The 1,119,628-nt window shown below is 43.5% G+C and overlaps 3 protein-coding genes and 6 long non-coding RNA genes across 22 annotated transcripts; 3 read left to right on the plus strand and 6 right to left on the minus strand.

Annotated features, from left to right (window-relative positions):
- Positions 1–15,153: 15,153 nt before the first annotated feature.
- On the minus strand, positions 15,154–321,910 carry ASTN1 (astrotactin 1). 4 transcript variants are annotated; one of them, XM_043568658.1, is made up of 23 exons: positions 321,271–321,910; positions 204,814–205,001; positions 174,439–174,832; positions 172,814–172,960; positions 171,695–171,802; positions 167,245–167,394; positions 166,057–166,224; positions 157,885–157,969; positions 115,896–115,970; positions 109,110–109,247; positions 108,451–108,601; positions 99,399–99,565; positions 96,234–96,428; positions 94,737–94,864; positions 87,652–87,756; positions 85,233–85,421; positions 48,817–49,085; positions 42,354–42,487; positions 38,443–38,594; positions 37,250–37,385; positions 33,340–33,440; positions 22,739–22,922; positions 15,154–18,898 (listed from the first exon to the last, which is right to left on the minus strand). In XM_043568658.1, the coding sequence occupies exons 1-23, from the start codon at positions 321,551–321,553 to the stop codon at positions 18,661–18,663; spliced, it is 3,885 nt and encodes a 1,294-aa protein (XP_043424593.1). In that variant the 5' UTR covers positions 321,554–321,910; the 3' UTR covers positions 15,154–18,660. The 4 variants fall into 4 exon arrangements, with proteins under 4 accessions (XP_043424593.1, XP_043424592.1, XP_043424595.1 ...); XM_043568657.1 differs by having other exon boundaries at positions 166,033–166,224; XM_043568660.1 differs by lacking the exon at positions 115,896–115,970.
- Positions 321,911–327,167: 5,257 nt separating this feature from the next.
- On the plus strand, positions 327,168–448,423 carry BRINP2 (BMP/retinoic acid inducible neural specific 2). Of its 3 annotated transcripts, XM_043568745.1 has the most exons (9): positions 327,168–327,954; positions 384,133–384,482; positions 425,577–425,767; positions 426,842–427,050; positions 439,047–439,152; positions 441,874–442,110; positions 444,537–444,759; positions 446,400–447,429; positions 447,990–448,423. In XM_043568745.1, the coding sequence occupies exons 2-9, from the start codon at positions 384,211–384,213 to the stop codon at positions 447,996–447,998; spliced, it is 2,277 nt and encodes a 758-aa protein (XP_043424680.1). In that variant the 5' UTR covers positions 327,168–327,954; positions 384,133–384,210; the 3' UTR covers positions 447,999–448,423. The 3 variants fall into 3 exon arrangements, with proteins under 3 accessions (XP_043424680.1, XP_043424679.1, XP_043424681.1); XM_043568744.1 differs by having other exon boundaries at positions 446,400–448,423; XM_043568746.1 differs by lacking the exons at positions 327,168–327,954; positions 384,133–384,482 and adding an exon at positions 402,688–402,896 and having other exon boundaries at positions 446,400–448,423.
- Positions 411,834–420,295, minus strand: LOC122476266. Its single transcript, XR_006295435.1, has 2 exons — positions 417,092–420,295; positions 411,834–411,999 (listed from the first exon to the last, which is right to left on the minus strand). It is a non-coding gene; the product is annotated as an uncharacterized LOC122476266 (long non-coding RNA).
- LOC122476265 lies at positions 429,336–436,457 on the minus strand. The gene is made up of 3 exons (XR_006295434.1): positions 436,359–436,457; positions 433,007–433,263; positions 429,336–429,727 (listed from the first exon to the last, which is right to left on the minus strand). It is a non-coding gene; the product is annotated as an uncharacterized LOC122476265 (long non-coding RNA).
- LOC122476263 lies at positions 437,757–446,827 on the minus strand. Of its 2 annotated transcripts, XR_006295431.1 has the most exons (6): positions 446,713–446,827; positions 445,645–445,734; positions 445,424–445,544; positions 444,686–444,913; positions 442,708–442,965; positions 437,757–437,868 (listed from the first exon to the last, which is right to left on the minus strand). It is a non-coding gene; the product is annotated as an uncharacterized LOC122476263 (long non-coding RNA). The 2 variants fall into 2 exon arrangements; XR_006295432.1 differs by lacking the exon at positions 444,686–444,913.
- Positions 447,365–799,643, minus strand: LOC122476264. The gene is made up of 11 exons (XR_006295433.1): positions 799,340–799,643; positions 799,055–799,174; positions 685,672–685,762; positions 588,485–588,629; positions 567,672–567,733; positions 520,121–520,242; positions 454,196–454,348; positions 453,867–454,021; positions 448,211–448,285; positions 447,591–447,656; positions 447,365–447,481 (listed from the first exon to the last, which is right to left on the minus strand). It is a non-coding gene; the product is annotated as an uncharacterized LOC122476264 (long non-coding RNA).
- Positions 518,896–519,771, plus strand: LOC122476267. The gene is made up of 2 exons (XR_006295436.1): positions 518,896–519,335; positions 519,590–519,771. It is a non-coding gene; the product is annotated as an uncharacterized LOC122476267 (long non-coding RNA).
- A 143,155-nt stretch (positions 799,644–942,798) lies between the features above and the next one.
- LOC122476050 lies at positions 942,799–956,453 on the plus strand. The gene is made up of 7 exons (XR_006295374.1): positions 942,799–942,888; positions 943,480–943,547; positions 945,066–945,119; positions 953,209–953,654; positions 953,735–953,803; positions 955,992–956,087; positions 956,195–956,453. It is a non-coding gene; the product is annotated as an uncharacterized LOC122476050 (long non-coding RNA).
- Positions 956,454–1,052,824: 96,371 nt separating this feature from the next.
- SEC16B (SEC16 homolog B, endoplasmic reticulum export factor) lies at positions 1,052,825–1,107,974 on the minus strand. 8 transcript variants are annotated; one of them, XM_043569072.1, is made up of 27 exons: positions 1,107,646–1,107,974; positions 1,094,421–1,094,558; positions 1,091,129–1,091,482; positions 1,089,195–1,089,307; positions 1,088,335–1,088,425; positions 1,087,483–1,087,591; positions 1,085,992–1,086,136; positions 1,084,937–1,085,088; positions 1,084,516–1,084,577; positions 1,083,086–1,083,221; positions 1,082,388–1,082,618; positions 1,076,709–1,076,806; positions 1,074,712–1,074,793; positions 1,070,622–1,070,739; positions 1,069,310–1,069,421; positions 1,067,313–1,067,418; positions 1,065,528–1,065,668; positions 1,064,368–1,064,478; positions 1,063,276–1,063,348; positions 1,061,438–1,061,710; positions 1,060,636–1,060,700; positions 1,057,487–1,057,639; positions 1,057,221–1,057,316; positions 1,056,782–1,056,887; positions 1,056,573–1,056,652; positions 1,054,538–1,054,636; positions 1,052,825–1,053,902 (listed from the first exon to the last, which is right to left on the minus strand). In XM_043569072.1, exons 3-27 carry the CDS (start codon positions 1,091,422–1,091,424, stop codon positions 1,053,834–1,053,836), a joined length of 3,117 nt encoding a protein of 1,038 aa, XP_043425007.1. In that variant the 5' UTR covers positions 1,091,425–1,091,482; positions 1,094,421–1,094,558; positions 1,107,646–1,107,974; the 3' UTR covers positions 1,052,825–1,053,833. The 8 variants fall into 8 exon arrangements, with proteins under 8 accessions (XP_043425007.1, XP_043425011.1, XP_043425006.1 ...); XM_043569076.1 differs by lacking the exon at positions 1,094,421–1,094,558 and having other exon boundaries at positions 1,063,276–1,063,345; XM_043569071.1 differs by lacking the exon at positions 1,094,421–1,094,558.
- Positions 1,107,975–1,119,628: the final 11,654 nt, after the last annotated feature.

Genomic DNA, 1,119,628 nt, shown 5'->3' on the forward strand with positions numbered 1-1,119,628 from the left:
AGCAAGTGTCAGCCTGGTGAGGGAAGTTCCTTAAGTTCGTATGACTGGTCTCTGTTTTACGCCTGGTTCTGTGAGACATGGAGATGTGAGAAGGAAAAGAAAAATGGTGTTGAAGAGGACATGAAAGGGAAGGGGGAGAAGTGGAGAGAAATGTCAAAGGTGAGGGCTTTGCGTTAAGCCTTGAACATTAAGCATGGACCCTTGAACATTACCATCACTGACAGAAGGGGGAAGCCAGGAGGAGCGGTCTTTGGAAGAAAGCACATATATTTGCGATTTGATAAAATCAGTTGGAGGGCTAAGTAATTACTTGGAAATTTCCTGTGAAGTCGTGTTTAGCACCCAGGAAGAGGCCTCTGCAGCTGGGGGCAGCCTGCCAGGGTCTCTGGTCATGCCAGGCATCATTCCAGTGGCCTGAAGCCATTTGGTAAGACCCATGGAATAGATAGGTGGGAATGTGTGCTTGGAACTTGGGGGAGAGGTTTGTGACTAGAAATAAACACTTGAGAGCAAAAAGAAAAAGTTACCTGACATTTTCTTTATCTCACAAATTGCTTTCTTCTGCTTTATTGCTACCCGTGGGTAAGTCAGAGCAAAATCAGCTTTGTCTGTTTCCATTTTACAGATGAAGAAATTGAGTGTCAAATTATTGAAAACTTCAAGTTCATATAACTAAGTTCAGCTTGGGATGGGAATCCAAGTTTTCTGTCTCCGAATGCCATATGCATTCTACTCCAGGATGTGGCCCACTAGGCCCAGAGCAAACCCATACCTGTTTTAGGTGGGAAAGTTAAGGGTCTTTTTACCTGTTTATGTTTTCAGGTGCTCACTGGTTTCCTTGTGGCTTTGTTAGTAGCTGATGGTAGGAAAACTGAGAGTTTTCTAGAGTGCTCTTCCAGGGCCCTCTCCTCATGCCAGGCCCTGAGTATAAGCAGATGCCCCTGCACATGCCAGTTAGGCCACAGCTGGCCTGAGACTTCTGGCAAGGCTGCCTTCTCCCTAATAGCTTCCCCAGGGATAGTCCTGGAGAGAGACTTTGGAGCTCTGGTTTCCATTGACTGACAAACTTAAATGACATGATGAGTCACCCGTTAGCTGGGAGACTCACTACTCTTAGATTCAGGCCAACCAGATGATGAGGGGCTTAGCATGGGGAGGATGGGAACGAGAAGGTTTTCCACTTACAAATAGCCCCACGGCATCTCCAGAGCTGGCTTTGGGTCTCTTTTGAAGTCACCCCAGAAAGACCCCTGATTCTGGATCCATAACATTTCAGGTGGCCCGATGATTAGCTCAGACACAAAAGAGTGTGGTGGTGAACATCCGGTATCTCGTAATAGTCCACGCCCATAAAATCTACCTACGTCTTGTGTATTGGGGTCTGGAATGAGGTAAGACTAGAGAATAGATGGCTATTTTCAAGTCTGCCATGGTCTGAGTCTACATGGGTCGAATGCACATTCTTCTGGTCAGAATCCAGTCTGGTGGTCAACTCATTGGGAAGTATATGTGATTGGCTACATTCAGCAACCTGCTAATGATCCCTTGGGTACATTCTTTTTTTTTTTTTTTCAATTTTTATGTTAGAAAGAGAGCATGAGTCTGGGAGAGGGGCAGAGGGGGAGAGAATGAGAGAATCTTAAGCAGGTTCCACGCTCAGCACAGAGCCCAATGTGGGGCTCGATCCCACAACCCTGGGAGCATGACCTGAGCTGAAATTATGAGTTGGACACTCAACCAACTGAGCCACCAAGGCGCCCCTGGCAGGGTATATTCTTAAAAGAATCTACAAGTCTGGTTAAAATCCCAAGTCAGTATAATAAAAACATTTCTAAACCCTGAAAGTTAGTCCAGAGTAACTGCAATTTACTAATATTCTTTGAATCAAATTTCCCTCTGAAGATAATTTAATATAGACAGCTTCCTTTTCTTTGTCTTTGTCCACATGAAAGTCATTTATTCAAATGTAAAAAAAGTTATAATAAATAAAGGGAGAGTGTTGACTTTTTAATGACCACCAATCATGTATCAATTTGCCTTTCCTCCCCATAACTGCTATCAGAAGGCAGTTGCCTTTTCAAAAATGTTTACACACGTACAAGTCATATATTTAAATCTCACAAAAAGGCTATAAAAGTTACAGAATTTCCCCGTACCACAACTCCATATGCACAGGTCAGAGGGCTTTCTGAATAGTAAGTCACATTGTGTTAGGACACAAATGACTTCAAGGAATGATTTTGTTGGTGGTGAATCAATCACCTTAAGAATGACCTTGTGAGAGGGGCGCCTGGGTGGCTCAGTTGGTTAAGCATCCAACTTCAGCTCAGGTCGTGAACTCATGGTTCGTGGTTTCGAGGCCCGAGTCGGGCTTTGTGTTGACAGCTCAGAGCCTGGAGCCTGCTTCGGATTCTGTGTCTCCCTCTCTTTCTGCCCCTCCCCCGCTCATGCTCTGTCTCTGTCTCAAAAATAAATAAACATTAAAAAATTAAAAAAAAAAAAAAAGAATGACCTGTGAGAGAGATCCCAGAGTTTCTTAAAGTGTCCAAGTAGCCTCCACTCTGGGAAACATTGCGTATTAACTCAACGCTGCTAATGCCTTTTCCACTTTGGTGGATGATCTGGAGGGAGGCTAGGGGCAGGGATGACTGAGTCTGGACCTTGAAGGTTAGTACCTATGGTGCATTAATGACTCATAATCTGTGGGCAGCAGCATGGTGATCTGCAAGGGGCTCAAGCTTTTGTGCCCAACAAATCTGAAGTTGAATTCAGACTATACGGCTAACTAGATCTGTCATCTAGTTAACCTCTCTGAGCCTCAGTTCCCTAAATATCTACCTTTGCAGCCCTATGCCTAGCACATTGCCTGAGCAGTGCAGACAGGAAGGAGAGAAGGAGGGAATGTCAGAAGCAATGTGTATAGACTAAGCTGTCAAGTTTGTCAGTGGAGAAGATGAGGGAAGTGCCTCTAAAAAACTATTTTTTAATGTTTATTTTTGATATAGGCAGAGCATGCGTGCGGGAGGGTGCAGAGAGGGAGACGCAGAATCCAACGGAAGATCCAGGCTCTGAGCTGTTTGCCCAGAGCCCGACGCGGGGCTCAAACCCACGAACCGTGAGATCGTGACCTGAGCTGAAGTCAGACGCTCAACCTACTGAGCCACCCAGACACCCCGAGGGAAGTGCCTTTGAATGGCTTTTAAAGACGCTTCAAATCCTCAAACACTGTGATACTTGGACATCAGAGGGCCTCTGAGATGTGTGCCATGATTATTATATTCTCAGGACAGGGCAGCTAAGAGAATCCCGTGTGGTTTGGCTGTCAGATGTCCTAGCCTACTGATTCAGAGAGAAGCAACATGGATTGTAGGGAGATGGTGGTAAAAGTGGCACTGAGCAAAATGAAGTGGGCTAAGGGGAAATCTTCGGAGTTGGCAAAACTACTGGGAAGCTCCAGATATTTGGACTATGTCTGGAAAGTTGCACTAGCTATGTGGAATGCTGGTTATTGTCTTAAAAAAAAAAAAACATTAAATTGCTGAATGCATCAAGTTTGTAGAAGAGTGCAACTTTCTACAAGGATGGAAATGTTCTCTTCTGCATTGTCCAGTGTAATTAATAGCCATTAGTCCTGTGTTGCCATTGAGCGCCTGAAGGGTGACCAGGACGACTGAAGAATTAAATTTTAGATTTTACTCCGTTCCAATAATTTAAATGTAAATAGTCGCATGTGGCTAAGTGAACACCATATTGGACAGCACAGTTCTAGATTGTCACACAGATGAATCACTCACATTTGCTTTTGAAATATGCTTTGGACATCATTTTTTTTTTTAATCATGACACTTATGTCCCGTGGTTAAAGTAAGGGTACATCACGCCTAGCGAAGTATTTGATTATATTATTCTACTTTAGGAGAATTTCAATTTAATAAATCGTATACAAATTTATACATCCAGAAATCTCAAACCAGCAATAAGAAAAAGCAAATAAAAGGTCTCTTACTGGCATATAGTTTCCATAAAGTCTATGCAGTTTTTTTTAACAGATCAGGTAACAGAGTCACCACTGGGACGCACACTTCGGGAATTCAGACAGTAACTGAGGAGTGGAATACTTAACAAAAATGGGACATGAGAAGTTTTCAGAGAGATTCACAGAGGCCCAAAGCAGCCTGGCTAACAAATGGCAGGGTCGGGATTTGCACCCTGAGAGTCTGACCCTAAGCTCTGTGCATTAACCCACTAAGCTCCGATGGAACACCCCCAATCTGGGGAAACCACACACGTAAAACCCATAAACATAAGTACCACAGTACGTAGTTTTGTAGGTTCTCGGGCATGAAGGGGTCTCCAAAAGACTGTTAATGCACCCTAGCATTTTCCTCCATGAGTTATCCTGCTTTGTCATGAATCAACCTAATTATGAAAGAACTCACCATCGCCTAGGGCCATATATTTTACATCCAGACTGCTGTGACCTTCGTGAAACAAAAAAATAAAGAACCGGTGATCCTGTTTTATTCAGTAAATATTTACTGAGCACCTGTTCTGTGCCAGGCACTAGGGATACAGTGGTGAACAAAACAATGTCTCTGTCATGGAGCTTGGAAAGAAGTGGGAGACAGACGAGGCAGCTGGAAACGTATATGCCCCTGGTGAGGAGTTCCACAAAGGAAACTCAGGTGCCGTAAGGCGGCAAGTAGTGGCTGGGGGCGGGGAGGTGCCGGTTCATGTAGGGAAGGTGAGAGCGTGCTTCTTGGAGACACGTGGAGGTGAGAGAGGGAGCCCCGGTGAATACCTGGAGAAGACCAGTCTGCACAGGGAACGGCAGATGTGAGCTGGGACAGAACTCAGCATGTCTGCAGAAGAGTACTGAGGTCAATGTGGCCGGGGCAGAATGAGGGAAGGGATGGGGGGATCGGGAGGGGTCCTGGAGGGTCTCCTTGGCCACGATGATGGTCCTGGCTAGTCCTCAGAGGGAAAGTGTTTCCCACAGCGGCTCGTCTGTGCTTGCACCTAAGCCATCCCCTTTCCTGTGGAACTCTCACCTGTCCTCCTCCTTCCCACTGGCCTTGCTCTCCCCCTGGCTGCCATCGCCTCCTCAACAGACCACAGTGATGTTCCCAGGCAAGTTCCCCTCTCCTGCCTCTTACCCACAACCCACTGGCACGTGGGGTCCACGTCATTCCTCAGCTCCCATCAGGTCACCGATGCCTCAGTGAAGTTACGTCATAGACTCTGCATGTCCTTCCTGGTCAAACTGGTGTCAAGATGGTCGGCCCGCTGCACTGACTTCTCACTGTTTCTGATCCAGGGCTCCCTCCCTCCCATTGAAGAGTAATGTCTCTGTGGCCTGTGCTCGTCCTGTTCCCTACCCTGGATTGCCTTCCCTCTGCCTCCTCGTGCCTCAAACTTCATTTCCTCAGTCCTTTCTTCCGTTCTCCAACTTCACGAAGCTTTTCTTCATTCCCCTCTTTGATGAGATGTATCGAATCCATGAACCCTTCCTGTCCTCTCTTAGAAGAGTCAATCTAGTTAACTGGTGTCCTGTTACCCGTGTTCTTGTCCTTTCCCCCCTGATCAAACTCTTTGAAGGCAAGTGAACTCAACGGCACTAGGTCATTTGATGACTTCCGTAAGAAGTAGAAAACAGCACGCTTTCATCTGAGTGAAAGCCAACCAGCATCAGAGACCATGGCTTGAAAAAGGTAGGCCAGGCCTGATTTCTGGCTCTGGGATCAAGCAACCATGAGCAAGACACAATGTCACATCTCTCCACGGTGGTCCTGGAAGCACTATCTTACTCAGGTTGGAATCTCTGGCACTGCCTTGCACAGTGCCCCCCCTGAATAAAGCCTTGGAATTTGCTAGACTAGGTTCAACCCTGATTTTTATGGATGTGAGGCTCAAAAGAAAAGAGGATGCTGTGTTTGGGGTTGGCAGTGGGTGGGTGGGTGGGCCCGTGGGCCCTTGAAATTTATGCTTTGATTGGTTCTTTAACAATAGCCCAAAAAATGATGGTGAGAGCAGGGCAACACAGAAGATTGTGGATTGTGAGAGCATAGTACCAAAATGACTCATTTTCAAGTTGACTGTTGAACTCAGGGTTCGTCAGTCAGTTTTCTGTTGAGGCCTGCTTGAGCCCAGCTAACAGATATGCACATTTCAGTCTTAGATGTGTAGTCCACAAGGATTGGGAAGAAGCAGTAACTGCTAATCAAGCAAGAGAGAGAATCTAAGAGGCTACCAGGCAGATGAAGTTTAATGATCTTGAGCAAGTTACTTAATGGATGGAGACTCAATTTTCCCATCTTTAAAATGGAATGATAACTTTCAACTTAAAGAATTTTCATGCAGATTTACTATAATGAACATAAAGTACATGCCATGGAATTAGCATTTTATATCATATATGTTTGTTGTAAGTATTGTTACTCAAGGTAAACAGAAGTGTCCCTGATACAGAAGAGACCAGAAGAAGCAGAATATTGAGGATGATGATTGGTGATTGGCTGGCTTTTGAGTTTCCACACACTTTCTGGCCCAGGATGTGAGTTATTCTAAAGGGCTGCTTGATATTGTGCACTCTCTCTCTCTTTCTCTCTCACACACACACACACACACACACACGTGTGTGCATGCGTGCAATTAAGTGTTCTATGAACCTTTGGCTAGGTTTTAAATTTAATTTCATTTAAAGCTATGCTGTGCGCCAGTTTGAGGCCTCAGATTAAATAGTTAGAATGTGACCCCAATTCCAAGTATTAAAGGAAGGAAAATTTTTTTTTTAAAAAACGATGTCAGCAAGACAATGTAATTTATCCATGATTTCAGAGGGTAATGCTAATGCCAGAGCATGTCCCAGAGCTCTGCTTGGGAAGCATGCTCATTAAATGAGCAATCTGTCTCCACCCATAATAATTTTAGAGTTAGACAATTTACCTTCATGCAATAAAGAGGGCCCCAGGCAATGCTCATGGCTTGGGGAGAGTAGCAAGTTTCCCTCTAGATATAAATGAAGCTCCCAGAGGTACGAAGGCATCGTGTATTTCAAGCCTTGACTCTCTCAAAGTACATTCCAGGTACTTACATATTCATGCTAGCTCCTTCAAAGAGTATAGACTTCCGAATCAAGACTTAGAATGGGCTCCCAGCTCATGGAGAACTTAGAAGACTGAACCGTTCAAGGCTCATTTGCAAAGTGGGGAATGCGTTTATATTGCAGAGTTGTTATGCACATTCAATTGGGTAACATTTGTAACCCTTGAGAGTGGCACGTAAAGTGTGCTCCATGTGAATTCCTTTCTCAAAGCATAAAATCTTGACCTGAGATGAAGTGGAGTGATGTTGAGCAAGTTAGTGGCTTGAGACTCAGTTTTCCCATCTGTAAAATGGAACCATAGTTCCCAACTTAAAGAAGTTTTATGCAGACTAACTATAGTGAACGTAAAGTATGTACCACAGAGCCAATTTACCTGGAGTGCAATAAGTAATTATTAATAATCAACATTTGCTAATGAGTGAATTTCCTTCTTTACCAATGAAGTGCCAAATATCACCCTATTAGCATTTCAGATACACTTAAAATATCACCACTTATTTCCAGTCTTCACTCCTGCTATATTTTGCGTGGGAATTTCCTCTAAGCTAGTTAAGGCTTAGGGGAAGAGGGAATAGGACAGAAAAGACTTGAATTTGGAGAAGGGAAGAGTTGCAAGGTCTTGCAGGTCTTGCAAGTCTTGCAAGACCTGGGGGTGAAAGCAAGGTCACAATTACCAACTGCCAATTCTGGCAATATTCGTTTTCCAGGCTTTAGCGGGCCTTCCAGGCCTTCTTTCCATAGACAACTTGGCCGGCCGGCCATTGAGCTCACGGTCACATTCTTACCAGGTTTCTTTGTTTTCACGAATCTCCTTGCTAGCAAAAGCCTCATCTAACCCTGGGCTTTGGACACAAGACCCTGCCTTGACCTCAAGCTTTCACATATTCTGAATCCACTCCTCGTGTCCTGCTGGCCTCACCCCGTCACTGCCTTTGTGGTCTCGTCTCTTCTGCTTCCGCATCTCTCCAGACTTGCCCCTTCATCCCACTGTCACCCACATTCCCGTTGCCCACCCGTGCCAAGACCCCGTCTTCTGTTTGATCAGACTGAAGGTTTCGAGATCCCAGGTCCGTGTCCCCGGTGAGAACACCACTTTGGAAGAGGAGGGCAGGCGGCAACAGGAGTGAACGTTTGCAGGGAAGAACTCTCAGAGTGCCTGCTCATACCCTGAAGAATTCAGCCTCAGAGTTTTGGGGGAAAAAAACAATTTGTCGATCAAGTCGCTTTTGGCTCTCTGTGGAGTTTTCCAAATTTCTTCTGGAAGGCCCCCATTCTGTGGCTGGGGGTAGGAAAACCCACACCTGGGAGGCCTGCTTGTCTTTTCCACGCCCGTCTTCATCCGGAGCATTCCTGAGAGGTACCGGCGGTCCTTGCTGGTGGCCTGGCCCCGGGCTCTGTGGGGAGGAACGCGGCCACACTCAGACATTCCAGCGGCTGCTCCAGGCCGGTGGCACTTTGTGAAGTCCTGGACCACACCCTCTCTTTGGAGTGTTTGCTGGTGTTGCCATGGCAACTAAACACCCTTCCTTTATGCCACCCCCCTCCCATTCCAGTCAGCTCCGTCACCAACACCTCCGTCACGGGCCTCCTCACATCCCTCCCCAGTTGCCCGGGGACACAGAGCCTAGAGGGTGAGGTTCAAGACCTCTTCCCCTGGCTGATACCCGGGAGTGAGACGGCTTGGAGGGTCCAGGGGGCTGACTGGCCTTTTCAGTCAGACCTTGGTGTAGACACAACAGATAACATGGAAGCCACAGAGTGCCGTGGAACGCTTCCCTTCTGTAACTGTATAGACACCCGAGCAGCTGAATGGTCTGTCTGAGAACACCACCAGGCTAGAGAGTGGGGATGAGACCAACGCCTTATACCAGATAGATCAAAACCCCGTGGGCTCAGAGGGGAGTTCAGGGAGGAGTCCCACTTCCATGAATGCCAACAAACACGTGTCACAAGGAGCCTTGAAAGTGCACAGGCCCTGGGCCACCATCATGCCTTCTCCCCGGCAGGCACTGACTCCGTGCCAGTGACCCCGGGGGAAGAGGCATGATCAGACGTGTAAAGGTTGCCGTGTGTTGTTCATCAGCTGTGCTGGACGCAAGAAACACCACAACCCCCTCATCGGCAAAACAAAACAAAACAATAGATCAAAGAACGGTCAAATTTTGCTGCTAGTTCAGTTCGCTCACCGTGGTGACCTAAGACAGATTCCAGGTTCCAGTGGTGACGGAAAGTGGCTCAAGCGAGCCACACGGCAGCATGCGGTAAAAAAAAAAAGACACACTGTGAGGGGTGCGTGGGCGGCAGCCTGCTTGGGATTCTTTCTCCCTTTCTGTGTCTCTCTCTCTCAAAATAAATAAATAAACATTAAAAAAACAACAACAACAACACAAAGATGCATTGTGGCTCGCATACTTAGCTGCTGTGTGGCCTTGGGCAAATTACGACCTCGGAGTTTCCTCTGAGTTCAATGTAGACAGTCACAGCATCTGTGCATAGGGTTCTCGTTGGGGTGATTAGACAAGAGAAGCCTTGCCAAGGTGCTCAGTGCTTGGGACATAATAAGCAATAAACACACGTTACTTGCTGTTAAAAACAAGAGCCTCTTGGGGCACCTGGGTGGCTCAGTTAAGCATCCAACTCCTGGTTTTGGCTCAGGTCATGATCTCATGGTTTGTGGGCTTGAGCCCCGCACTGGGCTCTGCATTGACAGAATGGAGCCTGCTTGGGATTCTCCCTCTCTTCCTCTCTCTCTGCCCCTTCCCCAATCACTGTCTCTGTCTGTCTCTCAAAATAAATTAAGTAAACCGAAAACAGCAACAACAGCCTCTTTAGCAACAAAAGAAATCTCACTAAACAGGATAAACCCTCTTAGAGGAAGCTCTGTTTCGAAGATACAAAAGGATCTTTTGTCACATAAAAAAGAATGCATAAATATGAACTTAGAACATGTTTTCTTGCCACCCTATGTTGTCGATGTTATCAAGAGAAAGCTACTGATAACATCAGGGACAAATCTGGCTCCATTTTAGTGTCCAAGGGGCACAGAAGAGGGCCAGGGAGTACCCCTGTTGATGCTTACGAGGTGTGTTCCAGGCATTGTGCTAAGTGCTTTCAAAAGCATCCTCTCCTGCAAGCCTCAGGCTGCCCGTGTGGTTTTTTAGCTACGTGTCTCAGCTCAAACCCACCCTTTTGTATCCTGCTTTGCAATGCTGCTTTTGGAAAACTGCAAACGTGGCTTCCTTTTTGTCTGTCAGTTCCATGTTAGGTTTTGTCCACAGGGGGCAGGAGAGGAGACTGGAAGGAAGGTGGAGGGAGATGGGATTGGTTCCTTCCTGTCTGCTTGCTGTTTGTGTCTATGCCATCCTACCAGTGGCTTTTCACCGTGGTAATAGCCCCGCATTATGGTCTCCATTATCTACATGTGCTCGAGGAACCTGCCTCGTTATGTTCTCACAAGAACCTTCCAGCACTGGGCAAAGAACCTCTCCTCCTCGGGGGCATCCAGCTTCTGTTAAACCAACTTCCCCTCTTTGTTCTTCTAGCCCAAGGGTAGGGGCTGCTTCCTACAGTCATTATTAGTACCTCTGTGCTATTTTGGGGTTTCAAATATTTTCGCTTTTCTGATCCTCCAGTATCTTTTAAACAAATCCCTATATTAAATTCTCTCTGTTGAAATCTTAACTGGACCCTAACTGATACACTGCTCAAGTGGCAGAAACTGATGAAGACTTTGAAATCCTTCGTTTTATGCCACCTAACATACCAAATTAACACCATTAAGACTATCTTAAAATACAGATTTAGAAATGAAAATGGCCGTTCAGAAAACATAAGTAAAATGCTGTGAAATTGATTATGTAGTAACAGGGCCAGAAGGCCTCAGAAATGTGTTTTTTGTTCTCACTCTATTTCCATTATCAGTGCACAATGAACCTGTATTCACTTTTGGACGTATCATAATTTATATACGATATATGACGCATACATCATAGATTTTCCTAAATAGTCCCGATTTCAGATAGTCTGTGCCAATTCTGCTTCGGCTAATTAGGGTGAACAAAAGAATGGCACACATCTTACTATTCACCATTTCCATACCCACGTGAGGCACAGATCATGGATCTCATCACCCTCTCTGGCTAGATACAGATGCATCCTCAGAATTCTTTTCAAATCACAGGCAGCCACTACCACTTGGCCAAATTTAGCACTCAGGTAGAAACCTATTCTCCAACCCTGTAATCAATCTTAGGGTTCATAGGAATTTTACTTTCAGCATCGAAATTTCATCTTCCAGATCATCACCCTAAAGAACTACAACATTCTTGTGCCAAATGATATATATGTAATAATTTTTAGTTTGAAGTATATATTAAGACCCAGTCAGGAAATGGCACACATTTTAGGTAATGCAACAGAGGAAGTTCCAATGAGAAAGGTTTTGGAATAAAAGAAAGGGCATATAGGGGCGCCTGGGTGGCGCAGTCGGTTAAGCGTCCGACTTCAGCCAGGTCACGATCTCGCGGTCCGGGAGTTCGAGCCCCGCGTCAGGCTCTGGGCTGATGGCTCGGAGCCTGGAGCCTGGAGCCTGTTTCCGATTCTGTCTCCCTCTCTCTCTGCCCCTCCCCCGTTCATGCTCTGTCTCTCTCTGTCCCAAAAATAAATAAATGTTTAAAAAAAAAAAAAAAAAAAAAGAAAGGGCATATAGAGAATTGTGGGGAAACCCAAAGATGAGCAGCAGCAGAAAGCAGCTCGTACTTTGAGAAGATGAGATAGTGCCGCCGAAGCCCAGGAGGCGGCGCCACCGGAAGGGAGTTGTAATCATGGCAGAGCTGGAGGAGTTCTGAGACCAGATAGGCAGATGGAATCATGAGGGAGATGCTAGAGACACTATCCAAGTCAGAGAGGGAGAGGTACCCTGGCTTGCTCCCTCCTCCTCTCCTCCAGTCTTCCCCCAAGCGCCTCCATTGTCCTGGACCCCCTCCAAGTGTCTCTATTATCCCACTGGACTGGAAGCCTATTGACATGAGAGTCTGGGAAATGTAGTTTATAATAGAGTCATCTCTATGTGACACGGAGCAGAGCAGCAGAAGGTTGGAAAAGGGATCTGAGGACAGACAGTTGGCTTTTGAGGACTGTAGGCATTACCATGTTATACTCAATAGTCACCAGGACAAATGCAGTGAGGGCATGTCCAATCTAGCCTTACTCTTGGGCACTTAGGTCCTGCGACATCACCAGGGCATTGTGTGAGGTCGTTTCATCTCTAAGCCAGTAGGTCTCAGAGCACTGTCTGACCCATGGGGCAGCAATAGCCTCAGGGTCACTTGACATCTGAATCCTTCTAAACAAAGGAAGTTGTTCCCAACTGTTAAGCACAGAACAGAGCTGAGGTTCTCCTACCCGGAAAGGTTGTAAGGGATCAGTTACACCCGATTCACAGCGCTGTGTCAACAGGCATATTCATAAACTCTAACAAAGGGCACTTCTGGTGAAACATGATGTCAAAACCTGCCCATTCTTACAGGAATCAGTCCAATTATAGCCTACACTGCAAAGTCCCAGAACAAGGAGGAATTTTTTTTTTCCCTCACTTTGGAAAAGTGCAGACACGAGCCAAATCCTGGAGTCCCACATATATCCAGAGAAATTGTCAGCTATCCTACAGAATGCTGAGGTTTCATTTGACACTAAACCGCTCGTTAATTGGCACAATAAATTAGGCACTGTTGACGGGAGGAGGGTTGGAGGCTGCAAGTTATCAAAATCAGAGCTAGGCCTGAATCAACAAGCCAAAGGATGCTGCCCTGAAGGGGCAGGAGGTTTTTGTTCCCCAAGTTCTCTCAGATATCGGGTGTCACCATGCACGTATGTGCAACACAGAGACCAGGCCAAAGAACCACTAAAGCCCAATACAGGGCTACACCGAACAGACAGAGCAGGAGTCACAATTGTTTAGTTCTGCATTACAGTCATATGACAGACAACACACCAAGCCGAGACCAAATAAACAAAAAGAGACAATGTGCTTCGTTTGCACTCTGTTTTCTTAACGGTAGCGGTTAAGTTTGCACTGATCCAGCCACCTTCTCTCCTACTGCCTGAGATAGGGTAACAGGCCAGTGACCTGGAAAAATCTCAACGGGAAGAGTTTTTCCCTTTCTAGGAAACACAGTGAGAAACAAACTCCTAGGAGGCAGTGGCAGTATGGTTTCACGGTGAGAGTCAGACACCTGTGGTTGAAATGCCTGTACTTGCCCTTAGCTGTGACCTTGGGCACGTCGTATCAAGTCTCTGACACTCTGCTTTCCGCTTACGTAAGAGTAGTCATTTCACAAGACTCCCGTGAAGACTGAAGACTATTTTGCAGTGAAGTGTTTAGCACAAGTGCCTGGCACGCATTAGGTGTGGGATATGCACATCACATCCGGGAAGTTCCAAATGCAAAGGGACAAATACTGTCGGAAGAAACCCTTCCCTTCCAATCGCTCTTTTTGATTCCAAATTGCCTTCTCCTTTCTCTTTCTTTCTTTTGCTGGCCCTGGAGCACTCATCCCTGCCCCTCAACCCAGGGTTTCCATGTAAGTTTCTGAGGTTTACCTGCTCAGATGTATTGGGATGAAGTGGCCATCTTTCTTTTTGCTCTCCTCTATCGGAGCAGAGACTCAGCATATTATGCATGCATAGCCCAACCCGCACTTTCTACACTTTCTACTACACTTTCCTCTCCTTTTTGTGGTGAGTTCATGCCTAGGGGAGGGCAACCTCGGTGCTCCGTCACTGGCTGGCTGGAATAGGTTGTTTTTGGCCACTGGTCCGATCCCCTTTATTTAACAGACCCCCTTAGTGGCTTAAAACAATAACTGTTTTATTATGTTGCATAATTCTGGGGTCAGGAATTCAGGCAAGGCTTGGCAGGGTGATTCTTCTCTTCCATGTGACATTGATAGAAGTTGCTGGGTGGTATGCAGCTGGCAGAGAGACTAATGTTGAGGGTCTAAGACAGCTTCAGTCACATGTCTGGTGCCTCAGCAGGAATGTCTAGTAGGCTAGCTCAGCTGGAGCCGTGGATCACAGTGCTTACACGTGACTCTCCAGCATGGTGGCCTCAAATTTCTTATGCGGTGGCTCAGAGCTCCAAAGGCAAGAGTTCCAGAGAAGGAGGCAGAAGCCCCAGGGCCTTTTATGACTCAGGCTGGGAAGTTACAGCATTATTTCCAACATAATCTATTGGTTAAAACAGTCAACCTGCCCAGCTTCAACGGGAGAGTCCGTAGAACACACGTCTAGGGGGAGGGTTTCGAACGATTTGTGGCCATGTGTGAAAACTGCCACAGTCTTCACCTCCAGATAGTTCCTGCTTGTATGGGGGAAACTGCTCTCATCACTACTTTGTGAGAGGGCCTACTAAGTGTGCAGACATTTAACGTCTGTTTTTTGGCGACAATGGGTGGCAGGAGAGAGAACATCTATTTAAAGTTACGTGGTAGAGAAGGAAAAAAAGTGGTTGAGTGCTTGGGCTGAGCACCATGAAGCATTTCATCCCGCTACCCTACCCCAAATGCCTCTACAGAGTCACAAGACAGGCAAGTATCAGGGAGGGCCTTTTGCAACATTGGCCTTAAACACCCAAAGGTAAGTTTAGTGACTCCCACCATCCTGTACTTCTCTCTCATGGTTCTCTTCACTCCGGTAACGATGGACTCAATGTCTGACTTTCCCCGTAAGATGCCAGGTTCTGCGATGAAGAAGCAGCTTGTCTAACTCAGCAGCACACGCTGGGCACCGGGCATCGTGTGTGAGATAGGGTAGATACTCAGTAAATACGTTTCATTGGCTAATTATCTGGATGGTGCTAGAAAAGATGAGAATCACTACCGCCTAACGACACATTTATAATTGGCTGTGAGGTGTTTAACTTTTTGTTTTGGTTAGGATGGCGGGCTGTAAGACACCTGAGGTGTAATGTTCGAAACTGGAGCAGTTCCCCGGTGGGTCCCCCCAGATCACTCTGACTGTTGACAGACACAAGGTAACATCCACACACCTGACACTTACTAACAGCTTTGTTTATTATTTAGTTGATTATTCCATTTTTTATAACCGTACAATAATTCTCTTTGAAACAATACTGTTACGCCTGAAGTTGGTCACACGATATCCATTCTTCCTTCTATCGTAGTCAAGTGGGTTTTTTCCACACTCAGTGTTTTAATAGAACATCTGAATCTCAAGAAGTGTGCTTAACCAAAAATAATGAATGGACCGAACTCCATGGAAGATGACTGCATACTCAGTTACAGGTCTAATGCTATTACGGTGGGTCACGTATGTTTAAGGGGAAATGCCAGGGTCTCAGGGGGAGCCCAGAGCTGAGAGAGGGTTGGTGGGTAAAAGTGACTCCCTAAGACCTGTTTGTCAGCTTGGAAATTTGAGGTTTAATACTGGTCCGGTACCGTCACCCTTTTTAGTCAGGATGGGTTCCTCCAGGCACGCTTTGGGGAAGGTCACAAGGGCACGATCAACAGTGTTTTCCCAGGAGCCAAGATCCTGCAGTTAAATCCTCAGAGGAAGTTAGAATCCTGCCCCACTCATGTTGGCCTTCCTTGTAACTTGAAAGTGGATGATGGGACCCAGCCATAGCGTCTGTCTGTCTAGTGTGTGTGTAATGTATGTGGATAGTGTGTGTGTGTGCGTGTGTGTGTAATGTAGGTGTGTATAGTGTATGTGTGCATATGTGTGTATAGTATATGTGCATATAGTATGTGTGTGTAGTATACATAGATAGTGTGTGTATATATGATGTGTGTGTTATGTATGTGTGTGTATTGTGTGTGCATAATGCATGTGTGTGATGTATATGTGTTGAGTGCGTGTGTATAGTGTATGTGTATATGCGTGTATGATGTATGGGTATGTATAACTTTTGCACATAGTGCACGTGTATAGTGTGTTGTGTGTGTAACGCGTGTGTGTGTGCACGTCTCGTGTGTGTGTGTAAATGTATGTGTGATGAGTGTGGTACGTGTGTGTGATGTACGGGTGTGCAGGGCGTGTGGTGTGCGTGTGTGGAGGTGTGTGTGCGAGCACACGTACCGCGAGGAGGGCACAAGGGGACACGGAAGGAGGAAGAGAGTCATGGAGAAGGAAGGGATGAAGGAGGCAGGGTGGGGCCCGAGAGGAAGACGAGAAATCGGATGCAAAGCTGGAGGGACCTGGGGGAGGAGGAGGGGAGACTGGGAGAGAATGAGCCTCCTTATTTTAATAAACAGAAGGGGGGGGTCAAAGAAGTGTGACCCTGACGCCACTCACTGTCCTCCCTCCTCAGCCCGTTGGCTCATGGGGCCAAGAAGTCAGCACAGCCCTGGCGGCCCCCACCACGCTGCACAGACCCCGTGTTCCGGGCGGACTTGAACAGACGGGGTAAGACGGCCTGTCTCTCAGCCTCACTCACCGGTTGGGGACCAGCTGCCTGTGGCACTGTCCTCCCTGGTGGAGGTCAACGATGTCCCTTTAGGCATCCCACCTGCGGCCCTGCACTGCCCATAAGCGGGAGGGCCGACTTTTCTGCTGGCCTTGGCTCCGGAAGTGGAGGAATTTCTGAGGCAAGTACCTTCCAGAATTGGAGACAAATCCTTCAGTCTTTTTACGGGAAGATGCAGGGCGGGCTGTGAGGCCTCCCGAACCCGCAGCCTCACCCCAGGCCCCGCCGCCAGACCCCGGGGGAAGCTCGCTCCGCAGACCCCTTGGTCCCCAGGGGTGCTCCGGTGGCTCAGTTCAGGGTGCACCGTGGGCACATCTGTCCCAGGCAGGTGTGGCAAAGGGAAAGCTCTCTGGGCGGGTCCCTGTGGAGCTTAGAAAAGGGACAGCTGCATGCCACAGGCAAACTGGCCTGTTCCTGTCGGGGCCCAGGCAGCGGTAAAGGAGGCATCCGGGGCAAACCGCCTAATGGGGTTCCTCTCTTTGCCTGGGGTTCCTCATCACTGAAACGGAGGCGAGAACAGCACCTCCTTGGTGGTGGGGGCGGGAGGCTGTCCTGAGGATTCAGGGATGTACGAAGTGCTCAGAGCAGCTCTGACACACGGTAAGCACGAACGGGATCTGTCATCACTATTTGGAAAAAACCCAGGAGAGTTCCATATCGTCCTGCATCTCTTTCCTGACCTTTCTCTTGTGTTTCCAAATGAGGAGCCCCGGTCAAAGGCAGGGTGACTGGAAGTGTGTGTCGAGGCCTCTGAGGTGTGTGGGCCACATGGCCCGCAAAGCTCTTGTGGAAAGGCTGGCTTTCCTTTTAACTGGGCCACCACTTATATCTGCGGCTATCATACTAGGGTCATGGGACAGAGCCAAGAGCCCGGCCTCTACTTGCCTACACAGAACCTCGGCTACTCCCGGCAGCTGGACGGGAGGTGAAAACAGTGGTATTCTCCTGTGGATGGCCATCCAGAGAAAGGATCTGCAAAACTAGCGACATAATTAGGCAAATTTAGCAAGGCAGAAATGGACATTGGTTGCGTGTATGTGTGTGTGTGTGTGTGTGATCAGTAAGAGCTTTAGTTCACCGAAACACTGACATGGAGGTATCAGCCCTTCCTGGACCAGAGTGGGTGTTGGTCAGGCCTTCTCTGCCCAGGGTTAAGTGACTCGGACACTAAAGAGAATCCAGGCGTGGGACGTACATATGTGGTCTGGAGAAGTTCATCCTGGGGACACAGGAGTTTTTTAGAATAATCAACTCTACTTCTTTTCTAGAATATGACTGCTAACTAGTCTCCCAGGCAGACTGTTTCGAAGGTGCATTTGACAGGTAGCATTTTGTCGCCTCTTAAAGATCGTATTGTCTGAAGGAGAGGCAGAGATCCACCAGAAGGAGATTTCATTCTAATCCTGTCTTAGAACGGGTGAGGACCTAAAAAATCCCGAAGGCCTGCTGGGACCCATGTTGGAGGCTCAGTTCACCTGAGAGGTGTGAAACAAGCAATAGGAAGGCATGGGGGAAACCATGAGACCCGCACAGAGGCCACCCTCCCAATTTCCTGTGGTCTTTGTGAGCAGAGCTTAGGCTCCCAGAGTGAGATGCTTCCTGAGGAACGCTTGAGGCCGGGGCCCGAGGCCAGTCTAGCAACTCTCTGACCTCATCTCTGTCCCCAGCTAACAGACTCAGGGACTCAGTGAGCACAGAGTGCCTCGACCTGATAGACCTTTCATGGGAAGCATGGCAGAACTCTTGAGCATTTTGATGAACCTCACGGGAAAAAAAAAAATTAAATGAAACAAATCAACTGTAAAACAAGCCCCAAAGTAATCCCCTGCAGAGAAATACTGCACGAAGCTGCCGGATGGCAGCTGTACCGACCATGCAGATGGAGAATGTCATACCAAAGAAGTTCCACCGGGAGCAAGGATCAGTTTCTCCCTGGTTTAGCTATTGCCTCTCCCTGGTTTAGAGGTTTTAATGTTCCATTAAAAAATATTAAAAATCCACAAACCAACCCAGATGTTCCTCTCCTCTCTCCTGCTTCGTTTCGGCAGCCACACCATCTGGCTTCATGGCGCTAGATGTCCTTGCTGTCCCCATAGTCGTTGTAAGGGACGCTCAGGGTCTGCTCCTCGCACGTCTTCCTGAGGTCCCGGCTGAGCTCTGACCAGTCAAGTCCGTAGGGCTTGATCTCACTGTAGCGGCAGCCCAGGTACTTCAGGGAGCCACGTCGCAAGCTTATCTTGGGTTCCTGAAGGAGGCCATTGCACCAACTGCTGAGATCGCCTAGCTGGGAAAGGATGAGGCCAGCTTTCCTATGGATCAAGCGTGGAGGATACTACTATTAGTGTGAGACTTCATTATTTGTTTTAAAGCCTTATTTGTTTTTGAGAGAGTGTGAGCAGGGGAGGGACAGAGAAAGAGGGGGGCAGAGGATCTGAAGTGGGATCCACGCTGACAGCAGCGAGAACGACACGGGGCTCGAACTCACGAACCTCGAGATCTCGACCTGAGCTGAAGTCGGACGCTCAATCGGCTGAGCCACCCAGGCAGCCCTAGAGTGAGACTTTTCAACTCCAAGAGGGCACAGCCTAGAGTGTTCTACCTGCTGGTCTAGCGTGGGCACTTAGAACAGGGGTCTTCCATAAATATCTGTCAAGCAACTGGTTGGATGGACGGATGGGCGGATCGAAGAACAGTCTGGCCGTGCCAAGTGGGACAGGCACCAAAACAAGAGAGAGAAACAAAATGCCATGAGGGAAAATAAAGAAGAGAAAACAACTGATATTTTAGTGGGAATTTATGCCCTTTTAAAATCATAGGGTTGGCAGTTTTGAAAGACAAATCAAATCCGTTTTCTTTACAGCCAGCAATTTACCGTCATCAAATGACAAATAATGCATTTGAGTGAGTATTTGCCTTTTCCAGGCTATTTCAGAACTAAGCAGAAACAGCTGATATACTGAACTTTGGAGGATATCAATGTAACGAATTATGCCCGTATGGAGGTAGTGGCAGTGAACTAAGGGCCAAGACAGCAATGCCCTCGGGGCACACTGATGCAGGGCCGTTCTTGGGGGAAAAGCAGACTCGCGGTGGCACACGTGACCTAATTAGCCTTCAGGTGAGCTCATGCTCCGTTCCACCTTCTACCTTGGAAGGCCAGGAGGCCATGGCCATTGCGCCCCAATCAAGAGAGAGAGGAACAGGAGGGGACGAGAGGGCACCTGAGCTGCTGCAGATCGCCAGGAGAGAGAGAAAGGAACAGAGGAGAGTGAGGCTGCCCCAAGTTCACGCACACTGGAGTGCAGTGATCCCTCTGGGCCGAGACCAGAGCCTGGGGACCTCCACGAGCAGGCCGTCCCCACAGTCCATCTCACTGGAGTACAGCCTTCTTCCCTGGGCCCATTTACAGTGTCAGAGAGAGGGGCTGCCTGAGAGCCAGCTGTCAGACTCACCGCCTCTCTGGGCCCTTAGAAGCAGCGACGGAGCAACATTTCCCTCACTCAGCTGTGTTCCTCTCGTTCTACAAAGGCCTGAGTGCTCAGAGACCCACGGCATTTCTCGTTTGAAAGAGCTCGTGGGAGGCTGTAAAATGCCGTCGTGAAAAGCTCAGTGAACAGCACCCCTTGCAGGATTTATCAGCGGCTAAGCTAACTTCTCATGTGAAGAACCACTCTTTTCTAATCCAATCAACAATTCTTTCCAGAAGATGGAAGTTTCTGAACTCCGTTCAGGATGACCTTTCAGAGAACAATAGCCACATTCATTTCATTTCTCCCCCCCTGTCTGGCTGTGACTACCACCGGGGGCCCGGGAGGCCACGCTGAGAGGCACAGAGACGATGCTGGAGGAAAGGTGTGGAGATTCAGCAGCACGGTCAAGGGGCTGAGAGAAGGTGAGGTCATCGGAGGGCAGTGGTATTTTCTCCGATGTCAGTGGTGGGTCAGAGGAAGTCAGACACTCCTCCTGCCGCAGAAATTGCATCTGATGCAGACCGTCTCTCCTCTGCCTCTCAGCCTCTGCAGTTTAGCCACGCAGGCTTCCAAAAGTCGTCATCAACAGGGACTTTGGTGGCCCTTCCTCTTAATCTACCCCACTACATGTCATTAGTTGTTGACAAATTCTTGGAAGGTGAGAACAACCAATATCGTTCTCAAAGTATTTCAACCCGCAAGTCAATCTGGAGGCCTCCGTGAAAGTTCAGGGAACAGACTTATCTGCTCACAGGAAGTATGTAGCCCACCGACCCTCTTCTGTTCACTCTCAAGACGAGCTCCAAAGTGGGCCGATGCATCTCAAGGCACAGCGCTCTTCCCTTCCTGTGGTTCTCCGAGATCCGTGACACTGGAAAGTAAAACTTGATTTCCACAAGCTAATGAAATTACACAGTGTTTTCTAATATATAGCCTTGAGAAACCAGCATCGCACATGGAAGGGTCTCCAGGGAGGAGGGTCTGCGAAGAGAGTGTCAGGTCAGCAGCACGCCCTGCTTTACAGGGGGATCCACGCTTCTTCCCCTGCTCCCTTTCTTTATTAACCAATTTTTCTCCCGACTCTTGAGTTACAAGAGAGAAATTTTAAAAGCCATCCTAATGCCCTTGGAAATCAAGATGATATATGCAATGTTAGTGCTATTCAAATTGTGACATTTATGTTCCCTAACCAAGAACTGTATATATACACTCAATAAATGTCAGGAGGGAGGAAAGGGAGAAGGAAGGAGGAGGGGGGAGCAGAAAGAAGGGAGGGAGCAGAGCGAGAAGGGGAAGGGAGGTGGGGGGAGAGAGGTGGAGAGAGGGGATAATATTAGGTATACGTAATAATAAGGGCAGGAGAAATAATGTATAGACCGGAGGGGACATATCTTAAGGTGTACCTTCTCTCTAACCCAGGGTTTGCTTTTTACCGAAACTGAGACAAAGCAAATGAAAAACCCCTTATGTATCTCCCTCTGTGACATAGCTCTGGCATCTGTTTGCCCAAGGACCGCTAGTCTCTATAAAATGCAGGAAATAATTTATGAAACGCAGAAAAGATTCTTCCTAAACTTACACTTCAAATCATTGTATTTTGGAAGATACTCCTAAACTTCCTCCTTCTTTCAAAAGTAAGAATGCAGGAGGGAATGTCCTGAACAATGGTCTTCTACGAGAGTTTATAATTTCAGGTCACAAGAAGCACTCAGACACTGGGCCTCCCTCCAGTTCGCTCAGAGGTCAGATGGGTGGGACAACTTCTGGGTGATACTTTCGTGCAGCCTATTGGCAGGAGTGCAAGGATTCTTCAAGTGCTAGAGGATTCCATTGTGTTGATTGTCTTCATTTTCTTTCCTTCTTTTTTTTTTCTTAGTCCTTGGCTCTCCCCTTTTTCCTTTATGAACTCCTAACTAATTCAAGGACATACAGGTGCCAACATTCCATGTGAAAAGCCTCTTACACCGTCTATCTGAACATTCCAGTGCTTCCGCTGAAATCTGTTTTTCTTGGAATATATAGCCATGATGTAGAAACAAAATGAAGTTAGTATCTGCACACATCGTCCCCATTTGTCTCTTTCTAAGAATGTTATCTGAGTTGTAAAACCTATAAGCAGTAGGGACTGAGTATTGAAAAGTTGCAGCTTCAGGGCCAGGGAAACACTATATTGTCCTAACTTTGGCCTATCAAGATAGCTGTCAAGGTGGATACTGACCATCACCACGCTGTCTTTCAAAAGAATGTGCAGTTGAGCTGAAAATACGCCTGTGCAATGCATATTGCATAAGCAAAGTTCATATGCAATAAATATGTTTGGATAACCCCTTCAATAAAATTCCTAATTTTCTTTCACAAGACTAGGCTTCTGGCTCCTACGGTGTTTTAGCATTTGGAATGCCATGTCAGCGTGAAAAAGAGGCGGGTAAAACAGGTCAAGGGCAAAGATTTTTTTTTAGAGTTCAAGAAATGTATTCATGACTTGGCTGCTTAAATACAGCTTATCCAAAACTAATCTATATGAACTGGGCTGTGTAAAAGCACAGAACTTCCTTCTACAAGCAACTAAGCTCACCCAGGAAATCTCTGTGAATTCACGGATTCAGTATTATGGTGTAGGAGGTACCAAATTTCAAAGAGCTGAGGTCTTTATGAGAGGCAATGAAGTGTATTAGTTACCTGGGGCCCAGTTCATCCTCACACCGCCAGGTGAATTCTCCAAAACTCTCATAGTGCTGGTTGTAGTGGTAGAGGACTCGGTGTAGGGTTGGAGAACCCAGATCCAGGAGGGTGTTATAGGCCGTCTGTTGCTCCTTCCCACTGGTGTAGCCATTGAAGAGATTGTAGATCTTATCTGCTATCTCTGAGGAGGACAACAAAGGTAAATAAATAAGATTTCTAACGTTTGTGTATACACGTGCAACATATGAGTGTGCACGTGTATGCAGATGTGTGTAATACATATCCGTGTGTGTGTGTGTGTGTGTGTGTGAGAGAGAGAGAGAGAGAGAGAGAGATGTTGCTTAAATACCAAACCTGGAGGCTGGAGACAGGGGTTTGAGTAACTCACTTTATCTCTGCCCCATTGTTTGTAGCTCTCTTTTCTATAAAATGAAAACCTTCAAATGGAATACTGCTGAAGTCAATTTCAGTTAGAATAGTCTCTGTCTTTGCCCATGTTTCCTGAAAATACAGTGCCTGAGGCAAAAGACTTCAGATTAATACTTTATTGGCAAGTGCAATCCCAGGAAAGCTGGAAGGAGGGAGGAAGGAAATGAAGCGAGAAAGGGGGCTGAGTGACTCTAAGGGAAGTGTGCTAAGGGAGCAGGTGGTATGTTTTGCAGGACAGGATGTATGAAGCTACCAGAGCCCCACCAGTCTGTCCCAGGAGAATGGAAGACTTTACCCCCAGCTCCCATCTGTGAATGGTCTGCAGGGACTTCTCACATTTGTCTTCATGAGCCATTAGCTCTCCCGCACTTCCGGCTTGCATATGCTTGGGTACCAAGCGGGTCCTGCAAAAGCTACTGGGAATCCCTGGGTGGCAGGGGGTAGAGATTTGGCTCAGGGATGAAGTGAGGTAGTCAGGCGATGCCAGGGCAGCATGAAGAACCTGGAGTGGTGAATGGTCGCAATTTCTAAGGCAACCTTGGCCCCACGATTAGGATTTCAGGAACACCAAGCCTTTGCAAGCCCACCCCCCCCCCCCGACCAGATATGAAGACACGTTTGCAGATCTGTGGTGACACAGAAATTGAATCCAATACATCCTGCAGCTCCAAATGAGTAATCCTTCGGTTTAATTTAGAACTCTTATATTTCTCCTCCAAGGCATACATTGCTAAGACTGAACTTGGTGATGTGGCAAAGTGGCAATGAATTTGTATAGCCTTGGCATTTTTCCTACGGAGCTCCAAGCACTTTATCATTAAATGTTTTCGTATTAAACCTGTCAGAAGGGAGATTTGTTCACATTTCCTTCCTAAACAGCTGGGAACTGAGATCTGGAGAGCAGAACTGTGTCTCAGATCCAATGTTAAATCTGAGGATGAAGAAACTAAGTCTACAGGTTTCTGAGACAGAACTTTGCCCACTCGACGTCCTGTTAGCCAAAAGGCATAGCAACCTGATTCGCTGTCACAATTCCAAGTGAATTCAGGGACTGTTGGTAATGGCAGTCATTGTTGTAGGAGTTTTATGGGTTGGAAGGAAGAAAATTTCTACTCCTACTCTGTCCAGACATTGCAATGATTTCCTTACTTTTCTATCTTGCCCATCGCCTGTGAGGACAGGGGCCAGAGCTTCTTCCACGTCCTGAGTGCCCAGCACAGGGCCAAACAACACAGTAGTTAAAGAACATCTTAGCTAAAAGAATAGAACTCATGATCTATCCAGTGATATTTCTCTATCCCACGCTCTACCAATCCTTTAGCAATCAAACTCTGATGGCCAGCACCTTAACTGCATTAAAAATAACTTCAGTCCAGGGGCGCCTGGGTGGCGCAGTCGGTTAAGCGTCCGACTTCAGCCAGGTCACGATCTCGCGGTACGTGAGTTCGAGCCCCGCGTCAGGCTCTGGGCTGATGGCTCGGAGCCTGGAGCCTGTTTCCGATTCTGTGTCTCCCTCTCTCTCTGTTCCTCCCCCGTTCATGCTCTGTCTCTCTCTGTCCCAAAAATAAAATAAACGTTGAAAAAAAAAATTTAAAAAAAAAAAAAATAACTTCAGTCCAGAAATCCACGGAGATATTCAGGATTTTTAAATTCTCAGGTTGTTAAAATAGGATCAAGAGGTAAAGTGGACAGTGACTTAGAATATAACGATCTATAGTACCTCTAGTTACTTATTAACGGTCTCTTGATTGTCAAGAAATTTACGTATATAAACTCTCATCCTCACACCATCACTGCAAGATGGATACGAATGTCTGTATCCTACACACGAGGACATTCGGAGAGAGGCCAGGTCACCCACCCAAGGTCACATAGCCAGTGTGGGCTGGAGTCAAGATTTAAAACCACGTCTGTCCTCCGTTACTCTTTGGCACTAATGCTCAGGGGACTGGAGTGTTTCACCAATCTGAGACACAGGAGGCAGAATCCTGGTGGATGCACATCTGAGGTGACTGTTTCTAGTAGACCCATAGGTGGCCCCTAGGTGTCGAGAAAGAGGGACTCCCAGTAAGTATGCAGGGAGCCTGTCATTTCTGGAGCCGAGACAGACAGGAGCAGAGAGACCAGTCTAAGAGCCGTATTGTTTGCAGTGAGAGGAGGGGAACGTGTACTGAGAGAAGAAAGACCAGGGGAGGAAGAATGTGGGCGATCAGACCAGAGCCCAGATAGGGAGGGCTGGGGTTCTGTTTATTGATGCCTCTCTGTTCTTATTTCTGGCGATGGGAAATAGGATCCCTGGCCCCAGGCCCTGGTTATGACTGTCTCCGCAGAGGAACGGAGATGGCTGAGAAGGTGTTTTCGGGTGTATTTACTATTCTCATAACACAACAGTAATATCCAACTAGAGAAGGCTGATGCTTTCCATTAGCAGCAGCACATATGCCTGAGGCCAGGTGGGAGAGGCCCGGATGCCACCATAAATCTCCTAAAACCAAGATAATCTAACTCCAGGGTGTGCTTACAAGCCTACATCAGTAAGCGCGATGCTATATTCAGAGGGATCTATATGCTAGGTTCCTGGCGCGTGAGTATTTCTGGTTCCTCCTATTTCCACGGACGAAATTTAGAGATGTTATTTCATTAACTTTCACAGCATCTCAAGAAGTCATTAACTCAAAGAATGGAAAAGAATACAAGGTATTTTTAGTTATCATTTTGCCCAGCTTTCAGCTTCACAGAAGTCTTGGGTTATCCAAAACAGGGATATGTCCTTCCTCTCTTTAAAATGCATGGTGTTCAGGAATACTTAAAATGCAGGTGGAGGGATGGCAGGGAGTCTACAGACATAACTCATCACAAAAAAATCAAGCTGAGTTACTAGTTCTTAAAAGGGAAACGATACCTCTTAGGGAGCAGAATAAACCACCAGGGCTGGGACTTAAGTCCTCAGACGCAGAGGATGGTTAAGAACAGGCACCGTGGCATATAGCATCATATGAAGGCGAGTTCCACTACACTAGCTGTGTGGCCTTGGACAAATTACTTAACCTCTCTGGGTCTTAGTTGACTTTTCTGTTCTGTGACGGTGAATAATATACACCTTCCAAGATTATTGCGAGACTAAGTGGTGTTAAACATAAAGCCTTTCTTCAGCACAATGTCTGGACACAGTAAGCATACATGTATTCATCCATTCAATACAGTCACCATGTACTTGGTATTTTTCTAGGCACTCAGGCTACATCAGGGAGAAACTGACAGAAGTCCTCACCCTCGAGGCGCTACGGTCCAGTGGTGGAGGCATTTAGGGGAGCAACAACCACAGCAAGTACAATAGAGTCTGTAAGGAAGTGGGAGAGAGTCAAGCGGAAGAAGGAAGAATGGGGGAGTTGTGTGGGGCCCTGAGATTTTTCAACACGTGGCCATGATAGGTCTTATTTTTTTTAACGTTTATTTTTTTTTTTTTAATTTTTTTTTTCCTTTTTCAATGTTTTTATTTATTTTTGGGACAGAGAGAGACAGAGCATGAACGGGGGAGGGGCAGAGAGAGAGGGAGACACAGAATCGGAAACAGGCTCCAGGCTCTGAGCCATCAGCCCAGAGCCTGACGCGGGGCTCGAACTCACGGACCGCAAGATCGTGACCTGGCTGAAGTCGGATGCTTAACCGACTGCGCCACCCAGGCGCCCCATAACGTTTATTTATTTTTTTTTTTAAATTTTTTTTTTCAACATTTATTTATTTTTGGGACAGAGAGAGACAGAGCATGAACGGGGGAGGGGCAGAGAGAGAAGGAGACACAGAATCGGAAACAGGCTCCAGGCTCTGAGCCATCAACCCAGAGCCCGACGCGGGGCTCGAACTCACGGACCGCGAGATCGTGACCTGGCTGAAGTCGGACGCTTAACCGACTGCGCCACCCAGGCGCCCCACGTTTATTTATTTTTGAGAGACACAGAGAGACAGAGAACGAGCAGGGGAGGAACAGAAAGAGAGGGAGACACAGAATCTGAAGCAGGCTCCAGGCTCCGAGCTGTCAGCACAGAGCCTGACGCAGGGCTCGAACCCACGAACCACGAGATCATGACCTGAGCCGAAGTCAGTTGCTCCACTGACTGAGCCACCCAGGCGCCCCACCATGATAGGTCTTATTGCAAAGATGACCCTGGAGCCAGGACCTGGAGGTCTTGGGAGGGGATGAGCTGCAGGGAGACGTGGGGAAGAGCATGTCAGGGAGAGGCAAGCCAGCACAGAGCTCCTAGGCTATGGCGGGCAGCATATCTGAAAACAGCAAATAAGCCACCATGTTTGGAGTAAGATGAGTGAGAGTCGAATGATGGTGGATGTTATTTTATTATTATTATTTACTATTATGATTATTACTGGTTCATCACTGGATCAAGCTTTTCCCAATGCCATGAGAGAGATACTGAAACACAGGAGTCCAAGAGACTGTGGGAAATAGTCTTATTTGAACGAGGGGGGGGGGGGATTCCTGGGGCAGAAGTGAACTTTCTTATACCCCAGCAGTGGCTGCTCTTTTTTTTGTTTATTTACTTTTGAGAAAGAGAGAGAGACAGAGAGAGACAGAGATCGAGCACTAGGGCGTGAGAGCGGGGGAGGGGCAGAGTGGGACAGAGGATCCAAAGCAGGCTCCACGTTGACAGCAGAGAACCTGATGTGGGGCTCGAACTCACCAACTGCAAGATCATGACCTGGGCCAAAGTCGGACGTTTGACCCACTGAGCCACTCAGGTGTCCCAGTGGCTGCTCTTTTTACTATGAAATAAATAAGAATCTTGGAAGCATCTATACCTCCTAATGGCTTCCTTGCTGCTATAACGAAAGTTCCTTGAGTGGAGGTCCTAAGGCACCATTGTCATGAGTCCCTGGGTCTGTCTGGCCCCACAATGAAGTAACTGATCACAGAATTCTATATGAAAACATGAGGGCAAGGAACCCCACCTGGCTTCTATCTTTGTCCTTCTTGGCACTGTCCACACCGCCCACCCCCACCCTCCAGCCTCTGTCCCCTTCCCCTGCAGCCTCTCACCTCCCCCGGCTGCTCTGTGCTACCTTCACACCCGTGATTCTCAGCCCTGGGAATAAAATTTGATTCTCCACCTGGAAGGCCTGTGAAAAACACAGATTAATGGTTCCTCTGGAGTTCCTGATTCAGTAGGTCTCAGATGGAACCTGAGAATTTGCCTTTCTAGCAGGTTCCAAGGTGAGGCTGCTGCTATTGGTCTGATCACACTTTGAGAACCACTGCTCTAGACAAATTAATTCTCTCAAGGGTTTCCTTGCTTCCTCTGGGACCGGCAATATGGCAAATTGCTCTCCCTTTCCCCTTGACCTTGGCAAACGTTCCTGATGTCCCTGTGTTGGCAGAAACCTTCCTGAAGCATTCTCCCACACAGAGGAATCCTCCCATGCCCCCAGAGAAGGGCAGCCTCTCAGCCTCTCACGAGTACTTGCAAACAATTTACTGCTCTCTCCGTACATACATAAACGTCCCTCCACCTTAGAAACTCACCTGCCTCTTCCTATTTCCCCCTGCTTATTTCCTGACCATTCTTCCACGAAAGAATCTGGCATCTAATTCATCTTTTCCACCTCATTTCTCATCACCATTTAGGGCAACTTCACTGTCGACATGAAAGTCCTCTTTAAGACTAGATCCCCCAGCCATCAGGAGTCAATTATCCTGTCTGAGACCTTGTCCAGCTTTGTCCCAGTAAATCCCAGGATCACATACTGTCAACACAACCTCCTCTCAAACTTCCTGTACTTCTTCCTGCCGTCAAATCTGTCCTTCAGCGATGGAAACCACCGCTCACTTCAGGCATCGGCTCTGTCCGCCTCCTTCTCTACCTGGCACCATCCACATGGCCCATGGCCTGTGCCCTCAGCCAGCTTGCTCCATCCTTTGTCTCTTCTCTGTCTTCACACAGGCTCCTGGGATCTGCTGGGGGACAGTCACAAGCCACTGAGCTAGGTGGTTCTGCTCGTGCTCCGTTGGCATTCTCAACACACCCCTGCCCAGCCCTTCTCACAACATATGACGCCCAGCATGACCTCTTTCTCTCCTGTCCCACATCCAAGCCATCAGCAAATCCTCTCGGTCCTACCATCAAAATAACTTAGGACCAGCCCACTCGGCACCACGGCCCTCGCAAGCATCCCCTCTCCTCTGTCACTGCCACAGCCTTGGCTCCCCACTTCTATCTCGGACCTGCTGTCTGGAGTCCACTCTCAGCACAGCAGATGAATGCTCCCGGGCAATGTGAAGTCCAATCACGTCCCTCTTGCGCTTGCTTCCCTTCCGAATCCCAGGTTGAATCCTCAGCCCTGCACTGGGGCCCCACGGGATCCGCCCCACAGTCCCTCTGAACTCCTCTTTGCCCTCTCTCCTCCCCATCCCTCTCCACCATGGGGGCCTCCTTCCACATCTTTAAACACACCAAGCATCTCTTTCGTGCTGTTCCTCCTTCTGCAATGATTTTCCCCCAGTATCAGCGTGTATTCTTCTCCACCCTCTTCCCAAACCATGCCAGTTAAGATTCTGCCCTCAGCTTGGAGACCAGGCTGGTCTTATCGTGGACACTAGCTCGTTCCTCCCGGGAAGGGTGCTTTCAGGAGAACATGACAAGAAACTCACTGGCTCAGTGGCTTTAGTGTCATGATGTGATAAAATTCTTCATAGGAAAAGTGTGCGTACAAGGAATAGAGTCTAGCTTCCTGCTGGTTAATTAGGAGCCGAGGTCACGCTCCGGGTCACTTAAAAGGTAATTCCCATTTGTTACTAGATTTAAACTCAGACCCAAGTGAGTTATATTTATGACCACCATCTGGGTTTGAAGGAGGCAAAGCATATGGTTTTTCGGTACAGCTGCTAGAACTGTATTAATTTGTGAGGATCCCCTCAATTAGTCCAGGCCATTAATCTGCACGTTTGCCCCCTACAGGACCCCCTTTTGGCTGAAGAGTAAAAGCACCTGGTGACGCTGTGTCATTCTCTCAGCAATAAATTGACTCTCCTGCTCCCAGCTGGTCTGCTGGGCTTCCAGACACTCTGCTCTGTCAGGGAGCCCAAGGGGGCAGCCGCACGTCTTGATTCACTTTGGGGGCTGAATTAACCCAAAGGAGCCCCACAGAGAAGCAGAACAGTGGTCTCTCCCAGGCCAGCTCTCTACGTTGGCCATTCTTTGGTCCAGTGTCGTGGTCTATCCACCTGTTCCCGCAGGTAGCACTGTGCTACAAATCTCCTACCTGCTGATCCCGCCCCTGATGCCCCACCAGCCTGCGGCCTCTTCCGCAGGCAAGTCCAAGGGGCCCACTTCTGCCGGCAGAGACATCAGCAAATTTTCCAAAACAGAAATAACTGGGGCACCTTCCCACAACCTGCTCCTCTCTGGCTTGCAGTAAGAAATCAACAGTGATGACATAAGGGGGCCGCCGGTTCTGTCCAGATAGCCTCTCATTGCAACCCCAGACTCTGGTTTCATCATCTGGGGATTTCGAGACCTTCCAAAGTCATTTGGTCCATACCCTATCAGCCAACCCTATCTCACTCTGGGGAGAAGCGTCCCAGTGGATTCTCATAGTTCTAAAAAGGGGGATTTCTTCCCCCCGCCACCTAACTTGAACACTCTGCTTAAAATGTAGGTCTTTTAGGGGCGCCTGGGTGGCGCAGTCGGTTAAGCGTCCGACTTCAGCCAGGTCACGATCTCGCGGTCCGTGAGTTCGAGCCCCGCGTCGGGCTCTGGGCTGATGGCTCAGAGCCTGGAGCCTGTTTCCGATTCTGTGTCTCCCTCTCTCTCTGCCCCTTCCCCGTTCATGCTCTGTCTCTCTCTGTCCCAAAAATAAATAAACGTTGAAAAAAAATTAAAAAAAATGTAGGTCTTTTATTCATTCAAAGACAGGTTTTCACTCTTTTACACAATGACCTTCTAAATATCTAATTTAACATTATAGGCAAAGTGGGAACTGATGTCAAATAATGGGTCTGAGTGCCGAGGCTGTTAGCTGCTCACTTTGTGACCCTGGTCAGCTGTTCACTCGACTCCTAATCTCAATTTCTGCACCCATAAAATGGGGGCAATATTCTATCCATTCAGTAAATGCTTACCGGGTCCCTACTGGAAAGCAGACTCCGCATGGTTGGCGGCGGCATTTCTGTAGTCACGGAGACTTTGAGGCTGGAATTCTAAGCTGAGCCAGTTTCATCCAGAGAAATGTTGTGGCCAAGCAATTTACTCATACCCCTTACATCACCTCATCTGGGCTCCTGACTCCAGTTGTATCAGGTTGGCCATGAGGGCCGCCATCTTAGAATGTATGTTCCCTAATAATCTACTGCACCGTTCCTACGGGATGGGCACGAGAAAAAGACTTAAAGTAAATTCACTCATTTGACTCTTATTAGACTCTTATCAGGTAGGGTAGTCTTATCCCTTCCCCCATTTTATAGATCAGTAAACGGAGACATGAGGTGAGGTCAGCTGCTCAAGGTCAAGTAGCCAGCAGATCAGGAGTCTGAACCTGGATGGTCTGACTCCAGAGCCTAAATTTTCCTGTCACCAGTCGGTCACCATGCTGCCTTCCTTCGAAGCGTTAGGGACGTGACAGCGAGCCAACAAACCAGATTCCGCTCTAGCGGAACTCACTGTCCAGTGAGAGATACTGGGCACGTGAGGATACTAACAAATGGAGATGAATGTTCCGAAGGAAAGTAACGCGGTGCTGCGGAACCTCCAGCAGTGCCTGTCCTGAGGAAGGGACACCGGATCCCGAATCTGCAGGCGGAGGGGAGTTAATCGGTTCGCTCAGGGCTGGGGGTGGAGAGCACTGGAGGCAACGAGACCGGCGGCGGCGGGAGCGGAAATGGCGTGGGGGACCTGAGAAAGGCGGTGAGGCAGAGACGCAGAGATTGATGGGGAGAGGGGACAGGAAGAGGCTGGCAAAGCGGGTCAGGGTCGCCTCAGTCAGGTCCCGTGTGTCTGGTGAGTATTTTGGTCTCTGTCACGAGAGGCATGGCAATCCTTGAAGAGTTTTAAGAAGGGGCCCGAGCGGGGGCAGATCGCTGTGTGGAAAATAACCGTGCTCTTCACAGGCCACACGTGTTCAGTGAGGCCTTAACTGCGAGGATCCTTCCAGGAGCTGTGAGGGCTACCGCGCCAGTGGTTCCAGTTAACGTAGGTCTGGGGCACTCCTCCCTGTGTGTTTTCACATCGCTGCGCGCGCCCCTGAAACACTGCGGGACCGTGTCCCTCACGGGCAACCCGATACTCCTGGAGCCAGGAGCCACCCGGAAGGCCACCGGCAGGGCCAGCAATCAGCTTGGCCACCCCACTTCCCTTCCTGAAACTTGCACGGCTGGAGCTCCCAGAGTCGGCCCGTGTCTCCGCTCACGTGCAAATCAGATCGGCCCTAGGCCACCGGAGAGATGGCGGTGGCTGGACAGGGCAGTGTGCTTGGCGTCAGAGCTCTGCAGATGGGGTGCCCGGGACGGCCAAATCCTGGCTCTGGAGGCCACGTGATAAGTCTCAGAGCAGGGGACGCTCTCGAGACGCGCCAGGGGGCAACATGAGGAAGGGGATCTCTAGCAAGTGGGCTGTTTGTGCCACGGATGTTGACGGAGGCAAACCCCTTAGGTGACAAGGGCCTATTCCGGTGCACTGAAGAGGGACAATTCTCTACCAAGGTACTGGCCCATAGATACTCTGAAATACAGAATTAAGGATTTGGAAACATCTTTGGGGAGGGGGATACGGTAATTAATTCCCCACCTGCAGACTCTCTATGCTTTAATTCAAAATAACCCTTCAGATGTGCACAAACACACTAAGCCAGAAGTGCCCGGATCAGGGTCCTGAGGGCCAAGGTCACGGGCACTTCGATGCACACCCAAGCGTTTGGTGTTGTCACCTGTGCGTGCCCAGGGCTTTCGTCAGCGGGTCGTGCCAGCTGCCTGACTCTCAGACCGTGTGAAATAGCAGCGGACCGTGAGGCTCTCCACCAGAGGCAGAGGCGGAGGCGATCAGACAGGTGCCGCCCCTGGGCTGGGCCTTGCATCCTCCCCCTTCTCCGCGGAACCCACGTTCTGTCTGACTCCCTTGCTCCCGCTTTCAGGCCCCGCAGGCTCTGCCGGCCCCGGCGTCACTCACCTTGGGCTTTGACATCATCCACCACGGGGCAAGGGGTCTTTACGATCACGTCGCTGGGCCTGGAACGCCGTCCGGTGTTGTCCACGCCCCACAGGGTGAACCTGGCAGAAGGGGGAGGAAATGGTCATCAGACAGAAGCTGAGGGCCTGGCTGACAGTCAAGCTGTGCTTGGGCGGGTTTGGCCCCAGCTGTTCTCGCAGCCTTGTGTCAACCTGCTGCTACCTCTCACGTCATGAGGTGCGTAGCCCAGAGCCTCTCGTGGCTTCCCGGCGGGTCCTGGGTTGTAACGGGTTGCCTCGGGTATACTACTTGGCAGAAGGCATCAGGGCACCGAGCAGTGGTTCTCAAAGGGGGGCCTTCAGCCCAGCGGCATCGGCCTCACCTGGGTACTCGGCAGCCATAAAAGTTCTCCCGTCCGGCCCAGACCTACTGAATCAGAAACTCCAGAGGGGTGCTCTAACAAGCCTTCCACTTCTACTCTGACGGCCACTGAGCCGAGCGAAGACGTATGTGTCCAAGGAACCTGGGGTCAGACCTCGGGTCCGAGGCCCCACTCCCCGCCGTGGGGAGTTACAGCTAAATCCTCTGAGCTCTCCTTTCTCTCATCTGTGAAACGGGATGATGATGAACCCGCCTGCAGGTCCCTGTGAGGCCGAAATGAGATCGTTACGTCCCGAAAGGCCGAGGACAATACCCAGAAACCGGCGACACTGAGTAAATCACGTTCATTCTGTTCTGTCCTGTCTTGTGCTCAGATGGCACGGTGACGCAGAGGGCCAAGGACAGTTTCTCCCTTTTGAAGTCAGAAGCGGAACAGCCAGCGTTGAGGGGTCCTGACTTGCCTGTGGCTGGGGGCCTGTTTCCCATGTACGGCTAGTTCCACCCCACCACGGACCAGAAGCCCCAAGTGGAAACGCGGGCTGCTGGGACTGAGAACGTGACGAGCTGCCTGGGGGCAGGGCCCAGACCACACCTGTGGGCCCTGCAGGACTGCCTGGGCTCCTGGCTGTCAGTCAGGCTGGGGCCGGTGCTAGGCTTTCCCTCCTATCTCCACAAGGCGGCTCAGTCTGTTCCACTGGCCTCTGCTCCTTGGTTCAGATCCACCATCTTGCCTGGTCCTAAACCTCATCTGACCCTGGTCCAAATTCCGGCACCCTGCTACCCTTCTCTCCCTGCCAGCCCTCTCCTCCTAGGTCTGAGTGGTCCCTCTGTGCCACACCGGCCCCACACAGCTTCCCAGTGGCTGCTTGGATCCTCAGCAATGGCGGTCACTGGAGTTTCTCATCCTCTGGGCTTCCCAAGCAGGCTCCACAATGTCAGTGCAGAGCCCAATGCGCGGCTCGATCTCACAAACTGTGGGATCTCAACCGGGGATTCTTAAACATTTTTGTACTGTGGACCGAGAATCCTCAGAAGAATGTTTTTTTAATGCATTAAATAAAATGCATAGATAGGATGGCAACATAAGCCAGCTGGGCTGAAATGCACGTCTCCTTCCGTGCAGCCCAGGAAAAGAACCAGCCCTAAGCCTTCGTGTGAGGTAATGAGGTCATGGCAGCAGTCTGGAGTGGCTGGGGAGTGAGAAGCAGTGAGAGAAGAAAATGCAAACCCCGATTCAATTCTGAACCACCGCCACACCCCAGACAACCAGCCTGCAATTCTGCGGAAGTTACTCCGTGTTGCTGAACCTGTTTTCCTCAACTATAAAATGGGAGCAAAACCCCGACCTCACAGGGTCCCCGAGGCTCCCAGGCATAGTAAGCACTCCATAAACGAAGGCTGACCTCTCCATTTTAATGATCAGAAAACTTAGTTGCAATCTTGCTTAGAATTACTTAGTGCTTAGAAACAAAACCAGGCTAGGGGCCAAGTGTTTCCAACAACTAATCCAGGGCTCCCTCCTTGCACCAGGGACTGAAGGTCTGGCTTCTCCTGATCCTCTGCGGAGAGGAACGACTCTCCCGGGCCCTCCACGGCCCTCTTCGCGTGATCTGCAGCGCCACCTAGTGGAGTGCCGCAGAGCTGGCTGCTCCTTCCCTCGGGCCCCCCCCCCCCCCCCCCCCCCCCCCCCGGGGGCGCTGTCTCTGACTTCCCCAGTAATTGACACTGACAGAAAGTTCGTGTTATACGAGACAGCAATACTGGAAGCTCCCCAAAGATAGCAGAGTGGGAGAAGGTATCGGTCTCCGGTCTTTGATCAGGAAATATGGCCCAGTCAGGCCAACATGAGGAGGGTCCCAAGATGGGTAAGGGCTGGCTCATAGGAATTTCAAAATTCCTAATTAACAGTTGTGACTTAGTGGCAGGAATTATGGAGCCTTTGTTAGAAATGAGAATTCCAGTTTCACCGAATTGGAGGCATTTGACAGCAGGCGAGGTGGTCCACCCTCCCTAATCTTTGCTCCTAAAGTTAAGAAGCTTTGCTCATACAGGGTTCGTGCTGCCCAACAGCACGAGAGCCACTAAGAATCACAAGTAGGCTCTCTGTATTTCCCAGCTCCTCTAGAATATCCCTTGTCTTTATGTATTTTACTCGTATGGCCCCCTAGTTACTCTTTTTCCTAGATTGAAGATATGCAGGCTGAGCATCTAAGTTCATTTTGCAATCAATGCCACTCACACTTCTGGGGCTTTTCACCTCTGAATTCTTTAACTGTGGAAATGGAGATGATTTATTCTGGCTACTCTGACTCTATTCTTGTGACCTCATCTGTAAACTGTTACATGTTTTTCATACCGATGGGGTCAAAAGGTCCCAGAATGACGTCACTAGGAATTCTGCCTCCCCCCCTCCCCGCCAATTTTCCCATCATGACTTGCACTCCTTCCCTGTCTCCCTCTTTTGGAGTCTTTTTCGTCTCTGCTTCACAAAATATTTTACAATTGTTCCAGGAGCTCAGGGCAAAATGAGCAAGAGCTCCCTGAGAGCGCAGGGCTGTTCCCAGCGCCACGATACAGAAGTCCACTGTATTTCCTTTGAAGAAAAGTGCTGACCATCTCTAACCTCTAGCAACTCTCTCAAAGTCACTAGAGCTAGCTTTCTAAAAAAGCAGAGTTCTTGGGGCACCTGGGTGGCTCAGTCGGTTGAGCCTCCGACTTCAGCTCAGGTCGGTTGAGCATCTGACTTCGGCTCAGGCCACGATCTCGCTGTCCATGGGTTCGAGCCCCATGTCAGGCTCTGTGCTGACAGCTCGGAGCCTGGAGCCTGTTTCGGATTCTGTGTCTGCCTCGCTCTCTGCCCCTCGCCCACTTGGGTCTCTCTTTCTCTCTCTCTCAAAAATAAACAAACATTAAAAAAAATTTAAAGAAAAAAGCAGAGTTCTTGGCATTCTACACCTTTCATCTAACAAAATGAATAATCTCCCCTGACTTCCAGCATTCACTCTATTTTTCCGGACTCACTTTCTTCCATTCCCTTTTACTCACCATCTGCTTCTGCTCTACGGGACTACTCGCTACTCACCTTCATGCCTCTTTGCTTTTGCCCTTGCTGGCTCCCTAGGCTGCTGTGCCTTTTCCAACATCACTCTACCTATGGAAATTGTACACAACCCAAGTCAGACGATGTCCACTCTAGTCAGAATTCACCAGTCCTTCCTTTTGCCTTCTACCACACGTTCCTTGTTCTCCCATCTAGAATTTCTTTCTTCCTACCCGATATGAAAGTGATTTGTTTGTATCTGTCGTCTCCGCGTGGCAGAGTCTTTGAAGGATGGGGCTATCCGGTCTTTCTTCATCCTCCCTTTCCAGGCCCTAGAAAGCTCTCCCTAACGCCGATGGGGAGAGGACTTGAGAAACTCAAAATATTTCCCCAAGTTTCTGAAGGAACTCAAGCAACAAAACAGAAGGAGCTTAGAGCCTCAGGACGTTCAGGGCAAAGAATCGCTAGGCATGGATGTGTGTCACTCACATGTAGATGGTGTCCGGTTCCAGGCACCGAATGATCAGAGAGATGGTGGTAAGCTGCTTGTCTGGCACCTGAGAGGGCATGGCACAAGGAGACTTGGCTCCAGAGATGATGTCGTCCACAAAGCTCAGCACCGTTTCTGCCCAGGGGGAAGGAACGGAAAAGGCCATGAGAAACAACGGCGGCCAAGCGGTGAGGGCATGGCGTCAGTTCAATGAGAACTTAACATTAACACTGCTTGGTCCCCAGTCTTCTCGAATTGCTGCAGAGAAAAAAGACCTAGAAGGAATTGGCTCTTCCGTTTCGTGTTTCGTCAATTTAGAGCCGTTTGTCCAGAGTGAATGCAGATACAACTCCGGATGCAAGACATGCATACCCCATCTGTGAGCTCTTTTATGAAATGTTCTTGGCGAGGGCAGAGAACAGCTGCTGTGGTCAGTGGTCACTGCCAGACCTTTGCAGTACCTGTACACAGCAGGAAAAGAGCCTTCGGGGGAGCAAGAGACATTCTCCACACCCGAAGGCACTGCATAGGGCTCTCAGCCCGAGTGATGGTTTCAAAAGAAGCCATGTACCCTGAATCGGACTGTGGATGCCACCCTCCCGTTGGCGACCACACTCACGCGTAAGTCTTAGGCACGATTTATGTTGACCTTTCCCTACGTGTAGGCAGCAAAATCCTAAGGCATGAAACATTTTTCATGGGGCGTTTCCCATTCTTTAAGACTTGCCTCTTCTAGCTGGACCTGGGAAAGCAGAGTTTGCTTTAGGACAAGACACGGGGTAAGCACATCTGTTTGCACATGCTTGTGCCTGGAGGGGGGTTATTAGCAAAGGAATTTTTTTTTTTTTTCTGTAATCATGGCAGTGGTTAGCACAGAATTGTTTCCTAATTGTGGGCTAGGATAACTAGTGTACTGTATTGTTGTTTCTTTGTGAGTGTGCCTAGAGGCAGTGAAATGGACACCTCTGTAATAAACAAAAAGAAAAACAAAATCAAAACAAGACTTTGTCAGAGAGCTCGCCATGCAAAAACTCTTATGTGGGCAAGATGGCTGTTCTAGCTTGTCCCCGCTCCTCCTGCACTGCCCTGGGACACAGGGGACCGGGAGCAAAGGCCAGGAGGCAGGGCGTTTTTCTTCTCTCTTCTTTTCACCAATGGATCAAGATGAGCCCACGAAGTCGGAGATGCTCACCTGTCTCCACTTTGGAGTGGTCCATCCTGTCAGTGACCTTTTCTTGACGGATGAGGTAATCTACAATCTGCACCCCGATCGGAGGCTCTGAGTGTTCCCACTCTAGGACCACAAGGGTGCTGCTGGGCTCATGAACCGTGGAGAGTCTCAGCCTGAGTGCATACAGAAAGAAACAACACATGGGGTCCCTGTTGACACCTTCAATTTTTTTCTGATACTGGCCATCTTCTCAACGGTTACACCCTGAAGTCTTCCTTCTAACCTTTCTTAACCAACTGCTACAATGATCTCTCTGAGCGCCTCTCTCCTTCACTAGAGACCAATGGTTCTTGAAGATCCCGGAAATCTACATTTTATTACTCTAAGTGCCTGTTACAAGTTAGGAACTCAACCTATATTTGTAAGTAAGTGACTCAAAAATGAATGAACCCCTGCATCTTACAGGGTCAATGGATAGGGCTTTCGGGGTGGTCCTTTATATGGCTTGGAAATGTAATTTCTGGATTTGCTCTTGAAAATAGGAAAATGTGCTTAAAAAGCTCATACGAAGGCTCAGTGAAGGTGGTGTCTTGGAGAGCCCTGCATTAACAAGGCCGTGATCAGCTCAGTTTCCATAGTGTTACCAGGATCTGCCCTGTTGGGGGGGGAACGCTGGCTTCCATCCTTGCTATGGATCTGCTGGCCGGGCTTTGCAACAGGCTCGGTGTGGAGGCAACACACATGGGGGCTTTACTGGACAAGAGAGATGTGACAACATGTTAATAAGTTCTCTTCGGGGTGATGTCCTGTGTCTGCAAACTCTGATTTCAGTTTCTTTCTTTGCTCTCAGGTTTCTTTGAATATCCTGATTCCCAACTCCAGTATTTCTTTGCTCTTCCCAATTCATAGTCTCCTCCTTCCATGCAGATTGTCTATTTTGGCCACTCTTTTGCCTTCCCATCTCATACCTCTTTGTACTCAAGACACATTATTGACATTTGGTGGTATGGATCTCCTAATGGTCCCCGTGATTTCAATTTGCTGCCTTGTTCTGACTTTGTATGTGTGTCTCACTTTTCTCACTTGCTTCCAATTCCCTGTTTCTTCCTAGACCACGGGTTTCTGGGGATTTTCCCAGTTCCTGTTCAATCCAGTCTCCCTCCTTCACATGCATCCCTGCCATTCACCCTTGGCCTTGGGTCCCATTATCTCACAACCTCCCACAATCATCGTCCTCTGGTCTCCACTCAGGTCACAGATGCCTGTCACTGGTCTCAGGGATCACTGTGCAAGGTGCTGTGGATGGAGCACACTAAAGCAAAAGTCAATTTCAATTCAGCAAATGTTTGTTAAACACCTATTGTAAGAATGACCTTGGGGCTAAAGATGCAGGGGAGTGGTCAATAGACAACTATACATGTGCTTATAATAATGTGTGATAAGAACTTTAAGAAGAAATCACGGGAGGCTGTGGGAGCAATAGCAAGGAATTTAACCAGTGGGAAAATAATGCAAAACACATGCTCTTTAGTGGCTTACTCTGAAGCAGCTCATAGTTTGCATATGACATTAAAGATGGAATAGACCCAAAACAGTGCGGATATTGACAAATTCATTAATTAGAGTCATATGCAGAGTGCTATTTTGAAGAAAAAGCATTAGGAAGCTTAAGTGAGTAACTAAGCCTTTCTGAGAACTCAGATTCTATGAAAATATGGACTGAAGCCCCCCTCTCCTGAAAAATAGCGTGCATGATTACAGAGACTCATGTAAAACCAGAGTGCATTTCTATTTCCAATGACCAGTCAACATTTAAGAAACTAACGTCTGCCACTAAAGAAGTGATTAAAGTTGACACAAGAAGTGAAGTCCTTAATAGAGGTTCCTGCTTATGGAACCTCTGCTTATGGAAAGTTAGCCCAATTTGATCTTTAGCGATGACATATAGTAAACACAGGTTTGGAGAAAAAATCAGCCCTAAGACACCAATGGTTGGCTCTTGTGCCCACCTAGTGATAACTATTTGGCGGCTTCAGTGTTGTGTCAAAGGTAATTTTCTTAGTTGGTGAATCCATCCAGAAGCATCATCTGCTTCCAGTGGCCCCCTTTATGCCAAAAGAAAGGACTTCTACTGACAATGAGCTTGATTCTCTTTTGACTCAAGAGGTCCAAGTCATGGCCGTAAAGAGCAAGAAACGAAGGGCCGGTGTATCTAAAACTACCCTTAGAGAGAGGTCGTGTAGACAACATTGGTCTGTACTGACCGTCTACTGTTGTGTCCTCCTCCTTCTCGGTTCTCTTCCTGCTCATCCTGGCCCGTTGGTAATGCCCACCTGTGCTCCCATGCAACAGGCCAGAGGGCAGAGTCCAACAGAACCAGCCTCCCACTTGCTGGTTCCTCCTGCCGGCTCGCTCTTGCTGACTCGGCCCTCCTGTTCCCGCTGGTCCTGATCCTCCCTTTGGGCTTTCTCTGCCTCACCAACCCACGGGGCCACGCAGGTCCGGCTGTTCCTGCCAGCACTCTTTATTAGACACCATATGTCTGTGCTTCACTTCCAGGGCGGATGCCACAGTAGAGGCTAAGGCGGTTCCTGCCTCAGGCCCTTTACAGGAATTTCACCAGTTCTGTTCAGCCTTCCCCTGAGGGCAAGGAAATTGGACATGTTCACCGTGAACCACCCTAGGAGCCCTCTGTACTCTGTTCACTCCTCAAAGGCACATACCCCCTGATGCTCATCCCCAACTCTCCTCTTCCCAGTTTATACTTACTCTGGAGCAGCCTTTCTCATAGCTGTGGTTGCATCTCTCATTTCTTTGGGGTTGATTTAAATCTTATCTTTAGTGCCTATCTTTTTTTTAAAGTGTTTATTTATTTTGAGAGAGAGAGAGAGAGAGAGCACGCTAGTCGGGGAGGGGCAGAGAGAGAATGGGAGGCGCAGAATCCGAAGCAGGCTCCAGGCTCTGAGCTGTCAGCACAGAGCCCGATGTGCGGCTTGAACCCACACACCGTGGGATCATGACCTGAGCCGAAGAAGTCGGGTGCTTGAACGACTGAGCCAACCAGGTGCCCCCTAGTGTCTATATTTTCTACAGAGCTCCAGACTGTCTTTCCCTCTGACCACTGAACACCTATCTCCATTAGGACTGCCCCGACAGAACCCCAGGACGGGTCCACACGAACACAGCCTCCTCCTCAAGCCTGCTTCTTTTCTCAGCTGCGGCCTATTCATCTTCCCAGCCACAGGGGCAGGAGTCTTAACATCCATTCTCAACTCATCCCTCTTTCCCCCTCCCACCAACAAGTCACCCACTGCCCCCTGCTGGTTCTACCTAAAGTCATCTTTCTATCGTGTCCTTCCCACACTATCACGGCTGAGATCCCAGCTTCTTCGAGGCGGTGGTTCTGCTTCCTGCTCAGTGACCTTGGAAAAATTCAGTCCATCTGAATGCATTTCCTTATCTCTTAAATGAAAGTGATGACAGTACCTAATGGCTCCACACGGTGCCGCCACCCAGGGCGTCCTTGGCCTAGTTAGCGGCTCGCTACAGGCCTCTCACTTCCTCCTTTGCGGCACCACTTTATCCTCTGATCTTCTGCACGTGCTGTCCTACCCCTCCACCTTCAGGAAGGGCCACCTCCTTCATGAAGGCTTCACCATTCCCCAAATTCAGACTTGACCGTTCCCTTTCACACTTGGCTGAAACGTCTCACAGAACTCATAGAACTCTTATCGTCTGTCTTCTACCTACAGCTTCTCTGTGTGCCTGCCTCCCCCGGAAGATGGAAAGCTGGCCGAGGGCAGGTACTGCCTCGCGGTTTTCTTACCCAGCACCCAGCCTACTGCTTTGCACACAGTGGACCCTCTGTAATCTACGTGTGCAGAAGCGTGCGGAGGCGTGCATGCAACAGAGGCAGAGAAGGGGAATCGTACACAGGCTGTGGGAGAGGCGCACAGGTGGGGAGTCCATCAGCTCCAAAAGCGGTGGAGTCACATCGACACCAGTCCTCAATGACGTCTCCAGTCCCTGAGCACCACAGGGAGCTCATGGTGGCCTCCTGCAAGAGCTGCAAGAGAGGGCAGGGGAGAGAGTGAGCGTCCAGGAGTCGGGGCTGGGCCACCACAGTCGAGAGACAGAGTCGAGGCTCCGTCTGCTTCTTTGGTTTTTGCATTTTTAAAAACGTTCATTTATTTATTTTTGAGCGTGAGGGAGAGAGAGAGAGAGAGAGAGAGAGAGCACACGAGTAGGGGAGGGGCAGAGAGAGAGAGACAGACAGACAGTCAGACAGAGAGCCGGAGGCAGGCTCCGAGCTGTCAGCGCAGAGCCCAACGCCAAGAGATCATGACCCGAGCCAGAGTCGGACACTTAACCAACTGAGCCACCGCGCCAGGGCTCTGCTTGGTTCTAAATAATATCCGGGCAGTAGGCTGTGGCACCGCCTCACCATTTTTTGAGCTAAAATTCCTAATCCCTGGAGACCGTTTCTGGGAAGCCAGACCTCGCAGGACCTGTAGGGTGCCTCTCTCTCATTAATGTGACAGGTGAAGGGCTGTCACTTTGGAAGCAAGTCTTACTTCTCCCTCCTACTCCAGCCGTCATTCCACATCCTGGCGACAGTAACCTCTGTCCCATACACTGCCCTTACCTCCCTTTCCTCTGCCCTGAGGCCCTTGGCCCTTTCTCAAATGCCTCTCTGTGCCTCCTTGTGTGGCCTCTGCACCCCGCCCAGCATGGCTTCCTCATTCCTTCAGCACGCCTTGTACCCCACGTACGATAATTACACAGTTCTGCCTTGGGTTGTGATTGCGTATGAGGCCTCTCTCTCCTGGTAGAGGGCAGAAAGTGCGGCCGACACGCTAAGAACCGGGCTGCAGAGCTGTCTGCCCTGGGTGAGGACTTCGGCTCTGCCAATCACTGCCGTGGGACCTTGGGCCAACTGCATAAATGTTTCCTCACTGGAAAGACGGGAGACAAACAGCACTTTCCTTACAGGGTTGTGATGATCACACGAAATAATATACGCCAAAGGGCATAGCATAGTACTTGTGCTATGCACGCACTAGTCGCATATAAATAGTACACAGCAGCCATCAATAAATGTCAGCAATTATTATTGTGTTTGAATGACAGAGTGGGGTCTTATGGGGAACCTTATAAATGCCGCAGAGCCTAGAACAATTCTTTATATACAGTGTTTTCATAGCAGATATTCACTATTAAACGAAAGGACAAAGGATAAAATTAGACCAGTCAAGGAGCAGAACTTGAGATGGGGCAATTCTCTGGCAAGGAAGCAGATCCTGACGGGCACTGACCCCTCAGCGGGGTGCTGCTGCCTCAACCCCAGGCCAGGGATGGGCAGAGGGGGAGGCTGGCCACATGGCACATGGCTGGCCAAGCTGGCCAAGGTCAGCTTTCTCTCTGGGTCAGCCCATCTACTGCAGCCGCCGCTTTTCCTGTGAGTCTCTTCTCTCTGACCCGCTCTTACCAAACCCACATGGAAAATTTGGGGCCAAGAAACTGAAAGAAAGAGACGGGGAGGGGGGGTGGGAGGGAGAAAGGAAAGAAAGAAGGAAGGAAGAGGAGAAAAAAAAAGAGAAGAAGAAGAAAAAAAAGAGAGAGAGAGAAAGCCCTACAAAAATCAAAACGTCCACGCTGAAACCAGTATCCCAAGTTACGTTGCTTCAGAACTTGACATAGTTGAAAATAAGGGTCAATATCGATCTTCCTCATCCCTATCCCTCAGGTTGGGAGCGTCTAGGGAGCAGGGGCCAATTCCTGAGTATCACTAAAATATGTGTGCAGTTTTAGAATCTCAAGGCCCTTGTAGGGCTAACACTTTAGTTTGAGCTCCTTGGAAAATGGTTATGATTGACAGTGGAGGACACTTAGAGTCAAAGAGGTGAGGTGAGCTGCTCAGGGTCACGGGCTAGTGAATGGGGGCAGTGACAGAACCTGAGCTCAAGGTGACCCATGCTACATCTCAGGCTCTTTCTAGCAAAGCTCTCTTCATAAACGCTGGATCTGCCAGTTCCCAGCATGAAGCTGGGCGCACAGTAGGTGCTCACTTCATGCTCTGCCTGCCTGAACCAAATTCAAATCAAAAGTATACTTTTCTAAACTAAGAAACAGACTTTCATTGAGATCAGTAGAATAGAGAGGAAATTGTGGCTGCCCGTTTACAGTCTTCCATCAACAATTACTAGCTAAGCACCTGTGGGGGTGTTTCCTGTGCTTGGCGTTAAGGATACAGTGATGCATAAGATATATACAGTCTCTGCCCACATAAACCTTGCAGCAAAAGAATAAACAAGCACAAGTTACATAAGTAGCCAAATAACTACAACTGGGTGGTGGGGCTCCAACGGAAAAGGGTGAAATGTGGCAGGAGGGACAAGGAGGGCGGCTGGTCTCACAGAGGAGTTTGGGAAAGCCTCCCTGAGGATGTGTTTTTATTGAACTTGGAGGGACAGATCAGGAGTCTGGTTACAAAAGATGGGGAAGTGTTCCAGGTGGAAAAACCAGTATTAAGAAGACTTCAGCCTGGATGAAACTTGACCTCTAAAATCAATGGAGAAAAGGTTGCTCTGGCTCTAAGAGACAGAGTGAAGGGGGAAGAGGTTCTCAGCAAATAGGAAGGGGTGGGGCGTGTTACAGAGGTCGTGTGGGCCATGGTGAGGGGCAGTGTCACATTCTGAGGGCAGCCGCAAGCCATTAAAGTGGTTATTTTTTATGGTTATTTATTTTTGAGAGAGAAAGAGTGGGTGAGGGGCAGAGAGAGAGGGAGAGACAAAGAATCCCAAGCAGGCTCCATACTGTCAGCACAAAGCCAGACTTGGGGCTCGATCTCATGAACTGTGAGATCATGACCTGAGCCGAGATCAAGAGTCACACACTCACTGGCTGAGCCACTGAGGTGCCCCATTAAAGTGTTTTAAATAGGGGAACAACATTATCAGATTTCCAACCCAAAGGAGTAAGGACCAACACTTATGACAACAAATATTTCTTCAAAAGCTTTAACTTTCCACTTTTGACTCACACAATTCCATGAGTTCTGATTCCCTCAATCCTGGGCCATAGCTAGCTGCAGAAGGCAGGACAGGGTAGAAGAGAGGAATCAAGAAGAAGGCCTTTTGGAAAGGAAGGGGAAAAAAATTAATGTTTTTCTTAGTATCTGCAGTGTGTCAGGCATTGCCTGGGGAGTCCTCATTTGTTATGAGATTTAATCCTGATTCCAGAAAAGAAATGGGATTTTCCCATTTTTGTTATTATTTTGTTCTAAGGAAAGCAGCTGAACTTTCGAGCCAAGTTCACCGGTCCCTTCATTCCTCCATTTATTCATTTCATTCATTGATTCAGCAAAGTGCTCACTATGTGTCCACTACAACTCGGCACTGGGGTTCCACAGAAGAGCGAGTGCTTCTCAGGGTCTCCAGGAGAGTGAACCATGTGAACACTTGTGATAGGAGGTGATACGCGTTCCAGAAGATGTATGGATACAGACAATGTGCCGTGAAGGCACATGGGTTGGCCTCGGAGAACAAGGGAAGGCCTGTCACAGCGGGTGATGCTTGAGCTGAAACCTGGAAACACTTCACAGCAGGAGTTTGCCAGTGGCAGAAATGTATGACAAGCCATCCCTGGGAGCAAGAGTGACAAGTGTGAAGGGCCAGATGCACAACAGAAAATGTGTTTAAGGAGGTACAAAGAGTTAAAATTTGGAGGATAGAACATAAAGTATAGAGTGGGTACACCCTAACCGTGTAAGTGAAGACACCGTTGGGACAATGAAGGGACCTTATAATGACATGCTAAGGATTTTAGATTGTATGTAACAGATTCTGCAGAACCACTGAATTATCTTGCTGCAGTAAGACCAGATAGCCACATCAGAGAGAAAACTCTGGTCTCACAGGAAAACCAGTAAGAGGTTACTGTAACAAGATGGCGGCCTGATGTTACAGTGGATGACTGAAATAGTTAGGCTGTGATGGGGGTACAGTAACAAGAGAATGGATTCAAGGTATTTGTCTCTTTTTTTAAACTTTTAAAAATGTTTTTATTCATTTTTGAGACAGAGGTTGACAGAGCATGAGCAGGGGAGGGGCAGAGAGAGACAGGGAGAGACAGAATCGGAAGCAGGCTCCAGGCTCTGAGCTGTCAGCACAGAGCCCGACACGGGGCTCGAACTCACAGACCACGAGGTCATGACCCGAGCCGAAGTCAGACGCTCAAGCGACTGAGCCACCAGATGCCCCTGGATTCAAGATATCTGTGATCCCTGGTGATACACAGATGTCAGGGAGTGACAAGAAAAGGAAACATACTTGGTCTCCATTTGGGGCAACTTGGTAGAAGAGAATCCCATTCACTGAGATTGAAACACAATGTTTGTGCTGTTTGGGGTGGAAGATGGTGAGTTCAAGTTTGTTGAGTCTGGGACACCTGGTGGGTTATATGGCTCCACCTACTGGTTTCTGGGCTGCTTCTAATCACAGACTGAAATATGGCATCACAGATTATCTGGTCCCAGAGAAGGAGGCCAAGGAGACCAAGAGAGGTTAGAAAATTGGTTCCAGACATGTCAGAGAGGTAGGGATAAGAACATACCCTGACTTACAGGTTTTGTGACTTAGCACCCCCATCCCCTCCTTTGCTTCTACACTCCACATCCTCATTCTTTGGGAGAAAGAGAAAATTGGAAGGAAAAACAGAGGAGTAGAGAGAATGAGCAGAGAAGAAAGAATGCGTTTGAGGAATAAGAAAGAACAAATACGTGATGGTGACTGAACCAATTAGGCCACCTTGTCTATGCGTTTAGAAATTAAAATATTCAAAACACAGCCAGATGCCTGGTATCTCCCAACCACTCTCGTGAAACCAGTGCAGGGAGACAGGGAGGGGCCAAGATGTGGCAAGTAGGAGATCCAGAGAGGGGGATGATGAAGACAGATTCCTCTAGCTTCCCCATCATGCTCATGACGCCCCTGCAGGAAGTCATGAGTCTCTGTCCTCCTCTCCCACCAGGCTCTTCCTTATTCTGCAGCTTTGCACGCCTTGCCCCACAGCACGGGGCTGGGAGTGTGCTCTCTGCCTCTGCTGTTCCCAGGCAAGTGCACAGGTGATCCTGGGGCACCAGCAGCCTTGGGTGCTCACAAAAGACAGGTAAGGGCGCTGGGTTAAAGCCACCGCAGCTTTGGGTCTCCACAGTGACACCAACCCCTCCTCATCATCCTTGTAAACCCCCCTCTCGTGGGCCTTTCTCTCCAACTCCTCCTCCCCAGTCACTTCTACCAAACTGAAGAGGAATTCATAGGCCAAAGGAACCATTTATTCTTTTGAGAAACCTTGTCCTCAAACACTCAGTGAAATGTCTGTGGCAGAGGCGGAAAGGTGAGGGAAGCCCACGTGTGCAAAATCTGTCCTTGTTGGTCTGAGCATCACCTATGAAACAACACGATACACCAGGTGTCTCTTAAAGGAGGACAGAGAAAGCAATTATGGCCCCACCTGGATGGACACACCTCTCAGGCAGGTAAGCAGCTCTCTGCTCTGACTCTACTATGTCTTGTCCCCAAGGCCACCTTTGCCTGTAGTCTCAAAAGTCCCACACCCTGAGCTTTCGTGTTTTTATTCTTGTCATCGTCATCACCGTTGCTGTTGTGTGTTTGACCCACTCTGTCCTGTCTGTCCTTGAGGAGATCAGAGAGCTAGGAGATGAGCTAAGCCACATGTCTCCAGCCTATTCCTTTGGGTCCATTCATTCTCTGGCAGCACCTTTGGAAAGGGAGCCGCAGAGGGAAAGGGGGTGCTGCTGGGAAATGTCATGATCTAGTAGCATTATTTGAGGTGGAAGATTTGCATGGATGTGGTGTTTTATAGTCTTTGTTCTGAGAGTCAAAGTGACGGGCAGAAAACCATCCCCTCCAGGCTAAGACCAGACCCTTCCCTTCAGGACCTGGGCCTGACGCACTCCTCCTAACCTCGCAGCTGGTCCAGGCTCGGGATCTGTTAGGGGAGCCGAGCCTCCTCTCACGACTGTCCCCTGAGGCTTTCTGAACAAGGCCTTTAGTGACTACAAATGCCATGCCTCCCTCTCCACCTTTTTCTTTCCAGCCCTTGTTGCTCAATGCTCAATTCCAGCCCTTGCTACCCTAATGCTGAGTTGTGACTCCTGACTCATTACCATGGATGTTGTGGATGCACTGATTTGATTTCATATGCAAACATGCAAATCTAAACAAATGATGTGCCCGGATTAGCTCAACAAAAAGTCTCACTATCCATATTCTAGCATGGAGCTCAACTACACCCTGTCACCCCCCCAGGCCATCTGGAAAGCCCTCTGTTGTTGCTCAGGCCTCCCAGAGTCAAGGGTCCCAGGCCTCTTACCCTCTGGGTCTGGTTGTTGGTCACCAGTTCATAGATGGGGGCTGCTCTGGTCACCTCCAGCAGAACTGGCTCAGCAGGAGTGTCAGGGCTGGATGTCACATGACACAGGGGGCAGGATGAGGGGCATCGTCCCTTGCTCTGGCACTCCATGCGGACCCCAGCTGCCATGCGCTTGGTGCCAGACTCTGACAGGCTGGCGATGTATTCTGGGAACGTCAGCACCTTGGGGTCTCTTTCCCGCTCCTCCGACTCATCGGATGGAGAGTTGCCTGCCGGACACAAAACGAAAAGGAACAGTGAGCAAGGATCATGAAAGAGCAAGGTCTTGCATGTTCTTGTGGCCCGAGTGCCGGAGTCAAATCGTAGGGAGGTCACGAAATGTCACTGGCAGGTTACGGATGTGATTCTGACCTCCCATTGAATAGGGGGAACCCATCCTCCCAGTAACCAACAGAGTTGGAAACAGCCTTCTAAATGTGAGATCAGGTTGTTTCCTTTCGGAGAATCATCAGCTCCACTGATCCCCTCAGAGGGAGGCATCTTCAATGCATGTGCAGGATCTAGGACTGTCGTCAGGAATACAAACAGTAGCAACAGTGACTATTCCGGGACTCAGCTCCCTCATCCATTAAATGAAGATACTCCTAGTACTACCTCTAGTGTTGTGTGATGAATAAATGACAACATGTTTTTAAAGCACACACCCCAGTGGCTAGTGCATGGCCAACCACCATCATAACAGTCTTCATTATAACCACAGGTAAGATTTACCTAAACTATGAAGTGAGATCCGGTCCAGGCCTCCTTCAACCTTTACAAGAACTCTCTGCATGGACTTCCATCATTGCATCCATTTTATGGGTGAGGAAAGTGAGGTCAAGAGCCTTAAGATCACACAAGGGTAGTAGGTGGTCAGAGCTGGGATTTGAATCCAGTTTTGCCAGATTCCAAAGCCTTTGAGTCACTGGGGGAAGAAGAGGACTTCTCTGCTTCATTACCCATCAATGTATTGAATATGGGGAGGGAGTTCTGGCTTTTTCAAAAAGATCTGCGTTCCAAAGCACTTCAAAGAGACAGGTTCACATCGCCCTTGACTGATGAGTAAAAAAGGTAGTTAGAGAAACTCTTGGTTTATTTTTGGTGTCAAAGATGAGAAATGTCTACCCGAACATAATACTTTGTTCCCTATGGAAGAAAGCATGGCTTGATATTTGTCCTCCAAGCCTTCATGATTTCCCATTTAACCTCTTCATTCCAGAGGAAGATGGAAGTAGGGTCCGTTGACCCAAGTCTACCTTTGCCTTGGGTTCCTTTCTACACCCCTGGCCTTTTGTGACACCACTGCAGTCCCGAACATGAGACAATTTCATGCAGACCACAGAGCTTTTAGAAACAAGGGGCAGATTTAGAACATTCATTCTGGTCATCTCGGCCTGATCTGGGGGAAATGCGGTACTCGATGGGCCAGATCTCTGGGGGAAATGGAAGGTTCCAGAAGGTGACCGGGATACAACTCATTGACTTGATAACAAGGTTCTCTCTTTTGGGGTCCAGGGAGTGCTCTGCTCGCCTGTCTCTTGTTTGTTATGTAATATGAACCTGTTTGGAAACGTCATGAGACATTTCAGCACTGTTGTCTCCCAGATGAACACCCTCATTATGTGGATGAGGCATCTTCATCCAGAGACTCCACTGACATGGCTTTCCCCCTGCTCACTAACACACAGGATTCTCTCAGTGACTGCAAACACGGGATACAATTCATTTCACATTTGCTTTTTGTTTAATAAACCCAGAGTGGAACTGAAGCCTTTCCTAGTTTATAAAAACTGCATAGCTACATGTACCAAAACCAAGAATGATGTTATCAAATAGGGAGGCCCAGGAGCCCACACCAGCGAGCCCCAAGGTCCCTTGAGCCACATGTAAATCCTGACTGACATTCAGGCTTACGCAACTCAATCAGTCCCATGGCTGAGAGTATTTGTAAAATGACCACAATCTGGAAGGACTCTCCTCACCCAGCCCCTGGCCAGGCCTCAGTCTTCTTCAACAGGCTATATGGACTGGGCAGGGATAAGAGGTGAATGAGGTCTTGGATTCTTGATACGATTTCTAGAAAAAAAGGCCTTCATTCATTGGGGAAGTGAATGAAACTCCCCAAAAAAAGAAAAAAATCAGTGAAAACACAGTGCATCTTTTCAAGGCAAAGTTTAAAAATTTTTGCTGCACAAACCTTGCCACGGAGCTTGAGTGTCTCCTGGAGGGCCCTCGTGACCCTTCCGATCAGATTCATCTCCTCAACCCACAGCCCTCCTTGTGGAGTGTATTCAAGAGGCGGGGAAAAGAGGTCCCATGAAATGACCACTAGATGGCGATATCAAGTGTAAAATGACTTCTGCGAGAGGAAAAATCTTGCAATGAATTCTGTGTGGACACTCTGGTACTATACAGAAAATAAACTTGGAAAAGTAACACCTGGCAACTTAAAAAAGTGTGTGACAGTGCCATTTTTTTTCCAGTGGAATAAGAAAAAAATTTAATGAGTAGCCTAATTCCAGAAAATGTATCCTAAGGAGAGACAATAGAGAGCAAGAGACAGGTAATTCTGAGAGACTGAGAATGAAAATCCTCCCTCAATATCCTTCACATGGAGTGACACTTCTAAGTGGAGATAATATGCCACAAAATTCCCTTCCTCTCGCCTCGAATCCCCAAATATCCAGGAACTCTGCCCCCCACTTGCCCACCACACACTCCACACGCATTCAGGTGTAGGACGCCTGCCCATTTATCACTTAGGGTGCACCGCTCTGACAGCCAGATGTGGCCACTAGAGGGCACCGAATCCCCAAACACAGTGGAGCTGAGTGACCACCTCCCAGCCCTCCAGCACTCCATCCTTAAGACTTGTAATTGCTGTAACCAGTTGAGAGGCTATTCCCTGGTGGCTGTCTTCTGACTGTCCCAAGCAAAATCAAGATACCACGAATCCCCTTCAATATCCGGGCAGGAGCACGGTTAGGGAGAAGAGAGGCGTGGGAAGGAGGATGCAAAAGAAGATGGTGGCAGACCACCAAACTCTTGTTTTGATCCAGAATCCTATTTTCTTTCTCCTGAAAATATTCAGGTTCATAGAAAGCAGGCCCTGTGAAGGACCCTCTAGCCCCCTGGTCATGCGGTACGGAGCTGTCTAGAGAGGAGCTGGATTTATACAGAAGTGATGAGCAGCGAACTCCCAAAGCCATCCATTCAGACTCCAGCAAAGAATAGAGATGTGTGTGTGAGAGAGATTTTTCAAAGAGGAAATGCATTTTCCATGCGCAGTTAAAGGCACAATTGGGAAATACTCCTTAAAATGATGGAGTCCGGTGGTGAAAGCCCAGATAAATCTCCCTTTGCCCAAAGAGAGCACCTATAACATCATGTCTGTGGCAAGTGAGAGAGTAGTTCAAATCCTAAAAGCTTTAGGGGAGTCTGATCTTTGACATTTGCTTTTAACTCCCCCTCAGTGTTGGAGTGGGAGGTAGAGAGAGTGCATGGAGAGTCACAGAGAGGAGACCCCCCCCCCATTTCCTTATTGTTCAATGGCTCTCCCCTCCACCTCCCACTCTGGTTACATTCCTTAGGTACTTCTTGCCTCTTCTGCCCTCTAGATCCCTGGTGGAAATTCTCTAGTATTTTAAGTCACTACGTTGTCTGTTAATAAAATGAATATGTGATTTCAACAAGTTACAGAGACTCTGGACATAAGAAAGGAGCTACAATTAAGGTCTTAAAAGATTATAATTGGCAAAAGTGCCTTCTGCTCAAGGGCATCCAGGTGCCCAGAAGGGGTGTGGCCCCCTCTTATCCCTGTTTGCAGAATTCATCGAATTGCTCTCAGGGAGGCTTTGGAGTCCAGCCATGACACTTAGCTTTCATATAAGTAGAAGAACAGCCAACCTGGAATGTAGTTAACAACCCCAAAACTGCAAAGCATTTTGCAAATACAGTTTGCTATAAATAAATGCCATTTGCTTTAGGCTAAATCTGTATCCTACAGCACCCAGTGGATGAATTTCCTCAATAGAATATTGTGGAATGAGAATGTTGGCATCCTCAATGTTTCGAATCTCATTGTGGATGTGCCCATGGCCTTAGGCGTGTACATACTGACCCACCTAGACTCAAGAGCGTGCGAGGATGATAAAAGCGAGGGACCCATCCTCATACAGGGTCTGCTCTGCTGGTAGGAACTGACAGGTCATGGAGGTGGATTAGTTGTTATGAAGTAAATTGGTACAATTCCTGTAGGATTCGGGGACTGCTTAAGACTCTCTCTCCTGAGTTGGTGCCCAAGGCAATGAGATGCTAATGACATCACAGCCAGAACTACAGAGGTAGTTCATTAGGCAGCAAAGAAATCAAATGCAAACTAATTAGATCCTAGCCCTTGGAGACAGCACAGGATCTACAGGAAAGAAAGCCTGACGTGGGGCAGATGAAGCACAGCCGTGGCAAACCGCACCCTGGAGCCCCCCAACACCCTGCATTCCACCACCCTCCCCGCCGCCAGCCTGCTCCTGGTCACAAAGGGTGTCCGGGAGGTATCTAAATTCACATTTCCATCGACGCCCTCCGGCTCAGATCAGTCTCTCGGGATGTTTGGTCACGTCTTTGGACAGAGAGGTTCAGGTCACTTGGGATGACTTAAAATGAACTCCTAGACTTGCCGTAAGACAGTCTCTGAGACCTGAATAAAGTACAATGTGATGGGTTAATAATCAAGGAGAAGGGGACAGGGCATAAACTGGCCACTTCTCTCTACTCCTCTGTAGGAGACAGCGAGTGTTTGGGGTCAGTAATTGTGTTCCAGTTGGGTTTCATCTTTGAAACTCCTCTATCCATTTCAAGCATATCCATATCTCTCCTCTCTCTCTCTCTCTCTCTCTCCATGGATATATGTTTTGGGGGGCAGGGTAAGGGGGGTGAATATAACAACCACGACCACAGACTTAAAAGTTAAAAACAAGTCAAGCATAAAGAATAAAACCGAAGCATTTGTAAACAGTTGCTAGCCTCGTACTAAAGCTTCGAAGGATCCAGTGGCAAGAACAAAGCGTTATCCTAACCACAGCCAACTCCCCGTCTCTAGCCGGGACCTCTCCCACCGGTGTTAACAGAGCCTTGTCAATAGCTTGCTTGGAAATCCATCTGAATGTCGATCGGGCACCTCAAAGCCAACATGTCCCACGTTGCTGTGGTCATTCATCCACACTCTCTCCATCAGCCTGCCTCTTCTCTCCAAGGTGCTCGTCCAGCAAATGGCACCAGCTTCCTCACTGCTCAGCATGCGAGGCCCGGCTTCGTTGTCGGTTCTTCCTTGCCCTCCCAACCAATCACCCAGTCTCCACATTCTCTACCTCCCCAAACCATCCACTCCTCTGCTCGCCCACGGCTGCCCCAGCGGCACAGCAGTTTAAAGTGTGAGGTCGGAGTCAGACTGCCCGGGATTGACTTCTGACCTTAGCACTTGCTAGCTGTACAATTTGGGGTGAGTTTCTGAACCTTCTGGGCCTGGGCTTTCTCGTCCATAAAAAAGAGACAGCAACTGAACTGCTTTCATAAAGCCGCGGTGGAGGTGAACTGATATAATCCATGAAGACAGCTTTGCCGTACCTGGGACACAGTGAGGCCTCTCCGAAGTTAATTACTCTCACGATGCCTGTCTACTTGCCTGCCCGGCCCGCCACCAAACGGGCTCCTTGAGGGGCAAAACTGTGTCTAGTTCTTCCACTGTAATGTCCCACAGTGTTGTTATTGCCTAACAAGTAGCTAATGCATTCGACAATTCATTAAGCAAATATGTATTGAATGTCTACCGACGTCTGTCGAATTAATAAATCATTTATAATGACTTGTATACGACGTGACTAGGTACTAACCAGACAGGCAGAGTTTCAATTCGTTTCTCGCCTTGCCGTCCTGGGTTCTTTTGAGATTTTCTGGTTTTCTCCTAAAAAAAAAGAGGGACGTCCATCCAGGGCAAGTTCCACCCCTCTCAGGGACAAATGTGAACTGGCCCGAGTTAATCTGATTGCAAAAATTTGAGGAAATACCGCAAAAGGACACCTTGCAAATTGGGTAAAATCTCAAAGGCTATGGCTATACATGGAGTGTTTACCTTGGGATAAAAGGAGTTAAGCTTAAAAAAAGGTTGGGGCGCCTGGGTGGCGCAGTCGGTTAAGCGTCTGACTTCAGCCAGGTCACGATCTCGCGGTCCGTGAGTTCGAGCCCCGCGTCAGGCTCTGGGCTGATGGCTCAGAGCCTGGAGCCTGTTTCCGATTCTGTGTCTCCCTCTCTCTCTGCCCCTCCCCCGTTCATGCTCTGTCTCTCTCTGTCCCAAAAATAAATAAACGCTGAAAAAAAAAAAAAAAGGAGCAGCCGATTGTGGCACCGACGAGCAGGCAGTGGTTCTCCCGTGACTAGTACATGTGGGAGCATTACAGCCACTAATGTCACAGAGTGGCAAACGGATATGATTGGTGTCCTGGGCCATGAGGCCGCGGGTATCCGACAGCGGCTGAGGTGGAAGGCACATCGCTGTGGGGGGCGTGAGTGACAGCATTTGTACTGGGATTCAGCATCGCGCATTCTACTTCACCAATAAAAAAAGACAGTGGTTGTAACAGCAAGAGCGGGGGGATGCTCTAGCCCCCAAGAATGGCCCTAAGGATGAAACATGGAAACCTGTATCTTCTGCAGTTTTCTTACCTTGCCCCATCTCAGCCTGTACTCAGGAGCCCACCCAAGTTTCCAGGCACACATTCATCATTACCCATGAGCTTAGAGGAAGCACATCTTTGTGGATGTGCTTTTGGGATTAAATACTAGAAAACCATTGGTTCACAACTGTCCAACATGTTGGACATAGAGTTTATATTCCTGCCCTTCCCTACACATGAATTCACAATTAAAAAATATCCTATGTCAGGATGTATTCTTTTGGGCCTCAAATTAAAGTTTCTGAAGCTTCAGATCTAGTTCTTTGGCACTTCTTCAGGAAGCTTCTGGAAAGAGCAAATGGTCTTTGTTATAGGCATGAGCAGCATCTCTGGGTGTGGTGAGGTCCAGTTAAATAATTAGCAGTCGTCAAACATCCACTGGGCACCTTGGCAAAGCACAATTAACTGTGGGGTTGAAGAAAAGGTGTCTTCTGGAAAATTGAATTTTTTGTTTAATTGATACTTAGCCAGAAAATGCTTACTTTTCCTCCAATTCCTGTTGACATTTTTCTTCTCTAAAAATGCAGTTTTCCAATTTTCTGCCTGCCTCGTGAAGCATTGCCTACCAAACAGAATTAAGCCTTTCCTCAAGGCACCTCAGGTGATCGTTTTGTTTATCAATTATGACTGTGCAGATTTAGAAGCTGTAGGAGACAGAAATAAAACGGTACATATACCCCAAAGGGCTTTTGAAAAGTTGATCGCTCACCTAAGGTTACAGTTTCTTAGGATTCCCTCTCCCCTTGATGGGCACGTTGTCAAACAAACGATTGCCTGGTTGAGGTTCCTGGCTAGTTGGGTTCACGTTAAACTGAAGTTTTGGTGCAGGTGCAATGCTCTGTCTTTGCCAAAAGTTGTTAGTCCTCTTTGGCATGGGAACAGTTAATTGAGTAACAAATTGACCAAACCTCTGACCAAAACTCACCAAAGCCTCTGTCAGCCTCTTTTTTGGTCAGTAATAGTGATGGTCCACTTAGGAGGAGAGGTTGAGTCCAAAAAATGGAATAGCAGCACCTGCCAAGGGATTAATAAAAACACAAAGATGGTCTTTGCCTGGCTGTGACTCCATCTGCACCCCCTTTAATCTTGAACTTAGTGAAAAGGGGAAAAATGAAGAAAGCTCCATGAACCGCCGCTTTGAGGATGCCTAGAGACCCATCTTTACGCAGCTCCATGTGTCTCAAGAGGATCGATAATAAAATCCAAGAATTCCTAGGAAGCCCTAAGCTTTGTCAAACATGAACCCTTCTCGTCAGCCAGACTGCCAGTCCCCAGTGGCCCAGAAACTGCCTGGTTCTCACCCAATGCCTGGCACTCGGTGAGCATTCAACAAATACAAAGGGGTGGCAAGAAGCAAAGGGATTGTAGCTCTTTCTGGTCTCTCACCGCCTGTAACTCCTCGAGTCCGTAACCCAAAGCCTCATTAGGATTCACCATAGAGTTGAGGCCAGGAAACCTGATGCGGCTCAGGGGGTTATCTGGAAACAGTTACTAAGTGCATATGGGAGATGGGGCTGGTATCACTGTTCTCACACACCAAAAATTCTCTCTTCCCTCTGCCTTTCTCTATACATTTATTCATTTATCTATTTTAAAGTTTATGTATTTTGAGAGAGAGAGAGAGAGAGAGAGAGAGAGAGAGAGAGAATGAGTGGGGGAGGGGCAGAGAGAAAGGAGGACAGAGAATCCCAAGCAGGCTCCGCACTGTCAGCACAGAGCCTGACGTGGGGTTCAACCTCACGAACGTGAGACTGTTACCTGAGCCAAAGTTACCCGAGCTTAATGGACTGCACCATCCAGGCACCCCCTTCCTTCCCTATATATTTATTAAGATCCTCTCTGCTCCCATCATCCCTACTAGAAGTAATTCCACTGGTACCTGGAGCCCGTGTCCAGAAGAGCACCCACCACTGCATCAGACTGAGTTTGGTTCCATGTCTTGTCTGTCCCATTCTTCTCCAGGATGGGGCCTTACTCACCCATACGTCCCCAGAGCCCAGCGCTGGGTACTCCGCAGGTACTTGCTCAGCCTTGGCTGAAGTGTAATGAATACACGTGCACACTGTCGAACACCCTTTTGTAATGTTGACGTGCTTCCATTTTTTCATTTGCCTCTTACAGCCCGACACGTTATTCAGATGCCTTTCATGCGACTCTGAGCGGTTCTCCAAGGTTTTTGTTCTTATCCAGTCTCTCCCCCTTCATTTCCTAGGGCTGCCAAAACAAATCAGCACCAACAGAGTGGCTTCAAACAATTTATTCCTCCAGTTCTGGAGGCACAAAGTCCCAAATCAAAGTGTCCACAGGGCCACACTTCCTCTGCAAGCTCTCGGGAAGAATCCTTCCTCGCCTCTGCCAGCTTCTAGTGGCTCACCTCATGGCATTTCTTGGAGTTTCTCGGCTTGAAGCTGCACCGCTCCGATCCTGGTCTCAGCTGTTATGCGGTCGCCTTCTCTGTGCCCAAATTTTCCAAGTTTCCCTCTTCCTTCTAAGGACACCAGTCATTGGATTTGGGACCCACTCTGTGAATTATATCGGCAGAGAACCCGTTTCCAAGTAAGGTCACATGAGGTGGGCATGAGTTTTAGGGAGACGCCACTCAGGATGTAAGAGCTGCAGTCCCTCCACTGCAGTGTCCATAGCCTGTAGCATTGTGACATCAACCACTGAGCTCTCCCCTGACTGACGGCCAGTGATGCCTGGGGGCTGGCCGTGCACCTGCTGGACTTCCTCTCAGGGCCCCAGGCAATGGGAAGAGAGAAGAAGTTTTCGGCTCCCTCAGCATCCCGAGGCCCCGCTGCAGCTCTGTGCAGCTTCTCGTCAACATCAAAATAAACCTGACGTCGAGATTCAGAGTCACAGCCTTGTGGATGTACAGAGCTGCACGGGATTATCCCTGCTGACAGAGTGGCATGGGGAGGGAGGCGGAGGACGGGGCTCAGAGAGAGGGGAAAATGAGGAGCACCCGTGGGATGGCTCTTTGCGACCCTCCATTAGTGGAGAGACCACCCGAGTGAGTGGGCACGCTCAGCGGGCTCCCAGCAGAGCCTCCCGTGCTCTTGTCCGCAGGTTAGCTCTTTCCCCCAGTCTTGTGTGTCCTGTCTGGGAAGCTGTGCTGGGAAGCCAAGCGCACCCTCAGACCACTCGGGGGCAGAAGGAGCCAGGATCACTCTGGGGAGTAGCCCAGGCACAAGTGGAGAAGCCTGGACCAGAGAGACACCGCTCCCAGGACCAGCGTGGGCCTCTCTGAGCTTCCGGTCCTTTCCGGAGTGGAATTAACGATGCTTCCTCCTATTTCCCAGGCAGTATCATTTGCCAGTCAGGGGTGCCCAGGAGTCCCCTTCGCTCTGCCAGAGCCATCCCCTCAGGGATATTCTGTGTGTGACTCCTTCCCCCTCCTCCATGTATTCAGTCTCCTGCCCTTTATGTGCTCCACCTGGGGGCTTGTCCTCTCTTTTCCTTCAGACTTCAAATCTGGACAAGACAAGCATAATGGAGAGAAACTCCTTGACATTCTGAAATGGGTGGAACTGGCATGTGACCAGTACTTGCCTTCGTTCCACGTGACAAGAGCCTGGCTTGCACAGTGTGTGTGTGTGTGTGTGTGTGTGTGTGTGTGTGTGACAGAGAGAGAGAGAGAGAGAGAGAGAGAGAGACAAAGAGAGACAGAGAGAGTGGCTGGGATGCTGACATGACTTACACTCAGGTGGGAGCCTCTGGGGGCTTATGTGGCTCCGCAGAGGGAGATTCAATGCCTTGCTGAGACACTGCGAAGGCTGGTGTATAAATATCTTTAACTACCAAACGGTCTAGAAATTTTTAATAAAAATATTATTTAATAATAATACTATTCCAACCAGCAAGGGAATGTCGTAACGGTCTCCATTTTCCTCTTGATACTCATCTAGCTTCTGTTTTTCAAATGAATGTGGATGTTAAGTCCTTTTGCTGCCCTGACCAATTTATTCTGCAAATTAACTATATATGACAGAAGTTAAAGTCCGTTACCACTTAGCTTTGCCTCACTGAAATTTATGCTGCCGTCCTGCCCGTTGGAGCCACGGGCTCCAATAGATTGTGGCTCCTGGTGGTGATTTGGATTCTGCTTAAGTTCTTTACCTCTTGGTCCTCCTCTCTTGAGTTTCAAATGTGCTGAGTGGACCAGGATCTTTTCACCTCTCGGTGACCTGTGCTCTGTTCTCAGACATATGGTCCCTGCAGCCACTCATCCAGCCTTAATCAAACTCTCCTTATGAGACATAGATTCACCCAGAGCTGTAACCCACACTGGTCTGTGAGGGAGGGCTCACTGGCTCAGCCTGGCTGCAAGTGGTGGAAACAACCAGATGCACGGGAAAGCAAGGGTTGCGAGATGAACAGGCCAGCAACGAGCGGCAGGTGGATGTAATCTCAGGTTGTATTTAAGAGAGTGCAGTGACCAAGGCGATGGGCAGAAGGGGTGTCACGTCAAGCCACCCTCCAAGAGCTGGTTCACTTCTGGGTGAGTCAGGGAGAGACATACTCTGAAAACAGGGAGAGCAGTCAGGGTTCTGGGGCACATGGACCCAGTATCCTATCAACAATGGTTGAAGCAGATGGTGGGCGGAGTCTGGAATGGATACCAGGAGACCTGGAAGCGGACTTGGGAGCTCTCTCTCCAAGGATCTGAAGGGCTGTCACATGGACGTGGGATCACATGAATTCTGTATGTTTCAGAGGTAGAATAAAGATCCGGGGCGCCTGGGTGGCGCAGTCGGTTAAGCGTCCGACTTCAGCCAGGTCACGATCTCACGGTCCGTGAGGTCGAGCCCCGCATCAGGCTCTGGGCTGATGGCTCAGAGCCTGGAGCCTGTTTCCGATTCTGTGTCTCCCTCTCTCTCTGCCCCTCCCCCGTTCATGCTCTGTCTCTCTCTCTCTCTCTCTCAAAAATAAATAAAAACGTTGAAAAAAAAAATTTAAAAAAAAAAAAAGAATAAAGATCCAAGGAAGGAAATGGGAGAGAATGAGTTTACTGAGCCACAGGTTTTCACTGAGTGCCTACTCTGTGTCAGTACAGTAGTCAGTGCTCATGTCCACAGACGCATTTTTGCCAAAAGCTCATTTTTCCAGTGTGTGAGGTGGGAGAGTAGATAGAAAAGTAAACACTGATATGATGGGGAGTGGTATCAGAGGCTTCAGAGACAGGCTTAGGGCATGCCCATGAGGAAATTTGGAAATCCACTTTGCTGGGTATGGGGGAGATTGAAGGAGGACTCTAGATTCCTTCAGGGACACTTCTTGTAATAACTTACAACTGATACGAAGTAAGATGGGCTGCCTAGGAGATGGTGGGCAGAAGCATTCGTATGGAAGCCAGACAGCCACTGCTAGGGATGTCATGGCAGGGCAGGGAGGCGGGGGGGGAGGGCTCTTCAGAAGAAGGGCTTTGTGTCCCTTTTAACAGCCAGATGTTAAACTGCTACTTTCTGTGACTTCATCTTCTTGGTCTTTCTCTAAATCAGTGCAGCAGAGCCAGGGATGTGCATCTTATCAGACATACCAAAGGATTCTGACTTCGGATAACACGGCCATCCTCACATGATATGTGGGGATTCGACACCCTACACAAGAGTAATTTATTTTATAAATATTGCCAGAACACTTCTTAAAAATTCTCCACGTTATCCCAATATGTAAAAGAAAGTAAAGTGGGGAATAGATTCCTAGGCGTTTGGCATCTTGACTGTTGGGTAAAAAATAAACAACTCTATTGTTTATGGAGCCATTCAAGCATCTACTCAGAGCCCCAGGCACAAGCAGCCTAATTTGAAAACTACTGATTCAGACTCTGATGACATTGGCCTGAACTATTCCAGAAGTAACCAAGCGTGCTCCCCAGCCAAGAGAACCGCATGCTGACCCTGAGAAGGATATTGCCACCAGCAGCAGATTCTATTGTTGGCCATCCAATTCTATTGTTGGTGCTTCCTGGATTTTGCCAGACAAAAACCACACTGTGTGGTCAGTCCTACTTAGGTAATAATAATCAAAGTCAGAAAACTTTATACTCTTGACCAAGCATAGATCTAGTCAATCATGCACACTCATCTCATAAAGAACTTCATGGAGACGTGAGAAGGCCACATCCATGCAGACAGTTCTGTTCAGGGGGACAATAAAATGAGGGGCAGATGCAGAAGCCAGATCTAATGCTCTCCTGCAGACAGTGAGTATAAAGGTGTGTATTTATTAATACATTTCATTATTAACTCATCTCGTTCAAATGCCTTCAAGAGAACTTTATCATTATGTCCGACCAAGGTGACACTGTGATGTTACTCTACTTCCCTGCATGCTTATAGCAAGAGCAGAGATCAAGATGATTACAAATGTTAGAATGACCTGTGAGGTTTCTTCCAGCCAAGGAAGAAAGAGGCTGTTACTCATGTAGCAGGGCCCAGCTGTCATCACCCATAAAGAAGGCCATCTTGTCACTTTGGCCATTAAAAGCCCTGACACCACAGTCTCCGTTAAAGTCTACCTCACTCTTGTGCACACATACAATTTTTCTTATTTCAATAAGGAAATTAATGGTTGATGGGGAGAACAGCCAGCCAGCCAGCCAGCCAGCCAACAGCCAGGCAGAAATGGCCCTGCCTAGCCACTGAGCCAGCAGAAGCTCCCAGACCCAATGATGTGTGAGGACATGGTCAATGAGGAGGGCCGTCTCTGAGACCTTTGATACTGGATCACCAATGAAAGCAGATGTCTGGTGTTGAAAATGAAGGGAAGACCAGAAAGGGGTGAACCCCCATCTGTCTCAGCATAAACCGTTGAGACAGACACTGTGAGCATATCATATCCCAGGCCACCACCTCAGCTAGCAAAGACCTTCTTCACCCAGAATTCCTCATCTCCTGAGAGGAGGCAGTTAGGCCTGGGTTCAAATTCAGAGGTCTGGGATATATTATAAGACGCTTAAACTCTTTGGGCTACAGTTCCCTTATGAGTTAAATTGGTGAATAACACAACTTGTCTCACTGGGTTGTTCTGAGAGTTAAATGGGATAAGACATGTCAAACCCTTAGCCTGGCCTCCAATAACTTAGCTCTCAATGGTAGTCATTGTTCACCATTACATCTCCAAAACCTAGCCCAGTCTTGTAGCACAGTCTGAGCACCCAGTAGGTACTTAATACATACAAAATGAATGAAAAGTGAACAAACATTGACGATCAAAAACAGAACAAGGATCTTCGTGAGCTAGAGACAGAACAAGAATACTCAGTAGTAAGTGAGGACTAAACTTGCAGGCTTTGGATCTGTAGGAACCTAACACACCAAGGTTGCCAGGAAGTCCGTTCCTACATAGTTAAGGGATCAGAAATCCCCCACATTGTGGGGAAACAGACTATGATTGAGGAAGGGCTCCACTACTTGCCCCCCAAAAGTGAGGCCAAGGAAGCCATGCCTAAGTCCAGGCTTCTGTGAGTACTGAGCTACCTGCCTGAGATGGCAGGAGGGAGGAGAGCCAGAATGTGGCTGACCCACTGGCTTTAGTACTGGAGTCATGACAGCCCCATGGGATGGGAGAGGGGAAGGAAAAGATGATGCTAAATTCATAATTCGTTTGTGACCACGTGCTTCCATGTACACCTTTGATGCATGACAATCAATCAAAAGATGTGGCTGGTTTGCCTAATGGTGGCCTCTCAAGCATCCTTGTTAGTAGTATGCTTGTTCAAAGTGACATGGTCCCTATGGTCCCAAGGTGACCCTCAAGGCTGGCAACCCATCCCTCCAGCAGTTGGGTGATCTTTTCATTAATCCTGGGAGGAAAGAGGCGACACCTGGGTGACTCACTTGGTTAAGTGTCCGATTTCGGCTCAGGTCGTGATCTCACAGTTCGTGAGTTCGAGCCCCACCTTGGGCTCTGTGTCTCCCTCTCTCTCTCTGCCCCTCCCCTGCTCATGCCCTCTCTCTCTCTCTCTCTCTTTCTCTCTCAAAAATAAATAAACATTAAAATTTTTTTTTAATGGGGGCAAATGGGTAGAAAAGATGATGGTGACCATGCTGAGCTTTACCTATTTCAAATAAAAATGCTACGTAAGATTAAATTTTGATCCCCCAAGCCAACCTTTCTAGTTACAATATATTTCTCCCTGAAATTCAATACTACTTGGATGGTTCCTGCACAGGTGGGTAGTATATAAATGGCAGTATTTAAGGACCTTGAGTAACGATCTATAATACTTAGGGGTTAGTACTAAGAGAGTGCTAGGACTTCTAGATTCTTTTTTATGTTCACAGAAGAGAGAAAAAGCAAATCCCTCCTAGGTTTCAGGAAGACCTCAGGGGTATCTTTCCCTTATATCAATCTGGAATCAAAAACCCACAGAGAAATACAGAAGATAAGCCACTTCAGATATATCGAGTCATGAATCCTATCTTTTTCTAAACCTTGTAGCTATAGGATCTTGGATTTAATTTTCATTCCTATAGTAACAAGTCTACTGGAGGACAATTCGGATATTGTCTTCATTCTAGTCTAATGTCAAACAAATAAAGCCACACAATGTAATAGATGTCTGCCCCTGTGTGCATGTGTATGTGTAAGTGCACATACTCCTAACAAAATACAGTCTCACCCCAGTGCCAGGAACTTAAGTGATATCAAGGAAGCTGGGACAAAAGGACTCCTTTAAGATGGTTGATAAGAAAATTAATCATTGATATTTCCAAATCCCTGAGGCACATCTAACTGTACTTTCAGAAACATAGGAAAGTGAATGTTGTCAACAAGCAACCAAGGCTGAAATTTTGTGTGTATAGTGGGAAGTACTCATCTCAAGGTTGTTACCAGTATTTATTTTTTTTGAGAGCAAATCTTTTTAGATCCTTCTTGTGCTTCTGTTTTCAGCCCTCCTAGGACTTTCTTTCCATCAAAAAGTTGGTTGACATCAAGCAAAAGTCAAAAGACCCAAACTGGAACTCAATTCAATTTGATAGAGCAAATACTAAGTTATTGAATGTCTATTTACAAGGTACTGTGCAAGTCTTTTGAATATACCAAAATGAATTATGTGTAATCCCTACATTCAAAGGCTGTATTACCTTGTAGAAGAGATAAGACAGATATATGGAATTTCAGTGCCTTTTTTTTTTAAACAAAATGATCAGATAAGGACCAGACAGTATCAGGATGATTAGATCATTCTAATCATTGAGGAAAGCTTCATTGAGGAGAGGGAGCTGTTGGGCTAGGCCTTGAGGGATGAAAGCATCCTTAATAACAAGAGCTACCATTCATGGTAGGAGTTGGCAACTCTTTCTCTGTAAAGAGCCAGAGAGTATATATTTTAGGCCTTGTGGCTCACCAGTCTCTGAAGCAACTATTCAATTACGCCTTTGTAGTGCACAAGCAGCCACAGACTATATGTAAGCGAATGGCATTGCCCTGTTCCAATAAAGTGTTATTTATGGATACATGAAATTTAAATTTTATATAATTTACACACATCACAACATGTTATTTCCCCTTTTATCTTTATTTTGCAAATATTTAAGGAGGCAGAAATCATCCCTAGCTTGTGGACCATACAGACACAGATTTGCCTGTGGGTCATATAGTTTGCGGACTCCTCACCTCCTGAGTTCTCACTATACACGCGATGCTTTATGACACATGCTCTCATAGAACCCTAACCTGTTCTGTGAGGTAGATGCTATATCATTTCCATTTTCTAGATATCCGAAGTAAAGCTTAGAGGACTTAGGTCATATAGATTTCAAAAACCCTGCTCTGAACCGCTAGGCCACCCTACCTCCTAGTAATGGTAAGCAGCTCAGGGGAATGGTGGAATTAGTAGGTTTTCTTTAGCCAGAGGCATTCAAAGACCTAAAAAAAACCTCTTTACAGGGAGTATGAGGTTTGCCATCATGGCTTGCTCACAGTGAACTCATCTTAGATCTCTGTTACCATCATGTTCTCTCTTTTCACAGGGGGTGCAGGGGGTGGATATAGTGTTTGATAGCTTCTACTTTCCAGAATGTAATATTCTCCCTTATCTGAAGGAAAAAGGACAGCCTTCAAGCATTCGTTCCAACCTCTAGAGCCCGCTGCCCCCATGACCGCCCAGAGCCCACGCGTGGACCTTGCTAGCCCGTGCAGGAAGCGGGCATGCTCACATTCATCATTCTCTCCACATTGCTAACTTCTCTGCTCACCACTCTGAGCGGGAGTTCTCTCTTGCGCGACCTCCTGTCTCTTGTTTAAAAGCAATTTAATGTGCTAGAGAAGACGGAAGGAAAACAGGAGTTTCCATGTCCTTCCATCACCTCTTAGGATATCAGGTGGTGGTCTCCATCCTTCCTTGATCACCTTCCTTCTCTGAAAGAGCCGAATGCCCTTCACACCGTCTGTGGGTCACACTGGATCACTGGCTTCCAGATATGATACCGACAGCTTCATCAGTCAGTAAATATACAACTGTTAAAGATCTGTGATGTGGCCAGCATCATACTATGTACTGCGGAGAGTGATCAAGTATAAGATACTGACCTCCAGGAATGTGCAACCTATTTGAGATAGCAAGACTAACAAACATGTGGTAACAGTAGTAATAACAACAGCTGATCTTTAGACATCTTGCCACTCTACCGAACACTTTGTATATACTCTGCCCACGAAACAGCAAATCCGGACTTAGTAAGGAGGGTATTATCCAAAAGGATTATTGCGTGGTACACGGGTGGAGTGGGGATACCATTGCAATAGGAAGAAGGGATTATTACAACAGGGAGAACGCTCTGGTAAGGTCTGCAAGCATCTCAAGAGTTAGGCAAAAAGAGGTTTTTTTTTTTTTTTTTTTTCTTTTACAGAAGGCAATTAACAAAGCTAGAAAGAAACAGGTGTGGTGAAGAGGTGTGAGGCCAGCCTATTCTCCGAAGAGGCAGTATGTTCCGTCAGGTTGACTGTGGGCCAAAGGCCAGGGCTATAATAAAGTTTGATAAGCAAGCATTTTGTTTTGATAGATCCGTGGGGACAAGCAGTTTGGGTAATCCTTTATAAAGAAAAGAACGGGGATTTGAGGGTCTGTATGTGGCCTTCTCATAAATAAAGGGGGCAACCATGACTCTCATCACAGTCTCATAGGGAAGCGTAGTTCTTTGTGGTAAGCCATTTTCCAGAACACAAATGACTGGATTTCTTACTGTCCAGGCCAGATTCAACACTGTCAGTTCTTCATACGGACTGTAGTGATTGATGCTGAAACTGTCCCTACCTTTTGGATGACAGGACTGAGCAACAGAGAGGTAAGCCACTTTACTCAAGGTCACAGAGGTCTAAATGGAAGTGCAACGTGCACCTGGGCCTGACCCTAGGGTGCACAATCAATCCCGCATAGTATGGTTAAGATTGTCAGCGTTACTGGAGTCTGGAGGGACAGGGAAGTCTCAGAAGGCTTCCTGGAAGGCCACATTCTAAGAATGGGCAGGGGCTGATGAGGTTGTCAGGGACAATGTGGATGATCAGGCCAAAAAACAGAGGCGAAGGTGGCCAAGGAGGTCTTTAAAGGGTGTTAAGTCTATGCCACAGACGTTTTACATAGATAAAGTGACACAAGATGGGGCAGGGCCGCACTGAATGGGCCCCTGAAAAACCACACTGGGACTTTTAGGCTTGGGGCAACAGCTAGGGACAAGCCTCTGCCAGAGCTTGACGGTAAGTGGCATGGGGCACTGAAGTGGGTGAGGAAGATGGAGTGGGTAGTGAAACGTAGACCGACTTTGAATGACGGAATGTTTGAACAAATGGGAGACTGGAAGCCAAAGCGATCAGCCACGAGGCTGTAGTAACAAGGCGGGCCTGTCAGTCTGCGGTCAGACTGGGGCGACTCTCACGTGTAAGAACAAGGTGCAAACCGAGGTGGGGGGAACTACAGAAGAAATACGAGGATTTGGCGCCCTATCTGGATAGAGGAGGTTAAAGCTTTCACCTTATCAGAAGGTCTGTAACAAAAGCTTTTTCTCTACGTAGACTTCATAGAACTTTTGTTTTTCAGATCTGCTAATAACATTATTACAAGTAACAAATAGAGCGACAAATAAAAAGATGTTCAAGCTTTAATGTGAACGAACAACCGAAGTGAAAGTTAAGCAGGGTTTTGGGCTTTTTTTATATCTTCAGAAAGCCTTTAGAATCCTAATATGTTTTACAAATCTCCAAAAAAGAAATACCGCATCCAACGTTGTTAGAAAATAATGCGAACGTGGAATTCATGTCTTGCAGAATCTCTTGTTGGACGGGTGGGCTACTGGAAAACAGCTTAACAGTGAACATTCTTGAGGACCTACTATGGGCTAGATGCTCTAACAGCCTCAAGACTCTTAGTCCTCACAATGTTCTGCCGTATTCTCCTTAACCCATTTTGCAGATGAGGACACCGAGGCTCAGAGGCTGTGAGTCACCTGTTCTAAAACTGCTCAGCCAAATCCTTTTCCTCTCCACTCTGCACCACGTTTCCTTCCACATCATAGATACACGAGATCTTCGAAGTCAGACTTCCCTGGCTTTCTCCAGAACACCCCCCATGACTGCATTTTGCCGGCTGGTTGTCAACGACTTCTGAAGGCCTTTCCTGGGATGCAGGATTTCCCACATCATGGGCCTGCGGATATCACCTTCCGATCTATTGGCATTCACCTGCCGTTACGCAGGGCTTCTGGCGGTATCATTCCGATTTTAGATGACTCTTCTTTTGTTCCCCCCAACCTGACATCTATAAACGTGACAACACGGGCAGGAAAGGGCACGATGAGCAATCTGCAGCTCCTTCATGCAGGCTGGTGTGACGTGGGGAGGAGAGGGAGGGCACAGATAAGGCCTGACGTATCACATGTCCTTGGAATTAACATGCACCACACCAGTGCTCACAGCCGCTACCATCACAAACTGTTTAGTGTTAAATTTAGAATAAAAACCAATTAAAAGATAACAAGGAGACATATGCTCAGAATGGCAAGAATCAGAGTATTTACAGAAATATGACCTCTAGCTACTGCAGGGAGGCAGCAGTAGGTTTCACGAGCCTGAATCTCCCCGCCTTGCCCTGCCCGTTCTCTGTCTTCGCCAACACCCGAGGTTCAGCTCCACCCAGATTGCTCTCGCAGGAAAAACTACGGTCATGTTTAATACGGTGGATGGACTCGCTTGTATCTGAACACCTGAGACCACACAAGTCGCCGCTGACCTCGTTCCCCCTGCACTAGGCCAGACGACTGATCTGGGTTCAAGGTGCCTCTCCTTGGCATCCTGCCATAGCACAGGCTGCTTGTGAGATAAGAATACAGGTGAAAATGCAGGTTCCCCATTCCTCCCGTATATCTCCATAAGGTGTGACCGCAGTTCAGGAGCCCCCCACAAGTGAGATCTTGCGAGGATGAACATTCCAGAAAGGTGATTTTGCGCTCTCTGGATCCCCAGCCTTGTCAGCATCGAGAAGCAAATTGTACTATCACAAAAAGCAAAAATTCTGCTACTCAAAAATCCGTATCAGCCTGGTATAATGTCTGAGCTGAAGAGCTTAATTTATTTATTATTTTTTTAGTTTAATTTTTTAAGTTTATTTATTTGAGAGAGAGAGAGTGAGCAGGGCAGGGGCAGAGAAAGAGGGAGTGGGAGGGAACTGCCAAGCAGGCTCTGCACTGTCAGTGTGCAGCCTGAGGTGGGGCTTGAACCCACAAACTGTGAGATTGTGACCTGAGCTGAAACCAAGAGTCGAACGCTTAACTGACTGAGCCACCCAGGCGCCCTGAGCCAAAGAGCTTTAAATTCTTGCTGTTGCACAATGAGGGGAAATCACTGCAGGGCCCCAGGGCTTTCTACTTCTGTCCACTTACCCCCTCCTTACCCTCCTCATCCTTAGAGTCACTTCTGGGGGACATTTCCCAAATTACTGTCACATCCACCGTATGCTTGTTCTTCCCCTTAGTCCAGACCCTCCACACTTCCCACTGGTCTATTCCAAAATTTTCCTGATGGCCATCCTGTCTATAGGCTTTACATCTCTCACTTATCCTCCAAGATGTTAATGGGTGTGTGCTTCTAAAGCATCCTGGGAACATACCTTTTCTCTGCTGAAATCCTTCAGTAACTCTCAAATGGCTTTAAGGTAAAACTGAGGGGACTGGGATGGCCAGCAGACCCTTTACACCGGTCCCTTGGCCTCTCTCTAGCCTCATTTCCCCTAAATCCCCGCCCCGCCCCCCCCCCACCGGCCCCGGGTCTCCTGTGCCTTGCTTTGTTCCTACTGAGAATGTCCTTGACCCAGAGCCTGCCTGCTAACATCCACTCACCCTCAGTTCTCCATCCAGGCAACATTTCCTTCAGCAGGGTTTTCTCAGTCCTGCCCCAGTCTGGAGCGGGAGGCCCTCTTCGGTGCTTTCTGTTCTCAGGTCTCTTACAGCTCTTATCACAGTATTGCAACTTCAGGTTTGCTGGACACCTTCCCACATATTTTATGAATGACTTGAGGGCAGCGCCTGGCTCTTATTCACCAGCATACTTTCAACCCTTGGCGTAGGGCCTGGCACTCACTACACTTTTAGCAGCAGGTGCTGAATGTTTGCTAACTTGTAGACTGGAACCCTCTCTCCAGGGGTGGGATGCCCAGCTAAGAGCTGGGCTGAGCAAGGATTTTATCTTGTTTGCTAGTATGCGAATAACGCCCAGCCATAAGGAAAGTGTTGGGAGTCGATCATGTCATGGCAGATCTGACATCCTTACGGGATGGGGCGCTCCTCTTGGGTCAGCATTATGGCGGATCGAAAATTCAAAGAGAAGCACTGGGACAGTGGAACCGGCGTCCAGAGCCCTCCTGGGCTTCAGCACGTGGAGAAGCAGATGCCATAGCTCTGTTGAGACTGGGACAATGAGTGACCAAGCCTGGGTTCTGCCGCTCTCCGTGTGACCACAGCCTAGTGTCTTCACATCATGGGCCTCAGGTCCTCCCCTCTGGAATTAGGGGTGCTAGACGGCCAGTGGGGGGCGGCAGAGTCCTACTGCACGGGTACATGTCAGCAGGCAGATGTCCCTGGGGGAGGAATGCTTCCAGTGTTCAGCATCCGGGGCGGGGCGATCTGGGACAACACATTCACCTTGCAGATACCCCAAGGGACGCAACTCTGGTCTGCAAGGGGCCTTTCGTGGTTTCACAATTCAGAGGGACTGAGAACAACTCACAAGAGACCTTTCACCAGAAAGGGTCATAATATATAACCTACCCCTTCTCTTCATAAAGTGATGAGAAATATGGTATATGTGAAGTACTAACAATTATAAGTTACCATTATAATGATTTCTCAGGGCCTTGGTGGTTTTAATATTTTACGATTTTCTAGATGAACCAGGCAATGTTCCCAGGGAGACACAGAATCTGAAGCGGACTCCAGGCTCTGAGTGTCAGCACAGAGCCCGATGCGGGGCTTGAACCCATGAACCGCGAGATCATGGTCTGAGCTGAAGTTGGATGCTCAAACGACTGAGCCAACCAGGCACCCCCCCCACCAATTTGTTTTTATCTCTAGATTATTAATGCCCTTTGCCTGCCTGAAGAATGCAGGATACGTGATGTACCCAGCTTCCAACATATTAATGACCCTTGACGAGAGAGACTGTGCAAAGTTTGAAGGGATAACATCTCTTCTTTATATTCAGCCCTGTAAAAGAAGGCAGGGACCAGTAAAGCTTGGAGGCTGGCGTCTCCGGATATCCTCGTCCACATTACTGTGATCAATACTGAAGATGAACCCACTGTGAGCAGAAGCTAAGGCAACATCTACGGGGAGTCGCAAAGAAGCGGGCCGAGTCCCTGCTCTCTAAGGGAGGAGTCAAAGCAGACCAAATAAAAATGCATAAAGCCATAAATGCCCCCAACACATCAATATATATAGAACCAATTACCACAGTAATCGACTGGATTTGTAACAAATTGACGGGAGGGGCCCTGGCAGTCCGCACGGGCAGCCGGAGCACGCACCAAGAGAGACTTTATAAGCTGCCCCTGTGGAATCAACCTGACTAAAGAAAAACCCCAAGGAAACAGAAAAGTGTCAAGGGAGTCCAGGCTGTTGGTTTACCCGATTAGGTTGTTTTTCCCTGTCACGGGCACTCACATTTCACCCTCAAAGCACGTATTTTACCTGGCAGATTTACTAAGAAACTGAGCGAAAGAAATGCTTCTTTTTACTTGCCTTTTTCTTTCTTACTTTGTTACCATTTTTTTTAATCATCAAAACCAAAAATGTTTTTGAACCTGCTTGGTTTTGCAATTGCCTTAAACTGAGGGCTCTTTGCTGACATCACGTTCCAACTAAGCGGACTGGCCACTGTCCCTTGCTGGACGTCATCAAGTCGATGGGCCTCGTGTGGTTATGATTTAGCCACGCCATCTAATTACACTGGTTTTTAGGGGAAGACCGGTGTGACGCAGGCACAAACCCTGTGTAGGCAGGCGCCACCCCTTCTCCGCCTCAGCGAACAGACAGCCTTCCCAAAGCTGCAAGGTCTGGGCATCCCACGTGTCCCAGGCACAGCCCAGTCCAGCCCAGCAGCATCTCTCCCCAGAAACGCTTGATGTTGTGAAGGGTCTTGCACGTAAAGCTCTTCACACGGGTCCCTTTGCTTCCCTTCTTCCGCGTGTCCCAGATTCCTCCTGTGGGCAGCCACCATGAGCCCAGGCTCTTTGGAAGTTGACAGAATGTGCATAAGCCTGCCCCCGAGAAACCTTCCAAGGAACAGGATAAACTCTCAAGGTGGAAAGTGTGTTTTGGACCTTGCGATGGCTTCCTTTGCCTCGTCTGTGGGTCCCCCTGAGGGCTCAACCATGCTGTCACACAGATACTGACTAGCCAGTTGCAGGGAGAGAAAGAGGTAAGGTAAGGCTGGCAGAGAAAATAGGCCTTCCTTCAGCATCTAGAATTCCACAGTGGGTCAGGAGCCCTCTCTTATTAACCACTGATGCCTACCACTGTGCCTGATCTACAGTAAACACTCAATGCACATTTCTGCATGAATGCGTAAACATCCTTACCTTGCAAAGGAACTCAGCCTTCCCTCAACGTGCTGCTAACCGGGGTCTATATGTCACGGACTCTGCTGACGGCAACATATCGGCAAGAAAGTCAAAGTACATGTGGGAATTTTTAAAAGAGGGACGTTGATCTGATCAGAGAACTATCTTCCTCTCATCAGGAATGGAGATAGAGATGATATATTCTGGAGCCTTTGACTGATGCAGCATTAATCATCTAAGTTTTGTAGTGTAGCTAGCTGGCATCCGGGGCCAGGTTTCAACGTGATGTCGACTACTCCCACTTTTTTTGCAATTACTTTCTTACCTGATCCATTTCTTGATGATTTCTTTGACATCAGTTTTTCTTATGTACTTTTTAATTTTCTCTTTAATTTATATCTTCTACTAATTGACCCAACTTCCCAAGAGTTCCGTGAGATTCAGAAAGAATCCTCTAACAACAGAGGAATGGAGATTAGGAATGAACCAGAAATGGCTAGTGGCCACACACAGAAGCTCTGATGGACACGGCTTGTTGATTTGTTGGTTTAGGTCGAGATGGTTTTACGTCTTGTGTTTCATTTTATTTTATTAAAAAAATTTTTTTTTCAATGTTTTTTTAATTTATTTTTGGGACAGAGAGAGACAGAGCATGAACAGGGGAGAGGCAGAGAGAGAGGGAGACACAGAATCAGAAACAGGCTCCAGGCTCCGAGCCATCAGCCCAGAGCCTGACGCGGGGCTCGAACTCATGGACCGCAAGATCGTGACCTGGCTGAAGTCGGACGCTTAACCGACTGCGCCACCCAGGCGCCCCATTGTGTTTCATTTTAAATACAAGCTGTGTGCTGCACCTAATACCTATCCCGCCCTCCCCAAGAAAACTTTCTTACCTGCTTTATAAAAGAAAAGTAACGTCAGGAAAAGTGGTAAAAGAAAGGCTGCTATTGGCTCCTAGAACATTAACTGGTAGACAGAAATTGGGGATAATAAATCACAAACTGAAGGTCCACACACGGATTGACTCCTCTTTCTAGTATTTAATCCTAGTCCTACCTTGTGCTGATCACTTGATTTTAATGTCCAGCCTATTCTTCTAATGCCAAACCCCAGGACATGACATTATCCCCACCCCACCCCACACTCAAAACAATCAAACCTGGAGATAGGGGGAAGGGACAATGAAAGGGTGGACTAGTGCCGGGGGCTTCGGGGCAAGGTGTTCAAAGAGATGTTATCTTAGCCATTCTGCTGTCATTTCCCTTGGAAAGGGAAGAGGAAGAGAAAAAGTATGGCATTCACTCCTATATTCATTCCACCAATACTGACCGACTGGATGCCAGGTGCTGTGCATGGCGTTACACATTGCTGGAGATGGGGTAGGCATGTGGGGTGAACCCAGAGACCCGTAGATGTTCCTCTAAAGCATCCGTTAATGGAAACCAGGCCAAGATAGGGGTCTAACAAAACACCGAACTGCTAACGAGTTCTCTCTCAGCCCCAACATCACTTAGGTTGGAACTCGGGCTGTAAATAGGGCCAGGGACCCATCTCTGGGGCAGGAGAGGAATCAGTGTCTGCATCTGTATGCAGGCAGTGGAACTAGACGGCAGAGGCTTTGAATCACAGGTAAAAGGAAAGGCTGGTACAGCTGGACACATTCATGAATTTTTCTCCCTTTGTGGAATGCACCTGGCAGCTCCTTTGCACTTAAAAGGCAGAAATACCCAGGCTGCTTATCAAAAAGGCCTCCCCAGGGATCCTTTTCCACAGAGAGCACATTCTCACAGCCCCCACCCCTTACTCCCACCAAAAAAAAGAGTTGTGCTTATTTCCTGATCTTTTCCCAGCAGGGGGGTGCTACAACCGGAACTGAAAATAGTTGCCAAAGGATGTGATGCTGATCCTGATGTTTGGAAGGAAGGTTTGGGCCCCCTGTTCCACTAGCCTGATGAGTAGGTGACTTGTAAAATATACATCAGCGTTTCTGTGAAGCACGAATTTACCCAGGGCAAGTTTTACTGATATCCCTTTGAAATTCTTATCAGTTACTATTTTGTTCAAAAAAAAAAAAAAAAAAAAAAAAGCTGAGCTGCAAATTTATTAAAATAATTCTAATAATGGTAATAATAAAAAGACTTATACTGAATTGAACACTTACAGAATACTAGACATTGTGCTGCATATATAATTATTATGTTCAATCTTTACACAATCCTCACTTGTAACGTAAGTATTAATAGCCCTATTTTATAGACATGGAAACTGAGGCTCACAGCCATTAAAGAAACTTCTCAAGAGTCACAGCTAATAAAAATTAAAAAAAAATTTTTTTTAATGTTTATTCATTTTTGAGAGAGAGAGAGCAAGAGAGCCAGGGGAGGGGCAGACAGAGAGGGAGACACAGAATGTAAAGCAGGCTCCATTCTCCAGGCCCTGAACTGTCAGCACAGAGCCCGACACAGGGCTCGAATCCATGAGCTGTGAGACCATGACCTGAGCCAAAGTCAGATGCTTACCCGACTGAGCCACCCAGGCGCCCCAGCTAATAAAAATTTTGATTGAAATCTGTTTGACTTTAGAACTTACTACAAAAGCAACTACACTAAAACTCCTTTTAATGTAACAGCAGTTGCATTAACCTATTTAGCCATGAGCCAGGCATTATTAAATGTTCCATTCTGTTATCAGAAGTAGAAAACACGGGCTGAGTATACAGAGTCACAGAAGTAGGAGAAATTCTAAGTACCTGATTCAAGGTAGTTATTATACAGGTGAGAAGATTATTTTGAGGAGGGTTAAGTAATTTACCCAAGGCCAAGGCTGGCTGATGGTTCAGCTGAGACCAAGAATGTAGGTCTTCACTCCCTACCCAGTGCTTTTTCCCTCAACACGCTGCCTTAGAGTCGGATGGGCGATAGAGACCTATTACTACTTAAGAAACAGGCACTCATCCCCAAAGACATGAAAACCCCAAGTGATGTCAAGCGCAGATCTTCACATTTGATGCGGAATATCCCTTTGCCTCATCATCTATCTTGTACATTTATTTCCGACATTTTTTTTCAGAGATTAAACTATTAGTTGTGGAATGGAGCGCATAACTTAAGATCGAAATCAAAATACTGGTAGATATATGTATTGTGCCTTATGCTTATTTCTCTTGGTCTATACTACCACAGCCAGCCCACATGAGCACTGATCTACAGGCTGGATAACACGGGGTGGGCTAATATAACACTGTATGTTAACTATACTGGAATTAAAATTTCAAAATAAGGAGGATGGGCTAAACATACCGGTCCTATCTCAGCTTGCTGAATCTAGGAAACAGAACAAGTGTGGCTGGAAGCGGAGCTCCTTCTCTTCATATTCCATCAGAGAATCCAGGCTCCTCTGTTTTCCACAGTCATCTTGATCATCAGTCTGATATTTACCAAGTAACTTCATATGCCCTCCTAGAAGCATTATGCTAGAAGCTATGAGAATTTAAAAACAAATTATGAAGCCTTTGCATTCGCTATTTCCTCTGCCTGGATGGTTCTGTCCCCAGGTCTTTGCATGGCCAGCTCCTTCTTGTCTTTTCCAGGTCTCAGCTCAACTTCACGCCCTTATCACCATCACTGAGGCCTTTCTGTGGCCGCCATCTTCATCAGCCCCCAGTCCTCCAGCCAATCTCTATCACATCACCTGGTTTCAGTTTCTTTATAATATCTCTCTCTCACTGTCTAGAATTATTGCTCCCATTTATTTGTCACCTGCCACTCTCTGTCTCTCTTCAGTAGGATATAAGCTCCACAAAAGCAGGAAAGTTTTCTGTGTCATTCATCATTACATGCCCAGTGCCTAGACCAATGTTTAGATAAATCAGGTGTTGACTAAGTGAATGAATAAGCCCTCTTCCAAGAAGCAATCAATCAAGTTGTGAGGGCAAAGCTTACATGCTTGGAGTAGAAAATAATCCAGAATACTATATAATTAACTACTAAATTGTAGGTATGCACAATATGTCACTATTGTCAGGCCCATAATTATATGAAAGGAATTTGATATCGCTACCAGAATTGTCCCATTAACGAAAATGTTAAATGTTAAACTATGTTAAACTATGAAATGTTAAACCATGAAATTCTATAACCATTTGTGGATTCTAGAAGAAAAAAACCGGGGCCTCATAAATACTAAATTTAAAAATACCTAGAAAATGCTTGAGATATTAAGATGAGAACAGTGTCGCCTACAGTACAAAGTTTAGAAAAATCAGCTTATCACCTTTAGTCCTGATTACTGGCATGTTTCCAATTCCTTTTAGCACCTGAGGGCTTAGGACTGTTCAATTCTGCCTACAAGCCTATCGATCAATGGCTTAATCAGAGAAAAGTCCTGGACCAAAGTGAAAACCATTCAGTCGAGTCCTCTTATCTGTGACACTCCTCTGTGGGGATGACACCAGGATAGGCCCCTGGAGGCCACCGTGCCATGGCTCCATCATTAAAGCCCCTGCACCGGACAGGACGAACAAGGACGGTGGGGGAGCCCATTCCTTGTTGGGTCTTTGAGACAAGTCTATCACCTTGCTCTTCAAAACGGGTCCTTGGACAGGCAGCATTGGCATCAAGTGAGAGTTGTCAGGACATGCAGAATGTCAGGCCCCACCCCGACCTACCGGATCAGAATTCCCATTTTAACAAGATCCCAGGTGATACATATTATACAATAAATTTTGAGAAACGCCGCCATATAGGAAAACAAAAAAACTGCTGCGGCCACTGTGCCATTGCTCAGGGCCCCCCGAACCCACAACAATCAAAAACTCCAGAAAACTCAAGATGAAAGGCAGCGGATCCACTATGCAGTCTAACGAGGGTTGACATCTGGCCTTGTCGCGCTCATCTTAGACCAGTGACCTGGCTTCAATGACGTCCTGGCCCCACCTCCATCTTGTCCACTAAACTTCCCACCTTAATCTCTTCTTGTACCATTGGCAGGCAACATGGCATGCAGCTGCCCACAGTCTGTGTCAGGAGGTGAAGGTGTCCTGACTCTGCCACTTACTAGCTATGTGACTGCATGCAAGTTATTTATTTAAGCTTTCAGAGACTTGGTTTCCTTATCTATAAAATAGCGGGGGTAAGACCTAGGGATTAAATGAGAAAAGTTATATAACATGCTATTTGGTAATATTATTCACAGTGGTGTCTTTCTGCAGCCTAAAGATCCAGTTTACTCTGGACTCTGCATCAGAGCCTAGGGGACTTGAAGATTCAAATTAAACCTCACCCATATGTTTAGGAAAGCTTAGCTCCTTTTCAAAGCCTCTGTTTATGACACCACCAGGCTCAGCTTCAGCAGCACCTTCACCAGGCCGTCTGCCTGGGAAAGCCATAGAACAGCTGTCTCCTCTAAACCTAAATCCCCTCTCTGCTCACTACAGGGCTTTGCGTGGAGCAGGCCCTCAGCAAATGTTTGAGGAACGAATTAATTAATCATTTAAAGAAAATAGCTATATGCCATAATTGCCTTGCCACTTGAGCGCTAACTTCATCGTTGTAAACGTGCAGAAAAAGAGCCTTTGGAACTGGCTTGCAACCTAGGGTTGTAAAGCATAAAGCATTATAGAAACGTCTTTTATTGCTCTTTGTTGGATTTCTATGTCGCGTCCTGAACTTAATCAGGTTTTCATGCCATTTACCACGATTATGTACGTTAGCCTGCAAAGTGCACCAGCGTCACGTGTCCCACCCTGGGTCTCTGCTGACCAGCACTCACGGACCAGGATCAGAAGGCTGGCGGCCGATCCAGCTATTGTTTCTGCTTCAGCCATGGCAGACATCTGTTCATTATTCTGGGGAAAGGGACCAGCTGAGTCTGTCTCGGGCTCTATCCACCCAAAAACAAATCGACGGAGAGTGGAAAACATGGCATCCTGTGTGGTAAAAACACAATGCCATGTAGGTGGTTTACTTTTCTTCCTTTGACTCTCATCTGACTTCAGACTTGGAGCTAGAGAGTCACCTTACACTCCACCCCACCCCCACCCCCAATACAACCCTCAGCTGCGTATCATGGAAGAAGAAGAAGCTATTCTTCTTAGCTTTCCCCACGGAGAGGAGGCAACTGGCTAGAAACAAATAAACAACAAAAATTCAGTGGATTATGGACTAGAAAGTGCAGCAGACAGGAAGAGTTTCCTAACTCCCACCTGTCAACCCAGATAACCCCACTGATGTGCATGCACCAAAGGCAATGGCAAAAAAAGATAATGACAAAGGTCAGATCTTAAGTGACAATGGAAGTGGTATTGGAAAAGGAAAGGAAGAAAGCCCTGAGGAAATCCACTCCTGAATAGAGTATTAAAAAGAAAAAAAAAAAAAGAAAAGAGAAAGAAAGAAAGAAAGAAAGAAAGAAAGAAAGAAAGAAAGAAAGAAAAAGAAAGAAAATGTACTGGGTGTGTCAAGTGGAGGATGAAAATTAAGCTCTTGGAAGTTCTTATTTGAAGAAGATTCGATGTTTTCTTTTTCTTCTCTTTTCTTTCTTTCCTTTTGTCATTTCTCCAGAATCTACAGATCTGTAACTCTTTCCTGGTTTCTTTTGAAGTATGAACAAAATAAAGGATTCATTCCTTCAAAAACAGTGGATGCTAATTATATGCCAGGCACTGCGTCAGGGATGCAGAGTCAAATACCAATAGGAAATGATGACATTGTTTCGCGCTTCCTCCCAGATTTCTATCCCAAGTTCAGCTCTCTGTAGATACAACTGTATGTTTTGTTTTGTTTTGTTTTTTAAGTTACCTTTGTAAGTCTCCGCTCCACGGTAACACAAACTTTTCAGAATGTATTTTTTTCCATGTGTTAAAAGACTTTTATTGTAAAAGTGGCACATGCTTGTGGCACCTGGGTGGCTCAGTCAGTTAAGCGTCTGACTTCGGCTCATGGGTTCAAGCCCTGTATCGAGCTCTGTGCTGACAGCTCAGAGCCTGGAGCCTGCTTCGGATTCTGGGTCTCCCTCTCTCTCTCTGCCCCTTCCCTGTTCATGCTCTGTCTCTCTCAAAAATAAATCAACATTAAAAAAGTGGCACGTGCTTATTGTGGGGAAAGCAATACAGAATTTTTTAGTACAAAAAATAAAAGTCTCTACCCCATAGCCCTAATCTTGGAGCAAACAGATAATGTGTGTATACACACACACACACACACACACACACACACACACAAAGCTATTTTGAGATTATATACATATGTTTCTATCTATATAGGTATATATATACATAGACATACTGTATACACATATACATATTTAGTGACAGATTAGAAGATTATACATATATATTTATATAGTGCATATTGGCATATATTTATATGTATTATTTTTAAAACGGATGAGACCCTAATATATCTACTCTTCTGCGATTTGCTTTGTTCACTTGCAAATGGCTACGGATGGAACCTCTCTGGATGGATAGACAGTAAACTAGCAACAGTTGCCTGGCTGCCTCTGGGGTGTGGAACTGGAACACTGGGAACTAAGAGTGGGAGGGAGATTTATTTTTCACTTTATTCTGTTTTATACGTTTTGGATTTTTTAAATAAATAATCTTTTTAAACCAAAAAGAGAGAGAGAGAGAGAGAGAAACAGGGTAAATGCTGTGCCATCCATTATCGCAGGAGACAGTCCTACAGGGAAATGGCCACACAGAGAAATGCGAAGAGTGCTGCCGGGGGGGGATAGGATAGGATACAAGGGGCTTTAAGAGGCAGCAAAGAACTCCACCCAGAGTATCTGGGAAGGGGTGGTGGGAGGGGTGGCACGTGAGCTTCCGTCAGCTGGGAGAGCAGGAAGGAGAGGACGGTGGAATGGAGGTGGAACAGAGGACAAGGTGAGACAGGCAGCACATGCCCACAGGCTCAGAAGCGTGGAAAAGGCTCCAAGCCCTCTTCCAAACCCTGACCCTGGACCCAGAGTTGGGGCCTGAGCCTGGGACTGGGTATCATTTAATTGCAAATGGCAATTTATAGAGCTGGAGAGGGCAATTAAAAAACAAAAGCAAGAAACAGAATTCAGAGCCGGAAAGACTCATTTGCTGATCCTAAGGGGCTAAGGAGAGAGGGAGATCCTTCCAGAAATTAGACAACTGAACGGACACCTGGGAAAGGAGAAAAACAGAGAGCCCCAAGAGGAGACAAGACAGGGACCCAAGAGAAAATTTCTGAGTGAGACAGAAACTTATCTAGGGCCTTGGACTGGGGCAGGGAGGGAGCCTCTAAAGCCTTTCACTGTCTGGAAGCAAATGAAAGGGTTTGGGATTGAGAGCGAGAAGCCTTGCTATCATCAGAGTGGAGGATACTTGGGTCATGGAATGGTCAGTGATGTAGCAGCTGCAGAGGGCAGAGACGTAGCAGGCTGGAAAGGGCTCCCAAAGATGCCCAGGGCCTGACCCCGGAACCTGTGACTGTCACCTGTGAATGGCAAGAGGGACTTTGCTGATACGCTTAAATTAAGACTCTTGAGATAGGGAGATTATCCTGGATTATCTGCATGGGCCCAATGTAATCCAAAGGGTCCTCACAAGAAAGAAGAAGCAGGGGGCGCCTGAGTGGCTCAGTCGGTTGAGCGCCAATGATCTCACGGTTTGTGGGTTCGAGCCCCGCGTTGGGCTCTGTGCTGACAGCTCAGAGCCTGGAGCCTGCTTCATATTCTATGTCTCCCTCTCTCTCTGCCCCTCTTCTGCTTGTGCTCTGTCTCTCTCTTTCTCAAAAATAAAAAATAAACATAAAAAAATTAAAAAAAAAAAAAAAGAAAGAAGAAACAGGTAGGAGTCCTGGCAGACAGCCAGGTGACTCAGAGATTGGAGTGACACATCTTAAAGATGGAGACGGCCAGAAACCAGGGAATACAGTGGTCTTGAGAAGCTGGAAGGGGCAAGGAAGGAATTCTCCCCTGGAGCCTCCGGAAGGAGCCACCTTATTGATACCTTTAGTTTGGCCTATTGACACTGTGTTTGAACCTCTGGCCCCCAGAATAGTCAGGGAATAAATTTATGTTGTTTTAAGCCACTTAGTTTGTGATTTGTTATCTCAGCCCAAGGGAACTAATACCAGGAGTGAGGTCATGCTCACGTTGAGAAGGCAGCCAGGGGTGAGTGAACAGCTTCAAGCTGAAGAGTCTCATGATTAAGTGGCAATTTAAGAAGATAACAGTATGATGTTGAGTGGACTAGAGTGGAAGGAAACTGAAGAAAAGGAGACACGTGAGGACGCAATTTCAGTTTTTCTTATGAGAGCTGATACCATAAGCTCATACGGCTTCGAGACATGGACAGGAGAACCTTCACCTGTTGAAGAAGTATTTGGGTGGTAAGAAGAACAGAACTTTGTAAACGAGTGAGTGTGGAGGACGGAGGAGAGCATCTAGACGTACTCCCCACTTTGCATTTTGACCCATCGCTGCAGTGCACAAATCTACTAGTGGGTACAGAGAAAAGAGATGGTGACCGCTGAGGTCCCTAGAGCATATCCAGGTAGAAATGCTCAACACTCAAGGGCAAGGTTTCAAAATCCCAGAGATGTAGGCTAAGGTAGACACAGAAGAGAATCACCCAGCAACGGGGAAGAAGAGATGAACATTAAAGATGAAATTCTGGAAAACAAGCAAGATGTAAATAATTTCTTCAGAGGAGGAAGGGGAGAAAGGCTGAGAAACTAAAGGCCAAAGATTTATGAAGAGAATCTAGAGGGAACAGAATCAGGGACTTGAACGGAAGAGAGAATTTTCAAGATGACAGACCTGGTCAAGAGGGACAAATTCTTCACTTGACACAGATAAAACGGTCACCGAATGGAAAAGTAAACCTCTGACTGAGAAGCCCTTGATTTCCTTCTCCACTATTTCTGTAGGGTGACAGGGATTGAAAGCAAATAATAACAATCTGAAGAGTCAAAAAAGAAGCTGAGGAAGAAGAGAAGGGATATATAAACTACTCACTCAACATCTGGTAGTCCTTATTTGCTCTGTAAAAAAAAAAAAAAAATTAGGATACGCTAATCCTGAACAATAAGTGGGAGTTTATTTTTCACAGGTTTGAGTCAGACTTATTGAAAGACAGATACTCCTCAATATTGGTGTGGCCACACCATGTAGCGGTAGTGTGACAAATAGGTGCGTGATGAATGAAAGGCTGGCTTCTGAGGATCTGGCCAAAAATATCCATCTGTGAGTTTCCGTCAGCCAGGCAGAACTAGAGCACTTTGCATGTCTATAATAAAACCCACTTGGAAAGCTGCCGCCTAAGAAGGGCTTTTCCTACCATTCCCACAGCCGCAGCCACCGCCATCACCACCCGCTGTCACCGTAACTGCCTCCATCACCACTAACAACCACCACAGTAAACAACTGTTGGAGACTTACCATGTGCCCGGCTCTGTGTCAGACCCTGGGGATTTAAAGTTGAATAAGGCTGTTCACATAAAGAGGGACGTGTAAGGATCCATACACTCTCGGAGCTGGGAGGAACCACAGAGGGCATTACAGGGGAGGTCCGGGCCGTTAACTGACGAAGCAAAAGTCACCTGACGAATTCTAGAGATCCAACCCTTAAGTCCTATGCATGTTCCATTTCGTTTCACTCCTAATAAATCTCCTTTCTCATTCAATCTGTGAGTAATTTTAGGCATCTGATCACAGGCGCAAAAGTGAGCAATAGAGAATCCCTTTCCACTAGAAGGTTTTGAAAGTTAGAGTGGACAAGAACATATAATCAAGGGACTCGAGTCCAAGAAGATGGCACTTTTATGTCATGGTAGGTCCAGCCCTCTCAGAACACTCGTCACCCCTAGCGTATAAATCCCATCCTGGAGCAACCCTCTCAGAGTGCAGAAAAGTGGAAGAAAATCTTCCTTCGTTTTATGTATTTATAAGTCTTCATCAGGAGCATCCTTCTTTTGGAAGAAAAGGAAATTAGTGCCTACGGAGGAGAAAAATATTTAAGAGTAGTAAGCAGACCAAACAATAAAAGAGATAAACTCTATGACGCAGAGGTAAGACTTGGGAGGGGGGGGTACCCATGGATAACTGAGAGATATCAAAGTAGACATACAAAAATGTTTGAATATCTTCTGAGATCAATAACAGGCAAGGTATTGTATACATAATACTTATGAGAACTAGAGTCACCAGTTGGACTGTGACAAAATGAACTTGAGAATGGCTTGAGATCAAGATGGGAAGGCGTAGTGCCAAGGTCATGGATACACCTCCCTCCTGGGCTCAGGGTTTAACTTCAAGGACATTGCAGTGCTGGGGATAGAAGCAAAGAACAGAACCAGGAATACAGGGGAAGGTCAGGCTCATTTCCCTGTAGTCACAGAACCTGGCCATCCCTGAACCACTGGCAAACAGAAGCAGGGGAGGAATTAGCCTTTTGGTTCAATCATTAGGCTCTGGCATAGAAATGTAAGAAAGCTTTGCCAGCTGGAACTGGTCTTATCTACATTTGCTTACATGACACTCCTTTCTTGGCAAATTGGAATAGAACAGTATTAGGAGACTGAAGTTTGAAAGGATACTAGAAGCCTGTGATTATGTCCTTGGGTTTAGAGGAATCAGGGCTTGGAGGAAAATGCCTGCAACAACTGGGAGCCCAGACACAAGCCTCTTACTGCTTCTGGAAGAAAAGGATGAGCCGGAAGAGAGGCCCTCATGCCTCTGCTACCCATCAAGTGAGACAAAACAGAAATTTCTATGGAGCTCAGAGAGTGAAGAGCATCTCAGCCGTGGGGGCACATTTTCCCAGTCCAGCACTGCTGACACAGGGGTCCCCTCATTTCAGAGGGACTCTTGATCATTAAATCTTAGGATGACTTACTTCTTGAGTTTCCATTGCACTAATTTCATGGCTTGCCCTTTAGCAACTCGCACATCTATAACTCGGCCTCATCAGAATGCCATGAGGCTAAGCTCGGAAGAAATTCCACGAGTGGCGATTCTACATCAGTCTTGGTTGATCAGAATACATTATTTGCCAGCCAGTACTCCTCCCATACCAGAAGGTGAATTCAAAAGGTTTGAATAACTCCCATTTCTTATACTTACTTGGACAGAATACTAACCGGCTATCCAAGAGTAGACAAGGATTTATTTGTACGGCTGTTGTTCAGAGCTTTATAAACACTTGAGCCAATGGAGATTTCCTCTTAGCACAAATCAGTGGGGAAAAAAATGGGCCTAAAGATAGGGCAGGATGGGGTGAGAAGCAGAAAGTGGTGGAGACTGCGACACTCTCTTGCTCCTCCCACATTCCATGAGAATAGTCGAATACTTTGTTTGCCCTTGCCATGAATGCACAGGGACTGGTAAATACCCTTAGTGGACTCTTTTCATGGTAACTCACAAAGTGACCATACAGTTTTGACCCCATCCTGTATCTAAAGTTTCCCCAAACATCCCAACCCTGGCAATTTTAAGGATGGGCTCAGAGCATCAAGACAGTATCTGAATTAGTCCTCTGCCAACAGACTCCTTTATTTTGGTCCCATGATTTGCACCTAGACAGCCGTACCTGCAAGGGTGTAGAAGATGCTGGTGAGCACATCACTCACCTTTGCTGATGTCTTCATATTCCAGCCAGAGTCGCCGCTGCACCTGCTTGTTTGGGTACCAGATGGAACAGGACTCCTCAAAGCCGTAGATAGCTTCCTGGATGTAGTGGTTGCCAAACTGGTCCAAAAGGGCCACAAAATCCCCACGAGACGTAGCTCCATCCAGGGAGTGGAGCGCATTGCTGAGGGCTACAGAGAAACATCACCCAAAAGTAAGAGTGAGGTCTCACAGGGTGGGGAGCATCTGGATTCCCAGGCCACTCAGCCTCAAAAGCGGAAGTACCTCTGTGGCCCAAAGTGATGCTGGAGAGCTGGCTGAAGTATCAGGTGAACTTCTCCAGTTAGCTACGTCAGACACTTTAGTCCCTAAATGAGTATCTTTTCAAGGCAGTTGGTTATGCTGTTAGCTTCATGCAGGCATTACATTGCCAAATCTAACGCCCCGCTTCAGTCAATCTTGGGTTTTCTTTTTCAAATCACAAGTCATGACATCAAATTAATTTAGTGAGCTCAAATAATAGCATTAAAAAAAAAAGAATAGCATAGTCTAAAATAGAAACACAAATACCAGCGAAGAACATTTCACATCGTAAGATGATGTACTGTTTCATGAGACTTCTTTTGTGCGTATGTGGGGGTGTGCATATGCACAAGGTCACAGTGTAAAAAAATGTCTTCTCACTGTGGGTAATGACCAAAAGAGTTTTTGGAGACAGAATATTGCCTTCAGACACAGACATTGGTAACGGGAAGATAATGGAAGAAGAGGAGTAAGGAAAGTCCCTAATACACTATTCATATTTACTTCAGAAAATCAAAAGTGTACAAACAGGGAAATACCAAATGGAGGAAAGGATCTGTTCCCCGCCCCCCCCCCCCCCCCCCCTGCCCCAGCCACATCTCCACAGATTCGTTTTCCCTGTTTAGGAGAATTACACCTGTCAGAAAGAGAGCCCACAACAAATTTTCCAAACCCAATGCCTTCTGAACCTGGCCAGCTTTTGTCTGACTTCCTCTGTACACACCTGTGTCCTAACGGGACAAGGCCGAGCCCGGCCCAGGCTCAAGACCCTTAGAGCAGAAGTCCACATCCCCTGTGATGCCACTTGAAAGGCATGTGGCAACAGAGATGTCCCCCTGTTAGCCCTTGATGTGCACAGCACCTGTGCTGGGTGAAAACTCAGCACGTGAACAGGCCAAATTCTCTACTGCTACATTTCCCGAGAAGGAAGAGTAGCTTAGTTCTTTCAAGGATTTTCTGTACCAGGAGAGTTTACTTCAGGAAGATTCCCCATCCCAATCCCTTCCTGCCAAGAACTCTTTCACGTTAAAATAAAGTTCTGGGCCCCCTTGTGTCCTATGGACATGTTCTACATCCTTAATGCAGTTTCTTTCCCTAGACGTAAAGCTTTACTTCCGTGAGGATATGGCTCATTTCCTCTTTATGCTTCTCTACCTGTCCCCTTTTACGTCTCTTCTGTTGGCGCTAAGACTCTGCCTTTCTGTTGCTGACCCAAAGGTCCCTCTCCTTGTCTTGTCCTCCTGTGCCAACAATGTCATCTGGCTCTAGTTACCTTTCCACCCAACACAGAGAAACAAGACCCTATGGCATAAACTTCACATCTGGCATGTTCTTTAGGTAGCTTCGGAGAAGAATGCGAGTAACGCTCTCCTGGTCCCAGGGGATGACGTGGAATGGAGGTGCGCACCTGTATTAAGGCCTTGTCTGTAGCAGTTTTCCCATCTGCAAATCACACATTCAAATAGCTTAAGTGCTAGGAAAAACTTGATTCAAGGCACTGACCGCTAAAGTGTCAAGAAACTTGTACGAGCACCTCACTGTTGTGTTTTGGCTCAATTTGTCCTGAGTTTTGGAATTCACTACTCCTTAACTTATTAGCTAGCTCTCTCTGTTATCTATCATCTGTCTATCTTTTGCTCACCTGCTAGTATTTCGTGACCATAAAAGCTGTTTTCTATCCCCTCTCCCACATCCTCCTCTTTCTTGCTCTTTTGCCCTTATTTCTTTGTCTGAAAACTCTAAGTCATGCTCTTTGCATGTGGACGGTTTTGTTCTGTCAATTTCTACAAAGTCTGCTTTTGAACATCCTCTCTCTACACTGTGTGACCCCAGGAAGAATGATAAAGTAGGTGTTTATCTTCAGCGGTTCCCGCCTTGCCCTTCCCATCTCTTCTTCGGTCCATGATAAAATGTGCAATAATTTAATCTATACTTAGACAAGGATCTGATTCCAGGGGCTTGTCCTTAAGGGTGAATCTGAGTGAATAGGTTATGTATCTCGCTGAAGTGGCTACATTTTAGACTGCTTCTTCAACAATGGGATAAAAGGCTTGTGCCCTTGGAAAGAATTCTAAGCCCCAGGAGCCAGTGGGACGGACGGCTTGCTGCGGTGCTCACCCTGAGAGACGGCCACTTGGTTGAGTTTGATGTGGTACATCACAGACCGGACCTTCCAGTGCTGCAGCACAGGGTATCCAGACACCTCACTGAAGTTCACCATCCCTAGGGGTAGAGGAGACGCGGGCTCAGTGTGTGCAATTGATTCACAGGTCCCAAGTCTACTAGGTTAGCAGGTGTCATTGTGAGAGAATGAGAAAGCATTCTTTGATGGAGAGAATTTCTGGAATCACAGCAACAACAGCTATCATTTTCTGAACCCTTACTCTGTGGCAGACATTTTGCTAAGCACTCTGCATGTATAAAGTCACTTGATTGTCACCAGACAGGTGTTATTATCTGCATTTTATAAATGCAGAAACTGAAGCTCAGAGAGGGTGTCTGCATAAGGGCCCTAGGCCACCAGCTAGAGCCAGGGTGGAGATCCAGATGTCTCTGAGGCAGGGTGGTGCTCTTAACCGTTCTTTTTTTTTTTTTTTTTAATGTTTATTTTTGAGAGAGAATGAGAAACGCAGAGTATGAGTGGAGGAGGGTCACAGAGAGAAGGGGAGACACAGGATCCGAAGCAGGCTCCAGGCTCCGAGCTGTCAGCACAGAGCCCGACGCGGGGCTCGAACTCATGAACTGTGAGATCATGACCTGAGCCGACGTCGGATGCCCAACCGACTGAGCCACCCAGGTCTCCTGTTCTTAACCGTTCTACTACAATATTCCCTGAGTAAATTTATATGAAACGCTAGGCTTACTGTAACACACCAGATTTTCACTCTCTTTAATAGCTGCAGTAATTGACTCAGCTCACGTACCTGATAACATTGATTTTTCTGTCCCATTTAACTGATTTGTGTTCAGTATTTAAGTTTTAATTACTCTGAAGCTGATAATGCTTATTTCTTCTTCACCAGGAGGGACAGGGTCAGCGTGACTAAGTCATTAAGGGGCAGGGTGGCCCTGTATTGAGTGCCATCTATGTGCCAGACAGTATGACAGACACTTTATTTGTGGTCTCCCTTTTTACCAATGGGAGAACTGAGGCTCTGAGAAGCCAAGGCACTTGTCCAAAGTCATTCTCAATAAGCACATCCTTGTAGGTGCTTAGAGAAGATAAAACAGGCTATTCTTGCTTGAGCACCTTGGAGAAGGAGGGGCACCCTATTTGAATTCCAGTCATTATGATAAATATAAAACTCTACAGAAACAAAATAATTATGCTGTAAGAAATTAAAAAAAAAAACCACCTTGCTAAGTTTAGAAAACCAATTTTAGCTTCATTTCTATGCCTAATATTTGCTGTGTGTGTAAGTTATAGGAATAAATATATATGTATATGCGTATGTGATATGTGCATATACATATATGTACATAATGTATATATACATATATACATTATGTACATATATGTATATGCATACCACATACACATATACATATATGTACATAAATATAATGGCAATATGTATAGAAAATTTAGATAGATAGTGTGTTTTAATATAATGTGTATAAATGTAATGGCGGTAATACATACGCAGTGAGTTACCCTACCATTTTGACCCATGCTTCCGTGAGGCGAAATCAACTAATTTAATACATAAACTGGATGAAGAGGGGGTGGGATTAATTAGCTGCTTGTCAACTCTGGTCAAATTAGCTGAGTGACTACCAAATTTCCATTTCTGTGTGAATCATACAAGAATAATTATTGGTGAGACAAAAAGAAAAAAAGGTCAGAAGGGGCACTTAATGAATCAATTGCTTAAATTTCATGTCAGGCCATCAAAGATAAGTTACTTGAAACTAAAAGAAGGTTTTCCGTACTTTTTTTTCTTTCAAATGTTCTTCTTTCAGGGCATTAAGCTTGGTGACAACAGTCATACTTTGGCTTTTAACCTTTATGATAATTTTATTTTTATTTTTAGTTTGTAAAGTTTATTTATTTATTTTGAGAGAGTTAGAGACAGCATGAGCAGGGGAGGGGGAGAGAACGAGGGAGAGAGAGAATCTCAAGCAGGCTCCATTGCTGTCAGCGGGGCTCGAACCCACGAGGCCGTGAGATCATGACCTGAACTGAAACCAAGAGCTGGACGCTTAACAGACAGAGTCACTCGAGCACCACCCCCTTATGTTAATTTTAAAGGCATATAAATGAAATTCTAACTTTACAGGATTAACATCCCAGTCACATACCTCAAAGGCACATTTCGGTAGAGCACAAAACGTGCACTCTTTGTAGAACTATTGTACGTAACGCGCGTTCTCTAGTTACGTCAGCTCACTAGCTTGCGGTTATTTCAAAAAGACTATTAATAAAAAAGTGAGCAAGTCCAATCAATGACCTTTTCAGTATATTGGAACACATTCCCTTTAATGGAGCTGCTTCCTGATGGGAAAAGGAACAGGCAGGACATGCAGTTCTAACACTGGCCCTGTTGCTAGAGGGGCCCCTGGCTGAGTTCCTCTCTGGCGACCTAGCTGGGGGATCTTTTGGTTGCTGGAGGTTTCATCTGTAAAGGCAGAGGCTTAGCAGAGGCGATCTATTGCTTCCTTTTCAATCCTGAGATTCCAACCAGCTGTGTGACTTTGGGCTGGGCAAATCCTAGGTTTCCACTCTCCTATCTGAAAAGTGGCGATAATGGTATTCATCTCGCCTGCTTTACAGGTGAGCTGCCAGAACCCAGTAAAGTTATGGGTATAAAGGTATGTTGGGATAAGATAAAGTATTATACACACACGCGGCTTCTATAATGTTGTCTTCTGCCTCATCACCCCTAATTGTATAAGCTTGACATTTCTTTACAGATGCTTTTATTATAAATTCCTAGGCTTTAGTTCAGAACAACAGAGGAAAGAAAATTACAGCAGGGATGTCAGGGGTTAGGAAGGGGTAACAGTGACCCATATTCACTCAGGATGAGCCAAGTTCACTGTCACTTAGCTGTCACTTAGCTACTGAACAACAATCCTACTGAATGCATTTCGGCTCCACCATGATCAGGAGACAGTTACAGAACTGTCAGTGCTTGGGAGGTGTTATTTTGTGCCTGCATGTGGATAATATGTCCATTAGTTAGGAAGAAAGGGGTATTTTAAAGTATATGCTTTCTAGCCGGGTCATAGGATTCTTTCTCAGTGTGCCCTTGACATGCAGTCAGTTCTAGTTTTTTATTTTATTTTATGTTATTTTATGTTATGTTATGTTATGTTATTTTATTTTATTTTATTTTATTTTATTTTATTTTTATTATTTGGGACACATCTCTCAATGACTCTTTTTTTCAAAAAAAATATCTGACTATGTTTTCTTTAGAAAGAACATACTTTCCCCTATCTATGCTTGAAAAAAGGAATGACTGAATTGATTTATGCACAATCAAGAAAGAAAGAAAGAAATGAAGAAAAGATGGAAGGAAGGAAGGAAGGAAGGAAGGAAGGGAGGAAGGGAGGGAGGAAGGGAAGAAGGGAGGGAGGAAGGAAGGGAAGGAGGGAGGGAGGGAGGGAAGAAACAAGGAAGGAAGGAAGATTGGTTTCTCCTGTTATTTTATTTGAAATGTCAGGGAAATGTATTCCGCCCAGAAATTTTAAAAGTCTGTTTCCTTCAGATGAACCCGAAGAAGTTCCAAAAAGATCAGAGCTCTAAATCTTTACGCAGGTTTAATAATTATGGCACCCACTGGCCCATAAATGTAACCAGCAGCCTCCTCTCCCTCCTTGGTCTGCCTCTGGTTTCTTCTTTTTCTCAACTGAGAGACTCAAAATACAGACAGGCATTGGCCAGACCATATATATAAATAGAACTCCGACCCCTAATCTGCAGCAAAAAGCTCAGGAAACCAAACTATTATCTACAGTAAGCACCCCAAGAAGCTAGTCTACTGTCTATAAATCAGACTTCTAGAAGTTAGACCACTATCTCTGTCAACCAGTCCAGGAAGCCAAACAATAAGCCCTGTAAAAAGTGGCCCAACATGACCAGGACTTGACTGATACCTGACAGCATTCCTATCTTTGCTGTTGCTCCCAACTTAGGTCCGACCTACGTGCCCCTAAACATCTACCTGGAATGCCTCACTCCCAGGTAGTTGGCCCACCCTCATCCCAAAAGCGTCCAACCTGGGCATATCCGAGGCCCTCCCTTCTTTCCTCTGCAGCTTTCCTACTCCTCTGTCAGCCCTTCAGTCTTGGCCAAAATGCAAGTGACAGCGGCTAAGTCTCTTGCTATAGTAAGCTCTGAATAAACAGCCTTCACCTGTTTTAATTTGGCTGCTCTTCGTTTGTTTCCACACAACTTACAACACAAAAAAGGCTGGCAAAGCTCAGGTTCTCAACTCTTATATTTTTTTACTTTTTTAAATGTTTGCTTTATTTATTTTTGAAAGAGAGAGAGACAGAGACAGAGACAGAGAGAGACAGAGCATGAGTAGGGGAGGGGCAGAGAGAGAGGAGACACAGAACCTGAAGCAGGTTCCAGGCTCTGAGCTATCAGCACAGAGCCCGATGCGGAGCTCAAACTCATGAGCCGTGAGATCATGACCTGAGCCGAAGCTGGATGCTGAACTGACTGAGCCACCCATGTGTTCCGTGATGAAGAGGGAAGCATTCAGCAAGATAAAGCACAAAAATCAATTATTTTCCAGTATGTTCTTCCAACCAATATTCTGAAAGGTGGAAATGGCTATTAGGTGTAAAACGTTCTCTAGTTAAACAGGTTTGGGAATTGCTGGGTTAAGTGAGGCAGAAGGGATTTCATTGCTACAGGGCTTCTTGGGACCTGCTCTCTCTATGCTAAGGAGTTGCAAATTGCTGAGAGGTAGATACTATAGTCTTTCCAAACAATATTTCAAGGAAGAACCTATTTATAGTAGAGCACTGGTTTTTCATGAAAAAACACCACCATGCTTGTAAATGCTGATATTGAAGCTTCTGAAGATCACTTTAGCTCTAAAATCTTCTAAGCTTGTAGGTTTATGGGCATTATAACCTATAATAGCACCTAGGGCAACATGATATGATATTCTCTATGTGACTCTCAGGAAAGATACGATTAAAATGTTACCAGAACTAGAAAGTTAATATAGGAGACATTTGGTCAAACGTCTCTTGAATTCTTCTAGTCATTCTGGGCTTTTAAAAAAGCAAGATTGAACCTTTGTGCAACAAATGTTAGACTTCACTCTCTCAAGGCCATGACAAGTGTAAATGATCTATATGGACATCCTTCTACTCCTTTTATGTCCGCTATGCCAGACTAGGAGAGGCCCAAGGGTACAGAAGGGAAAGAAGTTTCTGTTGTGGATGAGGACTGGGCTTGGATTTGTTCCTCATTTCCACAGATGTGGAGTCGAACGTGCTCTTCTGATGTTTCTCAGATCTCTCCTCACTCCTCCAAAAATGCCTCAGGTGGTATCCAGGACTCCTCTCTGTCCTCCCAGCCTAGTGACTGAAGCAAAGTCTCCTCACCTCCACAATAAACTACTACGCATGAAGTCTCGGTGGACCTTTAAACAGGAGACAGGTTTCTTTGGTGTGGAACCTGTCCTGTTTCTGTGTGTCATTGTACCCCTCTCTTTCCGGGCATTTTACACACACACATGGGAAGTATTGCTCAGCAAGTGACACGGAAATGAGAAAACCGGACTGCCTACCACTAGATACGGAGCACCAGGAATATTCTACCCACTTTACAAATATGAATTTATTTACTCCTTGTATCCATTCCATAGGGAAGACATTTTTCTATTCATTTTCACAGGTAAAAATATCGAGGCACAGAGAAGGTAGGTAACTTGTCCAAGATCACACAGCCAGGGAAGGGTTGAGCCCAGCTGCCAGGCTCGAGAGCCTATGTTATTAATTGCTACGCAATGCTCCCTCAGACAGACCTACTTCTAATCTGGTTCATGTCTAAAATAAAGTTTGGACCATAAGCTCATGAACTTGATATCTTGAAAAGGTTTGCCCTCAGCACAATCCATTCTTCAGAAGAGGGAAGAAAAAGGAGAGAAAGGTATTGGATGGGGGAGACACAGAACGAGGAAGCGAGAAGAATAATGGAGACTTGAGCACAACAGCAGTGTAACTGAGCTCACATCCAGCTTTATAGCAAGTGATGCTGAGTTCTTGGTCGGCCGTCCCTTAGGGGTCCACTGGACTTTTGAAGTGTCTTCTTCAGTCCAGGATGTGTTAACAGGGTAGGTCTCCAGAGGCCCAAAATGGAGGAGCATTCCCTGAGGTTCCTGCCTCTTCCAATCAACCCATACTTTAGTTCCATAATGAGCCCAGGGGAAGAATGCCAGCGGGCTCAAAACAGCATTGAGGGTCATCATCCCCAACTTAGGATGAGGCCCATGAGCCCCCCAGAGACTGCACTGCCTCAAATCACACAGCTAGAAAGAAAGAGCTGTGACTCAAAGCCAGGGTCATTCGACAACAAAACTCTACCATTTTCTCCTCCCTCGTGCTGGTCCATAAGTACCTGCCAGGGAACCCAGCGGCCCCAGTGACAGATATCCTAGGCTATGGTAGCCATCCACCTTCTCTCTGACTTCACTTTCTCGAATCCACCGAGACCTCTAAACCATTACATACCTGCTATGCCATTTGTTTTCAAAGCAACCCAATGAGACTCGCAGGGAAAAGTACTAACACTACCATTTTGCAGATGATTATATAAAAACATTGGCAATTTTACTGACAAATAATCCTACCAGTGTTTCAGGATTAAGTTCTTATTGTTTATTATGGAAATTACTCACTAGTTTCTCTTTTTTTTAATTTTTTTAAACATTTTTTTTCATTTCTGAGAGACAGAGAGAGACAGAGTGCAAGCAGGGGAGGGGCAGAGAGAGGGAGACACAGAATCCGAAGCAGGCTCCAGGCTTTGAGCCATCAGCACAGAGCCCGATGCAGGGCTTGAACCACGAACCATGAGATCATGACCTGAGCTGAAGTCAGACGCTCAACCAACTGGGCCACCCAGGTGCCCTGGCTGGTTTCAAAACCAAAATAAGTGAGGTCAAGAGTCTTGATTTTATGAAACCATCAGGAGCTGCCTGCTTTTTTGCCAGTTGAGTGGGGCAGGACATACTCACCAGTCAGGAAGTCGGGGTCAGGGGTGGGCTCCGAGATTTCCTCCAGGCACTGATTCTCCAGGGGAACAGTGGCCACCACAAGACCATCTGGCAGTTGCTGGTCTAAACCCCGAGCAAAGTTGTTTTGCCTGGAAATAGAATAGATGGTCATTTCTGAGTGTTAAGGTGAATCCCAGTTCTTGGTGGGCAATATAGATCTCAACTACAATAAAAAAATTCTTCCTGGACCAAAAGGCTTCCCTTCTCCTGAACCCCACTTGCTGGACATGCCTGGAGTAGGACAGGGTGTGAGAGGTAGGGCGAGGGCCAGAACAGACGAGACATAAATCAGCTAAAAAGGTTATTCAGAAGATAGAGAATATTCTTCCCTTCCTCCCATCCCAGGCCCTACCTCCTGATCCACACTCCCCAAGATCTGGGCATACACAGTCTTATTTCTAGACTACAGAGAAGATTCCAGCCACCACAAGATTAGTTATGACATCTCACTGCTTGCCATTGGCAAATGAAGTCCCAGCCTAAAAGGGGAAAAGTCTACTGTCTGTAACAGAAAAAGCAACTGATTCCAAGAACTGGCTTGGGTATTTACTCTTGGTTTGCTCATAAGGGTCCAGGCCTAGGATGTTACCGATTACTGGTCCATATTATAACATTCTCCTCCTCCTCCTCCCCTTCATCATCATCATTGTCTCCTGGGAAGCATGGGCTCTGAGGAAGATGTATTCTAACAGCCTAAGACAGACTAGGAACAGGGGTCAAATGGAGAATCCCCAAGAAGTATTCTAAATCAATGTCTTCAAATATTTTGCTCTCAGGACCCCTTTGTAGTTTTAAAAGTAAATGAAGGCCCCACATAGATTTTGTTTGTTTGAATTTTATCTGTCAATATTTACCATATTAGAAATTGAAAGAGAAATTTTTGTAATATGTATTAATCCATCTAAAAATGAACGTATTGTGAAAAATGATGAGGGGAGTGGCATTACTTTATATTTTTTGCAAATTTCTTTTGCAGCTGGCTTCTCTCCTCCCCATGCAACTTACAGTAATGTACTGTTAGGGTTGAAGTGAATGAGGAAAATCCATTCTCTCTGTAGTTGGGAGAGGCAGGACCTTGTATAGCTCCTGAAAGGATCTCAGGGACCCTCAGGATCCTTGGGCCATACTTGAGGACTACTATTCTAGACTGACTCACACACTGATTCTTCCACTCAGAGCAAATCAGAACATGAGGATTCTCTGGTGGCTCCCATGGGAAATCTGCAGTCCCTGCCTGGGCAAGACAGAAATTTATTTAACACTTTTTTTCACCCTGAGGAAGCACGGTTCCCAGATTCTGGAAAGAGGAGAAGACCATGGGAGAGAACACAACCTGTCCTTTTAGGATGCCGTTCCCCTTGCTCTAAGATACAAAGCTTTATGCTGACTTTAAAGCTCTTCAAGGAAGAAGACCCACCAATGGCGCCGAATAATCAGTTCTATAGACATGAGAATCACCTGAATGTTCCTTTCAGCACTTGCCCAGCAGCGACTTCCTTGGAATGGTTGTTGTAACCAAAGAACATTTCCCCAAAGAGGGTCTGGTTCATGGGAAGCTCCCTGCTTTCCCCACAGTCACCGCCCTCTGGGCAGGTCTCCGCGATGAGCTGGCAAGAGCGTCCATCCACACCAAGCTTGTAATCCTCGATGCACCTACCATGGTGGAAAACTCAAGATAAAAAGCTGTTCCATCAATGAGATATGCAGTCAACTCAACCCAACAGATTGGGAAGAAACACCTCTGGGAGAGTGCTGGGTGGGAAAGATTATGAGTATCCCTGGTTCATTTTGGTCCCTTTAGAACTCAGTTTCTTAAGCCTACAAACCGAGTCTCCTTCCATTATGTGATCATACAGAAACTCTCACCTTTCCTCTGCAGACAAGTGCATTCAGAGCTTTGGAATGCTTCCTTCTCTAAGTATATCCTCTCCCAAATAGATCAGGGGAAGAGTCACCGGCCATAAGCTTGTAAGCGGGTTACCACATTGAAATCTGAGATATTCTAGAACCTTTCTCCAAAACCATCAGTGTGGCCAGACCCTGCATTTGTTTGGAGGGTAATTAGGCAGCAAAAGGAATGACACTGGGCTTAAGAAATTAATAACCTTCTCATCTGGCCCTGTGACAAGTCAACGAGGAAATTAGAAAGATCGATCATCTTCCGACTGTGTTCTGGGTGAATGTATTCAAACACAAGATCGTCCCATGTTAAACACCCCCTCCATTCCGAGTAGCCTTCCTGAACTAAATAGACGCTAGGGCACGCTGTGTGAACACCTCCTTGGCGTCCCTCCCCATTAAGCATGTACAGTTACTCTAACGGAAGAGCAGTACTGATGTTGGTAAATATGGCTCAGTGACCCAGCAGTCATTAATGGGACCTTATTTGTAGTTATACTGAGAAAAATGTAATTTGTTAGTTCAAGGACTACTTTGATAAACCCATCATTTAAAAAGCAGATTAATTTAATGTGGGTTTCTCCTTAAAATATACCGGATTTAGAATTTATAGATGTTCGTGACATGAAAACACATCATTTATCACTATCTATGGTAATTTTCGTAACAAGATAAAGACCTCTCTTCTATATGGAGGAACAAATAATCACAGTGTTAAGTGGTGAGAAGTGATGATGGTGCCCTTTACTGGGTGACCTTGGGTGAGTCGATTAAACTCTCTGAGCTTCAGTTTCTACAACTGTAAAAGGCGGGGGGAAGGCTGCTTTGCAGAGCTGTTGAGAAGATCAAGTGAGACAACGAACTTAAAGAACTTACAGTGTCCCCGGCAAACAGCAAATGTCATCAAATCCTGCTATCGCTATCATCAGCAGAGGGACGAATGAGGTCCGTGTTACCGCAACTTTAACGGTTCATATTCCGCATTTGCCATTTACAGATTTGTGTTAACCGGTATGAACTATAGCTCTTTAACTTTAAGTGCCTGTGATTTAGTCTTTACACAAAAGTGTGAAGTCTTGGAACTCTTTTGCCAGGCCATATACAGGGGCTTGGAGAGTGCTAAATTCACACACGTATCAAATTCTGACTGAAATCAGAAAGAGATTCTACGGCTCCAGCCTACGTCTGGGACAAGACAGTCAAGTGGCTCCTTCCTGGAACCATAACTCACTGTTTCTGGAAAGAACCGTGAAGCCGGCCGATCCCCTCTCAGTCCCTCCTAAGTGTCCTGACAGCTCCCCCTTCCGCACTGCCCCACCCGTCCCTCCTTCTTGGTGTTCATACATGTGTCTCACCGTAAACTCCTTTGAGGGCAGAGGCCAGTCACCTATCCTGCGGTCTCTCCTGTATCTAACACTTAACTAGGTTCTCTGCACAGACCAGATGCCCATACGTATGTTTACTAAAGAATTTATGAAAGTATCTCTATTAATTGAAGCGGGCCAGCCGTACCCCACGACATTATAGAGACGCTGCAATTTAGAACAAGCTGCCACTTACAGAAGGGAATTTTACAAGAAACTGAAGGTAAAAACTATCAATCGAAAAGAAACAGAATACAATGAAATACAATAAAATAACATTAGCACTCCACCCAATAATCCTGTCATGATTATTCAGCAGGCACTGGCTTTTAGCGACAAGCTGGCATAGCTTTATTATTATAAACATTGATTTTCATTGCAAGACTCTTAGATTATGAGATCCTTGAGGGCAAGAACCATATGTCATTCATCTGTGCTGCCCGGGGGCTGGCATGGTGTGTGGCATAAAGCATGCACCCTCCCTGACAGTGGGGGAGACAGGGGTGGGGAGGGGGGAGAGGAGGGAGGGAGGGAAGGGAAGGAGCGGGGAGAGAGAAGAAGGGAAGGAGGAAGGGAAGCGGAAGAAAGGACAGGCAAGCAAACCATGAGTGTACAAGAATGGGCCAAATCGTTATTTACTTTGTAAATATAACATGCAATGGTCTTTAAATATAATTCTAGTCAGTGGTATAAATGTAAATTTTGAGGGAACCACAGAATTAGAGAGAGAGAGAGAGAGAGAGAGAGAGCGCCTGGATTCTAATCCTGATCTTCCCGCTTACCAACTCCCAGTCTTGAGGAGCATCTTAACCTCACGGTGCATTGTTTTTCTCTTCTGTAAAATGGGGTGGCACTGTCTGCCCTGTTCCCTCACACATTTATCCTGGGAACAAATGAAACGAGGGCTCTTTGCACCGAGGAACGACCAGGTCAGGGGGAGGGTGGCTGCATAAAATGCTGGGGCTTTGGGGGCAGAGTTTAATCATGTTTCCACTCCTCCAAAGACTTCCTCCTCCCCTTCTCTGAGAATTAATTCATTTTACACAGTCTTTCCCAAGCTTTTGGGCCATGAAACCCTTGTGTCACAAAACACAGTTAACACAGTTGCGCAGAACAGTTTGGAAAATTCTGGGGGATGCTGGCAATGACTGCGGTCAGCTTCCTCTCCCACGGGGATGGGACTAGACTTTCCCTGAGGGTCCTCTCAACTCTTGACTTTTAAAGTGTTGCTCTTCCGGTCCTGCAGGCTCTTTCTTCAGAGCCTAAGGGCTGGCCTAGGGTGACCGGTTCATTTAGATTTACTTTCCTGGCTTTAACACTGACCATCCCGCATCCCAGCCTCACGGGCGGCTCGACTCACCCACAGAACATGAGGATGTTGTACAAGGTGGGGTCATCCGGGAAGGGCGCCATCTGCTGGAGACACAGCTGCTCACAGCCGCCATTGAAGCCATCTGAGCAGTCCACCCCAATGTGGCGGTCGTAGCAGCCAGAGCTGTCCTTCATGGGGCTCAGTCCGGACGGGCACTGGAACAGTCAAAAAAACATCCACGCAGGGAGGTGAATCAGGGGACTGAGTTCTCGGGGAACCAGAGTGTAACCACTCATGCCTATTCTTAGCACTCAGCCTTGAAACCATTAACATTGGCAAGTAATGCACGAATTTCCCACCGTGCTGGACTCCCATTAAAAGCAAGCGACCTTTTTGACATCTTGCTTCTTTTCTCTGGGCACAGATCACACACATTTGCATTAAAGCCAGTTCCTCTACACGGGCTAGAAGGGGACGTCACAGCAAGACAAGAGTGAGGTGTGCTGGCCTCCCAACTGGGTGGCAGCGGTGGGGCAGAACTGAACAGCAACAGCAGAGACTTCTTTGGACTAGTTGGACTAACGGGAGGGAGTGCTACTGTCTGCACTTAGTATTAATAGGACTTTTTTTTTTTTAACATGCAAACATGTTGCCAACCAGATAGCCAACGGTGTTGGAGAGAATGGGCAGAGCCAGGACTTCCAGCTGGAAGGAGGAAATGGACTTTCTCCATGACCCTGGAGGGAGATTTGACTGCTCTCCTGGAGGGAGTGGCCGGACCCACAACCCTCCCGCCTCAAGGATGCCTGCGGAGGACGCGACACAAGGGCATCTGCTACATGAACACCCACAGGTGCTGCGCTTGGGTCTGGGCTTTGTCCCAGTGTCCTGGATGCTCTTATTGTGCAACGATTAGCTTCTCTGCACGGCTACGTCCTCAGTAAATTCCCCAGGAGTGCCAGCAAAGATAATCCAGGCGGAGATGTCAGCCAGAATCTGGGCAAGACAAAGGGGCTTGGTGAGCAGGGGGAGCCCTCTCACACACCAGGCCGGGTCTAACTCATCGGTCTTACTCATTCATCTCTCGACACATCCCCTTGAAGTACGAAGCATGATCGGTCCCATGGGACAGGCGAAGAAGCCGCAGCACAGAAAACTTAACTTTCCTAAAGTCCCGCTGCCGATCAGGCAGGACCACACCTAAAACCTGGCAGGCTGAGTATGGGGGTCCGCGACTCGGCCGCCCCATCATTAGCTTCCACAGCGATCTGTCTCTCACACCATAGTCACTGTTTACTGAGCACTTACTAGGAGCTGGGCATTACGGTGGTGCTCTGGGTATTTCGTCTCACAGCACCCTCTAGGAGGGTCCTCATTTAATCCATGCGGAAACCATTAACATAGCCAATTAAAGGCACTGGAGCCCGCCAAAAAGAGTCAATGAATGTGTTTCGCCTTCCTGCTTCTTCTGTCTGTTCAATAGATTCGGCACATTTGCGCTACGGCCGGAAGAGGGGTTAGTAACTTGCTCAGGGCCAAGCCGCTAGTGTGGGGCCGAGCTGGGGGTCTGTCTAGAGATGATCTGCTTTTTTTTTTTTTTTAAATTTTTTTTTGCAACGTTTATTTATTTTTGGGACAGAGAGAGACAGAGCATGAACGGGGGAGGGGCAGAGAGAGAGGGAGACACAGAATCGGAAAGAGGCTCCAGGCTCTGAGCCATCAGCCCAGAGCCTGACGCGGGGCTCGAACTCCCGGACCGCGAGATCGTGACCTGGCTGAAGTCGGATGCTTAACCGACTGCGCCACCCAGGCGCCCCAATGATCTGCTTTTAATGACCGTGCTACACACACTATCAACTAACGAACGTGCTCCTCCAAGACCAAACCGGAAAACGTTCAAAACCTGGTGGAACAGCGTCAACCCTCCCACCCTCCCCCTGCCCTGCTGCCTGGCTGCTTCTTTCTCTCGACTGCCAAGCACTCTGGCCTAGGAGCCCGGGGCTGCCGCAGGTGGGCCTGGGAAAACCCGCCTCCCCTCCCCGCAAGATCACAGCAGGATGCACACTGTTTGCTGACACTAATTCTGCAATTTCCCAAACAAATGGCCCCTCGGTGGGCCCACCAGGCTACCAGGCTGGCCCATCCCCTTCCTCCCCATGAAGCCAGCTGGAGTGCTGGAAGGTGAGGGCATTCAAAGCCACTTCCAAGGGCTGCCCCACGCGGTGCAGACCCAGATGTTCCAGATGATGGTAAACAAGCAAATGAGGCAGCTGAGGATGGCACCCCATGTTTTGTTAGCACCCCCACCCATCCACCTCCTTGGCCATCCAGCTGTTAGGGCAGATGTGCCACCAGAAGGGAGCTGGCTTCACCACTGTGAGGCTGCCCCGCATGGATGTGGAAGTTCGATTGGAATTAAATGGGCTGCCCTGCTTGCTAGGAGTCCTTTTTCTTTTTTCCCTTCTGTGAAGCTTAAGAAAAGCCATCAAAGTAGAGACAAAGCCAGTCCTCCTGTCGTTCCCACGTGTGGTTTCAACCCTTGCATCGTCGAGCTCATCAGCCAGGACTCCCACCTTCCCAACCACCCGCTTTTTTTTCCACCTGCTTTTTTCCATTAAGCGTGATTTCTGACGAAGACTTCACCAAAGGAAACCCAAGCAGGCTTTGTTCCAGAATTCCAAAGCCTGGCATATCCACAGCTTGCCTGGCCCTGATGTCTGGATGCCCACTGCTGTGCCAAGTTGGACCACCTGATATTTACAGTCTCTCGGGAGATCTGGAGAGAAGATGGTTAGCTGCCTTGTCCCAGTTGCATTGTTTCTGTTGTTCTTATAAGCAAAGCGAGAATAACAATAACAGCCATCGGGAGTTAAGCAATTCCGTGTGCAGGACAATCAATATATATTATCTTCAATCGCAACAACACAGACTTTTTCTCACCTCACTTTACAGATGAGCAAACTTAAGACTCAGAAAGATTAAGTAGTACCTTGTTTCAGGTCACAGAGGTGGAAAATGGCAGAACCAGATTTTGGAACTAGATCTATTTGACCTCAAAGCTCAAGTCTGTCTCTTCTACTCTGCTGTGCTGCTTCTCAGGTGTGAGAAAACGTGGACTCATTGGAATCCCTAATGAAATAAAGTCAATTCAATACATCAACAGGTAAAGCAATCTGGTAGACTTGTTGTTTGTTTGATTGTTTTGAGCAACTCCCAGAGTACATTCTGGGATCAATTATGGATTTGTAGGTTTATCCTAATATTCTTTTCATTTCTATTTCTCTCTGTGTCTCTCACTCACCCTTCTCCTTCACACACACACACACACACACACACACATACATTATGGGTACAAATATTTATAAGGCAAAAACACTCAAAACGTCCAGAGGGATGACCCTGAAGGCAAGACAAGTTCCTCAATCACTGAAAAAGATGCAATTATCTTCACTGCACTGTAACTCACTTGGTCTGCAGTTCAGGGAAAAATATTCTTGAAAGATTTCCAGGAAAAAAAGGCCGAAACCGAAAATACAGTTTTCTTCTCAACCCTGGTGGAACCAGAACACCCATTCTCCAACAGGCCCGACCAATCAAGTTTCCCACGGTTGACGTTTGTTTTTGTTTTTGCCCACATGTTCCTTGTACTGTTGTGGTCACATTCTAGACTCCTCAAAATCTGAATCTCAATACAAAAAAACTACTGGCTCCAAACCATGCCTTCTTCTTAGAAGTATTTGCAGCCACAGCCCAGTTGTCAGGAGAGAAATCTTGCCTCCAGGAGGAGTTGGTATTTTCTCTTGGCAAGTGTTGGCCATTCTCACCTCCTGGCTTGTGCACAAACTCTCCACTTACTCCTTAAAAGAGCACTGGTTGCTCAGGATGGAGCCCCAAAGTCATGTATTAACTCCTCTCATATTAGGTTACATTTAGCAGTCCCAGAGCCTTTAGAAACGAGGGCCTTAAAAAGAAAACTCCGTTTATTATGGCAACAACCCTCCCCCATCAAGAAGGTCTAATAAATGAGCTCATATTTTAGCGACCCCTCAACTACACAAGGTTAATCATCTTTCATGAGATGCTCATGGCTTCTTGACTTATTACTGGTCTAAGGCATCATTTGCTAATGAGATTAAAATGATCCCCCCCCCCCAATTCAACTTCTTTTCTTCACTGTCTCTTCCCTCTTTTTTCTCCCAATGATTTTTGGTTGATTAATTAGTTAGGAGTCTAGTCAAATCTCACTAGGCCCGAGACATACACCCTTCTGTTCCAGATTACGAGGCAGATGCTGTTAGCCGATGACTAGGAGTGATGGACACGTGAGCATGTTCGGGGCCCCTGGGAGAAGAGGAACACTTTCCCGCAGGTGAACCTGCCTTGCCTTACCTGGATGATTCATAAGATATCCAACCATAATGTCTACTCCAAACAAGCTCCCCTTGACTACATGGCGATCTTCCTTTTACAAATAATGATTTCCCTGACTTTTCGATGGACTTTGACATGCCAACCCAACCCGTGCAGGACTTCTCCCAAGGGGAAAGTTTGGTGGAATGAAATTTATGTTTCAGCTTCCTGCCCCCATTTCTCTGAAAGCCTCTGAGGCATAGGCTTCTGCTTACTGTCCTACGGAGAGAAAGAGATATGGTCATCTGTAATGGTCTCTGCACATCTGTGCTCCAGCAGAGGTGAAATGACACATTTGGTGGGAAACCACTGTGGGCAGCATGTGGACAGAAGGGCGGCAGGGTCACTGGGTAATTCAAAGCTCATTAGAGCATAATGCTCTGGCAGGCAAGGTCATGTGTTCATTACACGGGAATGCGGGACAGCTGACCCCTTGCCTTCCAAGGCCACGGTCTGCTCACCTAAGTGCACACGGATAGTGCACAAAGCAGAGGCATTTTTTGGCCACTTTCAGGAAGAGTGTGGAGATGAGGAAGGGGCAGTAGAGCATGGGCTCTCTGTTATTTTAGAGCACTGGAAATAATTTTCAAACCTTCTAAGCATTTTAACTTAAAACTCAACAGGTAGGCTGGACGAGAAGAAGGATGGCCTGGCTCAAGCTGGGAATGGGGACCAGCATCCTGCCCACCAAGTCTGCCCCAATCCCACTGCCATCTCCCACCTGTGGCCCCCAAGGGTGTCAGCAATATAAACTCTGGAGTCTGTGAACACGTCCCCTTACATGACAGAAGGCGCTTTGCAGGTCAAGTTGAGAGGGGGAGATTATCCTGGATTATCCAGGTAGACCCAACGTCATCACAGGAGCCCTTAAAAGCGGATGAGAGAAGCCGAAGATCAGAGAGCAGGTGCTACAGAAGAATGGCCAGAAAAAATGCAACGTAGCTGGCTTTAAAGATACAAGAAGGGGACCAGGAACCAAAACCCGAGCGCAGACGCTAAAAGCTAGAAAAGCCAAGGCAATGGATTCTCCCCTGGAGCCTCCAGAAAAGAATGCAGCCCTGCAGATACCTGATTTTAGCCCCATGAGACTCCTGTTGCATTCTCACCTAGAGAGCTGTAAGATAATAGATGAGTACTGTTTTAAGCCACTAAACCCGTGGTCCTTTGTTACAGCAACAATAGGACACTAATACAGTCACTTCGCAGGACCTTAGGGAACTTCACAGGACACAGAGCCCCCCGCTCTGGTGCTTTCCAGGGAGGCATTACAGCTCCCACCTCGGCACAGTAAGGACAACGGGTAGAAGTAAGACCCAAGTTATCAGCAGCGGGTGGCTGACCTCTGCTCCGGGAACCTTCCCAAAGATTCAACAATCCCCGCTTTGGGAGAATGTTCTGGTTGGGAACTGAGAGACCGTGGCTTCCACAGGTCTGTGCCTTTCACGGGCATTTATTTCCTGTCCTCAGAGACAACATAAACAATAGGGCAATTAACTGGGTAGCAATTAACCCTGTGGGAGTCCATGCGTAACCGAGAAACGTGTCCTGCCTTCCTAGAAAGAATGAAGATTGAGCAGCCCATGTGCACCAGCCCCACCTGTCTCGCTTGCAGCCAATCGGGAAAATACACAGGTGCCTCCTCTTGTCCCACATCCCTGTCCCTTTCCCAGGTTCTTTCAGGGCCAGGGTGTTCGGAGTTCCTCACCTCTTTCTCCTTCCACAAAAACATACCTCTCCTGAGAAGGCTTTCGGTTGGGCACCCAGAGTACTGAATGTCAGGGTTGACGTGGAGAGGAGAACGGCAGCCCAGTTCACCCAGACGGCGCTCCAGTGCCGCCCAAAGGCCCCTGGCCCTGGCCCACACCTCCAGATGACTCTGGAAGGCTCTGCTATCAACATCAGAGCTCTCGCACAGTGCTGACGTCTGGCTCAGCTCACCGTAAGTCTCAGCCGGATCACAAGGGTCGAGACGCGGTACATCGGCCCTCACCCTCCAGTCCTCCTGTCTCAGGGATCACGTGCGTGATGGCCAAGGAAAAACAGTCCGTTGGGTGGCCTGCCAGTCACCCGGCCCCTCCTCCCCCCAACAGCCACGTGGACCAGTGACTTCAAAGTATTATGCTAATCCCAAGCACTGGTATAATTGCGTGACTTTCTGCCGCGGCTCCAACTCTAAAACGCAGCGCGGCCTTATTGCAAATGCATATTCATCAGAACTATTCCTGCTAGCTTCGTCTCACAGATTACAGTGTTAAAAGTACAAAAATACACCAGCAAGGCTACGTGCCAAGTAAAAGGGGCTAGGATCACCAACAGAAGGCACTTGACAGGCAACCGTTCGGGGCTCAGGAAAGGGGCAGAGAGGTGGAGAGCATATCATGTGTAAGTGTACGAAGGTGTGAGCGCGCTCTGATTCAGCTGGGACCGCCCGGGGTCGGGGGGAAGGTATTTGTGCACGTGCACACAGTGTTTGAGGACTCACGAGGGACCCGAGAGAGTGGCAAGGAACGAAAGGTTGAAATCTGAATGAAGAAATGCAGGTTGAACGGTAGGGGAAAAGGTGGCTCGGCTGGGAGCTCCATCAGACAGTGAAGTTGTCTCCCAAGGGACCCAGTTGGGAAGCTCATTGCTTAAGACGTCTGAAAGCGGACCAGCCAAAGGGAGGGGAGCCCTGTGGGACACCAACTTACCCCCCCCCCCCACCCAGCTGCCTCTGGAAGACAGAACCCGCAGAGCGCTTCTCTTTGTCCTTGCCCGGTGGTCCTCTGTTTTGCTTTCCCTTCCTTTGATGGACCGGCCAGGTCTCCGCCTATCTGCCCCTCAGCCCTCTCCCTTTTCTTTTCTTCCCTTTCTTTCCCTCCTCAGATGAATTGGGCTCCTGTCAGCTGCTGCCTGATCTGTGAAAGTCCTGGGAGGCCTTAGGGCTGAGAGAGTCCCACCCTGGATCCCAGGCACATATCCGTCTTTGATGGAGCACAGCTCCCGGAACCAAGCAGGTGCTCAGAGACAGGGAAGGGGTGTGTGAAAGAGGGATTCGGCCCAGCCTCCTCACAGCTTGCCCCTGCTCTGGGTCCCTTTCCTGAAACACAGCTGTCAGATTGGGAAGCAAGACGAGGCACCGTATTCTCCCTCAGCAGAAGGCTCCTGGCCCTGCCCCAGAAACACAGCAGAACTATGTGTCTCAACAAACCATCTCTCCCTCTCCTTTATGCCCACTTTACATCTGGCTTTCCTGTCTGTCTTCCTTCTTTGTCCTCTCCTCTCTGTGAGGATTGCATCATTCTGCCCTTAAAAGAAAGGAGGGCTGGTAACAGAAAACAGTGCTGCTGGGCATGAAAATGCCAATATGAAGGCTCGGGCAGCTGATGGCTTCATCCGCTCCTGCCTCCATTTACCTGCATGGTTCAGTCACTCTTTATCCACAGTGCAGGAGCTATCTTAGTCCACTCTCGACCAAATGGCCTATTTAGGTCCTGGCATCACATATTTACATGTAGCCAAAGTCTCCATAGCCGATAACAAAGCAGAAAACCACCTTCGGTGAACTAGAGTTCACTGCTATGGTGGCAAAGGGGACACATTTTTGCTTTTCCCTACCGTACCTGGCGCAACTTACTTCTTTCATCATTCTGGTCTTAGGTAGGTTTCTCCTAAAATCTCCTATTATAGCCAATGTGATCTGACCCTAGACAAAGTAGAATTTCCTATTATGGTCAATACAGTCTATTTGCTATTAGAGTCAATGTCATAGTGTTAAGCAGCTAATTAATTCTCAAATTGTTTGGGGGTAGCCCTCACCAGTTAGATTGTAAGACTAGAAACAAAGAATCCTGCTATGTGATCCATGAAATTTCACTAGGATAGTTATAGTGCACACAGTAGGTGCTCTATAAATTCTTCTTGATTGACTAGTGATTAGCTTCTCATCTCTGTCAAGGAAAAATTCATAATTTAGACTAGACAGTGGTTGACAACTAGGGAGGGATCATTTTGACCTTCTCTCTTTTTTAAAAGTACTTTTTAAAGTTTATGTATTTTGAGATAGAGAGACAGAGAGCGAGTGAGCAGGGGAGGGGCAGAGGGAGATGGAGAGAGAGTCCCCAACAGGCTCCGCGCTGTCAGCCTGGAACCCGACGGGCGTCTCGAACTCACGAACTGTGAGATCATGCCCCGAGCAGAAATGAAGAGTCAAATGCTTAAACGACTGAGTTGCCCGGGTCCCCCAACCTTCTCTTTCTTCTTTTTTATTTTAAAAAATTTTTTTTCAACGTCTATTTATTTTTGGGACAGAGAGAGACAGAGCATGAACGGGGGAGGGGCAGAGAGAGAGGGAGACACAGAGTCGGAAACAGGCTCCAGGCTCTGAGCCATCAGCCCGGAGCCTGACGCGGGGCTCGAACTCACGGACCGCGAGATCGTGACCTGGCTGAAGTCGGACGCTTAACCGACTGCGCCACCCAGGCGCCCCTCTTTCTTCTTTTTTAAAGATTTTATTTTTAAGTAATCTCTACACCCAACGTGGAACTCAAACTCAAGAGCCCGAGATTAAGAGTCACACGTTCCGCCTACTGGGCCAGCCAGGCGCCTGGTCTTTCATTCACAGTGTATTGGCGTCCGTATATCTGCATTATGTGTTATCCTGGGCGTCCCCCAACCCACTGGAATCACAAGCCTGATGGGGCAGACGTACCACACAACCAGTGGAGTCCAGCTTGCGGTCTGAGATGCAGCGGAAGTTCTTGCTGCAGCCCCCGTTATCCTTGCTGCAGTCGCGCACTGGCCCAAAGGAATCTAAGAGCACCTCCAGGCTGTCAAAGGAGGACGAGGTCATCAGCTCCTCTCTGTGGGGAGACACGGGGGAGGGCGAGGAGTCAAGGCAACTCTGGGTACAACAAGTAGCATCACCTTCCAAGTTCCTCTCTGGTCACCCTCAGCACGTCTCACTCTCACGAAAATTAAAGATCAGCCACATTCTGAGCCTTGAACTAACAAATTATGGACATTCTCCATATCTGGGAAATGAGCCAAGGCTGTAATGCCTGGTCAAAGAAGGAGGTCTAAACTTGGGCAAGGAAATTAACATTTTATTGCCTGTCAGTCCTTAGGGGATGTGGGAAGTGCTTACAAACTCTAATTTTATGTCCTCTCCCAGAGCATGAGCCTTGGGGTGTGCAATATTGACCCAGATAGAGTAGATCCTGGCACCGTGTACAGGGAATCTGAAGGCAGCCTGCCAACTTCTCCTTTCAGCTCGTCGTGACTCCCTTCCTAGCTCCTGGCACGGGCAGGTAGTTCCTCACTCAGCGCGCCAAGCCAAATGTGGCCCCATCACCCTGGGCCCGGACTCACCTGACCTCCACAGCGTCCTCCATCACTGTCATGTCTGTCTTACACTTTGCCGAAGGGTTGATGGCCAGTTCAGCCGGTGGGATCACAAAACTCTTGCTGAGGGGCAACCACATGCCCTCCCCAAGGGTGTAGGTGAATCTGCAGGGACACCCAACACCAGGGGGTTACAGCTGGGGAGTAACCACCCCACCAGGGGACCTGGCCTTTGGCTGTCAGGGGCTTCCTTCTCGGCCCTCGCCGCCTCTTCAGGAAAGGGAGCTGGCCGCCATGCCATGGATAAGATGACGGGAGTCCCAGAGAGGCAGAGAGGCCTACGCCTGTGCACATGTCCAGCCAGTTGGGGGAACGGATTATGGCGCCCACTCACCAGCTGTTTGAAGTGGTTTTTATCAAGCCCTAAGAAATCGAATTCCAGTTTCCTTCAGATGTAAAGCTGGGCTTCCTCAACCCTATGTCAGATATAATTGGAAGCATTTTAATTGAAGAGACAGGCTGGCCTCCCACCGTCCCCAGCCCTCAGATGGCACACCCACAGTGGTAGCGACGGCTTCTCTTCTTGTGCCTCAAGGAAGCCTCCAAGGGAAAGGAAGACGGAAGCTCCCTCTTTTCAGGTTGTGTGGTGCACACAGAAATGAGGGAAGGCAGCAGCCCAAGGGAGAAGAGAAGAAGGAGAACGGGGCAAGCCTGGATGTGTTCGCCACACTCCTACCCACATCCTCAGCTAATGGCAGTAACCCTCCGGAGACAGAGGAGTTTTTTGTTTTTTGTTTTTTGTTTTTTTTTTTAAATTCTTATAACAAGGGCTGAAAGGAATAGAAGAATCAATCAGCATTTCAAGGGAGAGCTTAAGAAAACCGTGAAAGATTATTTGTTTATTTATTCATTCATTTTATTTCAAAGGCATTCAAATACCCTGTGTTCACAGTCAAAAATAGTCTATGGGATAAAAGCCAGTGTGGGTGGGATATCACAAGGCTGTGGCAGTCTGGCGGCCCCTTCCAACTTAATGTGGAGGGAGGAGCAATTGAAGAATGCATACAATTAAACAGAACCCAGCCCTGGCTTGATCAGCACGCTGGTCACAGAGCACCGCTTCAGAATCCTGCTCATCCGTCTCCCTTAACCCACATGCTCCCTTCTCCACTCCCTGGGGTTGCTTGAGATGATGCTAGGAAACCAGACGGATGGCTTGCGATCTTTTATGAGAAATGCAGTCCTCTGGAACGCTGGCCGCGGAGAATGCCCACTGACCCAGGCTCGCGTGATTTTCACCCACTCCCTAACGGACAGGCAGCCCGGGGTGCTAGAGCAGCTGACAGAAGAGAAGGCGGGTGCCCAGGGGAAAGGCAACACCCTGAGCAAGTGGGATGGGGCTGGGTCTGTGCAGGGATGCAGGGAGGGGTCTGCACCAGGTGAGGGAGGCCAGTTCGTAGGGGACAGAAGAAGACACTTGCCACTTCATTCTTCTGTGAAGCAGCTGGCAAAATGGAAGGCATGCCAGCCCCTTCTCTCTCTCTCTCTCTCTCTCTCTCTCTCTCTCTCTCTCTCTGTCTCTCTGTCTCTCTCTCTCTCATCTGGCAAGATTAAGGAGCCGATCAGGGCAAATGATTGCCCCTAAGTGCCCGGAATTTGAGATTCAGAGACGGAGTGGGTTCGAAGGCGACAATATGCAAGGTGTTGCACGGACATGGCATTTCAGAATGGACATTCTTGAGGGTAATATTACAACAGGCAGGCGGGGGTGAGGACACCACTAATATTATAAGTAAGCTATTGTTGCAGCGAGAACATACACAAGTGTGAATGGTACCAGGGAGGAAGCAGTTTATTTGTTGATTTGGACACAGAGGTGAATTTTTGTTTTCTATTTTGGTTATAAAATTACAAGTTTGCACTGATGCAGAGCAACAAATCTGGGACCTGTAGCTTATAATTTATGAAACAGATTTTCGGAAACAGTTGGCAGTTCTAGCATATTTCTGACGGTTAATTTTTCTTTTGGAAGAGAGAGTTCCACGTCCCTCTGTCTCAGTGTTCCCCTCCTCCTCTGCATTCAGCAACAATTCAGAGGGAAAAGCAAGCCACCTCTTTCCCCAGCTGAAACTGTTCAACAGCACCCTGGACCCACAGAGCAAAGTTTACGTCGCCAACAGTGTCATTCTCACCCCCTTCTTCAGCTGCTTCTTTCCCCAACCCCCGCCTCACATTTTGTGCTTCTACCCTGCAATCGGACTGTCGTCTCTAAAGTCGCCTTAATTTCCTCACCTCTTCGCTTTGCTCTTAAGAATCCTTTCCGAATTTGCTTCCCTTTCTTTGCTGGATTCCAGCCATGTTAAGACTAAGTTAAAATCCCCACCCCTTCCAGAAGGCCCTCCAGGATCTTCACGCTCAACCTCAGGCTGAAACAAAGGACACTCGTCTGTGCACACACACACGGTCCCTGGCTGCCCTCAGAGATGGTGACTCATGGCCACCTTCTCACGTCTATCACCACGCAGAAGAACGTGCTCTCTTGCGTGGCAGGGGAGGTTTCTTTGCCATCTTTGTATCCGCACTGTCCACCACCAAGTTTTGGCCCAAGGAGGTCACTCCATAAGTATTTGCTGACTGTTCAATAATGAGATTCAGTTATGTTCCCTAGTTTGCATAGGCTCCGGGATGGATATAATCTCCACTGTCAAACTTAAGGGAGAAGTGATGGCAAAGATCATCCTTTACTTAGAGCAGGATGCGGGTCAACCTCTGGGTCTGAATGGATTTAGAGGTCAAGATGGATCTGGGTTTCATATTGTGAGGAACCTCCAAAGGGCACAGTAGTTTCTGAGACATAACACTGTACCACATTAACAAGAAAAACAGTGTAATCTTCGATGTCTGGTAGGGCCGAGGTGAAACCCTGTAAGAGGAAGTAAAGTCAGATGTGGCTGAGACTAACCTCAGTTGAGAACTCTCAACACAGCAGGTGCTCTGTATGCAGCTCCATTTACCCTCAATACAGTCTTCTCAGATTGGCCATTTGGCTACACTTTACTAATTTGTCAACTAACATATTAAGGAGTTTAGCAACCTCCCCAAGGTCACCTCTCCATAAGTGGGAAAGACAGGGGTCGGTCTGATACTCAAGTATGGCTCACAGCAGCTTTCCAGCCCATACTGGCTCATGCCTATGAAATTCTAAAGTTTTCTTTTCTCTGCAAAATTTACTGAGTAACTCCAAAAACCAAATATAGAACAAACTGTCAGAGAAAAAGCTGTGTCCTGAAATCTCATCTGTCCCTCATTCATGTAGATTTGGCAGGAATGACTTCAGAAAGCCACCAAAGAGAAATTGGGAGAGCATCTGGAATGCTTTCCCAAGTTGGGCCTTCTCTTGTGACAGCTGGTGGTGACCACCACAGTTGATGGCTCAGCTGTAGGCTGAGTCCTGCACACGACACTGTTGAACTAGCACTTGAAACTTCTGTTCAGAAGCGAACCCTTGCCAGAGAGCACTGGGCATGATAAGCCTGTACTCTCACTGTGGCTTGGCATGAAACAGAATGTGGGGAAACTGACGGTTAGCTCTTGGCATCTTCACTCTTCCCGAGGTCCGGCCATTCCGGGATGAGATGTTGTTCCCAGTGACACAGGTACACATTTGGAAGGAGGGTGTCTGAGAGAGAAATCTGGTCTGCGCCAATCCCTGCCACCAGAGGGTCTAGTGAAATGGCATGATCCTCACCATAATGGAAAGAATGTCTCTGGGACCACACTGGGTTTGCAGAGGAGACTCGGTTCAGCTTCCTTGGACCCTTTGAGTCTAGCTTGGGCCCTTCCCAGATTCTTTGGGATTGCAGATTACCAAGGTTAGGTTGGGTAACAAGGTCTTTATTAATCTGGTTTCAAGCCCTTCGGAAAAACCTGAAATGATCAGCTACAGACATTTATTGGAGATTTACTGTGTTCAAAATCATATATTAGATAGTAAATATTTAAAGCCATGTAGGGTATTACCCCTTCCCTCAAGAAGACAATCATTTCATTGGAATAAACAGGCAACTAAAAAAAAACATGAGATGAAATAATTGACAAATAAATATTACAGTCAGTATGTTATAGATGTTTGGAGGGGGGGAAAGTCTTTGTGGATTTCGAGAAGCTTGAGAGCAATGTTTCTCAATCCTGGGTAGAGATCAGAAGAATCATGGTGATTTTAAAAAACTTGTGGCCTGATCCCATGCCCCTGAACTTTTCAATTAATGGGTTTGTGCCAGGGAGGATCACTGGCCATTTTTGAAGCATGCTGGGATTCTCCTGGAAGATCGGGGTTGGAGAACAATTCTTGGATGACATTGTAAATTTCTTGAAGCCATGGGCTATGTCAATCATATTTGTTTGGTCATATCTACAGCATCTAAACTGGTGCCTTGCAGTGGTAGGTGCTCAGTAGATATTGGGCTTAACTAAGATTTGACCCAGACCATGAAAACGGATAATGTTTATATTAGAAGAAGAATACATATTCTTGCTAGAGGGAAGAGGATGAGCAGAAGTGTAGAGCGGGAAGTGTTCAAGTTACCGGGGACGGTGGATCAGGTAGGGAATAGATTTGACTAAGAACAGAAGGTTCCGGGGAGCCTGGGGGGGGGGGGCTCAGTCGCTTAAGTGTCTGACTCTTGGTTTCGGCTCTGGTCATGATCTCACGGTTCGTGAGCTCCGGCCCCACAATGAGCTCTGCTCTGACAGTGCAGAGCCTGCTTGGAATTCTCTCTCTCTCCTTCTCTCTGTGCCCCTCCTGCTCTCTCTCTACTAAAAAAAAGAAAAAAGAATGGAAGTTTTCATAGGAGAAGGGCAACTTATAAAACAGCCTTGTACATTGGCATTCAAATGTGGAACGATTCAAATGTCAGAAATGTGCAGTGGCTTGGAATTCATCGGGATACTAAATCATGGGTGAACAGAATGGCAAGTAAACAGTCCTTAGCTTCTTGAAGAGATTACAGTCACTGACCAGGTCATAGAATTTTCCACAGTAGCCATTGGCGGGTGGTTTACTCCGACCCCAGGGTGGTTTTGATGAAAGTTCTTAATACCTAAAATAGGTAAATCATGACCCATTGCTTTTACCAGACAGGCCAGTTATTGTCATGTTAGGGGCCAACATGATCGATGACCCCACTGGCTCCTGAAATAACTGCAAGGGTCAAACCATTCAGCTGACCGCTCTGCAGTGCGTGGGTATCACATGCAGTTGGCAGCTAACATATCTGGAAAGAACAAATGGTACTTGTGGGGATGGAAGCACAGTTTTTGTACCGGTTCTGCTCTAATAGCAATTTCGTTAAGGCCCCGGTTTTTCAAAGTGTTGGTTTCTGACTTTTAGGGGAGAGGAAACTTATGCACATCAATCCGCTGAACGCCACCAGGCTCTCCATCTGCCTTAGCTTTATCACCCTTGGAAGGTCTTAGCAGACCAGTGGTAGAAAAAGAGAGAGAAAAAAAAGTCAGCCAAACGATAAATCCTTGTTGGAAAGTTTAAATGCCCAAGTCATAGTCTAAGGAATATAGCTGACATCTTGTGCAGCGCGAATCCTCAAAAGCAGCCTGCGGAGAAGCAGCTCTGTAAATATGCGCTCTTGCTAAGAGCATGCCTTAAGAGAACACTGCAGGGGCCAAACCCAGGCCATCTGGGGCCAACACAGAGGAGGAACCAGAGAAGCTGGGGTAGAGGAGTCGGCTCTAGGGGGCAAATGCAGGAGCAAAATTAACACCTAGGCCAGGCCCCAGGCTGACAGGAAAGGTCCCGGGAAGGGACCGGAAAGGAAGCGGAGAATATGGAGACTCAGCACTCTGTACGAGTGCAGGAAAAAGGAAACAAGCTTTCCATTTGCCCCACACGGCCCGCCTTTTCTCCGTAGAGCCCTGCACTAGCTTAATGCATCCTTGGCAGGACTATTTACTTCCTCCATCAGAGGGCATGCACGTAGAGGGACATGTATTCACATCCATAGTGCCAGGCCACAAGCAATCTCAGGTACTCTGCCGGTAGTCAGCAAATACTCATTAAATGAAGGACACGCTGACAAAATAAACGCATGCTAAGATCTTAGTTTGGAAATAAAGTTGTGTTCCGGCTAAAGCCGGGCGTGAATTAAACTTCATGAACATCCAATAGTTCGCGGCGGCACCCAAATTCTTCCTCTGCTGGTTGACTTTTCTAGCATGTGCTATTCCCAGGTATGTAGGTAGAAATTTGGGAGGGACTAGAAATATCCAATTTGATTAGGAGGGTGGTAGATAAAAGAAAAATAATAATGAAGTAGAGCTGAGAAAAGGAGGAGGCAGGGGCGGGACAGATTCTGAATAAGACTTGACGAAAAAGGTGCAAATTAGATGCAAGAGGGAGAGGCAGAAACTGACATTAATTGCCTGCTCTGTGCCAGTTTCTGTGCCAAGGGCTTTCCCTGCATTATCTCATACATTCCTCACCACAATACAACCAGGCAAACAACGCGGCCCCATTTAACAAACGCAGAAACTGGAGGCTCCAAGAGGTTAAGTAAATTACTGGGGCTCCCAGAGCAGGCAAGCAAGGAAGCCAGGACCCAAACAAGGGCTGTCTGCCCTCAAGAGTTCTCCACGCTGTCACTGGGCGTGAGTCCGGGGCCAGCACTTTTGTAATGAGGAGGGCAGAACAGCTAGATGTGCTTCCCATTTTCTACTTTATCTCTAGGGAAGAAAGTTCAGTGCCAAGTGAGACATGGGGCTTGTAGACATACGTAAGCAAGTCCCTAGACAGCCACTTACCTGAATATTTTATCAGAAGGCTGTTCTCCCAAAACCAGGTCAAAGCCCCGCTGAAATATTGTGTAAGGCCAAGGCCTAAAAGGAGAAACATCATTCAATTAAAGTCAACTCCACAAACACTCTCTGAACATCTACTTCGTGCCAGGCACCATGTTGGGTACCGGAGACCCAAAGTCACGGAGGCCTCATCCCTGCCCTCAAGGATCCCACTGACGGGAGCTCACGTAAGACCCTGAATGCTGGAGCCAGACCAAGAACGGGATCAACATAAAAATCACCGAACCACTAGGAAAGTGGAACGTAACAGACATGACAACCACAACTACAGAAACAGTAAAATTATATTAAGGTGGACCTCACGTAGCTGTAATTCACGGTCCTTCTGATGTAGATTTAACTGACACTTAGCTTTGCCTCACTTAAAAAAAAGAGGGTCAGTATGACTTCTTGGGAAAGACGAAGCCTCTGGAGTCAGACGGTTCTGAGTTCAAACTCTGTTCTGCTGTTGGCTTACTGTGGGCAAGTTAGTTGCCTTGTTGAGTCTAATTTCCTCTTTGGTAAAAATAGAGTCTCTAATAGGTGCCTCCAGACCACTATGAAGATTAAGCAAACCTCGTAGGCCAAAGGCACAGCTCATACAGGGTCCTCGACATGTTCCCCTTCCCTCCTCAAAATGACAAGAAGGCTGACAGGTTCCAGATGTTTTCAAACATTTTAATGCCATTCCTCCAAACAGGAACAGTTGAAATGGTATTTTTTAAATGATTCTTAACTACAAGTCTCCCTTATGAGCTTCTAGGTTCTGTCACTTATAATTGAAAGTAACAAAACTATTTTATTTAAATAGTACATATATATATCTTTTGACTAACCCAAATGTCTAATCCAAAAAGTATTTACTCATTTGAGGCAGACTTAGGAAAGCCCGCGATTGTGCTGGGTACTAAATATTGTACACTCTGGATGAACTGAGCCCTTGTTCCCACGGAACCCAATGATTGAGGATTTTACTGGAGACTAGAAAAAGTCAGCAGAATAAATTGACATAATTATGATTTGGGGCTAAATCTAATGCTAGGAACCAACCCAGTGGTTGTCAGTGTGGGTGCCATCACCCAAGAGAGTGCATTTGGGGACATTTATGGTTGTTCTCCCACATAACGATTGGACACAACGATTGGAGGACACTGCTGGCATTTAGAAGGCAGGGCTAGAAAGGCTAGAATCGGACAGCGCTCAAGATAGCTCTGTGCAACAAAGCATTTCCGTATGTCCTACAAACTACAGAATGCCTCACTACACATTTACATAGGTTAAAACTTGCCTATCGTGACCTGAGCCAAGATGCTAACTCCATTTACACATAAGCACAAAGCAGCTTGTACTGCTTTAACCTATGACAAATTTTCTGGGTGCATAACTATCATGTAAATGGAGGGAAGATTATACATTGTTACTTAGAAATTTTACCAAGAGGTGTTCACAGGTTTGGAAAACCATATCACTGTCTGCCATGCTGCTCATGATCTTTGAATCACCAATACAGCACATCTGGATCAGTGGATACTGCTCCTGGACATATCGTACATCATATGTTACTTTACTTATTACTTATTATTCTGGTGAATCTACATTCGGGGCAAGTGTCTGTCAACTTTATTAAATTCTCCTGTTGCAATAGTACCACAGCATTTACACATTAGAAGCTACTCTATCACTATAAAGTATTTTCTTTTTATTTCTCTTTTAAACACTGTTGAGGCATTACATTTATTTTTGAAATCTTGCGTATATAGATTTTACTACTTGTGAATTTCATGTAAGGGGTTAAAATATTTGTTCTATTTCATGTAAAGGGGTCAAAAATATTTGTCATAAAACAGAGTGTTGGGTCTGACAGGGTTGAACACCACCAACGTAACTCAACTAGTTAACCAATTAACTAGCCAAAGGAGTCAGTATTTGCAAGGGGAGCTCCTGGGACTATAAACCGAAGTGGCTGGGATGAATGCATTCTCTTTTATGCTTACTATTTATAAACACTTTGTTCTTGGAATTCAATTTAGAAATACCCTGAAGCAACTAGAGTTGGCTCCAAAAAGGACCCCACACTGTATTATGAATAACCCCTGCATCAAATCAACAGCTCTCCCCCCATGTGTCTTTCATGTTTGTTCTGTTCATTGGAGGTGAACCCACAGAGAGGGGTTTGAATATGATTCTTTTTTGCTGAACAGCGAGTGGTGGCTTATGAGCTGCTAAAAATTATGCATTAATTGAAGAAACACTCTAGAAATCACGAGGGGAAAAAGTCCCATGTGATCCTTGACACCTAGAAAGGGGAAATACAAAGAGAAAGAGAGAGAGACATAACTTTATCTCTCTGTTGGGCAAACTAGCATTTTATTTACTATTAGTTTGATAATTTTAAATAACACACATTTTGCCTTCTAGTCATCTCTAGTGCTCGAAACTGGTACGATGTGTAATTAGAGTTAATTCTTGGCATGGGTCCTAGGTTGTTTGAAAATATATGTCGAGGAGCCAAATTTTAGGACTGGCATTGATTACAATGTGAACAATTAACTGCGTAGAAGAACATAAATAAACCTGTATTCAAGCCATAGGTAATAAATCAATGAGCCCACTGATTAAGCACACATCAGCATGTTGCTAGGTAGGTCAGGTCAAAGAGCCTTCCTGCTCTCGAGGGGCCTGGAGATCGAGAAAGACAACTCAGAATCCAAGGGCGCAGATGTGCAGGGTAGAGCTTGCCCAGATCACAATGAGAGGCAGCAGGGCACGTCAATTAGGATGTGGGTTCTGGAGCCAGTCTGCCTACTTCGCATTCCAGCTTAGCCACGAATCACTGTGCGATCTTGAGCAAGTCCTTTAATCATTCTGTGTCCCCATTTCCTCACCTATAAAGTAAGGCGGATGGTAACAATTATATCCACTTGGCGAGGTTGTTATGAGGCAGAACTATTTAATATAGCTAAAGGGTTCAGAACAGTGTTCTGGCATTTAGTGAGTGTCCTACAAGCATTGGCTAAATTAGTTAAATTTAGCAGTTACCCGAATCAAATACAAATATTCTAATAAGAAGGTTCTCAAATTTCTATACAGGAACGAGTGTCTTGCCCTAGGGTGTGAATGCCGTGGCAATACCAGGCTTGAACTCGGGTTGTGCATGTATGCGTGTGGCCTGGAGAGGAGGCAATGATGAATATGCGAACACCAAGGCCCCACCCCCCACCTCCCACCCAGCGGTCACGTCACAGGACAGTGACTATACCGTGTTGACATTAAGTACAGGGAGAGGGGGGAGAGCGTGTGTGAAACGGCGAGAGAAATCAGAGAGGTGGGATTTCCTATTTGATTTATTTAGCAGATATTTATGGAGGGCCTATTGGGTGTGAACTGTGATACCAGGCAACAGGAGTTGGGAGACATTCTTGCCCTCAAAGGAATCTACGGTCTTTCTGAAGAAACACGTCTGGCCAGACAGAAGAGAATGGAGTAAACGGGAGGAGGGACGGAGTTACAGGAGACCAGCTAAGTGGTACTGCAGTGGTCCAGCACTCCTCCCAGCCACTGGGAAGGCTGGGGGTTGGCAGGGCATGGGATGACAGCAGCGGGGAGCTTGGTGCCCATGAGCGGAGAGGCTACGGCGGGGGTGGGGGCGGCATACAGGAAAAGGCAGGGGGTAACACGATGAAGAGCTGGACCTGAAAGCCCCAAAACCGCTTTGGGGCCAAGTTATCCGTGACCAACTGAAAGAGGGAAGGCCTCTGTGTCAGGGCTGTCTGGGTACAAGTCCAAGTAAGACAACGGAACTGGCCTCACCAGAAAGAGGCCCATCACTGAGACTCTCCTATCCAGGTTTAAATGGAAGTTGCCGTTGGAGGGGGGTGCCTGGAAACCGGGCCCCAAGGCCCTCAAATTGTCCCTCTCCTCTCTTTGTTTGGTTTTTCACCTTTCAGGCTTTATTCTCTCAAAAGGCCAACACCCATGCTGGAGACTTGGTCTCCAGCAGCTGCCACTCCTGTCTTTCCAGGGTCAGGCCACAGAGATGTCTCCCCTCCTCATTAGGAAAACATAATCCACGGAGGAACTGCTTGACAGGTCCTGAATCACGTGAGCAAAGCAGACCAATCTCTGGGGCCAGGGAACGAGAGGCATCTAAGCAGAGGCAACCCCTGTTGGGTTTTCAGGGCTGGAGCTGGGGGGGAGGGTGAATGTCAAACACATTTCCACCCCAGCTTCTACCTGCTTGTGGGGCAAGAGTGCTGCCTCCCTCAGAAGTGGGTGGCATTACTGAGCACACTGAGCCAATACGAGTTTTGTGGGAAGAGCACAGGGCTGGGGAGTTGCCCACGGACCGCATCAGGATGGATGTGGGGCAGAAGGTGGAAACCTGCAGTTGGAAAGAAGCTTTGCTCTCTTGACTTCAACTCAGAGGTGTGGGCTCCAACATTCTCTGTCCTGCATTGGATAACCCAGTCCCCTCTTGTTAGTTTGGGAAAATTAGCAGAATCAGAGGTCAGGAAAGAGTTGATTTGTTAATTTCTTCATTCTGACAAATCAAGACCCTGAAGACTGTCCTCCTGTGTGGGCAGCCATAGACGGCCTAGATTCAGGGTCACAGGCCAGCAGGGGAACCATCCGGAACCATTGCCTCAAGCAGAAACACAGTCCGTGCCGCAGACAAGCCCCACAGTAATGCAAACTGGTATGCTAGAACTATTCGCAATCTTTTATTTGCCTCTTCCTCTCTCCCTGGCTCACACAATACCCAGTTTATGCAGAACCTTTCCTAAGCCAGGGCAACTCCCAAACTTTCAGCTACTCTCCTCACCCCTTCCTCTTCTTCTCCAAGACACATCAGTACTCATGGGGTTCTCCTTTTGGTCCTGGTGTTGGGCTGGGCCAGAAGTTGGCTGTGGCCTTGTCTTGACTTGACTGGGTGGGCGTTTCTTCCATGACACTACCTAGACCTAAGTGAGTCAGTGACCACTCTGCACGGTCTGCTCCACTGGATGAGCCCTCACACTAGCTCTCCCAGTGCACAAAGAGACCATTTCTGTTGCAAACGATTTCAAACTCTGCTTTTCGATCATGTGCAGCCTTCCACTTAACAGTGGCACCTAGAAATGGAGCTTGAAAGCTTTTGGTCGGCATGTCTGGTAATGGGCTTCCTTGTGGAGAGCTCAAAACTCATTGCCTGGGAGGGAGAGGGGGAATAGAGATAGATAGATAGATAGATAGATAGATAGATAGATAGAGAGGAGGGAGGGAGGAGGGAAGGAAGGAAGGAAGGAAGGAAGGAAGGAAGGAAGGAAGGAAGGAAGGAAGGAAGGAAATAAGCAGAGGGGATAGAGAAAACAGAGAGAATACATACATGTATGTATGTACGTATGCACGTATGTGGGGGGGATGTGTGTGTACCCAGTTCAGTGTGGAGAGACGATGCTTCAGTTGTAGGCATTGATAAATAAGGCATATCATGGAGCTTCTTTTGAACTTATATTTTCCTCCACCTGTCACTAAAGAGAGTATTTTACAAATGAAAATTATGTGTCCATAGTTACATAAAAGCACATCCTTTTAAGCTTGCCTCTGGCCCACATTCAGCTAAGTTTAGGGTGGAAGCATAGTCTCTGAAATTCCAGCCCAGCTAGAGCTACACTACGGGGCTCTGGTTTAGAAGATCATACCCATATGTAATATGACAGGCTTTTGAGCAAACGTTCCTTTCCCTGGCTAGGTAAATGCATTTGCAAGCAGGGAACGGTGAAACAAAGAAAGAACAGAGGCTCATTAAAAAATGCTTCTGGAAAGAAGGTAGTTTGCAAGATATACAGGAGAAAAGGTGAAGAGAAAAATGGTAAAAATGACTTTTCCAGTTATGCCGTTGGCTGAAACATTCCATGCCTCAATTTATCCTAATGATAAGAAGGGGAGATTATTATGTGCCACTGTCTTCACGATCAGTACCAGTTCTGGAAGAAGTAAGTACTGGAACGACTGATGTCTCAATTATTTGCTAAACCCATGGCTTTGTCACAAGTTAAATAATAAGGATAATGATGCTTGATGTATCCATAGGATGCTTTAGGGCCTGGGGGCTCTTGCAGATTTCTTTCTTTACCTGGAATTTCTCCCCCTCTCATTTCTGTGGGTAACTTATACTATTCTTTTAAGTCTGGCTTAAAAATTACTTCCCAGGGGCGCCTGAGTGGCTCAGTCAGTCGAGCGTCCTACTCTTGATTTAGGATCAGGTCAAGAACTCACGGGTTCATGGGATCGAGCCCCGAGTCGGGCTCTGAGCTGACAGCACAGAGCCTGCTTGGGATTCTCTCTCTCTCTCTCTCTCTCTCTCTCTGCACCCCTAGAAACAAATTAATTAATTAAAAATTAATTACTTCCCCAAATAGATCTTCCCTGGTGCTCCAAGACTAGGTCATGCCCCTTATTATATAAAACACCCTGCACTTTTCTTCAGAAAACCTATAAATCTAATTAATGTATTATGTATTCGGTTACTATTTGCCCTCATCAGATACAAAGAGCCCTGCCATCATTTTTGCTCTCCCTTCACTGTCTAACATCACGCCATCACAGAACAGGCACTCGGTGAAGAGCCAGATGACATGACAAATGAGGTCAGACCCGGCCTGAGTCTGGGAGGAAGCAGTCCCACTGTGCCACACGGCCTCGGGCAAGGCACTTAATTTCTCTCAGCCTCAGTATCTTCATCTATAAAATGTGGAGAAAACAGTAGCTGGAGTCGTATATAAATGAGGGTGTATATATTAGCACAGTGCCTGCCACACGGAACAAATTCAACGACTAGTAGCTACGGTCATTATAACCAACACCACCATGTGATGAATAAAAACGCATTTCTAACATTACGTTCTACTTAATTTTTTTCTAACGTTACGTTTCCAAAAACAAAAAACAAAACAAAAAAACACTGTGATGACCGTGGTATATTTTACAAACTCATGTTACCTTTAAGCATGTAAATCTCATGTAAAAACAAATTAAATATTGACATGACTTTATTCATTATTTAATGTCTGTTATTTAGAAGTTTTTATGTAGCAGAATACCATATTTGTAGGTTTACAAATACCAAATTTGTAGGTTTAAAACCTGGCTCTACCACTGACTAGCCCTCTGCCCTTGGTTAAGGTCATGAAATCCTGCCACCAGAACATTCCATGCACTTGCTCCCGTCATGCCCAATCCCATCCTGCCCCCATCTTTCCCCGACATTTCAGTGTCTGGCTCACTGTCCTCTCTGACACTTCGCCATAATTTTTGGTGACTTCAGTAGCCACTAAGATGATGCTTCCAATTCTGAAACCACTCAGCACCTTGACTTTTCTTCCTAAAGGAGCCTGTCCTCCACCCCTACTCCCATGGTAAAGCCTAGACTACCAATGTCTGCAACCCTTCCTTGGTCATAATTTCAGGAGTCCCAATATTTGATCATCACCTCCCACCTTCCTAGATCACTCCTCCTAACACCAGAATTATCTACGCTCCCGAGACTTAAAATCCATTCATCCAACCACCATTTTATTGACCCTCACCAACCTCACGTATTCTCCCCCTCTTCACTTAGATTAAATTCTGTGGCCCGCTATTGGAATCACATGTAACCCCCACTCTCGCCCCTCCACCGCTTTATCATACTTGTCTAAAACACTCCAACTCTGGTTCAGCTCAACGACCCTGTGGCTCCAGTCCCGTCTGCGCAAATGAATGCAGTTGGCAACCAGGCTGATCAGTCTCATTTTAAATCCCACACCAGTGACCTCAAGTGGGTTCTGAATACTGCCTACATCACACTACATTTTCCTTGTCTGTTCACTCTCCCACTCTCTAGATCATATTTCAAACCTTCTCCTTTCTCCTCAAAACCTCCAACCCCTCCTCCCCCATCCTTACCCTTGGCTAATGATCTGCTTCCTACATAACTGAGAAAGCAGAGGCAATCAGATTAAAAGCATGTCCCACCACATCCACCCACCTACCTGCCTCTTGCCTATTGCTTGGCCCCTCTTCCAGTAATTAGGCACGAACACTTTGTGTTCCATCCAGAATGCTACTATTGCAACTAACCCTCTGACATCTTATAGGCAGTGCGACAGAAGGGAAGGAGCCCTAGGTGGAGGTTACAAATCCCAGCTCCCTTCTGCTACTATGACTTCAAGTGAACGCGTGTGCCCCACGGTCTCAATTTCTTTACGTGAAAAATGAAAACCATGAGGTATATAGCATATCCCATAAAACAAAGTATGTAGAAATGATCATTGATAATCTTTGATCATTCACGTGAATTGGGTTTCTGCAGTTTTATTCTATACTTTGTGTGTATGTGCGTGTGTGTGCTTTACAGAAATTAACTCAGGTAAAACAGTGGAAGCCGGCAGAATTCTTGCCTCCCCATGGGTCAGTTTTCTTGTCTATAAAATGGGACATTAACAGTACCCACCTGACCAACTGCACAGGATTAAATGGTCTAAAATATGTGCCAATTACTCATAATGACCTTGGATATATGGTAAGTTCCGAATAAATGCTGGATTTTATATTTCACACATTATCGGGAATGCTGGTTCTAAATGTCGAAAAGGGTTTTTCTTGAAGAAATTTTAGATACAAAATGATTTTGAAAATGACAATAATGAACAAAATGTTGAGACTTCCTGCCCCTCCACCCCCCGCAATTTTAGAAGATAAGAATACGGCCTTGAAAAAAAGGGGCAATAGGCAAAGACAAAGGCACAGTATGATGGTTAATGTGTCACCTTGATTGGGCCGCAGGGTGCTCAGATATTTGGTTAATCCTTATTCTGGATGTTTCTGTGAAGGTGTTTCAGATGAGATCAACATTACAATCAGTAGACAGAGTAAAGCAAGTTGCCCTCCCTAGTGTGGGTGGGCCTCATCTGATCAGTTGAAGGCCTGAATAAAACAAAAAAGCTAAACCTTCCTTTGAGTTAGCGAGATCGCCTCTTGCCTGATCAACTTTGAACTGAGACATTAGTTTTCTCCTGTCTTTCAACTCGAACTGAAACATTGCCTTTTCTTGGGTTTTAAGCCTGCTGGCCTTCAAACTGGAACTACATCATCAATTATCCTGGATCTCAGGCCTTCGGATTCGGACAAAAACTATACCATCGGCTCTCGTGGGTCTCCAGCTTGCTGACTACATATCTTGGGACTTGTCAGCCTCCATAATCACATGATCCAGTTCCTTACAATAAATCTTTTTTTTTACATATTTGTGTCTGCAGCTTCTAGGTTCTGTTTCTCTGTAGAATACTGACCGATGCATACATATAAACACACACCCACACACATACACAACTCTAGAATCCACGCTTAACCTTTTTGTCAACACAAAGCATTTCAGGGGGACACAAGCATGGACCCCAAGTAAGGCAGGAGACATCATTGCCTTGACCCTGAACACCTGCCTTACGGAGGGAGAGATACATGTCTGCCTCTGTAACTCAGGGGCCATCACAGAAGGCAGACACAGAGTCTATCTGCCCTCAGATGGAGAAAGTTGGCACAGAGACTTGGAGTTCCCCTGTATGTTCTGGGATCGAGGCTGGTATAAAGTAGAGGAAGAAATCTTGAATAGGTCAGAAAAAAAGCTGGTAATAATAGCTGCCATTTGCTGAACATTTGTCACATGCCAGGCAGGCACAGCCACCCGGAGAGCTATCCACCCTACAGTTACTATCCCCATGTTGTAAAGGTAAACGAAGGTTCAGCAGGGTTAAGTAAGTTGTTCAAGGTCACACAGCTAGTAAGGGGCACAGGTGAGTGTTATCACGGACAGCACAGCCCACACTTTCTCCCACACCTTGCTCCCCCTCCTCTCCATCAGAGGCACAGGGATGCTGGAGAGAACGTACAAAGACAGCATTGCATCTGCAGGCAGGGATGCTACCTGGGTGCTGGTCTGGCCTGCCCACCACTGGCTTCCAGGTGCAGTGACAGGTGGTGCGGGTGCTATCTATAGTTCACAGGAGGGATCCCCTGCCTTCTTTCTCGTGTTTGTGTGGGGGCAATTCTGACATACACCAAGCGGTAAAGTCACTTGTTTATCTGTCTTCCTCTTTTTTTTTTTAATTTACTTTTGAGAGAGAGACAGAGAGAGCAAGAAGGGGAGGGGCAGAGAGAGAGGGACACAGAGAATCCGAAGCAGGCTCCAGGCTGCGAGTTGTCAGCACAGAGCCTGACGTGGGGCTCGAACCCACGAACTGCGGGATCATGACCTGAGCCGAAGTCGGATGCTTAACCAACTGAGCCACCCAGGCGCCCCAATCTGTCTTCCTCTTAAATGTTCTCTCATTGACCCAGCTACTGACTCTCCTTTCTCCCTGCATCTTTTATAAATGACACTTAGTAGAACGGCTCTCACACTTTGGGGTACATCAGATTCATCCCACATATGGGATAATAGTTGTCAAACTTTAGTTGCTCTCATTTCACATACCTAATGTGAAGCCAAGCATCAGTATTTTTAAAAAGTTAGGTGGGTGATTGGAAAGCACACAATAGGTTGAGAATCTCTGACCTGATGTGTGCCTGCTCACACCCCAGCCAACCTTTACGAATCAGTCCGGCATTCTGTAAAATACAACTGCCATAAAAACAGAAATTGCAACCTAGCCCAAGAATTCCCTGGAACCTGCTTTTAAATTTCTGAATAATAATGAGAGATGAAGCATATTGAGTTCTTTCTTGTCCCTTTTCCTGATGAATTAAGATATCCCAAATCTCATTACGAGTACACGAGATGTACATCTGTTTTGTTTTGTTTTTTTGTTTTTTTGTTTTTTTTTTTTTTCAACTTTTTATTTATTTTTGGGACAGAGAGAGACAGAGCATGAACGGGGGAGGGGCAGAGAGAGAGGGAGACACAGAATCGGAAACAGGCTCCAGGCTCTGAGCCATCAGCCCAGAGCCCGACGCGGGGCTCGAACCCCCGGACCGCGAGATCGTGACCTGGCTGAAGTCGGACGCTTAACCGACTGCGCCACCCAGGCGCCCCTGTTTTGTTTTGTTTTTAACTGTCAAGTCATTTTGACTTCAGTGAATCAACATTTCCATTAAAAGAGTATGCAGCATTGAGATTTTCATGCATTCATAAATGCATTCATAGGGACAGATGTCCCCCCCCCATAATACACACACACACACACACACACACACACACACGAGCCCATGCTCCACATGCACACACGTTCACAAACCCTCACGCTTGGCCACAGCCAGCTGCAACAATTGCTTTGGGGGAAGGAGAGTCAGACGCCTGGCAGGGCTCACAATGGCTCTCCTCCTCCTCCTCCTTCTCTCTTTACCTCCTGGCAGCTGCTCTGGACACTGAAAGCCAACATGCAGGACGGGGCCGTGGAGAGCAGGGTCCCTTGTAGAGGAAATCAGCACTGGGTCTCCCATCACTCACACAAGTCACCCCACGGTCCAGCTTCTGAGGGTGGCTCGAGTCAGGCAGACCGCGGTGTGAGTCCAAGGCCTAGATTTGAGGTCCCTGCCAGCCCTGTGAAACTGACCAGATATTTAACCTTTCCACATCCCTCTTTCTTTTACTGTGAAATGGTGGTAGTAATAGTTGCCTGTTACTTACAGGGCTATAAGCAGATTAAATGAATGAATAAATACCGTTTCAGTACAATGGCTGAAGTACAGTTGTCCTTTCCAAATGGAAGCTCTCTCCCTCCATGTCTCTCTGGCCTCTGGATCCGAAGGCTTGGTTGATTTTTACCCTGGGCTAATGCAGCCGGGGTTTCAAGTTCAATCCTCCTGAAAGCTTGTTAGTCTCGCTTACCACTGTCCATGGGCACAGCCTGGGCCGCGTGTCCCCGGACACCCATCTTTGCTCACAGAGGAATCGGACCCGAGCTTGGTAATGGATCCGTGCAAATCCATCTCTGTGTGAGAGAAGCAGTGTGGCACCTATTCACCGCGGAGGGTGACCTCCCTGTAAAAGAGGAGGGTGCAAACCTGGGGTTCCCTCCTCCTCCAGAGATACCTGCATTCAATTCCCATGTGAAGGTAGGGGGGAGCCAACAGCATTAACACAAAAGAGAAGAGGCAGAGGAGGCCTAGGAGAAAAGGTAGCTTCCTAGCTGCCTATGATTTTGCATCAGGAGAAACTGATAGTGTAAATGAACCAGAGAAGAATCACAACGATATCCATCGAGGACCTGTATTTAGTATGGAGCTTTTACCCCTTCCCCAAAGTCCTTTCCTATCTCCTAGTTTCTTTCAGTTCTACTAATTTGTTTCACGATAAATTCAATTTCTCCTTCACATAGTCATTTATTTATTTACTTGAAACATATTAATTATCCAAGTGCCATGTAAAAAACAGTTTGCTAAACACCGTCAAGGGACACAGAAATGATTAATACACGTTCCCTGCCATCAAGGACTTCATTAATGTAGTGAGTCATTCCTTGAGCAGTTATTACACACCTCTGAGGAGCCAGGCATAATGGGGTGTGCTGGGACACACGATCAAAGGCTGGGTCCCTGTCCCAAATCATGGTCTAAGAAGAATGACAAGCAAACAATCCACGGTGTTTGGTTTGTCAATTTTTATGGCAGAGCAAATAAAAGCCATTATTTATTGTGCATTTACTAGTAGTCAATGAACCAAGTGCTTGCTGCTTACTACTTCATGTAATTCTCATACAAATGCATAGGCATTCTATTAAACCCATTTCACAGATGGGGAAAGCAAGGCTTAGGAGGGTTCAATAACGTTAGCCAAACTCTCACAGCTAACACGTGGCAGAGCCAGGGCTCAGGCGTGGCGTTCTCAGATGTCCCGGCTCTTGCTAGGACCTCAGTGGATCACCTCCACCCTGCTGCTTCCAGAGAAGGCGGGGGGCACCGAGAGGCACTGGCTGCAAGGGCGAACCCACACAAGTGTCCACATCCCCAGGCAGACGTGAGAAGGCAAGACTGAAAAGGCTGAGCTTCAACCGTGAGCTTGGGCAAGACGTGCAGCAGGCAGCTAGACAAGCAGGGCTGACCTTGCCCAGAGAGGGGAGCACAGAGATGGAGAGTGGGAGCGAAAATAGAGACGGCAGGAGCAGAATAGAGGTGACACCGGCCCCTGATCAATCACTCACTAGACCCATTCATCCCTGCTTCAGCGATAAGATCACCGAGGCTCAGAGAGGTTACATGGCCAAAAAACCATACGGAAGACAAGCGAGGTAAGATCATTCGTTCATTCGTCCACCTACTTATTCAGCAAATATATATTCATTGGCTGGCATGGGCCAAGCTGTGTGTTCCGGGGATACAGATGTGAACAAAAGCCAAGGTGGTGAGGTTCTGCTTCATGGAGTTTATACTCATGAATAAATATAATCACAGTTGAGGAGAAAGCTCTGAAGGAAGGAATGCGGTCTTGAGTGTGTGTGGTCAAGGGCAGCCTGTCTGAGAAGGGGAAGGTTAAGCCCTGGGCTAAGAGGAATTTTACATACAAATTGCATCATGCCACTCCCCTCTGTTAAATTCCTGTCCTGGCCCTCAAGGCCTTCCTGCACGACCTGGCCCCCTGCTTAGCCCTGGCTTGCCAACTTCATCAGTAGCCTCCACCTCCCTGCTTGTTACTCTACAGTCAGGTTTCTGGAATGGGCCGGGATCATCCAGGGCGAGTGAGGCCTGGAGCCTCTGCCCCTCCCTCCTGCTCTGGCCGGTACCTTCTCATCTCTCAGCCTCCAAGACTCCAGATTTCAAGTGACCTTGCCCTTCCCTCCCGTTAGCCATCCTTGATGAGCCGTCTGTTTCCCTCACTCTACTTCTCACGGCCTGTAAGTATTCTGGGACATGTTTGTTTCATTGTTTGTCCTAGTGCCTTCCCCACGAGAGTACACATGCCTTGAGGGCAGGAGTCCCCAAGGTTTCTGCAGCCAGTGGCAGAGCCTAACATACGGCACGAACGTCATTCCATGGGGAAAAAATGAGTGAATGATTTGGGTGATTACAAATCAGCAGAAGTGTGTGACATTAGAAACAGCAAGGTCTATGTGTGTGGTGTCTGTGTGTGTAAGGCGGGGGGGAGAGAGTGATTGCCAGACTGAGTTTGACGTTTCAAGGTAATAATTAGAATAGCATCATCAACTGACAATAAGAGCAGAGACAAAATACATAGATACTTCCCTTAAGGCAGAAAAGGAAATGAGAAAAATGATATGGAAAGATAACAGGGTCAAGGGACCACCTAACATTTGAATAAGGGATAGAAGGTGGCCAGGCGTAATAGCAGATGCAAGAGAGAGTCGGCTGAGGGGCAAGACTCTACGGAAAGCGAGCTGAGTCGAAAGGACAAATCGAGGCAGAGTTCAGCTGTGGCCCTGAGGACACAGCCACTTTCCAAAAGGGCAAAGATGAGGAGAAACCGCACGCAGACACAAGGAGGGCAAGGACCCTGAGCCACAGAGCTCTGACTTTGCTAAGTGAGATCTGAAGTTATGGGCTGAGCATCAGAGCCAGGATAGGACTGGATGATTGAGGACGGGGAAGAGGGTTCTGGCCCATGACGAGAGATGAGTAAGAAGACTATGACGTTGCTCTGAGTCCCTGGCTAGAATTCCAGAAGGACTACCCATCAGCAAGTTTCTTTGGGATTCTCCCCAGCTCGAGGAAGCCCCCGAACAGCACAGAAACAAACAGAAACAGCCATTATAAAGCTTGGAGCAAGCTAGGCAGGTGGGGCAGTGGGAAAAAAGGGTAGGGATTTGGGGGTGATTGTGAATGTACTTTCATAAATGGCTCATGTGAGGTCTAGGCTAGCTGAGGATGCACATAGAGCCAGGAGAGAGACAGGGGAGGATACTGAAAAATGAAGTCCAAGAGTAGACTTTTTGGGAGGATGGAATGGGACAAGGAGAGGCTAGGGAGGCTGTGAAGAACTTGAGTTCGACAGCCTAATCGTGAGATGCTTTTAAAATACACTGCCATCAAGCAGTGGCTCTGCCGGCCATCACCTAAAATCAAGAAGAACCAGAAGATACTGGTGACCTGAGACATCAGTTAGAAGGACAATTAACATGTATGGTTCTTCATTTGTGCATTCATTCAGCAAAGAGCTACTGAGGGCTTACCATGTGTCAAACACCATACTCATCATTGGGGAAGTGGAGTCAAGTAAGACACAGCCCCCTCCTCAAGGACCTATATAGTCTAATGAAGGAACCAGGTAAATCGGTGGGTTAATTGGCTTCTATGGGGAAGCAGCGGGAGGAAGGCAGAGAGCAAGGTTCCAAAACCAAGGCTTTATCAACTGCATGTATTCCAGGAAGTAATCACGGCCGTGCGAACTGAGGGCAGATGAATCACGGTGACTACTTCTCCAATCCCATTCAGTGACTGCTGAATGCATCTAGTTCAACAGCTGTTCTCGGCCACGGTGGCATCAGAATCCCCTGGAGGGCTTGCTGAAATTCGAATGGCTGGGCCCCACCTCAGAGTTTCTGATTCAGGAGGTCTGGGATGAACTGCAGAATGTGCATTTTAGCAAGTTTTTAGGAGAAGCTGATGCTGCCAGCCTGGGAATCACACTCCGAGAACCTGTACTAAGGGCGTTAAGCTTCACTGGGCGTCAGAATCACCTTGGGAGCTCTCAACCCCACGACTGCCCCAGAGACGTCCGATTTAATAGGTCTGATATGGGGTGTGGCCCAGGGGACATGTTTCAGTACACCCAAGGAGATTCTAATTTGCAGCCCGGCTAGAGAACAATAGCATTGCTTTGTGACCGGCACTGTGAAAGATGCCCAGAACACAGAGCACAAAGACCTGGGCTAGGTCATAAGGAGTTCAAGGTCTAGAGGGAGAATTACACATATGCATATATTTACATAACGAAAGGGAGGTGAGCAGTGGACGTTTGGAAAAGTGCAGGGCGAGGCTGAGGGCAAGCGGGAAAAGCTAGATAGAGTTGAGGAGGAGGAGGTGGGATTTGGAAAGGAGACTGGAAGAGAGGAAAGGTTGGACTCTTCCGGGGTGGTAAAGCAGAAAAGGAGCAGTGCTGATGTCAGGACAGGTGAGGTTTGATGATGTCCGGGTGGGGGTGGCTGCAGTCCAGGAACAGGAGAGAGCCTGAGAAGGCGCTTTGCTGGATAAACGCAGGTGGTCCGATGTGACTGATGTGCCAAGAACATGGAAGGTGAAGCCTTCGCAAGGCGAGGCAGGTCAGGAGGCAGGACGTGGGCCAGGCCGAGGCTCTGGGCCCCCCAGCGGGTCTCAGGAAGCCCCTGAAGAGCTCCCCACGGTGGCCCTGGTACCCTCCCTGGGCTCTCTCCCTCACCTCACAGTCACAGCCTCCCCCTGAAAATCATCACAGCCCCCTGCTTTTTCTTGCTAATTTTCATGTAAAAGACAGATAGGAAAAAAGCAATTCGGTGCCTCAGTCTTGTTAGACTCGCAGTAGATTTCAATCCCCTTTACTTATTTATGGACCTATTTTTCCCAAGTGCTTCTTTTCCCTGGTATATTTGTAAACACCATTTTTATTCCTCTTAATCCGTTTGGCAGCATTAACTCATTCTGCACTCACGGCCCTCATCTTTCCCATGAAAAATGTTCACAGACGTGGTTAAAATTCACAGATTTTTCGTCTTTCCCAAAACTTTTTCTGATTTGGGGCTTGGGCACGTTTCCTTGCCTAGGCCAGGTTTTGCTGAAGGCAACTCACTCCTCAACGCAAGATACGTTTCCTACATTTTGCATCTCAGTGCCCCCACGCTGCGCACACGAGCTTTTCTCACACGCGCACTTAAAGCCTGGAAAGTATTCGCTCTGACCTTGGACTTGGGCACAGTGGTTGGGCAGCCTCGGGCCTCTGGACTAAACAAAAGGTTTCAGATCCCCGTGGCTGTCCCTCCTGCATCTCCTACCAGCCTCAGATCCACTCACACAAGTGACAGCTGCTGGGCCTGCCGCTGTCGGATTGTGCCACTGTAGAATGTTCCAGCCAGAGCGTAATCCATTCTGACTGCCAGTGGAGACTTGAGGAAGTCCAGTGATTGTAACGGCCCAGCCAGAGGCAAGATAGAGAAAGACACAACAGCGGACGGGGGCTGTCCTCCGTGCCTCATTGCTACCGTGAAAGCTCTGTGATTTCTGGGGTCTTTTAGCATTCTCCAAGATGGGGCCTTTATTCTCCCTCCACACCGCTGGTGCAGCGGCCAGGAACAAAGGCCGAGGCTCGGTAATTGTTCAGCACAGACAGCAAGGAGAACGGAGTGTTTGAAAGTGCCATTCTGCAGCATTTGGCTTTTGATTTCCTCTCTCTCCAATTTAAGTGAAGGGGGATGGTAAGCATCGCTCTGGGGAAAAGGAAATGGAAGGCCTTTACCTCCATTAGAACCATCCAGAAATGAGACTCATTGCCCGGCAGTGAGGTTGCCATCATTGCTGAAAGCTGACAGGCTGCAGCCTTACTGGGGATGTGGAGATGATCACAGACTTCTGGGAAAAAAACTGGATTTTAGGAGACCACAAAACCCAGTACTGAGAGGCCACGTCCCTTACCCACCTCCACCGCCACGTGTCCACTGAACCACTGCGAGCCTCAGCTCCCAAACTGCAGAGATTTCAGAAGACAGGACGCTTGCTGCCTCCTCGAGCAGAACGTTCTATTTTGAAACGGTGTTAAGCATTCAACGCTTTTCTTATCTGAATTAAAATCTGCTTCCTTCTCATTTGTACCTATTAGTCCTGGGCCTGGCTCTCCGGGGCAAAACCGAGCAAGGCTCACTTTCTTGCTACAGTTATTACCATGTGCTCCCTTCACTTCGCCTCCTTCTGCACTGAGCACCTCCAGGAGCTTTACCTGACCGATCTCCGGTCGCTCTCATCTGGGCGCTGTCCAGCTTGTCACTGAATGGCCCAGTTCTAAACCTTGAAGGCTGTGACTGACCAGACCAACACGCCACAGAGCAAAACTCACAAAGCCTCCTGACGACCCTCTCGCCCCACTCGGCCCTTTTCTGCACACTCTGATCCCCCCAACCTGGTGCAAGGCCACCTTAGGCACAGCGCAGATAAGAGCTGTCACACTCCCCACGTGTTTGGCACCTGTGTCAGAGGCGGATGGGAACGTCCACGTTCTTCCCACTCTGCCCGCTCTTGTGCACGTTCTGGGCCACCAGCGGGAGACCCACGTCAGGACCCAGGCATCGGGAGTGTGGCTGCTGATGGAGCACACCTGGGCACCCCCCCCCCCCCCCCCGCCCCGGGCCCTGCCCTCAGCTGAGGGAGCTGCTCTGCCTTACGTAGGCCCCTGTCTCGAGGCAGCTCACATCTAGGGACGGGCCAGTGTGGGGACCAAAAGTCCAGGCCCCTGGCCTCTCCATTTGGGACATCTCTAAAGGGCTGTCTCAGCTCCTGGAGGGCTGGCAAGGCCTCTGTTGTCACTGCCTGACAGGGGAGCATCTCCCCCTGCCTAATCTGCTTCTCTCAGTCCGTCACGGTTGTTGCCCCTGAGGAGAATCTCCCCAGAATCCGGCCTGCACGCAAACCCTGCCTCGGCCAGTTTCCTGGGGAGCCCTCCTCTCCCACACAGGCTTCGAGTCCAGCTTTCATGCAGTGGTGGGAAAGTTAACAGTGTGCCCGCAACTTCCCTAAGTTCTCACCTTCTGCTTCGCACCTGGGGACTTCTGCCCTCTGGACACCTGTCTGGCCTGGAGAAACCGTTCTGTGCACACCAAAGGCCCTCTCTCACTTTCCCCTCCTAGGGGCAAAACAAAGCCTGGATAACATGAAATGCCTTTTCCTGGGGCAAGGAAATCTCAGCGAGGAGAACCCAGGGGCCCCCCCTCCCCGCTCCCCCCACCCGGCTCCCGACTCCCACCTCCATTAACCTGCAGAGAGTCCTGTCCCTGTTCTGCCCCATTCTGTCCTGGGCTGCCCCGCCCACCCTGCTTTATCATGCTTCTCTTCCCACCCCCGATCCTTGGTCCCACTCTTCCCGGGTCTCAAGACCACCGCAGGTCTTGCTTCTGCCGTATGATCCCTGCCCTCGACAGCCACCACACCCTCACACGCTCTGGCAGTTACATAAGAGTAAGGAGTCTGCGCTGGGCTGAGTGGCCCAGAAGACCCGAAGCACGAGCTCCTGCAGTCGCCATTCCCCTCTGCCGCTCCCTGGGGCCTGCCCCAAGCCAGGTCCTCCCGTGCACCTCGGTCCTCTGCCCAACGCTCTGGGTGCCAAAAGTCCCCCTACTTGGATGGGTACCAGCCGCTCCATCCTGTCCCTTGGGGTACAGCAACCTGACCCCTGTTCTCCATCAGCTGGGCTCGTTTACTTCCAAATTGTAATCTTGAGCTCTTTCGTTGCTTCCCTCTCTCCAACACGTTCTCTTTTTTCTTTCCATCCATTCCATCTTCTGAATAAAGAGGGCCTAACACGCCTGACGAAGACAGGGCATTTTCTCCTCTCGCTGCAGACATGGCCAACCCCAACCTTCACCTTGAAGCAAGCCCGGATAAGCTCAGCAGGCCTGTGAGCCGGGGGGACTGGTTGACAGGGATGGCAGCCGAGATCCGGCTCCCAGCACCGCCTCTGAAGCTGATGCTCAAACCTGCTCTTTTGTCCCTGAGAAGGACTGTCTCCCTGTATGAACACCTTCCAGCTTCTTTCATGTTCCCGGGCTTATCTCCCGCCCATTTGTCCTCACAACATCTGCACTCTCTACGGACGGCACAGTCAGGAAGATGACAGAACCGTTGCCAGATCCAGGCAGGAAACAAAGCTGAAGATGATGCCAAACCACAGGAAAGGGCTTGTTATCTCTTCATAAGAACCGATACGAAATCACTAGTTAGAAAGCAAGGTAGAGCGAGAGAGAACACGAATACCGAGAACGGGGACCATGACGATGCGGACAGTCCCAGTGAGTGTGTATTATGCCTGACGTATACAGCTCTGTGTGTGGTGGGGGGGGCAGGGGGGTGCACAGGGGTGAGGAATAGGAGGGGGCGGTACCTTCACCGTGCAGAGACACCTGAAGACCTTCTCTAGCTCTTTGGGGTCAGAGCGAAGTAAATGCTTTGGAAGTGGACAGAAAGAGATAGCTCGAAATATTTATTTACTTATTTTCTGACCATGCCTGTATTCTCGAGGCTACCAGGACGCATCAGGTCTTTTGGTTCGTGTCACTCGGGGCAATCTCATGGTTAAGGAGTTCAGAAGCCAGATGACGTGAGTTCAAAAGTTCAAAACGTGGCTCTGCCCCTTATCACCTGGATGCCCTTAGGGAAGTCGCTTTACCTTTGGGTCTCCTTCCCTTCCCGTAAAGCAATGATAATAACCATAGTCACCTTAGGGGATACTGATGGTAAAACAGTACCCACCTCCCAGGACTGCTGAAAGATTAAAGGAATTGATAAATGGAAAGGCCTTCTAGTGGCAGACGTGCTAGGCACGCTGAAAATGTTTACTGGCATCACCCTTACCTGCTGGACTGGCCTAAATTGCCTCCTACATTGCTGGCTGTACCATCATCTAGCGGGGGGCCGTGCGCACCTTCTCTCTTGCCTGGGCAATGTCTGCAGGTCAGGGACATCATTAGACATCCTACAACACACAGGACAGCTCCCAGCCCCACGAGGAATTGCCAACCTAAAATGTCAGGAAGTGCTAAGTTTGAGAAGCCCCGATCGTCTGCAGGAGTCATCAAACTTTTTCTGTGAAGGGCCAGATAATAAATATTTTCGGCTTTGCAGCCATATGGTCCCTGTTGCATTTGTACTCAACTCTGCCTTCGTAGCAGGAAAGCAGCCATGGACAATATACAACCAAATGAGCACAGCTGGGTTCCAATAAAACTTTATTTACAAAAACAGGTGGCAGGCCAGCTTTGGCTTGAGGATGACAGTTCGCAGATCCCTGCATTAATGCCTCTTACGCCTTCCCGAAATACCATTTCCATCATCCCATGCCCTGCTCAAAATATATTCTGTGGCTTCCCATTTTCTACTAGGGGAAATCCAGACTCCTTGTTTGAAATTCAAAGCCTTCTGGTCACTGCCCGCCCACCTTTCACACTTTTCCTCTATGCCTGTCCTATCAGATCCACTGCCTATCACTCTATTTCCCTAACAGGCCATGGGCATTTCTGCCCCCTCTCCTCACAATCTGCCCATGTGAACTTGCCTATCATGAAATTCCTCTTACTTGCAGGTTCTTTCCTTCTCATCCGCCCTCCTTCTCAACAGGTGCCTAATGGCAATGGCAGTGGTTGGAAAGATGTTGGCAATTGTCAAAGGTAATGGATTGTCCTAGAGGAAGGCTGTAGCTTTGGCAGTAGAGAGGAACAGCTGGGTGTGAGAGAGATTTCTGAGAAGAACAAAGAGGATCTGGGGGCTAACAGGGTGTGTGTGAAAGAGAGAAAGCAGAAGGTAATTGTGGGAGGTGGGTCATGGAGAATGACCCCCAAGTTTCTCATCTGGGAGACCAAGTGATTGTTGATGCTATTTCTACAATTCTTCACACGAGAATTGTAGGAGTTAGAGCAGGGATCAGGGCAGGTGTGGGCTTCATGTTCCATTCTGGACAAGTTAATTTGAGATACTTGTAGGAAATCCATGAACAAATATCCAGAAGGCAGTTGGAAATGGAGCCTGAAACCAAGGAAAGAGATTCGTGCTAGAGATACAGATTTAGAAAACACAAGCGTGCAGATCACGTTTGATTCTCTGGGAGAGGGGCAGATCACCCCGGGAAAACAGGCAGTCTAGTAACAGAAGGGAATCGAGGACCCTGCCAAAACCTCCACGCAGGGGTAGGGATTGCAGAGGGTGCTATTGGGAAAAAAAACACAACAACTTTCTTTTCAGATGCTTAAAGGTTTGACCCTTGTCCAGGACATTTTTAAGGTGGGGAAAGCTAAAGACCAAGGTCTCACTTGAGGTTATTTGCAAATTAAGAGACATTAAAAAAAACAACCCTCTTTTCCCTAGGTATAATAACAAAGCAATTTCCAAATTAATTCCTGACTCCTTCAAGAAAACTTGGCTCTGGGTATAAACCTACATTCTATCCAAATCTAAATGTTTTTGAGAGTCTCCAACTGATATTAATTCTACCCTTGGATCTGAAGATCGGAAGCAGCATTTACTCCTTGAAGGGATCTAAGAAATATAATTTTATTCGCCTCTCTGCACTCTTCAAAGATATTCTGGTATGAAGATCTTGGAAAGTTTTCAGAGTTGCAGTTAATAATTACATGTACCTTCATATGTCTGGTACCACCGTCGTGGCTAAACATAGGGGGCGAGAGGAGTAACTCACTGATGAAGGAAAACAAGCTGCAGCCTCATGAGGCAGGGCCCAGATGCGACTCGCTGTTTACACAAACACACACATTCTTTTGTCTGTTCAGAGGAGGCTACAGTGATTGATTTTATGTATAAGGAACATTGGCTGTGATAGTCACTCTTTTGTTAAAACCGCAAGGCTTCGAACAATGGGATGTATGCAATGTCTACAATTATCAAGGTTGACGTTTCACCAACCGAGAAGTCTTAAGCACTTTCTAGGCTGAAACGCAGGAGTACAAAGAGGTACTGCCCAATTCTGGCTTCGTCTTGGCCTTCTATGGAATCGGATTTGGGAAAATACATGGGCCGCTGCTGTCCTCGCATAGGGTTGTAAGCGTGACAGGGAAGAACACTGGAGTAAGACCGCTCATTTTTGGTGTTTGGGATTTGTATTACCTTCTGATTGACTCCAGGTTTACGCATTCAATCTACTCTTACTTAGCAACTTTTTATCCAGCTGTCAAAAGCATTAGATCTAATCACTGGCACTTTCTTTACAGAACAGTAAACTCTGCAAGGAGAAATTTTTTCTCCTTTTCAGTGGTGGCAAAAGAGCCAATTAAGCTTCATCCTGCAGAGGTACAATGGCCTCACAGACAAAACATAAACCTAGCAACTCCATTAAACTTTTGCATTCGTATCCCTGGAAAAATGAAATAGGCAAAGATGATGTCAGCCACTCCGGGTCTCCAAGGTTCACTCGCTGTTTCTAAAGCAAGAATAGGTGTGGCCCCTTCCCTCCTGTTTATTTCTTCTCCCTTCCTACAGAGCACAGGGGGAGGAGGAAGAAGAGAAAAGAAGAGAAGGGGTTAGCCAGGACCATGATTTTCACCAGTAATGGACGAATAATGGCTCATTCCAGGAAGACAGGGAAAATGAGCTAAATTAGAAAACATTTCACAATGCCAGGCCTCAGCATCAAGTTGAGCCAAACTCAGTCCGGCACAGCGATTTCCCACCTCCCAACTGTGACTGCTCGTGCTCAAAGCTCCAATTATATCAGCCTGAATGCTTCTCCTAAGACGGCCCCTTCTCTTGTCCGCCTCCCCCTGCCCCCATCCACAGCACCCTGGCTCCAAAAGGCAGTTTTGACTGTCAGTGCCTTTGGGCTTCGTCCCCTCCCTCAGCTTCCTTGAGCCGCCTCTCTCTTCTTCCAGCTTCCTTTATTAAAAATGCTAATGCTACCATTCTCTGCCTGGATTTCCAAAAAATGCAGCATAAAGGAGCTGAGGCTGGAAGGAAACACGAGAGCAGAGATGATCAGAACCAAGGAGTAGCTTTTTATCGGGCTGTCCCTCAGCTGACGCTCCCAGCCCAGAAGGCAGTGAACGCACAGCAGGAGGAGGGAGAAGAAGCTGCAATTTTTTTTCCTTTTAAAATTAAAAACCCTAAAAGAGAAAATGCTGTCCTTGTAACTTGGGCAGGGACTCGCAGCTTTGTTCTCTTTGTCGGAGTGGCAAATTTCGTCTTCTACTTTGGAAGAAGAGAGAGGAAGAGCAAAGGCCCGGAAACCTGGACTGCGCCAGGTATCAGAGAAAGACGAGGAGGGGGATGGGCGGGCGAGAATAACCAGAGGGGAAAGCAGGCAAATCGAAAGTGACTGTGAGGATGAGGGGACAGAAAGCAGCAAAAGGGAAAAAGCAAAAAAAAAAAAAAAAAGGGAAGAAGAGCCTGGAATGGATATAAATGAACAGGAAGGAAACCGAGGAAGGGCAGAGGACACAGTCGAGGACCAATGCAGAACTGCAGTCGTTAAGGAACCGTGAAAATCCCAAATAGAGAAAACTATCTAGATAATTCCTCGGCGGTCAGTGTCATGAGGTACCTCCAGAAAGCTCCACCCGATCCAAATTTACAGAAAGCTGACCCTCCCTGCACCGGCCAATACATAAATATCAACATTGCATTTTCAGCCTCTCTTCTTTCTCCTTATCACGTTTCCTACCTATGTCCCCTAAATAACTTCCCTGCCCTTTCCTCTGACATTTATACCACTTAGGTATTAACAGATGACGCCACATCCCATTTGCACTTGCTTTAGCCAAATTACACATTGCATGATTGTTCTTTTCATCTCTCCCTGTAAACTACACCCTTCACCGCCATAATTAGTTGTGGTGCTGTTCCCCAGAGCACCTCACTTCTCTGTGCTTCAGGTAATAAAACACCTTCATCATTTCAATCACGGAAAGTGGAGTGCAATAATGGGTGGCTGCCCACGGCTGGGAAGAGACAGAAGTGTATGTAGTGGAGAGGAAATAATACAGAACTGAGACTCAGGAGACAAGATCTCTAAGCTAACTCCTCCCGCTCATCAGGGGTGTGGCATGGGCAGGTTGTAACTTGGGCTGAATTCCTGCCAAAGCCCATATTAACTCAGACAGTCTAAGATCGGGTCTTCATTAACTCTGTAGTAGAGAGACCGTGGAGGCACCTGGACTTCGGGGGCTGGTGGACTTGGGTTCAAACCTCGGCTGTGCCGCTGACACGCCTTTCAGATTCCTCTGATTGTTAGTCTCCTCAGGGATAAACTTGAGAAAATAATGCCCACCTTACTGGGGTCACCGCATGAAGTAAGGAGAGGTTCCCGGACTTGCCGCACTCCCCATGCCCCAAATGACAAAATAATTTTCACAGCTCTTCCGGGTCCAAAGAAGTATCTACTAGTTTCATTTATTAAGTAGTTAGGTCCAAACAATTTAAGTATTAGTATTATTGACCTCCTAACAATTCAGCGGTCACGTGAAAAAAATGAATACTAAATTCTAAATTCTAAATTTCTAGATTGAAGGTAGAAAGTAGGGTATCTGACAGCTATCCCTGTTTCTGCTCACGGAGCCCCTGTAAGATTGCTGTGGCATACCACATCCCTCCGTGTGTCCTCGGGGAACCAAGGAAGTAAATCGTAGGTAAAGCCCTCGACAGGCAGAGAGAAGTGACAATCAGATCACTACCTCAGCGTCTAACCTGCATCCACAGGAGTGAACTGAAACAAATCCCAACCAGAATCGTTTGCTTCTCCACACTGTTAAATACCGGTTCTGGGGAGCTGAAAGACAACCGGAGAAGTGACCTCCTGGGTTGAACCCCACCTTCAAGGAAAAACATATGCTCTGAACACCGTGAATGAGAGCCACAAAGACAAGCTTAGAGAATGAGAATTCTGCATCCAAACTCATTAAGGACCTGTGGCTGGGCCCCTGCGGCCCCTGTCAAGAAAAGGCAGACTAGATGAGGATCAGAAAGGATCCTTCTCAACTGTCTAGAATGAAATGGCAAAAGAAAACCTCGTCTCTCTTCCTCTTTCCAATAAGATTTAGTATCTCTTCTAAGATGACCTTTCTTGCAATCTCTATCATCAGGTATTACTTTGGGTGGCGGGTACAGAAAAAGAGAGAGGCGAGAAAAATTCGCTACTTTTGCTTTTTGAAAAAGGCCTACGGTAGATCTCTCAGCCACCTGGTACTATTTGTTCATTAATTCAGCCATTGATTTAATGTTTATTGAACACCTACTGTACGACTGAGAGGTCTAGGCGTCGCAAACACAACAAGGCAGAAACAGAGCCAATAAACAGTCTGTGTCTTCAAGGAGTTTTCCACCACTGTCCAGTCCAGTGGGGAAAGAGACAAGAATGCCAGTATAGCACCGAATTATTCTCCCATTTGCCTACACCCAGGTGCGAGGAAACCCCAGGGAAAAGCCTTTTAAATCTGCTGTGGCAGGAGCTAGGAGCAGAGCAAAAGCAGGAGTGTTCTGAGACGGGTTTTCGGACCAGTTCTTAGGGGTACGTGGGAACAGGGGATTTATTTATCCTTGGACGCTACCCATCCCCACTGCCAAAAGCGTCTAGGAGCTCTCCCAGAAAGACTCTCCTTCCGGAGAACCCACTGCTGTAAAGTCTGGCTGCATCTGTCTCACAAGTACACTCTAGGTGGCCTAGCCTAGGTCAGTCGGGACTCTGTCAGCTTGTCACCTTGCTGTGGCGACTCACATTAGCACTCGGGTTATCAGTGGAGCCACTGCCGCACCTATGTACCTCAGTCCGCAGGATGCTTCCTTCTCATTCTTCGATTCATCTCAACTTGCCCATTCATTCATTTGTTTATTCATTCATTCATTCATTCATTCATTCCTCGGACTGTACTTACAGCCTCCAACTTTCCTATATTTGAATCTCTTAATCCTGTACTTCCTGCACTTTGTATATTTCCTTAGGCCAAGTGTGAAGTTTTGTAATTCTAACGAGATCCCTCACTTCCTCACTTGAGGCTGACCCTCATCCAAGCCTCAGCTGGGCGGTAACGTGTGTGTGGCGGGGGTGGGCGTGAGAAGGAAGTGAACAGAATGGGCTCCATGCACTCCAACGCTGTGTTATGTCCACAGAAGTTAGCATCCCCCGGGAGAACTAGGAGACTGGAAAGAATCAGCAGATAAATTGCACCCTCTTCCTGTCTACCCTCCACCCTCACGGATTGATCAGAGGTACACATTTCCACAGGGCCTGCCTATACTACTGTCCTATGTGTCCAAAAACTGACCTCTTGTAAAGCTGTCACCAGCTTACCAATGTAGCCCCGTCCTGTCTCAGTCATCTCTTCCCCCAACTCTGCTCCTGTGGGATCGTTCCTTCCCAGAAAGTCTTAACATTTAGGTTTTGTTTCTAGACTACTCGGGCTAGGACAGTCTACGTTCTTCAATGTCATCGATCGCAAAATGAGGGGAGATGGTGACAGTACCTTCTTCATAAAGTTGTTGTGAAGACTGAGTTAACGTGAAGTGCTTTGGACAGTGCCCAGCATATAATAAACCCTACATGACTGTTGGCTAATATCATTCATCTTTTCTTTTCAGGAACACCTAACACAATCCCTGAGACATGGAAGGTCATCGCTAAATGTTTTTCAAGTGAATGAATCATGAAAGTGCACTGCTTTAGTGGCCCTTGGAAGACAAACGAGTTAACTCGGAAAAGAACACCATGCCAAATACTAAATAAAAATACGCTGAGTTCTCTTTTGTGGCTAAGGAGACCTAAGCATCAGGAAATGCACTGGGAAAACCATGGAAAGGTTTACACACGTACCCTTACAGGCAACCAATCACTTACTCATTCAACGAACGTGCACTCAGCGCTTAATACCGAATGCGACAGGAAATGCCACAGAGTTGCAAAGATGAGTAAGACATGGTCCTGAACTTGAGGAACTTGCAAGGTGGAATAGCAGAGGCAGAGTAGTGAACAGATGATGAGAATTATCAGATCGTTCTTTTATGGTGTGAAAACAGTGGCAGAGATAGGTATGGGGAGTCACAGGACCAGAGAAGAACACTGGGTAGCATCAGTTAGGTGTCTCGGAGAGGGTTATCCGGATGCAGACTTCTACGCTAAGTTGGGAATAGCAAGAAAAGTTTGGCAGTGGGCTAGGGAAGGGTTTAGGAAAAGCCACTGCGGGCACAGAACACCCCACAACCAGGCGCCCACATGGTAAGCACGGACACACAGGCTGGACAACAGATTCAGTGTCACTGGAACATAACACTGCAGGCAAGGAGTGACTGCAGTGATAGGGCTGACCTGGCAGCAATCAGGTCGCAAAGAGGCTGGAGGCCACTGCGGGAAACCGCACATTTATTCTGTAGGGCCGTGGGCTCCCCTGGTGAATTTGGGGGCAGGGCGTAAAATGAACAGCTCCTCTGGGTAGATCTTTTGGTGGCCGAAGAGGATGGATGTGAGGACAGGTCATGAGGCAGGGAGCCAGGTGAGAAGCCTAGCGTGGTGACCCAGGTGAGGGATAAAGTGCTGGCCTGGGACACGGGTGGGACAGGTGAGACCGTGTGTGTGTGAGGAGATGCTCGCTGCTGGAGGCCACTGGGGCGTCCCTCAGCCTCAGCACAGCCCCCAGAGAGCTGGACTCAGACGTCCCTCCACCACTTAAGAATCCATGATGGAGCTCCACCAGTCGATCTTCCGAAGACAGGGCAGGTTAGCCTCGGCAGAGGCCTCGGACATCAGGGCTGAAATAAGGCCCAGGTTCCTGCTGAAAGCGAAGACCTAGGCCTAAGTAAATGTTTCTGTTAAACATTTCATTCACAGTAGCCACTGAACTCTGAAGGGATCAAGAAACTGAAAGTCAGAAACGAAGAGGCAAGTAAGAGGTAAGGCCAGGATAAAAATCCAGGTCTGGGAGGGTAGGGCGGCTCAGTCGGTTGAAGGCTCAGGTCACGATCTCATGGCTCGTAGGTTCGAGGCCCGCGTCGAGCTCCGTGCTGACAGCTCAGTGCCTGGAGCCTGCTTCGGATTCTGTGTCTCCCTCTCTCTCTGTCTCTCCCCTGCTTGCATTCTGTTTCTCTCTCTCTCTCTCAAAAATGAATAAACATTAAATTTTTTTTTAAATCCAGGTTTGTCTGGTTGAAGTGTAGGGACCCCTCCCCCCCCCCCCCCCCACACACACAGAATTTTAACTTCACTGCAGATTCCCCATAGTCATTGCCAACTACATTTTCAGTATCTGGAGCCTCAGAACCACTGCCTCCCTTCCCAGCTTCCAACTCTTCAGCGTCTTAGATTACCAAGTGGAACCTTAACCATGCCCCACACCCCCCATCCCTGGCCCTAGCAAGTTTAATCGCTAAATTGGCTGAAACTGAAAGAATGGGGAGAGGTTTTGCGATAGCATCACTGGCCCTGTCCCTGGGCTTCAGTTCAAAGGAATCGCGGTTCAGGGCCAGAGGAGAGAAGAACAGACTTAATGCACTTGTAGGCTCTGCTCTTTCCCTCTGCAATCCTCTGGTGCACAAGGGCACAGCAGGGGTTGCTGGGAAACGGGAGTCTTCCTCTGGTGCACAAGGGCACAGCAGGGGTTGCTGGGAAACGGAGCCTTTGATGATGTGTTCTCCCTGCTGTGGAGACTAATGACTTCAAAGAGGGCATCCTGCCACGCTAGGGGCTTGCGTGGAAAATCTGACTGCGGTGTAATTAGGAAGAAGGCTTGAGTTTAGGCTTGTACGTCCAACAGCACCCTCCTCTGCCTGTTAGGAAACAATTTGGCGAAGGGAGAGATGAAGCTTTTGAAGAGCAGGGGTGTTTCTTCAGGATGACTGCTTTGATGCTGACAGAGAGGAAAAAAAGTTAAAACCAAACCAACCAACCAAACAACAACAACAACAACAACAACAACAACAACCCCAGCCTGGGCAGGAACTGCTGGTCAATGGTCAAAATTGACAGATTTTAAATAACGGAAGCAAGTCCTCCCTCCTGAAAACCATCCGCCTGGCAGGTATTATGATGCCTGATGCTAACTCCCATGCATTAGATACTCTCACTTTCCACGATTCTCATTTACCTGCCTTATGAGGTGGGTGTTATTATTATTATCCCCATTCACAGGAGAGGAAGTTACGGCATGGAGAGCTTAAGTAATCTGCTCGAGGGAAGTGGGTAGAGCCAGTAAGTGGTAGAACCAGGATTTGGACTCAAGGGGGATGCTTGTACAGTCCTAACCAATATGCTGTACGAACTCAGTTCTTCACTTATTTAAGTTCCTAATGGACTGGACCTTACAGGACTACCGTGAAGATTGAATAGGGTGTTTGGTACAGAGGAAGTCCTCCGTGGAAGTGATGTGCTGTGAGTGGTATCACGACCTTCCATCCTTCCTGCCCCTGACATAAATGTCTTCCCTGATAGTCTATTTCTCATAATGCTTGAAATCTCACCAATTATTCGATTTTTATTGAGCACATATTCTATGCCTGACAGTATGTGCTTGAGAATGAGACTCAAAATTACGCTCTTCCTCCAAAGGTCTTATGGTCTACAAGGAGTCAAGACCAGTATAGGAATAGAAATACCAAGGCATAATGTAGCAACTGCCACAAGGTCTGAGGCAGCCCAAAGGAGGAAGAGATGAATTCCAACTGGTGAAGGAGGGAAGACTTTGTGAAGGAGGGAAGACTTTATGGAGGAGCAGGTATTTGGGCAGGACCTTGGCAAATGGATAGAATTAACTGAGAGGATAAGGGGGGAGTACTTGGAAGGGAAGACATGTCCTGAGGAAAAGTGGGGAGGGGTGAAGTAAAAAGTAAGTATGGTCAGGAAGCAAGCAGTTCAATCAGGCTGGAAACAAGTGCTGGGGCCTTGGGTGCTGGGAGGGCCTTACCCTGAGAGGCCACATGGTGGCCATACTTGTCCTCATCCATCACACTGAGAGCCTAGACACAGGGTCAGACTGCTGGGCACATTCCATCTCCTGCCATTGGTACAGTGTGCCCTTGAGCACATTATTGGACCCTCTATGTCATGGCTTCCTCATCTGCACAATGTGAAGAGGGAACGATAGGAACATTCTCAGAGCATTTACAAATAATGCCTTCATGTAGAAAGCACCCTGTGAGTATTACCCATTATTATTTACAGGAGGTAAGAGATAATAGTGTGTTAGGATGTGACAATGCAGTGAAATTAGAGGCATTGTTCATGCCCTGGTGAAGTTTAAATTCTAGCGGTAGGTTATTCTAAACCCAACTTGCCAAACTGATGTTAAGATCACATCATTTGGTGGCAGGTCAAAGAACATAAATGAGGCCATGCCAGTGCAAAACTCAATGCCATCACTTATTGAGAGCTTCCATATTTTATTTAGCACTATTGAGTACAACAGATTTATGTTTTCCTCATAAACCTTATAACAATCTATGAAGTCGATACTTACTATCCTTATTTTTACTGATGAAGTTGAGACTCAAAACTGTTACAAATTCAGCCCCCAAATGCAGTGCTTTTAAATAAAAGAAATGAGATTTGAGCCCAAATGTGTCTGAGTCCAACTCTATGCTCTTCCCATTATGCTCTGCTGCCTCCCTTATAGTTGAAAATGTAAGCGGGTGAACACTAATCCTCTTGGAAGTGAGGAACCCACAGCCTCCCTGCACGGATGAAATGGTTTTATCAAAGCTATTAAGTGAAGTTTAGTTAACGATACCCAAGCCTATCCCTGGAAGGAAAAACCTCTGAGCATATTCCAGACAACCTTTCTGCTAGGCCAAGTAGCTTGGGGAAGATGGATGGATGGCTCAAACATGAAGATACCACTCCTGACCTATTGGGCAAGAGCTCTGAAATCTTTGTGAAAAACAAGGACCTGAGTAGGTGTTTTATTTTCCCTCGATGGTGCTGGTAAATGAGTAAATGTGATCCATACAGGCTCTGCCATGTCCCCTGCTATAGTAATGGGCCATCTTGACTTGAACACATGGCCGTGGTTCCACACTGGCCACAGCACAGAGCTGGTCAGTAGCAGATGCCTGCCCCTGACAGACAGTTACCAGCCTGGGGCCCCCAGGATGTGTCCGAGTGCTTTTTCAAACCTGGATTGGGCAAGAAGCCAATGACATTTACTGTGTTTATTAGGTCTCCAGTAAGGTCCCTCTAGTGACTTGTGGCTTTCCCTGGGACTCTACATCATTTTGAAAGAGATGCTTAACTACAGACCACACACTTGCCATTGTTTTAATCCAGACGTCAACTCATGGATCCCCTGCCCCTAGAGCCCCAAGGCTGAACTGCGGCTTCTCTCTGGCTTTCATTTCATTTCGAGACTCTAGCTCTTGAGGGATTAGACGCAAGAAAATTCTCTCTAGGGACCAAGATTCTTTTTCTTTTCTTTTTATTTTTTTGGCTTATGAGACTCTCAATATTGCTGCAATATTCAAGAGGTTCACCTATAGAATGGTGACAATAGTAGTTACTTCATAGCATTGCACTGAGATGAGAACCACATGTGTTGGTACAAGAAAAATATGGAGAAGAGTGGCTGGTGCATCGCAAGGACTATGGAAGTGTCAGCTATTATTATTACTAATATTAATATCAATTCTATTACTATAGCACTTGAAGGGCAGAGTGTGGGGGGAGTACTATAACACCAGGCATGCAAAGTATTATGGCTCCCTGGCACTGATGTTAATTCTACTCCACATGGGCTGCTTTCAGTGTAGACTGTGTTCCCATTTATGACCATCCCACAATGGCAAGACCTCACTCCATTTAAAGTCACCCTTCTCCTGTGGCTACAAACGAAGGAGTCCCTGTTGTACGTCAGGATGGGAGGAAGTCCATGCTGAGAACTGTGGTCTGGGCAGCCGATGGGATCATCCACCTCCCGGACTAACTAGGCTAGTGCTGCACTGGGGCTCTGAGCAGCTGTCCAAGGTCCTGCACAACTGAAATTTGGGGCCTTCTACATCTGAGGGTCTTGGATCCAAAGGGCAACCTTGACTGGAAAGCCTGATTTTGGCTGTATCTCCTCAAGCAAATAATGCTACTCTTGGTGTGGAAAACCTTGTGGAATGGTTAATAAGCTTGATGGGAAGGAGCCTATAAGGAGGAAAAAGATTATCCCAATTGTTAAGCTACATCATGGTTTAATAAGAGCCTAGATGTTGGCATCAGACAGTTCTGTTCACCACTCTGTGATTCTGGTCATCATACTATTGAGTCTCAAATAATACTAGGCACCGTTTTCATTATACATACGTGTGTGTGTGTGTGTGTGTGTGTGTGTGTGTGTGTAAAACAAAGCAAGACCTATAACAATATGATGCAATTTTTGTTAAAAAAAATATACCTAAACAAACAAAAGGTCACAATGAGTTCCCTCCAGGGAATGGTACTTCAGGTGGTTTGGATTTTCCTCTTTTTACTGTTGTGTGTGTGTGTGTGTGTGTGTGTTCCCTAATTTTTCTACCAGTTACATGCATCCCTTTTATAAAAAGAAAGGCAAAAAACAAATACGTAGAGACAAAATGTTTGCTCTCCAGTTTCTGAAATTACATGAAATAAAATTTCAAAAAGATCATTACAGGATGAACGTCTGAATAAGAATCCAAAAATACTTCTCTAGGAAGAATAAACCTTACGATTATTTTTACTAAAATTGTTTTCACAGAAATTGTAGGTGGAATAACCACTGCTAACTACTCACCTCTTAACCAGTTTGTAGGATTTTTATCAAGATTAGTGATATTAAAAAACACTGAGTCCAGCATTATCACAGCTACTAATCAGCATTATGCGAGCATCACTGCTTGGGGTTCATCCAGCCCTTTGCTATCCAGACCTACAGAAATGTTTTATTAGAGTTTGACCAGAATGCTAGACCCTGAACCACTTTCTCCTTTCCTCTAAAATCAGGTTAAAATGGAAGGTTTAGCCATTAAGAGTAACTTCCTCATGGGGACGCCTGGGTGGCTTGGTTGAGCATCTGACTCTTGATTTCAGCTCAGGTCATGAGTCCAGGGTCATGGGATCAAGCCCTGTGTCGGGCTGCATGATGGGCACGGAGCCTGCCTGAGACTCTCACTCTCTCCCTCTGCCCCCCTCCCCTATGCCACGCTCTCTGATTAAAAAAATAATAATAATAACTTTCTCGTGGAAAAAGTCCTGACAATAGTAATGTACCACAAAGATACTTTTAAAGCTTCCTTATCTTTTTCCTCCAAATTCTGTGATTAAAAGAGTAATACATGCTTATTGTTAAATTATGAAAGAGAACAAAAATATATACAGAATCGAGGGGGGCAGTGGGAAGCAAAACTTTTGATGCATAGCAAAAGAAATTGGGAGGAAATGTGCCAAAATGGTAATGGTAGTTTTCTCTGAGCATGGGATAATGAGTGGATTTTTTTTTCTATTTATTTTACAGGGGGAAAAAAAGATATATAGCCAAGACCTCCGAAGCCAGGGAAAATGACAGCACTCTCAAACCTAGTATTCTTAGACCAAAACCCAAGGAAGCTGAAGGTCCAGCGAGCATTCCTAGTGGAAAATAGCCATGCATTCAGTAGAATATATAAATTCAGGACACTATCTGGAAAGCATGGGCAAGACATAAAACATTCATTTCTATAAAATTGAAACAATTTATCTTCCATTCTTGAGCAGATGGGAGGGTAAATTGAGGTTGATTTTTTTTTCACCCTGGTGGTCATGTTGGAGGAAATATGAGTGTTCCCGCCTCCGGCACTGTTTAAAATAAGTCTCTTGGTGCCGTGACTGGACTAGTCAGAGAGAACACTGTGATAGCTACACCCTCCTCCAGGGGGTTGACAGTATAGCAGGGGGCGACTGCAGACGCTCGTCACTCAGGGAAGGATGGCACAGTGAGGCCCCTCTGTCCCAGGGGGAGGAGGGTTCAGAGAAGCTGGTGGAAGAGTACAGAACGTCCACCTCTCATCTACAGCTGGTAACTGACCTTCAGGGTGTTCTATGCGATTCACATTGCACTCCCTTTGAAACCTGTATTTACCTGACTGACTTAGCTCCAATACCCACCCATCACTGTCAAGCGTGGCCACCGGCTCTGTAACCTTAAGCAAGTTTCTTCACCTCTCTGGCTCTTTATTTCCCAATCAGTAAAATTCAAGGATCCTTTAGGATGCACTCAGCCACAGTCTACAAATCCGTTACTTGCATTGCAGGGGGTGGGTACAGTGGCAAGAAGGTGCCCTCCCAAGGGGTCTGGAGACTCCACTTCCAGCTCAGGAAGGGTTCTTAAGTCTTAAGACTTAAGCATTAAGAAATGCTTCTGGCTGTGCTTCAGAAGCATTTGGGGAAACTTTCTGTAGGTACAGATTCTGGACTCTCTCCCAGACCTGTGAAATGAAAATCTCTAGGGGCAGAAATCAGAAATCCGTATTTTAAATAAGCTGCCCAGATGCACTGGGGAGTCAATTACTAATGACGTATTTTGCTTCTGTATCATCCTAAGTAACCAAGAAGGTTACCGTTGCCTCTAAGAGGGGAGCAAAGGGCACCACCTAAAATGACCACAGCCAGGCTCAGCGCAGCTCATTAAGCGCCTCTGTGCAAATTAGAAAAAGGTGCCCATCTGGACAAACATCGCCTTTGTCTCAGGGTTTGCTTGCCTTGGTGAACACGGGCTAGGTTTCAGGCTTCGGTTGCTCTCCTAGCCAGATGTCTATCTGCAAAGTACAAGGTCTAGCACTGTACTCAGTGGACTGACCGCACGCTTTTTGTGAAAATGGGTCAAGTCAAACATGTTTTCACTTGAGAAAATCCCCGAGAACGAGGTGCAGTTTCCCAAGCCGAGTGGGGGAACCGATCCCATTACACCTGACTGAGGGGGTCCTGGCGGGTGGAGATCTGAGTTCAATTGCTCAGTTCCCGCCTGCTTGTCCAGGGAGGGGTTGGTTCCCCTTCCACGGACAATATTTCAGCTGGAATCAGGTTACAGCCAGGCTTCTAAAGAGAGGAAACTAGGAGCTTTAGATTGAATTCTACGAGCTAAGATGAAGATCTGTTTGACATTGAAATGGGTGGGAGAAAGGACAGCCACGTTTCCATCGACTCCTGGGGGAAGTAGGGGAGACAGAAGCAAAGAAAAAAGGAGGGAAGAAAAGAAGAATGAGAAATAAGGGTCCAAACACCGGGAACCCTTGTTAGGAATATGTGAATAAGTTAGGTATAATTAGAAAGAGTCACATACAACACACACACAGAGAAACAGAGAAAAGGAGAACAAAAAGAGAGCTAATGGGGAGATAATCCCATTTGTGCATGGCATGGCAGTGACAGGAGCTGGCACAGACAGTGCGGTCGGGAGGGCGGGGTGGGGGGAGCGCACCCAGAGATACAAAGAGCAGTACCAGGCTGGCTTGCAAATCTTGTCTGAGGGGGTGGGGGAAGGTGAATGGGGCATCGGTGACACAGAAATCAGTGACACGTGGGTGGGGAAATAAAAGCCAGACAGTGAGCTAGAAATGGACAAAGGGAAGTCAGGAAATGTTGTATGTCACCCAGGACTGTCTGACTGTCTGAGTCACTTCTGAAGAGACTTTGGGCAGGTCAACGTAGGCCAAACACCGCCCAAGACCGGGACTTGGGATCAGAGAGGCACGCCGGCATCCCAGATGCTGCCGTCCAATGGGCGAGCAGTGGCCCTCTGTCAGACAGCTGTGAGGAGGTCTTTGCTCAGTTCTAGGTGGTCAGGAGGTGAGAGTGGGTTTGGGATCATTTTGGGTAATCGGGGAAGCCTGGTCTCTGCTCGATACCTAGAACCCAGAGGCAGAGGCATCCTTTCCACTGAGCTCTGGTCATTGTACTGAGCGTTGTCTCCAGACAAATGTTACCAATGGCATCATTTGGGCAGCCCCCCTCCCATTTACTGCCATCAAGGATGTATTTTGAGCCAGAAAGAGGGACTGAAGCTAACCATGACCGACACCGTCCTCATTCTTGGCTTGAAAAGGAAACTGGATTCTACAGGGTGGGACATTTGCTCCTTATATGGATTTAGAATCCCCAGGCAGTCACTCTTGGGAGGGTGCAGCAGGCAGACGTGGTAGAAATAGAAGGAGAGAACAGTAAGCACCTGGCACAATGGAAAGGCCAGATTAAGGCAGCGTGGGCTGTTTGAGAGAGCGAGCGTGTGTGTGCATGTGCACGCACACATGTGTTCTTATCTGGAGATGCCATGGTGAACGTGTTGCCTCTTGAGCAGCCAGTGAAAGAAGGTTCTGATGAGCAGGGCCATTCCTGACGATGGCTTCTACAGCCTGAGAGAAACACCTGTTCGTTTCCTACTGCCGGCTCTTCCCCTCTCATGAATTATCACCCGATCACAACCCTTCAGCATTGAAATCTAGTGATATGTGATGGTTCTTTAGTGGGAAATCTCCTTGGTGTTGCCCTCTGTATCTGAGATGCCAGAATAAGAAGTCAGGCTATTATTTACAGGGAATCTTCAAATGCATGAATTTTATCTAATGTGGTGTCCTGAAAAATGTATCTAGAAGCCCTTGGGCACACTTTTGATTTAACGACAACAAAAAACTATTGATAGCCTTTCTTAATAATCTCCAAAGTAGCTAAATAAATTTGGGTTTTTTTTCCCTCCTCTAATGTGTTCATGTAAATCAATCTCTCTTGCCTCCTCCAGCCTCATTTATTGGTTTCATTTCTTGTCTGTGAAAATTTTCCATTTGTCCTTGTTGTCCTAGCAAACAAATACTAAATACATACTCTAATAGTCTCTGGCTGTATCTATAAAGCCACAGGGATAGGAGGCTGAGGGTTTTTTAGTGAATTCATACAGGTTAGACAGAAGACATGGTAAAGCCTCATGCTGGGGGTAAGACCCTTTCATCCTGGGTCCTCTGCTGGAGAACCTGTCACCGGGATGCTGTGGCAGGAAATGATTGATTTTTGTTGCCAACCTCGAAGACCAAAAATGTAACCTCAAACATCCCATGTTCTTTTAGTAACTCATTAGAAATCTGTCATCCATGACTTCGTTTATATCTTTTTGAAGCTATTTTTACTTCTATTGAACAGGAGCCTCTTGTGTAATGAGTTCAACAATTTTACAACTTGTGACCTGATCCTGTCACCTGGGTGCACTACGGTGACTAGATTCACCACCCGGATCCACTCACACATTTCTCAACCTGCCTCACTTCTCCTTGGGCATTTTCGGTAGAACCAAAGTCACCAAAAAAATGGTTGTTGGCAACCCCTTGGACTCACGTGCCTTATATATATGGTGCCCTATTCTGTCCTTCTTTGCTGTTTGATCTTGACAACTTTATCTACAGAATAATTTTAGGACTATGTTCTACGTGCAGAATCCAGATAAATAAATACACATTTAGATAGTCTCAAGAGGATATGTGTGGGTTTGTTCTGTGTTGTGTGTGCGTGCGTGTGCGTGTGTGTGTTGTTTTGTTTTCTTTTTAGGGTTATTTTAATTTATTTTGAAGGACTCAGAATGATAATGTATAATGAGGGAATATCCCACCAAATATACAGACACCTTGGAATTTCTCCCTCCTGCTAACAATTTTAAGGGCACGTATACGGAACTTTCGTGTCCCAAACCTTAGAAAGCAAGAGCTCTTCAAGAGCGAGTCTTTCCTTACTGTATCAGCCTCTTCTCCTGTCTCTGTTAACTGCATTCTTAAGCTACCCTGGGCTATTTATTTGCTACTCCTGGAAAAGCCATGCTTCTTGTATCTCCACGCCTTGGCATATGCTGTTTCCTTTGCTCAGAATTACCTACGTTAGCTGCTAAATTGAACAGTTCAAAATCTAACTTCTCCACGAAATCCTATTCTCGGTTCTCAGGTGTCACATAAGTCACCCCTTAAACTGTAATCACATTGACCTTTGCTCACACCTTTATTTTAATAGGTCTTAGAACTGAATGTAATTTTTTCATTATGTGCCCATTATCTATCTAGACTATTAGTTCTTCCAGAGCAGAGACCACATCTTCTTATAATTAGCAATCTAGCTCATCCTGGTACAATAGGTAATGGAGGGGATATTTGTTGAAACCATGCATGATGGTGCACAGTAGTGAGAGGATTTCTATAAACTAATCCGCTCACTCACCCACATGCACATGGGCACGCCACACATTCACACACCACGCACACACATTCACCACACACACGTGCACGTAGGTGCACGCGCAGACACACACGGGTCTAGGGAAACCAAAGCACAAGGCAGAGGCTGGGTGAAGTTACAGGTGTTAACTTCTCTGCCTCACCAAATCATCCATTTGTAATTTTCTGCATTTGTGTCCTTAATCCATTTCGTTCCTTGCCTGAAATAACGGATGCTTATTGCTACTTTTTCCCTTCTACATTAGCCTAGATTTTTCACAAGGGAATTCATTTTAAAGATTACCGGCCTGGGATTTGCTTGTTCTACTTCAAAAGAACGTTCAGCCATTTTTATAGACGCAATACAAGGATCCTAGGTGAAAAACATAAATACCCACACACGCTGCTTACCTCCACCTTCCGGAACATTAAATATTCAGGAAAATGAGGCCCACCATCGATTTTTCCATAATACCCCAATACGTATCATTAGTTGGCAATCTGTCAGGCAGGTTTCAACTCAAGTGACAGACTTCACGTTCAAATCAATTTCGATTAATTTTGCAAGAATCATTCAGAGAAACGTGGCATCAGAGCCGTGATTTAAATCAAGATGTATGGCATCCTCCACTTTTCATTTATCTTGTCATTTTACGAGGAAAATGCAGTCATTTGTCTGGCACTTTTTTATATACATATAAACCCATGCTGCTTATCACTCCTGGCTCCATTATCCCCAAGACAGTCACTTTTTTCCCTCCTAACAGTTGCTCCATTATTTTATTAGTGTCCAAAACGAGACCTCGCAGACAGTGATGATCAGAGAATAATGGAAATTAGAGATGGAAATGACAGATTAGGTCTCCTTGTCTGTTTCCTGGGGCTAATGTTCCTGTCAGTCTGCGACTCGATGCTTTAGCCAGTCTTATTTTAAATGACACCAACGTGGGGCCTCCACCAAGTCCCTGGAGGCTCTCGTCTACATCCTAAGACTGCCTCTACACGCAGCCAGAGGGAACGACAAACCCTGCACAATTACCAAGTGAGGCCAGGCCCGTCCTCGCATGATCTGTCTGCAAGGCGAGGGATGTGGAGGCTTGAGCGATTAGCCACCAAATCCAATCACTGCAGAGGGCCAGCCTGGATCATTCAGGGCAAAAAACGAAATGATATTTTGTCGTTGTTTTCTTCAGCAGCAAGTTTGCAGGCTAAGAGACAGAGAGCTGGTTATCCATCACCCTTTACAACATTTTACTCAGTAAGAATCCTAGCCAACCGAGATGCTCAGCCACCACAGAAGCTAATATCCTGGCTCCCCATCCACTATGCAAACGTGTCAGGGGTCAGAGAGTGAGGGGACTAAGGGGACTTTAAACAGCGAGTGGCACTCCTTTCTTCATACGCCGCTTGACATCTATCAGCCAAGCCTTCTGCCCTCCCCACCCATCTTTCAACAAGACGCTACCTCATGTGCGTTTACCCTTCTACCAACACCTTCCTCCAAATCGTGGGGGGCAGCCTCTCCGATGCGATCTCAGGTTCAGCGGAAACAGAGCAATCCTTCATTTTCACTAACAGAAAAATTTCATGGCATTTTGACTTCCTCAAGTTTTCTGACCTGTGACTCAGATTTCCTTTCCCTACCTTCATTCCCTCTTGTCCTTATTCCTCAACCTCAACCCGTTCCAGAACATTTGCCCTCTTCTAACGTCGATGGGCATCTATCACGCCTTGACTTAGTCATCAGCTGGCCAGTTCTCTGAGTTGAGTTCTTCTACCCTTCGTCATAAATCACTCCCTAGGGCTCTTCAATCATTTTTATTGCTCTTCTCCAAACTCTCACCCATTTGTCTCCATATTTATTGCTTTGAGAGTCCAGAACTACATTCAATATTCTAGGCTTGGTCTCTTCAGAATCACACAGAAGGGGCTGATCATCAACCCCGGGGATATGAGTCCTCCATGCAATGTGTGAAATGATGGTGGTTCCTTTTTCCACCTTGTCAGGCTGCAAGCACATTTCTAATCTGCAGAAAAGCAATCACTCTCAGATGGCTTTTGCCTTGATCTCTTTCTAGTTTTCCCTGTTCCATCGACTGCTATTATTAGTTAGTGTTTATCGACCCCTTTCTCTATCCACTCTGCTCCATGGGGGAGCCAACACAGAAAGCAAGCTCTCAGCACCCAAGACAAAGTAGAAAGTTGCTTCTAAAAAGCAAGAGAATGGGGCGCCTGGGTGGCGCAGTCGGTTAAGCGTCCGACTTCAGCCAGGTCACGATCTCGCGGTCCGTGAGTTCGAGCCCCGCGTCGGGCTCTGGGCTGATGGCTCGGAGCCTGGAGCCTGTTTCTGATTCTGTGTCTCCCTCTCTCTCTGCCCCTCCCCCGTTCATGCTCTGTCTCTCTCTGTCCCAAAAATAAATAAAAACATTGAAAAAAAATTTAAAAATAAAAAGCAAGAGAAGACACACAGTGGTGACGGTTGCACAACAACGTGAATGTCCTTAATGCCGCTGAATGGTACACTTAAAAATGATGAAAATGGTTAAGTTTTATGAGATGTGTATTTCATCACAATAATTTTTTTAATGTAAAAAAAATAAAAGAAAAATCCAAAACAAGATAACTTCTATCCCAGTCACGTGTGCTTGGGGAAAGCAAAGGTCTCCGAAAGAAATGGTTACTGGGGATCCGGGCAAGATACCCTTACTTGGTACCGAGCATTCCCACATTTCCCCCTTGCTGACAGTGGTGGGGAAAACGAGTGTCTCCTCATGTCAGTCTCACAAAGCCCCTTGAGCTCTGGGAGAGCTCCACGGGAACTGTGTGGCTTCGTGTGTCTCCAACAAAATCAACAGCTAAGTTCTGCCTGTGGAATCCTGGTGGCTGGCGGTAGAATGCAAAGGAGGAGAGGGACAGCTTGATTTTCAGATCCCAGCTGGAGGCTGTGGGGCTGCGAGTCAGAGGCATCATCTCTGAACTCGTAAATGGAGAAAAAGATGACACGGACGTCACTGGAATGGTATAAATATGGAAATGCATGGTGACATTTTTACCCATTCGCTATTCAGAATATAACCACCCCTTAGCTCCGTTCCTCTACACGCAATTGTTCCGCGTCCTGTCTGCACGAAGAAGGGTGACATCTGGGAACCGGCTCATCCGCCATCCCCTCACTTACCCCTGGTTTGTGCCCCATTCATTCCGAATGCAAAGATGCTTGTGTACTGGATCCTTCATGTAACCTTCGTAGCAAAGGCATTCCCCTTAGAAGCAGGGTAGGAAGAAGGAAAAGAAACATGAAGGAATTGATTAACATGTCTGTTTGAGAAAATGAACGTGAAATGATCAGATTAAACTCAGACTCTAATAATGGTGTGGAAGAAACAATAAATCCCATGATGTCACACATCCCTGTCTCTACTGCCCACGGAATGAACACACCCCCAATCTCTCCATTTTCCACTACGTGCTAATTTTCTCTAGTGGAGGAATCTAACATTTGCAAAGAGCCTACTATATGTGCTCGGTAAACACAAAGAACGAGAACTCTGAGCAAAAGAACTTTTTCAACCGTGTTTTCTCAGCGCCAAGTCTACTGCAAGGTGCATATTAGGTGATCAATAAGTATTTAAAGAGCACATAAGCGATGTATTTCATCAAATATTTCTAAGAAACTTGAAAAGTAGGTATTCTTAGCTCTGCTATGCTGATAGGGGAAACTGAAGCTCAGAAAAATTGAGGGATCTGGAGACAGCTTATAAATGGCAGAGCTCACATTTGAGCTTATGACGGTCCATCTCTGGACCTTTATTCGCACCATGCCAGGCCATTAGCCCATAGAACAATGACATACTTAGAGGAGGTCACTTATACTTCTTATGGTTTTCTAGGAACTCTGGGTTTTTGTTTTTAAATGAAAATGGCTAATTATTTTGGAGCTTTTAAACAGAAGAACCATCCACAATTCTATATTTGTTTAGAACATTACTATGCTTCCTTACCACTAGTTACTCCGCTAATATACCCAGCGGTCCACAACCCCTTTGGAACTGTATGCAACACCGTGTGTGTGTGTGTGTGTGTGTGTGTGTGTGCGCGCGCGCGCATCTCCTCACGGCAGGATTCCATAACATTCTTCTGATTTACAAGCAAAATCAAGACCCCCAAGGATTAAGAATCATTGCTCCACTTAGTACTGATCTTGGAAACATTTGCTGCTGTGCCCTTATATTAGTAATCCTTAAGCAATGCTGTGTATCCCTAAACTGCTGAGACCGGAGCCAGTGCAGCACTCGTGTGAACTCTGTCACTGGCTGGTTAGTTCACAGGTAGTAGAAGGACAGGGTATGACTTCCCACCATTTGTAAATAGTAAAAGTGGCATGCCTTGAAGACAAGGGACATAAGGTTTCCTCATCTTTCTAGGAAGAGACTCTAAAAAGGGATATACATCGCTTGGAGTGTGATTTTCTGCTTTCCAAGATAAAAAACAATAAAAATGAAGCGAGGGGTCTCCACCGTCCTAGAGCGAAGGGACTGGGTAGGTTCTAAAGGAAGGAGTTTTTTGTTGTTGTTGTTGTTGTTGTTGTTGTTGTTAGGATCTAAGGTTAATCTTTCTTTTCCAGATGGGCCTATAAGCTACTGACCATCAGGGCCCCACTACCAGGTAACACCCATTTTCTTCCCCGACACCTGTTTAGCTCAAGGTGCTGAGGAGTGGAGTGACAATTAGTTCACTTCTTAGTTTAGGGGGTGTCCACACAGAGTATGAGGTTAGTACTTTGTCTCCTGTATGGGAAACTCAGGCTTCCACGTGGGCTAGATTCACAATAGGCTCAAATTTACTGGCTTCAGTGGTGCTGAGCTGTGTCCAAGAATGGTCAGGGAGCTAGGAGTGGAACATAGGAAAACAAAGCTAGAAATCAGGGAAATGATAATAAAGCTTTCAGATGAATGACGTTTCTCCAGGAGAGAGGAAGATAAAGAAGGCAAGTACCAGAGGATCATAAAAGAAGAAAATTACTAAGGGGTCAGCCTTCCTATCTTACCAATTCCAAAGAAAGCATGGACTTTAGACTATAAGCCACACAAGGGCAGGAACAAAGTTAGGTTTTTTGTTGTTGCTGTTGTTTTGTTTTGTTTATTTGCATAAACAGGGATTTTATAAACAGTGCAAAATGGAAAATTGATTAAATCATTTCAAATTTTGCCCTGAATTTACAGATAACATGACCACCACCAACTCTCAAGATGCAGAGATAAAAGGCAACTAGTGGGTCTAGTTCACAGACTGGCTTCTCCCTTCAGGAGATCATTTCCCAGCTGTCCCTGTGGACATCAGGCATGGGTAGGACGTTGAAAAACAGGAAGTAACCTCATGAGGCTGCTGAGCCCATCACTCCGACTCTTAGAAGGGTCTTGGCTGGAGGCCATGCCCTAGACGTAAGGATTGACCAAAAAGGAAGTCCTTCCACGTTCGAGATCTAGTTACTGCAAAACATGTAAAAATAAACGCAGTAACAACTGAGAGTTCAAGCAAAGCCTGATTTTCCTAATGATGGCAATACCTACCATTTGTAGAGTACATTCACCTTTCTCAAATTGCCTTCACAGTCATTATCTCCTTGTGAGGTTCCATCACTCATTACCACGTGGGGACCCGCTGCCGCCAACAGATAGCGCTTCCCTCCGTCTAATGTCACATGCGGCCCAAAGCCGGATCAACAGAGACATTTTCAAACATACCAGGCTAGAGTTTGAGGATATCCAAAATCTGCCTCTCAAACGATCCTCATTTCCGGAACCCACCAAACTCCCCCCTTCTATATTCCTCCTCAAAACCAGTTGGGCCATCTACACGGAAAAGGAGTTCAGACTTGATGAGGGAAGTTGCTATGGCAACCAAATGCTAAATCTTGACTTTAAGAGGGGTTTCATGCGAGCACAAGCTCCGACTGTTAGCTGTGAATTTTAAAGACCCCACAAGGGTGTTGGATGCCCTCCTAAGCTCGAAGTGTTACAGTCTCTGCATCTGCTGTGACAGATGGCGGGGAACACATGACGTGCCGGCTCTGTGGTGGTGTTCACAGGAATCCAATGGAGAGACGTGTCACGGCCACGGAGAGGTGCCCAACCGGGATGGATTGTGCCCTGCAGGAGGCACGCACAGGCCACCACACTGCCAGAGAGTAGAAACCCACCAAGAGGTGATCCAGGCAAGGCCTGGAAATGGCTACACTTGATTTGTGCTTGCTACCCTTGAGGTCAAATGCCTTGAGGTAACTTGCATGGTGTCCCTGCCTTCCCTCATTCCCCATTCTGTAGGTGAAGGGGTAAGGTGCAAATCTCATCGAAGGATCAACCTTGACTTAAGGGCTCCTCCGACATGACTGGGCTGGACTTGATGTGGCCAAAAGCCCTGACTTACCTATCCTCCAGGTAGCTGTTGGCTTTTATTAAATGCAACTGGCTGGTGTGCTCCATCTAAAAAGGGCAATCTCTGTAAGACACCTGGACTACGGTAACATCTAACCTCCTGGTCTCCTCCCCTGTGGAGACATCAGGCAAGAGGCGGGCCCAGAGTCAAATGGTCCCATGTGACCCTGGGAGGGCAGACAGGGAAGTACGCCAGTTGCACATCCTGAAGGAAGGGGTTTTAACGGAGTTTGGAATGAGTGGGTGATCCAGGTGGCAAGAACAAAATTGAAAGCCATGCTACTCTGCCAAACTGAGTTCAAGAGAGAGAGGCAGTGGTTCAGATCAAGGAAAGGGGAGGAGGGCTCCACTGAGTCTGGGAAACTGGACCAATGGCCCTCGCCAGGTTTTACACGTTTCTCTATGGTTAGCACTGGCCTCTAGAAAGATCTGGGGTAGAAAGAATTTTGGCGAATGGCAATCTTGGATAGCCAGTAAAATCTGATGTAGCTTGGATGCCCGTGCTGCTTGTAGACCCATAAAAGCTACATATCTTGCAAAGGGCAGTCAGCGTCTGTGGCCAGGATTGACGGGGGCTGTGAAATCAAGCAAGTGTGTGTGATGCCTCCACAGCTGCCCAACTGGCAGAACAAAGTCCACGGATGGAGTAGTGAGAGAAGTTGCTGAATCCAGCTAGTCTGTGTTTCCATCAGAAAACAAGCAATCGGGCAAACATACAACTGTAAACAAAAACCCTTAGAAAGTACAGCAAAAGTCAACCTCTGGCTGGATCCAACCAGAGCACTAAGCCATTCAACCTCAGTGGTTTGCCGTTAGCCCACCCGGACCTGAGACACACCTACGGTTCGAAACCTGGGCAGATCTGGGGGAGAATGTCAGCGTGCACTTGGCCGAGGGCTTCCAGGCACCGGGCTAAGAGCTCCAGGTACGCTACACCTCTCCCAAAGAGTGTGTTGCTACAACGTAGGAGGGAGGCTGACATGGAAAACAGATCAGCAGGCTTCCTCCAGCTCATTCTTCTGGAGACCCCTGATGCATGTTTAGAAGATCCGTGTAGCCACCTCTATGAACTGGGCTGGGAGCTACAAAGGGTAACGTTAACGATGCTCGTTCTTTCTCTGCCCTTTCCCTCCTTCTGTTTCTACAGGTGCCATAAAAATGACCACAAACTTCACGGCTTAAACAACACTGTTTTATTATCTTACAGTTCTGTAGGTCAGAAGCCTGACATAAGTCTCAGGGGGCTACAAACAAGGTGTCTGCAGGCCTACATTCTTTTTTGGAGCATGGAGAGGAGAAATCTGTTTCCTTGCCTTTTCCACCTTCTGGAGGTTGACCACATTCCTTGCCTCGTGCCCCTTTCCTCCAGCTACAAAGCCAGCAGTGGCTGGTGGGGTCCTTCTCGTGTCGTATCATCCTGACCTCCTCTTCCGTCTCCCTCTTCCACTTTTTAAGGACCCTAGTGATTTTACTAGGCCCACCTGGTTGACCCAGAATATTCTCATTCTACAGCCTGTTGTTTAGCCACCCGGATTCATCTTTGCCACGTAACGTAACTCACTCACAGGTTCTGGGGAAGAGGGGGACAACATCCTTGGGGGATATTCTGCCTACCACAGCTGCTATTCTGGACCACTGTGCAGGTGATGCGTAAACGCATGCTTAACTCTGGAACGTTCTGGAAGGTTGCCTAAGGAGAGCTCCAGGCCCCAGAGGATGCTCCTTTGCAGTGACTGAGCGTGCGTGTTTGTGTGTTCGTGCGTGTGCGTGTGTGAACAAGTACACACGTGCACTTGCACTGTTCCACATCTCCATATGGGCAGACCCCTCGGCATGGCTGGGAAAGCACACGTCCCAACACGGTGACATTTCCAAGTGAGTTAGCTGGAGGATTGCAAAAATAACGTCGGCTTGACTTGCAGCCAATTCCCACACTCAGCTCTTTGGAGAAAGGCTCTAGGACGGAGTGTGGGAGGCGATAAAGTTTCTTACTGATGAGCGTGTGGGATGACCACATCGTCCCACGTGCGGGAAGAAGCAGGGCAGGAAGGGGGAGGGTTTCCAATTCCAGCATTAATGAAAACAAAAGTCTCCGAAGCAGCACTTCTCAGCTGCTACCCCAAATGAAGACGATGCACCTTAGCTCTGCTGTGGGGTTTGGGTTCCTCTCTGCAGTCTCCCGCATGGCTTTCCAGTTGGATATTCATTAATTGTCACAGATACGGGGAAGCCACTGGCAGAGGAGGGCTTCCCAAAGTCATTTTCAGCAGGGATTAGCAATGAGACGTCTAGGAAGACTGAAGAGGGAGGTGATAGGAACTTCGCTGTGGACAAGCAGGCACCCAGTTCCTGGCTTGGGGAGCATGCTCAGTATAATGATGGTTGTTTGCATAGTTTTCAGTGACAGATATGCTGGATCTGACATGTCTGGGGGAAATCAAGCAACCCTTGATAATCCCACCTCTGCTCTGACTTCATGATGGATGGAACACAGACTTACGCCTTAGGAAGCCGTGGGGGCTTTGAGTGAGTTATGCACCTTCTCGGGGAATTCACACATCGATCTAAAGTAAGAAGGTCGTTTCTCTCTAAGACCCCTCCATGCATAAAACACCAATCCCTTCTCCCCACATGTAATTAAAAGTGCTTTCTGCTCTTTAAAACCTCAGTAGAGAAGAACAGACATCATGTTTTCACTCATATGTGGATCTCGAGAAACTTAACAGAAGACCATGGGGGAAGGGAGGGGAAAAAATAGATACAAACAGAGAGGGAGGGAGGCAAACCGTAAGAGACTCTTAAATACCGAGAACAAACTGAGGGTGGATGGGAAGGTGGGGGAGAAGGGAAAACGGGTGACGGGTGTTGAGGAGGGCACTTGGGATGAGCACTGGGTGTTGTATGTGAGCCAATTTGACAATAAATTATATTCATGAAAAAATAAATAAATAACACCTCAGTGGCGCCTTCCAAGGCCCTCTGGGGATCATGGTTCTCTCAGAAGTGGATTTAACAGCTCAGCTGGTCCCAGGATCTCCCAATCCAAGTCAGTGGTGGGGACCAGAGACCTGCTGCACAGAGAGGCCCCGTCTTGGACATGAGCCGCTTTTCCGTTCTCCTGAGCACACTGGCTTTCGGGCAGGGTGCACAGCCCATCTGTTTGATTTGGTGTTTGCCTGACAGCGTGGGAGGAGCAGTAAGTAGGCACAGTCTTAGACATCAGATGTTTAAAATGCTGTACTTTCTCTTCCACACGCGGGCCTGGAAGACCTGTGATGGGCCCAGGTGAAAACTCTTAGACCTAAGAAGGTGAACTTTAGCCATTGTCGCCACCTGTTACTCTCCCAAAGACATCCAGCAATGGTTGTGACAGAAGTAAGGCTATATCTCCTGGACTCAACCTCTACTAATAACCCTCCACCCCAGCACCTGAAGAAGATACACCCGTGGGTGTGTGTGTGTGTGTGTGTGTGTGTACGTGAGCACGTGTATGTATGTATTTATGTGTGCCTGTGTATGTATATGCATGTGTGTACGTTTGTATATGTGTGTGCCTGTGTATGTATGTGAGTACTTGTATGTGCACGTGCATGTGCATGTATATATGTAACTATGTGCGCACACGTGTGTTAAGTGTACGTGTGTGCACATGCATGCATGCATATATGCGTGTGTGCGTGTATGTGCGCACATGTACGTGTACACGCGTGTGTATGCGCGTGCATGCATATGTACGTGTGTGTGAATGTGTGATGCATATGTATATGTGTATGTGTGTGCACATACACAGGCATATGTGTGTGGTATGTGTAGTGGAGGTGAGGGGCTGTACATGAGGTACAGAGAGTGAGAGCAGTTGGCCCCTAACTCCCCACATTTCCCTTGGGGGTCTTAACTATCATTACACCCCTTCCTTTGTTCTAAGGCATCATACCATTTCTCTGGGAAGGATCTATCTGTAGAACCGAATCTACTGGAACCAGGTCTTTATAACAACTACTGGAGATGAACCCTTTCTGCAAGAATAGCGCACAGCAACCTGGAAGGAGAGGCCCACACTCCTCAGTTTCCTGGAGCTCACAAAGCTCTCAGAGCCGTGCATGAATATGGACCCTCTCAGGGAAGCCCCACCCCATCTGGTAACATGACAGCCTGGAAGATGTCTCTCTCCTTTGCCCCAGTAACCCCTCTCCTAAGATTCATCTGAAGACTATAACTTCAGATGTGCCCTGCGTTTATGTGGAAAGATATTCATTTTGGTAGTATTTGTAAAAATTAAAAATTTAAAGCATCCTAAATGTCAAATAATAGGGAACTATTTAAGTGAGCTATGATATAGACGTACAATGGAATACCAAATAGCCATTAAAATTATGTTACTGACGATTATTTAATGGTTCTGGAAAATTTTCATGATAAAATGTTAAAGTGAAAAAAATCAGGGAAATGCTATTGGACTTCGTGTGCTTATGAGTCTCTGAAAATCATGCACAGATAAAGATCAGAAGGGACATTACGATTTTAAAATGATTTCTCCAGAAGATAGAATTATAGATAATTATCATTTTCTTCAATGAGCTTTCCTAACTTTTCCAAATATTCTGCGATAAACATGCATAAAGAGTCTGGCCCCAGTAGCTGACATCCAATGGATGGATGGCAAATGGGTGTGGAGGTCATCTTAAACGGGTCCATACAGAGTGGGGGTCCCAGAAAAGATACTTCCAAGGCTTCTGCCAGAAGATGACACATTTTAAGCCCACATGCTCGGGGGCCCAACACTACACCGGCAGCTTGCACGGTCTAGACTCCCAAAGGCAATGGAAAAATTGGGAGAGATGGTCTGGGTTTCCAGGGGAGTGATTGCAAGAGGCATGAACTCTGACAGTTACCCGCTGCCCGGTGCTCCCGCCTACCAGTTTCGGGGTCGCACTGGTGTTCACAGGGGTCCAGGAGCCGCCGGGCACAGAGGTCCATGGCCCAGGGCCCACTGGAGTTCTGCTGAGAGAAGAGCACCACTTGGGCTGGGTTCAGCCAGTCACTGGCATCCAGCTGGCTCCCCTCCAGCAAGATGAAGCGGCTCCCTGCAGGAGAGAGAGAGGAGGTGTGCCTGTGTGTGCATACAATGCGCACACGTGTGCACACACACACACGCCACTGAAGGCAGAGTAAGGGACGTTCTGCAGAATACCCCAAGCCGAGATCACTACTCCTACCAGCCCCGGCCTGTCATGAGCCCCCAAGCAAGGGATCAGCAGGTGGAGGCTCGGCTGCCACCTGGACCTCCTGCCACACCGCCCCCTGGTGCCTTGCCCCGTCCCGTCTCGGTCAGGGTGGACCGAGGGAATCCTGGGACACAGCGGCTCTGTGATGGCCATGGCATGGCTCCATCAGACCCAGCCACAGGCACTGGCGCTCACCCAAGGAACAGGGACCCACTGCCTTGTCTCCTCCACATGCCACGAAATAGCAGGCCCTCTCACACCAAGGACAGTCCCCACCTGTCTTCAGCTTTAGAGCAGCAGAGAGAACAGGCATTATACAAGTCAATTCGGTGCTCTGGGCTTAACAAATTCAGGGCCTCTCAGAACCTGTTTCACTCCCTCATTATATTGGGGTCCCCCTGGATGAAAGTAAATTATCGCTTCAGTGTTCTAGGCTTTAGCAAGTTACTGCAATTAGGAGTTTCTCACCCGGGCATACCCAGACCGAAGCATGGCTGGTTCGTAATCACCTCCTCTCCTCCGCTTAGCCTCTCCCTTCCCAAAAGCCGGGAATCTCAGTGTCAATCTACCTGTATCCAGCATGCTCTGTATTTCTCTACAAAGACAGGGGCTTATTTTAAAACAAAGAGAAATGAGAAACTGGAGTGGGTACAGAGAAGAGGAGGTAATCTGTTCAGTTTTATGGTTGTTGTTTTTTTAACCTGCTTTCTGTCCTCATCTGCGGACAATCCAAATTTGTCCTAAGCCTCACTTATCTGGGTTTATTTTTCCCTCGCTTACAGTAACAAGTAACAGTGACCCCCGGCTTCCCTATCTTCCCTGTCCAACTCGAAAACTTCCCCTTTGGGGAGGAAGCCACATCCTCGGAAGTGAGCTCACCATCGGCGATCAGGTGCTCGGGGACGTGCAGGGTGATTTTGACAACGAGGGGGCAGCTGACATGGGACGAGCACACGAGACCGATTACACAGCTGGTGATGCTGATCAGCGTCAAGGTGGTCTTATTCACAGGACTTCGGGGGGAGCCCACTGGAAGCAAGATACAAGCAAGACACGTGGCGGTAAGAATCTTGGCAGAGGGAGGACAATTCGGCCTGTTGCTGCCCGACCCAGCAAACGGGGGAGGCAGTGGGCAAAGCTAGCCCAGGCGGGAAATGTTTCAGCTCACGACCCCAGGGAGCTTCATCCTCGAGCAACACCATGTCGTCAGCTGGAGTCACGGGGGCCTAGCCTACTGGTGGCCCTCAGGGTGAACAATGGCCAGTCATGTGCACGTTCTCTGCACTCGTCCTGGGGCAGGTTCACAAAGAAATCATAGATAGAAAGGAGGGCATTCTCCCCTTCCACTCCCTCCGCTGAGCTCCAACCTCTTGGGTGACTCTTCCTCTCTAGGGCCTGGAAAGAGGAAAGTCTCTCTGTATGAGCAGAGGATGTTGTCATGCCGGAAGGGTCTCCCCAGTCCTGCAGTCACTGGGGTAAGGTTATAATGGCAGCCTAGTGAGAACATAATAATGCTGAGAAGAAGACACCTTCCCAGGCAGGTGTGGACAGGAACGGGAAGGAAGGTTTTCTTGGTGTGTTTTTGTTGGTTTCGTTTTGGTGTTTGTGGAGACGATAAATGGTAGTAACAAGAGGGACCTTTCACCTGGAGGCAGAACAGATGTGGGAAAGAAAGCAAGTTGCCAACAAATATGTGTCCTTTGTAATTTTCTCATCATCTGATCTGCGTTGGCATTCATTAGTGCTAGAAATAAAATGCATCTATTATGTCAGACAGTGTGCTAAGTGCGTTGCATACGTTGTTTTGTTTTTATTATTTGCTTCCTTAGGATGAATCTGTGAGCCTGTACAGTAACTACCCACTTCACAGGTAAGGAGAATAAGTCTCAAAGAGATAAACCTCACAGCAATAGTTAAAACTCATGAAGCGTAATTATGTCAGGCGCCAGTGCCCAGGCTTTATGTGGCTCGTATCATTTAAAGTGACCACAGTGTGAGGAGGCAGCCCCCACAGAGGGACAATCAGAGAGGCGACGGGGCACGTCCAGGGTCAAGCAGCTACTAAGGAACAGGTCCTCGCCCCCAGACGAGGCACTGCTCAATCTCTGGGGGCCAGGGGAGTCTTGGGAACCGCTGTTCTCAGGACCACAGGGAAGGTTTGGGTCCACGGCTGCACCCACCCTTTACGGCAGCACGTTCCCTGAGCGGGCGAGCAGGCAGTAGCTGGGATGACAGACTCCAGGGTGGCAGGCAGACTCTGGGTCCTCGGTCCCTTGCTACCTGGAGACATTCTATTCATGTTAGCGGCCTTTCAACGAGGGGTCTGTTTTCCCACACCTACAAATCTCCCTGGGCCACTCAGGCCCAGACCGGGCCTGAGCACATCTACCTCCAGCATATCCCCCAGGCGCTCGAATGCGAGACTGGACTCTCCCTCTTCCTCCGATTTCCATCACCTGGAGAACGGCACCCTCGGCGACTCGGGTTTCTCAAGTGGCAAAACTCCATCCTCTGTTCCAGAAGCCACACCCTCCACCACCTCCAGTGCCATTAAATCTTTTCTCCACTGGTGTCCAAAGTTCCTCTTGCCTACATTCTCTCCATCCCTACCCACGCCCAGCATCGCACACCCGGACCGCGGCAACAGCCATCTGCCCAGTCTCCCGGCCTCAACCTCCCCCACCCTCGCCTACCCTCCGCCCCGGCCCAGAGGCACACTTCACGAAGCAGAGCAGACCAGGGCCGTGCTCTTTAAAAGCCTTCTGTGATGCCACCTAAAGTGCTAGTTTCAAGTCCTCCAGTCGAGGCGTGTGATCTTCCAGCCTTAGTTCCTAGCAAACCGCAAGCCTGCACGATAAGCTTCGTTCTAGTAAACTCTTTACCACTCTCAGACTAGACCATTATCGTTTATGTCTCTGTGACTTTGCACATATCATCTCCTCCTCCGCAGAATGCCACTTCGTCACCTTGTCAGCCTGGCATACACCTACTCTTCAAGTCTCAGCTCAAACAACATCTCCTTGTAAACACTTCCCTGAAACCTTTAAGAGCAGATTCTCACTCATTCCGGGCTGTTCCTTTAGCCCTGGGTGCACCCTGCTGTTATAGCTTTTATCACACAGCGTTGTCACTGTTTACTCATGGGACTGCAATAATTTGCTACTCCTCTTCCCGTCTCTCTGGTCCTTCTGCGTCGTCAACCCATCATCCAGCGTCTCTACCTGGCTTCAAAATTTCCAGTCGTTCTCTGTGACCTACAGAACCAAGTGCAAACTCATGGCACACATATAATCCTTTGGTAGCTGGCCTGTTATCCTGCCCCATCCCTACTGTCCCGTGTGCCCATATACTGACACCCCGGATTATAGCTGCCATATTGAACTACTCTTCCTTGCTTTAAAATACCAGGTTCTTTTGTGCCTTCAAGGCTTCACATATGCTATTTTCCTTACTAGAACGCCCTCATCCCGGAGCCTCCTTTTTCAAGACATTCTATACATTGTATATAACCCAGGTCTCCTTATTTTCTCCTTCTTTGCCTCCTATTGCTGCCAGGTAGAATGACCTGTTCTGTCTTCTGAGAACTCACTTTACCTTATTTATAATACTAAATTAAGCCTTATCACTGTGCCATGTTTTCACGTTTCTACCTCCTATCACAAAGCCTGACCTATGGCAGGTGCGTTATAAAATTTCTTGCTGGCCTGATTGATGTATTCTGTTCAATTCAACAAACACTTACAAGCATCTATTATAGGCAAAATCCTTCACAAGGCACTTTGGAAAAATAAATTAGACATGCCCATCCCTAAGAAGCTTACAGTCTAGTTAATAGCAATAAACAGTTGATGTACTCGGAGAGCTCGGTATTTTAAAGGAACAGTTTTATGCTGCAAAGAAACTCATTCGAATTCATTACTACGGATTTTCCTAAAACGGGATTTTCTTAAAGAAGAACACACCCTGCTCTGGGTTGGATGGGCCTAGGTTGACTATCTGCTGTGTATAAATATGTAAAGAGGATCAAGGGATCCACATTCTCACCCTCAGGGATACTGGGGCATCAGACATTAGGCCCAGAGCCCCACTCATCTCTTGTGAAAAACGGTGGGAAGGATTTTTGTCCCGATATTAGCAAAGCTTACAGAAACTGGAAATGAGGAATTAAAAGGGCTGCTTCCAATCCCTGGGGAGAAGGCCCTCAGCATGGAGGAAACTCACGTGGAGGTAGGAGAGAGCCAAATGAGAATGTCTTTTGGGGGGCATTGGTCGATCATTGGTTGGGGGAAATGCTATGGAGCGTAACAGGAGGGACGCCACTCAAATATCTCCCACTGTATCCCAAGGGGCCCCTGTCCAAGATTCTTTAAGATGGGTGCTGTACAAGCCCGAGGCCACACCGTGGAGAGGTCTAGGAGCCACAACAATGGGACTGCATAGCACTCTGGCGGTCACCAAAAAGGGCACATTTTAATATAATTTAATCCCGACAGTAGCCCTGTGCATGATGCATTGTTAAACACGCTTAACGTGGGGAAACGGGAGGCTCAGAGAAGTTGTTGTCCTTACCCAACATCCCACAACAAGTCAATGGTGAAGCCTGTGGAACCCAGACCTCCCTCAGTGACAACAGTGGTACCAGCAAGGGCATATAGGCGGTGGCGATATCTACAACGTATCTACAACAGCCATATTTGAACATCGGGTGGCCTGGAACAGATACCGGCTGTGCGGAAAAACAACTCTGTCAGTGGTGAGGGGAGTGAAGGAAATAACCGGGGCCCTGTCGGGAGAGAGGAGGCGACTTGGGAGGCTTGGGGTCCTGCGGTTCTTCCAGATAGAGGATAAAAGGTCAAATCCCACAACACACGTATGTCAGGCCACAGATCATTCCTCAAGCACGCCATCCCACAGCCGCCGCCTCGCCCAGTCCCCAGGCTGGTGTGGCTGGGTAAGCACGAGTACAGGCACTGTCCGCTTTTTCACATATAATGCACTTTATCAACTTTATTTCCTGTGTCTAAACACCAAAAGAGGACTCCTGAGGCTTCCAGAAGGAATTGAGAGTCTTCTGACCAAGAAATAGCCTTTCAAACAACTTCAAAACTTGTTTGAGAGTGCCATTATCTGGGAGAGATGATTCTCCGAAATTTTCCACTCTAGGCTCTTCTTTCTTCCTTAGGAGGAAACACCGGTCGTGATCCAAGAACGCTTCCTGCAGAAACTGGCCTTGGTCCACACGGCCCCCAACCCGACCCAGAACCCCTGCAGCAACCTGCCTCCTCTCCCCAGAGCCCCGTCACCCGCTGTGCCCCTCCATCCTTCCCACCTCTGCTGCGCCTCCGGCTCCTGGAGGGGTCGGTGTAGAAAGTCAGCTGGGGGTCGTTTTCTGTCTCTGTGCCAGAGTCTCCTTCAGGGTTCAGGAAGGCGGAACCAGCTGTAATGAAAAGCAGCACAGCAAAGTCGACATCTTCAGTTTTTCCTTCATGACACCCAATCACTGGGCAAGCTCGAGAGAAAAATCGATAGAAACAAGAGCGGGTTGACTGACAATCTGGGAGGGGTAGCCACGGACACTGGAGCTTCCTGATAGACCGATTTATTGGAGAAGTGGACCTTTTCGCGACGGCACTCACTAGCACCTTCTCCGCCCTGCCCGTGCTCCCCGCAAGGAGGGACAGAGAGCCGCACTGCCAGAGAGGACCTTCATGGATGGAGGCTGGGAAAGGAAGGAAGGGAAACCGCCCTCCTCAAAAGCGAAGGCATTCTGTTTTTGCTTTTTTTTCTAGGGTTAATATACATTCCACGTGAAAAAGAGGAAGTAATAAAATACACAGAACTGTGTAAAGGGAACAAACCAGTGTCCTCTAAACCCTGGCAATCAGAGAAAAACTGTTAACATTCGACGTGTATGCTCTCTTTTTCTGATACAGAAACAGATAAAGGTTTCTTAATGTCCCCTTAAAAATGGCATTTTGCTGTACCTTCAATTTTATAGCCTCGGGGTTTTTTTCCATCTAATAAATGGGCGGGCAACTTTCCATATTAACAAATATGGATCTATATTATCATCTTAAATGGCTGCATGGCAAGCCGCTGGACAGCAGACAGATGTGCAGGTAGTTAACAGATTCCCTATTGATGGACACTTAAGCTATTTCCAATTTTTCGCTCTTTTAAACAATGTGGTGATGAACAGCCTTTTACACACATCTTTGCGCACTTGTCCAATTATTTCCTGAGGATAAATTCTTGTTTATGAAATCGCTTGGTCAAAGGGTTGATATATTTTTTGGGTAAGTAACACTTAACAGGCCTCCAGAAACACTGGGCCAAAAACACACCCCCCCCCCCACCCAGCCGTGCCTGAGAGTGGGGGGTCCAGGATATTAATGGTTCTGCCTCTACACATAATCCACCTCCAAGCCCTAACATCAGACACTGATACCTCTTGCCTTGTTGTTGATCCGCTTTCTCTGGCTACTGGAGGTGTGCGAGAGCAGGGTGGCCTGCTGGTGATTGGAATCCACGGGGCTGGTGGCGATGATGTTATCTTTGTACTTATTCATCAGCGACAGCTTGGCATTGTCACTTCCTGCGTAAGGGAGAGTCAAGGCAAAATCTTTCAGAGAAAAGGCCAAAAGGAAGCGAGAGCCACAAAATCTGCATGAACCAAGTAAACGGAGTTTCACAGAATTGAAATAAGGAACCTTTAAAGTGAGAGGTTGTCAGAGACTGAAACACTCCTCTCTGATTTCTGGAGGCCGACAAAACTGAGAGAGGGGAGAAAAAGAATGATTACAACTGAAAATCCAAGTCAACTGATTCTGCTATCGATTACAGTCACCACCTGTGGCCCTCTGGCTAGATACAGGCTGTGGATTCCTTTCTTTTGGTCGACACAGAGTTTTGAAAGAAGCCGAATTTGAGGGCAATCAGGCAGAACACACCCCCTCGCCCCTCCACCCCAGTCTACACCTTTCCCTATTGTCTGACTCCTAATTACTGCACATGTTTGGGCTAACTGCCGCTTCCTGAATGCACTGGGGTTTGTAACTCGAGTCACACATGGCTACCTGGGGCTCAGCACCATGCTAGGTGCTATGGGGGACATGAGACATTGACGACATGTCTCCTATCCTCAAGGAGTTCCCTGACTTTAAATCTTATTTAGAAGTGGCTATTCATACAGGAGGATCTCTTCTAGATACCAAGCAGAATGGAAACTTTTATGATGTGATTTCCCTCTCTTCAAGCCCCCCTGAAAGTCCATGTATCTTAAGCAATTTTCAGGACCAAAAACGTCTTCTTTAAAGATAACTGAGCCAATTTTTGAGGGATCACGGTCTTGGGGTTTTATCTATGAGGCGTGGCTTACTTATGGAGTTTTAGAGAGACACGGGAGAGCTACCGTAAAGGGAAAGTACAATCGTTTCCTCTCTGCACCTTGTTGACCCCGATTTGGTTCAGCCTGATCAGGTCCAAGTCCTTTCCACCCAGCGTCTCGTAGAAACCCAAGGCACCTAAGGTCGGACAGCTTGACTGCATCTTATCTGAAGACCCTTGTAAAGACCACAGAGCCATGGGCAAGACAACACATCTCATCACCCCCACCGCAGGCAAAGTCTCGAGAGTCACAGAAAAGTACAGAGACCCCTGTCCCTTCCGCCTCCGTGGCAAAATAAATTGCCGAAGCAAACGTGCCACATACAAAACTGTCACACACACACGTTGATCTTTCTTCGCTAGCTTCTTCCTCCCCTGGGGGCTGCTCTATCACATATGAAAAGGGCTCTATCTAGACCCACTCTTCTGTTGGATGTAAAGGTAGCTGTGCTCCCAATGCCAAGCGGAAGTGGAGGGGGATTCAGTTTACACTTGTTCTTCTGATTCCCCACATTAGAAAACAGCTCCTATTGTCTCACAGAAAAGCTGGCTCTTCTTGCCCCCCCCCCCGCCCGAGGGAAAGGGGCACACGTCTGCCATTATGGACGACAACCAGCCACCAAGATTGGAAAACTGCTGTTCCCAGCTCACTCGCGAGCTCCCCGGGACGAGGACCCACTGGCCCACCTGGTGTGAGGTCCATCCCTGCCTTCTCGTTGCAGCCCTGCAGGGAGTCCAGGGTGCGGGTGACCTGGCTGGCAAAGTCCTCCCCTCCGTTCATGCACTCCCTCTGCAGGTGGTGGCGCAAGTCCGTGATGTCGTACTCATAACCGTCCAGGATGGGTGTCTCCCGGATGCTCAGGGTGCCGCTGGAGTTGTGGCCCTGCACGCGGGCGTTGCGCAGGCTCTCCCGCCCGTGCCCGCCGATCAGCACGGAGGGAATGTAGTGAATCTCGTTGGCTGCCTCAGCGCTGGCACTCTTCTGGGGCTGGGGCACCCGGCGACGTTTACACCAGCGTCGACGCGTGTACAGGATCATCACCAGGCACAAGATGGACAGCAGGAGAGCGATCATGCCACCCTGGGAAGAGACAGCAGACAGACGTGGGAAGATGGGCGAGCTCGTCCCGCGGAGAGGCACCGGCCCTCCCCCTACCACCGTCCATCACTCACTCACTCACTCACTCACTCACTCCTTCATTCATTCAGATGCAGGAGGCACTTAGAGTTGAGCCTCGCTCAGCGGCACAGGGGCAGTGTGCCGTGATGGGTGCTTAAGGAAAATGGAGAAAAATGGGATTGCGATGACCGGTGCTTCATTTAAGTGATCCACAGTTGCTTCTGGCTTAGCAAACAATTTGAAAGAGAAGTCTTTCGATGTGTGTGTGTGTGTGTGTGTGTGTCTGTGTGTGTGTGTGCGCGCGCGCGCGTGTGTATCACTTCAGCTGTAGAAACAGGGGAGGGGGTTAGTTTGTTAAGGCAAATCTGTTACACGTAAAGCTGGTTTCCAGCCAACTTTTAGCAGCAGGATGGCATCTCATTTCTTCCTGTCTCGCATCTTAAAATCAGCCATGTATAGGTCCTAACTCCGGCGACATCAATGACCAGCAAGTCCCCTCAGATTCCTTGTCTGGGAAGGGGGTGCTGAGGACTGAGTTAGGGAACTGTGCGCAGTGCCTAACAGAGCGTGTCACATGGAATCCGGGCTATCCTCAGCCTAACCTGAAATGTTTCCATTGGAGTAGGGGAAGGCCATCGACCAATCGAAAGCTACGTTCATGTCCCTTAGGCATGCACAAGCAAGCGTGCGGAGGACCCTCACCATTTGCACGGCTTTAGGGGACAGCTTGCTCCCACACACGCGGCCTTGAGTGATCTCTCATTCTTCTACAGTTCGAGGGAGGGACCGAGACCCGTGCCCTAGGGCCAGGCTCGCAAAGGCGTTTCCTTCGCAACCTTCTTATGCTCCCAGGCCATCCTCTGAGGCCTCTCCTTAAACACCAGGACTCCACTCGGTTGTCTAGCAGTGGCCAACACGCCATGCTCGGCGACAAAGAACACCTGACCTCGACATCCACGGGGGCTCGGCGGGCATAAACCTTCCCGTGCATGATCTGTATTCAGTCCCTTGATTTTGGTCAATATCCCTCCAAACCTATTTCACTAGGTGGGGGCATGCCAGATGGCTCTGCCCTCGACTCGGGCTTTGGTCACTGCCACCCTGTCACATAGGCTAGAGATGAAAACCCCCTATTAATTCCCAGTGGCCCACCCACCCCAGGCTGGGTCAAGATCATTCCTTCAAATGCACCAACAGCAGTCTTTTCCAGTCTCGTGATAACTCTATCTTGAATTTATAAAGTTCCTCTCCCCATACATCTTCCCATTTACCCTCCCTCCCTGACCATCACCTGGAGCAAAGGAGCACACATCACCTGGAGCAAAGGACGTGTGCTCAGGCCGTACGTACATACACCGTGTGCCGTACGTACACACACCGTGTGCTCAGGCACAGAGCAGCTGACACAGGAAGCAACAGAGTCAGCTGCCAGGTGACAGACAAGTCACGTCAGGCGGCTTGTTGGGGACAGACACTGGCCGCCAGGTTCTTCAGACTTTTCTCTGTTGGAACCCTTTCTCCTGGTGAAATCTCTCAGGCAAGTACACAGAAAGTGTAAATATGAAGCTGCCTGGGCTGCTGCGTGGGTGGGGGTCCTGACACAAGTATTCTGGGTCCTGGCTGACCGCCACCTCCCTGCAGCCCGCCAGCCCTGCAGACACATCCAGGGGGTGGCACGCCCAGGGGGGCAGCACACCCAGGGGGCTGCAAACAAACCAGAGCCCGCCCCCCATTTGCTGGAGTCCCACCCGCTAGTTTTTTCAGCAGGCCCTTTATCTGGGAGTCAGACCCGCCATCTTTTCCTTCACCCCAAATCAAAACCGCAACAATGGGCAATTAAGCCACACAGAAAGAATAACTTCCCGAGTGAGAGGAGTTGTCAGACATTGAATTAGGCTAGTGAAAACGAGAGGTAATTTTATTCCCTAAAGAGCTGTGAGAGCAATATAAACATCAATCTCCCAGGAAGGGCTGAAACACCATCTTTCCCGCTCACATTGAGGTATTCGGGGGGCCCCTCCGTGCTTCCCCTCAGTTTCTCCCGGTTTTGATCGGAGGCAGGCCGAAGGTTCATCCCCCATATTATGCAGTAATCAAGCAAGAACAGTTGTCCATTCTGGGGCTGTCCCCGTGTATCAGACGTTTGTTCTAAATGCTCTGGCTTCTAACTGCTGCTGGAGGCAGGGTCAACTATTTCTCCATTTTACATCTGAAAAGCCTAAGGCACAGAGGTTAAGTAACTTGTCCAAGGGCACACAGCAAAGAAACAGTTCTGGAATGGGAACCAAAGGCCTCCCCTCCCATGGCAGAGCCTCTGTTCTTAACCACCAGGCTCCAGTGATGCTGTACGGGGTTGCTCACTGGAAACACACACACCCTGGTTTCTGTCTCACAAATCGTAAGCGGGTGGGGTGGGGGGAGTGTGGATAATCCAACTTAGATCTACCCTCCCTTCTCGAACAAAACACAGAAACTATTCAAAGTGCACATGTAGCTGACAGCGGGTCCAAAGAGGCATCGTCATAAACAAAGGACCTTTCACGGGGCGCCCACTAAGCGTCCAAACCCAAGATTAATTAATTAATTAACCCATCCCTCACGTTTCAAGAGTTCTGTGCGAAAATAAGACAGCGCGCCTCACACATCACCACAAGCCTGGAGGATATCATTAGGTCTCAATTTAGTTAAATTTCCACGAAGAATTTGTTTTCTCTTTCAACTGTGAGACCCACTGAAAACCTCTAGGTTCAGCCCCTCCTTTTCTGATGAAGAAACTAATGCCCAGAGAAGCTATAAAACTAGACACTCCAAAGTGGTTCTAGACCTGATCCTTTTTCATGGCACCGCTCTGTTAGGTTCATCTAAAATTCCCCAGGGACACCCGGGTGGCTCAGTTGGTTGAGCTTCTGACTCCTGACTGTGGCTGAGGTTATGATCCCAGGGTCGTGAGATCGAGCCCCGTGTCGGGGCTGTGCATGGAGCCTGCTTGAGATTCTCTCTTTTTCTCTCTCTCTCTCTCTCTCCCTCTGCCCCTCTCCCCCGCTCACGTTTTGTCTCTAAAATAAAAATAAATAAACAAATAACATTCCTTTTACCAGGTGTGGTTCTAGACACTCCATTTGGAATATTTTATATTTACTTACTTATTTAATTAAATATAATGCATACACTTTTTTTATTTTTTAAGTATTTTTTATTTATTTTTACTTTTTAAATACAATTTACTGTCAAGTTGGCTAACATACAATGTATACAGTGTGCTCTTGGTTTCGGGGGTAGATTCCCATGATTCATTGCTTACATACAACACCCAGTGCTCAAGTGCCCTCCTCAATGCCCATCACCCATTTTCCCCTCTCCCCCCCACCCCATCAACCTTCCCCCCATCAACCTTCAGTTTGTTCTCTGTATCTAAGAGTCTCTTAGACTCTTAGTCTCTTATGGTTTGCCTTCCTCCCTCTCTGTAACTATTTTTTTTCCCTTCCTTTCCCCCATGGTCTTCTGGTAAGTTTCTCAAGTTCCACATATGAGGCAAGCATGATATCTGCCTTTCTCTGACTTACTTCGTTTAGCATAATACCCTCCAGTTCCATGCACGTTGCCGCACATGGCAGGATTTCATTCTTTCTCACTGCCAAGTAGTATTTATTTATTTTAAATAATAACTTATAGGGAGCTAGAACACAAGTTTCTGATTGGCTAAGCCAGTGTATTTAGCATATCTAACCTTGCTTTATTGAAGTGTTTCCCCTGCTTAGAGTCAGTGATCCTAACAACCTTGGGTTTTTCTTAATCGGTTATTAGTAATGGGCGCCAGCCACTAGGTGAGGCTCGACATAGACATGAAAAGGGACTGTTGACGTAGGTATTCAAGTTGTGGTAAGGTTTCTCTGCTTCTACAACCCAAATTGGTGGCAGATGTCACAACCCTTAGCAAGGACTTACTAATCGTGGATTCATACATAAATAATCACAAAAATAATGTTACATGCTATGAATATATAATAAAAGCATTTTGTCATAATAATAATTTGTAAAGTCACTATACACAAATTCCTCTGAACTGCTTATCTGCTCTATCCAGGAAGAAGGTCCTGGGTAGGGAAAAATGTAGAGACCCTCCACTATACTCGGAGAAGCCATGGATATAGCCACCTTGATAACTTTCCTTCTACAGTGATGACATGGAAATCCAGTGCTCGCGTTCGATCGTTTTTGCATTCCTGTGATAAACCATAGTTTTTGCTTTTAGCATTATTTTCAACCAATTTCCACAGAGAATTTTAAGCATTTTCGATTTAAGTCGGAGCTGCTCTAAAATTTTTCTTTCAAGGGATCTAACAGAACAAAGAGGTGGCAGATGAAATGGAAAGAGTGCCTGAACCAGGAGCTACAGCGAGGAGCTTCCTGGTAACCAAGTCAAAAAGGGGAAGGCAAGCTGCACACATCTTGTCTGATGATAAAATTCAGTGGGAGGAACAAACTTCCTCCATGCATTTGATCCCAGACAAGACGTCATAATGGCGACATCATCACACGAGGCTTTACAGAAAGCATGCAGGAATTCACACATGAGCTCCTGGCTTTGCATTTCTGTATCACCTTAGCTGTGCTCAGAGGGTATTCTTCATTTATGTGTGTTAGCTTCAATTTTCATGGTATGCAAAGCGAGGCAAAACAAGGCAAAAGCATTAAGGTACATCTGGACCCAATGACAGGCAACAAGTTGCAAACTCTGAACATTCGAGAAAAAATAACAATTACTGCAAGATATGAAATTGTTTTGCTCTTTATTCATCTTTTCATGAGTTTTCTGATTATTCTATTGATTTTTCTCAAAACTATTAACATTTTATAACTAGAAGCACGTTTGGGGTAGATGAGAACTCCACATCCGTTAACAAGTTGCATGCAAAAAAAGTGGCATTTAAAAATATGTTTTCTTTAGAAATCAATAAATCATTTCTCCTGGCTTTAATAGAGATCAAAAAAATGAAACCAGCTTTTATTTTATTATGACACTGACATTTTTCAGCACTTACCTGAGAGAATAGTATGATGTTGGTCAGATCCCTTACAGATTTTGAAACCTTTGTGTAACAACGTTGTACATAACACTGATGATGATTGCCCAGGGACAGAACGTTCTAGGCAGATCTCCGTTTATGCTCATCCCAATCATGCAGGCTAACCCCAGACTGTCTCATTATCTGACCTGTGTGTTCATCCTGGGTCTACGTCGCACCTCCCGCCCTGAGCTCACTCCTACTTGCCCTTCCGAGTCATTTCAGTGACACAGCCTCAGCTGATTCTTCCCTAGTCTCGCTAAACTGCCCACGGAAGCCTCCACATAACTCTGACCACAAGCATCTTTCCTTTGGTTTTCCTGTCCAGCTCATCTACTAGAGTACAGACTTCATGAGCAGGGGCCACTAAGCTCTGGGGCCAAGCACAGTGCATGGCACAAAGGTGTTCAATAACTAAAGAAGAAGGGAGGGAGGGAGGAGAGGTCAACTGTGCATGTATTTCAATATAGACATCTTCTATGTGCTTGCAAGCAAAGCTTTATACAATTGCTATGTAACTCATCCACTCATTTCATTACTCAATCATTCAACAAGTTTTTACTCACTTCAGCAAGGCATTTGTCTACTGGTCACAGGGATGGAGATACTGCAGTGAAAAATACAGGTATAGTTCCTGAGCTCGTGGGCTTCACATTCAAGTTAGAGGAAACAGTCCCTATAATTTGGCTTTTAAAGGTAAACTCAGGCACAAAAGGAAGATGAGAACAGCTCACCAGGGCTGGGAAATGTCACTGCTCCTCCTAACAGAAGAAACTGGGGTAGGTAAAGATATCTCGGACTGGAGGTAGTACCCTAGGGAACACATCAGGGGCCAGTGGAGTCCTTCCCTTATCTGGTATCAATGTCATATGATCAGTAAATCCCAGAATAAAGAATCTCCATCTATCAAATGTCACTAAAGTTTAGGAGTCACTTGGGTTTTGTGAACCCTTGGCAGAGAAATGGAAAAGCTGAGATTATGTGTCCAGCTACCATCTGTCAAGGGACTGCAGCCAATCAATCAACTCACATTTCAAAGCTCCGTTTCACCCTAGGAGTAACCAGAAGAGTGAGTCTGAGACATAATTAATTGTCCCTCAAGGCAACTGGACACACGGAATTCAAATTATATTCCTAAAGGAATTAAATGGTGGTTAGAAAATCAGAATGAAATAGACAAGTTTGGTGGTCCATGTCTCTTATTTTCTCCCACTAACAATGCCCAAGGGTTGTTGGGGCAAAGGGCCTCTCTCATATATGACAGTGATCACTTACATCTATCTCTGGCTTTCAAAGGAGACAGACCAACAGGAGAAAACTGTGCAAGTCTGCATGGCATCGCCGGCCATACTCAAATCTAGATCCAAATGTTCCAGGGGCAGTAAACAGATGAGGTACAGAGATGACTTTTCAAGGTCTTGTCTGACCCTGTGCTTCTGAGCAAAACTGGACCTCATTTACTAAGAACATGGAGGTCACCAGTAAAACCGCAGGGCCAACCAGCAGAAGGGCTCTGGGCAAGCTGTGTTAACTCCTCTGCGCCCTCCCCAGGCTTTCATCTAGCAAATGAAGCGACTGACAGAAATGAATGGACTCTTCCAACTTGAAAACTTCCTGATTGTTAACACTGATCCCTGTCAAACTGGAAATAGCTCTAAACTGGTGGAGAAAATGTCTTTGAGCTCTTCCTGCGCAGGAAAGCCAGTAACTACAGACCACAGCAATAATGGAACTGATCCTTCAGAGGTGGGCTATCAACCCTAGCTAGCCCAACGGAGCCCCTGATAGGAAGCCCCAAAGGCACAATAAGGCCTTTGAAAATTAGATGATGTCATCAAAATTGTGGTAACGTGTTCTTGACCTCGAGGATCCATTTACTGCCAGAAGGAGTCACCTAAACTAGAAGAGAAAGCCTCTTGGTTTGTTCTTGAAGAATCTCTTTCCTGTGGTGGCTGGCGAACAGAAATCCATTATCCCCTGCCCATCTCTTTCCCAAATGGAAGACGAGAGAAACATGTTAAGCATATTAAGTAGTGAGTTCAATTTATAAATTATTAGGAACATTACCTCCCCTTGGGGGTTTTCCGAAGTCTTTAATCGTGTGGAAATGCCTTCCAGTTGCCACGGGCCACCACGTTAATTAAGAGGCCTCAATATGTCCTCTGGGGCTTCTGACGTGAATGGCACATCCCACGTGGGGGACAGAGCTGCCCTGCCTGGTTAGCCTCTCACTGGGGCAGGATACTATGTTAGCTGGCTGCCATCAAATGCTTTAGGACCCCTTCCCCATGCTTCCGGGTGCAAGAACCCAAAGCTAAGGGAAGAAATAGAAGGCCTTCCAAGACCTTCCCTCATTAAAACGCCATTTGGGGAGGTAGAGACGGGGACCAAACAGACAGCCTTCCATAAGCAAGACACAATCCCTAAGACTAAGAGTCTTCCAGATTAGGCAGGTTGACATCTGAAGGCTCTTCCAATCTGAAGACACTGTGAATAAAGTTCTTCTCCGGAGGAGACTCAGCTTGCTAGCTTTTTATTTTTTATTTGTTGGCTTTTCCCAGGTCCAAAGTTTTAATTCGGTTAGATTTGCTCACTATTCTTCTTCTTTAATCCAGGAAGTTTGTCATCCATTTCTTTATGAGCCTTCAGGAGGTTCATTAATGAGAGCCTGAAGCCCTCTAGGGAAAGTGGCTGGAGGCTAGCGTGCTGGAGTCAGCCCGGGCTATTTCAAGTTGTCCTCTTTCAGGTTCTTTTTATAGAGCTGCTTTTTTGGTTCTTGGGATTTTTTTCTTGCCTCAGAACCTTAACTTTGCTGTCCCAAAGCAAACGAAGGAGCGCATTTGTTCATAAGGAGCTCAGAGCTCTCGGATCTTCAGCGGCACCAGGCGCCTGTTGTTTGCCTTAATGAGAATGCCAAAGCCAGGTGCAGCCGGGTGAGGCAGCGGCGGGGGGGGCAGAAGCAGCTTGCTGTATGCAGGGTGTTCCCGGTCCAAGGCTAGCCTAACGGGTCCCCTAACTCCAAAGACCTGCCTAGATCTCAGCAGAGTGGGAGAGCATGGAGGAATCAGGACACTGGGCAAAGCCGAGGTCCTCCCATCCCTCTAGATGTAGACAGGGCAATATTCTAAGAGGTGACACTGCCTTGTCAGACACTGTGGATGGGACCCCCCAATCAGTGTTGTGTTAAGAGGCTGGACCCACATGTAACCCGTGTATGTGGGTATGTGCGTGCGTGCACGTGCACAAATGCGTGTACTGTGCACGAGAGGCAGGCTGGGAGATAAAAGGGTCCAGAGAGAAGCAAAAGCACTCCAGGTCACTGTCTCAGCAACCCGTGGGCAGAGCTGCGTGAGACAGGCTCCCTCCATGGGCTATGTGCACCAGCCCTTCAAAACTTCACAAGCCAAGCATGAAGCCAATAAATAAATATCTCCAGCTGGATAATGCTCAATGCTTATTCTTGGCCACGTTCCTTTCCTCCTTTCCTCTTTGTTTTTATGCAGTAGGTGATCTTGATGAAATAAAATAATAACAATAATCTGCTCCATTAGGACCAAACATTAAGGGAATTATTGAACAAGTAACAGAAGAGGCAGCTGGCACAGGATATGCTAATGACCATTAGACTTTAACCCTCTTTCTCTCTAAACATAATGGAGTTGTTAAACCCCTCTTCCTCTCATCTCCCAAAAGTCAGGCAGCCCAGCCCAAGGGGAGGTGAGAGGTCTCAAAGACCTAATAGCTCTGTGGGCAGCAGCTGGGGGCGGGCAAATGAACAACATTAATGACTAGTCACTGAGGGCAGACCGTATGCAAGGTACCTGTCAAGACTCCAATGACTTCAGCTGAAAGAAAAAAAAAGTGGGGTATAGCAGGGTGGAGAGAATCGCGATGGCAAGATTTCCCTGAATTTGGTACATATCACTTTCTGAACCAGTGAAGACTTAAAAGCTCTGTTTCCTCTCCGGGAAACAAACAAACAAACAAACAAACAAAAAGCAAAAACACGCTGAGACGGATCGTTAAAGGCTGTGCTCTTCAGAGATACCTGCTAGTCACGGGCTAGGTGGAAGACCCAACACATAGGGTGTGGGCCTTGATCCTATTCCTGTCCCACGCAGGAAGGTACAACTTGATCATAATTGCCGTGAGGTCTGGTGTGCTAGGGTCTAGTCAGATACTCAGGAGCTCTGCCCAGGAGATTCCTCTCAGTGGAATCTCCAATGGTGCAGTGTCCGTACTAGGAGAGGTGACAAACCTACCAAGCTGAGGGTTAGTTTTGTGAAGATCTCAAAGGCTACAAATCACTATGAAAGCATTTCTCGGCATCTACAGCAATCCCATTACATATGCTTAATCCACGCCCCCCTACTAAATTCCTGTCTTATTTTGTAATTCTATGGACACACTGCCTTATTCCTACGGTATCGAAGCATGAAGAAGGAATAATAACTACCATGTGTAAAGTATTTACCTTGTGCCAAACACAGCACACGGTGAATTACATTCATTATTTTATTTAATCCTACCAATAAATATAAGTAGCAGAAATTACTGTTTCCATTCTTAGATGAGAAAACAGATTAGAGGGGTTAAGTCACTTGCTCAGGTTCGTGTGGTAGTTAGTACAAAGCCAAATCAAGACTCAACCACTGGTCTTAATGATGTTCTATGACCTGGCTGAGTAGAAAGGGGCTCACCATCTGGGCCTGGGCCAGGGCCCCAATTCCCTAACCTCCATCTTTTCTAAATTAAGCCCTGAGTGGCCTTGCACCTACACATAACTCTTAGGATTATACAAGTAAGGATTCCCAAATGTCTGCATTGTGGTAGATGTCCTGGACGCCCCAATCTTCTTCAGTTAAGCTTGATCACAGGGTTAACCAAATGCATCATTTCAAGCAGTAATTTAATTGTGCCAACGGTGGCCGTATTTACCAGGCAAGGGAAATCTATTGTGATCATCTATTGTGATCATCTATTGTGTCATTCTGACACAGACAAGGGAAATCTATTGGAGATACTTATTCTTGGGTGGATGTTTTCTTTTTTTTTATTTTTTTTTTAACATTTATTTATTTTTGAGAGAGAGAGAGCATGAGCAGGGGAGGGGCAGAGAGAGAGAGAGGGAGACACAGAATCCGAATCAGGCTCCAGACTCTGAGCTGTCAGCACAGAGCCCGACGCGGGGCTCGAACTCACGAATCACGAGATTGTGACCTAGGCCGAAGCCAGACACTTAACCGACTGAACCACCCCGGCGCCCCTTGGGTGGATATTTTCTAAGTGAAATCAGCCGTCTTAAGGGTTGCAAGATACAGATGTTCAAGCATTTCCTTGAGAAGAGTCTGCCATACGTGCACACAGACTTAGGTCCCTCTGCCACCTGAAGCCCTTAGTCTGGGATCAGAGACCTAAGAGGAGCAGCACATGTAGAAACAGCACATGTAGAAAACAGACTTGGAAGAAAGTGTCAGACTTGAACACTTTCAAGGAAGCCAGGAGCGGCATCGCAGTCGGGTCACCTACAACTTGGCTGGCCAACAGACCTGGAGAAGGTAAGAGAAAGCCCTGCAGGTCATGTCTTGCATTAAAACTCAAAGGATGATAACGGTCACTCCCAATGCAAGTCATTCAAAGCTAGTCAAATACAGAAGTCAGCAAAACTCTCACACACAGCTTTCTGCTCATAAAGGATCTCTCACTTGCAACGTACTTCACCCACAAGGCTGATGAGAACAACGGGCACTCGTGGCCACAGCTCTTGTAACACTCCAGCTGTGACTCAATCTTGGCATCCAAGTAAGATGCATATTAAAGCTGAAGAACTGTAGCAAAGGGAGCAGGCGAAGGAATTAAGGACAGCAGAGATGCTGACGTACAAACGCAATTAGCGTATCCTATGCCAAGATATCTTCCAAGCCCTTCACTCTTGCCAACAAGCTTTGTCTGATATCAAAGAGGGGAGGGAGAGGGAAGACTGACAGTCAAAAGAGTCTCCTCTTGGGCCATGCGCTAAGTGCTGTGGCTCTTATTTCTGCCTCTTAAAAAATTATTATAATTCAATTTTTCTCTGGAACTAATCAAGCACAGAATCTGGAGAAGAGGCCTGGTTTGGGAAGACAATCTCTGAGTGAGGCACTGACGTCCTCATTAGGGCAGGCTTCCTTCAACTACCACCTCCAACATCAGCAGCACATGGTCTTTGGCTAATTATATTTTTGCAGGCAAAGCCATTGTCAAGTCTTCAAATCCTCCCCATCGTTAATTTAAAAAAAAAAATTGCCCTGCTCTGCCTCCTCCCTCCCTGGCATCCCACCCACCCATCGCCGTGTGATGTCAGCTTTGTTCCTCTGGTTTTCCAGGATTTCTCTCTTATATTTGGCTTCTGACGGGGAGGTGATGAGGCTGAGTACAGAACTGGACACCTGTAACTCGATTTCTTCACTAGCTGGTCCGTGGCTCACTTTGTTCCTGGGTGGAAACTAGTCACCTCTACCAGGTCGTTGGGCACAGGCCCAGTGTTCACCAGCCAAAGATGGGCCCAAGCAGAGGGAAGCTGGAGGCTGAGTCCCAGCTCACCCCTCTGCCCGCCCCCCCCCCCCCAAACCCCGTGGAAAGTGACAAAAGGCCCAACTCTGCTATAGTTTTGATTTACTGATCAGTGGCTGGATCATGTAGTGTGAATCCACAGGTCAGCCTGCTCTGGCCAGAGACACTCTCATGATACAAAGATAGTCAGGGGTTCTTGCTTCCAAGGCAACTGACGAGACAGACATCATCTTTCCAGACAAGACATTATTCTGTACCTGAGGCGGGCATGTGCTGCTGACCCCAGGAGGGCCATTCCCAGCCAACCAGCGGCACCATTGTGATTTAATTCAGATCACCGCGTTCATGGGATTTTATTTTTCTACTTCTTAATAGAGGTGATTTATTTTTTCTATTTTTAAGATTCAGTGTTATTGTAAGGGAGAGGGAGGGAGGGAGGGAGGGAGGGAAGGAGGGAGAGAGAAAGGCGGGTTGAAAGGAGTAAGTGGGAGAGGGAGGGAGAGAGAGGACACACGCCCATGCCTATTGCCTATCCCAGAGCCTTTGCGTCTCCCTCCCCTGACCTGCCCTCCCTCACCTTCCCTTTGCCTAAGCCCCTTACCCCCGCCACGGCCCCCACCAGAAGTTTCTCTCCTTCCCAAAAATGAGTTTGATTTCTACGATCCTAGGACATGTTTTGTCCCCACTCTGAAAGCATATGTGGGCATTTCTTAATTAATCTTTAATCCCTAATTCTGCTATGTCCCGTATCATAGCTCTGACTACACATGCAGGCAGAGACCCCACTTTGAAAACTTTCCACAGCCCCATTCTCAGCATGGACAGTGCACTGCTTGATTAATTAAAGTGAGGCTGGCTTGGCCAGGTTGATACAGCACACAGAACATGACTTTCCTGCTGTCTGTCAACTCAGACTTAAGGCCTCCATCGGGGAGCCCATCTTCAGTCCTCTCTGCTGGCTCCCTGGCCAGTGCTGAGAGGTCCCCTCAGCGCAGAGCCACCCAGGAAGAAGTCAGCTCCTGTAGGACGTCAGCATCCTCACCCACGAGGGTGGGTGGTTCAGATCGGAGGTCCATGCTACAGACGCGTCACCCAGAAGACGTCAGCTGTGCTTCCAGAAAGCACGATGGCTTCCATTTATCCAACCTTGTTCTGACTTGTACCTTTTTGTGCCATCAGCAAAGCTGCTGTGAGATGGCAGGGGCCTCACGTAAACCGACAGCCATTTTTTTCTCTAGAAAAACTAACTGGCCTGTACTTGCTGTACTCCACAAAACTCCGCGTGAATCGCGTCTCGTCACCAGAGAGGTTAAAGAAATTTGTCACCACGTTTTTTCTTATGATTGAGATATAACTGACATATGACATTATGTTAGTTCCAGGTGTACAACATGATGATCTGATATTTGTATATACTGCAAAATGATCAGCACATTAAGTGCAGTTATAAGACATCTATTAGCACCTAATTATAGAAAAACCTCTGCTACGTGCTTTACAAAGGGAAGGGTGTGAAGAAAGTCCTCTCTCCTGGAAACCAAAGCTTTACTTTTTGTTTTCATTAATATATGCATTATCTGTATTTATGTATGCACATATATTTGCATTTATCTTTCCGCTTCTAGAGAGTGACTGCAGGTAGGATGTAGGAGTTCTCGCTAACTCCATTCTGTAGTGCAGAAACTGCATCTGCCTTAGCAGAGGGCCACACACGGTCAGGACCAGCCGTTCTCAACGGTCTTCTCTGCCACCACGCCATGACAAACGCGGGCTACATACTGGGTAGACCCCACAGGCACACCCAGTGCTGGCTGTAACCCCAGCGAAGTTTCCTCTGGGTCAAGAAACCAGACCAGAAGGCAAGCTGAGTGAGAACGACTTTTTTTATCGGGCACTTATAATCCAGACTCTATTCTAATGGAGAAAAGGAAACCACTTGCAAATCCTGACACTGTGACTATTATCAGCGTCAGATTCAGCTGCCACAGTTCACAACTGATGGGGACCCGGCACCGTGGCCGAGAACTGCAGAGGTGTGAACGCAGCCACTGAGGATATGAAAGGCGAGCTGTTTGCTTTGTCCAGAGGCTGCGTCAGGGACTGTCCTGTCTTCAGGTCCTGGGAGGGGCCCTCTAAATTTATAACACTAGTGGGTACTACCCCAGTCCTTCACCCATGCCCTGGAACACTCAAAACCGAAGTCTTCACTCTGAAAATATCTCACAGTGATTTTGCTCAGTATCAATTAAAAAACGATTTTAAAACATTCCATAGACGATGACGGACGAATAGATGGATAGAGATGGCCTTGTGACTAGCCAGCTCTGGTGGGTACAGTAGTCTTCCCTGGGCTTCCTGTTCCATGATTACGTGAAGGGAAGAGGGGAGGTGACGGTTTAGCGGAGAGGAGGGAGCCACAACCATCAGAGAGGAGACCTGAGTAGAACATTCCACCAAAGGTCTTGCAAGACGAGGGAAGGCGAGCTGACCAGCAACCAGCTTCTGTTCCCAATGGCGCCACTTACCGGTCATTCAGCCCTTGGACCTTTGAGCCTCAGCTGTCTGTCTGTCAGATTTGCTCAGCCTTCTTCATGGGGTTGGCCGTTCATTCCCAAAGTCCCTCTTGGCCTCCTAGCAAAGACCAGAGGCTCCGCTAGGACGCAGAGATGCGGAACTCCTCACCTTCACCCCCTCCCCGCCCCCAAGCAAGAAGTTCATGCTCAGGGAGACAGCCGCACGCACAGATGACGATGAGGTCCGTGGCAGGAAGGCGTGTCGGGGACTGCAGAGCATGACTCAACCCTGCCTAGAGGGAAAGGGGTCAGGGCATTTTCCAGGGAACTCACGGGGCGAATTTTAAAGCCAGTAGTTAGAAGCAACCCCACTCAGAGGAGAGGAAAGACATTGTAAGCCCAAAGTAAAACACACGTGAAATCACAGAAGTATGACACAGCAAGGGACTTCCAGGCACCATGACCGAGTTGGTCAGTGTGGCTAGGACAGAGTGGAAACCGAGGAGATGAGATGAGGGTCAGGCCATGAAAAGGTTAGCTGGGAAGTGACCTTGCAGAGTGAAGGGAATTACTTCAGGTGTTTTGTGAGCAATATGATACCGTGCAAGCCGCACTTTGCTAAGAACAGCCTGGTGGCAATGGGAGGGGAGTTTTTTGTTTACGTTTATTTATTTATTTTGAGGGACAGTGGGGGAGGGGCAGAGAGAGAGAGAGAGAGAGAGAGAGAGAGAGAGAGAGAGAGAGAATTCCAAGCAGTCTCTGCACTGTGAGCACAGAGCCCGATGTGGGGCTCTAACTCATGAACCATGAGATCATGACCTGAGCCGAAACCAAGAATTGGATGCTTAACTGACTGAGCCAACCAGGAGCCCCGAAAGAGGGAAGTTTTTGAGGGGAGCCAAGTCAGAAGGCAGTGTGAACAGGTGGGAATCGCCTGTAGCAATCTGGTGAGAGGAGGGGGCGGGGCAGGGGGGGATTTGGGGAGGGAGGCTGTCCTACCAGCGGCAGTAGAGGGGACAAGTACAGAAGGATTCCAGTGGCATCTGGAAACTAAAATGAGCAGAATGTGGTGCTGGAGTGAATGAATGAGGAGGGGGAGGAAAGGGGGTCTAGCCTGGGTGACGGTGTTGGTGGTCCTGTCACCACAGGAGGCACAAGGGGAGGACAGGGTGGGTGGGGAAACATTGTTCACAATGCATGTGGGACACCCAAGCAGATATGTAAGTCAGAAGCTGGTAGGAGAGGCCAAGGCTGGAGACAGAGGCAGTTATAAGGACCAAGTGAAAAAAAAAAAAAAACCATGATACAAACAAATTCTACTCATTTCACAAACACCAACTGGGGACATTCCTTGTGTGAAGCGTCGGGTTGGTAGCTGTAAGAAATATAAAGATGAATCAGACTCAAAACCAGATCCTGCCATTTAGGATCCTGGAGTCTGGTAGGGAAGACAAGATTCATCAAAATTGCCTTTGGATGGAAACAGACACCAGCCATAAGAAAGGCTCAAAGAAGCCTTTCCTGTTCGCTCGGCCATAGGAGACCAAGGGGGAGGAATGGTCTCCAGCTGAATGATGCAGAGAGGTGGCCAGGTGGACACATTTGAGATGGGACCCGAAAGAGAGGTAGGATTTGAACGCATACACATGGAGGGGAAGGAGGGATCCAGGAAGACAGCCATGGCAGGTGCAGCAGCAGTGAGTAAGAGAGTACAGAAAAGGGCATCCTGGGCAATAAGAATGAGTAGGAAGAGGGGCGCCTGGGTGGCGCAGTCGGTTAAGCGGCCGACTTCAGCCAGGTCACGATCTCTCGGTCTGTGAGTTCGAGCCCCGCGTCGGGCTCTGGGCTGATGGCTCAGAGCCTGGAGCCTGTTTCCGATTCTGTGTCTCCCTCTCTCTCTGCCCCTCCCCCATTCATGCTCTGTCTCTCTCTGTCCCCAAAATAAATAAAAAACGTTGAAAAAAAAATTAAAAAAAAAAAAAGAATGAGTAGGAAGACAGATCCCTCTCTGCCCAAATAATAAAATGCACTATTTGTGTAGATGATTCTCAAGCGAAAGAACTACTTTTCTCCTTTTCACTCTTCTTTCTCTGCGACCCTAGTGACGTGGAAGGATATTAACTGGATAAGGCAGCCTTTGACATAGACGCTGGTAAAAAATTCTGGAGGCAAACGCGGCCCTTTGAACACACTCACAGTCCCACACAGGAATGGTTACACGGCCCACTTCCCGCTTCAATTTTTTTCATTAGATGAAATCAGGTGAAAATGAACATCAGATGCAAGTTTGATCAAAGAGGCAAAGGAACTCACAAAGGGCATGTGGAAGAGGAAGCAGGGAAGAGAACGACAGCAGGGTCTCCAGTGCCTTAGAGACCGAAGACGGCCTGTCATTACTGAGAGAGGTGGCACTGACTTGTCCTCGACCTTGTCCAGATGCAGTCCTGAGAACCAGGAGAGCTCTCCCGGAAGGGAAGTCTGGGAGGTGTCCTGTTATTTGGCAAGGCAGAACCCACTATCCTATCAGGAATTTTCCTTCCAAAGCAGACTTACAAGCGCTGTCCTGAGAAGAGAGCACACAGGGCCACTGAGGCCATCAGGGGAGTAAGAAATATAAAACCACCGGCTCGGTTGTGCTTGCCACAATCACTCCGCCTCTGGTTTCCTCGCAGTCATTCTGGGTAGAAGGAGAAATGTCCTCTTTGAGGACTCCACGTGCTCCAGAGGTGACTCCAAGATGCACCAAATCCCCCAAGCAGAAGGTTGTGGTCTTTTATTTCCCACAATGTGCTCCCTCCCATGGTCCAGGAGCCACTCCACTCTGAGGCTGACCCCAGGAGGCTCCCAGTGTACTCCCTGAGGCAAAGGTGGGGGCGTGTCCAGGCAGACTCCGTGGGAGACCGTGAGGACGGCTGGCTGAGCACAAGAGGCCCTGGGCTAGCGGCTCAGCAAATCCTGAGGACAGGCCCCACCGGGCCATGGGAAAAGGCTCCCAGCCACCAAACTCCTTTCGACAGGTCAGCACAGCGGGAAGTGACAGCTCTCTCCCTGGGCAGAACCACTTCCATTCAACCCAACCTACAGGCAGACAAGCCCGCCATTTTCCCCGCGGACCATCATCCCACGTTCATAAATGGGAAAAAGAAAAACAGAGTTGCTGCAGGGAGCAGAATACAGTTTCTCTGTATGTTACTCTGAAGTCTGTTTTAACTGGGGTTGCTAGTGTCCCATATGCCCTTCACTTTCATACTCCTGGAATACCAGAGCTGGAAGCAACTTACAAGGTCATCCAGTTTGGGATTCCCAAGGCAGAGTGCCCACAGCCCATCCATGTGCTCCTAGTTGGCGCCATGCCAATGGCTGGCAAAAGTAGGGGATGTTTCCATTTCATTCTTTTATAAAATAATATTTTTCCTAACCTGTACCGATGTCATTAACGATAACATCAAACCCCTGGTTTTGTTGGCCTTTTCATCTACGGCAAAAATAAGTTCAAACCGGAAAAGCCAGTCAATGTAAATAAAAATATTCAGAAAATACCAAGGCAGATTAAAAAAAAAAAAAACAAAAACCAACCATGGCACAATCCGAATGCCTAAAGTTTTAAGAACACTCATGTGCAGATGAGAACAGGCTTCTGACAGGTGAAGACATATGCCTGCAGTTTCACAGACTTTTGGGGGGAAAAGGCCCATAAGCAAAGCCTCCTGATTTCCAATTCAATGGTCCCCTGGTCTCCCCGGCCCAGCATGTATCACTGTTGAGGGAAGAAGAGAAAATGCCGTCTAGGGGAGCACAGCCTGGTGGCGTCACTCTGTTCTGGGAGTTCCGGGCAGAGCCCCAGCGGGGACACGTTGGTGCTGCCCGTTGCAACCGCAGGCGGGGCCCAAGGATGGTGCCTATGTTCTGACAGGCTGGAACTCTCAGGTGCCGAGGCCGCCTGCTCTGGTCAGCAGAGCCCCCAAGGCGGCCAGCTGAAAGCCCAGGGATGGTGACCTGCGCGTGTACACGCCACATCATTTAGGGAATAAAATGAATCAAACTGGGATGCTTCAACATCACCGTTGGGAGGCAGAGCCCTCCTGTGTCTGTTTGTAGGGCGGCTTACCTTACCTCGTAAGAATGTGTCTGAGGCCCAGACAGGTCAAGTTCTGACACACTCACTCCTCTACGTCCCAAATGCTTATGCGTCTCAGTCCCAAATTCTTCCACCTTCTTGCTCAGACAGAATATAGGAAGGGAGGAAACAAAAGGCTGAGCCCTTTAACAAACACCTGCTGTCTGACCTCTTAGGGATCTCCTATGGCCATGGTGCTTTTGGGGGCTGCAGAAGTCCCCTTAAGTTCACCTTAAGCAAACTTCGGGACTGGGAGCCAAGCCCAGAAGGCCCAGATACTTCTCCATGAGGCACTCACTGCTGTCAGCCACAGTTCAATATATCAATTAACTGAGCATCTGATTCGCCCAAGTTAGAAGGCTATTTGACTCATCTCTTGCTATTCGTGGATGTCAGCAGCAGTGACAGAGGTATCAGGAGAATCATAAATAGCAAGGCAGCAGCAGGAAGCTCCCGACCTCCTCGGATGTACCACGGAGACTCCTGTGCAATCTGGAGGAGAGCTACTGACATCAGCCTCTCATACAGGCCAGACTTCCAATGAACCTGGGCTCATACTTGACAGGGTATGCGATAAGGCGATTTTATGAGGTGAGGTCTCTCAAAATGCCTCGTCCACCTTCAGCCTTATTTATAAGCAAGGCAGACAGCCACCACTAACTCTTAAAGTCCTTAAGTATCGGGGCAGCTGGGTGGCTCAGTCGGTTGAGCGTCCGACTTCGGCTCAGGTCATGATCTCACAGTTTGTGGGTTCGAGCCCCGCATCAGGCTCCATGCTGACCGCTTGCTCAGAGCCCGGAGACTGCTTCAGATTCTGTGTCTCCTGTCTCTGCCCCTCCACCACTCACGCTTTGTCTCACTCCGTTTCTCAAAAATAAATAAATGTAAAGTCCTTACATATCACAGACCAAATGTATCATGACCTGTCTGGAAGCGTAATATACTTCTCTGCATGCATGTCCACCAACATTAGGTGTTTCTGTATAAGGGGCTGTTGTAACCTATCTAAACATTTCACAAAAGTCTACTGTGTATGTCAAAATCGAAACCAAGCAGGAGCCATCAGCCTCACAGGGAAGGAAAAAAAATTGCATATTTCCTAACTCATACCTTGTTGATAATTCCCTTGTCAAGTCTAAGCATATTTTGTTTTCATCAACTTTGTCTTCGCTAAACCCATCAATACCTCTCAGGAGAGGCTAATATGCTTGTATCTCACCTGAATTTGTGCCTTGAATTTGTAGCAAGAACGATCTCTGTCAATGTCTGCCTTAAGTGACAATTATAATCAATCTATAGGAGTCTGACTAAAATGAGCAAACTATTATCTTTCACTCTGCAAATGGTACCCTAACACTTCCACTAAGTTGTTAAGATTTCAGTCTCTGTTTACGCGCTGTAGACAAGAGAGAATGTACTAGATGGGGATCAGCCGACTATGGCCTCTAGGCCAAAGGGTGCCCGCTGCCTATTTGGTAAATAAAGCTTTATTAGAACACAGCCACATTTATCCATTTACTTATTGCATATGGCTACTTTGGCACTATAAAATGGCAAGAGTTGGGTAGTTGTACCAGAGTTCAAACAGCCTGCAAAGCTGAAAGTGTTTATCATCTGGCACTTTACAGACCCGTGGCCTGATTTCCTGCCATTGCCCACGCAGGCTTCTGTCTCTGGGCACATGGCTGCCTACATCCACTATACCCAAAGCTACTCTGTCCCCACCAACCACCCATTGCGTGTAGGCTTGAGGTCAGATTTAAAGGCAAATTTCGGGTCAGTGAAAGAATCACAAAACTTTAGACATGGGCAGAAGGCAAGAAGAAGGCAGCATGAGCTGGAGGAAAGATAACAGCCTTCAGATTAAGAACCCTGAGTCTTGGGGAGCCTGGGTGGCTCAGTCGGTTAAGCGTCCGACTTCGACTCAGGTCATGAACTCGCGGTTTGTGAGTTCGAGCCCCGCATCAGGCTCTGTGCTGACAGCTCAGAGCCTGCTTTGGATTCTGTGTCTCCCTCTCTCTCTGCCCCTCCCCTGCTCATGCTCTGTCTTTCCCTGTCTCTCAAAAATAAATAAATGTTAAAAAAATTTTAAAGACAACAAAGAACCCTGAGCCTTTTCACCAGTGCTGGCCACAAACGTCTCCGGTCGTGAACGTGAGTAACAACACTCTTAGATACCTCAGCAGAACAGAAATTCCCATAATGACATCATTTGGTTTGGTAAAATAAATAAATAAATTAGTGAAGTTCTTCCAGGGAATTTGGAGCTGGAATCGTCCTCCCAAACCATAGGATAGCTGCTAGGAAACCCTGTAAACAGTGAAAACAGAAGTGGCTTAACAATGCCCTAGATGTACACGGCCACATCCCGGCTTCACAAGGGGCCCGTTCTGTTGCCCTGATGACCTTAATTGCCTCAGTCTTGCCCCCGAGCACAACTCCTCCAGGACTCCTGCAAGGGGCTGCCATGATCCCAGCTGCTTTTCTGGGTCCCTAAGGTAGTGGGCCCTGGAGTAACACACTGCGCACGGAATGGTTACAGGCAGCTTGCCCGGCACCCCAAGGGTTTACCTGGTTCGTATTTACTGGGCACCTCCCACGGGCCAGGCACTGTAGGAAGTGCTTAGTAAGAATCATCTCATGTAATCCTCAAAACAGCTTTAAGAAGCAGAATCTATTATCATTCCCATTTCATAAATGAGGAAAGTGAGTTCAGAGAGTTTTAAGCAACTGGCCCAAGGACACTAGAAAACGTAGTAAGGGGTAGAACAGGGATTTAAACTGGTCTCTCTGATAACAAAGCCTTACTATAAACTCCCGCCCTGAAGTTCAATATATGGAATGTATAGTCTTCTCTGGAGCCTTGGCTTCTCGATGACCTCCGTCCAGAGTCAACCCCAGGCTTCTCTGCGATGCTTTATCCATTTGCTCAGTGCAGATCTTCACCTTTTGATGTAGCTCAGAGACTCCATCATGATAGCACCTTCCTTGCCCAGTTCTCTATGAGCTTTCCCAATGTTCATCAAGTGAAGGGTCTCTACTGTGCTAGCCAGAGGAAGCAAAATTATCCCACAGCCTGGAAAAATGAACAAACCGGCTGACCCTGAAGCCAGCAAGCGGCACCGTCACGGCAGAATGAAGTCTGGAGTCGGATGCGTTTGCCTTGAATCCTGGCTCCACCTATAAGACCTCGGATCTGTGATGTACTTTCTCGAAGTCTCAGTGTTCGTATCTGAAAAGTGGGAGAATTACCATCTATTTCACTAGATTTTTAGAGACTCGACTGATATTATCCATGAAAGTGATCCCATACATCGCCTAGGACCCAGCGAGTAAAAATGTTAGCTTCATTACTATGAGTATCACCAGTTCTTGTTATCGATTTAAACCCCACAGAGATTATGACTCCCGCTTTCAAAAGGATCTTCAGAGATTTTTGGAACTAAGCACTTAAAATTTGTTGGCTTCTATATCAAGTGAGCTAAATTGCTGAACAGAGTATTACATCATGTTGTTAAAAAATAGTATCATGAAAATGTGGCCTCTTAGCTGTTCTCCTTGCTGTCTGGAGAAATGGGGGCAACTTAAGGTCTCCATGAGCTTCAGGAAAGAGAAGAACAAAACTGTAAAAAGGATGTAAAAAATATAAAGAAATGGAAAAGAAGGTAGACACTCTACCTGCCTCCCAGTTCTGCCAAAGGCCATCCTCAAATATTAAGTGTTAATAATATCATTAAATGTTCCTTGAAAGCAAAAGGTTGTCTTATTAATTTCCTACCTCCTTGGCCTGACAGATACTGGTAAAGAATCCATATCTAAATGAATGAATGAGTCAATGATTTCTTTTAAATCAATGACAGGTCAATAATGCTTTAAAAATTTTTTTTTGTTTTTAAAAACTACAAAGATGTGAAAGTATGTACCTGAAAAAGGCTGAATTTATTGTTACATGACTTTCACAATTTTAGAATGAAAAGTCCCTAACTGCCCTCTTCCCTTCCCTGCCAATAAGCCCGCAGCCAGCTGTGAGGCAGTGTGGCTGAAGCCAAGGTTAGCAGGTGGGTGTAGCCAAGCTGAACGGAATCTGAGCTTTTGGGGTTAGCTGTCTGGTGTAGCCACAGGAAGAAAGATCTATATTCCACCTTGCTTGTGGGTCCTAGTGCTCACAGAGTTACTGGTTTTGAAGCAACAATGGGGGAAAAGCATCAGATGAGGCTCAGCAGTCAAAAGTGGACAAAACAACAAAAACCGATGAAGGGACATGTAAGAAATACTTACTGGGCACCCACGATTGGCCAGAATATGAGCTGGTGCTTCTTAGAGAACAGAGTCTGGACTCTGCCAACTGCTTCGACTTAAATCCTGGCTGTGTAACCTAACAGCTGTTTGAGTTTAGGTATGTTACTCCACTTCTCTGGCCCTTGGTCCCTTCATTTGTAAAATGGAATGATAATTATCCCTACCTCATGGTGTTGTGATGAGAATAAAACATACGGTAATATATACCGCAAGTACTTAGAGTAGTGTTTTTTGGGGGATTTTTGGTGGGGGGCGAGGCAGAGGGAGAAAGAGAGAATCCTAAGCAGGCTCCACACCCAGCATGAAGCCCGATACAGGACTTGATCCCATGACCCTGGTATCATGAACTGAGCCGAAAATAGTGTGGGGCGCTTAACCGACTGAACCACCCAGGCTCCCCTGCAGCACGCCTGTCGCATTGAACAAGCAAATCATGGGATCATGGCTTCTCTCCTCTGCTAAAGAAAGTGGTTCTGAGCTGGGCCTGGAACAGGACTAGTCGTGTTCTGTGCCACCTAAGCCAACCTTCCTGTAACCACAGCCAATGGGAGAAGGTTAGGGTTATAGCCTCCCACGGGGTGATTTGAGAGGAAAAAAGCTGTCAACAAACAAGAACTACGGTAACTAGCTTCCCTCTGCTTGTCTCCCTAAGGAGTCAGGGGAGGTGGGGAAAAGCAGGGAATCTGGCAGCCACAGGGACAGGGACAAGGTGCAAGAAGTCCTGAGGGGTCACAAGTGAAGTGACTTGATGAATAAATGGATAGTACAAACACTGAAAAGCATCAAAATGGGGATGAGATTTACAGAGTACGCTGGACAAAGGAGCTAATTTATGGCAATGGGAACAATAAAGACGAACGTGTCCAAGAGCCAAACCACAAACCAGCCGTGGATGCTGGGGGCTGACAGGGTGACTCCCAGATCCTGCACAACCTTTCAGCTCCAGAGTTCATGAAATTCTACTTTGAGGATTTTTTTTTTTAATTACAAGATTCCTGTTGGGGCGCCTGGGTGGCTCAGTCGGTTAAGCATCCAATTTCGACTCAGGTCATGATCTTATGATTCGTGGGTTCACGCCCTGTGTGGGGCTCTGCACGAACAGCTCGGAGCCTGGAGCCTGCTTCCGATTCTGTGTCTCCTTCTCTCTCTGCCCCTCCCCTGCTCGTGCTCTGTCTCTCTCTCAAAAATAAACATTAAAAAAAAGAGAAGATTCTTATCTACCTTACCTCCATGTGAGTTACTATAGTCAAACTCCCTTACAGAGAAGACCTGAGTGGATCTCCATTTTTTGGAAACTAAAAAGCCTCAGCAGTGAATGTATCCATTTCACAGTTGAGGTGAGAAGCTTCCCAAAAGGTCAGCAGATTACCCGACGTCGTATAAAGCCAGGCTCTGAAGCTTACCTTCCAACCCTAAACCCAGTGATTCTTTCCCACACATCCTAGCCCCACCCCCCGCCATCCGTGTGAATATGGGAGCACGGCCAGCACTCGGAATAGCTCAACAACTGAAACGGCTAATGGATTCCCATGTACCTGCACCTGATGCGCCTTGGCAAGACAGGCACAGCCAAACCATGGTGCCAAGTGGGGAGGTTTAGAAACCAACCTTCCCTTGGCACTTGGGAGAGCCCCCAAATGGGCCCTGGCATGTCCTCTTTTGCACATCAGTCTGCCAGTAACAACCCAAGTGCGAGGAGGTTTTGTCTGTAGGGATCTTGCTATTATTTTACGAACTGCCCACCATTTTCTTAGTAGGAGGCCAAGCACAAGACAATGGCTTTGGCAAGGGGACGGTATGGCCAGTAAGTCAGTCCTGCCCCACAATGGATGGCTTGAATTGCTAGAAAAGTTCTTTAGACTGAATCTGTTATCACTCTAGTTCTATCTTTTGTGGTAACACAAGACATGTCTAAACTCCTCCATTTCTTTCTAAAAAATTTTTTTTTAATATTTGAGAGAGAGAGAGCGCGTCCACGCACATGAGTGGGGGAGGGGCAGAGAGAGAGGGAGACACAGAATCTGAAGCAGGCTCCAGGCTCTGAGTTGTCAACACAGGGCTTGAACCCACAAACTGTGTGATCATGGCCTGAGCTGAAGTCGGACGCTCTACTGACTGACCCACCCAGGTGCCCTTCCATTTCTTTCTAAAGATCAAAAAGAAGGATAGGGCATCCTCAGTTGAACTAAGCAAACAATATACATTGACAATGAAGATGTCAAAGTGACCCTGATTAACGAATTTGCTAATGAATTTTTGTAACCGATTAGCTGAAGGCAAAAGGGACTGACAGAAAAAGCATCTAGTTCTCCTATGCCCACAGACACTTAATAATAAACCGATGGCCTTGATGGCACATAGCAATGACCACACTTAGAAATGCTCTTCCCTGCCCTTAGACGTGGCTGAGCTTTACAAGTGCAGTGAAGACAGCTTCAAGCAAAGTAACACACGATGTGTAGGCAGCTGAACTGAACTTGAGCGAGGATGCACAAGGAAGAGCAAGTGAGAGCAAGGATGGGTCCTCTGGCACAAAGTTGGCGACGGTCGTGGAAACACAGTCCTGGAAGCTCCCATAGGTATGTTCTATAGGCTTTGTACTAACTCGGCGCAGCCATTACTTCCCCAGGATACAACTTCTCTAAAGTGTCCATTCTATTTCCTAGATGCTGGGACTCCACAGTAACACCTGTGGCCTCCTTTGTCCCTGAACCTGGTTCTTTATGCTGTTTCTCCCAAAAGAAAACCACGTGTCTAGGGCTCACCTGGAGCTCCCAGAGACAAGGTGCTTGGAGACACTTGAGGAGCCAGCAGTTGAGGGCCACAAAGACCTGCGGACACTGGCCAATGGGCCCCACACAGGTGGGACTAGTGGTCTTGAGCAGACCCAGGCTTCACTGATGGGCTCCAGTCCCCAAATCCCCAGGGAGATAGACAAACGCTCAAACATTATTTTTTTCCACACAACGGTGAATTGTGCCTACGAGGGCTGAACTATGAAAGCTTACCTACCAGCAGGAGTTATGACTGCAAAATATATATACCAAACTGAAGGATTTTTGAAAGGTTACTTGCTGTGAACACTGTATTTAACCAACCTATATGCATATAGGAAGTCTATTACCACTGCCATCTTTAATTACAAAGATGAAATATATAGATAATACATTAAAGTACTATTATGCACCATTCAATTCTTTTGCATACCGTAAGAAGAAAAATGTAGATCATATGGCAAATTAGCAAAAGTACAACATGGAAATTTAAACCCACAGAGTCTTAATATCTAAAGTCAAGTCATGTTAGGGGCACCTGGGTGGCTCAGCTGGTTGAGCCCCTGACTTCAGCTCAGGTGGTGATCTCATGGTTTGTGGGTTTGAGCCCCAAGTCGGGCTCTATGCTGACCGCTCGGAGCCTGGAGCTGTTTTGGAGTCTGCGTCTCCCTCGCTCTCTGCCCCTCCCCCACTCGCAGCGCTCTCTCTCTCTCTCTCTCTCTCTCTCTCTCTCTTCAATATAAGTAAACATTAAAAAAAAACAAAGTCATATTAAAACCTGACCTTCTATGCTGTGGAGTAAAGGATGTGCTTATAACTGAACAATTCTCTGATTTATGGATTTAAATTCACACAACTGATTTCCATTCGATGATTTGGCTTTCACTTGTTCAAGAGTTTGTAAAAGAGTATCAAGAGTATCCCTGTGTGCTTCAGTAGTTTTAAATGTCAATTACCTTGCAAGATTCACAATAAATCTCTTCCGCCCAGTTTGAATCATGCTGGAGGTTACAATACATTGTTTGACCCTCAACGCGGTAATCTACGATGTCAGGAGGGAAAGAGTACCTCTTTGGAAAAAATAATTCAAAAATTTTAGGATGTGATTGAACAATAAGTAAAGCAAAAGGGTTTTCAAAGTTTTCAATTGCCAAGTCCCCAGCTGAGGTACTGGTTTCCCTCAAGCCCACCATTTTGCCGATGGTATATTTACACTGGGCGCAGTGGAAACAAGGACTCACCAATTCTCATTCACAGAGTGTCATAAGGATACAAAAAAGGTATTCCTTGGCCTTTCAGTCTCTCATTACTTATACTTTGTGCTTAAAACTAAACACAGTAAATGCAAAATATAAAAATAAACAGTGGTCCCTGCATTGAGGCAATATGGATGGGAAAAGGGTAAACACAAAATCAGAGAAATGTAAACTTGAAGGTTTTCACAGAACCATTAATTCCCTCTGCACATATTGGAAATATTTAGAATTACCAGTTAAGCTTTTAAATATACATTTTCTTAACAAGAGAGAAAAGGTTGGGTGTATTCATATTTTGATAATCACCTTAACTTTTCTCTTTTTCAAATTATGCTATTTGGATCCGAACTGAAAACCACATCGGTATCGATCGTTACAGTTAATGAAAAATAGCTCTGCTATTGTTATTTCATAACCAACAGAGCTTGGGTAATAAAATTGCATGTAAGTGCATTTTGCTGTCCAACAGTGTTACTAGTCAAAGGCCTGCAAAATCTTCTGACATTTATAATGCTCTCTTTCCAGATGCCTCAAATGGCTGCCTACTTCACCTCCAAAGGATGTGGTATAAAGCATATCAGATGAAGTCTACCAGTCCCCGAGTCTCTTAAGAAGAAGCCATCAGAGATTCTAGGAACGGTATCTTCAAACAGGATACCCTCAGGCTTGATTTCTAAGCTGAGGGCAGATACACAACTTTAGACTTTGAAACTGTGTCTAGAATGGAATGTTAAGGACAGGAGAGGCAGTGCGCGAGAGCGTATGTCATGGAATGGGAGTAGGGCAAGGTAAGATAGCAAGATGGACTCGGAGAGACTCCCCTGACCACCGCGTCTTTGCCAAGGATGGGAGGGAGTCCTTACATCTTCACCTCACCTTGGGGTCCCTGTTTGCTTGCACAGGTCAAAGGCTTTCCTGAATTTTTCATGGAGACAGGGGCCTATCCACATGCAAGAGGTCAAACACAAGACTTGCCTGCCCTCACCCCCTGCCCATGCTCTTTTAACCTTTGCCCCCTCCAGCAAGGTTAATGAATAATAACGTAGTGAAGAGTAACGTAGAATAAACTAAAGTAAGGCTGAAGGAAGAATCTCTTCCATTTTATTTGGAAGACAGAATGTCATCGTTGGTCTATGGGTGACCAGTAGCATATGAAGGAAAAATTTCAGACACAGGTTGAAGGCTGACTTTTGTTCTCTTTCCATCTCAGCGCCCACGGTCCATTAATCCCCGCTCGGTGGGGGGAGGCCTCAAAAAACAAAGCATTAGTAACGGAGGGCTTCTCATAGGGACTGTTATATTTTAAGGGCACAAACTATTTCCTCAAATCCTTTGGCATCCTTGACCTACACGTTTCCATCTCCACGGTCACCCACCCCCACAAACACGCATCTATGTGTGCACATACACATGCATGCGCACACACACAGTACCCACGTATATACTTCTCTAGAGAACTTATTGGAGCACATCGTTCTGAGGATGGGAAGGACAGGATACTTGAAGACAGGATCCTTGCTACACTAAGGTTCGTGATGCAGCAACGAGGACCAGCAGTAGACCGTCTTTCCATGGATCCTCCCACTACTCCCTCAAGCCCCACACCAAACACACCTTCTGATACGTTGCCTGTCTTGACCATCTATATTCAGGGCCTTTCAGATACAATCACACCCAGTATTAGTCCTTAAGAATCCCCATACACTTCCTTTCACCCTAAACATTTCCTTGGCGTGATGACTGGTTCTTTGAAATGGTCTCAGACCAAAAGAAACAAAACAAAACAAAAACCATCCAGAACAAGGACGACTGCTTTTCACATTGATGGGAAGATGTGAATGGCTGGGGGAAATCCACCATTGTGCCCTTCTTTTCAGTCAGACCGTATCATAATGTGAAGGCAACGTGGCCTCTACATCTGTCACTCCAGTCAATGCCAGGGTTGATTCGGTGATCTGCCCAATCTTACCGCTCTCTGGGAACTACAAGCTACATGACAGAAGACAATCTTCCCTGAGAGAGGAAATGCTAGTCTTTAATTAAGGACGTACAAGTACCATAACTGCCATATTAGAAACCTCAATAAATTTGTAAATGTGAGGCATGGCAATCTCATTTACCTGCCTGCCTTCCAGCACATCTAAACATTGAGGTTTACCATTTGCTCTTAAGGACTCTTTTCTTGACCATATAGTTTAAATAAAGTAGCTTGTGTATATGCAGGTAATCTATCAAGCTAGTTATTCGTGCAGAGATCAGCGGAAGACTTACATTCTGAGATTTCATCAGAGATTTTATGGAAAGAGTTTCAATGTCAAATATTTGGATAATGGGAATTTTTATGTATCTGAAATGTGCTCAATTTCTCCCAATTTGATAAACAAAACCAAACAGCACATAGTGTTGGTATCAGAGTAACAGATAAAGTTTAGATCAAGACCTAGATTGGTTTTCTGTAGTTTCGTAAACATGAAAGAGCCCATGCCTTCTGTATATATGGCTCATGAATAATCAGTCTGGCCTCAACCTGCTCTCGGGCTTCCCTAGAAGCAGACGATATGTTGGTTTTACCAATACAATACTAATATGTAAGATGCCAAGGGAAGCAGTCATTGTCTATGTCCACTGGGAAATTCATTCATTTCTTCCACAAATATTTATTAAGCATTAACTATGTGAATGCATTGTTCTGAGTGCTAAGAACACAACAGTGCACAAAACACCACCAGACAAAACCCCTGCCTGTCACTGTACCACCTACTTTTGAGTGAGATTCTAGGACACAAGTTCCTAGAATTTTAGGAAGAATCTTCTCATTTTTTTGAGGCCTCAAATTTCTGAAGAGGAGAAGGGAGGCTGATGGTGACAGTTCTGAGCTAGGCTACAGGGAGGGGCAAGTATGTATTGATATGCCCTTTGTTGTAAGAGGACAGAAAGCCAAATGTTGACTTTCTCCTGGCTGGAAGAGGAGAGAGAGGGCTTGGTAGCAGCAAGCAGCTTGGCAATTCAGTCATTCAGCAAACATTTATGGAGCAACTATTACAAGATATTCTGATCTACTAGTTGAAGAACGCCTTTATAAGACAATCCACTGCCACCATCTGATATTCTCTTGTTTGTAAAAGTTACTCCATGTCTAGGCATGTTCCCAAAGAGAACAGGTGGGTAACGGTGGTATAGAAATAACTACCACTTATATTTCACCCCAGGTGGAGACACTTCCCACAAATGGGAAATTTACTTATTAACATGATCAATGATCGTTGTGGAGTGGGTTTCATAGAGCTACGTTCACGGCGCCAAGGCTCTTAAAGTCAAGATAACATAAGCTACGGCCTGAGGGGTTAAAGCCACGCTGCTCCTACCATGACTGAGATGTGCAGGATCCTCAATTCCTCTTCTGCTGACTCATGCTGGGGTTCTTCAGTTGGGTCTTGTCCAGGGAGGCTGGGAGCACCATCTTGGTGATGAATGTGAAAGAGCAGAGTGCCATTCTCCAGCCACTGCTGCCTCCAGCGCACCAGAGGGATGTCCTCTGTGTTTCCTGAGATCTCTAGAGGACAAACACCAAAGCACAGGTCAGAATTCGGACTGGCCCAATCTGGATCTTCTTATTCATCTTCTTCCTAGGCAATGGTACCAATCAGCCGGTGTCAGCTAAAGACGACAAAGGGTTCCAGCTATGGTTAGGTCAGGTTTCAAATCTCCAGGAAGGGAAGAGGCCCCGAGAAGAAGAGACTTATCCACCCCCTAGATGTTTGCTCCATAATTGAGCGAGCCAGACTCTCACCCATTGAGAAAAACACCAAGGTGAAAATTCGAGCTCTTCCCCATATTTCTATGATCAATAGCATCCTTTACCCAGCACTGTTTGAATACCCTGATAACCCCGGAGGTAAATAGAAGGTTGTTTGCCTCTTGTAAATTTGAAAATGTGAGTTCCCTAGCAATTACTCCTAGACACCAGTGAATCTACCAAGGAAAGAGCTGGTAATTACTGTGCAGAGAACTGGCACGTCTGGAACAGTCCTGGGAGGTTACTGCAGAGCAACTGGGGCTGACAGAATATTTCTAAAACCACAGTCATTTGCTGCATAGCCCACTGGAGATGTGTAATACTCGCCGTGGCAGGGATGTTTTAATTCCCTTTAATTTTTCTCTTCATTTTTGCAGAGCAGAGCTGGTACACACAGAGGGGGTGGTGAAAACCTGGGCCCTTAGCACAGACACAAGCACTCACCTGCTCTCAAGGCTCGAGATGGAGGCACCGGACTATCATCAACAATTAACAACAAAATACCAAAAACCTACTATGCATTTCACACTGCAGGTGCTAAGCTACTGGTACAGCATAGTGCTATGCTACTATGGGTCTCTCCTGCTACTATTCCTAAGCAAGATCACATCGAAGCTATGAGATATCGAAGCTATGAGATAATTCACAACAGAGAGACCTGATTAGCCCAGCCTTTCCTAAACTTCATTTGGCCTCAAAATCATTTCTTCCTTAACAACTATTACCACCCTAGGGAACTAACATTCCGCTGAGCACACTTTGGCAATGCATTGCTTTATAAAAGTTCATTTTTTAAAAGGCATGGCTTCTTCTCCCAAAATTTATCACCTTTGACCAAAAAAAATAATAATTCCACGGACATAAAAAAGATTTAATAAGACACATTTAGAATAGTATTCTCATCAAGTACCGCACCATAAAGAGGGAAGCAATTTTGAATATTTATGGAGTTTATAAATATCTTTCACTATTTGTAGGAGGGCACAAATGATGTTCTGCTTTATTTATTTACTTACGTATTTATTCATTAATTGACTTAACATATACATTGGGCATGCGCTGTGCACCAGGCACTGTTCTAGGCACTGTGATACTAATCTAAATGAGGCCCTCAACAAGTTCTCCAAAGCAATCCACCCTTGGGTGAATGTGGGAGGTGTTGCACCATGTATATAATGACACCATGTGAAAACGTACAATTTAAGTAGGCTTGCCTGGGTTGAGGGTGGAAGAAGGGGAGGAAATCTGGAAGAAGACGGTAGTGGCCTTGGGTCCTAAAGGGTGGTGGCTATCCTTTTAACAGGTAGAGATGTGGAAAGGGGACATGCAGACACTGATAGGAGAATTAGAAGGAGGACGAGGAAGAAGAATACTGGCTGGTCCTCTCAGGGTAGGTTGGTGAAAAGAATTCACAGGAGCCACAGGTCATTAGCCTAAAAGACACAGATAGTATTCCCTACCTCTTCCTAATACCCTCCAGACCGGGGAGAAGAGTAAATGGGTGTGTGACGGGCGATGAGGGGACAGCAAAGACAGGACAATCAGAGCCCCCCTTCATCCTCAGCCCCTCGTCCACTCGCCTGGCACCCAAACATCCCACCGGGATGGCGAGCTGTCCGTGCTGTGGAAGTGACCAGCTCAAGCAGCCAAGAAGCTGCACAGAATGGAAGATCCCCTGCATCCGGGTCTTGGTTTTCCGCAGGCACAGCCCCATTTGTTAAGTGAGGCAGTGAGTGACACAGGACTCCTGAGTTCACTTTTCCTCTAAGGTGGCCTTCCAGACTTCCAGGTGAAGAGAAACCCTTGGGCATGCCTCCCAGCAGCAGCCACACGACATGTCACTACAAGTGCCCCAATCACAAGCTACTTCCCAACCATGGGTCAAGCCCCAGGAAGATTCCTCCTGGGAAGCACATCCCTCCCCCAAGTGCCTTCCCTGCCGCTGCAGGAAGAGACCAGTCTCCGCAGCATGGACAAAACTCACAAGCACTAACAGCTTATAATAGAACACCCAACACCATAATTCAATCACTCAGAGCAACACGCTTTCAGCCTCCTACCCACACCGGCTCTAAGCCAGCCTGGGATTAATTCCATACATGTTGGGTGCCACTTCAGGCCTTCCTGTAACTCTTTAGAAGGAATCTAGCACCTCATACCTCCAAAGCGCTTAAAATGGATTTTTCTTTCCCAGGAGACTCTCATCAACTAGGCCAGGCTCATTACCTCCATTTTTACTGTGGAAGCAAGGACAAGTAAACACCCAGATCAAGGTCATGCCAGCCTGACACAGAACAGGAGCTAAAACAGAAGTAGTCCTATCAGATCCCCTCCATTGCCAACACACACCAGACAACATGACTTTTGCAGAGGCACGGAGAGAGAGAGAGAGAGAGAGAGAGCATTTGAGTATGGAGTGCGTGGGGTCTTCTAGCAGGTTCTGAGCGGCAGTATTTTTATTTGTTGTGCGAGGTCTTAGTATTCCATGACTTCTTTATTTAAAAAAATTAAAAACATTTTATCAATAACATTTTATTAAGAAACATTTTTTAATGTTGATTTATTTTTGAGAGACAGGGAGACAGAGCGTGAGCAGAGGAGGGGCAGAGAAAGAGAGAGAGAGAGGAGACACAGAACCTGAAGCAGGTTCCAGGCTCCAAGCTGTCAGCACAGAGCCTGACTCGGGGCTCAAACTCACGAGCCGTGAGATCATGACCCGAGCCGAAGTCAGATGCTTAACTGGCTGAGCCACCCAGGCTCCCCAAGTATTCCATGACTTCTTTCAAAATTGAGATAGAATTCCCATACCATAAAATCTGTCCTTTCAAAGTATACAATTCCATGGTGGTTCGTACATTCACAAAGTTGTGAGACCATCACCACTGTAATTCCAGAACATCTCCATCAGCCCAAAAAGAAACCTATATGTATTGGTGGTCCAAGACAATTTCTGAGGAGGAAGGCGTTCTGCTCCAGGGTCCCAGGAGTGGTGGTACCAGGGAACGAACAGGTTACTGACAAAGTGCTCCCACAGGGAGGTGAGCTGAGAGCACAGAATCTCTGACCCTGGCTTCCAGGCCAGCCCTCTGAACCTCTTTGTGAGATATTCATGCCCATCTCCACAGACAGTGATATCCTGATCCTGCCCAGACCAGACTCATGGTAGAGGGCCAAAAAAAAAAAAAAAAAAAAAAGGTAAAGCAAGGGGAGCACCATGCCCATGAGGGTGCCTGTCGTTTTTAAGATTCGAGATAATTACAGAATGATAGCTTCTTCTTTGGCCTTTTTCCCTGTCCTGGCAGGATCTGCCATGGGAGGGCCAAAATGCCAAACCAGGAACTTATTTACTTATGCTGAATCTGCCCTAGGTCAGCCGATGAAAAACCACAGGGCACAGTAAATGTCTTGTGAATTTCGTCACCAATGGAGCTGAGATCAGAGCTTGGAACATCAATGTAATCACGTTGGCCTGGATGTTAGCGGAGGGTCTCCAGAAGAAGAAATGCTCAGAGATTGCTTTATCAATGCAAGCCTTCCCTGAAACTCCCAAGAGGTACATACGGGAGGCGGCAGTTACTCTGGTCCAAAGCCTCCTGAGGGCAGTGGATAAGGCTCACACTGAGCCTCTGCTCTGTGCGTGCTCCGCACAGCCCAGTCCTCCATAGTGGACTGAATAAAACAAGTGCCTACAGAAGCCTCCACAGCCATTTCAAGATACCACGGGTGGGCTGGGCACCATTGCCAACAGCACACTGTGGGATGGAGATCTCCAGAAAGGGAAGGGTGCCCTTACTCTTAACGTGTCCATTTTTCCCCTATACGAGCCTCACGTCTCCCAGCACCTCCCAAAATTCTGGAACTGCCTAGAATACACAGAAACCAGGATGCCATTTGTTCCTGTATACAATGAAGATTTTTGGAGCACACTCCATTGGCCACATTCAGCAAACTGCTATATGATCCCTACCCTGAAAGAGGCTTTGGTCTAGGAAGAAACTGAAGACATGGCCAAGACTAAGTACTCTAAGCGGTAACAGCCATGCTGAGTTGGGGGAGGGTGGGATCTGGCTGGACATGGGATATAATGGGAAGAGACGCTGGAGGCAACTCCATATGAAGAGAATGTGTACTAAGAAACGGCGGCCTGATGCCTGTTTGCAGAAGGGTAGCGTTAGTTCAGAGGAGTCATGGAGGACGAGGGAAGGAATGCAGATTGATGTCAGGTGTGAAAGGTGTGAATGCCAGTTTAAGCAGTTCCGAGCTAATGGAAAGTCACCCCCGGTCTCATTAAGCAGAGAAGGGAATAAGGCCAGGATTTAGAAAGATCAAGAAGACCCAGAAAGAGAGCGGCAGACAGACTAGACTCTACCCCGATCTCATGGTAACTCTGATTCCGTATTCTGCAGTGACCAAAATACTGAGCTGGAACTCAAGAGATCTGGGTCTAGAGTAGACTTGAATGTACTGCCTAGCTTTGAGTTTCCTTATCTATGTAAGAAGGAGCTGTACACATGAATTTCAAGACTGTTTTGTAACTTGACATTCCACGATTCTAAGTCCAGAACAGGGTGCTTCACATGACCGCCTAGAAAGATGGTAATTTCCACGTGCCAAGAAATGTCCACTCTTCTCTCAGGCCTTCCCTGCATTCCACCTCCCCTTTCCCTCAGAGCACAGGGTGGACAGGTTTGGGATGATTTCATCAGAGCCTTTAAGAGCCAGGCCCCTTTTTGGACTGGACCTCAGGCTGGGGAGAAAGGTTCTCATTCCTGCTGACGCAGATATGCGGTTTCTAAGGAAGAAATCCTGGAGCTTCTGCATATGCAATAGAGAAGCAGGAAGATGGGTAAGCAGAGGCAGTCATGCTAGAGAATGAGCTGGGGTGGGGAAAGGCACAGTGGAGAGTGAGATAAAATCACTTTTATTATCATATTTTTTTTTTATTTTAGAGAAAGAGAGAAAGGGCAAGCAGGGGAGGGGGTAGGGGGAAGGGAGGGAGGGAGCGAGGAGAGAGAGAGAGAGAGAGAGAGAGAGACAGAATACCAGCAGTCTCCACCACACTCAGCACAGAGGCTGACGCAGAGCTCGACCCCATGAATGGTAAGACTATGACCCAGGCCGAACTCAAGAGGTGGACGCTCAACCGACTGAACCACCCAGGCACCCCCAAAATCACTTTTCAGTTAGTTACTGTTGTAATGTTAGCATGTGCCCTGTGAACTTGTAGCACTGTGTTTTTGTGGGGTTAGCTTAGGATACCCAAAGCTTGCTACAAAAATTCCTTTTCCAAACATAACAACTTCCTCCTACCATCCAAGTGCCGTGCCCCTTCCGTAGGTGTCCCCTCACGCTGAGCATCCCTGAACTGAGCCACTAGGACAACATAGCATGTCAGCATCAGAATTTCCCCCGAAAGACAACTTCACTGAACACCAGATCTATGATGCCTTCTTCCAAAGAATTTGGCAATTTAAAGTCAAATGTGGATTTGAACTGAGAAAATTCTCAAAGACCCTTTAATGCACTGAATAACTCAGAGTGGCTTAGAGCACTCTAAGCCTTTCTGGGCCCTTTTTTCACTCCTGAGAAGGCTGAGTTTCCAGCTAAACCCAGCTAAGTAGTAATGAGGTTGCTCAGGTGGTGAGGTCAAGCCAGGAGGAGGCATGAACTTGTCAATTCTAAGCCTCGAGTTGAGGCACCTGCTGAACCGACCCTGCAGTCTTTCAAGGTTGAGGGCGACACCCCCTGATGACCATTACTGACTACCAGAAGACCTTGTTTAGATCAGGATTTTCAAACTTGCTGTTAATCTTAGAAACTCTTCCTCTAACCAAATCTAATACAGCTTCTGAGGGGGCTCCCCAGCGCAGAGTCAGAAAAGATCTGGATCAATTGGAAGGCAAATAAAATGCACTACCACGAAACTCCCTGCTGTTAGGAGACTGGAGGGGGTAATCTATGCATTATCAGTTTTGCCTGGCTGTTTTTCAATTCTGTTAACTATGATATTGTGAATAGCCTCATGTTCTTGATGAAAAAATTGCAGGGGAAAGGGTCATCTCTAAAAATGGAATCTAGCCTTCTCTCCACCCCGTGCTACCACAGTGGCCATTTTGAGTTTCCCTATGTGATGGAGACTGAGCTCAGGACTTCAGCAGGGATAAGCCAACTGTTCAAAACGAATGATAACAAATGGGTTTTGTCCATCAGTGACTATCACTAAGGTAACCAAAGGTAAGCCTGTGATATAATTACCCCCTTTTCTTCCACTCTTTTTTGATGTTTCTTCCCACCCCACCCCCACCTGCCTGATTTCAGAGTTTGAAAGATTATTGATGGTAGGTGCCAGTTCCCACATGGTCTCATTATGGTCTCCAACTGAAACTATTAACAGTGGCATTAACTTTCAACACCTTTGTAAGAAAATAACCTGCTTGAGTCAGGGGTTAATAACAGCAGAGGATCGCTAATTATCCTGCAAATCTTTACCCTGGTATCAAACGTGACCCAAGTCTTTAATGTCTCTGGAACGGCAGCCTCTGAAGACCCCAACTTGTTCCATAACATAATGACAGCAGCACATTAGTGTCCTGGCCATCTGTGAAGAAAGATAAGGGACAGATGAAGAGCAGACAAAGGAGAAGGATGCAGAGAGAAAGGACAAAGTCAAGAGAAGTAAGAAAAGGAGGCTAGCCAGAGAAACGATGTCCCTCGGGCTGAGTTGGCTGGGCCTCTACACCTCTCGCTACAGGGACCATCTGGTAGGGAGTTCTGAAGTGATACAATCCCACAGCCCTGAGTGAGAAACACATAAGATAAGGTGCCCTGCTGGGCCTGAATTCAACCAGCACAGATGCCAGAAACACCGATGGTTTGCCTGAAGTCTGCACCTATGGAGGCCTGGCTCAGTGAACAACAAAATGGGAGACAGCATAGCCAGGAAATTCTTTTGTAAAGATGTTCAAAGTCCTACTGCGAATGGAACTCTCAATGTGCTTCCTCTATTCAATTCACTATCTGCCATGGGGCTGTTTCTTATCATCTCATGGCTTGAGCCATGGACACAGAATCACACAAACCCTCCACAGCAAAATGGATTAAAATTTCAAGAATCTCTTTTTCAAGTAACTAGAACCTTCTTGACTTGCAGATCTGGGATAGAAATTTCCACTTGTGACAAGGAGAAGGATAACTGAATTTCTATTTCCTTTCCTTGGTGACACGTGCTCTCAAAAAACAAGAGTGCCTCAAAGCATTAATGATCCACTGTTGAGAAACGGAATGGCGGGTTGAACAGAGCACTGGATGGGGAGCTGGAAGAATAAAGCTGTAGTAATCTCTCTGGAGCTCCTTTTTATCATCTTCAAATCATGGGACCAGGAGGTCTCTAAGGACTCCCAAGCTGTGACCATGGTATTCCATGACACAAAGCCACACGTGACACTTGGTTCTAGTTATACCCCAAATCAGGTGAAGGCTAAGTATATTTCTGCACGCCAACTGGATAAGTCTCTGTGGGAGTTTTTCAAATCAGCCTTTCCTCTTGAGAGCATGGAACGCTTCTAGCTCACTCCAGCCTGTCAACTTCTAGAGTAAGGACTGGCTGTACAGAAACTCATGAGAGTGACCTCTGGAAACTCCAGTTGGTGGTCCCCAATAAGAAAGCATCCACATATAGATGCTTCCAAAAGGCTAATGTGGAGAAGGGTAGTCTCAGTAAGAAAACCTCACCTGATCTCTCTCGGCAGTCCTACCTTATAGAACTATATTCTACAAGTCAGAAAAGCTCACTTCCTTTAAGGCTAGCCACCCACCCACATCTCCTTTTCCAACAGAGGTTTAAGATAGACTAAAATGAACCAACACAAAAAGCAAGAGTGATTAAAGAAAGAAATAAAGACTCTTGACAGTCCATGGTATGGTGTCTCTGGGGCCAAGTCGGGGCAGAAGATGCAAAAAACAAAAACACACACAAAAAAAACCAAAAAACAAAAACAAAAACAAAAAAACAGAAGGTAGATTTTAAAATCAGACGTGACGGAAAGCAGCAAAGCTTTCTATGGATGCTGCTGGAAATAGGTCACTCTCTGCTACTCTGTGCCGGCATGAATAGCAATCGAGCAACTACACGAACATTCTATTTACCTAGCCATGGAGATGAAAACATTCCTGTGGCAGAAAAACGCAGCCAAAAGGTTCTGACACAACCAGAGAGATGAGGAGGCATTCAAATGGCTTATGATTTCATCCAAAATGGTTTGCTTGTTCCTACTACAGTGTTTCTCTGGATCTTTTCAAACCTCTGCAAAGAGTTTATCCACATGATACTCATTAAAGTCTCATTTGAAAGGGGGGGAAAAAAGCCCAAAGCTCTTTGAAAAAGGCAGGGTTATCTGAGCTGCAGATGTACTGGTAAGAAAATTTTTAAATATATCCAGCTCTATTCTCCATTGCCACCCGACTGACCTTTGTAAATTGAGATAACGACACGCATTTAACAAAATCTGACATCAAGTAAGATGTATAATAATATTTAAACTCTGTAATGTTAAAATATGTATTTACGGATCATTTCATACATTGTAATGAGAATAAGTCATTTTGAAGCCTGCAGGTTCATGATTGGAATTCTGATTTGAGCTTTGTAAGTCCTTGGGGGCCACTTCCCTGCAGTGTGGCATTGGAAGCAATATGGCGGCCTGTGTTTTAGAAAGCCAGGGCACTAGATGGATACAGGGTGATTGCAAGGAGACTTCTTCTCAGACAAGTGAGAGCTCTGCTCCTTCGGAATCCTCTCTCGCATCCTTTAAGTCCTTCATTATTAACAAAGAGTTTAGCATTTGTGATAGTTCTCACCCTGAACTATTTCAATGAGGTCCCCTGTATGGTTCTCACCTTATAAAAGGGATGGGTAGAGAAAACGTTAATAACAAAAGATCACCTGTAATGACATAAAAAGGAGACAAACCCACTGCTTGTCCTAAACTGTCTTGATTGAGCTCCATTTCTTATTAGTTCTCATCCACTTGTATTTCTGTTCTTATCATCTGTGTTTCAACTCAACAAGTAATATGTCTATTACGTGTTGGCTCTGCTAAGAAGCCCTTTCAACATTCACGGGTTAACTTAAGCCTCAATGACACTTTAGTGTGGGTATTTATATTCCCATTTTACAGATGAGGGGTTCCAGAAAAGTCAATCTACTTGACCAAGGTCACCCAGTTAGTAAATACTAATTAGGGGGAAAGATGCCTAGGCCCCTTGACTGCAAGGCTACTGTTCCTCTCCACTATTTCAATTCCCATTCTCTCACTTTGTAAATCTCAACCCCAGGATAATATAAGTGCTCAGCAGTATCTGACATATGATGAGCACCGGTCAACATCAGTGCCTTCACAGTCATTGTTAATATGGTTTGTTGTTGTTATTAGAGCCACTCACATAAATTCTAAAAGTGACTAATAATCCTTGACAGAGTTAAGCAAATGGTCCCTTTACTGGGAGGCGCCTGGGTGGCTCAGTCAGTTGAGCATCCACCTCTTGATTTCGGCTCAGGTCATGATCCCAGGGTCGTGGAATAGAGCCTATTGGGATTCTCCCTCTCCCTCTCTCCTTGCCCCTCCTTTGAGCTCTCTCTCTCTCTCAACCTCTCTCTCAAAATAAATTAATTAATTTAAAAAAGTAGATGACTCCAGCTGCTTAAGAATCTTCAGAAGCCTGGGAACCCTAAGTCCAGGAATGAGCTCAGGTCCAGTGAGGAATGGGGCCAAGTCATTTGTGTATACTTCTCTAATGCTTGTTAGCACACTGAACACTCTTTAGATCTCTCTCATAAAACCCCCTTTTATATACATACCTCTGCTTTAAGACCCAGCCACAGAGATTCTCACCGAGGGAGGCTATGCCATCCATGCCCATCCAAGGCCGGCGCGCAAATGAGCTTGCCGTCGGGCACTTACCAAGAGACTCGTGAATTCACACAGGCAGGTCCCCCTGGAGGCCGAGGGTGTGGTGACTGCGGTCAAGGAAGAAGCAAGGACCAAATGGAGGTTGTGAGCAAACTGAGTCCTCTTCTGCAGACGAAATCTGTTTAAGTGCTTGTTATCATAAATGCCAGAGGTATTGCAACTTAAGCAGAACTTTTCTTTCTCATCTCAACCCTGGGGAGCAAAGCTTTCTGGCCCATTCCTACAGACCTGTGAGCCCATCTTGCTGACCATGAGCACTGCCTTCTTGCACATACAAAGGTGGGCAAGACAAGCATTTCTCTAGGCTCTTCTCTCTGAACCATTTCCTCTTACAGAAAAGGGGGAGGGGGGTGTCAAGTGACCTCTAAAGCCTCTTCTCCCTCTAAAATTCTCTGATTTTAGTTGGCATCTTCCTACGATCTGCACTTGCCATACTGGGAACTAAACCTTAGGTTCCTCCAGACTGAAGATGAAAAATGCTACGAATCTTCGGTATCTCTGCTGTGTTGTCCAGCCTAAGAAAGGAGAGTGGGAGGGAATTCTACAAAGACTCAAGCACAGGAAAAATTCCTTATTATCATCACTGCGTTACAACTTGCAAAGCCCACCCTTATTAGGCCCCTCCCTTTTCATTCATCAATCCTATGCAGTAGGCTCTACAGAGGTAGAGTCAGAAGGCCAAACAGTGATGATCACAAGGGTTAGTGCTAATGAGATGGAGATAACAGGGCTCAACTCCAGTCTTCTGACTCCGAGCTCAGTGCTCTTTCTACCAAACTGTGCTGTCTACCAGAGCGATGTTTATTTATACTGAGAAATCATGAACCACTGTGCTTGGATTTGAGCTTAATGAATTAGATATACAGAAGATCTACATCAGGAGTAAACACTGTCAGGAGTTTGAAGAGTTTGGACTCACAGGCCCAGGAATGAAACTGAGTTATTAACCTATTCGCACTGGTCTACAAATCACATGGCAATCTGATGTGATTTCCCCGTGACAGACTCCCTTGGAAGATCAGATCTGCTTCTTCCTCTCTTCCAGTTATGGGTCTGAAGACTCTCTCGACACTGCTTTGGGCGCATTTCTGCAGGCTTATTTGGGCAAATGGTCATTATAATAGGGGTCAAGATGACCTCTAAATGACCTGACAGACCTCCCCAGGGAATCGTGGATCTGGCCATCTAGTCCCAACAAGAGTGGGTTAAAGGAATACAAGGTCCCTTGATTTCAATAAGATGTTGCTGCTTAAACAGGAAGGACAGACACTGACAAGACCAGTTGCTAACATCTTTGTGCTTTTCTTCTCTTTCTTCATTATAGCCCGCTCTATATTCTTTCTTAATTCTAAAGCCCTCCCTTCCTCTCCAGGCCCTCTACACAAAACACACATTAAGAAGCTGTCAGCAAGAAATAGGAGTAAGGTATTCTTCATGAAGGACTCATTTTCAGAAAACAGGTGAAGTCTGTCTGCCATTTTGCATTCATCAATGGCACCAATCCTCACACCTGCTCTGGCCTTCTACCCTTTTATTGTGCGGGTGACTGCTCTGTGGGGCATGTCCGAATCTGTGGGCTTATATTATCATATATACTTCATGGCACCAGGAGGCTTTTCCCTTTTTTCTCGACTCCATCTACAAGACTTGTAATGTTCATGCTCCACAAGTGCCTAGTGTCCACACAATGCTGGGTGATGTAAAGACCAGGCTGAATCTGCCAGAAATGAAGTAGGACAATTGAGAATTATTATTCTTTTTCACAACAGCTATCACATTGAGCTAAACACATACATGCTCCTTAAGCTACTGAACAGCCTATAAGGTAGGTACTATTATTACCCCAGGATTAGGGAGGTGAGGCACAAAGAGACTAGGTAACATGACTCTAGAAAAGGAACACATTCTTCCTGAAGCCTTACATGGTCCACTCACCAATTCTAAGTGACAGATCTAGGGAGGGATCATTAGCACCCAAGCCAACACACTGATTCCATCGGTGACCAAGGAAGAGGCTGCAGACACACTGTGGTGAGATCAGTTGGGCAGAATCCTTGGTATCATCTGGCATGGCCATGAGAATGGGGAATGGTGAGGCACGAACTGGACCTGAAAATCTATCCATATATTCTCTTTTTTTGACTTGATCAAGTCAAGAATAGGAAGTATGGGTACATGTATAAACATCAGCCCCCAAACACATATGGTCTTTCAACCTAATTCAGAATAATGGCTAATGATTATGACACATTTGCAATATGACAGGCACTATCTAAGGGCTGTTGAATACACTGATTCATCTCACCTTCACAGCCATTACATGAGGTGAACAACTACAGGTTAGAGGGCGAAGGTTCAGAAAGGTTAAGCAGTTTGCCTAGGATCATATGCTTAGCAAGTAGAGGAGAACTGGATTCAAACAGGATGTCTAGATCCAGAGTCTGGATTCTAAACCACTATACTTCCCTGCCTCTTCCCCGGGGTGGGGGTGGGGGGTTTCCAGTATATACCCCCTGTTATAAGACTAATTCCTAATTAACCTATTTGCTCCCTATGTATTCCTTGCCCCTTTTCTCCTGATTTTCTGCCACAGCCTTGCTACCATTCTTATATTTTAACTGGAATTACATTTCTTCTGGAATTTCATTTTTAATTTTCAGCAATGTTCCACACATATTTCCACTGCAAGATAACCTCTCATGGTTAGTTTTCCTTCTTAGCTGATCCTGGCACACCATATCAGTACCAAAGATCAGGAAATTAACATGGAGGTGGCCCTGACATTTTCATTCCCTACTTAGTAGCACTGACCCATTAGTTAGAGGCTGACTCTATGGCCAAAAAGGCATAGAGCTGGAAGGCAATTCTGTGTCAGGAGGCTCATATCCTCTAGGACATTGGTCTTAAAGCTAAGATCACCCTGTGGGTGGGTGCCTTGCTGGCTTAGCCAGTAGAACATATAATTCTTGATTTCGGGGTTGTAAATTCAAGCCCCACATTGGGTGTAGTGATTATTTTAAAATAAAATCTTAAAAAGAAGCTAAGGTCGATCTCAGCTTCTTAGCAACTATGTCTTTTTCATTCATGAAATTTCCAGTGTCTTTGTTTACTACACTTATATTTTCTGGTTGTACCACACCTGGGAAATAAGTTCTGTATGAATAATACCTTCTGGGCGAAGGAGTACTTCCTTTCATTTGCCCTAAGCTCACCTTCCTTGGGTTTCAAATAGAGCTTTGAATCCTAGCAGTTGAGTGTTTGGTGAACAAGGTCACACATACTTTAAGTGACGAAAATTCCTCTAAGAGTCCACCTTTGTATGAGTAGACTCATTCTGGGTCAGGGTTTTTATTCTGCCTTCATAGAACCGTACCCACCTCCTCCTGACCACTGCACCTGCCATTCCCATACTTCTGTGGTCATTAAATGTGTTCCCCAGAGTGGAGCACACAGCATAGCAGAGACAAGAAGGATCCCAGTATCAGAAAACCCTAAGTTTGAGAGAAGGTTCCTGCACCTATTAACTCTGCAATCTTTATGCCTCAGTTTCTCTACCTTTCAAAAAATGGAAATCATACCAACATCTACCTTACAGGGTGATTAAAGTGAAAATGCAAGTGGAAGTGGTTCAAAGCATGAGAAATAGGAGTTGTAGTTATTAATCTTAATAGGATCCTTAAAGATCAGTGACAAGAATAACCTATTTTATTCCTGGTAGAAAGTCAACTGGTTCTACATAAGTGTAGAGAACTGTTGGGCTTCCCAGGCACTTCATGATGACATTTCGTTCCTCCTTTTTAGCCAGGATAGCATACTGGCTCCATGTTTTCAGCAAATGATTTTAATGAATTCTAGACTATTTTTCTGAATCATTAATAATGTGACAGACAGCCTTTTATTTTATAACGGTAACCAGACCCTGTATGCGGGAGGCCACTGCCTTGATGTTGATGGCATGAAAATCACCTCCCTCTGCTCCATCCTTTGACATGGATTCTAATGATCTCCTTGCAGTCTGTCTCCATCAGCTTGACTTTTTAGTATATAAAGTTTAGTATCATCTAAATCATGTGTAAAGACTGTCAGTTATACCGCTTTCACAACTGAGGCTCTATCACCAACAAATATGGTGGTTACTTACCATTAAAAATAGATTTTAAAAGCCATATATGAACGACCCAACACTAACATCGTCCTCAAGGGGAAAAACTAAGAACCTTCCCCCTAAGGTCAGGAACAAGACCAGGATGTCCACTCTTGCCACTGTTATTCAATATAGTATTGGAATTCTTAGCCACGGCAATCAGACAACACAAAGAAATAAAAGGCATCGAAATCGGCCAGGAGGAGGTCAAACTTTCACTCTTCGCAGATGACATGATACTCTATATGGAAAACCCAAAAAATTCCACCAAAAGCTGCTAGAACTGATCCATGAATTCAGCAAAGTTGCAGGATATAAAATCAATGCACAGAAATCGGTTGCATTCCCATACACCAACAATGAAGCAACAGAAAGAGAAATCAAGCTATCGGTCTCATTTACAATTGCACCAAAAACCATAAAATACCTAGGAATAAATCTGACCAAAGAGGTGAAAAATCTCTGCACTGAAAACTATAGAAATCTAATAAAAGAAACTGAAGAAGACCCAAAAAATGGAAAAATATCCCATGCTCCTGGATAGGAAGAACAAATATAGTTAAAATGTCAATACTACCCAAAACAATCTACGTATTCAATGCAATCCCTATCAAAACAACACCATCATTCTTCACAGAGCTAGAACAAATAATCCTAAAATTTGTACGGAACCAGAAAAGACTCCAAATAGCCAAAGCAATCTTGAAAAAGAAAACCAAGCAGGAGTTATCACAATCCCAGACTTCAAGCTGTACTACAAAGCTGTAATCATCAAGACAGTATGGTACCGGCACAAGAACAGACACTCAGATCAATGGAACAGAATAGAGAACCCAGAAATGGACCCACAAACATATGGCCAACTAATCTCTAACAAAGCAGGGAAGACTATCCAATGGAATAAAGACAGTCTCTTCAGAAAGTGATGCTGGGAAAACGGCAACATGCAGAAGAATGAACCTGGACCACTTTCTTACACCACACACAAAAATAAACCCGAAGTGGATGAAAGACCTAAAAGTAAGACAGGAAGCCATCGAAAGCCTTGAGGAGAAAGCAGCCAAAAACCTCTTTGATCTTGGCTGCAGCAACTTCTTACTCAACACGTCTCTGGAGGCAAGGGAAACAAAAGCAAAAATGAACTACTGGGACCTCATCAAAATAAAAAGCTTCTGCACAGTGAAGGAAACAATCAGCAAAACTAAAAGGCAACTGACAGAATGGGAGAAGATATTTGCAAACGACATATCAGATAAAGGGTTAGTATCCAAAATCTATAGATTTTGGACTTCTCAAACTCAACACCCAAAAAACAAATAATCCAGTGAAGAAATGGGCAAAGACATGAACAGATACTTCTCCAAAGAAGACATCCAGATGGCCAACTGACACATGAAAAAATGCTCCACATCACTCATCATCTGGGAAATACAAACCAAAACCACAATGAGATACCACCTCACATCTGTCAGATGGCTAACACTAACAACTCAGGCAACAATAGATGTTGGTGAGGATACGGAAAAAGAGGTTCTCTTTTGCACTGTCGATGGGAATGCAAACTGGTGTAGCCACTCTGGAAAACAGTATGGAGGTTCCTCAAAAAATTAAAAATAGAACTATCCTACGACTCAGCAATTGCACTACCAGGTGTTTATCCAAGGGATACAGGTGTGCTGTTTTGAAGGGGCACATGCACCCCAATGTTTGTAGCAGCCCTATCAACAATAGCCAAAGTATGGAAAGAGCCCAAATGTCCATTGACGGATGAATGGATAAAGAAGATGTGGTATATATATACAATGGAGTATTACCCGGCAATCGAAAAAAATGAAATCTTGCCATTTGCAACTATGTGGATGGAACTGGAGGGTAGTATGCTAAGTGAAATTAGTCAGAGAAAGACAAATATCATATGACTTCACTCATATGAGGACTTTAAGAGACAAAACAGATGATCATAAGGGAACAGAAACAAAAATAATATAAAAACAGGAAGGGGGACAAAACATAAGAGACTCTTAAATATGGAGAACAAACAGAGAGTTACTGGATGGGTTGTAGGAGGGGGGGATGGGCTAAATGGGTAAGGGACATTAAGGAATCTACTCCTGAAATCATTGTTGCACTAGATGCTAATTTGGATGTAAATTTTAAAAATTAATAAAAAAATAAAAAATAAAAAAATAAGTAGATTATTTATGTATTTATGGATATTTCAGAGAAAGCACCAGCAGGGGAGGAGCAGAGGTGGAGGGAGGGAAGGGAGAGAGAGAGAGACAGAGAGAGAGACAGAGACAGACAGAGAGAGAGAGACAGAGAGAGAGAGAGAATCTTAAGCAGGCTCCACACTCAGCATGGAGCCCAACACAGGGCTCGATCCCATGACCCTGGGATCATGACCTGAGCTCAAATCAAGAGTCAGACACCCAACCAACTGAGTTGAGGGCCACCCAGGTGCCCCTAAAAAAATAAATTTTAAAGGTAGAACCTGGTAAAACTCTTTGCAAATCTAAGCAGATCCCCTTGATGCATATGTATGGTACACCCCTATGACAGAGACACTAAGACTTGATTCCCTTTATAGACATCCAGTGTTGCCATGCCCCCCACCGCTTCTGCCCACCCACTCCTTACACTCCTGCCCACCCACCCCTTACACTCACGCTAAGTTAAATTCACACTGAAGTATTTAGAGGTCTCATCCATCATTATCAACTTTGGTGACTGGCCCCCAATAAGGGCTGAATTCCTACAAACAGGAAGGGTCTGTCAGATGACCCTGAGTCAGATACTTTCACACTGTTTTCCCCAACTTCATCTCTGAAATTCTTCAGGATTCATGGCTGTATCTTTTGCCACATCCATCACTCACCTATTCCTGGTTCCCTGGCTTGGGGTATACTCAGTACAGGTGACCCTCAAACAACATGGGTTAGAACTACACAGATCCACTCACAAGCGAATTTTTTTCCGGTAAATGCAGTACTGTAAATGTATGTTTTCTTCCTTATGATTTCCTTAATACCATTTTCTTTCCTCTAGCTTACTTTATTATAAAAATACAGTCTCTTAATACATACAACAAACAGAATACATGTCAACCAACTGTTTATGGGATTGGTATGGCTTCCAGTCAACAATAGGATATTAGTGAACTTTTTGGGGAGTCAAAAGTTATTCACAGATTTTTGACTGTACAGGGAATCATTGTTATTCTAGGTCACCAGCACTCACTGTTACTTGGTTTACTACTTAAATCTTCAGAAAGTAAGATGTCTGTCGAGATTTCACAAATTCTTCAATAACAACGAGAAAAGTCATTTCATCAGTTACGTTTCTCGGTCCCCCCCCTTCCACAATCATGAAAGGATTTGAGGGTTTCCTGACTGGCACCATTTTGTTACACCTTGTGGGGATCTCTTATACCCCTGATGGTAACCAAAAATAAACATTTTGGTCAATTAATTTCCATTTAACACACATTATTTCACATTTGGTCACTTAAAAATCTATTAATGATTCCCAAATCCCTGTGGGTTTTTCTTTTGGTCCCTTGGGACAAAATATACACTAGGTAGCTTTGCTTTCTTTGCTAGAGGTTTCCTCAATAACGTAAGGAATCCATAATATCCCCCCCCCTTTGTGTTTTCTTTGGTTTTGCGTGAAAAGCTGAACCTGGATTTGGTGGGGGAAAAAAAACTTCCGGTATGAAGATGGCTTTCCTTTTTGTGGGCAAACCTTTCGATCTTAAGTGATGGATCCCCCAACTGCAACAGAAACCCCTCAGCACATCCACGATCCCCTCAGGAACAAACCAGAAAGCCTACACTGAGTGGCCTCGGCAGTAAGACAGATGGAGAGGGCATACAGCCTTTGCCAAGAGGGAGGGCCAGTCATCTGGGGAAGGGACGGGAGAAGGAAAGACGTTTCCCGTCTAGAGTTTCTAAGATTGTATTATAGATGATAAAACTAAAATGAAGGGACTTTAAAAAGTAGCTGGCTCTGCCTCTTTAATTACCCTGTCTAGAAAGAAAGTCTGTCATCAGGGCTGGAGTCTGGGTCTGTTCAAGAGATTGATTGGAGTAAGACACTTTTTTCATCCAATCTAGATTGCTTCAGTTTTACTGGAATTGAGGCGGGCCATAAACCTATCAGTGACTCAAGAAAATTGAAGCAATTAAGTCTGCAGGTGCGCACATTTGTAATATTAATGATGGATCTGTGTTAATACCAGTCACAGGAGGCGGTCACGTGGCACATTCGCGTCTGCTGGGGATGAGATGGCCTCGCCAGGCACCGGTATCCACAGTCCCGACACCAGCGAGTTTTGCTTGGTGAGGAGGGACCTTCGCCTCCTGCCCACACTGCTCCCCTCCATCCCAGCCCTGGCTTAGGATGCTTCCCCATCATGGCTCCAATTCCAATCAGATGATTTCATAGACGCTTCATGTGACTCGGCCGAAGAAAATGCCAGTTAAAGGTACCTAGTTAGATACGGAGGGAGTAGAATTTGCCAGCGTAATTTCGGAGTCTGACAGACTGCGTTTGCATATGAACCATCCTCCTTAATACTGGTTTGCCCTGAACAGGTTATTTAAGCCTAAAAAGGATTATATCTACTTTATAAAGTTGTTGTGAGCCGGAAATGAAGTAATAAATGTAAAGCTCTTAATACAGTGCCTCGTAGCTACGGTCACTTTAGTGATTTCTCCTTTTCTGACCTTGAAAATATTTTAGCTCCTAGAAATCATTCCTCACAGGCTGGCAGACTACTTGAGGTTGAGGGACAGGTTTATGAAGAGAAGAGCAGGCAAGTGCCTGAAGGGCCCCTTCCGTAGGCATTTCTTTCCACCTGGCCCTCTCGGGGGGGGGGGGGGGGGGGGCGTGTCACCAAGGGCAGCCTGTCTATAGACCGGGCAGCGACCCATGACATGGATCAGCACAAGACGAACTCATCAGATTCTGATTCTTAGGAATCTGAACTGGGGAATATGGACGAGTCAGGCACAAATCAGCAGAAGCAGAGCTCAGAGAGAGGCACAGTAAAACGCACAGATGGGGAGTCTGCACCATAAGGGCCACTTCAAGCTGGAGAAATGAGGAAATACAAAAAACATGAGTAAGCAAAGCTCTGAGGTAGAGAAAAGACATGGGGCGAAGAGGGAAGACGCTAGGCAAGACCGCAGAGGGACGAGGAAAAGCAGGTGTGGGGCAGGATGACACAGGGAACACCCCGAGGCCCTCTGCGGAGCCCCGAGAGCTATCCCGGATCCAGGGCCACCTGCCTCGAGGTGCCCGGCACCCGGCAGGGGCATGCGTCCTGCTCCCTCATTCCTGTGAGGCCACTGCCTCCTGCTGACAATGTGCGAGTCCTAACAAGGACTCCCCCCTCACTGAGGAACTGAGTCCCTGCGACTTGTAATCAACCACAGGAGCCTCCCCACTGAGAGTGAACACCCTTCAGAAAATCTGAACTGCTCAGTGCATTCTGAACCCTGGCCCCTCCCCAGATGACCTTGATCACGGCACACAGCACAAGCCTCCTCTGGTCCTTCTGTTTCAGCTTACAGCGGACTCTTCCTGCGCCCCCCGGAACGACAGGTAAATAAGTACGTATCACTCTTTGTGAGAGAAGTCATGAACAATGTTTGTTTAGTCAAAGAGTAAACTAGACCCAGAATTGTATCTTTTCAAGTCAAGGTACGGTCCTGAAAGTCTCTTCCTAATTTCTTCCCATCTGTAAAATGGGAGTCACGATAGCACAAACGTCAAACCACAACATGCTACATCTGCAAGGTCATGAAACACGCAGGTAGATAATGATGCATTCTTCATTATAAAAGAAAAGATTTTCCTTTGCCAACCCACATAACTTAACAGTCAGCAACAAGGAGAAAGGAAACAAAAAAAAAAGCACTGTACATGACAGCTAAAATCAGAATTTGATAAGATATTCTACTTCTAAAGGGATACCGTCAAGTAAAAAAAAAATCAATTTGAGGAGGGGAAAAAAAAATCTGGTTTGTTTATTAGTTTTGCTCCTAATGCCACCAAATGGACCTCAATCTGAAATGGCTTTTGAAATCAAATTTGCTGTTCTCCGATTCTGCAACTTACTCTTTATGCTAATCTGTCTGCACCTGCAGGGACAAAGAAACTGGCAACCCTGAACATGAGAGCCAGGAAGAAAAAGCAGCACAAAGATTCAGGAAATTAAACCAGGACTAAATCATATTAGGTGTATAAAGGTTGGACTTTTTATAAAACAAGGAAAGAGTGGATTGAATCTCTGAGGGCGTATTCCAACTGGCAAAATGACAGACCCTCGGTGAAGGAGCTGGGTGTCTTTCCCGGGTCCCAGAAGAACGGTGGCACGTGGGGGTTGGGGGCAATCTGTAAGGCTCAGTGTCGGGGCCACGCTAGGTTTCTCCCAGCCTCGTGCCCCTGAATCTAAATAGGGGTTGCTATAGGAATGTCTCAAGGAGTTTCATCCTTTAGGAATTTAGCCTCTAGAAGCTGGGGTTAATTCTTCCTTGCCATCTAAAAATCTATTTACTTAGGTCTTATTTTGAAAGAAGGACCATGATTTTAAGGAAAATCTCAGCCACCATTTATTTTCCCGTTGTTTCCCATTATCTGCAGCCTCAAACATTTCCTTTCTGCTGACCTGCTGCCACTTCATCAGGCATGCTCGAAAGGTGGCTAGAGGCCAAGTTCAGTATCACAGCCACCACAAAACCAAAGGATAGAGGCGTTATGAAAGAAGTTAAAAATACTGTCCTTTCCTGGGTGGCTCAGTCGGTCAAGGGTTCACGACTCTTGATTTTGGCTCAGGTCATGATCTCAGGGTCGTGAGATCCAGCCGCAGATCAGGCTCCTAGCTGAGTGTGGAGCCTACCTGAGATTCTCTCTCTCTCCCTGCCTCTGCCCCTCTCCCCCACTCATGCTCTCTTTCAAAAAAAAAAAAAAAAAGACAAAGACAAAAAGAAAAAGATACTGTCCTCATCTTACTGGTGTCCAACCCTTCAACAGCAGAAACTCCACACCCCCTATTTAAAATATAACAAAAGCTCAGAGAGTTAAATATTTTGCCCAAGGTCACACGGAGCATTACCTCATAAGAAATCCAGAGAAAGCATCTCAGACTGAGGCTCCTTCTGTTATACTGCTTCTCAGAATCCAGAAAAAAATTGAAAATATAATTTTTATATTCTAAAATGCTTCTACTTTGAATATTTTCTCTATTGCTCTGTCCAGTATATTTAATCTTAGACTCCGCACTGTCAACATTCAAGTTCTGTCAACAGCCGGTGACTGTTGAGGTCCAATGAATGCTCTGAATGTTATGTGTTTAATGCTCAAGGAAAAATATCCATTTCCACCGTGGAGTTATTAGACCTAGGGAAAAAAATCAATTTGGCACGTAAAATGCTCAACAGGCATACTCCTAACCGTCCTTCCTCTTCGTCCTCCTAAGCATCTCTTTATTCCTCCTTTTTTGCCCTATCACCAGGCGTAAAAGAAGACAGGTATCACACACCTCAAAAAAGAGGTCACGGGGGCACCTGGCTCAGTGGGTAGAGCATCCGACTCCATCTCAGGGTCATGAGTTCAAGCCCCACCTTGGGTGTGGAGCCTACTTTAAAAAAGAAAAAAAAATTAATTTCAAAGGGAAAAAGATGTTATATAAGATGAAATAAAAAGGGAATCAATTTTGGATCCACGGCCTGATGTTTCACTAGACCAGCTGTCTTATTTCCTTCAGACCAACGCTAATTTCTTATAGAAATAAGGTCACTTTTATGGTTAGTAATTCAGCAGAAGCATTTCTGTAGCAAACAGCACAAACTAATTTATGAAGTAACTCTTTTTCATTAATTGATTAATTGAGGAAAGTCTGCATATCCCATATTTGTGAGTTAAGGAGACGGAAAACAAGAGGTTAATTGACTTTCTCAAAATCATGTCATGAAACAGGGTTAGAGTTAGGGTTCAGAGCACCTGCCTCTTTAGTCCAATTTGTTATTGGAGGCACAGAGGAATGTCTTTTAGTGAAACTTCTTGAGATTTTTATGTCCCTAATTCTGTTCTGTTTCCCTAGGGAGGAAGTGTAGTGAAGGGGAAAGAGAATGGACTTTAGAATCAGACAGACGTGGTTAGACTCTCAACTCTGACATTTGCTTGTCGTAGGATCCCAGGCAAGTTATATAACCTCAGAGCCTCTGTGTCTTCATTTGTAAAATGTACGTAACAATAATCACTTCAAAGGATGTGTGTAGATTAAATGAGACCGTGTGTGAAGTGTGCAGCAGGCACTCAATACATGTATGTATCCTTCTTCCTTGGACAATTAAGATATAACTGAGCCACAAGAGAGATAACAAACCAGAAACTGGAGACCCGTCTTCATTTACTTCCAATTGGCCGATGAGTTCTAACGCTTCAATCTGAAAATAAGATAAATTGTGTGGAGAAAGCACATTGAGAGTACCATTTTATTTATTTTTTTAATTTTTTTAAGTTTACTTATTTAATCCCTACACCCAACAGGGGGCTTGAGCTCGCGACCCCAAGGTCAAGAGTCGCACGCTCTTCCGACTGAGCCAGCCAGGCGCACCTGATGGTACCATTTTAAGTGCCAGGGTCTTCTCATTGGACAACATGAAGTAGGAAAAACATGAACCAGAAGAAGGAAGAACCGAGCCACAAGTGGACTGTGTAAATTTCACTCATCCATTCAAAGTATTCTCGAGTCTTATCTTCACGCCAAACCCTAAAGGTCACAAACACGAGTGAGCTGGTCCGTGAGTTTACGTTCTGGAATGGGCAGGGCGAAAGAAGGAAAACAACAGTTAGGAATGCCATGAAGGAGCTGTGGGAGCGATAGCCACAGGGCAGAGCGAGGGTATAGTCCATTGTTTTAAAAACTTTTTGACCATTTTCACATCTTTACTTCGACCACCCAGCAACATCTAACATCGTGGTTTACTCCTCCCTGAACTTTTTTTTTCTGTTTTAATTGGAGTATGGTCAACACGTTACATTAGCTTCAGGTGTACAACACAGTGACTGGACGAGGGCACACTCTGTGAGCCACCCATTACCATGCAACCCTATTACAATTCCATGGACTATTCTGCCCCAAATCTGATGTTTTCCTTAAGTTTTTCACTGAAGTAGAGCCGACATGTAATATTAAATTAGTTAAAATTACTCAACACGAAATTAGTTATAAATTCGTTTCAGGTGTGCAACATAGCGATTGAACAATTACATCCATTACAAAATGCTCACCGTGGTAAGCGTATTACAGTATTATTGATGGTATTCCAGATGCTGTACTTTCCATCCCCATGATTTATTTCTTTGATCACTGGAAGTTTGTACCTCTTAATCCCCTTCATCCATTTCGCCCATTCCCCCACCTCTCCTCCGCTTTGGCAACCACCAGTTTGTTCTCTGGGTCTGAAGGGAGAGAATCAAGAAGGTTTCAAGGAAGAGGCGATATTTGCACTAGGGTTAAAGATAAGTGTGGTTGTCTGAGCAGAGTGTATGTGGCAAAGGGAGACACCGGCCATGCTGTTGGCTAGAATATGGAACCACGTAATAATGATAGCAGAGCACTCTCCGAGAACATCAAGGAGGCACTTGGCAGGCCGTAGCCGGAGCGCTCACTGGAGGCCAAGTCACAGGGGACACCGTGTGACACGCTGAAGGGTTTGAGCTTTATTCTCTGGCAAAAGGGAGTAAAACACAAGGCCTGATTTGGGCCTTTAAGCAGGTAGCTGTGGCATATAAAGACCAGAAGAGCTGAGATCAGAAACAGGGAGACCAGCTATGAAACAGTGGAGCAAAGAGGGGTTAGGGGCCTGTACTATGGACAGGAGAAGACAGAAAAGGCAGAAGTAACAGAAGGGGGTGGAAATTAGGACCAAGTCTCTGCTCAGGTCTGGGGATGACGGGAAGGGAAGGCATGTGGATAACCCTGAAAGGCTAGTGTGAGGCCCACCCCCAGAAGACACACAAGAGGGGGAGCAGGTGTGGGGGAGGGAGCGGAGCTTCCCATGTGCTGAGTCTGAATTGCACACTGGACCTCCAGGCAGGGGCACCCATGGGTACGTGAATGCACATGTCGGAAGCACGTGGGAACATCCTCCTCCCCGGTTGGGCAGGCGAAATGGTACCTTGGAGGAACGGATGATTCATCTAGAAGTGTGCAGCGTGTAAAGGTCTGGGCCCAAGGATGACCACGGGACACTGTCCTGTAAGGAAAAGGCTTCTCTACGCCTCAGTTTTCCTCTTCTGTTAAGTGAGAGGGATGGGCTTCTGCGCCCTCTTCGGTTATTTTCTCCTCTACAATGTCTCATTTCATGCTTTTTTTATCGGGCTCCGGCTTTCCCTCACAACCGGCTCCCTTTTCTTCCTTCCACCTTTGTTATTTTTGGAAAAGGCTGTTTGAGGCTTAAGCCCCTCTGAAGTGGCCCCTTGATCCCTCTGTCGTGAGGGCGTGCGTGCAAAGAGTACGGCAGGGAGACTTCACAGAAGAAGAAAAGGCAGGCGAGGACAGGGGCAGGTCTCTGTGCCGGGACATGGCCCTTCTCATGGCTTCAAAGACGCCACAACAGAATGGATTTCCCTCCCACTCCTCTGGTGTCCGGGGGAGGTGTTTTTGAGGCACACCAGAAAATAACACCGGCACCCGGCATGAAATACTCCTGGCTCCCTCGATGCTCTCTCTCCTCAGGCTGGAGGGAGTCCACCACTACAAATTGTGCCTAAGATCCTGGCACCTCATTACCTACCAGTAGACTGAAGAATTATTAGCACCATAAAATTCTCGTTGGCCATATCCCCATTTATGATTTTACCCACTCTTCGTCTTAGCAACGCACCATGTTTCCCACTTTTCTACCTCCCACCTGCACGAGGCCCATGTAGACACCCTCTGTGGAAAATACACCCAAATTCCTATTAAACCCAAGATAGAGAGGAGGAAATTCAATTTATTTTTTGTATACTGCCCGTTTCTCATTAGCCTTGACTTCTTAAGCCCTTGGGTTATGGGCCAGTGCTTATTTTCATGGCTGCATCACTAGATTTTATTACATTTGTACCGAGAGGCAAGATAGTCTCATTTTATATCTGGGGAAATAGGTTTAGTGACCTGATGACAACAATTGGCCACGGATCAGTATATTTTCCCTATTATGGGAGTCCAGGGCCATATGTTTTTGGTTGTCTGGACGGAGTATAAAATGTATCGCTCATCACATACAAATTCAACATTAGTGATCGACTGCCCTCTGTCTGGCCCCACCCAGTATCAGGAGATGACAGCCCTGAGGATTTTCTACGATTCTCGTAGGAAATCTGCAGGTCCAAAGGCATCATCCTTTGCTCTGCGCCAAATCTGGTCAGGTGTCATTGAGGGGCAAAAAATGCTTCCTTCCTCTCATCCTTCACAATAGAAATTGTTTTTAGGTATTGGAAATGAGGAATTCAGAGTACAAAAGCCAGAAATGAATGAAAATGCAGTAAGTGGGGCTTTTCCTGTAGAAAACTGGGACTAAGGATTAGATTTCTGCCCCTGGAATAAAAGACTTGCCTCTTGCCGAGGCCCACTGCATATCAGGAAAGCAACAGAAGAGTTCTCCTAACCTCCCTCCCCTTTGTGTGTGTGTATACGTGTGTGTGTGGGTGGGTGGGTGTGCGCGCGTGCACGCACATGCGCGTGTGTAACTTCCCCAAATCCTCAAGTGTCAACACTGTCTCCTAAGTGGACCACTTCCAGCCATAAGCACCTGGGGCCTGGATACCAGGATTATAAATTAAATATCACTCCATAAGGGAGTCTTAACCACCTGGACCAAACCCCTGTAGGAAGTTCTTGTGCATCTCAGGTGTCCAGACAAATAAGGTCCTCCAAATCCTCATCCACGGCATATGTGTTTTTTGCCAGAGTCAATTCTCCCTTGCTGTCATTTAAGCCTACTCCTTTTAGCTTAGTCATCTGTGGAGACAGGAAGTAACTACCCTGAAGCCTCCTTATAATAACTGCAAAAATGTGACCACTGCCCCCTGGATGCCAGGTGCCTCTGACTGCAAAGCTCCGTGCTGCTCTAGTTCCCCATCACAGGTGGGAAGTAAGTTCTCACAGTCATACTTCAGAAACCATCAGGGGGTGAATGCTTGGCAGGATCACGATTTCCACTCAGGAGGAAAGAAAGGTAAATGAGTGCACAGACCAAAGACAGGAGAACCATCTAGTCTTGCTTTACCACAATCCCAGGCCCTACCTGTGTCCAACTGAAGGCAGAAGCTGCTGGGTGAGCGCCCAGGGTTAGTGTAACTAACGTCCCAGTCGCAGAGGTGCCAAAGAATGTGTCCCTCCCCAGACGGAAATCTCCAGAGTGGGTACATTCTTTAAGTGTGCTTTATTTTTAATGTTTATTCAGTTTTGAGAAACAGAGTGAGAGCGGGGGAGGGTCAGAGAGAGAGGGAGACACAGAATCTGAAGTAGGCTCTGAGCTGTCAGCACAGAGCCCGACGTGGGGCCTGAACTCACAAACCGTGAGATCACGACCTGAGCTAAAGTCAACTGCTTAACCAACTGAGCCACCGAGGCACCCCCAGAGTGGGTACACTGTGATCCTAATTCCTGTTTTCATAACTCGAACCTACTACCCCAGTCCCAATCTACCTACAGGAAAACTGAACCCTGTTAATGCTCTTGACTTTCACTTCAAGATTTTCCCTATCTTCCCTTTTCCTTTCATATCCTATCCATCTTAGAGGGAGAGCTATTCTATTTCTTCCCAAAGTTCAACCCCGCGACTCGGGCTCTTCACCCTCTCCGTCTCTGGACAGGACTCTGAAGATAGGCTTTACTATCTTGTCTCTTGTACCTTCACTCTGTCTTTCCAGTATCTCTTCCTCTTTGGTCTAAAATAATGCTCACAGTCATTCTCACCTCCGTATCTTCCAAAACAAAAAATAAAAAACAAAAAACTTTGATCTTGGTTTTGATTTTTCTCATGGCCTTTTTTAATCTCATTCATTCCCCAACCCTTCAAAAAATTGAGCTTATGAATTCATTTCCTCTACTTACTCTCCCATTTATTGCTAAACCCACTCTTTACCAAATGACACAGAGCATGAGTGGATGAGCACAGGCGTAAGATATGATGAAATTCAAAGGGGCGCCTGGGTGGCGCAGTCGGTTAAGCGTCCGACTTCAGCCAGGTCACAATCTCACAGTCCGTGAGTTCGAGCCCCGCGTCGGGCTCTGGGCTGATGGCTCAGAGCCTGGAGCCTGTTTCCGATTCTGTGTCTCCCCCTCTCTCTGCCCCTCGCCCGTTCATGCTCTGTCTCTCTCTGTCCCAAAAATAAATAAACGTTGAAAGATATGATGAAATTCTAACTGGACCAAGAGCTTCTTGAAAACATGGCGTGGGCACAGCAAGTGAATGCTGAAGGAATGAAGGAATGAATACAAGAGAGGGATAGAATCGTAGATGGTAAGCCTAAGCTTTGCCCCGGACTGCTACTAACCCGTGCTAGGCATTGTGTCAGGTATTGCTAATACTTGTCCATTTGACCACAGATGACTTTGGTTCCTACCTCGTTTCTGCTCCTAACCATCTAAATGATACTGAACAAGTCAGTTAACCTTGTTCTGAACCCTAGTTTTTTATCTATAAGACAAAATGATTGGATGAGTGGACTAAAGAATTTCTCACACTCCTTGACACCTGAAAGGTATGAAGGAAAAGCATTTGGTTGTATACGCTGGAGTAGAACTTGGAGATGAAATAGTCCCAGATTTATAAGGCATCTTTTTTTTTTTTAATTTTATCTGACTGGGAACCTTGTTCATTTTTCTTCCTGTTTACCAAATGTATTTATTCAGTAATAATTTATTTTTTCTCTTTTTCTTCAAAGATACGTTTGACTGGGGCCATATGGCCCAGTGCCAAGATCATGGGTTTTAAAGCCAGGAAGTAGGAGTTTAAATTCCACTTTGACACTTACTAGCCATATGACCCTGGACAGGCTACTTAACTGATCTGAGCCTCAGATTCCTCACCTGTAAAGTGCAGCAAAGGCAGTAAAGTGCACCTGCAAAATCCCTGCCTCCCAGGACTGTTGTGAGAGGTGGCTGAGATTAAGAGCCTGGGTCACATAATGGTTGGCGCAGAGAAGGCACTGGATAAATCTGAGCTTCCCTGGTTTTCTCCTTTTCTCTTTCTTCAACAGCAAGGGTAGAGTTTCTATCAGGTTCCTAATAAACACTGCAAGTACCACGCAGACACCATTTAGTCTCTCAATGGCTCCCAGGCGGGCTGATGTCCCTCAGGGGAAATGACTGACCTAGAGGAACCCCCTCATTATTGGATGAGATACCAGTTTTGCCACGAGTTTGTGGGGTCAGTTAGTGGCAATGTCAAAGTTGGTAATCAGGTTGTTTTACTGTTCACGTGGTACTTCAAGAGCCCCTCACAACACTCCTTGAGGGGATCTACACGGCCAATTTTATGTTCCTCTGACAGGGGATATCTTCTTAAACTCAATAACGATGGTCTGACACAAGGACTCCTGTGTGTGACTGGGGTTGTCAGATGCAGAGATGTCAGATGTCAGGATAGCAGAGAAACCATTCCCACCCGCTCGGCCAGCACACACCTTCCCCTAGCGTTTTTCCTTCCTCCTTCTTGTATCTCTAGTGGCACCTTCTCTGTAGCCTCATGGATCCGTTCAAACAATTCTTTTCTCCCCCATTCAGCTCTCTTACGTCAACTAGTTTCAGACATACACACACATTTTCAAGAAGGGAAAAAACAGCCACAGCCCTGACGCTAAACAGACAAATAAGCCAAACAACGACACCAACAATTAAACCTTAAATGTACTGTACACATGTGGGTTGAAAAAAACTGTTCCACAAATGTTCCCCTTGGAATTGAACTCGCAGACACTGGGATCTATCTAGATGCTCAGCACTTGAAGAAGGGATGGATAAATGGTGGTATGGACCCAGGATGGAATACTACGTAACACTAAATGCCATGGACCACCATGTTTCAAAGAACATTTAGTGACATGGCAAGCCACTTATAAGGTCAAATAAATGTCTTTGGACTTTTTGAAAACCGTGTAAAATATGAATTCTATTTTCTACAAAGAAGCATCACACGAATAGAAAATTGACAAAAGACGCAACTCATGCTTACAGTTCATCTCTGGGGAGTAGGGTTACGATTTCAAATTTCTTCTTTACTTTTTTGTGTTTCTCCTAATTTTTCTAGGACCGAGGGATAGCTTTTAATGAGAAGAAAATAATAGTTTTTATTCTGATACCATGGATTGTTGAGTATCTTTGAGGGTAACTAATATGCATACTCTGGTGTTTTGTTTGTAAAAACTGAAAGCTATTTGCAGGGCATAGACTATTACAGGCCAGAGGGAACCAGAAAACAGCATCTATTATCAAACTTCTGTTTTGTTTTTTTTTTACCAGCAAAACTCTTTCTTCAAAAGAAACCTTAAGGAGATGCTTACTATGTCAACAAAGATAAAAGAAGAATGCTTCTCATCCCAGCAGGGATAATGGGCCCAGAGCCCCATCATCCCCGCCCTCCTGTTGGCAGTGGAGGCATGTTAATGAAATCTCTGGGACACTGTGAAACGTAATTTGTAAAGATCCTGATCTGGCACAACCTCCCCAAGCCACAGATGAAGAATCAGGCTGGAAGATGGGCAGTAGCTCGCATAAAGTCACCACGTCTCCTGACCGGGGCAAACAGAAAACCCGGATTTCCAGCCTCCCAAACCTTTAGCTTCACCTGAAAGAGGAGAGCATTCTTTCAGTGATGTTCTTGGGACCCAAGACAGAGCACAGGACCCGCGATGCCACCCTCAACAGTGTGCTCAGCAAGCCACGTGCGGAATTCTGCCCTTTCAGCAGGAGCCGGGCGTTATTTATTATTTGCAGGTGACCATGGCCGCTTTTACAACCCTCATACTCTGTGTACCTCCTCCAATCCCCTCTCCACCTTCAGGCTGCCTGGGTTTCACAAGAAATACTAGTAAATCCCTTCCCCTGCTTGCAATGAATCAATGTCCCTGTCGTCTGCTAGTCCTCAACCGTGTGTCACACAGAGCCGACTTTCAGGTGGAGGCATAAAACCCCAAATCTTGCTGAAGACGCTCAGAGAGCCCAAGGTGCCCATAGGAGCTGGGGAGTGTTAATCCCCACTTGCCAGGCCAGCTCCTCCTCTGGTAATTACATTTTGCCTCAGAAAAGCACTCCCGCTGCCACTGTTAGATGCAGGCTTCATTTGCACCTCACCAAGTGAAGTTTGGAGTTAAGGTCTCTCCGAGGGTGGCTCGCTGACCCCGGAGGTGGCTTCATTCAGGGCCTGGCTGCATTTCAGCACCTGCTGAGCCCAGCTCTTGGTCCTGGGGTTTGCCCAGCTCCTTGCAAAGAGCTTTGGCTTAAAGAAGTTGTATACCTGTGAGGTATTATTATCACCTAATCTTTCTCTATCTTCACCTCCCGTAATAGTGATGGGGAGCCAAGCTCACGTGCCTCAGAGTTGCAGTTTAGTACAAGCCTGGAGGCTTGGATGTTGAAAATGTATCTGAAGCCCCTAGACGTGACAGAATTGGACTGGAAATCTACTTAAGTACCTAAGGAGAATGGAAGGCTTCCTACTGCTACACACGGAGGCACCTGCCCGCCCGCCCGCCGGCCGGCCCGCCCGCTGGCCCGCCAACCACAAGACGACAGATCAAGTTCCAGTGCCGGAGATGAACAATATTCACTAAGTGTCCAGCCACGCTTTCTGGGTGCTCCCCGTTTCACAAGGGGGGGTGGGGCATGGAGGCAGCTCCCTCGAGCTTGAGAATCAGGCCAGGAAGCCAAAGACACAGAGAGGCCTGAAGAGCTGCAACGTTCACCATGTGCCCGACTGGCTCCCTTGCCCACTGTGGCTGGCGTCACCATCGGTAAAATCAAGAAGGTGGCCAGGACAGTCACAAGGGAAAAAGCCACGTTTCTTGGAGCTATCAACAAACCAAAAGATGCGATTTCTTTTTTAAAAAATCCTATACTCTGTTGATATTACACTAGTTGAACACTTATTGTAAGCGTTTCTATTTTAAAACATGCTCTTTCTAAGAAGTCAAAGAATTCAGAAGTTTCTGAAGCGAAACTTCCGCCTCGCTTGCCTTGCGATCTCACTCCCGGAAATAACTAACGTTAAACGACAAAACAGACCTCTGCACGCCCTTCTCCAAGCTCACATACATATATACAAACACGTGTGGAATTTTTCTTCCCTCTCTCCTCTTTTCTTGCCTTCCTTCTTTTCTTCCTTCCTTCTTTAATCAAAAGGGTATTAAAAACATCAAAATGCTTCCAATGAGGTTTAGAAAACAGTAATGCACATGCCCTAGGAACCATTTCACCTGACCCAGAGTCAGAACTGCTGCCTGTGTTGCTTCTCCCTTTTCTGCTACCACACCCGCCTGCCCTTCGTGGGAAGGGCGAGGGGCAGACACACGGGCAGCGAGCAAGAAAGGAGCACAGGTTGGTGATTTTCTTGGTTTATGTAACTAGCCACAGCCAGTTCCTTTCCTCAAAAGCAGAAGAGGCGACCCAGGAGCCCATGCCCTCACCTCACCAATGTGGAGGCACAGAGCTCCCCCACCTCTGTGATTTGTCTGATGCCAAAAGCCTTCCTGCTCAGTGGAAAACTCAGACCACCATTGGTCCTTGAAGGTCCCATGAGAGTTTCTAGACTGTTCTAAGTGCGACCAGGTGTGACCCTTCCAGTCACAAAAGCTCCTATGGAGGAAAGTTAAAGCCACCTGTTATGTTATCCTTCGGTGAATGTGTTCATCTTGGATCCATAGCTATGATGGGAAGGAGAGGGAGAGAGAATGAGAGAGAGATGCACCATACCCTGAAAATATCTGAGACAAATAACATCAGCCGTTATGAGTGCTCCTCGAGTCTCAGGGTCCAGTTCACAAAACACTGGAACCTAATCTGATGCCCTCAGGATACATGTACCTCCACACTTGTACCAACCTCTCCCACACGCACTCACGACTCACTCGTAGCACGGCCAGAAAGGCTTGCTCTGCCTTCGCTCTCACTCACCCTCTGGCCTCCTCCCAGTACCATCCGTACACTGGGCCCTCAGGGGTTCTTCCACAACCCTACAACACCCCATCAAAATTGACCGTCAGCAAAGGGCTTGAAATCAGACACTAAAATAAAAATTAGATGTCACTGAAAATGGTCACCTTTCCTAGGGTGTTATCAGTCAGTGGTTGAGTGAAGCTTTTACTTTGTTTAATACAAATAGGGCATCCTCATTTGTAGCTATGTGGATGGAACTGGAGGGTATTATGCTGAGTGTAATTAGTCAGAGAAAGACAAATAACATATGACTTCATTCATATGTGGAACTGAAGACACAAAACAGATGAACATGAGGGAAGGGAAGCAAAAATAATATAAAAACAGGGAGGGGGACAAAACATGAGACGCTTTTTGAAAAATTTTTTCTAATATTTATTTTATTTTTGAGACAGAGAGAGACACAGCATGAGTGGGGGAGGGCAGAGAGAGGGAAACACAGAATCCAAAGCAGGCTCCAGGCTCTGGGCTGTCAGCACAGAGCCTGACGAGGGGCACAAACCCATCAACTGCGAGATCGTGACCTGAGCCGAAGTTGGACATTCAACCGACTGGGCCACTCAGGCTCCCCAAAACATAAGAGACTCTTAAATATAGAGAACAGGGGCGCCTGGGTGGCTCAGTCGGTTAAGCGGCCGACTTTGGCTCAGGTCACGACCTCGCGGTCCGTGAGTTTGAGCCCCACGTTGGGCTCTGTGCTGACAGCTCAGAGCCTGGAGCCTGTTTCAGATTCTGTGTCTCCCTCTCTCTCTGACTCTCCCCTGTTCATGCTCTGTCTCTCCCTGTCTTAAAAATAAACAAAACGTTAAAAAAATTTTTTTTAAAAATATAGAGAACAAATTGAGAGTTGCTGGAGGGGTTGTGGGTCGGGGGATGGGCTAAACGGGCAGGGGGCATTAAGGAGGACACTTATTGGGCTGAGCACTGGGTGTTATATGTAGGGGATGAACCACTGAATTCCACTCCTGAAATCATTATTGCACTAAATGCTAACTAACTTGGATGCAAACTAAAAAAGAAAAGGAAAAAAAACACCAACATGCAACAAACAAACAAACAAACAAAAAACAAATAGGGCATCCTCTTCACTTCTGACACCAAAAGCATTAGCTGCCCATATATTAGGTTAGCCTTGTTTACATGAGCATAAAAGTACACATTTGTGAAAAAACATACACATACCACACCCCTCAATCACCACCACTATCATCAGTGCAATTCATCACACCTCAAAGGCCCCGGGACTTATGACTTATACACAGTTAAACTGACTGTTTTCATTTTTATCATAGAAGCCAACCATTGCCATGTGACAATGTCCTAGATGGAGGGACTTCACAGCCCCAACAACCAGTAACCCACATAACAGCACTCTGTTCATGTGCTATACATACATATCACACTTAGTACATTTACTTAGCTTTTCTGTCCTCCTAACTTGAAAGCTCACTAACATGAATTGAATATACACTAAACGTGAGACACAGACATTACTTTACAAGCATTATGTCACTTAATCCTCAAAATAGCTCCATGGCGTTAGTATTCTTCTTATTCTTTTTAGGCTGTGAAGCTTCCGAAAGGACAAGATCCATACGCTAGTCTTCTGTTTCCAGTCCCTGCTGGAGAGTCTAATAGATAAACTGGCAGGGGTTGCTGGGCAGACAGTTAGCATTGTGATGAAATCCTAAAACTAGAAGACATTACCAAGCTCATCTACACTGTATATACATCTGATCATAAATTCCATCTAAAAGGTCATTAGCTTGTGCCAATGAAACTCAACCCACACTCCACCTTTGAATAGAAACCACCCACCCACGGGGAGCTCATCTGAAATGCTCTCTACATTGAATCAAAGCATCTCCTCCTCCTTTCTCTTTCCCCACATCTACATGAAAGACCTTCAAATATTTGAGGTCCGTTCCCACAGTCTTTTTCTGATCAAACATAACTAGTTCCTTTAACATGTCTTGGGACCCCTTCGCCATTCTTTTTACATGTCTTTGTTTTTGAGATTGGGTAGAGAGGGAGGCTAAACTCAAACATTAGTAATAAGCAGGTGGGTAGCATACATGTGCGAGCCTGGCCCTGCTTAAGGCAATGAAGGAGGGATGGGGCTGGGAGTGAAGGCGGGGAGCCCTTTCTCACCAAAACACCTTCAAAGGAGAAAACAGACTTTGTGAGAGCCAAGTACAATGTGTATTTACACTAGATTCACCCACTGAGCTAGACGCTTCCTGAAACAAGACAACCAGAACTGACCTCAAAAGTCTGGGTGCCATTTGACTGGCTCTCAAAAAAATGACGTTAATTCCTCATTGGAGTAACGATACTTCTATTAATGCTGCAAACGTTACATTAACCTTTTAGGAATGTGACATTCTGTTGACTCGCATCAGGCTCCCTGTGAACTAAAGCCTGGAATTATTTTTATAGGGCTGTTATTAGTTGTTTTTCTTGAATGCAGTTTTAGGATTCTCTGTTTATTCCTACTAAATTTCACCTTGTCAGATTCAGCCCAGCTGTCCAATCTGTCAAGGTTCGTCTGAGTACGGACTTTGTTGCCTTTGCCCAATGCAAATATTCCCTTTGCTGGTTTCATGTAACCTATAATTATGATAAGCATGTCTTTTTTATTGATAGATGAGTCACGTACTAATTCACTCTTTTAAATTGTACAATCAGTAATTTCTAATATACTCACAGGTCTCTACGGATTTGTCTATTATGGACATCCTGTAGAGATGGACTCACCCAGTACGTGGCCTTTCGTGTCTACTTTCCTTCACTTAGCATATATAATGTCTTTAAGATTCAGACATGTTGTGGGGCGCCTGGGTGGCGCAGTCGGTTAAGCGGCCGACTTCAGCCAGGTCACAATCTTGCGGTCCGGGAGTTCGAGCCCCACGTCGGGCTCTGGGCTGATGGCTCAGAGCCTGGAGCCTGTTTCCGATTCTGTGTCTCCCTCTCTCTCTGCCCCTCCCCCATTCATGCTCTGTCTCTCTCTGTCCCAAAAATAAATAAACGTTGAAAAAAAAATTTTTTTTAAAGATTCAGACATGTTGTAGCACACATCAGTACCTCATTCATTTTAGGGCCAAATAATAGTATAGCGCATGGATAGAGCACATTTTGTTTATTCATTCATCAGTTGATGTACACTTGGGTGTTTCCATTTTTTCAATATTATGAATCATGCCGCTACAAACATAAGTAAGTTTTTGTGCAGACCGATGTTTTCAATTCTCTTGAGTATATACCTCAAAGTGGAATGTCTGAGTCATATAGAAAGTGTAGGCTTAACTTTCTGAAGAAATGCCAAGTTGCTTTTCACATCAGTGGAACCATGTTACATTCCTACCAGCAGTGTATGAGGGTTCCGATTTCCCTACATCCTTCTTAGCATATATTCTTGTTTGTCTTTCTGATCATAGCCATCCTAGTGGCTACGAAAGGGTATTTCATTGTGATTTTTATTTGTAGCTACCTAATGACTAATGATGTTGAGCATCTTTTCATGGTCTTATTGGCCATTGTGTATCTTCTTAGGAGAAATGTCTACTTAAGTCTTTCCTAATTTTTTAGTTGGATCGTCTTTTTTATTGGGCTGAGTTATAAGAGCTTTTTAAATGTATTCTGGATGCAAATCCTTTATCAGATATATGCTTTGTAAATATTTACTATTATACTGTGGGTTACTCTATAACCCACAGAAACAGGGGTCTGTTTTCACTTTCCTAAGGGCATTCTTTGAAACACAAAAGTTTCAAATTCTGATGAAGTCCACTGTATCTATGTTTCCCTTTGTTGCGTGTGCCTTTGCCATCATGTTTAACTAAGACCCATTCCCTAATCTAAGAACACAAAGACTTATGTCTATGTTTTCTTCTAAGGTTTTATAGTTTTAGCCCTTACGTTGAGATGTTAGACCCGCTTTAGTCAATTTTTGTATATGGTAGGAGGGAAAGGTCCAACTTCATTCTTTTGCACGTGTTATAAAGGAAACCACAGGTTCCAAATGGATTCCCTTATGTTAAGGGCCCCACCCCAACAAACCAACACTGAAGGGGTTTTAACTACCCCAACCCCAGCCCCAGGAATGTAACTTTTAACCAGCAGAGATGGAATCTTCTGGTCAACACTATGAGGTAATCTACTGATAGACCCTTTCTGTTCCCCTTAGGAGGCTGACCTTTCCTAAAACAATGCATTCCTGGCAAACAATTTCCTTTTCTCTCCACCCCCTCTCCGCCTTTAAAAAGCCTTTCCTTTTCTGCAGCTCCATGGGGCTCCTTTCTACTTGCTAGATGCAATGCTGCTCAATTCATGAGTCATTTAATAATTAGATCTTCAAATTTATTACATTGAATTTCGGTTTTTAACACACGGGCTGTGGTGTTTTGCACTGTCCCAGAACCATTTCCCCCCACTGAATTGTCTTGGAATGCTTGTCAAAAATGAATTGTCTGTAAGTATAAGGGCTTATTTCTGGACTCTTAATTCTATTCCATTTCTATATGCCTATCCTTCCGCCAGCGCTACGCTGTCTTTGTGATGGTGGCTTTGTAGGACAAACGTGCCTTTGAATGTTACAGAAGTTGATTATGGAAATGCTGAGCAAGGTAGAACTGAAGAGCCCTGTGGCATGATACTAGAATATAAGCCCTGCGAAGGCAGGAGCCTTGTCTTCTTTGGTCTCTGATGTATCCCAGGTGCCTAGAAAAAAATCTGACACATGGTAAGGCTCTGAATAAATATTTGTTGCCATGAATGAATCACTGAGTAAAAAATATGATTAGAACTCACTCTCAAATTTCAACCACGGACACGTCTACTTTGCTGGACCAGCGTTCTGCCTTCTCTTTCCATGGTGTCTGGAAAGCTAGTGTGGAAGACCTTGCCAAATGCCTTGCTGATGTTTAAAGAACATTTATTTGAACCCTTAGCGCAGGATACCATATGTGATATCCATCACCTTAGGACCTCCAAAAGAACAATGACTTTGACCATTCCTGGCACAGGAGGTCGCCGCTTGGTAATCTAAGACAGAAACCTTCTATGACATGCCCCCCTAAAACCATTATCACCAATTTTGAAGAACTGCAAAATCCTAGGGCCACCACAATCATATCATTCGGCAGCTCAAGAGAAAAAGGAGAACTTCCATCTGGTGAGCTAATAATCCAGCTGTCACATTTGACCTCTGGGGAAAAGCAGGCCCAGGAAACAGAAATGGAAAGCAAGCCAAAGATGACCCTGCACACACCCTCCAGATTGGCTCTTCAAGGGCTCTTCCTGCCTCAGAACAGGACCTGGGTGGCTGCAAAATGACACATGGGTAGATCTCATCAAAAGATGAAGGAAAAGTCAACAGAGAAGGAAAGATTTCAATCACTTCCTGCAGATGAATGACTAACAGAGTTTTGTTTTTTGCAAAGTTCAGTTTTTTTCTTAATGGTATGTGACAGCTGACTTTTCAGCTGTGTGTTTTGTACATGCGATTGTTAGGTCTCTGAATTCAATTAAAAATTTATATATTGGGGTTTACGTTTGGAGTACAGATCTACATAAAAATACTGGTATGGACACTGGCTCCCAAGAGAGCCTGCCTCATAGAAATATCCCTGTCTGAAATTTCAGGAACTTTCAAGCAACTCCTATAATCCAATCCCTCCAGCCTCGTATACCAGCCCTGCGTCTACATTAATAAACAGCCATCACCATTTTCATTTGAGATTGCTACACAAATGATCTCATTTAATCTTCTCGATTGATATAGATATTGTCTTCTGTACAGAGAACAGCAAGGCTCAGAGAAGTTAAAAATTTTTTTTCAATTCAAATACAACACTGTACGTTAACTATACTGGAATAAAAATGAAAATTAAAGTGAGCCTGGGTGGCTCACTTGGTTGAGCGTCCGGCTCTTGATTTCAACTCAGGTCGGGATCTCAGGGTTGTGGGATCGAGCCCCATGTCAGACTCCACACTGAGCGTGGAGCCTACTTAAGATTCTCTCTCCCTCCCTCTGCCCCTCACCCTTCTAAAATAAAAAAAAAGTAAATAATTGAAAAAATAAAAGAAAAGAATTTTCAATTTATAATTAGAGGAGCCAAGACTCGAACCAGGTCTGTCTGATACCAAACCACATGCCCTCAGCCACGGTACACCCTGCCTCTCAAGACAATGTAATGCGCCATAAATGTGCATGAAGAGAGATTGCCTGTGCACGTGACTGTTTCCTGAGTCTAATCCGAGTGCTCCCCTTCCTCCAGGTCACCGCCTTGGACTTCGCCAGCTCAAATGTACATAATCATCTCGAGCCCACTGCCTCACTTTCTTTTTATCATTCTCACATCCTCAGTGTGTACTTTTATTTTCAGTGTGTGTGCGTGTGTGTGTGTGTGTGTGTGTGTGTGTGGTAAAAGAATACCTGATGTGAAATCTACCTTCCTGACAAATAGTTAAGGGTACAGTATAGTAAACTATACACACATGGGTGCACAGCACTCGAGAACTTTTTCATCTTATGTGACTGAAACTCTCTACCCTTTGAACAGCAACTTCCCATTTTCCTCTCCGCCCCCCTTAAGGCCCCTGGCAACACCATTCTACTTTCTGCTTCAAGGAGTTTTACTTTGGATATCTCATACAAATAGAATCGGGCACTATGTGTCTTTCTGTGGAGATTTATGGCATTTAACATAATGTCTTCAAGGTTCATCCTTGTTGCAGCACTTAACTGGATTTTCTTCTTTTTTAAGGCTGAATTAGATAGACAGATATATAGATATAGATATAGATAGATAGAGACATATAGATATATTTTTTCTTTATCCATTCATTTGTCAGTGGGTATCTAGATTGCTCCCATATCTTTGCTATTGTTAATAATGCCACAATGAACACGGAAATGCAAATATCTCTTTGAGGTCCTGTTTTATAATTTTTTTTTGGGGGGGGGGGGGTACGGGGTAAATACCCAGAGGTGGGATTGCTGGACCATACAGTGGTTCTACTTAGAAACTTTTGAGAAAACTTCATGATTTCCCTAACGGCTTCACCTGTTTTTACATCCCTGCCAACAAGGTACAAAGGTTCTAACTGCTCCAAGCCTTGCCAACACTGATTATTTATTTATTTATTTATTTATTTATTTATTTATTTATTTATTTATTTATTTATTTAAAATGTCCATCCTAACAGTTATGAGGTGGTATCTCACTGTGATTTGCACTTCCCTGATGATTAGTTAGATCAACTATCTTTCATATGCCTGTTGACCATTTGTATATCTTCTTTGGAGAGGTGTCTATTCAAGTCCTAAGCTCATTTAAAAAACATTTTTAAATGGTTGTTTATTCTTTGAGAGAGAGAGAGAGAGAGAGAGAGAGAGAGAGAGAGGGAATGAGCAGGGGAGGGGCAGAGAAAGGGAGACACCAAATCTGAAGCGGGCTCCAGGCTTGAGCTGTCAGTGCACAGCCTGATGCGGGGCTCAAACTCAGGGACCACGAGATCATGACCTGAGCCGAAGCTGGATGCTTAACTGACTGAGCCACCCAGGTGCCCCTAAGCTCATTTTTAAAAATAAGTTATTTGCTTTTCACTATTGAGTTACTAGAGCTCCTTATATATTTTGCATATTATTCCCTTATCAGATGGTTTACAGATATTTTTTCCCCATTCTGTACCTTGCCTTTTCACTACTGATTGCTTCCTTTACCATGCAAAAGCTTTTTAGTTTGATGGAGTCCTACTTACGTATTTTTCATTTTGTTACCTGTGCTCTTTATGTCATATCTAAGAAATAATTGCCAAGACCAGTGTTATGAAACATTTTTCCTATGTTTTCTTCCAGAAAGAAGTCTTTAACCCATTTTGAGTTGATTTTTGTGTATGGTGCAAGACAAGGATCCGACTTCATTCTTTCCCAGCACCGTTTATTGAAGAAACTCTTCCTTCCCCATTGTGTAGTCTTGACAGCATTGGACCATGTATTTTCGAGCTTCTTTCTTTCTTCCTTCCTTCCTTTCTTTCTTTCTTTCTTTCTTTCTTTCTTTCTTTCTTTCTTTCTTTTTCTTTCTTCTTTCTTTCTTTCTTTCTTTCTTTTTATTTTAGAGAGAGAGAGAGAGAGAGCACATGTGAGCAGGGGAGAGAGGCAGAGGGAGAGAGAGAATCACAAGCAGACTCCATCCATGCTGATTATGGAGCCTGACATGGGGCTGGATCCCACGACCCTGGGCTCATGACCTGAGCTGAAATCAAGAGTCAGATGCTCAACCGACTGAGCCACCCAGGCGCCCCTGCTTGAGTCTATTTCTGAGCTCCATTTGCTTCCATTGGTCTGTGTGTCTGACCACGCCATACTGTTTTGATTACCATGGCTTTGATGTATCATAGCTTTGCAGTATGTTTTGAAGTTAAAATGGAAACATGTCCCCTGTGCATAGACTGAAAGACTTAATAGTATTAACATGGTCACACTACCTAACGTGATCTACAGATTCAATGAGTTTTCTGTGAGAATCCCAATGGCACATTTGGCAGAAACAGACAAACAATCCTGAAACTCACAGGGAATCACCAAGGAGTCTGGATTGGTACAACAATTTTGAGAAAGAAGATGTGGCTCAGTGACTGCTCTTACTCCTGTTGCTTCTTACAGATCAGCCCGTTAACAAGATCACAGCAGGCATTTCTGCAGATCTATGACCCCCCTCTCTTTGGACATTAGCTCCGAGAGGAAACTTGAAGGTCAATCAGAGGCAGGAACCTCAGACAACCAAAGTCTGTTTGAACACCTCAGAGCCAATACAGCTAACTTCCAAGAGTAAATCCAGTTTTGAACCACCCATACCGAGATCTTAAATGGTTTCCTCAGTTCCTTAGTTCTTCCCCAGTCTTAACAAAACTCCCATCATTTTTACTCATCACTATCATTTTTCCAGTGATTGCTGCCACTAGGAAAATGCTGCAGCATTTTCAGAGAAAAGTCCCATTATTATTTTTCTCCCAGCTGCCAAATACCTTCATCTCACTTCATATAGAAATCTCTCGATATAGGTTCAGTCTGACAAGTGCAACACTCACAAACACAGTCTTTGGGGTTAGAGCCTGCTTCACACCCTAGCCCCATTATCTGCCAGCTGGATGTCTTTTCACAACTCCTTAATGAATCTAAGCCTCAGTTTCCTCATCTGAACGTGGCTATAATACCTCTATGGAAGGTTTGTCATAAAGATGAAATTTTAAAAATACAGTGCCCGACACTTAGCAAAGCCCACATGGTAGCTATTCTTGCTTATCATTATCTACTGCTCTGGACCGCCTGGATCAGTCACTTTGCTCTGTCTCAATCTCTCTCTGTAGAGCAATAATAGGACTTTTCCTTACACGGCGGCGTTAAGTGCCGTGGTGGTCAATGTCAAAGAAGCAAATGACTGAAAAGAAGGGAGCAAGGAGAAACATTAGAAATGCAGAAGAGAAGGCAGCGGGGAGGAAACAGGACACAGTAGGGGAGTGGTTTCTAAAAATCATTGTTTATAATCTCTTGTGATAAACTGATCTCCATTCTCCCTCTCCATCAGCCCCAGGATAAGGAAGTGAATATAGTCGACTCATCCCCAATCTCTTAAATGACCCAGGCTATAATTTAGGTTCCAAGGGGTCATGAAGGAACCCAGATCACCTTCTATTAATGTGAAATGAGCCTGTAAGTGCACTTCGGGCAGCAAATCAAAACCACTCTTAGCGGCTACTCCAACTCAGGAGGTTCCTGTCTCTTAAAGGACCAGCTGTCCTTTCATGAAAGACCATTTTTTCTATGAATAATACATATACTACTAGGGAAGAATATACATTCCCATTAAGCAACATCAATTCTCAACACACTGGATATAATCTCTTGTACTGCTATAATTAAAAATTAAACACGAAGTATTATGTTGAAGAAACTCCAAAGCTGTTTTTTATGTACTCCCTTTTTTCCTCCAAAAACATTGCTCTTACCAGCTTCTCAATATAATTATATTCCAGGGAAAACAGGCAGGCATAAAAGAATAAATCAACATATAATCTTTCTTTAAAGTCCTAGCTTGTATTTTACGATCGGTACAGACTATTAAAAAAAAAATCAGGTCTGAAGTTTCCTCCGATGAGCATATACTATCTTCCATTTCTTTTTATTTTAAAAAGGAAAATCACATAAAATACGGTTATGTTTTTTAGACACAGGAGACTTTCACTGACTATGTGGGTTTCTGTGAACCACTTTTGAAACTCTAAGTCCCTAACATATAGTTAGCCCTTAATGGATATTCTCTGAAATAAATTTTAATATTTAATAAATACATATTAATATCAATATTTAACATTTCATGAATATTAATATTAAAAATAAAAGCTAAGAAGAGATTTGAGATTGGGGCAATTCAAGGTTTTGCCAATATGGTTGTCTCCTGGATTTTCTCCTTCTCTGCTCCACTTCTCCCTTTACTAAATAAAGAGCAATCTCAAGTCTGGAAAGTACCACAAGGAGGTAGGAGGGTCCTCATTACTGGCCTTAGTACATTCAGGAGAAGCATTCTCATCTTGTTGATTTTTTTAAAAAGTCTGTTAGAAAGGTCTCTGATCTCAGAGAAGTGTGGGCGTTTATCTTCTTAAGCTATGAAGATTTTTTTTAAAGCATATACTTCATTAAAAGGAAAATTTGGTTATACGCATTTGATCAATGTTTCCAAACTGCTTAAAGTTCAAACTGTAGCTTTTATAAAGCTAAAAAGGTTCTTACACATCATGGAATCTAAACACTCCTTTTTACAACAGTGGAAGTGAGGTAAAAAAGAAGCAAAGGGATTAATCCCAAAGATACCTGCCCCCCACCCCCCAACTAGTAAATGGCAGACAGACTTGCTCCCAGGCACCTGATTCCAATCCCAACACGTGTTTCATTTCACCGCACTCTACTATAAACCCCTTAGTACTTTATGGACAGATAATAAAAATTAGTTAATGCAGATGATGACGATAATGAAATTTCACTGTGCTGGAAACAGGGAAATGAGGTCAGTTAGTTGGCATTTAGTAATGCTTTTGTTAAAGCAGAACATCTCTTATTTTCTATCTCTCTCTGTATTTAAAAAAAAAAAACCTCTATGTATTTTGCTAAGAAAAAAAAAGCCACAGGCAACTAAATATCATTCATTAAAACATTTAAGGCAGGTGACAGCTCCTGGTAATACATTTCCAGAACAGAGCAAGGCGGATAAGGACAGCTGAGAAACTGCATACACATAGAATTTTTCTACTGATACCCTAATCCCCTGCTGGCCAATTTTAAAAAGTGGGCTTTTATTGTACCATAAAAATGAACAAGCTGAGGTTTTCACATCCAGAGAAAGGTTTGTACCTCCATGGAAAATGTTTTGCCTTCTGGAGTTCAGGATGAGAGGAAACCATTACCACTGGGTAAAGACAGCTAACTACTAACTACTGTGACAGAACCTAGGTATCGAAACTCCCTTTGTGAGCAGCACATAATCTACAACTCGAAGAAGAGGATTCTACTTCTGAGCATAAGATCAGTCGATTCCTGAGGCGAGCCTGGTTTGGGGGTCTTTTCCCAATCTTTCCAAAAATATGACCTTGTGTTTTAAAAACCAAAGATCTAGCTTTGGAGGACTGTCTGTCAACAGCTATGAAAGCTAAGCACTAGCATCCACTATAAGCCAGAAATTTCACTCATAGATTTATACCTAACTAAAACACATTTATACATCAGTCAAAAGACATGTACAGCAGCCCTATTATTTAAACTAGCCCGAAACGGGAAACTACCCAAATGGCCATCAGTAGTAGGTTGGACAAATACGTTGTGATAGATTTGCACAACGGAATAGTATTTTGCAGTGATAATGAGTGGACTATAGCTACTCTAATAACATGAAGAAACTTTCACCAAAAAATCATGCAGGGCCAAAGGAACCACATAGGCAAAAAGTTTGCACCGTATGGTTTTGTATAGAAAGTTTGGAAGTGGGGGCGCCTGGGTGGCTCAGTCGGTTAAGCGGCCGACTTCAGCTCAGGTCACGATCTCGCAGTCCGTGAGTTCGAGCCCCGCGTCGGGCTCTGGGCTGATGGCTCAGAGCCTGGAGCCTGCTTCCGGTTCTGTGTCTCCCTCTCTCTCTGCCCCTCCCCCGTTCATGCTCTGTCTCTCTCTGTCTCAAAAATAAATAAAACATTAAAAAAATTAAAAAAAAAAGAAAGAAAGAAAGTTTGGAAGTGATCAGATTAATGCATGCCGTTGCCAATCAAGTTTGTGTTTCCCCAAGGGTGGCGGGGGTGAATGGAAGGGGCACAAGGAGGATGGTTTGGGGTACGGGAGAAGCAGAGGGATCCTACTGTGTCTTGATCAGGGCCCTGGGTATACAGGTTGCTACCTTTGTTGAAATGCATTGACCTATCTGCTTATATGTCATTTAAAAAAATCTGAAGTCCTAAAACTTTTCTATGAAAACATGATAAGGCAAGAATGACAAATTAGTAGAAGAGATGTCCTGTCAATAAGATAGGGAATGACTGTACCCACAGGCAGCCTTCCTCCCTTGCCCTGCTCTTCCTTCATCACTGCTTATGAAACTGGTCACCAGCCCGCAAATGAGGAGCCCGAATGTAGAAATGTCACATTCTTATGCAGGAACCAAGGTACTCACTTCTTCCTGCCCCAAGGCAAGACGGGGGGTCTCAGTTTTCATATACTAAAAATGGACCTATTAGGATAATGAGTGAGTTCACGCCTGTCATTTCTAGTTGGTGGCTGGCAGTCTGTGGCACCTGAGATGTGTCCCACTGATTACAAAGAGGAGGCAGGTACATTTGGGGAACATACATCATTTGGGGACACGGACTGATTGGACGTTTGTCCTCTGTGCTCCATCTGTAAGGTCTGTTGAGGGAGCACAGAGGTCTTTCCTCTGGCTGTAATAAAGGAAGGATGGGGATTGATTGGTAAGCACCCATCACGAGTCAGCGCAGTGTTAAGCATTTATGTAACCCTCACAGCAGCCTGCAAAGCTAGATACCACTGCACTCGTTTTACAGAGGAGGAAACGAAGTCAGAGAGGACGAAGCTTATGCGAGTTGTACTGCCACTAAAAGAGGGAAGGAAGATTCAGATGCGGGACCGTTGACTCATCAGGCTCCTTCTAGATCACCTAGCTTCCACGGAGGTCAGTGGCCCTTTGTCAAAATGTCTGCATTCCCTAAAGAGAAGAACCAAAGGGGTTCTTTTCAACTCTGTCAGTTCTATCCTAACATCACGGATTATTCCAAGTGCGACGAAAAACACAACCACTCTTCTGCCTGAAAAAAAAAAAAAAATAGCCGGGGTAGGGAGGGTACAAGATTATAATAACTGCCATCACTGGTCTGACCACTTTCTCAATCCAGCCTAATATTCTTTAATAAACGATGGTATCTAAGGGGTGGTCTGTGAGAGACCTCCCAAAGGGCGGGCCTCAAAAGAATGAATGTCCACATTCTATGCATCTAACTTCTCTTAGACTCCAGAAGGAATCGTTCTTAGTGCTACAGGACTGGCTAACGGCCAGAGAGGAAAATCCCAATGATGCCAACCCAAAAGCCTTCAGGGAAACCGTATACCTGTTTCAGGGTATCATAACTCAGACTGGAGATGGCCTCGCGTGAAAACTATCTCCTGACCACCATAGCTGCTGCAATGTCCTAGAAGAAGCATCTGACCCTTCATGCCTAAGTTTCCCCACCAATGCAAACAGACTATAACAATTCCTACCAGTTCTTGAAGGTATTAAAAGAAGTAGCTAGGGGCGCCTGGGTGGCACAGTCGGTTAAGCGTCCGACTTCATCTCAGGTCACGATCTCGCAGTCTGTGAGTTCGAGCCCCGCGTCGGGCTCTGGGCTGACGACGGCTCAGAGCCTGGAGCCTGCTTCCGATTCTGTGTCTCCCTCTCTCTCTGCCCCTCCCCCGTTCATGCTCTGTCTCTGTCTCAAAAATAATAAACGTTAAAAAAAAATTAAAAAAAAAAAAAAGAAGTAGCTAATGTGTGCATAAAGAAGCACCATCTAAGTGCCAAGAATCACGTGACCATCAGTACAGGGAGCCTTGGGCAATGCAGCCTGGTGTTGGTCCTGCACAGGGCACATATTCTCAGCTCCCAGCAGAGGTCTGAGAGCGACTTCCTAACTCATAATGAGATGCTAAGGCAAACAGATGATGTGAAATTGTATTTGGGGACTGAATGGATCAAAAAGCCAGAAAAAAAAAAATCAGAGTGAAATTTGCCAGGCTAGAGTTCTACGGTTAAGCCCTACCCTTTGCGTACAAAATCACAGGCTGGACATTTGTTCTCTGTACTCTCTCCAGCAGAATCAGCAGGACTGGGCACTGGAGGGGTGGTCAGGAGAGAGCAGCCACAGACACTAGGAAGTACGACTGAATGACCGTGAGAACAGAGAGGAAGATGCACTGAGCTACAGGGACAGGGCAGCAGATACTCAGTGGTCATGCAAAAAAATAGCAAAACAATAGATAAATCGAACTTAACAGCCAGCTCATGATCAGGTGACTCTCCTCTAAGGCTTCCTTCCGTCTGCTGGCAAGCAGAGTGACTAATAACAGCCTCCCAGGTCCTGAGTTAGGTCGTTTTACATGTTTATCACAGAGTACCCGTACCAGCCCCCGAAAAGTGGGTACTGTCATTTTTTAAGAAATGAGGGTCAACGTGGCAAAGTAACTTGCCTAAGACGGTGAAGCCATCACTAAAATATAGGTCTGGCTGACACAAGAGCCCTTGCTCATTAAATGGGGACCTCTTGTCTCTGATGGCAGTTATTCACAGCGTATACGAGCTCTGAGCAGATCCCTAAGCCACCTCAGTAAGAAATGCAAACCACAGTATGGCTTTGGAGGTAAAGGGCACGGCTCGGAGTGCAGTAACTCATCCAACAAGCATTCCACGACGGTCTACCCTGGGCCGGGCTCAGGCTAGACGTGGACAATGCACTCCCTGGCCTTGGCAATGCCCACTGGCATCCAACAAGCCATTCTGGGCAAGTTCTCCACAGCACAAACCTCAGCCACAGCTGGCGAGACACGTGCACCAGCAGAGGTCACGGCCCCCTTGAACGCCATTCTCAAGGAGCCCCTCAGCACACAGAGCATTTTTTTTCATCTGGGCTTTGACAGTTCTTTATTAATCTCCTGAGGATTATGGCTAAAAACTGCTGCACATTCCTTTACTTTTAATTACAGTCCTATGGAAGGTTTGTTTAAAAAAAAGTAGTAAAATTACTGCAGAAGAAAAAAAAAGAGCCCTTAATAATTTATTCATAATGCTATTAAGACAAAGTCATGTTTTATTGGGCTACGCGTGTTTACATTGTGACGCAGAAGTCAATAAGGGGGAGCTTTAGTAATATATAATATCCATTAATATTCTCCACATATGTTCACCAAACAAACAGTGTCTCAGCATCAATAAATGATTTCAATAATTAAAAAGTGTGATTTTCCCAGTCTAACTAGTTCCTATTGAAAGAATGCCACAGACGCTTATACTCACAGCCATTCATTCGCAGCTAAAGCAACTGTCCTTTGTGGAGAAAGCGAGAGCACAGAATGAATGTTAGTCCAGGAAGGGGTTCTTGTCTCCGCGCTGACACGAGCCCCAAGTGACCTTGAGGTCTAGACCCTTTCTTCTTCATCTGTCAGATGAAGAGACTGAGATGGGATGATGCCCACGTCTCCTCGGCTTTACAACTGTGAAACAGCACTCCTCTGGGCCTTATCTTTATCCCTTCTTGATCACCACTACCTTTCGTCAAGTATCATTTTGAAATGAGTTTCCTTTTTTCCCATCTGGGCATTCCCCTTCGACCGCTTCGCCTGGCTCACAGAGTTAACAGGCAGAATGGGGACCCACGCGCTCTGGAGTCAAGCCACGGTTCTCTCTCTGACTTGTCGTGTGCCCTTGAATAGGAAGTCACTTGGGAATTCTAGGCCCATCATTTCCTCACTGATGAGGGATTATGTGACGGTACTTAGCTTCCACCCGAGAGAGAGAGGGGATTAAATAATATGCTCGTGTGGGACTTAGCCAATACTTGATGTTACACTGGGTACTCGGTAGTAATTACATTTTGAGTCTCACAGAACCCACCTGAAATTCCTTACAAATTCAAGGGCTAAATGCTTCCTTAAGAGAGTTTAGTTCCTTATTATCCCCAACCCCACCCCACCCCACCCCCCCCGCCAAAAAAAAACTGTGCCAAAAACTGAGACCTCTGATAGACCGCTGCAAGCATGATTTCCTTCACCTTAGCTCCTACGAATCACTAAGGAATCATGACCACTGTGTTTCACAATCTCAAATCATTTCCCCCATATTCCTTCCTAGATAGATGCTTATTGTGCTGTACCCAAAAAGGGAAAATGTCTTGTGGGTATTTCAACACTATTAAGACTTCCCTTCCACCATGACTAACTTGCCCATCCCACTATAAACTGCATTTTCACCAAGCTGGAAGAGACAACATGGCTTCGTGGAAAGAACTCCCATTTAGGCAGGAACTCGAACTTGATTACATGATAATAATAATTATTGTCAGCACTGATTGAGAAATCAGTCTATGCCGGCATTGTTCTGGGTAATTTTCATTTATCAAGTCCTTTATTTTTCAAGACAACCCTATGAGATTGTTACTATTTTCATGTCCATTTCACCGCAAAAAGAACACGCAGCACAGGGAGGTTAAAAGCTTCATAATGCCACATTTCCAGGAACTGGTGCACACCAGATTTAAACCCGGGCAATTTAGAGTCTGGGCCCTTAATTAATGCTGCTCTTCAGAATTGGCATGATAATCTGAAAGAAAATGTGTAGCCATATTGTTTTGTTTTTATTTTTCTGTTTATTTTGAGAGCGAGAGCAAGACCAAGAGAGAGGACGCAGGTGCATAAGTGCGCACACACACACACACACACACGCACACACGACTGGGGGAGGAGGGGCAGGGAGAGAGGAAAAGAAGAGAATCCTAAGCAGGCTCCCAGCCATCAGCACAGAGCCCAATGCAGAGATAGATCCCACAAACCATGAGATCATGACCTGAGCCGAAAATCAAGAGTGGGTTGCCTAACCAACTAAGCCACCCAGGAGCCCCGTGTGTAGCCATATTGTAAGCACGCAGTATTTTTATTTAATGTAGGTCAAAATCGTTTTCTTAAGTGTTGTTGGTTTTCCCAATTATGACATAATTCATCCTTTACACTTCTCTACCTTAACTTCCCACATTTTTTACTCCACTGGCCCCACTACCGTCTCAGCCCATGGACACAACAGCCAGGGGCATCCACAGTCATCCCAGAGTGAACCTCCGTTGTATTCCAGCTTGTACCTTCCCTAGGTCCTGGCTTTCAGAATTCTGCTTGCTGATATAGCAGCTTCCTGTCTGAAATAAAATTCAGAGGAACAAGTCCCTCCCCGCTCCTGTATTTGCAGAGCCTCAGCCTCTGATGAGGTGGGCACTTACTTTAGAAGAGCTATTTATGAGTTCTGCTGAAATTCCTTTGAACAGTAGGGCCAGCAAGATGTTAGGGTACCCTCATATTTTAGCCTGTGATACCTTGTCCTGTTAAAGGGAAGCTCCAAGGATTACAGGCTCCTCATTTCCTGCAACTCACTGATCCAATCGGCAAAAACATCATCAGCGTATTTGGCCAGGTAAACACCATGCTGAATGGTGTTCAAATAAACAGCAGCAACATGAGGCAGATAACAGGACTTCTAAGACACCGTTCCCAGAAGATAAACACAGTCATTTTCTGTTATCCTCTCACAAGCCCAGGAAGAAGAGCAGCCCTCAATTCCATAAAGGTAGAAACGCTGAGGCTTGGGGAAGTACGTGGGACCCCTGAACCCTGGGAACGAGTGGCAAAGCCAAGAAATAATGAAGTAGCAGATGGCAGGCCATCAGCAGGAAGGTGGACCTCCCACTGCCTCACCTAGCTAATTCGGGGCAGCTGGCAGTTTATCTAGAGATCATTGTCAAATCGTGCAGTGCCTTGCTTTTCCAAATGTGGCCTGTGCACCAGCTGCATGGGCGTCACTTGGGAACATGTTAGAAATGAAGACTCTCCGGCCCTTCCCCAGACCTCTTGAATCACAACCTGTGTTCGGAGCTGCCTGTTCCCAAGTGTACTATATAGTGGGAGGTTCTGGTAGAGGGTTCCTAGCTCGGCTGACGACTGGCCTGCCTGACCTAGCTGTAAGTACATGTGACCATACAAAAGCAAAATCAGGGTCGGCTTTAGCTCAAGCGGTTACTTCGCATGTGGTTATTAAAAGCAAAATCAGTTAAGGGAAACATTTAAAAAGAAAACTGTACTCAGGATAAACAGTGACACCACAGCAGAGTCGGCAAAAGATCTCTACATGGAAATCCAATAGGGATGTTCCATTCACTGCTCTGATCCGCCCTCCACTTTCTTTCACCTTGTTCTGTGCCCAAGGAGGCCGACCTGAATGAGAGCAGAGAGATAAAGAGGAGTGAGACTCCCCCTGGACTGGCCTCAGGCTGGCTGCGTCCCTCTGTGGGGGTCACAGTTCTCTCCAAAAGCCCTCACTGTCTCTGGGTTCCAGGAACGGCCCCTTCTCCTCCCCCTCAGGCCTAAGGCTGGTGACCACACTTTGCTGTCATTAACCTCTGCATACTGCACTATTCCTTTCTGTACCGTTTTAGTAATCCCTCGGTAATTTCTAGAAAACTCGGCTGGAATACATAACCTGTTTTCTACTGGGACATTGGTTGATGGGTATAGGTAAAAACTGTAGCTATAGCTCAAAGAAAGAAAGGAGGATATAAGGCAATAACCTATCATGGGGAGGAGATTTCAAACAAAGAATGATCTGGGGAAGGAAAGAGGTTGCAACCAATTTAACCAAGGGCTGATGCCCCATCACACTTGCACCTGAAACACAAGAACCTGATCTGAACGTGTTTAAGAAGCTTACCCTTCACCTGTTGAGAAATCCTAATTCTCAGAATGGGATTTGCTGCATTTCAATAGAGAGTCCCTACTTATCCAGTGTGTAGTGGCCATGTGTTGTGACAGCAATGTCCCTTAGGTGTTCCTCTGGCTTGCATCCGTGAAACAGCCTGAGAAGATAAGTCGCCTGCTGCCAATGTCCCCTCCCCTTCCCTTCTTCTCCTTAAAGTTCCAAGTTGATCAGATAGATCGCTGGCTTCCCTCTAAGGCCTACCCTTTCACAAGCATCCTAGCCACAGTCCACTCAGATCCCGCATTCCTTTGCAGAGCATCACCCCTCTTTTCCAGAAGCTTCCGGAGTTACATCTGATCACATTTCTTTCTGACCTCCCTGCATCACAGAATGTCAAGTGTGTACACTCATCAGCCCACCCTCGAAACAAAATGTGACTCCCAACTGGGTGTAACAGGGCACGTGCCATGCCAGCAGGCCCACTTCTACAAGAAGTTGGCACCAACAGACTGGTCCCATAAAAAGCCTTCCCGGCAGCTCCCCATCCATCATCGCCACTCATGCGCCAAGCCTCTTTCCGCCACATGCTCACTCTGTCCCTCTATCTAGAATCTTATCTCCAACCACCACTTCTCAAGGAATTCCCCATCACCACCCAGCCTTCAAGGCCACTCCTTACAGGCCCACCTTTTTTGTAAAGTCTTCCTTGCAACTTTAAAATTTTTTTTTTAATTTTTTTTTTCAACGTTTATTTATTTTTGGGACAGAGAGAGACAGAGCATGAACGGGGGAGGGGCAGAGAGAGAGGGAGACACAGAATCGGAAACAGGCTCCAGGCTCTGAGCCATCAGCCCAGAGCCCGACGCAGGGCTCGAACTCCCGGACCGCGAGATCGTGACCTGGCTGAAGTCGGACGCTTAACCGACTGCGCCACCCAGGCGCCCCGCAACTTTAAAATTTTTTTAACATTTATTTATTTTTGAGAAGAGAGAGACAGAGCATGAGTGGGGGAGGAGAGAGAAAGAGGGAGACACAGAATCTGAAACAGGCTCCAGGCTCTGAGCTGTCAGCACAGAGCCCGACGCGGGGCCCAAACTCACGGACTGCAAGATGGTGACCTGAGCTGAAGTCGGACGCTTAACCGACTGAGCCACCCAGGGGCCCCTTTCCTCGCAACTTTAAAACATAAAATTATTTCTCCCTTATCCAACTCTGTTGGGGCTTTTTGCTTCTAAGTCAGAGCCAGGGGATTTCCCATGAGCAGAATACATGTGCAAACACATATGGGTGGATATATGGGGCAAAAGGATTCAAGCATGACTTCCAGGCTCCTGATTTTTTTAAAAAAATTTTTTTATTATATTTATTTATTTCTGAGACAGAGACAGAGCATGAGCAGGGGAGGGACAGAGAGAGAGGGAGACACAGAATCCGAAGCAGGTTCCAGGCTCAGAGCTGTCAGCACAGAGCCCGACGCAGGGCTCGAACTCACAAACCGTGAAATCATGACCTGAGCCGAACAAAGTTGGTCGCTCAACCGACTAAGCCACCCAGGCACCCCTCCAGGTCCCTGACTTAAGAGCCTAGGTGGAGGATGGTGTTATTTACTCGTTAAAAAAAAAAAAAAACTTTATTCACTTCAAGAAAGACAGAGACAGTGACAGTCGGAGAGAGACAGAGAGAGAGACAGACAGAGAATCCCACACAGACTCCCCACTGTCAGCACAAAGTCCAATGTGGGGCCCGAACTCAGGAAACTGTGAGATCATGACCTGAGCCAAAATCAAGAGTCGGACGCTTAACTGACTGAGCTACCCAGGCACTCCTATTTACTCATTTTTTAAATTAATTAGTTAATTTCTGTCTCTCAGGCCTCCTCTATTCCGTAATGGTCCCTCCCTCTTCCCCCAAGAGAAACATGGCCTACAGCATGAACCTAAAGTATGTTTCATATTCAGGACTCGGCTGATTGGTCTCTGTGGTGTCCTTTCACATGTTCCCTTACTTTTTTTGTCTTTTAAAAATCGTGGCAAAGACACATACTATGAAATTTACCATGGTAACTATTTTGAAGTGGACAGTTCAATGGCATTAAGTACATTCACAACAGTACATGATCATCCCCTCTAGAACCTTTCTCGTCCTCCCCAAGTGAACCTCTGTACCCATTCAATAGTAACTCCCCATACCTGTTCCCCTCTTCCCCTTAACTCCTGGCAGCCATCACTTTACTTTCTGCCTTTATGTTCTGACTGTTCTAGGCACCGCACAGAAGTGGAATATCACACAGCATTTGTCCTTTTGTGTCTGGCTTCTTTCATTTGGCATAATGTTCTCAAGGTTCATCCACGTTGTGTTGAATTTCCTTCCCTTTTAAGGAGGAATACCATTCCGCTGGATGTAGATAGCATATTTTGTTTACCCACTCATCTACTGATGGACGCCTGGGCTATTGTGAACAATGGGTGGTGTCATTTATCATGGCTGGGGAAGCAGAAGGAAGCGGCATGAAAGGTAAAGGAAGAAATGCAGATCCAGTTTGGGTCGCGTGAACTTTCAGCATCTGGGCGCTATACAAATGATCATTTTCAGTAGACAGATAATACATATGGCTCTCGAGCTCAGAAAACTATCTGGGCTGGAGGTATAGCCTTACCATTTGTAGGCACTGGGGTTGCAACGGAAATCAAGAGAGTGGATAAGATCACCGGTGGAGATAAAAGCAGAGTGTTCAGCAATAGGCAAGGGCTGAGTCCTAAAGAACTCCAATTTTGCGTTGAGGTAGGGAAGGATGAGCTAGAAAATGAGACAGAATGGCATGCAGAAAAAATAGAAGGAAATCCAACAGAGCATGTGGCTATTTGATTCTGAAGAACTTCTGGAATAGATGGAGAAAGTCAGGCCTCATCAGTTTGGTAAAAACTAAGACTGAGAATAGATAAAATTGAAATTCATTAAATTATGAATATTGATTTTTCAAATATGGTATGGTACATTTAAAACTATCTACTTGAAGCTTGCAGAAAATGAGTCGTAAATCTAAGAAGTCATTTGTTCAAGAAATAGTAGAGGAAAATAAATACTAGGAAGGTGTGTATAAAATCACTTGAGTTACATTTATGACAAACTGTTAGGTGCTTGCAATACACCTTACAGAGCTTTTAAAGTGGTTGTAACAAAAAGAAATCCTGTCCCTCTCTCTCTCCCTCTCTCTCTCTCTTTCACACACACACACACACACACACACACACACACACACACACACACACTATCCCAAGAGACTGGCAACTTTACTGCATCAGAAGTGCAAATGCTCTAGAATGGCATTTTTAAAACCCCAGCCCTTAGCAGTCCATGATCTATAAAAATCATTGTTAAGCAAGAAACAGATTTAAGTTAGACTTCAGGACAAGCTCTCTGTGACTGGAAATTGTTACAAACATTCAAAATTGTTTGATGTGGATTGCAATTGAGGGACCACGGAATATCTTTTCCTAGCATTGTTTAAAAGCAAAAATGGGTTCTCATCTGTCTGGAACTAAGTGTGAACATGTCTCAAGATAAAGAAAAAAGACTGGAAGATCCCTCATGGGTCCTCCTTTTCATAATATTATATGATTCCGCTGTTTCACTGCTTTGGGTAGAAGAGCTTTCTTTCATCTTTCAATTTCCAATCTACCAGAATAGATAGCCCAGCCAAGTTTCTCAGACTCATTGACTTTTCCACTTCCTTAAAAAGCTCAGATGAAGGCATCTTTCATCTTTAATTACACTTCTGAATATTTTCCCCTTATCCTACTTATTACCGTTCACTTATTTGCCCTCCCTTCTCTATCTTTTCCCTACCTTATTTATCTACCTATAAAACACATTAATATTCAATTCTGCCTCACTGAAATACAGTATGTTGAGAACTCAAAGTTGGTGGGTACAGATGAACCATACATGACATGAGCGAAAGTGATTAATAGAGACTTTCCAAGGTCAGAATTTTATAGCTTTTGGCCAAAGGCCATCACAAGGCTTACAGAGGAAAGATAACTTACAAAGAGACCTTTTGAATAAGTTAGAAAGATCAAACAACGACTAAGTTGGAACGAGTTTATAAATGTAAAAGTAGGTAACATTTCAAAGTTACTTTATTAAAACAAGTCGTAAGACCAATGCATCGCTATGCCGTTTGGGCTGCAGTGTCTAACGTAACATTAGCCGTGATGTTAAAGTGGCCAGCGAGCAAAAGAGGAGAAAAAATTATGCATGTGTCCCAGACATTCAAACTTCCCTTTTCCAGTGATGTTCTAGAATAAATGTTAGTTTAATCATCCCCCAAAATGCGTAGAGTTATTTCTAGATACAAAAGAGGAGGAAATAGGTGCATATGGGAACACCTACTATGTGCTATATAGGACTTTTCACTTATTCTTCACAATGATCCTATGAGATACAGACTCATCAGCTCCATGTTCCACACAAAAAAGGTTCACAGGGATGTGACAGCCCCTGTAGGTCATACTGTGGTAAATGGCAGGGCTAGACTCTGGACCCAAGACTGTTGAAGCCCAAAGCCCAAGCAGTTGCACCACAGTCCACTTTAGGGAAAAGGAAATATGAAAGGTTCTGGATTCCCGGTTCTAATACAGGCTCAACAGACCAGAAAATAAGCCGATATCTGCCTTTAATTATGAAGTAGACATGATTTAGAAAAAGACTGCTGTGAAAGCCTGGCTGAGTTTAAGAGAGGTAAGATCGATCAACCAAAGTGAAATTCTTTGTAACCCTCTCATAACACTTGAGAACACCAGTTTCTATAACAGCTAGCCTTTTAGGGACAGGGGAGAAGGTATTTTGTATAAAATCCCTTTAATGAGAAGACAGGTAGCGGGGAGAGTGCTAGTTAAACCATTTGCACTGTCAGGCACTTGATATGCATTAGCTCACTGAACTGTCACAATGGTCTCTTGTGATATTATACAGGAGAAACGGAGTCTCAGAGAAGTTCAGTATTGTTTAATGTTTATTTATTTATTGGGGGGAGGGGCAGAGAGAGACTCTCAAGCAGGCTCTGCACTGTCAGCACAGAGCCCTATGTGGGGCTTGATCTCATGAACCATGAGCCGAAATCAAGAATCTGATGCTTAACAAACTGAGCCACCCGGGCGCCCCAACAGTTTCTTGATCAACATCATTAGGTAATGGAGCTTGGGTCTGGATCGAAGGCTGATTCCAAGACAAAGTTGCTCCACGGTTATGCCTTTGTGAGAAGCGGCACTGAAGACATCTAAGGCAGTACCTCTCAGACTTCAATGTGCACCTGAATCACCTGGGATCTTGTTAAAACACATGTCTGATTCACTGGGTCCGGGGGAGAGCCTTAGATTCTGCATTTCGAACAAGCTCCCAGGTGATGCTGACAGCTGCTGGTCTGCAGACCACTATTAAGAATAGAACGATCTAAGTATTTATACGGCAACCCCTGCCAGCATGTGCCTAAACATGGTATGCTTCCGCTAGATGGCTTCAGTGGAAACTCCGCTTTCTAAAGTATTCAGCGATTGCTCTACCTGATGGGATGGTAATTTGCTACAGCTGCTAAGCTAGGGAGTGAGAGCATGTAAGAGACTGGGACCGGGGTAGGCGAGTGGGGGCATTAGGTTAGTTACCATGTGTGCGTTACCCCAAGCCCTCGGCGCAGTTCTGCAAACATGTGGACGACTGCTCGGCAAACGAAGGATTCTACAGCAGCAGTAAGCAGTCCCCATTTGGGAGGGAGAATTCTGTCACGTCTCCTATGATCGTGGAGGCTGCCGCAGTTCTCAAATGGTCACGATGCCCTCCGACAGACCCACATCCCTAGGGGTGACAGCGCTCAGCCCAGGGAGGAGCCAAACACCTCCCAGCAACTTGGAGGTCTTTGGCACAAAGTTGTTTTGCAACCTTTTGCCACGTTCCACTGCTTTGCTTTGCACTCCACCCCCTCCACCCCAACTCCCGGCCCCCTGTCTCCCTCCAAGGGTTCAGCTCTCCTTATAGAGCTGAAGGGCAAGGGACCCTCCTCCGTGTCTGCAATCTGGGAGTCAAGGCTGACTTCCATGGAATGTTTTGCTATTTCAGTGGAAGCCAACTTCACAGCAAATTGCTCTGGTTACCACTGGGGTCACTTAGGTGTTTGCACAGTCTATAGTAATTGCTTTACTTCGGCAGGGGAAAAAAAAACCAACTTATTACCACGTTCTTGCAGCTGACAGTGGCTTTTGTGTAGGAAATCTTTCACATCAAAGGAAGAAGAAATACGCTGTAGCACTGTTGGGGAGGAAATTTTCCTTTACCCTTCAAGATCTTCTAACTCACGGGGTGTTGTAGGTAAGTGATGAACCCAGGAATCTACCCCAAAAACCAAGAGTACACTTGACACACTGTATGTTAGCCAATTTGACAATCAATTATATTAAAAAATAAAAACTAAAAAAAATAATAATAAAACAATTTTTAAATGAGTAAATGTTAAAAAAAATTTTTTTCAATAAATAAAAAATAAAAAGGGAAAAAGTCTGACACCAGACAGAGTAACAGGAGAAAAGCAAACAAAATTTAATAACATGTATACCTACTGTATACATGGGACACCCAGGGAAACTGAGTAATTCCTGAAATGGCTGAAGCCATCATCTTGAAAACCATCTTTCACTAAAGACAAAGGAGGATATTGGGGTGGGGAGTCAGTCAGGGGAAGTTACCAGGGAAAGCACAGGAAACACAGGTAATGTTTTATGCAGATTTAAGTTCACTGCCTTCCCCACTGATAAGAAATTCTAGAGATGACTCAAGCCCCTCTTCCTGGTACAGGGAGGGAGACACCCTTACAGATGGGAGATTTCCCTTATACAAGTCAATGTCTCCTACAAAAGAGTAATTTCTACTCAGTTTTAAGACTTTCTCTTGTGTCTGTTTTTTCTTAAAAATAACCAGCTTAAAACAATCAATATACCAAAGAGGCTTATCTTGGCTTGACAAAATTTGCTTCCCTACAGAACTCACACTAGCTGTTTCCGGAACTGTTCACTCCTACCCGCCACACCTCTTCTATGGGCCAGCTGAGGCCCTGCTCACCAGGGACAAGTTCCTAACGGACACTCTGCATTGGGCCCATGTCCAACAGGGGTGGGTGCCATGCCAGTGGCAACCAGATTGGGACACTGACTCTAAGAATGATGTGGGTAATGAGGTCCCGTGGGGAAAATGGCTCCCAACTGCACTTGATCAATATCGCCATAATGAGTGGCGTTCACTCCCTCCCAAACAGGCATCTCTATTCTCTTCATCTCACATCCCTAAGGCTCTTGGGTTTGCAGGCTAAACCTGGAAAGGGGGGGTGGAGGAGAAAAGCAGGAGGTGCAGATATATCCCGATTCTAAGAGGATGACTGTGTTAACTTTTATCTTTACATTTCACACAACTTAGCCGATCCCAGGGTGGAATCCTTTTCTCTCTTCTCTTTTTCGAGTCAGTCTGTTATCGTGCCCAGTGCTCTTTCTCATTAATTTTTTCCCCACATCATCTCCTGCTCCTCCCTCTGCCGTGACCTCTCTCCCCTGTGACTAGTGGTGAAGGTTCTCTTTCATTTTCCCTGTAAGGCAATCTTTGTAGAGCTAACTTTAACTAGCCAACCAATTCTTTCTCAAGCCTGTACAAAGCATCCCGTGGAAGCAGGCAGGCAGGCAGGCACAGACAGAGCTGGCGTGCATGAGGCCAGCAGCCCTCCCCACTCGCCAGCCTTCTCTCTGCACATGTTCCCAGCGATCATAGGAGACAATGACTCATAACCCCTGCACTTGCTCCAAACCAGGCCATAAACACCTAAGGTCCTTTCCAGCTTCTACGTGGCAGAAAAGAGGCCATTTCCCCCGCAGAACTAACAAAAGTCACATATCGTGTTAGGACATTCGAGGGCCGGTGATTAAAGTCTTAAGAGCAACTCAGAGCCAGAGACAGCTGGGTGGCGCCTGTTGCCGTCAATGTCCTGGAGCTGGCCGTTCCTTGCGGGAAGCATACGTGACGATTCCAGCTAGGAAAAAAGACTCCTCAACACTGGCATCCTCTTGACCTTAGATGTGTTCTCTTCCTTTCCTTCTCCTACCACTACCTTGTTTCCTTTGGATGTGCTGGTCCCAGAGTTAGCCTTGTTTGGGTCTTTCGGTCTCTTGCCTTCCAGTGCCCCTACTTGGTTAAATTCTCTTCTTTGCTCTCAGCTACAGGGGCTTAACCACAGCCCTCGATCCAGAAGGCTCTGCCCTGGCACCAGTTTCCAGGCCCTCCCAACCTTGCCACCTTCTCCCAGTTCTGGGCTAACAGGATTCATCCGTATTCGATCACATGCCTTGCACTAACAGATGACGGAGACAAACCCCATCCAATCTTGGTAAATAAATTAGTGCGGGGGGGGGGGGGAAGGGAGTAAGGAGTTTCCCACGGAAACCTCAGAGAAAGAGATCAATTCAAAAAGACATACCTACACAGCAGTGCATAAACCTGACTGACAGTAAAACTGAGATAGTAAACTAGAGATAGTAAAACTGGTCATATAAATAACCGCAGTTAAGAATTTAGATAAACCCACAGGGGAATAGGCCCTGAAGGATCAATGCAAAGAAATGACGGCTGGGAGGAGACAAGGCACCCCTACCCGCTCTGAGTTAAATATCATTCTCGGCCAACACGCTCCTGGACAGAACATGGAGGGAGTGTCGCTTAGTGATGAAGTGTGCATGCTCTGGAATCACACTGCCCGTGCTCGCTCCTTACTTTGCAAGTACTAGCTGGCATTTGAACTTTTTGAGCCTCAGTTTCCTTATAGGTCACATGAGGACAGCAATACCTATCATAAGGTTGATGGACTGAACGAAAGGGAATAATGCACGTCAAGTGCCTAGTTAGTGTAGTGCCTAACACATAATGATTTCTTAATCGATACGTGCTTGGAATCCTTTGTGTTTACTATCAGAGCAGAATCCTGAGCGACATGGGCAATGGATCTTCACGACATGAATGGCTCACCCATACTTTTTATTTTTTAATCAAATGTTTATTTTGAGATAATTGTAGATTCACGTGCAGTTGTAAAAAAAATAATAACAACACAGAGAGATAGCATTTGTTCTCCATGCGGATTCCCCAACAGCCACATTTTGCAAAACTATAGCACGGTGTCCAATATCACAGCCAGGATATTGACACTGATACAATCGCGAATCTTATTCAGAATTCTTGTTTTACTTCTACTCATTCGAGTGTATGTAGGCATGTCTTTATCTTATGCAAGGTTACTCACGTGCAGGCTCGTGTATCCAGCCCCACAGTCAACAGACACAACACGTCCGTCACCACAAACATTCCTGGGTTCTCAATCAATTTTTTAAACAGCCTCATTTGGGTGCCACAGTCAAAATGCTCATTTCTGCCTTTCTTCTGGTTCCTGGTGCCTCTTATCAAGAACGCCCACGAACTCCTCCTGAGCCATGATGGAACTCTTCATCCTCCAGCGCATTGGTTCAAGCACGGAAACGGAGCACCTGGCCATTAAGGAAGCGGTGAGGATGAAAAGGAAGAGGAGTAGAGAGAGCAAGAGAAGAAAAAGCAGGAGGAGGAGGGAGGGGAGGAGGAGGAGGAGGAGGAGGGGAGGAGAAGGAGGAGTAAGGGGAAGGGTAGAGAAGGAAGGGAAAGAAAGTGAGATCAGGAGGAGAAGCGGGGAGAGGAGCAGGAGGGCAGGAGTTATGGCAGCCCCTTCCAAGTCCAAAAGACCATGAGCAGCACCACCATCTCCCCGATCTCGGTGCCCACCCATTTCACCCACGAGGAAACTTCTGGTCAGCAGGCCAGTTCTGAATTGCTATAGTCCAGAGTCCAAACAGAACCTGTTCTGATTCATACTGAGATTTGGTTGTAAACGCAAGCCCACAGGAGTTATTAAATTAGGCCCCCCAGGGGCGCCTGGGTGGCGCAGTCGGTTAAGCGTCCGACTTCAGCCAGGTCACGATCTCGCGGTCTGTGAGTCGAGCCCCGCGTATGGCTCTGGGCTGATGGCTCAGAGCCTGGAGCCTGTTTCCAATTCTGTGTCTCCCTCTCTCTCTGCCCCTCCCCCGTTCATGCTCTGTCTCTCTCTGTCCCAAAAATAAATAAACGTTGAAAAAAAAATTTTAAAAAAAAAAAAATTAGGCCCCCCCCAAACCCAGACCCCATTCAGATGAAAATTAAGCGGAAAGACACATATGAGGAAGTACATGTGCAATTACACTTTCGTGATTATCTAAGCTTAGGCTCAAATAACTTTTATGATGATAAAAATAAAGTATACTCGTTACATCAAAGTTGGCAAGTGCATAAAAACGTAACAAAGAAAATAATAATCACTCGTAATCCCATCACCAAAGATGATGACCATTATAGTTTCTGGGGTAAAATATTCTCTCAGGTCTTTTTTCATGCAAACGTATCTTTATGTGCGACACTTAATTTTACAAAATTTGTAGTACGCTACATAGAGATTTGCATCCTGGATTTTCCCTTGAACATGTTATTGGGTTTCCTCCATGCTTTCGAATCTGCTAAATCACAGTACATGATGAATTTAGAGACACAGCATGGTTTATTCATCCACCTCCCTACCATTAGATATTTTGTCAACTTCTGTTTCTCAGCGTAACACGGTGGTCTCCAGATTCTGGACTGAGAAGGGCCTTGAAATGTACAGAATTCTCTGCTCACATTTCAGTCAACTCCGTGTTTATTTAACACCGATTTTATGCCAGCACTCTGATGATACGTGACAAGATCTTCAACTTTCAAGAAAGGGATTAAAAAAAAATTTACTTGCTTCTATTTGGCCATATTATTCGGTTAAAGAAGAAAAAAGAAAAAAAAACGTTTTCCCATTTGTTTCTATGCCAACTCTACTCTCTAAGGAGTCCAAACACAGGAAGAACAATCACATAAAATTCTATGAGATCCTCTCCCATATGAACTGTTACCGCTACCACGGTAGGTTCCAGGCACATAAGCACTGGGCAGGATATTTTAGTTCAGGAATACTTCTCACGAGAATCATCTAAAGGACAAGGTGGAAGACCCAGTAACCTTCCAAAGTACCTCAACATCTAGGATTCCCAACATTTTCTAGGCCTCTCAGGTGCTCGCTCCATGTGACCTGATTTTCATCCTTTTTGGACTACACAGCCATCACCAGGCCACGGTGAGACAGGCACAGACACGGTGACGTCACTGCCTCTTCAACCTCACAGCATTTACAGAAAGCAGCCCTCTCTCTGTAGAAAAAAATCGGAGACTGCCAAAATGATCATTCTTAGTAAGACTACACATGCATCGTGTTTGACATTATCCCATTAAAATTGTGCCCAGATGTGTTATTTTACGTGTAGATGAAAGCACGTCTTCGCTTTTCTCAGAATCACAATCCGTTTCCTGTATTACAGAAACAACCAAGGGTTGGATTGTTAAGTCTTTACCTAACAGCTTCCTTCCCACTGCCTCACAAACATACTTCCCTTCATAAAAAATACAATGTCTTTCAGCAACTGATTTCCCCTGGAACTAAACCCCCTTCTTTCTTTTCCTTCACTGCCAAACTTCTTTAAAATGCTGTCTACATTTGAACTCTACTTTCTCATCCAACATTTCAACGTCCCGTGATGTTTTCTGCCTCCACCATTCCACCGAAATTACTAATACCGTCTTTGTTTGTCTTTTGTTTTAATTAAAAGTACTCTTGGCTGTCCAATCCAACGGGCTCTTACCAGGCTTCACCCTGCCTGGTTTTCCACCAAACTGAGTTCTTCGCTCCCATCCTCAATCAGAAAACACTCTTGTGACTTCCTTGACCCTTTGCTCTAATTTTCATCCTAACTTCCCCACCAATTCTCAGGCTTTTGACTTTGCTGCCCATTAAATGCAAACTTCCTTCAGTCTCCCATCCTTCGGCTCCCTCCCCATGAAACTTAGGCCATCACTCCCTTACTTCACTTGTTACCTGGATCCCAATGACTCCCATACCTTTCATTCCAGTCCTCCTGTCCCATAGTGAGGTCTACAACCCAAGTGTCCCTTTAAGCCAATGTCCACATGAACTTCCCAAGGGCGCCTCAAACTTAACCTTTTCAAGCCAGCGTCCACATGAACTTCCCAAAGACACGTCACACTCAACCTTTCCAAAAACAAAGCCATTATCTCTCTCTCTTCTCGGCCTCGCCCCAGCCCAACACCCCTTCCCCCAGCAGGAGGCAAGTTCTACCCGCAGATGTCTGGGCCTCAGTTCAATTCGTAGCAGTCCCAGCCGGTCACTGATTTAACATAGAGAGGATGCATCTGACCCTCAGCCCCCCTACGTCCAGTTTTCCTTTCTGAGTGTCTCCCAAGTTCAGCCTCACAGGTATCCACTCGAGCTTCTGGAAAAACTTTCTACCTTGACTCTCCTGCCTGAAATCCTCTCATTCCCTTAATTTCATATCATTCCCAGAAACAAATCCCTAAAGCCCTGGGAGGATCCCGTTCAACAATCATCTGGTGAGGATCTACAGTGTGCCGGGCACCGGGTTAGGCCCTTGGGATATGTAAGTGAACAAAGCAGACAAGAAGCCTCCCCTCTGGGGTGAGCTCTGGGGAGCACTCAGAAGCAATAAACGTAATAAACAATAAACGTAATAGCATCAAGTCGCTACTCAAACCTTCACTGGCTACTCCTTTCTTACCCTCCCCACCATAAAAATAAAAAATCCAAACATTTAAGCACGATGACATCAAAGACCCATAATCAAGTGCCCGATTTCCAGGTGTCCCACAGTGTCCCCTTCCTCACTGGACCACTCACATTGGCCCAGCACGGGGCATGCCATCACACCTCCCAGGCTTGCTCAGGCTGGTTCCTCAACCTACACTGCCCTTCTCCTTTTTATCTACAAAACACCACTCACGCTTTGAAATTTCTATGTAAATGTTACTTCCTCTATAAAGCTTTTCCGTCCTGAAAACCCTGGACAGGCATCAAAATGAATCATTTCTTCTATGCATCTTTACAGCAGGTTTATTTATCCTATCAATCATTTTACACTTACAAAACATGTTATGTGTGAGGCACAGTGCTAGGGTGTGTGTGTGTGTCTATGTGTGTGTACAGCAATTGCTTCATTCTGCCGTGTATCGTATTTATTTATATACATCTCCACCCTCCCACAAACACAGTAAATTGTAAGATTCTTGAGAATAGGGCTCATTTTTTTTTCATATTTACATCCCCACCATATTGCCTTGAACATGGCTGTTGAATGAATGAATAAAACGCCATATATTAGGGGCGCCTGGGTGGCTCAGTTGGTTAAGTGTCTCAACTCTTGGTCTCGGCTCAGGTCATGATCTCACGGTTCGTGAGTTCAAGCCCCACATCCGGCTCTGCACTGACAGCGTGGAGCCTGGTTGGGATTCTGTCTCCCTCTCTTTCTGTCCCTCCCCCGCTTGAGTTCTGTATCTTTCTCAAAAGGAATAAAAATAAACTTTAATAAAATAAAGTAAAATAAAATAAAAAAGACTATATATTAGTGGTAGTACTGAGTGTGATAATGACAATCTGATTATTTAGTGACTCTAGGTAATAAGAACAACCTATGTATAAAAGTGCAATCAGCTGAGGCGATATCCTTCTCTAAGGATGATGGGTGTTATTTTTCAATTATCACCAATTAATATGCACGGAGTGCTCACAGGATGACTGATGCTGAACTGGGGGGGGGAGGGGGGACTCTATGGAACATTACTGAGGTGGGCCTTGCTCTCCAGTGCTCTGAAAGAAGTAATTTATCTTTATATTCTTGGCATCGATATGCAAATTAGTATATTCCTAGGAGCATAAAGTAAAGACCAGTTATGTAGTTCAGAACAGGTACATCCCTCTTTATTTTTAAAAAAATTTTTTTTCAACGTTTATTTATTTTTGGGACAGAGAGAGACAGAGCATGAACGGGGGAGGGGCAGAGAGAGAGGGAGACACAGAATCAGAAACAGGCTCCAGGCTCTGAGCCATCAGCCCAGAGCCCGACGCGGGGCTCGAACTCACAGACCGCGAGATCGTGACCTGGCTGAAGTCGGACGCTTAACCGACTGCGCCACCCAGGCGCCCCGGTATATCCCTCTTTAAAAAAAATCATTACAAAGAGAGTCAAACTAATGCTGGGGATGTCTTAGGAAGAAAGTATGCTAATCCCCAAACAAAATTTTTTCAAATATTTAATCACAAGCTTTAAAAATCAGCCCTGACCAACCTCTGAGCCCCCCACGGCATTTGATTTGCCAGTATCGTATTTCCACATAATGTTGGAAATGCGTTTGTCTCTTAAAGCAAGTGTAGAGGTGAAAGCCCCATGAGGTCTTGGGTAATACTGTCAGTCCACAGACTTTATGTTTTTAAGTTGATTTATTTTGAGAGAGAGAGAGTGTGGGGAGGAGCAGAGAGAGAAGGAGAGAGAGAATCCCAAGCAGGCTCCACACTGTCAGCGCAGAGCCCGATGTGGGGCTCGAACTCACAAACTGAGAGATCACGACCTGACTCAAAAATAAGAGTCTGACGCTTGGCGCCCCAGTCCACAGATTTTAAATCACTCAGAAGGTCAGAGCCTTCAACAGCTGGTGGGCAGAAGCTTCAGAAAGAGCAGAATCTACTTCAGGAACCGGTCAAGAAACAAAAGTCATAATTTGCTTTATTTTCCGCTTAATAGACATTATTCCCACAAGGATTCCCTGCTCCTCACGTTCTGCACCTGGAAAACTCCCACTCACTCCCTTTTTTCAATTCTTGAACGTCATCTGCACTGGGAAGCCTTCCCAACCTCTACCAAAGTTAGCTAGCTAGGCCTTCCTCTGCACCCATGAATACCCAGCACATAGATGCTCTGTGGCATCGATCTCCTGGTGCAGTAACTCCCACCCCCACAGCCAGGAGCCTCATCAATGTCAAAGATTATGTCTTATTCACCTCTTGTATCCCTAGAACCTACCCAGTGCTGGTGCACAGTAAACGCTAAACAAAGGCACAGAATTCATGTTTAAGGCCAAAGGAGAAAAGCAGCATTGGCTGCTGAATACACGGGTTCCTACACACCTCTACGTGTACCTAGCTAATGCTAATAATCCAGGGAACAAAACTTCTCTCCTATTCCATTTTCTGGTTCAGCAACACTAGCTCCAGAATGGGCCGTCACAGCTTTGCAGGCTGCAAGGGGTTGCCATGGAAACAAGGTTCTGGATGGAGGCTCTGGCTAAAGAGTCCTTTCTCAACTCAAAAGAAGCTACAGAGATGCAAAGGGTATTTTAGTTCCCCCTCCTCTCCTTTTCCCCCAAACCTTTCACTCCTCGGGAGCGCTGTGAAAGCTGACACCAAGCTGAGTTCTGGGAGCCAGTTCTCCTGCAATTCCGTACAGTCCTGGAATGGCCTTGCCCATACAGAACAATGCAGATTTAGCTCCGGACTATTTTTACTGCCTTCTGTGCCTCCTTCGCCTTTCCTTTTGCCTTTTGTTATTATGGCTCTTCCTTCACTTTGCCTCATTCCCATATCACACCGAACTGCCCCAAGCAGGTCCGTTCACAACCGGCCTCCTCTCGATGAGCCGTCCCTCTGTCCTAAAATGGCAGGGAAAGAAATAGAGCGGATCCGGGGGAAGGTGTTGAAGGAGCCGCTCCCGCCTCCCCCGCCCCACCCAGACACAGCCAGGTGCCATGGTGCGTGGCCCGCCGGAGAGTCACGGTCAAACACCCCATAAATAATGCAGAGGGCAGCCTCTTCCTCCCCGTTCCGTGTGGCACCCGAAAGCAGGAACATTTCGCTGAGGGTTAGTTGCCGCACTCCACACAAAAAGGGCAGGAAAGTGGCCTCGGAGCAGGAACACAGGGCAGCAGAGGGGCCCCCAGCTGATCGCGGGCTGCAAAGCCCCCTAGAAGCACGTTTGCGTGATTACTTGGTATTTAATTGAAGTATTGAAACGCAGAGCTGCGACAATGAGACCGAACCTAAAATGTCCCCAGCCACGCTGGGGAGCTTGAAACACTGGGAAATTTTACACAAAAGGAGTAGAGAAACCGAGCACAGGGAAACCTGATGGGTGCCGTGAGGCCCACCGGTTCCGGACTCGCCCGCCTGCCATCTTTTCACAAAGGGCTCTCTCCTCCCCTCAGGCCTCCCAGAGGGTTTTTTCTTGATCTTGGGATTCGTACAAAGCCAAAAATCCAAGGCGAAAACCCCGACAGAAACTTACTTTCACAATCAAATTGAAAAGACCTTCCTAAGGCTAGTTCCCAGGAGTTATTTAATTCTCTCAGCTTCTAGGTTTCTTTCTCCTTTTTCTAAATAAGCTCAGTCTTTTGATGCAATATGCATGACTCCCAGACACAGGGAGGGTCCTCCATTGCAAAGAGACAGCACTTTCTTCCATAATGAGTTTCGCCCTTCCCAGCTCACATACACAGGCTCCATCTCTCGGGTTTTCTGACCAGGGTGGTGTTTGCCTCAGCTCTCCTGCAAGTCTGGCCGCTGTCAAGAGGGCTTCAGCCAGCCGGACCGTGTGCTCCATGCGGGTGCATGCGGTGGAGATGACTCCCTGGGACAGGGTCCTGCCTGTGCCTACGGGACCCTGAGCCAAGCCTCCCTCTCTGCCGAGCGGAGCTTGGGACATCTACCACCAAGATGTCCTCTGGTCGTCCCACTGCTCGTCACCAGGCTGCTGTCAGACCGAGGGGCACAAGTGGAGGTGGCTTGCAAGTGTGGAGCATTTTCATCCCCGAGGAATCTAAAGATTTGGGATTTAGAAACGCCAATTCTGCCCTTGTTCATCATTGAGGTTGCCGTGTTCTTCATGGAAGGAGCAGCCTTGCCGGGGCCAGGACATCCAAGGTGACCTTACGGACCGCGTAGGACCGCGTAAACTACGTGGGATCTTTAGGAGGATAAAAGGTTTCCAAGTTCTTGAAAAGATTTGTTTATCTGGGGGAGAGTGCAGGCGGGGGAGGGGCAGAGAGAGGGAGACAGAGGATCCAAAGCAGGCTCTGCGCTGACAGGCTGAGAGCAGCGAGCCCAACGTGGGGCTCGAACTCACGGACTGCAAGACCATGACCTGAGCCGACGTCAGATGCTCCACCCACCGAGCCACCCAGGTGCCCCAAGATTTCCGGTTTTGACTGGGACTCAGAGACAGGGCCACCAGACAGCATCGCACTCTTGCAGAGGTGAATAGAGTGCTGGTCTTACAAGGAGGACAGTGAGTAAAAGACTGAGAAATCTATGGCCCTAGAAAAAAAGCTGGTGACGTTGAACCACGACACATGCCGTATGCTCAGCAGGGAAACAGAGGGATGGCCCAAATGGATATCAAGGCAGGAAAAGGGCCTTCGTGGTGGCCCACGGGCCCGGAGAGCAGACGGAGCGGGCGTGAGTTAGCAGCCCTGCCCCTTGATGGAGCGCGACGGTGGTGGGCAAGGCTATTTTCCCTGAGCCTCAAGTTTCTCCTCTCCCCACTCGCACACTCTGTGGAGCTTGGGCTGAAAATGAAGGGAGATAAGCAGTTGACTACTCTCTGCACAGAAAACGTGACCTGTAAAAGTTAGCTGTCCTACCTCCACCTCCTTCCCTTCTGCCAACGAGGCTTTTATGAGCTCTCACATCACACGTGACTCCCTGATCTAAAGAGGCCCCGAGACCAGGAAAAAGACAGGCTGACGGGGTGTCTCCCTGTGCCCCGGTCAAGAGCTGGGGCTCGTGGGAAGACCTAGACCGGACCCTGGAGGTAGGCTGGACGCGTCACGAGTTCTGGCGAGAGGCACAGTGGTGGTAGAACCAGACGGGTGAGCACTCACTCAGGACTGCTGTCAACAGGAGCAAAGCAGATGCCAGCAAAAGAGAAGCCCTCTTGACCCACTTAGCACGGGCTGGTGGCTTTGCTTCTTGGCCTCCGCAGAGGCGGAGACGCTGAGGGAAGGAGGCTACCTGGAACACTTGGGGGGCACCGGGTTAAGAAAGAGATCGATGGGGACACTACTGTTACCTGCCAAATCCCATTCTCCTTTTGCCAAATTGGTTTTAAAAGGAGTTGCACCGAGGAGGTCATGAGGGTCAGCCCCACACTACTGAGGGACAGAGACAAAGCCGGGGGAGTTAACGTGGGCGGCCAGAGGCTGGGGGCACCGGGGAGACAGGACCACAAGTGACAGGAGCCACGCCTCCCCTGCTCTTCCATAGGCAGAGCACGGTGCCACCAAAGCAGAATTCGGAGTGGAACTGTCTTTGCTTCCCGTCAACCCGATTAGTCGTAGTATCTGGGGACGTGTAAGCGGAGCGATGACAGCTCACGAGTACGTGACTGACTCGTTCTGGAATCCAGCAGCAGGCCAGGCCCTGAACCTGGAAGGCCAAGGAGGCCAGAGAGGAGACGTTCAAGGAGCAAAATGGGGATGCTCTCATTTCTCTCTTTCCTGCCCCCCGTCCTCACCACCCCACGGCCCCACATTCAGCTCAGATCCTTGCTGGCAAGGCTAAGCCCGGGCTCGCCATCTGCTGATCTGACCACCCATGTCACCGCCCGGAGACTTGCATTTGGCCACCCTACTCTTCTTACTTCACAGTGGCCAGAGTCCTGTCCAGACATTACCTAACTCATCAGACTCACTGCATTCCCGCCAGGGAGGTGACGGGAACTATCCTCCTTATTTCAAAGAACTGGGGGCAGAAATGCCCGGGATCTAAAAGGTCTTCTGAGCCACTTGCATAAATTATGGGAAAGGCCGAGAGAGAAGATCCCCTGAGATACTGAGCCAGACCCAAAACACTAAACAGCACAACCTCTTCTGGACCCTTCTTCCCTCTGGGGATTGTCACAGCTTGAGGCAATTCCTTGGAGCACCAGCTTCAAGGCCAGGGAACCTCTCAACACTCCAGGGAACATAAGCCTCCTTGCAGCTGGACTTGACCGCAGTTGGTTACCGGTCGGGAATGAAGAAGTACAATCTTCTGCGAGGTTTCAGACAAGAACAAGCCCGCACAGTACAGGGTCTGGCTTCATTCCAACAGTCAACGGAAAACACGGAAGGTTAGCACAAATAATGTACAACCATTTCCAAAGCACTCACGGTAAAGAGGAAAAATTAACCAATTAATAATCATTATTGGACTTTTATTTCTAATCATGACAACTAATACCCCGCAATGGCGCAATAGCATTTGTGGTTTATAGAGTTCTTGCAAAATACTCTGGAGCGTCTGCTTCTCATCAGAAGCCCATGGGTGAAGCAGGGTACGTGCATTTTTTCCCTTTTTACAGATGAGGTGGACCACAGAGGCTCCAAAAATGTATAAACAGAAGCGAACACCCCCAAAATGGCAATCACAGATCACACGACGCGGACCCTCGCTCCTGCCGCACTTCCCACCCTCATCCCACCTCCGTGGCCCACGGGCTCCTTCTTCCTTTGTGCTAGGAGTTCAGGGTCCTCAACGGCTGACTTTCTCGACAGACAGCAGCTATTCATTTCAAGCCGCATCCTACCCATCCTGGCTCCGTGAGCTGATCACATCTTGGCCGGTGGTGCAGCGAGAACTGGCACAGCCAAGCCTTCGGGAGGCTTGGGGATCGACTTGTGAGCTAACCCCAGGCAGGGAGCCGAGTTCAGTGGCTGATCGGTGAGGGGAAGTAAAAGAATTAAGCCCCAGAGTTGCAAGTCTATTTCCATCTTGCCCAGGAAAGGCCAGGTCCATTGTGTAAAAGGTTTGATGTAAGGGCATTTAATTTTGTTCTCTCCGACGGAGATGTTTTCGAGGAAGCCTTTCAGCTGTTGCATGTGATTATGGCAGGGCTTGGGAGCCGCTTCCTGCGGAGGGCTGGACTCTCCGTCCCACGCACACCACAGTCCTCTTTCTAAGAAGCACAGGGCACGGGTTGGGCATCTTTTCCCTGTTCCGAGGAACGCGTTAGCTTAAAGCAGGTAGCAATGGAGCCCCGGCTCCCCTCCCGCGCCCGTGCATTCATGTGCCTTCAGCGCACTTCATCCTCCCAAGAAGCATCTGGACAGAAGTTCGGGAGCATGTTCCAGGCCAAACTGTTCCAGTCATTCTTGTCCCCAGTCTTTTTTCTGCCTCCTAATACTGGCCAATCCCTCCTCAAAATTCTCTCCAGGAGAGAGAAGACAAAGACCCTTGAGACCCCACCATAGGTTTGGTGAAGGTGTGAGTGGGAGGTGGATGTTGTTTTAGCTAAACTCTGCTGCATCGTCTCAGACCTGAGCTTGGAAAGTAGCAATGACGGATTTCCCAATCTGATGTATATAGCCCGAAGCATTCTGCTAACAGCTACCACAGAAGCCACTGCCCAGAGGAACAGGAGGACAAAGACAGGGAAGGCGAATCCTTTTTTAGTATCAAATGGGAGATGAAGTTTTCTTTATCACCAATTAGGAGGACTTCAGGATTCACCGGCATGTTTTGATAGAGGAGGAGGAGTGGGAGAGAGTTAGCACCACTAAAAGGGGCAGTAACTTTTATTACGCTCAGTGAAAATTAAGGACTGCTTTCCTTATCCACAAGCAACGAGGAAGCATTTTCACAGGGGGCTATGGAGAGCTGCCCGCCATCCCTAGTCTGGATGGCAGGACATACCTACGTGCCTCTCTCACCTGCCAACCTGTCACTCAGTAAGTGTTGGTCCAGCATCAGCCAGGTGCCTGGCATTCTGCTACATGCCAGGGAGCCTGTAAGCACTAGGAGATCGCACCCCAGGGCTTACAAGGTTTTAAAATCTAGTTAGAGCGACATGATCTATGTACAAACAAAGTGATTAGCAACCAATTCAAGACAGCATAAAGGTGAGTATTTATGATAAAGACAATAAATGTCAAATGACTTAAAGCAGGGAAAGGCCTCGAGGAATGAAGTGGTCAGAGAAGGTTTTATAGAGAAATGGGGAGTGGCCTGAGCCTTTCAATGCATGGATTTGGATAAACAGAGAGAGAGAAGGAAACCTACATATACAGATTAACTTAGGCAAAGGACCACAGCTCTGAATGAAGATGAAGAAACCAATGTATCTCATTGTATTTGCGTTTCAAATGACTACGCAAAGATCAGGTGGACTGATTGCCCATTTAATTCCCCACCGGTTTGGAGAGGAGAATTTAATACTAACAGACTGGGTGCTGGCGACGTCAGAGAAATCCTTACTGTGAACATAACCCCCTCAGCAGGAAGGCAGGATGTTCACCTACGTCTGGAGACAACAGTGCCTGTGTACCCTCCATAACCTCCCCACACTTGCCTCATGAAAAGGAAAAAAGTGCCTGAAATTACCAGGGATATTAATGATAAAAATAGGCATGTAAAACGCTCTGTATTGGCTCAGACCAATGATCCATTCAGAGCAGGATTCGGTCACTGAAAATGACACCAAGTATATTAAAGGAAGGACACTACCTCTTTTGTGATCTCAATCTCCAAAGGTTAGGGTTAGTACCCTAAACACCCTAATTTCCTCCTAGTAGCCGATTACAGCTCCATAAAATATAAGCTTGCCTAAATTATTCTTCAACCAATTTGTATTTTCTGACAGTGTCACCTCGGAGGGTAATGCATTCTGTGTGTTTACCACCCGCTCACTGTATTAAGTAATAATAATACCCCTTTTCGTTTCTCCCAAATTAAGTCTCTCCTTCAAGCTTCAAAGGATGCCCCTCATTTCTAATATTCCAAGATGTTGCGAACAAATCTATGTTCATTTAATTAGAACGTCTCTTGGCCTTCACCTCTTTAAAGAGGGCTGAACCTACCGTTACATTAAAAACTGCCTCTATTTGTTGTTGATGCTTGATGACCTCTTCAGGTGCTTTCTTGGCTCTGTTTCTTGCTGGCAGTGCTCCTTTAACACCAACCTTCTTCCTCCTCCTCTTCCTCCTCCTCCCCTTCCTCCTCCACTTCTTCCCCCTTCTCCTATCAGATACAGCTATTGAGTGTCTGATTGCCTTGGTCTCATCTGCCTCTAAGACCCTCAGCTGCTTGCTCCACCTCAACAGCCTCTGTGACTGATGAATTGATCCAATCCAGCATGGCCCTAACCAACGACTACCTGGGAGGGACAGACCTTCCCCCTTGGCTGGGGACATACAACCAGGACAATCAGCCATACCCCTTGAGTCTTGGCATCACCTGCAACTTCAGGACCAGATGTAGCACCACGCTTTAGGGTTGCAGACCTGACTTGCTGAGTCGCCACTGCAGGAGCCAGTTCATGCAATCCAGAAGCACAGGGAAGTAAGCTTCGACGCAGACCTTGACCAAGAGGAGAAAGGAGAAGGGAAGGAGCCAGGCGGATAGATGATCTGTCCTTCCCCATTCCACAAACTATTCCAAGGTGTGGTAGAGCCCTGTCCACAGATATATGCCCACATTTGGCAGGTACCAAGGCACCTGCTATGTCTTCTTGCTGGTGTCATGAAGCAAAGGCCATCATCCTAACGCATCACCACGTAACTCTTCTTGTCCTTCCTGCTCACTGCCCTGCCTCTTTTGTGCTCCATGCCTTGCCAACAATCATCAAAACTTACCCCTTAGGTCCCAATTTCTAGGGAATCTGGGCTAAGGTAAGCATCAAGGATACCATTAGGGGCGCCTGGGTGGCTCAGTCAGTTAAGCGTCGACTTCAGCTCAGATCATGATCTCATAGCTTGTGAGTTCGAGCCCCCGCGTTGGGCTCTGTGCTGACAGCTCAGAGCGTGGAGGCTGCTTCAGATTCTGTGTCTCCCTTTCTCTCTGCCCCTCCCCTACTCGTTCTCTGTCTGTCTCTGTGTGTGTGTGTGTGTGTGTGTGTGTGTGTCTCAAAAATAAATGACATTTTTTTAAAAATTTAAAAGAAGAATACTATTAAAGGTTTATTAAGGATCTAATGATACCAGAAAGAAAAAGACAATATGACTGGAGATTCAAGATATAAATGGAAAAAGGTAAATAACATTTTGAAGCTAACATATGCTCCATGCCAAATAAATAACATAAATAACAAGCAACAAAGGCATGAAGAGGGGTAAACAATCACGGGAACCATCAGACAAATTTTGTGCAGGCAGGCCATAATCATCTGAGTGGCAAAGAATGAAACTTTAATTTTTTACAAAAGTTATCTTTCAACTCCCTCGTCTAATCTTCTGCAATATTTCTGAAATTTATTTCTATTGGCTTGACATTCCTGTATGTGGAAGACTTTAATGTCGATTGCACACTAAAGAAATTTCATTATGGCCTCTCTCTTCTATAAAAATATTAAAATGTTAAATGGAAAATTTTGAAGTAGTGGTTTCTAGAAGACCCCTCGGTTAATGCTCTTTATTCCGAGAAGCACCCATTTATCGCTTTCCTTGACATCTAGGCCAGTTCTTCACCCATGTCACCGTATTTTCTCCTGTTCTTCCCACACCCAGTACCTTCTCCACAACCAAACAGCTTCAGCACATCTGACCCGCCGTGTCTGGATCTGAAACCCAATATCCTAACCACTAGGCTATTCTTCCACTTTGGCTATGGTTTTGTAGCCTTTCAATGACTCTCTCTCAATAAGTGCTCTGCCCATTTCTTGCAATAGAAGGGTGATATGCCGGCCCGGGGTCCCTTCTGCATTTCCTTAGGCATTTCTGACAGCTACACAGGCCTTCCCGTGAATCAGGTTACTTCTAGAGGCGCCATCGGACACATCTGGCCCATAGTTTTACAATTTCACTCTCAAGTTCTTTCAAAACTGTTGGATGGATGGCATCCCATTTTGATGATTTATTTAAACGGTTTGTCAGGTCAACCACATTCTGTACGCATGTGATTCAAAACATAAATGCCTGCTGTCGATGTAATTTTTCATGTCAACTTATGCACCAACAGAAAATGACCTTTATTCCAGAAAGATGCAATTTCTTTACAAATAGTGACTCGCAATGCCCCGGTGAAGCAATCATCAGGTTCCGATAAAAAAAAAAAAAATGATAATAATACAAATGTTAAGTTTCAAATGAACAGCAAAAACGTACAGAGGCCTTCATCATTTCTTAGTTATGATCCTACCTGGGACTTAAGATTATTCACATAAGTTCTTGTCATTAGATGAATTCGAGCAAAAAATACATTTCTGAAGAGGAGTCATAACTTGGAAGTACCGTATGAAAAAAGAAAATAAGCAAGCTTCCATTTCACTCTTTGCACAACTACCGAAGAGATTCTTTCTTACCTGTGTAGGCTATACTCACCCCGAATCTTACTATGCACAAGAAGGATTCTATGCCCGGAACTGGACTTTCTATGGTGAATTCAGAGACAGCGAACCACATTTAAGGTCTGCTTAATTTGATCAAAATTCCCAAAGTCTAACATTATTAGAAAGTTAAAATGTTTACCTTCAGATTCTCCATACGTTGTTTTCAAAAGTCAAACAAGTAACTTTTGAAAAAGCCCATAATGAAAAAAATATTCTTCCCCTTAGTTTGGGGGGCTCATGGTACCATTGCTATTTTTGAAGTTGTACATGCCTGTCTGTGCACATATGCACCAAATACAAGATCTATAAGCAACTCCCAAACTGAAGTCTAGAAGAAACATCTGTGATAAAATGACTATTCCCTTCTGTGATTTCAACTGTGTGTTTATGCTCCTTGGGTATTAGACAAGGCTCTAAAGGACTAATTCCCCGTGGGGGCACCTGAGGGAAAGAGTTGGTTTATTTCATAGACTGGATTAAAGAGAAAAAGTAAGTTCGACTAGCAACCCGACCCAGCAAAGTCTGGATCAGCCACTGGCCTTAGGACATGGCAATCACTTATCTCCACTCTATGATATGAGGTTTGGAATTTCTTATCAACATGAAATAGGAATATGATAACTAGTCAAAAAAAGAAGTATGCTTTTAAGATGAGAGAATCGGAAAAAAAAACAAAACAAAACAAAAGATGAGAGAATCGGCCTCTGATTGTCAAAGGTGCAGACGTGCTCCAAGAAAGATGGTGCCATTACTAGGATTACTCAGGCTTTAAGCCCAGGTCAATGTGCTCAACTAGACCAGTAGATGAAGACGCCAGGTTTCATCAAATGGTGAGATTAGATTCATCTTACTGGGGAAGCACAGTGACGAATCAGCTTCAGACAATGTAAAAAATGCTGAAGGTGTAAGAGCTGTGCAATCACTGAGTTCCTAGAACAAGCTGATGTGAATTCCAAGAAATTCATATCCTGGGTGTTAAAGACCAGACATGAATGGCCGAGATAATGATAGCGTCAAGGTCAAAGTAAAATCAGTTTAAGGACAGAATGGTTTAGGGAGGTGGGGCATGCAGAAAAGAGGCTCCAGAACAGCCGTTGTAGGACCTGAGGAACCCAGTGACGAGGAAGCAGGATGTAAGATCTATGCCACTGTCAGATCTAGAAGCACTGCCAACCCAAATCTTCCGCAGCCTGGGAGTCAGAATGTCTCTCTAAAGTGTGCACCTGAGGAAAAAGCGAAGTAAAGAAAAGAACAGGAAAATTATGAGAACCTGACAACACCAACAAAGCACCTCCCGTTTCTGGAACCCTAAGAAGGTGTAGAGGCCATGCTCTATTCTCTTCTTTGTGTATTCTGTCTTTTTTAAAAAATGTTCATTTATTTATTTTGAGACAGAACAAGCTTGTGCAAGTGCACAGGGAAGGGCAGAAAGAGAGAGAGAGAAAGAGGGACAGAGACACAGAGACAGAGAGACCCAAGCAGGCTCTGCCCTGACATCAATCTCACAAACAACGAGATCACGACCTGAGCCAAAACCAAGAGCTGGACACACTCAACCAACTGAGCCACCCAGGCGCCCAGGCGCATTCTGTCTTTTAACGTTAACAAGAGTCCTACAATGTGAGTACTATTCTCTGCATTTCACAAATGAGGAAACAGACTTCGCAAAGGTTAATGAACAAGGTCACAGAGTTTGTGACGAGACAACCTTATTCATGGCTAAACCCTACTCTGTAACTTCATCTACGTTTTCAAATTCACTTGATCTTTCTTTTCTGTTGTTTATTCCTGTTGAAGTTCCTTTCTCAAAGCAGTGATCTTACCTCGTTTAACAGAAAGGATGAGGGATAAACCTTGCCCAGTGTTGGACAGGGTGGTTTATGTAACCCTGGTTATAAGGCTAGGGACATCCCTCCAGAGTACTTGGCGGGCACACCCTCCCGTCCCAGCCCTACGGCATGCCAATAAGGAGACTTGTAATGAACAGCTTAAAAGCAAAAACAGTGCTTGTCCCCAGGAAGATGACTGAGTGGCAGAGAAAGTGGCAAGGCACCCACATAATGCTGACACTCCTGAAATCGTCCCTGCGGTTCTTACTTTCTAATGATTTAGGACCAGGGAAATATCGTGTGTCATCTCCCCACTTAGATGCATACTCTGCAGGTCACCGGATACTGCTCTGTCACTAGCACTGAGATCCCTGAGCTGGGAGCTGGTTTTCTGCTTCCGCCAGAGTCAGCCTGGGTGAGGGCCACGCCCTTCAGGTAGCACTCCAAAACCCCAAGATGTAGCTCATTAGGGACTCTAGCTCGTTAAGGCCCATCACACACTGTCAAGGGTAATTAAATCAGGGATTAGTGTCACCCAGAGAGTTTGGCGTGAGCCTCGTCCACGTTAAAGTGTTTGACACTGAGTGGTGAAGGCAGACAAGGTTACTGTTAGCTCCTAGCATGGAGGCTCCTCTCCAAGGCTCTTGGGGGCTGACTGGTAGGTCCCCTGAGCAGGCGAAAGCTTTATATTTTAGCTTCCCTAAAAGGTTTTTATCTTTACTCTCGGCCCCAGTTTGCACTTACTAGATTTTTAAATTAAAGTACATGGCACTTTTCACTCTTCAGATCCCATTAAAAAACACCTTCCCCTCGACTCGCCGGAAGCTGCTCTCGTCCACCCTCCAGATGGATGGAGCCGCCCAAGTGGCCCTCGATGTCTGTGTTCCCTCACGATCTGCCTGGGGTACAGTGACATGTGCCCCTTCGCGTACTTCTTGTGGAAGTATAAATTAACCCAACCCTTCTGGAAAGCAGTTTGGTCCTAAGTTCCAAGAACTTTAAAAATGCTCATACCTCTTTGACTGAGTGTGTAATTATACTTCTGGGAATCTACGAGAAGAAAATAATAAGTACAAGAGAATTTTGTGATAGGTGATTGCTGACGTGTTACGTATAAAAGCAAACTGGAAATGTCAATATTCTCAGTAGAATACTGAACATCCATATGTCAGAATACTCCTATTCATTTTAGTCACCAAATACTCATTTGCTAGGCCCTGAGAATTTAATAGTAAACTGTCTACACCCATGCACTGCCTTCTCAGAGCTTATAAAACTGTTTTTAGGTTCTGACAACATGGGTATTTGTTTATACTAAAAATTTAAGTGGAAGCCCAAGATTTTAAGTTATATATGCAACGGTATTTCAAGTAGGTAAAAACTATGCTTAAAAAGAAGAAAATACACCTACGTGTCAACAGGGTCACCTCTCACTGGTGGAAGTTGAGTGATTTTTTTCCTTCCTTATGCTTTCCCATTTCTTCTGACACAAATGCCGTGAACATGTATTATCCTTGTAATCGAAGGAGGGGAGGGAAGAACTGCGCTTCTGAAAACATGTGAACGGATGAACAGAAACACAACCTATCCAATGCCTTTCTCCCGGAATAGGAGGTGTGATTCTTACCTCGGCCAAGACGAGCACTTCTTTCAGGTTACCAGTCACTACCTTCCATTTGGACTTAGGAGTCACCAAGCAGAGAAGGGGAGAGAGCAAATAAAGTCTCCAAAAAGGAGTGGGGAAGGTCTGCCTTCCTCCATCCTGTGCCTCCAACCAGATGGCGTGATCCTGGGGCTAAATCCCAGCATGCCCCCTCCTGACACCAACACTCCTAAACCCAACACCAGGAGGACAGTGCAGGTTCCTCTCGGGAGTAGGGGGCTCAGGTCCTCGCTGAGAAGGTCCTTTAACAGTCATCCAGAACAGTAGTCGGGAAGCAATAATCCAGAATCCTGCCGAGGTGTGAGTACAAACCGGGAGACGGCTGGGTCCCCAGACTCCAAGGGCCCCGGGGGAAAAAACCAAGCTAATGTAGTTCCTCTCTGCCTACGACCCTGCCTCGGTACATGTTCTAGAACTTGCTGAACAAACTGCCTGTGTTTAACAGGTGTAATGTGGCACACACCAGCAGAACTGTCTGTTGAAGGCCTGGAATCACACGTTTGTTTACGCGGATCCCCAGCAGGATCGTGGCATTAGTGGGTATTCGTGCCCAGAATGAGAAAGGGGTTAACAATGAAGGAGGGGGTCCAGTGATGCTGTTCTACCTTTCTGTGTCACCTGGCTTGGGTCAGATTCTCCAGGAAAAGAATCCTTTTAGGTTAGTTCATAAAGCACAACTGATCCCACCATATACTTTTAAAGATAGCTTCTAAAGAGGCCCTGATGTCCTAGAGTTATGAACATATGTTGGATCTCATTCTTATCACACACACAACCTTAGCTGTCAACCGAGGCATGTGCAAAGATACCTCGAAGCACTGACCTAAATAATAATCAGAACAGGCGAAGCACTTTGCTGGATCTAGACTTCCCCGTGGTCAGAGGAAAACCTATGCTCAGAGAAGTTAAGTAACTGGATTGCAATCACACACAGACCGAATTCAAACAGGGTCTGCCCGGATACCAAGCCCAGCCTCTTTTCTTTCCACAACATTCTATTACCTCAAAAATATATTAGGATTTTTTTGGACACTGAATTAATTCTCCTCTACCTAACAAAACACATGGTACAAAATCCCATGTGCCATGTAAGCATAAATGCCTTATAGTCCCAAATTCCTCATCCTTGTCTTTCTTTTCCCTCTAACTGGTGAGGAGTAAGGCAAGAATAGAGACAATCAAAACACAATGATGGCAAAGGAATGGGGCCGTATGTTGTAGTTATTATCACTTTCCCACTGAATATCAACAGAACAAAGATAAAGACCACCATCCTCCCCACAGCCCAGCTAATGCAACGACTGAGACGTTCCTTAGTAATCGGTAGGCAAGTGTTTCTACTTATCTGAAAGGGTGAGGATGAATGAGTTCGCAGGTTAACCCTGTAAAGGTCTAGTTTGTTTCTATTATTTTGGAGATGGAGAAAGTGAGGCACAGGAACATGACTGATTTGCTCCAGACTACAGTCTTCTGAAAGCTGATGAGGACAAGGAACAGGCCTCATTTGCCTTAGGGTACTCATTCACTCATTCAGACACTGACCCCTCCAACAAACTTCGGTAGCTATCACGCATCAGATGCTAGTGAGACAAAATCATCTGTGCCCAGGACCATGCCGTGCCCACCGTAGTCACCCAGGGCGTGTATGCTGAAAGCATATATTGATTGCAGATAACGGTGGCAGAAACGATGGCACCGATCTCTGGATCCACAAAATCCCAATCTCCTGCATGAACATCTACAAAATTCATCATTCCACGAACGTTGCTGGCCTCTGTGCTTCCAAGGAGCACTGAGATCCACAGATTAGTAATGGATTGCAAACACAAGAATGTCATTTCATCAACACTAAATGGGTTACGTTTTCATTTCACTGAGTGCCTTCTTGCTTCCGAAATGCAGGCCCAGGAAAGCAGTAGCACCGAACTGACCTCTCCACCACTCATTATCCACTCCTGCCCCATCTCATGGGTCTAATCAGCTCTTACAGTTCTGATCTTGTTAGAGAACACTGGTCTCCCACCCCTGGCGTCCTGCCTAATACACTACTGGGAACAACCTCACTCGCGTGGAGAATCACAAGGTGTCTGGATTTCAACCAGATAACCTGATTCTATTCTGGAAGTGGGTCCACTTCCCACCAGCCCGCAGGACTGAATTTAGGCCAACGCTGAAGTGCTGTGTTTCAGTCTTGCTATTATTCGAAACTGAATGAAAAGAGCTACCTTTCCTTAATAATTTAAAAGGGATCCAAAGGAGATTTATTGTCTGATGTCTGCAAAAATCCTCAAATGAAAATCCTGTGAGAAACAATGGATTTTTATTGCTTAAAATATTGATTTTTTTTCCTCAAGTTTTAAAAATGTCTTCACTGGATGCTGCTATGGAACACAGAGAGGAAGTGTTAAGAAAGGCTACGGGAGGGAAAGGAAACTTTAGCAGTAATAACCATCCATAAGAAGAGGTATCATCATTATTTTTGAATGAGTTGTGAGAAATGCCTTAGGAATTCCCAGAGGGATGTCCAAAGCTAACCACGGTGGTTAGTTATAACAACAACTTGAAAAGCAACAAGATGCTAGGGCAGACATTACAGCAGATGAATAATGAAGGGGTTCAAGTGAACGAAGGCAAAGGTCTGTGTGCTCTCCTCTCTCCCTCTCCTTGCTGCCTTCCGGTGCAATATTAATCGAAGGACCATCCCTGGGATTCGAAGAGAACTTCCGGTACCTGCGGAGGGGCGGGGGGATGTGCTCACTGCCACGGGGCGCTGATTTTGCTTTGTTGCTTGTGTCACGGCAGCAAGGGATGCCAGTTCACATTAAGCTCTGTGCATCTCATCACATCAGCCGGGGCTCTGAGCCAGCTTGATGGGTGCCCGGATTCATTTGTGACCAAGGTGAAAGCCCACCTCAAGGTGGTGTACTCATCAAATGAGGACGGCACCTGTGCCCCCTGCCGGCACCCCGTCACCATCCCCAGCAATCTTCGATCCGTCCGGTGTGCCTCCTGCATTCCCCACATTCACCCCCCCCCCCGACCCCCACCGGAGGCAACAGGAAAGGAGATATGAGCAGTGGTGACCGTCAGCATCCAAATGACAGAGGCACGGAGGAAATCACAGCGTAATTCATAGGGACCACAGCCCACTTGTTTCTAAAAGGAGAAATCTGAGACCCAGCAACAGCATGTGATTTGCCAAAGGTTGTGCAGTGAGGCCAGAGTGAGAAAGGGAGTGGGGACTAGGCTGGGCACAGACATCTGGTCACCCATACTGTGTCTAGGACTGCCCTTGAGTCCCCAGGTCTCACTTCCATCATTTGTGAAATACAGGCTTGGGCTAAATGACCTTTAAACATACTCTCCAGCTTTTAACACTCTAAAACTGTGTCAGTTCAAGTATGCCCACGACCCAGCAGCACCTGTATCTATATACGGCATCACCTACAGCTTGTTAGAAATGTGGCCTCTTGGGGCACCTGGGTGGCTCAGTCGGTTAAGCGTCTGACTCATGATTTTGGCTCAGGTCATGATCTCATGGTCATGAGATAAGAGCCCTGAGTTGGACTCCATGATGGGTGTTGAGCCTGCTTCTCCCTCTGCCCGGCTCAGGCTTTTTCAGGCTTTTTCTCTCTCTCAAAACAAGACAAGACAAGACAAGAGAAAAGACAGGGAAGGGGAGGGGAGGGGAGGGGAGGGGAGAGGAGGGGAGGGGAGGGGAGGGGAGGGGAGGGGAGAGGAGGGGAGGGGAGGGGAGGGGAGGGGAGGGGAGGGGAGGGGAGAGGAGGGGAGGGGAGGGAAGGGAAGGGAAGGGAAAGAAAACAGAAAACAGAAAACAGAAAACAGAAAACAGAAAACAGAAAACAGAAAACAGAAAACAGAAATGTGGCATCTTGGTCCCCACCCCAGAAGTACTTATAGATACTCTGAACTTTAATGATATCCCCAGGTGATTCATATGCACATTACAGTTTTACAAGCATTGTTCTAGAACAGTTTATCACAGGCTTGGAGAGAATCATCAATTCTAACTTGAGGATTACTAAATAAAGCAAAATGAATGCCAGTCTAGCCAACCTCTCCTCTTGAAGCAAGCATCACTGTTGCCCATTAAGGGGGCCTGACACTGTGCTAAAATTTGTCATCAAGTTAAATCTCACCCTACTCAAGGCTCTTGCTCATGGTTTTGGCTCACAGCAGGTGCCCAGTGCCTCAGAAGCCATCGCTGCAGTCCTGGTGGCTATCCTCTCCCCAAGCGTCCGCTTTTGAACACAGCTCAATTGGACTGCCTGAGGGCCTTTAGTCTTACTGCATTTGGTTAAGAATCCCAGCAGAACAGTCTGTAGATGTTTCAAAGTATTTTAGGAAGTATCACACTGTGGTTTTAGGCAGACCTCCCTTCCTGGATGTGCCTGTACGATTGTAACACCGAGAAATGTGCCCTCACTGTGGATCCGTTTACCTCCCCAGGGGGGTTTGTTAGTCAAACAAAAATGAATAACGCCTCTCTGTCTTGTCAGGCAGCACCGTACTGCTTGCTTCTCACATGGAAACGGACATATTTGGTTTCTCCACCTAAGGCATTCAAAATGATTATACAAGGTTTTTTAAACATCAGCACTACAGACATGCTGGGCTTGGCGACTCGCTGTTGTGGGGGCTTCCCTATGCATTGGAAGATGTTCTGCGGCACCCCTGGCCTGCACTCACTAGATGCCCGTCTCAGGGATCCCTCAGTGGTGGCCAACGGAGTGTCTCCAGACAGTACCAAGTGTTCCTTGGGGAGGAGGGATAAAATCACTGCTGGTTGCAAACCACTGGGTGAGAAAACACGAGTGTGGACAATCAGGAAGCGTAAGGAAGAAGTCTATGGAAATGTGATTCGAAAGAGCCACAACACAAACGCCCAGCGCTTATATTCTTGGGTTAAGGTAAACAAAGAGGTATTAATAACACAGGCAAGTCAACGCGCTGGTGAAGACAGAAGGGAGACTCAAGAGAGACACATGATTCAGAAAGGAGAAACCAAGGGGACTAGGCTACCTCTAATTCCAGCAAGTGTCTCTTACTGAAGAGCAGAGGTCTGCTTCTCAGCTACAGGCATCATCAACTAAGATGGAAACCATAGAGGAAACAGAGAAAAGGGTTCAAGGATGTCAGACAAGCAGGGGTGCTACAGTAGGAAATATCACGTTGAAGTATCAATTCTCTGAGGCAGGTCTGCTACACACAGATTCGTAAAATCTACAGCTGGAATGAGTATTAGGTTCACTTACTCCAATGCCGTTATTCTACACACAACGTAGAGAAGTAAATGCACTAACCCAAGGTCACAGTTACCAAGAGGCAGAGTTAGAACAGAAACCTTCAATGTCTGTGAAGGCTGAGGCTCAGTGTTCATGGTCTTTGGTTGCCCGACGCCCAGAGCAAGGCCTGGAGAACAGAGGATCAAAGATAAAATTGAACCTGGGTCTCCTATCTCTTGGCCTGATAATCATTCTACCATGCCACCCTGCCTGTTGTGATCTATGAGGATTTGCAGAGTGTGGAAAATCTGTTAATGAAATGCTGATTAAAATCACACCTAGGGGCACGTGGGTGGCTCAGTCTGTTAGGCATCCGACTTCGGCTCAGGTCAGGATCTCACGGTTCGTGGGGTCGAGCCCCGTGTTGGGCTCTGTGCTGACAACTCAGTCTGGAGCCTGCTTCGGATTCTGTGTCTCCCTTTCTCCCTGCTCCTCCCCTCTTTATGCTCCATCTCTCTCTCTCTCTCAAAAATAAATAAACGTGAAAAAATTTTTTAAAAATAAAATCATATCTAGTGTATTGAAAAATGTACAATGTGTATCCCTGGGTCTCAAAATAGAAAATAAAGTGGACAGGGTTTAGAATGAGGTTCAGATGCCATCACTCAAGCAAGAGGGGAGCTACCTTCCAGGGTACCAATGACAAGGAACAGAACCCTTCAGAGGCCGGATCCCAGTCCCTGCCAGCCACTAGAACAAGCCCCAGAACCTAGCCCAGTCAACTCCCCCCCAGAGAGGAGGAGACCAAGCCATCGAGGAAGAAGAAAGATGCTACTACCTCTGAGTCAATATACCCGATCACCTTAAAAATGCTAAATTTGGGATATGTCAAAGGTTGACCTTAGAGCCAGCCGACTGGGACTGCAGAATTTTCCTGCTCCAGAAAATCTCTCTGCTTGCTGATGCTGGAGCTCTCTTATCATGGGACAAAGTCTCTCACACCACCAGTGTGTTGGGGTAACGTACTGGCTGAAACTCATTCTCATTCAACTACAATCAGTTAATCAAAGAGTATTAATTATGTCAGATCACAGTTTCTGTGGCAGAGTGGAGGCAAAGCTATTGAGGAATTGGGTTGTTGAGGAGGGGAAGGAAGAGGGAGAGCACAGAAAGAAAACAGTGTGAATCCAAATATATTTAAAGCACTTGGTCATTTTGCTGAGCCAACATGGCTCCCTCTTCAACCGGACGGGGACAAATAGCTCTGTCCTGGGGTGGTTTTGTCATGCTAATGCAGCCAGACAGCTCTGCTTCACAAGATTTAGAGGAGGTTTTTGTGAGTTTGTTTGCACCAAGCTGAGCTTCCTTAGGAAGCTTTCATTAATCAGGACTCCACTGAACAGAATGGGCAGTCGGGAGCTACTGATTAAAGGCAGTGAAGAAGGTGCAGCCTGAGTGGAGTCCAAGGGGGCAGCGAGAAGAGGTACCTCCTCAGTGCCAAACACCGTGCCAGCTTCTCCTCGAAAGTGACTTCCTACACTCTTAGGAGAAAAGTATTATCTCTCCCATGCAGATGAGACAGCCGAGGTTTCAGGGCTTTGAATAAAAACTTGGCTGTAGTCATTTAACACGTCAGCGGTGGATTCTCTGACACCAAAGTTCAAGCTTTCCACTCCAGCACACAGAAGGGCTAGGAAGAAAAGAATGGTCCACTGAAAAGCCCTTCCAGGTGTGAGTCAACAAGGGAGCTCAGGATTTAGTGAATCTCAGCACAAGAGGACTCGTGGGTTTATTCTGTAACTACGTATTTGTGGAGCATCTGTGATGAGCACAGCATTGTTCTAGCCTCTAACAAAAGACAAGGGCTCTAATGAAAGACATCTAAGAAATAGTGCTTCCCGGGGTGCCTGGGTGGCTCAGTCAGTTAAACGTCCCAACTTTGGCTCAGGTCATGATCTTGTGGTTCACGAGTTTGAGCCCCGCGTCGGGCTCTCTGCTGACAGCTGGGAGCCTGCAGCCTGCTTCAGATTCTGTGTCTCCCTCTCTCACTGCCCCTCCCCTGCTCACACTCTCTCTCTTTCTCAAAAATAAATAAACATTTAAAACAATAAGAAATAGGGCTTCCCATACATGAGCTTACCATCTAGCTGGGAGGAAACATAAACACAGAGCGAACAGTTAAGTAATATAAAGAATACAGTTAGATACCAGGAGCTCTGGGACTCTCGAGATGGGGAATATCTACGTGAGAAACTGCAATTATGGGAAGCCTTTATCAAAGAGAGGGACCCATGCTATTCTTTGCAGAATGACTAGTATTTCAGGAAGTAGAGAAAGGGAAAAGAACATCCTGAAAGGAAAGACATGATATGAACCAACCAGGACTGATGTCTCTCCCCTAAACAGAAGCTTATAGCTCAGGTCAACAGGGCACTCTGGATGCAGTAATGAGGACAGGTGTGCAGAGATATTGGGGAAATGACCGAGAATCTTGACTGCCAGGAAATCTATTGGAAATGAGACAAAAACCTAGTCAATTCCTAGGACTTATCTGATAGTAATTATTATTCCAACTTTACAAGTAAGAAGACTCAAAGTGGACAGTGTCTACAGAAAGCAGCAAGAGGGTGGGACACGGTCAGAACAATCTCCACTCGTCCTCCTTGTTTCTCTTCCAGGGGCCCCTCTGAGAAAATGTGCCCAACAGGATGAATCACAGACCTTGGTTCCATCTAAGCATCCCAAGCACTCTCACTGCTTTTTTCTTTTTTTTTTTCTTTTCAGTTTTAATTATTTATTTTGAGAGAGAGAGACAGAGAGAGAGAGAGAGAGAGAGACAAAGAGAGAAAGCAAGGGAGGGAAAGAGAAAAGGAGAGACAGCAGGCTCCACGCTGTCCAGCACAGAGCCCAAGGAGGGGCTCGAACTCACAAACCTTGAGATCATGACCTGAGCCAAAATCAAGAGTCAGATGCTTAGCCAACTGAGCCACCCAGGAGCCCTACTGCTTTCTTTATCATGGTATTTTTACCACCTATAAAATAAGTCACTTTAGGAAAGTTTGCCATATATGGTTGAAAGATGCTTGCCTTGGCACAAAAAGAAGACAAGATACTCATAAATAAGTCAAATCTCCCTAACCGTCAAATAAGAGCTTCCATAAAACACTGCCATTTTGAGCTCGAAAAAATTTTTTTTTCCCAATTGGTTTCAATCAGAGAGAGTCTTGAGAAGTAAATATATGGCTTTACAACCACCCTGAGGCACTACACTGAGTGAATGAATGAATGAATGAAGTCTATCATTGTGGTGATGCTATAGGCAGTTGTGACATAGAAAGGAATATGTATTTGGGCCTCTGCCCCTGGCTGCTGACAAAGAGCTCCTAAAAGCCTTGTAATTTCCTGAGGGATGAAGATAACGCGAGTGCCTTACACGGAGCTCCTAAATACCTTGGATTTTCCTGGAACGTGGAGTATCTTTTGTTCCAATGAGGTGACTCCTGCTAGGCTCGTGAATGGGAACTGGTGACCAGGAAGACCACACCATGACTAGAGGCTTGGAACTTTCAGCCTCACCCCCATCATCTGGGCAAGGGAGAGGGGTGGGACAATGAGTCCGAAATTGACCACCCCTATGTGTTGAAGCCTCCATAAAACATCCCTGAACTACAAGGTTCGGAGAGCTTCCGCGCTGGCAAACACAATCACGTGCTAGGAGGGTGGCGCACCTCATCTACGCTTGGGACCCTTCCACACCTCAACCTATGTCCCTTTTCATCTGACTATTCATGTCCTTTATCATATCCTATACTATAAACAGGTGAACGTGTTTCCATGAGTTCTGTGAGCTGTTACGGCAAATTATCAAACCTGAGGAGGGGCTTGTGGGAACCCCAATTTATAGTTGGTTGGTCAGGATTACAAGTGACAACCTGGGTTGTGACTGGCATCTAAAGTGGGGGTAGGGAGGGAGTCTTGTGGAACCAAGTCCTTAACCTGTGGAGTCTGCACTAACTCCGGGTAGGTGGTGTCGTAAACTATGAAGACACCCAGTTAAGTGTGCAGAGAGTTGGAGAATTGGTTGGTGTGAGAAAAATCCCCAGACGTCTGGTGTCCAAAGGGTTGTGAGCAGAGGAAAAGAAACAGTGTTTTACTTTTGGCAGTCAAATCTGTGAAAGTGTGTTTGAGAAGCATGAAAGTCACGTCGGCAGAAAACGTCCCTCTAGAATCCACCATGGCTGAGCAGACATTACACCTTTCCTCTGATGGGGATCATGTGAGCATTATCTGTCCCCCTCCGAGCATCCCGATTCAGCCCCAAATCTCCTGGTACAGAGAGGACACCATACATGCATTTTATGGACAAATGAATGAAAGAATCTCTCAAGCACCATGTGACCCAATTGACCACTTCCTGGGAAGCAAGGCTAACCTCTATCACCCGGCATGGATCAGCATACAAGATAAAGAACATTTTGAGGGGCATGTGCGTGGCTCAGTTGGTGAAGCGTCCAACTCCTGATTTCAGCTCAGGTCATGATCTCACGGTTCATGAGTTCAAGCCCCATATCATGCTCTGAGCTGACAGCATGGAGCCTGCCTGGGATTGGGATTCTCTCTCTCCCCATCTCTGTGTCCCTCCCCATCCCCCCTCTCCCTCTTTCTCTCTCTCAAAATAAATAAACATTTAAAAAAATTTTTTTAAAGAACAAAAGTGCCAGGGCACACCGTTCTCCCATTTAAAGTGTATATCCTTCATCCATATGTGGATTCACTGGGAATCCATGTGTATGTCAGCTAAATGTAATTTACAAACGTTCTTTATGTTATTTATGATCTATTCTTTGTAAGAGTTCTCTCCTCTAAATCAGGATAACTTGGTAGCTCTCTCCATTGAGCAGATAGTGAAACCAAGAAAATGGAGTGATGTGGCATTCTGTCCAGGTACACACCAGGATAAGAAGTACTATGAATGTAAAACATCTGAGACTTCGCAGAACTCTGGTTAAGAGCATAGGCTTTGGCATCTGACTTTGGCTCAGGTTATGAACTCGCAGTTCGTGAGTTCAAGCCCTGTGTCAGCCTCCGGCTGACAGCTCAGAGCCTGAAGCCTGCTTCAGATTCTGTGTGTGTGTGTGTGTGTCTCTCTCTCTGTTCCTCCCCCACTCAGTCTCTCAAAAACAAAGATTAAAATAATTAAAAAAAAAAAGAGCATAGGCTTTGGGGTAAGGTAGACTAAACAATGCATTTTGTTCACTCACTTTCTAGCTGTGTGATCCTGAGGACACGTCTTGCCTTATGAAGCCTTAGCTTCCATGTTAATACAAAGCACTTCACAGGATAGCTGTGGTGTAGGAGATTGTGCAGGTAGAGTACTTAGCAGAGGACCTGGCACACAGTGTATTGGGGGTGGTTGGGAACCGCCTTTCCCCTGGATTCATGCTTCCCTATGTCAGAAGTCCTTATTGGGACAGCAGTGCTGGTCTTTCTGCCCTTGGATTCCTTGCGAGGAGAAGGGGAATGGATCTGAGTGGTGAGTGGAGGAAAAGATCTGAGCTGGCAGGGCTCGGCCCCTCCCCTCCTGTCTGGGGATTTTTGATGTCTGCGTGCCTGGAGAAAGCATACCTTCTGCTCCGCTCTCTCTACTCAGTGGGGGCTTAGCAGGGCCAGCTCCATCTCCCAGGAGGCATGGCATTTGGGACACGAGTCTGTTTAGTCAAAAAGAATGGTATGCGGGGCGCCTGGGTGGCGCAGTCGGTTAAGCGTCCGACTTCAACCAGGTCACGATCTCGCGGTCCGTGAGTTCGAGCCCCGCGTCGGGCTCTGGGCTGATGGCTCAGAGCCTGGAACCTGCTTCTGATTCTGTGTCTCCCTCTCTCTCTGCCCCTTCCCCATTCATGCTCTGTCTCTCTCTGTCCCAAAAATAAATAAAAACGTTGAAAAAAAAACCTTTTTAAAAAAAAAAAAAAAAAAAAAGAATGGTATGCAAGCCTTTGACCATAACTAAGCCATGTCTCCCAGCATAGTGTTATCAGTAACAAAGGTGGGAATTCTCATTTCCAACTGTCTAACTCTTGTCCCTCTGTCTCTCAATTGGTCCTGAACTTGGGTGACATTCATTGAGTTCACTCAACCCCAACAGTTAGTATCTCACAAATAGCACCTGCGGGCAAGACCAACGCATAGTGGGCTTTACTGCCTCACTCGTCTATAGGAAGTCAAGTTAGTCTGCATCAGTATCAGTGGTTAGCAGGACACGAGTATAGCGGCTCCCGCCTGCCACATAAGCATAAACGTTTCAGCCAATTTGCTGAATGTCCTTCATGTGTCCAGGGGGCGGTATTAGGGTCTGTGGTATAACAAGGGGCACAGGGGACTGAGTGTGCATCATGATACCATGAGCCCGAGCTCCAGTGGTTATGTAGACATACTCTGGTGACAGCTCCCTTTGGTCGTATTTATTCAGTAGTTATTGTCATTTGAATCAATAAAAATAATAACGGCACACTGCCAGCAAATTTACAAATTCCAGGCAAGGTGGTCAGCATGTGGCTCTGTGGCCACACTGCCGTCGTAGTTTTTAAAATTAGGCTTGTAGCCAACAATTGTTACATGATAAACAACCACACGAAATGAAATAAAATAAAGAAGCAAATTAGTAAACAAAAGCCATGAAAAAATGAAGGAGTGAGTTAACTACAGTTCATGTGCTTGACATTTAGAAATCAGAATCCTCTCCTGTTATTCCAGAACACCCCCAGGACTTGGTATGACTTTGCAATACCAGTTGATGTGGAATGGTCTGGAAAGCCAGGCAAATACGAAGCAAAACACAGAAGAAGACTGTCAGGTAGCACCTACCAATCAAATAGTCTTTGATACATCATTGTTACTCTTCACGTCCACGATTTTATATTTTAAATTTTTTTAAATGTTTGTTTTTGAGAGAAAGAGACACACATACACACAGAGTGTGAATGGGGAAGGGGCAGAGAGAGAGGGAGACACAGAATCCAAAGCAAGCTCCAGGCTCTGAGCTATCAGCACAGAGCCCCATGCAGGGCTCGAACCCACGATCTGCGAGATTATGACCTGAGCCATAGTCAGATGCTTAACCAACTGAGCCACTCAGGCACCCCTGTATTTAAAAAAAATGGGGATAATAAGCAACAGCATCTGAGAATCACTGGGACTGAGTTTCCTTTCCTTGAGAAAGACTGAGGTTAAAAAATTTTAAGTATATCTTGTAACAAAAAGCACTTTTGCTCTATCCGATGGTCATTATTTAATCTCGCAAATTACGGACTTCTGTGAAGACAATGAAATTGGGGGACCTTAGTTTAAGCCCTACGTCTCACCAAGTGTTCACTCACTAACAATGGAAACATGCATAGGAAATCAGGATTCTTTGAGCGGGGGGGGGGGGGGGGTGACAGAGAGAAGAAACACAGAAAGGAAAGCTGAGTTAGAAGAATCACAAATTATTTAAAGTGAGTTTGACTCCCGAGGGAGGAAGAAAAACTGAACTTCAGAAGACAGATGTGGTCAGCAAATTCCCTTCCAGACTAAACACAGGTCTTCCTAGCCTTCTGCACACCCCTCATGGCTATCTAAACTCCTCAAATAGCCACCCTGCTCCAGAGTTCTTGGTAATCACCTCCGCACAGAACCCGGCAGAATGTAAAACTGCCAAGCAGCCGTGTGATTTACATGGTGACCTGAAGATGAAAGCGGTTTTTGCATTTATATTGGGGAAAACCCATTAACTGGGTAATTTACATTTCCCTCTCAAGTCTCCCTTTAGTACGCACATTTCCAAGTTTTTGTCAATGTCCAGGCTGAGGAAGAACATTAACTTCCATCATCACCACCATAACCATCAATCTACATTGTAACGTGAGGATTACTGGGAAGTCAACTTTGCTATGGACAGGTGCAGGGACGTCATTCTAGGCGCGACCGTCATCACTGTGCTGGATGGAGATCACAAATCATTCAGCAGTGGCATTCTGGAGCAATAACGCCTGCCCTGGGAAACCAGCATCCAAGGAGCACCGAGCCAAGTAGGAAGGAGAAGGAGGTAAATTCTTAAAATTTCCAAATTAGGCATTTACTCTCACAGACATTCCCCAAATCTCACTCATTCAAGTGATACCTTCATAATTTAATTCTTCCATGTTGAAACCCCACCTGAAATTTTACTTTACTTCAAATCAATTTCTGATTAATCTGAAGCTTAGTGACCAAAATCAACGAAATTAATTTCGTACACCTATTATTTCCTAGTACACATATTTTCTAATATATGTTTAATATATTAGAAATATATATTTTCTAATACATATATTTTTCTAATATATATCACATATATATCATATATAATATATATCATATATATAACATATATATCATATATACATATCATATATATTTTTTCTAATATATGTTTAAATCTCATATATTTTTTAAAATAACAGCCCATGTCCTACCTAGAAATATTCTCATACCAATTGCTAATTTCTTAGTTTTGGTCATTCATAACATTTGGGCAAAATGTGAATGAGGAGAAGCTGGGGAAGGGTAGAAGCTGGGGAAAGGGTACAAGAGCATTACCTGCACTATTTCTGCAATGTGTCCATAAGCCTAACGTTATTTCAAATAATAAGTCACCACTTATCGGGCAATAATATCATTGAACCAGGTCCCACAAGTAAACAAAATGTCAAGTTTCTTCGCCTTCAGGTTTAGCTAGAACTTTACCAAGTCTCTGTGGAAATTATGGCTATAACACGTTTCCACAGACTATAACTTGTTGTTGATGATGCCATCAGAAATTCTGGAAGATACTCTCCATGAGAGATTACTGGACTACATACGTACTAAATAAGTACTCTTGGGGCTGAAACCAAAACAGGTCAGGAGCAGGGAGTGGAGCCTAATGGGGTGGTGTCATCCCTGAGTTGGTTTAGCCTACTGGATAACAGCCCCAATGGTGTAGGGGCAATCTGGTCCAACTTGGAGGTGCCACAATGTTCAGATGCTTGGGAAGGTTGTTTCTGATCTCTCACTGCACACAAGGGCTCCACACAGGCTACGATGAGACTCCACCTCCTTCCCACAAAGACACTTTAGATTAGAAAAGAATTTCCCAGTTGGTATACCACAGCATACTGACATGCTACACACGAATTGAAATATGCCACAATGTTCACCTCCAACCGTCGGGGTAGCCGATGGGGTCTGGCGTAAGCTACAGTCACTAACCCCCATCACCTCCAACCTCAAGAAAACACGTAAGGTACTCCAGGGAGACCCACAAAGACTGTCTCTTTAGAGGTCTCCTGCGATGAAAAGGTTTGGGAAGCACTGGCCTTGATGCTTTCAGAGCACGCTACATCCTCAAATCCCCAAGTGTCTAATCCCCCGGATCGCAAAGCCCAGAACCAAGATTCGAGAAACGTGAATGATTCATTGGATTCCTTTAACCTGTGACTTTGGAGAAGTCAACTCTCAGCCCTGATCCTCTGGTGATGCATGAAGGTGAAAATGCCTCAGATTTAGAGTCTCTGTCTTAGGGTAGTGCAAACTCTTCCAAGTGGGTCTAGAACAACAGCCAGTCCCCTCACCTTTAATCTCAAACCCCCTAGGAAATGAGCCGAAATTGCTTAAAATGTCATAGTTGCTCAATGGGCCTCCCCCATGACCTTTAAGTAATGATAACAGTGTGCCTTCCAGGCTCACTGTAAAATATATCCAAAGTCTTACAGAACATGACTTAAAAAAAAAAAAATAACCACCTCTGTAAGCCAGCACCTTTAAACACCATGATTCTGAGATTCTTAATCAACCACTTTTTCTTGCTGACTGGTGAAAATCCCCCACACATGAAGGTCATGGGGGCTAAATACGGCACACCTACTTGGTACAGGTCATGATCCCATAAAGCACTGTCCTCCAGAGGAAGCACAGAATACACATTAAAATTTGGTAACAAAAACGAGCTAGAGTAGAACGAGGAGACCAGGAACCTCCATTCATTCATTCGTTCGTTCGTTCTTCTGTTCATTCACCAAAAACCATGCACCAGAGACGCGCCAGCACTAGGACCACAGGCTAGGAACAACAGGCGTACAAACTACTGTTGCTCCCTGCAAAGTGTTGTAACAGACGTAAACCAAGTGCCCACAGTTCATGTGGAAGATAATTAACTCTCCCTGGGACATCAGGGGCAGCTCCTGGCTGAGGCGCCACATGAGCTAGGTGAGCCATTTTCCAGCTTCTCGGTCTCAGAAATTCTGGAAGATACTCTCTATGCGAGATTACTGGACTACATATGTACTAAATAAGTACTCTTGGGGCTGAAACCAAAACAGGTCACGAGCAGGGAGTAGAGCCTCATGGGGTGGTGTGATCCCTGAGCTGATGGCAAGAAATTTTCCTTCTTAAAAACCATGGGAACCACAACGAGCTTTTGTTGTTCTATGTGGGCTATGCCTATCAGAGTTTGCGGTATTTATCTGAAGCCAGAACTGAGAAATGTTATAAATAATTATTTGTTTAGTGTTTATTTATTTTGAGGGAGAGGGCATGAGCATGCTTGTGCGCGCATGAGCAAATGAGGGAGAGGCAGAGAGAGAGAGAGAGAGAGAGAGAGAGAGAGAGAGAATCCCAAGCAGGCTCCATACTCCGTGCAGACAGAGCCTGACACAGGGCTGGATCTCATGACTGTGAGATCACGACCTGAGCCCATATCAAGAGTAAGACGCTTGGGGCACCTGGGTGACTCAGTTGGTCAGACGTCAGCTTTGGCACAGGTCATGAGTTCAAACCCCGCATTGGGCTCTGTGCTGACAGCTCAGAGCCTGGAGCTTGCTTCAGATTCCGTGTCTCCCTCTCTCTCTTTGCTCCTGCCTCTCTCTCTCTCTAAAATGAATGAACATTAAAAAATATATTTAAAAAAAAAAAGTAAGACGCTTAACTGACTGAGCCATCCGGGAGCCCCTAATTATTAATTCATTTAAAAACAATAATAAGAAAGCCACCACATGTTAACAAAAACCATGTATTTTATGGAAAAAACAATATTTTTATGATAAAAGAAATAGTGAGAGGAATGACATTATCTTTCCAAAATTCTCCAAAATTCTTTTAAATATCCAGCTATTTAAATACAAGACAGTTAGGGGGTGCCTGGGTGGTTCAGTCAATTAAGCATCTGACTTATGCTCAGGTCATGATCTAATGGTTCGTGAGTTCAAGCCACGCGTCGGGCTCTGGGCTAACAGTTCAGAGCCTGGGGCCTGCTTTGGATTCTGTGTCTCCCTCTCTCTCTACCCCTCCCCCCACCCACACTCTGTCTCTCTCTCAAAAATAAATAAACGTTAAACAAAATTAGAATAAGATACTCTTAAGGACTAAGAACAAACTAAGGGCAGATGGGAGGGTGGGGGGAGAGGGGAAAGTGGGTGACGGGCAGGGAGGAGGGCACTTGTTGGGATAAGCCCTGGGTGTTGTATGGGAAACCAATTTGACAATAAATTACATTTTTTAAAAAATCAGAAAAAGGAAGACAGTAGGATTTTCATCCCTGCTTCTGCATTAAATATACTACAGAATACTATGGCTGAAGTATATGAAGAAACTCCTGCCTCACAGAGAGATGAATTTAGAAAAGGGAGGAGTCTTTTAATAGCGATTTCAGAAAACTGTGGATATTCTTTTCTGATACTATACCAAAGCTCAGGAAGTATTAACTTCTTAAAGGCAAATGGCCATGTGGAAACAGAAACCATACATGGAACATACTGTATACTCTTCGTTAAAGTCCATTATCCATGTTGAAATTTGAATGTACTTTTTTACTCATGCACAGCTTTGTGGTTTTTGGAAGTTTTGTGGGGGTTTTTTGTTTGTTTTCTGGGTGTTTTTAGAGAGAGAGGGGAAGGAGGGACAGAGGGAGAGGGAGAGAATCTTGACCAGGCTCTATGCTCAGCCTGGAGCCCCACACGGGGCTCGATCGCATAACCCTGGGATCATGACCTGAGCCAAAATCAAGAGTCAGATGCTCAACCAACTGAGCCACCCAGGGGCCCCTTGTGCACAGTTTTAAAACGTCATGCACTGGTCACTTCAAAAATATTGGCTCACGGATTTCCACAGATCTTCCATGGTTCATTATACAACTGCAAAATCTCCCATTCATGAATAGCATTACCAGTCTCATGAGTCAAGTCTATAAGTACTGAAAAGCTGTCACGCTTGCTGTGACATTCACAAGTTGTTATGATATTCCTTTTTTTTTTCCTCTTGAAAGCTTGGATTTTACCATTCGCTACAAATATTGTCAGTTATTTTCCAAGCTCACTTTGTTCATTTTCAAGAAAATGTCGGCCAAGTTCCCAAGTCTGAATAAACACAGCTCGTTTGTTCTGTCAGGCACAAATCACGGTATGTGACAAAAGCAGATAGTTGAGCTTGCAACTGAAACACCTGCACTTGAGTTTATAGGCAGAAGTCGTATGTGTGCTTCTTCCCACTCTGTAGGTGAGAACAGAAGAGGACACATGCTCGAGGGCCAAAATGTAATAAATTAATCATTTACACTGCTTCATTCTAGGATATCCACAAATAAAAGTGGATTCGTGCAACAAGCGAGAGTGTGGTGAAATACTCAATGAATACTTGTACGGTTTGCCATCCCTGCGAGCATTCCTGCTAAGACACCTGCAGTTTTTCCCACCACTGCTTTTGCAAATATCAACCCATGATAAAGATAAAGATAATCTTGATATTATGAAGAAAACAGTTTTCACTTCAAAGGGCCTGTGGAAGGGGTCTCGTCGATCTAAGGAAAGGTCGGTGGGACACTTTAAGAACCACTGAACTCTAGGCACCTAGGTGGCTCAATCAGTTAAGCATCCAACTTCAGCTCAGGTCATGATCTCATGGTTCATGATTTCAAGCCCCGCATTGGGCTCTGACAGCTCAGAGCCTGGAGCCTGCTTTGGATTCTGTGTCTCCCTCTCTCTGTGCCCCTCCCCCTCTCGCACTCTGTCTCTGCCTTAAAAATAAACAAAACATTAAAAAAAATTTTAAATGGCTTGAATATGAAGGCCATTTCAAAAAATAATAATAAATAAACAAAAAATAAAATAAAATAAAACACTGAGCTAAACGCCAACGCTCCTCAGGAGTTGGTCTGGTGAAGGTCAACGGAACCAAACTCAACGTGTTTTCACAAAGAACGTGCTCTATGCCAAACAAGTGAGCACTGTGCTGGAAGCTGAGGATACAGAGATGATTAAGACACTGCCTGGGAGGAGCCTATTCTCTCATGGGATAGGCAAATGGGGAAGAAAATAATTTCAGACTGAGGGAGTATAACTAGGGAGGTACGCGTGGAGACAACACAGCAGGCAAACAACCCTCAGAAGAGGACGTCGTATCTACGATGTATATGGAAGAACGAAAGGAACTGGAAAGGGAGGTAGAGGTACAAGAAAAATAACAGGTCGGCATTCATCAAGCATGAAGTGGAAGGGACTAAAGTGACTCCCTCTCCCCATGCAGCCCGGGAGTACGACCTCGGCTCCAAGAACGAGCCCCGACTAGTCCAAGCTGAGCCATGATTGCATCGCTCTGGGCACAGAGATTGGTCCAGGGATGGGCAGGCCTAAGTCAACGCACCCCAGTGAACTGCAAGGAGGGGCTTGCAGGGGGCTGCGGGGAGGCTTGTGCCAGCTCTCAAAGCGATCCTGACTCTTCCTCTGGACACACTCCATATGGAGGTGGTGCCTGCAACCATAGCTGCCATTTTACTACCAGTCTAAGGATGCAGACCATGCACACGGGAGGCCAAAGCCATGACAACTGCAGAGACACAAAGTCGAAGCCCGGATAACAGTACACCTGATTACCACTTTCACAGGCCTGAGCCTATGGATCCCCTGTATCAATTAGTTCAGTTCAAGTTCAGTTTTCTCTTGCTCATAATGGAAAAATTCCAAACTAATGTGAGCTTGATCTGACATGGTCCTGACAGGTATGAACCAAATCATGGAGTGCCTTCCATACCTTGCTAAGAATCGTGAGCATTCTTCAGCAGGTCCAAGAAGTCAATATAATATTATAAAGGGGAAAATAATAAAGCCTCTGAAAATGCCACCAGCTGATTTGGGGAGGACTCTTTCATTTTTATGCTCTGGCCACACTGGCTTTCTTTCAGTTTTACAAGGTACCTTCCCACCTATAAAGAGGTTTTGTGTTACCCAAGAAAAGGAGGAGACAATTTCAAGGAAGATCAGTAGGAGCAATCAGCAGTGGGTCACTAAGATGGGGCCAGAGAGCGTTCCCTGGATTTCACATGGCATCTCAGTGCAATGAAGCAGTCAGGAAGCTAAAAGCCATTCTGAACAGGGAGAGAGACTGATCAGGTGGCTTGATAAGAGGGTATACTAGGGAGCAGACAATTTTTTTTTAAACCAGGATAGACTGAAGAGAGAGATCCAAGAAAAGGAACGGGCAAGACAAAGTAAAGATCTAGAAGAGAGGAATGACAGACACGTGAGGCCCCAGAAGAGGCAAAATTCTTTGTTCTGTGAACACAGAACTGTCTTTTCTATTTTGCATCCTGAGAGCCTAGCATCATCACCAATACTTAGCAGCTACTTGAAAAAATATTGGCAGATGGAAATGAGAAGCTAAGAATGAATGTGGAAGCATATCTGCAAGTTTGAGAGTAGGGGGTGTACAGAAACTATGCCTGACCATCAGACTCAATTTGTTTATTAGGTAAAGTATGAGGCAAAGCTGTATGCTAAGTGTAAAGATATGGAAATTAGGTTGTGAGCTTAACTATCTACTAAAGATTTTAAAATAGTCACTTAAGGCAATGAGAAGAGAGGTTGATCAAGGACAATAAAAAATTAATAAGCAATGTTAAGGACCACATCAAAATTGGAATCCAGATATTTATGGAACCACCAATCCAGACAAATGGGAGAATTTACATACAAATCTTGGCATTCAGTCTAGGGCTCAAAGTAAAGCATGTCGTACGGGGAAATTGATCCAAATTTAGACATTTACTAGTAGATGCTATACAATAACAAGAAGCAATGAAATTGAGGATTCTAATAAAAAAGGTACTTCAGGAAAAGGAAGAGTTGCCAGAAGCATTCTAATAGACATGGGGAAAATAAAAGGATCAGTGAAATGGTGAATTTCAAGGGTCAAATACCAGTCAGAGTGAAAGGGACAGCAGGAAAGCGCTGGAAAGAGGAATCTGTGGTATGAGCTGACCAGTTTCAGAACTGGAGGACGTTTAGGGGTAAGGGGTTAGTGGCCACGGTTACAAGTGAATAAAATGGGGTTCTGAAGGTCAATGAAGTGCCAGAAGGCAAGGAATTTACAAAGTAGGAAATGGGATATGTTGTCCACGTCAGCGGTTGGCAGCCTATGACATATGGGCCACTTGCCTATTTTTGAAAATGAAGCTTCGATGGAACAACCACACGCGTTCATTTTTGCATTGTCTACAGCTGGTTTTCTGCTACAAAGATACAGTTAGGTAGTTGCACCAGAGACCATATGGGCCGAAAAGCCTAAAGTATTTGCTAACTTGCCCTTTAAGAATAGGTTTGTTGAGGGGCGCCTGGATGGCGCAGTCGGTTAAGCGTCCGACTTCAGCCAGGTCACGATCTCGCGGTCCGTGACTTCGAGCCCCGCGTCGGGCTCTGGGCTGATGGCTCAGAGCCTGGAGCCTGTTTCCGATTCTGTGTCTCCCTCTTTGTCTGCCCCTCCCCCGTTCATGCTCTGTCTCTCTCTGTCCCAAAAATAAATAAAACGTTGAAAAAAAAAAAGAATAGGTTTGTTGATGGGGTCTATATAGTTAAGGAAATGTTCTTGGGTAAAGGCAGGAGGCGAGAGAGAGAGAAAGAAAACAGAGGGGCAGTACGAAGAATAAGGACAAGGAGGGGCAGGAGGTGATGAAGCTGCTGATGCGTACTTCCAAAAACGAGGCATCTTCCGGAAGGACAGCAGAATTGTACGGGTCTAGAAGGATGGGTCTTAACTTTTTTGACGTCCCTGTGACAGAGACTGCTATTTTTCCAAAACACCTATTCTCTATCCCTGCTTAGAATTTAAGTTGACCTCTTGCACTGTTGGTAGGAATGCAAACTGGTGCAGGTTATCTGGAAAACAGTCTGGAGGTTCCTCAAAAAATTAAAAATAGAGCCACCCTATGACCCAGCAATAGCACTAGTAGGAATTTACCCAAAGGATACAGGCGTGCTGATGCACAGGGGCACGTGTACCCCAGTGTTCACAGCAGCACTCTCAACAACAGCCAAATTATGGAAAGAGCCTAAATGCCCACCAACTGATGAATGGATAAAGAAGATGTGGTTTATATATTCAATGGAATACCACTTGGCAATGAGATAGAATGAAATCATGCCATTTGCAGCAACGTGGGTGGAACTGGAAGGTATTATGCTGAGTGAAATAAGTCAGTCAGAGAAGGACAGATATCATATGTTTTCTCTCATATGAGGATACTGAGAAACTGAACAGAAGACCATGGGGGAAGGGAAGGGAAAAAAATAGATACAAACAGAGAGGGAGGGAGGCAAACCACAAGAGACTATTAAATACAGAGAACAAACTAAGGGTGGATGGGGGAGTGGGGGAGAGGGGAAAATGGGTGACGGGCATTGAGGATGAGCGCTGGGTGTTGTACGTAACCCAATTTGACAACAAATTATATTCATAATAAAAAAATAAAAATAAATAAAATAAAATAAAAATGTCAAACATATTGCAACAACAACAACAAAGAATTGAAGCTGAGCACGTGGCCACCTAGCTAAGACCGCATTTCCCAGCACCACCTGCCTGGACTTAGGGCAGGTGACAAAGTTCTCACAAGGGCACGGGAGTAGATGTATATATATGTACAATGTGTGTCTCACTTGCTGAAACAAAAAGAATATCGTCATCCTGTACTTCCGCCTTCTTCCTTCCTAGAAGTACAAACAGGTGCTGGTCAACCTGCTTGTCCATGCACAAGAGGATGATGACCTGGCGGGGAGGCAGAACAGCAAGACGGAAGGACCCTGGAGTGCTGGAAAAGTGCGTGGAATGGAGCTGCCCTTCCAAACTGCACCACGTCTCTTGGGACGGTCATCTGAGAGAGAATAAACTCTTCCTCTTTAAGTTATTTTTAGAGGGCTCATTGTTCCAGAAGATTAACCTCTTTCCAACTTAGAGGACCCCTTTAAAAATCCGATTAAGCTATGGACTCTCCTTCCAGGAAACTGCACTTAACACACAAATCTTCTACTTAATGGACTCAGGAGCCCATTCATGATGCTGAGGCTAAGAACACCTGGTATGGAAGCATCAGTGAAGAAAGCAGGGCACGGCCATCCCTCCTACGTGCTTAGACAACATTCTGAGAAGGCGTTCAGAGGACACTTCTCAATCAAGTAGCCGCTCTTTGCCTCTGCACCCTTCCAGGTTGCATTCTGACTAGTAGTAGACTGAAAAGAGCCATCCAGAGGACACTGGGAAACACAGGAGGGGGACATAAGAAAGAGAGTAAGTCCAAGGCACAGGGTGAGACTATAAGAGGGAAAAATGAGCAGGAGAATTTTAATTCCCAACATCTGGGAGAAAAGTAGACATACAGGGGAGAACAGGACAGTCTGAAGCCACCAGTGCAGGCCATTAGATGTGCCCAGACTTGCACTGCACGCCTCCAGAGGACACTGTATGTACACAGGTTTTACTGGAAATGCTGCCTCATGAAGTTACATGGTGTGGTATAGTCACTAAAAGTATTCTCTCACTATTTAGAATTACAAAAGCCACCTAGAAGCCGGCAGCAATGAAAGAGTCTCTCTGGGCACTTCTCCGGTTTCTATCCTTAGCTTCACGCCCACTCAACCAAAGGCTGTCAACTTCTCACACAGATCCCAAAGAGGGCACTTAAATATTTCTACACTGCACTTCTTTTCACTCATTTTGGTTTTCTACACTTTCTACTTCCTGTTCCCTTAGGCTACAGCTCGTAACTTGTTCTGAAAACTTAGAATCCTCATAGTTGCCAGATTAAATCCCACTATCCTTTAACTTCAATTTAGAACATTCTCTCTGGAAAGAATTTCCTACTATCCTGTCTGATTTAGTTGTTCATTACTGACTAACAAAGCAATCAGTTCTTAACTCAAGTCATTGGATTTACCACACTGTGTAGGACAGTGGCTAAGACTATAGGCTTTACAGATCATTCGAATGTTATATAAATTGCTCTAGAGCAAATAAAGAAGGAAAAGTTAAAAATTATTTTATACAGTAAATGTAAAATTGATACCAAATCTTGGCAAAGAATACACAAAGAAAATGTGAGGCTAACTTCACTTAGGAATACTGGTGCAGAAAAACCCCTAATACATATTAGCAAACAGACTCCAACAACATATTAAAGGAGAAAAACCACTCACTATTTACCAAGTGAAGATTATTTCAGGAATGCAAGGATAGTTCAATATTAGAAAATCCACTTATATAATTCATCTTTTTAATTAGTCTAAGGAGAAAAATCACATGATTATAAATACTAAAGAAATTTTAGTATTTTTAAAAAATCATTCTCAACAAAGAAAGAAACACTCAATTCCTCTTTAACATGATAACGTTTATCTATCTTAACAGAAAAGCAATTACCATAATGGCAAGACAGTACAGTTGCTACCATTAAAGTCAGGAAACGACAAGAAATGATATTATCATACTTTTATTTGACATTGTATTGTAGTTACTACTAGTGTAATCAGGCAAGAAAATGAAACCAAAGAAATAAAAATTTGAGGGGACAATATACAACGATCAATATTTGCCTATATGTCTGCCTAACTAAAATACGCAAGAGAACCAACTAAAACACAGAATAGCTAAAGAATTGAGTAAGGTAGCGGCAGTTGAAAATTAACACATGAATATCGGTATCTTTGATATACACAAACTGTAATCATTTAGGAGAGATATATATATATGCACAATTCATAATACATATACTACATAGATATATACAAAATACTCCTTTTACAAGAATACAGAAAGACAAAATACCTAGAAGTAAGTCCAACAAGAAATGTACAAGAACTTTATGGCAAGAAAGAAAAACCTTGAAAACCCTACTAGAGGGCAGACCAGAAGTCCCGACCAAATGCAAATATACCAAGTTCTTAAACAGAAAAACTCAACATCGTAAGGATTTAATCTCCCTAAATAAGTTAGTTAAAAATTTTAACAAGATCTCAAACAAAAATACCTAGCTTTTATTTTTCCTGGTTTTTTTTTTCTTCAGGAACCGAACAAGCTTCTTTGAAACTGTCTGTTTGTTTCAGATACACTTCACACCCAGCATGGAGCCCAATGCAGGGCTCAAACTCACAACCCTGAAATCAAGATCTGAGCTGAGATCAAGAGTCGGACGTTCAACCAACTGAGCCACCCCGGCACCCATGAAAGTTTACATGAAAAAAAAACTGGCTAGGAAAACTCTGAAAAAGAATACTAGCAGAGGGTGACTAATCCTACAGAACATTAGAACATACTACAATATACTGTAAAGCTTCAATAATTAAAACGTGGATAGGCACGTATACACACACACACACACACACACACACACACACACACAGTAATAGAACAGAAGTTCAGATAGACCTAAATGTATTAAGGAATTCAGCATGTTATAAAGATGACACCTCTAATCAAAGGGGAAATCACAAACTATTTAATAAATGGTACTGAGACATCTGAGTAACCATCTGGAGAGCTAAATTTGGTACTTCCCACAGTACATCTGGATAAGGTTATGTCTCACAGAATATGTTAGAATGTTCAAAATATATGAAATATTTAAATGCAAAGAATGAAACCAGTAGAATATAAGGAGAAAAAATGATGAATCATTTTATTATCTTAAAGTGAGGAAGAACTTCCCGACTGAGACTTAAGGTGTGAAAGCCAAAAATAAATAGTAACTTACAAAAAATTCAAAAGCTGTTGGAAAACCAGCCAACTAAACAAAAACATGGGCAAAATCAAGAGACATTAATCTCTTGATCTGAGGAAAAATTTTATTTGTAACTTCAATTACAGTCAAAGGGATAATCTCCTTAGTGTTTAAAGTGCTTCTAAAAATATGAAGTAACAACAGATCACTTTACACTTAGCAAACTGACAAATTTGAGAACACTGGATAAAGACAAGTGTTGGTGGGGGTATGGGGGTCTAGTGGCCCTCAAATACTACTGATGAGTGCGCAGACTGGAACAGCCATTCTGAGCACAATCTGACAGTATTTAGTCAAATTAAATATACATAATCTTTATGAGTCAGTGATTCCACTCCTGCTTACACATCCCAGAGAAATTTTAACAACAGTCCTTGAGGGAAGATGCACAAAGATGACACATGCAGCATTATTTATGGGGATGAAGAGCTGGAGGCGACCCAGTGTCCATCACTGATGGGACTGGTAAAATGTGATGGATACCTGTCATGGAGTCCTCTGCAGCAATGAGAACCACTGGGCTACACCTGTACTGTCCGATAAACCTTTCTGCGATGATGATGGAAGTATTCTATATACATATTGTATGTATAATTACACACATATACACTGTATATACTATATAGTGTATCTACTACGTATGTGTATTCTATAGGATGTACAAAATAGATAATACTGCATATATCACATGTACTATATGTGTTACATGTACCATAATGTATACGCACTATAATGTACTATAAACGTACTATTCGATATGGTAGTCACGAGCCACGTGAGGTTCTTCAAATGCAAATTAATGAAAATTTTTAAAAAGTAAAACATTCAGCTGCTCAGTCGTACCAGCTGCATTTCAGGTGCCGAAGAGCCACGTGCGGCTCGGGATTACCATATTGCATAAGGCATATGTACAACATTCTCATTATTATGGAAAGCTCAGTTAGACAGCGTTGGGCTCTATCTGCACCTAGTGACATGAGGACATCCTAAAAACAAAGTGCTGAGCGCAAAGAGTAAGAATCAGAATGTCATTATATTACATCACCATTTAGTTAAGTCACAAATGCGGGAACACAAAACAACTACTCACATTTTGCAAGAAGACATAGCCCTCCCCCCCACCAAAAGATAAACATTAGGAAAATTAGAGTGTTTGCCTGTGAGGAAGGGTAGGTGGGAATTGGGAGCAGTGATAAAGAGAAACAAAGAGCCAAATATATGAACCACTGGAAGAAGGAGGGTTTTCATAGGCCTATGACAAAATGTATTGTCAACTGAGGAGTATGATTAACTCAAACCTCTGCACTGAAATTACAAAAACAAAAAGAGAACACACAAAACCGCATATGCTAATATTTACAGCATTTGTATTCCTAATTGCCCAAGACTAGAAGCAACAAAATATTCTTCAACAGGTAAATGGATACAAACTGTGGTATATTCATACAATGGAATATTATTCAACAATAACAATGAATGAGCTATCAAACCAAAAAAAAAAAAAATCAATGTGGATGAATCTTAAATGCATAATGCTAAATGAAAAGAGGCAAGTCTGCAAAGGGTACATACTGTATGATTATAATTCTATAACATTCTGAAAAAGGCAGAACTATAGTGACAGCAAAGATCTGTGGTTGCCAGAGTTTGGACGTAATGAAGGGAAGGTTGAATAGGTGAAGGGCAGGGGATTGTGTATGTGGGATCCTAGAATTGCAGATATTTGATAGCATGCATTTCGTTTGTTAAAAACCCATAGAATTTTAGAGCACAAAGAGCCCCTCTCAATGCATGCAAATTAAAAGAAAAATCATTTAGGAGGCTGGGTGATCCTGGGATGGAATGTAGAATGAGGCAGAACTCTAATTCTATCAAAAATATATGAAACAACCTCACAAAGGGGGGGGGGGGGCGGCATCCTGACTTACATACCTTCGGCTGGTCTTTTAAGACTAAAGACAAAAGATGCTGTATGTAAGAATTATACTCTAATTGATCAAGTTTGTCCCCACTGGGGTATGGGTAAATAATTCTGATACTGCCACAGATGCACAGTGGAAGTGAACAATTAAAAAAATGGATGGAAGACAGAACCAGATTTCTCAATGCTGGGCTGGGCTAAAGAAAGGCAAGAGACTAGAATGATCCATGGATTAGATAATGCGTTAGAGCCAGACACATCAGCATGAACTCATGCTCAGCTTAATAAGATACAGATGGTTACTTATAGAAATATTTATAAATATGTGTGTACATAGGAGCTAGTATATACACATGTTATTTCCTTGCTCTGTCAGCTGAGATCCTACAAGCTACAATACCCCAGAATAAATAAATACAGTGCCTAGATCTTGTTTAATAGTAATCTCTAATTTGAAGAATCAGGGCTAATTAGAGAAAGAGCTGATTCTAGAACTCTGGGGGCAGGGGCTAGAGGGCGTAGTAGGCATACACAAAATGAGCTGGAGCAGAAAGAGATAAAAAGTAACAAAGTGCTCAAAAAACAAAAACAAAGCAAATGCCCACATTGATGAAGTTACCTCAAAGGCACACAGAAGCCAACTGAAAGAGCTCCCATTAGCCAAAGCTGGAACAATTTCAGCAATAAAATCAATAAAGCAGTATTGGATTACAACCCAAAGTATAAAATAAGTATTTGTGAGTCCATATGATATCAATAAATGATTAAATAAATACATTAATGAGGGATAAGAGACAATTCTCTCATGTACAATAATTCAAAATAATTTATGTAGATACTCAGCTCTCAAAATGGTAGACCACAACTCCCCAGCTTCTTAGTATATACTATACACAGTGAATTCCTTCAAAGAGTACATACAGCATGGAAAGGGGAGGAAAGAGAGTAACTTACAGTAGAGAAATCTGACAAATTCTACTTCAGTCAGGGGATGGAGGGCAACAGCAACAATGCTAAGTCATATTGACAGAATGTGCCCTTGACACGATGTGATGAAAATGGCTTCCTCCCCAAAACACACAGTTCCGGTCTCATCATGAACAAACAAATCCCAGTCGAGGAACACCCTGCAAAATACCTGACCGATACTCCTCAAAACTGTTAAGGTCATCAAAAACTGGTAAGATCATCAAAAACAAGTCTGAGAAACCGCCACAGCCAAGAAGAGTATATGGAGACTTGATGACTCAATGTAATGTGGCGTCCTGGTTAAGATCTTGGGAAAGAAAAAAAGGGATATTAGGTAAAAACTAAGGAAATCTACACAAAGGATGGACTTTAATAGTAATATATCAACATTGGTTCTTTAACTGCAATAAATACATCATACCAACATAAGATGTTATTTAACAGGAGAAAATGGATGTGGGGTATGAGAACTCTGTACTATCTTTGCAATTTTTCTGTAAATCTAGAACTACTACAAAAAATTAACTTTAGGTGGGCCTGGGGGGCTCAGTCTGTTACGTGTCGACTCTTCATTTCAGCTCAGGTCACGATTTCATGGTTTGTGAGATCGAGCCCCATGTCTGCACTATCAGTGCAGGGCCGGCTTGTGATTCTCTCTCTCTCTCGGTCTCTCTCTCTTTTTCTGCCCCTCCCTTATCCACTCATGCTCTCTCTCTCTCAAAAATAAACACTAAAAAAAAAGTAAGTTTATTTTTAAACAAGGAACAAAAACAAAAATGAAACACTGCCAGAATGTCTGAAGCCCCTCTTCTTTCCCTCTGCCTTCACATTATCTTCCCTTTCCACCAGACATAACACCCAACTTTTATTTTGTGGGTTTTGTTTCTTTGCTTTTCATAAAAAATGTATATCTTTATGTCCTCAAATAATGTGTTGCTATTTTGAATTTTATATAAATGAGACGGTGCTGTATTTGTTTTTAATGTTTATTTGAGAGAGAGAGAGAGAGCAGAGGAGGGGCAGAGACAGGGAGAGAGTGAATCCTCTCTGCTGACAGCACAGAGCCTGATATAGGGCTCAAACCCATGAACCATGGGATCATGACCTGAGCTAAAACCAAGAGTCAGACGCTTAACCAACTGAGCCACCCAGGTGCCCCAATATGATGTATGAATGTTTCGGCTAGTTGCTTATTTTTTACTTAACATTACAGTTGTAAGATGCATCCATGTTGGTGTATGTGGCTGCAATTCATTTATTTTCATGGCTGGATAGCATTCCATTGGATGACTGTTACACCTCCATACTTCTAGCTTCCTATTAATGGACACTGGTTGCTTCCAGATTTTGTTATGACTAACAAGGCTACTATAACATTCCTGTGTATTGTGAAAATTACTAAAGGCAAACCTCATTGAAGTGACCCGGGGAGGCTAGAAGGGGGAGCCCTACCACTCAATGTCAATCACAGGAAGAACTATCAATCACACACCCCAACAGAAGAATCATCCATAGGAAAAAACGATCAGTTTACAGGCCCCAACAGGAAAAGATGTACGCTGAATCTTCTACAAGAAGTCCACTAGCCCTGAAACTCAGACAATGAGAAATGATCATCACCCTGAATTCTTGCTTTTCACCAACGGACTGTCATTCAAAACAACCCCTCTCAACTTCCTCTGTCTTCTCCATAAAATAATGTTCCTCTCCTTTGTTTGCTAGACTTGCCTATGGTTCTGCCATAGCTTCTATGTCCTCATTTGGAATTCTCTGCCATTCCCAAATGAACCCATTGCTGCTGGTAAAAGAACTTTATTTTTAATGCTTATTTATTTTTGAGACAGGCACAGAGTGCAAGCAGGGTAGGCGCAGAGAGAGAGAGAGAGGGAGACACAGAATCCAAAGCAGGATCCAGGCTCTGAGCTGTCAGCACAGAGCCCAACATGGGGCTCAAACCCACGAACTGCGAGATCATGACCTGAGGCGAAGCCGGATACTTAACCGACTGCACCACCCAGGCACCACAAGAACTTTTATTTTAAGGTCAACAGTACACATATAAAAATTCCTGTGTAGTAAATACCTGGAAGTAGAAATGCTGGATTGTGAGACGTGCATGTTCTCAACTTTACCATGTGATACCAAACTGTTTTATAAAAACAGTTTTATATAATGATGTACACATCATTACGTGTATCAATTTAGACAACTATCAGCAACAGTTTAATTTGTACAAATTTTGTTCCTTGGAAACCCAGGAATCAACAGAGGCACTTCATCGTGTTGTCTCAAAATTTTAAATTGTATGCAATTTAAAAAATAAGTTAATAACTATTACATACTTATAATAAAAAGAATGATGATAGATGACAAGTTGTGGTACATGAGAAATTACCAGAGGCCTTAACTTGTCCTGAGAGATTAACTTGCTTAAATAAAAAGAGCTTTTTTCTGCCATTTGTGTGCATCTATTTCAACTCAGTGTGAAAGTGGAGAAATAAAGATGGGACGTGTCCCCGCTGAAAGAAGTCAAGTTCTGTGCCCATAAACTGACGTTAATCTGAGAAACTTCGAGCCTTTTGGGTTTAATTGCATTTCCACCCTCAAAAAAAACTCCCTCCAAATACATATATGTATGTTCTATAAAACAAGACCTCAATCTTCACTCCAAAAAACTATAAAGAAATTAAACTCGTATTTCATTTTTTCCTTCAAAAACTCCAATGACTTGAATTCAAACCTATCAGTATATCTACAAGAGCATCTGAAGTGTTGTAAAATTCATCACCCTGGCATTCAAAATGCCTTTGATGTAAAAATCTACATTTCTGTAGACAAACTATAAATAATAATCCTCTCAATACTGTAAATTAGTGCATTCTTCTGCTTTGAGTTATGTAAGTATAGGAGACCCTACTTTCAGATTGCCACCATTCATCCTCCTGGTGTCTTAGATGGGCTGTCACTGTATATAAATTTATTTACTGTTAACCTAAGCAGCTGACTGTAACAGAGAGTAAAAGGAAGAACAAGAAATTTTAAAGTTTCTTCTCAAGTGGAGAATTGGACGGACGAGTGAAAAAAAAAAAAATGTACGGTTGTTTCCTAACAAGCAAAGCTCAACTTTTGCAGAAAGGTAGAAAATTATGCCCACTATCACACTGGAAGCCAATTAAAAAGCTCAGTAAAGGGCGCCTGGATGGCTCAGTTGGTAAGCATCCGACTTCAGCTGGGGTCATGATCTCACGGTTCGTGAGTTCAAAGCCCCGCCATTGGGCTCCGTGCTGACAGCTCGGAGCCTGGAGCCTGCTTGGGATTCTGTGTCTCCCTCTCTCTCTGCCCCTCCCCCACTCACATTCTCTCTCTCTCTCTCTCTCTCTCTCTCTCTCTCTCAAAAATAAGAAAACATTTTTAAAAAATTAAAAAAAAAAAAAGCTCAGTAACTGCTAATCGAGCAGCTCCATGGAGCCCTGACAATGGATTCAAAGCACAAGGCTACTTGATACAAAGGGCAGTGGCCTGGGACAAGGAGCTAAAACCTTCTGGATGGCTCCATCTATCCGTGGAGCCGTCTCTCTGGGATTCCCAGTTTGCATTTCTGCGGGGTCTTTGTAAGAAGAGCACTGGACAGGTTATCTTCATCCCCACAGATCCTACATCGTTCATCACCACAGAGGGTGCCGTCTGTACACATCATGGAACATGGCTCCCCAAACCTGGACACTATAAATGAAACAAGAATCCCCATCTCTGCCTCAGGGAGTAAGTGTACCTGCTAAGGCAAATATTTCTTGATGAAGTTCACTCTCTTCCGCATTAAGGCTTGGGTGAGAAATCACTCAACGGGCAAGGATATTCAAAAGGTATTTACGTAGACGTCATGAAGGATTCTTCCGTACAAAGTAGGTTAGCGTACTTTCCCTATCCTACACCATTGCCGAGCCTTCTTTTATCCAATCATGAAAAAGAACAGATTTTGAAAAATTTTAAGACATAAAATCGCCACTAAGAGAAAGGTTTAAATGTCATATCGACCTGAGTTCAAGTAATGGATCCATCAATTGTGAGCTTTGTGACCCTGAGTGAGTTATTTAACCTCTCTGATCCTTACTTTTCTCCACTGTTGGAAGAAGTGAAAAGCCAGGAGTTGACACCAGATCTGTCTTCAAAGCTTGTTCTTTTAACCACCACACTGGACTGTTCCAGACAGTTTAAACTGCACCTTGCATGTGGGAACGCACTACATCTCTGCAGGCTGATTGATTTATCTTTGGGAGTACCTTCTTCTATCAAAAGCCATGGCAGCTAAAACTAAACACCAAGGCTCAGGAGAAACAGCCTTCTTCGCGAAGTTTCACACATGCACGAGCTCAATCTTTGGGTCTGAAACACAGGAGCACCCCTCAACAGTAGTGAGACTGATAAATCTGTTCTGTTCACAGCACAGAAGACCACACTTCAATGCAGGTTAAGCAACTGTGTCAAAATCAGACATACCTCCAAAGCAAGAAGGTCTACGGTCCTAAGAGCTCGGATACAAAATTTTAGTTGAGATAGGAAATTTTCATGATTTTATCTTCTCCTGAGAGAGTAATAAGGCCTTTTAAAGAAACTTCCAACGTGAAATACACATTGCTAACAGAGTCTGTCCAAACAAAATAGGGTGGGGAGGATACTGACGAAGCAGGGCCCTCTCACTTCTCCTGTTTCAATTCTCTAGAACACCATGAACTTTTGAGTTCATCAATTGCAACCTGTCCATTACAACTGGACCACCTCCTGGAACGTATCTTTCTACTTTGGACTGAAATCCAATGTAACACCTGTTAGCTTAATAGCCAACCCTGTAGCCTCTGGGTTAACTCTGTCAGCACCAATCATAATTCTTTCAAAACAAGTTTCGTCACCATGTGGGTTTTGCTTTTACAAACCTGCACTCTCTGCTTGCAATTTGAGCATACTTTCTTTTTCCATGGACTCTATCTCCTGGATTGCAATACCTAAGACCCATGCCCCTCCAAAAAACAAACAAACAAAAAAGCCTATGGTTATTTTATAGCCTCTTTTTGGTCCACAGGTCTATGCATCTAAAGATCTTAAATTGGAAACTGTCTTTACTTTGGAACATTATAGAGTTTCCCCAACACTTCTGAAAGCAGGTTTAGACTGCCTGGCTTAGAGTTGCTAGATAAATACCATAAAGAAAAGGGAGGCATGACAATCTAGAGATGGCAGGCCTTGACTAAAAACATTCCGAGTCAAAGCATTTTAAAATTACATGTACCGAAACAAAGCACAACTGAAAGTTACACGTGGCCCTTGCACCATTTGCAAACTCACTTTGGACAACAAGAGCTCCCGCTACCCCACCCCACCCCCCCCAACACTGCCCCACAGGATGACCCATCCTACAAGCAAAACCCATAGCATTGCTGGCTGAGGTAGCTGCCGGGAGTCAGGCTTCACGACCTTCTATGTCAAATCAGCCCTGCACTGCCTGGCTTCTAAGTGGAGAACTACGCTCCACTCTCTCGAGCCGCACACCATCCCGACGACTCTCCTCCCACAAGGGCAATCCCAGTACTGCACCACACGCGGGCCATCCCGTATTCCTGTTCATCACCACCCACTGCTGAGATGGCTTCCCCTTCCCCTTGGCCAAGCCAAATTGAATCCATCTTTAATCTTGTTCGTTCGTGTTTTGACTTTTTAAATCCGCACAAAGAGGACGGAAGTGGCATACACGCATGTGCCTTGGGGGACGGGTAAAGCTTCCTAGAGAGGTGAACAAGTGTGCGTGGTTTAAAAGGAAGAGCAGATGGGTGCCAAGTAGAGAAGGGGGAAAGCGCATTCCAGGTAGAAGGAACAGCATATGCAAAGTCTTGCAGGGACATGAGGCTGGAGACGTTGGCTGGAGTCAGAACATAGTCTTGTTTGCCTTACTGAAAAAAACACAGGACTTGATCCTGGAGACAAAAGGAAATCAAAGGACCTGATTTGGGTCAAGGTCGCTAATGAAGCCCATGTCATCCATGGAGTCTGCTCTTACCATGCAAGTAGTTCCTTCCCCACCATTCCCACGCCCCTTAACACCCATACCACACGATCAAGTGTTATTTCTTCCAATTCTTACAGGTATTTCAGTCTGTTTTCCCTGACTAGAGAGAATCCGAGGGCAGGGGCCTTTTATTTTTATTTTTTTCACTTGTCTATCCTAATAATGCCTACGAGTGCTGAGCAAGTGAACAATCAGTAATTTCCCAGGACTAGTGAATTCGTATTCCTCTAGAGGATGGCTTAAGCACACTTCAGTTCCAGAGATAAGAGTAGGGGAAGCTCAAAACCAAAGTCACTACAGCCCTTACTATTGGCCACGAGCGACAGAATCCAGGACCACAAAACTTAACTTCAAGAGCAACTATACACTTGAGTCTTTCCTCCATGAACCTGGACTAGCTCTGCTCCCTTACACAAGCTGACAGTCACTCCTATTCCCCCTGGGAATACTGGGCCAGAAGGGATAGGCATCAGTACATCTCTGGTTCTGAACATGCCCCCACTGACAGGGGGTAGGGGGAGACACAATCAATGCATTTAGGAAATGCATCTGGCCATGAAGTGAGAGTGTGTCTGTTCCTGTATGTAAATGCCAAGTTGCAGGAGGTTACCATAGCAACTCCAGCAGGGTGCTGCAGTGGGCAGCTTTGCATAGAGGTGCAGAAACCCCATTCTTTAACATCTGGTCTTTCGCTGTGCACACTGGATCCCAGCAGGCTTTAGGCCCTGGCTTTGGGATTCTGCAAAAAAGGACATGAAAATTTTGAAGAACTGCTAGTCCAGTTTCCCGTTTTTTATGCACCACACACAGCCCTCCGCATGCACAGTAAACACTGATTGTAGAGCCCAAAACAGGGCTCTTTAGAAACACAGAATTCCCTATACTCATTCTTGTATATTATGATGAACAGATTGTACTTGCACATCAGCATGACTTCCACACAAAATCTACAACCACTGAATAACCCGGCAATTTTTTGTACATTTTAATGAGTAGCATATCCCCAGTGCCCCCATTCCCAGCCAGCTCCCAGCTTTTATTATGTTATTGGTATGTCTTTAATGCAAAAATAAATAATGCCATCCAGAGTGTAGGCTGGACTTAATGGGGTCAACTAAGCTGCACTCTAGGAAACGCAAACCAACTTTTCAAAGGATCGGGCAATTTCTGAAATTGCTTTTCTGTGCGGGTTGGAGAGTGGGAGGTTTACTCACCCACTTCTTAACGCTTTCACTATGAAGAGCTCTCTGGCGAATAAAGAGCACGAGGGAGATGTTAGATGACATTCCACATGTGGCTGTCACCTACGTATGGCCATCAGGAAGCCATGTTCCTACAAAGTGAACTCCAGCTGGTAGTACATTAAGTAGACGCAACAACCTCCTGGACGGTTTCATTGTTTTTCAGTTTTGGGATCTAAAGACGAACTTTGAATTGGATTATCTCTGAATTCTTGCCTGGGCAAAAGAAGGATAATTTAGAGCATCACTAAAGAAATGGAGGGCCTGCACAGCAGGGGAGACATACATCTGCACAGGGAGTAGGAAAGGAAATTTTGGTTAATGAAGTCACATGAACCTGTGGTGCTTTGCAAGATGCTGGAGCAGGACCACAATATCTTTGCAGCCTGGTAGTGAAAAAGAGGTGAATCAGAAAGGACGTAGAGGTTCCAGGATCTGAAGGAGTTTTGTGGCCTAAGAAAATTAAAATAGGGGTACTGGGAGAGAAATGTAAACAAAGGAAGGAACAGAGAGCTCTTACCCAGGGAGATCATTCTGGGTGCAGGAACATCTATGCCTACCTAAGGTAGCACTGGGAACAAAGAAGATGCCAACGTTAAGAGACTACAGTCGGATGATTTCTTTATGCGAGGAATTGGGATGTGACATGGACATGTGGAGGTGGCTGGATGAGGGCACTGTTGCACGTAGGCACCGAGGGAGGACTTGCCAGGATGGACATCAGGGGTAGAGGAAACTTGAGTGTTCTGAAGGAAGGCCAGAAAGAGTGTCAGTAATCTGGTGAAAGATAAAGAGCCCTCTCAGAGGGTGCAGCCTAGAGATCCAGCCGGTGCAATCCGGCCTGCACACGCCTGCCAAGGTGGGGGCCAGATACCTGTTTCTAACTCCCCCCAGGAAATGCCGTAGGTGTCCGGGGGGGGGGGGTGTGAAGCCAAGAACTGAGCATGTGGCCAGAGAGTGGGGAGAAGGGCTTATGGGAGTGGAGCTGGTAGCCTCCAAGAAGTGCTCTGTCAGTCTGCTCCTGAAGGAAAGCGGGGAGGTCAAGGCCGGGAAAGGTTTCAGAGAGACCCCTGCAACCCGCTTCCGTGGGGCAGGGCGGCCGCGGAGAGGTCGAGGGCCCGGCGTCCAGGTCGGAAGCGGGGAGAAGCCGGGGGCACGGAGGCGCCGGCCGGCAGGTGGGTGTGGAGGGCGGGCCGGGCGCGGGGCGGATCCAGGAGGCAGCTGTGGGGGAGGGGAGGTCGGCGGCTAGTGGGTGTGTGGAGCTAGGGGGGGTGGGGGGTGGGGGCGCCGGGCCGGGCCTCGGGCCGCCTCGACCTCCCCCGGGACTCACCCAGCACGAAGTAGGGCAGCTCCGTGTTTTCCAGGTCGTCCACCACGACCATTTCTCCCGGGAAGTCGTTGCGCACCGAGAAGAGGAGCTTGGGCTCGGAGGCCGAGGGGCTGTGCATGATGCTCAGGTCGTTCTCGCGCAGGAAGGGCAGCGCCGACACCGTGATGCTCTTGAGCTTGCACTCCAGCTCCTTGGATGGGTCCACGTCGCCGGCGGCCGTGGCCAGCACCGCCGCCGGCCCCCAGCAGCAGGCGAGCAGGGCGCAGAGCCCGGCTAAAGCCATCTTGAGCCCCGGCCGCCTTCCTCCGGCGCCGCGAAGGTGGGGGAGGCGGCGAGCGGGCGGGAGCGAGCGAGCGCGGGAGGCGGGGGAGGCTGCGGAGGGACGTGGAGCCGGGAGAGCCCAGCTCCGCGGAGCCAGACGCCGCGCGCCGTGCGCGGGGCTTGCGCGCTGCTGCCCGGAGCGCCCGCGTTCTTTGTTCCTCGCAGCTGCTTCGCTGGGGAAGGGAAGGGGGGGAAGGAGGAGAGAAGGGAAGGAAGGACGTCGGAGGAGAGAGGAAGGGAGCTGAGGATTCTAGGGAATCAGGTCAGCCCCCAGCAGGCTGCCGGTGCTGCCGCCTTTCTCCTCCTTCGCCTCCCCCGGCACGAGCACGCTCTTGGCTAGAAACTACCTGCACAGCGTTTTTTAAAAATCGGTCTTTGCAATGCAAAATCTTCCCTCTCGCATCATCATCCGGATGGCTCGGGAAGGGCACACAGGCACACACCTTAAAAGGCGTTTCCTGAGAGCAGGTGGGGGGGGGGTCTTTCTAGATGCAAATGAGCCCCCCGTTATCTTGTCGGTGTAGGTGGCCCCATTCTTTTTTTACCCACTGTTTGTGCAAATGTATGTTGGATAAACGGGTGCTGAGAAATATAGATGTATATATTTTTACTCAGCACTACTTTGCAGAAATATTTAGAGGAAATACGTGGGTTGTAGATCTCTCAAGAGGTAGATGTGAACAGCAAAACAAAGCCAATGCACTGTATACAGTGAAGCTGAAGACCAGAAGTTTTATTGGCGATTTTTCTCTCCTTTGTTCCATTTCTGTTACAAATGTTATTTCTGGTAACCAATATAAAAATGATGTGGGGAGTGCTATAACTTACAGAAAAAGTAGAACTAGCCGGAAGAAATTGTTGAGCCTTTAATTTTAGAGAATCCAGTAAATAGATCAGAGCTGGAAGGACATGTGGAAACAAAGTGTCTAAGTACCCCTAACGAATTGGAACGGAATAAAAGAATGTCCCTCTGGTATGGACCAAGTCAGTCCCAGCCCCATCAGAAGTAGAATAGCGTAGATAACGGCAATAACCCATATAAGGTGCGTTTCCACTAGTGCTGGGCAGTGTTGCCTTAACAAAACAGTGACTATATGCAATAAACCGTGATAGAAAAGTGAAGTTTGTGTGTGCTGGAATCTGATGTTTTACTGAACTTTCTCTCACGTGATAACCAATAATTTCTTTTAAAAGTTTGCCCCTCCAACATCATTTATTCCATGCTGCTTAAATAGTGTTGTAAGTCTCCTATAGGTAGTTCCTGCTCTCCAGGAATTTAATGCACCACACTCTCCAAAGAGGATCCCCATTTTAGAAACAATTTCATTCTCACTGTACCTGGTGTTAATGTATTGGCATATATGAATGTATGCCCTTAAAAGAAAAAAAAAAACCTTTGCCACATATTTCCCCGTGGCTACTCTAGTTGACAGATGAGAATAGAGAAAATGAGCCATGTTGAAAGGGTGAAAGACCTGTTTAGTATGAGAAAAAGAACAAAAATACTTTATTACAAGTTGTCTTTTGAATCTGATAAGCTGAGAACGATACTCTGAGAACTAACCACTGCAAAAAAGATTTATCAGCTAATGATCTTCCCAAAATGCATCCTTCTCTTCATTACTTCCCTAGGAGGTACTGAGGAAGAGAAAGACCCTGTGATACCTTTTTTCCTACTCTCCCTAGCATAAAAAACACTATTGAACTTAGTTATGCAAAGTTTACCATTGAAAAACTAGAGTAGATGCCAGGAAAACATACTTAGTCATAAAATATGAGAAATGGCATAAAACTACCAAATCATCTGTTAGTTCAGTCTCTCATTTAACACAGGAGGCACTTGAGGGCAGCAAAATAGGTGATTTGCCCAAGATCAATCTAAGAAGGGATGGAGCTAAGACCGAAAAGGAGACTTCTTTGCCTAATGCTCTTTCCACAACACAGTTACATTACATTTAGGTGCACCCATGGATTATCATATCACAGTAATTCATTCAGTAAACATTTAGGTACCTACCATATGCTGGGCATTAGGCTAGGCACAGACGGATTCTAGAGGAAAAATACTCCTGCTTTTAAGTAGCATGTAGTCTATTACTTTGAAATCTTTTTTTTTTCTAATTTTCTAAAGTGTCGAGTCACTTTAGAAACCCCATGTGAACCGTTTTGGGTTGATTTTCTAATAAGTCAATATCTAGTATTCTTTGCCTATCTACAGTCATTTTTACACGGTTTCCTACTCACATTTACAAGAAAAAGTGTGTAGACTAAATGGTCATTGAAAAAATGAGTATTGAATTGGAAATAGTTGGAAGTTGTTGACTCAAGCCTTTATAGACCTCTTGTCTTTCTTTATGGAAAGATCAGACAAAAGAACTGTACAAATAAATTGAGGTCAGATTTTTTTCAGGGCACAGGATTCCTGTAAACATAGATACAATGTCACATGGCCTCTTCTTAGAGAATTAAATACCTAGAGATAGGGGAAAGGTTGAAGTTCACAAAAGCTAGACCATCTGTATCCTGTGATGTTTTACATTTAAATGGAACTGGGAGAAACTTGTAAGCATCTCAATCATTACCTTCGTGTACAGGCAACATGATGTAGTGAAACAACAGGTTGGGATTCAAGTCTAGAGTCTGTAATTTGCTTATTTGGAAGTGAGATTGGGCCATTCTTTTTTTTTAATGTTTATTTATTTTTGAGAGGGCCGGGGCGGGGGGGGGGGGGGGCGGGAGGACCAGACAGAGAGGGGGAGACACAGAATCTGAAATAGGCTCCAGGCTTTGAGCTGTCAGCACAGAGCCCTATGTGGGACTCACACTCTAGAAGGGCAAGATCATGACCTAGGCCAAAGTCCATGCTTAACCACCTGAGCCACCCAGGCACCCTGAGATTGGACCATTCTTACCTTCTGTGTCCCCATCAGTGAAATGGAGTCCACAAGTAATACAAGCCACAGATAAGTGCAAATACTTATATTCACCAAGATGTATTCAATAGCAGGTTCTGTTAATGTCTAATCTACCCCCTCTCCCCTGACAATACACATATGCATTGCATTCCAATCAAATTAAAGCCTGTTTTCCATTTCCAGTCCTCCCATGCCATTTGGTCCAACTGGGATGCACTGCTCTGTGTTCTCCAGGTCGTGTCTCATCTCCACAGACCAATCTCCAGCCTCATCTATGTAGTGGGTCCTTCTACCACATTCTTGTCTCACATAGCTCGTCACAGAGAGCATTTACATGCATGTACTCTCCACCTTACAAGGCCGAGGGCCACTTCCTAACATAATGCCTTGCATTGGATATTCCTGTTTGCAAAATAGAAACATACATACTTTTTAGAGTAGTGAGAAGAAAATGAGGCTAAATGTATGGAAAGGATCTGACACATTTTAGGCATTTTAGTTAGTGTTCAGTAGTGTGATAGCCTTTGACCTTATTTCTTTATTCAATTAGTGCAGATAGAAAGTAAGCTTCAGAATCTCCTTCATGAAATGGTCTCCCTTGTAGTAGCCAAAAGCAAAAGAAGTGATTTACACTCTTGGTGTATACCAAGGGTAAATGACTGCATGTGTTCACCAAAAGAAATATACGTGAACATTCATAGCAGGTTTACTTTTAATAATCAAAAAAAAAGGGGAATCAAAAAATGTGTCATTAGGAAAATAAATACATGGCTTATAGTCACACAATGGAATACTATACAACAATAGAAAATACACAAGCAGACACACGGATGAGTCTCACAGACATAATGATAAGCAAAAGAAATCAGACACAAAAGTAGGCATACATGCAGATTCTATATTTATGAAATTCAAGAAAACTTAGCCATCAGTCTTTGATGATGGAAGTTAAAATAGCGATTATCTCTGGGGGTGAGGGGGATTTTGACTGAGAAGTGCAGACAAGCTTCCGGGGTGCTGGAAATGATGTAGGTAGTCATTGTGGATGCATATATAGGCAAAAATTCATCAAACTCTACACTTGTGGAGTTTTTAATGTATATTATACCTCATTAATTTTTTTAACATGGCTTAGAACTCCATACCTACAGTAAGAAGAAGGAAGGTCAAACCTGTATAATAAGATACAGAGGAGGTGAAAGTGATGGATGGGTGGGGCTAAGGGGGGGACCATATGAGAAATAGTTCTAATTTTTCCCCATTCATTCAGAACATCTGGCTCCTTGATGCTTTTTAGCTAATCCTGATGTATACTACTTGGGCATTCATTAAACCTCTGCTTTCTTTTACTTTTTTTCTAGTTTTTTACAAAATAATCTTTGATGTCGCTCTTTATTCAAGGAAGCTAAATCAAAACACTTGTCTCCCTTTCTATGTGTTTTTTTTCTCTCTCCCTATTTTCCCCACCACAAGACTTGGTGTGAACTCCCCAAATTCCTTTGCCAGCTCCAGCCCCTAGCTCTTCTGTTGAATTGGATTTTTCTTTAACAATTACTCTCCCATGCTCTTGCCAAAATTTAGTGGAGTATGTTAGTTAGCTGGACATAAATCAGCTGTGCATCCCCATTAGGACATCAAGAATATATTTCACACTCTTTGATCCAAAGTTAATAATTTTTTTTCTTTAGTCTTGCCTTTTCTCCCTCCCCCCCCCCCCCAACCCAATTCACAGGCTCAGCAACAGCACCTGCTTCACAGAAACAAGGCTGGTCCTGTTCTGATTTCTTTAGTCTTCCTTTAAAAACCAAATGGAGATCAACAGTCCCTCTTCCTGACACACACTGAAGCAAAAAGAGACACACAGAAGGAGAGCACCAAAGGCAAAACAATTCTCTTTTTTTGGAAGCAGGACATTTTTCCCCTTTAATCTCTTCCCAGAAACCTGAAGTTCTCCTCTTTGCCTTTGTCTTCACAATCCTGGTTTTGGGGACAGAACGTTTCTTGATTTAGCTGTTCAGAGTCTCTCTCTACTCTTCTTACTGAGTTCCTGCTCTTTTCCCCCCCCCTCTCTCTCACATCTCTGGGTGTGTGTGTATGTGTGTGTGTGTGTGTGTGTGTGTGTGTGTGTGTGTGCCTGTGCCCGCGCGCACTGTAAGATAAGTATTTCTCACTTGGGGGCTCATTTCTAATTAAGCAATTCAGGACCAAGAGGCTAAAATGCACAAAACAACTGAATAAAACCTCAAATTAGAAGGAAAATGGCTCAAATGGGTCCCTATCTCTAGGAGTTCTAGTTAAGCAAGCAAACAAAATGGTCTGGGACAAATGATTATTGTAACTCAGGAAGATTAGAAGAAAATGTAATTAGCTCCCAGCTTCTTCCTGTTCGGCGGCCTTCTTACACCCTCCAACTCCCCAGCCAACCGTGAATTTATCCAAGGCTTCGTAACCCACACCAAAAAGTCCCTGCTGCAAAGCCGGGAGGGTTAACAGAGCTGGTACCCCAGCCTGCCAGCTAACCAAAGGAGACAGCCGGTGAGACTCCGAGCCCGCCCCCTGCCCAGCCGCCCAGCCAATGGGCACCTGTGGGGAGTGTGGCGCTGTGTCTCATTGGCCGCCAACCTACGTGCATAAGAAAGAAAGAGAGGGGCTGGCAGGGCAGCATTGTTATCTTAAGACACTCATCTGGTGTCTGAGTCTGCAGGTGACACTGCTTAGGTACGGAGCGCGGAGTCGGAGCAGGGACGCGCCTGGGCTGCAGCCCTGGGATGGAATCCACCTGCCTCGGAAGCTGCTCGCGGCTGCTCCGGCAGCGCCTCCGCTGAGCTCGGAGGCTCCCGTTAACACTTGCCCAGGGACGTGCACCTGCCTTACCGCGCGAGCGCAGGGGCAGGTCTGCAGGCGGCCGGCAGAGCAGTGGAGCGGGAGGAACTGTCTTCGCCCAGGTGCAAGGCAGTGATTTCGGGAGAAGGAGCGGGCGGGTGAGTCTCTTTAGAGTTGGAAGGAAAGCAAGATCTTGGGTTTCTCTTCCGTGGAGGGACGGGGGACTCCCCCAGCTGGGTTTTGCACTTTCCTTCCCTCTTCCACCCGCGTGCGCCCCGGCCTGGCGCTGAAGCCCCACTTCAGACATGCTTTGGGCGACGGGGACCCTCGCTGCTCAGCAGGAAGGCAGCAGGCAAGTGGTCTAACGGCGGCGGCGGCAGCAGCAAAGCGGGGAGCAAGAGAATTATTTGAAAAGAGACATCCGCTCCCTCTCAAACGCTGAGGGGGAGGCATTCGCGTTTCCCCAAATGAGAAAGAGCCACAAGAAATCATGAAGTAAAAACTTTGGAAAGCTGCCACTGGAGATGTTGCACAAAACCCTGGAATCTTTTAGGAGTCTCCTCCCAGTCGGTGGAGGTTTGGGGAGCAGCTGATACAGCAAGGAGGGCTCTTGCAAGGATTCAAGGTAACAGTGCAGGGTTTTGGTAATATTTCTCTCTTCCCTTTTCGTTGTCCTTCCGTGTGTCCCTTGGTAAATGGATCATTTCGCCCTCCTACCACCCTCTTGCCCAGGTGCCTGGCAGTTAGAGGGAATGATCCCACCTCTTAGTTTCTGCCTTGTGGAGCTGAGCAGTGGACTTTGGGGTTTAGCAGGAGATCGCCCTGTTACTGCCTCCCTGGTGTTGCATGGCTGTCACAGGGCTTGGGCACTCTGCCTGACCTATATTGCTTTTGCCTGGTTTAAGTCCTCAAAGTTAGCGCAACTCCCATTAGCGTCAGAAAATCCAATCGGGCTGGATAATTGCAGAAGATGACGGGGACTTTCGCCTGCTCAGCGGCTGCTGGGCTGAACTGTATAGGCTGTTCGCTGTGTTTGGGAAGGGCCCCCAATTGCTGAGGGTGTGATACATGGTACATCTATTCACACGCTCCTAGAGCTGGAAGGATTCACATGCTCCTAGAGCCCGTGGCATGTCGGTTAGCAGCTTCTTCCTCCCAGGCACATGCAGCCAAGAAAAAATTTCTGAAGAGTGCAACCCTGTGGGTTGCAAATAGTCTCCCCAGGGTGGTGGCAGAGCCCCATCGATTGAGTGGAGCCTGGCAGCACGCTGGAGATACGGGGAGAGAGCGGTGCTGTGCTGGGAAGGAGGGGCAGGCTGAGATTATAGAGCGATCCCTGTCCCTGGTTCTGTGATCATCTGGGTCCACAGTCTGGTGCTGCCTATGGTATGTGCGTGTGTTTATGTGTGTGCCTGTGCTCACAGCCGTATGCAGGAGGCAAGCTGCTGCCCAAAGAACCACGCGTGCACAGCTCTGCCTAGGAGAGATGCCTGGAGTGTTCCTTGCTAGTAAGAGCGTGAACTTGGGAGCCGTGGTTCCAGCCCGGAGGAGTTTTCTCCTCACCAAGCAGTCCCTCTGCATGGTACATATTTATCCAGGGTATATAGACCTAAGCCAAATATTAACTAATAATCAAGCTAATGCACTGTAACATGATTGAACAGACCCCTCTGTAAAGAACTGTGTGTGTGTGCTCTTCTTAGCCCTGGGAACTGGGTGCCCGGAGCAGGAACAAATGTTTTGTTAAAAGGGTAGCAATTGTAACAGGCTATGTGTATGGCTGGATAATCTGGGCCTTATTCAGCAGGAGTAATGATATGTCCGCGTAGACCAATCAAGGAGGATAAAAGCTTTATCATAAGTCAAGCATTTCTGCCTCTGTCCTTGTCCAGACATGTGCGTGTGGAGGGGACACTCTTTCTGACCATGTTCTCTAGGATGCATATAATGCCAGTATTAACCGAGCAGCTAAAGTATTTTACAGAATCCCCTGGGGGGCAGTCTGCTGACATCAGGCAACAGCAGAGTGATGCTGGAGTTGGTGTGTTTTCCCTCTTGATTTCACACAGTTGTGTGTATGTTATTTGTTTGAAGCAGGACCCTCCGGAGTTCCCTCTCACTCCCAATAAGTTGCTTTGCAGCACTGGAGACATGACCAAGCAAGGCTGCCACAGTGATCCTGAAATCTTAGCAATATCATAGCTGCTGCTCACTCTGGGGAAGGATGCATGCTTTGCTTCTTTCAGGAGGGATGAGATCTGGTAGGCGCAGAGCATAGATGCTATGAAATGTTTGAGGGAAAGGAAGCAAATGTCAGACCCCGGTCTTCCCTGCTGGGGGCGGGGGGGGGGGGTGCGGTGGGGACTGGATCCAAAGGGCTTTACAGCTGGGCAGCAGCCATGGAGAAGACAGAATCATCCTTGACTCTTTCTTCTCCCTCCTCTCCAAAAATGGGGCTGGCTTTGTCTCCCAGAATGGAGTGATGTGCACTGCAGTGTGGGCACCAGGAAGGAGGAGAGGAAGGAAGGACTGGGGAGGGTGCTCTACCAGCACTGGCCCAGGCTCAAGGATGGGGGCAGATCATCCTCTGGGCGTTCCCCTCTGGCCCTACTGACAGGTTGTTTACTGAGCAAGGCCAGAGGGCACAGAACATCCCTGCGTCATCAACTCCTTCTGATCGCCTTTCCCAAGGCACAGGCTGGCCACCGGGGAGCACCACATAAGAGATCCCTTCTGAGACGGTGCTCCAGAATCCCTCCCTAGCTCACAAACAAGAGGTAATCTGGAGGGACTTGAGACAGCTGCGTGGGCACTTTCTGCTGACGGGGATGCTTAGTGTCGAGGTTTCCTGGTTAGTGTTTTGTTTTCCCCACTGTGCAGTGTATTTTTGGCGATTCAACTCTTTCTCTTAAATAAGAAGAGCTTGTATCCGTTTTACAGTGGCATCCTTTTCCAATGGGCCGAGAGCATTTCAGGGAGCTCATCTAATTAAGCCTCGCACAGCTGATTGTCTCACTTATCTTTGATGACCCTAAGAAGTGGAGCTTTCCTTCTTGGAAAAGCAAGGGCCGAGAACCTTGGAAGGATGAACTGCTTTACTTGGGGTCCCATGGAATGGGGTCTGGGGCTTAGCCCTCCTGGACCTACCCCAGACTCCCCCGACTTCTCCTAAGGAATGGTTTCATCTCGGTAACTGAGATTTCATTCGATTGCTCTGTGCTTCACAGGAATAGAAAGTGGCAGTGACGTAGGGCTTTGCCTCCAGCCCTGACCTAAGCGCTGCGAGGGATAAAAGTCTTAGAAGACCTTGCCTTGGCCCTCAGTGATCTTACAGTCTAGTTAGGAAAAGAGGCCACATCTGGGAAAAAGATAAACGACAATATACATTCTCAACAGCAGTTCAATACAAGAGATTCATGAGGCTGACCTAATTAATCCATGATTGATTTGTACAGATAACGAGAGCTATCAGTATTCCGAGGAAGGAGAATCTGAGTTGTGCCATGGGGGACGGGGTGGGATTTGCTTGGAGAGGAAGAAATGGAGAAAGGATTCCAGCTGACAGAGATGCCAACTGAGGCATAGTTAGAATGCTGGAAATTTCGAGGCTTGCATGTTTCTTTGGGGTTTACCCTGGGTTATTTCTCCCTTGGGTCCTGGAAATACCATACACCTGAGTTAATTACTTAAAGCATCTATTGGCCTAGAGGAAGCTACTCTCAGACCTTGGATACCTCATTAGGCGTTGAAAATTACCTAGCCTTCCAACCACCCTCAAGTCTAACCATACATGATGAGAAAAATAATGCTCAAGGTCAGGGACCTTATCACCATTGTATCAAAATTTTCGGTTGAAGATATTGGGGAAGAATCAGGCAAATTTCAAGAAAACATGAGAGAAATTTCCTCGTGGTTTAGAAACAGAATCTCCTAAGAGAGAGTCTCGATTTTCCTCCATTTCCGATTTCCCCACCCAGATGTCCCTATTGGGGTTTAGTTGAAACTGGCAAAATGCCAAAGCCCTTAGGCATTTAGCATTGAGCAGAAGATCTTCAATCTTAAGATTCTTGAGCACACCCATGTGCATAACCTCTTGCCTTCCCTCCTCTTTCCCTTTTAATAAAACATATGCTGTAGCCGTCACAAAGGAGGAGGCCACAGAAAGCAGGAGGGTGGGGCACAGAACCGCCTGCAGCTGTACCGGGTGCTGTGCTGCTCAGCCGAGCAGGAGAGGGAACCAGGCAGGCTGCCAGCCTGGGCAGCTTCAAGGAAGGGCCATGGGCTGCAGACGGCCAGGAGATGGCTGTGACCAGTCAGCCACACAGTTTGCTCCAGCAGCGAGCCTTGTCTCCTAGAGTAAAGGTCAAGGCAAACCATAGGTTCTGCGAGAGAACAACCACACTATTCATTGGTCTCCACTTGGCTTGAGACATCTATTCACCCTGCATGTCACTTGTTGCTTGGGTGGCCCCATTCCAAGATGGAGGCAGTTCCTAACAGGCACTGAGAGTAGACTGACCTACCTAAAGTCACACCATAATTGCCCTCAGGTCAAGAGGAAAATCCCCAGAACTTAGTTTGTGGGATCCCTTAGCCCCAAAGGGACTGTCTGAGGACAGTCCTAAAGGATGTTTACTTTCTGTTTAAAATCTTCCCTTAGGCCTCCCTGTCGCCTTTGTTTTCTGTGTTCAGTGATCAGGCAGCTGGACAGTGGGTCTGATGCCTTTTTCTTTTCTGTTCAAGAAGTATCCATGCCATGTCGGGGACCAAGGCAGAGGTCCAGGCCCATGGGTGTGTGGGGAGTGGTTGTGGGGTTAAAGGCTTTTCTCTTTGGAAGTGAAGAGAGGCCACTCAGCTATGCTTCAGACTGGGGGCTGCGGTGGGTAGGGAATCATCTGGCCAATGAGAATGCTGGTTGATCTCTTTTGAGATCTTTACTCTGCCACGCAGACAGAGATAAACTTGAGTAACGTCATTACAGCATGGAGTCTTCAACACCCAGTTCTATCATCCCTTTTCCTGGAACCCTTGTGGAATGCAGATATGTCTGGAATGCAGGGTTGAGCAAGGGAATGGGCAATTTCACACCTCACAAGACTGAGTTCTAATCTGCGCTGTGCTCCTCATACAGTAGCCACGAGCCACATGTGGCTCTCGAGCACCTGAAATGCGTGCTGTGAGTATAAAGTGCATACTGAATTTTGAAAACACGGTTTAAAAGAAAGAATGCAAAGTGTCTCATCACTAATTTTTAATATTGATTACCTGCTAAGATGATAATCTTCTAGATAGCTGGGGTTAAGTAAAATTTATTGAGATTAGGTTCACCCCCATTCTTTGTGCTTCTTCATGTGGCTACGAGAAGAGTTGAGATTGTGTATGTGGCTCACATCGCATTTCTTTTGGACGGTGCTGGTCCAGGGGCCGTAGAGTAGTGTCAGGTAATGTAGACAAAGGACAGAGGCGTGAGATTAGAGGAGCCAGAGACATGAAGAGAAAGAACGTGGAGGGAGCGATGCCAAGCAGCCCAGAGGGCCTCGGGGTGTGTATTTCTGAAATCGAGAGTCGAGGAGGACACACGCGGCTTCCTTTGATTTACATTTGAGGGGCACCTCATCGACTATGATTCAGCCCACCCAAAGCATTTACAGAGCACTGCAGCCCTCATTTGACATTCAAACAACTCACAGATGACAGACCTGGTCATTTTATCCTAATGTTTTTGAGTTTCAGCCTGACAGTGGAAATAACCACGGAGATTATCTTGAGGGTTTCACCCCAAAGTGTGAGGACACAGCAGCTGGGACCAGCTAGGCGTGTTTGCTTTTCATATCTCCGTCTTTCTTCTCATCTCTACCACGTTATCATCTTTCCTTGGGAGAATTTTCCTTCAAACCAGATATGTTGCTCGTGTGGTAGGGAGAGAGAAGGGTCACTGCTGTGTGTTCAATATTCTTTTGTGGACCTATCAGTAAGAAGACTGAGGGGGAAGGCATCATGATTGAATTTTGTTTAATAATTACAGATTTAAACGTTATAATTCACTCATTGTTATCATTGTTCTTTTTTAACATTTTTATTTATTTTTGAGAGACACCATGAGTGGGAGAGGGACAGAGAGAGAGGGAGACACAGAATCCCAAGCAGGCTCCAGGCTCCGAGCTGTCAGCACAGAGCCCGACGCGGGGCTCGAACCCACGAACTGTGAGATCATGACCCGAGCTGAAGTCGGATGCTCAACCGACTGAGCCACCCGGGCGCCCTTCGTTGTTATTATTTTATTATTTTTAATTGCAGTGTGGTTTGGCGACAACTCGAACTCCACAAATTGCTCAGCATTTTATAGTTTACGAAGTATTTTCCAAGCTTTCTCTCACCCAATTCTCTGATTTTCCTTTCAAAGTTTTCCACGATCTGTCCCCAAACTACCTTTATTACTTTACTTTCTAATCCTTCTCTTGTATGCACTTCATTCAGTCTTGCTTAGTCAAACTGGTCTACTAACTGTTCTTCATGGTTAACCATGTAAAGTAGGGCTTATTACCTCTCCGAGCCTCCGTTTCATCATCTAGAAAATAAAAAGTAATAATGCTGCATCTCTCAAAGTGTTGTTCTAAATGTTAGACAGGACAAATTACATAAGGTTCCAAACACAGTTCCAGGAACATGGTTGATGCTCAACACATGTCAACCTCCTTTCCTACCAAAGGTCTTCGCTTTGATATTGCCAAGATTAAAATGTCCAAAGGTGAACTCACTATGTACAAATTTCACACATGAAATGAGTCCCCTCTCTGAATTCCCTGCTTTGGCTAAAGGCTCACCCAAACCCCCAGAGGCATAATTAAGAAATACAGGTTGTCCTGGGTTCTACTTCCTCTCACAAAGCCACCCACATCCAATCAATCCCAGAGGCCTGACAAGGTCTACCTCCTACTGGTTTCTCAAAGCCTCCCTTCCCTCCACCCCCCACTCTTTTGTCAGGCTCTCATTCCTTCTCATTTGGAGTTTCCCAATGCTCTGTCTCCCTGTTTCGTCTCTTAAAGCCTAGCCAGTCCAGTCTCCTCCCTACAGCTAGGGCAAACTTTCAAGATGGTAAACTTGAGTACGCTTCTCCCCTTATTGTAATCCTCCAGTGATCCCCACTACAGTCAGGGTAAGACCCTAAATGTCTTCACATGACAAACAGGAGATACTTCACAAGCCAGCCTAGCAGTCTCCCCATGCCTCTGTCCACGCCCCGCTTAGCACTCCAGCCGCCTGAAACGACAGACAGGACCGTTAGGTGTAGCTGTGGTTCTCCTGCAGGACCGGCTCCTGACCTGTCCTGCTTCTCCAGGGTTTCAGACCTTCAAGACTGTGTCAAGGTGATCTCTTCTGTGAACACCTCCCTGAGATTCTGAGAAAGAATTAATTCCCTCCTCTTCTGTACTTGGACACATTTCACTCAGCCTGTCTTTTTGTGCTGTACCCACCGCACTATCATGAGTTGTTTATGTGGCCATCTCCTGCACTTAAAGGTATGGTTGGGATTGGCTTTCAAAGACGTATTTCTCAGAAAATATTTATTTAGTGTATTATTAGGTATATGTGCCACGTATTCTTCTTAGGCACTGGGGATTCCACAGAGAACAACAGACAAAATCTCTGCCAGCAAGTTGCTCACCTTCCAGGGGGAAGATAGGGTAAGAATCGTAATAATGATTATTATTAAGATCGCTGATAATAGCTAACAGTTGAATAGCACTTATGTGTCAGGCATTGCTGAAAGCTTGACATACATTAACTCGTTTACTTCACCTAAGGATCCTATAATTCTCATTTCGATAAGTCCTACATTCCCATTTCATAGATGATGACTTGGAGGCCCAGCGAGGTTAAACAATTCGTCCAAGGTCACACAGTTAGTAAAGGGGGTATTTCGTGTTCTAACCCAGTTTCGATTCTGAACCTATATTGTTTCTTACTATGGTATCCAGAAAAAATAGACATATAAACAAATAAATGAGATCATTTCATGTGTTGGTAATGAAGATTATTAAAATGGAGTATTAGAGTGAGTGAGGTGGTGGTCAGGGAGGGTCTCTTCAAGGAGGGAACATTTTTTATTATTTTTTTAATGTTTATTTTTGAGAGAGAGAGAGGGAGACAGAGCATGAGTGGGGGAGGGGCAGAGAGAGAGGGAGACACAGAATCCCAAGCAGGCTCCGAGCTGTCAGCACAGAGCCCGACACGGGGCTCAAACTCACAAACCACGAGATCATGACGTGAGCCGAAGTCGGACGTTCAACCGACTGAGCCACCCAGAGCCCCAAGGAGGGAACACATTTAAATTGAAACCTGATTGTCAATTGAGGAAGGTAGAAATTCCAGGGTGGGGAAGGATCAGGAGAAGAGAAGTTGTATGCTGTTTGTAATCCAGGCTCTAGCTGCTGTGATGTCCACTGCTGGTGGTAGGCACTCAGTCCTGAGTGGTCCTGGGGAGCGACAAATTGTCCAACTGTTCCCCAAACCTCTGCCATCAGTCCACCTGTCCCTTCTGTTCTTTTGGTTTAAAACATATCTCACAAGGCATCTGGTTTGCTGCTCCCCAGAAAGGTAGAAGGTGCAGGGACACACACACACACACACACACACACACACACACACACACGCATCCCCGCTCTGCTGAACCACTTTATTTCACTTCTCTCCTGTGAATGACGTATCACTCAGAACCTTAGTGAAGTGACAGGCACAGGCACAGCGAAAAGGCTGGAGACAACCCAGAGGCATGAGCAAAAGGGGAAAAGAAAATTATTTTTTAACAAGACGAGAAGTGACTTGGACTGGCGGGAGAAAAGGGAATTGGATCAGGGAGGGGCATGCAGGGTGGGGGGTGCTCTGTTTCCTCACCTGGGTGGTAGTTTGTGTTACAGTTTTTCATATGTGTTTTATGTATATACACACGTACATGTATACACACGTATATACACAAACACACATATATATTTATATACAACACACTACATATATACACATATATACACATATATCTTCTCTATGAATATTTCTCATAATAAGGCTAAAAAAATTGGTGGGGCAAGTTCATACCTATTTAATGTGCATCCAAAGCCTACTTTATTTTATTTTATGTTTTTTTTATTTTTGGACAGAGAGAGACAGAGCATGAACGGGGGAGGGGCAGAGAGAGAGGGAGACACAGAATCGGAAACAGGCTCCAGGCTCTGAGCCATCAGCCCAGAGCCTGACGCGGGGCTCGAACTCACGGACCGCAAGATCGTGACCTGGCTGAAGTCGGACGCTTAACTGACTGTGCCACCCAGGCGCCCCCCAAAGCCTACTTTATGACAAACATTGTACCAGGCTTGTTTTTACTTATATTGTTGTATTTAATTTTTTTAATTTATTTATTTTGAGAGAGCGAGTGGGGGAAGGGCAGAGAGAGAGGGAGAGAGAGAGAATCCCAAGCAGGCTCCTCACTGACAGTGCAGAGCCTGATGCGGGGCTTGAACTCACAAACCTGAGCAGAAACCAAGAGACGCTTAGCTGACCGAGCCATCCAGTGTCCCTAATTTTTATTACTGCCTTTATGAAGTAAATATCATTCCTGTTTACAGACTGAAAACTAAGGAGGACAAAGAACAGAGGAGTTGCCATTGAGACCCAGGGCTCTTGACCCCTGCACCATGCCCTCTACCTTTTGCACAGGAAAGCTCCAAGGGTCAGCAAGGTGGGGAGGAAAGGCCCCTGATTTCTGGGTCAGGCAAACTTGGGCCTCAATGTAATCTTGGCCACTCACTAGCTGTTTGAGCTCAGATACATTTCATAACCCCTCTGAGCTTCAGTATCCCCATCTAGTGCAGTGGAGACAGTAACCCCTTATCTGCACAAGTATCGTGATGATTGAAGAGGATTGAAAAATACCAGCAAAGTGTCTGCTACACAATGGGCACTCAAAAATGGCAGCTACTGTGTTCGTGTCCTGAAGTATTAAAGCTCATCAGACTTTGACTTTCGTGGAGAGCAATGATGGCATTTAGCTGCGGTCAGTGGGAGTCAGGTAGTATATGCTGTTAGATGCCAGTGAGTCAGGAACTTCCGGGCAATAGTACCGTATGCCAGGCAGCATGCTAAGTGCTTTCCAGGCATTGTCTCATTTAATCATCCTACACCCCTCTGAGAAGAGTTGTTCTCTTCTGTTTGTAGATGAGGACATTAAGGTTCAGAGAGATTAAAGAGCTAATCCAAGGTCACACCATTTGGAAGTGGCAGAGCCTAGTTTTGAACCCAGGTCTGTCAGGTCCCAGAGCTCATGCTCTTCCACATTGGGCTTTGCAAAGTGATCACGGTCTTAGGTCGTGTCCGGGGGAAAGGGCACATTTGTGGTCAAGGTAAGGGTATCTGTTCCAAGGTCTGGGCTAAATCAGTCAGGAGTGGACTGGAAGCACTGTTAAACCCTTAGGGGATTTGTGGGGCAAGCCAAGAGAGTTACTACATGTTCAAAAATGCTGCCAAGTTTCAAGTGCAATGCCTTACACATCGGGGGTATTTTGTATGTGCGGGCTGAATATTTCAAGTACCTGTGTTTCTGAATACAGGCGTCGTTCCATTTTCAAAAGAGCAGGCAATTTTAAAACAAATAAAATGAATCGAGTCCCTAGGCTTGGAGGAGAAGTTTTCCCTGAATTATGCAAGGACATATTAGCAGTGGTTTTTAACCTTTAAAGAAGGAGACGAGTCTAATCAAATAAACCCTTACCCAGAACCCCAATAGATGAAGCAGATAAGAGTAGACTTCCCTGACTGGAGCAGGTCTGGGGACCTGGAGCTCCCCCACCTGTCACCTGTCACTTGTCTTTTCTCGTCTGCATGTAGTCCTTGAGGAACCTCCTTGGAACCTAAAGTCTGTTCATGGTACGCTGCAAACCACTGCACTACAGAATTCCTTTAAAAAGCAAGACTTGGCGATTCATGTAAAATAATGGGTGACATATTGAAATTGATTTTAAAATAGGAAACTCTCAGCAGCCCCCACACACCTGTGAATTGACTAATGACTGTTGTTCATTCTTGTTCTGGATTGAGGGTGCATAAAATTCGACGCGTAGAAATAAAATGTCTGCTTTGAGTCAGGCACAGTGCTAGTCACGGTATCACTGGCCGTAAGTTCAGTTTAACAAATCCCTACAAAGTAGATATTATTCCCATTTGGCAGATGAGAAGAAATAAGTACAGAGAGGTTAAGTCAACTATCCAAGATCTCACAGCTAGTGAGTTGTGGAGTGGGGCTTCAAACTCAAGTCATAGGATGGATTAGAAAGCCAGAGTATAGCCACAAACCTGTAGCCTCTGCGAGCATGGATCAGGAGTGATACTGCCTCTCTCTGTCAGCGTTTTTTTTTGGTTTTGTTTTGTTTTTGGTTTTTTTTTTTGTCGTCGTTGTTGTTTGGTTTTTTGGTCTTTTGTTTGTGTTTTACTTTTCCCAATACTCCTCAGTGGTGAGATTTTACAGAAAAACTCTCTCTGGACCCTCTGACCTCCAATGACTCTGCTTTCTAGTGCACTGAGGTCTCCTGGGACCCAGGCGGAGGTCCTCCCTCACAGCCCCTTGCCGTCCTCATCCCTAACCTCAGGGAGGGACTGGCCATCAGGGTCCATCCAGCCTCAGTGGCAAGACCTTGGTGATCAGGAGGCAGCGAGTGTCCTGGGCACCAGGCTGCTGGGCTGAGGAAGTGTGGGGGATTCCTGCTCAGCTGAGGTCTGGTAGCCTGGAGATGGGGCTTACTGGGAGAGTGTGGGGTGGGGTTGTGGAAGGAAGTCCTTGGAATACCCTTAGAGGTATGGAAATGCTTAGGCACTCAGTAAGGAATGCGGGGGCGGTTAATTTCTGCCTCCCCCTCACTGGTGTTCAGCCATTTAGCATGTGCTATAAATAAGCCATCAGGCAGGAGCAGGGGAGATGGGTGAGCAGCCTTCCGGCGGGGAATGGGGTCCTGGGGGCTCCCTGCACGCGCCTCTTTCCCTTTCCGCGATCTTTGTCCTTTGGGATCTGAGCCCTGCGGGATAACGGAGCAAGGTCAACATCCTCCCGAAGCCTCGGGGCACTGGAGACCCCTAGAGGCAAAAGGCTGCATTACAAGCCCCCCGGTTGCAGAGGTGCAGGCGGGGAGCCTTGCCGGGAGCCTGCCGTGGCTAGTACCTTTCTCAAGACCCGTGCCTGGAAGTGCAAGCCCGTAGTCTCCCAAGGGACAAGGGCGGGTCGGAGGGCGGTTGTGTGTGGGATGGGGTGGGGGTGGTAGCAGCAGTACTGGCGACCCTCCCCCTCCCTGCCCCCACCCATTGTCCCTTCCAATGCCAGTGGCTGCTGCTGCCAGCTTCTTAGCCCCTGCAGCAGCCCCGTCAGCCCCCCGGGCAACTCCCCACCGCCTCCATCAAAATGATGTCTTTCCCTCAGGGCCTCCACGCCTCTCAGTAACCTGATCAACTAATTTGTCCTGAAGTATTAATGACTAATAATGATGCAATGTGCTGCCCTCTCAATTAACACTCGAGCACTTCTGAAGACAAATTCACATATTTTAACCCAAGTAGGAGACTGGTGTTTTTTCCCTTTTGAGAGGAATTTGTAGGCCCCTCAGAGGGAGCCATACAGACAGCTGCCTGTTCAGGACCTATGCTGCATTACTCCTAATCTTCGCGATGTTGGGGGCGTTATGCCCAAAGAAGGCCTGCTCTCACTCACAGTCCTTAAAAGCAGGGCTTGGCGCTGGTGATGGGCACACACAGGAGACCCTGTCTCTCCTGCCTCCTCTCCCACAGCTGAGTGGGGACTGAGAGAAACCCGAGGCGGCAGAATCCACCCCGACGCCCATGTAGCCTTCATTAGGAGAAGTCTGGAATGCAGGAGTTGCCATAGACGGCCTCCCCATGTCTCATTATTACGACTCTGGGAGTCTGATGGGCTTTCACTCACATGTGAGATGATCTAGGCATCTAGAGATTCTGGCCCCGGGATGATTCACTTGGGTTCACATGTCTGGCAGGCTCTGCTATGTGTTAGCTCTGCACTGTGCCAAGGTAACCACACAAGCCTCAGTTCCCACATCTGTAAAATGGATGCAGTAAAACTCGTGTCACAGGATTATTTTGAGTCTGAAATGAAATGATGGAGAATTAGCACTTCCTGTAATGTTCGGTGCATGCAGAGTACTCAGTAAACGACAGCTCTTTTTCCTAACCATGTTGTTTTTGTTTTTACCATTTTTGCCCTATCCCAAACTTTCAGTGCAGGGCAGCATACAAAGGTCCTATTTATTAGTTAAAAGCAGGTGAAGCAGTGCAGCCTCCTAGGTGTGGTCGGTTTGGTAATGAACTAGATTTCTTTCCAGGTGACAGCACTGCATGGAGTTTTTGGGTTTGTCTCGGTCTTTTTTTTTTTTTTTTTTTTTTTTTTGTCTCTGCTTGGTTTCTTTAAATGTATCTCACAAATGCAGTGAGCAAAATGGATTTGGCAGTGACTTAAAAAGACTTAATGCATTTTGAAAAGAAAAAAAAAGGCACAACAAAAACTGGTTTGTTTCTGTGATATATGGTTCATGTGATATGACAAAAATCCATTTTTATGCTTAGGAAAATTGGCTAATTTTAAAACAGTTGACACATGCCGTATGCATATAGAGTAATGATAGATTTTGCTCAGGCAAACAACCAAAGAACACAGGGCCGGTGATATCTCTGTTAGGGCTTTAGTCGGTTAAATCCTTATTTGGTGGCAGACCCGTTCCACACAGGAGAGGAGAGTGAAATGACAAATGGACTCCTTGTGGCCTCAGGTGCTAGAGTCAGATATTTTATCATAAAGATACCAACCACCAAGCTTGGAACACACACTGTGTTTTCATGAAGCGAGCAAGAGCAGACAGACTTAGGAACCTACCTGAAGAGCAAGCTGTATGTGCAAGAAGGTGAACAGTTTTTAAAGATATTATCTGGACAAAACAGGGAGAATAGTGCAAGGGACACTGAATTGTTCAGCCACCCTGATCTGGTGAAATTTGCCTGGTCATTTCTCCTGCTGGACCCACGGATGCTTTTCGGACTCCTGATAGCAGCCTTTAGCATCCTCTGGTCACACTAAAAGGGGACGCCCACATAGTCCCCGTTACTGCCATTTAGGACAATGAGATTACATATGAAAATACGATACTACAGAAGTTGCGTGTGAACTAGAAAGTGATCATGAAAAGTTTAAGATGGAGACAAGCTCTCTATTAGCTTGATGTCCCTCCCGTAGATTCCTCCACTTTTGGCTCCTAGTGTAGGTCAGCCAGGGACCCATCTCCATCACAGGCTAATGACAGGCTTTCTATTTGACTCAAAAAAAGCCTTTGGCTTTTTGTTTTTATTTTATTTTATTTTATTTTATTTTATTTTATTTTATTTTATTTTATTTTATTTTATTTTATTTTATTTTATTTCATTTCATTTCATTTCATTTCATTATTTATTTCAAGGCAATATTTAATTAGTGACTGCAGAGGAAAAAAGCTGAACAGCTTAGAGAAGGTTTATGGTTCAGGTCTGCAACTCTCAGCAATTTGACATTCTAATCCTGTTATTTCTCACCTTAAACTGAACAGAGTCAGCAGGGTTGGGTTTTTTTTTTTCTTCCTCTTCCCATAATTCATCTAGCTATTAGGTTCCCCTCCCCTACTTCCTACGCTCCTCCTTTGCTTTATCTGACTTCTTTGTCCTGTTTTTTACTGCATTTCTTTCTGGATATCAAAACCAAAACAAACAAAAAAACCAAAACAGTATCTTGGTGGTTGATTGGTGACTGAACCACTTAGAAGAGAAATTAATTCTTCTACTCCCTACTTTGATTCCCAGAATGAGCCCCCTGTATCCCATGTGAACTTGACCGCTCAGGTGACTGCAGCTGAGAAACTGAGAGTGTCCCTGGTTCTCTTCTTAGGTGTAGACTGTAAACATTTTGTAGCCAGGATCTGAGCCTTTTATCTAGCACAGGGAAAAATTTTTAATGTTTATTCAATTAAACAACCTCACCATCTACCCCCACAGCATCCACTTTGCATTAAATAAAATACAGGCTTCTGGGAGGTTAACAAGTATTCTTCCTGTTGCGAAAAATTTCGTATTCAGGATTTCAAATGTATAGAATTCCAAAATCAGGAAAGTGTTTTCTTTAATGCGGTGGTTCTCAAAATTTAATGTGCACCTGGGGAGCTTGTTAAAATGCAGAATCTTCAGTTCCTCCTTCGGAGAGTCTGATTCTATAGGTCTTGTATAAAATTCAGAAGACTGTGTTTTAATAAGCAGATGATCTAAAGACCACCCTTTGAGAAACACCATTTTAAGGCAAACCAAATAAAATGTCACCCAGTTCAGTCTGGCCGAACATTAGTGTCCCTTAAGCAGTTAATGGGTGTCATGAAGGAAATAAGGTCTGTGCTTGGAAGAGGTGGGGTCATGGTTCTCTTCTTCCCACCTGCCCTCTCCTATACCATTGGAGGTTTATAATTCACTTAGCAGGCTAGAGGTTCTGAAATGTTTTGCGATAAAGAAACATACACTTTAACTTTATTTAGACAAATATTTCCAATATGTCTTGACCTTGACATTTTTAATCATTTAACTTTATGGCGAAAAACCTATGCAGTTTGGGTGAATTCCATACGGAAACCATTGTCATGGGGGGATGGGCAGCATCTACTGGACAAGGGAGATACACTATTATCAGATTTCCCAAGGAGAGAATGTGTAACATTCGTGTGGCACCACATTAGTGGGGGAACCACTGACCGTGGGAAGATCTTATCGTCCGGAGAAGTGTTGGTTATAATAGCCGTCATTGGTTAAGCATTTAATATTCACCAGGTACTGTTCTGCATTTTTGAATATGTATTACCTTATTTACTTCTCAAAATAACCCTATGAGTCAGACACTTTATCCCCATTTCACTGAGGATGAAACTGAGACACTGAGAGGCTTAAGATCACAGAGTTTGAAAATAGTTGACTAGGATCTGAACCCAGGCAGTGAACCTCAAGAGCCTGTCCTGTTATCTGCTCTATCAGACAGCCTCTCCTGCAGTAGCGAAGGTTCTGGGAATTTCTGCCAGGGAGGAATGACAGCTCCAGCTACCTCTCAGTGCCTCAGGATTCTCTTCCTGCGTGAGGGCCTGGGATCATTGCCCCTTATTCATCAGAGAATTTATTATAATGACCGCCTGAACCTCTGAAAGATTTTGCTGTACTTAAACACAAAATATGCTTAGCAAAACAACCTGACAAGGATGATTCATGGAGAGCAATTAGGTGCAGAATCCTGTGCCTACCAAATAACGGACTGGGCTGAAGATCTGGCCATCCTGCTGACACCTTCATACGAAATGCAATCGCCTGGTCCTTGTCAGGCTAGCCTGGTCTCAACCCCTTCATGTACCTGACCATTGAAGGAGTCCCTGAAGGGGCAAGCTGGGCTGGGTGACACGGTTCCAATTTACTTCACCTCTTTGGCCCTCGGCTTCCTAGTCTTAATTCAAAAAGAGGAGGGAGACTAATGAGACCTGCATTGTGGCAAGGCATAAATCGGTATGTAGGTACATATATGTGTACGTATGTAGGACGAGTAGAGCTTTCCTGTCAGTTCCTTCAAAGGTGTTAATGAGGAGATAACAGGAGGTCAAAGTCATGGTCCTGGGGAGTGAGAGGGAATTGAGAAAGAAACATCTTGGCTCCCAGATCCTGGATCTCTTCCAAAATGCAGGGGGGATGTGGGTCACTGGAACTTACCCTCCAGCCGGGAGTTTTGGGTTACTTTAATTTCCTTCTTTGTAAAAATGTGAATAATACTAGTTATAGACATATCCCACTGGGGAACTTGGACTCTCCTTTATTAATGAAAGCTGGAGACGTGTCACAGGATAACGGCGGAGAATTTCCCAACCCGATTTCCAAAGAACTAACACTTGCCAAGCATCCTTTTAGACACTCTACGAATTGTAGACTATTCCGTTGCCCCCTTTAAGATCAGGAAGCTGAAATTTAGGCAGGTTTGTTATCAAGAGGCAGATACTCAACCGACTGAGCCACCCAGGCTTTTTGTGCATCCAGGCTGCTGACCTGCCATCAGGCACCAGCCCCAGGAGCCCATCAAAAGAGCTGGTCTTCCAAGGTCTCTCCTTCCGAACTTATTCCTGTGGATCCTGAAGCCCCTTGGCAGTTAATGAGCTTAGTGGAAAATCCCTCCCTCCCAAACTGAGCACATACACTCACCAAAATAAGTCTTCTCAATATAATTTTCCTTTGGATCAGGTCTCAGACGTGCCGAGCACAGGATCAGGACCAGAGAAGGGACTGAGCATTTCAATCCTGCGGGCTTCACGTGAAGCCTGGATAATCAACCGTGAGGAGCAGCAGGAGGAGGAGGACGAGGAGTGTGGGGGTTAGTTTAACTAAAGCAGACCTTGTGAGGGCTTTTCTAAGCACTCCCATGTGGAGAGCCCCACTCTTCTCAGAGGAATACAAATTCTATTCCTTTTATTTGATCATATAGCAAGTGCTTAAGATCACAAACTCTGGGAAGGCTGGCTGTAGATTTATCATTATTGGTTGAAGCTGAGTGGCTGTGGGGGTACAGAGGGGTTCATAACATTCTTTCCACTTTCGTATACGTCTGAGAAAGTTCCATAATTAAAAGAATAAGATAAATCATGAATTTGGAGAGAGAGAGAGAGAGAGAGAGAGAGAGAGAGAGGGAGGGAGAGGGAGAGACTTGAACAGAAATTCCACACAAACACTTTCTTGCTGCGTTATCTGGGACCAATGATTTACATTTTCTGAGCCTTTGTTTTCTTACCAATACAATGGAGATAATATCTGTCTAAAAGGATTATTGTTGAAAAATAAAGGAAACAGTGAAATAATGAACTTAGCACAGCGACAGGCCCATAAAAATTGCTCGATGAATAACTATCTTTGTGGCTGTATTATTTTTTATCTTTGTTGTTAGTATCATTTTGTGAGTTCCTTACAGCAGCTACTGTACCTTCTTGAGGTTCGTATTCATCCTATCTAGTTCAATTCCAAGCTCATATAACAAGAGCAACGAATATTTATTGAGCTTCTCCAAGGCGCCAGGCATTTTCTAGGAGCCAGAGATAGAGCAGTGAACAAAATAGACAGAAAATAATATCCCAGCCCTTATGGAGCTTATATTTTTGTGGGAGGAGACGAAATAAGCAAGAGTCATTATGAATAAGTGAGTGGTATTTTTTGCTAGAAGATAGTAAGTGCTGTGAGAAAAAAAATAGAGCAGGGGAGATTGGAACAGTCGAGGAGGGTTGCACAATTACATGGGATAGTTAGGGCAAGACCCAGTGACAAGATAACATTTGAGCAAAATCCACAAGAAGGTGGGAAAGTGGTTATGTGGTTATCGGGAGAATTTTCCCCACAGTGGGAAATTAATATATTTTGTTTAATAGCTCCTTGAGACTTATTTAACTCTTTTTTGAAAATATTTATTTATTTATTTTTGGGGGCGCCTGGGTGGCGCAGTCGGTCAAGCGTCCGGCTTCAGCCAGGTCACGATCTCGCGGTCCGTGGGTTCGAGCCCCGCGTCAGGCTCTGGGCTGATGGCTCGGAGCCTGGAGCCTGTTTCCGATTCTGTGTCTCCCTCTCTCTCTGCCCCTCCCCCGTTCATGCTCTGTCTCTCTCTGTCCCAAAAATAAATAAACGTTGAAAAAAAAATTTAAAAAACAATTATTTATTTATTTTTGAGAGAGATTGAGAGAGCACGAATGGGGCAGGAACAGAGAGATGGGGAGAGAATCCCAAGCAGGCTCTGTGCTATGTCAGCACAGAGCCCAACAGGGGGCTCGAACTCATGAACCATGAGATCATGACCTGAGCCAAAATCAAGAGTCAGATGCTCAACTGACGGAGCCACCCAGGTGCACTGAAACCTATTTAACTGTTATATCACCTCTTAACTTCCACGCTATGCATGCTTTATCCCATGGTAGGCTCCCTAAGAGCTTAGAGAATGTACCATAGTTTACATTTATGCTTAATCCCAGAGCTCTATAGGTTAAGAACTCAGTAATTGTTTATGGAAAATAAACTCACACCTATCTTTGCTGAGAGTTCTTTTTTGTAAAAGCAGAAACTGCATTGTATACGTTTGCAATAAAACTCACCCTCTTTACACATACCTTTATAAGACGTCCTTTTCTAAGTTTTATTAATGTGATGCTTTCAATTAAGCTAACTCAGGACACAGCACCAATTAATTATAGGGAAATCTGTAGCTCGGAAGAAGTTGGGGGAGGTGAAAAAGGCGGACACAGGACACAGGACAGACACAACTGATGTCTTTAGTGCAGTCCTAACTGGGACAAAACGTTTTAAGAGTCTTAATGCAAATTAAGAATTGCAGTTATACATTATGTGACCTTAATTGAAAGCAATAGGCCCCAGTTAGATTTGATTCCACAAATCCAAACAAATGACCAAAGGCTGCTATTAAGAAAGCTGAAAAAAAGGCACCTGAAAAAAGTAATTTTCTTATGATGTAGTCAGCAAGATTTTCTGCCATGGAGTTCTCTCACAAGGTCCATTTGGTAATCATGTTCTTTAGTAACCACACCTCCCAGAACAGGATCCAAGACCGCTCCGCCTCTGGTCAAGCACCTGTCCACAGTGAATGGTGTTGAGAGACGGCAGAATGATTCATTTGGTTGCTCCTGATGTCTTCCAGAGAAGAACCACAGCCAACAATGGTAAATTACCTTCTGGATGGTAAATTACCTGCAGGCTTGTTGAAGATCCAACAGACAAAGACACTGATCTCTCCTCCTTAACACAGACCTGCCCTGTCTGGTGCTGAAGAATCTGGACTTTTTTTCTTCAAGTAACTTTATCAGTATAAATGCTTCTCAAATTGGGACCTACACAGCACAGATCATTATTTTCAACAGAGGCCTCTACATTGTGATGTTTTGTCCTCATAGAGCCTGACGGAGTAACAATACATTGTGTAACTGCCAGTCTCCAGAGAGACCCTCACAAAAGCAGGTTGTCTGTCTCCTGTCTCCTAAGGCAATCTCATGAATAAACCATCTTAATGTTAAGTCATGTGCATAAATAACCTAAGCCAGGCTTGTGAGAGAAAACAAAAAGAGAGTATGTGGGACACTGATCACTCACCATCAGTGTTCCCTCAGCCAAGATTCGGGAGGGTTCCTTGAAGCTTGGTAACAGGTGGTTTACCCATAAGTTTCAACTGAACAGAAATTCCATTCCATTTTAATGTCCCCTTTCTGGAACTCAGCTGACAATGAATTGGACTGATACAATTCTAAGCTTCCTCAGAATGTTCCCATCTTCTCCTCTGTGAGGCTGACTCCAAGCTAGAATGACTAGGGAAAGTTTCCTTTGGACATGAATATGGATCTTTAACTGCTTGGCAGGTGGAGGAACAAGTCACAGGTCTTTTGAATCCATCCATTGAAAGACTACAGAAACACCATGGAGAGGAGTTTACTTCTCTCATTTCTGATTGTATCTCCTCACTCCCTTTTTCTCCCTAGACTGGAGTTATGTGGCATTTAAAATAATGTCCTTTTAAGTCTATTTACCCATCTGTCTCCTAGATCAGTCTCTATCCCTCAATCTTCTCTACCACATGTATTTCAAATTCAAGTTTAGCTCTTTCTGCTTATGTCACACTTCTCTCCAATCTTTTTCCCTTGTTCTTTGTCAGCCAGCAAAAATCTCTCTTCCCATCTCCAGAACAGCCTACACACCATCTGTCGAGGTTGGCAGGCTCCTGTTCTCTCTTCTTTCTTCCCCTAGTGGGAGTCAGTCAGGAAAAGCATGTGGATCCCCTTTGAAGCAGCTATAGGCAGACCAGACCATCTGATGGTTCCTCCTTCACTAATGAACTACAGTTTCATGGGATAGGAAGTGCGCTTTGGGGGACCAGTCTGTCTGCTTGGACCCAGGGTGTGGTTAGAACAGACTCTTGGGTCAGATGGCTTGGTTTCAGTTCTGGGCTCTACTAGTGATGTGATCATGAGTGAGTCACTTAACAGAGCCAAGCTTCTTCATATAGAAAATGTTGTCGACCACTGTGTCTCTCACAGGGCTGTGGTGAAGATTAAGTGAGGTGATTCAGAGTTTAACACAGTTGCTTGGCCCATGAATGTTATGATATCATCCCAAGCCAATCAGCAAAAGCCCAACGTTGCACTCAACAGTCCAGAGAAGATCCAACATCTTAATATGGCAGAGGGTCCCGGTGGTGTTGTTATGTGTCCAGAGAGCATTATCCCTTTAGGAGAGTATAATATTTCCATTTGCTTCTTTGCCACAGAGCACTAGTTTACTAATCCAGAGTCTTATCGCTAAAGAGTCCTATCAGAACTTGTGTCCTAATTGAACGAGTAGTAATTTGCACATAGAGCATTTCTGGGCTGAATTTCAAAGAGCAGCCAAGGCTTATGTCAGGAAGGCTTTCTAACAGCAACCACCGTTACCCCGACCTTTTCCTCCAGGAAATGCATTGCTTAAGACATTTGAAGTGAAAGTGGATAAAACTCTGGAGAGTATGAGGATGGGAACAAAGTACAGTAGCCCTTGGGGATGTAGGACTTAATGGTCTGGCAGGTCCCTTTCCAAAGCTGGTTCACTTGATTCATGTGTCTTTCACCTATAATGTATACAGAAGAAACCTAGATTAGAAACACAAAACATTTTCAGTTGTCCAGCTGCATATTTTGTAACTAGAAATTTATAGTGAATAGCCCTTGTGAAGATCAGATCTATTTTCTATGTTACATAAAATATGCATTTCTTCTTATATGTTCTTTGATACATAGCTTGCTTTAATCTTACATTAAAAAATAAAAAATTATAATGAAAGACCATATTTCATTGAAATAGGTTTTAAAGTGTCATCGATCAATTGGAATAATGAAAATAATGGAGAAACAAGTTTAAGTGTGGGATTCGTGATCACTAGTGGAACAATTATTCCCATAATTGCTCTGCTATGAGCAGAGATAATAGGGGTCTCATTTCCTGTCATTACTTCCCATCTTTGATGGAGGTTTCTCACCAATCTCATAAAGTTAAGAGTGTTTTGATTTGAACCTCCTTTAACATGGGAAGGATAAGCCTTTAGCACTAAGATCAGAGACCTGAAGTCCTTCATTGACAGCCAGCTGTACATGTTATCATGCCTCTGTACGTACTTGTGCATGCCCACTTGGGCTGTGGGTGGATGGGTCTGGTAATTAGCAAAGGATTAGTCTAAGAGGGAAATGAGTTGCAGAAATATAAGTGAGATTACAGAGACCCACTGTGAAAGCCGTCTGGTTCCAAACTCAGTCTTAACTAATTTTTACCCCTTGCTACACTGCCTCTGTGTGTGTGTGTGTGTGTGTGTGTGTGTGTGTGTGTGTGTGTGTATTTGTGGAGAGGAAATGAGCCCACCCAAGCTCTATTCTTATTAAGGACATCAGTCATCTCCCTGGTACAACTGATTTCCAAGTTTTATACTACACTGACCATGGGCTGACCCTATGTTCAACTTTGGATTATTTATAGTGGTGGGCTAGTGGAACATGAATAAATGTAATTCAGAGAACACCAAAACTTATTTTACCCAAGCCTTCCTATAAATATCTCATTGGAGCAATGAGCAAGGGCAAAAGAAATCAGGTTTTGCCCTGCGGAGCCAGCATGTAGAAATGAATGAGTAATCAGGTAGTCAAAAACAAGGTACAAAAGCAAAGACCCCGAGTAACTTAAAGACCAGATTTAGGAATATTCAAGATCGAGGAGCCCAAGAATAACAGATTTGACTGGACAGTAAGAGCCAGCCTACAGGGGCAGCCGGATGGGCCTGTTCCAGTGGAGGTAACTGCCCAGAAAATAGCAAACCACGGCTGATGTGGGGTAGAAGAACCTTGGAAGAGGAAACCCACTTGGGTTGTGAGGCATCAGCTGCTCATGAGACCAGGCCTGTGTTCCCAGGTGGTGTAGCGAGGTCTAGGACAGGCTCTGTGCACTTTTCTCCTTCCTCTCTATGGTTCCAGTGTAGGGATGTCAGTACAAATGTTCATTTCATCCTTTTGGAAGACAAGAGCATGTGGTGGGTGAAGGGAAGGAGCCACATCTCCTCAGTAACACTGTCATGTTTCCAAAGCTGTTTTGATCAGCAATAACAAATGCCTGGATTTGAGCAACTGCAAGTGATTTCCCAGGCTGTGAGGGGGAGGGATTAGGGAGACAATTAGACAAAATCATCTGTGTTATCGTATTGAAAGCAAATATCTGCCTTATGTTAATGGCCTTTATAGGATCCACAGAGGTAATACTAATGGAATTATAGGGGACATGGTCAGGAATGCCCAACAAGAGCCTATGGTAATTCAATTAGTAGAACTTTCGGGAACCATATAATTGCATGAAATTCTTAGTTTTCCCCTTGTTGGGCAACTTTACAAAATCTTTATTTCTGTCTCTCTTCATGGAGAAGGATTAAAATTGTGTCCTTCTTGAACTTGAGCCTTGCCACTCAAGCATCCCTCAGGTAGGATTTAACTGTGAGAACCTTGCCATGTCCAGCATGTGCCCTTAACAGAGGAAAGGTCTTTTCAGCAGACATTGTTGGGTCCATTTATAGAATTGGGTTCTAGGCTTGTCTTTCCCATCACATGGTGAAACTGTATTTAAAAAGTATTAGCCTGCCAGTGATGGAAGGAGACCCAGTCACCTCACCTGTGGTCATTCCAGTCACCCCGTTTTATTCAGGAGGTAACCAAAGCTCAGGGCTAACTTGTTCAAGGTCACAGAGCTAGTTATTGGCGAAAGCCACACCTGTAACTGGGGTCCCATTCTTTCCGGTCCATTCTTCCTGTGGTCCTGGACTTTGGCACGCTCTTGTCACAATAGAAATGCTGGTGTTAGGACCAGACTGAGACCGGCAAGTGAAGAAGAAGCTAATGACACTTAGGAGATGATTCGCTGTGGATCTTATTGTTTGTATCATGTTAAAAGGGATAACACTGGTGTTATTTATGTCCTGGCAGTATTCAATAGGAGAGGCATGGGCAGTTTTTTTATTTTGTTTTCTCCAATAACATTTTTTAATGTTTATTTATTTTTGAGAAAGAGAGAGACAGAGTGTGAGCAGGGGAGGGGCAGAGAGGGAAACAGAATCTGAAAAAGCACAGAGCCTGATGCGGGGCTTGAACTCACAAATCATGAGGTTATATCCTGAGCCGAAGTTGGCCACTTAACCCAACTGAGCCACTCAGGTGCCCCTCCTCAATAACATTTTTAAGGTAACTTATAGGAAAACAAATTTTCTGGTCCTCCCAATACCCTAAAAATCTTCCTCTGTAATATGATCTCAGTCTTACTTCTTTCCATTAACAGAATAGCTTGCTTCCCATTATTTTGACACCCACGACTTGAGGAGGATACGTAGTGGGGTTCTTTCCACCAGTAATATGCTTCTGAGAAGCCAGGTCTGGACAGAGGTCCTGGACTCCACCTGGACTCCACCTGCCCACGATACCCAACCTGTGAATGGACAGGATCACAAAGATGAGAAACGCCCATTTTCCTGGTATCAGCAACTAGGGATGAGATACATTCTTTTTTTTTCTTTTTTCTTTCTTTTTTTGGGGGAATGAGATACATTCTTAATTTGCAGGCAAAACCTTGTGTCTAACCATTTAGTGTATCAAATCTCTTTCTATCCCCTTTTGATTTTAATAAGCCTTCATTTCTCCCTCTCTCCTGAACAGCTACCCATGACTAAGAAGATTTAACTTTCTTTCCATACATATAGGGATGCCTTGCACATATTTGCATATGAATAGAAAAGGTAGGACTATAAAGCGGTGTGTGTGTGTGTGTGTGTGTGTGTGTGTGTACGCGCGCACGCGCAGGTGCGCTCACGCCTACACCTGCGAGGGTGTGAAGCATGTATGTCAAGACCCGCATTACCCAATAAGAGTTGACCCAGAATTGGCCTATAGTCTCCTTGACAGGCTTAACGCTCTCTCCAATGATGCCCTACTAATCAGAGTATTTTTGGATATTCTTCTTAAAATATTACTTTCTGGGTCTCATAGCAAAATATTTTCCGCTCATCAAACGCCTGCTGGTCACTTATCCTACATCAAGCAGTATGGCAGGACCCGAACGTATAAAATAAAAGAAATGCTCCCCATTCTCGAGGAGGCTTACAGCCCAAGGTTTTCCCAACTCATCTTGACAGTCTTTGTTATTCATCATATTTGGTTCTGACTTTTAATCTAAACATAAATTATTCCCTCCAAGGACAAATATTTGCCACTGTTAATTATATTTACAAGAATGTGCTTCGGGTTTTGGAGGTACTTCCAAAAATATTTTTGGGTCGCCGCCACATCCCTGAAATAAAACAATGTACCGGAGGGACATCTTTGATGAGCAAACTACTTTTTTTGGAGATTTAAATTCCAGCCTATTTAGCAGACTATTGTGACTGTTTTATTTTTCTAAACCCTTTTTCATGTCTTTAAATATCCCTTTACATCATTAGTTTTCATGCTTTTTTGTGTTGCCACCATATGGAATGAAATTCACTTGCTGACGGCACCCTCACACGCATGCAAGACTGACTCCAACAGGTTGTAAGGAATAGCACTCACCCTTACAAAGAACGCTGGGCATCTAATATTCCCCCTGCCCCCCGTTTTTTTCCACCCTAACAAAACGCAGTAACTCAGTTCATGGCCCGTGAAGGCCCTCTACGTGACACTGTCATTTTATTAATTTTTAAATTACGTGACACTTCCCGAAACACAATGTAGGAGGACTGTGGCATCCGTCCCCCAAAGGAGCAATGTTCTGGAATCTCCTGCGGGTACCACGTTCCACAACAGCTTTATGCCATGTGGTTTTATTTATTTTTATGTTTATGTTTTCACTACTTTCTCTGTTTTTACCCTGTTCTTTTTTTTTTTTATTTTTTTTCAACGTTTATTTATTTTTTGGGGGACAGAGAGAGACAGAGCATGAACAGGGGAGGGGCAGAGAGAGAGGGAGACACAGAATCGGAAACAGGCTCCAGGCTCTGAGCCATCAGCCCAGAGCCCGACGCGGGGCTCGAACTCACGGACGGCGAGATCGTGACCTGGCTGAAGTCGGACGCTTAACCGACTGCGCCACCCAGGCGCCCCTGTTTTTACCCTGTTCTTGATTTTGTAGTGGAAAAGGTGTTGCCAGTACACCTTAACGGTTTTTTTCTTTCTGCTTTTCACCCGTCTCTGTACTATATTTACTTCTAGGCTGATGGTATTTTCTTATTTAAGGACTTACCAGCTCTATGAAAATAAGCATTCAGTAAAGTTAGCCTTATTGTGTAATTGTGATTCTTTTATTATGATGGGCATCAGACTAACTTGACTTTTTATTTTTTTACCCTTGGACTCCTTTCACCCATTTTCAAACAGCAGTGGTACTATTCTGTAGTCTAGTCTTCTGCTCACAAGCTCAGAAGTAGCCCTGGGCAGACTTGTGTTGGGCATAGCACATGCTCAATGCCTTCTCTTTCCTCGTCGCGCCCTTGTCCCTCTTCCCTGTCCATTCTTACCTTAAAGCATTTAGCCCTCCTAAGTTGTTTCTTACTTCATCTGGGTCTGAATCCCAGCTCTGCCATTCACTGACTGTGTGCATCTAGGCAAGCCACTGAGTTCCTCCGGACCGAAGTTTCCTTAACTATGGTTAAGATTGGGGAAATTGTGGGATGCTCTCAGTGGGCATAGTGGAGTCAAACCAACACCAGTGCCTGCGAGCAAGAGGGAGTCAGTTCTTGGAAAGCAGCTGGCAAAGAGCCGAGCCTACCTAGGGATGCCAAGGGGCAAAGAAGAAGTCATCGACCAGCCATAGAACCCGATATGCCAAAAGCCAAGTGGAGAAAAATGCTTGGAATCCAAGTCCTGGACGAGTAGCAAAGATGGCCTGTAGGTAGCATTGTTGGTAACAGATAGGCCAAGAGCAAAAAACCAGGCAGATGGCATTTTGCTGATTTGTTGCTTCTTTTAAGAGGGTTTGGTGTATATCCCCCTCCCTGGGCTGTCGCCTCAAAGCATTTGTAAAGAATAATGATACCTTCCTCACTGGGTTATTTTAAGATTTTGATGACACACTGAGTACGAAAGTGCTTTGAACACTGTAAAGTGCTCTACAAATGCTAATTTCTCTATTTACCCCTTTTCAAAACTGTTCAAAGCTGGCAATTTATATTGGGATAAGAGAAACAAATGTATGGTCCGGAGTAGAAGACTGCTAATGTTGCAGGAGATGCACATTTTAACAGATTGCATTCTCCTAGCCCAGTTGTATTCCGCCCTAGATATGCATTAGAATCACCTGATGAGCTTGGAAAACTTAGTGCCCAGGCCCTAGACCTGGAGACGCTGCACTGATTGGTCTGGGGAGGGGCCCAAGTGCTTGGTGTAGAAGGTGATCTAATTGAGAACCACTGCCAGAGGAGGAGACCGCATATGTTAGAGTTTAGGTGAGCATCTAAAGGACAACCCGAGTCCGGCCCACCCTGTGTGCACACTCACAGACGCGGGGCACTCTGCACTGGTTTCTTCAATTGGAGCATAGTCATTGGGCAGCTGCTCTCTGTCCCGCAAATCCTGGGAAATCAAAGGGAAATAATACAGAGTTCCCAACCTCAAGCAGTTCAGTCCATGGAAGACATGGGCTTTCGTGTAGGGCACAAGTAGTTACAATTTCATGTGGTAAGTTCTGTAATGGGGTAGGGAAAATAGAGGTGTGAGACTACAGATTCGACCAGGAAATATCAAGGAAGCTTTTCAGCAAATGCGAAATTTAATATGAGTGATGACAAACGTACCTTTTGCCAGGCAAAGGATAATAGTGACCGCAAACATTCATTGGACAATTAGCATAAAGAGGCGCTGCTCTGAACTCTTTGTAACCCATCTAGTCATCCCAATGACAAACTTAGGAGGTAGGTGTTAATATTAGCACAAATTCCCTACCAGTTTGTGGTAGGGAAGTGGTTCTCCAAATGCGGTGCCTCCCAGGCAGTGGCGTCATCACTAGGGGCCTTGTTAAAAATGCAGGTTCTTCAGGGCGCCTGTGTGGCTCGGTTGGTTTGACTTCAGCTCAGCTTGTGATCTCGCAATTCTTGAGTTTGAGCCTCCCGTCGGGCTACGCGTTGATGGAAGCTTGCATGGGATTCTGTCTCCTTCTCACTGCCCCTCCCCTGCTTGTTCTCTCTCTCTCTCAAACTAAATAAACTTTAAAAAAAAAAAAAAGGAAATGCAGGTTCTCAGTCCCCACCCCAGACCTACTGACTGAGAAACAGTTGGGTGGGCTTTGTAGCCTGTGTTTTAATAATCCCTTCAGTTGATTCTGATTCTGCTCTGTCTAAAACACCAATAGGTTAAGTATCCTGCTCAGTGTCACTCAGAGACTAAACGGCAGAAGGAGGATTCAGACCCAGGCAGTGTAGATCAAAGCACCCGCTCTTAACTTCTGTGCTGAGAAGAAGGAAAATCTGGGGCGTCTGGGTGGCTCAGTCAGTTAAGTGGCCGACTTCAGCTCAGGTCATGATCTCACAGTCCGTGAGTTCGAGCCCCGTGTCGGGCTCTGTGCTGACAGCTCAGAGCCTGGAACCTGCTTCAGCTTCTGTGTCTCCCTCTCTCTCTGCCCCTCCCCTGCTTGCTCTCTCTCTCAAAAATAATAAATATTTTTTTAAAAAATTAAAAAGGAGGAAAATCTTTTCCCAATTCATATGTTGAAGCCCTAAACGCAATGTGACTATATCTGAAGATAGGATCCTTAGCAGGTAACTAAGATGAAATGAAGTCATAGGGTGGAGCCCCAATACCATAGAGCTGTGTCCTAAGAAAAGGAAGAGAGAAAAGATCTCCCTCTCCCTCTCCCTCTCCCTCTCCCTCGCACCATGGTCTCGGATTCCCAGCCTCCAGAACTGGGAGAAAATAAGTTTCTGTTGCTTAAGCCACCCAGTCTGTGATATCTTGTTATAGTGGGCTTAGCTGGCTAATGCATACCCCCACCCAGGAAGAGGGCCTGGCATATGCAAAGGAGCAGAGACAGGAGAAAGCATGGGCTTTGCCCGGGGCAGAGGTGAATAGGATGGGGAATAAGCTGTTGGAGGAGGGGCAGTGATGGAGTGTAAGGTGTGACCAAAACAAGAGAGATTGAAGCCAGATCCTAAAGGCCCTTGCATACAAGGGAAAGGCACTCAGACCTTCTCATGTGAGCAATGAGAAGCCAATGGAAGATGTTAAGCAGACCAGATGGGCATTTAGAACAGTCACTATTAGGGGAGAAAAGGATGGATAGGAGTATGGTGATTTGGTGGCGGGAGGGGGGCGTCGATTGATGAGTTGGGAAACTTGCTTGTTTTCAGTTCAAAGCAAAGCAAACATGAAGTAAGGTCATAGAAAATTGGGTCTAACATCTAAATCTAAGATGCACTGAAATTAAGATGTCTGTGGAAAATGTATATAGAGATATAGAAATGTACACGTATAGAAACAGACTTACATACAGATTTAGACGAGCATGGATTGGAGGACGTTAAGACCTGCACTAAGCTGTTAACGCTTCTTACTCCGAGCAGTGAAACTGGAGGGGGAAGCAGAATGAATGTGCCTCAGACTCTGTACTGTTTTCCTTGTTGCCGACAGCACGAGGTGCCGATTTCATCTTTTAATGAGCACAGTAATGACCACATCTGTGTGTGTTGTGTGTGCGCGCACACATGTGCAGGTCTGGAGCTCAGGTTTGTAAATGGGGGCCGCGTTGCTGGATGGGCAACAGGGAAAATGTGGGAGCTCGAGAACCTTGGGAATGAGGAGGAAAGTCATCCAAGAATGGCAGGGTCGGGCCTACTCGGTTCAAAGGATGGGCAAGAAGGGGCTCTTGGGTGGCTCATCCCGTTGAGCATGGGACTCTTGGCTTCTGCTCAGGTCATGGTCTCACGGTTCATGTGTTGGAGCCCCAGGTAGGGCTCTGTGCTGCCAGCGAGGAACCTGCTTGGGATTCTCTCTCTCCTTCTCTCTCTGCCCCTCCCCTACTTGCACCCCCTCTCTCAAAATAAATAGAATAAACTTAAGGAACTAAATAAAGGGCGGTCAAGGAAAGTGTAGGAGCATAGACCAGTCCCAGAATGCCGGAAGAGAGTCCGTGATCCTGGGGAAGCTGTTTCTTCGTCCCTCACTGTACTCCCAGTCCCTCCTGACACATACTAGGTGCTCGTGGTCCAACAATTGTGAAACGAAAGTGTACCTTTTAGCAAGGGGAGTGACCTCGGTGTCATGGGCTCAGGCTAGTCCTGCAAAATGGCAGTTGGGCAATTGGAGATTCTAAGAGTCAAAAGAAACACGAATTGTATTTTCTTCTTTCTGTCCTCCCTCCTGTTGACATCTCCCGTGCTAATCCTGGAGAAATGCACTCTTGTAGATACGGAGTCACACGCCATATGTACAAGCTTCACACAGACATGGATGTTGTATTCTGTTTTCATCCCTGAGGTAATACTTTAGGGAAAAAAAACACCCTTAGATATTTTGCTCATCACAAGATGGGGGTGGAGGTGGGGTAAGCGAATGTAAAGGTCCCCCACCCTTATACCTTATTGCTCTCGTAGGGTCAACGTAATAAACTTTTAAACTTGGCAGCATGATAATTCTCTGACAGACAGCAGTTGTAGGCCAAACTTGAGGAAGATCAATGAATGATCTATTTGCAGCCGGGTGGTGGTTTGCATTTCCAACTCTGGCCACATGTACTGGAGCAGCTTTTGTTTGACTTTTTAAGGGCAACTTTGCACAGCATGAGCCCAGCTTGCTCTGGAGAAGGAGGAGGATTAGCTGATAATTTTGATCACCAGCTCCTTCTGAGGCCCGCATCACAGAGAGGAGAGGACACTGGAGAACCGCCCAGCCCTCCCCCAGATGTCCCAGGCAGATCGGAATTGAGGGCTCTTTTAAGGACTCCTTCTCATTTTTCCTTACTGTTAGCTTCTGATCTGGATTTCCCTTGTCTCCATGTGGCCTCCGTCATGTTCCAGCTGAAGTGCTTTCTCTCATCTTTCCTCAGTGGAGATGCAAAAAAAAAAAAAAAAAAAGGACAGCATTTTCAGGGTAAAAAGGACTTCTTAGCATTCTAACTCTGAAAATTGTATTTAGGCTGAGCAATTTGGGATTCAGGCATATCCCAAGATGACTCTGTTGATGATGACGTATGAAAGAAGGGCAGGAAAGAGATCGAAGGGTGTCTTCTTTAAAAATAAAATGTGCTGGGGCTCCTGGATGGCTCAGTGGGTTAAGCGTCTGACTTCGGCTCAGGTCATGATTTTGCAGATCATGAGTTCAAGCCCCGTGTTGGGCTCTGTGCTGACAGCTCAGAGCCTGGAGCCTGCTTTGGATTCTGTGTCTCCCTCTCTCTCTGCCCCTCCCTTGCTCGTGCTCTCTCTGTCTCTCTCAAAAACAAATAAACATTAAAAAAAAACGTACCGAATTCTAGAGCATGGCCAACTCCTTTTTCCCTTATGCTCCCAGCCAAGGCCTTGGTAGACATTGACAGCTCCACCTATGATCTATGGAGAGATTTGGACGATCGTTCACCATCTCCACAGTGACTCCCTAGTCCAAGGCGGTGTCATTTTTTACCCAGTCCATTTTCTGACCTCTGACCTCTGACCTCATCTTTCCTCCACCCTTGGCATTCTAGATAGATTCTCTTCTCAACAGAGCAGCCTTAGCAAACCTACTCCAGCATAATGTTGTACTCAGGTCAAGCTCACGCCTCGTGGTTCTTACAGAATCTGGTTGTCCTCTACCTATCTGACCTCATGCTCTCCTGCGCCCTCACTCCCTCGTGGCCCTGCTGCCACACCAGCCTCTGTGCCGTTCCTCTCGCTGGCAAAGCAGGCTCATGCCTGCCCGCTCTTCTCCCTCAGCCTGATGTGCTTTATTCCTCCAAATGCCCTCTTAATGTTCCCATTTCATTTGCATCGAGTCTTTGCTCAAATATACCTATTACTTGAGTACTTGATATAAGATAACAACCCCCTCCCTAGACTGTTGCTCTCTATCCTCTTGCCTTGCTGTACTCTTCTTCATGGAACTGTTCCCACCTGATATGTTATATATTTAATTATTGATATGTTTGCCATCCGTATTCTATCCCACTGGAATATAAATGTAAGAAGTAGTTGACTAGTGCTCAGCGTGTAGAAATTCGTCAATATTTTGTGGAATAAGTCTAAGATATAAAAATAGTATTTATCGTGACTCATAGTTTATAAAACAGGTGCTGAATAGAACCTGGACATTCAAGAGTTCTAGAAGCTTAAACTTAGGAGGGCACATCCGTGCAGATCATCTGTTTTCTCCTACCTTGCCCCTCGTTGGATTAGGATGAGCTTGAACGGGAGTCTTCTGGAAATTTTAACTTCACCAACTGTATCATAAAGGACTATTTCTTGAATAAAAGAGAAGATTTCTTAAGTTTTCTCTCGAGACCCTAAAATGGGTCCTTGCTTATTATAAGAAGTCAGAGATTTTGCCTTGTACTTCTTGGCAGTCCACATACACATAGCCTTACATATAGTTGCTTGCCAACTTTTGTTGAAGAATTAACAATTGTTGGGTATTTGTCTGGTTGTAGTTTTTTTTTCTCCTGAATCCTAGGCTTATAAACTTTCATCTAACCTAGATCCATTGAGGTGAGGTGAGATCCAGTGGTCTAATACGAATGCACTGGGATGAAGTGGGGTACAAAAGCCATATCCAATTCACTTTTCCTCCATCCATCCATCCGTCCGTCCGTCCGTCCAAGGAACATTTTAAATGTTAGGTTATGTGTTAGATACTGGGGTTAAAATGACAAGCCAAAGCAAGTGATAATGCAGCCTTCATGGAACTCACAGACTAGCGAGGGAGACACGCTTTGATCAAATAATGATCCAAACAAATATGTAAAATTATATTGGCAAGTTTTATGAGTAAAAGACAATGTTAACAGGTGCCTGTAGTCAGGAATTTGACTCTGACAGGGACATTCAAAGAAGGCTTCCTTAAAGAGGTGGGTTGAGTGAGAAACAGATGAACAGAGCCCTCAAGAGCATTTGCTCATGCAGAGGCAATGTGAGGAGCAAATGCCCCGTGGTTGAAGGCTATTAGACTCATCCCAGGCCTTTAAAGAAGGTCTACATGGCTAGTGCACAGAGCAAGGTAGAACATATGGGTTTGGAGAGGTGGGAGGAGCCAGATCATTCATATTAAGAGTGATGGGAAGCTGTTGAATGATTGCTGTGTTTGGGGTTGAGAATGAGCAGGTCTATTAGTTTTCTTTTTCCTTTATTTCTTTTGTTTGTTTGTTTGTTTTTAGAGACAGAGAGAACAGGCAGGGGAGAGGGGCCGAGGGAGAGAGAGAATCTTAAGCAGGCTCCACACTCATCACAGAGCCCGACGCAGGGCTCAATCCCACAACCCTGGGATCATGACCTGAGCTGAAATCAAGAGTTGGTAGCTCAACCCACTGAGCCACTCAGACACCCCAAGGGTCTATTTTCTATAGCTGCATAGCAGTTTAGCACAAATCTAGTGCTTTAAACCAACTCACATTAGTGATCTCCCAGTTCCCATGAGTCAGGAACGTGTGCATGGCTTAGCTATATCCTTTCCTCGGGGCTTCACATGGCTGAAGTCAACGTGTTGGCCAGGCTATATTGTCCCTGGAAGCTCAGCTAAGGAAAAACCACTTTTACGACCTTGCCACTTGTTGGCAGAATTTACTTCCTTACAGTTTTAGGTCCGAGGGCCTCAGCTTCATACTGGCTGTCAGCTGGAGACTAACCTCAGGTCCTAGAGGCTGTCCACAGGCCACTGCCACATGGCCGTCTGCATAGGCAGTTCACAGCCTGGGTGTTTGCTTCTTCAAGGCCAGCAGTAGAATCTCTGTCTCCAGTCTGCTAAAATGGGGTCTTCCCTAATATAATGTAATAGTGAGAGTGACATCCCATCACTGTTGCTGCATTCTGCTGATTAGAAGCAAGCTACAGGCCCTTCCTGTACTCAAGAGGAGGGAATTATACAAGGATCTGACTCACTGGGGGCCACGACAGCAGGTAAAAAGAGATGATATGTTCAGATCTGATGCATTATGAAAAAAGCATTGGAAGTCCAGATGAGAGAAGACCGTTTAGATTAAGGTGGTGGCAGTGAGAACAAAGACTTATGGTTAACTTTGAGCAACATTTTAGAAGTCAAATTGGTAGGATTTAGGGATAGGTTATACTTAAGGGACAAGAAAGAGGAAGATACCAAAATTACTGTGAGGTTTCTATTGAATAAGTATATCAGTGGCACTCAACGCTGTCCGTTCATTAAAATCCTTTGAGGGGGCTTTAAAAAATACTCGCTGCAGGGCGTGACCCCACACTTTTTAATCAGAACCGTTAGGGGTTCAGCATTGGTATTTTTAAAAAGGCTTTCCCGGTGATTCCAATGTGCAACCAGGATTGAGAACCCCAAGAACATATTATTCTGCCCTACACTTTGCTAAGATCATGAGCCACTTAAGATCATGAGGCTGATTTTGCACTTACTGACTTGAGAAACTTTTGAGACGTCAAAGTACTCAGGTTGTACACAAATCCTATGAGCTCAGGAGGGAGGCCTGGGCTTGAGGCATGAATTTCTTATAATCTATGGGTAACTGCTTTCTGTGGCCACAAATGCGGGTTGACGCCTCCCAGGGTAGAGCATATAGGGAGAAGAGGGAAAGGCCTGGAACTGTACTTTGAGAAACTCTAACGTTTAATGACTTGGTATAGGAGTATGGGCCTCTTAGAGAGAAAGCAGAAAGAAAACAAAGTATGGGGTCAAGAAAACCAAGAGGAGGGCGTGTTTATGAAAGAGGCATTAGTCAATGGTGTCAAATGAACTTATGGAGGTGATGTGGGAGTCACTCTAATGCCTGACTCTCTCTCCAATAAAGGATGTCAGAAACCTCTAGTTACTTTTAATTGAACCCCTGAACTATAGCATCTGCAAACTTTCTCTCTTTTTTTTCCTCACTACAGAGGTAATGAGTGTAAAATGTGGGCAATTTAGGGAACACGAAAGGAAGGAAATTTTAACTACCCATAAGCCTACCAACCAATGATAACTACAGTTGATATTTGATATATATACACATACACGTACATACATACATACATACCTTGGCTCCAAAATGGTATCTGTGTGGTGTTCTTTTTTAAGCATATGTACATTATTTTTAATAGAGCAATAACTTGCATACTGTTTCATATCCTGTATCCACTTAATATATCTTAAGCAATTTTCTGTATCATTAAATATTCTTATATAGCATACTTTTAAATGATTGTATTATACTGAATTATGTGGATATGCCATAATTTGCTCAATCTGTTGTACAACATTTAGGTGTCTTGGATTTTCCACTATCATAAGGACCACATTTTAAAATATAAAACATAATCGGGAGTGCGATGGGTCAATAAAAAGCACTTGGACCTTGGGAATCCATGGAAGAAAAAGACACAGGTAGAGACGAGCTTCATTGCTGGAAGAGAGAAGTACAGAATGTGACCTAGATCTGGAACGAAATCAGGCTTAGATACACAAGCCCTCCCATCGCCACCCCTCCGAGCCGACTGCCGTGCCACAGAAGCAGAGCTCCTGCGTTTTACTGGATGACAGGGAGCAGGCAGAATGCACATCCACTGCATGCAGACAGCTGGCAAAGACAAAGAAGTCTAGAACTAACGGGCCCAGACCAGCTTCAGTGTTCTCTCAAACTCACAGAATGAAGAATTCTTGGTGAGGAGAGAGACCAGGGCTGCTGCTCCTGGTGAAGTAGTCCCCATATGTGGTAGCCAGCCTTCAAGATGGCCTTCAACGAGTCTCCGTTCCTGGTATCTACCCCCTTGGGTAGTCCCCTCCCCCAGAGTACCCAGTTAGATCTACGTGAGCGGTACCTGCAGCAGACATTGTGGTGCGCAACTTGCATGGCTAGGTTGCAAACATCGTGGTGGCTTCTGCCTTGCTCTCTTGTGGAGTACCCACTCCGGAGAAAGCCAGCTTCCGTGTTGCAAGGATATTTGAGTTGTCCTTCGGAGAGGTCTGTGTGAATGAAGAGTAATGGAGAGCTCCTACCGAGAGCCAGCGCCAACCCGCTGGCCTTGAGAATGAACCAACTTAGACTTGGGTCTTCTACCCCCAAATATTCAGATGCCCGTAGCCCTAGGCAACGTCATGAATGCAACCTGGTAAGAGACCCAGAGCCAGCCCGACTTCCTGACCCACAGAAATTGTGTGAGATAGTAAACATTTTTTTTTTTAATTCTCAGCTGCTAAGTTTTGTGTTCATGGCTACACAGTAACAGGTAAAGAATATACTTCAGAAACATAAGTAGCTCAGTTTCTCTCTCTCCACTGTTGTCAGGCAATAAACCATCCTTGTAGCTGAATCTCCGTGTGCATCTTCAGAACAATCGTCCAGAGATAGACTTGCTAGATCAAAGGAAATGCAGAATTGCAGTGTTATAGGGTCAAATCTTAAGTGTGTTGTTTCAGACACCATGACATTGGCCTTCACGTGTTTGCCCGTGCCATCACTTCTCTTGTCCCATTCATACCCATACAGATCCATGACTTTGTTTTCTGCCCGTAGGCAGTGAGGCTGGAACAGGAGTAGGGGCGGAACAATGACAGGAGTCCTCAAAGATTGGTCCCATGGCACGTGCTGACCATTGGAGGGTCATCTTTGTGAACATAGAGAGGTTGGTGCTTAAGATGCTCGACGTGGCTTCATTGACGAGACTGCCCTGGTGGAAGTGTTTGCTGCATTGGATGGAAACACACCGATATGTGGAAATGCAAAGATTCCTAGAAAGAAGAAAAAGGACACGTGTGGAGACCGGGAGAGAGATGAATGGAGAGAAGGGGAAGGAGGCAGGAGTAAAACAAAGAGGTCTAAAGCAATAGACTGCACATATGGCATTAGAGTTAGAGGAAGCCGTACCCACCACAGGAGAGGGAGGTTTCGGCTAATGATCCCACCCATGGCAAGCTGCTCCTGTTTATGGGCAGGAAGCTATCAAGTTCCAACAGCTGCAGCATCATGCTTTTCAAAGGCCTAATTTTAGACTGCTCCTGATAATGCCCCAGGAGTTGCTAGATCTGAATTAAAAACTCCAGGTCCTTTCCTCCCCCCCTTTTCTAAATAAAACGTTATTGATTTACTAATGGCCTTTGCATCCTGCTGAAAACAACCCTATAGAAGAAGAAAGATGTTAGTAGAGCCAGAGGGCTAACAGCTTGGAAAAACCCAGATCGCAGGTGGGCAGGTAGACAGAAGAGAAAGGGAGGGTAGAAATTCAGGGTACAAAGAGGCTTTGAAGGGGAAGAGTGGGCTGCGGAAAATAAATGTTGCCCTGGGATCGGGATCTGGATCCGTAAGCGTGGAAGTCCTGTGTGGATAATAGGCCCCTCGGGTCTTTGTTAAGACCATAGTTTTGTTGGAAGAGTGGGCTCCAGTGAAAGGTCTCTGGGTGGCAAAAACCTACCTAGATTCTAATGCCCGCCCATTATTAACTGGCCACATAGACCTAAACCTTGTAATCACAGTCTGGACTCTGGTTCTTCCTCTATGAAACATGGGGCCCTTCTACAAGTCTAGAATTCCAGATGTCAATTGCCAATGTAGTCGCCATCTTGCTGGGAGTTTTCTCTATCATTATTACAGTTTTTTTCCTGGTTGCTTCCTTTCCCCGACCTGCAGGACGGGAGAGGACAGAGCTGTGCTAATGGATAGAGGATGATATGAGTGAGCAGGAACCTGCTTTTGGAGCGGGGGGGAGGCAGGCAAAGCAAGAGAAGTCGGAGATCAACAGAAGCAAAGGGAGAGAGAAGCCAGGTGGGAGAGGCCGGCAGTGCCTAAAGCTGCAAAGAAGCCAGGGTGATGAGGGAGAATTGGACTGAGGAGGGTAGAACCCAGTGGTTACAAGCCGGCTCTGGACCAGACAACCCGTCCTGGCCATAAAACGCTGGCACCTTGACAAATTACTCAATCTCTTTAGCTCTTCATTTCCTCGTCCATAAAGGTAAAATATCAGTAGAACGCAAGGCTGTTTATTGTTCTGCGGATCCAGTGAGACAGTGTATGTAAAGCAGAGAGAACATCGCCGAGCACCCCGTTACTACTCAGTGAGTAGGAGCTACAGGTACTACAAGTACTAAAAGGTCCTGGTTTGGAGAGTGGAAAGTTGCTGTGGACTTTTGCCGAAGTCAAGCTCAGTGATGTTTGTGGAACGAGGGGTGGCCGTGTGTGGGTCAGTTCAAGAACAATGTTGAGAGGCATTTTGTAGTTGGGGGCGGGGATAGCTTTGTGTCTGTGAATACACCAAAAACGAAAATGGGAATTTAAGTGTTTGAAGAAGTATGCTTACCATTCCCTCCGTGCCCATGGTGGTGGCAGTTATGACCCCCTAACTGCTGATAACTGCCCTTGAGAGAAATAGCTCCCAGCTGCTACATCTGTAAACCGTGCACATTACTCCCCGGCATCTCCTCCCCCGCATTCCCTGTTTGTGTCACTGCCTCGAATGTTTGAACCCTTTCAAGCCACGTCAGGGGACTCTACTCTGGGGGCGTGTGGATGGTACTCAGAGGTGTCCTACGTGGTCCGACAAGTCTACCTTTGCTGTCCTTTGCCTTTTGGGTCTTTGCTTGCACGCGCTCTCTCTATCCCTTTACAGTCGTGGTGCATCAGCAACGTGGTGGCTTAACTGTCATTCCGGAGGCGAAGAGAAAATGCAGGATGCGGCAGGCCCTCGGATACGACTGCACGGGATACAACTGTGTTTTGCTCAACAACACAGGGAGCCATTTGCTTAGACTATGGAGTGAATGGTGTCTCTTGGCGTTTGCAACGACAGTCTGAACCCGGGTATTCAGTGGCCCTGTAGGGGAGGGGAGGGTCCTGAGTCAGGATGAGAAAAACAAGACAGAAGAACTGAGAGCATCTTTAATTGAAACTTCAGGGGACAGCGAGCCCAGAAAGCATATGGGTAATTGCTCCCCGGGTCCTCCACGCCAGCTGCGATGTCAGGAGGGCACTTTCAGCCTTTGGGCCGCTCATTAGGGCACAGAGCGAGGATGGATGGAGTGAGACAGAAAGCCCCATCCTGCTGAATCACCAGTGCCAGTTCCAGGATCTGCCCGGGCCATCCCCATGGGCAGCCTGGCCAAGGACCGAATAAGCACAAGGCTGTAGATTTGGCAGGATATCAAGGTTGGTGGGGCGGCAGGAGGGCTGAAGGAGCCGGAAGGAGCGACATTTGTGAATGAGTGTGATGAATTGTTTCTGTTTGTTTCCACTAAACCCCAGCTCCGCCTCACACGAGGGGAACAACCAAGTGTGAGCGGCTGAGATGGTTGGAAATGGCAGGATTAGGTGACCGGCTGTTCCGTTGGTAGCTGAAGCTCTCTAGCCAGGGCAGCTGGCTCAGGTCTTGCTCAGTCATAGAGATGATGGGACACATAGAGATAGAGCAGCACTCCTAATATCTTACATTACTTTTTTTAATTAGAAAAAGGTGTTTTTTTTTTCTGATTACAAAAATAATGCATTGTTTTGTAGAAAATTTGGACGTACCTAAAATCTAACAAAGGGAGTGAAGGGTATCCATGATTGCAGCACTTGGCAACAATTACCGGTATAAATTGACTTGTAACACTTTTCTCTGGGGAGAGCACAGCTTTGCAATATTTGCTCCTTTCATTCGGCACTGGAGGTGTGTGACCGTTGGTCTGAAGAGGGTAGAGCGTCTTCTTTATTGTTACCATGGAGAAGCCAAAATAGCAAATGTAGGGACTTGCTCAAAATCTTTGTGATGGCAACGTCCGCCGCTTTTGGCCTCTAATAATAAAAATAAACTGAACTATCAATGTCTGTCTAGTGCTTTTCATCGTAAAGAACTTGCCTCTGTGGTACCATTCTGCCATGGATTTCCCCTATTTATTTACCCAAGTGCTAGTCCGGAGGCGGCCATGATTTAAGGGCGGTTAATTTAGTAGGCGGAGGCAGAAAAGGAGGGGCCAGGACCTCTGGTCCCTTCACGTCTATGGAGCCGTGCTTCACTCAAAGTCTTTATGCTTAACAGCAACAGGATGGAAGGAGTATCCTGCTCCGGATGGTGTAAAGTTAGAGTCTCTGTGTAGGGGAATGGTGTGAGCAATGTATCCCTAATGTACAGGGATACATAGGAGCGATGAATTGTGGACCTATCCCGCCCCGTGTTGTCCGATATGGTAGCTATGAGCCGTATGGGGCTGTTGAGCACTTGATGTGTGGCTCGTGTGACGAAGAAACTAAGTTTTGAAATTTTACCTCATTTTCATCAATTTAAATTTCAAAACTTCTGCTCAATTCAGTTATCAGAAAAAATTTAAGTGTGCTTGGAAATACGTTGGGTATGTGATTTCTTTTTTCAACTGTAAATTATTTCAAATCTAAACAGAATCAAGTATTCTTTTTTAAAAAATTAAAAAAAATGTTTTTAATGTTTGTTTATTTTGAGAGAGAGAGGCACAGAGTGCGAGCAGGGGAGGGGCAGAGAGAGAGAGGGAGAGGGAGACAGAATCTGAAGCAGGCTTCAGGCTCTGAGCTGCCAGCATAGAACCGGACGTGGGGCTTGACCTCACGAACCGTGAGATCATGACCTGAGCTGAAGTCAGACGCTTAACCAACTGAACCACCAGGTGCTCCTTAAAATGTTTTTTTAATGTTTATTATTTATTTTTGAGAGAGAGAGAGAGAGACAGACAGACAGACAGACAGTGCAAGCAGGGGAGGGGCAGAGGGAGAGGCAGACACAGAATCTGAAACAGGCTCCAGGCTCTGAGCTGTCAGCACAGAACCCGATGCGGGCCTCGAACTCATAAACTGCAAGATCATGACCTGAGCCGAAGTTGGCCGCTTAACTAACTGAGCCACCCAGGCGCCCCAAGAATTAAGTATTTCTGATGAAAACTTAGCATCTCCACTGACATGAACTGTAAGTGTAAAATATACCCTAGATTTCAGACTCAGTGTGAAAAAATACAAAATATATTGGTAATAATTTTCTCATATTAATTACATATTCAAATGACAAAAATTTGTGTTTTTATTTTTCTAATTGAGATATAGGTGACATACAACATTAAATTAGTTTCAGGTGTATCATGTAATGATTTGACAATTGCACTCATTATGAAAAGCTCACCATAAGATTAGTTACTATCTGTCACCATACAGAGTTATTTCAAATGACAATATGTTGGATTCACTAGGTTAAATAAAATATATCACTAAAATTGATTGCATCTGCTTAATTTTACCTTTTTAATGTAGCTGATAATAAATTTAAAATATCTGTGTAGTTTGCATTATATTTTTATTGGACAATGCTGGATACAGCCACGTGTATCAAGTCTCTAGCTGTATCTCCTAAGATGTAAACAATGAGGGTCTGTCTGTCTTAAATAAGAAAGATTCGTCTCTATCTTAGATATTCCTCTACAGTTCAGTAGACAAACATATTTTTGAATTATGGATCGGTAATTCGCCCAGGTGTCAGAGTTAGAACAACTATGGTTTCAGTGTTGGTTGCGTGAGCTCTGTAATCATGTATGAATTTCTTTTTTTTCCTTTTTCCTTTGTACAAGGAAATAATTTCAATCTCATAAAAAAAGTCATACAGGAGTACAAAGAACTCGCCAGATGCCCTTTATCCAGAGACCCTATTGAAGTTTTGCAACTGACCCAATAATGTCTTTTATAACAAAGGAGCCAACCCAGGACTGTACATTTCTTGTAGTTGGCGTGTCTTTTTTAAAGTGCCCTTCAATCTGGAACAATTAGTTCCTCGGTCATTCTCTGATCTTCGTGACCTTAACATTTTTGAAGCTTATGGGCTTGCTATTTTATAGGATATCTCTCAGTTTTAGGTTGTGTAATGTTTCTTCGTGCTGAATTCAAGTTGGGATTTTTTGCCTGGACTGTGCTAGAAGTGCTATGATCTCACTGGGTCCTGTCAGGTGGCACATGATTTCTCTTTGTCTAAATTCTAGTGATGTTAGGGGCACCCGGGTGGCTCAGTCGGTTAAGCATCAGACTCCGTTTTGGTTCAGGTCATGATCTCATGGTTCATGAGTTCAAGCCTCACATTGGCTCTGCACAAGACAGTATGGAGCCTGCTTGGGATTCTCTCCTTGCTCTCTGCCCCTCTCCCATTCTCTCTCTCTCTCTCTCTCTGTCTCTAAATGAATAAATAAACTTTAAAAAGAATTTTAAAAGGTTATAAATTCTGGTGATGTTAACTTGGATCACTAGAGTAAGATGGCAGCTATCAGTTTGTCCACTGTAAAGTTTTTTTTTTCTTTGTATAACTAGTAAGTATTTTGAGGAAGATCTTCTGAGACTGTGAAATATTCTTCTTTGATGAAGAATGGGGGTATTTCACAGTTTAGCACTGATTTATGTTTCTTTTCTGAATGGATTATCACCGTGAGAATTCCTAAATGATGGTTTTCTAATTCTATCCTTTTTTTTACATTTATTAGTTGTCATTCTATTATAAGAATTATAAGAAAGCTCCCCCCTCCCTGGGTATTGCTGTATGTGTGTGTAAATAATGTGGCCTCATAGATTCTTATTTTACTCAAAGGAATATAATCCATTACTATCAATATTTATTTTGATGTTCAAATCGTCCCAGAATTCATGACGGGAACCTTTTCAAGCTGGCTCTGTGTCCTTTTGACATGTATCCATCCTTCTTTGGAGATACATATACACATATGAACCCAGTAGTTTGCTAGAGCTTACAATGGCTTATGGGAGCCCACTGCAAAATTTTCAGGAAACGTGTGAGTCATTAACATTAAGTGGGTAGCTTGGAATCAGGCATGTTGGGAAGTATTTGCACCACGGAAACTAGCAAATGCTACGATCAGAACTTTTTCCTCCAGAGAGCTGGATGTTAAAAATTTGCCAGGACACCGATGTTTCTGTCATAAAAAGATGTTCCAAGTTCATGTTACACCTTAACTGCCACAGGCCTGTAATCATTCATTTCTCCAACAATCCCTGATTCCTTTTGGTGGAAGGAATAGGACTTAGAAACCAAGATCTTAAAGTGAGGTGAGTCCTAATGGACATACTTGGGGTGGACAGAATTGGGAGAGATAGCGTGTATGTGTGTGTATATGTATTGCATATAAATATGTATGCATTGTTGTGTAGACATATATACACATTTGTACCTTATTGCATATACGTACATATGTACATTTAATACATATATAATTCAATACAATAATATTTTATTGTATATATATGCATATATACACTTTAATTTTTTTTTTTTTAATTTTTTTTCAACGTTTATTTATTTCTGGGACAGAGAGAGACAGAGCATGAACGGGGGAGGGGCAGAGAGAGAGGGAGACACAGAATCGGAAACAGGCTCCAGGCTCTGAGCCATCAGCCCAGAGCCCGACGCGGGGCTCGAACTCACGGACCGCGAGATCGTGACCTGGCTGAAGTCGGACGCTTAACCGACTGCGCCACCCAGGCGCCCCATATACACTTTAATTTTAAATAAACATTTTACTTTGGAATAATTTTGTATTTACAGAAGAGTTTGAAAGAGCACAGAGGTCTTGTGTGTCCTTCATCCAGCTTCTCCTAACTTTAATATCTTGTAACTGTGGTCCATTTGTCAAAAATAAGAAATTAACATAGGTGCAATACTATTAAGTAAACTATAAAATTTTTTTAGATTACATCCATTTTCTACTAATATCCTTTTTTCTATTCCAGAATCCAACCCAGAATATCATATTATATTTAATGTGCAAACACACGCACACACACGCACACACTTCTATCTATCTGTCTCTGACATCTATTTATCTCCCCCTCTGTTCATCTGTCAATCTCTCTCTATCCTTCTATTTCTCTATCTAGATTTAGAAATATGAATTCATACTTCTAATCAGGCCAAACCAGAGGGTTTATTCTAGCTTTTTTTCTTTCCATATTTCCAACTCCTCTCTTTGACCATGAGAAATTTAGCTCCTGTTATCCTTAATATACTTACTTATTGGCTAACCGCCCCCACCCCCCTGCCATGAAACCAATTTCCTGACTCCACTGGGCTACTGCTCCACTCAACTACCTGCCTTACATGGATCCAGATCCTTGCTAGTTCCCGCCCCCCCCCCCCCCCCCCCCCCCCCCGCACAGGCCTGCCTATTGGCTTTCTGACTGAACCGGAAGGAAGGAAGGAAGGAAGGAAGGAAGGAAGGAAGGGAGGGAGGGAGGGAGGGAGGGAGGGAGGGAGGGAAGGAGGTGCACAAGTTTCTAAATCTCTTAAGAATCTCATTTTCCTTATATTAACTGCTTGTGGATTAGTACTATCTACTTTGTTGATAGTAAAGTGCTTAGCACAGTGCCCAGTAGAAAATAATAACTCAATAAATAGGTCTTTTAACTGTTGTTGTTGTTATCAAGGACCAATTAAACAGGAAACAGGAAGCCTAGAAGGAGGGACTGTGGGGATGAGAAGTTTTGGTCTTCACCACTATGACATATGTTGGCAAACTAGGTGTGCATGAAAAACTTTTCTAAAAAGTTGGCCTTCCAGTATTCAGAGATACTGTATGAGTCTGAGATCATTAGAATTTGTTGGCCTAAGCCAGAGCTTCTCAATCTCAGCACTACTGACATTTGGAGTCAGGGAATTATTAGAACTGTCCTGTGGATTATAGGATGCTTAACAGCTACCTGGCCTTACCCACGAGAAATAGCACCCCTCTCCAAGTTGTTGCAACCAAATATTTCTCTGGAAATTGAGAAAGGTCTCATGGGGCAAATCTCTCTCTCTCTCTCTCTCTCTCTCTCTCTCTCTCTCTCTCTCTCTCTCTCTCTCTCTCACACACACACACACACACACACACACACACACATACTGGAGACCCATCAGAATAAATACCTGGCTCTGTCTTAACTGTATTCTCTGTTACCAAGTTTGAGGAATGGGATATTTGATTTAATTTTCCAAGTTCTTAGGAGTTACTCTCTACTGTTTTTCCAAAGATTTGGACTGAAAATCAATGATACAATTCAAAATTAGGCTGAGAATGATCTTCGCTTTGAATCAGAAGCTGCAGAGTCAAGCCTCAGTTGTCACTCAGTTGTGGACATCTGTAAATCCCGGTCAGCACAGTCATTCTAGTGTGGCTTTGGGTAATCAGGCTTGCCGCGAGAGAATTATTGTAAGGATTTGCCCTCACCTTTCTTTGAAAGAAATCCCAGCGTTACCTTCCGGCCTCCCTTCCACCATCCCCTTCGTGCATTTTACATTCTAGCTAAATGTTCGTTGTCCGATAAACATTAGTCGGATGAATGAATAGCTATTTATTAGCTTTCCTAAAAGGAAGGAAGTGGGGAAACTTATCGCCACATCTTCCAAAGGGTTTAATTTATCAGAAGTAGTCTGGGTAGTCCGTGGCAGGGTGAGCCAGAAGGAAGTCTGCATTACGATTTGTAGAGAATTACTCTAGCTCTTCTACCGGAAACTCGGAAACCTTTTTGCACAAGGACCCAGACGGTGCTGGAGCTGCCGCGATCTACCTAGGTCTGCGGCTCCCCTTTGTAGTGGAGAGAGAACTTGGTGCTAAAGAGCCAGAGAGGAACACGCACGGACACATACATTCAATGGGCAACAGCGTGGCCGTTGCAGACGTTCAAAATGATCAGCGCAAGTCAAACCTGAACTCCTCGGGGCCACACTGACGTCGCCCCGAATTCAGAGCGCCTTTCACTTTGCACCACCTCCTGGAGTGGGGTTTTGGCAGTCCGGGCAGAGCAGCGTGGGCTCTGCGTAACGCCCAGGATCGCAGGGCAACAAGGCTTCTCGGCCGAAGGCTGAACGAGAGCGCTCAGAAACCTCCTTCGGGATGCCGATTTTAGTGTGTGAACGCCAGCTTCGGGTAACCTGCCGTTATTCACTTAAGAGGCTGCTAATATACAAGCAGCCAGTAGACATCAGTGCGAGGGAAGGGGAGGCATTCGGCTCAAGAACGGGAGAGAGGACTGGCTGTGATGGATCAGCTTGCTTTCCATCATGTCTCTCGAACCCGCCAGTGCGCTTCAGACGTACTTCTAGAAACGGTTTCTCAAAGCCAGCAATCCCGAAAGGTTGACTGTGATTGCCTGGTCCATCCGGGAACCTCAGATGGGCTGGCTCTGGCCACCACCCCATACACACCACACCCAGCGCAGCAACCTTCCCGATCGTGCCCACTCGGTCACTGCATGCCACCCTCCCCCGGCTGCCCACCGGGACCAGTCAAAAGCCTGTGTGTGTGGGGGAAACGTTGCCTTCCTCAAAAAGCAAGCAAACAAACAGAAAAACCCACTTAGGGATGGGTTCCTTGGACTGTGCTGCAGAAAAGGGATAATGATTCTTTCTCCGTGTACTTATTGACATTCATTGAGCAGCATATAGTTTATTTTAGCTAGACTTTGTGATGTAGCATCTATATTTAATTCCACAAGCTGTCGGGCAGCTCATATATTTACAAACACCATCCCGGAAACAATGTGTTTGCTGGTCACAGCTGCATCTGTAACATCTCGGGAGCTCTGCGCTGTTTGGCACAGCTCAGGGAATTATCATTTTACATTCTGGTCTGTGCCAAGGCCCAAATAGGGCAGAGCTTGGGCTAAAAGTTCAGATTCAGTGACAGCCATGGCGGGAAGCCAAGAGCAAGAGTAGCATTGAGGGCCGAGGGTCAGGATGGAGAGTTGCTCATCAGCCCCACCTCGGTGGGGCTGCCCGCAAGGTGGTGAGCAATTTCTACGTGATTGGCTTAGGTTTATTTTGGCTTCTCAGGCCTGAAAGAAATACTTAAATTGTCCTATGTGTATATAGAAGCTGGCTCTGCTGGGAAGCGAGCTGGGGCTTGAGCAGCGGAAGCCGGGCTGGTGGGAAGGAGGCAGGGATGGAGAAGGCTTCCTCTCTGGAGGATGGAACCAGCAGTCTGCTAGGGGTTGGAGTGAATGACTCAGTAGCTGGACCCAGGGAGGGGCACATCCAGAGGCAGGCGGCAATTGGCATGATCTCGGTCGCAGGAGGACCAGCTTTGGCCAGCACGCATCAAGAGGAACACAAAAAGAGCTTGGGGGGCAGTTCAGAATTAGGCAGAAGGGTAGGCAATTCTTGGAGGTCTGTCTCCTACAACAGCAAGTAGGGGAGCTGAGGGCAGCGGGTTCAGGAGTCAAGAAGGATGCGAACCCCTTACCTGAGATGCACACGCTAAGATTGGGTAGAAAGGAGGGGGGATGGGGGTCTTGGGCACAGGCCCAGTTGGTTGGAGGGTCTGAGGAAAGAGCACAGTAACTCAGGGGTTGTGCAGGAAACCAGCACCTACGGGTCGTCCACCCGGGCCCAGGTTGGGGGAACATGCCTGGCCTTATGAATTTTAAGATAGCGCAAGTGATATGTAACTGCCTTCTCCTAAGGCCATGCTGACAGGCCATCTAAACAGGAGCCACACAGCTTCCCCAAAAGCAGAAGGCTTAAATGTCTTTATCCACGTCAGGAAAATGATTTTGGGCGAGACCTACTTTTAAACTCTAAGATTTTGGACTTTTCATCACTCCGTAGCAATTTCTTAAATGAGAGTGAGGGACCTAGAGGCATCCAGGATAACCTCTGTGACTACAGCTCCCTTAACAGAATAAAGTCTGTGGATCTTAGGTTTTAGGTCATTTTGACCATACTGAGGACTCTCTTGGAAGAACATTACTGGCTTCTCTGTTCTTGAGCGTTCCCCAGTGTAACACGGGCATAATAACAACATCCACCTCCTAAGGTTCTGTGAAAATTAAATGAGTCAATGAATGGAAAGTTTTAAAGACCAGTGTTTGGCACATAGTAATTGATGCCTGTGCAATAATTGGTGATGATAACGATGGGGGCTCTGGAACTCATGGGTTCCCACTTCTGGAAATGTCAATTTCTCACGGACACGTGTGAAATAGACAGAATAAGCTCTAGGCGTAGCATTGGGAGGCCGGGTTCACGTCCTGATTTGCCCCCAAGTCAGCGACGTGACTGTGAATAACTCACCGCACCTCTGTGGCCCTACGTTTTCTCATCTCTTGTCCATTGTGAAGGGGATTCCATCACTGGCTCGCACTGGACAGTTGCATCAAAAGTTCCTTGAGGGATTTGCAAAATATTTCAAAACACAGAAATATACCCCAACCTAGGACATCAGTTATTTCTCCCTTTCCCTCCCTCTCTGTCTCTATACCAACCCCCACCCCCATGATCACTCTCACCAACACACATATACCGCACACACTCCAGGCTGCTGAGAACCACTGGGTGATTTCCAGCTAATTTCCAGGATCTCACCCTGTCCCCCCCAGTTCTATGACATGATCAGGTGGAAATTAATCAGGGACCCAAAGAAGGCAAAGTTACCAAGTAATGAACACAGAGCCAAGCTTTGAGAAGTTTGTTGGAGAAAATGAGTCTAAAAGATGTCACAGGCAGACACAGACTCACGGAGAGGAGGGGGAGGCAGGAATGAACACAGTGTTAGGGCCCACAGGCAGATAACAAAGGCTCAGGTGACAGAGGCCGCAGATAAAGGCAGATGGACTGCCCACTTCTGAGTCATTAACTATGGAGGGCCTGGGGAGGAGGACGGGTGAGGCCACTCAGAGTGACCTGTAGAGATCCCCAAAGGCTAACGGGGACATATCTCTTTAACAGAGATTTTACCTTCTCAGGCTCCAGCGTTCTTACCTGTAAACAGCAACAAGCAAACAAAACCCCCTAGTGGATGAGGCGGTGCCTGTGGACTCTTTTTGGCTCTGATACTTACGTTGAAGCGTTGGAAGAAATCACAGCGAACACATACACAGCACTCACCACAGGCCAGGTACTTTTTAGAGGCTTTCTAAATGTTAGCTCGTTTAATCCCCACAACCCTATGAGGAGGCATGAGTATTGTTATCCTTTTTTAATATACATCACAGAAGAGGAAACTGAGGCCAGGGAGCTGGAGCCAGCGTGAGAAGCCGGGCAGCTCCACTCGCTGGCCTATGCTTGTGGCGCTTCTCCGTGGACCCGCTGGCGGGGGTCTCGGTGTGTGGCAGAGGCGGGCGGATGTATCTCAGGGCCACAAGGAACTGCTGTTCTTTCCTAAAGGAGTATAATGGAAGTGGTTTCGAGGAAGGTTGATCTGCTTTTAAAGGCTTTGAAATAGACAACCTTTTGCTTAGAGGTTCTGTTTGATCAGCACTGCCTTCTTTCCCTTTTCTGGAGGCCTCCGTGACCTCAAGAGAAGCTCCGGGGCACAGGGGCCTCCCTGGTCGCACACCGCGACCCGGGCTTTGCCGCGTGAGGCTGTGGGCAAGCCTGTCAGGTGGCTTGTCTCTCCAAGGAAAGTGCCAAGGACATCCCCCAGGCGCGTACGAAGCCTCTACGACTGACAGATGAGTCCGCCCTTGACAAGTGAAGGGCTGGTTATCACACAGCAGAAACCTATAAATTTGGAGCCCTGAGGGGGTGGAGCCTACAAAGTCTAATTGTCACTAAAGCTGTGTGTGTGCGTGCACGCATGGGCATATGCGTGTGTGTCGTTCTTTTAAACTCCTAGGACCCCCAAGTCCTATACTTTCTTCCTGTTCCGTGAGGGCAAGTTCTGGGTCTGTGCATCAGATTTAGTGCCATCACCTAGGACATTCCTTGTGCATAGGAATTGCTTAACAACTGGCTGTTTGAAGGACAGAAGTGGGTGAGGATGAGGACCGCTGCGGTATAGGTCTTGGAGTCGGAATGTCTGAGTGTCCCTTCTGCTTCTCCGGAGTGACCTCGGCGAGGCCCTTCCCCTCTTCCACCCTCTCCTCTCAGAGGTCTCAGATGAATGTAAGAACATTTAGGAAACAGTCATTATAATTAGCTCTTACCTCTGCGCACATAATCATTAATCTTGCTCCCCTGATCTTACGCAGGGAGGATATCCATATGCCTCACCTATTTTAAGTTGTTTCCTGACCAGCGGTCGGGAAATGCAGCAAATGTAGCTTGATGGTTCCGGGCCGGTTCTGGGGGAGAAACCGAAGGTTGTGTCATGGAGCCTAGAGCAGACATGGCCGTCGGGGTGTGACATCTGCCTGGGCTCACACGGGGAACGACGGCCAAGACGGAAGCTCTTGGAAGTGCAACCAGGAGCCTTTGACCAGGGCAAACGCGCCGTGGTTAGTCTCTGTGGAGGCTGGAGCTCATCCCGACGAGAGGGGAGACTGAGTCACTGAGGTGAACTAACAGCACTCCACATCTACCTGCCCTTTAGGAATCTCCACCCCAGAACGCCCTGTCATTTCTCTTGTCTGTCCGCCCTTTCTAGACAAAGGGGAGGCCGAATTCACACCAAGATGTGGTGGAGGACAAGAACAAATCACGCTTTCTGTGCGTTTCTACCAAAGACACCCTCAGATTTATTCAAGAAAACATCTCCTCAATAGAGTTGGCCAATTAACCACTCAAATGGCTTGAAAAGTTATTTAATGTCACTGCCTAATCATTTTATGAAATGTCACTGCTCCAACGGGCAAGGATTTTGGCTTTATACCTCACTTTTTATATGCTTCACTCCCTTCCTGAAACAGAGTTTCCTCCCAAATAGGACTGAAATCTTAATGCCTTTCCCCATATATTTGCGCCCCTTGTATTTGCCTAGAATAATGGAATTTCGGCACCGGGCAGGATCCTAGGGATCATCTTACCTCTGAAATCAATTCACTGATGACCAGAGGACGCTCCCAGAGGGAAGTGACTTGCTCCCAAGGGAACCTGTAAGTGGCAAAGGCTACGTAGTTTTATCGATGTGAATCATGTTAAGGGATACCGGAGGATCTGAAGAGGGTAGACCTGGGGGCGGCTGGGTGGCTCAGTTGGTTGAGCGTCCAACTTCAGCTCAGGTCATAATCTCATGGTTTGTGGGTTTGAGCCCCACTTTGGGCTCCGTGCTGACAGCGCAGAGCCTGGAGCTGGCTTCAGGTCCTGTGTCTCCCTCTGTCTCCACCCCTTCCCCACTTACTCTGTCTCTCTCAAAAATAAATCACCGTTAAAAAATGCTTTAAAACAGGTAGACATTGATCTACCGCTGAAACACCTGATTCCCTCTTGCAGCTCACATCCATTCCTGGCCTCAGCATTTTCGTCTGTTAAAAGGGGATAAAATCTGGAAGATGAAGTTCAAGTGTAATTTTATCACCTGTGCTTCTTCGTAAGCAGTAACTGCCACACAAATATGAAGTGATTTATGCTGGCATTTATTAATGACCATTGTTGACAGAATGAATGATTTTGTTAATTATAATGACACTTTCTATTTCTCCTTCTCTTCTGGACTCTAACAGCAGCTTAGCTTGGCCGTGCCCTCAACTTCTCTGATAAGTGACCTTCCCTCTAGAATAGTTTTCAGAGAGGAAACTCTACTTCTTTAAAAATGTTTCTTTTAATTAGGCTTCACGCCCAGGGTGGAGTGCATCACAGGGCTTGAACTCACAACCCTGAGATCGAGACTAGAGCTGAGATCAAGAGTAGGACGCTTAACCAACCGAGCCACCCAGGAGTCCTGAGGAGGCTCTATTCCTATCTCATTTGCCAAGATTTAGCACGTGAGCAGCAGACGCCCCAGATCCTAACTGCCCTGCATATCGACAGGTCCAGGCATAAATGGAGATTGAGACCACCAGGAGAACATGACACTGTCCCCCCCCCCCCCAGGTCCTCAGCTGGTTGGCAGTCAGAGTGGTGGAGATACGATTCTCTCCATTTCAAAGGCCGCACTGCCTGCCTCTCACGTGACTTGGTCTGTACTTGATTTTCTCTATTGGCAAAACCGTAATCCCTTTTATTCACGGCTCGATGAACTTATTTCACTTGTGCCTTTGGTCCAAGGCTAATTTATTATTTGTGTAGGTGTAAAACTCTGTCGTAGGTGTAGTGTAAGTAAATGGAATTATTTGGCTCTCACAAGTACATTTGTATTTTGTTCCTCAAGGAGCTAGCTCAGCCATGACTTGAACAATGCTCACGCGGAACATGGAGGTTTACTTACACAGTCAGCTTTAGCATAAAACGACCCTTGGAAGCATTGTGGGGAAGGTGCTAATTGTTTCAACCTGCTGAATATTAGCAATCCCACCAGAAGTCAGGAGAATTGAGATGGTTATAATTTGCTGGACGTTTGCTGTTACAAAATCCCTGGTGACATTATTTGTGGAGCGTAAACAGGAAATGGCCCCAGAGCCCTTCCCCTGAAAGAGCCTAATTCTCGCACAACTGTCAGTGCAGCCGTTACTTTGTCTCTTTTTTTTAAAGGTGAGGGAACACAGTCTAGAGATGTTTTAAGAGAAAGTTTTGAAACCGGTTTAAAACTTCTCCCTCTTGAAAAGAGATCTTTTCGTCAGGATGTCTTCAGATGCCGAGGAAAAGCGACGAAGCGGAAGCCGTAGGATTCCAAGGCCAAATGTTTCCCAGGAGCAGTCAGCGCTGCATTCAGGCGATCCTGCTGCACTCAGCAGACTTGGCCCCGGCAATCAAAACCATTTGATTCCAAAGCTGATACTCCTAGAACCAGGCAGGTTCCAGCACATTGTGAGCTCTGAAAAAGCCTAATTACAAAGAATGGCAAGAAGCACACATTGACGGAACGTATCTCCTTTCTTTCAAAGAGCACACAGCCTTTCACACCTGTCCTCAGAAAACTCCTGATTGGCAGGCGAGGTGGCAGCCGCCACTGCCCCCCTTCCCCCGTGTTAGAGCACAGGGCCCAAGAAGTTCAGGAGCTGAGCCAATGCCACGTGTTGTCCCTGGCTCACCGTGATCCCTCTATAAAACGCACAGAATTGAGTCGTCACATAAATTTGAGGACGAACTATGTGTGAGGGTTGGAATGATAAAAGCAAAGACCTGAACTCTGACCTTGAGGGGTCTGTAATCTAGACAGCGGGGGGGATGGACGTGAGCAGCACCACTCTGCTCGGGAAACTGCCATGCTAGCTTTCTCGCGTGCCGAGAACAACAGATGGTTCTTCCTCAGGGAGCACGGAAACCCCTCACCAGACCAGGCTTTTGCACAGGACGGGAGAGGAGTATTCCCATGTATTATGTTGTCTGTATTATTTTTTCTATTGCTGTGGAATGAATTGCCACCAACTTTGTGGCATCGAGCAGTACAAATTTACGGTCTCGCGGTTTCTGGGGGTCAGGAATCCGGGTGTGGGTTAGCCGGGTCCTCTTGCTCCAGGTCTCACCTGACTGAAATCAGGGTGTCAGTCAGGGAAGCGGTGCTTCCCTGGGGCCCTGGGTTTTCTTCCAGGCTCACGTGGCTGTTGGCAGAATTTGTTTTCTTGGGCTATGACTGTGATTCTCATTTTTTTTTTTTTTACTAGCTGTTGACAGGGAATTGCTCTCAGTTCCTAGAGGCGACCCACAGTCCCTTGCTGCATGCCCCCCAACAGTCCATTCACAGTATGGCTGTTTGCCTTCTTCACATCACCAGGAGCTTGTCTCTCTGACACTTCACTTTCTTTTAAGGGTTCTCATTCTCCTGATTAGGTCAGGCCCACCAAGGAAACTTTCCCCTTTGAACAACTCAAAATTAAGTGATTAGTAACTGATTAGTAGGTCCTGCCTCCTATATTCATAGGTCCTGCCTCCACTCAAAGGGAGCAGATTATGCAAGGCGTGCACAGAGGGACATGGAGATTATGTGGGGGAGTGCACAGAAGGACACGGGGCCATTTTAGAATCCTGTCTTCCACAGTGTTCTCCCACTGGTCAGTGTGTATTCCACTTCGTTGTGTTTGCTGTCTTGGCCTGCGGAGTCAAGTAGCCCCAGTCTCCAAAATGACCCTTCTCCCTTCCCCTCCGTCAACATGCCTTTAAAAACAGAACGGTATTTTATAAGAGGAATTAATCACCAATAGAGTTTCAGATAATGGAGCGAGCCCTTGCTTTTGTATAATCAATGCTTAGCATAGTGTCTTAGGAGTTCCCAATTTATGCTTCTCAAGAAATGAATGTGTGAATGATCAAATGAGAAATATTTTGGGCATCCTCATCGGATTACATCCTGTAAAAACAAGTCCTACCCACCCCCCATGTGCAAGGCAGACTCCTTTCAGTTTATATCACTTTTCCCCTGATTCAAGAGTAATGCATGCTTATTATAAAACACTCAGGGATTTTTCTTCCTTCTATGATTTTATTTTTTATATTTAACTTTTTAATCCATCTGGAACTAATTTCCCAATGCGATGTTTAAAATATTCCATCCCCTACCCAATTAGTCTGTAATGTTTTCATATGTATACGTGTATGCTTAGCTCTTGTTGATAATGAGCTCTATTTTTGAGCTGTCTGTTCTGTATCATTGATCTGCCCATCCAGTTTGTGTGTCAGCATCACCTATTTTAATGATCAGAATTCTGTGCTATGTTCCGAGACCCAGTAAGGCAGGTGTCACCTCCATGTTCTTCTTTTGGCCTCTGTCTCGACCAGGGCACGAAATGAGGGTCTGTCTTGTGGTGGCTCCGGCTCTTTAGGTAGGCACAGCCTTCTTGGCAAGGTCTGGACATGGAGCCAGATCTAAGCTCATATTCTGTCTCTGCATCTTCCTAGCGCAACTCCGCTGAGTCCCGGTGAGAGGCAAACCTGTAATAATAGCGCCATTGTAACAAACTTACTGTGAGAATCAAATGGGGCAGCTTCTAAGAATCACCCAGCACAGGGGTGCCTGGGTGGCTCAGTTGTTAGGCGTCTGACTTTGGCCCAGGTCGTGATCCCGCGGTTTGTGGGTTCGAGCCCCATGTCGGGCTCTGTGCTGACAGCTCAGAGCCAGCCTGGAGCCTGCTTCAGATTCTGTCTCCCTCTCTCTGCCCTTCCCCTGCTTGCGCTCTGTCTCTCTCTCTCTCTCAAAAATAAACATTAAAAAAAAATTTTGTTTTTAAAGAATCACCCAGGAGTACATAGTAGGTGGTCAGTACCTCCTAGCTGGGGTGGAGGAGTGAGTCTGAAGGTGCATATTCTCATGCATCCTTCCAAGAGGAGGCCACAACCCTCCTGAAAGCATCCTGTACAAATGCTGAGGCTTGGGTCTCTCACACTCGGGCCAGCCTTTAGGCTTTGCGTATCAGGATTCATGCTTGGCCCGCCTCCCGGAAGCCTCTTCAGGGCTCACACCGGTCCAAGGGAAGTCTGGTGGTTTTGTTGAACTGGAGCCATTGCAGACGACACTGGGGACTCTGGAAGGGGGCGTGAATCAGATGCTGAAGGCTACTTTGTCTGCCCTTACAGGGCTCTGGAAGTACCAGAGAATTAACATCCTTGTTTCATCCCCAAGGAAAGAGCCTGTCTCCTTGGTTTTGGCAGCCAGAGAAAGTCCTCAAGGCCACAGATTACAGGTCCTGGGGGGTAGGGTTAGAAGGCATCCTAGCACATTCTAGCTACTGAAGTGCTCCTGGCGAGGGGAGACGGCATGTGCTGTTCAAGATCTGAGGGACAAATGCAATTGTAAGGACCTCCATAGGATCGAATCAGTCCTCTGTGTCTGCCCAAAGGTTTGTAAAGATGACTGTTTATTCTTAGACAAGGTGCAGGCGCTGGAGATCGAAGGCCATATGAAATATGAGGAGTCACAGGCAGTCAGGAGTTTCGAAGGCCAGAATCTTCTTGCCTGGCCCCTTCCCTTCTACTCAGAGAAGGCCGGGCATATGCTCATTCACTCCTTCAAGGAGGGTCTCTGAACACCAGCTGTCTGCTCTCGGGACCTGGGACAGAAGAATACACAGCCCTGCCATCAGGGAGCTCCCAAGCCCTGTGGAGACAGAACTACAGGCCTCGTGTGCACTCGGATCTGCTCTCTGATGGTAGGCGATCCGATTTCCCGCTCTAACGCCATTCCTGTGCGGCCTTCAGTAAGAGGGAATCGGATCCTGAAAGCTGGAAGGAGTCTTAGATATTATCTCATCAAGCCCCTTTATTTTCTGTAGGAGAAAACTACAGCCAGAGAAGGGGAGTGATTTGTTCAAGTTCACCCAGCTTCTCAGCAACCACGGGACCTCCCTACTTGTGTGCCGCACGCTTGGCTGCCCGAGAAGCGGGGTCTCCGTTCACCTGGCCTCAAGCTTTTCGAGGCAGTGGGGGCGCTGTGGGCCTGCGACGGACCCCCAGCGAACATTCTGAGGGAGGGAGACAGAAGCAGAGGGCGTTGAGTCAACACAGGAAGGGAAGCAATTTACTGGAACGGCTGGGCAGACCTCCAGGGTTCAAAAATGTGGTTTCTTCCTTCCCTCTTTATCTCCCGAACCCTCACCCTCACGTGTGTGAAAATGAGGACGGCGGTCTTCCCCTTAGGATTGTTGTAAGGATCGAAGGGAACACGTGCCTCGAGCACTTTGCCCAGGGCCTGCGAGGAAGAGGTGTCGTTAGCATATAAGGGGGTTCCTGACGTGCGAGGCGCACAGGCCCGTGCGGGCTGAGACCAGGGTGTCCAACTGACATCGCCGTGTCGGACTTTTCTAGTTCCAGGAGCCCTGGAGGAGCGGCACAGAGCGGGGGAGCGTGGCGAGAGAATGAAGAAACCAACCGCCCGGGAGAAGCATGAGGCGGCAGTGCGGCACTCGGCTTAGAGGGCTCGGGCGGGCGGCGGCCCCATGGGCGACCCTGCTGGCGCTGGGCCTCCCGGGCTGGGTGCTGGCGGTCTCGGCCACGGCCGCCGCCGCCGCGCTCCCCGAGCAGCATGCCCCCTCCGCCGGCCAGCCGCCCCTGGACTGGCTCCTCACCGACCGCGGCCCCTTCCACCGCGCCCAGGAGTATGCCGACTTCATGGAGCGCTACCGCCAGGGTTTCACCACCAGGTACAGGATCTACAGGTGAGTGGGGCCCGGCGGGTCAGGACCCGAGCCAGGCAGCACCCCCGCGCCCCCCCACCTCCCCACCTCCGTCCGGAGCTGCAGATGCTGTGCCAGCTCCCCGTGCCCCCAGACTGAACTGGGGGAGAGGGCGGGGGAGCAGCCGGCAGGGAAAATAAGCCTCCCATGTTGGTTTTTAAAAAAAAGAAAGAAGAAAACACATACAAGCTGGAAAACCTGCTGATGCCTCCTGGGGAACTGAGCAAAAGGGTTTCTATTTATAGGCTGTGCTGCTTATAAATTGAGGACAAACCAGGCAGCATGGAGTCAGCGTGTGGCCCGTGCTGCCGCAGGAGGTCAGAGTCAAATGCTGGGGCCGGGTTTTAACTAATGGGTTAGATACTTTCATGAGTTGTAATTACCTAGACATGCAAATGAAGGAAGGGCAGCTCCGGCTCCTGCCTTCGAGGTCGGGGGAGATCTTCCAGGTCAGGGGGCAAGTCTGCCCTCATCCTTGTCCCCACCACAGCCGCGGCTGGCCTTGTGCGTGGACAAGGGCTATGTCTTCTTGGCCCTTTAGGCCCATCCTGGGGAGCGTCGGAGCTGAAAGTCAGCCATGAGGCTGGCCGGGCTCATCTGATGAGGGATGAACCTGGCTGCTGGACCAAGCACGTCAAAAATAGAAGGGTTCTCAAAATCCTCACCTTGGGTGACCCAGCCAGCCTCAGGGCTCCCACGAGTGCATCTCTGAATAAAAACTTCCCCTTCATCCCTCTGCCCACTCACCCTGTTGTCACCGCTCTTTTGTCCTCTTCACCTTGCCCGTGGCCTTCAGACAGCCCTGGGAGCTTTGCTGAAAGTTTTTTCTTTTATCAAAGACATCTATTTTTCCAATTACAAATTAGTTTCTAATGCAACAGAAGGAGAGAAAATAGGAAGAAGCACAAAAAGAAATAAAACCAGAACGTCCCTTCTTCCTTTTAGCAACTGAGGTTGCTATTGTTAACCGTTTGGCACGTGCATTTCTAGTCACATGAACATACTGAAATTTTTGGCCCCCTTGCTAGATCTTGCACTTTTCATGGCTTATGCACACGAGTTCATTCAATCCTTACAACAGTCCTACGTTGGAAGGACAGTTATTATCCGCTTTTTACAAATGAGCTCATTGAGGTCCAGAGAAGTTAAGGAACTTGAGGAAGGGCACACAGCTAGTAACGGTGGAGCCAGGATTAGCTTCCTTGTAGCCAGACTCCAGAATCTGGGTTCTTACAGTATATTTAGAGACATTTTTCTGTTTCTGGGAGTTTTTTAAAGTTTCTGCGATACCTATGCAGTCTGTGTAGGCTAGTATAAGGTCTCAGAAATAAGGTTTCAGGGTATTCATCCCTGGAAGGTTCCCAAATGGTAAGAGCAGCCATTTATAGAAGCTGTTCTCTTGGGTTCCCACACGTGGATGCAGAGGAAGGGACAAGATCAGGCATTTGAGGGGCTGGTACAGAGAGAGAAAGTCCGCTCTCAGGAGCAACCCACCCAGCTCTCCTTTCAGACCCTTTCTCTTTCTTCCATCGTGCTTGGATCCGGTCTGGTCTTGGACGGGATTGCAGTTCACAGTCTGCTTCAGTGGCTCTGGTCCGCGCCATCCTCTAAAGACTACGGAAGAAATTTGCTGGGGCCACTGAGGCAGAATGCCGCCAACTCAGGCTGGGAGAGGCAGAGTTAACGCCAGCTCAGGTGAAGGTAAATGGGCAGAAGAGTTTGACTTGACTTTCAGTAAATGTACAAGAAACTGAACATATGCACCCCCCCACAAATTTTCTATAAAGTAAATTCAGAATAATGATTCTCTTTATTAAAGAATTTTTTTTCCCATCCTCAGAGACAGGGAGAGAGAGAGAGAGAGAGAGAGAGAGAGAGAGAGAGAGAGAGAGAGAGAGAAAATTCACCCTAGAATGTATTTAAGCAGCAAATCCCTCCAGTCCAGGAAAACAAGATTTAATTTACCTTAGACTTTTCAGTTCATCCCAATCTTTTAGAAGCACTTTTTTTTTTTTAAAGTATATTGGAACTGAAATGTTGGGCCGGGAATCCCAACACCACCATCCACTTCAAAGGGCTATAGAAACTGGAGTGAATAAACTATCACTTCTCCCTGAGTAGATTTTTCTTCTCATTGAGTCCCAGCCCCAAGCCTGGCAGCCGCTGGATGCTTGGGCGGGAGCTCCGAGCTGGCCCATGGGGAGTGTCTGTAATCACTTCTGCACCATCAACCGTTCTATCAGCTGGCAATGGTTTTCTGATCACTTAATGTGACAAGCTCTTACACTGTGCCATTCTGTTTCTCTGGGGTCAGTTATTGCACATGAACCTGTACTTGGGGAAACAGTAACCAGTCATTCTGACAGGAATGCGGCATTCTGATGGGTGACCCTTTGGTGGGGCGAAGAGAGAATGGTCACACACGGCTGCTCCAGGAGCATTCTGGGAGTTTTGCCTTTAGTTATTAAGCAAAATGGTGGATCCATGGATACTGTTGTAGGGATCTACATTACTCCTGTGGGAATTCATTTTGATCCCTTCCTCTTTCGTCTCCAGTGGCAATTCTCTCTGGCAAATGCAAGATGTTGCTTACTTTGACTAAAGTGGTCGCAGAAAACTGGTAAAATATACGTTGAGGGTCGTCCCCAATGACCTGAAGGGCATTTTGTCTAGAAGGGCAGAGAGAGAAAATGCTTACAGAAAACATCAGTTCTGTGGTGAAGTCCTGGGTTTCAAATGGCATTAGTGTTTTATTTGTTTCTTGAAGAAAGTTTTCAGGAGGTAGAAATCAGATGGTATCCACATGTGCCTTCCGTAGAAGAAAGGAGATGAACTGTGGTGTGGGAAGAAGAAGACCTCCCAGTGCGGCTAGAATGTTTGGTGCAGAGGCCATGAAGCTCTCTCACACAATGAGAGAGAGGCCCTCCTTCTCTTGTGTGTAAACAGATCATAACTGGCAAAAAGCAAGTTTCTAATATTAAGCTCTGAATCCCACCTATTCTTACGTGGATATCAGAGTGTGCTCTCCCTTTGAGAAGATGCCTGCTTGTTCTAGAATAGCTTTGGCCTCTAACCGTGGGCCTCTGGAGATTGTTGCCCTGTCTGTTTCAAGTTTGTATTCATGTAGGCATAGATGCTTCAGAGTGAAAGTTCTGGAGCCAGATGACCCGGGTTCTAATCCTGGAGCTGCAGCTTCCTAGCTGTCTATTGTTGGGGAAACTGTATAATTGCTTTGTTCCCCAATGTCCTTATTTATAAAACCAGGACAATAATAGTTGTCTACCTAAAAGATTGATGTGAAAATTAAGTTAGTTAATTGATGTTAAGCACCTAGAACAGTTTTTAATGAATATTCCCTATTATTAGATTGTCCTCAACAAATATTAGCCAATGAAAGAATGGTAATGAGGTAAGAGCCATGGGTGCTTTGTGATAATGTCTGCTGAAGTCTGTCCACATTCAACAGACTATATGACGAGGAGGGGGAAAAAGCATATTAACCTTTATCCTTCAATCTCTCTCTCTTTGGGAGAGGAAACCAACCAAAGGATGAATGAATCATCTCTGGGGCGCACACTCACTGGTCCCCACAGGTAAAAATCTTTCTCCTACAGTCAGGGCTTGTTAACTGAGCAGGCCTTCCTCAGGACATCCTACAGAAGCCAGTCACTGCCAACTTCTTGTCCCCAGGGACAAAACGAGCAATCTCGGCATGGCACTGTTATGAGAAGAAAGACAATAGGCACTCTTGTCAAGCCTTCCTAAATAACAGAATGGGCTTGGCTATGATACCCACCTTGGGGCAAGCTTTTAAATGCCATTAATCAACCTCTCCCCGTGTCCTCCAGCCCTGTTAGATCAAGATCTGAGCAATCAGCCCATTTCTCAGACTCTGTCCCTTATGATACCCAACTTGGGGCAAGCTTTTAAATGCCATTAATCAACCTCTCCCCGTGTCCTCCAGGCCTGTTAGATCAAGATCTGAGCAATCAGCCCATTTCTCAGACTCTGTCCCTTAACAGGCTAGTTAAGAGCTAGAGGAGCAGAGCTCTTGTCTCCAATTCCATCTGTGACCTCCGTGCCCCCTCCCTTACTTGACTCCATAGCCCCCACTAGAAATACACATAAGTGCTCCACCTCTCACAGCAGCCCTGTGAGGCAGATGGGGGCTGTTAGGGTCCAAAGCAGTGAGATGGACTTGTTCAAGGTCACAGCCAGAAATAGCACCCAGGGCTCCCGACTTCAGGTCTCTTGCCCATTACTCTAGCCCATGCCACTTCCCTCTGACTGGTAAGTGCATCTTCATTATACCACGCAACCTAATCAGGCACCTAAATTGAGCTGATGCAAATGTAAATATGGTTTCTCGAAACACTCTAGCGGTAATGTTCCATTCTCCCCTTGCTACAAATCAAAGTAATGAGCAGTCTGGTTTTTTTTTTTTATTTCTTTTTGTATTAAAGCTTTAATAGAGAGATAATCATGGGATTGGAAAAAATCCAAGCCACTATGATGAAACGCTTGAAACTCGGAAAGAATAAATTAAAATTAAGAGAGAAAAGTTAGAAATCATACAGAACAATGAGCATAATATGGTGGTTGGGAGGAAAGCAAAACTAGGTATAATTCCAAATTATTGATCTTAGTTAGTCATTATTGCCTCCGTTTCTATCTGCTGCTTGTTTAGGAAGGAAGGGTCTGGGGCTACATTAGAAGCCTTTGGGGAGGAAAATGAACAAACAAACAAAAAAGAAAGAAATTAAATAGGTGTCATCATTGACAAAAAGGATATTATACTTTCATCATATTTTGGGCAAATTTTGCAGATTTTGAGAACCAAAGTAGAACAAAGCTGGAAAATGAGAGAGGGGAGTGATACCCAAAGGTAGGTAGCATTGAGGCAGGAATGCATTTTTAGCAGGTGCATCTGGAAATTTCCAACGGGGCAAGCAGGGACAGAACCGGATGATGTGGTGAGTTAGGGCAGTGAAGGCAAAGAACTTTTCAGTAGACACCAGAGCAATAACCCTAAGAAAAGACAATCTTTGTGCAATTCATCAGGATGAAAAATAAGATTTGGCAATAGCTCACATGTGAGGGAAGTGAGAAACAGGAACAATCAGATGTTTGATCCGTGCTGCTCCAAGCGTGCCTGGTGCACCTGCAGCATCTGTGATAACGTGAGAGCTTGTAAACAGTACGGGATCCCGGGCCTCACCCCAGACCTACAGAATCAGAATATGCATTTTAACAAGAGCCCCGGACGAACAGTATGACATGAAAGCTTGAGAAGTACCGTATCTGATTGCACTAAGAGCTTGGGAGGTAGAGAGAAGGGCAGGACTGAGCAGGGTGGAGAAGGACAGAAGCCTCCGTGGTGAGGCAGCATCCCCCACGATGCGTTAATATTTATTGGAGATGTTACAAATGAAACAGAATAGTAGTCAAGGGAGGTTAAGTTCAGGAATTATTAGTGCCAAGGCCCATGAACATGTAAGAATAGATCCAGCAGCTGGGAGAAAAGTTTAAAAGCAGAAAAGGCTGGAGGGCCTAGAAGCAGCCTGTGGGTGCCTCCCGGGAGATGGAGAGGTGAGGAATCGGAAAGCAGCTGTGGAAGCAATCACACAGGAGGAGCTCCAGAGCTGATTTATCATCCGGACCACGTCTCACGGACTAACAAATACTGATTTGGATAAACAGCGAACCCTGGGAGAGGCACCATCTCCAATTAAGAGATCACAATCCACATAAATAAACGGCAACCAAAGGCAACCTCAGGCTGCCTGGGTAAATCCCAGTGATTTCCGAGGCGTTCATTACAGCAACTGAGGTAGAGACGGGCTGTGTTATCATGCAGCTTCAGGGGACCACGAGGGAGGCCGTGCTTCTCAGGTGGATGGGACAGGCAGGAAGAAGGGGAGCTCTTCTGGAGAGAGGGCCTCACCCAAGTGAACTGGTTGATCTCTCAACTTCTCACTGGATCTATATTTTGACAAGGGAGCTGTGATGGAAGGAGAGAAATGAATGGTCTACAAACTAGAAAAAGACACACAAATTAGAGCAAAATTAGAGGCAAGGTGGCAACGATGAGCCTCTAGATCTGGTAACAGGTGCTGTTTTCCTGTTCCCAGGTGAGGCGTCAGGAAAGGGACAGAACAAAACATTTAGAATTTACTTTAACCAAGAGTTTGGTGCTAGCTAAAGATACAGCACCTCTGACATACAGGATCTAATCTGGGCTGTGGACCCAGATTAAGGAATGAGCCTTTTCCTCACCCAAGGACTTTCCTTCCCGAAATGTCTGGAAGGCCCCCGAATCGGGTGTTGCATAGCCTCATCCTCAGACGGCAGGGTCCTGTCTCCAGCTGTGACGTGGAAACCTACTACACAATGCCACAGACATATACGAAGCTTCCATTGTGTAGAAATAACTGAATGAGAAAGTGTTCTGCTCTCTTGGAGCAAGAAGAAACAGCACACAAATAATTGCAATTTAAAAGCATTACACAGAGCAAAATTCAATCAGTATTTTTGAGGGCCGACTCTGTGCTTGTCCTTCTACAAGATTGCGATCGTACACCATGACAAGGAAGGACACAGTTCTTGATCTGATGGAACTTACAGATAAGTACGTTTGGAGAACCCTGCACAGAAAGGTCAAGGAAAGCTGGAATCAAAGGGAAAGTATAGACCAAACTCTGATGAATGAGAGGAAACTGTCCAGGTGGAGAGCTGGGGGAATGGTGTGGTGGGCACGGGAGCAGTGTAGCCAACGTCCTGGGAGCACAAATTGTGGTTTAGAAACTAGGCAGCCAGGCCCAGGTATTTAATGTAGATGTCAAGAAGCATGTGACTGTGTCTCTCCTTCACCTGCTCTGTGACACTATGTTATTTCTGCCGTGACTTGTCCCTCCAAAATGCCAAAAGGGCCTCTTAGGCACTGGCTTCTTCCAGGGTTCAATTTCAAAACACTCGCACCTGGAGGGGCACGGATTACTCATGTATTAGAGACGGGTAAAAATGAAGTAGAAGTAATTGTGTATCCAGAGAAGGTAGAGCCAAATGCAATTCCTTCCATTTCTACCTTGGAAAAAAGGGATGTGAATGTTCCCCTGGTGAAAAAATGGTAAGCAGTGCTTTAAGGCCCAGTAAAGCTACTGGTTCATCTGAAAATCCTGCATCATTTATGCTTAAAAAAATCAAATTCAGGTTAAGTTTACCACACTGCGTATTTGCTCACTCGGTCCTCTTACAAGTATTTATGGAGAGTCTCCTTTGGGCAAAACATGATTCTGGGTATGATGGCAGGCTACAAAAGAGAGAAACCAGGGTTCTGATTTCTAGGAGTTCAGTGGTCCAGTTTGAATGACAGTCCACACACTGGAGAACATGTTGGAAGGTTGCATTTCATGCTGGGGAGAAGAAGACATTTAGTACATTCTCGATGATTGATGGACAGATGTGGCCCATAGATGCTGTGTCAGAATGAATTCTCGGGATGCCAGTTCCAGTTTCCCCAAGGGCAAAACGACTCTCGTCCCAAATGTTTTTATGTCTTTGAGGGCTATACCCAGGTTGTCCACCCTGGCTTGAAACAAGATTACAAAGATGGTCTGTGAAGAGAAAATGTAAAAATAAATATGTGCAAGAAATGAAGGGAAAAATCCAGGATGGCCAAGGGGAGAAAAGCAAGATCAGTTTTGTTTTCAGAGGAGATTTAGTAGTGAGATCTTGAGTCAGTCGGGCAGAGAAAAAGAGGATTAATTTTTGCTTCGAGAAATAATTAATTTTATTCATGAATGAATTGCTGCTTAGAGCCGTGTGTATGAGTGAGGTAGGCTTCATCTAGAAACCATCACGACACAGATGCTGGCAGACAGGGACACTGGCTCGTCATGTGGTCTTTTCCTTTTCTTTTTCTTTTTTTATTTTTTCTCCTCAAGAGAAGAGCTTTTTCTGGGTCAGGGATTCTCATTTTTTTTCTTTATTCCGCTTCTGCCACATTTATCCTACCTCAGGGCTTCCCACATCTCCCACAAGAAAATTATTTCAGTCCCGTGTTGCTTAGAACAGTGAATGGCACGTGGCAGGGCATTTATTCATTCAGCACATATTTCCTGAGCATGTGAGTATTCTGGCCACTCCACAAGTGCTGGGGACACAGCGATGAAAGAGACGTAGCCCAGGCCTCAGGGGGCTCTGCCCTCAAGGAAGATTCACCGGAGCAGGTGGCCGGAGGTGGGGAGGTCTCTGAAGCGGCACAGGGTGCTGCGTGTGGGGAGTGTGGTTCCCACACCAATCCTCCACCTCTTCCAGGATTAGAAGCAGGTGAGTGTACTCACAAGGTGCTGAGGGCAAGTAGAACACATTTATTACCATCAAGCTGGGTGAGAGATGAAGGTCTGGACCCGAGTCAGAGGCAGGGTTCCTATCCCCACCATCCATCCCTGACTCAAAGTAGAGCCAACTGGAGCCCGCTGGTGACCTTGGCTGGACTGATCTGCCCAATCCTAAGCAAAGCCACTGGAGGAGGCATCGCTGGATACTGTGGATGGGCCAGCTCTGGTGGAGCTCCGCAAGAACTGACGGTGAGAAGGGGGAAGCTCTCAGAGGGACTGTCGACTGGAGGGCATAGGTGACTGAGGGACAAGAACTGTTTGTGAGCAGAGATCTCAGGGCACCGACCACACAGTGATGAGTGTGAACCATAGGATAGCCGGCTCGTACCAACCTCCCCGATTTCCCCATGGGATTAGGTGGGTAGGGGGCAAAGAAAAGCGGTTGTTCTGAGAGTGCAGACATTGGGCAAAATTTCTATTTAATTTTGGAAAGAAAGCAAAATATTCTATTATTAAATATTAATGTTAATAAATAATAACTATAGAATTATATATATAACTATATATATATGGTACAATTATCCTAATGAGAAACCTACAAGGGAGATGCTGTCTGTATACATAGATTACAGATGAAGACACTACATTTTACAGGATGTCATGCATCTGGTAAGAGGAAGAGCCAGAACTCAAGCCATACAATAGAAGATCTAACTATTAAATATTATTGAATCAAATGCATAATTTTAGCCTGGGATTCTTTTTTTAAACATTTATTTATTTATTATTTTTTAATATTTATTTTAGAGAGAGAATCAGAGCATGAGCAGGGGAGGGGCAGAGAGAGAAGGAGACAGGCTCCGAAGCAGGCTCCAGGCTCTCAGCTGTCAGCACAGAGCCCAATGCAGGGCTTGAACTCACGAACCATGAGATCATGACCTTATCTGAAGCCAGACGCTTAACCAACTGAGCCACTCAGCGGCGCCTATTATTATTACTTTTTAATATAATTTATTGTCAAATTAGCTAACATACAGTGTATACAGTATGCTCTTGGCTTTAGGAGTAGATTCCCATGATTCATTGCTTACATACAACACCCAGTGCTCATCCCAACAAGTGCCCTCCTCAGTGCCCATCACCCATTTTCCCCTTTCTCCTACCCTCACCCCCCCCCACCATCAACCCTTAGTTTGTTCTCTGTATTTAAGAATCATTATGGTTTGCCTCCCTCTCTGTTTAAAACTGTTTTCCCCTTCCCTTACCCCATGGTATTCTGTTAACTTTCTCAAATTCCACATATGAGTGAAAACATAGGATATCTGTCTTTCTCTGACTGATTTATTTCACTTAGCATAATACCCTCCATTTCCATCCACGTTGTTGCAAACGGCAAGGTTTCATTCTTTTTCACCTCCGATTAGTATTCCATTGTGTATATACACCACATCTTCTTTATCAATTCATCAGTTGGTGGACATTTGGCTCTTTCCATAATTTGGCTATTGTTGATAGTGGTGCTATAAACACTGGGGTGCATGTGCCCTTCTGAATCAGCTCTCCTTTATCCTTTGGATAAATTCCTACTAGTGCTATTGCTGGGTCATAGGGTAGTTCTATTTTAAATTTTTTGTAGAACCTCAACACTGTTCCAGAGTGGCTGCACCAGTTTGCATTCCCACCAACAATGCAAGAGGGTTCCCATTTCTCCACATCCTCGCCAACATCTGTTGTTTCCTGAGTTGTTAATGTTAGCCATTCTGACTGGTGTGATGTGGTATCTCAGTGTGGTTTTGAATTGTGTTTCCATGATGATAAATAATGTTGAGCATCTTTTCATGTGTCTGTTGGCCATCTGGATGTCTTCTTTGGGAAAGTGTCTATTCATGTCTTTTGCCCATGTCTTTACTGGGTTATTTGTTTTTTGGGTGTTGAGTTTGGTAAGTTCATTATAGATTTTGGATACTAACCTTTATACCATATGTCATTTGCAAATATCTTCTCCCATTCCATCAGTAGCCTTTTAGTTTTGTTGATTGTTTCCTTTGCAGTGCAGAAGCTTTTTATCTTGATGAGGTCCCAGTAGTTCATTTTTGCTTTTATTTCCCTTGCCTTCAGAGATGTATCAAGTAAGAAGTTGCTGCAGCTGAGTCAAAGAGGTTGTTGCCTGTTTTCTCCTCTAGGGTTGTGATGTTTTTCTGTCTCACATTTAGGTCTTTTATCTATTTTGAGGTTTTTTTGTGTGTATGGTATAAGAAAGTGGTCCAGCTTCATTCTTCTGCATGTTGCTGTCCAGTTCTCTCAGCACCATTTGCTGAAAAGACTGTCTTTATTCCATTGGATACTCTTTCCTGCTTTGTCAAAGAGTAGTTGGTCATACATTTGTGGGTCCAATTCTGGGTTCTCTATTCTTTTCCTTTGGTCTTTGTTTTTGTGACAATACCATACTGTCTTCATGATTACAGCTTTGTCATAGAGAATGAAGTCTGCGATTGTGATGCCTCCTGCTTTGATTTTCTTTTTCTACATTACTTTGACTATTTGGGATATTTTGTGGTTCCATACAAATTTTAGGTTTGTTTGTTCTAGCTCTGCGAAGAATGCTGGTGCAATTTTGATTGGGATTGCATTGAATGTGTAGAATGCTTTGGGTGGTATTGACATTTTAACAGTATTTGTTCTTCCAATCCATGAGCATGGAATGTTTTTCCATTTCTTTGTGTCTTCTTCAATTTCTTTCATAAGTTTTCCATACTTTTCAGCATACAGATCTTTTCCGTCTTTGGTTAGGTTTATTCCTAGGTATTTTATGGTTCTTGGTGCAATTGTAAATGGGATCGATTTCTTGGTTTCTCTTTCTGTTGCTTCATTGTTGGTGTATAGAAATGCATCTGATTTCTGTAATTGATTTTGTATCCTGCAACTTTGCTAAATGCATGTGTCCATTCTAGCAGCTTTTTGGTGGAGTCTTTCAGGTTTTCCATATAGAGTATCATGTCATCTGCGAAAAGTGAATGTTTGACTTCTTCTTTGCCCCACTTTGGATGCCTTTTATTTCATTTTGTTGTCTGATTGCTGAGGCTAGGACTTCCAATGCTATGTTAAACAACAGTTGTGAGAGTGGATATACCTGTCATGTTCCTGATCTCAGGGGGAAAGTTCTGTTTTTCCCCATTGAAGGTGATATTAACTGGGCTTTTCATATATGGCTTTTTTGATGTTAAGGTATGTTCCTTCTATCCTGACATCTTGAGGTATTTTATTAAGAAAGGATGCTGCATTTTGTCAAATGCTTTTTCTGCATCTATTGACAGGATCATATGGTTCTTACCCTTTCTTTTATTAATGTGATGAATCACATTGATTGATTTATGAATATTGAACCAGCCCTGTAGCCCAGGAATGAATCCCACCTGATCATGGTGAGTAACTCTTTTAATATACTGCTGAGTTTGATTTGCTAGTATCTTGTTGAGAATTTTTTTTTATTTTTTTAAATTTACATCCAAATTAGTTAGCATATAGTGCAACAATGATTTCAGGAGTAGATTCCTTAATTCCCCTTACCCATTTAGTCCATCCCCTCTCCCACCCTCTCCAGTAACCCTCTGTTTGTTCTCCATATTTAAGAGTCTCTTATGTTTTGTCCCCCTCCCTGTTTTTATATTATTTTTGCTTCCCTTCCCTTATGTTCATGTGTTTTGTATCTTAAAGTCCTCATATGAGTGAAGTCATATGATATTTGTCTTTCTCTGACTTACTGATTTCGCTTAGCATAATACCCTCTAGTTCCATCCACATAGGTGCAAATGGCAAGATTTCATTCTTTTCTATTGCCGAGTAATACTCCATTGTATGTATGTATGCGTGTGTGTAATATACATTTCCATACTTTTCAGTATGGAATACTGAATATACACACATACATACATACACACACCACATCTTCTTTATCCATTCATACATCAATGGACATTTGGGCTGTTTCCATACTTTGGCTATTGTTGATAGTGCTGCTATAAACATTGGGGTGCATGTGCCCCTTCAAAACAGCATACCTGTATCCTTTGGATAAATACCTAGCAGTGAAATTGCTGAGTTGTAGGATAGTTCTAATTTTAATTTTTTGAGGAACCTCCATACTGTTTTCCAGAGTGGTTGCACCAGTTTGCATTCCCACCAGCAGTGCAAAAGAGATCCTCTTTCTCCACATCCTCTCCAACATCTGTTGTTGCCTGAGTTGTTAGTGTTAGCCATTCTGACAGATGTGAGGTGGTATCTCATTGTGGTTTTGATTTGTATTTCCCGGATGATGAGTGAAGTTGAGCATTTTTTCATGTGTCAGTTGGCCATCTGGATGTCTTCTTTGGAGAAGTGTCTATTCATGCCTTTTGCCCATTTCTTCACTGGATTATTTGTTTTTTGGGTGTTGAGTTTGATCAGTTCTTTATAAATTTTGGATAATAACCCTTTATCTGATATGTCATTTGTAAATATCTTCTTCCATCCCATCAGCTGACTTTTAGTTTTGCTGATTGTTTCCTTCACTGTGCAGGATGAGGTCCCAATAATTCATTTTTGCTTTTGTTTCCCTTGCCTCAGGAGACATGTTGAGTAAGAAGTTGTTGTGGCCACGATCAAAGAGGTTTTTGCCTGCTTTCTCCTTGAGGATTTTGGTGGCTTCCTGTCTTACCTTTAGGTCTTTCATCCACTTTGAGTTTATTTTTGTGTATGGTGTAAGAAAGTGGTCCAGGTTCATTCTTCTGCATGTCACTGTCCAGTTTTCCCAGCACCACTTGCCGAAGAGACTGTCTTTATTCCATTGGATATTCTTTCCTGCTTTGTCAGAGATTAGTTGGCCATACGTTTGTGGGTCTATTTATGGGTTCTCTATTCTGTTCCATTGATCTGAGCATCTGTTTTTGTGCCAGTACCATACTGTCTTGATGATTACAGCTTTGTAGTATAGCCTGAAGTCCAGGATTGTGATGCCTCCTGCTTTGGTTTTCTTTTTCAAGATTGCTTTGGCTATTTGGGGTCTTTTCTGGTTCCATACAAATTTTAGGATTATTTGTTCTAGCTCTGTGAAGAATGATGGTGTTGTTTTGATAGGGATTGCATTGAATATGTAGATTGCTTTGGGTAGTATTGACATTCTAACAATATTTGTTCTTCCTATCCAGGAGCATGGGATATTTTTCCATTTTTTTGTGTCTTCTTCAATTTCTTTCATAAGCTTTCTATAGTGTACAGCGTATAGATTTTTCACCTCTTTGGTTAGATTTATTCCTAGATATTTTATGGTTTTTGGTTCAATTGTAAATGGGATTGATTCCTTGATTTCTCTTTTTGTTGCTTCATTGTTGGTGTATAAGAATGCAGCTGATTTCTGTGCATTGATTTTATATCCTGCAACTTTGCTGAAATCATGAATCAGTTCTAGCATGTTTTTGGTGGAATCTTTTGGGTTTTCCATATAGAGTATTATGTCATCTGCGAAGAGTGAAAGTTTGACCTCCTCCTGGCCAATTTGGATGCCTTTTATTTCTTTGTCTGATTGCAAAGGCAATCCAATACTATGTTGAATAACAGAGGCAAAAGTGGATATCCCTCTCTTTTTCCTGACCTTAGGGGGAAAGCTCTTAGTTTTTCCCAATGAGGATGATATTAGTGTTGGGTCTTTCATATATGGCTTTTATGATCTTGGGGTATGATCCTTCTATCCCTACTTTCTTGAGGGTTTTTATCAAGAAAGGATGCTGTATTTTGTCAAATGCTTTTTCTGCATCTATTGAGAGGATTGTATGGTTCTTGTCCTCTCTTTTATTGATATGATGAATCACATTGATTGTTTTGTGGGTATTAAACCAGCCCTGCATCCCAGGTGCAGATCCCACTTGGTTGTGGTGAATCATTTTTTTAATGTATTGTTGGATCCGGTTGGCTAAAATCTTGTTGAGGATTTTTGCATCCATGTTCAGCAGGGAAATTGGTCTATAGTTCTCCTTTTAGTGGGATCTCTGTCTGGTTTTGGAATGAAGGTAATGCTGGCTTCATAAAAAGAGACTGGAAGTTTTCCTTCCATTTCTATTTTATGAAACAGCTCCAAGAGAATAGGTTTAACTCTTCCTTAAATGTTTGGTAGAATGCCCCTGGAAAGCCATCTGGCCCTGGACTCTTGTTTTCTGGGACATTTTTGATTACTAATTCAATTTCTTTACTGGTTATGGGTCTATTCACATTTTCTGTTTCTTCCTGTTTCAGTTTTGGTAGTTTATGTTTCCAGGAATTTGTCCATTTCTTCCAGATTGCCCATCTTATTGGTGTATAATTGCTCATAATATTCTCTTATTATTGTTTTTATTTCTGTTGTGTTGATTGTGATCTCTCCTCTTTCATTCTTGATTTTATTTATTTGGGTCCTTTCCTTTTTCTTTTTGATCAAAGTGGCTAGTGGTTTATCAATTTTGTTAATTCTTTCAAAGAACCAGCTTCTGGTTTCATTGGTCTGTTCTACTGGTTTTTTGTTTGTTTGTTTGTTTGTTTGTTTCAGTAGCATTAATATCTGCTCTGATCTTTATTATTTCCTGTCTTCTACTGGTTTTGGGTTGCATTTTCTGTTCTTTTTCCAGCTCTTTAAGGTGTAAGGTTAGGTTGTGTATCTGAGATCTTTCTTCCTTCTTTAGGAAGTCCTGGATTTCTATATACTTTCCTCTTAAGACTGCCTTTCCTGCATCCGAGAAGTTTTGGGTTGTGGTGTTATCATTTTCATTGGCTTCCATGAACTTTTTAATTTCCTTTTTAACTTCTTGGTTAGCCCATTACTTCTTTAATAGGATGTTCTTTAGTCTCCAAGTATTTGTTACTTTCCAAATTTTTTTCTTGTGGTGGATTTCAAATTCCATAGCTTTGTGGTCTGAAAATATGCGTGGTATGATGTTGATCTTTTTGTACTTGCTGAGAGCTGATTTGTGCCCCAGTAGGTGGTCTATTCTGGAGAACGTTCCATGTGCACTGAAGAATGTATATTCCACTGCTTTAGGATGAAATGTTCTGAATATATCTGTTAAGTCCATCTGGTCCAGTGGGTCATTCAAAGCCATTGTTTCCTTGTTGATTTTTTTATTAGATGATCTGTCCATTGTTGTATGTAGGGTATTGAAGTCCCCTACTATTATGATATTATTATCAGTGGGTTTCTTTATGTTTATGATTAATTGATTTATATATTTGGGTTCTTCCACATTTGGCGCATAAATGTTTACAATTGTTAGGTCTTCTTGATGGATAGACCCCTTATTTATGATATAATGTCCTTCTTCATCTATTTATACAGTCTTTATTTTATATTCTAGATTGTCTGATATAAGAATGGCTACTCCAGGGGTGCCTGGGTGGCTCAGTTGGTTAAGTGCCACCTTGAGCTCAGGTCATGATCTCACAGTTCGTGAGTTTGAGCCCCACTTTGGGCTCTGTGCTGACAGTTCAGACCCTGGAGCCTGCTTTAGATTCTGTGTCTTCCTTTCTCTTTGCTCCTTCCCCACTCGTGCTCGATTTCTGTCTCTCAAAAATAAACATTAAAAATAATAATAATAATAAAAAAAGAATGGCTACTCTGGCTTTCTTTTGTTGACCATTAGCATGATAGATGGTTCTCCATCCCCTTACTTTCAATCTGAAGGTGTCTTTAGGTCTAAAATGGGTCTCTTGTAAACAGCATATAGATGGGTCTTGTTTTCTTATCCATTCTGTTACCCTATGTCTTTTGATTGGAGCATTGAGTCCATTGACATTTAGAGTGAGTACTGAACGATATGAATTTACTGCCATTATGTTGCTTGTAGAGTTGGGAGTTCTGGTCCTTTATAGTCTTTGTTGCTTTTGGTCTTTATTTATTTTTTGTTTTTGTTTTTTCATCTTTTCTCCCCTCAGAGAGTCCCCCTTAAAATTTCTTGCAGGGATGGTTTAGTGGTCACTATCTCCTTTAATTTTTGTTTGTCTGGGAAACTTTTTCTCTCTCCTTCTATTTTGAATGACAGCCTTGCTGGATAAAGAATTCTTGGATGCATATTTTTCTGATTCAGCACATTGAATATATCCTGCCACTCCTTTCTGGTCTGCCAAGTTTCTGTGGATAGGTCTGCTGCAAACCTGATCTGTCTTCTCTTGTAGGTTAAGGACTTTTTTTCCCCTTGCTGCTTTCATGATTCTTTTCTTTCCTGAGTATTTTGTGAATTTGACTATGATATGCCTTGTTGATGGTCTGTTTTTGTTGAATCTAATGGGAGTCCTCTGTGCTTCCTGGATTTTGATGTCTGTGTGTTTTCCCAGGTTAGGAAAATTTTCCACTGTGATTTGCTCACTTAACCCTTCTACCCCTATTTCTCTCTTTTCCTCTTCTGGGACCCCTATGATTCTGATGTTGTTCCTTTTTAATGAGTCACTGGTTTCTCTAATTCTTAAATCGTGCTCTTTTGCCTTAGTCTCTCTCTTTTTTTCTGCTTCATTATTCTCTATAAGTTTGTCCTCTATATCGCTGATTCTCTGTTTTGCCTCATCCTTCCTTGCTGCCGTGGCATCCATTTGAGATCAAGGCTCAGTTATAATGTTTTTTATTTCATCCTGACTAGCTTTTACTTCTTTTATCTCCACAGAAAGGGATTCTAATCTATTTTCAACTCCAGCTAGTATTATTATCTATGTTGGTTATCTATCTATTATTATCTGTTATCCATGTTGGTTAAATCCCTGGCTGTCGTTACTTCCTGCTCTTTCTTTTGGGGCATCATTTTGAAGGAAGTAAAGGAATTAATGAGGTAAAAAAAAATTAAAATTAAAGAAAAATATTAAAATCAAAAAATTAAAAGCAAACACACACATTAAAAAATCAGATAAATTATGCTAGATCCTAGGTGTGTTTTGGTATGGGTGTTGAAAGAGGCTTGATAGATTAGAGAAAAAAGGGAAAAGAAAAAAAGGGAATCGTTTGAAAATTTGAAAAAATGAATACACTGAAGTAGAATAAAATGAACTGATGGAAGTAAAAGAGAATTTGAAAAAAAAATTTACACAGAAGTAAAAAAATTAAAGAAAAATATTTTTAATAAAAATTGAAAATAAAACATGATTTTTTCTCGTTCTGTATTTAAGAAAAAGAAAAGAAACGAAAAAAGAAAAAAAACAAAATTGAATAGATGCACCGGCAAACAGACTGAAATATGACCGAAATTCTTTCGTTTTCCCCTAGAAGTCAAACTATAAAGCCCTTTATAGTCCATATACTAAGCAGGTGGAGAGACTTGTGTTCCTGAAGAGTGAGGTTGACTCAGTTGGGCAGGACTTAGTGTAATGGCTCCATTCTCCACTAGATGGCGCTGCTTCGCTTACTGGGGTGGGTTGTTGTGGCGCTTGTAGGTGTGTATGCGCATGTGTGGGAGCTGTGAAAATGGTGTCCCCCAGCTACCCAGTCTCTAGTATTGGAACTCTGTTCTCCCCAATCAGCAATCGTGCACCTGTCCCTTGTCTTCAGCTTCTGTCCACTGTTTGCTTTTACACTGTCCATGACCAAGCCCCAGGCAGCACCTCCCTCCTGAGTTTTATCTCAGATGTGGCTGTGTTTCCTAACCCCTTATTTCTGAGGGACTGCGGCTTTGACCCATTCTGCTCCTCTGCAGGAGGGTCTCACTGATCGATGGCCGGGTGCCGGCTGCATCCACAAACGTTCGTGGGACCGTGCTGCTGCCGAGGCCCAGAGACTGAGGCCAGGTGCCAGCCCGCCCCAAGGGAAGTTCACGAGATAGTGTAGCAGCAGAATTTCAGGGATTATGGCAAATCACAACACACATCTGTCACCAGGCTTCACCCCCAGCGACCTTGTTCCAGCACCAGTGAATGTGGTTGTTCTCCTGGGTCCACTGGCGCCTTTGTCTTTGGGGAAGTCACGCAGCCTCTACCAGATGTCCTCTTGGCAGAGGAACCAGCTCTTCCCTTGTGGCCTGAAGACCCTGGACTCCACTCTGCTCCTGGGGATTCACCCTTCTCACCAGAGCTCCGCCAGGTATGGAGCTGCAGAGTTTCAACCTCTGTGCTACCCTGTTTATAGTCTTAATGGAATTTAAGCCCTCTCCTTCCTCCTTTCTCCCTTTTTAGTTCAGTCCCTGCGACTATTACCACTTTCACTTTCTCTCCAGCTGCTTTTTTGGGGGGAGTGCTTTTCCCGTATTCTCCGTCCCTCCACCCCCACCCCCCATCTCTGTCCTCTGTCTGCACACAGAAGTGGCTCCCTGCCCTCCACAGTTCTGTCTCCCCCAGTTCACCTCTACGCCATGTACCTGCTGAATTCTGTGGTTCAGGTTGTGCAGATTGTCATGTTAATCCTGAGATCTGTTTCCTAAGTGTGCAGGATGGTTTAGTGTTGGTCTGGCTGTATTTCATGGACCTCAGACACAGAAAAACTTCCATGCTGTTCCGCCATCTTGGCTCCTCCCCTTGTTGAGAATTTTTGCATTCGTCTTCATCAGGGGTATTGGCCTGTAATTCTCCTTTTTAGTAGGGTCTCTGTCTGGCTTTGGAATAAAGGTAATGGTGTCTTTATAGAATGAGTCTGGAAGCTTTCTTTGTCTATTTTTTTGGAACAGCTTGAGAAAATAGGTATTAACTCTGCTTTAAATGTCTGGTAGAATTCCCCAGGAAAGCCATCTGGCACAGGACTGTTATTTGTTGTGAGATTTTTGATAACTGATTCAGTTTCTTCACTGGTTATGGGTTTGTTCAAATTGTCTATTCTCGTTTGAGTTTTGGTAGTGTGTGGTGTCTAGGAATTTTCCCATTTCTTCCAGGTTGTCCAGTTGGTTGGCATAGAATTTTTCATAGTATTCTCTAATAATTGTTTGTATTTCTGTGGTGTTGGTTGGGATCTTTTCATTTGTGATTTTATCTATTTGGGTTATCTCTCTTTTCTTTTTAAGAATTCTAGCTTGGGGTTTATCAATTTTGTTTATTTTTCCAAAAAACCAGCTCTTAGATTCATTGATCTGTTCTGGTGTTTCTTTTTTTTTAATTCCAATTGTTTATTTCTGATTTAATATTTATTATTTCTCTTCTTCTGCTGGCTTTGGGGTTTCTTTGCTGTTCTGCTTCCAGTTCCTTTAGGTGTATGGTTAGGTTTTGTATTGGGGATTTTTCTTGTTTCTTGAGATAGGCCTGGATTGCAATGTATTTTCCCCTTAGGACTGCCTTTGCTGCATCCCATAGAGTTTGGAATGTCATGTTTTCATTTTAATTTGCTTCCATATATTTTTTAATTTCTTATTTAATTGCCTGGTTGGTGCATTCATTCTTTGGTAGGATGTTCTCATGCATTTGGAGGCTTTCCAAATTTTTCCTTCTGATTGATGTCATTGTGATCTGAAAATATGCATGGTATGATCTCAATTATTTTATATTTATTGAGGACTGTTTTGTGACCCAGTATGTGATCTATCTTGGAGAATGTTCCATGTGCACTCAAGAAGAATGTGTATTCTGCTGCTTTTGGATGAAAAGTTCCGAATATATCTGTCAAGTCCATCTGGTCCAGTTTCTTTATTCATTTTCTGCCATTGTTGTAAGGGGAGTATTAAAGTCCCCTGCAACTACCATATTCTTATTAACAAGACTGCTTATATTTGTGATTGATTTATATATTTGGTTCCTCAAGTTGGGGGCAGAGGGGGCATAAACATTCACAATTGTTAGCTGTTCTTGATAGATAGACCCCATGATTATGATATAATGCCCTTCTTCATCTCTTGTTACAGCCTTTAGTTTAAAATCTCATTTGTCTTATATAAGTATGGCTACTCCAGATTTCTTTTGACTTGTAGTAGCATGATAGCTGGTTCTCCATCCCCTTACTTTCAATGTGAAGGTGTCCTCAGGTGTAGAATGAGAATCTTGTAGACAGCATATAGATGGATCTTGCTTTTGATCCATTCTGTTACCCTGTGTCTTTTAATTGGGGTATTTAGTCCATTTACTTTCAGAGTTATTGAAAGATATGTATTTAATGTCATTGTGTATCTGTAGGTTTCATGCTTCTGGTGATGTCTCTGGTCCTTTGTAGTCTTTGCAGCATTCCACTTACAGAGTCCTCCTTAGGATCTCTTGCAGGTCTGGTTTAGTGGTGATGAATTTCTTCAGTTTTTGTTTTTCTGAGAAAGTCTTTATCTCTCCTTCTATTCTAAATGACAGCCTTGCTGGATAAAGGATTCTTGGCTGCATATTTTTAATATTCAGCACATTGAATATTTCCTGCCACTCCCTTTTAGCCTGCCAAGTTTCAGTGGACAGGCCTGCTACTAGATGCTTTCAGAATTCTCTCTTTATCTTTGTGTTTTGCTAATTTCACTATGATATGTTGTAGAGAAGACGTATTCTTATTGAATCTGAAGGTAGTTGTCTGTGTCTGTTGGATTGGATGTCTTCTTCCTTCCCCAGATTAGGGAAGTTCTCAGCTATAATTTGTTCAAGTAAACCTTCTGCCCTTTTCTCTCCCTTATTCTGGAACTCCTATGATACAGATATTATTACATTTCATTGAATCAGTTCTCTAATTTTCCCCTTATGGCCCAGTATTTTCTTATCTCTCTTTTTCTTGGCTTCACCATTTTCCATAATTTTATCTTCTGTTTCACTTATTCTCCACTCTGCTTCCTCCATCCTTGCTGTCACTGCATCTAGTTTATTTTGCACCTCATTTACAACATTGCTTAATTCATTGTGGCTATTTCTTAGTTCCTTGATCTCTTGTAGCAATAGATTCTCTGTTGTCTTCTATGCTTTTTTCAAGCCCAGCTATTAATCTTATGACTATTACTTTCAATTCTTTATCACATACATTGTTTATATCGGTTTTGAGCAATTTTCTAGCTATCATTTCTTCCTGGAATTTCTTTTGAGAATTCTTCTATTTCATAATTTTGGCTAGTTTTCTGTCCTTTATGTGTTTTAATAGCTTGTTATATATCCTGCATGTTTAGCACTACTATCCTAAAAAGGGGTCATACCCTATCCAGGGTCTGGCCCTTCAGGAAGTGTTTTTGGAGTGTGTTGCATGCTCTCTGTTGTTGTGACTCTGGTTGTTTTATCTACCTACTCATAGTGGTGGTTTGGACTTTCCACCAGGTGTGCTTTGATTTGTTCATTGAAGTAACCCTGGAAAAAATTATAAAAGGGAGGTGGTGGAAGAAGCCTTATTACATACAAAGACAGAAATGACAGGGGTGGGGAAAAAGAAAAGAGAGAAAAAAATTGACCAGGCAGAGAATCAGAGATATTATATGGATTAATCGAGAGAGAGACAGAGAGGAAAATAAAGAAGGAGGTACAAAAGACGTGTAGAAAGAATAGATTAAAAATGTCTGCTTAAACCAACAACTAGAAAAGACTAGGGAAAAATAAGAGGTAGCAAAGGAAGGAAAAAAAATGTGTGTGTGTGTGTTTATGTACACATATGTGTGTGTATGTATGTATATGTATACATATATATGCATTATATATATATATATATATATATATATATATATATATAAAATAAGAATTTAGCAAGAATCAAATCAGAAAATGCAAAACCACTGGATGGGTATCTGATGGTCCTTTGGAACCAGTGGCTATGCTGGTCTGGAGGAGGGACTGTCTGGTTGGTCAGTGTCAATCTTGCTCCAGTAGATATGCAGTTACCAGGCATGGAGGAGGGGCGTGGTTTGGTGTAGGCAGATCCTGCTTCCACTATGGGCCTGTTGTTGGTTCCCTGAAGCACCACCTTGTTGGTGATGGGGAGAAAAATGGCAACACCCCAGTCTCTCCTCCCCAGACTGAGTGTCCCAGATCACTCTGTTCAGGCCATCCTCACAGTGCTACACCGGCACAAGCAGGCTGGTTTTTCCAGCTCCACAGTCTCCAGTGCTTCCCAGGCACTAGGCTGGGATTCAAACCCCACCACTCCTGCTCTGCACCCCCCCCCCCACCCCGTTTCCAGTGAAGTGCCACTCTGCCCATTAAGCTGACAGAGGGCCTCTGGCTGGCAGACTCCTGCAGGGTCTTTTGTCCTTGAAGGCTATCTACCTTCTTCCCACAGCACTCAAGGGAGGAGATTGCTCTTTCTGACTGCATTTCTGAGCTTGCTGCTGAGCCTGGGGTTGGCTCCCCTCCTTCCCAGGCATGGAAACAGGGTGGCCCCAGTACAGAGAAAGCCTTGCAACCCTGGAACAAGTTAGAAATTGGTTCTTCATTTTTTTCCATTCCCTGGTCCAAATACAATCCCTACATTTGTCCAAATACAATCCCTACACTTCCACAGCCTCTCTTTTCTTTTGGTCTCCCCACAGAAGAGGATCCCTCCCTTCCATGCCTTCACCACCTGTTTTATCTCTCCCAGTTCTCAATCATGCACCTATGGCCCGCCAAGTTGTTCCTGTGGATGTCTGGAGATGTTTTTGTCACTCTGTAGTCCAGATTCCTGGACTTCCAAGTCTTCTGGCCTCAACACTGCTGTGTTTGGGGGATGAGGGAACTTCGGGTACCCTACTTCTCCACCATGTTGACTCCTCCCCTGAGCCTGGGATTCTTAACGCTCCCAGAGAAATGGTACCCCCAGTTGTAGCCACCTGTGCTCTCTGCCCCTCCTGCCATTCCATGTGGCATTCTGGCAGATCTTTGGGACTCAGAAGATGGACCTCAGGGGACTCAGTGGGGCCATCTCACTCAGAGATCCTGTAGTCCTGTTTCCACCAGAGTTCTCCATCTGTGTCTGGGCTCTGGGGAACCCTCAGTGAGAGGAAGCTACAGATGAATCTTCCTGAAACAGTTCACCCACAGCAAATTCTGTATGTGTAGGCTCTACACTACTGGCATATTTCTATAAGGTTGCAGTGTAAATTAAATTTCTGTAAATCTAATCCTCTACTAGAGGGACACTTAATGCCATTCCAAAATGCAGTATCTTATGTTTTTTTTGCCTGGCAATGGCTTATAAAAATCCAGTGTTAAGTAAATCTATAGCTCCTGACTTGAGGACCAGGTAGCTACTGATTTATAAACACACGTATCCACTAGGAAATGTCTTACGTTTCAAGGAATATTTTCATAAAGCCAGAAAAAAACTCTGGTGATGCAAATAAGCTCTGCTTATTAGGATACTTTGTAAATTTGGAGTTCCTTACAATGACACTAGTGGCATACCCTTTGGTGTGCATCCACAGTACACCAAAGATGGAAAAGAAAGAGACCTGGAGGGTGGGGCTCCCAAGGCAGTTTTGGGATTTACAGGGGTAGCTGTGGGCAGATGAGGGCTGTTCCACATGGGGCATGGTTCGAGGAAGATGGAAGGGTCTGGCATAGCTCCCTCTGCCTGCTGTTTTTCTACCTCTGCACCTGTTTAATGCTCCCTGCTTCTGCCACTGTAACAGGATCCTCCCTGAGCCTAGAAATGCGCCTCTTTATCCCTCTTGCTGCAAAGAATGAACAAGCTCTGGATGTCACAGTGAGCCAGAGTGAACAAAAAGTCTCACTGGCCAGGCAGGAGGCCCTGGTGGGAGAAAAATGAGGTAGCCAGGACCAGCGCTGTACCGCCCTTCATTATCAGCCCCTGTGCCTGGGAGAATTCTCATTGTCCTGGTGTGCCAGGAGAGCCTGTGCTTTACCTGGGGACCTGCTAGTGACGGAGGAGGGACAGGAAGGAAGACTCTTTGGGGAGTGAGTTCTCCTGGATCCATAGAAGCATGTAAACACCCTCATGTAATGATCCCTCAACATGGGCTGCATAGTTGGTTTACTAGTAACGGGGTAAACTGTAGCACAGTAAGCCAGCCTTTGCCTGGCTGGTTCTGTATATGTTCTAAGCTGTGCGTCTGGTAAAGATGGAGAGGAAGGGACTGTGCTAGTCCATGAATGTCAGCCTCTGTCATCTGGAAACTCATGCTCAAATCAATAGAAGAAACGTGGCTGTCGAGGCTGATAGTACATGTTTTGCCTTCTGTTACGACTAAGTAGGGCAGTGTCCATGTTGATGCCTGTGGGTCAGGAGACTAAATCTAGGAACCACAGATTTAGTGGCTGGCCTGGGACACAAGGCCCAAGCTGAAAAGGCATTGTCTGAAAGAGGCCTGAGGGCATGGGGTGGCAGACTGGTACCCAGTGATGTTTGAATATGTGACTTAGAAGGAAATGTTAAGATCACCTGTTTCCTGGGGTGCCTGAGGGGCTTTGTCAGTTAAGCGTCTGACTTTGGTCATGACTCAGGTCATGATCTCATGGTTCGTGAGTTTGAGCCCTGCGTCGGGCTCTGTGCTGACAGCTCAGAGCCTAGAGCCTGCTTTGGATTCTGTGTCTCCCTCTCTCTCTGCCCCTCCCCAACTTGTGCTCTCTGTCTCTCTCTCAAAAATAAATAGATATTAAAAAATGAAAAAAAAAAAGAGACCACCTGTTTCCTGCCCATTGCAGACAACCACTCTACAAATCCCCATGGAGGTTGTCGGCCAGGCTTGGCTTGAGCACACCCAGTCCTGCGTGTTCACTGAAGCCAATTTCCATTCATTAGCCCCAAATTCTAGAAAGACCTTTCTGGAACTGAATCAGTCTTTCTCTGCACAATTCCACTTACTGGTCCTGACTCTGCTTTCTTATTTCTTGACAATAAGTCTAAATGCCTCTTCTTCACAATAGGTCTCTAGATATTTGGAGATGATTATTCTCCTGATTCTTAGACTTGTCGGCACCGTGTAACTTCCCTCCAGAAGTTCTCTTTCTCCTTCCCCTTCTCGATGTTATTTCTCTCAAACCATCCTTGTTTCTTTTGCCCAAGTCCACCTTTCCATCTTTCTGCATAAGGAAAAGATCAGAAATTTACTTTGATGTAAGATTTTCTTCCACTTCTGGCTCCCAGAGAGCTTGCTTGCTTGCTCATCTTTCAAAGCACTCAAGGCTTTTGTCATGGACCACTATGAGTTCACCATGGTGGAATTTCTCAGATCAGGCATTTTCTTCCCTACAGACTTCTTTAACTTCTTGCTTTCTAGGCAGTTTTCGAAGGTTACTGATGGGGGTTCTAGGGCGCAGGCACGCCTCAGAAGATGTGGTGACTTTTCTCTGGAACTGAAGCATCATTACTTCAAGAAAAGTTGGAAATATGTGCTGGGCTTATGGTCGGAGAATACAGATATTTTCATCCAAGTTACATGTAGAGGGAAAAAATCCTAACTTTTTCCTCAGCTTTTCAAGGAACTGCAGCTACCTCCCATTTGATCTGATTTTGTGCACCTAGATTTGGTTTGTGGTAAAATCGTAGCCAGAACTGCACTCATCATGTTTCCTATGACACTTATGTCTCCTGTATTCCTTGCTGTGCTTCCTGGTATGGCAGCTGGAATGTCACAGCCACCGGGCACTGTAACTCCCACCTCTTCCTCATCCCCTCCCCGCATTTGAGTTGTGTGACTTCCATCTCAGAGCTGTCTTTGAAAGCCTTCTTCCTCTTTCTTCTCCTGGCTTCACTGTTTCCCGCTTGTAGTTTTCTGTCTTCTCTAGTCCAATCTGCCTGAGGTCCTCTGCTGGTCTTTCTGTGCCCAAAGGATAAAACCCAAATACATTTTCTTGGCATGAGAGTCCCTTCCAAATCCACACATTCCCTCTTGTGACAAATATCCAATGAACACTGACCCTGGGCTGCTGACTGTGCTGCACACTTTCTTCCTGCTGTCCTTTGTTCCAGTCTCACTGAACAGGTACACATTTTCCCAGATACAGAAGACTCCTTCAGATGCCATGTGTCTTTCCATGTCTCATTCCCACTTCCCGCAAAGCTCCTTCCATCTTTCTCTTCCTACTCACCTCTCAAGCCCACTTAAATGTCAACTCCCTATGAAGTCTTCTTTGGTTCCTGCAAGAGAGTTAGTTGGTCATTCCTACTTATGATTCCCCATTGATGTGTTCATATTTCTGCTGTATAACTTATCTTATGTATTTATTTACTTATATGTCTTTACTTGCTCTTCTCTTGGCTCTGACCTCCTTCAGGCAAAGAATATGTTTTATTTCATCCTTTTATCTCCGGTTCCTGGTACCATGTCTGCCACATGTTAAGGATATAATAAGAGAATGAAACCCCTCAGTATGAGTAGCATACTCTGGGACTGAATTAGATGGAAGGAGAAAACAAGTGGTTGAGGCTCCCAGCTCTAGAATCATAGGTTTAAATTGTAGTCCTGCTACTTCTAGTGTGAACTTGTACAAGTTGTCTTTAATCGAGCTTAATTTTTTCTCATCAGTAAAATGGGTAGAATAATAGGATTTTCTTTATCAGGACTATTTGGTGATAACTAAAAGCACAGTTTGGTTTATTTCAAGGTAAGTGCATTATTCTTTGTGAGGGGTCTCCTGAGAGTAAATATGGAAAACAGTAGAATGGGGAATCTTGAGAAGACGGAAAAAGAGAAAATGCAGAGAGTTTAATTGAGAAAGAGGAAAGAAAGGAGGGGCAGTCTCTATCAAAAACTCCATTCTTTTTACTGGAGTTTCCATACATTAATCAAATTTATCACTTAAAACCCACATTTTTTTTCTTCCTAACTATAGCCTGAATTAATCTATTCATTGATTTTATAGTTATAGATAGTTCAAAGTAAATCTTTCACAGTGACAGGTACTTTTCCCTTAGAGCAGGACTCACACACTATGACCCTACAGCATAAAAGTCAAGGGCTCAGAACTAACACCGTTTCCATATAGACTCAGAAAACAAGAAAAAGAGAGATCCATATGGGAATGTTACTGAGCTGAGGAGAAATGGAAGCATGGATGCTTGACCACATAGACAATAAAATCAGGTAATTGAAAGAGACCCTTATCAAGATTGGCAATAAAATCAAGAGTGAAGATTCTTTTGCCAGGCTGGAATAGGGGATCAGCATGATCAAGGTATTAGAGTGGGTTAACTGCTGGAATAAACAGTCCCCAAATCTCAGTGAGTTAGTACAGATTTATTTAATTATTTATTCATTGCTCAAGTCCAGTGCAATTTATGAGATGGTTAAAAGGAGAGTGCTTCATGAAATCATTCAAGATTAAGACTCTGTCCATGTAGTCACTCTGTCATCATCTAGGGTCTCAGTGTCCTCCTCTGGGTCCTGGTAAACAAGGAAAGAGAGAAAGGTCTAATGAGTTGGGCCTGGGTTCACATTCCACTGGCCCGAACCCATTCACATGACTACATTTAAATGCAGAGGAAGCTGGGGAAATTTGTGTATCTGTGAACCCAAGGAGAAAGTAGAAATAGCTTAGAGAACACTTTCCAGTCTGCCATGAGGGATGGAATGCAATAAGGTGGTGAAGTGCAAAGCCCAAGATTTAAGTTCAAAATGTCAAGTTCACAAATGTAAGATATAGGTGGCTTGGCTCAGCAGTTAAGACAGAAACAAAAACAAATTGGGTTGGAAAAAATGTGGGGTTCTGGTTGGCCATAAGACTACTGTTTAGACAAGAATACTTTCTTCTTCAAAAAAAGGAATGCGGGACACCTGATTGGCTCAGTCAGTTAAGCGTCTGACTTTGGCTCAGGTCACGATCTCACGGTTCATGAGTTCGAGCCCCGAGTTGGGCTCTGTGCTGACAGCTCAGAGCCTGGAGCCTTCTTTGGATTCTGTGTCTCCCTCTCTTTCTGCCCCTCCCATGCTCATGCTGTCTCTCAAAAATAAATATTAAAAATTTTTTTTAAAGGAATGCAAATGTGCCAACTATATTTCAATAAAAAAATAACAAAAATTTAAATGAATTTAGTATACAACTACTAAAACAAAAAAGGAATATTCAGGTGTGTTAACAAAGGAAATATATTTCCTTTACATACACACACACACACACACACACATACACACACACACACACACACACACACACACACACACATATGAAAGATCATAGACTATCTTCACTCTTTTGGTTAGCTGTGTGTCCTTCACTAAGATACTTAAATTATCTAAGCTTCAGCTAGCTCAGCTATAAAATAGGACTAAAGTTGTGGTGTATATCAGTGTATCAGTTAACTACTGCCATAATTATGGACTTAAACATAACCCCCATATTCAGCTTCAAACAATATCATTTTTCTCGCTCATGTATCTGGAGGTTGACTGAATTAGTATGCTTCAGGCTACAGGTCTGCAAGGGGGCCATGTGGTGTTTTCTCCAATGATGTTTATCATGGGTCTCAGGCTGAAAGAGAAGCACTTGCCACTAAGTGGGGGAAGCAGTGCTCATGGCCAGGGCAGGCAGGCCAGAAAAAAATATGCAATGCCTTTTTAGGTCTTGGCCCAGTGTTGGCGCCTGGTCACTTCTGTCCATATCTGTTTGTCCAGAGTGAAGCCACATAGCCAAGTCCAGTGTCAATGGGGAAGGGAAATGAGGCCCATCTGTATGAGTGATGGGTACTGTGAAGTCACATATCAAAGGGCATTCTACTATAGGTGAGAATGAAGATTCAATCTGCCACACTGATATTTATAAGGTTGTGGTGATGATTTTAAAGTATGTAAAGCATCCACTACCATGACTGGTAACATAAGGGTTCAGTAGATAGACACAATGATCATATTTACAATGATGATAATGATGTATTCAGAAATTGTATCCTATACTCTCCATGGCTCAGAACACAAGCTACTGAATTGTGTTTAATTTTGGTTGCCATCTTTAAAAAGAAACACATTAACAAGCTAGATTGCATGCAGAGAAGTTTTAGCATAAGAGCCTAGGAATCTAGAAGCTATTGAAGGAACAAAAAATACTTAGTCCAAAGATCAGTTCACATAAGAAGTAAATACACCCAAATTCCAGAAGGGCTATCTCATTGCAAAAGGAATAAACTTGTAGAACAGTGGAAGGAGCTGCCAGTCTGGGGGAATTCTCTTAGAGTTAAGTAGATAATGGGAAGCCCATGGACATTTGCTGGGGAGAAGCATGGCACGGGCTGTTAGCTTGCTGAGCAAAGACACGCACGACGGGAGGCAAAGAGTAGTGAGCAGAGCCATTTTATCCACAGTCGAACAGATGAGCTGTGGGGAGCAGGTTGGGAGGTCAGAACAGAGCTGAGGTTTCTGAGTGGGAAAACACAGATCTTAGCTCCCCTTTCAGTTCATTCTGGTCTCACAGATTCACTGGCCCTTCATTCCAATGAGTGTGTTGTATTTCACATTGATTCTACAAACACACTGCCCTCAGTGCCCTCTTCAATCCCCCAAGTCCCAAATGGACAGTGTGAGATTCGCCAAGCAGTGACCCAGTCCTCCTCCTCTAAGCTTGAGTCTCCCCTCCCCATTTTTCCCAATCAGCCTTAATTAAACTGTTTGAAAGCTACAGCTTGATTTTAATTAGAGCAAAATTGGGAAGATTAGAATGAAATTGGCCAATCATTGTTTACGGGCCGTTGTTTGAGAACACAGCAGGCTGCTAAATTACCTACATGCTAGGCTTCTTGAATTCTACCAGATAGTGGGAAGGACAGGGGCATAGGGGCATTGGGGGAGGGCTGGCCCCATCTCTGCTCTGGTGCCTCCTAGGGTTGCATGGACCGAGGTATTATTTAACCAGCGGGCTCCTGGACTGAAGCCTTCCTGTCTTGGAATTTCTCCCTGGTTAACAAGGCCAAAGGATTTCCTGGGAAGTATGATAGAGGCGTACCGGGATCCCTGAACTTGAGCACAGGTCATAGCCAAAGGCAGAAAATCATTCATGAGGTGGTCTGGGTTCTTGTCCAACTCTACCACTGATAAAAGGAGACTTGGGTCACTTTTTTCAGTTTCTTTGTCTCTTCATTTTTAACCTATAAAAGGTTAATAGTTGAGTAATGATATTTCTGCTTCCTTTTCCCCGAGGTTCTTGTATAGATAAAATAGTTGAGCTTGTGTGAAAATTGTGTACAAATGTTTTTAAAAATGAAAGGAAAGCTTACACCAATGTAAGAGATTATGGTTTTTATTATAATTTCTTTTTATAGCTCAGATTAATCATGTCTTATTCATTATAGCAGTAAAGGCTCTAATAGCTAAGTACATTACAGTAATCTGTTGTTGAGATAGAAATCTCCTGATGATGTGATGTGTCTAGAAATACTGCCTCTGTACAGGAGCCAAAACATGATATGTCCCTCAGTCCCTAAAATTGTCCAGCTAAAGAATGTGAAACCATCTTAGGTATCTCACTGAGGTAAATAACTCAATGGTGGCCCGAGTCCTGTGGTGGGAGCAGTAGCCCTGGATGTGAGGTATATTGGCAGAAGGATGAAAAAAAAAAAAAAGGCTTCTTTGTGATCTGGGACTCTTCAGGAAAATAAGCAGTGCAATCCTCTGTGGTGTTTATTGAAATTCCTGTGTCAAATTGGCAAGTCTCAAGCTCGCTGGGGAAAGGCAACTCTCCAAGAGAAAGGTGAGCTCTGAGAACAAAGACGTTTGCATTTATCCAGAACTGGTTGGTATGTGAGAAATTTTCCCATGGTCATTGGTTGACAGTTCACATAGACAAAGTAAAGTCACAGGAAAAATGGAAAGAAAACTATTTGTGTCTTTAGCTAAGGCCAATTCATCTATTTTTTTGCTCCAAATTTCTTAAATATTTAATTCAATGACCTGTCCTATGTCTCCCTTCATTTTTCAAGGAAAACCAGTCATATTTGTTTTTCTTCCAAGTATGGTTCCTACCAAAGACCACCTTTTGGAGAATAACTCAGTCCCTTCAGCATTTGGCAGTCCCTTTGAACACTGAAGGTTGGAGGAGGGTGGCCCCCCAAAAGAGGTTATTGGAAATAGATCAGGAAGGCCAAAGAAGAGAGGAGGACAGTATTTCCTATCATGACAGCCTACTCTTTCTGCCATTGTTTTAAAAGTGGTGCTTGGAGGTGGGCATCCTGGGCTCCACAGCTACCGTAAGACTTCTCCCCAACCTCTCTGGGAGTCCCAGAGCCTATTCTGAGAACTGCCGCCTGAGTGAGCAGGTGACGATTGGTTAGCTCTGCTGGAAACGGCATTGATTGTCTCCCCAGTAAACACAACCTGGGGTCTAACTCAGGAGGAACAAATGGGCTCCTAATACTCAAGGACATACTGCTGCTGGGACGGGGTTGTGCCAAGCCTGCAAGGGGGCCACCCCAGAGGGGGTGGGTAGAGCTGCATATTCAGGGTACAGGAAATGAGACTTTCCAAATGACAGCCATAGTGGTGGCCTTGGAAAGGTGCCTGAACATGCTTTCCACACAGAAATGGAAAGATAGGTCTATTGGAAAACTGGTAACTATTAATTCACTATTAGCCCAAGGTCTCGGCACAAGTACCTGTGTGGTAGGTTGCAGTGTTCATGATTACTAGATTTCAGCCTCATTGAGGTATAGTTGTGTTTTTATTTTTAGACTGTGGATTTCCTTGTAAAATACTCTCTCCTTGAAGGCTTCATAAGGGAGGTTTCTTAGGTAATGTCTCTTCACGGGGGCTGGATCAGTATTCTCAGTTTACAAGCCAGAAAGGTGGTGCTTCCGCACCGAGCTGCTGGAAACAGCACCGGGATGGAAGATCCCCAGCTGTGCTCTTTCCAAGTCTTTCAGAGCCAGGAGCCTGGGGCCCTGCAGGGGGGCACACGTGCTGCCAGAGTTCTCGTTGACCTTGTATTACTTGGAAGAACGCAGTGCCATAGCGTGGTGGGTGACATTAGACTTAGAGGCTGTGACTTGGAGACATTCTTTACTTACAACTTTCAAATTAGGAACACCTTCTAGCCAGTTAGTATTCTCATCAGAGCCCCTTTTGCTTCAAATCCAGAGCTGGTCCAATCCCAAAGTCCTGCAGAAGCTCCTGTTGCCCGAGCTTGGCATGGCTGCGATTCTGCTTTCTTATTACAGGCCCTTTAGGTTCTGGGAAAATCCCTAAGTTCATGGACAACTAGAAACGTCATTTGTGGGCGATCTGGACCATTAGGGTTGAGCAGTGTGGGACACAGAAAGCTACCATCGTTTCAGTATAGAGAGATTTTGGATTTTGCCTACCATATTCTCTGTGTTGGTGTGTACAAATGCTATAACACACTGGGTTTTAGCCACCGGTCTGGATTATACCTTTCCTAAATTCTGTTTTGGTTGTTATTAATAACTCTATGGGCATGTTAACCCTTTGGCAAAAATGTATGTTGTTCACTCTGGGCTAATCTAAAATATGGTGGAAAATGGAATCAACTTCTTACTTATAGCAGCCCATTGGAGCATCCTTTCCGGGTACCACTTGAACAACTTTGCAGGTGGAGTCCACGTTGGAGTGTTCTGGTCGCCCTTTGCTTTAACCGGGGAGCCCTTTAGTGGTCTCTGCTGTTCTAAAGGCACTTTCCACAGGGGCTTCACTACTGTTGGAGACGTTTGCTCTCTCAGACTGTTTACTGCCTGACAAACACAGTGGGGGAAGATTTTAAGAGAAATGGCTAAATTGAAATGGAGATTTACTTGATGTCTTAATTGAAACAAAGATGATGGCTTAATTGAAGTAGTGTGTTAATATAATTGATATATAGAAAACATCCTTTTCCTAGGAAAAAAAAGAGCCTTGATTATTTTATTACTGGAAAAAAAACTGCTAAACGAGAAATCGGAAATGAACATTTATTCTCTGAATAGCTCAGGCTGCCTTCCAGTATTGCCTTCTGAGGTTTTCAGATGCTGGAAAGAACCAGGTTAATAAGTTCTGTAAGTACATTTTTACCACTTTCTGGCTCCAACTTCTTTCACAGATGTTTCCCCCATTATTTTGATTCAACGAAGGGCCCCCAAAGGGCAGGGAAGAAACTTAGCAAAGTAGAAGAGAAAACCACCAGGCACCCTCCGAGCCTGAACCTTCTTGCCAGCAGCTGAGGCCTATGCCTAATTGTGGGCTGATACCTGCACAAAATCGTGGTTGTTCTTTTGGGTCTCACAGGGTCGGTAGACTAGCATGGTGCTAAAAACTGTGGACTACAAAGCCAGACATCTTCTATTTAAACCCTGACTCTGCCACCTACTGGGTGTTCCCCAGTGGGCAAATTAACTTATTTGTGCCTCAATTTCCTCACCCATAAAATGAGGATAATGATATTTTCCCCCTTGTAGGGGTGTTTTGAATATTATATTGGTTAATGCTTGTAAGATGCTTGGAATGCTTGGCACATACTAAGAATTCATTAAATGTTAACCATTATTTTTTATTATTTGCTCATAAAATGCTTCCTAAGACAGTATCATTCACTTTATCTGAGTCATTTGTTATTCTGTGTTATGATTTCCTGAGAAGCCATAGGAGTTGGAATCAGGCCTTTATCTTTGATTTCTCCCATGGTACTCTGTATATGGACTTGATTTTAACTAGGTCTCAATTTCTCCTTCTGCAAATGGGTGTGCTGAAGCCACCTTCATCCAAAAAGGTTTTGCTTTGCTGTATGTATTTTGGATGTACAGTCAATTCATGTTTATATAGAGAACCAAAGGAATGAAATGTTCCAGGTGATGAAATATTTTCATTGAAAGGTAATAAACATTTAAAAGTAATTAGAATACCATAAAATACACTTAGTCTACACAAGGGAAAATAGCGTTACAGAAACAGCAGTGAGGTATTGACCTGGGTTTTAATCTCAGCCACTTTCTAATTCTGTAACTTCATGCAAATGATTTTCTCAACCTCTCCGGGTCTCGCTGTTGCTGTTGTCACCACCATCATGGTTGTTAAAAGCACTGTGGTGGGGTCAGGACACTAGCTTTTTGTTCTGGTTCTGGTACAAATTGGTTATATTGCTTTAAGCAAACTGCTTCCCTCTCTTGTTTTGCGGTTTTCAATCATAACGTAAGAGGAGAGGAATAGACCTTCTCAACGGGTATGCTTGCTGGCACCTGGTGGTACTGCAAATGGATATGGATAGGTATGGGCATGGCCATAGGTTGACCCTTCTGCTCTTGGGGCAACTGGGCAAGATCTGGGCAGCATATGTTGCTTATCTCCTCTTGTCTGATCCCAGTGCATCCCATGGAGAATTTTCAATGTACACAATAATATGAAAAAGATTGGCAAATAGGACTAAAATGTTCCTTTTAATTCTAATAGCCCAAGTTTCCCTCTTGATAGTTGTGTGACATAGCTTTCTGAGCTTCCACAGCTTGGGTTCATTTAAGTTAGATGTGCTCAAAACTCTTTCTGGTTTGGGTAAAATATATATTGTCCCAAGTCTGATGTTGGACAAAAGAAGATGAAGACTAAGGAAAAGTGCCTAACTCCAAGATTGTTGCTTCTTTTGGTGACCTTGAACCTTAGGAGTGTGGCAGAAATTGTTATACCCATTGTAGGGGGGTGGGGCTGCTGATCATTAACATTAGATATAAATCACAGCCAGAGTCTGGATGGGGGCTCCATACTCACTGGACTTCAGAGTGTTGACCATGGGTTCAGAATGTACCTCAGGGTTTGGAAGTTGTCCATGTCCACTGGAAGAGGGCCCAGACTCAGTTTACCAAAGCATAAGAAAATACTATCAGTGCCTTGACTTACATATTAAAAATGCACAAAATCATCCCTGCAAATTATATTTCTATAAATCAAATCTAATTTTCCCATTGATATGCATACACATTTAGGATGCTTTACTTTCATTTCAGATCAATCATGAATTGGTAGTTGCTCCTATGTATCTCATCTTGTAGCTTTTTTTATCTAGCTGTCAATAATTTGCAAACAATTAAAGGATTAGTAGAGCTATGACAGTAAATAATTGACTATTTTGAACAAGTAAAATAAATGAGAGAATCTCCCAATCATTCAACAAAGATATACTGAACATCCATTATTGTGTTGTTAGAAGCACTAGCATTGTTCTATTGCTGTTGAGTAAGACCAAAAGAATCAATCTTGCCTTCATAGAGTTTGTTTTACTGCGAGAGAAAGAAAATTTAAAAATTATTATGACAGTGATGAGTGCTAAAAAAGATACATAAAGCAGAGCATGGGACAGAGTCTGGGAGAGAGAGGGTGCTCTTTGAGATGGGATGGCCAGGGAAGGCTTTTTCTAGGAGGTACTCTTTGGCAGTCTTGAATAAAGAGACTAAGCAAGCAATGTGACCACCAATTTTTATTTATTAAATTTAATTAAAGTGGGAGCTACCTCTATGGTAAGGTGATCTTTCCTTTTGGTGAAGGTTTAGACCATTGTAAGAAATTATGAAAAATGGAAGAATGCCTGCTTTTTATTTCTCCTAGTAATTTAATTGATAGGATAGAAATTCTTTATTAGTTGATGAAGCCTATGTGTGGCCTACCACAAAACAGGGAAGCTGGGTTTGGTATCAGATTAAAAATACCATCACCATGATCCAAGTCAAGGAGCTTACTGCCTGTGCTTTCTTCTGAGTTTTATGGTTTCAGGGCTTAAGTTCAAGTCTTTAATTCATTTTGAGTTCATCTTTGTGTATGGTGGAAGATGGGGGTCAAGTTTAATTCTTTTGCATGTGGTTACTCAGTTTTCCCATTACCATTTACTGAAGAGACTGTCCTTTCCCCATTGTATATTTTTGGCTCTTTAGATACAAATTAATTGGCCATATATGTGTGAGTTTTGTTTCTGGGTTTCCTGTTCTGTTCCACTATCAATGCGTCTGTTTTTAGGCTAGGCCCACAATGTTTTGATACTATAGCTTTGTAATGTAGTTTGAAATTAGGAAGTGTGATGCCTCCAGCTTTGTTCTTTTTCTCAAGATTCTTTGGCTATTTGGGGTCTTTTGTGATTCCATACAAATTTTAGGATTGCTTTTTTTCTATTTTATGGAAAATGCCATTGGAAATTTTACAGGGATTGCAATGAATCTGTAGATTGCTTTGAATAGAATGGACATTTTAACAATATGGATTCTTCCAATCCATGAACTATCTTTCCATTTATTTCTGTCATCTTCAATTTCTTTCATCAATGTATTATACAACTTTCAGTGTATAGACAGACCTCTTGCACTCTTCATTATATTTATTCCTAGGTATTTCATTCTTTTTGGTGCAACTGTAAATGGGATTATTTCCGTAATTTCTCTTTCTGATATTTTGTCATTAGTTTGTAGAAATGTAACTTATTTTTATATATTGATTTTGTGTCTTGCAACTTTGCTAAATTTGTTTATTCTAAGTTTTCTTTGGTGGAGTCTTTAGGGTTTTCTATATATGATATGTCATCTGTAAACAGACAGTTTTACTTCTACCTTTCTGATGTGGAGGCTTTTTAATTCTTTTTCTTGCCTAATTGCACTGGCTAGGACTGCCAGTATTATGTTGAATAAAAGTGACAGAAGTGGGCAACTTTGTCTTGTTCTGATCTTAGAGAAAAAGCTTTCAGCTTGTCACCATTGAGTCTAATGTTAGCCGTGGGTTTGTCATATATGGTCTTTATTATGTTGAAGTATGTTCCCTCTACACATTTTTTGTTCAGGGTTTTTATCATAAATGGATATTGAATTTACTCAAATGCTTTTTTTTTGCATCTACTGAGATAATCATATGATTTTTATACTTAGTTTTACTAGTGTGATGTATCATATTGATTGACTTGCAAATGTTGAACCATCCTTTCATTCCTGGAATAAATCCCACTTGATTATGGTGTATGATTGTTTCCATGTACTGTTGAATTCCGTTTGTTAATAGTTTTTTTGGAGATTTTTGCATATATGTGTATCAGGGATACTGGCCTATAACTTTCTTTTCTTGTAGTGTCCTTGTCTGGTTTTGGTATCAGGGTGATGCTGGCCTCATAAATTGAGTTTGGAAGTTTTCCCTCCTCTTCCATTTTTGGAAGAGTTTAGGAAACACTGGTAGGAATTTTTCTTTAAATGTTTGGTAGAATTCACCAGGGAAGCCATCTGATCCTGGACTTTTGTTTGTTGGGAGTTTTTTTTATTACTGATTCAATCTTCTTTCTAGTAGTTGGTCTGTTCAGGTTTTTCTATTTATTCATGATTCAGTCTTGGTAGGTTATATGTTTCTAGGAATTAATCTATTTCTCATAGATTGTCCAATTTATTAGTATATAATTGTTCATTAAAGTCTCTTGTGATCCTTTGTATTTGGGTGGTATCATTTGTAATGTCTCCTCTTTCAATTCCAGTTTTATTTATTTGAGTCTTCTTTTTTTTCTTGGTTAGTCTAGCTAATGATTTGTCTATTTTTCAAAATCTTTTCTGAAAAGCAGATTTTATTTTCATTGATCTCTGCTATTGTCTTTTTAGTCTCTATGCCATTCCTTTCCAGTCTAATCTTTGTTATTCTTTCTACTAACTTTGGGTTTAATATGTTCTTCTTTTCTAGTTCCTTGGAGTGTGAATTTGGTTATTATTTAAGATCTTTATTTTTTCTTAGTGTAGGCATTTATCACTATAAACATCCCACTTAGAACTACTTTTGCTGCATCACATACATTTTGGTATTTGTGTTTCCATTTTCATTTGCCTCAAGATACTTTTTTATTTCTCCTTTGACATGTTGGTTATTCAAGAGCATGTTGTTTAATCTCCATGTATTTGTGAATTTTACACCTCTTGTACTTTCTAGTTTCATTCAATTGTGGTTGAAAATGATGCATGATATAATTTCAGTCTTCTTAAATCCATTAAAATTTGTTTTGTGACCTAACACATGATCTACTCTGAAGAATGTTCCATGTGCACTTGAGAATAATGTGTTTTCTCCTGCTATTGAATGGAATGTTCTGCATATATCTGTTATGTCTATCTGGTCTAATATGTATTTTTAAGGCTGATGTTCCCTTGTTGATGTTCTATCTGGATGGTCTATCCATGGTTGAAAGTGAGGTATTGAAGTCCCCTCCTATCGTTGGAACTGCTATTTCTCCTTTCAGATCTGTTAGTGTTTGCTTGATATGTGTAGTTGTTTCCATGTTGGGTGCATAACTATTTACAAATGTTGTATTTTGATGAGTTGATCCCTTTGTCATTATATAATGCCCTTCTATGTCTCTTGTTACAATCTGGCTTAAGGTCTACTCTATCTGATATAAATATAACTACCCCAGGCTTCTTTTGGGTTTCCATTTGCATGGAGTATCTTTTTCCATCCTTCACTTTCAGTATAGGTGTCCTTAATGCTGAAGTGAGTCTCTTGTAGGCAGCATATAGTTGTTGCTGTTGTTTTTTTAACCTATTAAGTCACTCTGTCTTGATTGGCCATTTGGCCAGTCAGACATGAGATCAAGTGATTGCTCATCATGCTGCAGTGGGTTCTGGTATAGAAAACACTTTGACAGATATCCCGTACTTTAATTAAAGTTTAGCATTTCCTGTACAAAGGAAATAAATGATAATGTATTATTATGAACTTGCCTTCTTAGATAAATAAAGCCACACAATGGGAATTTTAAAAGACTTTGCTGGAACCTTGAATTATTAGTCGTCTCTTTTCTTTTGTTTCCCTGGTAATATTTGGCACATGCCCCTCCTCTCTGTCTCAGTCTCTATAGTTAGATGGGAGAATTCTATAGGTTTAAATCGGGCATGGATTTTTATTATTTTGGAGCTCTTTTTATTTTTCTGCAGCCCTGTCATTTGTAGTCCATGGATTTGGGGAGAAAGTTAGACCAAACTTCAGCACTGTCATAAAGAGCAGAGTGGGGATAGGTGAGAAGGTTGAGAAGACCTTGAATTTTGTTGTTCCCTAAGGCAATGGAGCTGGTCCTTCTGAGTATAATTTGAAAGGCTATGGAAAAGTACTTTCTCACTAATGGATGTGATCCTTTCAATTTCATCCCAGGACAGATTCCCCTTGGAAATGTGTCCCTTTCAGTGAGGATCAAAGTATGAAGATTAAAGATCTAGATGGGACTAAAAAGGAATTTGGAATTTTGCCATCTTATAGAATAGGGCTTCTCAAAAGATGGGTTCTCTTAGGTCTTTTCAGGGTGTCCATATTGACATCTGCACTGATGGCACAAAAAACCATGGTGAATAAAACTACTGGCATCTGTGTTTGAATAAAGGCAGTCTCACCAAATCACACCAGTCATCTCCATCATTACATACTTACACCTAAGCACACACACACACACATGCTTGTTTTTATGCTATATTCACATAAGAACGTCCTTGAAGCAGTTAAACTTATTAATTTTATTAGATATTGAGCCTTAAGTATACACCTTTTTTTAAAATAGGCTCCATGCCCAGTGTGAGCCTTGAACTCATGACCTAGAGATCAAGAGTTGCATGCTCTACCAACTGAGCCAGCCAGGCACCCCTACACATCTTTTTAATATTTTGTATGATGAAATGTAAAATAAACATAAAATGAGTCTAAGGCTACTGAAGAATGATGATTGTCTCAGGGAAAGATGCTTTTGTGATTGAATTGTAAGCTGAACTAGTCGCGTTTTCATTGGAACTGAATTTTTCTTCAAAGAACAGCGAACAGATAAACTGTGGTTATTTAGACACTTTAGTGTCTGGCAAACATTTTCTCAAAAAATAAAGGGGGGTAAAGTAAGCCTACCTCTTCAAGGAAAACAGCTAACAGTATCTGTTGCTAGTGATAAAATTTAAGCTTTCAAATGAAAATTAGAATTTTGGAAAACTTATATTTGTCATTATGAGTTTGGTAGCAGTTCCAGTACTTAGCAACTTTATGCATGGGATTTGTGATATTAACAAATATGGTGTTTTGACATTATATAATGAAGTATCACAATGTGGAAGGCCTGAATAATTCAGTGATCCCATACTTTTTGGATGACCATGCGTGATGTTTCAAAATCACGAAGGGTAAAAAGACCCATTCAAAATACAATATAGAACACTGGATTTTAATGTAATAGAGTATAAAAAGTGCGTTGATGTGGTTTCAGATTCCACTCTGTAACCTTTAAGGAACGACATTTGTTGCATTTAGTGAATATCCACAAAGACTACATAAGAATACATGCAGAAGCAAATATGAGAAAGTAGCCTTCTTCTGGTAAGCCAAATATTAAAGACACTTGCAAAAATGCAAAGTAATACCACTCTTCTTGCTAAATTGGCTTTGTTTCAGAACATATGGTTATGGTAATAAAAATATGTCATTTATGTTATATGTAATATATTTACTGCTGTTATCTTTAAGTGAACTAATAAATAAATTAAAATTTTCTGTTTTATTTTTTAAAGTGGTAATTATCAATAGAGATAAGCCGCATAAATATGGGGGACTCCGTCATTTGTTAAGAGTGTGAACGGGTCAAAATTTGAGAACCACTGTTGTAGACCATACTCCTCACTTTCAAATGGGTAACTGAGGCGATGATAGGTGATGTGACTCATCCATTGAGTGGCAACTGTGACTAAATCATATCTCTGCAATCCATTGTTCTGTTTTCACTGTTTGCATAATTGTTTTCCCGTACTACACTACTACATGACTACCTGCATATGAGTAAGCAAATCAGAGACCCCAATGAGAAAACAGATGGGAATAGGTTCTGATGGAAGTCAGTTGACAGCCTGGGAATGGGAAGCTGGGTGGAAGGCCAAACGGCCTCTTGCAGGCAGTGGGTGCCTCCATGTGGAGGGATGTGCGCTGAGGGGAGTGAGGAGGGTACAAGTGGAGGAAGAACATGACCTCTTTCAGATTTTATGTTTCTTGTTCTTAAATACATTGAGCTTTTCTTCATCCCTTGACTTTTCCTCCAGGGAGTTTGCCCGTTGGAAAGTAAACAACTTGGCTCTGGAAAGGAGGGACTTCTTCAGTTTGCCATTGCCTCTTGCCCCAGAATTTATCCGGAACATCCGCCTCCTCGGAAGGAGACCCAACTTACAACAGGTTACTGAAAACCTGATAAAAAAGTACGGCACTCATTTCTTACTTTCTGCCACCCTTGGAGGTAAGCAACATCATGATCTTACACTAATTGGCTGTCAGATCATTGAAAATAGCTTTAAGACCCAAGGAGTATAGCTTGAGTCTTCCTGGGTCTTTGTTCTTCCTTGCCTGGTACTGCCTGAGAAATATTTTTCTTTCTGCTGCCTTTGAGAGCGGTATAATCTCTTGACATCCAGATTTACCTAGAACATTGCTATTTGCTTATAAGCATCCTCCTGAGGAGGGGGTGCGGGGTAAGGAGGTTGGGGGACTGACAGGCTCCTACTAAGCACTTGCCAGCAGGGGGCGCTCCTAGTTTTCTTTTGACAGAGCCTTCTCACCCAGAGGCTTTTCCACATCCTAATACTTGCTGTGGCTCTAGTTGTCAGACCCATGGGCAAAAAAAGCAAATGTCCATTGAGTCCCTGACCCCTGCTTACCTCCCTAAAGATTGGTAACTGGACAAACTAATTCTAGTGATTCTGGGCTGGATAGGGACAAGGTTGGGAGTGGGGATGGTGTACCTGTGGCCAAATCAAAAGCTCTGAAGAGGCAGGGTTCTCTCTGCCCTGGGAAGAAGAAAGCAAGATTTATTATAACATTTAGCTCACTGTCTGATGGACAAAAAGGATCTCTCCAAGGGTTCAGGCCAGCTGCCGGCATGTGGTAGGTGTTGAGTGTTTGATGGGGAAGAGGGCGGGTGAGCTTCAAGGCTTTTGCCCTTTCTGAGGGAGCAGAAATATCCATGGTGACTTCTCATAAACAACTTGAGAGAGAAAATTTTATCTCCCCCATGGAGGTAGATTGCCTGAGACTGAGATCAATAAAGGATGTTAAATGGATAAGCTGGAGGGGAGGGGATGAGCTATGGGATAGTTAAAGAATGAAGGAAAAGGAGGAGGGCCTCTCAGGCAGTGATGCCGGTCACCTTGGGCACTGTGTGATGAGACCGTTCTGAAGACAGTGATGAGGAAGAGGTCATCAGCAGGGGCAATGGGCTCCCTCTGAGCTCTGACTGTTCTGGCCAAGGGTTTCATGTTCTAATTGGCAGGGGATTCATAAGGCCTCACCAATGGACCCATGTTGTTTGCTTTAGGAGAAGAGTCCCTAACCATTTTTGTGGACAAGCGGAAACTGAGCCGCAAGACAGAGACAGCAGGAAGTGCACCTGTAGTTGGGGGCAGTGGGAACAGCTCTGCCGTGTCCCTGGAGACTTTGCACCAGCTGGCAGCCTCCTACTTCATCGACAGAGAGAGCACTCTGAGGCGGCTGCACCATATCCAGATAGCCACGGGGGCCATCAAGGTAACAGCCTGTGGAGTACTGGGAGAGGGAGGGCAGACAGCAGAGAGAAAGCAAGGGGGAGGCTAGGGTCTTAGCCAGCTCCAGATCAGTCAGACCCGACTGATGGACGTGGGGAAGAAGCTTTCTGAGATGAGGCACAACCGTCCCTAAAAGGTGGCCCAGGTCTTCACTTGCACAGCAGATAGTCATGTAGCTTCTACTGGGAGGCAGTCTCCAGCCAACGGACTGTTGGTAGAAAGGCAGACAAGGTCCTTATTCTGCACCTGTTACGCTCTAGTGAGGGATGGGAATTTTACACAGGGAAAAGCAAAGTAATTTTAGATAAAGACAGAAAGAAAAGACAGAGTCATAAGGTATGGATTTCCTGGGGTGGGAAAGGAGCAGCTAATATTAGCCAGATTGGTCTGGGGAGGGAACTTTGGGTTTAAACTTTGAGGCTGAGTCTGAATGACCTCAGGGAAGAGTATTCAGACAACAAGAACAGTAAGTGCTAAGGCCCTGAGGCAGCAACCGGCTTGGTGCCTTGGAACACAGAGAAGACTGTTGTGACTATAGTAAGGTGAACAAGAAGACACTGGTACAATATGACGTTCAGAAGTAGACTGGAATCAGATTACGTGGCCATGAAAAGGAATCTTAATATGTCAAAGTGCAATGGAAAACATCCAGAGAGTTTTAAGCAGAGGAGTGATATGATGCCATGCATGTTGGAAAATGATCCAGTAGTTACTATAACATTAATAATCATAACCTCCATCCTATCTTCTCTACTTATATCTAGGAGAATTCTAGGAAAACTCATATTGTAATAGGGAAGAGAAGACCAATGACGATACTTGAGAATGCTGGATTATTTTATTCTAAATGTAGAGTTAAGACGGCAAGTAATGGTCAGTCTTCTCTTATATTCCGCTTTTATCACACCCAGAATTTAGATGGTTTTGTTCATTTGTTTATTGGTTCAGTAGATATTTACTGAACACCTATTATGTGTCAGGTACTGCTCTAGGTACTGAGAATCCCAGAGTGAAGAATACATATAAAGTCCCTGCCCTCATGAAGCATAAATTCTAGTGATGGAGATATAATATAATGTCAGGTGGGATTAATGGTATGAAGAAGTGGAGCCAGGCAAGAGGATGGAGAGGGATAGGGACACCACACTTTAGGGAAGACCTGTGTGAAAAAATGCCATTTAAGCAGACATCTGAATGAAGGGAGGGAGCAAGCCACATGGGAGTGAGAGCAGGTGCAATTGCCCTGAAGCAGGAGTGTGCATGTTACGATCCAGAAACACTGCATAATGTAGCAGGAGTGCCGTTACAAGAGGGGTGAAGTAGGAGATGAGGCTGCAGAGAAAATTTTATCTCCCCCTGACGGTAGACTGCCTGAGACGGAGATCAATAAAGGATGTGAAGATCATGAGGGCATTACTGATCAGGGAAGAGAGGAGAAAGAGGGATCCTGGAGACTGATGCAGTGACTATTGCAATGGTCAAGGGAAGAAATAATGGTGGCTCGCTCAGACAAAGCTGGCTGTATAGAGGTAGTGAAAATTTGGCAGATGCCAACATATATTTTGATGGTAGAGCCTACAGGCTTAGCTAATAAATTAGAAGAAAGGACTCAAGATTAACTGCAAGATTTTTGGCATGAGCAGCAAGATGAACAGTGATTGCATTTACTGAGAAGGACAACAGTGGGGGAGACGCCAATCTGAAAGAAGCAAATCAAGAGCTTGGTTTTAGACACAGTGAATTTGACATTCCTATTAGACATCCAAGTAGAGGTATCTAACAGGCAGTTGAATATAAACACTAGGCTTCAGAGAGAAAGGTCATGACTGAAGATGTAATTTTGGCATACAAATATATACACACATGTAGGTGGTATTTAATATCATGAGAAAGGATGAGATGAGATCACTTGAGGAGTGAATGTAGCTGGTAGAGCAGCCCTAAGGCTGCCCAGCCCTAAGGCTGCGTTGTGCAGCACATCAATATTCAGAAATGGGGACTAGGAGAAGGATCCAACAGAGAAGGCTGACACCAGGCAGAAAGGTATGAAGAGAATCAAAGCCACATCACAAGATGATATGAAGCAAGTGTTTCATAGAAGAAGGAGCAGACAACTGCGTTAGATGCTGTTAAACAGTCAGATAGAGAATGGACCTTCAATCTGGCAACATGGAGGTAACTAGCAACCTAGATAAGAGTGGTTTCCGTGTCATGACAGGTACAAAAGGCTGAGTGCAGAAGGTTCAAGAGAGAACACAAAGTGAGGAACCAGAGGAGTAGAGACAATTCTTTAAGGGTTTTGCTATAAAGGCAAACAGAAAAAAATGGGTGATAGCTGGAGAGTGGTATAAGGTCAAGAGAGGTGGAATTTTTGTTTTTAAGATGAGAGATACTCAAGAATCTTGGCATGTTGATTGAAATGATTCAGGAGAGGGGGAGAAAAGGATGATTCAGAAGTGATAGGAGACAACTGCAAGAGCACCTGGGCAGGTGGGAGGGGTGGCTCTTACACAGGAGCATAAACATCTCATCCTTTGTAGCAGGAGGCATTCAAATGCGCAGGACACACGTAGTAGGATGTAGACGCTGGGGGTCGGGATGCGGATGTCCCCTTCTGATTGATCCTATTTCCTTGATTACACAAGAAGCAGAGTCCTTCCCTAAAAGGAAGGAGAAGGGATTACTGAGAGAAGAATGCAGGGGATGGTTTCAGAAGAATAGGGGTTAGGTATTTTAATGGACTAGATAAATGTTGTGGGTTGTTGGGCAGCACTGAGAGCCCATTTGAGACCCATGGTCGTAATTACATGGGAACAGTCAGAATAGCTGTGAGTTTTATCAGCTACATTTGGCACTTCAAGTACAGGCAGGCATGGAGGAGGTGGAGAGTTGATTGAACAGAAATGTGTGTGTGTGTGCACGCGCGCGTGTGAGTACATGAAGATGAAACAAAACAGGAGTTGAGAATATACACAAAGCAGTGATTATAGTGATGGACCAAGGGATTTGGGACTGTTAAGGGACGGCAGGAAGTGAAAAGTTGGTTAGGTCAAAAGACTGGAAGTCTAAGTAGGTTTGATACTTGTTAGAGGGAAGTGACCAGGGGAAGTGCAAGTGTGTGATGATTTATGTTGAGATTGGAGAGAAAGTGCAATTAGCAAAACAAATCAGGTTCTGAACATGGCCATGAGTGTGGGTGGCTAAGATGGGGCTGGAGGACAAGATGAATGGAGAGGGGAGAAGGCTAGGGACTTGGGAGGCCAGGGTATTAAAGGGTTTTCTACATGGATGCTGAGGTCAACAGGAAAGATACAAACCTTTTGGTGATAACAATGACAGTGGTAAGCAAGCTTAATACTGGAAATCCTTAACAACTGAATGGGACTAACAAGAGAAATAGACAGCAACAAGGAGGGGTCATGGGTGATAAAGTCCTGATGGTTCTGGCTTCAGAGGAGCCAGAGATGGCTAGAGAGGAGGGGGAGCAGTGTTCAGGATAGTGGCAACGCACCTCACTCCTCTGCCCAGCAATGTGAGGTGTGGGAACACAGCCAGCCACTGCTAGGCAAGACTGCAAGGGAACCCCTGTTTTCAGCATCTTCTGGACTGTGCTTAATGCAAAAAGATGAAGCAGACTCTTGAGAGGAGATCAAGGTTATGGAGGACCTTGCTGAAGACTGATCATGAGACCGAGAGAGCACGATGGAAGTTACCTGAAGAGGTCAGATTAAGAGAGGTGCAGTGTCTGGCGTGAGAGCCTGAGACAGGACAGTGGCTGAAGTTAACAGGGATTTAGGGTACCTTTGGGATTCTGGTCTCTGAGGCAGCTTAAAATGATGAAAGAAGACTATTAGTAACATGGAGTGGGTTTTTACCAAGAAGACAGAACTCTGGGGAAGCCCCCTTCCCCCTGCAGTCCTGTAGTGAGTTGGCTGTGTCAAAGTGGGAGAAGAATTGGTCTTATCTGGAAATAAAAGGTAGGTCTGGGTCAACAACTCAAAGGTCCCATTAATGTGCCTTCCTGTCCTTTGACCTGACCAGCTTTTCACTTTCTTCCCCCCTTCATGGCCTCGTTTGCCTCACTATTTGCCTAACTTAGACTCCATGGTCCACCACTATAATCACGGCATTGGATATACCTTCAACTTGCCCCTCACTGCCTTCTCATGTCCATGCCATCCCCTTAATTCAGGACCTCATCAACTCTTGCCCAGTTTTCTTGCATTATCTTTTTAACTAGTCTTCCCGTCTCCATTCTCAGCTTTTCTCTCTTATCCGCCCTCTCTGCTGCCTGCATGAGTGCAAAGCATCATGTACCACCGCCCCCCCCGTCCCGTTTAAACCACTGTGCCCCAGCCACGGTTGCAGTGTGACAATGGAGAGAACATAGGGTTGAACCCAAAAGTCTTTGCTGTGCCACTGCTCATGTGGGCTGCTAGCAAGTTACCAAACTACTCTGAACCTCACTTTTCTTATCCTTAAAACTGTTCAATAATTAAAATATTTTTTACCTTGAAGGATTTCTGTAAGGATCAAATAAAAAAACAGAGAGAGTGCATGAGCCACAGCACAAATGGAGCTTGAAAAAGAATAATTCCTCATCTTAACAAAACCATAAAGCCACTGAAGATTATCCCTAATGGTCTCTTTTGTCTCTTCTCAACCCGTTTCCCCCATCAACCCTTCACTTACAATTTCTATCATGTAGGCCCGTCCTGTTAGTCTGTTTAAAAAATTTTTATTATTTTGAGTGAGAGAAGGCTGGGGGGCAGGGGGAGAGAATGAATGGAGGATGGGCAGAGAAAAAGAAGAGAGAGAGAGAGAAAAGAACCCAAGCAGGTTCCACACTGTCAGTGCAGAGCCAGATGTGGGGCTTGACCCCACGAACTGTGAGATCACAGTTCAAAATCAAGAGTTGGACTCTCAACCAACTGAGCGGCCCAGGCATCCCACTAACTATTAGTCTTTATTCAGAGCCCCTGCTGTTTGCTTTGCTTGTCTGTTTACGTAACTGTCTCTCCCTCACTCTTCTTTGCTCAAGTCAAAAAGGTTACTCTTTGGGGAAGCCTTTTCTGACTCCCAAGGTAGTTAAATGCTCTCTTTGGTGTATCAAGCACATGCCTCTTTTATAGGGCTTATCATTTGAACTATATTTGCTAGCTAACATGAAGTCCTTGAGGAAGGGACTGGTTCTTATTCATCTTTGGTTCCCAGTAGAAGTACAGAGCATATTCCATTATGGGTAATGAGTAAAGGTTTGTTGACTGACAGAATAAATGAATGAATGAATGAGTCACTGTTTTCCACATAGGTTATGCTCTTTTCAGTGTATGTACAAGGGCATATAAACATGTTTAGTTGAAAGAAAACAAAGCTACTCCAAGTCACTTGAGCATAAACCTGGTTTATAAAGAGGACTACGGTGAAGACTATCACATATCTCCAAGGACAAGACACTAAATGTCCAGACACATGGGTCTTATAAAAGGGCAGTAAGGCTCCCAGGTTACCTCATTTCTTGTTGGAACACATGTCATCTTTTTTTTTCATCTGCTTCACCTTCTAGCTTCTTTTCCAAGTTCTTTCCTTTGTTTTTTTTCTAGACCTTTCTGTATGCCAGTGACTTCAGCTTACATTTAGCTCTGCCTTGCTCTGGAGCTGACACTGACTCTGGCCCGGACTGAATACTATTTTTCTGTTTTATCTCTCAGCTGGTGCCATTGGGGCAGGAACCACTCTTGTTCACTGCTGTATTCTCAGTTCCTGGCACTTAGTAATGCTTGATGATTATTTATTCTGAATTTTAAGGGTGTCCACCATCACCCTTTAAATTGTTTCTCTCAGTGTCACAGTTCTGACTTCTCTGGAGGGAAGTTTTGTTCAGAGTTCACTTTAGTCCACTATAAAGAGTTCAATACATAGTCTGAAATATGGCTTACCGGATTCATCTCTTTGGCAAAGTCTGCAGGTGGCACAGTGAGAGGCAGGAAGGTACCCAAAGCCACATCTATCGTAGTGCCTGGGGATGCACTTTCCAGAACTAGAGCCACTGCCCATCTCCCCAGAAGTGGGGCCGCCATCCTTGGAAGGTTCTTTTTGGAACTCCTCCAATCACACATGGAATGTGGGAGGACAATTCATCTTCCACTGAGCTGATTAACCTGGAGTTTTCTCTGTTGAGGGGTGCAAGGTACTCCTTCCATGGGATGCAATTCAGAAAAACATGAGAAAACAGGATTATTTTCTCCTACCTCCACTCCTCCTCGTCCTCATGCTCACATAACTTAGCTCTAGAGAACCACGTGACCTGTCCAAGAACACCCTGCTACACTGAGGAGCAACGGGAGGTCTCGGCTCCCTATCCCACCACCATGCTCACTTGATAGGGATGACCTGCCCATTTTATCCTACTGTCAAATGTTCCACCAGAGACCATTCCTTTGCTTGATCACGCTTTTACAGATCCACATAGCAAGGGCCAGTAGGCTGGATGCATCCCGCAGTGTATCCCTGCTAGCTGATACTCCTTTACTGGGGCTGTAGCCCCTGCCACCTGCTTCCCTCTACTGAACATGCCTTTGCAGGAGTAGAGCTGGCTTCCACCAAGGCCATTACTCTGCATCGAGGTGGGTGGCATGAGGGGTTCTGCTCACCTGCTCAGCCTTGGGGAAGGGAAAACCCTCCAGCCTCTCTGCCTGTCTCTTATGTCTGTAAGCAGGTGTACTCTTACTTTTCCCCCCTTGTTAGCCACCTCTAGTTTACTAACATGCCCCTTTTATTTATCTGACACATTCCTCTGAGACCCTACTGAACATCTCACTCTTTTGCAAGGTTTACCCTGCTCAGTGCACACCTCTCTTACAGGATTTGTCATATTATATTCCAGCTGTGTGCATCCCCACTGCCACGTCCCCACACCCACGGGCGTGGTAGGAGGGCTTGGAGCAGTTGGGACTCCGTAGCTTGCACACCGTTTCTTCACCGTGGCTGGCACGCAGTGAGGCACTAAATAGAATGCTTGGTAGGTGAAAGCTGGCTGCCTGGTTTAGTGGGAAACAAACTTGCTCAAGGGAGAAAGCTTGGGATCAAGTTTCAGTCTTGATGCTCACCGCTTGACTTCTCAACGTCAGTGAGTTACCAGCTATTTGACTCACCTGTTCCCAGGGCTTAGCTTCAGCTGACAGGGCTACACCAGCTATTAGAATATTAAACCACTTCCATATCAGCTGGCAAACAGTCTGCACCCAATCACCTGGGTGTCATCGTAACCACTGTTCTCTCTCCCTTGGAGCCCCCAGGTTTCCCATTGATGGTAACCAAGGGGTGAATGGACCTCGGGAGGTCTCCAGAATGCTGCTGGTACCACTCCTGGCACCTCTTCTAATTAGCCCACCCACTCCTGTCTTACCTGCTGATTAATATTATGAATCCCACCCCTGTCTCTGCCATGGGGTTGGGGTGAAACCCAATGACACAGTTCACATGGAAACACTTGGCAAACTATAAAGGGCTGAATATATACACTGCACCTCCTGTCCGTGATGCCTGGGAAGGGATCAGAGCCATTAGGCAGAGGACCCTGTTCTCATTCGCAGCTCACCCTCTACTTAATCGAAATGTGGGGAAGGACTTGGTTTGATATGTTCCAGAGCTTACTGAAAAGAGCCCACACAAAAGTTCAGATGGGTCCCAGGATGGCAAAATGGAGTGGTTCTCACAAAGCATCCTTAAAAAGACTTGTCTAGGGGCGCCTGGGTGGCGCAGTCGGTTAAGCGTCCGACTTCAGCCAGGTCACGATCTCGCGGTCCGTGAGTTCGAGCCCCGCGTCGGGCTCTGGGCTGATGGCTCAGAGCCTGGAGCCTGTTTCCGATTCTGTGTCTCCCTCTCTCTCTGCCCCTCCCCCGTTCATGCTCTGTCTCTCTCTATCCCAAAAATAAATAAAAACGTTAAAAAAAAAAAAAAAAAAGACTTGTCTGAATTCCTCAGCGCACAGCCTGGGATTCAATTTGCAGTTCTCTTAAGCACACACACCATCAGCTGTGTTCGCCCTGCCCAGCCCTATCGCTCACAATTAGAAGCCCATTTCTGTCCCTTTTAGCTTTGCAGGTGTCCCCCTAGGTAGGACAAGAGCAGCGGGGGAGGCAAAGGGCAGGGGGAGGAGAGCAGACTCACTGGAGGGAGTGTTCACACGACCTAGTATTTATGGAAAATTGGATGTGCTAATGAACCTGAGATCCATCAGGGCTTTCTGAAGGCAGGACAGTCTCTGTCAACAGACCAATTAGCACACAATTATTTTCCCTTTCTGAAAGCTTATCTGAGATGCTCTTTGAATGTGTGTGCCTGAGTGAACTGCACTTTCCATTACCTCTATGGGCCTTTTCTATAATCTGCCAAAGTTGTCTGCCTCCGCTACAGAGAAAGCCCAGGGTTCTCTGGACTAACCCTCCAGAGACTCTAGTATTTTCATCACTTGGGGGAAGGGGCCTTCGGGCATCCTGTTACCAAGTCAGTGGCCAGGCAATATCTGCAAGAGGACCCTCTCCAGCTCCCTTTCTTCTTCCCATCTCCTTATATCTCTAGGGAGGACAGAGGTGGTTCAAAGCAGAATAGGAGTGGAAGGAGCAAGGACGTTGGGATCTAATGTAATCTGAGTGACTTCCTCACTCTTGGAGATCTGGTGTGCCTCCTTATAAGGAAATGAGCTTGAGGATCACAGCCTTTGTCTCTTCTTCATGCCAGTTCTCATGGCGCAATTAACAAAGGGAAGCTACCCACATCCTTTCAATGCCTTTATCGATTTGATTGTCCACTTGTGGAACTAACCTTTGGGAGTAGCCAAGTAAAGGTCAAAAAACCACATCAGAGCCAGGCCCAGAATACTGCACAAGACGGCGGTGGTGGTGGGGAAGCAGATGGGTTGGCAGTACGTAGGTAGGGATTGTGCTGAGATAAAGGAGAGGAGAGTGGCTGTTCTCTGTTGTCCTCCTTGAGGGGTCATCCTACTCCTACGTAAGGCATGTAGCTCCCTCCCTACCCGGACTTGATGCTGGTGAGCGACCAGCTCAGGGGTGGGTGGATGGAAAAGCCAGTGCAAAACTCAATGACAGTGTGAACAGCTTAGATGGAGGCGGGGACAGGCAAGTGTCCCAAAGACCAGACCCACCTGCCATCTCACCCATCATCCCACCCTGCCATTCAGTCCATCACATTCCAGAAGACCCGGGCTAGTCCTCGGCCAGGGCTCCTCTTACAGCGACTTTAACACCATAGAGATAAAGAAGACCTTACCTTGAAAGAAGCCTGGCTCTGCCTCCCCGCTGTAGTTTGACAGCTAGCCAATCACCCACTCACTCTATACAGAGACATTATTCAGCACCTGGTGCCCACCTGTGGAGGGAGGCAAGTGCATGTGTAACAGCCCGAACACCGGGATTAGAGAAACATGTTTCTACTTGTCTGGAAACTCCTTATGGAAGTGACTGTGCCTCACTCACTCAGTGTGAGTTCTGGATGCTCCTTGCATATTTGTTAAATGAATAAATGAATGAATGAAAGAGTATATGAATGAGCTGAATGAATCCTAGCCCTGTAGGCAACTAGCCATATGACCTTGAATAAAGCATTTAACTCATCTGGCCAAGGTCTTCCCATCTGTAATATTAGGATACTGTGATCTCAAGTCTATACAATTTGTTTTGCCCTGTGTTCACATTCTCAACAGAGGGCAGATCACTAAGCTATTTTGGATGAACTGCGCTGTTTACACTTGTTTTTAAAAGTGATGTCATCCAAAGGGCTTTAACTCACTTTATTTTCCTAAAGTCCTCTGATGTGCCCTCAGAGGAGACAGGAGGGACACTGACAGGGTGCTAGGATTCAAACGATAAGATCCCGTCCCAGCTGCGCATAGCTCTGTGGCCTGGCACACCGTAACTCTTGGAACCTTGCTTTCCTATTTTGGAGAGCGCTAGTAGTGTGACTTGTTTCAGAGTTTCTGTAAGGGTTAAATGGGATGATCCTGGAGGATGAACTTGGCAGCTGTAGAGAGGTTGTTCCTGCCCATGTCATGGGCTCGGTCCCATTCTTTATTCAGGCTGGGTTTTTCTGCTCTTCATGCACTGTGTCTAAGGCCGCCCCTTCTTCTTTGTCTGTAATTACCCCCCTTTTCTCCTAAATCTCTCTGCCTTCCCCTCCATCCCCATTCATCCTTCATGGCTCACCTCTTCCATGAAGCCTAGTCAGACTACTTAACATCACAAGGATTTCTCCTCTCTCCCTACTGTATTTCCAGTCAGTATCAAATCATCTCTCATTGAATTACTCTGTTCCATGAGTATTTTTTAAAACTAAATAGACTAAACTCTCTTTGAAAATTTCATTTACACTCTGCCCTTCACCTGGTTACTTCACCTTGTAGCTTGTAGGGCGCTAGTCACGTACACTATACTTTTGAGCCCCTGCGGTGCCCCTTCCCCTTTCTCGCAGAGTGCCTGTCTTCCCTTCTTTCGCTGTCCACTTGTACTTCTCTTTATTACTATTAATTTTATTTTATATTAATTTCAGTATCGCTAACATACAGTATCATGTTAGTTCCAGGTGTATGATATAGTGATTCAACAAGACTTCTACTTATCTTTAAGGACTAGCTCAGTTGAGTCTCCTCTGCCCTTCTTCCCTCATGTTCCCTTTGTTTAAAGCTGTGTTTTCCTCAGCACTCACTGACACATAGCTTCCGCTCCACTTGGATGCATCTCGGCCCGTTGCATATGCACCTGCCTTCCCCACAGGTTGTAGTTCCCTAGAGGACACAGCATGTAACTTGTGCATTTCTGTGCTCATTTCTCACCCCCCAAAGCCTGGAACGTATTACACATTCTCTAATGTATTAAATACCCGATGTGCCAGGCACTGTGTTGATCACGGCTGTCTACATGGTGAACAAAATAAACATGGGCTTACCCCTGTGGAGCGTTTGGTGTGTGGAGGAGCCAGACTTTCACCCCACGTTCTCAGTAAAGGATGGAAAACTGCAACGCATGTGCCTGCTGCAGGCCAGAGGTATCTGGAGCCAGGACAGAAGGTCAGGGGTATCAGGGCCGACTCCTTGAAGAACTCCAGGAAAGGTGTTCTGTGAATGTTTGATGAATTGTATGGAATTCAACAGTGGCTGCTCAATAAATACTCGTTGATTGGTTGATTGATTGTTGGCAGAGCTTTCGCAGATCCTGAGAAGAAAGGGCCGCAGGTCCCCATCATTCTTATTATGGAATTATTTCAGTGCATTTAAAGCTCCCCATTTTTCATCTTATACTTTAAAAACATCAGGGAAAAACTGATAGGCCAACTTTATAATATTTTAAAATGATTCTGTGGTGTTTTGGAATATTACATGGCTATAAGAGTTTATGTATATTTAATATACTTATTAAAATATGCAGTAAGCCCATGGCTGATTTTCTCTAAGGACGTCTCAGCGCCGAGGTGGGACTTAAATGTTTAATACTAATAATAATACTCATAACTCATATTTCTCTAGTGCTTTTCATCTTCGGGATCCCTAAAGCCTGTGAGCACCACGCCGAGTGGATGCAGCTGGGCTCGCCAGCAGGCTGACAGCCTCCACATCTGGCCTCCTGTCTCCCTCTGGGGGAGGGAGAGGGGGGGACTCCAGCTCAGAGGTCCAGCTTCCTCAGCCTACGTTGAATCTTCTCTTCCCGGACGCAAATTCCCTTCGGCTCCCTCTGAAAGCCTCCCACTGTGTGCACCTGCCGCTGCCAGCCCTCTGCCGCTGAGAGTCTGTTAGAACAGGGGAGAAAAGTGGCTTTCTGCTCCCGGGGTAGGGAAACACATGCCATCCTCCGGCTGGTCAAGGACAGGACACAGAGCCTGAGATCAGATGGCCGGAGAGGGAAGCGCATAGGGATGGTCTCCCCATAGGGATGGTCTCTAAATCCACACTGTGCCCTCCTTCTCTAGGTCACGGAGACCAGGACGGGCCCTCTGGGCTGCAGCAACTACGACAATCTGGACTCAGTCAGCTCTGTCCTGGTACAGAGTCCGGAGAACAAAGTGCAGTTACTGGGTAAGCTGTACCGTGACGGGTGTCACACTGGGTGAAAAACTCAGACCACCAAGGAGCAGGAAAAAGCCCTCTGTGCCTCATTTGGCTAAACCCTTCTCTCACTCTTTTTTTAATGTTTATTTGAGAGAGACAGAGAGAGAGAGGTGCAGTGTGAGCAAGCAGGGGAGGGGCAGAGAGAGAGAGGGAGACACAGAATCTGAAGCAGGCTCCAGGCTCCGAGCTGTCAGCACAGAGCCTGGCACGGGGCTCAAACTCATGAACCATGAGATCATGACCTGAGCTGAAGGCGGACGCTTAACCAACCGAGCCACCCAGGCACCCCTGGCTAAACCGTATTTAAGACAAGAGCTACCAGGACTTCTGGGACGTGTATTTAACAACTTTCCCTCATTCTTTTGAGAAAACTTCTGAAATGGTTTACCCTGCATCCAAGACCATTGTTAGCACCACTCAACACCCAAACCCTCGGCATTCATAGTCCTCCCCAACCCCCAGTCACTATCCTGCATGAGTATCACATTCACCCTTATACACTTTGGTCTAGTTTGATGATCACCTTTGTTGCCCAAAGAACCCTCGGCTTTGTCCTAAGGACACATTGGGGTACGGTTAGTCTTTGCAGATGGTTATGGGGCCACCGTAGAGCTTTACAAACCATGGGACTATTGGCTACCCTGAGAGTGGTCCCTACTTTCTGTGATTGGTCTGTAATCCTCCACGGGGGATCAAGGCCAGGAGAACAGTCTGAGACGAATGGGAGCCTCCGCTGGAGACAGAACTAGCTAAAACACACTTGCCAACGGGAAGGCGATAGGACAGGTAAGGGGAGGTAGGGGAGGTGCTTAGTTCCTGCTGTCTGCCCCGCAGGCATCCTGGGGGCAGGGCAATGCAAACGGATTCAGACTGGGCTGTTTGGCAGTCGGAAAAGTTCCTTTTTCTTGAGGCCTAACTGAATCGGGCTCTGTTTAAGATATTATTGTCTTGGTATTATAAAATCAATAGCCCTCACCCAGGATCTACGATTACAAATTCCAGGCAACCTGAGCCAGATGCAGCCCATCAGTTCTCTTGGAATCAAGGAATATATAATAAAAAGGAGTAAAAGACTGCTTTATTTAGAGCCACCTAATGCAATTAGCATCCCTCTTCTCCTCTGTCCTTAGATAGGCTGGGTTTGTGTCTGGAAATTAGCGATGAGTGAAGTTCGGAATGTCTGGTGGTTCATTTGGAATAGTTTATGCCATTTAATTTTATAGCCCATCACTCATGCAGACACTGCTCGGGGCACTTATTTTATAGCAATGGGAAGTGTTATGGTGAGGAGGAGGGAGGTAGTGGGGGAGGTGAAGAGAAAGGACTTGGATGGGTGTGTGTGGAAAGGCAGCGTGTGGACCGGATATGTGGGGAGGGCCGCCCCAGTGCCACTGCAGGCACAGCATCAAGAGAGGAAACTTGAGGAGCAGTTCAGATACGAGGTGGATCTCAAACAGGACTTCTGCTGGTGCTGCCATGCTAAGTTATGTTTTCAGGTCCAGGGAGACTAGGATGCATACTTTGGGCTCTCTGATTTCCTGCCAAGGACACAGTCAAGGGTGTGACGATAAAGAGCTGGCAGGTATTTGAGGAAAGGGGAGCTCAGCGTATCTGAAGTTCTCACGTCCCCCACTCTCCTGGCACCGTCTCTCGTGATGTCCCTACTGGGGCAGCCTCTTGCAGGTCTGCCCTCGAACCTGGCCCAGGCAGCATCCAAAGGCATGCGTGTCCTTCACTCATCCCTTGATGTGCTTCCGACAGCCACCGTGTGTGGCTTGAAGCCAAAGAGGGGTGTATTCTGCTCCTGGTAAACTAAAACCCACCACCACAGATGGATAGGAAGACTGAAGCCTAGAGAAATTTAGTGGATTATATCCCAAGATCAGGGGAGCTAATTAGCAGGGAGAGCGGAGAACCATTCCTACCTACCCAGGCTTGACTGAACTTCCAAATCTCGGTGAGAGTTAAGCACACTGAGGCAGCGCAGCCAGTCCCAGACGTGCAGTACAAGCTGATGGTACCACAGCAGAGTGTGACACCAAGCCAACTTTACTAGTCCTGCGACGTGGGCAGGTCACTGTGGCCATCGGCCCTGGATTCTCAGTGTGCCCAGGGAGTCACATGCGATCGTATCTGGGAAGCACCTGGTGTGGTGCCTGGCCACTGCGTACCAACAACGCCTATCCCTGCCTCCTGACCAGAGCAGTCTCCTTGGTCAAGGGTGGGGTGGGACATCCCAGAATGTGACTTAGCAAAGCCAGAAACAGGATGGCTAGCTGAAGCAGAGCAAAAAGCCCATCAAGCCTTGATTCCTCCTTCATGAGATTGTAAGGTCTTCTTTTATCTGAAATATCTTCCCATTTCCATCCTAGAGATGCTGATGTGCAGCCAATAAGGCCATTCGTATGATACGTATGCTCTCAATTTGGCTGATGTGAGGGGTTCTCCGAAGCCTTGGGCTTCGATGCTCCTCATCTGCATTTTCAGACCCTCTCCCACCCATCACTGGGGCAGCGGTAAGCCCCTCATCCCATCAGCTCCATAGAGTTAGGCCCTGGGGTGACGGTTCTTGGGCCCAGAATGCCCAAGTCAGCAGAACCCCAGCTGGCGAACCTGCAGCCTTAAGTGTGGGAAACCAGGTCCCCACTGGTCCTTGCCCCACAATTCCCTGATGCGTCCTTTCCCTAGGCCTACAGGTGCTGCTGCCCGACTACCTGCGTGAGCGCTTTGTGGCGGCGGCACTCAGCTATATCACGTGCAGCTCTGAGGGGGAGCTCGTCTGCAAGGAGAATGACTGTTGGTGCAAGTGCAGCCCCACCTTCCCAGAATGCAACTGTCCGGATGCTGACATCCAGGCCATGGAGGACAGCCTGCTGCAGATCCAGGACTCTTGGGTGACTCACAACCGGCAGTTTGAGGAGTCAGGTGAGCAGTTGACGGGCCCACACTTCCCTGTCAATGGGACATGCTCTGAGGTGTGGGACTAGAAGGTGGGGAACTTACCTTGGATCCCGCCTCATCCGCTTACCTGTGTCCTTGGCCCCTACCAGGTTATCTCATAACCTCACGTCTCAGGTGGTTGTCTTCTTGTTATCTGTGCAAATGGACGTGATCCCTACCAAAGACATGCGTCACGAGGACTTAATGAGCTAATGTGGATATATCTGAGGGCGTTAGGACTTGCCTGGTTTGTTTGATACACGTTTGCTACAGACTGCCTGTGCACAGGTGCACAAGGAATGTTTGCTGGATGAATGAAGTACGTAGAATAGTTCTAGGAGGCACCCAGCACATACTAGTCCTTGCTTGTTACACGTATAGCTAATAGCAAGGTTACCTTGAGATGCAGATTTAGGGCTTGGTTTTGAATCCTTGTTCTGGGTTCTGGTTTGAATGTTTGCGTCCCGCCCCCCCCCCCAAATTCATACGTTGAAAATATAATGCCCAGGGAGGTGGGGGCCTTTGGGAGGTGATTAGGGATTAGTGCTCTTATAACAGAGGCCCCAGAGACATCCTTCTCACCTTCGGCCATGTGAAGACACAGTGAGAAGTGAGCCACACTCGACCCAGAGAGGGCCTTCCCCAGAACCTGACCGTGGTGGCATTCTGATCTTGGACTTCCAGCTTCTTGAACCGTGAGCAATAAACTTCTGTTGTTTATAAGCCACTCGGTCTGTGGTATTTTCTGAGAGCAGCCCCCAAAGACTGAGACACTCTGTTACTGACCAGTTTTGTGACCTTATGTGAGCCATGCAGCTTCAGAATACCTCCATTCCTCATCTGTAAGAGAGGGAAAGTGATAATAATAGGTGGATGGAAGGCTCATATGGGATAATGTAGATAAAATTAATGTATAACTATCTCTACCTGATACACTCATACATTTCAACACTAAATGAGTGATAGTTATGTGGATAGATATAGCTCAGAAATATGTTGGGTTAAACAAAGTGAAAATGAAAAATGTTATATATACATATCATGTGAATAATACTATGATACAATATTATTAAATATAACACATATTTAATACTATTTATATGATGCTTAAAAACATACTGGCCAATACTTAATGTTTTTACAGATAAACATATGCAGAAAACATTAAGAAATATAATGATAAAGAAAACACCCAAGAGAGTGGTTACATCAAGATGGGAGATAGAAGGGAAGTTTAGGGCCTTCGACTGTATATTTTCTTTGCAGAATTTCTCTAAAACAAAACAAAAGACTGAAGTCAATGTGGCAAAGTGGCTAAATCTAGTTGGTGGGCACATGGGAGTTTATTCTGTTACTCTCTGTGCTCTTTTGTAAGCTTACATGTTTTATAAAAAAACCTACGTACATGCTAGTTGTTAATGCCATCACTAGGTATGATTCTCCAACCACTGGGAAGGGGAAGAGGGGTATGAAGAACCAAGCTGAGGCCCCAGGCATTGACATTTCATGTCCTAGACAGGTAGTTAGTTGCTAAGGAGAACATTCCAGTCCCCCCAACACTAGCTGCACAGGAGTTGTGATGGTGGGATGTGTTCAATGATGCTTAATGTGGGGCATGACTTCGGGCGCTCACCACTGTGAGTTACTTCTGAGTAAATGAGGGCTATCTGGGCCCCCGTCAGGAGACAGTGGCTGAAGGTCCCAAGTAAAAGCAGATCTGGGCATAAATTCAGCCAATGTGTTGTGCCCAGGAAGCTCTGGGAAGAGCACAGACTTGGAGTAGGCAGCAAGGACCAGAAAGCATCTTGCTTCTGGATTAGCTACAGGAAAGAATGGGTGTCTGGCCTAGAGGTGAAGCTTGAAAGAGACAAAGGGTATTCCAGAGTCAGAGAGAAGGATGTGGACAGGAGCAGCTGGTCTCAGGGACTGGAAATTTTCTAAGAAGCTTTCTGAGCTGGGTGCTCAGTCTCCCTGGGTCCACATTTGCCAGCTGTGCCTGCCTTCCACCTTCCACAGGATGTTGTGGTGTTACTGAAGAATACCAGCCTGTGACAGTGTTGTGAATGACTTACAGGAAGTTATAAAGGGAGAAAGTGGTACATCCCAAGGTCATTGGCAAAAGCATGACCTCTGGCCTGCTTGGGTCGTGACGGAAATCTGTTTTGAAATTCAGAAGCATATTAGGGACAGGAAAGATGGAAAAGAATCCTGAAGCTCTGTTTTATGGCATGTTATTCATTTTCCAAATAAAGCAGTTTAAAAAGAAATATATACAAGGGCCTGGGAGAATGGCTATGGAGCCTCTTTCCTCAGGCAATGAGTCCGCAGGGCCGGCTGGGTCTGGGGAGCGCCCTGCCGTCCCAGAGTCTGCGTGACTCCCCCTCAGCTCAACTCTGCGTCCTTGCCCACAGAGGAATTCCAGGCCCTGCTGAAAAGGCTGCCTGGAGACAGGTTCCTGAACTCCACAGCCATCTCCCAGTTCTGGGCCATGGACACCAGCCTTCAGCACCGCTACCAGCAGCTGGGAGCCAGCTTGAAATTGCTGTTCAAGAAGACCCACCGGATTGTCCGCAGGCTCTTCAACCTCTGCAAGCGCTGCCACCGGCAGCCTCGCTTCCGCCTGCCCAAGGAGAGGTGAGCACCCCAGCTGCCCGGGCCCAAGCCTGGCCCCTTCCCCTGAGGCTGCTGAGGCCGGGGGGCCCTCTGTCCAACATGGCAGATCTGGCGGTGGTGACCCAGATGAGGCCTTTTAGATTCTCTGCTCTCTTCACCTACTTGTGACTTGTGTCTGACATCGGAGAGAGCAAACAGAGAGAGGCTAATTTTACTTTTTATAAATTATAGTATATTCAAATGTTATTCTAGTCATGCTCTAATTCTCACTCATTTCTATTTTAAGAAGTTTTTTCAGGAAACAGGGGTGGAGTTGAAGCTCACACACCAATTACATACAGTGAGAATATACACACATTGGGTTGCTTGAAACAAGCGATTAGTTCTGAGTCACAAAAGGAAAGAAAGCTGAGCCACCCCAACCCCGCCCTCAGGAGCAGAGGCAGGCTGTATCATCATAGGCCCTCACTGCACATCCACTCACACGCTCGTTTATTCAACAAGTGCACACTGCGTATCCTAATATTAAGCAGTGTGTGTGTGGGTCCTCGGGAAAACATAATAAATATATAGAAACATAAAACCTATGAAATGATACCTATGTGGCAGCCACTTAAATCCACATTTGTGGAACATAAATCAGAGGCATGGTCTAGTAAAAGCAAAAGCCCGAGAGAAGAGCTACCTTGGAGAAGGAAGTCTCGGCCAGCTTGTGTGGGAGAAGATAGAAATGGTACACGGAGACGGGGCCTTGCAGGGCGTGGAGGCTGCCTCGCAACCCGGAGATGCGGCTCTGACAGAGGCACCTGTAAGAAGGGAAGCGTCAGTGGAGAGCCTAGACTAGCAAAGGCTTTTGAGAGGGGTTCACTTTTTTTTTTCTTCAAGAAATCACTATTAAATGCTTACCAAGCACCAGGAACAATCCTGGTTTCTGAGAACATGTCGGTGAAGAATAATGCAGTGTTCCTGCTCTTGTGGCATTTTCAGAGAAGCCATCTGTGAACAGGGAAACAATAAACAATAATTTCCAATCCTGATCCTTGCTGTGGATTATATAAAAACAGGCTGATGTGATAGAGAGCGAGCGACTGGGTGGTTCTTTCAAAAAGGGTGTCACAGAAGACCTCTTTGAGGAGGTATCACAGGAGCGGAAATCTAAATCTAAAGAGGGAGCCAGCCACAGAAAATTCCTCTTTGTGGTGAAAGAGTGACAGAAGCAGTGGGAACAGGAAGGACAGGGACGGTAAGTGGGAAAGCAATGGATGGGAGTTGGGAAGTTTGGAGAACTAGGGATCGGACGGTCTTATTTAAAAAGCTGAAAACTACGTTAGATGTTTTGGTACAGAGGGTGTGGGAGATCTTCTGTAGGCTTTTGAATAAGCGAAGGAAGTGGTACTTGGGAGGGATGAGCCCGGCTGCTGCCAGTACAAGTCTGATGTCAAGTATTTCTGGTGCTGATCCATCAGACAGACGCTGAGCTCTAGGCCTTACTCGATCATTCCAGAGTGGTGCAGTAGGGTTTCCATCATTCAGAGAACTCGGGGCTTTTATCTTTCTCATTACCTTCCCTGCCTATTAGTCAGTCGCCTCCTACCCTCAGGAGAGATGCCAAAGCGTGTCTCTGCGTGACTCTTTATTCATTCTTACCTCCCTCCCCAAAGGTCCTTGCCCTATTGGTGGAATCGCATCCAGTCCCTCCTCTACTGTGGAGAAAGCACCTTCCCCGGCACCTTCCTGGAACAGAGCCACAGCTGCACCTGCCCCTATGACCAGTCTTCCTGCCAGGGCCCCATCCCCTGTGCCTTGGGCGAAGGGCCCGCATGTGCCCACTGTGCTCCGGACAACAGCACGCGCTGTGGGGGCTGTAACCCAGGCTACGTGCTGGCCCAGGGGTTGTGCCGGCCAGAGGTGGCCGAGTCCCTGGAGAACTTTCTGGGGCTGGAGACAGACCTGCAGGACCTGGAGCTGAAGTACCTGTTGCAGAAGCGGGACAGCCGCATCGAGGTGCACTCCATCTTCATCAGCAACGACATGCGTCTGGGCAGCTGGTTTGACCCTTCCTGGAGGAAGCGCATGCTGCTCACGCTGAAGAGTAACAAGTACAAGCCTGGGCTGGTGCACGTGATGCTGGCCTTGTCCCTGCAGATCTGCCTCACCAAGAACAGCACCCTGGAGCCTGTCATGGCCATCTACGTCAACCCGTTTGGGGGCAGCCACTCTGAGAGCTGGTTCATGCCCGTGAATGAGGGCAGCTTCCCCGACTGGGAAAGGACTAACGTGGACGCAGCTGCCCAGTGCCAAAACTGGACTATCACCTTGGGGAACAGGTGGAAGACCTTCTTTGAGACAGTCCATGTTTACCTACGGAGCCGAATCAAGTCCCTGGATGACAGCTCCAATGAGACAATCTACTACGAGCCCCTGGAGATGACCGATCCCTCCAAGAACTTGGGCTACATGAAAATCAACACCTTGCAGGTCTTTGGCTACAGCCTCCCCTTTGACCCGGATGCTATCCGGGACTTAATTCTCCAGTTAGACTACCCGTACACTCAAGGTTCCCAGGACTCTGCCCTCTTGCAGCTTATAGAGCTTAGGGACCGGGTAAACCAGCTCTCTCCCCCGGGCAAAGTCCGGCTTGACCTTTTCTCCTGCTTGCTCCGGCATCGGCTCAAGCTGGCCAACAACGAGGTGGGCAGGATCCAGTCCTCCCTGAGGGCTTTCAATTCCAAGCTGCCAAACCCTGTGGAGTATGAGACAGGCAAACTGTGTAGCTAATGGGGGCCCCACTCCAGTGCTGGGCAGGGAGGTGATCCATGAATCCAGGGTGCAAAGATCATCCAAGCCCTCACCTTAGTGCCAACAGGGTTCTCCCTTGAGACTTTCCGCACCCAGCCAATGGGACCTCAGGGCGTGGACTAAAGCAGGCAGGAGAGAAAGAGACCATCACCGCACATGTGTACACGCTCACCATGTGCGTGCACACACGCACGCATACACATACACTCACTCACACAGGGAGGCTACGACTCAGCAGCCTCGAATCTGTGAAGTCGGTGCTTTCAAATGCATGCAGTTGAAGGAGAGGAGCCAAGGGAGAGATTAAGAAAAAGAACCAGCCAAACCGTGAAAACAAAATCCTTAAAAAGTGATTCTTATCATTCAAGAAAGCAAGAGGGGGCATGGGGGTAGGAACAGGAGCAGTTCCCCCTCCCCCACCATCGAGTCACTTTTGTATTCTTTTTAACCAGGTTTCTTAAAATGGCGTTGTTTCGTGATCCCCCCAGCGTTGGTTCTTACTTTTTGTATGCTGCCTCCTCTGTGCCCTCCCAGACACTGACTGCTTCTCAAGCCGGCTCCCCTGAGACACTCAAGGTGACACCAACAGAGGACCGTAAGGGCAGACAGGCAGGCTTGCTCTGCTCTCCACTCCTCCCTCCCTCCAGCCCCCTTGCTTCCTCAGCCCCCCTACTTTGTTCCACATTCCCCTCGTGGTCCAGCCGGAACTCCTCTTCCAATGGCACCCGTCCTGTCCAAGAAAGCAGCTCTGTCAAGTTAGAAAGAGACAATGTATAGGGAAATGTTCTTTTTTAAAAACAAAACAAAAATATTTATTTTGTGATTGTTTTCTTTGTCAATCTGCTCCAGCCACATGAACGTATGAGTAAAAGTTTACCTGGTTTAATATATTTTCTTAAAAGGCCTTTTTTAGGGGAAAACAGAAAAGAGAAAACAAAAGAAGATTATGGTTCCCTGGGCTGCCTGGATTTTTTTTTTTAATTGCTCTGTGTGTGATACATGGACATCCATGGATGGTGGATAGGCCGTGGGGGAGGCTGGTTGATTAGTGTGTTTTCAAAAGCGAATGCATGTCTGGCTTGACTGGGGTGTGTGTGGCGGGGGTTGTTACATGAAGAATGGAGTGAGGCAGAACTCCGGGTCCCAGAGTTACCTGGCTACCCTTCCCCCTCTTCCCAGACAGGAGAACTAACACAAGTCTTACAGCCAGGACTCCTCGCTATCAGAGGAGTGATGTGAAGGTCCCTGCTCACAGGGGAGCTGCAGCCTCTGCATTGGGTAAATGTGTACTGAGGCGGGCTGGGGGTTGGGGGGGGGCGCCTCTTTGCCAACACTGCTGCAGGCATCAGGAGAGTTTCCCATACTCGGCATCTTCTAGTCTGTGATCGCCTTTTGAGGAAACTGGGAAGGACGCAGACGTGGCATTGGTTTTCTCTGTTCTGATTACCACTTTCCCAGCCTAAAAAGCAGGTTGGATGTACGCCACACAGAATGAGGCATCTTTCTCCCCAGAGTGCCTCCCCCAGGTGGTCCGAGAAGCATTTCACAGCAGATCTCTTGGAGAACCACTTCCTCTCTACTCTCCACAGGTTCCAATTTCTTCAGGCGAAAGTCACCACATAAATACTAAGTACTCCATTCCCTACGTGGGCTATATCTCAGCTGGTACAAAACGAACTGGGAGACAGAAAGGATGGTTGTGTCTATGCACCCAAGAGCCTTCGACGTTTATTGTTGCATAGAGAAGAATTCAGCATCATATTTAATCATTGTACCCTATCTCAATCCACACGACCTGAAATCTTTGGTAGACAAGCAGCCTCCAGCATTTCTTTCTTCAGAGTTCCCCTGGAGGCTTCTAGGGCAGAAATCCAGACTGATGGGATAACCTAGGGGGTAACACACACACTGGCTATTTCTACTGGGCCACTGCTTGCTTTGACGAATTTGTACCAAGCCACTCATCTGTGGAAGATGGAACCAGCAGATGTCCTCTTCATCAGTGGGGTGCTGATGTGCCAGAGGAGTATGCTTTGGTTGGGAAGGGGGTTGCAAGCGGTAGGAAGGCATTGATACTTTCCACTGACAGGGTTTGAGAGGTGCAAGAGAGATACCAGAGTCTGATTTTAGCACTGACTGTGCATGTCTCCACGCTGCAGGACTGGGTGGGCACATGCTTTCACCCATGAATTAATGGCAAACCATGTACAGCAATATTCAGAGTGAGGAGGAAAGCAGTTGAGAATGTGCTGTGCACAAAGTTAGCAGTGAGCACCTTCAGTAGCATGAAGGCAATTGCTCCGGTGAGAAGAGAGTCAGTACGTGGGGGCTCACGTCTTACCTGGGCCGGTCCCACAGTTGAGGGGTAGGAAACCTTAGCTATCAGTCTCTGAATCAGACCAGACTGGGGGAAAAGCATACCTATAGAGTTATTAGAAGGATGTTGTGTCTCCTTATTTTAGGAAGGCTCTGGAAAGATGATGGTGTGACATACTCAGGTTTTAGAAACAGATGCACCCAATCACAAAGATTTCCACTTCTTGCCTGCTAGAAGGCTTAAACCATGAAGCTGAGTTTATCAACTCCACTTAAAAGTACTATTACACATTAGTAAATATTTAGGAGTGCCCTTCTAAACCCAGATGTAAGTACCATATTGATAGAAGGCCTAAAAGACATTATTAATTAATCACAGGAGAAGGAATGTTTATATTTGACCTACTCATCTGTTCTCTGTGATGGATGCCTGACTCTTGTGAGACAGTGATGGGTGTCTGGTGTACCAGAGCTTGGATCAAAGCAACAGACCAAAGATTTTGCTTCTAGAAAGCAGGTAGAAGACAGTGGGGGTGGCGGGGGTGGTAAAGTATGGACAAGATTCCTTAAGAGATTTTTAAAGGCTTGAGACCACACATTCAACACAGAGGTTCTCAGAAAGCTAGGCTAAGAATGCCATAATACAAAAAGGCTGTCCCAGTCAAAATTGTCACCTTGAAAGTCTACAATAATCAGAAGATGTGAACAACCTATTCTTATACACAGTTGAAAATAAAGAATTGTCATTAATTAATTAGTCCTGGGCTGTCTGTCAATGTTGGTGAACTGAATGGAGAAGTAAGAGACAAATGGATATAACAATCACGAATCCAGGCCTTAATTGTAACCCCAAAGAACTAATACATCAAAAGCTAATCTGCCCTAATGCTTGAGACTAATACCTCTAATACTAAATAACATATTTAATCCCCCGTGCTAATAATAATAATGCTAAGCTCTGTAAGCATATTCATGCATCGACAGCCAAACATAAGTGAAGATCTCTTCAAATACAGGGCATCACAAATAGTTCAGATTCCATTCTTGGCTTCTTTTCACAAATATGAAAATAGTGGTCATGATGGGGAGAGCTGCCTTATGAGTAGATGGAATATATTGCCTACAGAATGTCCTGCCCCCAAATATCACCTTCAAAGCCTGTAATTTCATCATGCAAGTCTGCTCTCTTGTATATAAGAGAGAGATTTCTTTGCCATTGTATTTTGTATGAAAATTAAAATGCCCTTAGGAAGAAATAAGTCTTAGAAGCTAACCCACTGGCAAAATAGAGGATTAGATTTTTGGAGCTAGAAGATTTTTCGAGGTCAGCCAGTCCTACCCATTTCTGACATGAGGGGGAAGAGGTTACAGCACTTGCCTGAGGTTGTATCTATCAGAAGGGGAAGAAGTGCAGTCTTTCGTCTCTACCTCTCTCTTCCAGTAAATGACATTTGGGTCCTAGGGGGTGACAGAGACCCAGTTTCAGGGCTTGGGAGTATGAGGGTGGGGAAAGGAAGACACATTTCTGGGAAGGAGAGGAGAATTTCCGAGAGGTGGGAGAATCCTCACATCTTTTCCTGGGAGTGATTCTAACAAAAGTAATCAGCTGCTGTAGCAATTGAAAGGAAAAGACTTAAGTCTCTCCCCTGAGAAGATTTAAGCATGGGGTAGACATATTTCCATCCAAGGCTGGAGATGCAGGGATCAATTTGCTGGTTTCCTGATAACTCTATCAGCTCAGTGATTTTTAATTACAGCATCCTGCCTCCAATTTCTTGCTGTTTTCTCTACCATCAGTTTGAGTTTGAATACCATTACAAATCTGATAACTTCTGCAAAGCATCTTTATTGTGAAGGGTAGAGATGTCTGGGTAACAACAACATGCAAAGGCTCTAGGCTGTGCAGTCACTGTGGTAAACATATGACCTAGGTCTAGGGCCACGGCAGAGAACAGTAATGAGGCAATACACTCTGCTGTGCACTAAGAGTGCTTGTTCTGTCTAGAAGTAGAGCAAGAATACAGACCAAAGGAGCCACTGAGACACAACAGGCCTATGCTCCTGGCCTGGTGGGATAGGTTGAGAAATTCAGGTTCTGTGACTGGCTATAGACATGTTCCCTTTTTAGATTCTTGTTCGGCTTCTGCCACCAGCCAGCTCTATAACTGTCAGCAGGTCACTTGACTTTCTTACACAGATACTAGGGGTGCTTCTGGTGCTATCCTTTCATGCCGTTGAAGGCAGTATGGCCCAAGAGACAGTGCAGGCCATTAAGTCAGACCTGAATTTACATGCTGGCTCTGCACTTATATTTAAGTGATCTTAATTCTTGACTTATCCCCTTATGTGTAACCCAAACACTTCACCCCCTAAGATTTCCCTAAGGTTTTTCTTTCCGTTCTCTTTCTGGATGCTCACCTCTCTGCATACTTTTGTCGAATCCTCTCCAGCTTACAGAATACATATATACCTTCAGTTCCCTAAAACTAAATCCCATTTCCTTCCTCTTTCCCTTCATCCTTCCCTCTTTCTTTCCCTCCCTTCCTTCCTTCCTCCCTCCCTCCCTATGGTAAGTGCTAGGCTCTAGGATAGGTGCAGAATAGTCAATACCTCTATGTGTTTCTGGGCCATGGAGAATTATAAAATATAACGTAGGGGATGGAGATGCAGACACAATCCAGAGTGGCGCATTCTCTAGTAGAGATGTACAAAGTATTGATGGTATGCAGAGAGGGAGAAAATTACTCCCTGGGAGTCACTAATGACATTTGTTGCAAACCCTCTAATCACTATGGAAGCAATACCCCAGGTCTCCAAATGTTTTACATGTCAGTGGAGGGAAAGACCTAACGTGCCATGTGTGTGCCCCCTCTCAGAGGGCAGAAAGGAGCAATGGCAGCAGCAGAGCCCCTCCCCCCCCCCGAAGGTACACACTACATCTGGTCGGTGCCGTTATTTGGGACTCCCGAGCACCACATCATCACCTTATTATTCCGTCCAAGGCACACTCAAAGGACAGCCAGGTCTGTTTGGTAGAGCAGCTGCCTCCACGCCTTGAGGGTGCAGTGTTCTGAAACCACTGCTTCTGCAACTTGAACGTGCATATGATTCACTTGCAGATTCTGATTCAGCGGGCCTGAGTAAGGCCCCAGATTCTGCACATCTAACAGCTCCCAGGTGATGCTGCAGCTAGTCCAAAGACCACACTTAGAGGAGACAGTTCCTAGAGAGCATGCCTGTCATCTTCTTCAGCCCTCAGGATTCTAAAATGGGGATCTACCAGAAACGGTAGGGGCTAAGAAGCCAAAAGGTCAATAATGTCTGGTGAGGAGGTGAGGTCCTCACTTATAAGAATCTTGGTGCTCTACTGGCATCCAATTTCTCAACCGCACAGGAGCCAGGTATCTGACCTGTATATACTAGTGAGGTAAGAAAAGAGAGGAGAGAGAAAAGAAAGGAAACTTAAGTAAATCAAAATTCTGCACACCGAGAGCTCGCTTGCTTATGAATGTGTTTATAGATAAGCAGCCCCACCGACCAGCTGAATCATGCTGGCTGAGTAAAGGTCTTTCCCCCAAGCCTATCAGACAGAGTAAATCTGTTCAGAAGTGGGGCAGGGAGTGCCTGTCACTCTGTGGAAACACACATCAGATAAGATGATTAAATCCCCACCAGCAATGTGCAAGCACCCAGAGGCCCAGACTTTAGACTGCTAAGGTGCCATGCAATTTCTAGGCACTTCATCTAAGAAATAAAATGAATTACTCCTGTTTTCAGTTCTGTCCTCCTCTCCTCCAGCCTGTGCGATTACTACCCTTGCATCGTTAATAAAAACAGCCACCAGAATTTATAGGGGGTCATTCTTCCAAGGATCTCAGCACTTGGAGAAATAAATCAATCAATGTTATTTACTGAGCATATTCAGCTAGGAGATGTGGGGAATAAAGCAAACATGTACTTAGTATGTACACTCTCTTAATTCAAAAACTTTTGGGATGGCTTAGAAAATATACCTTGTGGGGAGGCTATACAACGAGGTGACAGCAGAAGCTGGATTTGGCGTGCTTTCTGGAGTCCGGCTGCCTTGGTTCAAATCCCATCTCTGCCACTTACCAGCTGTGAGGGGTCGGGAATGCCATTTACTCTCTTTTAGCATCAGTGTGCACATCTGTGAAAGAGGGGCAATATCAGGCTGCTCTGATGGTCAAAGATGGGAAAGGATGCAGGCTCGCAGTACATAATGCTCAAGTGTGGGTTGTTTTTATGGCATTAGATGGTTCCTATGTTTAAGGAAAGGGAAGAAAAGCAAAGCAAAGGAAAAGGAAATACCCATGTGACTCACCTGCAGAAGCACACTCTTTCCTGGAAACAAGGAGAAACTTATCATCCGGGCCCTTGCATAAGGGTCATTGGGTAATATAGTGGAAAAGTCTTCAATTACAGTTTTACAGCAGACATAGATAAGCCATTCAAGTGGGTATTTCTTATACAGACCCTGTATAAAAGCACAGAATATAATAACATCACTCATTGCCAGAATGCCTGTGCCTGGCTGGGTCACGTGGCCCAGGTACCTTGTTTCTAATGATGTAACTCATTACAGTGATAGAGCTTGGAGGTACCTAGGAGAATAGCTGGTTAACGTGCCCATTAGACTGTCTTTTTCAAATTGCATATCTTAAGTGCACTTTTAGCAAGTATGGTTTGCAGTCAATTCCTAGTTGAATTCTTTGATGGGGAACCAGGGTGTAGGTTTTTAGAGACAGATATGAGGAAGGCAGAGTTTATATTCCAGTTATATCCAAAGTATAAGATGTGGATGGGCAGAAAGAAAGGTAGAGAGAATGTTCTAAGAAGTGGGAGCAACACGTGTCTAGGCACACACTCATAGACACAATGATGAGTCAGTCTGATGTGCATGTTCCACATCCAGTCTCCTGGTCCAATGCCCTTTGTTTGTTTTTTCTTTTAAAAACAACAGCTCTATTGAGATGCAATTCAGATATTGTAAGGTCATAAGATTCACCCCCTCTGAAGTGCACAATTCAGTAGTTTTTATTCAAAAAGCTCTGCATCGATCACCACTACCTAATTGCAGAATATTTACATCACCCAAGAAAGAATCCTGTACCTACTGGCAGTCACTTTCCATTCCTCTCCAAGCCTCCGCCCTCGGCAAACACTCATCTATTTCCTATCTCTGTGTATTTACCTATTCCCCCAATTTTTGTACAAATGAAATCATATAATATGTATGACATACAAACATCATATGATTTAAAAATACAGTATCTTCTACCATTATGTGGATTTTCTTTTCACTTTATTGATAGTGTCCTCGAAGTACAAAAGTTTAGAATTTTGATGAAGTTCAACTGATCTACTTTTTCTTTTGCCGCTTATGTCTTGGATGTCATATTTAAAAAGCCATACACTTATACCTAAGTTTTCTTGTAATAATCTTAACAGTTTTAGCTCTTACCTTTAGGTTTCTGATCCATTTTGAGTTAATTTTTGTACATGGTATGACACAGGGGTCCAACTTCATTCTTTCACATGTGAGTATCCAGCTGTCCTAGGACCATTTATTCAAAGACTTTTCTTCCTCTAAGAAGTTGCATTGGCACAGGTGTCAAAAATTGATTGACCATAAAAATATGGCTTGATCTGGACTCTTAACTCTATTCAATTGATCTGTATGTCTAACTCTATGTGAATACCACAGTGTATTTATTATTGTAGATTTGTAGTAAATTTTGAAATTAAGAAATGTGAGTCCTCTAAGTTCTTTTTCTTTGCCAAGATGTTATGGCTATTCTTAGTCTCTTTATTTTCCATATGATTTTTGAGGTTCAGCTTGTCATTTTCTGTGAAAGCACAAAAAAAAAGAAAGCTGGGATTTGATAGGAATTATGTTAACTATACGGATAAGTTTGGGGAGTATCATCATCTTAACAGTATTAGTTATTCTGATCCATAAATAGGGAACGTCTCTCTATTTAAATCTTTCATTTCTTTTGATGATGTTTTGTGGGTTTTGGTCTTAAAAGTCTCACATTTATTTTGGTAAGTTTATTCCTAAGTATCTTATTCTTTTTTGATGCTATTATAAATGGAATTGTTTTCTTAATTTCATTTTTGGATTGTTCATTATTTGTGTATAGAAATACAATCGATTTTCATATATTGATCTTGAATCCTGCCACCTTGCTGAACTTGTTATTAGTTCTAGTGCTTTTTTTTCTGTGTGTGGCTTCCTTAGAATTTTCTATATACTAGAGCATATCATCTTCAAATGTAGTTTTCTTATATTCTTTATTCTTAATGACTCTTCTTCAACGAATGCATTCTTGTTCCTGCTGCCTCCTGTGGGAGCAGGAGAACTTCTTTATGCTCTTACTGGAAGCATCTGAGAAATTTATTGCAGAGACAGATTGACCTTCGGAAATATGGATCATCCTTAGCACTGTCTGTGGGCAAACAAAGGCATTCAAAAGCTAACATGGTAAAAAGGTGAGAATAATCAATAATCTGTGGTGTTTGTTCAAAGTTCTTAGCGTATCTCCCAAGTTCTCGGCTGTCTCCATTCAATGGTAACAGTAATTGGATCGGCATTAATGAATGAGAACTCATGCATAGCCTCCATACTCGCCCCCATGGCTATTCAGTTCACACTTCCATAGTGCCAGGACTAGGACTGCCAATGAAAGAGATTAGCTTTTAGCAGTTGACCAAGTCATTCTGTCTGGTTGTTTAGTTCCTCACCCATAGCAGATGTTCTCTGCTGGTTGTTCACATGTAGTTCAAAAACCTTTATGCTTCCTGTCCACTTCCAGAGATCCACCCACCTGCCTTTTTCACAGACATTCCTTGTCTCTGATAGTCTAATCTTTCTCCTTCCAGGCCCTTAACCAACTAACCATGTCATTCCACATTGCCCACAAGTTCATCTATATTTTTACCTTAAGTCAATTCTTCCTCTACACAAAGTTGATGACTAATTGCACTTAACATCAAAGCTCTGCCGATGGGGAGGCTTTCCCCCTCATCACTGTCCATCAAAGCTAACCTATGAATGCAGCTGGGCCTTTCTACTTATCTGTTATCTCATCATAAAGGCCCTCTGTTAAGCCACAGATGTGAACTATAGGAGATACAGGAGTGCAAACTGATTGATGGCATGGGGCTCTGGGCTACCTGCTTGATTAGCTTATAGTGTGCTCTCCAGCTCTGCTTGTTTCCAATCTTGGATATCCATCTTAGAATGCACTGCCACAGAACTGGCCCCACCTTGCGACTTGTGGGCTTTGCATGAACCCAGTTCGTGATGGATGGCTCTGGTCATAGGATCCCTTGTATCTCAGGGTCAGAAGCTCTGTATTTCCCAAGGTCAAGTAGCACATCAGTAAATGCTTATTGATGGTGATCATCCTCTGTTTTAGGTGGCAGGGACTTTCTCCAGAACCCCAGAAGTCTACATTGTGATTTATTGACTGGAGCTTCCCATCAACTCTGAACACTATTTTCTTCCACCATAGATGGCTCTGGTACCATAGGGTCTCCTAGGTTATATGGCTCATGTGTCAGACCATTTTCTCAAACCTGGTCCTTCTGCTGAGCTCTTTCTTGCTCTGGATACTACTCAAAGTTCACAGCCTTTTAATGTTATACAGCAAATGGGTGAAGGTGGTATTTCCAGGCATAGAATATGCTGCCTCCAGAACCTGAAGAGGCCATTAAGACTTACGCTACTTTCTCAGTAGTTGGAGGCGTAAAATACAATTCTCTGTTGTTTCATTTGGAAGGGGTGTTCTGGCATTCTCCAGAACCTGTAGATCCCTAAGAAGTTCACTAATATGCTGGGGTCCTGAAGCTTTAATCTCCACTTTCTGAAGCACATGTATTTTGCCAAGGCTTCCACATAGTAGCCACTTCTTTTTCATCTGGTCTTATTATCATGGCATTGTCAATATAATGGGCCAGTGTGATGTTCTGTGGACTATCAGACATTTCATCTCCTTGATAGTCTTATTACAACAGAGGGCCAAATCATTAACAAAACCTAAGACAAGACCATAATTATATACTCTTGTCCATCTCACATGAATACGAACTGCTTTGGATCCTCTTTTCTTGTAAGGATGGAAAAGAATGCAGTCACCAGATCACGGTCATTTAATATGTATTGGAGGCTATATTCATCTGCTTTAGTAAAATCACATCTGGCTCTGCAGCTACAACTGGGGACAGTACTTGATTAAATTTACAGTAGTTATTCACTCAGTCATGATTCATTCCATTTTTATAGGGGCTATTCTGGTGAATTAAATGAGGATTTATCATAGATCATCACCCTTGTATTCTCTGAAGGTAGCACTAATGTCTACCATTCTCACCAGGTTGCAATATTATCTTTTTATTTACTATGTTGACTTGGGGTGAAGGCACAGTTGCACCGGTTTTCATTTGGCTCTCTCTACTAAATTTCCTACTGTACAGGTTAAGGAATCAATACCAACTCCAAGGGTTTATGCCAAACTCCAAAAAGTATGTCTATTCCAATTATACCAGCAAATGATCATCAGGTGGGCCTGTGATTCCAGGAATCTGTGAAGCCAGACCTAAGGATTCCAGGATTCAATTACTTCCCTGGCCCCATACAGCCCTTCTGTATGGCAATACTCCCCCCACATTGATCTTTAAGATTCAACTGTAACAGGAGGGTTATTATGGCATATTGAGTCCCATATTGGATATCAATGCTAATTCTGACTCCATGTCCCACAGTCCTTGAAGAGTTTGGGTATTGCTTTTTCCCAAATGGGCTGTTGCTTGAGTAAATGGCTACAGTCCATTGGCAATGGGACTAGAACATTTCCAACTGAATACAATTGCTATGGAGTTGCAGGATTCCTTTTCATACAAATCCAGCATCTCTTTCTGCCCCTGGTGTTCTGGGTCTGAGAACTGACTGAAGTTTGGAAACTTGACAAAGTACCATGGATTTTAATTTGAGAGATTTCCCTCAGCCTTCTTATCATCCATTCTTGATATCCTTTGCCTGTGTAAATTAAGAAATATCCCCTTTGCTCATCTAACATGCCTCTGGAGACACCAAGTTCCATTAATATCACCATAACTCTTTGAAGGTTAGATTCTCCCTCTAGCCAAAGCCAGATACCGCTTAAATATTGCCACATATTGTGACATCAGGGCCACCTTGCTTCATTACAATAGTTGCAATTGCCTTGTTTCTGAGGGTTGAGTGCCATCACCTGGACCTTTATTGTTGGAGGATCTAATCAGGCTACTAGAAAGCCTAGTTCTGTATTAGCCTGTCCTATCTTCAGCCTTGGCCTATAGAGAACAGCTATCACTGAGCTGACCGACGTTCACCAGGTATTCCTTAGAGTGTCCTTTAGGCCCTCCCATGGAACATAGTCCACTGGCACGTTTATGGCCTGATACAGTATATGCAGTCTGTGTGCCAGCTTCTTTGAGCTGTTTGATCTCTTGCTTCACCATCCACCATGGCAGTTCTGGCATTTCTGCTTCACATAGTGTGGGTCTTTGCTTTTTCCAGATCCTAACAGCCCTTCTAGTAACAATCATTTCCAGGGCCTTTGCTAAGGCATCAAATCATATAAAATGGAGACTATTTCAATATTGATAAACTCTTGATTATCCAACCTTATGTTCCACACCTCTTGATCAGGTACTCCAGGATTCAGTCCCATGCATATGCTAGTAGCCACTACAGGGACATGTTAGCTATGCCTTATAACAACTTCGGTGTATACACTCCTTCCATAACATTCTCAGTGCATCTCTAGTCTGATTGTACTGGAATTTGATTTTCCTCATTGGATTGTGTGCCAGGGGAAGGGGTAGGGGATATTTCCTTAAGCAGGCAAGCAGTGTCTTGTAATGTGAACGTCTTAATCGAGGTCTCTGCATCATCTTCAAGGAAGGGGAGAGCTATGATCTATCAAGGCCGAGGGGAGGAAGGGACTTCTGAAGGTCCAGCAAGTCAAGGTACTAAGGTCTACTCAAATTGCCCTATTCCAAGTCTCAGCACCCTACTACTTTCCCATTAGGGACCTGCACCTGGCATAGGAGACTTACTGAATCTGAGAATTCAATCCTATCTGAAGCTCTACTACTTTAATGATTAAGTCCTGAGACTAGTTTTCTATTCTCCTGGTACTCTGGCTGTAGGAGATTAGGGTTTCCCTAAATGCTACTAAGGCCTTCTAGCTTTCATATTTTGTCTGGAAATGATGATTAATCATCTGAGCCTGTCATTATTTATCTTTCAAAAATCAATGGTGCTCAGCAAATCACCCAGTTCCATGGTCCTTATAATTACCATCTCCCTTGTCCCTCTCAATCACAAGAAACACTGCACCACACCATGTACCCCCTTTCTATGGATATCCCACATCAGTCTACTGCTGATGAAAGTTAACAGTCACACAGAAATTACCCTTCTTTCAACAGCTGCACTGCTACAATACCTCACAGGCTAGTTCTACCCCAGCTACAACTAGTGATGGGGTTTGCACCGCCAGAGAGCCAATGACTGACCCATCTCTAAAGTCCCATTTTGAAAGTCAACTTCCTAAAACTGCTTTTTGTATCAAAGAATTCTTAGGCGAGAATTGGCTGCAGAAGGTTTGCTGGGGAGAGTTCTTGACGTATACATATGTGAGGAAGTGAAGAAGGCAAGTTTGGGCAGGAAGAGAAACTCACTCGTATTGAGGTTGTAACTGAGACCGAAGAAGATTCTATGGGGAGTTCTAGAGCCTGAATGGCCCTTCAGAATTCTCCTAAAGTGAGGCAAGAGGGTTAGGCTTTTAAATCTCCAAGCAGGCAGTCACTGGCCATGGGCTACCCGGGAGATGTGCAAGAGGGAAGGCTTAATTTTGGGCAAGGCAGTTCCTACTGACAGACATAGCTGTAAACTGTGAGTGGTCAGTAGATATTCTAAGAAGCTAGGACATTTGTGTATCAATCCTGAAGAGGGGACGCTGTTGCCTACCACAACATCTGTCACAATGACCATCGCTATTATCACCCCACCAGGACCACTGCCTGTCTTTCACATTCTTACCAGACTGGAATTTCCACACCTTTGCAGACAATATTGCTTATTCTAGATTTGGGATTGCTTTTAAGAGCAAAAAGAAAACACCTTCCTGCTACAGTTCCACCACACATGATCCACTAAGCTTGGCTGGCAAGTGGAGGCCACAGGTGACAACCTGATGCCAATTAGCAATGGGAAAGGTAGCCTAGCCCTCTGCTCTGTTGGCACTGCGGTTGCACAACTTTCCCTTTCTTTGGCTCACAATCTGACAAAATAGGTCTGGAATACGAGAGAGAAAAAATTTAGTTTGGCATTACAACTTCTTGACCATGACACTGTCCCGATTAATAATCACCTTGAAACTCCAGGTCATCACCCTCTAATTAATGTTGCCCTTCTCCTGCAGTATCCTGACTCTCAAGCCTCCGGGGTCAAGTGAGAACCCCAGTCTATGTTAGTCCCATCAGAGACAGAGAGTAAGAGAGAAAGTGACTGTGGCAAGGACTGACTACATGTTCAACAAGCCTTTTCCCTATTGCTCCTTGACACACTAGTCTGTATTTGCCGGCCTCTTGAAGTTCAGTAGAGCAATGTGCCTGAACTCTGGACAAAGGAAGCAGATAGAGATCATGTACCCACTCCCAGACCTGGCCCGTGGATGCTCCCACATGCAATTCTCCTGCTTCTTTCCTCTCTTGTGAGAAGCCAGGAAAGGTATGAGGAGTGAAGACTGGAGGCTTAAAGTGTAAAGTACAAGTATCCTCGGATGTCTGCTGGGAAGAAAAGCTGTTCAGAGGAGCTATTCCTCCAAATCAGACTGTTATACAAAGAATCATTTGTTGTTATCCCAGTGGAATTTGGGTTTGTTTGTTACAGCAGTTGGCTTACTCTAATACAGGGATAGCAAATTAATGTGAGTCAGAGAGAACCCAAGGGAACCTGAGTTGTGTTTCTCACCAGCTCCAGGCACTAATTACTTGGTTACTTTTTTTAGATTCTCAGCACCCACCCAATGACTTCAGCTAACCAAAATAATCATTTTGAAAATAAATATTCATTTGAATATCACCTTGGTGGAAATAAGAAGAGTCAGAACTTCCCTATGATCAGAAGGGTCTTAATGAATCTAAGATGTGTAGCCTGTTACTCTTTGGACACCATGCATGGAGTTCTCATTAGGTAGAGAATGACCTATCTTTTCCCTGCCCTGCCCCAAGCTTCTCTCCACAGCATGAGCAACTCTGTCTAGAGGGCTGTATCCTGCATCTATTCAGAAATGCATTTCCTTTTTCTTCCAAGCAATACAGAAACTGATGGTCTGTGCACAGGGGTTTGGCCAGGGGCATTCCCCAAGACAGCATGGGCACATCAACCTAAGGCAAGAAATGTGGGCTCTGGGGAAACATTTTTGCACTTAACCATGCCAGCCTGGCACTCCACAATGTTCGCACTCCTCCAATTAAGCTGTTCAGTTCTCAATCATCTGGAGCCGCTGCCAACTGCTGGCTGCTGATAGTCAGAGTGGCTGCTGCCCGGAATGTCAGCAGTTCTGCTTTTCTGCCTCTCCTGGACTGGCTCTACTAGACCCTTCTTCCCAGCCTCCCCATGACAGCAAGCCACTAACTTCCCTTCACCCGGGTGCTATTAAGAGAGACACCTGGGAAGCTGCAGTGGGGCTACTAGGCTGTGATTTCTTTTGGTGCTAGTAGTCTACACCTGGTACTATACCATTCCAGTGCTTTGAACACCACCTCATGCAAGTGAGGTGTCAATTCTTGTTCCTGGAGATATTGAACAGCTTGGGTCGTGGACAGAATGCCTGCTGAACATACATTCCCTGCTAGCCTGAGCTGGTGCTCTACATATATGAATCTTTACATCACCCAGGAAGATAAATACTATATATCGATTTTACAAACAAAGATGTTAGGAAAAGCTAAGTCTCCTGACAATCTATCACTTTCTTTTTTCTCTCTTCTCATTACCAACACCCTGCATTAGAAATATGTCATCTTAAAAAAGAAAAGAAATGCATCATCTTCCCTTGACCTTGTAAAATCCAGCCTCTGGTTTTTGGCATCTAGATTCCTTCCTCTAGACATGTGTTATTCAATATTATACCCATTAGCCACATGTGGCTACTGAGCACTTGAAATGTGGCTAGACAGAATCAAGATGTACTATAAGTGCAAATTACACACCAGACGTTGAAGACTTAGTACAATAATAAAGAATATAAAATATCTTATTAATACTGTTTAATACTGATTACATGTTGAAATGATTATAATGCTTATATTTGGCTATAAGTCAAATAAAATATACTATCCAAATCAGGTTTTCTTTTCCCTTTCCTTTTCAATTTTTTAAAATTTTATTTACTTATTTTAATATGATTTATTGTGAAGTTGGCTAACATACAGTATACACAGTGTGCTCTTGGTTTTGGGGGTAGATTCCCGTGATTCATCACTTACAGCTTTTTCCTTTTTTAATGTGGCTACTAGAAACTTCAGAGCTACACATGCGGCTTGCCTTTGTACCTCACAACATCTATGACTTGGATAGTGAAGTGTCTAGAGATTGACCAGAATGTTCTATTAGAGGCACAAACTGACCATGACACCTGCTGCTTCCCATAACCGGTAGGACAAATCCCATGGTCCTTAATATGGCTGACAAGTCCTTCCATGTTACATCCCTCATCTCCCCTTGTTTCCTGAGCCTCCACATTTCATTTTACATTCCTGCTAACCTCCGCATGGGGGTGCTTCCTCACCCCCACCACTATGTTTCTAGCACCTCTACTTTGTTCATGCTCTTCCCTCTGCCTGGAATGTCTTTCTCCCCAGGAGTCCCCTGGAAAACTCCTTCCTGTTGGTCTTCTCAGACTTGATGACTGCTTCCAGAAACCTTCTCTAACCCTGCCCCTTGGCCCAGGGCCAGGACTAGGGTAAGACAGGCAGGGCCCCTATGGTACAAAGTTTAAGGAGGTGCTTCTATAAACCCTAGAGTAGCACCTCTTTACATTTGGTGTCCCAGGTGCCTCTTCCTGTGAAGTCCCTGTGGAAGTCTGTGGCTGTGCTTCAGCAATGTCTTAAAATTATCTTGTGTGCTTTATTCACTGGTGAAACTCTGGCAGCGTGTTTTCTACCAAAATATTGATCGTGACACTCAAGAAAGAAAACTTTGTCCTGAGGGAGCACTCTGTTTATCAGGCACTGTGCTATGTGTTGGGAATTCAACAATGACATCGTCTATGATCTTAAAAATCATCAAAAAACCTTGTTATGTGCCCTCTGCTTTCCTACTTCAAGTAGAAACTTCCAAGTTTTGAAATACTGACTACCTGTGCAGCCAGCTGAAGTACAGATTCTCAGGCCCCATCCCAGAGTGTCTGATTCTGTAGCTCTGCAATGGGGTCCAGATGTTCTACGATCAAATTTAGAGAAACATTCCTCTCCTACATTCATTTAGCTTTCATTTGACTATTATTGAGTGCCTACTCTGTGTAAGTCTTTGTGCTAGGGGCTGTCAAGGAAACAAAGATAAATCAGGAAAGAATAATGTCTTATAGACTCCTAGAGTTTATGGAACGTCTCCATATGCGCAATTTTGTTTGATCAGTGGATTAAAGATTATCTCCCTTTTAGAGATAAGACCTATTTGCTGGGGACTAGGATCAAGGTCACAGTGAGAAAGCAGTGGGGAATGGAATCAAGGTCACATAGCTAAGAAGGTAGTGGGGACGATGAGAATTGAGGTCACATGGTAAGTAGTGGGGATTGGAATGGAGCCCAGCCATGCCTTCCCACTTGACACAGGAGTTTGTCCTACAAAGGTGATCTTGAGATGCACTGGAATTTCATACCTAGAGACATGAGCCCACCAGAAAGAAAGGGAGGAGGAGAAAGGAAGAGGATTCTGGAAGCCAGCTCATGGAGAGAAGAGGGGAAGGCCAGCTAGTCTCTGGCTGCTACTCAATCCCAGTGTGATAGGGCCAAAGGTGGGTTCTCCTGCACCTGTGGGCCTGAAGTGAGTTCTGGAATCCTCTTAAATTCTCCTCCATTCACCCTTCCCTAGCCCCAGGAACCCATCCTATCCCAGCAAAGGTAGGAGGTCCTGAGACAGCCTGACTTCTCTATAACACAGGTGTCTTTTTACCCCATTTCCCCTTCTTCCCCAGGATGGCTCGGAGAACAGAGAACATACTTCCCTAGTCCCTGCGCCCCTCCCCCAAGCTTGCTGAGTAGCCCAGGGCCCCACCCCTGACAGGCCTAGGCAGGGTGGGCGTGGGGGTAGGTAGTGCAGGGCAGCGGGCAACAACCCCTCAGCACTCCACCCCAGGCCAGCCCTCCCTTCTCCTGAGGCTGGGCTCCCAGGGCTCTGGAGACCAGGTTGTCAGTTAAAGCAGACCTGACAGCTGACAGCTTTCCAGAACAGCAGGAGCACGGTTAGCTTTCCTTCAGGTTTTATTTTTTCCCTCCTCTTTCTTTCCCCTGTTGTTGCAAGACTGGAAGCCTGACTGGAATTTAAAGCAAGGCTCTGTGATAAAAATGTATGATAGCACCAAGCCCTGCTCTCTTGGCTTCCTCCTCCGATTGGCAGCTGTCCGCTTTCTGGGGTCTGAGAATAAAACACCTGCAAACTGTCAGAGGAGGGGTCTGAGGCAGGAAGGGAGGTGACCCCACACTCTGAGGCCTGAGCAAGCCTTCTTCGCTGGGGCGCTGATCATGTTTTCACTTGGGGCACAGAAGGAGCAAGCGGCCCTCCTGGGAAGCACCTGTTATCTGTCCCCAGGTCCCCAAGCCCTTCCCTCTCCCGAAGTCTGGAATGCCCAGGAGGCTCCTGTGCCTGCCGCTAATCCATCCCACTCATGGAATCTGTCTGTTCCCCTATCAGTTCCTGCTTATGGCAGATAGATAAATAGATGGATAGATAGGAAGGAGAGACTCTAAGCAGCTTAGATAAACTATCCTATTTACATCTCTGGGTCCAATCTATCAATCCATCGGTCTGCCCATTGTGTTTGTGTTCTCTCTCAATCTGCCACTTCAGCCTCCATTAACCATTCATCTGTCTTCCTTTTGCCCTACACTTTCCCCTTCCACCCCCCATTTCCCAGCATCAAAATAAATCCAAAGCTGAGACACAATGAGGCACGCCCTTCCATTCCACTCCAGTTATCCCGGAAGGTTGGCAATGGCAGCTGACACTGGGGGCTTCCTTCCACTCACCTCCTCAGGAAATATGCAAATAAACCGTTGGAACACTCAGGGTACGAACACCAACAGTCAGGTCAGCTATGAGGCTGCTCCCAAATTCACAGTTCTGCAAACAGAGCCAATTGAGGTTCTCTTGGGATAAAGGGGGTGGTAGGGGATGGCAGTGGGCTGGGGCAAGGGGGAAGAGGAGGACATTGCATATCTGTACACAAAAGAGTTGGACCAACTATTAAATAAAGTGACAGAGTGGGAGGAGAGAAAAAGGTAGGAATTTCACAAATTTGAGAATTAGTACTATTTGTTGACATTTAAACAGTTCATTTCTGTAGATCCTCTCAACTTCATATTTCACTGCTAACAGCATAAGGGGCTATTTCAAATGACCAGATTCCCAATAAATGCAGTGAAAATTCATGATATTAATTGTATATAAAAGTGTTTTAAAGAAAGAAAGAAAAGAAAAGAAAAGAAAAGAGGCCACCAGCCTCAGCAAATCAAGTGTCAGAGGCACTTAAACAAATGCAAGGCACATAAACAAACAAAGATAGAGCCTCTTGCCCTTTCCTTGAGACCACCAGGCATCTAATTTTGTTTGGCCCAGAAATCCCGCAAGTCTCCAGCTTCCCATTGCCCTATGAAAACCACCGTAATCCTATTCCCATCATCTATCCCAGGACCCACGTCCCTAGCTGTTGGCCCTGGGGTCTCCTCTGGTGTCTACACATTCCTTCCATTAACTTCTGGATAGCTGTAAGCCAAGGAAGGCAGCACCTCTATCTCAAGACCCTTAAAAGGAGGAACTCAATAAGATATGGTAGGACTTAGTTTAAAATGAAAAATATAAATTCTGTGATTATCCCGATCCTCTGCCACACAGGTCAGAAACATGGGCCCACCGGGGGTTGGGGGGGCTGTTCCACCCGCCCCCGCCATAGGATGTGACTTGCCACGGGAGGGCAGCACCGTCCTGGACCCTGTGAAGTTTGAGGCAAGTACCAGAGGAATAGGGATAGAGGGGCTCCCAGCTGCCACACCCCGTACTCCAGCAGATCTCATGATGGCTTTCAGAACTGCCTGGAGACCTGCGTGCCTATCGACATTAGAGGCTGCTGGTGATGAATGGAACAGAGAGACAGAGGAGAAACAGGAGAAGTAGGCTTGAGGGGGGTGGGACCCTTTCCACTCTCCAGGGCTAGAGAAACTCCCAGGAAAAAACCTCTAGGCCCCACTGCAGCCCAGGAAAATAAAGCACAGCTAACAACATTTTACTCGTCCACCATTTAATAGATGTTGGCTGGCTCAGTTTAGGGGCATGTGATATTTATTTATAAGCATACACTAGTGAATATCAGAAGACGTCAATAACTAATTATGAGCCCGGCAGAAGAAGAAAAGCCCATTCCTCAAACCAGCCAGATGCATGTTTGAAAGGTAGTATTTTTAAAATGGGAGAATACTGGTCTCACATACATTATTTTAGGATAAAAAAATTCTGAATAAACATTGTTTTAAGAAAAAAAAAAAGGGGGAGAGATAGGAGATCTAAGCCCTACATTTCCTGATTCTGATGCTGGGCAAATCACTTAATATTCCTGCCTTTTATTTGGTTTATTTGTAAATGGTACAATGGGGATGATGCAAACTTACATTTTTGAGAACTGGGTCTCTTAAGGTCCCTCCAAACTATCTGATCAATGATTAGGAGGAATTCAAGGACTCATCATTTATGGGAAAAGCTTCCTTCTTACTTTAGAGATAATCCCTGGAAAAGAGAAAAGCAAACAGTAAAGCAGAAAGGAGAGTCTTTCTATATCTCTACTTATTCAAGGCCAAAAAGGGGAAATAAGAGGCTTTAAATCATGGGGTTTGCAATTACAAGAGATCTCCTGAGAAGGTATGCAGTGGAATAAATTAGCACAGTGTCAGGCACATAGTAGGTGCACAACGTTTGTTTGAATAGATAGACGAATGAATGAAAGAATGAATGAACCAAGATGCACTGAGTTGTGGCTCTCTCATATGACCACTTGGTACAAAGAGCATCTCTAGCAAAGGAAGTTCTAAAAATTCCATGGAGGTCTCTAAAAAGAAATAGATTATTTAGTGCAATGCTTTAGGAGTGGTTCTGTACAATGACAGTGGGAAAGGCTAGATCAGTGTGCCACATATTTTGGGAGCTTGTTAAAAATACAGATTCCTGGGAACCACCTCAGATCTACTGAATCAGAATCTCCAGGGTGGTACATGGCAATGGCATTTGATGAGCTCCTAGCTGATTTTCATGTAGCCAGCCTTTGCTAGTCCTCAGATCAGTGCTGGGGCACTACTGTTCTAGATGATATCTCGAGGGCCCTTCCAGCCCAAGGATCCCATGATCCTCTGGAATGGACACTGGGGAGAAGTGATCGAGACAAGGAGAATTCGTTCATCCCATGCTTATTGCGCATGTAACAGAAATATAACAGTCGTGTGGTTATGATCTCTCACTGAGCAAAAACCTGACCTCCAGGGAAGAGCTGTAGAAATCTACCCCCACCATTACCATCATCCTATAGGACAGGATGTTCTTTTTTTTGGGGGGGGGGTGGTTCACAGAATAAAAGTACTTCCTTAGATTGTGTTAAGTTTTACATTTAATGAAGTGCTTTTGCACTGGCATTCACATGATATAACACGGCAAGTATGGTTATTATCCCCATTTCATGAGTGAGAAAACCAAGGCTTAGAAAAGTTTAATTACTTCCTCAGCATCATTTAGCTTGTATGCAGTAGAGCCAGGAAGCCAACCAAATTTTGAAACTCCTAATACAATGCTATTTTAACTATTCCCTAGAGTTACATCATCTGTGGAGTGTGGCTTAAATGTCCCTGTGAAATTGCTGGTATTTTTTCATATTTTATCTGTGTAATAATATTATCTCCTGAGGCAAAGAAAGTGCCATCTTCCCTGGTAAAATAAATCCCAGATCTACAGGGAGAAGGGGAGCTGGACTGTTTGACTTTGTTTTTTTTCCCCCAAGATTCATCTTCCCTTGGTGAAATTTCCCAAAGTGTGCTCCTCAGAACACCAATCCTACAGAAGTTTCCTGAATTGAGTGTTGCTTTGTCACTGAGGTTTGAGAAACACTGCACAACTCTTACTAATCCTAGAGATGCACAATGCTTGTGATGTATTAAAGACTGTGGTAGGTTAAATGGTGACCCTACAAAAATATATATTCACTTTCTAATCCTTGGAGCCTGTGAATATTACCTAATATGGCAAAAGATGTGATTAAGATGTGAGGATCTTGAGAGGAGTTTATCCTGGATTAACTAGGTGGGCTCTAATTTCAGTCACACGTATCTTTATAAGAGAGAAACAGAGATTTCTCTCTCATTCTCTCTCTCCCCTAACACACACACACACACACACACACACACACACACACACACAAAGAGGTGATGTAAAGGTGGATCAGGGACAGATCTAAAGATGCTGTCTTTGGGGCACCTGGGTGGTGTGATTGGATAAGCTTCCAACTTCAGCTCAGGTAATGATCTTGCGGTTCATGAGTTTGAGCCCTACGTTAGGCTCTGTGCTGAGAGCTCAGAGCCTGGAGCCTGTTTCAGATTCTGTGTCTCCCTCTCTCTCTGTCCCTCCCCTACGCACACTCTGTCTCTCTCAAAAATAAATAAACATTAGAAAAAAAGATACTGTCTCTGAAGATTAGGGTGATGGACACAAGTGAAGAAATGTGGACAACCACCAGAAGCTGGAAGAACTGATTTTCTCCTAGAGCTTATGGAGGGACCATCAACCTGGCAATACTGACTTCAGACTTCTAGGCTCCAGAACTGTGAGAGAATACAAGCCACCAAGTTTGTGGCAATTTGTTACAGCAGCCACAGGAAATTAGCAAAAAGGCCTTGAGGAGTCTTGCTAAGAGTCAACTCCTTTAAGATGTTTAACCCAACATTCCCCAAACTTGGTTGACCATGGCATCTTTTTCCCCATAAGTTTTATTAATATCCAAACAGAACTCATATTATACGCAACCCACTTTGGAAAATGCTGCCTGAGGGAAATCTTTTGTTAATTACTAGGGCTCCTACTGCACATCTGGGGACAGAGCTGCTCGTAGTTAATGTTCTGACCAAATATGAGCCAGGATCCTGTCCTGCCAACTCTGTAGTAGAGCTAAGACCAGGAGAATATTTAAATAAGACTTTCCTGAAGTCTGGGGATAGCAAAAGAGGAAAGTCAACGGGATATGAATATAAAACTGGATGATCCTGCCGCCAAAGGACTTTTTGGGTTGGGCCCACTGGGGTACGCTGTAGGGATATGGTCTTGCCCAGCTCCTAACCACTACCATATCGCTCCAAACATCTATACAAACCCCAATACCCCAGAGCACACTGAAATGTCTCTAGACTTCTCTCTAAGAAAGCAAGGCCCGCCTGTGCAAGGAGTCTGTCTGAGATGGCTCTTCTGCAATGCCCAAGACTTGGATGACGGCCTGTGGGCTTCAGTAGAGTAACTGCGCCTGATTACAGGGTACCTTGGCATTACACAAACACGGGAGAAGGCAAGGAGACCGATACTTCCTTTCATCTGGCTCCAGAGGACAGCCTCATCTTCAATACGCAGCTCTGTATATTCAAGGACCACATCAAAACAGGAGGCACAAGATCAGTGCAGGTACCCCGACCCAGGAAGCAAATACGTGACTCTTGTTTTGTAGGAGTGACATAAAGAATCACAATAATGGGAAAGATGCGTTTTATTGCATCCCCCACTTCCAGCCTTCCTTCCCTAATATCTACTTGCTGTTATGACTATTATCATTATTTTACACACCTCTTTCACATGAATGCTTGGCTATAAAGCAGCACTTGTTTTGCTTTATTGCCATTTGCCTTATGTAGGCCATTAAGGCTTTACCGCTCAAGCAAGGAGGCTTAATTTTATTTTTAAATAAGAAGGTTCTATGACTTCAAGACATTTATAAACTCCAGCTGGAAGGTGATTCAACCTTTCTGTGGAAGGCAAAAGACCTGGTGTCCTGGTCACTGAGCAACGGGTCACCATGACATTTCAAGAGCCCCTGTCTAAGTTAGCCTGGCTGTAAATTCATAGAAAACACACACACACACACACACACACACACACACACACACACACCAACAAAAGGAACAAGAAAGAAAGATAGCTGCAAGATAGAAAGAATGTTTAGAGAAGACAGAACCTGTGAAGGCCACATGACAGACGGAAAAAAGTGGTTGCTGGCTCAAGAGGCCAGGTTTCAGAGCAATTACTTAAAGCTAGGCTGCACGCTCCTCACTGAGCTGATTCCTCTTGACAAGGAAGGGAGAGGGGCCGGGGAGGGAGGCAGACTTATTGTCTCTACCATGCGGGTGAATACTCTATGAACGCTCCTTTAAGTAGGGAGAATGGTGATGTGAACTCTATTGATATTCATAATGTACCAAAGCCAGCCTCCCATAATAGACTGAAAGCATTCACAAAAGCCCTAGCATGAGGCATAGATAGAGGTGTGTGTCTCTTCTTGGGATCTGAATGGAATCCGTTTTTCAAAGAGTGACCTCATGTTCATACCAGGTTATCCTCCCAACTCGTGCTGCCCTGGAAGCTACAGAATTGCTTTATTAATAAGCTAAACAGGTGAGCCGGAGGGGGTTATCTTTAAGGGAGTATGTATAATTCCCCTTCAGTGATGGAAGAGGGAGCCATCGCTTCCTGTCAGGGCAAAGGACGGCAAACCCTCCCCGGGCAGCCTCCACAAGGAAGGAGAATGCATTCCGGGGGTTGGCAGGGTGGTCAGAGGAGGGAGACGTCACTCTGAAGGCTGAGCGGCAGGCAGCACCCTCCCCTCTGGCTGAGCACCCGGCAGCTTTGTGGATCCTCCTCAGAACAGTGACAGCCAGAAACAGGTGAATTGGTACAGATAAAAGAACCCATCCCTACCTCTGGAAGCATGAAAACAGTGTCTGCTAACCTTTCTATGAGGCATTTGCTCCCTTTCCACCATTGTCTCTGCTTTTCTGAAGCCCTGGACAGAGCCAGCTTTGTAAATACCCATGTGCCGATTAAAAATGTAAGGATGCAAGTCCAGCTGTGCCAAAGTCCATCGGTCTGCAATGGGACAGCGACGGGAAACAATTGAAATCTAATGGACCCCCTTGGGGATCACCTGTCTCTACACATTGTTCCCTGCCATCATCACTGACCCAAAATGGGACCATCTGACGGGGAATGGGCTGTGCAATCCATAGACAGAGTCAGCGCCATATGGAACAGGCATTCCAATTGCCCACTGCAATACATAAAAACGATTCAGGATTCTAACTCTATTTCCCTGGCGATCGAGTTTAGCTATCACTGGGCTCGCTATAATCAGATTCTGCTGCTATATTTATTAAATATAAGTTGCTAAACATATGGCTCAAGGGATGGATAACAGGACATCCAGCCAGGCATAGCAGGAGTATCATTTTCCAGGTCTGCCCCCAGGCACTCAAGGCTGACAGTGTCAAAGAGCCGATGGCTGTTCAGAGCCTAAGAAGAATGGGTCTTCTCAGTCACGGAACCCAATGGTGTATGTAGTTGCTTAGAAGTTACAACCAAAGAGGCCAAGATTATGGGCTTAATCCTAGTGCCAGATAGCTCTGTCTCCCTTTATTCATCCACCCTTTTAGTGAACACATAGTGTGTACCATGCCAGTGTTATGACTTGATGATACCGAGCTGAGCAAATCATGGCCAATATACCTGTCTGGAAAGCCACTCAGTCTAACATGGGAGAAAACCCAGAAAACAGAAATTTCACCCTAGTGTAGTTTGTGCTGTAAAATAAATGGGCACAGACTCATGTGTTTGGGAGCCCAGAAGTGGGAACAACTAAAATTTAGTGTTTCCCATTATTCGTACAGAACTTTTCAGTTTATAATTTCTAAGCCTGACACAAAACTTAGAAGCAGAGGTACCTTCTCTTCCCAAGGGAAGGGGCTGAAATCAGAGACGCAATTAGCCAAGGTCATATGGCAGGCATGGGGAAAACACACTGCTCACCTGAGCCTTGCTGTCTGGTCTACGAACACAACTTACCCGTAGCACTGAGAGCCTGCTGGCAGATCAGGGAAGTCCCCTGTCAGGACCTGAAGTTCAGATCCCTCACTGACGACCTGCAGCAGCATCTTCACAGACTAAGAAAGTCTATGCATTAATTATCTGGATTGTGGCCCTCATTATTTATGGTTCACCATGGTGCGCGGAACCCAGAATCACGGGAGATGCACTGAGAAGAAGAAGTACAGTTGCAAAGACTGGCAGATAACCACACCTGTGTATGTGTCTCCTCCTGCAACTCCACACACGGGGCAATAAAAGGATGTCTTTAAGGCTGCACACAGTCATAAGGGTCAAGAGAAAAACAGATGGGGAAACGGGCACAAAATTTTCATGCTGGAGAATAGTTGAACAAATGGTAGTAAACTTAGCAGGTCGGAGGAGGCCAAGCCCAAAGCCCACAGTGAGAAAAGCAGGCAGGTCTGTACCCGGGGAAGCCCAGCAAAGCCCAGGAATTGTGAGCCACGATACCTCTGGAAGTGAGAGTGAGGGCAGGGCTGAAAGTATTTGTTAAACGTCTACGTGGGAAGCAGATAGGTTCCCAGATACCCTCTATTAGTCTGCAAAGCTAGGTGGCTGTCAGATGCGGAGTTTCTGAAGAGGGACTTGGGGCTCCGGGACATGAGACCCAGCGCAGGCAGCTTGCATGTACAGAAAACAGTGGACTGAATGGGAAGTTGGCACAGTGCACCGGAGAACCTGGGCCCCTGGACCCCCGGGACAAGACACTAAAGCAGCCCAAGACTTATACTTCTTGGAGGCTCTACAGTGAAATGTCCAGCAGATTACTTATCACGAAGCCCCCTTGTGTGCAAGCCAGCTGCAAACACACAGAGCATCCAATCAGCATTTCGATTCCTCACTGTTAATATATCGCGAGACATTAGAGGAAAGCCTCACGAAAGAAAGAGACCACAGCAAACAGGAAAAAAAAAAATGTAGAGACAAAGCAGGAAGCAAAAAAAGATTTTCAAGAAGAAATTTTGGGAGTGCGTGGGTGGCTCGGTTGGTTAAGCATCCCACTTTGGCTCAGGTCATGATCTCATGGTTTGTGAGTTTGAGTTCCGTGTTGGGCTCTGTGCTGGCAGCTTGGGCCCTGGAGCCTGCTTCGGATCCTTAGTCTCTCTCTCTCCCTTCCTCCCCTGCTTGTGCTTTCTCTCTCCCTCTCAAGAATAAATAAAAACACTTCAGAAGAAAAAGGAAAACTTTTATAATTGCTTCAGAAAGATGAGAAAATACAGCACATACATATTAATAAGAGTTGACATGTGCTGAGCACGTTCAATGTGCTAGCCCTGCTCCAAGTGCTTTGTTAGTAACTTACTGAGTCCTTGCAATAACCCTACAGGAAGCCTGTGTCGTTATTATCCTCATTTGACAGCTGAGGAAACTGAGGGTTTCAGTCCACTGTTGAACGTCCCCCTGCTGGTTGAGCTGCTGAGCTGCATTTTGTACCCAGTCTGCCTCTTCTGCTTGTTAAGCTCAACTGCCCCACAAGGTAGGGGCAAAACTTGAACTTCTGTAATGGCAAAGAGACATTATGGATAGATATGAAAGCAGCCAACAAGGTTCACAAACTAGTGGAAGGGACAGGGAATCACAGGGTCCAGGCACATAAGTGCATGCGAATAACTACAATAGGCATGAGTTAAAAGGATGAAGGCTCTGCTAAGACTTGAGCCTAGCTTCCCTCCTGTGGGGCAGCATTTCCTCTTGTAAATCCGGCTTAGCCACAATTGTGATCAACACCAGAAGAACCTCTACTTCCCCAGTCTCTGCCACAATCTCTGCTGGGTGCTGTCAGTCGGCACCATCCAAAGAACAGAACTGTGAGGACTGGGGGGCATTTCTACCACCAAAAGTCACAGTCCTTTCCCTTCCATTGTGGCTATCTTATTTCTAACTTTCTGCCTTCTCTAGTCTAAAAATACAGGTAGGCACAAACATCAGTAGCTGTTGTGGAGGAACCTCTTTCTCTGGCTTCAAGCCTCCAAAAGGAGGGACTGCCATTTGAATAAGCTTCCTGGCCTCTGCTCCTCTGGGAAGAAGAATAACTTCTTATTGATGCGTTTGGGAGAAGGAACTGAGCCTGGACTTTTCTCTCTTTGGGAAGACTCCTACTCTCTGTTTTTCCATGGGGTAAACTGGGAAGGCTGTTATCTTCTGACTCAGCCTAAGTGGGCAGGTTTATTCTGAAGTGTGTCAATAAGCCATCTACCCAAAGATCTAAGACACACCCTCCGACCTAGCTCTTTTTGGCAATAAAACTGCCATTTATTTTATTTTATTTTATTTTATTTTATTTTAGTTTAGTTTAGTTTAGTTTTTGTTTATTATTGAGAGAGAGAGCATGACCATGGATGGGAGGGGCAGAGAGAGGGAGACACAGAATCCGAAGCAGGCTCCAGGCTCCGAGCTGTCGGCACAGAGCCCGACACGGGGCTCGAACTCACAAACCGCGAGATCATGACCTGAGCCAAAGTCGGATGCTCCCCCGAATGAACCACCCAGGCGCCCCTAAAACTGCCATTTTGAACTCCCCCTGCCTGCTGTTCCCTCATAACTCAGCAGTATCACACGTCTCCCACTCGGCTATGTGCTGTTGGCTCCTAGAACACACACCAAGCTGTTCCGGCCTCTGGGCCTCTGGGCCTGCTATCTCCTTTGCTTTCACTGGTTGGAACTCCCTTCTTACAATTCTTTCTCTGACTGATTCCTTACTTTTCAGTTCTCTCAGTGAGGTCTTCCCACATCGTTTTAACTACAGTAGACCCATCTCTGCTCATTTTCCTCAGTCGTGGCTCCCTGTTTGTTGTCCTTATGGCACTAATCACAACTTTTATTCTTAAATATTTATGGATGTATTATATCTTCCCTATGTGATGGAAACCTCCATGGGACAAGGGCTTTATTTTGTTCTAAATTGTGCCTGCAGCACCAACCATCATGCCTTGCACATAGCAAGTCCTTAATAAACAGTTGTTGAATCAATTAATGAAGTTAGTGGTTTCCACAAAAGAAGTTCATGCTTTCTACATGTTGAGGTGTTAAAACGTGGAATAGCTCTGTTGTTAATATCACTAAATAGTTCAACAAGTAATACTTCTTCCTATTTCCTCTGTTTCCTTAGTTTACCTTATGCTGATGGCACTGGGGCTTCCCGGCCTACCATGTGTCCTTGGTTCTTGCCAGGGACATTCTGACTTAGCTACCTGCTTTCTTCAACCTGCAACATGAGTCCGTATGCAGACTGTACTAGCTTCTACACAATTCAGCCACAACGTTAGTTATTATTTACCACATCATTCCATTCAAATCTATGTGTTTTTTCCCCCTATTTTACTCCTTTCTTCCTGTGTCTCCTCTGTCTCTTTGTCCAAAGGGAATTAGTACTCCTTCTTTAATCAGGGATTTTTTTCCCTTAGGATTTCTCCTTCATGGATTCATAGCACTGGCATTTAAAAATTAATATCTGTACATCTTCAAAGATTTTAAAAAATCATGAAGACACCACACTTATGTTTTTTTTTTAAAATTTTTTTTCAACGTTTATTTATTTTTGGGACAGAGAGAGACAGAGTATGAACAGGGAGGGGCAGAGAGAGAGGGAGACACAGAATCGGAAACAGGCTCCAGGCTCTGAGCCATCAGCCCAGAGCCTGACGCGGGGCTCGAACTCCCGGACCGCGAGATCGTGACCTGGCTGAAGTCGGACGCTTAACCGACTGCGCCACCCAGGCGCCCCAACACACACTTATGTTTTAACAGAAATAATCTTCAGCCACAGTCTAGATGGCGTCCCTGGAATTTTGAACCACAGCTCTAGGAAGACTCTATGCTATCTCTTAAAGGGCTAAGTGAAACTCTGGAGTTGGAAGGAACTAGTGAGGTCAAAGGGCTCCCTCTGGAGCCAGAAATCTCTAGGACCATCTGTCTTAGATGGTCCTGCCAGGACAAGGGCAAGGGACAAAGCAAATCATGAGAGGTTTGGTTCTCATGAGATTGGAGTTTGGCCGAACTATACTTGACCTGTAAGGTCCTTAGGTAGTTCAAAGTCATTCTTAGACTTTTCCAGAACTAGTATGAGATATAAAGTTTATACAAGGTTTTGCCCATAATGACTAATTGTCTTAAAAGCCTTCTGCTTATGAATCAGAGCCATATATGTGTGTGTGTGTGTGTGTGTGTGTGTGTGTATGAATATACTCATGAATATATATATATGAATATACTCATGAATACATATCTATATGAATATACTCATGAATACATATATATGAATATACTCATGCATACATATATACATATATATATATACATATATATATACATATATGAAACCTATTTAAGGCAGAGCTGTAAATGGTTTTCGAAAATAGAAAATTATATATCTAATTGCAAGCAATGTTCCAAATTAGAATATACTTAATTTGGATATTTTCTTTGATCTTTCCTTCCTAAGAAGAGTGGTCTGGGAACAGGCTGTTTTCATAGACTTTTCTGGATTTCAGTTTCAATTCTTCTTATCCTGAGCTTCCTCGGACCTGGGAAACCCAGAGTCTTAAATAGGTGTATTTAGAAAGAGTACTCTATTTAATACATAAATGGGCCCATATGGTACATCTAGTGATGCCCAAGTAGCCCAAGGAAGTCCTCAATTACTGGCTGCATTCATGCTCTACACTTGGAAGAATATGTAGCAAGATAAATACATTCAGTTATTTTTTCCCCTATTTTACCTTAGTTTTTTATTTCTTCATCCTACTATCTGATGAACAGAGCATATTTCTATTATGTCCAGTATTATAGACAGGCAAAGGCAATATTTACATTGTCTTATGTATTATTATATATGTGTACATATGAATATATATATGTACATATCTATGTGTGTGTGTGTGTGTGTGTGTGTGTGTAAAGAGAGAGAGAATCATATAATAATTGCATAGGTCCAATAAAACATCCTTGTTGTCACAGCTTGACCTAAAAAAATACTTTGTTTCCATTTATGAGGACTCATTCATTGTATCCTGGTTATAAATGTGGTTGGAAAATGTTCTGTGATGAGAGATACATGCTTACAGAAATCAAATCTTGAAAGGAGAAGGTATGTCTGATGATATGCTTAAGCCAAAGCTGTTGCTAGAGACAACCTGAGTCTCTGTGAATAAAGTATTGATCAGAAACACAGAAACTGAAGGGTTTCTCAAGAAAAAAAAGGTGTGGGGGGGTAGAGAGCAGGGTGGGGGGAGAGAGAGAAAGAACTATTGCACTCATGGGGGAAGCAGGCTTAAGGCTCTGTATGGCTTTTCTTACTCTTTCTGTGTCAGCCTAGCTAGAAGAGAGAAGACACAGGGGCATCAGGAAGAATAGAGCCGAGACCTGGAAATTTAAAGGCCAAGTGAAATCTGTCCCTCTAAATCAAAAGAAGTTGGGTAGCTGGTAATAAATAGCTAGAGACACAATCCAGACTCAGCAGTCTGCCCTTCCTCACCCACTCTGGTGAAACTCCCCAAGGAGTGAGAGTCCATGTACCCCCCGTTCCTGGTATACGCCATGTGCCCTAGGCCTTCTCAGAGCAGTGCCAGATTCTAAGTGGCATACTACGTAAAGCAGGACCTCAGAAGAAATATCATCCCCTAAGAGATAAAGAGAATGTCTCAGACCTTGGCTCGGTAGTAAATCTCTTCGACTGCGGTCCATTTATACCATCCCTTCTTCACTATGAGATGGCAGTGTGGCAGGGTAGAAGAGGTGGAGAGGGCACACGGTTGCAACTGAGCCTAGCACCTGGCTCTAAACCCGCAACAGTATGAACAGACCAATAATAATGGGGACAAAGGCAAAATGTCCCGGGGTCTCTGGCAGCCGAGCACCCCTCAGAGAGGCTGGTGGGGCAAAAAGGGTCCAGAGGCATGAGCCAGTTCTGAACAGCAGCAGCACGAGGGGATCTGGAGTTCATAACAAAGGAAGAAGGTAATTTTAATCAAGGTATGAGGATAAGACGAGAATTAGATTACCATAATTTGCAAGAAATATTCTATAAGAGCTTGTTCTTTCTGATTAGGTACATCATCAATAAATTACAAGTTGATAGTATAAAGTTTCTACATAAATGTCGCAATAAATATACGTTTATTTTCTTCTAAGGAAAAATGGCCAGGATGTAAGTAGTTACGCCTTGCAATGTTCCTGGTGCATAGTAGGTCTACTAAATATGCGTTGAATTAATGAATTACTGAATGAATAAACTATAATCCATATTTTTTAACTTTGTGGTTTTATAGTACTCATTTGCTTCCAGTGGCTGCATCCCTATTTGTAAGCAAAGTGCCAATGAAAAGAAATTGAACAATTCTGAAGTATTAGTAAATACCTACTGGGAAGGGGTTTGTGAGCTTATTTGTTTTGTGTCTGTGTTTGTTTTAAGAAGGAATTAACTACCCATAGAGTGTATAAATGTTTGTACTGTTACTCTAGATGATTCAGGAGAGTCAAAGAAAACCCATTTCGGAAGTACTATCTTCTTTACTTGGAATTTATCTTGGTCTTTGGCACATTTTCTCAGATTTAGGACTCTGAAACAGTGAAACTCTCTTTATGATTCTAATGTCCCTTGACTCATAAGTCACAGGAGAACTAATGACTTAACACTTTCAACTTTTCTAAAGCATTTAAGGGAATATTCATCGTCCAACATCAGACGAATGGACAAGTCCAGTGGGTTTTGGGAACCACCTCCTCACTGACAGTGATGGACTTTGCTTCTAGCCAAGAAGAGAACATAGGGGGCTGACACAGACTTTCTATTTTTTACTCTAATGAATGCTATTTTCATTTGCTTTAGAGAGCAGTCCCTAAGAAGACTAGTGACAAGATGAAGGTTCACTGGTTTCCTTTTTCCCTGACAGGTTCAAAAGTGTGGTGCAGGTGGCAAATTAGACTTGGTTTCCCATTAATTGGTAGGAAGAAACTTTTCTCCTGCTGTTCAGATTGTCATTGGATCCTTTAGCACACATGGAGGTTTTGTGGAATTATTATTATATTTATCATTGCTGCTGCTAATGCTGTAGGCAATTTTTCTGAGAAAATCATGAAGGGCTGATGTCAATTAGAAGCCCCTGTGAGTAAATGTCTTAAAGTAACTAGAAAGTTGAGGTACCCATTTGCTGCTGTGTGAGCAGCAAACCAACTGATATAAACTCTCAGCTCTGGGTTTGGTAAAGAACTTATCCTGTGATTGTCTTTAAAGACTTTGAGAAAATAACAACAACAAAATAATAATATTGAGATGACAATGATTATGATGTGTTTTTACTTATCAAACTTCTACCGTGTGCAGGCAACATACAGTGTTTTATCTTTATTTGGTAATTTAAGCTACACAGCTACTCTAAGAGATGATTATTTTTTGAGCCCTGGAGAAGTAAGGGATTGGCCCAGCTTCACACAGCTTGTAAGTGGTAAAGCCATTATTCAACCCCAGTTTATAACTGGAAGGACAACAAAAACGCAAACCACTAGGATGAGAAGCGTAAATCCTTCCTTCCTAGGACATTCCAGCAAACAGAGCCAAAGACTGCCATGGTGAGACTGGACAGGATTTAATACCAAAGAAGACAAGTGGAGGAAGAACAGAAGAGGAGAGTGTGTCTTTCTAAAGCCTGGTGGTCTTTTCCATGGAATTCAGGGAAGATTCTTCTGACAGACCAGCCCTAGATATGTTATGGAATAAGAAGGACACATGTGCAAGCACTGAACACTGTGATGGCTTTGGGATGTGCTAACCTGGTAAGCTAACCTACACTCCTCCAAACTCCCTTTCTAGTATGTTTGATCAGGGTGGGCTACATGGGAGATTCTTTCATGAGAATCAGAGTGTCAAAGCGAGAAGGTAGCCATTTTGTAATATGCACACAGATTTCCCCAGTTTTTAAATTAAGCATTAGTCTAGATGCTACGGTGAAGGAGTTTTTGGCTGCAATTAAAGTCCCAAATCAGTTGATTTTGAGTTAATCAAAAGAGATGATCCTTGATGGGCCTGACTTAATCAGGTAGAAGCCCTTTAAAGAGGGACTAAGCCCTCCTGGAATAGAAAAGATTCCAAGCAATAGAAGAGAAGGTAAACTGTAAAATATTTCTACGTTCTGAGGTCTCTATGCTTTCCTTATTGTTGCAGATCTGCTGACTCACCTCATTGGCATGAAGCAGCAGCTGGGGCTGCTGCTGCTCTTTCCTTTCCTGACTGCCTGCCCTGCGGACTGCGGGATTATGAAGCCTGCTCCTGCAACTGCGTAAGTGTGCTCCTTGTAGCAAATCTCGCTCTCTCTCGCGCTCTCTCTCTCTCTCTCTCTCTCTCTCTCTCTCTCTCTCTCTCACACACACACACACACACACACACACACACACACACACACACACACCTCCTACTGGTTTTCTCCTCTGGTTACTGAGGGACAGAAGAACCAGAGCACATGTGGACACCAGCGCTATTCAACAGTAAATAAACTTATATAAGAAATTGTCTCTCCAGGAGAAGAGGAGACACTGGTTGGCACAGCATTCTAGGTAAAGGAAGAAGCAGGAAAAGTTAATACAAAGCCACATCCAACAGGTAGGAAGTGAGTGTACTTTTCATGGAAGAACACACTGTATTAGTCTACTTGGGCTGTCAGAAAACAAACAAAAAACACAGACTGAGTGACTTAAATAAGAAAAGCTCATTTTCTCACAGTTCTGGAGGCTGGAAGTCCCAAGATCAAGTTCCCAGCACGGCTGGTTTCAAGAAGGGGCCTCTCTTTCTGGTTTGTAGGTAGCTGTCTTCTGTGTCCTCACATGGCCTTTCCTCTGTGTGTGCAGAGACAGAGAACGCCTAGGTAGCTCTTCCCCTTCTTATAAAGACACTAACCTTATTAAATTAGGGTCCCACAATTATAACCTCATTTATAAGAGGTTTGTGGAATTTGAGAAACTTAACAGATGAACATAGAGGAAGGGTAGGAAAAATAAGACGAAAACAATGACAGAGGCAAACCATAAGAGATTCTCACATACAGAAAGCAAACTGAGGGTTGATGGGGTGGGGCTGGGGAAATGGGTGACAGGCATGAAGGAGGGCATTGTCAGGATGAGCCCTGGGTGTCATATGTAAGTGATGAATCACTGGATTCTACTCCTGAAGCCAAGACTACACAGTATATTAACTAACTTGAGAATTAAAAAAAAGATGTTAATTACCTCCCCAAGTCCCTATTTGCCCATATAGGAGCACTGGGAGTTAAGGCTTCAACCTATCCACTTTGGAAGGACATAATTCAGTCCGTAACATACATCTAGTGAACAAAAAGAAGAAAAATGTTTCCAAAACTAAGGAAATTGAAGGTTGGCCATTCCTCCTAAAGAATTCGCTAGTTATTGGTAGAAAGAAGAATTCTTCTATTGTTCAGGTTGTCACTGGGTACCTCAGCACATTTTTTAATCCAACTTTCCTTTTGCCCTCTGCCAGATTCTATCACAATACTGACTCCTTCACTGTTTTCCAAAAAAAAAAAAAAAAAAAAAAGAAAGAAAGAAAGAAAAAGAAAGTCCAGTTCATGATTTGTTTATAGATTTTACTGAAGAATCATAAGAAAAACAGTAAAGGACAGTTTACACGACACACTCCAGAGCAAAATATTTCAAATCCTCTCACCAGATAGAACTCTCCAATATTCTTACTATAGTTCTTACACCAAATTCCCACACACAAAGTCAGTCTTTTGTTCCTCTATCGTCTCAAGTAATTCGGCCCCTAACCTGCCCTAATCAGGCTATTGCTATTTCATATAAAGAAATTTGAGGTCTCAACCCACCAAACCAAGTGATTTATCAAGCAACACACAGTGGTCTCCTTCAGAGAAGTTCTAGTAAAACGTACTTCTCTCCATCTTGCTTCAAGAATAAAAAGCACTGTTAAAGGAATTTGATGCCTGTGCAATACAGGGACACTCGGTCCAAAAGACACTTCCAAGTAAAGGACTGTGGTGCATCAGTTGGTTGGTCATCGATGGAGTGGAGCCTGATTCGGGATGGACACACGTACAGAGGGAGGCAGGCCTCAAGTGACCAAAGGTATTATTTCCCACAAGCCAGACGCGGCAAACCTACTATCATTATAGTCATCTGCTCCTGATCACTGGGGAGAAACAGGCACTGCCTTGACAGCCTGTTGGGACAGTTGGGCTCACGGAATATAGGGCAGCTCCCCCTGAAGGAATTCTCTCTGCTGCTCATAAAAATGGCTAATTTAACACAGCATCAAATTAATAATGGAACGTAACTTTGCCACAGCACCGAATGCCTCACATTTGTTTGCCGCACTGTTGAGACGTGCCCTCCCTACACCCTTCCCTCATCTCATTACACAAGTGCCTCTTTCTGGAACTCACTGAGAATCGTTCCCTGTGGAACTCTTATACTTGGGTGCCTGACAAATGTTTCAGCAATTCAGTTTGGAGAGGCACATGGTATAACAGGAGGACTCTGGGGATAACGTTGTGTGAATGTGCTTTGTTAAGGTTAAGATAACACATACGTGTAAATTTTTCTCTAATGAGTCAGGGGCCCAAAGTACTTGTATCCATTCTAATGACCTTCAGCAAGTCCCTTTACCTTTAGAGAATTCAGTTTCCTTATTTTCAAAACTGTAGTATTTAACTAGATGCTGTCTAAGGTCCATTCTGGATCAGTAACGCCCTTTGTCATCATGATGACTTGAACTTTATGGCACACCCAGGGCCCTCCTCTACTCCTCTTATATATACTACCTCATTTGGTCATCAAAACAATCCTATCAAAATAGTACATCATCCCCATTCTTCACATTAAAAACACCGAGGCACAATGACATTAAGTAGCTTGTCCAAAGTCATGCAGCAGAAAGGGCTGAGCTACAATTTTAACCCAAATAAATGTGCTTCTAGTACCCATACTCAGCCACTGTACTATACCGCTACCATGAGTATGTTTTAATGATACATTCTATAAAAACAAAACCAGATTAAAAAACCCACAAAACCTTTGAATGGGCCAACACAACAACATCAGTAGGCATAGCCAGTAATAAAGTGGAATTTTTTTAAACGGTGGTGGCAGATTTATCATAATCCATTTATGTTCTTGCCCAGGCTTCTTAGGACTAACATGGGATACTTGGACCAGGGTTAACAGCACAAACCCATGTAGTGAAACAGGCAAAGCTAACTGGCTTACCCAGGACTGAAATCTTGACACTTGATCATTTGGAAATGTTCCACTTCCCAAGGTTTTGACAGATATTTACTCCTGCTGTGCCTATAGAACCAGGCTATAAGATCGCCAGCACTGTCTGCTTAGATTGTCTGTGCATGGGCAAATGGGATCTTGCCACACCTTCACCTTGGGAACCTTCCCAAGGGGCAAAACAAAATTCCAAAGAGGCAGCCTTTCACTTAGTATGTAGAGATGGCTAAGATGAAAGTAGGTTAGCTCTGACTGCTACACAGCTGAGCATATTTTCCATACCTTGAATGGCCTTCCCCGTCTTCTCACTCACCCCAAACCTTCTCAACCCTCCAGAATGGCCATCCACATTGGTTTATCCTTCTTTGAACTCATGTTTTACTGTTAACTCTGCATCAGAGTTCGGTGCCCGATTATGAGCGTTATCCTGATGCTTTGTGATGGTTTCACGTGTAGCTGAGTCTCATTTGCCTCAACTGGTAGGTACCTCAGAAAAAATGAGGCATACTTCTTTAATTCTTCCATGGCACCCAGGTCAGTGATAGATGGAACACGTGGTTTTCTTACCACTAGGAAAACATTTGCTGAACTGGCCTGAAAGGAGGAATTGCACACAGGGACTACCTTCTGGAAAAAAAAAAAATCTTTAGAATCCAGGAGTCACTGGAGAAATGAGAATGGCTGACCACAACGTGCATGGGGGCTCCTATCAGCTTGACCACCTACTTGGTGTGACCACCACTGACATTTCTTCAGATTGTGAACATCAACTAAAGCTTTTAAAAAGACTAAGTGCCATCGCTAACTCAATTCCAATTAGGCTGGTAGAAAACCAAGAGGAAAGTTAGACCCCCATGGGAATCTCTTCGGCAAAGTACAAAGGTCACGGTTAAGGAGGGAGAGTCAGCTCCTGGACCACAACAACACAGACGGTGAGGAAGATGGGAAAGTAGGAACACCAAAAACACGAAGTGAGGAAGCCAATGGAAAATACTGTTATTAGGCCAACCTTTGGGAATGCCTCTTGAGCACATTTCTGTGTAGATTCAAGACACTGCATTTCTTTAAGCAGGAGATACCACAAAATAATACCAATACCATATCAGTTTACAATCTAAAGGAGCAAAAGGCTCTCTTTATGTTGTCTTGATCTGGTTTGGCATTCTAGGCCCCAATGGAATAGTGATGTCTTATTTCAAAGAAACCACTTTCTGTAGAGATCTTAGAACCATGGTTCTCTAAGAAGACTTACTGGGTTGAAGGAATGTTTGCACATCTTCCCTTCATGAGGTTTCCTACGGTGGGTGGTAGAATATCCAATCTGCTCAGCTGATTGTGTGTGAGCAGAGTCCTCTAAGTGCGTATGTGCTCAGGTCAGGGTAGGGCAAGAGTGCATTTGATTATTTCCATCGGAGTATGTGTGAGGTTGACAGGGAAACAAATGTACGCAGTTCTGAGCCAAATGGCCATCGCTGTCCAAGGCATCTGCAAACCACATTTGTTTTTTGGCTGTGATGGAAAGGGTTGGCTATCTCTGTCTTGTCTTCCTTTACTGCCCTGATCCCCTGAGCCAGAGGAAGGTGCTGCCAGTGATGTCTTTCCCAGGCATGGTTTGTTGTTTTTCTTTGTAGATTTTATGCATTGGTGGCCAAAAGCCTTGAGTAAGGAAATGATCCTTTAGGAACAAAAAAGCTCTTTTGTATGTGACATTTAGGACATCAGGCAGAATGGTCTTTCCAGATAAAGTTGGCTGGCGATGGGAAGAGTGGCATCTACGGGTCATAAAGCACCATGTTTGTACATATTTCCTGCCGACAGGCACTTCCTCTGCATGCCAATCCCCTGTGTTAATGTCAGCACTTCCTTCTCCATGGGATGGCCTCTTGCTGAATAATTCTGCCTATGGAAGGTCCTTTGGTAGAGCTAGGAAGGAAGAATGCCCTGACCACAACACCTTTTCAAACAATTTCATTTATTAGTTGGCTATTTCTAAATGTTTACATTTTTCTAAGAAGAAAACGAAAAGACCAAAAAGAAAGAGGCAGTAGCCACCTAGTCATTCATTCATTCTTTTTTTTTTTAAACTGGATTCAGAATTTAGAATTTGTCTGGGTATTGAATCTAGCCATACTGTAAACTTTTTGGAATACAAAAATACAGCCAAGAAAGTCCAAAGCCTCTATGGTACCAGAAGTGTCACAGAATAAGTGGGCACAAACATTAGCCACGTGCTAGAAGAGGAGCATCTTGTCAAAGTGACTTGACTGCATAGGAAGACCTCTGCTCTTTTCTGTTAACCTTGTCATATCTTCCAAACAGTTTTTTTCTCCCCCTAGGACATTTCTGTGATCTTTCGTGTCATGAAAAAACATATACGTGAATTGTATTTTTAAGCTCAAACTGGAATTATCTCACAGTGATTTGGAAAAAAAAATCATTTTGGGTTTTGTGTTGGGAGAAAGAGGGTGTTTCTCCCACCTTTTACCGATACTCCTTCTTATAAGGAAAAAAAAGAAAACCTACAGAAAGGTGGAGAAAATGTGAGCTTGTCTGACCAATCTTTCCCCAAGAGAATGGGAAGCTATAAATCTTAACTGAGCAATGGATAAGAGAAGTTCGACCACTTTCATTGATTTGCATAAATAGTGTATCATTATGATCAATGATGTAAAAAATTATTGTTTCAATTTTTATATGCTTTATAACTTTAGGTGAGGGTTTTTTTAAAAATATAGATAAAATGTAGGGCAACAAGGGGAAATTGAAAATGTCCGTTTTCATTCTTAAGTGAAATCAGTTGGATTCTTAAATAATATTTATTCAAAATATGTCACATTGGAAAAAGCAGATCTTTGCAGCTTCTCTGTGATGCTGTCCTCAGGGTCCATGCCTCAGTCTAAAAATATTTCATAATTCTGATGCTAAAAGGACAGAGCATTCAGTCTGAGGTAGGAGGATTCTGAAGAGAGACATATGAATTGCTTTCAATTATAGGGACCATTATTGCACGAGGGATGGCCGTCAAATGTTCTCTATTCCTAATGATGAGAAAAAGGGGAAAACTGAATAAAGAAAAGCTATAGTTAGATCCATAGGAAGAACTAGCTAATGGCGAGGCTTATTAAAAATGGGAGAGAGAACACAGGGTATTTTCTTGTCTTCCTTTGAGAACCTTTTTTTTTTTTTTTTTTTTTAGCTTAGAAGATACCAGTAGACTGGAAGGTCCTTAGGACCTTAGCGCAAGGGAGGGACTAGGTCTTCTGACTCACAAAGTCTAAGGAACCAAAAAATTTAGTACAAACTTTGGTGTCACAAAAAACCATCTGGGAGTTTAAAATATGGATCCTGTGGCCATTTCCAGAAATGGTCATACAGTGGATTTGGGGTGGTAACTGAAGCATGTCAAGGTTTGAGATGCACAGATGTAGTGGTAGGGCCTCTAACTTCAGTGCCAGCGGCCTGTGCTCCTCCTCTAGTCCACTGCTCATTCATCCAATGATCATGTCAAGCTGCAGCTTCCCTAGCTGAAAAATCCACACTTCACTTGGTCCTTCTGTGCTGAGAGGCTGCGGAAGGTTTTCTAAGGTAGATAGGCATTTTACGAATCTGATGGCATATTCTTTTTATCAAATTTTACATTCCTCGTTAATCACTCTCCGAAATTAATCAGAGAAGGCCCTCTCTCCTCCCAGCTAATTTTGCACATGGACTCTGAAATCCACAGATATTAATTAGGAGGCTGCCCTGTGTGCAGACCCATAGAAACCAGTTCTGCTACTTCCCACCTCTGTGATCTTGGGCAAATTATTCAAATGACCTGAGTTGCTATATCCTCATATGTGAAATGGGGACACTCTCTGCTGCCTCCCTGGTTGTCATGAACGTAAAGTCTATAAAGTTCCTGTTTCCTTACAGGTGCCTGGTTCTTGTTACCCACAGTCCTTCCCTTCCTCTTTCGCCATCTCTTTCTGCAATGGGAAATGGCTGTTTCCATTGACAGACAGACACTGACGTTTCCACTGTATTTGGCAAAAACCAGGTTTGTGGAAGATAACCCAGGATGAACAGAAATAAGCTTTTTACTTTCTCCAAAAGCTGGTCAGAGTTCTCATTAAAAAATCTATCTCTATCTCCATCCCAATCCCTATCCCGATTTCTACATCCAGAAATGAGACAGCAGTGCCTATACCTGGGTCTGTGGCAAGGGACACAAAATTCCCTTAGGGCTTCTGCAGACTAGCTTTATTGAGAACTCAAGGTCCTTCAGCAAACAGAACACATGGAATTTCCAGAAGGTCCTGTAATGATGCTAAAAAAAGCAAACAAAGGTTTATTCATGGGATCTTTTCTGGCCTCAGCTCTGGGATATTTTTTGCACTCATTCTGCTAAAAAGAGACTTGGGGAGGGGAGGAAATAGCTTGTGGAAGCTCCAGTGTCACATGGGAGATCCTGACCCATGGTTTGGGTGGAACTTGAAGAAATAAAGCTATGGAACATTTTGTTCATAAAAATCTCTGACATCAATAGAGAGCAGGTGACTTTGGGTTTCCTTCCTTCCTTCCTTCCTTCCTTCCTTCCTTCCTTCCTTCCTTCCTCCCTCCCTCCCTTTCCTTCCTTCCTTCCTTCCTTCCTTCCTTCCTTCCTTCCTCCCTCCCTCCCTCCCTCCTTTCCTTCCTTCCTTCCTTCCTTCCTCCCTCCCTCCCTCCTTTCCTTCCTTCCTTCCTTCCTTCCTTCCTTCCTTCCTTCCTCCCTCCTTTCCTTCCTTCCTTCCTTCCTTCCTCCCTCCCTCCTTTCCTTCCTTCCTTCCTTCCTTCCTTCCTTCCTTCCTTCCTCCCTCCTTTCCTTCCTTCCTTCCTTCCTTCCTTCCTTCCTTCCTTCCTCCTTCCTTCCTCCCTCCCTCCCTCCTTTCCTTCCTTCCTTCCTTCCTTCCTTCCTTCCTTCCTTCCTTCCTCTCTGTCTCTCTCTCTCTGGAGGTTTAAAATATATTAGTGGACCTGTAGCCTGTTGTGGGCATAACCACAGTTCTCAAAGAGAATATAACACACAACTAGAAATTGCCTAACATTTTCTTTCATTGCAGACAAGTCCAACACAATTCGGGAGATGTGCTTGGAACTTCAATCTGACAGTGCCTATAGAAGGTGGTGGTACTGGGAATCAACTGAGTGCCTGGGCAGTTGTTACTGAAGCCGCCATCACATCCCAAATGCTTAGAGGCAGAGGAGATCCTGAGGTGCAGCAGGCTGGTCAGTCACGTCCCCGAGCACGGGGATGTGGCGAGTAATCACACTGGAGCTCACGCTGCCATCTTACCCTTTCTTCCTGCCCCCTTCCTCCACAACTCGCTGTGGCCCCCACTCTTCAGATGGAGTTCTATGTGGGGGCCCTACCACCCTCCTGCGCCCACCTACTTGACTGATACTTTCTTTTCAATATAACCTTTCACCTCACTTTCTCCCAGAAACCCTCCCTGACCACCAACCCCCCCCCCCCCAAACTGTACCGGAACCTCTCCTGAGCTTTCCACCGTCATTTGTTTATATATGTGTCTTTCCCCCATTACACTGGGAGCTCCTTTAAAGACTAGTGTTTGCATATTCATCTCTGCTCCCAGAACTAACACTGTTCAAAAGGACTCAGTAAATGTTAACTTGACTGATTGCTTGAATGAACGGATGAATCCTTCCCCCTCTCCATCTCTCAAAACTCCACGATGTTGGAAGCTGGAGCTATTGTACTTTACATCTTCCTAGACCTAAGCGACATGTAGGGTGAGGAGCCCTGCTGACAGATGATCCTCTGAGTTCATCTGAGCGGAACACTCTAATCCCATCCCTGCCCCACAGACACAGTGCACCATGGGCTGAATGTTCGTGCCCTCCGCCATTCTGTGTGCCAGTACGGGAGGTAAGATTTACTAGGGTTAGACCAGATCATCACAGGGGAGCCCTCATGAAGGGGTCGGTACCCTTACAGAAGAGGAAGAGACACAAGATCTTTCTCTGCCACCCAAGGGTACGGAGAGAAGGCAGCCATCCGCCAGTGAGTCCTCGCTGAACAGAATCGCCAGCAGTTTGATCTCGGACTTTCAGGCCTCAGAACTGTGAGAACTAGATGTCTGTTGTTTCAGCCACTCAGGCTGGTGGCTTCAGTAACTGTTACAGCAGCCCGAGCAGATGAAGACAGAAATTGGCACTGATGATGGGGCGCTGTAACAAACACCTAAACGTGTGGAAGCACCTTTGGAAGCGGGTAATGAGTAGAGGCCTGAAGAGTTTTGAGGCGCTTGCTCCAAAGAGCCGCCGCTGGCAGGAAAGGACGGGGAAAAGTCATTCTGGAGAGTGCTCGCTCACACCATGTGGGAGCAGCTGCCTCGGCTGCCTTCCTCTGAAGGCTCTGGGGTCTGCTCATAACGGTGCTTCTGCTCTGTGACATGGAAGCCTGTGTCGGCAGCGAGGGCCAAAGTGGAAGGACTGAAGGCCTGGGTCCTCCCCGTGCCGATGGCAAAGACTGGCTTCTCAGGTTCAGCTCTGGAAGGAGGAGAGGGTTCTGGAAGGCCAACTTGGCATCTGTTAGCAGTTTGGAAAATAGCAGATTTAAAAAAATTTATCTTTAATTTTGAGAGAGAGACAGACAGACAGAAAGACAGAACGTGAGCAGGGGAGGGGTGGAGGGAGGGAGACAAGAACCTGAAGCAGTCTCCAGGCTCCGAACTGTCAGCACAGAGAATGATGCAGGGCTCGAGCCGAGAGAGTATGACCTGAACCGAAGTTGGGCGCTTAACTGACTGAGCCACTCAGGCGCCCTAAGGAAAAGAGAACATTTTAAACAGAGAGAGAAATCTCCTGGGGGAAGGAATCCCGTAAGAGGTAAAAGTGGGGAGAACTGAGAGAGAGGACAAGGAGCTTGTTTGAAGTTTGAAAGGGAGACATTTTGTTGTGTGGTGTTTTGGGGGAGTTGTTGCAGAAAATGGTTCAGGCCCACTCAGACCCTTTGCTGGTCTTTCCTGCCACCGAACCCCACCCTCCAACTTGTTACAATGCGTGTAGTAATCCAACAGGTAGTTGCTGTCTCTTTATGGTGTGTTCAGCATTGTGCTAAGCCTGTGGGCCGCAGAGAAAACACGGGAGACTCAGCTGAGTCCTCAAGTTGTTGCAGCTTCGTGGAAGAAACAAGGCTGACTTGCGTGCAAACAAGCATGAAAACGACACCACACAACACTACGCGGTACAGTTTACAAAGTACCCTAGACAGTGGTTCTTTGCTGTGTCTCAGAATCACGTGGGAGAACTTTTAAAATCTCGAGTCCAGGCCCTACCCCATATAAATGATATCGGAATTTCTGAGAGTGGGACCCAGACGTCAGTGTATTTTAGTTTCCCGGGTGATTCCAACATACATCCAAGTTTGAGAAGCCATGCTAAAGAGCGTTAGCTGTAACTGAAAATAATCTGAGCTGTCCATTCATTAGCTCTGTATCCTGGGACTGGCCAATGAGTATCTACCTAGGGGGTCTGGCTACCCCAGAGATTTTTGTAAGTCTCATGAAAGATACTTTAGATCCCAAAAGGTCAGCTTAATGACTGATACACAGAAGGTAACCAAAAGAGATGTATTTACTTAAATGAATAATATAGAGGGAGTTATTCAAGCTTGCAAATACATTTCATTAATAGTACATTACTAAATATACATTAATAATAGTACTTTTGTGAAAGATCGTTTAATGATAAGATCAGCAATAACGGCTGTGTATCAGGTTCCAAGGTATATGATAGAGAGAGCCCCAGTGTTTAACATGATGGCTATACCTAATGGTGCTCTACACAGGTCTGTTAAACTGACAGGTGCCTTGGGTGGATTAGAAGAATCAAGAGCAAAGCTTTTTCATTCACCTTGGGAAATTGCCTACCCCGTTGCTCTGGTCCCTGTTCATCTATCCAAGTACCAGTGAGACGTCAAGCCAATAAGCCATATGGCAGAGGTTCAGAAATGTATAGAGGATTAGAGAAGGAGAAGGAAAGAGAAAAGGCAGGAGGAGGAGGAGAGGGAGAAGGAGGTAAGGAGTCCCGGGAAGGACAGCAGAGCAAGAGTGTGACAACACTAACGGGGAGGGATGTGGGAGAGGTTGGAAATGTGAAGAGTGACCGAAGAGACACTGGATGGGCACAACAGATCAAGGAGAGGAGGTGACAAGAAAAGTTTTATATTATGATGACTTGAAGGTCCCAGGAGATGGAGGCAGAGGAGAGAGGGGGTTGGACTTATAAAAGGTCGCTGATTAACCATAAGAATTCAGAGACCGGGGATATATAACCCACCGAGAGCATGTCAGGTTTTACTTTCCTGACACTTTGAAAGTCTGAAGGTTGTTAAATTGCCTCCCATTCCTGAAAAAGCCTGGGCAGGCGGCTCCCTCTGGGACTCGCATTAACCCTCGTGCTCCACTGCCAGAAACATGAGCTCATTCCACTCGTCCGTCTGCAGTCCTAGCAAGCACGATCAAACTTTATGAGGCTTGTTACAAGCAAATTACATGGGAAGCTGCAAAGGATCGGAGGGAGGGGGACAGCGGCGGGGGGCCAAGCACACTGCCGGGAAAGGGGAGCAGGGGTAGGGATGCTGGGCACAGCCCAGACTTGGAAGGCACCGGAGCCCATCACTGAGCAGCTGGCAGCTCCTGCCTCCGGGGCCCAATTTTCCAAGTGAGGACTTGAGTGTTCACACCTGCACTGGCTGGGACCGATGCTCTCCCGCCGCAGAGTTAATGGAGCAAGCAGAACCCAGGAATGCTCTCAGCCACAGCAACGATTTCTCTCCTCCTTGGCCCCACCTTCTCTGCTGGCACAGTGGGTTTCTCTCCAGCTCTATGTCAGCTAGCTTCTCCTTCTAGACGCCTCTGCTGCTGAGGTGTGCAGATGTCCCAGCAAGGTGGCATCAGAGGGGCCTGCTCCAAGGCACAAAGAATCCCGGCACTTTTTTCCCCTTAGTGGAGCAGCTGGGTCTCGCCTCCTTCCCAATTAGCTTCCTCCTCCACTTCCCAATATACAGAGCCCAAACTATTTAACATGTGACTTTTTCTTTCTGCGTTATGTGAGCTTGGACAATTCCTCTTTTTTCTTTTCTTTTCTTTTGTTTTTTTGTTTTTTTTTTGTTTTTTTGTTTTTTTGTTTTTTTTTTTGCTTCCCCTAGTGCATTCTTCTGGAAACAGCCTGGGTGTGGAATAACAGAATATCCCAGGAGCTGGGATTCCTGTGGCTCTGTGTGGCTCCTACAGAGAGAAGCACAAAATTTTGCTGCAGAAAATTTTGCTTAAACCCTTTGCCATAGCAATGGCTGCTTGGAGGGTTTCCATCACCAGGAGTCCTTTCTCTTCAGTGCTGGATCCCTGTGCTCGCATGCACATACATGCTCACTCAGAATCTTGCTGAAATGGACCAACCTGGAGTGTGCAAACAGGCCCTATGCTGTTTGGACAATTCAGGAGGTGGGTGCAGGGTATGTTCAACCCCGGGCAGGGATCTGGATGGATGCCTTAGACCAACCTGAATGCAGGAAGCCAAGGAAGCAAAGGAAGGATGCTGTGTGCATGTTGTTATATAAATTTCTCTCCCAGCACTGCCCGAGGTGGTTAGATGCTGTTTCCATCCAATGGGAGCTCCTTAAGCTCTCCCACTAATGCTGGAAAAACATTCACTTAACAGTCTTGTCCAAACAATTCTTTTTTTAATTCAGACATGATGAGCTGCAGGGGGGGAGCGGAGCCCCAGGGCTGTCCGCCTCAATACCATCACTCCTGACAGGGCACAGAGCCACATGTTCACCTCAGCGGTCCATTAAAAAGCCTGATGGGGAAACTGCGTTTATGGTCAGGTTACAGAAACAGGCGGGAAGCAATTAATGCTTTCTGCATTGCCCCGTCCTTCTGTTTTCTCTCCTTCCCAACACCCACACAACACGTGCCCACAAGCCCGACTCCATCGCTTGCCTGCACTGTAATGCTCTTTCAAAGGCTCCTTCTGACCCCCGCCCACCGTCTTGCACACTCTCCCTTGTGCAACGGCTCTCTCGGAGTGCCACGTGCAAGGAGAGACATCTAGTCACACACGGACCACGCATTCACACTGACGCTCAAATCACAGCTGCACCCACAGCCTCTTTCTGCTCTCAGCTGATATTCTTTCCAAACACCTTCACTTGCCATTTCGTCTCTCTGACCTTGAACCCGCTCCCATCTTCCTTTCTCACACAGTCTCTCAGCAGAACATCTCTGCTCTTCCCCCTTCCCCTGACCCAACCCTCCCCCATGGCTCTTCTCTCTGTCCACCTCCCAGTGGCCACATCAGCACCCCTTCCCCAGCACTCACAGGGGCTCCTGCACGAGGCAGTTTTAGAACTGTATTATTGTTCCCTCTTTCAATATACTCCTATCCTTCTAACTGAACTAGATTCCCCTGAGTTAAAAACCTAACTTTGGATTATGTAACAAGTTCCTTGGGGAAAACATGAGGATTCAGCCAGTCACTTAGAAGTAAAGCAAACTGCCAATAAATAAATAAATAAATAAATAAATAAATAAATAAATAAATAAATTTAAAAAAAAAAAATGGCTAGTTTACCCAGGAACCTAATTAAAGAGAGATCTAGTTGGTGGAAAGTAGTGAAAATAAAGGCAATTCTAGGCTGGGTGACGTTAGTTTCTTGTCCACCAGCCATTCTGCAAGCATTAACTGGATAAAAAATGCCACTGGGGAAAACATGCATCTGTGAATACCTAATATGTGCTCCATGAGGTGCAAACTGTGTCGAATATAGCAGTATTTGCTGCAGCAATACGAAATATATGCCACAAGTGTGATTTATTAGCCAAAGACCATCTATACCATATGATATGAAGCATTCACTATTATGATGAAGTTTAATAATACCACATGTCACAGTATGATTAATACACAGTTGATTATTCAAACATGGCCATGCTGTGCTTATAGATTCTTTGTAAGAAATGGAAATCATTGTAACACGTTCCACACATATTGCCATATATAACTTTTTTTTTCTGTGATATTTCAGAAAGTTGGATGTAGTCCCCATGTGATTGCTCAAATGAAAATCGCGTGTACATTGAGTTTCACTGGCAGGCTGGCTTCCAAAAAGAGCAGCATGAGCCGAGCAAAGTGTTGTGCAGGCGGCTGAGGGGCAGAGCAGAATAGAAAGAGAACAGGGAATACTCTTCTGCACTTGCCTTTGCAGCGGTGGCCCCAACTGACCAGAAAAGACACACGATAACAAATAATTGCTAAGCGGCTTCTTGTTGGGGAAATTTAGACTACTAAATCGAATTGACAGGCCAGCGCTTAAGATACTCCCCAGTGCAGGGGTCAGCAGATAGTAAATCTGCCAGTAAAAGAGCAGAGAGTACATTTTTTTGGCTTTGGGGGCCATATGGTCTCTGTCACACCTGCTCAACCCTGCCATCGAAGCGCGAAAGCAGTGGTGGGCAATAACCAGCCTGCATAGCTATGTTCCAATAAAACTTTATTTATGGACACTGACATTTGAAATTCATATAATTTTCACATGGCACAAAATATTATTCTTTTGATTTTTTTTCAGCCATTTAAATATGCAGAAGCCATTCGTGGATCGTGGACTGTACAAAAACAGGCAACAGACTGGATCTGGCTCACAGGCAGTAGTTCACAGACCGTGATTTAGAGTGTTTTACGGCAGATACTTCCTGACTCTGCAAGTCCTTCCCTGCCCTGCCTTCTCCTCTGCCCCTGCCCACCTCTCTCCCTCTCCCTTTTTCTACACCTCCCACCTTGTGCCTGCCCTACCTCCCGTAGTTAGCAAGGGCTTACTGGTAGGCCAGATACTCTCTGCAGCTATGGAATCTGTGTTTTGTTTGTGGTTGGGCTGTTGTTCAGAGGGAAGCTTTCCGTTATTTCCTCTAGAAAATGCCACTAAGGAAATGCCTTCCTGGACACCCTCATCAAAGAAACTGCTTCTTCTCGCTACACAAGACAAGCACTTTTTGTTCCCGTTCCGGAGTAGGGAAGGAGTGTAAGAGGTGCCCTAGGACTGGCAATGTTTCTACGTGTTCCTACAATACAACCAGAGCCGACCCTTTGGCGAACGTGTGGAGGGTAAAGGGACGTGGTCAGTCATTCCAGCCACTGGCCAGGGTCTCACCAAGCACAGCTGCTGGCCTCCCCCATACCGGTTCCCTGCTGGAGGACCCAGAGTCCGCGTTAACACTCACTCTGCACTTCCAAGCTACAGGCAAAAGGGAGACACTCGGAGGCCGCCTGCATGTCCGTCTCTGAGGCTCCCCCCCCCTCGCAGAGCACTGGAGCTGGAAGCGGGCCCCCAGGGGCAGTGCATATTAATGTAGCCTCAGGCCACCCCTGACTTTTACAGGAGCCTCTGCCAGAGCTAGACAATACGTGAGGGGCCCAGCAAAGTGTTACATTACCCCCACTGAGGTTCAGAGTCACAAGTAATATGTCCACAATGAGATCCAACTGCATTTGAAAATCAAAAAGACTTACATTACCGGACTTTTGCCTCTATTGCAAAAGTCCTGTGTGACGTTGTGTTCTTTTATTTGTCCTCAGTGGGCATTCTGGGATTTCTACAGCCCTGAAGTTTGCCAAAAGGCAACCGCACCAGCTAAATGAATGTCATAGTCTAAGCACCCCCCACTTACACCCCAGGTTCTAGAGGGTGAGGGGAGAGAAAGTAGACTAGATCTCAAACAAGCAAAACTACGGACTAATACACATTGTAAATAAAAATATGAAGTCTCAGTCCCTGCCCTGGCACTGTCCTCCCCCAGATGACCCATGCTCCCTGCCGAATGAGCCACGCCTGCACAAAAACCAATCAGCAAGGGGAGGTTTCTGAGAGCTGGTGAATGTCTGAACATGTCCACGGCATTTTAAATCTCTCTACACAGTCTGATGCCACTGCAAGCCCACATTCTCCCTCCAACTAGTTATTTTTAACCACAGCAGAACAACAGCAGCATAGCTGTAGGGATGGGCAGCCGGGAGGGGCTGTACCAATCACCAAACATCCCTTCCCCCTGCAAGCAGACAAGCAAAGCATTCTTCGTTGGCACGGAGAACGCATCCCTCCAGGGGCCTAGAATCCATATCGTATTAAACAATTGGTTGAGTCTCCTGGAACTGTTGGGGAAACAATAATGGCTTGTTACTCTGCATCGCAATTGCAAAGAGGTCAGGACAGATTTAATAAAAGCTCGTATTATGTGGGCAAAAGGCAGGAATCGATATAAAAAAATAAAACTGATATGTGGAAAGGGATAATGATCAGCCAGGGTCTAGTTACTCGGAATCAAAAACCATGATCAAAGAGCATCATGCACTGCCAAGACACATCCGAGAGGATCTCGGTAGGAGTTTCTAAGTCTACTCCTCTAAAATATGAGCTATATGCTAAGCAAAGATTCTCAAATGTTCCATGAACCAAGCTAGCAAAAGCCAACTGTTGAGCCTGTGTACCATCCTTTAGAAAGATCCAGAACATATGATCAATCTGGACACCCAGTGTCTAGGATGTTGGGGAAGAGAGATGGATATACCCAAATCACATCCTTCAAGGCCACCTGAACAGAATTGTGCCTAAGCAACTCTTCAAAGAAACAACTCTGACGGGTAAGACCCAAAGGAGGATACTTCGGAAGCTCCTCACGGCAACTATTTCAATTGATTCCACCTCTTCAGAGCCAGTAATGAGGAACATGTTGGCGTGAGCTACCAAGCAGGAAGAGTGGTCTGGCACCCTGGCACCCTGGCATGGGAGGAACGTATTACTACTTACTGTGGATACACTCACTTTCAGAAATTCACATGTTCCTTCATTCAGCAAACGTTCATTTAAACACCTACTTTGTGCTAGGCTTTATCGTTGGGGCTGACGAAAACAAAAAAACAAAGAAACAAAAAGGCACGGTCCCTGCCATCAATGAACTTACACCCTAATAAGGACACAGACATGAGAATAAATAGTTACAACACAATGAATGAACACCTAGAAAAAAAGATGTATACCAGAAGGAGTTACAACTTGTGTCAAGCTTACTGGGTGACTTAGGGTCAGATCATTTATATCATTTACACGAAATTAAAAAGGCGTAAGAGCCCAGAACAAGTGTCTTAACCTTCCTAGGAAAGTCAGAGGGGGCCTTCTCAAAGGAGATAATATTTAAGTTTTCCCAAAAAGCACACAGGACCGCAAGTGTCCCAGACAGAAGAGAAGGAGAACACATAAAGACAGGAGGAGGCGTGGTGTATTCAAGCAACTTCTAGTAAATCAGAGGCTTCCTCGGGAACCTGGCACAGTGGGGAGCTCCGCTAAACAGCACCTCCCACAAAGGAGGTGAGAAGTTATTCATAAAGCCCTGGTTGCTTTTCTCCAGGGGGAAGCACGCATACTCTGGCCCAGCTTGCACAGGCCCATGTGTAACCTCTCCATAGCCCCCTTTCCTTATGTGTGCTGCATCCTCACCACACTGCTGATCCATCCTGACAGGAGCGACAGATTGCGCTCTGGTTTTCCAGGCAGTAGCCAGAGATAGGCCAAGCAGTGCTGCGGCTAGACTGGCTTCCACTTGTAACCTGGACCCCAGCCAGGGGCATATACGCTCCAAGGTCCTAGGGTGCAAACATACTTCACTGCTGCTATGTCCAACCCTTAGTCCTAAATCTCTGTTATTTCTGCTGACTAGAAAAGCAGCAATTGAGACACAGCCTGATATGAGGAGGCCAAAGGATCTCCGGGGGTCTCCTATTAATTAACCATGGTTCTGCCATGTCTCTTAACCATTCTGGACCTCAGTTTCCACATCTTTAGAATGGATGGATTGGAGCAGGTGACTCCCAAGGTCTTTCTAGCTCTAAGATTTTCTGAGTTATTGCTACTCAGGGGACATAATGGGTAGAGGGTGTCACCATATTCACAGTTCAGCCAGACTCAGTGTGATGCAAGATTATTCTAGAACAGAGGTTGGCAAACTACAGCCCATAGGCCATATCTGGCCTGTATCCTGTTTTTGTATATCCAACAAGCTAAAAATGATTTTTACATTTTTAAAAGAGTTATAAATAAAACAAAGAAGAATATGTGACAGACCACATGTGGCTCACAAAGCCTAAGACTGTCTATCTGGCCTTTTGCAGAAATAGTTTGCTGACTTTTATTCTAGAACGCTCAGAAACTGTCTGTATTGAAGGCCTTAGCCATTTAATATTCTATAAAACAGTGTTTCCTAACTCTACTCAGGCTCTGAGGCAGATTAAATGTGGCCGTGCTTTCTTTATTGGGAGGTGGGTCAGTGTCTTGACCCCTGGGCTCTGGGTGGGCACTGCAATTGCTTTGTTCAACAGGACACTGGTGTCATGTACCAACCCAGTGTTGGGGTCTAGGCCTGGAGAAACTGGTCTCTCGGGACACTTCCTCTCTCTTGGGAGACTTTCTAGGAGACTTGAGTTGTATCCCTAGAAAGGTGACAGGCATGTGAAGCAAAGCCATCTTGGGCCCTTCAGACCAGCTCATCTGCTAGCTGAATATCACCAAGTGACCTTAACACCACATGGGAAAGAACTTCCCAGTCAGGCCCTGCTGAAATTCCTGACTCACAAAATCTGCATACATAATAAAATGATTGCTATTTTCAGCGTGTAGGTTTTGGAGTAGTTTGTTACACAGCAAGCGATAACTGGATAGGATCACAGTATGGGCTGCTTTATGCAATATGGACCAGTCCCCTCCTTTGTCTTGGGTGGAGTCCTGGATCCATATTGTAATGAGGCCCTCCAGGAGATTCATACTACCAAACAACTTTGAGAATTAATCTTCATACTGGCTCTGTTTTGATGGCATGATTTTCCAGGATGTGCTTAGAATTATTAAAAACAAAAAAAAAGAAAAGAAAAGCACCTGCTTTCTTCCATGGTACCATGGGATGGGGATATGGGGGCTCTAGGTATGGCCTGGATCTATTCACAGGCCGCTCCCTAACATTAGTCACCTCCAAGATACCGAGTTCCCTCTTTGGACCAAACTGTATCTAAGACACTGTTGGGATTAAACTGACTATAAGATGCTCAAAGGCCAGAGCTTGGTGTTGTCATTGTATCCCTTGAACCTAGAAGCATCTAGCAGGGAACAAAGTAGCTGCTTCATATATATTTATGGATTGAAAGCAAATAATAATAATTCCCATAAATTTATTGATCATTTACGTCATGGTGGGATGGCACTAAACGTTTTATACAGATTGTTTCATTTAATCCTCTCAACCCCAAGAGGCAGATGTCATTAGCCTCGTCTTAGAAAGAGCAAAACTTGGGATGCCTGGTGGCTCAGTTGGTTAAAGGTCTGATTCCTGATTTCGGTTCAGGTCATGATCTCACAGTTCATGAGTTCAAGCCCCTCATCGGGCTCTCTGCTGTTAGCACAGAGAGATCCTCTGTCCTCCTCTCTCTCTGCCCCTCCCTACCCTCAAAAATAAATAAATAAATAAATAAATAAATAAATAAATAGATAGATAGATAGATAGATAGCAAAACCGAAGTTCAGCAGATGAATTTGCCCCAGACAGCAGATACAAAAGATATTCAGATAGGGTCTATTTGACTTCAGAGCTCTTCTCCACTGCGCAGCACTTCCTCTCACAGGCCAGACATGTGGAGTCCCAGCCTCTGAGGGGCTTTGGACCTGGGGGAGCCAGAGCACAAACCCATGCCTGCAATGCTGTGCACAGCAAACCGTGCAGCTCTGTCAGCAGAGTGCTGTGGGGACCCCCGAGAGCTGAACTGGTTTACTATGCTCCAGAGCAAGTAAGTACAAACCTAATGGCTTCAAAGAAACCATTTTATTAGCTCGCAGCGCTGTAGGTCAGAGGTCCTCACACGGCATGGCTGGGTTCTCTGCCCAAGGCTAACATCAAGGTGTCACCAGTCTGCTTTCTCACCTGGAACCCAGGGTCCTCTCTGAAGCTCACATGACATTTGTGGTAGAATTCAGTGTCTTGCCGTTCTAGGCCTATGGCCCCTATTTCCTTGCTGGCTGTCAGCCACCGGCTGCCCTCAGCTCCTAGACATCACCCCATGGCCCCTCTACCTTCAAAGCCAGAAGTGGACAGTCTCCCTTGTGTTCAATCTCTCTCACACTTCAAACTCTTTAGGAGGAGCCCAGTCCCCTTTAAGGGTTTTTCTGATTAGGTCAGACTTTTCCAAGACACTCTCCTTTCCTTAGAGTCAACAGATTTGAGATCTTAATTACATCTGCGAGATCCCTTCACAGCAGCACCTACGTTAGTGTTTGCTGGAACACGTAGGTGCGCACCTGAGGTTGGGGATCTTGGGGGCCATCTTTCATTCTGCCTAGTACAAGTGCACAGAGCAGGAGCAGATGGACGAAGAGAGGCTACCTCACAGGCGTGTCCTCATGCAAAGGCTTTATCTTTCTCTGTACTCAGAGGCCCCAGTGGAGAGGGATCCATTCTGGAACCTTACGGCAGATAATTATATGGTGGTTTCTTAATCTGAGAGTGGAGCTTGAAGGGGAGGGAGTGCTGGCCCATGAAACAATGACTCTGCATGTTAATGTGTGGTACAAAGGTACAGAGGCTGTGAAGAGTGGTACCCCATGCTGGTTCCCTGTCTTTCTGCTCCTAATAAGGTCTCTGTGGAGAACATTCGCCCCAGAGGTGCAAGCCGGGCAGGGTCTGGGTTTGCCTTTCCTCACAGTCCTACATTCTCTGCAGAATCTGCTGCTTTTGCAGGAGGAATTGATTACTGAATAATGAATTATCATTCTTTTTTCATTTTCCAATCCTTTTCTGAAATGTGCTGCTACTCTTCTACCTATTGAGGCTCAAAAATGGGAGGAAAAGAAAGAAGATTCTTTTTTCATCCAGAGGAGAAAAAAATCCCACAATCTTATCTAACAACCCTAGCTTATTCTTGGGGATGATAGTAATAATTGTTTTAATTAATTCAATTTCTGACTGCAGAGTAATTTCATTTCTTCCTTGACTGGACAATAATGTTTCCAATGAAGTGAAGCCTCACTAGAGAATACCAGGCAGGGCGGGGCCACTTGGTCAGATCAAAGAAGTTCTTACCCTCTTGGGGGGCATGAAGAGGGATCCTGGAAATAAATGTACCACTCGGGAAGAACAGAGGTGTTCCTGTGTCAGAGACCAAAGGCACGCTCACAAGTCCTCATGACGCCGTGGCGGACAGCTGCCCTCCACATCCCAGGTTGTGGAAGTTCCAGACTATAAAATTTATTCTCCCAAGAAGAAGGGTGCATACAGGGGCACCACCATGAGAAAAGAGATCAGTGGATTAGGTCAGGCAGCCACAGGGGAGGAAGGGTAGTGTCACCCACAGACATCTGAAGGAGGAAGCTAGAGTTCTCACAGGGCAGAGCTGGCAGAAAGAGCCCGAGGGTGGCTTCATGAAAACTGACTTGTGACCTGCGTTCAGTCCTTAACTTAATACACTCCAAAGTGAATACTCGAGAGAAGGAAAAGATAACAATCGGTTGATTCTGTGATATGACTGGTTCGGAGGACCTTCTTCAACAACGAATTTCAAGTTGTAAGTCATCCGTGAAGCTCTACTACAGGGATTTCAGTGTGTTTGAGAGTGTTGTGAAGGTGTGCACGGGTGTGAGAGGGTGGATCCAAGTGTGTGAGTGTGTGTGAACATTGTGTGTGTGGAAATGTGTGTGAGAGTGCATGTGTGGGTGTGAGAGTGCTTGAGTGTGTGAGGGTATGTAAGAGTATATGTATGTGTTTGTGAGAGTGTGTAAGAGGGTGTGTGAGTGTGTATGTGGAGTGAAGATGTAAGGGAGATTATATGTGAGCGAAAGGGTGTGTGGGTATGTGTGAGTGTTGAGAGTAGGTGTGAGTGTGTGAGGGTGCATGTGAACGAAAGGGTGTGTTCAAGTGTATGTGTTGGTGTGTGTGCGTGTGTGAATATGTGAATGTGAGTGTGCAAGGGTAAGTGTGTGTAAGGGTGTGAATGCACATGAGAGTGAGTATGTGGGAGGGTATGTGTGAGGGGTGTGATGGTGAGTATGTGTATGAGAGAGAGAGGGAGAGAGAGAGAGAGAAAGAAGAGTGTGTGTGTGTGTGTGTGTGCGCACGCACGCGTAAAGGTGTGTGCGAGAGTGTGGGAGGGACAGCAGACAGGTTGCTGGAGTGACTTAACGTCTTTACTGCCAATATTGGTGGGGAGGGAAAAAGGTGGATAAGCAGCCTTGTGATGAGGAGTTCCCTGGGGTTTGTGTGGGAGGAACAGAGCCAAAAAAAACCCAAAAACCAAAAACCTGTTGTCGCAGAGATGGGAAGCACTGGACGGCCAAAGTCTGTTTTTAAAAACATTAATGTGTGGTATCTGGATTTCTTACTTTCTCTCATATTTACTCATCTCGAGTGTATGTATCCCTCCTTTCCCTTATCCTAGAATTTTGTAAAATCCCCAACCAGGGAGAAAGAATGGCTCATTCATTCAACAGACATTTCTTTCAGATCCTTCCTTTGGGTGGACTTCAGTTTTCTCCTTGGCACCTACTGCCAAGTGACATTTTCACTTTTCATCTTATTCACCCTCTAGATCCTCAGCCACAATGTAAGTTCCATGAGGACAGAGTTTGTCCAGAGTTTTTCGCTACTACATCCCCACTGTATTAACAGTGCTTGATGCATAATAGATGATATGGAAATGTTGAGCGTATGTGTAAATATGATGAATGCCTACTAATGCTCTGAACCCACTGCTAAACATCTGAGAGAAGGAAATTAATGAGAGCTCTACCCTTTCTTTAGTTCCCAGGTTGGTGGTAGGATCAGAATTGTATGCAAATGGTTGGAGTCCAGGTAATTAAGGGCCAGCAGAAGTCCATGCATAGTGATGTGAGAAGGAAGCAAGGGCAGGGCAGGGGTGCCAGGTATTGAGCTGTAACAAGCAACTTATGGGAGGCGTCACAGAAAGGGGGATGTTTGAGGTGGTCTCTAGGGATGAGCTGAGTTTGCCAGGTATAAACAGGGCTAGCAGGTGCAGGAGCAATGGAAGGGTGCTCCGTGACAAGGCATGCACACCAGAAGGTGCTGAATAAACAGAATGGCATGCTCAAGAAGCTGCAAAATCTAGTGCGCCCGGAACTGTGACTATAGATCAAAGGATGTGTGCCAGCGAACTGTGTGCCAGTTCAAGATTGGGGGTTTGGTTCTGCAGGATCCTGGGAGGTTTTGTTGGTTTTTGTTTTGTTTAGTTTAAGATTTCAGGCCAATTATCAATGGGATCAAATGGGCAGTTATGGCAGAAGGTGAGCTGAGAAGGGAAAAGACTGACAGCAGAGGTGAGTTAGGAAGGTTCTGGATAGCCCTGGCAAGGCAGTGGAGGAGAGGAGTGGAGTGCATTCAACACTTAGAAAACAGAAACAATTGAACTGGGGACTGGAGACGGTGAGGGAGTGACAATAGAGCAGGAGTCAGGAGGAATCTGAGCTTCCGGCTTGAACAGTTGGGCTAAGAACGGCACCAGAGAAGAGAGAAAAATGGGAGCAAGGTAGATAGGACATCATGTGACGTGAGTGCACACCGTTGAGGGAACCACACAGGTCTTCAAGAAATAGTTCCTGGGACTCCTGGGTGGCTCAGTCGGTTGAGCATCTGACTCTCGATTTCAGCTGAGGTCATGATCCCAGGGTCATGGGATCAAACTCCGTGTAGGGCTCTGTGCGGAGCACGGAGCCTGCTTAAGAATCTCTCGCTCGCTCGCTCTCTCTCTCCCTCTGCCTCCTCTCCCCTACTTGCAGACATTCTCAAAAATACATTTTTAAAAAATGAAAAAAAAAATAAGAACTATTCCCTGACCTCAGAGTCTTCAAACACTTTAGATGTGCTGTCACCTACAAACCGAACTTCCAGGAACATTATTTCCTGCCTCAATCATCAATCTGCCTTCCTCTCTGTCACCAAATATTTCCCTCTGTCCTGCCTCCAAGCTTCGCTTTTTTTCTCTGCCCATCCCGTGTACCTGTTTTGTAAAATCAGCCTTAGTGCCACATTTTGTTGCCTCCAAACTGAACACAAGCACGGCCAAAGCACCAAGGAGATACCCCAGCTGTTTGTTGACTTGAACGACATAGAACTTAGAGATCCCAAAGAGAGAAAACTTGTCTGTAGTTTGTATACTGTCTAAAACTTTCTTGGCCTGATACCTGTTAAAGAAGTTTAGGAATACCAAAAAAATAGAAATGAAAATGAAAGTGGTGGTTTCTTTTGCTTAGGGGACACCTGGCCCCTCTCAATGCTTAGTTTATTCATCTGACTACCACTGGAACCAGCATTCTAGGCAAGTTGGTAGCCCCACAGTGGTTTAAGAAACTTTGTTAAAGGGGCACCTGGGTGGCTCAGTGAGCTGAGCATCAGACTTTGGCTCAGGTCATGATCTCGTGGTTCGTGAGTTCGAGCCCTGCACCGAACTCTCTGCTGTCAGCACGGAGCCCACTTTGGATCCTCTGTCCCCCTCTCTCTGCCCCTCTCCCACTTGTGTGCTCTCCCCCTGTCTCTTCAAAATAAATAAACATTAAAAAAAAACTTTGTTAAGGATGAGGGGAGATGAGATGGCATCATTCTCCAGCTTCAGTCAGGGACCTCCAGAAAGGACAAGTAACAGTCAAACTTGGAGACCAGGGGAACGGGTGGGGGCAGCTTCCCTGAAAAGTGGCCAGGCAGGCTCAGCCGTGACAGCAGGGCACATGACTCCTTCCTAAGTCACAGGAGGCTCCAACTGAGAGAGAGACTGTCTTTTCAGATGGTCCATTACTGGAGGATTACGATTAAAAAAAATTAACTAGCCCCCTTATGAGAGGGACCAGATTGAAGACAATATGCTGCTTTGTTTTCCTAGTTTTCTCCCATTGCAAACAAGGCTCTAAAAATGCTATGCAGAACTAAGCCATGAATCATGCAGGAGAGTGCAGTGAAGTCCAGATGAAGGAGAGGCCGCTGTAGCAAGTTGCCAAACAGCCACAGCAAGGGTGCTCATTGGCAGGAGCTGAAGGGTAAAAAGACTTGTGGCAGGAGTGATAGAAGCATGAGGAAAGACGAGGAAAAGAAATCTGAGGACTGAGGAAACTGGGGTGGAGGCATCTGGTTGAAGGCCCAAGCAGAGGGGCCAAGAACTTCATTCTGTGAATTGAGAAGTATCCCTGTGACAGGTCCCAGAACATGGTGGATTGGTGCCTGGAAGGGTGTGGAGAGCTTCTTACAGTCATAGGTCAAGTCACTTTCTGTCACCCCCAGCCTTTCCTTCTGGCACCTAGATCATCAGAGTCATAGAGATGAGCAATGATCTCAGTCTTCTGACTCAGCCATCACAAAAACAAAACTGTAGGATGCCCAGGCAGGCCATATAAGTGAGTGCGCTCAGCCAGGTACAGGAAAAACCATCTGGATCTTTCCATAGATGGAAACACGGACAAAGACAAGTATTTCTCTACCATCAGGAAATCTGCAGTGTGAGAGGATGATAAAGGGCTACTTGCACTCAGTCTCAGTGTCAGAAGCTACTAGGGTGTGGTGGGAGAGGTGGTAAGCCAGATGGCTCATTCTAATGGTGGGGCCACACTTCCTAAAACCCACTGGCAATAAAGAAGACCGAGTGCCCTATGGCTGGCACAGATGACTTTCACAAGAAGCCACACTAATTTTGACATGATGTCTGCCAATGTTTAAATATTCAGATTTTTTAAAGACACGAAGTATTCAACCTGTATGTAGTCTATTTAAAATCTCTGATCTGCTCCAATATTCTCTCATTGTATAGATGAGGAACCTGAGGCCCACAGAGAAGTGAGGTCCTGCCCTCTGCTACACTGCGAGCTGGGGACAAGACTACACCTGGAGTTAGCACACCCTCCCCCCCCCCCCCCCCCCCCCCCCCGTCCAGGCCCCCTCCACCTCCCATTGTTCTATACTGCTTCTCTGGGAGCCTTATCCTCCCCTCCGAGAAGCTGTCCCAGCCTCTTCCACTGCTCCCTGGCTGTCAGCAGCATCCCTGCAGCACCCCACTTGGGAAGCACCCTGTCCATTGTACATATTCACCTGCCAAAAGAAAATAAACCCAATACCTCATCCCTTCCTTTCGGACCTGTACTGCATTGACCTGGAGAGCACCCCCCCCCCACCGCCCCCCTGCCCAGGTATCTTCATATCCTAATCCCCAGAACCTGTGAATGCTACAAATGCTAGATTTTTTCATCTTTGCAGATGTGGTTAAGTTAAAGCAGTTGAGATGAGGTCATTCTGGGTTATCCAGGTGGGGCCTAACCCAATGACCAGTGTCCTTACCAGGGGGAGGCAGAAGGAGATCACACAGACAAAAGAGGAGAAAAAAATGTGACCAAAGAGGCAGGGACTGGAGTGATGCAGCCAGAAACTGAAAAATGCCAGTAGCCACCAGAAGCTGGATGAGCCAAGAATGAATTTCCCCCACAGCCCCCAGAGAAGGATGGCCCTGCCAATACCTCGGCTTCGGGCTCTGGCCTCCAGAACTGTGAGAGAATAAACTGTGTTGTTTTAAACCACCTAGTCTATGGTAATATAGCAGTCCCAGGAAACCCATACAGGACCCTTCCTTCTGCTGGGGAGTAGGCATTTCCCGCGAGACTAAGAGCAGTAATGACTACCATTTGCTGAATGCTTCAGCTATATACCAGGTCCGCAGATTTTCCCAATCCTCACACCACTCTATTACATGGCGTTTTCTCCTCTCCTGCCCTCTTTCCCACCTAGGATACAAACAGGGAAACCGAGGCACTCTGAAGTCACACGGCTCTGAAGCAGCAGTGCCAAGATCTGAAGCCCACGCTCCTCACTCTCACCACCTTACCCCCGTGGGACTCCCAAGAGTAAGCTCTTATAACGTAACAGTGAACTTCCATAGCTCCAGGGTGGAACCCAATGGTGGACATTTCCACTGTCGGAACAGATCAGTGCAGACTCTTTCTTTGGACGATGGCCAAGTTCCTTAGATTTAAGACGTTATATTAAATTATGCCAATATCAAAGAAAGAGTTGTGCCTGCTGCATAGATCTGTGGCAAGGGCACATCACTTTCAGATGCAGGCACTGCTAGACTGTACCAGAAGATGAACCACCACGAGGAACATCCCTGACTGTTCACGCATTGATGATTTTGTTTCTTCAGACCTTTGGGAACAACCACCACACAAATGCGTAGTCAGGAAACAATGACTTCACACTAATAGAGCAGAGGCAAATCACAGGTTGACCAAAAATGAAATAGGTTTTACTAGAGAAAAGGGGAGGTACCTGGAACTGTATGATGTTTAAGTAACTAGAAATATTTTGAGGAGTTGATTTTAATCCAGAGGATAAGACCTAACTATGGATTTTAAATAGTAATCTTGAGTACTTAGACAATTGAAGTCAATCTCTTTGGGCTTCAATTTGAAAATCTGTAAAATCTAAGGATAGAAATAGTGTGTACATATCATATGGACCAGTATGTGGCACATATTTGATTCTCAATGAAATAATTAAATTATCATTATAGTTGTTGCTAATTGTCCTTGGCTCATCCCCTGTTTTATGATACAAAATTTTAACTCAAATATTCTGTAAGAGGATATCACAAAAATGATCCAATCACCAGTTTAATTTCTCTTTTTAGAGTTATATAAAAAATTGTAATTCCATACCAGAAATAAGCACCCTTTCAAATTATTCTCTAAAATAACTTGTTGCAAGCATACATAAATTCACTCCACGTATAATATTCTTTCAATTGACTTAGAGATGTGACGGCAGACTTGTTAGAGGAAAAAAAAATCTATAAAGGCTGTACTCATTCATCCACCAGATATTTATGGAGGACTGTCTCCAGAATCAATTGCCCTAAGAGCTAAAATGCTGTAGGATTATACACAGAAAACACAGTGGAGTTTGCTAATGAAAAAATTAAGTGTAAACTCAAAAGAGGGAGAATTCCTTTCCAATATGACGTGGAGTTGTGGGAGATGGGAAATAAATAATAGCAAGGACAGTAAGGCATAAGGAGAAGCTCTAAGAAGGAGGTAGTCTTCTAGTGGAGTGTTAAAGGAAAAATCAGATTTTGACATGGGGGGGCGGGGCAAGGGTTTTCTAGACAAAAAGATGAAGACTGAAAATTTCTATGTGCCTGTGGCAAGCAGCAAATGAGTGTTCTGATGGAACAAAGGAATGAATATTTGATTTAATATTGGAAAGATAGATAGTAGAGACCTCAAATATGGCCAGAGCATTTTGAACCTTACTTGTTAGATAGTGAATGTCCTTAACATCCTTAATAGAGGAGAGATATAATCAGAAATGGGGATTTTGTAACTTAGGTGTGTAGCCTGTGCTAGTGGGAATAGATACAGAGAGACTAGTTAGGAGGCTAGGTGATAATCTATGTGAGAGGAGAATGAATAATCAACTAGGGGCACGAGTGGGATGGGAAGGGAGTAAAGACAAAAAGGAGTCAGGCAAAGGGCAATAAACTGTTTGGATGCAGTGGGCTGAGGCAGGGAGTTAAAGATGACTCAGAATTTTAGATCTAAATGCCTGAGAAAATCTCATAGTAATCTGAATAAGGAGCACAGAGCAAATGGCAGACTTTTCTGGAAGAAATGATATGCTTAATTTGGGATGCATGCAGATGTCCACCATGCAAATGGAAAACAAAAATAAAAAACAAAATACCTTTAGTTTAGAAGAAAGTTTGGCTCTGGAGATTGAGAAGGGGAGAGTCCTTAGGGTGAATTGATAATCTGGAGAAAGCTTCAGATGACTAAAGGAGAACATAAAGAGAAAGAAAAAAACGAGACAAGAATAGTCACTGGAGAACAGCATCTAATTTCATGGGGTTTGGAGTAAAATGGCATCCAGAGAAAGAACAATCTGAGAGGTAGGAGGAAAATAAAATTGGTCCCATGTCGCTAGAGTGTTTGACAGTCAAGAAGGTACAGATACTTTAGAGACTAAGATCTTGGAGAAAGCTGTGCTTTTTGCCAATGCTGGTTGTCTGGAATGCGCACCTTGCCCCCACCCGTCTCCATGTAGCCAATTCCAATTTATCCATGAGGCTCACTATAAATGCCACCTCCTCTGTGAAGTCATCCTAGGCCATTTCCTAAGAAAAGATAGTTCTGTTCTCCCTCTGCTATAGGAATTCTCACTTTACATTACCACTGCTTTTAGTCATGTGGTCACATGGTAGACATTCTTTAAGTGGGTGCCAGGGCTAGTACTGAAGGCATAAGAGAAGGGCCTAGTTTTGCTCAGCAGGAATGATACTTTTCTTCTAAGGCAGACCGGAAGGAAAGACCTCTTGGCTCAGTATCTAGGACCTACAGGTTTCCCCATGACTTCAAAATTATTTGAGATCCCAAAAATAAAAACAAAACAAAAAAACACCTCCCAATTTTGAAAACAAATGTGAAAGGCAAAAATAAATGTTTAAATATCTATAAAAGTTGTCATCTCAAATATTCAGCCATAAGTCTTCTATAATCACAAACAAATGTGATTTAATGTGGTATTTGGGTGCATTAAATACATGCATAATATACAAACAGGCTTAATATGGTTTGAGGTGATGCATCCAACAGTATGCCCAGAACCCGGGAAGACGTTAGACCATCCTGAGAGAAGCCCCTTGGAGGAATTTTGAAGTAGAAATGAGGGAAGAAACAACACATACTTTACAGGTCCTCTATGTTGGCCACTTTATTTCACATACATCACTAAAATAAAGGCATGAGGTTCTGGTAAAGACAGAGAAAACAATCCTCTAAAAATGTTCTATTCCTCGAGCCTGGTTATTACCTTCGACGCATCCTTGTAACACTTGTAGCAGTGACTGACATGGAGGCAGGTCTACCTTGACCTTTAGGAATGGAGCCCATTCATCTAGTGCCCTAGCAGTCTAGTGATCTCAGTCCAAAGCCCACAAATAACTAATTGTTATAAAAATGTTTAAATTATTAATAAACACATATAGGAAAGCAAGCTCTCAACATCCCACAAAGAATAATTATGATGGTTTTAGAAACAAGCTATGACTTGCCAGAAAACTTGCTAGGCAACTTCCAGTCCATAGCAAATCTATATACTTAGTCTTGTTATCTTTATAAAGTATATTAACAAAATAATAGCAATAAGGCTCTGAAAAGATGTAATTCCTATATGAAGCCCTAAGAGGGTTTTTATGGAGTGAAGCAATCAGAGGAAGGTAAGCAGTGGCTTTTCCCTTAAAAAAATTTCAGTGGAGTTTTTTTTATTAATTTCAGATTTAAAAATTATTAAAAATGAGACTACATGTACAAAATATAATCTCATTTATGAAAATGACAGCCTAAAATCCTATTTCAAACCCAATTTTCAATACATGGAAGTTGTTCCTGAGCATCTGAGTCATATTAGGATATTCTTGTTAAAATTACCATAGTCTGTGGAGAAAATTAACTTCTGAAGTATCCCACAGGTGCCAAAGTTATAAGCTTTTTTTAAATTAACATTCAGGTTTCTGAAATATATTGCTGGGTCTTCCTAGGACTGTGGCTTTAAATAAAATAGGCATCACATGTACTAAATGTATACAAATTTGAACTGTACACAGTTTTTAATACAACTATGGTACGATAATTTTATCTTAATGTATCCAACATTATATCAATCTCTCTACATATGCATCTTTCTCTCTGGTTATTTAAAATGAAATGGCTCATAGGTGTTTTATTAATGTGTCTCTGAGAAAAGAAAGGCAGTTCTTTTCTGCCACATTACTTTCAAATTTTCATCATGAAATCGCATCTACGAAAAGTAGCCATGGAGGTGGGGAGGGGTGAGTGTTACGAGAAACCAAAGTGAAGAGGAAAAAATAAAGTCAGAACTCTAAAGATCATTTCGAGGGGCAGATACAAGGCCAGGCTAAATTTTTTGAATAATCAAGCATAATCTTAACCTCTTATGTGTTGTTCTGGATACAAAGATGTGGCTTGGAATTATCTCCCTTCCCTGAAACCACACCAGAGCATCAAGAATATATGTCAGCTTCCTCTAACTGCTGCGGAGTTGGCAAAGAGGCAGGAGTCATGTGGAGTGACAGGGAGAGTCAGCCTGGCAGGTCCTAATTGCCCTATTTGCTCTTTAATGGTTCTCTCTGCTGACTTCCGTTTTGTAGAACTTCTATTAATGATCAACAGGCTATATGTACAAGGTACTTACTGTGCATTTAAAACTTTTTAGACTACTTATAGCCACTTGCACATTTGGGAAGAATTCCATTTGCAGAGACCAAGCTATTACATTAGTTGAGCGAATATACATTTTAAGGAATGCATGTTAATGAGACCAAGTGAAATCTGGTCATTTGAACAACTGACCAGGCATGCAAATGCTCGGGCTCTGTGTACAAAAGGAAGTTCAGGATTGGGTTGTTGATTTGCATAATCGAAATAATTCCCTTTGTCCTTTTCTTCACTCTGACCATAAAACTCGCCACACCATGGAGGAGTGTCTGCATGTCAATCAGAATGATGACACATTGGAAGCCTTCTTCTGCCCCAGATTTCAGGTAATCTGGTTACCTGCTCTGTAGTGGGAAGAAAGTGCCTGGTATGTTAGACCAATTGAAAATGTTCTCCTGTGTTCAGATCAGGGAAAGAGAGAGAGTCAGAGTCATCACTTTCCACAGTCCTGAATTCTGGAATATGCTGGCTTAGTTCAGAGAAAGGGTATAGAAGGGAGATAAAAAGAGTGGACGGGGTGGGAATTAGGAGAACAGGTTTTCAATCTAGGCCTTGTGGCTCCTTAGCTGCATAACACTGATCAATCATGTCCCCTCTCCAGCCCTCAAAAGACCCCAGGTAGAATGAGCAGGGGAGCCAGGGTGAGGCCTAGGGAAGAAATCTGGGTCGGATGGTAAAACGACTTCTGGAAGCTCAAAGGTGACCAAGCTCATCAGAGCAGGTTTGGGAAACCATGCTCAAGTTGGATGGAACACATGAAAAGACCATCTTTATATGACAAAATAAATGGCCGTTTTACATGGTTAAATTGAGCTATAAGGTGTCTATTTTGCTGGAGTGTCCTCACTAGGTATCCTCCTCAGTAAAAGGGTCTGGTGGGAGTGGCTGTTTGGAGAGGTCTTACAGGTACTGATGCCAATCCCTTTCAAAACATTCTATTACCTCCTCAAATGTTGGCTTTAAAGAGCAAGTTTACAGGTAAAAACAGGTATATTATTTGATACTTAAGAACTGCTTCAAAATATTTAATCTGATTGAGTCCTCACAGTCCTATCAGCAAATAAACCTTATCATATCTTGGCTCCCACCCTGTGGCACCACCCTATTTATTCCCCATGCATGGTCCATTCTTCTTCTAACTTCCTAATTGGCTTTTCTGTGTTGACTACTTCTTCAAGGGTATTTCTCAAGGCTCAAGCCTCATTTTTTTCCTCTTTTCTACTCCAGAGACATCATTTTTTTTTTTTAATTTTAAAGAAATAGCGCACATGAGTGTGAGTGGGGGAGGGGCAGAAGGTGAGAGAGAGAGATGGGGGGGGGAGAGAGAGAGAGAGAGCGAGCGAGCGAATGCACCTCAAGCAGGCTCCATGCTCAGCACTGAGCCTGACATGGGGCTTGATTCCATGAGCTGGGATTGAAAGAGCGGACCTAGACCGGCCGACTCCATTATGCTCTGTGTCCTCCATCTTGAGTGACTATGTCCCCGACATGGCCCCCATGGCCCCCTTTCCGGAAAAACCGCAGAAAGAAATTCCCGCTCAAACCTCAGACCATGCCTCCTCCCTTTGAGTAACTTCCCCCTCACCCTTCAAACTTCCCGTTCAAACCACGCCCGGCAACCTGCGCAAAGGGACTCTGATCCTTCCCCAGCCAATCGCCTAAGGACACGACCATCACCCACCCCCCCCAACTGCCCCTAGACCCCTATAAAACCTTTGTGCTTTTGAAACACGCTCTCTCTCTCTCCAGCATCTCACCGCTGCCTTGGAGCAGGTAGGGGATTGAGCTCAAGCTAGCTCGAATAAAGGCTCTTTGCTTTTGCATCAGACTCGGCTCCCTGGTGACTTTTGGGGATCACGAATCCTGGGCATAACAGGATCATGACTTGAGCCGAAATCAAGAGTGGGGCGCTCAACCGACTGAGTCACCCAGGTGCCCCATCATTCATTTTCACATGACCTTCACATTTTTATCTCCTACCTGGACCTTTTCCCTAAAATCTATTTCTACCATTCAAACTGCCCACCAGACACTTAGTACTTAATTTTCCAGCACTGTCTCCAACTCAACAACTTTCTAGCTAATTCATCATTATCTTATCCCTCTTCCCTTCATCCCTTGTGGCTCCTCCTTCTGACTTTCCACTTCTGTTAATGACATCATCATTCTCCCACTTACCTAAATGCAATGTTGCCATCATCTTGACCTCTTTCTCTCTTGTCCTCCACATTTCATCAGTTATCAAGGCCTTCTGATTATTGTTTCATAATTTCCCTTCACCATCGGTGTCACGGAATGGAGGCAGGAACTGGATAATTCACCCATTATTACCTGAAGACACTGTTACCTCACTAGCTTAAGGAACGCTCAGGTAATTTCCTCCACGTTCCATGCCATTTGTGCCTTAGACTTTCCCCTTTGAGTGCTAAGAATTCAAGATCATCAGATGAAAACCAAGCAAACAAAGCTTCCCTGAGGGTGCGTGGCTTATGATTGCTGGGTTGGGGAACTGAGGTAGAAAGGGGCTTTTGTACAGATTACTTAGGGGATCCAAACTTTAAATCTGCAATACTAAATAAATGGAAAACCAAGGAATTTCAAGGAAGAGTAGAAAACTCTACAGAAGAAGATAGATTTGGCCCTGAGATCCCAATTTGCTGCAATTTCAAATATTATTTTAGCCCTCAGGACAAAGAAAGTGATACATTGCAAGTGTCAAAGAAAAAAAAAACAAAACTACACCATTTTCTTTTCTATTTCTTCTTTCTGAGCAGAGGTATAGGTACAATTTACTGCTTCAGACTGGGCTGATGGGGAAAATAAAGTAAAATTTTACATAAGTAATCTCAGTTAATTAGATGACTGGGGACATAGTACAAATATGACCATGCACACAATGGAGAAAAAGTGGGCACCATGTAGATGCTTAACACCTTTAGGTTCCAGTAATTTGTTGTAAAATTATTACAATAATCAAGTATGCCTACAGTGCATGTAAAGATTATAAGGAGAGACTAAATCAGTAGACAAAAGGACTAAGCATATTGACGTGTACATTAGAGAAAGCAATGATGTGTAAGTTATCATAACCAGGTATGCCCAAGCAATGATTACTGCCTTCATACCCTGGCATGTTATTTACAAAGAGACAATAAAGCAGAGGTTCAAAGAAGAAAAATTCATTCTGGACAGATTTGGATTTGAGTGTTTTCTTCTGCAAATTACCATGTTACTTAATTTTTAGACTTTAATTTCTTTATTTCTATAAAATGGGAATTAATTATGATGTCTACTTCACAGGCTGTGAGGATTTAATGAAATGATGCATGGAAAGCACTTAGCTTTAGTAAACTTTAGTAAGAAAGAGAACAATTACTCAGAGTTTTTATTACCATTAGCATTCTGTTTTCATGTAAATATGCATCAAGAAATCAAGTCAAGCTGTGGACAGTGCTGTTACTTTAGGCAAATCCTTGTACTTCTTAATCTAGAATCATGGATACATAGGTGGAATATTGGTAGATGCTGGTGAATGTTGCTTGGTGAATTGGTAATAGTCTTAGGAGATGAGTTTCGAGCTCTTTTGTCCTTAAGCACAATAATTTAGTGTGCTTGAACATCCTACAACACATTTTAGCAAATTATCATCCATTTTGGCATATTACCCTGCTGAGTGCTTTAATGAAAGCATGATGTTTGTCAGCTCTAAACCTTAGTGTGAGTCTCCTTTGAGCCAGAGAGCCATGGTTGGTATCTAGGCAGAGGCAGATCTCCCTAACATCTTCTATACGAATGGCACAGTGGTTCCCAAGGAGAAGAGGGGAAGATGAATATCTCAACACAACCTACTTGAATTGTTACAGAAGCAGTTCAAAGGGCACCCTAAAGGGAAACAGGTATTCCAGGAGGGAGGGAGGGAGGGAAGGAGGGAGGGAGGGAGGGAGGGAGGGAGAGAGAGAGAGAGAGAGAAAGAAGGAAGAAGAAGAAGAAGAAGAAGAAGAAGAAGAAGAAGAAGAAGAAGAAAGAGAAGGAGAGAGAGAGAGAGAGAAGGAAAGGGGGAGAGGAGGGCATTCTATGTTTCCTTCTAGTGAGATGGAAGGAATGGAAGATTCTCTTTTCAGGGACAGCATTATGACATCAAAATATTAATCATCCGACACTGTACACAAGGTGTTGGAGGGGAGAGCATGAAACCTCAGTCTTTCACAAGGAATAGGCTTAAAAAAGTTTTAAGGATTTTTTTGCAAATTATAAATACACTTATTATTATTTATTGCAGAGATCAGCCTTCATTAAAGTTAAATGCACAGTTAATGGGCTACTTTGTGCTTTATCTTTTGCACCCTCATTAAAGTTGAGGGTAGGCACATGCATTCCCTTAAGTATGCTAGAAGGCAAAATGATTTCAGTTTTTTTGTATTGTTGCTTCTGTTGTTTCATTAGTAGCCAATTAATTGTTCCTAATGAATTATCAAAGGCACTAACAATATCTGGGTTCTTCTTTTCCACTAACTAGCTCAACTGTAGAAAACAGTATTTTCTGGGAATTTTTTTTTTAACCCATTTCTTCTGAACTCTATTGAACTCAAAGGGATTCCTCCCACACTCCAAGAACAGCTAGAAGAAGGAGGGAGGAGAAGGTCAGAAGAGCACAAGGTGGTAACAGCTCTCCTGAGCCTCCACCCAATGCCAGAGAAGGAGCTCCAGTAAGTAAATCAAGTCAACACCACCCCTCCCATTCCTTTGCCCTTTTATATGCAACTGTTAAATGAGCTTTAAGTTCCCTGAGGGTAGGAATAAGGTCTACTTTCCAACTGTGTTCAGGATCTAGCACCTTACTTAATGTTAAATAACAACAATGCATTTTAATTGGCCTACTTTCAGAGCACCAGATCAAATTATTCTCCTAATTAATTGGTTGATCTCATATTTCACTTATATTGTCAGGTTATTATTTTTCCCTTCAGGGCTCAAGACACCACTGACAGTTCAAATATGTCTTCATTAATTACCATGTCTTAGATTCCATATAATCTTATTATAATTATTTTGATATCACATTTATTGGGGACCAACATGTATTAGGAGCGATTAAGAACAGAGAATTTCAACTTTTCCCACCTATATGCACACCGAGTTGATGCTCAAAATCTGATGGAAGGTATACTTGGCTTGGCAGATGAGAGGCCTCAATTAGGTTTAATTGGGCAGACATGAAATCAGTTTCGAGAAAGTGATCAATAAACATTTTATAACGTTGGATCAAGTTTCTTTTTCAGCAGCTAAACATTTCTTGTTAACTGGCTCATCTTTTCTTCCTTGGGTTGCTGTGATAACCAACTGAGCCAAGCCCTACACTATAAGGGGGAACTAGGCAAACCAGTAGTTTTCAAGAGAAAGGGAGGCAGGAGAGAAAAGGGTTTGAAAATCAGCACAAGACCTTTACAGGGTTAAAGGACTCTGTGTGTTTAGTCTGGAGAGCGGATGTGAATATTTAAGCCATGTGAATATTTAAATGAACTTCCATGGACAGGAAATGGGTTAATTGCATATAACAGAACAAAGTCAATGGGTTGGTGTGGCAGAGAAAGAAACTTTTGCACAATAGAAGAAAAACTAAACAAACTTTGGCATCATATATACACTGGGTACCCTAATACAGATAGCACCTTGTCACTCTTAAAAAGATATTACAGAAGCTAGATCTTTTTTAATTCAAAAATAATTATGAATGCCTAATACACGAGACACATTTATAAATAGACATGAATGGAGGTGGGGCACCTGGATGGCTCAGTTGGCTAAGTGTTGGACTCTTGATTTTGGCTCAGGTCATGATCTCACCCATTGTGGGTTCAAGCCCCGCTCCAGCCTCTGAACTGTCAGTGTGGAGCCTGCTTGGGATTCTCTCTTTCCCCCTCTCTCTCTCTGCCCCTCGCCTGCCTCTCTCTCTCTCTCTCTCTCTCTCTCTCTCTCTCTCTCTCACACACACACACACACACACACACAAAAGTAATAAACTTAAAAAGACAGATATGAACTAATCAAACTACAGGCTGCCAAGGAGCTTGGATTTTAGTGTGTGTTGTGGTGTGTGCGACAGGGGGGGCGGGGCAGTTTGAGGACAGTACACAACATAAGCAGTCAAAGCACTTTTCCTCAGATAGAGGTATATGTTATGCCAGGAGGTCAGGGGAGTAAGGTCAGAGAGCCTGTGCAGGTCTAAGCATGTCAGTGATTTATGGAACGGGGTAGAGTTGGGATTTTAAACTAAGTGCAAAGAGGACCTTTGGAGGGTTTTAAGCAGAGAAGACATGATTTGAATTCCTTTTCTGAAAGACCACTCTGTCAGTTGTGTGGAGAAGGAATTAAGGAGGAGGAGAAGAATGGAAGCAGGGGCACCTGCGAGGAGACCACTGGTTGTGACAGGTGAGACGTGGTGGGCAGATCTGGGGAAAGTTCGGGCAGCAGAGGCGCCGCTAGACAAGAAGGAACAGATGAGAGAACGGCGGGAGGGTGGCTCCCACCTCCAAGGAACGCTTGAACCAGGAATTCGGGTTTTAAGTGGGAGGTTGGAGATAAAGGTCTCTGAAGGCCCCTTCAACCCTGAAGTTGTGTAATGTTGTGGTAAATTTCAGGTGTGGCCACTCTAGATCCTCCATTTAATCTTTCTGCTAATGCAGGAGCACTTGGTGAGCACCGGCATCGATGTGGGGACGAGAGAGGGCACGGCGTCTCTGAAGGCAGAGACGTCCTACTGCTTTCCTCACTCCTGTACTTCCAGTGCCTGTGACCGTGCCTGGCGAATAACTAGTCTTCGGTGAGCGAACGAATAAAAAGATGAGAAGTGTATACATTGTTTACACCTGTAGTTGGCGTTCAAACTAATTCATTCCTGGGGCACCTGGGGGGCTCAGTCGGTTGGGCGTCCGACTTCGGCTCAGGTCATGATCTCGCGGTCCATGAGTTCGAGCCCCGCATCGGGCTCTGGGCTGACAGCTCAGAGCCTGGAGCCTGTTTCGGATTCTGTGTCTCCTTCTCTCTCTGACCCTCCCCTGCTCATGCTCTGTCTCTCTCTGTCTCAAAAATAAATAAATGTTAAAAAAAAAATTAAAAAAAAACCTAATTCATTCCTATTCAATCCACCTTGCTCTTACTGCGATGTAAGAGTTGTACTTGGCATCAACATAAAGAATAAATAGCTGCTTACTTACATGTGTAGGTTTTCGAAGAATAGCAGTTGAGGTGGGTCAGAATGCTCTCCTCTCTCAAACTCATGGGTCTTGAACTTGTCTTTTCTTGTACACATATGCCACGTCTTCCAAATGAAGAAATGCTATAAAAACAGAAACAAATAACAAGCTGACATTCAGCAAAACCACTTGAATAGTGTTTGTGCTTGAAGGACATGTGTGCTATATGGACACTAGGGAAGGTTTTCGCCAAATTGTATTGTTAGCCATAGAGCCCAGCTCTGAGCAGGCCCTCAGTAAATGTCAGTGGATTCCCAAAGTCTAAGTTCATTGAGGGCGAGAACATGTATCAAGTGTGGTTCTTCAGTCGACCTGGAAGAGATTCAGCTCCGCTTAGGAAGCCCCCTGTTCTTATGATTCTCATTGGAATTAGACTATCACATCAAAATCTCCACATACCTGCCTTCGAATCATTCTAGATAAATTGCTTCCTGGCTTTTTGTTTTTGTTTTTGTCTTCATTCAATGTATAACTACCTGGTAGGTTCTAAAGACCCAACAGTGACCCCTCTAGGGGTTTTCTCTGCCTGCTCTTCCCTTTCTCTCCTATCACTCTTTGGACTGTTTCCTTTGTTTTACCTAATTCACAGAGTTCATTGTCCCTCTTGTATCATGAGGCAGAGGGAAAAACAATGATGAGGACCCAACACTAACCGGAACCTGCAACAAACAGAAGTTGTTGCCAAGGCAACCCAACCAGAGATTCCTGCATCCAGCCGTCACAGGGTTGGGGGGAGTTTGGGATGAGATCACTTGAGGGGCAGGGGGACCTTTCAGGAAAAAAGCTGACCTGATAAAGGAACCAAGCAGTTGTCATTCCAAGTGATGTCTTTTTCCTTTTTCCCTTTCTCAATAAAGAGAAGAACTTGCAAAAGCCTTGAAAGATAAGCAGGCTGAGTAAACTAGGTGGGATTTCAAAGGCTACTGTTCAATTAATCTGACTGCAGCTAGATCAGAACAGTTGTGCTCCTGGGTACAAGCAGAGAGGGGAGACATTAGGGCAAGGAAACAGAAGGAAAGGGGACAAGGCATTAAACACACTTCTGAACCACTGTGTACGCTATAATAGGAGTGATCGCCTTTATTTATACAATGCCTTTTGTCCAGGATCCTGCGAGCACAGCACAGACATTACCTCCCTGGGCTTCCAAACACCTCTGTGAGCTGAGGATCAAGGACAGGGATTATTTTACAGATGGGAAAACTGGCACTCAAAAACCGCATATGTGCCAAGACCCCTTCAGAAGATAGCGGCACAGCCAGAAACAGGATGCAGGTAAAAATAACGACAATCATTTTTTTTAATTGCTTCTTAACATCGTCCCTGCTGGATCGAGATCTATTTCACAAAATTGACTTTAAAGGGCCAAAGTCTCTTCCCTCCCTATCCCGGTGAGGCTGCATGCTCAGAATGTAGTTGTTTAAGCCCCTGACACATGGACTGAAGGGGGTCCCCGATGGGCTTGTGGACTACAGTCGTCACATTAAAATGCTCCTGGACAGCGGTGCAACCGCACTAGACCTCGTTCTCCTGCCCTTTTAGGGGATTCATTTTGGCACCTTTCTGCCCTGTGCATTCTCAAACTGGGAATCTTCATCAATCAAACAAATGTTTATTGATTGCCTACCATGTTCAGCCCTGGTGCTATGAATGAATAGCAAATGTTACCTATAGTATTTACCTGCAAAAACGATCGTGTATACCACAGAGCCTTCTACAGAAGATGGGAGGGAAACACAGAGGAAACAAGGAATAAAGGAACAGAAAATGAACTGTTAAGATACCACAGACCAAATGGTGGTAGCAGGTGTGGCACGATTCTGAGAAAAGCATAGTATGGTGACCTGAAGTCAGAGGAGGCTTGACCAAGGAAGGCTTCTTGAGCCACTTGCTAGAGATTTGGTCTGTGAGCGGAAGGAGGTGGTGCCTCTATGAAACAGACCTCCACACACACCCTCTACACGTGCTCCACAGATAAGGACCTAGCATGCTATATTGTGAATATTTTTTGATTTACCCTGGCAACCTAACTCCTTCCTTAGACTGGGTCCTCCTGAGCAGAGACCGTGCTCTATTCTTCTCTGTATCCCAGTGCTTAGCTCTGTGCCTGGCACATAGTAGGTGATCAGTAAACCTATGATAAGTGAGTAGATGGGTGAATCAGTGAATCAAAAATGTCCTGATGACAATAGCAACAACAATGATATCTAATGCTAGTTTTCATGCGGCAAGAATTCACAGCTAATGTTAAATAAATAAATGATAATTCTAAGTTCCCACAGAGTACAGTAGGCTGTGATTTGGGAGGCGGTTGGATCTTGGCTCAGCCACTTACTATCCTTATGGCCTTAGGACAAGGCTCCAGATCTCTGTTTCTTCACTTATAAAATATGAATGAAATAATTATATTTACCTCACTGGTTGTGGTAAGGTTGAAATTAAATAATGCATGCAAAAATGCTTTGTAAAGTGTAAATCAGCACACGAGTCCCAGTCATTATTGCCATCAATAGCGTAATTTAGCATACCATTAATTTATGTCACCCATTACATACATTTCCCACCGAAGTACTATTGTAAATCATAGGCCTTTTAAGGCTGAAATGTCCTAATCTGAAGATAAATAAGGCAAAGTTGACATAAAATAATTTCTCCCAAGGTCCAATAGGCAGGACTAGAGCTAGTCTAGTCTAGCAGACTCCTGACCTGTGCTCCCTCCACAAAGCAGCTCTGAGAAGCTCCCCTGAGCAGATTAGTCTCATAAAGACGGAAACTAAGTGGCTGCCTTTCTCCCTTCTTTGTTCTCATCATTCAGTGTCACCACATCAAAACAGAACTGGACACATTCCTGCAGTCACTTCTCGTCTCTACCCTCACTCAAGGCCAGATGCCACATCTCCTTCCTGAAGCTGTGGCAACGCGTGGCCAGCCTCCCAGCTCCAGTCCTACTCCCCACCTCCCATCTGGGCTCTGATGTTAAGTCATCTTTCTCAAGCACCATGTGAGCCCATCTCAGACACTTCAAAAGCCTCCGGTTGCTTCTTTTCCTAAAAGCCCCCTTCATGAGGTTTGAACCTCTTATCACAGCCCTTCCCACTCTCACAGAGCCTCTTGGTTGGAGGCTGGGATGACTTCCGTTATCACTATCTACCAAGCCCCCACTAGATCCTCGGTACAAATTTATTAAACTAGAAGAATCATAACAAACCCTATGACATAACCACCCTCCCAGATTCCCCTCTCAGTTGTGACACACAAGCTCACAAATCCCTAGCCAAGCCTTCCTTCCATGGACAGATTCCACGGAACAGATTCCATGACACTTGAGAGAAGCAGCACCTCCAGGAGGGTGCTCATTCATGATATTAACCTTCTTCTCCCTTCTTGTCCATCAGCAGCTGTCCCTTGTTCACGGTCCCCACCCACTTTTCCTTAGCCAGTCAGCAGGAATCCCCTCACCTACCGACCCCACACACATACTCCCACTACCCCTTTGTACTTTGCACAATATACTTGCCATTATCCCCACACAACCACCCGCTCTGGTCTCCTTCAGCAAACCAGGCTCTTTTCCCATTTAGAACTGTGCCCAGGAGGAGGGGCCCGGCCAGACACCCTCACCGTATCTTCTTCCACGTGGTCTCTTTCAAAATGGGATTCTCTTCAGCAGCAGCCAATTAGTACAGAATGTCTGTTGTAGGCAGCTCTTAGCATTAAGTGCCAAGAAAGCTACATGGTGTGTGTTTTAGTCTCTGCCTTTGGGGACCTTATGATATAGTTGGTGATACAAGAAATATGCGGAAAATAGTTACGTGGCTTCCAAGGTCCTTACATCTGCAGGCATTTCTCTCCCCCCCTTCCATGTGATTTATTTATTCGGCTTGAGCCAGCTGCCGACTGGTTATTTTCATGTCTGTGTCCTTTTTGCACTGTGCTTGTTTATGAAGGTTTCTCTGAGTGTGTCACTTATGCTCAGAGGTATTTCTGTACATATTTTTTTTATGTATGCCCAAGCCCTCCCAGAACATAAGCTGGAGGGAGGGTTGTGGTAATTAGGTCCTTTCTATCACACCACAGACTGCTACATGCAGTGGCTTTCAGGAAATACTAGTGACAGAGGCTGGCTGAAAGAGGTCATCTGGCTCAGTTGTTACTGTCACACACATACACATACACACACACACACACATTTGGAAGTAGACTCAGTTAGAATCACAGTGCTACCTCTTCCAGAGGAATGTTAATCAACCCACATCACCTTCCTAGTGATCAAGGGACTCTCTAACTTAACATGACACCAGATGAGAAGTGACTAAGTATGCAACCAGATGCCCAGGGTCACAAAAATTGCCGGATCACTCATACTGCACTGGCAACACAATTTTACCAAGTACCTCAGGGAATCACTTTCTCCATCCCCTTCTAAATTCAAAATATGCTGTTTCTTCTATGCTTTCCTCATGTAACATATGCTACCTCTTCCTGTTGATTCATTCATTCATTTGCAAATACTTGTTGAGCATCTCTCTATGCTGGTAATAAAACAGTGTGCCAATCAGTCTCTGCTCTTAAAGAGCTTACTGTCTAGTGACAAAACAAGCAGAAATGTAGGAAATCACAGAGTGATAAAGGTCAGAGAAGGCTTCGGTGAATGTCGATAAGAGAATTACCTAACTCAGAAAAGGCAGATTTCCTCAAGAAAGTAACCTGGAAGTTTGACCTATGGATGAGTAGGTCTCAGGCAAGATGTAGGAGGAAGGAGGGAAGTGTCTACAGATGTGAGCACCTTGTAAGCCACATAACTATTTTAGGCGCATTTCTTCGTATCACCAACTAAATCATAAGGCCCCTGAATACGGATTAAAACTTATATACCATGTCACTCTCTTGGCATCTAAAACTAAGACCTGTCTATAGCAGTCATTCAATACCTACTGGCTGTTGCTTTAGAAAACCCTATTTTGATGTATTGGAGCTCTCCAATTCTGAGGAAAAGCACTAGCCCTCAAGTGAGGTATCTCACCAGCCCACGTGGCTTAGTTGACAAAAAGGTGGTTGTAACATGCATCTGATGGGGAGTACTGTCATCCTTTCTTCCTCAGAGAGTTTAGAAAAAATGAGACTCCCCCACACCCCAGTCTTCTTCTGTCATGAGGTGGTGAGAGCTGGGAAGTCTAGAAATATTGGCAAGTAAGAGGAGCCATGGTTGAAGATTTTCTGGAGAGCCTCTGTTGTCCGGTCACTTAGAAACCTTGTTCAGAATCACCCCTGCTATGGACTTCTTGTTCTCATGATGCGGGAAACAAGGTAGGGTGGGGTGTTCACATTCAGGTAGGCACCTCCTCTGTGATCACCCCCGATGCCGGCAAACAGCCCAGTGAGGAGTAAAGAGATGTCAGGAAGGTATCAGAATCCCACCCTTTTTTCCCCACTCAGCCCTACCTGGCTCTTTACCAAGTCGGGCCGGAAGCACTGCCCGGGAGACGAGACTCCCAACCACCCAGGGCAAAGCATTCAGATGATTTACTCACATGCCGATGACACAAACCTTGGAGAACATAGATTTTAAAACGCATGACTTTTCTGAAAATGCCTGGAGAGTGTGAGCTGCAAATAACTAATACTCAGCAAGTAAAACATGCTATCTGAACAGTAGGATTTTGGCTCTTAGGAGATTCTACCCATAAGTCTCCCAAGGCAAGATTCTTTGCAAAGTCATCTTCAGCTAAACTAGGAAATCTATTGAGAGAAATGGGAAAGATATATATATATATATATATATATATATATATATATAGAGAGAGAGAGAGAGAGAGAGAGAGAGAGAGAGAGAGAGAGAGACTGACTGACTCCTGGCAAGAAGCAGGAGTAGGACAGCTTTCTTGTCTCCCTTTCAGGAATGTGGGCTCTTGATACTGTGCTTACCACGGGGCTGGTATGTCACAGAGTCATTACAGAACATGGCAAACCATGAGATGAGAATTAAAACAAAAACCAAACCAAAACAAAAAAGGACAATGAAAAAAAAAAGGGAGAAAAGAGAGCAAAGGGCATTTAGAAAACAGATAAAATACAGACTAGAAAATAAAAGACCAGAAACTTTAAAATGAGTTAGAGACAAGTGAAAGCAGTAAGACAAAGGAAAGAGTTAAACGTTAGGCTAAAGATTTCACATGATTAAGAGTTGAAAAATAAGGCCGGGCAAACCGGTGAGAAAACAAAGGGAAGCTCAGAGCTATCAAGGTGAGAGATTAAAATGTGGAAGTTAAAAGATGCAAGGTTATGATAAAACTAAAATCCAAAGATAAGTTTAGAGCTGGGGGAAGTGGGGCTAGGAATAGAAAGAACAAGGGTAGGGGGTGGGGAGGAGAGGGCAGAGACAGAGAGAGAGCAGAGGAGAGAAGAAAGGCAGGCACTGGGGGAGGAAGATAAGAGGGGAGGCCCTCAGCTTCTGCTGCACAGTGGAGACAATGTGTCCAGGCTTTCTCCCTTGGCCTCTTTTCCCAGAGGAAAAGCTCTGCTCGGGCCTCCTTCCCCAACTCCTTGTGGCCATCAGCCCTGCGTAAGGGCACAGACTGAGAGTCAGAAATCTGGTGGTCAGGCCCCCACGCTGACTACTTCTATCAACCCCCTAACCCTTCTGGCGTTCACCACCATGTCTGAAGTAGAAAAGTTATCAGTAGCTACTACATCAAAGACAGCCCCGGGCCAAGGAGATGCTGTGGGGTAGAGGCACTGGGATCTCCCTAGGTCCTGTCTCCTAGAGTCCCAGCTCTTTGCTCCCCTTTTGTTCTTGCTCCTCTTACCTCCACAGACCGATTTGGTTTGTCTCATTATCCCTCAGTGCCCTCCCTCCATTTGACCTTGTTTTTGGATCATTAAATGAACCCAACGTCTTTCTGGTTCTCTAGGGCGACTCCGGACTTCCCAGCGTGGATCTTAATTCTGCATAATGCTGGGCACGGCAGCTCTGTTTCTTCTGATGGTAACAAACTCGGATTCTAATTCCAACCAGCTGTCTTAGAGCATTGGCCACAAGGGAGATCAGGAGAATATGTGTGTTTGGTTCTACATAAAACCCATCCTGACTGCTAGAAAAACAGAGCATGCTGTTCCTATGTGAGGGGCAGCCCAATTCATTTTCTAAAATCAAGACACTTTGGGGGAAAGCAAATCTCATATTTCTCTTGTTCTTTGCCCTCAACTAATTCTTTGAAGTGTAAAGACAGCACCATGGGAGGAATATATCCTGGTGTTACTACCACAGAGAAATCCTGGGAAGTGAGAGGTTTTTGTTAGCATTGAGATGATGTCCATTCAAAGCTGTCATGCCTGACATTGCTTCCTGTCTCTTCACCTTAATAATGAGTTCCCAGGTATCAAGTGAAGGCTCCCTGAGTAGTGCAACAGGAGAAGCATACATCTGCGGTGCTGCAAGTGACAACAGGGACCGATTTTCATGCTGCTTAAAGCACAAGATATGCCACTCTTATAGCACAGCAGCTCACAAAATCTCCACACGGTGATGATGCTAGAGAAGCGTATCCACTCTGAAGTATCAGATCTTCCTCTTGATCAACTAAACCTGCAGACAGAGCAACTAATTGGGTCCCACGTGCTGGATGCAGAGGGACCTTAAAACTTTTTTTTTTTTTTCCCAGAGTGACTTGAGGGTGGAGAACACAGTACAATTTAATGTAGACAACTGTGAAGTGTTGTCTTAGGGCAGGGAATCCATGGAGTGAGCCCAGTGTGCATGTTAAGTGAAACCAAAGAGCTCCAGAGTGGGTCAGGCAAGCCCTGCGAATGACTTGGCTTGGCTAGCTAGGATACCATAGCATCCTCTTGATAAATGTGACCTCCTCTGAAGATCTAGGTCAAGGTAAGGGGAGGGAATATCTTTTGTTGGTTAATCCCAGTGCTATTCATTTCCCCTGCGGCTGGATTAGTGTCCTTTCAAAGAAAGAGCTGGGAAAACAGTAATCAGTGTGTCAGGTTATCAATTGAGGGCTCACAGCTTACCATTCAACCAAAAAAGCAGAGGAGGACTTAGGTAGGAATGTAGTCTCTTCTAAAATCCCCAGACTTTCCTTTATCCACAAGCACCGTCCCCCCAAAAACTTTCAGAACAGCACGCACACCCTCAGACATTTAGAAGGCTTACACCATTGCCTGATGCGGATGTTATTTGAGATACAGCTCTATAAAAGTCTATAATGATAAGTAATGAGTCTCATTATTCATTTGGGTTTGGCACACATGAAGTTGACACATGTCAGGTGTTTAACCACTCCTCCCTTCTCCTTTCAGGATTTTCTCCAGGTAGGATCTAGAGCGATGTCTCAGCCTTCTTGGTGACTGAGGAATCCAACTCTGTTCTGTCTCGTTTTATGGAAGCAGTGCTGGGATGCCTGGGTAGCTCAGTCGGTTGAGCGTGACTTCAGCTCAGGTCATGATCTCGCAGTTCACGAGTACAGGCCCTGAGTCAGTCTCCGTGCTGACAGCTCAGAGCCTGGAGCCTGATTGGGATTCTGTCTCCCCCTCTGCTCAACACTCTGTCTCTCTCTCAAAAATAAATTTTAAAAAAAATTAAAAAATTAAAAAAAAAAGCAGTGTAGAGTTCAAAATGATTCACCTCCCATCCTCTCAAAACACAGCTTGGTCACATCCCTAGATTCTGTTGACAAAACTTCCCCGAAACTCCTCTTTTGTGGATATGAGAATAGTCAATGACTCTTCAGCATCTGTGTTTTCAGGATTTTGTGAACATGCTCTCAACCTTTCGCATCTTATTGTGTTATGAATTACTTCATGCATTTTGACTCACACTTCTTCTGAAACAGCACGTGAATTCATTTTCTTTATGAATCTTCTCTCTGTTGGAAACACTAAAGGCTTTACCCTTCTCCTCACAGGCCCAAGTACATGTTCCTTCCATAGAAGGAGTTTTCTACCAGCAGAAATAAATCTCCTAGTATCATCTTAGCACAAATGTTTTATTTTATTTTATTTTATTTTATTTATATTTTTAAATGAAATTTATTGTCAAATTGGTTTCCATACAACACCCAGTGCTCATCTAAACAGGTACCCTCCTCAATGCCCATCACCCACTTTCCCCTTCCCCAACCCCCCATCAACCCTCAGTTTGTTCTCAGTATTTAAAAGTCTCTACAAGTGGCCTCCTTCCCTCTCTGTAACTTTTTTTCCCCCCACCCCCTCCCCTCTGGTCTTCTGTTGAGTTTCTCAGAATCCACATGAGTGAAAGCATATGGTATCTGTCTTTCTCTGCCCGACTTATTTCACTTAGCATAATACCCTCCAGTTCCATCCATGTTGCCACAAATGGCCAGATTTCATTCTTTCTCATTGCCAGTAGTATTCCACTGTATATATAAACCACATCTTCTTTATCCATTCGTCAGTTGATGGACATTTAGGCTCTTTCCATAATTTGGCTATTGTTGAGAGTGCTGCTATAAACATTGGGGTACAAGTGCCCCTATGCATCAGCACTCCTATATCCCCTGGGTAAATTCCTAGCAGTTAGCACAAATATTTTAATAACCCAGTTTCTTTTAATACCTACTGAACGAATGGTAGTAAGATGAAGACAGAGGATCCTCAACCCACAAAGATAATTACGATTTGGGGAGAATCACTAAATATGATAAAATTGTAAAAACCAACAAACAAAATCTGTGAAGATGGAGTAAAATGTTCAGACTGCGTGAGCATTACCTCCAACTCTTCTTTTTAACTCTCAGTGTTCTTGGTAAGTCACACTGACACTGAGTAACAGGAAGAAAAAGAGTTAGGTTGAATTGAGGATAGCAAGAAGTTCAGGATCCCACAGCGAGTGACAAGAGGAACAAGAGATGATCATTTTTAAGATACCACCCATTGGAATATATCAATGATGTATGTTATTTTTAAAAAATAAAGAAAAGAGTCAAGCGACTCAATTTTCTTTTACTAGTAGGAATTCAGCTAGAGTAGCTGTGCAGGATGGGGACATTTATTTTATTTTCAGATGCACATATTATGAAAACAGTCCGCATGAGAGCCATGAATGTTACCATAATTCTTAAAGGAGCCATCAGAGAGAATGGGCTCTGGAGCTGGATAACAGATACATATGTCCTTCTAGCGGCGTCACTAAGGAACGACGTGATCGGGACTGAAGTTGTGCACGCAGATTGCCTACACAACCGTATGTGAACTGAATGTCTCAGTGCTCCAGTATTGCCTGCCTGCCTTAAATCACCATTTCCTAGATGCCTACCCAAAAGGCTTATCCTCTCCTGCACATCTAATGGGCAATCAAGTAAATGTAATACATTTAGACCTCTAGAGCCGCAGAGTTGGAGAAGACTTTAGTAATAGCCTTGTAACCCAGTTCTTCCTCAGTAATACTGTCTTTTCCCTCACATTATAAAATTGGCATTTGCACATTTTAAGGGATACACAGAAGAGTATGGGAATGAAATAATAATCTATAATTCAATTATCAGAGTTCGGGATTTCTTTTCTGAGGGGGAAGGATGCTATATATATATATATATATATATATATATATATATATATTTAAATATTTGTATATATCGGTGAACATATGTGTGTGTGTATATATATATATGTATATATATACACACACACACATTTCTATATACATATGCATACATGGACACATACACTTTTAAGCTTACAAAACTGAGATTCTAACTCGTTTTTAACAATATGTACATAATGTGTATTTTCCCATGTCAATAACTATCCCTCAAAAACCACAATTAATTGGGGTGCCTGGGTGGCTCAGTCAGTTGAGTGTCCGACTTCAGCTCAGGTCATGGTCTCTCATTTCATGACTTTGAGCCCTGCGTCGGGCTCTTTGCTAACAAACAGCTCAGAGCCTGGAGCCTGCTTCAGATTCTGTGTCTCCCTCTCTTTCTCCCCCTCCTCTGCTCATGCTCTGCCTCTGTCTCTCAAAAATAAATAAATGTTAAAAAAAATTAATTTATTGACATGAAATTCATATAACATAAAATTAACCATCTAAAAGTGAACAATTCAGTGGCCTTTAGTACATTCATGCTGTGTGACTACCACCCTATCTAGGTCCAACACATTTGTCACTTCTAGATAAAACCCCAGACCCATTAAGGAGGTTTCCCCCATTCTTCCCTTCCTCCAGTGCCTGGACACTACCAATCTATCTTCTGTCTTTATTAATTCACCTCTTCTGGATATTTCACGTGGACATCGTACAATACATGACCTTTTGTGTCTGGCTTCCTTCCCTTAGCATAATGTTTTCAGGGCTCATCAATACTTCATTCTTCTTTATGGATCAAAAATACCCTACCGTATGTATATGCCACAACTGGTTTACCCCTTCACCCATTAATGGGCATTTGGGTTGCTTCTACCTTCTGGCTACTGTGAGTAGTGCTGCTGTAAACAAGTGTGCACGTGTACTTCTTTGACTACCTGTTTTTTGGTCCTTTTTGGGACTATACCAAGGAGAGGAACTACAGAGTCATATGGTCATTCTACGTTTAACTTTTTAAGGAAGTACCAAATTGTTTTCTATAGCTTTTTGATCAGTTTACATCTCTACTAGCATCAATGTACGAGGGTTCCAATATCTCCACATTCTCACCAGCCTTTTTTTTTTCTGTGTTAGCCATCCATTACAGTGGGTGTGGAGTGATACCTCATTATAGTATAACCACAATTTTTAAAAAAAAATTTTTTTTCAACGTTTTTTATTTATTTTTGGGACACAGAGAGACAGAGCATGAACGGGGGAGGGGCAGAGAGAGAGGGAGACACAGAATCGGAAAGAGGCTCCAGGCTCTGAGCCATCAGCCCAGAGTCCGACGCGGGGCTCGAACTCACGGACCGCGAGATCGTGACCTGGCTGAAGTCGGACGCTTAACCGACTGCACCACCCAGGCGCCCCAAAACCACAATTTTTAAATGGCATCTGTTTTTTCCATAATATATTAAGTAGTCCCTGCCCTGTTGGCATTCAGGTTGCTTTGAAACTGTCCCTATTATAAATAACTATGTGATGAAATCTTTATTTAAATCTTTAATTAAATCTCATTATTTCCTTAGTGAAAGTTCCTGGGGGCAGTCATCTGACTTTGCAGGCCAAGAAGCTGAGTTAACAGGAGCTGAGATCAGAACTTGCGTTTTCTATACCTCAGTCAGTGCTTTCCTGTGATTTTCTGATGAGGTTGGGTCAGTATTTTATATGGCAGATATATAGCAAATTAGGTGGAACTCAGCTAAAAGCAGCGAATTCTTCAGCGTTGGGTCTGATGCTCTGTGGAAATAACTCCAAAGTCACTGCTGGCACTATTTTCACTCATTCTATTTTGCCGTAAGTAGAAAAAGGGCTGTAAACACAGCAGAATTCTATGCGCTCACACACACTGTTGTATACTGTGTACCATCAACAATTTTACATGCATCGCCTTCAACAAAGGCTACCATAACTCCATCAATTCTGTAACACGCTATAGACTCTCGGTGGAGTGGGTTCAACTCAATCACATCGAGTCAGCTGCCCTTCTGTGACATTGTTTTTCCACCTCCACGGCATTCCATGGGTGGCTGGAAGAATGATGTGTCGATCTGTGCTGTCATTGATAGACCTCTAGTTAAATGGCATTTTCAATGAGGTTCGAGCTGGAAAGAGAGTGAGATCCAATGATACATTCTGAAGTTTTTAGTGAGATCCCAGAAAGAAATATATCCAGCCACATACAGTGCATAAAACTACAGTCTGTTTCCCCTCTAATTGGTAATAAATGTAAATGTTTAGTTATGCCTGACTAGGGAGCTATGAACAACACATCTGTCTGACTGCTTTTTCAGTCTTCACAAGGACTGCAGCATTTATACCATCTGTAGCTTGTGGAAGAAGAAAGAGAGAGAAAGTAAGACTGAAATTTAGAGAATGGATGTTCTTGGAAGTACACCGGGAATTGATTCATTCAACAAATATTTATTGAGCATCTATATGGCCTGGGCACCAGGCAAGAAAAAGAAGATGCTGTTGATTTGGAGGAGATAATAAGTATCTTCCCTTCCTAAATTCTAAATTAACTGATGGGATATTGTCAGGCAAATGGAGACATAAATGTCAAATTTGGCATTGAAAAAAATTTCCCAGTATCCAGTATTAGGTTGGGGTAGGAGTGGGTTTCCTAAGAATGGATCCCACAATGATATAAGCCCACCTGCCCAGATGCAGGTGGCACGGGAGGACTGCAGGCCTTGTCCACAAGGGCAGAGCATGGACTGTTTATCTCAAGTCTTGGCCAGAAGCAGAGCAGGCAGGCTGTCTGCAGTTCAGGAGGGTCCAGAGAAGAAGAGGAGGAGGCCAGTCTTCCTCTTACACTCAGTGAGATGAGTAAAGGGGCAACAGAGAGACACCAGGACACAAACACAAATACTCTGGCTCTTGGCCCTGCCTCTAGGTTAGGGTCACATGGGAGCTTTAGCAAAACTGAGACTCAGTCCCCAAATCCAGAAATTCTGATTCCTCTGGATTCAGTTTGAGCCCGGGCATGGATATTTTTAGAACTCCCTCATGTAACTGTAAATGTGCATCCAAGGGTAGGGAATCACCTAATAGAAAGTGAGGGGAAAGGAGTCCCCATTCCACACAACTCAGCAGATACAATGAGGGGTATGGATGAGGGGGAGCTCCTAACTTCCAGGCTCTCTCATTCTCCTGGGATAGACTCATGAAAGCAAGCACAATGCTATTTGCTGAGTGCTGTGGGTCCTCAGACAGTGGAAAGACCAAAAACCTGGGGTTCCAGAGACCCCAGGACCATAGATGGCCCAGGTTCTGAAGATCACTGTGGCAAGCTGTGGAAGACACAACCAAGAGAGGGAGGCGGGTGGCCACAAGGCCTTCATATGAAGTTACAATAGAGCAAGAGGGAGAATGATGGAAAAAGGAAGCAAGATAGCGAGGGACACAGACTGCTCATTAATTAGCATCCTTCAGGGTTCAGACTTGGGATAACAAGCCTTCCTTCTCAGAGCAAGCGGTCTGTGGTCTGCCTTAGCCATATGTACGGACTCCACTGGGGGGCTGGGGGGCGGTGCTGAGGAACTCAATAGTCTTAAGTTACACTGAGGATTAGAGGAGAGGATGCATTTCGAGTGCACAGCCTAGAGGCCAGCACAGGGCATGTCCTGATAAGATGTTCAGTGCTACTGTGCAGTTTGCTTCGAGAAGGCAGAACCTGCAGCAGCACAGGGCTTTCCTTGGCTTGTTTGCTTGAGCTCTGATGCACCTGTGTGGAGGGGAGATCTTTTTTTTTTTTTTTAATGACTTTTCATGGGCTAAAAGTTTTACAGAAATGCCAGATATTTCAGTCCATTTGGGGGGTTCAAATATCATTAATGGCAAGAAAAAAAGAAAGAAAGAAAGAAAGAAAGAAAGAAAGAAAAATAAAGTTGTGCAATCCCAAACATTAGATCTTAATGAGTTTTACTGAGAACTAGAAATAAGGATTCAGTACCAAACAAGTATTTTTTTCATTCATTTGATCCTAGTAGCTAACCTGTAAGGTACATCTTTAAAAAAATTTTTTTTAATGTTTATTTATTCTTTGAAAGAGAGACAGAGCACTAGTGAGGGAGGGACCAAGAGGGAGACACAGAATCTGAAGCAGGCTCCAGGCTCTGAGCTGTCAGCACAGAGCCTGACACGGGGCTTGAACTCAGGAACTGCGAGATCATAACCTGAGCCAAAGTTGGATACTTAACCGACTGAACCACCCAGACGCCCCTGTAAGGTACATTTTACAATCCCATTTTACAGACAAGAAACTGAGTTTAGGACAAGTTAAATAATATTTCTAATGTCAGCTTTTAAGTGACAAAAGAAGGGTGAAATATCAAGGCTTTAGGTTCATATCTGTCTCTGTGTCAATTATATTACAGGAACATAACAGTGCTTATTACTATCAGAGACAAGAGGATAGGAAAGCTATGATTCTTAAATCTTCCCGAAGCACTCCCAATAAGTCACCTTTGCGGCATACAGAGAAAGGATTTTACTAGTTTGAGAATTCCTGCTTTGCTCTATCATCCAGAGTCATCACTCTTTCTCCTCTACAACACTGCAAAAATTCCTTGTGTGACGGCAAGAGCAAATTAATATTCACACTTCCTACAAACTTATTTTTCAAGGGGTCTCTAGGAGACCCTGCAGATTGGGGAAAGATGAGAACTTTCTGAACTCAGAGTCACTTTCTCCCCCAAGTAACTGCTTGCCACGACCCTTACACGAGTGTCTTCACCGCTTGTTTTATGGGCCTGCAGACAATCCACGGGAAATACTGTGCAGAATATTGGCCGTAAACTCCTTAAATTTTCACTTGCAACTTGCGTTTGATGGATGGCCTGTGACCAAGTGAATGAATGAATGTTGGGGAAGACTGATATTATGGAATTCAAAAGGTAGCAGAGATGCTGTGCTTTACCTAGCGAGCAGTTTTAGGAGGATCACAGCCTTCAAGGGCTGAGCATGTGAGGGTCCGACTCAATGGCTGTGGAGTCTGACAGGACGGCGGGAGGCTGAGAGGGAAACAGAGGTGCCCTCGTCTCTCCCAGGGTCTGGTAACAAAGCCCTTCGCTAGGGCTGTAAGTGCCTGATGTCGTTCCTCATCTTAATTTCAAATTCGTTCTTTACTCGAATCAGTCACACCTCGTGTGTCAGCAGCGCCACACAATACCACTGGTCTCCAGGCCTTCCCGGAGGTCATATCTTGGCAGCACTTCCCGCTGACTCGCAATTATCTTCACCTGCCTTTTAAAAAGGCACTTGACAAGGAAATTCATCGTAAGGAGGAAGAAACGGTCACTCCGTAGTCGCATTCTCGTATTCTCGCGAGACGATCGCAAACCAAAGTGGTGCCTCGAAGGAGCTTCGTTCAGCAAAGCGGCCTCAGTGCAATTCCATGCACATTTATGGAGCTCATTCTCTGCGTGGGACACTGTGATAGAGGCTCTCTGAGCCTCAAGGATAAATGAGTCCTAGGCCTCATCTTTCAGGTGGAAACACTGTAGTGGGGACTAAGATATGTACGTAAGTAACAAGGCTTCCTGGAGTCTCTGTTGTTTAATAGCTATCTACAGTTAGATCACATGAAATTTCATTGCACTGACCGTGAACACCTATGTTACCATCCATCTTATTTAATATAGGTTTAGCCACAGATAAAAAAGTAAAAGGTCACACATATCATTGCAGCACTAACCACTCTGCTGTAGCATGTCATGTCATATTAGAAGTATTTTTGAATACAAGGTTTGAAACATCAGGGGCTATGAATGATGGAGAACTATGAACACTTTCCTTTGTAACGTAAGGGAACTCCAATGGTGTTTTAGGTCTAAGAGTTTCCTATCGAGAACTCTTAAAGTTTCAGCCTCTCAGAGGGACTTTTGGATCAGCACACGTTTGTGGAATGCCTACTCTGTGCTGGCCATTAAGCTGGGTCCTAGGGAACAGGTACCGAGATAATTAAGAGACATTTCCTGCCTTTAAGGAGCCATCAGCCTGTGAGGTGTACAAAAACAGATAATTTCAATACCTGATGTTGGGGGCTTAGGCAGAGAATCACACGGCACATGGTACCGGCAGTCGACCCAGGACATGGATAGCCCAGCAGAGGGTTTGAAAGGCTTCTGGAAGAAATAACTGCTCTTCTAGGCCTTGAAGGTTAGTATTAGGTGAAGAAAAATGTGAAGGGAAGTTCAGGTAGAGGGAAAAGAAAAGGCACGGAGAATAGAAGTGTGTGGTGTTGGAGGAAATCCTTAGTTTTTCAGAGTTAAGCATAATTCAGAAGATGGTGGATGTTGTTGGACAGGCAGATAGGTCAGGACTAAGAAGGCCTTGGGCACCACGTTAGGTGGTTTAGGCCTCATCATAAAAAGGTGCCCTGAAAGCCACCATGACTTCCAGGGGTGTCGGGAATGGGGTTACATGGAGCAAGGCAGAGGTGGGAAAGTGGGGAGCCTGGTTCAGGAGGCCACAACCAAGAGGTCGTGAAGGCCTGTGACAGGGCTGTGGAAATAAAGAGGAAGGGAAGGGTAAAATTTCAGAGTTGGAAATTGATTGGATGTGAATACTGAAGAAGAAAGAATTTAAAATGACTCTGAATTTTGGAGCTTGGATGCCTACATGCATGTTGGTATCACAGGCACTGGAAATAACAGATAAAAGATTAGGAGCAGGGGAAGAAAAGTCCAGTTTGTGATATGTGTTGAATTTAAGGTGCCTATGGGACGAGTGGGGGAGATGTCAGATGAGATAGTGAATGCATAAGTCTGAAGTCCAGAGGAGGGGCTAGGGCTGGAAATACAAGCAGAGACTGTCTTCTGCTTCTCCTTAGATCAGAGCTTGGGAAGTAGTCAGCAAGGAAGTCAATAACACATGTTTAAGGCTGAGCGCTTGGGGTTCCTAGGGGAGAGCTGTTTGTTATGGGAAAGAAGAATAAAGAAAATCTTTTAAGATTGTCTATGCCTTAAATTCTGCATTACAGAAAAATACTTTAGACCAAGAGAGGAGTTGGCTGTTAATCCCAGCCTGAAAGCATTTTTTTTTTTTTTTTGCTACCTATTTTTGGTGTCACTCAGTTTATTTTTAGTCACCACTGGAATTAACTCTGGAGAATCTTCTCTTGGAGTTTATCCAGGAGAAGGTGACCTGGATAGTGAAGTATCTGGAAATCCTTTCATATGAGAATTGATTTAAATATCCAGGAGAAACACACAGACCTCCCCCCACCCCATAGCCCCACCCCTTCGCCAAACACACACACACACACACACACACACACACACACACACACACACACACAGCTGCATGACGATAAAGACTTCCTCCAAGTATTTGAAGGGCCATTAAATAGAAGAACACAGGCTTATGAAACACATCTCCAACAAATCAATGAGTGGAAGCTATATGCAGGTAGAGTGCACATTTACTCAGTAAATAAGTATTAAAGACCCATGTTTAGTAGGCAGCATTCTAGGTACAGATACAGGGATCGAATGAGGGACAAAATGAAATCCCTATTCTCCTGAAGCTCACATTCTAATAATGGGGAGACAGATAATCAACAAGATAAATGACTTCAGATAATGATTAGTACCCTGAGGAAAGGAGTGCAGTGAAAAAAGGTAGCGCATGATCAAGAGGAAGGGCACAAGGTGGGGGAGGAGCTCACTGGATTGGGTGTTGGGGAAGACCTTCCAAGGAGGTGATATTTTCAAATCACAAAGATGATAAGCAACCAGTCTTAGGAAGAGCCTTCTGAGAAGGGTGAAAATCAAGTGCAAAAGCCGTAACTCAGGATTGAGCATGGGTTATTGAGGACAAGAAAGCAGGCCAGTGTGGCTGAAGGATGAATGGGGTATCAGATGAAGTCAGAGAGGTGACCAGAGGAAGCCCATTCAAAGCCTCTTCGGATTTCATTCCAAGTGTGATGGGAGACTTTTGTGTACGTTTTGGATAGGATTTGTTCAGGCGTAAACTTATATAAATTATTCTTTAAAAGATCCCCCTGTCTGTTGGGCAGAGGATGGAATATAGGGGGGTTAATCCTGTAGTAGAAGTTCAGGTGCCACAGAATGGCAGCTTGGAGCTGTATGGCAATGCTGTAGATAGGGAGAAATGGATGGATTCCAGAAACATTTTATAAATAGAAATGGCAGGAGCTACTGATGAAGTGGATGTTGAGTAGGGAAGCAGAGAGGAAAAGGGAGCATTAAAAATGACGCTTGGGTTTTTGACTTAACTCTTCAGTTGGCTGGTGCTGTCATTTATCAAGTTGGGGAAAGACTGGGAGGAGCAGTTTGTGGACAATAGAGGGGATCATGAGTCGTGTTTTGGATATATTATGTTGACATTCCAACTTGACTCGCGAGTGAATAAACCATACAGGGATAACTAAATGAGCCTGGAGCTCAGGAAAGAGGTCATGGCTGGAGAAACAAAGATCTGGAATCATTAACACATAGGTGGGACGTGAGTCATGGGACTAGGGATAGAAAGAAAGAAGAGACTTCAAAACTGAGCCTTGGAAGATTTTGATATTCAGAGACCAATTAAGAGGTAGGGCTAAAAGACAGAATGAAAACAAGGAGAAGGTGGAATAATAAAAATCAAAAGAATAAAATATTTAAAGAGGAAGTCACTACATTTAGGAAAATTACATAAAATTGTTTTCTCCTAGCATGGACGGAATCTCCCCATCCCCTGTGAAGATCTTACTATTCCATCTCTCTTCTCTACTGGATGATGAAAACTGAACCTCACCAGCAGGCAAAGAGGATCCAGGCAAAGAGGACACTGAAGAAGGGAGAGATGTTTACTGGTTGTTCAAGTCTGGGCTTCTGGAAGTCTTGTTAAAGATTTTACTGTGCTCGTGGAGACTTCTTTCCCTAATGCGGGGTGTCCCATTCTCAGGTCTTCAGGAATGTTTTTCTTGCTTATTGCAGGACTCCTCCAGTTAGATTCCGACTTGCTGTCACTCTTCATAACCAGCAATCGGCCCTCTACTGATGACCTCACTTCTCATGTGCTGTCACCTGTTGTTATGACTGTGGTACTCCCCAGTTAGAGACCAACTCAGACCCACATCCATGTGCCTTGCATAACCAGAACCTTAAACTTTTCTCAGCACCACAGACCTTTCTAGGTTCCAGCACTTACTTGCATATGGTCTGGGACAACTCACAGCACTAGAACCTGGTTATGATAGTCATGAGTGGCCACACTTAGGTGGAATGAACCATGTAGAAAGGGCCCTACTCTAAGGAAGATACGGGCCACACATGGAACTGTGATATGAATGGCCTTTGCGGACCCTCCCAAAACCCAAGATTCTGTGGTATTTTCAGATACAACGTAAAGTCACAAATCCTGGGTTCCTTCTTAGGGAATCACTTTGAAAGCAAACATTGAATGAAGTACAATTACATTTATCTTGCTCTAGCATATGACTATTCTCAATCTGAAATTCTGTTTTTATATTTCTCTCATATGTTTTGTTTTGGGTTGAGGAAGCTCTTATTTTGCTGACAGGATATTTTGCTTGAGGCTAGCATATTGCTACTCAGGCATAATTCCAAATGACAAGATTAGACACTAGAGAGTTCATGTCCTTCTGGTCAAAGCTGACCTGCTATTATTTTCTTGCACATAGTAGGCACTCAGTAAATATTTAATGAATTGAACGGAAGCCTTGTGAAAAGTGGTTTCCTTGCTAGAGCAAATGGCTTGTGTTGGTGTTCATTACCAGGATCTGACACAGGATGGGGAAGGCAGTTTGTGAAGCACATTTTCTGTTTCTTCCCTCATCTATCCTCCTGTTAATGTTAAGATGACAGGTTGATGCCTTTCTATTTGTACCAAGAGTTTTGACAAGAAATTATAAATTACAGACTTAGGAAATCTCAAAATATTTCTATAGTTATCTAGTAAATGGCATTAGCTTAGTATGTACGAATGTGAGGTGGGGGCATGTTACACTGCCATGTCCCCTATCCCCATCTCATGGCCACACTCTGTAGTGTAGGCTTGTGATGCCCAGGGTAGGGGAAGAATTGTAGCTAAGGTCTATCACAGAATTCATAACTGGTATTCTCCATTTCCATGTTGCTTGGCCAACAGAGGGTTTCCAAAACATTAAGAAGCCATGCATTCCCTAGGCCCCATTCCTCTCTACAGTACTTCTCCTTCCCTGTGTCATTCATGTTTGCTAGCTGCTAGGTTTGTAGATGCTTTTCAATGCACAGACCTGGTCAAAAACATGAAAGAACAGGAAATATGACAGTGCTTACAAACTGTCATACACAGGTTTTATTTGGACTGCAACAGTACCAAACATCGCAAAGTTTTAAGATAAAAACAAATGTAAACCATAAGCAGTTTACTGAACAAGCTGAAATGAGAAAAGGGCAGGCAGAAAGCAACTTTATTCTCTCTCCCCACTGCCCCTGCATACTCCCTCTGTGGAACTGTTCTTCCTCACTGCTGGACATTTGCTGGTCATATCTTCATTTTCTTCATCACTTCCAGGCATTTGTGAAATATCTGGCTCGTAGAATGTTTGGGAAGTCCAGTACAGTCCTATCTCAAGGCTTCAATTTCTCATCCAATTTACGTGCCCCCACTGCTCCACCCCACCTGTCAGCTAGAGACTCATTCAGGCCCCGATGCCTGGAATGAAGGGAGATGAGACGGTTTCTTCACTCTTTGTCCACTTCTGCTCTTGCTTTTCTCCTTCACCTCTTTCCCACTCTCTAGGCCTGTTTCTGATCCTCTCGAGCTTGGCTCAGGAGATGAGCAGTCAGAGACAGTGCCACATCTTGCTTTGCTGGTGTGTTCGTATCACAGCATGTGGGCCTTTTGTGTATCAGAAGCCCCAATGTGAGGAGTTGCTTTTGTGGGCCCTTCACATATCTCCCCATGTGCAGGTCTCTGACATGGGAATATCCCCTCTTCTCCCCTGGACTCGGACCCATCAACACAGACTTTCTCTTGGGGTGCCCCCTCTCTCCAGACTCTCCTATTGGGAAAGTTCCTTTTAGTAAGTTCTCAGATTACCTATTTTTTGTGGGTCCACATATGGCCCGTAGGAAAAAAAATTTTTTGAACCTGGTGACTTTGGAAATGCAGGCCATTACCAGTGAAGCCCTCTTTGCTCTGCTGCTCCCACCACTGCACACAGCCCTTTATCTACAGGCTTTTCAAGAGAAGTCAGTAGGTCCCTGAGTGTCTCAATCTCGAGGGGACATATATCAAGCTTCCCAAGCGGTTAAATGAAGCCTTTACCGCATTGGCGTGAGGTGGAGGGAAAGCACCCCTGTGCTCTCTCATGTCTTGGGGACACACCAGGAGAGAGCCACGACCAGCTTCTCCTATGCTGCCTGGAGTTGGCTGATAGAATAATGGGACAGAAACAGGTTTGGGTTTACCTCTTCCCAAGTCCTGCATAAATGATGCTGAGCCTCATTTGAGAATGCAGGAATACTTGCCCATCTATTATTCCTCAGCTTGTGGGTCTGAGCAATGAAATAGGAAAAGGAAGTATTATTTACACCCTGAGCTCCATAAAATAAAAACTCCCCTCTTCCCAAAAGCCAATCAATCTCTGCTTCTACTTTGGACCCCATTCCCTTTTGACTTTTAAAGGCAGTCTACCTCTCTTATCTGCACAATCTCTCTCTTTCTCGACTGGAGTGGTGCCAGCAGCATCAAATGCGTCCTATAATCTCCCATCTTTACAAAATGCTAGTAAGTTCTCCTTTGACTCCACCTACTTCTCAGGTTACTGCAACACTTCTCTGTTCCTCTTCACAAACTTCCTAAAAGGTTTTCTACACAAGCTGTCTCGACTCTCTGCATCTCCAATTTACTCTTCACCCAACATCTGACTTCCACCTCCATTACTACTCAGCTGAAACTGCTATTGTCAAAGTTAACAACCTGCATGTTGCCAAATGCAATCGGCACTCTTCTCTCCTCATCTAAGTGTTTCACCAGCATTCAACCTAACTAACAAACTTCCTACTAGAAACACTTCCCTCTTTTGTCCCCAGGATATCACACTATCCTGGATCTGCTTATATTTGCCTGTGTCAAATTTCCTCCTAAGCTTCTCATCTTCTATTGACTGAGATTGTTGGGACCTTCTGGGATGTATTCTCTTCGTTCCTGGATGAAGTTCTCCATTTCCACTGCTCTAAATACCATCTATATTCCCCATGAACACAAAATCGCCATCTCCAGTCCAGTCCCCTCTACTCTGGTCTTGCATATTCAACTGATGTGCTGCAGCCTTCTTGCACTTAATATGCTCAAATCAGGAGTCAGTTTCCTTCTCAAAGCTGTTTCTCCCAGTCTTCCCCCATCTTTTCAGAAAACGACAATGCCCTTCCCCGCCACTGCAAATGCCATAAAATCTGGGAAATATTCTTGTTTCTCCTCCTCCCCCCATAATGCAATAAAATCACATATTTATTGGAGATTTGTCATGTCTCGCATTCCATCCTTCTCCAGTTCCTACTGATTCCACCTCCAAAAGGTTTCCAGTGTTTCTATATCTTTCCCTTTTCCCAGCCACTGCCATCATGTCTAGCTCAACCATCACAAATGCCTTCTAATTGACATTCTTGCCTTCCATTTTCCCCTGGTGGCTCAGCCTCTACCTTTCTTTTCAACGTCAAATGTGGTTCCCATCTTTCACTCACCGCTCTGAGCTGTGTAGGTCTTTTAGTCCTAGGAACTAGCTGACCTCTTTCTTGCCTCAGGGTCTTTGCACTTTCCATCCTCTTTACACGTCCTGTTCATTCTCATCCTTCAGGCTTCAGCGTAAGGTCACCTCTTCAAAGATGCTTCCTCAAACCAGCTTCTGTATGTTCCCTCTATCTTGGTACTCTAGTGTTTTTTTTCTTTGTATCTCTCATAATAATTGTAATTATTTTCTTGCTGTTTAATGTTTATGACTCTGATAGAGTTTATGACTCTAAATTCCCCAAGGGCAGAAACTCTCTCTGGCTTCCTCACAGTTGCATCCTCACCTACCACAGGATTTGATGGACAGAAGGCAGGCAAGAAAGATGAGGTATGTGAGTGAATGGATGCATATAAGTGTATCTCACAAAGACACATCTCGCTCCCTAACTGCCTTTCCAACTGCAATGAGTTTGACATCACAACATGGGAGAAACAGAAATATGTACGAATATTGGAACCATTCATTCATTCCACAAATATTTAAGGGCTATTCATTTACTATGTGCCTAGCACTGTTGTCTTCACTGGGGACACAGTATCTAACAAGATTCAAGTCTTCACCCTCATATAGCTTTTGTTCTCATTGGGGAAATGGATCACAATATATTTAACAAATAAAGATATGTCATGATGCCATTCCACAAGATATATGTTAAGAAGAAAAGTAGAGCAGGCAATAGGATAGAAAACGGCAGGATTAGGGCCATTTTAGAGCACATGGTTGGCAAGGAAGTTCTCTCTGGCCAAGTGACATATGACCAGAGAGGTGCAGGGATAATATTTCTGGTGAGGGAGCAGCAAGTGTAAAGGCCCGGAGACAGGAATGAGTTTGAGAGGTTGGAGAGACGAAGAACAAATACTGTAGCAGTGGGGTGAGACAAGAATGGGAAGATGAGGTTGGAGAGGTGGTCAGGGGATCGATCACAGGGGTGTTAGAAGACATTGCAACAGGTTGAAATTTCATTCTAACTCAAATAGGAAGCTTTGTAGGGGTGAAACCAGGAGAGTAATGTGATCTCACTGACATTGTAGACAGACTCTCTGGCAGCTCTGTGGGAACTGACCAGAGGGAACTATGGACATAGGAAGGCCTAATAGGAGGCCACTGTAGTAGTAGAGATGAGAGATGAATATGGACATAGAGAAAAGTGCACAAGTTGATATCCTTTGAAGACAGGATCAAAACAACCTATGGGTGGATAGGCTGGGGGTGTGAGGCAAAGTCCAGGCAAGGTGCTAAATTCAGGCCTGAGTGACTGGGTGAATGTAGGTGCTGTTTACTGTGAAGGCAAAGCCTGGGCAGACACATTTTGGGGGATGGTGAACAAAGAGTTCTATTTTGGCCATGTTATGTTTGAATTGTATTGAAAATTGACATAAGCCAGTTTGATAATGCACAACTCTTAGGTTCATTGTGGTATACAACTACAGCCACAGAAGAAGTTGAAATGGGTGAATTAGTTACTGCCCCCGCAACCTCATTACCAAGTTATAATGAAAGCAAGTCTCAGATCAGATTTCACTACATATGCAGACATAATGTCATTAACAAGTAGGCACAAAGCAATTTATACACCTGCTCTGTAAGCCTGATGTAGTCCCAACACACTGGCCTTCCAGTGCTCCAATCACTGCACGGCATGAGAAGTCTATTCAGCAGAAGATCATATTCCAAGGCGGTGTCAGACATCCAGAAATTCTTTGTTCTAATGACTAGAAACAGAACTGTTTAAGAATCAAGTTTCAGGTACTATCCCTAAATGTACAGCCCATTAGCCTTGCCAGATTCTTATACCCTGTTTTTATGTGGGTAGGGAATGTCCCTAAAATATTTTAGCCAATTCCCATATCTTGATTACCTCTAATTTGACCTATGAAAGCCCATTTCTAACATCCATTATGCTGATTAACAAGCCACTAATTTCACAAATGAAAACTCATTTTTGACTTCAGCATGCTAATTAGCAAAATGTCTGGTGTTGATCAGAGTTAAAGATAGCTGAAGTGCTTGTAGTGGCTGCCTCTGGAGAATGGCCTTTATGCAATGAAGCCAGCTGTAGTGCAAATTCCTGATTAGAGCAACTATCTGTGGCTTGAAGTAACTAACACACGCTTTTGGAGAACACTCTCTCTGTTACAGTATTACAAAGTAGTTGACAGACAATATCACAGGTTGTCTACAAGGAGGGATCTTATAAGTGGCTGAATAAACCAGTTCAATGCCCAGAACTGAAGGAGTGCATTTGTGAATCCCTGGCATACGAATGGTATTTAAAGCCATGAAACTAGATGAACTCGCTCAGGGAGCGAGTAGATATGAGAAGGAAAGAGGTCCAAGGTGGAGATCTGGGAGACTCCCAACCTTTAGGGACCACTTAAAAGAAGAGGATTTCGCCAAGGATATCAAGAAATGGCCAGTGATGTGGGCAGGTGATCAGAAAGGTTTACTGACCTGAAAGTTAAGTGAAAAAAAAAAAAGAGTTTCAGAAAGGAGGAATGGCCAAATGTGTCCAAGGTTTCAAGGGGCAAAGTAATGAGGACTGAAGACTGACCATTGGGCATTGCAATGTTGATAGGAGCAGCTCCCATACTGCGATGAATGTAAAAACCTGAGTAGGATGGGTTAAAGAGAGACCGTGAGGCAAGAAAGCAGAGAGGGAGTTTGGGCAGCTTTTTGGAGTTGCTTTCCTCTAGAGGGAAAAGGAGAAATGGAACAGCAGTGGCAGAACACAAGATGTCTGTGAGGTCTTTGTTCGGGTTGTTGTTTTTACTCTGTGAGATAGGACAGCACGTTTGTATACAGGCAGAAATGCGCCATTACGGAAGGGAAATTCATGAAGGAGAGTGCCCCCTCCTGATGCTATGCCATGGGTGGGACACTGTTCCCACCTGTGACTTCTACCCCAGTGAGTAAATTCTCTCCCACCAAGCTAAATTTCCATCTTAGAATAGAGTTGTAGGAGTTGATTAGTCATTTATTGAGGTGGAAACATTTTTTTCCAGAAGATTTATAATTCTAAAATAAAAGACCACCAAAGAAGACACACTCCAGGTTTTGCACTGCTAGACCATGGCCAGGAGTGGACGAGAGACTTCTCTTCTGTTAGCTGTTGTCAGTGGGAAATGTTCTAATTGCCTCGATCCCCAAGTCCCAGACCCCTCTTGACCACCTGTTATATGAATGAGCCTCAGCCCCTGGTAACAAATTCAGAAATCTGCCAGCATCAGAGTGAAACTGAAGGGAAGAAACATCCGACCATGAACCAGAGAGGAACACTATGCCGCACTGGGTGGGTGCTGAAGCTCTCTTCCTGAGATGAGGAGTCTCAGGTTATTAACTGGGAAGCCTCTGTGCAAAGGGTAAACACTTGCAGACCCAGATGCGTCCTGGAGCAGGGGAGCTGAATGCAACTGGGATCTCTGGCCCTCTGGCTGGGGGTCAGATGTGCACGGCTAGCCTCACTCTCCCATGGTTATTTATTCCAACGTTGCTGTGACCCTGACCAGGGACTTCAGGAGGAAACGTGACGACCCCCACCCCGGAAAGGCCCCCTCTGCCTCCTTTTGCATCCATGTCGAGTTTGCAATAGCTAGGAACTCCTAATCTTTGAATCTTTCACCTGAAACTTTGTAGCTGTCTTCTTCCTGCTAGCCTCTCCACTCCCTACACTTCCATTTATGGAGTTAATTATCCCAAGAGAAACTTTCTCCTGCATTCCCGGCTGTATTAACAAAACCTGCCATTTGTTCTCCATCGTCTGGAGACAGGAAGCAAATGCCTTACGAAGGATGCAAAACTCTTCCTAGACTGCCCTCACCTTTTTGAAGCCCTCTTTGGCTCTTTCCACTCCACGTTATCAAGCGTGCTGGGTTCTTGGCACAAGGTCAAAGACATAAGCTGTTTCCCTTCCTGGAAGTGCACTTTGACCTTTCTCTGGCAACCTCTTAATCATCTGTCAACACCCAGCCTAAATGTCATTTCCCCCTCAACCCTACTGCTGTGGACCTTTTTGGCTACCCATCCAGCATCCAGTCTCTTCCTCCTTATACCACTTCCCGTACCATCAATATTACTCAAAACAAATTTATTTCAGGGAAGGGGTCTTTTTGCAAAAGCCCATCATAAGAATCTCCTTCCTTTATGCGGCGCCTGGGTGACATAGTGGGTTAACATCTGACTCTTGATCTCAGCTTGGGTCTGGATCTCAGGGTTGTGAGTTCAAGCCCCGCACTGGGCTCTGCGCTGGGTGTGAAGCCTACTTTAAAAAAAAAAAAGAAAAGAAAAAAGAATTTCCTTCCTTTACACTATCTCAGGTAGATGTTATAGTCCTAGGAATGGGTACACGATCTTAAGGGAAGAGATTATCTTCCACGGTGTAACCAGAAGTTTTTCTCTTTTTACTTTCAGACACAAACAAGGAAGCTGCTGATCATCACCTTGCAGCCATGAGGGAAGCTCGGGTCAAGTCCAGCCCACAAAAGAGGGCAGAGCTGGGAGAAGAACAGAACAATGGAGCTGGTGCCCTGGCCACACTGTAACTTTTACCACCATGACGTGGACACTGTTTTGTGAGAGAATAAATAAATTCTGAACTGGGTTTGCTGGTACCTGCAGCCGAACACCCTCCTACATGATGCATCCACTCCTAAGTGCACAGACTTTGCATCCTTCAGTGCTCCCCTCCCGTAGGACTTTGTCACAGCACATTCACACCTCTCTCCCCACAGACTGTGACTTCATCGATATCTGTGTATTATCACTGTCTTGAATGAGTCCTAGCACGGTGCACGTTGAGATGTAGAAGGCATGAACAAATGAATGAATGGATCCCTTGGCAATCCCAAAAGGCATCCACTGAATCACAGGTTAAGAAGAAGGTAACAAATAAGAAACAAAGAGAGGAAAGAGCGTTTTCAAAGAGGACAGGGAAATAACTAAAGATATGTCAATGTTTTGGATTAATTAGTGCTTTTAAATTCAGTTTCCTATCATGTCCCTATTTGCAAAAGGGACAGGAAATTACAGTACAATTATGGCAGGGCATCTACTTAAGAGCTTACACAGAGGACAGATTTTTTGGTAGGTTCAAATCTTGTCTCCAGTACTTACCAGCAATTGACCTTGAGCAACCTCTCAGAGCTTCACTCCATTCTCTATAATATTAAGATAATAATTTCTCACCGAGTTTCTTGAGGCTTAAACAAGGTTAAAATAAAAAGTATAGTATCTGGGCCAGAATAAATACCTAAGATCATCCAGGGAAGTGTGGGAGTTGGGGAAGTTATTATACGTTTGTTTTAATTGAGAATGGCCTCCTTAACAGAGAAGCTCACAATTCCCGTTGTCTTATAGCTAAGATTCTTGGTTTCTGTCTCTACTTGTATTTGAGCTTAGCCCAGATCCAACTGTGGAAATGAAGGCAGGACATCCCTTACGTGGTGACGGGAGCACTGCAGTTTGCCAGTTAAACAAACAGAGGAAGTAGGAAGAAGCTCAAGTAGGAAGCACAGCACGGAGAGGGCTGTTTGCTGGACCTCTCCTCCAGCTGGGGCAGCTGCTTTCCCAAGCCTTGCATTCAGTGGTGGGGGTGTTATCACTCCCATCTTAACGAAAAGAGCTCCTAGGCTTATGGGCATAAAAACCTCCCCAAAGTTGCATGGTTAGTCAAGGGTAAAGTTTCTAATCTATGCCCATTGGGTTTGAGACTAAGAAGGAGACCAGAAGGCCAGAGAATCAGAGTCTGAGGGTCCTAGCAGGGAGTTGAGGCGAGACAGTGTTTATTTGCATTTTTTTTCTTTGCCCTGAGAGAGAATGATCTATTAGTAATTTAATTCCTTCCCTGCAGTTGGTGCAACATAATTCTCTGACAATGTGCATTCAGGCCAGTCCACAGGGGGACCAGAAAAAATGAAGTAGGACTCTCAGAAATCATGTTCCTTACATGAAAATAGATCAGGCAGTGGGAGGGGGCGATCTGAAAATAGCCTGAGGGAGTGAGAGACAAAACATGTGAAACAGCGAGAGAGAGGCTGAGACAACTGTGATGTGGGGAAGAAAGGGCACAGTGCAGAGAGGAGCAGAAGAAGGGAAGGGATGGGATGGTTCTTTCCCGGATGCTGCCACACCATCCATTCGTCCCCTCAGGCAAAATCCTTCCTAAAAAGACAGGTTGTTGTAAATTATGCCAATTTAGTTAAAGTACCACCTCCTCAGTAGTCTACCTGCTCTTCCAGGACCATCTGAAGGAAATAAATAAGGAGACACACAGGTAGAGAGATATCATTTCCCCTAGATTTGAAATTAACACACTTATTATATAAAATTTGCAAACTACAGAAAAGCATAATGAACATAATCATCTATCCCACCTCATAGATATAATTATTATTAGCACTTTATATGTTGACTTCAGGCTGTGTGTGTGTGTGTGTGTGTGTATGTGTGTGCCTTGAGAGAAGTCCCTGATGTTGCAAAGTAACAAAAAGAAACTTAAGAATCTCCAAATTACTCAACAGAGATACATGCTGCTGAGCCTCCTGAAGTCTCTGGAACTACCTGTGTTCTAGTTGATATCAGATCCCTATCTTCTCAAAGATTTTGAGCCTTCAATTATGCCCTATCTCTATTCTCTTCTGTATCATGAAATAGATTTTAAAATACTAAACACACACATTGCTCTATCTACCACCTCATTTTTCATCGCTATCTCTTAAAAGAACTGTCTTTTATAGGTGGTGCCACTCCCATCTCTAACCCATTACTATTTAAAAATGTTCACATATATCATTTTATATTTGTCATTCTTATATCATTTATTAGTTATGTAATTACATTGCTGATTAATTATATAATTGCATATACAATTAACAATTGATTGTTTTGAAATCTTGCTTCATTTTCCATGCCCTCCACAAATTCAGCCCCCAGTGAGTATTACTGGGAGCTCTGCTCTCTGGGTTCATTCTCCAATTTCTCCAGAAAAGACTACCAAGTTCTTCTCCAGACCTGCTAGAGTTCTGGGAGATAAATGGGGAAACGAAGCTGGTGCTCTACTTTTCAAAATGCAGGCTTATACTTATTATGCTTGTTTTAGCAATCACCTCCCCACCTCTGCTATTTGTGGCATGAGAGAAATCTGGGATTCTAGCTGCTCTTCGGAGGACCTCCGTGCAGCAATCCATCTCATTTCCAGCCCATCCTCTCAGTTCTGCTATGGTCCTGTGTTTATGGACCTAATTCTTCACCCTCCTTTCATCCACGCCTTTCGGTGTGTGACTGTTGCTCCTCTCACTAAAGACCCAGAGTCTATTCCCACCCCTCACATTTAGGCTTTGGTTACGTGACTCGCTTTGGCCAATACAATGAGATGTGAGTGACCGTGTGCCAACTCTGAGCCTGGTCCCTAAGGGGTCTTGAAATTTTCACCCCATTTTTTGTCCCCGTTTCTCTAAGCTCACTATGAGGGCGGCACAGGCGTGCTTGCGCAGTGGCCCTGGGGAGAGGACACGAGGCTTCTGGAGCAGAGACGCTCCAGCTGAGGAGGCCTGGTGGAGCCCAGCCTTGACAACAGCCTCAGCCGACCCACAAACACAGGGGCGGGCCAGGTAATCTTCACAGGTGGGAACAACGAAAGACTTCTATGGGCCGCTGAGGTTTGATGACTGTCACACCTTATTATTGTGACTAGAGCTAACCAATGCCCCGCGTTCCTCCAATACTTAAGGTTTTTAGAGAGGGGTTGGGGAGGGTGGGAATATCACCTACTTTCTCTGTCATCTTCTTTTCAAACATTTACTACTTCTCCATCTAATTCATCTGATTTTCATGTTCAACATTTTGTTAGTATCTCTCTTTCATTGTCTTTCACCCTCTTGTTCCCCTTGTCTTTCTTAACTTTACCTGTTTTACTCCTTTACTGTCATTTTAGAGGATAATTCCAGGGTTGGGAAAATAGGAGATAAATACATGTGTCTAATCAGGAGTCCCTCTTTCCTAAAACACTCTGTGTTTTTGGCATGACAGAGGCAATGCTATAGTTCACTAAACAGTTTTCATTTTTCTCCTGGGTACAGCCCTCCCAGCTGCTTGCCTCTAAGTTCTGGCCAACAGAATGTGAGCAGAAATGATTTATGCCATTTTCATGACTCTCTCATTTCCTTGCTATCTTATATGCAGTATATTGGTAGTAATTATTGTTTACTCTTAGGATTACAGAATATTAAAGTGAATTTTTGGCTATGCTAGGAAAGGAATGAACATTCTCCACACATAGACACATGAGATTTTGTATCTCTCCTTTTTTGGGGAGAGAAAGAATAACCTTTTACTCATGCAATATATAAACACATGTTGTTAGGTGGGCGCACGACACTGATGTTGTTGTTTAGAAGTTAGATATGGAATGGAAGATGTGTTTGGACACTGAGAATCCAAAGGGGTGGGCTGTACTGGATGTTATTTATTAAACTTTGTACCTTTGCTGCCGTTCTCAGCTCTTCTCTCTAGAAAGCCTAAAATTACATTTTTCAGACTTACTTAAAAGACAGTTTCTAATTAGATTCTGCTAATTAGAGGCACTCCTCTGACTACGCTGACTCCCTCAGGAGGTTGTGAAGTCCAGACTGCACCCTTTACCATCGAGTGGGCAGACCCCACTGAGAGACACTACCTTCTCTTGACGGGTTATTGGCAGTCCAGCCCATCAAGTGACTTACGGGAACCCACATTACTTTGATCTTCTCCCATGTGTTTGGGGATTTCTGGACCCAGAGACCCTGTCGTGTGCTTTCCATGTACATTATGCAGCTTTATTGATCTTGAGTGCAAATGTATGCTTCCAACAATCACAGCACAATGGTGTTAGAGAAGCCTGGATGTGACAGGATGACTCCAATGTCCCTGCCACGATAACTGACCTCAAGTACGGGACAAACAGTAAGGATACTTCCAGAAGGAGAGGCCCCTCACATATTCAAAATGAAACTGCCTCCAAAGGGAAGTCAATTGACCATAACTAACCATCTTCCAGTGCCTCCTCAAGTGATATCAGTGAATGAGTGTCACAGCTCTCAGGACTACAATGGTACAGGTTTCTGACAGTGGGATATAATGCACAGATACCACCTTTGGGAATTAGAAGGTAGATTGAGAGTATTTCCTGCAGAACTCTAGCAAAGATCTATGGAAATTGGCTGTAAACCAGGGCTTCCATCAGTCAAGGCTTAGATCTCAGTCACCTGTCCGTATCAGATGGGGCCAACACGGCATCGACCATAAACTGAGGTGGCAGAGTCAGACTAGAGCAAAGGACCGACATTCATACGTTATTGAATAAAGCCACTGATTGTGTCAGGTCAAGGGTCAGTGCTTTCTGCCAGATAATTTACAAGTCCCACAGCCCAAGCACTGGAGTCCAATATTTGGCCCTGCTAAATTTCTGGGCCTTGATCTAGAATGTAACAAGCAATGAGGAATTTGAATATCTGCTACAATGCCTATATCTAAGAGTCTTCCCCCACCCCACCCCCACCAGGAATGATGCTCTGACAAGCCTAGTGTGGTTGCTGGCTTACTGTCTGCCCTATTTTGCATGGTGCTCAGTAGTCAATTCCGGTCTTTCTCTCTCCCCACATTCTCTCTCGTGATGACATCATCAATTTTCATGGTTTCAAATATCATCTACATGCTGATATTCCTCAGCTATGTGCTGTACTTGTACCTTCAACTTCACTATCCTCAGCAACTGCATCACCAAACCCTCAGATGGATATCTCCATCTGAATGCCTTGCAAACATCTCAGATTTGACACGTTCCAAACTAGAACACTTGATATCTTTTTCTACTGCTAATACCCTTTTATATGCCATTCTTCCACCTGTCACATGGATATCATCATCTCTCACCTGGAACACAGATGCTCTCTTTGCTCCCTCACTACCTCATTCTTACAGCAGACAAAGTGATCTTCCAAAATTTAAACCAGATTTGTATCTTCATAATGACTTCCCATGTAATTATTTAAAAATTCATTAGTCAGTTGGAGAATGTCTTCAATTAACCTCTTAAAAAAGAATTAGTTGGTAGTATATTTACCAGTCCGACATGAGTATGTTTTGAAGAACTGTTTGGCTGGATATAAAACTTGCGCTAATAATCTTTCCTCCCATAGCTACCAAAATTCCAGATGTTGCTCCATTGTTTTCTGCATTTATTGTTGAAGAAATTAAGTTGTCACCAGTCTAATAATAACGCCTCTGTAGACAAGCTCCCCATTTGTTATATTCCTTTTTTCAGAGGTACTCATAGGACTTCTTTCCTTCTTCATAATTCAAAAATTGTGCCTGGCTGTATCTAGGTATTGGTATCGTTTTATTAATTTTACCTGAAAAGTGAGATTTGGTCATCCCAATGTGAGGTCTTTTCTCAAATCAAGAAATATTCCCAATAATATCTTTCCTAATTTAATCTTGTTCCGATGGTTTGGTTCCAAAAGAAACACTTTTAATTATCTGGTAAAGCTGCTGCCTTCTATCATCTATATTCATCATGTTCTTTCTCATGTTTCCACATTTATAGTGGGGCTTTTATTGCAATAAAAGAGCCAAGGATGAGCAGAGAAGAGGTAGAAGATGGGCATCTACTCTGAGCAGACCAATTAAGTAAAGGCACCGCCTCGAGAGGAGGACCTAGCCCTGGAGGTGAGCACAAGGTCTCTTTGACTGGACATAACCTCATGTCAAAGAACACAGCTTTGAGAATGGAGGAGGGACTGGATTCCAGCTTCTAGTTATGCCCTGGCACCTGGACGGTACACAAAATGTGTGGACACGTGGCAGCTCTGGTTCCAGGTTCTCCTAGGGTATGAGCTATCATTTCATGATTTAGTTGTCTTTTGTTTGTTTAAAGTAATTTCATCACTTATGACTAAATGACATTGGTAGGTCTGTTCATATGATACAATCATTCCTTCAAATGCTAACAAATAAATAGAGAAAGTGCTGGAGTCAGTGGTTGGCTGAGGCAGAACAGGATGTCTGAGAACAGTTTTTGTGGAGACAGCTTTAGGCAGCCTTACTAATGGGCAGAGAATATGGTAAGGAATAACCTGTGAGCTGAGGTTACACATATCCGCCAAAGTACTGGCTATCATGGCAATGAGTTCCTGAGACACCATCTCACAGTATCTTAGGGATGGGAATGAAGGCCATTTCCTTGGTTACCGGGACCAACTTAATAAGATAGAGTACAGTATATTTACATCATCTTGAACATTCAGAAGGGAAAAGACTTAAAAACAGATCTTCCAGTTCACAATGGAGTCCTTTCCTGGTTACCACTTAGACCCAGTGAATCAGTCTAGTCTCTGGGCCTCTGCCTTTCCCCCATATGGAGGGACCACCGTGCAACAATCCCTTTCTGTCAACAACGAAAGCGAGGAAGGGAGGAAGGGAGGGGGGGGAAACACAGTAAGGTTAAAATATTGATATTAAAGTGAAATTCCTCTTAAGAGATAGCTGTATCTTATAAATGGGGGAGGGGGTTGCCAAACTACTGGAATTAAGCTAAAAACATTAACTCCTAGTTTTTGTATCCCATCCCCTATGCTTATAAAAGTACATAGATAAAAAGTACATAGATAGCATAGATTAGGTTTCCTGAGTGGGAAAATCCACATTGAATGCACCAGCATGAGCTGGGGAATAACTGTGGAAGTGCCCATGCGATACTCCTGAAACCATGCCTCTTCAGGGAAGCTACCCATGCCTGGTCCTCAGAGGCAGGTAATTTGTCCCTTGTGTTCTCAACAGACAGCACACGTCTCCAGTAGCACTTTTTATATCTACTGTAATATTTTCTTCCATGTATGTCCTCATTAGTTTATGAATTTTTATCTTTGTATGCACAACATCTGCCCGCTAAAAGAGCGTATTAATCTTTAAGAAAATTAACCAACAAATGAAAGAAATGAGGGAATGAAAGTAAGCAGGGAGGCAGACAATATTCTAGTCTGTCCATATAGCACCTGTAGAGAGGTAGCAGAGTTCGTGTCACTGTGCAAGTTGAGATGTGGAATTTGGGGCTGCGGCTGCTCCCTCTGAGCACCCTTCTCCCAGTCTGTTAAAATTAAGAAATGAAAGCATTCTATTCACCTGGAAAGCTGTGACAATTGGCTTTTGCTGCGTAATAAACTACTCCCAATACTAATGGCTTGGTCCACCAGGCTCAAAGATGTTCCACACCCCTACCTTCTGTTTAGATGGTCATAGTCTGGGACAGGTCACGTCACACCCTGTGGCAACCTATACCAGCAAAATTCTGGATCATTCAGAGAAGTTGTATAGCCTCCAAAATAAGTCATGTGACCTTCAGGGATGTACATGTGTATATGAAAGACACAAAGTGATAGTGTGAGAGGGAGAGACAGAGAGAAGGGGGGGGGAAATGTAGAGGGAGAGAGAGAGGAAGAGGGAGAGAAAGAGAGGGAGAGAGGAAAAGAGGGAGAGAGGGAGAAAGGGAGAGGGTGGGGAGAGGGAGAGAGTGGGGGGAGAGAGAGAGGGAGAGAGGGAGAGAAGGGGAGAGAGGGAGAGAGGGGGAGAGGGGGAGAGAGAGAGGTGGGGAGAGGGAGAGGGAGAACCTGAAACATTTCCTGCCATAGCAGGGCATATAACCCGAGTACAGATAACCTAAAGTAAAAAATAATTTGCCAGACTGAGTCTGGGAATGATGTCAGGAAAGACAGTTATTCATTGAGACTGCTCTTAGCTTTCAGGTCACTGCACTTACCTGCTGCAACTGTAACTTAGACAAAAAATCTATGCAGATACGTACTAACAATGCACTTGGCAATGCCAATGCCAGTTCACTGGCACCGATGCCACGGTTCACGCTAGGCTGCGGCTTCTGAATGAATCAGCTTTCTTCTCTGGCTGCAAAGAGTCGGCCATTTCTTAACCTATGTGGTAAACTGTTTGGGTGTAAGTGCTAAACCAGATACCTGCTACCAAAACTTCGAGTCATTTTTACAGTTCTTTAATTTCTGTTTTCAGCACCACTCTGAACTCCAAAATGAGTTCATATGACCTTCTTTTTGCCATGATAAATGGCTGGTCCATCCCCAGAACGTGTCTTTGCTGTCATATTTCTGCTTAGAAACTGCTCTTTTGCTCTCCCCACCCCCACCTACCTCTCCCTTGAGTTCAATCAGCCCATTAGACTCAGGTTGTGCTTTTTCTTTTGACATTTTTACCATCTAAATAAAGACTATTCTGGACACAATGTACTGAACCTTTCAATACAACACTGTGATTGGCAGCATTTTTTATTAGTGCAGAAGCCATGTCTCCGAAGTCGAACTAGCCAGGGGTGAGTCACTACAGTGTAGCTCAAGTCCACAATGGCATCCTGCCCCCTCATCCCCCACATGTGCAGACAGAGCTGTGCCTAATCTTCACTAGCCAAAGGAGGCAGAGAACTGGCATAATTGTCTAGATCATAAGGACAAAGCACTTCTCTCGTACACAGGCATGTATCTCCAACAGGCTCTCCAATCAAGCACAAGTAAAATAGCATAAAAAATGGGAATGGAATCACGTCCTATCCACTCTAATGATTTGGGAAGAATATCTGGCTTCTCAACGGAGTCTCATTTTAGAAGTGCAGGAGCTAGTCCCCGGAATGCAAACGCTTCTACTTAAAATGTTCTTTTGACTCAACAAGGCAGCATCTGCATATTGGGGGACCTGCTAGCACAAATTTTTTTCGGAAGAGAAGAAGAAATTTGCAAGCAATTGGTGCTCAGAGTCGTCTCACTTCCCAGTGCCTCAGAGGGAATGAGAGCTGTGGCGGAGACAGGCACAGATGCTGCTCCCAGTGCTTCCTCATTTAGAACATTCAAATCACCAGAACACTGAGATGCATTTATTTGCCACTCTGAAATGTTGGGGTTTTTGTAAGCTAAAAATATTTACTCTTTTGTCGGGCCTTAGAAAACCCAGTTTTGAAATCCCCTTCTCTCCCCTCCCCCATTTCTGTAAACATTCACAACAATTTACAAGCGGTCAAGGATGAACAGATCTATGGACTATTTGGTGGAAACCAACACAGTGACAAAGGTTTCAGAATCTCGTTCTGGTAGGCAAGGAACAGAGTTAAAACTAAAACCACCGCCTCCACAGCTAGTAACAAGGCAAGGAATCGTCACCAGAGAAGCTGCCTCAGAGGCATCAACATACAGCGGAAGGGCTTTTCTTTAATCTCATTTTACTCTGGGGTATGAGCATGGCTAATATCCCAATCAAGACACCTATTTATGCTGTCAAGAAGACAACATCTGCCCATATCAACCTGGAAACTAGAAAGGGTCATGAAATATTGATGAGATTGTAATAATAGAAGGTGACAGTTTGCAGGGTCCAGAAAGCAGAACAACGTAAGAGTGTTTGTGCACCACGGTCCAAGAGGAAACGACACTGTCAATGTTGCACTCCAGTTGCACCCCATATTCAGTACCTGAAGAGCTATCTTCTAGGGGAAAGCAAGGGCAATGTATTCTCTGCACACATCCTGGGCGATTTCACCCACTCTTATAGTTTTGCTTACAGATACATGCTGGGGACTCTCAAACTGAGATCCAGACCTGCTGGACATTGCCACTTGGATGGCCCACAGACATCTCAAAATTTATAAATCTAAAACCCAACTCAGTGCCTTCTCCTTCATCACCAATCCTTGGACTTCCTTCTTTATTAACTGCCATAATCAATCAATCAAATTCTATTAATTCTTCCTCTGTAATTTAATTCAAACTCCATCTCCAATATGGGTTTCTCCGTCACAAATGCTACTACTTGATTCAGGCCTATCTCATGAATTACATCGACAATCCTCTCTCTCTCTCTCTCTTTTATCTATCTATCTATCTATCTATCTATCTATCTATCTATCTATCTATCTTGAGACAGAGAGAGTGTGAATGGGGGAGGGGCAGAGAAAGAGGGAGAATCCCAAGCAGGCTCTGTGCTGTTAGCGCAGAGTGGCTCGAACTCAAGAAACCATGAGATCATGACCTGAGCCGAAATCAAGAGTCAGATGCTTAACCAACTGAGCCACCCAGGTGCCCCTCACCAACACTCTTCTAAATGGTTTCTTTGTCTCCATCAATTCAGTCTTCTTCAAACCTCTCACTCCACCATCAAAGTGACTTTTAAAACCACAAATATGATGATATCCTTGCCCTGCAATGACTAATTATTGTCTTCGGGCTAACTCCCAGATGCTTTATAAACTATTCTCCACCCTGCACAACTTATCCCCTCAACCTCATCTTCTCATTACCCTCTTTGCACTCTATCTTCTGCCCTCCTGGACAATTTGCAGTTCCCTGGAGAAGCTACTCCCTCTTTCTTCACTACCTGCCCTAGCCCTTCTCTTCTCTTTTACCAAATTGGATCCTGCTCATTTTTCCAAACTCAGCTCAGGCACACCTGACCTAGAACACCTTCCCACAGCATTATTTAACATTACATATCAACTATTGTAAAGGATCCCTCTGATTAGGCTAGGACGTTGAAGGTAGGTATATCACGTTGGGTGTGACACATAAGGACAGCTCAATAGGAATGTGCTCAAGTAAAGAAATCTGGTCTTTTGTAGAGTATGTGGTATTTCTTGTAAAACTTTTCAAGTCCTTTTTGTTTTTATGAACAACTTTAAATTACTACTCATGTGCCTGTTACCTTGATATTGGGAAGAAATCTACCAGGGAGGGCATAAGAAATCCTAATACTAATAATGCACATTTTTCATTATAAAAAAGAATCTGAGTAATCAAACTCTGTGCTTAATCACTCATCATATATCAATTGTAGGACTATTTCCTCCAAGATGAACTGATGCAGGCGAGGGACTAAAACGTCAGAGGAGAGGTCACACTCTGTATCATGGCACACAGCCCCAGGACACAGGCCACGTGACCCTGCCAGGACCTGTGCCCTCTGGCTAACTAGCTTCAGGTGGCTGGTATCATCACAAAGGATGCAACAGTAGAGCAAGCTCTGCCTGACATCAAGCCATGAGGGAAACAGTGGCTAGAAAGCAGAATGAAGCGACAGACTTGCTGTCGGCCTTCACCTTCACGGAAACTGTTCAAAAGTTTACATTTGATTTCCTACTGATACAGATAGGCTCTCAAAGTAAATTCCTTCCATTCCTCTCACAGATGTTCAGTCAGTGGGAATCTATGAAAAACAAAGGAACCTATCTATCTTTTCCACACATACCTACTGTTAGGAAATCTTGAGGGTCCTCTTAGTATTCTGCTGGCTCTACCCACGGTAACACAGCAGGGGTAACCTTTCTGGATCTGACCCTGGGCATCTGGATAAAGTATCGAAGAAAACCACAAAAATGCATAAAAAAATAGTATATTCTAATGTAGCAAGTTATCTCCCCTACTAATGCCAAGTCTCAGCCAGGGGCTATGGGTCTATACAGACAAGGAACAACAGTTTCCAACTCTCCTTCTTAGGTTAAAAGAGAAACATCCTACCACGAGGATTATTAAATATTAGATTTTTTCAACTGGAGTGAGAATACAATCACTTATTCTGAAAAGCTATACAAAGAGAGCCAGTCTACATGCGATGCCAATTGTTGACCTGTCTGAGACAAGGCAATGGATTCTGCGGGCTCTTAGTTTCTCTGCTAGCTGCGTGATTCTATAAATCCTTCTAATTGAAGACTGTCAGATATGCCAAGTGATTTGTGTTTATTTTTCCTCTGAGGGAAAAAAAGGCTAAAATTACTGGCATGTGGCTCATCTGAAGTCCAAGCTTTTGAGAAAGAGAAGGCCTTTCCTCACCTTCTAAATGCCCAGTGGTCATCCTGTGGACTTGACTGACACTGCAAATGAGAGCCAGGAATAGAATTATAAGTCAGAAGAACATATCTGCAGTAGCTATGTATCCTAACATTGACTAGAAACCCACTCATGCCATCAGGTAACCTGGGTTGGTGCATGATAATAACAACAATGTGTTCGTTGCTAAAATGTAACATTAGGATTTTAATGGAATCAAATACAAAAGACAATGGGAAAAATGAAAGAAAACTGCCCAAATCCATAGAGGGAGGAGGAGAATTCCAGATTCTCCAGCTGTTAGGAGAAAAGAGAGAAGAGGTATTTTAGAGAAAGAATTCCACCGTGTAAAAGCATGACTTTTTTCTTCTTTCTTCTTTTGTTATTTTATTTTTTATTTTTAAATTTGAGTATATTTGGCACACCATGTTACATTATTTCAGGTGCACAACATACTGATTTGACAAGTTTATACATTACATTATGCTTACACTTTAAAGCTTCATGAGGGAGGCTGTAAAAGGCCAATAAAAAACAAAATTCTTAGTATTAGGAGGAGGAGCTCACTAAATTTTAAGACATATTTATGGATGTTTGACCATGATGACTAGAGTCCTACAAAATGTGAAATCATTAGTATATTCTGTACTCAGCACTGTATGTTTAATATTGCATATAGTTATTTGGATACCCTTACATCTGTTCAGTAATTACTGGCAATGAGGCAAAGTATCACCGGAAAAATATTCTGCTGTTATGAGCATATATTACTTTAAAAACATAAATTAGAGGTTAAAATATATGTATCTGACGAATGTTTATGAAATATTACACCCAACTGGTAAGGGGAATTTGTTTTAATAAATCCTTGAGTTTGTAATGAATCTCCATTTCAGGACTTTCAAAGTACTTTTCTGACATTATTGGTTAATTGCCACAAAAGCAAAATTTGGAAGGCAAAGGAACAAATTCAATTTTTAGGTGAGGAAACAGAGTGTTGACCTGAAATCCCTGGCTTTGCTTCTCCCTCAGTCAGATGGGGGTTTTGAAGAACAATAACTGAGAGGATGAAGAAGAGAAGACATTCCATCCCTAGGTAACCTGTTCGGCCACTTTCTCCAATTTCTTCGAACTAAGAACCCAGCCTTAAAGAGCACCAGGGATTTGGAAATCCTGGACAAGTTCTTAATCGGCTCAGAAGGTATGACCCTATTTTAGAGATCTGTGCCAAACCTTAGCCTCTCTTATAGTCTGTGCCCAATCATCACACTGTTCCACAACAGCTAAAAACCTCCAGTCACAGAATGGCTAAATAAACTCTAGGAACGCTTCACTGTGAAAGTCTATGCAGCAGTTATAAATAACAACAAAATCCAAGTGTACTGACATATAAAGATCTTTGAGACATATTGCTGTGGTAGAAAAAGCATGTTACACAGTGATATATACATTATGACATTATTAATGTTAAGAAACACAAATGACACTATATCTTACATATAACCGGTTTATTGGAAAATCTGATTTATTGCAATACAGATGTGAAATTGCTTTGTTATTTTTTTTCAATCACTACCTTTAACTGTACTGAATCTCCTCCTTCTAGCCCTTAATGATGTGCGGGACTGATCCCATAGCTTTCCAATTACTTTTGCATATTCAACAGCCCAGGTTGGTCTTCTCCATTTATCCCGGTTTAAATAATCTATCTCACACCCTTCGTCCCACCTAGTTCAGCCTGACCCCAGCTGGAGAGACCTGGAATGGGGCGGATGAGGGTGCCTGGCTTATTCTTTTGCTGCCCATCTTCCTCCTTCCTCTTCTAGGTCTCTCTCTTCCCTCTAGTGACCAGAAGTAGAGAGAGAGAATTGGGAGTCTTGATGCCATTGAACTGGCCAGCATCTTTTTTGAGAACCATGAGTGAATTCTCCTGAAACAGATGAAAAGCTCTGTTTTGACCTCTCCTGACCCACTTTCTTAGAGGTTCAGACCTGATTCTCTTGCTGACAGGGTCTCTTCTTGTGGAAGTCAGCCATTTCGGTCAGGGTAATAATACGAATGTTCAAGCTACCTTCCTCCATGTCCACTTGAGGCACAGAAAACTCACCCTTGCCAAACCAAATAACATACAGCTGCTTCATTCTGTCCTCTGTATACAATTCTCTTTTTACCCTGCTTAAATAGGTGCTGAGTGAAGACCAACAAATCCACTCCGTAAGCAGATGTCCAACTAGGGCATTAGAGGCCAGTTTCTTCTTGCAACATTCTTCAAATATAGAAGTGTGGTTCTCCTGGAGACTTTTTCCTTTCACTTGAGTACCTCTTCTGACTCCCCAGAGAGATAAAAGGGAAGACCCACAGTACTCTCTCTAAACCAACAAATCACATCTTCACTTCCTTTCTTATACATCTGGAGGAGAGACTTAAAGGGTGATGGTAGCAGGGTCAGTTCTAAAGCTTCTTAGAGAATCCTGCAGGGAGGTTCTCAAAGACACCTCAGCTGCACTCACATTCATCATCCTGTTACATACAGCTATAGGTTCATAAAACTAATTGATTGACAGTGTTCTCCTCTGGTAGAGAAATGGGATGACGGGTGATGGTAGATAGACTTTAGGTTGTGGAGTTTTTTTTAATGTTTGTTTATTTTTGAGAGAGAGAGAGAGATACAGCATTAGTACACGTGAGCATACATGAGTGGGAGAGGGGCAGAGAGAGAGGGAGACAGAGAATCCAAAGCAGCTTTTATGCTGTCAGCACAGAACCTGATATGGGGCTCAATATCATGAACCATGAAATTATGACCTGAACCGAAATCAAGAGTTGGACGCTTAACCAACTGAGCCACCCAGCCAACCCTGTCTATAGAGTTTTTGTAGAGAGAATGTTTTCACATACTTCATTCATGAATACAAAAGAACATTGACTGATTCTAGACATACCATGGATGGTTTAAACAAGGCAGCCAAAGTTAGAATCTCAATAGTGACCGCCATATTGAGCTACACATCAATGACTCTATACTGGTAGAGCTTCTCCAAGTTTGACTGAGGAGTTGCACTTTCTCCAAGAGAATAACTGGCACGTGGAGCCACAGAACGCAGCACAGACTCTTCACCCACGTTGCTGCTAATGGGACACAGACTACAAGTCATTGTTCCCCTCCATGTTCCACCTGCTACAAGTCTGTGTGATCATCTGCTAGACTCTAATGAGAGCAGCAGAAACCCTGCAGGGCGGAAGGGGCAGTCTGGCAAGAGCATACACAAGGAGAAAATAGCCTTGTTCTGCCATGCTGAGTGCCACATGGAGTTACCACTTGTCAAGGTTTCCTGACAAGCATTTAGAGGGCTGAGAGGGGGCTTAGTTAACATGCAAGAGGCCTGGGATACCCTCTTGCATGTTATTGTGCATATCCAGAATAAGAGAAGGTCCCCAAGGCACCTCTATTGGCAAGGAGAGGACGTAATATAGCCAGCTTTTATCAGGGGGGCAATGGGCATATGAAAGTATAGTTTTTATATCTTTGCAAGACTGAAGAATCTCAGTAGGTATCTGGAAAGGAGAGGAGTCTACCACCTCTAGCAAGCTTCACTGACATTGGACAGATGACTCAAGATTCAAAAGGGTAGGATTAAAAAGAGAAATCTGAAGGTTTCAGATAACAGTACAAATAATGTGATTTTGGTTCAAGACAAGTTTACTCTAGAGAGTACAGCTCTCTAAAACCTGCCCCAAATTTCCTCCATGACCTGTTCTTTAGCATCAAATTACAAGAGAGCTGTGATCTTTTCGCTTTAGAAATTACAACATATGCTCTTTCATTCTTAGCTTATGATCTGGGTTTCCATTATGCTACCTCTTTGACCCAAGACAACACAATTTAGTGTCGGAAAGGAATTTCAGAAGTAACTCAGTACAGCCATCTCATTATACTGATGGGAGAATGGGAGACGTGAAGGTAGCTGCCTGAGGGCTCATGATGTGGTGGCAGGAGAGGCAGTACTGGATCCAGCTCCTCAGATTCCCAAGTCCGTTATCTTTTTGGCCACAAAATGTTGCCCCTAGTGGCACAAAGGAGTAGCTCTAAGAGGTATGATTTACCTTCATGATTAGTTTTTCAATGTCAGTGCTGATGGTAGAGAATAATAAAGCTCCCTAAATGTTTACAGATGCTCACAATCTCATTTGACTACAACTCTGATAATCAAGCAGCAGAGCCATTATGAGGTCCATTTTGCAAATATGGCAACCAAGTTCAAGAGATTATTTGGTTTGCCTAAACTCGCACAGGAACTTTCAGTTTTCACTCTGAGTTTAACTTTACTTCCATATCATCAATCACAAGCCTTTATTTTTTCCACAAAATTTTAACATCATAATTGACTACTTTACACCTGAACCTGATGTTTTATTCATCTCCACATGGATAAACCACAGATCAAGCATGTGCTTATTTTCGGATGTGTCTGCTAGAATTTTATTATGAGAATACGGTGTATTGAAATTAACAGCCAGAAGCCACACTGACTCAAAGAAGTACAATATGAGCCTGCTTTGCATTTTCTTAACTTGGGCTAGATGCCTTTGGGGAAAGACTTTAGTCTCTGCACACTCAGAGATACAACAGGAAGAGCATGGTCCATGACCTACAGGTGACTGCTTCCAGCATCTTTCCTCTTGCTTCATCCCCCAGAGGCTTATACCTACCTCCCACTCATTGTTCACCCTACATCCACAAAGGCACCCTCAGTTGGCTCTGTGAACAAGTAAAATAGGCTAGCTAAACCAGGCACACCTTGACACGTGGCTTGCTCAGCCTCTGGTGCCTACTGCTTCTCACCTTCAATACACACCACTTGGCCATATTAATTTTTGTCACAGGGGGGAGATTGGTCAGTGAAATCTAAATGGGCTTTTCCTATTTATTGATACAATTTCGTGGCAAGAGCAATTTTCAGAGCTTATTTTCCACTCCATTGAATCCCATGTTACTGCAAATGAATATATTCCTCGGTCAGTGCAATGGCAAAACACAGTTGTAAGTGCTTTATGCTTCATTTGGATAAAGAGTTCAGGATATTACCAAATATAAAAGGAAGTTAAGGGCCATATTTCATTAGAAAGCTGTCTCCCCTGTTAATAAAACCTGATGTTGGTGGTAGATGTGCAAAAAAAAAAAAAAAATCAGAGCAGGGACTTGCAGCTGTGGCTGGCATTCAATAAGGCAGTCCGGTGGTTCCAAACACCACCTGAAAAGCACGCCCCCTCTCCAGTCAAACCAATATCAACAGCCCCCAAATCAGGAAGAAACTGGATTGTGAGCTGGATATTCTACAGAAAATTAAAAATCCAAACCCCAGTCTGAGGTATGTTCTTCCTCAGACAATGGCTTTGCTGCCATTAAAGGAAGACTCATGCTAATGCCGCAAAGTGTAGGAGGTAATGGGTAAGCTCTATGGGCTAATGTGTAGTGGCTTTAATAAGTGACATAGTGGATGGGCTGCTTGTATTTTATCTGTTTGTTGGACACAGAAAAAGGTAGCACCATCTCATTTCTCAAATGAGAAAACTTAGGAGCTGCCCTAGGCGAAGTTTAGGAATTCAGACTTTCATAAAAACTAGGTCACTCTCAAATTAAAGGCTTCCCAGTGTCACAAAGGGTGAAGAGAAAATTCCTTTCTGTATCTGGACCCATAACTTAGTCTTTTCTGTACCCTATCTCTATAGTGAACGATCCACATCATAACACACTCCACCAAATTATAGGTAGCTCATTTTATTTAGCCACCAACCCTTGAGAAACCATAGAAGTTATTCACTTTTATAGGTGCTACAAAGAATACCTTCAAAATCTAGGACATGAACATCCCTTTTCATCAGTTACTTGACAGGTACATTAGATCCCAAACCCTACTGTCACTGAACTTCTCTGAAAATTCCAAGTTAAGGTCAAGAGTTCTATCACTGGCTTGACTCTTTCTCATCACCCATTTTTAGGCAGATTCATGGGCCCAGCCCTGCTCCTGACCTCCACATTTCTGTTTCCTGTCTTGGTGATAAACTTTCATCCAAATTTCCATTTCTAATGCTAAAGCTACTATATATCATCAAACTCATTTTTGTGTCACCCAAGAAAGTATGAGGCCTCCTCATGCGTAGACCCGTGCCTTATCCACCCACTTGCCTTGTTTGTTCATGCCAAGAAAGCAGTTTCAAACCCAGGCATAAGCCGACAGTCCATGTCCCAGGATCAATACTCAATGTAACAGATATTGCTATGGAGTGTTCTGAGCCCTGAAACATTCTATTCCAAGCCGACAAAGTCTAGATTCTGCCTTTTCTCTTGTGCTTACCCTGAAGTCTTTATCAGGTTTCATCTGTACACACATTTTGATTCTGGATATTGAGGTCTTCTTTGGTGGTGTTTCTGCCTGTGCTTTCTGTCCAACTGGGCCTTTTGAATATCAAGCCTGCCCTTCCAACTCAGGCTCCCCGCCTTTGCTATGGCCCCCAGCATGTCCTAACCCTGGACACACTGACCTTGGGTATACAACCTGGGTCTGCTACAAGTTTTCTAAACTCTCTGAAACTTATTTTCTTCATATTCTACCTGGTCTTTACTTAGTGTTCAAACACGGCAGCTGATGCCAAGTCTCTTACATTATTTCCTACCAGAGTCACAATTCACCAGAGAAACACCAATCAGAGTTAACCCTCTGGGCTTCAGAATTTAGGGAGTTTGATTTAGTGAGCTCAGTAGCTTGGAAATACTCACATCAAAGCTCGTTTGTAGCTAGATTTCATTCAGATTTGGATTTAACGCCTACATTCTGGAAAATCTGTATCTTTATTTAGGTGAGATTGTTTGCCGTGAACTTTTCCCTTGAGTTTTAGTTAAAGGCAAAATGTTTTAAAAGTCCAAAGTAATTTTGTCTAAACTAAGAGAAAACAAAACAACTCAGCTATCTTTTTTAATCAAAGCTTGACCAGCACACGCAAAGCCTTCTTTGCAGAGTTAATGTAGATGCATTAACACTGGGTCTCACACATAGTTAGTGCTCCATATTGGTCTCCTTGTTTCTTTTCCCAATTAATCTCCCTAATTATGATTTTCTATTTTTCTTCCTTAACTTAGCCCCTGTGTTGTCTTATTACAAATGAGTGAAGTAAAAATAAGGTCATTAAAGAACTCCTGGATACCATAAACATCTGCCCAGAAAGATCTATCTATAGTTTTAAAGTATTTTTTTCAGTATTCACAAATTCATTAATACACTGTTTCCAAATAGGCATTTATTAAACACTCACCATGTACCAGGCATTGAGCTGTGTTCCAGATTCTCAACATTCTTGACCTGAAGACTTTCTCTCTGTAGGGGAGATGAAGGTATAAGAGATAAATTTCATGCTATTCATTAAGTGTGACAGGACACTAAGATGATTCTTTGATATAAACATATGGAGAGCTCTAAGTTTTTCAAGTGAAACCCAAAGTCACAACTTAGGGGTTGATAGTTTATACACCCAATAATCAACTGTCTTATGTGAGAAGTCCTATATTTTCCTGAAGAGCTAGAATGTGTCGAAAAGACTAATGAGAAACGAACATCCATGTGAATGTCAAGGAGACTGGTTGTCAAGATGGCAGGATGGGGCTGAGACCATGAAGGGACTGTGAGCGTCAGCAGAGGGGTATTGGTTACAGAGGTGGATGAGCTTCTCCTCAGCAAAGGTGAGCAATGTCAGAGAATGATGACAGACAAAATACCAGAACATTATTTGAATGCTTGGAATTTAGACCACCTTTGGGTTAAGGAAAAGAAGAAAAAAATCCTAAACTGACTATTTATACAAAAAATCTGAGGAGGAAAATGGTATTAAAAGACTTTGTCTATCTTAAACAGGTAAGATTAAAATTCCTCCCATTGGTGGATGTTCAGACTCAAGATTTAAGGTAAATTCAGATATAAGGATATAAAGCTCAATTTGCACAATGGAGTCTGTAATTATGAAATCCACACCATCTACATACATAATCATAGTGTTTTTTAATATAAGAGATGGTGAACACTTTGGAAGAAAGATATGGTCTTGTTCACCTTCTGAAGAGTGAACAGAGTATAGATTTTGGGAAAAAGTTCATATGATGTTTGAGTTTTAGCTCTGTTCATTTGTTGGCTGTATAAACTTTTGGAATCTCTATTTCCTCATCTGCAAACTATGGATCATGTAAGTTGCCATATATCAAGGATGTTATAAAGATTTAATTAATGTGTGGGAGATATCTGGTACTCAATCAGTTAATGTTTTCTTTTTCCCCTGTATCTTTTCTTTTCCCAGCACATAGCAAAGAACATAACACATACCAGATACTCAATAAACACATGGCTTTCCCTGCCTGTAGCACCCTCCCCACTTGTATTGCCCAGCATGATCCTGGAACAGCATCTCCCTGCTCTTCCCTTAAACATTTCAAGTGGATCTTAATTAGACTCACTGTGTCTTTCAAGTCAAGAATGAATCATTAATGTTATTATTCCCATGTTGTAGACCAAGAAACTGAGGCACAGGATGGTTCAGGAACATCCTCAAAGTAACACAGCTAGTAAGACAGTGGAACCAAGATATGTCCAACTCCAGAGCCCATACCTCTAACCAATTTTCTCTCCTGATTCCAGGTTCATCCAATTCCAAGCTCATACTCCTCTCATACTGCCATGCTCCTCCCTCCCACAGATCAGTTTTTCTTCTTATAAATTCCTCATTTGGTTTGAGATAGTTTGACAAAGTTAAACTTTCAGTTCCCAGGGGAAGAACTTTGTAATTCTGAGCTCTACAAAGCACTATGGCATGTAGCCACCGTTTCAAATTTCTGCTAAATCAGCCAGCAAGCTCTTAGTGAGAACCAATATTTGGTATTGAGTTCTGAAGGATTTTGGAACTGCAGCTGAAGATCTTGAGCCACGAAGACAGATGGGACACTGAAGTTAGCCTAATCAATGACATGCAGCTCCCTTAGACTTCTATTTTATCCATGGAGAGTGAAGCACCAGCTCAGGAGCTGTGGCGTGATGGAGCTTGGCAGTCCAACTCAAAGAAAGAGAAGAATCTAAAGACAACCTGCTCTTCGAACAAAAATTTCCTTGGATATTTGATAGGAGATGATAATCAGTAATGTTTCCTTCTATCCTTTAAATATCAAAGTAAGGATCTCTCACCCTCTAAGGCTGGCCACTTCCAGTACAATGCAGACTCCAAGAAAGCAGGGCCCATTGTCCATTATATCTCAAGTGCCCAGCACAGGACCTGACACATTGTAGGTTCTCAATAAATATTCATTGGAATAATAATCAAATGAATTTTCCTTCTTATTTTGAAAACTCTGACTCAGAAATATTGCAAGGGAATATTGCAAGAAAGATGCAAGGGAAGGGAAGGCAAGGGGAGGCAAGGGGAGGGAAGGGAAGGGATAGGCATTAACCATTACTCTATATCAGGCATGATGTTTCCTCTACATGATATTATTTAGTCCTCATCACAACCCTGTTAGGTATATATTAATACTCCATTTTACAGATAAGAAACTGGATCTCAGGGAGGTAAGGCAATCAGCCCAAGACAGCACAGCCAGAAATAATTTCTAAATCAATGTTTCCACTGTACTTGTGGAGCAGTTTTCATGAAGGCCAAGAAACTGATGGATGTTCATGGTTTGCTTCCTCCTTAACATTGCTATTAGACAGACAGTTTGATCTAATAATCATTCATACTTAGTATAACATTTTGAGCACTTAGTATGTACCAGGAATTGTAGTGCTTTATGTATATTAGTACATTTGATTATTTCAGCATCCCGTGAGGTTAGTGATGTTATTGTTTCTATTTTATGGACAATGGGTAAAAATGTTGAGGCACAACCAATTTGTCTAAGGTCATATATCTAATAGGCAGTGGCCTTCTTTTCATATCCAGGCAGTTTGCTCAGTGCCCCAGCTCTTGGTCACTTTGCTACAAAAGTAGCACTTTCCCCCCAAATCCCCACCCCTGGATAGTCTACTAGGAGAAGTCTAGGGCTACCAAAGCGTGGTTGGTCTCCACTGCCACAGTGAAGGGTACCCCTAAAGCAATTCATCACATTGTAGACATTCAGTAGCAACAAAGTAACCCTGTCAAATTCTGGGTTAGTTTGAATGGGGTAAGGTCTTGCCCTTTCATATAGGCATATTAAATAGGGACTTCTTAGCATAACTCGGTTTGGAATTTTACTACATTTGGATTGTCATTTCTTTTTTCTTCAGCTTTTTGCTTGTTTTAGTTTTACCTTTTTAAATTTTTCAATGTTTATTTTTGAGAGAGAGGGCGGGGGGGGGGGGAGGGAGGGAGGGAGGGAGGGAGAGGGAGAGAGAGAGAGAGAGAGAGAGAGAGAGAATGAATGAATGAATGAATGAATATGAATGAGTGGGGGAGAGGCAGAGAGAGGGAGACACAGAATCCGAAGCAGGCTCCAGGCTCTGAGCTGTCAGCACAGAGCCTGACGTGGGGCTCGAATTCATGAACTGCGAGATCATGACCTGAGCTGAAGTCAGACACTTAACCAACTGAGCCACGCAGGTGCCCCTTAGTTTTTGTTTTAAGGAAGACTCACACAGTCATTGATTGCACCAAGTTTTATCAGTGCATGCTGATAATTCTGCTCAAAGTCACTAGATGCTCACCTTTAAAGAAACCTCAGAGAATCAATGAAGCCATCTGGCCCACTGGCACATTATACTGTAAAGTGGCTCAGGATGTGAATCAGAAAGAAGAGCTAAAAATCTAGAAGCATAAAGTATCATAGGCATATTCCTCTGAGAAAATAAGAGATGACCAGAGTCAGGTGCAGATGAACCAATCAAAGTGCAGAAGAATCTTCCTTCAATTTCCTCATCTATCCACTTCCCTAAAAACTCTACTGCTGCCCTGCCCTCAAAGCTAAAAATGAAAGTAATCTCTAAACATGAGATTGAAATTTAATTTTCCTGGTGACCTATCTTGTGAATACAATAAATAATATCTTTTTAATTTCTTTATTGTAACTATGTAATAAATATGGGAAATGGCATTTTTCATTCAATTCTCAAGAGTGAGATTTAACCAAATTATGCTGGTCATGTGTCTAAAATTATTCTCCCTTATGGAGAGCTGCTACTTTTTAAAATCAAGGGCAGTGACCAGTAGATGAAGCCTTAGCAATTAATCTGAAATTGAAGAAGAACATAACAGGCAGATGTTTCCGTTTGAACTGCTCCTATCCCTGAGTCAGGCCAAACAGACACTATAATGAAGGGATTCTTCTTCATGGTCTGTTCTAGTAACACAGCTGGAGTAAGAAGAGGCATTCTCTACAAGATAACATGCTACCTCAAGAATTATGAAGTGAACCACAGCCTCTCAAAAACAAAGAATGGCTACTCAGAAATGCTAGAAATACTAATCCCAGTGAGTAGAACAAGCCCAAGACAGACAGGTCTACAAACCCAGCCATATCTTCTTCTCTAGCATCCACAAATCATGTTGAATTGGACATTAAGAAACACTGTTCATGTCTTGAAGTAACCACATGAGTTTGGACAAGCCACTTCACTTCTCTAGGTCTCCTCTTCCTCCTCCATAATGAGTGGCCACTGGATTATTAGATCAGATGGATGATCATGAACCCCCAATTCCTCAAACATAGTATGATTCTAAAGACAAGCATGTTGTTTCATTTACATTGATTCACAAATTCATATTTATTCACATAACTTGAGGACACTGGGCGATTTTATTTTTTAGCAAAATAATGTCTAAATACCCCAAGGTGTCTCACATTAGGGATCATATTTTGCAGGGCAGATGAGGTTAAATTTAGATTTTGTGTTTTTACACTAGGGATGAATAAGATTCTTTAAAAGCAAAGTGACACAGGGGGCACTTGGGTGGCTCAGTCAGTTAAACATCCGACACTTGGTTTTGACTCAGGTCATGATCTCATGGTTTGTGGGTTCAAGCCCCATATCCAGCTCCGTGCTGGCAGTGCGGAACCTACTTGGGATTCTCTCTCCACACCCCTCTCTCTCAAAATAAGTAAATAAACTCAAAAAAAAAAACCCCACAGTGATACATTTGGAAAGGGGGTGGTTTGGAAGGATGGAGGAAGGAAATATTATTGGTTCAGATGTATACAGGAAGCAAACTTGTAGCTGCCAATGGCTGCCACCAATCAGCAGGTGACTTTTATTTGTAATGTATTATTTACTACTGATGTTTGCCCAACCTGTTGGAAGCAGATACATGCAGTTCCTATCCTGAGGAGCAGATCAAGGACAGTGATAAGTAATATTGACTTAAGTCACTGTCATCAGTTCTAACTAAAACATAAGCACTGGGTCAATTTAACAAGCACATCGACCAACACAGCACAATGTCTGCACAAGGGACGTGATGCTATTGAGAGAAGATACAGATTTTTCCTGAAGCTTTGCTGAGCTTTACAAGAGATGGTTTATGGGCAGAGGACAGGGCTAGCTTTGCTGAATGTACAAGATACATGCTACATTGCATACAGGCTTTCTTTCTTACCACGCTACCAACGTTGCTTACATAAGTTTATGAAAATTGGAGGGTTCATTGAGTTAATATCAAGAATTATGAAAGTACTTGAACCCACGAAGAAGACCATAAATATAGCCACTGCTATTCTGAAGTCTAGACTATACTGCTGCAGTGGTCCCTAGTGTGCTATTTGGCATTCCTTTTCATTTCCCTCCAGTTGTAATGAGATAACCAAGGTTTATAATACAGTAAATGTATAATTAAATGCAGATTATATGGCATTCCTGGCAGAACGATTCAAGATGCTGGATTGACACTACAAAAAACTATGACCACCACCTTGAACACAGATTTGTTGTTCGGGGAGATAAAATCTATAGCAAAATGGCTCACTTACAAAAGTCCAAGCTGTTAACTCTAGTGTTGATTGGCAAACTTAGCCATTTCAAGCATCTTTTATTCAGTCATTCACTTAACAAATATTTGTTGGAGGCCTACTATGTGTCAGGCACCGTGCGGGGCCCTATACACAACATACAGCCACATGCACCTAACATTCCACAGGGGAGATAGATAGTAAGCAGACATATTAATACACAGAAAAGTTACATATCAGGATAAGCTCTACACAGAAAACAAGCAAGGAGATGCTATAGGAACAATGGAGAAAGGTAGCATTTCTGGCCTATGTTACAAAACAAAATTAGACGATTGAAGAAATCATCTAAGGAAACCGGTATAAGCCTGTTGGCTCCCTTATCTGAACCATTAAGGACACAGTACTAGTAGATGCCCCTGTGGCTGTCAGGAGGGCTGGGGGAAGGCCTGAAATATAGTCAGCTTTCATGGGGAGACAGTATGATACCCAAGGTGATGAGTCAAAACACCTGGACTCAATTTTTGGTTCTGCTCATTGCTGACTGTATTTTTGGACAAGTTAACTGCTTCAATTATTGCTTTTCTCATAATCAAAGTGGGATAATACCTGGTTTGCTTATTTCTATCATGGTGGTGTAGGGAATAAATTAATATGAAATTATAAAGTGCTTTGCAAATGTTAGTTGTGTGATTATTAGGTCAACCCTAAGAATATCCCATCCTTTCTCATACCTTCAAGATGCCAGCCATGGAGAAATTACCCTGTTTCTTTTCCTCCTGGCTTTATATATAAAATGCCAGGAATATAAACCTTGCCTTCTAGCAAAATGTGTCCTCTGACATACAGTGTGCACAAACTTCAATCTGCAAGCAGAAGAGGGATCTTAAGTGCTCTGCACATCAGGAATTGGGAATATGCATATTAGTCAGTTGTTTGACATCTTGGTGGTAACTTCTTTTCAGTGATCAAGTTATATAAGGAAATAATCAGTAAATAGATAGATTGCCTCATTATGCAAAGTGAAATACAATCTGCCTTAGAAAGGAGAATCATGCCGAGAAGCTTGCTGAACAGACTCTGCCTCCAATTAAGCTCCGATTATAGAGCTGCACTTTAGTTGAAAATCCGTTCTCCAGAATGGCTGAGATTTCAAGGGACATGGTCAACACGATAATAATAATGATACCGTGCTGTTTTCTGCAATTCCTTTTCCCAAGGAACTCAGAGCTCCATCCTGACATTCTCTTGTCTTTTATATTCAAACGTGGTTGGGAGGATGAGGGGTAAAGACTCTTTCTCTCTGTCCTTCTAGACAGAACCAATGGGGGGAAAATATCCTGTAGGGTTTACCTGGGGAGCCAGGTTAGGAATCAAAGCCTGGGGCAGGGGCTGGGGGTAGGGGGTTGTTGTGGGGAAGGGAGGGAACACGGGTGCTTCCTCACCAATCTTCTTGGTTAGCATCATTTAGGTGCTGATGGGTATGTGGTGTTATACCAAGAGTTTTAAATAACAGAGAAGCTGGCTTGGCCTCTGAAACAACAAAGATGTCGGTGGGGAAAAAAAGAAGCCCAAGAAACACTGAATAAATTTACAAATTAATTAAATCCTGAGGAATCCAAGGGGCATCTCATAAACATTACCATGTGTCCTATCATCTACTGTCCCACAAAGACCAACAGCATATTATTGCCAAATTGCATGAAACTGAAGGTGAGCATCAAGGCATGCCAGTATTTTTCCTTACTGTTAAGGTGGGAAAAATGCTGCCAATTAAACTCTGACATATTTCTTTCTTAACACTGACTGTAGAACATACCTTGATTTTAGAGACGTTAAAATGTAGAGAGAAATGTGTTTTCAATTAATTAATACATTTGTTGTTTTTACCATGCCCCTAAAAGGACACACAAGAACTAAAGAAATCTCAGGAGATTGTATAGTTAATTTGATAGCAAAACTCAAGGGTCTTCTCCATAAGGAAAAACAAGGACTCTTCAGAAAAGCAGGGGCTTGAAGGTAAATATGAAAGAAGGCTGCAAAATCATGCCGGGTTCAGGGAGGGCACACAACATGAGGACTGCTAACCAAATCCTGGGAACCCAGAATGAGGGGAGTTCCTATGAGCTTAAAGAAAGAAATTTCAGAAGCAAAAGGATGTGTTATTTCACACAGCAGGCAGTCTACATAAGGAACTCATTACCCCTAGAGATAGCATAGACTAAAAAAAAGATAATTTGGTTCAAAAAGGGTTTTAGATAAATTCATGGGTGATAGATCCATAATGGAGTCCATCGTCTATACACTTAAATACTCTTATTAAGTCATCACTTCAGCATTTCCCTTCTGTGCTAAATAATAGTGCTTCCTCTAGCTTTCCCTGATAGTCCCCATTTTCCAATCCTTCAATTTTATCTGTCCTACTTTAAATCAGCGGTCCCTTTTAATGAGTTTTCCCCCTTTTAATGAGCCCCTGAAAACATTATCATGGAAAGTTCAGGTATAATGTAATCCCAAGTCACTATCAGAGTTTAAAGCTCTTTGAGGGCAGAGACGTTTCATCTTCACCTTTGAAATGTCATAGTACCCAGCAAAGTGCCTGGAATAAATTTCCATTGGATGTGTGTGTGAACAAATGAGTGAATGTGTATAATCCCAGTTCTCTGACACCCTTATTGATACCTAGGTCACCTAGGTCCCTGTGCTCTGTGTGCATTGTTTATGTGTACCATGGCAGATGTCGGGGCAGGAGCTGGGAGGGGGGAGTGGTTATTGTGGGAAAGGGAGGAAACACAGATTTAAGTGTTTAGGGAATATGAAAGCTTAACCTGTGCCCCATAGTCAAGTGTCTGTTCTTGCCATTAGGACACAAGAAAAAAGAACAGAGTAGGTGGATAGGTAGGAAACTTCAGTAGGCAGTGTATATATGCATATATGATTATACATATATATATATATATATATATACACACACACACACACATATGTATATACACACATAAATATATGCACTATAGTTTTTCCTATAGTAACAACTCCCTTTAAAAAAGCCAAACAACTATTCCTTGCACAATCTACATGATTTGCAGCTGTCCATGGGGGGTCAGCTGACAGCCTGCTGGAAGTGCTGCAGAAGGAGGTTAACTGAGCTGTCGCTGCACGCTCAGGATTTCTGGTTTTGAGAAAATCAGCTGTTCAAAGTTACGAAATACCCCACAGGAGATGAGACTGGAATAGTAGGAGTTGTCTAAGGTGGCAAGTAGTCAAAAATACTAGGAGATAACAGACTTGTAAGATTGGTTTCACTGCCTCTTACAAAGGCCCCCTCTTGCTCATGGAGCAGAGTGTTGGCGGAAGTTCTCTTAATTAGAAAGATCACCATTAACCAGAAGGTGGCTTTGGTGACCTGGGCAGGAATCCTCCAACAAGCCTGAACTGCATTCCAGCAGTCCCCAAGTGTGGACTGGTAAAAAACCTATCAGTGACATCATTTAGGACACACAAAAGGAAAAAAGGGCAGTTAATGTTGCTGTGAATGCAAGGGTCATGTCCCTCTGGCCTCCTTACTCAGCAGTCTAGATTTCTGCTGATGGGGAAATACTAAAGAAAAAATTATTATTCACACACACACACACACACACGAATGTGTATTTATTTCTTCATAGCAGTTTTGGGACCTCTTTTGAGACAAGTTCTAAAACCTCACTTTGACAACAAATGCTCCTTTATGAACATTTGTCTCTTCCCCAGTGATCTGAGTTAGCACTCATCATTGTGTTCTTTATATACCGTATTTATGGAAATGGCACCATGTGAGAATGAGATGCTTTATGACTGGTAATCTCTGTCTTGTTAGGTGGGATTTATGAGACCAGAGGGGCAGCCCTCCTCACTGGCCTTGAGCCTGATGTCAACATTTTATACATTTTCCCTTCCTCCTTGTTAAGGAATTGAAGATTCATTTTATCGTGTATTATCTATTGATTTTCCTTTCCTTTGGCCATATTTGCTAAATATTGAAAAAATAAAGGAGTAACTGTTTAAGTGCATCTTTTATAATGTGTTCCTGGGTCTGTGTGCATATATCTGTCTCTGTGCACCTGTGTGTGTGCAAGCACCTGTTATGTGTGTACGCACACTTGCGTGTCTGTGTGTCTGAGTGGTTGGGACTACTTGAGGCCACACAAGGGACAAATCCTAGTCCCAAATAAAAAATATTCCATTTCCTCTAAGCACCCATCCCCATTCATCCGCTGTACCCCTGTCAACAGGTTTATATTCTGCAGGAGGCACAAAGGCAACAGCCACCTTCCATTGGATACACTGGCCACATTGCGAGTTTCCTCAACCTTCCCAGTCAGCAAGTACCATTTATCTTCACAGACAATTTTGCCTCTACCATCACTCACGGGACATCCTTGTTGCTGTATTTCTCATAGGACAACGACAAATCATTTGGTGTCCCAGAGCTTCTAGACAAGGGGTCTGTCTTCTGTTCATGTCAAAGATGGACAGGGCTCAGTCTAGTGGGCCAGAACCAGGAACTGTTCAAAAGACTCATATTTATGGAATATCCTTCAAATGTGATGTGGAGAAAGAGGGGAGACACAGAAAAATGAGGAAACCTGTTGAGACATCAAGGCTCGACTTGCTTGCCTTGACCATCTTTGTAGGGACAAAAACAAATTTTCTACTGTGTGCAAGATACTATTTTCCATCCCCAGACAGCTTCCATAGCTACTACTACACTAATATAAAATGGCATATCTCATCCCTCAGTTTCTGCATCTGTATATTGTTACCCCCATGCTACAGATGATGAAACTGAAGTGCAGAGAATTTGCAGGGCTGGCCCAAGAGCAATAATGGAGAACAGTGGCAGAGTTTCGGTTCAATCCCCAACACAGCAGTACAGAGCAAGGGCCAGGAGTAGGGCATCAGCACAACACCCTAAGATGCCACAGCTGCCTTCTGCTGACTTCCTCCCAATGAAAGGCCTCTGTGCCTTAGTTACCTCATAAGTGGGATCGCTAATGAGGGTGATTTCTACCTCATATGGGCTGATGAAATGACTGGATGAGATAACGAATGTAGAGCCATAAGCAGCGTACCTAGTCTGTAGTAAACTTACAATAATAGTTGGTATTTTTATTCTTATATTTCATGTTATTATTCTCAAAGAGAACCTTTGGAAGATTCACAGTGTTCCAGGGGTATCAGATGGTTCATTTTGGTAAAATGTATAAAATTTGCAGATGACCCAGAAGAATGGAGAGATAATTTTTCCATGATAAAGAAACTTAGTATAAAGTTTTTATGAGCTAAAAATGTGTAGTAAAAAAGTAATAGAAAAAAATCAAATCAAGTATTACCTGGGGCAATAAAAAAATTAAATCAATGTCTTTAATTATATTTGTAAGCTTCTAAATTGTAAAGGTTATTGGGGTCTAGCCTTCCTTGCATACCCTTAAAAATTAATCCTGGTTGTGTTCTATATTCCAATGATGGTGCAAGTATTTTCCTCTGCTTTCATGAAATTTTCTTGCTCTGCTTTATGGCATGGAGCTTTTTGACGTTAAAATCTGGCATTACCCATTTTCAGGGGTGGGGGAGGGCTAAGGAGGTTTCTAGGGAAATAAAGACCAAAATACATATCCTTTAGATTGAGATCATACTTTAGCTTTTGCTGCACATCAACCACACCACAACTTAGAGGCTTATAAACATTCCCATTATTTAAGTCATGATTCTCCCAGGTGGTTCTTTTGGCCTAGGCTGGGGTGGGTTCAGCAAATCTCAGCTAGGATTGTCATATTACACTCAGACTCACCTCTCACAGTACCTGATAGATACAAACAGAAAGCTGATCAATGTTTTTTACCTTAATGGATTAATCAGTTAATGAATTAATGGGGGATAAATGAAGTAATCTGCACATGGCCCTTTTTGGACACTCTTTGGTACAGGGCTTTCCCTTAGAGAACTAAGAAGCAATTAATTTATTTTCTTCAGCAACTTCCCAATGCCCCTTGTCTCTCAGATGGCTCCTACACATTCTGCCTCCCAGTTGGCCACAAACGTAGACCTGCCCTCCCTGAGTGCTGCCTCAAGTTAATCACACAACTTCTCCCGAATCTTCCCTTCCTTTTTTCCCTTTAACATTCCCATTCTTTTGGGGCACCTGGATGGCTCAACTGGTTGAGTATCTGACTCTTGATATCAGCTCAGGCCATGATCTCATGGGTTCAAGCCTCACATTAGGCTCTGTGCAGTCAGTGCGGAGCCTCTTCGGATTCTCTATCTTTCTGTCCCTTACCCCTCCCTCTCTCTCTCAAAATAAATACATAAATATTTTTAAAAATTTGTTAAAAAAAAAAAACCCTCCCATTCTTTCAATGCCCTGAGAAAAAAGAGAAATTTTTCTCCCCTTAATGGGAAGAAATACAAAGTCACCCTGCCATGGCAGGAGTACTGGGCAGATGCTGTGGCCATTTTGATGACCCATCCCAGGTCACAATCTATGGATTCTCAATGTGCCACACCATCCCAGACCACTAGGTAGCACAGAAGTGTTGCTATGTAAAAGAGAGCAGAACACCGCTTTCTAATATTCTTTTTTTTCTATTAAAAAAAATGCTCCTGGAATGTCAGCAATTCTAACCTAAAATAGATGCCTCAGCCCCAGTCAAACAGCCTTTAAGTTCTTTAGAATGCATTCATCACAGACTGGAGAAGTGACAGACACACTCTGAAGAGGAAATCCCAAGACCAAAATAGTCATCTGTCACTCCTGACAGAGGAGGGCGTGTGTGCTGGGAGGGGAACATAAAGTGGAGAGGACAACCCTATGGAGGGGCTGCTCTGGGCCCCCACATGCCACTCTGTGGGCGGGGGGGAGTGGGACAGGGAATCTGGGACTTGACAGGGAATGTGGGAAATTGGAGACTCCATTCTGTGCAAGTCTGTTTTAGATAAGCTTGATTTCTTAGAGTAAATAACGGACTGGGCATGACTGGTGGTGAGCTCAGTCCTCTATTTAACTGAACAGAGATGGCCACTTGGTCCTCATGCCAGAGCCTGAAAGAGGCAGATCATCAGCAGACACCCATACCCCCAGTGGGGTAAAGGAAGGTTTTAATAGAAAGTGTCAAGGGACCAAACCCAAATTATCTGTACGTTTGTTCAGCTTCTGAGGGTGCATTCTAACTTGTCACACTCCCACTTCCACATGTAGTCTCAGAGCTCCGTGCCATCAACTTGTGCAGATTCTGTCGGCTCTATCTACTCCCCTCGCTCCCCACCCAAGGCCAGGCTATTGCCCACTTCATGCCCTCCCGGCTGCTGTGCAGAATCCTGAGCGTCCTCCCTCTGGGCTTTACCACCTTCATAGCAATTCTACTCTTTCTAGAATATTAATTCTGACTGTGTCACTGTCTCCAGGCTCAGGTTCCACATAGCTCTCAGGATCAAGTTCAGATATTCTGGCTCTACCCTCCCCTACCTCTCTATTCTCCCACCTCCACACACACCTCACTTCCTCCCACCCACCCTCCCCACACACCTTCAAAACAGTCATTTGAAACTACTTGTGGTTCCTTAAAATACGACAGACTGCTTTCGGCTCCCAGTCTTTGCACATATTGTTCCCTCTTCGAGGACAACACTCTCTCCGCCCCCACGTCATCTAAGACTTACTCATCATTCTAAATTCAGCTGGAGCATCACCTCTTCCAAGAAACCTTTCTTGAGCTTCCTAATCTGATATAGATGCTCCTCTTCTGTGCTTCGAGCCTTGTTACCGCTGTCACGGCTTTGCCACATTATGCTGAAATGGGTGATCTATTAGCCTGTCTCTGCCACCTCTCTGTACGACTGTGTCTGATTCGACTCTCTTGGTGTCAAGCACAAAGCGAAAGCTGGCTAATTGTTTTTTCAGTGAGTGAATGAATGAAGGAACAAATCGGGTTATCTGTACTTGGCTCTCTCTAGACATTATGTAGTCTAGGGCTCACTCCTGGGGAACTGCAAGGTGATGAACTAATTGTTGCCAGCAATTCCCCACCACCAATTCACTATCTCTTGGGTTCATCCAGTACATTCTGCCTCTTAGTTAGACACATGCCTGGACTTACTCTTGACAAGTACATCACATAACTTCTCCCAAATCATCCTTTCCTTCTTTGCCTGTAAAACTCCCATTTTTAAAGACTATGCTTTCAGGGCTTATTTCTATAGTTCGTATAAAACTTCCATTTTTCAATGTCCTCAGATAAAGAGAGAAAACTGACAGTAATATCATTTACAGTATTTACAACAAAATGGGAACAGCTGAAAATAATAACCTCTTACAATTATATGGTACTTGACAGTATATGAAACTCTCACCATTGTTACCTTTATCTTCCTAATAATCCCTGTGAAGTGGGCCACAGTTACTCCCATTTCATTTTAAACCTGAGAAAACTTCAGCTCACAGAAGTTTTGTTACTGTCAGAATCACATAAGCAATAAGCAGAAGTTTAATTTAGATTATTTAAAATTTTTTTGCCATCTCATTTTTCTAAAGATTATTCTTGGATAGGTAAGCAAAACCTCAAGCCTAGAAGGAAAAAAGCATTACTAACCATGGAGCTAGAAAACAGACAAAAGGATCTCTCTAAATCCCCCAATAACACTGTTTGGACTGCTGTCTCTCCCTCTCGGCCTATGGCTGGCCAGGGCTATTTGGAGGCAGAATGGTAACAGGTTCTAGACTCTGATTCTATATGTAATAAGAGTTAGTCTAGAAGCAATGTCCATTGCATAACAAATGTTAGAAACTCTTTACAAAACCATATTAATATGGTCATTAGTGGTCATGGCCGATGCCCTGAGGTCCTTGGTCTGCTCATCGAAAACCCTCAGCTTCTCAGCAGATACATTTCTCCCAGAGCCTGCATCCAGAGCACAGTGGTCTGCTTGGCAGATCTGCTGGGAGGCCTTCCTCACCCCCAGGGCAAACACACATGCAGCAGGAACCAGGGGCTCCAGAGTAAGGGAGTGAGTGGAAGAGGAGAAAGGAGAGAAGAAACAGAAAGGGGAAGCTGAAAAACTCTAAGAAGAGTTCCAGACTATAATCAGTAGCTCTGCAACAAAGTTACATGATTGATTACAAAGGTTATCACCCACATCTGTCCAAAGACCCTGAACAACTTCAGGACAGTCTGTTGTTCATCTCTTTGCTTCTTTGCTTATAATTTCCCTAGACCCTGTTGCAGATTAGGTTCTCAGGAAACCTGAGCATGCAGAATGCTTATTAGGAAGTGCTCTTGGGACAACAGTGGAAAGAAGGCGAGCAAGATGGATTGGGAGAGGGAGAAACTGAGTTCTGATGATGGTTTGAACAAGCACCTCAGACTACTTGTGGAGGAGTTGTGCAGCTAGAATGACCCATCAGAGTACTCCACACTGGGATGGAATGGCTGAGCCTTTAGACTGTTTCTTCTGTCAGCTGGTGAATGTGGAATGCTTCAGAAAGTTCACTGCTTTGAGAAAAGTGGCTTCTGAAGCTCAGAAAGTCTCTGAAGAGACTGACACCTGCAGCTTCTCACAGCACTCTCTGCTACTAGTGCAACGAGGCACTCCTTAGAAATCGGGAGGCACTCCCGAGAAATCGGGAGGGCATGTACCCATATCCAGTACAGTCCACCTCTTCTATCACTTGGTCAACTTTTCATATGCTTTTCTGTGGAACAACTTCTCTAGCGTTTCAGTGGGCATTTCTTCCTGTGGGAAATTTAGAAGTGAACTTTAGTGGCAGATCCAGGATGAGGCAAGCAAAACAACAAGGGCACAAAATTTAAGCGGGGGTTTGTACACACATAAGTGTCTCCTTAAATTCTGCATCCCAGATGCCTCATTCTTTTGTTTTTGGGTAGCTTTATTTATTTCTAATTCACACACCACAAAAATTCAACCTCTCAAAGTGAACACCTCAGTGGTTTTTAATTTTTGTGTTTAGTTTTTAGTATTTGTGAAGGCACATGTTTTAATTTTTATTGAACCTATGAGTGGAATTTCTGGGTCATCTTGTAACTCTAAATTTAGCTTTATGAGGAACCATTAGACCATATTCCAAGGTGGTTGCACCATTTTACATTTCCAAAAGCTATATGGAAGGATTCTAATTTTCCCACAATCTCACCAACACTTGCTATTATCCACCTTTTTTATTATAGCCATTGCATTTCTTGAATGACTAATGATGTTGAGCATCATTTCATGTACCCATAGGTCAATTTCACTGGTGAAATTTCTGCTCAAATTTTTTGCCTACTTTTAAATCATGTTGTTTTTTAATTGTTGAATTGTAAAAGTCCTTCATATATTCTAGAGACTAAACCCTTACCAGATATATGATATGCAAATATTTTCTCCCATTACATGGATTCATTTCAATTTCTCAATGGTGTCCTTTAAAGCACAAATATTTTGTTTTGTTTTAATTTTAATGAGGTCCAATATATCTATTTTTTTTTGGTAGCTTTTGTTTGGTGTCATGTCTTAGATACCACTGCCTAATCCAAGGTCATGATGAGTGACATCTATTTTCTTCTAAGAGTTTTATAGTTTTCGCTCTTAAATTTAGGTATCACCTACATTTTGAGATAATTTTTGTATTAAGGTAATGCTGGCCTCGTAGAATGAGTTGAGAAGTATCCCTGCCTCTTCTAATTTTTTGGAAGATTTTTTGAAGGTTTGTTGTTAATTCTTTTTTCAATACTTTTAGAATTCAGCAGTGAGGCCACCTCGTCCTGGACTTTAATTGTTTTTTTTTTTTTTCTAACTTAATCTCACTACTTGTTTTATGTCTATTCATATTTTCTACTTCTTCTTCAGTGTCATTAGTTGTTATATTTCTTGGAATTTACCCATTTTATCTAGGTTATTTAACTTGTTAGTATACAATTATTTATTCTAGTCCCTTATAAGCTTTTTTTACTTCTGTGAGGTTGGTAGTGATGTCCCATATATCATTCCTGATTCTAGCAAATTTAGTCTTCTTTTTTTAACTTGGTCAGTCTAGCTAAAGATAAGTCAATTTTCTTGATCTTTTCAAATAGCCAACTTTCTATTGTATTCATTTTCTCTACTGCTTTTCTGTTCTGTATTTATTTCCACTCTAGTCTTTATCATTTCTTTCTTTCCGTTTGCCTTTGGGTTTAGTATGCGCTTCTTTTTCTAGCATTTTAAGGTGAAAGTTAGCATATCAGAAGATGTTTCTCAGAAGTAATATAATTCTTCACTGCAGATAGCATGGTCCTAAATCCAGAAATCCAAATTATCTTGTGATTCTCTTGTTGCATCTTGTCATAAACTCCACATGACATCTTTCTCATCATTGATATTTCTAATATGATAAAGTCTGCTGTATTATATGACCTATGTGGCAGGCTCCGTGGCTCATAGCCTGGACCTGTTGAAGAACCCTTCCCTGTGCTGAGCCCTATTCAAAGCTGGCAGCCTTTGTATCGCCTGCTATATGAATGAAGCAATATTCTCAGGTGTGAAATATACTTCTTCCAGGATCATAAAAGACTTATAGATCTTTGCTTTCTTCTTTGTGATGGGGAGAAGCAAGATGCAATATTTTGCATTAATTTTGGAGGGAAGCTCCTAAAATGCCCCTGATCATTGGACTCACACAAATTTTACTGATATTGTAGGCCCCTCTTTCACCTTCTTGAAAGCATGTCTTACCAAGATTTCCAACATGCTAGTTAGTTCTTGCTTATTAAAGCAAATTAGCTTAATGTCCTTGATATAGTATACCAATGAGATGGTCTTTGATATAGTATACCAATGAGAATCTCTTTGGTTTGTATTATGACAGAAAACAGAAAACATAACATGGCCCTAGGGGTAAAATGCAAATATATATTGCTGTCCAATCCACAGAAATGCAAACAATTTCTGATTTTCTTTTCCAAACAGGGATAGGAAAGCAAACATTCACCAAATCAATGGACATATTTTGTATACTTGAGGCCATGTTAGCCTCTTTTATCAAGAGATACCTCATTTGGCATGGCAGTTGTAATAGAGGTTACAACTTGGTTGAATTTGTGGTAGGATCAGTCTGGTTTTTCTACAGGTAGCAGACTAGGAATGTAAATGCAGATATGATGGGGACCACCACTCCTGATTCCTTTGTATTGTTTATGGTAGCACTAACTTCTATTCCACCCAATCCTGGAATGTAGAATTTTTAACTTACTATCTTGTCCAAAGGTAGGGAAGTTTAGGCATCTGCACTTGAGCTTCCCCATTATTATAGATAGTTCTTACCCCACTGGTCAAAAACACAATGAGGAGGTTGTACCAATTACCAAGTATTTCTAGTCCAATTATAGTTTGGGGGACTGGGAAAATTACCACAGGGTGATTCACAAACCAAGAAACATACAATAAGCTAGACCTTTGTCAAAGTCCATGTTTTACCCTGACCCCATAAGTCTCTATTTTAAGAGAACTACAAAAATATTTCATGTCTTCAGATGTCAATGTTAACTTCAACACTATGTCCAACAGTCCTTGACACAGTATTCCCTTTTCACAATGCCCTGAGTAAATTGTTATATACATCTTTTTTGGGGAAGAACTGGAAGAATCATTACTGCACACATTGCCATGGTGTTGTAGTCTTTTGTTCCAGAGGCTTTGTTTCCCCTTTAACAAGTTAGAGATCCAAAAACTGGCTCAGATCCAGAAAATGGGCAAGAACCATGACTTTTTATTGGGATGACTGCCCTCAGCTTCTTGATGATCCATCCTTGATATCCTCTGATGATACAAATTGAATAATATCTTTGGGGCATACACATCTATTCTGCCCCTAGGGACACCACAGTCTGTTAACAATTCACAACTCTCTATAGATCACATCTTCTTGGCTGCCATTTCAACCTTGCAGTTCTTTATGAAAATTATATCCACCCAGCTTCTGACAGTTAAGTGCTGCTAGCTGGCCTCGATTGTGTTAGGAATCCAATCAGACCATTGCTATCAGGGAGCTTTGTTCTGTAATAGTTTCTCCTATCATTAGCCATGGCCTATAAAGGAGAGGCATCACAGGACTTCTTGATGCCGTTGACTCTCTCATCAGAACTTTCCTTGGGGCCTTGGTAAATCTTCTGGGTCTTCCCATGGCACATAATCATCTGGTGAGATTTTTAGCTTTACATAGTACATCCATTTTAGCATGCTATTTCCCGGAGTTTTTGGATAATTTCCTCCATCTTTTTCCATGGAAATTCTGCCATTTCAGCCTTACTCAGTGTGGGCTACTAATTTTTAATGCTTCCAGACTTTGTAAAAAGTCTGCCATATCTCTGGAGTCTTTGGTAGGCTATTTAATCCTGTGTCTCTGAAGAATACTCCTAATTCAAATAAAAATCCCCCTTATCTACCCATATATTTTAGTCCCCTTGCCCTAGGAATCCAGTCCTACATATACTCTACCAGCTCCTGCAAGTATTTTCTGGCTAATTCTGAAGCTCCCTTAAAAGTATAGTCTCTCCACTATAAATGCTGGAGAGGATGTGGAGAAAACAGGAACCCTCTTGCACTGTTGGTGGGAATGCAAACTGGTGCAGCCGCTCTGGAAAACAGTGTGGAGGTTCCTCAAAAAATTAAAAATAGACCTACCCTATGACACAGCAATAGCACTGCTAGGAATTTACCCAAGGGATACAGGAGTGCTGATGCATAGGGGCACCTGTACCCCAATGTTTATAGCAGCACTCTCAACAATAGCCAAATTATGGAAAGAGCCTAAATGTCCATCAACTGACGAATGGATAAAGAAGATGTGGTTTATATATGCAATGGACTACTACCTGGCAATGAGAAAGAATGAAATCTGGCCATTTGTAGCAACGTGGATGGAACTGGAGAGTGTTATGCTAAGTGAAATAAGTCAGGCAGAGAAAGACAGATACCATATGTTTTCACTCATATGTGGATCCTGAGAAACTTAACAGAAGACCAGGGGGGAGGGGAAAGGGGGAAAAAAGTTACAGAGAGGGAAGGAGGCAAACCATAAGAGACTCTTAAATACTGAGAACAAACTGAGGGTTGATGAGGGGTGGGGGAGAGGGGAAAATGGGTGATGGGTATTGAGGAGGGCACCTGTTGGGATGAGCACTGGGTGTTGTATGGAAACCATAAATTACATATAAAAAAAAGTATAGTCTATCCTTCCCTTGCAGGCCCTGAACACTTCTGGCTGTGAGTTATAGGTCTAGGGGCCAAAAGGGGAGATGAGGCAGATCCTGATGGGAGTATACATTGTTTCTCAAGGGACAGGTCTCTGCATTTTCTTCAAGCAAGCAAGGGAATATGTTAGCTCTTAGTGGGGATTGTTGGGCTACTTCCATAGGCTCAAAGAGTTCAGAAGAACCTAGAAGTTTAAGATTATTATCATACTGATATCCAGCTATCCCTATCCAATGTGTTAGTGTCCTCTTCTTTCCTAACCAGAGCCCTGAACTCAATAGATCCCCCTTGACAGGGAGTTTAACCTTCTTTGGAGCTCCGTTACTACACTGAGTAAGTCCTGGTTTGCCCCATAGCTCTCTCTGCCCTCCCACCACCTGAGATGACAGCCTCTTTGTAGTGTGTCAAAAAGGTCTTGTGGGTTTCACATTTGGTTTCCCAGTTTCTTGTTAATCATTCTAACTCTCTCTCTCTTTTTTTTTTTTCTTTTACTTGAGCAGTGGTCAGCAAACTTTTTATTTATAGGGATAGATAGCACATAGCACCAATCATTTTAGGCTGTGAGGCCATAAAATTGCTACCACAACTATTCAACTTACCTTTGTAGTAAAAGCACAGTTATAAACAATACATAGGATGAGTATGGATGCATTCTAATCAAACTTTATAAAAAGAAGCAATGGGCAGAATTTCATCAATGGGTCATGGTTTGCTACCTTGTAGTTTTGTGGGTCAATTGAGCTTAGCAACAGCCACTCAATTCCATTGTTATTCTGGTTACAATTTCTCCAACCCTTAACACATAGGATTCCTTTCCACTGGTATACCACCCCACCCTAGTGAAACTTTGAATAACTGAACTTCCTCCTTGTGCCAGAAGCTATCTGTGCTCTTTTATTGAGGGAATTCTCCTTACCAAATGGGAAATAGTCATCTGGCTCCAAAATTCCATCTTAATACTTGCTTTCTTGGACCCCCGGGCACCAACCACCACTGGCTGAGTTCTCTGGGAAGCAGACTAGGATGGAGGTCAGTATGGAGGATACTGATTAGGGAAGTACCTGTGGGAGAAAAAAAGAAAGAAGACTGGGTAGAGGGAGAAGCTGAGCTACAACACAAACCCAAAAGACAGCCTTGGCCAATCTCATGAAGAACTCTGGTGCTAAAATGCCCCAACAGAGTTTTCCTGCATTGGCCTGAAGTGGCTGAGCCTTTTTCCTCCCACTTCTATCAGTCTTTAGATGTAGGTCACTTCAGGAAGATGTGGCCTTTGACAAGAGGCTCTCTGCAGCTAATCCAATCCCTTAATGGACTGAGAGCTGAAAGCTGTCTGCAGAGAGCATTCCCTGCAGCGGGGGCAACAATTTCTTCTTTGAAGGAGGACTGGGAAGTGCACTTCTAAGTATATCATAGGTCTCCAAACTTGGCCCTCTTGCCCACCAATCTTCCCCTTCCTGCTCTGCCCATCTGTGTCAGTCCCTCACCAGCCACACGGGCTTTGCTCCTACCTCTTTACTCATTCTGGCTGCAGTACTTTTCATGGTACCTTTCACGAGGTCTGCACCCCATGGTTTTTTTTTCTTCTTTTGCTGACCAGTGCTCATTCTGTCTGGCTCCCACCACCGATTTTCTGCTTTTCTCAGAATCAAAGCTTTCCTCAACAACGATTTGCAGTGTTGTCTCTGCTGCCACTCCCGTTATGTTTCTGAGCATGGTGAGTGGGCAAGCACTTTTAACAATATTAATGCTTGTCCTCAAGAGCAAATAATTACAGACTTACTGGGGGTGGGAACAAAACCCAGCAGACAAATTAATTCAAAGTTTTGCTCTAAAGGGTCAGACAGGTGAATGTCTCCTGTTGAGTGGGACCCACAGAAGCATCCAGAGGAGACTGGGGAGCACTCAGCCCAGGCTAGTTTGTCTGGGGTCCCGGAGCTAGTCCTCCCCTCTTGTCAGTCCATCTGTGTGTTGAGGAACAGAGCTTTTCACTTCTGCTTCTGTCCCCTGGGGGTTTCATGACCATGAATGATGCATGTTCTTTTGAAAATGTGATAAATAATATTACTTTGAGAAAATGGAAAATATCATAGAGGGGGAAGGAACAGACATGCAGGACAAAACTACAGAAGATGAGTTGGGCTTGAGATATGGAGGAAAAAATCAAGGTGAAGTAACAAATGAAGTGAAGAAAGTAGAATAGATAAGAAATAAAAGTGTGGGCAAGGACACCAAGGAAAGAAGCGGAAGAAGAGAAAGAGGAGGAAGCGGATGGAGAGGGGGAGAAGCAGGACTTCCAGGAAGAGGAAGAAGAGAAGAGGGAGGAAAAAGGATCAGGGAACACCAGGCTGAGCTCTAAACTTCACAGAGAACGGCATACTCCCTTTGATAAGCCGTATCACACACAGACTGAGCATAGTCTCATCATGGAAATAAACTGACAATCTAGAAAGTGAAGGTAGGTAAAGAAGCCAAGATCTGAGACAAAATTTCTTCAACTAGAACCCTGATATGCCCTTTATTTGTCAAATACAGTTTGTTGGCTGGGATACACAGTTCTCCCCAGAGTCCAGAAGGAGACCCTGAAATAAGTTCCTAGAGCAGTCAGAAAACAAACTCCAGCTCCCAATAAAGAACAGAAAGCACAGAGGCAGAATATTACGCATGTAGATAGATCCAGGTCAGGTTCTCTGGTTTCCCATGCCACTCACCCCACCATCTGAGCTTCTGTTGGGAAACCCAACCATAACCAGAAATTCTTTTTAAGGTCGGGAGAGAGTTGCACATTACCTTCGTCTGCAGATTTAACAGTCAAAGAATGCCATAAGAAACTTAAGATAACTGGGATTGTTTCTTAAATATAGCTTTATTGTGCTCCACTCCCCTGCCAGCAGTAAAGTGGACTCCTTAAATAGGCCTTATAAAAGCAGATTATAAAAGCAAATATCCAAGAGAAGCAAACATTTAAGCACCCCACCTGCTGTACACACCAGTCGCCAAGGACCTCTGAATGTGCATGCTGGAAACAAGCACAGATTTTATATTCACTTTGCCTCAATTATACAGGTATCATGCTCCCAGTCAATCTCCTTCACCTTTGGCAGTAATTATTCCCCATCTCAGCGTTTACCCTCTTCTTCTCTTTCCTCATGTATAATAGTTTTAGCCCTCCAGGGTGTAATCATTTCTTTGATCCAGAGAACAGAATCAAATTTGGTTTTATAAAGAATCTTTCCTGGCTATAGTGCAGAACACTTGAAAAGGCAATGCTGATGCACGATGGTGAGTGGGAGAAAGGTTTGAACACCCACTTTTCTGTGTTTACTTAGGGATAAAGGCCTACCTGACCCATTTTTACCCAGTTGTTGGGGATCTGAGCACACCACTATAAGATACATGTGAACCCCTAAATGATTCTCAAACCAAGGAAATGGACTGTCCTTTCCCGGCAGTGTCTAAAAAGTAGACACTTCTTGTCTACTTCATTTACAAGGTCTTTGAAGTTCATGAGTTTGTGTAAAGAAATGGGGTGAGGTGGAAAGGAGGGTGTTTCAATCTCTCTGACATGGGAAGAAACACTGAGGATGAGAAAGTCCCAAGGGCAGTATATACTGAGAAGTAATCTTAACATTCCCACTTATTAAATGCCCGTATGGGCCAGGTACATTACATAAATTATCTCTATTCAACGTATGAGGCAAAAGCCAAACCCAGGTTTTAATCTTAGCTCCACCTATTATCAGTTGTTATGACCTTGACGAATTAGTTTGCCTCTCTGTACCCTGGGTGTCTCATCTGTCAATAGGAATAATAACACCTACCTTATAGAATAATTGAGAAGGATTAGTGCTGGGTAATGGAAAATGTTTACTACATGGTAACCACCATTATCATCTTCAATCCAACTCTGCATTTTATTACAAATAAGAAAATTGAGGCTCTAGAGTTTAAATAACTTGTTCAAGGACATACAGCCAAAGAAGAGCAGACCTGGGATTTGAGCCCAACTCTGCATGACTCTTTCCACTGTGTAATGACATCTCAGAGCACCCAAGATAGTATCCATGGCAACAGCAGAGTGACTTCGGTGATGCTTTTTCTAGTTATCAGCAATACACCAGTTCAACTTCTGGGTGTAAACATCTCCATCCTCTATTCCTGCCTGTTCAGTGCCTGGCTTAGCTTATTGAACTGACCTCCAGAAGGTTTATTTTGGTCCAGTAAGGAAAATACACCAGTAAAACAATGAATGATGGATAATTTTCTATCTTATAATAGAAAAACATTAGACATTAAACATTAGAGAAAGACCATAAAATGTATGCCCAGCATCACTCTGCCTGACCATTTCCCTCTTCCAAATCTTCTTTTTATACATTCATTCAACTAATATTTATTGAGCACTTATCACATGTCAGGCACTATTCTAATGCTGGGAATGTAGCCATAAACAAGAAGACAAGGCCCTTGCCCTCCAAACTAACAGGAATCATTGTAAAGACATCCTAACTGAATTATCAAGATGGAAAGGAAGCTTAAAGATCATTTTGTCAACATCATACCATCTAAGAATGTCTTCAATAAAAAATACATAATTATAATAATAATTGAAGAAACACATAATTGGACTAATTACATGAGTTAAATGAGAAAGAAAGAAGGGTCAGAGATTTTAATAGCACCATGATGGACAGATTTAGTTAATTAGATAAAGCATCCTTTTTACACTAATTCTTCCCAAAATGGGCTTGCCAGTCAGAGCTTGCCACACTCATAATCCCTTCTAAGGAAAATTGTCTACCCACAGCCTTTTCCTAATGAAAATGGTCACAGGGTGTCTTATAAACAAGGGTTGGCCACGGATTGGACATCACAGAAACCTGACACAACTGTGGTCAGTCACTGGTCACCACCCATCTGATACTCTCAGAAAAAAAAAAAACCCTACATAATAGAGGTAATGCAATTTTCTAGGAAATCTAGTATCTTTCTCCAGAGTTAGAAGAGGGGAAAATAGATAGAATATATTAGCAATAGGGCTTTAGAATATAAACTCATTAGTTCTTAAAACAACCAATGAGGTATCACTATTGCCTCCATTTTAGAGATGAGAAGACTGAGGTTGGGTAACATGCACAATTAGTAAGGAATAGAATTAGGTGTTTTAACTAGGTATTTTAACTCCAGAATCTGTCTAGTCACTTTGGATATCCCAAGAGTTGATGGCCAATGAGAAAAGACACAAGGAGAAGCATAAACAGAAAGTACCAGACACTTGTTAACAGTGTTAGGGCAGAACTGTAGATTCTTACTCCCAGGGGAACACTAGAGAGGACTCTAGTGCTGAGCACTACCTAGGAATGTGGATTCCCATGAGCATACTGTCTTCTCTACTGTCACATGTGCCCTTTCAAGAAACGTCCACTACTAATATGACTTGAGCAAGTTTCCTGCAGCCCAAATACCCAACATTCTTTTTCAACTCTGAGTTCCCCATACATAGAATTCTGTTAAAAATTTTTTTGTTTATTTATTTATTTTAATATATGAAACTTATTGTCAAATTGCAGAATTTGTAAGTCACGTCTTTTGCAACAACACTAGATCTTTTGCTTTTAAATTTCTTTCTTTCTTTCTTTTTTTTTTCTAGCCAATACAAACCGTGAATTGCTCTTGGTGAGGAAATCTAGGCAAAAGAGTACCTGGAGGTTCACTGGCCACCTGGACCTCTATCTCCTCTGTCTTTGGTACATGGAGATGTGGCTGCTAACTAAATCTGGTAAGGACACTGGGCATCATTCCATAGGAAACCTCAGCTAGTCAAACTTGCCATGCCTCACATGTTTGTCACTCTTGGACAAAGACAAAGATGTAAGTCTTCCGGGTATCTCTCTGTTCTTCATCTCACATTCCATGTTGCTTTGTCTATTCCAGGCTCTTCCCTATACTTTGAGACTGCCCTCTGGAGTTCTCATTCCTTATAAGTGAACTGCAGCTAAGTTCAGTAAAACCTTAGTTTGTGAGCATAATTCGTTCTGGAAACATGCTGTAATCCAAAGCACTTGTCTATCAAAGTGAATTGCCCCATAAGAAGCAATGGAAACTCAGATGATTCGTTCCACAATGCAAAAATATTCATATAAAATGATTATAATAGTGTAATATAATGCAAAATAAAGAAAATACAAAATATAATGAAAAATAAATTAACCTGCACTGACCTTTAAAAACCTTTGTGGCTGGTGTGAGGGAGGCATATTGTATACGACGACTTTCACTATCACTAATGGAATCACTGCTATCTACTGGCTCAATGGAATCTTTTTTTGCATGGGGGCTACTGTATACACTCACATGGATGTTGACAACAGTACGGTATTAATAAACTCTTGTCATACAAAACAGATGAACATAAGGGAAGGGAAACAAAAATAATATAAAAACAGGGAGGGGGACAAAACAGAAGAGACTCATAAATATGGAGAAAAAACTGAGGATTGCTGGAGGGGTTGTGGGAGGAGGGGATGAGCTAAATGGGTAAGGGGCATTAAAGAATCTACTCCTGAAATCATTGTTGCACTATATGCTAATTTGGATGTAACTTTTTTAACGTTTATTTATTTTTGGGACAGAGAGAGACAGAGCATGAACAGGGGAGGGGCAGAGAGAGAGGGAGACATAGAATCGGAAACAGGCTCCAGGCTCTGAGCCATCAGCCCAGAGCCCGACGCGGGGCTCGAACTCACGGACTGCGAGATCGTGACCTGGCCGAAGTCGGACGCTTAACCGACTGCGCCACCCAGGCGCCCTGGATGTAACTTTTAAAAAATGAAAAATAAAATAAAAAAATAAACTTTTGTCACATACTGTATTTAATATGACTGGCAATAAGGCAGCAGAAGAAAGGTCTGCAGGAAGCCTTACCTAGAATGAAGCAAAGCATTCCTAAGCTTACTCTTGTACAGAAAAGCATAGGACCGTCCATAGGTGCTTTGAAGTGACAAAAAATACACTAGTAACCAGTTGCCGGCAACTTCCAACGTTCTGAAAAATCACCAAACACTGAGGCCTGAGACCAAGCATCCAAGCATGTGAGATGATCACCCACAATCCCACAGTGAGAGAGAGAGAAGAACGATTGGCTCAGTGGTGATCATGTGATATTCTGTATCATGTACTACTCATATTGTAAGATATCATTTGTTTATCAAGTTAAAATTTATTATAAATGTTTGCTCATCTTGTAGAACACTCACAGAACAAGTTACTCACAAACAAAGGTTTTCATGCACGTCCCTTCCTTCATACATAAAATAGGTCAATTAAATGGTAACCTCTTCATCCTCTTCGTTCTACCTTCTAAGCCCCCTTTTTGCTAATCTTTATACACACAGTCTACATATATATACAACCTGCTCCAACTCCCTTCAAAAATTCTTTTCAGGGGCACCTGGGTGCCTCAGTCAGTTAAGTGTTGACTTCAGCTCAGGTCATGGTCTTATAGTTCATGGGTTCGAGCCCTACATTGGGCTCTGAGCTGACAGCTCAGATTCTTTGTCTTCCTCCCTCTCTCTCTCTCTCTCTCTCTCTCTCTGTCCCTCTCTCACTTGTACTCTCTCTCTCATGAAAATAAATAAATATTAAAAAAATTTTTAAATATATTTTCAGATTCTTTATTAGCTCAGAGTGGTCCACAGGTAATACCCACTATTTGTCTTTTTGCAAAAAGTATAGCTGCTTAGATAAAGGAAAATCTGAAGTTAGAATTTCATTTGTGCTAAAATAGGGGAGGATTCTGGGGTGGCAAGGTACCCTGAAGACAACCACTTCTCTTACTTACCATAATTGACTTTGATATTAGACCTGGATACAAATTAGTCTAACAGAAGATGAGAAACATTTATGGCTTGCAAGACTAGAACAAACTTTATGTATCATCCCTGATTAGAATAGGAGTATGTCTTTATCCTGTATGTCAATAGGATGGTGATATGGGATCTCCTCAGGCAATACAATGATGTTATTAGCAAGGAGAATGAAAACATGTAAATAACAACTCCATGTTATTTTTTATATTTAACTTAAAAGAAAAAAAACAGTGGAAGTTTTCTCCTTCAAATTTTCCTTGTTTTTTTCTTTCATAGTAAAGATGACAACCTTGCAAAGTTTGAAGCTTATAGCTTTAGACATTTCTGAGTTACACAATCACAAGAAAGAGATTGAAGTATTTTATTTGAGAGGGGGACTTGGAGGGGGGAAAAAAAGCCTGTGTGGTCTTAGAGGCAGAGAAGCTTGTGAAATTGTATCTAACTTTTGAAAAAGAAAAAAAAAAAAACTCACTTCAGGATGAGCCATGAAGCATGGCCATTTCCAGGTTAACTACTGTTTTTGTGTTGAGAAAGATGAATATCCTGAAATGTCAGAGGAGAAATGGCACATGTCTCATAATTACATGGAGTTTCTGTATTATTCAGGGTCCACATCTACAGTTAGCTCCCCCTGACTCTAGCAATAGTCAATCACACAGAAACACTGACTTCTAGAGAATAAATGTTTACAACATCTCCTGTATGATCCTCAAGTTAACTCTTGGATATGGATCCAGACCCCACCAAGATTAGATGACACATAAGTGTTAAATGGCACAGCCAAGAGTGAAATCCTGATTTTCTGAAGTCGTAAATTCATTTCAATAGGCCATAAAAGAATGGGTGTGCTAATCGATTAGGCTAAGTCACTGCATCACCGAAGCAAGATGCTACTCCGCATCTATCTCCCATCACCATCGGGTTGTAAAACTCAAAGCACATTATTGGCCCACTAGAGAGAGACAAGAAAACCAAGACTCCTCTCGATGATAGCATAACTACCGTTAGTTTGTTCTACTCTGGACCAGAGAGAAAAGTTCAATAGCTCTCAAGTGGAACACTGAATCCAATGACATTAGTTTCTCCATGACACTTCTTAATTTTTTAAGTAAACTTGTAAATGCTAGAAAAAAATGTTGCATTCTATCACTAATCAAACATTATGAAGTTCCAGCTATGTCTTGTCCTAAGTTCTGGGAATATAAAGAAGAATAAAAGGTGTCTGATCTAAGATGACTTACTAGTATTGTGGAAGAACGAAAGAGTTATTACACAATACAAGTGTAATAAAACAGAATGGAGAAAGTACACAAGGAAGACTCTGCCACTGGGAGTCAGAGAAGTCTTTATAGAGGTGATATTTAAGTTTATGCTTGAAAGATGACTAGGAGAAAAGAGGTGAATTGCATTCTAGGAATTAGCTCTTTTATGCTATTTTGAATTGTGTTCAGAGCCAAGTGTGAGAAGTGGGGAGGGGCGACTTCCGAGATTATGCAGCATGTTATATGTTTCCAATGGTTGTCCTCTGGGTCACAATACTGGTTGGCTCTAGATTTATTAATTATATAAGTTTTGACCATGGCTTCAGGTTTTAAAGACCCAGACTTTGCCTTCATCTACAGAGGGACAGTGGAGTTTACTTTGTTCCAGGTTTACTGAGACAAAATTGACATACAACATTGTGCAAGTTGAAGGTGTATGATGCCTTGATTTGGTATACTAGATATACTGCAAAATGTTTACCACTATACTGCTAGCTAACACCTCTGACATGTCACATAATTACCGTTTATTTTTCATAATAAGAACATTTAAGATCTACTTTCTTAGCAACTGTCAAATGTATGACACAGTATTATTAACCATAATCACCATGTTATACATTAGATTCCCAAGATGGTAGATTTTATCAATGGACATTTTTATTTCATGAAAGACACAGTATCTTCTTGGATTAAGGAATTGAAAAAAAAGTCTCAAAAAAAGGCCTATATCTGAATAGTCCCAAAGAATCGAGTTTGAGCAGAAAAGAAACTTAAGTTGTTGTTGTTTTTAATTTTTAATTTTGTTTTATTTTTTGAGAGAAAGAGAGCAGGAGTGGGACAAAGGGAAAGGGAGGGAGAAAATCCCAAGCAGGCCCCATGCCCAGCGTGGAGCCCGATCTTACTGTTGTGAGATCATGACCTGAGCCAAAATTAAGAGTCAGATGCTTAACAGACTGAGCCACCCAGGGACCCCTAATTTGCTTTAAAAATACGCATTATTTTATTATCATATCAGGAGCTCTCAGAGAAAGGAAGAAAAGCTTTCCTTAGGAGATCTTAGAGGAATACATAAACCAAACCAAGTAAGAAAAGAAAATCTTGGGGCCAATGGACAGATATAAAAGGGAAAAACAGATGTTCCAGGGTCAAGTGGCTCCAAAAGACAGGATTCAGAAAGGTGAAGGGATGTTTTACTTGTTCTATGCGCAAAAGGATCGTTCTAGTCCAAAGAAATTCCACAGAACAAGAGAGCAAGGGCCTAGTCTGACCAGTAGTGTTTCCCTAAAGGGAGCCTAGATATACAAAATGCTCAATGCCAATGCTCAGATGAAGATGGTCTCTGCTTGTAAGAGCAATTAGGGAAAAACTCTGGAGCGTGGGGACATTATATAAAGGGTTTCAGAATAAAAACAGACAACTTTAATAAAGACCAACATAAATACTCACAGCATTAACTGGGGGTGAGTTTCAAGGTCACTCAGTTATTATAGTTGGGGATGCAGTATTGTGATGGTTAATGTGTAACAACCCACTCTCCAGAAAGAAAAAAAAAGTAATAGCCTTATTTGTAGTGTTTGCCGATTTCTGAATACTCCCTCCACGGCTGATTTGAAGCCAATATCACTGAACACGGACTTGGGAAGAGATGTGCACAATGAAACTTCTTGTGAGCCTACGTGAGCCAGCTCCAGCATACCACTGAGGGCAGGCATTTATTGGAGTAGGCTCAAAATTGTGTTAAATCTGGCCTCTAAGGAAATGAGAGGAACAAATAAAACATATTAACAGGGACCTGGAAAAGACAACGAAAGACGGAATCCTGGACTACTTTAGATGTTGGTCAGCTGAGATAATATTTCCTAGATGAGGTTAACCAACTCAGGGTTAAGAAGCTGGATGGGGATTTGCTTGAAAATAGATGATCTTATTGACTAGAAAACACGGACTTTTCATGTTTCACTGTAAGGGCTCCCGGAAGAAAAAAAATATATATAAGCATAAATTTTTTAAAAGCCAGTGTCTAGGGCTGGACTGATATTCAGCAACAATGCACTGGTTCATAACAACACACCCTTATGCATCAATTAGTTAGAATCTCTTTTGATTGGTTGGTGCCTGTGCTATACTGAAGGTTAAATATTGAGTATCACTCCTGTCTAGGCCAGAAATCAAAAAGGAGAAAAGAGAGCACTCAGTCCAGTAAACATTGCCAGCCTTCCATGGGGTAGAGAAGGAAAGGAACTAACTAAAGAAGAAGGTTAAACTGTCAGAGCCTTAGCTAGGACTTTCTAAGGCACAGGGGAACTAGCAAGGAAAAGGAAGCACCAGAGGCATATCCCATTATTGCAGAAAAAAATTATGAGAGAAAGAAACGTTACTTAAGGCCTGTAACATCCAAATGCACAGGAAAAATAAGAATCACATAGCAGATGTGCTTAGGGGCACAGACTTCAGAAATGACAACCACAACTTTAAGTTTAGGAACTTTCCAAGGGTAATGCTCTAGCTAAAAGGGATGTCAGGGCAAGGGTAAAAGCTTTATCAAAGGATAGTTTCTTATGATTAAACAATGCCCCAGAGAAAGGCAGTGGTGGGGCCACTGAGGCACAGGACTGGTAAATATCTGCACACGAAGCCCCAGTTGAGATTATATCTCTAAACAGCCCACATCAACTTTGTCCATGGTGCCAGGTACACAGGCTCCAATGGGAAAAGGCAAAATAAGGGGTTCTGTATTTGCAGGGTGGGTCAAAGGGGGTCTCAAATACTGATGGTTGGGACTACCATCACCGCATTAGCGTTCATTTGGAGAATGAACCCTCTCTTTCTGAGAAAGGGGATTGCGTGTATATTTGAGTTTCCCCTCAGCTCTGACAAACCCATGGCCATGAAGGGTTCCTTCAAGGGAACTCTTTTCTGAGCTGGATTCAAATTCATAGGTCAGGGCGTCAACTGAGTGGCATTCTGAAAAAGTTGCAACCACATTTCCTTCCTTTTGCTCTAGATTCTTTCAGATACGTTTAATCTCAATTATAGTCTTCGGTGAAGGCTAGCATCCTCTATGTAATAAATAACTACTCGCTGGCTGTACATATCTGAGAACTTGGCATTCTTGGAAGGGACACAATCCCAGCTCAATTCTAAGTTGGCGATTTCATTCTAAGTTGGTCATCTGGTGACCCAGATGTACTAGGTCAGCCTTTTTCAACAGGGGTTCACTAAAAAATGAAGACCTAATGAAGATCTACTGCCCTAAAGCATGCAGTGGCAAACTTTATTACAGAGCCAGACAGAACATATTTTAGACTTTGTCAGTATATTGTATATATTTTTAATTTTATGCATATTGCAATGTTTTGACACCTTAAAAAAACTTTTCTGGATGTATTTTCTGGATGCCAATCCCGGAACTAGCCAATTCTTAGAGAAAACGAAGGGCCCAACTGGAAACATTCTTCTGATATGTAAACTACGCACTCTAGAGCCATACTTCCTCTATCGGGCCAGCGCTCCCCAAAAGGCAATATGCTTCCACTTTAATCATCCCAGGTCCAGGAAGCAAACAATTAGAGACTAACCCAATGGCCCAAAGCCCACTGAAATTATTCAAACTAACCAATCCTAAACTGTTCATTCTGCTTTGCCTTTCCAGCAGAAACATAATAAGGCAGTGACCTAAGCACTTCACCCACTCCTGTCTTCTGCCTCTTTTTTTTAATTTTTTTTCAACATTTATTTATTTTTGCGACAGAGAGAGACAGAGCATGAACGGGGGAGGGGCAGAGAGAGAGGGAGACACAGAATCGGAAACAGGCTCCAGGCTCTGAGCCATCAGCCCAGAGCCTGACGCGGGGCTCGAACTCTCGGACCGCGAGATCGTGACCTGGCTGAAGTCGGACGCTTAACCGACTGCGCCACCCAGGCGCCCCTCCTGTCTTCTGCCTCTTGAGCACTCTGGTGTCTTTCTCATGTGGCTCCTCTGGTGGCAGCACCTGATCACCTTGTAAAAGAACACAGAACAGTGGGCCATACGTTCTCTGTTCCAACTACTCAACTCTCCTGCTGTAGCATGAGTGCTGCCACAGACGATACATAAATGCAAGAACAGGCAGTGGGCTGAATGTGGTCCCAGTACTACTTTGACAAATCTTGCCTAAAGCATCCACAAGGTATGTAATAATTTGGCTGCTCTTCAGTGCATCTAGAATAATATTAGTCATATCAATCTTGAGAAAACAGTTCCTAAAATCATTTTTCTGTGTTCTATGCTTTAGGCAAGGAACCATACTGGGAAAGGCTGAACTTGATAATGTAGATACCTTGATTCAAACAATCCCATACAAACTCTAAATTGTCTCTCTTAGGAGCACCTGGGTGGCCCAGTTGGTGAAGCATCCAACTCTTGATTTTGGCTCAGGTCATGATCTCATGGTCGTGATATCCAGCCGCACATATCCACCTAGTGTGGAGCCTGCTTGGGATTCTCTCTCTCCCTCCCCACATCCCCACACACCTTCCCTGCTCACCCACACATTCTCTCTCTCTTAAAAAAAAAGTAAAATAAAATAAAATAAAATAAAATAAAATAAAATAAAATAAAATAAAATAAAATAAAATAAAATAAAATAAAATAATCTTGGATTGTTTGAGTCCCCCTTCCACAATTCCTGCAGCTCCTTCACACAAACCTACTCCCTGTTTTTGCCTTATCCTAGATATAGAACTTAGCACCTTTCTAAATCCCATCAAAAATCCAATCATCCTAAAATAGGTGCTGGCATCAACAAATGATGAAAGAGAAGTTCTACATACAATCTCTCACTGCAGACCTCTTAAATGTTCCCTCTGGAACATGTCTGTACCTCAAATTCCCCTCTCAGCCATGTCAATCCTGAGGGTCTCTCTGCATATGACTGTACAACTGCCCTTTTGCTCATCACTACTCCTGGATCTTTCCTTGCCCCAGAAACTTCAACTTTCTTTCCCCTTCATTATGCAAAGCAATTCTTCTTGGCTCCAGGGCTGTACCCTCAACTTCACATAACCAAGCCTATTCTGCACTTCAGAAAAATGAAGACCTTGCTGTTGACAATATTAACCCTGCTTGGAAGCAGGCTGAGTTATATGTGGAAAATAAACCTTCTTGTTGCACAGACATAGTGTGTCAAGTGTTCCAAAATTGTGAGTGTGGGGAGAAAGGCATGCATATTTTTACTGTTAATGTTATCCACAAGCCATGTTGTTTGACCTTGGGACTCAAGCCATATATGCCACCCGTAGTCTAGGATACCCTGACTCCTGAACAAATCTCCCATGCTAGCGAAGGCCTGAATGTTCAAAGTGTATGACTAGGATGCTGATGTTGCTAGAGGAAGAGGTGAGCAAAGGATACTGATGTGATCTAGAAGGCAGAAGATGGATCCTGGATGGGTAACCAAAGAGACAATGATGTTAAGGAGCGTGGGCAGAGGCACCTGGCTAGCTCAGTTGGTACAGCAAATGGCTCTTGACCTCAGGGTTTTGAGTTCAAACCCCATGTTGGGTGTAGAGATTACTTAAAAATGAAACCTTAAAAAAAAGGAGCATGTGCAAACTATGTGAGAGGGAGCAAGCAATCATGTAGGATTCATGCAGGTGCATGATGATACACCATATTTAACCTAAAAGAATAAATTAGAATGGGAGAGAAGTCTGGTTTTATATACCTTTCTGAGATAGTTCCAAAGTTAATAAGCCTCTGAGCAGGAGGAACTCAAAATTGGATGAATGACAAACAACATGATTTCTCTGTGTGTCACTTATTTATGTCATTAATGCCTCTTGTTAGCACCCACCCTGCTTCTCCACGTCAATGGCTTCATATCTTGCAGCTCTGTATTAACATCCCCTTTTCATTAGAGTTGCTTCTCTGGCAGAGTAGGTTAGGGTTATGATCCTATGGTCTAGCAATAAAGTTCACACCTGCATGCTGTGGAGATAACTTTAGACACAGGAATGCCAAATAACTCTCAACGTGCATAACTAACACTAATTGATTGGTGGTGCCTACTTAGACGTTGTATTGAGACGAATTCTGAGGTCACGTTGAGGGTAAACAGGCAAAAGTGTTGTCTCCTTCGTTACTCTCAGTGCTGCTGGGCTGCCCCAGGGAACACGGATTTTCAAGGAAGAGTTTGGTAGAATGAAAAATATAAAAAAGCCTGCTTTGTAGAAAGACAAGTCTAGGTTCAAATGCTGACTCTTCTGCTAAGTATCTGCTTTAGGCAAAGAACTTAAAAGACTCTCCGAGTCCAGATACCCTTATTTGTGAAACCAGGATAATAGCACCCACCCACAAAATTTCTAGAAAATAATTTATCACATAATAAAACCCAGCACAGTTCCTGGCACATGGTTAATATTTCAAAGTACATTAGTTCTCCTTCCCGACCACAAAGATATCATGCTCTCTCGTGTAAAAATCTCAAATCTATTAACTGGTATAAAAATCAACCAGTGGAAGCACGACTGCCAGACTGTAGATCTTTTCAATCTAGGACAGAATGTTACAGAGACCAACACTGACTGTCAACAAGTTTGTCTCTCTTTGAGGGACACAAAATTGCAAAGCAAGGACTTGAAGTGAATAAAAATATAATTTAATTCACAATCAAATAAAACTCCACAGCTTAGGAATCAGAGAATATTCTTGGAATGGACTCTTTTCAGTACCATAAATTTAACCAACTGAATTCTTTAAGTATCTGCCTTGTCAACCTTTTGAAATGAAGGTTGATTAGGTTCAATGGGAAATCTGCATTTCATCATGAAAATGGAACACAACGTCCTTGGCTTAGCCTCCCAAAGAGTGGCAATTTGGGGCACTATGTGCAAAGCATGAAGTAAAAACACAGGTAGCAAATTTATTTCAAGCATGACAAAGGGGAGGCATGCATATGCATAGCCCAAGCACCATGAAAAGGCATGGCCTCTACTCTCACTATACAGACCTCTTTTAAAAACTCCCCCAAGGGGCTTCTCCAGCCTTTTATTTTACAAATAGTAGTTTATGAGAACGGAGACATTACAAGGAGACACTTTAGATGAAGTGAGTAGATGTACTTAAATAGTAGGGCAAAGAAGAACTCAATTATCAAGGGGAAGATGTAGCAAAAGTGAGTCTTGTCAAAAGAAACCAAACTCCACTGGGTGTTTCTCAAATCTTCACTTCTTTTGAGAAGGTTCAGTACACAACCCAAGAGAATTTGACTATCTAATAACCTGAACATATAAAAAAACAGCGTAGAGGAAGTGTACATATTATGCATGTCGTTTCTAAAACAACAGTGAATCGTGCACTAGATTTAGCAGGTTAATTAGGGAGTCTGTTAGCAATGAAGTGAAAGCTGGCACATTCCCAATTCTGGCTGATACTAGCCAAGACATAGACATAACGAATGTTTCTCCGATATAACCAAGACGCGTCACCTAAGCCAGAGAAAACGCATTATCTATAACAGGCTTAAAGTTGGATGGGAGGTCAAAATGTTGCCAATGTTTTCAGATCAAGTAATAGGCCCCGGAAAAGCTGAGTAAGCTGGTTGGATGGATGGAACAGTTAAAACTGAAGGGACAGTTCAATGGGCTGACACTGGTTAAGAAAATCATTTAGTCAAGTTCATGACATATTCTTCCTCAATCCTGCATCTTTATTTTTTTTTTTTTGTATTTAATAAATTTGATGTGTTACACTTTGTAAATTTAAGGTGTACAGTGTGTTACTTTGATACATTCACATATTATAATTACCACTGAAGCAATATTTATCACATCATTATGCTACAATACTATTGTCTACATTTATTATAACGTATATTAGATCTCTACAGCTTATTTAATACTTGTTACAGGTTTATACCCTTAAACACCATCAATCTTACCACCTCCCATCCTGCATCCCCTGGTAACCACAATTTTAATGTGTTTTTTTTTAATATAGATTTGACTTTTTTTTATATTCCACATGTGATACACAAAGTATTCGTCTTTCTCTGCCAAAGCTCATTTAGCAAAATGTGCTCAAGGCCCATCCACGTAGTCACAAATGGCAGGCTATCCTCCTTTCTCATTACTGAATAATATTCCACTATGTATATGTATCACATCTCTTTCATCCATTCATCATTGATGGGCATCTGGGGTGCTTCCATATCTTGGCTAGTGCTGTGATAAACAGGGGTGTGGCTATATCTTAGTGAAATTCTGTTTTTATTTCCTTTGGGTGCACCCTTAGAAGTGGAATTGCTGGATCCTATGGTAGATCTATTTTTAATTTTTTGAGAACTCTCCATATTGTTTTCTATAGTGGTTGGACTAACTGACATTCCTATCAACCGTATATAAGGCTTTTCTTTCCACCGCATCTTTGCTAGTACTTGTTGTGTCTTGTCTTCTTGATGATAGCCATTTTAACAGGTATGAGGAGACCTCTCATTGTTCTTTTTATTTGCATTTCCCTAATGGTTAGTAATGTTGAGTATCTTTTCATATGCCTGTTCTCCACTCAATCTTGTATCTTTAGATCAACTTGACCTTCCCATGCAGTAGGTGGCTGTGGCTGATGGCCAGTTAAGATGAGAGGTTCCTGCAATTGTTCTGCCAATGAGCACCCATGCATGCCTGCTGAGCTTCTGGAGCACTAAGAAAAGTCCAGCAAACAAGAAACCAAATTCAGTGTAATATGTATTAATAAGCATCTAGTATGCATCCAGCACTATGCTTGGTATTACAGACATTCTTGGTATTGTGGATATACTGATGAATGCAATATGACCCTGCCTCCAAAATGCTCACTTGAGTGGGGGAAAACAGATCGTAAACAGTTACACGGCAAAATGGTAAAGTTGGATATAAACTGAAATGTGAAAAGATAGCTACTTCTGAATCGAGAAGGTGAAGTGGAGGAAAAATAATATAGGACTGGTGATCTTTAGACAATTATTGTTTGTCCTGTGGGGTAGAAAGGGGAGTGCACTGCAAGCAATAGGAGATAAGAGCCAGTACATGGAGGGGCGACTCTGCATGGTGTGACCAAGGAATAACACTAAAAGGTTTAAAGTGGCTAGAGTGGAGAAGCTGTGTCCCAACTCTGTCCTAACTCACGTCCTTTGAAACATGGAGCAGACATCTTGGTCCCTTCCACAGTGCTATGTAGTCCCCACCCTGAACACCCCACCCAGCTGAGACTACAGTCCTTGGGAGAAAAAGTCACTGTTGACCGCATCCCATATCCTTCACTCCCTCCTCTGATAAGATTTAATTGGGTTTATTTTCTTTCTTGAGAAGAGATTTTCTTTCAGCAAATAAGCATTGAGCATACTTTATGCTAGTATTAGAAAAGGCACTGAGACAGAAGTATTGTCATTACATAGAATTAGCATAGGTTAAAAGTGAAACTCTGGAAACAGACTGTCTGGGTTCAAAGGTTGGTTTCAACACTCACTAGCTGTGTCATTTTAGATAAGGAGTTTCTTTAAGTGGAGATATTACTGTATTCCACTGTAGCATGGCTATAGGATTAAATGAAACAAAGCATGTAAAAATTAACTTAGAACACTGCCTTAGAGTAAATGTTGGCTGTATTCCTGCTCTCTGGGTGCTAGAATGAGTACTGCGCAAAGTAAGTCTCAACATAACTGTTGAATATAAGGCTGTCTCTCTTATCTGCTTTCCCACTGCCTCCTCACTGCTCCACTGACATTTCCCTCTTGCAACAGAAGTCACACCCTTTCTACATGGCTCCAGAAGGTCTTCTTGGGACTTCCGAAGAGTTCATTTTGTTGTGTTACTTTTCCTAGGAAATCATATTCACTCCTTACTAAGCATCATGGCCCCCCAAATCTAACCCAGTCCTTCTCAACTCCATCCCACACTCATATTCCCACGGACAGAAAACAAATGTTATTTGCAGCACCTGAAAAACTCATTTATTTCAACGTGAAGTCAACTTGCTCCTGATGAATGGCGGCAAGAGAGGTAAGGGCCATGGGACTGTTCAGGGGTTGGTAGCTCCTGGAGTATTACAACCCAAAGTCTGACGTCAGTGGGATCCATGTGATTTTCACATTCAGCAGATTCAGCAGAAGAGAAGGACTAGAAAATCATGTTTATGCTGGGCATAAAGCCGGGAAGACTGGCTGGCCTCGGGGCCATATGGGCTCGGGGACAGAGGGAGTCAGCAAGATGCAGAAGGCCCAGGCTACTCATGGCGGAATCTGAGTGCAAGGAAACCTAGAAATTTTGGGATTAGCATTAAAGGAGGTGTTTCTTTCTCTAATTACTGAGCCTGAGTGATTCCAAAGAAGCCCAATGCATGGGGAAAGGAAAAAGGAGGAGGGAGAGGTAGATCAAAATGACTCACTGGCAACAAATAATAGGGAAAAATCAGTACAGGCAGCATACTGGTGTAAAATCTGTGCCAGCATCTACAGCAGGATGCCACCTGCAAGCCGGTCACTGTGACATTCTGAGAACAAAACCAAAAGGAGGTGTTCATGGTAACCAGCAGCTGCGGGGCTCTGGGAGATGGCAACCGGGGCAGAACGCAACCAGTTTCGCCAAAGAGCTCTCACACAAGGCGATGCATCTGAGCGTGGCCAGTGCCCCACGGACAATAGATGATTCAGCTACAGCCTCCTGATTAGCCTGCCAGAAGCGTAAGATCAGAGAGACGGACAGGGATGTACTAATGAAGCAATGCCTTAAAAAGAAAAACCCCAAACAGTCCGTTTTAGACAAGGAATTTGCTTTCCTGCCACAGTGTAGCCTCATTATCCCCCAGCTCCTCCCCCTAGGAAGCAGCCAAAGGGCATCTTTCCGAAGGATGGCGGCCCCCTATCATTCCCCCTCCTGCCACTATGGGAGGTGAGGGAGAATTCTGGTCTCAGATACTCTCCCCAGCAAAAATCATCCCTGGAAGTCTCTCTTCTCTGACATAACTTCCCAGCCATAAGTCCTCAAATTCTTTGAAAATATAGGTATCTCCAAGAACAAGTGGCATTTTAAGCAAGTGGCCACTTAGACTTCAATAAGAAGGATTTATAAGCAGGTTTTAACAGAGCAGTATAGTTCCTGCTCAATACACGTTTGCTAAGGGAGTCTGCACGAATTGTGTGTTGAAATTCACGAGAAAGAAGGAGTAACACCCAGACGAGCTGAAATGTAAGACTAGTTTAAAGAAAACAGCCCGACAACAAAAAATAAATTACATAGCATATCAAAGTAGCAAGTCAAATTTCTAGTCACACATAATACACCTGCTTTTCAAAGGGGGAGGAGGCTGGGAAGGAGGAGGTGAGAGGAGCAGCAGCGAAAGGTGACGTTCTGAGCTGGCTGTGACTGTGATTGATGGTCCCGTGCTGTATTCGCACTCATGTAGAAAATTAGAGTGAGATCACTCCAGATACCGGCCCATCTGAGTTCCTTCTTGCGTCCATCCCCTCCACCCGGTGACTCTCTCTTCCTGACTGTGGGCTTCATTCTTCAAACTTCCAAGCAGAAGAAAGCAAAATACTTCTTTCTTTCCAGTTCTTTCTTTTTCTCTCTCTTCCGCTGTGGGGAATAAAATCGTCATTTTGAGGATTTCTTCCCTTGTGACTTGAGGGAAAATTCATTTCTCTTGGTGCTTCAGGTTATTTTTCCAGAGGGTTCAAAAGCGACAGCGACAATTACTTCTGAGAGCATCTTCATCAAATCTGCCGTGGTGCCATCTCTGCTAAACTGGCCTGTCTCTCCACCCTCCACAGGGCGCCCCCGCTTCCTCCTACACATAGCTTGCTTTATACCAGGCAAGATTTATTGTGTAACTCTGCCTCTCCATTTAATTAGTTTGCTACCAATTTAGGCAGATCTCACAAGATTTCTGTTCCCATTCCAAGGGGTGGAGCGGTTGAGCATCTGTATCCTTCACAGGGTTCACACGTGCCCAAATCTGCCTTCAATCCAATCAGGGACAGTCATCTCCAAGACACTTTCAAAAGATGCCTCCAGGGGCGCCTGGTGGCTCAGCTGGTAAAGTCTCGGACCCTTGATCTCAGCTCAGGACTTGATCTCACAGGTTTGGTTCCTGAGCTTGAGCCCCAAGTCGAGCTCTGTGCTGACAGTGTAGAGTCTACTTGGAATTCTCTCTCTCCCTGTCTCTCTGCTCCTACCTCTCTTGTGTTCTCTTGCTCACTCTCTCTCTCAAAATAAATAAACATTTAAAAAAGATGACTTCAGGAAGAATTAAGGTAGAATGTTGTAGTACCATTCAGTTTTAAAAGGATGGCATTCTATGAATGACATTCACTACACTCCCATTTATTTTTACAATCTCTGGTAATATATCACATTATAAAAATCCAAAGTTCACTGCAAAATTTGGGAAGTATGCATATTTAAAGTTCTCATTGTTTTGTTTCAACATGGAAGCCTGAAATATCTACCCAACCCAGGTTAAAGGGGAATTATATTTATCAAATTTGTCACGGAACATTCGTGCCAACAAACAGATAAATGAAAAATGCATATCCAATAAGCTATATATATGTCTGATATGAGGCAACCAAACCATATTTTCACTCTGTTCGTTTTTCTTTTAAAAAAAAAAACTTGTCATGAATCCTATAGCAAAGCAGATAAATTGAGATGGCAAGCTTCTGACCTCACTGCCTAAGAACAAGCGATGTGTTTGTAGCACATCAGGGATTTGAACCCATGGGGAAGAAAAGGGTGTTGAAAGATACCTTTTCACACCCCCCCACCCATAATCCTTTCACCCCACATCAAAAACACTCTACCTCTATTCTTCTCAAGTTCAAATCAGCACTGGGAATGTGGTACCATCCAGCGGGGGATGCACAGTGTCAGGGGTGACCTTGGAAACAATTAGGCTCCACACTGTTAAAACTTTATAGATTAAACCCAGCAACTTGAATTGCATGAGGGAGTGTGGTGAGGCAGTGATGGACAATGGAGCTAAGACCTCCCCAGGCTGGACAGGTAGAAATGCCACTGGAAATATCAAATGTGTCTCCAGTGAACTTTATTTTTAACATGAAGACCTTTCTCTGCAGGAGGACACTTGCTGAAACGTGATCTAAACTCACTTCAAGAAGAAGCGTACATGCCTGGAATTGAAACCAAGAGCTTTCTTTCCACTCTGGAGGCCCTTGGACCTCATGGGAAGTTACTCCCTTGAGCTTTATTGGAGGCCAGCCTTAGACAAAACAGCACGGAAAGAGTACCTCCCCTACTTCCTGGCTAGCTCTTTTTTCTGCTAGTCTAGACTTCCCCTGCTCTTCAGTTCAGTACCTGTTCTCCAATATGGCTTTGTTTTACCTTCTGGAGGATGTAGAAAGCCTTGGTTTCTGCCCCCAAATGGGCCCTTCTATTATTAAGCCCAGAGTCTTTTCTTAGACTTATGTCTGCTTCCTCAGCCCCCTTTCTGTTCTTTTCATTTTATGAATCATCTATGTGGTTTTTCTCCCAAAGATCTGGCACTGGTGTGGAAAATGGTCTGCTCGGCTCTTTCCTCATCCTTGTTTTCCCCACAATAACCATAAAGGCCCTTTTGGTTTTAAGGGTTTACTTTTAATAACTACTGAAAAAAAAATAAGGACACCAAAAAAACTAACACTGACAATAAAGACAGTGAAGTTACAAATCTTAAGAAAACCTTCAAAGTTTCTACAGCATTAGTCTCTAGGCTATAATTATGATTCCCCTTCAGATGGTAGCTGAAAACTACATTTGATTTCTGTTCCTCGTTTTTATTTTTGAGGTTGGACATACTAACCTCCCACCATCTCTACTTACACATTGATTGCCCTTCAGTTAAAGCCAAATTAGGGACTGTGTTCATCCTTAAAGGCCTTTCAAACTGTGTGGCCTTCATTTATCCTGGTCTCCATGTAGAATGGGTCCTTTAGCCATAGATATTTAAACAAACATTTAATCTCTACCTGAGTTCCCATCTTAAAAATCCCATTTGAATTTGGTACTTAAGCCTATTTACACTAAGAAGCTAGTAACTACTTACTAGGTTACCTATCTGGGTGTATTTACATTTAAAAAATACACCATTCCAGAGAGAAAGAGAAATAAAAAGAATGGCACTCTGATGGGGGTGGGCGGGGACATTAGGCATTACAGTCACAGGTGACAGGGGAAATGGACTAATACACTTGAATTGTCCTCATGCCTAGGACAGAAAGTCCTAGCTCATCTCTGGTCTCTGTCCACTGTTAGAGGCTCTTAATATTAATGTGGGTCATAGCCAAGAGCTGTTCCAGCACATTCTTCACACCAAGATCAGAAGAACGTGGGTTATAAAACAGGGTCTAAATCTCAGTGGATGTGAACTGTGGCTAAACAGACCTGAGAGGCGCCAAATCAAAGAGCCGGCATCTGGCATGGAGTCTGGCATCCAGTTAGTGTGTCCAGGGCACCCGCAATTTGCTCAGCACCGTGCTAGGCACTCAACTGATCAAACAGCGCCTCCGCCCTCAGAACTTAACTGAGGATGCATGATGGACAAGTATACAGTCAATGTTTGATTACAGAGGCTAATAATGTTGGGAAGCAATGGTGCAGGTAATCAGAAGTAGTGGATCATCTGGAAAGTCTAAGTGCCCTGCTCCTACCATGGCTGTGGGAAGCAAAAGGAAGAAGAAAATCCAGCACCAGGCAACCCAAGGAAGACAAGCTGCTGGAGAGAAACAGAGGATGTGTTGGGCCATAATTTGCAACATAGCAACTGCCTTGGCAAATGGGTGTGACAGGATGTTTTGTATGTTTAATTACATGTGTTGGTTAAAAGATATAACTGTTTAATATACATCAGTTATATTGGCGTTTTTAAAAATTCAGGTGGTAGAGTCACTTGCTCAGAGAAAGCCCAGGGAAGATAATGATGGTAATAATCACAACAACAACAGAACAACAAATAAAGCTCAGGCTTGGAATTAGCGCTGTGATGATTTCAATAAAAGGCTCTGTTCCTTATTATTTTATGGTTTGTAGATTTATTAAAAGAACTGGTTAGGGGCGCCTGGGTGGCGCAGTCGGTTAAGCGTCCGACTTCAGCCAGGTCACGATCTCGCGGTCCGTGAGTTCGAGCCCCGCGTCGGGCTCTGGGCTGATGGCTCAGAGCCTGGAGCCTGTTTCTGATTCTGTGTCTCCCTCTCTCTCTGCCCCTCCCCCGTTCATGCTCTGTCTCTCTCTGTCCCCAAAATAAATAAACGTTGAAAAAAAAAATTAAAAAAAAAAAAGAACTGGTTAAATAAGAACTGTCACCTTAATTTCTCAGTCCATTTCAGACCAAGGGCGTTGACTCAAGCCTGCACCAGGAATCCTCTTGGCTCGCAATGTACTTAGTATCGCCACTGGTGTCCTTCAGGTGAAAAGGGCCTCAGTGTATCCACCTCTTTCTTTGTGTCAGAGCAGCTTAATGAAAGAAGTAAGAGAAGAGTGCTGGTCTCCAGGCTTCAGCTCCCTTTTACCAAGGCCCTGGGGCCTGCCCACACATCTCTGCCCTTCTCCCCTAGGAACCCCCTCCAACGGTTTCTGCTGAAGGTACCTGTGCCCCCTTCCCCAAGTGAAAAGGAGGTTTGCCACCCAAGAGAACAGTTTTTGTGGCATTTTTCAATTGCCAAATGTTTGCAACTCCATTGATCTCTGAGATTGGCCAGGCAGGAAGAGTTGGTGTAATCCCAGAGAAATCCACTGGAAACCTTGCTCATTTGCTCCTCACCCTGAGAGCCGAGGTCCAGCACAGTCCTCTGACTTTTCCCACATCAGGATAAATTCTCTGACTTCCTAGGACACCTTCCCAAGGGAATGCAGGGCAGGCTTGTTCTCAGCTCCTTTCCTGGGTTCCCCAAAGTTCCTATCACAGTTCTTCCCCAGTGACTGAGGAGCCTTGGTGAAGACAGAACCCCGTGTAACCTGCTATGGCATAACAGAATTCCTGAGGTAACTATGCAGATTAGACCCCTCTATGATCCTGGGCGACTTTAATTTAAGGCAATGTGCTAATTAAGTACTAAGATGAGTGGTACAGGCAGCAGGTGCAAAAGGAGTTCAGAGCAGAGAGAAAGTTCATGTCCTTCTCAGTTCAATTTATCAGGAAGGCCAAAGAATTTTATTCTCTTTTCAATTCTCTCTTTAGTCCCTTCTCAAATACAACACTCCCCTGAACACACACAGGAAGACACACACATCATACCATTCTATGTAACAATATGTAAGTGGAAACTCCAGGAGGTCCTTCACTATGGGAGTATTCTCAGTCTAAGCCCTGACACTGGGCCACCAAAGTGAAATCCAGCCCTAGAGTAAGCATGCAGTGAATGCCTACTATGTGTCAGGCACTGTGTATGACTCAGGAAATACAAACTTAACAAGACAAGGTCACTGTTCTCATGAAGACTACAGTCGGGGTGAGGGGATGTGTAAACATATCACCAGGTCATGATGTACATGGTGAGAAGCACCTCCTTTGCGGTATGTCCAGGTTGTTGGGAAAGGAGAGGAGAAGAGGAGGGACTGAACACAGAAGAACTTTGCAGGAAAGAGCCCTCTGCACACTGCAGGCACAGGTGAGTGATACTCTCCCACAGCTTCTAACCTCCTGAGCCCAGAAAACTCTCCTGAAATTCAAAACAGGGAATAAAAGCACAGGTGGGTGAATACACATACATACATGGAGGTAAAACTGGGAGATAAGGAGATGTCAGACTTTGAAAAAGAAGTTAGTGTGTGGCGATAAAACATAAAACAATTTTCAAATGCTTTGTGGCCAATAAAAGGCATATTTTGGTGAGTATCTGGACTAGAAAAAATTCTATAAATGCCAGTAGCACACACTTCTGATAGATTTGTATCTCTCTATTTTGATTTGAGGAAGAAACATCACATCATGATGATCTAGAGAAGTGAAATGTTGAGGGCACAACAGCAACAAGCAAATAAATGTCACAATTAATACTGAAGGTGATTCAAAATCCAAAGATGGAGAATGGACTGCAAAATTATTATGGACAGCCACCAATACAAGAGTCTACATCTAAATTCTAGGTTTAGACTTCTCTCACTTTGGAAACGTGACCACAAAAGACAGCATCTTTTGCATATGGCTGGGATAAATTATTTGGCTGACTGGGAATATAAAGAAAACTACCAAAAGATGTTGGCACCACAAATGGTAAGTAATCTGAGTTACACACACACACATCTTCTGTTATGTTTACATGTCAGGATTAACGATTTGATCAAGATACATACACACCTACACACATCTGTCATGAAACCAACCAAGGTAACTGGGAATCTGCTTCTGGTTTCCCATCAAGCACTCAGTCTTCTGAGTCCCAGGGCCCTGCTTGACTGCTCAAACCATTTAACTACAGCCTTAACCCTGATTAGCACTTTCCTGGAAAAGCCTGAAGGTTAGCTGGAACTTCCTCCGACCATGGAGCAAGGAGAAAGTCCTCCCAAGGGAGCCACTGTCAGCAGAGAAAGATGTATGTTGTTCAAGGACCACATCTGCACGTGTAGAAAGAAGCTGAACTTGAGACTTCACCTACGAGTTCATTCAAATTAGGATAATGAAATGACCTCAGTAAGTACAAGCGTTGTGGGGTGGATTATCAGAAGTTAGATTTGTCATCAAGGTTGAGAAAGAATTGAAAGTGACCAGCCAGAGGAGTCATCACTCACATTGGGAATATTTAGGGAGGCCCCAGCAATGGGACAGTGGGACAGCAGTCTCTGAAGAACTTATAAGAAAGCCAACATTTAAATATCTGCTATAATCAAAGACACTGAAAACCAAACAGGACCTCTCTTCTCATGGCATGTTCCTTGGCACAATAACAGCAAAGTACAGGGGCGCCTGGGTGGCGCAGTCGGTTAAGCGTCCGACTTCAGCCAGGTCACGATCTCGCGGTCCGTGAGTTCGAGCCCCGCGTCGGGCTCTGGGCTGATGGCTCAGAGCCTGGAGCCTGTTTCTGATTCTGTATATCCCTCTCTCTCTGCCCCTCCCCCATTCATGCTCTGTCTCTCTCTGTCCCAAAAATAAATAAACGTTGGAAAAAAAAATTAAAAAAAAATAGCAAAGTACATCCTTTGGGACATACTGGTTCACATTCATCATTCCCTCATCTTCACTCCTCGGTAGTTTGATTCCCAGTTTCCCCACTCTATGGCTGTTGCCCTTTTTAAGACCAGTAATTGACCTGCAGTCCTCTTGCTTGACTCCTTTGGGGCATTTAACACTTTGGGTCACTTTCCCCTTCTTGAGATATATTCTCTGATATTTGTAGCAGATTGTTTTTTGTTCTGGCTCTCTTTTTCCATTTTTGGATTCACCCCATACACTTTTAGATCTTTCTTCCTTTTAAATATTATTGGTGCTGGCATTCCATCCTTGGCCCTGCTCTCCTCTCATTCTGTATACTCTTCCCTGGTCATTTGTTCCATTCACCAACTTCCTTCTCATTAGTTCCTAGGACAGGAGGCAACATGCATGCATATAGGAAATGGTTTTTCACAATTCTTCCTAATTGATCAATCTCTTTTAATGTAAAGTTCTCTGAGAACTATGTGTTTATTACAAGGAAGTGAAAACCGAAGTAGTGGCCTAAACACCCATCCCCAGTGATAGGTTTCTGACCATGGTCTGTCTCATGAAGCTCTAATGATGGGTGAGATGATAATGGCTCTTCTTGAAGCATACTTTGGCTTCTTCTGGTGCCTACTTTGAGAGCAAGTTAGGGGGTCCAATGCAATGTGAAATTCATCTAAACGAGTACTATCCACATCCCAAAGCTTGAAATAGGGACTCAATCTTCTTGTGAGAGACCTGATTCTTCATGACCTTGCTCTCCGTGATTGCTACAACAATGTATAATGCTTCCTAGACTATCCCATATGTTGAATCTAGAAAAATGATCTATCATTGTGGGTCTCATAAACACACAGGAAGACCTTATTACAAGTGTGACAAAAGAACAATGTGAGGTATTAGCTGTGGTTCCCCTGACACTTCCAATGATCTTATTGCCAATTCCCTCCCTTGGCATCTCCCAGGGCTCTTTCCTGCATTTAGTAGAAATATACATCTATATTAAGTATTTCAGTTAGAACAGAAATACTAAAGGAGAGTATAGTTTTTGAGTCTCAAAAGTGTTTTGAAATGATTACCAGAGACAATTTTTTGAGAAAAAAAAAAGACTTTTATGTTCCAAAATCTTGGCTTTTGAGTATCAAAACCAAAGTCTTAAAAGATTCCGAGGGTAAAGTTTGTTCCATGTAAACACAGGCTTAGGTAGAAAAGATGAAAGATCAGACCATCCTATCCCAACTCAGTCAAGAGTCCATCCCTGGGAGGGAGAGACGATACTCAAAAGGGAGAAGAAATGAGCTTAGATGCCAAGAGTTTTCTAAGAAAAAGTCCTGGCCTGTACCCTAAGCCACACCCTAAGCCTTCACATTAGTGAAGGGGAGGTTAGAAAATCCAAAAGAGTTTGAGAGTCTAAGATCAGTGAGGATCTGTACTTTACAGGCCAAATAGAACCCAGGAAAGTGTCAAGGCACCAGAAATCCCCATGTCTGCATGAAGCAGCAGCTTCAGGGTAAAAATGAGTGTTGAGTGCACAGAAAGGAAGGCCCTAAAGTAGCACCGCACTGCCCCCCACCACACCCTGGTTTCCCCATCCTTGAAGCACCTTTAGGAAAGCATATGGAATTTTTTCAGGTACCCAAGAGACCTGAGGAAGTAGACTACATAGGACTGGTGAATTTCAGTGGCCTCCCAGTTTCTTAAGAAAGGGACAGAATGATCTGAGTAGAATATTCAACTCACTCCGGATCACGTGAACATGCAAACATCTCAGTGGGTGCCAGGAAAATGTAGCAGAGACCAAAGACCAGATATGACCTCAATCACACTGATGATACATAGGATCCTGGCAATTTACAAGCCCTCGAGGAGAGAGGTAGGAAGGGGAGAAACTCTGGATTGACTGAGTTTATCTTGCATTGCTCAATATTAAATTTATCTGTGGAAATATGATATAGTTAATCTGAATTATAAAAACAGATTTTTGAATTTGTGGATTTAGAGTTTGTGAATCCTACATGTTTTTGGCTTACGTCAATTTTTAAAAAATACAGTGATGTCCAGGTCCCTTGGGCAAGCCCAACATAACAATTGGTCTAAATCTCCAAGCTTTAGAAACACTACCATCAACCTAACTTCTAACACTCACTCTTCCCCATCTCTCCTTCCCCAAGAGATCATCCAGATGACGTGAAGTGAGAAATGAGAGTGAATACTGGGTAGGGTGGGACAGAGTCCCCCCAAAATGGCCCCAGAGCCAAAGCCTGAATAGTAGTTTCTATACTCCTTTAAGAGTATAGAATGGGAAGAATGGAAAACCACTGCACAAATGAGCAGTCACACAGATCCCTTTCGGGACACTTGTGTTGCTGTCTGCCTCAGAGCTACTGCTGAGTGGGGAGAAGAGGGCATCGTTAGCGCAGAGCTGCTGGCAATGGTGCTCCCCCAGCCAGTCCTGCTGCTGTGGCTGCTGCCGTTGGTGGCTCTGCCTGAGGCAGCTCTCCTTTCCCACTGTGTGCCCACGCCCCCAACCTATCCTCGCCTTTTCAGAAAAAGATGTGGAATCAGGCTGCAGCCTCCCACTGGGTCAGACCCATGCTTTCTGCACCCCAGGTGCTGGGGCTTCTAACTGCCCTTGGCAGGGCCCTAGGAAGCTTAGCCACAATGTCACTGGTTTAGGCCCCTTCTGTGGCTGAACTCTCCCAACTTCGAAACAGAGAGCTTCCTCGGGTACTTGCTAAGACCCAGGAGTCAAAGAACTAGCAAAAAAAGCCCTACAATTCAGGGGTTAGCATTTGGGGCTAGCTCTAAAGCAAACTGAATTTGAATCTGAATTTGAACATCTCAGTCTCTCAGAACTAAGCAGGGAGTTTCATCACCCAGAGGAACCACTATATTCTTGGCCAGCCGCATTCCTTGAGGTACTATGAGGATTAAGTTAAATTGGATTAATGGAGAAAACAAAAATTCATTGCTTATAAAGTGATGTTTAAATAGAAATTATTGTGTGTTCCAACATTAAATCTGAAAGGTGTTCTCTGCTGCTTAAAATAAGTGAGAAACAGGTGATGTAGTTGGATTAAAGATATATTAATCTTTTCTAAAATAACTAATCACAGCTGGGACAGGTAAAGGGTTTGGGGAAAACAAAACTGCCCTGAGTATTTTCTCTCTATCCAAACTTAAATGGAATGTTTGCAAGCTCATTAACTTTAATATTAGCAACTTGCTTGCCTCCAAGTTCCCTTCTCCATTCTGAATAGGAAATGAAAGTGCTGATGAATTTTGCAGACAGGGAATCCGTTTCACCAACACTGATGGGTCATTTGCTATGGGCCAGGCAACACGAGGGATACAAAGAGGATTAAAATACAGGCCAAGTCTTTAGAGGATTCAAAACCAGCAAAGCATACATATGTGCAAATATGTCTAATATCATGGGGAAATGGTATAGCAGTTTTAGGAGTACCATATAATGGGAATCCAAGAAAAGGAGCAATGAATCCACTCTGGGGTGGGTTAAGGAAGCAGAGAAAAGTACGTAACGTTAGAAGTGATGCTTCCCAGGGTATGCAGGGGTTTCTCAAGAAGACAAGTAGTGAACAGGGATTCTGGGAGGAGGAACCACAAACAAACTCACAGATACGGGACAGCCCTGATTTGTTCCACCTGTTCAGTTCTTAGAGCAACGTGGCTAAAACCAAAGGTATATGGGACACAGTGAAAGCATAAGAGGCTGCAGAGGTCAACTGGGGCCTCATACAAGAAAATACCTGTAATGCCAGGTTAAATTATTTAGTCCTCATTCCTAGGCATCACTGATGCTCTTAAGGAAGGTAGTGACTTGATTAGCAGGTGGGCGGGGGTTCAGACAGAAGCAAAGAGACCCTATAGGAAACAAGTGCAATAGTAGAGGCAAGATGGGAAAAGGGGTGATTTCTTTTCTGGTTCAATGTAGACTGAGCAGAAGAATGCCTCACCAAATAACTGATTAAAAATATCAGTGGACTGACAAAATAGCTTGAACCATATGAAACTGCCATTCTTGTACATCAGTAATTGTTGAGCGCCAGCAATTTCACACAATTCAATCTAATACAAAATGACTGCCCATAAGCTACTCTGAATTTAGGGAAGATACAAGAAGAACATACCTTAGAAGAATTAAATTTCTAGCACCAAGGATCATATCTGTGTAACTTGCTTTGTACATTACCTACAACAGAATTGCCTATAGCTAGATTCTTAATGCTCTGATAAGGAACAAAAACCTGTCAAAAAAATTGCTTAGTATTTTGCTATTTCCTCCATCTCCCTTTGTTGTTTGTTTATCTAGAAGTGTGTTACAGAAGAAAGAAAACTATCACAATGTACATAGAATAAGAAAAAGGAAGCTGAGATTCAAGGTGGTAGGAAAAGGGGAGAAATAAAGAAACTGAGGGCAGAGTTTGCTAACTGTAACTAGAGAAAATTAGAGTTACATTCTGGGGGTGGATTTGCCTGAGGAAACGTTAAGAGAATCTCTCTCGATTTCAGCTGGAGAGGGAAGAAATTCAAGGCCAGTGATGAGCAAAGGGGGATAACAGTATGATGGCGCTTACAGTGTGGGAAGAGGATGTGGGAAGATTTTAGGTAGATGTCTCTTCTAGCACAGATGCAGCATGATTTAGTTTGAATCCAGTCTTGGGAACATCAGCCCCCACCCCCACAAACATTTGTGCACATGCACGTGCCCACACACACACACACACACACACACACACACACTTCCACAGTTCTTCTCTGACTGCAAATTAACATTAAACTGTTCTATTCAAGGAACCAAGATTTTGCCATCACACCCAAAGAAGTGACAAGTTGCGATTTCCCACCATGTGGTGCTACGCAGAGAGCCGGAGCAGGGAAGGAGGGAGAGCAATCTGAAGAGGCAGAATGCAAGCAGGCCTGCAAGTGGGGAGGTTATGTCCTCACACTCCCCCCTCACCACCCCTCACCTCTGCGGCATGCTGCACCTGTTCAGACAAATGAACTTACACACAGCACTATACTCCCCACCCCGCGCTTAGGAGCCCCCTGGAACCCCCAACACTCACAACCTACAGAGGAAGTAAGTGGTCTCAAATCAGCATCTCCAGATCAGGAGTAAATTCTGAAGAGCCAACAGGTCCTGCTGTCTGAACTCCCCCTTTAACTCATCTTGAACTACCATCTGAGTTAATCTCAAGTCTCAACATGACCCAGGGTTTATAAGGGGGTGGGGGGGGGGAGTGCAGAGGCAGAGGCAGGGTGACAGGTTCCTGATGAAGGGCCCATGGTAGACTGCAAAGCCTGGGGTTAGACTGATCTGCTCTGCTACACCAAAGAGGCATTGCTAGGTTGCAAAACCGGCCACAGTGCTTTGTGACTCCTCCCATGAAGAGAAGTCTATTTCTGTAACACTTGGATCTGGCTGGCCTTGTGACTTGCTTTGACTAAAAGTGACACTGTCGGAGTTCCAAACCTGAGCTTCTAGAGCCCTTGGGAACCCTGAAATCATTACCACATGAACCAGGTCTGCTAACCTGCTGGACAAGGGACAGTCTACCCACGAGCCAACCACCAGACAACATGAGTGAGACACTGCCTGTCAGCTGAAGTGCAGGACTGAAGCTGGTTGAGACCAGTAGAAATTCCCAAGTTGTGAGCTGAAAAAAACAGCTGTTTAAAGCCACTAAATTTTAAGGTAGCGTGTTATCCTGCAAAAACTGATAGAAAGGTGGTTGAAAAAAAGTGTACAAAATCATTATTTAAATTCTTACAGGAAGTATCATCCAGAAAAAAAAAACTCCTTTTCTGAATTTTCCAGAAAAAAATTAATGAGTTTCCTGTTTTGCTATCTTGAGCAGAAATTTTTCTAAAAGGCATTATGTACCTTCCCATTCCTTTAACATAATGTACAGAACATGATTTAACCTTTCTTCAGGATCATGAAGCAGACATAAAATGATCACACTGTGCTATAGTCACATGAAGACTTCAACGCAGTAGTGGGGTCTATAGAGAGAAGCCAGAGTGACATGTGCTGTTGTTCTCCCCAAAAATGACATCCAGAATTTTGCTTTTTACCTTCATAAAAATGTTGCAATTTTTAACAATTCCATAAAGAAAGAATCATCACCTATGTTTAACAATTTATATCACTGATGTTCTATCATATTTCCAACAAGTACAATTTTTCTCCTTTTTTATTTCAGGAAAATTCTGGTTAGGGGCTGGACAAAGGGGCATGTTAAGGTAGAGTATGGGCCCTGCCCAGGTGTGCCCCAACCCATGCCATCTTGCTTCTGTTTTTATGCTTGTGGGTTATTTATGCTCTTACCAAATAGCCCCAAATCTTTGTCATTTTTGAGTTCTTACTCCAATATTTTGTTGTTTTTCCTATTTTTTGTTTTCTCTTGCTATTCAAGTTTAGGCATTAAATCTCCTTTCTCTCTGTAAGCCTGCTTCTAGAAACCTTTCTTCTTCCCTTCCTATTAATGCATTGCTGTTCATAAAATCATATAATTAAGCATAAAATATTAAAAAATGAGTGCAAAATAAGGTGTAAGGACTCTGCTATGAGTGAAGCAAATCAAATGTAATGACTGTAATAATGTTATGGTGGACTAGACACTCTGAAAGCCTTTCCACTATGAGAGAACAATAGCCTATGGCAAATTCAGATGTACCATGGGGACAAATGCCAATAACAGCCTGAAACTATGACATTACAGCCAGGGTGTGCTGCAAGGTGTGGGGGTTGGGTAGGGATGGAGCTCAACCTGAAATACCAGCATTAAGACAGGACCCTATAAGGGGGTTAAAGACATCCCACTCACTAGTGTCCCCAGCTTCTGAAGAAGTTAATACAAATCCTGTCTGGAAACCAAGGTTTTGAGTTAAAAGTAAACCAAAATTAGACCCTCAGGATTAAAACAGATTAAAGGAAATCAAGTGTGGACTCGCAATTTTTATAAAGTCACCGATCACCCATGGAAATAAACTATTAGAAACAAAAAGCTTGGGGGTGGGGAGGGGAGGGAATCAAAGATTTTAGAACCTCAAGGACTTTAGGTACCAGAATCAGCAGATTAAGAATATAAAATAAGTACCAAATCAGGTATTTTTCAAAAATATAAAGTAAAAATAAACATGAAACAAAATCCAATCAAATTGCCAGAAAAGCCCTCAACAAGTAAAAAAAAATTGATATCATACTATGCATATTTTCAGACCACAATGCTATGAAACTTAAAATCAGCTACAAGAAAAAATGTAGAAAGACCATGAATATTTGGAAATTAAAGAACACCTGACTAAAGAATGAACGGGTTAACCAAGAAATTAAAGATGAAATTAAAAAGTACATGGAAGCCAATGAAAATTGAAAATAGAACAGTCTAAAACCTTTGGGATGCAGCAAAGGGGGTTCATAAGGGGGAAGTATATAACAATCCAGGCTTTCCTAAAGAAGGAAGAAAAGTCTCAACTATACAACCTCAAATATACAATCCTAAAGGAGCTTGAAAAAGAACAAATAAAGCCCAAAAACAACAGAAGAAGGGAAATAATAAAGATTAGAGCAGAAATCAATGATAACAAAATAAAAAAAAAAAACCAATAGAACAAATCATTGGAATCAGGAGCTGGTTCTTTGAAAAAATTAACAAAATTGATAAACCCCTAGCCAGACTGATCAAAAAAAGAAAAGGCCCCAAATAAATAAAATCATGAATGAAAGAGGAGCGATCACAACTGACACCACAAAAATACAAAGAATAATAAGAGAATATTATGAGCAATTATATGCCAACAAATTGGACAATTTGGAAGAAATGGACAAATTCCTAGAAACATATAAACTACTAAAACTAAAACAGGAAGAAAAATAAAATTTGAACAGACCCATACCAGTAAAGAAACTGAATCAGTAATTAAAAATCTCCCAACAAACAAGAGTCCAGGGCCGGATGGCTTCCAGGGGAATTATACCAAACATTTAAAGAAGAGTTAACACCTATTCATTTGAAGCTGTTCCAAGAAATGGAAATGGAAGGAAAACTTCCAAACTCATTCTATCAGGCCAGCATTATCTTGATTCCAAAACCAGACAAAGACCCCACTAAAAATCAGAAGAACTACAGAGCAATTTCCCTGATGAACATAGATGCAAAATTTTTCAACAAGATACTAGCCAACCAGATCCAACAATACATTAAAAGAATTATTCACCATGATCAAGTGGGATTTATTCCTGGGATGCAGGGCTGATTCAATATCTAAAAATCAATCAATGTCATACATCACATTAATAAAAGAAAGAATAAGAACCACATAAACCTCTCAACAGATGCAGAAAAAGCATTTGACAAAATACAGCATCCTTTCTTGATAAAAACCCTCAAGAAAGTAGGGATAGAAGAATCATACCTGAAGGTCATAAAGGCTATATATGAAAGATCCACAGCTAATATCATCCTCAATGGGGAAACACTAAGAGCTTTCCCCCTACAGTCAGGAACTAGACAAGGAAGAATTGAGGAAGAAAGAGATGACACAAGAAAAGTAGCAATTTAGTTATTTACCCAGAAATGCAGAGCTAGGTGTTATTAATGAGTGGCTAGATCACACTTGACATTTTACTAAGTGACTTACATTCACACCTGTGTGGGGGGGTGCACGTGAACACACACACATACACATACACTCTTGTATATACCACATGTGGAGTAGAAAAAGAGGACAGAACTGGGTCTTATTCCTCACAGGATGTCCACTCTCACCACTGTTATTCAACATAGTGTTGGAAGTCCTAGCCTCAGCAATCAAATAACAAAAAGAAATAAAAAACATCCAAATCAGCAAGGAGGAAACCAAACTTTCACTTGTCACACAGAGTATGACATAATACTCTACGTGGAAAACCCAAAAGACTCCACCAAAAAACTGCTAGAACTGTTACATGAATTCAGCAAAGAGGATACAAAATCAACATACAGAAATCGGTTGCATTTCTATACACCAATAACGAAGCAACAGAAAGAGAAATCAAGGAATCGATACCAATTACAACTGCACTAAAAATCCTGACCAAAGAGGTAAAAGATCTGTACTCTGAAAACTATAGAAAGCTTATGAAAGAAACTGAAGAAGACACAAAGAAATGGAACAACATTCCATGCCCATGGATTGGAAGAACAAGTATTGTTAAAATGTCATTATTACCCAAAGCAATCTACATTTTCAATGCAATCCCTATCAAAATAACACCAGTATTCTTCACAGAACTAGAACAAACAATTCTAAAATTTGTATGAAACCAGAAAAGACCCTGAAGAGCCAAAGTAATGTTAAAAAAGAAAACCAGGGGCACCTGGGTGGCTTGGCTGGTTAAGTGACTGACTTCAGCTCAGGTCATGATCTGAGGTTTGTGGGTTCAAGCCCCTCATTGGGCTCTGTGCTGACAGCTCAGAACCTTGAACCTGCTTCAGATTCTCCATCTTCCTCTCTCTCTCTCTGCCTCTCCCCTGCTCATGTTCTGTGTCTCTCTCTCAAAAATAAATACACATTAAAAATTAAAACAATAATAATAGTAATAATAATAATAAAGAAGAAGAAGAAGAAGAAGAAGAAGCAGCAGCAGAAGAAGAAGCAGAAGAAGCAGAAGAAGAAGAAGAAGAAAGCAAAGCTGGAGGCATCAAGACAGTATGGTACTGGCACAAAAACAGACACATAGATCAATGGAACAGAATAGAGATCCCAGAAATGGACCCACAAACATATGGCAAACTAATCTTTGACAAAGCAGGAAAGAATATCCAGTGGGGAAAAAAAGACAGTCTCTTTGGCAAATGGTGGTGGAAAAACTGGACACCAACATGCAGAAGAATGAACTGGGACCACTTTCTTACACCATACACAAAAATAAACTCAAAATGGATGAAAGGCCTAAATGTAAGAAGCCATCAAAATCCTAGAGGAGAAAACAGGCAGCAACCACTATGAGCTTGGTCACAGCAACCTCTTACTTGACATGTCTCTGGAGGCAAGGGATATTAAGGCAAAAACGAACTACTGGGTCATCATCAAGATAAAAAAAAATCTGCACAGTGAAGGAAACAATCAGCAAAACTAAAAGGCAACTGAAAGAATGGAAGAAGATATTTGCAAATGACATATCAGATAAAGGGTTACTATCCAAAACCTATAAAGAACTTATCAAACTCAACAATCAAAAAACAAATAATCCAGTGAAGATATGGGCAACAGACATGAATAGATACTTTTCCAAAGAAGACATCCAGATGGCTTACAGACACATGAAAAGATGCTCAACATCACTTATCATCTGAGAAATACAAATCAAAACCACAATGAGATACCACCACCTCAAACCTGTCAGAATGGCTAACATGAATGCAGGAAACAACAGATGTTGGTGAGGATGCAGAGAAAGGGGAATGCTTTCGCACTGCTGGTGGGAATGCAGACTAGTGCAGACACTCTGGAAAATAGATCAGAGGTTCCTCAGAGAATTAAAAATAGAACTAGCCTACAACCCAGCAATTGCACTACTAGGTATTTATTTGTACAAAGGATACAAAAATGCTGATTCAAAGGGGCATATGCACCCCAATGTTTATAGCAGCACTACTGACAACAAAGTATGAACAGAGCCCAAATGTCCATCCACTGTTGAATGGCTAAAGATGATATGGTATATATACATGATGGAATATTACTCAGTGATCAAAAAGAATGAAATCTTGCCATTTGCAACAACATGGATGGAACTAGAGTATATTATGCTAAGTGAAATAAGTCAGAGAAAGACAAATATCATATGATTTCACTCATGTGTGGAATTTAAGAAATAAAACAGATGAACATAAGGGAAGGGAAACAAAAATAAGATAAAAACAGAGAGGGAGGCAAACCATAGGCAAACCAGAGAGGGAGGCAAACCATATACAGAGAATAAACTGCGGGTTGCTGGAGGGGTGTTGGGTGGGGGGATGGACTAAATGGGTGATGGGCATTAATTAATGAGGGCACTTGTTGGGATGAGCACTGGGTGTTGTATGTAAGTGACGAATCACTAAACTCTATTCCTGAAATCATTATTACGCTTTATGTTAGCTAACTTGGATTTAAATAAAAAATAGAAAGAAAGAAAGAAAGAAAGAAAGAAAGAAAGAAAGAAAGAAAGAAAGAAAGAAAGAAATTACCAGGAAAACTTATAAAACAAAATAAATAGAATTTTTAGAGGTAAAAACTATAATCAGTGAAATTAAAAGCACCCTGGACAGGCTGATTACAGATGAAGAAAGACTTACCCAGAAAGCAACAGAAAGACAACAAAAAGGAAACCAGTGAAAGAGAAAACAAGCAGCAAGAAGGATAGAATGAAAAGGCCTAATTTTTCATCAGAAGATCAGAGAAAACAAGAGAGGAAATATTTGAAACAATAATTAATGATAGTTTTCTAGAATTTATGAACATCAAGAATCCAGAGATAAAAACACACACAAGCCAGAAAAACACAAAGAAACCCTCAGGTAACTATTCTGTAGTAAAACATGAACACCAAAGGCAAAAGGATATACTAGAAGATGTCAGGGAGAAATGACAGATCACCTACGTAAGAATGAAAGACTTAATGCAGTCTTCTCAAGAGCTATAATGAAAGCTAGAAGACATATAATAATATTTGAAGGACTGAGAAAAAAAATATAGACACTCTCAGGCACAAAAAACTTAAGCAAGTTTACCACAAGTAGGCTTTCATTAAAAAGACTTCCAAAAGATAGATATTAAGAATAGGGAAAATGGCATCAGTAGGAAGGTCTGAGATACAAGAAATAGTGGTGAGAATAGGAAAAGCACTTGAAAATAAATATTTAGGAAGTAAAAGGAGGGAGGTAATAAAGATAAAAACAGAAAACAAGAATAATGGGTAAGATTTAAGAAAATCAAATAATGGCTCTTTGAAGAGACCAATGAGGAGACAAACTCCTGGTGAGATTAATTAAAAAAAAAAAATACTAAGCTGGATGATGGAGGATAACTACCTAAAAACCCAGACAATTAAAAGCAATAAGAAAGTGGTGTGACTAGCTTAATGACAAAAACTGAAAAAGTATGTGAATTAGGCAAAATCATAGAAAAACAAACTTGTGAAAACCTACCTTAGGAGGCCTGTAACCATTAAAGAACTCAAATCAGTAGTTAAAATACTTCTACAAATAGTGAAAAAATTAATCCAGGAGTATATAAAAAATATGATGTCATAAACAGCTTGGCTTCATTTCAGGAGTGCAATGTAGTTTAACTTCAGAAAATCTAAAAGCAAATTCACTTATTAACATACTAAAGCAGTACAACTACATTACTAGTTTAATAGAAGCAGAAATAAGCATTTGATAATATTCGGTATCTAACTACAACAACAAACTGGAACTACAAAGTGACCTTTTTAATCTGAAAGAGGTTACCTACCCCAAGTCTACAGATACATCATTCTTACATATGAAATATTTAGAAGAAGTCCATTTTAAACCAGGAAAAGGATAGAACTATACCTGACTATTCAACATTTTACTGAATGTTTTACCCAGTGCAATAAAAAGAAGAACTGGAAAAGGAGAAAAATAACCACTTTTACAGATGATGTAACTATTCATAGAGAAATCCATGATAGTTTACAGACAAATTGTTAGAATTCTTTTTAGAAGTTTAACAAATTTGCTAAATGTGTAATTGATACACAAAGTAACATGATTTCTATATGCTAGCAGCAATTGTTTTTAAAAACCATTTAAAGAGATTCTTTACAGTAGCAAAAAACAAAATCAAAAATTAAAAGAGAAACAAAAAGAAAAGGAAAAAGAAGGTACTTATCAAGGGTTTGTAAAATATCAGTATTTATGGTAAAAAAATTTTCATTTTATTTAAAGATATTAAAGAAAACCAAAAAAATAGATATATATGCCATGTCCACAGATAGTAGTTCAATACTATATCAAATTTAGCCAAATTAATCTTTATATTGAATGTAATTCCAAAAATATTAAGGTTCACAGAAAGCCTATTCTAAAATCTATATGGAAGAACAAATATGGGATAGTGACAAATAGCCAGGGCTCTCCTGTAGAAAGGAAACATACAAATATCAAGATGTGTTTAAAATCTGTGTAATTAAGTTAATGTGGTGTTGGTGTTGAAAATTAAAATTTTATGGGTGCCTGGCTGGCTCAGTCAGTAGAGCATGAGACTCTTGATCTCAAGGTTGTAAACTGAAGCCCCAAGTTTGGGTGTAAAGATTACTCAAAAATATAAACTATTTTTTTTAAAAATAAATTGATAATTTAAACAAAGGAACAGAATACAAGACTCAAAAATAGACCTTTGCAAATATGAATGTTTTATATATGATTTAGGTATCACTGCAAATCAATGTAAAAACTGAATGGCTTACTATATAGGGATTAGAGATATTAGGATACATGCAATTCACCTAGAGAAAAATACAATTTGATCTATACCTCATACCATATATAACATTAATTACAAAGACTTCATTGTGAAACCTCCAATTTTAAACATAAAATTGTAATTTGGGCTTTAAAAAGAGTTTCCTAAAAAAGCTCTAAAGAATAGTAAGCATATAAAAAATATTAATTTGACCACTTTACAATCAAGGCTTCTACTTCAACCAAATCGCAAAGTAAGCAAAAAGACAAAGTATAGAGTGTGAGATTACTGCAATATATTTAATTGACAAAAGAAAAATATGAATATATATAAAGTACAAAAAATCACATCTATATCTCCAAACAGAAAAGTGGGCAAACAATATGGTTATTTTACAATAGAAGGAACTTGATAATGAGTTTGAAAAATGCTCAATATCATTTGAAATTCTGGAAATGCACAAAATAAACCATATTCTACTCCATCTAGAGTGCAAAACCCACTAAATTTTATAATACCAAATGACAGCAAGTATGTGGAACACCAAGACCTCTAATGTTCTACTAATAGAGGTGTAAATGTGTACAATCATTCTGGTGTTAAAGCTGAATATGCTCAAGTCCTGTGATATGGCACTTTTACTGTGGATATACCCCTAGAGAAACTCTCACAAAGGCATAGGACAAGACGTGAGTAAAATCGTTCATATTGATATTATCTGTAATAACAGAAAGCTTGATATCATCCAAAAGCCAATCAACATGAGACTGGATTAGTAAATTATAGTATATGTGAAATATTATATAGCAGTAAAAATGGATGAACTCCAAATAGATCCACAGTGTAAATGAATATATGTATATTTTCTTTAACAGATATACAAAGCACAATCTGTATGTCTGTTACTATTCTAAGTGATTTACAAATATTAACTTATTTAATTCTTATAAAAATGCAGTGACATAGGTACTATTATTACCTCCATTTTGCAGAGAGGCCACTGGGCACAGAGAGTACAAGTAATTAATTAAATGAAAAATGCAAGTCCAGAAGACAACATATAGCACGGTATGTTATTTCAGTAAAGCTAAAAACCAAACAATACTCAAGATTATATTGTCTTGGAATATATATATATAAGAAAACGTTTTTCAAAGAACAGATGAATTATGGGCCTAAACCTTCAGAAAGTAGTTCTCCCTAGGAGGCTAGCAGTCCTGCAGATGAGAGATAGCTTTGGAGGTACTGGCGATGCTCCAGTTTTTATGACAGGTGGTGGACTCATCAGTGCTGATTATATCATTATACTTCGTAGCCTATATATGGATTGCAAATAGTTTTGCTTCTACCAAAATTATATTTTAAGAAATTCAGCACCTGTACTTGTGACATTAACTATTCAGGAGACATTTTTTTGCTTATTTTCTGGTTTTCAGCTGCACTCCAAAGAGATGGGATTGCAAGGTAGCTGATGTCCAGAAAGGCAAAACAAAGCTATAACTTTTTTTTCAGTGTGGGTATAGTCACTCTGATGATAAATCAGGTTCAAATAGATACTTACAGGGGAAATGAATGGTCAAAACCTGATCTCTCCTTTTTGGCACACTAAATGCAAAAATGAATTTGACCACTGAGAAATATAAAGCAGCAGCTTCTATCTCCCTTAAACTAATATGCCTCCTTAAAGAGTTGGGATAACAATGGTAACAAAAATAACAATGACAACTTCCCGTTTCAGCTCTAACGTGTAAGAAGTTGAGGAGTTGTCACACTTGTCCTTATGACAAGAAAAAGCTTGACAAACTACAAACCAATGACTCTTCTTAAAACCACCAGGGAACTGAGTCTGTAGGGCTGCCACCCTCCAATGTGCACACACAGGCTCATTCAGAGATCCATCCAAGAGCTGCTTACCTGAAGCAGAAACTGTTGGAGCAACTGATAGGAACACTTAAATGGTAATTTTGATGAATTGTTGACTGTTGAGTGTGGATTAGCATGAGAATGAGAAAATCCTAGAGATCACAGTCTACGGGGTATACCATATGTTCATGGGTTTTACTTCCAAGCTTCCCTCCAGGTCCTCACAGCAAAGAGCCAAGAAAAATATGCTTGTGGCTCTCACAAGGGTGGGGAGGGGAGAAAATCACTCAGAAATGCACTCAGAGCATTCTTTATAATGAAGACCTACACTCCAGGGAAAAACATTTACCAAAGCCCCATTCCAGCTGAGGAAGAGTGTTCCTCCCACTCTAGTCCCCTCTAGCCTTACTGTCTCACTTTAGGGATGAAGGAAAAACAAAACAAAACAAAACAAAACAAAACAAAACAAAACAAAACACAAAGCCACCAGAAAACAAAAAAAATACTGTGAGAGTCACAATCCAGAGCCACAAGCCTAGTAAAAGAGATTTAGTGGCAGGACTATAGTACGCTCCTTCTCCCCAACATCAGACTACCACACAACAGGGATCCAAAGAAAAGCAGTTGATAGCTGAAAGAATTGCAAGATGTAGGGCTGTCTCTTAAGAGGAGTACTTAGAGCATTTCGAAATCAAGCAATGGGAAGAGCAGCAGGAAGGGAACAGAGTTAAAGTCTTACCTTTTTTGTTCTTAATTGATCTAAAAGGTAACAGTTCAAAGTAATAATATTAACAACATATTGGGTGATTATAGCAAATTTAGAATGACAACAGGGTCATAGTGGATGGGAGGGACTGAGAATACTCTGTCATAAGGAAGATATACGACATGTGAAACAGCATAGTGCTATTTGAAAATGGACTTAGATTAATTAAAAATGCATACTTCAAAGTCTAGGACAACCACTATTTTTTTTTTACATAAGTATAATTGATATGCCAAGAGATAATCATTTTAAACACTTAAAACCAGGAAAGCAGATGGGGGGGGGGGGGGAGAACAAATGTAACTTTATAGAGAATAGTTAAAAATGTGATAGATATTAAATCAACTACATCAATAATGATTTCAGGGGAGGGTGCCTGGGTGTCTCAGTCGGTTAAGCATCCGACTCTTGATTTTGGCTCAGGTCATGATCTCATGGTTCATGAGTTCAAGCCTTGCATTGAGCAATTGTGTTGCTAGCACAGAGCCTGCTTGGGATTCTGTCTCCCTCTCTCTCTTCCCCTCCCCTGCTCTCTCTATCTCTCTCTCCCTCAAAACAAATAAAAATAAAACAATTTTAAAGTAAAAAAAAAAGATTTTAAATGTGAATGAATTAAATATGTTAATGAAAAGACAGAGACTGTCAGAGGGATTTAAAAGACAGAGACCCAATCAAACAACTATATGCTGTCTACAAGAAACACATTTCAATATAAATAGTCAAATAGACTTTCTTTAATGGAAAAAAAGATATACCATGCTAGCAATAACCACAAGGAAACTGGAGTAGCTATTTTAATATCAGTCAAATGAGTCCTTAGAACAGGAAAAATTATCAGGCATGAGGAAGAGCATCTCATAATGAAAAAAAGGAGTCAATTCTCCAAGAAGACAGAGCAATCCTAAATGTATATGCACTTAACAACACAGTGTCAAAAGCTGGTATCCCTGAAAAAAAAAAGTAGGCAAATCCACTATTATAGTTGGAGACTTTAATATGACTCTTTCAGCAGTTGAGAAATCAAGCAAGCAGGTAGTCAGCAAAGATATAGTTGACCTAAACAACATTATAAATCAACTTGATAATTGGCATTTGTAGAATATGCTATCAACAATAGCAGAATACACATTTTATACACATTCACACGGAAAGACCAAGATAGACCCCGTTCTGGGTCATAAAGCATAACTTAGACAATTTAAAAGAAGAGAACTCATACAAAGTATAGTCTCAGATTATAATGAAATTGAACTAGAAATCCAAAGAGAAAGATACCTGGAAAATCTCCAAATATTTGGAAACTTAACCACACATTCCTACATAACACATGGCTCAAAGAAGAAACCTCAAGATTAAAACCAAAAATATTTTTAGCTAAATGAAAATACAACATACCAAAACTTGTCATACGTGGAGAAAGTAGCACTTCCAGGAAAAATTGTAGCATTAACTGTGTATATGAGAAAAGAAGCAAGATCTAAAACCAATAGCCTGAGCTTCCACCTTAGCAAAATAGAGAAAGAAGAGCAACTCAACCCTAAAGCCAGCAGAAGAATGAAATAACAAAAACTAGAGCAGAAACCAATGAAACTGAAAACAAAAAAGCCAATGAAACCGAAACCTGATCCTAATTCATCAAAACGAGATTATGGGGGAAACCCTAGGTATAATCCATACATCTTATCAATTTGTGAAACGCAAGTAACAATTTACCTTCTCCCAAAAAGACAATATTGGGAAAGATAAAGGGTAACAGTTACAGACACTTACTTGAAAAAAACAGGGAGGAAATGAAGAAAAAAAAGGAATTGTCATTCCCAAGCAATTTCAAAATCCATCCAGGAAACCTCCATTTGGTTTCAAAACCTGGGGATAATCCGTGGTGATTCTCAGCTCTGCCCTTTGCCCTAATGGCTCTGCCCTCTCAGTCCTACTTCCGATTTCAGGAAAGGTACATGCTTCTAATGATATAAGATTCTCAAATACTTCATGTGTCTCCTGTGTATGTCATGAGAACTCTATTAAACAAGACGTTCACAAATCTTTCCTAGATAATTTCATTTATATTCCTGGCTTCTCCTGAGATGGCTGAGGGGATTCACATACCTAATCTCTTCAAAGAGCCTTCTGTGTGACTAGATACGCTAACCTTCAGAGGCACAAGCAAAAGAGTACTGAGCCATGTCCTTGGCTTTTTCTCCAGAGCATACTTTCCTGACTGTGAATCACCAAATTTTACTGTCCAGATAGGCTGAAAATTTCCCCAATCACCAAGGCCTGGCTCATTCTTGTTTAACAATGATTCTCTCAATCTATCTCTTTGCCTTCATATTTTGCTATAAAGAGCAACAGAACCAGACCATGCCTTCAATGCTTTGCTTGGATATCTCCTTAGTTAAATATCCAAGTTCACTGCTTATACATTTTGTTTTCGAGTCCTCATTCCCCTGGCAGTGACTTCAACACCCGTATTTCTACCAATAGTCTTTTCATAACAATTTAGGCATTCTCTAAGACTACATACCATTTCTACCATACTCCTCACTTCTTTCTGAGTCCTCATTAGCAGAATCATTACCATACACATTTTTATTATCAAAAACTCTATTATCCCAGCCTCTGTCCATTGCCTAATTTAAAAGCCAGTTCTCCATTTTTATTTGTTAACCGTAGCACATCACTTCCAGATACTAGAGTCTATATTAATTTCCTATTGCTGCTGCAACGTACTACCACAAACTTCATGGTTTAAAACAACAGAAGGTTATTATCTTACAGTTCAAGAGGTCTGAAGTTTGAAATGGGTCTCACTGGGTTTAAAGTCAAGGTTTCAGTGTCAGCAGGGCTGTGTTCCTTTCTGAAGACTCTAAGGAGAACTCGTTTTGTTTAGTTTCTGCTTTTTCCATCCCTAGGAACTGCCCACATTCTTTAGTGTGTATGTCTGTGTGTGCTTATGCATGTGTACATGAGAGAGAGAGAGAGATAGAGAGAGAGAGAGAAAATGAAGAAAAGTAGTTACATTTATATTTATTTTTTTTATTTTCATGGGGACCCAGGAGTGCATGGGCCAGATGTATCTGGGGTGAAGCCAGATGTGTGAAAGACAAGTATACCAGTAGAATTTGCAGTGACTTTAATAAGAGAGGCTTGAAGGAAAACATTCAATAATTTGGGCTGATTAAAATGTTGGCAGCAAAAGAGGATCAATGCACACTTTTCCTGCCTCCAGCCTTACATCCGCTATTACCCTGCTTCATCCTGACCTTCCTAAGGAACACCCACTCATGCTGGAAGATTTTCATTCAAATGTCACCTCTGAAAAACCACCCCAAAGCAGACTTACCCATTCTGCCTCTTGACATCTCACAGATTCTGGTATCTATTTCCATTCCAATTCAGCACATTGCATTGTAGTTTATTTTATTTTTCATTATTATAAAGTCTGTTTCCCCATCATCACTGCCAACCCCCATGTCTCTCCACCCTTAAAATTTAGGGCAGAGATTTTGTTTGATTCAAAAACTACAACTGTGGCTCCAGAACCTTGCCCGGTGCCTGGAAAATGGGAGGTGCTGAGAGAGGCAGGAGTTGGAGGGAGAGGGAGAGACTCCCATCAGCTCAAAGGGAAGCAAATGTACTGAAACTCAATAAACCCCATGTTGTGCTTAGCTTTGTTCCATGATCTGCAAGAGCCCAAGCAATTAGGTTTTTCAGAACATGCTACTCTTGGCTTTGTCTTTCCAGCCAACCTTTCCACATAGTGCAGGGCCGATTTCCACTGAGACCTTTCTCACATTCTTCTATTTCTCTCCAGTCCCTTATGCATGGCAGCCCCCAATGGCAGCCTGCTACTTGAGAAGTGTGAGCTCACTGTGATTTATATTGCAGCTGCCTTCTGGAAGGGGCTGTGGTCCAGCTGCACATTTGTATATTCATTGAGCCGTACTCCCTATTCCACAGCCTCATGACAGCTGCAGATGGCACAACCATTTTTCATAAGGTATGTGAGAGGAGGGGTGGGACAGGCCTAAACATCACCTAGAGGAGATGGCAGCTTCAGAGCAACCAAGAGAGCAGGATTGATGGAGAATTAGAAACTGAATAGGGAGCAGATAGTATCTCCTTATTCTATTGACATCCACTTAAAGCTACTGTATAGCTACACCATCATCAATTACCATTACACACTGTGCAGAATATTCTAAACACCCTGGAACTCCATGGAGGAGCTTATAATCAAATGCTTTGAACTTCAGCTTTCTTTCACTTTCTTATTCTTTCTTTCAGTATGATCTTGCTGATCATAAGCCCTAGAGCGAACAGCTCAAGACCAAAACGAACAAGAAGTTGAGACGGCTGACGATATACAGGAAGCACGTTAGTAAAAAAGAAAAGGATCAGAAATCTAGCATTCTTGCCTTGAGTGGAGCTTACAGAGAAGAAATTACCCATGGGTCTGGGCTACTGTCTCTGTACCAGCAGCAGCCGTTGACACATCAAAAACAAAACTGCTGGCCCACAGAAGGAAGCCATAAACTCACAGCTGAACCAAGAGGTGTAGTTCTCCAATGAGACATCCTTCATCTTAAGGGAAAAAGAGCAATGGGCCACCTACCTTGGTTACTGTCTCCTGTTATTCCAGGGTTTATAGTCTGCATTTTGGCTCTTGCTCACATAAAGCCTAACGTGACCCGCTTGTGCTGTTTTCTGTATATTCCCTTCATAAATCTAATCTCAAGAATTACCTTCCTTTAGGACCAGAACTGAGTTACCCATTTTATTTTTCAAGCCCGATATTATTTAAAGTGGCTGTGGGCAGTTTGACTCTCCTCAAATACCTGCTCCTTCCCATAAACTGTTCAGGTAATAATACACACACTTTGTTTTCTCTATGATGAGGCAGATCATCATTGTATTCTGAAGAGAACTTTCATTTGATTCATTACTTTAAACTGCACTGGATTTCTTTCTATTTTCTACTGAAAATTAGCAAAAAAAAAAAAAACCCCTTGAGATCTTTAATCTTCTTTCCTCTTCCCTCTTTTTTCTTCTCGTCTCTTCCATCTATCCATTAGATCCTACAGATGACTGAAGAAGAGCATTCCAGACACTACTGAGATAGAGCACATTTATACTATTTAACTGTAGGAGGAATAGGGGCAGGATGTGAGGGAAACTATATTATCTACAGTAATGGGGAAGGACTGGGCTTTCTTCAGGACCTAGCCACACTTTCATTCATGAGGGCTAGTAATGATATCACAGAGGTCACTTTACCTTTTGTGCTACAAAGCTACACAGTAGGACCCCACAGAGGAAAACTGACCTATTGCCTGCACGTGGGGGTATTTGATGACAATCAAACATGCACAGGAGATATACAATACTCCAGAAGAATAAATCTTGATGTGTCAGAACACACTTTCTTCTATCAGAGAAAAACTTTAGGGATCGAAAAGAATCTACTTGGGAGTAGCATTTTCAGCATATGGGACTCAGATGCCACTTCCCACCAATGTGATTCTTCTTTGTAATAAAAATAGGCTATGAAAGGAGTCGCACACAATGCTCCTTACACAATACCATCAGGGTTCTTATTTCTGGAGATATAGATTTAAAGTTATGTCGATAGGAAAAATATGTTATCCCTTTTCAGGGACTAAACTGCTTGCCCTCAGCTTACCATCCAAGAAGTGTTTGAATTTGGGAAACTCAGGAAGAAACTGATCCCAGTCCTTAGCAGGGAAGATATGGAACTGGAATCAAAGCATCTTTGTCACCATCACTCTGTTCAAGAGCCAGTATGTCCCTAGTTAGAGTCAACAAACCCCAAGGCAGAGGGAAGAATCTACTTTTTATCTACTTGAAACGTGGAATATTAGTGTTTTCAAAACACAAGTGGACACAGAGGCTCTAGATTCCTTTCTCATGGGTCTCAGATTGGCCACCTCACATTTGGGGAGAAAACACCTAAGGGTGATGCATAAGGAAGACAAGAGGAGATTGAGGAATTAGAGAAGTGTCAGGAGAGAGGGTGTATGCAAGTGGATCTTTTCCAAAGTCCTAACCTATGAGGCAGAGGTCCCCCAAGCCCTTGTGTGGCACAAGAATGAGTTAGTGAGAAAAGGAGGAACGACCAATTATTGGTCTTCTCACTCTGTCCTATCTCGGGAAGCCTCCCCATTCTTCATGAAAAGGGTTGCCTGAACTTCTGTCAGGGTTCTAATGTGTGCAGTGAGAAGACAGGGATGGTCATGTTCAGGAATAGGGCAGGACCCTGACCACCATGTGGGTTCTGTTAGGCATGGGACTGACAAGGGATCATGGTGATCATTAGTGTCTTCACCCTATCACTCATGGTTAGGACTATAGATTATGTGCAGAAGACCCTCAAAGCATAAGGTCCACCATGAGGCCGATGGGATATTAACAATTACTTCTTCTACCTGGTAGCAGCGAAAGAAGGGATCCTGCCGTTCCCAGAGTACAGAAGAGGTCTTGGTTAATGGCTCTAAATAAGAATCTGATTTGAGCCTGGAAACACACACACAAAGATACAGTAGAACGGTAAAGATGTATTTATCAAGTACATAAGACAAAAAATACTGATTGGGAGGTAAAATATGTGACTCCAAAAGATTTCTAGTAATTGAGGCCAAGAAAGAGAATAGAAACTCAAGAACAAGCCAGGTTACAACACAACTAGATGATTTCAAATTTTCTAGATTGAGAATCACCTAATCTAGTTTCAAGAGATAATCTTATATTTATGTTCCATTTTCATATTACCTCTCTTAACAAATTCTTATAACAATTCTACACAGAGAAGATTTATACATTCATTACAGAATTTAGAGGTAACTAAATAGATAGGTTCTATGACCTTACCTCTTATCTTGCTTTTTCCTGTGTCCTTCAGGTCCCAGGGTCTACACTTTTCTTTCAGACTTTGTCTGCATTATAGAGACTTCTTGGACCCATGTCTAGCTCATGCTTTTTTCTCTGAGAATTGTCTATGAACCATGGACCTGGTTGAAGTGTGAATCAACCTTCCATGTTGGGTTCAAGTGACCCTCTGTCCTAGGACAAAGCTGACTAAATCTTGAATAGATTATTGACTCAAAGTGAGCTGTTATCTCTCCTAGGAATTTGGAGCTGGGACATGGAGAACCTAGTTAAAAGATGGTGGGCATAGGATCTGCAAGATCAAGTAGGAACTATAACCACAGAATCCACTTCCTACCTCATATATGCCAAGACAGATAAACCTTACCTCCAGAGAGAAAAGAACAGAGCAAATGTGCTGACAGAAGTGGGGGGTGGAAATTCTTGTTGCAGAGAAATATACAGAGAAGCCTAGGCTTCAATTTTTCTAGTTCCTGGAATGTAGCTTTCCTTTTTTCCCCTGTGTTTTATAAATTTTCTCTAATCCCTTTCTTTAAAGTAGTCTCAGACTGTTTCTGTTTCTCACAACCACGATATCCCTGACAAAGAGATGCAGATTACCCCTTCAGTGGAGCCACACTGATGCCCTGCAAGCACCCACTAGTTGGGTAGGTCAAGCTGGACCAGACTTGATCGGCCTGTCTTGTGGTAGAAGTTAACCACGTCATCATCTCCATTCCATCCTCCACCACTGTTTCACTGACACGCATTCCCTCCACTGTCCTTCTTCCCAGCCAGCTCTTTTCACTAGAGCTAGAAACTGTATTTTGTAGAAAATTAAAACTTCTACTTTTTTAGCCATTCCATTTCTTACTAAATGGAAATAAGGTTGTCTGTGAAAGGATGTTTTCACTTGCAGATTATTCAAATGAGAAAGTATTCACTTCCATGCCATAAGTGCCATGGCACCATGAGAGGGAATCATCATTCTCCCAGCTCCCCTGTACCACTTTAGTGTCCCACCTCACCATAGAACTTTCTTTTGACTTAGAAATCAACCACTGTCTGCATCACTTTCTTGTATATATTACAAGACTTTATAAGACTTCAGAATCATCAAGCCCACCATCATTTGACATATGAGGAAACTGAAGCCCAGAGAGGTTGTGTGCTGGGGCATGGGACATGTGCTGAATTGATCTGTTGTAACTCATCATTGTTAAACCTTTTTACATGGCAGAGGTTTGCTATTATAAGTTTGGATTATTTCCAATATTCCTATTCTGCATATCTACTGTATATAAATATGCCTCAATTTAAAGAAAAAGTCTGTCTACTTGGAATACCTAGAACAATTTCTGTTTTTCTGACTCAAGACTTTAGAGGGGAAAAAAAATCTTTGTCTCTAATCCTTATACTTTCTTTCATGCAGAGAAAGTATCACTAGGTTTAACACCTACACTTTTTTTCTCCTGCCTGAGGTGTGGTTATCTAAATGATTTATGAGGCTATGGACCTAGGCATACATATATATCCATCTCTTCCTGTCCTCCTTTTAGAAGCTGACTTCTCTTCAAAGAGCATGTCTTCTTTCCTTTTTCTGATAATCTGGAAAGGGTCTGTCTCTCATTCCCCAGAAGTCTTCAGGGGTCGACAGCTTCCTAAGCCTGGGTGGCTATACCTACTGTTCTATGGGGTTCTATAAAACTCCTAACATTATAATTCAGTTATCTGTAGATAATACTCCATCTCTATGTGGCATCTTAGCATTCTCTCTCTTCACCCCATGCCCCTCCATGATCCTGTATTCCTCTATTTATAGACCATCAATTCAATAACCTAGCTCCAGATTTCCTTGATCCCTTTGACTGCAAGAGCTCTGTCCTTCACTCTAGGTAACAACCCATTCCCACTGCTCTGCCACGACACACCCCAATCTGCTCCATGCCAAAGTTTAAATTCCATCTTTTTAAAGCTCACCCTTCAAAATGTCCAGCTCTCTGATTTCCTTTCCCCATTATCCTCCAATCCCATGGGTTATAGCCCACCTCTTAATACATCACTTTTCTCCCGTCTACCAGGCCTGTGAACTTCTGTAATTTCATAGGGAGTCTATATTCTATAGTTCATCAATCAACATCTTTCTGGCTTGCAACTCGAGCTCCTTCTACCTTGGTTCTTTAGCTATCTACCTTAAAGAAAGTCCCCCAAACAGGTCAATCTAAACATCCACATTTTGTATACTTACACTCTAGCAACTGGTGCTAATGGAGAAAATCCACTATCTTCTGGATTGATGCCACCCTTGCCCTAAGGTGTTCAACTTCAGCTGAATCTTCATTGATAAACTATAGTCTTTGTGTATTTCCTTGCTCTGAGACTGTCCAATTTACAGCTACTACAAACTGTAACATTCTTTGAACTCCTAATCTACCCTTTTCCCCTATACAGTCTGAAACTGACTTTGCTTCCCATCCTCACGGTAAGGACAACAGTGATCACTGGGTAACACTCATGAATTCTTACCCACTCTGTTACAGATGATTAAATCCACAACCATTCTCATTTTCTTTCCTTGGTCTTAGAGGAAGAAAGAGACCTGCCTAAAGTTCATCCTTCCTCCTTAAAGAAGGTTCTAGCCTAAGAACTCCAACCCCATCAATAAACTCTTCTGTGAAAATTCTCTTTCACTGGCTATTTCTTACTAGCATATGAGGATATGAGTAGCCTCAAGTCTCTTCTCTCTGAATAAAAATATCTTATCCCTTCATTCATTAGTAATTACCACCATATAATCTGTCTTTTTCCCACAAGTGAACTTATAAAATACCTCTCATTCCATCTTGTCAACCAATCTCAGGCATCTATTTTTGAGCTCCTATCATACATGAATTCTCAGTGACTTTGACTGACACTGTTGGCCAGGCTCTCCTTGAAACACCTTCTTCTCTGGGATTCTTTATGACCTCTTATAGTCTCCTTTACCTAATATGATAGCTTCTTATTATACTTCATAGCTCTTCTTCCACCATCTGCCTCTTAAATGCTTAATGTTCCCAGAAGGTTCTTTACTCAGTCTACTTCTCTTTTCATTTTGCACACCCTGTCTGCATGAGGTTTCCTGTATTCACAATTTCATCTACTGCGTATAAATACATGGCTTCAAAATCTTTACCTCTTACTCAGACTTTCTCCTGATTTGTACCAAAGCTGTTCACCAAACATTTCCACCTAGAATCCTCTATAGAAACTTCAAACTGAGCATTTTCCAAACCAAATTCATCATCATCAAACATAAAATCAGGTCCTTTTCTTTTATTTATTAACTCAATGATGTAGCCATATCTACTGGGTAGCCCATGCCAAAAATCTATAAGTCATCCTGAACTTCTCCTTTATGTTCATATCCAACCTTCACAGTGTCTTCCCTTTTCTACTTTCTTAATACACCTCGTATCTATCACCTCCTTTGCATGTTTGTTATCATTTCCCTAGTAGTTCTTGCATTCACATTTTTTACTTAGACAACTGTAGAAGTTTCTTGAATGGTTTCTTGTATCTATCCTTATCTTTGTCCAATCTGCCTTATACACTAACACCAGGGAGATCTTTGTAGTACACACATCTGATCATGTCATTCTCTGGCTCAAGATGGTCCTCTGGCTCCCCAGGTTCCTTAAAAAAAATCCAAATTCCTTGACATAGTAACCTGTAATACCTCACTGTTTAGCGGTGGCCAAGCTCCCTAGTCACACTCAATACAGGTTTGGTTAAACTGAATTGAAGGACTTAGCCAAGGTCATGCAGCTGGCAAATGGTGGCACAGGGACTGAAATGTAAAGTCCTTGGACTCTATGCCCAGCATTTTCTTCATTGCTTCATCCCGCCCACAGACACTCACAGATGTCAAAAAAAAATCTAAAGACTATAAATAGCCCAATGCTCCTAGTCACTTCCATGGTCTGAGGTCTACAATTGAATGCTTTTGTGGTAAGCCAACCAAAGTCATCATTACCAAATGAAAGTTGGTCATTTTAGGAAGAAGCCGCTTCAGGTTCCCAATGAGCTCTTGGAAGAAGAGGCCCATTCCATGGTAATTGAATATTAATTAGAACTGCTGCAAAGCCAAAGCAAGGAATACAAAGTGGCTATTCCAGAGGAGACAACTTTGTCTGCAATTTCTGTGCAGCCCCAAATTCTGCCCAGTTTGGACTCTTTCCAAGTACTGTATTTCTGGGTAATACATTTTAAAATCTGCTTTTTGTTTGTTTGTTTGTTTGAAGTGGGTGAGTAGGTGAGAATACTTTTTTGGGTTTGACTGGCATTTAAATTCTTGAATCACTTTCCTGCCATAAAGAAATTAAAGTGAAATTTTCAGCCCTTCTGGGTCTGTGCTCATATGGAGCATGTCACTTAAGCCCCTCTCTTCGGTTTTCCTTTTGGTGCTGTTTCCAAGTCAGAATCCTCTTCTGACCTTTAATTATAAAGAAAGGGAGAAAATCTGAAGGAATCTAGAAGACACACCCAATGCCACCCAGTCATCTGAGGATGGGGTAAACTTAGAAAGCTCCTCACCAAATCTTCTAAGTCCCAGATTACTTCCCAGAACCCTGGACTTAACTCGCATGCTGTCCACTGCCAGGGGAATATCCTTTAGTGAAAGAAGTGACTACACAAAACAGACCCAGCAGAGGCTCGGCACCTTATTTCCAGAACTTGGTGGGACTAGTTTCTCAGCTCTTAGACCTGAGCCTGGGAGAGAGGAGTGCCTGTGTGTTCCATGGAGGTGTGACAGTGCAGTTAGTAACTCAGCAGGAGCCAGCCTCAAAACCCAGCCATGATGCAGCTTTTGTGAAAGAGCCTGAAGGTGTCTGCTGCACCTCACACGAATTTTTTCTCTCATAAAGAAGTTGGTGTAAAGTCATTTAATTACTGAGTGTTAAGTGAACACCTAATTATGTCAAGTTGGTGAACTCCAGGCTCCCAGGGGATGATGAGTTTCTGTGTTTTATCCTTCCTTACAGCACCTACTTTGCCTTTCTCTCCTCACCCTTGGCTGAGTGGATCTTTTAGGCTTTAAAAAAATAGTTATATTGAAGAATAGAGTTATTCAATACTAAATGAAATAATGACAATACCCTTTGAAGTTTTTTTTAAAAAATAAGTATTTAAAAACTGGAAACTATGACATGGTGGGAGAGTGAGAGTTCTAGAATATAAAAGCTTGAGATTTAAATTCCACCTTTACCATCTGCCAGCCATTTGCCTTGGGCAGATTACTCGACTCCTCTGAGCCTTGGTTTCTGGAAAATGGATATGAAAAGAACTTTGAAGGTTTCCCTTCCTGTATCAGGCCAGGAAATTTGAGATTCCTAAAGGCTCATTTCTAAGCCCCCCGTCTTATGTTTTCTTCCTTGATGGCCTCAATCACACTGATGGCTGCATTCATCCTCTTTGTGCAGGCACCTCACAGATTTCTAGCTCAGACACAGATTTCTCCTCTCATTTGTGGACCTGGAAACTCCACTTGGATGATGCCAAAGAAACCCCAACCCAGCCCCTCCCCTACCCTGCCCCACATGGCCCTCTTCCAGAGCCCTCTATCTCAGGCTATGGGGTCACCATCCATGCTGTTCCACAAGCCAAAAACTTGGGTATTATCCTTGACTGCTGCTTCTCCTTGTCCCCAATATTCAATCCATCAGCAACTCTATCAAGTTTAGCTCCTAATATTTATAGAGTATGTACCATTTTCTCCATTTCCTTGGATGCCACACTATTACAAACTATCATCATTTCTCACTTTCAACATCCTCCTAACAGGTCTCTGTGTTATTCATTATTCCCAGCTCTCTCCAAATCCATTTTCTTCCTAACATCCAAAGTGGTCTTACAACAAAAATTTAGTTATGTCATTGTCATCAACCTCAAACAGTTAAGTGACCCTTCATTGTTCTCATGATGGAGACCAAAATCCCTTCCAAGGCCCAGAAGTTCTAATTTGTTCTTTTATCTCCAAATTTCCTTTCCATTTTGCTATTACTCTGATCTGTAGTTTCACTGGATATTTTCTGTTTTTCAAGTAGATCCTGTTTCTTCTTGCCACAGGGCCTTTGCATACACAGTTCTCTTTGTCTGGAGCATTACTCCAACTCTCAACTCTATCAAATACAAGTATGCGTCTTTCTTTATTTATAATTAGTTTTACCCCTTTCCAAAAACAAGAGTTCCAACATCAATTTCTTGAAGAAGCCCTCCCAACTCAAGCTGCCATATACATTTGTGCAGCCTTCACCCCACACAAGAGCATTGGCTAAGGAGCAAGTGATGAGTAGAAGTGAGTCATATTCCACCTGCCAATCCCTTTATTCTGACATAGACCTGCATCTCCTAGGACATCGTTATCTAATTCTCTCAAAGGCATGGTGTGACTTAGCAGCTCTGTCCTATATCGCCAAACTAGGTCAAAGCTCTGTATTTCTTACTGCCATAAGAGCATATATTCTCACCCATAATACTTCCTACAATTGCTATTTTACACTTACTTGCATAAGATTATGTGGTTAGTGTCTATCTCTCCTAGTACAGTATCTCTCCGAGAAGCTCCCAGGAGCTATATTTAATTTCATCCACACTTTATCCATTGTCTGACATAAGCCTTGACATTTAATAGATGCTCAATAAATATTTGTGGAATGGATGAAAATGATGGACAATATTACTATGAGGATAGGCTTTTGTTTGTGAAAGCAGCATGGCATTACCTAAAACCCAGCAAATACTTAATATATATTTGTTTGCATATGAAAATAAATGATCTGCCACTCAAATATTAAATGACCCAGTTGGGGTCACAGTAATATTAAGTGGGCAGTGTGAGAAAATGCCTCTGAGGTAACCATTCATTGTATGGAGATGCTCAGAGAATAGTTTTCTTTCAGTATAAAGGGTTTTGAAGATTGAACGTGTCCATCTGGGACATCAGAGTCTTGTCATTCTTTTCCAGGACCGTATTCAAGGCAATATACTGGGAAAAGTGCCTTCTGGGCTGTCTGCTTGCTTTTTTGGCAATGGTCAGATAAAGCTAGGCATTTATTTGGTTGGTGCCACTTAGAAAAATTGAACTGAGGGCAGAAGTCCAATAAGACCTCAGTCACTGTCTCAGATAAAAATCATTGGGATCATCTTAGTTGCATGTATTGAGTACTTTTGTGATAGGCATTATGATAAGTAATCTACATCCATTATTCATTTCACCGACAACAATCCTATGATGTCTTAAGCTGAGCTTTATGAAATTGTCAGTATTTGACCCCTTTGACCTACTAAAATGGCAATTTTATGTTGCAACCTAATAGATACCATTGTCCCCATTTTAAAGATCAGGAATTGAGGTTCCAAGAGCTAGGATTGGAACCAGGCAGCCCTAGGACCGGATGGCAAACAGCCCTATCTGGTTTCCCAAGGGGCCAGTCATGGGCAGGCACTAGAAACCAAGAGTCATGTCTCGGCTAATTAGCAAAGGTTATTTTCAGCTTTATAACTTCCCTATATTTACAATTTTGGCTCCCCAAACTCTGACTTTGTGCCGACTCATAGTAAAACTCTGTATGGTGAAATGAGCTGTGTGTGTGTGTCTCTGCATGAAGACTACACCCCACTTCCTACTCGGATCTGGGGAGAGAAGGACTTCAAGGGTGGAATGAGTGGCAGCAGCGTTGAAGAGGAAAGCAACTGCAGGCTGTCTCCAGGCTCTCCAGGAAGGGGGGGGGGGCGGGAAGAAGATGAAAAGCCCCTGTGGCACCTGCTCAGAAGTAAAAAAAAAACCTGGGTGGAATTTTTGACAAGAACTGAAGCCCACACCATCGGCAGGCATGCCCCTTCCTACAGCATCAGCTGCCTGAGGACATGAAGTCCTATTCGGGTCTGGGCCTTTGCTAGGTCTAAACATTAGCACCAGAAACAAAGAACTTTGCAGGTCACACGCTCTATATGTCTCTTTTTAAAGATAAGAACACTAATTAAACAACATTCACCGAGCACCTACTACAAGCCAAGACGTGCACTAGTTCTTGGTCCCAAAGGTGTGAACCAGAGAGACACAGCCCCTACCTACTCTCATGGGTGTACAAACTGAGCAGGGGGACGGTTGGTCACACTAAATTGCAGAATGATGAGAGGTAAAAGCCCAGAATGCGATGATAGCAGTGGACATGGCCAGGTGTGGAAATTTCCTAAGGAACGACTTAAACTGAGTCTTGAAGAATTTGAACAAAGAAGGAAAGCAAAGAGTAGCTGGCTACTGAAGCCAAGTGGTTCACTCAGCATCACAAAATTAGCTTTGTAATGAGCGACAAATTACAAGCCTCTCTGTGCCTCATCAGTAAGCAGGGTAATATCAGTTAATTCATGGAACTGTGGTTACTGAATGGATAAGTATGTGCAAAATACTCAGTACATCATAGCTGCTCAATAAGGGTCTGTTCCCTTCCTCTATATTTTCCTGGTCCAACATATTTTCTAACATGAGACTTTATTCTGGTATGCCTTTGTTCTTTGGACACCAAGCCCTTCAGGGTCAGCAATTTAGATGGTTTTGATACCTGTTTAACTTGTTGTAATGTTGTTCTCAGGAACTGGAAACATGATTTGAAAAACGATGGCTTTTCTCTTACTGGGCCAAGAGCTTTTTGTTGCAGCCAGGGGCTGTGTTTTCATCTCAAACTACCATCCATGTTTTCTTATAATTAAAACTATTCACAGCTGGCATTAGAAAAAAGAACAGTTCACATTATTTCAGGTATGTCCACTTTGTGATATCACTCTCAAATTGCCTAGTGCTCTGCTAGTTAGAGAAGCACTGTTTAGGAGGGAGTCCTTTCCCTCAATAATGTGTTAATATTATTATTAATAATGTTAATTATATAATTAATTATTGCATAACAATATTGTTGATATTATTATAATGGCTATTAACAAATAGGTTTTGTATGCATCAGGTGCTACTATAAATTCATTGCATGGATTACCTTATCTAATCCTCCAAATGATATTCTGAGATAAGTACTATTATTATCCCCATTTTACAGATAGGGAAATGAAGACTCAGAAAGGGAAACAGACATATACGCATATCACTAAGATTACTGATGCTACAATTATGAGGACAGGATGCTATGAGGGCACCAGAGACAGGGAGGAAGGGCATCTAACCTATCCTGGGGAGACTAAGGACGGCATCCCAGGGGATGTGTGTCACTGAACTGAGTTTTAAAGACTCAGAATTATCCAGGCAGTAAGGAAGAAGGGCTTACTGGGCAGAGGACACAGCATAAGCACCGTCCTGAACCCTGATCTGAGTGGAGAGTGGTAGGAAGTTCTGCCATGGCACAATGATGGAGAGTATGAAGGATAATGGGAGATGGGGACAGGTGTGTGGGGCATCCTGCTGGAGGATGGGCAAGGATCAGAGGATGAACAACCTGCCTAGTCTCCTGAGGAACCAGACAGGACACTACGTGTGACAGGAACTCTTTGGAGTTTATGGCAAAGAAATGACATGATCAGGTCTTAAGATAGGTAGATCCCTGAGGCAGTAAAGACAATGGATGGGAGGCAAGGAGATCAGGACAGAGATAATGACAGCCTCAGCTAGGAAGTGAGGGAAGGGAAGGGAAGGGAAGGCAGAGGGGAAGTGGAAGGGGAAGGGGAAGGAGAAGGACTAAAATATATTTAGGAAACAAAAATCATCCAGATTGGGTGAATGACTGATAGCACCAGAGGTTGGGTAGAAAGGAGGAGGAATACAGGATGGCACGACAAACCTAGAGGCAAAATAAAGAGAAAAGCAGACTAATCCTAGAGAAGGTTGAGACTGCAAAGTCAATTAATTTGTCAATTTTAGATGATGCTGAGACAAACAGGTAGCAGTGACTGGCTGGCAGCTGATATAGCAGTCTGAGGCTAAATTCAGAATTTAGACTAGAAATAAATATGGGGAGAGAGGGTGCATCTGCACACACACGACAGTTTGAACCCCAGAACTGGGTGGGAGCCCCAGGGGCAGTGGAAAGAGTGAGAAGATAAAGGGTCAGAGGACAAAATCCTGGGAAACACCAATGCTGGAAAAGCTAACAGAGAAAGAACTTACAAAGGAGAGGGAGAAAGGGGGAAGTAGAAGGCAGGTGTTGTGTAGAGCGTGGTGTCTACACCAGGAAAGGACATGGTGCCCAATGGTGCAAAATCAAGGAGGGCGATAACTGAAATGCAGTGTCGAATGCCCATGTCGACATCACTGCTGATGCGGCAAAGCAGGCATCTAACACACTGATGGGCATGGAAGCCAACGGGCTGAGAAGGAAATGGGCTGTGAGAACACAGCTTCCAGTAATCCATATTGGATTATGTCTTCCAGGCTGAGGAGGGCATTGTTAGGGGTCCCTGTAACCAGAAACAAGATCCCATTACTCTTCTTTCTCCACCTTCTGCTTCTCCTCTAACTTTTCTGACTTCCTTCCTTTGTACTCCTAGATTCCAGATCCAGCTGTGATCAGGACCTGAGGCCCTAGCAATAACAAGATCACAATTTCAAGAGCAAGATCCGGGGTGCTCTAATTTCAATATGGTACTGTATGCCAGACAATCAGACTTGTGAAACAGAGTATCATCCTTCTACCCTGACAGTGACTGGGAGTGATTATGGAAAAGGCCACCTCTGCCACTACCCTCTATTCCAGGTCACCATCATTCCTCTCTGGACCAAAGCAAAAAATCCTTTGCATTCTGTCCCCTTATATCTGTATTCTACACTGCAACCAGAAGAATCCTTTCAAGAAGGGAATCAGATTAGCTCCCTCCCTTGCTCAAAGCCATTCAATGTCTTCCCATTTCGCCTGGAATAAATCCCAGTCCTCATCACTGCCTAAGAATGCTAAGTAATCTGGCCCTAATCTAACTCTTCAATCTCATTTCCTATACCTTTCTCTGGTGCTACAACACTTTGGTTATACTAACCTCTTTGCTGCTCCTCCAACATAACACGTACATACCCTATCTCTGCCACTAAGCAATCATTCTGCCTAGAATTCTCTCCCTCTAGAAGTTTGCATGGTTTCTTGCCTCACTTCCTTCAGGACTCTGCTTAAATATCATATATTTACATCATAAGTATATACATGCAGACTTTCTCCTCCCCCAAGAATGTAAGCTCTGTGAGACTATGAACTTTGTATCTCTAGCTCTTATTGGGCATTTAATACAAGTCCACTGAATGAAATAAGGGATAGAACAGCTGAAAATACATCCCAGAATCTGAACCAAAATAGAATGGAATAAACAGAAACTAAAACCAGACTGCAGTCCTCTGGCAGGTATGTACCAAACATTTCACCCTGTGTTGTTGTGATAGACACAATGTTAACTTAAACAAGTTTTGTCCTTTCTCATAATAAGCAGGCAGTGAAGTTGAGCAGACATAGTGAATAATTAGTAAATGAGACCATTTATAGAAAAGTAGTGGAAGTCTTTAAATTAAAACTGATTAGTTAATAAATCTGTATCGCTTTGCTCTGAGCCACTGGATGTTTCCCACTCCCATCACTTCTCCTATCTCTGCCATAAATGTCTCCTTCCTACATGACTCTCCCTGTTAGGACCAACCACTGGAGCCCTGGCTTAACTCCTTGCTCACTTCCTCACTGAAACAGCCTTCTCATTTTGCTACTCAGGAATTTCCCAGTCACTGGCCTTAGCCCTTCTGTACTAGTATCTGCCCCCTTCAGTGCTGAAAGAAACTCAGGGATGTACGCAAGGAAGCAGACCTGTTATTAGAACCTGGTACATCCAAGGAACTGAGACTAGATACTTAAGCACTCTGTTTAACACTGATTCAGAAAGATTCTCCTACACCAACATATTATGGGACTTTCTGCCTACTATCTGGCCATTAGTCAAAATTTACCTACGCTGACTCTAAAAAGACACCAAAAAGGAAGTGAGAAATATATTGACCCATTTTCCTGTGGAGAGAGTGATGCAGAAAGAAGTGGGCTGCTGAGGATCAAGCTGTTGGAATAAGGGGCCAGGTCTTCCACAACTTGACCCATGTGTCTCCTCTTTATGGTCACGACTGATATACGAATGGGGTCTCAAGGTTCAGTGGAGAAGAAAAAAGAGCAGAGCCAATAACTGGATTTCTTGGCAAGGCCTTCGCCTCAGTAGGCTTTCCTGCAGACAAATCCCTGTAAGCAAAGTCTCACCAGATTACCTCACCAACTTGAAAGAGAACATATCCATGAGGATACATTAACTCAAAAGATGAATCCGGCAAAAGTGATGATCACACTACAATAAGACTTAAGAATCTTTTCTTTTGTTGGACAGAAGTCGATATGGTAATGTTTGACCTCATTCACAATAATCAGCTGCCTGTATGTATAGCAAAGAAAATAAAGAAACATGATACGGTGTTTTGACATCTCTAAAAACAGGAGGTTCAGGATGCTTTACCTATATTCTTTCCTAAATTCAGAGGAAATAATTTGACTTGTTTCTTCAACTAACATGCATTACACAAATAAGCAGCACTAAAGTAAATAGGATGAAAAAGAAGGGATGTTGGGAAGGTATAATCTTCCATCTGTATTTCTGAGTAGACAAAAAAGAAGTGACATAAAAACCATCCATGGGGGTGCCTGGGTGGCTCAGTTGGTTAAGCATCTGACTCTTTATCTTGCCTCAGATCATGATCTCATGGTTCGTGGGATCGGACCCTGCACTGACAGCATGGAGCCTGCTTAGGATTCTCTTTCTCTGCCTTTTCCCTACTCGCTCTGTCTCTCTCTCAAAATAAGTAAATAAAAACTTTAAAAAACAAAAACCATCCATGGAAGGAGCAAAAGATTACAGTATAAGCTGTGTCAAAAGAAAAGGATAAGATGTAAAAAAGGGCCTGAGTAAAATAATAACAATTTTACAATTATTTCCTAAGCACCAACAACATCCTTAATATTATAAAGCATGAGACAAAAACACTACTTTGAAAGGTCTTAAATTTTACCAGAAAAGACAGAATATACACATTAAAGTTAAATAAAAATATGTGCAGCATAATATTATTTGATGATTGAATGGTAAAGCAGTGCATGTCATTTTTAAGAATTTGGGGAGAGTAAGTCACTCTGAATTGGTAAAATCATAGAAAGCTTCATGGAAGAGGTAGGAATTGATCCAGGTACTTAGACGAAGCATAAAATGTAAGCACTGTGAAGAGGAAATCCTTTCAGGGCAATGGTAACAATGCACGTAAGTTCATGGAGATGAGAAAGTGCATGGCATGTAGGTTAGTAATACCTGCCACTGTAACAAAAATGCAACAATCCCCAATGGCTAAATAAAATTAAAGTTTATTTCTTGTTCATAGACAGTCCAATTCAGATGTTCCCAGAGAGTAGGCCATTTAAGGACGCAATTCTTTTCATCTTATGGTTCTCTCCCCCTCTAGGTCTGTGGAGTCCTCTCCCTTTAGCTGTTGGGCAGGAACAAGAAAGAGTAAGGAGAACTGACTGTACGTGGAAATTTTTCACAAGAAGGCCTAGAAGTGATACACTTCATTTCTGCCCACATTCCTTTGACTAGACCTCAATTCCAACACCACACCCACCTGCAAGGGAGGAAAAGGAAGTAAGCAGTGGTAAACTCACAGCAGTCTGCCACATTGTGTTTGGGAGAAGGAAAGTCAACCCATGAGCTGGAAAAAGGGCTAGAGAACTAGACTGACCCCAAAATGGGAAAGACATGAGACTGCACTCTAGGAGCTCAGGGCAGAAGGTTTAAAAAATAAACAAAAGAATGTGCCTGATTCTCCTGAAAGTGAAGCACTCAAAGGCAAAAGGGGACTCATGGCATTGAGAGGTTGCTCAGGGTGGCATGATTCGGAAAGGTTTTGAGGATATATGGACATAACGCTGAGCCTTTAAGGATGGTTCAGAGAGGCAGACAGTATAGTATGAATAGATGTCTCAGTGGGATAGGTATAGATGTGTAAAGGAGAGAGGGTAAATCCTGATAAAAAAATAAGGAGTGAGGACATAGAACATAAGCAAGGGCAGAGAGATCATGGTACAGCTGCTGAAGGGAGGCAGTATTTATCAATGAGTGCCTTTTAATATTGGGAACAATTCTTGATTTATACGACTGCCACACAACACAGGACTTATAGCATCCCTAAACTCCACCTATCAAATGATGGTCCTGCCCCTGAGTAACAGAGACTTTTCAAATTACCCCATACTTCCAAATCTCTCCCTGGGGGTAGGTATGGACCAGTAATGCCTCCATTGAAGGCACTAGCCCAGAGTAAAGAGAGATGAGGTCAGAAAAACATTTGTTCTAGGGTTCTGATGTGAAACTAAGAAAGTTAAGGCAGAGGAAATAGGAAATAGAGAGCTACTATTGGTCTTAAATGGGGACTGGGCTGAAAATAGTGTTCAAATCTGTTACCTCTAGGCTTGATGTCCAAGATGGTGGCACCACTAATTGGAAACTGTGTTTCAAATTCAACTTGGGGCATAACTCACAAAAGACTTATACCCAAATCAAGCTGATTAATCCAAATGTCACATACGGGCATTCAAATATTAAACAATAAATTCCTGAAAATGCAGGACACTCCTAAATTAAGACCACTAAATCAGTCTCCTACCTCCTGAGGCTAGAACTGTATGTAGATGGAAGTAACTTCCCCTAATGAAAGAAATCAATCTGGCAAGAAACCAGAGAAGTTAAAGTAATTTGAAACTGTCTACATTTCCTGTACACAGGGCCTTATCCTGTGAGCGTTTCCACTATTTAGAGAGCCACTGTGGTTACCTCAGACATGTCAGACCCTTCAGGACAGATACATCTTGCCCTGATTCCAAAACCACTGGAAATGGTTCTCTATCAAATAATAGAACTACTGATTTTCCAAGCTACACTTTGTTCCTGTACCCTTTGCCCCATGAGTGGCCCTTAAAATACGAGTTCTTAGCTGAAGAGCATGCTGAGTAAAATAGAGCTAACCTATTGGTTGGGAATGCCTGCCACCCCACAATCACAGAGCCTTGTTTGGTCTTCATGGCACTGATGTGGGACAATCACAGAGGTCGATTAGATGCACCTGCAGACCTGATGGGAAATGTCACTCAGAAATGCCTCAGCTGCAAAAAGACATCTGTAAATGGATGTTTGGAAATAACCATGATGAGACCCACAGACAGAGCACTTAAAATTTTCTGAAGGAAAAAAAGGCAGGTGCACAAAGAAACAAACAAACAAAACAATTCTAAGGAAATATCTCTCATAAAGGGAAACAGGCAATATTTTTTTCCCAAACTACCGACATCTCTTAAAATTCACTTGTAGTTTTTCATAACATTTCCAACATAAAAATATCCTGTAGATTAACAAGGCTCCTCTTTTGGAAATCCAGATATTCCCAAGAAGGCTCTGATGTAATTATTGGAACATCACAGTAAATTACCTGAATCAGATTATTTCCCTCCTTTCTTCTCAGGGAAATGCCCTCCATTGAGGGAACAGGGCTTTGGGTTGAGGAAGACAAGACATGGGTAACTTTGACATATGTGCAACTTCAAGGCTTAGGGCAACAGGAAGGTCTGTTGGGGTTTCAGGGCTTAGGGCACCAGGAAAGTTTGCTGGGGTGTCTTTTAATGTTTATTTTTTTTTCTTTGAAAGAGGGGTGGAGAGCAGGAGAGGGACAGAGAGAGAGATGGGTAGAATCCCAAGGAGACTCCATGCTGTTAGTGCAGAGCCCGACATGGGGCTCAATCTCACAAACCGTGAGATCATGAATGGAGTAAAAAATCAAGAGTCGGAGGCTTAACTGAGTGAGCCACCCAGGTGCCCCCTGGAAGGTTTGCTCTTTAGGAAAAGAGGAAAGTGGGAGTTAGGAGAGAGATGGAAAAGGGAAGGGGAGCTTCTCATCCACATGCACATATGTCTCCCACTACCTCCAGAAAGAGATTAAGATCTTCTTTACCACAAGAAAGAACTACCATTCTTTTCACTCACAAATACTTAAGGAATGTGTACTTGATGCTAGGAAGTACCAGGTTCTGAGTATCCAGGAGCAAGCAACACAAACAAAACAAACTCCTATCATGTGAAGGCAGAAGAAGGGATTTCGTCAAATGGGAAAATCTGCAGCTTCTATGGAGAGTACAAGTTTGGGAGCAACACCAAAAAAAGGCTGAGGTGAGGAAGTTAGAGAAAATGAGCTTGTGAGAAGGAAGAAAAGGCTGTGGGGGAACAGGTCTAAGTGGAGGTGAAGGTGAGGAAGCTAAGGTCATATGGCCAAGAACTTCTGAATAAGCTTGGAGGTACTTGCTGGGAGTAAGTCTGAGAAGGGAGAAAATAAAGATAGTATAAAATATAGGAAATGTGTTCTTGACTTTGATAAGTATAATTGTTTTCCTGCTTTTCACCCACTAGAGGTATGTGGTATTGTAATGCAGCCTGGTTCGAATGAGTTAATGTGCCAACATTTGCTAAAGTGCCAGTAGCTAAAGTGCCAGCCTGAGATTTCCACCCCCTGAAGCCTGAAATGATATTCCAACAACCTGTTACATGCGTTACATGCCCCTGTTGGTTCTAGCAAACTATGTTCTTTCTGATGTTGTAAGAGCTCATCTTTGAAATCAATTAGTTTTTAGTACCAACAAATGCTTATTGAACACCTGAGAAACTAGACATAAAAGTTCAATGGCAACTGTACTGGGAAATTCAGACCCGCTCACTGCATTCCAACTGTACATCCTCGTCTTCCACCAAATACTCTAGGAGTACTATCATCTCACTGGCTGTTTTCTCTGCAAATCTTCCTCGAGAGAATCACAGTCTACTCCTGCACCTCCATCTCCATCAAGTTTGGTTCAAATGTTATCTTCTCAGCAAGGTCAATCCTACAACCCTTTTTTTACAACTGTAACTTTACAGCACTTCCTCCTTCTTGCCCTCCTCCCATTTTTGCCACAGCCCTTAGCACCTTCAATATACTATGTAATTTAAAAAATTATTTATCTTTCCATCTGCTGCTAAGAATAAATCTCTGCATGTATATGCTTTTGCTTTTGTTTTACTATTCTGTTGAAGAATGTAGATCAGGGATTGATTCAAAATAAATTATTTGCTGAGTTAATGAATAGTAGTTATGGCTCATTCTCTCTGAAAAGGAGTCTTTATCAGCACCTTCCTGCAGAATTTTCAGTTTCCGAACTCTTCAGTAATTGGTTCTAGAGTAAGATTACAACCAACACAGTCAAGAAATATCTGATGTCATTTATCAAGAACTATAACCAAAAGAACCCAAGGTAGCCCTAGGGGGGAGAAAAACAGAGGAGGAAGAGGGAAGGGGAGTGAGTGAGAAATGAGGAGACAAAACCACCAAGGAATGAGTGTGCAATGAGAAAGAGAGCAACAGATTTAGAACAACAGAAGACTCAGCATGTAAAGGGGCAAATGGGCTGTCCTCTGCCATCTTCCTGACCTTCATATCATGAAGGAAAGTGGGGTCCGAGGACATGCCCCAGTTGGGCTAGGAACTTCTACTTCCTAGTCTCCCTCACCTCAACTGTAAGAGGCAGGGTCTGTGTTCTTGTAGGTATACTTTAATGGGACCGGGCAAGATCAAGTGGACTGATTACTGGTTTAGCTAACTGCTCACAGGAGTTTCCTCAGAGAATTAAATGCACTGTAGACTACATATTGACAGAAACAAAATGCTTCTCTGAGGTAAATGTTAGGATGCTTAAGAGTTGTTTTTATTGGGTCTTGTATTCAAGACCTTGAATTTCAGTGTGTGTGTTTTCTAATGGGAGTAAAACATTAAAATAATATCAAAACAGATTTGATAGACAAATACTAGCTTCATATTCAACTTAACGTATCAAGTGCGTAAGACAAGGTCAACTTTTACTTTCCTGGGGAATTTTTTAAAAAAGTTTTCATTTAAATTCCAGTTAGCTAACATAGAGTGTAATATTAGTTTCTGGTGTACAATATAGTGATTTGACACTTCCATAACACCTGATGTCATCAGAAGTGCACTCCTTAATCCCCATCACCTATTTAACCCATCCCTCCACCAGCCTTCCCCCTGGTAATCATCAGTCTGTTCTCTATAGTTAAGAATCTGTTTCTTGGTTTGCCTCTCTCTCTCTTTTTGCCCTTTTGCTCATTTGTTTTGTTTCTTAAATTCCCCATATGAGTAAAATAATATGATATTTATCTTTCTCTCACTGACTTACTTTGCTTAGCATAATACTCTCTAGATCCATCCACATTGTTGCAAATGGCAAGAATTCATTCTTGTTTTATGGCTAAATAATATTCCATTGTATTTTCCTGGGGACTTTTAAAACCCCCTCAGCCCTCATTACCTCCCAATAAAACATAAATTGGGAATTCTACAGTTGTTTTACTGTATAGACCCACTCCTACCCCTCTCCAATTTTTTTTTCAGATCCTGTAGAAACTTGCCTCCCACTTTGCATCATGGCAGATTTTAAAGCCTGGGGTTGCAGATGAGCATTAACAAGTGTGCTTAATCAGTACTCCAGGTGACACCACTATTAGACACCACACCAATACTTGAACAAGTGCATTGCTCTTCATTTACTTTGGAGGGCTATCTACATATAAGCTTTTATGCAGTGTTAATAAATGGGCATTTGAGTCTTAAAATCCTAAATTTGAACTCCATCTTATAGCTCATAAAACTTTGAATGTCCTCATCTCTAAAATGATACCATAATCTATGTCACATGATATCAGGAATATCAGCAGCTAAATACATAAAGGGCCTAGTATGGGCCTATCAACACAGTTGGGTTTCAAAGAGCAGCAGTTCCATTGCAACTCTCTGTTCCAACTTTCCCATCTTCTATGAGTTTTTCCCCTCTATTCAAAGCTTCCATAGATGTAAGGTTCTATGAATCCCTACCTCTTTTCAAACAAGGCTAATCTCACTCAAGGTACATAAATGGAACTGGCATGCTGACTCAGTACAGTCCTATAAAAATGTCCTCATCAGACAGTGAGAAATTGAAGCTACAGCTTAAGAGAAGATTGTCTCACTCAGGGAGGGATGGTCCCTGTTTTGTTTCCATTTTGAAGGGCATACAGCCTTATAAATATTAGTGACTTTGTTCAGTAAAGACCTCAAACTATTAAGCTGTTGTACTCCACCTGGTTAAAATTTCTCCTTTCTAAAGAGGACCACTTTCACCACTTTTATCAACATAGTACTAGAAATCCTAGCCATAGCAATCAGACAACAAAAAGAAAAAAGAGGCATTCATACTGGTAAAGAAGATAAACGTTTAGATGATATGATTCTATACATAGAAAACCCTACAGGGGCGCCTGGGTGGCGCAGTCAGTTAAGCGTCCGACTTCAGCCAGGTCACGATCTCGCGGTCCGTGAGTTCGAGCCCCGCGTCGGGCTCTGGGCTGATGGCTCAGAGCCTGGAGCCTGTTTCCGATTCTGTGTCTCCCTCTCTCTCTGCCCCTCCCCCGTTCATGCTCTGTCTCTCTCTGTCCCAAAAATAAATAAAAACGTTGAAAAAAAAATTTAAAAAAAAATTAAAAAAACCCTACAGACTCTACCAAAAAGCTACTAGAATAAATGAATTCAGTAAAGTTACAAGATACAAAATTAATACCCAGAAATCAGTAGCATTTCTATACACTAATAACAAAAGAGAAGAAAGAGAAATTAAGAAAACAATTCCATTTATAATTGCGTTAAAGAATAAAATAGCTAGGAATAAACTTAACCAAGTAAGTGAAAGATGCATACTTTGAAAACTATAAAACATGGATGAAAGATACTGAAGACAAAGCAAACAATTGGAAAGATATTCCATGCTCATAGACTGAAAAATTAATATCGTTAAAATGTCTATACTACCCAAAGTAATCTACAGATTCAAAGCAATCCCTATCAAAGTACCAAGAACATTTATCATAGAAATAGAACAAATAATACTAAAATTTTTATGGAACCATGAAAGACCCCAAATAGCCAAAGCAATGTTGAGAAAGAAAACAAAGCTGCAGGTATCACAATTCCACATTTCAAGACATACTACAAAAATGTAGTAATCAAAACAGTATGATGATACTGGTACAAAAACAAACACATAGATCAGTGGAATAGAATAGAAAGCCCAGAATAAAATCCATACTTATATGGTCAATTAATCTATGACAAAGGAAGCAAGAATATACAATGGGAAAAAGCCTCCTCAATAACTGGTGCTGGGAAAACTGGACAGCTCTATGCAAAAGAATGAAACTGGGTCACTTTCTACTCCATATTCCAAAATAAACTTGAAATGGATTAAAGACCTAAGTGTGAGACCTGAAACCAAAATAAATCCTACAAAAGAACACAGGCAGTAATTTCTCTGACACTGGCCATGGCACATTTTTCTACGTGTTTCTTCAAGCAAGAGAAACAAAAGCAAAAGCAGAAACAAACTACTGGAACTACATCAAAATAAAAACCTTTTACATTGCAAAAGAAACCATCAACAAAACTAAGAGGCAACCTACAGAATGGAGAAAGATATTTGCCAATGATACATCTGATAAGAGGTTAATGTCCAAAGTATATAAAAAAACTTACACAACTCAACACCAGAACAAAACAAAAAACAAACAACAACAAAAAACCCAAACTATCTGATTTAAAAAATGGGCAGAGGACTTGGATAGACATTTTTCTAAAAACATACAGATGGCCAATAGACACATGGGAAAATGTCCAACATCACTAATCAAATGCCAATCAAAACCACAATGAGATGTCATCTTAAATCTGTCAGAATGGCTAAAATAAAAAAGATAAGAAATAAGCACTGGTGAGGATGTGAAGAGGAAGGAATCCTCAGGCACCATTGGTGGGAAGGGAGATTGGTAAAGCTGCTATGGAAAACAGTATGGAGATTCATCCAAAGACTAAAAATAGAAATATCATATAATCTAACAATTCCACTACTCAGTATTTACCCAGAGAAAATGAAAACACTAATTCAAAAAGATATATGCACCCTATGTTTACTGCAGCATTATGTATAATAGCCAAGATATGGAAGCAACCCAAGTGTCCACTGATAGACAAATGGGTAAGGAAGATGCGGTATGTATACACACATAAACACACACACACACACACACACACACACACACACACACGGAGTATCACATAGCCACAAAAAAGGATAAGATCTTGCCATTTGCAACAACATGGATGGACAAAGAGGCTTTTACACTTAGTAAAATAAGTCAGACTGATAAAGACAGATACCAAATGATTTCACTCATATGTGGAATTGGAAAAAAACAAATGAATAAACAAACAAAAAACAGAATCAGACCTATAAATACATGGAACAAACTGATGGTTACCAGAGGAAAGGGGCAGAGAGGGGTATGGGAGATACAAGATAGTGGTTATGGAATGAATAAGTAAATTACAGGAGTAAAAGGCACAGCATAAGGAAAACAGTCAATGATACTGTAATAGCATTGTATGGTGAAGATGGTAGCTACACTTGTAGTGAGCACAGCGTAACATATAGAAATACTGAATCAATACGTTATACACCTGAAACTAAAGTATCCCTGTCTATCAACTATACGCAAATAAAAAAAATTTAAAGAAATTTCTCCTGTCTACATACAGAAAGAAAATACTTAATCATTCTTAACTAGAAACCTCAAATGAAGTACCAGGGAAATCACTATAATTATTATAATGAATACCACTTTGTGTATGTATATATGTACGTCTGTATGTATGTATAATTTATTGTCAAGTTGGCTAACAGTGTATACAGTGTGCTCTGGGTTTCGGGAGTAGATTCCCATGATTCATCACTTACATACAACACTCAGTGCTCATTTCCAACAAGTGCCCTCCTCAATGCCCATCACCCATCTACCCCTCTCCCCCACTCCCTCCATCATCCCTCAGTTTGTTCTCTGTATTTAAGAGTCTCTTATGGTTTGCCTCCCTCTCTGTTTGAAACTATTTTTTCCCCTTCCCTTCCCCCATGGTCTTGTTAAGTTTCTCAAATTCCATATATGAGTGAAATCATGATGTCTGTCTTTCTCTGACTTATTTCACTTAGCATAATACCCTCTAGTTCCATCCACGTTGCTGCAAATGCAAGATTTCATTCTATCTCATTGCCAAGTAGAGTATTCCATTGTATATATAAACCACATCTTCTTTATCCATTCATCAGTTGATGGGCATTTGGGCTCTTTCCATAATTTGACTATTGTTGATACTGCTGCTATGAACAATGGGGTACATGTGCCCCTATGAATCAACACTCCTGTATCCTTTGGATAAATACCTAACAGTGCTCTTTCTGGGTTAATTCTATTTTTAATTTTTTGAGGAACCTACATACTATTTTCCAGAGTGGCTGCACCAGTTTTCATTGCCACTAACAGTGCAAGAGGGTTCCCATTTCTCCACACCCTCGCCAACATCTGTTGTTTGCTGAGTTGTTAATTTTAGCCACTCTGACTGGTATAAGGTGGTATCTAAATGCTGAATACCACTAATTTAGTATTATGTGTCAAAGAACATTTTCTCATTTAATTCTTATAAAAAATTTTTGAGGTATGGGGCACCTGAGTGTCTGACTAGATTTCAGTTCAGGTCATGATCTCATGGTTCATGGGTTTGAGCCCCCGGGCTCTGCACTGGCAGCCTGGAGTCTACCTGAGGTTCTATGTCTCCCTATCTCTCTGCCCCTTCCCTGTGTGCACATTCGCACTCTGTCTCATTCTCTCTTCTCCTGTGTCTCAAAAGTAAATAAATATTTTAAAAAGTTTTTTTTGAGCTATATCTATTTCTACATTTATAACAGTAAAATTAAGGAAACTTGGTTATAAGGTGAAGATAAAAGGAAATAATAAAAATGAGAACAGAAAGTTAAAAAAAACAACAGGAAAAAAATACAGTTGATTAAAACCTGGACATACTACTCATCTAGTAAAACAAGTCCGTTACAAGTTACAACTATCTGCGGGTGGGGGTGGAGGGGGAGAGTCTCCCTAAAGTATGTACTCACATTTAAAAAGATAATAGGGAACTTTATGCTTATAAATTCTGCAGCTTAAAAAAATGAACAAATTCCTCAAAAAATACACTTAACTGATATAAGACATAACAGAAAATTGGAAAACTCCTATATCTGCTTAGGAAAATCAATTTATTACATAAAAAAATCTTTTTCACAAAGAAAACACCAGTCTCAGGTGATTTTATTGGTAAATTCTATCAGACATATAAGGAAGAAATAAAATCAAACATAAACAAGTTCCTTAAGAAAAAAGGAAAAAACTTCCCAACTAATTTTCTATGTCAAGAATGATGCTAATACCAGAACGTGAAATAGACATTGCAAAAAGAGAGACAGAACAAGAACTACTAATATCCTTCATGAACAAAGTGCAGAAATACTTAACAGAAATGGTAAATACATTGGATCCATTGATATAAAATCATGATGCAGGGAAAAAAACTGACAAATTTTAATGTCAACTCATGATTTTTATGAGTATTCATCAAACTAGAGGTAAAACAGAAATTCAATGACCTGATAAAAGTCATCTATAAAAAAAACATATTGTAATATTTTGTGATAAGGACTAAACATTTTTTCCATAAGATTATGAAGAAGATGTCCATTCTCACAATTCCTATTCAACATTTTACTGGAGGTGATGGCCACAGAAAAAAGTGAAGAAAAGGATGTAAAACACATAAAAATAAGAATATAAGTAAAACCGTCTCTTTGCAAATGATATGAAGCTTTACACAAAAAATTGTAAGGAATCTGTAAAACATCTATTAGGAACAATAAGTGTATTTATCAAAATTGCATAATATAAAGTTAATACACAAAAATCCATAATATTTTACACTGTACCAATAATCATAAAATTTAGTGAAAACTATTCCTAAAATCATCAAATATCATCAAAAAATGCTTACAAATAAATTTAATATCTGTAAAGTGAAAATGAGAAAACACTGCAGAGAAATTTGAGACCTAAAAAGTTGAAAGATATACCATGTTCATGGATGGCAAGACTAAATATTGTAAAGCTGTCAATTATCCATAATTTAACCTCCAAAATTCTCTACAAATTTCTTGAATGCAATTTAAATAATTTCAGCCAACTTACTGTAGAAATTGATAATATGAAAAAATATATACTGAAATGCAAAAGACTTAAATATCCAAAATAATGTTTAAAAAGAATAAAGTTACACAATTTACACCACATGATTTCAGACTTAATAGAGATAGTGTAATCAAGAAACATGGAAATGACATAAAAGTCAATAAGTTAATGCAAAGGAACAGAATAAAGATCAGAAACATACCCACAGTTACATGGTAACTTAATTTCTGGCAAAATCTCAAAGCAATCCAATGTGGTAAGGAATATCTTATTAATGAATTATGAACAACTAAATACACATATATGGAAAAAAATGAACCTTGATCCTTACTTCACATAATACAGAAACATTAATTTACAGTGATTTCTAGTCCAAAAGTAAAAGCTAAAACTATTAATATTAATCATCATTACTTTTGATACTATTAATGTCATTCCAACTTGGGGGTAAGCAAAGTTTTCTTAAGCTGAATACAAAAATCAGTAACTATAAAAGAATTTATAAATTGGTTTTATCAAAATTAAAATATTCTGGTCATCCACTCTTCACAGATGACATGACACTCTATATGGGAAACCAAAAAGATTCCACCAAAAAAATGCTAGAACTGATTCATGAGTTCAGCAAAGTTGCAGGATATAAAATCAATCCACAGAAATGGGTTGAATTCCTATACACCAACAATGAAGCAACAGAAAGAGAAATCAAGGAATCGATTCTATTTACAATTGCATCAAAAACTATAAAATACCTAGGAATAAATCTAACCAAAGAGGTAGAAATCTATACACTGAAAACTATAGAAAGCTTATGAAAGAAACTGAAGACAACACACACAAGAAAAGGAAAAATATTCCATGCTCCTGGATAGGAAGAATACATATTGTTAAAATGTCAATATTACCCAAAGCAATCTACATATTCAATGCAATCCCTATCAAAAAAACACCAGCATTCTTCACAGAGCTAGAACAAATAATCCTAAAATTTGTATGGAACCAGAAAAGACCCCGATTAGCAAAAGCAATCTTGAAAAAGAAAACCAAAGCAGGAGGCATCACAATCCCAGCCTTCAAGCTACGCTACAAAGCTATAATCATCAAGACAGTATGGTACTGGCACAAAAACAGACACTCAGATCAATGGAACAGAATAGAGAACCCAGAAATAGACCCACAAATGTATGGCCAACTAATCTTTGACAAAGCAGGAAAGAACATCCAATGTAATAAAGACAATCTCTTCAGCAAGTGGTACTGGGAAAACTAGACAGCGACATGCAAAAGAATGAACCTGTACCACTTTCTTACACCATACACAAAAATAAACTCAAAGTGGATGAAAGACCTAAATGTAAGACAGGAAGCCATCAAAATCCTTGAGGAGAAAGCAGGCAAAAACCTCTTTGATCTTGGCCACAGCAACTTCTTACTCAACACGTCTCCAGAGGCAAGGGAAATCAAAGCAAAAATGAACTATTGGGACCTCATCATAATAAAAAGCTTCTGCACAGTGAAGGAAACAATCATCAAAACTAAAAGGCAACCAACTGGTGGAATGGGAGAAAATATTTGCAAATGACCTATCAGATAAAGGGTTAGTATCCAAAATCTATAAAGAACTTATCAAACTCAACACTCCCCCAAAAAACAAATAATCCAGTGAAGAAATGGGCAAAAGACATGAATAGACACTTCTCCAAAGAAGACATCCAAATGGCCAACTGACACATGAAAAAATGCTCCACATCACTCATCATCAGAGAAATACAAATCAAAACCACAATGAGATACCACCTCACACCTGTCAGAATGGCTCACATTAACTCAGGCAACAACAGATGTTGGTGAGAATGCAGAGAAAGAGGATCTCTTTTGCACTGTTGGTAGGAATGCAAGCTGGTGCAGCCACTCTGGAAACCAGTATGGAGGTTCCTCAAAAAATTAAAAATAGAACTACCCTATGACGCAGCAAGTGCACTACTAGGCATTTATCCAAGGGATACAGGTATGCTGTTTTGAAGGGGCACATGCACCCCCATGTTTATAGCAACACTGTCAACAATAGCCAGAGTATGGAAAGAGCCCAAATGTCCATTGATAGATGAATGGATAAAGAAGATGTGGTATTACTCAGAAATCAAAAAGAATGAAATCTTGCCATGCGCAACTATGTGTATGGAACTAGAGGGTATTATGCTAAGCGAAATTAGTCAAAGACAAATATCATATGACTTCACCCATATGAGGACTTTTGTTTACAAAACAGATGAACATAAGGGAAAGGAAGCAAAAATAATATAAAAGCAGGAAGGTGGACAAAACACAAGAGACTCAAATATGGAAAACAAACAGAGGGTTACTGGAGGGGTTGTGGGAGGGGGGTGGACTAAATGGGTAAGGGGTATTAAGGAATCTACTCCTGAAATCATTGTTGCACTATATGCTAATTTGGATGTAAATTTTAAAAAATTTAAAAAAAATAAATAAACATACATACATACATAAAAATATTCTGGTCTTCAAAAAATAAAAAAAATAAGAAAACATTGTTAAGTCACAGGCTAGGAAAAAATACTTGCAAAACTTACCCTTCACAAAGGGTTATCATCTAGTTAATCTAAAAAAATTCCTACAACACATTATTAAAAATAAAACAACCTAATAATAAACAGGCTAAAGAGACACACCACAAAAGAAGATGTAAAAAAGGCCAATAAACATGAAAAAGTACTCAGTATCTTTAGTCCTCAAAGAAATGCATATACAATGGAATGTTACTCAGCAATCAAAAAGAATGAAATCTTGCCATTTGCAACATGGATGGAACTACAGTGTATTATGCTAAGTGAAATAAGTCAGAGAAAAATATATGATTTCACTCATATGTGGAATTTTTTTTTTCAACGTTTATTTATTTTTGGGACAGAGAGAGGCAGAGCATGAACGGGGGAGGGGCAGAGAGAGAGGGAGACACAGAATCGGAAACTGGCTCCAGGCTCTGAGCCATCAGCCCAGAGCCTGACGCGGGGCTCGAACTCCCGGACCGCGAGATCGTGACCTGGCTGAAGTCGGACGCTTAACCGACTGCGCCACCCAGGCGCCCCACTCATATGTGGAATTTAAGAAACACAAAAGACGAACATAAGGGAAGGGAAGGGAAGGAAAAATAAGATAAAAATGGAGAGGGAGGCAAACCATGAGAGACTCTTAAATACAGGGAACAAACTAAAAGTTGCTGATGGGGTGTTAAGTGGAGGGATGGGCTAAATGGGTGATGGGGATTAAGGACGGCACTTGCTGGGATGAGCACTGGGTGTTATATGTAAGTGATGAATCACTAAAATCTATTCCTAAAATCATTATTACAATATATGTTAACTAACTTGGATTTAAATAACAATTTCAGAAAAGAAAAAAAAAAAAGAAATGCAATTGAAATTCACCATGAAATAAAATCATACAGTTAAAATAGTTAAAATGCTTAAAAAATAAACAGCACCCAATGGTGGTAACCCAGAACTCTTATACACTGCATTGGAAATATTGAATGGTTCAACCACTTTGGGAAAATATCTGGCTGCCTATTATAAAAGTAAACATACACCTACCTTATAACCCAGAAATTCTACTCCTAGGAAGAACAAAGGAGCGGAAGAACAAAAACATGTCCCTCCAAAAAAATGCAGTTTTATTCATAAAACTGATTTTCCTTTTCTTTCTGTTCACCAGGGCTCAACTTCTATTCATCATATAAGTTAAGCACAACCATAGTAGGTTTCCCAACTGTCTCACCCTTGAACACCCTGATCTACTACCATCACCAGGCAGGAAATAGAAGAAAGAGCCAGAGACTTGGTGGAAACTTTGTTGAGAGCTTCTTTGAGTCTGGTTGTACTGGAACTGAGTGTTGGAATTGCTGCGACTCCTGCCATGGTGGAGAAGGTGTCTAAGCTGCACTCATTGAGGGGAAGCTAAAATAGCTGAGAGTATTAAAAGATGACACACAGATGTACATCTAGAAGTCTCCACTGACCAAACAGCTGAGAATAAGGCAGTACTAGGCTCATGAATGGTATTTCCATATAGTGTATAAATACCCAACAGCTAGTGCTTTGGCAGTTGAGGTGGAAACCTCATCATTCACTATGTAAACTTTCACTTAATAACCACGTATTCTGTATAGCACTAACACTCTGAGGAGCACTTTGTATTCCTGAGTCTAGACTTTCTATACTGCAATCTCTTTCTGGTTTCAGCTCCATATCACACTAGTCTTCAGATGTATTTTATGTCTCCAATTCCAAAGATTTTCTGAGGTTCCATAGTGTCGATAATCTTCCTCCTTTTTCACTTACTCCAATTGCATTAGTACACATTGTCTTTCTCCAGTATTCTATATTAGTTAATACTCACCCATCTTTTTTATTCTTCCTAGTTCTGTTGCTACTTCTCTTCACAATCTTCTCTCCAATTCTGTTTGTTCTTTTGGATTCAACATTTTATTATTATTTTTAATTAGTTTATTTAAATTCAAGTTAGTTAATATACAATGTAGTATTGGTTTCAGAAGTAGAATCCAGTGATTCATGATTCACATATGACACCCAGTGCTCATCCCAAGTGCCCTCCTTAATACTCATCACCCATTTAGTCCGTCCCCCTACTACCTCCCCTTAGCAACTCTCAGTTTGTTCTCTGTATTTAAGGGTCTCTTGCGGTTTGCCTCCATATTTTTACCTTATCTTTCCTTCCCCTCCCCATGTTCATCTTTTGTGTTTTTTAAATTCCACGTATGAGTGAAATCATACGATATTTGTCTTTCTCTGACTGAATTATCTCACTTAGCATAATACACTCTGGGGCCATCCACGTTGTTGCAAATGGCAAGATTTCATTATTTTGATCGCAGAATAACATTCCATTGTGTATGCATTTCCTTGAATACTAAAGATACTGGATACATTTTCATGTTTATTGGCCTTTTGTACATCTTCTTTTGTGATGTCTCCTCAGACTTTTTGCCTGTTTCTTATTTGCTGTTTTACTTTTGTTAATGAGTTGTAGAAATTAATGGTGGAATAACACACACCGTACCTTCTTTACCCATTTGTCACTCGATGGATATTTGGGCTTTTGCCATACTTTGTGTATTGTTGATAGTGCTGCTATAAACATTGGGGTGCATGTGCCCCTGTGAAACAGAATTTTTGTATCCTCTGGATAAATACCTAGTAGTGCAATTTCTGGGTCATAGGGTAGTTCTATTTTTAATTCTCTGAGTGTTTTACAGAGTGCCTTCACCAGTATGCATTCCCACCAACAGTGCAAAAGGGTTCCCCTATCTCTGCATCTTGCCATCTGTTGTTTCCTGAGTTTTCACTTTAGCCATTCTGACAGGTGTGAGGTGGTATCTCATTGTAGTTTTGATTTGTATTTCTCCGATGAGTGATGCTAAGCATCTTTTTCATGGGCCTGTTAGCCATGTGGATGTCTTCTTTTGAAAACTCTCTATTCATGTCTTCTGCCCACTTCTTCACTGGAATATGGATTTAACATTTTAAAAAATTTACTTACTTTTACTGTTTTGTTTCAGGAGTGTTAGTTCTATGATTTTTTTAAATTTTTTTTTAATTTTTTAATGTTTATTTATTTTTGAGACAGAGAGAGACAGAGCATGAATAGGGGAGGGTCAGAGAGAGAGGGAGACACAGAATCTGAAGCAGGCTCCAGGCTCTGAGCTGTCAGCACAGAGCCTGACGCGGGGCTCGAACTCACGGACCGTAAGACCATGACCTGAGCCGAAGTCGGACGCTTAACGGACTGAGCCACCCAGGCGCCCCAGTTCTATGATTTTTAAAAGAATATTCTCTTTGCTACATCTCTTGACTTTTCTGTCATATTTTTCATCTTTTTTATACCACTGAGAAGCTTTTTCTGATTTCACTAATTCCCTCTTCAGCTGGGAAGGATATGCTTAACAGAATAATGATGTTTTACCTTATGTAACTTTTTTTCTATGTAAGTTTTAATCAATTCCTTTTTGAAACTGCCTAGCCTTTTTTAAATAGCATCTTGCTCTAAGTTATCTTTTTTTCATTTATTTAATAATTTTACAGATATATCTCTTAGGTTGTTTGATAATCTCAAATTCATAACAATCCAATTCCCTGATGTTTGTGGTATATGCTGACTTGTGCATATGGTGGAATGTTCCCCTGTATTATATAATTTAAATTTTTATTTAATTTTCAATGACTCTTATCTGTAGAAATCAGTGTGGCCAAGATTAAAGACTTATTCCTTAAGAATTTTTTTCTTTTGTGGTTTCAAACAAATTTTAGGATTAATTGTTCTAGTTCTGTGAAAAATGCTGCTGGTGTTTTGATAGGGATTGCATTAAATCTGTAGACTGCTTTAGGTGGTATGGACATCTTAACAGTATTGGTTCAAATCCATAAACATGGAATAACTTTCTATTCGTGTTATCTTTGGTTTCTTTCATCAGTGTTTTATAGTTTTCAGAGTATAGGTCTTTCACCTCCTTAAGTTTCTTCATAGGTATTTTACTCTTTTCGGTGCAATTATAAATGTAATTGTTTTCTTAATTTCTTGTTCTGCTACTTCATTAGTGTGTAGAAATATAATTTCTGTATATTAATTTTGTATCTTTATCAGTTCTAGTAGTTTTTTGGTGGAGTCTTTAGGGTTTTCTATGTATAGTATCATGTCATCTGCAAATAGTGAAAGTTTTACTTCCTTACAGGTATGGATGCCTTTTATTTCTTTTTGTTGTTTAATTGCTGTGGATAGGACTTCTGATACTAGTTAAATAAAAGTAGTGAGAGTGGACATCCTTGCCTTCTTCCTGATCTTACATGAAAAGCTCTCAGTTTTTCACCCTTGAGTATGATGTTAGCTATGGGTTTTTCATATATGGCCTTATTACGTTAGGTACATTCCCTCCAAACCTACTTGATTGAGTTTTTATAATGAATGGATGTTGTACTTTGTCAAATGAATCTCTGGAGATGATCATGTGGTTTTCATCCTTTCTGTTATTAATGTGCTGTGATTGATTTGCAAATACTGAATCATTCTGGCATGCCAAGAACAAATTTTACCTGTGGTGAATGACTTTTTAAAAAATGTGCTGTTGAATTCAGTCTGCTAATATGTTGTTGAGGAATACTGCACCTATGTTCATCAGAGATATTGGCCTGTAGTTTTCTTTTTTTGTAAGTGTATTTATCTAATTTTGGTATCAGGGTAACATTGGCCTCATAGAATGACTTTAGAAGCATTCCTTCCTCTTCTACTTTTTGGGGGAATAGTTTGAAGAGTTATTAATTCTTCTTTAAATATTGGTTGGATTCCTGTGAATCCATCTGATCCCGGACTTTTGTTTATTGGAAATTTTTTGACTACTGCCTCAATTTCATTGCTAGTAATTAGTCTATCAAATTTTCTATTTCTTCCTGATTCAGTTTTGGAAGGTTACATGTTTCTACCAATTTATCTATTTATTGTAGGTTGTCCAATTTGTTGGCATTTAATTTTTCATCATAATCTCTTATAATCCTTTGTAGTTCTGTGGTGTCTGTTATTTCTCCTCTTTCATTTTTAAAAAATGTTTATTTATTTATTTTTGAGAGAGAAAGAGAGAGAGAAAGCACAAGCTGGGCAGGCACAGAGAGAGAGAGAGAGAGTAGGGGAGACAGAATCCCAAGAAAGCTCCATGCTGTCAGTGCAGATGCTGATGTGGGGCTCGAATTCATGAACCATGAGATCATTACCTGAGCCAAAAGCAAGAGCCAGATGCTTAACCAACTGAGCCACCCAAGCACCCCACTCCTCTTTCATTTCTGATTTTGAGTCCTGTCCCTCCCCTCTCTCCCCTTTTCTTTCCTTTCCTCTCTCTCTCTCTCTCATCTGGCTAATGGCTTATCAATTTTGTTGATCTTTTCAAAGAACCAGCTCATGGTTTCATTGATCTGTTTTATTGGGTTTTATTTCTTTTTAATTTCTATTTCATTTATTTCTGCTCTAATCTTTACTATTTCCTTCTTTCTATTGGCTTTGGGCTTTCTTTGTTCTTTTTCTAGCTTCTTTAGGTGTAAGGTTAGGTTGTTTATTTGAGATTTTTATTGCTTCTTGAAGTAGGCCTATGTTGCCATAATCTTATTTCAGAACAACTTTTGCTGCATCCTGAAGATTTTGGACCACTGTATTTTTACTTTCATATCTCTCCATGTTTTTTTTAACTTACTTTTTATTTCCTTGGTTGACCTAGTCATTGTTTAGGAGTATGTCATTTAGTCTCCATTTATTTGTGTTCTTTCCAGACTTTTTCTTGTGACCGATTTCTAGTTTCATATTTTTGTTGTTAGAAAAGAGGCATGATAGGGGCTCCCTCCCAGGTGACTCAGTTGATTAAGCGTCCAACTTTGGCCTAGGTCATGATCTCGCTGTTCCAAGTTCAAGCCCAGCATCAGGCTCTGCACTGATAGCTCCAAGCCTGGAGCCTGTTTCAGATTCTGTATCTCCCTCTCTCTCTGGCCCTCCCTCCCTCATGCTCTGTTTCTCTCTCTCAAAAATAAACAAACATTAAAAAAAGTAAAAAAAGAAAAGAGACATGGTATTATTTTAGTCTTTTTGAATTTATTGAGACTTGTTTTGTGGCCTACCATGTGATTATTCTGGATAATGTTGCATGTGTACTTAAAAAATGTATACTGGGCTATTTTGGGATGGAATGTTCTGAATATATTTGTTAGGGCCATCTGGTCCAATGTGTCATTCAGCTACTATTTCTTTGTTGATTTTCTGTCTGGATGATCTATCCATTGATGTAAGTGGGATGTTAAGTCCCCCTACTATTATTGTATTACTGTCAATTTCTTCCTTTATGTCTGTTAGTAGTTGCTTTATCTCTTTGAGTGCTCTCATGCTGGGTACATAAATGTTTACAATTTTTATATCCTCCTGTCGGACTGTTCCCTTTATCATGGTGTAGTGTCCTTCTTTGTCTCGTTACAAAAATTGGTTTTTAGATCTATTTTGTCTGATATAAGTATTGCTGCCCCAGATTTCTTTTTGCATCCATTTGCATGGTAAATGTTTTTTTAACTCCTTTACTTTCAATTTGCACCTGCCTTTAGGTCCGAAGTGAGTCTCTTGTAAGCAGACATAGTTGGCTCTTGCTTTTCTATCCATTCAGTTACCCTATGCCTTTTGATTGGAGCAATTAGTCCATTTACATTCAAAGTAATTATTGATACCTATGTACTTATTGTTATTTTGTTACTTGTTTTACAGGTGTTTTTGTATTTCTCTGCTCATTTCTTCTCCTGCTCTCTTACATTGTGGTTTGATGGCTTTCTTTAGTAATATGCTTGGAGTCCTTTCTGTTTATTTTTTGCATATATATAATAGGGGTTTTTGTTTAGTTTTTTTTTTAATTCCAGTATAGTTAACATACAGTGTTATATTAGTTCCAGGCATACCGTATAGTAATTCAATGCTTCCATATATTAGTGCTCATCAAAATGAGTGTACTCTTTTAACTTTTTTTTTAATCTTTACTTATTTTTGAAAGGACAGAGCATGAGTGGGGGAGGAGCAGAGAGAGAGGGAGACACAGAATCCAAACCAGGCTCCAGGCTCTGAGCTGTCAGCACAGAGCCCGATGCAGGGCTCGAACCCACAAACTGTGAGATCATGACCTGAGCTGAAGTCGGACGCTTAACTGACTGAGCCACCCAGGCACCAAAATAAGTGTACTCTTAATCACCTTCACCTATTTCACCCATCCCTCCACTCACCTCCCCTCTGGTAACCATCTGTTTATTCTCTATAGTTAAGAGTCTGATTTTTAGTTTGTCTCTTTTTTTCCCTTTGTTCATTTGTTTTGTTTCTTAAACTCCACATATATATGAGATCATATGGTATTTGTCTTTCTCTGACTGGCTTATTTCACTTAGCATTATACACTCTAGATCTATCCATGTTGTTATATGGCAAGATTTCATTCTTTTTTTAATGGTGGAATAATATTCCATTGTGTGTGAGTATGCAGGGATACACACACACACACACACACACACACACACACACACATATGCATCCCATTTTCTTTATCCATTCTTCTATCACTGGACACGAGCTGCTGCTTCCATAGTTTGCCTACTTTAAGTAATGCTGCTATAAACACAGGGGTGCATATATTTCTTCAAATTAGTGTTTTTGTATTCTTTGAGTAAATACCCAATTGTTCAACTAATGGGTCATAGGGTAGTTCTGTTTTTATTTTTTTGAGGACCTTCATATTGTCTTCCATAGTTGCTGCACCAGTTTGTATTCCCACCAACAGTGCATGAGGGTTCTGTTTTCTCCACATCCTCACCAACATTTATTGTTTCTTCTGTTCTTGATTTTAGCCATCTGACTGGTGTGAGGTAATATCTCATTGTGGTTGTGATTTGTATTCCTCTGATTATGAGTGATGCTGAGCATCTTTTCATGTGTCTGTTGGCCATCTGGATGTCTTCTTTTGAGAAATGTCTGTTCATATCTTCTGCCCCTTTTTAATTGGATTATTTGGTTTTTTGGGTGTTGAGTTTAGTAAGTTCTTTACATATTTTGGACACTAATCCTTTATCTGGTATGTCATTTGCAAATATCTTCTCCCATGCTATAAGTTATCTTTTAGTTTTGTTGGCTGTTTCCTTCACTGTGAAGAAGATTTTTATTTTGGTATATTCTCATAGTTTATTTTTGCTTTTGTTTACCTTGCCTCAGGAGACATATCTAGAAAGATGCTGCTACTGCCAGTATCAGAGAAATTATTACCTGTGCTCTCTTCTAGGAGTTTTTATGGTTTCAGGTCTCACATTTATGTGCTTAAGCCATTTTGAGTTTATTTTTGTGTATGGTGCAAGGAAGTGATCCAGTTTCTTTCTTTTGCATGTAGCTGTCCAGTTTTCCCAACACCATTTGTTGAAGAGACTTTTCCCCACTGGATATTTTTTCTTGCTTTGTTGAAGATTAACTGACCATATAATTGTGGGTTTGTTTCAGGGCTTTCTATTCTATTCTGTTGATCTATATTTGTGCCAGTATCCTATTATGGATTTTTTATTTATAGTTACCATTAGGCTCATATATATCATCTTATGCATATAGCGGTCTATATTAAGTTGATGGTTGCTCAAATTTGAACCCATTCTAAAACCACCAACTTTTTACTCCCCTATGACATTTTTTATGCATATGACATCACATGTGACATCATTTTATTTTGTGAAGCCCTTGTCTGATTTTTACAGATATAATTGGTATTACTGCTTTTGTGGCTTAACATCTGCCTGGTTTATAAGTTATTAATGTATTATTTTTATTATTTTGTATTCACCTGTGAAATTTTTCCCTTCCACAATTTTCCTACTCTTCATTATGGCCTTTTCTTTCAACTCAAAGAATTCCTTTTAATGTTTCTTGTAAGGCTGGTTTAGTGATGATGAACTTCTTTAACTTTTGTTTGTCTGAGAAATTCTATCTCTCCTATTTTGAATGATAGTCTTGCCAGGTACAGTATCTTTGATTTCAAGTTTTCTTCCATTTAGCATTTTGAGTATACCATGCCACTTCCTTCTGGTCTGCAAAATTTCTGTTAAAAATCAGCTGAGGACCTTATGGAGCTTCCCTTGCATGCAACTGTTTTCTCTTCTCTTAATGCTTTAAAAATTCTCTCTTTATCACTACTGTTCTAATTATTATGTGTCTTGGTGTGGATCTGATTGGGTTGATTTTGTTGGGAGCTCTCTGTGCCTCCTGGCTTGATTATGTCACTGAGTTCCCTTAACCTATTCCCATCTTTTATTTTTTTTTTCTTTTTGCTGTTCCCCTTGGTTGCTTTTCATTACTCTGTTTTCTAGTTCACTGGTTCTTTCCTCTGCCTCCTCTAGTCCATCGATTCCTTCTAGTGTACTTTCAATTTCAGTTGAGTTCTTCATCTCTTTTTTTTATATGGTCTTTCACTTTGTTGAAGGTCTCACTGAAGTCTTCCACTTTTTTCTCAAGTCCAGTAAGTATCTTTATAATGATTACTTTGAATTCTTTATCAGGAATATTGTTTATCTCAATTTCACTTAGGTGTTTTGCTGTGGTTTTGTCCTGTTTCTTTTTTTTTTCATTTGAGACATATTCTTCTGTATCCTCATTTTGTTTAACTCTCTGTTTGTTTCTATGCATTAGGAAAGTCAGTTATGTCTTCTGATCTTGAAAGTACTATCCTGATGGAGAAGAGGTCCTATGATGTACTTTAGCACAATGTCCCCTGCTCACCAAAATCAGGAGCTTCAGGAGTGTCTCTTATGTGGGTTGAATGTGCTCTACTGTTGTGGCTGAGCCTAGTTTGCCTTCAATCCATTTGGCTACAATAGCCCCCTTTGCCTATTGTGCCTACACTATGGGCTTGTAGTTGGGTAGTGTAAGCAGTCAGATCAGATGTCTGCCCTCAACCCATTTGCTGGGGCTGTAGTTGCACTGAGCTAGACTGCTTTCCTGTGCTGTTCCCTGAGAGGCTGGTATTGGTGGGTAGGGCTGGCAGTCAGATCAGAACCTACCCCCAGGACATGTGCTAGGGCTACAGGTGCACGGATCAGCAGGGTACTCTCTCTGCACTGCCAGTTATATGGTTTAGCTTCTGGGACTGCAGTGGAACTAGTGTGTATGGTTATCTTCCCCTCTACCCAAGGAAGGAGTCACTTTGGAGGTGGGGCTGTTCACTGTTGGGGCTGCCTGCATGATGAGACATGGCAGGAACTGCTTTGAAGGGACTCCTGCCACATGGGGCAGGTCGAATGGGTGAATCTGCAGGAGAATACAGGGGTGGGATGAGGGTAGACAGTATTTGCACTGGTTCCCACAGGTGTCAAGCTGTTCAGACTTGGGAGAAGGGGGATAGAAGTGGCTCCTACCAGCTCTTTTGTTCTTGGAGAAGTCTCCTAAAGATCCTCGCCTCTCCAAAACATGTTCTGAGATTAGTAAATAACCCTCCTTTACATATACCTCAGGTGTTTTTCAAACTTCTACTTCTGTGCAGTATCTCCGTGGGATTGTTTGTTATGCTGCCTCTCTAAAGGGACAGGCTTAATCTCCTATTGCTCTCTGGCTCTCCCAAAACAAGTCCACTGATTTTTAAAGTACCCAGAGTTAAGTCCCAGTACCTGTAAAAACTCATGAGGTTACGACTCACTGGTTTCCAAAACCAAATGTTATGGGAACTTGTCTTCCAAGTGCAGGCCCCTTGTACCTGGAGTGCTGGGGTCTGCTCCTGTCCCTTCTTCATGCATGTGGTGCCACTCCCATCACCAAAGGTGATGTGGTGCTAGGAGATATAGTCCAACCCAGCCTAGGTGGAAAGACCTCACTGAGCACTTCTTTATTCATTTGTGACAGTAAAAAGTCTATAGTTCAGAGCAGGGGTCATAAATATCTTCTGTAAAGAATCATATAGTAAATATTTTCAGAATTACAGCCACATATAGTCATCATCTTTGTTTCTTCTACTCCTCCTTCTTCAACTCTTTAAAAATGAAAAAAAAAAACATTTTTAGCTATGGGCCATAGGGAAAAAAATTCAGGTCAGATTAGTTCCATGAGCCAAAATTTGCAGACGCTTTGCCTAGATTAAGGGCCACAGCCTAGCATAAGAACAATTTAGAGAGGATTCCTACACACAAAGGTATAAAACCAAATCTGAAAGTTTTAAGGAGAGTCAGTATTTAACTCTCTGCCAAAACAAAACTAACGTTGTATAAAGGAAGACAAGATAAAACAAACTGTCTAGCATATATTATACACAATGTCTATCTGCTAACAAAAATTTTCAGATAATTCCCATTTCCAGTAATGGCAGAATATCCACAGATAGCTACTATAAAACCTGATAGGAAAAGAAACCATGAACAAAATGAAAAGGCAACCTACTGAATGGGAAAGAATATTTGAAAATGATATACCCAATAAGGGATTAATATCCAAAATATATGAAGAATTTATAAAACTCACCACCAAGAAAAATATCCTACAATAATAACCCAATTTAAAAAATGTGATTAGACATTTTTCCAGAGAAGATATATAAATGGCCAAAAGACATATGAAAACATGCTCAACATCACTAATCATAAGTACAAACCAAAACCACAATGAGATATCACCCTATACCTGTCAGAATTTATCAGAAGCAAAAACACAAGAAACAACAAGTATACTGTTGATGGAAATGCAAACTGGTGCAGCCACTATGCTAACCAGTACGGAGGTTCTTCAGAAAATTAAAAATAGAAATGCCATATGATCTAGTAATTCTATTACTGGGTATTTGCCAAAAGTAAATGAAAACACTAATTCAAAAAGATATATTTCACCCCTATGTTTATTGCAGCATTATTTACAATAGCTGAGATATGGATGCAACTCAATGGATACAAAAATGTGGCATGTGGCACACACACACACAAACACACACACACACACACACACACACACACACACCCATATACAAAAGAAGAAACATTCTTATATATACAAAGAACAGACTCATGACTGCCAAAGAGAAGAGGCATAGAGAGGCAAAATGGCAGAAAAAAGTTATAAAATATAGACAAAGTATTTTATAAACAACAACTGGAAGGCAATGGAGAGTGACTGTTCTGAGTTGAACTGTGATTTCCCCCAAAAATGATTATTTGAAATCCTGACCCCCAATATCTCAGGATGCAACCTTATGCAGAAAGAGGTCTTTACACAGGTAATCAAGTTAATATGAGGTCATAAAAACAGACCCTAATCCAATAAGACTGGTGTCCATATAAAAACAGGAAATTTGGACACAGAACCACACACACAAAGGAAGAGCACCATGTAAAGATGAGAGCAGAGTTTGATGCACCTACAAGCCAAGCTGTGCCATATATTGCCAGCAAGCCAGAAGGTTGGAGGAAGGCATAGAGCAGATTCTCCCTCACAGCCCTCAGAAGGAACCAACCCTGCTAATACACTGATCTCAGACTTCTAGCCTCTAGAACTATGAAACAATAAATTTCTATTGGTTAAGCTTCCCTGTTTGTGGTGCTTTATTACAGAAAGCCTGAAAAACTCATTGAGTAATTAAGGCAGAAACTTTACAGGAATTGACTCTTGGAGAGTGAAGTCCATTAGGTTAGAGTTATATATGTGACCCTTCACCCATGGCCATTTCTCAGTATATATGGTGTAGAGTAGAATAAAGTTGTAGTCTTACAGCTTGAGTAATCAGAGGAAGAAACTGGGGCTGTCAAAGTGGCTAGTGGGTTAGGGAGAAAATTATATCAAGAGTGGAGCCACAGGGTGGGATAAGCCTCTATATTGGAATGCAAAGTCTGCCCAACACTTGGCTGATCACTAGAATACACATTCATGGGGAAAACTTCAAGGGACTTAGTTAAAAACAGAACTGAAAAAGTCTAAGAGGGTATTTCATTAGCTGAACACAACAGGGAAGATACTGTTTGGAGGTTAAATCCAGCCCAATTAGCTTCAGGCTAGAACAAAAATCAACACTCAACAGAGGAAAATAGCAGAGTTCAAAGTCTCTAAAACACCATACACCCAGAGTCCAGTTTAGAACAAAATATTACTAGAGGCACCTGGATGGGTTTATTTGGTTAAGAGTTCAACTCTTAATTTCGGCTCAGGTCATGATCTCACAAAGTCTAAGATCAAGCCCTGTGAAAGGCTCTGTGCTGACAGAGAAAGCCTGCGTGAGAGTCTCTCTCTGCCCATCCCCCCCCCATGAAAATAAATATTTAAAAAAGAATAAAATATTACTAGAGATACAAAGAAACAGAAAAATATGCCTAGAGTCAAGAGAGGAAGCATTCAATAGAAGCAGATACCCCAAAGAATCAAATGGTATAAACAGCATAAGGACTTCATATCAGTGGCATAAAGTATGTTCAGGACTTAAAAGAATCTGTGTTCACGTGGGAAATCTCAGCAGAAAAATGGAAACCATTAAAAAGATTAATACAAAAATACCACCAGAATTAAAGTGTAAATAATTGCTATAATGAAAATTTAATGGAAATTCTTACCAGCATATTGGAGAAAGAAGAAAAAGAGTCATTTAACTTGAAGATGTATCCATACAAACAAGCTAGTAGAAGAACAGGAAGAAAACATTTGACATAAATAAACATATTAAGTGACATGTAGGAAAATATTCTTCTGTGTAATACTCTCTTCATTAAAGTCTCAGAAGGAAAAAATATAAAATGTAAGAAAATGTACTTGAAAAATTTCTCAAGTTTAGGGAAAATAAGTGACAGAACAAAGAATCTCCAAAATCTCAATAAAGGTAAACACAAAGAGAAACTCATTTGGCATATCATAATCATACCAGTGAAGGCCAAAGATAAAGATACAATCTTAAAAGTAATCTTAGGGGAAAAAAGAAACATAATATCCAGAAAAACAGCAAAAGAAATTACATTTAGCTTCACATAGAAATAAACCCCTATAACATCTTTAAAGTGTTGAAAACATTGTCATCTCAGAATCTTAAAGCTAGCAAAAATGTCCTTTAAATTAAATGACAAAATATTCAAAAAAATTCTTGAGATAATTCATCTCCAGCAGAACTGTACTAGAGAACAAAAAAGTTCTTTAGAATAAAGGGAAATGAGTGGTTATACTGAGATGCATGTTATGCTGAATCCCAAAGGTTACAGGTGGGGAATTTTTGAAGTATGTCCATGTTCAAATGGCGTTCAAAGAAGCCCAACTGAAATAATTCTGGACTGACAGTGACAACTGTAGATTGAACAAAAGTTCTTTATTTATTCTTGAGTGGGGGGAAGGGGCAGAAAGAGAGGGAGACACAGAATCTGAAGCGGGTTCCAGTCTCTGAGTGGTCAGCACAGAGCCTGATGTGGGACTCAAACTCACGAACTGGGAGTTCATGACCTGAGCTGAAGTTGGATGCTTAACTGACTGAGCCACCCAGACACCCCCAAAAGTTCTTTTTAAAAGAGTTATTTTGAAGGTAATGATTCTGACTTTGGAAAAATTACAGTGATTGGGAGTGGAAGAATTCACATGTAAAACTCCTTAAGTAAAAATTTATTGACTTAAATAAATTAAGGGAAATGATATCACAAACTCAGATCCACAGAAAGGAATAATAATCAAAAAACACAAATATAAAAGACTATGTTTTCTTTGCTTAAGTTTTTAAATTTATTTTTTACTGAGATAAAATTCCCAAGAATATAATATTCACATTTAAACATTTTAGAGTATAATCTTTGGAGTTTTTAGTATGTTCACAGTGATATACAACCATCATTAATGTATATTTTTATATTTTTGTCACCCTCCAGAGAAGCTCCACATCTATTAAGCTGCCATCCCCATTTCATTCTTACCCTAGCCTATGACAACTGCTAATCTACTTTCTGTCTCAATGGATTTTCCCATTCAGGATGTTTCATATAAATGGAATCATATATTGTGGATTTTTGTGCTGGATTCTTTCACAGAGCAAAATGTTTTCAAGATTCATCCATGTTGTAGCATGCATTAGTACTTCTTTCCTTTTTATGGACAAATAATATCCCATTTTATAAGAAAACTACTATTTGCTTTTCCACTAATCAGTTGATGGATATTTGGGTGGTTCTACTGTTTTGGCTATGCTATTATTTGGCTATTATTCAATATAGCTGTGAACATTCATGTACGTGTTTTTCAATTATCTTTGGCATATACAAAGTTCCACGTGTACTTCAGAAGAATGCCTGAATGTCTGTTAGATCTAGTAGGTTTATAGTGTAGTTCATTTACCTTTCTACTTCCTTGCTTTCTGTCAAGTTGTTCTATCCACTATTGAAACAGAATACTGAGGATTCCAACTATTATTTTTGAACTATCTCTCCCTGCAATTAAGTCAGCTTTAGTTTCATGTATTTTGTAGTTCTATTGTTTATAACTGTTATATTTTCTTGATGAATTGACCCTTTAAATGTCCTTTGTCTCTCATAATAATTTCTAGATTAAAGTAATTTTGTATATTAGTTTAGCCACTTCAGATCTCTTGTATACTGTTTTCAGGAGTATATTTTCCATACTTTTTTTTCAACCTATTTGAATATCTAAATCTAAAGTGAATCTCTTATAGAGATGTAGTTGAACCATGATTCTTTAATCCACTCTATTCATCTCTGTCTTTTAACTGGAGAGTTTAATCCATTTACATTTAATTATCACTGATAAGGATTTGCTCTGCCATTTTGCTACTTGTTTTCTATATGTCACATCAGTTTTGTTCCTCAGTTCCTCTTATTACTATCTTATTTTGTGTTAAATATTTTCTAGTTTATCATTTTAATTCTATTTTTATTCTTTTATCATATAGTTTTGAGTTATTTTCTTAGTAGACTCCCTGGGTATTATACTTAACATCTTTATTTATAATAATATTAATTTATTACAATCTTAACTTATAATTCAATACCTATTTTTACATATACAAAAACTTCCTCCTACATATAAAAAAACTGTCCCCTTTTATGTTATTGTCACAAATCATGTCTTTATACATTTGTGCCCACTGATATAGATTTATAATTATAGTTTGATGTAACTTACTTTAAATTTTTCAATGTTTATTTATTTTTGGGACAGAGAGAGACAGAGCATGAACAGGGGAGGGGCGGAGAGAGAGGGAGACACAGAATCTGAAACAGGCTTCAGGCTCTGAGCCATCAGCCCTGAGCCTGATGCAGGGCTCGAACTCACGGACCGCGAGATCATGACCTGGCTGAAGTCGGACGCTTAACCGACTGCGCCACCCAGGCGCCCCGTAACTTACTTTAAATAATAGAAAAAAAGGAGTAAAAAAAACATTAATACAAATTTTATAATTTCATTTGTAGTTATCATTACTGGTGTTCTTTGTTTCTTTGTGTCCCTTCAAGTTACTGTATGCTAGCAATGAACTCTCCCAGTTTTTGTTTGTCTTGGAATGTCTCAATTTGCCAACCTTTGAGGGATAGTTTTGCTGGATAGAATTCTTGGTTGGCAGTTTCTTTTTTCTTTCAGTACTCTGAATATATCATACTGATGTATTCTACCCTCTATGGTTTCTGATGCAAGATTAGCTGCTAATCTTATTAAGGATCCTTTGCTTATGACAAGTCACTTCTCTTGCTGTTTTCAGTATTCTTTGCCTTTCAACAGTTTGATTATAATGTATCTCAGTGTGGATCTATTTGAACTTATCTAATTGGAGTTCACTGAGACTCTTAGATATTCAGATTCAAATTTTTCATCAATTCTAGAAGGCCTCACTCATTATTTCTTCAAATATTCTTTCTTCACTTTTCTCTCCTCTCCCTCTAGGCCTCCTACTATATGCTTGACAGTATCCCATCAGTCTTTGAGGCTCTGATTATTCTTCTTCCTTCCTTTTTTTTCTATTCCTCAGACTGGACAATTTCAATTCACCTATCTTTAAGTTAACTGATTCTTCCTTCTATTGATAAAATCTGCTATTGAGATCCCCTAGTGAGTTTTTCACTTCAGTTACTGTTTTTATCCATACCAAAATATTTGGTTCCTTTAAAAATTTTCTGTCTCTTTACTGATGTACTGTATTTGAGATATCATTTTCATAATTCCTTTTAGTTCCTTTTTTTTAAAAAAAATTTTTACATTTATTTATTTTTGAGAGTCAGAGAGAGACAGAGTGTGATCAGGGGAGGGGCAGAGAGAGAGGGAGACACAGAATCAGAAGCAGGCTCCAGGCTGTCAGCACAGAGCCCGATGTGGGGCTCAAACCCATGAATTGTGAGATCATGACCTGAGCCAAAGTCGGGACGCTTAACCGACTGAGACACCCAGGTGCCCCAATAATTCCTTTTGGTTCCTTGCACATGGTTTCCTTAACTGAACATATTTAAACTTCTGATTTAAAGTATTTGTCTAATAAGTTCAATGTCAGTGCTTCCTCAGAAAGAGTTTCTGATGATTAATTTGCTTTTCCTGTATATGGGTCAGACTTTCTCATTTCGTTGCATAACTTCTAATTATTGAAAACTGGATATTTTGAATAATATGATACAGCAACTCTGGAAATCACATTCCCCTCCCTGCTCCATAGGTTTACCATTGCTGTCTGTTGTAATTATTGCTGGTTTCTTGTTTAGTGACTTTTTGAGCTAATTTTGTAACATCTGTAGGTTTTGTCACTTATGGCCACTGAAGTCTCTGTTCCATTTGCTTAATGGCCAGATAGTGATGGGACATGGATTTCCCTAATGGTGTGGAATGCAAAAAACCTCCCAGTCTGGTAGATGAACTCTATGTGTGTATGCCTTCTACATTCAGCCACATAATTTATATCTCTGCCTTAACCTTCACTACCTGCTTGAACAAGGCAGAAAACAGACAGAAATGAGAGTTAGGACCTCCTCAGGGCTTTCTTGAGTATATGCACAGTCTAGGGGTGAATATTTCCAAGAATATGTCGGAGTTTTTCAGATTTCTTATTCCCCAAAACATTTCATTCATCAATCTCTCCTCCCAACTGTTTTTATGACGTACTGTTTGCCTTAACTGTTATCCATTGCTTATGGCAACAACAAGTATCTTTGGCTATAAACATTTTTGACAAATGCACCCTGGGTAGCTGCTAGAGCAGTGGGATAATTCTGTGTTATGCATGATAAAGGCAAGCCTTCTGAACTGACCTACTAAGGAGGCACCAGACAGGTCAACACCATTACAAATTTTTGCTAATGTAGTTCATTCTGCTCCCTCTGGTGTTAGTGCCAGAATACAAACTTAATTTTCAATGGTACCACTGTGTTAGAGAGTAGGGAAGGATACAAAAAAGTTTAAAATACCACAAAGCTCACTGTAATTATTTAGATCAAGCTAGGTTTTCCTGAGTAAGTATTCCCTGGTTTTTGCAAGCTTTTGATTAGTTTCCAGATTCTGTAAAATGTTGGCCCAGAAAGGTTTTTAAAAATTTTTTTAACGTTTTTATTTATTTCTGAGAGAGAGAGAAAAAGAGAGAGAGAGAGAGAGAGAGAGAGAGAGAGAGAGAGAGAATATCAAGCAGGCTTCATGCTGCCAGCTGCAGAGCCCAATGTGGGGCTTGAACCCATGAACCATTAAATCATGACCTGAAATGAAATCAAGAGTTGGATGCTTAAACACGAAGCCACTCAGGTTCCTCTTGACCCAGATAGTTTTTAACAGGTTTTTTTTCTCATTTTTTTTTTGGAAGCATAGACTTTTGGACTTCCTTACTGTGCCATCCCCCTCCTCACGTAAACTTTTAAAAGACATACGGGTCTCTACTTTCACCCAAGATAGAAGAATAGGGACCAGATTTACTATCTCACCTGAAACAACTAAAAACCTGAGGAAATACATGAAACAATGTTTTTCAAGACACTGGCTATAAGCCAGTGAATAAAAGAGATCCTTAAGATAATGGAAACAAATGAAGTAAACCTTATGAAATCTTGAGCCAATTGTGTGGACAGAGGTTCCTAATTGTAAAAGGAAAAGAACCCAGACAGAACCCATTGGTCTTTCTGAATTGATGAGACAGAGCTGGAAGAACGGGGAGGCAAGGACAGCTAGAATACACAGGTCAGAATAACACAAAAGAGGGAGCTGCTGAGAAAGAGAGAAAACAAGAGTGGGAGGACTCTCCCAAATATTCAGATTATTTATCCTAAAACTCATGTGAGGAAACTACCCAAGGTTAGGGAAAGAACCAACCAGGAAAACAGTCCCCAGAGCTCACCTAGGTCTGAAGACAGTTTCATTGCCAAAGTGGAAATACCTCATAATCTAGGGAGCAACAGGTAGAATCATAAGAATGGTTTTGCCTCAGTAGTGGAGCAAAATTAGTCCAAGACTAAACACTGTCCTGCTCCCAGAATCAGAGACTGGAGAGCTAAAAGGATCAAACTGTCTCCAGGTAAATTAACCGTGTCAAAAAAAGAAGAAACACCTCAATAGTACTTACAATAGTAAAAATATCTCACCATCCACAAGGTAAAATTTTCAGTGTATGACAACCAATTAAATATTAGAAGCATGCAAAAAAGCTGAGTGGTAGACAGAAGACTTATAGCAATAAAAAAAAGTCAATCAATCCAAACCATCCCCCCAAAAGACATGGATGACAGAATTAGTAGACAATGTTTTTTAAATAGTTACTATAATTCTATTCTCCATATTCAAGAAGCTAGAGGAAAAATTCAAATGTTTACTGTAGGCTTAGAGGATGTTTTATAACAGCTCAATCAAAATTACAGAAATTAATTCTAACATGTGTAAGATAGAAATACACTAGACACAGAAAATGGCACATTAGATATTGTAGAAGAAAATATCAGTAAACATGAAGTGTAACAATATTGCTGTAATCCTAGAAACTCAATATCCAGCAAAAATATCTTTTATAAACTAACAAAACATCCTTTTCAGAAATAAAAAGGCTGAAATAATTTATTACCAACAGAAATAATGAAAAAGTAGATGTTACTATACATACTACAGATTTTAAAAAGAAATTAAGAGAATATTATGAAAAATACACTATGACACTACATTTCTAAAAACTTAAATGATACATGCAACGGTTAATGAGCACATATAAAATTCACAGCATCACCAGTTAGTAAAATGCAAAATAAATCCCTAAGATACTACCATTCACCCAACAGAGTTGCTAAAATAAGAAGCCTGCAAAGACTAAACTTTGGCCCAAAATTTGTATATTGTTGATGAAAGTGTTAATGATACAATTAAAAAAATGTTTATTTCATGTAAAATTAAACAAACATCTACCCTATAAACCAGCAATTTCATTTTTAGATATATATCAAAGAGAAATAAAAACATTTATTTACAAAGTGAATTATATGGAAATGTTTATAGTTTTTTTCATAATAACCAAAAAAAGTAAAAAGAATGCAAACACTCATCACTGGAAAATGGGTAAACAAATTATTGTAGATTTAAAGGACTGAATACTACCCAGCAACACAAAAAAATTGCTTACATATGCATTATTAAAGATGACTCTGACACATATTTTTCTGAGTGAAAAAAGCCAGATCAAAAAAAAAATTATATCATATCATTTTACTTAGAGTGACGATCTAGAACAGTCAAAGCTGATCTCTGATGACAAAAATTACAACAGTACTTTCCTCTGAGTGTCTCACTGACTAGAAAAAGCTATCAGAGAACATTTAGAGTGATGAAAATGTTTTGTATCTTAATACACGTGTTAGTTACATATCAAAACTCATTGACATTGTACATATAAGATTTAATTCACTATGTACATTTTACTTTAAAAAGTTATAAATATTGGACCCTTGTTAATATATTTGCTTTTTACAGAGATAGAGGTTTGTAATTATGATACGACTTCTTTGCATTGCGTGCTATGGTGTGTAGGTTTTGCCATTAACTCACCCCATCAAGTGTGAACATCTCTTCCCAGTTCTGTGTTCGCTGATGCAGTCATGTTGGTAGACTGAATTTGGCCATGGAGAAAGTATTCACACTATAAAAATAAGCAAATGTTATAAAAATTTTGTTTCAGTTTGTTTTTTGAAGAACAATTTATTAAACATTTGCAAGTATACTATTAACAAATATATTGAGAATATTGAAGCCAGGTTTCCCATTGTTGGAAAATGGATTTAAAATATGGGGACAAGGAAAAGTAAGATATATCCCATGGTATCTGGTTAGAATTAAAGGTGTAAGAATAAACTGATGCTTTTCTTTAAAAATTTTTTAATATTTACTTTTGAAAGAGAGAGAGAGAGACAGAGCATGAGCCAAGGAGGGGCAGAGTGAGAGGGAGACACAGAATCCAAAGCAGGCTCCATGCTCTGAGCTGTCAGCAGTGAACCCGACACAGGGCTCTAACTCACGTATGGCGAGATCATGACCTGAGCCAAAGTTGGCTGGTTGACCGACTGAGCCACCCAGGTGCCCCTAAACTCATGCTTTTTAATAAACAGATGCAGGTAGAATTAAGAATGTGTGTGTGTGTGTGTGTGTGTGTGTGTGTGTGTGTGTGTGTGTGTGTGCGCGCGCGCGCGCGCGCATGCGTGTGCGTGGTTTTCCAAGTGATGGCACTTTGGTAACAATAAACACACACTGTGCCCATATCTTGGTTTCTAAATATTATTATCCTTACCATAAACCAAAGGCTCATAAAGAAATGATGATTCCAGGGCTAATGCAGAGAAACTACAAGCAATGCCTGGAGTATCTCATTGGTACAAAAACTAAAAAAATACTCAAAAAAACATGAAGATCTATCAAAATGCAACAGAAGATAGAGGGATTCTCCACTCATCAAACTTGGGATGAATATCTAATTAAATAAAGAATATAATGTGCTATAATATATGTTACACATATATATTATTACATATGTATTATAATACATTAATAAAATCTAAAAATCTAAGAGTCTTCCATCATAAAAACATATCAATAGGGAGCAAAGAAAGTTTTCCTTATAGTAAAATCCGACTAATTAACATAGGGAGACTGGTGGAATTAGAAAATTATTACTGGATGCTAAAACTGGTAGGCAAAAGTTTGATGATAGTTGTGTATTCACAGATTTTTAAAATATTTCACTGAAGTTACTTATTAATTACAAAGGGGAAATTTTTTAAGTAAAGAAACTTAGAAAATACCATTTTATCCAAGCCATCAAAGCTAACACAGCCAATTTGGGAGCAAACTGACATTATGTGCCTCCTAATAAGATTCACTGAGGAGAATACACTATCACTTCAGTAGTATTCTTGCCAAAAATGCATATCCTGAATCTAATCATGAAGAAACATCAGACAAATCAAAACTGAGGAACATTCTACAAAGCAGATGGCTGAAAGTCTTCAAAAATTTCAAGGTCAAAAAGCACAAAGAAAGGCTGAAGAACTGTTCCAAATTAGACACTAAAGAGATGTGACAACTGAATATAATTCAGGATCCTGGATTTGATCCTGGACTGGAACAATCAGTTACTATTCAGGACATTACTGGGACAATTGATAAAAAGGATGAGATGACATTATTGTATTAATATCAAATTTCCTGGTTTTTATAACTCTAATCTAGTTACATAAGAGGATGCCCTTGTTTCCTTAGTATATGCACACTGACATATTTAATGACATATTTAAGTATAAAGGGACATGATGTCTTGATCTTGCTCTCAAAAATTTTTTTTTCAGGAAAAAATAGAGAAAGAGAGACACCAAGAGAGAGCAAGCAAATGGGCAAAATGTAAACGACTGGTGGAAATGAGTAAAAGGTACATGAGAATACCTTAAGGTATTTTTGAAACTTTTCTGTGCACATGAAATTACATCAAAATATACTTCCATTTGAGCCAACATGGAGTAACAGGAACTGGATCCACCTTCTCGCATAAAACAATTTTTAAAATGTGCAAAATATATAAAACAATGGTTTTCAAAACACAGAATATCAGGCAGTAGAAGACAATGATGCATGAGAAAAGGGAGACAAAGGAGGGAGGATTACAATCGTCCCACCTTACTACGTGGAGTTAGCTCCCAAAATGCAGGGCAAGGGAGTTTCCCTGAGTTGAAGAGATACAGATGGGATACCAGGAAGGCCAATGTGACCAGAGTTCCACTGATAATGTACTGAAGAGGAAAAGTCTTCACTTAAAGAGGGAGAACTGCCTTAAGTCTTCAGCTGAATAATCTCAGAGTATGCGTATAAAAAAATTACCCAAAGCTGGGGAAAGAAACACCCAAAAGAAACAGAGTTGAAAAAAATATCAGAGCTCACACATGGTCAGAAGAAATCCATGTTCCCACTGCCAGAGTAGAAAAACTGCACAATTCACAAGGGTACTGTAGTAGTGGTCGAAAGGCGTGCCAAGATAAAAGCTTCTATGGTGCCACCTAAGAAAGCTGATAAGTGTACCTAAAAGAAATTAAATGGTTTTCAAGTAACCTAACTGTGTCTTAAAACATAGCTCAGGAACATTTATAAAAATATAAAATCATCCTGCAGTCCAACACGGTAATATACAAAATGGCTATCATCGAACCATAAATTACAACACATGAAAAAAGTTTAAAAAAATAAAGCCCATAATGAAGAGAAAAATAAAATCAACGGAAAAAGATATATAAATGCCATGATGACAATTAGTAGAAAACAACATTAGCAGTTATTATAACTATATTTCACTTGTTCAAATATGTAGAATAAAGGTTACAACTGTTAGAGACAAGGAAGGCATTAAAAAGACCAAATCTGTGCTTCTAGAGATAAAACTACAATGTGTGAGGTGACAAAGTACACTGGTAGGTATTAAAAGTCATTTAGACTCAGTAGAAGAAAAGATTAGTAAACTTAAAGACACAGTGACAGAATCTCACCAAAGGTAAACATAGAGCAGAAGAAAAAGAAACAGCATCAATGACCTTCAACTATCCAATTTACATATTACAGGAGTCCCTTAAGAAGTGACACATAGTACAGAAAAAAATTTTTGCATATGTAACGGCCAAACGTTAGCTGAAAGAATTTATTATGCAAATCAACACTGCAGAAACTGTTAATGATAGCCCTTCAATCAGAAAGAAAATACCAGGGGTACCTGGGTGGCTCAGTTGGTTAAGCATCCAACTCTTGATTTAGGCTCAGGTCATGATCTCATCGTTTGTGAGACTGAGCCTCTGACAGCCCAGAGCCTGCTTGGGATTCTCTCTCTCCATCTCTCTCTGCCCCTCCCCAGCTTGCACAATCTCTCAATCTCTCTCTTTCTGTCTCACTCAAAATAAATTAATGAATACTTAAGAAAAAAAGAAAGAAAGAAAATACCAGATGGAAATCAGCAATTACACAAAAGAAATATTTCTAGAAATGGTAAATATACAGATACATACAAAAAGACTTAATTTTAAAATATCCTTAAAAGATAATGGATTATTTAACAGGCAAAAATAAGAGCAGTATGCTGAGTTTATAACATATGTAGAACTAAAATGTATGAAAATTGTATCAAAAGGATAGGGGAGGGAAAATGGAAGTATAGCATTGTAAGGCTCTTACACTATATGAGATAATAAACAATATTACTTGAAAGTACTTTAAAATGCATATTATTAACCCTAAGGCAAGGACTACAAAAGAAAAGAGTTATAGCTAATGAAGCACTCCAAAGAAAACAAAATAAGTAGCTAACGTGGAATTGTAAATATTACTGAACTCGGGCACCTGGGTGGCTCAGTGTCTGACTTTGGTTCAGGTCATGATCTCATGCTTCGTGAGTTCCAGCACCCCATCGGGCTCCCTGTTGTCAGCACAGAGCCTGCTTTGGATCCTCTGTCTCCCTCTCTCTCTTCCCCTCCTCCACTCGATCTCGTTCTCTCTCTCTCACAAATAAACATTAAAAAAATAAATATTACCGAATTAATCTAGAAGAAATGAGTAAAAGAAAAGGGGACCAAAGAACAGATGGGATATATAGCAAGACAGAAGACTGAACCCCCATTATATCAATTTTCATTAAATGTAAAAATCACTAGACATATGAATAAGCAGGAAAACGTAACTAATCTAGAGACAAAGCAATCAATAGAAACAGATGCTGGAAACTGTATAAAAAGACCTTAAAACGGCTGCTAACCTTATGCACAATGATATTAAGGAAAAGATGGAATATGTGAACCAATGAGGAAATCTCAGAATAGCAATGAAAACTAAAATGAAAACCAAATAGAAAATCTAGATAACATACAACATCTGAAATAAATAATTTACTGGGCATGTGGCTTCTGCTACTTAATCCACAAAATCAAAATCGAAGTCATTAAAAAAAACAGTAACATAAAATCCAAAAGGTTCCAAGACCTCAGAGGGGACCCAGAGTTGCTTGCATTCTTGCTGAAGTGGTCGCATGGGGAGGCAGCTGCTGTCAAAACAGTAAGAAGCAAAGAGCTGAATTCAAATTTTTAAAGCTCAGGGTAGGTATGGCAAGTAATGATTCCTGGAAGCCTCAGGCTCCAGGGGAGTCTGTACCCACTTCTCAGTCTTTTCTATGGGCCTTTCCAGTAGAATATGAGAAAGGCTGGGGTCAGAGCAGGAGACAAGTCTCCCTCTGAGGTGCAGGTGAGAAGGGCCTGCTGAAGTCTCAGGATGGAGAAGAACTCAGAGAAACTCCGTGGTAACTCCAACTGATTTTTTGACAAGGATGCCAAGATAATTCAACAGGTGAGAAGAAAAGTCTTTTTGACACATATGAATGGACCAGCTGGATAACATCTAAGAAATACTAACATTTCAATCCCTGCTTCACACTATACACAAAAATACAATTCAACAAAATTATATATACATATATGTGTGTGTGTGTGTCTGTGTGTGTGTGTGTATAAAAGCTAAAAAACTCCTAGAAGTAAAGACAGAAGACTATCTTCACAAACTTGTGGTTGCCAAGTATTTCTTACAGGGAACAAAATAAAACACTAGTACTGTTAAGAATCACGTATAAGCAAAAAAAAAGAATTATGTATAAGAATGAAGTCATATGATATTTGTCTTTCTCTGACTAATTTCACTTAGCATAATACCCTCTAGTTCCATCCACATAGTTGCAAATGGCAAGATTTCATTCTTTTTGATTGCCAAGTTACACTCTATTGTGCGTGTGTGTGTGTGTGTGTGTATACATATATATACACATATATATGTATGTATACATATACATATATGTGTGTGTGTATATATATATATATATACACACACACATACACACACACACACACACACACACACACACACACACACACCACATCTTCTTTATCCATTCATCTGTTGATGGACATTTGGGCTCTTTCCATACTCTGGCTATTGTCGATAGTGCTGCTAGAAACATGGGGGTGAATGTGTCCCTTCGAAACAGCATACCTGTATCACTTGGATAAATACCTAGTAGTGCAATTGGTGGGTCACAGGGTAGTTCTTTTTTTAATTTTTTGAGGAACCTCCATACTGTTTTCCAGAGTGGCTGCACCAGCTTGCATTTCCACCAGCAGTGCAAAAGAGATCCTCATATGACTTCACTCATATAAGGACTTGAAGATACAAAACAGATGAACATAAGGGATGGGAAGCAAAAATAATATAAAAACAGGGAGAGGGACAAAACATAAGAGACTCAAAATATAGAGAACAAACAGAGGGTGACTGGACAGGTTGTGGGAGAGGGGATGATCTAAAATGGGCAAGGGGTTTAAGGAATCTACTCCTGAAAACACTGTTGCACTATGTGCTAACTTGGCTGTAAAATTTATAAAAAATAAATAGATTATAGGAAAAAAAAGAATCATGTATACGAACTGTTAAGAAAATACAAAGAAAATAAGAAAGGCATGTCGCCATCTGGTAGAAAATATTTGCTACACACAGAGCTGACAGAGAATTTGTATCCAGAATATATAAAGAATTCCTATAAACTAATAATACAAAGATAAACAACCCCACTACAAAGTAGACTGTAGACTTGAACGGACATGTCACCTACACACAAAGGTATGAGGACACAATATAACACAGAAATAGCATAGAAGTATGCAAACAGGTGTTCAAAACCATTATCAGACGATTGTAAGTTAAAAGGACGAAATACCACTTACTATTTCAAACCCACTGAAAGAGCTAAAATTAAAATGACAGACAATACCTACTGAGCTGAGAATGTGAAGCAAGTGGAATTCTCATGCACTGTTGCTGGCAGAAGGAGAAAACAGTAACTTCAAGAAAAGTGTTTGCCAGTTCCTTACAAATTTATTTTTATTTATTTATTTTAAGAGAGTGAGTGTGAGCAGGGGAAAGGGGGGAAGAGAGGGAGGGAGGGAGAGAGGGGGAGAGAGGGAGAGAGGGAGAGAGAGAGGGAGAGAGAGAGAGAAAGAGAGAGAGAGAGAGAGAGAGAGAGAGAGAGAGAGAGAGAATCCCAAGTAGGTTCTGCACTCAGTACAGAGCCTGATGTGGGGACTGATCTCACAAATCGTGAGATCATGACCTGAGCAGAAACCAAGAGTCAAATGCTTAAGTGACTAAACCACTCAGGCACCCCACTTTCTTAAAAATTTAAATACACACATACCTGTATCTAATAATTCCATTGTTATATATGTAACCAAAATAAATGAAAATGTATGCCCATAAAAATACTTGTGTAAGAATATTTATAGGGGCTCTATTCACAATAACCAAAAATTAGAAAAATCTCAATGTCCCTACGCAAGAGAATAAATAAGTTTATTTTAATTTATCCACATAATGGAATATTACCCATTATGAAAAGCATAAACTACTGAAACACACAACAACATGGATTAGTATTAAAACACTGCCTTGTGTAAAACCAGAAAGAAAACAGTGGCCCTAGTATATGATTCCACTTATAGAAATCTCAAGAACAGGCATGACTAGGCTGTGTGATGGGATCAGGTTGCTGGTTGCTGGTTGCTGGTTGCAAGGTGGACGTGGGAACTGACTAGAATCAGCATGGGAGAATTTTGTTGGTGATGAAAGCGATGTGATGTGTATTTATCAAAATTCAGGAAAATGAATGCTTAAAATTTGTAAATGTCACATGATGTAAATTCTGCTTCACCAAATAGAATCAAGCTATGGTAGAAAAATTTTACAAAGCAAATAATTCTTTAAAATTAACATTTCTTTGGAACGTGTTTTCATCCTAATATTTGTATATGGGCGGATCATCTAAAGTTCATCATATATTTTGAAGGAGATAACGAAGTCAGTCTTTCAAAAGGAAAAAAAAAAGCCCTCTAGTACTGAAACTGTACTGTGCTGACAATCCCCCCCATCTGGAGGCAGCTCCCCCATCAGCTCGTGAAGACTGCGCCCACTTCCATTGCACTTCTGCTCCTGATTCCACCTCTTACTTGCCACAGCACACATACTGGCAATGCGGGCTAAGGGGCCATGTGACTGTGCCTGTATAATTCATCAAATGCCCCCTCCTCCTCCACAAGAGAGTAGTTTTGCTTTGTTTTGCTCTAAGCCTTTCACGATTCTAGATGAGGAATAAATATTTTCTGGACTGCCTGGAAAAACTCTCATTACTGCAATGCCTGATCGTCTGTGGCTATTCCTGCCTCACATAATAAATGTCCTCAGCTACAGATTGAAGAGCTAGTGTGTGATAAAATGTAGTCTTCTTTCGCTTTATTGATGTATAACTGGGGCTTTTTTTTATTGGAATGGGCGAGTTTTATTTTTTTATCCTTTTTTTTTAATATGACATTTATTGTCAAATTGGTTTCCTTACAACACCCGGTGCTCATCCCAACAGGCGTAGGGCTTTGCTTTTTAACTCTGTAATGCCAATATACACGGGGTATGCCTGCACCTAATGAGTATCACCTCTCTTGCAGAAGACACAGCAAGTGAACAGCTTGGAGTGAGAGCCACTCCGTTTTTGCTTCTCTCTGATCTCACACCACAAACACTAAACCCTAATTTCAAATCGAAGTGCCACCATTCATTCTATGTTAAGTTTTTAGGTTCCCCTTAAATGTTTAATAAACAAACTATTAAGACATTTCCATTGGAAGTTGTTTTCACCCTATGATCTGCCTGGATTTAAAATCAGGCAATCACACTGGCAAGTAGAATTATAGCTCTTTTGAATACAGCATTCATCACTATGTGCCTACAAATTCTGTGTTTCAGTACAGCTCTCTCGTCCCACCTCTGAGAGGTGGTCACATAATTGGTGAAGAGAAAACAGGTGTGGGAGCCTGAATCTGAGACACATGTGGGCGGCTCTTTGGAATGATGTATCTTCTAGAAACAACTCTACCATTAAGAGAGGATATAAACAAGAACAAGACTTACTGAATAAAAAGTAGAAAGACAGGAAGAGATTTTAGAAAATCTAGTTAGGGTTTATGAACAGGAAGGCGAATGAAAGAGGAACAGACCCAGACACTCTTCCACAGGTCCAAGCGGAAAACCAGAAATACGCTGATGTCAGTACATAAGGCAGGAAAGGTCTCCAAAAAAAAAAAAAAAAAGCAACGTTACTAATGGACTTTCAAAAGGAGCTAAAAATACTGGGGGTTACTGACTTCTGGCAAAAGAAAGTGACATGCAGATTAAATGTTCGTCCTCTATTCAGGGAGGGTGGGATGAGTGAACAGCACATTTTTTTTTTTCTGTTTGAACAACATGAGGAAATATCATTTACTACCATACTATCTGCACGGTAGTAAATTCCATTGAATAAATGTTCACTTGAAAAAGGAAGCTTTGAATTATGTCACATTACTTTTATGAATCCAAAATAGAAACTTCTTGGGAAATTTTAGAAAATCTAATAATATCCCCATTTATTTCTCGATTCCACAATTCAAGATCAGAAGAAAACTTTTAAGACCATGCCATCACCATTGCTCACAGTTCTGACCGTATAACATTAGTCACCATATACAGTGACAAGCCAGGCTCTCTCGGACATAGGGAAATGAGGCTCTTTCCCAAACCTAGAGATAGTATTATTTCAGAATGCTTGATATTATTCATCTTGGCAACTAAAGAAAAAAAATATGCTAGATAAATAAGGGCCTAAAAGGAGGTGAACATTTTACTAGAGAATTCAAAAATTTCCTTAGTCACCAAGTCTTTAGAAACTATCCCCTACATAGGGCGAGCATCTTCTCTTGAACACTGTCTATATTCATTACTTTCTTTAACCAAACCGCAGTAGTTTTAATTCTCTATCTGTATGTGACATCCCGTATGGGCAAAATCAATACTGCTACTGATCCTCCACGAACAGGACGAGCAACACCGAGAGGAGATTCACACATAAACACCACTGTAATTGTCTTTCCTTTTTTTTTTCTTTAAAACTTTTAACATTTATTTATTTGAAAGAGAGAGGAGGAAGAGAGGGAGGGAGGGGCGGAGAGAGAGGGAGACAAAGAATTCGAAGCAGGCTCCAGGCTCTGAGCTGTCAGCACAGAGCCCAACGTGGGGCTTGAACCCACAAACCGTGAGATCAGGACCTGAGAGCCGAAATCAAGAGTCAGATGCTTAACCGACTGAGCCAACCAGGCGCCCCATTAACTTTCCCCAAATACCCTCCACATGCCTAAATCCACTCACATTCCAAAAAGGCAAATCTGTATGTCATTCTCCTGTTTAAAACCTTCAGAGCCTCTTAATGTCTTCAAGATAAATTTAAACTTCACACCATGCCATAGAGGGATTCTCATGATCTGCTTTTTTGCCCACTTTCCTGGCCTCATCTGTTGACTGTCCCCACAGTCACCCAGGTGTCTCCTTTCATGGTAAGCTTGCTGTTCCCTACACACACCATGCTGTCACATACCTTAGTACTTTTCCTGAAGGGCCCCTCTCACTGGAGTACGAAACCCAACCCCACCTCCAATACCCCAGCCAGGCTGATGTCTCCTTTGCTTTAACACTCTGCTCAAGCATCTCTTCTCCTTCGGAGAGTTTCCTTCCTAACACTCTCTCCTCAAAAATATGCCACCTCCCACCCCTTTCCCTTCATCTCTCTGCTTTCCACCACAAAGTTATTAGGTTTATGTAGGTTTATATTTCTGCTCTGTACTTTCACAGCACTTCATGCACAACTCTTGTTCAGCACTCACACCACACTGGCATCTTTTATTTTCTCTCCTCTTTCTCTGCTAGACCTCTTTGAAGCAAGGTCTATACTAGTTTAATTTTTTACCAGTAGTGCCTAACAGTGTAGCTCATCCATAGAAGGTATCTAATACATGCAGGTTAAAAGGGAAAAAAAAAAGACTGAAGGGAGAAAGAATTTGTATTCTTTCAAATATTGTACTTGAATGCTTTGTATTGAATGCTTACATGCCCCCCAAATTCATATGTTGAGCCCTAACCAAGATGGGATGGTATCTGGAGAGGATACTTTGGGAATGAGGTTTAGATAAGATCATGAGGGTGAGGCCTTCATGATGGGATGAGTGTCCTGATAAGAAGAGACACCACAGAGCTTGCTCGCCTTCTTCCTGTGCACTAAGGAAAGGTCATGTGAGCACAAAGGAGGCAGGTAGCCACCTACAAACCATGAAGACAACCCTCACCAAGAACTGAATCAGCCTGTACTCTGATCTTGAACTTCCAGCCTCCAGAATGGTGAGATGATGAATGCATATTGTCTAAGCCACCCAATCTATGGTATTTTGTTATGGAAGCCTGAGCTCACTCAGAGAGGAAGGAAAGAATAAATAAACAAATGAATGAATAGGTAAAAATATGGACAAGAGAGTCAACTAGTGGATATGCCCCTTGTACACTTTGTAACCGGTGGCTCACGGCTGCGATGACCAGCCACGTGTAGAAATTCAGTCTGTGGTTCTTGTCTCTGCAGGGGTAATTGGCTCTCCTGGGGAGTCACATTATTGACCTTGCACTCATTAGTGCCCCTGAGATCTAATCAGAACTAACAGCACAGACAAAAAAGAGCCATTAAGCTGATGATTGTGTGGGGCAAAGGCCATGAAGATCCCTTCCCTTTACTTGAAAATGTTAACCTCTCCTTTAGGAGACATATATGGGGATATTAAGGACATATGTGGAGTCTGCAATATTCATGAAATCTTAAATTATGAAAAATACTCACAACAAGAAAAACTCAAAATTGATTTAAGCAAATAAAACGAAATACCTCATTACATAGTGGTATCTCTGCTTCCTTGCTTCCTACCCTGCTTCCCTCCCCATCAAAAGTCCACTCATTCTACCATCACTGAAGAGATTTTTTTTAAACCAGCCTTCTTAAAAATTTCAGCGGCTCTTCATTGCCTTCACAATTCAAACCACACTTTCTGGCATCCATGCTTTTGTAAACCAGCACTTAGCAATGCTAGCCAAAAAGGAGTAACAGCAAGCCCTCTCTCACCTCTTCTGCTTTGCATATGCTTTTCTTTCTACTTGTCACACTGCTCCACCCCCAACCACATTTCCCCCTACTCATCCTCCAGCTCTTAGCTAATGTATCATTTTGCCCAGGAAGTTGATTCCCCAAAGCTAGGTACTTACAACACACCCTCTAGTTCCCTCTAGAAAACTGTAATCACGCGGAGTTTATTTGCTCATTTCACCTATAGACAAGAAGCTCCTGTAGGGCAGAAACTCTGGTATTCTCTATGCCAGCCACATGACTGGCAAATAGCAGGTGCTCCTTAAATAATTCTTGTTAAATGAGTAAATTAATGGGGATGCTCTAGAACTTGTGAATAGTCATAAGTCCAAGGACAACTCTGCATTTTTATGTTATTTTATGGTTGACTACGTGCCTTCAAAACTCAGTACCTCACTGAAGTTTTAAACAATTCAGTAAAGCAGGGCAGGTGCTAATCAAACACTGTTGATTATTCACTCTAGAGCCACGTCTTCTCTGTTCCACGTTGGGAAAGCCTCAGTTTTCTTCTGAAGTCCACTCCTCTCCCAAGGAGCTAGGACTAATCCTGACTAGTGGGAGGTGACTGTGGTGGTTGTGTCGGCCTGCTTCCCCAGAAACAGGGTGTTAGGCAAGGCTTACGTGTGATCACGTCAGTGGGAGGTGTGATGCCAGGGCATAAAGGGTGAAGTAGGAGGGAAGGGACGCAAGGAAGAATGGGAAGTAACTAAAAGTTGATGCTTTTCCATGGTGGCCATCATTTCACAAAGAGACACGGAGTTACTGAGGCACTCCAGATGTCTCCAGACAAGCTACATCAAAAATCCGCACTTCCAGAACATGCCCTCACAGGCGGAACAGAGAAGCATTCATCTACATTCTCCTAGTCTCTTGTCTCCCACTGCGAAGAGTTTGGCCCGTAAGGAGTAACTGTTGGCATGGTGCTTCACATGGTGGGAGAAGCCAGAGACTCAGCAAAATGGCATGGGCTTACATGGACTGGCCAGGCTGCTGCTGGAGCTGTGCACACCCAAGGGCCCAGGAGGCAAGAGAATAGGAGGACCAACACAAAACAAGGCAGCTGCAGTGGTACTTGCAGGGATTAGTTTCAGGGCTCGAATGCAGCAAGTCTGCTGCTAGAAGAGGAGTGGCATGGCAAAAGTTTTTAGAGACATTCTTTTCTTTTTTATGTAAATCCAAGTTAAGTTAGTTAACATATAGCGTAATAACGATTTCAGGACCAGAATTCACTGATTCATCACTTACACATAACACCCAGTGCTCATTCCAAGGGCCCTCCTTAATACCCATGACCCATTTAGCCCATCCCTCCGCCCACCTCCCCTCCAGCAACCCTCAGTTTGTTCTCTGTACTTGAGAGTCTCTTATGGTTTGTCTCCCTCTCTGTTTTTGTATTATTTTTGCTTCCCGTCCCTTATATTCATCTGTTTTGTATCTTAAACTCTACATATGAGTGAAGTCCCAAGCTAATTGTTTTTTTTTTCTGAAATTTATTGACAAATTGGTTTCCATACAACACCCAGTGCTCATCCCAAAAGGTGCCCTCCTCAATACCCATCACCCACCCTCTCCTCCCTCCCACCCCCCATCAACCCTCAGTTTGTTCTCAGTTTTTAACAGTCTCTTATGCTTTGGCTCTCTCCCATTCTAACCTCTTTTTTTTTTTTTTCCTTCCCCTCCCCCATGGGTTCCTGTTAAGTTTCTCAGGATCCACATAAGAGTGAGACCATATGGTATCTGTCTTTCTCTGTATGGCTTATTTCGCTTAGCATCACACTCTCCAGTTCCATCCACGTTGCTACAAAAGGCCATATTTCATTTTTTCTCATTGCCACGTAATATTCCATTGTGTATATAAACCACAATTTCTTTATCCATTCATCAGTTGATGGACATTTAGGCTCTTTCCATAATTTGGCTATTGTTGAGAGTGCTGCTATGAACATTGGGGTACAAGTGGCCCTATGCATCAGTGCTCCTGTATCCCTTGGATAAATTCCTAGCAGTGCTATTGCTGGGTCATAGGGTAGGTCTATTTTTAATTTTCTGAGGAACCTCCACACTGCTTTCCAGAGCGGCTGCACCAATTTGCATTCCCACCAACAGTGCAAGAGGGTTCCCGTTTCTCCACATCCTCTCCAGCATCTATAGTCTCCTGATTTGTTCATTTTGGCCACTCTGACTGGCGTGAGGTGATACCTGAGTGTGGTTTTGATTTGTATTTCCCTGATAAGGAGCGACGCTGAACATCTTTTCATGTGCCTGTTGGCCATCCGGATGTCTTCTTTAGAGAAGTGTCTATTCATGTTTTCTGCCCATTTCTTCACTGGGTTATTTGTTTTTCGGGTGTGGAGTTTGGTGAGCTCTTTATAGATTTTGGATACTAGCCCTTTGTCCGATATGTCATTTGCGAATATCTTTTCCCATTCCGTTGGTTGCCTTTTAGTTTTGTTGGTTGTTTCCTTTGCTGTGCAGAAGCTTTTTATCTTCATAAGGTCCCAGTAATTCACTTTTGCTTTTAATTCCCTTGCCTTTGGGGATGTGTCGAGTAAGAGATTGCTACGGCTGAGGTCAGAGAGGTCTTTTCCTGCTTTCTCCTCTAAGGTTTTGATGGTTTCCTGTCTCACATTTAGGTCCTTTATCCATTTTGAGTTTATTTTTGTGAATGGTGTCAGAAAGTGGTCTAGTTTCAACCTTCTGCATGTTGCTGTCCAGTTCTCCCAGCACCATTTGTTAAAGAGGCTGTCTTTTTTCCATTGGATGTTCTTTCCTGCTTTGTCAAAGATGAGTTGGCCATACGTTTGTGGGTCTAGTTCTGGGGTTTCTATTCTATTCCATTGGTCTATGTGTCTGTTTTGGTGCCAATACCATGCTGTCTTGATGATGACAGCTTTGTAGTAGAGGCTAAAGTCTGGGATTGTGATGCCTCCTGCTTTGGTCTTCTTCTTCAAAATTCCTTTGGCTATTCGGGGCCTTTTGTGGTTCCATATGAATTTTAGGATTGCTTGTTCTAGTTTCGAGAAGAATGCTGGTGCAATTTTGATTGGGATTGCATTGAATGTGTAGATAGCTTTGGGTAGTATTGACATTTTGACAATATTTATTTTTCCAATCCATGAGCAGGGAATGTCTTTCCATTTCTTTAAATCTTCTTCAATTTCCTTCAGAAGCTTTCTATAGTTTTCAGCATACAGATCCTTTACATCTTTGGTTAGATTTATTCCTAGGTATTTTATGCTTCTTGGTGCAATTGTGAATGGGATCAGTTTCTTTATTTGTCTTTCTGTTGCTTCATTGTTAGTGTATAAGAATGCAACTGATTTCTGTACATTGATTTTGTATCCTGCAACTTTGCTGAATTCCTGTATCAGTTCTAGCAGACTTTTGGTGGAGTCTATCAGATTTTCCATGTATAATATCATGTCATCTGCAAAAAGCGAAAGCTTGACTTCATCTTTGCCAATTTTGATGCCTTTGATTTCCTTTTGTTGTCTGATTGCTGATGCTAGAACTTCCAGCACTATGTTAAACAGCAGCGGTGAGAGTGGGCATCCTTGTCGTGTTCCTGATCTCAGGGAAAAAGCTTTCAGTTTTTCCCCGTTGAGGATGATGTTAGCTGTGGGCTTTTCATAAATGGCTTTTATGATCTTTAAGTATGTTCCTTCTATCCCGACTTTCTCAAGGGTTTTTATTAAGAAAGGGTGCTGGATTTTGTCGAAGGCCTTTTCTGCATCGATTGACAGGATCATATGGTTCTTCTCTCTTTTTTTGTTAATGTGATGTATCACGTTGATTGATTTGCGAATGTTGAACCAGCCCTGCATCCCAGGAATGAATCCCACTTGATCATGGTGAATAATTCTTTTTATATGCCGTTGAATTCGATTTGCTAGTATCTTATTGAGAATTTTTGCATCCATATTCATCAGGGATATTGGCCTGTAGTTCTCTTTTTTTACTGGGTCTCTGTCTGGTTTAGGAATCAAAGTAATACTGGCTTCATAGAATGAGTCTGGAAGTTTTCCTTCCCTTTCTATTTCTTGGAATAGCTTGAGAAGGATAGGTATTATGTCTGCTTTAAACGTCTGGTAGAACTCCCCTGGGAAGCCATCTGGTCCTGGACTCTTATTTGTTGGGAGATTTTTGATAACCGATTCAATTTCTTCGCTGGTTATGGGTCTGTTCAAGCTTTCTATTTCCTCCTGATTGAGTTTTGGAAGCGTGTGGGTGTTCAGGAATTCGTCCATTTCTTCCAGGTTGTCCAATTTGTTGGCATATAAGTTTTCATAGTATTCCCTGATAATTGTTTGTATCTCTGAGGGATTGGTTGTAATCATTCCATTTTCATTCATGATTTTATCTATTTGGGTCATCTCCCTTTTCTTTTTGAGAAGCCTGGCTAGAGGTTTGTCAATTTGGTTTATTTTTTCAAAAAACCAACTCTTGGTTTCGTTGATCTGCTCTACAGTTTTTTTAGTTTCTATATTGTTTATTTCTGCTCTGATCTTTATTATTTCTCTTCTTCTGCTGGGCTTAGGCTGCCTTTGCTGTTCTGCTTCTAGTTCCTTTAGGTGTGCTGTTAGATTTTGTATTTGGGATTTTTCTTGTTTCTTGAGATAGGCCTGGATGGCAATGTATTTTCCTCTCAGGACTGCCTTTGCTGCGTCCCAAAGCGTTTGGATTGTTGTATTTTCATTTTCGTTTGTTTCCATATATTTTTTAATTTCTTCTCTAATTGCCTGGTTGACCCACTCATTCGTTAGTAGGGTGTTCTTTAACCTCCATGCTTTTGGAGGTTTTCCAGACTTTTTCCTGTGGTTGATTTCAAGCTTCATGGCATTGTGGTCTGAAAGCAAGCATGGTATAATTTCAATTCTTGTAAACTTATGAAGGGCTGTTTTGTGACCCAGTATATGATCTATCTTGGAGAATGTTCCATGTGCACTCAAGAAGAAAGTATATTCTGTTGCTTTGGGATGCAGAGTTCTAAATATATCTGTCAAGTCCATCTCATCCAATGTCTCATTCAGGGCCCTTGTTTCTTTATTGACCGTGTGTCTAGATGATCTATCCATTTCTGTAAGTGGTGTATTAAAGTCCCCTGCAATTACCACATTCTTATCGATAAGGTTGCTTATGTTTATGAGTAATTGTTTTATATATTTGGGGGCTCCGGTATTCGGTGCATAGACATTGATAATTGTTAGCTCTTCCTGATGGATAGACCCTGTAACTATTATATAATGTCCTTCTTCATCTCTTGTTACAGCCTTTAATTTAAAGTCTAGTTTGTCTGATATAAGTATGGCTACTCCAGCTTTCTTTTGGCTTCCAGTCGCATGATAAATAGTTCTCCATCCCCTCACTCTCAATCTAAAGGTGTCCTCAGGTCTAAAATGAGTCTCTTGTAGACAGCAAATAGATGGGTCTTGTTTTTTTATCCATTCTGATACCCTATGTCTTTTGGTTGGCGCATTTAATCCATTTACATTCAGTGTTATTATAGAAAGATACGGGTTTAGAGTCATTGTGATGTCTGTATGTTTTATGCTTATAGTGATGTCTCTGGGACTTTGTCTCACAGGGTCCCCCTTAGGATCTCTTGTAGGGCTGGTTTAGTGGTGACAAATTCCTTCAGTTTTTGTTTGTTTGGGAAGACCTTTATCTCTCCTTCTATTCTAAATGACAGACTTGCTGGATAAAGGATTCTTGGCTGCATATTTTTTCTGTCTAGCACCCTGAAAATCTCTTGCCAATTCTTTCTGGCCTGCCAAGTTTCAAAAGAGAGATCAGTCACGAGTCTTATAGGTCTCCCTTTATATGTGAGGGCATGTTTACCCCTTGCCGCTTTCAGAATTTTCTCTTTATCCTTGTATTTTGCCAGTTTCACTATGATATGTCGTGCAGAAGGTCGATTCAAGTTACGTCTGAAGGGAGTTCTCTGTGCCTCTTGGATTTCAATGCCTTTTTCCTTCCCCAGTTCAGGGAAGTTCTCAGCTATGATTTCTTCAAGTACCCCTTCAGCACCTTTCCCTCTCTCTTCCTCCTCTGGGATACCAATTATGCGTATATTATTTCTTTTTAGTGTATCACTTAATTCTCTAATTTTCCCCTCATACTCCTGGATTTTTTTATCTCTCTTTTTCTCAGCTTCCTCTTTTTCCATCACTTTATCTTCTAGTTCACCTATTCTCTCCTCTGCCTCTTCAAGCCGAGCTGTGGTGGTTTCCATTTTGTTATGCATTTCGTTTAAAGTGTTTTTCAGCTCCTCGTGACTGTTCCTTAGTCCCTTGATCTCTGTAGCAAGAGATTCTCTGCTGTCCTCTATACTGTTTTCAAGCCCAGCGATTAATTTTATGACTATTATTCTAAATTCACTTTCTGTTATATTATTTAAATCCTTTTTGATCAGCTCATTAGCTGTTGTTATTTCCTGGAGATTCTTCTGAGGGGAGTTCTTCCGCTTGGTCATTTTGGATAGTCCCTGGCGTGGTGAGGACCTGCAGGGCACTTCCCCTGTGCTGTGGTGTATACCTGGAGTTGGTGGGCGGGGCCGCAGTCAGACCTGATGTCTGCCCCCAGCCCACCGCTGGGGCCACAGTCAGACTGGTGTGTGCCTTCTCTTCCCCTCTCCTAGGGGCGGGATTCACTGTGGGGTGGTGTGGCTCGTCTGGGCTACTTGCACCCTGCCAGGCTTGTGATGCTGGGGATCTGGCGTATTAGCTGGGGTGGGTAGGCAAGGTGCTCGGGGGCAGGAGGGGCAGGCTTAGATCGCTTCTCCTTAGGTGATCCACTTCAGGAGGGGCCCTGTGGCAGCGGGAGGGAGTCAGATCCGCTGCCGGAGGTTTGGCTCCGCAGAAGCGCAGAGTTGGGTGTTTGCGCGGAGCGAGCAAGTTCCCTGGCAGGAACCGGTTCCCTTTGGGATTTCGGCTGGGGGATGGGCGGGGGAAATGGCGCTGGCGAGCGCCTTTGTTCCCCACCAAACTGAGCTCTGTTGTCAGGGGGCTCAGCAGCTCTCCCTCCCTTTGTCCTCCAGCCTTCCCGCTTTCCGAGCAGAGCTGTTAATTTCTGACCTCCCAGACGCTAAGTCGCGCCTGCTGTCGGAACACAGTCCGCCCGGCCCCTCCGCTTTTGCAAGCCCGACTCGGGGGCTCTGCTTGGCCGGCGAGCCGCCCCTCCGCCCCGGCTCCCTCCCGCCAGTCCGTGGAGCGCGCACCGCCTCGCCGCCCTTCCTACCCTCTTCCGTGGGCCTCTCGTCTGCGTTTGGCTCCGGCGACTCCGTTCTGCTAATCCTCTGGCGGTTTTCTGGGTTATTTAGGCAGGTGTAGATGGAATCTAAGTGATCAGCAGGACGTGCGGTGAGCCCAGCGTCCTCCTAAGCCGCCATCTTGCCGCCTAATTGTCTTTCTTTGACTTATTTTGCTTACCATAATACTCTCTAGTTTCATCCACGTTGTTGCAAATGGCAAGATTACATTCTTTTTGATCACGGAGTAATACTCCATTGTATGTGTATGTGTATGTGTGTGTGTGCATGTATATATACATATGTATATATACACATCTTCTTTATCCGTTCATCAGTCGATGGACATTTAGGCTCTTTCCATACTGTGACTGTTGTCAGTAGTGCTGCTACAAATATTGGGGGTGCATATGCCCCTTTGAAACAGCACAAAGATACTAGGAAAATATACTGTATACTCTATTTCATTGATTGGACAACTCAGGATGCATCTGACAATAAACAGCTTGTCACAATCTAACTGGCAGTGCTGTTTCTTTTGTAGTGGTGTATAAAGTAATGGTGCAACTCACAGCCCATGACGACTTAGAATCTGTGGACTCCTTCAGTCACCTGTGTATGATTCTGTGAGACTAGGAACTGCCGCAACCCTCTTACATCCATGACAGGAGACCATCTGACAGTCTGAGGATGCAGAATGGAAAGGGGGGAAGAACCTGAGTCTTTTCAGTGAGGTCTTCTCCCCATTTGACAGATTAAGAAACTGAGAACAAAGGGCTGATGGGACTTTTCCAGGGTCACGTGGGGAGTTCAACAATGGAGCTGACGCTTTAACTCACGTCCTTGGTGTTCCTTCCTGTACAACTACAGCACAATTTTCAGTGCCCTTCACAGCTGGCCCACTTACTGCCCTAACCGCTAATCTCTTCCCATGTGTCTTTCCTAGTGTCTAGTTGTTCTTAAACTCGGGGTTTCCTGAAAACAACCTAAACAGGCTTCTCTAGCTTCTAACATTTTGGAAAACTTTTCAAACATTTTAGAAAAGTGGGGGGGGGGGGGAAGTAGTGAAGAATGCTAGCCCACTAAAGATTTATCATGAAGAAAGTGCAGAGATCTGGAGTTTTACCTCCAGCCTCTTTTAAAAAACAAACACTGTATATATTTAAGGTATGTATCTCCAGGCTTTTAAGGTTCAGTATATGGACAGCAGCACCATCCTTCCTTGAAAACACCTCGGTGCCACTGTCAGAACAAGAGCAGGCTGCATGCGGATGTGATACTCAAGCAACGAAACAACCAGAACATGAGGTACCCACCCATCAGAAGAGGCTCAGTACGGCCACATCAGCCAGTGTGTGCCCGCTAAACACCGCTCCTCCCCTTGGCTGTATGATCCCCAGTCGGCTCCAAAGCTCACGCTCACAGCTACCCAGTGACTTTTCCCAAGTAACTTTAAGAAGTATACACTGGCTGGCTTCGGCTCATATTATTTGCACCTGCAAGCATTTCAGCCCAGGTAAATTAGTAAATGTCAGCAGAAGTTTGAAAAATCAGAAAACAATGTGTATAATAATTCAGGGCCTGATTACTCTGAGATGGGGAAAACGATTTATCCCTAATTTTTCCAATATGACCAAGCATGAGAATAAAAACCCTAATAATCCAGAGAAATCTATTGATGAAGCAATGTAATGACTTAGTAGATTACTGCCTAAAAGAGTTTTTTAAGGCCCCGAGGGCATATGAGCACACAACAGAAACAAGGCAGCTGGTTTCTGCATGTGGGTGCCTCGAGCATTTGTGAATCTGCAGCTGGCTGTGAGTAATCTGGGTTTCATTTCCCATCTTCACCAGAAGAGCTGTATGGCTTGAGGTTCCCAAAGTCACCCTGTAGAGCAAATGCAATAAGGCAATATCCCCAACATGCCAATCATCCCCATCTCAAGTTAGCAAACCTGCTCTTTCTTCTCTTTGTACCTAGCATCATGTGACCCTCCTCTGGTGCCTCCCCTTGATGGGAAGAGGGAAACTGCATATATTTAGGGATCCACTTCCAATAAATGGCTCAGGATGGAAATTAAGCCAATGGTTTGTTGTCTGAAAACTCCAAGAAAGCCTGGTGCAGAGAACCTAGAGCATTCAATAGTCTTCTCTTTTCCTGTTGTCCTTCTCTCCTAACTGGAGACCCAGAACAGCGGTGTGGCAGAGGCACCCCCACCATCCCACCTTTCTCCCAGTTCTCCAATGGCATAGAATTAAGTACATATGTGTAAATGTGTGCCAGGGGTGCTACAAGCTACCTGCTGGAAAGTTCATGAAATCTGATCTTCTTAGGAGAGAAACTGCAGGTGTTTAGTTCATTATGTTCTAAGCAGGACCAAGGGGGAAAGAGTGAGAAGATGACAGCGATGGTAAGTGCACTCAGGGTCCTTTGCTGTGTGGGCGCTGCCAAGTGAAGAAATATATTAGCCTTGCTTTTCTACTAGCTCCTCACGAAGTAATCACTTAAATGGGTTCTCAGAGTTCAGGGGAATTGGGAGACCGGCATTAATAAGAGAAATATCGTGAATTTTCTTCCAAGGCACTCCAATAGCTTTGCGGACATTATTACATTTCCCAGCTTCCCAGGTCCCAGGGCTTCCACCCCAAAAATATGTCAGCCTCGTGAGGGAGGAAATCTTCCCTTACCAACAAGAACAAAGCAAAGCAGAGGATTTGAGACTTACTGGGTATGGTTCCTGCCACTTCTGTAGCCCAGGATTCTGAAATGTTAGTCCATCCGTGAACATTTCAGGGGTTTAGAGTTCTTCTTTTAGGAATATAAAAGGGAGATGGCAGTGTTGACCCCCAAACTCCCTCTCCAAAAGGGAAACATTTGGAGGTCAACCTACATGCCAGTCTCCTCTTTCCCCATGCCTGTTCCCCACAGTTCTGCACACATACACTCTTGGGGAGCTCTGAGCTATTTTGGGCTTCAACCTCATCTGCCTTTCACATTAGACTCTGCGTTAATTATGACGCTTCAGTGAAAACGAGCCTTCTGACAGTCTCAGGCTTGGAGAATGGAAGGAGGAATAAAGGCAACTCCAATTATAGGCTGTTAGCCCTAATTAATGCCCACCTCCTGTGCTTGGCATTCTAGACACAATCACCCCACTACTGGGGAGAAGAACTCAATTCACTCTGTGGCACAGGGACCAACAATATTAAGCCAGTCACTTGCTGGTCCCCATGGAACATGATCTTTCAGGCAAAGAAGCAATTTATATGCAATAACCAGGAGGAACGCATAATCCTGTGTTTCTCCTTTTAAACTGTCTTTTGACATTCTTGTGGCACATCTTCTTTTACGGGACAGAGAGTACAGCCTTTTAGAAACCAAAAATCCTTTTCCTTCTTTGGTTCTAGACCTCAAGCCAATCAAACAACCAAACACACAGAAACACATGCATACACACCTATATACATACATACGCATATGTATCAGTGTGTGTGTATAAATTAAGTACTCTAATAGGCTCTGCAAGAAATATGAAGCCTACAAAATCGGGTTCCTCCTCTCAGAAATATGTCGTAAGCACAAACCTCACACTAAATCAGAATGTTTTCTGGGCAAGTAATACTTCCCTGCTGCTTTCTGAAGGACTTCTGCAATTAATTCTGCAGGGAGTAAATTCAAATGAAGAACGAGGCTGCCATACAGCCCCTGACCAGAACCCTATTTAAAGCATTAAACTGCTCAAGTCTGCAGTGACTTCGGCTCTCTGCCTGTCCTCACGCTTTCTGTCCTCTCTGCGGCTTCCATTCCACCATTCCATTCGAAGCAGTTCCACAGATGGTCACTGAGGGTGGAGCACATGTGGCCCGGGGCCAGGAGTGGACCAGATACCAAGGGAGCCACAGTCTGGGTTCCCTCATTCTGCAACTGCTCTCTTTGCAGTAGCCTTGTCCTCCGCCCCCCCCCCCCCCCCCCCGAACACTTGCTCTTCACTCACAATTCACCAGCCAGCACTTACCATGGCTGGAAGTCATCCTGTCTGTTCACATGCTTATTCGATTATCATCTGTCCTGCTAGAAAATAAGTTCCAAGAGGGTACAGCCTTGTCTGGTTTGCCTCTGTATCCTTCCTTGGCACTTAGCACAGACCTTAGTATAATGCAAAACTTATGTTTCATAAATGAATGAGTAGAAAATCACGTATCTAATTAATGTGTAAGAGTATCAGAGCTAGGAGAAAAGTTAACACAGCTTAATATGTAACTGATTAATATTTGTTGAGGGGCATTGGGGTGGCTTAGTCGGTTGAGCTTTCAGCTCTTAATTTCGGCTTAGGTCATGATCTCACAGTTGTGAGGTGGAGTCTCTGTCAGGCTCCATGCTGAGCGTAGAGGCTGTTTAAGGTGCTCTCTCTCTCTCTCTCTCTCCCCCCCCCGCTGCTGCCCTGCTGCTCACACCTTCTATGTAAAATTTTAAAAAAGGAGGGGGGGCACCTGGGTGGCTCAGTAGGTTAAGCGTCTGACTTCGGCTCAGGTCATGATCTCATGGTGGTCCATGGGCTCGAGCTGGGCGTCAGGCTCTGTGCTGACAGCTCAGAGCCTGGAGCCTGTTTCAAATTCTGTCTCTGTCTCTCTGCCCCTACCCTGCTGGCTCTTGCGCGCTCTCTCTCTGTCAAAAATAAACATTAAAAACATTTTTTTAATTAAAAAAAAACTGTTAATAGAGAAGACACTGCTAAGAACAGTGGATACAAAGATAAATAAGACATTGTCTTTAACTTCAAAGAGATTATAACTTAGTAGGGGCAAAAGACCTGCCCACACACATACACAATTCCATTTTCAGATCTCTTAAAATAATGCACATTAAGACACTGTAGAGCACCTGGGTGGCTCAGTTGGCTGAGCGACTTTGGCTCAGGTCATCTCATGGTTGACGAGTTCGAGTCCCACGTCGGGCTCTGTGCTGACAGCCTGGAGCCTGCTTCAGATTCTGTGTCTCCCTCTCTCTCTGCCCCTCCCCCTGTCACTCTCTGTCTCTGTCTCAAAAATAAACAAACATTAAAAAAAACTTAAGACTCTGTAATAGGCACTGTAAGATACAAAACAGTCTAAATCTCAAGTGACATATTACTTAGGCAGAGAGACTTACAGCATATATGAAAAGATAACTAATAGTACCAAATGCTAGCTGCTATCAGCCATGTGAATCATAGCCTCCAGAACCACAAAAGGGAATGGTTATCATCACCCCTTTTATTTTTTAATTTTTATGTTTGTTTATTTTTGAGAGATAGAGACACAGAGTCTCTATCACAGAGTCAGCTGGGAAGGGGCAGAGAGAGAGGGAAACAAAACCCGAAGCAGGCTCCAGGCTCTGAGCTGTCAGCACAGAGCCTGATGCGGAGCTCAAACTCACATGACCTGAGCTGAAGTGGGATGCTTTAACGAACTGAGCCACCCAGGTGCCCCTATCATCACCCCCTTTAAATGGCTCAAAGACTTCCTTCTTCTTCCCCCACAGTTGAGGGGCAGCCTTGGCCTACAACCAGGAAGAAGGTGTTCCTGAGATAGCTGGGCAAGGAAGTATCCTTGCGCAGGGAATCTCAGGAGTGAGGAAATCATTCATCCCACTCACCTGTACAAAGAAGGCTGTTTTTCACCTTTATGGTCTTCAGAGCACTCAACACACTACCACTTTGCAATAAATTACAATTAGTAATAACAGCATTTTTATTCTGGGTTTTATTATTAGAGGCATTAATTTTTTTAATGTTTGCTGTACTCAGATATGTGTGGAAGACTTGAAATGTATTTAGTCATGATAACTTCCATCTTCCAAGCTCTAGTAACAGTCTAGTGGGATATCAGCAAACTACACCTTGCTCTGAGCAGAATGAGACAGTGAGAAAGAGCAGGAAAGTGAGGGGGAAAGCTCTGAGCTGAGAAAGACTGTATGCTCTGTAGCATCTGAAACCCATTAGGCCTCCACCTGCAGGTCAGGGGTATGTTCTGGAGTCTAAAAGGTCTCTCTCTGGCCCAGCCTGGCAGGGCAGACCCTAAGAACTCCAAGGTAAAAAGGCTCAGAAAGACTTGCTCTGAATTTAGAACATTCTTAAAGGGAGCTTGGATGAATGGTACCCAGGGGGTACCAGGGCTCTGCTCACACCTCCCCACATTTCCAGGCCACAGGCCTCCTTGGGGCTCTGAAAGCTGGTGATTCCCACCAGTTCCAGCTCAGGCTGACAAATCACCCTCCCCTGCTTCCTTCCGCAGGCCCGACTAGGCTGGATACAGAGATACAAGACGGCGGCAGGGGTGAGCAGCTCCTGTCCAGGTTCCACCCTGACTCCCGCTGTGGTCTTGGACATCAGGTCTTTCTGTTTAAATGATGCCTTCTCAACCCTGCCCTAAAGACACCGGCCCCAAACTCCTGATGAAGGTAATTTACCCTATGCAGAAGCTGCCTTTGCATTTTCATAAATTAGACTGGGATATACCAAAGTCAGCCTTCAGACCTGGGGCTTGGCCAAAATCTCTTCTTCTGTTTGATTATGGCCATTGGAAGGCTAAATAGGCAAAGGCCCGCTTCAACATAATTTCCAGGACCCCTGAAAGTATGTGTGATCACTGAGTGTGTGATCACCTAGTTCACCAGCTTTTCTATTCACGATTATTCCTTTAAAGAAAAAAAAAAGCCATGTCATTCGAATTTATTGTTAATATCTGGGTATTCACTTTCAAATATATGAAAGCATTGCACACGGACTTTGAAATGAACATCTCCTTATGTGCTTTATGTGTTGAAACTCTATCAGTCGGTTATGGTTTAAATATACATTTATTACTGCAAGGCTAAAATGCCTCAAAAATTAATGGTGATTGTGAAAGCTGTTAATTTTAAGAACAAAACTAATTATTTAGAACTTTCAAATTGCTAAATAAATGGGGTAATGAGAAAATTAATGGGGAGTTAATATGAGTGTGTTATGTAGACAATTTTAGGAAGAGCACTACATCCTTTGGCAACTACACATGTTTATTACAATATAAATAACCATTCAAGGCAGAGTAATAGAGATTAAATAAAATCTTATTTCTAATCTTTGCTGATTTTTTACAAATGTGGCATTTATAGCATTAAACAAAATAATCTTGAAAAAATGTATCAGCTCTTTACCTTTTTAAAGCCACACTTCCCACTAGTCCACCCACCTAAGCTGAGCATGAGTATAGTTATACAGCCTGGTGGTGGCTTCATTTAACATTAGATCAACATGTGCATTCTACGCACCTCCTGGGCTTCTCTCGCTGACCTCCCCTCTCAGCAAGAACAAGTAACGACTTCCTAGGAAAGTCTACATAAAGAGCCTGAAACAATCAACTAGTAAATGATCTCTCCAGTAGTAAGTTTCTGTTACCTCTTTAAGTTATAAGTACCATTGTCTGCCTCCATCATGCTCTGCACACCCAGCCTATGGTGATGCCTTTCCAGCACAGGTGGTCCCACCCCGTGACATCGGAAAGAGCACGGACAGTGCCTTCTCTCTCATGCTTCTGTCCAGAGGTTCCAGGACCTCCCTCCTTGCTCCTGCCCAGCTCGGGAGCCCAGGGTTCTCCCCACTGGTATCTCTTCTTCCCTGGGACAGGCTGCCCACCAACACAACAGACAGATGCATTCTTGTGCCTGAGGGGAAGACCCACAAGTCTGTATTTGTCTAGAGTAGGACATATTTTACGTTTTTACTGACCTCTAGGGTTGAAAAGCTTTGAACTTGGACAGCTCAAGTGACTTCGTTTCACTGAGTCAGCATTCAAAGAAAAGCTAATTCCTCTACATCTTGAGTCCACACACGACCAGGAAGAAAAGCAGGCATTGACTCCAGCTCTCTCAGACAGGGCTGCAGTGCTCCACAGACACACGTAGGTGACCCAACCCACTTGTGCCTCCCATCACGGCTACCTCCTTAGACATGTTACAACTTGCCACGGCAAAGCATTGCCTGTGCAACCTAGCGCAGTAAACATGCCAGCGTAATTAATGTCTTAACAACTTATTACAATCCTCAGATAATTAATCACAAAAGCTAAACATGCTGTCTCACCCTCCTAATGTGCTAATGCTCTAATTATTATGCCTCAATTAAGAGGAAGTCAATGCTCCTTGCTTAGAAGTGCATGCTAAATAAGGGCTCATGTGTGGCTCCAGCAAACAGTAGCATGTGTAGGGAGGGAAGAGGAGAGACCTCTTTAATGAAGCTTTAGAGGCAGCTTCAGGCAAGAAACTGATAGCCCCCTTTTCCTGAATTTCATCCTTGGATGAATGCTGAATTCTAAGAATCTACCAGGGCTTAGGGATGTCTCCTAGAGCTGGGCGGGGGGGGAGGGGGGGCTCTTCCAAGTGAAGGTGTGCATATGTGCTGGCACAGGTGTGTGTGTTACCTGTGACTGTAGACAGCACTAATTCCCTTTAAGAGATTCATGTGTGAGTGTAGACCACGTGGCTGGCTACCTCCTGGAAAACCCAGGACTCAGTGTGCTGGTCACTGGGGGAAGGGGCTCAAAGAGTGAAGGGTGTCCCTCTAAATTAGATCTTTCACTTGCCTCCAAATTGTCTTGAATAGTGGTTTCCCTTTTTTAAATGTATTTTAAGCTTATTTGAAATAGATTCTACATTGTTATTTAGGACATACACATACACATCCATAAATACACAACACTAAAACAAAAGTTTCCCAAAATAAAACCATCATTCATGAAGACACTTTGATATTTTATTGTCTGTTTTATTCCAATTTTTAAAAATGCTGGTTGCAGCCCACTAAAGTGATCTCATAACCCACTACTATATCTCAATCCAGAGGATGAAAAACACTGGTCTAGAAGCTGAAGAGCTCACAAGGAGACTCTCCTTTTTCTAGGCCTCTCAACTGACTCTGAGACTGGGATCTCACTTCCTAGTCCTGAGGGTCATTTATCAACCAATTGACACAAACTGACTAAGCAGTCACATATCTCTCACCTCCTGGAGCTTCATCCATCTGCCTCCTTTTCTGGCTATTTAGAATTCAGAATGACCAATCAGTCTTGAAGCCTAACTACACACGTGCGTGTGCATGTGTACGTACACACACACACACACACACACACACACACACATTCCACAAGGTTTCAATATAATAAATAGTAACTTAAAAAAATGGTTTTGGACCAAAAGTTTTAGAGGACTCATTTAGTGTAAATAGAACTTTTGAACCACTTTGAATATTAGAACTAAGAGAAGCTAGAGATCACTCCAGCCCTTGCTTAGAGCCATTTTATTTTTATATTTTTCATTTACCATGGCTGGAAAGTTCTCTCGTTAATACCATACCATGTGGATTACACCGGGGTGCAGTCTGGTATGAAGAGGACAACATACCTTCTACTGTGACAGCCTGGTCTAGCCAGTGCACCTGCACTCCCCTGACTCCACTCCACTTGTGTCTGGTCCCTGGATTCTGCACACACACACACCCCCTGTGGCTGTGACATGCCTATTGGATAGGAATACTAAGACTCCACAATCCTATATCAATTCATAATTAGAAGGCAACTTGTATTCCTTTTGTGCTAGACACTACTTCTTGAACTTTGGGAGATGCTGAGAAGCATCAGACACAGCTTCAGCTCTTTAAGTTTACAAACTTTTGGGAAGAAGAGACATAAAAGCATGAAAAAGGAAAAGCTCTTAGGTCAGAGCAGTATTTGATAAATGGCCCATAAATGATATTTGTTTAGAAGACAGAGAGATTTCTGAAGTGTTCAATGAAGTCTTGCTAGAGTAGTGGCAGCTGGAGCTGGCCCTTGAAGGAGGACAGAGACTCACCTTGCAGATCTATAAATCTTGGAGTCATCCCTGTTTATTCTTTTATACTCCCATCCAAATTCTATCAGCTCTACCTACAAAATACATACAGAACCTGACTACTACTTCTTGTATCCATCACTATCTTTTGGCCAAACCCATCATCTCCCACCTGGATAACTGTAATTAACTCCTAATTAGTTTCCCCACTTTCGGGTTTGCCCCCACTACAGACTATTTTCCACACAGTAGTTAGGAAGGTCCAATTAAAACTCAAGTCAGACATGTCACTCTTCTGGCTTCTTGTCTCATTGCCTTCATCTACTACTACTTTCCTTCAACACCCCCCCCCCTTCACTCCATTTCAATCACACAGAGGCTCTTAATATTCTCCAAACATACCTGGTATACTCACTGAATTCTCAGGTGACTGTCGGGCTCACCCTTACCTCCTTCAGGTCATTGTTCAAATGGCATCTTCTCAGTGAAACATTCCCAGAACATCCTAATTAACATTGCAGCCCTCTCCCCCATGACTCTCTAATACCCACCTGTTATCTTTCTCTGTAACTCTTATCACCTATTGTTGTCATCACTGACATCTTACTTGTTAGTAGTGTCTATTTACTTAAATGCAAAGGGGCATAAAGGAAGACATTTTTATATATTTCACAGCACCCAGAACAGTACCTGCCACATAACTGGGGTGGCTGGGAAAGAACACTGGGGCAGGAGAATGGTGTGAATAAAATCACAAAGGTGGGAAACCACCTGGTGTGGTGGGAGGGGAGGCAGTGGGGAGGCTCGCCTCGCAGGAGTGGGGTTTTGCCTACAGGAAAGTGGGATTGAAACTGAAAAGGTGAGGATGAGGGAGCCCTGTCTTCTAGACTATGAGGACACTCCCATCCCCATCTAGCACCCCCTGCCACAGCCACAGAAGGCTGATGCTACTCTTAACATCTATTAAAAACTCCAACCTTTTTGTTAGGAGGAACCATTTTCATTTATCTGAAGTCTTAGGTCACGTTCTAACTTGGAACATCCTGTGAACACAAATAACAAAGGCTTCTGTGGACAACATATGAGCCCCTGCTTCGTTGGCAGAAAATTAAAAAATGGCTTTATGGGAAGCCTGGGTGGCTCAGTCGGTTGAGCATCCGACTTCGGCTCAGGTCATGATCTCATGGTTCCCGAATTTGGGCCCCGCATCAGGCTCTGTGCTAATAGCTCAGAGCCTGGGGCCTGCCTCAGATTCTGTGTCTCCCTCTCTCTCTGCCCCTCCCCCACATGCACTCTGTCTCTCTCTGCCTCTCAGAAATAAAGAAAATTTAAAAAATTTTTAAAAAATGGCTTTAATTTTAAGGAAGTGGATCATGAGACAGACAAACCACTGTGCCATTCACGTGTTTTCCCAGAATTCAGCATGCTCCCCAGGAGAACTGCTGTGGAAAATAGAGACGTCTTTGGACTTTGATGCAGTCTGTTGGATGTGTAGATGCAGAGGCCATGGAAGTGAGAGAAAGCTTTCAGTCATGGGGTCTGGAGAACGGGGTGGAGTCTTCCTTGAGCTTAGGGCCAGAGCCTTCTCCACCCTGTCACTGGCCTGAATAGATTCACTTAAGCCATATGAGAAAAGCAAGATTTAGTTCACCCAGTGAGTGAGTTTATGCATGTGTATGTGTGAGTCACCAATAAAACAAATCAAGAACTAGTTATGTAAAACAGGAGCTCTAGAATGACAAGGAAAATGCTGCTCCCAGGATCTCATGAGAGCAAACTGTCTTTCCAAATGGTTGGCCCCAGGCTCTCTGATTGGCAAAGAAGAAGGCAAAATAGTGAACTCATGAGGGCAGGAGACTTGACCAGAAGCTGTCCCTTGCTTGGATTCTTGTTCTCTCATTTACTAGCTACATACTATATGGCAAGTCAGGAGACATCTCTGAGCTTAAGCTTCCTTCCACCAGAGGTATAAGGGGGTAGTAGTGGTTTCAGCCTCACAAAATTACCATGAGATTCACATGAGGCAGTGTCTATGGATGTGCTTTGAAAGGTGCTATATCAGTTTGTTAGTGCCAAAAACAAAAAATTGTGCTGCCTAGAAAAACAGCCCTAAACTCAGTGGCTTAAAGAATTAATTTCTCCTCCCTGATGTGTGGGTTGTCTGAACCAGTGGGGCTTCTCTGAGCAGCTTTCCTAATTTCAGCAGGCTTCACTCACACGTCTTTTTTTTATTATCATTTAAATCCAAGTTAGTTAACATATAGTGTAATAATGATTTCAGGAATATAACTTAATGATTCATCACTTATATATAACACCTAGTGCTCAACCCAACAAGTGCCCTCCTAAATGGTCATTGCCCATTTAGCCCATCCCCTTCAGCCACCTCCCCTCCAGAAACCCTCAGTTCAATGTATTTAAGAATCTCTTATGGTTTGTCTCCTTGTTTTCATCTTATTTTTGCTTCCCTTCCCTTATGTTCATCTGTTTTGTAGCTTAAATTCCACATGTGAGTGAAATCATATGGTATTTGTCTTTCTCTGACTTATTTTGCTTAGCATAATACACTCTAGTTGCATCCACGTTGTTGCAAATGGCAAGATCTCATTCTTTTAGATCTCCAAGTAGTATTCCATTGTGTATATGTATGTATGTATGTATGTGTGTGTGTGTGTGTGTGTGTGTGTGTATATATATATATATATATATATATATACACATCTTTATATGATGGATTTATATGATGGATTTATATGATTTTTTTGATGGACATTTGGGCTCTTTCCATGATTTGGCTATTGTTGCTAATACTGCCATAAATATTGGGGTGCATGTGCCCCTTTGAATCAGCATTTTTGTATTCTTTGGATAAATATCTAGTAGTGCAATTGCTGGGTCATAAGGTATTTCTATTTTTAATTGGTTGAGGAACCTCTGAACTGTTTTCCAGAGTGGCTGCACCAGTTTGCATTCTCACCAACAGTGCAGAAGTGTTCCTTCCCCTTTCACTGCATCCTTGCCAACATCTGTTGTTTCCTGAGTTGTTAATTTTAGCCACTCTGACAGGTGTGAGGGGGTATTTCATTGTGGTTTTGATTTGTATTTCAATGATGATGAGTGATGATGAGCATCTTTTCATGTGTCTGTTAGACATCTGGATATCTTCTTTGGAAAAGTGTCTATTCATGCCTTTTTCCCATTTCTTCACTGGATTATTTGGTTTTTGGGTGTTTAATTTGATAATTTCTTTATAGATTTTGGATACTAACCCCTTTCACATGTCTTGTGGTCAGACTGGAGTTGACTGGTCCAGGCAGGGCTCAGAGAGGCAGACCATCTCTGGTCCATCTGTTCCTCATCCTCCTCCTGAAATCAGCAGGCTAGCCCAGGCATGTTCTTCCCAGGACCATGGGATTGGCATAATAGGGCAAGCCAGTCACACAAGAGCTTCTCAAGCCTTGGATCACATGATGCCTTCTAACATTCCATCAGCCAAAACAAGTCACATTGGTGAACCTGAAGTAAGGGGTGAAGGGCATGATCTGCCTCTGTGGTGCGTGAAACTGGAATGTTCCAAGGCAAAGGGCACGGATGCAGGGAAGAGTAAAGAGTTAGGATTGTTAGTACACTCCTCTATAAGTATTTTTTTTAATGTAAGACATTATCGTCAACATGTTCTGGAGAACTAGGGAAGGAACAGGAGTCTTTTTGGTTTCTCCATGTTGGACTCTTCCAAATTCCAATGGATCATTCTTTTCTGCCATCAGATCCAACTCTCCAGTTGGTCAAGTCCAGGGAAACTATTCATTATCAGCCATCACAGAAGGCAGGACACTCTGCTGGTGAAGAAGACAGGCTTGGTGGTCAGACAGACCAGGATTTAAGTCACTGATCTGCCATTGCTACACGATATAGGGTAAGTTGTTTAACTGCCTTAAGTCTTAGTTTCTTTACTCTTTTTATTATTATTATTATTATTATTATTATTATTATTTCCTTGGTTATCTTATCCACGCTCATGGCTTTAAACATCATCCATATGCTGATGATACTAAAATGTAGATTTATAATGTGAACTTCTTCCCTAACTCCATATTTGTACATCTCCTATTCCACATCTAAACTTGAGTATCTCACCAGCACCTAGAACTGAACATATGTAGAATAGAGCTGCTAATACCTCCCCTACACCTGTTCTCCCATCCTCTTTTCTGAGCTAATTACCTGGCATCTTCATTCTTCCAACTGATTAGGTCTAAACCCTTATTATCATCATCTTTCTTTTATACCCCATATCCAATGTGCAGGGAAATCCTGTTGGCTCTACCTTTAAAACATATCCTTAACCTAAACTCTTTTTTTTTTTAGAGAGACAGAGACAGAATGCAGGTGGGTTAGGGGCAGAGAGAGGGAGACACAGAATCTGAAGTAGGCTCCAGGCTCTGAGCTGTCAGCACAGAACCCAACGTGGGGCTTGAACCCACAAGCTGTGAGATCATGACCTGAGCCAAAGTCGGATGCTCAACTGACTGAGCCACCCAGGCACCCCTAAACTCTTTTTTACCAAGTCCAATTCTAGAACCCTTGTCCAAGCCACCATCATCTCATGCAGACAACTGTGTGAGTTTCCCAATTCTCTCTCTGCCCCACATACCTTTAGTGAAGCCATTAACCAGTGAGTCAGACTGCATCTTTTACTTGCTCAAACTATCGGATGGTTTCCCATCTCACTCACTGTAAATGCCAGATTCCTTATGGGGTACCTATAAGGCATCATGATCTCACCTCCCAGCATCCGCTCTCTGCTCATTCCCATGATAGCCAAGGGCCTCCTTGCTGTTCTCTGGGGCTTTGCACTTTAGGCTTCTTGTCTCTGCAATATTCTTTTCCCCAAGTACTTACATGGCTCACTCCTTTCCCCTTTCAGGTCTGTACTCAACATTCACCTTCTCTCTGAAGCCTTCCTGGCCATCCTGTCCTTCCCTACCCCGTTTTTTCCCTTAAACCTTATCACCAATTCACACACTGATTATTTTACTTATTTATTTTGCTTATTATCTGTTTCAACTACCAGAAGGTAAGGTCAATATGAGTGGTATTTTTGTCCATAATATACATTATTGTACTCTCTGGACCTAGGACATTTCCAGGCACATAACAGGTGTTCAATACAGATTTGTTGAGTAAATGAGAATAGCAATATTATACAGATGAAATGAAATAATATGTGTAACTTAGCATAATACCTAATGCACAGTTAGTATACAAGAAATGAACAGTTCAATATAAACAGCAAAGAGAATGCAAAGTCCTGGGATTCTGAGGTTTAGATCTGACTCTAAAAACTGTGATTTTACTAATATTCTCTGATGTGCCTTTTCACTGGGAGCCCAAATTAGCTCTCTCTTCCCAGTACCTGAGCAGCTGATGCCCAATATATTTTTATTCAATCCAAGGAAAAGCAGATGAGTCGAAAGTTGCGGGTGGCTGGCCAGGTTGTTCCCTCTGGTGCTGATCAGAGTCTAAAGAGAGCTGTGTTCTGAGGAGTAAGCACTGGGACTGCACGGGGCCTGACACAGAGTCTACTGCAGGATTTTAAATCCAGTGGGCACTGCAGACACTGGGCTTTCACATAGGTAGACAGATGCCTGCCTACTCCACAAGCTCTCTTTCTCCCATCTCCAGGGGTCGTCAGAATAATCCTATTTCCCATGAGTGTAGAAATTCCTTTATATTTATAGTTATCCCAGGAACAATATTCCTGGGAAAATATTATATACATCTATAGCATTAATTTCCTCTTAAAGTCACAGAGTATGATTCATTCTCTCAACAAGAGATTGACAAATGGATATTTCTAGATGTGCTTGATGAGGCTCCAGCTTAATTCCCTGTCACTTCACTTAAGAAGAAAGGATGCTGAATCTGTGAATAGCATCTCTCCTCTCAATGATGCATAAAAGTACCAACAGAGATAACTCCAACACCACACTCCCAAATCTGAATTCTTACAAAGGCAACTCTGCTTGGGGGCATGTTTTCATTTCCTGTTACATAATTCAGCTTCTACCTCTAATTTGTCTGGTTATGGCATGTATTCATCAACACAAGATGCATTTATGGAGCATCGACTATGATGCTTTGTGTTGGGGCTCAGGTTGCAGAGCCCAGAGATGATCACAATAAAAGTTCAATACTAATCCTAGAATTAAACAACATGAAACAAACCAAGAAATTTATAAGGTGGCCGGTGATTACATGTCTGATAATGCCACATGGGCATTACATGTCTGGTAATGTAATGTGGACATTACATTAGCCACAGACCATGCTGGCAAAAATCCGCAGGGAAGGCTTTATGGAAGAGATACTACTTGAGTAGAGTCTTAAGAAAGAAAAGAATTAATTACAGTAGACTCAGAGTAAATGCATATACAGAAGTGAGCAATGCTTAAGAGTTTGAGGCCCAAATTTTCCATGCATTTTACACTAAAACTGTATCATCAGTAAAATGTCAAATATAAAGTCTAGATCCTACCATCACCCCCACATTTACCAAATGTAAATGTTATTGGTAGAAAAAAAAAAGGTTGTGAAATATAGTTGGGCCAACATGATTTTTTAAAAAGGTATGGGACAATTAAAACCTTTCTTCTAAGTTAAAGGCTCCTCCTGGGTTTTAGAGTGACTATTTCTGAGATTTTTACTACTAGTCCTGATTCTGACACTGCCTTGCCATTACACCCTCCACAAGGGGAGCTGACTGCTTCTCTTCCTCTAACCACCATGATAACCCCAGATCTTTTCTTCTTCTTAATCCTGGAGGATCTTCTTGGCCTCCTGCTTTATCTGCTAAAGCCCAAAGCAGCTTTACATCACCTCTGCTTCCTGGCAGATCCCTGCAGCCAAACGACTCCTCGCCACATGTTCCTCATTCTCCAGGCTGATAACCTTCACTCCTTTTTCTGCTTCTGCTTGTCCAGGGCAGAGGCAGGAAGAAGCCCAAGCCTCAGGTCCCTTCATGCTGCACCTTTCATGGTGGACTAGAATCTGCTTGATCATTTCCAAGGACTGAGGGTTTTACAAAACAAGGTCCTGATACACTGTCACATAAAAAATTGGGAAAACTACCAAATATACCAAACAAGCATTTTATCAGTCTATTGTTTTAGGATCAGTGAGTCTTCTACCTCCCATGTGTAACAGACATACATCATTTTTATTTTCTTGAGGACATATGAAAACTAAATTTTCCAGCCTTTCTCGCAATTAGGTCAGAGGCTATGCAACTCTGTTTTGGCCAATGAAAGGTAGATAGAAGCGATGTAAGGCCATTTCTAGCCCTGGCTCTTAAAAGCTACGTGCCAGTATTTTCCACTGCTTCTCTTTCCACTGAAACCATGGGTCTTAGCTGACATAACTGCATGATGGAAGAATCCCAGATCCCTGAGTCACCTCCTGGAGCAGAACCACCTAATCCATGTCACAATATGACATGAGCAATGAATACACCTTTCTCATGTTAAGCCACACATTATTTCAAAGTTTTACTTTAACAAAGTATAGCCCATACTGATGAATACACCCTGGGGAAAAGATGGCAAACTGAAGTCAGATTATTGTTTTCACAGATAATAACTGCTATTAAGGACCTAGTCTATGCCAGGCACTGAGCTCAGCATTTGATCAATGAAAGCACTAAAATATATATCATTCTTGCCATTTTACATCTGTTTTACAAATGGGGAGACTGAGACCCAGAGAGATTTACAAAAAGCTGCTCCAAGGTCAAGCAGTTGGCGATAAAGATTTTTCTGATGGCTGAGATTATGCTATTTCAATGGTAAAGATTCTCTCTTCCCATTTTTTGTAGGAAGAGACTATCTCAATTATATCCACTCTTCTTTATTAAAAGCCTACTGTTATTTCTACCAAATTCAGAATTTTCTGAATATTCCTTCATTACTTGCTCTACAAAGTCACTAAACACAATAGAGTTTCCAGCACTTTCTGTATTGTTAATCATATGAAAGCCCAGTGAGAACTATCACTTTCAGTCCTCATTTGGAACATGAGAACCTGCCCACTAATTTAGCTGTGATCTAATCAAAACTGAGGCATGACAGAAAAAGTCACTTAGGTCTATGCCATTGCAGTCATTAAAATGTTAATGATACCTGGACCAATTTTAGATAAAATAAATCTAGTCCACAAATGTGTATTGAGCCTCCTCTGTGTATAAGACATCAAACAGGCAAAATGGTTTCAGGGTTTATTTCTGGAACTCTCGGTCCTACTGAGCCCCATGAGACATGTCCTCAAGCAACAAGTCTGGCTTCCAAATACATACATTTTTCACATTGAAAGAGGAAAAAACATTTAGGCTTAATTTCTAATGAGACAAAATACATTAAGATCTTATTTTAGTAGTGTATAACATGTGTGTGCACCCCAGTGCTTTCATGTCTATAATTAAATTTTATAATCCTAGAGATCCTATGAAACAGCTAAAATGGCTATAATTATCCCCATTTGTCCATGGTAAAATTGAGGCTCAGTGACGTGGTGAAGCTCTCTCAGCAGAACTGAGAGTGGATCTAGATCTCCAGAATTCTCATACTGAGCAATCTATGCATTTCTTATAAAAGAGCACTTGGTATTGGATGTAATTTCACAACCTTCCATCCTACCCTAATCACACAGATCAGTACTAGCAAACCTTTTTCAAGAACCAGTGTATGTAGGAAGAGCTTTGGGTATTTTTCTATATTCCTTTTACACTTACTCTTCTTTTTCTTTCTTTATTTAAATTCAGGTTAGTTTACAGTGTAGCACTGGTTTCAGGAGTAGAACTCAGTGATTCATCACTTAACATATAACACCCTGTGCTCATCACAACAAGTGTCCTTAATCACCCATTTAGCCCATCCCCCCACCCACTTCCCCTCCAGCAACCCTCAGTTTGTTCTATTTAAGACTCTCTAATGGTTTACCTCCCTCTTTTTTTATCTTATCATCCCTTCCCTTCCCCTATATTCAACTGTTGTGTTTCTTAAATATCCTACCTTTTCTTTTCTCACTTAAAAATATATGTCTGCTGAATCACATGGATTTGATCCACTACACCTCTTCCTCTGACCTTTTTTCATCAGTGAACACATTATTCACATCAAAACTTTATCATCTTATATGCTCCCATAAGCTATGCATATAAAACCTACAATATAGTGTCTTCATTCAAAGTAGAATATTCTGACCCCATTTTTTTAGAAGTAAGCTTCAATTTTCTATAATTAATTGCTTTTGATATTTCCATAGTGAGCCCCTTGATGGCCATGAAAGAAAGGTCCAGGCAGGTTATGGGCAAGGTGAACAGAGAGCTTATTTGCCAAATAATTTATTTGGAAACTGTAATATATTGTGTTTCCCTCAGAATCTCAATGGAAAATGCAATATACCCCAAATGGCTCTAATGAAGAGATCTCTGTAAAGGGGTTACCTATAGAGTGATGGGTGGGGATACTGAGGCACCTAGGGACTAAAATCTGATAAAAGCTGTTACACTTCCAGGGTAGAAGGGACAAGGGGAAGAATTAGGGTAATCGGAACCCAAAAAAGGCTACAGTGATTGCAGGGTATAGCTACTGCCAGAAACACAGCACTAAGAGAGAGAGAAAAACACGGAGAGAGCAGGAAAGAAATAACCATAATCTCTCTCCTCTCCTCTGGTCTTTTACTGGTGTCTCCCACTGGCCAAACTCAAGGGCCAGTGGCAGAGGGGCCCAGGTGATGCAATCTGCAGTAGACAGCCTCCCAAGAGCAAAGCAAGGCAGGGAAGGACAGAAAATGGAATTGGGCTGGGATGGGGGTCACTGGGGTATGGTACAGAGAATAACCAGTGCATCTGTTTATTCACAGGCCTTCAGTTGTACATTCTGTCTATAAGGGTGGGAGATGCATTTTATAAGAAAGAAGCCCCTTTTTCACAATTCCACCATTTGATGCACACATAAAATACTGGTGTAAAAATGGCTGTAGCCTGAATACACATTGATGTTTTTTAATGTGTTAGTAAATACAGTCATTGGCTGTTCCACGAGTGAATTATGCATTATCAACTGACATAAAAGGGAGTGTAATGTCATCTTCAATTGCTGTTAGAAGAAATAGTATGAAATGATGAGCAATTAGGAAAAGAAATATTGTATCCCTATGGCAGCTCAGGTTTTACTGAAAATCCTGTTGGATTGGTTATGTCAGCCACCACATAAACGTTTGGGGCCCACGCCCAGGCAGAGGGAAGAGTTATGACCTGGGAGTATGTTTCCATGGTAAAGCTTTGGGGAATTTAATGCCCTGAAATAGCTTCAAGCACATCAATGGCACAAGGTCAATGAAGAAACCTGTTCTAAACATGAGGAGTGTTTACAAGCATTCTGTAAATGTGATTTAGAAAACTCTTATCTCACAGATGCCAATATTTAAGATAACAAATGACTCATGAGAAAAACAAGAGCAGTCCCCTCAAGAGAATCTTGTGCCAAGAAAATACAGATCTGGATCTAAGGGAATGGGAATGGGGGCTGTGGCTTAGTCCTGAACAAACAGCATCTGTCTTCAGAAGTGGATTTCAATTTTAGTTGACTATGTATGATGACTTTGTAATGCCAATCAATTAACTTTCTCCTTGAGAAAGGATCATAGTTCTAACGCCCATTTGTTCTGAACTGGGGAAGGCCTAGCTCGACCTCTGAAATGTTGTTGAAAGAGAGTTGGAGTTCTTCAAAATATGAAATTAAATACAATCTTTTCACCCTAGTATTCAAGGCCTTGACCCACCTTCTCAGGTTTGCCTCACAGTGTTTCTTACAAACCAGCTGAATTTAATCCTCTGCCACTTCAATTTTATTGTTCCTTCTATCACTAATCTCTAGCAACTGATGATCATTAATCTGTTCATTCTTCAAGACCATCTTCTCTATGAAACATTTCCTTGTCCTCTGCAAACATATTAATCCCTTCGTCTTTGAACATTCAGAGCATCCTATTTGTTAACATAATGGTAATTTCTTCTACTTTGCCTTACAGTCACTTGCTTACTGTTCTCTAAGAAGTTAGAAGTTCCTTGAAGGGAGGGTTTACTCCTTTTGTAAAACCTACAGTACCTAATACAGTGACTTTCCTACACTTCAGGCCTGATCATGGTGTTGAATTAACTTGATTAGTATTGGTGAAGATGAAGAACTGAATCATAAAAATAATCTCAAGATCTTTCTACCTGAATCCATATATACACAATGGAATATTACTTAGCCATCAAAATGAAGTCTTGCCATTTGCAATGACATGGATGGAGCTAGACTGTATTATGCTAAGCGAAATAAGTCAATCAGAGAAAGAAAAATACCATATGATTTCACTAATATGTGGAATTTATGAAACAAAACAGATGAATATATGGGAAGGGGTGCAGGGATAGGAGAAAGAGAAACAAACCACAAGAGACTTTTTTTTTAATGCTTGTTTTTTGAGAAAGAGAGGGAAACACAGCATGAGTGGGGGACGGGGGGGGGGGAGAGAGAGAGAGAGAGACAGAGAGAGAGAAAGGGAGGGAGGGAGGGAGGGAGACACACACAGAATCTGAAGCAGGCTCCAGGCTCTGAGCTGTCAGCACAGAGCCTGATGCGGGGCTCAAACTCACAGACTGTGAGATCATGACCTGAACTGAAGTCAGACGCTTAATGGACTGAGCCACCCAGGCGCCCCAGAGACTCTTAACGATAGAGAACAAACAGGGTTGATGGAGGGAGGTGGGTGGGGGATGCACTAAAATGAATAATGGGTATTAAGGAGGACACCTGTTGTGATGAGCACTAGGTGTTGTATGTAAGTGATAAACCACTGGATTCTACTCCTAAAACCAATACTGTGCTATACGTTAGCAAAATTATATTTAAATTAAAAAAAAGAAAAGATGCCTCTAGGCAAAGGGGACTCAACACTCTAGACTGCTTTATCAGTATAAGAGATGGTTTAATGCCAAGAAGCATCTTCTAAGCCCGCTTAATGCTTCCCCAAAGGTGATTTCATTCATACCAACAGTGCACAATTCTTACATGCTGATAACTTCTATATATAAATTCCTAGATCCCACTTCTCTCCACAGAGCCAGTCTTTTGTCACAACTTGCCTCCTGACTACATCCCCTTGGATTTCCCAAAGGCATCTGGAATTCAGCATAGGATACATTTGAAATCCATGACCTCCATTCCCCTTTCCCTTGCTCCCATGCTCACAACTCTTCTGCACTCCAAATTCCCCACCTCAGTTAACAGCATCTTCATCGATCAGGCTTCATCCTCTACTGTCCTAAAAACACCCACAAGGCTGCAGAGAAGAATGCCATGGTGCCTTCATGGAGACCTGCCTCAGTCCCTGCCCCACTCTAAATACAGGCCAAATCCTGTCACTTCCCAGCCTTAACTCCAGCACTTACAAAGCATAATCAAATCCTCTAGCAGGACACCCAAGGCCCTTCGTCACCCAGCCCCTCCCTAGCCACATCTCCCATGAGTCCTATTCTTTCAGAACCCCACATTTGCCTCTTCTCACCCTTCTCCCTAAAATAAATTCCTACTCATTTGTAGGGACCCCTTTAAATATCACCTCATGTGCAAAGCCTTTTTCTGAACCCCTTTCTCCATACCTCTCCAAGGAAGTCATCCACTCTCTTCTCTACTTTCATGGTTGCATTCTTTTGCTCTCAAAATAGCTGGGGCAAGTGTCTCACATGCACCATGTGAGGCATTGAGGAGAGAGGCATGAACAGAGAGACTTGCCCTTCAGATCTGACACCTTCCTAAGGTGTCACATATGTCACACTCCACGTATTATGTAATAACATTTAACAGGTATTTATCTCCCTTAATCTCCTTCTCCAATGCTGATTATGATTCAGTAAGCCAAGTCTGTGTCTTGATTATTCCAGGATCTTTAGCAACTATTTACAGCTATTTCTTTGTGCCCTTGTCCAATGGTACATAATACTTAGGTGTTCAGTGGATATGTAATAAATACTGTTCATCAAAGTAAATGATTGGCTCACTGTGTAATTTCCTAACCTATTAGACATAAAGATTATCTGTTCTTTTACAAAGATTACCTGTGCCTTGCATTTACTAGTGAGGCAACTCTACTCAGTTGTCTTTTTGGTACCAAGTACAGAAAACTGATTGGAGCAGAAGCCATTTAAACGCCCTATGTCTAGGATAAGTTCACACTTTTTTGCATGACTTTTCATGGGAAAGGCAAAGTCTCTGTGTCCTGAACCTGTGGTATCTTGGCAAGAGGATGAAGCAACAGGAAAAAATGGGACTGAAATTGATATGAAGCTAGAGATTTAGGTCACAGAAAATGAGAAAAAAACATGCAGGAGCCCCAATCTCTATACAGTGGATGATGTGGTGGGTTAGGAACTGAACTTAAAATCAAAAAGACCCATATTCAAGTCTTAATTTTCTATTTTCTAATTGGATTGCCTTAGGCAAGTCACCTAATTTTCTTGGGCCTCTGTTTTTCTTTATCTGTAAAACCGGGATAATGATAGTTACTTTATAGTATTGTTGAAGGGGTTCCAATTAGATTTTGAAGATGAGCTACAATTTTAAATCATTAATAAAATGTAAACTTTCATATAAGTGCATGGAGGATCTCCTTGGGACTGAAGAAGGGATAGATCTCACCACCAGGTGCCTTGCCCATGGAGTAAGTGAGAAAGAAATGTAAGAATCACATTCAGAAGACAAAACAAGATTTATAATTGAAACTCAGAAATAGTTTATGAGTATTTCATAAGAGGTATTTCTAAGAGGCAGGATTAAAGAATGGGTAAATTATGAAAAAGAAAGGACCAAGAAGCTACAAAAATTACAAGCAAGTCACATGCAGGGAGCCAGGTATTAAATCCATGAACAATGAGAACAGAATGTGCCAGGTTTATATTCAGCCAAGGTCACTGCTAGCCCAGGAGAGAACCCTTAAAGAAGCTAAGCTGGGCTCCAGGGAGAAGGACATGCAGACAGAAGGAACATGAACAAAGCTGACATAGCAGAAAAAAGTTCAACATGGACCAAGGGAAAATGGAAAATCACCTTCCCCAGGGGTGAGCCTAAATCAGATGTTTCTATGGCCTCGTACTCAGAAGTAAAGTCCAGGGAGACATAGATAGCTGTACTCTGGTTCTTCAGTCCTCCTTGAGCACAAAGTAAAAGAGGAACTGAAAACATATATCCCCAAATATATTAGGGGGATTTCATCCCCAAATCCTGTTGTAGAGGTCTTAGAAGGACATTACTTCTGCCACCAAGGGAAATGAGGCAAGTCACAAAATTCCAGTTTACCGCAGGGCTCCAGGATGCAAATAGCCCCCTGGAATGAACTTTGGACAAGCACTAGGTGTCCCTGCTGATAGCAAAGCCATCTGCAGAGGCCTGTGGTTTGCTGATCTGTCATCTCAGGTACCCAAGCTCCTGGCAGTGGGACGTACACTGCGCTCAGTGTAGTCTTTCCAAAGTCTTCCTAAAGAGAAGAGGTAAACATCCTACCTTCTAGCTAGGATATATCTAGGCATTAAAAGAGAGGCCTTCTGGAAAAGTTTGGGTTGGAAGCCGCTTCTCTGCATTTTCTAACAGGGAAAGAGGAACAGGCTATCATTCTTTCTCCTCTGGCTCCAAGTGATCAACTTTTCTCACCTTTCCTTAGCCTCCACCCCAGGGAAAGCACCCGGGTAGCCACGATGCACAAAGCGCCAACTCTGGGGACAAATCCTCATCCACACCCATTAAACCATGGGACTGAATGGATTTCCCATTGATCTTACTTCAGCTCAGGCATAAAATCCAGGGCTCTGTGCAATGCAGCTACTTCTTAAAATATCCTTATAAATCTTGGCCATCGTATTAATTAATTACAGCTCAGCCAGGACTCTGGCTGTTAGTTCTGGGTGGCAACTTCATTCATTCCCACATTAAATGCTTTATTTCCATAGAGCTATTTCAGTCTTGCCCCATTACTTAGCTTATCCACAAATAAACCTCCCCAGCCGTGTCATCAAGGAATTTTTTTCAAAAAGAGACCTGCCCCACATTTTTAAAAAAAGAGATAAAATACTCAAGTTATTCTGAACATTTTAGTTAATCAGTCCACTAAATAGTAACAGCTAAACATTTATTGAGTCTTACTATGTCCCACGCACTGTACAAAGGGCTTTGTACAGAACAATTTGACCCACAGAACAATTCTTTAAGACAAGTATTATCACTGTCCTTGTTTTATGAACTGAGGATTAGAAAGATTAAGTAACTGGCCCAAAGATATGTGGGTAGGGTCACCACTGGAATTCAGGTTGGCCTGATTCCAAATCTCAAACTCTTATCAACAGAACTATAGTAATTCCAAAATGGTAACTTTATGCACTAGTAGGCCATAGTATGGAGATATGCAATAAAAAAAAATAAGTATAGCATTTTGCAGCTTAAGAGACCTTTAAAATGTTTTAATCCAATCTCCACACTGAGCAGATGGGCACTGGATCCCCTAGGGGTGAGGCACTGTGCTCAGGGTCACAAAGCTAGTAGAGGTAGAGCCAAGACTGAAACTCAGGCCTCCTCATTTTTAGCTACATGCTCTCCCTGTGATAGTCTACTGCTGTCCAAATGCTCTATTACATTGGAATTTGTTTTCCCCTGGGTACAGATGAGAGTAGAAGGATGTGTGGAGTGGTGTTAAGTGAATTGAATGTTCCTTCTGCAAATGAAAATGAGAGGCTAATTAGATTCCATAATCACTCTCTCTGATTAAAGTTGCCCTCCCTCCTCCACCAACTTCTACACCTCTAACGTCCCTCAGTTGTGACTTAAGGTATCCCTTGCTTATTCTAAATTTGTCTCCTCATGTATCTGACCTGATCACAAAGCCTGATCTATTTCATCCTCTAATATCAGATAATGACCCCAGCTGGATGGGACTTGGGAACTTGAAATCATGCTTGTTCTTACTGTTGAAAGTCATCAGGTTCTTACTCTATGGTGGTAAAGTTGTGACTCAGGGGGTTTAAACTTAAAATCTGAGATTGAAGAATCAGAGGCTTGGCAGGAAACTGAAACAAGATTAGTCGGTAGGTATTAGGATACCGATATCTCAAAACAGTGGACCACAGGGGCTGCACGCCTCCCTAAAATGAACAGCTGCCCGTCTCCAGCTAGTGACTGCTGGGGATTCTGTCTCCCTGATGATAAAATAAGTTCCATGAGGGTAGAGATTTGGTCTCATACCCTGCTTCATTTATAATGCTTGAAAGGGGTCTGGTACAGAGTAGGCACTCAATGAGTATCTCCTAAATGGATGAGACTTCCATTTTGGGAGTTCTACAGTGTATTCTGTATTCGGTGTACAGGTAGGCACAGTCCTTGATCTATTAAAGGAGTGCAGTATATCTGATTGCTCTGGAATAATGAAAACAATATAATGATGTAGATTTCAACCACAGGGCACTTACAGTCATAACTAATGGCCACTACCAGGATGGAGAGAGTGACAAAGAGTGGTGAACCCTGCAAGCCTGGAAAGTACCATGTGATGGTAGGAAGAAGTCCTGGTAGGAAGGTCTAACCTCAAGCACTGAAAAATTATGGGACCTTAAACAGATCTGGCCCCTCTCTGACTCTGCTTTCCTCTCTTTAAAAGGCTTTAATAGGATTGGTCAACTATTTTGTGAAAGAAACATGCCTAGGAGTCTCAAGAGTCATTAATAATTGATAAAGAGAAAACTGATGGCACAGAAATACATAAGAAACTACTATGAACAATTACACACCAACTAATTGGACAACCTAGAAGAAATGGACAAATTCCTAGAAACATACAACCTACCAAGGCTGAATCATGCTGAAAAAGAAAATCTGAACAGACCAATTACTAGTAAAGAGATTGAATCAGTAATCAAAAACCTTTCAACAAAGAAAAGTCCAGGACCAGATACCTTTACTGGTGAATTCTACCAAATATGCAGAATTAATGCCAATCCTCAAACTCTTCCAAAAAATTCAAGAGGAGAGAATACTTCCAAATTCATTTTTAAGAGGCCAATATTAGCCTCATACTAAAGCCAGTTAAGGATGCCATAAGAAAATTATAGACCAATATCACTAATGAACATAGATGCAAAAATAGTCAATGGAATACTAGCAAACTGAATTTAACTGCACATTAAAAGAATCACATACCATAACCAAGTGGAATTTGTTCTTGGGAAGCAAGGATGGATCAACATACATAGAAAACAATAAATGTGATACACTGAATTAACAGAATGAAGGATAAAAATCATATGATTATCTCAGTAGATGAAGAAAAAGCATTTAACAAAACTCAACATCTTTTCATGGTAAAAACTCACAAAAAATTAGGTATATAAGGAATGTACCTCAATAAAATAAAAGCCACACATGACAAGATTATAATAGCTAACATTATAATCAATGGTGAAAAGCCAAAAGCTTTTCCTCTAAAATCAGGAACAAGAAAAGTGTGCCCATTCTTGCCACTTCTACTCAATACAGTGCTAGAAATTCTAGCCACAGCAACTAGGCAAGAGAAAGAAATGAAAGCCATTGAAATCAGAAAGGAAGAAGTAAAATTGTCTGTTTGTAGGTGATAGGATCTTAGAGAAAAGCCTAAAGACTCTACTTAAAAAAAAACTGTTAAAACTAATAAATCAATTCAGTAAAATTACAAGATGTAGCATCAAGTTACAGAAATCGGTTGCATTTCTATACAGTAACAACAAACTATCTGGAAAGAAAACTAAGACAACAATCCAATTTATGATAGCATCAAAAAGAATAAAATGCTTGAGAATAATTCAACCAAGGAGATGAAAGATAGGTGCACTGGACACTGTGATACATTTATGAAAGAAACTGAAGAAAACACAAATAAATGTAAAAATATCTCATGCTCATGGACTGGAAGAATTAATATTGTTAAAATGTCCACACTACCCAAAATTATCTACAGATTTAATGCAACTCCTATCAAAATTCCAGTGCCGTTTTTCACAGAAATAGGAAAAAAAATTCCTAAAATTTGTAGAACTGAAAAAATCCAGATACTAAAACATTTTAAGAACAACAAAAGCTTGAGGAATCACATGTCCTGATTTCAAACTATATCACAAAGCCATAGTAATCAAAATAATATGGTACTGGCATGAAAACAGATGCACAGACCCATGGAACAGGACAGTCCAGAAACCCACTCATATATAATCAACTAATCTGTGACCAGGGTGCCAAGAATACGGAATGGGGAAAGGATAGTGTTACCAATAAATGGGGTTGGGGAAATTGGGTATCCACATACCAAAGAATAACAACAGACCCTTACCTTACACCATACACAAGTATTAACTTAAAATAAATTAAAGACTTAACTGTTATGCCAGAAACCATAAAACTCCTGGACGGAAACAGGAAAAAGCTCCTTGACAATGATTTTTTGTGTGTAGGGAAATGAAGCCAAAATCAAAGGCAACAAATGCAAAAATAAACAAATGGGACTACACTGAACGAAAAAGCTCCTATACAGCAAAGGAAACAATCAACAAAATGAAAAGGTAACATATGAATGGGAGAATTTCTTTGTAAATTATGTATCTGATAAGGGGTTAATAGCCAAAAAATAAAAATAACTGATACAACTCAATAGCTAACAACAACAATATAATCAACAATAACCAAATAACCCTATTTTAAAATGGGCAAAGGACTCGAATTGACATTTTTCCAAAGACGACATATAAATGATCAATTGGTATATGAAGAAGTGCTAAATATCACTAATCATCAGGGAAATGAAAATCAAAATCACCATGAGCTATCATCTCACACCTGTTAGGAAGGCTATTATCAAAAGGTTAAGAGATAACTAGTGTTGGTAAGGGTGTGGAGATAAGAGTACCTTGCACACTGTTGGTGGGAATGTAAACTGGCATAGCCATTTGGAAAATAATATGGGTGTTCCTCAAAAAAAAATAGCACTTGCATATGTCCCAGAAATCCCATTTCTGGATATATATATATATATATATATATATATATATATATATACACACACACACACACACACACACACACATACATACATACACACACACACAAAAGAAACGAAATCAGTATCTGGAAGAGATATCTGCACCCCTATGTTCATTATAGTATTATTCCCAATAGCAAAAATATGGAAACAACCTAAGTATCTGTTGATAAATGAATAGATTATAAAATGTGGTATGTGTATGTATGTATGTATGTGTATGTGTGTGTGTGTGTGTGTATGCAAGAGAATTTTTAAAAAGAAAGTCCTGCCATTTGTGACAACATGGGTGGACCCTGAGGACATTATGCTAAGTTTAATAAGCCACACACAAAGATAAGAACTGTATGACCTCAGTTATATGTGGAATATGAATAAGTCAAACTCACAGAGGCAGAGTGGAATGGCAGTCACCAGTGATTGAGGGCTGGGGGAAATGGAGAGATGTTGGTTAACGGGTATAAACTTTTAGTCATAAAATGAATAAGCTCTGGGGACCTAATGTACAGCATAGTGACTATAGTTAACACTGTATGTATACTTGAAATCCACGAAGAGAATATATCTTATGTACTCTTCGCCAAAAAAAACCCGAAACAAAATAAAAAACTATGTGAGGTGATGGATGTGTTGATTATTTTGACTGTGGGAATCATGTCACAATGGACATGCACAGTTCTCCCCTTATCCATAGCTTCACTTTCTGCAGTTTCAGTTACTGGTGGTCCAGAAGCAGCTGATCCTCTTTCTGACATCATCAGGTCAAGAGCAGCCTAACATTGCATCATGAAGTCTGTCATTCACCTCATGTCATCATCTCACATCATCATGAGAAGAAGGGTAAGTACAGTACAATATTAAAGAGAGAGACCATGTTCATATAACTTGTATTACAGTATATTGTTATATTTGTTCTATTTTATTATTAGTTATTGTTGTTCATCTCTTACTGTGCCTCATTTATAAATTAAACTGCATCATACATATGTATGTATAGGAAAAAGACATAGTATACATAGGGTCCGGTACCATCCTTGGTTTCTGACATTCCCTGAGGGTCTCGGAATTTATCCCCTGCAGATAACGGAAGATTACCATATATAAAATCATGTTATACACCTTAAAAATATGCAAATTTTACCTGTCATTTCTACCTCAATAAAGGAGGTAAAAAAATAAACTAATAAAGAGCCAAATCCACCACCCACTTCACGTAGCTGATGTTTGAGACACCATGAGCTCAGCAGCCGTAAACAGAGTGACTGACGTGTATGCATATAAACGTAGCCCAGCTAATGCTCATCATTCATAGATTTAATTCCTGATCTCTCCATTTCATGCATTTACATTACTTATTCCATCCTGCTAAGACAGGCACTATTCACAATTGATTCTGCCTCTCAGGACGAAGACCTAGTTCTGTCCTCTTTTTCTACTCTACATGTGGTGTGTGTGTGTGTACATATGTATGTGTGTGTGTGTGTGTATGCACGCACGCACCCACATGCACAGGCGTGAATGTAAGTCACTTTGTAAAATGTCAAGTATGATCTAGCCACTCATTAATAACACCTAACTCTGCATTTCTGGGTAAGTAACTAAATTGCTACTTTTCTTGTGTCATCTCTTTCTGCCTGTGTTGTCACTTTGGTACTTCAAAAGATCAAAATGTGGAAACTCTTTTAGTTCTTAAAAATGTTATCTTCAAAGGAAAAATTATACAACTGACCTGAATCGACATGAATGACTCCATATTGTTATTCCTCCCTACCCAGGTTCCGAATTTTAAAATGCTATTCGGTGGGGTTTTTTTTTTCTAATATCACACATAATAATTCGTTATAATTAGGAATAAATTGCTTCTAGTGATGAGAAAAGCACCTAATTGTGTTAAAAAGAAATATGCCTTTTATGTCAAGGCAGCTTATTTATTTATATTAAGTACAGAGACCCAAGTAAGGAACCTGGAAATTTCCTTAGGTGAAGGCTGAGACTCATTTGCATTGGGGCTTCTGGGTTTCAAGGAGGGAAGACAGCGCATAGGCCAAGGAAATCAAGGTCTCAGGTTCTGGGACTCATGCTACTTCATGCATATATAGTGAGATCTGATGTCTAGAATTTTCTCTTAAAAAGTAGATTGAAACCAGAGGTCCTATCAAAGGAGGTGATTTATGACACAGAATACTCTAGAAGTATTTGAATGAGCCCAGAACACTTTCTGCTTGGAAAGCAGGAATATAATAGCCACAAGTGTGACAGCCACCAGATGAATTGAAGCACAAGAGAGGGACGTTGTTTTCATCATGCATACTTTAGGAGCAAAACATTCTGGGATTCAAGCCTGAGGTGACAGGGCCTTAGAATGAGGATACATGAGAAGAGATAGGGCTGAGAGACAGACAACCCAGACATCCACAGGTGATGTTGTGAGGGAAATATCAATATTTCCTGCTGTGGCTCTGTGCTCCATAAATCCCTAGCTAATAAGGTACCTATGACAGAGGTGCTCTTTAATAACTTCGAGGGTGTAATAATTGATGGCATAGCCAGTGGTTGCTGTGATCAGATATAAATTAAATCATCTTTATTGTTTTATGTTTCCTCTAACTCCCTACCCACCCCCACCCAATCAAACCACCTTTTCAGCCTCTTTTAACCAATCCTAAGAAAAGAATTTGTCTGCATTGCTTACCAAATGATGAGAGCTAGAAGGAAAGAGAGGGAAGACAAAGAGAAACAAGTAAATGATTCTCTGTTCTTTGGGCTAGAGATTAGGTATTTTTTTTCAAATGCATAATAATTCCTTCGCTCTTGTACTTTCTTGGCCCGCCTGTACCAGGTCTAGCAGTAAGTAAGCATCCTTTCATTCAGAAAGCATGCCTTGAAGGCCTGTGGTGGGCCAGGCTCTGCACCAGACACTTGGGCACAAGATGATGAAGACACGGTCATTCCCTCAAGGAGTTCATTGTCAGAGTGGTAGAGAAGGGGCAAGGGACACATACTGTCATGACAAGATGTAACAGGTGCCACATGGAGACATAACTGACAGGACAAAGGACGATGAGGTAAGTGCAGCCCAAGTGGGGGAAAATCAGGGTAGGTTTTTAGAAGCAAACAGAAGAGAGGCAGGAAGGCACAGTCACAGTGTCAGGGAAGATCTGAGTCAAACAAGGCTTATTCTGCAATACCTCCCCTCCCTCTCACTTTTTTGTCCTAAAAGTAAGGGTCCAGGCTGCAATTTAGTGCCTTAAAGCAGAGACAAATCTGAGTGGTTTGCCCCAGCTGCCTCTCAGTCCGTCTCCAGGAACCACTCTTCTCTCACTTGATCACTCAGCAAATAACTCCCGGGTGCTGCTAGGTGCCAGGCAGTGTGCCCAGAGCTGAGGACAAAGAGATGTTCGAGATACACTCCCTGCCTTTGAGGCTGCAGCCTAATTAGGACAAAAGCCTTGGGAACAGGCTACAACCCACCATGGAAGGGGAATGTGATGAAGGCCCAGGTGCTGACAGCAAACTGCCTAGCTCTCAATCCTGACTCTGCCACTTACTAGCTAGATGACCTTTAGCAAGTTATTGATCTCTCTGTGCCTCAATTCCTCCTCTGTATCCTAGCAATAGTACCAACCTCGCGGGGTTATTGGGAGGATTAGATGGGTCGATAAATGTTAAAGTCTTAGCACAAAGCCTGGCATTCACAAGGATGGGCTGTACACAGCACTGTATGAGTAACAGGAACAGTCTTATTAGCTGAATTAGACACAATGTACTTTGCAAGCACAGAGGGATCTATGCCTGGGTGATAGGAAGGTTTCTCGGAGGAGGTGGTGTTTAGACTCACTAACAAAGAAGACTTTGCATCCTTTGCCTATAGGCACCTTCTCAGGAGTAGCCAGATGTCACTATTGGGATAGAAAAAAACAGAGAGGAGGCATCAGGCCAAGGGTGACACAGAGGTGGCTTATTTGAGCAGATCTGTTCCTGAGGAGTCAGTATGTGACAGAATCCTATCTTAAGGCACCAGGAAAGGTTCCTACGTAAAGAAGCTCTTTAGATTCTTGCTTAGGTGTCTTACTATCTAAAATTCTATCTTTATTTATACATACACATTTTAACCACTTATCTCTATTTGTCTATAGGGACTTCTGCCTCCCTGATTGGCTTATATATGGGGCAAGTTACCAAACCTTTCAAACACCTCAGTTTTGTCATCTGAGACGTGGAAATAATAAGTGACTTTTTAAGGTGGTTGAGACCATTTAAAGAATCTATTCTCATAAAATACTTCTAAGAGTGACAACATAATAAATATTCAATAACTGATGGTTGCTGTGTTAACTTACAATGACTCTGAAGTTGATGGTATGAACATGGAGACATGAGGTCATAAATGGGTCATAAAATGCCTCTCACTCATTTTAGCTCTTCCAAGGTTTTGCATCTCTATTATCTGTAACTCCTCCATTCAGTTTAATACCACTCTCCGTGCTCTGGCAGTGCTTCTTTTCAAAGAAATATGGATCAGACTTTTGTTGATTGAATAAAAAATCTAGATGGGTGAACATTTGGAGAGAAGGGAGAGACAGACATGCTTGTTCATTCTGAGTCCTTAAAATGTCTGGCTCTGGCTCCCTGCTCATAGACTGCAGCCCAGCAGACAAGGGCGAACAGCAAAGTGATCTGGCGGTGATCAGGTGGGACTATCAATCATGATGAGGGTTGAAATTGAATCAAATGGGGGCACCTGTGCACAGTATTTCACACTGCAAGCAACACAGAAAACATAATCTTGTGAAATAAACCAAGTTGCTGGCCATTGCGCAACAATCCCTTCCACCCCTCCCTTATGACTTGAACCGCTTCCCAACTCTCAAGAGGAAGAGTAATTCAGAGACTCTCACAAACATTTCACTATATATCTTACTATCTACAGAAAGATTCCTAGCCAAAACAAGAAAAAAAAAGGCAGTGAAATCCTGGAGAAAGGTGATTTATGGAAAGCAGGTAGAGCCGAGCTGGAGGTAAGTGGGCAGCAGGGGCCAAGGTTGATTCTCTGAATGGTAGGTGGCTGCCTACCATTTGGTAATAATTTTCAGGGTTCCAGGATGCTGAGAAGCTTCCCCATCACCCCCATGCCCTCCTCATTCTAACTCAACACATGAAATGGCAAAATGAAAGAGTAAATTTTTTATTCCCTGTCAAAAAGCAGAACCCTACCCCACAAGAGGTAATCACCAGGCTTATGTTAATGTGAGCAAATTTATCAGGTCCTGGTTGACAGTCAGTGCTGATGGTTCATGGGGATGGAGAGAGAGGCAGATACACTATACCTCACTGGGTTCTCAGAAGTCAGGAATGTTGGGAGAGGCATGGTAGGGATAAGAAAGGAAGCAGATACAGAAGAGAGCAACAAGGCTACTAAGAACACTTACCTATTTCATAGCATAATGTACAGCTGGCCACGGCCCAGGCCCTGGGGAAGACAGAGGACTGGGGGAGAAGAGCAAAGAGAGATGCAGACTTCCAACTTGGAATCTGTCCAGAGGTTTCCTGCCTCCCCGCCCCCCCCATCAAACATACGCAAATGGCAATGGTAATAAACTCAGATAATGATAGAGTCAGCATTTAAACTAACCACACAATGCATAAATTACAGGGGAGACTGTTAACAGATGCAAAGGCTGGATGCTTTATTGCTGGGGAGAGGATGGATATTCCGCTAACTCGGTAACTCAGGCCAGGCAGGGAATGCCATTCCTGAGAATCCTACAAGGCTTCCTACAAGGAGAGAAGTCTGAGGCCAGGCTATGCTGCTGTTGGGTATTGACACTGCCCTAGTAGGTAGGCTCAATGGTTATTTTTCCAGCCAGCCAAAGCATCCTAGATTCCTCCTTTGCAACATACCCGCCTGCTCACACCTTTCTAGCTTTACAGGCTGCTTTGCTATTCCTAGAACCTGTTAGGCAAACTCTTGCCTCTGCACTGTTTCTGCTGTCAGCATCCTTCCTTCACTTTCAGGTCTAAGCTCAAATATCCCTTTCTCAATGAGAATTACCCATACTACCCTATTCCTTTTTTTTAAACTTGTTTCATTTTTTTTTTTTTTTAATTTACATCCAAATTAGTTAGCATATGGTGCAACAAAGATTTCAGGAGTAGATTCCTTAGTGCCCTTACCCATTTAGTCCATCCCCCCTCCCACAACCCCTCCAGTAACCCTCAGTTTATTCTCCATATTTATGAGTCTCTTCTGTTTTGCCCCCTCCCTGTTTTTATATTATTTTTGTTTCTCTTCCCTTATGTTCATCTGTTTTGTCTCTTAAAGTCCTCACAGGAGTGAAGTCATATGATTTTGTCCTTCTGTGACTAATTTCACTTCGTATAATACCCTCTAGTTCTATCCACGTAGTTGCAAACGGCAAGATTTCATTCTTTTTGATTGCCAAGTAATACTCCATTGTGTATATATACCACATCTTCTTTATCCATTCATCCATCGATGGACATTTGGGCTCTTTCCATACTTTGGCTATTGTTGATAGTGCTGCTATAAACATGGGGGTGCATGTGTCCCTTCAAAACAGCACACCTGTATCCCTTGGATAAATACCTAGTAGTGCAATTGCTGGGTTGTAGGGTAGTTGTTTTTAGTTTTTTGAGGAACCTCCATACTGTTTTCCAGAGTGGCTGCACCAGCTTGCATTGCCACCAACAATGCAAAAGAGATCCTCTTTCTCCGCATCCTCACCAACATCTGTTGTTGCCTGAGTTGTTAATGTTAGCCATTCTGACAGGTGTCAGGTGGTATCTCATTGTGCTTTTGATTTGTATTTCCCAGATGATGAGTGATGTGGAGCATTTTTTCATGTGTCGGTTGGCCATTTGGATGTCTTCTTTGGAGAAGTGTCTATTCATGTCTTTCGCCCATTTCTTCACTGGATTATTTGTTTTTTGGGTGTTGAGTTTGATCAGTTCGTTATAGATTTTGGATACTAACCCTTTATCTGATATGTCATTTGTAAATAGCTTCTCCCATTCTGTTGGTTGCCTTTTAGTTTTGCTGATTGTTTCCTTCGCTTTGCAGAAGCTTTTTATCTTGATGAAGTCCCAGTAGTTCATTTTTGCTTTTGCTTCTTTGCTTCTGGAGACATTTCAAGTAAGAAGTTGCTGCGGCCAAGACCAAAAAGATTTTTGCCTGCTTTCTCCTCCAGAATTTTGATGGCTTCCTGTCTAACATTAGGTCTTTCATCCATTTTGAGTTTATTTTGTGTATGGTGTAAGAAAGTGATCCAGGTTCATTCTTCTGCGTGTCCAGTTTTCCCAGCACCACTTGCTGAAGAGACTGTCTTTATTCCATTGGATATTCTTTCCTGCTTTGTCAAAGATTAGTTGGCCATACGTTTGTGGGTCCATTTCTGGGTTCTCTATCATACTACCCTATTTCTAATTACAACCCTCCATTCCCCCTTACCCTTGTCCAAAGAATTTAGCATTTTAAAACATAGTATATAATTTACTTTTTGCTATATACTTTAGTTATTGGGCATATTGTTTATTATCTTTCTCCCTCCACTAAGATATAAGCTCTTTGAAAGTAGGGAATTTTGTCTTTTATCTTGCGTGTGTATGCGCACACACACACACACACTGCCCCAAGTGTCTAAAACAGAGCCTGGTACATAATAGGTATTTATTAATTAAATATCTGCTAAACGCATTTTTTTAAAAAATGTCTCCTTTCAGACTGCAGAAGGAGTTCTTCTCAATAAAGGTAACCGAAATTTGCAAGATACTTGCAACATTCCTGTCTCAAGCACTCTCTTCTTTCCCAAACTTGTGGTTACTGACTCAGAATGGAATACTTTTACCAATTAGTGCAACACATATGGTTCAAACGCATAACATCTCCCCAAAATAAAAGGGAACAGAAGCCTAGGGAGCTGGGGCAAGTATGCATCAGTTTGATTTCCACTGTGCTCACATACAGACCAACTCGAAAAGTCATTATATATACTATGACTTTTAGAACTAGAAATGGACTTGCATCCTGTCTAATCATCTTATTTGACAAATAAGGCTTGGGGAAATGAAATGGTTGGTCCCAGCTCACATATCTAATTAGTAGGAGCAGTGAGACCAATTCCCATGTCTGTTGATTCTCTATCCAGTATGTGCCTCTTCTTCCCCATGTTGTCTCTTGTGCTACATAGGTTTTGTATCTATGTATTCCATGAAGCATGTAGAATTCACTGAGTAGTTCCTTTATTAAGTTTATTTATTTATTTTGAGAGAGAGAGAGAGAGAGAGAGAGAGAGAGAGAGAGAGAAAACAAGCAGGGGGTGGAGGCAGAGAGAAAGGGAGAAAGACAGAATCCCAAGCAGGCTCCACACCCTGCAGACGCTTTATCAACCAAGCCACACAGGTGCCCCTCTGAGTAGTTCCTTTTTTTTTTTTAAATTTTTTTTTTTCATTTTTTATTTATTTTTGGGACAGAGAGAGACAGAGCATGAACGGGGGAGGGGCAGAGAGAGAGGGAGACACAGAATCGGAAACAGGCTCCAGGCTCTGAGCCATCAGCCCAGAGCCTGACGCGGGGCTCGAACTCACGGACGGAGAGATCGTGACCTGGCTGAAGTCGGACGCTTAACCGACTGCGCCACCCAGGCGCCCCTGAGTAGTTCCTTTTTAAGGGCTCTGTCAGGGATCCATTTTTATCAAGATCATGAATATCCCTGTTTCATCATCTCCTCAATGGACAGCAGCCAATTCACCTTATTTTAGGCAGTCTGTGCTTTACTAAACATTTGATTCCTTTCATTTGTATTTATATAATTAGTCGATGCTCATCCTTTGCCTTCAAAGTAAGCCTTTTCAGAGGGTTTGATGATCCATGGTCATTTCTCAGTAACCTGTATGTCTACTGGTCTAGACAGATTGTTCAGCCTGTGGGCATTACAGTGTTAATGCCCAAAGCAAATTCTAAAACTAGTAATTCTAAAACTAAAGCTAGTAGACACTTTGGTATTAAATAAATATACATATATCCACATCAACAAGTGAAAATAACTTTCCTTCAGTGACTTTTAAAAACTGCATTACAAATTTCCAAAAGAGTTGTGAAGTATGCATTATTTCTCAATCTAAATTGACCATAAAGCCTTTTATTGTGCAGTATCTCATAGATCCGATGAGAACATGCTTAGGAAACGCTCCTCTACAAGGCCAAAATCTAAGGGCAGGAGGGAAAGAGCTATGGGTAGCATTGGAGAAGTAAAGCAGAAGCTAAGATAAATTAATAAGGGGAGGGGGGCATGCATAGGAGTCCAAGAATAGTGGAGCTATGGAATAGTAAAAATATATGGATAAATCAAAGATTCACCAGATCTTTCAAGACAAGAGGACTCTCTCCTAGATCTGGGAAATATAACTTCCCCATAAGATGCCTAGCTGCTCATTAGCAGGGCCCAAGGCTCTGAAGTTCTAAATACAAATCACCAAGGAGCTAAAATCTACCCCTAAGCCTCTGATTTTAGCGGCTTATGCCTTTCCAGTAGAATTACCTTGCCTACTGAAATGGCTCCTGCTCAGGGCTGGAAAAGTTTGAAAAAATGTATTTAGCTACTATCTAAAGATCTTAAGTCATTGAGCTAAATGCAAGAGCCTTTTGTTAAAAATCACACTCAACTAGATATTGAGGTTTATTACATACTTTCTCCAATTTTCCATCTCCTTTTATGTAATCTCAGCTGGGCTGATTTGCCTGCATTCTTTCCAGTGGAATCTTCTTATTACTCCCAAGACACAACAGAGAATCACCAACCCTGAACAGAGGGGCACACGGCTGCATCTGGATTAGAAAAAGAGGACTATTTATACCAAAATCAATAGGCAGATTTTAGCATAACACTTGCAGGCTTTCTGCAAAGAGAATGAAAGAAAACAAAATGCAGTTCCTTTTCCATTCTTCTTTACTGTATTATTTGCCCCATAGTATGCTTGTCACATGGCCCAAGAGCAGTGTGATCTAATAATGATAGGCCTGCTTGGCACAAGGGAGGGGAAAATCCAGCTGCACTGGGGGTTTCAGGGGATATCTCAGACAGCTGGCCCAGCCCTCACCCCCTGTGTGTTTCAGGGTTTAAAAAAAAACCCGGATGTTGCTGATCTCACTTGCATTAATTCTTCCCAGTGCTAAACTGGACGCTGGGTCAGGGCCATTCAGAGCCTCCTGCCTAAGAATCAGAGGCCAGAAAACATTGGATAATGCCAAAAGTAAACAAACCTGAGGGCACAGAAGTTTTTGATTCCATTCCAGCTGGGAGGCCCTCCAAGTTTGTGCTCAAACTGGCCAGACTGTAGCCTCCCAGCCCGATGTAAGGAAGAACCAAACAGCCTGCCTCTTTCTGCAGCTTTAATTAACCCCTATGCTTTGTCAATCCAGTAGGAAATGCTTTAAGATGAGAGATTCACGAATTAAACACTTGAAACTTTAAAAGGGAAGAATGGGTGGCCCCTTCATAATCCTGAAGGAGGCAGAATAGAGCATGAACTTCCTCTGTACCAGCTCTAGGGAGCACGTGGGTCATGTTAGCCACTCCAGGAAGACTCATCAGGACTAGACGAACTGGCAGCGCACACAGCAGAAACACTAGTCTTCTAAGTCTGTCTGTGCCAAGCTGTCAGTGCCCTCTGTCATTCACAGGACAAATTTCCCCCTTTCGTCTTATTGCACCTGCTAAGTTTCAGTGCCAGGAACAGTAACTCATGCCTACTCAGTCACTGCATAAAGGCATATAAGAAAATTCCTGGCTGCTGTCACCCAATCCATTCTCCTGTTCATGTTCCCAGACACTCAGCCTGCCGTGAACAGTGACTGTAGGAAGAGTTCTGAATGTCAGAGAAACAGAGTCCAGCAGCCCTCCCACCTCAAAACAGCTAGTAAGATTTCCAACTCCTCTTCCTTCCTGCTTGTACTAACTTGTAAGCCTGGAATCTGATCACCTCAATGAAACCCTATGTTTATATCCAATTATAGCAAGAGTTCACAACTGACAATAGTTAGACTATTCACCTAAAATTATCACGATAAGTGACTGTTGCATGGATAGAGGAAATCTCTGCCAGGCATCCACTGTGTTCTCACTTCAGAACTAGAAAGAAAGTGAGAAGGACATCAGATTTCACCAAATCCCTTAGATGTGAATATTACAGGGTTCAAAATCATAGTACTAGACCGTGTATCAAGTCTCAGGAAGAAATTAAATAACAATAACTCTTGGTATAGAAAAATACAGGAGACGTAAAATATGTAAAATTTCTGGGATTTTAAAAAAGCATTTTATAAAATGTCTCAAGAGGGAGAGAAGATTCACTTCTTCCCTTCCATAAAATGTTGTAGACTGGGGCACCTGAGTGGCTCAGCGGGTTGAGGGTTCGAATCTTGATTTCAGCTCAGGTCATGACCCTAGGGTTGTGGGATCAAGCGCTGCATCAGGCTCTGCACTGAGCATGGAACCTGCTTAAGATTCTCTCTCACCCTCTGCTCCTCTCCCCCCCTCACCTCTCTAAAATAAAAAAATAATTTAAAAAATGTTTTTAATGCTGTGGACTTCCTAAGAATGTACTTTCTTAATTACTATATTAGAAAAACATCTCCCAAGCGATATGCTAAACAATAAAACAAAATAAAACCTTAAAGAGATATATGTCATTATATAAAGCCATGTGTCAAAAGGCAACTTCATTAAGTACTCAAAATTGGATGAGCATTAAAGATGATGGAAGGTCTTGGTATGCTTGATAGCATGGAACATCTAACCTGATGTCCTGTTTCTGACCACCAAAAAAAAAAAAAGGGAATAGGTCTCTCAAAATAAATATCTAGATTATGCAAGTTAGGGTAAGGCACACAGCATTATTATAGCAAACCAATTCCAAAAATTCAGCACCCTTACAAAATAAAAGTGCATTTCTCACTTAAATAGCAAATCCAATGTAGGGGTTCCTAGTAGATAAGCTGCTTTTCTCCATTTGGTGAAAGACCCAAGTTCCATGAAACATCTTATGCATTTGTTATTCCTCTAGAGCCTTGAAACCATCTGTTCTGCTCTGGCAGATGGAAAAATAGAAGGCAGAAAAGCCGCACCTCTTTTTAATATCCTTGGCCTTAAAGTGACATCATTATTTTTGTTTGTATTCCATTGGTGAGAACTAGTACATGGCCTTCCTAGATGCAGAATGGGGACATGTATCTCTCGAATATGGAGCTGCTTTACAGTGACAACCCAACAGTATGGAAGCTCAAGCAGGAATTTTGGTTTAGCTTTTGCCATCTCTGCCACAGAAATACATACCAAAGCAAACCACGATAATACGACTTGGCCAGACTGGAAGAGTAATGGTCCAAGTGTCGTTATTTTGTGTTAGTGAAAAGAAGGTGACTCCAGGAAAGAGGTAAAACAGATACTGAAGTAATCCAACATATTTTAATCGTTTGGCTTTTCCCACAATTCTTATTCCCAAGCTGGTTACTCAATTTTGATAAACTGTTAAGCTAGTAAACATTATAAGGGGATTTCCATGTAAAGCTGGCAGAGTAAGGAAGGACGTTTTTACTCATAATCTCTTTAACTCCAGAAAACAACAACAACAAAATTTTTAATATTTTTTTAACGTTTATTTTTGAGAGACAGAAAGAGACAGAGTGTGACCAGGGGAGGGGCATAGAGAGAGGGAGACACAGAATTTGAAGCAGGTTCCAGCTTGGAGCTCTGAGCTGTCAGTACAGAGCTCAATGCGGGGCTTGAACCCACAAACCGTAAGAGCATGACCTGAACCAAAGTTGGACACTGAACTGACTGAGCCACCCTGGTGCCCCACAACAACAACAAATTTTTGACTCTGGGAATAAGAAAACAACTGTAGGGGCGCCTGGGTGGTGCAGTCGGTTGAGCGTCCGACTTCAGCCAGGTCACGATCTCGCGGTCCGTGAGTTCGAGCCCCGCGTCAGGCTCTGGGCTGATGGCTCGGAGCCTGGAGCCTGCTTCCGATTCTGTGTCTCCCTCTCTCTCTGCCCCTCCCCCGTTCATGCTCTGTCTCTCTCTGTCTCAAAAATAAATAAAACGTTAAAAAAAAACTTAAAAAAAAAAAAAAAGAAAGAAAACAACTGTAAACAATGAAGCATACATGCCAAATAGTGAGAAACCCAGACCAAGATGAAGGAGAATTCTAGGAGCTGGCATAACTAGCTCCTCAGTTCCTCAATAAGACCTTTAAAAGTAATTATACAGGAAAGGCTAGTTAACCAACTACTGGTCAAAAATGTTTGGGGAACTTGAAGAAAACAAAAGCAAAAATAAACTATTGGGGCCACATCAAGATAAAAAGCATCTGCACAGAAAAGGAAACAACAAAACTAAAGACAACCTATGGAATGGGAGAAGATATTTGCAAATGACATATCCGATAAAGGTTTAGTATCAAAAATACATAAATAACTTATAACACTCAACACCCAAAAACCAAATAATCCAATTAAAAATGGACAGAAGACTTGAACAGACATTTCCTCAAAGCAGGTATCTACATGGCCAACAGACACATGTAAGGATGTTCATCATCACCATCAGGGAAATGCAAATCAAAAGATATCACCTCACACCTGTCAGAATGGCTAATCAAAAGCACACACACACAAGAGTGTTAGCAAATATATGGAGAAAAAGGAACACTTTTGAACTGTTGATGGGAATGCAAACTAGTGCAGCTATTCTGTAAAAATAGTATGAGTTCCTCAAAAAGTTCAAAACACAATTACCCTACAATCAAGCAGTTGAGTATTTACCCAAAGAATATGAAACCTAACTCAAAGGGATACATGCACCCCTACATTTATAGCAGCATTACTTACAATAGCTAAGATTAGAAGAAACCTAAGTGTCCATCTACTGATGAAATGGATAAAGAAGATGTGGTATATATACATAATGGAATATTATTCAGCCATAAAAAAGAACAAAATCTTACCATTTGCAATGACATGGATGGAACTAGAGAGTATAATGATAAGCAAAATAAGTCAGTCACACAAAGACAAATACCATATGATTTCACTCAGTGGAATTAAGAAAACAAGGGGCACCTAGGTGGCTCAGCTCAGGTGGTTAAGTGTCCAACTTCAGCTCAGATCATAATCTCATGGCTAGTAAATTCAAGCCCTGTGTCAGGCTCTGTGCTGACAGCTCAGAGCCTGCAGCCTGCATCAGATTCTGTCTCCCTTTCTCTCTGCCCTTCCCCTGCTTGCACTCTGTCTCTCTCAAATATAAAAAAACATTAAAAAATGTTTTTTTTAAAAGAAACAAAACAAACAAGCACGGGGAAAAAAGAGAGAGAGAAATTGAGAAACAAACTATTAAATACGGAGAACAAACTGACAGTTACCAGAGGGGAGGGGGTTAGGGGAAGGGTAATATAGGTGATGGGGATTAAGGAGTACAATTGTCATGATGAGCTCTGGATGGTGTACGGAATTGTTGAATCACTGTATTATACACCTAAAACTAACACTGTATATTAACTAACTGGAATTAAAATAAAAATTTTTAATAAAAAAATAAAATGATATAAAAATGTTTGGGAGAAGCAGATGAACAATACTGTACTCAGGGGAGGAGACATTTAAGGAAAAACAATGCCGACATCTCATTTTATTGTCGCTGACCCTAACCCCTAGCCGAGGGAAATCACTGAGATGAATCCAGTGAGGAAGACACCATGATCGTAGTCACCAGATCACAAGACAGAAAGCCTGTAATTTCTGAGACCTTCCTCTAAGCTGAACCAACATCTTAGAAGCTGAAAACTGGAGGCAGCTATGACCCCCAGACCAAAATAAAGAACTGAGTAAAGGGACATGAACAAAATCACATGAAAATTACATTATACATTTGAAAAGGAATCACCAAAAGAGAGGGAATATCATTTTAAAAGTAATTCCTTTTTAAAAATTTTTTAATATTTGTTTATTTATTTAGGAGAGAGACAGACAGACAGACAGACAGAGTGCAAATGGGGGAGGGGCAGAGAGGGAGGGAGACACAGAATTTGAAGCAGGCTCCAGGCTCAGAGCTGTCAGCACAGAGCCCAACACGGGGCTCAAACTCACAAATCATGAGATCATGACCTGAGCTGAAGCAGGACACTTAAATGACTGAGCTACTGGTCACCCCTAAGAAATAATTCTTATCTTCAAAAACTTATATACTACTGACATCTCTCTTACCAAATAATAATTTAAAAAACTGAAACATACATTCAAAGGAGAAAAATAAGAGTTTGAGAAAATATTATACAACAACAAACACAAAACGTTCTGGGGGGTAGGGAGTATGTTGGTGAAGTTCCTCCAAGTTAGACCTCATAAACCTCTCATAAAATGTGTTCCAATAAGTATAAGTTCACAATAAAAGTCACAAAATTCAGCCACCATTTGTGAAAATCAGCTAGGAATAATAGTGACAATAATAAAAGACTTTAGATATTTGAATTACCAGATAGAGGGGCGCCTGGGTGGCGCAGTCGGTTAAGCGTCCGACTTCAGCCAGGTCACGATCTCGCGGTCCGCGAGTTCGAGCCCCGCGTCGGGCTCTGGGCTGATGGCTCGGAGCCTGGAGCCTGTTTCCGATTCTGTGTCTCCCTCTCTCTCTGCCCCTCCCCCGTTCATGCTCTGTCTTTCTCTGTCCCAAAAATAAATAAACGTTGAAAAAAAAATTGAATTATCAGATAGAGAATTATAAAATAGCTATTTTAGTATGTTAGAGAATTAGAAAAGGAATTTATAAAATAAGGAGCAACATGGGGTGCCTGGGTGGCTCAGTCGGCCGAGTGTCCGACTTCAGCTCAGGTCATGATCTCACTGTCGGTGGGTTCGAGCCCCATGTCAGGCTCTGCACTGACAGCTCAGAGCCTAGACCCTGCTTCAGATTCTGTGTCTCCCTCCCTCTCTGCCCCTCCCCCACTCACACTCTGTCTCTTGAAAATAAATAAATGTTAAAAAAAAATTTTAAATAAGGAGCAACAGACTATCAAACATGACCAGGCAGATTTTAAAAACAACTCATTAGGGGCGCCTGGGTGGCGCAGTCGGTTAAGCGTCCGACTTCAGCCAGGTCATGATCTCGCGGTCCGTGAGTTCGAGCCCCGCGTCAGGCTCTGGGCTGATGGCTCTGGGCTGATGGCATCTGGGCTGATGGCTCGGAGCCTGGAGCCTGTTTCCGATTCTGTGTCTCCCTCTCTCTCTGCCCCTCCCCCGTTCATGCTCTGTCTCTCTCTGTCCCAAAAATAAATAAGTGTTGAAAAAAAAAATTTATAAAAAAAAAAACAAAAAAACACCTCAATATAACTTCTTGAAATTAACAATGAAATAACTGAGAAGTTAAACAAAAGTAACTGGAAAGAGACCAAGAAACTTTTTGCAGTAATTGTGATGTTTTCTATTTTGTTATGGGTGGTTGTTAAATGATTATATACATTGTCTAAACTCATCAAATGAATATCTAAGAACTGTGCAGCTCATTGTATGTTAATTACACCTCCGTTAAAAAAATCTCAATGAAAGGATTAAACAGAATAAATACATCAAAGTGAGAGTTAGAAAATAAGAAATATGCAAAATGCCGCTCAGAGATATGATTAAAATAGCAAACATTAAATAGAAATCAATAAACTCAAGAATACAGATTCAGAAGACCAAACACAGATTTAACGAGTCCAGCATTCAGAAGGACACTGAAACTAGAAGGCAAAAAAGAGCCAATATTCAAATGCCAATGAGCAAGAATTCTCCAGAACTGCTGAAAGACATGAAATCTCACCTTAGGAATCTTGACAATTGCAACATTAACCACAGTAAAATTTCAGAACACCAAAAATAAACCAGAGACTTCAAAAGAAACCAGAGATTACTTGCATAGTCATAGTAATTAAATTGATAGCTAATATCCCAACAGCAGCAGTGGATTCATAATATAATATTGTAATTTCTCCTGTGATGACAAAAAGTAAGTTCAGTAAAATCTCCAAGCAGTAATGCATTTCTTCATAAGTAGATACACATATAATACAATTGAAGACAGGCTCCTTCTCTCGCTCCAGTTCTTATCATGTACAGATCAAAGGTTAAAGAGGTAAGGAAAGTGGAAAAAAGATGATTCTCAATTTCCCCAACTAAATAAGAGATCCTTAGAATCATGGTTACTCTCTTGGAAATCTCAGCCTACCATGGAGCCCAGAAATGTCCCATCAATATTTAAGCTGATAGACACATCTGGCCACCAGACTGTGCCTAAGTAATTCTGAGATCTACACAGATTTGCATCATACAGCTACAACTAGGGAAACCGTAGCCAGTTTGGTTCAATCAAATTGTCTCAACCTGAAAATAATGTGACCCTGCATTTTATAAAAATGAATATTTGGGCTCATGCTTAATACATCACGCTAAAGTTGTACACTAATATGAGCTATATCTCAGGAACAGAGATGAAATAAAGATATTTTTAGCTATAAAAATCTCTTTACCACTACTAAATCTTTACTAAAGAAAATTTTAAAGCATGTGTCTCAAGAAGAAAGGAAACAGCAAGAAGGTCTAACATACAAGAAAGAATATGATTGAAATAAAAAGTAAATATATTGTGTTCATTTTGGCAGCACATATACTTAAATAAAAAGTAAATATATATGTATTTATATTTATATAAAAACTGACTCTATAAAATGATAAAAAAAAGTGTCTAATTTATGATCTAATAAAAAAGAGAGCTAAAAGGGTGGACATCTAGACAATGGTAAGAGGTGACTAAAATTAAACCATTCTAAGGCCTTATATTTTGGGGGAGGGAGGTAAAAATATTAATTAAGTTTATATTGTGTTAAGCATATATTTTAAAAATTTCAAAGGTAGCCACTTAAAAGAAATAAAAATCTTCAAAAGCAGATTTTATTCAGATGTGGAATTTAAGAAACAAAACAGGGGCGCCTGGGTGGCGCAGTCGGTTGAGCGTCTGACTTCAGCCAGGTCACGATCTCGCGGTCCGTGAGTTCGAGCCCCGCGTCAGGCTCTGGGCTGATGGCTCAGAGCCTGGAGCCTGTTTCCGATTCTGTGTCTCCCTCTCTCTCTGCCCCTCCCCTGTTCATGCTCTGTCTCTCTCTGTCCCAAAAATAAATAAACGTTGAAAAAAAAAATTAAAAAAAAAAAAAAACAAAACAAAACAGATGAACATATGGAAAGTAGGGGATACAAGAGAAGAAAGGGAAATAAACCACAAGAGACTCTTAATGACAGAGAACAAACTGAGGGTTGATGAAGGGAGGTGGGTGGGAGATGGGCTAGATGGGTGATGGGTACTAAGGAGGGCATTTGTTGTGATGAGCACTGAATGTTTTATGTAAGTGATGAATCACTGAATTATACTTCTGAAACTGATATTGAACTGTATATTAACCAACCAAACAAAATATAAATAAAACATATATATACATACACATGGCAGTAGAGAATAAAAAATACTTGCATCAATTAAAATAAAGGCAAGAAAGGAAGGAAAAAAAGAACACAGCAAAAGCAAAACAAAAAGGAATCATAAGGTAAAATAGAAAAAATAAAGCTAAATATATCAGTAATTACAATAAATAAAATATACTCTGGTTAAAAGGCACAGATTGTCAAAAAGGAGCTTTTAAAAAAGACTATGAAGTCTTTATAAGAGATATACCTAAAACATAAAGGCACAAAAGACTGAAAGTAAACATATGGAAAAATTATATAAGATATAAACATAAACCAAAAGAAAAATCCTATAGCTGTGTTCATATCAGGCAAAGATAGACTTTAAAGCAAAGGCATTACCAGAGATAAAGAAAATAATTTCATAATGGTAAAAGTATTTGCTTCCCCCAAAAGATACAATTTTATATTTGAATATACTGAATAAAACAGTTTAAAATGCATAAAACAAAAAATGAAAGAACTTCCTAGAGAAAGAACATCTATAATGGTATGGCAAAATTTTAACACACCTCTCTCAGAAATTGATAGAGTATGAAATATTTGGACAACACAGTACACAAACTTGGGTTATATAAGACATATATACAGGATATGCAACCAATAATTTGGTAACTTTTCTTTTTACAAACATACAGGGGATATTTATGAAAACTGAGCACATACTAACTGAGCACATACTTATTTATTTTTGAGAGAGAGAGCAAGAGAGCGACTGAGCATGAGTGGGGGAGGGGAAGAGAGAGAGGGAGACACAGAATCTGAAGCAGGCTCTAGGCTCCAAGCTGTCCTCACAGAGCCTGACGCAGGGCTCAAACTCATGAACTATGAGATCATGACCTGAGCTGAAGTCAGTCGCTCAATTGACTGAGCCACCCAGGCATCCCCCTTTTTAAAAATTTTTTTAAGTTTATTTGAGAGAGAGAGCAAGAGAGAGAGAGAGAAGGAGGGAGGGAGGGGGGGAGAGAGAAAGAGAATGAGCAGGGGAGGGGCAGGGAGAGGGAGAGACAGAATCCCAAGTAGGCTCCATGCTGTCAGCACAGAGCCCCATGTGGGGCCAAAGTCGGGGTCTGAACTCAGGACCGTGAGATGTTGGCCAGAGCAGAGGTCAAGAGTAGGATGCTGAACTGACTGAACTACCCAGGTGCTCCAACATGCAACTGTTCTCAATAATTACTATCACAAAGGCCAGATATTTCTGACCACAATGCAATTTAAAAAACAAACATATGAATGGAAAACAAAGGTGTGCACATGTATGTGTGCACACACACAAGCTTCTAAATAATTCACGGGTAGAGGATGAAGACCCACAATCAAACTACCAATCATCAAACTTTGTAGGTCATAGGCAAAGTGATGCTTAGAAAAAATTTTTATATATTTAAATACTTAGAAAAGAGGAAGGGGTAAAACCTCGTAAGGTAAACAACCCAGGAAGTGAGGGAGAATAAAACAAGAGAATAAACCCCAAAAAAGTACAAGAAAGTAATTAATAAAGAAAGGGTAAGTTAGGAAACTAGAAACAAAGTTATTAACAAAATTCTTTCCCCACAAGACATCTCACACTCTTTGGCCAACAGTGATATTCAAAGTTGAAAACCCACCAAATGCTGAGAGCTTCTAAATAAATTTTTAGTCTCTGGCTCTCAGTCATTAATATACAACCAAAGATTATCAGATATACAAGAAAGCCTCTAACATGAAAGGCAAACAAAACTGAACAAATGGGAGGGGGGCAACTTAAATAAAGCAAAGATTTCTCAGAAAGGGAAGAAAAAAAGTTTTAAGTTACCATTAGTATCTTCAGAGATACAAGAAAAGACAAAGTTTTAATGAAGTAATAGCAGAATGTGAGAATAAAAGGAACATGTAGGAAACAAAACTGAATGTGTAATAGAAGAAATAAAGCTCAGGAAGGGGGACTGCTAAATAAATTTAAGAAATTTTACCATAAAGTAAAAAGACAATAAATTATTCCAAGTAGAAAAAAAAGATAATCTAATTAGAAATCCATTTCAGTATGTCCAGCATCCAAAAAGAGAGAAAAGATAAAGCAGAATATCATCAATGAAAAAATTCAAGATTTATCAAAAATGAAAGACACAATTTTCAAGACTGAAAAGGGTACAGCACAATGGATGGAAGCAAGCCCACTCTAAGGCGTATTGCTGTGAAATTTCAGACCACTGAGAAGAAGAAAAAGATCCTAAAACTTCTAGAGGGAAAAAACAGGTAACATAGATAGGATCGAGAATCACAATAGCTTCGGATATCTGTATACCAATATGGAAAACTAACAGACACTTAAACAATGACTTCAAAGTTCTAAAGGAAAATGTTTTCTACATTCTATTTCTATACCAACCAAATACCAATTAAATGGATGGGAGAAGTACAGATGTCTTCAGACATAGATAATCTAAAATTTTTTCCTGCTACAGACGCTTTCTCAGAATACTACTAAAGAATGTATCCCATCAAAGCTAGGAAGGAAATCAAGAAAGAGAAATACATGACACACAAGAAATGAAAGCCCGGTGCAAAAGAAAGATGAAATCATCCCCAAGAGGATATCAGATGAGGAGGTGTAAGATAGGAAACGATTCAAATTGTATCATGTTTGAAATTTCTGGACAACAAAAATTAAGGACTGCATAAAAATAGCTCCTCTTTCTTCTAAAATATATGAGTGGGCATAATAAAAGTCAATAGAGGACATTATTTGTCCTGATGAGGTCCAAAGGTATAAGGCTGAATCTGAAAGACAACAAGGAGATTCTTAAAATAAGTAGAGTCACTAAACCTGGTAATTCTTTTTTGGCCAAAATAATAAGCAAAACCTTTTAGACACCCACAAACTGAAACGCAATCTGAAACAGAAGTTATCCTACATATGCATATATATTTGTATATACCTAGAATATCTCTGGAAAGAAACGTGATTGCCTCTGGGAAGAACTTGGCAAAAGGGATATGGGGAAGATTGATTTTTCACCATTTACCTCTTTGTTTCTTTTGAATTGTACACACATGCCTATTTGGTTTACCCAAAATGAGTAAAATAAAATATATTCCTGTACCCTTTGATCTAATAATTTTGCTCCTAGGAATTTATCCTAAGATACATCTGCACAAGTGTAGAATGACAAATGTTCAAAGTTAGTAGCATAAGATAGTATAAAATTTAGGTCCCTTGACCAAAAAAAAAAAAAAAAACACCTGATAAAATAAACTACATATATCCATATAGGATTATACTATGTATCCACAAAAGAAAATGAAAGCATTGATCTTTCCCGATATGGAAAATTACTATTCCATATATTATTGAGTGCAAGAGTTTAGAAGAACAAAAGCATATTTCCAATTAAGAAAGTGTTGAACTATTTACTTATATATACTTATTTTTACATATATGTATCCTTATCTAGAAAGATATGCAAGAGATTGATAACAGTAATTAGACGGTAATTTAATGGCAGAAAAACAAGAAAGAGAGAGAGATTTTCCACTGTATATTCTTCTTGGCCTCCTGAATTTTAACCACATAAATAAATACATTACCTATGCAAAAAGTACAAAAAATAAAATTAAGATAAAGATATAAAAAGAGAGTAATAATATTTGAAAGAGGGATACAACCAGTAATACAGCAAAGAGATAAACGATATCAATTATCATTAATCGTATACCAGTGTATGTTAAAATGTAGAGAAAATCCACAAATTCCTGAATCATTTATCAAAAATGGCCCAAAAAGAATAGATAAACACTGGTCATACAAGACACTGAGCCAGCAATTTTTAAATATTCTACCAAGTAAACACTGGTCTCAAAACGTTTTATAGGTAAATTCTGCCAAATATTCAAGGAACAACAAAACATAAGAAAATAAAGGTAAGGATTTTTATCTGTTTTGTTCTGTGCTATATCCCCAATCATTAGTTCATTTTATGGGATTAGTATGAACTTAATTCTGAAGACACACATGAACAGTACATGTATACAGTATCTTCCTAAACCTAGTAAATGACATCTTACCAAAAACCTGGAAGAAACATCACCTCAAGAGAGAATTGTTAGTATTATTTTCTGTAGAATCAGTAACAGGATAAAGTTTCCTAATAAAATAACTCCTATTTAGCACTGGAGAGCCTAATCCATATATTATTATTAAAGAAAATAAAAGCTATAAAGATTGGAATCATAGAAACAAACTGTCATTATTCACAGATGATATGATTATCTACACAGAAAATCCAAATGATTTTGCAGACAAATTACTAGAATTAGTAAGAAAATATGGCAGCAGCTAGACTAAAATTCATATACAGATATTCTACTTCTCTGTAACAGCAGTAAACAGAAAATAGTTTTAAATATTTGAAGTACCATAAAAACATATAAAGTACCTGGGCATAAATATATCAAAACGTGGGCAATGTTTTTATGGAGAAAGTACAAACCAAAAGTGAAAGACAATAAAGAGAACTACATAAATGTAAATTTGTACCACATTCATAGTTAAGGATACTCTCTACCATGAAAATATCAGTTGTCCTACATTATATATAGAGATTTATCCAATCTCAATTAAAACATTAGCAGTCTTTCAAGGAATGCAAAAGTGACTCCAAAATTCACACGGAAATGCAAAGGAGAATACAGAAAAGTAGAGACTTCAGACAGCACGAAAAAATAAAAATCAAGGAAGACTTGAGCTATACTAGCAACCAACTTGATCTGATATCTACAGAACATTGCAACTCACAAGAAGAAACAGAGACAAGGGAAACAAATACCATCTGACTTCACTCATATGTGGGATTTAATTAAAAAAACCAAATGAGCAAAAGGGGGGAAAAGGAGAGAGGCAAACCAAGAAACGGACTCTTAAGTATAGAGAACAAACTGATGGTTACCAGAAGGGCATGGGTGAGGGAACAGATGCAACAGGTGATGGAGATTAAGGATGATCCTTAACGACCCTTGCCATGATGAGCATGGGGGGGGGGGGGGTGTATGATGTGCTGAATCGCTATATTGTATACCTGAAATATTACACTGTATATTAACTAACTAGAATTTAAATAAAACTTAAAAAAAAACAAGCAGATGATCAGAGCACTTAGTGTAATATATAATGTAAATATAAGCAGTTCAAATACACTAATCACAAGACAGAAATACAGTGTATTAAAAAATTTCCCAACTATATGTTGCCTATAAGAAACTTACTTTGTTGTTTTTTTTTTTTAATGTTTATTTATTTTGAAAGACAGAGAGTGTGAGCAGGAGGGGCAGAGAGAAGAGAATGAATCCCAAGCAGGCTCCATGTTGTCATGTCAGCACAGAGCAAGATGCAGGGGTCACGACCTGAGCCAAAATCGAGAGTCAGACACTTAACCAACTGAGCCACCCAAGCACCCCAAGTACCTCACTTTATTTATTTAAAAAAATTTTTTTTACATTTATTTATTTTTGAGAGACAGAACACAAGTGGGGGAGGGGCAGAGAGAGAAGGAGACACAGAATCCGAAGCAGGCTCCAAACTCCAAGCTGTCAGCACAGAGCCCAACAGGGAGCTCGAACTCACAAATCGTTAGATCACGACCTGAGCCGAAGTCAGGGGCTTAACTGACTGAGCCACCCTGGTGCCCCAAGAACCTCACTTTAAGTACAATACAGGTATCTCAAAAGTAAGAGAACAGAAAAAGAGCATGCTAATGTTAACTGAAAACTAAACTAGATGAATCAGTTAAAAGTAAAACAATGAAAAAAGATATCTATCAATCAGAATAAAATATCTAATGTAGTTAGGGCACCTGGGTGGCTCAGTCTGTGCTGACAGCTCAGAGCCTGGAGCCCATTTCAGATTCTGTGTCCCCCTCTCTGCCCCTCCTCCATTCACACACTCGCTCTCTCAAAAATAAACATTAAAAAATTAAAAAATATATATCTAACGTAGCTATATTAATTTCAGAAAAGGGGACTTCAGAACAAGGACTATTATCATGAATTAGGAAGGACTTTTTTAATGGTAAGAACTTGAAGAAGAGAGAACAATCCTAATTGTGCACATATCTAATAAAAGAGCTTCAAAATTCATAAAGCAATGACTGACAGAACTGAAAGGAGAAATAGACTAACCCCTTTGGAGTTAAAACTTCAACATTCTGCAAGTGTTTTAAGTAGTTTCTTTTTTTTTTTTTTTTAATTTTTTTTTTCAACATTTATTTATTTTGGGGACAGAGAGAGACAGAGCATGAACAGGGGAGGGGCAGAGAGAGAGGGAGACAGAATCGGAAACAGGCTCCAGGCTCTGAGCCATCAGCCCACAGCCTGACGTGGGGCTCGAACTCACGGGCCGCGAGATCGTGACCTGGCTGAAGTCGGACGCTTAACCGACTGCGCCACCCAGGCGCCCCGAGTAGTTTCTAAATATAAATAAAGAAACTAAGAGAGGAATGAATAGAAATCTTTTAGTAAAATGACTCAAGAGGGGCACCTGGGTGGCTCAGTCAGTTAAGCATCCGACTTCAGCTCAGGTCACGATCTCATGGTTCACAAGTTCAAGCACTGCATCGGGCTCTGTGCTGACTGCTCACAGCCTTGAGCCTGCTTTGGATTCTGTGTGTGTTGTGTGTCTCTCTCTCTGCCCCTCCCCTGCTTGCATTCTGTTTCGCTCTCTCTCAAAAATAAATAAATATTAAAATTTTTTTTAAATGATTCAAGAGTCGCTGATAGCTATGGAAGACAAAAGAGATCAACCATACACATAATAAATTGTTTGTAACAAATAGAATACACCAAATGGTACAGAATACTTTAAAAACTCTCTAATTAATTGGAAAATGCTTGAGCCTGAAGACTGACACTATACAAGGGAGAAAAATATTGAGTTGTCTACAAGGATACTAGAAACCCCTATTATCCTGGATGGCTTCACAGCCAATAGTCAGTGCCAGAAGACAACAGAACATAATTCCTGGCTTTTTACTTTGTATTAGTCTGTGAAGCTCAAAATAAAAAACGAAAAGTATATATCTTATTTACAGCTTTATGGGGAGATAGAATGAAGGACAGAAGAATGTGCACTATGCTGAGTAATAGAATTCTGGGGCCCATGTCCCAGAACTCTTTTATACTGTTTGTGTCCTTGAGCAAGCTACTTCACCTGTCCTAACACAAGGTGAAAACTATGAAAAATTACACCCTCAAAAGTATGGTGATGGCCTGGCTGCCAAACCTGGTCCTGAGGAGCAGGTCAATGGCTCCATACCCTATGTCCATAAGGAGTAGTTACATCAGGCATGATCCAGGAGAATGCCTGTATTAGCAAGATCCAATCTGGTGAGCAAAGAAAGTGCACCAGGAAAGGTGAGCAGATATGGGCTATGCCTGAATGGCAACATGAAGTGGGTAAGAACATAAGCTTTAGGGTTAAACCTTTGCGTATTAGAATCAGATGTCTGCCACCTTACTAGCTCTGTGACCTGGGGTAAATCACAGAGCCTCACTTTCCTCATCTGTAATATAAAGATAATAATCCTGCTCTCATAGAATTAAGTTTCACAGTGTTTGCAAAACACCCATAATAGTGTCTGCTACAGAACTGGCACTTGATAAACCACGACTATCATTATTCAACAAATTCTAGGCCTTCCCAGATGTGAGCCAAAGACTGTTGCTAAGGGTCCTGCCCTAGTTTATACTGGCTTAGAAATGGACGGGGTTGAGTCTGTTCATTTCCTTATGCCTCTGCAGGGACCTAGGTAAGGCAGGAGAAGACACGCTGCCTCTTTGCTTCAATTCTGTCATCCTGCAATAAAAGGATTGAATCAGACAATCTCTAAGGCCTTCACAGCTCATAGCTCTAAAACTCTTTGATCTGTGAACCAAATCTAATGCGTATTCTATGTTTAGAATTGATATATTGTTAGATCAGCTGGGAATTGCTAAAATCATATCATCTATTGATTTATATAAAGGGTTATGGTAAATGACCTTGGATAAAGAATATAATCTAAAATGGTATTTGTAACATCAAATGGAGTGTAAAGATTTAATGGCTTACCCTTTGGACTGAGGACCTCTTAGACTCATATATTCTTACAGTTTAAAGTGATCTCAGAGGCTAACTTGTCAAACCTCCCAACCATTGGAGGAACCACTTCAGCAGCATCTCTACAGTGCTCACCACCTGGCTTGAATATATCTCACGACAGGGACCTTACTACCTCCTGAGATGCCTTTTCCATTTCTGGAATTCTACTATTAAAGCACTCTTTATGTTTATCTTGAGACCAAAGCGTTTTATTCCTCAAACTTTTCCTTCTCGGACAAATTGGCCCTTAATGTTTGAAACAACTGTCAGCCTTCTCCTTCACTTCTTTTCCAGGCTAGACATCTTTAACCACTTCAGTCTTTTCTCTGTATGTTCCAGACCGCACAGCATGCTGTCTGCCTTTCTGGGGACCACTCTGTAGCTCAGTTACAATGCAACCCCTGAATTAAGTACATTATTCCAATGTGGTGCAAGAAAGAACAGTCATCTCTGGTACGTGGAACACAAATGCCCTTTTTAATGTTGCCAAAGCCCTGAATAGACATTTCTCCAAAGAAGACATTCAAATGGCCAATAGGTACATTTTTTTTTAATGCTGTCACTAATCTTGAGGGAAATGCAAATCAAAACCACAGTAAGATGTTACTTCACTCTTATCAGGATGGTTATTATCAAAAAAAGTTAACAGGCATTAGCAAGGATGTGGAGAAATTAGACTATTTGTGCGCTGTTAGTTGAACAAAAATGATGCAGCTTCTTTTGGTAAACAGTATGTAAAATTAAAAATAGAACTATGTGATCCAGCAATCCTACTTCTGGGTATTTATCTAAATGAATTGAAATTAGAATCTCAAAGCGATAATAGCTTTATCCTATGTTCATTGCAGCATTATTTATAACCACCAAGATGTGGGAAGAAAACCCAAATGTCCATTGACAAACAAATAGATAAAGAAAACTGGGATACACATACAATGGAATACTATTCCACCTTTAAAAAGAAGGAAATTCTGCCATGCGTGACAACATAGATGAACCTTCAGGACATTATGCTGAGTAAAATAAGCCCATCAGAGAAAGACAAATACTGCATAATTTCACTTATATGAAATATGTGAAAGAGTCAAAGTCACAGAATCAAGGAGTGGAATGGTAGTTTCCAGGTGAGCCGGGCAGGGAGACATAGGGAGTTACAAATCAACAGGCATAAAGATTCAGTTGAGCAAGAGGAACAAGTTCTAAAGATCTGCTGTATATGCTATACAGCACTGTTGTACCTATTGCCAACAATAATGCACTGTACAGTTAATAATTTAAGAGGTTAGATCTCACTTTAAATGTTCTTACCACAATAATTTTTTTCTAAAAAATGGAATCATACTAAAAAAAATGGGTTTTATGTTCAAGAAGGCCCCTTTCACTGTTAGTTCATATTACACTCATTAGTTTGGCCATGGCATCCTCATGAACAATACAAGTGCTTAGCCAAAAGGTCAAAGGCACTTCTTTAAAAGAGTTGTGTGAACTCTTACTTCAAATGGAACCATATTTGTATCCCCAACAGGGAAACAGAACCAATGGAAGTGTGCTGGTTTTGTTTGCCTCATTGGATCTCTGCCCACCCAGTTACTCACCTCACTGCTCTTGGAGGGGACCTATAAAGGCATTGCCCAGAAAGCGCAAAGAATCCATGAATATCCTGATCTCTCAATTTCCTACAAGCCCTGTTATTCTAAAATGTTCGCGTGAACTGCTACCACGGAGTACAGCACAGTAGTTACCAGGTCAGTTGAACTCTACCTCTACCATTCTGTGGGTATATGACATTGGGAGAATTCTGGTGCCTGTGGAATGGGGAAAATAACTTCCCTTATTCATAGGGATGCTGTTAGGATTAAATGGTTTCACTTACAGAGAGCTCTCAGAATGGTACCTGGTACTTAGTTAGCTTCCTATCAGGTGCCAGCTCAAGCCCCCCCTCCGCAATCTTGACTCACATAATTAAATTTCTGAACCTACACTCAGGACATTAAGCTTTTCTGCATTTAAATTTTTTCTTCTTGGTGTAGACTCAGCATTCAGGATTCAGGCTCAGGATCATTTTGAATCTTGACTCCTTTGTCTTTTCCCTTGGCTATCTTTCCCAGGTTTCTGGCACTTGCATTTTTGATAGGCCTTTATCCAGGTCACCAGTTTCTTCCTAAATTTCAAATTTGACTTTATTGAGTAGCTATGATCATAAAGATAACATGCCAGTATTTAACCAAAATGTTATGTGAATATCATAAAGATGGTATTTGGGTAAAATGCAGTAAATTCCTATTTGGACTTCCAGAGGTCAGACATTCTGAAAATAAGGTAAAAGTGAGCATATTACTTATCACAGTGAATTAGAAGTACATAAGATTTTAGATACTAGTAATTACCTAAACTTTGAAGTAGCTCAATCAATTAATTTTTTGAATTAGTTAGAAACCAAAGGAAATTTGAGAACCCAACAACTGATAAGCCACAAAGTGTTAAGATAATTCTTATGGAAGCAATGAGTTTTTGCTTCTTTTCAGTCTCCAAAACTCCATTCAATCCAGAAACCTTTCTTAGCACTGATAGAGTATATCTCAGTTCCCTAACATGGCTCATGGCATTTCTACAACTCACCTGCCTCTCTTAATATTCCAGTCACATAAAATTTGTTCTTTTTATGAATATACCATACACTTTTATACTTATGACATCTGATATACTATTCCTTCTGCCTCTTAAATTTCCCTCCTTTTTGAGTGTTGATGCATAGGGACACATGTATCCCAATGCTTACAGCAGTGCTTTTAACAACAGCCAAATTATGGAAAGAGCCTAAATGTCATCAACTAATGAATGGATAAAGAAGATGTGGTTTATATATACGATGGAATACTACTTGGCAATGAGAAAGAATGAAATCATGCCATTTGCAGTAATGTGGATGGAAGGAAGGTATCATACTGAATGAAATAAGTCAGAGAAGGACAGATACCATATGTTTTCACTCATATGTGGATCTTGAGAAACTCAGAAGATGACCATGGGGGAAGGGAAGGGGGAAAAAATAGTTACAAACAGAGAGGGAGGGAGGCAAACCACAAGAGACTCTTAAATACAGAGAACAAACTGAGGGTGGATGGGGGGGTGGGGGAGAGGGAAAATGGGTGATGGGCATTGAGGCACTTGTTGGGATGAGCACTGGGTGTTGTATGTAAATCAATTTGACAGTAAATTATATTCATAAATAAATAAATAAATATCCTTCCTTTTCTAAGGCAAACTTTCACCCATTCTTACAGACCCACTTCTTTTGTGAAGTTAACTCCAATTCCAAAATCACTCCTCCTTCTTCTGAGCTTCCCACTGGATTCGATTCTGCAATTCCTCTTTTATAGCCCTCACAACACTATACTGTGATCAATTGCTTCCAAATATGTCTCAGTGGCAAAAGCTAGCTAGGGGACATTGTATGACACCTCAACAAAAGCCCCTCGTTTTAGGCATACTGTAGAACTTAGATTTTGAGCCAATGGCATAGGACTGACTTGCCATGAATATCATTACTTCTGTGGGAAAATATGAACAATGTTCTCAATAGGAGAATTTCAAATTACCTTTGGGAACACAATCTATCACTGATTTGCTCTTCCATTCAACAAATGTTTCTTGAGCACTTACTATATCTCAGGCATTGTTTGAGTCACAAGAGCAAGCAAATCAGCCAAATATCTTACCCTCATGGAGAGCTTCTACTCCAATGGGGAAGATAAAATTTAAAAATAAAATTAGTTTAAGAATATGGTATGTCTGGAGGCACCTGGGTGGCTCAGTTCATTAAGCATCCAACTCTTGATTTTGGCTCAGGACATGATCTCATGGTTCATGAGATCAAGCCTTGTCTCTCCTGACAGTGCAGAGCCTGCTTGAGATTCTTTCCTCTCCTTCTCTCTCTGCTCTGCTCCCCTCACACTCTCTCTTTCTCAAAATAAATAAATAAACTTTAAAAAAAGTCGGGGTGCCTGGGTGGCTCAGTCAGTTGAGCGTCCAACTTCGGCCCAGGTCATGATCTCGCAGTTCGTGAGATTCAGCCCAGCGTCCGGCTCTGTGCTGACAGCTCAGAGCCTGGAGCCTGCTTTGGATTCTCTGTCTCCCTCTCTGCTCCTTCCGTGCTCACACTCTGTCTCTCAAAAATAAATAAAGATTAGAAAAAAAATTAAAGGGGTGCCTGGGTGGCGCAGTCGGTTAAGCGTCCGACTTCAGCCAGGTCACGATCTCGCGGTCCGTGAGTTCGAGCCCCGCGTCGGGCTCTGGGTTGATGGCTCAGAGCCTGGAGCCTGTTTCCAATTCTGTATCTCCCTCTCTCTCTGCCCCTCCCCCGTTCATGTTCTGTCTCTCTCTGTCCCAAAAGTAAATAAACGTTGAAAAAAAAAATTAAAAAAAAAAAGAAAAAAAATTTAAAAAAAGAATATGTTATGGCAAGAGGGAAAATAAATCATGGTAGAGGGACAGAAAATATCAGGGAATTAATTGAAATTTTTCAATAAGTGATCAGGAAGTGATCAGAGATGCTGCACTTAAGTAAAGATATGAGGAAAGTGAGTGAGCCATGTGAATAGCTGGGAAAAGAGCACACCTGGCAGAGGAAACAGCAAGGTCAAGACCTAGAAGGGGAAGACTGCCTGGCATATGCAAAGTGGCTGAAGTGGAAAGAGCAAGAGTAAGAACAGAAATAGCCAGGAGCCAGGAGCCAGGAGCCAGGAGCCAGGTCACACAGAGCCCCACAGGTGATCATGAGGACTTTGGGTTTCAGTCTGATGACAATGGAATCCAATGACAGTAATAAGCAGAAGGATGATATGACTTGATTTATATTTTCATAGGGTCACTTTGGATGCTTTGGTACGAACAGATTTAGAGGGAGGCAGGGAGAACAAAGACACAGGCAAGACATCAGATAGGGAGTTATGTGATAACATAAGTGAGACATAATGGGAATTGTGACAAGTGGTCAAATTTTAGAAGAATTTGTCAGGATTTTCTGATGGATCAATGACTGTTGTTGAGAAAAAGGGAAGAGTTAAAGCTGAGTATCAAGATTTTTTTATCCTAGCAATTTAAAAACATGAAGTTCCATGAAATGAAATGGAGAAGAGAGTAAGAAAACCTGGTTTAGAGAAAGATCCAGAGCTTAGCTTTGGAGATGTTAAATTTGCAGCCCCTATTAGACATCCAAGTATAGATGTCAAGTGGTCAGTAGGATGTATGAATCTCAGAGAAGACAACTGGGTTGAAGAATTTGGATGACATCAACACAGAGATGCTATTTAAAGCCATAAATCTAGACTAGATCACCTATGAAGTGACAATGGATAGAAAAATGAAGAGATCCAAGGTCTAAGCACTGCGGTACTCAGTTCCTTTAGATGAGGAAATAAGGGGTAAAACAGGGGAGAAAGGAAAATAAAAAGACTGAGAAAGAACATTTATAAAAGTAGACGGAAAACCAAGCAAGTGTGATTATCTTGGAAGCCAAGAGAAAGAGTTTCACAGAAAAGACAGTGAACAGCTGTGTGTCAAGTGCTGTTGAGATTTTAAGATGAAGACTGAATGTAACCATTGGATTTAGCAACACTGAAATCAAAGGTGACCTTGACAAATACAGTTTCAGGAGAATAGCAGTAGTGAAGGCCTGATTAAGGTATTTTCAGGTGAGAATGGGAGGAGATAAATTAATTTTTAAAACTTAACATGCTTTGAAGTAATAAGAAGGAGATTAAATAGTTACTAGAATGGGAATTGAGGTCAAGAGGAGTTTTCTTTTAGGATGGGAGAAACAATGAATGCAGTAGAGAGGGGATATTCAGTGGAGAGGGGAAGTTTGGTGATGGAGGAGAATGGAAGAATTGCCAGAGTGATGTCCTTGAGCAGGCTTTAGGGAACACAGCAGCATATGCTATCTGAGAGCAGTGATATGAGCAGAATATGGACAATGGTCAGATATTGGGAAGGCAATTACAAATCAAGGATGTAGAATGAAGGGAAGGATCAGGGTTGTAGGTTGAGGTTGGGGACCAAGTCAGGAACATGCAGGCCGAGCACAAGTAAACAAGAGGACCAGAGTCAGAAGAGCAATTTGAGACTAATCCAGGAGGTGACTATAAAGTCAAGGCAAAGGAAACTAGAAAGCATGCACTTATGATTAATGATACCGCACAGAGCGCATTTTGTGCCAACCTTCCTTGTGAGGGCCAGTACTCCTTTCCCATGGATATTCTTCCTCTGGTTCCTGAATCTCATGGCCAATATATCTTTTCTAAGAGATGGCCTTTATCGTTATTTTAATGAACAGTTATATTTGTATACAAAAAGTATTACTGAATGTGTAATGTACCAAGAGCTCTGAAAATCAATTGGCTATTCCAGAAAGTCTCATCAATGCTTCCAAAACTCACAGAAGCAATCACACAGTGGCAAATGCTAGGGTGGTCACCAAACTATTTTTGACTTCCTGGGCACTCACCTTGTTATCTTTTCTGCCTATGTGCATCTATTTGTGGTCATATGACACTGAAATGTTAGAGTTGCAAGAATGAAACCGTTGGGAGTCCCGGAGTCCCTGGGTACCTGGAAGACAGCAGCATGGGGTGGTGGGGGGGGTGGGGGCACGTTCAACCTGCATCAGATTCTGATAAAAATAAGAAATCAACCTTTGTTGCATTAAGTCAATGACACTTATTTTTTCCCACAGCATAGCCTACCTAACATGACCCTGACTGTAACACAGACACACCATCTTAGAACAGAGACAACCATTTGGCCTATAAATGCCAATGCTTTAAGTCATAGCAAGCATCACAGATGCTTAAATAACAAGTTCCCTTAGGATATAAAACGTAATTTGATCCACAACAATTTGGCTTTCACACAGCACATCTGGTTTTCAGGAATACATCTATGTAAATTGAGTTACCTCCATAATGATATTGTATTTGCATCTGAGGAACTGAAAAGACAAGACTGACTGCAGGTTAAATAAAAGCACCTAGGTCTATCCTGATTTGCTCTCCAAGCTCCTGTGATAACATGTGTAAATACCCTGCGGGTGATTAGATTTTAAATTCTTCACTGTAATGATCCAGGTGTCACTGGAACGATGGTTTTAAAAAAAGGCATTTTTCCTACAGAAGGTTACAGCATATGATTTTCCCCCCTTTTTAATTAAACCTCTGCATAGTGAATAATGCACCTGATTTAGACGTTCAAGCCTTCCCAACCACCACCCCCACCCTAACTCGGCTAAGAGAGCTGGTCTAGCTGATTCAGTCAATTGTGTTGCCTTATAAAACACTGTCCCCAAAGAATCCTTTATAGCCACTCAGAGCTGACATAGAGTCAATTATTAAGGTGTCTACCTGTATTGCTCAGTCTGCACTTCAGCCCTTAGTATTGTCCTTATTAATCTGCTCAGGAACCACTTTGCTATTTCTGATGCTGAGGTAGGGATTGTTCAGGTATCTGTTTTGATTTTCTTTGGTTGTTTAACACTAGAGGAGAACAGAAATGGTAGCAGCAGGCTGATATGTGGGTTTAGACCATGCCACCTACTCCAGATGTTGAAGACAGGGTTTCTGGAATGTGTCCTGCATCATGAACCTCTTATTGAAAGTACTTTCTACTCCATTGACAAAATGACAGGATTTATTAACCAGAATTTATCTCTACTGGTTCTTTTATCACCGACAGTAAGTTCCCATAACAGCTTCACTGTCCCAAATATTTGTTAAAGGCTTAAACAGTTTCAAATATGTGCTCCTTTATTTAATTTACAGCTGTTTCTGAAAATACACCATTCAGTATTAGATGAAATTGCTTCTATCTCCTGTCATATTTCACATTTTGTTTTATGGTCTGGTAGATTTCATGGTGATCTCTTTTTAACCAGTAAAATTTGTTTTAGGGACGATGATTCATTTTCTTTAAATAGTCAAGCTGCAGAAAGAGTCCTATATCATGAAGCCTTTTCACTGCCTAAATATCAACAGTAGGTCCTGTAGACCTTTAAAAAATATTTGGGCCTCTTCATTCTCAGGGAGACTGGTTGCAGTCTCTCATGGCCTCATTTCACAAAAGCAACTGTAGTGCAGTAAAAGGCATGCTGGACCTGAGCTCTGTTCACCTGGTCTAAATCCAGACTCTGCCACTTACAAAATTTTTGACAAATTACTTAACTTCTTTAAGTCTCATCACTCTCATCTGTGAATTGGGGCTAATCACACTTGTTCACAGGGGTATTCGAAGGAGTCCATAACAGTACCCACGTAAAAGTGCCTAGCATTGAGCCTGGCCCAAAACAGGCAATCAAGATTCATTGTTAGAATCTCTAGGACACATACAATTCATCTAGTATGAGATCACATGAGTTAATAGCTTCCAAAGAGTCTGCTAAAGGAAAATAATATGGAGCACTCCATGGAAATTTAAGGTGTTCTGGCCATTTTATATTTACCAGATTTATATCCAACCTCTTGTGCTTATCCTTCAGTAACACAGGTCTTGAAGTTCTACTATTTTGTTTTGAGAAATTTATTTTTTACTCTCCCCACCAAGGAACAGCCCTGCGGATTATCCACCAGTGTTCTGGTTTCCTGTCTCTCCCTACTGACCTGGCCTCACTCAAGTGTCAGCAGAGCCCAAGAAGTACCCAGCGAGACTTTGCTTTTAACTCAGACATGCAGGTGTCTGGGGCTGGAGTGGACGGCACTAATCTACTTTCTTTTCCTAAGAAAATCTGCTTGGATGAATCCATGTCTGGAATACAAAGGAGTCTTCTCCAAACATTCCCTGTAAGAACCTACTTGCTGCCAAACTCAGGCTGTGGGAAGGAACTTGGGTTCAGGGCCAACAGTGACACTGTGTTCTCTTCCTTTCAACCTACAGGCAAGTCCTTCTGGGGCAGAGAGCACTTCTGTCCAATCTTTACCGAGCTAACATACAATCCCCTAACCCAACGAGTGCCTGTGGGCCTGTATCTAATGTAGCTTAAATAATTCTCTCCTCTCCCTCTCACCATTCTTTGCCATGTAAGTGACTGGCTTTCAAACTTTGTTGACTAACCTACAGATAAGAAATACATGTTACTTTGCAACACAGTATTCACACATACATGTGTGCACACACACAGAGCAATCAAAAATATGATGACACAATTATGCCCCTTGCTGTGTATGGGGTACTTTATCTTCCACTCTATTATATTTTATTTCATTTTTAAAAATGCTGGTCATGACCTATCAAATCAATTTTATGACTCATCAGTGGGCCACAGCTTGTAGTTTTAAAAATACTGATAAGGAGCTATTAATATTTAGCTATTTAATAAGGAGCTACTAGTCTGGAAGAGGAGAATATGAAAACCATACTTTGAAGTATATGGAAAGTTTAAGTATTACTAAAAGTATATGGACAGTTCTGGTAAGACAGAAAAGATATGTTTTAACCTATTCCCCTAAGTACAACGAAAAACTCTAGAAATTATATATAAAATAAACATAAAATTCCCAATGATGGAAGAAGGGATACTGACTAGCAACTAGAGAACCCAAGGAATGACACACTGTTGTTGAGTTCTCTGGTCACCTTTTGGCCTCATATATCTCAGAGTAGGAGCTGAAGAAGCTGGCAGTCTGGAAATGCCAGCAAGAGCAGACAAAAGTCAACTCTCTCTAAACAAAGGACCAAGAAAGGGGAATACTACAAAGACAAAACTTTTAGACAATAATCACTCTGTGCCAAACACAACAGGTAAAACTGTGGCCCCATCCCCACCCATTTCAGCAAAGGCCAAGTGGAAAGCCTAGACAAGGCTATAACTCACTTTAACCCACAGGACACCTTAACCCACTGAATCTGGGGATGTCCAAGAAGTGTAAGTAGGGGCTGCAACTGCCATCCCAATTGGATGGTAATGAGTTCCTCTCACCCCTGTGAACAGTGACATCAGAGATATCATGAGGAGTCCGGACTTCAACCTCCACCCAGAAATACCAAGACAGACCTCCCCTTCCCACGAGGGTGGTGTCAGCAGAAGCCTAGTGAAGGGTCAGGACTTTCACCACTGTCCAGTGGTAACAAGGCCACCCCCACTAGGTAGTACAGACCATGTGAGGAACAATAATGGGGAACTTTTATTTCCCACAGCCAGAGAGGTATCAGACTGAAGCCAGAATTCCCACCCCTGCCCAGCATTAACAAGGAGCCTCCACTCTGCTGTCTGTGGAAGGCTGGTGGGAAACCTGAACTTCCACCTCCATATGGCAGTAATGAGTTTGTGAACCTCCCTCACCTTCCAGAGGGGTTTCATAGGACATCAATTAAAACTCAGAGTTTTAATGAGTTCTAGAGTCTTCTAACAGAATACCCACAAGGTCCAGGTCTAAGTAGAAAATCACTCATCATAACAAGAAACAGCAATATGCTGAACTGAATAATAAAAAAAGATGATACATACCCTCACTGAGATGACAGAGATGTTAGAATTACATGATATGACAAATATTTTATTTTATTTAAAAAAAATTTTTTTTCAACGTTTATTTATTTTTGGGACAGAGAGAGACAGAGCATGAACGGGGGAGAGGCAGAGAGAGAGGGAGACACAGAATCGGAAGCAGGCTCCAGGCTCTGAGCCATCAGCCCAGAGCCTGACGCGGGGCTCAAACTCACAGACCGCGAGATCGTGACCTGGCTGAAGTCGGACACTTAACTGACTGCGCCACCCAGGCGCCCCGATATGACAAATATTTTAAAGCACCCATCATAAAAAGTGCTTCAATTACAGGTTACAGACATACTTGAAATAGATGAAAAAATATAAAATCTAGACAAAGAAACAGAAATCCCCAGAAAATAAACAAGATACAAAGAAGAACCAACTGGAAACTTTAGAACTGAAAAGTACAAAAACCAAATTAAAAAAATTAACAGCAGAATGAATAAGGCAATGGAAAGAATCAATGAACTGGAACATAGAACAGAAATAAGCCAGTCAGAAAAAGAAAGTCATCCATATGTGGAATTTAAAAAACAAATGAGCACAGGGAGAAAATGAGAGAGAAAGAGAGGGAGGGAAAGAGAGAGAGAGAGAGAAAAACCAAGATACAGACTCTTAGCTACAGAGAGCAAACTGATGGTCACCAGAGGGGAGGTGGGTGGGGGCACGGGGGAAATAGGTGATGCAGATTAAGGAGTGCACTTGTCAGGATGAGCATTGAGGTGTTAGATTCACAGAATTGCTGAATCACTTTATTGTATACTGAAACTAATAGAACACTGTATATTAACTATACTGGAATTAAAATTTAAAAACAATTTTAAAAAAGTTAAAAAAAGAACATCTTTGACTTCCAGTTTTTGGTCCACCATATAATAAGCTTGTAAGTTGCCACTGCATCTTAACAATAAGTAAAAAGGCTGAACAAACCAGAAAATCAATAAATCTTCTTGGATCCAAAAGAGAAGTGAGGTTACAGGACAAACCACTGACCTCAAAACTGCAGAGATTGATGGGTGAATACAGAGAATCATGATTAACCTGAGCAGAAACTCAGGAGTTTAAACCTCCAAAGAAACAGGTGCTCAGAAGGAAAACCTGAAGTGTAGTTGACAACTGCTGGAGGTTCAGTGTGCACAACTCTTGACAGTTAAAAACCCCAAGGAGATGCATTCATAGGAGACGGCACATATTTCTGAGTTTTACCTCCATGAGCTTGACTTCGTTTTCACAGTGAGCAGCAGACAAAATCCTTCTCATGCTTCCAGCAAGGGGCAGGGAAAAGGAACCATTTTGGAAAATGCCGGAGGGCTCTATTCTACCTAACAAGGTCTGCCCTCAGGAGAAGTTATTTAACCAGAGCCTAACCTGTTGAGGTTTTATCAGAGCCTAACTCAGTGGGAAGAGAAATATTAAAAAACAAAACAAACAAGAAAAAAACCCAGCCATTTTTAGTCTTCCACATGGAGGAAGGGAAATACTCAACCATCCCCCTTTAACCTTCCCTGTGAGAAAAGAGAAGCATCCAACTCCCAACACATTCTACTCTTCTTGTCTCAGTATAAGGCAGCAGGAGGGAGGCAGAGTGAGAAATACATGCGGGGTTTACAGCCTAGAGAAACTAAGATTCGCTAAAAGGCTGAGACCTAATCATAGGACTTAGAACTCTCCCCCAACTGCACATTACTAACAGCCCATTTGTGGTACTCTCTTTTACCTAGCACATCATGTCACTTATATCAAGAAAAAAATTTTTTTTGAAAAAATTAAGCCAAGCATCCAAACCAGACTCCTATATGGCAGGAATGTTGAAATTATCAGACCAGGATTTAAAACACTATGATTTATATGCTAAGGGCTCCAACAGATAAAAACAGCATACAAGGACATACAGGCAATGGAAGCAGAGAGACAGGCATTCTAAGAAAGAACCAAAAAGAGATGCTATATATAAAAAACACTGTAAGAGAAATGAAGAACACCCTTGATAAGCTTATTAGCAGACTGGATATGCTGAAGAAAGACATGCCGTGCTTGAGGATATCTCAATACAAACCTCCAAAACCAAAATGCAAACAGAAACAAAACAAAACAAAACAAAAAACACACAGAAAAAACCAGGACAGAATGTCCAAGAACTTGGGATAACTAAAATAGGTGTAATATATGTACAATGGAAATACTACAAAAGAAGAAAAAGAAAGGAACAGAAGAAATATTTGGAACAATAGGGACTGTTAATTTTCCCAAATTAATGTCAGACACCAAACCACAGATCTAGAAGCTCAGAGAACACCAAGAACAATAAATGATAGAAAAACTACACCTATGTGGATCATTTTCAAATGACAGAAAATTAAAATCCTTAAAGCAGAGGGAAAGAACACCTAGACTATAAAAGAATTATATCTGACTTCTCAGAAACTATGTAAGCAAGAAGAGAATGAAATAAAATATTTAAACTGTTGACAGAAAAAATAAATACCAACCTAGAATTCTGTGCCCTGCGAAATTATCCTTCGAAAGTGAGAAAAATATTTTCTCAAAAAAAATTGAGAGAATTTGTGGTTGACAGGCCTGCCTTGCAAGAAATGCTAAAAGAAGTCCTTTAGAGAAGAAAAGTGATAAAAGTCAGAAACTCAGATCTACAAAGAAAGTAACAGAATCAGAGAAGAAATAAGTGATAAAATAAAAATATGTTATAAAAGCTTTTTTATTCTTGGGCTCCTGGGTGGCTCAGTTAGTTAAGCATAAGACTTCAGCTCAGGTCATGATCTCACGGTTTGTGAGTTCAAGCCGCACGTCGGGCTTTGTGCTGACATCAGAGCCTGGAGCCTGCTTCAGATTCTGTGTCTCCCTCTCTCTCTACCCCTCCCCCACCTGTGCTCTCTTTCTCTCTCAAAAATAAACATTGATTTAAAAAAAATTTTTAAAGCTCTTTCATTCTTAACGGATATAACAGATACATTTGTTCAAAATATTAATAGCCACAATGTTTTTGATTATTGTGCTTTATAATTATTTAATATACATTTTTAATATTAATATATTCAAATATTTGTAAATTTAACATATACAATGAGAGCTATGTATGCTTATGTATAAGTGACATGAATGACAGCAAAAACAAAAGAAATAAGAAGGAAGAAATCAAGATTATTTTGTTACTATAAGGTACTCACACTGTGAAATGACAAAGTGTTATATGAAAACAGACTTGAATTAGTTGTAAATGTATATTTCAAACTCTAGGGCAACCACTAAAAAAAGTAACAAAAAAAAGAACTAATATGCTAAGAAAGTTAGAAAATTATTTAAAATGCTCAATTAAACAACAAAGTTCAGAAAAAAAGTGGAAGACACAAATAGGAACAAAGAACAAGAGCAACAAATAGAAACATTAAAAATTATGGCAAATATTAATATAATTATATCAATAGTCACTTTGAATGTCAATGGTCTAGATGTGTCAATTAAAAGACAGAAATCATCAGAGATAAGGCTCAATTACATATTACCTACAAGAAATCCACTTTAAATCCAAAGACATACAGTTAAAAGTAAATGGATGGAAAATGTATATGCCATGCTAACACTAATCAAAAGAAAGCAGAAGTAGCTACATTTAATTTCACACAGAGCAGATTTCAAAGCAAGGAAAGTTATCAGGGATAGAGGGGGCATTACATAGTGATCAAGGGGTCAATTTACCCAGAAGACATAACAATGCTTAGCATGTATGGACCTAAGAATAGAGTGTCAAAATATATGAGACAAAAACTGATAGAACTGCCAGGAGAAATAGATGAATCCATTATTATAGTTGGATATTTCAACACCCTTCTATCAGAAGTGGACAGACCCAGCAGGCAGAAAATCAGTAAGGACATAGTTGAACTCAATAGCACCATTAATCAACTAAATATAATGGATATCTATAGACTATTTCATCTCAAAACAGCAGAATACACATTCTTCTTAAGCTCATATGGAACATTCACCAAGATAGAGCCCATTCTAGGCCATAAAACACATTTTACCAATTTAAAAGAACAGAAATCATACAATGTCTGCTCTTAGGCTACAGTGGAATTAAACTAGAAATCAGTAACAGAAAGATGGCTGGAAAATTCCAAAATACCTGGAGATTAAAGAACACATTTCTAAATAACACATAGGTCAAAGAAGAAATCTTAAGAACAATTTTAAAATATTTTGAAGTAAATTAAAATAAAAACACAGCTTATCCAAACTGTGGAATGCGACAAAAGCAGTGCTTAGAGGGAAATTATAGCAATGAATGCATACATTAGAAAAGACAAAAGATCTAAAATTAATCATCTAAATGTCCATCCAAGAAAACTAGGAAAATAGTGAATTAAATCCAAAGTCAGGGGCGCCTGGGTGGCGCAGTCGGTTAAGCGTCCGACTTCAGCCAGGTCCCGATCTCGCGGTCCGTGAGTTCGAGCCCCGCGTCGGGCTCTGGGCTGATGGCTCGGAGCCTGGAGCCTGTTTCCGATTCTGTGTCTCCCTCTCTCTCTGCCCCTCCCCCGTTCATGCTCTGTCTCTCTCTGTCCCAAAAATAAATAAACGTTGGGAAAAAAAAATTAAAAAAAAAAATCCAAAGTCAGCAGAAGAAAAAAATAATAAATATCAGAGTAGAAAAAAAATCAGAGCAGAAACCAATGGAATTGAAAATAGAAATCAATATGGGGAAAAATAGAAATCAATACGGGGAAATCAATATGGGGAAAAAACTGAAACTAAAGCTTGTTCTTTAAAAAAATAAAATAAAATCAGTAAGCCTCTAGCCAGGTTAACTAAGAGAAAGAGAGAGGACACAAATCACTAATAACAGAAACAAAAGAAGGGTCATCACTACAGACACCATGGACACTAAAAGCATAGTAAAGAAATACTATGAATAACTCTATGCCCACAAATTTGATAACCTAGATGAAATGGATCAATTCCTTAAAAAGCACATCCTGCCAAAATTCACACAAGAAGAAATAGGCTACCTGAATAGGCCTATAGCTATTAAAGATATTGAATCAATAGTTAATAACTTTCTAAAATAGAAAGCACAGGCCCAGGTTGGTTCACTGGTAAATTCCACCAAACATTTAAGGGAAAAAATTATTCCAATTCTCTATAATCTCCTTCAGAAGGCAGAAGCAGAGAAAATACTTCCTAACTCATTTTATGAGGACAGACAGCATCACCCTATGACTAAAAGCAGACAAACAAATTACAAGAAAACTTCAAAATTGTATGAAAACATTCCATAAACCTAGATACAAAAACTCTCAACAAAATGTTGACAAATCGAATCCAACAATGTAAAAAAGTAATTATATACTACAAGCAGGTGTGATTTGCCTCAGGTATGTAAAGCTGGTTCAACATGTGAAAAACAATTAATACAATCTACCATTTCAAAAGGCCAGAAAAGAAGAAAAATCACAAGATCATCTCAATATGTGCAGAAAAATTACTTGACAAAATCCTACATCCATTGATTTTTTTAAAATCTTAGTAAACAAATAATAGAAACCTTCTCAACTTGATACCGAATATCTATATAAAATCTACACAGAACATTATACCTAAGCATTAGAAACTCTAAGCTTTCCCACTAAGTTCAGCAACAAGGCAAAGATGTCTCTGCTCACTATTGTTTTTCAATATCATACTGGGATCCATAGCAAATGCAGCAAAATTTAAAAAAAGAAAAAAAGATATACAGACCGGGGAGGAAGCAATAAAACTGTCTTTGCAGGTGATATGACAATCTAGGTTGAATATCCAAAAAGATCAATAAAACATTCCTCAAACGTTGTATACAAAATTAATACACAAAGGTTATTTGCTTTCCTATATATCAACAATGAACAAGTGGAATTCGAAATTTAAAACCCAATACTATCTACACTTGCACTCCTAAAAATGAAATACTTAGGTATAAATCTAACAAAATATACACAAGATCGGTATGAGAAAAACTATAAAACTTTATGAAAGAAATCAAAGACAAACTAAATAGAGATAAATGTTATGGGTAGTAATATCTCAATAATGTCAAAATGTCAGTTCTTCCCAATTTTATCCACAGATTCAATGTAATCCAAATCAAAATCCCAGCAAGTTGTTTTCTGAATGTTGACAAATTCATTCTAAAGTTTATATGGAGAGGCAAAAGACCCCAAATAGCCAACACAATATTGAACAACAACAACAACAAAAAAAAGGCCAAGGACTGACAGCATTCCATTTCAAAATTTACTAAAAAGCTAAAGTAATCCAAACATGTTGGTTAAAGAACAAATAGAAAGAATAGAGAACCCAGAAATAGACCTATATAAATATAGTCAAACTAACTTTGACAAAGCAATATAATGGAGAAAAGACAGTGTTTTCAGTAAATGGAGTTGGAATGACCAGACATTCACATATGAAAAACTTGAGTCTAGATTTTTAAAAATGTAGAATACCCATCCGATGGAATATCATTCAGCCAAAAGAAATGAAGTTCTGATACATGCTGTAAGATGGATGAGCCGTGAACTCAGTCAGACATAAAAGGACAAATACTGCATGATTTCACTTACATGAAATATGTAGAACAGACAAATTCATACAGACCAAAGTAGATTAGAGGCTACCACAGGCTGGGAGGAGGGGGAAAGGGAGGGTGCTTGCTTAATGAATGCAGTGTTTCTGTTTGAGGTGATAAAAAGGGTTTAGAAATACATAGTTAATATGGTTATACAACACTGCAAATGTAATTGATGCCACTGAATTGTATATTTAAAAATTATTAAAATGTATTATGCTAAGCAAAATAAGTCAATCAGAGAAAGACAAAAACCATATGATTTCACTCACATGTGGAATTTAAGAAACAAAGCAGATCAACACATGGGAAATGTGGGGGAAGAGAAGAGAGGTAAACAAACCACAAGAGACTCGTAATGACAGAAAACAAACTGAGGGTTGATAGAGGGGGATTGGAGGGAGATAGGCTAGATGGATGATGGGTATTAAGGGCGGCACTTGTGACGAGCACTGGGTGTTGTATGTAACAAATCACTGATTTCTACTCCTAACACCAATATTGCACTATATGTTAACTAAAATTTAAATAAAGAAAATTATTAAAATGGAAAACTTTGTTATATATGTTTCACTACAATAAAAAAGAATTAAAGTAAATCCCCAAAAGGATAAACCTAAAGAAAACTACACCAAGGCATGTCATAGTCAAATTCTGAAAACTAAAGACTAAGAAATAATCTTAAGAGCAGCCAGAGAATAATACCTCATCTACAGACAGAAAAAACATTTGAACGACAGCATATATCTCTTCAAAAGTGATGGAGGTGAAAGGAAGTAGCACAATAGTTTTCAAGTGCTGAAAGAACAGAACTGTCAATACAGAATCCTATATCCAGTGAAAATATCTTTTAGGAGTAAACAGAAAATCATGACATTTTCAGATGAAGAAAAACTAACGATTTGGCACCAGTATATCCATCCTAAAAATAGCAGCTAAAGAAGTTTTCTAAACACAAAAGAACTGATAAGAAAGGAAGAAATGGAGAAAGAAAGAAAGAAAGAAAGAAAGAAAGAGAGAGAGAGAGAGAGGTAGGGAGGTAAGCAAAATACAGTATCACATTGATTATCTATTTTTTTATTGAAGTATACATAGTGGACACACAATGTCACATTAGTTTCTGGTGTACAGCATAGTGACTTGACAACTCTATACATTATGCTATGTTTACCATAAGTGTAACTATCACACCATCCATGGATCCCTGGCATAAACTCCATTTTATTAATATTTAATATTTTAATATTAAACCATCTTATGTATCCCTTGAATAAACTCCATTTGGTCATAGAATATAATTCTTTTTATATATTGCTAAACTATATTTGCCAATATTTTATTAAACATATTCTCATGAAGGATATTTGTCTGAAGTTTTATTTTTTGTACTTTGTTTAATTTTGGTATCAAGGAAATACAAGCTTTAAAAAATGAATTGGGAAGTATTTCCTCTTTTTCTATTTTCTGGTAGAACTTGTTGCAAATTGTTTCATTCCTGATACTGGTAATTTATGACTTCTCTATTTTTTGTCAATATTGTGAGAAGTGTTACAATTTTAATGATCTTTTTAACCAGATTTTTGTTTCTTCTATTTCCTCCATTGTTTTTATTTTCCATTTCATTGATTTCTGCTCTTATTTTTATGATTTCCTTCCTTTTGCTTGCTTTGGGTTTATCTGCTCTTCTTTTTCTAGATTCTTGAGCAGAGTTTTGATGGCTGATTTGAGACTCTTCCTCTTTTCTAATGTATACATTCAGTGCTATAAATTTCCTTCTCAGCAATGCTTTAGCTATGTCCTACATATTTGACTTCCATTACTCTTATTCAAAGTAGTTCAAGAAGTTCTAGCCAATGCAATAAATAAAAAAAAGTTGGGGCGCCTGGGTGGCGCAGTCGGTTAAGTGTCCGACTTCAGCCAGGTCACGATCTCGCGGTCCGTGAGTTTGAGCCCCGCGTCAGGCTCTGGGCTGATGGCTCGGAGCCTGGAGCCTGTTTCCGATTCTGTGTCTCCCTCTCTCTCTGCCCCTCCCCCGTTCATGCTCTGTCTCTCTCTGTCCCAAAAATAAATAAACGTTGAAAAAAAAAAATTAAAAAAAAAAAAAGTTAATTATAAACTTATTGGAAGGAAGAAATAGAACTGTCTCTAATTTTCAGGTGATGTGACTGTCTTCATATGAATTTCTTTTTCATATGAAAATACTCCATATTAAATACTTTTTGAATATTTTAACTCAAAAAATGTTTTAATTCATGTAATAAGTGAGCTCACCAAGGCTGGAAAATACAAATAAACATACAAAAGCAAGTATATTTACATATCCCAGCAATAAACATGGAGACACCAAAATTAAAAACACAATACCATTTATAATAACTCAAAAAAACTAACAAAATATATATACAGAGTTTATATGCTAAAAACTGTAAAATTCTAATGAAATAAATCAAACAAGATCTAATTAACGGAGAGACATACCATGTTCACAGACTGGAAGAGTCAACATAGTATAGATTCCAATTTTTCCCAAAAGGATATGTAAGTTCAATGAATTTTCTACCAATTTTTTAAAAAAAAATCTGTGGATATAGAGATTATTGTAAGATTTATATGGAAAAGTGAAGGAACTAAAACAGCTAAAAACAATTGTGAATAGTAAGACTATTCTACTTGATTCTATGACTTAGTATAAAATTCCAGTAGTCAATACTGTGTGGTATTGGTGGAGAAATCAGCAGATGGATCACTGGAACAGAAAAGAAGACCCAGGTATAGACCACATAAATATGCCCAACTTATTTCTGATAAAGGTACAAGAGTAATTCAATGAAGGAAAGAGTTTTTTCAACAAATGATACTAGATCAAATTAAATCAGAATTCAACAACAACAACAAAACCCACCTTGACCTGGGTCTTACCCCTTCCACAAAAGTGAATTCAAAATATATCATAGACCTAAATGTAAAATATAAAACTATAATGTTTTAGAAAGCAATATCAGAACATCTTTGGAATCTAGGGCTAGTCAAAGAGTTCTTAGACTTGATACCAAAACATGATGCATATAAGGAAAAACTGATAAACTGGACTTCATCAAAATTTTAAAAATGATGCTCTGCAAAAGATCTTGCTAATAGGCTAAAAACACAAGCTACAGGCTGGGAAAAAAATACGTACAAACCACATATGTAATGAAGAACAAGTATCTAGAATATACAAGTAGCTTCTCAACAGTCAAAATAAATAATAAAAATAAAAACAAACAAAAAAAGAGAAGGCAATTAGATAATAAGCAGAAGAAGACATAAAGGGACATTTCATTAAAGTGGAAATAGAGATGGCAGATAAGCACATAAAAATATGTTCAACATAATTAGTCATTAAAGAAATGCATATTAAAATCACAATAAGATCATTACACATCTATCAGAATGACTACAGTCAAAAATAGTGACACCAAAGGCTGGGAGGATGTGGAAAAATGGGATCACTCATGCATTGGTGATGGGAACATAAAATGGTACACCCAGCTCTGGAAAATAGTTTGGCACTTCCTGAAACCACTAAACATGCAACTATCATAGAAGCCAGAAAATGCACTCCTGGGCATTTGTCCCAGAGAAATAAAAACTTACATTCATACAAGAACCTACAGAAATGTTTATAGCAGCCTTATTTTGATATTCCAAACTAAAAACAACCCGCATGTGTCCTTCAATGGATGAATGGTTACACATACTGTGGTGGTACCTCCATAACATGGAATGCTAGTCAACAATTAAAAAAAACCCCTACTGATACATACATCAACCTGGACACATCTTCAGAGTATTATGCTAAGGGAAAAGGCCAAACTGAAAAGATGAATACTACATTATTTTGTTTATATAACAATTTATGAAATGACAAAGTTATAAAAATGGAAAACAGATTAGTGATTGTCAGAAGTTAAAGAAGGGTTAGGGGAAGGAGGTAAGTGAGATCCACGAGGTGATGGAAATGTTCTGTATCTTGACTAAATCAGTGTCAATATCCTGACTGTGATACTGTACCATACTTTTGGAAGATGTTACCAGTGAGGAAAACTGGGTAAAGAAAGGTAATATAAATCTTTGTGAGGGGCGCCTGGGTGGCGCAGTCGGTCAAGTGTCCGACTTCAGCCAGGTCACGATCTCGCGGTCCGTGAGTTCGAGCCCTGCGTCAGGCTCTGGGCTGATGGCTCGGAGCCTGGAGCCTGTTTCCGATTCTGTGTCTCCCTCTCTCTCTGCCCCTCCCCCGTTCATGCTCTGTCTCTCTCTGTCCCAAAAATAAATAAACGTTGAAAAAAAAATCTTTGTGTACTACTTCGTACAAATAATATGAATATACACTTATTTCAAAATAAGAAAGTTAATTTTTTTAAAGCATATTGACAGCATGAGCTTGAGACCTGAATTTTTTAACTTTCATCCATTAGGCATGTCACTTCACCTCCCTAAGCTTCAGTTTTCTTACCTGTGGAGTGGAATGGCAAAGGCCTGCTCAAAGTTCACTTGATGTTGATGTATAAATATAGAAAGCAAAAGCAGGATGAAGGAAGTGTGCACAGAGTGATATTACCAGCCTTGCCTACTTTATGGGACTGTTTTGAAAATGGTATGACAGAGAATATCCTGAAGTGAACTGAAAACCACAAAGTACTATGCTAAAATTAGTCATTATTGCATTCTTTCTAGGGGGGCAGGGGAGGGGATCTGGATACATTCTGAAGGTTAAAATAATAATTGGGTTAAATTGCCTTGGATTATCATGTAGAAAGAGTAACACTTGATATGGCTTTATTGCCTCTTTTCTCTACCCTTCTGCCTCCTGAGGCTGGACAGAGACTCTCATAGCCCAAGGCTGTAAGCTCTGGGAGTCTCCCACATCCACACAGGAGCAGGGAGGACAGGTATTGTAAGTAACAATAAGCAGACTCCCAAAAGCTAACATTGGTGTTGGCACCCATTCTCAAGACACAATGCACTTCATCCTCTTCCAGAAAAAAAAAAAGAGAATAATATTTTATAGATTGGAGGTGGGAGAGAAGCGGGAATAACAGAATAAGAACTAGGGACCTTAAGTCATCCAATGACCACTGGCAACCCCTAAGATGAGCCCTAGAACACTCAAGAAAGCATTCTCTTCAAGGTCACTCACAAAGCCAGGGAGACAGATAAATAAAGGGAGCAAGGAAAGGCAAAGGTAACTGAGCACAGCAGTCTGGAGAATGAGAGGCTTTTTCTGACACCCGGCATGTGGGAAAAGGATAGTCCAACATCAACAGATAAGAAATTAATTTGCCACCCATCATAAAAACACAGTAGCAGCCTCTTAGAAGTACATTTATAACCGCTTAATTTCAGAGAGGTATGTAGCAGAAGACAGAAGGTCCACTCTGTCAGAAAAAAAAAAAAGGAAAATGGAGGGGTTGGTTTCATTTCTAATAGGGCACCTGAAGTAAAAGAAGAAAGAGAAAAGAGGCCTTAGGACACTTATGAGACAGAAATAATGGAAAGGCCCCTGACCTTCTTTGAAGATGTGAGGTCTTCCTAAGCCTAGGACCCTCATACTTCCAGACAGCCAAGGACAGGGCTTCAGGCAAAAAGAAAAGAACTGGGGCAAACTGGTAGATAATTGTGTACAAGACAAATCCCTTCGCCTCCGTTGGTTGTGAACACTACTATTCAAATAATATCCACAGTTTCTCACTTGCTGACACTTATTAGAACTTTTAGAATCTTATAGAAGTACCCTACAAAAAGAAAACACAATGCCTTTCTAAACAAAAATTAGGATTTGTCAGCAAAGGGCATCGTTTAGTAAATGGCCCATTCCTGGACATAACAGAGTATTCCTAACAATGTAACTCACAGAGAACAAAAAAAAACATTTACTTCCAGATGGAAGATTCTTCTTTCTCCACCCGCTGCCCCATGCTCTGCAGCTTTGGTCTGATGTAATTAGCATATAACACTGCATAAATCTAAGGTATACAACGGTGATAATTAAGTGTACATATATAATGTTAAATGATTACCACAATACGGTTACTTAACAACTCCATCATGTCACATAATTACCCTGGGTGTGGTAAGAGGATTTCAGAACTACTCTCTTAGAAACTCTCAAGCATATAGTATCGTTAACTACTGTCACCATGCTACACATTAGATCCCCCAAACTTACTTATCTTGTAACAGGAAGTTGGCACCCTTTGACCTACAGCTCCCCACTTTGCAGTCCCTGGAAACCACCATTCTATGCTCTGTTTATGTGAGTTTGACTTTTATAGGTGGAAGATTGTTCTTAAGTTCCATTGCTAAATCATACATTGCTAAATCATACATTGCTAAACAATTAACTGTATCTAAATGCAACAAGTTTATAATTAAGAAAAAAACCAAAGAGCCCTGTGTATAGTGTATAGATGATTAACTTACAAATTTCAATCTATTAAAGATAACTTAGAGATCACTTATATGTATATGCACAGAATATTTGAAAATGGGATTTTCTCCTTGTTTCCAAATCTATCCATTCAATAAATTTACATGAACTACTGAGGGGTCAAGATGGAGGAACAGCATGGAAGGCTTTTTTTTTATTTTGCATCCCTGAAATACAGCCAGATCAACACTAAACCACCCTGCACACCTAGAAAACTGATTTGAGGATTAACACAACAATCGGCACAACCTGAATCACAGAACTCAGAAGGTATGCAGCACAGAGAGGTCAAATGGGGGAGAGAGAAGCCACAAAGGACAGGGAGCTGCTTTTGCTTGCAGAGAGAAGACAGAGATGGGGGGTGGGGGAGGGAGGTGGTGGGATGGGGTATGGGAAATCATCCACCCCTCTGCCCGAAAGCAGCTGTAAAGAAAAGAAAGAGTACATGAGGGACTGAACAAAACAAGGGAAAAAGGAGAAAGAGGATTTAAATTCCAGTGAGACTCTATTAACAGGGGGAGTGCAGACTATGAAACTCCATAGGTCAATACCTGGCAGTGCTCTGGCAAATCTCTGGAAAATCCCCAGGAGCAGGCAGCGAGATCCAAGGTGTCCTTGGGCCACATGGGAGAGGCGATTCTGCTGCTGGGAGGACATTTGATAGAGGCTGTGCAGCCACCCCACAGGCAAAGGTCCCAGAAGACCCTGGAGAATAACCACATTCACTGGTGCTGGGACAAGAACAAGCCTAGAGCCAGAAATGTATTGTGATTTACCATAATCCCAGAAACAATGCTGCTAAACGATCATGTGAAACTTTTCTGGGGCGGGATGGGACCTAGCCACAGTCTCTACGCATCAGAAGCAGCATGGTCTCATGAACATTCCTGAGGGCAAGGAGACACACAGCCATTGCTCAGTGAGACCTTCCCCCAGGGCATCTGAACGGGTCAAAGCCGCAGTCCCTCAGAAATAATGGGTTGGGAAACACAGCCACATCTGAAGTAAAACTCAGGAGGGAGGTGCCGCCTGACAACCTGATGGCTTGGTCACAGACAGTGTAAAAGCGGGGAGTGGACTCAAGCCAGAGACAAAGGAGGGGTGCGTGATTGCTGGTCAGGGAGAAGAGAGTTCTGATACCAGAGACTGGGTGCCATTTTCACCCTTCATGCATGCACATAAAAACCTACATGTGCCACAACAATCCACCCCAGTAAACTAAGCAGCAGCATCTAGTAGACAATGGTTTAGCCGTTACACTAAGCCCTGCCCAACTGGGCCAACCACGCTCTTCAGAAACACCACAAGTCTCTCCACGTGTTTAGTTTATGGACTATAAAGTGCTTCATAGCTTGACTTCTAGGAGAAACTGATGTAATTTCAATGGTATTTCAGTATGTTCGCTGGTCCATCTATTTAATTTTTTTCTTTTTCTTTTTACAGAAAGAGAAAAAAATTATTTTTACTTCCCATTTTTATTAAAAATATTTTTAATTTTTTACTATATTTTTTACTTTTTTGCAAATTTCCCACACTCTATTTTACTTCCGTTTCATTTTATTTTATTTCATTGTATTAATTTTTTCAAATTTTCAAACATTTTCCTTTTTTTCTTTCTTCTTTTTCTTTTCTTATCTTTCCCTGTTTTTCTCTAATCTATCAAGCTCCTTTCAATAGCCAGACCAAAACACACCTAAGATCTAGCATCATTTATTTGGTTTTTTTATGTGTTGTTTTAAATTTTTTAATTTTATTTTTTTACCTTATCGATTCCTTTTCTTCCTTCAAAATGACAAACCAAAAAATTTACCCAAAAAGGAAGAACAGGAAGAAATGACAACCAGAGACTTCATCAACACAGATACAATCAAGATGACTGAACCAGAATTTAGAATCAAAATAGTAATACTAGGCTGGGGTTGAAAACAGATTAGAATCCCTTTCTGCAGACATAAAAGCTAGGAAGGATGAAATAAAAAATGCTAAAACTGAGCTGCAATCTCAAATGGATGCCACAGTGACAAGGATGGGTGAAGCAGAGCAGTGTATCAGTATTGTAGAGGACAAACTTATGGAGAAAAATGAAGCAGAAAAAAAAAAGGGAGACTAAGGCAAAAGAGCATAACTTAAGAACGAGAGAAATCAGTGACTCATTAAGATGGAACAACATCAGAATCATAAGGATCCCAGAAGAGGAAGAAAGAAAAAAAAGGGGTAGAAGGGTTATATGAGCAAATCATAGTGGAAAACTTTCCTAACTTGGGAAAGACACAGTCATCAAAATCTAGGAAGCGCAGAGGACTCCTATTAGATTGAGCAAAAACCGACCATCAATAAGGCATATCATAGTCAAATTCACAAAATACTCAGGCAAGGAAAGAATCATGAAAGCAGCAAGGTAAAAAAGTCCTTAACCTACCAGGGAAGATAGATCAGGTTTGCAACAGACCTATCCAAAGAAACTTGGCAGGCCAGAAAGGAGTGGCAGGATGTATTCAATGTGCTGAATCAGAAAAATATGCAGCCAAGAATTCTTTATCCAGCAAGGCTGTCATTCAAAACAGAAGGAGAGATAATAATTTTCCCAAACAAAAATTAAAGGAGTTAGTGACCACTAAACAAGCCCTGCAAGAAATTTTATGGGGGACTTTCTGAGAGGAGAAAAGACAAAAAAAAAAAAAAAAAAAAAAAAGCACCAAAGACTAGAAAGTACCAGAGGCCACCACCAGAAACTCCAACTCTACAAGCAACATAATGGCAATAAATTTGTATCTTTCAATACTCACTCTAAATGTCAATGGATTCAATGCTCCAATCAAAAGACACAGGGTAACAGAATGGATAAGAAAACAAGATCCATCAATATGCTGTTTATAAGAGACCCATTTTAGACCTAAAGACACCTTCAGATTGAGTAAGGGGATAAAGAACCATCTATCATGCTAATGGTCACCAAAAGAAAGCTGGAGTAGCCATACTTATATCAGACAATATAGACTTTAAAGACTGTAACAAGAGATGAAGAAGGGCGTTATATCATAATTAAAGGGTCTACCCACCAAGACCTAACAACTGTAAACATTTATGCTCCAAATGTGGAAAAAACAAAATATATAAATCAATTAATCACAAAGACAAAGAAACTCATTGATAGTAACACCACAGTAGTAGGGACTTCAACACCCCACTTACAGCAATGGACATTTCATCTGAACAGAAAATTAACAAGGAAACAATGACTTTGAATGACATAGTGGACCGGATGGACTTAACAGATATAGTCAGAACATTTCATCCTAAAGCAGCAGAATACACATTCTTCTCCAGTGCACATGGAACATTATCCAGAACAGATCACATACTGGGACACAAATCAGCCCTCACAAGTATAAAAAGACTGAGTTCCTTACTGTGCATATTTTCAGGCCACAATGCTAGGAAACTCAAAATCAACCACGAGAAAAAAAGTGGAAAGATAACAAATACTTGGAGACTAAAGACCATCCTACTAAAGAATGAATGGCTGACCAAGAGAAAGGGGAAACTAAAAGTACATAGAAGCCAATGAAAATGGTAACACCACAGCCCAAAACTTCTGGGACACAGCAAAGGTGGTCATAAGAGGAAAGTATATAGCAATCCAGGCCTTCCTAAAGAAGGAAGAAAGGTCTTAGATACACAACATAACATTACACCTTAAAGAGCTGGATAAAGAAGAGCAAATATAACCCAAAACCAGCAGAAGACAGGAAATAAACATTAGAGCAGAAATCAATGCTATCAAAACCAAAAAAACAGAACAGATCAATGAAATCAGAAGCTGGTTCTTTGAAAGAATTAACAAAAGTGATAAACCACTAGCCAGTTTGATCAAAAGGAAACAGGACCCAAAGAAATAAAATTAAGAATGAAAGAGGAGAGATCACAACCAACACAGCAGAAATACAAACAATAATAAGAGAATATTATGAGCAATTACATGCCAATAAAATGGGCAATCTGGAAGAAATGGACAAATTCCTAGAAACATATACACTACCAAAACTGAAACAGGAAGAAATAGAAAATTTGAACAGACCTATAACCAGTAAAGAAATTGAATCAGTAATCAGAAATTTCCTAAAAAACAAGAGTCCAGGGCCAGATGGCTTTCCAGGGGAATTCTACTGAACATTTAAAGAAGAGTTAATACCTATTCTCTTGAAGCTGTTCCAAAAAAATAGAAATGGAAGGAAAAATTGCAAACTCTTTCTATGAAGCCAGCATTACCTTGATTCCAAAACCAGACAGAGACCCCACTAAAAACGAGAACCACAAACCAATTTCCCTGATGAACATGGATGCAAAAATCCTTAACAAGATATTAGCCAACCAGATCCAACAATACATTAAAAAAATTATTCACCACAACCAAGCAGGATTTATACCTGGGATGCAGGGCTGGTTCAATATCCACAAAACAATTAACGTGATTCATCACATCAATAAAAGAAAGAACAAGAACCACATGATCCTCTCAATAGATGCAAGAAAGCATTTGACAAAATACAGCATTCTTTCTTGATAAAAACCCTCAAGAAAGTAGAGACAGAAGGACATACCTCGAGATCATTAAAGCCATATACGAAAGACCCAATGCTAATATCATCCTCAATGGGGAAAAATTGAGAGCTTTCCCCTTAAGGTCAGGAACAAGACAGGGGATGTCCACTCTCACCACTGTTATTCAACACAGTATTGGAAGTCTTAGCCTCAGCGATCAGACAACACAAAGAAATAAAAGGCATCCAGGGGCGCCTGGGTGGCGCAGTCGGTTAAGCGTCCGACTTCAGCCAGGTCACGATCTCACGGTCCGTGAGTTTGAGCCCCGCGTCAGGCTCTGGGCTGATGGCTCAGAGCCTGGAGCCTGCTTCCGATTCTGTGTCTCCCTCTCTCTGCCCCTCCCCCGTTCATGCTCTGTCTCTCTCTGTCCCAAAAATAAATAAATGTTGAAAAAAAAATTAAAAAAAAAAAGGCATCCAAATTGGCCAGGAGGAGATCAAACTTTCACTTTTTGCAGATGACATGATCCTCTATATGGAAAACCCAAAAGATTCTGCCAAGAAACTACTAGAACTGATCCATGAATTCAGAAAAGACACAGGATATAAAATCAATCCACAGAAATCAGTTGCATTCCTATACACCAACAATGAAGCAACAGAAAGAGAAATCAAGGAATCGATCCCATTTACAGTTGCACAAAAAACTATAAAATACCTAGGAATAAATCTAACCAAAGAGGTGAAAAATCTACACACTGAAAACTATAGAAAGCTTATGAAAGAAATTGAATAAGACACAAAAAAATGGAAAAATATTCCATGCTCCTGGATAGGAAGAGCACATATTGTTAAAATATCAATATTACCCAAAGCAATCTACATACTTAATACAATACCTATCAAATAACACCAGCATTCTTCACAGACCTAAAAGAAACAATCCTAAAATTTGTATGGAACCAGAAAAGACCCCGAATATCCAAAGCAATCTGGGAAAAGAAAACCAAAGCAGGAGGTATCACAATCCACAATATATAGTTGTACAATATACACAACTATATATTGTATATAGTTCAATATACAAACTATATTGAATATAGTTTGTATTCAAGCTATATACAAAGCTGTAATCATCAAGACAGTATGGTACTGACACAAAAACAGACACTCAGATCAATGAAACAGAATAGAGAACCCAGAAATGGACCCACAAACGTATGACCAACTAATCTCTGACAAAGCAGGAAAGAACATCCAATGGAATAAAGACAGTCCCTTCAACAAATGGTGCTGTGAAAAATGGACAGTGACATGTAGAAAAATGAACCTGGATCACTTTCTTATACCATACACAAAAAGAAACTCAAAGTAGATGAAAGACCTAAATGTAAGACAGGAAGCCATCAGAATCCTCAAGGAGAAAGCAGGCAAAAACCTCTTTGACCTTGGCCACAGCAACTTCTTACTGAACACATCTCTGGAGGCAAGGGAAACCAAAGCAAAAATGAACTATTGGGACCTCATCAAAATAAAAAACTTCTGCACAGTGAAGGAAACAATCAGCAAAACTAAGAGGCAACCAATGGAATGGGAGAAGATAGCTGTAAATGACCTATCAGATAAAGGGTTAGTATCGAAAATCTATAAAGAACTTATCAAACTCAAACCCAAAAGACAAATAATCCAGCGATGAAACGGGCAAAACACATGAATAGACACTTCTTCAAAGAAGACATCTAGATGACCAATCGACACATGAAAAAATGCTCAACATCACTCATCATCAGGGAAATAGAAATGAAAACCATGATGAGCTACCAGCTCACACCTGTCAGAATGGCTAATATTAACAACTCAGGCAATAACAGATGTTGGCGAGGATGCAGAGAAAGAGGATTTCTTTTCCACTGCTGGTGGGAATGCAAACTGGTGCAGCCACTCTGGAAAACAGTGTGAAGGTTTCTCAAAAATTAAAAATACAACTACCCTACGACCCAGCAATTTCACTACTAGGTATTTTTCCAAGGGATACAGGTATGCTGTTTCAAAGAGGCATATGAACCCCAATGTTTATAGCAACACTATTGACAATAGCCAAAGTATGGCAAGAGCCCAAATGTCCATCGATGGATTAATGGATAAAGATGTGGTACATATATACAATGGAGTACTACTCGGCAATCAAAAAGAATGAAATCTTGCCATTTGCAACTATGTGGATGGAACTAGAGTGTATTATGCTAAGTGAAATTAGAAAAAGACAAATATATGACTTCACTCATATTAGACTTTAAGATACAAAACAGATGAACTTAAGGGAAGGGAAGCAAAAATAATATAAAATCAGGGAGGGGGATAAAACATAAGAGACTCTTAGAGAACAGAGGGTTGCTAGAGGGGTTGTGGAAGGGGAGATGGGCTAAATGGATAAGGGGATTAATGAATCTACTCCTGAAATCATTGTTGCACTATATGCTAACTTGAATGTAAATTAAAAAATAAATTCTTTTAAGAAATAAATAAATAAATAAATAAAAATTTACATGAATGCCTGCTATATAGTTACCAGTGTGCTAGGCACAGAGTTGCAATGATGACTGATATACAGTCAAATAGGAGAGAGAGATGGATACTTATAATTTCAAAATAATGAGCTGTTTGGGCATGACGGTAAGAACAAGACAGCATGATTGACAAAAGGGGATGATATGTTCTAGTTGATGGAGAAGGTGCAGTAGGAAGATAGAGTGTTAGTGGAAGGATAGGAGAAGCACACAAAAAGTCAATGGTCACTCTTTAGTTATGACATATAACTGGCTTGAAACAGAAGAAGGAATTGTGTAGGCACAAACTAAGTGAGTGACTGGTTCTTCATGAACAAATTCCTAAGTAATGATTACAGTTATTTCGTTGGTATTTCTTGACTATCTGATTTACTTTCCTAAAACATAAGAGCGACATTAGAATGACTTCTTCCATGGGACTTGATTTACTGAGTTTGATGATACTTGTGGTAAATTTTTCACTGTAATTTTCCCCTTCTAGCTTTTCCTAACATAATATTTACCTGAAAGAAATTGCAAAAAAAGATGTAATCACCTTGACTCAAGGCATGATACCCTTGATTTCCTGTCCTTTTATCTCTCCTGTAACGCTGCTCTGACCACAAATACCAGGAAATCTGAAGCAAACAAACACTGTGATGTTTGTGGGACATGTTCTTCTTGCAAGGTCTAAATGCAACTTCCTATATCTGGCCTGAAACATGATTCTTGCTGTTTACTTCTTCTTGTATTTCCCATGACAACTAAGATTCCAGTTTGATTTTAGACCAAACTGCATTAGACCATCTACAATGGGGAGTTCATACGAGAAACAAGGGTAATCTCTCTGTAGCCAGAGATCCATTCATTTTAGAGTGAGGCAAGGGTAAAATCAGAGCCACAGGCTAAAAGCCCCATGCCCATAATTTTCTCCTTTATTCGCTTTTTCTGTGATGCACTTGGAAACATGCTCATGCACTGATGAACAATTGTACTCTGCATTTTGCATTCTGCTTTGTTTGTGGAGACCTGGAGAGATTTGTGGACACTGGGATAAATTATGTGAGGTGATGTGACTATTCTTTACTGTTCCGGGTGATGAGAGCAGGAAGCCCATGGACATCTAGAGAAATTATTTTCAGAAAATGAGCAGTGGTGGTGGATCATGTGATGAACTCTGGGCACAGAAATAAATTATGGTCTGAAACAGCCTGGACATTCGTTATTCCTGATGGAGCTAGGCCCTCATTTGGGTTTGGAGATTGTTGTGATGTATGTACCTCAAGCAGAAAATTTCTCAACCCTTTGTTACAAAATGAACTCACGAGCTGCAGGTAAGGTATGAGCCACTGATCATCCAAAATTTGAGAGCTGTTTTCCTTGCTCTCATTTCCATATTTACGATATACTGGAGAAGGGTTCTGAAAATTAACCCCTTCACTGATCATTAAGCCATAGTAAACTCTTAGACTGCATTACAGGAATTTTAGAGTCCCTCTAAATTCATGAATCCAGTTATGCACAAAAATTTCTCACAAGGATAATTTGAGGGGCTTTTCTTTCAAGGGACATAATAAAAACAACAGATCTTATCTTTCATTGGATAAAGCCATTAAAAAATTGAGCATTTCATTTGGCGCCATGGTAGCTGCATAATGAACCAATTAGAAGATGTCCTGTCTTGATTACATGATAAAAGCCTAGATAATTCTCTGATGTTGACTTTTCATGAATCGTGGCTTCCATCACAGAAAAGCTATTTAAAATATCCAAAATAGAAAGTTTCCGTTTTCTGGCACAGAACAACATCCTTTTCTTTCTTCCTTTCCTGATTACAACAATCTCAAGGCACAGCACATTTTATTTCTATCAATTTGGATCTCATTTCTGGCCTCATGCCCACTGGGCCTGGTTATGTTAAGGGCATTTTGGAATGTGTTAAGCGGCAGGTGTAATCACTTGCATTTTTATACCTCTGAACATGGTTCAGAAGGGATCCCCAGCATCAGTCTCCTGGATCCTTGGCCCAGGGTTGTGGTATGGCAGGACGTGACTGGCTTGCTCAATAAAGGTCACCTAGCTCTGTATAACTTTGTGTCAGGAGATTCTTAGATGCCAATTTTGACTTAAGAATTTAGCTTTAGGAAATGAGTTGATTTCGTTTTCTGATGTTCTGCTAAAGATGCCATCCTGAGTCTCTAATATGTTAAAGCAGTGCCTAATAGTCAGCAGAAGGACCACTGTCAGCATCCAACTGTTGTGTCTAATAGGGAAAGCTGGATACTCTCTAAATGTGGACTCTGTGTCACTTGGGAGGCTTGCCTGACTGCTTCCTTTCCAATTCAAACATGTACCTTATAATGTTTTCCTTGGGAGCCGAAAACAACAGTGAATAAGCAAATCCTCTGTTGGGGCTGAGTGAGTGGCAAACCTCATAAAGAAAAAGATGATATGAGCCTTATATGGAACACTTAACTCTGAGCTGACTGCTACAATACTGGGGTGTGTGATCTCTAGAAGCATCTTCCCCTGGCTTATCTGGGAGTACACATGACCTGGGGCTGGCTTATCAGTCAGTCCTACTGTGACCTCATAGAGATCACTGATAGCTAATGTTAAATACCTAGGTGGTACCCACAGCAATTTGGCCTCAGTGGCCAAGGACTCAACTAGAATGGTGTGATTCACTACCTAAGCTCATGGCAGTGAGCTTAGGAAGTAGCTAAAATCACAGGGAGCATGCACAACAGCGTGGGAAAGAGTTGTAGAGCAAGATGCACAGGATTTGGGTTTTGACTACAGCATTTACCATCTGGGTGACCTAAGGCAAGCCTTCCTAATGTTTGATTTTCTCATCCATCCAATCACTTGTTTGACAAATACATATTTACCAACTACTCAGTGTGATGTGCTACAGTAGTGACCAGGAAGCAAGAACAAAGTTGCACAGAGCCTGCAGTCTAGTTGGGGGAGACAATGAACAAAATAAATAGGCAAAACAAAATATGTTTGGTAAGAATGATATTGGAATAAAGCAATACCTATTTCTTAGAATTGCTATGCAGATTATATGAAATAATATCTGGCCCTAAACAAGCTCTAATATTGCAAGAGACACTATCATTAGCAAAGTACTGATAGGAAACAAATTATTTCTGATTGAAGTCCATCTTCTCCAACAAGTTTATAATCTATTAAATTGGGGGAAGCAAGAGTCCAAAAGGACCAAACAGATCACACAAAATATGACCTATATAGGATCACTACTCTGTCCTAGGCTCTCACAACCTTCCTCTTTCTCTCTTTCCATGAACTTGAAGATTCAGGTCTTCTCGAAACCTGCCATAACCCACCCAGGACAAGACAAAGGTTCCTCTTCTCTGCCACTGATGGCTAAGTAGAATGGAGTCTCCTCTTACAACATGATGGATAACAAGCTTTGCATCCTTTTCATTTAATCTGTTTTTCTGCTATTTCCATATAAAATCAGTTATTTCATAATAATTACAAAAATTAATAAACTTGGGGAACTTACAAGGCCTCCAGCAGCACTGTCCCCGATCTGTGTTTCTGACTTCAGAGGTACTCAGGGACTGAACAACCCCAATCCTATTCTTTTTCCTCAACACCCTACCCTCTTTCTCCTTCCATTTTCCGGGTCCTTTAGACCTTTGCTACTCAAACTATGGTCCGTGGACCAGGAACACCAGCATTATCTGAGAGCTTGTTAAAGATTCAGAGCCTCACAAAGTATGGAAAGAGCCCAAAGGTCCACTGACTGATGAATGGATAAAGAAGATGTGGAGATATATAAATACATAGAGATATAGATAGATAGATATAGATATATATAGATATCTATACACACACACACACACACACACACACACACACACAGTGGAACTATTCTAGTGTCCCTTTGTCTTAGTAAATTGCAGGATTTCCCATCTCAGGATGTCCCTTGTTCCATGTTTCATATGGGAAGAATCACCTCACAGTATAAACTCGCAGGAAATCCAGGCATCAGAGAAGCCAGAAGCCTAGCAAGGCACAACTGTGTACAGAGTACTACTTGGGGTTCAAAAAGAAAGAAATCTTGCCATTTGCAACAATGTGGATGGAACTAGAGTGTGTTATGCTAAGTGAAATATGTCAGAGAAAGACAAATATCATGATTTCATCTATATGTGGAATTTAAGAAACAAAACAGATGAACATAGGGGAAAGGAAGCAAAAATAAGATAAAAACAGAGAAGGGAGACAAACTATAAGAGACTCTTAATTATAGAGAATAAACTGAGAGTTCCTGGCAGGGTGGTGGGTGGGGGATGGACTAAATGGGTGACTGGTATTAAGAAGGGCACTTGTTGGGATGAGCACTGGGCATTATATGTAAGTAATGAATCACCAGATTCTATTCCTGAAATCATTATTACACTATATGTTAACTAATGTGGATTTAAATTTTAAAAAATTCAGAGGCTCAGAGCTGCTAAATAAAAATTCTCATTTTAACAAGGTCCTCTGGAGATTTGTATGCACACTGACATTCAAGGAGCACTGCTAGGTTTCTCTGTCTTGCAGAGTGAAGACAGGATAGCAGGTGTCAAAAAATGATTATGATGATAATAGTAAAAACAATCACAGCATGACTACTACTACTGCTACTAACAACAACAACAGGATTTACTGAGAGTATACTACTTGAAAGGACCACACTAAGGGCTTTCTGTTCATTAGCTCCTTTAACTACTACCTATTCTAGTGTCCCTTTGTCTTAGTGAATTGCAGGATTTCCCATCTCAGGATGTCCTTTGTTCCATGTTTCATATGGGAAGAATCACCTCACAGTATAGACTCGCAGGAAATCCAGGCATCAGAGAAGCCAGAAGCCTAGCAAGGCACAATGTCCACACAAATAGCAATGGGGAGAGCTTTCAGAGTGACCAGAAAAGCAGGCAGCCATGGGGAGAGTCACCAGAACTAGGGTGTGAGAGCAGGGCCAAACAGGAAGGACAGAGGAAGCTAGGCTCTGGGAACAAGCAAAGGATTGCTAGAGAGGCAGCCTGTTCCAGGTCCACTGCCATTACTATCCCTTACCCTTCTGAGTCCATCTCAAGAAAGCTCAACCTTCTACCTACAAGATAATAACATCTAGATACACACACACCCCACCCTGATTGCAAGTATTTAGGCAGAGTCAAAGAAGGGCAGGAAACAAACAGCTCCTTCTGACTGAGATGGGACTAGACTGCAGATCCAGATCCATGTACCAGCCTTGTAAGGATAAAAGCCCCAGGGATTGCGGGATGCTGCAGGAGACTGTGATTGAGCAGATAACTAGGGCCATAATATGAGGAAGCCACGGTTGTATGTCAGTCTTCACATGCATCAGACTGTGGTGGTCCACATCCACAGACACATCCTTGAAAGTCGCTTCACTGTCCTAAAACCAAGAATACCTGGGGACAGAAGAATTGAGTGGGAAAGTGGCCACAAATGGGCACAAGTGCTCCCCAATACTGTGTATGTCCTACCCGAGGGCCAGCAGTATTTTCTTCCTATATGAAAGACAATCAAATTAGATCACGGGTTCCCTGAAGTTGGGGAGTAAATATTCTTTCAGCTCAGCAGGACCTGGTACAATGACTAACGCATCACAGAAAATGAGTGTCTGATCATTAAACAGGAGAAACAAAGACTCATTTCTGGACTAAGCTGGGTAAAAGGGTTAACTTTGCAATGCCTATACCTAAGTCTCTTTTTACTCAAGATTTTCCCACTGTTCAAATAAAGAAAAATGAAGGCCAAAGAGGACATTATCTCTACCTCCTTGGATCTTGAAAGCTGTTTTCCTACTGCTGTTACAGCCCTACACAATTGACACGACTATGTCATATATGTATGTTAACTCCTCTTTATACTGTAAGCTCATTATGAGGAAGGACAAGCTTGATCTTCCTTACATCCCATCACATACAGGACAATGTCTAGAACAAAACAGAGACCCAGCAAGTAACTGTTGAAGTGGAACTGACTTTGAATTCTGGACCCTCTGACTAGCTTGAACCTAAAGGCCAGCTGTGATAAACTCCACTCTAGATTACATCTCTTCTCAAGACATTGTCTTCTAGATCATTGATCTCTGCTCATAGATATGAATGGGTTTCAGCAACATCTAATATCAGGACTGTTGCTGGGAGTGAAACCTACACTCATCTGGGCCATCAATCATGATCTCATATGCTTAAACCAAATGATGTATTGATCCTGACTGCCTGGAAATACACTTGACAAGGACTAGGTGACATTTCAAAGGAGGGACAAGATATTTTCAAGTCAATTAGAAGCATCAGAATATTCAATGCACAGAGGAGGAGCTTACCTCAAAGGAGCAGCCCCTGAGAATGTGAATTAAACCCCCTCTGATACACCAAATCCTCCAGTACCCTCCAACATCTAAGAGATATGGTTGCCTGCCTCATCACACATGCCACCATAAAGGTCCATGGGTTTCTGCACCAGATCTATAAAATGCAAAGTGGTTGCGATTGTCAGGAAAAATGTAGAGAATATTCACTCACATGGAATCCCAATCTAAGCACCTAAAAATCTTAGGTTTGGAAGATGGTTGCTTTGACTTGATAAATAAAACATAATCCCTTCTGTTTCTAAAGCACTCTGTACTTCTCAGACAACTTTAGTCTCTCATTTAATCTCAGTGGCACCTACTATAATCCTGTAAGAAAGACCAGGCTATCATAATTATGCTCAGATGAGAGGTGAGGAAATTGGAGTCTAAAAAAGATATACTGACTTGGTCAAATTCACCCGATTAGATAGTGTCTGACTTTCAACTAGAATCAGACTATCCCAGGGATCTTTCCATTTAACCTTACAAGCTTCAACTCTGACTAGGGTGGGGGAAGAAAGCTTTAGGAAAGGCAAGATACTCCAGGGGATTTCAATTCTGTACATGAGTTTAAAACAAGGGATTGGAAGGGTCATTCATTAGGTCTTCCTGTAGCTTTAATGCCAGACTTACAGTGAGGTAGACAGAGTCCTGCCCTAGAAAAGAGGAGAACTCCTGAGCCTGGATTTCCAAAGACAAGTCAATTACCCAGGGGCGGATTCAGGCTTTACTGAGCCTAAAGCTTATAAATTTGGGAATTTATGTTTTAGAAAAGAATATAAAATGACAAACTCAAAGTTAAGTGTGAAAGTAAATATCTGTAGAATGAGAAAATAAATCACAATAAAGCATATATTTTTAAAAGCTAACAAATACCACAAATAGCAAAAGTTTTCAGATTTTAAAAAGTAAAATACTATTATTAATTGCTTGACAAATCTCTGCATTGCTTCTCTTTTCATACATTATTAAATGCAAAATCACCTCTTCATATGGCAGTTTTAAGTTTCTATAGAGAGAACAGAAAGACAATTTAATCTTTCCTCTACATAGTTGGTGAGCATTTATTAATAATTTATAGAAGTTTCTTCAAGCTTCATACTTGTAATTAGTAATGCCGTGTACATTTTTAGTATTGTTGGAAAACTTGGGAAAACTTCTGCCAAGTTTCTCTCATATGTGAATATGTGAGCTGAAAGATTTAAAAGATTTTTCCATAGACTAGCTTCTAACTGTCCATTTCAAAACTTGTTTCTCCTCTACTAACTACACACATCCAGTACCAGGCAAAACAGCACATCTTCATATCATGATAGGACTTCCAGGCCTACAACTCTGGAGGCTGGCGATGGCACAGCAGGTGGCAAAAATATTCCTGGCAGCCATTCCTATACTGGGGCAGCTGGCAATAACATAACTATGCGTGGAACCTATATTATCATACCCACTAAACACAAACGAGATGGCTCACCGCAGCTTCTCCTTAACGGAATTCCAAAATGCCCACAGACATTGCAACATCTCCCTGCACAAGGGAAGCGAAACAGAGGGGAACTTGGAGTTGAAAGAGACAGCAATCTTAAGCAACTGCACTAAAAACATAAACAAAACAAAAACAAAAACTTTTCTATTCAAAACGTATAATCACATGAATATGTTACCAAGGTCTCTCCCAGATCCTTTGAAAGGGTCTCTGCTAGAGAGACACTCTGCAAATGTCCCTTTTGCCCACTGGTGTTCTTGCCTATCGATCAGAGGAGGCAGCCAATCATTTCTACTCGTTTAAGAAGACGTAGGACTGACCTAGATTAGAGATGACTTCACAGGGACTAAAGGGGTTCTTACATCCTGGTCCACAATGTCTGGTATCTGCCACACCCATCCTCAGCTGGAGGTGCAGGATCAAATGGGATCAGCTGAATACTGTGTGGGGTACAGAAAGCACTTAGAACTGCTTGAAGACAGAACAAATTAAACACAAGTCAAACACAAAGAATACAAAAAGGCTGTTTTGTAGACTCCCTGGAGTCTGCTATTAAGCCTTCTCCGCTCTGGTACTGAAAGGCTGGTCAATTAATCCCACCGCACCCTGGCATCCTGGCTTCCATGTCTCTCCAGTGTCCAGGCTTTAATGCAGATCTGGATAATGGCTCTCTCCTCCCTGCAACCAGGCCAGGCAGCCTCATGGCGCTTTACTCCAACAAATCTCCGACAGCGCCAGTAACTGCTGCCACTCACTGCTTCTTTAAGGGTCTTAACAAAACTTGCTTAATCCTCCTGGCATGGAACCCAGCTGCAGCGGGGCAGGTTTTATGGAGTGTGTAATCACAGGATTTTGTACCCATCGTTACAGGGCTCCAGCTTCCTTAGCGTGACGTGTGCCACCCCCACTGCCCTGTGCACTGCAGGGCAGTCCCTAGCACTGCTCTGCTCTGCTCCTCTCCCTACCGCTGCTGCGCAGTGTGGACTGAGTTTTGTGTTATTCTGTGCAGAGTGCAGAACAGGGAGGGAGAGGGAAAGGGAAATAAACAGGGAAGGAAGACAGATGTCGAAAAGACAAAGGCAGAGATAAAGTGAAGAAAAAGTTAGAGAAAACTGTATCGAGTCCCTAAGGAAATCAGATGGAGATGTTCTTTTAGCTCAGCCAAAGGAAAGAGTGAGCTTGTGTTTTTAAGCCCGCAGGCTGTTGGCAAGGAAAATAAACCTCCTAACAGACCCTGAATCTGATGGTAGCAAGGAGGAAAGGATAGGAAAGTGAGGACAGTTGAGTGGGAGAGTTGGGAGAGACCCCTAAAGAATCCTAGAAGAATACTTTGAAAGCAGAGTGTTGTTTTACTCAGGAACGCTTGGCACTGACTTCAGCCATTGACTTTTCCATTACAGGTTGTGATCAGTGAAATAAACCAGCATTTACATTAATGTAGAGATCAAATGGATGAATCCTGAGTGTATTGTAGCCTGGGGAGGTAGGAACTTCATGGCATGCCAAACTCAATGGTTATTATTGTCACGGATATCATCAACAATACCACTTTCATCATTATTGCTCTTTTAAATGAGAAAACTCTTCAAGAATAGGCTCCTGTAATTCTAACTTCCCTCCCCACCTTGTGTCTTCTGCTTTAACAGACCCCAGGGCACAGCAGCACAGACATCTTCCCCATGTAGCTCTCCGTGCTCTCCCCTTGCCCTTCAAAGTTCTTCCATATATGTGATTGTGTGGATTCTGGTGTGACATCAAACCATGGAGTTGTAGGGAGAAACAAGACAAAAGGACAAAGAGAAAAGACCAAGAAAAAAGCAACAGAATTTAAACATAGAATTGCCTGAAACGTACAAGCACTGTTTATCTAGGTCCTCAGAAACCATATGCAGATCACATGCAAATGAACCCATGGCCCTCTTAACTAATTTGCTACACCTGGATGTGGCTCTTGGGGAAAACCTAATGGAGACACCTGCTATGAACACTGAAGGAATAGTCCCCTTGGTAGTATTTCACCCCTTCTGTTTCTGCTACCAATTTTAACTAGGGGAAGTAATGAGCTGGTGCAAAACAATAACTAAGAGCTGGGGGGGAAAATGTAACCATTGAATTTCATTCAAACTGTCATTATTTTGTGCTGAGAAATTACCAGAGGGCATCGACCTACCCATCAAACCTCAAAATGCAAAACACACTTCACATCCTATGCAAGGGACTTAAGGCAAATTAGAGGTACCAGTGTTTCCAGGGTCTCCCTTTCGTGATGGGAAAGAAGGGGCCCTGTTTCTGCTGTCTGGGATAGGGGAAGGAGTGTCAGCCTTCATCTCCCAGCTAGCTCCCAGCAGTCAGCAGGGGGGCCAGGGGAAACAGTTGGACCAAGCCGGCTTCTTGTTTGGAACTTTCTCTGATCTTGGACTGAGCGACAGGTCTGTGATGTTCCCACACTGCGGTAGGAGAAAGCAAATTATGCTCCCTCCTTCATCTGCCTGCCCCACGCTGGAGGGGCTGCTATCAGGGTCTTCTGCACTAACTTCCCAGCTGAGCCCTTTCCTTGAAGTCTCCCACCCACCTGGCTCCTGCGGAGAGGTTGGTCTTTTAGGCTGAGGATGATTCAGGACCAGACAGTCTCAAATTTCCCAAAGATTCAAATGAAGAAGGGGGAGCAGGGATGAAAAGGAGGAATACATGTACAGCAAAGGGGACACTTAATAGGTACTTGAAAGAGGCTTTTGCAACATTAATACATTTTTCATCCTCTAAACATGACTTCCTATATGTGTGGACCATGTAAGATTTGGGGTCCATTTCCCAGAACAGAAAATGGGAAAACATGTTTGTGTGTGTGTGGTCACAGGAACACTATCCTCAAGTCCCCAGGCGGCAGTCTTATGGGAATTCACGGGGTTCACTTCTCTATCTCAATCTGTATCAGTCAGGGTTCAAAGAAGCAGAACCACTAGGATTGTTGATAGGCAGGCAGACAGACAGAGAGAGGGACAGACAGGTTTAGTACAGGGATTGGACTTTATGCAACCTGAAACCTGGTTAAATAGGTTTCTTCTATCTTCACAGCTGATGCTAGAGCTTGGAGACCGTGGGGCGGGCAGGCAGTCAGAAGGGTGGGGGAAAGTAAGAACCAGCAGGAACTCAGAAACCACAGGATGGACTGATTCCTGCCTCTAGCCTTGGTGATGTGGCTCTCCTAAAGCCAGGCTCCTTTATCACGGAGCCAAACACACACATCTGGCCTTAGAGTCAGGGAGACTGGAAAATCCAGAAGAGGGTGCGGCACCTGTAGGCCCAGTGGCTGCTTGGAGCTAACAACGTACAGGAGCTACATAATGGCCGCTGCTTCACTTGCACCCCCCAATTCTCACTCATGAATCTTGCCTGTGGCTTACCTTTGCAAGAAACTTACAGGAAAGGGAGTTCTAGGAAATTTAGTTTGACCTGCCCAAGTCTACACATTGCAAAGCCACCACACCATCTAAAGTCTCTCTCTTGGCAACGATTAGGCTCCAGGCTTAGCTTCTGCCAGCAGACAGGTTCTTGTCACAAGCAGGAGTTCTAGGCTTGCAGCACTGGCCCCTAAAAGGGCTGGAGGAAGGACACAGAAGCACAGCTGAGCGACCGAGTTTACAGAGTCACCTAAACATGCCAAGGGCCAGAGATGGAGAGGGGAGCCTGGCCTGACACAGCCTTCACTCCTCTCCTTCCCCAGCCCCAGGGCACTTGCACCAGTGAAGTGACTATATACTGCCATCTTGCCAACCTCACTGGCAGATGTTGTGGTCTCCTCCTGGGCTGGGGACTTGTTCATCATTCAACTCTGACTGCTAGAGAAAGAGGCTACAGATTTTCTGGAAGACACAAACAGGAAGGCTCTCTTCATCCCTAATTTTCACTTTGATAGTGGGTTTCAATGCAGGGACTTGCAATCAGCTGGGTTCTACTAGTGCTACTGTGGAAACGAAGGAAAATTGCCTGGGGTTGGATAAAAAGGAGCTAGATGTTCCGGCCCCATGTTGGCATGCACAGAGATTATTAAACTCATTAACTGAACTAGGGCTTTGCCAGGACCCCAGGCAAGTGTGTGGGACTGAGCACACGCATGACTCATAAGAGAATGAGTGCATCCAAAAGGTGACAGTGATGGTTGGAGAAGAGGTGGGTAGCTAATCCCTGACACTCCTTTCAGTGAGGCAGGGCTCAGAAATGCCCCCCTTTCCTGGACAGCCCTGTGGGAATGTCAGCCACTCAATCCTAGAAAGGCCTGTTTCAGCACAACAGACGTGCACCCCCGTGCTGATGCTCAATCTAACTTACCAGATGGCATTGAAAAGTCACAGCTTCCGTTTATCTTACCCTGACAAGGTTGCAGAAGGGTAGAAATGAAACACTTCTTCCAAGTGAAATAGTGTCTGTTCTGGCCCCGGGAGGCTTCCTTCCAACACAAAAGTGCGGAGGCTTGCATGTGCATGTGTGCACGTGTCTGTGTGCTGTGTGAGCAGGAGGCTGGGGCAGGGATGGGACAAAGTGTGATCCCAAAACCCTACTCTCTTCTTGTGTCCTTGAAAACTCTAACGCTGAAAACCAAATAGCCTAGGTCACAGAACGGGCACACAGACCAGTCTTCACATGCATCAGGTAAAAAACAAATTAAGTGTACAAGTAGTTAATTCAAAATCAGTCTTCACAGGCTAGAATGTCAGCAGTGTATCTTAATCAGGGGCATCAAGAAAGTCAAGCAGCCAGGACAAAGATGGCCCCAGGTTGGAGCTCTGTTCTCACTGATACAGTACCTTCAATTATCAAGTCGTGGTACACTGCTGTAAATTAGGAGTTGCTCTGCAAAAGCAGTTCAGGGGAGCTGGTCAAGATCATCAGAGATGCTAGAGCTAAAAGTGATACTAGGAGAGACTAAGAAATCAGTGAACTGTGGCAGAATAGACAGTGAGAGGTACAGAAAGCACAACTAGCTTAGTCTCTACTTCCAGGGAATGACAGGGCAGATCCCTAGCCTCGGTTTCCTCACCTGTAATATCAAGATAACCTATCTCTATCCCAGGGTTTCTCCCCAAATAACTAAGCAAGTATGCATAAACATGTATACCCGATTTAAAAAAATAAAGCTAATATTTGAGACCTTCCAAATGTCCGTAATAGCTCTCATTCTATTCATTAGTTATTTGATTCTTTGTTTCATTTTACATATGAGGAAACTGAATCTCAACAGGTTAAGAATCCTGTACAAAGTCACACCAATAATAAACAGAAAGAAAGGCTAAGATTTCAAGTCAGGCTGCTGACATCAGAGACCACCTGTTCATCTTCTTCCATTCTGCTTGCCTTTCAATGCCATGATTGGCCATAGTCAACCAAAAGCATTTCCCCATTCACACTTCTGGGTTCAGGCTTTCTCAGCTCTGGGACTTTGCAGAAATGTAAGTACAGTAAGTTTGATATTCCCATCACAGTGTTATGAAAGCTGCATCTCTGTTGTAGCTTACCTGAGCCTGGATTTCAAAACTTTTGCCTGCCACAACCTGCTCTTTAACCTTCAATTCTGGACCCTATATGTGCCTCTTGGAAGAATAAGTTCTTAATTATATTCTTGCCTGAGACCTCCTAGACATTCTTCCAGGGGCAGAATCTACTAACACTGACCCGTAAGTCTTTCTGAGACTCAGCCTTGCCTCTTAGGGTAGCTAACATCTTGTTTCTTCCAATACCATAGATAAATGCATTCTGGGTCATGCATTCTTTGTGTCTGGCCCAGCAAAAACATTAGAGCCTCTGTACTGGGCTTGGTCCCAGTATAAGAAATCCTACTCCTTCTTCTTGATAATCCATGTAGACTGGCAGGGGAGGTATCCACTGAGCACCAAGCTTGAGCCACTGTGAAGAAAGCTGATCCTTGCATTGGTCAGGGCAGGAGGAGAATGTAGCCAAATTTTGGCATCATTAAACCGGTCAACCAGCTGCAAGACATTACCAGCTGCTGTGTTAATCATTAATGAGGCAGACAGTGCCTGTTGCCTGTGTAGTGAACCAAACATTATGACTTGGGTTTTCATTTCATTTAAAATTAACTCGCTGAAGGAAGAATCGGCCTCCAGCTTGTGAGAGACGGAGCTGTTGGCACCAAGAGGGGACTGGCAGGCCAGAAGCACAAAAGGAACATAAAGTCCTCACTGACATGATCCAACTGTTTGTATGCGGGCCGTGTCTTCTAATTCAATTCGATCTCAGCTCCTCAAACCTGCCGATCAAAATATTTCTGTGTTCCCAAGCAGAGCCTCCACGTGTCACAGCTCCTTTCCACTGTGGCATGTGCTGATGGCTCTCTAAATTACTTTTACTATGGCTTCAAAACTAGGCCAAGTGCGCCCACTTGGGAGCGGTCCCACTCTGTATTTTGGGGTTGTATTTTCTTATTCAAAAAAAAGATAAGTGATTTTGAAAACTTTTTAACATGTTTAAACACACACAAAGGCAGAAAGAATAATAGAATGAACACCCACCCACATTTTCCTTCAGTAGCAATAGATATTTTACCAATCTTGTATCCATCTTCTCAGGTTTGTTATTTTTGCTTTCCCTGGAAAATTTTGAAGCGAATTAAAGACTTCATGACATTCTGCCCCAATTCTTTAGTGTGGATTTCTGACTGATAAGAACATTACCTATCCATCTATGAATATATAACCACTATGCCATTATTAAACCTAAAAAAAACTGACAAGTATTTATTACCATGAAATAATGTAAATATATTCAAATCTCCTGGATTGTCTCAAATCTGTCAGTTTACAATTGGTTGTTCTATTCAGCATCTAAACATGGTCCATACGTTGCATTTGGTTATCAGGTTTTATTTTGTAACACTCCTCCCTTTTCTTCATTCTCATCCTTTTTCTCAGAACAGTTAGTAAAACTGGGTCAACAGTTCTCTAAAATGTCCTATATTCCAAATTTGGTTGATTGGTTCCTCATGGTGTTACTGAACTTGTTCTTCTATCCTCCGTATTTACTATAAACTGGAGGTTAAAGCTGGAGGTTTGATTAGATTCAGGTACATTTTTTTTTAATAAAAAGATTCATAGTTGGTGCTGTATGCATCTTATTGCACCATATCATAAGGTATATAGTATTTGGGGTCCCATTTTCACTGATGCTAAGATTGAACAATGGAGTCAGTGGATTCTGCCATTATAATATTCTTCACTAACCTCTCTCCTAAAAATTGTGCATCACTTGATCAACTGATGACCCGTTGTCTCATTAGAGGTTGCAAATGAGAATTTTAAATTCCATTAACGAATTCTGTAAAAAGGACCTGTCTTTACCAGCCACTGATTTTCCTGAGTACAGTTCCTACAGGAAAGGCAAGATAACTGTGTAACTCTTTCCCATTTTTTAACCAATCTTCAGAGTAATGAACTGTGCCCTGGAAGTGCCCTAGAAGTGCCCAACACTGATCACTTTTTATTATCAATTTGAAGTCATGGGTTCTTATATGTTTCATGTGTTTCAACTAAATGTAGTTATTGTTCTTTTTAATGATCAACTTTTCCAATGGAGCCAGCTGGAAGTCTTCACAATTTGGCGTCATTGTTCTTTTGACATGACTGTTAGCTTTTTAAAAATATTTTTATTGTAGTATAATATGTATGACCAAAATTTCCCACTTTTACCATTTTTAAATGTACAGTAGCATTAATTACATTTGCAATGTTGCACAATAATCACCACTATTTCCAACTTTTCCATTACTCCAAACAGAAACTCTGTACCCAGTAAATAATTCTTCATCCACACCCCCAGCCTCTAATAACCAATAATCTATGTCTCTAGGAGTTTGACAATTCCAGATACTTCTTATAAATGAATCATACAATATTTGTCCTTCTGTGTCTGGTTTAGTTCACTGAACAACTTTTCCAAGATTCATCTATTTCCATCATGTATCCATCTATGTTCACTCATTTTTATGGTTTAATAATATTTCATTATATGGACTACATTTTGTTTATCATCTATCAATGGACACTTGGAATTGTTTCCACCCTTTGGCTGTTGTAAATAATGTTTCAATAAACATTCACAGTGGCTTCATCTGTTTAAGCCACTGTGTTTGGATATATACCTACGAGTGGAATTGCTAAGTTAATTCTATGTTTAACTTTTCTGAAGAACTGTTTAACTTTTTAAGCCAAACTGTTTTTCACAGCAGTTGAACCATTTTACCACCAGCAATGTACAAGGGTTCCAATTTCTCCACATTCTCATTGATGTGACCCATAAGTCTTTGATTGCTTGCCAGTTTTCTGGCATAACATGATGTTCAAAATAATCTTGTATATTTATCGCTCTAAACTTAGAGTCAGCCATTTCTCCAAGGATTCCTGGGTTCTTTGAATTAAAAATAGTATTTAGAGAACACAAACTAGGTACTAGGGGTGCTCATAGATGCCGGGTTATTGTTGCTTCTGAGTCATTTCAATGAACAGAGATCTTTACCCTACTGGTGCTCTTTTAATTCCCAGCTTTTTCAGCTGGCAAAAGTTCTTTAAGTAAGAATAAATTCAAATTCAGCACAAAGACCAAATGCAGGGCACTACCAGTACAACTGGCCTCAAGGTAAAGATCAAATTAAGAGCGGCTACAAGACTTCTTGTTAAGAGTTCAGAAGGATTTGTGGCATTGTCTCAAACACCATCAACTAAACAAAAAAACCTTCTAAGGATCTTTTGGGCATTGTACTAAAGCACCCTAACTTGCAGCTCAAACTGGAAAGGGGTCTACCTCAAAGAGATTTATAGGTGCCTTTCTAAAATAGAAGTGAACCCCCAATAAGATTCATAGAATATTTATAAAGTTTTAAATATAATTTTACTAAAAAGCAACACATTTGGACTAAAATGCACAGAAAGAAAGGAGACTTGAACAGACATTTAAAGAAGGCTAAGAAAGTTATTCACTTGAAAAATTAGACCACTTCCTAAGGATACTTCAGAGATCATAGTCCAGATCCCAGAGGACAGAGCCAAAAGCTGCAGAGAACCAGTCTCAAAAAGCAGAACTGTGCCTTCATCATGAAATGTCCCATGGTCTCCAGAGCAGGGGGTACTATGGATATAAGCCCAAGTGGATTTTATAATTGCTGTGGGCCACTGACAGCTATATGCCTTCCATTTCTCCCTTTTTAAATAGGAGTGATTAGTACAGTTACTGTGTCACTGTCTTACTGTTTATGTTGGATGGGGGAGGAGGGAGCAGTAATTTTTCCTCCACACTGAAAAGAAGTGCACTTGAGAAGCCCTATCCACATCTGGACTTGATAGAGATCATGAGATGCTGGAGTTGAGCCTGATGCGATAACTGGGAGGGACTTTTGTGGCCTTGGAAGGGAGGTTGTGGTGTAGTTTTCACATTGGAGGGAAGTGAATTATTGTTGCCAGAGGAAAGAATGGGATAGATGGTCTCCAGAATAGCTACCATCAATTCTTCCTCTCCTGTACACACATGCTATTCCACATTCTAAGTGGTGACATCTCGGTCAAACATGAGACTTGCTCTGAACAGGAGAATGCATCAGAAATTATGTTACAGGATTTACCAATCCAGACCTTAAGAGAACTTATAACTTCTACATCTTCTTTCTTGGAAACTAGGCACAGTATATGAAAAACCCAATTACCCTAGGGCCATCATTCTGTGAGGAAGCCAAAGTTAGCAACTTGGAGAGGCCTAAAAGAATGAGAGAAAGACCAGTCAGCCTCCAACTCTTCTGAAAAACTATACTGGTAAAAGAACTGCAATTCTGAGCACCAAATATATGAGTGAAGAAACCAATATGGCAATCTGAGGCCCAGCAGATACCACATGGAGCAGAACTGCCCAACTAAGCTCAACCCAGATAGCAGAGTAAGAAAAATTCAAGTTGTTATCCTTTAAAGACCCTGCTTGTGGCACTCTGTCATGCAGCAATAGATAACTGAAATGCTGACTGAATTAACTCTTTATTTCTTTTATTTTTTTAATTTTTATTTCTAGCGTATCTACTTGGTCCTTTTTTACAGATTCTATTCCTCCTTGAAATCCCCCATTTCTGCATGTTGTTCACTTTTGTTTTACTAGGTCTATTGACTATTTTAATGTTCTTTGATAATTTCAACATTCTGTTCATCTAAGGGTCTGTTTCTATTGATTCTTTTTCTCTTGATTATGTGTCATATGTTCTTGTTTCTTCCATTGACCATAATTTTTTACCATGCCAGACACTGTGTGTTGAAAACAAAATGTACTAGAAAAATATTTGTTCCCAGAAAATGATGCATCCTTTCTCCTATCAGGCCACTACTGTAAGGGTCTGTTTCAATCTAATCTGTTTCAAACTGGGCTTTGTTGCAATTTTACTTAGATTAGTTTACAAGTGGATTTAAATATTTTGAGAGCAGGATTAGAACATCTCCTTTAGCACAACTTGGAATACAAACACCAGGGAGACTCTGGAGATTTTTTTAATGCTTTGAATCCCAGTCACCAACTTTCAGAACCATGAGCTATCTCTACTCTGCAGCCTGACCACCAGTGTTTGGGTCACTGGGGAGTTACCTTTTCTTTCTAGCCCCACTTCTAACTTTATGTACTTCAGGAGATCACTCGGAACTCTGATGTTCTCTCTAGTTTTTAGAGGGCTGCGGCAATGGCAAAGACCTGAAGTGTCTAGAAGGGATTTTGTTCCACCTGTGCTGCTCTTCCCTCAGCCTTCAGGGAGCATCTTCAGTGCATTTGGGGGAATATCCAGTGAGAGATTCAGTGAGACTTATGCCAGCCTTCAGTGGGCTATAAATTCTCCTATACTTACACCAGCCTTCAGGGGGCTATTACTTTGTAGTCAGGAAAACCCCATACATCTAGGTGGAGGATTTGTTCAGTTCAGATGCTCTCCTCTAGCATTCATCAGGCCACTTCATTGCACTTGGAGAAGGTCCTTGCCTTTCTCTTAGGAAAGACCCCATGTTTCTCAGGGGAATTTCTGTCAGCTCTCTTGCCCAGTTCCCACCTTTGAAATTCTTTCCCTGTGCCCTTAATAAAGAAAGATGAGGTTGGCAGGTTGATACTGACACATTCCATGACTGAGTACCCACACTAGTCCCCACGTGGTCATTAAAATCCATAGTCGACTTGGTTTCTCTTTACCCCTGTCTATGGTGGGATCTTCTCTTTCCTACTGTTCTCCCAGTGAGGAACACAACCATATGTCTCCTTTCTTCTCAAATATAACTCACACAGGCTTCTTTGCATCTTCAGCTCTCTGATGCATTTTCTTTAATTATGATTTCATATCTTACCCAGCTTATTCTCCTTACTTAGGTTAAAAAAATAAGCTGCATCAAGAATTGAAATTTTCAGACTTTCTACTGAGTTTTAGTTCCACAAAACTCAGCTTCTCCATTGTAAAACAGGTGCCACCTACCCTCAAAAAGCTGTGAAGATTAAATAGTAAACAGTAGTCAAATATCTAAAAATGGGGAAGGGGGTAAAATGCCCGTTTTGATCTAGACACAACTCACCTACCTGTTTGCTTCATCCCCCTTGCTCACTATCCTCCATGGCTCTAATTTCCCTTCAGTAAGTACCTTCAAAGTCTCATGTGCACTAGCCTCTGAACACACTGTTCCTTTTTTAGGAACACTTGCTACCTCTTCCCTCATTTTTCCTTCTTAACTCTTACATGTTATTTCTGCTGGGAAACCTTCCCTGACTCTCACCCCTCCAGCTAAATGCTTCCCCAACAGAGCACTTACCGCTCTGTATTACAACTGTGTATTACATGTATACACTCCTCACTGGACATACTTAGTATTTGTTCATAAATAAATAAATGAGTGAATGAATAATTCACTCTGAATAGTGCTTTTCTTTGTTTTGGAAATTTTTATCAGACACCTATTTGGTACACAGCATGATGCTAGATGCTCTCTGAACAACAATGTATATCTATAACACACAGCTCCCAGCCTTAAGGAATATAACATCTATTTGGCAAGAAGGGAGATAAAAGAAAATAGAGGACACTTTAAACAGCAATCAAATATTCAAAAAAAATAAGGTGGTCATATAGAAAAAAATAATTTCAATTAGGAAAGATAAGATCAACTTTTAAGAGTACCCAGTGTTGGTGATAGAACAAAAGATATAAAATCTGAGAATAAGCCTTTATGTTTGGCAGTTAGGAGGTTAGCAATGAACCCTGAGAGAAACTTCAGAATTTGGTGACAATAGAAGCCAGATTTCAGGGCATTTGGAGTGAAATAGTGGTGAGGAAGCCCAGTCCGTGGGTGGAGACCACATATTCAAGAAGTTTTTGGCAAGGAGAGAACAGAGGACAATTCTTTTGGAGGCAACAGATCAAGCCAGCTTAAAGGCAGATGGGAATGATCCTACAGGGAGGAAGAGAGATTGAAAATGCCCAGGAAAAGCAGCACCTGATAGAACATCATTCTGAAAGAGGTGACAGAAACTAGCACTACCTAGTGGAGCCAGGAGTGAGCTTAGCAAAGAGTGACTCCTCCTTCTTCAAGACAGGAGGAGAATAAAGGCAGAGACTTTGAGGGAGCAGGTGGAGAAGAAGAAACTGCCAGATGGCTTCCATCGTCTCAGAAAAGCACAAAGCAATACCATTTGCTGGGAGGAAAAGAGGACTGTGGGAAACTTAAGGAGAGTAGAGAAGGTCTGGAAGAACTAATGGGAAGAAGTGTCCTCTCTTGGAACACGGCCTATGTCAGATTGCCCTATAGTCAACAAAACAGTGCAGATACATAAAGGACACATGACATAAAACCTTCCCCTGTGATTGGGCTGGTTTCTACCAGACAGGCTAAAGAATTCTGATAAGGAAGACAAAGTCATTTTCAAATACCTCCTATGGTAGAGTAGGGGGGAAAAGAAGGAAAATAAAACCCAGAGGAGTGTCGCATCAGATCCCACAGTAAAGGAGAAAAATGCTCAGCATCTAATCAAAAAGGTAAAGACCAAGCTGAATAGTGATGACTGAAACAGGAGCTTTGAAGCAAACACAGAAACAGAGATAGGTATCAGAGTTCTAACTAGTGAAGTTCAGAGAACTCTTATTATTTCACAACACCCCAGGCTGTTTGGCTATATTTTTATCAAGCCATCCACAATTGCAGCCATTTTCTTCCTAGAACATATTAAAGGTATGTTTGGCCTTTGGCATCAACAAACAAGCAGGTGGTGGCACAGAGAAATGTGTCACAGCCAGCAGGGCTCAAGGTCAATGTCAGGATCTAACACAAGACAAGTTCACAGTCCTGGAAAGGGCTAAACCACTGAGGTATTACCAAACAGAACTGGCACAAAGGGGCAAGTCAAAAGCTTTACACTAGAATTGAGATTGCGTTCTGAAGGTTAGTTCTTGAGAAAAGAGGTAGGGTAGTCCATGTATTAAAGAATTTGGGACAGAGAAGTGACCAGGACTAAAAAATATGACTAATCTTGGGCTCTAACTAGTTACAAGGCTCACATTAAATTAGTTTCTCCTGCCACCATCAACATGAGTTTGGGAACTCCAAAAGGACTGAGCCAGCAGTGACAATGTATAGGCCCAGGACATGGTGCAGAAAGATTCTGGAGACAGAATCCAAGATTTGGTTGGCCAGAGAGAAGCTACTACACAAGACTCATGAACTAGGTCTAGAACCACAAAGTCAGGGAAGTGGAAATAATCATCATAACAGCACACAGAAAATAAAGAATACTGGTCTGACATAAGTAGACACTAAGGTATTTCTGAAAAGAGAAATGTAAATAAGATGGGATAATTGTGACTGCCCACAAGGAATTCTGTGCTCCAAATTTTTAAGGCCTGTGTTCAGCCTGGGGAAACAAGTAGACCTCCATAGGGGCATATAGTATAGGAACCAAAAAGACACAAAGGAATCAGCACAAGGAAGCTTCTAAAGTGAGGTCACATGCTATATAAGTAAAGCTGGGCTGAAATCTGAGAGCATTTCCGATCTTAGGAAATTAGAATTGAGAGAGGACAGTTTGGTGAGAGTGACCACAGGTAACAACTAAAATGTGCAGTGGACAGATGTAGTTTTTTTTTTTTTTGCTGCCCAGCATCCCTCCTCTTACCTTATGAGGAAATATCCTTCCACCTGTTTCTCTATGATGTTGGGCATGGGTTTGTATATGAAGGCACAGTGCCTCCAAGTACCATCTTCCATTACACAAGCTGAAAGAACCCAGATCCCAGTTCTTCCTATATTTTGCCATCCTAAAAAAGAGGCACTGGTCTCTTCGCTCATCCAATCAGACTCTACGACTTTGAATCCTGAACACATAAGACAAGGAGGTGGGGACTGGTGGACACTGCAGTGGACAGTAAGAGGATCCTTGATTCCTTCTAATTTTCTAAGTCTATGCCTGATCTCTTCAATTCTCTGAGCCCCTCATATCTTTCCAATCTATGCCCTTTCTGGGTAAAATTATAACAGACAGTTTCAATCACTTGCAATCAAAACTGCAAATTGATACACACAGTGGTAGACGGTCAGAAGGATGAGAACATATCTAGTTGTTAGCAAGGGCAATATTGATGTAACTGACCTTGAAACAGAGATTACACTATAGAAGTCCAGAACACAGAGAAAGAAATTACCATTGAGGTGAAACCGAGGAGTCAAAAGGTAAGAAAGTTGTGGGCATGAGTGGGTTTTAGAGAGAGAGAAACTACGTAAGTTAGCGGGGGCTTTGGAAAGGATGAGAGTCTGGTGGACACACAGAGTTTACCGTCTAGCAGAGAAAAGAAAGTAATATAAATAATTACCACAAAACGTAATAAGTGTCACAGTTAAGAATGTGAGTTTTGAAGTAAAAATAAATGTATTTAAATTCCATCCCTCATGAGTTATATGAATTCTGAGTACCTAAGTTCCTTTATAGGTAAAATGCGATAGTATCATATACATGGAAAACAATTCAAATAGTGCAGAAAACCTGGCATAGACTCAAGAAACTGTTATTTCTTTTGATAGGGAATGTAGGGTGTTCCATGGAAGCATAAAGCCATTCACCTAACCTGGTCTTGGAAAAGGAGCAGAAGTTAGTGGTAACAAAGGAAGTGGTATTTAAACTAAGACCTGAAAGATGAATAATAACAACAGTGGCAATAATTACTAACATTTATTGAGCTCTTTCATGTGCCAGGAGTATTAACCTCCTTTACTCTTCACAAGAGCCCTACAAGACAGGCACCAGTATTATCTCCATTTTGCGGATGAAAGAATGTGCTCAGAAGTTAAGTGCCCGCACCAAAATCACTACGTTAACTAGACAATGGGGAAAATGAGGAGCGGGAGAGGGGCAGAGGGGTAACATATTCGAGACTACTCAAAATAAACTTCTGATCTGCAGTCCTGTGAAATTCCTCATTGCCACAGACCCTACCTTCACCCCTTCAGAGTGGAGGTATTTTTCTGCCTACAAACATCCTCAGTTTTACAACATAAGATGTTCAGAGGACACAATTCCTTAGATTAAATTTTGTTTTCCACCATACTTTTCAAGAGATGTATTTTTCATAATCAAAGAGTAACTGATGTGGTTACTGATCATGATGAAATTAATACATTTTAATTTGACTCGTGCCAGAGCACGTCTCAAAGCTGGCTCTCAAAATCCTGCTGTTTCCTCCTGCTTCTGATTTAAGAAAAAAACATGCTAAACACTCTCCTTTCTGTTCAGAGAGGCGCCACATTTGTCCTGCACACTAATAAAAAAAAAAAAATGTGCTCTCGTCTTTTCCCGATTTGAGCCCCGACTTCATTACTAAAATGTGGTGTCGGCTGAGGTGGGTGACTGGGGCAGCTGTTGAACATATGCCTTGTAACACACAACAGCCCACAAGTCCAGGAAGTGAGGGATGCTGTATCCCTTCAACACTGAAGGGGAAATTGTAAGTAAACTTAAAGTAATTACCCAGTTGGAACCTGTCCAGGCCATGTTCAATGCAATTGAAAGCTTTTGTCCTTGATGCCAACCTTCTCCAGCTTAGGGAGGTCAGAGAATTTGGAGTATTTTCACCACTCTGTGCTGCAGAGACCTGATCTGCTTTGAAGATCTGTCTGAAATTCACTGAGGTCGCTGAGGGGAGGGATTACCGCCTTCCCAGCCAAAGAACATCCTGTCTCCTGAGAGTTAATATCATTTCAAATGCTCTTTGGTTCCTGTTAAATATTGCTGCTTTCTCTCTTCCTGTGTGTAGTGGTGAACAGAGCGCCTTCCACAGATATCATCCTACTGAGCAGCACAACAACCATGTGAGAGAAACAGGGCATGTATTCTCACTCTCAATTCAGAGACAAGGAAACTTGACGACAGAGAGCATAACTGATTTAGTGGGGATGGAGTCATGGTCTTCTGAGTTTTGTCATCTGGGCAGTTAGTGTTCGTTTTTCTTTACCCAATTTCGCCTCTAACACCATGATTCCCAATTATGATGGTTAATTTTAGGTGTCAACTTGACTGGGCCAAGATTAATTTATTTCTGGGTGTGTTTGTGAGGGTTTTTCCAGATGAGATCAGCATTTGAATCGGTGGACTCAGTAAAGCAGACTGCCCTCCCCAGTGTGGGTGCACACCATCCAATCTATTGAGGGCCTGAACAAAACAAAACTTGGAGGGAAGAGGAATTCACCCCTTTGCTTCCTGCTTGCCTGCTTCGGCTAAGACACTAGCCTTCTCATGCCCCTGCACTGGGGTTTACAACACTGGCTCCCCCAGTTCTCAGGCTATCAGGCTCAGACCAGAATTATACCACCACCAGCTCTCTTGAGTGTCCAGCTTACAGACAGCACATGGTGGGACTTCCTAGCCTCCATAATCACATGAGTCAGTTCCTCATGATAAATCTCTTCCTTTATTTATTTATTTTGGGTTCTGGTTCTCTGGAGAACCCTTGTTAATACACAAACGGACCCTCATTTGGGCACATCTGAGGTTTGTTTTTTTTTTACTTGCCTCAAAGGTCTTCAAGAAATAGCCCCTCAGGGGCGCCTGGGTGGCGCAGTCGGTTAGGCGTCCGACTTCAGCCAGGTTGCGATCTCGCGGTCCGTGAATTCGAGCCCGCGTCAGGCTCTGGACTGATGGCTCGGAGCCTGGAGCCTGTTTCTGATTCTGTGTCTCCCTCTCTCTCTGCCCCTCCCCCGTTCATGCTCTGTCTCGCTCTGTCCCAAAAATAAATAAAAACAGAACAAAACAAACAAAAAAAAACGTGGAAAAAAGAAATAGCCCCTCAAAAATATTTTTGTCAAAATAAAAGTCACAGTAAGTAATATTTTTAAAGATAGACAGGCTTCTGGATCTTATGAGGATGATGACCGAGTACTTGCTGACTCCTTCAAATTCAACCTGGAGTATATGAATAAGCAGGAGGAACATGTGACTCTTTGGAGCTAATAAAAGAGCATGTGAATCTCATGGGAGGCTGGAAGATGTTTTGAACTGGTACGTGGGGAGTGCACTGCATCCTGAGATAAAAGGCTGTGAGAGGTAACAGTGAGAAAGAAGACTGGAGAAAAGCTTTTCACTGTAGCTCTTGACTTTCTCCCTCACTGTTTTGAGAAAATTATCACCAGCCTCCACCCCCCAAAAGTCCTTTTACATTCCACACAATCGTTGGTAGTGAAATAAGCAGTGGCGACACATGCTGGCGCGAGGAGATGCCGAAAGCGGAGCAGCTGACCAGGCCCTCCTGGAAAGCCACTACCAGAACATGTAATGCTGTGTGTGTGTTAGGAAAAGGCACCCCTGCCTCCAGACAGGCACGGCCTCACACCAGGGTACACAGCTTGAGAGTGGAGGTGGGTGGCAGCGTCTATTCCCCCCTCCCATGAATGGGAGCCACCTGCACAATTATGAGCAGCAGCCTTAGCCTTTCAGTATCCTGACCCCCACCTACTCCTCCCCCAAACTCCCTTGCCTGCAAGAATTACACTCTGTGGAGAGTGACTCATCCCAAGACTGCTTCTCCCCAATAATTTGATTTAAAGGAGAACCCCACACAAGGAAGTTGCCCAGGGGACAGGCAATAAAGACAATGATACAAAGTGCTTTAATGGCGCCCGTTGTGCTACGGCCTAGGGCTCAACACATCCCATCGTTTAAAATGTGTCTAAATAGAGACTAATATTGATAGTTGGCCTTGTCCAACAAATATTACCAGGTAGATTAGCTGATATCCACAGCAGAACATGAGTTTATAAACCCAAATAACTAGAGTCTAGTAAAGAGAGACAAAAACAGAACATCATACGCTATCTGAAGCAGAAACATTTCAACAAATGGAAGAATACAACATTAGTAAGATAACTAGGCTTAAGGAGATGTGGGATGATATTAGTGAAGAATAAGATATTTTACAAAGAAAGTGAAATACTAGATAGAAAAAAAAATATGTAGTTGTAATACATAACAGGTGGAATGGAGCTAGAGAAAGAATTAGTGAATTGGATCAGAATGAGAAATTCTTCATAAAAGCAACAGGAAAGAATAGACAGAAAATATAATTAGAGAAAAATCTTAAAGCTAGGACTACGGAACACACAAGTAGAAGTATCCAGATAATAGGAACCCTGAGGGAATGGGGTGGAGAAATGGAAAAAGCAAAATATTTGAAGAAGTAATGTAGATAAATATTCCAGGATTAATAAATGGTAACACCCTTCAGAATGAAAAGGTTCTTAGAGGACCCAATAGGACAGATAAGGAAAAACCCACACCTATTTGCATTATAATAACATCTTAAAATATTAAAGCACAGAAAAATATTTAAAGCTTCCAAAATGGAAGGGTAAAAGGTTCCCTGTGAAGTAAAGAGTCAGGTTAACACTAGAATTTTCAAGAACAATGAAAACAAGATGATAATGGATTTTTTTTTAATGTAATGGAGTATAATTTTCAAGCACTGAAGGAAAAAGTAATTTCAAAACTAGAATGTTATTATAATTCACGTATGAGGGCATAAAAATATTTTCAACTTTTTAAGACTTCAGGAGGTTGACATACAAAAATCCCCACTAAAACCACTCTTGCAGAACATACTCAAATAAGAAAAAAAAAAGCAGAAGTGCTGCATGATATAGGCAAAGGAAACACAGCTGAATAGTCTCGATGTTCAAGTTGGCTCTTTGAACAAATCAAAGCAATAGAAAGTAAACTCTGGTAAAACTGATCAAAGAATACTGGAAATATACCAGTAAATAAAACACAGGGGAAAAACAGCAAATAACTATAAATACAACAAAGATCGAAATAATAATACTGTAAACTACACATATTAATAACTTTGAGACACAGAAGAAATAGAAAATGTCAAGTGCCAAAATTAGTGCAAGGTGAAACAGAAGACATGAGTGGGCAGATAAGTATATATTTAAAAGGCAATATTTAAGTTAAAGACCTCTCCTTCCAAAAAAATTTATAATCCCCACGTTCGGATTATAGTGAACTGCCAAAATTCTCAAGATTGGCTATTTTCTTTTTTTTTTTTTTTTTTTTTTTTTTTTTTTTTAAATTTTTTTTCAACGTTTATTTATTTTTGGGACAGAGAGAGACAGAGCATGAATGGGGGAGGGGCAGAGAGAGAGGGAGATACAGAATCGGAATCAGGCTCCAGGCTCCGAGCCATCAGCCCAGAGCCTGACGCGGGGCTCGAACTCACGGACCGCGAGATCGTGACCTGGCTGAAGTCGGACGCTTAACCGACTGTGCCACCCAGGCGCCCCAAGATTGGCTATTTTCTAAGTTGTAAAAATTTTTCAAGAGAAAAGAAAAAGCAAAAAAAAAAAAAAAAACCCAGCTAATTTAATGAGGCAACAATAACCAATATTTCTTTAAAATCAAATAAAGATAATATAAGAAATTAATCATGTTAAATGTAGATGAAAAATCTAAATAAAACTCTTGCTAAATGGTTAAACATAAACGCATCTTAATGATCTAGTAATTATGTGGTTTTAAAGATCTTTCCTTTGAAAGGTACATACTGAAGCATTTTTTTATGAAATGGAGAATGTCTGGAATTTGCTTCAAATGATCCAGTCTGGGGGGTGTGAAGAAAGGGCAATAGTTGAAGCAGATGGACCATAGTTGATAATTATTGAACCCAGGTGGTAGGTATATGAGATGGTTATATTATTCTCTGTACTTTTTATTTTTAATTTTGCAAAAGAAAAAACAAAAAATGATTATTAGTCATTCCAGTATTGAAAGAGTAGTTTAAAAAAATCAGAGAAATCTATAAATGTAATTTATAATAGTAACAGACTTAAAAATAAAAATATGATTCTCTCAATTAATGCAGAAACAGTATTTCACATGGTTCAATATCTCCATTTATGATGACATTAAAAAATGTATATTCTTATCAAATCAGAAATCCAGACAACTTCCTTAACTGTTTAAAGGTCATATCACAAGAACCTATAGCGACATTATAATTAATGAATAATTTTGGGCATTTTCCCTATAAAATTGACAGCAAGAAAAGAAAGTCATTATTAGCACTAACATTTTTTAACACAGTATTAGAAGTCCTAGCCAACACTATAAAGAAAGAAAAAAAAAGACGTAAGACGGAAATAAGGCATTTCAAGAAAGAGACATAACTGTCATTATTTACAGACTGATTAAAAAGAGAATTCAGCAAGTCTGGAAGGTACAAGATCAATTTATAAAAGTTAATAGGATTTTAATATCATAAAGATGTCAGTTCTCCCCCAAATTAATCTACAAATTCAATGCAATCTCATTTAAATTACCAGCTGGAATTTTGAGAAACTCAATAAACTCATTTGAAATCTTACATGGAAAATTAAAGATCCATAAATATTTAAGTCAACCTTGAAAAAATAAGCTTAGACCTTTTGCAGAAGATGGCGGCGCAGGAGGACACTGGGCTCACCACGTCCTGCGGCTCACTTAGATTCCACCCACACCTGCCTAAATAACCCAGAAAACCACCAGAGGACTAGCAGAATGGATTCTCCGGAGCCAAGCATAGATGGAAGGCCCACGGAAGAGGGTAGGAAGGGCGGAGAGGCGGTGCATGCTACATGGACTGGCGGGAGGGAGCCAGGGCAGAGGGGCAGCCCGCCAGCAAAGCACAGCCCCCGAGTCTGACTTGCAAAAGCTGAGGGGCCAGTCGGAGTGTGTTCTGACAGCAAGCGGGACTTAACATCTGGAAGGTTATAAGTTAACAGCTCTGCTCGGAGAGCGGGAGGGCTGGAGGACAAAGGGAGGGAGAGTTGTTGAGCCCCGGAGGACAGAGCAGCTTGGCAGGGAACAAAGGTGCTCACCAGTGCCAGCGCCATCTCCCTCACCCATCCCCCAGTCAAAGTCCCAAAAGGAACCAGTTCCTGTCAGGGTACTTGCTTACATCGCGCAAACACCCAACGCTTCTGTGGACCCATCCCTCCGGCAGGTCTGCCTCCCTCCCGGTGCCACAGGGCCCCTCCCAAAGCAGACCTCCAAAGGAAAAGCGAGCTGAGCCTGCCCCTCCCACCCCTGTGCACCTTGCCCATCCACCCAAGCTAATACGACAGATGCCATGGAAGCAGCACCACAAGCCTGGCAGGGTGCAAGTAGCCCAGATGGGCCACACCACCCCACAGTGAATCCCGCCCCTAGGACAGGGGAAAAGAAGGCACACACCAGTCTGACTGTGGCCCCAGCAGTAGGCTGGGGGCAGACATCAGGTCTGACTGCGGCCTCGCCCACCAACACAAGTTACTCAAGACAGCACAGGGGAAGTGCCCCACAGTTCCACACCACTCCAGGGACTATCCAAAATGACAAAACGGAAGAATTCCCCTCAAAAAAACCTCCAGGAAATAACGACAGCTAATGAACTGATCAAAAACCATTTAAACAATATAACAGAAAGTGAATTTAGAATAATAGTCATAAAATTAATCGCTGGACTTGAAAACAGTATAAAGGACAGCAGAGAATCTATTGCTACAGAGATCAAGGGACTAAGGAACAGCCAGGAGGAGCTAAAAAATGCTATTAATGAGCTACAAAATAAAATGGAGACAATCATGGCTCGGACAGAAGAGGCAGAGGAGAGAATAGGTGAACTAGAAGATAAAATTATGGAAAAAGAAGCTGAGAAAAAGAGAGATAAAAAAATCCAGGAGTATGAGGGGAAAATTAGAGAACTAAGTGATGCACTAAAGAGAAATAACCTACGCATAATTGGTATTCCAGAGGAGGAAGAGAGAGGGAAAGGTGCTGAAGGTATACTTGAACAAATCATAGCTGAGAACTTCCCTGATCTGGGGAAGGAAAAAGGCACTGGAATCCAGGAGGCACAGAGAACTCCCTTCAGACAGAACTTGAATCGATCTTCTGCATGACACATCATAGTGAAACTGGCAAAATACAAGGATAAAGACAAAATTCGGAAAGCAGCTAGGGATAAACATGCTCTAACATATAAAGGGAGACCGATAAGAGTAGTGACGGATCTCTCTAATGAAACTTGGCAGGCCAGAAAGGAATGGCAGGAAATCTTCAATGTGATGAACAGAAAAAATATGCAGCCGAGAATCCTCTATCCAGCAAATCTGTCATTTAGAATAGAAGGAGAGAGAAAAGTCTTCCCAAACAGAAACTGAAGGAATTCGTCACCACTAAACCAGCCCTACAAGAGATCCTAAGGGGGATCCTGTGAGACAAAGTACCAGAGACATCGCTACAAGCATGAAACCTACAGACATCACAATGACTCTAAACCCGTATCTTTCTATAATAACACTGAATGTAAATGGACTAAATGTGCCAACCAAAAGACATAGGGTATCAGAATGGATAAAAAAACAAGACCCATCTATTTGCTGTCTACAAGAGACTCATTTTAGACCCGAGAGGACACTTTCAGATTGAAAGTGAGGGGATGGAGAATTATCTATCATGCTACTGGAAATCAAAAGAAACCTGGAGTAGCCATACTTATATCAGACAAACTGGACTTTAAATTAAAGGCTGTAACAAGAGATGAAGAAGGGCATTATATAATAATTACAGGGTCTATCCATCAAGAAGAACTAACAATTATAAATGTCTATGTGCCAAATACAGGAGCCCCCAAATATATAAAACAATTAATCACAAACATAAGCAACCTTATTGACAAGAATGTGGTAATTGCAGGGGACTTTAACACCCCACTTACAACAATGGATAGATCATCTAGACACATGGTCAATAAAGAAACAAGGGCCCTGAATGAGACATTGGATCAGATGGACTTGACAGATATATTTAGAACTCTGCATCCCAAAGCAACAGAATATACTTTCTTCCCGAGTGCACATGGAACATGCTCCAAGATAGATCACATACTGGGTCACAAAACAGCCCTTCATAAGTATACAAGAATTGAGATCATACCATGCATACTTTCAGACCACAATGCTATGAATCGTGAAATCAACCACAGGAAAAAGTCTGGAAAACCTCCAAAAGCATGGAGGTTAAAGAACACCCTACTAAAGAATGAATGGGTCAACCAGGCAATTAGAGAAGAAATTTAAAAATATATGGAAACAAACGAAAATGAAAATACAACAATCCAAACGCTTTGGGATGCAGCGAAGGCAGTCCTGAGAGGAAAATACATTGCAATCCAGGCTTATCTCAAGAAACAAGAAAAATCCCAAATACAAAATCTAACAGCACACCTAAAGGAAATAGAAGCAGAGCAGCAAAGACACTCCAAACCAAGCAGAGGAAGAGAAATAATAAAGATCAGAGCAGAAATAAACAATATAAAATCTAAAAAAACTGTAGAGCAGATCAACGAAACCAAGAGTTGGTTTTTTGAAAAAATAAACAAAATTGATAAACCTCTAGCCAGGCTTCTCAAAAAGAAAAGGGAGATGACCCAAATAGATAAAATCATGAATGAAAATGGAATTATTACAACCAATCCCTCAGAGATACAAGCAATTATCAGGGAATACTATGAAAAATTATATGCTAACAAACTGGACAACCTGGAAGAAATGGACAAATTCCTAAACACCCACACACTTCCAAAACTCAAACAGGAGGAAATAGAAAGCTTGAACAGACCCATAACCAGCAAAGAAATTGAATCAGTTATCAAAAATCTCCCAACAAAGAAGAGTCCAGGACCAGATGGCTTCCCCCGGGAATTCACCAGACACTTAAAGCAGAGATAATACCTATCCTTCTCAAGCTAGTCCAAAAAATATAAAGGGAAGGAAAACTTCCAAACTCATCCTATGAAGCCAGTATTACTCTGATTCCTAAACCAGAGACCCAGTAAAAAAAGAGAACTACAGGCCAATATCCCTGATGAATATGGATGCAAAAATTCTCAATAAGATACTAGCAAATCGAATTCAACAGCTTATAAAAAGAATTATTCACCATGATCAAGTGGGATTCATTCCTGGGACGCAGGGCTGGTTCAATATTCGCAAATCAATCAACGTGATACATCACATTAATAAAAGAAAAGATAAGAACCATAATGATCCTGTCAATCGATGAAGAAAAAGCATTTGACAAAATTCAGCATAATTTCTTAATAAAAACCCTCGAGAAAGTCGGGATAGAAGGAGCATACTTAAATATCATAAAAGCCATTTATGAAAAGCCCACAGCTAACATCATCCTCAATAGGGAAAAACTAAGAGCTTTTTCCCTGAGATCAGGAACACAACAGGGATGTCCACTCTCACCGCTGTTGTTTAACATAGTGCTGGAAGTGCTAGCATCAGCAATCAGACAAAAAAAGGAAATCAAAGCATCAAAATTGGCAAAGATGAAGTCAAGCTTTCACTTTTTGCAGATGACATGATATTATACATGGAAAATCTGATAGACTCCACCAAAAGTCTCCTAGAACTGATACATGAATTCAGCAAAGTTGCAGGATACAAAAATCAATGTACAGAAATCAGTTGCATTCTTATACACTAACAATGAAGCAACAGAAAGACAAATAAAGAAACTGATCCCATTCACAATTGCACCAAGAAGCATAAAATACCTAGGAATAAATCTAACCAAAGATGTACAAAATCTGTATGCTGAAAACTATAGAAAGCTTATGAAGGAAATTGAAGAAGATATAAAGAAATGGAAAAACATTCCGTGCTCATGGATTGGAAGAATAAATATTGTTAAAATGTCAATACTACCCAAAGCTATCTACACATTCAATGCAATCCCAATCAAAATTGCACCAGCATTCTTCTCGAAGCTAGAACAAGCAATCCTAAAATGCACACGGAACCACAAAAGGCCCCGAATAGCCAAAGTAATTATGAAGAAGAAGACCAAAGCAGGAGGCATCACAATCCCAGACTTTAGCCTCTACTACAAAGCTGTCATCATCAAGACAGCATGGTATTGGCACAAAAACAGACACATAAACCAATGGAATAGAATAGAAACCCCAGAACTAGACCCACAAAAGTATGGCCAACTAATCTCTGACAAAGCAGGAAAGAATATCCAATGGAAAAAAGACAGTGTCTTTAACAAATGGTGCTGGGAGAACTGGACAGCAACATGCAGAAGGTTGCAACTAGACCACTTTCTCACACCATTCACAAAAATAAACTCAAAATGGATAAAGGACCTGAATGTGAGGCAGGAAACCATCAAAACCCTAGAGGAGAAAGCAGGAAAAGACCTCTCTGACCTCAGCCGCAGCAATTTCTTACTTGACACATCCCTAAAGGCAAGGGAATTAAAAGCAAAAATGAACTATTGGGACCTCATGAAGATAAAAAGTGTCTTCACAGCAAAGGAAACAATCAACAAACTAAAAGGCAACCAACAAAATGGGAAAAGATATTTGCAAATGACATATCGAACAAAGGGCTAGTATCCAAAATCTATAAAGAGCTCACCAAACTCCACACCCAAAAAACAAATAATCCAGTGAAGAAATGGGCAGAAAACATGAATAGACACTTCTCTAAAGAAGACATCCGGATGGCCAACAGGCACATGAAAAGATGCTCAATGTCGCTCCTTATCAGGGAAATACAAATCAAAACCACACTCAGATATCACCTCACGCCAGTCAGAGTGGCCAAAATGAACAAATCAGGGGACTATAGAGGCTGGTGAGGATGTGGAGAAACGGGAACCCTCTTGCACTGTTGGTGGGAATGCAAACTGGTGCAGCCACTCTGGAAAACAGTGTGGAGGTTCCTCAAAAAATTAAAAATAGACCTACCCTATGACCCAGCAACAGCACTGCTAGGAATTTACCCAAGGGATACAGGAGTACTGATGCATAGGAGCACTTGGACCCCAATGTTTATAGCAGCACTCTCAACAATAGCTAAATTGTGGAAAAAGCCTAAATGTCCATTAACTGATGAATGGATAAAGAAATTGTGGTTTATATACACAATGGAGTACTACATGGCAATGAGAAAGAATGAAATATGGCCCTTTATAGCAACGTGGATGGAACTGGAGAGTGTGATGCTAAGTGAAATAAGCCATACAGAGAAAGACAGATACCATATGGTTTCACTCTTATTGTGGATCCTGAGAAACTTAACAGAAACCCATGGGGGAGGGGAAGGGAAAAAAAAAAAAAAAGAGAGTGGGAGATAGCCAAAGCATAAGAGACTCTTAAAAACTGAGAACAAACTGAGGGTTGATGGGGGGTGGGAGGGAGGGGAGGGTAGGTGATGGGCATTGAAGAGGGCATCTTTTGGGATGAGCACTGGGTGTTGTATGGAAACCAATTTGACAATAAATTTCATATACTAAAAAATAAATAAACAGAATCATAAATATTAAAAAAAAGAAAAAATAAGCTTAAAAGATAGAAGCTGGCAGTTATTCTATCAGATATTAAATATAGTAATAAAGTCCTAGCAATGAAAATAAGAAGATATTGACTTGAAGACAAAATATGGACAATGGAAAAGCACTGTCCCATTGAGAACAGTAAGAGCTAAGAGAGAGCGAGCATGTATGCATGAGAACTTAATGCATGATAAAGATGGCACCACAAATCAAAGAGGAAAAATGGTGTTTAGTGAACAAGATTGGGAAAGTTAGCTCATTACATGGACAAAAATTAAATGAGACCTCTACTTAATATCTCATATAAAGCTGGAAAAAAGCTGTATTAGAGTATCTGTGTGGCCTAGGTATGAAGAAGGGCACAAGTCATAAAGACCAAAAAGAAGAGTGTGCATCAAAATTAAATACTTCTCTATTCAACAAAGGGCATCAAAAAGTTTATAAAGAGATAACAGATTAGGAGAAAAGATTTGCAATGTCTCAAACAAACAAACAAAAAAATCTACCTGGAACATACAAGGAACTTGTAACAAGTCAACATTAAAAATATATACCCAGGAGGGGCGCCTGGGTGGCGCAGTCGGTTAAGCATCCGACTTCAGCCAGGTCACGATCTCGCGGTCTGTGAGTTTGAGCCCCACGTCAGGCTCTGGGCTGATGGCTCAGAGCCTGGAGCCTGTTTCCGATTCTGTGTCTCCCTCTCTCTCTGCCCCTCCCCCGTGCTCTGTCTCTGTCCCAAAAATAAATAAAAAACGTTGAAAAAAAATTAAAAAAAATATATATATATCCAGGAACATCAGTTTGCAAATGGGTGAAGTATAGGAACATGTAATTCACAGAGAAGAAATCTAAATGGCTACCAAACATATGAAGATATGCTCAAAATTAGTAGTAATCAGAAAACCATAAAGAGGTACCTGGGTGGCTCAATCAGTTAAGCTCTGACTTCAGCTCAGGTCATGATCTCACAGTTCATCAGTTTATGAGTTGGAGCCTTGCATCAGGCTCTCTGCTGTCAGCAGGGAGCCCACTTCAGATCCTCTGTCCCCCTGTTTCTCCCCAGCTTACACACACACACTCTCTCTCTCTTAAAAATAAGTATTTTTTTTTAAAAAGAAAAATACATGTATGCAAAACAATAATTTACATTTTAAGATAATACATCCAAACCAAAGGATGCACATTAGACTTTAGAATGGTTGCCTACTGGGGTGCCTGGGTGGCTCGGTCGGTTGAGTGTCCGACTTCGGCTCAGGTCATGATCTCTCAGTTCATGAGTTCGAGCCCTGCGTTGGGCTCTGTGCTGACAGCTCAGAGCCCGGAGCCTGTTTCTGATTCTATGTCTCCCTCACTCTCTGCCCCTCCCCCACTCATGCTCTATCTCTCTCTTTCTCAGAAATAAACATTAAAAAAAATTAGAATGGTTGCCTATTGATACAGAGAAGGAAATGGGGCAAAAGGAAATGAATGAATGAATGAATGAATGAGTGAATGAATGAGTGAATGAATGAGTGAATAACCTTACATGGATTAATGATAATGTATCATGAACAGAGGGGTAAAAACAACATTCATTAGGTTTCATAACAAACAAATAAATAAGAATTCATCAGTTCCTGTGTCAGCATTAAGAGAAACAGTGAAGATGGGGCGCCTGGGTGGCGCAGTCGGTTAAGCGTCCGACTTCAGCCAGGTCACGATCTCGCGGTCCGGGAGTTCGAGCCCCGCGTCAGGCTCTGGGCTGATGGCTCAGAGCCTGGAGCCTGTTTCCGATTCTGTGTCTCCCTCTCTCTCTGCCCCTCCCCTGTTCATGCTCTGTCTCTCTCTGTCCCAAAAATAAATAAACGTTGAAAAAAAAAAAAAAAAAAAAAAAAGAGAAACAGTGAAGAGATGAGGCAGAACAGTTAAGCATACAAGGCAAAATCAGCTCCATGCAGCAAATAAACAAAGGCTGAAAATTCTTGCTTTGGTTCATGGTTCACACACTTGTTTGGTCTCTGGACCACTTTCTTCATCAAGACCAGAGACCCTAAGAAGCACCAACCCTACCCACTCCTGCCTATTCTCATCCCTCTAAATCCTTTCTGAGTGCCTAGGAAGATGACCACAGCTTTTTATGAGAGGCTGATGAAGACAGACGCAAGCAAATGATGACTCATACCAGGAACGTTACAAAGACCTGCCATGATCCCAAAATATTTCCCTTTAACCCTAAGCTGCAAAATAAAGCTTTGGAATTCTAACAACTACAGAGAAGTAAAAAGGTAGAATCTTTAATGGTGAAATTTGTGACATTATTGACTAGTGAAATATCAAAATAACCTTACCCTTAGCTGTAGAGCCCAACTGTCCCAGGGTTCTTGTTTCTCTTTCTCCTTCCCTTCTGCCCTGCCCTGACACGGTCAGAAAACAAGGCAGGAAGCAAAAAATTATATAACTGGTTTTTTGCCTAAGAAGACCTCCCAGTGGACCTCTGCATCACCAGGGTTTATAGCAGCTTGCAGAAGTATCATCTTCACTGCTACAATGACTGAGATCCTGGCATTGACCTTTTCCTCCCCGTAAGGGAAGCCTTTCCACCCCTGCTGTCCCCATGCAGATCCACTCTTAATTATGTTCTACATGACTCTGTTTCCCACAAGTTCTCACCTATGTGTCCTCTGGCTTCCAGTCGAGTTTGGTCAATCAGGAGTAATGGCAGGAGACCAGAATAGTGAGGAATTTCCCCAGTTTCCCTCCTGAAGGGCTGTTACAAGGCTGTCTGTGTTCCAGCAATCTCAACCATAGTCAGATGATGCTCCCCAGAAGCTCTTAATGTCTTAGGGTTCCAGAAACCATACATCTCCCCCGCCCCCCACACACACTCCTTTTTAGACTGAGGGCTGGTACCAGAGCCCACTGTTGCTAGCTCCAGGGTTCTGCACTGTTGCTGGAAGTTTTTATACACCATACCTTTAAAAATGATTCTTTTAATAAAAATCTCCTGAAATGATCCCAATGTAATCCTGCCATCTGTTTCCTACAGCAACCATGACTGCTGCACCCAACCTGCTCCATATTTGGCAAAGGTGGTAGAAATAAGTTCGCCTTTTTTGAGGACCATCTTTAAACCCTTGTGAACACTCAGAGTTTCAAATTTTGATGTTACTTAGAGGTTGTGAGTAAAAGTTATAAACCATACTGGTTTGGGGCCCTGGTCTCAATCACCAAAAATATGCCAAGAGGACCCTTGAAAATGATGGACCAAAGCTTTCCTCAATCTGTTTTCAGAGGTATCATCACACCCTTCTGGGAAATTTTGCCAGAGAATACCCTCTGTGCTTTTATAGGTTTCATTATAATTCTAACAGTTTTATGTTTCACTGTTAAGAGTTGAATAAAACTTTACTCATAAAAAGTAAATCGATGCAAATCCCTAGACAAATGGAATGGTCTCAGCATCATAATATTAATTCATATGGCATATGCAGCATAACTTTCATCTGCAGAGCACCTCAGATTAAAATGACTTACAGAGTTAAAGAATAGTTGGGGCAGGCTGAGAAGGAGCTAGTCCACAAGACAAATGTACCAAATGGATATCGATAAGCTAACCGGGGATCACTTCACCACTCTACTGGGTGCCAGACAACTTGGAGGTAAAATACCACAACTGTTAACTGCTAGAGCAGAGAGTCTCAATTTAAGAAGGAGAATAAAGAAAAACGGCCTGCCGACAAGTACTGCACAAGGGGAGTTTAGAAGGCACAGCACAATGAGTACAAGTAGAGTCCCTTGGGAGAGCCACAGAGTTTCATCTCCTGCAACGCAGCCTTGTTCGCTAACTACACTATTACTTAAGGCAAGGTATTGGTGTTACTTTTTTTTGTAAGTTTATTTTTTAGAGAGACAGAGACAGCATGAGTGGGGGAGGGGTAGAGAGAGGGAGAGAGCGAGAATCCCAAGCAGGCTCAGGGCTGCCAGCTGTGGAGCCTGATGCGGGGCTCAAACCCACGAACCATGGAGATCATGACCTGAGCCACCAAGAGTCAGACGCTTAACTGACTGAGCCACCCATGTGCCCCCGGTGTCACTTTTTTATATACACTCTCCCCACTGCACACACCATTCAGAGACACACATTTATGGGATACATACACAGAAGAGTCAGTGTTCAAGAGTACCTATCAACCAGTCACTCAGCAAATGTGTCCTATGTTCCTGGCACTGTCTGAGCCCTGAGAAACGAACAGTAAACAAAACAGTTCTTGGTCTCATGAAACTTACATTCCAGTTGTCCATGTTGTTGGGTGGAGTGGGGAAGGGGACAGTAAATAATAAACCAATATGCAAGATGGCAAATAGTACAAAAGGCTAAGGGGAAAAAATGATCCAAATGAGAGTGACAGAAGATGCTATTTTACAAAGTTTGGACAAGGGAGCCAATAGCTAGGAAAGATAGACAAGTCACATAAGATCCTCTCATCTGGGAAGGTATTCACATTTTTTGATACAGTGGTACACAGTGGGTGTACTTAGTACACAGTAGGGACTAACCAAATCATGTAGACTGGATGTGACCACAAGTAGACCAGACTTCAGCCTTTCCTAAAGTGACTCTGCTGCTGAGGCAGCCCAGTACCTATGGTGTCCTGGAGAAAACAATGCATTGCCAGCACCATCCCCCATGAGCCCGATTTTATACACTCTTTTGATTCTGAGATGCAGTGACAGATAAAGCTCTATAGGAAGGGATCAAGAGGAAGGTAAGTGACAGCTACCAAGTGAGTCCCACAGGCTATAAACCTGTCACAAGGAAAATAAGGATAATAAGAGTTTATATCTGCAAAGCTCTAGCCTCCAAGGAAATCATGAGTCTCTTTCCAGATTGCCCACTGAAGTAATTAAACATCAGGACATCCCTTACTGATACAGGGAAACTCTCCTTGGCTTCATTTCATAGATGGTAAAACTGAGGCACTGAGACATTCTTTAATTACCCTGTCTAAGGTTAACTATGATTAGCAGAGGCAAAACATAGGGCTGGGCAATTGGCTACATTATTAAAAGGGAAAGATATAGCCCAGACTACTGGGGAACTTCTGCCTGTATTCCATAAAGTGACTACATTTACCTAACAATTGTTTCCCTCCTCCCTTCACTATGCTTATAAGGTCATGTCAGAGATCATTAAGGAGGTTTGAGAAATGGTAAGTCACAGTTGAAAGAACACATTCACATTTGAAAGGCCATTCAAATGAACACACATTTTACAAGAACACAAAAACAAATATAAACAAATAAGCCACTCCTTTACCTGACACAAAAATCAAACAAACACCCTATGTATGACAGTGAAGCTGACCTACCTTGAAGACTGACCCAGTGGCTCTCTGACAAGTCCTTAGCTGTTCTCAATCCAAGCGTCATGCTCTGAAAAAGAGATATAATAATATAGATAGCCCCTATCATTAGTTTTCAAAATTACTGCACGTGCAAAGAACGCCATGGTAGACTACAGTAATGCTTGCCAATATGCAGTTCTTTTCCTTCTTGGTCACATGTAAGATTATGAAGTTTAGTTTGTGAAGCCACATAAAAAGTGATTCTGGATGAGTCAGCAAAAAGTCTCAGTGACATTCTCCAGCCTCCATCTTTCCCTTTGGTCGAGAGTTTGGGGGCTATGTATCTCGATGGTAGGGCCAAAATTACTGAAGAAGGATGGATGGATGGGTGGATGCATCGATGGATGGACAGATGCATGGACGGATGGGTGGGTGGGGACAGCTTCCTGGATAGCTGCAGGAAACCACAATGGATTTTGCAGGAGCAAAAATAAATAAATAAATAAACCCTTGCTGTTAAAACACTGAGATATCAGAGTTGTTTACTACTGCAAAATGGTTTAATCCAACATGATTTACAAACATGCAGTTATCACTGGTGTCCTTTCCTGCATAGCCAGGAACAGCTAACCTCAGATCCTATAGGACAGGAGTGCCGGGAGGAAATCAAGCAATGGTCTGCTAGCCTTTTGAACTTTTAATGTGAGGCTAGGGACTGGGCATGAAGAGCTGGGAATGGGGAAATAAGCCATGGTCAACTATTAGAATTTAGAACACTCAGTTCATGTTCAGGCATCACTGTATAAACCTCACTAGCTTGTCTCTGGGAGGGAGCTTACCCTAATCCATGAAACCGTCCCCTAGATCATCCAGTCCTCTGTGCATTTTTCACTAGGAGCCACTAAAGCCCAGAACAAATCCCCTTATGTGAAGATTTTACAGTAGCCCTTCCCCTGCCTCTGAGTAATAGGAGTTGTCTGTTATCTCTAGCTAGAAAATTAAAGTTTTACTTGGTCACAGCCAAAAGGTAATATAATTCTATAACCTCGTGGTTTCATCTGTTTATTACTTACTGTTTGGGGAGAGGACAATAAATAAAATATCTGCGCATGTAATATCCCCTTTCCCTCTAGGGACTCATAGAGGTTCCAAATTTCTAAATAACCTCAGTGTGAAGCAATGTTTGTGAACAGTCCACCAGCTTCTTTATGGCTCTCTCATTAACCTTTTCAACCTTCCAATTCCTATTTCTTGGGTCTGATAATTTCTATTTAATAATCCTAGTACAAACTATTGCATAGACTAAAATAACAGAACAGGCACATCCTCACAATACTCAAAGGGTGCACCAGCCCCTGTGTAATTACAAGACAGACTATAAAACATCAAGAGGGGGCCATAAGATAAAGAGGAGGCTATACATGAATAATAGCGTAAGTCATTGAAAAACTGATCTTGGTCATACTATCCAGCAGCTGGTTCCCCACCCAAGACCTCTATGTTCACTCCCTCCCAGCTGTCTTCAGTAGAAAAATGCAGGAAACAGCAACTGTGCAAGAAGAACCACCAAAAAGCACGAGAACAGATCCTCACAACCTTGCAAGCTTCTGATCTTCAGTTTTCAGATGCCCTGGAAAGAGTAAAGGGATCCGAGGATATTGTGGGGGGGATAGTTGTTTACTAAGTATAGTCTGCTCCCTGTCACCCCCACCTCTCCTCTCCTGCTGCTCTGATTTGAGCTTGATACATCACTTCTACAATATGAGCCAGAGGGACACTGGGCCTCAGGCATTTTCATTTCTTAAAGACTCCTGATGACTCATTAAGATTCCAGGGTAAGAGTCACCCTGATGTGGTTGTTTCCAATGTCGTCTGCCCAGTCTTGATCTCCTGGTCCTTCTGCCTTCTCATTGCTTCAGTCAAAAACAGAAGAGGATTCCATAACCTCCAGTCTTTTACAACTTGATATAACACCTTCATAATAATGCATTAGTTCTCCTACGTAATTTTAAGGCTCTTATCTTTAATTGTAGAATTAAGGATTTTATGTCCCATGAAAGGAATTTCTCACATCAACTAGGAAATGTGCAGGGTAGACGTGAAAGGGAGCTTCCTAGGGCTCCTACAAAACCACACTGTGTCTTGGGGGACCCAAAGCCAGTACTGCTTCAGGAACATGAGGGACAGGGGTCAGAGGAGACAGCCTGAGTCAGAGAACTGTGACTGCTCTGCTTTCTTCCTCACTCAGCTGTCCTCAGTGCACTTATCTGTGTTGCTTCCTAAGAAGCTCTTTTGTACAGTGGCTTCGAGGGAAGAAAATCCTATAATTACTGGTTTCTGGCATCAAAGCCCCTGGTTCTGGAACCAGAGGATCTGAGCCTCCTTCCCTTCCTTGGTCTTCCAGAATCCTATACCCTGGGCCTATACAGTCCAGTCTTTCTGTCTCTCCATCTCTCCTCCCCAGAGTCACCCTCACTGACCTGTTTGTGCCCCTTCACCAAATGTGCACCCCCCTCACTGCTGTCCCTGTCCCTCTAGAAAGACTGCCCACTTCCTCAAAGCAGAGAGTTCTCTGCCTTGAGGTCTTTAGCAAAAGGATACCTTGGAAGTGTGAGAGGGAAAGAGAAGGAAACTTCCTATTGTTCAGTAAGTATCGGCTCCAGAGGTAGGAGAGCTTAGGTGATCACAAAGGAAGCTTCAGTCATGGGAGAGGTAGAGCCAACAGAGATATGCGAACCTGACCTGGGATATTTACCACCTTCCCTTCATAAGGGCGCGCGCGTGTGTGTGTGTGTGTGTGTGTGTGTGTGTGTGTGTGTGTGTGTGAGAGAGAGAGAGAGAGAGAGAGAGAGAGAGAGAGAGAACATAAGGGTGTTGAGGGAAAATTGACATCTTTGACAATAATTTTAGTTACGAAGAAACTTTAAAAGTGAGAAAAAGAACTGAAACTTTGGCTAGCTGAAAGTAATACTAATTACAGCCTTTATGCAAATTAACTCTAATTATCATGCAACACAATAATACGTCTATCACTACAATGTGTCAGATTAACTTTCTTGTAAATTTTCCATAACAATTCTGAGCTTTCTTCATGTGCAAGAATTGTACAAGTAAAAACTATAAATTAGCAGGATGACATCGTCTTTTCAAGTCCTGTGTTCGTATTTCTACATGCCTGTTTATCTTTTTCCTTAGTGATTTTTAAACGTTTTTTATGCATTTAGGAGAGAATTCATCTACTACATGTAGATACTTTCTCCAGTTTGGAATTTGTTTTTTAATTTTGATGGTGTATTACATTATGCAGAAAAAATTGGTCTGATTGGATCCTTCATAATCATACTTCATGTGCTCACTTTCCATGAAGCATACTCTCCCACTCACAATTTTTTAAAAATACAGGAAAAAGTACCCATTATATCCATTTGCTGAAGCCTGAAATTCCTTTGAACAAGAAATAATCTTTCATTCCACAATTAGAGATAAAAGGTTTACAAATGCATGGAACCTTAGAGATAATACATTAATGTGTCTCAGGTAAGTGTATATGATGGTAACAGTCTTGCCTGTTTATGGGAGGGGGGCTCACTTAGAAAGCAATAGAGAATTTGGTGCCAGAATGGGCGAGGAAGGGAGGCCACCAAGAGCAGTTCAGAGTCTGAGACTGACTACCTCCTAGAACCTTCCCTGACCTCCACATCAGAAATAGATATACCTCTTGCCTGTGGTCCCACAGCACCCACGTATATTCCCGTTACATCCCATGGATTGTACAGCAATACAATTGCTCTTTACTTCTGTCTTGCCCACTTTGCTATAAGGTGCTTAGAGGGCAGGGACTGCACCTAACTAGTTGGCCATCATACCCACAGCACCATGCCTCATAACTTTTCAATAAATAGTCACTGAATGCATAAGCAAAGGAATACATCAATAAACCAATATTATTATTTTCCTCAGGGCTTAGGTGACCGGATCACTATCTCTGTTGTAGAAAGATAGGAAGGAACTGGATATTAAAGGAAAAGTTTGAGTCTCTGCAGGATAACCACCACCTTTCCTGGGATTTAGCCCCCAAAGTCCCCAGAAATAAATTCCACTCAAAGGCCATGCCCTCCCTCAGAATTCAGATTCCAATGTATCAAGAGGAATGGGGGGAATTCCTCCCTCCCCTCAGTCCCCAAGAGAAACAGAGCTTCCCTAACCAGCTGAGATCCTCTAGTACGGGTGGTGAAATCCTGATGAAGGGACAAAAGGGTTTTGAGGACCTGCCCAGGAAAGAAGTCTTCACTCAGCAGGGCACTCTGTCCAGGTCAGAGCTCTTTAGCATTCTCCTGAGTATTTTATGATTAACTGGCTTGAACCTCTTTACTTTCTTGGAATTTGCTGAGCTTTCGATCCTCCATTAGCTGACCTCAGATAACACCACATCCTGCTGTCTCTACCTGTGACCATCTGCAACGAATCTCAGAGTCCCATCTAGACGGCTGTAGGCTTTATCCAACACGCCACCAGGGCTGACCTCAACTCTGGTCTTCCTGGAAAGTTCTGACTGACTGCCCCTGGGCTCCGCCTAGTTCTGGTGCCTTGTGCAAACAGGCACTTCCCCATTTCCTGGCCCATTCTCTGTTAATACACTTAGCCCTGACCAAACACCTCTGCCTGCCCAGGTCTGCCTGGACCTGGGCATTTCCTGGCCCACTATCTGTTAATACACTTAGCCCTGACCAAACACCTCTGCCTGCTGGACCAGGTCAGCTCTTCCTGGCAAGATCTATGTACGTGCATCACACATCAGGGGGTTGTTTGCTATTCTAGTTTATTCTTGCGTCCAGGGCTGTGTGAGTATCCCCACTTGCTTACCTGTTTCAAAACACTTGCTGTCCAAATGCTTCAACCTGGGCTTCTAAACTCCTATCATCCTAGCATGGGCTTGGATTCCCCCTCCTGGTTACTCAGTGATCATTTTTCTGGGAACCACCAAGGCTGCCTCTCAGAATTCAGGACTGATCTCTGCTCTGTTGCTGTTAACTGCAGGAACCTTCAGATAGTGCCTGAGTACCCTCCCCACCGCACACACTGTTCTTCAGTCCCAGGGGGCACCCTCCCAGCAGTGCTCACGCAGTTCACCATCGTCCAGCTCTGCAAAGGGGATAAAAGTACAACCACCACCTGTGCCACAGAAAATAAAATCAGACTTCTTTTGAGCAGTTCACTGGGAGAATAGCAGAGTGTACGGGTTCTCATCCCGGAGAGAGGCTTCTGAATACAGCAAAGCTGGGTACACCATGGAAAGGGCTCTAGTAGAAAGAACCTATCCCATACTGTTCTAAAAAAAGTTTATAGGCAAAGGGGGCTGAGGAACACCTAGTTGACTGTGTGACCACAAGAGCTTTAGGACTGAAGAGATCAGCTGCTGGTATCGGTCAGGCTTTCTAGGGAGCTGACCCAGATGGTTGATCCAGCTTCTGGCTATACTACCAAGAGCAGGAGGAAATAAGCCTCAAGACCAACCGTATAGGTCTTCCCTCCAGCCCGCAGCCCCAACCTGAGTCCCCAGTCTTACCCACACAAATGTATTCTCAGCTCTTACATAGACATCCATAGCCTGCTTCCTTCATGGGTCCCAGCAAGATGAAAGGATCACAAATGCACAGAGCCTTCAAGATAATACATTGGTGTTTCCTGAAAAAGTGTGTGATAAGAGTGTCTTTCCTAGGTCTGTGGGAAAGAGTTTTATCTAGAAACCAGTAGAGAGTTCCATGCCACCATGGGTAAGGGAGTGAAGCCACCAAGAGAGGCACCTGAACTGCTCCAGAGTCGGTAGTTTTCCTCATTGCGGGAACCCTGTCGCAGTTTATGTCATTTTGCAATCTCCTGCCCATATCCCACCAAAATTCACCCATCTTCTAATTCATTCTCCCAGGACCGTGCTCTCTAACAGAACTACAGAGTCATAGAATTTTAGGTTCTACCCCAGTACAGGAAAGTCAGAGAACACTTCTCATACGAGGTGGGATTTTTGGTCTTTGGGTTCCCCTCCTTTATTGACTGGTCCCATTTCTTCTCTATAGTGCCCTGTCCCCTATCTTTCTAAATCATCAGCTGTTTAATCCTGGGCAACTGTCTAAATCTCCCTGTGCCTTTGTTTTCACATTCAGCAAAATGGAATTATATTGTACCTTTTTCAAAGGATTGGCCAGAGGATTGGAGATAACCTTATGTGAATCACTTAGCATGGTACCTGAGGCGCTCCATAAATGTTAGCTCTTATTATTCCTTTAAGCCTTTGTAGTAGCTCTTAATCTTCAAGAAAATCAACCCAAGTCAATCCCTCTACTAAACAGTATTTAAGGGCAAGGTATAACCTGAAAGTATGTTTTCATCCAATGAAAGATGAACCTGGAGAATGCCAGGTTTCCTGGAAGATGGAGTAGGGAAGTACTTTGGGGGAAGTGGGATTCACAGATTCCTGAGGTCAAGTGAAGTAGGTAGATGCCTATTGCCATAACATGTAGAGAATGACTTGGGCTTGTTGTCCAGAGTCCTTAAAGCCCCAAATGGAAAATGACAACCTGGACTTACTTTCTTCACATCTCTATTAGAAAAGGAAGTTATGACAGATCATTTCATTTCTCCTGCTCATGCTATATAGTCTCTTTCTTTTTAATTTTGCTTAAGAGTTAAAGCACGACATGACTAATTTAATTTAAATACCCAAAATTACGCTATTTAACAACTATAGCAATGTTTATTTTTATACTTTTATAGATTTTTTTCTACGTCCAAATCAATTCCGCTATTCTGCTAAACACTGACATCAGTTTTGGCAGACATTTATTGCAAAGGTGTTTCTAGCTTTCCAAAGGCTGATATTTTTCCTAGTTTATTTAATTCTACACAAACACCAAAAATTCTCCTCAGGCAAGCTCCCCATCCTGAACTCCCTTCCAGTTTTTATTAGCAGGGCTATTTCCTAATGGAAAGCCAAAGGTGTACCATGTTTCCTTCCCTGCTTTTTTATCAAATGCTCCTGTGGAGGAGTGTTCATTGCCTGTTAATTGTCTGAGTTTACTTCCTTCATCTCTCTTATTAGAGCAGAGTTGGCAGAGGGGGCGACAGGGAATGTAGCTGTACCTCAGCAACTTTCAAAGTCATCTTTAATCTTATAATCGCCTTCATCCATCAGCCAGCCTCTCTTTTCCCTTGCCTCCATTTTTTCCTGGTTATTCAGAAAAGCCTTTCTCATTCTCATTTGCTCCCATTAATTCACCCTGCTCTTTGGCTGCCCTAACTTGTGTTGCATATTCTCATTTGATTCCCTCCTGTTCCTTTCCTTTCCAAGTCAGATTTTTTTTTGCTCACAGGTTTTTAAGCCACCCTTTGTAAATCCACTTTGCAAAGAGCAAGCAATCTCCAATCTTCTTTTCCAGAGCAATTGTAATCCACTATGCTTTAATTATAGTGTCTATTCACATGTTCAAAATTCCATCCCCTTATAGATTTTAATACTTCTTCCCTCTGCACCATATTTATTAGATTGATTAATTCCCCAAATGTTCTTTTTTGAAGTTTAATACCCTCGGTCTTTGAAGCCACTGCTTAAGGAATTCAAGAAGATCATGGTTACTGGTAACAAGGCAGCTGCCTTGGGTTTAACTACATAATTCAGCTGTTGCTATTCCCAGTTAGCCCTAGTGCTGTTCCGCTCTAAGCTTGAGTTGCCAGCATCTCAGTCAAAACATTGTCCTCTTCCTGCCCTGGGACACACTGTGACAGATATGGTTTTTGTCTATAACCATAGACAGATGGAGGATCTGCACCCAGGAAGTTTCATGCAAAGACAAACAAATCAGAATTCGCTTCCTTTTTATTACTGCTCATATTAGATGATTGATAAGTAAGCTGGAGCAACTCACATTTATCTGGACCTTCATTTTCATACAAGTGAAATGAAGAAGGAAGTCTAGATGGTTTTTAACATACCTTCTAGCTCTTGTAAATGCTGTGCTTTCCCAAATTGTGGAGTTGTGTTTCTGGCACATTAATCTGAGCTATGGAATGATTTATTTTTAAAAATAAGTATTTTATTTTAGATAAATTGAGTAAAACCGATCTGATCCTTTTAGCAGCTTTAAGGTAAATTGGCATACAATAATGTGCACATCTGTAAAGTGTGCAATTTGATAAGCTTTGCTGTATGTATATACTCATTAATCACCACAATCAAGAGAATATCCATCACCCCTACTTTGGGATTAGTTGAGTATCCCATATGATTCCATATTATCTACCTTGTCAGATTTTTAGCTAGAATTCTTGGTAGTTTTATATCGATACTAGACTACGGTTTACATAATACATATACATCTTAAACCTATTGCAACCTACCTTAAAGTGACATTGTATCACTTCACATACAGTTCAAGAACCTAGCAACCAAAAATTTCATTTCTTGTCTCTTAACTTTCGTGATACTATCTTCACACATTTTTAAAAATTTATTTATTTACTGAAGTATAGTTGACACACAATAGTATATTTCAGTTAAACATCACAGTGATTCGACAACTCTAAACATTATGCTGTGTACACAAGTGTAGCTGCCATCTGTCACTATGCAATGGCTATTACTGTACCAGTGACCACATACTTTGTTTCTATGTTACAAACTCCAACACAGCTATGATTTTTGCTTTAAAGGATCATTTTCTTTTAAAGAAATTAAAATAATTGTTTAAAGTCTTATATTTACCCATAGAGTTACCATGTCTGATGCTCTTTATTCCTTTGTATAGATTCACATCCATTGTATCATTTTCCTTCTGTCTAAGGACATGTTTTCCTGTAGTAAGAATGTGTGGTACCAAGTTTTTTCAGTTTTTGTACATCTGAAAAATCTTTTAGCATTAGCTTCTGAAACATTGTCACTGGGTATAAAATTCTAAGTTAACAGTTACTGTTCCATCAGTACTTTAGATGTTGACCCACTCTCTTTTCTTGTATTGTTTCTGATCAACAAATCTGTTGTCATCCTGAACTTTTTTCCTCTATACATAATGTATCCTTTTTCCTTTGGCTGCTTTTAAGATTTTTCCCTTGATCACTGAGTGTTACCCAATTTGATTGTGATGTGCTTTGGTGTAGTTTTCTTCATGTTTCTTGGGCATTGATGAGCCTTGAAATCATGGATCTATAGTTTTCATCAAATTTGGACGTTTGACCACTATACCTTCAATTTTTTTTTTTTTTTTTTTTTTTTTTTTTTTTTGCTGCTCTGCTCCCCTCTCTTTGAGGACACCAATTACATGTATCTCAGGCCACTGGAAGTACACTACAGTTCACTGAAGCTCTGTTCATTATCTTCCCCCTGTGTTTCATTTTGGATAGTTTCTACTGTGTTTGCATGTTCAATTATCTTTTCTTCTGCATTGTGTAATCTGCCATTAATCCTACCTAGTGTATTTTTCATCTCATAAATTGTAATTTTTATCGCTAAAAGTTTTTTAATATATTTCCCACAATATGATCTTTAATGTGCTCAATCTTTTCTCTAGCTTCTTCAGCATACAAAATGTCTTTGTCTAATAATTTTGTCATCTATGCCATTTCTGGGTTGGCAGTGATTGATTTTTCTCCTGATTATGGATCATATATTTTCTTGCTTCTTTGCATGCCTGGTAATTTTTTATTGGATGCCAGACATTGTGAATTTTATCTTGTTGCGTGCTGGATATTTTTGTACTTCTATTAATAATCTTGAGTTTTGTTCTGCTTCATCATTAATTCAGTTGGAAACAGTATGATCCTTTTCAGCCACTCTTTTAAGCTTTGCTAGGCAGGATGAGAGCAGCGCTTCGTCTAGGACTAATTTCAACCCACTGCTGGAGAAGGACCCTTCTGACCCATCTACCTGATGTCTCATGAATTACGAGATTTTCCACTCAGGTGGGAGAATATATTCCCAGTCTTGTTTTGAGTTTTGGAAACTGTCCCTTCTAATCCTCTCAAGTTATTCCATCCCCAGCTTCAGGGAGTTTCCTTATAAGCACATGCTGTTAAGTACCGAGATGCAGACTGCAGGGAGACTGTCTGCAGATCCCCAAAGCTCTCTATGCAGCTGTCTCCTGACAGCACTCTGCCCTGCAAAATCCAGTCACAGTGGCCTCCCTAAACTATCAACTCTGTCTGCTCAAACCAAGGAGACCCGCAAGGTTCTTCTGCATTTCCCCTCCATGTAGCATGGCCTGGAAAATCTTTCTCTGCAGTACCCTGGAATAATCAGAAGAGTCACATCATTTGTTTTCTCCCTTTCAGGGACCACTATCCCTTTTCTCTGAAGCCTAACATCTCACAAATTGTTTGATACTAGTTGTCCAACTGTTCAGTTGTTTCATGCGAGTAGGTAAATCTAGCCTCTGTTACTCCATCTTGGCCAGAAGCAGAAGTGATACATGTGGACTAGAACTACTGTGGAACTCTCATTTGGATGAGCATCCCTCTAAGTATTTAATAACTGTGTGCCACAGACCACCTATTGGTCTTCCCATACCACAACTTCAAGTCATTCTCAACAACCTTTCTTAGCTCTGCAACTAAATACATATTTATATTTTGTTTCCTTAACTTTTTCTTCAGTAAACAGCTTCATAAAAACATCATGAATGCTTGCTTGCTTTCTATCTTGGTTTCCACTATTTGTAAATCACACTCTTCCAGAAGTCTTAGTAGAGGCAAGCTTATCAGTGCTGGTTTCACTTCAGTTCCAAGAACCAGAAAAAAGGTTCAGTCATTTTGGTGGCCTCATTCTGAGTCTATTTTACATGTTTCAGATTTACACATTTGGTGATGACTTCTAAGGACAGGGGAAAGTTTTCTCCTGGGGAAAAAATGGTCTTTGTGCACAAGAAAGAAACCCCCCTTCCAATTACTCACAGTTTCCAAAGTATAAACTGGCCCTGATTTCCCAACAATGCCACAAATGGATTGTAATGATTTGTGCAAAATTGGTTCTTATTTATTCGGCCTCCTTCTGTTTATCATGTATTCTCCTATTCCATCTCATATTTAATGGCTGAATTTAATACCAACACATACACACACTTCTATCTAGTGCTGTGTTCATGCCAATACAGACTGTTTCTGAACCCATTTTATCATGTACCATAATAAAAGAAAAAGCTAATGCTACAAAATAAATAAATGATACCAGGACTGAGGTCCTGGGAGAACCCATTCAATTGAAAGCCTCTTAATAGACACTAAAGTGCCCAGTGCCCTAGGGAAGAAAGGTGCTATAAAAACCTATAATATTGTTGCCACAGTTAGACCAGCTCTATAGTACACAAAAGAGCAGAGACATTTCCTTTAATCTAGTTCCTGTGATTTCACCATGTCACCTTGATTTTACATCAGGTGACAGAATAAAAAGTTTTCCGTCCCAACTCCTGTCTTCCCAGTGGGCCTATCCTCCACACTGACATGCCACTGTTTTCTGTTCTCCTAGCAGCAGGGAAGCATTCAAACACTATGGATGAGATTGGCAACCTATCAGGAGCCTGAGGGCGCAGCCTCATCATCCAGGAACAGAGGGAACCAAGCTGCAGGCTCAACACATGCTCCCCGTATGTGGTCAGGGCAATTAGATCAGTCAGACCATTTCTGAGCTCAGTTGCCTACAGTCACAGAAGGGTCACTCTGGTGCACTGAAGGCCCATTTCTCTCAGACCCTTCTTTGCAGGCCTACCAGAGGAGCAAACAAGGAATTGTTAGACCATGCATTTTCTCAAAAGCCATTTTTTGCCTTCAACGTTAGACCCCACAAACTGATACAGTCAATCTTATGAAACAGGTCTTCCAGACGTTTTCAGGGATGAGTGACCAATAGAGGCTCCTTCCTAACCCTAGAAAGGGGCACAGGGTGTTGGAAAATGCCAATGACCTTGGGAAATGAAACAACCTTATTTGATTCTTCTTTACTAACACATTTCCTCCTCCCCAAACACACACACACACACACACACACACACACACACACACACACACTGCTTATAGTTGAGAAACTCTTTATATTTGCTTATTTAACAAATAGGTACCAGACTTCTGTTCTGCACCAGGCACAATGCTAGGAGGTGGATGTGTGGAAATGAGCACGGCAGACTGGGCCCTGGCCTTCATGGGGCTCACAGTTGAAAAATTCAGATAAGACAAAAGCACTTACAATAGGGATGCCCAGGACGGAAACACACTTAAGAGGGGCACTGCATCCAGGCTTTGAAAATTTAGGGAAAACATTCCTGTGGAAGTCCTGCCTGAGTTGAAATCAGCCAAATGAGGAGAAACACAGGCTCAAAGAAGTGCAGTGGGAGAGACAAAAGAGTGTTCCAGGCAGAGGGACCATCAGGAAATAAGTAAGATCACTGTGAGTGGTTTCTCAAAACTGGAGTCCAGTGTGGACTTTGAGTTGGGAGGGGAATATAATAAGAGGGGAGGCGTGGGGTGGTGGCAGGGGCCCAATTAAAGGCTGTGGGACTATAACATGCAAGGTGCTTGAATTTTAACCTGCTGGCAGCAGAGTACCACTGAAAGCAAGGCCCGACAGAATGAGGTGCACATTTTAGAAAGATCACTCATGTTGGCAACATGTGGGGCACGGAGAGAAAGGAAGAGGAGGAAAATAATTAGGAAACTCTTGTTACCTAAACAAGGCACAACTCTGGTCTGAACCAAGCTAGTGGCAGTGGTATTTCAGAAAAGTAGATACATTTGGAAATCCGTATGAGGTAGACTCAACGAAAGTACATGAGGGAGAGGTGGAGGCCAGGCAAGATGCTTCCATGAAGGGGATGGCGGAACCATCGGATGAAAGGAAACAGAAGAGGAGACAGAGGTCCACAGTGGGCTCTAAGTTTTTCTTTTATTGATTTGGCTCAGGTGCCTGTGGGAAGTGAGGGAAGTAGAGAGGTCAGATGGTCACCGGGCACCCCTATACCCATCCTCACTTGTGAGAGGAGGGTGACAGGCAGGATACTAAAAGTCAGAGAGGCCGAGACATGAAAAGAAGATGTTCCTTAAGGACTCACAGAAAATTCATGGTTGGGTCCCCAAGTTTTGGTCCAAAGCTCCAACTTTCTAACCTGGCATCCTTATCAAAGGGAATTTCTGATTGCATATTAAATGCCAGATAGTGGTTTGGAGTAGATCCAGAGGCCCCAGAGATAGAGATATGTATTAAATGAGTCAAGATAGATGAATAAATCTGAGGCTACTGAGACCAGCTTGTTACCTTCAGGCTTGATTGTGCCAACAACTGCCTTGCTTAGGACAAATGGGGACAGTTGAAGGCTAATCCCACCTGCCCCCAAGGCTGTATTCAGCAGGCCCGCCCCTTTCCTCTGTCTCTTACTCCTCCTGTTGGAGATACTGAGCTTCCCGGTCCTGTTATCAGTGCTCTCATCCCCAGATGTGTTTCTTCTCTTTAGACCCTTCTCTCGTTTCTCCTGCCACCTGTATGCCACACACATTAGAAGAGATCCACTTTCCTGACAACCTGAAAATGCACCATGCCTCCTTCAAGCCCCTAGTCCTGGATTCAGGCTGCAAACAGATCCCTAAGCCACCATGACCACCCTCTGTCCTCCAAACCTGCAAATGAATAACTGGGCTATGATTTTGCTGGGGAACTCTTGTTCCACACAGGCACATCAGACTGTGGAATCAATGCTCTTTCCCAGAGAGCTGGAAATGTAAATAGAGAGAGAAAAATGGCTGTGCCAGTGAAATGCTCCACAGGGCTCCTGAGGACCTAATTATGAATGGACATTAAATATTTAATCTCATGTTTAACCCTCAAGGCCGAGGTCCAGAGTGAGCCTGACTTACTCCACTGGCAGAACTCCATAGGATTTTCCCACATTAATTTCTCTCCCATGAATAGTTTAGCCTCACTTCCAAAATGCATCCCCTTTTCTCTCACTTATGGAAATAGACTTCCTCCTATCCTGATGCCTACCTTCCTTCTTCCCAGTGAATCTCTCTCAGCTTAAAAATCAGTGGTTTTACGTTAGCCCCATTTTTATTTCACAGCAACAATGATAATGACAATAGCTGACATCTACTGGGTGCCCACCATGTAGCAGGCCATGGTGGATGCTTTAGAAACCTTATGTATATTCTCTCATTTAATATTCATAAAACCCTATGAGGGGAATTTTATTATGCCTATTTCACATATAGAAAACTGCAGCTCAGACAGAATAACTGGCCCAAGTTATACTGTGTGTAATTGGCAAAAGTAGGATTCAAACCCAGGTCTCTGACTTCACAGCCCATGCTCATTTACCATATGATAAAAGTAATAATAAAAAACCCACTCCAGAACTCAATGAAATCCTAATATGCCCTTTTTTAATTTTATTTTTTATTTTTTAAATTTGCATCCAAATTAGTTAGCATATAGTGCAGCAATGATTTCAGGAGTAGATTCCTTAACGCTCCTTACCCATTTAGCCCATTCCCCCTCCCACCACCCCTCCAGTAACCCTCAGTTTGTTCTCCATATTTATGAGTCTCTTCTGTTTTGTCCTCCTCCCTGTTTTTATATTATTTTTGTTTCCCTTCCCTCATGTTCATCTGTTTTGTCTCTTAAAGTCCTCATACGAGTTAAGTCACATGATTTTTGTCTTTCTCTGACTAATTTCACTTCGCATAATACCCTCCAGTTCCATCCATGTAGTTGAAAATGGCAAGATTTCATTCTTTTTGATTGCCACGTTAATACTCCATTGTATATATATATATATATATATATACCACATCTTCTTAAAAAAAATTTTTTTTTCAACGTTTATTTATTTTTGGGACAGAGAGAGACAGAGCATGAACGGGGGAGGGGCAGAGAGAGAGGGAGACACAGAATCGGAAACAGGCTCCAGGCTCTGAGCCATCAGCCCAGAGCCCGACGCGGGACTCGAACTCACGGACTGCGAGATCGTGACCTGGCTGAAGTCGGACGCTTAACCGACTGCGCCACCCAGGCGCCCCATACCACATCTTCTTTATCCATTCATCCATCGATGGACATTTGGGCTCCTGCCATACTTTGGCTATTGTTGATAGTGCTGCTATAAACATGGGGGTGCATGTGTCCCTTCAAAACAGCACACCTGTATCCCTTGGATAAATGCCTAGTAGTGCAATTGCTGGCTCACAGGGTAGTTCAATTTTTAGTTTTTTGAGGAACCTCCATACTGGTTTCCAGAGTGGCTGCACCAGCTTGCATTCCCACCAACCATGCAAAAGAGATCCTCTTTCTCCTCATCCTCGCCAACATCTGTTGTTGCCTGACTTGTTAATGTTAGCCATTCTGACAGGTGTCAGGTGGTATCTCATTGTGGTTTTGATTTGTATTTCCCTGATGATGAGTGATGTGGAGCATTTTTTCATGTGTCAGTTGGCCATCTGGATGTCTTCTTTGGAGAAGTGTCTATTCATGCCTTTTGCCCATATCTTCACTGGATCATTTGTTTTTGGGTGTTGAGTTTGATAAGTTCTTTATAGATTTTGGCTACTAACCCTTTATCTGATATGTTGTTTGCAAATTATCTTCTCCCATTCTGTCGGTTGCCTTTCAGTTTTGCTGATTGTTTCCTTCTCTGTACAGAAGCTTTTTTACCTTGATGAGATCCCAATAGTTCATTTCTGTTTTGGTTTCCCTTGCCTCTGGAGACATGTTGAGTAAGAAGTTGCTGTGGCAAAGGTCAATGAGGTTTTCCCCTGCTTTCTCCTTGAGGATTTTGATGGCTTCCTGTCTTACCTTTAGGTCTTTAATCCATTTTGAGTTTCTTTTTGTGTATGGTGTAAGAAAGTGGTCCAGGTTCATTCTTCTGCGTGTCCAGTTTTCCCAGCACCACTTGCTGAAGAGACTGTCTTTATACCATTGGATATTCTTTCCTGCTTTGTCAAAGATTAGTTGGCCATACGTTTGTGGGTCCATTTCTGGGTTCTCTATTTTGTTCCATTGATCTGAGTGTCTGTTTTTGTGCCAGTACCACACTGTCTTGATGATTACAGCTTTGTAGTATAGCTTGAAGTCAGGGATTGTGATGCCTCCTGCTTTGGTTTTGTTTCTCAAGACTGCTTTGGCTATTCGGGGTCTTTTCTGGTTCCATACAAATTTTAGGATTGTTTGTTCTAGGTGTGTGAAGAATGCTGGTGTTATTTTGATAGGGATTGCATTGAATATGTACATTGCTTTGGACAGTATCGACATTTTCACAATATTTGTTCTTCGTCCTAATACCCCTTTTAAGCATCAATGATCCTGGCTTAACCTTGGCTCTCCCCAAGATCCCATACGGAGATGTGCACTGCAAGTCAAACTAGGTCATTTCCAAAGTACAGACAAGAGGAGAGGAGTATATAGAGTACCATGCAGGCGCCAAAGGCCCAGAAGCATTCTACCCTATTGAACCTTTACCACCCCCCGTGGACAGCTATCATCGTGTTAGTTTTTCCAGTGAGCAATCTTACATGACTTGTACCTACTATCGTAGACCAGGAGAGTTGTGGCACAGAGTTGATCTGTATCACTCTCTTTGCCAAGCCCAAGAGTTTTCTGATCCCAACTATCACAACACACAGAAAGCAGGGCCACTTCCCTCCTCGTTAATTTCCAGGAGATGCCTGACATGATGGCCAGCAATGCCTTCTGTCCCTCTGGGGTAGTGGCCACCGAAAACTTGATGTCTGACTTTATCCTTTATCTCCTTCTATTCCAAGAGGCACATGTTTTATGAGAGACTACAGTGATGTCTGCCCAAAAGTAGAGGTAAATCTCAGAGTGTCACTTCCAACATGGCCCAGGAAACACAGTTCTCCTGTGACATTAACTTTCCCACAAAGAACAATAAACTCTGGGGAAAAAATTCAAAGAAAAAAAACAATAACCTGAAGACTCTGAAGAGTGGAAAATCAAAGCAAGCAGATTTTGGAGGGGTGTCAAGACTTTGAAGAAGGAAATTGCATGGAAGGAGTTTCCCATTCTTACAAGTTTAAGAAAGAGACAGAATTTTATAGGGTGGTTTAAACTTAGGTAGTCAAAACAGAAAACCATAATCTTTCTGGCCAGAAGAACAAGAAGACAGAATTTAGCACATTTACAGTCACTGGAAAGTGAGTATCCCAGAAAGAAAAAAGAGTTGGATAGATCGTCCCCCACATTCTGTGAATAAAGTCTACCCTTGCTCAAGCCTCTGGCTCACTCACTCTTAAACTACCCAGTACCAGACAAACTGAAAAGCAGTTCAGCTAAGGATAAAATAACTACATTTGGCGACTGGCCAATAGACAGGATGTGTAGTTTAAATCTAACCAAATTAATTGCCTGGTAAAACAAAAAGGGAATAGTCTTCAAAGACATAAAACTAAGTCTGGAGTGTCCACAACAAAACTGACAGTATTGAGGGTAAAGTCAAAATTATTTTTGACATTCTCAACAGGTCAGACAGGGAAAGACAAATACTGTATGATGTCACTTATATACTGAATCTTAAAAACAAAACAAATAAACAAAAATGCAGAAACAGACCCATAAATATAGAAAACTGATAGTTGCCTGAGGGGTAGGAGTTGGGGGGCAGACAAAATGGGTGAAAGGGAGTAGGAGATACAGGCTTCAAGTTATGGAAGCAGTAAGTCACAGGAATAAAAGGCACTGCACAGGGAACATATTCAATGATACTGTAACAGTGACCTATCAGGACAAATGGTAGCTACACTTGTGGTGAACACAGCATAACACAGAGAGCCGTCGAATCACTATGTTGTTCACCTAAAATTAATGTTAATATTGCGTGTCAACTTTACTTCAACAAAAAAAAATATTTGATATTCTCAGAACCATGAAAATTCAAAGGAATGAGAGAAAAAGTTATCAACAGAGATTAACAACAAGTCGACCCAAATATTGGAATTAGCAGAGAAGGACTTTAAAGCAAGTATTATAACTCTGCTCAAAAATTATGAAGTAAAAATATGTGCACAATGAACAAAAGATATGAAATCTTGGCAGAGAAACTATTTTTTTTTAAACTGGAAATTCAGAGACTAAAAACCATGTATTCTGAAGTTTAAAATTCATGAGATGGGCCTAATGGCAGAATGAGAGGACAGGAGACAGAGTCAGGGAACTTGAAGATAAATAATCCAATCTGAAGATTAGGGGTAAAACTTGTAAAATGGACAAAACCTTAATGTAGGGGTACATTATCAAAACATCTAATGTATGCATAATTGGACTGTGAGAATAGGAGGGACAACAGGGCCAAAACAAACATTTGAAGAAATAATGACCAAAATTTCCCCAAATTTGATGATAAACAGAATCGAGAATCTCATGGCTATAAGATAATTGTGAAGAAAATTATGCCTAGGCATATCATAAACAAACTGTAAAAAAAGAAAAAGAAAAGTAAAAAGAGAAAGAAAAGAAAATCTTGCAATCATACAGAGGAAAGCAACATATTACATACAGAAGAACAAAAAATAACAATTACCATAGCCCTTGTTAGAAACTTTGCAATCCAAAAGACAGTGGAACAACATCTTTAAAGTGCTATAAGAAAAACTGTTAACCCAGGTTTCTGTATCCAGCAAAAGTGCCCTTCAAGAATGAGGCAAAATTCAGGCATTTTCAGGTATTTTCTTAAAAATAAGAACTCATCATCGGTAAATTTGCACTATATTAAATGCTAAAGGAAGCTCTCTGGGATAAAACAAAATGATACCAGACTGAAACTCATCCTTAGGAAGGAATGAAGCATACTGGAAATAACAAATATATAAGTAAATAAAAAAATACTGTTTTTTTTCTTTTAATTCTATACAGTACATATGACTATTTAAAGAAAAATGGTAATATATAGGGTTATATAATTACAACACATAGATATCTTATAGGGTTTATATAGATTTAATACATATGCCGACTATAGCATAAAGGACTGGTTGGGGTTGATGGAGGTAAATGAACCTAAACAGTTGCAAAGTCTCTATATTTTATAAAAATTGGTACAATATTAACCCTTAATTGATTGTGAAAAGTTCAGAATTTATATTGTAGTCTCTAGAACAACCAGTAAAAATGCAAAAAAAAAATAACAATTTAATAGATAAATTAATGTGGCATTCTAAAATTATTTGATCCAAAAATAAGGAGGGGGAGGAGAAAGAGCAAAACAAAGTATACAAAGAGAAAAAAATAAAAGATGAACCAAAATCCAAACATATCAATAATTACATTTAACATTAATGGACTAAACACTCCAATATAAATCAGAAATCGTAAAAATGGATTTTAAAAAGCAAGACCCAACTATATGCTGCCTATAGGAGATCCCATTTTAAATGGAAATAGATAGGAGAACTCTCTTACACTGTTGGTGGGAATGTCAACTTATGCAGCCACTCTGGAAAACAGTACTGGGGGGGGGGGGTCTCAAAAAGTTAAAAATAGAACTACCCTGTGACCCAACAACTGCACTATTTACCCAAAGGACACAAAAATACTGATTCCAAGGGGCACATGCACCTGATGTTTATAATAGCATTATCAACAACAGCCAAACTATGAAAAGAGCCCAAACATCCCATCAACTGATAAATGGATGAAGAAGATGTGGTATGTATGTATGTATGTATGTATGTATGTGTGTGTATGTATGCGTGTGTATTTTTGTATACACACACACAATGGAATATTACTCAGCCATCAAAAAGAGTGAAATCTTGACATCTGCAATGATGTGGATGGAACGAGAGTATACCATGATAAGCAAAATAAGTCAATCAGAGAAAGACAAGTATTGTATGATTACAACCATATGTGGAATTTAAGAAACAAATGAACAGAGGGGAAGGAGAAAAAAGAGAGGCAAACCATAAAACAGACTCTTAACTATAAAGAACTGATTGGTGCTGGAGGGAAATGGGCAGGAGATGGGCTAGATGGGCGATGGGTACTAAGGAGGGCACTTGTTGTGATGAGCACTTGGTGTTGTCTGTAAGTGATGAATCATTAAATTCTACTCCTGAAGCCAATATTACACTGCATGTTAACTAGAATTTAAATGAAAACTTGAAACAAACAAAAGAGATAGGTCGAAAGAAAATTTATGGAAATGTATATACTAGGCAAACAGCAAAACATAGGAAGGCCAGAGCAGCTATTTTAATATCAGATAAAACAGACTTAAAGATAAAAAGTAACATTAAAGATAAAGGACATTTCAATGTGACAAATGGATCAATTCATCAATCGGATGTAATAATCATCAATGTGGCATGTATCTAATAGCAGAGCTACAAAACACTTAAACCAAAAATTTACAGAATTTAAAGAGAAACAGACAATTCCACAACATGATAGGATATTTCAACACCCGTCTATCAACAACTAATAGAACACTTCAGACAACAACAACCATAAAAATCAGTAGAGACATAGGTGACCTAAATTATACTTTCCAACCACCTTGACCTACAACTGAAGAATACATATTATTTTTTAAGTGTGCATGGTATCTTCATCAAAACAGACCATATGCTCGGTCATAAAAGAAGTTTCAATAAATTTTAAACCACTGAAAATATAATAGCTCTCTGTGGAACCTAAAATTTAAACTACATAAGATCAGAGACTCTTTTTGTCTCAGATGTATCTCTGAATCAGGCAGGGTTCTCTAGAGAAACAGACTAATGGGAGATATATACCTATATATATTACATATATTATATAAAAAATAATATATAAATTATGTTTTATCTTTTAAGTGTGTGTGTGTATTTAATAGTATATGGATTTATTTTAAGGAATTGGCTTATGCAATTGTGAGAGCTAATAAGTCTAAAATCTGTAGGCCAGGCCAACAGGCTGGAAACTCAAGCAGGAATTTGCTTCAGTCTTGAAGCAAAATTTCTTCTCCAGAAAAACTGTCTTTACTATTAAAGCCTTCAACTGATTAGATATGGCTCATCCATCTTATCAAGGGTAATTTCCTTTACCTAAGCTGACTGTAGATGTTAATCACATCTACAAAATACCTTTGAGGAACACCTAGGTATGTGTTTCATTAAATAAATGGGTACCACAATCTAGCCAGGCTGACACATAAAGTTAACCATCACAATCTCTAAAGCCAAGAACAGTGACTGATACTTAGAAATTTCCAATAATTTGTTGAGTGGATGCTGAATATAGAATTATAGGATCATGGAGCCAAAATCTGAAGGTAGAGCATAACTTTAGAGACTAGGCTAAAATTTTCAAGCTTCAGATTCCCCATGCTTCATCTATGCCAAGAGCTGGGGTAGAGTCCAGGAAGTAGTTTTTCAAACATACTACATGGGGATGGGCAAATTATTCAATGTACTACTCAATCCCATTGCCCCACTAGCACCCACACATGATTCTGATACAAGTAATTCACAGACCACAGTCTGAAAACTCTGAGGTTACTGACTCATCAAATACAGTAATACTATCTCTGATATTCCAGGCAACAGCCCTTTAGCATCTTGAAGGAGTGTGTGTTCACTACCTACTCAAGCAGTCTATTTTGTCTTTAAGCAGCTGATTATTAAAAGTTCTTCACTGGGGCACGTGGGTGGCTCAGTTGTTAAGCCTCTGACTTTGGCTCAGTTCATGATCCCACAGTTCATGAGTTCAAGTCCCACATTAGGTGAGCACAAGCCCCACAGCAGGTGAGCTTAGGTTCAGATGGTGGTTTATAAGACTTGGTCCCCATGAGGGCTTTTGCTCACTTGTGAAAGGACATACTGTAAGCCTGATATACTGGCGAGTGTGCTAACATGTGGAATTGTCTGGGGAGAGTCCCCCAAAGGCACTGACTATCTAGGACAGCATCAGGAATACCCAGAGGGCCATGGTGGTACAGTGAGCCATGGAAACCTGCTTCAAAAAAGTAGTTTGTGATGGCAAATACCCAGTTCTGCTTAGTAGAAGATGGGCTCCTGGACCTAACAAAAACACCAACGTATAAATCCACAGTAAGGAACTAGAACAAAGCTGCTTAAGATGACTGGAAACAGCAAAAGAAACTTGGACGAAGACAATACTGGGGATTTTCTACTTTAGCTGACACAAGCTGCTATACATCAGTCCTTTGACACCCTTAGCCATTCATTCCGTGATTCACTAATTCGTGCATTCACTAAGTATCGATTATGTGCTTACTGTAACCCAGTACAAGGAATGGGTGGCAAACAAAACTAACAGGGTCTCTTCCCCCATGGAATTCAGGTCTGGTAGGGGTGACACAGTAAAGAAGCCAAAATGTAAGAACGTTAAATAACAAGCACGTTAAAAACGAACAGGGTATCTTTGTATAGAAAATAACAAGGCAGACCATGTGTTCAGGGAAAGCTAGAGCATGAGATCTGAGGGTGAAGAGTTTACTGAGTGCTTATAGGCACAGGCATACGAGACTCAGAGGCAAGAAAGAACGCAGCACACACGAGAATCAGAAAGGACGCCAGTGTAGTGGGAGCAGGGGCAAAGGGAGGCTGTGGTTCAAGAGGAGGCTGCAGAGGCCAACACGACCGCCATCATGGTAAATATTAGAAACAGGAAGCCATTAAAAGTTAAAAAGCAGAAATCTGAATAATTCATGTTTGAGGGGATTACTGTGGTTATTTTTGGAGAATGGAAGGGGAAAAGACTGAAGGAGTTACTTAATAAGTAATTGCCCAAATGAGAAATTTGGTGGTAAGAACTAGGGTATCTGGGGGAAGAATCTGAAAAAGGCAGATGAATTCAAAATATACTCATCAGTTGGAGTGAGTATATTCCATGAGAGGACAGACCATGTCTGTTTTGCTTAGCAGAGTGATGTCACTATCACAGCATCCGGCACATAACTATTAATACAGTCAATCCTCAATATTCACTGATTCCCTATTTGTGATTCTGCCTACTCGCTAAACTTTATCCCAAAATCAGTATTCATGGCACACATATGCACACATGCAGACAGGTGAGAAATTTGAGTTTCCTGACACACGTGCTCCTAGCTGAGGTCCAACAAGGCAACACTCTGCTTTCTTGTTTCAGCTCTCATGCTGCATGAACAAATGTCTTTTTCCCTGTATATTTAGTGCCACTTTGTGTTTTCATGCTTTCTGCCGGCGTTTTTACCATTTAAAAGAGTCCCTAAGTGTAGTGCTCAAGTGTTTCTTAGGGTTCCTAAGTGACAAATGGCTGTGATGGGCCTTGCAGAGAAAATACTTGTTAGATAAACCTTGTTCAGAAATGAGATGTAATGCCGTTGACCCAAGTTCAATGTTAATGAATCAACAATATATATTAAAGGCATCTTTTGTGATGGGTATTGAGGAGGGCACCTTTTGGGATGAGCACTGGGTGTTGTATGGAAACCAATTTGACAATAAATTTCGTATACTGAAAAAAAATAAAAAATAAATAAAAAATAAAAAAAATAAAATAAAAAATAAAAAATAAAGGCATCTTTTAGCAAAAACACACATAAAACCTACTGAGCGGCTGATAAAGATGTTGTGACCAGAGGCTCACAAGAACACTGTATTTTCCCTAGGGGCAATGGTCCAGTATTCCCTAAATTTGTGTTCTCTATGACTTTATAGCACAAAACTAACTCAAATAATGAGAACTGACTATAACCGCTAATTGAACAAATGAATGCAATAGATGTGACAGCACTTATTCGTGAATTGAGAGCTTCAGGCTTGAACAATTATGTTGATGTTGGCATCATTTATGGAAACAGGATATTCTGGGAAAGGAGTGGGTAGGAGGGGAAAATGAACAATTCCATTTTTACATGTTTCCTTTGAGATACCTGATGTGATGACACCCAAGTAGAGACATCAAGTAGCCAGGTGGATATAGGAGCCTGAATCTCAGAGGAGATTTCTGGACTAGAGACTTAAGTTGATGAGTTATCGGCACTACAGATGGCAGTTATAGCTACAGGGATAGAGGGGATCATGTAGGAAGCAAGTGCAGGCACAGGAGAAGGCCCAGAGCTAAGCCCTCAAGCACAACCCCACTCAGAAAGCCCAGACTGAAGGGAGTAGCCAGCAGGGAAAAGGACCACCAGGAAATGTGTGGATTCACAGAAGCCAAGAGAGGACCGTGCTGAGGGGAAACGTGGCCAGCCCTGGAGATGGTGGCCAGAGACTGATTAACATGAACACTGAAAAGCTATCCTTGGACAGTGTGAGGAAAGGGTCAGTGAGCTTGAGCCACCTTCTGGACAAAGGAGCAGACTGCAGAATGAATGGAAGAGGGAGGAAATAAACACAATTTGACAACTTGTAGATGTTTGGTTCTGGGGGCTCCTGGGTGGCTCACTCAGTTAAACGTCCGACTCTTGATCTAGGCTCAGGTCACAATCTCAGGGTTTGTGCGTTCAAGCCCCACGTGGGACTCTGCGTTGACAGCATAGGGCCTGTTTGGGATTCTGTCTCTCCCTCTCTCTCTGCCCCTCCCCTGCCTGCTCTCTCTCTCAAAATAAATACATAAAACTTAAAAAAAAAAAAAGTTTGGTTCTAAAGGGAAGCAAAAGGGGCGCCTGGGTGGCGCAGTCGGTTAAGCGGCCGACTTCAGCCAGGTCACGATCTCGCGGTCCGTGAGTTCGAGCCCCGCGTCGGGCTCTGGGCTGATGGCTCAGAGCCTGGAGCCTGCTTCCGATTCTGTGTCTCCCTCTCTCTCTGCCCTTCCCCCGTTCATGCTCTGTCTCTCTCTGTCCCAAAAATAAATAAACGTTGAAAAAAAAAAATCTAAAGGGAAGCAAAGAATTGAGACATTGGCTGGAGCCAATAAGGGGTCAAGACAGGATTTTTTTTTTAAGTTTATTTATTTTGAAAGAGACACAGACAGCACAAGTGGGGAAAGGGCAGAGACAGAAGGAGACAGAGAATCCCAAGCAGGCTTTGCGTTGCCAACGCAGAGCCCCAACACAGGGCTTGGACTCATGAAACCATGAGATCACAACCCGAGCTGAAACTGAGAGTTGGATGCTTAACCGACTGAGCCACTCAGGTGCCCCCAAGACAGGATTTTATTTTGACTGGATGTTAACTTGGAAAATACTACAACATGTGTGCAAACAGGTAGGAATGATGCAGTAAGAAAGGGAGAAATCGGTGATGATAAGGAGAAAAGAAACCGAAAATGCCGTGGAAGAAATAACGGGAATATAAAGAAGTACAGAGGCAGACTAAGAAGTGATTGATAATTAGAGCCAATCTTATTCCACTTGATATCCTTTTTTTAACCAGGAGTACAGAGTTAGGTTGCTACAGACCAATTTACACTTTATTCTGTTTTAATAAAGAGGGCTCTGATTTTTTTTTTAAAGCAGATGTGATTTGATTATGTGCTAATCTCTGCCCAATTAATAGTGTTACTCAGACTGTCTCCAAAGTGCATAAAAACAACTAGTTAAAAAGGAAAAATTAAGTAAAATCCATTTTTGGCATTAGCTGGGTGTGTTGGGGGCATACCTGGGGACACCTGATTTTACAACCTCTTTGTGACATTCAAACCACCCTGTGTCCATAGGCACAGGCCCAAGACAATGACAGCCAGATTTTCAAATCTAGCTTCTCATAGACCCCACAGCCCCCACAGAGGCAGGAGAGGGTTTGGTGGTGAGGTTTGCCTAATTAACAGCAAAATGTGGGAGTAAAAACCCACACCACGACCCAAATGCTTTATCACCATTTCAAACAAGTTTTGGGAACAAAGAGTTTTGTCAGGTGCAGCTGCACAAGACAGAGGGGGTGAGGGCAACACGACACTCACACAGCCACGTAGATGCATGCACTACACATGCCCACACACACATGAACGCACACAGAGCCCACGGCACTCGGGAAACACCTATGCTAATGCTGGATATGGTGAAGAAGAGAACTAATACAACGTCAAGAAATGAAAAGGTTGGGGCGCCTCGGTGGCGCAGTCGGTTAAGCGTCCGACTTCAGCCAGGTCACGATCTCACGGTCTCTGAGTTCGAGGCCCGCGTCGGGCTCTTGGCTGATGGCTCAGAGCCTGGAGCCTGTTTCCGATTCTGTGTCTCCCTCTCTCTCTGCCCCTCCCCCGTTCATGCTCTGTCTCTCTCTGTCCCAAAAATAAATAAAAAACGTTGAAAAAAAAATTTTTTTAAAAAGAAATGAAAAGGTTAAAATAAATGTCTTGATATAATTGTTACCTGAAATCACCTGTTCCAAAGCAAGATTATTACCATAACTATTACTGTTAATATTAATAACAAAAAACCCTAGTATTTGCATAACAATTTACATAAATTATCTCATTGGGCTTTGAAGATATTTTGCTAACATTTTCAACAGATAGCCAAGTTACAGGGAACGAGAAGAAAAAGAAACCTTTTTATCGGGGCTCCCAGGCTTTCTATCACAAGACCCTTATTTTCTTTTCTCTACAAGGTTTCTTATTTTTTAATATGTTTTTGCCTAATTAGCAATCTTTACTAAAGAATATTCTATTTCCCTATCTTTATTCATCAAAGAATAATCAGTGTGCAATAACCCGTATTACCTGAGTTAATATAATTCCATAAGCTTGGTGTTTGAGTTCCACCCTGATGCCTTATTATCACTAAATCAATTTTAATTTGGCTTTTTGATACACTGAAGATAACTTTAAGGTCTTCATCACCTCTCGACGGACTTCTAAGGGTCTTAGGGCCCTGGGCAGGGAAGCACCGATTGAAATTTCAAATAGTATTTTCTTCTCCATTCTTTTAAAATTAAATACATGCATATAGAGGAAGGGTTTAAAAATTTTTAATTTTTTAATGTTTATTTAATTTTGAGAGAGTGAGTCAGACTGCAAGTGGTGGAGGGGCAGAGAGAGAGGGAGACCCAGAAACTGAAGCAGGCTCCAGGCTCTGAGCTGTCAGCACAGAGCCTGATGTGGAGCTCGAACCCACCAACTGTGAGACCATGACCTGAGCTGGAATGAGATGCTTAACCAACTGAACCACCCAGGTGCCCCTGGAAGGGTTTTAAATTTTTAAAAGAAAACCCAGAAATCTCTTATATCAGACATCACAAAGCAATGACATGTGTACACATACACACGCACACACACACACACACACACACACACACAGCCTGGAACCTGCTTCAGATTCTGTGTCTCCCTCTCTCTCTGCCCCTCCCCTGCTTGTGCTCTTTCTTTCTCTCTCAAAAATAAATAAGCACTAAAAAATAAAAATAAAAAGCTTAACATGGCATCTGGCACATGGCAAGGAGGTGATACATTTTAACTATCATCATCATCATCATCATCATCATCGTAAGTACACACTTTCACAGGACCAGTGGCTGGTTCCCAAGCTATTTCAGGGCCATGAAAAGAAAAACCTGGTCATTCATGAAATCTGTTTCCGTTGAATCCCTTGTTCCCAACATTGTTAGACTAACTGGGCATCTCTGCTTTGATCAAATCTGAAACAATAGGGATAAAAGTCAGGGATGAAGACTGGGAAAACAGAATTGCCTCTGTTCAAAGAATTTCTCTAGCTCCTACCAGCTAAGAAGAGCTGGATATAACCTGGAGTGTATATCTAAACTGGGTATAAACTGGAGTATATTAGTCCTGGAATGCACACCTGGAGTATATCTCTAAACCCCATGTTTCCCTATCTGTAAAACAGAGATCACAACTATCTTCTGAAGCATTGGAGATTTAATGAGATGCCAGATCCCCTCCCCCTCAAAAAAAATTAGCTATCATGATTACTACCCGTTAACACATGAAAAGTATATTTGCCGAATCTAGTCCCTGGTGCAAAATAGAAGACTTTTGAAATCCAAATACATTCTCATTTACTAAGGCAAAGCACTTAGATAAACCGATAATTAGCCTTGGAAAAGGAAAGCTAAAAAGAAATATCACTAGTAAATCTGTTCATTTTTCTTTTCCCCTCACACACAGTAAATGTGGCTTGATCTTGAACTATGTCAATACACATCAGCTAGTTCAACAGTTTTAAGTGATCTACTTATTTTGCCGGTGCCTTCAGTTAAAGGACTGATTAGTAGTCAATTAATAGCTGGCCAATTTAGTCAAAAGCATTGAACCACAGTTTTTCCCTAATGGTACAGGTACATGATAGGTCCTGCTGGAGACCTGTGGAGAGGAGAAATTTTCGCAAAGACGACCATCTACTTCCTTGATTCTAAGACAGCTTAGACGACCCCCATGTCTGGCCCCATCCCAGATCCCCTTCCTCTGCCAACATCTCTGTCTCTCTCCAAATCAAATTTGACAGGGAGGGCCCTTCTCTTTCTTCTTGACTCTAAACTGAAGCCTTTATAGACCTTCTCTGTGTTTCTATGGAGAAAACCAAACCGTACCTAAATAATAAAAAGTGGAAAAGTTTCCCCAGGCAGACTGTCTCTTCCGCACCTTGATTAGCCGAGCAAAATGTAGACATAAAATGCAATTGCTTTTTTTTCCCAGATGCTAAAAACGTCAGCCTTGATTTACCCCGACACTCTGACTGACTCACGGCAGACATAAATCCTTCACGCCCAATGCAATCATTTTTTGACCTGCTCAGCGGTGGAGAGAGGGAGGGCTCTGCATTTATCTTCCTGGTACCAGCACCTCAATCCCAATAACTTTTCCTTCATCTACCCTGTGAGAAGCAAGGGTTGGAGGAGTAAAGGCAGGAAGGCCCATGTTTATTATATTTTTTCTGAAACCTCATGCAACAAGGGTATTTTTTAAAATTTATTAAGAAGGAAAGAGGAAAAGTTTAAATATTTTTATAGATTTCTTCTCACCTGACCCACCAACTCACCTCACCGCTGCTTCATACCTGATTAGGAAAATGCAGGAATACCCCCCAGCCAGAAAGCAGCTACCTTTCTGCTGCAGGAAAAACCTGATGCCCTTCTGTCAGATACTTTCCTAGGGCGGCACAGGTGACGTTCCAGGGACTCACAGGAGAGTTGTGAAAACTGCCACTGTTTGTAGTCTGCCCAAACACAACCAGGTGGCCTGTCAGTTCGGAAGCACAACCTCCAGAAACTTGGCATGTGAAACACAATGCACTATGCAAATGGGCACTGACTGGTTAATGGGGTCTGACCTCACATCTACCCCTCATGGAAGCCCTGGACCAGTCATTTCTTTTCTTCACAATTAGGTCCCTGAATCCCTAAGACGGTCCCATACATGCCTCAGCTCTTCCTCCACAAGTATCTTGTTGCATTTTGAAAGACTCTGAGTTCTCCTGAAACAAGGAGAGATGTATACTGATGACACTCTTCTCTCTGCTTTTCATGGCTGTAAGCCAGAATGATGCCCACTGCTCCCAGAAAAGGTGGTCGGTCTCTTGCCTTCTAGATTCACGAATAGTACCACCTCTGAGAGCCACCTGTCTCCTTTTTTTTAAAATAGTATCTCTTAGCCAAAGCATAAGAGACTCTTAAAAACTGAAAACAAACTGAGGGTTGATGGGGGGTGGGAGGGAGGGGAGGGTGGGTGATGGGTATTGAGGAGGGCACCCTTTGGGATGAGCACTGGGTGTTGTATGGAAACCAATTTCACAATAAACTTCATATATTGAAAAAAATAATAAAATAAAATAGTATCTCTTTTTTAATGTTTATTTTTGAGAGAGCGAGCAAGTGCACACAAGTGGGGGAGGGGCAGAGAGAGAGAGAGAGAGAAAGAGAGAGAGAGAGGGACACAGAATCCATAGCAGGCTCTAGGCTCCAAGCTGTCAGCACAGAGCTGGACACAGAGCTTGAACCCATGAGGCGTGAGGTCATGACCTGAGCCGAAGTCCAACGCTTAACTGACTGATCCACCCTGGCGCCCCAGAGCCACCTGTCTCCTATGTAGCACGGTGGCATTCTCTCTCCAGCCCCCTCACCCACTCTGCTCCCTAGGGCCATGATGGCCACGAGGCCCTTCTCAACACTCCCATTTCTCCTTTTACTCCTGTTCTTTGCCAGTGAGGTTTTCTTTGTCCTCTTCCCTTTGAGTTTCTAGCCAGTAAGTTTCTTAATGGCAGGGACTGTATCCCTGTGCCTGGTGTATAGTAGGTGCCTGATAATAAATTAACGAAATGAGATTGTCTTCCCATAGCCCCAGTCTTCCAACACTTGGCCAAACAACCCTCTCATAAAAAAGACCCTCCTAAATCTTGCCAGAACCAAAGGCTGGAGGCTTCTCCTCCTACCCACACACTCCTGCAAATCCCGATTTGCCTCCTTTTGTCTCTTTCTCTCCTAGCCTACAGAGGTCATTGTGAAATTAATTCCAGGGCCACTGAAGGAATTGCGGGAGAGCAAAGGCACATCTCTCTCATATCTCCATGACCTCCTCAGCAGGCCACCTCTCCATCTCTACTTGCCTACAGCTTACTTCTGAAGGGCCATACCTATTTACAGCCTCTTATTTCTTGGGAAGGTGGGGTGCTCTCACAGTTAAGAGGGCAAAATGCTCTGGAGTTCCACATGCAGAACTGCCTCCAAGCCCACAGTCAAGAGGGCCTCCAACCTGGCCTTCCAGGGAAGGTGGGGTTTTAAGAAAATTGTACATCTTCACATCATCTGGAATAAGGATGTTCCAAGTGTTTAGGTACCACTTGTAGGCATTTTTATGAGTTCTTATTTGTCCCCAGACAAAAGTGGTACTAGAAACAAGTTTTTCCTGACATTGTGAAAGGTGAAGTTGAAGGTCAACAACTTTTTTTTTTTAACGTTTTTATTTATTTTTGAGACAGTGCGACAGTGGGAGGGGCAAAGAGGGAGGGAGACAGGATCTGAAGCAGGCTCTGCACTGACAGCAGCAAGCCCCATGCATGGCTCAAACTCAAAAACCAGGAGGCCGTGACCTGAGCCTAAGTTGGACACTCAACTGACGGAGCCACCCAGGTGCCCCTGAAGGTCAGCAACTTTCATCATCCCTCTCTGGTTAAAGCTGGTTTTACTAACCCCTCACCCCAAAACTTTCTCCCAGCTCCAACCGGTCCAACAGAGGAGCAAAGTCACCAGAAGCCCTTTCACTCATGCCCCAGATGGACCGTGAAGACCCAGGCCCCATGTAGAAATGAAAGGAGCTATTTAGGCTCCAGCTCAAAGTATGTTGCCATCCAAGCTCCATTCTGCAAATCCAAGAGGAAAGGGGAAAAAAATTAACACCAGCACTAAGATGTTATGGAAACTGTGTGACAGGCTCTGCTAGCCAGCCCCTGGCCTTGGAATCCATACATTATTTAATGGGAAGGAAGACATATTCTAAATGAGCCGGAACAATTGCTTAAAGGGGGGAGAGGGTGGAAAGGGAAAGATTGTGTATTTTTTTTTAATTCCTCAGACCGTGCCCGTTAGTTTTGTTTCTTATTTAGGATACAGCATTAATCATGCTAATATTTTACAGCCGGGCTTCACTCTTTAGTCATTACTTTAATCAAACCCATCAGCGAACGAAGGAACACGTTACCAGGTGGGAATAACTGCTACCGCTCGCTGTTAATTACTTTGCATTTTACAGCAATCAGCAGCAGGGGCTGAGATCATAATAAATTCATGACTTATGGGCCCATAAAATCATTACTGTAGGAAAATATGTTTTATCGGGGATTCGATGGGCCGCTGCTCAGAGAGAGATTTCTTGAAGGAAATGACACCCATGAAATTAAACTGATCCTTGCAGTCAGCAGAAATGCAAATGCACAGAGAGAGCAAAATTTTACTGTGGGAGAAAAAGGCAGGCGGGAGGCAGAATTCGGTGAAGGTTGAGGGGAGAGGGGCGTGGCTATGAGAGGGGTGGGGCCAAGAGGTGCTACGTGGGAAGAGGATGCGCCACTAAGAGGTTCCCAGGCAGGGAAAGCAATTAGAGCGGGGAAGGAAAGCAACTTAGTGACCCTGAGCTGATCCAGAGGTCTGAGAGAGCAGTCCTTTTACTATGCCATTGGTTCAACCCTCTCCCATACTTCTTTATTTCAGCCACCTTTTCCCCCATTGCCTGGGGTACTGAGACAGGTGGTCTCAGAGGCCAGGAGGGCGGTGGTGTTAAAGGCAGAAGGACAAGTCAACAAATCATCCCTGAGAGAGTCAGAGAAGGGAGGGAAATTCACTCCTGTGTGTTCTCCTCCTCCTCAGGCAACTCAGGTAGGTTGTTTGATGGATAGGATCACTCCTTAACTGAGGCAACCCTGCTATCCGCAGCTAACTCCCACTGCTACCCCATACATCTCCAGCCTAGCCTGTAGGTCTTCGTGTGCTTGAAAGCTGTTTTTGTCCTGTAGGAAATGCTCTCCAAGGAGGATAATTAAACCCGTGGTGTTTATTTTATTTGGGGGTTTCTCTATCTTCAAGTTTCTCCCAAGATGCATTCATGCCATTTGTTTGAAAGTAACTGTTTCCCTTTTCCTTTGCTTCTTCCAATTATGCTAGACAAGCACAGACCCTTATTTAGTGTTATTTAAGCATGAAATTATAACAGATCCTTTTAAATGCTAAGGCACTAAAAATAAGTCCTTTTATCAAAGCACACCAGGTCCAGATCTAGTAGCTCATTAATTTCTGTAACTTAGACAAGATGAAATTCAAACAATATCCAAAAGCTTCCAGTGGAAGGTTTATTCATTCTTCCTGGAATGATCACCATCCTTGTTCATCACTCTCATCATCATTCGCATTCCTCAAGGGCTAGGGAGGGGTTGTCCTCTCAACTAGGGTAAACAGCACAGCTAAGAGGGAACAACATCACCAAAAAGATAAGGAACCACACATGAGTTTGAATCCCATTCTTATCACTTACTAGTTGTGGGTCTTAGAGAATTTATTTAACTTCCTAGACTTCAATCTTTGATTCTGTAAAATAGGGGAAATTATACCTACAAGTAAAGAATTACTTTGAAAATAAAATGAACTTACTGTGCACATGTAGCACAAAATAAAACATTAGGCAGGTCTTCTGACAAAATTGATCCACTTGTTGGAAACTCTCCAGCACCCCAGCCCAAGGTCAGTCCAGGTAAAACCACCAGATCCTGGAGGAAGTCAGGATGCTCAGGAGCTGGCTGGGACCAGTTGGCCCACAGGAACCCTGCACAGCAGCAGCCTGTTACATGGAACAATGAATGAATGGTGTGGGTCATTTGGCCACATTCCCACCTGTCACTGTGACTTTCAGGAATATGTACTGCACACTTTGGTTCTTGGGAGATTCTGAATCTCATAAGAGAGAGATCTGCTTCAGGAGCAAGAGGCAGGAACAGAAGGCACCAGCCTCCCTGGGACAGATGGAAATGCCCTGAGAAGTTGGGCCTGGGCCCTGGGCTGTGTTGTCCACTTTTCCCCATTATAATCTCCTTGTTTTGCATTTACCTTTTTGGTAATATTACCGATGGTAATAAAGGGGAAAAAAAGGAGGCCTCTTGTTATCATTTGCTCCAGTATCCTCTCTCCCCAATCCAAGGGATGGCCCCAGGCAGGCCCCAACCCCATCCCCTGCCTCCTTAGAGGCCGTGCGGGCAGCAAAGTTCAGCAAGGGAGCCTATTCTCCCTAAGCTATTAACTGCCTTCACTGCCAATAAAAGCAAAGCTGGACCTGCCTCCCCCACCTAGTTCCTTTCCCCAGCCTCCAGCCCAGTCCACCACCTCAGCACTAGGGAAAGAAAAAGAGATAAGGAACTATGGACAAAATTAATTATTTTTAAATAAGAAAACCAAGAAATGCAATAACCCACCAGCGTTTCATCTCTCAGGAGATCAGATTTTCAATATGATTTTGAATCACAAGAGAAATGAGTTAGATGGATGCTGACCTTTCAGCCATAGATGTGTCCTTGATAAGTTGTCTAAGTGAGCCCCTTACAGTGGGTTAAAATAAAATGAGGGAGGATTCAGAAGTGTATGGGGTTTTCCCCTCAGTTAAGTTTTTTGAAGCCATGTTGGAGCAGCTCTGGTACTGTGAAGAAAAGTACCAGAGTGAGCACAGACAGGTTCAAATCCTCCCTCGGTCACATACTAGTTACCTGACTTTGGATGAGTTAAAATCTCTGATCCTCAGGTTCACCATCTGAATTATTGGGATTATGCATCTACCTTTCAGGATTGTTGGAAAGGAGTAAATGATGAATGTTTATAAAACATCTATAACAGGATAAATATTCACAAATGCTCATGGTTATTTCCTAATTAAAACCTTATTACTAAATTAGCATCTTGTTTCTGAAAAGGCTCCAAGGAGCTATTATAATGAGTAAGAGTGAGGACTCTAACCTGTGTTAGAAACCTCAAAACAGTTTGTACTATAAAAGCCAATATGGGGAACCAGAATGCCTTTATCAATTAGGATCCTTTAGCTACAAGCAGAAGAAACTTACTCTAGACAGTTCCCATGGATGTATTTATCAAAATAAGTAACAGATAGCTTAGTAACTTCACTTGATATCTCAACTACCATTAGATACCATTATGAGGAATTCTAAAAGAGATTTTACCTAATCACTGTTGAGTGAGCAAAGGAAGAACCAAGAACCAAGGGAAAGAGGAACTAAAGCCCCATGTCTCTGTGTCTTCCATGTCTTCACATTTATGCTTTAAATCTAGACTACTACAAAAATGTCCCATCATACTAAAATAACAGCACAGAGGTACAGTTATTCACACGTCATGTATATGTGCCATTTTCTATTTTCCATGTACTATAACACTTAGGAGTTCAATAAATACATTGATACTGATTGTTTCAACAGAAAAACTTTCAGTTATTGACATGAGTTTGAGGATGAAAGATTCCTTCTTTGAAAGGGGAATAGTGTTATCAGATACCTATTTTGTGCTAGGTATTTTCACATATTATCATAATTGATCCTAACAACAACCTAGGAGATAGGGGGGCTAAGATACTAAAGGACTTAAGCGCATGCCAAAGTATTTGTGTTACTAATGGGGAGAGAGAGAGAGAGTGAAGAAAGAGAAAGGGATGGAGGGAGGGGAGGAGAAAGACTTCAAAAATCAATAGGGATAAATAAATATGTTTGGGTCTTAAGAATAACCATCAAAAATCAGAATTAGAAGTATATCAATAAAACCAACAAAAAGCAGGAAGAAAAAGGAAACAAAAGGACAGTAAATGGAAAAATTAAATGATAGAATTAAGTTCTAACATAATAGTAATTAGAATACAAATTAAACTCATTAATTAAAATACTGACACTGTCTTAATGTTTTTTTAATCCAACAATATATTGACTGCAAGATACATACTTAAAAATACACAGATATATTAGAAATAAAAGGATGGAAAAGATGTATTAGTAAAATATGGAACCAAAAGAACACTTAGTAGTGATATTATCTGGACAAGATAGAATTTAAAGCTAAATAACTTTTCTAGGGGCAAAGAATGTCACCAGTTCATAAAAGGGGGAAGGAAACAGAGAAGATGTAGCCAACATAAATATTTATGCATCGAATACAACTTCAAATATATAAAGAAACAACTGTCTATACCACAGGAAGAAAGAGATTAATCAACAACTATAGGGGTGCCTGGGTGGCTCAGTTGGTTAAGCATCCAACTTCGGCTCAGGTCATGATCTCACAGCTTGTGAGTTTGAGCCACGCATAGGGCACTGTGCTGACAGCTCAGAGCCTGGAGCCTGCTTCAGATTCTGCCCTGCCCCCCCTCCCCCCTGCACCTTCCCCCCTCAAAAATAAACAAACATTAAAAAAATTAAAAAAAAAACAATTGTAGTTGTGGTAGATACACTGGAAGCCAATATACCAAACAGAAGAAAACACAGCACAGTTATCAAAAACCTAAATAACAAATTACTATATCCTAGCAAATATATACAGAATATATATGGGAACTCCATCCCAATAAATGGAAATACAGTTCTCATTACATCCCAGTTACAAAAGTAGGCCACATATATTTCATCAAAGCAATCTCAATAAATACTAAAGGACAATATCAAACAACGTTCTTCAACAATAATGAAATAGAAATAGAAATTTCTATAAAGGGATAACTTAAGTAACATTTGGAAATGAAATCACATTTTATTAAAAAGTTCTTGGGTTAAACAGGAAAAGATAAGGAAATTAAGAAATATTCAAGACACATGATAATTAAAACACCACCTGTCAAAATCTGTGGGACATTAGTAAGTCCGTGTTTAGACAAAAATTTGTAGTTTTAAATAAATCATAAAACAAGAAAAGCTAGAAATAAATTAGCAAAACACACAACTAAATAAGCTGGAGAAAGAGCCTGAGAGCAAACCCAAAGAAATAAAGAGTAGGAAAATAATAACAGTAGGGCAAAAATCAGTGAAATAAAGAACACACACAACAACAACAAAATTGATAAATTTAAAAGATGTTTTGCTTGTTTCCTAATAAAAATGAAATATAAAAATCTAAAACCAGATGAACACAGTGTAAGAAGAGACAATTCTAGAACTATTTCCCCTATCAATTTAGATATTAAGGTACTAACTAAAATAGCACCTAACAGAATCAACAATGGTATATGTACGTGTGTGTATCAAACTCCAGTGACGTTATCCAGGAATGCATCAAAAATCAAACAACCTAATTTACCATATTCAGAATGAAGAAAAATAACAAAACTGTATCCAAATTATTAAAAGTTTATCAATAAATTATATAATAATACCAACTGATGCAGGGAGAGTAGTTAGTAAGATTTGACATCTATGATGATGTGTTCCGTCCTCACTACTATTTTAACCTAACGTAGAAGGTCAGTTCCAAAAAAAGTGGAAGAAAATAAGAGGTATAAGGATTGGAACCAAGCATTTAAATTGTCTGCTATGTGGATGTGACTGATAATCTACCTAGAAGTACCAATACAATTAACAAGTGCCAGATAAATATCAACATAAAAAAATCAAAATAATTTCTCTGTACTTGTAAAACCCAACTTAGAAAATTTCATTTTAAAAAAAGGAAAATACTAATCACAATATCAACAATGACTACCAAAGTATCTAGAAGTTAACTTCATCAAAAGTATAAAAAGACCTCTACAAAGAAAATGTAAAACTCAAATAAATAAAGGACACTGGAGAGGACAATATGCACATAACAAATAAATGAAGAGATTCCATGTTCTTAGACAGGATGATTTAGTAGTTTAAAGATGTTTGTTATCTCTGAGTTAATATATAAATTAAAACAACTGAATTAAAAGCTTAAGTCAAAACTCTGTGAAACACAATAAACATACTCTAACATGTATATGGAAAATAACCTCTACCAATCTATAAGTCATCATTAAAATAAATTACTTAAGGGGGGGAACTTTCCCTGAAAAATATTTTTATAAAGCTTTTTCTAAATGCCCTATGTACATCATGATAACTATGATTAATATCACTGTCCTGCATATTGGAAAGTCTCTAAGAGAGTAAAGCTTAAAGTTAAAAAAAAATCCCTGTGGTATTACACAAAACAGGTAAATAAACCTAGGGAACAGAAAACACAGAGATCTATGATGTGATAGAAATATACAGTAAATTAGTACTATAAATCAATGAAGAAAATTATTTAGTCATTGGCAGAAATTGACTCATTAGAGTAAAATAAAACTATATCCCTGAATAATACAACCTAGAAGAAATAGCGTTGAAAATCATTGTCATGTAAGTGTGCAGAACTTTCTAAATAAAATTTCTAGGGGTGAGTCCTAAAACAATAACTCAATTTTATGGCAACAAAATTTATCATTTCTGTGCACTGAATGACACCATGGACAAAGTTAGTTAGAAGACAGATATTTTCAGTGTTTAAAACTGTACAAAATTAATATCTAGAATCTAGAATGGCTATAAATTAACATCAATGAGAGCATCTCCATTAGGAAAATGGGCAACTAATATAAACACACAATTCATACAGAGGAAATCTAAAACATGAGAAGCATATCAAGAGATGCTCAAACTCATCAGTAGTCAGAAAAATGCAAATTAAAACAACACGGAGATTTCACTCTATACCAATCAGACTAGCAAAAATTAGAAAACTGGATAAGCCAAGCACTGGAGCAAGGAATGCAGGTATGTTGGAATTCCTTTGCATTGCTGGTGGAAATACAGACCGATGCCATTTTCAGGGGAAACAGTCTTGCACTGTCCATATAAACTAAAGGTACATACCTCATGACCCAGAAAGTCTGTTCCTAGATTATATAATTAAAAGAAATTTTTTCACCTAAGTCCAAGATGTGTTCAAGATGTTTGATGTGTTATTTGTAGTCTGTGCAAATGGCAGCTCCTGGAACGGTGGTGACCTAGTAGGATATACACAATGACCTAAACATGGTCATCTGTCACCGGGAAAGTTGCATCAAATGTGGAGGATATGCACTATGTAGTATTGCGCAGCATTAGATGCAATAGATATTTATATACATAACATGAAGAAATCATAAAGCATAGTTCTTAGTGGAAAAGCCAGAAATATGAGATACATAATACAAGACACATACTTCTTTCAAAAACTAAAACTACGTGCACACAAAACAAAAATAAACATTTTATAAGAACACATATGTATTCAAGTCTGCCACTGTAGCAAGAAAGCAGTCACAGAAAGTATGTAAAGAACAGGTATGGCTGTGATCCAATAAAACTATTTACCAAAACAGGATTTGGCTCACAGGCTATATTTGCTGCATTAATGGATTCTTTCTTATAAAGACTTTGTTTACAAATCCAAAAATCTGGTCACGTGGCCTGAAAAATTCCAGTGTACTTTAGTGAGTAATAGAATATAACAGAAAACCAAAACTGTCTCAAACAACCCTTGGGTTTAGTGTCTCAGACTGCAGTCAAGAGGAGATAGAGTTGAAAAGATCTCTAGCTCGAGTTATTCTTACTTAAACTCTACTAGTTTTTTAAATTGCTATTTTCATGGGAGCTACCAAATCCAAAAAAGAGGCAAAAGCCAGTCAGGGTTCTATTATTAGAATTTTTATATAAGCATAAAATGACAGATACCAGGATTCCATATTACAGTCCTACAATCCTATAAATATTGTTTTCTTCTGGGAAGCATGTCTGACCAAAACATATGAAGCAATGTGACAGGCCAGTAAAAGAGAATGGAGGTTAAAGTTTCAGCTGAGACAATGTTCATATCCTTAAAAAAAAAAATCATTTGCACAGCTCTTTGAGTCACCAAGTGAACCTCTTGCAGTCTGAAGTTCATCTAGAAAATCCTTTTGCAAAATATTTGCTGAAACACTGTAATGTGGGAATTGTAAGAGATTAAGGTTTGTTCGGTTTCTCTTCCCCCACACCTATCTTCCCTAAGCCGACTTCTGCAGCCTAGAAGCTTAAATCCATGTGTCTGAGACCCAGATTCCAAAATCAACATACCATCCTCCCACCCCCACCAAAAACTAAAATGTTACTGAAATGTCTGTCTTCTAACTAAAATTTGCTTAGGTGAGTACACTGTAGGTCTGTATGTCTGGCAATCCTGTTGGGCTCCAATAGATCCTTTTTTGTCCTTTACTTGTTCTAACATCAATAAGATCCTTGCCCTGTAGGGTTTCAAACACAGTGTGGTCCCTGCCTTCAAATGACCACTGAGCTCAGCCACTGAGGCTCACAGAGGGGACAGCTGTATGACAATGAGCCCCAAGTGCAATGGTTCAAGGAGGGGAGAAATGAGCGTGGGCTGGAGTGGTCTGGGGAGATTCATGGAGGAGGGCAGAATGTTCTGGGACACAGACATCAAATATGAGGAAATGCCTGGCAAGTAAAAATGGCATGGTGGTTTTATTTTAACTACAACAAATTAGAAGATGCATAGCACCCTTGTTTAGGACATGGAATTTTAAAAGGCTTAAGGATTTTTTACCGACTATTTGCTTTTGTTTTTATCGTTTTCTCAATAGAAATCCCTATCGTAAGTACAGATGTTGCAATCACATTATTTACCAGTCAGGGATTTTTAAAGTAAAAAGGATTCCAGATTTCTTAAACAGCCATTTCATCAAATGTTATAGCCTCACCTCAGCCATTGGATTCACACTGACCCTTATTCTATGTGAAACATACCTGGGTTTTAAAATGTATAAACCAAATCTTCTCTGCTTCATCCCTTTAACTTTGACCACATTGTTTTTCACAAAACTTTTTTTTCAAGTAAGTATAATGTACAGTGGAAACTGTATTCAAATATGCCCAGTGTTGAGTTAAATTATGGAACACCCAAGTTTCTCCATCCCTATAACTTGTCTTGAACACTGTCCTGCTATACAGTTGTCATTCATATGCATGTGAATGTGTGTGGCACGAATGTCTGTGTTAACAATAAGCAGAGTAAGATTCTGCCTCTTTAACCGTTGCCTCAGCCACCTACATGACACCCCCACATCCCAACTGTCTGTGGAAGCAGATGACCAATGAGGGGAAGTGTGCAAGCAGAGAGAGAAGCACTGGAAAGCATGGCATGGAGACCAACATGGTGGTCACTTGTACTGTTGCTAGAGTATTTCTGGTTCTTCTCCCTTTTGGGCATACAGAACAGTTGCCGGTCCTGACCCTTTGGTCAAGATAGGACCGTGGGACTAGTTGTAGACCATGTGTCATTTCTAGGTCAGAGTGGAAAATGTCCAGCATGGGCCTCCCAGAACTCATCTTCCTCCCTCTGGCACAGTGTCTGGCACTATTCAGATGGTATCTTTTTAAATTTTTTTTCACTTAGAGAGAGAGAGAGAGAGAGAGAGAGAGAATGGGAGAGAGGGGCAGAGGGAGACAGAGAATCCCAAGCAGGCTCCATATTCAGTGTGGAGCCCGACGCCAGGCTCAGTCCCATGACCCAGGGATCACAACCTGAGCCAAAAGCAAGAATCGGATGGTTAACCAACTGAGCCACCCAGGCACCCCTCAGATAGTATCTTCTATTCAGCAATGATAAAAAGAGCCTCCCTACCAACTAGTGATAGACAAGTAACTGAAACAAGATTTTTGTACTTGTTGTGTTTAGCTCCCAAGGCTTAGGGGAGTTTGTCACCAAAACAGAATTTAGCACATCCTGACTATTCCGTTAAAGGAGGGAGTAAACAGTTTTCCCTTCACTTCCATCTTATGTTCCTATCATCCTCCAAGCCAAAAGTGGGGGCTCAAAGAGAAGTATTTTAAGAGACTGAGGATAGCCGCAAAAAAATGAGAATGGCCTCTTTTCCCTGTTGAATATCTGCTTATGTAACAGATTTGATGCCTATCTGACCCAGAGAAAAATGAATGAAAGGGAGACAGCAAGACAGCGAGAGAAGCAGAAGTTCGGGTAACTAAACATCCACTGTGATACCAGGAATATTAGAGGTTCCTGTGGGTTGAAAGGAATTACCTTCCAAGTTACCTGGGCTAACTGCAGCTAAATGCAGATCATCGAGACCACTGAATAAGCAAATGTTCACCTGGGACATGTGATGCCAGCCTTCCGTGTACACAGGCTGTCCCAGTTTCTAGAATGGATTCTTTGGGGCCTCTTCCTTATCACCAAGATAACTTCATTTGGCTGAGCAGGATGGTAAGCAACAGTCAGATGGAGATATGTGTCCATTTATTAATCTTGATCCTCTTCCCGACATGCCGGAAAATCAAAGGAATGCTGAAGAAGGCCCTGCCTCTCCCTCTCAGTAGATCCCTCCACCATGGTCAGTCCAGGAAATGGGACTAGCAAATTCAGTAAGACTGTACTAGACTTTAATAACAAAGTGGCCAAAAAGCTACAGGAAAACATCTTTGATACCATTCTAAGAAAGGAAAGTTGGACAAAAATGGTTAAAAGCAGCGATAAGAGAAAGGAAAATTGCTTCATGCTTGTACTTCAGTGAGTTTGGAATGTTCACTAAAATAATTACATATTTAGCTAAAAATAATGATTAATTTTTTCTAAAGCACTCAAGAACTCATACATCCAAATGAGTACTGTCATTCAAAGTAATCTCCAAGGCTACAACTCTTCACCCGGTAATGTTGCCATTGCTCAAAACACTTTTGAAATTGCCTTCAGAGTCAGTTTATGAACCAAAGAATAAAATGTCTCTTTATAGCCAGAGCTCAGCCTTCCTTGGATTACTTCTTTACTTGCCCTCTCTCCCTCTCTTCTGACTTTATGCAGCCTAACTCCACACTTCCCCCTCCCATTCTATCAAATAAGGTAAGCGAATTTCATTCTTGCTCTAGAAGAGTCCTAGGTTGAACAGGGATATAAAGGTTTGGGGAGATGAAGCAAGAAGCAAAGGGAGTTTTATGAGGAGGAGCCCATTTGGATTTTGTCCACTGGAAAGCAGTAAATTGCTAACAAGGGCATTGCTGACTGACCGTCACAAATGAGATCCCCAAAAGTTTAATTCCTCTGATTTTAAAAAAGCATTCGGGGCCATAAAACAAGTCTCAATAAATTTAAAAGGATTCAAATCATACAAAGTATGTTCCATGACCACAATGGAATTAAATTACAAATCAATAACAGAAAGATCTATGAAAAATATCCCACAAACATTTGGATACTAAATAACACAGTTCTAAACTACCCATGGGCCAAATAAGAAAAGAGAAATCAGAAAGAATTTTGAACAGAATGAAAATGAAAACACAACATACCAGAATTTGTGGGATGCTGCTAATATAGTACTCAAGGGGTACTAACACTAAACATACACCTATATTAGTAAAAAAGAAAAGTCACAAATCCATGACCTCAGTTTCAAATTTAATAAACTAAAAAGAAATGAGAAAATTAAGCCCAAAGTAAGCAAAAGAAAGGAAATGATAAAGGTCAAACAGCCATCAATGAAATAGGAAACAGGAAAACAATAGGAAAAAAAAAAGCAATGAAACCAAAAGCTAGTTCAATGAAAAAAAAAAGTCAGTAACATCATAAACCTCTAGCAACACTAATCAGGAAAAAAAAGAGAGAGAAAGGACTAACTGATATATTGGTTATGTGACATCATTATAGATTATATAGATACTATACTATATAGATGTCACTATATACTATATACTATAGTATATAGATACTATACTATATAGATGTCACATATGACGTGACATCATTATAGATTATATAGATACTAAAAGGATAATAAGAATATGTAATTATATGCCTATAAATTCAACAAGTTAGATAAAATGGACAAATATCCTGAAAGACACAATGAATCTCACTCAAAAGTAAATGAGTAGAGTATAATTCAATAAAATAAGGCAATACATATGTAGCCTGAATAGATCTATTTCTATTAAAGAAATTGAATTTGTACTTGAAAACCCTCCCCCAAAGAAAATTCCAGGCTCAAATAGCTCCACTGGTAAATTCTAACAAATACTAAAGAAATAAATAACATCAATTCTAAAACAAATTTCCTCGAAAAAATTACAGAGGAGGAAATACTTCTCAATTCAGGCTATAAGGCTAATGTTATCCCAATACCCCAAACAAAACATCGCTAGGAAAGAAAACAACAGACCAATATCCCTATGAACATAGGCGCTACATTTCTAAACAAAATTGTAACAAATCAACAAATATAGAGAAAGGATAAAGACATTATGACCAAGGAGAATTTATTCATGGAATGCAATGTCGACATAATATTCAAAAATCAACCAATGCAACTCACCTTATGAACAAGCTAAACACACAAACAAAAAACAGATGATCATCATCACTATGATGGAAACAAAAGGGAAGGAAGAATCAAGGATGAATCCTAGGATTTGGGCCTTAAAAAAAACATATATCACAGAAAACTCCACTGGGACAAAAGAAATACCAGTCATTTAGGTTTGATATTCAAGAGATCATTTGAAGATTTTCCTAATAGTTTCAGTAGAAGGATGGGGATAATAGGGCTGATGATCCTAGGGGAGGAGGGGGTAAGTATCACCAAGTAAGAGGTCACTGTTATTTTTGAGCAATCCCCAACCTCAACCACAACCTTTGACAGGAGAAGAGAAATATTTTTCCCCACTTCCTATCTGAATATAAAGTGCAACAGATAAAATATTCTGAGTTTTGAGCCAGTATAAATTCAGTCTTGGTCCTACATAAACCCCAACTATACTTAAAAAGAGCTTACTGAAAAATATGCTAAAGAAAGTCTTAGCCACAAATTGTCTTTCAGAACCTAGAGATTAGGGAAAAGGAAAATGTGGTGGTAAAGCACTAGAACCTAACTGACAAATTTAGAAACAAATAAATTAGCAGTAGATGGCACCCACCCAAGGGTCTGACGGAACTCAGGGATGAAACTGTGAAGCTGTTGGCCTCACAGTTGCAAATGGTCACATGCCACCAGTGTGGCAGATTGCCAGAGTGACTTCTCTCCATGACAAGGGCTGCAGGGAGTGCAGGACAGGTCTCTTACTCCCTGAGGGGAAGGCGGGTGGTCCAGTGGAATGAGCAACAGCTAGAGATTGGGAGAGCCCCTCTGTTATCTGTTCTGCCCCTCCTGAGACTGTACTAACCTGGTGTCTCATTTTCAACCGCAAAATGGGAATAATACCTACCCTGCCTACTTTATAAAATTGTTGGGAAGTTGAGAGGAAGTAACAGAGATTATTGTGCTTCATGTTTAAATAGAAAGCCTACATCAATCTTTAGGGTTCATGTATTAAGAAGGATAATAATAACAATTATTCTGTTCTACTAAATGACTGGAGAAAAGAGGGTGAATCTCCAGTGACTGCTCTTCTGTCACAATACTGTTGGCCATTTACTTTTGTATCTCCTCTCCCATGATTTTCATTACTTTGAATTTATCACCTTCCACCCAGGCTACCATTTTCAGTTGCCTTTTTGACATCTGTGTGTCCTGTCTGGGCCTCAGTCCTCACCAGTTTCAAAACTCATCAGGTTCGTTCCCAGTGCTGTGTCTTCACTGTGATCCTTGTTTCTGCTAACGGTATGGCAATCTTACGCATTACCCAAGCCTTGAGACCTGCTTTTCTCCTCCACTAAACTCCCAAGTGTGCACACAGACACACACATGCTGAAACTTTTGCTAACTCTTGTCAATTCTCTATCACGATGCCTCTGGAATCCATACCTCCGTTTTATTCCTCACAGGGCTAACCTAATGGTGCTCCTGTTATCTCAGGCACTCTCTAAGAACTTATGGAGGGTCTTCCATGTGCCAGGTATCATGAAAGATGCTAGGATGTGACGGGGAATAAGACATGAGTCTCGTTCAAAAGCTTCTAAGGGTCAAGTGCTGTTGGTGGAGGCTTTCTATAAAAAGGAGACCGTCATGTGGCAAGTGTAAGGACCGAGGTAACAAGAGGGTACTGATAATAACAGAGATGAGGTATCTGTGAGAGATGAGGTATCTACTCCAGCCCACGGTGGTAAGCAGAAGTCTTAGAAGTTAGAAGTTAGAGCTTAGAAGTTAGAAGTCTAACTTAGAAGTTAGAAGTCAGAAGTCTGAGCTAACTCTTCAAAGTGGAGGCTGTAGGGCCACAGGCATGCAGAGGAGACAGGAAGATGTGTAGGAAGGAAAGAATTCCAGTCAGAAGCTGCAAAAAACATCCAGGAAATTATAAGCATCTCAGGATAGTTGAAATACGATTTGTGAAGGAAGAAGCAAGACAGAAGTCTCAAGTGGGAGGCAGGAGCCGGATGTTTACAGGGCTGATAAAAACTATGGTATAGCGCTTTCACTTTCGGATGAAGGGAGAGGTACTGTGCATGGATGTGACATGAACTTTTTTTTTTTTTTTTTTTTTTTTTAGCAAAATCACCCTGTCAGAGCCAAGCCCTACATCTCAAGTCCTGGAATCCTGCCCCAAATGCTCAGAGCATGTCACCCACCCAGTGCATGTGAGCCCACTGAATGCCCCTCCACACTGTTGCCACCCAAACACCGGGCCTCCCTCTCAGGCTGCAGATCAGTCCTGAAGGCCAAACTGCACCTCACCCCAGGCAGGCTGTCAGGACCTCTTGCCTTGGCTAACATGAAGCCATATGACTCTACCTTCCTCAGTTGGCCCCTACGATGGTTCATCTTCTTTTCCCTTATTTCCAAGTAGCTGGGTGTTTCTTCTCCCCTGATCCAACTTCTGGCACTCACATTTCTCCCAAATCCTTGCCCTATGTTCTCTGGAATCTCCATTCCTTAAATTCCCTTACACCCCCAACTTCACCATATGTCCCTTTACCTCCTTAATCTTGACGTGCCTGTCCTCTGAGAATCCTACTTCTCCTGTAGCCCACTCAGGTGGCTTCTCATTCACCCAACACCCCATGCCACTCAGGATCACCAGCCAGGTCCAAAACCCCAAAACCAGCAACTCCCAGACCATCATTCCACCCTCCTACATAATCCAACCCGGCTCCCTTCCCTATGGCAGCTAGGCCGTTGTCCTCAGCTTGGTCATCTACTACCCTCATGGACACTGTGCTTCATTCACTGAAATCTGCAGTGCCTCCCCCAAGTCAGCCACCATCCTGACTGGCCCCAAACTCGACTCCTGAGTAGTTCTCTGACTTTCTAACCCCGGCCCCAAGAACTTCTCTATCCAGTTTCTAATCTCCACCAGAAACTCTTTTGTCCCCGAAGAGTGTACTCTATAATCCTACAACGTGTCATCTGTCCAGCTCCTCACTCAGAAACTCTCATTATACCAGCTCTTCCCCCTCACAGAGGTCTCCAGTCCACTGACCTCACTACTCCCTGTGTGTCTTATACTCCATACTCCATTACTTGAATCACTCCTTGGCTGACATGCTATACTGAGTCTTTGTAGAACCAATTCAGTTAGCACATACATTATCAGAAACCCATGCCCTGCGCTAAATGGGGTATCCGTGTACTATCAAAAGACTCCTAACCAGTATCTTCCTATTCTAATATTCCGTCCACTCTAAGACATCTAGTACCTCCTTTCCTAAATCATTTGCCTAAAGCTGAGCTCTGATTACTACTCTGCTCACAAATTGTCAAGTGACACCCAGTGGCTAGCAAAGTAACTTTACCCATCTGAAACTCATATTCCAGAACCTCCCCAACCCACCCCACTTCTCTGGTCTTATCCTCCTCTGTTCCTGCCCATTTTTAGTACCCTCTGGTCACCCTGATCTCACTTCCCACCCATGTCACCAGCACCTCATACTCTTCTCTTCTTCCAAAGGCAAGGGTGTGTGTGTGTGTGTGTGTGTGTGTGTGTGTGTGTGTGTGTGTCCCTGTCCTGAATTATTGTTGTAAAGCCTACTCAGTGCCATGCCTCCCCAGAGTCTTCCCAGCTTTTCCTGGAAGAACCCAGAGATACCACAAAGTGCCTGCAACACATGGCGTGGCCAGTGCCTTTTCTGCGGTCCTGCTCAAGTCCTGCCCACAGTGTTGGCCACATGTACCAGGTGCTGACACCTTCCCTAGTGACAGAGCCATTTCCCATGTGTAATCTCACCCCAAGACTCCCTTTGCCTGTACCACTCTGAACCGCTTCCTCAGCTTCCCTTCTTCCAATATACCCCAGGAAACCATGATCCAAATTTGTAATTCTAAAAGACAGACTTTGGGTTTTCCCAACATTTCAAAGACGGTTTGTGTGAAATACACATTTCAGTTTTGTTTTGTTTTTTTTAAGTAGGTTCCATGCCCAATGTGGAGCTTGACATAGGACTTGAACTCAAGACCTGAGCTGAGATCAAGAGTGAGATGCTTGGGGCACCTGGGTGGCTTAGTTGGTTAAGCGTCCGACTTCGGCTCAGGTCATGCATGATCTCACGGTCCGTGAGTTCAAGCCCTGTGTCGGGCTCTGTGCTGGCAGCTCAGAGCCTGGAGCCTGCTTCAGATTCTGTGTCTCCCTCTCTCTCTCTCTCTCTCCCTACTCCTCCCCCACGCACTCGGTCTCTCAAATGTTAACAAAAATTAAAAAAAAAAAAAAAAAAAAAGATTTGATGCTTAACCAACTGAGTCACCCAGGCACTCCTCAGTTTCTGCTTGCAATCTCTCTTCCTAAGAATCAGTGTTAAGGCCGTGGAGACTGGCTGGCAGAGAAAATATCTACACAAAGTGTTTGTTCTCTGAGCACTTCCTCCTCCCCCACTCCCCATCTCTTTACCATATCTCCCCTGGAGCTGATCACAGACCCAGTCAACAAAGGGCTTTCTTTTCATGGTGAGTGAAGTTTTCTGTGAAGTTTGGTAGAAAACTAGTCAGTAATCCAAAGGCCAGGCTTCACCATTGGTGACCTGGAGAGGGCCACCTGGCTTGTCTGAATGGCATGCTTCAGCTGCCTCATCTAGAGCAGAGCTGTTGTGAGTACCACCCAAGATGATACAGCTAAAATAATGCGGTAAATCAAATGTTACAGACATGCAACACTCTCAAAGGCAGAGATCTTGGTGTCTAAATTAATTAACTTTCCACACCTCAGTTTCTCCATCTGTAAAATGGGCTAATAAGGATCATCTGATAAAGCTACTTTGAGAATTAAATGTTGTATAGAGGATGACTAATAGTGTATTTATAACGAGAAGGCAGTCATAAATTCTTGATATGGTATGATGGTAGTGGTGTTATTCCAAGAAACAAGATAAAGAAGATATCTTTATTATACACCTGAAATTAATATAACACTATATGTTAATGGTACTGGAATTAAAATTAAAAACTTACTAAAAAATGAGGCTGTCCCCATCTTGAAACCTGAAGGAATTAGCCTGCTTATACAAAAGTCCAGCTGGATCTTCGCTGACTTGCTGATCTCACCCAAAAGAAACAAAATACCAATTAGCACTAGAAATCATCCAAAGGGAGACTTCCTGTTACTTAGAAAACATTTGAAGATTTCCTAGTAAAGGGGTTTTAAAATTCATCTATATTATATTATCCAATATCCATAAAACATCATTATATGTAACGGCATATATAATTTGAATGTTTCTGAATCTCTTTAAGGCATTACAAAAATTCTATTGCTATAAAAAATATATTTGCAATGTTGGTATATTATACAGACATACTTTTATAACATCAGTGTAATTGTTCCGGGCCAAGTTTAACTCCTTTTTTGTCTGGTATATTTTTGTACAAGATTTAATTTGGGGATAAACAGTCCAATATAAGCAGAGTAGAAAAGGCACCACGTGGTAATTTCATCTTTTCAGCACATTGTGTCTGGCCATACATTTTTAATATGATAAAATTGGCTTGTTCTGTAATATTTTGATTGGAGATTTATGCATACTGTTGCCACATTCTTTAAACAGATGTGCAGTAAATTTGATGAAAAAAACAAATCTCTTCCTCCTGAAACTAGGGCACTTGCTCATTTAAATAATAGAGAACAACAGTCACTGTGGATGTTTCAGAAACACAGGATGTTCTACAAAGTAAAAGGCCTCAAAATGTGCGGTCACAGTTTTATTCTCAATGCCCTGCAGGTCTTCAAAACCTCCAGCTGACGTACTGCTCTATTTCCTGCAGTGGTCACTCCTACCCGTACTCTCTCAGGGTCAGCAGCAACACAAAACACCAGGAAGCAAGACGACTGGCCCTCTTAGCAACTGCAGCCCCATAGAGGGGGGTTAAACTGATCATGTTAAGGGCCTGATCGAGGCTGCACAGAAAAATGGGAAGGGCCCCGGCTTTGGAATTAGACATCTAGGGTTCTGATCCCAGTTCTAGAACTGTCTATGGAACTCTGCTCTCCTTCAGTTTCCTCACCTGTCAAATGGAGATAACAGACCCTATTTTGCATGAAGGCTCTGAGGGTTTGATGGAATCAGCCATAATGCCTATGGCACACAATAGATTCTCTGTGAATTATAGTCCGTTTAAGTTATATTTTATTATTCTAATCATTATCTTGCTAGTAGGTATCCTTGATCTTAGATGAGCCTCAAGAGATAGGGTGAAAAGATCTTTATAAATCCCCAGCAGCTAGTACAAACAATAGCCACCACCACCACACTATGCCCATTCCTTAACAGCAACAGATCTTATAACAATTTAGTGTAATAACAATTACACTAAAAGCCTCCCCAAACTTACCTTCATCATGAACTTTTCTTTCAAGTTACGGTTATAAGTGGCCTTTGCACACCATTCTGAACCATCTTCCTAATTCCAGAAACCATACACTCCAAAACACCTGAACTAATTTGCATATTCTGTGTGATGTTTTTATTCAATGCTCTATCTATATTAATCCACAACTAATCCCAAACCTCATTTAAATGAGTTGTTTCCAACTCCTCCCCAACTGAGGCTTCTACTAAATTATTTTTGCCAGTATGCAAAGGGACTGATTTGAGTTCTTTCTCCTCGGTAAAGATGCTAATGAACACCGATAGTCAAATGCCAAAACACCAAAGGGAAACCAGGGGGTTTGGACGATCTGCTAAAGATAAATAATTAAATATAAACTATATTTTAATTTCACACATTACTTGGCCTTAGCCAACTTTATATTTGGAGTCCCTCTGTCAATCAAACCCTCCTTTATCTAACATCTCCCTCCAGCGACCGCTCCATTTCTCTGCTTTTCTAACCAGAACTCCAGAGTTGTCTGTCTTCATCATTTTCACTTGTCCCCTCCCTTTATCTCTCAAACCCACTTCAATCAGCTTGCCTTATAAATGCTTCATTGAAAATGCTTTTGTCCTAGTCCGTATTGACAAATTCGGTGGTTAGATTATTGTTTTTCTTTTCATTTAGAATTTCTTAGGCAATATTTACACATACAAAAAGTATAAATAATTCAATGATTATCTGTGTACCTACCACCCAACTTAAGAAAGCAAAATATTACCAATATTTCTGAATGTCTCCTGTGTATCCCTCCTGAATCACTTTCTCTTCCTCCACTCTTAAAATAACTAGTATCCTAAATTTCTTACATTTCATTTTCATGTATGTCTTTGTACTTTTACTATGTAGGTTCCTCTAAGCAATGTTTGTTTTGCATACTTTAAACTTTATACATGGTATTCAACTGCTCACATTCCCCAACTTTTATCCTCACTACTGTGTTTGTGGGATTCATCCACATGACTCTAGCTCATTCATTTTTCAGCAGAATAAAATTCCACTGTGCAAACACAGCACAGTGTGTTTACTCATTCTCCTGTTGATAGACATTTGGGAATGTTTCCAATATTTTGCTAAAAATAAACAACAGTGCTTCTATGGGCACGCTTGTATTGACCCCAATACTCAATTCTCATTGCTCTCCTTATTTGACCTCCCAGAGACGTCTGATGCAGCAATCACTCCCTCCCTTGAAATGGACTTTTAACATAACTTGACTTTTAACTCAACGCCACACTCTTGTTTTCTCCCAACATCACTGCTGATTCTCAGTATCCTTTGCTGGCTCTTCCTCTTTCCAACCTCTAAAGGCTGAGGTGCCCCAGACTGAGGCTCTGTCACACTCCTCCTCCTTTCTTCCTTTTCACCCTCTATATCTCATCCACTTCTATGGTTTTAAGTCCCATTTCTGGATGATGATTCCAAAATGTATACCATTAGCTCTGTCCTGCCCCTCGACCTTTAGGCTTCTTTTTCCAAGTTCCTATTTGATATCTCCCTGGGATATCTAAATTTTTCTTAATATATGAAATTTATTGTCAAATTGGTTTCCATACAACACCCAGTGCTCATCCCAAAAGGTGCCCTCCTCAATACCTATCACCCACCCTCTCCTCCCTCCCACCCCCCATCAACCCTCAGTTTGTTCTCAGTTTTTTTTTTTTTTTTAAACTTTTTTTTTTTTTTTTCAACGTTTATTTATTTTTGGGACAGAGAGAGACAGAGCATGAACGGGGGAGGGGCAGAGAGAGAGGGAGACACAGAATTGGAAGCAGGCTCCAGGCTCTGAGCCATCAGCCCAGAGCCCGACGCGGGGCTCGAACTCACGGACCGCGAGATCGTGACCTGGCTGAAGTCGGACCCTTAACCGACTGCGCCACCCAGGCGCCCCTGTTCTCAGTTTTTAAGAGTCTCTTATGCTTTGGCTCTCTCCCAATCTAACCTCTTTTTTTTTTTCCTTCCCCTCCCCCATGGGTTTCTGTTAAGTTTCTCAGGATCCACATAAGAGTGAAACCATATGGTATCTGTCTTTCTCTGTATGGCTTATGTCACTTAGCATCACACTCTCCAGTTCCATCCACGTTGCTACAAAGGGCCATATTTCATTCTTTCTCATTTCCCTGTAGTACTCCATTGTGTATATAAACCACAATTTCTTTATCCATTCATCAGTTGATGGACATTTAGGCTTTTTCCATAATTTGGCTATTGTTGAGAGTGCTGCTATGAACATTGGGGTACAAGTGCCCCTATGCATCAGTACTCCTGTATCCCTTGGGTAAATTCCTAGCAGTGCTATTGCTGGGTCATAGGGTAGCTCTTTTTTTAATTTTTTGAGGAACCTCCACACTGTTTTCCAGAGTGGCTGCACCAGTTTGCATTCCCACCAACAGTGCAAGAGGGTTCCCGTTTCTCCACATGGGATATCTAAATTTAACATATCCAGTATTGATGGATTCCCACAGTTGTCTCCCAAGAGCTTTTTTCCATCTGTGTTCTCTCCATTTCACTGAATCAAACCATTCGATCCATTGCTCCGAGAGAGCGGGGAGAAAAGCTCTCCACTTTTCATACTGTGCACCACTTCAAACACTTCAAGTCCATCCAAATACGCTACAGGATCTACCTCCAAAATATATTTCAAAATGAACCAGTTCTATCGCTGCCACCTCTACCAGCCACCAAACTATCTCACCCGGAGTTATGCAATAGCTTCCTGGTCTGCCTACTTTCACTCTGGTCTCCCTGCAAGCCACAAAGCAGCCAGAGACCTTTAAGAAAAGTATTTACATGGAACTATCATATTTATATGGAACATACTTATATTGGGACTCCCCAGTGACTGCCCAGAATCCAGTGAATGGGAAGCTACAGATGATCCAGCCCCCTAATTTCTTAGCTTCCTAATCTCTAACCACTTCCCTTTGCTCATTAGGCTCCAGCACAATGGCCTCTTTGCTGTTCTTTAAACATACTTAACACTCAATACCTCAGGCCCTTTGCATTTGCTATTCCTTCTGCCTGGTTGCTCTTCCTCCCCCTAGATTGGCATAACTCGGTTTCTCATGTCATCCACATCTCTGCGCAAATGTCTGCTTCATTCACCATCTTATGGAATGTTTCTCCTCCAATACTCCCTATTCCCTTATTCACATCACTCTCGTCAACATGGTCTACATTCCTTTGGAATTCCAGGTGCCCTGACTTTGCACTTCACATGTTTGGGAACTGAGGTCAAAGCAGAATTTTTCAATATTTGTTTGACGTTTACATTACTATGATTCTTCTCCTGGGTAAAAAGAAATGCCTGACAAGCCTGAAGGAATGTGCTAAGGGATACATTTTTACTCTGTTTTCAGGTCGCTTAAACTACTGTTGCCTGACCCAAGATTCCCTAGCATATTGGCATAGACAAAAACCGCCAAGCCTGTCAGCTGAAACTTGCCTCAGACTTTCATGGAATCATCATGGAGATCTGGCAACACAGAGCTCTCTTGTGGGAGCTGCAGGGATGAATTTATTTAAGTACTGAATACCCATAGGGCACAATGCACCACCATCACCCTATTCTACAACACAAAAGTGTGAGACCTGGCCTGTACCCACCTATGTGTCTCAGAGGCCCACCCGGAGGCAAATGATGTACTGTGGTATCTGAGAAGTGACATGCTGGGTGCAAGCAACAAGACACGTGCTACAGAAACTCAGAGGGAGGTGGTCAGCAAATAACAACAGCCAGCATCTGCTGAACAATTAGTGTGCAAGGCTCAGACTGAAACGATTTACCTATATTATTTTGGTTCAGCTTAAAAATAATCCTTGGAAAGAGACATTACTATTATCACCATCGTGCAGACAGAAAAACTGAGGTCCAACATCACACCATTGGAAGGACCTGGGTCTGTTCCATGGCAACATCTGAGTTCTTCACCCCATGCCTACACTGAGAGGTGAGTGCAATGTCACTCGCTGGGGGTTCTGCCCTCGAAGCCCTCAGGGTCTACCTCAGTCACAGCAGAGCTTAGAAGATGAGAGAACTAGAGTGCATTCTATACACATTCATTTAGTGTCAGCATTGTGCCACAAACTGGAGGAATAACGACAGACAGGTCAAGCCACCATCCCCATGGACATCAAAGCTGAGTCAGGACACAGATACCACTCAAGGTTGTGTAGTGGGGTTAGATAGATCACCCGGGTTGGAACCCAGGCTCTTCCACTTACAGAGTGGCTTAGACAAGTTGGCTCACCTCTCTATGCTTCAATCTCCTACACTAGAAGATGTTGCCTTGTTCATGCATTCATTTAGCAAATCATTTTTTGAGTACATATTATTTGTTCTAGCTGTTGGGATAAAGAACTGAGAAAGACCAACAAAGTCCAGCCTTCATGGATCCTTCAGTCTAGAAAAAGATCAGAATCTACCCTACCCCATAGGTTTTTATAAACATAAAAGGATATAGTAAGCATTTAATATATGTTAGCTATTAATACATTTTCAACACATTCATATATTCAACAAATGTTTACTGACTGCCTCTAATGTGCCAGGCACTGGTTTCAGTACTGAGGATATAAAAGTGACCAAAACAAATGAAGTCCCTTGCCTCCAAAGAGTTTGCACTCTGGTTGGAAGAGACAGAAAATGAACATGATAAACACATGATACTGTGCTGGGTAGGAACCATGAAGAAATATAAAACAAAGTAATCAACCAAAGGATGACAGGGGCCAGGGGAATAACATGGGAGAAGAAACAGGGCAGTGAAGGCCTCTCAGAGGAGATGTCATTTGAACAAAGGCATCTGGGAGGAAAAAAAGACAGACATGCTGTTATCTGAAAGGAGAGCATCCCTCTAAGCCCTCTATGAGAGCAGAAAGAAGGGCCCAGATGCAGGAATATGCCATGCATGTTTAAAGAACATCAAGGAGGCTGGAATGTTTGGAACACAGGAACAGGAGAAGAGAGACAGAGGCTGTTCACTCATGTAGGACCAGGTGGAAACATGATGAGAACCCAGTGACATGGCCTGGTATCACTTTGGAGGGTGCTTCGGGATGAAATTAACATCTAAATTAGTGAATCCTGAGGAAGCACATTGCCCTCCATAATGTGGGTGGGCCTCATCCAATCAGTTGAAAGCCTGACTGGAACAAAGAGTCCAGCGTCCACAAGCAAGAATGAATTCTCCAGCAGACTGCCCTCAGACTTCTATTGTTCTTCCTGGGTCTCTAGACTATAGGCTTTCCGACTAGAACCTGTCAGCCTCTACCATCTTGCGGGCCATACCTTAAAATGAATTTCCTTCTACACAGAGACACATCCTATTGGTTCTGTTTCTCTGGAGAATCCTAATACATGTGGGAAGCACTGAGAGTTGTGAGCAGAAAAAATTACACAACTTAACTCATCCTTTTTGTCTAGCTTCCATGTGGAAGATACATTGTAGTGAGGCAGATATGGAGGCAAGGAGACCAGGTCAAACAGAGCTTAGTAATCACGATGAGAAATGACAGTGGTCTGCACTGGAGTGGTAGAGGTGGATGTGGTGGGAAGTAATCGAACTTGGGATAGATTTTGAAGGTAGTGCTGACAGGATTTGCTGATGGAATAATTATTATAATCACCGTAGAAATAAATTATGACAGAATGTAGTAAGAGCCATAATTAAGGGACACGTAAGGTCATGTGGGATCAAAGATTAAGGAGAAATCAGTTCCTCCAGGAAGGTGAGGGTTCCCAGTCAGAAGAGCACAGAGATATACTGATGTGACCTCTGGGTTGAGCTTTGAAGAGCAAGTCCCACGTACAAGGTGGGGCAAAAGGACATTCCAGGCTGACAGAGAGACATACCCAGAAGTAGGTAAGAAAACACAGGGCACATCCAGGGAAGGTCCAAGTAACCTCGTGAGACCTGAGCAGCGGTCCTAAGGGGGAAATGCCTGGAAAGGAGTTTGAAAGGAGATCAGGAAAGTAGACATGCGTGTCAGCAGGTGCTTTATCCTATTCTATTCAGATGATGGTACATGAAAATATGCATCTGAATGGGTTGGTAATGGACTTCTGGGGCCTGCCAGGCCAAAGGAAGAGACTGAGACGCATCTCCAACCCCAGCTAAAGTGGCCAGCGACCCTGAGCAGCTCACACGACCTAGGTCCCGGAAGCAAGACCAGTGCTTTCAGAATCACATCCATGGGAGCAGATGTATATTCATTATCTAATGCCAAAGAAAAAGTTATTTCATTCTAAGATGAGAAAAGCAGTTGGGGTATTCATTCCTACAGCTTAAATTTGCCCTCGGTGCCTGCTAAACACATTTTTTACAATCTGGCAGTGATCTTTGCCTATTAAGCATCTCTGGCCACAGAGAAGGGATATTGATTTATTTTATTTTTACGGCCAGAGATATTTATTCCTATTTGCACCCATGCTTCTTTATCCCAGCTTTAAAAATATCTATGGTGGTGGTAGATCCTGGAGCTGATGATTCATACTTCAGGGACATTTTGAGGAAGAGACACTGAAGGTGAATGGATGTTCACCATGACTTCTTCCTGGAGCTATAGCAGGTATGCAGTCTTTCCTGGTTTGGCTAGACAATGTTGAAAAGGACTCAAAATCAGTGCATAAAGAAGGGTCCATGGATTCCAGCCAGTTGTCTCATTCCCCTAGATCCCACTATATGCCAACTGCTGTGCTCAGAGCTGATGGTGTAGAGATGGAGGTAGGCAGAGCCTTTGGCCACAAAGAGTTTACAGTGGGAGTCAGATGTGCCGATAAAGCAAACCATTATGACAGAAGATGGGCATTGCTTTAATGAATGTGTGAACACTGGTAAGGGCAGTGGGGACCCCAAAGAAAGAGCACTCAGATTATCCCAGGGAGGTGATGGATAGGCTCACCGGGAGGTGACCTGCAACTGGGATGTGAGGAATGCAGCCACCAGGCAGACAGGAAAAGGGCATTCCTCACAGAGGCAATAGCGGTAGAGCAAAGGACGCTTCGAATATAGTCTAACAAGAAAATTCTAGCAGTCCCTGTGCTCAGTAAAACTTTACCAAGGACAAAAGTTCAGCAGCTCATTTCACACTGGCTACTCTGCAAAAACGTTAGGATGCTGGTTTTGTAAAGAAATACGTGGCAAGCACTTTGTATTCCCAGTTTTAATCAAAGTGTCTCCATAACTGTCTTGAATTCTACAAGCGCTGGGTTTGTGGCCATCCTTCTGCGTGTTGCTCTCACTGGGATCAGAAATGACTTCAATGGCAGCAGCAGAGTGGGGCAGGTCTAGGGAAGCCACTGGCTACCCCAGTGATACACAAAACCACAGGCAGGAGAGAAGGTAAAAAGAGAAAGGATGAAAAGAAGCAGAACAGGGGAAAGACAAATGAGGAGGAAGATGGGCCAAGCAAAGAGAGGATTGGCATCATTTGAGACCTGGGAAAAAGCCTCACCAACAACTGCCTCACAGGTTACCACCCAGCACCTGAATCGACTGTAGCATGGCTCACTAACAGCAGTCCCCAGGGAACCACCTCATCGGATCATCCTCAGGGGTCCTCAAGGTTGAGACAAAGGGTGGGAACTAAGAGCTGGCCAGAGGAAGATGCCTACTGCTGCCCCAAGGCTCCTCCATTTAGAGGCACCGGGCCTCCAGTCTGAGAGCTCCCCAAAAGCCTACACAAATGTCTTACAACTAAAAAAAACAAAAAACAAAAAGGAAGTAGCTCCAAATACAAAAAACTAAAATTAAATGTTTAATTGAATGTCTACACGATGTAATACTATGTCAACTTCATTAATTGTTCAATTTAGTATTCATCAAAAAAAGTCATTATATTAGAAAATCATTTAAGATCTCTCATCCCATGAGAATTCTTGAATATGAATGTAATTTCTAAAAATCACTCATCATAAATAATTTTAAAAAGCAAAATTAAAAAATAATTTTAAATTTAATAGCAAAGAAAAAGAGATAAATTTACTGGGGATCTGGAGGCATTTCATATCATATCACATCATATACTTGAGATGTTTGATAAGATCTAGGGTGAGGCTTCAAATGTAAGAGGGCCCAGGGCCTACAAAATTCTTACAAGAGGCCTGTCTTCCAGGGTCTTTCTTGATCATTTTCTGGGGCTTCCTGACCAGCATCTTTCACCAAGACAACAAAAACTATCTTGAACCACTTTTGAGTGATTCAGAATGTCCTCTGGTAATAAATAATGCTCCCTTGAAGCTATGTTTGATGACGCTGTCAGTGTAGGCTCAGATTCTTGGAATGTTTTCTGGAATTCCCAATAAGTAACAGAATGCCTTTCCAAGATGTCACTTTTCTTGGGGGGGGGGGGGGGAGATTTACTTGACAAGTAAGTAATTTGATGAATGCCTATCACCGTGCTTAGCACACAGTGCTTAATAAATATTTATCTAATGGGCAAAACTCCTTCTTTGACTCCACAATGCTTTATAAATCTCCACCTCCAATACAGCACATGTCTACAGTACTGCAGTTTTTGGTGTTTTTCTTTTCATCTTTTGGCACGATTGTCTCCTCCACTTCATTGTGCACTCCAAGACTACAGGCACCATATTTCACTGACCAGTGGATATCTAGCATCTAACACAGCGCATACTAGGTGTTCAAAGAGTAGTTGCTGAGTGAATGAGAGATGAAAGGCTAGAGATAATAAATCTAAAAGACGAAAGCAAGGTTTTCTCCTAAAGGGTAAGCCCGTGCTAATTCCAGTTCTAATCAGAATTCTGCCTGCCAGTTTTTGAATGGTTAGTGTGCCACTGCACGCTACCTGCTTTTCAGTGAACCCCCGCACGCGTATGAAGAAGGCAGTAGTGAGTTGATGAGACTGAGATTCAGAGAGGTAAAGCCAGTCGTCCGCGGTCATACACCTAGGAAGTGGCGAAGACAGCATTTTCAGCAGTAATACTGACGTCCTCCCAAAAAACAAGCTTTTACTCTGTTCTGTATTACCGTCCTGCTTGCTCTTTCCAGGAGACTCGAGATCTCTCGGATATGAAGTGGGTCAGAATTCCTGCCCAGAACACATCCCAGAACAGCTGCCCACCTCGACTGTCCTGATTTCCCAGGCCCAGATTCCAGCCATACCCTTCAGGAGGGAGCCACTGCCCACTAACCCTGCAGGGAGCACAGACGGGGTGGACCCTCTGCAGCCCTCTGGGGCCACACACTGTGTGGGAGAGGGCACTGTCTCAGGACAGGAAGCTAGGGCTCGGGGCTCTACCGCGAAGTGGCTGTGTGACCCCAGCCAAGTCTCCTAGATTTTTCCTGGACCATTTCCACAGCCTCCTCATGCTAATGTCCTCCCTGTCTAAAGGCCCGATTCACCTCCACTTTTTTTGCATTCCAGGGGACCTGCCTCTTCTCAACTTGGTCATCATGTCATGTCTTACAGCACAGGATGAATTACCTCAGGAACTGCAGGCTTCACCAGCCTAACTGCCCAAACGGCTGTTATTCTTCCAGCCTTCTGAGAGCCCAGCTCACCGCCTGCCTCAGTTAATAGCGAGCAGGTTAGGTTCCTTCACAGGTTAATTACACATTGAGTGGAGAGCATTTCCTTTCATCAGTTCTAAATTTGCTCCCTTTTAATTTTGTCAAGTGCTGCCTCTTTCTCCGATTAGGGGAAAGGGCAAGAGGGAGCCTGCAATTGGCTTGCTGCTCCCCATTCATTACACTCACCACCTCAGAGAGTGCTCACCCCTTTCCTCTGCTCCTTTCAGAACGAAATGTTTCATCTTTCTTGGTGTGGAAGTCGCCCCTTCCCCCATATCCATCTGTTCTGCCCTTCCAAGGACCTTTTCTATTTCTGCTGTGTCCTATCCAAGATGAGGTGAGCCGCAAAGTGAAGGAGGCGGTCAAGGTGAGGAGAGAGTGCACATTTACCAGATGGAATAACAATTCCTCCCCAATTGTGCTCCGGTTCTTTCTTAATGCCAACTAATGTCTTGCTCACCTTTTGCCTTACTTTTTCCCTTTAGAAACGAAATCCAATAGTGTATTCAAGATAACTAGTAGTAGATCCTTTTTATCCAAAAGGGTGATAGTAATTTAAGACTGAAACGCAGAAGTTTAAATTTCTCTCTCCAGTGGTACCTGAGACCTTCATTACTTTCTCCTTTGTCAATACATAATGTCATCTTCCCAAGAAAGAGAGAAGTTTGTTCTTTGAAGTAACACACCATACCACCCTCAGGCCCAGGGATACCAGCCCCAGAAGGCATCTGTGCACTTGGCACAGAATCCCTATATTTGGATCTGTATGTGGCATTTAAGGCCATCTAGCAGGACCCCTCATTAGGGCTACCAAGCCCAAAAACGTTAGTAGGTTGTCCCAAGTCTCACATTCTCCACTGGACTATTTAAATATTTCTTGAGCGCTTACTATAAGCAGACACCGTCATGGGCATTGAAAACACAGGGATGGATAGGACAGGTCTAAAGATAACAGCTACCAGTTTCTGAGAATTTGCCAGGCATTCTATGAATCACTTCATATGAGATCTCATGTCATCCTACCCACAACTATGGGAAGAACACGGCTATTCTCATACTCATTTTTCATGTCAGGACACTGAGGCTTAGCAAGGTTACAAGCTTTGTCCTAGGTCCCACAGCCAGTAAGCTGTGGAGCCAGGAGTCAAACCAGCAGGGCATGACATCAGATTGCAGTGGCGATCACCCTCCCTCCTGGCCCTGCCCTGCAGGCTCAGCCTAGTATCTGGCATCCCGCTGAAGCCTTCCTTTAAAGCTGGGCTGGGAGTTTTTCTCTCACTATGGGATACCAATTATTTCTTCCAGCTCTCATCACTCCACCATGTCTCAGCCCATCACTGGCCAAAGTCCCACATTGACATCTGAGCCCTGAATTATACCCAGAGGTCTGGGGCTTCATAAGTGACACCAGTAGTTCTGAGGTTGAAAGCTATGGATTCAAAACCCCACCTCAGCCTGACTCACAATGCTATTCCCAAATTAAATGCTAGAACCCAGAGCAGGGAGTATCAGGGCTACTGAAAGAGGGTGCTGAAAGAGGTTCCTGAAAGAGGGTGCTCACCAGCCCTGCTCCTGAAAGGAGCTTCTGCTGGGCTGCCAGAGACCCCTGAGAGAGGAGCAATGTTCATACGTGCACATATGGGTTCTGGATGATGGTGATGAGAATAGCTAACACCCAGTGAGCATTCACTACAGACCAGGAACCATGCCAAGTGCTGCACCCACATTACCTCATTTAGGTACTATTACCTTCTTTAACAGAAAAGGCTGAGACACAGAAAGGTTAATTAACTTGCCCAAGGTTGCACAGCCAGGCAGGATTCACACCTGGGCTGTTTGATTCCAAGAGAGGAATTAAAAGGGAAAGTCTCAACGATGCTTAAAGAAAAAGAAATTCACAGATAACCCATGGAGGTCAGAGGCTCATCGACACAGGTTCCTGGCTCTCCTACACAGAACTAGCATATGGATTTTCTCTCCTGAGCTCAGGCCAGCCATGTGACTGGAATCCAGGAGCATAAAGAGAAGCCTCTGCCCTTCCCCAGTAGCTCTGCCTGCTTAAAGCTTCGGCTGTTTATTACTGACTTCTCTTGATCTAATGGGAGTTGAAATTTCCATTAATTAAGAATATAAATAAATAAATGGGTAGGAAAGAAAGCGAGATGGTGGCGTGGTGCCCGGAAGGCTCTGCTGAAAGCAGCCAGTTCACGCTTCATTAGCATCTTTGCTTCCTCTCCAAACCTGCCAGCACAGCCTTTCTCTGAGACACACTCAGGGAACTCCAGTTTGGAGGGGTGCTTTGGTTTCAGCCTTCAGTGCTCCTGCGCACTTCTGGTTGGCCTTTTGCGACCAGCTTGCCCCAATCCCAGGGTACCTCCTCAGTTCAGTCACCCTCTTTCCCACAGTGCCTTCAAAAAGAAAGCTATTTCAGCACCCCACCCCACCCCCACCCCGCAGTGGGAGTCCTCCTGCAGCCACACTGCAACATCGTGATGGTGACTCGGCTGGTCATTAGTATTTTTTTTGGTCAAGTTTTCCCTTCAGCTAGGTCTTAATGTTCCTCGGGTCAAATCTCTTCTCTCCAACGTGGGTTGAAACAGCATTGCTAGAAGGGAGCATTTTACCAGCAGGCTGCTGCTGTAGACTAGAAGCAAGAGGTGGAAGGGAGAAATGAAGAAGACAGGACACTGGCAGGAAGTCCATTCCACCAGCAAGCATGCCCGGCCCCCTGGTGCCCCGACCCCCACTGGGATTATGGTCAGATACAAAGTGGTGGGAGCAAGTCCTCGGCCCTCCGTGCGCAGTCCATTACAGGGAGGAGACAATACAACAGCAGGCAGCATTTAACAGGAATGAAACTGTGTCCCGTAGACTTCATACAGTGGCGCGCCTGAGAGGCAATGGGGGTGGCAGAGGAAGGGAGAAGCTCCAGAATGTCTATATGGTAGAAGCACGGAGGGAGGACATAGGCTGTGGCTTGTGTCACAGCCACATCACCGGCACGAGCACACTACTCTACTTTGCTGCAGCCTAAATGGAGCTAATGGAGAGGAGGGCGCCATTAGCACCTCCCGACAAGCTGTCCTGTGGTGCTGCTCTCATTGAGGGCTCTGTAATCCTGGAAGCGGAGGCTCGTGCTGGGCCAAGGAAGGATGGTAGACATTCCATTCTGCTTCTTCATGAAAAAATAGGATTAGCAGCAAAAATGGGTGAGTGCAGCTGGAATCAATGGAAAACTGTTTCGGAAGAAGAGTCAGAGAACTCAGCCACGTACCAAACAATGAAACTGGACTGCTGTCTTACACCATCCACAAAAACTAACTCAAAATGAAAAGTTAAACTACTGAATGGGAGAAAATATTTGCAAATAATATATGTGATGAAGGGCTAATATCCAATTTATACAAAGAACTTCTATAATTCAATAGCAAATAAACAATCTGACTATGAAAGGGGGCACAGGATTTGAAGAGATGTTTTTCCAAAGAAGACAAATGTATTGGCCAACAGGTACATAAGAACATGCCCAACATTACTAATCATCAGGGAAATACAAACCAAAACCACCATGAGTTATCACTTCACACCCAGTACACTGGCTAGTATCAAAAAGGCTAGAAATAACAATTTTTGGTGAAGATGTGGAGTAAAGGGAACCCTTGTGCGCTGTTGGTTGAAATGCATGCTGATCCAGCCACTACTGGGAAACAGAATGGAGGTTCCTCAAAAAACTAAAAATAAAACCACCATATCATCCAGTAATTCCACTTCTGGGCATTTATCCAAAGAAAAAAACCACAAACTCAAAAAGATATATGTACCTCCAATGTTCACTGCAGCATTATTTACAATAACCAAGATACAGAAACAACCTAAGTGTCCATCACAAATAAGGAAAATGCGGCATATATACCCAATGGAATATTATTCAGCCATAAAAATGAATGAAATCTTGCCATTTAACAACAACATGTACAGACCTCGAAGGAACTATGTTAGGTCATACAGAGAAAGACAAATACCATATGATCTCACCTATATATGGAATCTTAAAAACAAACGAAACAAAAAACAAGCTCATAGATAGAACAGATTGGTGGTTGCCAAAGGGGCAGGGGAAATGTGTGATGGGAGTCAAAGGTACAAATTTCCAGTTATAAAATAAATAAGTCATGGGGATGTCATGTACAGCATGGCAACTATAGTTAATAATGCTGTGATACATACTTGAAAGGTGCTAAGGGATTAGACCTCAAAAGTTTTCATCCCGTTAGGGAGTGATCTCAAATGTGAGAGTGACTTGCCCACAGCCCTGCCCTGGTAACGAGAACAATGAACCCAAAGGGTTCAGACAGCACCTCACCTGTATGTTTTGTCCCAAAAGCCATTAGTAGCCAGTTTCAGATCCCATTCCTCATGGACAAAAAGTGTTAAAAAATGAGTAAACATTGTAGGTGATACAAACTTTAACACTTGCTAAAGGGGAACTGCAAAACTGGGGGTGTGGGGATAAGAAGCTATTATAGGACAAAAAATAAAACACAAGGACAAGTTAAATAGACATATAAAAAATATGATTGGCTGGGGCCACAGACTCAACCTCGTTTGGAGTAAGAAGGCCCAGAGTCATCTTGGTATTTGAGGACTGACTGACCAGATACACTGCCTTTCTAGTCAAGGAGAGCATCTGCAGGGACAAGAAAGTTATGTAATTTCCATTTTCCAAGGTGGCACCCTGGGCAGAAGCGGCTCCATATTGAATCAGAAATTTATTTCAACAGACCTCAGCACTATTCAAATTCCTGCCTTCCATACTTGGCTTAGCTTCCATATTTTTTTCCTAAAAACTAAGGATAAGGCAGCAGCTGGTGGTCCCCTGGACCTGTCTCTGGCGTCCCCAGAGTTTGGACACAAGTGAGCCAGAGACGCCCCTGTCTTCCGGCCTCCCACCAGCCTCTAACCTCCTCTCCAGCCGCAGCCGCAGCCTCCGGAACCGTCTTCTCTGCGACCCTCTGCCCCGGCCAGCAGCCGACACAACATTTGAGCTTCACGCCCCGTGGGCCACGAGCTCCCGGGCTCACCCGAACGACTCCACGGCCCGCTCCCCGGCACCTGCGGGCCTCGCACCCACCTGTCTCGGAGCTGCCGCTCGGCCAAGACCTGGTGGCTCCCACCGCCGCGGGACCCGAGCGGAGCCGAACCCGGCCCCCTGGACCTGCGGGCCCGGAGCCGCCACGCGGACGCCCGGTTCGGTGGCTTCCGGACGGCCACTTCCTGCACGAGGCCGCGCCGCTCATCGGAAGACGCCCGGCACGCGACTCACCTCCGCAGGCCGCGGGCTGCGCCGGCGCGTTCTCTTCCGAAGGCCCACCCTCCGGCCCCGCTAGGAGCCTCGGAGGGGCCCCGCGGGCCTCCCCCACGGAGCCCGGGCTTCTGCCTGAACCGCTCCGGGCGCCTGCAGCTGGCTCCCAAGAGGTGGGCCAAATGGAAACAATAAGGCTTCTTGCAGGGCGGGGGTGGAGAAGTAAGGATAAGATTCCCTGCAGTCTGCCTGCTTCACAGGTTAGCTTCATCAAAAGAGCTTCACACTATAATTATTACAAATATTGTCCTATTTTGGATTCTTGGAGGTTAGGTTAAACTTCAGAACGAGCAACTTACTAGTTGGGGGGGATGTTGGGTGTGAATAAGGACAGGAACACATTTTAGGGCATGAGAAAGAGCTCATCAGCATTTCTAGCTTTCTTCCAAATTAAAGTGCAAATCATGTCCTGTTTCATTTCTTCTACCTCTCAGTCCCTGCCTAGTCCGCTCAGAGTTATCGGAGAACAAGCGCACTCACCTTGATTGTTTAAATGAGAAAGGAGCTGCTATTCTTAGCCAGGGAGATTCACTTGTGTTGCTCTAACAACCTGCCTTTCTATCCTTTCCCCTGAGAGCACGTCTCTTTCTCTAACCCAGTGGTTCTCAGCCCAGTTACATATTAGAATCACCTGGGTGTGCTCTTTAAGAAAACACCAACACCTGCCCACCACAGCGATTCTGACTTGACTTGCTCTGAGAATGTATCTAATATTCTGCCATATTGAGGACAACTGCTCTAAAGTATGAAGTAAATTTATCATCCATTTTCCTACCCTCATCAATGGGCTTTTCCTACCTTCTGATGGGGTGAGAGTCCAGTTCTAATCATGATGTGCCTAGCTCTGGGTAGACTGGGATGTGGTTTTTTTATTATTATTAGTTTGGGGGATGCTTTTCAGTGAATTAGAGGATTATGATCTTTATCTTTCAGAGATCTGTCAGGATATTACATGAACCAACTCATCCCTCCTTTGACCAAAATGAAAGAGGTCAAAAATATTTTTGAAATATTAACTGAAATCTAAGATTCTTTGAGATTCCTAATTCAGTGTAATACTATGAAAGATGACAGGGTCATTTAGTCCAGTATTTCTCAACTCTAGGCTGCATCAGAATCACCTGCACCCTGCTCAGTGCCCCATGTTACTCCAGATTACCAGATCCCATTCACAGAAATTCGGGTTCAGTAAGTCTGAAGTAGGGACCAGAAATCTGAAGCTAAAACAAGTTCCCCAGAATATTCTGATACGTAGCTAGTTTGGGAACCACTTATTTCGACAATTTCCTTCTCGCATTAATAGATGTGAATGTCTTAGTTTCTACAGTAGTGTCCTTCAAGTCATCTTCTTTCAAAATGGTGCCCGAACTTTGAACTGTGTTGATACCCCATCCCTAGCATCCCTCTTAACAATGTTTATAGCATGTCCTTCTCACAGAGAAAATTGTGTTGAAAATTCTGAAAAGAAGTTTAGGGCTAGGGTTAGGGTTGAATTAAGATCACAGAACTCCCTTTGGAAATAACACCAGACAGGTCTACTGCAGTAAGAACACACTTGAGTCCAGAATAAAGTGAAAGGGAAAAAAATATATTTGAATAAGAACTTGGCACTCTCCCTGTTCAAAGACCATGAAAGTGTCGCTCTCCTGGGTGTTGATAGGGGTCTATCCCTTCTCTCTAGCCCTGTGTGTACTCTTCAGTGCAAAGGAAATCAAACAGGAGACTTAAAAGAGAAAAATGGGGGGAGGCTAAGATAGAAAGGAGTATGGGGAGGGAGGGAAAAGAATTCCATAAGGAAAAGCATTCAGAAGCCTCCAAGTAGAGTTTAACATTGGGGGAGAGAAAACTCAGAGAGGAAGTAGGACATACCACATGTCTCAACCCCCACATTCTAACTACAAGTCTTCAGAATGTTGGTAGATCACTCCCATCTCTGAACACACAAAACAGAGCAGTATCAACCATTCAGATGTGAAATGTGAAATGGGGCTCCACCACCTTCACTACAGCACCTCTTTACCAACTTACAATGTCCCTATACTGCTTCCTGCCTGCAAAAATCTTGGGAAAGTGGAGGGGAGCCAGCCTGCAGGCAGAGTTACACAAATACAAGTTGAAGTTGAGATCCAGGGAGGCAGTGCTTTGGGCATAAGTCATCAAATCAAATCTCTTTGACTTTCTGTTTTTAAAAAATCACTGAGTACTTGTTAGGTATTCTGCATTTACACACACTTTATCTCATTTCATCTTCAATAAGGCCCTAAGAAGCAGGATTACCATTTACATTTTACAGGTAAGAAAACTGAAGCTTAGGGAAGTAGCATAACTGATTCAAGGAGGTGGAGCCACGTTCAAACCCAGATCTTCCTTTACCAAGAACAGTGCTCTTTCCACTGTCCGCCAGCTGCCTTTAGATTTAAGCTCTTGGTGTTGGTCCAATAGAAATAGAATGTCATTTTTTTCCTATTAACTGCTACATTTGGAATATGAAAAAGGCACTCATATTAGAGGAATTAATAAAATTTAGGAGACAAATGAATCAGAGGACATTCCCTTATTACTTTCTAGTCTTCCCTAAATTTTCCTCACTCTGTTGGTTTCCTCACAATTGCCCTTTGCTTATCCCCACCTTGCATTCATAATAGTTCTCCAGCAATCTTCCCATTCAGATGGACTATGTCCACAGTCATCTGTAGATGGAAGAATAGTTATTACAGCCATCATTTATTTATTTAGCCATCACTTATTTTTAGTTAGTGCTTATCATGTCAAGAAACTAAACTAAGCACTTCATAGGCCTTATCTCATTTAATCTGTATAATAAACTCCTGAGATCAGTTCAATTAGTACCTCTATTTTACACATGAAAAAACTAAGGCATAGCATTTATGTAACTTACCCAAGATCTCACAGCCATTTAATGATTCCAGAGATTCAGACCCATGTCAAACCACAGAGTTCACACAACTAAACCAACCTAGACAAATAAAGAGAACCCTGAAGATCTCATGCCAGATCATTCAGAAGTAACATAAAGCCTACACCAGAATTTCACAAATGGGATGAATATGATATTAAAGTGTTAAGCAATAATTTGAACCCTAAAGTTAATATGCAATCACAAAAGACCCCAAAAAGCCAAAGCAATCTTGAGAAAGAAGAACAAAGCTAGAAGCATCATGGTTCCTGCTTTCAAACTTTGTATTATTACAAAGCATAATAATAAAAATAATATGGTATTGGCATAAAAGCAGACACATAGGCTAATGGAACAGATTAAGGAGCCCAGAAATAAACCCACGCATATATGGTCAATTAATTTATGGCACAGGAATCAAGATTATACAATAGGGAAAGGGAAAGACAGTCCCTTCAATAAGTGTTGGGAAAACTGAACAGACAACACGTAAAAGAGTAAAACTGGACCACTATCTTACATCATACACAAAAAATAACTCAAAATGTATTAAAGACTTGCACATAAGACCTGAAACCATAAAACTCCTACAAGACAATATAAGCAGTAAGCTCCTTGACATCAGTCTTGACAGTAATGATTTTCTGGATTTAACACCAAGAGCAAAGGCAACAAAAACAAAAATAAGCAAGTCGGATTACATCAAACTAAAAAGCTTCTACACACAAAGGAAACCTTCAACAAAATGAAAAGTCAACCTACAAGTGGGATAAAATATTTGCAAGGCATATATCTGATGAGGAGCTAATGTCCAAATTATATGAAGAACTCATGTAACTTAATAGCAAATAAGAAATCTAATTTTGAAAAGGGGCGGAGGATATGAAGAGACATTTTTCTGAAGACATACATAGTAGCCAAGAGGTACATGAGAAGATGTTCAACATCACTAATCATCAGGGAAATGCAAGTCAAAACCACAATGAGGTATCACTTCACACCCATTAGGATGGTATTATCAGAAAGACAAGAAATAACAATTTTTGGTGAAGATGTGGAGAAAAGGGAACCCTTATACACTATTTGTGGGATGTAAATTAGTACAGCCACTATGGCTATATTGTTTTGAGGTTCCTCAAAAAATTAAAAATAGAACTACCACATGATCTAGCAGTTCCACTTCTGGGTATTTATCTGCAGAAAATGAAAACACTATTTTGAAAATATATGCACCCCTATGTTCACTGCAGCATTATTTATAATAGCCAAATAAGGAAACGACCTAAGTATCCATCAACAGGTAAATGAATAAAGAAATGCGATACATGTATATATAAAATGGAACATTATTCAGCCATAAAAAAAAGAAATCCCACCATTTGTGACAACATGGATGGACCTCAAGACAAGTACTCTATGATCTTACTTGTATGTGGAATCTAAAAGAAAAAAAAAGAACTCATAGAACAGACTGGAGGTTGCCAGAGGCAGTAAGGCAGAGGGGCGGTGAGGAGGGAGAAATGGATGAGGGGGTCAAAAGGTGTAACTTCCAGTTATAAAATGAGTCCTCAGGATGTAATGTATAGCATGATGACTATAGCTAATAATACTGAAAGTTTCTAAGAGGAAAATTTCTCATCGCAAGAAAAAGAATTTGTAACTATGTGTGGTGATGGATGTTAACTAGACTTATTTTGGCAACAAAAATTAAGTGAAACAGTAGTTAATAAATACAGAAAATGGAATGAGAGATTTCTAATGATGTACCAGAACAGGTAAGATTTTGAATCTTCCAAAATGAGTAATGCAAGAGTCCCCAAATCAAGACTACTCTCTGACTACCAAGCAAGAAAAATATAGATAAATCCAAAATGGACACTAGTAAACCTGCAGAACATCAGGGAGAAAAGAGAGAAAAATACTTCAGAGCTACCATAAGAAAAGCCAGATTATCTACAAAGGAATGACATTTGGGATGACAGAAGACTTCTCACAAGTGACGAAGAGGATAGATGACAATGGAGTTGTGTCTCTGAAAAGCTGAGGAAAAAAAATGTCAGCCTAGAATTACAGACCCAGTTAAAACAGACCCAGTTTGTTCGAGTGGGAACAAAACAAGGGCAATTTTTAGTCACAAAAAAGACAAAAAAATATATTATCTATATCTCCTTACTAAAAGATGCACAGAAGGATATACTTCAACAAAAAGAGAAATGAATACAGAAGGAAATCATGGCAACACAGGAAATTAAAAATGAGAACAGAAAATAATTTAAGTCAATAAATTTAGTTAACTGCTGTCCATAAAAATTGATAACATTTTTCTGTTTTTAAAAAAACAGGTAAAGCCAAACATTAGACGACAGTAACAAGATAGGGTGCAAGGGTTGGAAAAGGGTGTTAGGTCCATATTATGTTCAAAAGAAGAATAAAATTACTTAACAACTTGAAATTATTTATAAATGCTTATAGTCAAGTGTGATTTTTTAAAGGGTAGAGGAAGCTACCAATAGAACAGTACTACAGTCTTTATTTTCCAAGCCAACAGAAAATACGTAAGAAGTTGATGGTGGAAATACAGAAAATTGATTAATCCACAGAAGGCAAGAAGAGAAAAAAAAGAAGGGGGAAAGATGATAAAAACACAAAATAAAAATATTAAAGTAAGTCCAAATATATCACTATGCGTGTATACAGAGTAGATTTTCAATAAAACATCAGAGAATATCACATTGGAATTTGTTTTAAATACAACTATAATTGCTTAAAACAGACAAACCTAGAGCAAAACACCCAGAAAATTTTAAATAAAGCATATACCACTTAGGAAAACAATTTATCAAGATCTAGGTAAAGTCCAAGATGACCAAAATTCTCACTTCTTCGTAAAACATCACAGAACAGTGTTTTCCAAACTGAATTCTGTGACCCATTCCTGGGTTATGGAATCAATTTTTAGTAAGACACTCACATAAAACAGAATAGGGAAAAGAATAACTAGATTAGGAGGGGATTAGAAAGGATGGGGTAAGACAGACAGAACAGATATCAATGTGCATATCACAGTACTTCATGGATAGAAGGATGTATTGTTTTTATAAACTTTTATTTGTGGTGTGTGTGTTCATGATTATGCAAACGTGCATGTTACTAAATTGCAACATAAAATGCATCTCTTCCTTTCTTATTTTATTTTTTAATTTCATTTTTTATTTTTTTAAATTTACATCCAAATTAGTTAGCATATAGTGCAACAATGATTTCATCTTCCTTTCTTATTTTAAATTGGAGAAACCCTAGCCTAGAGAAATTTTTGCAAGTATACACAAAAAAACGTACACAGGGAAGTTCACTGTGGGATTATTTTTAATAAAAAAAAATTGCAAATACCTTGAAAATTCATCCACAGGAGAATGGATAAGTTAATTGAGGTAAATATGCATGCAACAAAGAAAATAAACTAAACCTGATTATGTCAACATGGATGAATCTCAAAAACAAAATATTGCATGAATCAAAGAAAGCTGCAGACATATATGGACCATACGCTAAAATTTACCCAAAGCTTGACAGTAAAGCAATACTTTGTATTGTTATAAATGCACACATACAGTATATAGAATCATGGTATAAAAACCTGTAAGGGATGATAAATACCAAATTCAGGAGAGTAGTTCACTCATGAGAATGAGTTAGAGGCAGGTAATGGGGGCAGGGAGGATTACGTAAGAGGCTTCAATTATATCCAAAATGTTAAGCAAACAATGGAAGTAAATATAGGGGAAATGTTAAAATCTGTAAGTCTGGGAGGATATATGAGTGTTAGCAATTTACTCTTTATATTTTTCTCTATAATTGAAAAATGTTACGGCCAAAAATTATATACTTTACAAAAATTTGTGATTTTAGTCTCTGGGCTGATTCTGGGACCTGGCTTGAGTTTCCACCCTCCCAAACCTCATGTTTGGTTCATCAATATTCCAAATATTGACCCACTATCTTACTCCTACGCATGTAGACATAGTCAAATTTTCCATGATCACATGAAGCAAAAGAAAATTCTCTAAACTGAGTGTGAACCTCACAAATTTATTTTTATCTGCAGCAGAAGCAGAGTTAGAACTCAGCTCTACGTATAAGAAGAGACCTCTGCATTAACCCTGAGTGCGGTGCAGGTTCCACTGTGCTTCTGATGAGCAAAAGATGACTGTATCACTTTACTCCACCTAATGAACATTTCAATCTTCTAATAAACACCCTAATAAAGAAAAATTGAGACTTAACTCACTTTTATTATCCCAACTGACATGTCGCAAGGTCTTAATTGGGCTGAAAACGGCTTCCAATAATAATACCCTCCTTAATTGATTCATTAAAGGGGCCCCTACTGAGACAGAAGTGCTAGTTCCAGGAAAAGGAATGAAATAGAGCCCCAATTTCCCACTGAGTGGCTATGATCCCTCTGCCATCAACTCCCCAGGCCACTGAAGAGGATGTTAAGAGTGTCCAATGCCTGGAATCATTCTTCTAGTCCCAAAGTGGGCACACACTCACCCCTCCCGTTGTGGGGTAACAAAAGAAAGCAAAAGAATCTTACAGAATTCTCTCTTAGAATCAGATGAATTGGCAAATAAAAAAACCAGGTATTGGTAATTACACTTACCATAGTGAGCATTGAGTAATGGTATAGAATTGTCAAATCACTATACTATACACCTGAAAGTAATATAATATTGCATGCCAACTGCAATAATAAAAAAATTTTTAATTAAAAAAACAGGTGAGGGGATGCATTAATAATAGCAAGAGATTAAAGCTTTTTCCAAGACTGAACCAAAAATTACCACGTCCTAGCATGGCTGGGCAAGGAGAGTAGGGGTGGGTGTAGCAGAAAGAAAACATGAGGATCAAAAGAAAATTATCTGTTTGAAAGAAAGGGCGTTTTTGACCATGTTATACAGATAAGATAGTCTAGTCATTAAAGGCGTGGGATTTGAAATCCAGCAGACCTGGGAGTCTATCCTGCTCTTCCTTCCACTTAACTAGCTCTGTCATCCTGGACAGGTTACCAGGCCCATCTACATCCCAGTTTCCTCAGCTATAAATATGATAAACTAATAATCTCCCCTAGCAGCCAAGCAGGTCAGATCATAGCATGCTTTTGCTCACAGCCTTCAATGGCTCCTCATTGCATTCCCCCAGTATTGGTGCCCTCCATTACCTCTCCCATGGCACCTCCTACTCCCCTCCTGCAATTCACTTCCCAGTGCTCTGCCCTCCACACCACCCCTCACTGTTGTTCCTTGGAAGTACCCAGCAGGCTCTCATCTCTGGCCTTTGCTAGTAGTGCCCTCCCCTTCAGCTCTCTTTACTGTTCACTCCTTCACTTGTCAAGCCTTTGTCCAACCTCCTCCATGACCCTTCTATGTAAAATTGCAAACTCTCTCTGCTTATTCCAATACCGCTTTCTCTGCTCTACTTTTTCGTTTTGCATAGTACTTATCACCTCTAGCATACCATATGACTCATTTATTATGTCTATTGTTTATTCTCTCCTGCTGTTTTGTTCACTGATCTATCCCAAATGCCTAGAACATTGAAAAGCATATACCAGGTGCTTAATTTTCGTTACATGAAAACCTCATAAGATTGTTTTGATGACTAAATTAGATAATGCATGCAAAGCACTTAGCTCTATGCAGGCCAACAGAAGCATTCAGTAAATATTATCTATTGTTACAATAGTGGTTACTATTATTGTGATTATTTCCCATTCAACAGGAGGGATATTATTAACTAATCAGGTCATGGTTCTTCTAGCCATTGGTTCCTAGAGATGAAAGGCCTAGATTTAATTAACTAGAGTTTTCTTTATATATATATATATATATATATATATATATATATATATATTATATAGTTATATAATTATAATATAGAGACAGAGAGACAGAGACAGAGCTTGAGTGGGGGAGGGGCAAAGAGAGAGGGAGACACAGAATCCAAAGCAGGCTCCAGGCTCTGAGCTATCAGCACAGAGCCCAACACAGGGCTCAAACTCATGAACTGAGAGAGAGATCATGACCTGAGCTGAAGTCGGACGCTTAACAGACTGAGCCACCCAGGCACCCCCTAATTAACTAGAGTTTTCCAACACTATATGACATCTTGTTATGTACACATAACTGGTCAGGTCCATTGGCCAAGGATTAAAGGTGCCAGGTCATCTATGGACACCATCGCTATCCCATTCACTCTGCCAACATGCACAGGGCTGGGGGCAGCTGCTAAGTCAAGAACGTATATCAAGGTACATTTAGGAACTCATGCTCTCTCTTGCCCCTGTAGGACTGTACTGCATGTAAATACCAACTTGACAGCACCTGCATTATAGCAGAAGGGTACAGAGGGGTTTATTTTACATTTATCAAAGGGTAAAGAAAGAAACAGGGAGAGGGATTACCCCCACTTGCTTGCCGGAGTCCCCAGAATTTAGGCTTCTGCCACGCTGAGACATTTGAGCTTCTGTCCAAGAAAAGAAGAAAACAGTAACCATCTGCCTACCTCATAACCTCCCAGGCACTAATGAGATGCTTTCTTCCTTGTCAAACACTTAGGAGCTTCTATGATAAAACACTGTCCTGGGTAAATAATGAATGGAACAGACCCATGAGCTCAAAGTTCGACTGTATCTTCTGTTTCCTGAACATGAAGGAAGACAGGAGCAGCCAAGGCAATGAGCCATTCAGCCCTCAAGAGCCAAAGCTTCCTCTCTAGTTCTGAGCTGATAAACCATGTGAAGAGTACCCAGCAGCCAAGATGCCACATGTAGGTTTCTGTGTGTTTTCTTTTCCATAGTATCCAGCTCCCTTTGCACACTGCAGGTGGCACCTATGCAAGGAGACATGGTTCGTGTGTGTGAGGGTGCTGATGGAGCCATCAGCTCGGCCATCTACAGGGACATCAGGGGATAGGACAGGACGGTGGTTGAACGGCACAAGCACCTGAACAGAAACGCACTGTGTTCAAATCCTGAATCTGCCAGTTAGCATCTCTGTGGCTTCCCGCCAGTTACTTTATCCCTCTGAGCCTCAGTTTCTACATCTGTAAAATGTGATGATGTTAACAAACTCATAAAGTTTGTGGAGAATTGAATGATCAATTAGCACTGAGTCTGGAGGATACTAAGTGCTCAGTAAATATTACCCTTTCTTTGGAGGGTAGAGGATCTACAAGAAACAAACAGCTGATGCCAATCATCTACTCGTTCAATAAATATTTATTGAATATCTACAAGTTCAGTCAACTATTTATTGAATGCCTACACGTTCCAAGTTCTAAATCTAGCTGCCAAGGATACAGCAGTGAGAAAAGCAGACAAGACATCCTGACCTCACAGAGCTTACAGTCCAGTGGATAATGGTGGCCAACACATAAGAGTAACTATGTGCCAGGCAGCATTCTAAGTGCTTTACCCGTATGAACTATTTAATACTTACAACCAGCCTATGAAGTGCATTAACATTAGTATCCCCATATGACAGAAGAAGCAACAGAGGCACAAATCAGTGAATTTCCCAAGGTCATAAGGCCACTGAGCATCAAAGCCAGGGTTTGAAGCCAGTTAGACTGACTCCATAGTCCATTCTCTTAAACATTACTTGCAACTGCTAGACAGTGAGCTCTTTGTAGGTACAAAACACATCTCATTCAGTTTTGTATCCTCAGCAAAGCATCTGGCTTGTGAGAATGCTCAGCAAGTACTCACTGCAGGGATGCAGGACGGCTTCTCTTTGAGGCACTTGAGTCACTCTTTGCCAGTCTCATGACATCTCCCTATAAACCCTGAATATATAATGAAAATATACTATTCTTCCTCTGCAAAGAGAAGGTTATCGATCTTCTGTCCATAGGCTATTAAATGTAAGGCTGTTTTTCCAGAAATGGTGATGAATTTTCCTTGAACCACCTACATGCATTTGAGAGGGGTCTGGCAGGGACTGAGCTGTATTTTAAAAGTCCAGAAAATGTGGTGCCAAAGGGACAGGATACATAACACTTCACCTTTATTTTGGAAACCAATACCCCAACCGTACTCAACACATCTCACTAAGGCCTGAGATCTCCCACTCAAACACCTCTAACTCTTCACTATTCTCAGGACTATTTATGGACATACTGGTTGAAATATGAGTGGGCCACAACTGAAGGAGATGACAGAAACAACTACTACTACATTGCGGGGGATGGAGGCAGAAGAAAGAGGAGCTCCCCCAGGAACTAAGATTGACAGTTCAAGAGAGCTCACTAATGTGCACTGAATATGGCCAGTACTTGATTAGTAGTAGTTCTAATAATCATTACCATATTATATTAATTGTGTTTTATACATTATATTAAATATGCTCCTATTTTATACCAACCATATCACTAATCTAGTACATTATTATTGTGACAAGTGCCATTTATTCAGAAAGTCTGCTGGTTTCCTTTTTTTTTTTTTTCATATTATCTCACTTGATCCCTTCAACAACCATCAATAGTAGTAATATAATCTCTCTTAAGGAGCAAAGTTCCTTCAACAAAGACACCCAAAATGCAGTGGTTCAAACATGATAGTTTTCCCCCTATTGTGTGACAATCTAGAAGAAGTATTATGTACTCTCTAAGCTGCTGTAACAGGATAGAAAAAAACATGATTTAAACAAGATCATAGTTTCTCTTCCACATAACAATCCAGGATTGGGAAGGCAGCCTGCCATCACCAACACATGGCTTCCATTTGGGGATCAAAGTGGCTCCTTGACTCCCCCTGTCACATTCCATCCAGCAGCAGGTGGAAGGAGCAGTGGGAGGACAAGCCCATTTATTTTAATGATACAATCCAGAAGCACACATCACTGGCATCTCACTGGCCAGAACCTGGTCATAAGGTTGTGGTAAGAAGTCAACTGAAACACCAGATGCCTTGAGTAAGGCATTTGATAAATGTCTACCTCTTTTCCTTCTCCTTTTGATGTCAATATCTTGAAAGGGAATCCTAGTTAATCATTTGATTGTTATTCAGCAAAACAAGTCATTCCCTCCCCCTTCCCACTGAGGTCAGAGTAAACTTCCCTGCTCCACTGATGTTAGGCTTGGCACATAATATGCTCTGTCCACCAAAATGTTAGTAAATATGATGCAAGCACAAACTTTAAATGCTTTAAATGTGTGGTTCATCGATGGGTGAGTGGATAAAAATTATGTGGTATATATATACAATGGAGTATTACTTGGCAATCAAAAAGAATGAAATCTTGCCATTTGCAACTATGTGGATGGAACTAGAGGGTATTATGCTAAGTGAAATTAGTCAGAGAAAGACAAATATATGACTTCACTCATATGAGGACTTTAAGACACAGAACAGATGAACATAAGGGAAGGGAAGCAAAAATAATTTAAAAACAGGGAGGGGGACAAAACAGAAGAGACTCTTAAATATAGAGAACAAACAGAGGGTTCCTGGAGGGAGTGTGGGAGGGGGGATGGGCTAAATGGGCAAGGGGCATTAAGGAGGGCACTTGTTGGGATGAGCACCAGGTGTTGTACATAGGGGATGAATCACTGGAATCTACTCCTGAAATCATTGTTGTACTATATGCTAACTGACTTGGATGTAAAATTTTAAAATAATTAATTAATTAATTAATTAATTTAAAAAGAAAAAGAAAAAGAATAATAAATGTGTGGTTCAACTTATAGTGCTCCACTGATATGCTGTAGGAAGAGTTTGTCCCTACCATAATCCTGAACTGAAAGCAGACTCCTCTGGAAAAGACCCAAGCCTGGAACAGCCTGGAGCCAACCCCAGTCATATGCAACCTAAAACAAGGCCCCTTGCTGAACTCACCCTAGATCAGCTGAATGACAATTCAACAGCAGACCTGCAAATGTGAGATTAAGTGCTTGTTATTGGAAGTCATGAGTTTTGGGGTAGTTTGTTACACAGCATTACTGTAGCAATAACTGGCCAACACAGAAACTGTTATCAGAAGTGGAGTATTGTCATAATGAGAACCTAAAATATGTGACTGTGGTTTGGTGATTAGGCAGATGATGAGGAAAGTGTTACGGAAAGCTGGAAACATGCCATCCGTGTTATTTAGTGATGAAGCTCTTGGCAAAACTCATCTGTGATAGCATGGAGGACAGAAATCTGCCTAATGAACTTGAAGCATTGGACAAGAAAGTGTCAAGGCAGAATGTTGATAGTGTAATCTGGTTGTTACTAGCTAGATGAGGTATTGCAAGACAATGTTGAGTTTGTAAAGGAAACTGACCAGCATGCAAGCAATACTGAGAGAAAATATAGAAAGCCCAGAAATTTCAGGACTTGCAGGTTTGAAAAGTGAAACTGTATTTATCTTGCCATCCTATCAGCCTCAGGAAAAATCAAGTGTGTGATTGTCACGTCCTTTGTTACAACTTTTGAAAGGACAAAAGTGGTGCCTATCAGTACTTTTCAACTGGACAAAGAGTTCCAAGAAATATAAAAGGCATGATCCCACAGAGGCCTGATAAACCCAAGGCAGCCAAAACGAAGTCTCAAGAGAAGAGATCTGTCTCCAAACGAACCACAGGTGTAACAAACATGGAGTTGACTGAAATCACATGGAGGAAACTCAAAATTTTTGAGACACTTGTACTGGTAAAATGACATCGACCTGACACTACAACTGTCTGAGTTGTAAAAAGAACTCTAGCTCCCAAATTTCTATAAGCAGAGAGCAGGCTGAAAAAGTTGCTGATCCAGAAAGAACGGCTTATTCTTTAAAGTTCTCTTCAGAGGTGGCCATGCATGGTGTCTGAAAATACTGGAGCCAAAGACATGAAGAACAGTGGCCCGGTGAGCCATGAGCCACCCGAGCAGAACGAGGGTCTAGTCCAAGGCTCAGTGAAGCATGTCCCACACACCAAACCTTACCTCCCCTGATGTAATAGATAAAGTTTTATTGAAACACAACCTCATCCATAAATTTATATATTGTCTACTGATGCTTTTGCCATAACACAAAGTTGAGATGTTACAACTGATAATGTACAGCCTGCAAAGCCTAAAATGTTTACTATGTGGCCCTGTGCCATTGCCAATCCCTGGCCTACTAAAAGAACACTCTATACCTACATGATGAGAGGAAATCTGGCTATGCTGGCACAACAGGACTTCAGAATGACCTCGGTCAGTGACTTCAGTCTGCCTACTATTCTTCCATTTTGCAATTAGCCATATTTATTTCAGGTATTCTGTCCCTTTTAATATTGAATATTGGGTGGTTGGAAAGCAAATAACTTATCTCTTTATTTCAGAAGTATCTCAGTCAATAGAAGCCATATGAAGATTTGGTATAATTTCAAGATCTTAGACATTAAGCTAGATATTGACTAGATGATATTTAAGGGTATTGGGATGGGAGTAAGGATATTTTGTATGCACAAAACAATGAATAAAAAGCCAGATTGTGATGATGGCTTGTGTTATTATTCACCCCCCTTCCCTTCCCATTGTGGGTAGTATATCCTTCCTCATTGCATGGGCATGACCATGTGACTTGCTCTGACCACTGGAATATGAACAGGTATGGCAGGAATAGGGCGTTTCCCTACTATGTGCTCATGTAGTTCATCACAGATCTTGTATTCCAGTGATCTGCCATGAGAAGAGCATCCTCTTCTCTGGTCCTCAAAATAAATACACATGGAACAGATGTAAACCCAAGGCACAGGCTTAAGCCAAATCCAGCCAACCTGAAGCCTGAAGCAGAGCACCCAGGCGAGGCCAGGTTAGATCAGCTAACTTCAGTCAATCTGTGGACCAATAAGTAACAGCATGAATACTTATTTTGAGCTACTGAATTTTGAGGCGGTTTATTATACAGCATTATTGTAGCAATCACTGATACACAGGACTCCCATAAAACGATAAGGTGGCTGGAACCTAGTACATTGAACTTTCGTTCTGAAATCAAATGACCTCAGTTCAAGTTCCAGATCTGCCACTTATCTGTTATTTAATTGGAGGAGGTCACTATACCTTCCTGAATCTCAGTTTGGGGTTTTTTTTTTTAATTACAAAATGAGAGTATTCACAACATAAATCAGAAGAAGGTCATTACAAGATTCAATAAGATGATATACTTAAATATGTTTTACAAATACATTAAGTACACAAATACAAGATATTTTCATTATTAACTTCAGTTCACATAAAGCAGCCCTGGTTATTTTTAATTGATGTTGGAGAAGTAGTTATGCCTCCTCCGTCCTCTGACCCTGAAAGGTGGCCATGCTATGGCTGGAAAGCTAAGTATCTGTAAGCTGTTAGCGTCGCAGTGGTGTTTTAATAATTCTTTCTTGATTTTGTTTATCTGGTTGCTTAATGTTTTTTTTCTCTAATGAGCATGTATAATTTCATGATAAAAATCCAAAACAATATAAAGGCTCTTCCTTTTAAAACTGATTATGCTACCCAAGCCTGACGCTTCTGAGAACTTTCTGCTTCCCCGTGTCCTCCCACATGAGGAACATACAGTGCCAATGTTAGTAGTAACCTCAGTACTAGAGTGAAAAGAATATTATCTGAGCCTGCATTCCTCTCTCGTTGCAGAATAAGAGGAAAAATCAGAATGTTTTCCTTCCCATACCACCCACAAATCACTGAAAAGCCCAACCTGTTAGCTGGGTTCCCAGGAGACAAGGAACCACCATTAGAAATAAAAGCCCACATCATTCCACCGAAGTATTTTCCATGGACTCCAGCATATCACACGACCAGAGTTGCGTCCAGGGCGTTGCAACATCATTATCTTGTGCTCATGTCAAAATTTTTTTCCATGTTTTACACATGAAACTAATAGAATATCATATGTTGATCATGCTTCAATTAAAAAAAAAATGTTTTTCTTCCTCCAAAATGCCAAAGAGAAGAGCAGGATTCCTAGAAATGGCTCTAAATTGTCTCACTGCACCAAGAGAATGGAGCAGTGAGGACACAGACACTGTCCACCAGGAGAGGGGAAAAGGTCAAATCAATAACACTGACAATATCCATTTGTTCCACAAAGACAGCCAACACAGGTTTCTGGGGAAGATTATTTGAGAAATAAATCTACCCACACAGTTCCTCTCAATCCTCCAGCCAAAGTAGCAGAACCCACTAGAAATCAGATCACAGCTCTCAGCTTGCTTTCTAACAGAGCAGCCAAGCTGGGCAATAACACGACAAAATGGAATCATTGATCAGATTAGCATAGTGCCGAGAGCTGTGGGTGTGGGGTGCAGGACACAAGGGCTTTGGTGGAAAGGAGAGACAGGCCGCTGGGGAGAAGTCAGATACTTATGAGCCGAGTCCTCCCTAAGGCAGAGCAACTATGGTGCCTACCACAGGGCTGACTTCTGAGGGCTGCTGTCCTGCTGTGGGCACCCACAGGCACAGACCGAGAAAGCAACAAGCAGCAGAGAAAGGAGAAGCAGAGGCAGTGGTGCTGCCAGCTGGTCCTCAGGTCTTCATGATGGTCTCTAGACTACAGATAGAAGACAGAACTTCGAGTCACTCATCCCCCTAGAAGTATCTGGTACCCATCTACCACACGCTTGCACCATGCTAGGTGCTGGGTATGCAAAGATAAATAAGAGACAGTTCCTGCTCTTAGAGTTTGGATGCCCACTGCACCTAACACATAACAGGAGCCAAATAAGTATTCACTGTTACCTTCCCATTCAGCTTTATGGGGCCTCTTTTCTCTGCCCTCCGTGGTACGTTTTTAAATCCTTATTTAATGAGTACTTATAGTGATCTGAATTTTAGTTACTGGTGCGTATTTTATTCCCCCTATAATACAGCAGGATTGCTCAATATAGGATCTGTGTATTCTTGTCATTGCATCACTCAATAAATATTTACTGAACGAATGAGTATGTAATCATAACCAGTGTGTTGCCACCCGCTACCACCATCAGAACAGGAAGGGAGGTCTAGGGCCTGCAGCTGAGGGAGAAAGCATGTTGGGCTAGGAGTCAGGAGACCTGCCTGTCATCCACTGGCTGAGTGACTGTGGACAGCTCCAGGGTGCCTCATGCTCAGTTGTAAGACGATGGAGTGGGCAGATGATCGCTAAGGTGCCTTCCCACCCTTAAGAGTCATCATTTTAGTTGTAGATTACAAATGACATTCACTGAGCCCTTGGCGTGTTTCAGGCACTGTGTTAAGAATTTTGCCTGCATTATCTCAGGTGATCCTCAGAATAACTTTTTGAGGTACCATGACTTTCTCTATTTTCTATAAGAAAGGAGACCTAGAGAGGCTAAAGGCATTCTCCCAGTACCACACAGTGATGATGGACTGGGGATTGGAACCCAAATTTAACTGACTTGGAAACCCATACTGTCAACCACTGAGCCAGTCTGATTCCTCTTCCTTAGCCACATGTCAGGCTGTTGGCTACCCTGTGGGCCATCACTTCTGAATAGCCTCACTTCCCATCACAGACAATTTTTTTAAAAACTGTTAGAAAGCCTTTGTCAGAGAGGCCCAGCAGGCAATCTTTGCATACCTCACACGGGTGGGTGGTGAGTTTCCTTATGTTTCTCGAGGCTCTGGAGCACCAAATTGCAAGTGTTCCAACAACACAAGGGAAACTCAACACAAGGGCAACGAGTGACAGGGGGTGCCAGCTGTGGCCCAGGCATAAGGCAGCTTGAACCTCATTGAGGAACCATCTGAGAAGGCAAGAAAAAGAAAAGAAAGGTATTATTTTGTTCAAGGAGCTTTGGGGAACTATAAAGACTTTGACTATCTGACAGATGCTTCTTGTCATTCTCCCCCAATTTAAAGATAGAGAGGAAAGAAGTTTACTCGCCAACAGACAACTGGCAGAATTTGCTGGGAGCCCAACAGTGAGGGCTGCCATGCCCTAGCCAGTTTCAGGAGAACATGGTACCTCACACATGGGCCTCAAAATACCCAGAAGTGGCAGAGATCAATGGCACTGATCAAAGAATTTGGGGCAGAATAGAAAAAAAAAAAAGATTTCTCCAAAGAAACATACTTTTATAAGGAGACAGAAAAGTCAAGTAAAGCTCTAAACCTCTTACAGTTGTATCTGTATTTAAAAAAAAAAAAAAAACGATAAATAACAACAGTGAATTCAAGAACTGAACAATAAATGCATGGTCCCAAAGTGATAAGCACATGCTACTCGAAGGAGAAGGGAGAGGAAAACGGGGCTCCTGTTTTAGAAAGCAAAGATACTGAGGAATTTAGCAGGAGGAAAGAGTCTGATTAATTAACTCCATGCAAGTCAAAGGGCCTCCCTTCTAAACCAAATGACCTTAAACCCAAAGCAGGGAAAGAATATAAGTATGGGATTTGGAAGAAGATGGTTGCATTTTAATTGTCTCAAAGAGAAACGTGCAAAGGCAAAATCCAGGAGTTCTTTGGTGTGTGTGTGTGTGTGTGTGTGTGAGAGAGAGAGAGAGAGAGAGAAACAGAGTGTTTCTCTTGGTGACAGAAAAATAGAAACCAGTGGCACTAGGTGGCTGCTATTCCCACAGTGAGAGGAAGTCCCATTACATCTTATAACAAACGAGCACAGTGAGACTTCCTATTAGTATTGGGCAAATGATCTTCCAGATATGCCTAAATCCAAACCACACAAAAGGAGCCAGGGCATAGAAAGGCAGTTTGCTCTGAGGCAAAATGACATTTTTCATGCTTAAATTACCAATTCCCTCCTCCACCATCTTCCTTTAAAATGCTGAATTGTTAGAGCAGTGGGCACTCTGGAAAAATAGGCAGGTAGAGATTTAGATTCGTTACCAGACAGCAAAGCCCAGCTGCATTCCCTTGCCTTTGTTGGAGCCTGCACATCCACCCTACTTGGCCCCCCACCCTCTCCTGCTCCCTCTCCCCCTTGGAGTTGGGCTCCCAGCAAACTCCGCCACCTTCCTCTGGAGCTGAATGGAAACATCCCCTGTTGATACAGCCTCATGCCCTCCCTAAATGTGGTCGACAAGTCAGTTTTCAGACTTGCCTGGAAAAGCTGAGTGTTCAGCTCTACCTCAACACCTAGGACACATCCAGGAATGGAGGTAGATAGCCAGACATGTCGTGAGGCCATTTTGAATTATTTCCTTGGCTGCTTCTAAAAACAACTGCTTCCTATCTCCCCTTCTCCGAAGATCATAATCCCTCACACCTCCAAAATTTAAATGGAATCTAGTAGAAATATTAAAATTTACAATTCTACACAAAGTGTGTGAGGGAGGAGACAGGGTCTCCGGCCGGCCCTGTATCTTTTCTTCAGTGCTTACAATATGCTTTGGTGTTTCAAAAAAAACTGTGAAGAAATTTAATAGATGAAGAGAAATGGAGGTGGGAGGAGCGGGGAGGGGGGAAGAAGAAAGGAGAGAGGGAGGGTGAAAGGGAGGAGGGAAAGACAGAGGAAGAGGAGACGGGAAGGCAGGTACCCTAAGGGGTTGATACAATTTCCTGGCCTGCTGCTCCACTCCTTCCCTTTGAGCACAGTAACACTGCCACCTAGAGGCTAAAAAGTGCCTTTCTGAACTCGTGCACCAGCGCGCGCAAGATGTATTTATCGGTGGAAATAAGTCTGTTAAGGATCTTTGAAAAGGGGGAGGTAGGTGATGGGGGACTAGGGGTGCTATCAAGACTATAATATTTCAAAGTGGCTAAAATTTATTACGCACCTACTACGTGCCAGGGACTGAGCAAAGGGCTGAGAATACAAATACAGGTAAGACATTCCTCTGCTCAAAGAACTCAGTCTAAGGAGGAAACAGACACATACAGAAATCATGCAGGCTGTGATAATAACCATAACATACAGAAACATTGTGCCCAAGGTATCAGTGACATTAATTCTGACTAGATCTGGAAAGAATTCAGGGAAGAGATGTGGGTGAGTGCCGTCAAAGGAAATCTGGACAGGTGAGTGGAGCTCCAGGTGAAGGTAATCACCCAACTAGGCACAAATTTCTAGGCACCAGGAATACTCAGCATGACTGGATGACAAGGAATGTGGATATTACCTGCAGCTGTGCAGAGACGATAAAGGCCAGAAAAATGAGTTGAGCCAAACTATAGGTGACATTGATTGTTAGGCTGAAGAGCGTGTACTTTTGAAGTGGCACAGGGACAGGGCTCTGTGCTTTGTTCACTCTGGTATTCCCAGAGCCTGGAAGAGTGCTTGACGCTTAGCAGTTGCTCAATTAGCATCTGAGGAATGAATAACTAAAACCGGAAGTTAATGCAGAATTTGGAGAAAGAGATCAACTGGATAAAACCTATGTCTCTGGAAAATATTACTTGAGATAATCTGTAGGAATAGAAGAAGAGTAGAGAGACTCCACTAGACAGGTACTGCCAAAGTCAGGTAATGTTGGTCCAACCTAAGGCACAGCAGTGGAAATGGAAAGGCTGGAATGGCCAGGAGCAATTTTGTTGAAGTCAAATCCAGAGGTCTTCACCACCAACACCTGCTCTACATGTTGAGCTTGAGTCATGGCACTGGCCAAGACAGCGAATGCAAAAGGAGGGACAGTGTTGGAGAGGAGATAGGGAGGTTAGCTGAACATTTCAGAGAGATGAACATTTCCATTTCTGGGAGTATAAACCAGTGGAGATGGCCAGGAGGCAGTTACAGACACAAGTGTGGAGCTCTGGGAGGGCTCCTGGCACACACGTACCAGCCCTCACACAGATATGCACATTCTCACCTGAGCTGAAGGCTACTGACATTTCTTTTTTCATCCTGGTGTTAAATATAAGGTAAGCATGTAACAACACTGAGACTCAACTACAGTCTCTGCTTTGGTAGAGCCAGAAGCTGGAAGGAGCATTCTCAGCTTCCACATCTGGAAAATGGGAATTGTCGTAACCCACCTAAAGCGCTTAGCCCACTGTCTGGCATAAGATAAATACACAATAAGTGTTTACGATCAGTTTACAATCTAATCTCTCATTATGATGTGATAGGAAGACTACAAGATTAAAGTTCAAAGTCTAGCTCATCCACTAATGATCTGTATGGTGTTAGACGGGAAACCTGGCATCTCCAAGTCTCAAGTTGCTCATCTGGTAAACTGGGAAGTATTATTTGGCACATCTGCCTCACAAGATAAAACGAGATAATGCACATAAACAGTCTATAAACTTAAAGTCAATTTATGAATATTATGTAGGGCTTATCAAATGGAAGACTGAAGTAGAAAAATCTGAATTCCTTCAAGATACTGTGCTTCTAGATAAGCATGTATCTTTTTAACACCCTTCAGCCCCAAACAGAGATTCTTCTCTGCCCCCATTTAGCAGGAAATTCTTCATTTGCCACCTTTCTATGTTCCAGACATGCTTTCATCATAGCACATTTCCTTTATCCCATCTTCAATTGAGATTTAAAAGGAAATCTTTGAAACTCCCCAGCTGGTAGAACCACTAGGGAATCAAAGCATATTTGTTCTCTCTTCCACATAGTCCCCACATGGTTGACCAATCAAACTCATGCTGTTAATCTGAATTGATAGGAAATGGCCTATTATTTAAAGGAGACAAAGATGACCATAGCAGAGAAATAGAAACAAGTAAGATTATTCAGCTTCTGACCCACAAAGCATTTTCTGTTTGTTCTCTGTGCTGTTGATTCCCTCTAGAACATACCTGTAACGAAAGGCCAAGAACCTGGACAGCTGCTGGTTTTAGTCTTGTGGACATCGACCCACCTCTGCACCTGTAGTTAGGCAACAGGAAAATCACAGAATCATTGGGCTGGAACTGAGGGAAATAGAATATGATGTGACTTTCTTCAGCCCAATTTATAGCACAATACAGGAAGTCTTTTTACAGTCAGTGACCAGCAAGCATTTAGTTTCAACTTAATCCCATTTGGGACCAGGCATTCATCACTCTGTAAGGAGCTCATCCCACCAATAGGCAAACTGAATCAATCTTTAGAAGGCTGTCTCCATTATAAGTGGTAGCCTACCTCTCAGACGCCTCCATTCGTGACTCTCAGAGCTGCCCTCTGCTGTCACACAGAATGAACCTCCTTTTCCTCTCAGCCTTCTAAGTAGCCTCTATTCCTTCACAGTGTTCTCGTGTGATGTGTTTTGCTGTTTCAACTCATTGCTAAATAAAATCCTCTGCTACAAAAAAGACTTGAGATCTCCTTGTCGTCCAGCTACCCCCAGGTGCTCATGGTGGATTAACCCTCTAAAGTACCCCAACTGCACTGGGTGACTACTAAGTAGCCCCCCTCCACAGAAGGGCAGCATCCGTGTGTGGTGTTGCCTGAGCTAAGACCGGCCTGGAGGAGGCCAATGAAATACTTCATACTACCCAGCCCTTCGGAGGGGATAACCATGAGGACCACAATTTTTAGAGGAAGGTTGGAGGTATTTTCAACTTCTCTCAAACCAAAGGTAACAGCAATTCCCCTCCCTCCCCCAGTTCTGCTTGTGGCACCATCATGCTCTCAGTCAGCCTGGTCCTGGGGATGTGGACCCAGCTTCAAAGGCTCCTTCTCCATTTCCACATATCTGGTCAGCTGCCCACTTCTGTTCATTCTCCACGTGCACACCATCTCCCGCATTCACTGCTCTTTATTCTTTATACCTCTGCTCAAGTCCTTCTTGTGTTCAGAAACACTGAATGATTTCCACGTTTCCAGATAGGGTTGTAAGTAGGGTTTAAGGAACAGCAAGCGGAGGTGAACCCCGCAGGAACCAGCAACCACTGGAAGGCCATACTGTGGCTAGGCCTGAAGGGGTGAAGGTTAGGAACAGTGTGCCCCGGTCCCTTGGGACAGCCGCAGGTGAAGGAAGAGCCTGCAACAGCAGTGTGGCTCAAGGACTGGTGGACAGTAGCTCTGCCAGAACGCCAGCAGCTTGGGGGTGGGAGGAGGGGGAGGTGAGGAAAAAGGGAATAAATAACCCCACCTCTGCTTCCCCCTTCCTCTGCCAGCTGGCCATGTCTCCCATTGTTGAATTCCGACAGGAAAGCTGAGGGTAAGGAAGGCCATGTGATGGAACCACGGGAGTCTCCCTCCTGGAGCACAGAGCAGGGAGGAGAAAGGCAAAAAATAGATATAAGGGGCATCTGGAGAATAACCCACACACTCCCTCACTAGTATCCTATCTGCAGTCAAATGCATGAGCTCATGATTTCCTAATCACGTACACAATTTCCTGATCTTATGCCTTTGCTCACACCACATCCTCTCTTCCCAATGCTTTTCCCCTGCAGGAGAGACCTGCTCAGGATCATTCAAGAGTCACTGAGGGTTGTGTGTTCACTCACGAGATCCCTGCTACAAGCCTGGTACACAGAGATATATCTGGTAAAATGAAGGATCGAGCAGGAGGGCAGTACTTGTAGTCAAACCCCCAAAGGTGGGGTTCATCAACTAGGAGAGATGCTCAAAGGAACCCCTATAGGTCGTCAATATAAAAAAAATTTTTTTTAAAGGAGAAGCAGGCACTGGAAATGGAAATATGGACCTGTGTGTGATGACATCCGTCATTGGCAGCTGAAGGCAAAGCCTGTGTCTCCACAGCACCTCTCACTCCCCAGGTCAGGGGCTTATATGGTAGGACTGCTGGGGAAAGTGGGGCTTCAAATCCTGGGCCCTCTTGAGCCAAGCCCCCTGCCCCAGTTGCCAGGCTCCCGGGTCCTCTGAATTGATCAGTGGAACAGTAAACCCGGTTAGGCACTTAACAATTCTTTTCAGAGTAAAGGTTTCCCTCCCTGCATAGTTCTCGCCTTTTGTCAAGGAAAAGAAAAGAAGAATCAACTCAGAGTGAATTCCTTGTAGCTGGATGTTTGTAGGCAGCAGATGCTGCCAGGAGCACACACAGCGTATTTGTCTGAAACCAGCTCCTGCTGCACAAAGGCGGGGGGCCCCTGCCTCCACCTCATCAGGGCCACCCTGGGGGCTGCGGCTCAGAATCCAGCCTTCAGGGGGCCAAAGAAGCCACATTTCCTTCTAAGTAGGGTAAGTGGGGCAAGGTGGGGGGCATCTAGGCATTCTACATGGATCTGGAGAGCTGGCAAACGCTCCTATCATACAGAACACTTTCAGAGGAAAATCAGGAAAGCTGAGGAGGAAGCTTCTCATTTATGTATTCAATGAACATTTGCACGTAGCCTGGCAGAGCAGGGAAGAGCATGGGCTCTGAAGCCAGAATGAATGGGTTCAAATTTCGTCTATGCCATTAACTAGCTGGGTGACCTTGGGCAATCTGGGCACTCTCTCTGTGCCCCTCTGCTGGGAGGCCTAACTCAATCCATGTTAAATAATGAGTACAGGACCTGGCATAAAGTAACAGTTCTCAAGAAAACTATCTCCATCTTCAGATGAGGTGATGTGGGTGAAAGTTGGTTATATAATTTGCCCAAGGTCATTCAGCCAGTAAGTGCTAGACCTAAAATTTGAAGAGTAGCAATGAACCAAAAGATAAATTCATAATTATTACAGCTGGTAAGAAACGCTATGAAGACAATGCAAAGTGTCCAGTGATAGAATATAGTGGAGGACCCACTAGTGAAAGTGGTCAGGGTACCCCATGCTGAGACTTGAAATGAGAGAAGCAATCAGTTGTGCAAAAAGCAGAGGGAGGGAATCCTAGGCAGAGAGAACAGCATAAAGGAGATACTCAAGTGGGAAAGAGATCAGAAACTGAAGGAAGAAGCTAAAAGAAGTTCTGGCCTGGCTGGAATGGGGTGATGAAGGAAGAAAGGGATGTGGGATGTGTCTGGAATGGAGAACAGGATCCAGATCATGGCAAGAACTCATAGGTCATTACAGAGACCTCACATCCAAATGCAGCTGGAAACTACTAGAGAGTGTTAAAAGGAAGGGCAACCTGATCTGAATGTTTCCCTGGCATGAGCCAAGAATGAAAGCATGGGGATTCTTAGAAGGCAACTGTGATAATGTTTAGTGATTTGGACCAGGGACACATCAAGCTTATTATGGATGAGGGAAGTACCTTGTGACCAGTATAGAATAAAGGTATCACTCACATCCTCAGCCTGGACTTGATACAAATAAAACTTTTTTTGTGTTTTTTCATCATCACTGTCATGATTACTATTAAATCATGGGTGGATTTTGGAGAGAAGATGGTGACAGAGTAGGAGGACCCTAGGCTTGTCACATCCAGGAACACAGCAATCAAATCACGGGCAAAGATCAAAGTGGTCCTGGGCTAGTGATGACCCCACTCAGGCTCCTAGGCATGGGTTCTCCCCTCTGAGATCACAGCGAACTGCACCATGCCCCAGCCACAAAGCATACACAAACACCTAAAGAAACCCCGAACATAAAAAGGCCAGAAAGAGAACATGTATCAACAGCCTCAAGCACAGACATAAGGATGAAGACTTAGAGCAATCATGGGACTTGCATGTTAGATTCAATTGTCCTTTTGCCTGTATTGCCAATGAGGAACCATAAGTACCCACTGCCAATTCTCTGTGTCTGAATGCTTGATACATTCCTGCAAAATATTAGGACTCACCCATTCATCCATAAACCAAAACTGATTGAATACACAATGCTGTATCCCCTGTACCGAGTGTTGGGAAAATACTAAGACAAATTCAACACCATCTTTGCCCTCAAAGATCCTAAGTTTCCTTACTTCACAGACAAGGGACAACTTCAGAGCAATGTGACTGAAGCTAGAATAAAGGGAGAACAAGTTGCCTCAGAAGTACTTAAGATAGCCATTTAACCCAGGGGCAGGGGCAGAATCTCAGAAGGAGGGCAGGGAAGACAAAAGAGAGGTGGGGCAGTATGAAGGGGACTGGAGAATGCCTCAGGGTTACACAGGGACTGGAGACACTTCCTGCGATTTAAGCCCAACATCAAGGAAGTAGTAAAGGGACATGAGGCAGGGTCCCCATCAGGAAGAGCCTTTAGGTTATGCTAAGAAATTAGGGCTTTTTCCAAATTCTATGGGAAGCCATTACACATTTTAAGGGAATGTACAATGGTCGTATTTCACTTCAGAAGAGCATTCTGTGTGCAGTGTGAAGAGCAATGTAGAGGGGGAAGGACTGGAGGCAGGAAAGCCAGGGACAGGTCTCTTATAATTCAGTAATTAGGAGGGTGTGAGCTAAGGCCGGAGCAAAGAAGGTGGACAGAAGGACCAATCATACCTACCAGGTACATTCAACAGGAGATTGTGACTAATTGGATTTGGTGAAAAGACAGAGAAGCACCAAAATTTCCTCCCTTGTGTGAGAAATGAGGCCATACATGAGAGGTCCCTGCATGCTAGCCTAGGGTGTCTGGGCTTGAGACGGTGAGCAGTAGGGAGACACTAAATGTTTTTGAGGACAGGAGAGTTCATGGCTGTTACTTAATATGACTAATATGCCAATAACATGTAATACAGGTTGGAGGAGAGACACCAGAGGGGAGAAAATAAGTGAGAGCTCTCTTCTGACATCTACTAAGTGGGTGGAATTAAGGGGCATGAACTAAGGGGCATGCCCATGGACAGGAAACAGTGTGGGGTGGAGGCCAGTGCAGGCATGTTTCTTGGTGGGAATACAATCAAGAACAATGACTTGCCTTGACAAGGAACAGAGCTCTTCAAGCTCTGAGATGGGACAAAACCTAGGGAGGTAGTTTCCACACGGAGAAGAGCAGAGCTGTTGAACTCCTATCTGCCCCCAAGCTTGTCAGTGGCATCCACAGCCATGAAGAACCAACCAGCTAAGAGTGAAGGGTATATATTAAAAATTATGTTGAAAGCAGGAGCACCTGGGTGGCTCAATCAGGTAAGCATCCGACTCTTGATTTCGGCTCAGGTCATGACCTCAGGGTTTGTGGGATCGAGCCCCACATTGGACTCCATGCTGACAGCATGGAGCCTGGTTGGGATTCTCTCTCTCTGTCTCTCTGTCTCTCTCTCTCTCAAAGATAAATAAACTTTTAAAAAATTATCTTGAAAGCAAATATTGAAGACCTATAAAAAAGTTCAGAACTTACTGTTAAGTAAAAAAAGCAAGCTACAAAATGACACAGGTGTCATAATCCTGACAGTGGTCATCTCTCAGAAGGAGAGTTTTAGGTGATTTTTATTTTCTTCTAGATGCTTTTTGTATTTTCTACAATGAACAAGCATGACTTTTATAATCAGAAACCCAGCAGAGTTTAAAATATATCTGTTAAGCTTATACAGCATGGCTGTCTCACAGAATTGAAGAGAGGGACCTGTTTGTTAACTTCTTTTTCCAGTACATTTATGGTTCTTGAGTCACGGAGTAAATTAAATGCTCCTGATAGGAAAAGCCATGGGTTCCACTTATAACACTCATGGTCCCCCGCATCACCCTGCAGGACCCTCACTGCTCACCAGAGGGTCTTCAACCCCCTTCCCCAATTCACAGGGTATAGGCTCCAGGCCTCTCTCCCAGGAACTCCATGGAGGAGTAGCTAGATCCAGCCAGCTCTGAGCCCCTGATGCTCCCACCCCCATCCACATCCCCAGCCTTCACTCCCTATCTCCCTCCTTCCCTTCCCTCCTCCCCACTCTTTTCTTCCTCCCCAAACACAGACAGCAGTGTTCTTTTTCTCCCCAAGGCTCAATCCCAAAAGCTCCATTTCTGATGACCAACTTGCCTCTCTCATCCCCCAGCTCCCAAATTCTCTCTTTCTGAAATTATTAAATATGTTATTCAGTTCCAAATCCCTGTGGGAGCCAGGGCCAGAATAAAAGAACTCAAATTTCTTTGAAGAGAAAGGGAGGGTTGGGGGGAAATGGACATGCAAATCAGAACCTGCCAGGTTATATATCCCCACTAAGGCCAGCTGTGTTCACAGAAGCTTCTTAAATATTCTGTATACAATAGTCCCCCCCCAACTTATCCATGGGGAACACATTCCAGGATGCCCACTGGATGCTCCAAACACAGATGGCATTAAACCCTATATATACTATGTTTTTCCTTATATGTACACACCTATAATAAAGTTTAATTTCTAAGTTAGGTATGGTAAGAGATTGACAACAATAACACTAAATAAGAACAATTAGAACAATACGCTATAATAAAAGTCATGTGAATGTGGTTTCTCTTTGTCTCTCTCTCAAAATCTCTGTACTGCACTCACCCTTCTGGTGATGATGTGAGATGATAAAATGCCTGCAGGATGGGATAAAGTCAGGTGAATGACCCAGACCTTGTGACCTAGGTAGGCTGCTATGGACCTTCTGACAATTCACCGAGGGAGGATCATCTGCTTCCATACCTCAGTTGAAGGTGAGTAACTGAAACCACGAAAGAGAAACAGCAAATAAGCAGGACTGTTGTACCTATAGCATCTTGGACCCCAGTCACAAGTGGTTGTTTGCAGAGGATTTACAAAGAAAGGAAGGCCCAGGCCTTTTCAGCAGGATGAACTCTACCTGGTGGTGATGGAGGATAGTGATGCAGAAATAAACAGGACAAAAAGAGGAAATCCATGGAAGTTTTATATATATATATATATATACACACACACACACAATATATATATACTATATACATGTTATATAGTTACATATGTATTAATATATAATATATAGTTTTTTATATATAAAAAATTCATTGGCAAGATAACTAATACACAGTGTATACAGTGTGCTCTTGCTACCCCTGAATTTTCTGAGTTAATGAAATTAGACCTGGGAAATTTAACCAAGGTGCCCAAGGTCACCCAGTTATTTATTTTTATTACTTTATGTATTATACTTTCTTTTAGTTATTATTATTAGGTATTTATTATATTTATGAGTACCTCAGGCAGCAGGGATTCAGTCTAGGTGCCATCCTGGGTGCTGGGGAAAGAGAGCCCTGCCCTTAAGGGGCTTCTAGTCTAATTATGACAGAGCTGGGACTTGAACCCAGGATCCAGGCTGGTATTTTCTCCTCTAGGACATAACATTTCCTGAGTTAGATCTCCTTACCTATAAATAAGAAACCATTTTTAATTTTGCCAAAAATTATCAAACATTTCATACAACCTTTTAATTACAAAAACAATTATTTATAACTCTAAATATACACCATGAAAAAAGTATCCCTAAATTCTGGTGGAGCATTTCCTAGAGACTCTAAAAACAAAGAAACTACTCTTTTGTTACATCAGAGAAATCTTAAAATACTTGTAATTATAGCTTAGATTTATAATAATAATGTTCTTATTATTTCATGAAACACTCAAAAGTGTTTCCACCGACGGCATCCCATTTCTTCTTACAATACTGCTAAGACTTTTAACAGAAGACTCTATGAGGAAAAAAATGACATATAGAATTTGAAATCACACGATTAATGAAAATATTAGCCTATATACCAGTTGCCTGATTTCCTGCCTATATATTGTTTTGGTTCCACAAATCTGAAGAGAAACTTCCTAAAACAAGTATTTACAGAGTCGTAGAAAGTTAGTGCCAAGGGACCATAGGTGTCTTTTAGAAGAGCCCTATGCTTTTACAAATAGGGAAATTGAGGCCATTTAGTGGCCATCCCTAGTTCCCAAGTGGCTGCTCAATATCACATCCACCATTAAAATCCAGCCCATACTTGGCTGCAGGAAATCACAGAGGAAGCCTTTAGGTAATAAAAGACAAGAGGAAGTGTCGACGGTCTATGCTAAACCGGGCAGAAGAATTAAGAAGTGGAGTAGGCCAAAAGAGCACAATCATTTGGGGACTGTATCCTCCTGACACTCCCAGGATAAAAACCTGACAGAAGGAGGTCTGCTTGGCAAGGTTAACAGAAGCTTGGCTGCCAGGCCCCCCTCCCAGCCCTTGGCCAAATGAAATCCAGGTAACAAGCAGCAGGGAGGCCCTAAGGACCTGCTGGCAAAGGAAATAGGGCACTCTCCAAGGAAGAGTGAAGTGTAACTCGAAAAGGAGCTAGGTTTTAAAACACAACAGGAATGAAAGGAAATGTCTGACATGTTCTGATTTCCAGCTTTGTGTTTTGCCAATTCAGGTCAGCTCAGGGCCACCACCTTGCACAAATCCGGGGACTCCTCTCACAATGTGCCGGTCCTAACTAACATGGCCAAGGGCACAGTGACCTTAGAGAGGTCTGTTTCTAATATGGAATGAGGAGCCCCTAGTGGAGGGTCTGTAAAGGAGGCGCAGCAGGGAGGGCAGCAAGCCTGAAGGGCCAGAGCTGCTGGCTGGGCTGACGGGGGTCTCTGTGGCCACAGGCCCACTGGGGCTCAGACAATCGACTCTCATCTATCCATGGTAACAGCAAGAAAGGTAGCCCAGCTAATTTAAATCCATTGCTATAATCAAAAAACCCCACTGTAGCTAAAAGTCAGCCTCCCCATCCGCCAAATCTTTTAAAAAGAGCTGCTAATAAGGAGCAAAACTGAGTGGCTTAAGTTTTATTTCCTTTTACATTTCCTTTCTGGTAGAGGTGTTAATGAGGATGGAAAGGCCCAAAGAGCACAGAGAGAGGAGATGAAAATGGTCTGGAAAATATAAACTGTGCAGTCAACCTTCAAATAAGGGTGGGCCGATGCTAACAGTAGTGGTCAGACAGACATTTGCAGACAGTTCAGAGAGTTTCCTTGTAAATGGCTATGGAGATTGTAAAGCAAGTGAGGGGAAACAGTGAGTAACAAAGGAGACCTCGCCTGGGAGTCAGAGGACCCAAGTCCATGGCTTCTCTTGCCCTCAGCTGTTTCCACTATAAAGCAGTAAGTATGGACATAGTGATTTAACATTCTAAAAGTCTAGGATACAAATTCCCCTAACTCTGTAATACTGGGTTCTCTATGTAGAATGGCAGCATAATCATACCTACTCTTCAGGCTCTTAAGATTAAATGAAACCAGATAACATAAATTTATGACGCTCCAGGCATTACAAACACTTAATATGCATCAAATCATTTATTTCTATCAGCAACCTCTCCAAATAGGAATTAATATGACCACCATTTCATAGATAAGTGTGTTGAGGCTTGGAAAAGATAGTGGACATGTCTAACATCACACACGTACCAACTGATGGAACTGGGACTTCAAACAGATCTGTCTGAGTTCAAAGCTCATGTTAGTAACCTCTGTGCAACACAGCCACTCCGTCAACATGTGTGCAGGCTCCTGAAACATAATAGATTATCAATAAATACCAGTAATGCCTAGACTATCACCCAGTATGATGCACTATTTTCATAAAGGTTTGTTGAATGGATGTATAAATGAGCAAATAAACTCACACTGAGACAGCCACTTGGGCTTCCAGTGGCCATCCAACCCCATGGTATAACAAATCCAATTACCAGGGGACCTCTAGGGCAGTTGCCTTTTCAAAGAGTTAGAGCCACAGTCAAGGAAGTTGTGTCTATCCAAGGACTAAAATATGGAAGAATCTCAATAAATCACAGCAACCACATTATAGCACAAAACACCTAAAATACACTTGACCACTATGATTCTGGCTTTTGGTGAATCTTGAGAAGAATGAACAGACCAGGAAAGACCACTTCCTATTTAATGACATTTTCCTGCCCAGCCCATTCAAGAAGGAAAGAAGGAAGAACTGGAATTTCGAGAAGGAATTTCCCTGTGTTCATACTGCCTTCCTGAAGTTCTTTTGACTTTCTACAACCATATGTAAGAGCCCCATCAGAACAGGGTGACATTTAATGATGAGCTGTTGAGCAGGGTACATGCCTTCACTCACCATCCAGAGCAGACAAAAACAACTGCTGAGCAAACCTCTCCCAGAGCTACAGTTATAAACTTCTCTCACACCCCCACTCCCCATGGCAATCCCAGTCTCCAACAGCTAATGAGCAGGGTAAGAGGTTGTATAAAAGAAAAGAAGTGGGTTTCTTGGAATCAGGCATCTGTGCAAGCAGCACCCCTGCCTGCCTCTACTTCCTGTTCAAATCAGCCTCATCTCTCCCTGTCTTCTCCTACTTGTGTTGCTGAAGACCTAGGTTACTGGGTGCTAAATGGCCGTCTCAGCTCTTGGAAAACTCTCTCAACCACACACAGCATCCAATCCCAAGAGGCGAATTCTCTCTACTTCACCAATACAACCAGCAAATTGTTTGAAAAACAAGAAAGAGGGAATAACATTAGAAGTAAGTAAATCACTAGAGCATGAAAGGAACCTTCTCAAGACACACAGACGGACACAAAGGGCAAAGGGAGGGTAGGAAATGAAAAACAATGTATGCTGTCCTCTAAGGCACAGAAGAAGAAACAAAATGTGTGTCGGAGCCCAAAGAATGCGTTGCTTCAAACTGCTAATCAATGTTAGACACCAACACCAGCAACTGCTAATAACGAAGGAAGAATCACCTCTCTTCAGCTGTAATTATTTCTGACACGGGTCTCCAGGAGGACTGTCAAGACTCAGGTTAGCAGCTCAGGGTGATAATAACCCAAGATTACCAGCAATCCGCAATGTCTGGAGAAAAGATGGCTTGGAGGAAGGGAAGTGGCAATTAGAAATACTTGTCATGGTAATTGCATTGTGAATAGCAGGCATCCACTTTTCTTCTGCCTGACTTTAGAAATACATCTTCCAGGCAGGTAGAGCAATGAAGGAATACATCACATTTTCAGAAATAACAGTGCAGGGGGAAAAAAAAAGTATTATTTCTGTCCAAATAACGGTGTGCTGGATAATAAAAACTCTTAAAGTCCATATGGCTGAGAACAGTATTATCTGACCAACCAGTGAAGCTTCCTTAAGCCAACCAGCAGCTTCCTGATCTTTTCACTTGTAATGATAACTCCAGTCCATGTCAACATATTGTCCTCTGCCAAGACCAAGACAGCTCTCTAAGGACAAGGAGTTGAGGCTCTTTGACATTATTCTTCAATCCTTAACTTTGTCAGAAATGGGCACATTAAAAGTTCTCCATGCTGGAGCTGGTCTAAACATTTAAACTGAGAATGGTCAATCAAGGCCTCTCACGTGTCCATCCTGTAGGCTTCATGGCTCCAACAAATGGTACAGTGTTACTCTTCTGTGGGTTTTGAAAAACTATGGAGAAACTAGGAAATGCAACTACTCATTTTAGTCTCCAACAGAGTTCTGTCTGAGCTCTAATACTGAATGATGCAGCTACTGATGAGGTTTTTTTGTAGTGGTGAGGGTCCGGAAACAATGACCAAGAAAGAATTCTTGAGACGTCTTTGGTGTCAAAAAGAGGACTTTATGAAAACACAGGGACAAGACCCATGGGCAGGAAAATCCACCTCCGGACCCATTATTTACTTGGGAGTTGGGGGAGGTATAGTCAAGGGGAAGTTTCCAAAGAGATTTTCATATGCTAAAGAAGACTCACAAGATACTGGAGGCCTAGCTATTGTAGGACATTTAATTCTGTCTGCTGTTTCCTTCTGCCTTTGTTTCCCACATCAGCTACTACTAAACTTGGAGCCTATGTGAGCAGTGAGCATTCTAAAAAGCAACTCTAATCATGTCAACCCCTGCTTAAAATCGATCAGTGGTATCCTGTTGTTTTTTTGAACAAACCATGGTCTCCTTAACATGAAATCCTTCACTTACAAGGCTCTCTCCAAGTTTCATAACTCAACCCTGATACACTCACATCAAAATTTTGAACTGTAGTAAATTAATGACAATTCTTTGATCACTGTGCTCTGTAAGGCTTCATTCTTTTGTATATGTTGTTCATTCAGAGAATCCCTTTCATCTAACTCATACTTACTGAGCCCACCCCTGGAGTCACCTCCATTCTGAAGTCTTCCTTAATCTAACCCCTAACACTCCCCTGCCAAATCTGGTTTTGGCATCTCTTCCATGTTCTTACTGCATCTAGTATATTTCTGTATAATCACATCCTATACTGTTTATCTGTCCACTTCCCCCACTAGACAATGAGCAGCTTGAGGGCCAGGGCTTGCCTTTCATTCCATTTTCTCTGGAGCCAATTATCATGAAGAGTTCATTTGCCAGACTCAAGCTGAATGGAACCCATAGATCAAGGGGAAAAAAAGAAGGAAGAAAGTTAAATAATGAAGATAATGGAGAGTAATATTACTTGACACTATTGGGGAGAAAAAAATTCTCTACCCTTCTAAGTTTTTTGGATGGTCCAATAATTAAATCAACACAAGCCAGATCAACAGGAGAAAAAAAAACAAAAGTTTAATAACATGTATACCTCCTAGAGAGCCAAAAAAACTAACTCCCCAAATGGCTGAAACTATCCCGTTAAATACCACAATCAGCTAAAGAGAAAAGATGTTGGAGGCAGAAAGTCAATTATGGGAGGTGAGCAGGAAGAGCACAGTAAACAAGGACATTGTTGTTATGCATATTTAAGTTGTTGCCTTCTCCTTTGATAAGAGCTTCTAGAGATTGAGTCAGCCTCCTCTTCCCGGTACAGCGAGAGAGACACCATTATAAGTGGAGATTTCATTTTTTAAATGTAACTATCTCTTACAAAAACCAGTTTCAGAGGTTTTTTTTCTTAACAATAACCAGTTTATAATAATCGCTATGCCAGAGAGATATATCTTGGGGTAGACAAATCTGCTCCCCTTCAGTACATTCAGAAAGAATTAAACTTTTTTAATAGATAATGGTTTTGCAAAGTCTAGGCACCAGAGACTAAACTCTATTAGTTGCATAGTGTCTTCTCTGGTCAGATATCTGAATTTTAACAACATTCAAAAGAGTTCTGTGGGTTTTTTGTTTGTTTGTTTTTTTAGTGTTTATTTATTTTGAGAGCAAGAGAGAGAGAGAGAGAGAGAGAGAGAACGAGTTGGGGGAGGGGCAGAGAGAAAGGGAGAAAGAACCCCAAGCAGGCTCTGTGCTATCAGCTCAGAGCCTGACATAAGGCTCGATCTCAGGATTCGTCAGATCATGACCAGAGGTGAAATCAAGAGTCAGACACTTAACTGAGCTACCCAGATGCCCCAAAAGAGTTTTTTAACATGGAAATTTATTAAGGATATTTTTACAAAAGGACTTATTGAGAATTTATAAAGAGAGGCAAAGACTTCTGATATCCTCCTCTGATGCCTCCTCTCTGAAGAACAGCGATGAACAGTGAGCAGCAACTATCCTGGGCCTGGGCTCTCTTCTCCTGGCCCCACATGGTTCTGCCTTTATGGCTTCGTCAAGGTTGAACTGTAGTGTGAATTTTGTCTTAGCCGCCTGGCCAACAAATGATATTTTAAGAATTGACTTCAGTTAATTTCTAGAAAGGTGCTACTCTCCTCTTCTCTGCAAAATTGTGGCTGTGCCTCTATAACCCTACAGCACCAAATTCCCATGCTGTGCTCCATTGCCATGGCTCTGACCAGTAGGTTGTCTGGGAAGCCTCCATATTCCTCTGAGCTGACAGTGGTTTTAAAGTCTGTTTGGTAGAAACAGTCTCCCTGCTCCTATTCAAACTTATTTGGACCACATTTGCATAATGCCACATCATTTACTGAGCCACACCAGTAAATATCCCCTGGGCAAGGCAATTTGAGACTTGACATTAGTTGAATTACTTGATGCTAGGTGATTGTAACCACACAGGCCACAAAGGGCCTGCGTGGGGCCAGAGACACCCACAGCCCTCATGTCAGATACTTGCTTGCATGGGGAGAACATGGCCTACAAGGAGAGAGAGTTGGGGCTCCAGCTATGGAGAGATAAGGAACATAAGGAAGTAAGATCCTAGGTGTAAGATTTCCAGTTGGGCTTTGCTTAATAGTGGCCAGGCCCACAAGCAGAAGCAAAGGCACTGCTTTCATAGGAATACTTGTAATACTTCAGGCACAGTCATGCCACACTAGGGCATAGAGGACAAAGTGCAACCCTGATGTACTTTATTAGCATAGTAATGTCAGGAGAGTTTGCAGGTAAGAGTATCAGAAGACAGCACCCCAGTCAGGAAAGCAATTTCCCATGGAGGGTACCAGCCACGGGTACCCTCTTACAGTGTCTTGTGGGTTAAGGACACCATCAGGAGCCAGAACTAGGAGAATATGAAAGGCCCATTAACGATCAATGATGAGATGCCTCCTGCAAATGCCCAGAAATACCTAGATGGAGGGTGGTGATGGTTAAGACTTCAAACAGGCTGCAATCCTGAAAATGCAACTGGGGCTAAAGTCTTACACATGCAAATTAGCACTCATAAACCAGGAAACAAAATGAACATTATTGTTAAAGCAATTTTGGTCATACCTTTCATGTGCAAAATTATCAAACGCACCTAAAACCATTTCTGGCACAAAAAAGGTACTCAGGGGGTGCCTGGGTGGCTCAGTCAGTTAAGCATCTGACTCTTCATTTCAGCTCAGATTGCAATCTCACAGTCTGTGGGATCGAGCCTCACATGGGGTTCTGTGCTGACAGCACAGAGCCTGCTTGGGATTCTCTCCTTCCCTCTCTCTCTCCCCCGCTCTCTCTCTCTAAATATAACTAAACATTTCTGGGGTGCCTGGGTGGCTTGGTCGGTTAAGCGTCCGACCTCGGCTCAGGTCACGATCTCACGGTCTGTGGGTTCGAGCCCCGCGTCGGGCTCTGTGCTGACAGCTCAGAGCCTGGAACCTGTTTCGGATTCTGTGTCTCCCTCTCTCTCTGCCCCTCCCCTGTTCATGCTCTGTCTCTCTCTGTATCAAAAATAAGTAAACGTTAAAAAAAAATTAAAAAAAATAAATATAAATAAACATTTTTTTTAAAATAAGGTACTCAGTAAATGTTATTACACTTAAAGGAAGCAGGATCGTGGAATGTGAGCACAGGGCTGATATGCAGCTGTAACACACCACAGTGGCCAAGTGCTCACCACTAAAGTCTGCTCTGGATGGTGTCTGTGCTATTCCATTCGTTGTTTTCAATATTGCCCCTGGATAAGACACTAAGAAGTCTGAGATGACCCTGCCTTCTCCTCTAGTGACTGTCAAAGCAGTTCCTGACCGGCTCAAAAGTTTGCAGGTTCAGCAACCTTCCCTGAAAGAAGGTACTGGAAGCTGTTCCCCCCACCCTCCCACTTACCTCCCCATCCACACCACACCAGAACCAGGCCCATCCCAAACCAAGTTCTCTACAGTCCTCTCACAGAAAGACTCAACATCTGTGACTCGGGAGTAACACAGCTCATCTTTTGTAGCATTTTGTAAGTTTTGCCCTTAACGTGGGCGCCCGCCCATCTGATGGTTGTTTTGTGAGGAGCAGGGAAGGGTGGTTTACAGCTCGGCTGCTGGGAAGCACAGATGTTGCAGGCTTTGTCGTGGTGAGGTGGTAAAGGCTGCAAGGAAGGTGGGAGAGCATTAATTATCTTCCCGCAGCTGTTCATTAGCCCGCAGATGCCTTGTCGCGCCGTCTTCAGGACTGACAACCACATGATTCCAAAGCAAAGCAAATCAAGAAATTAGAAGGAGGAAGGGAAAAAACTACCTGAAGGTTAAAACAGAAAGCAACATGCAGGACAGCTTGAGAAGAGACCCCCAGTCTCGGCTTTTGGGAGCACCAGGTGATCACGGGAGTCTCTGGGAGACAGCCTAGGGCTCAGCGCATCAGCGAATCCCAACACAGGCCGCCGGTAAAGCTCTATATCCAGATGCTGGAAGACCAGCCATACAGGTTGTCAGAAAACAAGATGCAGGGGCAAAGTTTCTTCTTTTTAAAATTTAACTTGTAAGTGTTGACGGAAGATGCTGCTTTGCCAGCCTTGTAAAGTCCAACGCTGAGCCAGTCCGGCCTGAGTACAAGCCGAGTTCGTGCCAGTGATTGGAAGGGCAGCATTTCAGACCTCACTGGATCTTACCTGTGGAGATCTCACCTGAGCTTCTTCTCATTTTGCTCCGCACAGAGAAGGCACGCGATAGCCTCAAACACCAGTGCAGCAATATTCAAACCAGCAGCCGTGAGTTTTAGCCTGCCGGTCCTGTCTCACGGCGCCTGGTTCTAAGATGGCATAATTATGTCAATATCTTCACTTCCACATATGATGCTCCCTTGCTCCCAGGCCCTCCTCTGCCTTTCTAGTTTCAAAAATGACTTCAGGGGTGCCCGGGTGGCTCAGTTGGTTAAGTGTCCTACTCTTGGTTTCGGCTCAGGTAGTGATCTCATGGTTCATGAGTTTGAGCCTACACCCAGCTCTGCACTGACAGCTCTGAGCCTACTTGGGATTCTCTCTCTCTCTCTCTCTCTCTCTCTCTCTGCCCCTCCCTCTACTCTTTCTCTCTCTCTCCCTCTCTCTCTCTCTGCTCTTCCCCCCACCTCTCTCTCAACATAAATAAACAAACTTTAAAAAAAAAAAATGACTTCAAACTCCCATCGCTTTGTGAAACCTTGAAGTCAAGGTCGCCTGGGTGGCTCGGTCCATTAAGTGGCCGACTTCAGCTCAGGTCACAATCTCAGTTTGTGGGTTCCAGCCCCATGTGCTGGACAGCTCAAAGCCTGGAGCATGCTTCAGATTCTGTGTCTCCCTTTCTCTCTCTCCCTCCCCTGCTTGTGCTCTCTCTCGCTCTCTCTCTCAAAAATAAACATTAGAGGGGCGCCTGGGTGGCGCAGTCGGTTAAGCGTCCGACTTCAGCCAGGTCACGATCTCGCGGTCCGTGAGTTCGAGCCCCGCGTCAGGCTCTGGGCTGATGGCCCAGAGCCTGGAGCCTGTTTCCGATTCTGTGTCTCCCTCTCTCTCTGCCCCTCCCCCGTTCATGCTCTGTCTCTCTCTGTCCCCAAAATAAATAAACGTTGAAAAAAAAAAAATTAAAAAAAAAAAATAAACATTAGAAAAAATTTTTAATAAAAAAAAGAAAAGAAAGATGAATACCTCTTCTTATCAACCCCTGTGCCATAGATCCTTGTTCCTCGTGTGTCCCACTCAAAAAGGAATGAGAATAATCTTGTATGTGATACAGATTAAGAGTCTACATATGATTAAGCCAGATATCCCTTAAGTAAAGCATGTAATGTGCTCCCTGCTAAAACAGGTGGGCATCTGCAGCAGGAGGGGGTCTCAAGCAAAGATGAGGGTGAATGAAGCCCTTCTCTGGAATTTTATAGGAATTTCTGCAGGCTGGGATATGGCCCCAACCTGTCAGGCCTCCTGCTGGTTCCCAGCACTGGAGATCGTGCACACTAGTCCCTTGTGTTGAAGCCCCACGGTGAGAAGGGTTCTATCCTGCTCCTACCTCTTCTCCCTTCCTGCAGGCGATCATGCTAACCCTCCTTTCACTGGGACCATCACATCACAGACAGCCATGTGGGTTTCTACCTGCCACAGAGTACCAGTCAAGGGCAGTATGCCACAGCTGTTTCTTTAATGAACTTGTATGTGGACTTAGTCTAAGTGCTGCCGCATGCCCTGGAAAGACACAAGTGTTAGTTTGGAAACTTGGGAGCATCCCAGGCAGGTGTACTCTTGAAATGAGCCCCTGTACACAGAGCGTGTAATCTGAAACCAGCCCCTGTACTCAGAGGGCCTGCAGCAAGGAGGAAAGAGGCGGCCACTGTAGGTTGGCAGATGGCAAGTTTAATACACAAAGAGAACTTACATAAGAAGCTTGCCTCTGGGGACCTCAAGATGAGTAGATCTCCACAACTGCCTGTGTATCTTCACAGTTCATATGGAGGCCTTAACTGGGTTCGGCCACACACCCCATTCAGATGGTCCTAACATCACATCACCATCTCAGGACTCTGTCCTTGGGAGTCGGAAAGGCAAATGGAACCCACATTCAAAGGACAGGGAGGGGGTGAGGGGCCTCTGAGTGTTGGGGTCCATCTCATGGGTCAGCCAGAGGTCACACCCTTTCAATGACCTCCCCAAATTAAGACATAACAGAACTCAAGCTGATGGGGATTCCCAGGTGCCATCTTGTCCATCTACCAGCCCAGACCCAGCCTAAGTCATGTGAGAGAACTGACTTTCATTTTAGACATTTCTGGGAACGGGAACTCCATTCTTTCCTCTGCCATCAAGTCACCATTTGGCCTTCCCTAAACAAGTTCTCCCTCATGTCTAACCTGAACCCTGCTGAAGCTTTGAATCATTTCTCCCAGCTGTGCACATTCCCTGTCTCTATGAAGTTTCATGACTTATTTCACATGTAGGCAATAGGAGTTAAAGGCTGCTCTCTGACAAATTAATATCATCAAGGCCAAGGGATTAAAAGCCTGCTTGCATCCCAGGGCCAGTCACTCAGCCACTTTTCTGGTCCAAAGTCCCTAATCAAACGGACAAGATCCGGGCTCTTTCAAAAGCAAGCATTGACCCCTGTCCTTGTCCTCTTCTTCGCCCCTAAGTGGTAACTCAGAGCTATCCATTTTTAAGTGATTTTCTTCTTTCTCAGTAGTTCCACTTTGGGCATTTTGCTATTTTTATATTATTTATATGGGTGTGATCCTTTTGTGATGATTATCTGTGATTAATCCTCGCAGCTATGGGAAAATCAGTGCAACAGCTTGTACTGCATCTAACAAGAGTTGATGTCTGTGTAGCTTTTTTGTGTTAAGCAGCTTTGCAAGTTCACTTTAATTGACAAGAGAAAAAGGGGATATGCAATTAAAAAGGTGTTTATTATTTATTTTTTAATATATAATTTATAGAAATTATGTATATAGTAGACAGATAATAAGGCATGCTTTCAGCGGGATTTAATGAAGCCAGGTGGCATATCGGCAGGGCCCTAGTGCCCTCCAGTGAAAGGCTTTGCAGTGTCTCCTCCCTGGGTCCAGGCTGCCATCAGAAGGAAGCCCCCCTCCACCAGTTGGAGGCAAGAGGAAGGAGGATGTTGTGATAGTCCTAGGAATATGATCACAGCATGGATCTCCAACTCCTGTTTCAAACAGGAGCTGTGTCAAAATCATTACACCCCATTTCTGACAATAGGGGACAGGGAGAAGCCAATTCTCCCCCCCCCCAAGAGTGGCTGGCTCCCCAGACACTGGCAGGCAGGCAGGAACAACTCAGCCCTTGAGTTTAAAGGGTTAAAGAGGAGATTTACAGTACCATATTTCTTTCCCTGAAGCATCAGGCAGTTCATATGTACACATTTCTTTCCACTAAGACCTAATTTTCCACCATTTTCCTTGATTTGCAGCTCCCTTTTCCCCATTTCCTTGATTTAATGCCCAATTATTTTTTGTCCCATTGCCAGTAAAACAAAATATTTCATAACTGCTTCTATGAGGTTTTTGGATACTGTTTTAAACACATGACTTACACACCTCATATTGCAAAATTTAGAGAAATCTAGCGAGCGCTTACATATGAATTCTGCATTTTTCTCAACCAGCTGACCTAAGCTTGACATTTAAAGTACCAAGCCTTTCTTTCATCCTCTGCATTCTCCCATCTCTCAGTTTTGACTCAGCATCCTTGGTGTCTACTTGAGAACAGGGACATTGAGACCCCTTTCTCCTCCTTTCCCTCCTCTGGTCATGAAGGGACACGAGTGGACAAGGAACTAGCTGGGAAGTCAGCATATTGGCACCCACTTCCACACTTGCCACGAACCATCTGTGTAGACTCGGCTGCCTCATCTCACCAATTCGGTTATTAGTTACTTCGTGTACAGAACGGGCGTTTTGAGTCAAATCACTTCTAACTTTCTTATGGCTCTAAAAACTCTAGATTCCCTTCTGTGTCCTAGAAACAAAACTTAAACACCCAGACTTATGGGTCTGGTTTTGGTATTTGAAGAGGGAAAAAATAAAACATCAAGAGGCAAGGCTTCTCTACTATTAAAATCTTTTTTCCCTACTTAAGCTTCTTTTGGCCTAATTTTCACATGCCATAGACACAAGGACAGTAGGACAGAAAGGAATCTTAACAGAAGTTTTCTCTGATTTGTTTGATAATCCTTTTCTTGCTCATCCAGCTTTACACCTTACTGTTCTGTTTTCAATAAAATAAAAGTAAAAGCAACTTTATTTTGAGAATTTCATGAAAGCTATAAAAATACTGGAGACAACCTGGGGTATCCAAAACCATTATTACCAAACTCACTCTGAAAATGTTCACTCTGAAAATGTCACAGAATGTGGCCACTCAATTCCCCACCTACCAATAAGAAGGGACTGCTTATAATTCAAGGCAAAACTCCCCCACGTCAGCCCCCAGTTCTGTCACGTTCACTATCAGGCACCTGATTTCTACCACCCAGAGAGGGCAGAGCTGGCTCCACCCAGGTCCCCAGTCAAGGGTCCAGGACAGGGATTAGGGTCTATAAAAAGGCACTTACTACAGGAGACTAGATCTAGTGGGGCAAACACAACAAAGCCCCCCACCCCGCCCTGAAAAGGAGCTTCAAACCCAAGTCCAGAGATGAGAGGGACCAGAGGCAAAGAAATCAGAAGTAAAGAGCTGAGTAGAGAAAGCCCAAAGGGAAATTAGACTGGACTAGATAAGAAGAGATTCCCAAGACCACCAAGAAAAGAGGGCCACTAGGACAAATACCAGGCCCAGGCTAGGAAGGGGTCAGATTATATTGCATATCAATCGAATCCGCCCTTGCTAGAGGGTTTGATATGTTCCCCCCCCCCCCCCCACTGGGGTCAAACATGCTGTCAAGTGCCTGGGGATTCTAAGGTGATTGCTATAAACTACGACGGTATTTGCTTCTTGGAGACAGACAAGGGCCAGATACCTGATTAGTCTGGAATCCGGAAGATTTTTGGAAAGATGGTGGGCTGACCACACAATGGTTCCCCCACACTTCCATCTCCAACTTACTTCTATTTCCTGAGCAAAGGAGCACCAAGACAAATATGGGGGGAAGCCTTGAGGGACTCTGTGGGAGAAGCTAGTAGAACTTTCTCCACCAGTCTGAGACCCAACTTCAGAGTGCCCAGGTCAGAACCTGCAGCTCCTAGCAGAGCTCGATGTAGACAGTTGCCCTACACACACACACACACACACACATATACACACAATGCTAGGGGGGAAGTCTATATCCATCCTGGGTGAAGGTCCTGTTCTCCCAGCCCCCATGGACAGGTGAACTAAGTCCTCCCTGCTCTTGGGGTTGAAAGGGCCCAAGGACACCATGGAAGAAAAGAAAGTCTTCCTAGAGCGTAGCTGCAACACAAGTCCTCAGGGGGAAAGATCCTTTGACCTCTCTCCAGAATACCTTCACTTAAGGTTCTGCAAGCACACTTGAGCCTCAGTGAGGAAGCAAAGAGAGACAGCAACACAACCAGCAGCAAAAGAAGGTGTGATCAATTAAACAACACAGTCCTGCCCTGTTGGAGCTTAATTCGAGGAGGAAATAAGTATCACAGCAAAAGTCGTGCATTTCCATCAATTCTAAAAATAACCCAACGTGAGAAAATCATCTTCTTTTATAACGGCCAAGTAAAGCTGCTCACAGGAAACTTCCACAAGCAGGAAATGGACATTTTTCCCTTTTTCCATATTTTTGGAGGAATTTTTAAAAATTTTTTAATGTTTGTTTACTTTTGACAGAGAGAGAGAGAGAGAGAGACAGAGAGACAGAGCATGAGCGGGGGAGGGGCAGAAAGAGAGGGAGACAAAGAATCCTAAGCAGGCTCCAGGCTCTGAGCTGTCAGCACAGAGCCTGACGTGGGGCTCGAGCTCACAGACCGCGACATCATGACCTGAGCCAAAGTAGGATGCTCAGCCAACTGAGCCACCCAGATGCCCCTGGAGGAATTTTTAAAATAAAGGGATAGGGCCAAGGAAGACTCTCCCTCTTGTGGCTCCTTACTTTTTACTATATCAGACGTATCTATAACACAGGAAGTTGGTCTCCTAATACAGGCAACAGAAATTTATACATCCAAATGAACATAGTTGATGGTGTTTTAAAAGGCTAATAAATAACACCTCTTTCTTTATCATCTGGAGATTAAGGCCGAATGAGAGAGATACACAGGAGTCATACAGATAAAATTCAAAATATTGCCAACATTATTGACCATGAGGTTTTGAATCTACAGCCAAGAGGGCTTTCTAATACTTTACCTCCAAGTTAATCAGACCCACCCACACACTTCTCCAGGGCAGGTATCTTGCCTCAGGCTAAGAGATCTGCAGACTGGCAAATCGGAGAGTAGAGCCCAGAAGAGGCTGAGCCACCCACACCTGGTCCTTCTCCCCAACTCAAGGTCAGATTCAGTTATCCTTTGCCCCCAGGAGGAATGCGCAGGGGTAGGGAGAGGGTGGTGAATGGTCAGCAGTGTTGTTCTAGAGGATAGCCCTCTACTCAGGTGCATGTAGTCAAAGCAAGAATGCCTCCTCTGCCCCCCAACCCAACAACCATCTCCTTCAAGGCAGACCCCTGGGGAAAAGTCTCTCTTTTTGATGCTACAACTGTTCAGAAGACTTTGAGAATGCTCTCCGGGAATCCTATTCAGAGTCTGCAGCTATTCTTTGAATACCTTTGGCTACAGTAAAGTTTCATCTCCAGACAGGAGACCTTCAAACATCACTGGAATAAAGCAGGCAGAAAACTTTGGGGCCAATATGAAGATGACAGTGGAAAGAGGAATGCGGTTTTCTTGTACGAACACAATAGTCCCCCTTATCTGCGGCGAATACATTCCAAGACTCCCAGTGGATGCCTCAAACCATGGAGAGTCCTGAACCCTATCCATACTCTTTTCCCTAAATTAGGGACAGTAAGAGATTCACAACAATAAAAACAAAATAGAACGATTGTCACAATATATGCAATAAAAGTTACAGGAGTGTGGGCTCTCTTTCTCTCAAAATATCTTATTGTACTGTACTCACCCTCCTTGTGACGACACAAGCCGAGAAAATGCCGAGAGAAGTGAGGTGAATGACGCAGCATTGTGATGTAAAGTTAGGCTACTATTGACCTTTCGATGATTCGTCAGGAGGTGGATCCTCCGCTGGGAGAGAGGGAGAGAGAAGGAGAGAGAGAATCCCAAGCAGGCTCTACAAGTGTCAACACAGGGCTGGATCTCATGAACTGTGAGATCATGACCTGAGCCGCAATCAAGAGTCCGACGCTTATATCAACTGAACTGCCCAGGCACCCACAGACCGCTGTTAACTGTGGATTGTTGAAACTACGGAAGGCGAATCGTCAGATAAGGGGGGGGGGGATTACTGTGTAAACTGATCCTGAAGTCTGATGAGTGTTCTTACGGAACAGCAGCACCGTGGGCCTGAGGGTATGGTTACTGTGGTGAGTGATACTTTCTGAAGCCAAAAATCGGGACACGTGACCTGACAACGACTTTTTAAGCCACTTGCACGTGGAAGAAGCTATCTTGCCAACATAACTTAGATGCTAAAATTACCGAACTTTCTGACCTATTTCGGTGGTTTATGAACAGAACCAGATGAAACTTTGATAGAGAACTGCATCATCATTTCTAAACACGCAAGTGGCACATGTGGAGTACTTATAAGCTCACAACTTTGAAGAGGGTAGTTTTCATCTCACAAGATACTGGTATATTTATGTTTAAAAAAATCACACTTAACTGCTTTACAGTGAAACCTCAAATATGAACACTGATAAAAGGGTTTGGTGGCTAATACCAACCCTCACCAGGAAGCCCAAGCAGCTGTACCAGCTCTTCTGTTGGTGGAACAAGGGATTGAACTGCAAATGAATAAACCATTTTAACCATACACTTGTTTTAGAAGAGAGATGAATCCTATTTTCTACTACACTTACATTTTCCATTGCTTTGCAATTAATGTTGTGGTATGGCCTCTTTTATAAGGCAGGAAACAAGTAATGGGGTTCAAAAGGTGAATAGGAAGGAGCAGGTGAGGCATTCAAAGGTAATTAGAAGTTAGAAACCCATGAGACAAAAGCAGGTTCAGTGGCCCTATCTGAAAAACCCTGGCAGAGGGGTTTGTCCCTTCTTGGTGGAGAGAAAAGCCTTGCACAGGGATCTAAGGAAGAGAGGGAAAGGCCTGAGGGTTGGGGAAAGCAGGCAGGCACAGCTTGTGATGGTCAGAAAGAAAGAAGGCTTTTGGGGGGCACCTGGGTGGCTCAGTTAAGTATCCAACTTCTGCCTAGGTCAGTCGTGGGTTCGAACCCTGCATTGGACTCTGTGCTGACAGGTCAGAGCCTGGAGCTTGCTTGGGATTCTGTCTCCCTCTCCCTCTACCCCTCCCCCATTCACACTCTGTCTCTCTCAAAAATAAACAAACATTTAAAAATTTTTAATAAGGGTGCCTGGGTGGCTCAGTCGGTTAAGCGTCCGACTTCGGCTCAGGTCATGGTCTCATGGTTTGTGAGTTCGAGCCCCGCGTCGGGTCTGTGCTGTCAGCTCAGAGCCTGGAGTCTGTTTCGGATTCTGTGTCTCCTTTTCTCTCTGCCCCTCCCCCACTTGTGTTCTGTCTTTCTCTGTCTCTCAAAAAATAAATAAATGTAAAAAACAATTTTTTTAAATTTTAATTTAAAAAAAGAAAGGTTTTTTTCCAGCTGCCTCCTCTTAAGGAAGGTAGGAGGGAGAGAAGGGGTCAGGAAAAGAAAGCAATGGAAAGCTCAAATAAATTACATTTCTTAGGGAATTGTAAGAAATATGGGGCTTATTCCTCTCAGCAAATACTGACATTTAGAAATGCATGGTGCAGGACGGGAGCACAGAGGCCCCCAGGGCCACGTTACCACTGCTCTTGTATGGCCATCCTGGAGGACTCTCATCAGAACTTCACACTGTTCTCCCCTCTGCTTAGAGGATATTTCGACTGCTGTCAGGAAGACGAGAGCAGCTGGGCCGTTAAAGTCAACAGGCTCCCACTTCTACACGGGCCAGATTGTGTCATAATTGGAAATGTGAAATATGCCTTCCTCTGTTTAGACTTCCCAGGCGTGGCACGGCTTGTTTGTGTTTCCTCCAAACCCCAGAAAAGGCCAGTCCCAGGCCTGAGTAAATGCTCCAGGCTTGTTGGTGAGGAGAAGGGGCCACGGCCCCTGCCAGCTCCAGGTGAAATGTATGGGCCCAGTTGGAGGGAGGAGACCGGAGGATGCAAAAGAGGCTAGGACTGAAAACATGCCATCTTCACCATATTAGTCTCGCACGTGAAATGGCCTCACCGATCCCCTCCGCCTGTCTGCAGAATCTTCTGGTCCTTTAGGGTCAGTTCAAATCCTGCCTGCTCCTTGAGGCATCCCTGGTGCCTCAAGAAACCCTCCCTTCTCTGAGGTTGAACCCCCATAATGCCTGTAATTGGCACATGGACACTCGCTGGATCCCAAGCCCTCTTTCCTAAGCTGCTTTTTCGTCCTTTTCCTTCAGTCCCCATATTAACTTTAGTTATTTATTTTGAGAGAAAGAGTGCATGGGAGGGGTAGAGAGAAAGAGAGTGAGAGAGAGAATCCCAAGCAGCCAGTCCCCAATCCACAGTGCAGAGCCCAACACGAGGGCCGAATCCATGAACTGTGAGATCATGACCTGAGCTGAAGTCAAGAGTCAGCTGCTTAACTGACAGCCACCCAGGCACCCCTCCTTCAGTCCCCATCTTATTTAACCCTTTGCTGATGTTCTCCCTTCTTTACCCTCCCCACACACACCCAGAACCCACTCCCTCCCTGCACGTATTATGTAGCATCAAGACGTCCATTGTTCAGGCTCTGCTGTCTGTGGTAAGTCAACGATAGGTCTACTCTGCCCCCAGTTTCTGCTGTTGGACATGTGTTTGGGGGCTCTGGGTCCATGGGGGGGAGGAAGGACTTTAGGGTTTATCATCCAAGTTTGTAGTTTGCTCTTTCCCCAAATATCTAAATATACCAGACACATCTCAAACTGCAAGGATTCACATCCTGCCAAAACTCATCACCAGGGCTGCTAGAAAGACACACATTTATCCCATTATTGCAATTTTCCCATTAATGCAATTTTGAGCTGATTATTCTACCTTTGTCCCCTCCCAGCCTTCCTGCATGGTGAAAGATACTGTGCCCAGGTCCGCCTCCTCCATTTCTGGGTTTCTCTCTGGCTTGTTCAGGGGCTAAAGATGAAGAGAGAGAACTGTCTTGCTACCCAGAAAGTTAAGATTTTTTCTCCCCAATTAGAATGCAAATTCCTTTTTATTGCCTGCAGGAGGTAACATAGCACCAGGCCCATTTAGTTGCTTGAGAGCTAGCTAAATGACAAAGCAGGGACTCAAACTCAAACATTTCTGCTCTACATCACATGCTTTCCTCTGTTCCATGGTTTCCATGGCTGGGCTGACCAGAAGGTCCTCTGGGGAAAAGTTATTTTATTATTGTTGTTGTTATTATTATTATTATTATTATTATTGGATCTGGGGATAAGAGGACAGGGGTGTTCAGAACTAACAGATCTCCCCTGCCCCCTGGCCCACACTGCATGGCCTCCTAGCAAGTACACAAACCCTTCAGTCAAGAAGTGGAGTCTAAGGCCATTTGATGTCTGTGGCAATGTTACCAATAGCTCTGTCCTAGCTTTTGGCAAGGAATCTGATCCTGAGCCCAAACTCAGCCCACGGCCAGGGAAACATGGGACCCAGGACCCCGACTCCTCCACAGTAATTCGGCTGAGAGTAAGGACAGAAAGCCTAAGTAATTTGGATTCTTTTTTATTGACAAGAGTCATGCCACTGAGTCAGTACAACTTGCCAAGGCCCCACACTCAAACTGAGATCTGATCCTGGGTCAGTAGACAGAGGCTTTCATGCATTTTCTAGCATTACAACCCCTTTTTTCCAGTGACCTCTTACACAGAAACCCATTAGGGGAAAGCAGTGGAGGTGGTGGAGACAGGGGCGGGGGTCCCAGAGCCCATCTACGAGGTCTTCCTCCTTGGTCCTCCTCCCATGCCATCACCCTCATCCAGACACTGGACACCCTGGGTGAGGAACAGTCCAAGAGCAGTAGGGCAGCTGGGGGAGGGAGCGGACCGGCAGGAAGGCGGAACAGCAAATTTGTTCTGCACAGGGCCCCTGCGAGTGGAGCTACTTTTGTTGTTTAGAGACTAAATAATGGGCCGAGGGATCAGAATGAAGCCTGACACAAGACCTGTCAATGTTTCTAGCATTCATTGCCTTTAAATATTCAAACACCAAGATTCTGAAGGATCTTTGACTTTTCTCTTCATTTTTTTTTCCAAATGTCAACAAACACTGCTTCTGCTGAGTGAAGAGTCTGGCCTTGCCTTTCCTGATGAGAAACAAAAGAAGGGGAGTGAGAGAGAAGGTGAGGAGAAATGAGGACAAAGGGTGAGGACGCTCAAGTTTCCTGAGAGACCCAGTTTTAGGGAAGGGGGTGGAGGTGGAGAAGCCAGCCCGCTGAAGCCCAGCAGCCCCTCATGTGTTGGGCTGTTCCATCGTACCCTTCATTTTACAGATAAGGAAACTGGGGCTCCAAGAAGTAAATGGAGTTATGTTACATCATAAAGCCAAGTTCAAAAAAAAAAAAAAAGTAAATTGAAACTGGAGCTCACAGTTTCTGGTGCCTACTTTTCACATGGCAAATGTTTTCAAAAGGGAAAGGCTGTTCTCACAGACTCAGGGAAAAAAGGACCTACAGACATGAATTAATTCTGTCAGCAAGCATTTATTGAGCCCCTACTGTTTGTCATCCATTGTCCTGTGGGCTGGGGAATAGAGATGAACAAGACACAGTCCCTGCCCCCAGGGAGTCCACAGGCCAGTGGGTGAAGCAGACAGATAATAACCACCACAATACAACCTAATAAGTGTCATGGCTGTGCTGTGTATATGTTGCTGTGGGGGTGTCAGCAGGACCAGATACATAATTTATGGGCTTCGGTGCCAAATAAAAATGCAGGGCCTCTGTCAAAAAAAAATTCTCAGAATTTTAAGATGGTGACAGAAGAGCATTAAACCAAATATGAGGATCTTCTGAGCGTAGGGTCCTGTGTGACTGCTATGTCCATGTCTGTCACATTCCAGTTCACACAGGAGGTGCTTCTACAGCCTAGTCTGAATGACAAAGAAGTCACCAGCACACGGGAGAGGAAGAACATTCTGGAAAAAGATAACAGCATGTCTAAAGGCAGGAGGAGGTGGAAACACAGCATATTTGAGAAATGGAACAAGTTCAGTTAGGCGAGAGTAGGAGATAGGGGTGGGAGAGTAACAAGAAATGAAGCTGGCAAGGAAGTAGACCCCAAGGAGCAAGATGCTTTTAAACCATACGAGGCAGTTTTCCTATCCGTATTGGTGAGCCATTGAAGCTGCTTGGGGATAGGATCTAATGGGTACTTTGGGGAAAAGCAAAACAAACCACTTGGGCAGCAGGAAGCATGTGGGTTAGAAGACAGTGGGCCTGGAGTGAGAACCCAAGTTAGGAGGTTGGTGCAATGGCCCTGGCAGGAACCGAAGAAGAATATGCAGATGGCATCCAGATATTGAGGAAAGAGTGTCTGGCTGGAGATGGCGATGGAGATTTAGGGGCCCATCCATGAGGTGGCAGTTGAACTCTTGAGTCCAGAGTTTCCCAGAGTGAGAATGAGAATGGGTACCAGAGGTAAAGATGTAGGTGGAGGAAGGAGACTTCCAAGGAGGGGGGTTGGAGGTGAGAGGATGATCAAAGGAGCAAATCACATGACTCCAGAGACAAAAGAGTTTCAGGGGGCGGATAGAGCAGCCAAACTTGTAAATTAATCCAGGGGTAGGGTAAAGACTACAGCATCTGAGATAGCTGGGGGAGTGACAGAGGGTGAAACGTCTGAGGATGCAGACGTAGTCCGTGGCTGTTTCCCAGGCAGTGGCGGCCCAGAAGAGCACAAGGACGTTAAAGGCTCTGGCTCTGCGTCTCCACCTGCCACGTGGCTGGACGCCTGCCTCCCCCAGGTTCTCAGGGGGGCCCCAGGGGCCTGAATCACTGATTGTCCCTAGAACTGGAGCAAAGTAGCCCCTCTTTACACCTGCTCCTTCGTGGACGCCATGTGCCCCCACAAGGGCCAGCAGAGGCCACATCTGAGGTTGGGGAAGACACTGAGGTGTGCAACTGCCCTACGGCCACCCTCCTTCATCTCCACAGACACTGACCCAGTCACTCACCCCATGGCCAGCCACGCCGTGGCCTCTGCAGCTGCCCAAGCTGTTTGTACAGAGGTGACAGACACTATTGCCATCAACCTTGATATTCTCTCATGAGGCCTCAAATAGGAAGACCTCCTCCATCTTGCTTGTTAGAACTCAATAGCACTTTTATTTGACTTACTCTCCCAGAATAGTAAATGGCTCATCTGTCTTAGAACTTAGTACAAGTTTCCCAGAAGGACCTGCTTAGGTATCAATGAGCAAGGTTCATACAGCGTCCCAGGTAAAACCCCCTCTTCTACTGGCCCTCAGGCAGTAAGACTAAGTCCCCTCCAAGTCTCAAAGAGCTCCTGCTGCATTAAGTACATGGCCTAGGAGATCGTGGTCCAACACAAAGTTTTCTTTTGTTAAGTTCCTACTGTGTGCCATTGTTTCACATTAATTATCTCATTTCCCTCTCAGTTCATGCCAATGAGGTAGGTACTAGCATTGTCCTATTTCCCAGAAGAGGTAAAGCAGAACAGCCAATGACTGTATGACAGTACAAAGAACGTTCCGGTCCTCTACTCTGGGGGAGGAGGCCTTTACACACTCTTTTGTACTTTTCAATATCTCAGGCAACAGCTTCTATAAATTCAATATATTCTATATGTTCAATAGCTTCTGGCCTTGCCTCTCTCCAAAGATAGCACTGTAAGATGGATTGACCAATGGGATCCTCTCTCATTCTTGGCTTCATATCCGCGGGCTACCAGATTGTGGAAAGGGAGTGGGACAGGCCAAACTGGCCATGTTCCAAGGCTTCCAAAAGAGGTATCCCTCCTGACCCTGAACAGAGAATATGTGTGGCCTCAGTCCCACGAAAGTTTCCTGCTGTTCTCTGAGAGCACACACGTGCATGCATGCACACACACACACACACACACACAAACACCAACCTCCTCCTTACTGAGTAAAAACCCATATCCCCTGCATAGAGATAAACCACAGATGGAACCCACATCGTATTTGAAAATGCAAGCCAGTCGTCCACACTGGCTCTGGCTTATTTACAGCTGGCATTGCTTCTGATTTGGCCTCCATCCATTCTGACAAGCTGATGCCCATGCCGTATCTGTTGGCTAAATATTTTTTATATCAGCCTTGATTCTGGAGACAATGAGGCCCCGACAAGTTAAGTAATATGCCTATAGACCCTCAACTGTCAAATGGCAGAGCCAGCATTCATAACCAGCCCTTATCTAACTGCACATCCCAGTGCTATTAGCCCCAACGTTCCATACATTAGGACACTCTCTGACCGGATGCCTATTGGGTTGCCATGTAGATGGACCCCTAGTGGTCCACCCAAACATGCTTGATGATAAAAATTCAAAGCAGACCCTGTTTGGAACCTTGGCTATGCAGATTAAAAAATAATAACTCTAAGGAAAGGCAAATGGTGAATCCCATTTCTACAAATCTTATAAATTTCAGAGAAGCCATCTAGGGAGAATGAGCCAGGGTTTTTTTCCCCTCTGAACTGGATCACTAGTTCCTGGGAAATGCCCATAAATCAACATGCTTTCAGTTTCCAGGACTTTACTTATGTTACTGTATGCCTTTAAAGTCCTCAGCTTGTTAGCAGGTGACCCTCATGAGTTGAGGGCAGTGCACCAGCCTAAACACAACCCAGATGCGAGACACTACATTGAAACACATGCAAATAACCATCCTTCTGCTCTCCTGTGAAATAATGTTCAGGAAGCACTAAGCAAGCCACAGGTGTTAAGGCAACATTGCCCCACCAGCACCATGGGCTGGAGAGGCTAGGAACAACAGGTGCCTTGCTTCCCACACTTCCCCAAACCATAAAGACAGTGGTTCTCAAAGTGTGGCCTGTGCCAGTGGCAGCAGGATCACCAGGAAACTTGTAAGAAATGTAAATGCTGTCCCCCCTCCCATAACTGCCGAATACGTGTTTTAACGGGCCCGCCCACTGATTCTGATGTGCACTAAAATTTAAGAGCCACTGCACTAGAGGTCTCAAAGACTCAAGATTGTGAGAGTCTGTCCCTTTTTGCCTAAGAGAACTTAGGAATCACCCGCCGTTAAGGAGAAACATTTCTTTAAAAAAAAAAAAAGTGACTTAGCAAAAGGATGAATTTCAGAGTTCAGAGTATGAACCTGGAATTATATCACAGCTCAGCCACTTACTAGCCATTTGGCCTTGAGGACATCACTTAATGTTTCTCAGAATTAATTTCATCAGCTATAAAATGAAAATCATAAACCTAGCACAGTGCCTGGCATACAGAAGGTGCTAAATAAAAAATAACTGTAACAAATGATGCTTCACCTCATTCAGCAACTGAGCACAATAGCCAGCTGCTATCAAGTACCTCTGTCCCCAGTAGGTAGACTACAGGGAACATCCATGCAAAGAGAGGGATAACTCCCTGGGGAGGGGCAGGGCAGACTCCTCCACCCCGACCTGGAGACCCAGGTCGGGGAGTTTCCAAGTTCAATGAGCTCTGTTTGTGTTCAGCGAGAATAACAGGATCACAACGATCTCATCAGCACAGTTGGAGAGCAACAAATATGAAGCCCAGATCCAGATCTTCAGGCACAGAATGTCACCAAGGAAAAGCTGCCTCGCTCCCTCATGACAACATTCCCCCAAGAAACCATTGCTTGGAGAAACTTCAAGTTCTGTGCTGAAGTGCAGTGCAAAGCTAAACAAGACTCTGAAATGCAAATGTCTTGTCAGCACAGAGCAGAGCAAGTTTTTATAAGGTAGATAAACCTAAGGAGCCCCAGCTCCCATCTTCCCTGGAGAGAAGGGATAGAGGACAGGACAGGAGGCAAAGAATCAGGGGCAGAGTGAACACCTGACACAGCATCAGAAGGTAGGAGATGAGTGAATATTATTTATAGTAGAGCTTCTAACTACTCAGTGATGTGTATAATTCACTCATTAAAATGCAGATTTGTATTTAGCAAATCTGGGATGGTGCCTGAGACTCTGCATTTCTACAAGAGGAGAAAATTGGGCTAGATAACAAGAATTTTTTAAATACTTTCATATATATATACATGTATATATATATATATATATATATATATACACACACACACATATATATATATATAAAGCTGGGTTTTTTAAACACTTATTCATAGCGGGGTGCAGAGAGAGAGGGAGACAGAATCTGAAGCAGGTTCCAGTCTCTGAGCTGTCAGCACAGAGCCCAATGCAGGGCTTGAACCCATGAACCATGAGGTCATGACCTGAGCCAAAGTCAGATGCTTAACCAACTGAGCCACCCAGGTGCCCCTAAAGTACTTCCTAATTTCAGTTCTTTTTTAAACATTCATTTGTGGGGCGCCTGGGTGGCTCAGTCGGTTAAGCGTCCGACTTCGGCTCAGGTCATGATCTCACGGTCCGTGGGTTCAAGCCCCGTGTTGGGCTCTGTGCTGACAGCTCAGAGCCTGGAGCCTGTTTCAGATTCTGTGTCTCCCTCTTTCTCTGACCCTGGCCTGTTCATGCTCTCTCTCTGTCTCAAAAATAAATAAATGTTAAAAAAAAATTTTTTTAAGTAATAAACATTCCTTTGTTTATTTATTTTGAGAGTGGGGAGGGGCAGAGAAAGAGAGAATCCCAAGCAGGTTCCATGCTCAGCACAGAGCCTGATGCAGGGCTCGATCCCAGGACCACAAGATCATGACCTGAGATGAAATCAGGAGTCAGATGGTTAACCGAGTGAGCCACCCAAGCATCCCAAGAAGATTATTTTTGATGGGCTGGAGAAAGAGGAAAATTTATCAATGCTGGAAACTTAATAAATTTTGTCTCCTTGCATAGGAACATGTCCTAGCACTATGCTTCATACAATGTATTGCTTAATAAAACGAAGGATAAATTATAAAATAGTTTGTAGGAAAAACACTTGTAAATTAAATGTTACCATCATAATCATCACCATGTTACCCTGGGCTCTCCCTGGCATGTTGTATTTAAGAGTGCCAATCAGTCCTCATCTATTCAACATTCTAAGGCTCTCAGGACCTCAAAATGAGCCCTAATTTCAGCCCAGAATATACCCTGAGCCCACACTATTGTTTATTCCATACATATTTGTGCCTAAAGCTAAGCAGAATAATTTTTGGCAATGTTATTCTACATATTTTTCATTTCTGGTGATTTGGTGGCTTGTGTTGCCCAGCAGCCCTCCATCCTCATAGACTGAGTTACCCATGACGTGGGGTGGGATGGAGTAGAAGAGAGAACAAGGAATTAAATTTTCCAAGAAGAAGACTTTGACGTTCAAGTTCAATTTTTTAAGTTCACAGAGAAGACAATAATCTTGAGAGACCTGGTTTTCCAGTGAGAGAACTTGGCACTTGAGAAGATGAAAGTGTCTTTCTGAATTCTGTAGAGTAGGCAGGATGGAGACATGAGGTGGGAGCAGTTTACCTCCACTGGAGGGGGAGAAGCTCAACGAAAATCATGGAGTAGAATTTCGTGGCATGAGTGTCCTGATTGGACTCAGCCTATCCCTTCTGGGGCACCTCTCCAGGTGGTTGCTTACAGAATTCCAAGTGGAAAGAAAGGCCCCCTGTCATGAGTTCATAGGGCATTGGTCAGGGTCACTTGTTCTGAACCAGAAGGACAGGCCACACATTACATGGGCTGCAGATATGGAGGCCACCAATGCAGTGAGAATAGAGGGTAGTGCTCCCAAACCTGGTAGGACCAACTGCTCCACCTCAGAGGCCAGCCAGGACCAGAAGCCCGAACACAAACCAGACAGGAACCGTCCTCCCCCTCGCTGACATGATTCCATAACTCCTTCCTGCAGGGAGTGCCACCCCAGGTAGGAGAAGAGAGAACACTTGATGAGGGATAAGGATGCCGATAGAAAGTTTGAATTTAAAATAAGTGAGTTTGGGCGTGCCTGAGTGGCTAGGTCAGGTTAAGGTCCAACTCTTGATCTCCACTCAGGTCATGATCTTGCAGTTCATGGGTTTGAGCCCTGCGTCAGGCTCTGCACTGGCAGTGCAGAGCCTCCTTAGGGTTCTTTTTCTCTCCCTCCCTCTCTGCCCTTCCTTCACTCTCACTCTCTCAAAATAAATAAATAAATAAACTTTTTAAAAAGTAAAATAAATAAGTTCGTTTTTACTGTCTGGGTAGTGAAAAAAGACTACAAATCGAGACAGAATTTGACTAAGCTACCTTTAATTGTCAGGAATAAGTATTTTCACTATAGCAAAAAAAATGATGCCTAGTGACAGTTTTAAGAAAATAACAGTACAGTTAGCACATCTGAGTTGTGGCTAAGTTTCAGACCCACTACATGTCTTGGTTTTGGGCAACAGTAAGAGCAAAACAGATCAAATCTGTACTCCCCTATGCAGTCTACGGTTCAGTGGGAAGGCAGTGGTTAAACAGGCAATCCAACAGATAAAATACAAGACAACTGTTGTGCTCAGTGCTATGAAGGGAAAGTACAAGGAGGAAAGGAAGACCGCTGTCCCAAATCCTCCTGCCTGCCCATCTTGATGCCAGAAATTCAGCATCTAGACATTAATTCTATTGGTTCACCATCACTTTCTCCAAAGACTTGTGGAAGGAGTTGCTCGTGAACTTGCTAACCTTTGCATTTTGAGAGTTTAATAATTGTCATTCTGTTCAAAAGATCAAAAAGAGGAAGGCTCCAAAAGTCTAGTAGGGGACGTAGGGAGGAGCAAGCAGTGGGGACCCCGTAGTAGCTGGAAGCAGGAAGTGGGCAGCATATGGGGAGGAGCACGTAGGAGGATCACTCACCGGGGAAACTGCGGAGGAACCCAGGGGGTTTGCCGGGATGGGGATGAAGGGAGGAATAGGGGGAATAGTGGGGGGGGGGGGGAGGCAGGGGGTCACAGGCAGGAGCACATAGGAATGGAGGGAAGAATGGGGGGGTGGAGGCAGGGGGCACAGGCAGGAGTGCATAGGGACGGAGGTTTTCACGACAAACTTGCTTGGCAGTCTTGCCCAGGGTTGCTCCGCCCTGTACAAAAGCATTTGGAGCTTAGCAGAAGTTTAACATGATCCTGTGAGTATGGTCTGATGCCTGCACTAGGGCAGTATAGAGATCACCTGGATGTCAGGTTAGCTGGGACACCTGGAAAGAAGTTTAGTCTCTTTTCTAGACTCAAGGGACCTCAGCTTTCATCTTAGGGCCCAGTGGGAAGCAGGGTCCTTCTTCCAATGACGACAGGAGACCCGGTTAGCCAGAAATCCCTCTCACTTCCAGGAAGGAGTATGGCATTGTGGTTAAATCCACTGCTCTGATGTCCAGCAAAATTCAGACTCAGCCACTTACCAAATGAGGGACTACGGGTGAGCTATTTGACCTCTCTGCACCATCACTTTCTCGTCTGTGAAATGGAAACAACAAACGTAGTTATCTCCTCATAAGATCAAACGAGACACCTTATGCAGCATGCTTTTTACAGTTACCTGCTACTCACTGGAGTTCAGAGAGAGGCAATGGTGAAGCTGGTCGCGGCCATCCGGACAGGTGTTCGCCAGCATCAGCATCACCTGGATGCTTGTTACACCTGGGCTCCACCCCAGACCTATGGAACCAGAATCTCCAGGAATCTGTATCTTAACAAACTTTCCAGGTGACTTTTATGAACCTGGGTTTGAGAAGCCTGACTCCATGATCACAGATAGGCCTGAAGTCATCCATAGTGTGTGAGTAAAGCACTGGGGGAGGGGCATGGGTGTTGAATTCTTGCTGGCAGAGTATCTTATGCAAGTCTTTTCTTCTCCAGAGGCAGTGATAAGATTGATGAGAGCACCCCATCATGTGCCGGAAAGGGCTTTGCAACACATCAAACAACGTGAGCATGGAAGAGATTGTGATTCTTATCGCCACATTTGTAATAGGGTTTTTTAAAGGGAAAACAGCCAAGTCCTTGGCTTTCCTTCCCCTGCTCTTGGCAAAACCTCCTACTGCTCTAGGAGGATTGCAAGAACATTGACCCAGAATTCCCTGCATGTTTCCTGGGAAAAGCAAGCTAACTCTGACAGCTAAAACTGCTACACGGTGTATCATAAGATCCCTGCTGCTCAGACCCGACAGCTATTCCCTCCGGTTTCTGGCCTGCACAGCTGGCCCACAACGGTGGGGCTTTCTGTGCCTTGGGAGCTTTCTGCTGATGGAGGATAGCTTCCAGGTAGCCCCAGGATTTGAATCAAGACCAGTAAGTGGGTAAAAGCTACAAAGAGTCGGGTTTCATGCCCAAGTAAGGAAGAACTTTGCAGGGATCAGAGCTGCCCCAAAGTGGCCTAAGCTTCCCTAGTAGGTGGCAAGTGAGATCCCTGACCAAAGAGATGGTCACTCACAGGCCAATGACCCTTTGGCGGGGCTATTTTATCCTTTTTCTTCTTACCGAGGTCTAGGAGCAGTGTGCTCTGCCTGATACCTGAGAAGCCTTCTTCAAAACATCCCTAAATCCCTTCTTTCATTCAGCTGGTATTTGCTCATCACCTACCACAAGTCAGGCGCTGGCCTACACACTCAGGATGAAGGGCCTTGCTCTCGGTTTAGACTAGGTGAACAAGGCAGGCCTCTCTGCACAAGTGATGTTGTAGGCTGAGATCTAGATCACAAGCAAGAGCCAGAAGTGGGAAAATTATGTGGATGAGCACATCAGGCCAAGGGAACAACTGGTGTAAAGCAGGTCCTGATGCAGGAGTCCTGGAGCACAGTCAGTGGGGGCAAACCCCAAGAGAAGGCAGGGAGAGACCAGATCCTGTATGGAAGGCCTTATTAGCCAGCGTATGGGGTTTGGAGGGGTTTTTCTTCTGTTTTTTCTCTCTCTACTGCAGCACTTAAACAGGCCTGCTGACTGCCAGCATCATTGAAATTTCTTCGTTGAGCACCTACTTCCTGCTACAGACCTCAGGAAACCAAGGTCCTGTCCTCCCCCAACCAGCTGCTACTTCCTCTAAACACCGAGGAGCCTGGCCTTTGCTTTCAGCATCTTTCTTCACTAAGTATCATTGAAAAACTTGGATCTGACAGCCAACTGCTTACTTTCTGATCCACCAGCTGGTTACAGAACCAACATCCTTTTTCTTCTTTTATCTGTCTTTTCCCTGTGATGAAACACAGGTGCAGAGTGGATACAGGTCCAAATACAACCAGGAAAGAACAAACTCAATCACTCCAGGGGAGGGGGGTGGGTCAGGGGGGCGCCAATGTAGCACAGTGGTTAAGGCACAGGGTCTGAGCCCAAATACAGGTTCCTTCTCACTTGCCAGCTATGTGACCTTAGGCAGGCCCTCTCTCAGAGCCTCAGTTTTGCCATATGTAAAATAAAGATAATGATAGTCCCTACTTCACTAGCGGGTGAGTACGGACTGATATTTTACAAGTAAAGAATTTAGAGCAGAGGCTGATTCTTAGTGAGTGCTTAAGAAGCATAAGGCCTTATTTGGCCCAGTCATTGGCTTTTTGTGAATGTTAGCAATTGTTCCACACCAAACACATATTCGTTGAATATCTACTATGGGCCAGGCATTGTGCTAGGCGTGGTTTCACAGAAACAGCTTTGGTCTAGAAGTCATACAAACTGACTCTTTTGCAAGGAGTCAGGTGACCAAGGATCAGCCTCGTCATCTCTGAAGTCCTCAGCTCTCTTGCCCCGAAAGGAGTGCACTGGGATCACATGACTTCTGAGGCCCTTCTGGTCCTGGCTTGACAGAGTGACTGTCCTCAGGAGGATGCAGCCTTCAATCCTGCCCAGATGGGGCTGACCCCCCAGTCACTCACATCCACTGGTCCCAGTATGTGAGCACATGCCCTGGAGAGAAGCAGGCCTGATCACTGTCTTGTGTTCGCCATAAAATATTGATTAGGGAATTTAAAATTTCGAAATGATTTAGGAGCTCCGAGACGGGGACGTAATGTGCTGTGCCCAGCTGCGTTATGAGCCATCTATCTCCTGTCAGCAAGCAGCACGATACTGACAGAATCAATACAAACGTGTCTGAAGAAAAGCTTAACTCATTTCCTTTCTCCAGGGGCAGTGGTTGGAATGGGTCAGCCTTGGGAGATCAGCACTGAAGCTGGAGCCTAGACACCCATCTGCCAGGTGCAGGGAAGGCAAGACTGTGGGGGTACTGGCTATTTTCACTTTCTCCATTGGCTGCTACATGTGTCTCTGCTAATACATCAGGAAAATTAATAAATCTAGAACTTACATTCTCTCCTTTCCTTTTCTAAGGTTTTAAATAGGATCTCTGGGCTGTGTCCTGAAGGGAAAATAATAATAATAGCTACCAAGAATCTTTATTTAGCATCAAGAATCTTCTAAGAATCATCTTACTTCTCAGAGCCTCAGTTTCCTTATTTGTGAAAGGAAGAGAATGATCACACGGTCTCACGGGGTTGATGCCAGATTAAAGCAGAGGCGCTGTGATTGTACTTAATGCCTCTGACTTCTATATTCTAAAGTGGTTAGGGCACCTGGGTGGCTCAGTCAGTGAGGCATCTGACTTGGTTTCTGCTCAGGTCATGATCTCATCATTCGTTAGATCAAGCCCCGCGTTGGGCTCTGCACTGGTAGTGTGGAGCCTGCTTGGGATTCTCTCTCTCTTTCTCTGCTCCTCCCTTTCTGTCTCTCAAAATAAATAAATAAACTTAAAAAAAATTTTTTTAATGGTTAGAATGACAAATTTCATGTTATGTATATTTTACCACTATAAAAAAAAAAATGAGAAGAACCTAACAAGGTTAAAGCAGAGAAACTATAGTGCATAGTACATAAAAGGTTCTCCCAAAATGGCGACTATTGACAAGACTGGGGGGCAAAGTGTAACAAGTGACGTGTCCAAGGTAACAAGTTTCAAAACCACAGAGCTGGCATCGGAACCCAGGTCTCCTGATACTATAACAGAAGCACTGTCCTTCCAGCTACACTGTGCTACAGGAGACAGAGCAAGTGTGTTACAGGAATCCTCTGCATCCTTCTTTGCCAGGTTCTCCTACTTCCTGACCAGCATCCCAGATGCAGGTCCTACATTCCTCAGCAAGGTTAATAAATATGTCACTCCCAGCAAATGGCTTTGCTCCTTCCTGCCTCAAACGTGGTTCTATGCACCTGAAACATTTATTAAACCCACTGAGAAACTTGAATACGAATTTAATTTTTCTAGCTAAACAATGGTATGTGCAGCAGGCCAAGAGAATTACTTGTTTAATCTTACCTTTGCATGCCTACTCAGTTTCAGGGGGTTGTCTTACCCCAGGAACAGCGTGACATCTCAGAATCTAGGAGACTAATTAGCACATCCGTAAAGGACCTATTTACTACATAAAGGAAAAACCAATCTGTAGGTCTTTGTAACTCAGGATTTTGTGTGTGTGTGTGTGTGTGTGATAAATTTATCTTCCTAAGGACATATATACACTAAAGCCACTTTTCCCCAAGGCAGTGTTGACCCCCTCACGGTGCAGAGTACAGACCTACTCTCTGTTTTCTCATCCTAAGGCTTAAATTCTAGAATCTTTGTGTGGCTTTTGTTTATCCTATCTTACCTTTTATTCAACCCCTTCCTGTAGTCTATCATTTATCACGATTATTGATTGAAAAGGCACTTTTTGGGCCCCTACTACAGGCCAGGCAATATGTACCATATGGAGAGATAATTAAGACAGAGTTCTTGCCCATAGAAAACTAACGGTCTAGCAGAAAAGACAAACATGAAAAGAAAAGAGCATAACTTAGTATTTGAAGTGTGACTCAGGGGTGCCCGTAGAGGGGACAGTTTATTCTCCTGGAGGGCCAGGAACAACGTCAAGACTGAGTAACTTGAAATGCATATTCATGCTAAGCATGAAGGACCCAAGTAGACTGAGTGAGGAAAAGCATTCTAGAAGGCACATGGCCAGTGGCATGGAGCTGAAGAACAGGATGGCTGATTAGAGAACTGTTTGTCAAAGCTGGAGCATAGAGTGTGGGTACGGATGATGGGGGTGTAGATGGGGGGCCCAAAACTGTTGCTTTGGTTGTGAGCAGCCAGAAGATCTGAGCAGACATTTTTCCAAAGAAGACATACGTATTGGCCAATGGGTACGTGAAAAAGTGCTCAACATCACCAATCATCAGGGAAATGCAAATCTAAACCACAATGAGGTATCGCTTCTCACCTGTTAGAATGGTTATTACTAAAAAGATAAGAAATAACAATTATTGGTGATGATGTGGAGAAAAGGAAACCCTTGTTGGTGGTGCAAATGTAAATTGGTGCAGCCGCCATAGAAAACAGTACGAAGCTTCCTCAAAAAATGAAAAACAGAAGTACCCTACGATCCAGTAATTCTACTTCTGGGCATATATCTGAAGAAAACAAAGACAGTAATTTGAAAAGATATGTGCACCCTATGTTCACTGCAGCATTATTTGCAATAGCCAAGATATGGAGATTACCTAAGTATCCATCAGTGAATGAACAGGTAAAGAAGACAGAATATTACATGTCCATTAAAAAATAATGAGAGCCTGCCATTTGTAATAGCATAATGAAACTCAAGGGCATCATGCTAAGTGAAATAAGTCATCCAGAGAAAGATAAGTCATACAGAGAAAGACAAATACTATATGATCTCACTTAAATGTGGAATTTAAAAAGAAGAGAAAAAACCCACAAATAAAAAACCCAAGCTTGTAGATATAGAGAACATATTGGTGGTTGCTAGAGGTGTGGGCAGATGGGAGAAAAAGGTGAAGGAAGTGAAAGATACAAACTCCCAGTTAGAATATAAGTAAGTCTTAGGATATAATGTACAGTATGGTTAATAGTACTGTATTGCATTTTTGAAAGTTGCTAAGAGAGTAGATCTGAAAAGTTCTCATCACAAGAAAAATAATTGTAATTATGTAAGGTTACAAATGTTAACTAGACTTATTATAGTGATCATTTCACAGTGTGTACAAATATGGCATAATTATGTTGTACACCTAAAACTAACATAATGTTACACATCAGTTTTACCTCAATTTTAAAAAATGATCTGCTAGATTCTATTATTGTTCTCAATTGTCCCCTCTCCCTTTCTATAAGAAACATGCATCCCTTTCTACCACCAAACAACATCAATTTACAAAGACTCCTTGCGAAAGAAATATATTCCTTGCCCCCACTGACCACAGGCCACATGAGACTTGCTTTAGCCAACTCAGTGTGAACCAAAGTGACACATGCCACATTCTATAGAAGAACCACCGTGTGATTCAGCCATGTCTCTTTTTCATTTTCCATAAGAACCGTTATCCCAGATGGTGGCTGTTTCTTCAACCTAGTTAAAGGAAGAATATATTTGTTGTAGGAACAGTGCCCTTCCAACCCACAGACGATCTGAAATGTGATCAAGAAATAAACTTTTGTTGTAAGCCACTGACATGTGGGGGTTGCTTGTTACTGCAGCCTAATCTAATGGAAACTGCCTAACACAAGGCTCCAAGAAACAGGCAAATGGAGCTTTAATGTTTAAAACTCTGCCAACCAGAATGGAAGTTGTGGACAAATGACTAAAGGAAAAGGGGCATTCATTCTCCCAAAGTCACAGTCCATTTCAAACATGACACCATTTCCTCTCTTGCATTCACTGCACAAAATCTCAGAGTTCTCACAAAAGACCTTTGATCATCATCTTTCTACTAGGGGAGAGACACTAGTAGGGTCTCCAAATTCTCTAAATTGAAATTATTCAATTAAAGTCTAATACCAAATAGATCTAGGAAATTAGATGGAGCTAGCTGATTTCGTGCTTCAAGTTTTTTTTTTTTTTCATTTCCAAACCTGATGGTTTCCATCTGTAAAACACCAAGGCAGTAGACCATCTGCCACTTAAGTTTCTGCAGTAGTACTTAAAGCAGACAATGCTTTTTGCCTGAGGAAAGTTATCTTCCTTCTTGTGTTAGCTTATCCAAGAGAGACAAAGATAGAGTTCTGGTGTTATTCAGAGGAAGACATTGCTACAAGGGTTTTCACAGATTATTCGAGCTTCCTTTTTAGAGATGAGAAAATTGAAGGCATAATGTGACTTATACATAGCATGTGGCACATAATAGGTACTCAATAAATAACTATTGAATAAATGGATGAATTACAAACTGAATGAATGAATGAATGAATGCTCACCCAGATAGCTGATGGCAGGACTGGTCCTAATTAGGCCTAGTACACCATGTCAAATGTACTTTTCCCTAGGATGAATTGTGTTTTCCCATTCATTCATCCATTCAGTCAATATCCAAATTGTATTTTGCTGCTCCTGTGTGCTAGATATAATGCTGTACATTGGGGAGGAGAAAGATGGGTTGGGCAGGTCACAGCCTCTGCCCTCCAAGAGCCCTGGTCTAATGTGAGCTCCTCACCAGCCTAACTTCCTCACCAATACCACCTTTGCATTCTATTTCTTTAATTCTTCAATCATCTTCCCCTTCACAAAGGAAATGTTTCTACGGGTTTGCTAGTAGTTATGAAGTGGCAATTGTCACACTTTGGGACCTCTGGATCTTTTTACATTCTTAAGCAATTATTGTAGACCCCAAAAGGCTTTTGTTTAATGTAGGGGTTTTTTTGTTCATCTTCCATAATAACTGTTAACGCTAACAATATTTACCATATTTAAAAGTAAAAGTAAGAAATTTTTGATATATGTATTGATTTATTCATTTAAATATGACTATAGTAAACCCACATGTTAACATATCATTTTTCTTTTTGAAATATTGTATTTTTCAAATAAAAATAATTTCAGTAAAAAGAGTGGCAATGTTTTACATTTTGTCAAATATCTTTAATGCCTAGCTTAAAGAAAAGAACTAGATTCTCATGTCTGGTTCTATCTTTCATCTCTTGTGACACCACATGTCTTGTAGCCTTTGGAAAATTCCATGGTACACTAAGAATATGGAAAGTAGAAACAATAAACAATGCCTTAATATTGTTTTGAACATAGTTTCAATCTCAGGGACTCGCTAAGTGGTCTTAAGGACATCCCCCAAATCCCTGGACCACACTTAGAGAACCATTGTCCCAAAGACAATTTAATCTTCCTTTCAATTGGGGATAAGGGGAGGAGGGAAATTGGAAAGTTAAAAGGGAAAGGAAAATGCTAAGGGACCTGGGTGTGTTAAACCTCTGAACAGACGCCCATTTAGGATAGAGAGTCAAGGTGGAACATGGTTCCCCCTGTAACCACTTAATTATTTTTTTAAGGTTGGACAGCAACTCCCCAGGAACATTTAATACTCTTTACATCAGGCCCCATGAAATTTAAGGCAGGGTCATTGCTATACCAGTGTTTCTCCTCCATTAATCCTGTTTCATCCTCTTGAGGACCAAATGACTTACAAGGATAAAGCAAGTTGTTTTAAAGGAAAAGGTACAATCAATTACCCATACACCAATCCCATGTCAAATAAATAAATGTCACCTTTACACTAGTGAAGACAAGAATAATATACCCCCAAAACATGTCTAAGCCTATGAAACCTTTCTTTTGTGTATGTATTACTCAAAGGGTAACTCATTGTAGCAAAAAAGGATTTATGGGAAGTTATAAAAATATGCAAAATACATAATAAAAATAAAAACAAAAATAGTAACATTAAAAAAAAGAAATAACATCTAACAGTAACATGAAGGCATGGAATGATAGGAGAGAAAAATGCAAGATTAAAAGACACGCACAATGATCTAAATCATTTAAATTTGAGGTCCTGATTCCTATAAACCCGAGCAAAGGCAGAAACACAATTAGCTACAAGAAAATATATGCTAACTTTATCTAACATAGCTTTACTGGCACTGAAACTGTGGGTTCTCATAGAGGTGGACAGTAAATGGCATAGAGAAAATACATTTCTTATAACCTCCCTCAATACAAGCTGAGGCCATAACAGAAAGGCCTTTAGGCCACAAATTTAATATCTGTAATATATTGAGAGTCTCATGATTCTCAGTAATTCCTAAACTTGTACAAAGGTTTCTGGTGGCTTTTCACCTTCAGTGACTCACATCCACATTCCCTAGGCCGGCATTCAGAGCCACAACCTAATTTCCTGAAGTTATCTCTCACTGCACTCATACTCAAACCCTCTACCCTAGGCAGACTGCTATAGTCACCCCTTGAAACTTGATTCCTGCCTCCACACTTTTGTCTATGCCGTGTCTCCCACAGAGTGTGTGCCTGGTAGGTATTTGTTACTTCAGGGCTTATGCCATGATCAGAGAAATACAGATGAGTAACCTTTCTTCCCTTTAAGCTCTTTCTCATTAATTTTTGTTGGTTTGTTTAGTTTTGTTGTTGTTTCAGGAAGAAGAGAATGAAATGGAACAAGTCATGTGGACCAGAGTACCACATCTATGATTCATTTGGCGTCTCTACACAATATACCCACCCACCCCTTTCCCTTTCCTATCCTATCCCTATCCTATTCCTATCCTATCCCTAGTTCACTGATTAAGTTCCATGAAAAGTCATTCATTCCATCATTTATCCATTCAACAAAGATTTAAGAGTCAGGTGCCATTCTGAGCTATGGGGATATAGCAGTGAGTGAGGAAGACATAACCCCAGCCCATGCAGACAAAACACAAGTAAACAAAGAAATTGCAAGCAATAATTGATGCTATAAAAGCCAAAACAAGGTACTGAGAATGAAATTAGCACTTGGGATAGGGGAGTCAAGGAAAGCATCCTTGAAGAGTGATATTTCAGCTAAGACCTAAAAGAACAAGAGGAAGTTGTTACAGGAAAAGGGGGAAAGAGCATTCAGATGACTAAATATGAGTCAATTTTCTCATCTGTTAAATAAAAGAATAACAGTTCCTGTCTTACGTGGGTGATGGGAGAATTTAATGTGTTAATCCATGGAAAGCACTTAGAACTGACAAGGCTCATAATAAATGCCATTAAATTAGTGATGTAAATTACCATTCCTGGCAAAGGGGACAGCATGTGCAAAATCCCTGATGTGTAAGGGAGTATGATATGTTCAATGGATTAAAAGAAGGCTGGCATGACTGGAACATGGTTAATAAAGATGAAAACATTGAAAACATAGTATGAAAAAATTAGAGAGGTAAAGGCCAGAGCAAGGAAGGTCTGGTATATATGACAGGAACTTGGGTTTTATTCTAGAGTTGCCACTGTGTGTAGGGTGGACTGTAATATAGAATAAGACTGGAAGAAGAAAAACCAGTTGGGAGGTGGGTGCACTAGTCCAGGTGGAAGATGATGTAGGCTGGGACTAGGAATAGCAATGGACACTGCAAGGTATATTATCAAATTTGTAGTGACAGGACTTATTGATGGATATCATGTGAAGAGTTGGGAAAGAGGCACCAAGAGTACCTTTCTGGTCTTACTCAGTAAGAAATGTCTATAGGCAACAGTGTCACGTAGACAACAGGATTTATAAGTCTAGAACTCAGGAGAGGTGAGACAGAAGGTATAAATATTGGGGTGCCTGGGTGGCTCAGTCGACTTTGGCTCGGGTCATGATCTCACAGTTCGTGGGTTCAAGCCCCACATTGGGCTCTATGCTGACAGCGTGGAGCCTGGAGCCTGCTTCATATTCTGTGTCTCCTCTCTCTTTGCCCCTTTCCCACTCGCACTCTCTCTCTCTCTCTCAAAAATAAATAAACATTAAAAAAATTTTAAAAAGAAGATACAAGTATTATGCACATCAGTGTAAACATATTTAAATACATGGCATTTGAGTAGGTCAGATAGGACAAGACTTTGGAAAGAAAAAGAGAAGAAGAGCCAAGTCCAAGCTGTAAAGAATCTCAGTATTTAGAAGTTGGGTGTAGGAGAAAGAGCCAGCCAAGGAGATTGGGGGGTCATGGTCAGTGATGTCAGAGGAGTCAGGAAAAGAATTTTTATGGAAGCCAGGAAAGTAGAATAGGGAGGAAATAGTCAACATTGTCCCAAGATGTTGAAGGTCCAAACAAGGTGAGAATGAAGAGATGCCATTGTATTTAGTAACTTGAAGGTCACCGGTTATCTTGGCAAAACTGAGTTCAATCAATTGGTAGGGTCAAAAGTTTGACTTGAGTGAGTTGAAGAGAGATTGGGAAGTTAAGACATGGAAACAATGTGTACAGACAACTCTTGAAAATTTTGTGTATGAATATCAGAGAAATGAGACAGTAGCTGGAGAGCATGTGGAGTCAAGGAAGGAGTTCTGTCATAACATCACTGGTATTTATAGGAAGTGAACTTTGGTTTCCATGACTTTGCCTCAGAAATTCTAAGCTCAGTCACCAAATGGCTTACATCTTTTGTCCCCTAGGGGGAAGCTTGAAGTTGTAGGAAAACACTGACATATGTAAGTAGTCCATCCTGGGCACTCCTCCTACTTTCTTCCCCCCACCCCCAGCTATTATTTTACTTTTCCAAGCCTCAGTAGGATATTCCTAAACTTTCTTTATCCCAATATCAAAATAACCTTATTTCAGAAATTAATTCAAATCGCAACTATTCTTGGCTGGGAGACATGTGTTCCATATGTCCTCACCCCTGCCTGAATGCCACAACATCTCCCTCTCTCACCTGGATGCAGAGTAAGTCATTAAGTTTCAATGCACCAAAGCAGCGTTCATTTAGATAGACACTACAGTGAGCCAAATATACTCATTTAAACATCAATAAACTCGACTTCCAACTGAGTTCATTTGTGCAGAGGGAGGTAGGATAGATTTGAGGAACATCAGTGAACCCCGTTAGCTCTCAAGATGTTATTAAAGCAGAGGAAGCACCAACCTCCCACCAATAGTTCCTAAATGTGATCACTTTCAATTTGTTCAATTCAGCGGATAAGTGATATACAGATTCGAGGCTTGGAATAAATCGTAACAAGAATTCCAATGCTGTAATGTTCTAGCAGGAACTAAGAGCACACATCCCCATCCCACTCTACTGAATTAATTTGGGCCTGTTGTGGCTGGGTAGTCTGCTAGTATCACAAACCAGTAAACTTGTGAAAAGCAAAGTCTGCTTCTATCACCAACTGACTAAAACACTAATGGCCCTACAACCTCCAAATGCAGTTTGATTACTGATTTTTTTCTAAGGGCTGTACTTTATCTAAGGGCTGTACAGTGTCTGTTGTATATAACGCCATAACAGAAGACAATACAAAGCCAATTCCCTAATCAAGATTCTGTTTAAACTCTATATATCGAGATAATATTTGGTTGATTTGGAGATAGAGGTGTTGCCTTGGATGGGTCAAGCACCTTTCATTTCATCCAAGAGCATAAGCTCAGTAAACATTTTCATTAAAGCACTTTATCAAGACAGAGGTTTATTCTAACCTAAAAATGAGTAAAACCATAGTTAATTAATGTGCTGGATGTTTATCCTTGGTATAAAGATTAATCATTTGAAAATAATATGGCAGGGAGAGAGACTGAAACAAACCCACTCTTTGTTTGGATGTCTAATGTGGACTAGGAGCTGCGTTAGGGGCTTTCCTTTTAGTAACAGACTTAATTCATGCACCTGTCATATAAGGAACGTATTATTACCACTGATTAGGAAGTGGGGTCTGGCATGTTAAGTGATTGGCCCAAGGTCACCCACCCAGTAAAAACTGATTCAAGATTTGGCTGATCCCAAAGTCCATATGCTCTTCTCACTCTACTGAGCAACCTCCCCCACAAAATGACCCAAACATATTACAAATGAGAAAGGGGAGGAAGTCAAAACAATTATTTGTAGGGTCAAGACCCTAGAGCATTCACCTTTACAAGAAATAAATCATGTTACCACACTGATCCATGCCAGTGAGTTAACTTCTCATTTATTCATTCCACAAAATAATCTAATTATTTCAAGCCACCAGAGAACATGAAATTATCGCTCTAGTGCACTAAATTGCTCGCCAGTAACTTTAAAAAGCTAACCAAAAGGTCTAAGTTATTCCTGGAAAACCCATCAGCCTATTAATCAGGGAGAACTCATCCACTGCCCACTATAAATTGAGGCATCGCTTCCTATTCAGCTTCTGAAATCTCACACACTCTAAACAGCTAGCCCTGTGCAGCCACAATACCAGGTAGTAGTTTTCTCAGAAGATGGTACTTGACCAGCCCTACTTACCTAAACCTGCAAATGGAGAGGCAGGAAGGGAGGGAAAGAGGAACACAGAAAGAAAGAGTGCCAGTAGGCTGCATATGTGCATGCACATGCGTAGACACTATTTATTTTTCTCTGTGTTGATATGTTTAACCATCTCTAATAGACTCCATAAATGCTTTCAAATCCAGTTTCAATGGTCTATTTGCTGCCTAGTATAGCATATAATCTTTTCCAAAAGTGGTATTGATCTTGTTAAGTCTCCTCATCATCTAGACTTCGAGCATCCCTCTGCAACATCATTCCTGTGGGCAAACCAGGCACTGCTTCCATGCAGCTGTCCATTCCCAGTGTCTGAGAGCTCTTGCCTACTAAATCAGATCAAGAGGCAGGGGGTAATCATGATAATAGCCACCAGGTATCGAGACATACTATGCCAAACACTTCACATGCATTTTCTCAAACGAGCCTCACGACAGCCTATGGCGGAAGTATTATTATCCCCCTGTGAGGCCAGGTATTATATGTTATCCCTATTTAAGACAGGGAAACCAGACTGAACGAGTTTAAGTAGCTGGCCCAAGCCCATTCATTCCACTCGAAGGCACCATCCACTGGCTCCTGCCATCTGTCCTCTCTTTCTCTACTGCTTGCTCATCACCGCCCCCCCCCCCCCAGTTTTTGAAGCATCTAAGAGAACTATGTGATTATTTCCTTACTCATCTCTGAGGGAAGTATCCAATTCCATTGAGAAACCTGCAATGAGAGACAAAATGGAATGTGAAGTAGCATCCTGTCCCCCAACCCAAAGCTGAATATGGAATGAAATTCAAACTCCTAAGGCTGTGCCCGATCTTTTCTCCCAACCAGACATTCTCTTCCTCTTCCACTTCCTCCCTACTCCACACCACACACACAGGCATATCTGGCCAAGTCCAGACCCCAGAACACTCTGCATCTCTGTTCTGGTTGAATTCCTACTCTCCCCTCTACAGCCTTTTCCCTGACATTTCAACCCATCCAGACCCTCTTCAGCCTTCAAGGCCCTGCCAAATTCCACCTGTTCCTCGAGGATGTCCTTGTTCCCAAGTCAAGGTTAATCTTCCTCCTTCTGTTCTCACTGTACCCCTTTACCTCTTGTTCATGGCTGGTCTTATACTATAGCTACTCAGGCATGTCTATCTTCTCAGCTAAGCTGTGATTCCCCAAATGTGACACGCCCTGGCTTATTCATCTCTGCAGCCATTTCTCTGCCTGCCCCCACCCCATAGCCGTCAGCACATGGCTTTACAGAAAGTAGATCTTCACTACACATTTAATGAGTTGAATTGACTGTTTGGGCCCCAGGTGGCCCATCAGCAATAGATATTAAAGGCAGAGACCCAGAGAATATTTCAGCTCAGAATAACACCTATGAGTAAAGGAAAACTTCTCTTTAGGCAGAATGAAGAAGGAAATTGAAACTGAACCATTACCACCTCAAATTTAAGAGGAAGGAGTGGAAAGATCCATTGCCCAGGCTGATTGGCAAGGCCTGGGAGGGGTTTCTGCATGAGAGATGAGGTGGTCCTCCTGGGTATGTGGAAGGACTGATGGGACAGTCTAATCGAACAGGCAGGCCTGGAAAAAGATGAGGCTGAATGTGAACCTTTGCCTAGGTCTTTGCCTAAGACCAACTTTCTTTGCGAGGTAACTCAGTTGTCACTGCTGAGACAGCAGGAAGCTCTGCAGACAGCCTTCTTCCTTGCCCTCTGCCACTGACGGGGAAGATTCATAAGGCCTGGTGAGGAGCAGTGACCTGCCTGCTATCTCTTTATGATCTCCAGCAACATGCTATGTACGTGGTAGAGAGGGAGGGGGAGCCAGCAGAGGAGCAGACACCACCCTCACCCCCTCGACATTCACATGACCCGATTGTGTCAGTGCCACTTGTCCCCCCATCTGTCACAATGTCAGCTCCTGCTGGGGCCCCGGGATCCACAGAGGTTGCTCCATGTGTCGCCCCATTTATCTTTGCAGGCGGCAGTGCTGATGTGTTTGACACTTCTATTTGTTATCCTACAAAGCAGGGTCCCCACTCTTCAAAGCAAAGGGGGGGGGGGGAAAGTCAGGCATGGCACAGGACCAGGACAGAAATAAGCACTAGGAGAAATCTGGAGAAGGAGGTCTGCAGCATCTGTACATCTAAAGGAGATGAGAAGAGACATCAGGCAATTTGGGAAAAGCAAGCCATACGCTTTGCTTTCTGGAGGATGGCTCAACCAGCAGAACGTGTGTGTGTGTGTGTGTGTGTGTGTGTGTGTGTGTGTAGAGATTGTGGCATGACACTATGACTCTCCAATGACAAGAACGGTCTGGTGTGCCTTTGTGAGAATGTCCAATGTCTGGTGGCCACCACATTCAAACTCCCCTTCCCCATCTTCTCCTCCCCCACACCTTCTTCAAAGAGGGGAACTAATGGAGACATGGGTCTTCTGCCAGCTGATACCTCAAGCTAACCCTTGCTAGGCTATGGCATTTGTCACAGTCTGTGCTCAGAACACAGACTCTGTCTTTGAAAAGATGCTAATCTTGGAGCAGCCCTGGGTCTCCCCAGACTCCTTGGAGCTCACATTGTCATGAAAAAGCCCTCTGCCTGGATAACACACCCCACAGGAAGCTACCCGGCAGCTGTACAGATGGGCCCGTGCTCTGTACCAAACGCTGACACCAGAGGGTCTAGTGGGGTCTGGGACAGACTAGACTCCAGAAATAGTCCCCATGGGACTGGGCTGTGAGGTGTTGATTGATGTAGAAAGGAAACCTGGTGTGACTACCAGTTAATGAGACTAATTTCTTGTGGCTCCTTAGCTGATTCCAAATGAATAAACGATCTGAAACTCCAGGAACTGGGAATCCTTAAGAATGAATGGTGCATAAGGAAGGGGGGCGGTGATCGGGCCCCCACATTTGGTCAAGGTTTAGTGGAACAGACGTGGTCTTGGAGTCCAAAAGGATTAGAATAAGAACCTAATGAATTGATGAGGGAAAGCACCAGAACACAGCAGATCTTCTGTAATTGGTATCTATTATGACATTTCTGTCATTATTGTTACTAAAACCATCTGCAGCCTGGCCAAAAGGCTTCTGTCTGGACACCAAATATCCCACACTCTATTGCTTCACACTGAGCCTGGGGAAGGAGTGGGAGGAAATGAGAAAAAGCATCCACATTTGGGAGTGTCTGGAGCCGGCTGGCAAGGCAGACTGTAGTGCATTCAGAGAGCTGAGTGATCGTCAAGGGGACAAGAATGGACAGTTCCTCAAGGAACTGTCAAGGGAAGTCCAGCAGTGAGGGTGTGATAAGGACTGGGGCAGGGTGGGGGACAGCCCAGGGAGACTCAGAAAACAAGCTCTGCTCTGGAGCCTGGGGACCAAGGGGTGGGGTTTTCCCTCATCCTCACCTTCATGCAGCCGCGCTGACCACCATAGTAATATTAAGTATAATGATTGCTGTTTTTGAGTTCTGATTATAGCCAATCACTCAGGTAGGCATTCTCCATATATAATTATTTCATTCCTTATCTTAGATAGGAAATTACTTCTCAACAGTTAAACTGGTTTGTTCAGTGTCACTCAGTCAGCAAAGGAAGCTGAACCTAGAGACTTCTGATGCTAGTTTGGGCTCTTTTCACAAAGCCACACCGCCTCTCAACAAAGGAATGGCTTTTCAACTGTTTCAGACCAAGCTAAAAAGAGTATATGGTTTGGAAAATCAAAAGACTAGAGCAGGAGCTCCTGACCATGGATCGTGGGCTATGAAGAACCACGGGCCTGTCTCCTGCTGCTGCCCAGTCCATGAAAACCCAGAGGGCTTCAGGGAGAGGTGACCAGGAATCCAGCTGGCTGCTTTGTGCTTCTTCCATCCTTGAGGCTCTTCTTGGACACCATTTGGTAAGGCTTTGAAACTGCCATGGCTCCCACATATGTCCCTCCCCCAGGATGTTCTCAGGTATCCCAATGACATCCCTGCTTGAAAGGGTGAACTACTGAGAAATTGAGATGAGACCATAAAGTAGGCCTATGGCCTAAAGAATACCGAGATACTGGTTCTTTGACTACTGGCTCAGCGGTCCCCTACCTGTCTACTGACAGTCAACCTCCAGGGCTCTGAGGGAACCACTGGGCAGGGAAATATAGCCCAGGAAGCCACTATCACTTGGCAATTTCTTAAAATGGAGAGGATCTTGCCCCAGAATAAATAACAAGAATGGTACTTATTCTCATGAGAATATGCCCATTTGTTCATGCTGGAACCTGGTGTTGTATTTTTCAAATTACTTTAATATGACCATCAGTTATTCAAAGAATGCCTCTTGGGAGCCAGTTTTCTATGTGTGTGTGTGTGTGTGTGTGTGTGTGTGTGTGTGTACTATAAATATTTTGTATACACTCAACACTCACATTGAGCATCCTTTATCTTACAATCACTAAAGTCCTCTAGAATTATATTTCATTAGCTTCTCCCCTTCCTTGCTACCATAATAGACTGTCTACTGTATAATACCATTCCCATTATATCACTGAGGACATGGAATTGGCCAGCAAATGTTTGTAACATATCCTTTTATTTTATTTTTTTAAGTTTATTTATTTTGAGAGAGACAGAGCATGAGTAGGGGGAGGGGCAGAGCCTGCCATGGGGCTCAAACTCACAAAATTGAGATCATGACCTGAGACGAAACTAAAAGTCAGATGCTTAACTGACTGAGCCACCCAGGTGCCCCTGTAACATATCCTTTTAAAATATACCCTTTCGCGGTGCCTGGGTGGTTCTCTCAGTTGGGCGTCTGACTTCGGTCCAGGTCACGATCTCATGATTCGTGGGTTCCTGCCCCACGTCAGGCTTTGCTCTGACAGCACAGAGCCTGCTTGGGATTCTCTGTCTCCCTCTCTCTCTGCCCCTCCCCCACTCACTCTCTCTCTCAAAAATAAACAAACATTGAAATAAATAAATAATAAACATACCCTCTCCTGAAAACTCTTTGTAAGTGCAAGTCAGGTGGCACACCAAGGCTCATCAAGCAAGTAACCAAGGAAAGTGAGATATTTTTAGCCCATCCTTTTCCCCTGCTGACCCCTGGCCCTGTTAACTCAGGCTGTAAGTGAAGGGCTACCAAGCTGCCCATCTGCTTTGTCAGTTTCAGACATGGAGTCTGGCCCTTGGGTTAGTGGTGGTACTTGAGTTTCACTAGCTATTGAGCTGGAAAGAAATATGTGGCAAGGAAAAATGGTACCTATGCATAAAAGCAGAAAGCTATCGTATATATGTGTGTGTGTGTGTATATATATATATATATATATATATATATATATACACACACATATATATACACACACATATACATATATATGTATATATAGCTAATATAATTTATATGATGTAATTATATTTATATTATATTATATTATATTATATTATATTATATGCTCCCAAAAGAATTGTAGTGATTCCATTCTATCCAGACAGCCTTAGTAAAGGGCCTAACAGACAAATGCAACACCCAGATGCAGCCTCTGCCCAGTGAAACAACCAAGGATACAATGGGAAAGGCTCAGTTTGGTAGGAGAGGCTGACATCACCTAGGTCAAATCACGACATGCTTATTTAGAAGACCCAATTTCATCCCTGTGGAACTCACCGTTTCTTGGCTGTTCTTGCCCAAAGAAGGATAAGGTACTGGGACAGAGGGAACATTGGACTTGGGCAAACAGGCTTGGCTGCATGTTCCGGATCTACCGTAGTGGTTAAGTCACATGCTTTCTCAGCCTCAATTTCTTCATCAATAAAATGGAATCTGTATCTTTCCCGTGGATATTCATGGACTGTTGTGAGATACAAATCAGAGTTGTAATTTATAAATTATAAAATGTATAAGGCCATAGAAGGAAATTTCTCTGCACTACAACTGGAAAACTATGTAATAGCTTTCAGGTTTGGAGGCAGATACAGACAAACCCATGCCTCTAATCTGCAGGATGATGTGTATGCAAGTGTGATCATCCTGTGTTTGGCAACATTTTATAAATAGTCATTTGTGGATATGCGCTGTACACATGCCGGTCTTTCCAGGGAGGATATAATGCCACGTAGGAGGTGCTAGAGACATGTACAATACTCCATGTGAACATAGAGACTGTTTCGAATGCATTTTTCACTATTTTTTTTTGGAGATTTGGATTTTGTCAGGGATAGGGAGGCAGGGATAAAAGCAGACAAGGAGAGAGAGAGAGAATATAGGAATTGGAACAACCCAGAAAATGACTTCAGGGTACACTTTTTCAGGCTAAATGTCTAAGGATCCTCCAACATGGCATATCCTAGGCCAAACTCAGCATTTTCCCAACCCTAGCCTGCCCATCCTTTTCTGTTCGCTGTGTCAGACAATGGCAGGACCAGCCACCCATTGTTCCAAATCTGGGCATCACCCTGGATTCCCCGATCCAGTTAATCCAAATCCAGTGACAGTAAATGTCTTCAAAATGTCCAGTCTCATGACTACACATGGGGCCCTCTTTTGGCCTGAATTACTACAATCCCCTCTCAAAGCTCCCTGTTTTCTCCCTTGAATCCATTCTCCGCATTCTTGATTCCTACAACCACATCTGATCTCATCCCTTCTCTCAGGCTCCCACCTTCTTCTGTGAATGTATTTCTTGCCTTTCTCCCACACACATCCAGACTTTTCAGTCTTGCTTCCGAGTCTTTCCATATGTTCTTCCCCCAGCCTATAGGCACCTTTCCCCCCTTCCCCTAGGTAAGTTCTTCTCATCCCGGCTTCCAGAAAACCATCCCATTCTCACAGAGTGAATTCAGAGTCCCTCTCCAGTGCTTCCTGTTCACATCCCTGTTGACAGGATCAAGTATGGAGAAACTGAATGGTAAGAATTGGTTTGCCAACAGATTTCAAGACCATGAACACCTCTGAAGCAGGGCCCAGATCCTATTTCAGTTCTGTGTGTTGAGCACCCACAAAAGTGACTGAGCATAGGAGGTGCTTGATAACTCTTTGTTGATTTCGGTAGCACTGAACTGAAGTGGATCTGGTTTGGTTAGTCTGAAGAAATCAAAAGGGGCCTTGTTCTGACTCTACCCAACTCCAGAGGCATGCCTGCATTCCCCAGCCCAGCAAGTTGGTGACTGACTGGAGCCTTTCCATAAGTCAGCCCTCTCCAAAAAGTCATGAAACTTACTCCAAAGCTGGCCCAAATACGTTGTTTGCCCCAGTGAACCTGGCTTGTCTTCTCCAAAATAATCCGTCTTCGGAGGTTGGTGTTCATGGTCCTAGGCCCAGAAAGGGACTTGACAATAGTCCTAAAACCATCACTTCAACCTCTTGACAGCCCCATTGAATGTGTGTTTCTCAAATCAATTAATGAATATAAATAAGGTTTTGACACAGGCCCTATGTATTCTGCAGCATAAAGGAATAAAATTTTTCCCATTCCTTCCAAGCTCTGTTCCTTGCTACTTCAGTGGGGCTTGGGGGGGGGGGGGGGTGGGGGGGAGAGCATGCCTCTGCTATCAGTAAAGTATATGGATGGCCTTTGTGATAGCTATTTTCTTGACTTTTTTTTATGTGAGTGATAGTCTATATGGCCAAATTTGCCAGAAGTCAGGCCCTATTGTCTATCTATATTGTTATATGAAACACAATCATTAAGATTTCTTGGGTTTTTAAAGTGTCACTTCACCTTTCTTACTGACCTGAATTGCCCATGTTAGGAGGTTGCATAATGCAGTAGCTTGCAAACATGGCCACATGGCCTCATTTCTCCCTTTATTCCAAGAACTTTTCAATGTGACTTTTAGCTCCTTCCATCCAAAGGCAGTCTTTTTCCCCTTCCCTTGAATTGGTCTGGCCTTGTCATGTGCTCTACACAACAGAACACAGTGAAAGTGACAGTGAGCTAGTTTGGAGCCTAGGCCTCAAGAGACCTTTTGTGCATCTGCAGGATCCCTGCTAGTTCCTGCATGCAAACAAGCCCGGTCCAGCCTGCTGAGTGACACTGTAACTCCATTCCAGTTATCCATTGCTGCATAACAAGCCACCTCAAACTCAGTGGCTTCAAACAATTATCATTCATTTTCCTTACAAATGAGCACTTTGGGCAGGTCCTGGCAGAGACCGTTCATCTCTGCTTCACATGGCATTTGTTGGAGCAGCTCGAAGGCTGGGGGTGACTCATCTGGGAGCTGGTGTCATCTAGGCGTTACTCATTCACCTGTCTTCTGGTTGATACTGGCTGCCGGCTGGGATCTTGGCTGGGACTGTGGGCTGGACAGTCCTTGTGGCTGCTGGACTTCCTCACAGGATTGTAGGTGGGCTCCAAGAGTAAAGTCATGAAAGGGAGAAAATGGAAGCTGTCAGTTTCTCAAAGCTAAACCTAGAAATTGGCCCAGCATTACTTTTGACCTATTCTATTGGTCAAAGTTGTCACAAAGCTCTTCCCAGATTCAAGGGAAAGGGATAAAGGAGAAAACCATGATATCCCACTATAAAAAGGACATATAACACAGGATATATTGCAGTGGCTATCTTTGGAACATACAGTCTTCCATACCTTCATACTCTAACCAACAGTTAACCAACTGCCAGACACACAAGAGGCCATCCTGAACCAGACACAGACACACACACACACACACACACACACACACACACACACACATCAGCCAACTGGCCAACTGGCTGCAAATGCATAAGCACACTCAACCACATTTAGCTGAACCTGACTCAAATCAGCAGGACTATCCAGCTGCCCTGACAACTAATACTGGCCATAGACTTGTAAGCATTACTAGATGGCTATCTTTGTAAGCCATCAAGTTTTAGGGTGGTTTGTCACACAGAAATCATCCTAGCTCTACCATCAACCAGCAAGTTAACCACTTTGCACCTCAGTTTCCTCACTTGTGGATATACCTATGTCATAGGATTATAACTCATTAGTATTCAATGACATAACAGGACTTATGTGACGAGCAAAGGGCTGGCAATGAATTCATATGTGACAGTTCCCTTCCCTTCCCTTCCTCACATATTCAAAGCTGTAATGAAGGTCACATTCTCATCACTCCCTATGCTGCATAAACCAAGGTCGTAGAATCTTGACTGTATGTCAATCTCAGTTCTGCTCTGCAGAAGGTGACTTTCAAAAATAACTCTCCTTACTAATCAATTAAACTAGTGAGAATTTTCAAAATCACTCAACTATTCCAGGAGAAAGGATAAAGGGCAGGACAAGAGGTGAACTGTATGATCCTCCTAATGAAAATTTCAAGGAGTCTTGGTTTATAAACACTGCAAAAATCCATTCTAAACAAAAACATCAGCTTTTCACTGTGACTTGGATATTAGCCAGCAATGAAGGAGAGATTGACCTGATTTAGGGTTGGTTGCACAATATGAAAAGTGATTTTTTTCCCTTTCCCTAGACCTAGAGCTAATAGCTTTGTTTGTGTCCCTGATCAACAGAACGTTGTGCTTGTCCCCTTTAAAATCGTAAAGTGCACAAATGGAACTTTGCTTATACTTAACTTCACATGCACTTTGGAGCTACTGCAGTTGACATAAACTCAACTAAAGCAAGGGGTCCAGAATAAATCCATCACATTCTGATACTCTCTGTGCCTACACTCCCAAGGGGAAGGAAGTAGAAAATACAAAAGCAAACGATGGTCAGTTGTCTCAACTTTTACCCCTGAGGATAAAAACATAAGCTTATATTTGCAGGGGAATTTACATTTGGCAGAGGGCTGCAGGTGCATGATTTCCTTTTAACCTGTACAACAGCGCTGTGTGACAGCAGAGTGTTAATATTCTCCTTCTGTAGATGAGGACAGTTCTGTGATTTGACTACTTGTTTAATGGTCACCAAACTTTTAATGAACTCTCAAACTGGGGAGTTGGTTAGAAATTCAGATTATAAGGTTCTAACTCAGAAATTTGGACTTAATAAAGTGTGGGATGGGGCTCACAAATCGGTATTTTGAACAACCTAGATGGCCCGCTGATAACATTGCCTCAGCCTGATACTCTTCGTACCATGAAAAATCAAAGGATGATTTTTAGAACTCATGCATACAAATAAATCCCATTTTTTCATGGCTTGTTACTCTTGAGAATTTGGAAATACCATGGGTCACATCATGCCCTCTTGAAACATAACTATTACCTTCAGTGAAAGCCTCATAGAGCACAGTTAATGCATGAGGTTGGTGCTTGATCTGACTGCCAACACCACAGTATTTGGCTTTGGAATGCAGATTTTTTTTTCCAGTAGATTTGTCTTCCTAATTATGTCTGACTTCAGATAACATTAAAATTAAATTGCTTTTCCTTTTTCTTGGGCTCACACCAGGGCAGGGAAGAAGTAAGGAAAGCTGCTCCTTAAGTGTGCTAGATGGCAGAAAAAACAAATGACCAACTCAAAGAACTATAGTGATTATCCAGTCCAGCTTCTCGTTGACTGAGGTTGAGAAACAAAGGAATAGAAGTATGAAAGGCCAAGACAATCCAGCCTTGACCAAAATAGTACCCAGCCATACATTATATAGCCCAATTGGCATTTGAAACCTCTGTGAGGGCAGTCTCAAGTTTTTCTTCTCAAAGTTAATCAACACTCTGCCATATTTGCCCACCCTCTCATGGAGCTAATAACTCAAATGAAATGCTAGCAGCCATATAGCATAATTATTCCTATAGGACACTGTGTTGTACCTTTACAAGTCACTATTATTGAATAGATTATTTCTTGAACTGAAAGTTTCTACCCCTTTGTAAAGCTATCTTACTATCTGAAGATATAACCAAAAACTATTCTTATTGTCTTTGCACAGTAGATGCCCAATAGCTGTTTGATGGATGAATCATTGAACGAGGGCAAGTCAAGAACCATTTGGATGATCCAGACAGACTCACGTTAAGGGGAAATTCTAGAGAAGAGATAAGCAATAACAATTAACATCAAGTTGAATTAGATTAGCCAGAGAAAAGGGGTTTCAATGTACCTGGAGTTTATCAGGAAGGGTCTTGATGTTATGAGAACATCTAGAAAGCATAAGGTTACCACCACTTCCTCAGCATCTTGACCCTAGGAAGCAGAAAACGAGTTTTGCCTACCCAGTGGATCAGGGGGCATCCTACTCAAAGAGGTCCTCACTCTGCTGTGCATGTTAATGTGCACATTCACATTTTAAAGTACAAAGGGCTTTTGCCTTGATCCAGTGGCAAGGTCTCCAAACTTCCCTTGTTGCAACCCACCCTATAAAGCCTTACCCAATACAAAAACTCTTTCTTATTTTTTTATTTTTTATTATTTTTATTTTTTCAATATAATTTATTGTCAAGTTGGCTACCATACAGTATACACAGTGTGCTCTTGGTTTTGGGGAGTAGATTCCTGTGATTCATTGCTTACATACAACACCCTTCTTTAATTTCACATCAACGAAAGTCATTCAGCAGAGGCTAACTAAATGCTCGCCAGTCCCTTTTTCCCCTCATGGGAATACAGGAAATCTACATTTCCTAGATTCCCTTCCAGTTAGGGTGGGACGATGTGACCAGGTTCTGTCCAAAGGAATATGAAAATAAATGATTGCCACTTCCAAGCCAGGTAAAATATCCCACAATCATCCACATTCTATAGCTTTGCTCATCAGTGAGGAAAGCTGAAGCCCCAGTGGAGAACATCAGAAAAGCCATAGGAAACATGGGAACCACAGGACAAAATGGGTCTAGACCCCCATATCAACACTGGAGCAGAGCCCTCAGAAGATGTATCTGATCTCCAGGAAGCCGTGGCACAAGGGAGAAGTAAGCCTCCGCTAATATAATCCGCATATTATATATTATATATATTATATATATATCCGCATATATTATGATGAGGTGTGGGGGGTGTTGGTTAAAACACACAGTTTGTGCTAACTAATATGGGTCACATCTTCATGACTCAAGAATTGAGTCTATAATAGGCATATCTATAAACCAATACAAAACAATATAATCAAAAGATGAAACAATCTTTGTGGAATTTTTTTCTCTCCTGGAGAAAAAGGAGATTTAGTAAACTACACACACACACACACACACACACACACACACACAAAACAGAGCAAACTGAAAGTCACTCCCTCTATTTTGTAGAACTAAACACTTTCTTTGTCACACTTCTGTCTTGTTTGTATCTGAAACTGAGTCAGTTATTTATTTTTGTGACTATATAATCAAATCCAATCAATAAAAAATTTGAACTGCTGTCTGTTATTAGCTTGGATCCACTGGCTTTTTCTTACAGATGCTCTTTATTTGAAATACTCATCTTTGTATCAGACTCTTGGTGCCTCTAGGAGAAAAAAAAATTATCACTAGATTTAGTAATACTTACTAAGCATTTACTTTGCATCAAAGACACTGCTAGCGTTGTCACGAGCACCCTAGGAGGTAGGTCCCAATTGACAGGTAAGAAAATGGAGGCGGAGAAAAGTTCTACTTGTTTCCTAAGGCCACCTAGATCATAAATTATTTAGGCAGATTAGGATCTGTTCCCTCGCACTATAGAATCTGCTCTCTTAACCACCTCAGCTTATTTTCTTCTTTGATGAGGGTTTGTGCGCTCATTTTCTCAGGGTTGTCTGTGACTGTCTCATAGTAACCACTTTCCTGGAGACAGAACTCCAAATTGGCTGTGAAGCCAGTTACTTTAATTATGCTCTGGTCACCTTCCTAAATGTACCTCTGAATTGGCCCTTATTTTATTACTCTAAGCTCTACATATTTATGAACGTAACCGAGGTTCTTTTGAGTTATGAATTCTTCAAACTTTTCCAACTATTTTTCAAAGGCTTGGGGCTACTCATACCCCTTAATGACTTAAAGGGAAATTTTCCTTCCATTACAAATTTCAAGCCTGCTTACCTTTTTAAATATTTAATATTTAGGTATTATAAGAGCAACAGGACTATTTGATGTCCTAATTGCCTCAGGCCTTGTTTTCAATGCCTTTGTAGCAAAGGGTGATGCCAGAAGTAGCATCTATCCTGCTGCTTAGTTTAAAGAGCATCCAGACAGCCTGTCTGATGTGGGACCCACGGTTGAACTCACGGGAATATGAAGGTGCAGAATAACCACCCTGTGGGGAGTCATACCCTGCCCCTCTCTCCCCACCACCTCCAAACACACACGCACACACGCACACACACCTGCTGGTAAAATGAAATCACAACACACATCCAGGGCAATATTAAAGAGAAAAGAAAGAAGGGCAGTATGAGGCACAATCCCCTTACCTACTTTTTCTTTGTTACTGGGGATTCCGCCGACTGATGATATTTATAGATAAATGTACATCCGTCTGTCCATTTGTGTGTGTCTGTACAGAATGAGAAAATGGGGCTTTAGGCTAAAGTCTTGAAACACAGATATCACTTTGCAATGGTGTCAAATTTCAAAGGAGGGAAACAAATCTATTCAACCCTTAATCCCTTCACCCACATCAAGGTGTAAGATTGCACCATTAGAGACAAGTAAGCTATATGTGTGTATATGTGTATGTATGTATGTATAATGTAGATATATGGATAAATATGTATCCTATTGGTTCTAATTCTCTTGGAAGCCATGATACAAAGGGAACTGTTAATGACGAGGCTCAGACAACAAGCTACTGGGACCAGCCTGAGTAAATTGGGATGCATGATCTTCTTCATCAAAAGCCAAGAGTTGGAAGAATGTGGAAAAAGGATTAGAAGTGCCAGGGAGGAGAGGGGAGAGAGAGAAGTCTGAGAACACTCCTTTTCCCTGACCATGGCCTCCTGCCTGGAATAAGCCTGAAGTGAAAGAAAGGGAGAATTTTTTTTTCTAATGTTTATTTTTGAGAAAGAGAGAGATAGTGCGAGCGGGGAAGGGGCAGAGAGAGAGGGAGACACCGAATCCGAAGCAGGCTCCAGACTCTGAGCTGTCAGCACAGAGCCCGACATGGGGCTTGAACCCATGACATGCAAGATCATGGCCTGAGCTGAAGTGAGACGCCCAACTGACTGAGCCACCCAGGTGCCCCAAAAGGGAGAATTTTTTATTTTATTTCATTTCGTGTCATGTCATTTCATTTTATTTATTTTATTTTTTAAGTTCATTTATTTTTGAGAGAGAGACAGAGTGTGAGTCGGGGAGGGGCCAGGAGAGAGAGGGAGACACAGAATTAGAAGCAGCCTCCAGGCTCAGCTGTCAGCAGAGAGTCCAATGTGGGGCTCGAACCCATAAACTGTGAGATCATGACCTGAGCCGAAGTCGGACACTCAACCAACTGAGCCACCCAGGCGACGCAAGAAAACTTTCTATTTTAAAACAAAATTTGAGTTCTAACTATAACATAGGATCAGAAATACTAATTTCCATCTGGAGATGATGCTGGCACCTTGAAACGATGAGGGAACCGTTTGAGTTACTCTGGCTTGGACAGAAAGGTCACAGGGCACGTCTATATTTCACTGGGTGAAGACAAGAAATCAGTCCCACAGAGTGGACTTCACAAGTCAGTAGAAGAAAAATGCAGGTGACTACCTGACCTCCCTCCCTGGTTACGTGTATGCATATGTCCTTCTCCTTAGTCGGAAGTCCGCCTGAGTTACACCCAGCTACCAGCCCCTGCAGGGCAAAGTCGCAGCCCTGGAGCCCGGGCACGTGCCTCTATTCTCCATACTCCAGGGGCAGCTCAGGTGGGTTCCATGACCTGGGATGAGCTCAGCCACAACTTGGTATTTTGGCAGTCAGCATCAATTCTGCTCATACCCCAGTTAACATGATTAGCCCTCAGGGTATATAACTGCAAAATCTGTTGAACACATTCAACACATACTTTACACATTCAGTATGTATTCATCAAGCATCGGCCTGTGCCTAGTGCTCCTGGAAAGAGGTACAAATACAGAGCTCTGACTTCAAGAAACTTGCAATCACATGTAAATATACATACATATATATATATATATATGTATATATACATATGGAATACATATTCATATATATGAAATATATGATAACTGTCATAAATATCTTCTTATATTCAATATTAATCCTCTTATGTATCTTAGTCAACATATATTTTAAGTTCTAAGAACTCTGAATTTGACTTACTTGCTTTTCCAAACTTAACCCTGTAAGCTCTGTTCCCGACTATAAAAATCAGAGCAAAGACTAGTTATGTGGTTTGAGTGAGAAATCTAACATAAAACACCACAAACTTTAGATTAGGAAGACTTTTCTTTTAGTAGAGCTTAGAATATGTGCAAAACCCTTTTATTATGTATAGTACACACACACACAATTATTATATTTAGATTTTTCAGGTTGCATTTACGTGATCTACTTTTTTTCCCTAAATACTGAAAGAGGGCCTAAGGACTAAAATAAATTGCTCTTCCTAAGATATGGGAGTAGCACTGAAATTATCCTTTTGAAAAGCAGAGGACCAGATGGCCAATGTATACAATTCTTTGAAAACACTTAATTCTACCACTGAGAGCTCATGAAATGGCCTCAGATTTTCTTTCAGGAAGTGAGAGAAGATGAAACCAAGGGCTAATATTCTTAAGCACAAGATCTATGCGGCGAAGGAGGGAAATGAGGGGCCAGAGCTTTGTTCTGAGCTACAAAGTTCAAATGGCAGTCAGTGAGGAAAGGACCAGAAGCAGACAGGGAGGTCCCCAGGGCTTCATATCAGATCTGAATGAGACCTTGTGGGCTAAGCCGGGCAGAAGGGACATTGTCCTAACCGTGGTACAGGCTTTTAGCACTTACTGACGTATTTGGGGGAACAATGAGCTACTGATGCACTCAGTTCCCTGCCACCTGCCCCTTGCTGTTCCCAGTAAGCTGCACTTTAGTTCCTGTAACAGCCAAAGCCAGCTTCCTCGTCACTGAAGCCTTGCTCTGCACCAGCGTTTCCAGAATTAAATCTGAGACCATCCAGAGACTGATTTCATAAAGGAAATGGGAGTGGGGGGTGCTATTGTTTTACCTAAAACTAAATGCATTTCCTTGCTCCCTGCCTGGCCGTTGGTTATTGTCCATAAAAAACCAGCAAATTTCCTTGAACGGATCTTTGCTTATCCCCTGTGAAGCCTCACTACCCCTGCCCCAAATAAACCAAATTACCCTCAGCCAGCTCAATGCCACTAGCAGCTGGCCCTCCCCCCCCATCCCCATCCCCATGTCTCATGAGAGTTTTCCAGCCTTGATAAGCCTTCCTTCCCTCAGAATTCAGTTAATTCACCTTTTCCCCCTCAAGGATATACATGGCTTCTGTCTCACAGACTATCCTTGGCACCTCACTGGCCCACGCCTGTTTTGTACCACCAGAATCTCCCGAACTTTATCAGAGATGATACAGATGTAATTAAACCTGAATTCTACTCTCTCCTTGTGACAACTCAGCGGACAATTAATGATGATAAAAGAGCCTGCCAGCTGCTGTCTGACATACCAATGTGAGCTTCCAGCTCCAATGAAGATGGAGGGTGAAGGGCAGGTCCCTCTGGCTCCATTTCAATCTGTCTTTTATCTCACACTGGCTAAAAATTAACACTCACTTTGGGGAAATTTAGACTCTTTCTTCTCCTTTCTTAAAAGCACCAAATAGACAATCTGGGGTAATGCAATGTCTATGAGATAAACAAGAACGCTTCCGGGAAGAGTAATTTAAGCTTTATCGCCAGGGATTGTAGATTCAAGCCTAAAGCCAGAGGAGCAGGCCCTTAACCACTGACCCAGTAGAAGAGAGGATGTGCCCACCACCTTTTGGTCATGGTCATGGGAACGTATCAGTTGGGTATGGAGGGATTTTCATAGGGAAGACACTTCGTGGGTTTTTCCACAACAATGCTGTTCCCCTGAAAACCAACTTTGATGTCATTTGTCCCTCTCTCTCCAAAATTTCAGGTTCGGTCACGACTGCCGCCTGGTGCAATAAAATGTTTGGAGCGAGACCAAGGCTTGAGGGAGACATGGGCTGTGGAGGGAGATGACTGGAGAGAAAATAATCAAAACAAGGAAGATGAGAGGGAATAAGAGGAGCCTGTTCAACACTCACACTTCAAAAACACGTGCTGAGGCTCCGCGGCAACAGAACAGCGCTGCTGGCTTCCCGCGTTGCTCTCTGTTTAACAGTTTGGTGTTTGGGGGACTTGAGAATCCATTTAGACAATTCCCAGAAGAAAAAATGCAAATGACTCATAAACATATGAAATAAATGTTCGCCATCCCTTGTAATCAAAGAAATGCAAATATAAAACAACAAGAGAGCGTTTTCACCTACCAAATTAACAGAGATTAAAAGGAATTCTAGCCGTCACCGGAGGTGGAGAGATGGCCCATGTCTCCTTGCTGCAGTGCTAATTGGTACAACCTTTCTCCTGGGCAGTGTTGCAATAGGTAGCAAAAGTCTTAAAAATATTTATACTTCTTGGCCCAGTAATTCTCCTTCTAGCTTCTACCCTAAGGACATAAGCAGCAATCTGAGCGAAGATACGAAGATACGTACTAATGTATCATTGGGATGTTGTTTACAACAAGAAAAAAAAGTAAAATGTTATTTTGTTATTGAATATATAACATAAATAGGAAATACACAAATATAAAAATAGATTACAACATTCCTTCGCTAATATTGTGCCACAGATGATATATTTTAAAGACTATTGATATAATATAAACCAAAAACACCAATAGTGTATATATAGTGTGATCTTAGTTTTATGAGAAAAAGAGAGAAAGAAAATACATCAAAATATTAACAGAAATTATTTCTGTATAGGTAATTTCAGTGCATGTTTATTTCTTTTTGATACTTTTCTGTATTTTCAAAGTTCCCCATAATGCACATATGCTGATCAGAAAATGTAAGCAGCATTTTAAATGTGTAAATAAAGAATTAAAAGCACATTAGTCAGTATGGGCTTTGTAACAAACCCCAACGCTCAGTCGCTTGAAACAATAAAGCCTTGCAAGTCCACTAGAGACTCGTCCCCACGTTGTCTCACTCAGGAACAAAAACAAATAGAGCCTCCATCATTGGACGCGTCATGGTCACCATGACAAGGGCAAGGAAATGTGGGAAATTATAAACTGACTCTTGCTGACTTTCATCCAGAGGTGATGCATGTCACTTCCACTTATGCTTCATTGGCTGAAGTCAGTCATATGATGAGTCTTTTCTAACACAGACTGAAAAGCTCAATCCTACAATGTGCCTAGAGGGAAGAGAATCAGAAACATTTGTGAACAGAACCAATATTTGCTACCCCCCAAAAAAGATCATTTTTTTTCTTAAGAATTAATTAGATGTCGGACTGAAAGTCTTTCCTCTCTGCTTCATTAGCCATCAAGATGTGACATTATGCATCATTCATAAAACCCTGAACAACTTGGTTCTGCCTATCAATTCAGCATACAGAACTTAGGTTATTTGAGAGACGTCACTATTGCAGGCAAGAGGCTATTTAAAAAGGTAAACAAGCTGCAAACATACCAGAGCTACACGACAGAAACATCCTTTCTTTCCAGGGCTCATGGAGTAGCCAGGGGAATGTCAGCACTTTCCAGCCAGCATTCTAAACACAGAAAAATCAAAATAAGCCATGTTGGAAATGTCTCCCACCTTTTCTTCAATGTTGGAGAACAGGGCATATATAAATATATATATACGTGTACACACACACACACACACACACAAAAGTTGTTAATCCAGTCACTGGGAACATTTTTCTAGTCAATATAACCTGTTTTCTTTTTAAATCTGTACTTTGCAAATATAAAAGATGAGAACACACCAATACCAAAACACAACTACCAATGTTAAAGAAAATACCATTAAAATCCCCTGCACATACAGTTTATCATACTCCATTAAGTACTATTTTTAAATGTTTTTGTGCTAACAAAAAAAAACTAATATGACTTTATGAATAACAAAAATGGAAGGCAACATCATTTGGACATTAATTCGCATTCGTTTTTTGAGATATATGTTTTTACCATGTTAAAAAAGAAAGCTAATTACATAGGTAGGGGCACCTGGGTGGCTCAGTTGGTTAAGTGTCCAACTTCAGCTCAGGTCATGATCTCATGGTTCGTGAGTTCGAGCCCTGCATCGGGCTCTGTGTTGACAGCTTGGAGCCTGGAGCCTGCCTCTAATTCTGCCTCTCTCTCTCTGTCCCTGCCCCGCTTGTACTCTGTCTCTGTCTCGCTCTCTCTCAAAAATTAATAAACATTAAAATTTTTTTTAAGTTAATTACATGGAATGTTAGCTTGTAGCTTGCATTGATAGACCTCTCTAAAGGACTCAGGTAATGATAGAAAATCCCATCCAACCTTAGAATTATCATAGAATCTTTTCATCATCCACTATATAACTAATTGGTCTTCAAATGTTATAGATTCTAAACTTCCTAAGTATGTGTTTATCTAATTTTTCTCTCCATTGACAATTACTACACTCAGGGCTTCTTCATCTTTCACCTGGGCTATTGCAATCACCTATTTTCTTGTCTTCTTCCTTCAGACTCCCCTCCGTCAGCCACCTTCCACACTGCCACCAACATTTGTAATCCTGATAGTTCTTCTCTTAACATCCCTCAGTGGCCCCCTGCCACCTGGAAGATAAAGTCCAAACCCTTTAGCAGAACAAGGAAAGTTCTTCACCTTATGCCCCCAGGCTACCTCCCAAGCCTAAAGTGGCCTTCTTCAAAATGAGATCAATGGAATATCATTTCCATGATTATGAAGATGAATGTGGGTTCTATGGTCAAATATAATGGGAAAAGGCAAGTTCAACCTGTTTTGTTTCTTCGGGGATTGTCAGAGTTGAGAATTTAAGGGTGACTCTCCATGACTCCCAGGACTTAGTCCTGGCTCTCTTCTCTTGCTCACCTACACTCATATCCTGGGTGACCTCACCCAGTCTCCTAGCCTTAAGTACTGCATATATGCTGACAACTATTCAATTTGAATCGCTGGCTCACACTTCTGCTCCGAACGCCAGACTGCCTATTCCCAACTCTCGCAAGATATCTGAGCAACATCTGAAACTTGACCTTATTTCAATCTCCTCCCTCAGTCTTGCCACCCCACTTAACAGCAACTTCATTCCATAAGTTAATCAGGTCAAAAAGCTTAATGCCATTCTTGATTCCTCTATTTCTCCCACGCCCATATTTTGTTCATTGGCAAATCCCATCAGCTCTACATTCAAATTATTTCCAGAATTCAATCACTTCTCATAGCCCACTCTGCACCTGGGTTCAGGCCACCATCATCCTTCACCTGAATTCTCTGAAGAGCCTCCTAACCAGCGTGCTTGCTTCTGCCCTTCCCCGATGGCATCTAATCCCAACCCAACACCTAGGTGGAGTGTCTCATGGACTTCAAGAGGTCACCACACCCCTTTCCTGAAACCCTGCAGCTGCTTCCCCTTTTACTCAGAAAGGAAGCCAGAGTCCTATGACCCCAAACCCTAAATACTGCTCCTGCATGACTTTCTCTCCACATCTCACATCTTCTCCCCTCCCTCCCTGGGCTGTGGCCACACCGGCCCCCAGGCTCTGTAAACCCTGGGCACTCACAGCTCCCTCTCCTCTGATTGCTCTTTAGCCAGAGATACACCCACCTCCCACCTCGCTCCTTTTCTTTTTCCGGGTCCCTCCCCAAACATAACATCTGGAAAGAACTTCCTTGACCTCCCTTTCAAAATCCCAACACTCCCCTCCCCCACACCTCCAATATTCTTTCCCACTTTATTTTTTCCTCTGTAAGAGTTAATACTCTTGTCTAAAATACTATACGCTTCAATTTCTCATTTTATTGGTTGCCTGTCTGTCACACCAGGTAGAATGTAAGCTCCATGAAGACAGGCACTTTGAAATTTGCTGGTCACTGTTGTGTCTCCAGTGCCTACAACAATGCCTGGAACATAGTAGATATTTCAAATATATTCATTAAATGAAGGGATGAATAAGTAATAGTGAATTAATAGAAAAGAGTAAACAGAATTTCCCCAAATTATTCTACCTATTCTAATTGTAATTCTAACACAGATCTCTTTTTCATGGGGCATTCCTTATGAACAAGCATCTGCACCCTGTCTGTCTCCTGGTCTGCTCAAGAGGTCATGGCTTTGTCTGCTTGGCTTTTTCTCTCCCCCTCTCTTGCTAAGCATTCTTCCTTTGGCAGTTCTTGAGGTCCACTAATGCAGATTATGGAGAATGGACCTATCTTACCATGGTAGGTATTTATATATAAAAGATGAAAAACATTTCATTATTCCTTCCTTAAAGTAGAGTCTTTCACTGAATCCACTTCATTTAGTAAAATATCATTCACTAAATGCCAGGTGCCAGGCATGTGTTCGGACCCTAAGAGCTAAAATGACTAATATAGCCTGGTATTTGACCTCTGGGGAGAGAGGCATAGAATAAACTACTTGGAGAATTAGAGTAAGTATGAAAACAGATATATGACCAGATGTTATGGAGATTCAGAGGAATGCTTCATTGCCTACAAAGGCCAAGGAATGCTTTCCAAAGGAGGTGGCCTTTGGGCTACATGTTAAAAGTAGAAACTTTCTGTGAGGGTCATTCCAAGCAGAGAGAAAGGCAGTGCAAAGGCATGGAGGTGTGAGAAGAAACTAATAGCAGCTTACATCAGTCAGAGGAAAGTGAAGAAGGTTCTGGGAGAGGAGACAGGGATGGTAGTCAAGGCCTAGGTTAAAGAAAGGCCTTGTAGGCCATGCTCAAGAGTTTGCCTCAAGGGCAGCTAAAACTTTTCTTTGTTCAGACACTCTACGGAGGAGTGAATTCCTCAAGGGGAGCAAGAACTGTAGGACAGGCGAGGGACTGAGGTGGCTGGTGCACATGGGTCCCTAGTGTCCACTCTTCATACTTGGCGAGCTGGGCCACCCATACACATATATAGGACAGGCTCATGTTGCACTGGTAGGGGTGGCACATGAGTCTGTTGTGCCTGCTAATGGACAAAGTCTTACTGGATACTCAGTCAGTATGTTACTTCTCCTGATCACGCTGCCACCCTCTCTCCTGCAGCTGAAGTCACACACCATGTTTCTAGTAATGCTCAGAGTGTAAGTAGGAGAGGAAGACACCAGTGAGGTTCTGGCTGCATCCCTGCCTGTGAAGCCCTGCCTGATGCCCACCACCCCCCCCCCCCATGTTCTAATTACATCACCTTCCGAAAATCATGCATGCTGCACATAGGAAATAGCTACCATATGTCAGACATGGAGACAACAACTGGTCCAGTACTGAGTCCTAACTCTTTAGCCATGCCTCTGCTAACATAGCACTTAAAAGTCCTTGGGGTTGTAGAATTTCACGAGTCAGCTTCCCATTCTTCTTCTTTGTGTATAAGTCTGTCTTATGCTTCTTGGAAATCAGAAAGCATGTTTTAGGCATCGGTGAGTCTATCAGGGACTGCCCATGATGTCTGGCACACAGTGGGTGTTCAATAAGCATTTGCAGAATTGCAAGTAATTGTGCAAGGGTGGTCAATCAAAAGTAGCCATTGCGAACGGGCTTCACTAAAACTGTTCAATGGCCCACGCGAGCCTCACACCTGAGCTGACTGTCACTCCAAAAGGGAGCACTGAATCCAAAGGAAATTAAGATTCCCAGACTTCCAATAGAGGGCAGCACATTTATAACATCTAGACATAATCTAATGCCTAATCACTGGTCTGTGATAGTAGGAAATGTGCCCCAGCCCGATAGACAGAAGGAAAACTGCAAAGAAAGCATTTATGGTTATAAACAATTTTTCTTTATTCCTCATCTGGGTCCTGAGGCCTGTGATTTGGCTCCAATTTTTCATTTGTGGCTGTTTGTTTCAGATAATAAAACTGTTCCTTTAAAATAATGGAGACTATATTGAACCTAAAAATAACTATCAAAAGACCAAAGTCCCTGAGTGGGAGCAATTATTGCAAAAGGACTGGCCAAGCTCAAAACAGCTGTGAAGGGATCCTGGCCCAGGCTGATCTGGAGTCAACGTGAGCAGGTTGACAAAGCAAAGTAGACAACATTTTAAAACACAGAATACATACACACACACACACACACACACACATACACAGCAATGGCAAACACCCCGCCCTACGCACGTCACTCTTACTTGATCATTATTGACCACTAACTCCTTGCAGTATCGTTAGGACACATCACAGAATAGATAGAAAATGAGCAGTCGACATGTGAAGGAAAACAACACCAACCAAGAAGCAGAAGAAGGAGCTACTTGTGAATTTCCGAAAGAAATAGCGCCAGGGTCCAATTTTGCTGTTAGATACAAGAAGACCCAGTAAGGAAGCAAATGAGAAGTAAGCCAAACTGATGTGGCTTCATTTCAATACTGTGTGTGTTTGTTCGCAGATGCATTCAGAGAAAAAAAAAAAGTGACAGAATCATTCAATAAGCTCCAAAGGCAATAGTCACCAGGAGCCTGCAGCAATTTTAGAATTGCCTTCCTCCACAAGATCTGGGCCTAACTGGCTCGAAAACACAACCAATATTAATTTTTCAAGAGACCTGTATGTAAAGACAACACGCTTAGAAAGTACAGCATCTATTGGCAAGCGTCGTCCCCTTCTTAAATGAATGTTTCAATATCTATGTTGTTTAAGGGATGCATTCCAACAGTAATCACCTGATCAGTTCTTTTTAATAACAGATTTTCTCATCATTCATTTATTTAATAAACATTTATTGAGTACCTACTATGTACCAGCCGCTCTACTAAATGATACCAGAAAAAAAAAGTGTTTGTTTCTGTCCTCAAAGAGCTCAGGATCTGGTGGAAGAGGTTCAAGGAAAGAGATATGAAAGATTAAGCCAGGTAAGTATTGTGATACAGGAACACAGAGGCTTGGCACTGAGTCCAGCTGGTGGGTAAGGGCTGGGATCAGAAAGGCTTTCTGGAGAAATCTAAAGAGGGGTAGTAAGGGAGGTATCCCTCAACCAGTTGACCTTGCTAGGACCTGTGGAGAAAATAAGAGACTTACTATCATCTGTTTATTGAAAGCAAAACCAGAAACTAATATTGATCAAGAGCTTACTCTATGCCAGGCGTTAAGTATTTAGATTATTAGATCTTGTTGAGGAGACATTATTAATATATATGGAACAATAGGCTATCAACATATGACTGTGGTAGGAAGAGTAATGGCACCCAAAAACATGTCCATGTTCTTACTGCTGGAATTTGTGAATATATTACATTGGCACAGTATGGTCACATGCAAAAGGGGTTTGCCGATGAAATTAAGGTTACTGACTTTTCAGACAGGGATATGGATTAGCCCAGATTATCCAGGTGGGCTCAATATAATCAAATCACATGGGCCCTTAAAAAGGGACCAGCAAAGCAGAAAAGGAGGACAGAGCAATGCAGTGTGAGAAAGGACTCCCCCAGGTGTTGCTGGCTTTGAAGGTGGAGGAGGGAGGCCACAGGCCAAGTGAGTTGGGTGGCCTCTAGCAGCTGAGAATAATTCCCCAGCCTGCAGCCAGCAAGGAAGTGGGACCTCAGTCCTACAACCACATGGAACTCTATTCTGCCAACATAATGAATGAGCCTAGAAGCAGATTATCCCCCAGAGGCTGCCAACCCCTGGATTTCAGCCTCACAAAACAGGCGAGAACCCAACAGAGCCCCCTAGACGTCTGACCTACGGATGTATAAGATAATAAATGTGTATTGTTTAAAGTCACTAAATTTGTGGCAATTCATTATGACAGCACTAGAAAACTGATACAGTGGCAAGATCTGATTAAGTGACAAAGTAAAAGGAATGGGAAAATATTACCGCACCTACGATGTACGTGGAGCTTCTCAAATATCGTCCCCTTTAATCCTCATAAACATGCAAAGTTAGTGTTAGTCTCCCCATTTCACAGATGACAAACTGAAGCACAGAGATTTTTAAATAACTAAAGTCAGAGTTAATAAATAGTAGAATTAGGATTTGAGCCCGGGTCTGTCAGCTACCAACAATCCCGTTCTTTCCACTCTGCCGTGTGGCTCCCAGGTAATTATTCTTTATATGTGTATGTGCTGGGTCAGAAGCACTTCTCTGTGCACTAACTTAATTGAACCCCACAATGGTCTGTGAGGCAGACAGGACAGGAATAATTTACCCCCTTTTCCAGATGATGACACCCAATGTCCACAGAAATTGCCAGCTGCCTGTGGGAGCTCACAGGTGAGAACACAGACCTTCCAACCACCAGCTCCACCCTCTTTGCTTCACCACTTCAGTGGCACAGAGATTATATGAATTACACTCTCCTCCAAAGTGACGTCAGACTGGTCACTTTGCCTTGATGACTTGGCCACAAGTGGCAGGAGTGGGTCACTGTGAGGAGAGACAGTGCTGTGGTGGCCTGGGTGATAAGTCAGCATTCTAAGTAAAACAAACCTGCAACTACATTGCTAGAGCTATACAAGCATTCTTTGCTCCAGTTGTGATGATAATTATTTTTAAAAATGCCATAATAGGACTTTAGTGCAGAGAGTTATGTCTTCAATGTCCTCCACAACTGTGCTAGGGACCAGCAATGATGCTCCAAATGTCTCATTTTTACTCAATTATTTAATATATGTGTTCCTAGAGTCATTTTGCACCCCCCTGTGCTTTAAAAAAAAAATCTTGTTTTTGAGAAGGCTCCAAAGAAATCTGCTTTCTCTGTAGCAGAATCCAGTTACTCGAAGGTCTTTCTGGAATGCCTCTACGGGCCAGGCAGGGTGCTAGGCACCAGCAATGCTGATCCCCGCCCTAATGGACCTTACGTTCTGTCAGGAAGACAGACATTTAGCAAGTTAGCAAATGAATAAAAGAATCATATAAAGATACAGTGAAGGCAATAAATAGGACCAAAATAGATGGGAGGTACCTATTTTAAGAGTACATAGGGTCAGAGGCTCTAGCCACAAGGATTAGAAGCCTAGAGCAATAGGGCTTCTGCACATAGCAGTAATCTCTGCCAACCGTGCCCTGAGAGGGGTAGATTCTAAAACAATGGACAGATCCTCCATAGAGAGCCTGGTGTTACAGGAAGCCAGGGATAGAAGGTTTAAGTAATTCATTTCCTACAAAATATATCTGATCTGCTTCTCTTTCCTTATCATGTGAAGTTGGGCTGTTAATTGACCTCTCTGGGCCTCAGTTTCTTCAAAGGATTGTATCAATGCTTGTAAATCACCGAATAGTGTCCAACACACAGAAAGTGCTCAAAAAATAAATAGCTCCTGGTACATAGTTATTGCTTGATAAATACTGGCTGTCTTGAGGGTGTGTCAGCCTGAAAAGTGAAGAAAAGGGAGCTATTCCCCACACTAGGTCCACAGTGAACATATATGTATACATCTCTCACTATCTTTGTCACCTTCATAAAAGGATGCATATAGGTTGAACTGTGTCCCCAAAACACAATATGTGGAAGTCCTAACCCCAGCACCTCAGCATGTGAATCTTATTTGGAAACAGGGTCAGGGTAGATATAATAAGTTAAAACTGTAGCAGAGTAGGTCCCTAATCCAATATGACTGGGGTCCTTACAAAAATTAGGAAATTTGGACACATAGACATGCAAATAAGGCAGACAATATGAAGACATTAGGAGAAGACAGCCATCAACAAGCCTAGGAAAGAAGCATGGAACAGATCCTCCCTACAGACCTCAGAAGGAATAAGTCCCACCAACTACTTGATCTCACAGTTCTAGCCTCCAGAACTGCAAAAACAATAAATTTCACCCATTTTATGGTACTTTATTAAGGAATCCCTAGCAAACAAATACGTATTCCTTAAGGGTAAGAAGTATATATTGTCACTTAGGAATAAACGTCGCCAAGGAGGTGAGAGACTTGTACTCTGAAAACTATAAAACACCAGTGAAAGAAATTGAGGATGACCCAAATAAATGGAGAAATATTCTACACTCAAGAACCAATACTGTTAAAATGTCCATATTACCCAAAGCAACCTACAGATTTAATGCAATCCCTGTCAAAATACCAACAGCATTTTTCAAAGAATTAGAACAAATAATCCTAAAATTTGTATGGAACCACAAAAGACCCCCAATAGACAAAGTAATCTTGAGAAAGAAGAACAAAGGTGGAGGTATCATGATCCTAGATTTTTGTAGATCACTGCAAAGCTACAGTAATCAAAACAGTATGTTACTGACACAAAAAGGACACATAGATCAATGGAACAGAATAGAGCCCAGAAACAAACCCACACTTACACGATCAATTAATCTATGACAAAGGAAGCAAGATTATACAATAGGGAAAAAAACAGTCTCTTCAACAAATGGCACTGGGAAAACTGGACAGCAACATGCAAAAGAATGAAATGGGGCCACTTTCTTACATAATACACAAAAATAAACTCAAAATGGATTAAAGACCTAAATATGGGACATGAAACCATACAACCCCTAGAAAAAAACATAGGCAGTAATTTCTTTGATGTTAGCCACAGAAACATTTTTCTAGATATGTTCCCTCAGGCAAGGGAAACAAAAGCAAAATTAAACTATTGGGACTACACCAAAATAAAAAGCTTTTGTGCAGTGAAGGAAACTATCAATAAAGCAAAAAGGCAGCCTACTGAATGGGAGAAGATATTTGTAAATGACATATCCAATAAGGGGTTAGTATCCAAAATATATAAAGAACTTATAAAACTCAACACCAAAAGCAATCTAATTTAAAAATGGGCAAAGGACATAAATAGACATTTTCCCAAAGAAGACATACATACAGATGGCCAACAGACACACAAAAAGATGCTCAACATCACTAATCATCAGGGAAATGCAAATTAAAACTACAATGAGGTATCACCTCACCTCATACTGTTAGAATAGCTAAAATAAAAAAGACAAGAAATAACTGTTCTTGGTGAGGATGTAAAGAAAAACCCTTGTGCACTGTTGGTAGAAATACAGACTGGTACAGCCACTGTGGAAAACTGTGGAGTTTCCTCAAAAAATTCAAAATACAATTACCATATGATGTAGTAATTCCATTACTGGGTATCTACCTCCCCTAAACAAATGAAAACACTAATTTGAAAATATATATGAAACCCTATGTGTATTGCAGCATTATCTACCATTGCCAAAGTACAGAAGCAACTCAAGTGTCCACCCATTATATATACACACATATATATAGAATAGAATATTACTCCACCATTAAAAATAATGAGATCTTGCCATTTGCAGCAACATGGATAGACCTAGAGGGCATAAGACTAGGTGAAATCAGTCACTCAAAGAAAGACAAATACTATATGATTTTACTCATATATGAAGCTTAAGAAACGAAACAAATGAACAAAGAAAAAAGAGACAAAAACCAGGCTCTTAAAAACAGAGAACAAACGGTTGGTTACCAGAAGGCAGGTGGGTGGGAGGATGGGTGACATAGATAAAAGAGGATTAAGATTACACATATGGTGATGAGCACCAAGTAATATACAGACTTGTTGAGTCGCTATATTGTACACTCGAAACTAATATAAGACTGTATGTTAATTATACTTCAATTTTTAAAAAAGTCAAAAGCAATAAAATGGGGGGAGGGGAATACATATTGTTTAATTCTGAGTCCCCAGCAGCTGAGGGCCTGGCAGATACTAGGTGCTCAATAAACATGTATTAAGTGAAGGAATAAATGAATAAATATCTAAGTAAATAAATAGACACTTATGGCTCATATTCTCAGCAAGATATGCCAGAGGAGACATATTTAAGGCCAATATCCAGGCCACTGTTAAGAAGATGTGGCTGACACCCATATGTGGGGATCTACCACATATGAAAGTCACTAGTCAAGAGGCAGACGAGTGTTGGACACGTGGCGAAGAGGAAATTCTTGGAAGCCCTAACCTGTTAGGAGAACACGGACATACAAAGAAGGTCTGTGGCCTGCATCTGTGGGGTCTGTGCCGGAGAGCAGGCACCCTCGTTACAACGGGCTAGGGTGAGGCACCAACCAGGCCCTGGTGAGGGAAGCTGGCAAGAATAAGCATCATCCCCCCAGGTGTAGAGTGAAGAGCCAACAGGGTATGCAAAGGCAATCTCAGAATGAGGGAACATTCCAGAAGCCCAGGTCCACAGTCTGAGAGGCCCGGGGGGATGTGGGCTCCCACCTGGGAAATGAGGTGACAGTTCAGGGGTCAGCCTGACACGAAGGGGTTCTCAATTCTGAGCCCACCCTCTCTGGGGAGGACTCACGTGAGGCCTCTTCAGGGGAGGAGTGGAGATGCGTGCAGAGGAGCCCCGGGCATCTAGCTGAGAGTGCTCTGGGGTCAGCAGAGCCAGAAGGATGAGAACGAGGTTCAACACGGGGCAGTTGGAGAAACAAGAGTTAAGGTGATAATTCTACAGAGCAAAAGAAGAAGGGAGAAAAAAGGATTTTTGTAATTGAACTATTCTAATTGACTGCTGACTCTACACTGTTCAGATTCACCAGGTAATTGCTCAATTCCCCATTTCATTTCGTCTGTGTAGCCGTAGCTGCAGCCGTTAGTTGGAGGGGGGAGGGTGGGTTTAAGAACTGATTAGGGGAAATCACTCCTTGCAGGCCTTAGGTTATTCTTGTTAAAAATGATGCCAGGAAAATCATAATTAAAATGGGAACATGGTGAATAACAAGTGCCCCTTTCCTTGAATGTGAAATAAATTTTAACAGCTACCTTAGCTAAAGAACCCAACACATTCGACCTTCCAATAAGGGTAAGCAGAGTTTTCTATCAGAGTGAAATAGAAACTATAAATCAAACGTTTCATATCTAAAGTCCAAGCTGGCTCCAGTGAGTAAAATTCCACTCTCCAATAGTCTTACATCCCCCTCCCCACACACACACCCCAACGGCTGGCTATCAGACTTCCTTGACTCTGAAACTATATGGATACTGTTTCTTCATCTTAAATCTGTGAAACTACCTTCAAAAGCTATAGTCTCGACTACTTGTGACATACTATCCAAGATAAAGAAGCTGGTCAATAATAAATGTGCCTGTGTGCGAGATTCTATCAAGTGCATATGGCTGAGATGGAATCATCCAGAGGGAGGAGAGTGGGAGAGAGGTAATGGGGGTGGGGGGGGTGGGGGTGGGGTTGAAGAAAGATTCCAGAAAAGGAGGCAGCAGCAAGAAGCACAGAGTTTGCTAGAATGCATTGTAGAGAAGGGTTTTTGTTGATAATCTAATTCTCCTGCTTCAAGTACAATGAAAATTTTCCTTCCCTGAGCCTACATTTTCCCTGGTATCCTCAAACGTAGTAAGGGATCCAAGAGCATCCTACGCTGAGGGAGAGTTTACATCTCAAAGGAGACAAGCTGCCCATAGAAACTTCAGGTAGCTTTTCTAGGATGCTGTGTGCTAACCAGAGGAGTGCTCAGAGCTGTATGGCTGACCGATACCTTAGTAATGTTGAAAATACAAGTGGGGCACCTGGGTGGTTCAGCTGGTTAAGCAACTCACTCTTGATTTCAGCTCAGGGCATGATCTCATGGTTTTGAGATCAAACCCCATGTCAGGCTCCACACTGAGTATAGAGCCTGCTTAAGATTCTCTCTCTCTCTCTCTCTCTCTCTCTCTCTCTCTCAGGAAGAAAAGAAAAGAAAAGAAAAGAAAAGAAAAGAAAAGAAAAGAAAAGAGAAAAGAAAAGAAAAGAAAAGAAAAGAAAAGAAAAGAAAAGAAAAGAAAAGAAAAGAAAAGAAAAGAAAAGAAAAAATACAAGTGAATCATCCCTCAGCTGTGTGGTTCAGGGCCAGATGAAATATGTTCCTATGGTCACAGTCACACTTTGCAAACTCTTCAGAGGCTCTCACAGCTCTCCAGTGACTCTTTGATCATCTTAATGGGCTTCACAGTAGGAGTCCCAGGTCCTGATGCAGCTGCTGAGGGGAGCCAGATCTCAAGGGAACTTTTTCAGCCTTTCCAAGAGGCAGTGGAACCTTCTGCTGACCCAGCCCAGCTCCTTCAATGAGACAAGGTGTGGGTCCCAGGATACCTCAGTGCCCTTCCCCTTCCTTACATCCTCACACCCCCACCTCCTTCACCAAGTACCTCAACTCAGGCTAAGAGAAATCTCAAAATCATAGCAGTGAAGGATTTGAAAGCCCAGTGCCCGTTCCAATTACTAAAGCTTACCTCCTTTCTCTGCAGCCATCCTTCCAGCATCTTCCCTGCCCCCATGCTGGGCTGTCTTCAGTCCAAGCTCAGAGAGGTCTCTTAGAAATAACCCTGGAGGGGAATGCAAGCTGGTGAAGCCACTCTGGAAAACAGTATGGAGGTTCCTCAAAAAACTAAAACTAGAACTACCCTACGACCCAGCAATTGCACTACTAGGCATTTATCCATGGGATACAGGCATGCTGTTTCAAAGGGACACATGCACCCCCATGTTTATAGCAGCACTATCAACAATGGCCAAAGTATGGAAAGAGCCCAAATGTCCATCGGTGGATGAATGGATAAAGACATGTGTATACACACACACACACACACACGCAATGGAGTATTCCTCAGCAATCAAAAAGAATGAAATCTTGCCATTTGCAACTACATGGATGGAACTGGAAGGTATTATGCAAAGTGAAATTAGTCACAGAAAGACAAAAATCACATGACTTCACTCATGAGGACAAAACAGATGAACATAAGGGAAGGGAAACAAAAATAATATAAAAACAGGGAGGGGGACAAAAGAGAAGAGACTCATAAATATGGAGAACAAACTGAGGGTTACTAAAGGAGGTGTGGGGGGATGGTTAAGGGGCACTAAGGAATCTACTCCTGAAATCATTGTTGCACTATATGCTAACTAATTTGGATATAAATTTAAAAAAATAAAACAAGTTAAAAGAAAAAAGAAAGAACCCTGGAAACTTAAGGGGTAGCCAACACACTTCCACCCTCATCCAGGTGAGACCTGCAGTGTACCTCTGGCCAACGACAGACCAGGGCTTCTGGCAGCTGCCTCCAGCCTTCCCATCTCTGGATGCTCCTGTCAGGTGCTTCACACCCCTGGATCCCATTAGAATCGACTGGGAAGTCCTTGTAAAGAAAAATGCCAACACCCAGGCCCTGCCCTCAGAGATTTTGATTTGATTGATCTGGAGTGAGGTCCAGCCTGGCAGCCATGCGTTTCAAGAGCTCCCCAAGTGATTCTAAGCAGCAGCCAGGGTGGGCTACCAGATGCCCCTCCAAGTCCTCTGGGTCACTCTTTGCAAAGATAGATGACTGCTCTCAGGGACTTCTGACAAAGGTGGTCTCACCAATTCCTTGCTGCCCTGGATAAAACCTCAGAGGGTAAACAAACCCAGAATCTGCAGGTCATAGAGGTTATCTTCAACATGTGACCTACAATATACCCCATTTATTTATTCAGAGTAAACAAACATTTGCTGAGTGCCTGCCACACACCAGACAGGGGCACTGCTGGGAACGAAGGCGTGAGCATAAGCATCAGTTTTGGACCATGTGTTACCCTCTCCTCTGCCCCTTCGTATCCAGAAGCCGAGCCTTCTGTGATGAATTCCTGCTTCCTCTCAACTATGTTGACAATCAACATCGACACATCTACTTCTAAATCTTACAGTTCGTGCTCATCAATCAAGAGCTAATCTCCAACACACTCCTGAGGTTCCATGAAACTGGAAGGTGAGAAAACACCCACAGAGAGTATGAACACACCTCACGCTCCCTTAGCGACTTCATCTCCTGATTAAATTTCTAATATATTAGGGGCGCCTCGGTGGCCCAGTTGGTTAAGTGTCCAACTTTGGCTCAGGTCATGATCTCACAGTTTCTGAGTTTGAGCCCTGTGTGGGGGCTCTGTGCTGACAGTTCGGAGCCTGGAGCCTGCTTCAGAAGATTCTGTGTCTCCCTCTCTCTCTGCTCCTCCCTCGCTCATGCTCAGTCCCTGTCTCAAAAATAAATAAAGCGTTAAGTTTCTAATGTATTAGCCTAAGGATCTAACCAATGGTAAATATTCAAGAAGCCCCAATAAAAGACTGGGCTCTACTCTCTCCTCCGCCCTTTAAAGGGCTAAAGGTTTACCATGCTGTCAGGAAAAGCACAATCATGAAACTCCCCAACCAGATTTCATAATTCTTGTGTATGCTTGCAACCTGAGGGAAAGGAAAGAAAATCCTGCTGCTGTAAACACACTCCTACCAGAGCCTAAAAGACGGAAGATCTAGGTCCACAAGCGCAAATGGCCCTCATTAATCACGAGTCCCTCCGCCTCTGTGCTTCCGCTCTGCCTCCTGCCTGTTTTCACCATTGTTTCCTATTTGAGTAGGTCTGCGTGTCTTCCCCCCTAGACCACAGCTGATCCACGACCTGTGACTTATTTTCTGCTGTACCCCCACCCTCCAAAAGAGACTGCATCGGGTAATAATTCACACATATTGAGCTCTCACTATGTGCCTGCCACTGCCTTACATGCTTTTCATATATTACTTAATCTTCACCTCTGTGAGTTGAATACTTTCTCAACCGAGTACAGAGTTTTAAGCAACTTGCTCACATTTGTGCAGGACCCAGGAGTCAGAATTCTGATTCAAACCCAGGCCATCTACCTACTGATCCAACTCTTAGTCATTACTATACAATACTGGGTCTTAGACCACAAACAAACAAACGAAAACAAAACAAAAAACAAAACCCCCCCAAAACAAAAAACAAACAAAAAAACAAAGAAAAAAACCCATACAGTTGTTTCCAAGGTTTTTATTCAGTAGGAGTCAGCTGTAGTAATTATTAGACACATGACCTTGAGAAAATTACTAAGCCTCTCTAAGCCTCAGTGTCCTCTTCTAGAAAATGAGAGTAACGCTGAGCTCATGCAGTTACATGATGATGAAATTAGATAATGCATATAAAGTGCTTAGCACAGTGCCAGGCATTCAGTAAATACTTTAAAGCTAGACGTGGCTGCTGCTATGGGTATGTGGCTTTCCATCATTAGGAGCATCTTGGGCTATTCCACAAGTGGAGTGGCACTGCCTCTCTACACCAGCAGTGGACAGTAGCCACTAACCTTTTTATAACTTTATTGAGATGTAAGTCACATCCTATACCATTCACCCATTTAAAGTATACCATTCCGTTGTTTTTAGTATATTCACAGGACTGTACGACCATGAGCACAATCAATTTTAAGACCAATTCTCTTTTAGAATCAACTTAGAACCAAATTTAGAATCAATTCTGGGGGGGGGGGTTCATCCCCCAAAATGAAGCTCTGTAACCATTAGTAGTCACTCGCCATTTCTCCCAAACTCTCCCCCCACCATCCCCTGGCAGCCAATCTATTTTCTCTATATTATGGACATTTCATGTAAATGGACTCATGCAATATGTGGTCCTTTATGACTGACTTACTTCACTTAGTACAATGTTTTTGAGGTCCCCGCAGCCTCAGCATGTATCAATACTTCAAATAATATTCCACCATGGGGGTAGACCCCATCGTATTTATCCCTTCACTAGTTGATGGGTATTGGGGTGGCTGCTACTTCTTGCCTATTATCAATAACGCTGCTAGGAACATGAGTGTACAAGTTTTTGTACAAGTTTCATTTATCTTAGGTATATACTTTCATTTATACTTGGGTATATACGGTCAAATTGCTGGGTCATATGGTAACTCTATATTTAACCTTTAGAGGAACTGCCAGACCATTTTCCAAAGTGAATAGTCACTCATCTTGCACTTGCCTTGAGGTGACTGGGAACAAAATCGCACAACCTCATGAAGCCTCGATTTCCTCATCAGCAAAGTGAGGGCATTGTCTACCAGAGGAGATATTGTAAGTACCGTGCCGTCTACTGACTGACACTCGTCAGGTGCTTAATAACCGGTAAGTACTCTGTTGCCCCTGGCAAATGGTTGGTTCCCTGCCGGTCCCTCCCTATTTTGGATTCAAACTGGAATGCCCATAACCATGGAAGTCTTGAGTACAGCCTAATGAAGGTGTTAGGCGGAGAAAATCAGAGTACAAAGTCACATTACCTTCGTAGATCATTCATCCCGTCTCTAACATAAAGAAAATAAAGAAATAAATAAAGGATCGACTCTCCACTCAAGTGTGTGTATGTTCTCTTTGCTTCTGTAAACTGGACTTTTGCCCAGAATTCACAACAAGTAAAGAAGAAATCAATAATCCAAGTTTTATATGCTAATGTAATTTGGTGAAAAATGTACTACAATGGGCTCGGTTAAAACAACATTCTCTTGATTGCCAACATTTCTTACAGACTGCGTCTCCAGAAGGACCCACAAAAACAAGATTCAGCAAAACCGTTGTCCACGTGGGCCTAAGAAAAGCATTAGAAGTGTGAGTCCCAAGTCCCATCGTGCTGAAGGCCTGATTAGCATTTCTGTTTCCAGCAGAAAAGACTGACAGTCCATCAGTCCCAAATAACAATAAGATAGCTCTGCAAAAAGAAACTATTCAGTTCTTAGGGGGGTTAGTGTTTTTTCAGGGTAAAAAATATCCCTTGGGCAGATTCACTTCACTGCAGAAGCTGGTTTCAGAGTTACTCTGCAAAACCTGAGGGGAAGAAGGAAAAAAAAAAAGCAAAGCAGAAAAAGTTGTGTGTGCAATATTTCACATTGTGAGGAATATTTTTGCTTTGGGGACAATAGGACATTTGGAGAGACCTCTCCTAGCATATGAGAAAATAGAAGAAATTGTATCATTAGCCGCAAAGATAGTTAATAGGACAGACTTGAAGATTCAATGCAAGGGGGGGCTGCCCCATTAATTGGTGGCTCCACGTGGGTGTGGAGGTCACACACAGGCTGAAGCCATTGTCCCAGGCTTGCTTCCGTGGCTTCCAGCTTCTGTGTCCCTCTGCAGTAATGCTAATTATGGGCTGAGAAAAATTAATCTTTTCTTTTTCTGAAGACATTAATCAAACCTACCAAAGAAGTACAAAGAAAAAACCCTTTCAGCTGGGGATTGCAATGAAAGATTTAAGAGAAAAAAACTATGTAGGATTTGCTTACTATTAACCATGTGAAGGTTAAGAGGAAACATGACAATTAAGTCAGTAGAAGCTACCTGGGATGTTCTTTATGTGCCTTATACACACACACACACACACACACACACACACACACACACACACACACACACAAACACCATGTTAATTGAGTATCTGAGCACTCAGTTGTCACTGAGTAAAAATATGTGTCAGGTAAATACAGTGGCAGTTCCCGCACGTGGTATTACTGTTTTGAGACTGAATTCTATAGGGAGCAGGTGTGCCATAGAGCCCATCAGTTACTAAAGGACTAACTGATCTCATTAGGAGTCGATGCCTGAGAGGCTGAAACACTACCTGTGTGGTGGTGGAGGGTGGGGTGGAACACCTGATCTTAGGGCCAGAGAATAAGTACAGTGGCCTTATTGAATGAAATTGAGGCATGGTGGTGGGGGGAGGGGTGGATTTTTCTCCCCTGAAATATTGCAGCTCTGAATCAAGAGAAAACTTCAGTCTCTAAATCTAAAATATTCTAGGGGCCCCTGGGTGGCTCAATCAGTTAAGCATCTGACTCTTGGTTTCGGCTCAGGTCATGACCTCACAGTTCCTGAGTTTGAACCCCACATCAGGTTCTGCACTGATGGCATGGAGCCTGTTTGGGATTTCTCTCTGCCCCTCCCCAGATTGCTCTCTCTCTCTCTCTCTCTCTCTCAAAAAGTAAATAAACATTTTTTTAAAATCTTAGTAAAATACATCTAAAATATTCTCTGTGCTCTCTGGGGCTTTGTTTAGATTGTTCCTTCTGCCCTACCCCACACTAGCCTACACATCCTATGGTCTTTGCACAAACACCACTTCCTGTAGCCTGAGTTTCCCAGCTTCTCAAAGCTGAGTTTTGTGACACCACCATGTACTTATCCAGCACCCTATAATCATGTCCTCATAGAAACTCTTTACTTCTTTATCTCCCCTGCTAGATTGTGTGTTCCTAGAAGAAACAGAAGAGGCACATCTTATTCATGGGGTACCCTCAGGGTCAACACAACATGTATTTAAGGGGCTTAATACCTGTACTAACTTCACTGAAGTCTCTAGCTGAGTGGGAAAAACAGAACATCTGAACCCAGGAGTGGAATAAACCCTGAAATAGCCCACATACAAGGTAAACCAGGTCAAGTACTAGGGGTTGGAGGGGTTCTGGAGGGATGGTTATAGAGAAAAACATCTCAAGGACGAGATTTTTCCCCTTGCCAATTAATGTCTGTTGGAGCTTCCTTTTAAGAATCTGTGGCTCCTTCAAGAATGGATTCAAACTTAAGTGACCATCAACTTATTATAGACTACTATATGCAGATGGTATATACAAACTTAATTGTAGCCACAAATGAAAAACCAGTAATAGATATGCAAAGAATAAGGAGAAAGGAATCTGAGTATATCACTAAAGAAAACGAGCAAACCATGAAAGAGAGCAAGAGAAGAAAGGTTCAGAGAAAAACCATAGAAACAACCACAAAACAAGTAAAAAAAATGGCAATAAATACATATCTATCAATATTTACTTTTAATGTAAGTGGACTAAATGCTCCAGTCAAAAGACACAGGGTGACAGAGTGGATAAAAAAACAAGACCCATCTATATGCTGCCTACAAGAGACTTATTTCAGACCTAAAGACACCAGCAGATTGAAAGTGAGGGGATGGAGAAACATTTATCACGCAAATGGATGTCAAAAGAAAGCTGGAGTAGCAATGCTTATACCAGACAAAATAGACTTTAAAACAAAGACTGTAACAAGAGACAAAGACATACACTATATAATCGTAAAGGGGACAATCCAACAAGAATACCTAACAATTGTAAATATTTATGCACCCAACATGAGTCCACCCAAATGCATAAAACAGTTAATAACAAACATAAAGGAACTAATCAATAGTAACACAATAATAGTAGGGAATTTTAATACCCCACTTACATCAATGGACAGATTATCCGAACAAAATTAATAAGGAAAGAGTGGCTTTGTGCTTTTTAAAAATTTTTTTAATGTTTATTTATTTTTGAGACAGAGAGAGACAGAGTATGAGCGGGGGAGGGGCAGAGCGAGAGGGAGACACAGAATCCGAAGCAGGCCCCAGGCTCCATGCTGTCAGCACAGAGTCCGATGCAGGGCTCAAACACACAGACCGTGAGATCATGACCTGAGCCTAAGTCAGAAGCTCAACCAACTGAGCCACCCAGGCGCCCCAGGAAAGAGTGGCTTTGAATGGCACACTGGACCATAGACTTAACAGATACAGTCAGAACATTCCATCCTAAAACAGCAGAATACGCATTCTTTTCGAGTGCACATGAAACATTCTCTACAATAGATCACATTTTAGGCCACAAAACAAGTGTCAACAAATTCAAAAAGATCAAAGTCACATCATACATCTTTTCTGACCATAATGCTGTGAAACTACAAATCAACCACAAGAAAAAACACAGAAAGAGCACAAATTTGTGAAGGCTAAATAACATGCTACTAAACAATGAATGGGTCAACCAAGAAATCAAGGAAGAAATAAAAAATTATATAGAAACAAATGAAAATGAAAACACAATGGTCCAAAATCCTTGGGATGCAGCAAAAGTGATTCTAAGAGGGAAGTTTATAGCAATATAGGCTTACTTCAAAAGCAAGAAAAATCTCAAATAAACAACCTAACCCTACACCTAAAGGAGCCAGAAAAAGAACAACAACAACAACAACAAACCCAAACCAGCAGAAGGAAGGAAGGAATTAATAAAGATTAATGCAGAAATAGATTATATAGGGGTGCCTGGGTGGCGCAGTCGGTTAAGCGTCCGACTTCAGCCAGGTCATAATCTCGCGGTCCGTGAGTTCGAACCCCGCGTCAGGCTCTGGGCTGATGGCTCAGAGCCTGGAGCCTGTTTCCGATTCTGTGTCTCCCTCTCTTTCTGCCCCTCCCCCGTTCATGCTCTGTCTCTCTCTGTCCTGAAAATAAATAAACGTTGAAAAAAAAATTAAAAAAAAAAAAGAAATAGATTATATAGAAACTAAAAAAAATAATAGAACAGATCAATGAAATCAGGAGGTGGTTCTTTGAAAAAAATCAACAAAATTGATAACCCTCTAGCCAGCCTCATCAAGAAAAAAAGAGAAGGAGTACCTGGGTAGCTCAACCAGTTAGGTGTCTGACTTCAGCTCAGGTCATGATCTCATGCTTTGTGGGTTCAAGCCCCACATCAGGCTTTCTGCCATCAGCACAGAGCCTGCTTTGCTTTGGATCCTCTGTTTCCCTCTCTCTCTCTCTCTCTCTCTCTCTCTCAGTCCTTCCCCTGCTCACACACATGCTCTCCCACTCCCTCTCAAAAATAAATAAACATTGAAAAAGATTTTTTTAAAAGAAAAAAGAGAAAGGACTAAAGTAAATAAAGTCACAAATGAGAGAGGAGAAATAACAACAAACACCACAGAAATACAAACAACTGTCAGAGAATATTATGAAAAATTATATGCCAACAAATTAGACAAACTAAAAGAAATGGATAGATTCCCAGAAAAATACAACCTACCAAAACTGAAGCAAGAAGAAATAGAAAATTTGAACAGACTGATTACTAGCAAGGAAAGTGAAAAACTCCCACCAAACAAAAGTCCAGGACCAGATGGCTTCACAGGGCCATCCTACCAAACGTTTCACAGGACAATCCTACCAAACGTTTAAAGGAGAGCTAATACCTATTCTTCTCAAACTTTTCAAAAAAAAAAAATAGAAGAGTAAGGAAAACTTCTAAACACATTCTTTGAGGCCAGTATTACCCTGACACCAAAACCAGATAAAGACGCCATGAGAAAAGAGAACTACAGGCCAGTATCTCTGATGAATATAGATGCAAAAACCCTCAACCAAATATTGGCAAACCAAATCCAACATTACATTAAAAAAACAATTCACCACAACCAAGTGAAATTTATTCCTGGGATGCAAGGATGGTACATTATTCACAAATCAATCCACATGATACATCACATCAATAAGAAAAAGGATAAAAACCATATGATCATTTCAGTAGATGCAGAAAAAGCATTTGACAAAGTACAACATCCATTCATGATAAAAACCCTCAGTAAAGTAGGTTTAGAGGGAACATACCTCAACATATGAAAAACCCACAGCAAACATGATCCTCAATGGGGAAAATTTGAGAGCTTTTCCCTTAAGGTCAGGAACAAGATGCCCACTCACCACTTTTATTCAACATAGCACTGGAAGTCCTAGCCACAGCAATCAGACAACAACAAAAAGATAAAAGGCATCCAAATTGGTAAGGAAGAAGTAAAACTCACTATTTACAGATGACATGGTACTCTGTGTATAAAACCCTAAAGACTCCACCAAAAAAACTACTAACTGATGAAGTCAGTAAAATCACAGGATACAAAATCAATGTACAGAAATCATTTGTGTTTCTATATACTAATAATGAAGCAGCAGAAAGAGAAATTAAGAAAATAATCCCTCTTATAATTACACTAAAAATGATAAAATACCTAGGACTAAACTTAACCATAAAAGTGAAAGGCTTATACTCTGAAAACTATAGAACATTGATGAAAGAAACTGAAGAAGACACAAAGAAATGAGAAGCTATTCCATGCTCATGTATTAGAAGAATAAATATTGTTAAAATGTCTATACTACTCAAAAGCAATCTTCACATTTAATGCAATCTCTATCAAAATACCAATAGCATTTTTCACAGAACTGGAACAAACAATCCTAAAATTTTTATAAAACCACAAAAGATCCTGAATAGCCAAAGCAATCTTAAAAAAGAAAAACAAAACTGGAGGTATCACAATTCCAGACTTCAAGTTATATTACAATGCTGTAGTAATCAAAACAGTATATACTGGCACAAAAATAGACACATAGATCAATAGAACAGAATAGAGCGCCCAGAAATAAACCTGCGACTATATGGTCAATTAATCTTTGGCAAGGAGGAAAGAATATGCAATGGGAAAAAGACAGTCTCCTCAACAAACGGTGTTGGGAAAACTGGACAGCTACATGCAAACAAATGAAACTGGACCAGTCTCTTACACCATATAGACAAATAAATTTGAAATAGATTAAAGACCTAAATGTGAGACCTGAAACCACAAAAATCCTAGAGGAGAGCACAGGCAGAAATGTCTCTGACATCAGTCATAGCAATATGCTTCTAGATATGTCTCCTGAGGCAAGGGAAATAAAGGTAAAATTAAACTATTGGGACTAAATCAAACTAAAAACCTCCATAGCAAAGGAAACAACAAGACTAAAGGCAACATACAGAATGGGAGAAGATATTTACAAATGACATATCCAGTAAAGGGTTAGTGTCCAAAATACATAAAGAACCGATACAACTCTATGAGAACTGTGTGATGTATGGAATTGTTGAATCACTAGATTGTCTACCCGAAATTAATATAACACTGTATGTTAACTATACTTGAATTAAAATTTAAAAAAATAACTGATATAGTTCTATACCCACAAAACAAACAATCCAATTAAAAAATGGGCAGAAGACATGAACAGACATTTTTCCAAAGAAGACAGTACAGATGGCCAACAGACACATGAAAAGATGCTCCACATCACTCATCATCAGGGAAATGCAAATCAAAACCACAATGGGTTATCAGATTACACCTGTCAGAATGGCTAAAATCAACAACACAAAAAATAAATGTCATAAGGATGTGGAGATAAAGGAAACTTCATGCACTGTTGGTGGGAATGCCAACTGGTGCAGCCACTGTGGAACACAGTATGGAGTTTTTTCAAAAAGTTAAAAATAGAACTATCCTATAATCCAGTAATCATAGCACTGGATATTTACCCAAAAAATAGAAAACCACTAATTCAAAGGGATACAGGCACCCTTAGTTTATAGTAGCATTATTTTCAATAGCCACATAAAGAAGCAGCCCAAATGTCAATCAATAGATGAATAGAGATGATGTGGTACATGTACACACACACACACACACACACACACACACACACACACACACTGGAATATTACTCAGCCATAAAAAGAATGAAATTTTGCCATTTTTTTCATTGACATGGATAGAGCTAGATAGTATAATGCTAAGTGAAATAAACCAATCAGAGAAAGACAAATACCATATGATTTCACCCGTATGTGGAATTTAAGAAACAACAAACAAGCAAAGGGGAAAAAATGAGAGAGAGAAAGAGAGAGCGAGGCAAACCAAGAAACAGACTCTTGAGAACAAATTGATGGTTACCAAAGGGGAGGTGGGGGGGTGGGTGAGATAGGTAATGGGGATGAAGGGGTGCATTCACCATAATGAGCACCAGATGTTGTATGGAAGTGTAGAATCACTATATCGTACAGCTGAAACTAACATAACGCCGCATGTTAATTATACTGGAATTAAAATTAAAACTTAATAATAAAAAAAAAGAATCTGTGGTTCCTTCTTACTCTACCTTAGAGCAAAAAAGCCTCATGGCTGTTACCTTTAAAAAGTAAAAGCCCTTTTCAACTGTGAAGTGTTGTTATTAAATAGGAGCTTAGATCCTGAATACAGATTAAAAGAACAGAGGCAAATAGACCTGAGTTCAAATCCTGACTTTGCTTAATAACTCAGTGCCTCAGTTTGTTTTGTTGAAGTACTGTTGACATGTAATGTTACATTAGCTTCAGTGTGGTTCAGTTTTATCTTGCAAAATAGTGATGACAGTAATAGTTTCATTGCAGAGTTCTTGTAATGATTATATTAAGTAATGCAAGACATATTTGCCACTCCCTGCAGTGATATTTGTTGGTGATGGATGTGTGTGTACGAGGATGTGTTTCAGCAACATTTAAAGGTATGAAGTCCTAAATGCTTACTAAATTTGCTCCCGTTATGTCAAGCACTATAAACAAGCTATATTTCCCACCCTGGGGGAGGTCATAGTGTACGGACTTCAACTGACCCAGGACCAGCTGCAGCAGAGAGGCTGAGACGCTTGCCTGAGGCTCCCAGGTGACAGAAGTGGGACACAAATACGGGTCTAGTCATTCCCAGACGCTGCTCTTTCCAATGGCTTACATTTCAGGTGAAGGGGAAAGGGCATTTCTTCAGCTTCCATGCCCCCTCTGTAGAAGGTAAGTAAAAGAAAAAAAATAGTACTACATCAGATAGTATCTGAGACCACTCAGGCTGCTCTGAGAAAATAGCATAGACTGGCTGGCTATCAGTAAGACATTTATCTCTCATGCTTCTGGAGACTGAAAAGTCCGAGATCAAGGCACCAGCAGACTGAGCATCTAACAAAGACCCACTTTCTGGTTCATAGACCCTTCTCTTCCCTGTGTCCTCATGTGGTAGAAGGAAAGAGGGATCTCTCTGGGATCTCTTTTGTAAGGGCACTAATGCCATTCGTGATGGCTTTACCCTCATGACCCAAACACCTTTCAAAGACCTCATTTCCTAATACCAGCTTGGGAGTTAGGATTTCAACATATGAATATTGAGAGGACCAAATATTCAGTCCATAGCAGATGGCAGACAGGGTGTTTCCTACTAAGCATGTAATGAGGTTTCTTGCAAAAAAGGCAAAAAATAAGTTCGAGTTTTATTTAACAGTGTTGCCTCATGGGTCACTCAGAGCTTAAAAACCTGGACCAGTAAAGACCAAGGAGCTATATTTCAGCAGTAGAAAGAAATGCAGACAGCCTTTCATTTTCACCCCTGCATTTCAATGACTCCTCTCTCAAAAAAAAAAAAAAAAAAAAAAAAAAAAAGAATTGCCTGTTGCAAAAACTCTTCCATACGCTGACAGGGAAAAATTTATGTGTAAAAGGAACAAAATCATTTATTAACATTCTACCTCCCACTTCAACCTGCCACCCACCCAAAGGACTAGATCCTGATAGCCAGAAAGTTCTCTGTTTAATGGGTAGAGTAGGGGTGTTCAGATATGGCTTAGGGGAAATAGATTACTCTGCATAGGAAAGAAAGAGCCACTCCCACGGCAAGCAGCTGCACAGTATACACAGCTTGCAGGAGCCAGGCTGGGCAAAACTGACCCTGTCCTTTGGATATTGTGAATCAGTGTTCTGATCACTGAATGCTACTTTTAATCCCAGAGGTGCGGACAAAATGGCGGGCAGTCATTGTTTTTGTGCCTCCCTCCAATGATGCGAGCCTCTGGCCTACAGCAGAAGTGACTTCCAGGGGATTTAAAGGACAGGCACCCTTCTCTCTCTCCTTTTATTTTTCTCTTTTTCCAATTTTTTGGAGCCAGACATCAAAGACTAAGATATTCAAAAGCAACTGTGTATATGGGGGAAATCAGAAAGTCACTGCACGTGCACAGGGAAAGATACAGGCTCAAAAAACACCTGAGAATATCCTAAGTTCACAGCTCAGGCTGGTCCTCAGCAGAGGCAGCCAACAACAATCAAACAAAAATTTAGCAAAAACAAAAACAGTAAACCCTAGGGAGGGGAGGAATCTGATTTTTAGAGTTAACACATTAGATTCCAAATGACAAAACAACAACAAAAAAGGAAGAACTATGAAGAGGGACCTTGAGGGGGCACCTGGGTGGCTCAGTGGAGGTTAAGTCTCTGACTCTTAATTTCAGCTCAGGGCATGATCTCTTGGGTTCATGAGCTTGTAAGTTAGAGCCCCTCTTCGCTGCCAGTTTGGAGCCTGCTTGGGATTCTCTGTCTCTCCCTCTCTCTCTCTGCCCCTCCCTCATGTGTGCTCTCTCTAAATAAACAAACAAACTTAAAAAAAAAAAAAAGGAGGGACCTTGAGGAAAGTTCCCAACCTAACCCCCTCCAATACATACACATTGGGCATCTACTTTGTATTTGGCATTGATGAGCTGGGTACACACATGGTCCTCACTGCAAGTCACAATGTGCCATGAGCCACAAACTAGGCGTCATTGTTGTGTTTCATTTTTTTTACCTGTGGAAACAGGCTGAGGAGGTGAAGTGATTTCCTGAAGGTGAAACCGTGGCCTACACAGGCCATGGTGGAAATTAGTTTAGACAAAGTTCAGGCTTCTAGGGTAACAGAAGGCTGAGCACAGAGCTTAGCAGGAGTGGGAAAGGAGACCCGGACACTGGAGGAGGAACAGGGAGGGAATGGGAGAAGTTCCTGAGAACTCTGTGAAGTTAGGATCACCCGGCATCTGGGGAACTTCTAAAGGCAGCAACGTGAGCTGGGAAAGCAGAGGAAGAGAGGAGCCTTCTGGAGAAAGAACAGTGCAGGAAGGAAGGCCAGGCCTCCATCAGGATTTTACCAAAGGCCAAATATGGGTGAGAGCGAGCCTGACTACAACCACAGGCTGCTGCCTTCGGTCCTCACTGTGCTGTATGCCTGCTGCTCCCCCTTAGTCAGGTGGGTCACTGAATCTCCTCGAGTTTTGCCATTTTCTCACCTGCAAAACGGGCACTATTTGCTTCACAGCAATGATGAATGAATCTCATTGAAGGCGGCTTGAAAACTGCCCGGGTCTCAGAAACATGGCCTGTAGTGAAGCATTCCCAGTGGTTCCTCAACCACCGTCTCCACTCTGATGCCTCTTCTGGGGACACGGTCTACATCTTGAGATTTGTTCCAACTCCAATTATTTCATAATCGTACCTAACCAGAAACTAATGTAATATGGTATTATAAGTTACACTTGAATTAAAAAAAAAAAAAGAATTGTACTTGACCACATTTATTTCCTTCCCTAGACAAGAGAGATGCTGGGTAGAGAGGAGAGCTCTCACCCACACTGAAGATAATCCTTGTTCTAGTCCCAGGTGTGTGAAGTCATTGTCTCCTTTTGACTGAGTTTCCTTATCCTTAAATGAGAGGGTTGGGACCAAAGATCTCTAAGGTTCCAAAGGTGTGTGGTCGCTTGCAAGACTCCTCCTGAGGCTATCCTACCAGCCCAGTGTTCTAGCACTTTCTATTGCCCAATTAGCAGCATTTATCCAACTTTTTTTGTCAGGTATGTGCTTCTATTCCAGGCATTCTGAGCCAATTCTGCAAATCAGACTTCTTGGAAGACTCAAATGTTTTAACATTCTTCAAACATATGACATCAAACGTGCCATTTTCCCTTCATCCACCAACTTTGTACTTTTATCCAAAAAAAAAAAAGAAAAAAGAAAAAAGAAAAAGAAAAAGAAAGAAAAGAGGTACTGAGTCCATCTGGCATGATTTGCTTTGAATAAAAGCCCATCTGCTTATTATTTCTAATTTCATTGTCCTCTAGAATGTTTACAGAAGTTTCTTTCAATATTTATTGCACTGTGTTTCTAATTACTGATCCGGACCATCCAGGCAGACTTGGTGGGGTGCCGTGCTAGGATGTAGGTGTCTGTCTCAGTTTCATCTCCACAGTGCTTTACTCTGGGGGCACCGTGTGGCCCTTGGCCGTCATCATGCTGCCTGGGTGTAATGCTGCAGAGGCGGATTCTGACAATCAGCCCCTTTATCGCGAGTCTCCCCGGGGACTTCCAAAGCCTCCTCTGATGAATTTTTGCCTGCTTCGACACCATTATTGTCACAGGAAGGATGGAGATAATTACCTGGTTTATTATCCTGAGGCTGGCTTCATCTGGGGGCCCCATGATCACTGGAAGCCGAAGGCTCATCTCTCTCTTCACGAGTCCTGAATAGATGGGCAAAAGATTCACATTTCCCAAATTATGGTGTCTCTGAAAGGCAAGGGATGATCTCCGCAATGAAAACACTTCCAACTCGATCCTTTTAAAAATCTCCCCCCAAAAACCCAAAATGCTGTTTCAAGTTAAGCTCTTTTTCTCCCCAAATGAGTTCCCATTTCTGATTTCCCCAGTTCTGTTTCGATGCTTTACTCTTCTCATCTCATGGTACTATCACCCCCACGACCAAGCAAATCCTGTTCCTCTCTTTGTAGCATCTTAATGCCGTCTCTGTCTCTTCCACTGTCTCTTCCAGTGTCTGCCCATATCACATTGACCCCATTCCTGCAGGGCCTCCTTCCTGTCTCCTAGCATCTCCCCAACCCCGCCCGCCGAGCACCTGAGTCCGGAATAACCGACATAAAATATGAATTGATTTCATCAGTCTCCAACTCAGCAATACTGTGTGAGCGCCCTTTGCCTTCAGGATGTCGTGCCCACACCTGCTGACCAGCAGGGTCTCCGCTGTTGGTCCTCCCACCGCCAGCTGGGCTTCCCACTGAACCCTCCTTCCGGCCACACAGGGGAGCTTGGGCTCTGCAGTCTCACCTTCCACCCACACACCGACTTCCCGGGCATGTGGAAAAGCTGAGAAAGAAAGACGGTATTGGAGGTGATTCTCAGTAAAGACATCTAGGAGTTAAAAGCAAATTCGACCTTATTTTTGTATGTGCATATCATGATCCTCCATATTCTAACACTCCCCCCAGATCCTGGGAAAATATTTCCACCGTAATGTCCACTAAATAGGCCATGGTTCTCCCTCGGCCCTCAGGAATTCAGAGGAAATTCTATCCAAAAAAAAAAAAAAAAAAAAAGGAAAGGAAAGAAAAGAGAAGACATGATACAGGAAAGGCAGCGAGTATGGGTTAAAAAGATGGGATCTGGAATCAAGTAGAACTGGATTCAAACCCCAGCTCAGAGACCTACCAATGCTTGGCATTGGTTGAGCGCATCAGGTAACCTCCCTGACTGAGGCTGCCTCCTTACCTGCAAACAGGGTTAGTAATCACCTCGCAGGGCGTGAGAGCTAAAGTCAACGCACCTAGCCTCCCCCTCTGGGTTACATCGCTCCACTGCCATCTCCAGCCTCGGTGGGTTCACTCCAAGGCTCCTCACGTGGAGGGCTCACTCCACCAGCCCCTCACAGTCCTAACTAGGGCGAGAGGGCACAGCCAGAGTCCGGTACCCCGTCCGTGCTCTCGGCTCTTTCTTCACAGATCACAGCTCTGCATGTGCTCCTGCCGAGACTTCCCTGCATTTCCTCGAAAGGCAATGCCCCTTGTCATTCCTAGTGACCGGTTGTCAACCGGGGCTCCTAGAGAGTGAGCAGCACGGACTGTGGACTGTGACGGCAACCAACAGGCAGGAAGGAAGGGTCCAGGCAGGTTAACCTGAACCTGAGCTCCCAAGTCATGCCGCCTGGGGTCACCCCTGCCTTCGCTATTTCCCAGCTGGGTGATCGTGAGCATATCGTTTCAACATTGTGTTTCCGTATCGGTACAACGAAGACAATAGGGGTACGTGCTTCGTGGGGTTGTTGTGAAGATTAGATTCCTTCATACACACGAAGCACTTAGAATACGGCCGGGCAGGTAGTGGGTGCTCAGTGAGTGTCAGCTGTGAGAATTAATGAACAAAGGCCTCCATCATCACGGTCTCGGGAACCTTGCCATCAGGCTGATTGAGATGGTTCTGTTTGCCCAGAGGTTTCTTCAAAACTCCTTATTTGTCATCAAAACCACCATGTGCATACTTATGATACACACACTCACACACACACACACACACACACACACACACAGCCCTCAGCAGTCCCCCGACACAAGAGACAACTAACTCTCTAGAGGCTTTGATAACAAGCACAGCTCACCAGCTCCTCCTGATGAAGCTATGTTGGTCTTCAGAAGCATCCTAGATCTGCTCTGCTCTTGGACCTCTCAAATTCCTCCAGGTGGGCAGGAAAGAGGTCAGAGGTCCAATGGAATCTTCTGGCTTAATCCTTTGTTGAGAGATCATAAACATTAGTGCCTTGGGGCCCAAAATGTCTAAATTGTCTGTACCACCTCGAACTGCCAGATGTTTCTCAACTTCACACTTGTCTTTGGCCAATCCCACTCAGAAAGTTTACAAACTTGAATTCAACCTTTCAGAAAACATTCACCAACCATCAGTGTTACGGCAGGTGCTTGGCTGGAGACTGTGGATGTAGAGATGAATCAGAGACAGACTTTAGCTGACAGGTCACAGTCAAGAGGGGAAGGCAGGCAGCTGGACAGATCACTCCCATGCAGTGTATGAAGTGCTGCATCAGAGCAACGCACAGGGAGCTTTCAGAGAACAGAGAGGCATCCAAGCCAGGCACGGAGATCAGGAAAGGCTTCCAGGAGGTGGTGACCCCAGAGAGGGGTCTTAAAGGATGAGTAGTCATTAACAAAAGAATGGCGCTCTTAAAAAGAACACAGGCATAAAAAATATAGAGGGTGATTTTGTAACTCTAGTCATTTTGCAGCACTGGAGGGCACAGGGTCTTCTCAGAGACTGAGAAGATGGGCAGGTAGCAGATCATGAAAAGGCTACAGTCATTTAGATGTTACTCTGGGATGAAAGGGGAAACATTGAACAGTTCTTGCAGGGGAGTAACATGGTAAAAGTTGGCTTTGGATAAAAGTGAGAGAGTTTTCTGGAGGGGGAAACAGGGGAGAATGTTTAGAAGCAGAAATCATTTAGTGATTATTTGTAATAATCCAAGTGAGAGCTGGTAAGAACCTGAACTAAGGACCTATTGGCAGGATTGAAAGAAGTGAAGCTATTTCAGAACTATTTAGGAGGTAAGGTCATCAGGATATGGCACTGGTTAGGAAGAGAAGGGAGGAAGCAGAGATGAAAGAGTCCCAGATTTCTGTCATCAATGAAAAGTGAAGCTTTGATTTATGAGTTAGAAATTCTAAGAGTATTTAGATTTATATGATACTTTCTCTGGGCAATATTACAGATATTCTCTATTTTTGGACAATGCTAAATAGAAGATTCATTCATCATACCAAATGGGTAACAAATACTTTCTTTCTAGACCCTGAAGCCTCAGATGGACAAGTTTTTCAGGCAGCAATAGAGCTTGTATTCAACTGAAACATCTACTACTAAAGTCCAGTCTGCTGGAAATGACAACCTATACAAAGACCAGATGGAAGGGGGTGGGGGGATACATATGGAAGCAAAGGCTCTCATACAGGTACAAGACAAATGCCTGATGTCCTGATGGTGGGAATGTGATCAGAACACTAGAGAAAGTGAGAAAGCAACCCGCTACAACTCGGGGGCGCTTCAGCTAACAAGCACTAAAACCAGAGTGATGAAGGACTATGCCTTAAGATGGGCCCTATTTGAAACTCTTCATTAAAATTTTCAACCACAAAATGGTCCGACATCAGTTCATTTCCCATCTTAGTCTTTCTGGATTGTTCAAGTTTCTTTCGTCAGGCTCTCCTAACTAGAACCAGAAAGGTCCACATGAGAAAATGGAAGATGGGGGGTTGGAAATGAGCTTTGGAGGTAAGGCAAATGTCAGGATTCAGGATGTGGTCTGCATTTGTGAGCAACAGGGAGCCATTGAAGGCTTTAGAGCAGAGCCATGATGAGATGAAAGCAAATTTTTAAGAAGAATAGTCTGGCACAACTGTACAAAATGAACTGACTTGAAATCCACTCAAATACTGAATTACTGTTGTCATTCTAATTAGACCTTTCACTTTCCCCATTAATTGCATCTTCAAACTCTGGTCTTTCTAACTCCCCTGAAAATATTATTTCCTAAGGGTTCCTAGCTCTCTGACTCAATGATTTTCAACCAGAGGAGGGGCACAGGATTCGGAAATCAGTTGGCATTTTTTAGCGAGGGTGTTGCTATGTTCACAAGAGGTAGGTAAACTGGGGTTTATTTCCACAAAGGTCAGTGATGCCAAATATCCTCAACAAGCTAAGAAGCCATGTACAAAGACGTGTCCTGCCCAAAATGCCTGCAATGCCCTGGGCGAGAAGCACGGGATCTGGTCTCTTTCACTGCCCCTATCTCTGTCTTCCACAAATTATCTTCTTCCGTCTATCACCAGGCATCCCGCCAGTTGCCTGATTAGCAGGTTAAATGGTCACTCAACTGTCATTGAACTCCTCCCTTTCAGGGGCAACTGGAGAAAAGCCAATATGCATTATTGACCTAGTTCCACAGCACTTAAGATTTCCACAGTGCTTTGCAATGGCTTCTATTAGCTAATTCTCATGTCAACACATCCATTGAGTTTTCTTATTAGGGGTTTGCAAGTGGAGAGATTCAAGTACAGAAGATTTGGAAACTTGTTCATGTCTCTTGCATTAAATTCACAGAACCAAATTGTGTGAAGTTATTTTCAAAGTCACAATAATTCTCTCATACCTCTAGGACATTCACTTAGTAGGGTGCCATTTGTGACAAAATTTTAATATAAACGTTCCTTGCTTTTTAGAATTTAAATACTTTGGTGGCCTAGTGATGAAAAGTGAATCTCCCTCTCCACTGGTTTTCATTATATTGAAGATATATTCAAGTTTTTTTAATCTCTCTTAAAAGCTGAATGTTTTATTGCCATCTCTGTGGACCTCTCTTTTGACATCTGTTACATTTCAGTTTGTATCATTGGGCCTCTTCCGGGGACTGTTGTGGCTCCCGAACAGATAGGAAGTGGGTTGTTTTTTTTTAAATATTTGTTTATTTATTTTGAGAAAGAGAAAGGGAGAATGTGAGTGGGGGAGGGGCAGAGAGAGAGGGAAAGAGGAAATCCCAAGCAGGCTCCTTGCTGTCAGCACGGAGCCAGACACGGAGCTTGATCTCACCACCCTTGAGATCATGACCTGAGCCGAAATCAAGAGTCAGACGTTTAACCGACTGAACTACCCAAGCACCCCCAGATAGGAAGTGTTTTGAGGGCAAACTGTCTCATTGTTTGTATTTCTCCCAACACTAGGATAGTGCCTGGCCTACAGTATATTTGCTCATGGATTGGGGCTCAAGTTGTTGGCCAGTTCCACAGTATACAAGGTTTTACCTACTGGAAATCTACTCTCTGAAAAACAAAAGCCTCACAACACACTAGTGTATTTTGCCCCTATGACGTCCCTGTTGCAATTAGTTACCTTCCACCGATGCCCATCTCTAAATTATGGATCTTTCTCTCATGGCCAAGGAGTACCTGACTCCACAACTGCCACTCCCATCATCTTTTTTCCACCCCAGAAATTTACTGTGCCAAATATTGCTAATAACTTACCCAGTGGGGGTGTGGTAGATAGATGGTCACAGTAGGCAAAATGATCACAGTTTTCCACTGGCCACTATGTCCTTGACCTTCAAACTGTAACTTTGCATCTACTCCTATCACAGTGTAGGGTCTATTTTTCCATCCCTTTAAATCAAGAAGGAAATGAAAATCCCTTAAGTTGACAAAGGAAAAAGGAGATATACCAAAAAACCCACCGGAAGCCTCACACATAATCAATGCATTTTTTTCCCAATTTTTTGGAGTATTTTGATAAACAATATTACATTTGTTTCAGGAGTACAACATAGTGATTCAACTTCTCTCTACCTTGTGCTATGCTCACTGGAAGTGTAGCTACCGTCTGTCCCCACTATTACGATATCATAATCAATGCGTTTTAAATGCATTCCTTTTATTTCTTTTTAAATGTTTAATGGTTTATTTATTTTTGAGGGAGAGAGAGAGGGAGAGACAGATAATAAGCGGGGGGGGGGGGGGGGGGGGCAGACAGAGAGGGGGACACAGAATCTGAAACGGGCTCCAGGCTCTGAGAGCTCAGAGCCTGACGCGGGGCTCAAACTCATGAACCACGAGATCGTGACCTGAGCCAAAGTCGGACGTTTAACCGACTGAGCCACCCAGACTTTCCTAAATGCATTCCTGTTAACACCAGAATAAGACAAAGTTACTTACTATTACTGCCATTGCTTTACATGGTTCTCAGTGTCTTGGCCAATGCAATGAGACATGAAGATTGTAAGGGAACAGCAAAACTGTCAATGTTTTCAAATAACAAAGAATACACAGGATTTTATAGAGAAATTTTTAAAACCCATTAAATCACACAATCATTAGTGGAGAAAAACCCAATGCTCTTGAATGAGATTATTCAACACTGTAAAGATGTAAATTATCCACCTATTATGCTCCTGTCTTTGCATGACCTTCTCTTCTGTATGTCTGCATCTTTCCCTCTTCTGCCTCCAGAAAGGGACGTTTGTCATTGAATTTGGGACCCATTCAGGTAATCCCAGCAAATTTCATCTCAGGATCCTCAATTTTATGGTGTCTGTAAATACTCTTGTTCCAAGTCAAGTCACACTCACAGGTTCTGGAGATTTGGCTGTAGATCTTTCTGGAAGCCACCATGCAACCCACAGCACTCATCCTACCAGATATGCAGGTGTGCTGTAAAGCCACAGTATGATCCTATCGTGCCCTGGCACAGTAATGGATTCATAGACCAATGGAACAAAATAGAGCCCAGAAAGAGTTCCAAGCTGAGAATTAAATATATGGGACAGTTGACATGATAAATCAGTGGGGAAGGATTAGTTCAGGAAAGGAGTTAAAAAAAAAAACTATATGGATATACTTCTAATTTGGGCCCTACTTCATGTCTTACACAAAGGTAAAATCCAGATGAATTAAAAGCCTAAAGATTAAAGATGAATAATGTATTAGGTGAGTATGTGTGTAAAGAAGATATAGAATATCTTTGTGGCAAGATTTCTTAGACAAGACCTAAAAAGGACAAGCCATACGGTAAAAAATAGGCAATTTTGGTTCCGTTAAAATTAACAATCCCTTCTTCCTTATGGACTTCCTAATAATATATGTAGATATTCCTCTGTCTAGAAGGTGAAGCTTAATTCCTTCTCCCCTTCAGTGTGAGCTGAACTTACTTACTTCCAAGAATAGAATATGGAAAGGAAAAAATTTTGACCTTACAATGCAGAAAACTAGCAGACGTCACCAAATGTTCAAGGTTAACATTTACCAGTGATAAGTCATGCTGATATTGCTACATGATGAGAAGCACACTTTACTTCTGGGGTGTTCTCCCAAGAAATGCATAAGCCCAGTCTGACCATAAGAAAATAGCAGTCAAACCCAAACTGAGAGACGTTCTACAAAATGTTTGACCGGTATTCTTCAAAACTAAGAAGGTCATGAAAAACGAGGAAAGACTGAGAAATTGTCACAGATCAAAAGAGACCAAGAAAAAAAGAGAGAGACTAAGAAGAGAAGGCAATTGACCACAATGTGGTATCCCGACTGGATCCTGGAACAGTAGAAGGACATCAATGGTGAAAAAACGTGTGCAATCTGAATAAATCTGTGGTTTGTTAACAGTATTATACCAATGTTAATTTCTTGGTTTTGACAGATGTGCCAAGTTATAGAAGATGTTAACATTAGCAGAAGCTTGGTTAAGGGGCCATGGGAACTCTCTGTAGTGTCTTTACAAATTTTAGTAAACCTGAAATTATTCCAAAATAAAACATTTGCCATTTACAAAGTAATTTCAAGGAAAGCTATCAGAGTAAACTCATATCAACTAAAACGGACAGAAATTAATGTCTAAAATATACATGGAACTCTAGGGGTGCCTGGGTGCTCGGTCGGTTAAAGGTCTGACTCTTGATTTTGGCTCGGTTGTGAGCCAATCTCACAGTTGTGACATTGAGCCCTGAGTCAGGCTCTGCACTAGGCGTGGAGCTTGCTTGAAGTTCTCCCTCTCTCTCTGCCCTTTCTGCTATTCATGAGCTCTCTCTCTAAAATTACAAATAATAATAATAATAATAATAACAATAATAATAATAATAAATTACTCTGAAAAATTATACAGAGTAGAAGCAGTAAAACCAAAAGGCATATACTAAAGTACCATCATGTAAATCTAAAGATCAGACATTTCAGGCCGCCTGGGTGGCTCAATTGGTTAAATGTCTGGCTTCGGATCAGGTCATGATCTTGCAGCTCATGAGTTCAAGCCCCATGTCAGGCTCTGTGCTGACAGTTTGGAGCCTGGAGCCTGCCTCAGAATCTGTGTCTCCCTGTCTCTCTGCCCCTCCCCTGTTCACTCTCTGTCTCTGTTTCTCTCTCTCAAAAATAAATAAACATTAAAAAAAAACTGTTAAAGATCATACATTTCAATGACATATTGTCAACACATTAGGATGCATGTTTACTATACATGAAGGAGACAATAGGTGTACAGATGGGCATGAAGGGGAGAAAGACTATAATAAACTAACCCAAGTGAGAGACCATGAACAGGTGCATGCCATGAGCTCCTCAGGATGATGGCTGCAATTCTTTGCATCTAAGGCCCAAACTAAAGAGAAAAGAGCAGAGGGCAATTCTGAACAAGGACTTGAGGAGATTACCTTTGAGCTAACAGCATGAGTTTTAGTGTGGATAGATGTGGGAACACCTATATTATCTGCTCGGCAGCACCCTTTTATTTTTACAGAGTGATTACAAAATAAGTCATTTCTTAATGTCCAGATAAGGAGGGCATCGCAGAACTTGTTTTCATTAGAGTAAGATATACCCCACAGCATAGCCTGACACTCAAGCGTAATTCTTTCCAAGACCTTTACAAATCTCCCCAATTCACTGTATCACATAAGCTCCCCCATAACATGCATATACAATGGGGGAAAAACACTTTCTTTGAGCGGCTGGGGGCAGGGTGTTAGACTCATTCACCAACACTACACTCCAGCATCCCGGCCAGCAAGTGCAATTCTAATTCATGCTTCAACAAAAATACAAATCATAATATATTTTGAACCTGGAGGGTCATTTGCAAATAATGAGAAATGCAAATTCTAAATCAATGAAAGTCCAGAGAGTGCTATACCATCATGACCACTCCGGTGCCCTGGAAGAGTTACTGCAGCTTTTTTTAAGTGTTTAATATAATTTCTGAAACAACAGAGGCCGTGAGCAAACCCTGCTCATTTTGATTGACCATTTGGCCTGTGGCTCAGACCACTGCAGCACTGACTCGAAGCAAATCACAGAAGATTGAAATTCTAAAAGAAGCTGTTGATTTCAAAGCTCTTAATGATTCAAATTTTCAATCAGCAGTTTTTTTCCCAGTTCATTACCCACAGACTCTGTGGATCAACCAATGTGTGCAGCCCATCTCCTCCTTAATTCCTCTTGTAATGCAATCCTGTCCATCACGTTACCCGGCTCCGAAAAACAAAGCCAAGATATACATGTTAATTTTACCTTCATTTGCTTTGGCAGGGTTCCAAAAGCATGGGAAAGAAGGAAAAACACCCCACCATCTCAGAAAGCTTCTAAAATGAAGCTGATCAAGCCACTGATTCCTTAACACAACTGGACTGGTGGGAAATTGAACGTGAGCTGGCAGCTCCAGGTGAGACAAATGAGAGATGCATGTGAAAAAAAGAGGGGAAGAGGAGAGAATCTTCAGTCAGAATCGTGTCCATCCCATGGTGACACCTGGTCTCGGGAGTCTGGAGATGAAAATAACTTGGCTTTGAAACACACACAGGCTATTCAGGAAAGCAGCCGACAATTCCAAGTATAAAGGGGGATACGGGGATGGGTTCCTACTGTGTAAAATTACATGTTATTGAGTGGATTGAGTTGTCATTCAGAAAAGGTGATTTTGGAAATGAAGCTAGCGGGGAAATAAATAAAGTAGAAATTCAGATAAGATTCATTCAAGTCTTGCCGCTGGTATCTGTGAAATCAAAGGGTTGCAACTTGTGAAATAATATGATTAAACAATGGGGCGGAAGGTCATTCCTTATTACCCTTTTCTATAAATTATCCCATTTCCTCTTTGGCTCAGTGACTGTCACCCAGCAGAGTGGCCTGCTCACTGACTCACCTGGAGTTACAACCAGCCAGACCTTGGTAATATTAAGAAATCCCCACGTTGTCTTAAAGGTCTCCTAGAACCCATTTCCCATGTTCCATCCCCAACCATCACCTACCACGACCTCCAGCCTTCTCAGTGTCCCCCCCAAGCTGTCAGGCCCCGTGGGTTGACAGTGAATGGGAGATGGAGGGACCCATGGCCCAGCCTTAGGGCATCTGGTGAGCTAGTCAACAATAGCACACAGCACAGTTTCTAAAGGTGGGTGGCAAACTCCTATTTCAGTAGGATTACCTTGAGAGCCACGGGAAATCAACTCCAGACTGTGTCTTGTATGTAGTAGGTACTCCATAAAAATGAGTTCAGGGAATGAAGGAACTGGTAGTTCCTGAAAAAGCAGGAGTCAAAGGGAAAAGGCAACAATCAGCATCCAATTCTGACAGATTTGCCCAGAGAAATGAAATCCCAGCTGAGGGTGAGAGCAGAAGGAATGCAGCTTAGCTTCCTGGGGGAGAGAACTGGCAAGGAAGTGGCAGGTTTCCAGGACTTTATCCAAGGACCTGAGGGTTGGAGCGGGGCTCTGGTCCCAGTAGGGACTGTGAACGTGGGATGAGGTGAGCTCGGCAAGCTTGGAGGAAGTGCATATGCACTCTCACGGTCCGCTGGGGCAATGGGCAGGGCCAACCGGGGAACGGGCAAGGGGCACTGCACAGGAGGGGACCTCAGCGCCTGCCCCAGCTGAGTAGGGCCCAGGAAGACGGCTGACCCAATGCTCCCGTTCACATCTCCACCTTTCACAACTGGCTCTCAGGCTCGTATGCGTTTACGTCGTGGACTTCCTCCTGTAAGGTATTTAACGCAAGAGGCTTGCTCTCGTGGAAACATCACGAAGGAGGCAGTTCTGCCATGCCCTCCATGTGCCCTCAGACAAAGCCACTTAACTTCTCCAAGTCACAGGACCCTCCTCATAATTGAGGGCAATGATCCAACTTATTGGAGTGTTTGAGGAGAAAGAAGAGGCCACGTATGCAAGCGCTCCGCAAAGAATGCAGCTATTTGTGTATTTCATGTTGATTTCGATGTTGAATTGGTCAAATTGAATTTTCTGTAATTATAAGGATAAAGCTTTCCTTTCAAGAAATGCGAAGCATCAAGCAAGCAAAATGAGTTTTGGAGGGAGCCAGAGAGGCCTTCTCTGAGCCCCTAAAATCACACTGCAATTGACGTCTACCCAATCCAGCACAACTTAATCAGGCTCTGCTTGAAGCCTGTGATCGGCAGATTCATAAGAAGTACAGTTAAGTATCTGCTGGAGGGCATGTAAATAAAACCTTCCCTGAGGTAAACAGTTCAGTTTTACAGCCTATTCACGTGTAACTTTTACGCTCCATTATGATATACGACTTCTATGCATTTGGAAGTCTTGAAACATCGTTCCGTGTGGTGTCCTCTAAGTGACTGGCTGATAAACGGATATTTTCTCACTAGTTTTCAAGGCTCACGAAAGCCCCGAAACTGGAATGCCGCCCCTAACTACCCCTTAGTGATCACGGTAATTCCTCCTAACAGGATGTGAGCCAGTTACCCTGACAGCCTTAGTAGCTCAGGGCAGAAGGTTGGGTGGGCAGAGGAGGGGCCCATGATTCCATCATGTCTAAACCAAAGGCCGTGTCTGCCACTGGTGTGTCACATGGTGACAAAACATGGCATGGCTGCACTCTTAGCACATGGCCCGCGTCACAAATACGAAGAGGTTCCAGGAAAGAACTTGGGTGCTATAAACAGCACCTGTTACCGAATCAAGTGACTGAACCCTCAGTACTCACCTTCTGCTGGTTTCACACCAAAATGACTGTGCTCAGCTGCTCGACACAATTCTAAGGCACAGACAAGAAAGTCAAGTGTGTTTGTTCCCCTTCCTGCTGTCACCTGTGAATGCTTCTGTGATGGAAGACGAGTCCCTTCTCCATTCTGGGGGAAGAAGCAGTCCACGGCTCGATAACAAGTTGGATCCAAATTTGACCTGCGAGATTGTCGGTTGGAATCTGCAAAGTGTTTTTAATAGAAGTAACGTTATAAATCAGAGTTTGAAATTGTTACCATGTTTATCATAATAACAATAGTCCCCCAAATGTTGAGGGCTTTTTACTTGTAAGAAACTGTGCTAAACATTTTCCATGTAATATTCATGAGATACAGCAAGCCCACAACATGAAGTTTACCCTTTCCATTCACAGATGAGAATACTAAGGCGCAGAGAGGCTAAGGAACTTGCCCAACATTACGTGCTCTTGAGCACTCCTCCATAGTCAGTGGAGACCCTTGTGTTCTTCAGCCTTCCATATTTCCCAAATTTAAAACTGAACGGTTTAAATTGTACAATCAGGAAGATATTTTGTCAGCTTTCCAGGGTAGCCCTCAAAAATCAGTGTTTATTATATATAGGTGATTTGTGAGGACACGAGTCTGTGCAGAGGACCAAGTGACAGATGAGAAAGAATGTGGAAACCTGGGGTACAGGAAGAAGTCAGAGACAAAGGAAAAGAGAGAAAGCGAATGGAAATGGAAGAGAAGAGCACTTCGTGGAAGAGAACGTGGACACATGACACATGAAGATAAAGGGAAGGGCATTCCAGGCGGGGGGGGGGGGGGGGGCTGGTTGACCGAAAATGGGGAGAAGAAAGCTGGAGAGTAGAGATCATGAAAAGGATCTGCGGAAGGAGGTTGGAGGTGGATGGTGAAAGCTTTGTGTGTCAAATCCAGAATGTGGGTGGGAGGAGGGGGGGGGCACCTGGGTGGCTCAGTCGGTTAAGCGTCCGACTTCGGCTCAGGTCATGATCTCACGGTCCGTGAGTTCGAGCCCCGCGTTGGGTTCTGTGCTGACAGCTCAGAGCCCGGAGCCTGTTTCAGATTCTGTGTCTCCCTCTCTCTCTGTCCCTCCCCCACTAGCACTCTGTCTCTCAAAAATAAATAAACACTTTTTACAAATCCAGAATGTTGGAGTCTATTCCATCTCCTGACCAGTGCCACTTTCCACCTCATGTGAACTCCATTAACACAAAAATATAATGAATGTTAGAACTGCTGTCAACAGAAAGACCAAAGAAGAAATCGTTGGCATCTACACAGACCAGATTTTTTTAAATGGTGAAATTACTCAAGAGTTATATTAAGAATCATCTTTTCCTTTGAAGTAATGAAAAAGACGATTTTCACATTCTCCAAATACTGACAGTAATCGAGTACATTAAATTGTTACAAACACTCAGTGTGCGTGGTCACGGGCCAGGTCTTCCGGTGTGATTATTTCTTATTCTGCACGCCACCCTCAACATCCTGACACTGTGCACTCAGCAGGTACTAAGTAAACACTAGGGACTGGAGTTTCTGGGCAAATCTCCAACCTTAGCAGGTAACTGGAATAATAAACAGGGAAACTGAGGCAGGAGCCCAATTATGAACTCAGCGGCATTTGGAAAGGCTTCCACTTGGAGCTTTCTCAGGTATTCAGAGCTCAGCCCACCACAACAAAGAATCGAATGCCACAGGGGCTCCTGGGTGGCTCAATCAGTTGAGTGTCCAACCTCAGCTCAGGTCATGAGCTCACAGTTTGTGGGTTTGAGCCCCGCGTCGGGCTCTGTGCTGACAGCTCGGAGCCTGGAGCCCGCTTCGGATTCTGTGTCTCCTCTCTCTCTGCCCCTCCCCCTGCTCACACTCTTTCTCTGTCTCTCTCAAAAATAAATAAACATTAAAAAAAAAGTTTAAAAGAATCGAATGCCAGGCACTCCTTCTGGTGCCGCAGAAACACACACTTGCTGAGTGTCCTGTATGCCAGGCTCTCGAAAAACTTAGTCTCCTAGCACTTCCTTCATGGTCAAAATTAACCCAGGAGGAGTGGAGCAAAGCTTATAAGTCAAGGGCATCCATGAGGCCTGTGCTAAGAGGCTGATGGGGAAGGAAGGGAGAGGCAGCAGGGACTAGGGCAGGGATCCTTCTAGACAGGACACACGTGGTCTTCACCGGTCCTCCACAACACCTAGTGCTGAGAAACAAGACAGGATGTTTATTTCAGCTCTGATTTGTTTTGACCTTGTGCTAAGGGAACATGTGATCACTTGCTAACCCAAAAAGGCCAAGCCCAAACTACTATCGGACTTCATCCAATCCTGGCTGCAGGAGTCACGGACAACTTCCATTTTTTGTTTTTTGTTTTTTTTTGTTTTCTTTCAAAAACTCCACATTCCTTCCACTTTGGTCCTCTGTGCAGTCTCCTCCTTCTGAGGGATGCATTCTTCCCACCTTGTTCCCCTGTCCGCCTTCACCTGGCTTACTCAGTTCAGCATTCGCCTGCTGGCTTAAATAGGACTTCCCAAGAGAAGCCTTTTTCTCCCAGATCAGGGTGAATATCTTGCTCTATACAACCCATAGGACCTGTTTCTCTCCTTTTTTGTAACTCTTTGCACTCTTGTAATTATTTGTCGTCTCCCACCCCACTAGAACTTGAGCTTTATAAAGCAGGGCTTGTGTCTGTCTTGTTTCCCACTATATCCCTTGTATCAAGCCCAGGACCAGGAATAGAACAGGTGCTCAGTAAAATACCTGAATGAGTTTGTGAGTCTGAGTCCCATCTCTGTGGAAGGTCAAGTTTCTGGGAATTTGCATCAGTCCGTTTTGAGTTCCTAGAGGCTGGGACAGAGCCTGATCCACTGTGTAACTACGGTGCCTGGCCTTGCTTATAAAACATTAGAGAAATTCAACTTAAATGTGGGGGGTTGGGGGCCACCTGGATGGTTCAGTTGGTTGGGCATCTGGCTCTTGGTTTTGGCACAAGTCATGATTTCGAGGTTCAGCTCCATGCTGCCAGGGTGGAACCTACTTGGGATTTCCTCTCTCTCTCTCTCTCTCTCTCTCTCTCTGTGCCTCTCCCCTTGCTCTTTCAGAATAAATGGATAAACATTTTTTTAAAAAGTGGGGGACAGGGGAAGGGAGGACATAGGATGAGATTTCCACACACCAATGCTCCCCTCTGCCCAACCCCAGAAGACCAACTCGAATTTCACCACTACAGGAAATCTTCCCCTTCCTGCCCCCACCCAGGAGGCCCAAATCAGCATCCTCTTCCCAACTCCTACAGGCTTTCATGGCTGTGCCATATTCGTTTGGCACTTGTCACTCCATCTTTTTATGTCTCTCTCACGAGCTCCTTAAAAGCAGAAGCTGTGTTTTCTCCTCTTTCCTTGGCTCCTAATTCCCTGCACAAAGTCTGTGCTCGATATATGTTCATTGAGAGTTAATGAGAAATTGAATTTGCTTCCAAAGAGATTTTTATAAACTCCTTCCCAGGCAGATTGGAAAAATAAGGTAGATTTTTAGGTGTGTGGGAAAGTTGAGTGAAGGGCTTTCCAGAAACAGAAAGGTGAACTATGTGAGCCCCTCTCCAAGCCTTCGATTCTATGAAAATAAGTGTCCTATCGATACTACAAAAATGAGAAAATGCTCTTTTTGTCTTCCTTCATTTTAGACAAAGCCTGGCCTGTTAGGTATGCTTAGGTTTCCAAGCGCTCTGGAACAACAGGCCGCATTCTTCACTCTGACTTCAAGTAAACACAGCAGACTCTTGCCCTACTGAAGACAGATGAGCAGTCTACTTGGGAAAGCGGAGGACGGGTTCCCAGTAGCCCAGGAAGGATCAGCAGCACCCCAGAGGTGATCCTGTTGCTTCACAGGTGGGGTTTGGCTTCCATAAGGGTCCTTCCCTGAGGTCCTGTCCCCACACCTACCGACTCGCTGCCCTGGCCCAGGGATGACGCAGGAAATCTTGCTTGGCCTTTGCACCACAGTTCCCCACCTTACAGGGCTCGGCAAAGCTTCTCTCTGCCTTCCCTCATGGGCAGAAACAGGAAAGGCCCCCTCTGGGGGACCCCTGGGTGTGTTACTAATCCATTCGCCAGCTTCCATGTCACATTTAATTACTCACTCAATACAGAATTATGTGTCCTGCTACTCCAGGCTAATGAGATGCTGCAAAGCCCTCAAATTGAGGATTACAGAGTGCAACGTGTTGTGCCAAGGTCGGCGGAGATTGTTCTAAAGCTCTGATTACTACACGATCGCCTTCTCTTTAACCTGAAAACCTTTAGTTCTCATTTTTCAAATGGATAAAATTATAGAGTACTTTGGAGGAACCAAAGGGTGTTGCCCGGTTGTTTGTTTTAACTACACGAAAGCCTTAGTGATCAATACCTAAATCCTCCAAGCTGCATCGAGATGAACTCGCCCTCATGCTCATCTCCCAATGGGGTATGCTGACCTTTGCCTCGGGAGAGTGAGAAACTACAACCTCTTGATGGCATTCTGCAGGGAAGTAATGCCAGGAGTCCGATAGATGCTGTTGGAAACATATTGAACAACGCCTGCATGCCTACCGAGCTTAATAATCAGAGACCCCGGGCAACCCTTTTATTTCAACTCCTCACCGTGTGATTCTGTCACAGGGGGCAGAACCTTGCATCTTACCCAGAGGACCTTGCGTCTCGGAATATTTGCCCTGCCCATGAAACCAGAGTCGTGGAGAGGCGCCGGGGTTTTACTGTGCACCCCCTACACCTGTGCCTTAGCCACCAGGTACGTGTGACGGTTGAGCAGTTGAGACATGACTGCCCTGCACTGACATGTCTTATAAGCATAAAATACACGCCAGATTTTACAACTTAGGACTTTAAAATGGCAAGCTCTCAGATTCATGATTTTTTAAATATTTGATGACGTATTGAAATGAAACATTTTGGATATATTGGATTAAATCAGGGTTTCTCAACCTTGGCACTATTGACGGTTGGGGCTACAACAAAGGCTGTGCCTCACAGGAGATGTAGCTACATCCTGGGCTTCTCCCCACTAGAGGCCATCAGTACCCTCCCAGTTGTGACAACCAAAAGTTGCCTAATGACATTGTCAAATGCCATTACTAGATATTAGGAAGTGCCCCCTGGGGGGAAAAATCTTCCCTGGATGAGAACTACTGGGATAAGTAAAATATATTATTAAAATTAATATCTATTTTCCATTTGACTTTTTTTAACGTCATTTCTAGGAAACTTAGAATGACACATGTGGCTTGCATTTGTGGCTTGTATTGTATTTATGCTGCATAGTGCTGCCTCTAGACAGAGCACCTGGAGAACAAGGCTCTCATCTTTCCATTGCTGCAACACCAATGCTGAGAACAGAGACCCCCCCCCCCAGGGCCCAGCAGGGGCAGAGGGGCAGGGGCAGACCCACAGTGGGTAATGCTTCCAGGTATGGTTGGCAGGAATTGGCCCACAGAAGACACCCAGGAGAGTAAGAGAAAGGAAGTGGGACAAACACCAGAAAAGTCAGGTCAAGCCTACAGGTGATTGAAGGACACATTTGCAACATGTCCTAGAGTTTGAGGAAAACAGAATTCTTAGTAACTATTGTGATATCACTGGCTGCTTCAGATAACATATATCCTACTGGATAAAGGCCACTTTAGGACCCCATGCTCTCTTTTAACTGAGAAAATCTTTACTGGTGTCAAAACAGCAGAAAATAATGTATCATTTGGGGACATAACATCTCATTGAGCACACAAGCTCTCAAGTCCCCTTGCCATGTTTTCATTTTCTGTTTTCCATTTCTGACCCACCTAGCCTGCTTTTCTTCAGCTGTCGTTTTCAACTCTGGGTTCCCCTTCCCACCCATCATGGCCTACTCAGACCCTGAAGTCCTCAAAAGTGTGTTGTTCTTAAGGCACCCAGCATACCTCTCCACCTACCGTGTGCTCCCATGCTATTCTAATATGGCCGGTCACATCTCACAGCCTGTGAGCCCTTCTCTCTCACTACCTCCTCCCCTCCCTAAAATCATTCCCTTCCTGACTCTTCTCCTGTTAGAACCTGACATAGGTATATGGCTCATGGATGACTACAATTGCTAGTGCCAGGCACCTCCCATCACCTCTAACAAGGTTCAGCACTCCTGTCACATAACCTACCCGGATGTCCCCATGAAGGGAAAGAAAGTATAACATCATCACTTTTTCCATTAAGTTCCCTTTGACTGAAAGGAACAGAGAACTCCAACTCAAAGTGTCTCAACAAATAAGAAATGTATAGCTCCAGTTATTTGGGCAACATAATGACATTATTAAGGACCCAGAAGCTTTCTACCTTTTTTGCTTTGTCATTCTCAGAGTGCCCACTTTGTCCTTAGGGTTGCTTCCTTCATAATCCCAAATATCTAGTAGTCCCAGGTGTTCCATCCAGAGACAAGGTCCAGAGGTAAAAAGGAAGCCATCTCTTCCCCATATTGCGTTTGAAGAGTGGAGAAACCTCTCCTGTAAGCCCCCAGTGGACTTAGCACACCTCATTGGTTAGCACTGTACCATGTATCTGTATCCAACCAATGACTAGCAAGGAGAATGGGATCACCATGACTGATTTAGACAGTAGCACTCAAAGTATGGTTCTCAGACCAGCCGTATCAGCATCATGTGATGCAAATTCTCTCTCATCCTGTCCAGACATACTAAAGCAGAAACCCTGAGGGTAGACCCCAGCAACTGGTGTTTCAACAATCCCTCCAGATGATTCTGTTTCACATTAAAGTTTAGGAACCACTGGCTGAGACCAAGCAAGATTTGCTTCTTAAATTTCACCTCCCTAGAAACTTGTGGTTATGATGAAGGAGGGTGTATGTGTAAACAAAATCAGGGTTCTTTGGCCAAGGAGAAAGGGGCAAAGAATTGATAGCCATCTGCTATAATCACCAAGGCAATTTTTCCCCTTTGTCTGGAAAAGTACCCTTCCTATACTATAAGCTTTAAGTGCACATACCCAGTAACCATTTTATGGGTGGTTCAAAGAACGTTCTTGGAGATCCTGAGAAGAAATTTGACTAACTCTGTTTCTGTATAATATCCAGCAAACCAACAACCCTTTAGCAATGCAGATGTTTCATATTATCCTCAGGACAATTCTCTAAATTATTTTCATTTTCATGTTACAGATGGGAAGACTGAAGATCAAAAAGGACAGAATCACACAGCTGGCAACTTTCAGGACCAGGATTCACTCTGTAGATCTTCTGGCTCGAACTCATTCACTCCTTTCACCATGACACCAAGTGAGACTTGGTACTTACTCCCAAGTTAATGTTGCTAGGCAGAAACAGCTGTAACCCAAAGCAACCTGGGTCAGAACTCTGAAGGGGAGAGGTCTCCTGCAATTAAGCCTTTTAGAGAGAAAGCATGACTGTCTCCATGACTTTCATTGCTATGGTCTGCTCTGATGCGAGACATTGGAACTCCAACTACAGGAAAATCTGACAGAAGAAATGGCAGATATTTTCCCACCACTGTTAATTGTACTGCAGAGAGATTTTGCATGCTTCTGCCTGAGAAAATGAGCATTTTCACTAATACCATAGATTTGATGAGTGACCTAAAGTTCAGCAAAACAGATGCTGCCTTGATCACATTGAAATTACCTAAGAAGACATTTTTCTCTAGAAAATCCAAAAGATTTTTTAAATTTTATTTCTTTGAGCTACAGATATGGATGATCTTTAAATCCTGAATCTTAAAAAAGCACACACAATACACATTAAAATAAATTTCAACAGTGGCTTTTCAGCTAGGGGACCCAAGCTGTAGTGTTCTTGACTAGCCATCAAACCAGGAGCCCAACCCCCAAAGATCACATGGGGTTCCTGGGGCAACAGAACCCAAGAAACAGGGGGTTATGTTTCTCAACCCCAGGGACTCCAATCTCCTCTCACTGTAACCATTCTACAACCCTTCTGGGAATTCCCTTCAGATCCAGGGAGCACTTTTTACTAGAACAGCACTGCCTGAGACGGAAATCCTATGAACTCTTTTACAGCCTGGATCAACCCTATGCGATCCTCAACAGGCATCCAGAGACCCAGAGAGCACAAAATGCCATGTATTGGGGCAGTTCCAGAAGAAAAGGACTTTCACTGAGAAGACATGTAACAAATTTCAATGGAAACCCTGAATAAATGTCAAGAGTGACACTGTCCTGATGTCCCTTGTCCTAGGATTCTCAAAGGAAAACGGTCACCTCCAGAGTCTCTAATCCTGGCCCTGCTGCTGATTTCCCTCTTCTTTCTGTGGCCTCAGTTGACCCAACATGATGGTCTCTGAGCTTTGCTGTTCTCTGAATCTGTGCTGGACCAGCTCTCCAGCTCTGGATTCCAGCATCACTCCAACCTGAGGCGGCTTAGATCAAATGCACCTGCTCTCCAAGATGCTGTCAACAAGGAGAACTTTCTTTTTGATAAAGAGAAATCCCTGCTCCAGCTCCACTGGGTCCTGGCACATCTGCCAGGTCCTGTCCCTGACAGAAGTCCAACATCTTCATGCCGGACCCCAGGTGGAAGAGAGCACATTCGGCACCTCAGCCCCACAGGAGCACAGGAGTTCAAAGCCCCAGAAAGAGCTCTGCGTAAGCTGGGTTCATGAATGCTTTATCATTGTTCTGCTGAGCAGTTACCCCCATACCAGGCAAGTCAGAACAAGCCTTCTAAGCCATGGTGATGGATGTTCGCAGGAAACCCATGGGAGTTATTAATATTCATGTTCCCGTCACACTTTTGCAAGTAACAGAAGCTTGTTTTCTGTAACACATCGTTAGGTGAGGAAGACAAGTGACCTCCTAGAGTTTTGAAGCACAAAGGGTGGTCACCCAAGACCCAGAAGGGATTGAGGAGAACGCAGGCAAGGTGAGAAGGTTGAAGGTGTTCAACTTTCTCATTTTGGAAACTCCCAAAAGACCCTCTGGGCAAATGCAGACCTTGGTGGGCCCCTGCAGAGCGAGCCCTTGTGGAATCTGGGGCCATTCATGGTCTCTCCCCTCGCACAGAGGATACTAGGAATACGGTACGGGGTGTCTAAGGTCACAAGCTTTGAGAGCACAAAGTGGGGAATTGGAATATCTGGGCTCAGCCATCATCCTGCCTGCTCTAATGCCCCGGAGGGGCCCCAGACTCAGATCAAAATAGCGGGGAGTCATGACGGTCAGAGTAGAGCATTTAATGAGCTCAGGGGAGACCAGGTTCCCACCCCACCCCCACCCCCCGCCCAGCCCCTCAGCAGGAACGGGAGTGCAGGGAAGCAGGAGGAGAGAAACGTCCAGCAACTAAAGGAGCCGGTCAGCGGAGATGGGCAGCCGAGCGGGGTTACACCCAAGGTCTCTCAGAGCTGCCCGCTGCCCCTCCCCACGCCGGGAATGCCTTAAAATGTAAGCTGTTTCCACACACCCATTCCCACCTCACAACACTTCCCACACTGCTCTGTAATTGGGGGTGTGGCCTCTTTGTGCCTCTGTTCCCTCATCTGCCAAAGGGGCAAAAGAGCAATGCCTCGTTTTGTTGTGAGCAGTAGGAGAGTTAATGCTGTGTATGTGGACGTGCCTCAACGGCACCTGGCACACAGCTGTGTGCTCCCTTAAATGTGAGCCATCACCATTATTACTATATTCCTACGATTTACACGTCCTTTTCCCTCAGCAGACTGGGTTCTCTGGAGGCAGGAGCCAGGTCTCGTTGTATCTGTGGCCCCAAAGCCCAGCACGGTGCCAGGCACAATAAAGACCCAAATCAATGAATGAGTGGTACATGCCCTAACCCTGCCATGGTAAGAAAGGCCTCACTCCACCCTCAGGCAGCCCAGAGGCCTCGCTTCCTAATAGCATCAGGTTAATTCATTCAACAGATAATTATTGATCACGGGCTCCGAGCCAGGCACTATCCTGGGTCCTGAAAAGACAGCAGGGGACAGACATCAGAAGACTCCTGGGCCTCATGAAGCTTGCCTCTTATGGGAAGACAAATGAAACCACAAAATGAATTTGTAAAACGCAGCACGTTAGATGTGAATCTACACTATGGAGAAAAACTGAATGGCAAGAATGTTGGGGAGCAGGGATATTCAGTGTAACTGTAGTGCCCAGGGGGGGCCTGAGAGGGGTATCCTTGCAGTCAGCCAGGGAAGGAAGGATGTGCCAGCCACGAGGATGCTGGGGAACAGCCTTCCGGGTAGAGGGAACCAAAAGTGCAAAGATCAGCTCATTGTCACCATGTTCTGACAGGTGACGCCTCAGCTATCACAGTCCTAACGAAAGTGGAGAGTGTTTCCTTCAGCGCCTGAGTGATCAAAGTCAGACTATGGTACGGAGTTTTCCCGCAAAGTCGAGGCACAAATAGAAACAGCCCTTTATTAACTAATGCGTGTTTGTAGAGTGAAATAGGGTTTCTCAGTCTGATGAGGAAGGGACACTCCTGAAAATTCCAGATGTCTCCACCTACAGGTCATAAATCTCTTTTTCCTTCCAGATATACCATATATACATATTTAACTGATACATATTTTTACATATAGCCTAGTGCCAAACCTGGCACATTATAATTGCTTTAAATGCTTATTCTTGTTATTCCAATCTCATTCCCTCAACTTCCTCAACTCCCACTCTTCCAAAATGCCACAAAGAAGGAAAAACACCGGAGGAGGCTGTTGCCCCATTGCTACTTGGGAGCATGGGTGGGGAGGGGCAGGAAAGGGATCCTTGGCCACTAATGTACGTTTTCTGCACCCGACTGTGAGCAGCTTGAGCGTACCAATCTCCAAGTTTGTGATGATGCCCAGCAAAGGATTGCCACTAGTAGGAATTCAGTAAATGCCTGATGAAAGAATAAACAGAAATGACAGTGCGGGAACTGACATGTAACGGGGCACAGTGCTGTCGCGGGCTTGTTTCGAGGAGCCCCACCAGGCTCCTGCACCAGCACGAGCCCGTGGCTCCCACAGAGCGAGCCTTGATGGCGACCCAACATCTCAGGGGCTTAACTCTCTCTCAGTCTCGTGTGCACCCTCCCTCAAGTGCCACCTGGCATTTCGGGTGGTGAATGAGTGGCAGCCCACAGAGGGGGGTTTGGGTGATTTTACTGCTGTTTAGCTTTGTTGGCATTTAGATAAATCATCCCTTTCTGTAATTTTAAACTTTAGCTCGGTGTTCTCAGAGAAGATGTAAATTATTAAACAAAGGAAAGCAACTCTGGCTTCAGATCAGATGGCAATTAGCATCACCTAGCACTGAGAAAAGTCCCTTCCTGGGGTCCGCGTGTCAGCGTAAGGAGCTCACGGTTTGGCAACCACGCTCAAGTTCTGGCTGATATTAATCTCAGATGTGCCTGCAACCCAAAAAAAAACTCATTGACATTCACGCTGAGTAAAAGAGGGGGGAAAAAAGAAGAAGAAGAAGAAAGGAAATCTTGGTGTAAGAGCAGAGAGAACTCGCATTAACCGCTCATCTTCTGTGTACCATGTATGGTACAGATGTCTCATTTTCACGTTTACATCGCGAGGAAAGTGCACAATCTTGGGTTTGCATGCAGTGAAAGGGGGTTCACAAAAGCTGAGAAACCCACCCAAAGGTACCCAGAAGGGTACCCAGCAGGTGGAAGAGCTGGGAGTGGAACCCAGATATGCTCATGCTCAGCTGCCTCATGGGAGAAGATGGCACGGAACCCCACAGGCGGCCACAGGGTCACCCCGGAAGGGCTGGCGGGCAGCAAGCAGCAATGTCCCGGGCAGAGTCTATGTATGGGCCACCCCCTCCGAACGAGCACTCTAGGAAGGAGAAATGAGCCTTCACACATCTTAGTGACATCAGAATTCTTTCCTCCCTGTGAGGAAAGGAAAAGATGTCCCTCAAACTGAGCAAAAGTCCCGAGGTCCTCGAGCACTGTGTCTCAGCCTTTTCTTCACTCTGGTCTCCCCACTTTTGCATGTATTGTGTCTTCCCTATTAGATCGTAATCTCTATTAAATATGTAGACATAGAGATGGAAATATACATCTGATATTCCCCTTCAGTGTTCGAACCAGCCTCGTCCCCAACAGTTAGTAAATATTTGTTGAATGAATATTCTTATGTAAAACATATCACAGAAATAAAAGATTATAACTGATCCACCTAAATAGGGTTCAAAAAAGAGAAGCCTTTAAGCATTGATTTTGTTTTTCTGATTCCAAAATTAAATCCCCTCTTGGAATTCAGAAAGTGACAGGAGATATTGACACTGGAATATGGGGAGTGGGGGGTTGAATTAATCAGGTATCAAAACAAAAATCTGTATGTACTTAAGAGTCCCTCTGCCCCTGCCAGCTGCCTCTTATGATGAACAATGATCCTCATAGAAACGGGGGGAAGTGTGGTTTAAAAAGGTAAATAGAAGAATTCAAAGGACACCATCAGAAAGGCATGCATGACTTCCACATCAGAGTTCTAATTGGCCAGACAAATGTTAACAGGAAGAAGACCAAAAGCCTGCATGGCAAAAGACCCTCAAACTACCCAGATGGAAATGAAATTCTGAACCATGAAAGCCAGAAAAACTGGGAAGAAAATACTGCTTCAGAGATTCCTGGTAAGATCCTTTTTTACCCATCTGGAGAGGCCACACACACAGACTGATGAGAGTGTGCCCGGGCCTTGGTAACCTTCCAATGCCCATTGCTGCCAACTGCTGTGCCCTTGGTCCTAGACCACCTGCCTGGTGTGACACAGGCCAGAGATGCCAGCTGAGCATCCCACGACCATCAAAGTTCACATTAACCAGGTGACTTCTGAGCCTGAGGAAGGAGCCAGCTCAAACATTTCACTTGGGATCATGCCAAAAAGCAGCTGTCTAAATAACAGCCCCATAACCAGCTCCAATAAGATTTCCCTCTGGATGAGAAGGGTCATTCAAGCTGCCGAGAAATAGGCTGCGTGGCAGTGAGAAATATTCAGGTAAGAGACATGGACGACGTGATAAAATATCTTTCTTCCTTAGAAGTTTCAAACCTCCTTAAAACAAAGATTTAGAGAGGTCCTCTGACATAGCTACCCTCTGCCATTCTATAACTAACTCGCTTTTATGAAATAGTTAGAATAGCTATGACTATTGGTTAGTCACGATGTGCCCAGCACTGTTTTAAGTATTGAGAATTGTTAACTCATTTAATGCAAAAAAAAAAAAACAAAAAACAAAAAACAAAAAACAAAAAAGATCCTATGATGTGAGAAATGGCATCACTTCCATTTATGGATGAGCAAACTGAGGCCCTGGAAGGTTAACTTGTCCAAGATCACAGAGCTCCAGAGCCCTCACTCTTTCCCACTACATTATCCCATATCTTATATTAGGATCTCAGGGAAAGCCTCTCACATTTTCACCGCACTTGCTGTTATTGACGCAGACTAACCGCTCTTTCCTTTGGGAACATGCGTGTGTTCTGAGGATTTACCCAATTCAGCAAATCCAGTGAAACCTTATTCAGCGTTTGCCAGGAGAAAAATCAGGGTTAGATGCAAGGACAGGCTCCACCTGGTGGTGGGACTCAGGGCTGTCCTCACTGCAGCTCATGCGGGACATGGCTTGGGACACTACGGAATCATGGAAAGTGGAATGGCCCGTGCAGTGACCAAGAAGTTAGATGCCCTTGCATCCCCGACCCACTCTTGCTCCTCCTTATTTAGTCCCTGATTTTATTTCCAGATCGTGTCCTCATATCTGGTTAGTGTGATGAGTTATGCCTCTGGCTTCCTACCAACTCTCCTCTCCCAAGTCTCTCATGGACATGACTCAAGCCAGCTGTGCTCTGGGCTATATTTCCCTAGATCTTCTCCCTGTGAGATTCAGTTGTCCTTGCCCTCTTACCTTCACAGAGAGTGGTCAAGACTTGTGGGTGGGCGTCCGGGAAAGGGACCCAGGAAGCCAGTTTGAAGTCCAGCCTTTGAGCTCTTCAGGAGGCAAAGACAACACTGTGACTAGCACGTTGAAGCCAGCTCCCCCAGGCCATGAGTTCCACATGGGGATTTTGACCAACCCCTGTAGGAATCAATAGCGTGCTACTGTCTGGCCATGTCCTCCACACAAGTCTACCTCGAAACCAGTAGTGGTGAAGAGTGACTGATTGGGGATTATGGTTTTTAGGATCCCACACCCATGTCCATCATGGAGATGTCTTAGAGATATAAGGATCAGTGAACCATGGTCCTTCTCTACCATTAAGGAACTTACAATCTAGAGGGGATACAGACTTAAATGTGAGTAGTCAAATATAAGTAGACAGGGAACACAGTCTACCTGGGAACACAGGGGAGGGCATGATGGATTTCAGCTAAAGCAATCAGAAGAAGCAATCAGGATTAACAGGATTTTGAAGGCAAGGGAGGGAAGCACATTCCAGGTCAAGGGCACAACACAAGTGGAGACTATGAAGCATGAAAAGCATAATAGGGTTTGGAGATTATCAGTGATCGAAGCATTGGGTGTGGGAGAAGCTCAATGAGAGAAGAAAGTGACCCCAGCCCATAGAAAACCTTAAATGTCATATTAAAGGACTTGGTCTTTGCCCTTTGACAAATAAGCAGACATGATAGGTTTTAAGTATGTATTCTCTGAAGACTTTTTACCTACTTCTCCCTTGAACTTGGGACTAGCAAATCTAGCTGCATAGACTTGACACATCTCCACTTGTAATTCCCACACACATCTCAGACCGAATATGTCCAGACCAAACTCGATCTTTTCCCCACATCTGCTCTTCCTGTGGCCTTCCCCCAGTTTCCTCCTTCTAGACCCCAAAACCTAGGTTGTACGCCTTTGTTTCTCTCACACCCCAATAGCCAACCCATCAGCAAATTCTAATAGTTCGACCCTGAACATGTATACAGAATTCCACCACTTCCTACCACCATCCCCACAGCCACCACCTCGATCCTGCCACCATGTTCTATTACCTGGATGGTCACAGTCTCCACCCAGCAACCAGAGTGGTCCTCGGAAAATGTGGGTCAGATCATGGCAGTCACTTCTCTGCTCAAAGCCAGTAGGAGTTTCCCTCTCCTGTGGAACAGAGGCCAAGAATCTTACACTGACCTCTGTGTCCTATATGACCTGCCCTTGCCCCCATCTCTGAGCTCTTCTACTGCCCCTTCCCTTTGCATCACCCTCAGCATCCTGACTTCTCAACTGTTACTCATACACCAAGCATGCCCTACCTCAGGACCCTTACACTTGGCATTTTCTCGGCCAATATATCAAAGACTCCTTATAAGGAGGAGGCAGAGAGAGAGAGAGAGAGAGAGAGAGAGAGAGAGAGATTTAACAGAGAAGAGAAGACCATGCAATAACGGAAGCAAGGCTGGAGCAATGTGGCCACAAGCCAAGGAATGTGGGCTGTCCCCAGAACCTGGAAGAGACAAGGAACAGAGTCTCCCTAGAGCCTCCAGAAGGAACCAGCTCTGCTAACATTTGATTTTAGCCCCCTAAGACTCAGCAGGCTTCTGCTTCCAGAACTGTAAGATAATAGATTTGTATTGGTTCAAGCCACTAAGTTTGTGATCATTTTTTTACAGCGGCAACAGGAAACACACCACCAGGGAGCCACAAATGTCTGTCACAAGTAGAAAGGACACTGGGCAAGGATTACAGGATCTACAAGAATCCTTTTACTCTTAAAATTCTAAAAACCTAAAGGAGCTTTAAAAAAAAAAAAATCTTATGACCTCTCCTGCTTCTGGCTCCTTCCATGGCAAGATGGTGAAGGCAGAGGCCAGCTCTGTGGCAATTCCTGTCTACTCAGCTGGGCTACTTTTGTAGCAGTAACTTTAGCAAACACTATTTCCAGACCTGACATAGAGAAATCGTCTTATTTTTTTAAGAGCATTAGCGTTCCTAGCTTTTTCTTTCTTTCTTTTTTCCCTGATGGGAGGAGGAGAAAGAAAAGACTTCATGCCCCGAAGTAGAAATAATTACCTTCAGGACTTCAAGACCGCATTCCCACTGCTTATGCCATCCTGATCAAAGTCAGTCATAAATGAAGCACAAACGGTAGCCTTCTATTCACTATTTCTTTAAATAATCTTTCTGCCTCTCCCCTTTGAGGAAAAACATTTAAAAACTGAAGACTAGTATTACCCATAATGATAATGTTTCACATTTATATTCTCAAAGAGCATTAGCATCATTAGGCAGTTAATGCATAGGACACTTCTCACAGCGAGGCAGGTCAGGACTGTCATTTCCTCTTAGCGACAGGGCTCTGGAGTCCGTGAGATTCAGCACTCACTCGTACAGTGTCATCCATCAGTCACAGAGCCAGCGCGGGAAACCGGGTCAACAGAATCTCACATCTCTCCGACATGTGTAGAACCATGAGTGGCCAACCGCCTCCAGAAAAGATTGTGTTTTCAAGAAAAGGAAAAAACCAAACAAACCGGTTTATCAATTAGGAACAGGATTCAAGTCGTCTGTTCCTATCCTTTAGGGGAGGTAAGAATAATAAACACGGCACAGACGACAATATGAAAAAGCCAGGGCTGTGCTTTGTGGCGTAGACGGTAAGAGCCGTGGGAATTCAGAGAAAGGAGGCGTGACTGTGCAGGTGTGCCTACGCAGCGCTTTCTTTTCCCACAATTCGCACCAGCTAGAATGCTCAGAGCTCAGAGAGGTGCTCTGTATTTTCACGACGGGGCACGTATATGTCCCGCCCAAAGGCAATGCAGCAACTACATGTGCAGCAGAAAAGAAAGCATGAGACATGAGTCTACTGGCCTCTTGGCTCCTCTCTTAGAGCGACTGACCTGGATTTCAGAAATCTCTCGTAGCTTAGTGATGGCATTCCCACAAGATTCATGTGATCCTGCCCGGATGCCTGCTTTGAAGAGACAGGACAGAGACGTACTTTAGCACTTGACAGGTCTTAGCATTCGCTGAAATGAGCCAGTTTTTCCCCCAACCAAAAAAAAAAAAAAAAAAAAAAAAACCCAAAAAGTGAGAGACTCAGGAAGTTTTTGTTTTGCCAAGTTAAGGCATTTTTTAAATTTTTGTAACGTTTTTTATTTATTTTTGAGACAGAGAGAGACAGAGCATGAACAGGGGAGGGGCAGAGAGAGAGGGAGACACAGAATCGGAAGCAGACTCCAGGCTCTGAGCCATCAGCCCAGAGCCCGACGCGGGGCTCGAACTCACGGACCGCGAGATCGTGACCTGAGCTGAAGTCGGACGCTTAACGAACTGAGCCACCCAGGCGCCCCAGGGCATTTTTTAAAATGCCAGTGTCCATTACCATTATTTTAAAAAAAGAAATGGCATTTCAATGTCAAATAATGGAGAAGGACCCAGTCTCAGAAATCTAAGAGAATTCATGTTAGCTCTATGAAAACTCACCGCTTCTTTTTCTCTTTTCACTGAAGAAAGGCTAAAACTTTGCAACGCTCTGGCCACAGCAGCAGACCTGTGTTTGGGAATATCTGTGTCAAAGGCTCCTACGTCTCTGACAGTTCTTGGTTTAGAGACCTCATTTGCCATTGCGCCATCTGTATGCAAATTCAAGGAAAGCCACGCGTTATATGTATTTTGCGTCTTGAAGCCACAGTGACAGGTGATGGGTGCCTGCAGAGGGTAGCCACTGAGAAAACACTTTCTTTTCTACTCTTTTTTGAAGTATAGTTGAAGGAACACTTTCATCCATCTACCTGGCCACTCATTCATTCCTTCATTCGACATGTATGGAGCACCTACTGAATGCCAGGGACTATTTTAGGAAACCCATGGGAAAGCAACTGAGGAATTTTCAAGGCGTACTGACACATAAATCATGAAACAAGGAGACAAAGTTGCAAAATGCCCAAATGCCACAAAAGCAGCGCAGAGATGAGCAGATTCAGAGATGAGGGGGTTTGGGACCCAGGGAAGGAGGGGTCGTGCAGCACCCACCAAAACTCCATTCCCATTGTGCACACCCTGGTAACGACGCTGACAGCAGGCGCATCTTCAGATAAGGCAGACAATGATACATCCCACTGTTCTAATTCTGGAACTGCTATGCCGCCTCATTAATATGTGAAAATGTGTTAAAAAGCTGCTGATAAACAGCTGCACAGAGGCAGAAATAGTGGCTCCCATCACATTTGCAAGCTTTATTGCCTTTCAAACATGGCATGAGAAGCGAAGCTTTGCCTGCATGTATAAACTGGGTAATTTGCTGTAATACTCCACTTTATTGGTAGACGTTTTGCCATATCATGTCTCCCCAACCACAGTTTCAGGACCCTTCTGATTTACACAGCTCTGTTAACTGCCTCTTTCTTAGACAGAACTGTCATACCGACCAGCATAGTTGTTTTAACATTCCAATTTATCAATAAAACGGAAGATTGACTGGCTTCCATGCATTGCACAATTTCTAATAACAGAATTTCTATTCACTCGAAGAGCATTTGATTAAGGAATTAGATGCAAGTTATATATAAATCAGTGCGGGCTTTGAGTCAGCTGAGGCCACGGAAAGTGCATTTCTCGGGCGGGAGGGGTAAAATTTTGTCCCAGCCCAGAAGCAGACCACGAGTTAGCAAAGAGGCTCGTCTGAAATGCTACAGCCAGAGTGGATTTTCCTTTCTCACCACGCTGCTCCCCAAGGCCGGGGCTAAAGCTCCAGCTTGCCTTACCTGGGGATGTCTCTGTCCTGTATTTCTCTAGCTACACTTCCCGCTGGAGGAGAAGTCCCCAGTCAAGCTGACTTCCAATTACCTCCTTTCTCCCCCCACCCCTCCCCTTTCACATGACTGATTGATGGCCTCTTCAGGTGCCTCCTGAATGCACCCATAATAGGGGACAGCCACACGGAGCTCGCTGAATTGATTTCCACCGTGTCCCCATTTGGGCCAGGCCCATACAGGTGATTTCCATCACTGACCTCCCCTCAGCCTCCCCCATCCCACAGAGGAATTTCAGTCTGTTGGGGCACCTTCCCTTCTGGATAAATATTACACCACCAGCTGGCAGATGCTCTTTTCCTTCTGGGTTGGGGATTATGTATTTGTGTCATTTTTATATTGTGTTTGTTTTCTTGGCAAATGGCTTACTTCTCATTATTGGGTGGCATGGTGGGGAGAGGAAGGATATAACTCTAGGGGCGTGTTCTGCTTGATAAAAGGCAGATAATAAAAAGGTGGCTTTTTTTTTTTTTTAACGCACAGAGTGCCAAACTATATAATTTAACTAAACACGAAGAGCCTTGGATCCTGCAATTATCCAAGCAATATCCAAACAGTGCTTAGAACAGGGCGACTTAGAAAGGGGATTTTTTTCTTAGGGTGCCTGGATGGCTCAGTTAAGCGTCCGACTTTGGCTCAGGGCATGATCTCAGTCCATGAGTTTGAGCCCCGCGTCAGACTCTGTGCGGACAGCTCAGAGCCTGCTTCGGATTCTGTGTCTGCCCCTCCCCTGCTCGTGCTGTCTCAAAAATAAATAAAAACATTAAAATAAATTTTAAAGCAGTGGGATTTTCTTTTTTAGAAAAATTTAGATGACTCGCTTGGCACATTCATCTCCTTTCCCCTAGCTCCCCTGGACCCCGTCTGCACCCCCGGAAGAGTGCAAAAACAGGCTCTAGGGCAGAGTGTCCCCCCCCACCCCATCTAGAAAATGGGAACGCTTCCTGGCAATGCCAAGAGTAGGGAACCTTAGAATTGCAGATACGGGAGGATTAAGTTAAAGCCCGGGGTATGAAATCTGACCTAATTAAGACACTGCTGGGGCAAAGCATTGCAACAGCAATTATACCGGTTGTAAAGGGGTGAAGTACCTTTTAAAGCCAAGACATTCTTCTGCCAAAATTAGGCACCCCTGAGGGTCAAATGAAGAGTCATAAACGCAGGACATCCCTTCCCTTGACCTCAAACGGGGGCACCTTTCTTCCATCAGCTGCCACAGAGGCTGCCCGCATGGGGGGTCTCTGCAAGGGGCCCCGGGCTCCCCCTTCCAAACATCTATCATCTCTCCTGTAGACAGTTTCCAAAAGCTGCGGCGATCCTCTCATTTGGCCTCCCTTACAAAGCCATTCATTCATTCACAGATTTTTTTTTCACATGTATTATATACCAAGACCTGTCCCAGCTTCTAAAGATGCAGGAATGGATCAAATTCTAACAATAAGATGACCCCATACGGCAACCTCTAGGTCAGACATAATTTGTGGGCATTTCCTTACAAACAGTTCTGAGGGTCTCATGATGAGAAACGATTCATTCAGGTCTATTTTGAATTTTGAGCCTGGATTAGGTACCGGCATTGTGCAAGGTGCTGGACATACAAAGATGGGTAAGTTACATCACCCTGTCCCTGAAAAGTCACAAGTCTAACGTTCAAAACAGACATACGCATAAACACTCAAGATAATGAGTAATATTCCTCAGCTGCACATGGGAAACAGAAGAACAGAGTTTTACCCTGGCTGAGACAGCACTGGAAGGCTGGGAACGAGGGTCAGTGGTCCTGTGTGGGTTTGCAGAACAGGTGCAACCACCTTAAACTAGGTGAACAAGAGGTAAGAGCCTCGGCTCTGGGGCCAGAGTACGTAGGTGCAAATCCCAGCTCCTCCACTTACTGTGTGATCTTGAGGAAGTTACTAAACTCTCTGTGCCTTTATTTCCTCTTCTGGGCAGTGAGACTAATAAATCCACCTCGATGAGTTGTTTTAAAGATTAAAGAAGAGGCACCTACCACAATGCTTTCCCAGCTCCATCACTGACCGTGCGATGTTATGCAAATTACTTGAACTCTGTGCTCAGTTTCTTCAGAATACCCACTTCATTGTTAAGAGAATGTAATGACAGGGGCGCCAGGGTGGCTCAGTCGGTTGAGCGTCTGACTTCGGCTCAGGTCATGATCTCACAGCTTGTGTGTTCGAGCCCCGCGTCAGGCTCTGTGCTAACAGCTCAGAGCCTGGAGCCTGCTTTGGATTCTGTGTCTCCCTCTCTCTCTGCCCCACCCCACTCGCATTCTGTCTCTGTCTCTCTCAAAAATAAATAAACATTAAAAAATTAAAAAAAAAGAATTTAATGGCAAACACATGTAAACTTACACTCTTGTATCAATACCTGGCACAAAATATTATTATTATCAATGCTTTTATTACTAGACACACACACTCAGGGCGCCTGGGTGGCTCAGTCTGTTGAGCTACTGACTCTTGATTTCTGCTCAGGTCATGATCCCAGGGTGGGGATTGAGCCTGCTTGGGATTCTCTCTCTCTTTTTCCCTCTTCCCCTCCCCCCTCATGCATGCTCTCTCTCTTTAAAGAAAACAAAACAAACGAACAAAAAAAAAAAAAAACAAAAAAACCCACACTCTCATTGCAACAATAAAAAGCTTTGCACTTTAAGTTGTGTTTTCATATTCAAAGGAAAAGCTCATCAGCCCGAAAATCAGAACTTTAACTAAGGGGATTTGGGAAAATTGATTAACCTCTCTGGGCCATGGTCTTTTCGTAGATAAAGTTACCCCCTCCAGAACCTTCCCAACCGCCTCCTTCCAGGTAGGCAGAACCAGGGTGCAATACATCAATAGCACCTGGGACAACTCTGTGCGCTCTGAGAGCTAGCACGTCACTTTCATTTCTCTATCCCATGGAAGGTCCTAAAAAATGTTTGTTGAATGAGTGGATCCAAGTTTTTGACAAGTTTGGGGACACTGAGAAAGTCAATTAACTTACTACAGGTCACCAGTTCAGCTACTGGGGTGGGAACCTAGAATGAAAATCTTTTTTTTTTTTAATTTTTTTTAATGTTTATTTTATTTTTGAGACAGGGAGAGACAGCATGAACAGGGGAGGGTCAGAGAGAGAGGGAGGCACAGAATCTGAAACAGGCTCCAGGCTCTGAGCTGTCAGCACAGAGCCTGACGCGGGGCTCGAACACGCGGACCACGAGATCATGACCTGAGCCGAAGTCGGATGCTTAACCGACTGAGCCACCCAGGTGTCCCTGAAAATCTTCTTAATCTTCTTCCCTGAGACTACAAAGTCAGCCTCTACAGGGTGTTAAATTGGGAGTGATTGTTTTATTTGCAAATAATTCTTTATTTTAGGGGCCTCACATCCACTGCTTTTAAATTGCAAACTACTCTAGTGCATTTAAAAACCGATTTAGCAAGTGTCAAAGTATCTGCAGGTTGTCGGCAATGTACCTGTTAGACAAGCTCCTTCAATTGGATCCTGACTCAAGATATTAACTGATGTGCGTTATTGGGACGGCTACCACCATCTGTGGCGGGAGGGGTGGGGGCAGTTGTGGCTGTCTGCAAAGAGAAGAAGCTGAAAACCAACATGACGTCATGACTATGGGGCTTCGATTTGTTCCTTAATTCAAGGGTATTTATTTAACTATCCCAAAAGTGGCAATAAAATCTTGAAGCCCAAATCTCAAAATGATTTCTGCTCCAGGACAATGAGATCTCCTTGGGACCCTAAATCATGATTGTAGAACGCAAGGACAGTGGAAAATCAAAACAAAAAACACTTGGTGATCATCTTTTACACTCCAAAATGGGCCCCTGGTACGCAGAGACAAGTTTTCAAAGTCAAGACCTTTGATTTCCAAGAACCCGGTGTGCAGGAACGCAAGAAAGTAGCTAAACTTTCCTAGCCAAGTGTTCAGAGTTATTGACATATGATCTGTTACATCCTGTTCTAGTACGTGAGACTCCATGGATATCTACATAGTGTCAGCCACTTGGATGACACTTAATGAAGAGGCTTCTAAGTAATCCTCTCTTGAGAGTAAGCAGTAATTGTGAAGAAGAGGAAATGTAAGGCAGAGGTGGAACTTAGGTGAAGAGATACACTCAGAAGCCATCTTCACGTGATGGCCGCCCCATGTGTGCACACACACAAAATCACACACAGGCCCCACCTCGCACGCCGCCCTTCAGAAAGCGCCACTGCAATAGTCCGTCTTTTCCTGCCTCAGAATCGTGCAAAGGGCAGGAAGCAACAGGGGATTCTGGGGCAGTCTGGCAGGTCAGGATCAGATTCTCTCTCTTTCAGCTGCCATTGCTCCACGGCACTTGTGATCACAGTGCACTGTTACTCTTGTTCCCTCAGACTTCCCGCACACCCACACCTCCATGCCGCTTTAAACTTTGACCAATACATTTACTATTGTATACGCGAGCAGTGAATTTAACTTTGATCTTAGCCTACGAGAGGTGGTGCAATTTGAACATATTACGTATTGGCCCCCAAGTTCTATAAATAGATGAAACCCCTATATTATTAAGGGGTATCGAGGTACTAAGTTCCTCAAACATGATTTTTAATGTTTATTTATTTATTTTGAGAGAGAGAGAGCACGAGCGGGGGAGAGGCAGAGAGAGAGTCCCAAGCAGGCTCCCAGATGTCAGCACCCAGCTCGACGCAGGGCTCAACCCCATGAACCGTGAGATCATGACCTGAGCCGAAATCAAGAGTCAGGCGCTCAACCGACTGAGCCACCCAGGTGCCCCCGAACACATTTTTAAGTCTAAAAGTTCTTATGTTATGTAGTAAATGCTGTGTCTGTATGTCTGTCTCCCTCACTAGACTAAGAGTATTTTAACGGTCGAGGCTAGCACGCTGGGAACGCAGAACAGTGCCTGAAACGTCATTCATTCAATTACTGTTTGATGAATGACTGAATGAATGTACGCATGGCCAGGGGCAATGTGGCTTCAAGCCCAGATTCTGAGGGCTGGATTCAGACTACCTGGACTCTAACCCCAGCTCCCTCCTTCCTAGCTGTGTGCCTTTGGACAAATCGCTTAATCTCTCTGGAGTTTTCTATAAAATGTTGCATAATACTGGGCACTTCACGGACTGCATTTCACAGTACCCGATGCAAAGTAAACAGTCAAGAAGTATTATTGCTGTTAGTGAAATTCGGAGTGTCTGGCCATTGTAGCTACCAGGAGACTCCAAACATTTAGGTAGTTTCACCCCCAATTCTAATCAAGAAAACCCCATTTTGTGAACCTTCATTTCACAAGCTGAGGCAGGATTTAATGGCCTTCCAGAATGCGAAAGCACTCTGGGCACAGGTGGCGGCAAGCAGCTGTTCTCCATTTCCACTGAGGACCGGCTGAGAGTCTTAAAGAGCCACCTGAGTGATTTGGGTATAAAGTATTAGGAATAACTTCCTAATGTCGAGGGTGTGAAAGTCTGGGCTGCCGAGGAATCCCCCTCTCTTGAGATTCTTTAGAAATTGGATACTTAATCGGCTCTAAGGCGGATCAAGACCAGGACAACGCCTCACGTTCAAGTAACAGGCAGTTTGTACAGGTCAGTCAAGTTATGCTGCCGTTGACCTAGTCCCAGCGAAGAGCTGTTACCCAGAGATGCGTACAGAAAGGACGAAAGCATGGGAAGCAGATTCCTCTACTTCATGAGGTTGTAACAGAACATTTCACTGTGCTGTTAATCCTCATTCAAAATAACTTTACATCTCATAAAGAAACCATTTCTGGAGGACCTGAATGGGCAGTGGCTGATTCAGGCGCTCACGGGGAGCCGGCAGCGTTGGGGACCACGTTTGGCTGCAACCTCAGGTAAGTGGCCAGCACCCTGTGGCGTGCAGATCGTGATCTGTGCAATTTCCAGCTTCAGTTGGCAAACAGAAGAGGCGAACATCACTTCCATTCCACTCTCTGGGAAGGGGTGGGAAGAAATATCAGAGAAACCCCAGAGAGCGCTCAGACCGAAATTACACCCCTATTGTTCTTTTCAAGCCGAAGACTGTTTTGCATATTTCCTCTTGGGAAGATACTATTCCGATTTTTGTGGAGAGGTGGAGGCGGTCTCTTGCCCTTCGTCTTGGTTGCCCAGAGGAAGAGACCAAAGAGAAAAAAAAAAAGATTTCTAAGGGGGAAGGAAAGCTCTCGGAGGCTTTGATCCTGCACAACCTGAAGCTTGAGTTAAGGCTGACAGGGGAGTAGATGCAGGTGACTGAGGAAGCCTGGCTGGTCTGCGGTTGTTGTTTTTTAATTTTTTTTTTCAACGTTTATTTATTTTTGGGACAGAGACAGAGCATGAACAGGGGAGGGGCAGAGAGAGGGGGAGACACAGAATCAGAAACAGGCTCCAGGCTCCGAGCCATCAGCCCAGAGCCCGACGCGGGGCTCGAACTCACGGACCGCGAGATCGTGACCTGGCTGAAGTCGGACGCTTAACCGACTGCGCCACCCAGGCGCCCCTGGTCTGCAGTTTTATAGGCATGTAAGGGGATTAGACAGAAGGGCTGGAATGGTGATATGTGATAAAGACACTTAAATGGGAATTTAACGGTTTGTTCTCTTCCAAATTACTGAACATTAAGTTTAAATGTTTTCATATAAATATTAAATTGTATGTATATTGCAGGATCGCAAATTTGCACATCACCGCTCAGTTTTTTAAGGAAAACGTAGCGTCTTTGTTCCCTGTAAGTATTCTTTGTCCGAGCCTACACCCCATTGAAGAACAGGGGAGGAAACACACTTGCGGGTTGATGTCTCAGGCTCTTCCCTTTGAAATAGTGTCTGTGGGTAAAGCTTTCCCTTAGAGAATTCTGCTTACTCTCTCTCCCCGCCATGGCTCATGGTGACGGGAAGGCAGGCCTGTGGCTGATACAGTGAGTCCTCTGCAGGTGTCTGGCTGGGGCACAGCCGGCCCCTTGTGGCCTTCAGAGACACCGAGCCATCCTTCCCTGCTGGGGTCCACGTGCACCAGGCTGCAGGGTGCTAGAAGCTCTGCCTCAGACCTTGACCGTCCCTGAGGCCAAGCTGTTAGGACTCCCAAGTCATGTGGGACAAGTTGCTAGGCCAGAGCCAGCTTCCCCTCAGACCCTGCAGCCTCTCCCAAGCTACAGATAAGGAAGAGGCCACAAGCCTCTTCCAGCCCTGGAGGCATCTTTTTTTTTTTTTAATGCCTTTATTTTGAGAAAGAGACAGTGTGAGTGGGGGGAGGGGCAGAAGGAGAGGGAGACACAGAATCTGAAACAGGCTCAGGCTCTGAACTGTCAGCACAGAGCCCGACCTGGGGCTCGAACCCACAAACTGAGAGATCATGACCTGAGCTGAAGTTGGACGCTTAATCGACTGAGCCTCGCAGGCGCCCCCTAGCAGCAGATTTCTATCACAACCTGCTCTGCTCCCCAAAGCTTCCACTTTCTAAAGAAGGAAACAAATACTTTCCTCTTACAGCTGCACTTGCTTTGTTTCACCAAAACTGGTTTCGGCCAGCTGAAGCTGTAAAAGAATCATGACCTTCAGCAACCTCCCCACCATCACCACGAGTAAAAAGAGCTGATAAACAACCAAGAACTCTGAGTGACCCCTGTTCATCAGACCTCACTGGACCCAGCTGAGGGCTCTTTCCTGCCCAAGGAACAACAGGACTTGTTTTAACCAACCATGTACAGACTAATGGATGCACCTGACTTTGCAGAGCACAAGCTTTCAATCATGAATTAGCAAACATAGCATGACGGCCTCCCTTTCTAGTGCATAAAACCCCCTGACTTAACCCTCGGAAAAGTAGTCCCTTGCTGGGTATCCCTCTGCCCAGGAAGTAACTCAGCTCAGTGCTTGCTCTGTTGATGCTTTACTCCTGGCTTTCCATGAATAACGCCAACGGGAGGAGGACGTGAGCACACCAGCCATCTGCTGTCTCTGCCTTCCTCTTCAGCCCTCACTCTCCTTTTCTCAAGAGCTTCTTTTTATGGGGTAGGACTTCCCTGAAGCCCTTGTTCCCAGGGGCACTAAGCCACAGGATCTGGCATTGGTGGCAGATAGGTGCATGAAGAAAAACTCAGTAATAAGGACACTGAATGAACAGTAGTTTTAAGTTCCTGTTCCATTACCTATATCATGAATGAAAAACTGACCGTTTAGGGGCACCCGGGTGGCTCAGTCGGTTAAGTGTCCAAGTTCAGCTCAGGTCATGATCTCACGGTTTGTGAGATCGAGCCCCGAATCAGGCTCTGTGCTGACAGCTCAGAGCCTGGAGCCTGCTTCGGATTCTGTGTTTCCCTCTCTCTGCCCCTCCTCTGTTCATGCTCTCTCTCCCAAAAATAAACATTAAAAAAATATATTAAAACAAATGACAGTTTAACTTGGTAGGCAACAGGACAGTCTAGATTTTACTTATTATATTGTTTACTAATAATTTTTTAAACCACACTTAACAGAGTGCTTGGTTCGTTCCAGGTACTTTTCTTTTTTTTTTTTTTTAACGTTTTATTTATTTTTGAGACCGAGAGAGACAGAGCATGAACAGGGGAGGGGCAGAGAGAGAGGGAGACACAGAATCTGAAACGGGCTCCAGGCTCTGAGCTGTCAGCACAGAGCCCGACGTGGGGCTCGAACTCACGGACCGTGAGATCATGACCTGAGCCGAAGTCGGACGCTTAACCGACCGAGCCACCCAGGCGCCCCTTGGGTACTTTTCTAAGACTTTGGTTCTCATTCTTGCATGTCCCTATGTGGTAGCTACTATCATAATTCTCATCCTCATTCTATAGTTGAGGGAACTGAAGCACCAGTCAGTGAAATAACCTTGCCCAAGTTTACAAGGTTGAGCTGCCTTGAGATCCGAGTCTGGGTCCTGTGAAACTCACACATGACTGCCATAGTACCGCCACTGGGTGTCAGCACACCAGAGTGAAGGAGCAGCAGTCTTTTAGGGGAAGTAAGGAAACAGCATTGACTGAGGGCCTTCTCAGTCTAGAAAACACTTATGCAGACATTTCCTAATTTAATCTGAGAGATGAATAAACTTTTTAGAGAACAGAGTATGCAATATTTAGTTAATGGAGTGACTGATTTGCATCAGAGGCGCTTTTGTCCATATTTTTTCAATTGAAAAAATAACACTAGACTTGGAAGTTAAGAGGCTCAGTCCCCAGATTCTTTGTTAACAAAGGGCTCTTTCCAGCTATACGCACCTTATCACACAATGAAACCATTATTAGAAGCACTTCAGGGATGAATGTGCTCTGGATGCTCTCTCCCTCTGCAAAAATCAGCCAGAGACAAGCATTTGCTATAAAATGATCTGGTTTAATCGCTATCAACATCAGAACTGTACTGCATTAGAGTACAAAACCTGTATGTACAATTACACATACAAAAAATGTTCTTTGTGAGGAGCAATTTTCAGCAAATCTGACAAACAGCAAGAGTCATTCCTATTTTGGGTTTGAAAAGAGAACTGGAAGCTTCCAAGATGTTCCCCGCCTCCCTCTGGCTCCCGTGACCCTGCGAACATCAATCCGCAGAGGCCCGAGGTAGGAAGGGCGGGGTTAACACTATCAGGCACACGTTCTCCTCTCTCAGGGAAGGGGTGCATTTTTAGGAAACATCCCCCATCATTTATTATACTGATGTTCCATCCATCTGCATCACTAGGTTCAGCGGTTACCATGACAATATGATGCCTATAGCAATCTAACTTGATAGCCAGATGCCAGAATGTGAAAAAATAGGACCAGCTAAGAAAGTGAGAGAAATATAATTAATCTGAAGCACATAAAAATGTGCACAAAACTAGGACCAAGAGGGAAACTGCTGAAATGTCACTGTGGAGGGAATTATGACAGGAAGCAATAATCAAGTTTCAGTATAAAAGCTCTGCTAACTAGAGGCACGAATCGGTCCATAACTAACACTGAGGAACCAGTCAAAGTTAGTTGCGAATATTGCTCTGAGAGCCTCCCCCAAATAATTTCCTGCCTCAGAGCCCAGTGGGTTCTCATTGATTCCAGCCAAGGGGTTCTTAACCTTGCCTTTCCTGAAGATCTGAAGCCACCATCTTGAATCTCCCCCATGGCATTCTGCTCACCTCCGGTCTGCTATTCTACCCGACTACTCTCCATTCTGAAGCCAATGTTAAGAGACTGGACTGAGCTGTGTCCTAGAAGACCCTGTCCTCTTGCCTTCTTCGTGACAGGGGAGGCAATAGGCCAGCACAACCCTCTTGGGGACCCCAATATGGCAGAGGGGCTGGAGATCAAGGAAGGAGACCAGCTTGGAACGGGTGTGGTTTTCATCACGGCTGGGTTGGATAGCGGCGCTGGGCTAGGCGATTCGGCCGGTTCAAGCTAGTAGCCATGGAGAGCTGGAAAAGAATAAACGTCACATGAGATTATAGCCCCAAGCAGGACTCCATCCAGGGCTGGCTAGCAGGACTGAGCTAGGGGATCCTGAACAGGCAAGCTGTATTTGGCTTCCTTTTGTGGTATTCTAATCAGTTACTTTCACCCAATACCTCTTGGATGTGGCAGAAGAAATTCAATTTTATGAAGGGGGTAGGCCAACTCGGCACATTAGAGGATCGGTCTGCCCCAGGTCCCTGAAGAGCAGGAAGTTTAGCTTCTCTCAAAGGTTGCAATGATCCCCTCACCCCCTGGTTGGAGTAATGGTATTTCCATACCACCAGTACCAACACCAATGTGTCTCTCAAAGTCTCAAGACCTGTGAAAGGTCAAGAGTCGTATCACTAATAACGACACTGATTGACCATTTTCTGTGTGCAGTCCTTCACATACATGCTCCCATTTAATCCTCACACCTACCCTGCAAGGTAGCTACTACCAACCCCACTTTATAGATGCAGAAACTGAGGTTTACAGAGGGCAAGTAAGGCATTGCTCAAGAACTCACACATGGTAAGTGGCAAACTAGGATTATAAACCTGGATCACCTTCATCCAAAATTTGTGCTCCTAACCCGTCCCCTTCGGGGCTTCCTTACCTGGGGGACCTGAGATGGGTTGTAGAGAGGAACACCTCCTTTCAAGGGGGGTGGGGGCAGCAGAACACCAGGGTTGTAGAAAAACTCAGAGGAAACACCCTGTGATGGAAATCAATAGAAAATCCTATCAATCACCATTTCTGATTCCAGAAAATCAAGGGCTTCCCTGCACATCAACTTTGGTCAAGAGATGCAGATAGAAAGGGATTCTTGCTAGAACTCAGGTAATTCAAGCAAACAGCCATCACCCACGTGGGCACTGGATGTAATGTCATATTCTCTGAGAGGCCTAAAATACTATAAGAGTGCTCTAACCCAACCACAGGAAATAAAAATGGTTTCCTGGCAATTAGCATGAAATTTGTACCGTGTGCAAGATTTATCAAGAATTTACAGCCCTCATTAAAAAAAAAAAAAAAAAAAAAAGCAGGGGGTGGGGGAGCACCTGGGTGGCTCAGTCAGTTAACCATCCAACTTCAGCTCAGGTCATGATCTTGTGGTTCATGGGTTTGAGCCCTGCATCGGGGTCTGTGCTGACAGCTCAGAGCCTGGATCCTGCTTTGGATTCTGTGTCTCCCTCTTTCTCTTCCCCTCCCTTGCTCGGGTTCAGCCTCTCTCTCTCTCTCTCTCTCTCTCAAAAATAAACATTAAAAAAAAAAAAAGAATTGTGTACAGCCCTTGCCAAAGACACTAATGAGCTCTGGGGAAGGGAAAGAGGCAGTTCTCTAGATCTCACCTGAGGAAGTTGATATAGGAAGTTGATATTGTGTCCCCTTGAAACTTCGTGTGTTGAAATTCTAACCCTCCCAGTACTTCAGAATGTATTTGGAAGCACTGTCTTTTTTTTTTTTTTTTTAGGTTTATTTGTTTACTTTGAGAGAGACAGAGTCCAAGTGCAGGAGGGGCAGAGATAAAAAAAATCCCAAGCAGGCTCCACGTGCCAACACAGAGCCCCCAACAAGGGGCTCAAACCCACAAAACTATGAGATCGTGACCTGAGCCGAAATCAAGAATCAGACGCTTAGCTGACTGAGCTACCCAGGTGCCCCTGAGGTAGTGTCTTTAAAGAGGTGATTAAGGGAGTGCCTGGCTGGCTCAGGTGGTAGATCATCTGACTCTTGATCTTGGGGTTGTGGGTTCAAGCCCCACCATGGGTGTAGAGATTATTTAAAAATAAAACCTTTAAAGGGGACCTGGGTGGCTCATTGGTTAAGCGTCTGACCTCCGTTCAGGTCATGATCTCATGGCTCGCGAGTTCGAGCCTTGCATCAGGCTCTGTGCTGACAGCTCAGAGCCTGGAGCCTGCTTCAGATTCTGTGTCTCCCTCTCTCTCTGCCCCTCCCCCACTCACACTCTGTCTCTCTCTCTCTCAAAAATAAATAAACATTAACTTTTTTTTTAATAAATAAAACCTTTAAAGGGGCACCTGGGTGGCTCAGTCCGTTAAGTGTCTGCCTTCAGCTCAGGTCATGATCTCACAGTTCATGGGTTCGTGGGTTCGCGGAGCCTGCTAAGGATTCTGTGTGTCTGCCTCGCTCTCTGCCCCTCCCCCACTCATGCTCTGTGTCTGTCTCAAAAATAAAGAAACATTAAAAAAAGTCTAATAAAACCTTTAAAAAATTAAAAATAAAATTAAAAAATAGGTGATTAAGGTAAGATGAGGTCATTAGGGTGGGCCCTGAGTCAGTATGATGGGTGTCCTTATAAGAAGAGAAAATCTGGACACCAACACACACAGAAGAGCCACCATGTGAAATCACTGCCATCTAACAAGCTGAGAAAGAGGTCTCCGGAGAAACCACCTCTGCCCACACCTCCATCTCAGACTTGCAGCCTCCAGAACCGTGAGGAAGTAACTGTTTAAGCTGCTCAGTCCAGGACATTTGTTACGGTGGCCCTAGCAAACTGGTGCAGAAGTTCTCTCTGATTCCCCGAGTCAGACCCTCACAAGATGGCGCCTCCCGCCCACCCCGAGTGTGCAGTCCTCACACAGGCATCTGGTGGGGCCCCAGGCTCCAGCCCCAAGACGGCTCACCTCAGGCCCAGACAAGCCTCCACTGCCTGTGCCCTCGGCCACTCCCTCACCGGACGCGGGTCCTTGCACTCCGCCCTCGCCTAGAAGACAACGAGTGGGAGCTGTGTCCACTGCCCAGGGCTGAGGAGTCCCACTCCCAGAGGCACCCCCAATGGCCAAGGAGCACAGAGAGCCCACAGACAGCCCAGAGGGCATGCGGTTGGCGGTACCTGTGGCCCCAGAGAAGGGGCCTCCTGGCAGAGACTGGGGCTCTGGGAGAGATGTCAGTGAGAGGCCGGGCCCGGCCTGAGGAGGAGAAGATTCTCCGGAGGTCTCCTGTTTAGTGGAGAAAGAAAGGCAGTGTTGGTGATGCCAGTGGTTAACAAATTCATGCCGGCGGCTGTATCCCCACCATGCCCTCAACAGCGGCCTCAACCTGTGACCTGCGGCCGGGCACTCACCCCAAAACTCCACTTTCTTCCTGCCACTGCTCTGTTCAATGATCAGACAACCACTGGCCCCCTAAAGTTAATATTCTTCGTCCTAATTTTTAAGACCCTTCATCATCTGCCTTTGCCAATGTCAGATGAGACCTCCGGGCCTCAGAGGTTCTGAGGAAACTTCCTCCAAAGGGCGGAAGTGTCCCTGCCCTCACACCCTCATGCTCACCTCAGAGTCGGGACTGTCGGACGAGTCTTCTCCAGAAGGGGATGCGTTGCTTCTGGGCTTCGAGCGAAACCAGCTGAACCAGCCAAACCCTGAGCTCTGGAAGGGAAGGGGGGAGATTTAAGGCCTGTGGTGCGCCCCTCCGGCCGAATAGATTAACCGACCCCAGTCTGATGGTGGGTTGTCAGAGGCCCGGCCAAGCCCAGATTCCCAACCCTGCCCCCCAGTTGGGGGTGGGGGGAATGATGGCAACAGGACAAGACCGCCACCTTTGTGTTCTCTTTCACATCTCCTAGCTTTTCCGTCTGTGCTGGATTTGGGGAGGATTTTTTATCTGCCTCATCGGAGGATTCCTCCTCATCCTCCTTGACTGAAACGGTGGAACTCTCAGAAACGTTTCGTGATCTGGGAATCAGCGGCACCTAGAATTAAAGAAGATAAGAACTAATATTTTCATAGCACTTGACAGGCTACAAAGGCAAATCACCAGCCCCGCTCAGTACATCAGCAGGCAGGCCTTCCAGGATCACACCTGACTGATGAGGACACACAGGGCTGAGAAATGGTTTGCGGAAGGTCTTAGGACAAGGCCAGAGCCCAATCCCAGTCCCCGTGGTGTCCCTAACTGGATGGGCTTTTGGCTGCCATGCTACCTCCCCACATCAGATTTCCACAACGATGCCGAGGCCTGGAGCAGAAGACATGGAATGCTACCGCTGGAGATGAAGACAACAGGAAACCCCCCGTGGGGACCCACACACCCAAGAGGACAGAGACTGTAATACACTGGCCCTAACTCATCCTAGAGCTCATTCCTGGCAGACTTGCTCAAGATCAACCGTGAACAAATGCACCAGAGGGCAGCAAAATGTGTCCATGCGCCTTTCTATTTGTGTGCGTGGTAAAATATACATAGCATGAAGTTTACCAATTTAAGTATTTTTAAGCATACAATTCAGTGACATTAGTACATTCACACAATGTTGGCTAACCACCACCAATATCCATTTCCAGAACATCGGATCAACCTCAACAGAAACTCTGTGCCCATTAAACACTCCTCACTCTCTCCTCCCCCAATCCGCTAATAGCCTCTACTCTTTTTGTCCATTAATTTGCTTGTTCTAAGTACCTCATATAAGTAGAACCATATAATGTTTGTCCCTTTGTGTTATATTTACATTTTGTATTCAAAAAAAGGCATAGCTGGTACAACCTTTGGAAAATGCTTTGGCAAATCTAGAAAAAGCTTCGTTTTTTAATTCTGAATATAGAATTTACTGTGTAGTAAATACCGTTTCTAAGCACTTTACATACAGTGATTCATTTAATCCTTACAATTGTCCCACGAGGTGGGTACTATTGTTATCATCCCATTTATATAGGAGAAAACTAAGACACAGAAAGATTAAGCAACCTAAGGCCACAGAGCTAGCAATTGGCAGAGCAAGGATTCCAACCTAAGCAGCCTCTCCTTCTAGAAATTTCTCCTGACTGAATAATTCAAGAAATAGACCAGGCTTACACGTCCATCACTAGAATGTCCACCGCTGTGTTTTATATGTGAAGGGAAGGGAAGGGAAGGCAATATGCCGTGAGAGAGAGAGGAGGAAAGAAAGAAGAGACACACACTTGAAATGTTTCGCAATGCGGGAGTGGTGAGCGAAACTTGGGGCTCCTTCCTGTGGCCTACAAAGCCCTGTTGGTCTGGCCTCTATTGCCCTGGCCTTGCTTGTCAGCCCCTTGCTCCCCACTGTCTACACACCACACAGTGAGTCCCTTGCTCCTTCCTTCACCTACCAAGTGAGTCCTATTTGACTTGCTACTCCCTCTTCCTTGAAGGATCATTCCCTAGACACCTCCCTGGCTCAGGTCGGCCCCCCATTCTGACCTGTGCTGCAGGCCTCCCCAGAGGTACCCTTGCTGGACACCCCATCTCAGGTAAAATCCATTATGCATACAGCGTTCATCTGCAGTCACCTCCACTAAACTGAAAGTAAGATTTGTCTGGTTCCCTGCGTCTCCCCAACCCTGTGATAATGCCACAGATACGACAGGATCTCGGGATTTGTGAACGAAGGAACCAATGAACGATGGTGCTTTCACACAATGGACTTTATCACACCAATATTGGAAATCATTTATGGGTGCTTGAGTTGGTTAAGCATCCGACTCTTGATTTCGGCTCAGGTTATGATCTCATGAACCGTGAGTTCAAGCCCTGCATCAGGCTCTCTGCTGACATTGTGGAGCCTGCTTGAGATTCTCTCTCCCTCTCTCTCAATCCCTCCCTCACTCATACTTTCCCTCTCTCTCAAAATAAATAAATAAATAAAACTTTAAAAATCATTTACGAATGACATGGAAAACCTCATTTTATAGTATTAAATAACAAATAGGAAATAAAACTTCATATACACATTTAAGAACACATGAGCGATATTTGGTTATTTGTATGATACTTTCTCTTTATTTTTCAAGTTTTCTGTAACAATAATGTACTACTTTTTCAGTCAGGAAAAAAAAAGTAAAGCATAGAAGTTTTTAAGTCCTGTGGCCAAGTACCCACTTGAGACATTTTTCGGTATAACCACTACTTATATGCTCAAATGTATACAATGTAAGCCTCCAACCAGGCAAAGCTGAAGAACATCTTAAGTTTGGGACCAGCAATGGCCATTGTTGGGGGAAGGGCACATTCAACAGCTAGATAGAATGGCCAATTAGACATGGCCACCTCCAAGACCTCCCAGCCTGAGGAGAAAAGACACAGCTGACAAAGGTCCCTCTTGGGGAAAAAAGCAAGGTAAACATTACAATAAAGAAACAAACATCAGGGGCGCCTGGGTGGCTCAGTCGGTTGAGCGTCTGACTTCGGCTCAGGTCATGATCTCACAGTCTGTGAGTTCGAGCCCCACGTCGGACTCTGTGCTGACAGCTCGGAGCCTGGAGCCTGCTTTGGATTCTGTGTCTCCCTCTCTCTCTGCCCCTAACCCACCCCACTCGCATTCTGTCTCTGTCCTTCTCAGAAATAAATAAACGTTAAAAAAAAATTAAAGAAATAAGCATCAGAGTCTCCCATGGCAGGGCAGGGCGTGGTGAGTGTGTGGTGGGACAGTGAGGGAGGTGTCAGAGATCTCAGAGGCCAAAACTAAACTCAGCCCTGCCACCCCTCCCCCCATGGACACCGGTTGGCAGGATTGAACAGAAACAAGAACACGGCCCTCCTTCCCACCGCTAGGATTTGGTATAGCAAGAAACAAGGAGAAACAAGTTGCATTGTGGAAGGGAGAGCTGGGGCCAGGCAGACGAAGGAGTTTGCACATGGCTAAGAAATCTGGGTAAATGGAAAAAACCTGAAGCTTTAGAAGCATTAGAGGAGGTAGGCGTCAGCATCTGCTGTGCTCTGTCCTCTCACCTGGGGTTTGGAAACAGCCTTTTGACCATCCGGATGCTGGAAAGTTCCTTGAGATACTGTGTTCTCTGTTATGGCACAAAACACAAACATAGTGATGTGAACTTGTGCTTTTCCCATCTAATCTGAAGAAGGAACGTGGCTACTGTCGGCTTTTCTAACTGCAAAGCAGCTGGAGGTCCCAGCCTATCCAGTCCAAACCAATTGGATCGCGTAAATGCGAATCCACGGGCACAACCCTCTTCCAGCTGCCCCAGGACATGCTGGTCACCTGACCTCTACCCCGAACCAAGGCTATTCCTTAGGAATCCTGGAAACCTGGGTCACGTGGAGCTAGCTCACAGGGTTCTTCCCTGACCTTCCCCTCCATTTGAGTCTGCTGTTTTGGACAGGACCTTATCTTAGAAGGTCTACGATGTAATCCCCCTGTCTGGCCGCCAGCATTCGCTTGGTGACTCAGCACTGCTCACCACACTTGGGTGCAAGTGGCATTTTCCTCCCTTCTCCACCCTGCAGCCTCTCTCTTAGGAACTCTGCATCCAAGGGGAGGGCAGGAGTGACCGCTGTGAGCCTCACTATGCTTGTCCAGTGGAGAGGCAGGCTGCAATGGAAGGGCAAGCCCTCGGAGGCAGGCAGAGTCCCAGCCCCAGGGCTACCACAGAGCAGGCCCTCAGTCAGGTGCACACCCACCCTTCAGGGCTTGATCAGCTCTGACCCCACCTCTGACCCCGCCCACCTCCATCATCTGCTTCCTCCCCTTCAACACTCTTCACCCCAGGCTTCCAGCCTGGCCGGCAGGTCTTACCAGGAGGTGGATATATCTGCTGGGTTTCTTCCCAGGCTTCTCCTCCAGGAGGGCCTGTCACGGCCATACAGCCACCAGTCCCTGGCAGACAGACCTCAGGAACCGAGTAAAGAGGCACGGGGACCCCCATCTGCCCCACACCTCCTCCTGCTGGACAGGAACTGGGCTGGTGGGGAATGGGGTGTTGTGAGCTGGGCTGGCCTGGCCCCATCTGCTCCGGTGTTGGCCACAAGGCTCTGCGGTCCCCAAGGGCTTCTGAGTGGCTCTGACGTCCTAAAAGATCATGGTAGAAAGTGTTTCCTAAGGACATAGGGCAAAGAAGAAGGACTGAGACCTGCAATGTGACATTAGCGTGGACCCATCACACCAGGGTCATTCCTGCCATGTCCTCTTTGGAAAGCAGTCACAAGGACAGGCCACTTGATGTGGCCGCCATTAATGTGATGACAAATACAAGACAGCAGTGATTGTAACACCTGTCACTGCTTGTGACTTAGAGTTTACAAAATTATTTCCCTCACTGCCTTGTATGATCTCTGAGCCTTGAACCAGCACATCAGGAGGATAGAAATTACCTTCCTTGTTTCACTCCACACTTTTTCATTTGGGGGTAAACTTTCTCCTTTAAGGATTTCCTAATGGACTTGGGTGTTTGAAGCTTAGAAAGTTTCCATTAAAACCCAAATCAGGGGGCGCCTGGGTGGCGCAGTCGGTTAAGCGTCCGACTTCAGCCAGGTCACGATCTCGCGGTCCGTGAGTTCGAGCCCCGCGTCAGGCTCTGGGCTGATGGCTCAGAGCCTGGAGCCTGTTTCCGATTCTGTGTCTCCCTCTCTCTCTGCCCCTCCCCTGTTCATGCTCTGTCTCTCTCTGTCCCAAAAATAAATAAACGTTGAAAAAAAAAAATTTAAAAAAAAACCCCAAATCAGAACCACAGAAATGAACCAAAGCATCGGTCCCGGAAGCGAGTGTGGTGGGATTCCTTCTGGCTCTCCCACTTTGCTAATGAGATGGGCTGTGGTGTGGATGACTGGCTGATGGTCACGGGGCCAGTGGGGCTGCTGACCCACATGCTCAATTGGGTGACAAGGGACAGGGCTGCTTGCCGGCGGAAGCAGCACTCAAGAAGCCCTGGCCTGGTTCCCCTCCAGGCCTCTGCCTGGAAGGCGCTGGAATACAGCAGCAAAGCTGAGAAACAGAAAGCAGGGCCCGCTTTCCTCGCCTTCCCCCAGCTCATCCTCCGTGAGGAAGACGCCCGCGGGTGGGAAACGGCTGGAAATCAAGAGATGACACCCTGTCCTGACCCCACCACAGGGCGGAGGGCTGTGGTCACTTGGGGAAAGGGCCCAGAGCTAACTGGGGGTAATAATGCTGGCTGGACCCAGCCCTCAGGGGCATCCTGAGGGGAAAGGAGGGATGTGCTGGCAACATTTCGAAACATTTGTCACATGTCTATAGCAATTGTTAGCTCAAAAATCAAACTGATAGCTCAAAAAAATCTTCCTATGTTTCCAACACCTACATGAAACACAGACAATCCACCCTCTCTGGCCTCAAGAAACTCATCAGCTGGGGAGAAGGTACGGAGGCAGGTGAAACGGGATCACGATACAACATGGTGAGTATTGAAACCTGAATGTGAGGCAGAAACTCTAAACATGTGGGAACTTAGAAGTGTCAGGATGGCTGTGGCCAGACAGAGCTGTGGGGACAAGGTCAGATTTGTACAGGCAAGGAAGTACCCCCCAGGAAGGGCCAGGCGAATATTTTCTAAGTTCTGTTATCTCTACGATCAGGCCCAGAGAGTCAGCCATTTTCACTCAGGTCATCAGCGCGGGTACCTGTTGTTCCCCCGACTCCAGAAGCATCTGAGTGAGCAGGACAAAGATCCCCAGTGTCTCCTGTGACCTTCTGCTATTAAACACAAAGTAAAATCTTTTTAAACTACACAAAGAAAAGCAAGGACAGGGGACAATGGTTTAAAATTAAGTCAAGGGGCTCCTGGGTGGCTCAGTCCGTTAAACGTCCAACTTTGGCTCAGGTTTGTGAGTTTGAGCCCCGCATTGGGCTCTGTGCTGACAGCACAGAGACTGGAGCCTGTTTCAAATACCGTGTCTCCCTCTCTCTCTCTCTCTCTCTGCCCCTCCCCTGCTCACTCTCTCTCAAAAATAAATAAACATCTTAAAAAAATTTTTTAAATAAAAAAATAAAAATTAAGTCAAAAAGAAACTTCAGAGGGAGTGACGAGGTATGAGAATCTGGACCGGATGCTGAGGGCTGGTGGGGGAGGGGCAAGGGCAAGGCCTCAGCCCTGCATCTCTCCTGGGTGTGCTCAGAGCAGGCAGGGACCAGGAGACCAGCGTCTCCCAGCGTCTCCCCACAGAAGGGGCAACGGGAAGGGCCCCAGGGCCCTGTGCGTGCAGCCCATGGGAGTCAGGGCTGTGTGTGCCTTGAAAAATCCACCCTCTCCCGTCGTTATAGAGATTGGAAGAAAGGAAATGGAGGCAGCCCTGTTCGAATTACTGCTACAATTACTACCAGCAGCTTCTGCAGTTGTCAGAACAAAAAGGAAAGGTCCGGAAATCTTTTAAGCAATTGCCCTACATTACATGAAAGTGACACGAGTCCACCGTGATCCATTGTTCCTAACAGAGAGATGAAAGCTTTAATGCTCATAAATGTAGCTTCTAGGACCAAAGACAAGGGTGATTGGCAGGAGGGCCCCAGGGCCTCACAGGCAAACCCAGGAGACCATCTCTGCCCGAGGGACAGGCAACAGCTGGGGGGCTGAGCGCCACCCCCCCCTGGGTCAACCTGTGTCTCGCGGATGGCCCTCCCTGGGGTCGGGGACTTGTCAAGGTCAGTGCTCTGTTCCAGGGGAACGGAGAGAGAAACAGAGGTCTCACCACCGTCCCGGCTCCAACCCCGCTCACCGCCAGCTCCTTGAGCCGCCTCCGAAGCTGCACCAGCCAGTCTGGCTCCAGGTCCCGGTCTCTGCGTCTGTCTACAACCAAGGGATCTGACAGCTTCAGTTTCTCCGCTAGCTGTGCCCGGTTCCCAGCCGGGTCAGGGGCGAAGGTAAGAGAGGGGAAAGCAGACATAGATGATGGGGAAAGAGGCAACAGGGGAATAGGAGAAAGACAGTCTTAACTCCCTTGCAAATTAGATTACCAAGAATAATTGATTAGCAAATCCAGCAGATACCTTCCTGAAGCTGCAACATAAATAAACAATTAACCCATCTTGGTGTTAGATATGCAATAAAATATAAGAAGAAACTGTTACCCAGCTTTGTGTCTCTGCAAAGTTGTCTCCTCTAGTACTGCTTCTCAAGTACTGCTTCTCAAGTACTGCACGTGGGTGCTCCTAGGAATCACCTGGACTGTTGCTAAAATGCTAATTCCAATCCCAGAATTCCATGGGGCGGGGACAGCACCTCCATTCTGAGTCCCCGAGCGCCCTACATTTTTCAGGGGCAGGGGGCTCAGCACCACAGATTTTATTGGCTGCTGAATCCAACAGTTGGACCTCGTCTAAAGCAAAGCAAAAATTGACAACAGGCTGTCTTTTTACTCTCCAGCTAATGGATTTTTCTTCAATTAATTGGCACTATTTGCCCGATCATTTTCTTCCCCTGGAACTAAACGTTGATATGTTATGTTATCGTTTTTAAACATACCCCACATGTGATAAAGTATTCCATGCATTTAAAAGCATTTTAATAAGGCTCATTTCCTGTTTTAATCACTAAAATATATACTCTAAGTCCAGCATTTATAATTAGAACGGCTGACCGGAACATGTGGTTTTACTGTCCCAGAAAAGCGGATGCAAGAATAAATTCCTGGCACAGCACACGCCTGCTTTCCAGTCCCCCGATCCCACCAACCCCCGCCCACTGCCTGCTTCTTTGTGTGGTGTCAGGACTCTGCTTATCATGCCTGGGCATGCGTACGTGGTCAAAGACAGCCATGGACTCCAATTTTCCAGCATGTTCAAAGGAGATGGGCTGTGGAGTCTAAGCTGCTTTCACAATAGCTTTCTCTGAACACCGAAGATAAAACACCTGCAGAGAACCCTTTGAGAAACTCACCTTGATGAGTTCCACTAATAGCACAGGGTGATCGCTCTCTCCTTGGCTAAGGAGGGCCGTGCCAATGGCTTCGCAGTAATGCAAGGCCGGGGACACAAGGCCATAATCTGCCAGACGGGAAGCATAAAGGAGCTTATACACCTGTGGAGAGGAGCGGGGCCAGTGACTAGTCCATCTGGGCAGGATAGAAGGAGAGACATGTAGATAAGTCAGCTGACTGCCAGCTTCCGCTAACTCTGCCGTCCAAAATATCAAGGAGGGCCTCGTGCCATTTGGTTTACTCTGTCTGCCTAGGGGCACAGTTGCAAATCCAGCCTGCAGGTCACACATCGCTGGGAAAGGGATGGGAGTCACATCAGTTCAGTCTCTGGAGACCGAGTCACCACGGGAATGCACCAGACTAGTTACTTCCGATAAGCAAGCCCACGTAATCTGGAAAGCCTGGCATTTGTGGAGCATAGGACCAGGCACCGGGGGAGACATAGGAAAGAAGAAGAAATGACTCTGACGCAGGCAGACAGCTATTTACAGAAGCATGAGGGGCACAGCAAGGTAGAGCCGTGAGGGTTTGGAAATCAGGCCCAACTTCAAATCCCAGCTCTACACTGGGTGCGCCACATTGCGCTGGTTACCACACCTCCCTGTGCCTCAGTTTCCTCACTACAGCACGGGGACAATCCCGTTCACCCCTTGGTTGTTGTAAAGATTAAATGAGACAATCCATGTAAAGTTCTTAGAACAAATGGCAGGCAAGAGCTAGGAGCCCACAGCATGTGACTCCTCTCTTCAGTTTCCCGTTTGGCAAAAGGAAGGGAGTCATGCCCACCTCGCGGGGTTAGAAATAATACTCAAAGCACAATAGCGCCCTGCTGGCACACAGAACACACTCGCTAAAGCTAACTTCCTTCCTGTCTGCCCAAAGGTGACTGAAAGGTGGGATGACCAAAGAAGAGAGAGAGAGAGAGAGAAGAGAGACCTGTTCCCAAAGGAGCTCATCTGCTCGGCTTTGCTGGGGAGGGAGAGTCTTCGGTAAAACAATGAAGGAAGCTGCTATACACGAAGGCCGTCATTTTCGAGCATTTTTGTGCTTTTTGTGTTGTGGGCTGTGAGTGTGCGTGCGCGTGTTGTGTTGCCAGGCACACTCTCCACATGGGCACTGAAGGAGTCCCGATGAATTGGAGGTGTGACATGAGGTCCTCAAGCAGAGAAGCTGAGAGAAGAGTAGAACCTGCAGGGCCCTCCCCCCGCCTCCACAGCGGAAGCCCCCCCCCCCCCAGGGGAAGACAGAAGGGTGAGGGCAGGGATGGAGCGGGAAGGAACTTGCGCAGCTAGAAGACTCAAAGAGATGGGAGGAGCACGTCGGAAGGAGGGAGCAAGCTGGGCAAACCCCCCTGGGCTAGGCCGTCCCGCTCCCCGCCCCCCACCCCCAACAGGCCGCATGGCCAGAGGGGAGGAGCAGAAGGGAGAGCTGTTTGCAAAGAGCGGAGAGCGGCACTTGCTGCGGAGCAGGTGCGACAGGACGCGGGCCAATTTCCATTTGTTCGGGGGCAAGGCAGGAGCCTCCAGCAACAGGGGCTGCTGCATTGATCTGCTTTCGTATCTTGAAATGCAGACTTTTAGGGGACCTAGAAAGAAATCCTAACTCTTCCCACGCTCAAGCTAACGAGGAAAAGTGCTGTAGATGACTTCGCCCAGCTACCCTGTGCCAAACAGCAACTCTGGAAACCCAGCTGCTCGCGGCCATGTGACGCAGCTAAGGCGGTGCCCTCGGGTGGGTTCAGTTACCTGGAAAGAAGGGATGAAGGATTTGGGGCGGCCCAGCATCTGACAATACTCGAAGATTTCCGTCCTCTGGATAGCCTCAGTTGTTGCAAATTTCAAAAACTCTTGACTACAGTCAGGGAATAACAATAAAAGAAATTGAGGGGGGATTGGGAGGGAGGAACTTAAACCCTAGTAGACAAGCACCAGCTGCATCCGAACAAGGTAGATAGAGTTCCTGCCCTAGGCTGATCCCTGGGGCGACTCCAAGACGGGAAGGAGACTGGGGGCCTCCGGAGTGAATGTTTTGCCTCCTCTTTCTCCTCCTTCTTGGGGCTGGGGAAGGAACAGAGCAGAGCCCTGCACCAGAAGTGCAGAAAGGGGGGTCCTCCACCTTCTTTGCTGGAGGGTCACCTAAGGCAAACTGACCTTCCTCCTCCTCAGAAGGGCACTAGGCGCTGCTCTTTAATATGCTGAGAGCTCACCTTAGTACCCTGAAGGTCTAGAACGTGCATCTATGCAAGGCCACTCCTGGCCCCAACAAAACAGCGTAAGAGGGTGCTCTCGAGAGCACCCAGAAAAGAAAGCATGGCCAAGAATGGGGACAACAGCTGAGCCAAAAATCAAAGGACAGTCCCTATGCTGGGTGTTCATTCAGCCAATGAGGCAATGAGGAAGTGGGCTGGCCAAATGTGATCCCAGGGGCTACCAGACCCCTCCACGGGCCCTGACGGCTTGGCGTGCTTCTCAATCTCGATCACCACAGGTTATCTCCAGAAATGTCCTTGTACCATATAAACATAGGAGGGAGACGAATTAACCCGTGCACATGTATTGTCACATTTGGCACAGGTGGTCTTCTCTGACAAGCCCACTATATGCTGTCAGAGATCACGACCCAGAGAGCTGGCCACGGCTGTACATTTCCACAGAGGTAGGCAGTTTTGCGCAACAGTTGAAAGGACTTCACAGCCTCACAGCCTGGATTCCAAGTCCAACGTGGCTGCACACTAGCTGTGCTATCTTAGATAAGTTATTTAACCTCTCTGTGCCTTGGTTTCCCTCCTGTATAAAGTTAAGATTAAATATATACTTTATTCATAGGATAAATTTGTACTGATTAAAGGAAATAGTGCAAATAAAATGACTGGCACAATGTAAGAGTTTAGGGTATGTTAAGTTGGGGGGGCGGGGCGGGGAAGAGAGATCCAGAACATGGAGAACTGCTGGGAAGCAAACCGATCTTTTTTGTCCATTTACTCATTGTCTACAGGCTTATTAAGATCCTTGCGTGTGAAGGGGAGTCTGGGAGGCTCAGCTGGTTAAGCGTCCAACTCTTATTTCAACTCAGGTCATGATCTCTCAGTTCCGTGAGTTCGAGCCTTGCATCGGGCTCTTGCGTTGATGGTGCGGAGCCTGCTTGAGACGCTCCCTTTCTCTCTGCCCCTCCCCCACTCGCACTCTGTCTCTCTCAAAATAAACTTAAAAAAAAAAAAGATCCTTCTGTGTGAAAACGCTAACCTTATGGCCAACGAAGAATAAGTAACAGGCTGGACTTTGAGTAGCTTGTGCACCGTCAGTGTAGGGGTGTAAGGAGTAAACATAAACTTCTTGCAATTTCCAATTCTGCCCAGGGCTGACTCTGAGACAAGCCCAGGGCTGCCTAATACAGAACCTCAAGCCACCCCGATCGATCGCACTGACAGTTCTTAAGAGATGATGTCTGGTCATGGAGCCAGGGCGCCACCAAGTGGTCAGAAGGGGGCAATACACCGCAAAGATCCACACGCAGTTTTGGGGAGCAGGGCTGGGGCCTGAGGCCCCCTGGAGGGGTGATGCGGCTCCCACCGGACACACCTCCCTGCCCAGATCTGTGCAGAACAGCCCCAGAGGAGGGGAGCAGCAGTAGGTGAAATGCATACAAGAAAATGGAAAGTAGAGCCATAAGACCCAACAAGGCCTCCCTCAAACAATTCCCTGGAAACCGTCCTTCCCATTCCCTTTCCCCCAGGAGACCCTACCTGTGGCTACTGCCAAGCAAGGCCAGATGATCTGTCTTCACGGTGTAGTGGCCGAAGGGCACGTGAGCCACGAGGTAGCAGAAGTGGGCTGCCTCCACCAGCCCCTTCCCAGCTGCAGGAGGAGGAGAGCAAGGCCCAGTTACGGCACATGGCTGTGTGGGGACCCACCATCGGGGTGGGTGGGAGAGACATGGCAGAGGGGGCTCGGGGTCCGAGGGGAGAATCCTCCGGGGAGGGAAGGCCAGAGTCGCTGGCCCTAAACCACACTGTCCCCTCCCACCAGCATTTTTGGCTTCGGACATTACATTTCAATTCTTTTCAGCCAGAATACATCACTGATTTGTGTTTTCCTAGTATATTCGTGATTAGGAATTTTCTAAGCATTTTAAGTCCTTCCTGAGGGTGAAAAGAGAGCAGATGCCTACACCTGAGCAAAGAAGTAGCTGTTTTTAAATTAGACTCCTCGGGGGCACTAATGCTTCCTCTGCTAAAATCAAACAATAGAAAACTTTTCGCAGGTCTCATAAAAACTACCAATAATGACCAGCCTGTTCCCATTTTCAGAATGTTCTCCCATACATTTTCCATTACCTCAAAATTGAATTAATTCAAGTAGGTGACGTACTCAGCACAGGGCCAGGTGCCCAGGAAGGACTAAACAAAACCCGCCTCCCTTTCTAACCATTGGCCGCTGACCCACCTGCCGTCTGACTTGGTGCTACCTTGCACATCGCTCTTTTCCGTTTAACAGAGCAATATTTCACAGAGTTAACGAAGACTATCATGATTTCTAGGCATTCAGCCCCTTGACCAAATTTGAGAACCTCCGGTCTGGAACATTCTGTAACCCTTAGTGTTTATAAGGCAACGTTCACTGAGAGATAATAAAGGTAAAGCCTACACAATTACTCAGGGTAGTTCAGGCAAAAATAGAAGTTCCTCTCTGGCTGAGCTGGGTCGCCGTGCGGCTAACCATAACAAGAGGCGAGGTTCCCTGTGTGTTAGCGCCATCCTGGGCGGACTCTGACCAGGGATAGAAAACCAGCTGCTGAGGGGAGCCTCCGCAGCAGCCCAGCCCGAGTCTCAGGGGCCTGGACTGCATTGCAGCAGAAAATCTGGGAAACGGAGAGACAAGAACGACACTCCTTTCTCTGGAGTTTCCGACCCCCAAACACTGAGGCCCCTGGGTCAGAGGAAAGCCTGAGGCACAGACGCAGGCCCTGCACAGAACCTAAAAGCCTGAGGATAGACGTGTAAAGTGGCCTGGACACAGCCTAGAGGAGAGGAGGGGGCAGGGCTGGCTTCTGCTTACCCAGAGTGTCCCCCATGGTGACAATTGTGCGCTGATGCAGCTCCAGGTCCCCACTCTGATTTGACAGAATCACGGCCAAGTGAGGCCTCCAGTCTCCCCACTGCTTGTCCCCACAGCACTGGAAGGCAGCAGACAAAATGGAAGATTTACTGGCCGAAGGATCACGGGCCACAACGTGGATGAAGAACGTTGTTGTCTGTCTCCTGGTTTCGAGGAGTTCGGGGAAGGCCGGCTTCCGCCACCTGCATTGCTGCCAGTCACTGATTTCCAGATCTCCTTTTAAAAAGCAAGACTTGGGGCTCCTGGGTGGCTCAGTCGGTTAAGCATCTGACTCCTGACTTCAGCTCAGGTCATGATCTCACGGTTCATGAGTTCAAGCCCTGCTTGGGTTCTGCACTCACAGGGCAGAGCCTGCTTGGGATTCTCTCTCCCTCTCTCTCTCTCTCTGCCCCTCCTCTGCTCTCTCTCTCAAAATAAATAAATAAGTAAACTTAAACAAACAAACAAAAAGACAAGACTGCTGGAAGGATGGGCAGGCAGACAGACACGGACGCATACATGCATTCGTAGGAACCTCAGGCGATAGGTAAATAAAATGACACTTTTGATCACTTACTGATTTTCAAATTTCTTCCTGGTACCCCTGACCCCAACAGCTAGGGACAAATCCAGAAAAAGAAAACAAAACAAACCCTGATGTTTCAGTGGGAGAAGGAAGACCAAACATCCTTGGCTCATATGAAGAATCCACATTAGACTGTTAGAAGTCAGGGCAACCCTAGGCCCCTTAATACCTTACCAAATGGCTTGTGTTTTCTGGTTTTACAAAGGCCTTTCACACACATGACCTCAGTTAATTTTCACAACCCTATTAAGTTGAATTCCCATGGCTGGAGAAAAGCAGGCCAAGTGGCCCAGCCCCACACGCAGTCCCTGTTCATCTTGCTCCTAGCTGTGGGCTCTGCCCGCAACCTCTGGTGACAATGCAGGGGCAGCAGAGCTCCACCAGGGGGCAGCAGGGTGCACACAGAACCCTGGAAGTGGGGAAATGCCCCACACAAATGGTGGGGCTTGGGCTTCCCTTCTCCCGAATGAAGGGGAATTTTAGGACAGGAAATATCTATAAAGAAGCAATAGAACATCACAGAAACAACCCAGGCCCTGGATTCAACTGGCATCCCGCCTTTTTACTAGCTGTGTGACCTTGAGCACGTTTCTCAAAACCTTTTTTCCTCATCTAAGTGGAGATCATAATATGAGTTATATTCTACATAACAGTTATTGTTGATAATGAAATAAGATAGCTAGGTAAAGCACATAGCATAGTGCTTTGCACTTAGTTTGTTTGCCCTTTATAAATTATACATAGGTGCATATACACAGATGTACACACACACACACACACACACACACACATACACGGAAGCCCAGCAAAAGGAAGGAGGTGATTTGTAGACCAGTCCATCTTCCCGTTTGTTATTAGAATGGGTAGAGCAAGAGATCGATAGTAATAGCTAAGATTTGGAAGTCAAAACAATCCCTAATTATTTGGTCTTTGTAGTTATCCCCAGGAACAAAAGATGCTTTATCCAACTCCATTTTATAGTTACTCTTTGTTTATCTGGGCGATGCAGTGTGAATGAGGGTGATGATGATGATAAATCACAAGAAGAGCAGTTCTTACTCACTGCACTCTGGCCGTGAACCATACCCGCTGCTAGGCGTTTCTCCTAGAACGGTCACACGCATTGGGTACTATTATTATCCCCGCATAAGCCAGGCCCTTTCTCGCTCTAACGAAAGGAACGTGCAAAAGAAAAATCCTTGCTGAAAAGAACGAACATTTAGAAGTCATTCTTCTATCTCTTCCCTAGATGATTTGAAAAAAATCACTGTAAAGCAGACGTATGGAGAGAAAGAGTGTGCAAGAGAGAGCATACACCTGACTAACTTCAGCGGGTCAAGCATGGTCGTTGATCTGCTCAGATATCCTCTCTCCTTTACTCTTCACAATAACTCTCTTGGTTAGGCATCAAAATGCCCACAAAGAGGAAAACCTGAGGCTCTGAGATTAGGTAACAAATCCAAGCTCACAGAGCAGCAAGGAGCAGGCTCTGGTTAGACTTGTGATAGAAGCCTACATCTGGGTTTTCCGGCCGCCGTGTCTTTTCCACTCATTCCAAGTAACTAACAGCCAGCCTTTTCCTGGCTGCCAGATGCTAGGTCACTCGCAAACACTGAGATCAAATACCGCCTTGGCACATCACCTCCTGCTCCTCGGTTTTCTCACCTAAACACAGGGAACATTTAGTTAACTCTACCACTGCAGTGAGACCCAGTGGACCATACGCTGATTACATAATTTCCTGCATTTAGTGCTTTGTGACATGATGCACCGTCATGGCGGTGCGTGGCATTCCGCTGAACTGTGAGCACTCCGTGTTCCAGTATAGCCAGCGGGTTTGATGATGGGGCATGAAAGTCATCATCTCTCTTTTCCTTTCTAGGAATCGTCCCCAAGCAATAAGAAGAACAGAAAAGCAAAAATGTGAAGTCCATTTTCATTAAAACTGGGTGACAGCAAAAACCCAAACTTCAAAATATAAGAAAAGGCTGCCAAAGGTAGTGGAAATTGAACAGAGTGCAGGAGGGGGCAGAGAGAGAATTCCAGAAGGCGAGGATCCCACGGCCATCTCTGCCGACTTAGGAGAAGGAAAGGCTACACAGATACCCACAGAAAACTCCAGATCGTGTGGGAAATGCCAGATAGCTTGCAATGTGGCCCTGGCCCCTCCCCAGCACAAACCTACCAGAAACTACTGGCCCAGGGAAGACTCAACTCCTGTCAAGGAACAAGCACAAAATCTGTACAAATACACTGTAAAGATAGAAGGAAGGAAGTAATATGAAAAACTAATGGAAGGTAGAAAGAACATTCACTGGAAAAATGTTACCACAAAACAAAGAGATATCACCAAACATTTCATCACGAATTTAAGTAAAATCATGAAACAATTTCTTCTATGAAGCAAGGGCATTATCACTAATGCTAAGTGATAAGAGCTCAGGAAGAAGACAACGAACAACAGGAAGAGGCCCTGCAGAGCTCAGGGAAGAAGTGAGAGAAAAATCAGAGACATCAAGGTAAAACTCGCACCAAAATTAAGAGACAGTGTCTCTTTCATCAATATGGAAACACAGGAAGGGACACATAGGATGGCCATGAGAAGAGCAAAAAAAAAAAAAAGAAGAAGAAGAAGAGGAGGAAGAAGAAAAAGAAGAAAAGGAAGGAAGGATGGAAAGAAAGAAAGACATTTTAATTAAAGAGAATATAATCTGTACATGTATATGTATATAGTTCATATCTATATGAAATGTGCACATATGGAATTCCTGAAAAAATAATAATAATGGAACAAAACAAATATCGAAGGATATAACGCAAGAAAACGGTAAAATATGAATGCACGTATTAAAGCAGTATGCTGTGTCCCAAGGAAAAAACAAAACAAAACTGCCCTGACAGCACCAATACATCCTGGTAAAGTTACTAGACTTCAAAGGTAAAGAAGGATACTTTGGGGAAAAAAAAATTTCATAGGGAACTATCAAGCTGGCCTCAGACTTGAGCCATCTCCAACTCTAGACAGCATGTAAGACCAAATATGTCCAACTTTGCAGGATGGATGTGTGTGCGGGGGGTGGTGAAGAACGGTGGCCTTACTGCAGGAAGCCTGGGTACAGTCTGGCTGTCTCGCTATTCACGCACACTGAGCAGGCAGCTATGGTATTGTGAAAATGACAAGGTTTTTGGAATCAGACAGACGGAGCCAATCCTGGCTCCACTACTCCTCGCTCAGTGATCTATGGTCATATGACACCTTTGCACCTTAGTTCCCACCTCTGTAAAACAGGGGTAGGAATTCCTTCCTCTGTGTATTAAATGAAATCATATGAATGAATTGGGCCAGGTGCAATTACCACTTATTTTTAATCTTTAAAGTCATCACCTCGTTCCTGAGCTGTCCCCAACCCCCCGCCAAACCCTTAGGACACTGGGGTATTGAAGGAGGTCTGTCACAAAGAATACCGTGGCTGCCTGTGGGATCCTCCCCGACATGAACTGGAAGAGGGTCTGCAGTGGGTCATTGGACGCCAGTGTGCTGGTAAACCTGCGGAGAGAGACGACCGTTAGTGGGGACCAAGCCGAGAGAGCCTTTGACCCATTGCCAGCGGGGCAAACCCCCCGTAGATCTCTATTTGACTTCAGCAGCTTCTTTCGGAACATGAACTTCTCTTTGCTTTTCTGCCACGCCTCTGCTTGGCTCCCACTTTGGGGGGATCGGCAGGATCTTGATTCCACCCCAGACGGCGCTCTCTGTTGGGGGGTATTTTCTGCACTTTGGCACTGATGCCCCAACTCTCCAGTAACCATTTCTATAGGTCTTCTTTGTCACAGAAATGCCCCACATCTCAGAGATCCCTAGAGAGCCCCAGCAGTTAACCCAAACATCTTCTCTGCGGGCCCCTCCTACCCAGTCACCCTCAACTTCTAGTCCCCTGAAGCAGTCCCCCTCGTGCCACGCCCACAGCCTCCGGGGCTGGTTTTCTGGCTCGTGACTAGCCTGGGTCTTTTACTCACATGCACTAAATAGCCATTTTCAGTAACCAAAGAGGCGTAGAACAGGGACCAGAAACGATCTTCCTGATGACAAACCGTGGGATATGCTTAACAAGGATATAATAAGCTCTAGAGCTGATTTGAGATTTAAGCATACTCAGTAAGAGATATTTTTTACAATTCACTGGGCCCCATCAAAAATCAATGGCCCAAGGCAAAAATCTGTCGCAGAGATGTATGCTACAATGTGGGATTGTGGGATGTTCATTTCCAAAACCCAGAGGAAAATCGTCCCTCAGAACAGGCTTTATAGGACAGGGGAAGAACGCGGTCTTTTATTTAATAGCACCCTTGCCTCGGGAGCTCAGAGTGCTTATCATAATAAAACTCCAGGGTTCCTCACCATCCTGAACATAATGAAGTGCACAGAGGTGTTACCAGTCCCTGGGAAGACTGAGGGTTACAGTAGAAGAGAGACTCCACGGAGGCCGTGGTGGAGAAGGGTAGTGTGGCAGCCTTGAAGGGAGGTATCATCTTCTCAGCCATCTGCCCGACAGCCAATTTATGGCCAATTTAAACTTAAGTCAAGCTGAGAGGTTCACAGCTTCACAGCTTCGACTAACACAGGAAGATGAACATTTTGAGGGAGCATCCTTCTCACGGTCTGATCCAAGCCTGCCCCTTATGGGAGGGCCCCCCGGCCCTCCCCACCCCTACCACATGTCTATCCCTGCCAACCCACAGATCTGGCTGTAGCTGGAGGGGCTTACTCAGGAACCCTTCTCCAGCACCCCAACCCCCCCCCTCCCATTTAACTCCCCTTATTCCAAACTCCTGGCTGTGTGGTCAGCCTCCATTCCTGTCTCATCCTGGTTTGGGCATTCTTCCCGGTCTCGGTGTGCTGGCATGATCTCTGACTAAACACATTCCTTCAGTCTCGTCATGTCCCCTGCCCTAGACGAAGACTTCTGCTTGTAATCCCCCGTCCTATAAAGCCTGTTCCTAGCACAGCTCCTGCTCCCCCATATCCTGACCTTCCTCTCTGCACCCACATCCCCCACTGCAAGACTCAGTGGTAGACAGCTACTAACTCTCAGACCCAAAGCTCTGTCAGTTAACCCTAAGTGGTCACCTATTCCCTCACTGATGGAACTATCTAGAACAGCCCCTCCCAAAGAGAACTACCGGATTACAGAAACCCATGCAATTTTTGGAAACTCAGACCCTGAGAAATATTACTAAACTGAATATTTAACATAGCAGGTAGAAAGAATGTGTCCACGTCTAGGTTGTAAGAATCTGGAGAAGCGATATGCTTGGTCCAGGTCAGAAGAGAAAAACTGGAAGGATGCTTGATGCGTGGGGCTTCCCAGCACATCCTGCATTTGCCCTCCAACATTCCCTCCCTTGGCGGGCCTCTCTCTGCTCTCTGCTCCTTAGGTCTTCTTTGCCAGTGGCCTGCTCACCCACTCATAACCCAGCTGTAGGTCCTTGGGTCCATCTTGCTGGCGAGGAACAAAGCGTGGCCCCACAAGTGGTTCTTCATGGCCCACTCCAAGGCTTCCTGAAAACAAAAGCACGTCACAGTCAGCATGGCCCTATTCACCTTCCCACAAACAACAAATGTCGATGGTTGGGTACTGCTGCCCTTGAGCTGTACAAGCTGGGCTCCCAGGAAGGCTCGGAGCCTCATCTGTGAGAGGGACAAAGGAAGAGCGGGTGCCTATTTCTCTCTAAGATGTCCCTTCTCCAGCCTTCACTTTATCAAATACATTCTGCTATTTCATCATCTGCCCCTCAAACGTAGCTTCCGGTCAGCCTTAGCTCTTTAGCAGAAGTCACATGATACTTTTACGAACCTAAGCACCGAACACGAGAGAAGCACCGCACCCCCAGGACTGAGGCTCAAAGTACAGGTAGCAAGATGACATTCATGGGGGCGTGTTACAGGAACGGTTTCTTTTTTAACAACTGTGGCAGAGACTGTTAGCTCCCCGCCAAAAGCCGTTGTCCCCCTCCTGGGCAAAGAACTGCACCGCATTTTCCTGCCTCCCATGCACCTAGAAGTGACTGAGTTCCAGGCTCTACAATGGCAACAGAAATGGTTATATTGCGTCCAGATCTGGTGCAAGAAGTCCTGTGCCCGGTCCCCCATGCCCTTTTCCCCATCTGGCTGGCTGGAATGAAGATGGCTTCTCATTCCACATAGACTATATGCTCAGATGGTACAGCCTCCTCCATGCCTTGAACTACTCCGGGAAGAAGGGCTGACCCACCGTTCTGCTCGCCTGCCCAGGATGCCCACATGAATAGAAAGTAGCTGCTACCATGTTTGAGCCAGTTTGCATAGCAGTCGACCTGCCCCACCTAATATTATAACTAATTGCTCGTTAACTATCAAGTGCTTGTTATCTATCAACTTCATGTGCCAAATTAATGACACCGTTAACTTGGTGAGATGGGTTAGAGGCTGTAAGTTTTAACACACGCACACTCACACTCATCTTTTCATTCAATTTTCAGAATTATATACTTGAGGTTTTGACCTGGTATTAATAATTTCTTTAGTGCCCTCAAATAATGCGATTTTTTGGACAGGAAGTCACTAATGAGGTAACTCCACTTCCAAGCACAAATTTCCTTGATCATCCTGACATCTCCCATGCTATCTTATTTGAAAAGGGAGAGAACAAATTTAAACAACCACCATTAGGAAATTCAACTTCACATCCACTACAAGCAAAAATGACATTGAGTTACTCTTTACATAGGTTAAACTAATTCACAACAGTATATTTTTTTTATAAATATAGCTTTTCTATTTTTTCAATTTATTTTTGAGGGAAAGAAAGTGTGCGTGAGCAAGGGGCAGAGGGAAAGAGAGAGAATCCCACAAGGGGCAGAGAGAGGGAGAGAGAAGGCAAGACAGAGAATCCCAAAGGAGGGCTGGAGCTCACCCAATATGGGACTCGAACTCACAAACCGTGAGACCATGACCTGAGCTGAAGTCGGATACTCAACCTACTGAGCCACCAGGTGCCCCCACAACAGTATTTTTTTAAGGGAATTACTAATAATTGGTTGGGAATCACCACTTTGCTCAAAAATTTGCATCTCCCAAAATATAATTTAGGAATAAGTGGACTGAGAACTTACATTGAGGATATTAATCTGACACAGTGCCAGAAATGAGACCCCAGTCAATATTAATACAGGTTTTAAAGACATTTTGGTCTCCAGTTCCTCATGAACCACTCTGAGCCCCCAGAGTACTCCTTCTATCCCCTGCTCACCTCTGGGGCTATAGGTATGGCAGGTGGTGCAGTGGATGGTCAGAAGCCCAAGTTCAGACATCAGGCTGCCTAGATCTGAACCCTGGTTTTATAACTTACTAACTCTCCTCATTTGTCAGTACATAAAACAAGAATAGAACGTAACCCACAGGGCTTCTATGAAGATAAATGAGACAATGCATGTAAGATGTTAAGTAAGTGCCTGGTACATAGAAAGTATTTTTTAAATACTTGCTTTTGGGGCGCCTGGGTGGCTCAGTCAGTTAAGTGTCCGACTTCGGCTCAGGTCACAATCTCGCGGTTTGTGGATTTGAGCCCCGCGTCAGGCTCTGTGCTGACAGCTCAGAGCCTGGAGCCTGCTTCGGATTCTGTGTCTCCCTCTCTTTCTACCCCTCCCCCATTCACACTGTCTCTCTCTCTCAAAAATGAATAAACATTAACAAATAATAATGATAAATAAATAAATATTTGCTTTTGTTATTGTTATTGCTATGGTCATTACTTAATTTTTCTTAAGGAAAGAGATTTTTATTGATTTATTTCTGTATCTCCCACTGGATTCAATGCCTTAGAAGTTGTGGCTGTTTGACAAATGTTTACCGAATAAATAAATTGTGAAACTTCAGTTCCTTACTATATAGTGAACAAGGGGATGGTTATCATATGATCCCACTGATTTTCACTGAATATCATGTCTACCACTCATTTAAAATATAATATCACATGAATGCAGGGTGTTATATGTATAAGTGATGAATTACTGGGTTCTACTCCTGAAGCCAATATTACGCTGAATACTAACTGACTAGAATTTAAATAAAATTTTGGAAAAAATAAAATAAAATATAACATCATATACAGATAAACAGAGATTAAAGATTCAAATGTAAAGGTGAAGTCACAAAAGTATTTGAACCTTATTTTCATAAATTTGTTTTAAAGTAGGAAAGCCTTTCTAAATATCAGCCCACAAAAGTAATTTCGTACAGAAAGTCCTTAAAAAGTAAAGAGCTCTTACAAACCAATAAATAGAGATCAAACACCCAACAGAACAACGTAGAAGATCCATGACAAAATAATTCACAGATTAGGGGCACCTGGGTGGCTCAGTCAATTAAGCGGTTAAGCGTCCAACTTCAGCTCAGGTCATGATCTCGCAGTTCATGGGTTTGGGCCCCCCGTCAGGGTCTGTGCTGACAGCTCAGAACCTGGATCCTGCTTCAGATTCTGTGTCTCTGTCTCTCTCTGCCCCTTCCCCACTCACACGCACGTGCACACTCTCTCTCTCTCCAAAATAAATAAACATTTTTAAAAATTTTAATTCACAGATTAAAAGATATTCAACTTCATTTATAACAAGAGAAAAGGAACAACTCCACTAAATTATATATATATTTTTTAACCTTTCAGATTGGCACATATGAAAAGCTTGGAAACACTAAATTGGTAAGAGTAGGGAAACAGGAACTCTCATATATTGTTCATTGAGTAATTGGTACAACCTCTAAAAAGGCAATTTGTTGATATTTCTCAAAATTTCCAGCCATGTACCCTTTGACTCAACACTTCCATTTCCAGAAGCTTACAATTCTCCTCCTCTCCCTCTCTCTCTGCCCCTCCCCCATGTGCCCTCTCTCTCTCTCTGAAGATAAACTTAAAAAAAAAAAGGATAACACCTCATTACACATGAAAATTATGTATAACTCAAATGTCTATGTATATAAATAAAGCACAGCCACACCCATTCATTTACATATTGTCTGTGGCTGCTTTTATCAGACAACAGCAGATATGAGTAGTGGCAACAGAGACCCCATGGCCTGCAAAACCTAATATACTTACTGTCTGTCCTTTTACAGAAAACAACTGCAACCATGTTATAGAGTGTTTTCTAGGATATTTTGTTAAATGGAAAAAGGAAGGTGAAGAAATGGTCTATGGGAGCGCCTGGCTGGTTCAGTCACTAGAGTGTTTGACTCTTGATCTCAGGATTGTTAAGTGTGAGCCCCATGCTGGGAGTAGAGATTACTTAAAATAAAATCTTTATTTTTTTATTTTTTAAACTAAAATATTAAAAAAAAAAAAAGAAATAGGGGCGCCTGGGTGGCGCAGTCGGTTAAGCGTCCGACTTCAGCCAGGTCACGATCTCGCGGTCCGTGAGTTCGAGCCCCGCGTCGGGCTCTGGGCTGATGGCTCAGAGCCTGGAGCCTGTTTCCGATTCTGTGTCTCCCTCTCTCTCTGCCCCTCCCCCGTTCATGCTCTGTCTCTCTCTGTCCCCCCCAAAATAAATAAACGTTGAAAAAAAAATTAAAAAAATAAAAAAAAGAAATAATATATGGTAAGCTATAAGGAACAAAAGGAGAACATAATCTTACATGCAGAAAACATCTCTGGATATTTTAGAGACAGCCTGTTTTAGAGACAGGCTGAGGGGGGGGGGGGCATCATCTCATCTCTTACATGCTTTTATCTTTTGAGTTTTGAATCATAGTCATTCAAATTGATTTCAATTATATATTCCAGTATTTAAACTCTCTTTAAGACTTCTGTAAAATGTGAGTTCAGCTTCAAAATTAAACAAGGCATAAAAAAATAGGTAAGTATATGAGGTGATTAATGTTATTCACTCCATGGGGAAAATCGTTTTACCATGTATTTGTACATCAAATCATCGCATTGTGCACTTTAAAAATTTTGCAATTTTGTCACATATACCTCAATTAAATTTTTTGAATAAATACCGTAAGAATAAAAATCATCTAATTTACATATCAAAAAAACAAGGCATCTCTTCATCTGTTGAATTAAAGTATTCAATATTGGGAGGCATGCCTGAGATATAGCTGGTGAGGATAACGTTTATAAACAGACTTTCTGGAAACTAATTTAGCGTATATGTGAAGAAGCTTTTAAAAGTGCGTACCCTTTAACTTATAGTTCCATTCTAGGAATCTATCCTAAAAAAATAAGAAGATAATCCAAAGATTTATATAACAAGATGTTCAAATTGTGTAATTTATAATGGGTGACAAAATTATAAATAGCCTTGGGGCGCCTGGGTGGCGCAGTCGGTTAAGCATCCGACTTCAGCCAGGTCACGATCTCGCGGTCCGTGAGTTCGAGCCCCGCGTCAGGCTCTGGGCTGATGGCTCAGAGCCTGGAGCCTGTTTCTGATTCTGTGTCTCCCTCTCTCTCTGCCCCTCCCCCGTTCATGCTCTGTCTCTCTCTGTCCCAAAAAAAATAAATAAACGTTGAAAAAAAAACATTATAAATAGCCTATATATTCTAAAACAGTGAATTAGATCAATAAAATATTTAAAATTCATATCATAGAATATTGTCCATTTGTTAAAATGGTACGTTTTAATACCATGGGAATATTACACCATATAATCTTAACTGAAAAAGTAGAAATAATGCATATGTAATTTAATTCTATCTTTAATATATGTGCATAGAAAAATGCTAGAATTAAGTATATCAAGATGTTAACAGATTTTTTTTTTAATGTTTATTTACTTTTGAGAGAGAGCAAGGGAGGGGCAGGGAGAGAGGGGGACAGAGGATCCAAAGCAGGCTCTGTGCTGAGAGCAGACAGCCAGATGTGGGGCTTGAACTCATGACCTGTGAGATCATGACCTGAGCTGAGGTCGACCACTTAACCAACTGAGCCACCCAGGCGCCCCCGGATGTTAGCTTTTAATGGTAAGGCTATATAATTTTTTTCTTTGCACCTTTCTGAGCTTCTTAGGTGCTATAAAATGAGTATAAATTACTCCTATGATTGGAGGAGGGGTGAGTGATGGGGGCGTAGTTACTTTTTAAAAACAAGCATGGAAGGGCCACACCTGCCTTCTTCCTGCCGTAGTAGAGCAGTTTAGTGAATTTCTCTACGATCTGTGCAGGCGTCTCCACGCTGGGGGGAATCTCCCCGGTGAGCAGGTTCGGGGTCCCTGAGCTCAGCACCGGCCAGTCTTCGTCGGTCAGGTTGATGAGGTTGGCCACTGGCGGCTGCCTCTTGTACTTCTCCAGCTTCTTACAGTCTTGCATCAGCAGCTCCGCGATGTCAGATCCCACCATGGACTGCGAGGCAAAGAGGGTCATCCTGAGGGAGAATCCTATTGCCCTCGGGCCGGCAGCCCCTGCTGAAAAGGAGGGCACCAGAGCACCTGCTGTCTTCATGAGGAGGTCAACTTCCAAACACAAGACAGCCCTTTCTTGGACTATTGTATTTCACACTTCAGCTTCACTCTCTCATGGTGACTTTCTGCCTGTCAGAGCCACCAAGATTACCAGAAATAGGCCCACTCTTACAGTCGTATTATGTGGTTGGTACAGTAACCCCAGGCCAGGGAGAAGGGCAGAGAAAAGACCATCTTTAGCAAACTGCGTTGACATCTGAGCAATTTTTTTCCCACTTAGGGCCATTTGTTGCTTCTTTAACATTATCTTTTATAATCATGTCATAAGCCGAATCCTCTCTATCCCTGAAAGACTTAAAGTTCAATCCGGCCTGCACCTGCTCACCCGTCGGAGTGATAATACTTTACCCCATTCTGTCGACAAAGGAGAACCAACAACTGCCACAGTAGAGCTGAGTCTCTGCTCCTCTGTGTCTCAGATTTTCGGCTCTGAGCTGCTTTCTGCTGGCAAAATGTCATGATGTCCACCTTGTGTACGTCTTCCCTATGGAGAGATTTCAGGGAGCAAAGGGTGAGGGGCAGACTCTTTCACCACACAGCACTGCAGGCTCCTTGTACGGAGGGAGGGTGCTTAGCAGAGGGTGGGGGGACTGAGATAGGAGCCTGACAACCCGGGGCTGGGGTACTGAGCCCGTAGTTTCCTTGATGAACAGAAAGGGACTTCAGAAATTCTCTCACACATCCTCCCCATTTTACAGATGAGGAAACTGAGGCCCACAGGGTACCTGCCCAGGGTAGCAGGCAAGGGCACAGACTTTGGAGTCAGACCACCTTGCGTTTAAATCTAGCCTGCCACGTCTCACCTTATAAAACTACCTCCATATAAAAGGAATTAACAACGTATATTAAGTGCTCAATAAATGGGCAATGTTATTTGCTCCAGGTCGTCCAAATAAAATCAATCAAATTGGGACCAGCACCCCCAGTGTCCACACAGCCAGCTCTACGTTCTATCCCCCATCTGTATACCTGTGTGTAAGAAATAGATTTGACACTCACTTTTACTTGAAGGAACCGTCAAAATACTATGGGCTTTTCTTGGAGGGGGAAGCTTCAGGATAAGTTTATAGAATAGTGATGATGATACATAAAGGGCTTCCATATGCATTATCTCACTTGCGTCTCAAAGCCACCACTTAAAGTAGGCACAACCAGTGTTACATCATTTCCGAAAGAGAAAACTAAGGCTCAAAGAAGATTAGCTGATCTGTCTTCCCTGAGACCTCTAGTTAGTAGGATGCGTGGGCCAAGGACCCAGGTCCTCTTGACTCCAGCCAGGACTCTCTCCACCAGAGTGCCCTAAATGTTTATCAGAAACTTGACTAAGAATTTAAAAGCAGTTCTAGCTCAGTCCTGCAGAGGGCAGACTTGCACACTGTCCAATAACTCAGCACAGACTATGCTAGTCCTCTCTAGAAAAAGGCAAGAATTTTTTTTCCCACTGTGATCCACTTGTCTATGATTTCCCAGGCTGTGCTCCACTTTTCTGCCAGTACCTGTTAAGTGCAGAGAATGTTAAAACCTCCTACCATGTAGCTCCTGCAAAACAGAACTGTTTTCAGATTTTTAATCTTAATTTTTCTTTCTGCCCTTCAGCTAGCAAATTGTTTGTCAAAATGGCCCAGGCCACATTTGTCTCAATCTTGTTGCACAGAGTATTCTACTCCAAGGGGGATAGACATTGTCTTTTAAGGAAGCCAAGAACAAATCCCCCTGATCTGGGCAGGCAGATTTTGTAAGTTCAAAAGCCCTACTTGGCAGCTCCTAAGATAATTTACCTGATCAGGGGTCCTGAGAAAGTCCTCATCTCTTCTTGTTCTTCGGAGTCACTAAGAATAATCTGGAACAAAAAAAATCATATTTGGTGTCCCAGACTATATCCACCCAAAGCCCCTGTCAGTCAAGTCCAATATCAGAACCCATGGCTATGGCCCTGGGCTGTGGCTCAGTGCCTTGTGGAGAACACAGGAGGACAAAAGTGAGTTCTCCAGTTGTCGAAAATGAGCCAATAGCATCTGAGGAAAAACACAAATCTAGCATCACTCCTTTGAGAGAAGATCCCTACCTTTCTTTCACAAAACCACGGAATGCCTGATTCAGTTCCCCACAAGGGCACCCCATTCCTGGAGATGTCCAGACTCAGGTCAAGGAAAGCAGAAGGCAGAATGCCAGCTTTCCGGGACACAGAATCTCGTTTACCTCCATGCTGTGCAGTTCAACAAGGGCCGTCTGTCCATCACTGGGAGAGCTGGGACCCACACGCACCAGCTGACCTCCTGGCCCAAAGCTCACAGGCACATGAGAGATGTAGAACTTCATGGGTGCCTTGGGACCAGCTGCTGAGACATCCTCTGACCGACAGACACAGGTGGACACTGTTAGGATTACTGCTGCTGCTTTTCTTTACTTTAGAAGTACACCACCGACATATTTCTCTCCAAATTCCACCTGGGCCAGGATAAGACTCAGGGCAGGTGACATAATTGGAAGAAGCCCAGGCGGGTGCATCTGGGTGGCTCAGTCGGTTGAGCGTCCGACTTCAGCTCAGGTCATGATCTCATAGGTCATGAGTTCAAGCCCTGCATAAAGCTGTCTGCTGTCAGCACAGAGCCTGCTTTGGATCCTCTGTCTCCCTCTCTCTCTCTCTCTCTCTGCCCCTCCCTACTCACACTCTCTCTTTCAAAAATGAATAAACATTTACTTAAGAAGAAGAAGAAGAAGAAGAAGCAGCCCATGCTACAAGTCAGATTTAAGCCTCTCAGAATATGTCAGAATATAATGTGAGAATCTGCTGGTTTGGTCCAAATGGCAAAACACCAGGCCCAGACTCCCAGCGATGGCGAGATGCTGGGGACTCTGGCTCTCATAGTCGAATACTCATGACATGTATCCTACACCCAGACAAAGCAACTATGCTTTGTGGCCTGCCCTTGCTTTACCAAACTGACTCTTGCCTTCACTTTCTTCACCTGTTATACAAAAGTACATCTGGGCGCCTCCCCTCCCAGCCTGATCCTGATGCCTACAAGCCGGGTTCCATTCCAAGAATCAGCTATGATGCAATCTCCAGTACAAGAGAAAAGGTGAGAAATGGAGCCACAGTGGCCTCTCTGCCCAGGAGAAACTACATAAGTAAACGGGGCAGCCGCAGTCCACTCTTGGAAGTGCAGGGGAAGGGTGACTTTCCAAGAGGTTGTCACCCAGCCCTCTTCTCACAAGACTCAACCAGTTGCTTAGATCATGGCAGTACCCACCAGCCTGAATTGGACTCCAAGCTGCCGACGCCACGGGATCGTAGGGCTCCAAGTCAGCTCCCATGTACTGACTGAGTTCGTAGGCGCTAGAGCTGAGACCAGACTCATGCTGCCGGAGAAGGCTGGACTCATTGGCCAGCGATGGCTGGAAGTTAAAGATAATAAAAACACACAGGAAGGATCAGAAGCACTTTCAGAGAAATGGTCCTCTCGAGTGTTCCTTCAAAGCAACAAAATTGAAACTTTCAAATAAATACACCGCGTGGTGGATGCGTTGAAAGGAAAAAAAAGTGATCATTTAATTGACAGGTGTTGGCTAAAAAAAATGAATTAAGGCCTAGTGGGAAGAGTGTAGGCCCTGGGGCCACGGGACCTGAATTCAAATCTCAGTTTTGTCGGGACGCCTGGCTGGTTCAGTTGGTAGAGCATAAGACTCCTGATCTTGGGGTTGTGAGTTCAAGCCGCACTCTGCACGTGTCAAGATTACTTAAAAATAAAAAAATAGGGGTGCCTGGGTGGCTCGGTTGGTTAAGCGTCCGACTTCGGCTCAGGTCAAGATCTCGCGGTCCGTGAGTTCGAGCCCCGCGTCGGGCTCTGTGCTGACTGCTCAGAGCCTGGAGCCTGTTTCAGATTCTGTGTCTCCCTCTCTCTCTGACCCTCCCCCATTCATGCTCTGTCTCTGTCTCAAAAATAAATAAACGTTAAAAAAAATTCTTTAAAAAAAATAAATAAAAAATAAAAAAATAAATCTTCAAATCCGTTTTATCGATACCTAGCTGCTGTGACCTTGGACAAATGATTTAGGCTCTCTGATGATACCGTGGGCATATATCACATAGTCTGTACCCTGCACTGGTAAGCCTTAGGTATACAGGAGAAAATGTTCTCAAAAATCATACATATCTAATCGTGGAAAAAAAATTGATATAAGACTGTCAAAAATCAATAGCTTGTCTCTGCAGTATCTTTGCAACTTTTCCAAAAATCTAAAATTATTCTAAAATTAAAAGTTTATTTTTAAAATATATAAGAACACCATTGTGTGGCCCAGCTGGTATAGGCAGTAAGATTTCAGAAGCGAGCACTGGAAGAGTCAAGAGAGGTTTCAAACTCTGCTTTTCAGACCGGAATTCAGATAGTCTAGCAACTCCCCACTTGCTGGGTAAACCAAATTGCCAGTCCACTGGGGTACCAGTGACAGCCTCTCCTCTTTGCCAGCACCACAGAGTGACCTGGGTGGCATTTCCTGATCCAGCCACACACACACACACACACACACACACACACATGCCAAAGGGCCAGATCAGGGCCCCAGGAAGTCAAGGAAAGGAGGAGGTATGAGTGGAGGCTCCATAGAGAGGGGACGATGTCACTGCTCAGACCTCTGGCCACTGGCCACCCCCACTCCCAAGGGCCCTGCCCTGCCCCTATTTCATTGTCTGGTATGATGCACTGTCACAGTCCACCAGCCCCCGTGTCCCTTCAGATTACCTCATTCTTCTGGGTTCCCATTAGCAGACTCTCCGGAAACAGGTCCCCAGTCCTCTCCGGCCTAGTGTTAGAAGCAGGACTGTCTTTATGAGAGTTCCGACTCTTGGATCTACAGAAAATCACAGGAGCAGGTGAGGGGGGTCCTGGGCAAGCCAGCCAGAGTGAGCTACAGACTTCTGCTGCAGAGCGTGGGCAGTGTCAGGTGGCCTGTGTGCCACAGGGAAGAGCATTGTCCTCCCTCGGCCACCCCAATCTATCAATACCAGAGAAATGGGAGCTCCTGGGTTCCACAGTGCAGTTACTGGAAGTAACCCAAACACTGTGGAGAAGGGCTGGTCTCTGCAGCCTGACACCCTGCAATGACTCAAAGCAGAGCATCTGAGTTGGTGAGTTGGTCAGACACGGTCAAGGCACCAGGCTGAAGGACACCAGAACAGGTGTTTGTGTAAAATGCTCTTCTCTGCTCACTCCTTCCCAGGGGCTATCCCATTCTCCGTGCACAGGAGTGGGCAGAGGAGAAACAGCCCAGCCTAGGGCAGGACCCGATTTTGCAAACTTCGGCCAAGCCACATCTGTTCTGAGGCCAATAAGGAATCCAGGCTCTCGTGTAGGGTGGACCTCAAGTAACCTCACAGGACTCAGCTGACCCCAAGTTTGGGAGCTGCCTCTCAGAATTAAGACTCCACTGACAGCTGGCCTGGGCCACCCTGGGCTACTCCCACAACCCCGTGGCCAGAGTAGAAGCAGACGGGGGTTCTGGAGACAGAGACGAGCACCCGATTCCATAGACTTGCCTAACATAGTGTGAGTTTGGCTGGATCGTGTTGAGCTGGCCTCTCCTTTCACACTTACAGACTATTCTGGTTTTCGTGATGATGCTCACTGAGGTACTTTTGATCTCGGTGATCTTCCTGCCACATATAAGGACTCTCTCGCCTTGGCACTGCACCCTCAGAGAAAACAAGATCAAGACAGGTCATTTCCCATTCCTAAAAGTTTAGGAAGACAGCAGCGAGCTGTGAGGCTGAGTCACCGGAGCACCAGAGATATAAAAACATGTTTGCCAAATTGAATAAAATTGAGACGTGAGCGCTAACAATGGGAGTCAACAGAACGCTCCTCAGTCCTTCCTGAATCAACCACCTTGGCTCCATACAATTGTATCATCGTGGGGATCATGTGTGCGTGTTTTCAGTTTTGAAACAGATTTCTCTTTGCAGGCAGGTCAGAAGCTGCCATCGACACATACCTAACGCCTCAGTATCGGCAGAGTATAAATTCCTGTGGGTGCATATATGCCACCCTCAAGGTAAATGACGGTCAGACTCATCCCAGCCCAGCCACACACTTGACAACTTCATTGTTAAGAACTGACTTCACTGTTACTTGGTCAGAGACTGTAATCTTGGCTGTGACGAGGAGTGGAGGAAAAAATGCGGACGAAGTACGAACTAGCCATGATACTGGTAACATAATGATAGTTTCAGGGCTATCACTGACACATACAAAGGAAAATGACTCTTTTCTGTCTCTTTCCCTCAAGACATCTAGCAGTAGTGTCTTTGCTGGGGCCTCATCTAGCCAAGGAAGAAGTGGGTGAGGACAGGGGTTCTACCTCAGCCAAGTAGGATGGCCAAGATGAGGCTCTGAGCACGCCCTGTCTACCAGATCAGCTGCACCACCCCAAAGGCTCTTCGGAGATTATTCCATACCTCTTTCTTCCTGTAGCTGCTGCGGGGGTCTGTGGTAGTAATAATCTCCATAAGCATATTCTTCCCTCAGGGTTGGAGAATGATAGCTCTGATACGGATCCTCAATGCCTGGCCTAAAATATCACAAAGGTCAGTCATTCAAGGATGAGTGTGGTAAAAAGAGAAACCAATGGAGGACTTGACAAACTAAATAACTTCAGAGGACAAATCTGTGATGTCGATCTAGAACCCGCTTTAAAATTGCAGTTAATTCTAGATCCTATAAACAGAAGATCCAGAATCAGCAGGAGGAGGGCCTTTATTTCAGAACAAGGCTGGGATTTTTAGAGCAAAATCGAGTGTCCCACTCTCTTTGATTTCCCCTACTCCTCAAATACATACATCCAACAATACATGATGTTATTTTAGAAAACCCTGCCCTGAAATTATCTTAGAATACCCCTTCCTGGGGCACCTGGGTGGCTCAGTCAGTTAAGCCTCTGACTCTTGATTTTTGCTTGGGTCACAACCTCGTGGTTCCTGAGTTTGAGCCCCATGTCAGGCTCTGTGCTGTCAGTGCGGAGCCTGCTTGGGATTCTGTCTCTCTCCCTCCCTCTCTCCACCCCTCCCCCATGTGTTTCTCTCTCTCTCTCTCTCTCTCTCTCTGTCCCTCTATATATCTGTCTCTGTCTCTTTCTCTCTCTCTCAAAATAAATAAATATGCTTTAAAAGAAAAAAAGAATATCCTTTCCTGAGATGACTGTGTAGGTACCCAACACGCCATTGTAAGTCCCATGCATATTACAGATGGAAATGAGATGAAGAAGTCACATTGGACTCTCTTAAATCTGACTGCTTTCATTGCCTCTGTCCTCGACATACCTTCTTTGAGAAGTCAACAATACAAAACAGATTGAGGAAAGAATGTCACATTGTTAGTCTTTTTTATTACTTTTATTAACTAATAATTTTTTTTTCAACTTTTTTTTTGGGGGGGGGACAGAGAGAGACAGAGCATGAATGGGGGAGGGGCAGAGAGAGAGGGAGACACAGAATCGGAAACAGGCTCCAGGCTCTGAGCCATCAGCCCAGAGCCTGACGTGGGGCTTGAACTCACGGACCGCGAGATCGTGACCTGGCTGAAGTCGGACGCTTAACCGACTGCGCCACCCAGGAGCCCCATAATTTTTTAATATTTCATGGAGCAAAGGCTTACAGTAATCGTCATAATTTCAACCCGAAATATGTAGGCAGGTAAATATCACTCCACCTGGAAAAGCTGAAGTAAAACATACATGACTTCCAATATTCCATAAAATATTAAATCCTATGTTATCAATCAGGATTCACGAGCAGGAATTCCAGAATCTCCTAGCATTACCTCACGGGGACCTCTTCATTCTGAACTTGGAGACTACAAGTTTCTACCTGCTTTCTCTCAGGTCAATTTCATTTTTTAAAATGTTCCCATTTACTCATCCCATGCATATTTTTTCTGTATGCCAGTCACACCCTGAGTACTGCTCTAGGCACGGAGTCTCTTCTTGGTGCTGGTGGTGTCAGTGCAAACAACACTGAGAAGTTTTTACAAGGAACTCTAAGACAAACTTTCCATAATCTACCAATATTGCCTTTGGCCGTCCCCGAGTCAAAGGGTCTCATCTGCTATCTTGGATCCACCATTCTTTCTACTTTCTGCCCTGGCCCCAACACCCAGTCACGCTGTGATTGCCTCTTTAAGAAGCCCCACCAGAGAACAAAAAGGAGGGAAGTACTATTTCCAGTTACCTAAATCCAATTTGGGAGGGGAAAGTGTTTGGCGAAGTCAATGTAACAGGGTGGAGAAGGAAAAAGAAGAAAAAGAGGAAGAGTAAAAGGAAAAGGAAGAAGGAAGAGAACGATCTACTGAGAAGCACGTAGGAGAGCTGGGTGAACTCCAAGCGTGAGAGCCATACCTTGAATACAACTGACGGGGATAACCACCTTCATAATAGTCAACTCCCAAAACAGGCTGACGCCTTTCTCCAGGCCTGGATGCATAATGGGGCTGCTGGTGGTCCGTCCTGGGGTCCTGCTGCGGCTGGGGGCTCCTGTGCGCGTCTTGCCACTGATGGTACCTCTCTCCATTGTACCAAGAGCGAGGAACGGGCCGATGGTTTCCATCTCTCTGAAGCCCCCGGTCTGGATCCTTTGATGGTGCTGTGGGCCTCCCCCATGGCTGAGGTGGCCACTGAGGAGCCCAAAATTCCATCTTTGACCCTCAGAATTTCCCTCGTGTTTTTATTCAGTTATGTAATTATTTTCTGTTCCTGCAGACAAAAAAAAAAAAAAATCATCATTTTAGGCTTATATCCAAACATGATGATTGATTAGGTGTTCTGAATAAGCATCTACAGTCCTCAAAATCTTTTATCTGAAACAAAACACCTGGGCAGTGATATAGAGATATCTGGGGGAAAATCTCAAGCAGACATATGAAATAAATAACAGGCTAGACAGTTATACTGATGTTGCTTTAAAAATTAAAAAGAATATTTGGAGCAACAAGAGGTGTAGGAGGCAGGAGAGACAGAGAACAGTCATAGATAAAGCTCCAAAACATCATCAAAGTATCCCAACTAAATACATGTTTGTTCATTTATCCCCACCAGCAATTATTCATTCAACAATTACCGTGGAGGTCCCCTGCTATCAGAGAAATGAGTGCGCATGGAGACAGGCCAGAGTTTAAATCCTAACTCTGCCACCTATTAGCTAGTTCATTTTTTTCAAGCTTCAGTTTCCTTGAGAAATGGAATGGGGACCATAACGACTCATTTGCAGGGTTACTGTCAGAGTCAGTGACAACTTATGAAAAGTACCCAACACACTGCCTCGTATATAATAATTGTTCAATGAAACAAGTAGCTAGTGTTTGATATCAGAGATAACATTAGGGCAGTATGAATGGATGCAGACATTTCCTAAACAAAAAGAAGCTTAAAGGGATCTCAAGAGACATCTTTTCTGAATCCTTAAATTAACCTCTTAGAAGAACTGGGCCCTATGATATGGCCCTGCCTGCCCTTCCTCTCAGGGAGACAAGTTTGGGATTGCTTTCATGGCAAGCCAGAAAGCCATGTCTCAGTGATCTTCCTGGCTGGAGACTTTTAAATCTGGAGGTCTCCTAGCATCAAACTATTTTTCCCAACTTATCCTTCAAAATGAGAAATAGCTCTGAAGACATACTGCCTTCCAAGTTCCTTCACCCCATGTCGTGGAGAAGAACCTGTATCCAGCTGCCTCCAAAGAGAAAGCATGTGTCAGCCCTTACTGGTGACTTGGGGATTCTCTTATGGCAGGAGGGTATATTATCTCAATCAGACCTCATTTTTTCTCTCCTGGGAACTGTTTTAGGTTGAAAGACTTGGATCAAATATGGTTAATTTGCTCCCACTCCTGAAACTCCCAGCCTAATATAAAAAAAAAAAATCATATCGGAACAAAAGGTCAAAGGGTATATGTTGAAATCAAGATATCACTCTGCTTGAATGCCATGGAGCCAGGGTCCACAGCTCTGAGCCAAGAGCTGTAAGCAGAACATACCAGAAGAGCAAGGCACAGAAGTGCCTTCCACCTCAGATCTATCACAGCTCAGAAAAACTCCCACCTTCCTTCCTAAAGTGTCAGCCCCTCCCTTGAAAACAGTCAGGTGCATGAAAGCTTTTTCCAAAAAATCCCAGCAAAATCCAAGTGCCCCAACACAGTGAAAGGGCACCTGGGTCCTCCCTGAAGGTTTATAGAACTCAATACTATTTGGACACAAGTAAACTCAACAAGAGGAAAGCCTCTTTTGCCTGTCTTGTCCCCAGATATTTTCACTAGACAGCCCTTCTCCAACCACGAAGGCACAAAACCCAATCTCTTCACTGAAATCACATCATTCTATTATTGAGATATCAACTCCCATAGGTTAGACCTCAGGTTATAATTATGGACACCAAATGAGGGGCGCCTGGGTGGCTCAGTCAGTTGGGCATCTGACTTTGACTCAGGTCATGATCTCACAGTTCGTGGGTTCGAACCCCGCGTCAGGCTCTGTGCTGACAGCTCAGAGCCTGGAGCCTGCTTCGGATTCTGTGTCTCCCTCCCTCTCTTTCTGCCCCTCCCCTGCTCACGCTCTCTCTTTCTCAAAAATAAAATAAACATTAAAAAAAAAAAAACAAAGGACTTCAAATGAAAGGCACCCAATATTCTCAAAGTGAAGGCATCACATCTCCAGTGACAAGCCACACTTCCACATTCACATAAGTGACCCTCCTGGCCCCAGCAAGGGTGATATTGACTTTCCCATTCTGACAGTACAGCTGAGCCAAGAGAAAGAAAGCAAGGGAACGAGCATCCCCACACACCTGCTCAGACGGCTTCCCACCTTCCGTCAGCGTGGCTTCCTTCAGCTCTCTCCAGGCCCACAAGTGTCTCTCTCCTCTTGGAGAATGTCAAAGTCCAGGCGCCACATCTACCAAGACTTACCTGGCCTTCAGACCTACAGCCAGTCAGTTATCTGTTGCAACCACCTGGCCTCCATGGAGCTGATTCACTAGGGCAAAGTACAGCCCGGATACCCCAGCCTGGGACAGGCCTGACTTGGCGTATTTGCTCGGAACCCTGTCGGAGGCTGGTGCTTCTGTTTGCCTGGTCATGGGCTGAGCCAGATTGACTTACATCCAAATCCCAGAGCAAACAAGGAACGGAGAAAGGAGGGAGAGGAAATCCAGAAAGCCTGAGGCCGCCTGGCCTGTGAGAAGAGCACCACCTTTGGGGCATTGATTCATGGCGCTGCATCTGTCGGCCCTAATGCTCAACCTCTCGGGAGTCTCAGTTTCTTCCTCTCTAAAAGGGAAATAACCATACTTAGCTTGTGGGAGTCACTATGAGGATTAAACGTTAGTAAAGTGGCACCTGATAGAGAAATATATATGCTTTATAAATAAGTATGATCTTTTCCTTTCAAAACACATGAGCTGGGGCATCCGGGTGGCTCAGTCAGTTGAGTGTCGAGTCTTGATTTTGACTCAGGCCACGATCCCAGGGCTGTGGGGTGGAGCCCCACGTTGGGCTCTGTGCTGAGCGTGGAACCCGTTTACGATTCTCTCTCTCTTCCTCTCCCACTCGTGGTCTCTCACTCTCTCTCCAAAATTAAAAAACAAAAATTTTTTTAATGAAAAAATAAGCTAATTCCACTGGTTGAGGCAGGCAGACACTCACTGGTGGGTAGTAAACAGCTGGTTTGTCTGGTTTGGGTTTTTCTCATTCATGTTTCTCCCTGTTGGGTTCTGATTGTGTAATCACTTGTGTTGTCCGATGGAAGGAAAATGTATCGAACTGAAGGCACCGGTCAGTTTTCTATTACAAAAAGAAAACAATTTTTTGTCTTTAAAAAATGCATTTCTTCAGGTAGACACGGAGAAGCTTACGTCCACTTGTGAATTACTATTTTAAAATTCAGCAAATCATCATGTTATACACCTTAAGGTTACATAGTGTTGTATTTCAATTACGTCTCAATAAAGCTGGGGAAAAATTTTTAAAAATTCAGAATTTGTTCTAAAAGCCTCAAATCACTTATTCTTTCTTTCAACAAATACTTACTGGGGCCCTGTTATGTACCAGGACTTGAGACACTTAACTACGAAAGACACAGGCCTTGACTTCAAAAAGCAAGAGCAGGTTAACCTCTCCTGTTGTTAGTCTAGGGAAGACCACCTGGGTGGATCTCATGGTCAGATAAGGCAATCAATGTCCCTAAACTATACGATTTTATCTCAGACCCTCAGCCGACTCCTAGGGCCTGCCAATGAACTGGGTGTAGAATTCTCTGACCCTGGTAATGGTTTCTTACTCCCACTGGTGAGCTGTTGTCTGTACTGCCATTTTTAACCCTCCTAAAAAGAAATACTAGCGAAGGACATACACATTAACAGCAGGAAGCGGAAGAGGTTTGATTATGACACAGACCCAGGTATCAAATTATGTGTTCCAGCACATCACAATAGCATTCATGAAAATCTGATGTAACTCTTTCGGCTTATGACACGATGGTAGTCCTACCTTTAACACCAGCTACATTACTGGAATGCCAACTCTGGAAGGGACCTTGAGGTTATTTTAGTGACTTCACTTTACTGATAATAAAACAAAGATCCTGAGAAGTGAACTGATTTACCCAAGATCACAAAGCTAACTGGACGCTCGGTCAGGATTACAATGGTCTGTTGGGAGTTCCCTTGCACCAGGCTTCCAAGAGCTGATTCTTAAATATTCAGGAATTGTGTGAGCCAGTAGTTAAACCGTTGGTAATCTGGAATCCACCCTGGTGGGAAATTTTACACAGAAACCCCCAAATGCTACAAAGCAAGGTGGTTGCTGTTGATTTCAGAGAGCCAGTTTAACAGCATACGGAGAACAGCCCCCAAGTCCTCCTTCCTGATTCAGTGTTCTTCCAACTACAGAATTATCATTCTGTTACTAGCTTTCATTGCACATCTCTGGTTTAAACATCTAGCCCAGTTATTCCAAATGCTCCTTTTGTGACATCCCAAAGCATCTCTAATTATCTCAAGAGTTATTATGAAACTCTTCAAACACTCACCAACCAAAATTAATTTTAATTAGCTTTAATTATTTTATATTGACATATGGCATATAACAGCTATATGGGTCATAGAATGAAATAGATCATAGAATGAAATAGATCTCACTGCTCCAAAGGTTTGGGATTTATCAATCCCTGCTTTTACCAGTCCCACATATCTACAGTTACTAAGTCTCTCAACCTGGCTGCTCAATTCCTCCTGGTTTCTAACCAGATTTGTCCAGCTTGACAGTACATTAGCATCTCGTCCCCACCAGGAGGTGGGCTAAAATTAGTCCTGACACCCCAAGTCCTTGGCAATGCCCTTGCATCATCCCGTAGTCTTCCTCATGCTGAACAGCTACAGATTTCACATTATCCCTCCCCCACGTGTCCTGTCCTCATGTCTGATTCCTGCTCTTCATTCCTACCATCCACTGGAATTGGAGCCCGGGCTGCTTGCTAATTTATGTGAATTTCCTTTCCCAGTCTCTGTTCCCCATTCCAAATGCCAGACCACTGATAAAAATCTTGCTTTTCACAGGAATAACTACCCTGGTTTGACATCTAACAAAAGTATCATCACTGCTAATAATGCTGTTAATCTCTACCCACCAGATTAGTGCTGATGGATGTGAACACCCACCTAGATCCAGGTCAGATTTGCCACGAAGCTGTGTACACTATGATTTAATTACTGCTTACTCTTGTACAGGACAACTCAGTGGCTGAGACATGCCTCAGGCTTGACCCAATTTCTTTACTCAAAGTGAAAATTTAGAAAACAAACTGAGAGGTCCTATGTCAACAGATTAACAGTAACTGTTTGTCTGGATAATGGAATTGTGGATGATGTTCTTTTTCTCTTCTAACTTTTCTACAATAAACATGCTATTTTTAAGGAAAAAAATCAACTAACATTATTTTTAATCAGTGCTATGCCCAAATGTGTCATTGTAATGTCAGCAATAATTATGCACCCCTATGCAACAGTTATGCTAAAATGGGGCAGTGTCCAAGTTTGGTTAACTGTGCTCAGTCTTCTCTTCTGGAAAGAAAATTCCAGAAGTCATTCATTCACTACACAAATGTTTATTAAACATCCACTATATGTTCAGCATTGTCATATTCATAGGAGATAAAGATAAATAACATATAATCCCTGCCCTATAGAAGCTTTCAGTTCAGTGGAGCAGTAGACATCCAAACATGGAGAAGAGGAGAGAAATACAATGTATATACATATATACATATATATGTATTTATATTTATAAAATAGAATTGACATGAAATGATACTCTGTTGAACATATGAAATGAAGAAAGAGAAGTAAAGGACGATTCCAAGTTTCTAGGCCATAGAGAGGGGACCACACTGTCTTTTTTTGGGGGGATAATCATCTTGGAAGAGGAGCCAGCTTGGTAAGGAGATGATGACTTCAGTGTCGGACTTGCTAACTGAGGGGCCCGTGGGCAGAGGTAATCAGTGGTCAAGAACTAGTAGACACTAAGAGTCTAGAGCTCAAGAGAGAGGTCTGAGGAGGGAGACATGGTGATTGAAGCCATAGGCATGGGTAGCATTGCCTTAAAAATGCTTAGAATCAGAAGACAGGTCCTAGAAAGGAGCTCTGAGGAACACCAACCCCCACAGCTGGATACAGAAGAGGAGCCCATGAAGAAGAATAAGGAGGGTCAGAACGGTAGGCAGACAGCCAGGGGTAGGTGGTGTCTCAGGAGCCAGGGGAGGGGATGGCTTCAAAAGTAGGAGAGCGGTCGACAATGCCAAACTTCAGGGAAATGTGGAAAAAGGCAACAGGTGGAAGTGTTCTTGGCATCAGTGGATTTAACCAGGAGATTTGATGATCATAACACGGCCAACTTCGGTAGAACTCTGGTCAAGGGAGTGAGGTATTCGACACAGAAGTCACTCATACAGAGAGTGGAGAGTAAGAAAAAGGAGACTGAAAGTCAGATCAGCGTATGTAGAAGACTGGATGCGAAGAAAAGGGGCAAAAGCTGGGGCTGCTGTGGGCACTCAGCTCTGAAGAGCTGTTGTAGTGTGGACAAGACCAAAGAGAGTCATATGCTGATTCCCATAGAGACAGAGAAAGGAAACACGCTTTCTAAAGGAATAAATCCCCAAAGAGGCTGCTCATATGGGATCCAGAGTATAGGAACACAAAGTGAACTCGCTAAGAGGAAGGACACCTCTTCCTTGAGAAAGGGATGGGGGGTGGAGATGGGCACACATGGGGAGAGGCTTGTGCATAAAGGCACCAGATATGGAGAATTCTCTGTGGAATGGACTGCCAAGTTCCATTGGCTGGAGATCAGGGAGGATTTGGTAACAGACTCGAGAAACATTAGGAGGGTTTGCATCAGCCAGTGTGGAAAGTGGGAGTGGGCTTTAACAGGGACATGGGCTCAGAGGAACAAGCACATTGGAAATGCAGCTGTCATTAGACCTGAAGCTCCATGGGCACACTGACCAGCTGGGCTCCATTCCACGTGACAATCCACGTGCCTAGCATGGTGCCTGACACATGACACGAGCTCAGTCAAGAGTTTCTTTGTATATGAGTGGACACCTTAAACCGACGGCAGCAATAGTCTAACCGTCAGATTCCACCCAGTAGTTTCCACCTCCTGAATAGAGGACTAAACTCTGGGACAGGCTTTCTAGAGAAAGGAAAAGAGAACGTTGAGGCAGTGAGTTAAGGGGACTGACCAGAGAGTGGTTAAAGGGCTGGCATGTGGGACACAAAGGAGACAGAAACCGGTGCCAATCATCTGCACGCCTTGTTAAAATGAGGTCCCCGCAGATGCTTAAGAGACGTGCTCCAAGGGGAAGGTGGGGAAAAAAAAAAAAAAGAACATTAAATCACAATAATAAAAACAAACAAAAAACCCTCTTCGTAACAGCGGGAATAACTGGATAATGTCCACACCTGCATCCCCAACAACATCTGAGACGTCGAGGCTCTCCTCGCAGGCATCTCCTGGCTGTGACTCTAAGAATGAGTCCAGGGGCGAAGGTTGGACACAGAGCAGCCCCCTGACTGCGGCAAAGCTACCGCCTGGAGCCAGCCTTGGAGATGTGGGCCTCATGGCCGCGGCCGGTCATTGGCTGCCAAGGCTTTGACCCCTTCCTTCAGCACAGCACGTGCCGGTCAGCAGTTCCAGTTACCAGGAAGGCCGCGTGCCAGGAAAGCATGGTCCGAGGGCCAGAGACAATTAGCCTGGCACGGGCACCGTGAGCCACCTGCCAACCCCAGGACTGTTGCTGTTGCTCTTACCACAAGGGAAGTGAAGGTTTGGGCACAAAGCAGATTTCCTGCAGGAGCGAGGAACACCGTGTACAAGAGCTCCTTTAAATGCCACCTGCCCGGCTGCCTGCAAACTGGCCCTCCCTACATCCACCTCCGCCGCCAAGAGCCAAGAAGTACATCACGCAAGAAAAAGAATGACTCCATTCTTCCCTATGAGCCTGGGCTGGCGGGGGTGGTCCACCTTCCCCTCTCTCCAACCCTCCGCCCCGTTTTGTTGATGCCCCCAATCCCAGGGGGCAGATGTATCTGTGACTGCTGACCTCACACCAAGTGCCAACAGGCTGAGGTGACTCACACAGCCACTAACGAGAAGAAAGGGCTGTAATATGCTCAGGGTGTTCTCCGAGCCAGCAAGGCTAACAGGACCCGAATTCCCCAGAGGGGCAGGACAACTTATTCCGGTGACCCCAGAATAACAAGCCTGCCTGGGAAGTGAATCTCAGCTCCAGCTCCCCTACCTCCTGGCTGCGGGAACTCGGCAAGTTATTCTGTCTCCTTTTCATCATCTGTGAGACGGGGATAATAACAGAAGCTATCTCACAGAGGTATTATAAGGGTTTGATGAGATTAAAACCTACAAAATGTTTGGCGTATAGTAAATGCTCAATAAATGTTATTTTCCCGGAAATGCTGTAAAGTGCCTAGGAACTGTTATGCACAAATCATTAGTAAGGGATTAATTGAGTATCTATTACCACTGGGAAATCTACAGGTTCTTAATCCAGTGCCCCCCCCACCCCCATTGAGCCAGGAGATCAGGGGAAAATAGAGAAATGATGTCAAATACTGCATAGGACAAAAGGAATGAGTTAAAGCAAGATCATGAGAATTAGAAACTTCAACAATGTACAGCCCAGTGCTTCTCACACACTGCAGCACAGTACTTGCAGCCCCAGCGACGGTGCAGGATGCCACAGGATAAGCACCAATTTTAGGTTATAAGCCATTTAAAAATATATCTTAGAGGCACCTGGGTGGCTCAGTCAGTTTCATCCGACTTCAGCTCAGATCATGATTTCACAGTTCGTGGGTTCGAGCCCCGCGTCTGGCTCTGTGCTGACAGCTCGGAGCCTGGAGGCTGCTTCGGATTCTGTGTCTCCCTCTCTCTCTCTGTACCTCCCTCGCTCGCGCTGTCTCTCTCTCTCTCAAAAATAAACATTAAAAAAATGTTTTAATAAAATAAAGTGTATTTTTAAGTTTGAGCAAATACAAATATTGTATTATTGAATATCAAGGAATAAAACTCACATTTGTATTACTTTTTACTATGAAGCATGAGACTCCAAAGAAATTTCACACTTGCAGTAGGACAAATAGACACATGCACGCACGCTCACACATTTCCATGCACATGCCCTGCACCCCCAGATCGCTCCCTGCCATTTACTGGAAACGTTTGAGAGACACATTCTGAACAAGAACAGACATCCAGACACACACTGATGAGCTGGAAAGAATCTCTAGAAAGCATCCATCCCTGCAGGTGAAGCAGTATCCAAGCCAGGGAGACTCAGGCCAAGTCCTCACTCACAGCGCAGACCCTTGGCCCCCCCAAGCTCCATGGCTGGATTCAGATTCTCTACCACATAAGACTCTATAGGGTGCCCAGGAGTTCCGCGACTCTCTCGGTTTACCTGGGGCAGGAAGAGTTGGCTCTCCAATGAAGGTGGGTCCTCAGGCTCCTTATGGAAACACACCCCAACATTTTAGAGTCAAGATGCCCTTCCTGATGTAGAACACAACCATGTGTGATTCAAACTCTCCTTTGAACTCTTTGAACCAGGGAAAGCAGTCATGCCGCTCAGCCCCCTCTCTCCAGGTTACACAGCCCCAGTCCCACTGATGTTTTCCTGATTAAATTTCCTTCCCTCAATCATTTTGAGTAGCAAAGGCCCAGCGGAAAGAAAATAGGAATTGAAATTTGGATTTAGGTTTAATTATGCCAGTTCCCAGCCATGTGTCTCGGGGGGGGGGGGGGAATCACTGATTATCTATGAGACCCAGTTTCCTCATCTTTAAAATGAAGTCTAGAAAGTACATCACAGGGCTGTAATGTGCATGAAATGAAATGAACTATGGACAGACACCAAAGTAATTATTAAAGGGGGAAGTGGGTTTTCAAAAAATCGTTGCCGTTCCCCTTTCCAGGTTCCTTACATTTGTTAAAGGTGTGACATGCCATGCTTGTGACTATGGTGCAGTCAAGAGCCCAGGCTTTGTGGTCAGAGTTGGGTTTGAGTCCCAAAACCTCCATGACTCGCTGGAAGACGTCAAGCCAATTACTTAACCTCTCAGGCTAAGCATCCTCATTTGTTAAATGATTGCATAATAATAGATATCTTCACAAGGTTGTGGCGGACTAAATGAGATAATGTACAGCCCATTGTATGTCATAGGTGTTCAATTAATATTTGATGAATAAATACATGCATGATCTAGGAAAAGCACTTAGCGCAGCACCTACATGTATGAAGCGTTCAACAAATGCTTGTTGTTAATGTCATTGTTTCAGAGAGCACAGCAGTAGAGTTAGTCTCTACGCTCTTCAGGGTATACGTTCTTACTGACTCTTCATTACTGCAGTTCATATTTAGTTTTTTATCTTAACTGTTCTTTATTATTGGCTTAGAATCGAATCTGAGACTATTGGTTTCTATTTGTATTCCTCCCTCTCTCTCTCACCGTAATTATCCATTACATTCATAACGTGTTTTCCCCAGAGATGCCCATCTTTGGTTCATTGTTTTCATTACCCAGTGGCATCAGTAGAGAGTCTGTTGGTTTGAGGACAATAAAAGCAAAACCAGAAAGTGTAGGAGATTTCACCAAACTCACATAGTGTGAGCACGTCATCAAGTGGAGGAAAATCAACCACAGGACTTCTAGTCAAAGTTTTGCTCGGGGAAGCATACTGGTTAGAGGGTGCCTGGGTGGCTCAGTTGGTCAAGAATCCAACTCTTGATTTCGGCTCAGGTTATGATCTCATGGTTTGTGGGTTCGAGGCCCACATCTGCACTGAGAGCGCAGAGCCTCTGCTTGGGATTCTGTCTCTCCCTCCCTCTCTTCCCCTCCCCTGCTCATTCTTGCTCATGCTCTCTCTCTAAATAAACAAATAAACATTTTTTAAATGAAAAGCATTCTGGTTAGGAACAGCCTTGTGACATATTTAACACAAAAATGCAATTATTCAGAAATCTATTCTATGGAAATACAGTGATTACAATCTTCAAAGCTATCTATTCGTGTAAATAGGTTCATTCAACCTGTTATAGATATAGTCATAAAAATAAGAACTCAAAGATTAATTCCTGTATTTTCTCCTCGTCCCATTTGTTAGTCAGCAAAGGTGCATAACACTTTGCTGGTTCTCCTCCTCTGCCCACTGTTCCATGGACAGAAATAGCCTCTGCCTGCACAGAGCGTGAGTGCACACACGTATTTTGGTGGCGCTCATGTCCCTGTTCTCTCAGTTTGGAATAAGTGACTGCAGATATAGCAAAGATCCCCAGGAGTGCTGTTCTAATGCTCAATTTAGCACATCAGGGCAATTTCCAGAGGAGCCACTTATGATGCCAAAAAACAAAGTTCAAACTTCAGTTTCTGGAGGGCATTGAAGGGCATGTCAAGATGATGGAGAAGTTTCTTTTCTAAGCATAAATGTCTGCAGGTATCACAAGGGAGATGGCCAAAGTTCATTATTTTCTGGGAGGATCCCATAAATGAGCATTAGAGAGTCCTGGCATGCTGAGTAAATACTTACTGCCTTTCCCGACATTGTTTCTGTGATGTAGTTTCCGTACAAGCTTCCTGAGAATATTTCCTTTCTCACTAAAGATGCAAACACCATGACATTGACAGTATGACACCATGACCTCATGCTGGTCCCCGTGGCATTTGTTGAATGAATGATGTCATTAAATGAAACTGACTGGAGTATATAGCCTTACCCCTAGAGTGAAAATAATTATTTCCATCATTCAACAAATAATATGTGAGACAAATACGAGTTCATTATTTATTGTAATAAAAATGCTTTCTCCTACATCAGCCGACTCTACATAGTTTCTCTAATAAAAGAGAAGGACTAGGCCAAAGGAACCCAAAAGAGTCCCTGCTCCTATTTAATAACCAGGAAATGGGTGAGAAACTGAGTACATTAGCCTGGAAGTAGGGGAAGGAGAGCAAGAGAGAATGTGTTCCCCACAGAAGGAGGGATATTAAAATGGCTCCGAGACAAAGGAGGGCTTGTGTCTTCAGCATATCATCAGTGGGTTTTATGTGTCGTGTGGTTGGAGCCTAGAATACAAAAATAAGTTGCTGAGGACTATGCCTGTGTCTTCCCAAAATTCGTACGTTGAAATCTAATCCCCAGTGAGATGGTATTAGGAGGTAGAGCCTTGGAGGTGATTAGGCCACAGGATAAAGCTCTCTTGAATGGGATTAGGATTCTTCTAAAAGAAGCCCCAGAGAGCTCCCTGGCCCCTTCTGCCGTGTGAAGACACAGTGCACACAAAGACTCAGAGGACCCAGGTCGCCTATGAACCAGGAAACAGACCCTCACCGGACACCGAATCTGCCAGCACCTTGATCTTCGTTTTCCCAGCCTCCAAAACTGTGAGGAATAACTTCCCATTGTTCATAACCCACCCATATGTTTATAATCCACCATCTAATGGTGGAGCAGACTAAGACAGCAGTGATACGAGCTGAGACTGAAGAGACTCTCTTAGCTGCCTCAGCCAGCCACATGGAGCAAAGTGTAGCCCCAGCTCTCCCCAATACCTAGACTGTCTGCACACAATATGGCGAACATGGGCTGTACCTGCCGAGCATCCTATCCTCTGGCTTCTGGTAATAAATCATCAATTTTTCTGTGATGAACTTCCCTGCCTCTATCAGTTTATATAGCATGTATGGGACTGACCATATCCCTCTCTCTAGCAATGAACAAAATTCATACCTAGATAGTAAGAGTCTTGCAGCTCCCTGGCTACAGTGATTAATTCAGCAATTAGCACATGCCCAGGGACACATCCAAGAAGCATCCTCCCCAAACTTACACTTGGACTATTGAGAAAGAAATGTGTTTCCCATTGAGTTGACTGAGATAATAGAATATCAGCTTAAAGCCACAGACAGCCATCTGTCCACCATTCATTCATTCAATAATAGTTTACTGAAGAACAATTATGTGCCTCATGCTGTTGTAGGCATTAGGGATACAGAAATAAGACACAATTCTATTTCTTAGATTTCTATCGTCAACTGAAAAGGCAAATCAAGTAAATTAATCACTTTAATAAAATATGATAATTGTTACAAAAGTTATTATATGATCCGGGAAAGACAGCCAACTCAGGCAAGGCTTCCTGAGATAGAAACATTCACGGAACCTTAATGGATAATTAGCACTTAACAGGGTGAATCGGGGCATGGGGGTGGTTCCAGAAGAGGAATCAGTAGGTACAAGGACATGGAGGGGATGTTCAGCTGGGCAGGCTCTGGTGACCCACCATATTCAATCGGACTAGAGAGTAATGCCTATTCAGGAAAATGGGAGAAAGGAGTCCGTATGGCCAAGCTGGGAATGAGTCATGAAGGTCTGGGATTTTTTGCTGAATACTATGAGGAGCATTTTTAAAAAATCACACAAGTCACAATGTAAAGAATGGTTTGGGGAGTGCCAGACTGAAGGCAGGGTGAGCCTTAAGAGGCAGTTGCCAACATCCTTCTTTTTAAAGTCCATACGAGCCAAACTAAAGCGCTGGTGGAAAGGCATGTGTGAGCAGGGGTGGGTGTCAGATTCGAGAGAGAATGAGGAAGCAGAATAAATGAATTTTAGAGGTTAGTTGAATTTACACAGCTCTGGCTTGGTGATGTCCCTGATGAAGACTGAAATGTATTTAACTGGAAGAAGCAGGTTTTGTGTGGAAAGGAAAGTTGAGGTGGCCATGGCAAGTGGAGCTGCCTGCCGGACAATGTCCTCGAGGTGTTTCAGGCAGTGAATGAGTCAGGAACTCCTGAGAGAAGTCTGCAGGAACTCACATTTGTGGTGGGTGAGATTTGTTTGTTTGTATGTTGCTTCTCTCCTAAAGATTTGTATGTGCTTTGATTTAGGTGTTATCAGCACCCAAGTCATAATTAAAATCATGGATATGGATGAGATTGTTGAGGAAGAGCACAGATTTCAAATAATAATGATAATAATAATAATAATAATAATAACTTAAGGTAAAATCAGAGAAAAAGAAGTCCGTGTGGACTGAGAAGATATAAGTTAGAACAGCATCAAGAAAATCAAGGAAGGATAGCATGTCAAGAAAGAGGAAGAGGTAAAGAGAAAAAATGCAGTAAGAGATCAACTTCTATAAGAACTTGAAAGCATTCCCTGGATTCCAAAGGGTGGGCAGAATGATCTGAAAAGGGTAGACGGTGAGGAGAAACCCTGAGGGGTTGTTCACTGGGCTGATTGGTTGAGGAGAAACCCTGAGGGGTTGTTCACTGGGCTGATTGGTTGGATGGTTGGTATAAAATGGGAGACACTATAGTGGAAAGCCAATTAGACAAGAGACAGAAGAGATGGGGTAATAAAGGGAATGACTGATGGATGTGGTCCCCCAGGAGGCCAATGGGTATGGAGTTCATAGCCCAAGAGAAGGGATTACTCAGGGGTCAGGAAGTATACTTACGCCATTGAGGAGAGAGAGGGTAGTGAGGGACATAAGAATGACCATGTGGCTAATTTTGTGAGTGAGGCTAGGCAAAGCTGATTGGGGGGGGGGGGGTGGGGGGTGGGGGGGAGTATGCATACTAATTATATCAAAGAAATTGATTTTTTAAAAAAAGAAATTGATGTTATCCATCATTCTATTAAAACATGTTAATGAAACTCCCACAACTTCCAAGGCCAAAACTGACTGAGCTGATGGTGATAGATTTCAGGAAGCCAAGGATGCACTGCATAGTCACCAATGGTGGATATTTTCTATTTTTTTCTTTCTTCTTTTTTTTTAATGGTATTTTTTCTATTTTATTTGAAACCACAGCCTGGCTTATTTTTCACTCAGTTTAATTTCTTTCAAGCTGTAGCCTGTGAATCAAACCTGTTTCAAGCAGTTTTCGTTTTCCTTCGTGTCAGGCTTTTGTGTCTTTTCCCCCTCAAAGATCAGCAGCAGTTGAAAAGGTAACTGATCCCGATCAATAACCATTTGAAAATAGAAACTCAGATATTTAAGATGAATCCGTATGGAATTGCTACCTTTAGGACTTCTTTCTCGGAAGCAACCTTTCCTCCTACCAATATCACATCGTAAGTGGGCCCATCCAGGAGGCTCCTTCGAGTTTCTATTACATAACAATCACAATCTGATAAAGCCTGGTTGGTGATAAGTGAGGTCTGTTTCATAAATAAAGGCCCTCCCAGCCCTGTTCCCAAATTAGATGTGGAGCAAATTTAAGGCCGTGTGAAAATCTGTTCAGCAAGGGAAAGCTCACACTAGGTGAGGAATCAGTTACTGAAGAGGTTATCCTTTCCAGCCCACTCATTTTATAGTGCACAAACTGAAGCCCAGAGTGCCATATGGTTAATTGGGATCGAGGCCAGGACCCGATTCCAGGTCTCCTGACTCCCCACCCACTATTCTTTTGTCCTCTCCTAACATCTGTTTCTCCTGCTGGGCAGCAAACTCCGCAGGGCCAGGAACCTCTTTCACATAGTTCGCTTAGATATCCCCAGCAGAGAGGTGACAAGCAAAACTGTGTTAGTCAGTTAGCCACACTCAGGGTGGATCACTGTTGGTCATCTGTGAGATATGCAGAGGTCATGCAGAGATAAACGTCAGAGTAAAAGGTCTCAACAGAACAGAAAGAAAAAAAAAATCACCAACCCATAAACACATGGTTTATGAACTCTGCAAATACCAGAGACTCTGGACACGCCTTCCAGGGTGGAAGCCTTGGGAACAGCAACTGTAGAGCCACTTCTTGCTAAGGGGTCCATGCCAGGGTTTCATTTGTCATTGGGTTGGCAGACACCCCACCCCAAGTCATCTATAGAGCTTGAGAACAGAAGTTTCCACATTGCGTCCGAGTCAGTAACCAAACTGAATCCTCCTTAAAATATTTAACAGGCTCCCTTCTCTGCCCCAAACACTGTAACTGCTGAGGGCTCCTTCCATCTCCCCACAATCAAACCTGCCTAAAATTTTTATGCAAGTTGAAATCCCGTGTTCTCTTTGCACATTAGCAATGCATGCCATCCCACAGGGGACAGCCCCTGCGGCAGTATGCAGGCACTTTAAGGAGTTTGAAAGCAGCGTTAGCCACAGTTGAAGTTTGTTTTGTAAGACAAGACCCTGTGAGGTTCTTCATTTTGCTGAAAACCATGTGCCAGCTTGATGCCTTTCTACTCTGGTTGAGACCAAATGCTTCTCAAATGAATCTGCCAGAAGAGTCTCTCGTGGGAATTGTATTCCCCCTTAGCATTCTTCAGTTTGAGTTTGGTTTGGTTAATGGTGAAAATAAGTACTTACATCTCTTGCCCCTAAACCAGGAGCGGCTGCTGTTGCTGCTTCTGCCATATCCCATCAAGACAGCCTGCTGTTACTCACAGCTGGCAGACAGTGTGAACTGATGCCACGTCAGCCGCCCAGAACCTTTCTGCTTCAGCAGCAGTTTCCCAACGGAATGATTTTCTATGTAGATCCTGAGGCTGGAAACATGATCTGACCACCATATTGAGAAGGTCTTAGTAAAAGACGCCACTACCTGAAATCAGAGAAAGAAAGTGCACGTCCTCCTTCGTGCGTCTAAATATTAGGTTGACTTTCTAAACACTCGTGAAAGCGAGTTCATCACTGACAAAAAAAAATCAGGATTACAAACTGAAAAGTAAAATTTAGAGACTTTGAATCAGTATTATAGAGTTTAGTTCATTTAAACATCATGAGCTTGGAGTGAAGTGAATTTCATTTCAAAAAAATGAAAAAGTGAATGCTCATCAATAGGGAAATGGTTGAATATATTATGAAACACTTATGTCATGGCCTATTAGGATATCTAGTAACAAATAAGTTAGAGATACAGCAGTTGACTTGGAGGGGTTTCTATGGCATTTTAACCAAGCAAAAAAAAAGTATATATTATCCCATTTCGGGTTGTTATGACATCTTTGAGATGATATTATCCCATATGCTATCACTGACTCTCCCTTCCCGGGACCATATATATATATATATAATTATATGAGTATTTGTGTATCTGCATAGATGAAAGTATATAAAAGACACATACTGGGCAGTTAAAACATTTCCTTTGCTTGAGGGAGAGAATTTGCATGGGCAATGGATGAGGGCGCAAGTAACTTTTTGCAAGCCTTCACAATAAACAGCATTTGTTACATCCCATTCCTATAAAATTATCTGTATGCGAATGGTGTGTGTGCTTAAAGAGAAGCACATGTTAAGTTTACGGAAGTGTTCATTAGATGTCTCCAGGTGCTGGAATGCCATCTGACTTTGATTTTTATTCTCCATCATTTTATGTATGCTTCAACTTTTTTCAAGGAAACATTTTTATTTACGTAACCAAAAGAAACAATAAAGCTGTTTCTATTATGTAAAAATTATTGACAAGTGGTGACTTGCCTGGACTGTTATGCTTCTGAACCCCTGTGCTGAATCTTAAACAGATTTTATTTTTTCCTCTGTGTGTTCCCAAAACACTTCAGAATTCTAAAGATGTTCTTGGGCTTATGTGGAACAGACAAGCCATGCCAAAGAGAAATGTAAAACACTTTTCAAGCCCAGACCTCACACAGCCCTCCTGTCCTTGAGGTTGGCGTCAGAGGCGGGTCACTTCTCCACCCTTCTGTGATGTGCAGAGGAAAGACCCCACAGCAATGTTGCCAAGAGGGCAGTAATCCATCGTGTCTCAGATGGCGCCTGAGGGTGACCACAGATCACTTGGGGAAATGCCAATCGGGGAAAAGAGAGAATTTGGAAGCCACCAACCAATCCCTACACTCCAGCAACAGAGCCTAAAATTGGGAAATTAGCTCTCATTGATCAGTGACCCAGTAACCAACACAATCTACATAATTAAAACACAGGAAAGGTCACTGTGTATTCCCTGACCGCATTTTCTGAATTGAAATGAAGTGAGATAGATGAATACACTTGGACGTTAACTTATCTTAATTATGTAAACAACAAGATGGAAGTTATTTTGAACTGGGGCAATCATAAAAAATTCACGACGTCCCATCACCATAAGGGCTGTGTACCAAGCAGATATGTGTATTAATCAGAAGGCATATATTGTATGTGTTTATTCATTACCCTGGAAGTGGGGAAGGTCCTGATTTTAAACTTAAATGAGGAAAAGGACTGATTAGGTAAAATTTCTGAATTATAGAACTGTCTTAAAAACAACTTTTTAAAAAGAAGTGTTGTTCTTTTAGTTGAAAAACTACAAAAATAATCCAAAGTCCAAAATGTTTTAATTCTAAAAGGATTTTTAATTCAACCCATCATTTTAGATAGAAACAGAGATTTGGAGAGGTTAAAAAAGACTTGCCCAAAGACATACAGGTAGAATTTAGGGCTTTGGCTCTCAGAGACCATCCCACAACATTGTGCTGTAAATATTAAGAATAGATCCTGCCTGGGTGGCTCAGTTGGTTAAGCGTCTGACTTTGGCTCAGGTTCATGAGTTCAAGCCCCATGTCTGGAGCCTGCTTCAGATTCTGTGTCTCCCATTCTCACTCTACCCCTCCCCTGCTCACACTCTGTCTCTCTCTCTCTCTCTTTCCAAAATAAATAAACATTAAAAAAATATTTTTAAAAAGGATAGATCCTGCCTAATTGACTTGTAATAACTAGAGAAGACACTCCTAATGATGTTCTTGCTTTGTATGCAAAGATCACCTCCTTAGATTTACGCAAAGAATAGTTAAATATGAACTGCATTTGCTATCTTGCCTGATGATTAGTTTACTCTCTTTCATCTTGATAGTAATCACTCAACTAGACAAAATGAAGGATACGTATAAACGTCCACAAAAAGCAGAATGTAAATAAATGCCAAATGCGGAATGCCAGTAATAAATGTTATAACAGATCAGGAGGGGAAGAGGCAAATATGGTAATTTTGAAAAATTACCATGGTAAAAGTGATGGAAGAAAATATTCAAAATACAAGCCTTCTTACTTGAGAATACTTATACTATTCAGGCTGTTATTGACAATATTGGGCCTTAACTGACATGGGACTCGTGACCCTGATCTGACGACAATCTTGTAGTCTCATTTTCCCTTACTTAAAAAAGACACGTTTGGAAAATGTGCGAAAAGCATACATCCATATATTCATAAACCTGCATTTCGCTTAGCTCAGACATCTTGGAGAAATTGGGGAAGTTCTAGACTTACCTGTATGTAACTAAACAACTAATAGAAAGTGGAAAATGCAAAGATTGTTGGGCTCCCGAATACAGACCTTCTGGCTCTCATAGGCACATTCATTCAAATATCATCAGCAGATTGGAGGTATTGGCTCAGTTTGCTGAGCCAAAATTCATGGCCAAAAACAAGTACAAATGTTTCTCCTTGAAAGAATTACAAGCTCCACCCCTTCCACTAAATTACTTACAAACAGCAGACCAAAATTCTCATGTTGACCCACCAGAAGACTGAGTCAAGTGATGGAAAAGCATCTTGAATTCCCCAAGAGACACACAGGGCAAAAAGACTGAGCAGAGGTGGTATATCACAATGGTTATGTGTGTGGGCTCTGGGACCACACCACCAGGCTGGGGTCCTGAATCTCCCTTCCCTCGACTTCAGTTTCTATACCTGTAAAACAGAGTTAATAGTAACTACCTCTAGGATTGTCGTGAAGAGTACAGTAGGACTTTGAAGAACATGGATGGGGGTTGCAGCAACCACTCCCCAGCCCCCCATGTAGTCGAAAATCCCTGTGTAACTTTGGACTCCCCCAAAATACTTAACTACTAATAGCCTACCATTGACCAGAAACCTTACTGATAGCATAGTCAATTAACATGTATTCTGTATGGTATATGTATTGTATACTGTTCTCTTACAATAAAGTAAGCTAGAAAAAGAAACTCATAAGGAAAATACATTTATAGTACTATACTGTATTTATCTAAAAATCCACATACAAGTGAACTCATGCAGTTCAAACTCATGTTCAAGAGTCAACTGTAATTGAATCATTACAGGTAAAGCACTTAGAAGAGTGCTTCAGGCCATGGTTTATACCTGTACCCTAATAATATTTATTATTATTATTATTATTATTATTCCATGCCCTCTCCCTGTATGTCACTCTCCTTGTATCTCTACATGTTCACCAACCAAGAAGATCCTCTCCTCTTTACAAATAAGCAAACCAAAGCCCAGAGAGAGTGAGTAATGCACTTTAAACCTCACGGCTAGCAAGAGTCAAATCAGACACTTGTATGGCTCAGTTGGTTGAGTGTCTGACTTCGGCTCAGGTCATGATCTCATAGTTCACGAGTTCGAGTCCCACATTGGGCTCACTGATCTCAGCACAGAGCCAGCTTTGGATCCTTTGTCTCATCTCTCTCTGCCTCTCCCCCACTCATGCTCTCTCTTGCTCTCTCACAAAACATAAAACATTAAAAAAAAAATATGCAACACAGACCTATCCCTTTGTTCATTCATTCATGCATTCATTCACTCATTCATTCACTGTCAGCTTACTGTGCACCAGGCACTGTACCTGGTGTTGGGGATTCAGATGCAAACTAGGCAGACCAGAAGGGGACTGCCTTCATAAAGCCTGCGTGCTTGTGGGGGAGACAGAGAAGCAAACAAAAATAAATCCATCATTTAATATCAGACTGTGGTAAGAGCTGTAAAGAAAATAAGAAGGAATCAGAGGATGGAGTGTCAGGGTGGAGGTGGGAGGCGTATTTTAGGTAGATGAGTCAGGGAATACTCCCTGAGAAGCTAAGATAAATCCAGAGAGGGGTGTTCTATGGAAAGATCCGGGGAAAAGTGTGGAAGGCACAGTGAACTTAAGTGCAAATGTCTTGAGACAGGAACAAGGTCAGCCTAAAGAAAGAGTGAGAAGGCTGGATACTGGAGGGAGCTGGTTTGGAGACAGAAGGTGCAAAAGAGCCTCTTAAAAACAGGGAAGCGAATTAACTAGGGAAATGAGGGCAGGGTTGCCGGGCAGCACTGAGAGTCCACTTGAGCTCTGAGTTCATAAAATTAAGACCAGGAAGCCTGCTGTGTATTTTTATCCAGCCGCTTTTGGAGGTTTGGTGCTTGGATGCAGACATGAGCAGGTGAGTAGAGAGTGTTGTCAGATCTGGGGACTCACCAGGTAAAGGCAGGAGAGGGGAGAGGGGCAAGGGAGCCTGCTCCATGGACTCAGGTGAGTGAGGTGGAAGGCAAGGCCCTTGAGGGCCATGATGGACAGTGACAAGGTACAGGGATGATGGCCTGGTGGACCTAGTGAAACCAAACAATGGCTGGAGTGGGGTTCCGGTGGGAGTGAGCCGGAAGTGAGAAGGTAGTGGCCACAGAAGGGTGCCAGAAATCGACAAGTATTAGTACAAGTGTTAATCATGAAGAACACAGCGTTACTGTTAGGCTAGTCGGCTGAGGTGGGAGAATGACCTGGGGAGCTATTAAAACATACACAAGCCTCCAATCCTCTCATTCAGGCTCAATGGGTTGGGAGGGTGGGGAAGGGTTAGAAGTGCCTGAGCTTTTTAAGTTTCCCAGGGGCACCTGGGTGGCTCAGTTGGCTGGGTATCCTACTCTTGATTTCAGCTCGGGCCATGATCTCATGGTTTGTGGGTTTGAGCCCCGCGTCAGAGGCTCTTCCCAGGTGGTACAGAGCCTGCTAAGGATTCTCTCTCTCCCTCTATCTCTCTGTCCCTCCCCCACTTGTGCACTCTCTTTCTCTCTCTAAATAAACGTTTAAACATAAAAGTTTCCCAAATAATTTTATTTTTTTAATTTTTTAAAATGTTTATTTATTTTTGAGAGAGAAAGACAGACAGAACACGAGCGGGTGAGAGGCAGAGAGAGAGGGAGACACAGAATCTGACGCAGGCTCCAGGCTGAGCTGTCTGCACAGAGCCTGACCCAGAGCTCCAACTCACAAGCCATGAGATCATGACCCGAGCTGAAGTCAGAGGCTTAACTGACTGAGCCACCCAGGTGCCCCACCCCGAATAATTTTAATCGGGCTGGGACTGACCGATCTAATCAGGCCAACCAGCAAGAGTGAGGACAGGAGTGGTGAAAAGCCGGGACGTGAGCCAGCAGGGTCCTGGGCTGCACTGGAGGAGTGACTGCTTGTCAGTGGCTGACCCAGCATGGGAGGTTTATGGAGAATGGATGGCCTGTCCTTCAGAGCTGCTGGGGAAGGGTCAGGGAGGAACAATGGGCTGAAAGTGGCCATGAGGAGCAAAGCAGACACCTACCCCACCATCAGGCCCTGGGGCTCTTGCAGGGTATCTCCATCCTCAGGAGTGAGTCAGGTATCAGAGCAGAATGGTGTGGAGGACATTTAGAGAAGTGGCTGAGGACAGAGGGTGGGAGATAAAGTCAAATAAGGATAGGACAGCGCTGTGTGGAGGAGGAGGCCCAGGGGTGTTAAACTGAGGGAGTCACAAGAGTAATCACAAGGCATGATGGGATTAGTACCAAGGCCTTTCAGGGGAAGATGCGTAATTGATTGTAATTAAAGCCTCCCTTCTGTATTGTATTTAGACTCTAAGGCAGTGTGTTAGCTTCCTGAGGCTGCCATAACAAGTTGTCACAAACTTGGTGGCTTAAAGTAACAGGAGTTTATGGGGCACCTGGGTGGCTCGGTCGGTTAAGCATCTGACTTTGGCTCAGGTCATGATCTTGTGGTCCGTGAGTTCGAGCCCCGTGTCAGGCTCTGTGCTGACAGCTCAGAGCCTGGAGCCTTTTTCAGATTCTGTGTCTCCCTCTCTCTCCGACCCTCCCCTGTTCATGCTGTCTCTCCCTGTCTCAAAAATAAATAAACGTTAAAAAAAAAAAAAAGTAAAAAAAAAAAAGTAACAGGAGTTTATTTTCTCATAGTTCTGAAGGCTGCAGTCTGAAATCAAGTTGTCAGCAGGGCCACGCACCCTCTGAAGACTCTAGAGGAGAATCCTTCCCTGCCTTTTCCCAGGTCCTGGTGGCTCCCTCCATCCCAGGCATCCTTTGGCTTGTGGCTGCATCAACCCAATTTCTGTGCCTGTCTTCACATGGCCATCCTCCTCTGTGCCCAAATCTCTCTCTACTTATTAGGGTGACAGTCATTGGATTAGGGCCATCCTAATCCAGTCTGACCTCGTCTTAACTTGATTACATTTACAAAGACCCCAGCTCCAAATAAGGTCACGGTCGTGGGTACTGAAAGCTAGGATTTCAACATACCTTTTTGTTGGGGGAACACAACTCAACCCACAACCATTCGTGGGGTAATCTGTGGAGGTGATGTGACAGCCAGGGCACTGTTGTCACCCAGAGAATACAGGCATTTGGGACTGCTATTAAATCCACTGAAAGCCAGTCACTGCAGAAGAAGGCAAGCTATAGGCCTGCTTTAGAGACCTCAGTTCCAGGACAGGGAAAGGGAGGTCTCACCAGGCACATAGTGGGCTGTCCTCAATCCTGCCTAAGTGAGAAAACAAAGCTGACTTAGTGGAAACCTATCCTCACAGTGGATAAGCAATTCAAATCAACTTTGTGTTCATGGCAGGTCAGCAATATCTTGAACACATGAATAGCACATATTTGATGAGAAGCTACAAATTGACAAGATAATGAAAGCCTAAAAGATTTCCTACTCTCTCACCATTAGCATTAGGCAGTGAAAGTGGAGAGATAAAGACAAAGAAAATAACCTCTATTGTGCTACAGAACTCAAATTTAGTAAGATGGGTAATATACTCTATCAATCAATTATCAGGGATTAAGTGCCTAGTATTGCAACATTGACAAGAGAAAAATAAAAAGGCGCCATCCTGCAAAGAACCTACCCACCAGCTGAGGATTGAAAACACACATTAAAGACAAGGTATAGTTAACTGTTGAATTCTATAGTGTAGATAGAGTCAATAATACAGAAATCCAAAAATAGGAGAGATTAATGATTCCAGGATTACTCAAAATGGGCTTTCTGGAGTTTGATAAGTATTTCCTTGGGGCCTGTTCTGTGTACCACAGTCACTGAGCTGGGCCCGAAGCCTTCAACTTTTCCTCTATGAGATCATTAGCATCTGGGTTTTCCAGAGGAAGAAACCAAGGTCCACACACATAAAGTGACCTGCCCAAGGTCAGATGGCTTGAAGGTTTCCAAGCTAGGAATTGAACCCAAGTCTTTTATCCTCATGTCCATGGCTTTTTGTACAGTGCCTTGAAGGGTGAGTAGGGTTTGGATAGGCAAGGAAAAACAAGGAGAGTGTTTTATGTGTGGGAAATAGGATTAATATTTTATTATTACATTTAGCTAATTGGCTCCTGAGAGCCAGCCTATGTCCCCAGATGAGAGGCTGCTGTCAGTCCTCCAGCTCTTAAAATATCTGGGTCAGTGAGAAGAGGATCACAAGGTCTCCTTATGGTTATTTTTAACTTAAAAATAACCTTTAAAGAAAAGGAGAGGATAAAAATGAAAACATATCAGAAATTTTGCAAGCTGAAGTCAAAAGGGAACTATTCAATGGGAACAGCTAGGTTACTGACCCTCACTTGGAAGCTGCAGCAAGGGGTCCCCGGTGGACCACAGTGGTTCCTGACTCCATCAGAACCGAGAAAGGTGGCCTGAATCTACATCAGAAAGTGAGCCTAAGACGTGAGCAGAAACCGAAGACGGGAGACAAGGATGCGCGAGTGCTACTTCCCCACACCTGCCTTCAAAAAGACATCGCCCTTGATCCTTTCTTCAGAGAAGTAATGGAGAAAGAAACTCAGTAGACCTGGTCCAGCTTCCGTTCTGGCGTTTGCATATTGCAGAACAAAAGGAAAGGAAGAGCAATCTTTCAAGCACCTGCAATGTGAAATTGGCACCGATTGACACGCGGATGCTGTTCTCAAGAGGAAAAAAAACATCCTGAGTATCGCTTTACGTTTTTTTGAGACAAATGAGCAGTAATCCAAACCCCCCGCACAGCTTTCCCATCAACTCGAGATACCAGGAATGAAGAAACTGCAATTGCCAGAAAATATGTCTCCCAGGACCTCAAAAGGAGAGGTTCCTGCAAAGCGTTCCCACTGTGTCATGTGTCCAGAGCAGCAGATGAGAACAGCAAGATGGATGCTGTCCTACACTGGGTCCCCTGTCAGATATAGGTCCTGAGACTAAGGAACTTATTCCCTAGTTGCATCTCTAACCCAAGGCCATGATCATAGCAAATGTTCACTAAATTGTTGAATGTCGTTGAAGGCTAAGCCTAATATAAATACAAATGCAACAGACGACTATGCAAATCCATGGCTCTCTAAGGGCTGAACTGTGTGCTATGGGAATTCCTACCAGAGTGAGATCAATCCGAGCTGGTTTCACAGAGGAAATGAGCCTTCAGCGGGCCCTGAATGGATATAACCTGCACAGAAAAGGAATGACGGTGCTTGGTGCAGAGAAATTCATAATGCACACCCGGTTCCCGCATTCACAGAGCTCATTATCTAGCAATCCATCTCCTTAGAGTAGAAGGTACTAATGGGTCATGACAGAGGCCGACATTTATTTAGGGCCCATGAAGTGCCAGGCACTATGCTAAGTGCTTCACAAATATAACCTCATTTTGACCTCATTGCAACTCAAGGACAAGGGGGTTACTATTACCACCATTTTATGGACTAGAAGCAGAGCCCACAGCTAATTAGTGCCGAGGCCACAATTCAAATCGTTGGCTGTCTTGGCTAGTGGACCATTCTCCTTTCACTCTTCTCCATGGGACATGAGGTCAGGGGAAGTTGTACGGTGGGGTGCTTGGAAGCCTGGCAAAGCCGTTCATATTTGCTATGGAGGAAATAAAAAGCTATTTGTCATCAGTCCTCTCTTCCTGCTGTTCCTGGATGTCCTCTGGTGAGGTTGGATTCCTTAGGGATACACGTCATATTCAGAGTGTGTCCAGGCAAGACACATTCTTTCCCTCCAGATCTCCATCGGCTTTCCAGCATAGCAAACTGCAGTGGCCATCTTGAAAGGAAATTTCAGTCATATTTTTGTCTCTCCCTTAAATCCCAAACCTATAGATGCCATTAAGAAACCAATCCCAGGGCGGCACCTGGGTGACTCAGTCGGTTAAGTGTCCGACTTCGGCTCAGGTCACGATCTCCCAGTCCATGGGTTCGAGCCCTGCATCGGGCTCTGTGCTGACAGTTCAGAGCCTGGAGCCTGCTTCGGATTCTGTGTCTCCCTCTCTTTCTGCCCTCTTCTGCTCGTGCTCTGTCTCTGTCTCTCTCTCTCTCAAAAATAAATAAACATTAAAAAAAAAAAAAGGAAAAAAGAAACCAATCCCCGTGGTTTTTCCTCCTCCAGCCCTCTACCCCCCTTTTTTAGTTTTCCTAAGATCTGTGAGAACCCTTGAAGTTGCCCAGAGACCAGAATACCCCAGGTTTTGGGTGGCATCTCACCACCCAAAACATCCAAAGAAGAGAGATGCTTTCAAAGTTCTTATCTTTTTAAATAATGTTTGTTTGTTTGTTTGAGAGAGAGAGAGAGAGAGAGAGAGCGTGTTTGCATGTGTGAGCAGGAGAGGGGCGGAGAGAGAATCCCAAGCAGCCTCCACATTCAGTGTGGAGCCCAACTCAGGGTGGATCCCATGACTGCAAGATCATGAGATCACAACCTGAGCTGATATAGAGAGTCAGATGCTAGGAGCACCTGGGTCGTTCAGTCAGTTAAGCATCTCTCTGCCCCTCCCCCCCCCCTTCATTTTCTCTCTCTCTCTCTCTCAAAATAAATAAACATTAAAAAGAGACAGAGAGAGAGTCGGACACTTAACTGACTGACCCAGGCACCCCTCTCCTTACCTCCTCACCTTTATTTCTCTACCTTCGCAAGGAAGAACAAGGGATGAAAGAAGAGATGTCTGCATTCTCTCTACCTCCCTCCCTAGAGGACCAGGGAGTGTCCCTATCCTCAGTGTTCTCCTTCATTTCTGAGCTGGCAAATATTGCTCCCCACCAAGGCCAGGATCAGGAAGGACAAGGTGAAGGTCAACCCACCTAAAGGAAATAGAATTGGAAATGCAACAATAAAAGTGGCAATTCTCATGCTCCTACGGCTAATATGTTTACCAACTACAAAACACTGCCACAGACATCCCTTCAGTTGAATCTCTTACAATAGTGCAGCAGGTTTTAATGTTGATATTACCTTTTTTTCTTCTTTTTGCAGATGAGGAAATGGAGGTACATAAAAAAGAAGTGATTCCCGGGGCGCCTGGGTGGCTCAGTTGGTTAAGCGTCTGACTTCGGCTCAGGTCACAATCTCGCAGTTTGTGGGTTTGAGCCCCACGAGCCCCGCGTCGGGCTCTGTGCTGACAGCTCAGAGCCTGGAGCCTGCTTCAGATTCTGTGTCTCTCCATCTCTCGGCCCCTCCCCTGCTCATGCTCTATGTCTCTCTGTCTCTCAATAATAAATAAACGTTAAATAAATAAATAAATAAAAATAAAGTAAATAAAAAGAAGTGATTCCCGAGAGTCACTTGCAGCCAGGCCCTCTGAGCTCAAATTCTGTGCTCTGTCCTCTCTGGCACATCCACTCGGGAATCTTGATCTGGACAAGGATGCCAGATGGAAACAGGAAAGCTTCATGGCCACTCTCCATGGTGCCATAGTCCAAAATTGGGGAGACCTACCCAAACTGGTTTTAATTTCATTTTATAATCTATGAATCTATCTTCCAGAAATACATGCCTTTCTCTTATAATATTTGATTTTGGTCCTAGCAATCTTTGAGAGTAGTAAGTTCCATGTGCTTAGTATTCCTGTGTAAAGAAGTACTATTTTTACTTTGCCCTAAAGCTATTTCTTTAAAATGATAAAGTTGTCCCTAGTTCTTGTGCTCTGGGATTTAATACGTTCATATTTTTATCCTATGATTTTCATTATTTTACAAATTTCAATCATATTCCCCTCTCAGCCTGTCTTTCCAGAATGAAGAGCCCCAATTCTTTCATCATCCCTCACAAAAGAACCCCCTCTGCCCTCTGGATCAATTTAGGTGTCCTTCTTTAGACCTTGTCTGGTTCTGTATGTCTTTGAGGTACGTCGGATCATGGGGCTCCCATCGCTTTGTCCATTATTCCGTATAAAAGAGCACAATGACTTCAGCTACAATAGAGTGTAGAAATACTTGAGAGACACTTTTAAAAATCAAACAATTCCTTTGCTCCATATCAGCCCAGCAGATGCCAAAAAAATACACATTTTTGCTCCACTCTGAAATGAACTTGAACACACTGGTGCTAGACGACCTCATAATCTAT

This window comes from Prionailurus bengalensis, chromosome E4, assembly GCF_016509475.1.
Source record: "Prionailurus bengalensis isolate Pbe53 chromosome E4, Fcat_Pben_1.1_paternal_pri, whole genome shotgun sequence".
In the NCBI taxonomy this organism is placed as follows: domain Eukaryota; kingdom Metazoa; phylum Chordata; class Mammalia; order Carnivora; family Felidae; genus Prionailurus; species Prionailurus bengalensis.

Coding starts and splice junctions, on each gene's coding strand:
- ASTN1 (XM_043568657.1), bottom strand. CDS start 321,553: ATGGCTTTAGCCGGGCTCTGCGCCCTGCTCGCCTGCTGCTGGGGGCCG. Junction 205,002..321,270: donor GCTGCCCTACTTCGTGCTGG/GTGAGTCCCGGG, acceptor TTTGTCCTCTAG/AGATCTCAGGAAACACAGAG. Junction 115,971..157,884: donor GAATGGGGCACAAACCAGGG/GTAAGTGAGGGG, acceptor TTCTCCTTTTAG/GCCTTGGCCTTACACAATAT.
- BRINP2 (XM_043568744.1), top strand. CDS start 384,211: ATGAGGCGGCAGTGCGGCACTCGGCTTAGAGGGCTCGGGCGGGCGGCG. Junction 425,768..426,841: donor ACTTTCTGCCACCCTTGGAG/GTAAGCAACATC, acceptor TGTTTGCTTTAG/GAGAAGAGTCCCTAACCATT. Junction 439,153..441,873: donor GAACAAAGTGCAGTTACTGG/GTAAGCTGTACC, acceptor TCCTTTCCCTAG/GCCTACAGGTGCTGCTGCCC.
- SEC16B (XM_043569071.1), bottom strand. CDS start 1,091,424: ATGGAATTTTGGGCTCCTCAGTGGCCACCTCAGCCATGGGGGAGGCCC. Junction 1,069,422..1,070,621: donor CACCATGGGGGACACTCTGG/GTAAGCAGAAGC, acceptor CTCCTCCTGCAG/CTGGGAAGGGGCTGGTGGAG. Junction 1,057,317..1,057,486: donor ATGTGAAAGAGAACACAAAG/GTGGCGGTCTTG, acceptor CTTCCCTTCCAG/AGCTCAGGGTTTGGCTGGTT.